At 37.8% G+C, this 878,499-nt stretch overlaps 1 protein-coding gene and 1 non-coding gene across 2 annotated transcripts; one reads left to right on the top strand and one right to left on the bottom strand.

The window, feature by feature from the left end:
- The first annotated feature begins 30,127 nt into the window (after nucleotides 1-30,127).
- On the top strand, nucleotides 30,128-862,743 carry l(1)G0196 (inositol hexakisphosphate and diphosphoinositol-pentakisphosphate kinase). Its single transcript, XM_090381508.1, has 32 exons — nucleotides 30,128-30,259; nucleotides 53,135-53,265; nucleotides 162,284-162,457; nucleotides 175,733-175,878; nucleotides 230,561-230,646; nucleotides 235,623-235,777; nucleotides 250,083-250,184; nucleotides 254,564-254,725; nucleotides 256,827-256,948; nucleotides 284,371-284,472; nucleotides 307,807-307,893; nucleotides 309,771-309,846; nucleotides 334,994-335,103; nucleotides 430,639-430,724; nucleotides 456,234-456,356; nucleotides 510,386-510,507; nucleotides 535,392-535,504; nucleotides 547,813-547,879; nucleotides 563,297-563,438; nucleotides 587,561-587,787; nucleotides 599,307-599,449; nucleotides 620,850-620,964; nucleotides 641,383-641,490; nucleotides 662,389-662,508; nucleotides 703,166-703,321; nucleotides 720,957-721,071; nucleotides 741,457-741,573; nucleotides 773,059-773,124; nucleotides 791,344-791,433; nucleotides 804,306-804,395; nucleotides 841,825-842,046; nucleotides 862,486-862,743. Exons 1-32 carry the CDS (start codon nucleotides 30,229-30,231, stop codon nucleotides 862,689-862,691), a joined length of 3,912 nt encoding a protein of 1,303 aa, XP_090237634.1. The 5' UTR covers nucleotides 30,128-30,228; the 3' UTR covers nucleotides 862,692-862,743.
- LOC150080517 (U6atac minor spliceosomal RNA) lies at nucleotides 197,595-197,716 on the bottom strand. The gene has a single exon (XR_016547469.1). It is a non-coding gene; the product is annotated as a U6atac minor spliceosomal RNA (small nuclear RNA).
- Nucleotides 862,744-878,499: the final 15,756 nt, after the last annotated feature.

Raw genomic sequence — 878,499 nt, 5'->3', positions numbered from 1 at the left:
ACTTACATATATTCTTATTCTAGTACCTTGACAATGTTTTCAACAGTTTGGGTGTATTTACAGCTTTTTTATTAATGGCATTTTTTTCCCCTAAGTGTTTTGTTTATTTTAAAATTTGGTCTTATTTTAAAATCAAAAACAAAGGTATATTAAATGTCAGATAGTACAGTCGGTCCTCGTATAACACGTGTTTACATTACACGAATTCGATCATACACGATTTATAAATAGGGGAACGTTATCTTATATAACACGAACCGAATTCACTTATGCACGATTCGCCTTTGTGTTTACAAGAAATTGCAGTCGAACGGGGAATCACCCCAACCGAACTCAACACGATAGGAATGAGAAGATTCTGAAAATGTATTTATGTTTTTTATATCAGTGAAGGGGAAACACATTTCACTATAATAACGTAAAAACCAACACAATTCCAGCTATCGATATAATCGCAAATGCAATTAGATGGAGTTTACTACCAGTTTATAACAGATTCCACTAGCAGAAACAAAACTGGAAATTGTTTTTATTGTTTTATGGTAGTAACCCCCAGAAATGTGCTTTAGTAAAATGTGGGGTGTTAATAGTGTATCTCGGCCTTTACGGTGTTGTTTATTCAGTTGCTACATGCGCGCAGCTTTGTTTATGTGTATCAATCGTACCTCCTCGTTTTGTAATTGTGCTTTATTCCCTAAAATTGAGTAAAATACTTAAAAGGTGTGAAAAGGAAGCGTCCTGGTGAAGACACTGCAGATTCAGAGAGAAAAAGAAAAGCAATATCGATAAACAGAGGCGGACTGGGTCAAAAATTCTTACCCGGGAAAATTTATAGTGGCCTCATACTACGGTTTATGGCCAAAATCACACCGGGATTTCCCGGTGTGATTTTGGCCATAAACCCGGTGTGATTACAGGGGAAATCCCGGCCCACCGGGATTTCCCGGGTAAGGCTTATGGCCAGTCCGCCTCTGTCGATAGAGAAAAAATATGAAATTGTGAAACGCTTTGAGCGAAATGAATGACCATGTGATATTGCACGTGCTACAGGCCTAAATAAGGCAACGCCGAGAATTACAAAGAATGCGGAGAAAATAAAAACAACTTTCATAGCGGGAACACTCAAAGTGTAATTAAAATCCATTAGATTAAGACACAAAGAATTGGAAGAGATGGAACGGCTGTCATCTGTTTGGATAGAAAATCAAACAAAAAACAAGTTTGCTTACTATAGAAGCAAAAGCATTAGCAATATTTTATTACGTAATAGTCGTAATAAAATACGTAAGTATTTTATTACGACTATTTTATTTAATATAATAAATTTTTTACGAATAAAATACGTATAAAATTCGTAAAAAATACTTTTTAGTATTAAAAAATACTAAAAATACTTTATTATAATATAATAAATAATAACAAAATATTTTTTATTATATTATAATAAAAATGTATTATTTTTATTACGTATTTTAATCGTTATAAAATACTTACGTATTTTATAACGATTAAAATTACCCGATTATTTATTGTGTTTGGTAATGTTTTGGTTCCAAATGTGTGTTCAATCTTGGGTGGTCGGCACCTAACCCCACTTTTCCCATAGGGCCTGTTGTTTATATTGCACGATTTTGCATTGCACGAGGGTTTCTAGGAACACAACTATCGTGCTATACGAGGACAGACTGTATCCGGATTTTTTTTTATTGGACTTGCCTAACAAGCCAAAATAATAAGAATAACTGTACTCTCGTGAAATTATGGAATGCTCAACTCAAAAAATAAATGGGTCTTCTCTTGTGCCATTTATTGTAATTATGTACACTGATGGCCAACAGCTGAATTCTAAGCTCAAAAATGTAAAACTGACCAATTTTGATACTGATGGCCTTGGAGTTTTCTGTTACCTGCGTGTTGCTTATATAAAAAAGAAATAAAAAAAGTGACACAGAAATTTAGTTTACTTATAAAGCAATTCTTTATAGTTTCTTAAAATATTTGTTTAAGTTTATTTCATCTTCATTTTTCTATACCAAAGGATTTATTTTCTATATTTTGATAGCATTTATTTTAATAACTATAGGATAATAACTTATCCTATTGTTTTAATAAAAACAATAGGATAAGTTATTACAGTAAAAGAGTATGTCAACTAATTTTAAGAATAAATAACTTTACAATTTCCTGTAGTTAAAAACTATTTGTATTTTACAAATTTTAATTATAAATAAAATTATTTTAAAAGATAAAGTTCAGATTGCATTAAACCTATTTTTCCACTACATAAGATGCTTCTATTTATCATAAATAAAAAAATTATATATATGCAAGTGCTCTTCAGAAGTGCTCTTGCTATTAAGTATATTTCTATTGCTAGTTAGCCATTCAGGCCATTTGCCATTCTTTATACTTTTTCTTGTGAAATATAAAATAGTAGTTATTTTTTTCCTAGTGATATAAACTAACATTAAAAAATTGTTTTGTGGTGTAACTATGTTATGTATTGCATCATTATGGAAGAGGACTTGCTTATATTTGTCTACAACCAACATAATTGGAAAAACCTAGGAATTTTTGGGAATTCAGCTGTGTTTGGAGAAGTCAGCAAATATCAAGTAAAAGAGCAAATTGTTTAGGAAATTTTAAGTTTATATGTATATAGTTAATCCCTCTTTATTTTTCACAATTCAAAAAATAATAAACATGAAAGTTAACAGAAAGCAGGTCAATGAATACAGTATAAAATGCATTCTTTAATTCTTGAAGAAAATTTAATTTTAAAATATTGCTAATTTCATTTTATAAATTTATTTTTTTTTTAATTGTAGTTTTTCGGAAAAAATATATCAAAAACTGCTGAGAAATTTATACCACAAATAATTGTACAGTAATTATGACTATTATCTACACTCTTTCAGAAAAATGAAAAGTAATTCATAAAAATAACTCAGAAACACCTTGTTTCTAAGGTTTTTTTTTTTTTTTTATAACTCAGAAAGGATTTGGTCACAAACGTTTTTTTTTTCTTTTTTTTTTTTTTTTAATTAATTTCATGTATATAGCAGATTATACACTTTTAGTAAAGATAAAGACAACTCTTTTATACTGGTAACATATATTGTGAATGGAATATATGTGATTATTTGATTGTGTTAAGATTAATTTGTACATCTTTCACTGTATTGCCGAATGTGAGATTTACAGTAAAAGACTTTTTCTACAGTTTTGGTTCTCTGCTTTCACTACATTCACACTACATTATATGATAAATATATATAACACTTGAGAATTTATTATGCACATTTAGAGAAAAAAAACAAAAAACTATAAAACACACATACATATACAAATCATTCAGAATGCTTTTGTTAGGTCACTAGTGGACTATTATAGTTATTAAGGCCCAATAAACTCAACAGTCTATCAAGATAAACTCATCCCAAAGCATGCTTGAGCATAGGTAGGTCTAAAGATAAAAATTTGTTAATTTGGATACAAATTTATAAGTATATAAAAGTATTTTCCTATCCTGTATTGCATTATTTACATAAATAAACAATTTTTTAAATAAGAGATTGCTGCTAGTACAACTGATGTACAACAATAAGTATGATAAGCTCATCCCAAAGCATGCTTGAACATAGGTATGTCTAAAGACAAAAATTGGATAATTAGGATACAGATGAAGAAACATATCAAAAAGATTAACAAAAAAATACATTATAGAAGTGTTTAGAATTTAACATTACAGTATTATTAAGAGAAGCATTATCGAGATGATTGAATAAAAAGGATATTCAAAAATTTAATCTTTCTATAGAATCAAATGTGTAGTTTATACCTGAAATATACAGTGCAGGAATTTAGTTTAGAAGAAAATGAAAGTTGTTTTATTTAAGTTGATTTTATGAGTTATTGCTTAAAGTTCTCAGATGGAGTACATTGAATGTTGATACAGTTGGATTAAAAGTCGAAAAAAAAAAAAATTTTTGAATACAGCAACCTTAAACCAGTGGGGATCATTAGGGGAAATCCTTTTGAAAACATCCAGCATATGAAGTGCTGGAAGTTTTCGCTTTGACAACAACACAACACAATAAACAAATTATTGTGCAGGTTGCAAGTTGGACCAACAAACACCTTCAAAATGCATGATGGGAATATGGGGGGCACATGAATGGACACACATTTAGAGAATTATATTTGTTAAATGCACAAACAGCTCTTACAAAATAATCAAGATATCCTCACTAGGCTCTTAAGTTCATTTACTTGAAAAGAGCTTCAGAAACTTTCAAGTATAAAAATTTTTTTTCTTATACATTAACAAGAATTTAAAAAAAAAGCTATTTAATATAAGTAGGTACTTTATATACTGTATATATATTTATTTATATTTATAAAGTATGAAAGAATGGTATTTTATGGCAAGTATATTTAACTGCAAGGATGGAAATAAATAAAAAGATTATGTAATCATATCTTCAGCACAAAGCAGCTTTAGAAAAATAATCTAATATAAATATATGTAATAAGAAATAAATACCAAAAGATATTAGATAGGTGTAATATCTGCAGACCTAGGAGTAAAGGAAAGTGAGAAAATTAAAGGAAACTGCAAAAGATACGAGGATGGTTCAATAAAGAATTGCCCTGACCTAGCTGCAGAGGTGCTAGCCTTTTAATTCTTGGCACAAGTTTTAGTCCTCTACATAGCCACCGTGCAGATTTACACATTTTTCCCATCAATGGATGAGGATACGGATACCATTTTTGTAGAAGCGGTGAGGTTGGTCTTTGAACCATGACTGTGTTGCAGAAATGAGTGTCTCATCGTCAGGGAAGTGAGTCCCCCGAAGAAATGATTTGAGGGAAGGATGCAAGATCTGATGAGTAGGCTGGATGGGGCAGTATTTCATATCCACAAGTGGCCACGTGTTGTTGCAATTTGTGAACTGGGGCATTGTCTTGAAGCATTCTCACACGTTTGACAGCATGCCACACCTACATGTTTTGATTTTCTCCCGTAATTTTGTGAGTAAGTTGGCATAATAGGCACCTGTAATTGTTCTCCCTTTTGGCATGTAATCAGTCATTAAACCTTTCTCATCCCAAAACACTCAACAAGACCTTTCCTGCTGACGCTTGGGCCGTTGCCTTCTTAAGGTGTGGGGAACCATGATGTCGCCATTCCATGGACTGCTTTTTACTTTCAGGGTCGAAATGGTGTATCCAACTTTCATCCTGAGTGATTAGAGAAGAGAAAAAGTCTTCCTCATTTTTTTTGGCACAGGGCTAACAACTTGTGATTTCTGTTGTCGATCAGCCTTCTGTAACTCAGTCAATAATCGGAGAACCCATCTTGCACTCAATTTCCATAAATGGAGTTGGTCATGAAGGACTGTTTCAACAGAGCCCACACTAATCTTCACCTCCTGGGACAATTCACACACAGATATCCAGCGATCTTCCATGATTAACGACTCCTCTTTTCTGATTGTGCTGTCATCAATGGCTGAATGGGGACGACCTGGAATGGGCTCATATTCTGCCTTTGTCCGACCACACCTAAACTGTCTATGCCAGTGCTTCACTATGCCATAGGATGGGGCTTTATCCTTATATACAGCAGTCATCTCGTGGATTTCTTTTGGAGATTTCCCCTTCAAGAACAGATACCAGATTACAGCTCTGTAAGAAAAAAAAAATTAAGACATAGGGATGAAATTTTACACCTTTAGTACAGAGATATGTATGATATTACACAAAATATGATGACTGCAATATGTGGAAGTAGGTGAGGGCGATTCTTTATTGAACCACCTCGTAAATTGAATTTAAATTAGAAATAAATAGAAGCATTGGTATTAATGTTTATGTCAATAATTTATTTTATAATTTAAAATGGTAGGCTAAGTGTAGTGTAGTGTATTGTTACAAGTCATGCGGCACCATGGGGTTCCCCTCAACTCCACGTCATGACTGATGTATTGCTAACTCTGTGAAGGCCAGATAGTGTGTGCATTGCATGGTTTGTGTAGTTTTGGGTTATGTTGTTTGTCTCCAATTAGTCTAGGCATCAATTAGCATTAGCATTAGTAGAGGCATTTGATGCAAGAAAGCAAGCTTATGCAGCATCAGCCAAAAAATAAAAAATAAATAAAAAAATAAAATAAAATAAAATAAATAAAAAATAAAATAACCACTTCCACTTCACCCCTCTTTTCGAAATACCTGTCCAGCTGAGCCTTAAACTTATTTAGGCTATCAACTTCCACGACAAGGGATGGAAGTCTGTTCCACCAACCAACACCTACTCGCTAAAGGCAAATTTCCGCACGTCTATCCTATATCTGTCTTTCCTCAATTTGAATTTATGCCCTCTCAGGTGATTATTCTGAGCAAGAGGGAGAATCCCATCAGCATTGAGCATGCTCAAACCATTCAAGGCTTTATACACCTCTATCAGATCACCTCGCTGGTGCCTAGTCTCCAGACACTGTAATTTGCAAAACTTAAGCCTTTCTTCGTAAGAGCACCCCTTTGTTCCATTCACTACTCTTGTTGCCCTTCTCTGTACTCGTTCCAGAAGCTCTACATCCTTCTTGAAATGAGGCCTCCAGGCCTGTATACAGAACTCTAGGTGTGGCTGACCATTGCCTTATACAAGAGAATAATCACCTCCTTATCCCTGCTGGAACACCACCTATCCCTAGTTTCCATACAGGGAACTGGGCCAGAAAGAACACCCCTGTACTTATTATTCAGACGACAATTATAATTTTAAGGAGTGATACAATTTGAACACCAGTGCATATGTGCAAAACGTATACGTCCTAGCTGATCTGACCCGACAGAGACCAAAAGGAAGGAATAAAATTCAAACATAAATAAAAATAAATATATAAGTATTAAATAGAGTTAAAAAGCTAAAATAATGCCCATTAAATCTAGTTAAAGGGAAAAAGAATGAAAGTTTGAATTTAAAAAAAAGGCCAAATACAGTATGAAATTTAAACAAAGTAACTTTAGATAACGGAATAAAGCCAGGTTAATGCCAGCTTACAGTATGCTTAGACCGGAATCGTTGAAGTTAGGTACGTGTGGTGTTTACAGAGCAACATGAAAGACCTAAAGATGAAAGTCAATAGTTCTCTGTACATTATATTTATATCAGTTGAAGTAACCCGGAGTGAGGGTGTTGAGGAGAAGGTGTGAAATCGTTAAAGTGAACTGTACCCATGTGACAGGGAAGTAGGCAATTAAACAAATGAGGCAAAATGCCAGCAAAGGGAGAATCAATGACTAACAAGGTAGTGTAGAAAAGACACTGAACTTTGTTTAAGAAGAAAAAAAGCAGAGGAATAGCATCTCGATAATATTTATGCATATCAACCCACTGCAAGATGGAAGCCTCCTCAACAATTCATGCTGAGAGAAATGGACCATAATCTGCCACGCTGGTCCAGTGCGGATTGGCAGATCGACCGTATTTAGCAGTCAGGGGCTTGAACCCCGGTCTACTCAAAGAGCGTGTGCTACTGCACTCCCGCTCCTGACCGCTCGGCTACGGAGGCCCTTATATATGCATATATATATATATATATATGCAGTTACAAGTTATAAAAATTAGAAAAAGAATATGGCTGGATAATTTGAGGGAATGGACAAGCAAAACTGTGGAAGAATTATTTCATGATGTTTACAGCTGATGCTGATCACCAATCCCAGATGGGACAGCTGGGATTGGTGATCACATGTTGCAAATATTAAATAATAATAAAAAATATACTACATGTACCCGAGTTTACATCCCCCCCCCCCAGTGGATTCAACACTGGTTCTGAAGGCATGGGTGGATGCCATGTTGGACTATCTTTGCTCCTAACTGATCGCTTTACTACGTAAGGCGATCACGAGACAAATCATATAATGTGGTGTCAGCTGATCATGCAGCATAGATGCTGAGACTGCACCTTGCCTTCATAAACGCCATGTGATATCGAGGGTGCTATGACAATGCTGCTTTCGTCGGATTTCAGTGACAAGCAGAGAAAGCGAGACTACGGGGACCATTTTCTACACATTTGTATAATGCTAGGGAAGTGGCGCTGCAGTGAATTACATTCCAGTGCTTTTCTTTCCCACTTTTTGTTGAAGATTTAATCGTCAACTTTTAATTTTAAGAATAAGATTAAAAATTAAAACTCCTCACGTGACCGAGGGTGCTATGCCAGTGCTGCTGCTTTCCTCAGACTTCAGCAACATGCAGAGAGAGACTTGTATATTACATTTCGGGGCACCCCATTAATTAAATTCATCTGCTGTGCTGTGTCCTATGTTAATTGCGTGCGTTCTCTGGTTGATCTGTCTGTTTTGCTAGATGAAAAACCTCTATGCTCGAGACCGACTAAAGCAGAGAGAGAGAGAGAGAGTAGAGGAACAGTTTACTACGCATGTGGAGAATGATAAGGAAGTTGCATTAGTGAATCTCATCCATATACAGGGTGTTTCAAAAGTGAGGGTCAATAACTTAAAGGTGAACTGTACAGACTACAATATGCAAAAAACGCCTAGTAAACATGGGTTGTTAAGTGAATCGTTTTCAAGATATCGCACATTTCTAGTTGGGATCCACCACTGACAAGGTAAACTGTACAGAGTTGGGATCCATCACTGACTGATTTGTTTAGGTTAGGTTATGCTCATTCTCTCCCTTTCACCTTTCTCAATGCTCTGAGACGTAGCAGGTATACTAGTAATTGTCAAAGGATAGTCAACATGGAAAGGGATTACAGCAACGAAGAGTATGCGGGCATGCATTTCATGTATGGTAAAGCCAACGGCAGTGCACTCGAGGCTGCATGTTAGTACCAAGAAGCATTTACCAGTCAAAACCAGCCCAACAGGCACACATTCCTCAGGGTACATCAACACCTTAGAGAACATGGGCGCTTCACACAGGGAGTACGAGCAGGTCGCCCCAGAAGCATAACACCTGATGTTAGAAAGAATAAAAAAACAACCAAACTATTTAGGCCACTTGAATAATTAAATTAATCTGCCATGCTGTGTGTCTTATGTCTAGTAATTCATGTGTTCTATGGTCGATATGTCTGTTTTGCTGGACGAAAAACCCTGCTGTCCACGCCTGAGACTGATAACTCAGCCACGGAGTGTAAAAAGCCCATTAAAGTTCCTTGCGTCATGAACGGGATTCGAACCAAGGCCTTTTCCGCCCGGTGTGTGGAGAACGGTTATGCTGCCACTGTGCTACCTCCCAGACTGTTACAAAGAATAAGGTCAAAGTGTGTATGTTTTAATTGCAGTCTCCAGGGTTTCCCCTATATACTGCAGTAGCATCTGAAAAAGCAAAAGACCGAGGTCGGCAAGTGCATATATGTAGGTGTGTTGTTATGTTGAGGGTTGAGTGCCAGCACCTGCCACCTTTGCAGCCAGGGGACACCTGGTTCCCTGCCCTCTGACTCCCAACCTTGGCCATGAGAAGGTGTGCCAGGGACTGATTTTAAACTGAAACTCTTACTGGGGCTATCAGTGACAGCTAGCCTGGGAGCTCCAAGTTGTTTAGGAAAAGTAAGTGGATATAAGAATGAGAAGTATTGGAATTGGAAGTAAAAGTTGGATAGAAGATAAGGGGAAGAAGAAGAAATAGACATCTCCTGAAATAGAAGAGAGAAGAGAAAGTAAAAAATACAAAGTATTCAGGTATTTTATGAAAAGGAAAATGGGTAATAGAATGAGAAGTATGGGAGCAGGGAGGGGAGAAGGGAAAATAGCGATAGAAAGTAGGGGAAGAAGAAAAAGGCATCCCCTGTTTGTTTGTTTGGTTTTTTTTTTAGGAGCATTAGCAACTAAGTCCATATTGCTCCGGGAAATGCGGTGGTCATTCCCTGACCTTTCCGCATCCTCCGTATTTGGTGGTGACGGGCTCGAACCCCGGTCTAATCAAGAAGCGTGTGCTACGCACTGCTGCTCCTTCCCACCTGGCTACGGAGGGGCCTAAGGCATCCCCTAGAAGAAAGAGTAACATAGAGTAAGAAAGTACAACAGTTTTAAGAAAGACTAGTGAACAGATGCTTAATCTAAAGTTAAGACCAAATATCAGTCAACCATAAACAATAACAACAATATGTACATTGGCTCTAGCTTTAGACCATCCCACAATACAAGTGGGGAGACATTAATAAATCAATTCTACTTCCTGAATCCTAACATTAGATGAACAGGAAACAAAGAAAATCATGTCCAGACAAAAGCTAAGTTAAGTTTTAAGCCCGTTACAATTCAATACTAGCAAAGAGTAAGCAATACCCACCCACAAGTACAGTGGGAAACAATAAAACAAAATTAGAATACATTTCTGCAACCATAATCATTCCAGCTTCTCCCAACACAGGAGAAGAAACAAGGACAATTTATAGTCCCTCCACAAAAGCAAGAATAATTTCCAATGGGGACATCTCCCATTTACATAACACATTGGCTCAAACAATTGGTAAAGGACAAACAAATCAGTTATTTGCAATTATTTAAATATTTTTAATAAACATCTAGAAAATAATATATACCTAATTAATACAACTACAAATCACAAAAAAAAAAAAAAAAAAAAACAGTGACATATCACTGTGTAGCCAACATATTAACTCCACAATATCTATCCTCTAAATTCAGAGGGAAACCACAATAACTTCTAGAACATAGGTATATACACTTTACAGCCAATGAAGGACCAATCAATCATCAATTCTACATTTCAGGAGATTATCCTGCCAAGCAATAACAACATAAGTACTGGGTCACCAAACTATAGGCCTAAAACACTATGGGAAGTTCAACCCTCAACAATCAAGACTTCGAATATTAAGACAAGGTGCAAGTGAGTCCACACAAGCGCGCATTACCAAAAAAAAAAAAAAAAAAAGGCTCAGTTCAAAACATTACTTTGTTAGACAACTAATAATTAATAATATTTTAAGAGAAACACACAACTGCAGTACTTGCCAGTAAGTAATTCAATAAGTCATAGAGACAGTAATTGTATCACCAATGCCTGGATTACAGCCAGGACTACGAAGGGAAAAGAAAAGCACAAGATCAGACATACAGTAACAGTTCCAATCCAGCCAGTTCACCAATAACGAAACGAAAACCTTATAGTGTATGCTATTAAACCAAAAGTCCTTGGCCAACAGACATTTCCACCCTAATAAATCAAGTTCAACCAGGGCAGATTCAATCCACCAAAACAGTTTTTTTAAACACAACTAGGTTTTTATTGCCAATGGTCATGATATACAATTGAAAACAAGTTGTAGATTCTGCAACTTTTATATTTATTATCAGTTTACTTGCACTTTCTGTCAGAATCCCAACAACCTAAGACAAAAGTTCAATCAATTTCATCCAATGCTAGTCAGGAACCATCACTAGGTAAAGTCTGTTATTTAATCTATTTACAATCAGGTCTAAATTCAATTCATAACTTAAACATGCCTAGATCAACCCCAGGGGTTGATGTAGGCATGGGTTGATCTGGTGAGTATGGGCTTGGCACACCCAGGGTCCTCAGCTGGATATCATCATTCTTCTCTTTCTTTGTGATTCCTTTCTACTTCTCTCTCTCAGGGGTAACTCGGGAATATATATATATATATATATATATATATATATATATATATATACTATCATTGAATTATATTAAATAAAGTAAATTATAATGAAATAAATAAATAAATCCTTAAGCGTTCATTAGAGGCAGCGACATGCAATTCCTCCATATGAAGCTGAAATACATCCAATTTTTTAAAATTAAATAAAATATAACATAAGCCAGTAGTATGGTAAAAACTGTAGAGCGAATATTAACATAAATTAACCCAAATAAACAATCGAACGAAAAAAGGAATAGATATAATTAGTAGCCCAGAAACCCTTATATAATTTCTATCTTTAAATCCAATTAACAAAAACTATACAAAATTTAGGATAATGCCAATTATTTATTAATTTAGCGGTACCCCCCCTGAAAGGTACCAGTTCCAAAAGGCGTGAAATATCACCAAAAGAGGGTTAAAGGAACTACCAAACGATAACAAAATCAAAATAAATTAAAATAAGATAGACTGACCATCATGCCCCATCTCGACAGAGGACCACGAGGCCAATAATGGTCATGAAATCGCTGCATTTCAATCGCTATACAAATCATCGCCATGGTGAAAAGATCGAAGTACCAATTCACCCTCCCTCCTCCGATCGATCCACCAATGCAGAGGATTTGCACGGCGGTGGTCCTTATGCAGCGAAAAATAAAATATAGAACAGACAGCACTCTAGAGCAAAGCCACACCACTGACATAATGTAAGCTGAATCAGCTTATCGGAGGAGGGAGGGTGAATTGGTACTTCGATCTTTTCACCATGGCGATGATTTGTATAGCGATTGAAATGCAGCGATTCCATGAACATTATTGGCCTCGTGGTCCTCTGTCGAGATGGGGTATGATGGTCAGTTTATCTTATTTTAATTTATTTTGATTTTGTTATCGTTTGGTAGTTCCTTTAACTCTCTTTTGGTGATATTTCACGCCTTTTGGAACTGGTACCTTTCAGGGGGGTACCGCTAAATTAATAAATAATTGGCATTATCCTAAATTTTGTATAGTTTTTGTTAATTGGATTTAAAGATCGAAATTATATAAGGGTTTCTGGGCTACTAATTATATCTATTCCTTTTTTCGTTCGATTGTTTATTTGGGTTAACTTATGTTAATTTTCGCTCTACAGTTTTTACCATACTACTGGCTTATGTTATATTTTATTTAATTTTAAAAAATTGGATATATATATATATATATATATATATATATATATATATATATATATATATATATATATATATATATATAGTATATGTATTCCTGAGTACAACTTACGACTCATAGTGATTAACCAGTTACTAAACATAGCTTTAGACCCAGTACTGAATCTAAAAGAAACACCTTCTTTAATATCTGCTTCAGTAACCACAGATTCTTTAAGGTTTCTACAAAATAAATCCTCCATAAAGTCTTCCCTGGATACCTCCTTTGGAATATTATATACTAGGAGAGAAGGAGTAGAGAACTTAATCATATCTTGCTTCAACCCTTTATTAACCAAACGTTCAGATTCCACTAATCTAGCCAAATCCTCTTGTTTATCAGTCTCAATTAAAACATCCTTATTTTGTAACAAACGTAAGTTTCTAATTCTAATGTCTATGAAAATGTCTTCATTATTACTTAGTTTGGTTCACCTTTAGAGTGAGAGCAGACGCCCCATACTTGTGTCACTGACTGTATGTGTAAAACGATCGGAGGAAGGCTGTGTTTTACTTTCGTTTTCACGTACAATTGACGCTGCACAAGAAAAGGAGTCGTGAAACATTACACCACCGTAACGTGTCCGCTAGTTAGTAACGAGAGGTCGTCATTCGCGATTGCTATCTAAAAATAGCATTTTTTTAGCATTAGTAGAGGCATTTGATGCAAGAAAGCAAGCTTATGCAGCATCAGCCAAAAAAAAAAAAAAAAAAAACCCACTTCCACTTCACCCCTCTGTTCGTTCAAAATACCTGTCCAGCTGAGCCTTAAACTTATTTAGGCTATCAACCTCCACCACAAGGGATGGAAGTCTGTTCCACCAACCAACCACCCGCTGGCTAAAGGCAAATTTCCGCACGTCTATCCTACATCTGTCTTTCCTCAATTTGAATTTATGCCCTCTCAGGTGATTTTTCTGAGCTAGAGGAAGAATCCCATCAGCATTGAGCATGCTTAAACCATTCAAGGCTTTATACACCTCTATCAGATCACCTCGCTGGTGCCTAGTCTCCAGACACTGTAATTTGCAAAACTTAAGCCTTTCTTCGTAATAGCATCCCTTTGTTCCATTCACTAATCTTGTTGCCCTTCTCTGTACTCGTTCCAGCAGCTCTACATCCTTCTTGAAATGAGGCCTCCAGACCTGTATACAGTACTCTAGGTGTGGCCTGACCATCGCCTTATACAATGGAATAATCACCTCCTTATCCCTGCTGGAAAAATTCCTGTATATCATTGACAATACTCCATGAGCTACTCTTGCAGCCCGTCTGCACTGCTCAGAGAACTTCATATCTGCCTGCACAACCACCCCCAAGTCCCTTTCATTCTCTACCACTGTCAGTGTAGTACCACAGAGTTGATACGTTGCTCTGGGGTTGCTGTTTCCCGTGTGTAGTACTTTACATTTGTCAATGTTAAACTTCATTTGCCACCTCTCAGCCCATCTGCTCAACCTTTCCAGATCCTGTTGCAGCAGCATAGTGTCAGTAGTGTCCTTGACAACCCTGCCAACCTTTGTATCGTCTGCAAACTTGGACATTAAGCCCGATATAATATCATCAATATCATTTATAAATACAGAAAACAATAATGGACCCAACACTGAGCCCTGAGGGACTCCACTAATAACATTAGTCCACGATGAGCAGTGTCCATTGATTACCACTCTCTGTCTTCTCCCCCTCAACCACCCCTTTATCCATAGCAGCAATTTGCCTCCAATGTCACACTGCTCCAATTTGTGTAGCAGTCTTCCATGTGCAACAATATCAAAAGCCTTTCTAAGATCCAAGTATATAATATCAAAGTTATTCCCTGCATCCAGTTCTTTTGTGACTGCATCATAGTATCCAATCAAGTTGGTCAGGCAAGACCTCCCTTTAACAAAACCATGCTGTGTCTGAGCTATAACTGAAGTCTTGTCTAAATGATCCTGCAGTGCTTCTTTAACCAGTGCCTCCATTAATTTTCCTGGAACAGAAGTTAAGCTCACAGGTCTATAATTCCTTGTGTCAGCCTTTGATCCTCATTTGTGAATTGGGGTCACATTTGCACATTTCCAGTCTATGGGTACCTCCCCTGAGTCCAAGGAAGCTCTCATAATTATGGCTAAGGGTTTGCTTACTTCCTTTGCTGCCTCCTTTAATATAATTGGATAGATCCCATCCACCCCGAGTGCCTTTCTTGTGTTTATCTTCAACAGTTTCTCCTCCACTTTACTCCCAGTTATTTCAAGATTCTGTAGCTTACTGCTAGAGTTGAATACACCTCTGGCATTTCCCTCGCTGAATAACTCCTCATGTGTGTATGTCGATGCAAAATATTCATTTAGTTTGTTAGCTACCTGAGCAGGATCATCAACACTTGACCCATCAATATCAAGTGGACCAATCTGATTCATCCCCTTCCTTCTGGAGTTAACATAAGTAAAGAACTCTTTGCTGTTTTTCTTTGCATCCCTTGCCAAGGATTTCTCGTAGTCTGCCTTCGCCTGCCTAACCTCCTTTGTAACTTGGTTGCATATCAACTGGCATCTATCATAGGCTTCTGTGTCATGTGTTAATTTGTATGTATCCCATGCATTTTTCTTCTCTGCTATATGCCTCGTTAGTTCATCTGACATCCATTTTGGCCTAAACCTTGAACAATATTTCTTAGTTGGCATGTAAAGCCTAGTAGCTTCCAAGATAAGTTCTTTGAATGCTTCCCATTTTGAATTTGCTGTTTGTAACATCATCAGTTGGTCCCACTGTATAGAATTTAAATACTGTCTCAGTCCATCGTAGTCGCCTTTACGGAAGCAATAATCCTTCCCATACCCCTAATGGTAGTTACCTCTTTGAGTAAATCCCACTTCAGCACACTGTGATCACTGCCACCTGGTGGTTCATTTATCTGCAGATTCTTAATGCATGAAGAATCACTGCTGATAATCAGATCAAGAGTATTACTCCCTCTAGTTGCCTCCCGAACATGCTGATGTAGAAAACAATCATCCAATAAATCCACAAAAGTCCTGCTAGTGTGTGAGTAACCAGCCCCCAAATTCCAGTCAGTATCTGGGAAATTAAAATCTCCCATTATAAGACACTCTGATTTACTGGCCCACTCTATTTCCCTGTACAGTTCCTTATTATACTCATCAGAGTCATTAGGCCTATAGCACACTCCTACTCTCAATTTTGATCTCCCAATGCTTATGTCACACCAAACTGACTCCACACTGCACTGTCCAGCGATGTCGACTGGCTTCACTTCCTTGGTTTTTATGTGTTTCTTAACTAATAGCATAACCCCTCCTTCCCTTCCTATCCTGTCTATTCTTTCTGTAGACGTTGTACTCCCCAAATTGCAGTTCTGCATCCCTTATATCTGTGTGACACCACGTCTCTGATATCCCAACAATATCTGCCTTCGATGTTTTGAGCAATACCTCAAATTCATCAAATTTATTTACTAAACTCCTAGCATTGGTGTACACGCAAGTATACCTGCACCTGTTTCTATTCTTAGCTACCCTAACACAACCCATTTGTTTACTTGTACCGCAATGGCTCCCAGCAGTCTCTGAAATACCATGCATCTTGTTTTTCAGGCTTCTGCTCATTCTAATAGAAGCAGTGCAAGAATCTCTTTCACCTCTGCCAGTGGCTACTGTCAATCTATTGGTCTTTGTCTCCCCCCCCAAGCTAGCAGTTTTCCGACCACCTAACACTGCCTCGATAGCATCAGCAAATATTCTTGCACCCTTTCTATTTTTTAAATAAGTAGAACTGATCAGACTTTAGATCTAGTGATTGCCGCTGGACAGTCGAGAAAAGCAACCTGATACAAATATGAAGTTCGCCGATGCCCCCTCATGAATTCCATTTTGATTACATCAGGTCTCCTAGATGACAGTTCCTGTGTTTTCTCCCCCCCCCCCGACAAAATTAACCCGAGCCAATGCGGTGGGTAGGCTCGAAAGAGGGGGACCTATATATATATTGAGGGAAGACAAAGAAGGGGGGATTGTGGTTGGTTGCGTACTCTGATATCTTAGAGTGGTGGTGGAAAACCAGTAGCGAAGTTTTAGGAAGAGAAAGGCGTACTGTATGAAGGAAGAAGAGGAATATCCGATGGATCGTTGTGAGGAATCTAAAATCTCTGATATGAGGCAGAAGCTGGCAGTAAGTTGTCCCTCGCTGCTTGATCACATACCAGATTAAATTGACCAACATCAGGTCCTACACTTTACTTAAATATTAAGCCCCTAACAGACATTTCTCCTCCTGGGTACACACTATGACGAATATTGAGTTTTATAGCACTTGAACCTTAAAATGTATTATTAATGCGACCCATTATTAAATGTAATATTGTTAATCATTGTTGAACGCACATGTTAATTAGACACTAGCACCCCAAAACTTGAACAAGCAAGATGTTTGTAAGTTCTTGAGAGTATGAGCAGTGGCTGTTTATAAAGGCCTCACAAAGAACACAAACCAACTAATATACATGTAACAATTATGTCTCAACTTTTAGTATATTGTGCAATCTTCAGTATATCGCGAATAAGGTACAGAGTCACTCTTTAATAATGAGGTGCAACCAGCCACTACTTTGATTCATTTGTATCATATATGTATATGTCCAATAAATCATGTTTTGTTTGTTTACTCCTGCCTCTTGACTATTCCCTAGTTACACATAACTCACTGAATAAGTTATTGTAAAAGAACCACCATTTGCCGCCGCTCTGGAGTCTAATCATCTGAAAAGGAACCAGAGTGGAAATCACAGCGCCATCTCTCTTTCCGACCACATCTAATGTACATCAGAGATAAGATTCGGAAATACTCAGCTATGGTCGCTAGTCTCCAGGAGAGATTGGGGCCTCAACAGACAAACCCTATCACTTTACTACAAGACCACACTTATTCCAATTATAACTTACGTCTCTGCAGTTTGGTTCCATAAACCCGCCAATGCAGCCAACAAATGTCTTCTGGTCACAGTCCAAAGAATCAATCTACTTACAATCATCCGCGCCTGCCGCACGCAAGCCACTACACTCTACAGGTCCTGGCGGGGCTCTCCCGTTCGTCCTTGAATTAATCGGAAGTGGCATGTTGTACCACCTAGATAAAGGATCCACGCGTACCCTCCTGGACTCCACACTTGATCCGGAAAAGCCCCGAACACAAACTGGAAAAAGCAAGACTCCAAAGACACATGCGGCAGGCATGACAGACCAGATGGACGGCCTCGACGAAGGGGGAAGTTTATATGGCTGTCATTCAGTCCAGCCACGGTTTCTCGAGCTCCTGAATTTTGAATTATTTAATGTGTTTAAAGTGTTTTCTTCCACTGGAAAAGTGTGCCAGCTGAAAGAACTAAGCAAGCGGATTATGTGGGTGAGAAAATTATGTCATTACCAGAGTTATCTTGCGAGAACCCTGTCATTATCTACTTAATCTCATTAGGCTTTGCATTCTGCTGACCGCATGCTAACGTGTTTTGCTGTAATCACATACGTATTGTTGATAATTAGGCTTAGCGGTTTCACTATTTCTATTTAAAAAATAAGAATCTGGGGTTTGAATGATATTGGCTATCATCTCCATCATCAAACAAACAGGTACTTCATGTTTTATACTTTTTTATGCTATTGCTTCCATTATATTAGCTCTAACCCGTATACAGACAGCAAACACTAGTGCCCTAAAGGCATATGACGACATCGTGGTCAACCTTGAGAAGTCACAAAGCCCTGCGCTGCTGAACCCCCAGGCTTACGTTAAACTCTCCTATTCTTTCAACTAAAATACAAGCGGTTTTAATTCTCCGCAGAAAAGTAATTAGTCGGGCAAATTTCAACCTAAAGGCAAAGTATGGCAGGATCAGAAATTTCGACAAGCACTCCCACGTGCTTCCGTTGTAATGTAGATCATCAGGAAGCAGTAATCCAATGTACGTCATGTCGACAATTTTACTGCGCGACCTGTACCAAATGCGATATCAAGCGGTTCAACAAGCAGCGACGTCAAAAGTACATCTGCCCATTCTGCAAAGAAAGTAAAGAACAAATGACAAATGCAACGGAATATGTGGATATCCAGAATGACACGGAGATCGAAAATAAACAAACAAACGTCCAAACATCAAATTTTAGTCAGACTCACGCTGCAAGTCAAACTGACTCAGTAGCGGATAACCCAGAATGTGAAATGGACCCAGAGGTCTGCAGTCAACAACCAATCATCGCGACACATGAAAATCCTGTGGAATGCAGGAAAGAAAGCCAAGAGGAAAGTGACCTCCTTAATGATGAGCAAAACAGGTTCCTGAAATACATTAATGGCATCTGTACAGAACACATGAATTTGTACCACATGCAAACTGCAGAATTACTGGAAAACATAATGTGGAAACTGACATCGATTTCTGACAGTCTGCAGAATTTATCTGAAGAGAACCGGCAGCTTCGTGTACAGAACAATGACATGAAACAAGAAATAGGTCTCCTAACCAATCAAGTGTGTCAACTAGCAACCTTATTTATGCCAAATGAAAACATATATCCAACGTCCCACACAACATGGCTTAGGGAACCTCGGAAAACAAGCCACAAGAAATAGAATTGATACACGTTTCCAACGCTAAAAGGAATTATACTCACCAATTTATGTATAATGCAATGCCTCATATGCCTGTCACCTTTAGCCCAATGGCAGCCGTAACACAAGGAGATAACAATCAGCTTAATAGCGAAGATGCAGGGCAGAATGACTGTAACTCACCCAATCCTGCATCTAATAACACTGGGGGTAGCCACTCAAAGACCTCTCAGGTGGCCCTCTACACAATACCGACCCAAAATACTACTAAATCTAAAAGGTTAAAGGAGACAATCAATACTGGAAATGGTGCATCAAGACCCACATTTGCAGAAGTAGTCACCGGCAAAAATGATGCTGAGAAAAACCAAAAGATCACACCAGCAGGGCTCATAGGCAGCCTCTACTCCCTGGCATCCCTCACCGACCAACATGTTCACTCAAAAGAAACCCGGATGACATATTCAACATATCAGAACATGGAACATGAAAGACAACATGGCAATAGATATGCCACAGAACTTTCCTCGAAGGGTACTCTTGCTAATTCGTACAATATCACAGCAGTTCAGACTCGTGGTGGAATCTTTATATCTCGACTGGAACCGACTACTAAACCAGACAGCATTAAGGCTATGTTTACAGAAGTACATGGGATGAATATTGATGTGAGACAGAGAAGAACCAAGTATCCAACCTACGCCTCCTTCATCCTTACCTGCCACCCAGAGAAGATGAGCTTCGTACTGGATCCAAGGCTATGACCCCCTGGAACCCTCGTCAAACCCTTCCTAGATCAGAAGCCAAGAACCGCAATAAACCACCGACATCAACATCAAACGCAATAGCAATTAAAGCTACCAAGCTCCTAAGCAAACAAAACGCATGAGAAATCAGATAACTTCACTTGGAACAAACTTACCATAGGAAACAAACTGTCCACATATCATTCAATCCAACTCTCAGCAGATTATAATGACAATCCCCAGGGCTCCAGACCTGTAAAGAATATCCCTGTACACATCGCAATGCACAGTAGACCAGTGCGAAGCTTAAAAAGAGACTTGCCACCTGTACGAACTCCAGGTACTATGGCTACCACCATTCGAATTGTCTATCAAAATGCAAGGAGTATTTTAACAAGCTAGACACTGTCGAACAGCTTCTCCTCTCTAAAATCTTTGATATTCTCTGCATTGCCGAAACGTGGCTTGGGAATGGGCGGGACTCCCTTGTCCTCAGGCTGGGTACCAGATGCTCAGTTCCTCCAGAGAGGATCGTAGAGGGTGGGAGTCGCAATATTCTATAATACCACTATCTTCTCATTGGCACATTCTGTGGTAACCAAATCCCTTGCATTTGAAGCTGCTATGGTATCCCTCAAGCTCAATGCCAACCTGATAGACATAGCAACAGTATACATTCCACCAGGCCCAAACAGTGACATCATTGAAGATGTGATCCACTGGCTGGTAAATCACCTCCCTGCCTCTGCTAAGCACATTATTTGTGGAGATTTCAATCTTCCACCTACTCTCACACATCTTAGTAGGAAACTCATTAGAAGTGTGAATTCATTGGGTATCGGCCTACTTAATTGCCACCCCACGAGAGGATCTAATCTCTTGGATCTGATATTCTCCTCAGCACCATTCGACCTCGAAGACAGTCCTCAAAACCTATTTCAATCCGATCACGAACCCATTGCCTTACTCCTGCACTTAGCCTCACCTAACTTTGATATCCAAGGCCCAAAAAAGAAAAAAGACATCACAGCACCCAAATTCATTGATCCACCACGATGTCTCGAAGCTGCATCTTCGATACCTTGGGAGGCTCTCAATAATTGTGATCTCGAGCTAGCTGTGGACCTCATGACTAGGTGGATTCGAACCATTGCAAGTTATGGTGCTACAAAAACTCTCTGCATCATTCCCCGTTCGAGAGCTTGGTGGACACCAGCACTGAACAACAGCTTTCAAGAAAAACAAAATCTGCATAAGAGATGGAAAGAATCAGGCGCTGTACAAGATCGTATTGCCTTCTCCAGAGCCCGAGCAGTTTTCAACCGTCAGAAAATATTTGCAATTATAAAGCATGTAAATTCAACCCTACGAAAAGGCAAATCGTTTTGTGACTCTCAGCACACAGGAATTCCTAAGACACTGGACCTTGAACTGTGGATGGACCATGTTGCACGGTTCTCAAACACTGTGGCCCCCATGCATCTAGGCAACTTACCCATCAACAACGTCCCTACTGATATGCTCGCCACCGTTCGCATCACCAGGAAGCAGCTTATAACTGCTATAAATGGATTGCCACCCACTGCAACTGCAGGCCCCGATCTTGTGCCACATTTCATGATTAAATATCTTAGCTCGTTTATCATCGATCCGCTACTATCAATTTTTAACCGTGTATTAACGCAGCACTACTTTCCCCCTCTCTGGAACAGATATGCTGTGAGGCCACACCCTAAATGCCAATCTGCAACCCTCATTAAACAGTTCAGGCCAATCTCTCATTCTTCCAGCCTCTTGAAGCTCATGGAGAAGACATTACTTTCCACCATCACCAATCAAATCATGCCTCACAAACCCCCACAGATTCACTATGGCATTCCAGGTAGATCCACAGTCACCAATTTAACATCGATAACCAACACCATTCTCAGTTCACTAGAAGCTAAAGCAGAGCTTTCTGTCACCTACATTGACCTGGAAGCTGCTTTCGACTCCATCAGTATCCCCTCACTTGTTCACCTCCTAGAAAACTACTTACATAAAAGGTGACATGTTGTGGTTTATCACAGCCCTGCTCTCTGAGAGAACCATTCTTCTTAAAGCGGATCAACACACAATCCGGAGAAAGATCACTGCAGGAGTTCCCCAAGGCGGAGTTCTCTCCGGAGCATTATTCACCGCAGTTATTCTTCCGTTTGTGCAACAGAGAGAAGACATACTCTGCTATGCCGATGATATTAAGATATTTACTCAGATTAACCCCGGCGAACATCTCTCAAACATCAATAAAAAGATCTGTGAAAAGTTACATAACTTAGGATCCTATCTCCATCAATTTGGCCTCCTCATTAACCCTGCCAAATCAGCACAAATTGTCTTTTCTCTGAGGCGCCAACCCACTGAAATCCAAGCCTCTCTAGACGGCATTCCCTTCCCAGTGGTCAAGATGCATACAGACTTGGGAGTCGTCTTCAACTATAAACTGAGCTTCAACCCCCACATTGACAAGCTCACAGCAAAATTCTGTCAAATGCGCTGGACCACAAAACAACAACTGCTCCACGTTAAGGATCTAGATGTGACTCGTCGATACATATACACCTCAGTATACTCCGTCGTACTGTATGCCTCGGAAATTTGGGGGTCCGCGGTCCCTACCAACATCAAGCGCGTGTACTCCGCCGAATACTGGCTCCTTCGTTGGATCACGTAAAAACATCGTCGTCCACCTCAGCAAAGGACAACTGCGATGGCGACGTCACTTCACTTTGCCCGACTTCCAGATCTTGTATTTGAAAAACGCCTTGTTCTCACTGTCAAGATGACAACCGGAATGGTCTCGGAGCCAAGCATCTGGGAACTGTGTGGCTGAAGGATCCCTCTACCCGGACTGAGGTCAGCTCCCACGCTCACAGCTCACTATAACAGATTATCGCTTAGCGACCGCTATCTCCCCAGAGAGATGCTCCCCACAATTGTTTCAATTGACGGCGACCTCTGTAGGTTTGTGAAGGATCGGAGGTACCGAAGACAGATCCTTAAGAGCCTGACCTTGGCCAGGCAAAGTGCACATTGATAAGGGCAGCATAATAATGCCCAATATATTGTAAATAATGTTCAAAGCACGATGTCTTTATGAATGTGTTGTAAATAAAGTCAACAATATCTTTATCAATATAAATATTAATATAACGTTATGTAAATATGAATATCTCTATTATTTCATTGTGAATACTGTCAAAAGCATAAAATGTTCCGTAAATAATCTGACACTGATTCTATTTTATTGTTGGCTCTGGGGGATGAGCCCGAACTTCGATGTGGGCCCCGTTCCCCCAAGGCTATTGTCCACCAACCAATGTAAAACCCCTGACATTGTTGCTGTGAAGGGTCTATTGTATATACCATGTTTGTATACAATAAAGATTAAAGAAAGAAAGAAATCACTAAAAATGTTCATCCCGATAGCTGACAGGTTTTACCCTAGCTCCCCGACCTGGTTCCACGAGAATTCCATGTGACGTTTCTCCTCACGGGCCATGGTGCATTTAACGCCACACTCACCTAATTTCGGATCACTCAGGACCTCCTATGTATCTGTAGAGAAGTGGAGAGTTGGCACCATATGATATTTGACTGCAAACTCTACGAAGACATCAGATGCATTCTCAGCACAAAAATAATATACCTGCCACGAAACATGGAATTGCACCTACTGGGATCCTTACGAAATTTGCGCAAGCACTATTTCTGCGAAGAAAAGTCCTCATAGCGGCAAACACATAACTCCCGAGAACAACTGTTTGGTTTACGCCCGCTGTTGATTGACCAAAGGGAATGAAACACTGGACTACTCCGATTCCAAACGCAACACTGCCAAATATATGGGTAGCACAACGGCCTAGATGACTCAGCAATGCCACAAGAATGGATACCATGGACGGGACAATGGTCCCATGTATCACCAAAAACCAACTGACTCAATTGCTGAGTCAACTAGATGACTCAGCAATGCCACAAGAATGGATACCATGGACGGGACAATGGTCCCATGTATGACCAAAAACAACTGACACCTCTTGGATTGCCCTGCACTGTCCCAGGATCTGCAACCGGACTTGACCTGCGTAATTTGACCACGACATCTGCATCTTTGCTGCCAGTGCCATTTTGGTGATCCTTACCAACTCACTTACTCGATACCTTTATTCCTTCCCCTGGCTGGGAGGGGAGGATAGGGGCCGGACTTCTGTATCCTCCCTCCCGGCTGCCCCTTCCTCTGGTGGGGAATGTCCCCGCAGATCTGTCTGGGGTCGCCTTCTTTATAGTCCCCATATCTCTGTCTGTCTGTCTCCCCTCACTCTAACTAAAACGGCAGTGTACGCCCCTAAATTAACACAGCTAAAAATTAATAGCGTCAAAATTCCAATCTCGCTCTTATTATTAATCCATTTCGGCTTAATCAAACTCTAGCGTTTGTCCATTTTTTTTTTTTTTTTTTTTTTTTACAATAGGCCGTGCCACTGAAATCTTCGGAAACTAGGTGGCATGGCGAGACAGATTACGAATATAATCTACTGGGTACCTGACTTACCCTGCCTCCTCGTGGCAAGTGTGGGCAACGCTGGATCACATTAGGGGCCCAACGGCTAATTGGTTATAAGATACAATGCACCACGACATAACCCAACTGAATAATAGCCATATAATTTTTAAATAATTTTTAATATGATGAGAGCCTTGTCGATCAATTCGGCCCTGGAAAGATTGTGCAAGGCTCAAGGGGTAGAATTTTTTTCAGCCTGGACTGTACTTGTTAACAGGAGAGATTGCTTCTACAGGGATGGGATACACTTAAATAGAAAGGGTGCAAGAATATTTGCTGATGCTATCGAGGCAGTGTTAGGTGGGTCGGAAAACTGCTAGCTTGGGGGGAGACAAAGACCAATAGATTGACAGTAGCCACTGGCAGAGGTGAAAGAGATTCTTGCACTGCTTCTATTAGAATGAGTAGAAGCCTGAAAAACAAGATGCATGGTATTTCAGAGACTGCTGGGAGCCATTGCGGTACAAATAAACACATGGGTTGTGTTAGGGTAGCTAAGAATAGAAACAGGTGCAGGTATACTTGCGTGTACACCAATGCTAGGAGTTTACTAAATAAATTTGATGAATTTGAGGTATTGCTCAAAACATCAAAGGCAGATATTGTTGGGATATCAGAGACGTGGTGTCACACAGATATAAGGGATGCAGAACTGCAATTTGGGGAGTACAACGTCTACAGAAAGGATAGACAGGATAGGAAGGGGGGAGGGGTTATGCTATTAGTTAAGAAACACATAAAAACCAAGGAAGTGAAGCCAGTCGACATCGCTGAACAGTGCAGTGTTGAGTCAGTTTGGTGTGACATAAGCATTGGGAGATCAAAATTGAGAGTAGGAGTGTGCTATAGGCCTAATGACTCTGATGAGTATAATAAGAAACTGTACAGGGAAATAGAGTGGGCCAGTAAATCAGAGAGTCTTATAATGGGAGATTTTAATTTCCCAGATATTGACTGGAATTTGGGGGCTGGTTACTCACACACTAGCAGGGCTTTTGTGGATTTATTGGATGATTGTTTTCTACATCAGCATGTTCAGGAAGCAACTAGAGGGAGTAATACTCTTGATTTGATTATCAGCAGTGATTCTTCATGCATTAAGAATCTGCAGATAAATGAACCACTAGGTGGCAGTGATCACAGTGTGCTGAAGTGGGATTTACTGAAAGAGGTAACTACCATTAGGGGTAAAGGGAAGGGTTATTGCTTCCGTAAAGGCGACTACGATGGACTGAGACAGTATTTAAATTCTATACAGTGGGACCAACTGATGATGTTACCAACAGCAAATTCAAAATGGGAAGCATTCAAAGAACATATCTTGGAAGCTACTAGGCTTTACATACCAACTAAGAAATATTGTTCAAGGTTTAGGCCAAAATGGATGTCAGATGAACTAATGAGGTATATGGCAGAGAAGAAAAATGCATGGGATACTTACAAATTAACACATGACACAGAAGCCTATGATAGATACAAGTTGATATGCAACCAAGTTACAAAGGAGGTTAGGCAGGCGAAGGCGGATTACGAGAAATCCTTGGCAAGGGATGCAAAGAAAAACAGCAAAGAGTTCTTTACTTATGTAAACTCTAGAAGGAAGGGGATGAATCAGATTGGTCCACTTGATATTGATGGGTCAAGTGTTGATGATCCTGCTCAGGTAGCTAACAAACTAAATGAATATTTTGCATCGACATTCACACATGAGGAGTTATTCAGCAAGGGGAATGCCAGAGGTGTATTCAACTCTAGCAGTAAGCTGCAGAATCTTGAAATAACTGGGAGTAAAGTGGAGGAGAAACTGTTGAAGATAAACACAAGAAAGGCACCCGGGGTGGATGGGATCTATCCAGTTATATTAAAGGAGGCAGCAAAGGAAGTAAGCAAACCCTTAGCCATAATTATGAGAGCTTCCTTGGACTCAGGGGAGGTACCCATAGACTGGAAATGTGCAAATGTGACCCCAATTCACAAAGGAGGATCAAAGGCTGACACAAGTAACTATAGACCTGTGAGCTTAACTTCTGTTCCAGGAAAATTAATGGAGGCACTGGTTAAAGAAGCACTGCAGGATCATTTAGACAAGATTTCAGTTATAGCTCAGACAACGCATGGTTTTGTTAAGGGGAAGTCTTGCCTGACCAACTTGATTGGATACTATGATGCAGTCACAAAAGAACTGGATGCAGGGAATAACTTTGATATTATATACTTGGATCTTAGAAAGGCTTTTGATACTGTTGCGCATGGAAGACTACTACACAAATTGGAGCAGTGTGACATTGGAGGCAAATTTCTGCTATGGATAAAGGGGTGGTTGAGTGGGAGAAGACAGAGAGTGGTAATCAATGGACACTGCTTATCGTGGACTAATGTTATTAGTGGAGTCCCTCAGGGCTCAGTGTTGGGTCCATTATTGTTTTCTGTATTTATAAATGATATTGATGATGGTATATCAAGCTTAATGTCCAAGTCTGCAGATGATACAAAGGTTGGCAGGGTTGTCAAGGACACTACTGACACTACACTGCTGCAACAGGATCTGGAAAGGTTGAGCAGATGGGCTGAGAGGTGGCAAATGAAGTTTAACATTGACAAATGTAAAGTACTACACATGGGAAACAGCAACCCCAGGGCAACGTATCAACTCTGTGGTACTACACTGACAGTGGTAGAGAATGAAAGGGACTTGGGGGTGATTGTGCAGGCAGATATGAAGTTCTCTGAGCAGTGCAGACGGGCTGCAAGAGTAGCTCATGGAGTATTGTCAATGATATACAGGAATTTTTCCAGCAGGGATAAGGAGGTGATTATTCCATTGTATAAGGCAATGGTCAGGCCACACCTAGAGTACTGTATACAGGTCTGGAGGCCTCATTTCAAGAAGGGTGTAGAGCTGCTGGAACGAGTACAGAGAAGGGCAACAAGATTAGTGAATGGAACAAAGGGGTGCTCTTACGAGGAAAGGCTTAAGTTTTGCAAATTACAGTGTCTGGAGACTAGGCACCAGCGAGGTGATCTGATAGAGGTGTATAAAGCCTTGAATGGTTTAAGCATGCTCAATGCTGATGGGATTCTTCCTCTAGCTCAGAAAAATCACCTGAGAGGGCATAAATTCAAATTGAGGAAAGACAGATGTAGGATAGACGTGCGGAAATTTGCCTTTAGCCAGCGGGTGGTCGGTTGGTGGAACAGACTGCCATCCCTTGTGGTGGAGGTTGATAGCCTAAATAAGTTTAAGGCTCAGCTGGACAGGTATTTTGAACGAACAGAGGGGTGAAGTGGAAGTGGTTTTTTTTTTTTTTTTTTTTTTTTGGCTGATGCTGCATAAGCTTGCTTTCTTGCATCAAATGCCTCTACTAATGCTAATGCTAATGCTAAATCTCTTCCCTCCACAGAGTACTGTGTTTCATGAACAATGCATACAGCACAGAAATGGGGGAAACCCCTGGTTTCGTTAGACTCCAAATACTTACACTTTGCCCATGTGTACTGTGTCTGTAAATTGCGTGTGTTCTCTGGCCTACTTTGCTTAACAAAAAACTTTTCTATCTACGTCTGAGCCCGAATAACTCAGCCACGGAGCGAAAAAAGCCCATAAAAGTTCCTCGCTTCATCGACGGGATTCGAACCCGTGCCGTTTCCACCAGGTGTGAGAGGAACTTTGACGATACCACTGTGCTACAGGCGCAGTACTGCGCAATATAGCCAAAGATTCTGATATGCCTAAAACCTTAAAACAACCAGGGCTGGCCACAAGCATGTCCAACCAGTTGTGTTGAACAGGGCCCCGAGCTGAAAGGTCTAAATAAAATATCATCCGCGTAATTTTCGCATTTCTATCAATGAGCCTACCGCCGTCTTACCCACATCATCGTCACTTTAAGAGCGGTTGCGCGAGTCGAATTGAAAATTTCTAGAAGTGGAGCGGATACTTCATTCTCAATGTGTACGTTTAGTTTGATGTTGAATAAAGGACGTTATTTAAAAATGCAATTTTTATATCATTCTCCCTTTCAATAATATCTTTATTGTTTGTGTGATTATTGGTTTTTATTATTATTTATACATGTTCCAATTTATATGATATAACTGCAATTGTGTGCCCTCGTGGGCAGCACAGTTGGTAGGATCGCCGTACCTCCTCACAGTTCGAGTTCCGTCGATGGCAGGAGGAAGTTTTATGGGGGTTTTTCACAACGTGGCTGGTTTAGTCGGTCTCAGGCAAAGTAGGATGGTTTTACTCCCTGAAACTTGGGTTTTTCGTCCAGCAAATAGGAAATAGACTTCAGAACACAAGAAATTTACAGACTGAGCTTTACGGCCTTAGTCGCTGATGCTCCGAAAATCCTACAAAAACGATTGTAATTGTTAAACAACATTGTTGATCAATGTATTAAATATTATTCGTACTTAAAATTTTTGTTCAGTATAATATAAAATGATCATAGTGCACTTTAGGCCTCTTGCTCTAACCTACACGTCAATATAAAATTATTTAATTATTTCTTAGTTGCTGTAAAATTTAACAAATAAAAACTTAATAAATCATTATTATAAAAACATCTCATATAAGTTTTGCATAGGACCTCAGGACACGCAAGTATTTCCTGAATAGGGTCCTGCGAGTAGTTCTTGAACAGTGTCTGACAAATTTTTGGGACTGCCCTGGAAACAACAAACCAAACAGAAGTGCGAAAATTTGCTGTTAGACCCGAAGTAATTGATTGTTGGAACAAACTTTCATCTAATTTGTGAAAGTGGGTAGTTTGAATACATTTAAGAAAGAATTAGATAATTTATTAGAGTACTGGACAGATCAGGATTTTTTTTTTTTTTTCTTGTTGCTGTATAAGCATGCTTCTTTGCGCATTTGCCAATACTGAAATTAATACTAATGCTGATATTAAATTCTTGACATTTTACAGTTGTAGAAAGACTTTTTCCATTATTTGTAAATAAAATTAAATTGAGCGAAGCCCCTCAAACCTAGGGAAAAAAAAAAAAAGTATTGCCAAGAAAAGCCTAAATAGCACAAAGTTGTAAGATATTCGGTGGCCTGTTGTTTAAGCCCACTAGATGTCGCATGTGATGTACTGTGTATGTTCCGTTTACTGTCGTGCTTGTCTTATTGATGTTATGAGAACTGTCACTGCTTGTGTTTTAGTGAGGAAGTTATTTATATATCAGGCAATGTAGATAATTTTGGCATTTACTTAAGCAGCCCTTTAATTTATTATAACCTAGTTATTTAATTATTTATTTTTCCTTTTGCTTATTCTATAGGAATAGGTACAAGTCATTTTATTGACCTGCCTTCTTCACACCGTGTCAGGCTTATTTATTTTTTGCCTGTAGTAAAAGTGCCGGTTACCCGGCTAATGCCTGTGTATAGTAGGGCGAATTTAATGGGTAAATGGCTCAATTTTATTTTAGTATTACTAATTCATGGAAGATAGAATCTCAACACGCTGTATTCATTGTTGCTTACAGTGTGAGGATATTTAATTAATTTATTCATTGTTTCTGAGCAGACGAAATGTTAGTTAAATATTCCAAAAGCATGTGATTACCAATAATAGTAAATGATTTTAGAAGAAAAGTGGTTAAACTTCAGAAAGAGACTAGGTTGAAATTTACTTTATGGTCATGAATCTTTGCGACAAGGAGTGAAGAGCTTTCCTAACTCTGCCTACTGATTCTCAGTGATTTGACGATCTATTCCTGTGGTAAGAAACTTCGTTTCCCGATTTTAAGACAGTGCAAAAAGGGAAACCCGAAACTATTCCCCCTTCACACTCGCTTAAAGTCGGGAAACAATTTCCGCCTTTGCAGCTAGTTTTAAATCTGGAATAGATCGTCCAATCATAGCGAACAGTGGGAGGAGCTAGGCTAGCTCATCAATCCATGTCGCAAAGTTCCATGGGTACGCACCATAAAGTAAACTTCGACCAGAGACTCTTACCCATGGATCTGCGATATGGAGCAATGGATAAGCTTACCTCCTCCTACTGTTTTGTAGTGATTGGACAATCTATTGCATCACATAATTGTGTTTACTGATTTAAAACCAGTGATGGATGGAACTCCTAAACTGTTTATCAGGAAACAATTTCCTCCATTGACGCTGGTTTAAAAGTACGAAATGATTCTTCCCCACCCTCTTTACTGCTGGTTTTAAATTAAGAAACAAAATTATGTGGAGGAATAGAACGTCCGATCAGTATGAAGCAGGGGGCAAATCTGATTTGCTGTTGCAAAGATCCATGGGTAAGGATCTCTTATTAAATTTAACAAAAAAAGTACCTTCCCACAAATTGAAAAGCAATTTGGAGGTAGGGCTAGAATAACTTTTTTCAGTAAAGCATTTTGGGATATGCCAGATAGTGCTTGTCAGTGGGGTGCAGTCAAACAAAATCAGGGATAGGATGATGCAAAATTACAGTGGTTATTCAGTGACTAAGATTTAATTTTTTTAGCAATTGCAGTTTGTTGTGTAAGGGTTCTTGGAGAATGAGAACGGTGTAAGTGGAGGTTTCTGAAGTCATAATGTGTCACCATTTATTCTCCTTACCTTATACTCCATAATTCTGCAGACCCTCAACAAATTTGGTCCTTGAGGTTGTCACTGACATTCTCTCAGATAGCCAGACAGGCTACTTGCTACCTGGCAGTCTAAGCGCTGATGGAACTGATATTCGGGTGACTTTCAAGTCAGGTGGACCCAATTTCAGCGAAGTCCGATCTGTGACATCCAAATCCTCTGCTTACACCTTCACAATGGTGGGACTGTTAGCAATCCTGGGTATAACCTCCATGCACAAGAACACTGTGGGTGGCCACCCAGGTGTGAACCAACGTAAGAAGTGGTCAAGGAGTGGCACCCATACTACATGGAGGAATGCAGCCCCTCTTGTGTTACCAGGCAATATTAGGTGGTAGACGACTCTCATCAACTGGTGCAATACCACCACTTTGCTTATTGGAGGCTTGAAGTGGTGGAACCCATGTTTAGTTTCCAGAGCTAAGTTCTGGTCAACCCTTCTCCATCTCTTCCATCATGCAGTATGAATGATGTCTTTTGAGGTTATGATGAACTTCATGGTGAGATCCAATCTTCCTTACATTTCAAGGTACAGCTCTAAAATGGTGTTTGCAATGCGGCCGCTAGTTAGTAAACCAGACAGAACCTATTGGTAACTCTTTAGGAGGCTTCCGGATCAGCTATAATAATCAGTGTATAATCTTGCTAACGTTACTCTGCCAGATAGTGACTGGAGGGAGTCCGAGTAGTGTGTATATGGGGGCATTATTGAGGCCACATTATGTCAAGGATCTGGGTATATTCTTACCATGTGTATGCCATATCCAAAAATGTCATTACTTCATACAGCCCCCCTACCCACTTTTTCTTATTGAATACACCATGAATTGCCAAACTAATAGAGTAGGCTTTTCTGCAAAAAGATCTAAACCTCCCGAACACTTCCTAGTTCGTTTCACAAATATACGTGGTCTCAATTCTAATCTCAACAATATCCATTTCCACTTGCAGTCTGCCAAACCCTATGTACTTTTTCTCACAGAATCTCAGTTATCGGTTGATTCAACTACTGCTCATCTCAGTTGTCCAAACTATTCGCTGTATAATTCCTTCGCCTCAAAGGTGGTATTTGTGCTTATGTCTTCTGATATTCCCTGTCAGAGACTTGGTAATTTGTAATCTCCTCTCTTCGATCTTCTCTGGCTTAAAATCTCTCTACCTCATTGTGTAAAATTCATCTGTTGTCTCTACTGTTCTGTCAAATCCACTAATCACTTGGAACTTTCCAACTTCCTCTCTTTGCAACTTGACTTTCTGCATTCAAACTTTCCTAACAGTGAGATAATTTTCCTTTTTGATTTTAATGTTCACAACTCCAGTTGGAATCTGTTTTCTAGTCACACCGTCCCAGCTGGTCGAGATGCTGAGGCTTTAGTAATTACTAATGACTTTGCACAATTGTTCATTTACCTACAAGAATACCGGACAGTCCTAACCATAGAGCCAATACACTTGATTTTTTTCTCACAAACAGCCCTTCTAAGTACACGGTTGAAGTGAGTGGTCCTTTAGGCACCTCAGATCACAACTTGGTGATTGTCTCTTCTCCAATGGAGACTTTATCTCATGGCTATTCCCAACCTTGTATTGTTTGGCATTACAAAAATGCAAAATGGGATGACCTGCGAGATTTATTTTCTTCTTTTCATTGGTTGGATTACTGTTTCAAAACTTCTAATGTCAACGTTTGCTCAGATCGTGTCAGTGAAATTATTCTTGTCGGAATGGAATCCTTTATTCCACACTCCACTTTAAAATCTCATCCTTTATCCAAACCTTGGTTTTCCAACAAATGTACTAAGGCTGTTCAGCAGAAGAATGTTGCATATTGTAATTGGCTTGTTTCCAATTCTTCATTTTCATTTTCTGCCTACACCAAATTCGCAACCATTGTAAAGCAGTTATCAGTCCAAACTAGATTTTGAACAGGCTAAGAGTAGAAAACTTGCTTCTTGCCCTAATGGTAGCCGAGCATCCTGGTCTTTTGCCAAAGCTATTGGCCGCAACTTTTGCCCATCTCTACTCCCACTTCTGTTAAAACCAGATGGTTCTGTTGTCACTTCAGCCAAGGATAAAACTGACATGCTAGCATCCAATTTTCCTTCCGACTCATGTATTAATGATCTTGGTAAAACACCTCCCAACATGCTCCAATGCCTCCTGTGGTCTTCTGTCAGAAGGATTTTGATGAATCTTGATGCTAAGAAAGCTGCAGGTCCTGATTGTATTCTCCACATGTTCTCAAAACCTGTGCTCCTGAACTTACTCCTGTTCTTTGCTGCCCTTTTTTCACTTTCTTATTTCAAAGGTGTGTTTCCTTCTGCTTGGAAATTTGCCCATATCGAGCCAGTTCCTAAAAAGTGACAAATCCTTCCCATCCAATTATCATCCCATTGCAATTACTTCTACTCTTTCTAAAGTAATGGAGAAATCAATTAACTTCCAACTCTTCAACTACCTAGAAACCTTCCGTCTGATCAATGATCGCCAATATGGATTCTGTCATTGTCGATCCACTAGAGATATTCTGGCTTATGTTACCCATTTATGGACAAATTCAGTGGAAAAGTTTGGTGAAACACAAGCATTTGCTCTTGACATCTCAGGCTTTTGATCATATTTGGCATAAAGGTCTTCTAAACAAGCTTACATCTTATGGTTTGCCACCTATTTTTTGTAATTTGTTATCCAGTTTTCTCTCTGATTGCTCACCGAGAGTGATGGTAGATGGCTCTGTCTTCTCCACTAATGCTGGTGTACCCCAAGGTTCAGTTCTTTCCTCTTGTATATTAATGACCTTCTTCCATTGACTGGAAATCCTATCCATAGTTTTGCCAATGATAGCACATTGTATTCCATTTTGAGAAACCTTGCCCTGCTGGATCATCTTCAACTTTTCGTATATCTGCTACCTGCCGACCGGGTTAGCCGAGTGGGTAAAGTACCTGCCCGGCAACCCAAAGGTCGCGGGTTCGATTCCCGCCTCGGGCTTGGATCAAAGTACTGCAAAAACCTTGGGAGGTGCAATATGGCCACAGAAGCCGATGCGCCAACAACTACCAAATCAAAAAAAAAAAAATATATCTGCTACCAATTCCTTAAATGCCAATCTCTGGGTAATTCTCCAGTGGGGCAAAGACAACTTAGTTGATTTCAATCCTTCTAAAACTCAGTCTTGTCTTATATCTTGCAAAAAGGATTCTTCTTTTTCTATGCTTATCTTTGGTGACACTCCGATTTCTAGGCAAAATGATATATCTCTTTTGATTATTACCCTGACTTCTAATCTCTCTTGGCACAAGCACATTACAAATATTGCTTCCTCTGCATCTAAAAAACTTGGTTTTCTCTTTCGCTCTCGGTGTTACTTTTCTTCCAAACAGCTGTTCATTCTGTACAAATCGCAAATCTGCCCTACCATAGAATATTGTTTCCACATCTGGGACGGTGCCCACAAAACCTCTCTCACGCTTCTAGATTCCATTCAAAAGAGGACAGTTAGGTTAATTAATGACCCATTTCTAACAGAGTCTTTCCACTCACTATCTCATAGATATTCTGTTTCCTCTGCATGTCTTTTCTATAGATACTTCCATGGGTACTGTTCTTCTGAATTGGCTTCTATAATTACCACTCTCTCTTTCAAAACAATCTGAACACGTGCAGCCACCAGCCAACATCCATTTACTGTCCAACTTCAAACTCACAGAACCAACTTTTCATCTTCCTCATTTATTCATTCAGCTGCCATTTTCTGGAACAATCTTCCTTTATACGTATTTCCTAAAAATTACTGTCTACAGAAGTTCAAGTCTAATGTCAACAAATATCTTCTTTCGTCTTCTCAACCTCCAACCCAAGCACTGTGCTAAGTACTGTAGGTTCTAATACCTCTCGTGTTTGGGGTTTTCAAAAAAAAAAATCATGCTCCAAGAATATTGCTACAGAGAAAATTAGTAATTATTTGTCCTTTTAGAATACAAATAAACACAACTTGCTATTTAAGAATCACATTATTAAAAAGCAGTTGAGAGAAAGTTATATGAGGTTATATAAGTTATATAAAAAAAGAGAAAGTTATATGTAGTGTGCTGCATATTTGTGTAATAATGGCAAGAATAAAACAATTGGAAATAAAATTATATTTATACCTTTTCTTGTTATTCTTTAGTTTAAGATTATTATTCTTTTAAAATAATTTTTAATAATAAAGTTACAGAAACAAAAAGAATTAATTTTATTTATACAGACAGATTTTAATTTATTTGGCATGAAGTCTGCTTGCAAAATGATAAAAAGCAAGGTTATGTAGCATGATCCCTTAAAATGACGTAACCGGGGCATGGGTGCTGGCAGCATGGTGCAAGTGCACCAATTTGGATTTCGAAGTAATACGTAATTTTTAATATTTTCATTAATTTATTGAAACAATACAAATTCTTTCTTTCAAAATACAAATATTTTCTCCTACTGATCACGAAACATTGGCTCATCTGTACACATAAATCAGTCAAACTTGACTTAATTAAAATATTGCATGCATTCTAAAAATTTGGTCAACAAAAAATTTATTGCCACGTGCACCACCTTGCAAAATATCATGCCGGTGCCCGTGAACCAGGGTCATTTACTCTTACTTCATATTCTGGCTTCTTTCAAGTATATGTTCATTCTTCTCTTCTTTTAAATTCAGATGAATTTCCCAACCCGAGAAAAATAGGTTGGAGTATTTTTGGCAACTATTGCATAATACCACACCTATTGGAATGTTAACGTATTAATTGCCATAATGTAAATAAAAAAAAAAAAAAAAAGATTTATAGCAGTCATCAGTTTTCCACTTTTTTATTTTTTGAAAATACAATTATACTGTGTTCTGTATACTGCACCAAATATACCATGACTTGAACAGTAAAGTGAACAGTGATATGTGTCACATTGGCTAAAAGTGAGACACTTGCTAAGTCTCATTAAAAACATTAATTGTAAATATTATTTGTACGTTGAAATACTAATCATAATATATATTTACATTTTGGTTGGTGCTTGATAGAATCAAAACATTGTATTCCTGACCTCAGAGAGTTCTTTCAAAAAATATATATTTTTGAAATGTAAACTTAAGGCATTCAACACTTGTTGGGGTTGAAACAGTACTGTCAAACAGTTTTCTGAGCAGAGTGTGTGTGTAGACAGGTTGCAAAGAAGGTCCATAGTGACATATTGATGATTTATCAAACATTTGTTTGTAGAGATGGGCAAGTTGTAATCACACTATATAAGCCAACTGTAACACTATACTTAGCATGCTGTGTCTAAGTATGTGGATTGCACCTAAAAAAAGATGGAGATTCTTGAATGCATCTAAAGATGTGCAGCTGAGTTGGTGGTATTTGCAAAAGGGCACCCTCCCATATGAAGAAAGACTTTGAATATATGTACTACTGAGATTGGCAACTACTTTGGCTTAGAGGACACCCAATGGAATTTTGTAAGGCTCTGAGAGAGTATATAGTAAAATGAATAAAGGTGACATTTTCATTCTTATAAATGATTCCAGAACCAGAAGCTATAAATTCCGATTGTTGAGAAAGAGCATTAGATTAGATTGTAGGAAGTTTTTTTTTTTATTTTACCATAAAAACTCTTAGTTACTGGAATAAGTTATCTCTGTGGGTAGTGGAGGCTGACAGCTTGGGAAGGTTCAAAGTTTAGTTAGTATGTGAGAAGAGAAATACATTGATAGTTTTTCTTTTTTATATGTTTTGTTTTTTATTATCATTTTTTGTTTGTTTTATTTTTGTCTGGTGCAGAAAAGCCTACATCCTACTAGCCACAGCACAGCTATGTGGCTAGTACTAATAATGAAAGTATGATGAAAAAATCTGCAAATAAAATTTCAAAACTGAATGAATATGTATATGGCACTTATAAATTTTTGTTATTTTTTAAAATTTGTAAATGAAACCATAAACTCCTGGGTAACCTTTGCCCATCAATATGATATAACTGGTTCTACAATATTTTCTATTTTCATTTCAGTGTACTATGGATTATGACACATTTAAATTTTTGTTTTGTGTTTAGCAGATGCAAGGTGAGCAAAAGCTTCTACTTTTCTTCTAGACAATTCTTATTCCTAAGTGGTGTCCGAGAAATGCCAGCAACGGGTGTCTCACAGATACTATATATATTGTCATAACGCTTTGATTTTACTGGCTAAATGCAAGCAATTGAAAAAATACAGATGTTCATGTTGTGTCTAGGTTTCAATCTGGGTGATCAGTAACCTTAATTTCTAAATTAATGCAATAAAAACTGTTGATTATTGTTTGATATTTTTTAGTTGAGTTTCGCGAATCATAATTAATAAATCACCATTATCGATTCAGTAAAAAAGCTAAAAGTTAATTTATTACAATTAAAACAAAAAAAAAAGATCACACATGCCACATAAATATCTTTGTTAAAATTGAGAGCTCGAGCAATGGAAAGTTAAATAGGATATGTAATAATAATTATATATACAGGATATTTTGGCAAAATTTGGAGAGAAGGTAACAGTTACACTATCATGTTATACAAATAATATTAAGAAAGCTACTAGAATTTTTGTAAGCCATGTACTCTTATTTGTATAACATGATAGTGTAAAGATAGCTACAAATTTATGTAAATAGTTCACCCAGATGGTTCTTGTTTTTCCTTTTTTTTTTTTTTTTTTTTCAGGTAAGATTCTCGCTAGCAACAAATTTTAAACTTCTATTTTATTTTACTAATTTCAGTTTAAGTTATTCTTAGAAATGGAACCTTTTTTTGTTTTGTAGTAGTCAAAATAAATAGTAACTCTCATCTGTATACATTCCACATGTTTATTTAATGAAAAAAACTTTCGAGCCTACAGGCCAGTAAGGCTCCTGGAGTTGATGGTATATATATATATATTTTTTTTTTATAAAACCCCAAACACGAGAGGTATTAGAACTTATTTGTATAATTCATCTTCTCAACCTCCAAGCACAGTACTAAGGTTGGAGGTTGAGAAGACGAAAGAAGATATTTGTTGACATTAGACTTGAACATCTGTAGCTTGCAATTTTCAGGAAATACGTATGGAGGAAGGTTGTTCTAGAAAACGGCAGTTGAATGAATAAATGAGGAAGATGAAAAGTTGGTTCTGTGAGTTTCAAGTCGGATAGTAAATGGATGTTGGCTTGTGGCTGCATGTGTTCAGATTGTTTTGAAAGAGACAGCGGTAATTATAGAAGCCAATTCAGAAGAACAGTACCCATGGTACTGCGAGATATAAGTATCTATACAAAAGGCATGCAGAGGAAACAGAATATCTATGAAATAGTGAGTGGAAAGACTCTGTTAGAAATGGATCATTAATTAACCTAACTGTCCTCTTCTGAATGGAATCTAGAAGCCTGAGAGAGGTTTTGTGGGCACCATCTCAGATGTGGAAACATTATTCCATGGTAGGGCGGATTTGAAATTTGTACAGAGTGAACAGCTGTTTGGAAGAAAAGTAACAGTGAAAGAGAAAAAGTTTTTTATATGCAGAGGAAGCAATATTTGTAATGATTAGAAGAGAGATTCTAATCTCTCTTCTAATGTAATGATTAGAAGTCAGGGTAATCCTCAAAAGAGATATATCATCTTGCCTAGAAATTGGAGTGTCACCAAAGATAAGCGTAGGAGCAGAAGAATCCTTTTTGCGAGATATAAGACAAGACTGAGTTTTAGAAACATTGAAATCAACTAAGTTGTCTTTGCCCCACTGAAGAATTACTCAGAGATCGTATTTAAGGAATTGGTAGTGGATATTTGAGAAGTTGAAGCTGATTGAGCAGGACAAGGTTTCTCAAAATGGAAAGTGGAATGCAATGTGCTATCATTGGCAAAACTATGGATAGGATTTCCAGTCAATGGAAGAAGGTCATTAATATACAAGAGCAAAAGAGTGGGGGAAAGAACTGAACCTTGGGGGACACCAGCATTAGTGGAGAAGTTAGAAGACAGAAAGCCACCTACCCTCAGTGAGCGATCAGAGAGAAAACTGGATAACCAATTACTAAAGACAGTTGGCAAACCATAAGATGGAAGCTTGTTTAGAAGACCTTTATGCCAAACATGATCGAAAGCCTTTGAGATGTCTAGAGCAACTGCTTGTGTTTCACTGAACTTTTCCATTGAATTTGTCTATAAATGGGTAACATAAGCCAGAATAACACCAGTGGATCGACACTGACGATCGTTGATCAGATGGAAGGTTTCTAGGTAGTTTAAGAGTTGGCGGTTAATTGATTTCTCCATTACTTTAGAAAGAGTAGAAGTAATTGCAGTGGAATGATAATTGGATGGGAGGGATTTGTTACCCTTTTTAGGAACTGGCCGGATATGAGCAAATTTCCAAGCAGAAGGAAAAACACCTTTGGAATTAGAAAGTGAAAAAAAGGTGGAAAAGAACAGGAGTAAGTTCAGGGGCAGCTTTGGTGTAGGCACACGTTTTGGGAACAAGTGGAGAAATACCATCAGGACCAGGAGCTTTCTTAGCATAAAGATTCGTCAAATTCCTTCTGACATCCTTTTGCAGGAAGACCACAGGATGCATTGAATGGAGCATGTTTGGAATGGTGGGAGGTGTTTTACCAAGATCATTAATACACGAGTTGGAAGAAAAATGGGATGCTAGCAAGTCAGCTATATCCTTGGCTGAAGTTACAACAGAACCATCTGGTTTTGACAGAGGTGGAAGCAGAGATTAGCAAAAGTTGCGGTCAGTAGCTTTGACAAGAGATCAGAATGCTTGGTTACCATTAGGGCAAGGAGTAAGTTTGAACTGATTAATAACTGCTTTACAATTGTTACGAGCTTTGGTGTAGGCAGAAAATGAAACTGAAGAATTGGAAACAAGCCAATTACAATATGCAACATTCTTCTCCTCAACGGCCTTAGCACATTTATTGGAAAATCAAGGTTTGGATAAAGGATGAGATTTTAAAGTGGAGTGTGGGATTAAGGATTCTATTCTTACAAGAATAATTTCACTGACAAGATCTGGGCAAACATTGACATCTGACGTTTTGAAACAGTAGTCCAACCAATGAAAAAGAAGAAAAGAAATCTCGCAGGTCATCCCATTTTGCATTCTTGTAATGCCAAACTACACGAGGTTGGGAATAGCCTTGAGATAAAGGCTCCATTGGAGAAGAGACAATCATCAAGTTGGGTTGTTTAGAAGGGTTGTTTTTGAGAAAGAGATTAAGCTTGTTGGTTGTATGGTTAGGATTGTCCAGTATTCTTGTAGGTAAATGAACAATCTGTGCAAGGTCATTAGTAATTGCAAAAACCTGAGCATGTCGATCAGCTGGATCGATGTGACTAGAAAACGGAAGCTAACTGGAGTTGTGAACATTAAAATCATCAAGGAAAATTACCTCATTGTTAGGAAAGTTGGACTGGAGAAAGTCAAGTTGCAAAGAGATTAAGTCGAAGAGCTCCATGTGATCAGTAGAGTTGGAAGAACTGTAGAGACAACAGATGAATTTGACAGAATGAGGTAGAGAGATTTTAAGCCAGTGAAGATCGAAAAGAGGTGATTCCAAATTACCAAGTCTCTGACAGAGAATATTGGAATGGAGATATGCACAAGTACCACCTTTGAGGCGAAAGGAATCATACAGCAAATAATTTGGGCAACTGAGGTGAGCAGTAGTTGAATCAACTGAGATTCTGTCAGAAAAAGTACATGAGGTTTGGCAGACTGCAAGTGGAAATGGATATTGTTGAGATTAGAATTGAGACAACTTATTTGTGTAATGAACTAGGAAGTGTTTTTGGGAGGTTTTAAATCTTTTCGCAGATAAGCTTAGTCTATTAGTTTGACAATTCATGGTGTATTTAATAGTAAGAAAACGTTGGGTGGGGGCATTCTGTATGAAGTAATGAAATTTTTGAATATGGCATACACATGGTAAGAATATACCCAGATTTTTGGCATAATGTGGCCATGACAATGCCCCTCCGCATGCTAACTACTCGGACTCCCACCAGTCACTGTCTGGCAGAGTAGAGGTAGCAAGATTATACACTAGCTGATCTGGAAGCTTCCTAAAGAGATACCAATAGGTTTGGTCCAGTGTACTAACTAGCGGCCGGACTTCGATCACTGTTTTAGAGCTGTACCCTTGAAATGTAAAGAAGATTGGATCTCACCATGATGTCCATCATAACCTTAAAAATCATCAGTCATACTGCATGATGGAAGAGATGGGGAAGGGTTGACCAGAACTTAGCTCTGGAGACCAAACATGGGTTCCACCACTTCAAGCCTCTAATAAGCAAAGTGGTGGCATTGCGCCGGTTGATGAGAATCATCTACCACTTAGTAATGCTTGGTAACACAGAGGGGTGTCATTCCTTCATGTGGTGTGGGTGCCGCACCTCGACCCCTGCTTACGTTGGCTCACAGCTGGGTGGTCATCCACAGTGTGCTTGTGCATTATGCCCAAGGATTACTAACAGTCTCACCATTGTGAAGGTGCAAGCAGTGGATTTGGCTGTCACAGACCGTCCGGACTTCGACAAAATTGGGTCTACTTGACTTGAGTGTCACCCGAATATCAGTTCCATCAGCGTTTTAGCCTCCCAGGTAACAAGTACAGTTTGTCTCTAGCATATCTGAGAGAATGTCTGTGATGATCTTAAGGACCCTATAATCTTAAGGGAGGCAACAATTGAGTGCAATTTGCCATTGAGTGTAATAATGAGAGCATCACTGGACTTGGGAGTGAATCCATTGGATTGGAAAAGTGCCAATGTATCGAAGATACATAAGGGCAGTTGTAAGAGTGAAGTGGGAAATTACTAGTCGGTTAGTCTAACTTCAGTAGTAGGGAAAATCATGGAGACATGATCATTTAGATAGAAATGGAATTTTGAAGGATACTCAGCATGGTTTTGTAAAGAAAATCATGTTTAACTGATCTGGTTAGCTATTACAGGCCTGACGTAGCCAAGTGGTGAGGAGTGAGAGTGCAGTAGCATGTGCTCTTTGAGTGAACTGGGGTTAAAGCCTGTGACTGCTAAATATGGTTAATATTTGTATTGATAATTTATTGTAAACTCCTTTGACCTGGTGGTCGTGACCTTGGAGTATAAATAAGAACATGTTTATTTATTTTGACCCGGTCACTCAAGAGCTGGAATTATGTAATAATTTCAACATTGTTTATTTGGATTTCAACAAAGCATTTGACCGAGTCCCATATGAGCGGTTACTCTATAAGCTGGATCAGGTTGCGATCTCTGGGAAAATCCTTAGATGGATAGCTGGATGGCTTCAGGGCAGGAGGCAGAGGGTTGTGATAAATAGTTATTCCTCAGATTGTGTTGATATAAGAAGTGGGGTTCCCCAAAGATCAGTATTAGGACCACTGCTTTTGATTTTCATAAATCACATCGATGAAGGAACAGAGGGCAAGATGTCTAAATTTGCAGATGATGTAAAGATTGGTAGAGTAGTTAATGATCACTGCTAAGCAGAGCTTCTTCAGAGTGACCTAGATAGACTTCAGGAATGGTCAGTAAAATGGCAGCTATGCTTTAATCCAGCAAGCTGTAAGGTATTGCACCTGGGGAATAGTAACCCCAAAATAACTTATACACTTGGCGGAGTTGAAAGCCTGTAGTGGAGGAAAGGGACTTGGGTATTACGATATGGTCAGACATGAAGTTCTCTGAGCATTGTAGACTGGTTGCAAGGAAGGCCCATGGTGTCCTGTTAATGATTTATCAAACAATTGTGAGTAGAGATTAGAATTGAGACCACATATTTAGAATTGAGACCACACAGAGATAAGGATGTCATAATCCCATTATATTAGACTGTTGTTAGACCACACTCCAAAAAGGCCTTCGTAGCCAAGTGGTCAGGAGCGGGAGTGCAGTAGCACATGCTCCTTGAGTAGACCAGGTTTCAAGCCCCTGACTGCCAAATATGGTCGATCTGCCAACCCTCACTGGGCCAGCGTGGCAGATTATGGTCCGTTTCCCTCAACATGAATTGTTGAGGAGGCTTCCATCCTGCAGTGGGTTGATAATGGCTGCAGTTTACTTTAATTTTTTACTTTAGACCACACTTGGAATACTGTGTTCCAGTATGGAGACCACACCTAAAGAAAGACATTGTGCTTCAAGAAGCACAATGTCTTTCTTTAGGTGTGGTCCAAAGACGGTAACTCGCCTGAGATCGGCAAAAGGGCATCCATTTGAGGAAAGACTTTGAATCTGTGGGTTTCAGATCTTGAAAACTAGGCACCTTAGAGGAGACTTGATCGAGGTGTTTAAGGATCTGAGAGGCATGAGCAAAATGAATGAGGATGAAATTTTCAGTTATAAATGATTCTAGAACTAGGGACCATAATTTCAAGTTATGGGGGAGATGTTTAGACTGAATTGCAGGATGTTTTATTTCAGCCAGAGAGTTATAAATTATTGGAACAAGTTACCTACATGGATTGTACAGGCTGACAGTTTGGGGAAATTCAAAGGACAGCTGGATAATTTCCTACAGGTGGAGGGACATGTATAGGTTGTCTATTTCCTTTTTTCTTATTTATTATTATTATTTTTTAAATTTTCTTATTATTTTATTCTTACACTGGTGTGCAAAATTTAAGGACCTGTCAGGTTTTCACCTGTAGCTTCTTGTAGGAGTGGCCTGGATATTATTATTATAGGGGCGCCTCCGTAACCAGGTGGGCAGGAGCAGCAGTGCATAGCACATGCTTCTTGATTAGACCGGGATTTGAGTCCGTGAGCCACCAAATATGGAGGATGCGGAAAGGTCAGGGAATGACCACCGCATATCCCCGGAGCAATATGGCCTTAGTTGCTAATGCTCCTAAAAACCAAATAACAACATACAACAAATATTATTATTATTAGCCATATGGTTCAAGGAAGTCTGAGACTTATGCTGCACCAGCCAAAAAAAAAAAAAAAAAAAATTCCCGAATTACCCAGAGAGAGAGACAGAGAGAGAGGGTTCACCAAGAAAAAGAATGATGATATCCAGCTCAGGACCCTGGGTGTGCCAAGCCCATACTCACCAGATGTGAGTATGGGCTATGGGAAAAACATACCAAAGGAACCTCGTGAGGTACAGAAATGATGCAGGAAACAAGAACGGAAACAAAATGATACAGAGGGACTTTATTCAAAAATGGCAACATATCACTGCCTGCCATGATACAGATGCATCACTGCCAAAGATGGAGCAAAGGGAAGAGGTGGCCCTCAGTAGGAGATATGGCCATCCATAATGTCAGTGCAGGCTTTGCACTGCCTGTTCATACTTAGAACAATGTTGTTGATAAGGTCTTGTGGTTACATCGTCCATTCCTCTGTTAGTGCCATCTTCAGCTGGTGAACATTTTCTGGTGGATGTGGACATGCCGCTAGGTGTCCCATATGTGTTCGATGGTATTTAGATCGGGAGAAGTGGGCAGGCCAATCCATATGAACAATGTCCTCACTTTCCAAAAGCATATCAACAGCTGCAGTGCAATGGGGTGTGGCGTTATCATCCTTAAACACGAACTTGGGGCCAATGGCACCTCGGAACAGACGCACATGGGGAAGGATTACCTCAGTACAGTAGCGTGCACTGGTTACAGTACTGCCTTCCAGTATCTGGAGCTGTGCACGTCCATCCAAGATAATGCCTCCCCAGATGAGAACACCTCGACCGCAATATTGATCCTTTTCAGTGTTGTTTGTGGGGTGATACCATGTGCTAACCTCTCGCCAGATTAGCTGATTCCAGAATCGCTGTCGCCTCCATAGCCAGGTGGGAAGGAGCAGCAGTGCGTAGCACACACACTTCGTGATTAGACCGGAGTTCGAGCCCGTCACCACCAAATACGGAGGATGCGGAAAGGTCAGGGAATGACCACCGCATATTCCCGAAGCAATATGGCCTTAGTTGCTAATGCTCCTAAAAACCAAATAACAACAACAAAACCAGAATTGCTGCTGAGACTGAATCTACTCTCATCAGTAAAGAGTACCTTAAGTAAAGATTTTATGGTTGTAACCTTTAGAAGTAGTGCTGATCCTTAAGTTTTGCACACCAGTGTGTTTTTTTATTTTATTATTATTATTATTTTTTTTTTTTTGGCTGATGCAGCATAAGCCATAGGCTTCCTTGCACCATGTGCCCCTTGCTAATATTAATACTTCATATTTACTCAGCATTGGGAAACTTAGTGGGTATATATCATTTTACTACTCTGATGATAAACTGAGGAATGCAAAGTATTTTGGCAGTAGTCTTAAAAATATCTGCTATTGGACACTCATTCTCCATCACTTTATCCTCCATTTTAACTGTTGTTTAAAGTTGGTTGTATGAGTGACAGCTGGTGGGATTTAGTTTCTTTTTTAATTTTAATTTAGTGTAGTTTAACAAGACTATCCAGTGGTCCAAAAGTTGTTTTAGACTTTTTGTTGCTTAGTAGACAAGCTGAATCCTAATTTTTTTCTATGTAATGTTATAATTTATCTTTTCATTTCAGGATTGGTTAAGATTTCAACCAGTGTTGAAATCTTAATCTTACCTCTTTTTATTTTAATTTAAAAAAAAAATAATTTTTAGCTGTTTTCCTGAATTGAAAATGCTGATCTATTAATTATGATTTGTTAAACTTCATTTAATTGAACTAAAATGAAAAGGAGAAACAAATAATAATAATAAAGTTTTGTCATATTTTGTAGAATTTTCAAGGTCTCCAGTCTCCAGATTGGCAAACTCAGCATGAACGTGTGTATTTTTTGTCAGCTGCTTGCGTTTAGCTGGCAAAAACTCTATGGCAAGATTAAACACCATGCACTGCAAATGTGAGTCTTGCAGACTCCACATAGAGATGAAAATCACCTGAAAGGAAGATAGACATTTTCCTCACCTCGCATCTGTTAAACACCAAACAAAAATTGTCTCCTGATTCATAGAACATTAAAATGAAAACAGAAAATACTGTATAACCAGTTAGGGAATATTGTTGGGCAGAGGTACATGGGTGGAGATTTAATTTCATTTACAACTTTAAAAAATAATAAAAAAATGTGTCTGTTATATGCCATACTAGCAACAGAAGGTTAAGGGTTTACTGTGCTTTCATTATGGGCAAATGTAGTTTTAAAAGTGGATGGTTAAGTAAATGGTAATAGAGGATAACAGAAGTACAACATCAGTGAACTGTCTTGTACTGTATGCTTACAACCTGTTGTTATTATTATTAAAGGATTTCTTGGAATAAAGCAGCATTATCTCTCTCTCTCTCTCTCTCTCTCTCTCTCTCTCTCTCTCTCTCTCTCTCTCTCTCTCTCTCTCTCACACACACACTATATAAAGTTAAGTGGTCTTCAGCTTAATTTGACATTCTGTGAGCTTCTAATAGTTAGAGCAGAACTGTGTGCATCTGCAGTATTTGGGATGTAGCTCACACAGGACTTTGAGTGATGAAAACCATGGCTTTGCAGTTTTCAGATTTGTATGTTTTTGTATATATTTGTATATTCAGATTAACATTTCTTCTACATTTTCTCAAGTTCTTACACATTGTTCAGCCATTTTTGCACTTAAAACTTAGACAAATAAAATAAACATACTTCGATAGCTTTCAGACATAGGTTGCCTTTCTTCAGTTGAAAAATGTTAGTACAAAAATTAATAAATAATGCTCGGTATGGAGGTGAACCGCGTGAATGAGTGCTGTCAACAATTAGCAGTTGGAAAATTTGGGCAGCATACCTAAGCTTTTTATATATATATATGTATGCCTATTTGTATTTTTTTATGTATTACTGATGTATGCTTATTTTTTGTTTATTATCTATATATATATATAAACGCTTAGGTATGCTGCCCAAATTTTCCAGCTGCTAAATTGTTGCCAGCACCCGTTCACGCGGTTCACTCGGTTCACCTGGGCATTCTTTATTAATTTTTGTACTAACGTTTTTCAACTGAAGAAAAGCAGCCTACACCTGAAAGCTATCGATGTATGTTTATTTTATCTGTTTTCAATTTTAATAAACTATTCTAAGTTTTAAGGAGTGTAAAAATGACTGAACAGCATGTAAGAACTTTGAGTAAATGTTGAAGAAATGCTAAAGAAACATTAGATGAGAGATCTAAGAGACCAAAGTGAGACTCTACAACTATGAAGAGGGACAGAAAACATTGAAGAAAGAGAAGCAAGATTGGAAATGAGAAGATGGGCGAAATGCTGTAGGACCAATCAAATAGAAGTACCGGATGCGAATAATCAACAAGCTGTAATTAATGTGGAAGAGCATGACATAGGAAATGTGTTACAACTGTGAGCAGTGCAAGATATTGGGAACATTAGTTAAACACATCGAATAAATACACTAAGTGCTGTCATGATGGAAAGGTTTCATTTGATCCACTCACTGTCTGAGACACCTACACTATTACGAGAGCTGCTTACAGGGGATACATGTGGAGAACATATGAGTACAACTCACCAATGGCATTTGCATCAATGGGTGCAGAGATTAAATCACCGGCTGGAAATGGTCCATACTGTTTTAGAATACACGACCAGATTTACCATTTGGCCTCGCCACTATATCCAAACAAGGCAAATAAGCAAGGATATAGACAACTTTATATTTTCAATTCTGTTGAAGCAACAATAAAATGGCTTGAAAAACAATCAAACCAAGGGTGTATGGCAGAAGTAATGCAACAATTGGACGAGATGCTGTGACAAGTTAACCCATTTCTGAGTCATATAAACAAATGCATCAAATAACCGAGGCCCATCCAACGATGAATGTGTGCATGGCACTTATAGAAGACCCGGACTTAGATAAGATATAATGCACCTACACCCAAAACGGAGGTTGCTGCAATATTTGTTGGAGAAGAATTATGTCACTGCTAAACAAGAATGGTGAAGGCTGAAGGATCTAGATTAAACTATTCACGCCATAATCAGAAAGATGGCATATGTTACACCAGGTACAATTAGTTACTTTGTATTTGATTTATATTTTGAACAACTGATGCTATATATGATTAAATCTTACATTACATACTTGGTAACGTTTTATCATATATTAATAAATTTATTAATCTTTATAAATGATTATGTTTAATCATTTATAATGAAGGTGCTCATACAGGTCGGAAGCCTCATTTTAGGAAGGATATGGATCTGTTGGAATGGGTGCAGAGAAGGATAAGATTAGTGAGGGGAACAAAAGGGTATCTTACTAAGAAAGGCTTCAGTTCTGCAAATTGCAGTGTTCGAACCGCTTTGGAAGGGAATTATAGAAGCCAGTTCAGAAGAACAGTGTCCAGTGAAGTATCTTGAATGAATCGACTCAGTGTTATAATAAAATTCTGATAAACATTCACATGCTGTTATGTAAAAATCCATTGACAGTTAACTCAGTAGTTTTGATTGTCATTACTTTACTTATCCATCTTGACACAATTTCAAATGATGTGCATCATAGTCAAGCAACATATTAATTTAATATTCTACATGCAAACACAACTTATCAATAAAAATTTTAACTTTCTGGATCTGTATAAGTAGGTCAGGGTAGTGGAATTTTTTTTTATGTAAACCCCAAACACAACAGGTATTAGAACCTATAATACTTAGTACTGTGCATTGGGTTGAAGGTTGAGAATATGAAAGAAGATACTTGTTGACATTAGACTTGAACTTCTACAGATTGTAATTTTCAGGAAATATGTATGACGGAAGACTGTTCCAGAAAATGGAAGTTGAATGAATAAATGAGGAAGAAGAAGAAAAGTTGGTTCTGTGAGTTTGAAGTTGGACAGTAAAAGGATGTTAACTGGTTGCAGTACATGTTCGAACCACTTTGTAAGAAAGAGGAGGAATTGTAGAAGCCAGTTCATAAGAACAGTGCCCATGGAAGTATCTATAGAAAAGGCATACAGTGGAAACAGAATATCTATGAGACAGTGAATGGAGAGACTCTGTTAGAAATGGGTCATTAATTAACCTAACTGTCCTCTTTTGAATGGAATCTAGAAGCCTGAGAGAGGATTTGGGGCCACCGCCCCAGATGTGGGAACAATATGGTAAGGCAATTTTAAGATTTGTACAGAGCGAACAGCTGTTTGGAAAAAAGTTAACAGCAAAAGAAAAATCTCAGTTTTTTTAGATGCAGAGAAAGCAATATTTGTAATGTGCTTTTGCCAAGAGAGATTAAAAGTCAGGGTAATCCCCAAAAGAGATATATCATCTTGCCTAGAAATTGGAGTGTCACCAGAGATAACCATAGGAGCAGAAGAAATAAGACAAGACTGAGTTTTAGAAGGATTGAAATCAACTAAGTTGTCTTTGCCCCACTGGAAAATTACCTGGAGATCAGCATTTAAGGAATAAGTAGTGGATATTCGAGAAGTTGAAGCTGTTCGTGTAGGGCAAAGTTTCTCAAACTGGAAGGCAGAATGTTGTGCTATAATCATTGCCTTTAGCCAGTGGGTGGTTAATTGCTGGAACAAACTTCCATATGTCGTTGTGGAAGTTGATAGGTTAAATAAATTTAAGGAGGAACTGGACAGGCATTTGGAGGGAATGGTGTGTAAAGTACTACATATGGGAAACAGCAACCCCAGAGCAACGTATCAACTCTGTGGTACTACACTGACAGTGGTAGAGAAGGAAAGGGACCTGGGGGTGGTTGTGCAGGCAGATATGAAGTTTTCTGAGCAATGCAGACGGGCTGCAAGAGTAGCTCATGGTGTATTGTCGATGATATATAGGAATTTTTCTAGCAGGGATAAAGAGGTGATTATTCCCTTGTATAAGGCAATGGTCAGGCCACACCTAGAGTACTGTATACAGGTCTGGAGGCCTCATTTCAAGAAGGATGTAGAGATGCTGGAACGAGTACAGAGAAGGGCGACAAGATTAGTGAATGGAACCAAGGGGTGCTCTTACGAAGAAAGGCTTAGGTTTTGCAAATTACAGTGTCTGGAGACTAGGCACCAGCGAGGTGATGAGATAGAGGGGTATAAAGCCTTGAATGATTTGAACATGCTCAGTGCTGATGGGATTCTTCCTCTTGCTCAGAATAATCACCTGAGAGGGCATAAATTCAAATTGAGGAAAGACATGTAGGATAGACGTGAGGAAATTTGCCTTTAGCCAGCGGGTGGTTGGTTGGTGGAACAGACTTCCATCCCTTGTCGTGGAGGTTGATAGCCTGAATAAGTTTATTTATTTACTTTTTTTTTTTTTTGGCTGATGCTGCATAAGCTTGCTTTCTTGCATCAAATGCCTCTACTAATGCTAATGTGTTTTTTTTTTTTTTTTTTTGCTGGTGCTGCATAAGTTCATACACTTGCTTTCTTGCATCACATGCCACTACTACTACTACTATCAGCAAAACTATGGATAGGATTTCTGGTCAATGGAAGGTAGTTAATATACAAGAGGAAAAGATTGGAAGAAAGAACTGAACCTTGGAGAACACCAGAATTAGTGGAGAAGTTAGAAGACTGAGCCATTTGTCATCACCAGTAGTGAGTGGTCAGAGAGATTTTGGTTTGCCAACTGTCAAAAAAACAGTTAGCAAACCATATGATGGAAGTTTATTTAGAAGACCTTTATGCCAAATACGATCAAAAAGCCTTTAAATATCAAGAGCAACTGCTTGAGTTCACCAATCTTTTCCATTGAATTTGTCCATAGATGGGTAACATAATAGCCAGGATATCACCAGTGGATTGGCACTGTTGGAATCCATACTGGCGATCATTAATCAAATAGAAGGTTTCTAGATAATTTAAGAGTTGGTGGTTAATTGATTTCTCTATTACTTTAGAAAGAGTAGAAGTAAGTGCAATACGATGATAATTGGAGGGAGGGAGAAGTTTGTTACCTTTTTTAAGAAGTGGCTGGATATGAGCAAATTTCCAACCAGAAGGGGGAAAAAACCTTTGGAATAAGAAAGTGAAAAAAAGGCAATACAGAACAGGAGTAAGTTCAGGAGCACAGGTATTAAGAGGGAGGAGTACCATCAAGATTTTTCAAAATCCTGATATCCTTTTGACAAAAGACCACAGGAGGCATTGAATGGAGTGTACTGGGAATGGTGGGAGGTGGTGTACCAAGATCATCAATACACAAGTTGGAGGGAAAATAAGTTGCTAGCATGTTATCTTTGGCTGACGTGGCAATAGAACCATCTGGTTTTGACAGAGATGGGCAAAATTTGCAGCTTTGGCAAAAGACGAGAATGCTCAGCTACTATTTGGACAAGAAGCAAATTTCCTACTTTTAGGCCTGTTTGAAATCTAGTTTGGACTGATTAATAACTGCTTTACAATTATTATGAGCTTTGGTGTATGCAGAAAATTAACCTGGAGAGGAATACTACCAGAATGGGGAAGAAAGTGCTATCCTTTCTGTATACATAATGTGGAGGTGTACATTCTCCTTTTCTTTCATTTCTGCTGGCAAAAAAACCTTTAGACTTGTCCTTTTATTCTGAGAAGCTTTTTGGTTCTTTCAGTTTCTGGTGTTGTACTTTGTTAAAGTTATTACTATTACGACCATCTCAGAGATATAGTATCTTACAGTAGTTAACTCTTGGTTATAAAGATTGGTGGTTTTGTATGTCCAAGGTAATGGGTAAAAATAATCAGTGTGTTAAAGCTTTGGACATGTATCAATAAGTAAAATGAATCACTGAAAGCAGCAATGTTATACCCTGCATCGACATATTTTGATCAGTGTCACTTTGATGTGGCCATTTAACTTTCCCCTCCCCCATCAAGAGATTGTACTGTTTCCCCAAAGTAGTGTAGTTCATTCCAAGTGACTTTTTTTTTTTATGAAAACCTCCAAACACAAAAGGTATTAGAACCTATAGTACTTAGTATCATGCATGGATTTGTCATTAGAAACTTGGGGAGTCTGAGAGGCCTCTAATGATAAACAACTGTTTGCCATTATTCAGCCATATGTGATTTCTTCATTGAAAATATTTGATGTTTAACTGATAATAAATGAATAAGCAGCCAAATTGCTGGTGAAACTCAAAATTCTGCTAGTTGTAACTACAAAACCTTATAAACCTGAAAACACTGAGTTTTAACTCCTGCTACATTTTTGAAGACCATCTATGGCCCCAGTAGTAATAAAGTGAACAAATCATCAACTATAGGATGATTATGCAATATTCCAACAGAACATTAAATTAACATTAAAAAAGAGAAAAATGAGCAAAAAAAAACCTGTCATTTAAATATAGTTAATAATGGAAACAATAATTAACACAAGCATGTAGATATAACTACAGAAAATAGCCATAGTGACATTGTCAGCTGTTTCCAATGTTGATGAAATGATTGTACTAAATGGAGGATGAAGTGTAGACAGATTTTTGTGTATCTAAGATAATGATCACTATGGTCAAACATTTTGGGTGTGTTGCATGTAGAATGAGTGAAACGAATCAACAGAAATAGCATTTTAAAGAGCACAGACCAGTAGGAACTTTCATTGGAATTAGATAATAAAGACTTATTGCAAAAAATTTCTATTTCATGAAATCAAATTAAGTAAACATTAATTGTAATTTCTTTATTTTAGGGCTACAGCAAAGCAAAAATACATCCATGTCTTATACAGAGTTGGAGCAGGGATATCAGGGTCTGAAACAATCCCGTCCATTTTTTTATATAGGTGAAGATGAGAATCACTTTTCATTTAGGCCAGACAAGGTAGTTCTTTAAAAATAGTTTTCTTTAATTAATGTTCCATATTTAGGAATGAAGGTGTTGAAGTTCAATTATTTTATGTTGGCATGTAAATTAAGAAGGCAAGACTTTTTTGATGATTACACACATTTAATGTATATAAGTGAGAATATTAGAAGTAAACATTGGCTTGGAATTCATGCATGTGACTGAACAACTTAAAGAAGCAGGCTTTTGCTGCCATGAAACTTGCAAATTTTTTTTCATTAATGAGAATGTTTTAGTAATCCTTAGTCCTGTATAAACTGATTAAATTTCGGATTACACAGGAAATATTTTTATTCTAAGTATATCACATGAGAACTGTGTTTAGGGATATAAATATATTCTTCCACAAATGCATAAACAGGTTTTTCTTATATCAAGTATAAATTAAAAAATAAATCCTGTTAACTCTCCTTATTATATCCACATGCTATTTCCTTTATGTTGATAATTTCTGATTGTTCACATGATTGAAAAGTAATTCAGTTCTCAGTATCAAATATCAAGATCGACACTATCCTTATGTTTAAAAGCATCTATATATGGAATATTTATGTAAAAAATTTTACTACAGTGTAGGGGTTGGCAGTAATGTTATTGCTGCTGTTCCATAGTGGGCCTATATGGTTCACTCCTTTCCTTCTAATGTTTGTGTATTAATAAGGCTAAATGCATTAAGGAAGAAAATGTTTTCTGCATCAGCCAAAAAATGAGAAAATAAAAAAAATTAAAAAATAATAATATAAAATAAAAGAGAATATTTATACCAATCCCATTCCCAAAAGGTAACCATCCAATTCTGCTTTGAATTTAGCCAGACTCGCCACCCATGCCAATATGGGAGACAATTTATTCCTGTGTTTCATGAGATTCAGCCTTCTTTTATTCGGTGAGATTTTATTTGTGCCCCTGGTTCTTATCTTACCTGTTAGGGAGAGCCAAGGATGGAGAGCATAAAACTGACTGCGCAAATATACAATCCAAATTTTATTTAAAAATTGTGAATAAATAAAAGTTGAAAAATGAATTACTTAAATCAAACTTCTAGTATAATACTATAATAATTAATGATAAACACCAACCAAGAAATTAACTGAAAATTTACTATAAAATAAAATAAAATCAAATAATATACAGTGAATATAATGAAAATAAAATAAAATACAATAAAGATTAAAATATAGTTACAATATAGTTATATTATAGTTAAAAGCAGTAAAATTATCTAAAATAAACTAGGTTAAAAGCGATAAAACAATGAAACCTGGAGCTTTCAGAGACTGCTGTCTCCTTCTTCAACAGCATACTACTAGTGCTAAGACACATCCTTAAGTAGCAGGTCCATGGCACTCATGCACGTAGTCATCAGACACATGATCTACATTCTCCATGCACGTATCGGAAACGGAAGTGGCTCGGGAGCGTGTCAAACAGAACCGGTCATCCCTTCTGAGGACAACTGCCTCACAGGGGGTGTAAACGGGTCCCCCTGTCCCTATTAATAGTATTGTGACTGGATGAACCAATTCGCAAGCTCTCGAGCCACTTGCGTTCCCAAAATCCATGGGCGCGGTCAGTAATGACCGCGTCTTCAGGGGAGATTCGATGTTGCTTTTCCCAGAAATGCTCTGCCACAGCAGACCTCGCATAGTTAGCAGTCTTGATAGTGGTCGTGTGTTCCCCCAGACGGTCCTTTAAACGATGCCCCGTTTCCCCCACACAATCCGGGCACTTAATCTCGTAGACCACATTGCTAGTATGGTCCTGGGCTACGGGATCTTTAGCTTGAGATATCACTGTGGGCAACCTCCGACCCAGAAGTTGCACACAACGGGTCTGGCACTCCCGCAGTGCCCGTACAATGCGTTCTGAAAGGCCCGGATAGTAAGGAATGTATGCAGTAGCCACAGGGGCAGGCGACTCCCTATGATTGGACTCAGCCCTATAAATATATTTGTCCAAGACCCTCTGGGGGTATCCACATTTCCTGAGGTCTGCCGTGACTCTGCAAATTTCCATTTCCTTTTCTTCCTATAGGGCTGAGTCCAATCGTAGGGAGTCGCCTGCCCCTGTGGCTACTGCATACATTCCTTACTATCCGGGCCTTTCAGAACGCATTGTACGGGCACTGTGGGAGTGCCAGACCCGCTGTGTGCAACTTCTGGGTCGGAGGTTGCACACAGTGATATCTCAAGTTAAAGATCCCGTAGCCCAGGACCATACTAGCAATGTGGTCTACGAGATTAAGTGCCCGGATTGTGAGGAGTGTTATGTGGGGGAAACGGGGCGTCGTTTAAAGGACCGTCTGCTGTGGCAGAGCATTTCTGGGAAAAGCAGCATCGAATCTCCCCTGAAGATGCGGTCATTACTGACCGCGCCCATGGATTTTGGGAATGCAAGTGGCTCGAGAGCTTGCGAATCGGTTCATCCAGTCACAGTACTATTAATAGGGACATGGGGACCCGTTTACACCCCCTGTTTGAGGCAGTTGTCCTCAGAAGGGATGACCGGTTCTGTTTCACACGCTCCCGAGCCACTTCCGTTTCCGATACGTGCATGGAGAATGTAGATCATGTGTTTGATGACTACGTGCATGAGTGCCATGGACCTGCTACTTAAGGATGTGTCTTAGCACTAGTAGTATGCTGTTGAAGAAGGAGACGGCAGTCTCTGAAAGCTCAAGGTTTCATTGTTTTATCGCTTTTAACCCAGTTTATTTTAGATAATTTTACTGCTTTTAACTATATTTTAACTATATTGTAACTATATTTTAATCTTTATTGTATTTTATTTTATTTTCATTACATTCACTGTATATTATTTTATTTTATAGTAAATTTTCAGTTTAATTTCTTGGCTGGTGTTTATCATTAATTATTATAGTATGGAATTTCCCAGCCCCATAGGCCTGTTTGAAGATTCTAGTATAATGTTTTACAAAATAATACAAATAATGCTGTTTTTTATTATAAGAACTTTTATCATAAATGAAGTATACAGTGGATCCACACTTTACGATATTAATCGATTCCATTGTATCATGAAAATATCGTAATGTGAACCCAATAACACATTGTTTTTTGGTATTTCATTTCAAGACCTTGGAAGTTGACATTTTCGCTATATAACTAAGCTGTTTATCTCTCTAAAAGGTCATTTTTATAATGGAAATTGTATTAATTTTATAGTCAAATAAGCACAACACAAAAATCCCTTCAACCAGAGGATGCAAAAACAAAACACGCCGGCAAGTTTACAAATGCTGCTAGTGGCTGAGAGGAAGGACCACGCGGTCTGGTTGGAGACAGTCATAAGCCCATTGTAAAGTGAAATAAGTAGGCACCTGTTTACATGATCACTGGTTAGAAGAATCAGCGCTTAGTGCTTTATAGAATCAAATTTCAAAAAAAACAATTCAAATCATTAAAATGCACTACACTTTCATCGTTATCATATGTTCGGTTATAAGAATCAATTTTGAACACCTTTGTGATATTTTTCTAAAGCACATTACAGAGTTCACTACCATATAACAATAAAAACAATTTGCAGTTTCTAGTTTATTGGGCTATTAGGCTTTTCTGCAATCTATTATAAACGGGTAGTAAACTCGATCTTATTTCATTTGCCATAATACCGATAGCTGGAATTCTGTGGGTTTTTACATTAGTATGGTGAACTGTGTTTCCCCTGCATTGAAATCTTCAACCATATAGGAAACATAAATTTTCAGAATCTTCTCTTCTCTTCTCTTCATTCCTATTTTTTAAGCTTCATAAACTTGTTACTCTGTATCTCACTTGTGCAATTTGTGTGGGCTGTGCTCTTTGTTATTGATTACTTATCTTTTTTACCGTTTTAAATTTTGCAACCCAAAAAAATCAGTGAACAGAAATATCAGTTAGTTAGTATGTATATATTACAGTATTGATTAAGCCATGTACGTAAGCATAAATTTGTTTTTATTTTGCTAACTTGTAGAAAATATTCTTCATGTATCGGCGCCTCCGTAGCCAGGTGGGCAGGAGCAGCAGTGTGTAGCACACGCTTCTTGATTAGACTGGGGTTTGAGCCCGTGACCACCAAAAACGGAGGATGCTGAAAGGTTAGGGAATGACCACCGCACATCCCCGGAGCAATATGGCCTTAGTTGCTAATGCTCCTAAAAACCAAAACATCTTAATGTATCATTTAATTTTGTTAATTGGTAAGGTAAGGAAGTGTAAATTTGTGCTTTATATCTTTACTTTTATAGCCTGTGGATAATATTCCTCCTATTTTCCCTTATTAGAATCTCCATTTAATAGAATTAAAATTAAATTGACAAACGTGATCACAAACATGACCGAGAGGTAATAAACGGAATTTATTATTTATCACCAGCGCTTACTACATATCATATAGTGAATGGTATTTTGTTATGGAGAGTCCATCGTAAAGTGATTTTGATCGTACAGTGAACCAATTGTAAAGCTGGGGTCCACTGTACACTGTACCACAATTAATTTTACAGGAAGTGCATTTTATAGAATCGGCATACTAAAAAAAGGCTAAAAATGTCATTAGAATCGAAACACAATGATATTATGTAAAACATTGCATACTTCTTATAGGTAGTTAAAATTATGATCGAAAAATATTTTTTTTCAAAGTATATAATAAACTTAAAAGTTGAAAATTTTAAATGTATATTTATACAGTAGAGCATCAATAATTTGAACTGATTGGTACCGGGGTTAGTTTGGACTTCTGGCTTGTTTGGATTTTCGAACTTTTCAAAAGTACTGTTTTGGAGACTAAAAAAAAAAAAGGTTTAGTAAGTTTAGAAATACCCAAACTAAGTTGTATTTACGTATTTTTATTCATAAGTAACAAAAAATTGGAACTTTCAGCTACAATGACGTGTGTGTATAGGCCTTTAAATGAAAATAATTATTTATTTTTTGCTACACGATTTTTGAACTTCCTTTCTTTGCTGCCAGATATGTCACTCTTTTCAGCAAGAATAGTTGAGTTGACAGCATTCAGTTTGTTTGTTGATTTTCATGTATCATTTAATTTTGTTTTAATTGGTAAGATAATAAAAGTTTAAATTTGTGCTTTATATCTTCATTTTTATAGTTTGTGGATAATATTCCTCCAATTTTTGCACATTAGAATTGCCATTTAATAGAATCAAAATTCAATTCACAAATGTGATCACAATAACTGGCACTTATTGTAATTATTTTATGGCACCAACATAAAAAATAAATAAATGCTGGCTCTTTCGGATTATTGATGATTGGATTTTCGACACTACTGTAATTATAAATGTAAATTAGTGATAATACAAAATTTTCTGTAGTAAAGAACTTTTTTTTTTTGATACATCGTAGAGGATAGTGTCGTGATCTATATCACGGACAATGTCTTTTTTAACTGATATCAGGACAAATACCTCTAAATGGTATGAATTTAAGGTGCTTCTTAACCTATTCTTGATGAATTTTAAACTTATCACAGCTGTATTGTTGCATTTGGAGTTTACATGCCTTTTCTTGTCATATTCCATCTAATTTCACTAATTTCTGTTATGATTCAATCCATGTATTTTTCTAGTTAGCATTGTGCTTCAAATGTTCCAGTGTTCTCTGCTTCCTGAGCTTTTGCTTAATGAAAGTTTTGCTGCCTAGTACACTAGTCCATTTCTTATTTTTTCTCCAGTAATTTATTTCATTTTCTCTATTAAATTCTGAGTTTACACTTCCAGGATTTCTTCTAGCTTATTCCTCTGTACTTATCTGTTTTACTTATGGCAGACTTTATTATTTTATTTTCAATTCTATGTTAATTATATTAACCTTTGCAAACTACCATCTTTCAGGTTTTGCTGCTTGCATTGCTTGATTAATTTTATTACCACTGGCATAATGCTCTTCTAGTCTGTTCCAATCTTAACGCATGATCCTGCCCCAGTATCTCACACACACACACACACACACACACACACACACACACACACACACACACACACATACATACAGAGCTTTCAAAATTTCATATTTTTGGTTCTTCTTGCTTATAAATTTTAATCATTTTAACATCATTAATAATAAATTTAGTTATAAATTTTAATCATAATTTTAAATTTAGTCATAAATTTTAATATTTTAGTCAATGTAGATTCTGATATTTACTGTATGTAGCTTGAAACAGAATTAGAATATATTTTATCCTCACCAGAGGTGCTATTTGTAGGTATTTATATTTGGGTCCATACGTATTTCAGTTTTAATGATTTTGTATGTTTTGCTGGTCAGGAATGTATTTACTTCCTGATTGTCATAGTGTAGGGACTACAGCTGCTCATCTCAGTCCCTTGCTAGGTTGAGAGGTTACTGAAACAGTACATTCTTCTTTCATCTGTCGCACTTCCTTATAGCTTTCACGTGAAGAGAGATGGAGTGCCAGTCATTGAATTGTTGAGCAGTTGTTTGCTGCTTCTTTTTTATGCTCAGTATTTAAATAATTTATCTTCTTTTGAGCTGATTATATAAGTTTTAGTTTACATGGCATTGTGCACTCGACATAACACGCTTGAAGAGAGAGATAGAATGACGTGATATTAGCATTAGTTGAGACATATGATGCAAGAAAGCAAGCTTATACAGCATCAGTCAAAAAAAAAAAAAAAAAAACTCTTCCCATTTCACCCATCCAAGTTGCTCCAAATGTTTGTTTAGTTCAGCAATTAACTACCCACTGGCTAAAGTGGCTAAAGGCAAATTTCTGTACATCTGTTCTACAACTCTTTCCCCAATTTGAATCTATGCCCCCTCAGGTTCTTAATCTGAACAAGTGGAAGTATCTTACTAGCATTGAGCCTGCTCAAACCATTCAACGCCTTATACACTTCAATCACATCACCTCGTGCCGACTGGGCTAGCTGGGTGGGTAAAGTGCCTGCTTGGCAACCCAAAGGTTGTGGGTTCGAATACCGCCTCGGGCTTGGATCAAAGTACTGCAAAAACCTTGGGAGGTGCATTATGGCCACAGAAGCTGATGCGCCAACAACTACCCAAAAAAAAAAAAAAACATCACCTCGCAGGTGCCTAGTCTCCACATGCTACAACTTGCAGAACTTAAGCCTGCCTTGGTAAGAGCACCGCTTTGTTCCTCTCACAAATCTTGTTGCCCTTCTCTGTACTCATTCTAGTAACTCTGCATCCTTCCTAAGTAAATATGTGATTTGGACTTGCTTGGAAAATCCAAAAGCTCTTCACTTTCAGAGACAGTTAGCTAAGCAGTTAATTGCAAGAGGTGAAGTGAGATTTATGCTTTTCTGAAATTCCAAACATTGCTACCACCCTTCAGATGTGCACATCAAAAAAGTCACATGAGCAGCAAGTTGGTCTATTTTCATTCACAATTTAGTTTTTTTTGGAATAAAAGGACTAAAAATATTATTAAATTGTATATTTTGTAGTGCTATCCATTAGTTTTGTGTTATCAGGGACACAATTACAATTTTAATTTTTTTTTTTAAATTCCACTGATGCTACAGAGTACCAACAATGACAGCCATCTTTGTGAGTGAAAACGTATTATGCAAGTGGCGTGTAGAATACTTTGTACACCGTGTATATCTTTTTTGATAAAAAGAAAGGATAAAGTAAATTAGAATAAGATGATTGTTCTTTATTTTAACATTATTTTGATTTTTCAATTAAAAAATAAATAAATTTAGTCTGTTTGAATCAAATCTCATGAGTGGATGTGTTATCATATTTTATTATATAGTATCGGTGTAAATACACCAAAGTTAACCCATAAATTTGAACTACATAAGTAGTGTAGAAGGCATCATTTTAATTGTATCTCATTGTGGTTGCCTTCACAACAAGATAGTGATATTGCACTACTTCAAATAAATAACGCTTCTCTAGTAAAGAAGACTACTGTTATTTATTTTCAGAGGATACCACTACGCAGACTATCGTTTCGAAGCTATTGGGCTTCATCATCAGTGGGTGGGCAGGTACCCTGGTAATGCAACATGCCATCACAGTTGCGAAGTTCCAAAATATGAGAGATGCCAAAGGGTGTTGGTAAAAATGTAATTAGAAAACCAAGTGCACAAGGCATAATTCTTATGGGTTTTGTAATTAACTATATAGTATCGGTGTAAATACACCATAGTTAACCCATAAATTTGAACTACGTAAGTAGTGTAGAAGGCATCGTTTTAATTGTATCTCATATTGTGGTTGCTTTCACAACGAGATAGCGGTATTGCACTACTTCAAATAAGATACAATTAAAACGATGCCTTCTACACTACTTATGTAGTTCAAATTTATGGGTTAACTATGGTTTATTTACACCAATGCTATATAGTTAATTACCAAAACCCATAAGAATTATGCCTTGTGCATTTCGTTTTCAAATATCATATTTTATGTACTAGTAGTGAGAAAACTGATGGCCAATCTTTCAAAATGGAGAGGAAAAATGTAATTACAATGTCTCAGTGGATATAAGGGACAAATAGGTGGAAAGGTTTTTATTTGTACAGAAAAAATCTTTTTTTTTTTTTTTGTGGCCAACAAAAAAGTTTAAAATATCTATAGAACCATAGCATAAAACCCAAGAATGTGAACTGTTGTAAGGTGGCCAAAGTTTTAATAAAGTCAAGAAAATTAATGATTTTGCTACTTCCATAAAACTGCGGCCATCTTACAGGTCTCACCAGGAGATACTTTGCTGCTGAGCAGCTGATTTTTAGTAATGTCTACTATTCAGTACCACTGCACAATTACAAAAATATTAATTGCATTTGGAATAAGATAGTACATGCATACATACAGGGCTGGTCCCTTTGGTGGGGGAAGAAGTTGGGTCCAATGCACCTGGGTACCCGATTGGAAACGGTGCAAATTCAAATAAAATGGCAGTCTTTCCCTCTGCACTAACAAAGGAGGATGGTATTCCTAACATTAATTCTTGTACCTGGGGTTCCTTCAGGGAACACAAAGTACAAGAATTAATTGTATCCAAGGGAACCCTGGTACATATCTTGTATGTATGCAGGGTATACATACAAGAAATGTATATATAGACTAGCCCTGCAAACTTAAATATAAGACATAAATTTCAAGTTATAATTAAAACTTTTATGGAAGGAAGAAAATCATAAATATTTTCAGACAGAGCAGTGAAGCTTATGTTGTCATTACAGTATTAGTTGTTTCATTTTACTACTGCATCATTAACTATATACAGTAAAATCTTGTTAATACAAACTCGGTTTATACAAAGTACTCGTTTGTAGAAAGCACATACCATTCCCCTGCAAAAGGATAGGCTTTTCTATGTAAATATATTCATTTATATATTTACATAGAATTCGGTTAATATGTATTACAAAGTTCTTTTTCACCCCATGAGAAATAAATATTGTCATTTTGTATGTTTAATACAAATCTTGGCAGATCCAATTATTGCCCCCGGCCACCTGGCTCCTTACTTACCAAAGGATGGCACTGACTTGTTAGAAAATAGTTTTGTGTAAACAAAAGCAGTTTATGGTAGCTACAACATCAAGCGCACTCTGAAAAACATCTTTCTGAAGGATGAGTTGTTAAATTAACAAAAGAAAAAGTTTTTCTAAGTTGTTTACATGCACTCCCTCGCTCTCCACAGGAATATGGTCAGTGCAATTGTTGCCCCAGTTCAAAGAATCTTTTGCTGTCGTATACAGCAATCTATTTTTTGTGCCATTTTATCTGAGCTGATGTCTTTTTTGGAACTTGTCTTTAAATTAATTTAAAATTTATTTATATTAAATCTTATCTGGCAGTGTTATGGCGACAAAACGTAGACTAACAGAATTAAGCTTGGAAATTAAACTAAAAATTATACAAGAGGCTGATAGGATGGAAAGAAGCAAAATGGACATTCCAGAGGAATACAACATCCCTTTATCTACAGTACTGAAAAGACTTGAAATGCGTGACACTGGAGCAGTGATGACAAACAGGAAATGAATTCATGGTGCAAAACACAAGGAGCTTGAAACAAAACTTTTTGAGTGGTACCAACAAATGCGTGCATCTAATTTGCCAATATCAGGTCCAATTTTGCAAGAAAAGGCAAATTATCTAGCTCAGCAACATGGGATTAGTGACTCCAAAGATTTAAAGACAGGAATAACTTGGTTTCGTGAAATGTTTGCAGTGAGTCTGGATTAGTCGACAAAGAAAAGGCTACAGACTGGTTGTATTCTGTACGGTCCATCCTTGAAAAATATGAGGCAAAGGATATTTTTAATCTTGATGAGACTGGTTTATTTTATAATTTTCTGCCAAACAAAACATTTGCTGTTCGAGGAGCGTCTTGTCATAAGTAAACAATGACTCACCGTTCTGTTATGCTGCAATTCAGATGGCAGTACGAAACTATGCCCACTTGTGATTGGTAAATTTCCAAGCCAAGATGTTTTAAAGCAGTTAACCAACTTCCCTGTGATCATGAAGCCAATAGAAGTGCTTGGCTTACCGTCAAAATTTTTCAGTCTTGGTTATCAAAATTGGACAGAAGAATGGCTTCAGAAAAAAAGGAACATTTTGATGATTCTAGACCATCGTACAGCACATTCTGTCGAGACACTTAAGTTGACAAATATATGGCTGTTGTTTTTAACCCCCCCAATACCACCAGTTTAATGCAAACACTGGATCAAGGCATTATTTATAACCTCAAGAGAGCATATAGAGCCCGCCTGATAAGGTACTTGATCCGCAACATAGAAGGAGGGAACAATTTGCATCCAAATTGAAATGTCTTGGATACTATCTGTAATCTTGTTATTGCTTGGGAAAGTATTACATCAAGTGTAATAATCGACTGCTTCAGAAAGAGTGGCTTTGGAGAAAAACATGGTCCAGCAGACGAATGTGATAGCATCAGTGAGGAATGGAGGAATTTGAAGGAGCATATGGATTTTGTTGGCGAATTTGAAGAGTTTGTGAAGGTGGATGATGAAGTTGCTACCACTGCAATGCCAACACCAGAAGAGCTGCTGGGTACCAAACAAAATGATGATGTTTTTGTTACCAGTGGAAGCGAAGTGAAGAAGCGTGCACACTGCCATCTAAAAAAGATTCCCAAAATGCATTGAACATAATGGAGAATGTGCTGGCCTGCAGTAACGTTGATAAAGAAACAACTATTGCATTTGATAACGTCTGTGCTGTAGTTAAAAATGCATATAGGACAAAAACTGTGCAAATAACATTGGATTCTTTCTTTAAATTAGATTAATTTATTAAAAAGTTAATGGTTTGTATGTCTCCTTTTATATTAAGATTGTAATTCTTTTTACTGTGATACTACAATTTGGATATATCAAAATGTATACTGTACAATATTTTCATTTCCGTTAATATTGCTTTTCTCTTAGTTTATCTTACAAATAAAATAAAATCTTTAAAAAATATGTTATTCCTATTACTGTATTGTTAGACTAGGCTTTTGTTTTTATTTTATTTTATTTTTATTAATTTATTTTTGATATTATTATTTATTATTATTCTTAGATATACAATATGTACCAAAAAAAAAAAAAAAACAAAAACGGTAAAATTTTTACACTTTTGGGGGGCCTCGTTATTACAAAACGTGAAAATTTAGGTCTCTTGAACTTTGTATTAACGAAATTCCACTGTATGTATTTATTCCTACTCTTTTTTTTTTTTTTTTTTCATATACAGGCATACCTCGAATAACGAATAGGATGCGTTCCACGAAATTACTTCGTTAAGCGAAACTTCGTTTTCAGAGGTAAAAATACTATGGCCAGAATAGGGATACGTTCCTACGTAAAGAAAATGAAAAGCTTTTTTTTCGAACAAAGAAAAATTTTATTAAATAAACAGTCAACTTACATACAAAGTGAAATCACATTTTAAAATATGAGTCTAAAGTTGATTGCTTATGCTTTTTTTCTCTTTCATTTAACAATTGCCTATACGGAGTTATTGCATTTAACACTGATCGCTTAACAATAAAACTTCTTCCTAAATCAGGATCATTTTCACTAAAAAAAAATTTAAAACGTTTTCAATGTCATTTAAGCACCTTTTTAAATCTTTGGTTGTTAACACTTTTTCAGCAGGAACTTCTTTAACTTCGACTTCATTATCTTTGTCTTCGTTGCTAACAAGGTTTTCTAAATCTTCCACTGAAAAACCATCATCTTCTGCATTCAATAAATTTCTAACATCCTCTTCATCGACATTTTCGAAACCTATTGATTGAGCCATCTGGATAACTTCATTTCTAATTTCTTGGATGTTATTTTCTTCTTCTAGTACAACTTCTGGCCATATTTTGTGCCAAACTCCATGTAAGCATTTCTTAGTGACTTCTTTCCAAGAACTATCAATGTTTTCAATTGCGTTTTTAATGGTGTAGTTTTTCCAAAAAGTTTTAACTGTCATTTCCTCTTTATCCTCTAGTTCAGTTAAACTGCTTAATGTTCGACGCAGATAATAAACTTTAAATGATGCTATTACTCCCTGATCCAATGGTTGAATCAGGGAAGTTGTGTTTGCTGGAAGAAACACAACTTTGACAGGAATGCATGTGTCCAACGTGTTAAGATCAGTAGGATGTCCCGGAGCATTGTCTAACAACAAAAGAGCTTTTTCTTCAAAGTTGTTTTTTTGACAATACCGTTTTACTTCAGGACAAAAGTGGTTAACAAACCAATCAGTAAATAACTCCTTGGTAACCCACGCTTTTCTATTTGCTTTCCATATTACAGGTAAATTCATTTTTATGTTACCTTTTAACGCCCTCGGATTTTCTGAATGGTAAACTAATAACAATTTTAATTTATAATCGCCAGAGGCATTTGATCCAAAGAGTAACGTTAAACGGTCTTTGGGTGCTTTGAACCCAGCAGTTGATTTTTCTTCAATAGAAATGAAGCTTTTTGTTGGTAGCCGTTTCCAGAACAAACCGCTTTCGTCAACATTGAACACCAAATTTGGTGGAAATTTTTCACGTTCAATTATTTCCTTTAGTTTTTCTGGAAACTTCTCCTGCTAATTTTACACTATGAATCCTGGCCGGTTTTTTAAATTTCTCGAACCAACCACGAGAAGCCCCAAAGGTTTCCGTAATTTCTTCAGTTTGTTTAGATTTCAGGTGATTAAACTGGAATATTTTTTATGTTAAATGGGGCTTGAAATTGCGGACTTCGTTATATCGAAGCTTCGTTATCAGAGGTAACGTTAACCGAGGTATGCCTGTATACTCATATCTCATGTGGCATGTTCTTACAACTCTGCTTCTTCCATTAACCTTGTCTTGGTGTGTTATTCTAATATTTGTATTATTTCTAGTATTGTGTATGCAATGAACTGTTTTGTTACTAAAATCATACTGTAATATTTTTTTTTATTTTTCTCTTTGATAAGTTTTTTAATGCTTTTTGATAGGTTAATTAGTTTTATAATTCTAGATTTTTGTGTATTTTGTATTATGAATAATTCATGAAGTGATCATTTTCCAGATAATTTCATCTAGTAGTTTAGTACTTAGTTGCATAACTTTAGGGTACATTAGCAGAAGACAAATCTGTTTTTCTGAATAAAATATTCATGAATTTTCTTTTCAAATGTCAGATGAATTGCATGAGACAAAACAAGATGCCTTGGCTACACTGTACTTTTGATTTTGTTTGTTGTACATCATTCTTATATATTGGCTTCTAGCCCTTTGCTGCCTAATTTTCCTTTGTTTTTGTATAGTTTCACTTTCAGTAAATCTTTGGTTTTTTTTTTAGTAAATCTTTCTTATTAGTATTTTTGCATCTCTACTGTATGAACCTTTTCCAGATGTTATTCTTTTGACTTGTTTCAGTTTACAATTTAATTTTATTTAATTTTGAATTTGATCTCATTTTAATTCTATTTTTTTTAAAAAATTACTTGTGTCAAAGATTAGGTGTGTGTAGCAACCTTAAATTCTTATATGAAATTTTTTGTTTGGTATCTTAAATATCATCTTCAACTTTTTACCTGCAGTCAGTATTTGCTGTCATCTGCTGCTGATAATTGAAACTGTGTTTTATGGCCCTTTCCTTGAAGAAAGTGCAGAAAATTGGTTTATTGAATGTGCGTCTGTAATTATTGGTATTTATTTTGTGAGGAGAAAATGGTGGAAACCTCATTCATAGCTGCCAACTCTGTGGATTTATGATGGAGAACTCATCTTTTTTATTCAGTTTGACTGCTCTGGTTTACTAGGGTTGGTATTATAGAGTTTCTCCATCTGTTTATTTATTTTTTTTTCACAAAAGAAAAAAGATGGAGAAACCTACTTTAAATGTAAATTCAGTGAATTTCTTAATTTTGTTAAAGGGTATGGCTGCAGTAAAAAACTGAGAATACCTGTTCAGTTAGGCACAATTTATTCTGCAAGTTTCATTTCCATACTTTTGTTACCTCAGGAATGACACCCTTTCTCAATTTAGAAAGCAATAATGATTAATAAAAGAACTTAGTTTATTAAATACTAATATGATTAATGATTTGTTTTCAAAGAAAATAAATTATGCATTCTCAGCTTGTAATTTGCATTGTCAAAAGCCTGGAAATACCCCAGGGGCTCATCTGGTGAGTATGGGCTAGGCACACCCAGGGTCCTCAGTTGGATATCATCATTCTTCTCTTTCATGGTGATTCCTTTCTACTTCTAACTCTCTCTCTTTCTCTCAGGGTAACTTAGAAATTTGTTTGGCTGGTGCAGCAAAAGCCTCAGGTTTCTTTGCACCATATGGCTAATAATAGTATGAGCCAAAACACTAACGTCCCCACCAATAACTTAGTAAAAGCCATCATTCTTGTTGATCACGATTACAGGAGACCAGTAAGGCAAGTATAGTGACAACGAATACCAAAACAAGTTTGATGTGGTAAAACTTTAACCTAACTTTGAACTAATTAAACTTTAATTTAACATAAGTATGTTAAAAAAAAAAAAAAAGTGTGTTAGCACAAGTTTATACTGTTGAGGTGATGTATATCTGATATGATCCTATGAAATGTTAAAACTCCAGATATTTAATACTCTTATAGCAGAAGTTGTATGACTTTGTGAATAAATTTGGTAAATTGCTGATTTGCATTAGTTTGGTGACCTTTCTATCATGAATTTAGTTTGGACTTTCTATTGTAAATTCCTCAGACCAAAGCATATTCTCTTATGGCAATCAAAAGTCTGCAGCCCCCAGTTGGTCAACTTGCCACTGGAATTCAAAGATAGCAAATTACCTAACTGGGTTGTCATTCTTGGCATTTTAATAATTCTTCATAGCAATGCTATCAGAAAATATTCAACCAAGTGAGAGAAAAAAAAAAAACTGAATTAACACCTTTCTGGCGCAGTTTTGGAAATACTCTTGACAGCCAAGTCAGAATAGCAGTAGGGTTTTCTTTAAGCTGTTTACTTGCACAATTGCACAGTGGTTTTGGAAGTTTCATGTACTAAATTTTTGAGTGCACAATACATTTTGAAATACAACCAAATATTACTGTACCTGGGTCCCAGCTTACTAGGAATTGTTTCTCATGAAGGTTTCTTATATTTCTATTACTGTAATATAAACTATGCTTTATATCTGTTAGGAACTATACATACAGGAAATCTAGGAAGAGTCATGGCACAAACAAATTATGGCCATGTTGCCCTTGTGCTGTAAAGCCCATAAACAGTAAAATAAAGCCCAAAAAATAAAGCCCATAAACAAATAACGAAAAAAAAAAAAGAAGCAATTCAGAAAAAAAAAAAAATTGGGGAAAATGCACCTCCTTGATAACATATTGTCTTACTGTCATTAAAGGGAGATATGAGAATTCTGTAAGGATTACTTCCAATTGTTCACTCTGTAGTTCATAAAATTTGTCAAACTGTCAAGGATCACTTTCGTAAAGCTAATTTTATGCATTTTTTTTTTTTTTTTTTTAATGTAAACCCAAAGCACGAAAGCTTTTAGAACATATAGTACTTAGTAACATACTACTTAGTAACATACTATGGGTTGAGGGCTTAGAAGATGAAAGAAGATATTTGTTGGCATTAGACTTGAATTTCTGTAGATTGTAATTTTTGGGAAACACACTGAAAGTTCAAGAAAATGGAAGTTGCGGGAAAAAATGAGGAAGACAAAGTTGGTTCTGTGAGTTTGAAGATAGCTAGTAAAATTATGCGGACTGCTTGCAGCACGTTCGGACTGGTTTGGAAGAAAGAATGGGAATTTAGAAGCCATTTCAGAAGAACAGTGCCCATAGAAGTATCTATAGAAAAGGTATACAGTAGAACCAGAATATCAATGAGAAAGAGTGCAGAGACTTTGTTAGACATGGGTCATTTAATTAACCTAACTAATCTCTTTTGAATAGAGTTTAGAAGCCTCAAAGTTGTTTTGGGGGCACTGCCCAGATGTGGGAACAATATTCCCTGGTAGGGCTTATTTGTGATTTGTACAGAGTTAGTAGATGTTTGGAAGAAAAGTAACACCAAGAGTGAAAGAGAAGACCAGTTTTCTAGATGCAGGGGAAGCAATATTTGTGATTATGCAAAGACAGATTAAAAGTCAGGATAATCCCTAATAGAGATATTTGATATTGCCTAGAAATCTGAATGAAAATAACCATTTAAGGAATTGGTAGTGGATATTCGAGAAGTTGAGTCTGTTTGTGCAGGACAGTGTTTCTCAAATGCAAGATGCAATGATGCAATGTGTTGTCATCAGTAAAACTATGGATAGGATTTCTGTTCGGTGGAAGAAGGTCGTTAATATACTAGAGGAAAACAGTGAAGAAAGAACAGAATCTTGGTGAACACCAGCATTAGTGGAGAAGCTAAAAGACAGAGTCACTTCCACCACCTGCAGTGAGCAGTGAGAGTGAGAACTGGATAACTATTTACAAAAAAACAGTTGGGAAACCATAAAATGGAATCTTATTTATCAAAAGCCTTTGAGATGTCAAGAGAAACTGCTTGAGTTTCACCAAACTTTTCTATTGAATTTGTCAGTAGATGGGTAACATAAGCCAATATATCGCAAGTGGATTGACACTGACGGAATCCATACTGGTGATTGTTGATCAGATGCAAGGTATCTAGATTGTTTAGAAGTTGATGGATTCTCCATTATTTTAGGAGTAGAGGTAAGTGCATTGGGACGATAATTGGATGGGAGTGATATGTCACCCTTTTTTGGAACTTGCTGGATGTGAGCAAATTTCCAATCAGATGGGAAAACACCGGTGGAATAAGAAAGTGTAAAAAGCAATGCAGAACAGGAGTAAGCTCAGGAGCACAGGTTTTGAGAACAAGTGGAGAAATACCATAAGGACCTGGAGCATTTTTGGCATCAAGACTATTCAAAATTCTTTTGATGGAAGACTACTTAGGAGTGTAATGTGAAGGATAGGAGGTGGTTTACCAAGATAATCAATATAAGAGTTAGATGAAAAGTAGGTCAGCTTTATCTTTAGTTGAGATAACAATAGAACTATCTGGTTTTGACACACATGGGACTAGATATGTGCAAAAGTTGCAGCCAGCAGCTTTGGCAAGAGACTAAAATGCTTGACAACCATTTGGATAAGAAGCAAATTTCCTACTCTTAGCCTGTTCAAAATCTAGTTTGGACTGATTAATAACTGTTTTACAATTGTTGCAACATTGGTGTAGGTAAAAAATGAACCTGAAGTTTGGATGCAAGCTAATTGCATTGTGCAATATTCTTATCTTGAACAGCCTAAGCACACTTATTGGAAAACCATGGTTTAGATAAGCGTTTCCCAAACTTTTTTAGTCACGAAACACTTTTCATCTCACAACATATTGATGGAACACATATATTTATGGAACACTTAAGAAACACAAGGTTAGCTGGAGCCAAAGAAGAGTTTGTAATATTTTATTACATATGATGCACTGTGCATCAAGAGCATATTTATTTCTAACACATGTACAGCCGAAATTCAAATAACTGTCATCACACTTGCGTTTTGGTCTTTTATTAGTTGGTTCCTGTTTTTTTTCACTTCAGATTTTTGGGGAGCAGAAGGCTGTGATTGTTCATTCCCACTTTGAAGTGTGACCATATTGTGTTCCTTTTCATCGACCACAGTTGCAATACTAGAAGTACAGTCAGTCCTCGTATAGCACGATAGTTGTTCCTAGAAACCCTCATGCAATGCAAAATCATGCAATATAAACAACAGGTGCCGACCACCCAAGATTGAACACACATTTGTAATCAAAACATTACCAAACACTACAAACACAATAAATAATTGTAATAAATAATAAATAATTACACTACAAACACAATAAATAATTGTAATAAAATACTTACGCATTTTATTACGACTATTACGTAATAAAATATTGCTAATTCTTTTGCTTCTATCGTAAGCAAACTTGTTTTTTGTTTGGTTTTCTATCCAAACAGATGACAGCCGTTCCATCTCTTCCAATTCTTTGCGTCTTAATCTAATGGATTTTAATTACACTTTGAGTTGTTCCTGCTATGAAAGTTGTTTTTATTTTCTCTGCATTCTTTGTAATTGTTGGCGTTTCCTCATTTAGGTCTGTAGCACATGAAATATCACATCGTCTTTCATTTCGCTCAAAGCGTTTCACAATTTCATATTTTTTCTCTATCGACAGAGGCGGACTGGCCATTAGCCTTACCGGGGAAACCCTGGTGGGCCGGAGGCTGGTGTGATTTTGGCCACAAACCATAGTATGAGGCCACTATAAATTTTCCCGGGTAAGAATTTTTGACCCAGTCCGCCTCTGTTTATCAATATTGCTTTTCTTTTTCTCTATGAATCTGCAGTGTCTTCACCAGGATGCTTCCTTTTCACACCTTTTAAGTATTTTACTCATTTTTAGGGAATAAAGCACAATTACAAAACGAGGAGGCATGCTTGATACGCATAAACACAAAGCTGCGCGTGTGTAGCAACTCAATAAACAACACCGTAAAGGCAGAGATGCACTATTAACACCTCACATTTTACTAAAGCACATTTCTAGGGGGTTACTACCATAAAACAGTAAAAACAATTTCCAGTTGCATTTTTGCTAGTGAAATCTGTTATAAACTGGTAGTAAACTCGATTATACTCGATTATATATTATTTGCGATTATACCGATAGCTGGAATTGTGTTGGTTTTTACGTTATTACGGTGAAATGTGTTTCCCCTTCACTGATATAAAAACATAAATACATTTTCAGAATCTTCTCTTCATTCCTATCGTGTTCCGTTCGGTTGGGGTGATTCTGCGTTCGACTGCCATTTTTTGTAAACACAAAGGCGAATCGTGCATGAGCGAATTCAGTTTGTGTTATATAAGATATCATTCCCCCATTTATAAATCGTGTATGATCGAATTCGTGTAGTGTAAACATGTGCTATATGAGGACTGACTGTACTTGCCTCTCGTTTTAAAGTTCCTTTTTTCAACCACAAATCCAATTTCATTTATTTTAATAATAGTATTTCGAAATACTGATAATTATCAAAAAAAATTTAAAGAAGGAAGTGAGTTTAGTTTTGATATCATTTCGCTTCCCTCTCTCCTCCAATCTGTGTACTCCAGGCTAAATCGCGTACGAATGTCATATTAGATCACTACATTGCTACTATGGTGAAAGAGGCCTATGCGCTCAAGATTCATATTGTTAAAACAAAAATTATAGTTCCTCAGAGCAAACGGTTTAATATACTTAGAACATACATACAAAGAATGGTTTAATATACAAAAAGCTTTTAATATACAAAAAGCTTTCGGCTGAGTAGACAGCCTTCTTCAGTTAAACAGAAAATATTAAATGAAAATGACAGTTAGAATGGAGATGTGCACTGCCAAACTGGTGTGTGAGGCGTGTGGCTAATTGTTTGAGGTTGAAGTTCGTGGCTGTGACGTATGATGGTAACACGGCCAGCGTTTGTCTATGGACAGAATTATTGCTTCTGTGATGGGGTTAACTTGACAACCACTGTTCCTGTTCAAAGAGGTATCCGAGCATTTTATGTTTAATGATTCCAACCAGGTGTGCCGTAGGTAATGGTGGGACCTGTCCACAACCACGCCATCGCGGTATGGGTCAATGTCATGGTGGGTTGTCCAGACGTGCTCGGCAATAGCTGAGTGCTCTACATATGCCAAACAGATCGCCCTTTTATGTTCTGAGAGGCATTTCTCGAGCCAACGTCCAGTCTCTCCAAAGTAGCAACTAGTGCAGTCACGGCAAGAGATGCGATAGACCAAACCGCTCTGCAGAAGGGTGGGGACAGGTGTTTTCACGTTGGAAATGAGAGAACGTAGTTTCCTGCCTGGGAGTTGGATGCACTTTATCCCATGTGATTATAGGATTCTACCGATCCGTTGTGACAGGTTGGGGTAGTATGGGATAAATGCCCTCGTGGATGACTCACCACTGTTGATGCTACTGTTGGTTGCTACGTTGTTGCGTGCCTGTAGGTCACACCTGTTAAGGGTGCGATGGGATAGCCACACCTCGCAAGGTCCACTTTGACCCTGGTGATCTCTGTGCGTCTTGCACCTACAGAGCTCTAGAACCTTGCTAACAGGTGCAAGTTAGCAAGGTTCGGGCAGTGGTGAGAAGGTGTCCCCGTGCGTGTGCTGACCGGAAGTTGGTAAATTGGCCAGCACACATAGGTTTACGATAAACTGTCGTCTTCAAGCATGTGTCTTCGCGCCGGACGAGGGTATCCAGGTATGGTATGGTGTTGTTCAACTCCAGCTTAATCGTGAATTTTATGAAGGGCGATAGTGAGTTGAGGTGGGTTGGGATTCGCTGACCTGAGTCTCTAGGGATAACTACGAACACATCGTCTACATAGCGACACCAAAAGGCGATGTGATCTGGTGCGTGTGTAAACGCACGTCCCTCTAACTCCTCCATCACTATGTTTACCGTGACCGAGCTGACAGGGGAACCCATGGCTGTGCCATGCGCCTGCTGATAAATTGAGTCGCTAAACATGATTGCACAACCTGTTAAGCACAGTCTGAGGGCGGTGGAAATGTCATCAGGTGTCAGTCTGGTTCTGTGGCTAAGGGTTTCATCATTGTCCAAGAGTTGTCTTGCACAAGAGATGGCAAGTTCCACTGGGATGGAGGTAAAGAGTGATATTACATCGAACGATGCCATGACTTGATGTTGTGAGATGGATATAGTGCGGATCCTTTCTATAAACTCAATACTGTTGGAGACGGTGTAGGTGGTCTTGCCAACTAGAGGAGAAAGAAGCCTAGAGACAAACTTAGACAATTCGTAAGTCGGTGATCCACAACAGGATACAATTGGTCTTAGTGGTGTGTCTTCTTTGTGTACCTTCGACAGGCCATAAAACCTTGGGATCTGACACCCGGAGACACGAAGGTGATTACCGGTTGACTGCGTTATCTTCCCCTGTTTGAGCCAACTATTGATGAGGATATTCACCTCTGACACCCATCGTTCCAATGCTCTGATGGGGGTAATGGTTAAGGGTTTGTAGACGGAAGTGTCTCGCAAGAGCAGTAAGGCTTTTGCCACGTAATCAGTGCGGTTCATTACAGCCGTACGATGGCCTTTGTCTGCTGGTAGGATGACGATGGACGAATCCCGTTTTAGTGCCTTGAGGGCAGAAATCTGCATACGGCTGAGGTTTGAAGAGACGGGGCGAGCATGGTGTAGAACTGCTGCAGTCTTTATGCGGATTGCGTTGGCCACATCTTCCGGGAGGTGTATTAAACATGTTTCCACGCCTAAGGCGATGTCAGTGATCGGTGGGTGCTTTGGAAGAACGGCAAATGCCATGCTAAGAGTCAATAGGTCTATTTGTTCTGCAGATAACTGCTTGTTGCTCAGGTTCAATACGAAATCTGTGCAACCTGTGGAAGGGGCATTATGCTGGCGACGAAATTGACGGGATTCATTAATTAAAGTATCGAACTTACATTTCTGCCGGGCACAATAACGATCTGATTCTCTGATGATCCTATTTACACTAATGTAATCAATACTTTATGCTACCAGGCCGTCAGGTTTGGTCTATCGCATCTCTTGCACTAGCTGCTACTTTGGAGAGACTGGACGTCGGCTTGAGAAACGCCTCTCAGAACATAAAAGGGCGATCCGTTTGGCAGATGTGGAGAACTCAGCTATTGCCGAGCAGGTCTGGACAACCCAGCACGGCATTGACCCACACCGCGATGTCGTGGTTGTGGACAGGTCCCACCATTACCTACGGCGCACCTGGTTGGAATCGTTAAACATAAAATGCTCGGATACCTCTTTGAACAGGAACAGTGGTTGTCAAGTTAACCCCATCACAGAAGCAATAATTCTGTCCATAGACAAACGCTGGCCGCGTTACCACCATACGTCACAGCCACGAACTTCAACCTCAAACAATTAGCCACACGCCTCACACACCAGTTTGGCAGTGCACATCTCCATTCTAACTGTCATTTAATATTTTCTGTTTAACTGAAGAAGGCTGTCTACTCAGCCGAAAGCTTTTTGTATATTAAACCGTTCTTTGTATGTATGTTCTAAGTATATTAAACTGTTCGCTCTGAGGAACTATAATTTTCGTTTTAACAATACATTGCTACTTTTTAGTAATGTCATTACCTATACACATACTTCTCTATGCAAAAGCCTGCCGAAATAGTGTTCCGCGGTCTATTTGATTATTAGTCTATGCCAGTATATTAATAATTGAAAAAAAAATAATGTTAAAAATTATAATGAAACAAAAGTGGTGTCCGTTACAAATATGCAAAATTTATTTATTTTATTTTTTTAATTATTAATTACGATTTTTTGTGGAACACTTCACATTTCACGGAACACAGTTTGAGAAATGCTGGTTTAGATAAAGGATGAGATTTTAAGGTAGAGCGTGGAGTAAAGGATTTTATTTCTACAAGAATAATTTCACTAACACGATCAAAGCTAGGGGGTAGATGACTCTCATCAACCGGTGAAATACCACCACTTTGCTTATTGGAGGCTTGAAGTGGTGGAACCCATGTTTAGAATCTAGAGCTAAGTTCCGGTCAACCTTCCCTATCTCTTCCATCATGCAGTATGATTGATGACTTTTGAGGTTATGATGAACGTCGTGGCGAGATCCAATATTCCTTACATTTCGAGGGTACAGCTCTTAAACGGTGTTCGCAGGCCGGCTGCTAGTTAGTACACCAGACTGAACCTATTGGTAACTCTCTAGGAGGCTTCCGGATCAGCTAGTGTATAATCTTGCTACATCTACTCAGCCAGATAGTGACTGGAGGGAGTCCGAGTAGTGTGTATGCGGGGAGCATTGTCGAGGCCACGTTATGTCAAGGATCAGGGTATAGTCTTACCACATGTATGCCATTTCCAAAAATTTCATTACTTCATACAGCATGTCCTACCCACTTTTTCTTACTATTGAATACACCATGAATTGTGCACCTCCGTAGCCAGGTGGGAAGGAGCAGCAGTGTGTAGCACACGCTTCTTGATTAGACCGGGGTTCGAGCCCGTCACCACCAAATACGGAGGATGCGGAAAGGTCAGGGAATGACCACCGCACATCCTGGAGCAATATGGCCTTAGTTGCTAATGCTCCTATAAACAAACAAACCATGAATTGTCAATCTAATAGAGCAAGCTTATCTGCGAAAAGATCTAAACCTCCCAAGCACTTCCTAATTCATTTCACAAATATACGTGGTCTCAGTTCTAATCTCAACGATGTCCATTTCTACTTGCAGTCTGCCAAACCCCATGTACTTTTTCTGACAGAATCTCAGTTATCGGTTGATTCAACTACTGCTCATCTCAGATGCCCAAATTATTCGCTGTATGATTCCTTTCGTCTCAAAGGTGGTACTTGTGGATATGTCCATTCTGATATTCCCTGTCAGAGACTTGGAAACTTGGAATCTCCTCTCTTTGATCTTCTCTGGCTTAAAATCTCTCTACCTCATTGTGTCAAATTCACCTGTTGTCTCTACCATTCTCCCAACTCCACTAATCACTTGGAGCTCTTTGACTTCCTCTCTTTGCAACTCGACTTTCTCCAGTCCAACATTCCTAACAGTGAGGTAATTTTCCTTGGTGATTTTAACGTTCACAACTCCAGCTGGCTTCCGTTTTCTAGTCACACCGACCCAGCAGGTCGAGATGCTGAGGCTTTTGCAATTACTAATGACCTAGCACAGATTGTTCATTTACCTACAAGAATACCGGACAATCCTAATCATACAGCCAATACACTTGATCTTTTTCTCATAAAGAACCCTTCTAAGTGCACGGTCGAAGTGAGAGGTCCTTTAGGCACTTTAGATCACAACTTGGTGATTGTCTCTTCTCCAATGGAACCTTTATCTCATGGCTATTCCCAACCTCGTGTTGTTTGGCATTACAAGAATGCAAAATGGGATGACCTGCGAGACTTCTTTTCCTTGGTCAGATTACTGTTTCAAAACTTCTGATGTCAACATTTGCTCAGATCGTGTCAGTGAAATTATTCTTGCAGGAATGGAATCCTTTATCCCACACTCCACTTTAAAATCTCGTCCTTTATCTAAACCTTGGTTTTCCAATAAATAGCTAAGGCTGTTAAAGAGAAGAATGTTGCATATCGTAATTGGCTTGTTTCTAATTCTTCAGTTTCATTTTCTGCCTACACCAAAGCTTGCAACAATTGTAAAGCAGTTATTAATCAGTCCAAACTTGAATTTGAACAGGCTAAGAGTAGAAAATTTGCTTCTTGCCCTAATGGTAGCCGAGCATTCTGGTCTCTTGCCAAAGCTATTGGCCGCAACTTTTGCCCATCTCTGCTCCCACCTCTGTCCAAACCAGATGGTTCTGTTGTCACTTCAGCCAAGAATAAAGCTGACCTTCTAGCATCCCATTTTTCTTCCAGCTCATGTATTAATGATCTTGGTAAAACACCTCCCACCATTCCCAACATGCTCCATTCAATGCCTCCTGTGGTCTTCTGTCAAAAGGATATCAGAAGGATTTTGATGAATCTTGATGCTAAGAAAGCTCCAGGTCCTGATGGTATTTCTCCACTTGTTCTCAAAACCTGTGCTCCTGAACTTACTCCTATTGTTTGCTGCCTTTTTTCACTTTCTTATTCCAAAGGTGTTTTTCCTTCTGCTTGGAAATTTGCTCATATCCAGCCAGTTCCTAAAAAGGGTGACAAATCCCTCCCATTCAATTATCGTCCCATTGCAATTACTTCTACTCTTTCTAAAGTAATGGAGAAATCAATTAACTGCCAACTCTTAAACTATCTAGAAACCTTCCGTCTGATCAACAATGGCCAGTATGGATTCCGTCAGTGTCGATCCACTGGTGATATTCTGGCTTATGTTACCCATTTATGGTCTAATTCAGTGGAAAGGTTCGGTGAAACACAAGTAGTTGCTCTTGACATTTCAAAGGCTTTTGATCGTGTTTGGCATAAAAGTCTTCTAAACAAGCTTCCATCTTATGGTTTGCCAACTGTCTTTAGTAATTGGTTATCCAGTTTTCTCTCTGAGGTTGATGGTAGGTGGCTCTCTGTCTTCTAACTTCTCCTCTAATGCCTGTGTCCCCCAAGGTTCAGTTCTTTCCCCCACTCTTTTGCTCTTGTATATTAATGACCTTGTTCCATTGACTGGAAATCCTATCCATAGTTTTGCCGATGATAGCATATTGCATTCCACTTTCCATTTTGAGAAACGTTGTCCTGCTCAGTGAGCTTCAACTTCTCGAAAATCTGCTACCAATTCCTTGAATGCCGTTCTTCAGGTAATTCTCCAGTGGGGCAAAGAAAACTTAGTTGATTTCAACCCTTCTAAAACTCAGTCGTTTCTTATATCTCGCAAAAAAGGATTCTTCTGCTCCTATGCTTATCTTTAGTGACACCCCGATTTCTAGGCAAAATGATATTCAATGAAACTTCCCTTTAATGGACAGCCATGGGGAATGAAAATATGTCCGTTAGAGAGAAGTGTCCGCTAACAAGAAGTCTGAGGGAGAAAAAAAAAAAAAAAAGAAAGAAAAATCGTTAAACGCTTAATGTAAAATTAAATTGAAATATATACAGATTTTGAACATTATTTTTGTAAATAATATACAATTACATACACAAGAGATAAAGAAAAATCGTTAAATGTTTAATGTAAAATTAAATTAAAATATATATAGATTTTAAACAATATTTTTGTAAATAATATACAGTTACATACACAAGAGATAAAGAAAAATCATTAAACGTTTAATGTAAAATTAAATTAAATTATATACAGATTTTGCACAATATTTTTGTAAATAATATACATACAATTGTGCTATGCATATTATGACTTTATGTTAAGAAAAATACATCAGTAATCACTTATTTTCTTCTGCACCTTCTTCCGGCTGATAATTTTGTTTTCAACATTTGTTTGGAGTGAAGAAACCATCGAAAGTCCTTCAGTATCTTCTTCAGCGGTGAAAAACATTTTTAAACGATTGATTTGTACGAGCGCTTGTTCTATTTTCATCGGTGGTTCGTCGTTAATATGTTCTTTGACAGAATGACCTCCTTCCATTTCTTCATCCTCATGAGAAACTTCTTGAAAAATATCGATGATAATGTCGTTGATATCTAGAGCACCATCTTCTGTAGTGAGGTTTGAGTCTACATCTTTGTAGCCAGGGTCACTTGTAGCGGAAGTATCGTACATTATCAATAGATGTTGAAGTTCTTGTTCTTCTTGGTGCTCCACATTGCTGTTTACAACTTCAATTTTTGCGTTTGAGAAGCCAGACTTTACAAAACAGTTCACGACAGTTTGTTTTCTAATTGTGTTTACTGATGAGGAAATCCATTGAATCGCATCTAGGATGCTGATTTTCTTTGCAAGGTCACTCGCACATGTTACATCGTTCATGTTTGCAATGAGATGTCTTAAAACATGTTTTCTGTAGTGAAGTTTAAAATTTTTTATTATCCCTTGATCCAAGGGCTGACACTCTGCAGATGTGTTTGGTGGCAGAAAAATGATTTGAATGTTGGACAATTCAATGTGTGGGTGAGATGCAGCATTATCCATGAGAAGAATAATTTTTCTGTTTTGACGAATCATGTTTTGCTTAAAGTGACATATCCATTCGCTCATGATATCTCGTGTCATCCAAGCTTTTTTATTAGACTTCCAGTCAACATTCCAAAGATTCAACTTTATGCCCTTGAAACAACGAGGATTTTGTGGGTTTCCTATAACAAGAGGTTGTTCAAAGTCTCCCAGCATATTTTTACACAATAGTACAGTCAAGCATTCCTTAGAAATTTTTCCGCCCTGGCACTTTTCGTTTTTAAGACTCATTGTTTTTTCAGGAAGAGCTTTAAAAAAACAACCCCGTTTCGTCACAGTTGTAAATATCCTTAGCTTCAAAATCACGACATAAATCTTCAAATTTGACGGTCCACTCTGTTACAACCCCAGTATCAACAGATCCACCTTCACCACTTATGGTTTTCCAAGAAATTTTATGCCGAGGTTTGAACTTGTCTAGCCATCCCACAGAAGCTTTGAACTCATTTACTCCCATAGATTTCACAACCTCCAAAGCCTTTTCCCTAATAATAGGCCCATTAATGGGAATTTTTTTAGCACGTGCGCGACAAATTTGAAGTCCAACAGTTTTCGGGAATGATTTTTGAACCTGATCATTTCCGTGTTGCCAAGATTGTTTGAGCAGTTCATTTTTTTTCTTTAGGATGTCGCTTACCTGCGTCTTCCCGATTTTGAATTTTGCAGCGAGATTGCGAACACTTTTTTTGCCGATCATACGCATTAATGAGTTCGACTTTATCTTTTAAAGTTAAATGTTTATGAGAAGACATTGTGCACTTCACACGACACTGAACAAAACTGAAAACTGAAAAGACGAAAGGCCGACCATATTCTTCCCCCCCCCTGCACACACCGAATTCGTCAGAAGTTTTACACGTGCCTTAAAATTCTTGAAAAAGGGTTTAGAACCGCGACGTAAACCTTGATAAAATTCAGAGAATTGGAAATAGAAAATAAACACACGATTGAGGCAATACGTGGAAGAAACGTTCCTAGAAAAAGGGCCGTGAGCTCGCCCGCTGTCCGTTATGGGGAGATCAAATTAAGTGCTAATCTAAACGAAACAGTGCAGGTTGCCTGTCCGCTTCCCGTTACAGAGAATGTCCGCTAGACAGAAGCTGCAAACACGTTAAAACCAATAGAGGTGAGTTGGGGAATTTGAAAATGTCCGTTGTAGAGAGAGAGATGTCCGTTAACGAGAGGTGTCAGTTAGGAGAAGTTTCACTGTATCTCTTTTGGGAATTACCCTGACTTCTAATCTCTCTTGGCACAAGCACATTACAAATATTGCTTCCTCTGCATCTAAAAAACTTGGTTTTCGCTCTCGGCGTTACATTTTTTCCAAACAGCTGCTCACTCTATAAATCGCAAATCTGCTCTGCCATGGAATTTTGTTCCCACATCTGGGGTGCCCCCAAAACCTCTCTCAGGCTTCTTGATTCCATTCAGAAGAGGGCAGTTAGGTTAATTAATGATTCATCTCTAACAGAGTCTCTCCACTCGCTTTCTCATAGACGCACTGTTTCTGCTGCATGCCTCTTCTACAGATACTTCCATGGGCACTGTTCTTCTGAATTGGCTTCTATAATTCCCGCTCTCTCTTTCCAAACAGTCCGAACATGTGCCGCCACCAGCCAACATCCATTTACTGTCCAACTTCAAACCCACAGAACCAACTTTTCATCTTCCTCATTTATTCATTCAACTGCCGTTTTCTAGAACAACCTTCCTTCATACGTATTTCCTGAAAATTACAATCTACAGAAGTTCAAGTCCAATGTCAACAAATAACTTCTTTCGTCTTCTCAACCTCCAACGCAAGCATGGTACTAAGTACTATAGGTTCTAATACCTCTCTTGTTTGGGGTTCACATTAAAAAAAAAAAAAAAAAAAAGAGCAAATGTTGACATCAGAAGATTTAAAACAGTAATCCAACCAAGCAAAAGAAGAAAAGAAATCTTGCTGATCATCCCATTTTGCAGCTTTGTAATTCCAAACAACTCTAGGTTTAGAATGGTCGCTAGAGAATGGCTGTAACAGAGAGGACACCATTCACCATGGTGTGATTCTGAGGTACCCAGAGGACCACTCACCTTATCCAGGTACGTGGAATAGTTTTTTGTGAGAAAAAAATCGAGCATATTGGTTGTGCACTTAGGATTGTCTGATATTCTGGTAGCTAAATGAATAATATGTGCAAGGTTATTAGTAATTTCCAAGGCCTCAGTATCTCGACCATCTGGTATGTATGACTAAGAAAACAGAGGTCAGCTGTAGTTGTAAATATTAAAGTTGCTAAAGAAAATTACCTCACTATTAGGAAAGTTGAACTAGAGAAAGTAAAGTTTCAAAGAGAGGAACTCAAAGAGTTTCAAGTAATTACTGGGGTTGAGAGAAGTATAAAGACAGCAGATGAATTTGACAAAATGGATTAGAGATTTTAAGCCAGACAAGACTGAAAAGTGGAGATTCCAAATTACTAATTCTCTGACAGACAATATCAGAGTGTACATATACACAAGTACCACCTTTGAAGAAAAAGGAATCGTACAAATAATTAGGACAACTGAGTCGAGCAGTGGTGGAGACAACTGATAATTAGGATTCTGTCAGAAAAAGATTCCACCCACCCACCCCAGGGCTTGCAGACTGCAGGTGGAAATTGACATCATTGAGATAGGAACTTTTATATTCATATGTGTATGTTTGTCATATTCATGTATATGACAAAACCCCATGAGCTGTTCTGGCAGCCTGTCTGCATTGCTCAGAGAACTATATGTCTGACTGCACAATTACCCCGAGGTCTTTCTCATTTTCCACTATCCTGAGTGTAGTATCATACAGTTGGTATTTTACTCTGGGGTTACTGCTACCCATATGCAGTAACCCCCATCTGTTTATCAATTTTAAACTTCAGTTGCGATTTCTCAGCCTACCTGCCCAACTTTTTTAGATCCCATTGCAGTGGCATACTGTCATTAACCACTCTGCCAACATTTGTATCATCTGCAAACTTGGATTTCATTTTGCCTGATTTGCCTTTATCAGTATCATTGATAAATATAGAAAACCATAATGGGCTCAGCACCAAAACCTGGAAGATTCCACTAATAACATTAGTCCATGAAGAGAAATGTCGATTGATTATCACCCTCTGTCTTCTCCCACTCAACCATCCCTGTATCCATAGCAGCAACTTGTCATTAATGCCACATGGATGCAATTTGAACAGCTGTCTTTTATATGCAACAGTATTGAAAGCTTACTTTAAATTCAAGTATATGATATTAAAATTATTTTTTGCATCTAGTTCCTTTATGACCACATCATGGTAACCAGTCAAATTGTTCAACAAGATTTCCATTTAAAAAGCCCATGCTGTGTTTGAAGTATAATTGTAGTCTAGTCTGGATGATCCTGGATTACTTATTTTACCAGTGATTCCATTATTTTCCCTGGAACAGAAGTTAAACTAACAGGTCTGTAATTACTCGTGTCACCCTCTGAGATTCCCTTTTGTGAATTGGGGATACATTCACATATCTCCAGTCCATGGGGCCCTCCCCTGAATCCAAAGATGCTTTCATAATTATGGCTAAGGGTTTGCTTAATTCCTTTGCTGCCTCCACTAATATAATTGGATAGATTCCATCCACTCCAGCAGCTTTTTTATATTTAGTTTCAACAATTGCTCTTACACTTTTCTTTCAGTTATCACAATTATTTAGCTGCCCATTAAACTTCTGCATGGCATCCCCTTCTCCTAAAGAATTCCTCATGTGTGAATGTAGATGCAAAATACCTATTCAATTTGTAAGCAACCTGAGCATGGTCATCAACAGTTAACCCATTGACTTCAAGTGTCCCAATTTGATTCACCCCTTCCTTTTACTGTTAATATAAGCATAGAAGTGTTTGCTGATATTCGTTGCCAGAGACTTTTTCATGATCTGCCTTAGCTTTTCTGACTTCCTTTGTGACTTGATTGCAGACTAATTTATATATAGCAAAGGCTTCTGTATTGCATGATAATTTAAATGCATCCCACGAATTTTTTTTTTTTCTACGTGTCACTGTAGTTCATCTGACATTCATTTAGGTTTAAGCCTTGAACAGTATTTCTTTGTTGGTATGAAAAGCCTAGTGGCTTCTATGATTAATATCCTGAATGGTTCCCATTTAGAATTTGCTCTTGGTAACATTATCAGTTGATTCCACTGCATAGAATTTAAAAACTGAGTGGGACTACTGTAGTTACCCTTATGAAAGCAATGCCTTTCCCTTTACTCTTGACAGTAGTTACTTCTTTAATGAAGTTCCACATTAGTACACTGTGATCACTGCCACCCAGGGATCTTTTACCTGCAGATTCTTAATGCATGAAGAATCGTAGCTTATGACCAAATCAGGAGTATTGCCTCTAACAGAAGTCTTGTTAGTGCGTGAGTGATCAATCCACAAATTCTAGTCATCATCTGGATAGCTAAAATACTCCATTATAAGACATTCTGATTAACAAGCACACTGTCTCTGTATATCTGTTTGGTATACTGATTACACTCATTAGGCCTATAAAACACCTCTACTCTCAATTTTGTTTTTCCAGTGCATATCACACTAAAGTAACTCTTCATTGCACTGGTCAGCCATGTTGTTGACTAGATGCACTGCCTTAGATTTAATATGCTTCTTAACTGAGAGTATAGGCTTAAGTAAAGAAAGCCAACAGGAGATTTACAGGAAACTTACCGGACAAACTGGTTTTCCGCTACTGCAGCTTCGCACTCTACGCTCTGTAAATAGGTGATGCGTGCTAGCAGGCTGGAGCAGAGCTTGAAAACGATATATTGATTGACACATAGGCGTGACAGACTAGCCAAATATTAGTCTATTAAAAAAAAAAAAAACCACAGTTTACCAGCACCACAGTTTAACTGTAACAACTTGCTTCTGCTAACTGTGGTGCTGGTAAACTAACGTAACCTTTAAGGTTAGGTTAGGAAAGGAAACAAAATAAAAGAAAGATTCTTTATATTTATACATATAACATCAGTTAATCACTTTACACTATGATGTAATCTTGTGTTCACACACCAATGAGTACATCGTCTGTCACACCTACGAGTTAGTTAATTTATTGTTCTCGACTTCTGCTCCAGACTGATAGCACGTATTGCCTGTTTACTGAGCATACAGTGCGAAGCTGTGGTAGCAGCAAACCAGTTTGTCTGGTAAGTTTCCTGTAGTTTGCTGTGGTTCTAGTGTTGACTTTCTTTACCTTAGCCAGAGCATAACCCTTCCACCCTTGCCGTCCTGTCTGTTCTGCCTGTATACATTGCATTCTCCATATTAAAATTCAGCATCGCTTATGTCTGAGTGACACCATGTCTATACTTTTCCTACAATTTCCACATTTGATGACATAATCAGCGATTCATATTCATCCAATTTGCTCCTAGCATTAGTGTACATGCAAGTATACATGCAGTGTTCTTACTTTCAGTTACCCTAACACAGCAGCAGCGGCGCCTCCGTAGCCAGGTGGGAAGGAGCAACAGTGCGTAGCCCACGCTTCTTGATTAGACCGGGGTTCGAGCCCATCACCACCAAATACGGAGGATGCGGAAAGGTCAGGGAATGACCACCGCACATCCCCGGAGCAATATGGCCTTAGTTGCTAATACTCCTAAAAACCAAATAACAACAACAACCCTAACACAACCAATGTATTTATTTGTTCAGTGATCATCCACAGCAGGGTTTGAAATCCCTGACACTTTGCGTTTCAGGTTGCTGCACATTCCTGTAGAAGCACTATAAGAATCACTTTCATCTCTGTCTTGGGCTCTAGTTAATCTATTAGTCTGTGTATTCCCTCAAGCTAGCAGTTTTCTGACCCACCTATTGGTGTCTCGATAGCATCAGCAAATATTCTTGCTTCCCTTCTATTTAAGTGTATCCCATCCCTGTTAAAACAGTCTTTCCTGTTCACAAGCATAGATCAGATCAATTAAATATTTATTGATTATAAATATAATAATCTCCAATGATTATGTATTTATAATAGTATACTTTTGGATTTAGTTTTTGTATACATTTGCTCCCACCTCATTTTCAATCTCATTTTCTGACAAGTATTTCATTTTAAGAGCAGAGTTGCATGACTGGTTGTATTTATTACAGTCAGTTTGGGGTTGTTCTCAGGTATTAAATAATATACTGTGTGTGACAAGGATTATTTTTTTCCCATATTTGCCACTGGCATTCAAGTAGGTTCCTATTAATACTATTTTTGAAAGTATAATCTGATTATTGCTATAGTACTTATTAGTATTGTATATATCATGGGAAAAAGCAAATATGTTATTGTATAATTAATAAAAGGAGAATGTTTCAAATATAGGTTATTACAATATTTGAAACAGCTTCTAAAATAATGCTTCTGTGTATTAACTTTTTCAATCAACTGTCAAGAGATCCTTTGGTCTCTTTCTCGTGATGGTGACAGTGCCTAGCCATGTGTTGTTTAAAAACAGCTACAGCTGTTCATGTAGTCAACCTAAAGTAACTAGTGCCATTTTTCATTAGACAACATCGCCCATTAGGCAAATCTGTTATCCACTAAAAACTCGAGACACTGCTCTGACATGTTTGGAACTTGTTGGTTCTATTAGACTGTAGGTAGTGTTTATTAGCAACCTTATGTTAAGAGGCGTATAAATGTATAAAATCTATGCACAAGCAGCCAGTTTATCAAAAGAAAACTTCTTTTTGGAAATAAAACTTTTGTTATATGGCTGTTAAACCCCTGTAGAAAAGCTGTATATGAAGCCAATATTATAGTATAATTAATAAAAGGAGGACTCTTTCAGACACTGGTTATTGCAGTATTTAAAACAGCTTCTAAAATATTGCTTCTGTGCATTACTTTTTGCAGTTAGCTGTCAGGAGATGCTGTAATAACTTGGTAAAAAGCACTTGGTTTCTAAAGAGCACGACTGAGCACTGTCACTGTAACTGGAGAGACTACAGTCCTCTCATGGTTGACTGCAAAAGTTAACGTAAAGAACTTTATTTTAGAAGCTGTTTCAAACATCACAATAACCCGTGTCTGAAACAGTGCTCCTTTTATTAATTATATTATAATATTGGCTTTATGCAGCTTTTCTATAGGGGTTTAATATGTGCATAACAAAAGTTAAGTTTCCAATCTGAAGTTTCCCTCTGATCTACTGCTTGGCTTCTCATGCATAGATTTGATACATTTATTCACCTCTTAACACTAGGTTGCTAATAGGGCTGCCTGCTGTCTGATGATCATGATATTAACAAGTTCCAAAACAAGGCATAGCAGTGCCTTGAGTTTTTAATGGAAACAGATTTGCCTAATGGATGATGCTATCCGATTAAAAATTATACTTGTTACTTTAGGTTGACTACATGGACAGTTTTAGTCATTTCTAAAGAGCACTTGTCACTGTCACCTGAGAGATCAGTGATAGCACAAGGATGGTTGATTGCAAAAGTTAAACTGAGAAGCATTCTTTTAGAAGCTGTTTCAAATATTTTATTCATATTTAGTTATTCATATTTAGTAACGTGTTTCAAATACATTATTCATAGTTAATTCTTTTTTATATAGCTCCATTTTTGTAATAAGACATCCAGGATTATATTATAATATTTATGTATTTTTATCTTACTAGTTAGTATCATTTGTTAATCCTTTTCCTTTGATAGGATGTAAGAAAATTATTTGATTAGAAATGAGCAAAAAATTTTTTTATTGAGAGAGAAAGGTGCAATTCTTAAATGAATCTTAGCCTTGAACTTAGACTAAAAATTAAACTTTAGATTAAAACAAATAATAATAACAATACAAAAAAATATATATACGGTATATGTACAATATATATATAAAACACTGCTGCTCATTTAGACATTATTTGTTACATTTTGTTTTTATGCATTCTCTTAACTATTATTAAGGATTTTTTAAAGTGCATTTATTTTCTGTTCTTTTTTTTTTTAAATATTTAACATTTCAAAGATTATTTGCTGAATACATGCTTATTTTAGCATTATTTTCTAATTTTTGTTATAAGAGAAATTTGCCCATATTATGTCGGTATTTTCACTGTTGCGTAAAATTCTTGCTTTTCTTTTCAGAGATTTTAAACTTGTTTCGTCCCCTGTGTGTGTGTTGCATTTCCAGCTTGCATCATTTATTCGAAGCAGCAGTGAACCTTTCTTTGCAATGGTATCTAATGTATATTTCCCCTTATCCATAATAATAGCCAATACTGACAAGCAGTACTTTATCAAAAGCTGCTAATTTTGTTTTTATTTTTTATTTAAATTTTGACTTTCTATATTTTATATTTTAAGTCGATTTGTTTCTTGTTCAAACATTGTCTACATTTTACAAATAAAATTTAAAAACCTTGGTTTTATTTTTTTAAATTTTTAATTTTTTAAAATTTTTTCTTGAATTTTCATAACACTACTCAACATGATTGCTTGTCTCTTATGTATTTGTGCTCAGCTTGCGTAAAATGTCTATAGTGTATTGTATGACTGCATTTATTAATATGAATCTGCGATTAAGAGATACACCCATTTTCAAATATAGTACAGTATATATTATTTTTTGTTTTCTTATCTACTTATTTAACTCCCTTATACTGTTTTACTTATTTTCAGGTTAAGATATTTAATTTAGAAGAATATTGTTTAATAGTGCAAATGCATGAATGGCTAATTATAACAAATGCATGAAAGTTAATTTGTGTTTTCGGCATGCTCAATTTTATTTATATGAATTATGTTTTGGTTATAATTTATTTTATTTTAATGTGAATTTTTATTTCCCAAAATAAGTTCTGTGGGTCATAGAATAAGTGATAACCAAAGTCATTTGCATTAAGTTGCTTTGTACTTTCTTTTATAAAGAACTGCTGAAGTAGCTTGCTATTAGAAAACTATGAACATTTTTATAGGTGAATTATACTGAAATCATTCCTCATATTTTGAAGGAAAGAATTCCTTATGGCAAAGGTATTCTGGATATGTTAAATTAAACCATAGTCGGCCCAATTGGTGGTGAGGTAACTGATAGATCACAGAAGATGTATTATATATTAAAAGCATAAATATATTTCTTAAATCCAGCAGTATATATTTTCTGTTTGAATAATAGCTGTTATGAATTTGCAGAGCTCCTGATTGTTGGAGTACAGTAATCTGCCTGAAATAATCTCTTAAATGTTTTTAAGACATTTTTTTTTATTAGTTTTAATTATTTTTTATATTTTTGTATCTTAAAATGTCACAAATTTTTAGTTTAATAATTAAAAAGTTATCAGAATGCTTTAATTATTATTTAATTATTATCATTAGTGGCAGTTATTAGCATTTTGCTTTTGTATTTTTGAAAGCATGTGCTAATAATCTTATTATTTGACATTAAAACAAGCTTTTCACATCACCTATTCCTTGCTCTGAGAGTCCCTTCTGTCCTTAAGTAATCATTTACTGAAACTTAACTAAAAGTATGTTATTAGCATTTTGCTTTTGCCTTTTTGAATACATGGTAATAACTTTATTACCTGAACAACCTTAAACAAGTTTGTATATTTGCTCTCTTGTTCCATCATCATCGTTAAATTTCTTGTAAAACTCAATAAAATGGTTAAATTAAACTTATTAAAGTTAAAATAAAATAGAATGCAGCATATATAGATAAAATTAGATCAAATATACATAAATATAAGCATTAAAATATAGATAAAATATACATGAATAAAAGCATTAAAGTAGCTTTTGGGGTGAGGTGTTGCTTCATCAACTAGTTAGTGTACAGTATACTCGGTATATGTACATTGGGTAATATGACAGAAGATAATTGTGCATGATCATGAGATTATAACTGTGGTGCCAGTAATGTAGTACTGTGCATGTGTAATGAACAGCAGCACTCATCGCACTGAAGAATGGTGGACTGCATAATGGGGTATACATGAACTCCCCTATTGCAGTTTATAGTGCAGTTATGGTGAACTATATGAAGTGGTGATCATGTGAGTAGTCGATGGTTTCAATGTCACAACGAGGATCAAGATTATGCTGTTCAACCCAATAGTGCTCAGCAGCAGCAGAGTGATCAAAGTTGGCAATGTGGAGAGCCCGCTCATGCTCTGTGACATGATCTTCTAACCTCCTGGCAGTCTCACCAATGTAACAATCCCATGAGTGCTGGCATTCATTACACATGCGTAGTATTACGATACCGGCACCAGAGTTATGATCTTGTAATCATGCTCAGTCATCTTATGTCATATTACCCAACGTATATATACCCAGTATACCTTACACTACTAGTAACTAGCTGATGAAGGAACATCTTGCCTGAAAGCTACTATTTTAATGCTTTTATTCATATGTATTTTATCTATTTTAATGCTTATATTATCTAGTCTTATCTATATATGCTGTATTATTCTATTTTATTTTTAAAATGGTTAAATTAAACTTTAATAAGTTTAATTTAACCATTTTGTCAATTGCTACAAGAAATTTAACAATATACATCACAACGCTTAGGCCTGTTTTCTAATGATCTTATTCTTTGTTTTCCCCATGTGTTATGCATATATTTTTGAGGTTCTATCTGTTCATAGTTGTTCAGTTGCTGAAACTTGAAAACAAATCAGTGATCACATGTCATTTTTTTTAAAGAAAATCCAGAAAATAAGAATCCATTTAAAAATTACTAATTTGTTAAAGCTTTTGGAGGGGCCATCTTCACCCTTTAGTGATCAGAATAATTCTTTGTTAAAATGGTGGCCAGTTATTAATAATGATTATACATACCCCAGTTCTACAAGGATCTGTATAAAATTTAAGCATTAACATGCATGGGTAAGGGCATGTTGTCATGTAGGATTATTACTTCATAGTAACATCACTTTTTTGTATACATATGAAAGATTGATTTAAGTTAAGTGAAGATTAAGCATTAATTGAATATTAAATTTACTGATATGTTCAATCCAGTTCTAACTTATTAATATGTCCAATTCTGTCTTACCCAAAAGAAACCTTGCTGAGAATCCTCTTAATGTAACATATTAAGCATGAAATTAAATGCATCCTCAAATCTGACTTATTTGTATGCTAAAGCCTTTTAGGTACAGGCCTGGTGAAGCAGTAAAAACCAAATCTCACAATCTTGATGCAAAATAGAAGGATTAGTAGGTTTTTTTTTTTTTTTTTATCTCCTTTTACTCTATAATGTTATTCTGTCAGATTGAGAGCGTTGCATTTTCGGGTTATTTTGTCTTGCTGCAAATAGTCTGTTTAATGTTCACTTCATGTTATTATAAACTTCTGTTAACTTAATAAATCAGTCTTTTCTATTTATTAAATGTAAAATATAAATAGGTAGCAGTGATCATAATATATTGATGTGAGAGGTACTTAAATGTGTAACAAGGGTTAGAAGAAGGGATATTACCCTTTTAAAGTCGACTACAGTGATGTTAGGCAGTTTTTAAATTCCTTTTATTGCAACCCACTGATGTTATGAACTGCAAATTCTATGTGGGATGCATTCAGGGAAGTAATCGTAGAAGCTACTAAGCTTTTTATACCAACTAAGAGATATTAGTTCAAAGTTTAGACTTAACTGGATGTCAGGAATTGATAAGACTAGTGGTAGAGAAGAAAAATGTGTGGGATGATTGTAAATTACCAGGAATTCTGTATCCTGTAAGTGCATACCAGTCAGCAATCTAGTCACTAAGGGGGATTAAGCAAGCTAAGGCAGGCTATGAGAAGTCCTTGGCTAAGAATGCAAAGAATTCTTTGCTTATGATAACATTAGAAAGAAAAGAATAACAACATCGGTCCTTTAGATGAGAATGGCATAACTATTGATGATCTCATTCAGGTTGGAGACAAACTAAATAAATATTTTGATTCTTCATTTGTGTGAAGTTTTTAGGGATGAAACTTCAGAAGTACACCAAGTTATAACTGGGAGCTAGTGATTCAGTTATAACTGAGAAGAAAGTGGATGTAGAAATTGCTGAAGCTAAAAGTAAATAAGGCACCTGGGGCTTATAGGGTCTATCCAGTTATATTAAAAAAACAGCAAAATAGGTAAATGTATCTTTCACCATAATTATGAGATCATCCTTGGTTTAAAGGAGAGTAATATTAGTGGAGGCATATAATGTGAGAAAGCAAGCTTATACAGCATTAGCCAAAAAAACCAAAAAAACCTTCCCATTTCACCCATCCATTCACTCCAAAAGTTTGTCCAGTCCTTCCTTGAATTTATTTAACCTATCAACTTCCACAATGAGAGATGGAAGTTTGTTCCAGCAATCAACCACCACTAGCTCAAGGCAAATTTCCACCACACATCTATTCTACAACTGTCCTTCCTCAATTTGAATTTATACCCCTTCAGGTGTGTGTAATCTGGGCAAGAGGAATAATCCAATCAGCATCGAGCTTGCTCAAACCATTCAAGGCCTTATTACACCTCAATCAGATCATCTTGCAGGTGCCTGGTCTCCAGATGCTGCAATTCTCAGAACTTAAACTTTTCCTAGTAGGAGTAACCCTTTGTTTCCCTCACTAGTCTCGTTGCCCTTCTCTGTACTCATTCTAGCAGCTCTACATGCTCCCTAAAATGAAGCCTCCAGACTTGTATGCAGTACTCAAGGTGTGACCTGACCTTTGCTTTATACAAAGGGATAATCACCTCCTTATCCCTGCTAGCAAACATCCTGTATATCATTGACAAGATCCCATGAGCTGCTCTGTCAGCCTATCTGCACTACACAGAAACCTTCATATCTGACTGCACAATAACCCCCAAGTCTTTTTCATTCTCCACTACCCTGTGAAGAATGAAATGTGTTTCTTAAATAACACCATAATCCCTACTCCCTTCCTATCCTCTCTATCTTTTCTGTACACATTGTACTCCCCAAATTCCAATTCTGCATTCCTTATAATCTGTGTGACACCACATCTCTCATATATTCAAACAATATCTGCCTTTGATATCTTGACTAGTACTTCAAATATCTCAAATTTATTTACTATACTCCTAGCATTGGTGTACATGCAAGTATACATGCATCTGGTCTTACTCTTAGTTACCCTAACATGGCCCATGTATTTACTTGTTCCATGATGACTCCCAGAACTTTTTGAAATCTCCATCACCTTGCTTTCCTGGTTGCTGCTTATTCTAATAGAAGCAGTCTAAGTATCATTTTCATCTCAGCCTGTGGCTACTGTTAATCTATTAGTTTGTGAATCCACCTAAGTTAGCAGTTTTCTGACCCACCTTTTCTATTTAACTGTATCCTGTACCTGTAGAAGCAGTCTCTCCTGTTAACAAGCATAGATCATGCTGAGAAAAATTCAACCCCACGAGCCTTACATAGTCTCTCCATGGCCGAATTGATTGACAAGGTACTCATCATGTATCCCCACTCCTATCGCATGTGAGCAGAATTGCAGACACTTTCAAATTTAATCCTGACTCGAGACTTTTTTTAACATCGATCAGTACTTGTTAATTATGTCCACAGATCTCCTATTCTTAATGTCATTAGTGCCAATGTGTACAACAGTATCACTTTTTGTGCCCCTTAAAGATGCTATCTGCTTTACACCATCCTCAACCTTTTGCCCCTGGCAGACATACCCCGGTCCTATTCCACCTATCCTTTTTGCACAATATATTTCCCGTTTCCTTGGCAATAGTCACCAATAATAACTTGCTCTGTGGGACCTGCACATTCTGCCTTGAAGATTGCCATTGTGTTGCCTGATACACAAGAGTGAGCTTTGGCATTTAGTTGGGCAGCTGAGAGCTTGATGGCCCCATTTTAATTCCTTCAAGGGCATTACGCCATCCATTCTTTAAGCTGTCATAGTTGCTAATCAGAACGCTGAGTTGGCACCTAATTTCTTCACGCTTACTGCACCTAGAATGCAAAGACATCCTCTTTGGATTGATCATATTTCTATAGATTGGAAATGTGCAAATGTCTTCTATTCGCAAAAGGGAGTTAAAGGTCAATGTGAACAATTATAGATCTGTAAGCTTGTTTCTGTTCCAGGAAGAATAATGGAGTCAGTGGTTAAAGGAATATTTCATGATCATGATAACAGGAATGAATTTTACAGAAATCACAGCATGATTTCTGTAAAATTCATGTTAAGGGGGAATCCCATCTGACCACTGTGATTGGCTACTATGATGCAACAGCAAAGGAATGGAGTAGAATTGTAGTAGTAGAATTTCAGTAAAGCTTTTGTCGCTGTTCTGTATGAGAGACTACTGCAAATTGGAGTAGTGTGCCATTAGGGACAAGTTACTCTATGGCAAAGGGATGATTGATTGGTAGAAGACAGAGAGCAGTTATAAATAGCACTTTTTCTTGGATTCATGTTATTAGTGGAATCCCTTGGTGTGAGCTTTACTCGCATCGAGTAAAGGGACCATTGCTGGTCCCTTTACTCGATGAAGGCATATCTAGCTTATTATCAAAGTTTGCAGTGAAAGAGATATTGACATGATTTTTAATCAAGGCATACTACTGTAACAATACCTTGAAAAATTAGCTCAATGTGCTGAGAAGTGGCAATTGAGGTTTAACATTGGTAAATGAATGATACTGTATATGGCAGCAGTAATCTCAGAATAACATTGCCAGTTACGTAGTGCCATATTTAAAGTAGGGAGAATGAAAGAGACATAGCGGTAATTGTACAGTCCATCATGAAGTTCTCTGAGCAGTGCAGACAGCTTGCTAGAACAGCTCAAGGGGTTCTGTCAATGATATACAGGAAGTTTTCCAGCAGGGACAAGTAGATGGTTATCCCATTGTATAATAAGGCAGCTGTTAGACCACATCTTGAGTTCTGCATACAGTTCTAGAAACCTCATATTAAGAAAGATGGGCATCTATTGGAACAGGTTCAGAGAAGTGCAACCAGTTTGGTCAAGAACACTCTTAACCACAAAAGATTTTGGTTCTGCATATTGCAGTGCTTGGGCATTAGACACTTGCAAGGACACCTGTTTGAAGTGTTTAAAGATTTAAATGGATTGAGTAAACTTAATGATAGTATTCCAACTCTTTTTCAGACGGTGCACACAAGGAGATATAAAGTTAAATTGAAAAAAAAGGATGGCTGCAGGATATATGTGCAGAAATTTTCTTTCAACCAGAGAGTAATTGGTTCTTGGAACAAATTATCATATGTTGTTGTGGAAGTGGGTAGCTTGAATAAATTTATAGAAAAATTACACTTATTGTTTGTTAGAGGGGATGAACAGATGAGGTGGGGGGGGTTCTGTGTTTTTGGCTGATGCTGTATAAGCTTGCTTCTTTGCATCATTTGCAACTACAACTGACTATCACAGTTCAGAATTCTTTTTTTTAAAAGTTGAATGCATTCTGCTGTGTCATTTTACTTTTGTTTCAGAACTGTTTATTTTGTCACTAAGAAGTGATGTGCCATTAGGTGGTTTGTTGATTTTATGGTGCATCAGTATCTTAGTCCATATTGCACTATCATCTTAGTCCACACTCATGAAGTAATAGTGTATTATTTCTTCATGAGTGTGTTATGCTGTGAGCTATTCCAAAATCTGGAATAGCTCACAGTAAAAAACCCTGTTTCTGACATCAGTTAACAAGAGCCTCAGTTTGAGAGGCTTTTAACAATCCTCTAGTGTCCAATGGATTTGAACCCAGACCTCTCAAAGAAGTGCTGAAACCATTATATTGTAATAGAAGATATGTCATTAAGTAAGGTTCTGTGTAATGCTCTCATTTTTATTTGTCAGGAAATTGCTGACTATAAGGAACAGAGGGTGTGCTCAGAGCCACGAAAACCTGTGACATGTTAAAACTTGTGTTTGGAGAAGAAGCAATCAACAGAACTGAAACATTTAGGTGAATTTTTGAAATGGATTGATGATATTCTGGATGTATATCCTCAAAACCAGTGGAAATGTGATAAGAATTAAAGGACATTTAAATGTGTATATTTTCAACTTATATATATTAACTGTTATTTTATAAATACAGGCATACCTCGATTAACGAATAGGATGCGTTCCACGAAATTACTTCGTTAAGCGAAACTTCGTTTTCAGAGGTAAAAATACTATGGCCAGAATAGGGATACGTTCCTACGTAAAGAAAATGAAAAGCTTTTTTTCAAACAAAGAAAAGTTTTATTAAATAAACAGTCAACTTACATACAAAGTGAAATCACATTTTAAAATATGAGGTTAAAGTTGATTGTTTATGCTTTTTTTCTCTTTCATTTAACAATTGCCTATATGGAGTTATTGCATTTAACACTGATCGCTTAACTATAACACTTCTTCCTAAATCGGGATCATTTTCACTAAAAAAATTTAAAATGTTTTCAATATCATTTAAGCACCTTTTTAAATCTTTGGTTGTTAACACTTTTTCGGCAGGAACTTCTTTAACTTCGCCTTCATTATCTTTGTCTTCGTTGCTAACAAGGTTTTCTAAATCTTCCACTGAAAAACCATCATCTTCTGCATTCAATAAATTTCTAACATCCTCTTCATCGACATTTTCGAAACCTATTGATTGAGCCATCTGGATAACTTCATTTCTAATTTCTTGGATGTTATTTTCTTCTTCTAGTACAACTTCTGGCCATATTTTGTGCCAAACTCCATTTAAGCATTTCTTAGTGACTTCTTTCCAAGAACTATCAATGTTTTCAATTGCGTTTTTAATGGTGTAGTTTTTCCAAAAAGTTTTAACTGTCATTTCCACTTTATCCTCTAGTTCAGTTAAATTGCTTAAAGTTCGACGCAGATAATAAGCTTTAAATGATGCTATTACTCCCTGATCCAATGGTTGAATCAGGGAAGTTGTGTTTGCTGGAAGAAACACAACTTTGACAGGAATGCATGTGTCCAACGTGTTAAGATCAGTAGGATGTCCCGGAGCATTGTCTAACAATAAAAGAGCTTTTTCTTCAAAGTTGTTTTTTTGACAATACCGTTTTACTCCAGGACAAAAGTGGTTAACAAACCAATCAGTAAATAACTCCTTGGTAACCCACGCTTTTCTATTTGCTTTCCATATTACAGGTAAATTCATTTTTATGTTACCTTTTAACGCCCTCGGATTTTCTGAATGGTAAACTAATAGCAATTTTAATTTATAATCACCAGAGGCATTTGATCCAAAGAGTAACGTTAAACGGTCTTTGGCTGCTTTAAATCCAGCAGCTGATTTTTCTTCAATAGAAATGAAGCTTTTTGTTGGTAGCCGTTTCCAGAACAAACCGCTTTCGTCAACATTGAACACCAAATTTGGTGGAAAATTTTCACGTTCAATTATTTCCTTTAGTTTTTCTGGAAACTTATTTGCAGCTTCAACATCTGCACTTGCAGCTTCTCCTGTTAATTTTACACTATGAATCCTGGCCCGTTTTTTAAATTTCTCGAACCAACCACGAGAAGCCCCAAAGGTTTCCGTAATTTCTTCAGTTTGTTTAGATTTCAGGTGATTAAACAAAAATAATGCTTTTTCTTGAATCACCATTTGACTTAAAGGCATATGACGTTGTGACATATCATCTATCCACAAACTTAACATTTTCTCCATTTTTTCTAAAATTGGATTCCTTAAGCGAGTTAATTTTGCCGCTGTAACATCTGTACAATTCTGAGCAGACTGTTTTATTTTTTCTGATTGACTTAGTATGGTTGTTAAAGTTGATTGCGCTAATCCTCAAGAATGTGCCACATCGGATTTTCTTTCGCCGCTTTTAACACGTCGTACGATATTTAGTTTAGTTTCCAAAGAAATTGCTTTTCTTTTCTTTGATTCTGACATTTTAATTAACTAAAACAAAAATATTTCTATTAAAATTTACAAAATCTACGTTATGTAATGCTATAAAGAACCTACGTCGATTATTGCAATGCGCCACACTGAAACAACGTCAATCATGTAAACAACAACTAAATTACGCGATTGACACGCAAAACTGTTATAACAGACATGCCCGCAGCTCGGGAGCACTCGGGAATACGTAACGAGTCGCCGTCAGTCACCAATTGGATGATTGTCGGGCGTTGGCCTTAAATTGGAATATTTTTTTATGTTAAATGGGGCTTGAAATTGCGGACTTCGTTATATCGAGGCTTCGTTATCAGAGGTAACGTTAACCGAGGTATGCCTGTACTGCAAAAAAAAAAAAAAAAAACCCAAAACCTGCAAAATCAATGTACCAAAATATTAACTAAATATGAAAAATAGCCCCCAAAAAAGGTCTTGCATATAGTGCTATTTAGGCACTAAGCAGAATTTCAAAAAGAAAGAAAAAAAATAAAATAAAAGTGCTATAACTGGAGTTTACCATAGGTCAGAAACTTATGATCACACTCTAATCACAAAGAATGTTTAAAAATCCATATCTTATTTCCCCCCCCCCTCAAAAAGTAATTCAGACAATACACCTGGGAAAAAAAAAGTTCAATATATTTCTACAAATTTACCAAAAAACAATGAATGAATATACAAGAATTGATTATAAAATATACCCCAGTTTTTGTTCTCTTTTTAAATAAATATTTAAACTTGTACATTCAAATGAGCATTTCCCTCTTTAAAAGCATACTTATCAGCTTTCTCATTTCCAGAAATTGTGCCTATTGTGGATTCATGGGAAGTTTTCTTAGCTTCTGGATTTCAGCTAATTTTTTGTAACGTTTGATGGATGTATGTGTTAGATTTTTCAAACATGAGCTTATCAAATTTGTTGATATTGGTTCAAATACACAGTTAGGCAGCTGTGGCCATATTTAGTGCAAAGAACAGAGTATACCAAACATGTTTGGATTACAGCCAAAATGTAAACTGATCATATGATCAGCTTACATTTTGGTTGTGTTCTTGTCTATCATTTTTAGATAGTATTGGCATCTGTTTTTTTGTGACTCACTTGTGCTTCTATACATTTGCTTTTTTTAGTTAACCCAAAACCTAATGTTTTATGTTAACTCTCTTAATTATTTGTACTTTGTGTAAAAAAAATTGGGAAAATGCAAACTGTTCCTTACCTGGGGATTGATTTTTTTTTTTTTTTTTTTTTTTTTTCTATGAGTATTGCTTTTTTCAATGTGTTGGATGTCAGACACTTAACCCAGGCTAATTTCTTCTATGTGATACATGGAAGAAATGTTATTTATCTTTTATTCAAAGTAATCTTTGCTTTATAAATGCCTTAAAAATTGTTTTATAAATTTTTTTTTTGTCACTGTGTGATTGTAAAAAGTTGTATTACTTCAAAATGAACAAACAAAATGTCATGTGACAAAAGCAAGAGGCATTATAAACAGTTTTAAAAAGAAAAAAAAAAAGAAGAAAAAAGTATTGCTTACAATTGTAAGTATTGCTTATTAACTTAGTAACTATTGTATTGCTTACTATTATGATACAGTGCAACAAGGTGAACAAACACATCTTGTGTTTTGCATATGTTTTGATGTGTGTTACTTGTTTATATTGGATTTATTTTAATAAAGATTCATCTTAATTTCAGTGTTTTTTTTATGAGTAGCATTAATTAATAATTGTGGTCTTTTTATACTCTATATAGGCTTGATGTAGCTGAGTGATCAAACACGAGACACAGTAGCATATGCATCTAGTGGATTGTGTGACTGTTGTATTCATTGTTGAAATGACTAATTGTATACTTCTGACTTAGTGTTTATGTTGGAGTATAAACAAAAAGTGTGTGTGTGTGTGTGTAGATAAGTTTTCATTCTGAAATCTTACAGTGGTCTCTCTCTCCAAACTTGATGGATGTGGGAGTTTGTACTGTACTCATTTATTTCAAATTTATTTCTTTTCTGAAAGCTCCTGGTTGTAACAATGTGTTGTACCAATAAATATCCGGAAAAGTGTTTTCTGTGCTAGACACTCTGGTCTCCCATTAAAATGATTGTACATGTATTGTTAAATAATACTGAATACATGCTTAAATTATTATTTGCAACCTTATAAATATTCATGTTAATATCTCACAAAAGTTCCCATTGCCTTCATGCTAAGTTAACAAGAAAATGAAGAAAATAGTATAGTAGTAACACTAACTTTAAAAAACAGAACTATACTGTACTTACATTGTGTAATTTTAGTTAAATAGATAAATGTTGAAAGTGTTTCATTCTAATTAATTTTCGGTTAAAAAGATAACACTTTATGTAGTTGTTGAATATAGCAAAAGTTTGTAAGACTAAGCTTTCTGATACTTAAATTGAATGTGTTGTCAGAAGTTCTCGTTTGTAAATTGGAAGATCACTGTAAATAAAGATCATTGGAAGATCTTTATTTACTTAGCTACATTGGCATAAACACTAATCAACAACAGTGTGGTAGTCTCTTCAGAAACTTTCCTCACATTCACGTTTTCTTTCAGAATTGGACTGTTTATCGAATTTGAAAATAAAGTGTTTCAATTTAGATAAAGAGACACGCCTTTTATTTTATCATTAATAACAACCACAGAGGGTGTCTTACAGAATTAAATGAGAGTACAGTCAAGCCTCTCCTGTCCATAGAACTCTTCCAGCGATTGCCAGAAACAGTCACAAGGTTCTGACAACATGAATCCAGACCTTGCTGGATATCCAGACTATAGTAAGTCAGCATATTCAGATGTTTATTCTCAGACTTTCAAGTACCACATGGGATAACAATAACATCTCCTTTAGATTTTGACCAGAGTTTCTACAATCTGGCTGACTCATTAATTAATGCTATTTAGATAAGGATGCATACCTGGCAAGACAGGCAGATACTGAAGAAGGGGTCTGTCTGATTTCTCAACATCCATGCATATTGTTTTATTTAAAAATGTACTGGAAGCTTTCAGCAGCATATGTTGCCTTCATCTGCCTAGATTATCTTCCCATGCCCATTTCTTTAAGTGTGTTAGCTGTCTGGCTAGAGATCATTCAATATGAAAATGTCACCTTCTATTATATTAGTATTCTTCTATATTAGTATTGGCAGTAGTGAATGATGTGATAATGCAAGCTTATATAAAATTAGCAAAAAATAAACCATCTGTACCCATAACAATTTGTTTATAGAGAAACCTTCATCATTACCTCCAACAATTTGTCTAAAGAGAAACCTTCACATTACCTCTAACAATTTGTCTAATCCTTCTTTAAATTTATTAAGACTACCCATTTCCACAACACCAGATGGAAGTTTGTTCCAACAATCAGTTACTCTCTGGCTGAAAGCAACCATCTATCCTGCAGCCATCCTCTTCAATTTAAAATTGTCTCCTTCTGAGTGTTGTCTAATAAAGAGTAAGGATACCATCAGCATTTAGTTTTTTCAATACATTTAATGCCTTAAACATGTCAATCATATCTCTTTGCAGGTACAGTCTGTCCTCGTATAGCACGATAGTTGTGTTCCTAGAAACCCTCGTGCAATGCAAAATCTTGCAATATAAACAACAGGCCCTATGGGAAAAGTGGGGTTAGGTGCCGACCACCCAAGATTGAACACACATTTCGAACTAAAACATTACCAAACACAATAAATAATCGGGTAATTTTAATCGTTATAAAATACTTATGTATTTTATAACGATTAAAATACGTAATAAAAAATATAATATACTTTTTATTATATTATAATAAAGTATTTTTAGTATTTTTTAATACTAAAAAAGTATTTTTTACGAATAAAATACGTATTTTATTCGTAAGAAATTTATTATATTAAATAAAATAGTCGTAATAAAATACTTATGTATTTTATAATACGTAAGTATAAATTATAATACGTAAGTCGTAATAAAATGCTTACGTATTTTATTACGACTATTACGTAATAAAATATTGCTAATGCTTTTGCTTCTATCATAAGCAAACTTGTTTTTTGTTTGATTTTCTATCCAAACAGATTACAGCTGTTCCATCTCTTCCAATTCTTTGTATCTTAATCTAATGGATTTTAATTACACTTTGAGTTGTTTTTATTTTCTCCGCATTCTTTGTAATTCTCGGCGTTGCCTCATTTAGGTCTGTAGCATGTGCAATATCACATGGTCTTTCATTTTGCTCAAAGCGTTTCACAATTTCATATTTTTTTTCTCTATCGACAGAGGCGGACTGGCCATAAGCCTTACCCGGGAAATCCCGGTGGGCCAGAGGCCTGTGTGATTTTGGCCATAAACCATAGTATGAGGCCACTATTAATTTTCCCTGGTAAGAATTTTTGACCCAGTCCGCCTCTGTTTATTGATATTGCTTTTTTTTTCTCTCTCTCTGAATCTGCAGTGCCTTCACCTGGACGCTTCCTTTTCACACCTTTTAAGTATTTTACCAATTTTTAGGGAATAAAGCGCAATTACAAAACGAGGAGGCACGCTTAATACACATAAACAAAGCTGGGCGCATATAGCAACTGAATAAACACCGTAAAGGCTGAGATACACTATTAACACCCCACATTTTACTAAAGCACATTTCTGGGGGTTACTACCATAAAACAATAAAAACAATTTCCAGTTGCGTTTCTGCTAGTGGAATCTGTTATAAACTGGTAGTAAACTCGATCTAATTGCATTTGCGATAATACGGATAGCTGGAATTGTGTGGGTTTTTACGTTATTATGGTGAAATGTGTTTCCCCTTCACTGATATAAAACACACAAACGCATTTTCAGAATCTTCTTCATTACTATAGTGTTGCGTTCGGTTGGGGTGATTCCGCGTTCGACTGCCATTTCTTGTAAACACAAAGGCGAATCGTGCATAAGCGAATTCGGTTCGTGTTATATATCGTTCCCCTGTTTATAAATCGTGTATGATCGAATTCGTGTAATGTAAACACGTGTTATACGAGGACCGACTGTACCTAGTTTCTAGGTGCTGTGGTTTACAGAACTAGCCTTTCTTGGTAGGAACGTCATTTTATGTCCCTGATTAATCTTGTTGCTCTTCTCTGTGCCCATTCCTGAAATGAAGCATTCAGATCTGTATGCAGTACTCAAGGTGCAACCTTCCAGTGGGAAATACAATGTCTTATACAATGGGATAATCATCTTGTCCTTGCTGGCAAAATTCCTATATATCATTGACTGAACTCCATGAACTGTTTTAGAAGCCTGTCTGCATTGCTCAGAGAACTTCATGTTGGATTGTACAGTTCAACATGAAGTTGTTCTCCACTACTTTGAGTGTGGTATCACCTAGATGATATATTATTCTAGGATTACTATTACCCATAGGAGCTACAGCAATCTCAGAATTGTTATACCTCAATTATTCCTTTCATCCCGTCTTCCTAATTTTTCTAGATCTTGTTGCAATATACCCAGATTCCTATCATTAACCACTCTTTCAACCTTTGTATCATTTCTAGACTAGACATTACCTGATATATATCTTCATCAATATTGTTAATAAATATTGAAAACAATAAGGGACATAGTGATGAACTAGAGACTCCATTAATATTGTTAGTCCAAGAAGAGCAGAACCATTAATAATCACTGTCAGTTTTCTGTCACTCAACCATCCCTTAATCCATAGCAATAACTTGCCCCTAATGTCACACGTTCCAGTTTGTACAGCCTTACTGAAATCTAAGTTGTCAAATTTTTTTTTTTGCATACAGCATCTTTCTTTATGTTCAGTAATAATAAGTATTGTGTAATAAAAGCTGTGATTGCTTGCATTCCTGCCAAAATGATGGTCCTGCATTACTGTGAAACAGAAGTGAAGCTTACAGGTCTATAATTATTTACTTTGCCCTTTGATCCCCCACCATGAATAGGGGAGATATCTGCACATCTCTAATTGGGCCCACATGAATTCATAGCAAGACAATTCATTGTATGCAACAATTTAGTGCATGACAATTTGCTGTATGTGGCAATTTGATGCATGAAAGTTCTGTGTATTTGACAGTTCGGTGCATGATAGTTTATGAAAGAGTTTGGTGCATGACAGTTCAGTGTACAATACAATTTGGTAAAAGATAATTGGTAGCAATGACAATTTGGTGTTACCACACAGAGATCAGAAATTAACAAAATCAATGACATAAAAGGTTTAGGAAACAAGAGAAATTTTGGCGACTTAGGAAGGAGGAATGCAGAAATAAAAAAAATAAAAAAACCAAAAAAAAAAAAAAAAACATATTTTTTATCAATTTATTTTGTATAAAAGGATTTACTAGCATACTGCTAATTTCTTTCAATAAAAACTATAGTATGGGGTTGCAAATCAAACTTCAGAAGGTGTGCATTACCCAGCCAGCATCCCTTAATGTCCAATCTACTTTTGGTCTTTGGAACTCCCCCCCCCCCATGTATTTCCTAAAAAAATGCAGCTTACAGAAGTGAAGTGTGAACATGATTCTCATGTATCCCAAATTTTAACCTGTCCTTTGGCACCTTAATAAGATTTCCTAAAAAAAAAAGTAGAATGTGCATTAAAAATCAAAGGTGGATAGTATGATCCATAAAAAATATAAAATACTGTATCAAGGACTGTATTGTGATCACTAAATTCATGATTTACAACATGTATGTTAAATGTTTGCATTTGATTGTCTTGCTTTTTGCCATTCACTGAATTCTCCCAAAGAATTCACTAAATCATTGTACTTGCCAAAGTGTCATAGCCGCCAATCGTCTTTCACATACAGCAAAACGTTATGCACCGTTTTGTTGCATACAGTGAAACGTCATGCACCGATTTGTTGCATGCACCGAAATGTCATGTATCAAATTGACTCATGCTGTAAATTGTCATGCACTGAACTGTTGTACAACGAATTGACGTGATCACCTCAAATCTATAAGGACATGCAAATCCAGGGCTGCTCTTCTAATTATGGCCCAGGGTTTGCTTACCTTTTTTTGCAGCTTCTTTTAATGGATAGATACCATCTGCCACAGGTGCCTTATTTATCTTCAGCCAGAACAATTTCTCCTCCACTTTCTTCTCAGTTATTTCAAAAGTATACAAAGTTTTACTTTATATACTTCTGGCATCCTGATCCTTAAAAACTTCATGTGAATATGAATGCAAAATATTTATTCAGTTTGGTAGCTACATGAACAAGATCATCAATACTTATGCCATTCTTATCTAGTCTCTGAGCAGTGGTCCCTTTCTTGTGTTGACTGTGTTAATAAGCAACAAATATTTTGCTAACTTTTCTTTGCCAAATGCTTCTCATAATCTCTTAGTTTGCCTAATCCTCTTAATGACTTAATTCCAGACTAATTTATACTTACTGTAGGAGTCTGTGTTCTCTGATAATTTATAATCAGTTGGGGATAAGTCTAGAATTGGTTAGTCTCCTGTTCCTTTCAATTGTGTGTGTGTGTGTGTGTGTGTGTGGCTTTCACTAGGCATGCACTGAGGATTTTTCTGTTGGGGGAACAGAGGGACCCTACCCCAGGTCAGGGAACTGGCTGCTTTGACCTAGTGAAAATTACATAAGTTTTTTTTTGAGTCACGTCCAGACAGATGGGGCATATTTGGGCCAAAAGCTTTCACACATTGTTTTACCAAAAAAAGAAAAATAACTGTGAAGTTTATGCTAAAATTGGAATTCACCTAATATTGTTAGGAAGGAGACTTCATGATACTGTTTTAGAAACTTATCTGAGACTTATCTTATTATATCAGTGTTCACTTGAATGGCTTACCTCAGGGGTTCCCAAACTCTGTGGCCTGTGGGCCAGATCTGGCCTGCAGATATTTCAATTAGATTGTAATTGAAATTAATGTTTATATTAGATCACAATAAAATTTATGAAAAACACATTTTATAGATTATTTTAACATTTGTCGACTGATTAATAGTGTTGACGCCTGTGTCGTCAGCTTAATCTTGTTAAGATATTAATTCTGTTATTTCCACTTAAAGCTATTCTTTGAAACATCGTTAAAATAATCCGTTAATCTTGACCCCGTCATTAAATAGCAATAGGCATTAGAGACAGTAATTAGAGATTTCCTAATCCCTTGCCAGCCTGCACACCAACCATGATGTCCAGAGTATGGGAGCAAAGGTCACCCTAGGCTTCCACTACACAAGAATCCTGGTTCCAGGATAAAACCTGGCACCGGCAGCATGGTCTGACAATTGGTATTGGTAAGATCCTGAACCAGCCTGCACGTGAACCCTGATGTTCAGAGTATGAGAGCAAAGGTCACCCCTGGCTTCTACTATACAAGAACCCTGGATCCAGGATTAAAACATGACACTATCCTATTGGTTAATGGAGTTAATCCCTCTGCTATAAATTAACTGTTGGTAGCCTGTATGCACGTGTTTCTGGTAGCATCAGCAAGGGGAGGTTGTCGGCAGGTATAAATTTAATCTCTTTGTATTACCTTAGATTTCCAGCAATTCAAAACTTAATACTTCAGAATCGTAATTTGCAAATTGTGTTATTGGTAACTGTAACTGCAATATCCTAAAATATTCAAATTTTTGAATATTTTAGGATATTGCAGATACCCAAAACGCCACCTTATTAAACAATATTATAAATAATAGTTTTATATTATAATAATGTAGTTTATTAGACAAACCGCCTAATAAACTCTATTAATTTCCCATGATACATGAGAGATATGAATATGATAACCTCTATGTTAAAATATTTTATAAAATTAAGGCAAGTCAGTGCTTATTTACTTCAATATTCATGAGTATTTTTATTTTATTCCAGTGACCCCATAAAATTTATGTCAAAGTTGATATAAAAAAAAAATAAAAGTTGATGCTGAGTGTCACTCTTTTAATGAGCAGTGGCCAATTAATTACTTTTTTGCACTGCTCAATGATACTTGCATGTCCCTTATTTGCAGTGAAGCCTTGTCTGTCGTTGTTCAAGGAATATAATGCGAATGTCACTACACCACAAAACATGCCTCAAATTACAATAAATTTCAAGGAGCTTTGAGGCAGAAAAAACTCCAAAAACGAACCCAAACTTTTCAAACTCAACAGAAGATTAGAACTCATCAAAATTTATTTTCAGTTAGAGCTAGTTTTTGAGCCTCCCAAATCATTGCTAAAGAAGGAAGGGCCTTTATGGATGGAGAATTTGTAAAACAAATTTGTTTGGTAATTGCAGAAGTATGTCCCGAGAAAGTAAAGAATTTTGCATCTTTAAGTTTATCTTCATCAACTATAACGAGAAGAATTGAAGATTTAGGAGCCAATGTTCAAAATAAACTTGTAGAAAGTTTGTGAATTCACACATTTTTCAATAGCAGTTGATGAGAGTGAAGGTACAAGTCATACAGTTCAATTACTAATTTATATCTGAGGTGTAAATCAAAATTTTTCAGTAACTGAAGAGCTAGTTGCATTAAAAAGCTTGAAAGATACAACAGGTGAAAATATATTTTTGAGTTTGTCAGAAGGAGTTGACGGCCTCAAATTGAATTTGGATATTTGCTATCAGTGGTTACAACGTGTATGTTCGGTACTAAAATTGGGTTCATGGGTCAGCTTCATAAATATCTTGAGAGTAAAAATATTAAAAAAACCAATGCAATTTCATTGTATAATTCACCAGCAGTCTTTGTGTGGAAAAATTTTTGGCGTAGATTCAGTCATGTCAACTGTAATATCAACAGTAAATTTTATTCGCAAGACTGGTCTGAATAGTCAGCAATTCAAAAATTTTCTTGAAACAAGACTGAATATGATTTGCTGTAGTACATTGAAGTATGATGGTTGAGTAGTCGCGGTAACGTGTTGAAGCGATTTTTTTGAACTTAGGATCAAAATAGATCTGTTTATGATTTAAAAATTGAAACCTGTTCTGGAACTTCCAGATCTTAAATGGTTGTGGAACCTTGCCTTTTTAACAGATATATGTGAACACCTGAATTTTCTTAATATGAAACTACAAGAATGAGACAAACTTGTCAATGAATTGTATTATAATGTCAAAGCATTTGAAACAAAACTGGAGTTATTTAAATAATCAACTATTTTGGAATAATTTTTCACATTTTCCATGTTGCAATAATTTATCTAAAAATTTGGTTAGTTGTTATTTTTCCACTGAAAATTTTGTTCAAAATGTTAGTTTGTTGCAAGAAAATTTTGTGGATAGATTTTCTGATTTTAAAAATAATTCAAAGGTGTTTGAACTTTCTCAAAATCTGTGTGACATACTCATCAACATCGTTGATGAGAATTGATGACAATTTGAGTTGGTAGAACTTCAATCTAATGATGCATTTGAAGACAATATTTAAAAATGAAAATCTAATTCAATTTTATTCAACATTATCTTGGTCAGATTATCCAAAAATTAAAAATTTTGCAAGAAAGGTTACATCAATTTTCGGAAGTACGTGTATATGTGGGCAGACCTTTTCAAAAATGAAATATGTAAAATCAAAAATGCGATCATGTGTAACTGACTTGCATTTACATGACTTTTTAAGAATTCGAACTAGTACTGTACTTTAAAACCTGATATTACGAAACTTAGCCGCACTCTACACCCACATTCATCGCATTAATTATAATTTTGTTGTATTACTGACTGTATTTTTGTGATTAGTACAATAAATAAGTAATAATTAAAATTTGATATAAACAAACTGGTATATTTTATGTTACATATCCATTGATTTATTTTTGAATTTGTAGATATAGGTAGGTATAAAATTTGTTTCTCTCTGCATAACATTACAGTTATGCAGAGAGAAACAATGTTATGCAGACAAACTACATTGTCTGCATAACATTACAGTTATGCAGGCAATGTAGTTTTCAGTAATTAGGAATTTTCTCTGGTCCACCAAATATTCCAAAAATTCATATGTGGCCCGCTTCTCCAAAAGTTTGGGGACCCCTGGCTTACCTGATTCTCTGTTGCATGATTGTGAACCAGGTCATGCCATTAATGTCACTACTGTGCCTCTCATATTTGGCATTAGTGCCTTTTGTATTTTTCATATAACAAAGTTTATATGTTGACGCTAATAAACAATCTTATTACTTTGCTGTATGCTGTTAAATATGAATTCTGCTATTAATAGTAAAAAAGATGTGCCATGTATTTTTACTTAACTTTGGGAGGCATTTCATAATGCCCATCCTAAAGCTAACTGACCTGTTGGTATCAAGATTTGAAAGTGCTCCTTCATAAGCTTAACATGATTGCATCTACATTTATGCAACTCCTTCCACCAAGATAGTGTCTGTTCCACCAAGGCAATGGAGTGTTTGTTTTGCTGCTTGTGACCTCTGTGGAATTGGGAAAAGTGTTGTACACCATCTACAGTTTATTAATTGTGCCATGCTGCACATATTCAATATCGTGGTTTCCTACCTATCTATACAAGTGAGCCACAGTCCGAATTGTCTAAGATGTGACAGTGCCATATCACAACACACTCTTTGAGTGTAGTATTTATACAGCAGGGATATGTGAGATAGAACTTAACTCATAATCAAACCATGTGGCTGTAGCCTAGTGGTCAGACACGAGGGTGCATAAGTACATTTGCTTTGATTGACTTGCTAATTATGGGGCTGTTTCTTGTATTCTCTGTATCTTATAAACTCCTCTAACCATTTGATGGTCCTGGAGTATAAATATAAAATTTATTTTTTTTATGTATATATTACACACTCACTTCCTGAATGCCATACAGGCTGTGATGATAGTACACATTCATTCAGTTCTGTGTCAGCTTTTCATAATGGTCTGCTTTCTTTTAAGTTTTGTGGATGGGGGTGGGAGAGGATGTTTACTTTTGTCCAGTTCAAAGCCACACTAGCATTACAAGTGACATTGATGCAAGAGAGCAAGCTTATATAGTATCAGCAAAAAAAAAAAAAAAAAAACACTTCCCATTCATCTATCCATTTGATCCAAAAGTTTGTCCAGCTCATCCTTGAATTTATTTAAGTTATCAATTTCCATGACAGATGGAAGTTTGTTGCAGCCAACTATTTGCTGGCTAAAGGCAAATTTCTGCACATCTGTTCTGCAACTGCCTTGTCTCAGTTTGAATTTATGCCCACTCAAATGTGTAATCTGAGCAAGAGGAAGAATCCCATCAGCATTGATCTTGCTCAAACCATTTAAGACCTTATACACCTCAATTAGATCACCTTGCAGATGCTTAGTCTCCAGACACTGCCATTTGCCAAACTTAAGCCTTTCTTGGTAAGAGCACCCCTTTGTTCCCCTCACCAATCTCATTGTCCTTCTTTGTACTTGTTTCAATAGCTCTACATCCTTCCTAAAATGAGGCTTCCAGACGTGTATGTGGTACTCAAGTTGTGGCCTGACCATTGCCTTATACAGGGATAACACCTCCCTATCCCTGCTAGAAAAGTTTCTGTATATCATTAACTGAGTTGCTTTTGCAGCCTGTCTGCACTTCTCTGAAAACTTCATATCTGACTGAACAATTACCCCCAAGTTTTTTTTTTCATTCTCCACTACCCTGAGTGTAGTACTGCACAGTTTGTATGTTACTCTGGGGTTAGTGCTACCCATATGCAGTAATTTGTATTTGTCAATGTTAAACTTTAGTTGCCAGCTCATCAGCCCAACATTTCCAGATCCTGTTGTAGCAGCGTACTGTTGTTATTGTCATTAACAACCCTACCAATCTTTGTATCAACTGCAAACTTGTACATTAAGCCTGTTATACCTTCATCAGTATCATTGAAAAATATAGACAACAACAATGGTCCCAACACCGAACCCTGAACTCCAGTAATAATATTAGTTCACGATGAGCAGTGTCCATTTATTACCAATTTCTGTCTCCTTCCACTCAATCATCCTTTTATCCATAGCAGCAACTTTCCCTTAATGCCATTCTGCTCCAAATTGTATAGCAGTTTATGTGCAACAGTATCAAAAACTTTCCTGAAATTCAAGTATGCTATATCAAAATTAGTTTTTGCCTCCAGTCCCTTTACGATCACATCGTAGTATCCAATCAAATTGGTCAGGCAAGATTTCCCCTTAACATGCCATGTCTGAACTGTAACTGCAGTCTTGTCTAGATGATCCTGTATTGCTTCTTTAACCAGTGACTCCATTACTTTCCCCAGAGCAGAAGTTAAGCTAACAGGTCTGTAATTACTGCTGTCACTCTTTGAACACCCCTTTGTGAATTGGGGGTATATTTGCACAGTCCAGTGCCTCCAGGACTGGAGACACTGGATTCATGTCTCCAGTCCTGGAGACATGAATCCAAGGATGCTCTCATAATTATGGCTATGGGTTTGCTTACTTCCTTTGCTGCCTCCTTTAATATAACTGGATAGATCCCATCCACCCTCCACATGCCTTATGTTTAACTTCAACATTTCTCCTCCACTTTCCTCGCAGTTATTACAAAATCATTTAGTTCCCTATTAGAGTTTGATAAACTTCTGGCCTTTACTTCTCTACAGAATTCCTCATGTGTGAATATAGATGCAATATAACTCATTCACTTTGTCAGCTGTCTGAGCAGGATCATCAATATCAAGTGGATCAATCTGATTCATCCCCTTCCTTCTAGAGTTTACATAAGTAAAGTCTTTGCTGTTTTCCTTTGTATCTTTTGCCAAAGATTTTTCATAATTTGCCTTCTCCCACATATTGGCATCAAGGTTTGGATGATGCGGCTAACAACCGAGTTAACAACTCCTGCATATGGAAACGAGTCTTTCAGTCCCATATGCAGAAGGTAGCATTGATTTGTTGAGACAGTTGATTTTCTCCATTTTATCAGTAGCAGCTGGGCATCTTTTACCACACTTAAAAATCTCCTTTAGCTGTTCTGAAGTCTCTTTGCAAAGGACTAATTAATGTCATTCTATTTAACTGACTTTCTTTTATAAGTTTTTTTTTTTTCATCTTAACTCATACTGTTTGAATTTTTAATCTTTCCCCCTGATACCAAATACTATTCATAAAAAAAAAACAAAAACTTGTGCTTGGTACCTTAATAGCCTTAAATGCTGCATCTGTAATGTCTAATACTAAATTGACTGACCAACTGGTTTAAAGATACAGCACAGTCTTGATAGCTTCAAAACAAAGGCCCACATTAAATAGTATCTAATGTTTTTTAATGCCATCCATTACTACTGTGCATGCAAAAAGAGTAGCCTGGTAGAAGACAACGTAATAGAGTTATGAAGATGAAAAAGTGTGATGGCCTCTTCTGTTTCCCCCTCATAATAAATAAATAAATTTTCTGTGAACTCCTCTGACCAAACGGTCAGAGGAGTTCACAAGATAGACAGACTACAATAAACAGCACTGTATTTAGCAGTCACAGGATTGAATCCCGGTCAATCAAGGCGCGTGTACTTATGCACCTGAGTTTGACCACTCGGCTACGGCGGCCTTAATCATACCATCTTCACCTTTACTTTTCTAAAATTTAATTTGAAAATATGTTAATATTTTGTTACTTTGGTTTTCAGTGTAGAGCTCTTTATTAAAGAATGTGTAACTTCAACAGTGTTTATTAAATCATACAAGAGCACACATGGTATTATCACAAGATGAAAATTACACAACTTTTTTTAACACAAAAGAGTATTGTAACCACATCAAGTTTTACTTGTAAGGAACTATTGTCATTGTACATAAGCAAAGAAATAAAATTAAAAATAATTAACAGAAAATTTAAAATACTTAGATCGACCTAGATAGATTTTAGGGATGGTCAGAAAAAGTGGCAGATATGCTTTAATTTTAATTAATTTATATATAATATTATTTAAATAATTTATATAAAATATTTAATTAATTTTAAATTTTCTGTTGTTAATTATTTTTAATTTTATTTAGCATTAGCATTAGTAGAGGCATTTGATGCAAGAAAGCAAGCTTATGCAGCATCAGCCAAAAAAAAAAAAAAAAAACCCACTTCCACTTCACCCCTCTGTTCGTTCGAAATACCTGTCCAGCTGAGCCTTAAACTTATTCAGGCTATCAACTTCCACGACAAGGAATCGAAGCCTGTTCCACCAACCAACCACCCGCTGGTTAATGGCAAATTTCCGCACGTCTATCCTACATCTGTCTTTCCTCAATTTGAATTTATGCCCTCAGGTGATTATTCTGAGCGAGAGGAAGAATGCTATCAGCATTGAGCATGCACAAACCATTCAAGGCTTTATACACCTCTATCAGATCACCTCACTGGTGCTTAGTCTCTAGACACTGTAATTTGCAAAACTTAAGCCTTTCTTCGTAAGAGCACCCCTTTGTTCCATTCACTAATCTTGTTGCCCTTCTCTGTACTCGTTCCAGCAGCTCTACATCCTTCTTGAAATGAGGCCTCCAGACCTGTATACAGTACTCTAGGTGTGGCCTGACCATTGCCTTATACAAGGGAATAATCACCTCCTTATCCCTGGCGCCTCCGTAGCCAGGTGGGAAGGAGCAGCAGTGCGTAGCACCCGTTTCTTGATTAGACCGGGGTTCGAGCCCGTCACCATCAAATACGGAGTTTGCGGAAAGGTCAGGGAATGACCACCGCATATCCCGGAGCAATATGGCCTTAGTTGCTAATGCTCCTTAAAAAAAAAAAAAAAATCCTTATCCCTGCTAGAAAAATTCCTATATATCATTGACAATACACCATGAGCTACTCTTGCAGCCCGTCTGCACTGCCCAGAGAACTTCATATCTGCCTGCACAACCACCCCAAGGTCCCTTTCATTCTCTACCACTGTCAGTGTAGTACCACAGAGTTGATACGTTGCTCTGGGGTTGCTGTTTCCCATGTGTAGTACTTTACATTTGTCAATGTTAAACTTCATTTGCCACCTCTCAGCCCATCTGCTCAACCTTTCCAGATCCTGTTGCAGCAGCATAGTGTCAGTAGTGTCCTTGACAACCCCACCTACCTTTGTATCATCTGCAAACTTCGACATTAAGCTTGATATACCATTATCAATATCATTTATAAATACAGAAAACAATAATGGACCCAACACTGAGCCCTGAGGGACTCCACTAATAACATTAGTCCACGACGAGCAGTGTCCATTGATTACCACTCTGTCTTCTCCCCCTCAGCAAACCCTTTATCCACAGCAGCAATTTGCCTCCAATGTGGCCGACCGGGCTAGTCAGGTGGGTAAAGTGCCTGACTGGCAACCCAAAGGTTGCGGGTTCGAATCCCACCTCGGGCTTGGATCAGAGTACTGCAAAAAAAACCTTGGGAGGTGCACTATGGCCACAGCAGCCAATGCGCCAACAACTAAAAAAAAAAAAAAAAAAAGCCTCCAGTGTCACACTGCTCCAATTTGTGCATCAATCTTCCATGTGCAACAGTATCAAAAGCCTTTCTAAGATCCAAGTATATAATATCAAAGTTATTCTCTGCATCCAGTTCCTTTGTGACTGCATCATAGTATCCAATCAAATTGGTCAGGCAAGACTTCCCCTTAACACAACCATTTTGTGTCCGAGCTATAACTGAAGTCTTGTCTAAATGATCCTGCAGTGCTTCTTTAACTAGTGCCTCCATTAATTTTCCTGGAACAGAAGTTAAACTCACAGGTCTATAATTACTTGTGTCAGCCTTTGATCCTCCTTTGTGAATTGGGGTCACATTTGCACATCTCCAGTCTGTGGGTACCTCCCCTGAGTCTAAGGAAGCTCTCATAATTTGGCTAAGGGTTTGCCTACTTGGTCTGTTGCTTCCTTTAATATAACTGGATAGATTCCATCCACCCCGTGTGCCTTTCTTGTGTTTATCTTCAACAATTACTCCTCCACTTTACTCTCAGTTATTACAAGATTTTCTAGCTTACTGCTAGAGTTGAATACACCTCTGGCATTCCCCTCGCTTAATAACTCCTCCTGTGTAAATGTCGATGCAAAATATTCATTTAGCTTGTTAGCCACCTGAGCAGGATCATCAACAGTTGACCCATCGATATCAAGTGGACCAATCTGATTCATCTCCTTCCTTCTAGAGTTTACATAACTAAAGAACCCTTTGCTGTTTTTCTTTGTATCCCTTGCCAAAGATTTCTCGTAATCTGCCTTCGCCTGCCTACCCTCCTTTGTAACTTGGTTACAGATCAACTTGTATCTATCATAGGCTTCTGTGTCATGTGTTAATTTGTATGTATCCCATGCATGTTTCTTCTCTGCCATATGCCTCATCAGTTCATCTGACATCCATTTAGGCCTAAACCTTGAACAATATTTCTTAGTTGGTATGTAAAGCCTAGTAGCTTCCAAGATAAGTTCTTTGAATGCTTCCCATTTTGAATTTGCTGTTGGTAACATCATCAGTTGGTCCCACTGTATAGAATTTAAATACTGTCTGAGTCCATCATAGTCGCCTTTACGAAAGCAATAACCCTTCCCTTTACCCCTAATGGTAGTTACCTCTTTGAGTAAATCCCACTTCAGCACACTGTGATCACTGCCACCTAGTAGTTCATTTATCTGCAGATTCTTAATGCATGAAGAATCACTGCTGATAATCAAATCAAGAGTATTCCTCCCTCTAGTTGCCTCCCGAACATGCTGATGTAGAAAACAATAATCCAATAAATCCACAAAAGCCTTGCTAGTGTGTGAGTGACCAGTCGCCAAATTCCAGTCAATATCTGGGAAATTAAAATCTCCCATTATAAGACTCTCTGATTTACTGGCCCACTCTATTTCCCTGTACAGTTTCTTATTATACTCATCAGAGTCATTAGGCATATAGCACACTCCTACTCTCAATTTTGATCTCCCAATGCTTATGTCACACCAAACTGACTCGACACTGCACTGTCCAGCGATGTCCACTTGCTTCACTTCCTTGGATTTTATGTATTTCTTAACTAATAGCATAACCTCTCCTCCCTTCTTATTCAGTGTATCCTTTCTGTAGACGTTGTACTCCCCAAATTCCAGTTCTGCATTCCTCTTCTGTGTGACACCACGTCTCTGATATCCCAACAATATCTGCCTTTGATGTTTTGAGCAATACCTCAAATTCATCAAATTTATTTACTAAACTCCTAGCATTGGTGTACACGCAAGTATACATGCACCTATTTCTATTCTTAGCTACCCTAACACAACCCATGTGTTTACTTGTACAGCAATGTCTCCCAGCAGTCTCTGAAATATCCTGCATCTTGTTTTTCAGGCTTCTGCTCATTCCAATAGAAGCAGCGCAAGAATCTCTTTCACCTCTGCCAGTGGCTACTGTTAATCTATCATAATCTAAGGACATCATAATCCCATTATATAAGGCCTTTTTAGATCACAATTGGAATATTGTGTTCAAGTACAGTCTGTCTCCAGCATACGTAAGAAATATGTTCCAGGACTTCTTACACAAGTTAATTTTTATATAACTCGAGAATGAATAAAAAAATATTGCTACTATATCCCTCATGCCAAAATTACAAAAACTACATTATATCCTCAGAAGAATGAATAAAAATAGTTGTGCAATAACTATCTGTAAAGAACTTCACAGGGTTAAGTTACAAGAGATGCTGTCACAATTTACAATATGTGAATGAAGTGCACACTATATGATGATAGTTTGACTTGAAGTCGTTGAAAATGGCAGGATAACGTGAATCTCACTTCAACACAATAACCCTCCATGTGTAACAAATATTACATACAAAATGCAAACAAAGGCTCCCACTTCACTCTGAAACAAAACTGAACTGACTCTACAATCCAGAAAGAAAGAAAGGAAGGAAAGGATGTAGAGATGAAGGGCTAGAGTGTAATTCTCCGAAGAAATAGCTAATGGGACACACCTCAATCTTTTGTGGGGTTTAAATCTCAGTCTTTTGTGGGAGTGTCTCTGAAGCACTTCGACATAGTTCATCTCTCTCAAACATGTTGAATATTTCTTCAGAATTTTTAAAGCAGAAAATTAAATGTTAACTGTAGTTATTTACCTAGATTAAAGTTATGACCAGGCTATTATCCAACATAGTTTGTTTGGGAATGAAAATAAAAACTTTTATATTAAAACTTATAAACTTATAAAAACTTCCTTCATTTGACTTCACTCTTAAAAATTATACAGAAAGTGTCTTTATGATTTTACCAAAAAAATTTACGTAAGTCTGAACTTAAGTAACTTGGGTTTATGTAAGTCAGGGACTAATTGTATTATGACCGCACCTAAAAAAAAAAAGACATCAAGCTTCTTGAAAGGGTCCAAAGATGGGTAACTAGCCTGGTGAGATCGGCAAAAGGACATCCTTATGTGGAAAGACTTCAAATATGTGGGTTGCACAGCTTGGAAACTAGGCACCTTACAGGAGACTTGATTGAGTTATTTAAAACTCTTAGAGGCATGAGGATGAAATTTTCATGGTTGTAAATGATTCTAGAACTAGAGGCCATAAATTCAAGTTATGGGGGAGGATTTGTTAGACTGGATTGCAGGAAGTTTTATTTTAGCCAGTGAGTTATAACTTACTGAAGTTACCTACATGGGTGGTTGAGGTTGACAGTTTGGGAAAATTCAAAGGTCAGCTGGATAGTTACCTATGGGAGGAGGGAAATGCATATGTTGTGTATTTCTTTTATTACATATTAATTATATATTTTATTTCCAAATACGGAGGATGCGGAAAGGTCAGGGAATGACCATCGCATATCCCGGACCAATATGGCCTTAGTTGCTAATGCTCCTAAAAAACCAAATAAAAATTTATTTTATTTTATTATTATTATTTTACTTTTTTTTTTCTTTTTTTTTTTCTTTTTTTTTTTTTTTTTTTTTTTTTTGGTTGGTGTAGCCTTAGGCTCCTTGCACCATATGGCCATTACTAATACTAAATACATAGAGAAATTAAAAGGGAATCTAACTCTTTTTATATTTTCTCTATTTCTTCAAACTAAGATTTTAAAAGATTCGTTACTGGTGTATTTTAAATGGAATAACTGTTACATATTCTCTTGCAGTGATCACTAGCTACTATTTTCAAGTTAATTATTATTATTTTTTTTTCAATCAACTTCAATATAGCACTCCAACTGTTATTTTACTCAGTCTTCCAGCTTAGCTCTCCAACTATTCATGTTATTTCTTCTATCAATTAAGTCTTGTGTGGACTATATCGGCTTTCTGTCTGTGTTTTTACGTGTGTCTTCCAGCTCCACACACTGTTACACACTTATTCCTTCTTTAATTGTACATTAATTCATTAGCCCTTTCTGGGGTTATTCATTTGTCAAAATTGGTAAATGATGTTAAATTATGTGATTTCAGTTTTTTAATTTTACACAGCTTGCTTTAACTTCCATCTTTTCTTCTGTTCTTGTAAGAAGTGAATTTCATTAGCTTTTTACTTTCTTTTTCTTCAGCATTCTTGTCAGAAACAATTTCTCTTTTCCAGTTTTTTGTCTCTTTAACATATTATTTTTTACTTTGATTATTAATATATACCCCACTCCCCTAAATATAGTGCTACTAACTACCAAGGATCTTCTTTTGTATTTTTTACCAGAATCTGCTAGAGATGTCAGTTTCAACATATGTATTACTATGGGACCAAGTTGAAACATCAGTTCCACAATGCACCAAAATTCACTGAAATCAGGCTTGTTTTTAAGAACTTGGACAAGGAAGGAATCCATTTTAACATTTTTAATTGAAAAGTGCTCAAAATTTTCTCTATTTCTTTTCAGCCTTTGTATTCTTCAGGAGTGCCTTAAATAGTAATTAGCTTTTTCTGCAAAAAAGTATATTGCCATTCATAGCAATATACTTCTTCATTAGAACCATTTTTCATTATATACTTTTCCATTGGAACAATGGAAAACTAAGCAGTATTTCCTTAAATATTGCTTCAGTAGAGAAGTATATTGTCATGTATTTAAAGTGTATGCCATTACTCATAAGTAAGATGTATACTTTAAGCCATATACTTTGGGTAAATACATATAGTTCATTGAAGTAGTGCTTTTTATTTAGAGTAATGCAATATCATTGTGAAATGCCTCCACAATATGAGGTTGGTGCACTAAGTAGCAAAGCAGTTTGCTCATTGCTGTTTTCTACTTGTACAATAGCAATAACTGAAAATAGATACATGATTAAGATTTTCCCTGAGACATTAATAATTTTCAAATTCGATGAGTTTTACAAGTTTTTCCAGGTCCATAGGAACCCTGAATATATTTCTTAGGATACCGTGAGGGCTACAGCAATACTCTTCGAGGGCCAGGCTGTAGATTGGATACTGCTATTCCATTTGTCGTTTTTATATGGCCAAATGATCTTTGGCCACATAAACAACATATTAGGTTTAACAGGATAAGATTACAGTATAGCTTTTGCTGCTTATACTTTGCCTTTGTATTTTTTTGATTTTTACATCATTTTCAATTTTAACTATATATATATATATATATATAGTATTTAATTTTAATTATATATATATATATACTATATATGCTAAAGTTGGAAAGAGACAAAACAGCGCAGAAAGGAAAACTATAGGAAAATTTGGAATTGGTGAAACAAATGAAAAAGCTGAAAGATGTGGAATTTGCAGAATCTCAAGGAATGTCAGTAATGAACACTTTTTTCAAGAAAAGGGTGAACAGAAAGTGGACATGGAAGAGCCCAAATGGATTAACAACTAATGAAATCAACTTCATCCTCGCCAACAGAAGATATATTGTGAATGATGTTACCATCCTGAACAAGGTAAATGTTGGAAGTGATCACAGAATAGTACAAAGATGCACCATTGAAAAGATGCACACTTAATATAGATGAAAGGAAAAAACTGACTCGAGTAAATAACAGAAGAGGAGAAAAAGCAGTATGTACTGGAACTTAAGAACAAGTTTGAGCTTCTGCAGACCTTTCAGAACCGACAAGGAATACAACTTTCTGAAAGTGATCAAGCCTGAGAAACCTGTAGGTAAAAAGAAATCCAAAGAAGGAAAAATTAGCCAAGAAACACTTGTCACGATGAACCGAAGATGACAAATGAAGAGTAAGATAAACACTGACAAGGACAAAATTGAGTATACAGGAAGTTCTCGACTTTACGAGTTAATTCGTTCCTAGCGCGCGCTCGTAAAGCAAACTCTTAAAGTGGGAATTTATTTCCCATAGACAATGTTAAAAATAGGGGTTATGTTATCAATAACGAAATTAGCTAATTAGTTTGTTTAAACAATGATTGCTTTATCCAAAGAAATGAAAATTTAGCCTGTAAAATCAAGCAAATTATAATAATAGAGAAATTATTTATGACTTACAAATGTTAAAGAATGTTTATTCTTCATCATCATCATTGACTAAATGCACACTTGTTGATCACTCATTATTGGCTTGGCACTCGTTGGTTTGTTGCACAAGGAGTCGTTTTCTTCAGAAATGCTTCAAGACGCGTTTATAATCCAAGATAATCTTCTATTTTCTTTATAAATTTCATTAGCATGCATAAGCATTTTTTAACGGAATGCACAAATTGCAACTAACGCGATTTGCACGGAGTAACAAGTTTACGAAGCTTAAAAAAAAAGGAATGAAGAGAAGATTCTGAAAATTTATTTGTTTTTTTTTACGATTGAAGATTTCAGTAGAGGGTAAACACATTTCGCCATAATAATGTAAAAACCCACAAAATTTCAGTTATTGGTATTTTCACAAATGCAATAACATCGAGTTTACTACCTGTTTATAATTGCTTGCAGTAACAGAAAAGCCCAGTAAACCAGAAAGTGCAAATTGTTTTTATTATTTTATTGTCGTGACTTCCAGAAATGTGTTTTAGAAAAATATCACAAAACCGTTCAAAATTGGTTCTTATAATATATGATAACGATGAAAGTGTAGTGCCCTTAATGATTTGAATTGGTAACTAATACAATTTACACTATAAAAATGACCTTTTTAGGTTGTTTTTATATAACAAAAATTTGAACTTCCGAGATTGTGGAATGAATTACCAAAAAACAGTGTTGTTATTGGGTTCACATTACGATATTTTCACGATACGATGGTAATGGATTAATATCGTCAAGCGGAGTACACTGTATTGTATAGCTACGCACGTGGTTTGAAACGCGGTATTTATGAATGTTTAACATTCATTTTTGCAATTAATATTTTCGATTTTGTTGATACTTAAAAAAAAAAAAAAAAACTCGTAAAGCGAGAACTGCCTGTACTGAGTTATGCAAAGCCATTAGAAAGAGACTGAGAGAGGACATAGGAAGATTTAACACAAGCAAAGTAGAACAAGCATGAAGGGAAAACAAAGGACTAAAATCAGCAGTCATGAGCAGTAATACAGAAAGACAAATGATACTGAAACCGAAGAATAGTGATGGTGTACTTATAAATGGCAGAGAAGGCATAATTCAAATAGCAGAAGGCTACTATAGAGAATTATACAAGGAGCGAGGGAATGATGCTAGCGGTGGGGAAGTTGGATTGCAAATTAGCAACCACATACGATATACCCGATATCTTTCCTGATGAGGTAGAACATGTATTGAAGAAAATGAAGAATCAGAAAGCCCTGGGTGAAGATGAAGTTACTGTAGAGTAGTTAAAATTTTAAGGAAGAGACGTAACGCAGAAACTGGCAAGACTCTTCACAGAATACAATAGGAAAGGCTGATGCCTAAGGAGTGGAATAATGCAATCATTTTGCTGCATAAGAAAGGAGATAAATCAGAAATTGAAAATTATAGACCAATTAGCTTGTTGTCCCACATCTACAAGTTGTTCACAAGGGTCATTACTAACAGATTAGAAAGAATACTTGATGAGAATCAACTGAAAGAGCAAGCTGGCTTTAGGACAGGATTCTCAAATATTGATCACCTTCACATATTGTAGTTAATGGAGAAAGCAAACGAATATAAAACACCAATATGCCCGCCATTTGTGGATTATGAAAAGGAATTTGACTCTACACAGCATAATACAATGTTTCAGGCACTGGAAAGACAAGGCATAGATACCCCATACATTATGATATTGAAGAAAATATGTGAGTGCTACCTCCTTTATTAGACTAGACAAAGATGGTAGCAAATTTAAAATTGAGAAAGAAGTTCAACAAGGAGACAATATTTCTGAAGTTTACTGCTGCTCTTGAGGATGCTTTCAGAAGATTGGACTGGTCACAGAAAGGAGTCAGTATGAATGGAGAGTACCTAAACCATTTACAATTTTCAGATGATATTGTGATCATAAGCCATGATCCCAAATAATTAGAGGAAAATCTTAATCAGTTATGCAGAGTTAGTAAGGATTTCAGACTAAAAATGAATATGGCTAAAACAAAAGTGATGATGAACAAATATGCCACAGAAAGGGATGTAATCATTGATGGAGCAGTAATTGAAAAGTTGGATTCATATACTTACCAGGGACACCTCATTATCCGTAATAATGATAAATGGCTGGAAGTCAAGAGAAGAATAAATTTCGGATGGGTAGCCTTCAGGAAATATAGTCACATACTGAGGAGCAATATCCCAATTTGTCTGAAACGTAAAATAACGAACCAATGTATTATACTCTGTACCATGACTTATGGAAGTAAAACTTGGGCACTCACCAAAAGAACGGAAGAGAAGCTGAAAACTACACAGCTAATAATTGAATGAATTGTATTAGGAATCAGACTGTTAGATAAGAAGAGAAACCCGTGGATTAGACAGCAAACACAAATAAAGGACTTTCTTATCAAAACTAAAGAACTGAAATGGACTTGGGCAGGACACATGGCTCGAAGACATAATGACAAATGGACTACTAAGAAAATAACAGATTGGTACCCAAGAGGAGCTAAAAGAAAACCTGGAAGACAACAACGGAGATGGACAGATGAAAATCATGAGTTTGTGGGTAGTAAATGGATGGCCATTGCACAAAACAGAAGAAACTGGAAAGTTTCTGGAGAGGCCTTCATCCCGCAGTGGATTGAAAATGGCTGATGATGATAGTATTTATTGTTTTATTCATTCTGATCAGTATCTACAAAAAGATTTCATCCTCTTTGTGAGGAATGGTATATAATGATTTTCATCTAATCAGAAGGGGTGTCTGTTTAAATGAAAGGGTAGCTTCAGGAAGTAAATTACAACTATAGAGTTGCAAAAAGTTTATAGGAACTGAGTGATTAATGAATTTAAACAGGTAACTGCAACATAATTATTAGTTTTGGCAGTACTTGTTCATTAAGATTGTATCTTTGGTGGCATAATGCTGGTTTTTATTTTTCACTGTTTTGAAAACCAGCTGTAATTTTTTATTTCATTTTCATTAAAAAATGTGATAAATAACTTGAGCATAAATTTATTTTTTAATTGTCAAATGAGCATATTGATTTGATTAAAATTTTTCAGTTAAAGCTTTTCTGTTAAAAGAGTGGTAAAATTCATGAGGTAATGAATTTTATTATTCCTTTATTATTTTGAATTTCAGTGTGGATCAGTGCATTTTAATTTACTTATGGCCATTAAAAAAAATCACTTTTTCACTATTGGTATACTCAGAACACAGTTACACCCATTTGTGTAGTTTTTAGTTATGCAGCAGCCTTATTTGAAAAATTTAATCAAAAAAATTAATATAATGAAGAATAATATCCTTTCTTTAACATTGTTTATTATTTTATTTTAATAATATATTGAATGATGGCACAGTAGCATACACTACTGTGCCTGTTTTTGATCCAAAAAAAGTCTGTTGCTGGTACTCTATTTCAATTTAAAAAAATAGAAAATTTTTGTAATTATTTTCCTTATTGTTAAAATAACAGATAATAACACAACATACAGTTTTAAACTGTTCATAGCTCTCCCCCCCCCCTCAGTGAAATAGAACAGTGAACCATATACACCAATGTGCCTGCTTGCATGACTGTTTTTACATGTCTACTTGATGGTTAAATATGTATTATGTAGAGCATATGTAATTTTTTAAAATATTTGTTTGTATTTTTTGTTAAAAATTTAAAATATTTGTTTGTGATTTGTTGTCAGAAATATTATAGATAGAGATCTTGACAATCATATTAATAATTGATCTTGATAGGTTTTATTTATTGGACTCAAAATAAAGAAGTGTGGAGAAGCACATATGTTATTACAGGTGGGATTGGGCATTTGAAAAATTGTTACTTGACAATGGTTTAGGGCTATTTCAAAAAAATTTATAAAAATTACGTTACATTTTGAGTGGATTTCAGCAAGCCTCCCCCCCCCCCACACACAAATATTTTTCCTATCATTTTATAGTGGTTTTCCCTATCATTTAATTTTTAGTAAATATTTTACGTTTTAATAGTAATAGTATTTGGCATATAGTGCAAGAAAGCCACTGACTTTTGCTGCAAAAAAAAAAAAAAAAAAAGCAGGCACTATGATGTCTGGATCTTTCAGACATACAGAAAGGTGTGGTTGTCTGAAAGATCCAGACATCATTGTGCCTGCTTGTGTAACACTTTTTTGATTTAAAAAGATCTGTTTTGTTGTTTGTGCTCTGGATATCTGAAAGAATTTTTTTATGTAGGCTAAGTCATACTTAGCCTATGTTCCATCATTGCTAGTGTGAAATTTTGGCAAGATTCTTTTGTCTGATACTATAATTTCTTGTGGAATAATTTTTTTTTTCTACCATTCTATAGAATTATAAAAAGTATTATAATACTACTTATAAATCTTTATAATGCATAAGTAATGTTTTCCCAAAAAGAAATATAAGGCTATATTATATATAATGGCTTCAGTTTCTGCACTGATTGGTACGTACCCTCCTGCCAATCTTCCAGTAAGCACTGAAACAGCCATATGAATGATGGTCTTACATTATAGATAAGTAGCATTATATTTCTTCTTTTTTTTTTTTTTGGAGTCATTTATTTGTAGTGAGGTAAATCACTAGTTAATCTTTGAAGAAATTAACTTCTTTGTAACCTGAGGCTATTGCCCTAAACAAATTATGTAATTTTCAATTGCTGTATACCATCAGGCATCTCTCATATTGTGGAGTTATACTTTGCAACTGGGTTTTCATCATTGCAACCAGGATACCTGCCCACCCACCGAAGAAGAGCTGATATGCTTTAAAACGGTGCCATCTGGTTGGTGATATCTACTGAGAATAAATAACAGTAGTCTTCTCTATTAGAGAAACGTTACTTATTCGAGGTAGTGCAATACCATGGGAACTCGCTCTGAAAGATATTCACAATATGAGATATACTTAAATGATGCCAATTTGTAACAACTTAGTAGTTGGCTACATATAAACATGATGCTATAGCACAAACCTATACGTTAACTTCTTCCTAACCTGACGCTGTTGCCCTAAACAAATTATGTAGTGTTACACTTTAAGTAAGTAAATCTATATATACTGAATTATGACCACCCCTATGAAAAATAAATGCGATCCGTTACCATGTGAGGTACGAGAATGCGGAGTTAGTCGACCTACGTAGCATAGATAAGGTGTCAGTGGTTCAGTAGGTAATAAAATTCTGAGTGTAAATGGGTAAAAGGAAGGATTTATCGGAATTTGATAAAGGACAGATTGTGGGTGCTTGATGAGCTGGTGCCTCGATTTCCCTAATGGCTGAACTGGTGGGGTGTTTGAGAGCTGCCGTAGTTAAAGTGTACCAGGACTGGCGTCAAAATGGTCAAACAACAACCTGACGGCAAAACTTCAAAGGTTAGCAAAAGGTTGATGTTAGAGGCGAGTGCTGGATCCGATGAGTTGTACAGGCACAGCACACTGTTGAAGAGTCGACTACCCAATGCAACATGGATCAACCCGGAACATGACCATGTTCCGGGTAGACGACCCCTACGGCATCCTCTCCTAACCAAGGGTCATTGGCGTAAAAGACTTGCCTGGTGCAGAGAGCATGTAAGTTGGACATTAGAAGACTGGAAGGTGACTCATCCAACCAGCATGGTCGGATGAGTCATGTTATTTACTCCACACTATGGATGGTCGTGTATGGATTTGGCATCAACAACATGAGGCTCTTGATCCATCATGCATGATGTCAAAAGTGCAGACTGGTGGAGGTGGTTGTATGGTGTGGGGCATGTTTCACTGGCAGGAACTTGGACCCCTGGTGCATGTGGAACAATGTAACAGTGGTCTCTGCTATCATCGACTGCTTGCTGACTATGTACACCCTGCTATGTTACACTTTTTCCCAAATGGCGATGGTGTCTTCCAAGGTGACAGTGCGCCGAGCCATCAGACACTTGTTGTGCAAGAATGATTTGAGGAATACAGTTCTGACTTCCAGTATATCGATTGGTCTCAGAACTCCCCCCAATATCAATCCCGTAGAGCACTTGTGGGACACTATGGAAAGGCATATCAGGCGTCTGGATGCACCAGTCATCTCCATACGTGCATTCATTGCTGACCACATTACACACAACTTGGTTGGCCATGCCTCCTGAACGCTTCCGACATCTTGTTGAATCAATTCCATGTCGGATAGCTGCTGTACTGAAGGCAAAAAAAGGACCTACAAAGTATTAGGTAGGTAGTCATAATTCAGTCATCACTCAGTGTAAATGTATAATAGTGTTCCATTATAAATGAATAATGTATAGTGTTATAGTTCCATAATTAATTATAAATATAAACTGTTCCTGGTATCAGATTATGACCTGGAGTGACTATGCATGGCTGCTACAAATCTCCAGGTCATCTGTATCCTAAAGAATTATTTTTTTGAGTGATTTCCAGAGGGGGGAAAAAAAAAAAAACAGAGAGAGAGAGAGAAATTGCAAAAAATTATTTATTACCTCTGCTTGATCCTGGCTAATTCACTTCCCAAGTGAAAAATTTTTTTCTCAGTTTGGTTGGTTTGTGTTTGAGTGTTGAACTCAGGCTTTTTATTTGTTACCATCCTTTGAAAAAAAAAAAAAAAATAGTTGTCATACTGCCACAAAAGGCTTATCAGTAGCATAATTTATTATTAAAAATAGTAAAATAGTTTATAATCTTTTTTTTATTGTTTTAGAATAATCTGAATGTAGGAAAATTACTATGAGTTATAATTGAAGGAGAGGATTGAAATTGTAAAGTAGCATGCAAAATATGAAAATTCTGCAGAAGTTGCACACCAGTTTAAAAATGTTTTTGGACATTAAAATAATGATCATAAAGTGAAGTGTGAATAGTGCATAATCTACCAAAACCTTATCTGAAATTTGGACAGGAGGTGTTCTCAGACCTTTCTTTGAGGAAACCATAACAGGAGAAAGCTACCTGAGACTGCTAGAAGACAAAATAATTCCATTAGTGCAGTCCAAACTCAATTTTTAGCATTGCTTTTTTATGCAGGATGGAGTAGCAGTTCACTCTGCAAAAACTGTCTGTGGATTCTTAGACAAAAAGGTTCCCAGGTCATTGGATTTAGATGGTGGGGTTCCATTTAATGGTCATCGCACTCCCCGTTTTAACAATATGTGATTACTTTTTATAGGGATTCTTAAAGGAGAAAATATTTAGTAATAAGCACAAGTCTCTGCTGGAGTTTCAGCAGTCAATAGTTAGAGAATTTGAGAAAATTTCTGAGGAATTTTGCCTTGGTGTATATCACTCTGTGCCCAAAATACTATAGTTTTGTAAAGACCAAAATGGCAGCCAGAATTGAACACATGTAAAAAAAAATTTTTTTTTTTTTTTTTTGTTTTTTGTTTTTTAAGTTTATGTATATCATTTCTATGGTTTTAGCATTAATTAAAATATATATTTAAAATAATGTTTTTATTTACAATCAAATATGTTTCCTTACTTATAGCCCTCCCCTTTATGTGTGTGTGTGTGTGTACACACACTCCAATCAAAACATTATGACCACCTACACAATAGTGGGCATGTCCTTTTGCTGATAGTACTGCAGCTGTACGGGTGAGAAGGCATGGACTCTGTAAGTCCTCTGAACTTTGCAGGAGGTATGTTGCCAGAATTTTGTCCCATAGATCTGCAATAGTCTGTGGTAGAGGATCCAAATGCTGACTCTGTGGATCCACATAATCCCAAAGATGTTTTGGGGATTCATATATGGCGAATTTGGTAGCCAGGTAGCACCTAGAAGTCACTTTCATGTTTGGCGAACTACACTCAGACAATATTGGCAATGTGAGAGGGCACATTTCAGGTGTGTTCCAACACGGTGTGCCATCTTCCCAGATGGCACATCTTGTTGGAACACACCTGTGCCATCTGGGAAGGCTGATCAGCCACAATGGATAGGTAGTTTTTAGTATTCAGAGTGCAGTTTAGGTGTATGAGGGCTCTGAGAGATTTCCAGGCAAACATCCCCAATACCAAAACACTGTGCAACCTGCCTGTTTCTGTTGGACTGGGACTTTGGTGACAAGGTATGGTGACAAACTGCAGATTTCTATCTGCAGTTTGTCACCATACCTTCCATCTAACAACATAGCATAGCAGAAAATGTAATTCACTGGAAAAGACAACTTTTTTTCCAATTGTTAGTGATCCAGTGATGTTGTTCGGATGCAAACTATGTGCATCATTGTCAATGGATGGCCATAAGCATGGGTATCTCCAACTGTATACCCAGCTTCCTCCGTTTTTCCCACACTTGGAATTGACCATCTAAAATTTTACCATGGAATTCGGTTACGGTTAACAGGGAAATATTTGTGAAAGTCCTGCACATATTGTATTAACCAGTTTCCACTGTAGTTAGTACACAAGTCTTATGATTCTGTAAAATTTGAAGAAATATTTTCTTCACATTTATACAAAGGGTACTAGGAAAGTTTTGCAATACAGCTTTGTTTATTTAATTTTTTCAAAGTAATTTCCTCTACATTCAATAAACCTCTCCAACCTCCGAAACCAATCTTTAAACCAGTTCTGCCAAGTTTCACTAGGGAGTAAAGCACACTCGTTGTCCCAAGCCCGTAGAAGGTCCTCATCACTGGAAAACCGCCTCCCTTTTAGCTTCATTTTCACATGCGGGAACAGTGCAAAGTCGCAGGGAGCAAGGTCTGGACTGTAGGGAGGGTGCTCGAGAAGTTTCAGTCCTGTCGTGGTCAAATATTCTGTGCAGGCTTTGGCGCGGTAAGCTGGAGCATTATCGTGATGGAGGTACCAGGTGTCCATTCTTCACTTTGGCCGCAGGTTCTTCATAGATCCAATGACTTTAGGCAGGCATTGTTCAGTATACCACTTAGCTGTGACTGTCTTCTGCGTGTCCAAAACGACACGTTCCACAATTCCACTCGATTTGAAAAATACAGCTATCATTTTCTTCTTTACAGATCGGGATTTTCTGACAATTACGGGTGTGTCGTCATCATCAAAGACCCAAACTTTGTTTTGAGCCTTGGTCGGCAGATCGTAATAGTACAGCCAAGTCTCGTCATCTGTCACGATGTTGTTCACATACCGAGATTGTCCCTTATCAAACTTTTTTAACATCTCCCGGCACCAAGTCACACGTCGTGTCATCTGCTCTTCAGTCAGTTGATGCGGCACCCAGAGAGAACAAAGTTTCTTCACGTGCAAATGATCTTGCAGAATCGAACGAATTGCTGGTGCATTTAGGCCCAAAGTATCCTCTATCTGTTGGTAGGTCACTCGCCTGTTTTCGTCAAGCATTTTCCTCACAGCAGTAACGTTTTCCTCCGTAACTGACGTTCGTGGCCTTCCCGGCCTCTCAGAATCCTCCAGAGTGAAATTTCCCCTTTGGAATTCTCTATACCACTTGAATATCGTTGTACGATGTGGACAATCATCATCTAGTGCAAGAGGCATTTCTTCTAAGCACTGGTCTATGGTTAAACCACGCACGAAATTATACCGCAAAACTGTCCTTATCTCATTTCGTGACCACGATGCCATCGCAAGCACTTTACACTCTCACTACTAATGAATAACTGAGCCCATCGACTTGGCGCGGCGGCTACTATGCACGTATGAACATGTCTCAACATGCAGCAACAAGCAGCTTCCTGTGATTCATTGTTGCGTCATATTGCAAAACTTTCCTAGTACCCTTTGTACATAACATCATAAAAATGGCCACAGGCTGCATTCAAAAAGCTTGTGGCCACACTTTGTGAAACCCTGATATGAAGGAATGCTGTCCCTCTGTCTTACCGTGCAATACTAGGTGGTATATGACTCAACTGGTGCAATATAACCACTTTTCTTATTGGAGGCTTGAAGTTGTGAAACCCATGTTTAGTCTCCAGAGCAAAGTTCTGGCAGTCCTCAGCTCTAGCAATCATGTAGTATGATTGATGTCTTTTGAGGCTATGATGGGCATAATGGTGAGATCCAGCCTTCCTTACATTTTGAGGCTTACAGCCATAAAACAGTGTTCACAGCCTGGCCTCTAGATAGTCACTGTACCAAACCTATTGGTAATTCTCTAGAAGGCATCTGAATCAGCTAGTGCATAATCTTGCATCCTCTACTTTGCCAGATAGTGACTGGAGGGAGTCAGAGAAGGTCATCATCGAGGCATGTTATGTGAATGGTGGAGTATATTCTTGCTGTGTGTGCACCGTATCCAAAAATTTCATTATTTCATTCAGCATATACACCATGTTCTTCCCTTTACTTTTATGTTACTATTGAATATATCATGAATAGTCAAACCAATAGAACAAACTTAATTTTGAAAAGATCTAAACTTCACAAAAATTTTCTCATTCATGTCACATGTGCACTGTCTCAGTTCCAATCTGAATGATGTCCATTTCCAATTGCAATCTGCAAAGCCCTACTTTTTCTGACAGAATTCTAATTATCAGTTACTTCAACCACTGCTCAACTCAGTTGTCCTACTTATGTGTTTGATTCCTCTTTCTTCAAGGGTGGTACTTGTGTATATGTCCACTCTGATATTGCCTGTCAGAGAATTAGTAATTTGGAATCTCCTCTTTTCAACCTTCTTTGGCTTAAAATCTCTCTACCCTATTCTGTCAAATTCATCCTCTCTCTGTCTTTCTGTCAACCTCAGTAATTACTTGTAATTCTTTGACATACTTATTTTGAAACTTTACTTTCTCTAGTCCAACTTTCCTAGTAGTGAGGTAATTTTCTTTAGCAACTTTAATATTCAAAACTCCAGCTTGCTTCCATTTTCTAGTCACACGGACAGAGCTGGTTCAGATGAGATGCTGAGGCTTTTGCAATTACTAATGACCTTGCACAGATTGCTCATTTACCTACCAGAATACCCAACATACCTAATAATACACCCAGTGCACTTGATCTTTTCTCGTGAACAATCCTTTAAAGTACATCCAATGCTAATGGTTGAGGTGAGGCCTCTAGGCTCCTCAGTTCACAACTTGGTGATGGTCTCTTCTCAAGTGGGACTTTTCTCTTGTGTTCATTCTCAGCTTGTTGTTTGGCATTACCAGAATGTAAAATGCGATGATCTGTGAAATTTGTGTTCTTCTTTTCCTGTTTTAAATTTTCTGAAAACAACGTCTGCTCAGATTGTGTCATTGAAATTATTCTTGTAGGGCTGAACTCCTTTATTCCACACTCCACCTTAAAGTCTCATCCTTTATTTAAAACTTGGTTTTCCTATAAGTGTGCTAAGGCTGTTCAAGATATGAATGTTGTTTATCAGAATCGGCTCATTTAAATCTCCAGGTTAATTTTCTGCCTATGCTAAAGCTAGCAATTGTTAAGCAGTTATTAATCGATCCAAATTTGGTTTGAACAGGCTAAGAGTTGGTTTTGTCCCAACTTTAGTCGGGCATTCTGGTCTCTTGCCAAGTCTATTATTGGCCACAACTTTTGTGCATCTATACTCCCGCCTCTATTAAAACCCGATGGTTCTGTTGCTACCTCAGCTAAAGATAAAGCTGACTTACTGGCATTCTCCTTTTCTTCTGATGCTTGTAGTATTGACATACCTTATGACATACCTTAAGAGTTCTTATCTGTTACCCCAACTGGACGTATTATCTAGATGTTCTGGGGGCAAAGACGTTTCACGTGAGCAGGTAGCTAATATCAGGGAAGAGAGCCTAAAAAACTTCAAGGGTTGTGTTAGGGTTGTTAAATATACAAGAACAGTAAATCTTAATTGTTTATACAGTAACGTTAGAAGTGTCGTCAATAAAATGAGCGAATTCGAACTGCTGGTTAAAACAAGTAACGCGGACATAATAGGGCTTACGGAGACGTGGTGTCACCCGGAAATTGGGGATGATGAGTTTCAGTACGGCTTGTATAATGTATTTAGGAAGGATAGAGTAGATAGAAGGGGTGGTGGGGTAATGCTTCTTATCAGAAGCAGCCTGAGTGCAACGATAGCTTTCCCAGATTCAGACATTTCACATGCTAGTATAGAGTCTGTATGGTGTGAGATAGTTGGAAACAAAGGTACAATGCGAGTAGGCGTAATCTACAGACCAGGTGATTGTGAAGACTATGACAAAAGCCTCTACATGCAAATGGAATGGGCAAGTAAGCGTCAATGCCTTATTATGGGTGATTTCAATTTGCCTCTAATTGATTGGAGTAAATGGGAAGGAAACTCGACATGGGGAACAAAATTTTTAAATCAACTAGATGACTGTTATTTGTATCAACATGTCAGGGAAAGTACTAGAGAAAAGAATATCCTAGACCTCATCATCACACATGAATCAGATGACATAACAGGGCTGACAGTAGAGGAACCAGTAGCAGGAAGTGATCACGGAGTTCTACGGTGGATGATGACGAGAGAGGTAGCAGAAGTAAAAGGCAAAGGAATGGGTTTTAATTTCAGAAAAGGAAATTACGATGCCTTAAGGTACTACATGGCCTCTATTAACTGGGTAGATATCGCGCAGAGAATGAATACAATTGAACTGTGGTACGCTTTTAAAACATTAATCAAAGATGCCTTGAATGCGTATATACCATTAAAAAAATACTCCACGAGAAGGGTTCCAAGTTGGATGAATAGTGAAGTTGCCACATTACTTGAGCAGAAAAAGGTGGCATGGAAACGTTACAGAGCAATAAAAAGTACTGAAGCCTATAACAGCTACAAGGTGATGTGTAATAGAGCCACAGAAGAGGTTCGACAGGCAAAGGCAGTTTATGAGAAATCACTAGCAAACAGAGCAAAGAGGGGGGATAAAGAATTCTTCACATATATAAATGCCAATAAGAGCAGGACAAACCAGATCGGACCTTTACGTAAGGGAAAGGGGATAGTAATAAATACACCAGCTGCCATTGCAGATGAACTCAACAGTTATTTTGCATCGATATTTACAAATGAAAAGCCTTTTGTGGCAATGGGAAATTGTGGGAGCGAAGTTAAAAAATATGTAATTAATGATATTGAAATTTCGCAAGATTATTTAATGAAAAAACTTTCAAGCCTACAGACTAGTAAGGCTCCTGGAGTTGATGGAATATACCCTATAATCTTGAGAGAGCCGGCAAGCGAGTGCATTGAACCACTGAGGCTGGTTATGCGAGCATCACTAGACTCTGGGGAGATTCCCTTGGATTGGAAAAGTGCAAATGTATCTCCCATACATAAGGGTGGCTCTAAAAGTGAAGTGGGAAATTATCGACCTGTCAGTCTGACTTCAGTAGTAGGGAAAATCATGGAGGCATTGATCAAGGGTGGAATTCAGGATCATTTGGATCGAATTGAAATTCTCAAGGATACTCATCATGGTTTTGTAAAGGGAAAATCATGTTTAACAAATCTGGTTCGCTATTTCGAAAGGGTCACTCACGAGCTGGATTTAGGGAATAATTTCGACATTGTTTATTTAGATTTCAGCAAAGCTTTTGACTCAGTCCCACATGAGCGGTTGCTTTATAAGCTGGAACAGGTTGGAATCACTGGGAAAATCCTTAGATGGATAGAAGGATGGCTTCAGGGCAGGAGGCAGAGGGTTGTGATAAATGGCTATTCCTCAGATTGGGTTGATGTAAGAAGTGGGGTTCCCCAAGGATCAGTATTAGGACCACTGTTGTTTTTAATTTTCATAAACGACATTGATGAAGGGATAGAGGGCGTGATGTCTAAATTTGCAGATGATGTTAAAATTGGTAGAGTAGTTAATGATCACTGTCAAGCTGAGCTTCTTCAGAGAGACCTAGATAGACTTCAAGAATGGTCAGAAAAATGGCAGCTGTGCTTTAATCCAACAAAGTGTAAGGTATTACACCTGGGAAACAGTAATCCCAAAATAACTTATTCACTTGGTGGAGTTCAACTAAATCCAGTACTGGAGGAAAGGGACTTGGGTGTTACGATACGGTCAGACATGAAATTCTCTGAGCATTGTAAACAGGTTGCAAGGAAGGCCCATGGTGTCCTATCGATGATCTATCGAACTTTTGCAAGTAGAGATAGGGACGTGATAATCCCATTATATAAGGCCTATGTTAGACCACACTTGGAATACTGTGTTCAAGTATGGAGACCGCACCTAAAGAAAGACATCGAGCTTCTTGAAAGGGTGCAAAGAAGGGTAACTCGCCTGGTGAGATCGGCAAAAGGGCGTCCTTATGAAGAAAGACTTCGAATATGTGGGTTGCAGAGTTTGGAAACTAGACACCTTAGAGGAGATTTGATTGAGGTGTTTAAGGCTCTGAGAGGCATCAGTAAAATGAATGAGGACAAAATTTTCAAGATTATAAATGATGCTAGAACTAGGGGACATAAATTCAAGTTACGCGGGGAAATGTTTAGATTGGACTGCAGGAAGTTTTATTTTAGCCAGCGAGTTATAAATTACTGGAATAAGTTGCCTTCATGGGTGGTAGAGGCCGACAGTTTGGGGAAATTCAAAGGTCATCTGGATAGTACTTTCGGGTAAGGGAAGCGCATAGGATGATAGGATTAATTTCCTTTTTATTTAATTTTTAATTTCATTTTATTATTTTTATTTATTTATTAATTATTATTATTTATTTATTTATTTAATTTTTGTTTTTATCATTGTTTTGTTCGGATTTTTTTTTTTTTTTTTTTTGGCTGGTGCAGCATAAGCCATAGGCTTTCTTGCACCATACGGCCGTTACTAATACTAATACTAATACTTTTAGTAAACCACATCCTACCATTCCCAGTACACTCATTCAGTGTCTCCTGTGGTCTTATGTCAAAAGGATATTAGGAGAGTTTGAACAATCTTGATTCCAAGAAATCCCCAAGTATTTCTTCACTTGTTCTTAAAACCTGTGCTCTGAGCTTACTCTTGTTCTTATTGCCTTTTTACACTTTCTTATTCCACTGGTGTGTTCTTCCTTCTGCTGGGAAATTTCCTCTATTTTGGGTACTTTTATGTTACTCATCTATGGACAAATTCACTGGAAAAGTTTGGTGAATCTCATGTAGTTACTCTTGATATTTTTAAGTTGTTTGGTTGTGTGATTGGTGATTGTTTTTTCAAACTGGGTATTCAGTTTTTCCTCTGACCACTCACTGCAGGTGACGATAGGTAGTTCTCTGTTTTCTCAAACGTCTCCACTACTGCTTCTGTTCCCCAAGGTTCAGTCCTTTTTCCCACTCTTTTCAAAATATATATTAATTAATGACCTTCCACTGACTGGAAATTCTATCCATAGTTTTTCTGATGATAGTATGCACTCCATCTTCCAGTTTGAGAAACCTTGCCCTGCACAAACAACTTCAACTTCTTGAAAGAATATCCACTGGCAATTCCTTAAATGCTAAATGCTAAACTCAAAGGCCGCCTCCGTAGCCAGGTGGGAAGAAGCAGCAGTGCGTAGCACACACTTCTTGATTAGACCGGGGTTCGAGCCCGTCACCACCAAATACGAAGGATGCGGAAAGGTCAGGGAATCACCACCGCATATCCCGGAGCAATATGGCCTTAGTTGCTAATGCTCCTAAAAACCAAATAACAAGCTAAACTCAAGGCAATTCTCCAGTCAAGCAAAGATAACTTAGTAAATTACTCAATCCTTCTAAAACTCAGTCCTATCCATTTTTTTATAAAAAGGAGTTGTACTGTTTCTATACTAATCTTCAAATATTTAGATTTCTATACAAGATTACCTTGACTTAATCTCTCTTGGCTTAAGCACATCATAAATATTTCTTCCTCTGAATCCAAAAAACCGAGTTTTCTCTTTAGCTCCCAGTGATACTTTTCTTTTAAATGATTACTCAGTCTTTATAAATCTCAAATCTGCCCTACTGTGGAATATTGTTCCTACATCTGGGGTGGTACCCCTAAGCCTTTCTTCAGCTTCTGTTGGCTTATCTGTTACAAAGTCTCTCCACTGTGTCTCATATATGTTCTGTTTCTGTTGCATGCCTCTTTTATAGATACTTTTGTGGGCACTTTTATTCTGAATTGTCTTCTGTAATTCCCCTCTCACTTGTGTCCTAGTCTGAACACTTGCTGCAATCAGTGAACATCTATTTACTGTCCAATTCCAAACTCACAGAATCAACTTTTCTTCTGCCTCATTTATTATCTCTTGAATTTATCATCAGCTTTCTAGAACAAGCTTCCTTCACATGTATTTCCTGAAAATTACAATCTACAGAAATCAAGTCTAATGTTAACAAGTACCTTTTGTCTTCTCAACTTTCAACCCATGCATGTTACTAAGTACTAAGTTTCTAATACTTTTGTGTTTGGAATTTCATAAAGAAATTAAAATAAAAAATTTCTCTTTAATGATTCAAAAATTTTCACTGCCCTATCTTGTTATTTACATTTTTTTTATTATAGTGTTCCCATTTCAAAATGTAAATGCTCATTTAGTGAAGTTAATGATGAGGTTGTGCTTGAGCAATCATTCATTGGTGATTTCCACTGCTCATTGATGAGTCTCATGCTCATTGGCAAAATGAAATTAACTTTGACTAGAAGTTCATCACACAGTATGTATAGACTGTATATTTATTGTTAAGTATGTTTATCATTATGCCAATCATTTTACAAGCTGTAGATCATTAGTAGAGGCATATGATGCAAGAAAGCAAGATTATATAGCATTAGTCAAAAAAAAAAAAAACCTTCCCATTTCACTCATCCATTCACTCCAAATGTTTGTCTAGTTCAGCCTTGAATTTATTTAAGCTATCAGCTTCCGCAATGACAGATGAAAGTTTGTTCTAGCAATCAACCGAATGAATGGTTCGAGCTTGCTCAAACCATTCAAGGCCTTATTACTTCTCAGTCAGAACACCTCTCAGGTGCCTAGTCTCCAGATGCTGCAATTTGCAGAACTTAAGCCTATCTTGGTAACAGCAACTCTTTGTTCCACTCACTAATCTTGTTGCCCTTCTCTGTACTTAGCATTAGTAGAGGCATTTGATGCAAGAAAGCAAGCTTATGCAGCATCAGCCAAAAAAAAAAAAAAAAAAAACCCACTTCCACTTCACCCCTCTGTTCGTTCAAAATACCTGTCCAGCTGAGCCTTAAACTTATTTAGGCTATCAATCTCCACCACAAGGGATGGAAGTCTGTTCCACCAACCAACCACCCACCCGCTGGCTAAAGGCAAATTTCCGCACGTCTATCCTACATCTGTCTTTCCTCAATTTGAATTTATGCCCTCTCAGGTGATTTTTCTGAGCTAGAGGAAGAATCCCATCAGCATTGAGCATGCTTAAACCATTCAAGGCTTTATACACCTCTATCAGATCACCTCACCAGTGCCTAGTCTCCAGGCACTGTAGCTCAACATCTTTCCTAAAATGAGGCTTCCAGACCTGTATGCAGTACTCAAGGTGTTTGGCTGACCACTGCCTTATACAAGGGAATAATCTCCTCCTTAACCCTTCTAGCAAAATTCCTATGTATCATTGACAAGATCCAATGAGCTACTCTTACAGCCTGTCTGCACTGCTCAGAAAAATTCATATCTGACTGCACAATTACCCCCAGGTCTTTTACATTTCATTCTCCACTACCCTGAGTGTGGTACCTCACAGTTGGTATGTTATTCTGAGGTTACTGCTACCCATATGCAATACTTTGCATACGTCAATGTTAAACTTCAGTTGCCGCTTCTTATCCCAACTGCTCAACTTTTATAAATTGTGTTGCAGTAGTGTACCATCCTTATTGTCATTAATAACCCTACCAACTTTTGTATCATCTGCAAACTTGGACGTCAAGCGTGATATGCCTTCATCAATATCATTGATAAATACAGAAAACAACAATGGGACCAACACGGACCCCTGGTGAACTTCACTAATAACATTACTCCATGAAGAGCAGTGTCCGTTGATTAACACTCTCTCTTCTCCCACTTAGCCATCCTTTTATCCATCGTAGCAATCTTACCCTTAATGCCATACTGCTCCAATTTGTACAATAGTCTTCCATGTGCAACAGTATCAAAAGCTTTCCTAAAATTGAAGTATATGATATAAAATTTATATTTTTGCATCTAATTCGTTTGTGAACACATCATAGTATCCAATCAAATTGGTCTCGAACAGAAGTTAAACTAACAGGTCTGTAATTACTCATGTCACTTTTCAAATCCCCTTTGTGAATTTGGGATACATTTCACATCTCCAGTTTGTGGGGACCTCCCCCCCACAGACCGGAAATTGATGGAAATGTCCAAGGATGCCCTCATAATCATGGCTGAGGGCCTGCTTACTTCCTTTGCTGCCTCCTTTAATATAACTGTACAAAGACAAATAGATTAACAGTAGCCACTGGCAGAGGTGAAAAAGATTCTTGCACTGCTTCTATTGGAATGAGCAGAAGCCTGAAAAACAAGATGCAGGATATTTCAGAGACTGCTGGGAGACATTGCTGTACAAGTAAACACATGGGTTGTGTTAGAGTAGCTAAGAATAGAAATAGGTGCATGTATACTTGCATGCACACCAATGCTAGGAGTTTAGTAAATAAATTTGATGAATTTGAGGTATTGTTCAAAACATCAAAGGCAGATATTGTTGGGATATCAGAGATGTGGTGTCACACAGATATAAGGAATGCAGAACTGGAATTTGGGGAGTACAACGTCTACAGAAAGGATAGACTGGATAGGAAGGGAGGAGGGGTTATGCTATTAGTTAAGAAATACATAAAATCCAAGGAAGTGAAGCCAGTGGACATTGCTGGACAGTGCAGTGTCGAGTCAGTTTGGTGTGACATAAGCATTGGGAGATCAAAATTGAGAGTAGGAGTGTGCTATAGGCCTAATGACTCTGATGAGTATAATAAGAAACTGTACAGGGAAATAGAGTGGGCCAGTAAATCAGAGAGTCTTATAATGGGAGATTTTAATTTCCCAGATATTGACTGGAATTTGGGGGCTGGTCACTCACATACTAGCAGGACTTTTGTGGATTTATTGGATGATTGTTTTCTACATCAGCATGTTCGGGAGGCAACTAGAGGGAGTAATACTCTTGATCTGATTATCAGCAGTGATTCTTCATGCATTAAGAATCTGCAGTAAAAGAACCACTAGGTGGCAGTGATCACAGTGTGCTGAAGTGGGATTTACTCAAAGAGGTAACTACCATTAGGGGTAAAGGGAAGGGTTATTGCTTTCGTGGGACCAACTGATGATGTTACCAACAGCAAATGCAAAATGGGAAGCATTCAGAGAACTTATCTTGGAAGCTACTAGGCTTTACATACCAACTAAGAAATATTGTTCAAGGTTTAGGCCTAAATGGATGTCAGATGAACTGATGAGGCATATGGCAGAGAAGAAACATGCATGGGATACATACAAATTAACACATGACACAGAAGCCTATGATAGATATAAGTTGATCTGTAACCAAGTTACAAAGGAGGTTAGGCAGGCGAAGGCAGATTACGAGAAATCTTTGGCAAGGGATGCAAAGAAAAACAGCAAAGAGTTCTTTACTTATGTAAACTCTAGAAGGAAGGGGATGAATCAGATTGGTCCACTTGATATCGATGGGTCAACTGTTGATGATCCTGCTCAGGTAGCTAACAAACTAAATGAATATTTTGCATCGACATTTACACATGAGGAGTTATTTAGCGAGGGGAATGCCAGAGGTGTAATCAACTCTAGCAGTAAGCTAAAGAATCTTGTAATAACTGAAAGTAAAGTGGAGGAGAAATTGTTGAAGATAAACACAAGAAAGGCACCCGGGGTGGATGGGATCTATCCAGTTATATTAAAGGAGGCAGCAGAGGAAGTAAGCAAACCCTTAGCCATAATTATGAGAGCTTCATTGGACTCAGGGGAGGTACCCACAGACTGGAGATGTTCAAATGTGACCCTAATTCACAAAGGAGGATCAAAGGCTGACACAAGTAATTATAGACCTGTGAGTTTAACTTCTGTTTCAAGAATAATTAATGGAGGCACTAGTTAAAGAAGCACTGCAGGATCATTTAGACAAGACTTCAGTTATAGCTCGGACACAGCATGGTTTTGTTAAGGGGAAGTCTTGCCTGACCAATTTGATTGGATACTATGATGCAGTCACAAAGGAACTGGATGCAGGGAATAACTTTGATATTATATACTTGGATCTTAGAAAGGCTTTTGATACTGTTGCACATGGAAGACTGCTGCACAAATTGGAGCAGTGTGACATTGGAGGCAAATTGCTGCTGTGGATAAAGGGGTGGCTGAGGGGGAGAAGGCAGAGTGGTAATCAATGGACACTGCTCGTCATGGACTAATGTTATTAGTGGAGTCCCTCAGGGCTCAGTGTTGGGTCCATTATTGTTTTCTGTATTCATAAATGATATTGATGATGGTATATCAAGCGTAATGTCCAAGTTTGCAGACGACACAAAGGTAGGCAAGGTTGTCAAGGACACTACTGACACTATGCTGCTGCAACAGGATCTGGAAAGGTTGAGCAGATGGGCTGAGAGGTGGCAAATGAAGTTTAACATTGGCAAAAGTAAAGTACTACACATGGGAAATAGCAACCTCAGAGCAACGTATCGACTCTGCGGTACTACACTAACAGAGGTAGAGAATGAAAGGGACCTGGGGGTGGTTGTGCAGGCAGATATGAAGTTCTCTGAGCAGTGCAGATGGGCTGCAAGAGTAGCTCATGGTGTATTGTCAATGATATATAGGAATTTTTCTAGCAGGGATAAGGAGGTGATTATTCCCTTGTATAAGGCAATGGTCAGGCCACACCTAGAGTACTGTATACAGGTCTGGAGTCCTCATTTCAAGAAGGATGTAGAGCTGCTGGAACGAGTACAGAGAAGGGCAACAAGATTAGTAAATGGAACAAAGGGGTGCTCTTACGAAGAAAGGCTTAAGTTTTGCAAATTACAGTGTCTGGAGACTAGGCACTGGTGAGGTGATCTGATAGAGGTGTATAAAGCCTTGAATGGTTTGAGCATGCTCAATGCTGATGGGATTCTTCCTCTCGCTCAGAGCCGACCGGGCTAGCCGAGTGGGTAAAGTACCTTCCCGGCAACCCAAAGGTCGCGGGTTCGATTCCCTCCTCGGACTTGGATCAAAGTACTGCAAAAACCTTGGGAGGTGCAATATGGCCACAGAAGCCGATGCGCCAACAACTACCAAATCAAAAAAAAAAAAAAAAAAATCTCGCTCAGAATAATCACCTGAGAGGGCATAAATTCAAATTGAGGAAAGACAGATGTAGGATAGACGTGCAGAAATTTGCCTTTAGCCACCGGGTGGTTGGTTGTTGGAACAGACTTCCATCCCTTGTCGTGGAAGTTTATAGCCTAAATAGGTTTAAGGCTCAGCTGGACAGGTATTTTGAACGAACAGAGGGGTGAAGTGGAAGTGGTTTTTTTTTTTTTTTTGGCTGATGCTGCATAAGCTTGCTTTCTTGCATCAAATGCCTCTACTAATGCTAACTGGATAGATCCCACCCACCCCAGGTGCCTTTCTTATGTGTAACTTCAACAATTTTTCCTCCACTTTGCTCTCAGTTATTACAAAATCATTAAGCTCCCTGTTAGACTTTAATAAACTTCTGGCCTCCACATCTTTACAGAATTCCTCATGTGTGAATGTAGATGCAAAATACTCATTCAGTTTGTGAGCTACCCGAGCAGAATCCTCAGTAATCAAACCATCGATATCAAGTGGGCCAATCTGATTCTTCCCCTTCCTTCTAGAGCTTACATAAGTAAAGAAGTCTTTACTGTTTTTCTTTGCATCCTTTGCCAAAGATTTCTCGTAGTCTACTTTTGCTTGCCTAATGCCCTTTGTGACTTTATTACAGACTATCTTATAGTCTGTAGGTATCTGTGTCTCCCGATAATTTATTTGCAATCCATGCATTTTTCTTCTCTGCCACGAGTCTAATGGTGTGCATTCTAAGACCGACATTGTGAACAGTTCAGCATTTCTAAAAGTACACTGTTCACCATTCTAAAATGAAAAAATGATTGAAAGCTTAGAGAAATCTGCTTGGTATAGTAGGATCAAAGTACAATATCTGGTTCTTGAAAATGTGCTAGTGGAATGACTAATGATGATGATGCATGCAAAAAATGTTCCAAAAATGGAATCTTTTAAAAACTAAAGATGAATCATTTGCTCTTGAGGTGGAAGATTTCAGCTCTTCCAATGGATGATTCCAGAAATTTAAGACTTGTAATGGGCTATCTTCAGAAAAACTAATGCAGAAGTATAGTCCTAAAATGTTTTGTTGACATATGACGAGAACATCATCTTCAGTGCTGACAGAACTGTACTATTTTTTTTTTTTAAGTCGCTACCAGATATAATGCTTACATTTAAAGGTGAGAAATGTAGTGGTATGGGTTGGGGATGCAAAACATCCGATTACCATTCTCCTAACAGTAAAAATATCTGTCACAGGAAAGCTTCCTTTCTAATCATTGGGAAAGCCCCCTGATGCTTTAATGGTTTGCAGGTTACTGGCTATGTATTGACCAAACCAAAAGGATCTCGGATGTCACCAAAAATTTTACTTTGTAGATTTTGGTGGCATCCAAGAACCTTCTGGTTCATTTGATGAAAAATTTATGAACCAAACCTTTTGGTTTGGTCGATGAAAAATCTCTGAATCAGAGACTTAGGCAAGGTGAGTGGAGAAAAAAAAAAAATTTTGCTAATTATAGATAACTGCACTTCTTATTTGCCAAGTGAATGGCATATGTGCAATTACCATTGAGTACTTGCCACCTAATATGACAGTTCTTTTGCCACTTGATCAAGGTGTAATCCAGTGCTTCAAATAAAAAAAAAACTGTTACACAAAATTCTACTCTGTTCTGAAAAAAACAAATGTGAAAATGCAAAATTTTCCCCCAAAAAAATGTAAAAATAATGTACTGCAAAAATAAAATAAAATAAATAAAACATTCTTCCTGTATCACCCATCCATTCCCTCTGACAGTTTGTCTTGGTCTTCCTTGGATTTATTCAAACTGCCCACTTCCACAGCACAGATGGAAGTTTGTTCCAACAACCAGCCCACTAATTGATTTTTGATACTTATGTGTTTCTTCCTGGGATAAGATTGATGAAAAAAGTGATTGCTGACTGCTGCAACCGTGCTGAACAATGCAAGAAATTAAGCTTTCCATGCTTCTTTTATTGATTGCAAAGAACAGTCCAATAATAGTGAACACATTTTTGAGGATGTCTATCATCAGTTAAACTTAGAGGGAAATATATTTTGAAGACCATGCAGAAGTAGATTCAGATATTGTGTGTTTTGGGTTGTGCACAAATGAAGAGTAACTCACTGTGAATGTTACAGAACAAAAATTTTTACTGATGAGGAAGAGGAAATTATTGTGGTTGGCCAAGAAGTTTCACTGAAGAATGCCCATCAAGGATTAGAATTTTTTTTTTTTTTTTTTTTTTTTGAGTGCAGCCTCAAGTAGGAAAGTGAATTAACCACTAGCATGAACCTTGATTATCTTTTAAAAATGCTCTGCCACCAAAATACAAATTCTGATGCATTATTTTAAAACTGAAACCGATTCCTGTCTGTATTTAGGCCTTAATATCTATGAAGTGTACACATCATCAATACTGTTCATGCATATTACTGTATACAGTAATGACTTACATGCATAATTTACAAATTAATCTTACTGTGCCACACAATCAATGCAAAATGTATAATCTTCATTTCTTGTTTAATATTGTAGTACATATTTAGAATTAGGTTATTATACTCTGTTGTATTAGTAGAATTATGTGTTAAATGTTGAAATTTTTCTTTTTCTTTTGTGTTGAATTTGTGAACTATTAATATGATGACTGTTTTTCCTCATTCCCCTCGGGGTTGCCATAAAAGAACTTTGATTGTATGTACATATAGCGGAATATACATCCAAGACTCTTCTGGTTTATTTCATGAAAAATCTGTGAACCAAACCTTTTGATTTTGTGAGCTATTAATATGATGATTGTTTTTCCTCATTCCCTTGGAGGTTGCTATAAAATAACTGTGTATATATATCATATATGTTGGAATATACATCCAAGATCCTTCTGATTTATATATCTCGGAATATACATCCAAGATCCTTCTGGTTTATTAGTTGAAAAATATCAAAATCTATTATATTGAAAGTATTCTATAGAAAAGGCATGCAGCAGTCTATAAACATCTATGTGACAGAGTGTGAAAAGACTTCATAAGAAATCAGTCGTTAACCAACTCAACTGCCCTCTTTTCAATTGTCTAGGAGCTTGAGACAGATTTTGGGGAAGCTAATCCATGTAGTAACACTATTAGTTTTAGCAATGGCCAGATGGTGCAAGGAAGCCTATGGCTTATGCTGCACCAGCAAAAAAAAATAAAATAAAATAAAAATAAAAATTAAATAATAATAACAAGAAAATTAAAAAAATAATAAGAGAAAAGGAAATAGACAACCTATGCATTTCCTTCCTCCCATAGGTAATTATCCAGCTGACCCGGGAATTTTCCCAAACTGTCAGCCTCTACCACCCTGTAGGTAACTTATTCCAATAATTTATAACTTACTAGCTAAAATAAATCTTCCTGCAATCCAGTCTAAACATTTTGCTCTGTAACTTGAAATTGTGGCCCCTAATTCTATAATCATTTATAACCATCAAAATTTCATCCTTATTCATTTTACTTATGCCTCTCAGAGCTTTAAACACCTCAATCAAGTCTTCTCTAAGGTGCCTAGTCTCCGAGCCCTGCAACTCACATATTCAAAGTCTTTCCTCACATGGAAGCCCTTTTGCTGATATGACCAGGTGAGTTTATCCATCTTTGGACCCTTTCAAGAAGCACAATGTCTTTCTTTAGGTGTGGTCTCCATACTTGAACACAGTATTCGAAGTGTGGTCTAACAATATCCTTATAAAGGGTGTTTCAAAAGTGATGGTCAGTAATTTAAAGGTGAACTGTACAAACTACAATATGCAAAAAAGCCTAGTAAATATGGGTCCTTAAGTGAATCATTTTCGAGATATTGCACTTTTTTTTTTTTTTTTTTTTGTTGGGATCCACCACTGATTTGTTTGTTTAGGTTGGTTTATGCTCATTCTCTCCCTTTCCCCTCTCTCTCAATGCTCTGAGACGTAGCAGGCATACTAGTACTTGTCAAAGTATAGTCAACATGGAAAGAGGTTACAGCAACGAAGAGTATGCGGACATGCACTTCATGTATGCTAAAGCCACCGGCAGTGCACTCGAGGCTGCACGTTTGTACCAAGAAGTATTTCCCCGCCGAAGGCAGCCCAACATGGGCACATTCATCAGGGTATATCAATGCTTTAGAGAACATGGGTGCTTCGCACATGGAGTATGAATAGGTAGGCGCAGAAGCATAACACCTGATGTTGAGGAAAGGGGTGTTAGAAAGAATAGAACAAAATCCAGGAATTTCGACAAGGAGGGTTGCTCTGCAAGAGTGTGTACTGAGTAATAGCAGTGTGTGCCAAATTTTACATCGCCAGTTACCGTACCCCTATCCAGTGTGTACAAGGTTTCAGTAATACAGACTACCCTCCCAGAGTGAACTTCTGCCAGTGGATGCAACAACAGTGTGTCCTGAACCCCCAATTTTTAAACATTTTGTTCACTTACGAAGCTGGGTTTACTTGTGATGGTATTTTTAATTTTCGTAACTGTCACGTTTGGTCCGACGAAATCCTAATGCAGTTCACGAGTCACGACATCAGCAACATTTCTCGTTGAATGTCTGGCAGGACTACTAGGCAACCATCTAATTGGACCACACTTTCTGGCAAACAGGCTAACAGAAGAGCTGTACCTTCAGTTCTTGCAGAATGTTCTTCCAGACCTCCTTGATGATGATAATGCTCCACTTCAGCAATGCCAGAACATGTGGTTTATGCATGAAGGTGCACCGGCACATTTTGCTCATGTTGTAACTGGATATCTAACTAGAAGGTATGGTCAGTGGTGGATAGGTAGAGGTGGGCCTGTAATGTGGTCTCCCAGATCACCAGACTTAAATCCTATGGATTTTTGTATATGGGGTCATGTAAAAAGCTTGGTGTACACTTCTGACATTAACATAGTTGAGGAATTGTAGCGTCGGGTTGAAGCAGCCTTTCAGCAAATCAGAAATGACCCACGAATGCCTGAGAGGATTTGCAACTCATTGCAGAGAAGACTACAAAGCTGCGTACGATGCAAGGACAGAATTTTGAACATCTTTTGTAACATCTGTAAAATCCTGTGGTGTTGAAACCAAAAATTAAAAATGTATTATCTTATGTTTAATAAAACCACCCTTAGGAAGGGATTCATAGTTTTTTGCTAAACTAGTGCTCCCATATTCAATGGTGGATCTTAACAGAAAATGTGCATTATCTCGAAAACGGTTCATTTGCGGCCCGATGTTCACTGGGACTTTTTTGCTTATTTTAGTTTTAATTTTCACCTTTAAATTATTGACCATCATTTTTGAAACACCCTGTATAATGGGATTATGACTTCCTTATCTTTACTAGCAATTGTTCGATAAATCATCGATAGGACACCATGGGTCTTACTTGCAACCTGTGTAGAATGTTTGGAGAACTTCATGCCTCACTGTATCGTAACACCCAAGTACCTTTCCTCCACTGCCGGCTTTAGTTCAACTCTGCCAAGTGTATAAGTTATTTTTGGGTTACTGTTCCCCAGGTGCAATACCCTACAGTTTGCTGGATTAAAGCATAGCTGCCATTTTTCTGACCATTCCTGAAGTCTACCTAGGTCACTCTTGTCAGTGATCATTAACTACTCTACCAATCTTTACGTCATCTGCAAATTTAGACATCATGCCCTCTATCCCTTCATCAGTGTCATTTATGAAAATCAAAAACAACAGTGGTCCTAATACTGATCTTTGGGGAACCCCACTCCTTATATCAACCCAATCTAAGGAATAACCATTTATCACAACCTCCTGCCCTGAAGCCATCCACCATCCATCAAAGGATTTTTCCTGTGATTCCAGCCTGTTCCAGCTTATAAAGTAATTGCTCATGTGGGACTGAGTCAAATGCTTTGCTGAAATCCAAATAAACAATTTCGAAATTATTCTATAAGTTCAGCTGTTGAGTGACTCGGTCAAAATTAATAAATATGTTCTTATTTATACTCTGGTACGACCACCCGGTCAGAGAAGTGTACAATAAATTATCAATACAAACATTAACCGTATTTAGCAGTCACAGGCTTTAACCCCAGTTCACTCAAGGAGTGCGTGCTACTGCACTCTCACTCCTGATCACTCAGATACGTCAGTCCTATAATAGCTAACCAGATTAGTTAAACATCATTTTCCTTTTACAAAACCATGCTGAGTATCCTTCAGAATTCCATTTCTATCTAAATGATCCTGAATTCCACCCTTGATCATTGTCTCGATTTTCCCGCTACTAAAGTTAGACTGGCCAGTAATTTCCCACTTCACGCTTACAACCGCCGTTATGTATTGGAGATATATTGGAACTTTTCTAATCCAACGGAATCACTCCAGAGTCCAGTGATGCTCTCATAATTAGCATCAATGGTTAAGATTATAGTATATATATATGCCATCAACCCAAGGAGCCTTACTGGCCTGTAGGCTCGAAAGTTTTTTCATTAAATAAACATGTGAAATTTTAACATCACTCCCATAATTTTTCATTGACACAAAGGGTTTTAATTCTAAAACCCTTAGGGTATCTAATACTATGTCACGTCCATTACATAAGGTCTGATCTGGTTTGTCCTCTTCTTTGCATTTATATATGTGAAGAATTCCTTATACCCACTCTTTGGCAGCGATTTCTCATAATCTGCTTTTGCCTGCGTAACCTTTTCTTTGGTGCTATTACAGATCAGTTTGTAGCTATTATCAGCTACAAGTTGATCGTCAGTACTTTTTGTTGCTCTGTATCTTTTCAATGCAATCTTTTTCTGCCTAAGTAGTCTGGCAACTTCATTATTCATTGAACTTGAAATTCTCCTGCTGGAGTATTTTTTTAAATGGTATATATGCATCTGTGATTAAATTTTTAATGGTATGCCATAATTGAATTATATTCACTCTCTGTGAGATATCTACCCAGTTAATAGAGGCCATGTAGCACCTTAAGCCATCATAATTTCCTTTCCTGAAATTATAACCCATTCCTTTACTTTTAACTGCTGCTCTCTTCATTGTCCACCGTAGAACTCAGTGATCACTTCCTGCTACTGTCAGCCCTATTATGTCATCTGGTTCATGGGTGATGATGAGGTTTAGAATATTCTCTTCACTAGTAATTTCCCTGACATGTTGATACAAATAACAATCATCTAGTTGTGTTCTGCAACATTTTTCTCTTCACCGCACGCCTTAAGTTATCCATGACACAACACGACACATTAAAATCTTAATCCCCCAAAAAGCATAGCTTATGGCAATGTTAATATGAATATGCTATTAGTCACAATAGAATCAATTATTATTGTTCATACAATCCAATGGAAATTGGCTTCTGCATATATTAACATTTTAAGAACCCTAAATCACTGTACAAAAGCAACACAAAAAAATAATAAAAATTCTATTAGTATTAAGCCAAATAACTATGCATACCTTCAATGTGATACTTATGCTTCCTTTGCTGAACACAGACAGCTGATGTATGACGGAATCATTGACAATGCAGGCCTCATTTCTTCATCAGTGAATCTGAGCTTTCCCTCTTTGATGTTTTAATTTCAGTCAAGGTTGAAAAGCCCAGTTCACACAAATATGTAGCTGAAAATGATAACAACATATTAATTGCCATCTTGGAGCTAGCTAGGTATTCTTTTCTTATTGACAACCAAAATGTGTCCAATTGCACTTTGAACGTTGCTATTAAAACGATGTTTTAATAGCAAAATTCTGTTTGCCTTCAGATCTGTTAGTTCCTCTTGTACATTCATCGGAAGAGATTTTTTTATCTGCAACAAATGGATCACAAATCCAGTTGAAATCCTTAATGCTCTCTCCAAAATATTCCTTGAACTTCTGCCGTAAGTTATCTAAATGTTCTTTAACAAAGTCCATCACTACTTTATTACCAGCAGCAAGTGGCCATACAGTTGGGAACATCTCAAACAACCCATTTGCAATGCATTTTATCTACAAATCCAGCTTATTCTGAAAGCCTTGAATCTTATCCATATTTGTAAAAATGATTTTCGTTCTTGCATTTTTCGGTTCAGCTCATTGACGTGAACAAAAATATCGAAAAGATATGCCAACTTAGTCACCCATTTATCATCAGCAAACTCATGCCTCTCAACTGTTAAAAATGTCTGTACCTCCTCCTTAAGTTCAGAAAGGCATGTTAACACTTTACCACGTGACACTACTGTACTTCTGTATGTAGCAGGAGTGTGGTGTGTTCAGATCCCATTTCCTGACACAAAACGGAAAAAAGCCAAGAATCGAGGGGCCGCAAACTGATGAAGTTTAACGACTTTTACTACTTGTCCAGCACAACTTTCAGAGCAGAAGACAAATACTTGGCAACAATGGCTTCACGGTGAATAAGACAATGGTCACATATGTCAGGATTCACTTTGTGTACTTTAGCTGCAAAGCCTTTAACTCGACCTGTCATGGAAGCGGCTCTGTCTGTCCAACGATTAACGCAATCCTTCCAATTTAATTCATTTTGGAGCATATATTCAGTAGCAACACAAAATATTTCTTCACTGGTGGATTACTCGGGTAGTACTTTGCAAAAAAAGAAATTTGTTGCAATTACATCCGCATCGATGAACCGAATGTTGGCAAGAAGTTGAGCGTGATTGTTAACATCTGTGGACTCGTCGATCTGAAGTGAGAACCTCTGACTGCTGTTGATTTTCTCCTTTATAATGTCTGCAATGTCACTGGTCATATCACTTACTCGGCGACTGATTGTGTCATCTGAGAGTGGAAATTTTGAAATTTCATTAGCAGCTTCTGGGCCTAGGACTATTTTCACTATCTCTTTACAAGCTGGCCTTTATGATAAGTTCGGCTACTTTATAGCTAGCTTGAAGTCATGAACGTTGCTGTTTTTTGTTTTGTTGCAACAACCTTTGAAAATAATTGATATATTTGCATGCCAGAGAAGAATGTTTTGTTGAGAAATGCCATTTCAGCTTACTGAGAACCATAGCAGCATTGCTCAGTTTTTCTCTGCACACGAGACACTCGGGGATTGGGCATGTTTTATTACCACACCAGAAAAAATCCAAAAGACAATTATCACTATACTGTCTGCACACTAATTTTTGTTTCTTTTTTTCGGGCTCAGCACTTTCAGTACCTGCACTCTTGAACGGAATACTCCTTACCAGGAACTTGTCCATTGTTAAAAAAAGAAAATCAACAATGTTATGGCTCGTGATCACAGTTTTCTGACTATTTCAGAGTGCAGCTGTGAGGAAACAAAGTAATAGATGTGGGACCAATACTCTTCGAACAGAGGGAGGGACACATCTATCGTTTTTAAAATAGTCTTATAACAAAGGGTGGGTGCATTGGCACAGGAACAAAGTAATAAAGTTGAAGTGACACGGACAAACAAAGACATATCAAAACAAGCCAATAAAATAATAAAAGATGGGGGAACATTTTGCTAATCATTACACTTTTAAGGAACAGCATGTAAGTATCTAACTTTAACAAGCAGCATCTTATTTCAGTCAACACAGCGAGAACGAAAAACACATAACTTTAGAAAGCGAGTGTTGGATATCCACGCAAAAAATAATTTACTGTCCTGCACATACAACATTTGTGTTTCAATATAAATGGCGTATTGTGAAAAATAACAATGAGTAGCATTACAAACATATAAAAACTGTAATTAGGAGTAAATAATGTACAGTTAATTTCTTACAATAGGTAAAAGTTCTCAGTTGTCAATTTATAATCATAATACTTATAGTATTATTTATAGGTATCAGCAAAGTTATTACAGCTTCAACAAAGTTTGTGGCACATCTGTCATCTTGTGGCGGCACACTGGTTGCAGAACACTGATCTAGTTGATTTAAAAATTTTGTTCCTGATGTCGAGAGACGCCTCCGTAGCCAGGTGGGAAGGAGCAGCAGTGCGTAGCACACGCTCCTTGATTAGACCAGGGATCGAGCCCGTCACCACCAAATACGGAGGATGCGGAAAGGTCAGGGAATGACCACCGCAGTTCCCTGAGCAATATGGCCTTAGTTGCTAATGCTCCAAATAACAAACAAACAAACAACCCGATGTCGAGTTTTCTTCCCATTTGCTCCAATCAAATAGAGGCAAATTAAAATCACTCATAATAAGACATTCATGCTTGCCTATTCCGTTTGCATATAGAGGCCATCCTGAATAATCTTCACAATCACTTGGCCTTTGCTTCCAATTATCTCACACCATAGAGATTCTGTACCATCATGTGAAATATCTGAATCCGGAAAAGCTTGCGTTGTGCTCAGGCTGCTTTTGATAAGCAGTATGATATTTTGATAAGCTGTTGTTGTTTGGTTTTTAGGAGCATTAGTAACTAAGGCCATTTTGTTCCGGGATATGCGGTGGTCATTCTCTGACCTTTTCCGCATCCTTCGTATTTGGTGGTGACGGACTCGAACCCCCCTCTAATCAAGAAGCGTGTGCTATGCACTGCTGCTCCTTCCCACCTGGCTACGAAGGTGCCTGTACGTTACTGTACAGATGATTATGATTTAGTGTTCTTGTATAGTTAGCTATGCTGACATGTTCCTTGAAGTTATTTAAGCTTGTTTCCCTGTCGTTGGTTACCCGCTCATTTGAAACGTTTCTGCCTTCAAGGACATCTTGCTAATATATATATATATTTTTTTTTTATGAAAACCCCAAACACGAAAGGTATCAAAACCTATAGTACCATGCACGGGTTGAAGGAAAAGTATGGGGGGGGGGGGTGCTGGAAACTTTGCTCCAGAAACTAAACATGGGTTTCCCCACTTCAAGCCTCCAATAAGCAAAATGGTGGTATTGCACCAGTTGATGAGAGCCATCTACCACCTAATAATATGATCTGATCTAATATGATCTGTTGTGGTAACAAACAAGAACTTTTGAGGTGTGTGTAAGCATTACTTTGACCAATATTATTAGATAAATGCATATTTATAATACCCTTGGCCTCCCCAAACTAGCAGTTCCTCTGAACCTTTAATTAAGGTATCCTCAATAATATTCGCAAAAACTCTTGTAACACCTTTGTTTAAATGTATCCCGTCTCTACTAAGGTAGGACTTTGTTTAAATGTATCCTGTCTTTTCCAAGGTAGGATTGATTTCAGAATTTGTATGCAGTCAGTTGCTGCTTAGAAGAAAGACAATGCAGAGAGCAAAACAAATAAAACCCAGTTTTTTGATTCAGAGGAAGTATTTATGATATTAGTAGTGACAAATAATGCAAGGAAGCAGGTTAATACAGTACCAGCTTCTTATTTATTTTTCTGTTTATTTGGTCTAATATGTCTAATTCTTCCTTAAGTTTATTGAAACTACCCACTTACCAACACCAAATATAATTTGTTCCAGCAATCAGTTACTTTCTGGTTAAAGGAAAATTTGCACACATCTATTGTGCAGCCATACTTTTTCAGTTTAAGTTTCTCTCTTTGTGTGTGTTGTCTTTTATGTCATTTGAACAAATATGGTGCAAGGGTTTTTGCCATTATCAGTGAGGATAACTTATGAGTTCAAGGAAACTGTTAGCTAGAGGGAGAAGAGTAATTATAGACACAAATTTATCTGATGATATGTGTCAAGGTAATGCCTACATACATCTAGAATTCTTGTTTGTTGTTGCAAGAGTTGATATTGGTAACATTTTCTGAGGGTGGCAATGTTTCAAATGAGTGGGAAGATAAAGGTAAGGAAACAAGCCTTAGATACCTTAGAGATGTGTAAGGGTGCTAAAACTATAGAAGAATACTTAGTTTTAAGTGTGTCTACAGTAATATGTTCTTGTTTATACTCCGGCATGACCACCAGGTCAGTGGAGGTTACAATAAATCAATCAATACAAATGTTAATCATATTTAGCAGTCATGGGCTTGAACCTCGGTCCACTCAAAAAGTGTGTGCTACTGCACTCGCACTCCTGACCACTCGGCTACGTCAACAGTGTTGTCATAATATGGGTGAATTCAAGTGCCTGGTTAGGGCAGCTAATGCTGATATAAAAGGGTTAATGAAAACATGGTCTCACTCAGAAATTGGGGATGCTGAGTTTAACTATTGCATGTACAACGTGTTTAGGATTTTTCCTAAGTACATTATGCATAATACATTTCCTAAATATGTTGGGGAAGATAGGGGGTGGGTCATCCTTATCATATAAGGATGCAATACCACCATTTTGCTTATTGGAGGCTTGAAGTGGGGAAACCCATGTTTAGTTTCTGGAGCAAAGTTTCTGGCACCCCCCCCTCATACTTTTCCTTCAACCCGTGCATGGTACTATAGGTTTTGATACCTTTCGTGTTTGGGGTTTTCATAAAAAAAAAATAAGAGAGGGCGCTGAATCTCTTTAAAAGTTACAGCTGTCAGTTACAGGCTCCGCAAAAACGATAAGTGTTTGCCTTTTATTTTCATGATTGTTATTTTATATTGTACTTAATACGTAGTCATATAGTTATAGTTACGCTGGTTATTTTTTATTTTTAATTTAGATAAAGAGTTTTTGTGGATTTTACTTACGATAGGTAAAACCGTTATTTCGTTCCATTTTTGTAGCCATTGTTTTCGGATATAGTGGTAGGGAATTCAAATTTTTTAATTGAGGTAGCTAGGTAGCTCTAACGCATAATTATATAGTAATACGCTTCACTGTTTCTATTTAATAGTTTCTATTCAAATACTATTGACATTTAATTTATTGATTTTATTAATTTAAACTACCATGCCCCAAACTAGAGCAGCAAAGCAACGGGCACAAAGTGGCAGGAGTGCTGTGACTCGGGGGAGAACTGAGGGGGGCAATTCTCCAACGCATCACAGCCTAAAAAAATGTGCGGCTTGTGAAATGTTTGCCGAACTCTCTGGAACGGAACATGATATTGCCATGGGGGATGTCTTTGTGTGTGCGCGATGTAAGGAGTGTAAGGAAATCAGGCGACAACTCAGCGTTGTTATGGGCCTATATGAGAGTTTGAAGGACAGTGTGGATGCCCTCGAAAGATCTAAATTGAGGGGCCCATCAGGCTCTCAGCTGCCCACATCAACGCCAGAGCTTGCACTTGGTCATCACGCAACACAGCGGCAACCCCTAAGGCAGAATGCGCTGGTCCCACAGGAACTAGTAGTTGTTGGTGACTCTATTGTCAGGGAAGCGGGGAACATCCTTTGTAAAAAGGATAGGTGGAACAGGACCAGGGTATGTCTGCCAGGGGCAAAGGTTGATGATGTTGTAGAGCGGATATCATCTTTCAAGGGCACAAAAGGTGGTATAGTTGTACACGTTGGCACTAATGATATTAAGAGTAGGAGACCGGCGGAATTACTCAACAAGTACAGGTCACGGTTGAAAAAAAGCCGTGAAATAGGGTTCAATTTGAAAGTGTCTGCAATTCTGCCCAGACACGATAGGAGGGAGTACATGATGAGAGCCTTGTCGATCAATTCGGCCCTGGAAAGATTGTGCAAGGCTCAAGGGGTAGAATTTTTTTCAGCCTGGACTGTACTTGTTAACAGGAGAGATTGCTTCTACAGGGATGGGATACACTTAAATAGAAAGGGTGCAAGAATATTTGCTGATGCTATCGAGGCAGTGTTAGGTGGGTCGGAAAACTGCTAGTTTGGGGGGATACAAAGACTAATAGTTTAACAGTAACCGCAGGCAGAGGTGAAGGCGATTCTTGCACAACTTCTATTAGAATAAGAAGCGACCTGGAGCGAGGGGTGTTGGGGGTTTCAGGGATGGATGGCAGTCATCATGGAATAGTTGGGTATATGGGATGTGTTAGGGTAACAAGGAATAGGCATAGGAGCATGTATGCTTGCATGTATACCAATGCTAGAAGTATAGTAAATAAATTTGATGAATTTGAAGTGTTGGTCAAGACATCAAAGGCGGATATTGTTGGGATAGCAGAGACGTGGTGTTACAAAGATATAAGGAATGCAGAACTGGAATTTGGGGAGTTACAATGTGTACAGAAAGGATAGACAGGACAGAAAGGGAGGGGGTGTTATGCTGTTAATTAAGAAAAACATAAAATCAAAGGAAGTGCACCCAGTTAATATAGATGAACAGTGCTCTGTTGAGTCAGTTTGGTGTGAGATAAGCACTGCGAAAGGAAAAATAAGAGTAGGAGTGTGTTATAGGCCTAATGACTTGAATGAGTACAATGAACAATTGTACAGAGAAATAGAGTGGGCCAGTAAATCAGAATGTCTTATAATGGGGGATTTTAACTTCCCAGATATTGACTGGAACTTGTGGGTTGGTCACTCACACACTAGTCAGCCTTTTGTGGATTTATTGGATGATTGTTTTCTGCAGCAGCATGTTCGAGAGGCAACCAGAGAAAGTAACACTCTTGATCTGGTTATCAGCAGTGATCATTCGTGTATTAAGAATTTGCAGATAAAGGAACCACTAGGTGGCAGTGATCACAGTGTGCTGAAGTGGGATTTACTCAAAGAGGTAACTACCGTCAGGGGTAAAGGAAAGGGTTTTTGCTTCCGTAAAGAGGAGTACAGTGGTCTCAGACAGTTTTTAAATTCTGTACAGTGGGATCAACTGACGATGTTACAAACAGTAAATTCTAAGTGGGAAGCATTCAAGGAATTAATCGTGGAAGCTACTAGACTTTATATACCGATTTAGAAATATTGTTCAAGGTTTAGGCCTAAATGGTTATCAAATGAACTAATGAGACTCGTGACAGAGAAGAAAAATGCATGGGATGCATATAAATTATCAGGTGACGCAGAAGCCTGTGGCAGATATAAGCTAGTCTGTAATCAGGTCACAAAGGAGGTTCGGCAGGTGAAGGCGGATTACGAGAAATCTTTGGCAAAAGATGCTAAGAAAAACAGCAAGGATTTCTTTACTTATATAAACCCTAAAAGGAAGGGGATTAATATGATTGGTCCACTTGACATCGATGGTTCGACTGTTGATGATCCTGCTCAGATAGCAAACAAACTGAATGAGTATTTTGCATCTACATTCACACGTGAGGAATTATTACAGTTTGAAAATGGAAGAAGGTTATCACATTGTAGCAGTGTGCTTAATGATTTTGTAATAACTGAGAGCAAAGTGGAGGAGAAATTGTTGAAGTTAAACATAAGAAAGGCACCTGGGGTGGATGGGATCAATCCAGTTATTTTAAAGGAGGCGGCAAAGCAACTAAGCAAACCCTTAGCCATAATTATGAGAGCATCCTTGGACTCAGGGGAGGTTCCCACGGACTGGAGATGTGCAAATGTGTCCCCAATTCACAAAGGTGGATCGAAGGGTGACACGAGTAATTACAGACCAGTTAGTTTAACTTCTGTTCCGGGTAAAATAATGGAGTCACTGGTTAAAGATGCATTGCAGGATCATCTAGACAAGACTGCAGCAATAATTCAAACACAGCATGGATTTGTTAAGGGAAAGTCTTGTCTGACAAATTTGATTGGTTATTATGATGTGGTCACAAAGGAACTGGATGCAAAAAATAATTTTTATATCATATACTTGGATTTCAGGAAAGCTTTTGACACTGTTGCGCATGGAAGACTACTGTACAAATTGGAGCAGAATGGTATTAAGGGTAAGTTGCTACAATGGATAAAAGGATGGTTAAGTGGGAGAAGACAGAGGGTGGTAATCAATGGGTGCTGCTCTTCGTGGACTAATGTTATTAGTGGAGTCCCACAGGGTTCGGTGTTGGGTCCACTGTTGTTTTGTGTATTTATCAATGATATTGATGAAGGTATATCAGGCTTAATGTCGAAGTTTGCAGATGACACAAAGGTTGGCAGGGTTGTTAATGACAGTAATGGCAGTGTGCTACTGCAACAGGATCTAGATAATTTGGGCAGATGGGCTAAGAAGTGGCAACTGAAGTTCAACCTTGACAAATGCAAAGTACTGCATATGGGGAGAAGTAACCCCAGAGAAACGTACCAACTGTGTGGTACTACACTTAAGGTGGTAGAAAATGAAAAAGACCTGGGAGTAATTGTGCAGTCAGATATGAAGTTTTCTGAGCAGTGCAGTCAGGCTGCTAGGGCGGGTCATGGGGTTTTGTCTATGATATATAGGAATTTTGCTAGCAGGGAAAAGGAGGTGATTGTCCCTCTGTATAAGGCAATGGTCAGGCCACGCCTTGAGTACTGCGTACAGGTCTGGAGGCCTCATTTTAGGAAGGATGTAGATTTGCTTGAGCATGTACAGAGAAGAGCAACACGATTGGTGAGGGGAATGAAGAGAGGCTTAAGTTCTGCAAATTGCAGTGGCTGGAGACTAGGCACCTGCGCGGTGATCTGATTGAGGTCTATAAGGCCTTGAATGGGTTGAGCACACTGAATTCTGATGGGATACTTCCACTTGTTCAGATTACGAACCTACGGGGACATAAGTTCAAATTAAGAAAGGACAGATGTAGAATAGATGTGCGGAAATTTGCCTTTAGCCAGCGGGTGGTTAATTGCTGGAACAAACTTCCATCTGTCGTTGTGGAAGTTGATAGGTTAAATAAATTTGGAGGGAATGGTGTGATTTTTTTTTTTTTTTTTTTTTGGCTGATGCTGCATAAGCTCCTACACTTGCTTTCTTGCATCATGTGCCACTACTACTACTACTATATTCTTTGCTCTCTTAGCTAGTTATTTCTCATAATTTGCTTTTGCCAGCCTGACCTTTTCTGTGGTATTATTACATATAAATTTTGTAGCTGTTATATGCATCAGTACTTTTTTATTGCTCCGTAACTTCTCCACCCTGTTATTTTTTAGTTCATTATTCATCCATCTCGGAATCCTTCTTGTGCCATAATTTTTTAATAGTATATTCTGTGACTGTAGCTTTAAAGTTATAATGTAATTCTAATGTATTTGCCGTTATCATCTGAGCCACCGCCTCAGTTGATAAGAGACCTATAATACCTCAAGTTATCTCCTCTCCTGTAATTAAAACTCATTCCTTTGCCTTTAACAACTGCTACCTCTTCCCCATCATCCAGCTTGGAACACTTTGATTACTCCTGGCTAATAGTTCCTGTACTGCAAGCCCTATGATGTTATTTGGTTTGAGGGTGGTGATGAGATCAAGAATTTTCTTTCCTGTAGTACCTTCCTTAATATGCTGATGCAAATAACAATCATTTAGTCAATTTAACTATTTTGTTCTTCCTGGTGAGTTTCCCTCCCACTTGCTCCAGTCAGTTGTGGCAAATTGAAATCACCCATAAAATAAGACATTCTCACTTGCTCAGTCATTCCATTTACATATAGAGACTCTCATTATACCTTTGCAATCTGAGCACGACAGCTTTTGTTGTGCTCAGATTGCTTTTGATAACCAGCATATTATGTTCCCACCATCCCTTCTATCTTCCCTGTCCTTTTTAAATACATTGTACCTACCCTAGTGAAGCTCATCCCATATTTCTGGGCAGCACCATGTTTCCATTAGCCCTATTATGTAAATATTAGATTTCCTAATGAGGAGTGAGAATTCACTCATTTTTGTTGATAACACTCCTCACATTACTCTATATATTGAGGCTTAGTGTTCTTGTATAGTTTACTGCCCTCACACACCCCATTGCTCACCCATTCTATGCTTGTTTTTTCCCTAGCATGAGCTTCTCGAATTCTTGATGTGTGCAAGTGTTACTTTGACACATCATCAGATCAGTGCATGTCTATATTAACCCCCCCCCCCCAAGTAGCAGTTTTCCTGAACTGAAATGGTGTCATCAATGATACTGGAAAAAACCCTTGCCCCACCTTTATTCAAGAGGATCCTGTCTCTATAAAATAGATTCCTTCCACTTTCAAGCATGGTCTGATCTCCAGACATGTAAGATGAAAGTGCCGAAAGCTTGGTTCTGTTTAGTTGCTGTCTTCTTAAAGGGAGGCTTTACTATATGTTGTATTCAGTGTTCACTAAATCATTTTAGTTTAAATTTTTCTCTAAATTGTTTGTTTCTTCTCCATAAAAAAATTAAGCTACTTGTTATCCATCCATAATTCTAGAATCATAACGAACTGTTACAAAATATGTTCACTGTGTGCACTGTCCACAAAACTAAAGCCAAAATGTTTTTGCCAGTCCAGTTGAACAGCATGAATTGTTTTGGGTGTGATCTCACTGTGTGTAGTTGATATTGCATATTTTAATGGCTTACATCTTAGCTTTCTGATGGTCCCATAGGTAAGAGTCCAGAGGTGGGTAAGGTCACTTGGATTGTGGTGCTTATTTTACTTGTTCATACCTTCCAATTCAGTGTAGCTGGAACTGTTCATCCAGACATTCTCTGACTGCATGACTGTAATGAGCAGGTAGGCCACCTTGCTGGAATCATTCTGGATATTTCCATTGAGGATGGAAAAGCTTCCTTCTGCAACATATTGAGATATATCACTGCTGTCACTGTGGAAGCAGCTGAATGGATCATTTATTTGATCCTTCCAGAGAACATGCCATAATGTGGCTTACCACCTTACTTCTTGTAGGGTTAATCTAATCAAGGTTACTTTTTGAGTAGTAATGTGTTTTTCCACCTGACAAAAGATTTACCTTATCACTTAAAAGCACAGTCATTCTGAAACCAAGTTTTTTTTGCTCTTAGCATCAGTGATTGCTCATAGAACTCCATGTGTTAAAACAAACTTGTAATGGGGGATCCTTTTTGGACGATGTATGAATATGTTGAATGTATTTGAGCATATGAATATGCTGAATATAATATGTTTGCCATTAGTCACAGCTGCAAAAAAATAAAATAAAAAATAAAAACTGTAAACAAATCATATAGTCTCTGGTTCCAGATTCACGGAACATCTTGTGTAGTTATATGTGTTATTGTTAGAATAACATGAATAACCGAGTTTGAAGATGGAGGCAGCAGATGGCCCCTTGTGTAAAAGATATATTGTTATCTTTGTTTCTTATTGTGGTTTTATAACATGGGGAGAGTCAGACTAATGTGGCAAGTAGAAAAAAAACTTAAATAAGAAGAATGTGACAACCAGAACAGTCATTTTTTAAAATGATGCAAAACTGAGCATGAAATATTAGGGATGAGATTTAGAATTTCTATGGGAGGGGGATGCAAAGAGAATAGTTGAAGAACAGAAGAAGAAATGGTTGGAGAGTTGGTCACAAGATCTTCAGGACTTTAATAATGACAATGGGAAAAAGGTGTTATCTGGATTAGTAAAGAACAGGAGAAGGGATAGGACTGATTTAATTAAAAAAAAAAAAAAAAAATCACATTTCAGTTCCCTAAATAAAAATTACTTTCTGCCCAGAGACTGAATCAATTAGTAAGATTTTTCTCTCAAAAGAAATTAAGATTGTTCATCTTATAGTTATGATCTGTAAAGTGTGTAGTAGTAGTGCTAAAAATAACAGTTGGCCATTTCTATACAGTGAAGCTTCTTTTTTACATTTTTGAAGGAATCAATAAAGTAATGTAAAACTGAGGGAAGGTGCAATTCTGTTCTAAAGCGACAACAAAATAATTTTTGTATGGATATATTTTAAAATTGTGACTTTAAATCTTGCGGAATTCAAATTAAATAGCTGAAAAATTACCTTTTTTTTTTTTTTTTTTTTTTTCTTGTGATAAAGAAGAGAGAGAGAGAGAAAGTGACACTCTTATACTCTGAAATTCCAGTTTAGTGACATGACAAGCGGAGAAAGCAGAGATCTATGAAATGGACTTAATAAATGCAAAGTGCTAGTTAACTGCTAGAGTGATCCAGAAGATATTACTGCACCAAGGAGGATCCCTCATTCCTTATTCAAAGTAACATCATTCCTACCCCATAATTCACTTTAATGTAGTCCATCATATTGTTTTATTCTTACTGATGCTGCAACTTATGGCTTGATCAAATATTATTCTTTATGGTGTACCCCTCCCTCCCTCTGGAGGGAGGGAGGGGTACACCATAATGTTTTTTTGTAAATATTGTTCATTGAAGAAATTAAATAAGTTTTTATTCCTTTTAAAAATAATTTGACTATTTTTGTATATCATAGTAATATTATGTTTACCTTCTTAAAGGATATTGACAGAGGCTCAGAAGATGATGAATTATCAGAAGGAAAACAAGTAATTGTTGGCATATGTGCTATGGCTAAAAAATCTCAATCTAAGCCAATGAGAGAAATTTTAACAAGGCTTGAAGAGTTTGAGTATATACGGACTGTAGTAATTGAAGAAGAACTTATTCTAAAGGTAAATTGTTGACGGGAAGTAGTTAACTTTTTTTTTTTTAAATAAACAATTTTATGCTAAAATAATTCAACATTTAGTTTAGTATTAGTAGTGGCAATTGATGCAGGAAAGCATGATTACACAGCATCAGCAAAAAAAAAAAAAAAACCCTTTTCTACATCACCTATTCATTCTTTCCAGTAGATTGTTTAATTTTTTTCCCCTTGAATTTATTCAAAGTAACCAATTCCACAACAACATGGGAGCTTATTCCGGCTTTCAAACTTGCTCAGTCAATTAAAATTCTTAAACAACTCAATCAGATCACTTCACGGGTCTCTAGTTGTGGAAGTTGATACCCTAAATAAATTTAAGACTCAGCTGGACAGGTATTTCGAACGTACGGAGGGGTGAAGTGGAAGCGTTTTATGCTAATGCAACAAGGGATGGAAGTCTGTTCCACCAACCAACTACCCGCTGGCTAAAGGCAAATTTCTGCAGATCTATCCTACATCTGTCTTTCCTCAATTTGAATTTATGCCCTCAGGTGATTATTCTGAGCGAGAGGAAGAAAAATGCATGGGATACATACAAATTATGACATGACACAGAAGCCTATGATAGATACAATTCTGTAACCAAGATCTGTTGATCTTGGTTACAACGGTTGATCTGTAACCAAGTTACAAAGGAGGTTGGCAGGTGAAGGCAGATTACGAGAAATCTTTGGCAAGGGATGCAAAGAAAAACAGCAAAGAGTTCTTTACTTATGTAAACTCTAGAAGGAAGGGGATGAATCAGATTGGTCCACTTGATATCGATGGTTCAACTTTTGATGATCCTGCTCAGGTAGCTAACAAACTAAATGAATATTTTGCATCGACATTCCCACATGGGGAGTTATTCAGAGAGGGGAATGCCAGAGGTGTATTCAACTCTAGCAGTAAGCTAGATAATCTTGTAATAACTGAGTAAAGTGGAGGAGAAATTGTTGAAGATAAACACAAGAAAGGCACCTGGGGTGGATGGGATCAATCCAGTTATATTAAAGGAGGCAGCAAAGGAAGTAAGTAAGCAAACCCTTAGCCATAATTATGAGAGCGTCCTTGGACTCATGGGAGGTACCCATAGACTGGAGATGTGCAAATGTGACCCCAATTCACAAAGGAGGATCAAAGGCTGACACAAGTAATTATAGACCTGTGAGTTTAACTTCTGTTCCTGGAAAATTAATGGAGCCACTGGTTAAAGAAGCACTGCAGGATCATCTAGACAAGACTTCAGTTATAGCTCGGACACAGCATGGCTTTGTTAAGGGAAAGTCTTTCCTGACCAATTTCATTGTATACTATGATGCAGTCACAAAAGAACTGGATGCAGGGAATAACTTTGATATTATATACTTGGATCTTAGAAAGGCTTTTGATACTGTTGCACATGGAAGACTGCTGCACAAATTGGAGCAGTGTGGCATTGGAGTAAATTGCTGCTACGGTTAAAGGGGTTGGTTGAGGGAGAAAAGACAGAGAATGGTAATCAATGGACACTGCTCTTCGTGGACTAATGTTATTAGTGGAGTCCCTCAGAGTTCAGTGTTGGGTCCACTTTTTCTGTATTTATAAATAATATTGATGATGGTATATCAAGCTTAATGTCCAAGTTTGCAGACGATACAAAGGTTGGCAGGGTTGTTAAGGACACTACTGACACTATGCTGCTGCAACAGGATCTGAAAAGGTTGAGCAGATGTACTGAGAGGTGGCAAATGGAGTTTAACATTGACAAATACTACATATGGGAAACAGCAACCCCAGAGCAACGTATCAACTCTGTGGTACTACACTGACAGTGGTAGAGAATGAAAAGGACCTGGGGGTAATTGTGCAGACAGATATGAAGTTCTCTGAGCAGTGCAGACGAGCTGCAAGAGTAGCTCATGGTGTCTTGTCAATGATATACAGGAATTTTTCTAGCAGGGACAGGGATGTGATTATTCCCTTGTATAAGGCATTGGTCAGGCCACACCTAGAGTACTGTATACAGGTCTGGAGGCCTCATTTCAAGAAGGATGTAGAGCTGCTGGAACGAGTACAGAGAAGGGTAACAAGATTAGTGAATGGAACAAAGGGTTGCTCTTACGAAGAAAGGCTTAAGTTTTGCAAATTAGTGTCTGGAGACTAGGCACCGGCGAGGTGATCTGATAGAGGTGTATAAGGCCTTGAATGGTTTGAGCATGCTCAATGCTGATGGGATTCTTCCTCGCTCAGAATAATCACCTGAGACAGCATAAATTCAAATTGAGGAAAGACAGATGTAGGATAGACGTGCGGAAATTTGCCTTTAGCCAGTGGGTGGTTGGTTGGTGGAACAGACTTCCATCCCTTGTTGTGGAAGTTGATAGCCTAAATAAATTTAAGGCTCAGTTGGACAGGTATTTCGAATGAACGGAGGGGTGAAATGGAAGTGTTTTTTTTTTTTTTTCCCTGGCTGATGCTGCATAAGCTTGCTTTCCTGCATCATATGCCTATGCTAATACTAATATTGTGTCTCCTTGATGATCTCCTTTCTCAATTTTAAATTTTATACTGTCTTTGTCTAGTCTAATAAAGAAGGTAGCATTCTCATATATTTTCTTCAAAATCATAATATATGGGGTATATATTTGCCTTGCCTTGTCTTTCCAGTGCCCGAAACATTGCCTTATGCTGTATAGAGTCAAATGCCTTTTCATAATCCACAAATTCCAGGCATAATAGTGTTTTATATTCATTTGCTTTCTCCATTAACTGTGATATTACGTGAAGGTGATCCATAGTTGAGAATCCAGTCCTAAAGACAGCTTGTTCTTTCCTTTGATTCTCATCAAGTATTCTTTCTAATATGTTAGTAATGACCCTTGTGAACAACTTGTAGATGTAGGATAAGAAGCTAATTGGTCTTTAATTTCCAGTTTCTGATTTATCTCCTTTCTTATGCAGCAAAACTATGATTGGATTATTCCACTCCTTAGGCATTGCGGCTTTTCTAATGCATTTTGTGAAGAGTCTTGCCAGTTTTTGTGTCATAACTCTTCCTCCCAATTTTAACATCTCTACAGTAACGTCATCTTCCCTCGGGGCTTTCTGATTCTTCATTTTCTTCAACGCATGTTCTACCTCATCAGCAAGGATATCAGGTATGTTTTATGTGTTACTAATTTGCGATCCATCTTCCCCACTGCTGGCATCATTCCCTCTCTCCTTGTACAATTCTCTATAGTAGTCTTCTGCTATTTGAATTGTGCCTTCTCTGCAATTTATAAGGACGGCATCACTGTTCTTCAGTTTCAGTATCATTTGTCGTTCTCTATTATTGCTCATGGCTGCTGATTTAAATCCTTTGTTCTATTTTTCTTGTGTTAAATTTTCTTATGTCCTCTCTGAGTCTCTTTCTAATGGTTTTGCCTAACTTAGTATACTCAATTTTCTCCTTGTCAGTGTTTTGCTTGCTCTTCATTTGTTGTCTTTGGTTCATCATAAGTGTTTTCTGAATAATTTTTTCTTTGGATTTCTTTTTACCTATAGGTTTCTCGGGCTTTATCACTTTCAGAAAGTTATAATTTTCCTCATCGATATCTTGGTCCCGAGCAGTCTGCAGAAGCTCAAATTGTTCCTAAGTTCCAGTACATACTGCTTTTTCTCCTCTTCTGTTAGGTGCTTTCGTAGCCAGGTGGGCAGGGGCAGTAGTGTGTAGCACACCCTTATTGATTAGACTGGGGTCCGAGCCCTTTACCACCAACTACAGAGGATGCGGAAAGGTCAGTGTGTGACCTTTCTGCATATCCCTGGAGCAATATGGCCTTAGTTGCTAATGCTCCTAAAAACCATATAACAAAACAAACAAACTTCTTCTGTTATCTCAAAGACCTTTGTATTATTTACTCAAGTCAGTTTTTTTCCTTTCTTTTTTTACATCTATATCAGATGTGCATCTTACCATTCTGTGATCATTTCCAACATTTACTTTGTTCAGGACAGTAACACCATTCAGTAGAGGCATACGTTGTAAGAAAGCAAGCTTATGCAGCATCAGCCAAAAAAACCCCTCCCATTTCACCCCTACATTTGTTCCAAATGCCTGTCCAGCTGAGGCTTAAATTATTTAGGCTATCAACTTCCACAACAAAAGATGAATGTCTGTTCTACCAATCAACTATCCGCTGGCTAAAGGCAAATTTCCACACATCTATTAGCATTAATAGAGATATATATGATGCAAGAAAGCAAGCTTATGCAGCATCAGCCAAAAAAAAAAAAAAAAAAACCACTTCCATTTCATCACTCAGTCCGTTCGAAATACCTGTCTAAAGGCATCTATCCGCACATCTATCCTACATCTGTCTTTCCTCAATCTGAATTTATGTCCTCTTAGGTTATTATTCTGAGCAAGAGGAAGAATCCCATTGGTACTGAACATGTTCAAACCATTCAACACTTTATACACCTCTATCAGATCACCTCGCCAGTGGCGCCTCCGTAGCCGAGTGGGCAGGAGCAGCAGTGCGCAGCACACGCTTCTTGATTAGACCGGGGTTAAAGCCCGTGACCACCAAATACGGAGGATGCGGAAAGGTCAGGGAATGACCACCGCATATCCCCGGAGCAATATGGCCTTAGTTGCTAATGCTCCTAAAAACCTTTCTTTAAACTGAAGCCTTTCTTCGTAAGAGCAACCCTTTGTTGCATTCACTAATCTTGTTGCCCTTCTCTGTACTCGTTCTAGCAGTTCTACATCCTTCTTGAAAGGAGGCCCCCAGACCTATATACAGTACTCAAGGTGTGACCTGACCATTGCCTTATACAAGGGAATAATCACCTCCTTATCCCTGCTAGAAAAATTCCTATATATCATTGGCAAGACACCATGAGCTACTCTTCCAGCCCATCTGCACTGCTCAGAGAACTTCATATCTGCTGAACAATTACACCCAGGTCCTTTTCATTCTCTGCCACTATCAGTGTAGTACCACAGAGTTGATACGTTGCTTTTTGGTCGCTGTTTCCCATATGCAGTACTTTACATTTGTCAGTGTTAACTTCATTTGCCACCTCTCAGCCCATCTGCTCAACCTTTCCAGATCCTGTTGCAGCAGCATAGCATCAGTAGTGTCCTAAACAACCCTTCCAACCTTTGTATCGTCTGCAAACTTGGACATTAAGCCTGATATACCATCATCAATATCATTTATAAATACAAAAAACGATGATGGACCCAACACTGAACCCCGAGGGATTCCACTAATAACATTAGTCCATGATGAGCAGTGTCCATTGATTACCACTCTGTATTCTCCCCCTCAACCATCCCTTTATTCATAGCAGCAATTTTCCTCCAATGCCACATTGCTCGAATTTGTGCAGTAGTCTTCCACGTGCAACAGTATCAAAAGCCTTTCTAAGATCCAAATATATAATATCAAATTTCACCCCTCCATTTGTCTGTTCCACCAATCAACTATCCGTTGGCTAAAGGCAAATTTCCACACATCTATTTTACAACTGTCTTTCCTCAGTTTGAATCTGTGCCCCCTCAGGATCTTAATCTGAGCAAGAGGAAGAATCCCATCTGCATTCAGCTTGCTCAACCCATTCAAGGGCTTATACTCCTCAATCAGATCACCTCGCAGGGGCCTACTCTCCAGGTGATGCAATTTGCAGAACTTAAACATTTCTTTGTATGAGCAGCCCATTGTTCCCCTCACCAATCTTGTTCCCCTTCTTTGTACTCATTCTAGCAACTCTACATCCTTCCTAAAATGAGGCCTCCAGACCTGTGCACAATACTCTAGGTGTGGCCTGGCCATTGCCTTATGTAACGGAATAATCACATCCCTGTGCCTGCTAGCAAAATTCCTATGTATCATTGAAAAGACTCCGTGACCTGCCCTGGCTGCCTGTCTGCACTGCTCAGCAAACTTCATATTTGACTGCACAATTACCCCAGGTCTTTTTCACTTTCCACTTCCCTGAATGTAGTACCACATAGTTGTTAGGTTTCTTTTCTGTTATTGCTACCCATATGCAGTACTTTGCATTTGTCAATGTTAAACTTCAGTTGGCACTTCTCAGCCCATTTGCCCAACTTATCTAGATCTAGTTGGAGTAGCATACTGTCTTTACAATCTTTGTATCATCTGCAGACTTGGACATTAAACCTGATATACCTTTAATCAATATCATTGATGAATATAAAAACAAAAATGGGCCCAACACCGAACCCTGGGGGACTCTACTAATAACATTAGTCCACGTAGAGCGGTGTCCATTTATTACCACTCTCTGTCGTCTCCCACTCATCCATCCCTTTATCCATTGTAACTACTTACTATTAATGCCATACCACTCCAATTTGTACAGCAGTATTCCATGTGCTACAGTATCAAAAGTTTTCCTGGAATCCATGTATATGATATCAAAATTATTTTTGGCATTCAGTTCCTCTGTGACCACATCATAGTATCCAATCAAATTAGTCCGACAAAACCTCCCTTTAACAAACCCATTCTGTGTCTTAACCTAATACTGCAGTCTTGTCTAGATGATCCTGCAGTGCTTCTTTAACCAGTGATTCCATTATTTTCCCCTGAACAAGTGATTCCATTTTTTTCCCCAAGTTAAACTAACAGGTCTATAATCACTTGTCGCCTTTTGAACCCCCGTATTGAATTGGTGATTACATTTGCACACCTCCAGTCTATGGGTACCTCCCCTGAGTCCAAAGAAGCTCTCATAATTATGGATAAGGGTTTTGCTTACTTCCTTTACAGCCTCATTTAATTTAACTGGAGAGATCCTGTCCACTGCAGGTGAGTTTTTTATGTTTAACTTCAACAATTTCTCCTCCACGTTGCTCTCAGTTATTACAGAATTACTTAGTTCCCTGTTAGAGTTTGATAATGTTCTGGCACTCCCCTTATTGAGTAACTCCTCATGTGTGAATGTAGATGCAAAATACTCATCCAGTTTATCAGCTGCCTGAGTATGATCATCAATAGTCAACCCATCCATGTTAAGTGGTCCAATCTGATTCATCCCTTTTCTTCTAGAGTTTACTTAAGTAAAGAACTCTGCATCCTTTGACAAGGATTTCTCGTAATCTGCCTTCGCCTGCCTAACCTCCTTTGTGACTTAATTACAGACTATTTTATATCTGCCATAGGCTTCTGTGTCACCTGATATTTTATATGCAACCCATACATTTTTCTTCTCTGCCACGAGCCTCATTAGTTCATCTAACTGACATCTGCTTAGGCCTAAATGTTGAACAGTATTTCTTAGTTGGGAAAAGCCTAGTAGCCTCCAAAATTAAGTCCCAGAAGGCTTCCCATTTAGAATCCAATGTCGGTAACATCAGTTAATCCCACTGTACAGAATTTAATAACTGTCTGAGACCCCCTGTAGTCACCTTTATTGAGATTCTTAATGCTTTAGAAGTCACTGTTAATAACCAGATCAAGAGATCCTTCCCTTGTTGCCTCTCTAACATTAGATTTAGCATTAGCATTAGTAAAGGCACATGATTCAAGAAAACAAGCTTATATAGCATCAGGAAAAAAAAAAAAAAAAAACCAAATTTTATAATTTCACCCATCCACTCGCTCTAAATGTTTGTCTAGTTCTGCCTTGAATCTATTGAAGCTATCAACTTCTACAACGGCAGATGGAAGTTTTTTTCCGGTAATCAACCACACACTGGCTAAAGGCAAACTTCTGCACATCTATCCTACAATTGTCTTTCCTCAATTTGAATTTATGCCCTCTCAGGAATTATTCTGAGCAAGAGGAAAAATCCTATCAGCATTGAGCATGCTCAAACCATTCAAGGCTTTATACATCTCAATCAGATTACCTCGCAGGTGCCTAGTCTCACGACACTGTAATTTGCAAAACTTAAGCCGCCGACCGGGCTAGCCAAGTGGGTAAAGTACCTGCCCGGCAACCCAAAGGTCGCGGGTTCGATTCCCGCCTTGGGCTTGGATCAAAGTACTGCAAAAACCTTGGGAGGTGCAATATGGCCACAGAAGCCGATGCGCCAACAACTACCAAATCAAAAAAAAAAAAAAAAAAAAAACTTAAGCCTTTCTTCGTAAGAGCAACTCTTTGTTCCATTCACTAATCGTGTTGCCCTTCTCTGCACTCGCTCCAGCAGCTCTACATCCTTCCTAATATGAGACATCCAGACCTGTATATGGTACTCAAGGTGTGACCTGACCATTGCCTTAAACAAGGGGATAATCACCTGCTTATCGCTGCTAGAAAAATTTCTGTATATCATTGAGAAGACACCATGAAGCTATTCTTGCAGACCGTCTGCACTGCTCAGAAAACTTAATATCTGCCTGCACAATTACCTTCAACATGCCAATGTTGAAAGCAGTCATCAAATAAATCCTGAAAGGTTCTGCTACTGATTTGAGTGACTAGCCCACAAATTCTATTTAATCTGGAAAGTTACAGTTCCCCATTTTAAGATATTCTGATTTACTGGTCCACTATATTTTTTTGTATAGTTATTTCTTATAGTCACCACTGCCATTTGGCAGTTCTCATCCCTTATCCCCCATTTTTGTTTTCTCAGTGCTTATATCACTCCATTTTGAGTCAACATTACACTCTCCACCTGTGCCAACAGGTGGACAATGTAATGTCCACCTGTCTGTGTTCTGCTTAACTAAGTGCATATTCTCCCCCTCCCACATTATTTCTGCAAACTTTGTACTTTGTATATATCAAATTCCTCTTCCCCTGTATCTGAGTGGCACCGTGTGTTTGATTAGTATACAAGGAAGTACATTTGCTTGCATTTTTTTCCCTATTAATCCTAACACATCCCACATAATTGCTTGTCCCATGTGCGATTAGTACACCTAACTGAAGTAACCTGACCGATCCAAACTTAACATAACATAATGGAAACTGACCGACTTAACCTAACTTAACGTTCAATACCGAAGCTAACCCAACGGCTGCTAGTAGGCCTTATAATTCCTTACACCTTGTTTTCCTGGTTGCTGCTGTTGTTCTGATAGAAGCAGTTTCAGGCTTTGGTTTGGTTTGTATTGAGGTTTAATGGTGCATGAACTATGCGGGTCATAATGCGCCAGCAGTTTCAGGCTGGCATGAAATTATTAGTCTGTATATCCCCCAAGCTAGTGGTTTTCCCACCTACCTAAAACTGTCTCAGTAGTCAGCAAATATTCTTGCACTCTTTCTGTTTAAGTATAACCTATCCTTGTAAAAAAGTCTTTTCTGCCAACAAGTACAGACCAAGCTGAGAAAAATCTACCCCATGAGCCTTGCATTTGTCTGTGGCAGATTTAATTGACAAGACTGTTACCATGTATTTTTTCCTGTTATATCTGCACAGAAATGCAGGCACTTTCAAATTTAATTCTAACTACTTTTTTTCATCATCTGATACCTGTTAGTAATTCCTGATATTTCTTATTTTTAATATTATTAGTGCCAGCATACAATAATATACCTGTAGTGTGTTATCACCCTACAGCAAGTTATCACCCTTGAAAGGTCATAATTTGCCCTATTTATTAGTGTTGCCCCTGGCAGACGTACCCTACTCCTAATCTATCTGTCCTCCTTGTGCGGTATATTTTCCATTTCCGTGACAGTAGAGTCACCAACTATAGCTACCTCCTTTGGATCAGCAAATTCTGCCTTTGGGATTGTTGCTGATTTAGATACAAAAAGGGCTTTATGAAGATAGGTATCTAGGCTGGCAGATGTTAACAGAACTTGTGATAGGTGCCTCCATAGCCATGTGGGAAGGAGCAGCGGTGCATAGCACACGCTTCTTGATTAGACTGGGGTTCGAGCCTGTCACCACCAAATACAGAGGATGCAGAAAGGTCAGGGAATGACCACCGCATATCCCGGAGCAATATGGCCTTAGTTGCTAATGCTCCTAAAAACCAAATAACAAACAACAGAACTTGTTTTTGCTCCACTTGCAATGAGACCTTGGATATTACATGCTTATCATGCTACAAATATTTCCAGTCATTTGGGAAAGAAGAAGATGACTAATCTGGAAAAGGAAGTGATATTACTGGGATTATATCAAAGATGGCCTACAAATTTGTGACAGCATATCATCTGTGTCAAATGTTGGCCTGGTTTTGGAAGCAAAGTACTCTTGTAACCATTTCAACACCCTGTTCATATTTCAGCATGTTGTAATTAACATAATTGCTCTGTTCCAACCAGATAAAGCAAATAAATATATCATCATGTTAGTTAGAGAACATGTTCTCAGTGTGGGTGGACCATTTCCTACTCCTGGTCAAAAGACTCAAACCATTTCCAACATATTAGTAGATAATATCATTTGCATGAATGATTCCCTCCCTTCCCCACTCAAACTGTACTGTCAGACAGAGATACTAACTTTATCTCAGAATTGCTTAAGCTTCATAAGCTATTTAAGTTAAAGAAGGTATAATAGACTTGTTGAATAAATCAAAAAACTCTATAAAGAAAAATTTGTCAAAAATTGTTGGAAAAGTATTGAAACTCTCAGTCTCACTGTAAGTCCTGTTTGTCTGTCAGAGAAGTTTGATCTTATAAATTCTGTTATGAGGAAAGTAGTGCGACTGCAAATGCTAAAAAGAGAAATTACATAAATCAAACAGTTGCCTTCAACTTTGAGACTGGTGATCTTATTGAAAAGTACCATGAAGATTCGTCATGGATATAGATTACATGTTAGATTTTAAGGAATATATGGGGCACCCTGAAGATTTCTTCAGTGGACTTCAAATTTGGGAAAAGTAGTTTTTCATGTTAATAGTAGCACACATTGACAATCTAAAAACATTTCCTGGGTAAGGCAGATATAGTGTTGCATGGGATCACCACAGAACACGTTCTGGGGCGCCTCCGTAGCCAGGTGTGCAGGAGCAGCAGTGCGTAGCACACGCTTCCTGATGAGACCGGGGTTCGAGCCCGTGCCCACCAAATATGGAGGATGCGGAAAGGTCATGGAATGACCACTGCATATCCTCAGAGCAATATGGCCTTAGTTGCTAATGCTCCTAAAAACCAAATAACAACAACAAACAACAGAACACATTCTTAAATGCAGTGGAAAAGCACTAATTCCATATTCTTGAAAGTCGAAAACTTTCAAGAATATGGAATTAGTCCGCTACAACTTGAAGCGGACTATTTTTCCACAAATTGTGTTGCAGATGACAATGACAAACAAGATGAAGTCATCTTCATGCATTTGAGACAAAATTTTACAATCATATGTAATTACTGGACAAGTGGAACATAGTGGCACTTCTGAGAATGAACTGATACAAAGGAAATTAATAATCACATTGGTGCACAAAGGAAAATTCATCTGGAAGACCAACAAACGATGATTGTACAAAATCAATCTCAAGTTGAAGCAGCAGATAAATCATAATGTGATATGGTGCACTGTCCAAGGAATTTTCATTAATAGATCTGAGAATGATCATCTTTATGCACTTAACAGCCGAAACAAGATTAAACTGAAAAAAGTTCCCATGCAGCACTGACATGATTTAAATTTGTAAAATTAAAATTTTTTTCTAAGTTTTTATATTATCATGCATGTGTGTGTACTGTTTGTACAATGCTGGAATTTCCTGTGCTTTTAAGTGTGGTTTTTTGATTATAAAAAAGGGGGGGGGTATAATTTAGAAGTTATAAATCGAATTTTTATTTTAATTATTTTAGAATGAGTTTAAAAAAGTAAAAGATTTGTATGAGTTTAAAAGATTAAAACAATTAAAAATTAAGAAAAGGCTAAAAATTGAAAGACACTTGTAAACGTGTTGTACCAATGATAGTGGTTACATGTTGCAAACAGTTTAAAAAAAAAACAAAAGAAATAATAATAATTACTGAAATTATAATGCACCTCGTGAATTCTATAATAACAAGATCTTATGTATAGCTTAGCTTAATTTTCTGTAATAACATTAATATTGAAACAGAATGTAATATCACTGGATAAGACACCTGCATTTTAAAAGGAAAATTTTGGAAAAAAAAAAAATTATTGCATATATTAAAAACACAAATTTACAAGTTCTTAATAATCAAAATGTCAGGGTAAAAATTAAGTTTTTAGTTTTTGTGTGATCCCAGTGATTCATCATCATTGCTGCTATGATACTCATCATTACTGATATTATGGAATTACTGTAAGGTTATTACTGAACTTTCACTTTCTTCAAAGAGTGCATCATCTTCTAGGCCATTAAGGACATTACTGATTCCATATTTTTTTTTTTTTTGATTTGGTAGTTGTTGGTGCATCGGCTTCTGTGGCCATATTGCACCTCCCAAGGTTTTGCAGTACTTTGATCCAAGCCCGAGGCGGGAATCGAGCCCGCGACCTTTGGGTTGCCGGGCAGGTACTTTACCCACTCGGCTAGCCCGGTCGGCTCCATATTTTGTAAAATACATCGAAAGTGTCTCATATTTTGCCAACTCACACTAATTTTTCATTCGTTTGCATACCTTGGAAATGGTTGGTCGGTTCATTTGTCTTATTAGTGTCAAATCATATTTGATGCCTCCATTGATTTGGCCCACTCCTCACACATGAATACTTTAAAGCAGTGCTACTCAAAGTGCTGTCTGCAGACTGGTGCTGGGCCACAAACTATTTGTTACTGGTCCATAACGAATTGGAAATTCACCGGGAACGTTAACTGGTCTGCGACGATTCGTCTGTTATCGGTCTGCAACAGATTGGAAATCAAAGAAACTGGTCCTGTACCACAGATAGTTTGAGAAGCATTGCTTTAAAGGGTTTATTAAGTGACATGTCTGATCACTGCGGTTGACTAAGGCTCTAGGAATTATAACTAACTTGATGTTTAATTCAATAAATACTGTTTCTGTTGCTTCCATTACATGTAATTTGAATTGGTCATAAAATAGAAGAGTTACTGTTATGTCTGTTTCATTGTGGGGAAGCAAGAATGGATACCATAAGCTAAATCTGGAAAGGATATTGTGTCATATGACATTTATCCTATATGACATATATCCTAAACCTATGTGGAAGTTCCAAAGTGCTTAATATCTGTTCACCAAATTTTTTGTTTTAAATGCAGAGAGAATGGTGAGTGAGAATGCTTATATTAAAATGAGCTTGGTTTGTATGAGGCAACCAGAAATTACAACATATGCAGTTTTTAAAAAATGATACGATATATGATTTTTTTTTATTATTATTATTTTTTTTATTATTCAGGAGTCTGTAGATAAGTGGCCTTTGTGTGACTGTCTGATATCTTTCCATTCTAAAGGATTTCCATTATCCAAAGCAATTGAGTATTCTAATGTGAGGAAACCATTCATTATCAATGACTTATACATGCAGTATGATATTCAAGACAGGTAAATATCTAAGCTGGGGAAATTTTATTTCTTAACCCATTATCATATTAATTAAAAAGTTATTCCAAAATTGTGTTATATAAAGAAGTTCCTAGCCTGGCCACAGTTCTGCAACCAATAAATGTGGTGTGATTTATGTTGTTAGATTGCAAGTCTGTCTTCATCTACATACAAGTAGAAATTTGTTAATCATCAGTACATGTTTTTCCTGTGTGCATTCGAAGTGCATTTATTTTATCTTAATTTCCGAGTGCAAAAGATGTCAAATTTGGAACATCATGCAAAACATGAAATGTTTGAAACATCGGAATTGTTTAAGGTTTACAGCAGTGATTTTCAACATTTTTTTTTAATAACTCCACCCCCAAGTAATTTATTTTAATTTGTGGCACCCCTACTCAATTAAAAAAAAAATGTTATATGATAGTTATTACAATAATATAACTATAAACAAAATGACAATTCATAATAAAATTATATAATTTTATTCTTTATATAGAGGTACTAAATAAACATCAATTATAGATCACCACAAAATTAAAAAGATACTGTACACCTTTTTATAATGAAATAAATATATAAATTATAAAAAAAATAAGTTTAATTAACTTAAACCCAAATTATGTGGCACCCCTAGAATGTTGTGGCACCCCGGTTTACAGAGAGGATATAGAGAATCCTCTCTGTAAAACCACTGGTTTACAGAGAGAGGATTCTCTATATCATACTGCTGTGTATGAATGGCATCATAGATTGAAAGATGGAAGGAAAATTTTAGCAGATGACCATTCTGGAAAATATTTCACTGCTCACATCTGCCTTTATATTTCAAAAAAATTGAAAAATAAAGTCAGATTATGAGAAATCTTTGGCAATGGATGCAAAGAAAAACAGCAACAACTTCTTTACTTAAATGAACTCTAAAAGAAAGGGGATGAATCAGATTGGTCCACTTGACATCAATGGTTCGACTGTAGATGATCATTCTCAGATAGCTGCCAAACTAAATGAATATTTTGCATTATGAATAACTCCTCATGAGTATTCACACATGAGGAGTTATTCAGGGAGGAGAGGGCCAGATGTTTATCAAATTGTAACAGGGTGCTTAATGATTTTGTAATAACTGAGAACAAAGTGGAGGAGAAATTGTTGAAGTTAAACATAAGAAAGGCACCTGTGGTGGATGGGATCTATCCAGTTATATTAAAGGAGGTTGCAAAGGAAGTAAGCAAACCCCTTAGCCATAATTATGAGAACATACTAGGACTCAGGGGAAGTCTCCATGGACTGGAGATGTGCAAATGTATATCTGATTCACAAAGGGAGATCAAAGGGTGACACGAGTAATTACAGACCTGTTAGTTTGACTTCTGTTCCAGGGAAAAAAATGGAATCATTGGTTAAAGAAGCATTGCAGGTTCGTCTAGATGGGAGAGTGGAAGAGGGTAATTCTCAATATAAATCTAGTCAGGAGGTAAAAGAGGCAGTTATAACTACCTTAAAAGAAGACTTTAAGGAGGTTAAGAAAAGAAACTAAGAGCTTTACATAATAAAGGTGTAATTATTGAAACTGACAGTAAAAGAGATATAGATAAGTTAATGGGATCAGAGGTTTTTAATACTAAAGGGATTAAACAAGATAAAGTTAAATTCCAAAGTCCATCAATATTGGTGTATGATGTTCGCAAGGATTTAAGTCAGGAAGATATTGTTAATGATTTCTATAGCAAAAACCTGGATGATCATGATTTTAGTGAACAAGAAGTTAGGGATGGGGTTGTTCTTAGATTTAGTACAAGTTCAAAGGCAAAATTAAATAATTGGATGATTGGTATGGAACCTCACTTTTTCAAGTGTTTAATAGAGAATGATAGGGTGTATTGGGTTTTCCACACATAAATTTAGAAAGTTCACTGTGGTTACAAATGTTTAGGATATGGTCATTCTGCGCAGCTTTGTAAATGCAGGGTAATCTCCTGTGGGCATTGTGTGCAGGGTGGCCATTTGTATGTGTATTGTCCCAATAAGGAAAATGATCCATGCTGTATTAATTGTAAGAGAAGTGGAAAGGACTCCAATCATTCTGTTAGAGACAGTGTCCAGAATACAGGAAGGCTTTAGAAATTGCTATTATGAGGGTTAATAATGAATAACAATACTAATATAAATTCTCAGTTGAATCAATATGATGTTAGCACATTTCTTTCTATAGTACAGTTAAATGGTCAAAGATGTCGCTCGGTAACAGATGAAATCAAACTGGTGGTATTGGAACACAATGTGGACATTAGCATTAGCATTAGCATTAGCAGAGGCATATGATGCAAGAAAGCAAGCTTATTCAGCATCAGCCAAAAAAAACAAAAAAAAAAAAAAAAAACCCACTCCCATTTCACCCCTCCGTTCGTTCGAAATACCTGTCCAGTTGAGCTTTAAATTTGTTTAGGCTATCAACTTCAACAACCAGTGATGGAAGTCGGTTCCACCAACCAACCACCCACTGGCCAAAGGCAAATTTCCGCACATCTATCCGACATCCGTCCTTCCTCAATTTGAATTTATGCCCTCTAAGGTGATTATTCTGAGAAAGATGAAGAATCCCATTGGCATTGAGCATGCTCAAACCATTCAAAGCCTTATACACCTCTATCAGATCACCTCGCCGGTGCCTAGTCTCCAGACTCTGTAATTTGCAAAACTTAAGCCTTTCTTCGTAAGAGCAACCCTTTGTTCCATTTACTAATCTTGTTGCCCTTCTCTGTACCCGTTCCAGCAGCTCTACATCCTTCTTGAAATGAGGCCTCCAGACCTGTATACAGTACTCAAGATGTGGCCTTACCATTGCCTTATACAATGGAATAATCACCTCCTTATCCCTGCTAGAAAAATTCCTGTATATCATTGACAAGACACCATGAGCTACTCTTGCAGCTCGTCTGCACTGCTCAGAGAACTTCATATCTGCCTGCACAATTACCCCCAGGTCCTTTTCATTCTCCACCACTGTCAGTGTAGTACCGCAGAGTTGATACGTTGCTCTGGGGTTACTGTTTCCCATATGCAGCACTTTACATTTGTCGATGTTAAACCTCATTTGCCACCTCTCAGCCCATCTGTTCAACCTGTCCAGATCCTGTTGCAGCAGCATAGCGTCAGTATTGTCCTTAACGACCCTGCCAACCTTTGTATCATCTGCAAACTTGGACATTAAACTTGATATCCCATCATCAATATCATTCATAAACACCGAAAACAACAACGGACCCAACACTGAACCTTGAGGAACTCCACTAATAACATTAGTCCACGTTGAGCAGTGTCCATTGATTACCACTCTCTGTCTTCTGCCACTCAACCATCCCCTTATCCATAGCAGCAATTTGCCTCCAATGCCACACTGCTCCAATTTGTGCAGCAGTCTTCCATGTGCAACAGTATCAAAAGCCTTTCTAAGATCCAAATATATAATATCAAAGTTATTCCCTGCATCCAGTTCTTTTGTGACTACATCATAGTATCCAATCAAATTGGTCAGGCAAGACCTGCCCTTAACAAAACCATGCTGCGTCTGAGCTATAACTGAATTCTTGTCTAGATGATCCTGCAGTGCTTCTTTAACCAGTGCCTCCATTAATTTACCTGGAACAGAAGTTAAACTAACAGGTCTATAATTACTTGTGTCAGCCTTTGAACCTCCTTTGTGAATTGGGGTCACATTTGCACATCTCCAGTCCATAGGTACCTCCCCTGAGTCCAAGGAAGCTCTCATAATTATGGCTAAGGGTTTGCTTACTTCCTTTGCTGCCTCCTTTAATATAACTGGATAGATCCCATCCACCCCAGGTGCCTTTTTTATGTTTATCCCCAACAATCTCTCCTCCACTTTCCTCTCAGTTATTACAAAATCATCCAGCTCACTGCCAATGTTTACTTTACCTACATCATTCTCCTTCCTGAATAACTCCTCATGTGTGAATGTAGATGCAAAATACTCGTTTAGATTGTTAGCCACCTGAGCAGGATCCTCAACTGTTGAACCATCAATATCCAGTGGACCAATCTGATTCATCCCTTTCCTTTTCGAGTTCAAGTATGTAAAGAACTCTTTTCTGTTTTTCTTTGCATCCTTTGCCAAGGATTTTTCATAGTCTGCCTTTGCCTGCCTAATCTCCTTTGTGACTTGGTTACAGACCAACTTATATCTATCATAGGCTTCCATGTCACCCATTAATTTGTATGTATCCCATGCATTTTTCTTCTCTGCCACATGTCTCATTAGTTCATCTGACAACCATTTAGGCCTAAACCTTGAACAATATTTCTTAGTTGGTATGTAAAGCCTGGTAGCCTCCAAGATTAGTTCCTTGAATGCTTCCCATTTTGAGTTTGCTGTTGGTAACATCATCAGTTGGTCCCACTGTATAGAATTTAAATACTGTCTCAGACCATCATAGTCGCCTTTACGAAAACAAAAACCCTTCCCTTTACCTCTGATGGTAGTTACCTCCTTGAGTAAATCCCACTTCAACACACTGTGATCACTGCCACCTAGTGGTTCATTTATCTGCAGGTTCTTAATGCATGAGGAATCACTACTGATAATCAGATCAAGAGTATTGCTCCCTCTCGTTGCCTGACGAACATGCTGATGTAGAAAACAATCATCCAATAAATCCACAAAAGCCTTGCTAGTGTGCGAGTGACCAACCCACAAATTCCAGTCAATATCTGGGAAATTAAAGTCCCCCATTATAAGACTCTCTGATTTACTGGCCCACTCTATTTCCCTGTACAATATCTTATTATACTCATCAGAGTCATTAGGCCTATAGCACACTCCTACTCTCAATTTTGATTTCCCTATGCTTATGTCACACCAAACTGACTCGACGCTGCCCTGTCCATCGATGTCGACTGGCTTCACTTCCTTGGACTTTATGTGTTTCTTAATTAATAGCATAACCCCTCCTCCCCTCCTGTCCTGTCTATCCTTTCTATACACATTGTATTCCCCAAATTCCAGTTCCGCATTACTTATATCTGTGTGACACCACGTCTCTGATATCCCAACAATATCTGCCTTTGATGTTTTGAGCAATACCTCAAATTCATCAAATTTATTTACCAAACTCCTAGCATTGGTGTACACGCAGGTATACATGCACCTGTTTCTATTCTTAGCTACCCTAACACAACCCATGTGTTTACTTGTACCGCAATGACTCCCAGCAGTCTCTGAAATATCCTTTATGTATGCAAGAAACTTATGACATTTTATGTATGCAAGAAACTTATGTTAGCTCATATGCTGGTGAAATAAAGTGTTGGGTTTTCCAATTGGTGCAAGAGCTGTTTGTGCTAATTGTGATAAGCCCAAGACTGCCATAATAGTATTTAATAATAAACTTAATGTCACTGTTTTGTCAGGTCTTTGTAATCAGATTGCCACTTGTGTTTTCATTTCTACTTCAGGTTTTCTTTTTATGTGGTGTCTATATATTGCTCTCCAAGTCTGGATATTGAAATTACCATACATTATTTAGAAAATGTTTTTAATATTATTGATAGTAGTATATATATATAGTAGTAACTATAATAATTACTTCAGATGTAAATTCTAAGTCTAGGCTGTGGCATGGTAGGACAACTGACTCTAGAGGTCTTTGCTTGGAGGAGTTTATTCTTTTAAGGAATTTATGTATATTGAATCTACCAGGCCAGCCTTTTACTTTTGACAATGTTCATGGTTGTTTGAACATTGATGTCACACTTGTTTCAAATGGGTTATATGGAAGAGTTTGCAATTGGCAAGTAAGAACTGATTTCACTAATAGTGACCATTGGTCACTTTTATTTTATTTAAGATTCGATAACATTAATTTACATAAGGACTTAACAAGTTTAGAAATTACCAGATTTTTGTACAGGAAAATTAATTGGTCACGATTTATAGAAGCAGTTAACTCAGCGTTTGACCCAGGTAGAATGAATCAGACGAGCTCATTGAGTGCATTAGAGTTTTCATTTTATGTTCAGAATTCCTTGTTTAATGCACTTAGTTATTCAGCCAAAAGGAAAACGATTAAAAGAAATATAATGTCATGGTGGTCAAGTGAGTTGGCATTATTAAGAAAACAGGTTTTTAATTTAAGAAAGGCATATCAGAGACATAGGCACTGGGGTTTAAAGGAGGAATTGTTCTCTAAGCAATTATATAGGGAAAAAAGAAAGATGTATTATAGGTCAATTTATCAGCATAAATTAGATGCATGGAAAAATTTAGTACTAACAGCAGGAAATTCAGATCCCTTGGGAGTTAATTTATAAGTTAAGTAGGAATAAAATTAAATCTAATGATCTAATACACACAGTTATTGTAAACGACTGACTGTAACTCTACAGTCTATACTGTTGTAAATGCGTTGTTTTCCACAGATAATAATGAGAGCGACTCTGATGAGCAGGAGTGACTCTTCTGAGAACTGCTAATAATAACTACTTGGGACCAAATATAGATGTGTTATTTCATTTACATGAGTTAAAGACTGTGTGTAGACATACTAATCTTAACAAAAGTCAAGGTCTGAATCTGATTGAAAATTGTGTAATACTTAGGTTGCTTTAAATTAAGCCAAACATTCTCTTGGATATGTATAACAAGTGCCTTCTTCAGGGTGTTTTTCCAGGCCTTTGGAAGATTGTACTCTTGAAGTTATTATCCAAACCTGGGAAGCAACTTAATGACCCTAGGGCTTATAGACCAATTTCCTTGTTATCAAATTTGGGAAAAATAATCGAAAGATTATTGAACTTAAGATTACATAATTTGATGATTTCAGAGGGATGCTCTCTGCCCTATCAATATGAATTTCAAAAAAATAAGTCAGCTGAAGATGCTGTTAATGACTGTCATATTGCAAGCAATCACCTAGAAAATATGTACTTAGCATATTTTTAGATTTTGAAGATGCGTTTAATCATGTCTGGCATGAGAGCATACTTATGTCATTAAGAAGGTTGCATTGTCCTATTTTATTGCTCAGGGTCTTTCAAAATTATTTGCAGGATAGGAAAATTATACTAAAATCTCAACATTTGCAATTTGACAAATTAATTAATAGAGGCTGTCTTGTAGGTACTGTATTTTGGAATTTACTATTAAATCAACGGTTGTAGCAAGATATTCCATATGTTCACAAGGTAGCATTTGCAGATGATCTTGTTTTGTGTCCCCTTGTGAAATCTAGGAGGGAACTTGAATTTAGAGCTAATATTATATTAAGAAGTTTGCAATCATGGGTTAATAACAAGTTAAGGTTTTCCACTAAGAAAACAGTTATGATAGTTCTTAATGGAAAACTTAATTATGACAGGCCTCCTAAAATTATAATTAATGATGTGCAGATCCCATTGGTCTCAGTTGTAAAATATTTGGGAATATACGTGGATGATAAATTTTCTTTTTTTCCTCATTTAAATTATTTGGCTGATAAAATTAAGAAATATAGTTCTGCAATCATTCGCATAACTAGATCAGTATGGAGTTTAAATAAAAGAGTTTTATTTTTATACTATAAAGCTGTATTTTTGCCCATAGTGTCTTATGGGGCATCAGCTTGATATGCCCGTACAACCATTGTGAATTTAGACAAAAGTTATTATCTATTCAGCATTCTATGATACTGGTTATGTTGAGGGTTTGTAGAACTGTTTCTACTAATGCAATTCAAGTGATTGCAGGTGTTTTGCCACTTGATTTACATATTGCCTACAGGGCATTCTGTTACAACTTAAAAAAGGCCAAACAGATAATGTTTATGAACATCACTTCTGGTATTATAGTTGATATTAAGATTGCTAAGAAAAATATTGTGTAAATTACTGGATACTTGGCAATTGAGATTGGGAGGACAGTGAAACTGGCGAGGTTACACTACTGTTTTTACTAAGAGCTGTTGATAAGAAAATTGGCAAATGGATTTAATTTTAATGGAGTTGTCTTATTTAATCACTGGACATGGCTCTCTGAATCACAAATTATTTCTTTTTGGTCTTGTCAATGAACCAACATGCCAGTGTGGAACTTGTGAGACATGGTATCATGTTTTCTATGATTGTGTATTGTACTCTGAATTCAGAGTTAATTTGATGCAGGTAATTGATAATTTTGCAAGTGGTAATGAGAGCACATATTTACAAAATCTATCTTATTTACCTTGCTAGAGTATGCTGTTAATGTTTTTAAGAGAAGAAAATCCAATTTAGCAATGATTTTTGTATCTAGATTGTAAATTGTTTTGATAGATTAGTTTTTTTTTTTTTTTTTGGTGGCACCTAGGCCGTGGTACTTGTGGCTTGGTGCGGGATGATTTTTTATTTATTTATTATTATTATTATTTTTAACTTAATTTTATATTTATTTTTTTACCATTATTATTTATTTTTATTTATTTTATTAAATTTATTTGTTTTATATATATTTTATTTTAAATTTTTAAAAATTTTTTAGGCTATTCAGCTATAATTTTTAATTTTTTTTAGGCCATTCTACTTTGTTAGTATGGTCTGGTGCGGAATGATTTTTATTTATTGTTATTATATATATATATATATTTTTTTTTAAATATTTTTTAAAATTAATTAATTTAATTTTTATTTATTATGATTTCATTTTTATTATTATTTTTATTTTTTTAATATATTTTTATCTCATTTTTATTTTACTATTTTTATTTTTTTTATTTATTTTATTTATTTTTTTGCTTAGTGGAATTAAGACCTGCCTCCTCGTGGCTAGGAGCGGGCACCAGGCAGCAGTTGCCCAGGTTTTGACTGCTCCCTAGTGGCTATGGGGTCTGAACCAACACATGCACTTTTTCTAAACATAACACAACATATATTCAGGCCCTTTTACATAATTTGTAAATAAGACAGTATCACAGGTGGAGATGGATGTTAGTCTAGGAGCCACCCAACCACAATTATACTTAACATATACATACATATAGACAAAACAGCAGTAATAATTCAGACACAGCATGGGTTTGTTGAAGGGAAGTCTTATGTGACCAATTTGATTGGATACTATGACTTGATCACAAAATAACTGGGTGCCTCCGTAGCCAGGTGGGCAGGAGCAGCAGCGCATAGCACATGCTTCTTGATTAGACCGAGGTTCAAGCCTGTGACCACTAAATATGGAGGATGCGGAAAGGTCAGGGAATGACCACCGCATATCCCCGGAGCAATATGGCCTTAGTTGCTAATGCTCCTAAAAACCAAATAACAAACAACAAAATAACTGGATGCAAAAAATAATTTTGATATCATATACTTGGATTTCAGGAAAGCTTTTGATACTGTTGCACATGGAAGACTGTTCAAATTGGAGCGGTATGGCATTAAGAGCAAGTTGCTACAATGGGTAAAAGGATGGTTGAGTGGGAGAAGACAGAATGGTAATTAATGGATGCTGCTCTGTGTGGACTAATGTTAATAGTGGAGTTCCCCAGGGTTCGGTGTTGGGCCCATGTTGTTTTGTATATTTATCAATGATATTGATGAAGGTAATCAAGCTTATTGTCAAAGTTTGCAGATGATACAAAGGTTGGCAGGGTTGTTAATGACAGTATGCTACTGCAGCAGGATCTAGAAAAGGACAGATGGGCTGAAGTGGCAACTGAAGTTTAACATTGACAAATGCAAAGTACTGCACTAACCCCAAAGAAACGTGCCAACTTTGTGGTACTACACTCAGTGTAGGGTAGAATGATAAAGACTTGGGGGTAATTGTGCAGTCAGATATGACGTTTTTTGAGCAGTGCAAACAGGCTGTCAGAGCAGGTCATGGGGGTCTTGTCAATGATATACACAAATTTTGCCAGCAGGATAAGGTGATTATCCCTTTGTATAAGGCAGTGGTCAATCCACACCTTGAGTAATGTGTAAAGGTCTGGAGGCCTCATTTTAGGGATGTAGAGTTGCTAGAACAAGTACAAAGAAGGGAAAAAAAGGGGTGCTCTTACCAAGAAAGGCTTAAGTTCTGATAACTGCAGTTTCTGGAGATTAGGAACCTGCAAGGTGATCTGATTGAGGCATATAAGGTTTTGAATGGTTTGAGCAGGCTCAATACTGATGGATTCTTCCTTTCACTCACATTACAAACCTGAGGGGGCATAAATTCAAATTGAGAAAAGACAGTTGTCGAATAGATGTGCGCAAATTTGCAATTAGGCAATGGGTAATTGATTTCTGGAACAGGCTTCCATCTGTCATTGTGGAAGTTGATAGCCTAAATAAATTCAAGGAGGAGCTGGACAAACTTTTGGAGTGACCGGATGGATGAAATGGGAAGTTTTTTTTTTTTTTTTGATGCTGTATAAGCTTGCTGTCTTGCATCATATGCCTTTACTAGTGCTAATTTAAATTCTGCAGTATATCATAAGCTTAAATTTGTAAAGTGTTTGGAAAGGTACAGCTTAATATTCAGATAGTCTTTTTGATTGGTATTTTGGAAGAAATTTGGTAGCTTAAATTTAACTTCGGCTGTTCAAATTTTGTCAACAGTTTAATTTCTGCAATATTTAGTAACTTAGATTCTATAATATATTGCAAGTTTAAATTTTGTAATTCTTGTAAAGTTTAAATTTTATTAAATAATGGTAGCTACAAGATCCACTTACAATACAAAGGCCAGGGACATTGGTTGGTACTCAGATGGAAATGCTTGCTGGTATTTATGGTTTGAATTGGGACTTCATCATTTGTATAGCCTGTAGCATGTATTCTAAGGCTGGTCTAGTAGACAGACCTAGCTCAAACGATATAAAGAGTGTACCAATCGCAAATTAGAACTTGGTGCATTACAAGAAGGATTTGAGTCACTCACTGAAATAACAAGTGCCTGGCCTAGAAAAAATGTAATTGGGAGCTCATCAGGGACTCAAGTATCCCATGACCTGCCAAGTGATGCCGCCCCAATTTGGGTCCCAGAAAAGAATAGTTAAGTGCAGATTGCAGTAGTCAAAGATGATCTAGTTTTATTGGGAGACTCTGTTGTCAGGGAAACAGTTAACATTTTTGTACAAAGACAGGTGGTCGAGAATTAGTGTATTTTGCCAGGAGCAACAATTGATGATGTTACCAACAGATTATCAGGTGTTAAGGGAGGTAAAGAGAATTATTATTCATGTGAGTACTTAAAATATTAAACATGATGAAGAAAGATGATTAGGTCTTGGAAGATGAAGAAAGATTGTTGCGGTAGTAAAAGTTATAAAGGCATGGGTTTTAACTTTTGGGTTTTAAGGCACTATATGACATCTATGAATTCACTGAGGGAGGGTGAATACATTTAAATTATGGATTACTTTTAAAGCAAAAATCACATAAGCCAAGAATGCATACATACCATTTAGAAAATATTGCAGGAGGAGGAGGATGCCAAAGTGGATGACTTACAGAGCTGGCAAAACAGTCAAATTGAGCAGAAAAAGATAGCATGGGATAGTTATATAGAGATGAAAAGTAATGAAACCTGCTACAGGTAAAAGTTGATCTGTAATAGCACACAAATTAGGGAGGCCATGGCTGCATGTGAGAAAGCATTGGCTAAGACAGCAAAGAATGGGGTCAATGAATTTTCCATGTATGTGAATACAATGAAGAAGAAAGCTAATCAGATCAGACCCTTGTGCACTGGGTGTGGGAAATTCTTAGATAATCCAGCTGATGTTGCAGATAAATTGAATAGGTATTGATACAGGAACTCCCCGACTTATGGTAATTCGACTTTACGTAAGTTTTTGCCAGCCAGTGCAAACTTAAAAAAATCGTGGAAACATATTTTGCATTCCTTAGGAATAAATGGAGGTATCGTGAAAATATCGTAATGTGAACCCAAGAACGCATTGTTTTTTTTGTAATTCGTTCCAAGTCCTTGGAAGTTAAAAATTTTGCTATATTACTAAGCTATTTATCTCTCTAAAAGGTCATATTTATAATGGAAATTGCACTACCCTTTCATCGTTATCATATGTTCCCATTATAAGAATCAATTTTGAACGTGTTTGTGATATTTTTCTAAAGCATTTTTCTGGAGGTCACGACCATAAAATAATAAAAACAATTTCCACTTTCTGGTTTGTTGGGCTTTTCTGTTAGTGCCTCTAATTATAAACGGGTAGTAAACTCCATCTTATTGCATTTGCGATAATACCAATAACTGCAATTGTGTAGGTTTTTATGCTATTATGGTGAAATGTGTGTTCCTCTTCACTGAAATCTTCAATCATATAAAAAAAAAATGGAAACTTCTCTTCATTCCTGTTTACACTTTACAGTGATTGAAGGGAAAGGGACCAACGGAAAGTGCCAGTGCTGGCAGTGCCAGGAAACAAAACAAAATTGATTTAGAAATGAAGATGAAAATGATTCAGAAGTATGAAGCAGGATAAAGTTTATCATCTATTGCAAGGGAATTAGGTCTTGCTGCTTCAACAGTGAATATTATTTTAAAGGACAGTGTGCGTATAAAGGAACATGTCAAAGGATCAAAACACGTAAGATCAACACCGTTCAGGTGCTATATCAAAGATGGAACAGCTATTAATAATATGGATGGAAAATCAGATTCAGAAGCAAGTGTCCCTGAGTCTAATGGCCATTCAAGCAAAAGCAAGAAGTATTTCTGAAGATATTGAGGATAAGTACGGTGAACCCCAAGCCAAGTTCGTTCAGGTGGGAAGGAGCAACAGTGCGTAGCACACGCTTCTTGATTAGACCGGGGTTCGAGCCCGTCACCACCAAATACAGAGGATGTGGAAAGGTCAGGGAATGACCACCGCATATTCCCGGAGCAATATGGCCCTAGTTATTAATGCTCCTAAAAACCAAATAACAAACATAACAAACAAACAGCCAAGTTCATGGCAAGAAACAGGTGGTTTAATTGTTCAAGCATCACGCTGGTTTCCAAAACATTAAAGTATGAGGTGAAGTCGCCAGTGGAAATTCTTCAGCAGCAGAGAAATTTTGTGATGTGTTGGAAAAATTTATTGATGAAGGCGGCTATTCAATGCAGAAAATTTTTAATGTTGACGAGACTGCTCTGTATTGGAAAAAAATCCTGGATTGAACATACATTATCAAAGAGGAAAAGACAATGCCAGATTTCAAGGCTTCAAAAGATAGGGCCACGCTTTTGCTTGGGGCTAATGCAGCGGGAGATTACAGATTAATACCACTGCTTGTGTACCATTCTGGAAATCCTCGTGCATTTAAGGGCATCAATAAAGCCACCCTACCCGTGCATTTCCGATCGAACCGGAGAGCATGGATAACAATATCTCTCTTTGAGGATTGGTTTAAATGTTTAAAAACATTTAAACATTTAAATGTTTAAAAATATTGTAAAGACAACGACGTTCCTTTCAAGATTTTGCTTCTGTTAGATAATGCTCCTGGACATCCTATGCATCTAAATGATTTCAATTCGAATGTTAGAATCGTATTTTTACTGCCAAACATGATTTCACTCATTAAACCTATGGATCAGGGTGTTGTTTTGAATTTAAAAGCATACTATTTACGCACAACATTTTCTGCAGTAGACGATGAGAAAAATTTTACTTTAAGAGACTTTTGGAAATCTTACAATATTTACCACGCCATCTTAAACATTAATAAGGCATTTGCGGGAATTACTAAAAGTTGTTTAGCTGGCACATGGAAGAAAATATGCCCATGGCATGTGAAAGGCTTCAAAGGATTTGAAAACGATGAATCACATAAAGAGGTTACAGATAAGATTGTAATGGTTGCAGCACTACTTCAGTTGAAGGTATTAATTCTTCCACGCCAAAGATGTGGAAGAATTAATATAAGAAGAAGAGAAGGAATTATCTAACAAAGAACTTATTGACTTGCAGGCAGTGATGGTGAAAGAAGAAAATGCTGACGAAGCTCAAGATGAACCAAATGAGAAGCCCAGACACTTCATCACCAGAAAGAGAGATGGCAATGGCGAGGTTTGAAAAGATGGATCCCGACAGCAAACGATTCTTAAAAGTTAACAGAGGGGTGAATGATATGCTTGCTTGCTACAAAGAAATCTACAATGAAAAGAAAAAAAAGCCACCGTCCAGGCATCCATTAATATGTTCTTTTATACGGTTGAGTGGCCGACCCCTTCTAAATCTTCACAGCCCTCAACCTCTGTAGCAGCGTACTTATCAGCTGAAGACATCAATTCTGGCAATGATGCTTGAGAGGTAAAACTTACTGACATTATGCCTGTCCCCTCTCTTTTTTTGTAATTTTATTATTTTGAAATTTTTTTAAATTGCATGATTTTGTAATTTTTCCTGCACTTGAAAAAAACATTTAATAAATAAAATAAATAATTCTATTTACATTTTTGTAAAACATTTCCTTTTTGATTAAATCAATTCAGTGAGCACAGTTGTGAGTGCTGCACAAGCATGGGGGAAATTTCGATTTACGTAGCATTCCACTGAACCCAACCCTTATGTAAGTCTTGGGAGTTCTTGTATTTACCAATGGAACCTTTGATGCTGAGAAGAGTTGTGTGAATAAGGCTGAGCCATATGAAATTAGTGATTTTTTGTTATTACAAATGATTGTTTATAGAAAAACCTTTGAGCATAAAGGCAAGTAAGACTCCCAGAATTGATGGCGTATACCCAGTAGTTTTGAGGGAGACTGACAGAGAGTGTATTGAACCATTTAAGTTAATTATGAGGTTATCCTTGGACTCTGGAGATTCTCCTTTGGAATGGAGAAGTGCTAACGTATCACCAATACATGAAGGCTGTTTTAAGAGTGAAGTTGGTAACTATGGTCTGGTTAGTCTGAAATTTCGATGATGGGGAAAATCTTAGAAGCAAAAATTGTTCCCTACACTTCATGAGCTGGGTGTATGAAACAATTTTGAAATAATTTATTTGGATTTTAGCAAGGCATTTGACACAGTCCCTAACGAGAGGCTATTGTATAAACAGGAAGGTCTTGGGATTTGGGGTTAATGGGATTACTGGAAAAATTCTAAGGATTGCTGGGTGGCTGCAGGACAGAAGACAGAGGGTTGGGATTAATGGATATTCTTCAGATTAGTGTAACATCAGGAATGGGATCCCTCAAGAATTGTTTCTAGGACCACTGCTGTTTTGATTTTCATAAATGACATTGATGAAAGGATAGAAAGCATAATGTTAAAATTTGCTGGCAGCATAAAAATTGATAGAGTTGTTAATGATCACTGCCAAGCAGCACTCTTTTAGGATGATTTGAACAGTCTTCAGGAATGATTAGAAAATTAGCAGCTAAGTTTTAATGCAGAAAAATGAAAGGTTTGCATTTGGGGAAGAGCAACTCCAAAATAGTAGTAGTAGTAGTAGTGGCATGTGATGCAAGAAAGCAAGTGTATGAGCTTATGTCATCCAAAAAAAAAAAAATCACACCATTCCCTCCAAATGCCTGTCCAGTTCCTCCTTAAATTTATTCAACCTATCAACTTCCACAATGACAGGAAGTTTGTTCCAGCAATTAACCACCCACTGGCTAAAGGCAAATTTCCGTAAATTTATTCTACATCTGGCTTTTCTTAATTTGAATTTATGCCCCCTTAGGTTCGTAATCTGAACAAGTGGAAGGATCCCATTAGAATTCAGCATGCTCAACCCATTCAAGGCCTTATACACTTCAATCAGATCACCGTGCAGGTGCCTAGTCTCCAGCCACTGCAATATTTAGAACTTAAGCCTCTCTTGGTAAGAGGATCCATTCATTCCCCTCACAAATCTTGTTGACCTTCTCCGTACACGCTCAAGTAAATCTACATCCTTCCTAAAATGAGGTCTCCAGACCTGTACGCAGTACTCAAGGAGTGGCCTGACCATTGCCTTATACAGAGGGATAATCACCTCCTTTTCCCTGCTAGCAAAATTCCTCTATATCATTGACAAAACCCCATGACCTGCCCTGGCAGCCTGTCTGCATTGCTCAGAAAACTTCATATCTGACTGCACAATTACTTCCAGGTCTTTTTCATTTTCTACCACCTTAAGTGTAGTACCACACAGTTGGTACGTTTCTCTGGGGTTACTTCTACCCATATGCAGTACTTTGCATTTGTCAAGGTTAAACTTCAGTTGCCACTTCTTAGCCCATCTGCCCAAATTATCTAGATCCTGTTGCAGTATCACACTGCCATTACTGTCATTAACAACCCGGCCAACCTTTGTATCATCTGCAAACTTCGACATTAAGCCTGATATACCTTCATCAATATCATTGATAAATATACAAAACAACAGTGAACCTAACACCGAACCCTGTGGGACTCCACTAATAACATTAGTCCAAGAAGAGCAGCACCCATTGATTACCACCCTCTGTCTTCTCCCACTTAACCATCCATTTATCCATTGTAGCAACTTACCCTTAATACCATTCTGCTCCAATTTGTACAATAGTCTTCCATGCGCAACAGTGTCAAAAGCTTTCCTGAAATCCAAATATATGATATCAAAATTATTTTTTGCATCCAGTTCCTTTGTAACCACATCATAATATCCTATCAAATTTGTCAGACAAGACTTTCCCTTAACAAACCCATGCTGTGTCTGAATTATTGCTGCAGTCTTGTCTAGATGATCCTGCAATGCATCTTTAACCAGTGACTCTATTATTTTACCCGGAACAGAAGTTAAACTAACTTGTCTGTAATTATTTGTGTCACCCTTCAATCCCCCTTTGTGAATTGGGGATACATTTGCACATCTCCAGTCCGTGGGAACCTCCCCTGAGTCCAAGGACGCTCTCATTATTATGGCTAAGGGTTTGCTTAGTTGCTTTGTTGCCTCCTTTAATATAACTGGATAGATCCCATCCACCCCAGGTGCTTTTCTTATGTTTAACTTCAACAATTTCTCCTCCACTTTGCTTTCAGTTATTCCAAAATCATTGAGTATCCTGCTACAATTTGATAACCTGCCATTTTCAAACCTTAATAATTCCTCACGTGTGAATGTAGATGCAAAATACTCATTCAGTTTGTTTGCTATTTGAGCAGGATCATCAACAGTGGAACCATCGATGTCAAGTGGACCAATCAGATTCATCCCCTTCCTTTTAGAGTTTATATAAGTAAAGATATCCTTGCTGTTTTTCTTAGCATCTTTTGCCAAGGATTTCTCGTAATCTGCCCTCGCCTGCCTAACCTCCTTTGTCACCTGATTACAGACTAGCTTATATGTGCCATAGGCTTCTGAGTCGCTTGATAATTTATATGCATCCCATGCATTTTTCTTCTCTGTTACGAGTCTCATTAGTTCATTAGATAACCATTTAGGCCTAAACCATGAACAATATTTCTTAATAGGTATGAAACTTTTAGTAGCTTCCATGATTAATTCCTTGAATGCTTCCCACTTAGAATTTACTGTTGGTAACATCATCAGTTGGTCCCACTGTACAGAATTTAAAAACTGTCGGAGACCACTGTACTGACCTTTACGGAAGCAAAAACCCTTTCCTTTCCCCTGATGGTAATTAAATCTTTAAGTAAATCCCACATCAGTACACTGTGATCACTGCCACCTCATCATCATCATCAGCCATTTTCAATCCACTGCAGGATGAAGGCCTCTCCAGCAACTTTCCAGTTGCTTCTGTTTTGAGCACTGGACATCCATTTACTACCCACAAACTCATGAATTTCATCTATCCATCTCCGCCTTTGTCTTCCAGGTTTTCTTCTAGCTCCTCTTGGATACCATTCTGTTATTTTCTTAGTCCATCTGTCATCATGTCTTCGAGCTATGTGTCCTGCCCAAGACCATTTTAGTTCTTTAGTTTTGATAAGAATGTCCTTTACTTGAGTTTGTTGCCTAATCCATGTGTTTCTCTTCTTATCTAACAGTCTTATTCCCAATATGATTCGTTCCATTCTTCGCTGTGTGGTTCTCAGCTTCTCTTCCATTCTTTTGGTGAGTGCCCAAGTTTCACTTCCATAAGTCATGGTGGGGAGTATACATTGGTCCATTATTTTACGTTTCAGCCAAACTGGGATATTGCTCTTCAGTATGTGACTATATTTCCTGAATGCTATCCATCCAAAATTTATTCTTCTCTTGACTTCCAGCCATTTATCATTATTACAGCTAATAACTTGTCCCAGATAAGTATATGACTCCACCTTTTCAATTACTGCTCCTTCAATCATTATTTCCCTTTCTGTGGCATACTTGTTCACCATTACTTTTGTTTTAGCCATATTCACCTTTAGTCCAAAATCCTTACTAGCTGTGCATAACTGATTAAGATTTTCCTCTAATTCTTTGGGATCATGGCTTATGACCACAATGTCATCTGCAAATCGCAAATGGTTTAGGTACTCTCCATTCACATTGACTCCTTTCTGCGACCAGTCTAATCTTCTGAAAGCTTCCTCAAGGGCAGCAGTAAACAGCTTCGGAGATATTGTGTCTCCTTGTCGAACTCCTTTCTCAATTTTAAATTTCCTACTGTCTTTGTCTAGTCTAATAAAGGAGGTAGCACTCTCGTATATTTTCTTCAAAATCATAATATATGGGGTATCAATGCCTTGTCTTTCCAGTGCCCGAAACATTGCCTTATGCTGTATGGAGTCAAATGCCTTTTCATAATCCACAAATGCCAGGCATAATGGTGTTTTATATTCATTTGCTTTCTCCATTAGCTGTGATATTACATGAAGGTGATCCATAGTTGAGAATCCTGTCCTAAAGCCAGCTTGCTCTTTCGGTTGATTCTCATCCAGTATTCTTTCTAATCTGTTAGTAATGACCCTTGTGAACAACTTGTAGATGTGGGATAACAAGCTAATTGGTCTATAATTTCCAATTTCTGATTTATCTCCTTTCTTATGCAGCAAAACTATGATTGCATTATTCCACTGCTTAGGCGTCACACCTTTTCTAATGCACTTTGTGAAGAGCCTTGCCAGTTTTTGTGTTATGTCTCTTCCTCCCAATTTTAACAACTCTACAGTAACTTCATCTTCCCCCGGGGCTTTCTGATTCTTCATTTTCTTCAATGCATGTTCTACCTCATCAGGAAGAATATTGGGTATGTCGTATGTGTTGCTACTTTGCAATCCATCTTCCCCACTGCTGGCATCATTCCCCTGCTCCTTGTATAATTCTCTATAGTAGTCTTCTGCTATTTGAATTATGCCTTCTCTGCTGTTTATAAGTACACCATCGCTATTCTTCAGTTTCAGTATCATTTGTCTTTCTGTATTACTGCTCATGGCTGCTGATTTAAATCCTTTGTTTTCCCTTAATGCTTGTTCTACTTTTCTTGTGTTAAATCTTCTTATGTCCTCTCTGAGTCTCTTTCTAATGGCTTTGCATAACTCAGTATACTCAATTTTCTCCCTGTCAGTGTTTTTCTTGCTTTTCATTTGTCGTCTTCGGTTCATCATGACAAGTGTTTCTTGACTAATTTTTTCTTCTTTGGATTTCTTTTTCCCTATAGGTTTCTTGGGCTTTATCACTTTCAAAAAGTTGTAATATTCCTCGTCGATATCTTCGTCCTCAGCAGTCTGCAGAAGCTCAAACTTGTTCTTAAGTTCCAGTACATACTGCTTTTTCTCCTCTTCTGTTATCTCAAAGACCTTTGTATTATTTACTCGAGTCAGTTTTTTCCTTTCCTTTCCTACATCTATATCAAGTGTACATCTTACCATTCTGTGATCACTTCCAACATTTACCTTATTCAGGACGGTGACATCATTCACAATATATCTTCTATTAGTGAGGATGAAGTCGATTTCATTAGTAGTTAATCCATTTGGACTCTTCCATGTCCACTTTCTGTTCACCCTTTTCTTGAAAAAAGTGTTCATTACTGACAGTCCTTGAGATTCTGCAAATTCCACAAGTCTTTCACCTCTTTCATTTCTTTCACCAATTCCAAAATTTCCTATAGTTCCCCTTTCTGTGCTGTTTTGTCTTTTTCCAACCTTAGCATTGAAGTCTCCCATAATAATAGTGTAGTGGGTTTTCTGCTCATCTAGAAGACTCTCAATTTCAGTGTACATTTCTTCAACCTCTTCATCATCATGGCTCGATGTTGGTGCATAAATCATTATAATATTTAGCTTGTATCTCTTAGAAATCTTGAGTATTAGTCTTGACACTCTTGGTGATGTACTTTTGAATTCCAAAATGTTGTTTTTAAAATCTTTATGGACCAGAAACCCAATTCCACCTTCACTCCTTTCACTGTTTCCATTGGTGTACAGCAGATTTCCACTTGATAAACTTATAAGTGATTCATTTCTTCTTCTTGTTTCAGCCAAACCGATGATATTCCAATTCACATTTTCTAATTCCTTTTCCAGCTCTAATATCCTGTCTTCACCGATGAGTGTTCTTACGTTATAACAGGCCAAGTTCAGTTTCCGTGCATGGCAGCCTGGTCGTACCCAGAGATTCTTAGCACCCTCTGCTTCCCCTCTAATCCTCTCGCTGCCGTAAGAGGGAGAGTGAAAGCTGCTGGGGACTGAGGGCCATTTGTTTCGTCGTGCTTTCATATTGCTGGAGGGGTTGGTCTTTTCCTCTTCATGCTGACCAGGCATCTTGAAGAGAACCACTCTACACGTTCGTTGCCACCTCAGTGACGTAACAGGGCTTACCATCGAGAAGGTGTGCATGAGTGGATTTTAGGGAGGCAGGCCAACCGGACTTCTCCTAAATCTTCTGTAATAGAGAGATATTGGATCCATCAGTGTTTTAGGCTGAGTGTCTGATAACACACAGGATACCTGTTCCCCTCTAAGCCCCTAGTGGTTCCTAGTGGTTCCACTGCCACCTAGTGGTTCCTTTATCTGCAAATTCTTAATACACGAATGATCACTGCTAATAAGATCAAGAGTATTACTTTCTCTGGTTGCCTCTCGAACATGCTGCTGCAGAAAACAATCATCCAATAAATCCACAAAAGTCTGACTAGTGTGTGAGTGACCAACCCACAAGTTCCAGTCAAAATAAATTATATACTTGGTGGAGTTGAATTTAAAACAGTAGAGAAAGAAAGGGATCTGGGAGTTATGAAAAGGGCAGATGTGAAGTTTTCTGAACAGTGTAAACAAGCAGCCAGGAAAGCCCATGGTGTCCTATCAGTGATTTATCGGACACACTATCCTGCAGAGATAGAAATGTCGTAATCTCACTGCATGAGGCAATTGTATGACCAAATTTGGAATACTGCTTTCAGTATGGAGACCCCATGTGAAAGAAGCTATTGAGCTTCTTGAATGGATCCCATGATGAGCAACTCAAATAGTGAGATCAGCAAAAGGACCACCATACAAGGAAAGACTGATTATATTGGCTACAGAGTTGGCAACCAGCACCTCAAATGATTTTATTGAGGTTTATAAGGTAATGAGAGCTAATCCCTCAGTCACTTGGTGAGTTAACTGTTGGCATTATTATTATTATTAGCCATATGGTGCAAGGAAGCCTAAGGCTTATGCTGCACCAGCAAAAAAAAAAAAAAAAAAAAAAATTCCGAGTTACCCAGAGAGAGAGAGAGAGAGAGAGAGAGAAGTAGAAAGGAATCACCAAGAAAGAGAAGAATGATGATACCTAGCTCAGGACCCTGGGTGTGCCATGCCCATACTCACCAGATGTGAGCCCCTGGGGTTAAAAAATTGGTTAAGCGCCGCGAAGTAAGCGGCGGTACCTTAACCTTATATGTATTAGGCCCAGAGGCCAGTCCGTCCTTATCAAGGGGAGTGCTAACCTTCTCTCCTTTCATACAACACAACATGCAGTGTGATGCCCAAGGGCGTCACTCATGTTCAAATGGATTAAAGTCTGGTTCTCGTCATGTCAGTCGTTTTAAGAGATTCCCCCAGCAGTGGTGTCGTCATGCATGAACAGAAAATCTGGGCCAGTGGCACCCTTAAAAAGTCACACATTGGGTTTGAGGATTGTTCTCGCTACCTCAGTGCAATTATGGTACCCCTATGAAACATGAATATGGGTGCAGCCGTTGATCATTATTCCACCCAACGTTATTACACCACCTCCACCATAAGTGTCCCTTTCTCTGATGTTGGAGGGATGGTACTACATTCCTTGCCTTGAGATGAAATAACATCTAGAATCTGTTTGTAGGCTGAAACAGGACTCATCAGAGAACAGAACCGTATCCCATTTGTCAGGGCTCCAAGTCGCATGTTCATGGCACCAGTTTCGATGAGCTCTGTGGTGGTTTGGGGTTAATGGGACACAAACCACTGGCTTCCTTGTGTAGAGTCCACTTTTACTGTGCCTTCTTAACGCAGTCCAGTTGGAAATGTTTTCGCGTGTGTCTGCAGAAACCTAAAGAGGCAGTTGTTGACATGACATTGTAGGATTCGTCCTTGATTTTAGAGCCAGATAGCAATCTGTTCTGGTTGACATAGCCCTTGGCCAGCTCTTCTTGTAATGGTTCCTGTCTCCTGAAACTGCTTCCATAAGTGTAAAGTGTATTGATGTCTAGCGGCACCACGGGTTCCTCCATCTCTGCATTGCTTTCATTGTGGGTGTATCAGTTCACTGGGAATGCCAGAGATTTAAAAGTATGTGGGCTTTGTATTTGTGTGGTGGCGAGTACATCTGGTTGTTTAGCCTCTGGACACCTGCTGAGGCCCAATGTTGCCTCACTTTCGCCACGTGGAGGCAGACCAGGAAAACCCAGTAGACTTAGATTTACTCTGGCTGGTCCTGCCACCTAGTTTCCTGAGATTTCAGTGGTTAGGACCTGAAAAAAAAAAAAAAAAACTTTTTTTTTTTTTTTTTTAAGTCCTAGCCACTAAAATAATTGATTGTGTTGTGTGTGAGGGTGATGTTGCCGAAATATGGGTGAAAGGTGATTTGGACATGTTTAAATTTAGATGTGTGTGGCTTTCGCTAGCGTATATATGGAGAGGGGGGACTGAAGACTGGGGGAGAAAGGCAGAAGTATGGGGCCAATAGAGAAGGCAGTCCCAGGTTTCAGTGTGGCACGCCCATGCCCCACCAGATGGGAAAAGTGTAAAAATGGGAGTGGGGAGGAGCCAGAAAAAACTGTTCCCCCTCAGGGAAATGTAATTCAAAGATGAAGGGGGTTGGGGTGTCCTCTTCGGATTGCCATATGGCAGCTAAGTTGCATTTTGTTTCATCATTTTTAGTTGGATCATTTATGGGGCTAACCCCGTCCTTGTATTTTCTTATTCCTGCTTCGGGTGTTTCCTTTGGGGAGATTGGTTCCTTATTTGTCTCAGCTAGTGGTGAATCACTGTCAGCTAGCTGCTGCATCTACCATCGTTGTTTGGCTGGTCAGTCTATCTCAATTTGTCTTCAGTCAAGTGTCCTATCAGTTGCTTTGCAAGTTGTCACATTAGTTCTTGGGGCTCAGGCATCTGCTCAGAGGATGGTACCTTTTATCAGTTCAGTAATGACCATATCTGGTACAGTGTCCTAATAATCAACTGTGGAATATTTTCAGTCCTAGGTCACATAAAGGGTGTGTTCCTGTTCTGGGTTGCAGAGTTGACTGGTCGTCCATGTTCCGTGTGCTTGGGTCGCACATAGGAGCAGGGTACCATCTCGTTCATTGAGTGCCCAGGAGAATTGATCATTGTAGTTGACGGTCATACTCTGTCTCTTGGGATGTCTTGTCCTTGTGTGGTTTTGCTTATGTCATTCTCTTCAGTGGATCATCTCGTCAATTTCTGATCGCATTTTGAGTTCTTGCGAAGAGGTAAATTTATCATTAAAGGGCCCATGGCCAGTCAGCATGAAGGTTGAGTAGAGGCCCAGGTGGAGCCATGTAGGCGATTTTGGGTAGGATTTTTCTACAAGGGGGATGAATTTCCTTGTTACCTCTCCCTTGTGCGATGTGGACCATCTGGTCTGCCACATTTGTTTCAGGTGTGCCTGCAATCGTGCTTTCTCTTGTTTCTCTCCATTTGCCAGTTCTATTGTATGCCCCAAGAAGGTAATGGTAATTCCTTTTGCTATGTAGTATGTCAAGCCACATCTGATGAGATCCAGGACCAGCGGCAAGACTCCCACCAGAACCTGGAGTGCCTCTGTGCTGACTGTATTACAAGCATGCATTATTTTCAACAATATTGACCATTGTATTGAATTAAGGATCCTTTTGTTGGTTACAGTTGTCATTTTGTGGTTCCATTTGTGGTAGAATGTGGCAGCAGCGTATGTGATTATAGGGATAAAAGCGGCTTAATAAACAGCCAATGCCCTTTTGTTTAGTCCCCAGTCTCATCTCATGACTCAAGCTACCATGGCAGCATAGTTTCTAATTTTCTTTCTGAGTTGTATCAGGTGCTGCTTGAATGGGAGCTTTATGTCAAGGATTATGCCAAGGTATTGCATTTGGGTAGCGAACCTGATTGTGGCTCCGTTTATTTTTATCTGTAGGGGTCTTCGTGGATCAAGAGTTCTCCTGAGGAGTATAAATGTTGTTTTGGTGGGCGATATTACCAGGTAGTTCGCTTCAGCCCATTTCTGTAGAGTGGGGAGGCCTCTGTTTGCTGCTATTTTCAACCGGGCTGTGGAGTCAGCCACCACTGTCAAAATGAGATCGTTGGCAAATGATTGTGACTGACGTCTCCCAGACGCAGGAGCTCATTGAAGATGAAATTTCACAACAGTGGGCCCAAAACTGTCCCTTGTGGGCATCCTCTGTGTACTTTTCTGACTAATATTTGGTATGGGGTTATGACTTTTATCTTTCGCTGTGAGAGGTAGGAACTGATGGCATGGAAGAGGTTTGTTAGAGTTTGCCTGTTGGAGTCTGCCCAGGATGCTCGGCCACCAGAGGGAGTTGAATGCCCTGGCAAATTCCACTGAAATGTCCACGAAGTATTTGCCTTAGCATTTTTCCACTGCAACGAGGAGATTCCTCATGGTATCTCTCCACAACAGATACCAACAGATATCTGCTGTGGAGGATTCTGGCTTGAAACTATATTGGTTTGGTGCATTTAAGTTCACTGCTGTATAGTGTTGCTGTAGTTGCTTGTGTAGAAATCTTTCATAGTGTACTTGCCATGGTGGTTAGGAGCTCTGTTGGTCTGTTTGATTCTGGTTGCTTGGGGTTCTTGCTGGGTTTTTGAGGATTAATTTTAGATTAGCTGCCTGAAAACGGGATACTTCCGAAAACAGTTCTCCACTGTTTTCGGAAGTATCCCGTTTTCAGGCAGCAGTTATATAGTTGCAGGAGTAGGTTGGGTGCCAATTCAACCACTCGCTTGGTGATCTCAGGTTCCATTTGTTCTGTGCCAGGGCACTTTCTGTTTCTAATCCTTTCTGCTGCCTGCTGCAGCTCTTCCAAGGTGAAGGGGGGGGGGGTCCTGTGCTTCTGGATCATAGTTATCATTCTGAGGGCAGAGTTCTCACTGTTGTTTTTTTCTCGGCACCACTTGCTCCCTGCAGATAATATCCAGAATGTTGTTTATTCATGTTCCCATGTAGTGGTTAGCTGGCCTTGGGGGGTTCTTGTTGTTAGTACTTCACGTCCGAGGAGTTTGTTTGTTGTGACCTTGTACACCACTCCTCAGGGCTCATTATTTCCTGTTGTTTTCACTAGTTGTTCCCATGCATTTCTTTTACTTCTCTGAATCTTGTCTGTATACTGATTTCTTGCCGTCCTGTAGTGCCTCTACCTTATGCACCGTCCAATTTCTGCGGGCTTGCTGGAAGTCCCTTCTTGTTACCTCCTTCCTCAGTTCTTGTAGCTCCTGGGACCACCATGGGACCACTCCAGGCATAGGGTTTTTTCTTTTTATTGCCATTTGGGTGACATTTGTTATGAGATCCGTAGTCTTTTGTTGCCGGGCGTCCGACTCAGTCTCCGCTTGGATTGCTTCAGTGAGCGTTTCTTCAAAGAGGTTCCAATCCACTTTGTTGATGGTGAACCTATTGAGCTGCTGTCTAGTTGCTGAAATTCTGGCAAGGTTTCTTTTGATCCGGAAGGTGATTACCCGGTGGCCCAGGAGTTCTCCAGTCTGCGACAAGAGGCAAAATTGGTTGTGGTGAGGGAGATATCAATCATCTCGCCTCCCACTGTAGGTTGCAATAAGTCGGGAGTTGGTTCGGTTTGTTTAGAACGGTCAGCCGTGATCCAGAGAGGAAGTCTTCCAAGAGATCCCCATTGTGAGTCCCTTCTATCCTCTGTGGTGCTGTGCCATGTAGGCGATCGGCAGTTGACATCCAATCCAATAATTATATTTTGGTGTGGTAATATGTCTAAGAGGTGCTGCAGGTAGTTGGTAACTGGAGTGATATCCTGTCCCAGTCGGCAGTACAAGGAGACCACAAAGAAGTCCCCAATTGGTGAGACCACATGGGCACAGACCACCCACGATGAACATAGCTGTCCGACCTTTGTCACCATTATGTCTAGAGGTGTCTAGAGAAGTTTCACGAGGGTGTCCCCAGGGGTCTATCCTAGGGCCTCTTATATGGAATATGGTATTACAGGATTGGATTTCCCGTAGTTTCAGTAGTACCAAAATCATCGCTTATGCCGACGATCTTACTATCTTAATTCATGGTTCATCTAGATCTGCTATCGAAAGTAATGCCAATGATGTCTTACAAAATTTATTCCAATGGACAGTGGATAATAAATTGACAATAAGTTCGTCTAAGACTAAAATGATGATCTTTGGATCACATTTAAACCCTCAACGACCCCCTTTAGTGAAGATTAATAATAACAGGATTCCACTTGTCTCTGAAACTAAATTACTTGGGATTACAATCGACTCAAAGCTTAATTTTGTCTCATTTAAATAATGTAACAACAAAGATCAGAAGATTCACTGGTGCTATTGTAAAAATTTCTCGTTCAGACTGGGGACTTTCTAGACATACCACGAGAATCTATTATAACGGCGTATTCCTTCCTATGGCTACTTATGCTGCTGGTGTATGGTTTCACAGGCTTAGAACTGTTAAATTTAGATTGAAGTTGGCTACTATGCGACGCACAATATTATTATGTATGTTAAGAGCTTGTCGAACTGTTTCAACTTCTGCACTGCAGGTTCTTGCAGGTGTATTGCCATTGGACCTTCACGTAGCTTACAGAGGTCTTTGTTATAGGTTAAAAAACCAACTATCAACTGAATTTATGGGTTTGGTTCTGAATATTAATTCAGATATTAAGGAAGAACGTAATCGTTTGTGGAATGAAATGATAAATCTGTGGCAGACCCGCTGGGATACGTCATCTGTCGGATCTGTTACTAGGACTTTTTTCCCTGAGGTGACCTTTTTTGTAAAGCAGAAACCTATTTGGTTCTCTTTAGACTTATATACATCCTTCCTCTTAACGGGACATGGATCTCTTAATGAAAAACTATGTTGTTTTGGTCTTTCTAGAACGGAAGCTTGTCAATGCGGGGAAAATGAAAATTGGAGTCACATTTTATTTGAATGTTCACTGTATAATGACTTTAGAGATGTTCTTCGTTCATCAGTTTCTACACTCTCTCATGGGCATGAAACTTTGCTGGTGGGAGACAAGAATTCTTATGTTGCTCTTCAGCAGTTTGCATCTGATGTTTTCACAAGAAGAAGAATTAGTTATACGGCTACGAATAATTCTACTCCTTTGTCTGGTGGAGCTGCTCAATAGGGAGCAACATTCCCTAAATTTTTATTATTTTTATTTATTTATTTTCATTTTTTTATTATTATTATTTTATATTATTTTATTTATTATTATTATTATTATTAAAATAAAATCATGTTCAACATCTATATAAATGACATATTCGAAGTAACTAAGAACTCCTTTATAAAAATTTATGCAGATGATATAATCTTATATACAATAGGAAAGGACCTAACAAAAATGGCGAATGATTTACAACAGGATGCAATACATTTACAATCTTGGCTGCACGATAATAAATTAACACTCAGCTTTGAAAAAACTAAATTTTTGGTAATAAGGCCTCCTCATCAAACCTTGGACATTCAACCCTCTATAAAATTGCACAAACATGATTGCCTACATGAACAGAATTTCCAGAATTGCGAATGTCTAACTGTGGAAGAAGTCTCAAATCATTGTTACCTTGGGTTATGGATCGACTACAGTCTAAGTTGGATAATGCATATAACAAACTTGTACAAAAAAATGAGATTTTATGTGTACTTTTTCTACTACATTAAGAATAAGTTAAATCTTAGAACAAAAGTAACCTTATATTATGCATTAGTGGACTCCCAACTCAATTATTTAGTAAATATATGGGCACGAGCAAATAAAACAGAAATAAGGGCAATAGACAACTTAATGAATAGGATTCTGAAACTTTTAATGGGGACAAACTCTTGGAATGACCTGAATAAGAGAAGGCAATTTTTGTTGAAACATAAAATATTGTATCCAGTTCAAAAACTAAAGTTAAATCTATTCTTAAAAAATCTTAACACTATTTTTGAAGAGTCGAATCTGCAAAGAAATGTCTCACATAATTTAAGGAACCCAAAAGCAATTACTTTGCCTCACCCTAGGATACTAAATAGATTGGGAGATAGGCACACAATGAAGGTAATAAACTTGTTGGCTAGTATTGATTTCAGGCTCAGGAGAAGTTATCCCATCTCCAAATTAAAATTCCTAATAAGAAAATTCTTGATACTCAATGACACAGTAGATTAGAATTGATATGCAGATAAACTACCTCTGTTTACAGTGTGGAATATACTATGTGTAGTGACTTCATAGTCTTTTCTGTAAGATAACAAATTTGTACAAAACTTGTAAAGGAAGAACTACAACTTGTTGTCAAGAAATTTACTTTTCTTAACAAGTTCATTTATTGTAAACGAATTCTCTTGATAAATAAAATTGTATTGTATTGTATTTTATTATTATTATTTTATTATTATTATTATTTTATATTATTATATTTGTCAATGCGGGGAAAATGAAAATTGGAGCCACATTTTATTTGAATGTCCACTGTATAATGACTTTAGAGATGTTCTTCGTTCATTAGTTTCTACACTCTCTCATGGGCATGAAACTTTGCTGGTGGGAGACAAGAATTCTTATGTTGCTCTTCAGCAGTTTGCATCTGATGTTTTCACAAGAAGAAGAATTAGTTATACGGCTACGAATAATTCTACTCCTTTGTCTGGTGGAGCTGCTCAATAGGGAGCAACATTCCCTAAATTTTTATTTTTTTTATTTATTTATTTTCATTTTTTATTATTATTATTTTATATTATTTTATTTATTATTATTATTATTTTATTATCTTATTATTATTATTATTATTATTTTATATTATTTTATTTATTATTATTTATTTATTATTATTATTATTTTTTTAATATTATTTTATTTATTATTATTATTATTATTTTTTATATATATATATATATACAGGCATACCTCGAATAACGAATAGGATGCGTTCCACGAAATTACTTCGTTAAGCGAAACTTCGTTTTCAGAGGTAAAAATACTATGGCCAGAATAGGGATACGTTCCTACGTAAAAAAAATGAAAAGCTTTTTTTTTCGAACAAAGAAAAGTTTTATTAAATAAACAGTCAACTTACATACAAAGTGAAATCACATTTTAAAATTGATTGCTTATGCTTTTTTTCTCTTTCATTTAACAATTGCCTATACGTAGTTATTGCATTTAACACTGATTGCTTAACAATAAAACTTCTTCCTAAATCAGGATCATTTTCACTAAAAAAATTTAAAACGTTTTCAATGTCATTTAAGCACCTTTTTAAATCTTTGGTTGTTAACACTTTTTCAGCAGGAACTTCTTTAACTTCGCCTTTGTTATCTTTGTCTTCGTTGCTAACAAGGTTTTCTAAATCTTCCACTGAAAAACCATCATCTTCTGCATTCAATAAATTTCTAACATCCTCTTCATCGACATTTTCGAAACCTATTGATTGAGCCATCTGGATAACTTTATTTCTGATTTTTTGGATGTTATTTTCTTCTTCTAGTACAACTTCTGGCCATATTTTGCGCCAAACTCCATTTAAGCATTTTTTAGTGACTTCTTTCCAAGAACTATCAATGTTTTCAATTGCGTTTTTAATGGTGCAGTTTTTCCAAAAAGTTTTAACTGTCATTTCCTCTTTAAGGCCTCCGTAGCCGAGTGGGCAGGAGCGGGAGTGCAGTAGACCGGGTTCAAGCCCCTGACTGCTGAATACGGTCGATCTGCCAACCCGCACTGGACCAGCGTGGCAGATTATGGTCCATTTCCCTCAACATGAATTGTTGAGGAGGCTTCCATCCTGCAGTGGGTTGATAATGGCTGCACTTTACTTTACTTTTTCCTCTTTATCCTCTAGTTCAGTTAAATTGCTTAATGTTCGACGCAGATAATAAGCTTTAAATGATGCTATTACTCCCTGATCCAATGGTTGAATCAGGGAAGTTGTGTTTGCTGGAAGAAACACAACTTTGACAAGAATGCATGTGTCCAACGTGTTAAGATCAGTAGGATGTCCTGGAGCATTGTCTAACAACAAAAGAGCTTTTTCTTCAAAGTTGTTTTTTTGACAATACCATTTTACTTCAGGACAAAAGTGGTTAACAAACCTATCAGTAAATAACTCCTTGGTAACCCACGCTTTTCTATTTGCTTTCCATATTACAGGTAAATTCATTTTTATGTTACCTTTTAACGCTCTCGGATTTTCTGAATGGTAAACTAATAACAATTTTAATTTATAATCGCCAGAGGCATTTGATCCAAAGAGTAACGTTAAACGGTCTTTGGGTGCTTTGAACCCAGCAGTTGATTTTTCTTCAATAGAAATGAAGCTTTTTGTTGGTAGCCGTTTCCAGAACAAACCGCTTTCGTCAACGCTGAACACCAAATTTGGTGGAAAATTTTCACGTTCAATTATTTCCTTTAGTTTTTCTGGAAACTTATTTGCAGCTTCTCCTGTTAATTTTACACTATGAATCCTGGCCCGTTTTTTAAATTTCTCGAACCAACCACGAGAAGCCCCAAAGGTTTCCGTAATTTCTTCAGTTTGTTTAGATTTCAGGTGATTAAACTGGAATATTTTTTTTATGTTAAATGGGGCTTGAAATTGCGGACTTCGTTATATCGAAGCTTCGTTATCAGAGGTAACGTTAACCGAGGTATGCCTGTGTGTATATATATATATATATATATATATTTTTTTTTTTTTTTTTAACATCACGGGGAAATTTTTTTTTTTCCCTCTCCTCTGGAGTGGGCCCCCAGAGGAATCTGGCCCATCTTTTGCCAACATCAGGTGGGTCAGAGTCTCGAATTGAGACAGTGCGAGCTCCATTGAGACTGGCCCACCTTCCCGTGGTGTGGACGAGTACCCAGAATCTGTCCGGGTGACTGATGATTCTGGGTAGCCAAGCGGTCAGACACAACAACAGAACACACACAGAATACACACAAACATACACTACTTATTTCTGGCCCTTCTACAGTGGTACTGTTCTTCACAGAGATACGAGGCGGAGATGAACTGACGTTCTAGGTGCCACCCATTACAAAAACACATGTCCACATGTCACCATTATGTTAGGGTTTTGCACTATTATTGCTGCCCATGGGGTGTCACCATCCTTTTGGATGAGCTTGTAGGCTTGTAAGGGTATCTTCTACCTTTTTACCACGAGCCTATGGCTCCTGAATTAGAAGGATATCAGCCCCTCCTCATCGGCCTCCAGTCTCAGCTGGTCAGCAACTGCTTTAGCCCTCTGTGCAGTTATATTTTTTAGCACATCTCCATAATTGGTTCTGTTTTGGTGTATTCCTCTCACTTTAATATAACACGGGCACTTTGAATCTCTTACTGAGTGGTTGGCATCCACTTTTTGCTTTTTGCAGTTTGCACATGTAGGGTTATTGCTCTTATTTGGGCAATTTCTGAACTCGTTTCCCTTTTCCAAGCAGTGTCCGCAGGTCGGAGCTGCCTGCACACGTGTGTGTGGTGTGGCCAAACTTCAGACACCTAAAACATTTCGGTACCACCACATGTTCCTTGAATCTATGTGAGCTCCATTGCACGTACAGTTGAGTCAGGTCCCTCACAGCCTGTCATGTATCTGGTGTAAATTTCACGACCCAGTTTTGAACGTTATTATCTCTGGACATAGTAGAGTATCTCGGGGTTATAAGTTGCTCAGACTCCCAGTCTGGCATGATCTCCTATAGGTTCTTCTCATAGAAGTCCTGTTGGCAAATATCCTTGGATAGGCCAAATATGATTGCCATTGGGCCCCTCTTTCTAGGGGGTTTCGCCTGGAGTCCCAGAGTCACCAGCTTGGGTCTTCTATGATCGCTTGTATTTCTCCTTTAGTCTCCATCTCAATGGCAATTTCAGTGCAATTTCAATTTCATCTTTCTTATTGCCTTTATCCGTGTTCTTTTAAGGTCCTCTTTCATGATTTTAGCTTTGATAACTTCGCTTGTTGTTTCTTGCTCCCTGTTCTTTGGTCGTACAATTATGAGGTTTGGAGTTTTTAAGAGGATTTTCCTCTTGGGCTGTGTCTGGTCAGCTTCATTTGTAGCTGTGGCCGGTGTCATCAGTGCCTGTGCGTGGGATACGGCATGCTGTGGCATTTGGTTTCTACCATCTGCTCGGAGGACCTCCAGAACTGCAGTTACTTTCTGCTGCTCCTCATTGGTTTTAAACAGTATTTTTTCCAGTTTTGTCCATCGTAGACAATCTCTGCTCTTAGCATGGAGGATATTCTATTGCTATTGTCTTTCATAATGTTCTCTAACTCTGTTCGTAAGATTAAGACCTGCTCTAGGACTGTCCCCTGGGGTAGGGTAATTAGCATTAACAAAGGCACATGATGCAAGAAAGCAAGCTTATATAGCATCAGCCAAAAAAAAAAAAACCCTTATTTCACCCATCCACTCGCTCCAAATGTTTGTCAAGTTTTGCCTTGAATCTATTTAAGCTATCAACTTCTACAACAACAGATAGAAGTTTTTTCCAGCAATCAACCACCCGCTGGCTAAAGGTAAATGTCCACACATCTATCCTACAACCATCTTTCCTCAATTTCCTCAAATTTATGCCCTCTCAGGTGATTATTCTTAGCAAGAGGAAGAATCCCATCCGCATTGAGCATGCGTAAACCATTCAAGGCTTATGTCTAATGGGGGTTTTGTCCCCCTGCCTTCAGTCTTCCTTTGTGCTGTTCTTGCGGGTCCTTGGCTTCACTAGTTCTGCTTGTTTCCCGGTCGGATTTCGGGACCATTGTTCTTCTGTTCTTCCTTTTTGTGGTCTCCTGTCTTTGTTCTTCAGAGTCATCAACTCTTTCAAATGGAGTTTGTTCCATTGTGACTTCCTCATATTGGCTTTGTGAGTCATTTGGGATCATTTCCACAACTACATTTTCCATTTTGTAAAGTTTCTGGATTAACGGTTCCTAATCTTACTTTGTTAGGGACCCCAAGAGCTGCGGAAGGGTTCAAACCACAAGTCCGTGGGTATATTTGTTGTCCTACAATCAATGGGCGAAGTTTTGGGTTCTCTCCAACTGGCAGGTGGGGGGGGGGGAACACCCAGATGTGAAAGTAGCCCGAGAGGGACTGGACTACTTTCTATGGTGGTTTCTAGTAGTGCTGATGACGAAGGTGAACTCAGTTTTTTCACTTCTCATATAGTTGCAGAGTTACGATCTGTCCATGGTAAGTCTGTGGCAGTGGTAGGGGTGGGAACACAAGTCATTGTTCCTTGCAGTACGAAACAGAGATATTGTTGAAATTTTTGGGTCAGGATTACTGACCAAAGTTACACAATTAGAGCCTCCTCTCCAGTCAAGGTGTCAGGTGGAAACGTGGCAGCCATGTTATGTCAGCTGCCTCTCTATAGCCCTGTTGTCAGCCCCGTGGTGACGTGTGGTCTGACCATAAAGGATACAGACAAGTGTTGCTTCAATCCAATAAATTTCACAATAAAATGGCAAAAGAATCTCACCAGTGGACTCCTTTTACCTTTATCTTCCAGTAGGAACACTTTACTTGGAATGGAGAACACTTAGCTTATTTGAGAACAAAATCATGGAGCTAAAAATAACACGTTTGACTAGTAAGGCAAATGTGTTATTTTTAGCTCCGTAATTTAGAATCATCTAAATGACAATGACTTGCTATCCTGAGTACTGGAGATGTGGCTATCCCACTGAGCAAGCCAAAAAATGGAAATCAAATGATGTGGTCGCAACCTGTTTTTATAGGCATGAATAATCTAAGGTGGTAGATCAATTTCTATTGGATACTCAGAATTTGCATACCAGGATGCCTATTATATCAGATATTTGCCTTTGGTGACACTGTTCATAATGAAATATTCATGTGAAAACCAGTTTGGTCTGTTAATTTTGTCAAGCAGTTTATTTGTATCAGCATGTTATGGAAAGTACTAGAGGCAAGGAAATGCTTGACTTGTTCATTACCCTTGAACCAGATGACATAAGGCTGACGGGAACCATTAGCTGGGATTGATCACAGAATTGTCAGCTGGATGATGAAGAGAGAGGTAGCAGTTCTTAAAAGCAAAAGAATGTTTTAATTTCAAGGAAGAAGATAATGACAGCTTAAAGTGCTGTTGTTGTTTTGGTTTTTATTGGTGCATTGACAATGGAGATCATAGTGCACCAGTTAATTTGTTATAGTATGTTCTCTGTATATAAATCTTGTTCGAATTTATGGAGGTTAAATGTTTTCTGTGGTATTATTAGCATTAGTAGAGGCATATGATGCAAGAAAGCAAGCTTATGCAGCATCATATTTTTTATAAAAAAAAAAAAAAAAAAAACCCCTTCCACTTCACCTCTCCATTCGCATTCGTTCGAAATACCTGTCCAGCTGAGCCTTGAATTTATTTAGGCTATCAACTTCCACGACAAGGGATGGAAGTCTATTCCACCAACCAACCACCCGTTGGCTAAAGGCAAATTTCCTCACGTCTATCCTACATCTGTCTTTTCTCAATTTGAATTTATGCCCTCTCAGGTGATTATTCTGAGCAAGAGGCACTATCCCATCAGCATTGAGCATGCTCAAACCATTCAAGGCTTTGTACACCTCTATCAGATCACCTTGCCGGTGCCTAGTCTCCAGACACTGTAATTTGCAAAACTTAAGCCTTTCTTCGTAAGAGCAACCTTTCGTTCCGTTCACTAACCTTGTTGCCCTTCTCTGTACTCGTTCCAGCAGCTCTACATCCTTCTTGAAATGAGGCCTCCAGACCTGTATACAGTACTCAAGGTGCGGCCTGACCATTGCCTTATACAAGGGAATAATCACCCTTGAAGGAATTTTTCTAGCACCTATCCCTGCTAGAAAAATTCCTATATATCATTGATAAGACACCATGAGCTACTCTTGCAGCCCCATCTGCACTGCTCAGAGAACTTCATATCTGCCTGCACAATTACCCCCAAGTCCTTTTCATTCTCTACCACTGTCAGTGTAGTACCAGAGTTGATACGTTGCTCTGAGGTTGCTGTTTCCCATATGTAGTACTTTACATTTGTCAATGTTAAACTTCTTTTGCCACCTCTCAGCCCATCTGCTCAACCTTTCCAGATCCTGTTGCAGCAGCATAGTGTCAGTAGTGTCCTTGACAACCCTGCCTACCTTTGTGTCGTCTGCAAACTTGGACATTAAGCTTGATATACCATCATCAATATCATTTATGAATACAGAAAACAATAATGGACCCAACACTGAGCCCTGAGGGATTTCACTAATAACATTATATTATTATTTACAGTAGATGGTAGCTGTTGATTGTTAGTATGAAACTATGAAAACACAAATATATGATTTGTGTTCCTCGTCACCCAAAAGATCTTTAATATATAATGATTATAAAAATCTGTTGTCGATCATTTTCGTATGTTGCGCATTCTATCAGTATATGTTTAACTGTTTGGATAGTATTGCATGTTTGGCATCTTGGGGGTTCTTCCACACGTAGTTGATAACCATGTGTGAAATGCATATGTCCTATCTGCAATCTGGTTAGAACAACTTCTCTCCTTATTTAAAGTGCTATGTGACTTGTATCAATGGGGGAAATAGCACACAGAGCATGAATACATTAGAATTATGGTATTACTTTAATACTGCAGTCACAGAAGCTTAGGAAGCACGTATATCATTAAGAAAACACAGCAGGAAAAAAAAGGATTAAGAGATGGATGAATAAAGTACTAACCAGTTTAATAGAGCCAAAAAAAAATGGCAAGGGACTGTTACACAGTGATGAAAAATACTGAAGCCTATAGCAGCTACAAGTTAATCTGTAATAGTACCACAGAAAGGGTTAAGTTGTCAGAGACAGATTATTATCATTAGCATCAGTAGAGGCATATGATGCAAAAAAAACCAGCAAGCTTATACAGCATCAGTCAAAAAAAAAAAAAAAAAAAAAACCCTTCCCATTTCACCTATCCATTCGCTCCAAATGTTTGTCTAGTTCTGCCTTTAATTTATTTAAGCTGTCCATGTCTACAATGGCAGATGGAAGTTTGTTCCTGAAATCAACCACCCGCTGGCTAAAGGCAAATTTCTGCACATCTGTTCTTCAACTATCTTTCCTCAATTTGAATTTGTCACCTCAGATGATTAATCTGTGCAAGAGAGAGAATCCATCAACATTGTGCCTGCTCAGGCCATTCAAGGCCTTATATACCTCAATCAGATCACCTTGCAGGTGCCTAGTCTCCAGACACTGTAATTTGTAAAACTTAAGTCTTTCTTCGTGAGAGCAACCCTTTGTTCCATTCACTAATTTTGTTGCCCTTCTCTGTACTTGTTCCAGCAGCTCTACATCCTTCCTAAAATGAGGCCTCCAGACCTGTATACGGTATTCAAGGTGTGGCCTGACCATTGCCTTATATAAGGAAATTTCTTGTATAAAGCACTGAAAAATTTTTGTATTTTCATTCATACCCAATTTATTTACTTATTATTGTATATATATATATATATATACATACTCTCATGCAATAGTACCAATATCTTGCATATTTATTATGCAACATATTGGTACTACAATTAATTCGTTTATTTTTATTATGTTTATTCAGTTATATAATTTCTTAGTACTTCTCATTAATTTATTATGATTTTTTTTAAGCATGCAACCCATGTAGGTTTTTAAACTTTTTATTCCTATTCCTTATTCTTCCTTCTGTCTATATTTCTAGTAGTTTTAGCAATTTTTCCAATGAGCATGATGCCTAGTTAACATTGACATATTGTGTACATCTGTTGTTATATATAGATACAAACACAGTATAACTCTAAATTTTACAGATCTCAATTGAATGGACTTTGCAAATAGCAGATGGAACTAGGTTTTTGTTCCTCTGAGACCTTGTTCCATAATTCTTTTGTGGTCCTTGAGGTTGTCACAGAAATTCTCCCAGAAATGCCAGACAAGCTGTACTTGCTACCTGGAAGTCTGAAATGCTGATGGAACTGATATTCAGGTGACACTCAAGTTAAGTGGACCCAATTTTGGCGAATTCCGGACGGTCTGTGATAGCCATATCCTCTGCTTGCACCTTCATGATGGTGGGACTGTTAGTAATACTGGGAATTACCTCCATGCACGAGTACATGGTTGGTGACCGCCCAGGTGTGAACTGACGTAAGCAGGGGTTGAGGTGTGGTACCCACATCACATGGAGGAATGCCGCCCCTCTATGTTACCAGGCAGTACTAGGTGGCAGATGACTCTCATCAACCGGTGCAGTACCACCACTTTGCTTATTGGAGGCTTGAAGTGGTGGAACCCACGTTTAGTCTCTAGAGCTAAGTTCCGGTCAACCCTTCCCTATCTCTACCATCATGCAGTGTGATCGATGACTTTTGAGGTTATGATGAATGTAGTGGGGCGAGATCCAATATTCCTTACATTTCGAGGGTACAGCTCTAAAATGGTGTTCGCAGGCCGGCCGCTAGTTAGTACACTGGACTGAACCTATTGGTAACTCTCTAGGAGGCTTCCGGATCAGCTAGTGTATAATCTTGCTACCTCTACTCTGCCAGATAGTGACTGGAGGGAGTCCAAGTAGTGTGTATGTGGGGAGCATTGTCGAGGCCACGTTATGTCAAGAATCTGGGTATATTCTTACCATGTGTATGCCATATCCAAAAATTTCATTACTTCATACAGCATGCCCCACCCACTTTGTCTTATTATTGAATACACCATGAATTGTCAAACTAATAGAGCAAGCTTATCTGCGAAAAGATCTAAACCTCCCAAGCATTTCCTAATTCATTTCACAAATATACGTGGTCTCAATTCTAATCTCAATGATGTCCATTTCCACTTGCATTCTGCCAAACCCCATATACTTTTTCTGACAGAATCTCAGTTATCGGTTGATTCAACTACCGCTCATCTCAGATGCCCAAATTATTCGCTGTATGATTCCTTTCATCTCAAAGGTGGTACTTGTGCATATGTTCCTTCTGATATTCCTTGTTAGAGAATTGGCAATTTGGAATCTCCTCTCTTTGATCTTCTCTGGCTTAAAATCTCTCTACCTCATTGTGTCAAATTCATCTATTGTCTCTACTGTCCCAACTCCACTAATCACTTGGAGCTCTTTGACTTCCTCTCTTTGCAACTTGACTTTCTCCAGTCCAACTTTCCTAACAGTAAGGTAATTTTCCTTGGTGATTTTAATGGTCACAACTCCAGCTGGCTTCCATTTTCTAGTCACACCGACCCAGCTGGTCGAGATGCTGAGGCTTTTACAATTACTAATGACCTTGCAAAGAATACCGGACAATCCTAATCATACAGCCAACACGCTTCATCTTTTTCTCACAAACAACCATTCTAAGTACACGGTCGAAGTGAGAGGTCCTTTAGGCACTTCAGATCACAACTTGGTGATTGTCTCTTCTCCAATGGAATCTTTATCTCGTGGCTATTCCCAACCTCGTGTTGTTTGGCATTACAAGAATGCAAAATAGAATGACCTGCAAGACTTCTTTTCCTTGGTCTGATTACTGTTTCAAAACTTCTGATGTCAACGTTTGCTCAGATCGTGTCAGTGAAATTATTCTTCCAGGAATGGAATCCTTTATCCCACACTCCACTTTAAAATCTCATCCTTCATCTAAACTTTGGTTTTCCAATAAATGGCTAAGGCTGTTCAAGAGAAGAATGTTGCATATCGTAATTGGCTTGTTTCTAATTCTTCAGTTTCATTTTCTACCTACACCAAAGCTCGCAACAATTGTAAAGCAGTTATTAATCAATCCAAACTAGAGTTTGAACAGGCTAAGAGTAGAAAACTTGCTTCTTGCCCTAATGGTAGCTGAGCATTGTGGTCTCTTGCCAAAGCTATTGGCTGCAACTTTTGCCCATCTCTGCTCCCACCACTGTCCAAACCAGATGGTTCTGTTGTCACTTCAGCCAAGGATAAAACTGACCTGCTAGCATCCCATTTTTCTTCCAACTCATGTATTAATGATCTTGGTAAAACACCTCCCACCATTCCCAACATGCTCCATTCAGTGCCTCCTGTGGTCTTTCGTCAAAAGGATGTCAGAACGATTTTGATGAATCTTGATGCTAAGAAAGCTCCTTATGGTCCCGATGGTATTTCTCCACTTGTTCTCAAAACCTGTGCTCCTAAACTTACTCCTATTCTTTGCCGCCTGTTTTTTTCACTTTCTTATTCTGAAGGTGTTTTTCCTTCTGCTTGGAAATTTGCTCATATTCAGGTAGTTCCTAAAAAGAGTGACAAATCCCTCCCATCCAATTATCGTCCCATTGCAATTAATTCTACTCTTTCTAAAGTAATGGAAAAATCAATTAACCGCCAACTCTTAAACTGCCTAGAAACCTTCCATCTGATCAACGATTGGCAGTATGGATTCCGTCAGTGTCGATCCACTGGTGATATTCTGGCTTATGTTACCCATTTATGGACTAATTCAATGGAAAAGTTCGGTGAAACACAAGTAGTTGCTCTTGACATTTCAAAGGCTTTCGATCATGTTTGGCATAAAGGTCTTCTAAACAAGCTTCCATCTTATGGTTTGCCAACTGTTTTTAGTATTTGGTTATCCAGTTTTCTCTCTGATCGCTCACTGAGGGTGATGGTAGATGGCTCTCTGTCTTCTAACTTCTCCACTAATGCCGGTATCCCCCAAGGTTCAGTTCTTGCCCCCGCTCTTTTCTTCTTGTTTATTAAGGACCTTCTTTCATTGCCTGGAAATCCTATCCATAGTTTTGCCGATGAAAGCACATTGCACGCTACTTTCCATTTTGAGAAACCTTGCCCTGCTCAATTAGCTTTAACTTCTTGAAAATCTGCTACCAATTCCTTAAATGCCAATCTTAAGGTAATTCTGCAGTGGAAAAAGACAACTTAGTTGATTTTAATCCTTCTAAAACTCAGTCTTGTCTTATATCTCGCAAAAAGGATTCTTCTGCTCCTATGCTTATGTTTAGTGACACTCCAATTTCTAGGCAAAATGATATATCTCTTTTGGGGATTACCCTGACTTCTAATCTCTCTCTCCTAGCACAAGCACATTACAAATATTGCTTCCTCTGCATCTAAAAAACTTGGTTTTCTCTTTCGCTCTCGTCGTTACTTTTCTTCCAAACAGCTGCTCACTCTGTATCAATCGCAAATCCGCCCTGCCATGGAATATTGTTCCCACATCTCGGGTGGTGCCCCCAAAACCTCTCTCAGGCTTCTTGATTCCATTAATTAATGATTCATCTCTAACAGTCTCTCCACTCGCTGTCTCATAGACATACTGTTTCTTCTGCATGCCTCTTTTACAGATACTTCCATAGGCACTGTTCTTCTGAATTGGCTTCTATAATTCTTGCTTTCTCTTTCAAAACAGTCCGAACATGTGCCGTCACCAGCCAACATCCATTTACTGTCCAACTTCAAACTCACACAACCAACTTTTCATCTTCCTTGTTTATTTATTCAGTTGCCATTTTCTGGAACAAACTTCCTTCATATGTATTTCCTGAAAATTACAGTCTACAGAAGTTCAAGTCCAATGTCAACAAATATCTTCTTTCATCTTCTCAACCTCCAACCCAAGCATGGTAGTAAGTACTGTAGGTTCTAATACCTCTCGTGTTTGGGGTTTACATAAAAAAAAAAATAATAATAAAATAAAAAATAATTGTCCCCAGTCTAATTGATATTTCCCAGTTGTTAAAATATTTTCATTGCGAGAGAGTCAGGATTTTCCTTTTATATCACCTTCTACTAGCCTACCTAGCAAGTCAGACTTTTGCAAAGTGAAAAGGTGCCTCTGTGCGCAGGAACAGTAGTGCGTAGCACATGCTTCTTGGTTAGACCCGGGTTCGAGCCCGTGACCATCAAATACGGAGGATGCGGAAAGGGCAGGGAATGACCACCGCATATCTCCAGAGCAATATGGCCTTAATTGCCATTGCTCCTAAAAACCAAAACAACAGCAAAGTGATAGTGAAGGTGATACTTGAGTGTATTAAGAAAACTCGTAAGGTGTCAACTGAACCTCTAGAGAGAGCACTGGAGTGCTCTTCAGACTCTGAATAAACTTTAGTCAAAGTTAGCATTAGCATTATTAGAGGTATATATAGCATCCATTAACCACTTGCTGGCTAAAGGCAAATTTGCACACATCTATTCTACAGTTGTCTTTCCTTAATTTGAATTTGTCCCCCCTCAGGTGAGTAATCTGAGCAAGAGGAAGAATCGCATCAGCATTGAGAGTGCTCAAACCATTCAAGGCCTTATACACTGTTACATTGTAGTGGTTTCTTTTTTCAGAAAAATAATATAAATCGTATTTCCCCATGTATAAGACGCACCTTAATTTTGGGGCCCGAAATTTGAAAAAAAAAGTATTGCATAAAGTTATTGAACTCAAGTTTTATTCATAATAAAATTCATACAACTCATCACTATCAAAACTCCCATCCATTAGCTTATCCTCATCTGTGTCTGATGACGAATCACTGTCTTCATATATTGCCTCGTCCTCAGTTCCATCTATGGCATTTGAAATGCCACACTTCTTAAATGACTTGACAAAGATCTCAATCTTGATATTATCCCAGGATCTTTTCACCCAGGTACAAACTTCTCCTATAGTTGGTTTCTTCACTCTTCCTGCTGGTGTCAAATTGTTCCCAGAAGGCTTCATCCATTAGTTCTATTCGTCTCTCATGGCAGCTAACTGTCAATGCGCCATTAAAAACTAAATCAATCAATCTCATGGCAGCTTTGAAGGGTTTGTTAATGCTGACATCAAGTGGTTGGAGCTGGGATGTCAAGCCTCCAGGTATGACGGCAAGTTTTGTTTTTTGCTCTGCAGCAATCTTCCTTGTGTTTTTTGTTATGCGTGCCCTAAACTGATCAAGCATCAATAGGGCAGGTTTGCGTAAGAGCCCACCTGGTCTCCTGCTCCAAACTTTCTCAAACCAGATCTTCATCCCATCCTGATCCATCCATCCAACCCTTGTCATGAACGTGGACAGTCACTTCTCGAGGAATGTCTTCTTTTGGCATTGTTTTGCGTTTGAAAATCAGCATAGGAGGCAGCTTGGTTCCGTCGGCACAACAAGCTAGAACAACTGTATAATGGCTCTTTTCATGTCCACTTGTCTTCACAGTTAGTTTTCATCCCCTTCTTATCAACAGTTCTGTTACTTGGGACATCAAATTGAAGGGGGAACTTTGTCCATATTTGCAATTTGTCCCAACTCAAACTCGTGTTTTCCGACATTGAATGACAAAACGATGCAATTCAAGGACCTTCTGCTCATAGCTTTCAGGCATCTTTTGGGCAAGTCTGGTGCATGTATGCATGCTTAGTTCATTCCGTTTCATGAACCTGAAGCACCAATTGTGTCCTCCTTTGAAATCAGTACCTTCTTTTTCATCAGCAATTCTTCTTGCCTCATGCTGAACCATCTTTGTGGACACAGGAATTCCAATTACCCTTTGCTCCTCAATCCATATCTTCAATTCCCTCTCTAAATCAAGTCATTTTGCTGACTTGCCTCTCATGGCCTTCTTCTGCCGTGGTTTTCAGTAGGGTTTATTCTTCCCGTAGCCAGTCTCAGATTGTTTTCTGTTGGAGGAGGACCAAACTTATGTTCAGCAGCACGATTTCCATTCACTTTTGCAAACTGGATCACTTTTAACTTGAATTCAGCACTGTACGAAAATCTTTTCTGAGCCATTTCTGGGCAGAACGTGGCAAAACGTAACCTAATATACCGTAACAAGTGTGAAACAATGAGCGCAAAGACAACAAGCTCGTAAAAGCGGGAAATGTAAGTAAAAAAAAAATCTACAACCACTGTATAAGATGCAGCCAGTTTTTAGACCCCAAATTTTTCAAAAAAAGGTGCATCTTATACATGGGGAAATACGGTAATCCTGGACATGTCACGAGTGTTATGGCACCGGTGTTATATTTGTGGGGGGGGGGTTATCCCTAAAAAGTATAATTCAATCCTCGACAAGTCATGTGTGTTACATTGGTGTTTTCTCCCAGACAAGTGTTACCATCATTCTTCTGTTTCTTGCTTGGTGATTCCCTTCTACTTCTGACGCTCTCTTTCTCTCTGGGTAACTCAGGAATTTTTTTTTTTTTTTTTTTTTCCGGCTGGTGCAACGAAAGCCTTAGGCTTCCTTGCACCGTACAGCTAATATTAATAATGATCCCTGACATCATTTCCAGTGTTATATTGAGGTCTGGGGCATCTACAGTTATGTTGGGCTTTAATATTCTGAGTTGTCTGGAAGGCTTCGAATGCCGCCTAAGTTCCAGGAATGGTTTGGATACTACAAAACTTTAATTAAAGCCTGTCCCAGAAAATCCCAATGAACTTATGTGACCGCCTAGTGGTTTATTAAAATAGGATAATGATCTCAAGCCCTAAAGATCTATTCAGCATCATAGAGAATAGAACTTGCAGCTTCGACTGGCGTGTTTTCCCTCTCAGGACCTTATCTGTTATAGTCAGGCCAAGGAATGCTGCAATAATAGTTCTTTTACTGTAAAACCTGTTCTATGGCTAATGTGTTGCCAACACCAAACTGATTGGACAATACATTAATAGATGTCTCACACCCATACCACTATATGCCTCAGAAATCTGGTTCTCTGCATCTACCTTATTGGCAGAAATAAATTTCTGTCAATGGAATATTGGATTCTGCAGTGGCTGAACCGTCTGGGAGGGAACTCCTTCACCATCTCGAAATTCATTCTCCTAGTCAACCTAGGCATGACTTCCTGCAAGTTCATTGTCCTCAAAAAAAAATCTGTCAACGCTTACCAAGCTGCTAACTCACCATATTGATGCCCCATCAATAGAAGATACCATTGAACACTTCAACACCTTTTCCATTGATCCGGTAAAGTTTGAAGTCAATAAAACCTACAGAAGCCAAATTATAGACCAAATCTGGACTAAATCATCAGGATTGCTATGAAAATTGAGCAATTTTTATTAGAAATTTGATATGAACAATTAAATGCAATAATGTAATGAATATAAATAAATCTGTTATGTTAGTTGCTGATAAAGAAGTCAACCTATGTATTTAACTTTTCAATTATCAAGATCTATGTTATTTCAAAGTGAATACAATTAAGCAAATGTATATATCTATTTAATAGTTATTATTATACCGAGTGGTCATGAGCGGGAGTGCAGTAGCACATGCTCTTTGAGTAGACCGGGGTTCAAGCCCCTGACTGCTGAATACGGTCGATCTGTCAACCTGCACTGGACCAGCGTGGCAGATTATGGTCCATTTCTCTCAGCATGAATTGTTGAGGAGGCTTCCATCCTGCAATGGGTTGATAATGGCTGCACTTTTATTATACAATAATTATATTGTAAAGATCTGAAAATTTGTACAAAAGTGTATAATGTATATTTTAAAATTTCTGTACACCCTCCTTAGCCCACTTGCTGTATAGGGGGTGAACCTTGTGTTAATAAACTGATAGTAAGTAAGTAAGTGTAGTAAGAGAGTAGGTAAGAGGCAGAGATACTCAAATAAAACATAATTTATTATTATCACTATTTCTGTAAATATACAGAAACAGAAATATACAGAAACAATAAACAACATGAATAAGGAAGGCACCTTATTGGTCCTTAACTAGTGGTGTGAATTAGTGACATTTATGATCTTCGTGTGATTCCTCCATGGCATCTTGTTCATCTCTAATCTGCAGTCCACAACTTGGAGGAGTATGTAGGTATGTACATGTAAGCACAGACACTATACTAAAACCTTAAGTAACAATTGGGTATTGTGTAGTGACATTAATAATATTGTATTAACTAATCAAGTTAAACTGTAATTTACAGAGAATGTGTCACGACGTGTTACAATAACAATTATACTCACGAGGGGCGATGGTTATGTACTAAAAGAGGGTAAGAGTAAGGTAAAACTTACAATATAAGGAATACCTCGGTCCGCTGTGACTGTCGTTCCGTAACAATCAGCTCTGCTGGAACTCTCGTCTAAAACTCTCTTTGCTCTCGGTTTCTAAACTCTGCAAAAAAAAAAAAAAAAAAATTCTCCAGATAGCTCTCTCAAAGACTTTCTCTCTGAATTTCTCTCTTAAAAACTCCCTCCTGTTCTAAACTCCTAAAACTGTTTTCTCTAGAACTTCTCCAACACAATTTTTAAAATTCTGTTTTCTCTACAAAGCTTCTCTCAACACAACTTTCTCTAAACATTTCTCTAACTCTCTACTTCTAAAATTCTGTTGCCTCCATAGCCAGGTGGGCAGGAGCAGCAGTGTGTAGCACACACTTCTTGATGAGACTGAGGTTCGAGCCCGTGACCACCAAATACGGAGGATGCGGAAAGGTCAGAGAATGACCACTGCATATCCCCGGAGCAATATGGCCTTAGTTGCTAATGCTCCTAAAAACCAAATAACAAGCAAACAACAAACATCTCTAAAAAGCCTCTCTCAACACTCAGCTTCTAAAACTCTTATCTTTTCTTTTGTTTTCACCTGCGTATATATAGGTCCTTCCCCCTTATATGCTTTCCATGCTCCCATTGGTTCGGAGCTCATTTTTATGGGGGAACTAATTTCCAGGGCTAATATCTGGGAACCAAAAACAGTAAAAAAAAAAAAAAAAAAAAAAAAAAAAGGGAGTTAACCATCTGAAAACTAAACTCATATTTGTTCAGGGTAAGAGTTCTTGATCTCTGAACTCGGGAATCCGATTCCTTCAAAAGGAACTTATTGATACAATCTACTCCACAGTTATTAGATTTTGATTTCTGAATAAAAGTCTGTTTTCAATAGTCATTCTTTCTATGCGATAAAATAATCAAACACTTCTTTGTTAACATCACTTCCATCTCCCGTAATGGTCAGAAGCCGATCAAGTAACAACCTCCTGTCATGCCATGACCCAGCTAATACAGATGGGATTGCATCATAATTACTCACCTAACTTAATATGATGCTAGAGAGGCGTGTGTTCTAGTGAGTGAGAACAGGGGAGGAACGCTGATAAGAGCGGGGTTGGGTTTCGCGTTCCCAAAAAAGCCTTTAAGAAATTAAGCCTTTCTTGGTAACGGTAAACCTTTGTTCCACTCACCCATCTCGTTGCCCTTCTCTATACTCTTTCCAGCAGCTCTACATCTTTAGCATTAGTAAAGGATCATGATGCAAAAAAGAAAGCTTATATAGCATCAGCCAAAAAAAAAAAAAAAAAAAAATTCCTCATTTCACCCATCCACTCGCTCCAATGTTTGTCTAGTTCTGCCTTGAATAAAATTAAGCTATCAACTTCTACAACAAGAGATGGAAGTGTGTTACAGCAATCAACCACCTGCTAGCTAAAGGCAAACTTCTGCACATCTATCCTACAACTGCCTTTCCTAAGTTTGAATTTATACCCTCTCAGATGATTATTCTGAGGAGGAGGAAGAATCCCATCAGCATTGAGCATGCTCAACTCATTCAAGGCTTTATACACCTCATTCAGATCGCTTCACAGGTGCCTAGTCTCCAGACACTGCAATTTGCAAAACATAAGCCTTTCTTCATAAGAGCAACCCTTTGTTTCATTCACTAATCTTGTTGTCCTTCTCTGTGCTCCTTCCAGCAGCTCTACATCCTTCTTAAAATGTGGCCTCCAGACCTGTATACAGTACTCAAGGTGTGGCTGACCATTGCCTTATACAAGGGAATAATCACCTCCTTATCCCTGCTAGAAAAATTCCTGTATATCATTGACAAGACACCATGAGCTACTCTTGCAGACCATCTGCACTGCTCAGGAACCTTCATATCTGCCTGCACAATTACCATTGCCAGTGTAGTACCACACAGTTGATACATTACTCTGAGGTTACTGCTTCCCATATGCAGTACTTTAAATTTGTCAATGTTAAACTTCAGTTGCCACCTCTCAGCCCAAGTGCTCAACTTTTCTAGATCCTGTTGCAGCAGTGTACTATCATTAGTGTTATTAACAACCCTTCCGACCTTCGTACCTTCTGCAAACTTGGACAATAAGCCTGATATACCATCATCAATATCATTAATAAATACAGAAAACAATAATGGACTCAATACTGAACCCTGGGGGACTCCACAAAGAGCAGTGTCCATTGATTAGCACTCTGTCTTCTCCCACTAAACCATCCCTTTATCCATAGCAGCAATTTGCCTCCAATGGCACACTGCTGCAATTTGTGCAGCAGTATCAAATGCCTTTCTAAGATCCAAATATATGATATCAAAATTATTCTTTGCATCCAGTTCCTTTGTGACCACATCAAGTATCCAATCAAATTGGTCAGACAAGACTTCCCTTTAACAAACCCATGCTCTGTCCGAGCTATAACTGAAGTCTTGTCCAGATGATCCTGCAATGCCTCCATTAATTTCCCTGGGCCAGAAGTTAAACTAACAGGTGTGTAATTACCTGTGTCTCCCTTTGATCCTCCTTTCTGGATTGGGGTTACATTTGCACATCTCCAGCCCACGGGTACCTCCCCTGAGTCCAAGGAAGCTCTCATAATTATGACTAAGGGTTTGCTTACTTCCTTTGCCGCCTCTTTTAATATAACTGGATAGATCCCATCTAACCCAGGTGCCTTTATGTTTATATTCGATAATTTCTGCTCCACTTTGCTCTAAATTATTAAAAAAATCATCTAACTGGCTGCCAGAGTTAAATTTACCTTTGGCATTTCCCTTCCTGAATAATTCCTCAAGTGTAAATGTAGATGCAAAATACTCATTTAGTTTGTTAGCTATCTGAGCAGGATCTTCAATATTTGAACCATGGATATCGAGTGGACCAATCTGATTCATCTTCTTCCTTCTATAAACAGTGGTGTCCAAACTATGGCCCACCATTAATTTTTATAAGGCCAGTGCGGAAAGTGAACTAAAACAGCATTGATCGCCACTGCGTGTACAGTCATGCAAGTGTCCAGCTCAACTGTGTGAAACAGGTACATGTGGTTCAGTGCAGTCATATGTACGCTAAATACAGTTATGTAATTTGATATAGCTTGTTCATTACATTGAATTAATTATTAATCTGTATTGAATAAAAAAAAAAAAATTCTTAAAAATGATCCAAAAGGGGAAAATCGATTTGGAGTGTTGTGTTTTTGATCCAAGGTGCACTGAAGACTTTTTTCATTGATTACCACGAAAGAGCAGTGTGTTTGGTGTGTCAAAAGACTGTGTGGGTTTTTTAAAGAATATAATTTAAAAAGACACTGATTCCAAACATAAAGGAGTGCTGCGAAAAGAAGTGTTCAAAGTTACAGAACTCATTATGAAAACAACAAAACATACTGAAAATGTATCAGTGAAGAAATATATCTGCTGTACGTGACAGTTATCAAGTTTCACATTTGATTGCTTTTGAAAGTAAACTGTTCAATGATGGTAAATTTGTTAAAAGTTGTGGAAGAAATCTGTCCGGAGAAACGAACAGTATTACAAGACATTAGTTTGTCTCGACAAACAATTATGCTAAGAGTAGGATATTGGAAAGAATTCATCTGAACAACTTTTGGAAAACATAAAACAAATGAAATATTTTAGTGTGGCAGTTGATAACAATTACTGATGTAAATGACACAGCCCAACTCCTCATCTTCATACATGGAATTAATGATAATTTTGTACTGTTGAAGATTTAGCTGATCTACAGACTGTGTGGAACAACTCCAGGTGAAAATCGTTGCCAAGCTATCGAAAAGTTAGATTAATTATTAAAAACCTGGTAGGAGTAACAACTGGCGGTGCAAAAAATATGATTGGTAAAAATATTGGGCTAATGGGTAGAATAACTAAGAAAATGATAGACATCGGAGCTGAAACTCCGATTGGATTTCACTGCACTGTGCATCAAACTTTTTATGGGAAAGTATTGGATCTCCAACACTTTATAAAGTGGTTATTTCAATTGTAAATTTTACAAAATCACATGGCCTTAATGTGGCTGTTGTAACATCACAGTGTTTCAACACAGAAAAGGGAAACCAATAAAACAACTATCAAATATGGAGTGGCTGTTTGATCTTGCAATTCATACTTACATTTCTAGTCATTTAAATGCTCTTAATTTAAGACTACAAGGGAAAGGAAAATTGGTCAGATTTGTTTGGTGACAAATCATTTCAGAATAAGTTATTATTTAAATCCCAGTTGAGCAAGACAATTTAGTTCTCTTTGAATGTTGTGCTGAGCTAAAGTAGAAACACATTTCCAAAGAATCGTTGCCTTTCTTTATTACAATTACTTTTTGACAAGTTTGAAAGTCAATTTTCTGATATAAAATCCCATGAAAAAACATAAGCTTTTGTTTGAGAACCTATTTACTTCTATGGCTGAAAACTACAATCCCAGATTGCAGCTTGAAATTATTGATCTTCAAGCCAAAATATGATTCAAAAATAAGTATATAGACTGCAAAAATAAACTATTTGAATTCTGCAAGGCTTTCCCATCTGAAGATTTTCCACTAATAAAAGAAAATGCCACGAAAATGGCTACTTTGTTCAGATCAACTTATATTTGCAAGCAGATTTTTTTTATGAAAACCCCAAACACAAGAGGTATTAGAACCTATAGTATCATGCATAGGTTGGAGGTTGAGAAGATGAAAGAAGATATTTGCTGACATTACACTTGAACTTCTGTAGACTGTAATTTTCAGGAAATATGTATGAAAGAAATAATTTTTCCAGAAAACGGCAGTTGAATGAATAAATGAGGAAGATGAAAAGTTGGTTCTGTGAGTTTAAAGTTGGACAGTAAATGGATGTTGGCTGGTGAAAGCATGTGGTGGGACTATTTTGAAAGAGAGGGCGGGAATTATAGAAGCAAAGTCAGAAGAACAGTGCCCATGGAAGTATCTGTAGAAAAGGCATTCAGCAAAACAGTACTTCTATGAGACAGCGAGTGGAGAGACTGTTAGAGATGAGTCATTAATTAACCTAACTGCCCTCTTCTGAATGGAATCTAGAAGCCTGAGAGGTTTTGGGGGCACCGCCCCAGATGTGGGAAAATATTCCATGGTAGGGCTGATTTGCAATTTGTACAGAGTGAACAGCTGTTTGGAAGAACAGTAATGCCGAAAGTAAAAGAGAAAAACCAAGTTTTTTAGATGCATAGGAAGCAATATTTGTAATGTGCTTGTGCCAAGAGAGATTAGAAGTCAGGGTAATCCCAAAAGTTATCCAAAGTCAGGGTAATCCCAAAAGTTACCCAAAGTCAGGGTAATCCCATCTTGCCTACAAATCGGAGTGTCACCAAAGATAAGCATAGGAGCAGAAGAATCCTTTTTGCAAGATATAAGACAGGACTGAGTTTTAGAAGGATTGAAATCAACTAAGTTGTCTTTGCGTCACTGGAGAATTACCTGGAGATCGGCATTTAAGGAATTGATTGCGAATATTTCAGAAGTTCAAGCTGATTGAGCAGGGCAAGGTTTCTCAAACTGGAAAGTGGAATGCAATGTGCTGTCATCGGCAAAACTATGGATAGGATTTGCGATCAAAGAAAGAAGGTCATTAATATACTAGAGGAAAAGAATGGAGGGAAAGAACTGAATCTTGGGAGACACCAGCATTAGTAGTGAAGTTAGAAGACAGAGAGCCATCTACCATCACCCTCCGTTAGCGATCAGAGAGAAAACTGGATAACCAAATACTAAAAACAGTTGGCAAACCATAAGATGGAAGCTTGTTTAGAAGATCTTTATGCCAAACACAATTGAAAGCCTTTGAGATGTCAAGAGCAACTACTTGTGTTTCACCGATCTTTTCCATTGAATTTTTCCATAAATTGGCAACATAAGCCAGAATATCACCAGTGGGTCGACACTGACGGAATCCATACTGGCGATCATTGATCAGATGGAAGGTTTCTAGATAACTTAAGACTTGATGGTTAAATGATTTCTCCATTACTTTAGAAAGAGTAGAAGTAATTTGATGGGAGGGATTTGTCACTCTTTTTAGGAACTGGCTGGATATGAGAAATCCATCGAGAAATACCATCAGGACATAATCTTCATTATGTATTGAGATTGGCATCACAAATTTGCAACCAAATTTTGAACAATTATTTAAAAATATCCAGCCTGAATCATTTCATTAAATGTTAAGTTTTGTCGATTTTAAATGTCGATGCAAAATATTCATTTAGTTTGTTAGCTACCTGAGCAGGATCATCAACAGTTGACCCATCGATATCAAGTGGACCAATCTGATTCATCCCCTTCCTTCTAGAGTTTACATAAGTAAAGAACTCTTTGCTGTTTTTCTTTGCATCCCTTGCCAAAGATTTCTCGTAATCTGCCTTCGCCTGCCTAACCTCCTTTTATCTTGGTTACAGATCAACTTGTGTCTATCATAGGCTTCTGTGTCATGTGTTAATTTGTATGTATCCCATGCATGTTTCTTCTTTGCCATATGCCTTATTTGTTCATCTGACATCCATTTAGGCCTAAACCTTGAACAATATTTCTTAGTTGGTATGTAAAGCCTAGTAGCTTCCAAGATAAGTTCTTTGAATGCTTCCCATTTTGCATTTGCTGTTGGTAACATCATCAGTTGGTCCCACTGTATAGAATTTAAATACTGTCTCAGTCCATCATAGTCGCCTTTACGAAAGCAATAACCCTTCCCTTTACCCCTAATGGTAGTTACCTCTTTGAGTAAATCCCACTTCAGCACACTGTGATCACTGCCATCTAGTAGTTCATTTATCTGCAGATTCTTAATGCATGAAGAATCACTGCTGATAATCAAATCAAGAGTATTCCTCCCTCTAGTTGCCTCCCGAACATGCTGATGTAGAAAACAATCATCCAATAAATCCACAAAAGCCTTGCTAGTGTGTGAGTGACCAGTCGCCAAATTCCAGTCAATATCTGGGAAATTAAAATCTCCCATTATAAGACTCTCTGATTTACAGGCCCACTCTATTTCCCCGTACAGTTTCTTATTATACTCATCAGAGTCATTAGGCCTATAGCACACTCCTACTCTCAATTTTGATCTCCCAATGCTTATGTCACACCAACTGACTCGACACTGCACTGTCCAGTGATGTGCACTGGCTTCACTTCCTTGGATTTTATGTATTTCTTAACTAATAGCATAACCCCTCCTCCCTTCCTATCCTGTCTATCCTTTCTGTAGACGTTGTACTCCCCAAATTCCAGTTCTGCATTCCTTATATCTGTGTGACACCACGTCTCTGATATCCCAACAAAAACCTCAAATTCATCAAATTTATTTACTAAACTCCTAGCATTGGTATAATCTGCCTTTGCTTGCCTAACATCCTTTGTGACTTTATTACAGACCATCTTATATCTACCATAGGCATCTATAGTAGTTTTAAGATACCTTCTGAAAATTTATATGCATGCCATGTATTTTTCTTCTCTGCCACAATGTCATTAATTAATTTGACATCCATTTAGGCCTATACCTTAAACAGTATTTCTTAATTGGTATGAAAAGCTAGTAGCTTCCAGGATTAATTCCTTGAATGATTCCCATTTAGAATTTGCTGTTGGTAACATAATCAGTTGGTCCCACTCTATAGAATTTAAAAAATCTCTGAGACCACTGTAGTCACCTTTACGAAAGCAAAAACTCTTCCTTTTACCTCTGATGATTGTTACATCTTTAAGTAAATCTCACGTCAGTACATTGTAATCTTCCACCTAGTGGTTCCTTTATCTACAGATATTTAATGCATGAAGAATCACTGCTGATAATCAGATCAAAGGATTACTCCCTCTGGTTGCCTCTCAAACATGCTGCTGTAGAAAGCAATCATCCAATAAATCCACAAAAGCCTCGCCAGTGTGTGAGTTACTGTTATGCCACATGGAAAAATTTCAATCTCTTCTGATTCAAATAAGTGATAAGTGCAGTGAAATTGTATTGCAACTGTTGTTTATTTTATAATATGGTACTTTTTTATGACACTAGTGACTTCAATGACTATTTCTTTTGAGTTTCCAGATTTAGTGCACAGGCATATTTCATTTTGCCCATTATAGCAAGCTTTGTTGTGTTATATTAATTATTTATTTTAATTTTTATTATTTAACACGAAAAAGAATTGCAATGGAAATTGGAATTCAAAACAATTTTATTCAGTGTCTTGAAATATGGAAATTCACATTGAACCATTGATGCTCATTTAAGGACATTCAAACAAAATAATCATTTCAATTCATTAAAAAAATGCTGAGTTACTTTTCATAATTCAAAAACATTCTTTGTCTTTCCCCTTTGAGGCTGTAGAATTTTGATGGGGATTAGGGTTCTTTCTGAGTTTTTTTTTTTATTTATGCCATCTTTTTATTTTTTTATTCAGCACAAAATGCAAATTGGCCCAAGATCACCACTTCAGACAAATACGTGATATGGATATAACGCAGAAGCTCTGGTGCTGTTAAAAAAATTTGAATTTTTGTACCAGGAATGTGATCATTAAACAATTATATATCAAAATGACATCAGAGAGTGGTTGTATATTGTTTATAATAGTCATGAAATGAATGTGTTTATTGCATTCAAAACAGTGTTGATATATTTTCGGATTATAATTGTTAAATATTACATTTATTTATTATTACATATATTATTAAACACAAAGTTAAATATTACATATTTTCACATGCAAGAATCTTATGTTAAGAAATATTACCATCTTCTGTTGTTTTTATTCAGTATGATAGTAAATTATATAGCTGTCGAGAATAACTACAGAAAATAGAAATTTTTCAAAAGAAAATTAGGCAAGCATTGTTAGAAAAAAGTTAATGCTTGTGAAAGTGCTTTTTGGTCAGAAATATCATAAAAATCAAAATCTCAAAAATAAAGTTATTTTGCTAATAATTTTCATTTATTCTATTTTTGGTATGGTCTTTTAAAATATGACTTGAGTAATTAAGCATGAAGCTAGCATAATAAAAATTAATGATTTTAACAAAGTTCAGAGTACTTGAAGATCTTTAAATTTTTTTTTTTGTATGTATATTTAGAAGAAAGGTTTATGGCATTTTGGAAAGAGAAGGAATTGAACTTCCACGTTATGCAGTATTGGACAGAGATTCTCCTAATCTCGAAGGTACTGAATTGTTGGTATATCTTGCACGTCATCATTTTTAAATTTGATTATAAGTATGTGCATGCATGCGTGTTCATTTTAATATATTTTTTATGTGATATAGTCATAGGCAGTCATATGAGATTTTTGCTAACAGGAGGCAAAATTAGGTAAGAACTGAGGTAAAAATACACTCCTGGCCACAGTAACCATAATAGCTCAGAATGCTGAAATAAATAATTGAAGTAAAGTGAAAAGTATATGAATGAATACTATAAAGCTTGTACTTAGGTTATCTGAGAGCATAATTTCCCATCAGAGTGATGACCCCTCAGCTAGTTACTCAGGAAATGGCTTTGTGTTTTAAACTTATGTCAGTCATTAAGGTTAATTGTTTATTAAACAAATTTTTTTTTTTTTATATGAAGACTTCAATCATGAACACTTCATTAGACTTGAATTTCTGTAGGTTGCAATTTTCAGGAAATACATATGGAGGGAGGTTGTTCCAGAATATGGAAGTTAAATGAAAAAATGAGGAAGAAAGGTTGGTTCTGTGAGTTTGAAGTTGAACAATAAAAGAAGGCTGACTGGTTGCAGCACATGTTCACACTGGTTTGGAAGAGGGGGGAATTATAGAAGCCATTTCAGAAGAACAGTGCCTATGGAAGTATCTATAGAAAAGGCATGCAGTGGAAACAGAACAATTATGAGACACAGTGGAGAGACATTGTTATTAATGGGTCATTAATTAACCAAATTGACCTGTTTTGATTAGAGTGTAAAAGCCTGAGAGCGGTTAATGGGCACCAGATGTGGGAACAATATTCCATAGTAGGGCAGATTTGTACAGAGGGAGCAGCTGTTTGGAAGAAAAGTAATCCCGAAAGTGAAAGAGAAAACCCGGTTTTCTGGATGCAGAGGAGGCAGTATTTGTAATGTGCTTATGCCAAGACAGATTAGAAGTCAAGGTAATCATAATATTGTCAAGGAGCATGTCTTTGTGTGTGTTAATATAAGGAGTGTGAGGATATTAGGCACCAACTCAGTATTGTTATGGGCCTTTATGAGAACTTGAAGAAAAGGATGGATGTCCTTGAAGGAATAAAATTGGGTGGCCCATCAAGCTCTCATCAATGCTAGAGATTTCACTTGATCATCAGGCAACACAATTAAATAGTGGCAATCCCCAAGACAGCATGTGCTGGTACCATAGGAGCTACTTGTTGGTGACTCAGTTGTCAGGGAAACAGGAAATATATTGTTAAGGCACAAAAGGTGATATTGTTGTACATGTTGGCACTAATGACATTAAGAGTAGGAGATCAGATCTACAGACTTACTTAACAAGTACAGAGCAATGTTGAAAAAAGGTGATGAGTTATTGTTAAATTTGCAAGTGTCTGCAATTCTGCCCAGACTTGGTAGGAGGGGGATGCGATCCTTGTCAATCACTTTTGCCCTGGAGAGACTGTGCAAGGCTCATGGGTTAGAATTTAAAAATTTTTCTCAGCGTGGTCTGTGCTTGTTAATAGGACAGACTGCTTCTACAGGGTCAGGATACACTTAAATAGAAAGGGTGCAAGAATATTTGGTGATGATATTGAGTCAGTATTAGGTGGGTCGGAAAACTGCTAGCTTAAGGGGAAGATACACAGACTAATAGATTAAAGTGATTCTTGCACTGTTTCTATTGGAATGAGCAGCAACCTTGAAAGCAGGTGCTGGAGATTTCAAGGACTGATGGGAGTCATCATGAAAGAAGTAAATACATAGACTGTGTTTGGGTAACTAAGAGTAAGAACAGGTTCACATATACTTTCATGTACACCAATGCCAGGAATATGGTAAATAAAAATTTGATGAATTTGAAGTGCTGATGAAAGATGACTTTGAATGGAAGAGATGGCAGAGTTTTCAGAGAAACCCCCATCCCCCTCCAATAAGCAAAGTGGTGGTAATGCACCAGTTGTTGAGAGTCATTTAACACAAAGCAGCGGGAATCCTCCATGTGTGAATGTCACACCTCAACCCCTGCTTAAATTGGTTTGCACTTAGATGGTACCTCCAGCATTACTAGGTGCTGAATTTCAGGACATGCAAATGGGGGTTATACCCAGGGTTTACTAATAGTCCCACCATTGTGAAGGTATAAGCAGAGGATTTGGTTGTCACAGAATGACCGAACTTTTCCAAAATTCGGTCTATTTGACTTCAGTTGTCACCTGAATATCATCCAACTATAACTTTCTCTCTCTCTGTTGAAAATTATTTCAACAGAGTGTGTGTGTGTGTGTGTGTGTGTGTGTGTGTGTGTGTGTGTGTGTGTGTGTGTGTGTGTGTGTGTGTGTTATAACTCATGTAAAGTTAGAACAGACATGGAGAAAGTGGTTTGATATCATGAATGAGCATTACTATCAAGGTGCCACAAGAGACTTCCATGTTTTCATGGAAGTCACACGTAGTGGATGACATTATAAAACCTTATGATCTGGCATCTCTTTTTAATGGATGATAAGTTTGCTCAGTGGAGAACCCAAAGAACCAATAAATAGAGCAGAGATGGTGAACCTGATTCAGTCTGCATACCAAAAATAAGCTGAAACAAAAATGTTAACTTTTGAGTGCCATTGGTGGGGGGGGGGAACTCATCTAATTCAGATGAGAAACTACAGAACATAGGATCCACCACAATATTTTCTAGCTGTCAGGTCCCCTCAATCTTCAGCCCCTTACAATGGTGGCAGATCTAGTGGCATGGTAGTTCTGTTATACTGACATTATAGCAGTTTTGCCACTGTCAAAATTAACGAACAGTCCATAATAATAATAATAATAATAATAATTTTAATACTATGAAAAGTAAGTAACATGCTTTCCAGACATGAATCAGCCTGGATATTCCAGGCTGATACGTCTCAAATTTATGTTTCAAAACTTCTAAGTTTTGAAACATATAAATGAAGAAAATAATTTTAAAATACAATTCGTTTCATAATATAATTTTCCCATCATACTATATGAGAGATCGTTCTTCCAGCCAGAACATTGCTGTGTGTAGCTGGAAGATGAATTTATATTAAAATTTTTTTAATGTGAAAACATCTACGTTGGCACTAGAGTATAACGGAAATGATGCAATTGATTGTTAACGAAAATTTTTTTATGGAAATGACGCAATTGACGTCACTTTCTATTAGGTGGCTGTTAGACTTTAAATAATGCATGATGTCACTTCCTAAATGATGCTAATGGTGCTAACTCAGTCACTAACATTGATTCAATAGAGTAAGTTCATACTAAGATATGGAAATTACTCACTTCCTAAATGATGCCAACTAAGTCACTAACGTTGATTCGGTAGAGTAGGCAGTGGGTAGTAATATTATGCAAGAATATTGTTATAATGTTATTGTTATAATTAGCCATATGGTGCAAGGAAGCCTGAGGCTTTTGCTGCACCAGCCAAAAAAAAAAAAAAAAAAAATTGAGTTACCCTGTTACCCTGAGAGAGGGGGGGGGAAACAAGAGTCAGAAGTAGAAGGTAATCACCAAGAAAGAGAAGAATGATGATGTCCAGCTCAGGACCCTGGGTGTGCCATGCCCATACTCACCAGATGTGAGCCCCTGGGGTTCATATGCAGTGAAAGGAATCAGTTTTATATGTTATTGGTTAGTTAATCAGTTAAGCAAAAACTTTTTAACACACCTGAAATGTAGCATATTACATACATTGCTTACAAAAAGGCTTAGGGTTAAATGTACAGTCTTAAATAATATTTTCTGAGCAGTGTAGACAGGCTGCTAGGACCTGATGTGATTGGACCCAAGATTCAACTAGGACAGACAGCAACTTGTATACTGTACAGATCTGATAGCCTCATTTTAGGAAGGATGTGGACCTGTTGAAATGAATGCAGAAATCATCAACAAGATTAGTGGAGCACCAAAGGATACACTTAGAAAGATTTGAGTTCTGTAAATTGCAATGTCCAGAAACATGGCATCTACAAGGAGGCCTCACTAAGGTTTTTAAGACCAAAAATGGGTTGAGTAAACTAAATGCTGATATCAACCTTGCTCTTTCTTGGATGACAAAACACAAGGGGATAAATTTAAATAGGATAGTTAGAAAGTTGATAAGTGTAAACCCTTTCAGCCAGAGAGTGACTGATTGTTGGAATAAACTTCCACCTGGTGTTGTGTAAGGGATAAATTTAAAGGATTGAATAAATTATTTAAATGGTTTTACTCTAGTGCTGTCATAGATGTTTTCACATAAAATAAAACATCTTTTGTCTGTACAGAGTACACATGCTGCTTTTATTTTTTGGATTCTGATTTCTAGAAGTTAGCTGGTGTGTGCTAGGGAACATATTAATTAAAAACAGGATCTTTCATGTAATTTAAATGCTGTTTAAGGTGTTCACTACATCTAACACATATCAAATAGTGCTGCAAGTGATGTGCCATTACGCATATAAGTGTTTAAAAAACAGCCAAGTGCTGTGCTATAATGCGTGGTGAACTTCAATTTAATTTGTGTACATAGAATAAACTCTATAAAATTGAGGCTTATTTACCTTTTGGGTAAATAAAAAGGTCTGTTTACTTTTGGGAAGAAAAGTAGGATACCAAGAGAAAAATTTTATAAAGAAATTTTTCTTGATGAAAAATCTTTAAATCATCTTGAGATGATTTAAATTTTGAGAGCTGGCTAATTAGAAATAGCATTAATACCATTAGCTGGCTAATGGTTAATAACTTCAGTGCTCATTGCGATTGTTTGAGAATTTCAGCTTGTTCTGCACTGTTTTATGTTCTTGAACTGGCTAATTAGCATGTTCTAACAATGATTCATTATTTTTTGTTCATATTTAAGTTGATTATTTAAAAAAAAAAGTTTAATTTTTAATATATTTTTAACTCTCTAATTTGATATTATAATCCCTTAAAATTGGTTTGAGTTTTATTATATTTATTTTTTTTAAACTCAGAAAGGGAGCTGGTTGAAGGAGAGGACCACGTAGAAGTAAATGGAGTTGTATTTAATAAACCATTTGTAGAAAAACCTATATCCGCCGAGGACCATAATATTTATATTTATTATCCTACTTCTGCAGGTGGAGGCAGCCAGCGCCTTTTTAGAAAGGTAACGTTTTTAAAGGACTTTTTTTTTGCATTGCAATTATTAACTTAATCTCTACCACCTCAATAGATTAAGGAAATTTCTACAGGGTGCCTCAAAAATATTGGTACAAATGTTTAGGGGAGGTAGGTAACATCTAAAGGAATGTGAATCGCATAGGAACCCATAACCGGAAACGTCACGGGAAAGTAGTAGCAGAGGCACAAGAAGCAGAAATGACACAAGACAGTAATTAGTGGTAAACATTTATTTGACATAATATTAACAATGGAGTATGATATGGATGCATTTCATGATGTTACAACAGATGCTTGAAGGTTCCGCCATGTGACGCGATGCATGCGTGACACTGACGCAGCATGGATTGGCAGACACGGCCGAACACACCTGGAGTTTCTTTGACAGTAGCAGCAGTGCAGATGAATCTCGCCATGAGATCCATTTCCGTCTCCACAGGTGATTCATACACGATAGATTTGAGCCCTCCCACAGAAAGAAATCAAGGCTCGATAAATCAGGCGAGCATGGGGGCCAGGCAATGGGTCCACCACGGCCAGTCCATCGACGCCCAGAACGCCTGTTCAAATGGTCATGAACACACCTTCCATAATGGGCAGGCGCCCCATCATGTTGAAACCAAATGTTGCATCTTACATTTGCTGGAACATCATTAAGTAACCCTGATAGAACTTGGTCAAGAAAGATCCGATATTTAGTGGAGTTAGTACGGGATGGTAACAGGTATGGGCCGACTAAGCAGTCACCGACAGTACCTGCCCACACATTTATTGCGAAGCGATGTCATTCCACATGGGGGTGCACACCGTGTGGGTTGTCGTGAGCCCACACATGAGCATTGTGCTGATTGAATAAGCCTTCCCGAGTGAAATAAGCCTCATCCGTGACCAAAACATAGGCTGGAAAATTCAAGTCTTGAACACTTTCTCTGAGAAACCACTGGGCAAAAGCCATATGTGCAGGATGATCTTGGGGGAGCAGTAACTGAACCCTTTGGAGATGAAAGGGGTATAAGGAATAGTCGTGCCAGGCACGCTGTACACTGCAACGAGACACTCCTAAGGCAGAGGCAACGGCACGTGTGCTGGTAGTAGGATTATTCTGGACGGCATTCAACACACTTTCTTCCCCGGCCAGAGTTCGCGGCGAATGTGGTCTGCCTGCACTACTCCTGTTACCTCTAAATGACCCATAATCGCACAAATTTTGATGCACATACGCAAACAAACGGTGGTCTGGTACATGTCTGTCTTGGAAGCGTTCTCCATAAATTCGTTGAATGGCTCGTCCATTACCCTCTGCTAATCCATACACTAGGTGCATGTCTGCCAGCTCACAGTTCATATATCGATGCATGCTCTTTGTGTGGCGACTACTGCTTGAATGAGTAAACCAGAAATTTTCCCTCTCGCGAACTGATGAACAGTGCTGTGTACCGACTTATGGTGACATTTCTGGTTATGGGTTCCTATACGATTCACATTCCTTTAGATGTTACCTACCTCCTCTAAACGTTTCTACCAATATTTTTGAGACACCCTGTATATTATATACCATATTTATCAGCTTATAAGACACCGCAGCATGGAAAATGCACTAATTTTGGAATGGTAAATTTTAGAAAAAAACTTGAAAAAATTTATTGTTAATACCATGGAAATTTAAAATTCAATGAAAATAAAACCCAAAAGCCAATAAAGAAAGGTATAGGATTATTATTTAGTAATTATTTAGTAATATTAGTAATATAAAATAATGTTAGTAATGACATTACTTCAGATTCATTACTGACTTGATCATCATCCTCAACATTATCATCATCATCTTCACTAGAATCACTGTCACTCTCATACAGTAAATGATGCCTGCTATTGATTAGGGCTTAAATGTATAATTGCAATTCATTGGTTATTCCAACAACAGCCTAGTAATTACTGAAAAGTGTACTGACTGTGATCCTGATAGAAACCTAATTTTTTTCTTCGGAATGATTATTATTAGCCATATGGTACAAGGAAACCTGAGGCTTATGCTGCACCAGCCAAAAAATTCCCGAGTTACCCTGTGTGTGTGTGTGTGTGTGTGTGTGTGTGTGTGTGTGTGTCAGAGAGAGAGAGAAGGCATCACCAAGAAAGAGAAGAATGATGATATCCAGCTCAGGACCCTGGGTTTGCCTAGCCCATACTCACCAGATGTGAGCCCCCGGGGTTACTTTGTCTCTTTACTCACAGTCTGGGTATGAGAGTAGCCTGTGCGGACGAAGCTCTTGAAGCTCTTGGAACAGAGAAGTTTTTCCTGATTTATTTTCTGATTTATTAGCTTAAATTGTCATATTAACTTATTTCTAGAGTAGCTTTATATTCCTAGTTACGATACGTAGTTTAAAGTTTAACTTAGACAGAGATTTTGTAGGTATTACTTAGTATCGGTAACGGTATGAAATCCACGTGTTAAGTACCGTTCGTGAATTCCCGCCATTTTTACACGATAGCATAACCTTAGTGTAGTATAGTGCATAATATAATATTGTCAATTAATCAGTAAATCTATTAATCTTGATAAACTTTGTCAATTAAATTGTACTTTTAACTCTATATATATATATAACGACTTAATCATAACAAATAATTAATACATATAACTGTTTTGGGATATAACTTAAGGATTTAATTTTGTTTTGAAATTTTATTGAATTAAATCGGAATCATGACTCAGACCAGAGCAGCAAAGCAAAAGGCTCAAGCTAATGGGAGTGCTGTGGTTCAGGGGAGAACTGAGGGGGGCAGTTGCCCTCTGAATCACAGTCTTTTAAAATGCACTGTTTGCTTGATGTTTGTGGAGCAGTCGGGTACGGGACATGATACTGCCAAGGGGGATGTCTTTGTGTGTGCACGATGTAAGGAGTGCAAGGAAATCAGGCGACAACTCAGCGTTGTTATGGGCCTTTATGAGAGCTTGAAGGACAGGGTGGATGCCTTTGAAGGAAATAAATTGAGGGGCCCATCAAGCTCTCAGCCACCCATATCAACGCCAGAGCTTGCACTTGGTCGTCAGGCAACACAGAGGCAGCCCCCTAGGCAGAATGCGCTGGTCCCACAGGAACTAGTAGTTGTTGGTGACTCTATTGTCAGGGAAGCGGGGAACATGCTTTGCAAAAAGGATAGGTGGAATAGGACCAGGGTATGTCTGCCAGGGGCAAAGGTTGATGACGTTGTAGAGCGGATATCATCTTTTAAGGGCACAAAAGGTGATATAATTGTACACGTTGGCACTAATGATATTAAGAGTAGGAGACCGGCGGAATTACTTAGCAAGTACAGGTCACTGTTGAAAAAAAGCCGTGAATTAGGGTTGAATTTGAAAGTGTCTGCAATTCTGCCCAGACACGATAGGAGGGAGTATATGATGAGAGCCTTGTCGATCAATTCAGCCCTGGAGGGATTGTGCAAGGCTCAAGGGGTAAAATTTTTTTCAGCCTGGACTGTACTTGTTAACAGGAGAGATTGCTTCTACAGGGATGGGATACACTTAAATAGAAAGGGTGCAAGAATTTTTGCTGATGCTGTCGAGGCAGAGTTAGGTGGGTCGGAAAACTGCTAGTCGGGGGGGATACAAGGACTAATAGATTAACAGTAGCCAATGGCAGAGGTGGAAGTGATTCTTGCACTGCTTCTATTGAAATGAGCAGAAGCCTGAAAAACAAGATGCAGGATATTTCAGAGACTGCTGGGAGTCATTGCGGTACAAGTAAACACATGGGATGTGTTAGGGTAGCCAAGAATAGAAACAGGTGCATGTATACCTGCGTGTAAACCAATGCTAGGAGTGTGGTAAATAAATTTGATGAATTTGAGGTATTGCTCAAAACATCAAAGGCAGATATTGTTGGGATATCAGAGACGTGGTGTCACACAGATATAAGGAATGCGGAACTGGAATTTGGGGAATACAATGTGTATAGAAAGGATAGACAGGACAGGAGGGAAGGAGGGGTTATGCTATTAGTTAAGAAACACATAAAGTCCAAGGAAGTGAAGCCAGTCGACATCGATGGACAGGGCAGTGTCGAGTCAGTTTGGTGTGACATAAGCATAGGGAAATCAAAATTGAGAGTAGGAGTGTGCTATAGGCCTAGTGACTCTGATGAGTATAATAAGATATTGTACAGGGAAATAGAGTGGGCCAGTAAATCAGAGAGTCTTATAATGGGAGATTTTAATTTCCCAGATATTGACTGGAATTTGTGGGTTGGTCACTCGCACACTAGCAAGGCTTTTGTGGATTTATTGGATGATTGTTTTCTACATCAGCATGTTCGTGAGGCAACAAGAGGGAGCAATACTCTTGATACATCAGAGTGTGTTGAACCCCGGGGGCTCAAATCTGGTGAGTATGGGCTTGGCACACCCAGGGTCCTGAGCTGGATATCATCATTCTTCTCTTTCTTGGTGATTCCCTTCTATTTTTGACTTTCTCTCTCTCTCACAGGGTTACTTGGGAACTTTTTATTTTTTCCTGGTGCAGCATAAGCCTCAGGCTTCCATGCATCACATGGATATTAATAATAATAATAAGTGGGATTTACTCAAGGAGGTAACTACCATCAGAGGTAAAGGGAAGGGTTTTTGTTTTCGTAAAGGCGACTATGATGGTCTGAGACAGTATTTAAATTCTATACAGTGGGACCAACTGATGATGTTACCAACAGCAAACTCAAAATGTGAAGCATTTAAGGAACTAATCTTGGAAGCTACCAGGCTTTACATACCAACTAAGAAATATTGTTCAAGGTTTAGGCCTAAATGGTTGTCAGATGAACTAATGAGACGTGTGGCAGAGAAGAAAAATGCATGGGATACATACAAATTAATGGGTGACATGGAAGCCTATGATAGATATAAGTTGGTCTGTAACCAAGTCACAAAGGAGATTAGGCAGGCAAAGGCAGACTATGAAAATTCCTTGGCAAAGGATGCAAAGGATGCTAAAAGTTTCTACTGTTAAGTTTTCACTTTTCTCATATATTCATTTGATAACTTTTAATAATCCTTCAAGAAATTACTTATAATTCACTACCCGTGTTTGAGTCTGTTGATATTTCCTATTTTGTTTTCAGGTACGGTTTATAATATGTGTAGAATATGCTAAAATTCCTTTGGGTCTTAGATTTTTCAAGCATTTGATTACCATACTTTTAAAAATCCACTTCTGGATTTTCTTCTGAAATTGTATAGCAGCCTTCAGATTTTAGTGATTTGTTTTTGCCACTAATCTTTATAAAAATTAATTTATACAGTTTCCTAACTATGCCACTATTAGGTCTAGAGCATTCAATTATTTGTTTCCTTAGAATTGTTCTTCCTTCTTTGGATTTATTTCTGGTTTTATGTCTTTAGACTTATTTCCTGGTCTTTCATAATTGGATTTTTAACTACACCACCATGGATCCAAAGTCAACAAGTTATTTATATCCTTGGAATTATGTCATATTCTGTAATCAATGAATTTAAACTAATTCTTTATCCTCGGATTTATTTACTATTCTTGCAACATTAATTTTTACTACACCCTTCAACTTTGAATTTACGGCTGAAACTACCTTTGGGTTCAACTGGTTTCATATCCATGGACTAATTTCCTTTTCTTTCATACTGTACCTTTGAAATCCACCTCTGCATTTTCTACTAAATTTATATAGCTGCTTTTAGAGTTTAGTGACTTGATGTTGCCACTAAACGTTTGGGGTTCGAGCCCGTGAGCCACCAAATACGGAGAATGTGGAAAGGTCAGGGAATGATCACCGCATATCCCCGGAGTAATATGGCCTTAGTTGCTAATGCTCCTAAATAACAACATAACATAACATATCATTTAATATGGAAACATCACAAGGCATCATTGCCTGTTCCACTTGAAGAACCCATAAAGAATGCCTTATGGGAATAGGGGACCTTCACAGAAGCAACTGATTTCATTCATACAACTAGAAAATATGATTGTGTTGGTGACAAAATGCAAATACAAAGGATGGATGCAGAAGGACCGGAGGCATGTTGCATGGCCTGATGAGTCCTAATTTATGCTTTTCGGCACCAGTGAAAGAATGCACTTTTTAGAGGGAGCCACTTGAACCATCCTTGTTATGTATTGGTGCAAGACATGTTTTTCATGCATATTCCTTGCTTCCCTGATCTTATTATAGGGCAGATACTATGAATTCTGAGCATATCTGAACATTGAATACCTGGCAGTGTTGCATGTTTCCCCTAATGATAGTGCAACTAGGGCTCACAATACCGGTCAAAATCTTAATACTGGTATTTCAGTATTTTTAATTTATGAAATCAGGATACCGGTATTTAAAAAAAAACATTTCTCACAATAAATTTTTATGACAATTAGGTGCAATAAAATAAGAAAAAAAAAATCAAGTAATTACTTGAATTCACATTTTAAATCAAACTTTTATTAAAATAATAAATATTATAGCAAAAATTGTTAAACCTACAGTTCTAAAAACATAAAAATAAGCATTCACACCAAAGATGCATTGCAGGATCATCTAGACAAGACTGCAGCAATAATTCAGACACAGCATGGGTTTGTTAAAGGAAAGTCTTGTCTGACAAATTTGATAGGATATTATGATGTGGTTACAAAGGAACTGGATGCAAAAAATAATTTTGATATCATATATTTGGATTTCAGGAAAGCTTTTGACACTGTTGCGCATGGAAGGCTATTGTACAAATTGGAGCAGAATGGTATTAAGGGTAAGTTGCTACAATGGATAAAAGGATGGTTAAGTTGGAGAAGACAGAGGGTGATAATCAATGGGTGCTGCTCTTCTTGGACTAATGTTATTAGTGGAGTCCCACAGGGTTCGGTGTTAGGTCCACTGTTGTTTTGTATATTTATCAATGATATTGATGAAGGTATATCAGGCTTAATGTCGAAGTTTGCAGATGATATAAAGGTTGGCAGGGTTGTTAATGACAGTAATGGCAGTGTGCTACTGCAACAGGATCTGGTTAATTTGGGCAGATGGGCTAAGAAGTGGCAACTGAAGTTTAACCTTGACAAATGCAAAGTACTGCATATGGGTATAAGTAACCCCAGAGAAACATACCAACTGTGTGGTACTACACTTAAGGTGGTAGAAAATGAAAAAGACCTGGGAGTAATTGTGCAGGCAGATATGATGTTTTCTGAGCAATGCAGACAGGCTTCGGGGGCAGGTCATGGGGTTTTGTCAATGATATATAGGAATTTTGCTAGCAGGGAAAAGGAGGTGATTATCCTTCTGTATAAGGCAATGGTCAGGCCACGCCTTGAGTACTGCGTACAGGTCTGGAGGCCTCATTTCAGGAAGGATGTAGGTTTACTTGAGCGTGTACAAAAAAGGGCAACAAGATTGGTGAGGGGAATGAAGGGATCCTCTTATCAAGAGAGGCTTAAGTTCTGCCAATTGCAGTGGCTGGAGACTAGGCACCTGCGCGGTGATCTGATTGAGGTGTATAAGGCCTTGAATGGGTTCAGCACACTGAATTCTGATGGGATCCTTCCACTTGTTCAGATTACGAACCTAAGGGGGCATAAATTCAAATTAAGAAAGGACAGATGTAGAATAGATGTACGGAAATTTGCCTTTAGCCAGCGGGTGGTTAATTGCTGGAACAAACTTCCATCTGTCGTTGTGGAAGTTGATATGTTGAATAAATTTAAGGAGGAACTGGACAGGCATTTGGAGGGAATGGTGTGATTTTTTTTTTTTTTTTTTTTTTTGGTTGACGCTGCATAAGCTCATACACTTGTTTTCTTGCATCACATGCCACTATTAGTACTACAACTACCTCTCAGCCCATCTGCTTAACCTTTCCAGATCCTGTTGCAGTAGCATAGTGTCAGTAGTGTCCTTGACAACACTACCAACCTTCGTATCGTCTGCAAACTTGGACATTAAGCTTGGTATAGCATCATCAATATCATTTATAAATACAGAAAACAATAATGGACCCAATACTGAACCCTGAGGGACTCCACTAATAACATTAGTCCACGATGAGCAGTGTCCATTGATTACCACTCTCTGTCTTCTCCCCCTCAACCACCCCTTTATCCACAGCAGCAATTTGCCTTCAATGCCACACTGCTCCAATTTGTGCAGTAGTCTTCCATGTGCAACAGTATCAAAAGCCTTTCTAAGATCCAAGTATATAATATCAAAGTTAATCCCTGCATCCAGTTCTTTTGTGACTGCATCATAGTATCCAGTCAAATTGGTCAGGCAAGACTTCCCCTTAACAAAACCATGCTGTGTCTGAGCTATAACTGAAGTCTTGTCTAGATGTTCCTGCAGTGCTTCTTTAACCAGTGCCTCCATTAATTTTCCTGGAACAGAAGTTAAACTAACAGGTCTATAATTACTTGTCGCCCTTTGATTCTCCTTTGTGAATTGGGGTCACATTTGCACATCTCCAGTCCATGGGTACTTCCCCTGAGTCCAAGGAAGCTCCCATAATTATGGCTAAGGGTTTGCTTACTTCCTTTGCTGCCTCCTTTAATATAACTGGATAGATCCCATCCACCCCAGGTGCCTTTCTTGTATTTATATTCAACAATTTCTCCTCCACTTTACTCTCAGTTATTACAAGATTCTCTAGCTTACTGCCAGAGTTGAATACGCTTCTTACATTCCCCTCGCTGAATAACTCCTCATGTGTGAATGTTGATGCATAATAATCATTTTGGTGATTATCCTTTTGTAATGAGGCCTCCAGACCTGTACTGTGTATAGGTCTGGAGGCGTCATTTTAGGAAGGATGTAGATTTGCTTGGCATGTACAGAGAAGGGCAGCAAGATTGGTGAGGGGAATGAAGGGATCCTCTTACCAAGAAAGGCTTACATTCTGCAAATTGCAGCAGCTGGAGACTAGGCACTTGTGAGGTGATGTGATTGGGGTGTCTAAGGCCTTGAATTTGTTTGAGCATGCTGAATTCTGATGGGATTCTTCTGCTTGCTCAGATTATGAACCTGATGGGGGCATAAATTCAAATTGAAGAAAGACAGTTAGAGCAGGTTTGCAGAAATTTGCTTTTAGTCAGACGGTGGTTATTACAGGAACAAACTTCCATCAGTAGTTGTAGAAGTTGATAGCTTAAATAAATTCAAGGAGGAATTGGGAAAACTTTTAGAGGGAATGGTTGTGTGCAATAGGTGTTTTTTTTTTTTTTTTTTTTTTTAGCTGATGCTACATAAGCTCATACGTTTGCTTTCTTGCATCACTTGCCTCTATTACTACTACAAGAAATCTTTGGCAAACAATGCAAAGAAAATCAGTAAAGGCTTCTTTACTTATATAACCTCTAGAAGGAAGGGGATGAATCAGATTGGTCCACTTGACATTGATGGTTTTATTGTTGATGATTCTGTTGAGGTAGCTGAATTACTAATGCATTTCAGTTTGTTAGGTTTACTATACTGTCTGAATTTTTTCTGTCTCTTCTAACTTTGATAACTTTCATCTTTGTGTAACATCCCAAATTGAGTACAGCATGTATCAGATTTATTTAGAGATTTTTAAAGATCTTCTTAGCTACTGTTTAGCAGTGCAATGTTATCTGCATATAATTATGATTTGATTTTTGCATCTCCCACACTGAACTCTGGTGATTTTGCCACATTTGTGGAAAAGTTATCCTTGATGCCACATTTTTCTAAAATTTAAGACAGACGTCTAGGTACTTTATTGTGTGTATTTCAAGATTAAGAAATTCAAATACAGCTTATGTTGCCATGGCTTTTCCATAATTTTCCTTAATGCAACTATTTGATTTTGCATCCCCTGTTTTACTTAAAGCCTCACTGTTCCTCCCAAGGTTTCAATTAACAGTACTTCTAATCTTCTTTTCTTAGTATGAACCAGAGCTATAATGTTCAATACATTCTACGTTGATATGAATATTTGTAAAAGAATGAGACGTTTACCTCAATATGATATGTAGAACACTTCCGTATGATACTCTCCAGAAATTAAAATGAAAACAATTAAATTGAAAATCTTACATTACAGTAAGAAATAATTAACAATAATTAAAAATCAAATGAACACAATTAAAAATCAATTTAACAAAAAAAATTGCAAAACAATTTTTCTTAGATATTTCTTTTCTTAGACACTTACACAGAATTTTACTTGGTCCACTGAGTAAAAGTTCTGTAATTTCCACAGTCTGCTTCATTTATCTTTTTTATATGTTTACTTTTATCTGTACAATTTCCAGAAGATTGCAGAATACAAGAATCTGATTTTATTTTAATTATGGTCTTGCTTCATAATTAAAGACCAAATGATAAAGATAAAGACCAAATTATGGTCTTTATCAAGTGACTTTAGTTCAAATTGAATTGAAGTTTAATTAATGGCAATTTGCTGTTGAAAGCTTGGTATCATATTCCTATTGGGATGGCCACTTAAGAATAACATTAACTGGAGCTTAAACTGTTATTATTTCAGAATATGTGAATAAATGAAGATAAGATGTAAATTTCGAAATTGAATGTAGAATGTTATCATAATCATAAATTACTAAATTTTTTTCCCTCACCCATGCATTCCACATCACACTAAAGATAAAAAGACTGCTATAATTGAGAAGGCCCACCATTTATTGCTGACTGAAAGAATGCCATATAAATAGCAGGAAGACAGGTGAATGCCAGTGAAACATGGGTTGGAAGTTTTTTGCTTTCCTTGCAACTGTAGAGGCTGCATGATGGAAGAGATAGGTCAACCCTTCCCTATCTCTTCCATCATGCAATATGATTGATGACTTTTGAGGTTATGATGAACGTCGTGGCGAGATCCAATATTCCTTACATTTCGAGGGTACAGCTCTGAAATGGTGTTCGCAGGCCGGCCACTAGCTAGTACACCGGACCGAACATATTGGTAACTCTAGGAGGCTTCCAGATCAGCTAGTGTATAATCTTGCTATCTCTACTCTGCCAGATAGTGACTGGAGGGAGTCCGAGTAGTGTGTATGCTGGGAGCATTGTCGAGGCCACGTTATGTCAAGGATCTGGGTATATTCTTACCACGTGTATGCCCTATCCAAAAATTTCATTACTTCATACAGCATGTCCCACCCACTTTTTCTTACTATTGAATACACCATGAATTGTCAAACTAATAGAGCAAGCTTATCTGCGAAAAGATCTAAACCTCCCAAGCACTTCCTAATTCATTTCACAACTATACGTGGTCTCAATTCTAGTCTCAACGATGTCCATTTTCACTTGCAGACTGCCAAACCCCATGGACTTTTTCTGACAGAATCTCAGTTATCAGTTGATTCAACAACTGCTCATCTCAGATTCCCAAATTATTCGCTCTATGATTCCTTTCGCCTCAAAGGTGGTACTTGTGCATATGTCCATTCTGATATTCACTGTCAGAGACTTGGCAATTTGGAATCTCCTCTCTTTGATCTTCTCTGGCTTAAAATCTCTCTACCTCATTGTGTCAAATTCATCTGTTGTCTCTACCTTTCTCCCAACTCCACTAATCACTTGGAGCTCTTTGACTTCCTCTCTTTGCAACTTGACTTTCTCCAGTCCAACTTTTCTAACAGTGAGGTAATTTTCCTTGGTGATTTTAATGTTCACAGCTCCAGCTGGCTTCCGTTTTCTAGTCACACTGACCCAGCAGGTCGAGATGCTGAGGCTTTTCAATCACTAATGACCTAGCACAGATGGTTCATTTACCTACAAGAATACCGGACAATCCTAATCGTACAGCCAATACGCTTGATCTTTTTCTCACAAACAACCCTTCTAAGTACACGGTCGAAGTGAGAGGTCCTTTAGGCACTTCAGATCACAACTTGGTGGTTGTCTCTTCTCCAATGGAACCTTTATCTCATGGCTATTCCCAACCTCGTGTTGTTTGCCATTACAAGAATGCAAAATGGAATGACCTGCGAGACTTCTTTTCTTCTTTTCCTTGGTCGGATTACTGTTTCAAAACGTCTGATGTCAACATTTCCTCAGATCGTGTCAGTGAAATTATTCTTCCAGGAATGGAATCCTTTATCCCACACTCCACTTTAAAATCTCGTCCTTTATCTAAACCTTGGTTTTCCAATAAATGGCTAAGGCTGTTCAAGAGAAGAATGTTGCATATCGTAATTGGCTTGTTTCTAATTCTTCAGTTTCATTTTCTACCTACACCAAAGCTCGCAACAATTATAAAGCAGTTATTAATCAATCCAAACTAGAGTTTGAACAGGCTGAGAGTAGAAAACTTGCTTCTTGCCCTAATGGTAGCCGAGCATTCTGGTCTCATGCCAAAGCTATTGGCCGCAACTTTTGCCCATCTCTGCTCCCACCTCTGTCCAAACCAGATGGTTCTGTTGTCAATTCAGCCAAGAATAAAGCTGACCTGCTAGCATCCCATTTTTCTTCCAGCTCATGTATTAATGATCTTGGTAAAACACCTCCTACCATTCCCAACATGCTCCATTCAATGCCTCCTGGGTCTTCCGTCAAAAGGATATCAGAAGGATTTTGATTGAATCTTGATGCTAAGAAAGCTCCAGGTCCTGATGGTCTCCACTTGTTCTCAAAACCTGTGCTCCTGAACTTACTCCTATTCTTTGCCCCCTTTTCACTTTCTTATTCTGAAAGTGTTTTTCTTTCTGCTTGGAAATTTGCTCATATCCAGCCACTTCCTAAAAAGGGTGACAAATCCCTCCCATCTAATTATCGTCCCATTGCAATTACTTCTACTCTTTCTAAAGTAATGGAGAAATCAATTAACCGCCAACTCTTAAACTACCTAGAAACCTTCCGTCTGATCAACGATCGCCAGTATGGATTCCATCAGTGTCGATCCACTGGTGATATTCTGGCTTATGTTACCCATTTATGGATTAATTCAATGGAAAGGTTCGGTGAAACACAAGTAGTTGCTCTTGACCTCTCAAAGGCTTTTGATCGTGTTTGGCATAAAGGTCTTCTAAACAAGCTTCCATCTTATGGTTTGCCAATTGTTTTTATTAATTGGTTATTCAGTTTTCTCTCTGATCGCTCACTAAGGGTGATGGCAGATGGCTCTCTGTCTTCTAACTTCTCCACTAATGCCGGTGTCTCCCAAGGTTCATTTCTTTCCCCCACTCTTTTCCTCTTGTGTATTAATGACCTTCTTCCATTGACTGGAAATCCTATCCATAGTTTTGCCGATGATATCACATTGCATTCCACTTTCCATTTTGAGAAATCTTGTCCTGCTAGGCAAGACAATTGCTAGGCAAAATGATATATCTCTTTTGGGGATTACCCTGACTTCTAATCTCTCTCTCCTAGCACAAGCACATTACAAATATTGCTTCCTCTGCATCTAAAAAACTTGGTTTTCTCTTTCACTTTCGGCATTACTTTTCTTCCAAACAGCTGCTCACTCTGTATAATTCACAAATTCGCCCTGCCATGGAATATTGTTCCCACATCTGGGGTGGTGCTCCCAAAACCTCTCTCAGGCTTCTTGATTCCATTCAGAAGAGGGCAGTTAGGTTAATTAATGATTCATCTCTAACAGAGTCTCTCCACTCGCTTTCTCATAGAAGTTCTGTTTCTGCTGCATGCCTCTTCTTCAGATACTTCCATGGGCACTGTTCTTCTGAATTGGCTTCTATAATTCCCGCTCTCTCTTTCAAAACAGTCCGAACATGTGCTGCCACCAGCCAACATCTATTTACTCTCCAACTTCAAACTCACACAACCAACTTTTCATCTTTCTCGTTTATTCATTCAACTGCCGTTTTCCGGAACAACCTTCCTTCATACGTATTTTCTGAAAATTACAATCTACAGAAGTTCAAGTCCAATGTCAACAAATATCTTCTCAACCTCAAACCCAAGCATGGTACTAAGTATTATAGATTCTAATACCTCTCATGTTTGGGGTTCACATTAAAAAAAAAAAAAAAAAAAAGAGGGAACCATAGAGTTCTGTAACATTTGGCCTACCTTTAACTTAATTGTGATTAACTTTAATTATGATTTCCTTTAACACACTGTAGCATGTTTATTTTATAATTCGTTGTCCTTGTGTTATTAACCATGTCTTTTGGCTATTTCATATTAATTTAATGAATTCAAATTTTAGTTAATTCCCTGTTAAATGTGATTACATTCATTCATTAAGATAACTCAGGGTACATCAGCTTTTACAAATTTATTTTGAAAAAAATTTTATTTTTAATATTTATTTCATTTATCTTTTTGTAGATTGGCAGTCGGAGTAGTGTTTATTCTCCAGAAAGTAGGGTAAGAAAAACTGGATCATATATATATGAGGAATTCATGCCTACAGATGGGACAGACGTCAAGGTAATGTTAAGCATCAAATTCCATCCTATATGCATATACTAAAGATCATAATGACTATATAAATAAGTTATTAATAGTTTTAAATTAATAATTTTAAAATAATTGGGAAAAATCCAGGTGTAGAAAACTTGCATCTCATTTGTGTATTTTTGGTTCCTTGCTGAAGTCTTTGTCCATCCTTACGTTTCCTTCTTTTGCAGCTATTGTAATTATATTGAAAGAAAGAAAGAATTGGCCTGTAAGTATCCTACTTTCCTTATCTGCTGCAGTAATGATTTTGGCAGACCTCTTCTTAATAAATGAGACACACTCACTCATTGCCTTCCTTTTTGTTTTCACTAGAAATCTCTGATGAATTTTGAACATTTTTGATGCCAACAAGTTTTGTAGTACTGTACTGATGGCAAAATATTAAAATGAAAATGGAAACTACCCTTCCCCCAATCCTGGCCGAATAATGGTGTTATTGTTGTAATCGTAATGTAGATGTAATTAGCTACATAATGTAATTTTATAGCTTAGTACTGTCAGTTAATAAACTGAAAATTTTGTAGTGTTGTTGTTATTGTACTTATATATCTCTTAGTTTAGTGTGGTATTTTAAATTTAAACTAAATCTGTGCCTCAGACAAGAGCAACAAAGCAAATAGTTGAGAATTGTGGGAATGCCTTGGCTCAAGGAGAAATTGCTCTTGTCAGTTCTTCTCTTAATTATTTGAACTTTTGATTGGGTTAGCCAGTGTTGCTATAGTAGGGCTAATAAAGACATGGTGACATCCAGAGATGGGGGATGAAGAGTTTCATTATAGTGAATACTTTAGCATTAGCAAAGGCACATGATGCAAGAAAGCAAGCTTATATAGCATCAGACGAACAAAAAAAAAAAAAAACCACCCTTATATCATCCATCCACTCTCTCCAAATGTTTGTCAAGTTCTGCCTATAATCTGTGGCCGAATCTAATCCTGGCCAAATAATGGTGTTATTGTTGTAATCGTAATGTAAATGTAATTAGCTATATAATGTAATTTTATAGCTTAGTACTGTCATTAATAAACTGGAAATTTTGTAGTGTTGTTGTTTAAGCTATCAGCTTCTACAACGACAGATGGAAGTTTGTTCCAGCAGACAACCACGCGCTGGCTAAAGGGAAACTTCCGCACATCTATCCTACAACCGTCTTTCCTCAATTTGAATTTATGCCTTCTCAGGCGATTATTCTGAGCAAGAGGAAGAACCCCATCAACATTGAGCATGCTCAAACCATTCAAGGCAATATACACCTCAATCAGATCACCTCACAGGTGCCTAGTCTCCAGACACTGTAATTTGCAAAACTTAAGACTTTCTTCGTAAGAGCAACCTTTTGTTCCATTCACTAATCTTGTTGCCCTTCTCTGTACTCGCTCCAACAGCTCTACATCCTTCTTAAAATGAGGCCTCCAGACCTGTATACAGTACTCAAGGTGTGGCCTGACCATTGCCTCATACAAGGGGATAATCACCTCCTTATCCCTGCTAGAAAATTTCCTGTATATCATTGGCAAGACACCATGAGCTTCTCTTGCAGACCATTTGCACTGCTCAGAAAACTTCATATCTGCCTTCACTATTACCCCCAGGTCTTTTCATTCTCTACAACTGTCACTGTAGTACCACAGAGTTGATACATTACTCTGGGGTTACTGCTTCCCATATGTAGTACTTTACATTTGCCACCTCAGCTTTTCTAGATCCTGTTGCAGCAGTGTACTGTCATTAGTGTCATTAACAACCCTGCCAACCTTCGTGTTGTCTGCAAACTTGGACATTAAGCCTGATATACCATCATCAGTATCATTTATAAATACAGAAAACAACAATGGACCCAACACTGAACCCTGAGGGACTCCACTAATAACAATAGTCCACGAAGAGCAGTGTCCATTGATTACCACTCTGACTTCTGCCACTCAACCATCCCTTTATCCCTAGCAGCAATTTGCCTCCAATGCCACACTGCTCCAATTTGTGCAGCAGTCTTCCATGTGCAGCAGTATCAAAGGCCTTTCTAAGATCCAAATATATGATATCAAAGTTATTCTTTGCATCCAGTTCCTTTGTGACTACATCATAGTATCCAATCAAATTGGTCAGACAAGACTTCCCCTTAACAAACCCATGCTGTGTCCGAGCTATAACTAAAGTCTTGTCTCTGTGTCTCCCTTAGATCCTCCTTTGTGGATTGGGGTCACATTTGCACATCTCCAGTCCAGGGAAGTCTTGTTTAGATGGTCCTGTTCAAAGTGGTCCCTGTTTGATGAAATGCACTTAACTAGCATTTCTGCCATTCTTCAAAAACAGGTGGAAGACATACATTTGACAGTAACCTCCAATGTCTTTACAGCTTCTTGTGATGACTGGAAAGTTTTCCTCACAGCTCTTTCTTTAATAAAAAAAAATCACATGGTGCAAGGTCAGGCTTTTAGGGCAGATGAGGAACACATTTTACATTAATGCTGGCTAAGTACTTGATGAGTAGTGTGAGGTCTTGTATTATTGTGATGAAGTATTTGCCCACTTGTGTGCAGTTGTGGTTATTTGCAATGAAAGTGATCCTGTAAAGTGTGCAGTACAGTTCTTCAGTAAATCTCACAACAGTCGTGTGATATGGCACAAGATACTGGTAAACTGTTCCTTGAATGTCAAAAAAAGAGATGACCATAACCTTTTCTGCGGAAGCCACAACTTTTGCTTTTTTCAGTTTTGCCGATGAAGTAGACTTCTGAACAGAGCTTCGTTGCTTACTCTCAGGACGAAATTATGAAGCTATGTATCATCTACCATTCTCACCTTGTGCAGAACCTCATCTTCAGTAACCATCCATTGCAGCTCTTGACAAAACTCTGTGCGAACTTGCTGTTGCTCAGGTGCGAATAGTCTTGGAACCCAGCATGTTCAAATGTGTCATGGCGAATACAGTATGTTCACTTTGATATCCTACTGATAGTTTCAATCTCTGCCAGTTGCCTTACTGTTATGCAATGTGATGATTGATTTTTGTGATAATCTTATGATTACAGAAGCAGTGTTTATGGTGTCTGTGGTTACAGCAGTGTTTGGAACTCGGGGTCTGCCGATTTTTGTGATTGATTGATCATTATTCTTTAAACAATTTAAACCAACTGCAAGCTGTGCTATATGGAAGCATAGATTCACCATAAGCCTCTTTTAACATTTCATACTTTTCAGCTGATGTTTTCTTGAAATGGAAACAAAATTTGAGAGCAGTCTGCCAAGGTCACACTGTGCTCATGAGTCAACTGTGCAGTTGCTATACAGGGTGTTTCAGTTAAACGTTTCAGAACTTCTAAGAGGGGTAGGGTACATCCTGACAACTCGAAATCATATAGCAATGTGGGGTCGGAAATGCTTTCCTGAAGTGGTATTGTACACAGAAGTCGTCGTGCGACGTCGTGCAGCACAGATTTGATTTTCGGTCAATGTATGGGCCGGTATTATGGGAGATCACCTCATCGGACCTTACCTGTTACCGTGTCGTCTAACCGGACCTATCTACTTGATCTTTCTGCAGCAAGTATTGCCACAACTTTTGAGAGATGAACAGATTTCTGCATCGACGCAACAGACAATGTGGTTCCAACACGATAGAGCCCCTGCCCATTATAGCGGAGATGGTCGTAACTACCTGGATGTCACATTTGGTCAACAGTGGATCGGACGTGGTGGTCCCGTGCGTTGGCCTGCTCAGTCACCCGACCTATCATGTTTTGATTTTTACTTCTGGGGTCATATGAAATCGCTAGTTTATGACACCCCTGTTGACAATGCTGAGGAGCTGGTTGCAAGAATCGCAGTAGCTGCCGAAGAAATTCGAAATTCGCCTGGAGTATTCCAGAATGTTCGGATGTCCATGCGTCAGAGATGTGAGGCGTGCATTGTAGCCCGTGGAAGAAACTTCGAACACTTACTTTAATCCATGTACCTTTTGCTTCTTTTCATGTATTATTAAAACGATTTCTCACTTACGGTCTCTTTTCTTTATGGTGCTTCTGTGTACAACACCGCTTCAGGAAAGCATTTCCGATCCCACATTGCTATATGATTTCGAGTTGTCAGGATGTACCCTACCCCTCTTAGAAGTTCTGAAACGTTTAACTGAAACACCCTGTATAATGCAGCGTGGTTTGGTCTTAAATTCTGCAGCTCAGCTATAAATAACAAGCAGTACTGTCATTCTTGAAAAATTGCAATCATTCTTTATTGAACAGCCCTCATAAATTATGAAAATATTGAGGATAAATTTTACTATGCACTGTCACATATATAAGGAACATTGAGAAATCATTAAATTTTTTATTTTTAATTACTTATTTTAGGTGTATACTGTTGGACCAGATTATGCACATGCTGAGGCTAGGAAGTCTCCTGCATTAGATGGTAAGGTAGAAAGAGATAAGGAAGGAAAAGAAGTTCGTTATCCTGTCATTTTAAGTAATGCAGAAAAGTTGATAGCGAGAAAAGTTTGTTTGGCTTTCAAGGTTGGTATGTTTTTAGTTTTGTTTTTGTTTATATGCAATAAAATATAGATCACTACTACTGAGTCTATATTTTTTTGTACGAAATTATAAATTAAGTTTAATCTTTTCAAACAGATCTGTTTCTGATCTTAAGTGGAGTATAAGATTTTTCCCTTTGGTTTTTAGGCATGCTCAAAAGTGCATAAAAATTTAAGTCATTCCAAATTTTATTAAAATGAGGCAATTTTTTTTTTCTTTTAAAAAAATCACAACATTTCAAGGTAGTGATTCTGGAATGTGGAAAATTTGAATTTAAGTTGATGAATTCTTATGCTGCTTCTTTCAAGACTGATCGTTGAAACACAGCGGTATCTGGCTGCAGTCAAATAATATTTGATTGCAGCCAAATACTGTTTGTGTTTGTTTATTGCTTGTTTAGTTATACAGGCACTCCCCAACTTATGGAAATACAACTTTATGTAAAAAAAAAAAAAAAAAAACTGATTTATGAAATTTTTATTTTTATTTTTTTTCAACCAATGTGAGCAGTTTTTACAATTGAATTGCTGTGTGTATAGGGAGAAAATGAAGCTGGAGATTTAGTTACACAGCAATTTAATGTTATGACGTTATTTTTGAACAGTCTTAACACATTAAAAAAGAAAAAAAGAAAAAAATCAAGATAAAAAAAAATGAGATTTCAGAGTGTAACAAGAACTAAAGGATTTCAGTCCTACAAGGATAATTTCACTGACATGATCTGAACAAACATTAGGATCAGGAGATTTAAAACAGTAGTCCAGTCAAGGAAAAAAGGAATAGAAATCATGCAGATCATCCCATTTTACATTCTTGTAATGCCACATAACACAAGATGGAGAAGCTCCATAGGGAATATTGTCATCAAGTTGTGATCTGAGATATTGCAAATGTTAACTGTGCATCTTGAAGAGTTGTTGGTGAGAAAAAAAGTTGAGTGTTAGGTGTGTGGTTAGGATTATTTGGTGTTCTAATGGGTAAATGAACAAGTTTTGTAAGGTCATTAGTAATAGCGAAAGCCTCATTTTCTCCAGCTCGGTCTGTGTAGCTTAGAAAATTGAAACCAGCTGGAGTTATGAACATCAAAACACCAAGTTACTTCACTGTTAGGAAAATTAATTTGGAGAAAGTCAAATTTCAAAGAAAGAAGATTAAAAAATTGAGTGATTTTTCAGAGTTCGGAGTTTAATCGATTTCTTGTAATTTGATTGATCACTATTCATTTATAACTCTACAAAAATGTATGCTTTTGTACATATAAACACAAATAAAATTTTAACTTATTTTATTTTATTTATGCAGTCATGTGATGAATTTCTTGACTGTAGACAGTTTTTTCCAATTAACCAGCCAGTTACAGTTACGTTATAATTGGTACCTGGGTAAAACAAAAAAAAAATTGTATACCTAAAATTATAGGTACTGGGGGTACTTTTGTTTTGAAAAGGGGCCACTTCACAAAAAAAACACTGATCTGGATAACTGCTATTTATTTTATCTTATCAGAGAAAGCACTAGGGGGGTCAAATTTTGTTGACATAGTGTTCACCAAGAATCCAAGCAGTATCAAAAATGCCAAGAGTGATCATATTATCATAAAGCAGCATCCAGAGCAATAGGATAGGGCCAGGGATTAATAATAGGAAGGGGCTTCTTGAGCTCTGTTAACTAGAACCATTATTGTATGCTATTTAATACTAATGAATTATGGGAAATGTTTAAGGGATTTATCCTGAAGACCATAAACATATTTGTTCCAGTTGAGAAAAGGGCATAGGATAGTTACAGGCTATTGTGTAATACTGTTTATTTCACCAGAAATAAATATGTAACAAAACCACTGTGTAAGATTTATAGACATCTTGAATGAATTTATTGTATGTAAATTTATGGAAATATTGCAATTTTTTCTTTCTGCAATAACTAATATTTTACTTTCTTTGATGGGCAGTGTATTTGCTAACATTGCTTTTTGCATTTTCATATAATATTGATTTGCATATTTTGCATTTTGATATTATTTTAATTTGCATATTTTGTATTTCATATGTGTTGTCTATACAAAGAATTGTGTTCTTTCCAGCAAACAGTATGTGGATTTGACTTATTAAGAGCAAATGGCAAATCTTATGTTTGTGATGTGAATGGCTTCAGCTTTGTCAAAAATTCCATGAAATATTATGATGACTGTGCAAAAATTCTAGGGTGGGTATTATTTATTCTTTGTAGTATTTTAATTTCTACTAATTTAATAATGAAGTTTTTGTTAAATACTTTTGGATTTAGTATTAGTATTGGCAAATGATGCAAGAAATGAAGCTTACATAGAATCAACTAAAAAAAAATAAAATTAAAATAAAATTAAAAAAAAAAAAAAAACACTTTCCACATCACCCCTCCATTAATTATTTATCTAATTCCTCCTTAAATTTATACCACCACTTTGCTTATTGGAGGCTTGAAGTGGTGAAACCCATGTTTAGTCTCTAGAGCAAAGTTTCCGGTATCCCCCTCCCCCCATACTTCTCCTTCAACCCATGCACGGTACTAAGTGTTTGGGGTTTTCATAAAAAAAAAAAAAAAAAAAAAAAAATTCAAGCTACCTGCTTCTGCTACACCAGATAGAAGTTTGTACCTTCTGTCTGAAAGCAGATTTCCATAAATCTGTCTTACAACCATCCTTCCTCAATTTAAATTTATGCTTTCTTATGTGTTGTCTGAGCAAGAGTAAGGATGCCATCAATCTTTTGTTTACCCAGTCCATTCAAAGCCTTTAAACACCTCAGTCAGATCTTGCTGGTGCTTAGTTTCCTGATGCTGCAATTTGCGGAACTGATGACTTTCTTGGTCAGGTTACCCTTTTGTTCCTTTCACTAATCTCATAGCGCTTCTCTGCATCTGTTCCAACAGATATACATCCTTCCTAAAATGAGGCTTCCAGCATCTATAGAACTCAAGATGTGGCCTTACCGTAGCCTTATACAAGAGGATAATCACCTCCTTATACTGCAAGCAAAATTTCTTTATATCATTGACAAAATCCCTTGAACTGGCCTAGCATCCCATCTGCACTGCTCACAGAACTTCAAATCTGCCTCTGCAATTACCCCAGGTCACTTTCATTTTCAACTACCTTGAGTGTTAAATGCTGTTGGTATATTACTTTGAACTGCTGTGTGTAGTTCTTTGCATTTGTCAATGCTAAATTTCAGTTGATGGTTCTCAGCCTATCGCCTAATTTTTTAGATCTTTTTGCAGTAGTATGCACTGATTATTATCATAACTGCCAGTTCTCTGAAGTTATCATGGTGATTCTGCCTTTTTAATAGTTTGTTAGTTCTTTTAATTTATTCAAACTACCTACATCCCAATGGCAGATGATCATTTTTTCCAACTATCAGCTACCCACTGGCTGAAGGCAAAAAATTAGCATTAGCGGAGGCATATAATGCATGTTATACAGCATCAGCCAAAGAAAAAAAGAAAAACATTCTCATTTCACCTATCCATTTGCTCCAAAAGTTTGTCCAGTTCTTGCTTGAATTTATTTACGCCGTCAGCTTCCTCAATGACAGATTGAAGTTTGTTCCAGCAATCAACTACCTGCTGGCTAAAGGCAAATTTCTGCACATCTATTCTACAACTCTCTTTACTCAGATTGAATTTATACCTCCTGAAGTGCGTAATTTAAGCAAGAGGAAGATCCCCATCAGCATTGAGCTTGCTCAAACCATTCAAGGCCTTACACACCTCAGTCAGATCACCTCACAGATGCTTAGTCTCCAGACACTGTAATTTTCTGAACTTCAGCCTTCCTTGATAAGAACAACTCTTTGTTCCTTTCACCAATCTTGGTGCCCTTATCTGTATTCATTCCAGCAGCCCTACATCCTTCCTAAAATGAGGCCTCCAGACCTGTATACAGTACTCAAGGTGTGGCCTGACCATTGCCTTATGCAAGGGGATAATCATCTTCTTATCCCTGCTAGAAAAAATTCCTGTATGTTGACAAGACCCCATGAGCTGCTCTGGCAGCCTGCCTACACTACTCAGAAAAGTTCATATCTGACTGCACAGTTACCCACAGGTCTTTTTCATTCTCTACTACCCTGAATGTAGTACTACACAGTTGGTATATTTCTCTGGGGTTTCTGCTACCCACATGCAGTACTTTGCATTAGTCAATGTTAAACTTTGGTTACTACCTTTCAGCCCATCTGCCCAACTTTTCTAGATCCTGTTGCAGTAGCATACTGTCATTACTGTCATTAACAACCCTGCCAACCTTCGTATCTTCTGCAAACTTTGACATTAAGCTTGATTACCAACATTGAACAACTTGATTACCAACATTAATCAACAGTGAACCCTGGGGTCTCCACTAATAACATTAGTCCATGAAGAGCAGTGTCCACTGATTACCACTTTCTGTCTTTGCTCACTCAGCCATCCTTTTACCATTGTACCCCCTTAACCTTAATGCTATACTGCTCCAACTTGTACAGTAGTCTTCCATGTGCAACAGTATCAAAAGCTTTCCTGAAATCCAAGTATATGATAGCAAAAATTATTTTTTGCATCCAATACTTTGTGACCACATCGTAGTATCCAATCAAATTGGTCAGGCAAGACTTCCCCTTAACAAACCCATGCTCTGTCTGCACTATAACTGCAGTCTTGCCTAGATGATCCTGCAATGCATCTTTAACCAGTGACTCCATTATTTTACTCAGAACAAGTTAACCAGGTGTGTAATTACTAGTGTCTGTGTTACTTTATTCCCCCTTAGTTAATTTGGGGATACACATTTTCACATAGCCGACCGGGCTAGCCGAGTGGGTAAAGTACCTGCCCGGCAACCCAAAGGTCGTGGGTTCAATTCCCGCCTCGGGCTTGGATCAAAGTACTGCAAAAACCTTGGGAGGTGCAATATGGCCACAGAAGCCGATGCGCCAACAACTACCAAATCAAAAAAAAAAAAAAAAAAAACATTTTCACATCTCTAGATCCTACCCACCCCAGGTACCTTTTTTATGTGTAAATTCAACAATTTCTACTCCACTTTGCTCTCAGTTATTTCAAAATCATTTAGCTCCCTGTTAATGTTTAATGAACGTCTGGCCCCCACATCCCTACAGAATTCCGCATGTGTGAATGTAGATGCAAAATACTCATTCATTTTGTCAGCTACCTGAGTGGGATCATCAACAGTCAAATTATTGATATCAAGTGGACCAAACTGATTCATCCCCTTCCTTCTAGAGTTTATATCAGTAAAGAAATCTTTGCTGTTTTTTTTTGCATCCTTTGCCCTAGATTTCTCGTAATCTACCATCACTTGCCTAATTTCCTTTGTGACTTGATTATAGACTAGCTTATGTATACCAAAAGCTTCTGTGTCTCCTGATAATTTATATGCATCTCATCCATTTCTTTTTTTCCTGCCACAAGTCTGACCAGTTTATGACATCCAACCTTGAACAGTATTTCTTAATTGGTATGGAAAGCCTAGTTAATTCGTTGAATGCTTCCCATTTAGAATTTGCTGTTGGTAACATCATCAGTTAAGTCAATAACATCAATGTATTGAATTTAAAAACTGTGTGAGACCACTGTAGTTACCTTTACAAAAACAAATATCCTTCTCTTTACAAAAACAAATATCTTCTCTCTCTCTCTCTATACCTATGATGGTAGTTACATCTTTAAGCGGTGCCCCCGTAGCCAGGTGGGAAGGAGCAGCAGTGCGTAACACATGCTTCTTGATTAGACCGGGGTTCGATCCCATCACCACCAAATACGGAGGATGCAGAAAGGTCAGGGAATGACCACCGCATATTCCCGGAGCAATATGGCCTTAGTTACTGATGTTCCTAAAAACCAAATAACAAACGTCTTTAAGTAAATCCCACATCATTACACTGTGATCACTACTACCTACTGGTTCTGCAGATTCTTAATGCATGAATAATCACTGCTGATAATCAGGACAAGAGTGTTACTCTCTCTCTTATTTCCACTAACATGCTGCTGTAGAAAACGGCCATCTAATAAATCCACAAAAGGCTTGCTAGTCTGTGAGTGACCAACTCACAAGTTCCAGTCAATACCTGGAAAGTCAAAATCCACCATTATAAGACATTCTAATTATTGGCCCACTCCAATTACTCTTTGCAGTTGTTCATTTTCTCATCAAAGTCATGAGGCTTATAACACACTCCTATTCTCATTTTGCTTTCCTAGTTTAACATTAAACCAGATTAAGAATCATCACAACAGCTAGCAGATATTTTTTTAAGCATATAAATGAATGCACAAAAAAATAACTCTGGAACATCTTTTAAGCCTAGGGCAAAAATATATTTTTAAAAGTTATAAGTTTGAGAATAAAATTTTAAGAATAATACTAAGAAATAAATAAATAAAAAAAAAACTAAGAAAAACTTTAAAATTCTTAAGTTTTAAGTGAGATATGCTTCCACTGCTTTTCTATCCTTGATTGAATTTCCATAATCAAGCGCTTAATATATGTGAATCACATTGCAAATGAAAGTTAAGAGTAAATGTGCAAATGAAATCAATAATATTGATGCTGATGTAATGATAAAGTTTTACTATTTTATTTTTTATTATATTGTCAAAATAATGATGACTGCATGCGCTATTGAAGCTGTTGCATTCAAAAATTTGTCTCTTATCAGTGTCCCAATAGCATTAAAATGTCGCAAGTAGAATTATAAAATTAAAAGAAGAGTTTTATTTGCACAATCTGATGTGCAGAATGTAAAGTCTACTAAAGAAAAGTTGAACAAACAACATCAGCCAAAAACTTTTAATCTGAATTATGTTATTCAGATTAAAAAATTTCAGAAAATTATAATCCAATTAACACACTTCAAAGTTAAAAAATTATATGTATGATAATTTTTCAAAAACAAAAATAAATTAATATTAGACATCTGTGTCTCTCTAGAAGCAATTTTTCCAAATTGTGATGTTCATTTTTATTACAAACACATGGCATTTTCAACAAATGTTTAAGCTCTTATTACATGAACGAGGCATGCACAAGAGACCTTAAACTCAGATGTCTTTTTTTTTTTTTTTTTTTTTTATAGACACTTCTCAAATATCAAAAAGTCAGTGATGCAAATCAAAAGTCACAACTATACTAAATGAGTATTAAAATTCACAATTAGACCATTTTGAAATTTTGTAGTTTTTCTTTTTATTTGTCATTTTGTGTACACTGACGTTAGCATTAGTTGAGGCATATGCAAGAAAGCAAACTTATACAGCATCACCAAAAAAAAAAAAAAAACTCTACCCATTTCATTCATCCGGTCACTCCAAATGTTTTTCTACTTCAGCCTTAAATTTATTTAAGCTATCAACTTCCACAACGACAAATTGTAGTCTGTTCCAGCAATCAACTACCCACTGGCTAAAGGCAAACTTCTGCACATCTATTCTACAACTCTCTTTCCTCAGTTTGAATCTATGCCTGCTCAGGTTCATAATCTGAGCAAGCCGAAGAATCCCATCAGCATTGATGGGATTCTTCGCAGGTGCCTAGTCTCCAGATGTTGCAACTTGCAGAACTTAAGCCTTTCTTGGTAACAGCACCCCTTTGTTCCTCTCACCAATTTTGTTGCCCATCTCTGTACTCGTTCCAGCAACTCTACATCCTTCCTAAATTGAGGCATCCAGACCTGTTTGCAGTACTCAAGGTGCGGCCTGACCATTGCCTTATACAATGGGATAATCACCTTCTTGTCTCTTCTAGCAAAAATCATTATATATCATTGACAAGACTCCATGACCTGCTCTGGCAGCCCATCTGCATTGATCAGAGATCTTCATATCTGACTGCATAATTACCCCCAGGTCTCTTTCATTCTCCCTTTCCCTGAGTGTAGTACCACACATTTGGTACATTTCTCTTGGGTTACTGCTACCATATACAGTACTTTGCATTTGCCAGTGTTAAACTTCAGTTGCCACTTCTCATCCCATTTGCCTAACTTTTCTAGATCCTGTTGCAGAAGCATATTGTCTTTACTCTCATTAACAACCCTTCCAACCTTTGAATCATCTGCAAACTTGGATATTAAGCCTGATGTACCTTCATCGATATCATTGATAAATACACAAAATGACAATGGGACCAGCACCAAACCCTGGGCGACTCCACTAATAACATTAGTCCACAAAGAGCAGTGTCCATTTATTACCATTCCCTGTTGTCTCCTTCTCAACCATACCTTTATCCATTGTAGCAACTTGCCCTTAATGCCATACCGCTCCAATTTGTACAGCAGTATTCCATGTGCAGCGTATCAAAAGCTTTTCTGAAATCTAAGTATATGATATCAAAAATTTTTTTTCATCCAGTTCCTTTATGACCACATCACAGTATCCAATCAAATTGGTCAGATAAGACCTCCCCTTAACAAACCCATGTTGTGTCTGAACTATTACTGCAGTTTTGTGTAGATGATCCTTGCAATGCTTCTTTAACCAGTGAATCCATTATTTTCCCTGGAACTGAAGTTAAACTAACAGGTCTATAATTATTTGTATCACCCTTTGAATCCCCCTTTGTGAATTGGGGAATACATTTGAACATCTCCAGTCCATGAAGACCTCACCTGAATCTAAGGATGCTCTCATAGTTGTGGCTAAGGGTTTGCTTAATGCCCTTGCTGCATCCTTCAATATAACTGGATAGACTCCATCCACCCCAGGTGCCTTTTTTATGTTTAACTTCAATAATTTCTCCTCCACTTTTCTTTCTGTTATTACAAAACTATTTAACTCCCTGTTAGAGATTAGTTAATGTCTGTCCTCCCTGTCTTTACAGAATTCCTGATGTGTGAATGTAGATTCAAAATATTCATTCAGTTTGTCAGCTATCTGAGCAGGATTGTCAACAGTCATCAACAGACATGGTCATCACTGGGTTAAAGATGATGATAGAAATGATGAGAAAAGCAATATGAACAGTTTTCAGAGTTACAAAATTGAAAAGAACAAGTGATCACTGATTTGAACATGAGTAAGTGGCACATGTTCAGTTCTAGTTCATGATTCAAAAGTTTTGAAAGAAAATGAAACAAGAACTCAAGAAAACTTTTGGATAGCAAACTTCTGGTAAAAGCAATCCTAAACAGGCCAAGCAAGCTGATAATTCTAGGTATGTTATCCTCATTCATGCAGAATGTCTATTTCTTTCTTCTGGCTTGAATAAAGTAGTTTGCTGTTTTTTTTAAATGTTATACAGTTGTCTGAAAATCTGAACATAGTTCTTCAGTTCAGGATACCTCATGTACTGAGGTAATTAGTCCTAGGTATATTGAAGAAAGTTATATGCAAATTTATTTTACTAAGAGTTTTCAAATCTTCCACTTCCATTTTGAAAATAATTGTCATGGCAGACTAAACCAGATAGATTAGTACTATTTAGTCATATTCTTATTTATTCATTTCTACAGCCATATTTATGGAGCGTCTAAAAAAAAAGGTTTTGATTTTCTCAGTGAGGAAGTATTTTCTGGCTGCATGTGACTACATGATGCTGAACTTTCCATTAAAAATGTTCTTTTGAATGCTGATGTACCACAAATTTCATTAGTTGGCAGTACATTTTTATATTTGAAATTTTTTGTGGACCAATTTCAAGTACTTAGTGTCATTTAAAGATAAATAAATAGATAAACTAATAGTTGTTTTGTACCATCGGTTCTGTCAGTTTCAGTGTGAGAACTTACCAGAAGCTATTATGAAAGAATAAAGAACTGATGGCGATAACTGTCCTTGGTTGGGAACTGACAAGTGCACAAGAAAGCGCAAATGTGTTTCAAGTCATTATTAGCACCTTAACAGTTCCTCATAACAGTGCTCAGCGTGAGAGAATATTTAGCCAGATTAGAGAAAGAAAAACTCAGCTCAGATCTTCTTTCTGGTGAAGCTTTAGAACTGCTCCAGATGGCAAAGTTTAGATTGCAGGGCCCTTGTTTTAAACAAAACATTTCTGATGAGGGGTAAAGTCTGTAAGATGTTCCTTGAAGCAGTCAGAATCAATTGACATCTAAAAGAATATCCAAACAGAAACCCAGACTGAAAAACGTTAATTCATCTAATGTTTAAAAGCATACTGTACGAAGCAACACTATGACTGAATTTTAATACATCTATTTCACCAGTGAAATTTACTCTAGTGCAGTTTGGCCTTTCAAAAAAACCTGTTTTTTCTGAAAAAAATTTCCTGTTTCAACCCTGTATTTTTTGCAAAAAAACTCCTGTTTTTGCCTAAAACTTCCTATTTTTATCCTTAATTTCTGATCTTCTGCTTTTTTTTGCAAGTAAAAAGCTGGCAGCATTGTTTCATTAATTTCAAACTGAGAACGAGGGTAGCCTGTGCAGACTTAGCTTTTTGCCGCTCCTGGAACAGAGAAGTTTTTTCTGATTTATTTTCTGTTTTATTAGCTTAAATTGGCATATTAACTTATTTTCTAGAGTAGCTTTATATTCCTATTTACGATACTTAGTTTAAAGTAACTTAGATAGAGATTTTGTAGGTATTACTTTATCGGTAAGGGTATCAAATCCACGTGTTTACCTTTCGTAAATTGCCGCCTCAGGGGAGAACTGAGGGGTGGCAGTTGCCCACTGAATCACAGCCTTTTAAAAGTGATATAAAATATCTCGAACTAGATAGCATCAGCTTAATATAGTATAGTATAGTACATAATATTGTCAATTAATCAGTAAAATCTATTAATCTTGTTGAACTTCATTGTCAGTTAAATTGTACTTTTAACTATACATATAACGACTTAGGTTATGTAACATAAATAATTAGTAAAAATAAATAATTAATACTTAACTTGATACAGAAGTTATATAAAGGGATTTCGCAGATAACACTCAATACTGAAATATAAATATAGCGTTATAACTGTGTTATAACATAGTTTAGGGTTTAGATACAAGATACAACCCTAAACTTGTTTAGATACAAGTTTAGGGTTTTAATTTTGTACTGAAATTGAAATTTTATTGAAATTAAATCGAAATCATGACTCAGACCAGAGCAGCAAAGCAAAAGGCTCAAGCAAATGGAAGTGCTGTGGCTCAGGGGAGAACTGAGGGGGGCAGTTGCCCACTGAATCACAACCTTTTAAAATGCACTACTTGCTTGATGTTTGTGGACAGTCGGGTACGGGACATGATACTGCCATGGAGGATGTTGTTGTGTGCGCGTGCGATGCAAGGAGTGTAAGGAAATCAGGCGACAACTCAGCATTGTTACGGGTCTATATGAGAGCTTGAAGGACATGGTGGATGCCCTCGAAGGATTAAAAGTGAGGGGCCGATCAAGCTCTCAGCTGCCCACACCAACGCCAGAGCTTGCACTTGGTCATCATGCAACACAGCGGCAACCCCCCAAGGCAGAATGCGCTGGTCCCAAAGGAACTAGTAGTTGTTGGTGACTCTATTGTCAGGGAAACGGGAAACATGCTTTGTAAAAAGGATAGGTGGAACAGGACCAGGGTATGTCTGCCAGGCACAAAGGTTGATGATGTTGTAGAGCGGATATCATCTTTTAAGGGCACAAAAGGTGATATAGTTGTACATGTTGGCACTAATGATATTAAGAGTAGGACACCGGTGGAATTACTTAACAAGTACAGGTAACTGTTGAAAAAAGCCGTGAATTAGGGTTGAATTTGAAAGTGTCTGCAATTCTGCCCAGAAATGATAGGAGAGAGTATATGATGAGAGCCCTGTTGATCAATTCGGCCCTGGAAAGATTGTGCAAGGCTCAAGGGGTAGAATTTTTTTCAGCCTGGTCTGTACTTGTTAACGGGTGAGACTGCTTCTACAGGGATGGGATACACTTAAAATAGAAAGGATGCAAGAATGTTTGCTGATGCTATCGAGGCAGTGCTAGGTGGGTCGGAAAACTGCTAGATTGGGGGGATACAAGGACTAATAGATTAACAGTAGCCACTGGCAGAGGTGAAAGTGATTCTTGCACTGCTTCTATTGGAATGAGCAGCAGCCTGGAAAATAAGATGCAGGATCTTTCAGAGACTGCTGGGAATCATTGGGGTACAAGTAAACACATGGGTTGTGTTAGGGTAACTAAGAAAAAGAACAGGTGAATGTATACTTGCGTGTACACCAATGCTTAGGAGTTTAGTAAATAAATTTGATGAATTTGAGGTATTGCTCAAAACATCAAAGGCAGATATTGTTGGGATTTCAGAGACGTGGTGTCACACAGTTATAAGGAATGCAGAACTGGAATTTGGGGAGTATAATATCTACAGAAAGGCTAGACAGGATAGGAAGGGAGGAGGGGTTATGCTATTAGTTAAGAAATACATAAAATCCAAGGAAGTGAAGCCATTCGACATCGCTGGACAGTGCAGTGTCGAGTCAGTTTGGTGTGACATAATCATTGGGAGATCAAAATTGAGAGTAGGAGTGTGCTATAGGCCTAATGACTCTGATGAGTATAATATAATAAGAAACTGTACAGGGAAATAGAGTGGGCCAGAAAATTAGAGAGTCTTATAATGGGTGATTTTAATTTCCCAGATATTGACTGGAATTTGTGGGTTGGTCACTCACACACTAGCAAGGCTTTTGTGGATTTATTGGATGATTGTTTTCTACATCAGCATGTTCAGAAGGCAATTAAAGGAGTAATAATCTTGATTTGATTATCAGTAGTGATTCTTCATGCATTAAGAATCTGCAGACAAATGAACCACTAGGTGGCAGTGATCACAGTGTGCTGAAGTGGGATTTACTCAAAGAGGTAACTACCATTAGGGGTAAAGAGAAGGGTTATTGCTTTTGTAAAGGTGACTACGATGGAGTGAGACAGTATTTAAATTCTATACAGTGGGACCAACTGATGATGTTACCAACAGCAAATTCAAAATGAGAAGCATTCAAAGAACTTATCTTGGAAGCTACTAGGCTTTACATACCAACTAAGAAATATTGTTCAAGGTTTAGGCCTAAATGGATGTCAGATGAACTAATGAGACATATGGCAGAGAAGAAAAATGCATGGGATACATACAAATTAACACGTGACACAGAAGCCTATGATAGATACAAGTTGATCTGTAACCAAGTTACAAAGGAGTTTAGGCAGGCGAAGGCAGATTACAAGAAATCTTTGGCAAGGGATGCAAAGAAAAACAGCAAAGAGTTCTTTACTTATGTAAACTCTAGAAGGAAGGGGATGAATCAGATTGGTCCACTTGATATCGATGGGTCAACTGTTGATGATCCTGCTCAGGTAGCTAACAAACTAAATGAATATTTTGCATCGACATTCACACATGAGGAGTTATTCAGCGAGGGGAATGCCAGAGGTGTATTCAACTCTGGCAGTAAGCTAGAGAATCTTGTAATAACAGAGAGTAAAGTGGAGGAGAAATTGTTGAAGATAAACACAAGAAAGGCACCCAGGGTGGATGGGATCTATCCAGTTATATTAAAGGAACAAGCAAAGGAAGTAAGCAAACATTTAGCCATAATTATGAGAGCTTCCTTGGACTCAGGGGAGGTACCCATGGACTGGAGATGTTCAAATGTGACCCCAATTCACAAAGGAGGATCAAAGGCTGACACAAGTAATTATAGACCTGTGAGTTTAACTTCTTTTCCCGGAAAATTAATGGAGGCACTGGTTAAAGAAGCACTGCAGGATCATCTAGACAAGACTTCAGTTATAGCTCGGACACAGCATGGTTTTGTTAAGGGGAAGTCTTGCCTGACCAATCTGATTGGATACTATGATGCAGTCACAAAAGAACTGGATGCAGGGAATAACTTTGATATATACTTGGATGTTAGAAAGGCTTTTGATACTGTTGCACATGGAAGACTGCTGCACAAATTGGAGTTGTGTGGCATTGGAGGCAAATTGCTGCTATGGATAAAGGGGTGGTTGAGGGGGAGAAGACAGAGAGTGGTAATCAATGGACACTGCTCATCGTGGACTAATGTTATTAGTGGAGTCCCTCAGGGTTCAGTATTGGGTCCATTATTATTTTCTGTATTTATAAATGATATTGATGATGGTATATCAAGCTTAATGTCCAAGTTTGCAGACGATACAAAGGTTGGCAGGGTTGTCAAGGACACTACTGACACTGTGCTGCTACAACAGGATCTGGAAAGGTTAAGCAGATGGGCTGAGAGGTGGCAAATGAATTTTAACATTGACAAATGTAAAGTACTACATATGGGAAACAGCAACCCTAGAGCAACGTATCAACTCTGTGGTAGCAACGTATCAACCCTAGAGCAACGTATCAACTCTACTACACTGACAGTGGTAGAGAATGAAAGGGACCTGGTGGTGGTGGTGCAGGCAGATATGAAGTTCTCTGAGCAGTGCAGATGGGTTGCAAGTGAAGCTCATGGTGTATTGTCAGTGATATATAGGAATGTTTCTAGCAGGGATAAGGAGGTGATTATTCCCTTGTATAAGGCAATGGTCAGGCCACACCTTGAGTACTGTATACAAGCCTGGATACCTCATTTCAAGAAGGATGTAGAGCTGCTGGAACGAGTACAGAGTAGAGCAACAAGATTAGTGAATGGGAGAAAGGGGTGCTCTTAAGAAGAAAGGCTTAAGTTTTGCAAATTACAGTGTCTGGAGACTAGGCACCAGCAAGGTGAGCTGATAGAGGCGTATAAAGCCTTGAATGGTTTGAGCATGCTCAATGCTGATGGGATTCTTCCTCTTGCTCAGAATAATCACCTGAGAGGGCATAAATTCAAATTGAGGAAAGACTGATGTAGGATAGACGTGCAGAAATTTGCCTTTAGCCAGTGGGTGGTTGGTTGGTGGATAGACTTCCATCCCTTGTTGTGGAAGTTGATAGCCTAAATAAGTTTAAGGTTATGGGTGCAAACAGCAGTTCGACTGTGGCTGAATGACCAAAGAGTGGAATTCTATAATTAGAGAATCGAGTGTTTAGTCATACATTCTGAGAAGTGTTTACACCATCTCGGTGACTATGTGGGAAAGTAGCGCAAGGTATTGGCTTTCTATTGCATAATGTTACATGCCTCAATAAATGTCTCTTGTGTTACAATGGTCAAGTGTAACTTATTTTTTGAATTACCCTCATAATTAAATGTGGGCAGGCTAACTAACAACAGCTTACATGCATAAATCATTAAATCTACTAGGTTCATAACTATACACATGCATGCACACACAACTGAAAGGCCAAATTATAAGAAATTGAATCTTGCTATATTGTAGGATTATGCAGAGAATTAGCCAGGACAAGGATTTAACCAGTGGTTGAAATTTGTCTTGGCTAATTCAGTGTGGAAAGCCTACAAGCAAAATTCTGGTCATTTGACATGTCTGTGTATATTTTAATACTTGTGTGAAAATAGTACTTACTGTTCAAAACTCAAATGCAATAGTAACTTCAATAGTTTCTTCATCATGAGAATAGCAGACTGCAAGTTTCTCAAAAGTGATTGGTAACTCTGGACCTGCTGTCATCAGGGCATCTCTGTAGCCATGTGTGCTGGAGCAGCAGTGCGTAGCACACGCTTCTTGATTAGACCAGGGCTCAAGCCCGTGACCACCAAATACGGAGGATGCGGAAAGGTCAGGGAATGACCACCGCATATCCCCGGAGCAATATGGCCTTAGTTGCTAATGCTCCTAAAATCCAAATAACAACAACACCTGCTGTCATTAGGCAATATAGTTTTAAAAAATATATATTCTCTTAATCTATTTATGGTGGAGAATTTGGAAGAATAAAAGTGATCTTGAAAAACCTTTTTGGAACACTACAAAGAACTTTCACTAATGTGCAAGAAAGTGTAATTTTTTGATAAAAAAAAGTTTCCATGGAAACTTAATTAAAAATACATAATGCACTGATATTTAAATATTACTATATGCCACTTTTATTTAATACGGTTCTTGGTGAACTCCATTGGCAAAGTAATTTTCATTTAGCATTCTTGAAAAATACTATACAGGTCTATGTTCATGCCATGCTATTATAAAGAAAATTATGAAAAAGATCAGAAGACAAAATGTGAATTATCCTTATGCCACTTGTAGACTTCACATCTAAGTCTAAAATTAGATGGTCTTGGGGGAAACCTACAGTGGTAGTTCATTTGCAAATCATAGCTACATTCTTTGTGAACTTGCTGCCTATTTGGAGAGTTATTCATAGTGGGACTTAATACAGCAAAGTTAGTAGTAGTAGGAGTGGCATTGTGATGCAAGAAAGCAAATGTATGAGCTTATGCAGCATCAACCAAAAAAAAAAAGAAAAAAAAAAGAAAAATCACACCATTCCCTCCAAATGCCTGTCCAGTTCCTCCTTAAATTTATTCAACCTATCAACTTCCACAACGACAGATGGAAGTTTGTTCCAGCAATTAACCACCCGCTGGCTAAAGGCAAATTTCCGCACATCTATTCTACATCTGTCTTTTCTTAATTTGAATTTATGCCCCCTTAGGTTCGTAATCTGAACAAGTGGAAGAATTCAGGGTGCTCAACCCATTCAAGGCCTTATAAACCTCAATCAGATCACCGTGCAGGTGTCTCCAGCCACTGCAATTTGCAGAACTTAAGCCTCTCTTGGTAAGAGGATCCCTTCATTCCCCTCACCAATCTTGTTGCCCTTCTCTGTACACACTCAAGTAAATCTACATCCTTCCTAAAATGAGGCCTCCAGACCTGTACGCAGTACTCAAGGCGTGGCCTGACCATTGCCTTATACAGAGGGATAATCACCTCATTTTCCCTGCTAGCAAAATTCCTATATATCATTGACAAAACCCCATGACCTGCCCTGGCAGCTGTTTTCTGCATTGCTCAGAGAACTTCATATCTGACTGCACAATTACTCCCAGGTCTTTTTCATTTTCTACCACCTTCAGTGTAGTGCCACACAGTTGGTATGTTTCTCTGGGGTTACTTCTACCCATATGCAGTACTTTGCATTTGTCAAGGTTAAACTTCAGTTGCCACTTCTTAGCCCATCTGCACAAATTATCTAAATCCTGTTGCAGTATCACACTGCCATTACTGTCATTAACAACCCTGCCAACCTTTGTATCATCTGCAAACTTCGACATTAAGCCTGATATACCTTCATCAATATCATTGATAAATATACAAAACAACAGTGGACCTAACACTGAACCCTGTGGGACTCCACTAATAACATTAGTCCAAGAAGAGCAGCACCCATTGATTACCACCCTCTGTCTTCTCCCACTTAACCATCCTTTTATCCATTGTAGCAACTTACCCTTAATACCATTCTGCTCCAATTTGTACAATAGTCTTCCATGCGCAACAGTGTCAAAAGCTTTCCTGAAATCCAAATATATGATATCAAAATTATTTTTTGCATCCAGTTCCTTTGTAACCACATCATAATATCCTATCAAATTTGTCAGACAAGACTTTCCTTTAACAAACCCATGCTGTGTCTGAATTATTGCTGCAGTTCTGTCTAGATGATCCTGCAATGCATCTTTAACCAGCGACTCCATTATTTTACCTGGAACAGAAGTTAAACTAACTGGTCTGTAATTACTCGTGTCACCCTTCGATCCCCCATTGTGAATTGGGGATACATTTGCACATCTCCAGTCAGTGGGACCTCCCCTGAGTCCAAGGATGCTCTCATAATTATGGCTAAGGGTTTGCTTAGTTGCTTTGCCACCTCCTTTAATATAACTGGATAGATCCCATCCGCCCCAGGTGCTTTTCTTATGTTTAACTGCAACAATTTCTCTTCCACTTTGCTCTCAGTTATTACAAAATCAGTAAGTACCCTGCTACAATTTGATAACCTTCTGCCATTTTCAAACCTTAATAATTCCTCACGTGTGAATGTAGATGCAAAATACTCATTCAGTTTGTTTACAATCTGAGCAGGATCATCAACAGTCGAACCATCGATGTCAAGTGGACCAATCAGATTCATCCCCTTCCTTTTAGAGTTTATATAAGTAAAGAAATGCTTGCTCTTTTTCTTAGCATCTTTTGCCAAGGATTTCTCGTAATCTGCCTTCGCCTGCCGAACCTCCTTTGTGACCTGATTACAGATTAACTTATATCTGCCATAGGCTTCTGAGTCGCTTGATAATTTATATGCATCCCATGCATTTTTCTTCTCTGTTACGAGTCTCATTAGTTCATTTGACAACCATTTAGGCCTAAACCTTGAACAATATTTCTTCATAGGTATGAAACTTTTAGTAGCTTCCACGATTAATTCCTTGAATGCTTCCCACTTAGAATTTACTGTTGGTAACATCGTCAGTTGATCCCACTGTACAGAATTTAAAAACTGTCGGAGACCACTGTACTGACCTTTACGGAAGCAAAAACCCTTTCCTTTACCCCTGATGGTAATTAAATCTTTAAGTACATCCCACATCAGTACACTGTGATCACTGGCACCTAGTGGTTCTTTTATCTGCAAATTCCTAATACATGAATGATCACTGCTGATAACCAGATCAAGAGTATTACTTTCTCTGGTTGCCTCTCGAACATGCTGCTGCACAAAACAATCATCCAATAAATCTACAGAAGTCTGACTAGTGTGTGAGTGTCCAACCCACAAATTCCAGTCAATATCTGGGAAGTTAAAATCCCCAATTATAAGACATTCTGATTTACTAGCCCACTCTATTTCTCTGTACAATTGTTCATTGTACTCATTCAAGTCATTAGGCCTATAACACACTCCTACTCTTATTTTTGCTTTCGCAGTGCTTATGTCACACCAAACTGACTCAACAGTGCACTGTTCATCTATATCAACTGGATGCACTTCTTTTGATTTTATGTTTTTCTTTATTAACAGCATAACACCTCCTCCCTGTCTATCCTTTCTGTACACATTGTACTCCCCAAATTCCAGTTCAGCATTCCTTATATCTGTGTGACACCACGTCTCCGATATCCCAACAATATCCGCCTTTGATATCTTGACCAACACTTCAAATTCATCAAATTTATTTACTATACTTCTAGCATTGGTATACATGCAAGTATACATGCACGTATTCTTATTCTTAGTTACTCTAACACATCCCATATACCCACCTGTTTCACGATGACTGCCATCCGTCCCTGAAACCCCCAACACCCCTCGCTCCAGGTCGCTACTTATTCTAATAGAAGTTGTGCAAGAATCACCTTCACCTCTGCCTACGGCTATTGTTAAACTATTAAGTCCTTGTATCCCCCCAAGCAATCAGTTTTCCGACCCACCCAACACTGCCTCAATAGCATCAACAAATATTCTTGCACCCATTCTATTTAAGTGTATTCCATCCCTGTAGAAGCAGTCTCTCCTGTTAACAAGTACAGTCCAGGCTGAAAATAATTCTATCCCTTGAGCCTTGCACAATCTTTCCAGGGCCGAATTGATCGAAAGGTGTCTCATCATATACTCCCTCCTATCGTGTCTGGGCAGAATTGCACACACTTTCAAATTCAACCCTATTCACGGCTTTTGTTCAACAGTGACCTGTACTTGTTAAGTAATTCTGCCGGCCTCCTACTCTTAATGTCATTAGTGCCAACGAGTACAACTATATCACCTTTTGTGCCCCTAAAAGATGATATCTGCTCTACAACGTCATCAACCTTTGCCCCTGGCAGACATACCCTGGTCCTGTTCCACCTATCCTTTTTACAAAGGATGTTTCCTGTTTCCCTGACAATAGAGTCACCAACAACTACTAGTTCCTGTGGGACCAGCGCATTCTGCCTTGGGGGTTGCTGCTGTGTTGCGTGATGACCAAGTGCAAGCTCTGGCATTGATGTGGGCAGCTGAGTGCCTGATGGGCCCCGCAATTTAGATCTTTCGAGGGCATCCACCCTGTCCTTCAAACTCTCATATAGGCCCATAACAACGCTGAGTTGTCGGCCTGATTTCCTTACATCGCGCACACACAAAGACATCCCCCATGGCAATATCATGTTCCGTTCCAGATAGTTCGGCAAACATTCAAACAGAGGTGGATGACCATTCAAACAGCAAACAGAGGTGGATGACCATTTCATTGTAGAGAATGTGTGGATGTTGGGGCACCATGTCAGCATCCTGTTAGGCTTATGTGAGGCCTAAGGAACAGGGACAGCCCTTCAAGCACTCACCTTCCGAGCACAACCTTGTAGGCTAGAGTCAATCAACACAAGACAAAATAACTCTACGGAATACCCTGGTTACATAGAAGGTATCTGTTGTCGGAGGCTGCTCAATAGTCAGGGAAATAAAAAATATAACTTGGTAAAAAAGAATTGTTAGAAAAGGACCAAGATGGATCTGCCTGTAGCAAAAGTTAAGTTGTAGAGAAGATCGCAAAACGTGACATTGTTATAAATGATGATACTAATAATTTTAAGAGTAGGACATCGTAGGATTTTCTCACAATAGATAAAGGGATCGTTGAGTTGGAGAAGATAGAGTAGTAATAAAGGGACATTGCTTTTGTGGACTAATGTTATTAGAGTTGTCCCATAGGGTTTGGTGTTAGGTCCACTGTTGTTTTGTATATTTATCAATGATATTGATGAAGGTATATCAGGCTTAGTGTTGCAGTTTGCAGATGATACAAAGGTTGGCAGGGTTGTTAATGACAGTAAAAACAGTATGCTACTGCAACAAGATCTAGAAAAGTTAGATAGATGGCTGAAAACTGGCAACTGAAGTTTAACATTGACAAATGCAAAGTACTGCACATGGGTAGCAGTAATCCAAGAGAAACATACCAACTGTGTGGTATTACACTCAGGGAGTTGGAGAATGAAAAAGACCTGGGAGTAATTGTGCAGTCAGATATGAAGTTCTCTGAGTAGTGCAGATGGGCTGCCAGAGCAGGTCATGGAGACTTGTCAATGATATATAGGAATTTTGTTAGCAGAGACAAGGAGGTTATTATCCCATTGTATTGTACACCTTGAGTACTGCATACAGGTCTAAGTCTGGAGGCCTCATTTTAGAAAGGATGTAGAGTTGCAGTACGAGTACAAAGAAGGGCAGCAAGATCGGGGAGTGGAACAAAGGGGTGCTCTTAGCAAGAAAGGCTTAAGTTCTGCAAGTTGCACCATCTGGAGACTAGGCACTGGCGAGATGATCTGATTGAGTTGCATAAGGCCTTGAATGGTTTGAGCAGGCTCAATGCTGTTGGGATTCTTCTGCTTGCTCAGAATATGAACCTGAGGGGGCATAGATTCAAATTGAGGAAAGACAGTTGCAGAATAGATGTGTGGAAGTTTGCCGTTAGCCAGTGGATAGTTGATTGCTGAAACAGACTTCCATCTGTTGTTGTGGAAGTTGATAACTTAATTAAATTTAAGACTGTGGGAAGTTTTTTTTTTTTTTTTTTTTGGCTGGTGCTCTGTAAGCTTGCTTTCTTGCATCGTATACCTTAACTAATGCTTATGCTAATTAAACAATGCAGTCATAGTACCAGGGAAGCAGAAATAATGCAAGTGCAGTACCATGCATAAGCCTACTCTTTCATACTCTTAGACATTTAGTTAAGAAATATTTTTAGATTAAACTACGCATACCATCAAGAATCTCTCATATTGTCATATTCATAACTCCACTCCACTCCAACTCCACTAATCACTTGGAGCTCTTTGACTTCCTCTCTTTGCAACTTGACTTTCTCCAGTCCAACTTTCCTAACAGTGAATTAATTTTCCTTGGTGATTTTAATGTTCACAACTCCAGCTGGCTTCCGTTTTCTAGTCACACCGACCCAGCAGGTCGAGATGCTGAGGCTTTTGCAATTACTAATGACCTAGCACAGATTGTTCATTTACCTACAAGAATACTGGACATTCCTAATCATACAGCCAATACGCTTGATCTTTTTCTAACAAACAACCCTTCTAAGTACATGGTCGAAGTGAGAGGTCCTTTAGGTACTTCAGATCACAACTTGGTGATTGTCTCTTCTCCAATGGAACCTTTATCTCATGGCTATTCCCAACTTCATGTTGTTTGGCATTACAAGAATGCAAAATGGGATGACCTGCGAGACTTCTTTTCTTCTTTTCCTTGGTCAGATAACTGTTTCAAAACTTCTGTTGTCAATGTTTGCTCAGATCGTGTCAGTGAAATTATTCTTGCAGGAATGGAATCCTTTATCCTACACTCCACTTTAAAATCTCGTCCTTTATCTAAACCTTGGTTTTCCAATAATTGTGCTAAGGCTGTTCAAGCGAAGAATGTTGGATATCGTATTTGGCTTGTTTCTAATTCTTTAGTTTCATTTTCTGCCTACACCAAAGCTCGCAACAATTGTAAAGCAGTTATTAATCAGTCCAAACTAGAGTTTGAACAGGCTAAGAGTAGAAAACTTGCTTCTTGCCCTAATTGAAGCCGAGCATTCTGGTCTCTTGCCAAAGCTATTGGCCGCAACTTTTGCCCATCTCTGCTCCCACCTCTGTCCAAACCAGACGGTTCTGTTGTCACTTCAGCCAAGGATAAAGTTGACCTGCTAGCATCCCATTTTTCTTCCAGCTCATGTATTAATGATCTTGGTAAAACACCTCCCACCATTCCCAGCACACTCCATTCAATGCCTCCTGTGGTCTTCCGTCAAAAGGATATCAGGAGGATTTTGATGAATCTGATGTTAAGAAAGCTCCAGGTCCTGATGGTATTTCTCCACTTGTTCTCAAAACCTGTGCTCCTGAACTTACTCCTATTCTTTGCCGCCTTTTTTCACTTCCTTATTCCAAAGGCGTTTTTCCTTCTGGTGGGAAATTTGCTCATATCCAGCCAGTTCCTAAAAAGGGTGACAAATCCCTCCCATCCAATTATCGTCCCATTGCAATTACTTCTACTCTTTCTAAAGTAATGGAGAAATCAATTAACCGCCAATTATTAAACTACCTAGAAACCTTCCGTCAGTGTCGATCCACTGGTGATATTCTGGCTTTTGTTACCCATTTATGGACTAATTCAATGGAAAGGTTCGGTGAAACACAAGTAGTTGCTCTTGACATCTCAAAGGCTTTTGATCATGTTTGGCATAAAGGTCTTCTAAACAAGCTTCCATCTTATGGTTTGCCAACTGTTTTTAGTAATTGGTTACCTAGTTTTCTCTCTGATCGCTCACTGAGGTTGATGGTAGATTGCTCTCTGTCTTCTAACTTCTCCACTAATGCCGGTGTGCCCCAAGGTTCATTTCTTTCCCCCACTCTTTTCCTCTTGTGTATTAATGACCTTCTTCCATTGACTGGAAATCCTATCCATAGTTTTGCCGATGATAGCACATTGCATTCCACTTTCCATTTTGAGAAACCTTGTCCTGCTCAATCAGATTCAAATTCTCGAAAATCTGCTACCAATTCCTTAAATGCCGATCTTCAGGTAATTCTCCAGTGGGCCAAAGACAACTTAGTTGATTTCAACCCTTCTAAAACTCAGTCATGTCTTATATCTCGCAAAAAGGATTCTTCTGCTCCTATGCTTACCTCTAGTGACACTCCGATTTCTAGGCAAAATGATATATCTCTTTTGGGGATTACCCTGACTTCTAATCTCTCTTGGCACAAGCACATTACAAATATTGCTTCCTCTGCATCTAAAAAACTTGGTTTTCTCTTTCGCTCTCGGCATTACTTTTCTTCCAAACAGCTGCTCACTCTGTATAAATCGCAAATCCGCCCTTCCATGGAATATTGTTCCCACAACTGGGGTGGTGCCCCAAAAACCTCTCTCAGGCTTCTTGATTCCATTCAGAAGAGGGCAGTTAGGTTAATTAATGATTCATCTCTAACAGAGTCTCTCCACTCGCTTTCTCATAGACGTACTGTTTCTGCTGCATGCCTCTTCTACAGATACTTCCATGGGCACTGTTCTTCTGAATTGGCTTCTATAATTCCCGCTCTCTCTCTTTCAAAACAGTCCAAACATGTTCCGCCACCAGCCAACATCCATTTACTGTCCAACTTCAAACCCACAGAACCAACTTTTCATCTTCCTCATTTATTCATTCCACTGCCGTTTTCTGGAACAACCTTCCTTCATACGTATTTCCTGAAAATTACAATCTACAGAAGTTCAAATGCAATGTCAACAAATATCTTCTTTTGTCTTCTCAACCTCCAACCCAAGCATGGTATTAGGTATTATAGATTCTAATACCTCTCGTGTTTGGGGTTCACATAAAAAAAAAAAAAAAAAAACTTGGTTCTCACTATTGCAACAACAGGCTACCTGCCCACCCACTCACCGATGAGATCCAATGTGAGAGATCCAATGTGATGAAAGTAATACCAATACAACAACCAGTCAGGTTTGATAGCCTTTAATGTAATTGGAAAAAAAATTCTAATTTTCTTATATTCTAATTCTAATATAATAAGGTAAAACTCACATGGTATAAGAGTGGTTATTTAGGGTGGAAAAGGCATTCAACACTTTCACTGCTAGCTTTTTCTGATGACTTTTTGGACCCAGACTTTAAAACTATAGTATTGAGTCAATCTGGAATGTTGAAGACAAGAGACATTTTTAAATTTTCCTTTCAGTGTGGCTGAATTTTTTTTTTTTTTTTTTTTTTTTTTTTTTTTAATGTAAACCCCAAACACGAGAGGTATTAGAACCTATAGTACTTAGTACCGTGCTTGGGTTGGAGGATGAGAAGATGAAAGAAGATATTTGTTGACATTGGACTTGAACTTCTGTAGATTGTAATTTTCAGGAAATATGTATGAAGGAAGGTTGTTCCAGAAAACGGCAGTTGAATGAATAAATGAGGAAGATGAAAAGTTGATTCTGTGGGTTTGAAGTTGGACAGTAAATGGATGTTGGCTGGTGGCGGCATGTGTTTGAACTGTTTTGAAAGAGAGAGTGGGAATTATAGATGCTAATTCAGAAGAACAGTGCCCATAGAAGTATCTGTAGAAGAGGCATGCAGCAGAAACAGTACGTCTATGAGAAAGCTAGTGGAGAGACTCTGTTAGAGATGAATCATTAATTAACCTAACTGCCCTCTTCTGAATGGAATCAAGAAGTCTGAGAGAGGTTTTGAGGGCACCACCCCAGATGTGGGAACAATATTCCATGGCAGGGTTGATTTGCGATTTATACAGAGTGAGCAGCTGTTTGGAAGAAAAGTAACGCCGAGAGCAAAAGAGAAAACCAAGTTTTTTAGATGCAGAGGAAGAAATATTTGTAATGTGCTTGTGCTAGGAGGAGAGATTAGAAGTCAGGGTAATCTCCAAAAGAGATATATCATTTTGCCTAGAAATCGGAGTGTCACTAGAGGTAAGCATAGGAGCAGAAGAATCCTTTTTGCGAGATATAAGACAAGACTGAGTTTTAGAAGGGGTGAAATCAACTAAGTTGTCTTTGCCCCACTGGAGAATTACCTGAAGATAGGCATTTAAGGAATTGGTAGCAGATTTTTGAGAAGTTGAATCTGATTGAGCAGGATAAGGTTTCTCAAAATGGAAAGTGGAATGCAATGTGCTATCATCGGCAAAACTATGGATAGGATTTCCAGTCAATGGAAGAAGATCATTAATATACAAGAGGAAAAGAGTGTGGGAAAGAACTGAACCTTGGGGGACACCAGCATTAGTGGAGAAGTTAGAAGACAGAGAGCCATCTACCATCCACCTCAGTGAGTGATCAGAGAGAAAACTGGGTAACCAATTACTAAAAACAGTTGGCAAACCATAAGATGGAAGCTTGTTTAGAAGACCTTTATGCCAAACACAAACAAAAGCCTTTGAGATATCAAGAGCAACTACTTGTGTTTCACCAAACCTTTGCATTGAATTAGTCCATAAATGGGTAACATAAGCCAGAATATCACCAGTGGATCGACACTGATGGAATCCATACTGGCGATCATTGAGCAGCCGGAAGGTTTCTAGGTAGTTTAAGAGTTCGTGGTTAATTGATTTCTCCATTACTTTAGAACGAGTAGAAGTAATTGCAATGGGACGATAATTGGATGGGAGGGATTTGTCACCCTTTTTAGGAACTGGCTGGATATGAGCAAATTTCAAAGCAGAAGGAAAAACACCTTTGGAATAAGAAAGTGAAAAAAGGCGGCAAAGAATAGGAGTAAGTTCAGGAGCACAGGTGTTGAGAACAAGTGGAGAAATACCCTCTGGACCTGGAGCTTTCTTTGCATCAAGCTTCATCAAAATCCTTCTGATATCCTTTTGACGGAAGACCACAGGAGGCATTGAATGGAGTGTATTGGGAATGGTGGGAGGTGTTTTACCAAGATCATTAATACATGAGCTGGAAGAAAAATGGGATGCTAGCAGTTCAGCTTTATCCTTGGCTGAAGTGACAACAGAACAATCTGGTTTGGACCGAGGTGGGAGCAGAGATGGGCAATAGCTTTGGCAAGAGACCAGAATGCTCGGCTATCATTAGGGCAAGAAGCAAGTTTTGTACTCTTAGCCTGTTCAAACTCTAGTTTGGACTGATTAATAACTGCTTTGCAATTGTTGCGAGCTTTGGTGTAGGCAGAAAATGAAACTGAAGAATTAGAAACAAGCCAATTACGATATGCAACATTCTTCTCTTGAACAGCCTTAGCACATTTATTGGAAAACCAAGGTTTAGATAAAGGACGAGATTTTAAAGTTGAGTGTGGGATAAAGGATTCCATTCCTACAAGAATAATTTCACTGACACGATCTGAGCAAATGTTGACATCAGAAGTTTTGAAACAGTAATCCGACCATGGAAAAGAAGAAAAGAAGTCTCGCAGGTCATCCCATATTCTTGTAATGCCAAACAACACGAGGTTGGGAATAGCCATGTGATAAAGGTTCCATTGGAGAAGAGACAATCACAAAGTTGTGATCTGAAGTGCCTGAAGGACCTCTAACTTTGACCGTGTACTTTAAAGGGTTTTTTTGTGAGAAAAAGATCAAGCGTATTGGCTGTATGATTAGGATTATCCGGTATTCTTGTAGGTAAATGAACAATCTGTGCTAGGTCATTAGTAATTGCAAAAGCCTCAGCATCTCGACCTGCTGGGTCTCTGTGACTATAAAATGGAAGTCAACTTGAGTTGTGAACATTAAAATCACCAAGGAAAATTACCTCACTGTTAGAAAAGTTGGACTGGAGAAAGTCAAGTTGCAAAGAGAGGAAGTCAAAGAGCTCCAAGTGATTAGTGGAGTTGGGAGAATGGTAGAGACAACAGATGAATTTGACACAATGAGGTAGAGGGATTTTAAGCCAGAGAAGATCAAAGAGAGGAGATTCCAAATTGCCAAGTCTCTGGCAGGGAATATCAGAACGGACATATGCACAAGTATCACCTTTGAGGCATAAGGAATCATACAGCGAATAATTTGGGCATCTGAGATGAGCAGTAGTTTAATCAACTGATAACTGAAGATTCTGTCAGAAAAAGTACATGCGGTTTGGCAGACTGCAAGTGGAAATGGTCATCATTGAGATTAGAATTGAGACCACGTATATTTGTGAAATGAATTAGGAAGTGTTTGGGAGGTTTAGATCTTTTCGCAGATAAGCTTGCTCTATTAGTTTGACAATTCATGGTGCATTCAATAGTAAGAAAAAGTGGGTGGGACATGCTGTATGAAGTAATGAAATTTTTGGATATGGCGTACACATGGTAAGAATATACCCAGATCCCTGACATAACGTGGCCTCGACAATGCTTCCCGCATACACACTACTCGGACTCCCTCCAGTCACTATCTGGCAGAGTAGAGGTAGCAAGATTATACACTAGCTGATCCGGAAGCCTCCTAGAGAATTACCAAAAGGTTCGGTCCAATGTACTAACTAGCGGCCGGCCTGCGAACACCGTTTTAGAGCTGTACCCTCGAAATGTAAGGAATATTGGATCTCGCCACGACGTTCATCATAACCTCAAAAGTCATCGATCATATTGCATGATGGAAGAGATAGGGAAGGGTTGACCGGAACTTAGCTCTAGAGACTGAACATGGGTTCCACCGCTGTAAGCCTCCAATAACCAAAGTGGTGGTATTTCACCGGTTGATGAGAATCATCTACCACCTAGTGGGGTTTGGCAGACTGCAAGTTGAAATGGACATCGTTGAGATTAGAATTGAGACGACGTATATTTGTGAAATGAATTAGGAAGTGCTTGGGAGGTTTAGATAAGCTTGCTGTATTAATTTGACAATTCATGGTGTATTCAATAGTAAGAAAAAGTGGGTGGGACATGCTGTATGAAGTAATGAAATTTTTGGATATGGCGTACACATGGTAAGAATATACCCAGATCCCTGACATAATGTGGCCTCGACAATGCTCCCCGTATACGCACTACTCGGACTCCCTCCTGTCACTATCTGGCAGAGTAGAGGTAGCAAGATTATACACTAGCTGATCCGGAAGCCTCCTAGAGAGTTACCAGTAAGTTCGGTCCGGTGTACTAACTAGCCAGGTGTACTAATTAGGCGGCCACTGGTGAATGTTGCTCGACAAAAATATCCAGTTCTTCCCTCAGATCGGAACAAAATGGTTCAAAAAGTTAGGTGGTTCCTCTCCAAGTGGATTAAAACCCCATGATGCATATTTGCATATTGATGTAGTTAACATGTTAAATGACTAACAATTTTGTCATTTTTTAATAGATGGGAACCATTGTATGTGTGGCACAATATTTTCAGATGTATTTGACAAATGTTTTTATTAGTTTCATTTGGGTTAATTTAACCCTTTCTGCCTCTTGTGCTTGTACTGCTGAGAATAACTGTAGAGGAGGGAGTTACAACATATGGTGCTACTTCCTATTGCCTTTTAATCAATTATTTTACTATGTAGAAGAGCAATTCTTATTTGAAGCAAAGTTTTAGTTTTGAATTTGTAATGCTGAATTGTTATTTTTCAGTGAATTTGGCAGCATATTTTAAATTCATCAAATAAAATTTTAATTTGAAATGAAAATTTATTTTTGATTTTAAATTAGTTTAGTTTGTTTTTGAAAATTTTAGGTGTAATGTGTGTGTTCTGCTTTGAAGTGTTTCGAGAATAATTGTTAAAAGTAATTTTTATTTGATGCAAGTATCTCTCACTAATGTAGTAAGATTTTATGTTGAGTGCATTCAATTGTGTGAGCTTAACTGTATACATGATACTGCTAATTTGTAAAAATATTTCAAAATAATTAAATCAAGTTGAATCTTGAACCTGACTGTTAAATGTTAAACTCTAGGTTATTCTTAAGAAATTCCATAAAATGTTAAAACTGAAAATTGGAGCTGCGTATGTGTTAGTGGTTATAATTTACTGTAGAAACAATTTAAAAAAGATTGGTCACAGTTTAAGCTTAACTCTGCTTTTCCTAATTCACACTTTTTGAATGTATTTTGAAAGATAACATCTGCTCTAAGTAGACTCTTGTTTATATATTATGCATATCTTTAAATAAATTTCAAATTCTAATTGAGTTTATATAAGATAAAAGACAGAAATACTTGATAATATAAGTATTAAGTAAAAGCATGAAATTGGCATAATATTATATTGTTATATGGTATATAAGAATTTGCAAGTTTTTCTCTATAGAAATATGATGCTGCGGGAATTAGCACCTCAACTTCACATTCCATGGTCTGTGCCTTTTCAGCTAGATGATCCGCCAATAGTACCCACTACTTTTGGTAAAATGTAAGTTAAATTTTCTTGTAAATTGTGAAGTGGAAAATACACTGAGTGATCACTGAATTATGACCACCTACCTAATATTTCGTAGGTCCTCCTTTTGCCCTCAGTACAACAATTATCTGAAGTGTCATTCATTCAACAAGACCTCAGAAGAGTTCGGGAGGTATGGCCAACCAAGCTGTGTATAATGTGGTCAGCAATGCAGGTATGGAGGTGATTGGTGTATCCAGATGCTTGATATGCCTTTCCATAGTGTCCCACAAGTGTGCTATGGGATTGATATTGGGGAAGTTCGGAGGCCAATCGATATGCTGGAAGTCAGAACTGTGTTCTTCAAACCATTTCTGCACAACAAGTGCCCGATGGCTCAGAACATTGTCATCTTGGAAGACACCATTGCCATTCGGGAAAAAGTGTAACCTTTTCCCGAATGGCAATGGTGTCTTCCACTATCGTCAAGCTGTTGACGATAGCGGAGACCAGTGATACGTTGTTCCACATGCACCAGGGGTCCAAGTTTCCCATTGAAACATGTCCCACACCATACAACCACCTCCACCGGCCTGCACTTTTGATACCATGCATGATGGATCAAGAGCCTCATGTTGTTGATGCTAAATCTGTACATGACTATCCACGGTGTGGAATAAATAACGTGACTCATCTGACCAGCACACCTTCTTCCAGTCTTCTAACATCCAACTTGCATGCTCTTTGTACCAGGCAAGTCTTTTATGCCGATGAACCTTGGTTAGGAGAGGATGCCATAGGGGTCATTTGCTGGTATAGCCCATATGTGCGAGTGTGCGATGCAAGGTCATGCCCGATATTGTTCCGGGTTGGCCCATGTTGTATTAGGTAGTGAACTGTTCAACAGTGCTGCGCTTGTACAGCTCGTTGGACCTGGCGCTCACGTCTAACCTCAACCTTTCACTGACCTTTGCAGTTTTGCCATCGGGTTGTTGTTTGATCATTTTGACGGCAGTCCTGATACACTTTAACTACAGCCAACCATTTGGGAAATCAAGGCACCAGCTCATTGAGCACCCACAGTCTGTCCTTTATCAAAGTCCAATAAATTCTTCCTTTTACCCATTACACTCAATTTTACTACCTACTGAACCACTGACACCTTATCTATGCTACATAGGTCGACTAACTCCTCAGTCTCGTACCTCGCATTGTCAGTGGGTCACATTCAGTTTTCATAGGGGTGGTCATAATTCAGTGATCACTCAGTGTATATTAAACCTGTTATTTAATGGATACAATGTGTTATGCTTCAGATATGCTAGCAATCTATAATAATTCATGATTTATAACACAATAACAAGCAAAAAAAGCAACGACTTTTATGCACAAACTGAGAACATTTTATTTCTTTGCATCACACACACACACACACACACACACACACACACACTGCCCATTCATTCGTCCAGTAAGCATAATATTCAGTATTCCAGATATAATGCATATGGATATGTATGAAAAAATGTTATGATAATGCATATGGATATGTATGAAAACATGTTATGATAATGCATATGGATATGTATGAAAACATGTTATGATAATGCATATGGATATGTATGAAAAAAAAAAAAAAAAAAAAAAGAGGGTAATCTATTCAGTGCCTTATTTGATTAGCCATATGGTGCAAGGAAGCCTGAGGCTTTTGCTGCACCAGCCAAAAAGAAAAAAAAAAAAAAAAAAAAAAAATATCTGAATTTTCCAGAGAGAGAGAGAGAAAGAAAACAAGAGTCAGAAGTACAAAAGAATCACCAAGAAAGAGAAGAATAATGATAGCTAGCTCGAGACTCTGGGTGTGCCAAGCCCATACTCACCAGATGTGAGCCCCTTTTTCAGACATATTAGATTTTTTTTTTTCTCTTTTTCTGTGATTAATAGCAGTGAAAAATAAATACATAAATACAGGCAACCCCCGTATAACATGGTACTTCTACAACATGGTTTCCCTCTAACACGATTGATAAATTATGGCAATTCTTGCACAAAACGGTACTTATATAACATGGTTAGAGAATTGCGGCAAACCTTGCATAACGAGGTATTATTGAGCTTTTATTCGATGGAAACCCTGCTATTATGTTGAATATAATTTTTCAATGTTTCCATTCTCTTTTGTGTGAATCCCAGTTTTTGGCTCACTAGTCGTTATGAAAAAAAAAAAAGGAAATCCTCGTATTTTATTTTGTTGGGAAATCCCTGTGATAGGTTCTGTGCTATTGAACTGGCGGAAAAAATCTAGATTTCAATGTTATATTACTATTGGATAAAGTTTTATTTACAGCTGTTTAATTACAGCTATATAATACTTATTATTTTCCCTTTTCATGTATACTTTTCTTTTAAGTCTCTCTCCATTCATGTACACACACACACACACACACACACACACACACACACACACACACACACACACACACACACACACACAGTGAGAGAGAGAGAGAGAGAGAGAGAGAGAGACAGAGAGCTTATTTTAAAAATTCATAAGTTGAAAGATTTAAAAGATATTTTTCTCATTATTCTTTTGTTTGTTGTGGGAAAGATAAAGATTTATATAAATCATGTTAACTTTGAAATTGGAAGAAAGAATTTTAGTTGTGAAACTGTTTTGCCAATATGGAAATTACATAACTTTGCAACATCAATGAGCTAAACATTCAGAAGTGACTCCTCCCTCAAAAGCAACTGTTAATAGCATTATGAACAAATCAGAAATCAGGTAGTGAGAAAACTAATGAGAAATCATGTAATGTTCATACTTTCATAGAAGTGGAAGACCCACTTCATCTGTTTCTGCAACAAATATTGATAGAGTATGAGTGTCCTTGTTCAAGTCCACAAAAATCGGCCAGAAGATTGTCATTCTAACTGAATACCCCTCAGACCTCAATAATTAGAATTTTAAAGACTCCTAGATATAAAGCCTATATCATTAGTAGTAGTGGCACGTGATGCAAGAAAGCAAGCATATGAGCTTATGCAGCATCAGCCAAAAAAAAAAAAAAAAAAAAAAAAACACACCATTCCCTCCAAATGCCTGTCCAGTTCCTCCTTAAATTTATTTAACCTATCAAGTTCCACAACGACAGATGGAAGTTTGTTCCAGCAATTAACCACCTGCTGACTAAAGGCAAATTTCTGCACATCTGTTCTACCTCTGTCTTTTCTTAATTTGAATTTATGCCCCCTTAGGTTCGTAATCTGAACAAGTGGAAGGATCCCATCAGAATTCAGCGTGCTCAACCCATTCAACGCCTTATACACTTCAATCAATCAGATCACGCGCAGGTGCCTAGTCTCCAGCCACTGCAATTTGCAGAACTTAAGCCTCTCTTGGTAAGAGGATCCCTTCATTCTCCTTACCGAGGCGCCTCCGTAGCCAGGTGGGAAGGAGCAGCAGTGCGTAGCACGCGCTTCTTGATTAGACCGGGGTTCGAGCCCGTCACCACCAAATACGGAGGATGCGGAAAGGTCAGGGAATGACCACCGCATATCCCGGAGCAATATGGCCTTAGTTGCTAATGCTCCTAAAAACCAAACAACAACAACAACAACATCATTCTCCTTACCAATCTTGTTGCCCTTCTCTGTACACGCTCAAGCAAATCTACATTCTTCCTAAAATGACGCCTCCAGACCTGTACACAGTACTCAAGGCGTGGCCTGACCATTGCCTTATACAGAGGGACAATCATCTCCTTTTCCCTGCTAGCAAAATTCCTGTATATCATTGACAAAACCCCATGACGTGCCCTGGCAGCCTGTCTGCATTACTCAGAAAACTTCATATCTGACTGCACAATTACTCTGAGGTCTTTTTCATTTTCTACCACCATAAGGGTAGTACCACACAGTTGGTACATTTCTCTGGGGTTACTTCTACCCATATGCAGTACTTTGCTTTTGTCAAGGTTAAACTTCAGTTGCCACTTATTAGCCCATCTGCCCAAATTTTCTAGATCCTGTTGCAGTAGCACACTGCCAACCTTTGTATCATCTGCAAACAATTGTGGCTTTAATTTCGGTCGATCATGACAAATTTTAAATCTACATAAAAAATAGATTAGAATCACGTGACTACTCTTGTCGCCACGCAGCCACTACACTTGTCTAGCGAAATTTCAAGCAATTATGTTGTGGAGAGCATAGTGTATGTGCCGAATTCTTATTTAGATTATTTAATATTAATACCTGGCCAGTACCTATATATTAATTTAATAACTTTTGCTTTAAAATGAATACTACGAAAATGAGTAAAACGTATCATTTTCATAAAGAGTGGGAACTAGAATACTTTTTTGTAATTATAAAAGAAAAACGTTGTTTGAAAAATGTTGTTCAATGGTATATACCAATCGGATTTTCTGCCTAATAGTGATCCTAGAAAAAATAAATTAAAAGAACTTAAATCCAGATTATTCACACAACAAAATTTCTTCGTGACATTTAATTTACAATCTAAAGCAGTAACTGTAGTATCATTTGAAGTGGTCATCTTGCAAAAAAAAAATGCAAACTATTTTCTGTTGATCAATTCATCAAAGATGCATTTTTAGAAATAACAGATTCTGTTTAAATACTAAAAGTGTTATGGACATACAGCTCAATTGCTTGTTTTTATCCGTATGGTTTTCGATGATTCTACTGATAGGTATGGTTTCGTTAAAAGAATGAACTAGAGGTCTTGGTATACTTAACACATTCACAAATGTTATTAAAAAAATTAAATTGCCACTATTTAAGCTCATATCAGTAACAACAGATGGATGTGACGGGGCATCTTAACGGATTCATTGCATTGTGCCAAAAGGATGATGAATCTGTAACCAAGTTACAAAGGAAGTTAGGCAGGCGAAGGCAGATTACGAGAAATCTTTGGCAAGGGATGCAAAGAAAAACAGCAAAGAGTTCTTTACTTATGTAAACTCTAGAAGGAAGGGGATGAATCAGATTGGTCCACTTGATATTGATGGGTCAACTGTTGATGATCCTGCTCAGGTAGCTAACAAACTAAATGAATATTTTGCATCGACATTCACACATGAGGAGTTATTCAGCGAGGGGAATGCCAGAGGTGTATTCAACTCTAGAGAAACTTGTAATAACTGGGAGTAAAGTGGAGGAGAAATTGTTGAAGATAAACACAAGAAAGGCACCTAGGGTGGATGGGATCTATCCAGTTATATTAAAGGAGGCAGCAAACGAAGTAAACAAACCCTTAGCCATAATTATGAAAGCTTCCTTGGACTCAGGGGAAGCACCCATGGACTGGAGATGTGCAAATGTGACCCCAATTCACAAAGGAGGATCAAAGGCTGACACAAGTAATTATAGAACTGTGAGTTTAACTTCTTTTCCCGGAAAATTAATGGAGGCACTGGTTAAAGAAGCACTGCAGGATCATCTAGACAAGACTTCAGTTATAGCTCGGACACAGCATGGTTTTGTTAAGGGGAAGTCTTGCCTGACCAATCTGATTGGATACTATGATGCAGTCACAAAAGAACTGGATGCAGGGAATATCTTTGATATTATATACTTGGATCTTATAAAGGCTTTTGATACTCTTGCACATGGAAGACTGCTGCACAAATTGGAGCAGTGTGGCATTGGAGGCAAATTGCTGCTATGGATAAAGGAGTTGTTGAGGGGAGAAGACAGAGAGTGATAATCAATGGACACTGCTTATCGTGGACTAATGTTATTAGTGGAGTCCCTCTATTAGTGGGTCCATTATTGTTTTCTGTATTTATAAATGATATTGATGATGGTATATCAAGCTTAATGTCCAAGTTTGCAGACGATACAAAGGTTGGCATGGTTGTCAAGGACACTACTGACGCTATGCTGCTGCAACAGGATCTGGAAAGGTTGAGCAGATGGGCTGAGAGGTGGCAAATGAAGTTTAACATTGACAAATGTAAAGTACTACATATGGGAAACAGCAACTCCAGAGCAACGTATCAACTCTGTGGTACTACACTGACAGTGGTAGAGAATGAAAGGGACCTGGGGGTGGTTGTGCAGGCAGATATGAAGTTCTCTGAGCAGTGCAGATGGGGGCTGCAAGTGTAGCTCATGGTGTATTGTCAATGATACAAAGGGTATTAGGAAAGTTTTGCAATATGACGCAACAATGAATCACAGGAAGCTGCTTGTTGCTGCATGTTGAGACATGTTCATACGTGCATAGTAGCCGCCGCGCCAAGTCGATGGGCTCAGTTATTCATTAGTAGTGAGAGTGTAAAGTGCTTGCGATGGCATCGTGGTTACGAAATGAGATAAGGACAGTTTTGCGGTATAATTTCGTGCGTGGTTTAACCATAGACCAGTGCTTAGAAGAAATGCCTCTTGCACTAGATGATGATTGTCCACATCGTACAATGATATTCAAGTGGTATAGAGAATTCCAAAGGGGAAATTTCACTCTGGAGGATTCTGAGAGGCCGGGAAGACCACGAACGTCAGTTACGGAGGAAAACGTTACTGCTGTGAGGAAAATGCTTGACGAAAACAGGCGAGTGACCTACCAACAGATAGAGGATACTTTGGGCCTAAATGCACCAGCAATTCGTTCAATTCTGCAAGATCATTTGCACGTGAAGAAACTTTGTTCTCTCTGGGTGCCGCATCAACTGACTGAAGAGCAGATGACACGACGTGTGACTTGGTGCCGGGAGATGTTAAAAAAGTTTGATAAGGGACAATCTCGGTATGTGAACAACATCATGACAGGTGACGAGACTTGGCTGTACTATTACGATCTGCCGACCAAGGCTCAAAACAAAGTTTGGGTCTTTGATGATGACGACACACCCGTAATTGTCAGAAAATCCCGATCTGTAAAGAAGAAAATGATAGCTGTATTTTTCAAATCGAGTGGAATTGTGGAACGTGTCGTTTTGGACACGCAGAAGACAGTCACAGCTAAGTGGTATACTGAACAATGCCTGCCTAAAGTCATTGGATCTATGAAGAACCTGCGGCCAAAGTGAAGAATGGACACCTGGTACCTCCATCACGAAAATGCTCCAGCTCACCGCGCCAAAGCCTGCACCGAATATTTGACCACGACAGGACTGAAACTTCTCGAGCACCCTCCCTACAGTCCAGACCTTGCTCCCTGCGACTTTGCACTGTTCCCGCATGTGAAAATGAAGCTAAAAGGGAGGCGGTTTTCCAGTGATGAGGACCTTCTACGGGCTTGGGACAACGAGTGTGCTTTACTCCCTAGTGAAACTTGGCAGAACTGGTTTAAAGATTGGTTTCAGAGGATGGAGAGGTGTATTGAATGTAGAGGAAATTACTTTGAAAAAATTAAATAAACAAAGCTGTATTGCAAAACTTTCCTAGTACCCTTTGTATATAGGAATTTTTCTAGCAGGGATAAGGAGGTGAGAATTCCCTTGTATAAGGCAATGGTCAGGTCACACCTAGAGTACTGTATACAGGTCTGGAGGCCTCATTTCAAGAAGGATGTAGAGTTGCTGGAATGAGTACAAAGAAGGGCAACAAGATTAGTGAATGGAACAAAGGGGTGCTCTTATGAAGAAAGGCTTAAGTTTTGCAAATTACAGTGTCTGGAGACTAGGCACCAGCGAGGTGATCTGATAGAGGTGTATAAAGCCTTGAATGGTTTGAGCATGCTCAGTGCTGATGGGATTCTTCCTCTTGCTCAGAATAATCACCTGAGAGGGCATAAATTCAAATTGAGGAAAGACGGATGTAGGATAGACTTGAGGAAATTTGCCTTTAGCCAGCTGGTGGTTGGTTGGTGGAACAGACTTCCATCCCTTGTCGTGGAAGTTGATAGCCTTAATAAGTTTAAGGCTCAGCTGGACAGGTATTTCGAACGAACAGAGGGGTGAAGTGGAAGTGGTTATTTTTTATTTATTTATTTATTTATTTATTTTTTTTTTTTTGGCTGATTCTGCATAAGCTTGCTTTCTTGCATCAAATGCCTCTACTAATGCTAATGGTAATGAAAATGACATAAAATCAAATTAACCAAACAGGGAGGGGGTTGATATGCTAAATAAGCAGTGCCTGTGCCGCCATCTATTCCTTTCTTTTCTTCTATATAAGCTGGCTAAGCTTACATTAAGTCAGTTGTGTTGCTCTGATCTAGAATGCTGTCTGTTCTATAAATTATTTCTCGCTGCAAAAAGACAACCGCTGTGCAAATCCTCTGCATTGGTGTGATTGATCAGAGGTGGAATGGGTGGTTTGGTTCTTCGATCTTTTCGCCTTTGCGACGATTTGTATAGCGATTGAAATGCAGCAATTCCATGACTATTATTGGTCTCGTGGTCCTCTGTAGATATGGGGCATAATGGTTAGTCTATTATTTTGATATTTTGCTTTTTCTTTTAGTAGTTCTTTTAACCCTTTTTTTGGTGATATTTCACATTTTTTGGAACTGGTACCTTCGAGGGAGGTACCGCTAAATCATATTATAATTGGCATTATTTTAAATTTTATATCGGGTTTATTAATTGGATTTAAAGTTTTAAATTATATAGGGGACTATTGGCTACTGTTTATGTCTTATTACCTTTACTTCCCCCTCCCTGTTTGGTTTATTTGATTTTACGTTATTTTTATGTTAATTTTTCTTTGTACATTTTTTGCCATACTACTGGCTTTTGTTGTAATTTATTTTGTTTTATCGGATATGTGTGTGTGTAGTAACGAATAATGGTATTAAGAAGCTAATTAAAATATAGGGGGAAATGCCTGTATGAAAAAAAAAAAAATAATAATAATAATTATAATATAGATGGATCAGGGACACTGCATTCGCAAAATGTACCCTACAGCCATAATGTGTATATATATATAATATTGTAAGTAGAATGTGTGAAGGAGATTTTATTGGTTTAAGTCTAATGAAAATACGGTATACACTGGGAGCGATATATGGAATGAAAAAGAGGAAGAAATGGACTGGAAATTAAAATAAAGATAAGTGAAAAAGCGACCAAAATGGAATAACATTGCGGTGTCCTTCACAATTTTAGTGTCATCATCAGAGGTCATCCACCAAAATTATGAAAAAAGATAGCAATGTTCTTGCTTCTGTTTCCGACATGATCTGTATGGTATGGTGCACGTGTGTAGTTGCCACGTGCCGCATAGGCAAATTTTGATATGAATTTTGCATTATTAAGTTTATAGGGGATGTGCCAATAAAAGTGGTTATAATACGTAGTGCATACAGATCATGGATGACCTTACAGAAGCAAGTGAAAAGAATTGAAAAAACTGGATAAACTTTAGTAAGGAATATCAGTATAGGCCGGAAGAAAGGGATTTACCGTTACTATGTAAAACTGACCAAAAGAACAAGTGGCGGGGTGCCGGTATATTTATGTGGGGGAACGCTAGCGACTCCTAGCATTAGGTGTTAAAAAAAAATTGTTATGGTATGGTGTCTGTATAGATAGAAATGATATGAAATAAGTTAAAATTAAATATGATTACAACATATACATGTTTAATACACTGTATTAGGCCAATTGGTGGGTACAAGTTTTCTAGACTGTAAGACACCACAGAGGCCTAGTGTATTGTATATACACTATATACATACTTGGTGTGTATGGGTTTAGTTATTAGTTAAAGATTATGCTGTTTATTTTAATGTCCCATAGTTTTTTATGTTTTAAGATGTTAAGGGCTTTACAGAAGTGGTAGCGAAGATATGCTTTAAGGAAATGATTGTTAATTAGTTTTTTGTATAGTATCTTGATGTTATCGATAGTTGTTTCCTTATTGCTGCAAATGGTGGTTATTCTGATGCTTTGCGCTAGTATAACATTGGCATGTACTCCTCTAGAAATATTGGAGTTCCACTGTGTGAGGTTGACTATATTAAAGTTGAATGCATCACATTTGTTGTATAGGTTGATGGTAGCTTTGTTGTTTATTAATGTAATTTCTAGATCTAGGAAATGGGCTGTAGTATCATTGTTTGTTTTTTCTAGTATGAGTTCATTGGGGTATAAGTGTCCATAATCTATGATGAAATTAGGGCAGTTAATAACTATGAGGTCATCTATATATCTGTAGAAGTTAAGGTTCTGTGGAAATGAGTTTTCAGACCAATATAGATAGATATAGGTTAGCTATAATGCATGAAGAAGGACTTCCCATGGGTGTTCTGTTAGTTTGTTGATATACTCTTTTGCCATTGTATACAAAGTTATTGGATATACACAGGTTCAGTAGGTTGTTCCAGTAATTGGTATTGCAGGTTATATTCTCTCTATATTTAATATAAATATCTTTGAGTACTGTTTTTAGTTAGGTTTGGTTAATCCTTGTAAATAAGCTGTGGAAGTCAAAGGTTTGTATATTGGTAACTTTATTATTCTATAATAAATTTAATACTGGTAGGTTGTTGCCTATGATTCTGCTATTTTGTATGATGTTTAACAGTGGTTGCAGTAGCTGTTTGCAAGTGTTTTGCCCGGTTTGTTTGTTATTTGATTTTTTGGAGCATTAGCAACTAAGGTCATATTGCTCTGGGATATGCGGTGGTCATCCCCCTAACCTTTCCACATCCTCCGTATTTGGTGGTGATGGGCTCGAACCCCGGTCTAATCAAGAAGGCCCAGTTTGTGTACATAACTATTCTTGCAGGACGTTATAAATCTGAATCCTATGGGTTTTTTGTGGAATTTTGGAATGAAATATATATATATATATGGTAAGTTACAATTGTTAATGTTCAGTTTTAATTTTTTGTTGAAAGCTATGAGTTTCTTTATAATAATATTGCAGGTACTGGATATTGGTTTGTATATGTTGCTGGAATTAAGTTCAGTTCTCAAGGTGTGTGCATAAAAAGTTTTACAAATAAAGGCATAATTGTTTGATGCTTTATCCACAAGTGTAATTATAAAGTCTTTGTGTATATCTAGTAGTTTTTGTTTTAGTTTAGCTAAGTTATAGTTGGTTTTGTACTGGCTATATATATTTGAACTTAGTGATGCATATTTATGTTTTAATAGGTTGAAAGTATAGCTAATCCACATGTGGTATGCTTCTATAGGTGTGCTATGTTTATATGCTTGTCGAAAGCAGTAGTTTAATAGGTCTTGATATAGCTGTTTGTTGAATGCAGTTAGATTTATTTTGGTACATGGTCTGAATTTGAATCCTTGTGCTAGTATCTGAGCGTTGAGTCTGCAACGATGTTTAAATTTCCTGTGATGATGTGCCCATGGTCAGGATCAATATATTGTTGCATGTTACTTTGTTTGCATATGCAGTCATTAATGTCTGTATTATAGGATATTAAATTAGTTGCTATGGATTTGTAGTTGCAGGCTAATATTCCAAAGGGTTTCTTATATTTATATCTAACTTTTATGTTGCATTGGCTATTGTTAGGAAGCAGGTCATTATGATGATTTATATATTTATTAATGTTGATTTTATCCATTATTTCAATTCCTACTATTAGTTCACTCTCTCCCTATATAATATTTATATATCTTGTTCAAATTTTCAATCGTTAATAAAATACTTTTTATTCATCCACTCAAGTTCAAATACATTTTTTAAACTTGTAGTGGATGACACTTGATGTTAATACAGTTTTTTCAAATATTAATTCATTAATTAAATTTAATTAATTAATTTTAGTTTTATATGGGAGAAAAAAATTTCTCTTATATAAGATATTTAGCAGGATATAAATTTGGAATAAAATTGAAATCAACAGGCAGTAGCTCAATCGGTAAAATGCAAGGATTTCAGTATTTTTCACGTGAAGGTGAAGAATGCGAGTTCATTTCTTACGAAAATCAATAATTTTTTGATAAATTTTTGAAGTCGAAAGTTCGTTGTTGACCTAAGTAGGAATTGACTTTAAAAAATTTTTTTTATATTACTTGTTTTACTATGGAAATTTAAGATTATGATAGATTCTTTTGTATCCATTATATAGTGTGGGTTTTTTAGATTGAATTTACAGATATCGTCTATTATATGAAAGAGATGTTTGGTCTCGAAGTTGAATGTGTGTATGAACTTGTGCAGTGCTTTCAGTATACTGTGTTTAGTGCTGAAAAGTAAGTTATGTATATATTGTACATCTATGTTATTTTTGTCCCGGTCTTTAAGGGTTGATTCAAAATTGCCTAAAATCGGCTTATGTTTACCGTTAGCATTCTTAGATTTTTTAGATCGTTTGTGTGGTTTGCTGTGGAATTTAATTATATTGAATTTGTCATATACAACAGTCTGCTATGCTATTAGTAATAATTTTATGGTTGAATTTATTATTGAGCCCATATGGGTATAAGGTTTTTAATTTTAACATAAATAGTTCTTGTTTAGTTCTAATGTCGGTGTTATTGATGTGCACTAGTATGGATTTGTATATATTGGTGAAGCTGTGTGTTTGAAAGTGCATATATTCTATTTCTTGTTCTATGTTATTACTATGTCTATATTTGTAGTTGTTGATGTCTGATCTGTGTAGATTTAGTCTCAGGTGTAGTTTATTACTTGTTTGTCCAATGTATTTTATATTACAAGTTTTGCATGTTATTAGGTATATAACATTACTGGATTTACAAAAGGTAGGTTTATTAGCGTCATTTGTTATGTGTTGCGGGTGCATGCGAGGACAGGTCAAACATAGTTTATTATTACACATGTTGTATTTAAAATTATAGATCCCATATTTATCCAAGTTAGAAGCATTAGGTGCTGCTGTGCTGTGCTGTGCTGTGCTGTGCTGTGTTCTGTGTGTGTAATATGTATATGTATAGATTGATAGACGTGTTGCGGGGTACTGTACAGAGCATGTGTCCCCAGGGTCAAATTTATACTACTCTGCCTATGTAGCTTGTGTTCATTATTTTGTGGTTCCATATAAAAGATTACAAAAATATATAAAAAATAAAGTCTAAAATATATAAAAGCAATGAAGAGTGAATTGAAGGGTGAAGGGTGAAAGCAATGAAGAGATAGACCATAAGTTCAAAAGTAGGTATAGGAATAGTGAAAATATTTACCAAGAAAAATGTATATAAGCAGTTCTAGGTGGCGTGAGCACAGCCAGGACGAAGCTTAGGATAATAGTAACGAATAACGGTATTAAGAAGCTAATTAAAATATAGGTGGGGGGGGAAATGCCTATATGAAAGAAATAATAATAATAGTAATAAAAAGCTTATGGATCAGGGACACTGCATTCGCAAAATGTACCCTACAGCCATAATGTGTATTTTATTTTATCAAGGAGATTTTATTGGTTTAAGTCTAATGAAAATACGGTATACACTGGGAGCGATATATGGAATGAAAAAGAGGAAGAAATGGACTGGAAATTAAAATAAAGATAAGTGAAAAAGCGACCAAAATAGAATAACAGAGTTGTGAGGAGCAACCCTGAGGCAAGCAAAAAAAGCTGTCCCACCAAAGGGAGTCAAAGGCTCCAGAGAAATCTATGAAAATAGTCATACCTTTTTCAAACATGCAGTTGTTTACTCTGGAAAGAAATTCAACCAAGGCCTCAGTTCCCTTGATGAAAATCAAACTGGTCAGAGGACTTTAAAGAGCATTCAGTAAAAAGACAGTCTAGATGGGCAGCAATAAGTCACGCAAGGGTTTTACCCAAATTGAACAATAATGCAATAGGACAATAGGCTTTAGTAGAAGTAGGAGTACCGGGTTTGGAAATTAATTTTATCAATACCATCTTCCAAAGGACAGGAAAAGTTGCTTCATTCAGACTATTTATTATAGTGTAACAAAGACAGATGGATAGAGTTTGTGTAGTCGCTTGATAAAAATTATCTCGAGGTTATCAAGTCCAGGACAACTATTATTATTGATTTTAGAGATTGCTGAATCAACCTCTGCCTCCCTGCTTCAAGGAGTGGATTCAGAAGTAGCATAGTCCCTGTTGAGAGATCTGATTTGTTGATGAATAGGAAGATCACAGCAGATGTCATCTGAGGGAAGAAGTGCATCAAGTATGGCATTAATAATGCTGGTCTAAATCAGAGTTTTGGCATTCGGAGAGTCAACAAACTGGTAAATTTGCGGGGGGGTGAACTTGTTTCTAGAGAGACAATGAACCAGACTCCAAAGGTCAGAATTGCCTGCAGTTAGAACAAATGTTCTCCAAGTGGATCTTTTACTGTCTTTTATGGTCTTAGCATATTGCCTTTTAAAGTTGCGATATTCATTTTTAAGCTGTTCAATGTCTGCAGTTGGCCAGCTCGTATAAAGTCATTGGAAGGACTGGTGAACATGAAGCACAGAGTAGCATAAGATGGTCAAGTCACGACTCTACAGTATTGGATGTTTAGGCTTTTGAACAAAGCATCTGGACATACAGTGCACACTCAGATGCAGAATAATTAGTGATAGCATTCATCATAGAGTCCGAGAATGAGGATTGAAGAGCATCATGAAAACGAGTCCATAATATACATTTAAGGGAAAAGCAGTGAAGATCCTGCAGAGGAAAAGAAGTATCTGGAAAAGAAGACTTAATCACAAAGGTAAGAGCTCTGTGACCACTAGAGCAAATGCCAGAGTTAACAGACCAATCAGAAACAGTGGAAGCATTGACATGTAGTCACAGTTATGTCAACATTATTCTCTCCAGATGTAGAGCTGAAGGTAAAAGGCATGTCGGGTTGGTTGAGTGTAACAAGGTGATGAGAGAGTAAGAATTCTTCAATAAGTCTGCCTTTTGTCAGAAAAAGATGAAAATCAGAGTAGAGACTTCTTTGTATTGACATCTGACATGATGAAAAGGTGTGTAGAACCAGCAGTAGCAATAACATTATCAAGGTATTGAAGATAAATAATGATATCAGAAGGTGGAAAGTATAAAGAAACTAAAAAATAAGAAATGCTAGAAGTCAAGACATGAATGCCGAGAGCATGTCTTGTGGTAAGGCTGTTGATTTTGAAAACATTCAGATTAGCATTTGTTGTAACAAATGCAAAGTGTTGCTCAGCATGATCAGGCTGAATGACACAAATAGACAGAGGGAAGCCAGAAACTTTGCCTTGATGATATGGTTCTTGAAGGGCCAGTATGTCAAACTGGAGAACATCTAGATATTGCTGAACTTCATATGCAACTAGACAAGACTTGTGTACATTAAGGTGAAGGATACACAAGTCAGAAGTGATAGAGCCTTCTGCAGTAGAAATATTATTATAAGATGTATTATTCATAGTTGGTTCCTAATCTTATCAGTTCTTTAGCTGTTATAAACTTTTAGCATTGTGGATCATGAACAGTGTTTGTAATCCTTTCTAGATTTACAATTTGTACCTATCGGAGGTTCAAATTTACTTGTTCACTAAACACATGGCCACGCTTGGAGTAGGGTCCACAAGTGGGGGACTCCTGTCGACACATGGCAGTTATGTGACCGAAGCCTAGGCAAGTGTAACATTTCATCACTATCACAAAAGATCAAAATTTGTAGGCAGTAAACCCAATGTAGAGATGCTGGAACTTGCCAATGACCCAATGTACATTAATTTTTTAGAAATAGACTTAGTGGTAAATCAAAAAGTCAATTCCTTGATAAGATCCTCAAGTGTAATATCAAGATCTTGCAGATTTTTGAAGTAAAGATCTTCAAGGAATTCTTCTTTGGATAAGTCCTTCTCCACATAAAAAATAAGTAGGGCCGTGTCAGATATTTTAGGGAGTGATGAGGAGATCCGCACTTTAGACAAAGCTGGTAGAGACGCAGTGTTTGCTGCATCAGCCTCAGAGTAAGATTCTATAACAACACCCTTATTACGAGTAAGCCTTATAGCTTTTATTTTAATGTCCTTCACATTTTCCTTCAATGTCTTGGTCACTTTCGATTTAACAGCTCGGCTAGTACCCAGATTAGAGTTTTATCCTGCCTTTAAAATAATATTCTGTTGCACAGAAGCCAAAGCAGATTTACAGTGGTGGCCACTGAGGAAGAGATGGCCTTTAATTCAGGTGCTGGGGAACTAGGTGAACCATGTAGTACTTGAGCATAAGTCAAGGTGGTGGAAACAGGAGTTGGAGGAAGAGAGACATGATTTTTATTTTCTTCTAGTTTAGTCTGAAGCTTTGCATTCTCTAAGAGAAGTTTATTTAAAGTATGTTCAAGGCCGGCCCAGTACCAAAGAAGATTTTTGGACACTTGTTTAGTCACTTTGTTGGATTCTTTAAACAAACGATCCTCAAGATCCTTACGTAATAGATCTGCGGCCTCCTTAGGTGGAAAATTAACAAAGGGTATGGGTGGGACTTTTTGGAAACTACTTTCAGAATAAATGGTTGGATCAGCACTACATGAGGATGCAGTAGATTGCTGCATAGAACAAATAAACAATAGAACAATTTCTATAATGTATTTGGATTTTAGCAAAGAATTTGACTCAGTCCCTCATGAGAGGATACTGTATAAGCTGGAACATGTTGAGATTACTGGAAAGATTCTAAGATGGATTGCAGGGTGACTGCAGGGCAGAAGGCAAAGGATTGTGATTAATGGATATTCTTCAGACTGGTGTAACCTCAGAATTGGGTTCCCCAAGGATCAGTTTTTGGACCACTGTTGTTTCATTTTCATAAATGACAATGAGGAAGGGTATGATGTCAAAATTTGCGGACAACGTAAAGATTGGAAGAGTCATTAATGATCAGTGCCAGTTAGCACTCTTTTTGAGGATGACTTGAATGGGCTTCAAGAATGGTCAGAAAAGTGGCTGTTTTGTTTTAATGCAGCAAAATGCAAGGTTCTGCACTTGGGAAATAGCAACTCAAAATAATTTTTTTCTTCTACTGTTTTTATTTATCCCCACACTTGATGGGGTTAAATAAAAACAGCAGAAGAAAAAAAGGAGTTATGATAGAGGCATATATGAAATTTTACAAGTAATGTAAACTGCTCATAAAACTTAATTTTAAATAGTTTTATGGGCAGCCAGGAGTGCCCATAATGTTCTATTGATGATTTATTGAACAATATCCTGTAGAGAGAGATAGGGAAGTCATAATCTCACTGTGTATAGCAATTGTAAGACTGCATTTGGAACACTGTGTCCAAGTATAGAGACCTCATTTGAAAATATTCATTTAGTTTGTTAGCTACCTGAGCAGGATCATCAACAGTTGACCCATCAATATCAAGTGGACCAATCTGATTCGTCCCCTTCCTTCTAGAGTTTACATAAGTAAAGAACTCTTTGCTGTTTTTCTTTGCATCCCTTGCCAAAGATTTCTCGTAATCTGCCTTCGCCTGCCTAACCTCCTTTGTAACTTGGTTGCATATCAACTTGTATCTATCATAGGCTTCTGTGTCATGTGTTAATTTGTAATGCATGGGATACTTATGGGATACATGGGATTCCCTTGTATAAGGCAATGGTCAGGCCACACCTAGAGTACTGTATACAGGTCTGGAGGCCTCATTTCAAGAAGGATGTAGAGCTGCTGGAACGAGTACAGAGAAGGGCAACAAGATTAGTGAATGGAACAAAGGGGTGCTCTTACGAAGAAAGGCTTAAGTTTTGCAAATTACAGTGTCTGGAGACTAGGCACCAGCGAGGTGATCTGATAGAGGTGTATAAAGCCTTGAATGGTTTGAGCATGCTCAATGCTGATGGGATTCTTCCTCTAGCTCAGAATAATCACCTGAGAGGGCATAAATTCAAATTGAGGAAAGACAGATGTAGGATAGATGTGCGGAAATTTGCCTTTAGTCAGCGGGTGGTTGGTTGGTGGAACAGACTTCCATCCCTTGTCGTGGAGGTTGATAGCCTAAATAAGTTTAAGGCTCAGCTGGACAGGTGTTTTGAACGAACAGAGGGGTGAAGTGGAAGTGGGGTTTTTTTTTTTTTTTTTTTGGCTGATGCTGCATAAGCTTGCTTTTTTTCATCAAATGCTTCTGCTAATGCTAATGCTAAAAAAAGGCATTGATCCTTAGAAGGGCAGTTTGCATGGTGAGATTGGTAAAAGGGTGACTTTACGAGGAAAGACTTTGATTATGTGGACTACAGAGCTTGGCAACCAGGCTCTTAGACTGGTTGCCAAGTTCTGTAGGAATCTGAGGCACCTTAGAGAGTTTCCTCAGATTCCTACAGAGGCCCCTCTCAGTGCCTCCAAGGCTCTGAGAGGGGTTAGTAAAATGAATGAAGTTATAATTTTCACTGTTATGGACCATAAATTCAAATTGCAGGGGATGAGCTTTAGGAATTTAGGAAGTTTCTTTTAGGCAGTGAGTTTTAATTAATGTAACAAGTTGCCTTCTCAGGTAGTTGAGACTGACAGTTTGAAGAAAGAAATTCAAAAGTCAACTAGATCGCTTCCTTTGTGAGGTGGGAAGCACTTAATTTATATTTTCTTGTCTCTCTCTCTCTCTCTCTCTCTCTCTCTCTCTCTTTTTTTTTTTTTTTTTTGTTTAAGGCCTGTGCAGCATAAGCCTGTGCTTTCCTTGCACTATATGGCTAATACTATGTCACAATAAAATGGCTGAATGAAGAGTCTTTTGATGTTTTACTACATCTTGGGGTGCTGATCACCAAGCCCTCCTTCACTTTATATCATGCTATTCTCTTCATTATAAAAATCAATTTAATAAATCAGAGTCCCACTCACTGTTTTTACTATGCAACGTGTAGATGGCTTTAGTATATCCTGTCACTCATAAAATATAAGAATGATCAAGCAGAAAATTCAAGTTGCTATCAGTGGCATTACAATTTGGGTGGCAAACAATAGTTTTTATGTATTCACTCAGGAAAGCAGTTGTGTTTCATTTCATTAGAAAGTGAAATCTTCATTCTGATCCATTTTTAAAATTGGGTGATCATGTGGTACCTAATGTCCGATTTCTTAGTCTTACCATGGAGATAAAATTAACCTTCTTTAATCATATCAAACAGCTCAGAACCTCTCAATAATACTCTCAAAATTTTAAGAAACTTAAAATTTTGAGAGTATTATCAGTTGCTTCGTGGGATGTTGAACACGAAGCTTCACTTTATATCACTTCTTCACTTTATATATACCTTCTTTACTTTATATCATGCCACAGCAAGATCATGGTTAGGTTATGGATCTCCAGTCTACAATTCTGCTAAACCTAGAGCCTTAAAGTGGTTAGATCCCATTCATCACAGTGGCCTACATATTGCTCTTGAAGCCAACCACACACGTTCTATTCAGCATCTTTACACTGAAGCTGGTGAACCTTATAATTAAACTATATTATAAAAATTAAAAGTCATCCCACTCACTCAACTTTGGGATACATGTTTTCTTCTCTTTTGGAGCAGCTGTGTACTGCCTATTCATCCATTAATCAGCCAGCTGGTATACACCTTTCCTTCATACTAGAAACGTGGTAGCTTGACCTTTGTAAAATAGCTTTAAATTCCTTCCTCAATTCTTCCCTGGGCCCTTCTCTCTCTCTCTCTCTCTCTCTCTCTCTCTCTCTCTGATTCATCTCTTCAAGAACGGGGGAAAAACTACTGTCATTCAGCAACTTCACAAATCACTAATGGCTCAGTATAATTCATATATATATATATATATATATATATATATATGGATGCTCCAAATCTGTTCACGTTGCTATTGTTTTTCCAGCATCCATTAAATCCAGCTGATTACCTCCAGAATGCAAATATTTTTACTGCTGAGTTCTACTGTATAGAGCTCACCAGTGAATCAATAAATTGGGCCTTTTTCCTTAGTATCATATTCACTGACTTAGTGCCATCTTAGCATGGCAACAACCAGGAATGAAATCACAGCTATCTACTTAACCATATTCATACCATGCTAGTTCATCTAACTGAGGGAATGAAGGTTGTCCAGTTTTGTGGATGCATAATGTTAGCATATCTGGAAATTAGAAGGATGATCGGGTTCCTAAATTCATTATGGAGCCAATTTATAACACCTCTTTTAAAGTTCCTTTTACCAACTGTAAAAACTTTGCAGTGACTAGAAGTATGAATCATTGGCAGAATGCCTGAAAAAATCAAGAAGGCAACAAACTTCTTCAGAGCAAACTAATCGCTGGTCTTGGTGATCTGGTCAAAAGGAAGAGGGTCACTTGCAAGATTACAAATAGGTCATAGAAACCTTACTTTTACCTGCTCCTTACTGCCTCATATCCACCTGTCTATCTTTGTTGCCATACTGAAGCCACAGTCCATCATACCACTGTAGATTGCCATGTTTAGGCAAGCTACAGTCTTGTTAGTGCAAACACAAAGAGCTGCTGGTTGATAAATCTGAGGTAGGCACAGTGCTTGTTGTATTAAAAAGAAATCAGTGTTGTCAACATCAGATAATAACTCCTCTAAAATCTGTATTATTTAGTAATGTCATATGCACCTTTCATTAGTGCTTGGCTTTTAAGTTCCATTGTGCCCTAAAACCTATAATAACAACAACCAGAGTATCAGAATTCTTCCCTGAGAGGAAGGCCCCCCCACAAGGAGCCTCTTTACTGAATAGGGCAAATCCAGTCCCTTGGACACCTCAGGCAGTTTCTTGCATTTGTGATGAGACCATTTATCTTGTTATGTTGAAGAAGATGCAATGCCTCCCGTTGTTTTCTGCGAAAAGGATGTCAGAAGAATTTTGAACATTCTTGGTGCCAAGAAAGTGCTAGGTCCTGATGGTATTTCTCCACTTGTTCTCAAAACCTATGCTCCTCTTCTGTGTTGCCTTTCTACACTTATTCTACCCGCGTGTTTTCTTTTCTGATTGGAAATTTGCTTATATCCAGCCAGTTCATAAAAAGGGTGACAAAACCCTCCCATCCAATTATTGTGGAAAGGTTTGGTGAAACTGAAGCAGTTTCTCTTGACATTTCAATGGCTTTTGATCATGTTTTGCATAAAGGTCTTTCAAATAAGCTTCCATCTTATAGTTTGCCAACTGTTTTTTTTTTTTTTTTTTTTTTTGTAATTTTTTGTAAGGTCTTCTAATTTCTCCACTAATGCTATTGTTATTGTAATAGTATTTGCCACAGGCTTTTGCTGCCCTGACAAAAAAAACAAAACAAAAAATAAAAACCACATAGATAACAAAATACAAATTATATGCTTCTGTTCTCACACAGGTAACTATCCAGTTGACCTTTGAATTTATTCAAACTGTCAGCCTCAGCTACCTGCAAGGGAAAATTGTTCCAACAGTCCAACAATCAATGACTCGCTGGCTAAAAGAAAACTTCCTACAATCTAATCTAAACCACAAGCCCTGTAATTTGAATTTATGGCCCCTATTTCTGGATTTCTTTAGAACAGTGAGAATTTCACCTTTAGTCATTTTACTAATCCCTCTCAGAGCCTTATAAATCTCAATCAGGTAACCTCTGTGGTGCACAGTTGCCAAACTCTGAAGCCCACATAATTGGAGTCTTTCCTCATATAGTCATCCTTCTGCTGATCTCACCATTTCAGTTGCCCATCTTTAGACCCTTTCAAGCAGGTCAATCTCTTTTTTTCAGATAAAGTTACCATACTTGAACATAGTATTCTGAATGCTGTCTTGCAATCCTCCTGCACTGTTTTAATTGATCCCTACCAATAGGGGTTGCCCCAAGTGTAAGACCTTGCATTTAGCAGCATTAAAGCATAGCTGCCACTTCTCTGACCATCTTTTAAGTCTATTCCTGTCATCCTGAAGGAGTGCTGCGCTGCTTGGCATTGATCATTAACGACTTTGCCAATATTTATATCATCTGCAAATTTTGACATTATGCATTCTGTCCCTTCATTGATGTAATTTATGAAAATGAGAAACAACGGTGGTCCAAGAACTGATCTTTGAGAGGACCCCACTCCTAACATTAGACCAATATGAAGAATATCCATTAATCACAACCCTCTGCCTTCTCCCCTGTATCCATTAAATTACTGGTAAGATGGATTGCTGTACCCAGCAATCCATCTTACCAGTAATCCCAACCAGTTCAAGCTAGTACAGTATCCTCTTATGAGTGACTGACTCAAATGCTTTGCTAAAATCCAAATAAACTGTGCCAAAATTTTTCTCTAAATCTAGCTCATAACTATTTAAAAATAGCCTACTAAATTAGTAGGCTATTTCAAATGTAGCCTACTACATTTAGAGAGACATGCCATGTCTCTCTAAATGTCCCTGGATTGCACTCTTAAACATTGACTCTAGGATTTTTCCCACCACTGAAGTCAGACTAACTGGTCTGTAGTTACCAGCTTCACTCTTAGAACTGCTTTTATGTATTGGTGATACATTGGCACTTCTCCAATCCAAAGGAATCTCCACTGAGTCCAAAGATGCCTTTATAATTAACTTTAATGGTCAGTACACTCCCTTGCACTCTCCCTCAAAATTTCAGGGTATATGCTATTAACTCCGGAAGCCTTACTTTCCTTTATGCTCAAAGGTTTTTCCAATAAACAATCATCTGTAGTTACCATATCACTAATTTTCATATGAATTAGATTGATATGACACAGGGTGCTTACTGGGCGCACAGTGGCATATCAATAATTTACCATGCTTTTACCTTTCAAGAGAAGACAGTCCATCCATTATAATAATGCTTTAAAAAAAGTATGGAATGAAATTTTCTTATAATAAAAATGCTTGTTCCACTGTTTTTTTAAGACATTCTTATTCATAAAAAAATACAAAACAAGGTGAGTGCATTCGGAATATTGTAGTTAGGTAAGAATAGTAATGGGATATTCATATGAGGAGAGTTAAGGAAGAGCAGACTAATGATTGGAAACTAGGCTTCTAAGATGGAGGGCTGATTGAGGTGTACAAAACACTGAGAGATAGCAAACTGAACAATAGTGTAATTTTCTCATTCAGATGGGACATGAAAACCAAGGGAGGGGAATGGATACAAAGTAATAGGGAGAACTAATAGATGAGAGCTCAAAGTTGGTTAGTGTGTTGTTGACCACTGGAATAAATTGCCTATCTTGGATGTGAAAGTTTGTGACAAGGTTGACAGGCAGTCGGGAAAAGTATAATAAGAATGGACACAACTTAGCTTTTCATTTTTTTGAGGAACATTAATAGATGCTGCTACTATTAAAGCATTATATTTTATGAATGTTCAGCTATGCAGAAAGTATTCTTGAAGACTTGGATTTTATTTTCTGGTGTAATATTAACAGTATTACTATCTTTGCTCTAATTTTTTCATTGGACTATTGAAATACTCTGAGTGCACTAAACCTTATACTATATCTCAAATAAATAAAATGAAAGTGCAGATTGTTAACATTTTATATTTTATTTTAATCAAGGATGGAGCTTCGTTGTGTTACAGCTGTAATACGTCATGGTGACAGAACACCAAAACAGAAAATGAAAATGGAGGTAAAACATCCAATGTAAGTGGTTTAAAGAAAGGGGGAAAAAAAATAATAATCATAATTCTTTCAAAATAACTTAATTGTAATTCTCCTAGAAATGGAATGTTGTTGAATTTTTGAGATTATTAATTTAATCATTAAATTCAATTATTTGATGCAATTAAAATGAGGAGTTCAGATTTTTTTTAATTCTGCCTATTTCTATCTTTTCTTTTTTATTTTACAATTTCTGATATTGTACAAAGTGTTAAAATTAAATTGAATTTTAATTAGTGAAAATGGAAGTAAAATGCCTTGAATAATTTAATGTACACACTGCAAGTAAAAGTATAATAATGAATGGATTTGGATTTATTGTGGTTAATAATGTTAGGAATTTTTATAAGTATAATGCACTACTGATTAGCCAGCCAAGTAACTGTCAGCAATTAGATCAGCTTAGAAGATTTACTCTCCAAGATAATTTGGGCCATTCACTTTGGAAAGAGGGCATATACCAGATTCGCTGCACCATAGGCGCAGGAATTCTTAGTAAATACCATACTATTCATGCATGCCTAGTGAGGAAACTTGTAATGGATAGACTGATGTATTAACCAGATTGGAGACCAAAGAAAATCATTGTTATGGTATATGCTACTTCATAACAATTAGCAGGGTCTGTTGGAGTACAGAGGGGATTTTTTGGCACTTTTCATGTACACTAAGTAGCCCCTTTGTTAGATAAATTATCTAACAGTAAGTAGCTTCCCTCCCTCTTCCTCCACAAGGTGTCTATAGTGTGCCACAGGGATGCTGGTCAATGTTTGACCCAATTGCTTCCTACAGTTTTTTTAAAATTGGATGGTTGCAGAGCTTTACATTGAAGAGCTCATTTCACCCCATCCCATAGGTGCACCATTGGAGTGAGATCTGGTGACTTTGAAGGACAACACAGCTGGCTGAATTAACTCACATAATCCTGAAACCAGCACTCCAGTTTCGGCATTGTAAGATGTTGCATTATCCTGTTGGAAGAACACATTCACAAATGGATACTGCAACCATGAAGGGTTGTGCTGGTTTTAAACAACTTCCAAATAACTTGTAGCATCCAAATGTTGTTTCACTGATATAAAGGGAAGTAATGTCTGTTTCATATTAAAAGAGATGAGATAAGCTAATCTCTTTTGATATGAAATTCAGAAGCAATAGAAACATTCTCATTGTTTGCATTACATCCTTCTTAATAAACATTTCAGCAAGAGAATCTTATTTTGCCTTCAACAACTCCTATATTCAAAAATTTGGTCTTCTGTGTGTAAACTGTGCTGAGGGAGATGCTGAAATTTGCATTATTAGCAAAAATAAATACATTTAATTAATATAAGAGGCTATGCAGGATAACTAGATTGCTATTAAGACTTGAAAACAAAGAAGGGATTGGAATTTTGAATTGAAGTGTTCAGTGAATAAAAGTTTCTTAGTAGTTGAGTGTAGACATTAACTTCTTTTTATTCTTTTGTTTAATCAGAATTCCAGTACATAATAAACCAACAATTGAAGCTCAAATTTACTTTGTTAAACTTTTGGCTACCTTACAGCTGCAAAGCAGCCAAAACCAAACCTCACTTGAAAATATTGAAATGCTAAACTATTTAGTTCACTTGCATCAAAATAAAAATGCTTTAAAAAAAAGTATGGAATGAAATTTTCTTATAATAAAAATGCTTGTTTCACTGTTTTTTTAGACATTGTTATTCATAAAAAAAAAAAAAAAAATTCGGATGCAACGTAGTTAACTTGTAATGTAGATGTTAAACCTGTTCTCCTAACACCTAAGTACAGTAACTATATAATAACTGAACAAGTTCCACAACAGTTATCATTTACTTTTATTTTTTTTTTAATTTTAGGTTTTTTGAAATATTTGAAAAACACGGTGGCTTTAAAGATGGTCATGTAAAATTAAAGAAACCTAAGCAGCTTCAGGTAAGTATAAATAGTGGATAATGAGAGTATAATGATTATATTTAGGAACTTGACATTGTTTTACTCTTTAGGAACCAAAGGGCTTTAAATGTGGGAGTATACACTATATATTGCCAAAAGGTATCTGGTCACCCTTGGAAGTTGTAAAAAACTGACCGATGCCCACCTTCCACTTATTAGGAACAAGTATAACAATGGAAACAGTATTTCATATTTTTATGATTTTATTTCGAATATTGGAGTATCTTGGTACTCAGGTAGCAGGATTGTACCTTGTCAAATATAAACATTATTATTATATTAATTTGCCTCATTTATGTTATTATAATTAGTGTTTCTCTTTCCATAATAGTCCTTTAGACATAACTCTATATTTTTGTAGTAAAATAAAAATTAGATTTGTAGCCTAATAAAAACTGGTACATTGTACATGTTAGGCATAGCCTCTTTTTTTGTTCATAGCTATGAGCAAACTAGGTTTGCTACTTAGTGCATTGATCTCATATTGTGGAGACAGTTTGCCACAAGTTACCTTGGTATTGTGCTACTCTGAATAAAAAGGCACTGCTCCAATGGAGAAGTATATTGATTTTTATTTAAAGTTTATGCTACTAACCAGGCTCCGGCTTTGATTCTGATCAGAGTCTCATTGTTTCAGGTAGGTGTTGAAGACCTCACAACCCATTGACAAGATATATCTATAACTATGTCTACCTTATTTACTACAGAAAATGGCTATGCCTGACATGTACAATGATTTTTATATAGTTTTCATGATTTGAGGCTTTTTCCATAGACGTACTTATGAAAAACTGGTACTTACCAAAGCAAAAAGGGATATGTCCGTCTTCAGACAGAGATGATGGGAAATTGAGCTTTCATTAGAAAAGGTAAGAAGATACCATTGAAAGATGGTTGGCAGAGTTCAAAAGAGGACTGAGTCAGTTGAGCATGATTGAAGGTCTGGTTGAGCATGTGATGCACTCAATTCTGAAACAGTTTGCCCTCATTCAAGAAAAAAAAATTTAGAAAACAGAAGAATTAAAGTGTTTTGACTTGCAAAAGTACTTTTATAAGTACTTTAACAATAACACATGAGCATTTGGGAATGTATAAAGTTTGCACAAGATGAGGTTCATGACAAACATCAGAGGGTTAATTCCCATCAAAAGAAAAATTAAAATTAATTCTTGCTATTCCAGATAGATTTTTATCCCATTTGGTGTCTGATGAAGAAACTGTTACATTTCTGTGATCCTGAATCAAATTTAGAAAGCATGCAGTGGAAGCACAAGGGTTCTCCAACCTCAAAGGTTTCGAACCCACTCATCAGCTAGAAAAGCGCCGGGCTCAGTTTTCTGGGATGCAAAACATTGCTGTTAATTGATTACCTTGCACATAAAACAACAACAGGAGAATATTATTCCAGACTTATATCAAAGTTTAGTGTATTTGGTTAACCATATATTAACCAAATGTACACTAAATGAACATTAATTTCTCATATTAACTCATGTAACTTGCTGAGATATGTTACTGAAGTTTTTTGAATGATTCAGTTTTTTAAAATGAAATATGTATAAATACAATTACTTTATATAATACCTTTATACTTTATTTATAATTGCTCTCTGAAAACCTTAAACTAATCCTTCTTGAAAAATCCAGTCAAAGAAAGTTAATGAGTTGCCTTCTTTTCAATATGAAGAATCTTATAGTAAACAGTGATATCACAAAGGCCTCTTACAATATTGCTGCTTATTTCAATATTTGTATTGGCCTCCTCTGACCTCAGTTAGACTTTCGAGTTTCAGGCTCTTTGAAGAGATACTAGAGATTTTATCATTGTTACCATAATAATAATGATAGCCTTTCTTCAGTTTTCATTTGTGCCTTTGAGTAAAATTGTTAGTTATGATGTCTTCTCTATGAGGCTCGAGCAACTCATTCACATCGTCAGTATCCATTTCCAGGTTAAAGTGTTTATCACGACTAAAATTTCCTCTGACATTTTCTTGCATTTCTTGTAAACACTTCTTGTGGTCATGGACAGACTGTAGGCAAAACTTTTTTCAACAACCGATTATATTGGATTGTTTAGTAAATTAATAAGAGGAGTTTACCTCAATATAGTACGTGGAACACTTCCGTATGATACCCTCCAGAAATTAAAACGGAAAAAACGAAAAAATCGACAACTTACCGGTACATTAAAGTAAAATATAAATAATTAAAGTAAATTATAAATAATTAAATAATCAATTTAACACAATTCAAAATCAATTCAAAACAATTAAAATTCAAATTAACGCAATTAAAAGAATCTAACGAAAATATTCAAAACGATTTTCCTTCCTGAAGCTGACAATGCTTTTCGACCGACTGTCGTGATCACAGGAATGAAAATTATCGAATCAGGCTAAACCTGCAACTTAAATAGTGATTATGTGTCTTCGCGCATGCGCGTAAAGGTCCACGCATCGGAGATCAAATATGGCCGCCGAACATTAACAGAATTCTCGTGTAATTTAATTTCAACGGTTTCTGCAATTAATAGTCGCGTATAATTACGTTGAACGTTAAGTATTTTGGCCTCGTTAAATAAAAAAGTATGTTTTTCGTTAATGGCATGAAAGGCTAATTCTGACGCTGCTGAACGAGAAGCACGAACAGAGGCTTCGTGTTGATTTACACGGATATTGAGAGAAAACCGCGTGGAACCCTGATAAGACGAGTCGCAATCACCGCAAGAAATGTTGTATACTAGATCATTAATTTGTGTTGCGAACGCCGAAAGAACCGAGCGATTGTTCAGTATAGTGTGTAACTTCCGTATAGGCCTAGCTATAATTTTAAATTCGGTATCTTTAAAGAATCTGTTAAGCTGTTTGTGCCACTGTTCAACATATGGGACAGAAATAAAGTATTTTTTGATATTACTATTGTTGATTGGTGCAGTATTTTGTATCCTATCCTTAGCTTGTACCCTAATTCGATTTATTGTGTTAATGGGATAACCCCTGTTCAAGAATCTGCTAGTTAATATTTGTATTTCTGAGTCTAAAGCAGAATCCGTCGTTGAATATTTATAGGCATTTAGAAATTGATTAAAGATAATCGATCTTTTGTAGGTGAACGGGTGGTAGCTATTATAATGTAGAAGCATACCGGTGTTTGTGGGTTTTCGATAGATGCTAAATTGTATTTTGTTCGAGTCCCGGGTAAGCGTGAAATTTAGAAAGTTTAATGACTTAGTATCCGTATCTTCCCTTTTCAATGTAAATTTGAGTCTAGAATGAATATTGTTAAACGAATGTAAAATATCTTGGATAGTACTACTATCGGTAATAACTAGAACATCGTCTAAATACCTCCCATAGTATGTGATACGGGGACGAAAAGGTGTCAAATGTATCTGCTCAATCGTTGAGAGATAGATCTCTGACATTAAGCCACTCAGGCTCAAACCCATTGGTAATCCAAAAATTTGTTTGTACACCTTGTCTCGAAAGGTGATGTAGTTAGCCTCAACTAATAGTTTAATTAAGTGAAAAATCTCCTTTATAGGCAGCTTCGTATAATTAATCGGTGTCGAGTTTTTATTTAACATATCCCAAATAATATCTAATGTGTATTCAACGTTTACATTCGTATATAATGATGTAACATCTAATGAGAATAAATTGTCATTGTCGCTGAGTCTACAGTCTTTAAGATTATTAAATAATGTATCGTAATTCTTAATCCCAAATTGTATAACCTGTCTAAAAGGTTTTATAATGTTATATACATGTGTGGCTAAGGCTGAAAATGCCGAGTTCCTGTAGGAAACAATAGGTCGAATCGGAAATCCAGGCTTGTGTAATTTTACCTGACCAAAAAGTGCAGGAATATTGTATGTTCTGGACTTCAATTCCTTCAACTGAACCATAGTAATGTAGTCGTTTTTACGATATGTGGTTAACGTTTTATTGTATTGATTTACCAAATTGGTAAACAGTGTCGGGTCCACTTCACAATAAGTGGAGCTATCAGATACAACTGAATCTAACTTATTAATATAATCATGTTTATCTAGTATTACCACTGTATCTCCTTTATCTGCCCTCTGTATAATAATGTCCTTATTTTCTCGAAGTTCTCGTAAAGCTGAACTGTCATGTGTATTCAATTTAGGAAGTCGTGTTTCTTTTATGTTATTCACTACTTGGTTAACTTGTTGAATAAATACATCTTTTTGTGGAACACTACGAAGTCCAAATTCAAAATCAATTACGCATTGTTTTTTTTTTGGCAGCTTTCGAGGTGGTAAATTATAATTTAATCCTTTGGATAAAAGTGAAATCTGGTCCTGCGATAGTGTACACGAGGAAAGATTTGTAACCTGTTGATGTGTCGGTTCGTTGGATACTGGGTGAGGGGGTATTCGTGAACTAGCCGACATATTCTGTGGTAGTGCGTTATGTGTCTGTGGGGGGGATGTCACCCAACTCGTGTGAACTTGGTCGCAAGCTCGCGACAATGTGTTAGAATTCGTATGAACGTGTCTTGAACTATTCGATAATGTTTGCAACTTATTAACGTGTCTGTTTTTTATTTCTGAGGCTTGTGCTTCCCGTCGCAAATCTATGGAGGTCTTCAATACAGACCAATCGTTCGGATGTAGATAATTTTTTAATTTATCGCGAAGCTTCCTAACCTGGGAAAGGTATTTTTGTTTATCCGAATATCGAGATTTTAAGGCAAGCTTAACAATATTACGTGATGTCGCCAGTGATAGTTGTTTTATGCCTGAAATTTTTTGATTTAAATTCACCCTGGCAAACTTCGGAACGATGTTGTTTTGAAGGCAATATTTTAGGAAAGAAATATGGTAACTTTGGGCCGAGTACCTTAGTGTAGATTTAATGTAATTTTGTACCAAGCCATTCAAAAAATCTCCCATAATTGTGTGTATCGATTGTATACTACTGGAGAGACAGGAAGTGAATGAAATAGTCAATAAGAGTATGAAAATTAATTTGATAGTATGAATCAGAGCTGTAATACTCAATATGTTCTACGTTGATAATGATATTAGTAAATTAATAAGAGGAGTTTACCTCAATATAGTACGTGGAACACTTCCGTATGATACCCTCCAGAAATTAAAACGGAAAAAACGAAAAAATCGACAACTTACCGGTACATTAAAGTAAAATATAAATAATTAAAGTAAATTATAAATAATTAAATAATCAATTTAACACAATTCAAAATCAATTCAAAACAATTAAAATTCAAATTAACGCAATTAAAAGAATCTAACGAAAATATTCAAAACGATTTTCCTTCCTGAAGCTGACAATGCTTTTCGACCGACTGTCGTGATCACAGGAATGAAAATTATCGAATCAGGCTAAACCTGCAACTTAAATAGTGATTATGTGTCTTCGCGCATGCGCGTAAAGGTCCACGCATCGGAGATCAAATATGGCCGCCGAACATTAACAACATTATTTTCGTTAGATTCTTTTAATTGCGTTAATTTGAATTGCTCAACTTTTCTAGATCCTGTTGCAGCAGCGTACTGTCATTAGTGTCCTGAACAACCCTGCCAACCTTTGTATCGTCTGCAAACTTGGACATTAAGCTTGATAAACAAATTTAAGGCTCAACTGGACAGGTATTTCGAACCGAATGGAGGGGTGAAATGGGAGTGGTGTGTGTTTTTTTTTTTTTTTTTGGCTGATGCTGAATAAGCTTGCTTTCTTGGATCATATGCCTCTACTAATAATGCTAATGCTAATATACCATCATCAATATCATTTATAAATACAAAAAAAAAACAATGAACCCAACACTGAACCCTGAGGGACTCCATTAATAATATTAGTCCACAATGAGCAGTAACTATTGATTACTACTCTCTGTCTTCTCCCACTCAACCATCCCTATATCCATAGCAGCAATTTGCCTCCAATGCCACACTGCTCCAATTTATTCAGCAGTCTTCCATGTTCGACAGTATCAAAAGCCTTTCTTCTTCTTCTTCAAGAGGAGTGTTTCCATTTACAATGGGTTTCTTCAGCCTACAAGTTATTTCTTATTAGGAATTTTTTCCCGCCATAAAGTGCGGTTCAAGGTGTCTTGGTTGGCTAAGCCTCGGGCTGTCATGCACTCCCATACTTCATCCATGGATGGATGGAGTATGGGCGTGTTCAAGAGGAGTGTTTCCATTTACAGTGGGTTTCTTCAGCCTACAAGTTATTTCTTATTAGGAATTTGTTCCCGCCATAAAGTGCGGTTCAAGGTGTCTTGGTTGGTTAAGCCTCGGGCTGTCATGCACTCCCATACTCCATCCATCCATGTCCTACTAGGTCTTCCTCTTCTCCTTCTTCCAGGAGGTATCCATTCCAGGATAGCCTTTGGATATCTGTTTTCTTGCATCCGCTTTACATGTTCATACCACGTTAGACGTTTTTTTTTGATGGTGTCAATAATAGTCTTTTTCACTTCCATTTTTCCCCTTATGTCTTCATTCCGTTTTCTGTCTCTTCTAGAAGTTCCTGCTGAGCGTCTCCAAAAATCTATTTCTGTGGAGAGCAATTTGTTTTCCACTCGCTTATTCAATGTCCAGGTTTCGGCTCCATACAATAGAAGACTTTGTACAATTGTTTGAAATATAAGTTTCTTTGTTTTATTTAGGATATTTTTGCTCCACAGAACAGAGTTTAACATGTTGATAGCCTTTCTGCCGTCTGTAATTCTCTTATTGATCTCTGCTTGGGATGATCCATCACTTTGTAAGATTAATCCCAAATATTTGAATTTATAGAGCCTTTCTAAGATCCAAATATATGATTTCAAAGTTATTCCTTGCATCCGGTTCCTTTGTGACAACATTATAGTATCCAATAAAATTGGTCAGACAAGACTTTCCCTTAACAAAACCATGCTTTGTCCGAGTTATAACTGAAGCCTTGTCTAGATGATCCTGCAGTGCTTCTTTTACCAGTGCCTCCATTAATTTTCCTGGAACAGAAGTTAAACTAGAGGTTTATAATTACTATTATCACCCTTTGAACCTCATTTGTGAATTGGGGTCACATTTGCACATCTCCAGTCCATGGGTACCTTCCCTGAGTCCAAAGAAGCTCTCATAATGGCTAAGGGTTTGCTTACTTCCTTTGCTGCCTCCTTTAATATAACTGGATAGATGCCATCCACCCCGGGCGTCTTTTTTATGTGTATCTTCAACAATTTCTCCTCCACTTTCCTCTCAGTTAATACAAAATCATCTAGCTCAGCGGTCGCCAACCTTTCGGACGTCATGGACCACTAAACTCAATTTTGAATCCCACGGACCACTACCATGATTTTTTCCATAAAAGTAACATTCTAAATATGAAATGGTACTTACACTTGTTTTTGCACTTCAAGTTATTTGCAAAAAATTGGATATCATTAATGTTAATATAATTAATAATATAATGGCCTTATAATGATAAAAAAAGTATAATAAATAAACGCAGATATATTCATTATGGAAAATGCAAAAAAAACATTTTAAATTTCATTTTATTAAAAAAATAATTAACAGAAACAGTTAATATTAACAATTATCAAATATCGAGTGCATCTCGACATAGAGGTGTATAAAGGATTAATTATAGCAAAATAATCAGTGTGACATTTGTTGCTGCTTGTTTGAAATAAGCTGTTGGATTCTTGGCTCCAATGACGTTACTGCAACATGGAGAGCCGTTTGCATTTCTAGCCGACAGTGGTACTTGTTTTTAATTGCCATAAATGATGAAAATGTCTTTTCACACATATATGTAGTTGCGAATGGAATTAAAATTTTAATGGCCTTTTCACTCGGCACTCACTTTTTATGGAAAGCCAAAAATGAGGTCTTGTTAGGGATGAGTGGAATTTACCTTTGAGACTGTCGTCGGACGATAGATTGATTAGGCTTTCTTTTTTTTTCATGTTCAAATTACTATCCTCGATTTTCGCCGAAAATGGATCTATTATCCACGTATTTCTGTGTCTGAGGTCCTCTTCCTTTGGGTAATAACGACCAAAAGAGTCAGTGAGCGACTGTAAGTGCAATCGAACAAGAGTTATTACCTGTCGGTTGACATCCTCCTGTTTCGTATAATTATCAAAATTTGGAAACATTTGCAGATCTTCTTCAGCCAACCGCGTTTGCCACAGCAATATCTTCCTTTGAAATGCATCCATTTTGCCTCGCAGTGTGAACACTTCTGTAAGCTGTCCTTGCAAGGATGTGCTCAGCTCGTTTAACAGAGAAAAAATATCTGCCAGGTATGCAAGCTTGGCTAGCCAATCATTGTCGGACAAGAGATCATGGAACCTCAAATTATTTTCCTGCTGGAAGAATACCTTGACTTCTTGGCGCAGGTCGAACTTGGCCCCGAGTGCCAAGCAATATTAGTGACCACAGCGCCTTTCCAGAGTGATTATCTAGTACGCTTAAGTGTAAATACGTTTCTCCTGAGTTTCGAAAGTCCGATAACTCCAGAATATAATTAAATAGATATAATCAAATACTATAACCTAGAAAGGAAAGCCACCTTTCTTTAATCCCTCTTTTTATTTTTAGTTAATACTAACCCTTTTCTTCGCTTGGGTCACTTGGTGGCACCGCTCTTGCCTCCACGTGGCGGGGCTGGTAACCTGGAGAAAAAGACAATCTCCCGCGGCCAAAAAGAGCATATCATGAGTAAATCAAACTCAGACTTATCTGGGCTGCCAGACGCAACCCAGATATCAAAAAAGAAAGACAGTTCCACAGCAGGAACTGCAAAGCGACAAAAAACTGAGCCAGAGACCTATCCAATTCCAACCTATCTGATCAACCGGTGAGAATGCAGTTGGCAAACTTTCTCCATTTAAAGTTCAAAAGGAATTGGAAAGTAGAGCAGGATCCCCGAAATCCGTAAAAAGACTCAGATCAGGAGATATTCTCATTGAGACATCTAATGCCAAATATTCTGAGCGACTTCTGAAAACTAATTTCTTTGCAGGACTCCCAGTAACTGTAACGTCCCACAGATCACTAAACACCTCTAAAGGAGTGATCTCAGACTGGGACTTACTAGATGTATCTGAAGAAGAAATGCTAGAAGAACTGAAAGAACAAGGAGTTATTCATGTCAAGAGAATCTCCACCAGAAAAGATGGCAATCTGATCCCTACCCGCAACCTGATCTTGACCTTTAATACACCGAATCGTCCATCATCCATTAAGGCCGGATATCTGCTATGTAATGTCAGACCATATGTCCCAAACCCGCTACGGTGTTTCCGATGCCAGAAGTATGGGCATTCCCAAACAGCTTGCCGGGGAACCCCTACTTGCGCAAAGTGCGGTTCAATCGAACATGATTGCGAAAACTGTAATGCTCCTCAATCAGTATGTCCAAATTGCAAAAAAGATCATCCCGCTTATGCTAGAATATGTGAGTGCTGGAAAAGTGAGAAACTTATCCAGAAATATAAAACTGAGCATAATGTTTCTTACCAAGAAGCAAAAAGAATCATCTCATAACAATGAGTAAACAAGATGTCTGGGTGTCCAACATCTTTCACTTTTGCAACAACTCCTGAACAATGTCTAGTCATGCTTGTGGCACCAGCTGTGCATATCCCAACACATTTCTTCCATTGAATACTGTCTTTCTGGAAATAACCATTAGGTGCATTGAAAATTTGAGAGCCGGTTGTTCTACCCGACAAGATTAGCGAACAGAGAACTTTAATTCTCCTTGGCAATCAAACCTCACAAAACAAAGAAGAACTGCCTTGTTAGTTATGTCTGTTGATTCGTCAAGTTGAATTGAATAAAACGTAGAATTTTTCACAAGTGCAATCACTTGATTTTCAATATCTTCGGCCATGTCTTCAATTCTGCGCTTCACAGTGTTAGCGGACATAGGAATTCCTTTCAGTTTCTGGACAGCCTGTTTCCCCAAAACCTCTTCACAGGCTTGTAACAAGCAAGGCTTAATTAATTCTTCACCAATCGTATACGGCTTTTTACATCTCGTGATTTGAAGTGCTATCAAATAAGAAGATTTTACTAGGGACTTATCTTCAACAATCATTGTTGCTAATGAACGTTTTTGCTTTTGCAAATTTTCAAGCATCCTTTGGAAGTATTCAACTGACTTTTTAGCTAAATCTGGGTGTTTTGACTGCAAGTACCTGCCGAGTTTCGAAGGTTTCATGGCATCATTGGATAAACTCTCAGAACATATAATACAAAGCAGCCGTGGATCCAGTTCACTTCCAGGTTCTTGAATAAACTGAACTTTTTCTTCTCTCTGCCTCCAGTTCTAATGTCTTTCCTGTTGATGCCTTGTGGTGGCTCTGATTCATTAACCAACTCATGAAATGCGATGTATTACCTAAGAAGTGCAAAATTCTTGCTTGCTTTTTCTCACTTATTGGGGTTATTTTATTTGAATCTAAAACCCAACAAGAATTAAGATAGTTATCAAACTCAAGCTCTTTGATGCCATTAAATATCACACTGTGCACAGTTAAAATAAAAATATCACTGGTCACTTACCTAAGAAGAATATCATATTGAATAAACACCAGTATAGCATTGATGAAAATTCGCTTCTTCAATAAGCACAACAAAATGAAACAATTGGACTAGAATCGTTATTCACTGAGAAAATTGACTGTTGACGGCAGAAGCACTACTGACAGTGCTGAGCAGTGTTGTTTATCGCGACGCAGATTTTGCCCCGAGCATAGACAAGGACAGATGTCAAAGTAGTTTTTTCTCTTTTTCGCCAGTTGAGCTGTAACTTGCCATCCTGCTCACCGCTCGGGGCAAGTCTTGCGAACTGCGCGGTGCCCAGGCTAGACCATTGATAAGAAATAGAAATAGCTTTCTATATTTTTTTTACAATAAAAGCATCGCTAGTACTGAATATTGCACTGGGCCTTTTATAAACATGCAACGTAATAAGGCGAAAATTGCAAAAAAGTAGAATCAGAATATAATGAAACATTTTAATAAACACGAAATTGCAAATATATTCAAATTACTCTGCAGGCCACCAAAATTCTCTCGCGGACCACTGGTTGCTGACCACTGATTTAGCTCACTGCCAGAGTTCAATTCACCTCTGGCATTCCCCTCCCTAAATAACTCTTCTTGTGTGAATGTAGATGCAAAATACTCATTTAGTTTGCTAGCCACCTGAGCAGGATCATCAACAGTTGAACCATCAATATCCAGTGGACCGATCTGATTCATCCCTTTCCTTCTAGAATTTACATAGGTAAAGAACTCTTTGCTGTTTTTCTTTGCATCCTTTGCCAAAGGTTTCTCATAATCTACCTTTGCCTGCCCAATCTCCTTTGTGACTTGGTTACAGAGGAGTTATAAGCTTCCATGTCACCCATTAATTTATATGTGTCCCATCATTTTTCTTCTCTGCCATATGTCTCATTAGTTCATCTGACATCCATTTAAGCCTAAACCCTGAACAATATTTCTTAGTTGGTATGTAAAACCTAGTAGCTTCCAAGATTAATTCTTTGAATGCTTCCCATTTTGAATTTGCTGTTGGTAACATTATCAGTTGGTCCCATCGTATAGAATTTAAATACTGTCTCAGATCACTGTAGTCGCTTTTGTGAAAGTAAAAACCCTTCTCTTTACCCCTGGTGGTAGTGTTACCTCTTTGAGTAAATCCCACTTCAGCACACTGATCACTGCCACCCAGTGGTTCCTTTATCTGCAGATTCTTAATGCATGAAGAATCACTACTGATAATCAGATCAAGAGTATTACTCCCTCTAGTTGCCTCCCAAACATGCTGATGTAGAAAACTCACAGAAAGGAAACCCAAACATGCTGATGTAGATCTAATAAATCCACAAAAGCCTTGCTAGTGTGTGAGCGACCAACCCACAAATTCCAGTCAGTATCTTGGAAATCGAAATCCCCCATTATAAGACTCTTTGATTTACTGGCCCACTCTATTTCCCTGTACAGCTTCTTATTATACTCATCAGAGTCATTAGGCCTATAATACTCTCCTCAATTTTGATCTCACAATGCTTATGTCACACCAAACTGACTTGACACTGCACTGTTCAGCAATGTCGACTGCCTTCACTTCCTTGTATTTTATGTGTTCCTTAACTAATAGTGTAATTCCTCCTCCCTTCCTATCTTGTCTATCCTTCCTGTACACATTGTACTCCCCAAATTCCAGTTCTGCTTTCCTTATATCTGTGTGACATCACATCTCTGATATCCCAACAATATCTGCCTTTGATATTTTGAGCAATACCTCAAATTCATCAAATTTATTTACCAAACTCCTAGCATTGGTGTACACGCAAGTATACATGCACCTGTTCCTATTCTTAGCTACCCTAACACAACCCATGTGTTTACTTGTACCGCAATGACTCCCAGCAGTCTCTGAAATACCCTGCATCTTGTTTTCCAGGCTGCTGCTCATTCCAATAGAAGCAGTGCAAGAATCACTTTCACCTCTGCCAGTGGTTACTGTTAATCTATTAGTCCTTGTATCCTCCCAAGCTAGCAGTTTTCCGACCCGCATAACACTGCCTCGATAGCATCAGCAAATACTCTTGCACCCTTTCTATTTAAGTGTATCCCATTCCTGTAGAAGCAGTCTCTCCTGTTAACAAGTACAGACCAGGCTGAAAAAAATTCTACCCCTTGAGCCTTGCACAGTCCTTCCAGGGCCGAATTGATTGACAAGGCTCTCATCATATACTCCCTCCTATTGTATCTGGGCAGAATTGCTGACACTTTCAAATTCAACCCTAATTCACGGCTTTTTTTTCAACAGTGACCTACTTGTTAAGTAATTCCACCGGTCTCCTACTCTAGATGACATCTGCTCTACAACGTCATGAACCTTTGCCTCTGGCAGATATATCCTGGGGCCCGGGTACCAAGCGAATTCAAGGTCAAGCGATATTTCTGCGATCCATAGAGTGATCTTCAAAAGCGACTAAAGTTATTTCTAAGTTTCTACTTTTCTCTTAGCAATCTTATTTTTCAATCCGTTCTATTCTTGAAAAGCCACAAGTTAGAACACAGAAAGGAAACCCACCTTTATTTATCCATATATTTCTAGTTCACTAATCAACTAATACCTAAACTGCTTGGCCTCCTTGCGGCACTGCTCCTGCCTCCCCGTGGCAGGGCCGGAAACCTTGGCAGATAAGTCTTCTTGCCAAGGGCGAAAGGAGCAAACATGGCAAATAAAGACCATGTAGACATTGAAAATGAAAACCAAAAGTGACAGAAGACTGACCGGATTGAGCACCCCTGCCCATCTTTCTTAATATTCCATTCTTTAAGTAGTCAGGCTATGAGTAAATTGTCTCCTTTTATCATCCAAAAACATCTGGAGGGTATTGCAGGATCTCCCAAGACGGTGAAGAGACTGCAATCAGGAGACCTTTTAATAGAAACCACGAATGAAAGACATTCTGAAAAGCTTCTACAACTAACAAGCTTTGCTGGAATTCCTGTGAAAATATCTCCTCACGCAACCCTATATTCATCTAAGGGTGTCATATCGAGTTGGGATTTATTAAATGTCATCGAGGAAGAAATAACCCAAGAACTGCAGGGACAAAATGTAATTGAAGCGAAAAGAATAATGATTAAAAAAGATAATCAACTGGCACCTACCAGAAATATTATTCTTACCTTCAATATGCCAAACTTACCCTCCTCTGTAAAAACAGGTTATTTATTTTGTTGCATTCGCCCATACATTCCCAACCCTTTAAGATGTTATAAATGCCAAAAGTATGAGCATTCTCAAACTGTGTATAGAGGAATTCCTGTCTGCCCTAACTATGAGTCCTCAGACCTTATACAAAATAACTGTACTGCTACAAAAATGACATGTCCAAATTGCAAAGGTGACCATCCTGCATATTCCAAGACATGTGAAAAGTGGAAAACCGAGAAAAAAAATAGTAAAATGCAAGGTTGAGAACAAAGTCAGTTACCGAGAAGCAAGAAAACTAGTTGCACCAACTATAAACCAAAATTTTACCTATGCAAATGCTGTAAAAAAATATCAAGCAGTCTCCGTTCAAACTGATGTCACAGTCCCTACTAATAAATCGATTTCTGATTGGGCTAGAAATGTCCTCTCTGAGCTACAACCAACTGTATGCAAGCAACAATCCAAGACCACAGACCAAGCAAATAATACTCCTCTGACAATACCAGCGGCACCTCCTTCTCCATTGATTGCTGCCACATCTCATATTGCAAATGCTATGAAAAATATTCACAACACAACCATGGACACAGATAGCACATTGATTCGGGAAGATCCTATTTTAGAAATCCATGCTGAAGAAGAAGAAATGGACACTGGTTGGTCAGTTTTCCTAAAAAAAGATAAACAGAAATTGGAACGCCATAAACCAGTCGCCTTCAAAAAGCAGTCAGAATCAGCTCCATCAACTAAAAACAAATAATGCCTTTTATTTTACAATGGAACTTCAGAGGCTTTCGTTGCAATACAGACAATATCCAAGATCTAATTAATTGTTTTTCTCCAGCGGCTCTTTGTCTTCAGGAAACTTACTTAACCTCGCAAATTTTTTCCTTCAATAAAGAACTATTGCTTTTATCGAAGAGATCGAAATACATCTAATGCTGCCCATGGAGGTGTGGCATTAGTAAATTCAAAGATCCCATCTAAATATATACCACTTCAAACGGAAATAGACACTGTTGCTGTTCATATAACTCTCCATACTGCAATAACACTTGTCTCAATCTACCTACAGCCAAACCATTTTTACTCTTTGAAAGATCTTGAAGACCTCTTCGTACAGATACTTCCACCAATCTGTATATTAGGGGACTTTAATGGGCACCATCCCTTATGGGCCGCTACTAAATTAGATAAGTGTGGTCGACTAATTAAATTTTTTTGAGGCACTAAATCTCACCGTACTTAATACTGGTGCATCCATGCATGTACAGCTCCCAACTGGACACACATCAGCAATAGATCTCTCAATTTATTCTCCCGTTCTGGTTCCAACCATAGAATTACTCCATAGAATGGTACGTAATAAATAATCCCATGGGCAGTGACCACTTCCCAGTAGTATGCAACTTCTTGATAGCACTGACTCCTCTAGCTCAACCCTGCAGAAAATGGAAATTTGCCCGAGCAAACTGGGCAAATTTCCAGTCATCAATATCTTTCGATGAGAGAAAAATCCATTTCCAGCCTATTGATGATGTGACAGAATACATCACGTCGCATCTCCTAAATGTGGCTAAAAACACAATACCACTATCAAATCCCCCGGGCCATAAGCATTATAATTATTGGTGGAATCAGGAATGCACAAAAGCAAAAAAATAAAGCCTGGAATTTGTTTCGGCAATATCCAACCACAACCAATCTGATAAATTATAAGAAATCAAAGGCAAAATCACATTTCATACAAAAACAGGCCAAGAAGGAATCCTAGACCCGTTTTGCATCCAGCATTAACAGAAACACTGACAGCGAAGTAATCGTGACAAAAATTAGACAGTTTTCTGGTAAGTTTCCAACCACACCTTCACCAATCCTCTCCTGGAATGGTCAAGAGCTATCTAATCCTTTGGATATAGCAAATGCTTTGGGCAATACATTTGCTGAAATCTCAGCAGCATCAGCTTATACTACATGTTTTCAGCGAATTAAAAACACATCAGAACAGCATTCTATTAACTGTAAAACTGCCCGTTGTCTGCCCTATAACAAACCTCTGCAATATTCTGAACTCTTCCATGCTATTAGAAACAGCCCATAATGGTGCTACCAGACCAGATGAGATCTATTATGTTATGCTACAACATCTTGATGAAAAAGCTTTGTGCCTCCTCCTGCTCTTTTACAACTGTATTTTTTTAGAAAATATTTATCCAGCTTCTTGGCATCCTTCTACTGTTTTGGCTTTCCTAAAACCTTGAAAAGATCCAACCAACCCGCAGAGCTACAGACTGATATCTCTCTCAAGCTGTCTTAGTAAAATCCTTGAAAAAATTGTCCACAGTAGACTCGTCTGGATCATAGAGTCAGAACAGTTAATGAGCCATACTCAATATGGATTTCGTCAAAACAGGTCATGCTTGGACCTTATGGTTAAGGCTGAATTTGCTATTCGTAATGCCTTTGTTAAACTCGAAAACCTAGTAATGGTTTCAATAGATATAGAGAAGGCTTTTGATACCACCTGGTGGCATGGCATACTTAGAGATCTTTACTCTCTTGGTCTACGGGGCAAGCTTCCTATATTTGTGAAGAATTTTCTACATACTAGGTCATTTCAAGTTCGATACCAGCATGTACTTTCCACAATGTTTATTCAAGAAGGTGTTCCTCAGGGATCAGTACTGAGTGCTACTCTTTTCGCTCTTAGAATAGATTCCATCGCTAAACTTCCAAATACAGTAGAAACTTACCTTTATGCAGATGACCTTTCTATCTCCTGCCATTCCCAAAACATGAGATCTATTGAAAGACAGCTACAAATATCTCTTAATAAAATACAGCAATGGGCCAACCTAAACAGCTATCGATTCTCACAGCAGAAAACAATTGCTATCCATTTCTGTAGACAACACAAGTTTCACCTAGATCCTGAACTTGAGATCTCTAATATATCCATCCCAGTCACTAATAACATCTGATTTCTAGGTTTAATCATAGACAATAAATTAAACTTCTTAGAGCATATTAAAAATATATATACTTGCTGTCTAAAAAAGTTGAACATACTCAAAGCTATATTTGCCCAAACATGCGGTGCAGATCATACCTTCCTGCTTCGTCTATACAGGGCTTTAATCAGATCACGTCTGGATTATGGAGCTGCCATCTATGATTCTGCCAGAGCGAGTGCTTTGCACTAGCTTGACCCAGTTCAACACAGTGCTTTGAGAATTGCACTTGGTGCATTCAGAACATCGCCAGCACACAATCTCTACATTGATGCTCATGAGCCCCCACTAAATTTACATAGGAAAGCACTGTTACTAAAGTATGCTGTTAAGATACAAAGTTGTTGTTGGTTGGTTGATATGTTGTTTAATGGCACAAGGGCTGCTAAGGCCATATTGTGCCAATACAAAGTTGTGCATCACATCCTATTCAATCCACCGTTAGTAAACCTCTACAAAAATAAACCTAGCATAGTGAAGCCAGCTGGTCTTCGCCTTCTTGAACTGATGCAAGTTCGGAATGTTTCCATCTATTCCGTACAACAGATAGAAACTCGCTTTCAACCACCATGGGATCCTCCTCCTATACAGCTCTGTGACACTCAACTCTACCAATGGGGAAAGAGTGTTTTACCAGTATCCATTATCAAACAACTTCATGCAGTTTACACTCAACGATATACTGATTTTCCCCCAATTTATACAGATGGGTCTAAATCTAATTCAAACATTGGATCAGCTGCAGTGTTTCCGAATACCATTATTTCAGCATCCCTTCTGAATTCAGTATTTTCTCAGCAGAATTATATGTAATTAAACTAGCCTAAGAAAATCTCTGTTCTGACCATTCTTTAAAAGCTGTTATTTATACTGATTCCCTCAGCTCAATCAAGGCATTATGTTATTCCTCAGATAAAGGTTCACCCTGTTATAAATGAAATTATAAGATTATTACTGCAGATTGAAGAACGCCATCAGCAGGTCACTTTCTGTTGGATTCCGGCACATTCTGCTATTTTGGGCAATGAACTGGCCGATCAAGCTGGGAAAAATCCATCCACCCTTGATTTAACCAATATCCATGTTCCAGCATCAGACTATACGTTGATCGTTAATGGTGCATGCCTATCAGAATGGACAGCCCTCTGGCAGTCAGACGAATAATAAACTCTTTCAATTCAAACAGGATCCGAAAATTTGGCACTCCAGTGGCCGTACATCAAGAAGAGAAGTAGTAGTCCTTTAAAGGGCAAGAATAGGTCACACCCATCTGACCCACCTACATTTGCTCGCTGGAGATGATCCACCACAGTGCCCACATTGTTCTATAACTCTGACTGTGTAACATATTCTTATCGACTGTCCCTACTATAAATAAGACAGAACTTCAACCTTGCTATTACTGGTCAATCTACATGAAACAGTAACTCTTGAAAATCTCATTGGTGATAAGGCAAATATTTCAGAATTTATCTTCCTCAGGCAAACCGGGCTTTTTAATCAGTTCTGATTTCAGAATTTTTTCTGACTTTATCGAAATTTCTCATCTCTTTATATAATAAATTAATAGTCACATTATAGCCGTGGCAGCTTATGTGCCATTAAACCTCCATAACAACAACATACCCTGGTCCTGTTCCACCTATCCTTTTTACATACCATTTCCCTGCCAATAGAATCATCAACAACTACTAGTTCCTGTGGGACCAGCACATTCTGCCTTGGAGATTGCTGCTGTGTTGCGTGATGATCAAGTGCAAGCTCTGACATTGATGTGGGCAGCTGAGAGCTTGATGGGCCCCTCAATTTAGATCCTTCAAGGGAATCCACCCTGTCCTTGAAGCTCTCATATAGGCCCATAACAATGCAGAGTTGTTTCCTCATTTCTTCACACTCCTTATATCGCGCACACACAGACACCCCCCTTGGCAATATCATGTCCCGTACCTAATTGCTCCACAAACATCAAGCAAGCAGTACATTTTAAAAGGCTGTGATTCAGAGGGCAACTGCCCCCCTCAGTTCTCCCCCAAGCCACAGCACTCCTATTAGCTTGAGCCTTTTTCTTTTGCTGCTCCAATACAAAATTATAACCCTAAACTTGTATCCCAATGCAGTTATAACACTATATATCTTTATATTTTTTTCAGTATCAAGTATTATCTCCGAATCCGATATATAACTTCTGTATCAAGTTATGTATTAATTAATTATGTTATGTACAATTTAATTGATAATGAAGTTTAACAAGATTAATAAATATTTGTGATTAATTGATAATATTATATACTATGCTATAGTAAGCTAACGCTATCTAGTTCGGGATATAATGTTGTATCGTATAACAATGGCGGAAAGTTACGAATGGTAAATCTACGGACACAAGTATTATCCATTTACAAGGATAACATCATTATGTACTAAAGATGTAAAGCTGTGCACAACTGCAGATATATGCATGTACTGTATATCGGACAGGTGGTATCATTATAGAATGTATGTATTATCATATGTATAGTAACAAAGTGCTAATTGATTACTTTGCACCTATTTTCAGTTTAAAAAAAAAATGTTTTTTTTGTTACTTAATGCATGATATATCTGTATCGTTTTCTGCAAAGTGGTACAGAAATGACATGCATTAGTGAAATTACTGAAAGAACTATTGAATTGGAGTTAGTTTTCCATTATTCCGAAGACTTGTAGATAATGCTTCTATTCTCCTGGTAAAATTGTTTCACTGTAGCAGATGAATGTAGTACAGAGAGATATGCATAGCCTTCAGTGTAATTTTATTTGCTAATTTTTCTTCAGTAGAGCATGCTTTGGGCCACTTCATGGCAGTTATCAGACCACTGAGTATACAGAACTAGGCTGTTCACAAAAAAATTCTATATATCTGGTAAAGTGTCAAGTGTGTTAGTTGTCTGACGGCACCAAGGGGTTTCTCCCATCTCCGTGTTGTATTCTTTGTACATCTGACACAGAACTCTGTGAAGGCCCGATTTAAAGGTGCATGGGGAGTGGAATGTTGTGAACCCTGGATCTCTGACCATTTAGCTATTGGGCCCCTAGTGGGATCCAATGTTGTCCACACTTTGCCATGGGAAGGCACATCAGGCACCCAGTAGATTTTTAATAATACTCTGGCAGGCCCTGCACCTAGTTTCCTAAGATTTCAGTGGTTAGGGCTTATATAAAAAAAATAAATAAGTTCTGTAAATTAGGTTAAGGCCGAATTGTAGTTTAAAGTTAGGGTAGAGTTAAATATAGATGCTAAGTTAAGTTTAATTTAGAATAATAGCAAACACGATGGTTTGGTAACTTAGACTAGGGAAGAAGACTGAAGGCTGGTGGGGGGTGAACAGATAGAAGTATGGGGACAATAGGAAAGGTGGCCCCACCAGGAGAATAAGAGGGAGACAGAAACCCGTCTCCTACTCCCTCCCCTAGATGGTTATTTCGTGTGGTCCCCCACCAGACAAGCAATTGTGGGAGCATGATTCAGATTGCCAGATGGCGCTGGCAGCTGAGCTGTCAGGTGGAGGTTGGGAGAGAGAGATACACATTTACTTCATTCATAATCCACATTCTCACTCTATTTGCATTCTATTTTTATACTTTTCTCCCCCATAAATTTTATAGTAATTTTTTTTTTTGTTAAGTTATATGTATATATATCCCCCCCCACCTATTCATCTGTTGTCTCTACCGTTCTCCGAACGGTAGAGACAACAGATGAATTTGACACGATGAGGTAGAGAGATTTTAAGCCAGAGAAGATCGAAAAGAGGAGATTCCAAATTACCAAGTATCTGACAGGGAATATTGGAACAGACATATGCACAAGTACCACCTTTGAGGCGAAAAGAATCATACAGCGAATAATTTGGGCAACTGAGATGAGCAGTAGTTGAATCAACCGATAACTGAGATTCTGTGAGAAAAAGTACATGGGGTTTGGAATACTGCAAGTGAAAATGGACATCATTGAGATTAGAATTGAGACCACGTATATTTGTGAAATGAATTAGGAAATGTCTGGGATGTTTAGCATTAGCATTAGTAGAGGCATTTGATGCAAGAAAGCAAGCTTATGCAGAATCAGCCAAAAAAAAAAAAAAAAACCAACTTCCACTTCACCCCTCTGTTCGTTCAAAATACCTGTCCAGCTGAGCCTTAAACTTATTTAGGCTATCAACCTCCACGACTAGGGATGGAAGTCTGTTCCACCAACCAACCACCCGTTGGCTAAAGGCAAATTTCCGCAGGTCTATCCTACATCTGTCTTTCCACAATTTGAATTTATGCCCTCTCAGGTGATTATTCTGAGCTAGAGGAAGAATCCCATCAGCATTGAGCATGCTCAAACCATTCAAGGCTTTATACACCTCTATCACATCACCTCGCTGGTGCCTAGTCTCCAGACACTGAAATTTGCAAAACTTAAGCCTTTCTTCGTAAGAGCACCCCTTTGTTCCATTCACTAATCTTGTTGCCCTTCTCTGTACTCGTTCCAGCAGCTCTACATCCTTCTTGAAATGAGGCCTCCAGACCTGTATACAGTACTCTAGGTGTGGCCTGACCATTGCCTTATACAAGGGAATAATCATCTCCTTATCCCTGCTGGAAAAATTCCTGTATCTCATTGATAATACTCCATGAGCTACTCTTGCAGCCCGTCTGCACTGCTCAGAGAACTTCATATCTGCCTGCACAACCACCCCCAAGTCCCTTTCATTCTCTACCACTGTCAGTGTAGTACCACAGAGTTGATACGTTGCTCTGGGGTTGCTGTTTCCCATGTGTAGTACTTTACATTTGTCAATGTTAAACTTCATTTGCCACCTCTCAGCCCATCTGCTCAACCTTTCCAGATCCTGTTGCAGCAGCATAGTGTCAGTAGTGTCCTTGACAACCCTGCCAACCTTTGTATCGTCTGCAAACTTGGACATTAAGCTTGATATACCATCATCAATATCATTTATAAATACAGAAAACAATAATGGACCCAACACTGAGCTCTGAGGGACTCCACTAATAACATTAGTCCACGATGAGCAGTGTCCATTGATTACCACTCTCTGTCTTCTCCCCCTCAACCACCCCTTTATCCATAGCAGCAATTTGCCTCCAATGTCACGCTGCTCCAATTTGTGTAGCAGTCTTCCATGTGCAACAGTATCAAAAGTCTTTCTAAGATCCAAGTATATAATATCAAAGCTATTCCCTGCATCCAGTTCTTTTGTGACTGCATCATAGTATCCAATCAAATTGGTCGGGCAAGACTTCCCCTTAACAAAATCATGCTGTGTCCGAGCTATAACTGAAGTCTTGTCTAAATGATCCTGCAGTGCTTCTTTAACCAGTGCCTCCATTAATTTTTCTGGAACAGAAGTTAAGCTCACAGGTCTATAATTACTTGTGTCAGCCTTTCATCCTCCTTTGTGAATTGGGGTCACATTTGCACATCTCCAGTCCATGGGTACCTCCCCTGAGTCCAAAGAAGCTCTCATAATTATGGCTAAGGGTTTGCTTACTTCCTTTGCTGCCTCCTTTAATATAAATGGATAGATCCCATCCACCCCGGGTGCCTTTCTTGTGTTTTTCTTCAACAATTTCTCCTCCACTTTACTCCCAGTTATTTCAAGATTCTGTAGCTTACTGCTAGAGTTGAATACACCTCTGGCATTCCCCTCGCTGAATAACTCCTCATGTGTGAATGTCGATGCAAAATATTCATTTAATTTGTTAGCTACCTCAGCAGGATCATCAACAGTTGACCCATCAATATCAAGTGGACCAATCTGATTCATCCCCTTCCTTCTAGAGTTTACATAAGTAAAGATCTCTTTGCTGTTTTTCTTTGCATCCCTTGCCAAGAATTTCTCGTAATCTGCCTTCGCCTGGCTAACCTCCTTTGTAACTTGGTTGCATATCAACTTGTATCTATCATAGGCTTCTGTGTCGTGTTAATTTTTAAGTATCCCATGCATTTTCTTCTCTGCCATATGCCTCATTAGTTCATCTGACATCCATTTTGGCCTAAACCTTGAACAATATTTCTTAGTTGGTATGTAAAGCCTAGTAGCTTCCAAGATAAGTTCTTTGAATGCTTCCCATTTTGAATTTGCTGTTGGTAACATCATCAGTTGGTCCCACTGTATCGAATTTAAATACTGTCTCCGTCCATCGTAGTCGCCTTTACGGAAGCAATAACCCTTCCCTTTACCCCTAATGGTAGTTACCTCTTTGAGTAAATCCCACTTCAGCACACTGTGATCACTGCCACCTAGTGGTTCATTTATCTGCAGATTCTTAATGCATGAAGAATCACTGCTGATAATCAAATCAAGAGTATTACTCCCTCTAGTTGCCTCCCGAACATGCTGATGTAGAAAACAATCATCCAATAAATCCACAAAAGCCGTGCTAGTGTGTGAGTGACCAGCCCCCAAATTCCAGTCAATATCTGGGAAATTAAAATCTCCCATTATAAGACTCTCTGATTTACTGGCCCACTCTATTTCCCTGTACAGTTTCTTATTATACTCATCAGAGTCATTAGGCCTATAGCACACTCCTACTCTCAATTTTGATTTCCCAATGCTTATGTCAGACCAAACTGACTCAACACCACTGCACTGTCCAGCGATGTCGACTGGCTTCACTTCCTTGGATTTTATGTGTTTCTTAACTAATAGCATAACCCCTCCTCCCTTCCTATCTTGTCTATCCTTTCTGTAGACGTTGTACTCCCAAATTCCAGTTCTGCATTAGTTATATCTGTGTGACACCACGTCTCTGATATCCCAACAATATTTGCCTTTGATGTTTTGAGCAATACCTCAAATTCATCAAATTTGTTTAATAAACTCCTAGCATTGGTGTACACGCAAGTATACCTGCACCTGTTTCTATTCTTAGCTACCCTAACACAACCCATGTGTTTACTTGTACCGCAATGGCTCCCAGCAGTCTCTGAAATATCAAGCTTCTTATTTTTCAAGCTTCTGCTCATTCTAGTAAAAGCAGTGCAAGAATCTCTTTCACCCCAAGCTAGCAGTTTTCCGACCCACCTAACACTGCCTCGATAACATCAGCAAATATTCTTGCACCCTTTCTATTTAAGTGTATCCCATCCCTGTAGAAGCAACCTCTCCTGTTAACAAGTACAGTCCAGGCTGAAAAAAATTCTACCCCTTGAGCCTTGCACAATCTTTCCAGGGCCGAATTGATCGACAAGGCTCTCATCATATACTCCTCCTATCGTGTCTGGGCAGAATTGCAGACATTTCAAATTCAACCCTAATTCTCGGCTTTTGTTCAACAGTGACCTGTACTTGTTAAGTAATTCTGCCGGGTTTAGATCTTTTCGCAAATAAGCTTGCTCTATTAGTTTGACAATTCATGGTGTATTCAATGGTAAGAAAATGTGGGTGGGACATGCTGTATGAAGTAATGAAATTTTGGATATGGCGTACACATGGTAAGAATATACTCAGATTCTTGACATAACGCGCCTCGACAATGCCCCATGCACACTCTACTCGGACTCCCTCCAATCACTATCTGGCAGAGCAGAGTAGAGTAGCAAGATTATACACTAGCTGATCCAGAAGCCTCCTAGAGAGTTACCAATAGGTTCGGTCCAGTGTACTAACTAGCGGCCGGCCTGCGAACACCGTTTTAGAGCTGTATCCTCAAAATGTAAGGAAGATTAGATCTCGCCACGATGTTCATCACAACCTCAAAAGTCATCAATCATATTGCATGATGGAAGAGATAGGGAAGGTTGACCGGAACTTAGCTCTAGATTCTAAACATGGGTTCCACCACTTCAAGCCTCCAATAAGCAAAGTGGTGGTATTTCACCGGTTGATGAGAGTCATCTACCAACTAGTACTGCCTGGTAACACAGAGTGGTGGCATTCCTCCATGTGGTGTGTACGTCACACTTCGACCCCTGCTTACGTTGGTTCACACCTGGGTGGTCAACCACCGTGTGCTTGTGCATGGAAGTTATACCCAGGATTACTAACAGTTCCACCATTGTGAAGGTGCAAGCAGAGGATTTGGTTGTCACAGACCGTCCGGACTTCGCCGAAATTGGTTCCACTTGACTTGAGTGTCACCCCGAATATCAGTTTCATGAACGTTTTAGACTCCCGGGTAGCAAGTAAGCTTGTCTGGCATATCTGAGAGAAAGTCTGTGATAACCTCAAGGACCGCAATTATGTAACATTATATGTAGCTGAACTAATAAGTATTTATGGTAAGCTTTCGCAATCAGTATATTTGTAGTGTATTTAGTTGAAGATTTTATTTTTTTGAATAAAATGAAATTTAAAAAAAATTTTTTTTTTTTTTTTTCAGGAAGTTCTTGATATTGCACGATTTCTTCTCAGTGAAATTGAACAGAAACCTGATCCTGAAATAGAAGAGAATAAAGCCAAATTAGAACAACTGAAATCAGTATTAGAAATGTAAGCAATTTTTATAAAGCTCTGCTTGATTTAAATGATTTTCACTCTTCATTTCCAAACTGTGGGGCCATAACTTGAAGAGGTTGCACTTCCAGATTTTAGTACATGCAGGTGGAAAAGGGGTGCAGAAGAGTTATAAAATTTTCTGGATGAACCAAAAACCATTTTTCCTCTAGCATGTCTAGTTTTTGCAATGAGACTGATTACATGAACATTGTGAGCCTGAAAATAATAATTATTATTTTTATTATTGTTTATACATTCATATTTATTTAATTGTTTGATCCTCATTATTTCATGATTTCCTGGTTATTTCATAATTTAATTATTGGTTATAAATTGTTTCAGGTAAAGATGCTTTGAATTACTGAAACACATTCATCATAATGCCTTTAAAGTGTGAAAATTATCCCAGCGAATTTTGCTTTTTGTTGGGCTCTTTCCATGTAATCATGACAGATATTTGGAAAGTTTATCAGTTATACTTTGATTGTCCTCTAGGTGACTGGAATGGTGTGTGTGGGCTGCACGTGTTGTTGTCCCAATTGTTCATATGGATTACATGACTGATTGAACAAAGGAATAAGTGTATGCTGTGATATGGGAGGAACAAATAAAATCACAATGGTGATTGTTGCTTTTGTAATTTGAATGTAACTGGATTCTCAGCAAAAAATAAACACAAGATTGTTTATCCAAATCTGGATGCTGCAAACCTGGATTGGTCTCAATCCAGGTTTGCAGCATCTATTTGCAATTTTGGTACCTTCATAGCATGGACTAAGTTCTTTAGAATGTGAAATGGAATGCAATGAAGGTGCAGTTGACAGAGAGAACTGAGAAATTGAAGAAAGACAGTTGTAGAATAGATGTGCGGAAGTTTGTCTTTAGCCAGTGGTTAGTTGATTGCTGGAACAGACTTCCATCTGTTGTTGTGGAAGTTGATAGCTTAAATAAATTTAAGGCTGAACTAGACAAATGTTTGGAGTTAATGGATGGGTGAAATGGGAAGTGTTTTTTTTTTTTTTTTTGTGGCTGATGCTGTATAAGCTTGCTTTCTTGCATCATATGCCTCAACTAATGCTAATGCTAACTTCATGATACACATGATGAAGAGAAAAACGAACAAGAGCTGTTTTCCCCAAAATGAGTTGAATGACCTCATTAGAGACCTAGTCCTCTCTAAAGAACGTTTTGGATAACCACAAGTCTCCTGCCTACAAGATGCAGTTCAGAGACTGCTCGATTTATATAAAGAAATGGGATTTTGTGTGTCACTGAGACTTAATTTGTTGCATTTAAAGTACTTTCATGGAAACTTTGGCATGGTAAGTGATGAGCGGGGGAGGGGGAGAACAATTCCATCAAGACTGCACTGGAAAATCACTATGATAGCAGACTACTGCTGGTTGTTGTGCCTTAACATTCTGGACAAAGGTTACCTAAGGAAATCATCCACAAATTTTTTTTGAATTGTATCTTTTTTTTTACAATAGGGTACTGTATTATTTTAACTGTGCATAAAGTGATAATTAAAGTTCCATTTAATTGACCAATGTTATCACACCCAACACTTAGAAGCATTAATGGATTAATAGTTCTGTTCTATTAATACGAGAGTTGGGGAAGAGAGCTATAAATTTTCCTGGATAACACCCAGAAACCATATCTAAACTTGCTGTAAAAAGCGAACTGATTAAACAAAATTACTAATAAGCCATCTTTATTGTAACCCCAAATTTCTAACCTAGTTGGTCGCATAGGTTGCTTATCATACCCAACATTTAGCAACATATAATGTGATCACAGACAGTGTTATTAACAATATAAATATAAATAAATAATGCTATACAGTAGAACTTCAATTGTCATCACCCTATTTATCATCAGTCTCTGTTAATCGTCGCTTAACTCCACTACACCATAATGCATTGTGATATATGGTGGCATGTGTCACTCAGTCTTTGTTTGCAACTCACTGTATATGGTTGTACTTTAACCTCTTGTTTCATATTTTAGTAATTTTTATTTAGTAAACTGATTGAAATGACAGAGAAACATAAGCGAGTAGTGTTGGGATTATCACAAAAAATTGAAATAATCAGTCGTCTAAGAAAAGGTGAAAGTGCTGTACGTATAGCATTTGTTTATGGAATAGGAAAAACAACAATAAATGATATAAAGCGTGATGCAGACAAAATTGAAAACCAATTGTCGAAAATGAAACCACTGACAGTAATGTTAAAAGTCATAAAATAATGAAACTTGCTAAAAATGAACACTTGAATACTGCAATGTTTCAATGGTTTGTTCAAAATTGTAGCCAAGGAATTCCATTGTTTGGACCTATAATAATTGAAAAAGCCATTGAAATCAATAAAAAACTAGGCGGAGATCCTTCCAAGGCTAGCATCGGACAGTTAGACAAATTTAAGTTTCACCATGGTATTTGACAGTTGTCGATCCAGGGTGAGAAGCTAAGTGCAGATAGCACAGCAATTTCTGTTTATTGTGAAAAACTACAGAAGGAAATAGCTAATCGAAGTTTCGTTAAAGACGAAATATACAACTGCGATGAGACTGGCCTTAATTGGACGGCACTACCTCACATATGGCACTGGGATATAAGATGCAAAAAGATTGCATCACTGTAATGGTATGTGCTAATGCCAGCAGTAGTCATAAATTGCCTTTGGTTGTTATAGGAAAACCAGAAAGCCTAGATTATTTAAAAATATTAATTTAAATGCTTTGCCAGTTAAATATTTCTCACAAAGCAACACATGGATGAGCCAAGATATATTTCATGATTGGTTTCATACAATATTTGTACCCTGTATAAGATCACATTTGGCATCAAAAGGTTTACCGCAATATGCAATGCTACTGATAGACAATGCATCTACTCATCCCATATGTGTATGTGATTTAAAAAGCAATGATGGCAAAATGTCATGCCACTTTATGAAAGAAAACATGACATCTCACATTCAACCGATAGACCAAGGCATGATTGAGAGTATGAAACGTCATTATCGGAAAATGTTCATTCAAATACTTGTTTCAGCAGAAAATAAATTAGATGTGATAGAGTTTTGAAAAAGCTACACTATAAAAGATGCAATTTTCAATGTTGCTGATGCCTGGAATGATGTTCCAGTTCAAACAATACAAAGAAGCCTGAATAAGTTGTGACCAGAAATATATTCAACTGATACAGAAACCATTCCAAAAGAAACAGAAATTTTGCAGTTATGTTCGAGTGTTCCTGGTTTTAAAAATATTTCGATGGAGGAAGTAAATGATTGTCTGGATATGGACAAAATGGATGTTGGATGTGAAATTTTAGATGGTGCTGAAATTATGCAAAGAGTGATGACAATTTTGAATGATTCTGAAACTGAAGAAGAAGAAAAAGCTACTGCTAATCGAACAACAAACATAATTAGCCACTGTGAAGCTGAAATAATCTTGTCAAAGTGCATTGCAGAGGTTATATAAGTGTAATTTTTGCGTAAAATTCGTAACATTGCCTCTCAAAAGGCTCGGGGGAGGCGTAATGAAACAAAAAAATTTGCTGACTTTTTTAGAAAAGAAATTTAATTATGTAATATTGTTTTCTTTTAAATTTTTTTATGACATTACTAGACCAATGTAAGTCAAAATATTAAAAATAGGTATGTATGTAGATATCTGTACTATGATTTTTTGATGACCTGGTAAAAAAATAAATAATTAAAGCTTAATTAAATTTCATTAGGTTATGCTATTATGTAATAAAATAAACAAGTTAGATGACCCAGTCTATTGTATATATAATGTTTTTAATGTACATATTCTATTATCCGTCTATTCGATTATCCATCATGGTCCCGTACCCTGACAGATAATTGAAGTTCTACTGTGTGTATAATCTTTGTTATTTGATATTACCATTTATCAAAAAAAAATTACCTGTCACAGTGACAATGCCTAAGGACTATGCATCAGCTAACATGGGAAAGAATTACGGGGATGCAGCAGTAAAATATAATTTAATGGAAAATTATAAATTATAAGATAACATTACAATAATTTTAACATTAAAATATTTAGTATTAAAATTATTTAACAGTGAAAGATGTCTTCCTTCTGTTTTTCGTCATCTCTGTGAGAGTTCACATTTCATTTTAAGTGTCTCATTTCATAGATATTCAATATTTCTCATTATTTGCAAACTTGTAGTAGTTTGCATGAAATTTTGAGTACCTTGAGGCATTTGGTTTGGGAGAACCTTGTTGGTGGTGGGAAACAGTGTTTCCTGAGAAGTGCAAGGGCAGTTTAGATTTGAGGGAGTATCCTCTAGACCAGCGGTTCCCAACTTTTTTTGACTCACGAACCCCTTTCAAAGTAATATTTTTTATCGCCGAACCCCTTTCAACATAATATTTTTAATGTGAACCACTATATACGATATTCTCTAAATATCGTATAATATTTTTGAATTTTTATTATAAATTATACTAGGTGGTAGATGACTCTCATCAACCGGTGAAATACCACCACTTTGCTTATTGGAGGCTTGAAGTGGTGGAACCCATGTTTAGTCTCTAGAGCTAAGTTCCGGTCAACCCTTCCCTATCTCTTCCATCATGCAGTATGATTGATGACTTTTGAGGTTATGAAGAACGTCGTGGCGAGATCCAATATTCCTTACATTTCGAGGGTACAGCTCTAAAACGGTTTTCGCAGGCCGGCCGCTAGTTAGTACACCGGACCGAACCTATTGGTAACTCTCTAGGAGGCTTCCGGATCAGCTAGTGTATAATCTTGCTACCTCTACTCTGCCAGATAGTGACTGGAGGGAGTCCGAGTAGTGTGTATGCGGGGAGCATTGTCGAGGCCACGTTATGTCAAGGATCTGGGTATATTCTTACCACATGTACGCCATATCCAAAAATTTCATTACTTCATACAGCATGTCCCACCCACTTTTTCTTACTATTGAATACACCATGAATTGTCAAACAAATAGAACAAGCTTATCTGCGAAAAGATCTAAACCTCCCAAGGATTTCCTAATTCATTTCACAAATATACGTGGTCTCAATTCTAATCTCAATGATGTCCATTTCCACTTGCAGTCTGCCAAACCCCATGTACTTTTTCTGACAGAATCTCAGTTATCGGTTGATTCAACTACTGCTCATCTCAGATGCCCAAATTATTCGCTGTATGATTCCTTTCGCCTCAAAGGTGGTACTTGTGCATATGTCCGTTCTGATATTCCCTGTCAGAGACTTGGCAATTTGGAATCTCCTCTCTTTGATCTTCTCTGGCTTAAAATCTCTCTACCTCATTGTGTAAAATTCATCTGTTGTCTCTACCGTTCTCCCAACTCCACTAATCACTTGGAGCTCTTTGACTTCCTCTCGTTGCAACTTGACTTTCTCCAGTCCAACTTTCCTAACAGTGAGGTAATTTTCCTTGGTGATTTTAATGTTCACAACTCCAGCTGGCTTCCGTTTTCTAGTCACAGAGACCCAGCAGGTCGAGATGCTGAGGCTTTTGCAATTACTAATGACCTAGCACAGATTGTTCATTTACCTACAAGAATACCGGACAATCCGAATCATACAGCCAATACGCTTGATCTTTTTCTCACAAACAACCCTTCTAAGTACACGGTCGAAGTGAGAGGTCCTTTAGGCACTTCAGATCACAACTTGGTGATTGTCTCTTCTCCAATGGAACCTTTATCTCATGGCTATTCCCAACCTCGTGTTGTTTGGCATTACAAGAATGCAAAATGGGATGACCTGCGAGACTTCTTTTCTTCTTTTCCTTGGTCGGATTACTGTTTCAAAACTCCTGATGTCAACGTTTGCTCAGATCGTGTCAGTGAAATTATTCTTGCAGGAATTGAATCCTTTATCCCACACTCCACTTTAAAATCTCGTCCTTTATCTAAACCTTGGTTTTCCAATAAATGTGCTAAGGCTGTTCAAGAGAAGAATGTTGCATATCGTAATTGGCTTGTTTCTAATTCTTCAGTTTCATTTTCTGCCTACACCAAAGCTCGCAACAATTGTAAAGCAGTTATTAATCAGTCCAAACTAGAGTTTGAACAGGCTAAGAGTAGAAAACTTGCTTCTTGCCCTAATGGTAGCCGAGCATTCTGGTCTCTTGCCAAAGCTATTGGCCGCAACTTTTGCCCATCTCTGCTTCCACCTCTGTCCAAACCAGATGGTTCTGCTGTCACTTCAGCCAAGGATAAAACTGACCTGTTAGCATCCCATTTTTCTTCCAGCTCATGTATTAATGATCTTGGTAAAACACCTCCCACCATTCCCAACACGGTCCATTCAATGCCTCCTGTGGTCTTCCGTCAAAAGGATATCAGAAGGATTTTGATGAATCTTGATGCTAAGAAAGCTCCAGGTCCTGATGGTATTTCTCCACTTGTTCTCAAAACCTGTGCTCCTGAACTTACTCCTATTCTTTGCCGCCTTTTTTCACTTTCTTATTCCAAAGGTGTTTTTCCTTCTGCTTGGAAATTTGCTCATATCCAGCCAGTTCCTAAAAAGGGTGACAAATCCCTCCCATCCAATTATCGTCCCATTGCAATTACTTCTACTCTTTCTAAAGTAATGGAGAAATCAATTAACCGCCAACTCTTAAACTACCTAGAAACCTTCCGTCTGATCAACGATCGCCAGTATGGATTCCGTCAGTGTCGATCCACTGGTGATATTCTGGCTTATGTTACCCATTTATGGACTACTTCAATGGAAAGGTTCGGTGAAACACAAGTAGTTGCTCTTGACATCTCAAAGGCTTTCGATCGTGTTTGGCATAAAGGTCTTCTAAACAAGCTTCCATCTTATGGTTTATCAACTGTTTTTAGTAATTGGTTATCCAGTTTTCTCTCAGATCGCTCACTGAGGGTGATGGTAGATGGCTCTCTGTCTTCTAACTTCTCCACTAATGCCGGTGTCCCCCAAGGTTCAGTTCTTTCCCCCACTCTTTTCCTCTTGTATATCAATGACCTTCTTCCATTGACTGGAAATCCTATCCATAGTTTTGCCGATGATAGCACATTGCATTCAACTTTCCATTTTGAGAAACCTTGCCCTGCTCAATCAGCTTCAACTTCTCGAAAATCTGCTACCAATTCCTTAAATGCCGATCTTCAGGTAATTCTCCAGTGGGGCAAAGACAACTTAGTTGATTTCAACCCTTCTAAAACTCAGTCTTGTCTTATATCTCGCAAAAAGGATTCTTCTGCTCCTATGCTTATCTTTAGTGACACTCCAATTTCTAGGCAAAAGGATATATCTCTTTTGGGGATTACCCTGACTTCTAATCTCTCTTGGCACAAGCACATTACAAATATTGCTTCCTCTGCATCTAAAAAACTTGGTTTTCTCTTTCGCTCTCGGCGTTACTTTTCTTCCAAACAGCTGCTCACTCTGTATAAATCACAAATCCGCCCTGCCATGGAATATTGTTCCCACATTTGGGGTGGTGCCCCCAAAACCTCTCTCAGGCTTCTTGATTCCATTCAGAAGAGGGCAGTTAGGTTAATTAATGATTCATCTCTAACAGAGTCTCTCCACTCGCTTTCTCATAGACGTACTGTTTCTGCTGCATGCCTCTTCTACAGATATTTCCATGGGCACTGTTCTTCTGAATTGGCTTCTATAATTCCCGCTCTCTCTTTCAAAACAGTCCGAACACGTGCCGCCACCAGCCAACATCCATTTACTGTCCAACTTCAAACCCACAGAACCAACTTTTCATCTTCCTCATTTATTCATTCAACTGCCGTTTTCTGGAACAACCTTCCTTCATACGTATTTCCTGAAAATTACGATCTACAGAAGTTCAAGTCCAATGTCAACAAATATCTTCTTTCGTCTTCTCAACCTCCAACCCAAGCACAGTACTAAGTACTATAGGTTCTAATACCTCTCGTGTTTGGGGTTCTCATAAAAAAAAAAAAAAATAAAATAAAATATTTCCGGTACCACGTTTTTATAAGAGACATTGCGCAATAATAAAAATTACTATTAAGTATTTTTTGTACTTTGTAAGCAGTTATTAATCAGTTCAAACTAAACTTTGAACAAGCTAAGAAGAAAACTTGCTTCTTGTCTAAATGGTAGCCGAGCATTCTGGTCTCTTGCCAAAGCTATTGGCCACAATTTTTGCCCATCTCTGTTCCTACCTCTGTCAAACCAGATGGTTCTGTTGCCACATCATCCAAAGGTAAAGCTGGCCTGCTAGCAGGGCTGGCCTGAGTGATCGCCTGAGACGCTGATGCTTTGGGGCACATGACATTGGGGTTGTCGAAGGTTTGACAGGGCACACATGCTGAAATTTAATTTCAGAAACTATTATTATATAAATTAAAGGCAAGCATAACTACAACCTGCTGCTAGTATTTCAATAAATGTCCTTATAAAAAATTGACTCTTTTGTAAAATTTTTATTGTTAATATTTTAATATGACAATTAAAACATTATAAATATTCTGGTTGTCATTTTTTATGTTTATATTTGTCTTTTTAACTTTTTTCTAGCAAAAATAAAAATATTAACTCAGAAAAAATTTAAGGTGTTTTTATTATCTGGAAGGGGGTGCAAGAATTCCTCCCCGCCCAGGGGACCAATATACCTCAGGCCGGCACTGCCTGCCTGCTAGCATCCTATTTTTCTTCCAACTCATGTATTGATGATCTTGGTAAATCACCTCAAACCATTCCTAGTACACTCCATTCAATGCCTCCTGTGGTCTTCCGTCAAAAGGATTTTGATGAATCTGATGCTAAGAAAGCTCCAGGTCCTGATGGTATTTCTCTATTTGTTCTCAAAATCTGTGCCCTTTAACTTACTCCTGTTTTGTGTCGTCTCTTTTCACTTTCTTATTCCAAAGGTGTTTGTCCTTCTGCTTGGCAATTTTCTCATATCCAGCCTATCATATCCTAAAAAGGGTGACAAATCCCTTCCATCCAGTTATTCCATTGCGGTTACTTCTACTCTTTCCAAAGTAATGGAGAAATCAATTAACTGCCAACTCTTAAACTATCTGGAAATCTTTCATCTGATCAACGATCGCCAGTATAGATTCTGTCCGTGTTGTTCCACTGGTGATATTCTGGTTTATGTTACCAATTTATGGACAAATTCAATGGGAAATTTTGGTGAAACACAGGCAGTTGGTTTTCTCTGATCATCTCAAAGGCTTTTGATCGTGTTTACATAAAGGTCTTCTAAACAAGCTTCCATCTATTTGGTTTGCCAACTATTTTTTGTAATTGATTATCCAGTTTTCTCTATGACTGCTCACTGAGGGTAGTAGTGGCATGTGATGCAAGAAAGCAAATGTATGAGCTTATGCAGCATCAGCCAAAAAAAAAAAAAAAAAAAAATCACACCATTCCCTCCAAATGCCTGTCCAGTTCCTCCTTAAATTTATTCAACCTATCAACTTCCACAACGACAGATGGAAGTTTGTTCCAGCAATTAACCACCCGCTGGCTAAAGGCAAGTTTCCGCACATCTATCTTTTCTTAATTTGAATTTATGCCCCCTTAGGTTCGTAATCTGAACAAGTGGAAGGATCCCATCAGAATTCAGCGTGCTCAACCCATTCAAGGCCTTATATACCTCAGTCAGATCACCGTGCAGGTGCCTAGTCTCCAGCGACTGCAATTTGCAGAACTTAAGCCTCTCTTGGTAAGAGGATCCCTTCATTCCCCTCACCAATCTTGTTGCCCTTCTCTGTACACACTCAAGTAAATCTACATCCTTCCTAAAATGAGGCCTCCAGACCTGTACGCAGTACTCAAGGCGTGGCCTGACCATTGCCTTATACAGAGGGATAATTACCTTCCTTTCCCTGCTAGCAAAATTCCTATATATCATTGACAAAACCCCATGACCTGCCCAGGCAGCCTATCTGCTTTGCTCAGAAAACTTCATATCTGCCTGCACAATTACTCCCAGGTCTTTTTCATTTTCTACCACCTTAAGTGTAGTACCACACAGTTAGTACGTTTCTCTGGGTTTGCTTCCACCCATGTGTAGTACTTTGCATTTGTCAAGGTTAAACTTCAGTTGCCACTTCTTAGCCCATATGCCCAAATTATCTAGATCCTGTTGCAGTAGCACACTGCCATTACTGTCATTAACAACCCTGCCAACCTTTGTATCTTCTGCAAACTGCAACATTAAGCCTGATATACCTTCATCAGTATCTGATAAATATACAAAACAACAGTGAACCTAACACCGAACCTGTGGGACTCCACTAATAGCATTAGTCCAAGAAGAGCAGCACCCATTGATTACCACCCTCTGTCTTCTCCCACTTAACCATCCTTTTATCCATTGTAGCAACTTACCCTTAATACCATTCTGCTCCAATTTGTACAATAGTCTTCCATGCGCAACAGTGTCAAAAGCTTTCCTGAAATCCAAATATATGTTATCAAAATTATTTTTTGCATCCAGTTCCTTTGTAACCACATCATAATATCCTATCAAATTTGTCAGACAAGACTTTCCCTTAACAAACCCATGCTGTGTCTGAATTGTTTCTGCAGTCTTGTCTAGATGATCCTGCAATGCATCTTAAACCAGTGACTCCATTATTTTACCAGGAACAGAAGTTAAACTAACTGGTCTGTAATTACTCGTGTCACCCTTCGATCCCCCTTTGTGAATTGGGGATACATTTGCACATCTCCAGTCCGTGGGAACCTCCCCCGAGTCCAAGGATGCTCTCATAATTATGGCTAAGGGTTTGCTTAGTTGCTTTGCCGCCTCCTTTAATATAACTGGATAGATCCCATCCACCCCAGGTGCTTTTCTTACGTTTAACTTCAACAATTTCTCTTCCACTTTGCTCTCAGTTATTACAAAATCATTAAGTATCTTGCTACAATTTGATAACCTTCTGCCATTTTCAAACCTTAATAATTCCTCACGTGGGAATATAGATGCAAAATACTCATTCAGTTTGTTTGCGATCTGAGCAGGGTCATCAACAGTCGAACCATCGATGTCAAGTGGATCGATCAGATTCATCCCCTTCCTTTTAGAGTTTATATAAGTAAAGAAACCCTTGCTGTTTTTCTTAGCATATTTTGCCAAGGATTTCTTGTAATCTGCCTTCGCCTGCCGAACCTCCTTTGTGACCTTATTACAGATTAACTTATATCTGCCATAGGCTTCTGAGTCGCTTGATAATTTATATGCATCCCATGCATTTTTCTTCTCTGTTACGAGTCACATTAGTTCATTTGACAACCATTTAGGCCTAAACCTTGAACAATATTTCTTAATAGGTATGAAACTTTTAGTAGCTTCCACGATTAATTCCTTGAATGCTTCCCACTTAGAATTTACTGTTGGTAACATCGTCAGTTGATCCCACTGTACAGAATTTAAAAACTGTCGGAGAGCACTGTACTCGCCTTTATGGAAGCAAAAACCCTTTCCTTTACCCCTGATGGTAATTAAATCTTTAAGTAAATCCCACATCAGTACACTGTGATCACTGGCACCTAGTGGTTCTTTTATCTGCAAATTCCTAATACATGAATGATCACTGCTGATAACCAGATCAAGAGTATTACTTTCTCTGGTTGCCTCTCGAACATGCTGCTGCACAAAACAATCATCCAATAAATCCACAAAAGTCTGACTAGTGTGTGAGTGTCCAACCCACAAGTTCCAGTCAATATCTGGGAAGTTAAAATCCCCCATTATAAGACATTCCGATTTACTAGCCCACTCTATTTCTCTGTACAATTGTTCATTGTACCCATTCAAGTCATTAGGCCTATAACACACTCCTACTCTAAATTTTGCTTTCGCAGTGCTTAGGTCACACCAAACTGACTCAACAGTGCACTGTTCATCTATGTCAACTGGATGCACTTCTTTTGATTTTATGTTTTTCTTTATTAACAGCATAACACCTCCTCCCTTCCTATCCTGTCTATCCTTTCTGTACATATTGTACTCCCCAAATTCTGCCGACCGGGCTAGCCAGGTTGGTAAAGTGCCTGCCTGCCTGGCAACCCAAAGGTCGCGGGTTCGAATCCCGCCTCGGGCTTGGTATCAAAGTACTGCAAAAACCTTGGGAGGTGCACTATGGCCACAGAAGCCGATGCGCCAACAACTACCAAAAAAAAAAAAAAAAAACTCCCCAAATTCCAGTTCGGCATTCCTTATATCTGTGTGACACCACGTCTCTGATATCCCAACAGTATCCACCTTTGATGTCTTGACCAACACTTCAAATTCATGAAATTTATTTACTATACTTCTAGCATTGGTATACATGCAAGTATACATGCACCTATTCTTATTCTTAATTACTCTAACACATCGATATACGCACCTGTTTCACGATGACTGCCACATTTCCCTGAAACCCTCAACACCCCTCACTCCAGGTCGCTACTTATTCTAATAGAAGTTGTGCAAGAATCACCTTCACCTCTGCCTATGGCTACTGTTAAACTATTAGTCCTTGTTTCCCCCCAAGCTATCAGTTTTCCGACCCACCTAACACTGCCTCGATAGCATCAGCAAATATTCTTGCACTCTTTCTATTTAAGTGTATCCCATCCCTGTAGAAGCAGTCTCTCCTGTTAACAAGTACAGTCCAGGCTGAAAAAAAATTCTATCCCTTGAGCCTTGCACAATCTTTCCAGGGCCGAATTGATCGACAAGGCTCTCATCATATACTCCCTCCTATCGTGTCTGGGCAGAATTGCAGACGCTTTCAAATTCAACCCTAATTCACGGCTTTTTTTCATCAGTGACCTGTACTTGTTAAGTAATTCTGCCGGTCTCCTACTCTTAATATCATTAGTGCCAACGTGTACAACTATATCACCTTTTGTGCCCCTAAAAGATGATATCCACTCTACAGCGTCATCAACCTTCGTGCCTGGCAGACATACTCTGGTCCTGTTCCACCTATCCTTTTTACAAAGGATGTTTCCCGTTTCCCTGACAATAGAGTCACCAACAACTACTAGTTCCTTTGGGACCAGCGCAATCTGCCTTGGGGGTTGCCGCTGTGTTGCGCGATGACCAAGTGCAAGCTCTGGCATTGATGTGGGCATTGATGTGAGAGCCTGATGGGCTAACTTTCGAGGGCATCCACCCTGTCCTTCAAACTCTCATATAGGCCCATAAAAATGCCGAGTTGTTGGCCTGATTTCCTTACACTCCTTACATCACGCACACACAAAGACATCCCCCATGGCAATATCATGTTCCATTCCAGATAGTTCGGCAAACATTTCACAAGTTGCACATTTTTTTAGGCTGTGATGCATTGGAGAATCGCCCCCCCCCCTCAGTTCTCCCCCGAGTCACAGCACTCCTGCTACTTTGTGCCCGTTGCTTTGCTGCTATAGTTTGGGGCATGATATTTTAAATTAATAAGATCAATAAATTAAATTAAATTAAATGTCAATACTACGCTATCTAATAGAAACAGTTTAGTGAAACAGAAATAGTGAAAAGTATTATTGTTTCTATAATTATACGTTAGAGCTACCTCAATTAAAAATTTGAATTCCCTATCACTATATACAAAAACAATGCCTGCAATATTTGAACGAAATAACGGTTTTATAAAGTATTACGTATATCTACAAAAACTGTTTATATAAATTAAAATAAAAATAACCAGCGTAATTATAACTATAAGACTATGTATTAAGTACGATATAAAATAACAATTATGTAAATAAAAAGCAAACACTTATCGTTTTTTTCGGAACCTGTAACTCGCAGCTGTATTTTCTAAAGAGAGTCAGCGCCCTCATGGTAGATGGTGATGGTAGATGGCTCTCTGTCTTCTAACTTCTCTACCAATGCTGGTGTCCCCCGTGGTTCAGGTCTCTCCACACTCTTTTCCTCTTGTATATTAATTATCTTCTCCCATTGAGAAATCTTATCCATAATTTTGCTGACGTTAGCTAGTTAGTTAGTTAGTTAGTTATTTTGGTTTTTAGGAGCATTAGCAACTAAGGCCATATTGCTCCGGGATATGCGGTGGTCATTCCCTGACCTTTCCGCACCCTCCATATTTGGTGGTGACGGGCTCGAACCCCGGTCTAATCAAGAAGCGTGTGCTACGCACTGCTGCTCCTTCCCACCTGGCTACGGAGGCGCGCTGACGTTAGCACATTGCATTCCACCTTCCAGTTTGAGAAACCTTTCCCTGCTCAAACAGCTTCAACTTCTCGAGTATCCACTGCCAAATCCGTAAATGCTGATCTCCAGGTAATTCTCCAGTGGGGCAAAGATAACTTAATTTCAATCCTTCTAATGCTCAGTCCTGTCTTATATCTCGCAAAAAAGGATTCTTCTGATTCTTTGTCTTCTTCTATGACACTCCGATTTCTAGGCAAGATCTTGGGGATTACCATGACTTCTAATCTCTCTTGGCATAAACCACATTACAAATATTGCTTCCTCTGCATCTAAAAAACTCGGTTATAGAACCAACTCTTCTTCTTCCTCATTTATTCATTCAACTTATGTTTTCTGGAAGAACCTTCCTTCATGCGTATTTCCTGAAAATTGCAATCTACAGAACTTCAAGTCTAATGTCAACAAGTATCTTCTTTATCTTTTCAACCTTCGACACCCATGCAATGTACTAAGTACTATAGGTTCTAAAAAAAAAGTACCTGTACATATCAATGATCCTTGAGAATGAAAAAAAAAAAAATTTAGTTTGGAAAACATTTCTTTAACATGATATACTGTAAGATAGTAAACTAATTATAAAGAATTGTGGGAGATGTGGTTTCTTTCTCTGGAAATTCTTTACTTTTTATTTCATTTCACTTTATTATTAGTTATATTTTGTAGTTTACAATAATATACCTATGTAAATCTAAGCAGATGCCATTACAGAATTTTTAGTGCGAACCCCCTGGAACACTTTTGCGAACCCCTGGGGGTTCACAAACCACCGGTTGGGAACTGCTGCTCTAGACATATTTTAGGAGAAGAAATGAGCAAGAATTTTTATTGTCAATAGTAAGCCTACTTTCACGTATTTTATTACAGATTCTCATAATGCCCTTCATGCAGATTTTCTATTTTTGTATTTATTTAAATATTTAAAAGTTACCGTTTAATATGCATACAGTCGTTCCTTCTGCAATTTTGGTGAAAACTTCATTAAGTTTATCTTTTGGAAGGCTTTATTTGGTTCTTGAATTTGGAAAGTTTCTAAACATTGCTGATATAATTCCTGAATATTTTCTTTTATGAAATTCTGTGCTATGTAATTAATATTTTTCTTGTGTATGTTTTTTGTTATGAAATCTTGATTCTAAAACATCATGCCAGTTGAGTCAGTCTGGTGACATAATCAGCATTAAAAAGAAAAATGAGAATATAAGTATCTTATAAGCCACATGGCATTGATGAGTAGCATGGGCCAGTAAGTTAGAATGTCTGATTTGGGATTTTAATTTTCCAGATATTGATTGGAACTTGTTTTATGAATTTTAACCCTTCTGTAAGTATGTATGAATATATAAGTTTTTAATGTATGGGCTCTTTCGTTTGGTCACTCACTCAGCAGAAGAGAATTTCTGGATTACTGATACCAACATGTTAGAGATGTAAAAAGAGAAAGTGATACTCTTGATCTGGTTGTAGTGACTCTTGATATATTAAGAAATTTCAGGTGAAAGAGCTATTAAGTTGCAGTATTGTGGTATTTATTTAATGATAACTACTGCCTAGGGAAAAGAGAAGGGATATGGGTTGTTTTTTCTGCTAAGGTGATTGCAGTGGTCTTGGACAATTTCAGTGTTTTTAGTTTTTTTAATTTAAATTTCATTGGGATCAACTGATGTTTTCAAATGCCAAATGGGAATATTTCAGTTAAGTAATCATAGAAGCTATTGATTTTTTTATGCCAACTATGAGATATTGTTGAAGTTTAACACTTAAATGAATATCAGATGAACTGATGAGACTTATAGCAGTGAAAAAAAATGCATGGAATGATTATAAAATAATAGGAGGCACAGAAGTCTAGTTATATTTTGTTTGCCAATTACTGTAAAGCAGGATACTGACAAATGATAAATATTTTGCATCTGCATTTACACACATGAAGTTTTTGGAGCTGGATCTACCCAATTCTTACTGGAAGTTAAATGAATTCATGATAATTGAAAGGAAACAGAACAGAAATCTATCCAATTATATTTTTTAAAAAATCAGAAAAATAGGATAAATAATCAGATATAGATCTATAATAATAAGAGCATCTTTGAATTTTTTTTGGGGGGGGGGAGTCCTTGCTACTGATTGAAGATATGCATATCTCATGCCTGTTTGCAAAGGAAGTTCAAAGGATGAAGTGGGTAAATATAGATTTGTCAGTTCTCAATGAGAATGAATCTATAAGGCAGTCATCACATAGATTTGTTAAGGGGAGATTGGGTCTGACCAATCTGATTACTATTATGAAGTAATTTACAATGGAACTGGATGAATATAATTTTTGCATCATATACTTAGATTTCAGTAAAATTTCAGTAAAGTCTTTCATATTCTTTCACACAAATGATTGTTGTATGAATAAAGGGATGGTTAAGTGAGACAGAGATTAGTTATAAATTGCTATTGATTCTCATGGACTAATGAATGGGTACCATAGAGTTTGGTGTTGGTCCCCATAACGTTTTTATTATTTATTATTACTGATATTGATCTAGGTATTTCAAGTTTTATGTCTAAGTTTTCTGATAATACAAAGGTGAGTAAGGTAGTTAATGGCTTTAATTAATTAGGGTATGTTATGTCACAATCTAGGTAGACCATTGAAATGGAATGGGAAAAATGATAATTAAGGTATAACACTGATAAATACAAGGTCTTGCATTTGCATATCAATAATTTCAGGATAACGTACCATTTGGGTACCACCAAACTCAAAGCAATTGACAAGACAAAAGTCAGTGGGGTAATTGTACAGTTAGATATCATGCTCTGAGCAGCGCAGACACGTTGCGAGACAGCTCATTTGCCAATGATCCTATTGTTACAAAACAGCTCATTTGCCAGTGATCCTATATATTACCAACTCTTATGTATAATACTACCTATGGGAGTACAGTGAATTATCTGTGGGTTGAGATCTGGTGCCAGGGTAACATAATGATAAACTGTTGTTGCTGATGTCTGAGATGGTTGTACAGGGAGTCGGATATATGCCATTGCTGAGGCTTAGACCTATAAAAAGAGAAAGGTCTGGCTTTTGATCTTAGTTGTTCAGGGAGATATGTTTGCACTGTGGTAGGAATGCAGTTTCCTCTAGCTGAACCATGATATCTTATCAGAGCCAGTTACATTTGTAGGGGTGCTAGGGAGGCAAGACATGCACTTTATATACAAAGTTGCATGGTTTGAGTACTTGATCAAACCATGAATACTTGTACTTAAGTTCTTGATCCCTGAGAGCCACAGTAATTTAAAGGTGTCATTATTGTGGTTGATGGTGTTAGGGTGAGAGGAAGCACTGTATGAGGAATGCTTTCGTATACCTTCTCCCACATTTGAAGATATTTGCAGTGGATATCTAGACTGTTGTACTGAATAGATTTTGCCAAATAGGCAAAATCTATTCAGTACAACAAACCCTTATCTACTTGTATAATAATAGTGGCATCCTTGGATTTGGGGAAAGTTCCGGAAGGTTGGAAATTTACAAATATCTCTCCTGTGCATAAAATATGATCTAAAAATAATCTGGGCAACTACTGGTCTGTCTACAGGAATTGACATGGAATCAATTATGGATGCAGAGGTAATTAAAAAGGAATTAAATGAATAGATTAAATGTAGAGATGTACTGGAATTATCTTAAGTAAATACACTTAACTCCATATAGATTTTGAGCTTTAAATCAAAAATGTATTGGGTTCTGAGCGGTAGCGTAGCTACCATGTAGGCAGGCAAGGCAATTGCCTCCGGGCCCGTCGTCTTTGGCTGTCTCCCGTTTTTGCAACTTTCATTAATTAAGTAGGGGCCCGAACATGTTCTTTGCCTCCAGGCCCGAAAAAGGGTAGCTACGGTACTGGTTCTGAATATAATTCAGGTTACACTTAAGCTAATAAATTAATCCTGTAATCCTCTCAGCTACTTTACAGCCTTGCTCTGTTTTGATAAGGATGTTTGAAACCAAAAATTTTGGGATTCATTTTGAAGTCTAAAGAAGAAGAAAAAACAGGTTTATATATAAATTAGCATTATTAGCATTAGTAGAGGCATTTGATGCAAGAAAGCAAGCTTATGCAGCATTAGCCAAAAAAAAAAAAAAAAAAAAAAAACCACTTCCACTTCACCCCTCTGTTCGTTCGAAATACCTGTCCAGCTGAGCCTTAAACTTATTCAGGCTATCAACTTCCACGACAATTGATGGAAGTCTGTTCCACCAACCAACCACCCGCTGGCTAAAGGCAAATTTCCGCACATCTACCCTACATCTGTCTTTGCTCAATTTGAATTTATGCCCTCTCAGGTGATTATTCTGACAAGAGGAAGAATCACGTCAGCATTGAGCATGCTCAAACCATTCAAGGCTTTATACACCTCTATCAGATCACCTCGCTTGTGCCTAGTCTCCAGACACTGTAATTTGCAAAACTTAAGCCTTTCTTTGTAAGAGCAACCCTTTGTTCCATTCACCAATCTTGTTGGCCTTCTCTACTCGTTCCAGCAGCTCTACATCCTTCTTGAAATGAGGCCTCCAGACCTGTATACAGTACTCTAGGTGTGGCCTGACTATTGCCTTATACAAGGGAATAATTACCTCCTTATCCCTGCTAGAAAAATTCCTATATATCATTGACAATACACCATGAGCTACTCTTGCAGCCCATCTGCACTGCTCAAAGAACTTCATATCTGCCTGCAAAACCACCCCCAGGTGCCTTTCATTCTCTACCACTGTCAGTGTAGTACCACAGAGTTGATACAATGCTCTGGGGTTGCTGTTTCCCATATGTAGTACTTAACATTTGTCAATGTTAAACTTCATTTGCTACCTCTCAGCCCATCTGCTCAACCTTTTCAGATCCTGTTGCAGCAGCATGGTGTCAGTATTGTCCTTGACAACCCTGCCAACCTTCATATTGTCTGCAAACTTGGACATTAAGCTTGATATACCATCATCAATATCATTTATAAATACAGAAAACAATAATGGACCCAACGCTGAACCCTGAGGGACTCCACTAATAACATTAGTCCATGATGAGTAGTGTCCATTGATTACCACTCTCTGTCTTCTCCCCCTCAACCATTCCTTTATCCATAGCAGCAATTTGCTTCCAATGCCACACTGCTCCAATTTGTGCAGCAGTCTTCCATGTGCAACAGTATCAAAAGCCTTTCTAAGATCCAAGTATATAATATCAAAGTTATTCCCTGCATCCAGTTCTTTTGTGACTGCATCATAGTATCCAATCAAATTGGTCAGGCAAGACTTCCCCTTAACAAAACCATGCTGTGTCCGAGCTATAACTGAAGTCTTGTCTAGATGATCCTGCAGTGCTTCTTTAACCAGTGCCTCCATTAATTTTCCGGAAAAAGAAGTTAAACTCACAGGTCTATAATTACTTGTGTCAGCCTTTGATCCTCCTTTGTGAATTGGGGTCACATTTGCACATCTCCAGTCCATGGGTACTTCCTCTGAGTCCAAGGAAGCTCTAATAATTATGGCTAAGGGTTTGCTTACTTCGATTGCTGTCTCCTTTAATATAACTGGATAGATCCCATCCACCCCCAGGTGCCTTTCTTGTGTTTATCTTCAACAATTTCTCCTCCACTTTACTCCCAGTGATTACAAGATTCTGTAGCTTACTGCCAGAGTTGAATACACCTCTGGCATTCCCCTCGCTGAATAACTCCTCATGTGTGAATGTCGATGCAAAATATTCATTTAGTTTGTTAGCTACCTGAGCAGGATCATCAACAGTTGACCCATCGATATCAAGTGGACCAATCTGATTCATCCCCTTCCTTCTAGAGTTTACATAAGTAAAGAACTCTTTGCTGTTTTTCTTTGCATCCCTTGCCAAAGATTTCTCGTAATCTGCCTTCACCTGCCAACCTCCTTTGTAACTTGGTTACAGATCAACTTGTATCTATCATAGGCTTCTGTGTCATGTCATAATTTGTATGTATCCCATGCATTTTTCTTCTCTGCCATATGTCTCATTAGTTCATCTGACATCCATTTAGGCCTAAACCTTGAACAATATTTCTTAGTTGGTATGTAAAGCCTAGTAGCTTCCAAGATAAGTTCTTTGAATGCTTCCCATTTTGAATTTGCCGTTAGTAACATCATCAGTTGGTCCCTCTGTATAGAATTTAAATACTGTCTCCATCGTAGTCGCCTTTACGAAAGCAATATCCTTTCCCTTTACCCCTAATGGTAGTTACCTCTTTGAGTAAATCCCACTTCAGCACACAGTGATCACTGCCACCTAGTGGTTCATTTATCAGCAGATTCTTAATGCATGAAGAATCACTACTGATAATCAGATCAAGAGTATTACTCCCTCCAGTTGCCACCTGAACATGCTGATGTAGAAAACAATCATCCAATAAATCCACAAAAGCCTTGCTAGTGTGTGAGTGACCAGTCCCCAAATTCCAGTCAATGTCTGGGAAATTAAAATCCCCCATTATAAGACTCTGATTTACTGGCCCACTCTATTTCCCTGTACAGTTTCTTATTATACTCATCAGAGTCATTAGGCCTATAGCACACTCCTACTCTCAATTTTGATCTCCCAATGCTTATGTCACACCAAAGTTTTAATTTTAGTTTTATTCTTTCTTTTATTTTTTTAATTTAATTTAATTAAATTAAATTAAATTTTAATTAAATTTTTAAAAATTTTCTTTAATTTTAGTCTTTCTTTTTGAATCCTTTAGAGTAACAGATTTTCTTCTTTTTTGCTAATTTTTGAAATTATTCAGTAATTTCAACTTCTTCAAATTATTGTTGGTTTATTTGAAAAATTCATGTTTTTTACTAATTTAGATTAAAATTACTTAATTTAATTATTTAGATTAAAATTACTTAGTTTTAGTTTTAATAGTTTTAGTTTTAGTTTTAATACTTTTGTTATGCAGTAGGAAATTTTGTAAAGATTGTCCATTCTAAATTGTCCATTCTACATGACTCTGAACCTTAATATTATTTATATAAATTATAGAAAATATGAATTCAATTGATTAATTAGGTTGATGCTGTCCTTGAAATGCCTGCTCAGCAGCTAACTTGAAAGTGACTAAAATTGGATAGTGTTGAGCAGATAGTTATTAGCATGTGTGGGTGTATTGTGAATGGTCGGTCACCCAGGTAATCTTGTAATCATATTACTTTTTGTTGTTCTTAATTATTTAACTGGTCAGCTAGTTGAGATGCAGGTAAAATTTTTTTAAAGAATTTTTTGTTGAATTCTTTTTTTCTTCTTTCTTTTTGAATTCTTTAGAGTAACAGATTTTCTTCTTTTTCGCTAATTTTTGAAATTATTCAGTAATTTCAACTTCTTGAAATTATTGTTGGTTTATTTGAAAAATTCATGTTTTTTACTAATTTAGATTAAAATTACTTAATTTAATTATTTAGATTAAAATTGCATGGTTAACCAATTAAAAACTAGTTATTTTGTTACAAACATAAAATGGACTACATCTGGGGTGCCTGGGGATATTCTCTTCTCTTGATGTTTTCTTCTGTATTCTGTTTGGCCTGCAGTCTTCTTCTTCTTTTGAGTTTGCATATGGGTTATTTGGTTGCATTGTCTGTTTTATCTTCAGAGGTTGAGGGGCTGTTTTGTGTGTCCTGGTTTTTAGTACCTGGGGTTGGTATCTGGTTTTGGACTAGTAGACTGTTATTGCTTGTGGTATTATGGCTGTTTTTAGGGTTAATATTTCCTAGAATTTTGTCCTTGAAGAGGTTGAGGAATTCTTGTTGGAAGTTAATGCCTTTTCTATTGATGGTGTTGTTCAAAAAGCATTTTATAAAATACGCTTCTTTAAAGAGTCTTCTGTGGTATCAATCACAGAACTCTATTGAAGATTAAATTGACCTGATTATTTTAATACAGTCCAACATTGAAGTTCTCTCAACAGGTTTAATAAGGTTGTTAGGATAATATGCATAGTACGCTCAGTGATATACAGGAATTTATATTATTATTAACCATATGATGGAAGGAAGCCTGAGGCTTATGCTGCACCAGCCAAAAAAAAAAAAAAAAAAAAAAAAAATTCCTGAGTTACCCTGAGAGAGAGAGAGAGAGAGAGAGAGAGAGAGAGAGAGAGAGAGAGAGAGAGAGAGAGAGAGAGAGAGAGAGAGAGAAAGAGAGAGAGGAATCAGAAGTAGAAAGGAATCACCAACAAAGAGAAGAATGATGATATCCAGCTCAGGACTCTGGGTGTGCCAAGCCCATACTCACCAGATGTGAGCCCCTGGGCTTAATATGTAGAGATAAAAGTAATTTTTCTATTGTACAATAAATGTCTGACCACACCTCATGTGCTGTATACAGGTCTGGAAGTCCCATTTCAGGAAAGATATCAACTTACTTGAAAGTGTGCAAAGGAAGGCTATAAGATCACTTGTAGACGAAAAGAGATAATTTTTACAAGAGAGTATCCTGCATGTTTTGTAACCAATAACATTTGGAAACTGGGCATCTGCTTGGGGATCTGATTGAAGTGTTTATAGCTTTAAGAGAGTTGAGGAAACTTAATGGCATGTTCTTTCTAGGATGACACAAATAAGATCCAAATAAAGTAAATTGCAGACTGTTTACAAGAAAATTTGACTTTACATAAAGAATAATTAACTATCAGAACAAGTTACCAAGCCTTAGTCAGAGCTTGGTATTTGCTAAATATTTCTCGTAATCTGCCTTCACTTGCCTAACTTCCTTTGTGATTTGATTACAGACTAGCTTATATCTATTGTAGGCTTCTTTGTTCCTGATAATTTATATGCATTCCATGCATTTTTCTTCTCTGCCACGAGTCTCATTAGTTCACTGACATCCATTTAGGCCTAAACCTTGAACAGCATTTCATAATCAATATGAAAAGCTTAGTAGCTTCCACAATTACTTCCTTGAATGCTTCCCATTTAGAATTTGCTGTTGGTAACATCATCAGTTGGTCCCACTGTATACAATTTAAAAACTGTCTGAGACCACTGTAGTCACCTTTTTGGAAGCAAAATCCCTTCCCTTTGCCCCTGATGGTAGTAATATCTTTAAGTAAATCCCACATCAGTACACTGTGATCACTGCCACCCCGTGGTTCCTTTATCTGCAAATTCGTAATGTACCAATAATCACTGCTGATAACTAGGTCAAGAGTATTACTGTCTCTGGCTGCCTCTCTAATGTGTTGCTGTTGAAAACAATCATTCAATAAAATCCATAAAAGTCTTGCTAGTGTTTGAGTGACCAATCTACAAATTCCAGTCAATATCTGGAAAGTTAAAATCTCCCATTATTAGACAGTCTGATTAACTGGCCCACTCTAATTTCTCTGTACAGTTGTTCATTGTACTCATTCAAGTCATTAGGCCTATAACACACTCCTCTCATTTTTGCTCTCCCAGTGCTTACATCACACCAAACTGACTCAACATTGCACTCACCATCTATGTCAACTTGATGCACTTCCTTAGATTTTGTGTTTCTTAACTAATAGCATACCCCCCTCCTCCTTTCCTATCCTTTCTGGTACATATTGTACTCCCCAAATTCCAATTCTTCACTGCTTATATTAGTGTGACACCATGTCTCTGATATATAGTGCAAAGAAGCCACAGGCTTTTGCACTGGCAAAAAAAAAAAAAAAAACTAATCAAGTAGATAAGAAAACAAATTATGTTTCCCTCCTCACACAGGTAATTATCTAATTGACCTTTGAATTTATTCAAACTGAATTTATGATCCCTAGTTCTGGAATTCTTTAGAATAGTGTGAATTCCACCTTCATTCATTTTGATAATCTCTCTCAGAGCCTTATAAACCTCAATCAACTCACCTCTAAGGTGCCTAGTTGCTACCCCACATAATTGCAGTCTTTCCTCATATGGTCATCCTTCTGCCGATTTCACCATTTGAGTTCCCCATCTTTGGACCCTTTCAAGAAGATCATTGTCTTTTTTCAGATGTCTCCATACTTGAACACAGTATTCCAAATGTAGTCTTACAGTTTCCTTATACAGTGGGATTATGACCTCCCTATCGTTATGGGATAGCGTTTGATAAGACACCATGGGCTTTTTCTTGACTGCCTGTTTACACTGTTCAGAAAACTAAACTTCATATCCATCCGTATTGTAACTCCCAGATCCTTTTCCTCCTCCACTGTTTTTAATTCATCCCCACCAAGTGTAAAATTTATTTGTGGTTGCTATTCCCCAAGTGTATGTCCTTGCATTTAGCAGCATTAAAACATAGTTGCCACTTCTCTGACCATCTTTGAAGTCTGTTCAAATCATCTTGAAAGCGTGCTGTTTGGCACCGATCATTAACAACTCTGCCAATCTTTAATTCAACTACAAATTTTGATATCACTCCTATACCTTTGTCGATGTCATTTATGAAAACGAGAAACTGCAGTGGTCCTTCCCCTCCACTACAACCCTGGTTGTCAGTACAGATAACCATTTTAATAGTAATTATGTTAATTTTGAATTTTCTGTAGTAATAAGGGAAAACATGGTTTCTCTTATTTTTATTTTTTTAACTGTCTGTCACTTGAAATTTTTTTTCCCTTTATGCTATTGAAGAAAAGTTCAGTTCGTTTAATTAGAAAAATTTCAGCCATTGATTTTCTATGATGGGAGCAGGATTTCTTTGTGGATGGGGCTGTGGTAATTTCTGATTTTTAGTATTAGCATTGATAAAATAAAGCAAGAATATGTAGCACCAGCCAAAAAAAAAAAAAAAAAAAAAAGAATGAATAAATAAATGAAATTTAAAAAAGAAGGTAAAATCACCTTCCCTCACTTCATTTACCTGTTTCTTTCAAGAATTTATCCAATCCCCTCTTAAATTTAGAAAAACTTCCAAATTCCACAAGAGTAGGTGGAAGTTTATTAGCATTAGCAATTGTAGTGGCACATGATGCCAGTAAGCAAGCTTAATGAGCATTAACAAAAAAAAAAAGGAGGGGGATCCACTTCCCATTCACTTCTCCATCTGCTCCAAAAGTTATTCTAGCAATCAATCAACCTTTGATCAAAGGAAAATTTACTGACGTCTATGTGATGTCTGAAAATTGACAATTTAAAGTCATGCCCCTCGTGTAACAGTTCCTTTACCATTTATTCAAACTTTTCAAGGTGTTAACACATTCACTGCATCTAATGCATTTAAGCATTAAACCAGGGATGTCCAGCCTGCAGGCACCTGAAACCAACTCCTTCGCATTGTGCATCCCATGACCACATAGGTAGCCTTCAAGTGTTATGCATCTTCTGAGTTTAAAACTAGCATATCACAAAATATAGCTTCATATTGACTTTTGAAAATCTCTTTATATTTGATATTTCTGTGTTACTTTCTCATTTTTCATGTAACTTCCTCAGAATTTAGCATTATTATTATAACCCTATAATAGGAGTGTTATTAGCATTATGTAATACTAATAACATTGGTGGATTTTTTAAATTTAATTTTTAAATATAAAAACAAAAAACCTGTAAATACAAATGTTTACAACAAATTAAATTCTATTTCAAAAAATGCAGAATTAGTTATAAGGAACTTATCTTGCTGCCTGCAACTTGCTTGCTATGACAATCCATGCAGCCATGACATTCACCATTTTATCTGTTTTGGCCCTTAGCCAAAAAAGATTGTTGGATACCCCTGCATTAAACAATACAAATGCTGTGCTATGGGCACAGCACTTATATTGTTTAATGCAGGGGTATATATTAATGAATGAATATAATGCATATAGGCAATCATTAACTGCTTGATTATAGGCAAAATTAACTGCTTGATTCTGTCATCCTACTGATCGAACTTTTAATTTTTGTTTATATTTTGATACACATTTTTATTTGTTTTTTTGCTTGTGTTGAGGTTAGTTTATGTAATCAGAATAAACTTTTGATAAAATTTGAGTTTTGTTCTGGTTTACAGCTCGGTCCCCAAAATAAGTGCTTTTAGATATGAATTTCAGATTTTTACTTTTCAACCATTATTACGAATGATTGAGAATATTGGGGATTTTGGAAGGTTGTTATTTCTCAAAAAAATTCTGAAAATTACAACACACTGAATGCACTCTCTCAAATAACAGTGGCAGTGAACATGTGATTGCAGGTCATCCCAGTAATGCATTCAATAATTGTAACCTTCAAAATTAAAGTCACTATCTTGATAGAACATTCCTTTGTATCCTTAACTAATCTTGACATTCTTTTCTGTTCCCTTTCCAACAGTGTTTTCTAAAGTGGAGTCTCCAAGCCTCTATGTAATATTTAAGGTCTGGCCTAACTGTTGTTTAATATAATGGAATAATCACCTCCTTATCTTTACCTTTATGTCGGCTGGACCTGTAGTTAGCATTCTTGGCCACAACTAAAAGGTTGTGAATTCAGACTGTTACTCTAGGCAATGAACATTTCCTGCATTAATATCATTCAGGAAGTCTTCCCTTCCTAGAGTAAAAGCACATATACTGTAGCATGATATTTGGAATTGCCAAAATGAACTTTACATAAAGTGCTAAGGAATGTACTTCATCATTATACAAAAATATTCACCATTCACACTGCCTTTGTTGGCAGTGCAGAAACTACTGGTTTTTGCATAGGACTTTTCTAGCCCAAGAGGAAGCAGAGAATGCACTACCTTAGAATATTTTGTGATGTAAGAAGGCTCACTTGCAGTTAAATTAAATGGAGTTATGAACACCCCCATATATTGGATTTTGGGCACAATCTAATACATGTATGACCCATGAATGTCCCATGCATTCTCTTCAAGTGTGGTTTACCCAAAGTGCAGTGTGATTTGACAGTTTTCAGTTTCCCATGTTTTTGAAGAGGTCCTTGTACCAGCATCTGTGACACATGAAGGGATCCTCTTATCAGGAGAGGCTTAAGTTCTGCAGATTGCAGCAGCTGGAGACTAGACACCTATGAGGTGATCTGATTGAGGTGTATAAGGCCTTGAATTGGTTGAGTATGCTGAATTCTGATGGGATTCTTCCACTTGTTCAGATTACGAACCTAAGGGGGCATAAATTGAAATTGAGGAAGGACAGATGTAGAATAGATGTGTGGAAATTTGCCTTTAGTCAGCAGGTGGTTAATTGCTGGAACAAACTTCCAGCTGTCGTTATGGAAGTTGATAGGTTAAATAAATTTAAGGAGGAACTGGACAAATATTTAGAGGGGATTGTTTTTTAAATTTTTTTTTGGCTGATGCTGCATAAGCTCATATGCTTGCTTTCTTGCATCACATGCCACTACTACATTCTCTCTCATTGCTGAGCCATGTTATTATGCCCTTTTGCATGATAATGATATTCCTTTAGTTATCTAAAGATATCTTAAGAAAGATGTGCTCTGTATATCAGAAATATCGACAATGATCAGATTCGTTATGGATTTCAGATGACATAATAGTCTTCTCTTTCCAGTCAAATCCTCTGATTTTTGATGGTTTGTGCCTTTGAAGATTTGAAAATCATTAGTATATAATGTGTGAAAACATCAGGTCCTATTCCATGCTGCATTATTAAAAACTTTTTTTTTTTTGCTTTTAACACATTGTGGCCACCAAAGAGCAATACACTGAACAGCTGTTTTCAGCTGTTGAATGCATGAAATTGATCAACTGACTTGTTCCCTTTGATGGCAGCTTTGGAAACTAAAATTTTTGTACTATTAAGCCTCTTCTTCATTCTTTGAAACATGTAATGCAATTTTGAATGCCATCTACCTCTTTCTTTGGCCAAGACTGGCTTCAGAATATGACAGAATATGAAAACATTCTTTACTACTACCTTGAATCAGTATTTTTTGTCTTCCAGCCACATTAACAATTAAGCCTTGAAGGCATTGTATTGATTTATTGTGATCTTTGGAGACTTTTTGAAACAGATTATTAAATTTTAACTATTTAAGTGCATTGATTGTACTTATGAATTGTAATTATCTTATTTCACAATTATGTAACATAGCAGTTGATTAATATAATGTGGTTTGTTTTTACATTAAGATTTGTTTTTACGTTAATTGTTTTAATGTTATATGCCCAAAAGCTTAACTTATGATTATCCTCTTCACTTTTTGACAAACCAATAAAGGAAAGCACCCCACCTTCTTATTATTAATTAAATCCTTTTTCTTCTTTTTTTTTTTTTCTCTCTTTTTTTTTTTTTTTTTTTTTTTTTGTCTTCACTTGGTCACAATCTAATTTTGGGCACAATCTAATCCATGTATGACCCATGAATGTCCCATGCATCCTCCTTAAGTGTGGTTTACCCAAAGTGCATAGTGTGATTTGATAGTTATCAGTTGTCCCATGTTTTTGAAGAGGTCCTTGTACCAGCATCTGTGACACATTCTCTCTCATTGCTGATCCATGTTCTTATTCTAGGATTTTTAGCTAATTGCAATGACTAATTTACAATTTGTTTGATTTTCTGAGTTTTTATTTCTTGTGGTGTTTTTTTGGTTAGTGCAGTTTTAAGTACAAAAGCTATTTTGATTAAATGAAAAAGTGATCAGAATGTAAGTAGTCACAGAAATCATAGGAATAAAGGTTATCAAATAAAGTGGTGAGTGCACTTGATGTGTTATATGTTTTAATTTATTGTGAAATGAAACATTTATTTTTTCTCCCATTTTCCTCTTCATATTTTGCATGTAAAAACTAGTAAGTTATAAAACATTTTATGCTTTTACTCAAAAAATACTTTGAAATTCTTAATTTAACATTATTTCTTACTTCATACATTTGCCTCTCTTTTTTTGTACAGTTTTTATTAGTTACATAAATATTTTTTTTCTTTTATAATTTTGTTTTCTACCTACACAGAAATTGTTTAATGCTATAGTAAGTTAGTGACATACTTTCAGAATGTAATCATTAACAAAATAAGTGTTCACTTTACTAATCAACCAATCAGTTGCTGTCTTCATCTGATCTTTTTTTTTGATTTTTTTCCTTTTTTTATTTTTTTTATATTTTTTTTTCTTTTATAATTTTGTTGTCTACCTACACAGAAATTGTTTAATGCTATAGTAAGTTAGTGACATACTTTCAGAATGTAATCATTAACAAAATAAGTGTTCACTTTACTAATCAACCAATCAGTTGCTGTCTTCATCTGATCTTTTTTTGATTTACTTTTCCTATAACAGCAGTCTCTCTGGTTCAAGGCACACCTGTCTTAGTGATGTCTTTTTCAGGTTGGAGCCCTTTTTCAGTCTTTTCTTCTCCTCTATACTTTCACTTTATGTTGCTGCTATTAATATATGCTCTCAGCATTTATGCTTTTTGTTAGGGAACTGTTAAGTGCTATCTCATCACTTTATTATGATCATTTTTTTAAATTGCTAACAGTAAATTGGATTTTTTTATGTTATATCTTGTATTATTTTCTCTGTGAACGTAAGGCTTTTTCATTTCTTCACAACAGTAAAAAACTTATGCACATAATATTTAAAGAACTGCATGTGTATGCTCTTCTTTTGTTGTTGTTATTTCCAGATGTCATATTAGATTTAAACTCATTATGCTTAAATTTGTTTATGAATTGTTCAAATGAAACCTGCTATTTTGAAATGGTTATTCTTGGATGGAATGCATTTCTCTTTTACTTTATTGATGTGTATAAATTAGTATTCATTTGTTATCTCAAAATTTGGAATATTATATCTGGACTTAATATGTTGGAAATGGTTTTTCCAAATTAATTAATCAAAAAATAAAAAATAAATAAAATATTTCCCAAGAGTAATTATTATCAAAATATTGAAAGATCAAATGTGTGTGATGAATTATGACTGTAAAATAATACCAAGTTCTCATTGTTTATTTGCATAAATCTTATTTTTTTTTATTGGCTACAGAATGTGCAGAAGAAAGAAATGCTGTAGATTGATTAAGAAAAATTACTTTAAGCTGCTTCAATGCATTTGGATGATAAAATCTCTCATGCCATCAAATTTACTTATTTTCAGCATAAATTCAGGAGTTACAAAGGAATTTGGCAATTGAGTAATAATTAAGTTTTTAGAACACAATTTTTGACCTCCAAATGCAGATTGAAAGCAGCCTAAAAATATGGTCTAATTAAAATAAGGAATTTATTATACAACTTTATTTTGTGTTTATCAACAAAATGTGGAAATATGAGAAGCAAAGTAATTATAAAAATACTAGTCAAATAGAGGGGTTAAAAACTATAAATATGACAAGCAAAGAGAATTATGAAATTGTGACTATCAGTATGATATATGAAAAGAATAGTGGTGAGAATATGGTTTTTTAATCTAAGGGGCAAATTTAATTGAGGGGCAAGAATGAATGTAATATGATTTTACAGTATCCTTGGTTTTAAAAATGGTTTGACTGCTACAAAAGATACAAATTATAAAAAAATTACTAAAATTTGATGTTTTTTATGGCTTGAATTCTCTAAGAAAATATTTAATAAAACACTGTTAAATAAATTGGTGTATAAAAAATCCATGCACTGTTTTAGTAAAGCATATTAAGGGGAATTTATTAGAAATATGGTTTCAATTCCATTATGAAAGATTTTAGAGCCTTGGGCATCAGGATAATTTTTGTGGTTTCAATTTCATTATGAAAGATTTTAAAGCCTGGACATCTGGATAATTTTTGTATAAAATTGACCCAGTCAGTGATTAAATATCCAGTTCTTAGCTAAATAGAAGTTATTATCACAAGGTTCTCCAAACTACAGTTTCAGTTCTCCACTCTGCAGTGTTTGGAGACTAGCACTGTGAGGAGATATGTGTTTATGGCTTAAATGGGTTGAGTAAGCTCATTGCTTGATGGTATCTTTACTCTTGCTCACACGAAGGGGCATAAATTCAGACTGATGAAGGATGATTGCAGGATAGTTGAGCAGAAGTTTTCTTTCAGGTACAGGTAGTTGATTGTTGGAAGAAATGTCAATTGAGTTGTAGAAGTGAGTAGTTCAAATAAATAGAAGGAAGAACCAGACAAACTATTAGAGGGGGTCGATTGGTGATTTGGAAAGTTTTTTTTTTTTTTTTTTTTTGTCTGAGGCTTTATTAGTTTACTTTTGTGCATCATTACTAATACTATTAGGCACCTCCTTAGTCAGGTGGGCAGGAGCAGTAGTGCGTAGCACAGCCTTCTTGATTAGACCGGGGTTCGAGCCTGTGACCACTAAATACAGAGGATGCAGAAAGGTCAGGGAATGATCACCGCATATCCCCTTAGTTGCTAATGCTCCTAAAAAAAAAAATAAATAAATAAATAAAATAACTAATATTATTACACTTGTGCTTTAAATAAATGGCATTGCTCCCAAGATATTTGGAGTATATTTTTGTTTCTTTGAAATGCATGCCATTACCCATAAAGCCATTTTGGTACTGTTTAATAGGGAAGTAATCACTGTGAGTGAAAGAACTGGCAACCTAGTGATGAGATGTCCACAATATATAGAGATGCTTGATGGTACAGAAATTTAAAAGCTCAAGTAAATTTATGGGGTTAGGCTTAATTTCACAAGAACTGTGCAATATTATTGGTTAGTAGTATCAGTTTTGAAGGATAAACTCATGGTAAAATGGCTCCACATTTATGAGATTAATACATTTCATAGCAAACTTTCATAGCTCTATACATAAATGCACCTTTTTTCTTGTCATAATGTCTTACCTGTATAATATGGTAATAAATTAAGATGCAGAATTGTAAAATTTATATCAACAATTTCAGAATAGGAATTACAAAATTTAAAGGTCTAAGTTTTTTACAAACTATATTCTGCATCATGAATTCATCAGACTACAGAAGAGAGAAGAATTTGAAATGAAATTGTATTTTTTTTTTACTTATTTATGATCCAAAAGATTGATGAATCAATTATTATTAATCTTAAGCTATATAGACAAGTAGAACTTGATAAATCCAGCAACACTGAAACTTAACTCTTTCTGTATTTTTGAAGATGATGTATTTTTGAAATCTAATACTGTATGGCTCCATGGTAATAAAGTGCACTGCTGTGAAGAGTCTGTTGTGTTCCAACAGAGTGGTGAAGCAGTGACACTTCCACAGTTGTATTCAGCATCATAAATCCTTCAGACTACAGAAGAAAAAAAGAATGTGACATGGATTGAAGATAAGCTTGATCCTGAGAGTGAGGCACACTTTACACACAGTATTAATACCTGCTCAACAGTGGCAGTTACAGGATATTTGTGCTGTCAAACAGCTGGCACCACAGAGCAGCCTGCAAATATTCTAGCATTGTGATTCTCTTCATCTGTTTATCCTATTCATGTTTGCCTAGTAGTAGCTAGGATGCTAACTCACAGCATATGACAGTTGTCAAACAATGTGGCTGCTGCCTGACCCCAATCCCAGGGATTACCTTCTCTGTTTCAAGTCCTAAGCTAATCTTGACTGTAATTTCTCTCTCTTATTAACACATCTTCCTTTCACACAGTTTTTTTTTTCTTTGCTTGCTCTTTGAAACCCCAGGGTTTCAAAGGGCAGCCCAGTACAGAGTACAAGAGAAGATACCCACCTGCAGAACTTGGGACGGGAACTTTTTGTTTGGCTGCTTGCCAAGTGGCAAGTAATACAACACAACACTTTGGTAAACACATAAACCAGCACATCATACATGATCAGCTATATTGAAATGCTATAGCACAGGTGACATAGTGGAATTCTTAGGAACTGCCAAGACACAATACTACAGTAATTACATCTGTCTCGTTTTGGTGAAACTTTTCTAAAATCACATTAAGAGCCTTTAAAAAAAAAAAAACTATTGTAATGGCATTTGTATCAATGTGATTAACTGTGTATCAATCATATTAATAATAATTGATACAACTTCTAAGTACCCATTCATACTGTATGCATTTTTGAAAAGAAATTTGAATGAGAGCTAACTAATATCGATATACTCAGTAATAACCATGCATTCCTTTTTATCTTGGAACTTTCTATAGTGGTGATTACTGCAAAAAAAAAAAAATTTTAATTACATATTGGAAAAATACGGTGAGACAAAGAATCAATAAACATGATGCAGAACACAGTGACGTGATCAGTGGAACCAGTATTCCACGGGTTGGTAGGTATAGCTAGTAGGTTGGCAGCAGTCAGAGCTATTGTTTGTGGTGGTTGTGGGGGGGGGGGGGAATATTGTTAGGTGTTCAGTGGCTGTATAAAGACTCAACATATTTTCTCCTTGCATCTTTTCTGTAGAATATTGGTTTTTTTTTTTAGATAAAATGTTTTTTGGTACAGAAATTGATCTAAAATTTTTGATCTAAAATCTAAATTTTTCAAAAAAAAAATTTAGATTTTAGATAAAATTTTAAATGTTTTTTTTTTGAATATAGTAATGTGCCACGTCCAAAATCATGTAGGTCAGCCTAATGTGGCATTCAAACCAAAATAGGACAGCCATGATAAAGGAACATGCCAGTGCACCTTTATTGTGGCTTTCCTCTTTTTGTTTGCCTGTCTAATGTATTGCAACCAATTTAGAACTGCTCCAGAATATGCCTGTGTAAATTAAAAAATGTCCTTTTATTGCCAAAAGTTTTTAATACAAAAGCAAATTTTTTGCTGTCTGCTTGTTTATCATGCAATTCTGGCTTATTTCAATGGCCTTATTTCACCTTTCTTGGTTTATGATGGAGCATCTGTCTTTTTCACTCAGTTTAACTCCTTCTCCATCTCACTTTTGGAACATAATTCATGACATAGTTTCTCCATCTGTTTTTTTTTTTCAGTAACATAGCATTTCTGTTTTGCAGAAAATAGTGTAACTACATTAAAATTAGAATTTTTAAATAATTTCTGAATTTCTTCTTATTTTTTTTGAATAAATATGGCCATATTAAATATCCGAGAATAGTTTGTCATAACTGTTCAGGTACCCATAAAAAAAAAAAAAAAAAAAAAAAAACGTACTTTATTCTTCAAGTTGTCATTTCCAATGCAATGCATATAATATGGCACAGGGATGGTACCCTCTCAATTTAGAAAATAGAGCCAATAAACAAAAAAATTAGGGTTCATTAAAATCTAATATCATTAAAGATTTATTTTAAAAGAAAATAAGTGTATGCGGTAGCAATTCGAACTCACATTGTTGTTAGTCTATAAATATCAGCCAAAACATAGCCTTCCCCTGTCGATGATAAAGGATGTCTAACTTTCCAATCGCAATTATAAAATACCAGGTAGATATGAGTACAGTGACAAAACAGGAACATCAAAACAGGTTGATAGATGAACTGTTCATATCTAGGAAATTAACTCATACACCGACCATTGAACAAAATTTACTGTAACTAAAATTTTTACCGTATACCAAAAGATCTCAGTAGTGGAGTTATTTATAGAATAGAATGCCCGGATTGTGGGGAGTGTTATGTGGGGGAAACAAAACGACGGCTTAGGGATCGCCTGGGGGAACATTTAAATGCCTTTGTGCAGACTTACTGTAACCGCTGACTACAGTAAGTCTGCCGTGGCCGAACATTTTTGGGAGAAGCAGCATCAAATCTCCCCGGAGGACGCTATTATTTTGGATCATGTACACAGATACTGGGAGCGTAAATGGTTCGAGGGTTTACGGAGTGGTTCATCCAGTAAGAATAACATGAATAGAGAGAGAGGCATGCGTATTCATCCTATTTTTGAAACAATTGTATTAAATTCGGATGAACGATTTTCTTTGCCACGTACCCGAGACATTTTCGCTTCCGGTTCTGACCATGTGCCGATTGAACCACGTGGAGAAATACCACGTGTGGAAGTACCGTGAACCTGCTATTTAAGGAGATGTTGCAGAAAGTTATATTACTGTTGAAGAAGAGAGCTGACGCTCTCGAAAGCTCCAAGTTTTTAGCGCTTTTAATTTTATATTTTAGCTTATTTTATTGTAAACGATCTTTTATTACAGTTTTTAGTATTCCGTAATGTACAGTCATTAGTTTATTGTAAATAATTTGTTTTATATTTTTATACTATTTGTAAAAATTTTAGTTACAGTAAATTTTGTTCAATGGTCAGTGTATGAGTTAATTTCCTAGATATGAGTTTTCCCGACCTCAGAGGCCTCTTTCAGGATAAGATGAACTGTTCAGTTGTATGCCACAATATTCACAATTAACATTGCAATAAGTCTTTTATACATATGGTAAAAAAGTGTTAGTGCTATTCTACCAGTGTACCGTTGATATGTGTTCTGCTATGAGTGTATTAAATATTTGACGTTTTAACCTTCACAGGTTTGATACACTCATAGCAGAAACAGTATGACTTTTGATTAAACTTGTTAAATCGTGGCATCTTTTGCTATTATGAATTCCCAAGACCAAAGTATGTTTCCTTGTGGCAGGTGAAAATCTGCTGGCTCTAAACAATTCACAGAGAGCAAGTTGGTTATTGGAGGTATTAAGTTAAATATTATTTAACTTTAACTTAAATATAATAATATTTGGAGAGCCAGTTTATCATCCAATAACACAATTCAGAAAACAAGTTTTTTGAACCAAACTGAAATAAATTGATTTTGCAAAAAAAAAAAAAAAAAAAACCAGTATTTCTCAGTATTATTAAAAAAAGAAAAAAAGATATTTTGCAGTACCAGTTCTTTCAGTTCCTCTTTTATAATGAGAGGATAAAAGGATGAAGTAAGTTATTACAAATCTGTGAGCTTCATTTCTGTTTGAGGGAAAATAATGGATTGACTAATTAAAGAAATAATGCAGGATCATTGAATACTTGTTGACAGGAATATTGTTATATGACAACCACAGAATGGATTTGTTAAGGAAGATCTTGTCTGATCAATAATTTAATTGTTAAAATGAATATTAACCTAATATAGTTAACTTAATTTAACTAGGTTTAATGATGATATTTTAATGATGAATGATTAATATTCATGAATTAAACCTTAATGTAATTCAATTTAACAATTATTTCTGGTTAGCTTATCTTTTTCAGTTTGCTTAGGAATTATGTAATTGAATCTGCCGTAGGCAGTTAAAGAGAGCAGACGTGTTTAATTTGGTTTTGGTGACTTAACTGAAGGGGATTAACATCAGGTTCTGATATACAAAATTTTTGTTTAAAATTTTTCCGTAATTTTTAAGTCTTATTTCAGTAATTTTGTAATTTTTCTTAAGGTTTAATTTTACCTAAATAATGGTTGTTTCAAGATTCACTTTCAGTACAAAGTCCAAGGATATCATGACCCAGACAGAAATGCTTGCAGGCATTTCTCTCTGGCTTGTCCAAAACAAATGTAACTGAGAGCTCATCAGAGACTCAAGTATCTCATGACATGCCAAGTGATGCACTCCCAATTCAGGTGCCAGAACAGAATAGTCAACTGCATGTGCTGGTTGATGGAGATTTAGTTTTATTAGAGATTCTTTTGTGAGGAAAATGGATAGAATTTTTTGTAATAAAGATGGGTGGACCAGAGCTACAGTGTGTTTGCGGAGCAACAACTGCTGAATATAACCAAGAGATTATCAGAGTTTAAGGGAGGGAAGTAAAGAGAGCATTAGTATTCATATGGGGACTAACAATATTAAATGAACATGACCTGACAATTTGTTGAATAAATAAGGGAAAAAATTCTGTGAGCTCAGCCAGAATGTGTATGTGTCTTCACTTTTTCCCATATGCAAGGGATTGTATGCTGAAAGCCTTGTTGATTAACTCTAGACTTGAGGGAGACTTCAAGGCTCTTGGGAGGCAATTTTTATCAGCGTGGCTTCAATTCTAGGTATAAGGAATTTATTTTGGAGAGACAATATTCATTTGTACAAAGGTAGTGCAATGATTTTTGCCAGTATCACTGAGGATGCCCTTAAGGGTTCAGGGAAACTGTTATTTAGAGAGAAGGGTAATATAGACATGCATTTATCTGATAATATGAGACAAAGTAATGATTGCACACATCTCAAGAATTCTTGTTTGTTGCCTGCAACAGTTGATGGCAAAATGTTTCTGAGTTTGGTGATGTTTCAAATAAGTGGAAAAATGAAGCTAGGGAAGCAATCCTAAACTTCTAAGGTGTGTGTCAGGGTAGTAAACTATAGAAGAATACCAGACTTAATTGTGTCTTCAGTAACATAAGGAATGTTGTCAACAAAATGGGTGAATTCGAACTTCTGGTTAAGAAAACTAATGCTGACATAATAGGGCTAACAAAACATGATGCCACCCAGAAATTGGGGATGATGTATTTATTCCATATATTCCATAATGTATTTAGGAAAGATAGATGCCCCATGCTTCTTATCAAAAGCAGCCTAACTGCAAAAAGAGCTTTTACTCAGTCAGAAGTTACTTCTGCTATCATAGAATTTATGTAGTGTGAGTTAGTCAGAAGCAAAAGTATTTGCTTAGAGGGTGGGAGTAATCCACAGAGCAGAAGATTGTAAAGCATATGATGAGAGTCTCTACATGCAGATGGAATGGGCAAGCAAGTGTGAATGTCTTAAACTTCAATCTGCCCATAATTGATTAGAATAAATGGGAGGAAAACTGATCATAGTTAACAAAATTTTTAAATAAACTAAATGATTATTATTTGCACCAGCATTTTAATGAAAATTCAAATTCAATATGCCCATAATTGATTAGAATAAATGGGAGGGAAACTGATCATAGTTAACAAAATTTTTAAATAAACTAAATGATTATTATTTGCACCAGCATTTTAATGAAAATACTAGGGGTAAGAATATTCTTGAGCTCATCATTACTCATGAATCAGAAGACATCACAGGGCTTAAAGTACAGGAACCATTGCAGGTAGTGATCATGCAGTAGTTAGGAAGATATGAAGTATTTAAAGGCACAGGGGAGACTGTTACAGTTTAATGCACAGCGACATCTATTAATTGGACAAATTGCAAAGAGAGAGCAAATATGTTAGAATCATGAAATACTTTTAAAGCATTAATCACGGAAGCCACCAAGACATGTATACCATTAAAAAAATATAGCACAAGGAGGGTGTTCGGATAGATGAATATGGAACTGGAGAATTTAGTAGAGCAGAAATAGACAGAGCAATGAAAGTACTGAGGCATGCAACAATTAGAAGTTGATATGTAATAGTACCACAGATAATGTTAGGTCAAGGCTGAGTATGAGAAAACATTGGCTAAGAGATCAAAGAATCTGGACAAGGAATTTTTCATATATGTAAATACAGAGAAGAAAGCAAATTGTATCAGCTCCTTGTGTACTTGGTGTGGGAAAGTCTCTTAGATAACCCAGCTAATATTACTAATGAATGGAATAGGTACTTTGCATTGATGTTTACTGACGGAGGAGCATTTATGCTGAGGAGAGGCTGTGTGAGTGAGGCTGAGCCAATTAAATTAGTGATTTTAAAATTACAGATGATGGATTCATCTGTAATTTTAAAGGTTTTAGGTTTGACAGTTTTTCTTTATTAGAAAAACTGACAAGCCTAAAAGCAAGTAAGGCTCCTGGAGTTGGTGGCATATACTCTATAATTTTGAGAGATGCAGCCAGAGTGTATTGAGCCATTGAGGTTAATTATAAGGGCATCTTTGGACTCCAGAGGATTACTATAGATTGCAGAAATGCCACCATATCACCAATATGCAAAGGCGATTCTAAGAGTGAAGTCAGTAACTACAGATTGGTTGGTCTGACTTCACTGGTAGGGAAAATCTTAGAGGCAGTGATTAAGAGTGCAATTCAGGGACATTAGAAAGAAATGGTGTTCTGAAGGATATATTGCATAGTTTTGTTAAAAGGAAAATCATGTTTAACTGACCAAGTAAACTATTTTGCAGAGTTACACATGAGCTACATGTAGAGGACAATTTCAATAATTTATTTGGATTTTAGCAAATAATTTGACTCAGTCCTTCTTGAGAGGTTACTGTATAAGCTTGAACATGTGGGATTACTTGAAAGATTCTAAGTTGGATTGCAGGTTACCTACAGAGCAGAAGGTAGAGTGTTGTGATTATTGGATATTCTTCAGATTGGTGTAAAGTCATAATTGGAGTCCCCTAAGGATCAGTTTTTGGACCACTGTTGTTTCTGATTTTCATAAACAACATTGACAGAGATATAAAGAGCAAGATGTCAAAATTTGCAGACAATGTAAAGATTGGGAAGATCATTAATGATCAGTGCCAAACAGTGCTCCTTCATTGACCTGAACAGCCTTCAAAATAGTCAGAAAAGTGCAGTTATGTTTTAATGCAGCAAAATGCAGAATTACACTTGAGGAAATAGCAACCCCAAAATAACTTATATATGTGATTAGGGGTCAAATTAGAAAAAGATTAGAGAAAGAAAGGGATCTGAAAGTTATGATAGCGGCGCATATATGATGTTTTTGGAGCAGTGTAAACAGCCAGCCAGCAAAGCCCGTGATGTTCTATTGATCAATATCCTGTAGAGGTGGTGAGGTCATAATCCCACTGTATATGACAGTTGTAAAACTACAATTGGAATACTGTGTACAATTATGGAAACCTCATCTGAAAAAAATCATTGAGCTTCTTGAAAGGGTCCAAAGATGGACAACTCATGGTAAGATTAGCAAAAAGGGAGATTGTATGAGGAAGGATTTTGACTATGTAGGCTACTGAACCTGGGAACCTTAGAGGGGAGACAATTAATTGAGGTTTATAAGGCTCTTTAAAGGATTATTAAAATGAATGAAGGTGGAATTTTCACTAAGACAAGGAATTCCACAACTAGGGGCCATAAATTCAAATTAGAAGGGAATAGGTTTAGACTATTTTGTAGGAAGTTTTCTTTTACCCAGTGAGTTGTTGATCATTGGAATAAGTTGCTTTGTAGGTAGTTGAGGTTATCAGTTTGAAGAAATTCCAAGGTCAACTGGATAGTTACCTACATAGGAGTGAAGTGCATAATTGGTATTTTCTTATTTACTTCTTGTTTTTTTTTTTGACTGGTGCAGCAAAGCCTTGCACTGCACTGCATGGCTAATATTAAATACTTATCAACTACTATTTTGCCATAACAAAGCAATTGGATGACAAAGCAATTTATACATTAAAATTGTAGATTTCTGTAAAGCTTTTGATGATGTTCAATGTAAAAAACTACTGTACAGCTTAGAGCAGCCAATGGTTTGGATAAAGGGATGGCTTAGTGGCAGGAGACAGTGATTATTACTTGCCTTGCCTCTTCTTGGACTAATGTTATTAGTCACATCAGCTATTTTTGACACTGGCATATCGCCTTGTAGATGGTGTTTCTTTTTTGTTGTGGGGGAGGATGGAGTTCCGGATCCATTTTAACCTTTGAAATGGACTCATTAAATAGAAAATATTCTATTTTTTTGTGCATGGTAGCAGTATCGTAAAAAACAGTTTCTACTTTAAAAATTTTTGTAATTTTGGGCATGGAAAACAACACAAGAAAGGACAGAATATATTGAGGTATTGCACATCCATTCAATATACAATATCAATATCATTGTATAAATTGAAACAAGGGACCGTAGCTCTGTTTTCTTATTCTGCTAGAAGGAGTTCCTTCTTCCATTCTAACCATAGCTTTGACTACCTCTAGTAGTGTCCATACTAGCATGTAGACTTGTGTATATGTAAAGGGTGGCAGCACCTGAAACGTCTATTAAATCCTGCCTCATGTCACTGTGAAGAACATAATAAACTGCAAAAGGGTCAGAAATGTGATTGTTATAGGTTTGTGTGCATTTTTGTTGTTGTGTTCTGGCTGCTTGGCTACCCAGAAGCATCAGTCACCCGGAGAGATGATTCTGGGTACTCGTCCACACTACTGGAAGGTGGGCCAGTCTCGGTAAAATACATACCCTCTCAAAAGAGACTGACCCACCTGGTGTTGCCAGAAGGTGGGCCCATCCCAGAGGGGAGGGGGGAAACAACTCATGGTTGGTGTAGGTTATGACCAAAAAAAAAGGTAGTAGTGCTGGTTAAAAAAAAAAGTTGCACTAGAGTGGCTAACTCCAAACAGAACGTGAGGAAAACTCAAAACAGAATAAAAAAAAAAATAAAAAAATATATATATACAGTTGACTCTCGATTTTCCGGGATAGATGGTAAATAACAAATCCCAGATAATCAATTTCCTGGTTAATCCAAAAATACAAAAGCCCCCAACATACGTAAGAGATATTCCAGGACTTCTTACTTTGTCGAGTTTTATGTAACTCGGGAATGACTAATAACGTATTGCTACTATATTATTATTATTGACGAAGTCTGAATTCCGCGCGATACTTGTTAATGTTTGGCCCATTTTCATACATCCTTATTAATTTAATTTTCTGATCCAAATTGATTGCTTTCCTTTTCGTGGTAGATTTACTAGTACCGCTGTCACTAAAAAACGAAAAAGCACAGGGTCAAACAATTTGCATCTTCCAGGTTACTGGGCTTTTCTGTTCGTGCATCTAATTATAAATGGATAGTAAACTCAATCTTATTGCATTTGCGATAATACCGATAGCTGGAATTGTGTGCGTTTTTACGTTATTATGGTGAAATGTGTTCCCCTTCACTGAAATCTTCAGTCATATATAAAAAAAAAATCCATAAATTGTAAGAATCTTCTCTTCTTTCCTATTTTTTTTCTTGTTACTCCATATCTCACTTGTGTGTACCGTGATCATGGTTATTGATTGTTTATTTTATTTATTTATTATTTTTGTTTGTTTTAAATTTTACATTCCTAAAAAAAAAAAAAAAAAATTGAGTGAAAAAAAATTTACGTAAATCCGTAGTTGTGTAAGTTGGGGACTTACTGTATTGAAAAATGTACAGTAACCTACGTAAAAAATATGGCGATAGATAAAAAACGAAAAACTTACCACACACTACTCGCGTGTCCAATACGACGCTTCCCTTTATTTTTTGCGATGTCGATTTTAAGTCTAATAGCTTTCCAAAAATTTTTTATGATGTCGATTTTAAACCCAATAGCTTCCCTTTATTTTTTACGATGTTGCATATGGTTTGGTCACCAACATTGTAATGGTTCCTTAGAGATTTAACAAATGCAATGTTTTCAAACTTTTGAATAATTTCAAGTTTTTGTTTAACTGAAAATGCAACTCTTGCGTTTACCCATCATTTTCGTGATTTCTAAACAAAAAAAAAAATTTACTATAAAAAAAATTCTGACATCCCTGGCAAATAACGAAACAAAATTTCCTTTTGCGCTGCAATGGAACACAACAAAATCGACACTATGCACTAAAACAAACTAAACATTTGGTCTCTTTTTTTTTTTTTTTTTTCTTTCGTTTTTTTTGAGCGTCGGGTGTGAAGACAGCGGGGATTGCAAGATAATAGGTACACTAATCTCCCAATGACGACTTATAATACCGCTTTTCGCTTATTTACGACTTGCAAAATATCTGTTTATACCTATTCTAGTTATTACTTGAATCTTTTGATTTTTGGTTGATTTTTTTTTTTTTTTTTTTCATTTGGAGTCTTGAAGTGTCCCGGTTAATCAAGAGTCCGCTGTATATATAATAAACAATAAATGAGTCCCTCCCTTGAGGATTTGTCTCCTACACTTGAAAGCTGCAACTGCAAAGGTTTGAAGTGCTCTGAAATTTGCTAGAGTAGAACATCCACCTGATTTTATGTAATGTTAGTTGTAGCTAACGTTACATAAAATCAGGATAAAAACCTGGATGTTCTTAGGTCTTCATACTGAATGCACTCAGGAAGGACATGTTTCCAATTTTCTTTAGCTCCACAGAGCAGAGATCTGTTGTAACAAGGCCAAATTGGTGGAGTTTTTCATTCAGTGAGCCATGTCCAGTGACAAGGAATGAGGTCTCAAGGCTCAGTGAGAGCCAGTTCTTGACAGCCTTAGAAGCTGGAAAAGTAACATCTGGAAGGAAACTCCTGGTTACATCACCATGGGGAGAATTGTCCCAGCGAGTTTGCCATGTCTTTACTAGCTTGTTGTAACAGCAAGCTTTCTCAGCCTTCAGATCCATGTCCAAGTTGAGTACAAGATTGTGCATCATAGTTGGGGTTTTTTACCTTATTCTAAAGATAAGGTCTCTGTAAACAATATATAAAGTCTAGTGGGAGGGTACGACAGATTCTGTTTGTGGCTAGGAGCATTGTTCTTTGTATGGAATTTAATTTATCCCTAATTTTGACTAGCCCTATGTGGTGGAATCACACTCCCGCCGCATAGGAAACTATAGGGAGGAAGACTACTTTATAATAGAGTGAAATTGTCTGTTTTCACAACCCCCACTCATTCCTGGAAATCCTGAATTTGTCGGCTAAGAATCTCTTGACTTTTGAGCTCAGGTTCTGCAGATGAGGTAGAAAGCTGCGATTATGATCCACTGTCACACCAAGGATGGTTACCTGGATAGCCATAAGGAGCTGATTACCAGAAATTTTCACTTGAGGAGGTCTCCTCAGGTCCAGTTTATTCTTGAACAGCATCATCGTTGTTTTGTTTGGGTTAACCTTCAGATTGTTGTATAGGGACCATGTATGGAGGTCAGCTAAGACTCGGTTTGCATTGTTCTCAGTGGCCTTCCGAGAGTGACCAGAGACCACGATCATGAGGTCATCCGCAAAGGCAACAATTTTGGAATTTTCAAAAGTGCCCATACTAGCAACATCTGCCAGCCAGCAGTCATCGTTGATGAATCAGTTCCAATGATCAGACGGTCACAGAGGTTAACCTCATGCCATCAAAGCCAGCCAATCACAGGAAGGAGCATACAAGTGTGATCATGTTTTGTCCATGCCATTCATCTACTGTATATTATTTTTACTATATTTTTGTTCCAGTATATAATTTAAAGTTTAATTTATTTTGTATTAAACACCACTGAGGAAGGTTCCAAGATAGGAATTGGAATGTATATTTATTATTGTGTATTAAATATTAATATTAATTAGATCTTGATGGATATCCATATTTATTTTCAGTGAATTCACATGGAGAAGTGTCCTATTTCATATTTATAATAACCTACATTATCGTGCCTTTCAGTGACTGTATTAAAACTATGATAATCATGTCTGTGGGACAGTTTCCTGAGGAAAGTAATAATAGTATTTGTCAAGCTTGCAATGAATCTAAAAATGAATTCAGAAGTTAGTGATGAAATATCTGCTATTGCATTCTTAAAAAAAAAAAAAAAAAAAAAAAAGGCTGATTTCAAAGTTTGTATGTCAAGATGTAAGTTTTCTGATGCAGACATACAAACAAGAATGTCACCTTTCTCTATTATATGAAAGGGATCTGTTTAAATAACCCTGTATTTTACTACATGAAAAAACTCCCATTGATTCTATTCACTCATTCATAACTCAACTCTTTTTAATGTATGATTTGAATAACAATTATGAGCAACTAATGAGAGTCATCTATTACCCACTTTTGTGTTGGAAAATACACTAAATGAGAAACTGGTATAGTTTCTGGTGGTCATATGTAATTAATAATAGTTGGACTTTTCAGTAATTTATTTTTTTAGTACAATAGAACCTTAAAAATCTTGGCATCCTTGGGATATATAGTACATGCCATATTTTGAAAATACTAGTTTTTTGAAAGTTATACACATTGTCTAAGTATTCAGGAGTAATTTCTGTTATGTGTGTATTCTATCTCAGTAAGTGCAGGTAAGTTGAAGGGATAATTTAATGCAGTCACATGACCAGTGACAATTTTAATTTTACCAGTGGAATTTGGGGAGAGCTTTATATTGTACAATAAACTAAACATGAATAGATGTGCAGAAATTTGCCTTTAGCCAGTGGGTAGTTGATTGGTTGAACAGACTTCCATCTTTTGTTGTGGAAGTTGATAGCCTAAATAAATTGAATGTTGAGCTGGACAGGCATTTGGAATGAATGGAGGGGTGAAATGGGAAGAGTTTTTTTTTTTTTTTTTTTTTTTTGCTGTTTCTGCATAAGCTTGCTTTCTTGGATCTTATGCAACTATATATGTCATTATTGCTAATGACACATATAGTTGACTGTGGCTTGAGTCTCACTTTACTGCTAAATATGGTAATGACAGCATTTTTCTCAAAAATTATTAGTAGTAAACTCCTCTAACTTACATAGTCATGTGGGTGTATAAACAGAACATCTCTTTTCAGTTCAACATAACTGAGAAGCCAAGTGTGGAATTGTGGCATGAGCATCTAAATTGACAGTGGCTTTAGCCCACATGGCTGCTAAATACAGTTAAACAGTTGTATTCAGTGTTAAAATGATTAATTATAAACTCCTCTGACCATAGGATGAGACATGCAGCATGTCTCATCCTACTTTACCTACCGAATGCATCACATAGAAGAACTCTTTATTGCATACAAAACACACGCCATACACCTTCACAGCTACAAGCCAGGGGTTAATAGTTAATATTTAACATAAATAGTTAATAGTACTATGTTGGAGTATAATAGTTAATAGTGGTTATGTTGGAGTATAAAAAGAACAATTTATAATCTGCACAGGGCAATAACCACCAGCATTAAGACAAAATCTGAACCCCTGCTGTCAGATTTGTTTGGTGGGGAGTGTGCCTGCCTAAGAAATAAAGGTCAGAAGTTTAAATTCTGCTTCCAGTATGAGTGTTGTGAACGTCCAATATTTTTTTAATATGAGATATAAATGATGTATAATGATTTCAACAATCAAATCAACTTTACTAGATGACCCTCATCACCTGTGCAATACCATCACTTTGCTTATTAGATGTAGCTTGAAGTGGTGAAACCCATGTTTACTTTCTAGAGCAAAGCTTGGCAACCCTGTCTCTTCCATCATTGATTAGACCGGGGTTCGAGCCCGTCACCACCAAATACGGAGGATGAGGAAAGGTCAGAGAATGACCACCGCATATCCCGGAGCAATATGGCCTTAGTCGCTAATGCTCCTAAAAAAAAAAAAAAAAAAAAACAAATCTTCCATCATGAAGTATGAGTGATATCTTTTGAGTTTATGATGAACATCATGATGTGATCCAATCTTCCTTATAGTTCCAGGGTACAACTCTGAAATGATGTTCAGTAATGGCCACCAGATGACCCACTAGACTAAACCTATTGGTAACTTTCTAGGAGGCATCTGGATCAGATGGTGTATAACCTTGCTGCCTCTACTCTACTAGCTAGTGACTGGAGGGAGTGAGAGTAGCGTGTGTGCAGAAGGAGCCGTATCAAGGCCACATTATGCCAAGGAGCTTGGTATATTCTTGCTGTCCACAAGTTATATCCACAAGTACACTTCTTCATGCAGCATGTCTCATCCTACTTTACCTACCGAATGCATCACATAGAAGAACTCTTTATTGCATACAAAACACACGCCATACACCTTCACAGCTACAAGCCAGGGGTTAATAGTTAATATTTAACATAAATAGTTAATAGTACTATTGACTAATACAGTGGTGTCCAACCTTTTCCAGTACAAGGGCTATATTGAAAGTTAGATTTGTTTCATGGGCCGCACTGAGTGATTCGAGAAAAATCAATGTTATATTTTCCATATCCTGTTACATGTAAAAGGAAGTTTCTGTTTTCATGTTACTTTTTTTTTTTTTATTTTCGAGCTATATATAAAATGAAAATTCCCAACACTTGTCAACGATCTATGCCAGTGATTTATTTTTTAAATTTTATTAAAATTAAAAAATATGACTTACTTTTGTTTTTAAATACTTTACTTTTGCCTTTTTTTTTAAAAAATACTTTACTTTTTTTTAAATACCTTTCTTTTGCTTTTAAATGTTCATATGAGAACATTTACAGCCTGAAAAGGATCACTGCTTTTCAATATTAAAGTGAATAAATAAATAAATATAATGATACCCCTAAAATGGAAAATATTCAAAACTTTTATTACATAGAATACACAACATTTACTGAATAAAACTTAACATTTAATGAGATGATTGAGACTAAATGTTTTTAGATAATTATTCAAAATTTGTTTGAAAATTTGTGACGCCAATTCTCAATATGGAATGAAGATGTTCATCTGCTATTATCTTTCTTTTTAAATATTTATTTGATTTTGTGTGTGAAACAATTTGCTTGCAAACATACGCTGATCCAAACAAAGTAGCCATTTTCATAGCATTTTCGTTTATTAATGGAAAATCTTCAGATCAGAGAGCCTTGTAGAATTCAAGTAGTTTATTTTTGCAGTCCATCTACTTATTTTTGAACCATGTTTTGGCTTGAAGATCAATAAGTTCAAATTGCAAGCTGGGATTGTAGTTTTCAGCCATAGAAGTAAATTAATCCTCAAACAAGCTTATATCATGGGATCTCATATCAGCAAATCAACTTTCAAACTCGTCAAAAACTAATTGTAATAACAAGAGGCAATGATTCTTTGGAAATATGTGTTTTCTGTTAGTTTAGTACAACATTCAAAGTGAACTAAATTGCCTTGCTCAATTTGGGCAAGACAATTACATAATAACAATGTATTCTTATTATTTAATAATGACATCAAATCTGAAACGATTTGATGTTACCATACAAATCAGAGACCAATTTCCTTTCCCTTGTAGTTTAAATTAAAAATATCAATTTCATGACACAGTTTAAAGAAACAATATGGCACATTTCCATGACTAAACCATCTCACTGCACTGTATAAAATTACATCTTCGTATTTAGCATCAATTTATAACTGTTGAAACATTCAGTGATTAAGGCCGTGTGATCTTATAAAATTTACATTTGAAATAACCACATTCATAATGTGTTCTAGATCCAATACATTCCCACACAGAACTTCTTGATGCACAATGAAGTGAATTCCAATCTGAGGTTCAGCTCCGATATCTGTCATTTTCTTGGTTATTCTATCCATAAGCCCAATGTTTTTACCAATCATATATTTTTTTTTTACGTTCAGTTGAGAATCCTACCAGATTTTTAATATTTAATCCTAACTTTTAAATAGATTGCCAAAATTTTTCAAAATGATTTTCACCTGTAGTTTTTCTGTGCATACTCTGTAGATCAGCTAAATCTTCAGCTGGAACAAAATTATTGTTAATTCCACATATGAAGATAAGGAGTTGGGCTGTGTCCTTTACATCAGTATTGTCACCCAGTGGTACAATAAAATATTTCATTTGTTTATGCTTTCCAAAAGGTTTTGGAACAAATTCTTTCCAATATCTTCTACTCTTCGCATAATTTTTAGTCAAGACAAACTAATTTCTTCCATTGCATTCAAAAAAGTTAACAAATTCGCCATCACTGAACAGTTTACTTTCAGAAATTAAATCGAAATTATGACTCAGACCAGAGCAGCAAAGCAAAAGGCTCAAGCTAATGGGAGTGCTGTGGCTCAGGGGAGAATTGAAGGGGGTAGTTGCCCTCTGAATCACAGCCTTTTAAAATGCACTACTTGCTTGATGTTTGTGGAGCAGTCGGGTACGGGACATGATACTGCCATGGGGGGATGTCTTTGTGTGTAGCGATGCAAGGAGTGTAAGGAAATCAGGCGACAACTCAGCATTGCTATGGGCCTATATGAGAGCTTGAAGGACAGGGGGGATGCCCTCGAAGGATTAAAAGTGAGGGCCCATCAAGCTCTCAGCTGCCCACACCAACGCCAGAGCTTGCACTTGGTCATCACGCAACACAGCGGCAACCCCCAAGGCAGAATGCGCTGGTCCCAAAGGAACTAGCAGTTGTTGGTGACTCTATTGTCAGGGAAACGGGAAACATGCTTTGTAAAAAGGATAGATGGAACAGGACCAGAGTATGTCTGCCAGGCACAAAGGTTGATGATGTTGTAGAGCGGATATCATCTTTTAAGGGCACAAAAGGTGATATAGTTGTATACGTTGGCACTAATGATATTAAGAGTAGGAGACCGGTGGAATTACTTAACAAGTACAGGTTACTGTTGAAAAAAAGCCGTGAATTAGGGTTGAATTTAAAAGTGTCTGCAATTCTGCCCAGACACAATAGGAGAGAGTATATGGTGAGAGCCCTGTCGATCAATTTGGCCCTGGAAAGATTGTGCAAGGCTCAAGGGGTAGAAATTTTTTCAGCCTGGTCTGTACTTGTTAACAGGAGAGACTGCTTCTACAGGGATGGGATACACTTAAATAGAAAGGGTGCAAGAATATTTGCTGATGCTATCGAAGCAGTCGTAGGTGGGTCAGAAAACTGCTAGCTTGGGGGGATACAAGGACTAATAGTTTAACAGTAGCCACTGGCAGAGGTGAAAGTGATTCTTGCACTGCTTCTATTGAAATGAGCAGCAGCCTGGAAAATAAGATGCAGGATATTTCAGAGACTGCTGGGAATCATTGGGGTACAAGTAAACACATGGGTTGTGTTAGGGTAGCTAAGAAAAAGAACAGGTGCATGTATACTTGCGTGTACACCACTGCTAGGAGTTTGGTAAATAAATTTGATGAATTTGAGGTATTGCTCAAAGCGTCAAAGGCATTTATTGTTGGGATATCAGAGATGTGGTGTCACACAGATATAACTAATGCAGAACTGGAATTTGGGAGTACAACGTCTACAGAAAGGACAGACAAGATAAGAAGGGAGGAGGGGTTATGCTATTAGTTAAGAAACACATAAAATCCAAGGAAGTGAAGCCAGTCGATATCGCTGGACGGTGCAGTGTCGAGTCGGTTTGGTGTCATAAGCATTGGGAGATCAAAATTGACAGTAGGAGTGTGCTATAGGCCTAATGACTCTGATGAGTATAATAAGAAACTGTACAAGGAAATAGAGTGGGCAGTAAATCAGAGAGTCTTATAATGGGGGATTTTAATTTCCCAGATATTGACTGGAATTTGTGGGTTGGTCACTCACACACTAGCAAGGCTTTTGTGGATTTATTGGATGATTGTTTTCTACATCAGTTCGGGAGGCAACTAGAGGGAGCAATAGTCTTGATTTGATTATTAGTAGTGATTCTTCATGCATTAAGAATCTGCAGATAAATGAACCACTAGGTGGCAGTGATCACAGTGTGCTGAAGTGGGATTTACTCAATGAAGTAACTACCATCAGGGGTAAAGGGAAGGGTTTTTGCTTTCATAAAGGCGACTACGATGGTCTGAGACAGTATTTAAATTCTATACAGTGGGACCAACTGATGATGTAAATTCAAAATGGAAAACATTCAAAGAACTTATCTTGGAAGCTATTAGGCTTTACAAACCAACTAAGAAATATTGTTCAAGGTTCAGGCCTAAATGAATGTCAGATGAACTAATGAGACATATAGCAGAGAAGAAAAATGCCATGTGATACATATAAATTAACATGACACAGAAGCCTATAATAGATATAAGTTGATCTGTAACCAAGTTACAAAGGAGGTTAGGCAGGCGAAGGCAGATTACGAGAAATCTTTGGCAAGGGATGCAACGAAAAACAGCAAGGAGTTCTTCACTTATGTAAACTCTACAAGGAAGGGGATGAATCAGATTGGTCCACTTGATATCAATGGTTCAGCTGTTCATGATCCTGCTCAGGTAGCTAACAAACTAATCAATATTTTGCATCTACATTCACACATTGGGAGTTATTCAGGAAGGGGAATGCCATAGATGAAGTAAACACTGGCAGTGAGCTAGATGATCTTGTAATAATTGAGAGTAAAGTGGAGGAGAAATTGTTGAAGATAAATACAAGAAAGGCACCTTGGGTGGATGGGATCTATCCAGTTGTATTAAAGGAGCGGCAAAGGAAGTAAGCAATCCGTTAGCCATAATTATGAGAGCTTCCTTGGACTCAGGGGAGGTACCCATGGACTGGAGATGTGCAAATGTGACCCCAATTCACAAAGGAGGATCAAAGGCTGACACAAGTAATTATAGACCTGTGAGTTTAACTTCTGTTCCAGGAAAATTAATGGAGGCACTGGTTAAAGAAGCACTGCAAGATCATCTTGACAAGAATTCAGTTATAGCTCAGACACAGCATGGTTTTGTTAAGAGAAAGTCTTGCCTGACCAATTTGATTGGATACTATGATGTAGTCACAAAAGAATTGGATGCAGGGAATAACTTTGATATTATATATTTGGATCTTAGAAAGGCTTTTGATACTGTTGCACATGGAAGACTGCTGCACAAATTGGAGCAGTGTGGCATTGGTGGCAAATTGTTGCTATGGATAAAGGGATGGTTGAGTGGTAGAAGACAGAGTGGTAATCAATGGACACTGCTCATCGTGGACTAATGTTATTAGTGGAGTCCCTCAGGGTTCAGTGTTGGGTCCATTATTGTTTTCTGTATTTATAAATAATATTGATGATAGTATATCAAGCTTAATGTCCAAGTTTGCAGACGATACAAAAGTTGGCAGGGTTGTTAAGGACACTACTGACACTATGCTGCTGCAACAGGATCTGGAAAGGTTGAGCAGATGGGCTGAGAAGTGGCAAATGAAGTTTAACATTTGTTAAATGTTAAACAAATGAAGTTTAGCTCATGGTGTCTTATCAATGATATACAGGAATTTTTCTAGCAGGGATAAGGAGGTGATTATTCCCTTGTATAAGGCAATGGTCAGGCCGCATCTTGAGTACTGTATACAGGTCTGGAGACCTCATTTCAAGAAGGATGTAGAGCTGCTGGAATGAGTACAGAGAAGGGTAACAAGGTTAGTGAACGGAACGAAGGGTGCTCTTACGAAGAAAGGCTTAAGTTTTGCAAATTACAGTGTCTGGAGACTAGGCACCGGCGAGGTGATCTGATAGAGGTGTACAAAGCCTTGAATGGCTTGAGCATGCCCAATGCTGATGGGATACTGCCTCTTGCTCAGAATAATCACCTGAGAGGGCATAAATTCAAATTGAGGAAAGACAGATGTAGGATAGATGTGCGGAAATTTGCCTTTAGCCAGCGGGTAGTTGGTTGGTGGAACTGACTTCCATCCCTTGTGGAAGTTGATAGCCTAAATAAGTTTAAGGCTCAGCTGGACAGGTATTTCGAACGAACGGAGGGGTGAAGTGGAAGGGTTTTTTTTTTTTTTTTTTTTTCCCCTTTTTGGCTGATGCTGCATAGCTTGCTTTCTTGCATCATATGCCAATGCTAATGCTAAAAGCAATCAAATGTGCAACTTCGTAACTGGCACTTACAGCAGATAAATTTCTTGACCGATACTTTTTCAGCATGTTTTGTTGTTTTCTTAATTCCAATATCTTTTACTCCACATAATTGTTTGTTTGAGACGAACTACAGTATTTTCTTTAAAAAGTGATACAGTATCCTTACACAACAAACATACTGCTTTTTCCTTGTACTCAATGAAGAAATAGTCTTTAGTCCTCTTTTGATTAAAAACACGACGATAACAAATTAAAAATAATTCAATAAAATGAACAAGTTATATCAAAATAATAGAATTTCATAATATGAAAAGATTGATGTGTACATAACTGTATTTAGCGTACATATGACTGCATTGAACTACATATACATGTTTGATACAGTTGAGCTCAGCACTTGTATGCCTATACACGCAGTGGCTCGACTCTAAAATGTTGTTTTAGTTCACTTTCCGGGCGGGGTGTATGAAAATTATTCACAGGCTGGATCCAGGCCGTAGGTTGGACACCACCGAACTAATAGTACAAACTTATCTATGTAAAGATCTAAATGTTCCAAACACTTTTTAAATCATTTCACAAATATATGTGGTCTCAGTGATGTCCATTTTCTGCCAAGACCTACTTACTTTTTGTGACAAAATTATTGTTGCCTCCACCACTGCTCAACTCAGTTAGCCTAATTATTTGTTGTATAATTCCCTTTGCTTTAAAGGTGACACTTCTGCTTTTTTCCACTCTAGCAAACACCGTAATTTGGAATATCATCTTTTCAATCTGCTCTGACTTAAAATCTCTCTACCCCATTCTGTCATATTCATCTCTTGCCTCTATAGTTTTCCCAACTCCACCAATCAATTGGAACTTTTTGACTTTCTCCAGTCCGACTTCCTAATAGTGAGGTAATTTTCTTTGGTGATTTTAATGCTCACATCTCCAGCTGGCTTCAGTTTATCTAGTTACATGGACCTAGCTGGTCAAGTTGCTGAGGCTGTTGCAGTTATTAATGACCTCACACAGATTGTTCATTTACCTACCAGACAATCCTAACCACACAGACAACATGCTTGATCTTTTTTTTACAAACAACCTTTGATGTTCACGGTTGAGGTGAGTGGTCCTCTAGGCACCTAAGATTACAACTTGATGATGGTCTCTCCTCCAATGGAGTCCTTCTCTTGTGGCCATTCTCAGCCTCATGTTGCTTGGCATTAAAAGAATGCAAAATGGGATGATCTGCAAGATTTCTATTCTTTGGTCGGGTTACTGTTTTAAATCTTCAAATGTTAGCATTTTCTCAGATTGTGTTAACTGAAATTATTCTCATAAGGATGAAATCCTTTATTCCAGGAGTGGCTAACTTAATTTGTGATGCAATCTACTTTTTTCCTTCAAAATATGCCGCGATCTACCATTGCAAAAATTTCATTGCACAAGGTGCACAAAGTGAGGGATGACTGTATATTTAAAATTTGTCGTGATCAACCGAAATTAATTCCGCGATCGACTTGTTGGCCAATCCTGCTTTATTCCATACTCCATCTTAAAATCTTGACCATTATCTAAACCTTGGTTTTCCAATAATTGTGCTAAAGCTGGTCAAGGTAAGAATGTTGTGTATTGCAATTTGCTCTCATCCAAATCTCCAATATTATCTTGTCTACACAAAAGCTTGCAACAACTGTTAAGTAATATTTAGGTTTTGAACAGGTTAAGAGTAGAAAACTTGCTTCTTGTCCAAACCATAGCGAAGCATTCTGTTCTCTTGCAAAGGCTATTGGTCACAACTTTTATCCATCTATACTTCCACCTTTATTAAAACCTGATGGTTCTATTGCCTCCTCAACTAAAGATGAAGTTGACTTACTAGCATCCTACTTTTCATCTCTTTTTTTTTTTTTTGGCAATCTTGATAAGGCAGTTCCTACCATTTGCAGTGTGAGCTGCTCAATGTCACGGGCTTCTGTCAAAATGATGCCATAATAATTTTGAACATTCTTTTTCTTTTCCTAAAACTTATGCTTTTGGGCTTGCTCTGTTCTTCTATGTCACATTTTTATAGTGTCTTGTTCCACTGGTGTTTTTCCTTCTGCTTGGAAATTTGCTCATATCCAATGAGTTCCTAAAAAGTTGAGAAATCCTTACCATCCATTTATCTGCTCATTGCACTTAGCTATATCTTTACAAAATAAAGGAGAAATCCATTAACTGCTAACTCTAAAACTATCTCAACACCTATAATCTGTTCAATTATTGCAAATGAATTCCATTAGTGTTAATTCCCTGGTGATATTTTGGCTAATGTTACCCATCTGTGAACAAGTTCAACAGAAAAGTTTGGTGAAACTCAAGCAGTTGCTCTTGACATTTCTAAGGCTTTTGATCATGTTTGGCATATAGGTCTTTTAAACTTTTATCTTTAAAGATTTCTGGCTTTTTTTTACAATGGGTATGCAGGTGATGGTAGATGGCTCAAACTTTTCCTGCTATTACCCAAGGTCAGTTCTTTCTCCCTCTCTTTTCATCTTGTATATTAATGACTTTCTGCCACTGAGCAGAAATCCTGTCCACAGTTTTTCTGATGATAGGGAAATCTTGCCTTGCACAAACATCTTCAACTTTTCACATATCCACCATTATTTCTTTAAATACTGATCTCCAGGTAGTTCTCCAATGGGGCAAAAATAACTTAGTTAATTTCAATCCTTCCAAAACTCAGTCCTGTCTTATGTCTTGCAAAAATGTGTCTACTACATCTATGCTTTTCTTTGACATTCAGATTTCTAGACAAGATTACACATCTCGGTTAAGGATTGCACTGATTTCTAATCTCTCTTGACGGCTTATGCCAAGTATAGGAAGAAGCAATATATACCATGAATATTGCTTCCTCTGCATCTAAAATTTAGGTTTTCTCTTCTTATCTCTAAGTATTACTTTTCTTCTAAACAATTACTCTGTACAAATCTCGAATCTGCCCATCATGTAATATTGTTCCCAGACGTGGAGTGACACCCAAAACCTTTCTCAGGTTTCTAGACTCCATTCAGAAGAGAGCAGTCAGTTAATTGATAATCCATCTCTTACACAATCTCTCCACTCTGTCTCATAGACCTTTTGTTTCTGCTGTGTGCCTTTTCCATAGATACGTGCATGGGCATTGTTGTTCTGAATTGGCTTTTGTAATTCTCTCCCCCTCTTCCAAAGCAGTCCAAACATGTGCCGCAATCAGTTAATATCCATTTACTACCCAACTTCAAACTCACAGAACCAACTTCTCTTCTTTCTCATTTATTCCTTCAACTTCCATCTTGTGAGTAACCTTACTTCACGTGTAATTTGCTGAAAATTACAATCTGAAAAAATTCAGGTGTAATATCAATACGTATCTTCTCAACATTTAACCCATACATGGAACTAAATTCTAATACCTATTGTGTTTGGGGTTTTTCACTTAAAAAAAAAAATGCTTTACTAAGTACTGTGAACTAGTAGTGTATGTCTTTGCTGATATTACAAAGGTTGGCAGGGTGGTTAATGACAGTAATGAGATTATCCTACTGCAATGGGATCTAGAAAAGTTTGGCAGATGGGCTGAGAAATGTCAACTGAAGTTTAACATTGATGAATGCAAAATACTGCATATGAGTAGCAGTAACCCCAGAATCTGTACCAACTGTGGTACTACACTTAGAGTAGTGGAAAATGAGAAAGACCTCGTGCAATCCAATACGAAGTTCTCTGAGCAATGCAGACAGGCTTCCAAGACAGCTCATGGGGTTTTAACAATGATATACAGGAATTTTGCTGGCAGGGATAAGGAGGTGGTTATTCCCTTGTATAAGGCAATGGCCAGGTCACATCTTGAGTACTGCATACAGGTCTGGTGGCCTCATTTTAGGAAGGATGTGGAGCTGTACAGAGAAGGGCAATGAGATTGATGATTCAAACAGAGGAGTGTTTTTACCAAGAAAGGCTTCAGTTCTGAAAATTGCAGCGTCTGGAGACTAGGCACCTGCGAGGTGATTTGATTGAGGTGTTCAAGGCTTTGAATGGATTGAGCAAGCTCAATGCTGATGGGATTTTTCCTCTTGCTCAGACCACACATGAGGGGATGGAAATTCAAATTGAGGTAGGATGGTTGCAGAGCAGTCAGTGGGTTGTTGATTGTTGGAACAAACTTCTATCTGTGTTGTGGAAGTTGATAGTTTAAATAAATTTGAGGAAGAACTTGACAAACTATTGGTGGGAAATGAATAGATGAAATGGGATGTGTATTATTATTATTATTTTTTTTTTTTTTTGGCTGATGCTGTTATAAGTTTGCTTTCTTGCACCATTTCCCACTGTTAATGCTAATGTTTCACAAAATGAATGTTTTATATGTGCTTCAATTCATAGCAACAATGACATATGTCTAGAGTCTAGACAGTCTGAGTCTAGTCAGTAACATGACATGCAATCTGAAATATATAAAACAGAAAAGAAATGAATTTGTGTTTGGAAATTATTAATGAAACATAACAGATAAATCTGGCACCTCTTGTGCTATTTTTTTAATTTTTTTATTTTTTTTTAAGTCAGTTAAATGACTTCACTGCATTTGACCTTTGGAGAAATATTCAAAAAGTGTTGGATTTTTCATAATTCTGATTTTTTTATTGCCAGATTTATGAAATTCTGTGGTAGTATTTTGGTTGTTTTGTTGTATTTGACATTTAACTGAGAATTAATATAAATTAGCATGAAGTTAGACCTAAAAGTTTTGACTTCTGTGAAGGATGTTTCAAGTGAGTGAATGACTAGGAGAAGAAAGGCTGTTTCTTTTGCCCAGTGGAATTAATAAATTGAGTCCTATTTGAATTTAATTGGCAAAATAGTGATAAAGCAGACAAATTCTGTAATTCAGTCAATTATTCTGAGAACAGTTTTCTTTAATAATGTAATTCTTGAAATATCAGTGAAATTCTTGAAATATATTACATGTTATGCATATTCAGCATAATGACAAACTCAGTTTTAATTTTTAATAATTAATTTGTAGGTTGAATGTTAATAAGTAAGAAAAAGTAAATTGAATGGTAACTTAAATATTAAATACTACTAAATAATGAATTGCAAGTTCTTATTACGTTGTCAGTTTCCCACAGTATATGACATGGTAACAAATTACTTCCAGTTATATGAATGATTATGTTATTTCAGACTATGATTACTCTATAATTATGATTAACATCTTGTTGGGCCAGTCATATTTTAGGTCTGACAAGTTAGATGTAACATAAGATTTGTACCCAGGAGACCAAACAAACCAGGTATAATATAAATTTACATTTATCATGATGTGTGTTTGCTAGCCTCTACACTTCTGGAAGTGCAGATGCTGCAACTAGATCTCTGCTAGTAGCCTCTCCTGCACTTTACTTGTAATGAAGACGCCTCTGTAGCCAGGTGGGAAGGAGCAGCAGTGCGTAGCACACGCTGCTTGATTAGACTGGGGTTCGAGCCCGTCACCACCAAATACGGAGGATGCAAAAAAGGTCAGGGAATGACCACCGCATATCTCAGAGCAATATGACCTTAGTTGCTAATGCTCCTAAAATCCAAATAACAACAACTTGTAATGAATGTAAATCTGGTACATTTTATTAAACCAAAATTTGCTTGATATGGTGTTTTACCTCTGATTCACCTTTCTGTTCTTCAGTTACTCTTTTGCATTGTTGGTATTAGCATCCATTCCAATATACTTTGGTTATTATCTAGTGCATCTCCAACAGCTCAATCTTTATTTTAAGTGGGTTTCTGGTGTACATGGATACTTTTGCAGTCAGTGGACCATTTCCTCGGGTTATTCTCTTATGTCCTTGTAATGCTCTTAAATTGTATACAAATATTCCATCAATGCTGTGAATACACACATGGTAACTAATGCACTTCTTGTCTCTTTGAAGTTGTTTGATTATATCAAGCTTCAGTTTTCTCATTGGAGCTTTTACAGAAGTAGTTCTTGCCAGATGCTTTTGCTAGACAACTCTGTTTGCCCACCACAATTGCTGCATTACTATACATGCATAAGAATGTCACAAATAAAGCCATGAAATTACTAACAGTTAACAAAATGATGAGGTTTAAATGCAACATTAAATAATGGGTATCATATGTACTGCTTATATACCCACTGCATGGAGATAGCACATATGAGAGGTACATTGCTGCAGTGTACTTATGCCTCACACAGATGGGAAGAATTTTCAACCGACTTGTATGTGGCATAAAGGTCTGGCAGTCTCACGAGAGGAATAACTTATCTGGAAATTGTAAAAGCAAACTTGAGTACACGTAATTTGGATAGTGAGATAAAAAACAATCATGTATAATTGAAGTCAGCATATTACCAGACTCCTCAAATAAACCCTTCATACTCAGGCCATGAACTTTTCAAACACCCCCTGATATGAACATTAACTGACCAGAAATTGAGTAATCGAGCTCCTGTGTTTCTGTAATCTGAAATATTTGGAAGCACTGGGACTTCTTTATTCAAGATTACAAAAACACAAGAGTTCATTAAACATTGGAATGAAAAATTTGACAAGAAACTTGATTATTATGGTTAGACTAATTTTCTTGAAGCAGGATATTAACCTGTATTTGATCAAACAACAAAGAGAATTTAAACTTAAAATTAGTAGAACAATGCAGTCAGATCAATTGAGAGGTGTGTCGATTAATGTTCATAGACCTGTAATTGTATCTGAAGAATGGAATTCACAGTCTGCTAATTTCTTTCTCCCACAAATGAATTACATATAACAGCACCCCCCCCCAGCTTCCTTTGCAAACAAATTTCAATATCCAGGTCCTCAACTGTGAGGATGGGTAGTTATTCATCTGGATTTCCAAGTGGAAACTTTAATCTCTTCTTCAAATTCTCTTTTTTTCTTTACAAAACTAATATTTTATCTTCCTGTGCTGTGAGATTAGGGTTCCAAGGACGAAGGAAGATTCTACTATTCTCTTCCTGTTTCTCCTTCAGTAACTCCATTGTTGTCATATTTTCTAAGGTGATATGGTGGGATTACCCATGCAGTGTTGCTCTCCATTCCTTTGAAAGAAGTTTTTCAGAAAAATACAGCAAGTCCCCAACATATGTAAGAGATACGTTCCAGGACTTCTTACATAAGTCAGGTTTTACGTAACTTGTAAATGACTAATAAAATATGGCTACTTTATGCCTCATATGCCAAAATTACAAAAACCACATAATATTCTTAGAAGAATGAAGAAAATTAGTTATATACCATAACAATTAAAAACTTTATCTGGGGACAGCGGTCAAGTAGCCGGAGTGGCACATAAGAAAACAAAAAGGAAGAAAAAAAATGCATATTATTGTACTGTAAAAACTGATATGTATTTCGCATGCCCTGTAGGCATTATAAGGGCTACTAAGGGAATCAAAACCAAAGTGTACACATTTAAGAACATTTGTCTAAACCATACAATGAATCAAAGTCAGGCGATGAACTGAAGGTAACTTAAATAACTGAAGCATTAATCAAAGGTGTTGTAGGCTGAGTAGAGATCAGGGATGTAGTATGTAACATGAGCTCTTCGATCTTCATCTGTTTTGTATGCTTTTTTTTTCTCTTCATAAATTTCATGATAAGAAATCTTGAACTTTTCTTTCTATTTTCAAAAAATATTTAGTGTTTTCATCCATTCCATTGAACATAGAGAGACCTTCCTGAATTTTATGAAATGCTTCTGCCATTTCCTTTAATTTAAACTGCTTCTTGGGTTGCTTTGATTCCTCAACGGATTCAGCTTTCCTTTGCTCATCAACTCTTTGCGCATTCAACTGGGCTAGATCTTCTGTTATTAATTCTTCACCTCATTCATCCACAAGCTTGTCTCATCTTTGTCCTCCAGGACCAGCTGCAAGTCCTGGGCTAAGTTTACAATTTTTTTTGGTAACAGAAGACATCAGCTCATCTTTGTTGAAGCCTTTGTTGGTTGTTAAGCTCAGAATGTTTTGGAAGTTTTTTTCCAAACTCCACTTATACAAGTTGTTGTCACATCATTCCATTCCAGGCTCTTGAAATGTTGCATATTCCATCAAGGATATTAAACATCTTCCAAAATTTCTGCAGATCCATCTTCTCTTGCTCTGTTGCATTTACAGCCTCAGAATGTTTTCCGTATGTAATAAGCTTTGACTGCCCAGATAACTACCTGATCTATTGGTTGAATCAAAGTCGTTGTATTTGGAGGGAAATATACCACCTTGACGTCATGCAGATCATCTAGATATTTAGGATGACTGGGAGCTTTGTCAAGGAGCATTAATATCTTAAAAGGCACTGACATTTGTAAGCAATATTTTTCAATTTCAGGAACAAACACATTTACAAACCATTCTTCAAAAATGGTTATTGTCACCCAGGCATTTGAGTTAGCCCTGAAGTGTATAGGAAGCGATTTTTTTGTCAATGCCCTTAATTAAAAGCCCGCGGGTTTTCTGAGTGATAAACTACTAAAGGTTTAAGTTTATAACTCGCTATGTTACCACCCTCTTAGAGCGCTACCCTGTCTTTGGCTGCTTTAAACACAGACATTGACTTTTCTTCAATAAAATCATAAGTTCTGCTAGGCATGTTTTTCCAAAAAAGGCTAGTCTCATCATCATCATCATGAACTTGGTCCGGCTTAGGTCTTTTAAGACCTGTTCCATTGTAGCTCTTGGAGGTGGTCTTGGTCGACCAACATCTCTCTCTTGCCTGTAGGTTTGTAATTAAAGGCTAATTTTGGGGTCCGGTCTGAGTTCATTCTTTCTATGTGGCTGATCCATTTTTCCTGATACTGTTTTATGTCATTTACTATGTTATCTACTTTTAATTTCTCGTGGATATCTAAATTTTTTTGGTGGTCTAGTCTTGTAAAGCCTAATAATGGTCTTAAAAATCTCATTCGTGCTGCTTCTAGTTTGTGTGCATATTTCTTATTTATGACCCAAGTCTTACAGCTGTAGAAGTGGGCTGGTTTTGAAGTGACGTTGTGCAGTCGTAATTTTGTTTCAGTTGTCATTTGTTTTCCGAAGTGGCGTTTAATCGTTCCATTCATTTTATTATATTTTTGTAGTTTAGTGTGAATGTCCTTCCCTTCATTTGATATTAAATTTCCCAAATAGGTGAAGTCAGATATTTGTTCTATTATTTTATCATCAATAACAATTTTGACTCTTTATATGTTTTTTCCACATAATCCCATTGATTTTGTTTTTGAGGTGGAGATTTTCATCTGTTACTTTTTACCTATTTTATTAAGTTCATTTGCTGCTATCTGTAGTTCATCTTCTGATTTTGCAATTATAACTTGATCATCAGCATATGATATAGTTTGGATTTTATTCCTGTTGTTCAACTGTATTCCATTGTTAATTGTATGTTTCCATTCTTTAAGAATTTTATTGATGTAGATATTAAATAAATTTGGTGTAAGTCCACATCCTTGTTTCGCTCCTTTATTGGTGTTAATTGGGTTTGATAGTTGGCCATTAGAATATTTTATACAGACTTTTGAGTTTTTATATAGGCTTTGGATCGTTTTCTGGAGTTGGGTTGGGATATTTTCTTCACGTAGAATCAGCCAAAGTTTTTCCTGATTTACATTGTCATATGCTTTTACATAATCAATAAAGAGCAAAAATGTTGGTAGATTGAATTCTCTTCTTTTCTCCAAAATTTGTTGTAGTGAGAAAATGGCATCTATTGTGCTTCTCCCTTTTCTGAACCCACATTGTCTTCTTCTAAGAATTGTTCACTGTATTTATTAAGTTTATTCTTTAGTATATTAGAGTATAGCTTTGCAGCAGTTGACAGCAGTGTTATCCCTCTGTAGTTATTAGGGTTATTTCTGGAGCCTTTTTAGTGTAAATTGATTACTATTCCTGTTTCCCAATCTTTGTGTATCTGTTGCTTATGCCATATGATGTTAAATAATTTTAGTAGTGCGTTTTTTTAGTAAGGTGCCCCCATATTTAAATAGTTCTACATTCAAATTGTCTATGCCTGGGCTTTTTCGGTTTTTTGATTTTTGTAATATTAACTCTAGTTCTTCTATTGTTATATTTTCTTCATCTTTGGTTATCACAGATTCATCTTCCAATTCCCTAGTGCCTGGGTTATACCATAGTTTGGAATAGTGTTGCTTCCATTCTGCTCGGGAGATGGAGTTGGTTTTTATTTGATCATTTGTGTCTAGTTGTAATTTCTTAAAAATTTTAAAACCTCTTCTCTGTGGGCCCGTGATATCACGTTCTAAAGATTTAACAAATTTATCCCAGTCATCTCATCGGATTCTTCTGGTTAGTTTTCTGACTTCTGCTCTAAGCTTTTTATATTTTATGTGTAAATGTAGGTCTTTAGTTTGTAGGAACAGTTTATAGGTCTTTTTTTTTTCTCATTGATTGTTTGTTTCAATTCTTCATTCCAAGTTCTTAGACAGTTTTTATTTTTTATAGGTTTATAACAAAGACTTTCTTCATCAGCTCCCAGAATTGATGTTTTCATGTTTGACCAGATTTCCTCAACAATATCACTTTCATCTGATTTGAGTTTATCTTTTAATCGACTTTCGTACAGGAATTTAGTGCTTTCGTCTTCCAACAAATGTATTTTTAATTTCTTAGTAGTTTTTATTGGTATTTTCTTCTTTTTATCAAGATAATTTCTTTTTATTTTGAAAGTGCTTTCTACTAGGTAGTGATCACTGTCAATTTCACTGCCTCTGAATACTCTAGTGTCTCTAATTTTATAAGTCCTGTTAGGCATTTTTTTCCAAAAAAGGCTAGTCTCATCCACATTAAATATTTGTTGTGGAAAATAACCACCACTTCTTATAATCTCATCCAATTTGTTCTTGAATTTTTTGGCAGCCTCACCATCTGCGCTTGCTGCTTCACCACTTATGGCAATGTTATGATATCCATTTCTCTTACAGAACCTATTGAACCAACCATGACTCGTAACAAGGGTGGTTTCACTATCATCGCTCTTCTTAAGATCCTCAAAAATGGCACGAGCCTTTGCTTTGATTAAGTGGAGGCTTAAAGGGATTTGTTTTTGGATCTAGTCCCCACAATAAGTAACTTTTCCATCTCGCTTATTAGTCCCATTCTAGCCTTAGTTATTATAGTTGACTTCATTGTGCCGATCCTTTCACTGCTTCACATATTCTGTCTTTGTCCTTTATTATTGGGTTCACTGTTCACACTGACAAATCTAAATTCTACGTGATACTTGTTAACGTTTGACCATTTTCATACATCCTTATTATTTTAATTTTCTGATCCAAGTTGATCTCTTTCTTTTTCTTGGTAGATTTACTAGTACTGCTGTCATTTATTCTCTTAGTCGGCACAATGATAATTGTCAAAATGAAATTTTCTCTAAAGAACTTCAGAGTTAAGGTGGTAACACTATTTCTCATGCGAGCTCACATTATACTAAAATAATGTGGAAATACTCATGCGAGCTCACATTATACTAAAGCACATTTCCGGAGATCACTACCATAAAACAATAAAAACAATTTGCATTTTTTGGTTTATTTGGCTTTTCTGTTAGTGCAATTCTATAATAAACGGATAGTAAACTTGATCTAATTGCATTTGCGATCATATCGATAGCTGGAATTCTATGGGTTTTATGTTATTATGCTGAAATATGTTTCCCCTTCCATGAAATCTTTAATCATATAAAAAACATAAATGAATTTTCAGAATCTTCTCTTCGTTCCTATTTTTTAAGCTTTGTAAAAAAAACTTGTTACTCGGTATCTCACTTGTCAATTTGTGTATGCCCTGTTGATTGCTTATTTATTTTTTTTACTGTTTTAAATTTTACAATCCAAAAAAAAAAAAAAAAAAAATGTGAGTCCGAATTTACGAACTCAGACTTACGTTAGTCGGGGACTAACTGTAATCATCTTGCTTTGGGTCTGCTCTTCAAAGTGAAGATTCCATTGGTTTTGTGGTAAATATATTGTTAAAGTTTGAAATGATTGTGTTCTTATTCCTATGATTTAAATCACACTATGGGAAGGTTTTAAGGTCCGACTTCATGTTAGAGACGGATGTAACTTTTGAATTTTTCGGGTGTGCCATTGGTTTTGTTTCCTAATTTTTATTTAGCCTCATGTGACATGAAGTTTCATTTAAAGTAATGTGATTTCACTTCTTTTAACAGATGTTTCAAGTTACTTTTCTTCTGATGTATTAAAATATGCATTATTTTTATTTTAGTGGATCTTGGAATAGGTTTTATTCAAAGTAATAGGGTTTGCAGGTATAAATTAATCTTTTTCTGATGTGTTAATATGTGAATTTGTTTGTATTACATATTTGGCAGATCTCAGCATTGTACAGCTCATTAGTTAATATATTGATTTTGTGGAAATTGGGAGTTTCACAGAAGTATTGTTGTATTTGGTGGTTAAATATGGAAGAAACACTCTTTCTTTAATTTGGCCTTGAGAATCTAGAGTGCATGCCAGATATAATACCCCACAAAATTTTCAGGTCAGTTCACCAAGTAACTGTCTATTTCAAAGAAGGTCATAAATCCCCCCCCCCCCAAAAAAAAAAAAAAAACAAGTGGATGTGCATAGTGTGCATGTATTGCACACTATGCCCTGAAAAGTATTTGTACATGGGAATTTAGGGAAAAAAAATGGTTGCTTATTCTTAAAATTAATAACATATGGGCTTCCTGCTTTCACCCTAAGAACAGCTATTATTCTTCTGGATTTTTTTTCAAATTTATTGTGGCACACAGCTGATATGTTACCTCACCCTACTTTTCCTTTGTAGTAATTGGGAGGTATACATTAAAAGAGAAGTGTTGCTGTGCTGTGTTATCTCATTCTAAAGATATTACTCAAATCAAGTTAGGGCTCTGCTGGACAGGTCAATTCTGCATAGTCATGTTATATATAGATATGCCAATAGTCATAACAATATATGTATAGATATGCCAATGTAGGATATCAAGCCATCATAGGATAATGCAATGAAGATTCTAAGTACTATGGTATCTGTTATGCTCCTCGAACAATTTTGTGGTTGCTCCTGCTCTAAATATGAATGAACCTTCTTCATGGTTGTTCGAGGTGTGTCTAATACCTCTTCAAAGTATGTAGTGTTTCTGCTTAAACTATTTTCTTAATGGTTAAGTCATTATGTTGTGTTTGGTATTTTCATGCATCTACAGATTTTGATTTTATCCATTGAAGGAATGTTCATGGGCTTCACCTTCCCCAAGGAAGAAAGCAGAGGCAATTCCATAGTTTGCTTTAATAGCTCCTGCGAAGTCTGAATGCATAAATGGAGGGAGTGGGGGGGGGTTGATATCATAAACAGGCATCTTGATATGTATATATAACAAAATGCAGATAATAATTAAAATCTTTGATCATTTGTTTTTTAATTTAAACAATTTATTGATAATCTTAAATTTAAAAAAATAATAAAAAATTAGATGAAGTGCTGTGAACCTCCAGCTATGCCATTAGCTGTATGATCAAAGGCTTCATATAACCAGTGATCTAACCTGCCTAACTTGTTAGAAGTACTTTGATAAGTGCAATGCTAATAAATTTCTTGAGCTATATATGAGAAGAGGTTGAAAAGTTCCTAGCCTCTCATAGAAGGAATGCTATAAAATTGTGAAAACCATTTTATTTTTAAACTTAGTCTTCCCTTAAATCAACACACACTTCTGGCCTGATCCAGAACCCACTCCCATAAAATTTAGAAGATTTTGACTCAGACCAGTAGTTGCTTGCATTCATCACAGCATTGTCACTGTCGAAATTTTGTGCTTCCAAGTCTTGTTTGAGATCTGGTAATATAAAATAGTCCAATGGAGCAAAATCCAATGAGGAGAGCGGATGCCGTAATTAGCTCAAACCCACAGTGTCTCCTGAATCACAAATGCTGTGTGCCCCAGTGCATTGTACTGATGCAAGTTGACTACTTTGGCCAATAACCCCATGCCTCCTAAGCTTCAGTTCCTTGTGGAAATGTCAGAAGGTTAGAATAACACTCGGCATTGTAATGGCATCTGTTTTCAGGAATTTTATTTTTTTTTGAAAACCCCAAACACGAGAGGTATTAGAACCTATAGTACTTGATACCGTGCTTGGGTTGGAGGTTGAGAAGACGAAAGCAGATATTTGTTGACATTGGACTTGAACTTCTGTAGACTGTAACTTTCAGGAAATACGTATGCAGTAAGGTTGTTTCAGAAAATGGCAGTTGAATGAATAAACGAGAAAGATGAAAAGTTGGTTCTGTGAGTTTGAAGTTGGAGAGTAAATAGATGTTGGCTGGTGGCAGCACATGTTCGGACTGTTTTGAAAGAGAGAGCGGGAATTATAGAAGCCAATTCAGAAGAACAATTCCCGTGGAAGTATCTGTAGAAAAGGCATGCAGCAGAAACAGTACATCTATGAGACAGTGAGTGGAGAGACTCTGTTAAAGAGGAGTCATTAATTAACCTAACTGCCCTCTTCTGAATGGAATCTAAAAGCCTGAGAGAGGTTTTGGGGGCACCGCCCCAGATGTGCGAACACTATTCCGTGGTTGGGCGGATTTGCGATTTGTACAGAGTGAACAACTGTTTGGAAGAAAAGTAATGCCGAGAGCAAAAGAGAAAACCAAGTTTTTTAGAAGCAGAGGAAGCAATATTTGTAATGTGTTTGTGCCAAGAGAGATTAGATATCAGGGTAATCCCCAAAAGAGATATATCATTTTGCCTCGAAATCAGAGTGCCACTAAAGATAAGCATAGGAGCAGAAGAATCCTTATTGCGAGATATAAGACAAGACTGAGTTTTAGAAGGATTGAAATCAACTAAGTTGTCTTTGCCCCACTAGTGAATTACCTGGAGATCATCATTTAAGGAATTGATAGTGAATATTCGAGAAGTTGAAGCTGATTGAGCAGGGAAAGGTTTCTCAAAATGGAAAGTAGAATGCAATGTGCTATCATCGGCAAAACTATGGATAGGATTTCCAGTCAATGGAAGAAGATCATTAATATAGAAGAGGAAAAGAGTAGAAGAAAGAACTGAACCTTGGGGGACACCAGCATTAGTGGAGAAGTTAGAAGACAGAGAACCATCTACCATCACTCACAGTGAGCGATCAGAGAGAAAACTGGATAACGAATTACAAAAAACAGTTGGCAAACTATAAGATGGAAGCTTGTTTAGAAGACCTTTATGTTACAACAGAACCTGAAGTTACAACAGAACTATCTGGTTTTGACAGAGGTGAGAGCAGAGATGGGCAAAAGTTGCGGCCAATAGCTTTGGCAAGAGAGCAGAATGCTCGGCTATCATTAGGGCAAGAAGCAAATTTTCTACTCTTAGCCTGTTCAAAATCTAGTTTGGATTGATTAATAACTGCTTTACAATTGTTGTGAGCTTTGGTGTAGGCAGAAAATGAAACTGAAGAATTAGAAACAAGTCAATTATGATATGCAACATTCTTCTCTTGAACAGCCTTAGCACATTTATTGGAAAACCAAGGTTTAGATAAATGACGTGATTTTAAAGTTGAGTGTGGAATAAAGGATTCCATTCCTACAAGAATAATTTCACTGACATGATCTGAGCAAATGTTGACATCAGAAGTTTTTTAAAAAGTAATCCGACCATGGAAATGCAGAAAAGAAATAACGCAGGTCATCCCATTTTGCATTCTTGTAATGCCAAACAATACGAGGTTGGGAGTAGTCATGAGATAAAGGCTCCATTTGAGTAGAGACAATCATGAAGTTGTGATCTGAGGTGCCTAAAGGACCACTCACTTCGACCATGTACTTAGAGGTGTTGTTTATGAGAAAAAGATCAAGCGCGTTGGCTGTGTGGTTAGGATTGTCCGGTATTCTTGTAGGTAAATGAACAATCTGTGCATCGTCATTAGTAATTGCAAAAGCCTCAACATCTTGACCAGCCAGGTTGGTGTGACTAGAAAACGAAAGCCAGCTAGAGTTGTGAACATTAAAGTCACCAAGGAAAATTACCTCACTGTTAGGAAAGTTTGGCGGGAGAAAGTAAAGTTTCAAAGAGGGGAAGTCAAAGAGATCTAAGTGATGAGTGGAGTTGGGAGAACGGTAGAGACAACTTATTCATATGTCCGTTCCGATATTCACTGTCAGAGAAAATCGAAGAGAGGAGATTCCAAATTACCAAGTCTCTGACAGTGAATATCGGAACGGACATATGAATAAGTAACACCTTTGAGGCAAAAGGAATCATACTGTAAATAATTTGGGCAACTAATATGAGCAGTAGCTGAATCAACCGATAACTGAGATTCTGTCAGGAAAAGTACATGGGGTTTGGCAGACTGCAAGTGGAAACGGACATCGTTGATATTAGAATTGAGACCACGTATATTTGTGAAATGAACTAGGAAATTTTTGGGAGGTTTAGACCTTTTTGCAGATAAGCTTACTCTATTATTTTGACAGTTCATGGTTTATTCAATAAGAAAAGGTGGTGGTGGTGGTGGGGGGGAAATGCTGTATGAAGTAATGAAATTTTTGGATAGGGCGTACTCGTGGTAAGAATGTACCCAGATCCGTGACATAACGTGGCCTCCTAAAGAGTTACGAATAGGTTCAGTCTGGTGTACTAACTTGCGACCGGCCTGCACCATTTTAGACCTGTTCCCTCGAAATGTATGGAAGATATTGGATCATGTAAATGTAAAGAAGATAAGGAAAATTGACCGTAATCACTCCTGCATCCCAGAATTAAGGACTTTCCCAGCCAGCTTCTGCACTTGAAACATTTTAGGAGCACAAAAGAATGCTTCCTGTTTTGATTGTTCTTTGTTTCAGAGCTAAAGTGGTGCGCCTGCGTTTTGTCTAAAGTGATATACAACCCAAAACTGAGCTTAATTATTTTCGAAATGCTTCACAATCTAATGATTGTGAAGCATTTTAAACACAACCTCACTCTCTCCCACTTCTATTTATGATTATTGAATAATGCATTATATTTGAATTATTTAGAAAGGCTTCAGTTCTGCAAATTGCAGCATCTTGAGACCAGGCATCTATGAGGAGATCTGACTCAGTTGTTTAAAGCCTGACTGGATTGAGTAAGCTGATTGTTAATGTTATTCTTCCACTTGCTGAGACTACACACGAGGGGGAACAAATTCAAGTTGAAGGATGATTGCAGGTTGGTGTGTCGAAGTCTGCCTTCAGCCAGCAGATGGTTGATTGTTGAAACAGGCTTTCATCGGTTATTGTGGAAGTGGATGAGCTGATTAAGTTCAAGGGAGAACTAGACAAATTCTTGGTGGGCAAACTTTTTTTTTTTTTTTTTTTTTGGCTGATGCTATATAAGCTTGCTTTCTTGCATCATTTCCATTACTACTACTAGTACTATTAGTATGGACAGCAAATTAGCAGTGGGCATAGTAATTGGATTGTTTTCTGGAAGCTGTTAAGTGGAATTTTATTTGTGTGTTAAAAATTGTTTCTCTTTAACTTTTGTTTAAATTTAGTGGTATGGTTATTATTTGTTTGGCTGATTAAGTTGGTGAATTTGTTCTTTGCTTGTCCTTCGAAGTTGCTTAAGAAACTCAAAGTAGACTTCTTCCACCATTGTGTTGTATCAATGGTGGCAAAAGTCAATATATGATCACTCTGATTCTATCACCATTATTACAGTAATGATATAGGAAGTATACTGGTTGGTATTACATGGGTGGTTTTTTGTGTAGTTTTGTGGGAGTATAAACAATATCAGGAATGTTTTTTATTAGGTCCACAAACTATAAATTCACTGCAATAGCCAAACATGATTTTATAATGTAATTGTGAAACGGCCTCCATAGCTGAGTGGTCAGGACCGGGAGTGCAGTAGCACATGCTCCTTTAGTAGACAGGGGTTCAAGCCCCTGACTGCTAAATACGGTCGATCTGCCAACCCGCACTGGACCAGCATGGCAGATTATGGTCCATTTCCCTCAGCATGAATTGTTGAGGCAGGTTTCCATCCTGCAGTGGGTTGATAATGGCTGCACTTTACCCTTTTTTTTATCACATAGTACATAATGTATTAGAATAGCATAGTTTGTACCTCCATGGAATAAGTGGGATTAGTGTAGTCTTATTACTTTATCTCTTGATTTCTTATGTTCCTTTAAATTAAATTTGGACTAAAATCACTACTCAGACTAGAGCAGAAAAGCAGAGTTCAAATTAGTGAACACTTTTGCTGCTTTGAACTGCCATGAGTAGTTCTATGAATCAGGACTATATTATGTGTGTTACTTGTTCTAGTTGTTTTTTTTTTTTTCCCAAAGCCTTTAGCAGAACATGATACAGCAATAGGAGATGCCTTTGTGCAAAGGGGATGAGATGGTTAAGTGCAAATCCAGTTTTCTGATGGAGTTGTATAAGGGCTTGAAGAATAGGGTTGATCTCCCAAAAGATTAAAAGAAAGTGGCCTATCAAGCTCTCAGCCACCCAGGCCAATTTTGAAGACCATGATCCAGCATAACATAACATAACATCCTCCACTGCAGAGATCCTTGGTCTACAGGAAGTAGCTATCATTGATGATGCCTTTGTAAGGGAAATGATAAATATGTTTTGCAAATGTAATTACAGTAGACCATCAGTTATTCAGAATAATTAATGTTAGACCTCTTCTGGACAGAAAAATTTTCCGCATAATCGAACGTAAGTTAAAATTAAATAAATTCTGTTATAATGTATTAAGGTAAAAGAAAAAGACTTTAAATAGCATGAAAAAAAATAAAAATTTATTTAATTAAAATTATAATACTAATAATAACTTATACATGAAAATTCGCACATTTACATATGTATGTATATTTGGTTAAGTACTGGGTGATTATAAAATAAGTTTCCTATTCAGGAGCCCCTAGTGTCAAAATGGTGAGAGATAGTGCTGTGAAAATCAGTCATTTATGGTATGAGGAAGCGATTTGTAGAAGAAAAAAAATTAGTTCAAATTTCTGTCACCATGGAAGAAATTGGCACTATAAACATGAGATGGAATATTTAACTTAAGATTAGATTTTAATATCAGAACTTAGAAATCTGCAGATATTGTTCTATGTGCTTTCCTTCATTTGAGATGACATTCTGAAAATGGAGGACTGCATGCGACACAGTTTCGCATAGCATCTCATTGGTGATGTTGGCTACATGATGTTTAATGCTTGCTTTCAAATCAACAAGTGTCTGTATGCCACCTCGGTAAGCTCTGTCTTTCAGCCCCATAGCCAGAAATTACAGGGATGATTGAGATCCAGTGATCGGACTGGCCAGAACTGCAGAATGTCTCTAGAAATGATGCAATCACTTCTGAATGTTGAACAGAGCAGTTCCTTCACTTATCAACCAACACGGGGTGGGGCACCACCTTGCACTAACACTACGGTCACACTACAGCATTAGCTTTTTTGCAGAGCGGGAATAATGTGATCTCTTAGAAGAGTACAGCACTAGTTACCGTACACCTTATGGGGCCATGAGGTGTACACTCTTCAAAGAAAATTGGTCCAATTATGAACTCTGCTGTGAATCCACACCATACTGCAACGTATGGACTTTGTATGGTCTTTCATGCACAGCAGATGGATGAGAAATTCCCCATATTTGACAGTTTTGTGCATTTACAGCCCCATGAAGAGTGAAATGTGCCTCATAAGACTATGAGATCATTTGAGCCCCATGTATCCATCAAAGTCCATATGAGCCAGAAATCGTTGAGCAAAGACTATTTTCGTTGTTGCTCATCACAAGACTAGTTCTTGCGCTATGTTAATCTTGTATGGGAACCAGCGTAAAATTATTCGAAGCACTTTACTTACAGTCGACCAAGGAAGGTTAGTCTCTTGACACACCTCTGGCACCACTGACTGGTAGTGTTTTGCATTCTGACCATTGCAACCGCCACTGCCTCCATTCCGATATGTGGTCGTCTCCTGCCTGGAATTACACTTAACTCCCCGGTCACTTAAAATTTCTTTATTAGTTTTCGAAGCCCTACTGATGTCAAAGGTCCTTTACACAAACCTTTAAGTTTCCAATATTCATATAGTGCTGCATTAGCGTTACTATTATTCTGGTAGAACAGTTTTACTAAAAGAGTACGTTCCTTTTTTATAAACTATAATGGTTATTGACGGTGGCATTTGCCTTTCTGCTTTTATTTAACAGGATGTCATTTGCGTAAGCAGCGTGTCTTGAAGTAAATGACAACTTTTACATATGTGCAGTGCCGTTTTCCCCTGGTGGCAGAAATTTGAACGAATTTTTTTTCTTCTACAAATTGCTTCCCCCTACCTAAATGCATATCCACCGATTTTCACAGCATTAACTCTCTAACTGTTTTGACATTATTGTCTCCTGAACAGGGAAACTCATTTTATAACCACCCAGTTCTTTACTGCAAATTTTATTTGGTAAAAAATTTAAAGTAATTTTTTAAAATAATGTTCGATCGTTTTGTCTTTCGTTTCTTGTAAAATTTTTTTTTTTTCCCCGTTGTGAAATCTCAAGTTCCTTAATAATCAACCCCAGTGACTCAGATCTGGCGAGTATGGGCTTCGCACACCCAGGGTCCCAAGCTGAATATTGTTATTCTTCTCTTCTTTGGTGATTCCCTTCTACCTCTATCTCCCAGGGTAACTCAGGAATGTTTTTTCTGGCTGGTGCAGCAAAAACCTCAGGTTTCCTTGCACCATATGGTTAATGATAATAATAATATAAATTTGATTATATCATATTCTTCCTGGTTTTCTGCCCATTTCAGTGCTGTTTATTTTCGTCAACATTTTACTGAGAAAAATAATAAATCGCACAGTTTCGGGCTGATATTATTCTTACCGAATCTAGAACTAAACTAAACATAATATGAAATGAAGAGAACAAAATTATCATGGAAAATTGGGTTCTCGGAAGTAAATGACTAAACTCTATTACCCATAGTTTCTGAGAAAACCTATTAGTCCTAATCAAACATTTCACCAGATATATGACATAAAAAAACAGATAGAAATAATCTTGTAGCATAATAAACATTTGTCTCAAATACTACTTTTAATAAAAAGAAGAAAATCAATCTTTCAAATTATTCTGGATAACTAACGTTCCAGACAACTGACTTCTGGATAACCAAATTTCTACTGTATATTTATATTTGCAAATAATATTTACCATTTAAATAATAAATACCATTTATATTTATATATTGCAAAAATGTATATGCTATATGTAAATATATTTTCAATTCTAGCAGTCTTTCTATTTTTCTGTTTCTTTCTATTTCAGCAGTCATAAAAAAAGACTGTTGTACAAATTAGAGCAGTGTAGCGTTAAGGACAAATCACTGCTATCAATAAAAGGATGGCTTAATGTGAGAAGAAAGAGAGTAGTTATCGATGTGCACTGCTCTTTGTGGACTAATGTTATTAGTGAAGTTCTCCAGGGCTGGGTATATTCTTGTTTTCTGTGTTTATAAATGATACTTTTTTTTTTTTTTTTTTTTATGTAAACCCCAAACACAAGAGGTATTAGAACCTATAGTACTTAGTACCGTGCTTGGGTTGGAGGTTGAGAAGACGAATGAAGATATTTGTTGACATTGGACTTGAACTTCTGTAGACTGTAATTTTCAGGAAATACATATGAAGAAAGGTTGTTCCAGAAAACAGCAGTTGAATGACTAAACGAGGAAGATGAAAAGTTGGTTTCGTGAGTTTGAAGTCGGACAGTAAATGGATGTTGGCTGGCGGCGGCACGTGTTCGGACTGTTTTGAAAGAGAGAGCGGGAATTATAGAAGCCAATTCAGAAGAACAGTGCCCATGGAAGTATCTCTAGAAGAGGCATGCAGCAGAAACAGTATGTCTGTGAGACAGCAAGTGGAGAGACTCTGTTAGAGATGAATCATTAATTAGCCTAACTGCCCTCTTCTGAATGGTATTAAGAAGCCTGAGAGAGGTTTTGGAGGCACCACCCCAGATGTGGGAACAATATTCAATGGTAGGTTGGATTTGAAATTTGTACAGAGTGAACAGCTGCTTGGAAGAAGCGCCTCCGTAGCCAGGTGGGAAGGAGCAGCAGTGCGTAGCACACGCTTCTTGATTAGACCGGGGTTCGAGCCTGTCACCACCAAATACGGAGCATGCGGAAAGGTCAGGGAATGACCACCGCACCGGAGCAATATGGCCTTAGTTGCTAATGCTCCTAAAAACCAAATAACAACAACAGCTTGGAAGAAAAGTAACACTGAGAGCGAAAGAGAAAACCAAGTTTTTTAGATGCAGAAGAAGCAATATTTGTAAGGTGATTGTACCAAGAGAGATTAGAAGCCAGGGTAATCCCCAAAAGAGATATATCACTTTGCCTAGAAATCAGAGTGTCACTAAAGATAAGCATAGCAACAGAATCCTTTTTGCGAGATATAAGACAAGACTGAGTTTTAGAAGGATTGAAATCAACTAAGTTGTCTTTGCCCCACTGGAGAATTACCTGAAGATCAGCATTTAAGGAATTGGTAGCAGATTTTCGAGAAGCTGAAGCTGATTTGAGCAGGGTAAGGTTTCTCAAAATGGAAAGTAGAATGCAATGTGCTATCATCGGCAAAACTATGGATAGGATTTCCAGTCAATGGAAGGTCATTAATATACAAGAGGAAAAGAGTGGGAGAAAGAACTGAACCTTGGGGGACACCAGCATTAGTTGAGAAGTTAGAAGAGAGAGCCATCTACCATCACCCTCAGTGAGCGATCAGATAGAAAACGGGATAACCAATTACTAAAAACAGTTGGAAAACCATAAGATGGAAGCTTGTTACGTTCTTTATGCCAAACACGATCAAACGCCTTTGAGTTGTCAAGAGCAACTACTTGTGTTTCACCAAACCTTTCCACTGAATTAGTCCATAAATGGGTATCATAAGCCAGAATATCACCAGTGGATCGACACTGACGTTGTCAGTGTCGATCCACTGGTGATGACGTTGTCAGTGTCGATCCACTGGAATCCATACTGGCGATTGTTGATCAGACGGAAGGTTTCTAGGTAGTTTAAGAGTTGGCGGTTAATTGATTTCTCCATTACTTTAGAAAGAGTAGAAGTAATTGCAATGGGACGATAATTGGATGGGAGGGATTTGTCACCCTTTTTAGGAACTGGCTGGATATGAGCAAATTTCCAAGAAGGAAAAACACCTTTGGAATAAGAAAGTAATAAAAGGCGGCAAAGAATAGTAAGTTCAGGAGCACAGGTTTTGAGAACAAGTGGAGAAATACCATCAGGACCTGGAGCTTTCTTAGCATTAGCATTAGTAGAGGCATTTGATGCAAGAAAGCAAGCTTATGCAGCATCAGCCAAAAAAAAAAAAAAAAAAACCCACTTCCACTTCACCCCTCTGTTCGTTCCAAATACCTGTCCAGCTGAGCCTTAAACTTATTTAGGCTATCAACCTCCACCACAAGGGATTGAAGTCTGTTCCACCAACCAACCACCCGCTGGCTAAAGGCAAATTTCCTCACGTCTATCCTACATCTGTCTTTCCTCAATTTGAATTTATGCCCTCTCAGGTGATTTTTCTGAGCTAGAGGAAGAATCCCATCAGCATTGAGCATGCTTAAACCATTCAAGGCTTTATACACCTCTATCAGATCACCTCGCTGGTGCCTAGTCTCCAGACACTGTAATTTGCAAAACTTAAGCCCTTCTTCGTAAGAGCACCCCTTTGTTCCATTCACTAATCTTGTTGCCCTTCTCTGTACTCGTTCCAGCAGCTCTACATCCTTCTTGAAATGAGGCCTCCAGACCTGTATACAGTACTCTAGGTGTGGCCTGACCATTGCCTTATACAATGGAATAATCACCTCCTTATCCCTACTGGAAAAATTCCTGTATATCATTGACAATACTCCATGAGCTACTCTTGCAGCCCGTCTGCACTGCTCAGAGAACTTCATATCTGCCTGCACAACTACCCCCAAGTCCCTTTCATTCTCTACCACTGTCAGTGTAGTACCACAGAGTTGATACGTTGCTCTGGGGTTGCTGTTTCCCATGTGTAGTACTTTACATTTGTCAATGTTAAACTTCATTTGCCACCTCTCAGCCCATCTGCTCAACCTTTCCAGATCCTGTTGCAGCAGCATACTGTCAGTAGTGTCCTTGACAACCCTGCCAACCTTTGTATCATCTGCAAACTTGGACATTAAGCTTGATATACCATCATCAATATCATTTATAAATACAGAAAACAATAATGGACCCAACACTGAGCCCTGAGGTACTCCACTAATAACATTAATCCACGATGAGCAGTGTTCATTGATTACCACTCTCTGTCTTCTCCCCCTCAACCACCCCTTTATCCATAGCAGCAATTTGCCTCCAATGTCACACTGCTCCATCAAGATTCGTCAAAATCCTTCTGACATCCTTTTGATGGAAGACCACAGGAGGCATTGAATGGATCATAGTGGGAGGTGTGTTACCAAGATCATTAATACATGAGTTGGAAGAAAAATGGGATGCTAGCAGGTCAGCTTTATCCTTGGCTGAAGTGACAACAGAACCATCTGGTTTGGACAGAGGTGGGAGCAGGGAAGGGCAAAAGTTGTAGCCAATAGCTTTGGCAAGAGACCAGAATGCTCGGCTACCATTAGGGCAAGAAGCAAATTTTCTACTCTTAGCCTGTTCAATCTCTAGTTTTGACTGATTAATAACTGCTTTACAATTGTTGCGAGCTTTGGTGTAGGCAGAAAATGAAACTGAAGAATTAGAAACAAGCTAATTACGATATGCAACATTCTTCTCTTGAACAGCCTTAGCACATTTATTGGAAGACCGAGGTTTAGATAAAGGACGAGATTTTAAAGTGGAGTGTGGGATAAAGGATTCCATTCCTGCAAGAATAATTTCACTGACACGATCTGAGCAAACGTTGACATCAGAAGTTTTGAAACAGTAATTCGACCAAGGAAAAGAAATCTTGCAGGTCATCCCATTTTGTATTCTTGTAATTCCAAACAACACGAGGTTGGGAATAGTCATGAGATAAAGGCTCCATTGGAGAAGAGACAATCACCAAGTTCTGATCTGAAGTGCCTAAAGGACCTCTCTCTTCGACCATGTATTTAGAAGCGTTGTTTGTGAGAAAAAGATCAAGCGTGTTGGCTGTATGATTAGGATTGTCCGGTATTCTTGTAGGTAAATTAACAATCTGTGCAAGGTCATTAGTAATTGAAAAAGCCTCAGCATCTCTACCTACTGGGTCGGTGTGACTAGAAAACGGAAGCCAGCTGGAGTTGTGAACATTAAAATCGCCAAGGAAAATTACCTCACTGTTAGAAAAGTTGGACTGGAGAAAGTCAAGTTGCAAAGAGAGAAAGGAAAAGAGCTCCAAGTGATTAGTGAAGTTGGGAGAACAATAGAGACAACAGATGAATTTGACACAATGAGGTAGAGAGATTTTAAGCCAGAGAAGATCAAAGAGAGGAGATTCCAAATTGCCAAGTCTCTGACAGGGAATATTAGAACGAACATATGCACAAGTACCACCTTCAAGGCGAAAGGAATCATACAGCGAATAATTTGGGCATCTGAGATGAGCAGTAGTTGAATCAACCGATAACTGAGATTCTGTTAGAAAAAGTACATGGGGTTTGGCAGACTGCAAGTGGAAATGGACATCGTTGAGATTAGAATTGAGACCACGTATATTTGTGAAATGAATTAGGAAGTACTTGGGAGGTTTAGATCTTTTCGCAGATAAGCTTGCTCTGTTAGTTTGACAATTCATGGTGTATTCAGTAGTAAGAAAAAGTGTGGTTGACATACTGTATGAAGTAATGAAATTTTTGGATATCATGTACACATGGTAAGAATATACCCAGATCCTTGACATAACGTGGATTCGACAATGTTCCCCGCATACACACTACTCGGACTCCCTCCAGTCTCTATCTGGCAGAATAGAGGTAACAAGATTATATACTAGCTGATCCGGAAGCCTCCTAGAGAGTTACCAATAGGTTTGGTCCAGTGTACTAACTAGCGGCTGGCCTGCGAACATTATTTTAGAGCTGTACCATTGAAATGTAAGGAATATTGGATCTCACCACAATGTTCGTCATAACCTCAAAAGTCATCAATCATACTGCATGATGGAAGGGATAGGGAAGGGTTGACCGGAACTTAGCTCTAGAGACTAAGCATGGGTTTCACCACTTCAAGCCTCCAATAAGTAAAGTGGTGGTATTGCACCGGTTGATGAGAGTCATCTGCCACCTAGTACTGCCTGGTAACATAGAGGGGTGGCATTCCTCCATGTGGTGTGGGCACCACCCCTGGGTGGTCACCCACCATGTACTTCTGCATGGAGGTTATATCCTGGATTACTAACAGTCCCAACATCGTGAAGGTGCAAGCAGAGGATTTGGCCATCACAGATCGTCCAGATTTCGCCGACATTGGGTCCACTTGACTTGGGTGTCACCCGAATATCTGTTCCATCAGCGTTTTAGACTCCCAGGTAGTAAGTACAGCTTGTCTGGCATATCTGAGAGAATGTCTGTGACAAATTCAAGGACTGATGAAGTCATATCTGTTTCGATGTCTAATCAGATAATATGAAGTACAGCTGGGTGGTTAATAAAGTAATCTGGATATCCTACTGCAATGAGACCTAGACAAATTAGGCGGATGGTCGGAGAAGTGGCAATTGAAATTTAACATTGATAAATTCCAGATTAACATAACAATTGTGTTATACCACACTCAGGGTAGTGGAGAATGAAAAAAAAGACCTGAGGGGTAATTCTTTAGCCAGATATAAAATTTTCTGAGCAGTGCAATGCTACAAGGGCAAATTATTGGGTATTTTCAGTGATATACAGGAATTTTGCCAGCAGTGATAATGTAATGGTGAGGTCACATCTTGAGTACTGCATACCTGTCTGGAAGCCTCATTTTAGGTACAACAGACATGCAAGATGTAGGTCTGTTGTAAAAGGCACCCAGAGAAGAGCCAGGATTAGTGAGATACAAAAGGATGCCCTTACAAGGAAAGACTTCAGTTCTGTAAATTACAGCTCCTTGAGACTAGGCATCTTTAAGGAAGTCTGATTGAGCTCTGTAAGGATTTGAATGGATTAAGTAAACTCAGTGCTAATGGAATCCTTTCCTCTTGCTCATACTACACTTGTAAAGGGGCGTAAATTCAAACTGAGGGAGGATGGTTGCAAGTGGATGTGTGGAAATTTGTCTTCAGCCAGTGGATGGTCAATTTTCAGAACAAACTTCAATCTGTTGTTATTGTTGAAGTAGGTAGTTTGAATAAATTCAAGGAGGAACTAGACAAACTATTAGAGGTTATGAATAGAGGATATAGGAAGGTTTTTTTTTTTTTTTTTTGCCCTTGCAAATGGTGTATGAGCTTTTTTTCTTGCATCAGTGTTGCTACTAATAATCAAGAGTTATAATTGAAATACAGCAGACTCTCGATTTACCGGAATCGGTTTAACCGGGACACTTGAAAATTCCAAATAAAAAAAATAAAAAATAAAAAAATCAACCAGAATTCAAGTAATATATAGAATAGGTATAAACCTATGTGGTAGATGACTTTCATCAACTGGTGAAATACCACCACTTTGCTTATTGGAGGCTTGAAGTTGTGAAACCCATGTTTAGTCTCTAGAGCAAAGTTTCCGGCATCCCCCTCTCCCCATACTTCAACTTTAACCCATGCATGGTACTAAGTACTATAGGTTTTGATACCTTTCGTGTTTGGGGTTTTCATAAAAAAAACAAAAAAAAAAAACCAGGTGTTTTATGTAAACCCCAAACACAAGAGGTATTAGAACCTATAGTACTTAGTACCGTGCTTGGGTTGGAGGTTGAGAAGACGAATGAAGATATTTGTTGACATTGGACATGAAATGATGGTACAACTTTAAGCACCACTTCATGGCCCATTATTCACACTAATGAATGACAGATTGACTGGAAGTAACCAAAACACCTAATATTAACAGATTTGTATGATGAATGCAGTTAATGTGCAAAATTTCAGAAATACAAATGGAGTTATAATTTAGAAACCCTCAGTTGACATTATTTATATGGATTTTTCTCAATTTTTTGATGTAAACATCTGATCTTGTAAGCAGTACCAAACCTTTTATTAACACTGTGTATACACCGTACAATGCACCCAAAGAATAAATGTAACATTTGTTATACCCACTTCCAAAAAATAACAAAAATATGCAAAAATTGATTTACCAGTTTTTGATATAATATTAAACTTAGAAAGGACATGCCCATGGAATTTTTATCTAGCTGTCTAAAGTCCTAACCATGAAGTGTAGAATTCATTCAAGACAAAGTGACCTACTGTTATTATTATTATTTATTATTATTAGCTATGTGGTGCAAGGAAGCCTGAGGCTTATGCTTCAGCAGCCAAAAAAAAAAAAAAAAATTCCCGAGTTACCCTGAGAGAGAGAGAGAGAGAGAGAGAGAGAGAGAGAGAGAGAGAAGAATGATGAATCCAGCTCAGGACCCTGGGTGTGCCAAGCCCATACTCACCAGATGCGAGCCTCTGAGGAAAACTACTTATGACCCCTGACCTGGTGAGCTACTTAATAGCAGTATTCAGAAAATAAAAACAAAAACTTTGTTATACAAAAATTGAGCAATATAAAAGTAAGGAAACTTTAAGTGGCTGTGCTAATTAACTTATTCTCCTATTAGCAACAAGTGATGAAGATGCTGTCTTGCAGTCATTAGTGGCTTTTGGCCTTTCTTGAGGAGGTGAGATGCATTGACCATCAGTCCAATTTTCTTTGGTTTTCTGTTTTTCATTTCTGTTCATCCCAAGATATTATTTACCATTTAGTTTCCTTATTGTCACATAGAATAGTTTTTTTAGTTTATTCTCTGAGTACTGTCATTAAGTAGATCCCCAAGGCTGCATTTTCGTTAGTTGAATGAATCTTTTCATAATAAGTAAGCTCGTAAAACTACATGTTTAGATCTTTAGACAAAAATTCCATGACTCTTACCATTTTTAATTAATTTTTTTTTGGGTAGTTGGTATATAAATTACAAATTTTTGGAGTGAATCAATGGATGAAATGGGAAGGTGTTTTGTTTTTTTTCCCCCCTGGCTGAGCATCATATGCCTCTACTAATGCTATGTTTGGATGCGTAGTTAAGTATATTAATACCTTCTAGGAGGGGAACTTTATTGTTTTGTCAAATTTCTACTATATAATACTTTGTAAATTTACCTGTTTTTTTTTTTTTAAGATGCTTTCACTAATTAGAAAGGTTGAATTTTGCTATAAAGGTTAGGCCAAATGTATGCTAAATAAATTTCATTAATTATCATAATTGTATACATACAGATTTCTGATATTCAATATGTTAGTAATAATATATTGATATTAATGCACTGCACCTTAATCTTTGTAGAATTCTGTACTATTTCTGTTTACCCTGTTGAATACTGGCTCTTGTTAATTTATTTCATATATATAAAATGAACATATATATGAATATATTAATATATATAAATTAAATAGTATGTGTGTGTGAGGTAAAATTATTAAGTCTGTTGTAAAGTGCGAGGATGGATGCGTAAATTACATAAAATGCCAAGATTAATAGAAGGATAGCAGAAATTGGAGATGTTGAAGGCATGAGAAAGAATGTGAATATTCTATGTGATATAATGAATTCATTAAAATTATAGGCTGAATTGGATAGCCAATTAGAGAGAAGGTAACTGTTAAAAAAAATTTAAGTTAAGTTAAATTAATATATGAAGTAATAGCAAGCATCAGTTATGGGTGGGAAATTTTGGTTATAGTCCAGGAAAGGGGTAGAGAAATTATAAAATTAAAATCTGTTTGCTAAAACTAAATATGGATACATAATCAGGTATTTCATCAGGGGCTACACCTGATCATGTATCAAAGACTGTTTCTATACTTATCCATACCTGTGGAAGAAAGCAAATTTAAGAATAAAACTGAATGAGATCAAATAGGGGAGTAAAGAAATAGCACTTTCACTAAAATATGGACAAGGTAGTCCCAATGCAGTGTATGTTGTAGAACAAAATAAATTTAAGAAGTAAAATTATAATAAAATTAAAGTGCTTACAGTGTAACCTGGATGCAAAAATAGGTGGTTATAAGTGAATGATGCAATTTAGAATAAATTTAGGGAGAATATGTAAATGAAGTTATTGCAAGCAAATGTTGTGAATTGAGGAAAGAGAAGGGATGAAAGTTTAGATAAAAAAGGAAAAGATAGGGAGAGATTAAGGACAGTAGGAACATTCGTATCACCCTCATGTATTACTCTAACAGCTTTAGGAAAGAGAAAGAAGGAGAAGCATTAGCATTAGTTGAGGCATATGATGCAAGAAAGCAAGCTTATATAGCATCATCCAGAAAAAAAAAAAAAAAAAGAAAGAAAGAAAGAAATTCCTATTTCAACCATCTGGCCATCGAAATGTTTGTCTAGTTCAGCTTTACATTTATTTAAGCTATCAACTTCCACAACAACAGATGGAAGTCTGTTCCAGCAATCAACCACCCACTTTCTAAAGGCAAACTTCATTACATCTATTCTCCAACTGTCTTTCTTCAATTTGAATCTATGCCCCCTCAGATTCTTAATCTGAGCAAGGGGAAGTATCCTGTCATCATTGAGCCTGCTCAAACCATTCAAGGCCCTATACACCTCACTCAGATCACCTCACAGGTGTCTAGTCTCGAGATGTTGCAACTTACAGAACTTAAGCCTTTCTTCGTACGAACACCCCTTTGTTCCCCTCACTAATCTTGTTGCCCTTCTTTGTACTCGTTCTAGCAACTCTACATCCTTCCTAAAATGAGGCCTCCAGACCTGTATGCAGTACTCAAGGTGTCGCCTGACCATTGCCTTATACAAATTGATAATCACCTCTTTGTCTCTGATAGCAGAATTCCTATATTCATTGACAAAACTCCATGACCTGCTCTGGCAGCCCATCTGCACTGCTCAGAGAACTTCATATCTGACTGCTCAATTACTCCCAGGTCTTTTTCATTCTCCATCCTGAGAGTAGTACCACACAGTTGGTGCGGTTCTCTTGGGTTACTGCTATCCATATGCAGTACAGCCACTCCCTGACTTACGTAAGGGTTGTGTTCTGCAAACTCTACATAAGTCAGAATTTCCCTAAATGCTCATGCAAGACTCGCTGCATGAGCATTTAGGTAAAAAAGAAATGTTCAGCGAACATGTAAATAGAATTATTTATTCAATTTTTTTATCTCGTGCACAGAAAAATTACAAAAGTTTAAAAATTACAAAAATTTCAAAAAGAGAGAACAGGCATAACATCAGCAAGTTTTACCTTTCGAGCATCGTTGCCAGAATTAACTCTCCAGCCAATAAGCACGCTGCTGCGGAAGTTAGGGATGTGGAGATTTAGAACAGGTTTTTTCCAACACATCACAATTTCTCGGCAGTTGCGGAATCAGCACTGGCGACTTCACCACATACTTTAATGTTTTGGAAACCAGTGTGACGCTTGAACCTATTAAACCACCCTTTACTTGCTACGAACTTGGCTTGGGGTTCACCATACTTATCCTTAATATCTTCATAAATACTTCTTGCTTTTGCTTTGAATGGCCATTGGTCTCAGGGGCACTCGCTTCTGAATCTGATTTTCCATCCATATTATTAATAACTTTTCCATTTTCTATATAGCACCTGAATGCTGTTTTGTGATCACTGTTGATCTTAAATGCATTGATCCTTACATGTTCTTTTATATACACACTGTCCCTTAAAATAATATTCACTGTTGAAGCAGCGAGACCTAATTCCGTACAATAGATGACAAACTTTGTCCTGCTTTGTAGTTCTTAATTAATCATCTACATTTCTACATCAATTTTGTTTGGTTTCCTAGCACTGGTACCACTTGCACTTTCCATTGGTTCCTTTCCCTTCACCATTTTAATAATTAAATAGGATTGAAGAGAAGGTTCTGCAAATTTATTTGTTTTTTTATATGATTGAAGATTTCAGTGAAGGGGAACTCATTTCACCACAATACCGTAATGTGAAAACCCACACAATTCCAGTTATGGATATTATCGTAAATGCAATAAGGTCGAGTTTACTACCCGTTTATAATAGATTCTGCTAACAGAAAAGCCCAATAAACCGGAAAGTGCAAATTTGTTTTATGGTAGTGACCTCCAAAAATTTGAATTAGAAAAATATTATTATTATTGTTATTATTAGCCATATGGTACAAGGAAGCCTGAGGCTTATGCTGTACCAGACAAAAAATATTTTCTGAGTTACCTCGAGAGAGGGGGAGGAATCACCAAGAAAGAGAATAATGATGATATCCAGCTCAGAACCCTGGGTATGCCAAGCCCATATTCACCAGAAGGCATTCAAAATTTATTCTTATAGCGGAACACATGATAATGATAAGTGTAGTGTAGTTTCCATTATAAAAATGACCTTTTAGAGAGATAAATAGGTTAGTTATATAGCAAAAATTTCAACTTCCAAGGTCTTGGAACGAATTTCCAAAAAAACAATGGTTTATTGGGTTCACATTACGATATTTTCACGATACCTCCATCTATTCCTATGGGATGCAAAATACGTTTCCACGATTTTTTTAAGTTTGCACCAGCCGGTAAAAACTTAGGTAAAGTTGAATTTTACATAAGCCAGGGAGTGGCTGTACTTTGCATTTATCAATGTTACACTTCAGTTGCCACTTCTCAGCCCATCTGCTCATCGTTTCTAGATCCTGTTGCAGTAGCAATACTGTCTTTAGCATCATTAACAACCCTGCCAACCTTTGTATCATCTGCAGACTTGGACATTAAGCTTGATATACCATCATCAATATCATTTATAAATACAGAAAACAATAATGGACCCAACACTGAGCCCTGAGGGACTCCACTAATAACATTAGTCCACGATGAGCAGTGTCCATTGATTACCACTGTCTGTCTTCTCCCCCTCAACCACCCCTTTATCCATAGCAGCAATTTGCCTCCAATGTCACACTGCTCCAATTTGTGTAGCAGTCTTCCATGTGCAACAGTATCAAAAGCCTTTCTAAGATCCAAGTATATAATATCAAAGTTATTCCCTGCATCCAGTTCTTTTGTGACTGCATCATAGTATCCAATCAAGTTGGTCAGGCAAGACTTCCCCTTAACAAAACCATGCTGTGTCTGAGCTATAACAGAAGTCTTGTCTAAATGATCCTGCAGTGCTTCTTTAACCAGTGCCTCCATTAATTTTCCTGGAACAGAAGTTAAGCTCACAGGTCTATAATTACTTGTGTCAGCCTTTGATCCTCCTTTGTGAATTGGGGTCACATTTGCACATTTCCAGTCTATGGGTACCTCCCCTGAGTCCAAGGAAGCTCTCATAATTATGGCTAAGGGTTTGCTTACTTCCTTTGCTGCCTCCTTTAATATAACTGGATAGATCCCATCCACCCCAGGTGCCTTTCTTGTGTTTATCTTCAACAGTTTCTCCTCCACTTTACTCCCAGTTATTTCAAGATTCTGTAGCTTACTGCTAGAGTTGAATACACCTCTGGCATTCCCCTTGCTGAATAACTCCTCATGTGTGAATGTCGATGCAAAATATTCATTTAGTTTGTTAGCTACCTGAGCAGGATCATCAACAGTTGACCCATCAATATCAAGTGGACCAATCTGATTCATCCCCTTCCTTCTAGAGTTTACATAAGTAAAGAACTCTTTGCTGTTTTTCTTTGCATCCCTTGCCAAGGATTTCTCGTAATCTGCCTTCGCCTGCCTAACCTTCTTTGTAACTTGGTTGCATATCAACTTGTATCTATCATAGGCTTCTGTGTCATGTGTTAATTTGTAAGTATCCCATGCATTTTTCTTCTCTGCCATATGCCTCATTGGTTCATCTGACATCCATTTTGGCCTAAACCTTGAACAATATTTCTTAGTTGGTATGTAAAGTCTAGTAGCTTCCAAGATAAGTTCTTTGAATGCTTCCCATTTTGAATTTGCTGTTGGTAACATCATCAGTTGGTCCCACTGTATAGAATTTAAATACTGTCTCAGTCCATCGTAGTCACCTTTACAGAAGCAATAACCCTTCCCTTTACCCCTAATGGTAGTTACCTCTTTGAGTAAATCCCACTTCAGCACACTGTGATCACTGCCACCTAGTGGTTCATTTATCTGCAGATTCTTAATGCATGAAGAATCACTGCTGAGTATCAAAAGCTTTCCTGAAATCCAAGAATATGATCTCAAAATTATTTTTTGCATCCAGTTCCTTTGTGACCGCATCGTAGTATCCAATCAAATTCGTCAAACAAGACTCTCCTGTAACAGACCTGTGCCCTGTGTCTGATTACTGCAGGTGATCCTGCATCACTTCTTTAACCAGTGACTCCATTATTTTCCCCGGAACAGAAGTTAATCTAACAGGTCTATAATTATTTGTCACCCTTTGATGAATCCCCTTTGTGAATTGGGGATGCATTTGCACATCTTCAGTCCATGGGTCTCTCTCTTGAATCTAAGGATGCTCTCATAATTATGGCTAAGGATTTGCTAACTTCCCTTGCTGCCTCCTTCAATACAACTGGATAGATTCCATCTGCCCCAGGCTTTATATTTAACTTCAACAATTTTTCCTCCACTTTGTTCTCCATTATTACAAAATCGTTTAGCTCCCTGTTAGTGTTTAGTAAAATTCTGGCCTCCCCCTTCCTTACAGAATTCATCATGCGTGAATGTAGATGCAAAATACTCATTCAGTTTGTCAGCTTTCTGAGCAGGATCATCAACAGTTGAACCACCAACATCAAGTGGACCAATCTGATTCATCCCCTTCCTTTTCAAGTTTATATAACATTAAGAAGTCTCTGTTGTTTTTCTTTGCAAGGGAGTAAATCAAGGAAAGGGAAGGGATGAAAGTGTAGATAAAAAAGGTGAAGATAGCGAGATATTAAGGACAGTAGAAATGTTTATATCATCCTTGTATTACACTAATAGCTTTACAAACGAGAAAAAAGAAGTAGAAATTATAAAGTTAAAACGCTAAGAAAAAGCTATTAACGATTACTAGGATTATCTGGGATCATAAAGCCCATCCATTTAGTAAGGGCCCTGACTAAGAGAGAGTTAGTAGAAAGAGAGAAACTAATACCAAATGCTTGTAATGTAAGGAGCTGAAAATAAAAACCGAAAGCATTACAAAAAAGTGGATACTTGCTAATGTAGAGTATAAAATAGATACCTGGAATTTTCAAGTAATATGTAGTAAATAGTTGAGGTGGGAATAAACAGTGGGAAAATATCCAGTTGAATCGATTCAACACTAGAAAGAATGCCTGGAACTCATAATAATTTATAGTGAAAAGCAGACTTAAAAGAAAGCTGCAAAAAGAGGATAGAATTAGTGACCTCTGTAGTCCTGATAAAATATGTTTGTAGAGATACACAAGTGAAACGAAGGTAAGGAGAATGTAACATACAGTGGAAATTATAGAGTGCAAATAGATAGCTGGAAGATATACACAGCCACTCTCCGACTTACGTAAGGGTTTCGTTCTGTGGAACTCTTATGCAAGTCAGAATTTCCCTAAATGCTTATGCAGCACTCGCAGTTTTGCATGCTGAATTTGATTGAAGCAAAAAAAAAAAGATATGTTCAAGGGACATGTGAATAATTTTTTATTCAATTTTTTTATCTCATGCGCAGGAAAAATGACAAAAGTGTACAAAATTACAAAGGTGTGCAAGTACAAAAATTTTACTTTAACATTATGGAAACCAGTGTAGTGCTTGAACCTATTAAACCATCCGTTGCTTGCCACGAACTTGGTTTAGGGTTCACCGTACTTATCCTTAATATCTTCATAAATACTTCTTGCTTTTGCTTGAATGACCATTAGACTCAGAGGGGCACTGGTTTCTGAATATGATTTTCCATCCATGTTATTAATAGCTTTTCCATCTTCGATATAGCACCTGAATGCTCTTTTGTGATCACTGTTGATCTTAAATGCATTGATCCTTTAACATGATCTTTTATATGCACGCTGTCTTTTAAAATAGTATTCACTGTTGAAGCAGCGAGACCTAATTCTCTTGCAATAGATGACAAACTTTGTCCTGCTCTTTGTACTTCTTAATCATTTTCATCTTCATTTCTAAATCAATTTTGTTTCGTTTTTTAACACTGCCACCACTTGGACTTTCCATTGAGTGCGTTCCCTTCATCATTGTAAATAGGAATGAAGAGAATATTCTGAAAATTTAAGTTTTTTGTAGATTGAAGATTTCAAATGAAGGGGAAACACATTTTACCATAATAATGTAAAAATCCACAGAATACCAGCTATTGGTTTATCGCAAATGTAATAAGATCGAGTTTACAACCCGTTTATAAGAGATTGTGCTAACAGAAAAGCCCAATAAACCGGAAAGTGCAAATTTTTTATTGTTTTATGGTTGTGACCTCCAGAAATGTGCTTTAGAATAAAACCACAAATGCATTCAAAATTGATTCTTATAATGGAACATATGATAATGATGAATGTCCGGGCTAGCCGGTGGTAAGTACCTGCCTGGCAACCCAAAGGTCGCGGGTTCGAATCCGCCTTGGGCTTGGATCAAAGTACTGCAAAAATTTTGGGAGGTGCATTATGGCCACAGCTGCCGATGCACCAACAACTACCAAAAAAAAACGACGAATGTAGTAAATTCACCGGCCAGAGCGTGTAGCCCTTCCTCTCAGCCAATTTCAGCATTTGTAAACATGTTGGCTGCGTGTTTCATTTTTGCATCCTTTAGTTAAAAGCGATTTTTCAGTTGAGCTTATTTGACATATATAAAACTAATACAATTTCCATTATAAAAATGGCCTTTTAGAGAGTGTGTTTATTGGGTACCCATTACAATATTTTCACAATATGTCCGTTTATTCCTATGGGATGCAAAATAAGTTTCCATATTTTTTTCAGTTTGCATCGGCCAGCAAAAACTTATGTAAAGTCGAATTTACATAAGTCAAGTGTTATGTAAGTCGGGGAGTGCCTGTATTTAGAATGACAAAATTCTGTAGACAGAAAGGGTTTTTTTTTATGAAAACCCCAAACACGAGAAGTATTAGAACCTATAGTACTTGGTACCGTGCATGGGTTGGAGGTTGAGAAGATGAAAGGAGATATTGGTTTACATTAGACTTGAACTTCTGTAGACTGTAATTTTGAGGAAATACATATGAAGGAAGGTTGTTCCAGAAAACAGCAGTTGAATGAATAAACAAGGAAGATGAAAAATTGGTTCTGTGAGTTTGAAGTTGGACAGTAAATGGATGTTTCCTGGTGGCTGCATGTGTTTGGACTGTTTTGAAAGAGAGTGTGGGAATTATAGAAGCCAGTTCAGAAGAACAGTGCCCATGGAAGTATCTGTAGTCGAGGCATGCAGCAGAAACAGAATGTCTATGAGACAGAGTGGAGAGACTCTGTTAGAGATGAGTCATTAATTAACCTAATGGCCCTCTTCTGAATGGAATCTAGAAGCCTGAGAGAGGTTTTGGGGGGAACACCCCAGATGTGAGAACAATATTCCATGGTAGGGCAGATTTGCAATTTGTACAGAGTGAACAGCTTTTTGGTAGAAAAGTAATGCCGAGAGCAAAAGAGAAAACCAAGTTTTTTTTTTTAAATGCAGAGGAAGCAATATTTGTAAAATGCTTGTGCCAAGCGAGATTAGAAGTCAGGGTAATCCCCAAAAGAGATATATCATCTTGCCTATAAATCAGAGTGTCACCAAAGATAAGCTTAGGAGCAGAAGAATCCTTTTTGCGAGATATAAGACAGGACTGGGATTTAGAAGGATCGAAATCAAATAAGTTGATTTTGCCCCACCGGAGATCTGCATTTAAGGAATTGGTAGCGAATAATTGAGAAGTTGAAGCTGATTGAGCAGGGCGAGATTTCTCAAACTGGAAAGTGCAATGCAGTGTGCTGTCATCAGCGAAAGTATGGATAGGATTTAAGGTCAATCTAAGAAGATCATTAATATATGCAAAAGGAAAAGAGTAGGGAAAAGAACTGAACCTTGTGGAACACCTGCATTAGTGGAGAAGTTAGAAGACAGAGGGCCATCTACCATCACCCTCAGTGAGCGATCAGACAGAAAACTGGATAACCAATTACAAAAAAAAGTTGGCAAACGCAAACCATAAGATGGAAGCTTGTTTAGAAGACCTTTATGCCAAACACGACCGAAAGCCTTTGATATGTCAAGAGAAACTGCTTGTGTTTCACCGAACTTTTCCATTGAATTTGTCCATAAATGGGTACATAAGCCAGAATATCACCAGTGGATCGACACTAACGGAATCCATACTGGCGATCGTTGATCTGACGGAAAGTTTCAAGATAGTTTAAGAGTTGGCAGTTAATTGATTTCTCCATTACTTTTGAAAGAATAGAGGTAATTGCAATGGGACGATAATTGGATGGAAGTGATTTGTCACCCTTTTTAGGAACTGACTGGATATGAGCAAATTTCCAAGCAGAAGGAAAAACACCTTTGGAATAAGAAAGTGAAAAAAGGTGGCAAAGAACAGGAGTAAGTTCAGAGGCACAGGTTTTGAGAACAAGTGGAGAAATACCATCAGGTCCTGGGGGCCTTTCTTAGCATTAAGATTCGTCAAAATCCCTTCTGACATCCTTTTGATGGAATACCACAGGAGGCATTGAATGGAGCGTGTTGAGAATGGTGGGAAGTGTTTTACCAAGATCATTAAAACATGAGTTGGAAGAAAAATGGGATGCTAGCAGGTCAGCTTTGTCCTTAGCTGAAGTGACAATAGAACCGTCTGGTTTTGACAGAGGTGGGAGCAGAGATGGGCAAAAGTTGCAGCCAATAGCTTTGGCAAGAAAACAGACTGTTCGGCTACCATTAGGGTAAGAAGCAAGTTTTCTGCTCTTAGCCTGTTCAAAATCTAGTTTGGAATGATTAATAATTGCTTTACAATTGAAGATATTTGGAAAATTTAGATTAGAATAGTGTAAAAATGAAATAATAATACTTATTTCATATAAGTATTTAATTATGGGAGTGACAAGTCTAGTAGATCAAGAAGCAATAAAATGGCTGTTAAGAGTTCTAGTATTTAAAATAAGAGCCTATAGAATGAACATAGGCAAAAATTAACTGACTGAAGTCCAAATGATAGGGTTATTATGCATCAAAAACTTTGGAGACATAAGGAAAGCTTTATTACAGTACACAAAAAAATTTTTTTTTTGAAAATCCAACTAGAATTGTTTGTATAAATCAAAGTGAACAGTTAAAATATCCAGTGGTGACTGAGGAATATGACAGCAGAAATTTGAGATGATAACATGTAATGAGCAATATGAAATCCTTAGATGGAAATTTTCAAAAGACATTTCCATATGATATCCAAAGGAAAGGGTAATAAATGTAGGCCAAGATTAATTGTGTGCGGGCCAAAAGGTAGACTTATTTTGCATCAAAATCTTTGGAGACTGTATAAGGAAAGCCTTACTACAGTATATAAATATATTTTTTTGAAAATTCAAGATAGAACTATTCATATAATTGGAAGTGAATAGGTACAGACAGCTAGATGATAACCGAAGACAGTTCCAGTTGTAATAATGAATTAATCCAATGGTTAAATTCAGTGCAGTGGTGACTGAAGAACATAACAGCTGAAATATTAGGTGATGACAGGTCATGAACACCATGCAATCCTTAGGTGAAAATGCCAGCAAGAGTAAACTGGTATTCAAAGGGAAGGTTGACTGGTATTCTGGTTCAACATTCCAGGTGTGCCACATAATTTGGGTTTAAGTTACTTAAACTTATTATTTTTTTTTAAAAAATTATGTTTATTTCATTATAAAAAGGTGTACAGTATCTATTTAATTTTGTGGTAATCTGTAATTGATGTTTACTTAGTATCTTTATATATTTTTTAATATATATATATATTTTTTTAACACACACACACACACACACACACACACACACACACACACACACACACACACACACACACACACACACACACACACACACACACACAGAATCGGATCTAACAGGCAGAAAATTGAGTAGGGGTGCTCCAAAATAAAATAAATGACTTAGGGGTGCTGTTATTAAAAAAAGTTGAAAACCAAGCTTAAATAGTGGTAATTTAATTTTTTCAATAATATTTTGAATGCATTAAATACATCAAGACCTCTAGTTCTTTCTTTTAATGAAACCATACCCAGCAGTTCTTTAGTGGCAGAATCATCGAAAACTATAACTATATGAACAAAATCCAGCAACTGGTCTGTGCTGACATCTGTAGATTCATCCAGTTGTAAAGAAAAGGGGACACAATTAGCAATATGAACACGCATTGTTCGTTCACATTTTTACTAATTTTTACATTTCATCGCATCACAGTATTTCGAGATAATTTCAGATCTTGAAGAGCACTTTTAATTTCATTTTTGTTCTTAAATTTTTCAAATAGATAATCTGTTATTTCTAAAAATGCATCTTTGATGAATTGACCATCAGAAAATGGTTTGCATTTTTTGCAAGAAAATGACTCACTTTAAATAATGCTACAGTTACTGCTTTAGATTTTGTCACAAAGAAATTTTGTTGTGCGAATAATCTGGATTAAGTTCTTTTAATTTATTTTTTCTAAAGTCATTATTAGGTGGAAAATCCGATTAATATTTACCAGGATTGTGGTGAAGTGCCTTTCTAAATTTCCTTTTTTGGGTACGACTTTCATCAACCTGTGAAATACCACCACTTTGCTTATTGGAGGCTTGAAGTGGTGAAACCCATATTTAGTTTCTAGAGCAAAGTTTCCGGCATCCCCCCCTCCTCCCATACTTCTCCTTTAACCCATGCACGGTACTAAGTACTATAGGTTTTGATACCTTTCGGGTTTGGGGTTTTCATTAAAAAAAAAAAAAACCACGGAACCATTGCAAATCAAACAACATTTTTCTTTTATCATTACAGAAAAGTATTCTATTTCCCACTCTTGAAAAAAATGATATGTTTTACTCTTTTTCGTAGTATTCATTTTAAATCAAAGTGTATTAAATTAACATATAAGTACTGTCCAATTATTAATATTAAATAAGCTAAATGAGAATTAGCATTATAGCATTAGCATTAATAGAGGCATATGATGCAAGAAAGCAAGCTTATGCAGCATCAGCCAAAAAAAAAAACATGCTCCCATTTCACCCCTCCATTCATTCCAAGTACCTGTCCAGCTCAGCCTTAAATTTATTTAGGCTATCAACTTCCACAACAAAGGATGAAAGTCTGTTCCACCAACCCAACCACCTGCTGACTAAAGGCAAACTTCCGCACATCTATCCTACATCTGTCTTTCCTCAATCTGAATTTATGCCCTCTCAAATGATTATTCTGAGCAAGAGGAGGAATTCCATCAGCATTGAGCGCATGCTCAAACCATTCAAGGCTTTATACACCTCAATCAGATCACCTCGCAGGTGTCTAGTCTCCAGACACTGTAATTTGCAAAATTTAAGCCTTTCTTTGTAAGAGCAATCCTTTGTTTCGTTCACTAACCTTATTGCCCTTCTCTGTACTCGTTCCAGCAGCTCTACATCCTTCTTGAAATGAGGCCTCCAGACCTGTATACAGTACTCAAGGTGCGGCCTGACTATTGCCTTATACAAGGGAATAATCACCTCCTTATCCCTGTTAGAAAAATTACTGTATATCATTGACAAGACACTATGAGCTACTCTTGCAGACCGTCTGCACTGCTCAGAAAACTTCATATCTGCCTGCACAATTACCTCCAGGTCCTTTTCGTTCTCTACCACTGTCAGTGTAGTACCGCAGAGTTGATACATCACTCTGGGGTTGCTGCTTCCCATATGTAGTACTTTACATTTGTCAATGTTAAACTTCATTTGCCATATCTCAGCGCATCTGCTCAACTTTTCAAGAATTCGACGCATACAATATGCTCTCCACAACATAACTGCATGAATTTTCACTAGATAAGCCTAGTGGCTATGCGGCGAGAAGAGTACTTATTTGGTTCAACTGATTTGTAATAAGTGTATGCAGTGGGGTGCAAAATAATAATATTTAAATTTTGACTAATCTATTATATATATATATATTTAAAATTCTTTGTGATCGACTGGTAGATCGTGATCAACTTGTTGACTACCCCTGGTCTACAGTTTTTGTGGTGGAAGTGCTACTGCTGCTTGTAGAGAATGAGAACATAGTCCTACTGCTAACACAAATAATTTTTATGCATAGCATGTTCCACAAACAAGAGTATGGCAAATTTGACATAAGCTTGGCTTATATGGATGAAAAGTGCAGTATACAAAGAAAAGGTGACTACAAGAGATGAATTGCTCGCTCGCATTTTGGATACTGCTGCTCTCATAAAGGAACACCAAGACAACCTCAGAAGAACAACACGTCATATTACCACAAGAGTTACATTGTGCATTGAGGATGGCGGTGGGATTTTTGAACATTTATTGTGGACAGTAAAAAATTTGTCAATTATTTGTGTTTTGTATCATTCAAAAAGTCAATAAATGCAAACAATAAGTAATTTATCATTCTTTAATACCTCTCATAATGGCTTTGTGTGCACTAGTTTCAAACAGCTGTATCTCTGTATCTATTGGGAATTGGACATGTTTATATGCACTTTTTTACTCAGAATAATCAATATTATATCCTCCCAAAATATTTATTATTCCTACTGAATCACCCTGTATAGTAGATAATTAGTTTTGTAAAAAGCAAATATTGTGTGTTTTATAATCAGTTATTTTAAATATAATGATTCTTAATTAATGATTTATTTTTATTTCAGGTATGGTCACTTTTCTGGAATTAATCGTAAAGTGCAATTAAAATATCAACCTAAAGGCAGACCACGGCGTTCTAGTAGTGATGAAGGTGAGTGAACAGTTTCAAATACTTGCATCCCTTATGCCTCAAAATACATGATGCCATGGATGCCAAGTGATAGTGATAAATGACCTTTTTGGGGGGAATGAATTTTTTCGGTAGCATATCTTTTTATACTTTATCTTTTTCTTTTCTTTTTTTGGCTGATGCTGCATAAGCTTGCTTTCTTGCAAGTATGCCTCTGCTAATGCGCATTTCAAGTTTGCTTTAAACTGCATTCTTTAAATTGTCAGTTATATATCTTGACATCCATTCCGCATTTGATGCCATCTATATACCTCATCTCCTATGTCTCTTAGAAAACTACTTCAATTTTCGCGGCGATGTTCTCTGGTTCCTAGAATCTCTCCTATCGAAGAGGACCCTTGTTCTAAAGATCGGAACAAAGACCTTCACGCGTCACATAACTGCCGGTGTACCTCAAGGGGGGGTCCTGTCTGGCATTCTCTTCTCAGCAATCATGGTGCCATTTGTGACCAATAAGTGCAATTGGATCACATATGCTGACGATGTCAAGCTCCTTACTAGAATATCGCCATCCAACTCGGCAGCCGAAATCACTCAGCAAATCACTAGCAAACTGCAGGACATGGCTGACTACCTCAATATCTTCAACCTCCAAATCAACCCCCTAAAATCAGCACAAATAACTTATTCTCTAAAGGACAGCCCAACAACGTTGGAGCCTGTGCTTAACGGCTCCTCAGTTCCAAGTGTTCAAACACACAAAGATCTGGGGGTCGTCTTCGACTCCAAACTATCTTTCAACGATCACATAAACCTCATACAGTCGAGGCTGAATTCACTACGCTGGGTCGCCAAACAACAGCTGCTCCACACCACCGACCCACAACTGGTAAAAAGATACATCGTATCAATCCTTAACCTGACTACCGTATACTTCAGAGATATGGGCATCGGCCGCCGAATCCAACATTAAAAGAATATTCTCTGCCGAATTCTGGCTTCTAAAATGGGCCAACAGCAAACTCCACCTTCCCCCAGCTCTCAGATCAACGCAGTTAGCAGAAACTCTTCACCTACGCAGGCTCCGGTCCTACATCAGAGAAAGAAGGCTGCTGTTCACCATCAAGATGGCCACCGGTAAAATTACAGAGCCGAACTTCTGGGATCACTGCTCTTGGCACATTCCTCCCCCTTATCTCCGGTTTTCAGCACAGCTGCTAGCAAACCGTAACCGGTTGGTACTAACCGACAGATTCCTGCCAAAGCAAATGCTGCCCTCACTGCAAGCCATCGACGGGGACCTCCAAGAAGTGGTCAATAATAAAAAAATACAGGAAGGGTATCCTCGTCGAACTGAAAATGTAAAACTGTGCTTTGTTAATAATCTGATTTATCTTTTTTTCTCATGTGTATCTCTTTTGTAAATATGTTTTGTTAACCTCTGGCACCATCTTGCCGTGACGGGACTAATTGTATGTCTATCATTGCTGCAATTAAAGATTCTATTCTATTCTATTCTATTCTATTCTATTCTAACAAATGTTCTCCCAAGAAGATGGGATTCTATAGGGCTCTGTACTCAGTGCGGTCCTCTTTAAAATTGCTGAATTATTCCCAAACACTGTTGATACAGAACTGTTTGTAGATGACCTTATCATTTTGTGTCATGCAAAATACATACATTGGGTTGAGAGACAATTAAAAGAGACAGTAACTAAGATTAGTTCATGAGCACAAGTCATTGGCTTTCAATTTTTTCCCCAAAACACAACACGTATCCATTTTTGCCACCAGTGTACCCGTCATCCAGATCTGGAACTGCAATTAATGGCCAACCAATACCAGTATACAGTTCTTAGGAACTACATTAGGCCATAACATTTCCTTTCAGACCATAACATTTCATTTCCTAGAATATTAAAAAACTAAGATCTTATCAGCAAAAGCTACGCATTCTGCTTCTCTCCTCAACCAAGTAGAAAGCTGATTGTCTTACTTTGTTACAGCTATGTATAATCTTAATAAGATCTAAATTTGACTATGGAGCACCAGTATGTAGCTCAGCAAGATCCAATGTACTCCACTGGCTTGACCCTATCCTTCATAATATAGTATGCATTACACTAGGAGCATATTGTACATCTAGTACACATGGTGTATGCTGAAGCACATGAACCATCTTTGTTTATCAAACAACAATAACTTATATTATGCTATGCATATAAAATTAGATCTATGCCTGAACACCCAAACTGACAGATGCTTTTCACTGAGCACAGCACACATTATACTAAAACTGCCTTACTGCAAACCAACCCTTAAGCTGGAAAATCATGCAACTGTTAGCAGAATTAAATCTGACTTTTGATAATGTTTCAAATATTCCACCCCTTTTTTCTATTTTTTTGAGTGTGACTCCAACTCTGTGTGATTTGTACCTCCATAAGTAGAAAAAATTGCACTACACAAAGAAAATTTCCTGCAATTGTATCATCTGTAGTGAACCAGTTCCCAACTACATAGTAGTACATACAAATGGGTCAAAGAATGACACCCATGTTGGAATAGCCACAGTTTTCCTAAACACCACATCAACTTATGAATTACCATATGAGTTCAGTAGATTTTTCATAGAAGAAACAGCAGTTCAAGTCTCCCTTGAAGTATTTTGAGTCCAAAAAAAATCTGCAAAAAAAGAACTGGAGAATCCTACTTTATACCCTTTATGTGATTTCTTGTCTAGCTGCTAAAAGAAACAGGTCGGACATGGCTGATATACTTCTCCCCAGTCAAATCTTGTTGGTTGCACATCATTTGATGTACAGCCAACCATCAAACTTCATTTGATGTGCAAGGGTTGCACATCATTTGATGTGCAACTCTTTATAAATTTTCTACTGAGAAAAAATTATTTCTGGATAATCTTAGAACATAGCCCTGTTCTTATGCTTTAATAGTCAGTCCAGTCACATTCCTTCTGTGTCATGTTGGACAGACAACTTGTGTAATAGAGCTCTGCTAATATTCTTAAAATTGGACAAATGCTAACTTATTGTGATTTTCTCTTGTAGAGAATCTGTGACCTCATTTTGAATTTAAATCATTGTTTTGAATTTAAACCAAATAAAAATATAATAATAAATAGAATACAGTCAAATTTCCCTATAATGAATTTGATAAATCCAGCGAAAAAAATTGTTACAGAGAAATTTCGTTATACAGAGAATATTTTTTTTATTGGAAATTATCTAATTAGAAAATGAAAACGAATCTACATTTATTTTTAATGTATTTTATTTCAAAAACATACTTATTTAAATTACGTTTACACAATTTTTGCCGGTAAGTATCACAAATAAAAAAAAATTGGTAATTTTCATTTGCACAGTACAATTAAAAAATGTCTGATTCTCAAAGAAAACCTCACATTTATTCAGAGCATTAAAAACATTATCAGGAACATTTTCACAGAACTGTAGACCCAGATGAACCGTTTTAAAAGCATGTATCCTTTCTTTACAAGTTGACTTTTCAGCGGGTTGTTCTGATGCGTCTCAAGCATCATCGTTAATTTCTTTGTGATCATGGTCGCATCTATTAGCACTACTCAGCAGTATTTCATCTTCATTTGGATGTTCTATTGTAGCCAGATCTTGATCTACATAAACATAACTATCCACTGTTATTTCATTTTCGATGTTTCCGTATGATTCTAATATAATAATGTCCAAACGTTTTTCAGTTGTGAAAGAGGCAGTTCATCTTGTTTGTCCAATTGTCATTCGACTTCTATATTCAATGCAAATCCCACTTTAGAAAAACAATTTTGAATAGTGGATTCAGTGACATCGTTTATCCAAAAACTTTTGCTAGTTCAGAGATGCCGTCTCTAAGGTTAATTGTAACCTCCAAGTTTCTATTTTCTTGTAATGCATTGACAATCTCCATTATTATTCTCTTTTCATAATGAAATTTAAAATTTTTAATAATGACTTGTTCCATTGGCTGGAGTTTTGACATTACGTTTGATGGTAAAAACAACAACTTCACACTTTTATTTTGGCAGAAATACTGGCAGGATGTGCCGGACAGTTGTCAAAAATCAACACGATTTTTCTTTTTTTCCTTTTGTTATGCGCTTGTCTAGTTTTAGCATTAGCATCAGTAAAGGCACATAATGCAAGAAAGCAAGCTTATATAGCATCAGCCAAAAAAAAAAAAAATTCCTTCTCATTTCACCCATCCACTCACTCCAAATGTTTGTCTAATTCTACCTTGAATCTATTTAAGCTATCAACTTCTACAATGACAGATGGAAGTTTGTTCCAGCAATCAACCACCTGCTGGCTAAAGGCAAACTTCTGCACATCTATCCCACTACAGCTGTTATTCCTCAATTTGAATTTATGCCCTCTCAAGCGATTATTCTGAGCAAGAGGAAGAATCCAGTTGCTAGGGATTTTAGGAACTGCTGGGGGTCATGAAAAAAGTAAATACATGGGCTGTGTTAGAGTAACAGGTGCATGTATACTTGCATGAACACCAATTCTAGCAGTATAGTAAACAAATATGATGAATCTGAAGTGCTGGTTAAGACATCCAAGTCGGATATTGTTGGGATATCAGAGACTTGGTGCCACTCAGATATGAGGGAGATGCAGAGTTGGAATTTGGGGAGTACAATGTGTACAGAAAGGATAGACAGGATAGGAAGGAAAGAAGGAGGGGTTATGCTGTTAGTTAAGAAACACATAAAACTTAAGGAAATGCATCCAGTTGATATAGATGGACAGTGCAATGTTGAGTCAGTTTGGTGTGACATAAGCACTGGGAAAGCAAAAATGATGGTAGGAATTTGATATAGGCCTAATGATGAGCACAATGAACAGTTATACAGAGAAATAGAGGGGGCCAGTAAATCAGTGTCTCTTAGAATCGGGGATTTTAACTTCCCAGATATAGACTGGAACTTGTGGGTTGGTCACTTGTACACTAGCAAGGTTTTGTAGATTTATTGGATAATTGTTTTCTACATCAGCATGTTAGAGAGGTAACAAGAGGGAGTAACACTCTTGATCTGATTTTCAGCAGCGATTTTTCATGCGTTAAGAATTTACATATAAAGGCACCACTAGTGGCAATGATCACAGTGTACCGATGTGGGATTTACTTTAAGATGTAACTACCATCACGGGTAAAGGGAAAGATTTTTGCTTTCGTAAAGGCAACTACAGTGGTCTCAGAGATTTTTTAGGTTCTATACAGTGGGACCAACTTATGATGTTAACAACAGCAAATTCTAAATGGGAAGCATTCAAGGAAGTAACCTTGGAAGCTACTCGGTTTTTTGTTCTATCTAAGAAATACTGCTCTTGGTTCAAGCCCAAATAGATGTCAGACGAACTAATGAGACTCATGGCAGAAAAGAAAAATGCATGGAATGCACATAAATTGTAAGGTGACACAGAAGCCTATGGTAGATACAACCTAGTCATTAATCAAGTCACAAAGAAGGTTAGGTAAGCGAAGGCAGATTATAAAAAATCTTTGGCAAGGGATACAAAGAAAAACAGCAAAGACTTCTTTACTTATATAAACTCTAAAAGGAAGGTAATGAATCAGATTGGTCCACTTGATATCAATGGTTTGACTGTAGATGATGATTCTCAGATAGTTCTCAAACTAAATGAGTATTTTGCATCTACATTTTCATGAGGAGTTATTCAAGGAAGAAAGGGCCAGATGTTTATCAAACTCTAACAGGGAATTAAATGATTTTGTGATAAATGACAGTAAAGTGGAGGAGAAATTGAAGTTAAACATAAGAAAGGCACGTGGGGTGGATGGGATCTATCCAGTTATATTAAAGGAGGCAGCAGAGGAAGTAAGAAAACCCTTAGCCATAATTATGAGAGCATTCTTGGACTTGGGGGGAGAGTCCCCACAGACTGGAGTGGGGAAGTATATCTCCAATTCACAAAGGGGGATCAAAGGGTGACATAAGTAATTACACAGGCCTTTTAGTTTGACTTCTGTTCCAGGGAAAATAATGGAGTCACTGGTTAAAGAAGTATTGCAGGATCATTTAGACAAGGCAGCAGTAATAATTCAGCATACCATGGGTTTGTCAAGGGGAAGTCTTGTCTGGCCAATTTGATTGGATACTATGATGTGGTCACAAAGGAACTGGATGCAAAAAATAATTTTGATATCATATACTTGGATTTCAGGAAAGCTTTTGATACTGTTGCACATGAAAGACTACTGTACAAATTGGAGCAGTATGCCATTGTTGGCAAGTTGCTACAATGGATTTTGTTTGTTTGTTTTGTTGAGTGGGAGAAGACAGAATGGTGACCAATGGGTACTGCCCTTCATGGACTAATGTTATTAGTGGTGTCCCTCAGGATTCGGTGTTAGGCCCATTGTTGTTTTGTATATTTATCAGTGATATTGATGAAGGTATATCAAGCTGAATGGAAAGTTTGGAGATGATACAAAGATTGGCAGGGTTGGTAATAACAGTAATGGCAGTATGCTGCTGCAACAGGATCTGGAAAAGTTGGGTAGATGGGCTGAGAAGTGGCAACTAAAGATTAACATTGATAAATGCAAAGTACTGCATATGGGTAGCAGTAACCCCAGAGAAATGTACCAACTATGTGCTGTTACACTCAGGGTAGTGGAGAATGAAAGGGACATGGGGGTACTTGTGCAGTCAGATATGAAGTTTTCTGAGCAATGCAGACAGGCTGCCAGAGTAGATCATGGGATCTTGTCTATGATATACAGGAATTTTGCGTGCATGGATAAGGAGGTGATTATCCCCTTGTATAAGGCAATGGTCAGGCCACACCTTGAGTACCGCGTACAGGTCTGGAAGCCTCATTTTAGGAAGGATGTAGAGTTGCTAGAACGAGTACACAGAATTGCAACAAGACTGGTGAAAGGAACAAAGGGGTGCTCTTATGAAGAAAGGCTTCTTAAGTTCTGCAAATTGCAGCTTCTGCAGACTAGGCACCTGCACGGTGGGCTGATTGAGGTGTATAAGGCCTTGAATGGATTGAGCAGGCTCAGTGCTGATGGGATTCTTCCTCTTGCTCAGATTACAAATCTGAGGGGGCATGGATTCAAACTGAGAAAAGACAGTTGCAGAATAGATGTATGGAAGAGTGCCTTTAGTGAGCAGGTGGTTTATTGCTGGAACAGACTTTCATCTGTTGTTATGGAAGTTGATAGCTTAAATATATTCAAAGCAGAACTAAATAAACATTGGGAATAAATGGCTCAGTGAAATGGGAAGGGGTTTTTTTTTTTTTTTTGGCTGATGCTGTATAAGCTTGCTTTTTAGTATCATGTGCCTATGCTAATCCAATCAGCATTGAGCATGCTCAAACCATTCGAGGCTTTATACACCTTAGTTAGTTCACCTCGCAGGTGCCTAGTCTCCAGCCACTGTAATTTTTAAATCTTAAACCTTTTTTCATAAGAGCAACCCTTTGTTCCATTCACTAATCTTGTTGCCCTTGTAATCTTGTTGTACTTGTTCTGTAAGCTCTACATCCTTCTTAAAATGAGGCCTCCAGACCTATATACAGTACTCAAGGTGTGGTCTGACCATTGCCTTATACAAAGGGATAATCACCTCCTTATCCCTACTTGCAAAATTCCTGTATATCATTGACAAGACACCATGAGCTACTCTTGCAGACTGTCTGCACTGCTCAGAAAACTTCATATCTGCCTGCACAATAATCCCCAGGTCCTTTTCATTCTCCCACTGTCAGTGTAGTACCACACAGTTGATACGTTACTCTGGGGTTACTGCTTCCCATAGGCCTCCGTAGCCGAGTGGGCAGGAGCTGGAGTGCAGTAGCACACGCTCTTTGAGTAGACCGGGGTTCAAGCCCCTGACTGCTGAATACGGTCGATCTGCCAACCCGCACTGGACCAGAGTGGCAGATTATGGTCCATTTCCCTTAACATGAATTGTTGAGGAGGCTTCCATCCTGCAGTGAGTTGATAATGGCTGCACTTTACTTTACTTTTTTACTGCTTCCCATGTGCAGTACTTTACATTTTTCCATGTTAATCTTCAGTTGCCACCTCTCAGCCTATCTGCTCAACTTTTGTAGATCCTGTTGCAGCAGCGTACTGTCATTAGTATTATTAACAACCCTGCAGACCTTCATATTGTCTGCAAACTTGGACATTAAGCCTGATATGCATCATCAATATCATTAATAAATACAGAAAACAACAATGGACCCAACACTGAACCCTGGGGGACTCCACTAATAACATAGTCCATGAAGAGCAGTGTCCATTGATTACGACTCTGTCTTCTCCCACTCAACCATCCCTTTATCTATAGCAACAATTTGCCACCAATGCCAGACTGCTCTAATTTTGCAGCAGTCTTCTATGTGCTGCAATAGTATCAATAGCTTTTCTAAGATCCAGATACACGATATCAAAATTATTCTTTGCATCCATTTAATATCCATTGTTCAAAAATATCACTTGTCATCCATGCTTTTTTTATGATAGGTGTAGTCAATGTCCAAAGATTTTGTGCCTCTTAAACATCTTTGGTTTGTTTGATTTTCCGATGACTAAGAGTTTTAATTTTTCAATTCCTGTGATATTGGCTCCCACTAGCACATTGATTTTTTCTTTGTTTTCTGCCAAAACATTTATCATCCTTAAAAGCAAATGTTTTATTAGGTAAACATTTAAAGAATAAACACATTTCCATAGCATTAAAAACATCCTTAGGTTCATATTCTTCCAAAATTTCTTTTAAGGTGTTTTTCCTTCAACTGTTGCAATCTTCTTTTCTTTCATTAACACTTTCTTCACAAATAACTTTTTCCACAATTCTGTGGCACTTCATCGATTTTTTAGTATCTAATCACCCGGTGCTTGCATTAAATTTTGTATGTCCAAGGGACTATGCAAATTTCAGAGCGTTTCGCTAAATTATTGGACCTGATATTGGTATATTCTTTTCACGTAACATTTGCATCCATTTTAGAACAGCTTTATCAACATCTTTGTACATACAAAGATGTTGTCTTTATCTGCTGTTCCTTCAATTGCATTTAAAATTGATTCTCGATTTTTTAAATTTGTAAATAAACTGCTTGCAGGTATGCTGTGTGTCTCTGCAATATCTTTTTTCTTAAAACCCTTGTCAGTATCATGAAGAACCTTGACTTTATCATTAATATTTAAACATTTTCTCTTCGACATTGTTTCCTCAACTATAAAAATTACTCAACTGCAGCTCTTGCCTATACATACACCATGTAGCCACCGCAAACTTCGCTGCCCTGGCCATATAGTGAATTGTTAGTACTGCCTACTCAATGATGTTTGCTTGTCAATTTAACAGTATCACGTGATTTTTCCTATCAATCACTTTTAAGAAATATACAACTTTGTGAATTTCTTTTATTCTGCTTTCATTCATATATACACGAAAGAAAATTTATGGTTAATGTTTGCTGTTATGTTGTGGGCTGTAATGGGCTCGTGAGAGCCCATTGTTATTTTTTTTCAAAATTTGTGAGCCCATTGTTGAGACGATCATATATTTTACAAATGAAATCCTGAATGCAATTATTCAGTATCCAGAGCTGAAACTGTGGTGGGGCAAGCGAGGCCCCATCCCCGGCATTTTAATGGCACAAACGATCAGTTATGTATTTTAATATTGCTTCATTTTTGATTTAATTACAGTTCGACCTCTGTTTAACCATCTTCTCTCTAGCAAATTTTTTTGAATTCCCCCTTGGTAATTACATTTAAAATGGTTTCTATTGAACAAAGAAAATTTCCTTGTAATGAACGGATTAGGAGAGACAACTTTGTATGCATTGTTTTCACCTCTGACCTATAGGCAATTTAGGTAATTTGAAAGCGCAAAAGGGATTACCATTTCACGTTAGTGGTGTCCGTAAAACCTATCCAGTCACATATCGACAAGTCGCGCTAGTCATTGCGCTTTCCATAGCCAGTCAGATGATTAAGAAGATTCCCAACGTGGATAATAGCCTTTTGTCAACCTGTGTTGTGGTTTCCCTTTACTCCAACAAACAGTCATTCTGTTTTTCGGAGAAGTGAATGATCCACGCCTTCCAGTAAATTTCTCCTATGTTTACATGGTCACAGTAGCTGAATATCCGTGTGATTCTGACATTTTGCACAATATTCAAAGAACTAGTGACAGTAGCAATGTAGAGGGGAGGGGGGGATTGAGGCAACTTAAGATATATAAAATTTATGAAGATGAAATGTTGGCAAATTTTGAAATTTCATTAAGGCTTTCACTGTGCAGAAAAAGTTCTAAAATATATGGCATATAGGCAATAATAATAAAAAAAAAAGTATGCATTATATCACCAATCTCCAAAAAACCAGTGCAAAATAAGGATGATTGCTAAAGAACTTGATGTGGACACTAAAGATCGGTCGTGTGTTCGGACCACGATGGGCAGCTTGTAGCTTGCGGTTGGCAATTGCGGATTGGAAAAATTATTCCGCTTTGTGCAAATATTTTGAATCAGAAGTTAAATATCCCAGATTATTAAATTGACTTTTAAATCTGGAATTTCTTGATCATTTAGCACTAATGATCAACATCCTGCAAGAGCTCTCTTACCTTTCAGAAGCTTTACATATTCACTATGGTAAAAGCAGATAAATTTATTATTTGAACTATCAATGCTATTGCTAATTTGAAAAATTCTAAAGGAAATTATGAAGCTAAAATTGAGAGCATGTTGAAGTGGAAAGAATTTGAAGGAATGAAATTTGAAAGTAAAAACACATTTAAAAAATTACCTCGTGACAAATTATTAAATGCATTGTTTTATCCTTAAAGGATAAGTTATTAATACAACAGAGTGATTTTAAATTAAATAAAGAAAATAATGATACCATTGAAAGAAATTTTAAATATATGCTAAATAGTGGAATATGAAAAAACTTTCGTCTCTGTGGCAAGATGGTGAAAACTGAATAAGAAATGTGTTTTCTGGTAAAATATGAAATAAAAATTAATGATTTTAGAGATTTTGTCGAAGACAGTATCTTTAAAATCGAGTTAAATTCCCTTTTCAATTAAGAAAGCCAGAAATATCTTTGAAACCATTGCGATTAGCGGTGCCGAAGCTGAGCAAGCTTTCAGCGTAATGAATAATATTGTGTGAATGAATGAATAATGTTGACAATTAAAGACATTGCAGATTATGCCCACCATGCATCTAAATGGAAAACCATTGCTTCAATTTGATCCGAATCGTTATGTCAAATCATTCTTCTGTAATCATCGCTCAGCTATTGAGCAAAGCAGAAGATCGACAACAAATATTAATAAAGAAGTAAATTGTATATAGCAAATTTTAGAATAAATTTTTCTTGAATATTTTGTGTAATAATTTTTTTTCATGTAATATCTGATTTTTGTGTACATTTTCTAAAATAGTTTGTTTTTTATGTATTTGTTTTTTTTTATATTGTGGAATGTTTTGTGATAGTTGTTATTTGTAATATTGGAAATATTTCATGTCATTTTTTATTCGCAATATTAAAATTTTATCATGAAAAAAAATTAGATATATGAACCAGAGCTGTAATGCTCAATACGTTCTATGTTGATATTAATATTTGTAAAATAATAAGAGGACTTTACCTCAATATAGTACGTAGAACACTTCCGTATGATACTCTCCAGAAATTAAAACGAAAAAATCGAAAACTTACATTAGAGTAAAAAATAAATAATTGGTTTTTAATTATTTAATTTTTACTCTAATGTAAGTTTTCGATTTTTTCGTTTTAATTTCTGGATCATGCAGAAGTGTTCTACATACTATATTGAGGTAAACTCCTCATTATTTTACAAACATGAAAAAAAAATGTATCCATTATACAGTGTATTCCGGTTATTTGGGCCACCAGTTAATCGGGGCAGATGTTTATTTGGGAATAATCTTAAAAAACAGAAACCAATCGAGAAAATAGCCAGGGTTTACTTCGCTTAATTGGGACAGCATGCCATTTAATCGGAGCAGGAGACTGCAGCGCTGGAGATTATGCTACGATTGTCTCCCGACGGTACCACGTGGTTCGATCGAAATTCTGGAGGTCACAACCATAAAACAATAAAAACAATTAGCAGTCACCTGATTATTGGACTTTTTGTGTTAGTGAAATCTGTCATAAATGGACAGTAAACTTGATCTTACTGAATTTGCGATAACACCGACAGCTGGAATTCTGTGGATTATTATGGTGAAATGTGTTTACACTTCCATGAAATCTTCAATAATATAAAAAAATTTATTTTCAAAATCTTCTCTTCATTCCTATTTTTAAAGCTTTGTAACTCGTTACTCCGTTCTCACTTGCACGTATTGTGTTACTTGCAATTTGTGTGTTCCATGTTCTTTGTTATTGATTGCTTATCTTTTTACTGTTTTAAATTTTAACCCTCACCCACAAATGTCAGTGAACAGAAATGTCAACTAGTTCATATGTACATACAGTAAACCCCCGCTATTCGCGATCGCTGATTTAATATAAAATGAAACCTAAAAAAATGTGAATTTTAAAGCACCCTGAATATTTTACGCCATAAAAAAACATGGGTGTGGCTAAAATTATCTTTCCCAGTCAAAACAGCGTTCAGTGGATGTGGGGAGAGCGGTGAAAAAATCGCAAGCGTGGATGTTTCTCACTAATGCTTGTTCAGTGTGTTATGCACTTGTCATGGAAGGTTTGGTCGTTTGCTTTTAATTTATATGCTTATAAATTGAATAAATTTATCAATTTATAAATTGATAAATTTATAAGCTGATATGCTTACAAAAGTGATAAATCTACCGTTTTGCAGTGTAAAACACTCTTTCGAGTGTGTTAACGGAAGAAAGTGCCTTTATTGTGGACAAGTTCTTTTTTACCTGTACAAAAATATGGCTACGAATAACAAGGGAAATGTGAAAATATCAAAGAAGGTGATGACATTAGCGAATAAAATTGAGTTATTAGACAAAATTTCTAATGGTGAAAGTGTCTCTTCAGTGGCAAAACATTATAAAATCAATGAGTCAATGGTACGATCAATCAAAAAATCGAAAGAAAAAATCCGCCGTAGTGTCCGTGAAAACGCGCTAATTGCTTCAAAAATTTGCTCTGTAACTCGTGATGTTAAATTAGAAAAAAATGGAAAAAGCTTTAAATCTGTGGATAGGAGACCAAACTCAAAATAAAATTCCGTTAAGTTCACTCATCATTCGTGAAAAGGCAAAACTCCTTTATCAACACTTTAGCGAAACTGGTGATAGCACTGGGGGGATAAGTTTTTTTTTTAGCTAGCAGAGGTGCTGGTTTGAAAGATTTGTTTGAAATTTCTAATAAATATTACATTTAATATTAAATTGTTTCTTATTTTCATTTCGATGCCATATGCTTGCATTTCTAATGGTCTAATTTCTAATGGCTTGCATTTCGAAGGTACATTATAATACATACATACATAGACAAAATTTTTGACTAGTTTTTCTTATATATTTCATATTTTGGAACGGAACCCCTTTATTACTATGGGAGCCATAACTCAGTATTCGCGTTTTCAGTATTCGTGACATTTCTCAGGAACGTAACCCCCGCGAATAGTGGGGGATTACTGTATTACAGTATGTATTAATTATTCCGATTATCACGTATATTCTTCCAATTTTCACGTATCATTTAATTTTTTAATTGGTAAGGTAATAAAGGGTAAATTTGTGCTTAATATATCTTTGCTTTTATAGCCTGTGGATAATATTCCTCCAAATTTTGCTAATTAGAATCGCTGTTTAATAGAATTAAAATTCAATTCACAAACATGATCACAATGACCGGCGCTTACTCCACATTGTATAGTGAACGGTACTTTACTATATTAAGTTCGTCGTAACGTGATTTGATTGTACAGTGAACCAATTGTAAAGGAGGGGGCGTACATTGTATTTTTAACTATTTACATGAAACTTCGGATAATTGGGCAGCCGCTTAATCGGGACAAAATGCACTAGTCCCGATGTGTCCCAAATAACCGAAATGGACTGTATTTCCCTAGTTAAAAAAAAAAAAAAAAAAAAGTCATGCATCTGCTGAGCACGCACAGTAGATGATTTTATGGGAAACATCCTTCGCGTTTCTTTTAGATATTTTGATTTGTATATATTGATTATGAAATAAAAGAGCTTTTGTATTGTAAATATTTTATTGATCATTCACAAATTCCCATAATTTCTGGAAGACAATATACAATGGATTTATGATAACTAAATTAAGAGATGTGTACTTGCGACTGCAACGTATCTAAATGTCTTTGAAAACAGCATAATTGAGGTGCCCGATCGTAGTTGAAACGACATACACAGCTGTTCAGGCACCTAACAGTGGAATGTTAGGTGTCCCAAACTCTTCACCTATCTCAAACAAACCAGACTATATGAATATTTTTAATCTCAAATAAAAAAAATAAAAATAAAAAAAATAAATAAATAAATAAATAAAAAAATAAAAAAAGTCATGCATCTGCTGAGCACGCACAGTAGATGATTTTTATGGGAAACATCCTTTGCGTTTCTTTTAGATATTTTGATTTGTATATATTGATTATGAAATAAAAGAGCTTTTGTATTGTAAATATTTTATTTGATCATTCACAAATTCCCATAATTTCTGGAAGACAATATACAATGGATTTTAGCATTAGCATTAGCATTAGTAGAGGCACATGATGCAAGAAAGCAAGCTTATTCAGCATCAGCCAAAAAAAAAAAAAAAAAAAACACACCACTCCCATTTCACCCCTCCGTTCATTCGAAATACCTGTCCAGTTGAGCCTTAAATTTGTTTAGGCTATCAACTTCAACAGCAAGTGATGGAAGTCGGTTCCACCAACCAACCACCCGCTGGCCAAAGGCAAATTTCTGCACATCTATCCGACATCCGTCCTTCCTCAATTTGAATTTATGCCCTCTGAGGTGATTATTCTGAGCAAGATGAAGAATCCCATTGGCACTGAGCATGCTCAAACCATTCAAAGCCTTATACACCTCTATCAGATCACCTCGGTGGTGCCTAGTCTCCAGACTCTGTAATTTGCAAAACTTAAGCCTTTCTTCGTAAGAGCAACCCTTTGTTCCATTCACTAATCTTGTTGCCCTTCTCTGTACCCGTTCCAGCAGCTCTACATCCTTCTTGAAATGAGGCCTCCAGACCTGTATACAGTACTCAAGATGTGGCCTAACCATTGCCTTATACAAGGGAATAATCACCTCCTTATCCCTGCTAGAAAAATTCTTCTTTATCATTGACAAGGCACCATGAGCTACTCTTGCAGCTCGTCTGCACTGCTCAGAGAACTTCATATCTGCCTGCACAATTACCCCCAGGTCCTTTTCATTCTCCACCACTATCAGTGTAGTACCGCAGAGTTGATACGTTGCTCTGTGGTTACTGTTTCCCATATGTAGTACTTTACATTTGTCAATGTTAAACTTCATTTGCCACCTCTCAGCCCATCTGTTCAACCTTTCCAGATCCTGTTGCAGCAGCATAGCATCAGTAGTGTCCTTAACAACCCTGCCAACCTTTGTATCATCTGCAAACTTGGACATTAAACTTGATATACCATCATCAATATCATTCATAAACACCGAAAACAACAACGGACCTAACACTGAACCCTGAGGAACTCCACTAATAACATTAGTCCACGTTGAGCAGTGTCCATTGATTACCACTCTCTGTCTTCTGCCACTCAACCATCCCCTTATCCATAGCAGCAATTTGCCTCCAATGCCACACTTCTCCAATTTGTGCAGCAGTCTTCCATGTGCAACAGTATCAAAAGCCTTTCTAAGATCCAAATATATAATATCAAAGTTATTCCCTGCATCCAGTTCTTTTGTGACTACATCATAGTATCCAATCAAATTGGTCAGGCAAGACCTGCCCTTAACAAAACCATGCTGCGTCTGAGCTATAACTGAATTCTTGTCTAGATGATCCTGCAGTGCTTCTTTAACCAGTGCCTCCATTAATTTACCTGGAACAGAAGTTAAACTAACAGGTCTATAATTACTTGTGTCAGCCTTTGATCCTACTTTGTGAATTGGGGTTACATTTGCACATCTCCAGTCTATGGGTACCTCCCCTGAGTCCAAAGAAGCTCTTATAATTATGGCTAGGAGTTTGCTTACTTCCTTTGCTGCCTCCTTTAATATAACTGGATAGATCCCATCCACCCCAGGTGCCTTTTTTATGTTTATCCTCAACAATCTCTCCTCCACTTTCCTCTCAGTTATTACAAAATCATCTAGCTCACTGCCAATGTTTACTTTACCTACGTCATTCTCCTTCCTGAATAACTCCTCATGCGTGAATGTAGATGCAAAATACTCGTTTAGATTGTTAGCCAGCTGAGCAGGATCCTCAACTGTTGAACCATCAATATCCAGTGGACCAATCTGATTCATCCCTTTCCTTCTTGAGTTTAAATAGGTAAAGAACTCTTTTCTGTTTTTCTTTGCATCCTTTGCCAAGGATTTTTCGTAGTCTGCCTTTGCCTGCCTAATCTCCTTTGTGACTTGGTTACAGACCAACTTATGTCTATCATAGGCTTCCATGTCACCCATTAATTTGTATGTATTCCATGCATTTTTCTTCTCTGCCACATGTCTCATTAGTTCATCTGACAACCATTTAGGCCTAAACCTTGAACAATATTTCTTAGTTGGTATGTAAAGCCTGGTAGCTTCCAAGATTAGTTCCTTGAATGCTTCCCATTTTGAGTTTGCTGTTGATAACATCATCAGTTGGTCCCACTGTATAGAATTTAAATACTGTCTCAGACCATCATAGTTGCCTTTACGAAAACAAAATCCCTTCCCTTTACCTCTGATGGTAGTTACCTCCTTGAGTAAATCCCACTTCAACACACTGTGATCACTGCCACCTAGTGGTTCATTTATCTGCAGATTCTTAATGCATGAAGAATCACTACTGATAATCAGATAAAGAGTATTGCTCCCTCTTATTGCCGCACGAACATGCTGATGTAGAAAACAATTATCCAATAAATCCACAAAAGCCTTGCTAGTGTGTGAGTGACCAACCCACAAATTCCAGTCAATATCTGGGAAATTAAAATCACCCATTATAAGACTCTCTGATTTACTGGCCCACTCTATTTCCCTGTACAATATCTTATTATACTCATCAGAGTCATTAGGCCTATAGCACACTCCTACTCTCAATTTTGATTTCCCTATGCTTATGTCACACCAAACTGACTCGACACTGCCTTGTTTATCGATGTCGACTGGCTTCACTTCCTTGGATTTTATGTGTTTCTTAACTAATAGCATAACCCCTCCTCCCCTCCTGTCCTGTCTATCCTTTCTATACACATTGTATTCCCCAAATTCCAGTTCCGCATTCCTTATATCTGTGTGACATCACGTCTCTGATATCCCAACAATATCTGCCTTTGATGTTTTGAGCAATACCTCAAATTCATCAAATTTATTTACCAAACTCCTAGCATTGGTGTACACGCAGGTATACATGCACCTGTTTCTATTCCTAGCTACCCTAACACAACCCATGTGTTTACTTGTACCGCAATGACTCCCAGCAGTCTCTGAAATACCATGCATCTTGTTTTTCAGGCTTCTGCTCATTTCAATAGAAGCAGTGCAAGAATCACTTCCACCTCTGCCAGTGGCTACTGTTAATTTATTTATCCTTTTATCCCCCCAACTAGCAGTTTTCCGACCCTCCTGACATTGACTCGACAGCATCAGCAAAAATTCTTGCACCCTTTCTATTTAAGTGTATCCCATACCTCTAGAAGCCGTCTCTCCTGTTAACAAGTACAGTCCAGGCTGAAAAAATTCTACCCCTTGAGCCTTGCACAATCCCTCCAGGGCCGAATTGATCGACAAGGCTCTCATCATATACTCCCTCCTATCGTGTCTGGGCAGAATTGCAGACACTTTCAAATTCAACCCTAATTCACGGCTTTTTTTCAACAGTGACCTGTACTTGCTAAGTAATTCCGCCGGTCTCCTACTCTTAATATAATTAGTGTCAGCGTGTACAACTATATCCCCTTTTGTGCCCTTAAAAGATGATATCCGCTCTACAACATCATCAACCTTTGCCCCTGGCAGACATACCCTGGTCCTGTTCCACCTATCCTTTTTACAAAGCATGTTCCCCGTTTCCCTGACAATAGAGTCACCAACAACTGTGGGACCAGCGCATTCTGCCTAGGGGGCTGCCTCTGTGTTGCCTGATGACCAAGTGCAAGCTCTGGCGTTGATGTGGGCAGCTGGGAGCTTGATGTGCCCCTCAATTTATTTCCTTCGAGGGCATCCACCCTGTCCTTCAAGCTCTCATAAAGGCCCATAACAACGCTGAGTTGTCGCCTGATTTCCTTATTTATGATAACTAAGTTAAGAGATGTGTACTTGCGAGTGCAATCTATCTAAATGTCTTTGAAAACAGCATAATTGAGGTGCCCGATCTTAGTTGAAACGACATACACAGCTGTTCAGGCACCTAACAATGGAATGTTAGGTGTCCCAAACTCTTCACCTATCTCAAACAAACCAGACTATATGAATATTTTTAATCTCAAATAAAGTGAATTTCCAGCATCTATTCAAACACCGAAATAGGCACATTTTGGCCTAAGTTGCCCTTGTGCCGATCAACTTCTATACCAATAAACTAATCATACTGCGTAATTGGGTATCGACAATTGAACACCTAACAGTGGAATGTTAGGTGACCCCAAACAGCTGCATATGTGAAGATGGGAGATGATAAAAGAAATTGTTGATAAATCTTTGTATTGTTGTCTTATGACAAATGCTTGTAATCACGGTATTCAAAAATTCTAAAAAGTTAGAACTCGAGATATCGTACAGGTCACAAAAAATGAATCACGTGCTCTGATCATACTAGTAAGTGCTTCACCCAGATTAGTGGTGTTGGAAGTGCCGCTGGATGTTTCACATCAAAAAAGTTGGCAAACAACCCCATGTTAAAATATTCACAGCTCTTCACTGCTTTTCAGAAGAAAAAAAAAAAAAAACATATATCCTATGTGATTGATGAAAAATCGTTCTAAAAGAATGAAATTTAAAAAAAAAATTCATGAAAGTCACTACTGGTTAAATGAGAACAGACATATACAAAAACTATCATAGAATGATTGACAGGAAGGTCGCATGGTACTGTTCAGGTGAGAAGCGAATATCACTCAGTAGGTGTTACTAAAAACCCACTATCGAAGCATTCTATGTATTGCCGCCATAACACACTAAAAATTTACCCTCAGTGAATTTCGTTTTCCCCTTAGGCAACATCAATTTACAAATCTACCTTATCTATTGCAAAAAGTTTGACTACTTTTAAGGAATCCCATTTGGTTTTATAACTGTAACAAAAATGAAACTAAGATCCTCCTACAGGTGTCAATGGCCACAAGTGTTCACCAAAAGGATTATTAATTCCAGATGCTAATGAGCAATTTTGGAGGGAAGGAGGATGTATATTTGAGCGGCTGTTTAGCAGTAAATGCTTGAAAATCTTCAAAAATCCTTTTGCTAATTTTTTTTAAAAATTTGTTATAGAGAGACTAACACTTTGCTATGTGGGGTTAATTTTACATGTGATTTCGTTTCAGGGCACAATGTTTTGCGAAAAAAATCATAATATAGAGAAATTCATTAAATAGAAGTTTGCAATAGAGAAGTTCCACTGTATATAGGATATTAAGAAATATTAAATTTTAGAAATATTGTTTTAAGTTAGGAAATCTCTTACCTGAGATTTTTTTCTGGAATAACTGCATCCAGGTAAGATGTAATCAGAATAGGTGAAAACAGTATTAAAAGACTTGCCTAAAGAGAGAGAGAGACTGGTGTTTAAAGAAAGTGCATCGTACCTTAAAATTGTAATTGTTGTCCAAATATGGCAATATTTCTTACAGATTGCATTAGATAAGATTGACATGCATAGGCGATGATGTAATATTGGATCAGCTGTTACTTTCAGCTATATAAGCATGCTCTGCAAGAGTTGCAGTCATTCTTTGCTTGTGTCAGGATTGTGAGTTACGTGCAGTTGACGCCACTAAGAAAGTTTCGCTATTGTTGTTTTGCACGAGGAAGGATGTTCTTCCCATCATATTGCTTATAGTGTGTCTTGTAATCAGTCAACAGTGAGTAGATTTCTTTCCAAACTCAAGAATACTGGTTCTGCTGATAGGAAAAAAGAAACTGGACGCAAACGAGTCTCTATGCCAAAACAGGACCGTGTTTCAAAGTGCTTGTGCCTTAAAAACCGTAAAGCTTCTTCGTCTGAGCTGAAAAGAGAATGGGAAAAGCATACAGGAGTAAACGTGGTGAAGAATACCATAGACTGTATGCTGTCTATGGCGAAATTCCCTACCAGCCAAATGATATCGGAGTGCATTTCCTATCGCAGAGTGGGTCTCCTGCAGCTTATAAAAGGTTCCTTAAATGCCAATGGATACCTGGCTAAATTGGAAGGCAAATTGCTGCCAACCATTAGAGACCTTTCAACCTGCCAAGTAACAGCATCTTTCAGGACAACTCTGCTTCTTGTCATCGTCTAAAAAGTATAAGACACTTCTGTAGTTACTGTAGCTTCATTTCTGCATCAGAGGTTCAACAGTAATGTGTTTACATTTGTTACTCTTAGCTGGCCAGGACATGCCCGGACCTGAATCCTATAGAGAACTGTTGGCATCGTCAGGAAGCCATAATTCGCATTTGGAACCATGAATTTTTCCATGATGGTTCCAAATGCGTGGAACCACGCATTTGGAACCATCAGCTTAATCCTTGACTGAAGTGACAACATAACCATCTGGTTTGGACAGAGGTGGAAGCAGGGATGGGCAAAAGTTGTAGCCAATAGCTTTGGCAAGAGACCAGAATGCTTGGCTACCATTAGGGCAAGAAGCAAGTTTTCTACTCTTAACCTGTTCAAACTCTAGTTTGGACTGATTAATAACTGCTTTACAATTGTTCCGAGCTTTGGTGTAAGCAGAAAATGAAACTGAAGAATTAGAAACAAGTCAATTACGATATGCAACATTCTTCTCTTGAACAGCCTTAGCACATTTATTGGAAAACCAAGGTTTAGATAAAAGACGAGATTTTAAAGTGGAGTGTGGAATAAAGGATTCCATCCCTGCAAGAATAATTTCACTGACACGATCTGAGCAAACGTTGACATCAGAAGTTTTGAAACAGTAATCCGACCAAGGAAAAGAAGAAAAGAAGTCTCGCAGGTCATCCCATTTTGCATTCTTGTAATGCCAAACAACACGAGGTTGGGAATAGCCATGAGATAAAGGTTCCATTGGAGAAGAGACAATCACCAAGTTGTGATCTAAAGTGCCTAAAGGACCTCTCACTTCTACCGTGTACTTAGAAGGGTTGTTTGTGAGAAAAAGATCAAGCGTATTGGTTGTATGATTAGAATTGTCCGGTATTCTTTAGGTAAATGAACAATCTGTGCAAGGTCATTAGTAATTGCAAATGCCTCAGCATCTCGACCAGCTGGGTCAGTGTGACTAGAAAATGTAAGCCAGCTGGAGTTGTAAACATTAAAATTACCAAGGAAAATTACCTCACTGTTAGGAAAGTTGGACTGGAGAAAGTCGAGTTGCAAAGTGAGGAAGTCAAAGAGCTCCAAGTGATTAGTGGAGTTGGGAGAACGGTAGAGACAACAGATGAATTTGACACAATGAGGTAGAGAGATTTTAAGCCAGAGAAGATCAAAGACAGGAGATTCCAAATCGCCAAGTCTCTGACAAGGAATATCAGAACGAACATAAGCACAAGTACCACCTTTGAGGCGAAAGGAATCACACAGCGAATAATTTAGGCATCTGAGATGAGCAGTAGTTGAATCAACTGATAACCGAGATTCCGTTAGAAAAAGTACATGGGGTTTGGCAGACTGCAAGTGGAAATGGACATCGTTGAGATTAGAATTGAGACCACATATATTTGTGAAATGAATTAGGAAGTGCTTGGGAGGTTTAGATCTTTTTGCAGATAAGCTTGCTCTATTAGTTTGCTAATTCGTGGTGTATTCAATAGTAAGAAAAAGTGGGTGGGACATGCTGTATGAAGTAATAAAATTTTTGGATATGACGTACACATGGTAAGAATATACCCAGATCCTTGACATAATGTGGCCTCGACAATGCTCCCCGCATTCGCACTACTCGGACTCACTCCGGTCACTATCTGGCAGAGTAGAGGTAGCAAGATTATACACTAGCTGATCCAGAAGCCTCCTAGAGAGTTACCAATAGGTTCGGTCCGGTGTACTAACTAGCGGCCAGCCTGCGAACACCGTTTTAGAGCTGTATCCTTGAATGCTGTCCAAAGGTGTGAGAATGCTTCAAGATAATGCCCCAGTTCACACCTGAAATTGCAACAATACAAGCGGCTACTTGTGGATATGAAATAGTGCCCCATCCAGCCTAGTCACCTGATTTTGCACCATCAGACTTCTTGTTTCCTTCCCTCAAATCATTTCTTTGGGGGACCCACTTCCCTGATAACAAGACACTCATTTCTGCAACAGAGTCATGGTTCAAAGACTAACTTCACCACTTTTTCAAAAACTGTATCCGTTACCTCATCCATCAGTGGGAAAAATGTGTAAATCTGAACAGTGGCTATGTAGAGGACTAAAATCTGTGCCAAGAATCAACAGGTTAGCACTGCTGCAGTTAGGGCAGGGCGATTCTTTATTGAACCACCCTCATACAAAATATAAATTAAATACACATACTATACTTCTTTGAACTAAACTTTTAAAATTAAATACACTTCTTAAAAAAACATATATATATATATACATCCAAGTATGAAAAAGCAAATAGTAAATTTTATAATAAATTTAAATATTATAATAAATATTAAATAGTCACATAACCAATTAATGCCATCTAAGACGATTAAACGTTACATCGGTCTGTATAAATATGAATATGAGTTAAGTAAATGGTGGTAAGAGTTTTTAAAGGTAAAATATGATATACTAGCTTATCAGGTAAACCAAAAACCAATGCAGGTACCCAACGTGACCTGGAAAAAAATATATATATGCCATGAAATTAGCAATAAATTATAAAAATATATAAAAAATACCATTAAAATGTTAATTATGGCAATGAGATACATTGAAAGGGACTTTTTCGAGGGCTAACCCTTTCAATGTATCAACCATAATTAACGAGCTATCCGTTTCTGTAGTCATCGTCCAGCATAACTATGTCCAAATGTATGTAAAACAGTAAGATAGAGCCAAAAAGTAGTGACGAGAATAAAATTATGTTGATTAATCCCAAATTTAGCAGAAAGCTGGCAAGATGACTGTTAGCCCGACGGATAGCCAAAATTTAAATTTAAATTAGAGAAAGAGCTATAATTATTATTAGGCATATGTGCGTAGTTGATAGTAAATGCAGTCACGGTAGTCTAAGCAAAAGTAACAGAGTTAGACTACCGTGACTGCATTTACTATCAACTACGCACATATGCCTAATAATAATTATAGCTCTTTCTCTAATTTAAATTTAAATTTTGGCTATCCGTCGGGCTAACAGTCATCTTGCCAGCTTACTGCTAAATTTGGGATTAATCAACATAATTTTTTTCTCGTCACTACTTTTTGGCTCTATCTTACTGTTTTACATACATTTGGACATAGTTATGCTGGACGATGACTACAGAAACGGATAGCTCGTTAATTATGGTTGATACATTGAAAGGGTTAGCCCTCGAAAAAGTCCCTTTCAATGTATCTCATTGCCATAATTAACATTTTAATGGTATTTTTTATATATTTTTATAATTTATTGCTAATTTCATGGCATATATATATTTTTTTCCAGGTCACGTTGGGTACCCGTATTGGTTTTTGGTTTACCTGATAAGCTAGTATATCATATTTTACCTTTAAAAACTCTTACCACCATTTACTTAACTCATATTCATATATATATATATATATATAGCCTATATTTGTTTTATTTCACAGAAATACCTATATTATATAGGTATTTCTGTGAAATGATGATAATAAAATACATACTACTTTTAACAATAAGAACAATAGAAATTAAATAATATAATTTTTCTTAAAAATTCTTCATTATTTGCTATTTCTTTATAAAATTCTTCACAAGAATTAGCAAAATTGCACTTAACTTGTAGTATTGCTTTCAGCATTTCTATGGTCAGTTGTGTTTTTTCTGATGTCCACAACTTATTTACTACTGAAAAATCTCTTTCTGTTGCACCATTGGTTCCTGGCAAACATAAGGAAAATGATTTGCATTATGTTTGTAATTAAGGACTGAGGCCTACATGTCCAATCCAGAACATTTTCCGGGACCATTTGCAATGCAGGGCAAACAACTTAAATACAGGATTATGTCCCGCATAATCCAGGATGTCTGGTCACTTTAGTTTTGGAAGGGAAAAATAAAAAATTAACAATACAATGGTAAACGTGTATTTAAAATCTTTATCAATAAAATATAAAAACAAAAATAATATTACTTCTGTAAATATAAATATGAAAAATAAATGCTGAAAATTAAATGAAGTAATACATTGACTTACCTGATTTTAGAATGGTTTTAGTCTAGATTTAGCACTGACAAAGTCATTAATTAATTTAGAAAAATCCATTCTTTCAGCTTCTTGCACTTCTATGCTAAGCAGTGCTAGCACTGATAGACGTTGTCCCATGGTGTTTCTCAAATAATTCTTAATTTTGAGAAAGATCATTCCACGGTTAATACAGTAACCGAAATTGTCAAAAATAATATCAATAAGGAGCATACTTCCAAAAAACTAGCACTCATATCATAGTATTTTACTACGACTAGTAAAATACTACATAATATTTTACTATACATAAAAGTGGAAATATATGTGCCTGTTTGATATTTCATATACTTAATGGTCTTTTAGTTGGAAAATGGAAGGGAAAAAGAGAGTGATGCTTCTATTTTATGTCTGAAGTGTTTTTTTATAAATTTTCAGCAAAATTAATATATTTTTTTCAATATAAGGTTTGAAACACCATTTTAAAATTTTGATTTTTTTTAAATTTAAAAGGTTTTATACAATAAATATTGCAATTCCATTAAGAAAAGATGAAATATTTGTATTGTTAAAGCAGAATCCAAAAAAAAAAACCCAAAATGTTTTCCAAAAATAAAAAAGAAAGTTGGGTCCCAGTTAGGTTCAATTGGGGTACCACCCCTGCCAGGTTGATCTTCTACCACCCACCAGCAGCACCAGCAAAGTTTTATTTAAATAAAACCTTTATATTTAAACTTTTATATTTTACATTTTATTTAAATATGTCTTTTCTACTTTATTTCAGATACTCCCCGCGAACCATCTTTAGTACTTATTCTGAAATGGGGAGGGGAATTAACTCCAGCAGGAAGAGTACAAGCTGAAGAATTAGGTCGGGTGTTTCGATGTATGTACCCTGGGGGACAAGGTATGAATTATGCTTGCTTGGCCTTAGGCACAAATGTATGTCTTTGTGTATGTTCCTTCTTTCCTTGCCTCCTTTCCTTACTTATTTTCTTTTTTTCCTAAATTTTTAAATTTATTTCTAATTAAGCATATATTGCTTTTATTTCCTTTTGATTTTCTTTAATCCCTAGTTAACTTTAGCACTGATTTTCATTTAGAATGTTTTTTCATTGCTACGTTATTTAGCATCTTATAAATATGCTCTAATTTGCTTTTCTATTTTGATTAGCTATACATTATTTGGTCATTAGATATTTTTCCTATCCAGAAACTTTCCTAAATGTTATAATATTCTGCTATTAATATTGTATTAACATCTAATTTGAAAGGAACGAAGGATATTTTAAAAATTGTTATGTATTCTTTCCCTCCCTGATATTTCTAAACCATGATTAATATAAATGTAAGCTTTCTTATTTTTTTTTATTTATAAAATTTCAATAAATGTTATTTGGGTTGAATTTTAAGTTTTGATTTTGTCTTAGTTTAATAATTTCTGCACTGTTTCCAAATCTGTGACTAGTGCCAAGCAAAAGCTGTTATTCGGTTATTTTGATCTTTAAATTATATATAGTGGATTCCGGTTATTTGGGACACATCGGGATTGTACATTTTGGTTTGATTAAGTGGCTGCCCCAATTATGTGAAGTTTCACGTAAATAGTTAAAAATACAGTGGACCCTTGCTTTATGATTGATTCTCTTTATGATCAGATCACGTTACGAGGGACTCGCCATAGTAAAGTACGTTCACTATATGATATGTAGTAAGCGTCAGTCAGTCATGATCATATTTGTGAATTGGATTTTAATTCTATTAAACAATGATTCTATTAAGCAAAAATAAAATAGGAGGAATATTATCCACAGGCTATAAGAGTAAAAATATATTAAGCACAAATTTACACTTTATTACCTTACCAATTAAAAAATTGAATGATACATGAAAATCGGAAAAATATTTTCCACAGGTCAGCAAAATAAAATAAATTTACTCTTGCTTGCATCTTAATTAATACGTACTGTAATATGTACATACTAACTAGTTGATATTTCTGTTCACTGACATTTGGGGGGTTAAAATTTAAAACAGTAAAAAGAGATAAGCAATTGATAACAAAGAACATAGTAAGCACAAATTGCAACTAACACAATACATGCAAGTGAGATAAGGAGTAACAAGTTAAGCTTAAAAAATAGGAATGAAGAGAAGATTCTGAAAATTTGTTTTTTATATGATTGAAGATTTCATGGAAGGGGAAGCACATTTCACCATAATAATGTGAAAACCCAGAATTCCAGGTGTCTGTATTATCGCAAATTCAGTAAGATCGAGTATACTATCCGTTTATAATAGATTGCGCTAACAGAAAAGCTCAATAAACCAGAAACTGCTAATTGTTTTTATTGTTTTATGGTTGTGATCTCCAGAAATCCAACCGGACCATGTGGTATGGTCAGAGACAATCATAGGGTAATCTCGAATGTGGTCTCCTGCCTCGATTAACCAGCATGTTGTCCCTCTTAAGCGAAGGAAAACCCTGGCGGCTATTTTCTCCATTAATTTCTGTTCTTTAAGAGATGCCCCAAATAAATTGCTCCCCCAATTAACCGGTGGCCCAAATAACTAAAGCCACTATATATTTTTTATCTTCAATGTTTTATCCAAAGAATTTCTTTCTACAGCAGTGTCTTTTGTGAATATTTTTGTATATTTATTGTTTAGCCATAGATGAAACATACAAGAATTAGATAAAATGTGACGTAAATGTTTTTTGGTGATTATATAATGGTATGTATACTGAAATCCTGTTGGTTTTTTTTAGCATAAAAAATAAATGGCGAAGGTAAAGGAAGCCAACACGAGAACCACAGTAAACTTTAGGAAACTTTTAGAAGTCAAACGCGTTTCCCAGTACTGTTGCTTCTCCCTGCATTCTCAGTAAACAGATGGTGCATGTTATCGGTAATGGCAGTAGAAGTTGATAACGATGTATTGATTAGTTTTTTCTTATTATTAAAAGCAGATTATTGGAGTTCATTAGTATAATTCCTTTGCAGCTGAAATTCTTATGGGTTCACCCTCCAAACTGCCTCAGTCTTAGGGTGTTTATCCCCCCCCTTCCTGCTGTTTTAACCCAATAGGAAAACGACTTCTACTGCAACTACAGATAACACGCACTGTCTGTAGAAGTCTTTTTTTATCGGGTTAAAACAGCAGGAAGAGGGGATAAACACCCTAAGACTGAGGTAGTCTGGAGGGTGTACCCATAAGTAAATTTCAGCCCACTCATGAACTCCGATAATCTGCTTTTAATAATAAGAAAAAACTAATCAATAAATCGTTATCGACTTCTACTGCCTCTACCTTTCACTACTGATAACACGCACCACCTGAATGCAGGGAGAAGCTGCAGTACCGGGAAATGCTTTTGACCAGTAAAAGTTCCCTGTGGTTCTCGTGTCAGCTTTCTTTACCTTAGCCAAATAAATATATAAAATAAAAATCTAGTATCTAAAAAATGCAGAAAGAACCAAATAAGGCTAAATTTTTATGTTAAATATTTTAGATATAACAAATTGTAATTTTCCTCAGCTAAACTTTCTTGTCTAATTATCAGCAAGCAATATCTAAATTTTAAAATATTAATTGATGTGAAATGCACTGCTATGAATTTACATGTTTCATTGAAGTTTTGAATAAAATTTTAAACCCAAAAAACCCAAAATTAATAAAAACTTATAAAACAAAACACTCCAATATATGAAAATAAAACATGAATTCCATAAGAATGCATACTTATTTACTTTAATTGGTTAAAAATAGTTTCCCCCATCTTTTTTCTGAGAACAGTTTTTTCCCCAGCTTTTTTTTTTTTTTCTTAAAAAAAAAAAAGAAGTAAAACTACAATTAAAATTGGAATTTAAAAAAAAATTCTGTGAATTTCTGCTTATTTTCTGTTTAACAAATTGACTGTCATGTCAGTGTACATTGGAAAAATGGAAATACAGGATAATAGTCTTGTTCTCTGTAACTTTGTCTTTCAGTAAGTTGCCAAAGAAAGATGATATAAAATTTAAAAAGACATATGCTTTTAAGACATATATAATACATACTGCAAGACTTTCCATGTATTGTAAAATCTGAAGACATTTACCTTGTGCTCATATGTATGTGTTTTTTCAGTTTTGAGTGGCAAGAAAAGTGATGTAATCAGACATTTACAAAAATTAAACTCAAGAGCAGTATGTAGTGCATAGAGAGAAATGCAAAAATAGATGTAGCATTTCATATTGATGATGTCATACCTGCCAAAAGTTTATTTGCATCTTTTTTTTATTTTATTTATTTATTTATTTATTTATTTATTTATTTTTAGAATGTAAACTTCCTCCAATTTGTCATGGCATGTTCAAAAATATATTTCCTGATAGTGATGTAGCAAAAAAAAAAAAAAAAAAAAAAAAAAAAAAAAATGGGGAATTACAAAACCAACAGGCATTGTTAATGAAATTACATGGATAGAGAAATGAGAGATAGTGATGATCCTAAAAAATTGTGCACTTTCAATTGTTACAGATGACAGTAATCAAAGTAATTCAAAGTTATATCTCATTGTGGTGATCTTTTGTTTAAAAAAAATAATAAATAAATAAATATATATATATATATATATATATATATATATATATATCATGTATTAATAACAAATAGCTGTAGTGAATGGTAACAGCTTGAAAAGAATGATAATTAAAAATTGGTATGGGTTATGAACAAGGGACACTGCAAATAATAGCAGAAATACCCAATGATCATAATGGAATATAGATACGTAAATTAGAGTATAAGCAGAGAAATGCTGACCACATCAGATGTATTAACAATGGAAAATTTAAATAGGTACCTGTAAAATAAAATTAAATAAAAATACATATAGTACTTAATGCTATAGATCCAGTAATTTTAATTTTGTCATCACAAAAGAACTGGATGCAGGGAATAACTCTTATTATATACTTGGATCTTTGTAAAATAATAAGAGGAGTTTACCTCAATATAGTACATAGAACATTTCCGTATGATACCCTCCAGAAATTAAAACAGAAAAAACAAAAAAATCAGCAACTTACCGGTACATTAGAGTAAAATATAAATAATTAAATAATTTAAAAAAAAAAAAAATACCAATTTAACACAATTCAAATCAATTTGAATTGTGTTAAACGTAAAACTTTTCAACTGTATGTTGTGATCACAGGAATGAAAATTCCTGTGATAACGACATACGGTTGAAAAGCGTTGTCAGCTTCAGGAAGGAAAATCGTTTTGAATATTTTCGTTAGATTCTTTTAATTGCGTTAATTTGATTTGAATTGTGTTAAATTGGTTTTTTTTTTTTTTTTAATTATTTAATTATTTACATTTTACTCTAATGTACCGGTAAGTTGTAGTTTTTTCCATTTTAATTTCTGGAGGGCATCATATGGAAGTGTTCTACATGTATATATTGAGGTAAACTCCTCTTATTATTTTACAAATATTATTATCAACGTAGTACGTATTGAGTATTACAGCTCTGATTCGTACTATCTAATACTTGGATCTTAGAAAGGCTTTTGGTACTGTTGCACATGGAAGACTGCTGCACAAATTGGAGCAGTGTGGCATTGGAGGCAAATTGCTGCTATGGATAAAGGGGTGGTTGTGGGGAAGAAGACAGAGAGTGGTAATCAATGGACACTGCTCATCGTGGACTAATGTTATTAGTGGAGTCCCTCAGGGTTCCGTGTTGGGTCCATTATTGTTTTCTGTATTTATAAATAATATTGATGATGGTATATGTAGCTTAATGTCCAAGTTTGCAGACGATACAAAAGTTGGCAGAGTTGCTAAGGACACTACTGACGCTATGCTGCTGCTGCTGCAATAGGATCTGGAAAGGTTGAGCAGATGGGCTGAGAAGTGGAAAATGAAGTTTAACATTGACAAATGTAAAGTACCACATATGGGAAAGAGCAACCCCAGAGCAATGTATCAAATCTGTGGTACTACACTGATGGTAGAGAATGAAAAGGACCTGGAGGTAATTGTGCAGGCAGATATGAAGTTCTCTGAGCGGTGCAGATGGGCTACAAGAGTAGCTCATGGTGTCTTATCAATGATATACAGGAATTTTTCTAGCAGGGATAAGGAGGTGATTATTCCCTTGTATAAGGCAATGGTCAGGCGACACCTTGAGTACTGTGTACAGGTCTGGAGTCCTCATTTCAAGAAGGATGTAGAGCTGCTGGAACGAGTACAGAGAAGGGCAACAAGGTTAGTGAGGGACAAAGGGTTGCTCTTACGAAGAAAGGCTTAAGTTTTGCAAATCAGTGTCTGGAGACTAGGCACTGGTGAGGTGATCTGATAGAGGTGTATAAAGCCTTGAATGGTTTGAACATGCTCAATGCTGATGGGATTCTGTCTCTTGCTCAGAATAATCACCTGAGAGGGCATAAATTCAAATTGAGGAAAGACAGATGTAGGATAGATGTGCGGAAATTTGCCTTTAGCCAGCGGGTAGTTGGTTGGTGGAACAGACTTCCATCCCTTGTTGTGGAAGTTGATAGCCTAAATAAATTTAAGGCTCAGCTGGACAGGTATATCGAATGAACGGAGGGGTGAAGTGGAAGGTTTTTTTTTTTTTTTTTTTTTTCCTGGCTGATGCTGCATAAGCTTGCTTTCTTGCATCAATATGCCTTTACTAATGCTAAAACCAATGGAAATGAAGCAAGGCCTCTGTTTCTGATAAGAAATATATGTAGCAAACGGATGTATATTTCATAGCCAACCTGACAGAGACTGACAAGGAAAGGAATAAAAACCAGATAAAATCTAAAATAAAAAAATAAAAATAAAAGTAAAAATTAAGATAAGATTAAATAAAAAGAAATAAAATAAAATAGCAAGCCACCCAAGAGGAATTTAAAAACAAAAGTAATGTAAAATGCAGACAAAAGGATATAGACAAAGGTGGACAACTTACTACGATGCCAAGCAGGAGCTGGTGAAATGGGCTGAGGGGAGCAAATGTCAGCCAAGCTGTATTGGTGAACCAAAGAAGCTAGCAAATTAGTTCTCGGCAGAATACAAAATAACTCAGTTATATCAGGCAGTCAAAGAGGGCAGAAGTGTTTTAAGTTGGCTCTAATGGATAAACTTGGAGGGGATTAAGATCAACTCTCTATTAAACAAATTTTTAAATGTTATTCCAGTAACTCTGTAAATTTTATTTCAGTAATTTTGTAAATATTATTTCAATAATGTTGTGAAATTAATTTTTAAAATATTTGTTAATTTAATTCTTAACATTTCTTTTATTTTTATTTTACAGGTACCTATTTAATTTTTCCATTGTTAATACATCTGATGTGGTCAGCATTCCTCCACTTATAATCTAATCTACTTCTATATATATACAGGGCGATTCACTACCAGTGTGACAAACGTGCAGGAGGTGTAGGGGACACAAAGATGAATTGGAATCACATAGCATTGCAGGGTCCGAAATGCCTTCGTCATGCAGTAGAGGATGTTGAACGGGAGGTCGCGTGAACAGCGATCTCGCTGGAAGTCGGCATTTGCGAACCGTTGCTGTTGAAGAAACCAAGTAGCAAAAGTCCTCCAGAGTGTATAATCTGCAGGCTCCAATGATTGGATGCGTTGCAGATGGTATGAACTCATTTGGTCTGTTGACAGTATCCTCCATACAGTGGATTGGGAAATACCCAATCGTTGGCCTATCGCTCGAGTACTCATACTTGGATTGCTTCTGCAAGGTGTAGGACATTCTCCTCATTGTCTGGCGTCCTTGTCATTTGCTCTCGATTCATGGCACCTCTTGTGAAACAACCAGTCTCACGTAACCTTCTGTGCACATGTGCAAAAATCGTATGATGAGGAGCACGCCTGTGCGGGAAACGTTCCTGGTACAAGCGCAGAGCGGCGCGCGCCCATTACAGTCCACAGTTCCATACGCGAGGTGCATGTCAGCCAGTTCAACGTTTGAATACTCATCCATCCTACTGCCTCGGGAACCGGTTCACAAATGCTGACTTCCAGGGGGATTGCTGTTCACGCGACCTTCCGTTCAACATCCTCTACTGCACGAAGAAGGCATTTCGGACCTTGCAATGCTATGTGATTCCGATTCGTCTTTGTGCCCCCTACACCTCCTGCAAGTTTGTCGCACTGGTAGTGAATCACCCTGTATATATAGCTAATAAAATTAGCTTACTTTCACTGCCAGCACTGGAAGGTAACTGACTCTTAGAAGTTATAACACTGGGAGCCTTCCTCTGAACAACATGAAATCATGAGAGATTCCTTTAAAAAAAACCTGGCTGGCACTTAATGTTGATAATGTGTGTATTATGGTAAGCTTCATCCAATTAATTTTTATGCTGAAAAGAGGGCTTGCATACCTTCTGGTGAAAGTGGATGAATATTGGTGGACATTTACTACAATCTAGAAAGAAGTCCTAAAAGGAATAATAGATTTAAAAAGTTTCAACTGTTTAATAGATTTCAATTGATGTATGCCACAGGAGTAAAAAATGATTTTGAAGCATGTATGTATATGTTGGCTACCTTTGGTTAAATGTGTAACTAGATAGGTAGAACAGTGACATCCTTTGACAAGTCTATTTGAAGAAAAGGCTAAAAGTGGTGAGAAAAGCCACAAGAGCATTTTTCAGAGATAAAAGTACAAGTAACACTAGTGTGTGATACTGACTGATTGAATCCAGTTTATGATCCAAAGGTTTTGAAAGAATACAAATAGATTAATTCAAGAAAACAAACTTGTTAATCAAACTTCTGTTGAAACAAATCTTAAACAGGCCAAGCAAGCTGATAATCCTAGGCATGTTATCCTCACTGATGCAGAACAACTCAGTTATATCAGGCAGTCGAAGAGAGCAGAAGCATTTTAAGTTGGCTTATAACGGATAAACTGAAGAGAATTAAGATCAGTTTTCTATTATACAAATTTTTAAAAATTTGTTTAAATTTACTTTCTGTAATTTTTAAACCTTATTCTAGTAATTCTGTAAATTTTATTTCAGTAATTTTGTAAATATTTCAGTAATGCTTTGAAATTAATTTAATTCTTAACATTTCTAAAGTATTTCTTCTAGTAAATTCTTAAATTCTTTCTAGTAACTTGGTAGTTTAATTTCTGTAAATATTTTGTTAAGTACAATAATGTAAATTTAAGTTTTGTAATTTTTTAAAGAAAATTTCAAATAAATTTTTAATTTTCTAAAAAAATTGAGTTCAGATTTCACCCAAATAATGGTTCATACATGATCCACTTTCCATATGTCATCTGAGAGTATCATGACTCAGAAATGCCTGTGGGTTACCAATGTGAGTCATGAGTTGCCTGTATATCCTGCATTTTGGCTATTAAACTAGACCTTCCCAACCATGTGCTGCAGAAAGATTATTGGTGTGCTGCGAGAGATTTAATTTTATAAAATGTTCATACTTATAAAAAATCAAATCCAATTTGTACAACCATTCAAGATTTTATTGGTTTATAATTATACTATACAAATAGATATAATAGCCTAATTAGAATGAATTGTGGCATTGCTTACTGGATATAACTGAATGCAATTTCCACCAACCACTGATTTTAATTTATAAACACTTCAGTTTGACCTTTGTTGGAAGTATATGGAAGTAAATCACATTTTTTTTTTTTTTCCCATTTCCTCTTTTTTTTTTTAAAACTTAAATTTGAAAAATATTTTTTTAATGCAGGGCAAAAAAACGATTAAAATCATTTCTTATGCAAGAAAAATTTCTATAATTTAAAAATAATCAGAAAATCAGTGGAACACTTTAAATAAGATGGTGTTTTTTCTCTTACCTTTGATAAAAATCCATTTTTTATATGAAAATTGAGTTCCATATCACCACTTAAACGCGAAAAAATTAGATTTTATTTGCTTTAGTCGTGATTTGTTTTTTGTTTTGCCTATTGGTTTTTCAAATTATCTTTTTAACCAGCTTTCAAATTTTTCTACTGAAAAGATATACATATAATAAGTTATTTCTTACTTTTAGAAATAAAAATCAGTGTTTATATCTAAAAACAAATAATTATTCAAAATATATTTATTAAAATGCTTCATTAAGTACTTTATATTTAACCAAATTTAACTTTTGTAGCTATTTATTTTCCGCCCATAATGGAAAGTTTTTTGAAGAGAGCTAGAAAGTCATCACATTCACCAGACAAACAAAGTAATTCCAAATATAAAAGATAAAGCTGCTATTTCTGCAATACAAGCTGGGCCAAAAGTAGGTATACAGTACTGATCAGGTCATGTTTAGTCTCTTAGGTGCTCAATGTCCTCCATCAACATTGCAACATTCCTGGAACCTGTCCCTGACACTGTGACACACAGTAACACAAATTCTGGTTAGCACCAATGTCGATAAATGCTCGAGAGATGAACTCCTTCACTTTGTCCACTTTATGGGGCTTCCTCTCAAAAACCTTCTCCTTTACTACACCCCAAAAAAAGAAGTCCATAGGTGTCAAGTCAGGTGAATATTGCTTCCATTCAATGCTGCCACATCGCCTGATCCAACGTTGTTGGAAGGTCATGTCAACGTTGCTCCTTACCATCAAAGCAAATGAGGATGGGCCCAATCTTGTTGAAAGAACAGTTCAGCAAAGTCAGCCCTGATTGCGAGTTGTGGCACCACCGTGTTGAGTAACATGTTTAGGTAATTGTTATCATCTACAGTTGTATCAAAACAAACCGGCCCCATGACATCATCGTTGGACAGTTCCACCCCACACAGTGACACCTGTCTGGTTCGGTTCGGTTGTGATAGTCACATGAGGATTTTCGTCTGCCTAGTACACACAATTATGCCTGTTCATGTGGCCTGACAACTTGAAAACAGGCTTCATCTGACCAGATGATCTTATTAAGGTCTGGTTGGTCAGAAATTTGGTTATGCATTATCTCACAGAATTACAACCGACGGTCTGAATTGTCCTCCAAAAGGCCGTGTAAGAGTTTTGGACAGTACAGCTTCAATTTCAATTTACACATTAAACGTCGCAAGGACATTCTCGGTATGTATTGAGACGCACATCACGTGGACTTTTTCAGACTGTTCACGAATGTCAGGGTGACTCTCATCTCATTCTCCTCTATCACAGATGTCCGAGGACGTCCAGATTTCAGCACATTAACCACTGAACCCGTTGCATCAAATTTATCTCTGATACGATAAATTGTCAGATGTGTTGGTGGAACAGTGTCAAATGCCTCTTGTCATGCTCTGTGCACCTTTTTGGCATTTTCAGTCTTCCAATACTGCTTCAGAATCCACTTTCTTTGTTCTTCACTCAGACTCCCTGCCATCATTCTCAATACCTATAAAATAAAAGAAATCATAATGAAAAATAAAATATCCTTCTTATTACCTGTAAACTAAAAAGAAATAATAATGAAAAATAAAAATACCATGACCCAATAAGTATTGTATACCTAGTTTTGGCCCATCCTGTATAATGAGGCCAAATATATCAAATATGGATTTGTATGCTCCAATAATTCTTCTCTTTCTTGACCCATATTGTCTTATTTGCCTAGAAGAATTATCAAAGTAATGGTACCAAGTAAACTCTGCCGGCACCTTACCACGAAACATCCATCATGTGCAGAAAAAGATTTGAATTTTAAGCGTCTTCAATTGCAAAATAGGAAGCAAAGTTCTTTTATGAAGGCAATTACAACAGTTATCAAATCGATCTCAAGAGGCTAGTTATAAGGTTGCCCAAATGGTAGCCAAATCCAAAATGCCTCATATAATTGCAGAATCACTTATTTTACCAGCCTGCATTGAAATTGTTAACACTATGCTTGGGGCAAAAGAAGCAAAGGAAAAAATTGAAAAGGTGCCACTTTTGAATAACACTATTAGTAGATGCATTGAAGACGATGCATTGAAGATGATGCATTGAAATTAATTCAGAGAATTAGCAAATATAAAAAATTTTCATTGCATATTGATGCATCTACAGACATTAGTAACTGTGCTCAATTAATAGCACTAGTTAGAATCATTGAAGAAAAATACTTGAAAGAACATTATTTGTTCTGCAAAGAACTGCTAAATCACAGTACTGAAGATGAAATATTCAAAGTGGTAAATGAATACTTTGAGACAAATAAAATATTATGGAAAGATTGCTTAAGCTTGTGTACTGATGGTACAGCTATGACCAGAAGCGTTAAAGGTTTTGCATCAATAGTTTGTTCTGAAAACCCAGATATTCTGGTAATACATTGTTCTATTCACAGAGAAGCTCTCGTATCTAAAAGTTTGCCTGTGGATCTGAATTCCACATTACATGATGTTATCAAGATGGTGAATTTAATAAAATCCAAGCCATTAAAGTCAAGTCTGTTTTCAGCTTTGTGTGAAGAAACGGGATCGGAATACCACCCCTGCTATTTCATACTGAAGTGTGTTGGCTGTCGAAAGGAAGAGTTTTATCATGAATTTATAGCTAAGAGAAGAATTGGAAATGTTTTTTGTGAATAATTCTTACTTTGCAGATATAATAAAGAATAGTTATTGGCTCCAAAAACTAGCTAGCTTAAGTGATATTTTTGAGCACCCGAATGTGAAAACATATTAATGTGTGAAAACATACTAACGTGTATGGACAGTTTATGGATTCAAAGAAAAAAATTCAACTTCGGAAAAATTAGGTTAAAAATGGATCACTAATGATGTTTAATCGGTGTTATAATTTAAATCCTAAAGAAGAATTATTGGGATTAGTAGAACAACATTTGTATTTGCTTGAGGGAAAACCATCACTATTTTCAAATACTTGATGTAAAAAAATTTGATTGGATTCGAAATCCATTCACACTTTCCCTAGAAATTCCAGCATTACATCAATGAAAGAAAAAGAAGAGCTGTTAGATTTACGAAATCGCATCCTTCAAGTACAATTTAAAGAAATCAAGTTATCCAAACTTTGGTTAATGCCGAGAAAGGAGTTTCCTTCAGTTGGAGAAAAAGTAGTTGACACTCTTCTTCCATTGCTACCACCTATTTGTGCAAACAAAGTTTCTCGTCGGTGGTGACTATCAAGAATTCAAAGTGATCATCATTAAAAACTCTGGATCAGGAATTACGTGTTGCCATTTCAAGAATAAAACCTGATATAAAAATGTTTTGTTCACAGAACCAAGCTCAAATTTCTCATTAAAAAAATTTGAAAAGATTTTATTTTGAAGTTTTGTATGAATTTAGTATTAAATATTTAGTATCTTCTATATTATTTATATTTTACTTCTCTTATTATAATTATATATATAATATAATGCAAATGTAATAAATTTTTTCACAAAGTCCCTATAGACACCCCAAAATCTGCCCAAGTTTATCTCTGTGTCCATCCAAAAATTATAATTTTCCAAGCGTACCCTGACATGGAAAAGGTTGGGAAGCACTGTACTAGACAAACTAAGCTCAACTAATGATTCTTTTTTTCGTTCTGATGTAAGGCATGTACAGATCTCAAATTAAAACTTGGTGCATTACTAGAAGAATTTCTGTCACTGAAGAGACAAGTGCTTGACTTAGAAATAAATGTAACTGGAAGATCATCAAGGACTCAAGTTTCTTGTGACCTGTCAAATGATTGCACCACATTCAGATCTCACAACAGAGTAGTCAGGTGCCCACTGCTCTGGTTCAAGAGGATTTAGTTTTATTGGAATGCTCTACTGTCAGAAAAATGGGTAATATTTTTTTGCAATAAATGTAGGTGGACTTGAACCAGGATGTGTTTGTTGAAAGTACCAATTGATGACATTACCAAAAATTGTCGGCGCCTCCATAGCCAGGTGAGCAGGAGCAGCAGTGTGTAGCACATGCTTCTTGATTAGACTGGGGTTTGAGCCCATGACCACCAAATATGGAGGATGCGGAAAGGTCAGGGAATGACCACCTCATATCCCCAGAGTAATATGGCCTTAGTTGCTAATGCTCATAAAAACCAAATAACAACAAATAACCAAAAATTGTCAGATTTTAAGTGGAATTAAGGGTAGTTATTGTTTATATAGGGACCAATGATATTATATGAACATGACCTGACTATTTGTTGGATAACTTTAGGATCATGATGAAAAAATGCTGTGACTTAGGTCAGCATGTGTATGCATCAACAATTATGCCCAGACACGATAGGGGGGATTATATGCTGAAAGCCTTATGGATTAACTCAAGACTTGAGGGATCTACAAGGATTTTGGGGTCCCGGGTGCCAAGCTTTATAGTGATCAAGCGATTCTCAGTGATTTCCAGAGCATTTTTCTCGAAACTGCAGTTTTTGTTCATTTATAAAAGTTTTCTTACGTTCTCATTAAATAATAGTAAACTTAGTCTTACGGTCTCTAACTAAGTTTCAGAGAGGCAAATCACCTTTCTTTTTTCTATTTAACTAATATGCTAACTTTTATACTGCTTGGTCACTCTGGTGGCACTGCTCCTGCCTTCCCATGGCCTGGGAGAAGAAATCCACTCTCCCAGGGCTGAAAGGAGCAAAGATAGATAACAATACGTTTCTACCTTTAGATCCTCCGAGCTAAAAACTAGCGACAAAACACACTGATGATGACTTTTCTCAACCCAAGAGGTTGAAAACAAATCCTCAAGAGGAGATACCAGCATTCCTCATTCTGCACTCTACATCAGACCATCCTTTGAGTAAATTGTCCCCATTCCTTTTGCAAAAATGCTTAGAGGCTGTTGCAGGTTCACCAAAATCAGTAAGGTGACTCCAGTCTGGGGATCTTCTAGTATAGACCATGAAATCCCAGCAAGTTATTAAATCTGACAACGTTCAGCGGACATCCAATAAAAGTCACTCCCCATACCACCCTAAATTCCTCTAAGGGAGTAATTGCAGAATGGGACTTATTAACCGTATCAGAGGAGGAAATAGTCAAAGAGCTATGAGAACAAAGAGTCATCCAAGCCAGGAGAATCATGACTCGTAAAGATGGAACTCTTGTTCCAACAAGGAGCATAATCCTCACTTTCAGCTCTCCCATCTTACCAACATCTGACAAAGCAGGCTATCTCCATTGCCGTGTCCGACTTTACATCCCAAACCCAATCAGGTGATATAAGTGCCAAAAATATCGACACTCTCAGACTGCATGTAGAGGTGAGGCAATATGTCCTAACTGCGGATCAAAGGAGCACAACCAATCCAATTGCAATGCTACCACTCCTCATTGCCCAAATTGTAAAGGTAATCACCCAGCTTTCTCCAAAATATGCAAACTATGGAAGCAAGGGAAAAAAATACAGAAATATAAAGTGGAGAACAAAGTCACTTATTCAGAGGCGAGAAGAGAAATAACCAAAATGGAGCCAAAGCATATGTGCCACAGCTGCTAAACAGGTCCAATCAGTAAATTGGACCTGTTTAGCAGTCAAAGCATGCCACAGCTGCTAAACAGGTCCAATCAGTAAATATCCAAACAGATGTTACAGTTCCTCCTAATACATCTATCGCTAATTGGGCACGATCCATGCTCACTTCTCTCAAACAGTGTCACAACAAGCCAGCAATACTCCAATCTCCATTCCAGCCGATGCGTCTTCAACAATGAAACCAAAAGAAACCCCAATGATGCAACCACGGATTTCAACGGAAATGGATATTGATCAGCAGAATAATTCAGATGATGGAATTTTACAACTTCATGCAACTGATGAGATGGACACGACACATCCTTTCTTTCATAAGAAAGACAAAGTAAAAATAGAGCGGTATAAATAAGCTACAACTAAAAAGCAGTCTGAAACAAAAACAACTAACAAGAACGCATAATGGAAAGAATCCTTCAGTGGCATTGTAGAGGCTTTTGTAATGCAAAAGACGACTTGCATGATCTTATCAACCGCTATGAACCAGCAGGTATATCCCTACAAGAAACCTATTTAAATCCACAAGTGTGTCCTACCATTAAAAATTATACCATGTTCAGAAGAGATAGGAGTATCGGCCCGCGGAGGCGTGGTAATTCTTGTTAGAAATAATATTCCATTCTAACCTGTTGCTCTTCAGACTCCTTTTGAGGTAGTGGCAATGCACACAGAAATTGGCATGACTATTACAATAGCATCTATATATATTCCTCCAAATTCCTCATTCTCCTCAGAAAATCTAATAGACTAGCTACCACCTCCTTTCTATTTGCTCAGAGACTTCAGTGCTCATCATTCACTGTGGGGATCTCCAACAATCAACAAAAGAGGCAAATTAATAGAAACTCTTCTCAATGTTTGTCAGCTTACCCTTTTGAACACTGGTGAGCCTACCTATATTCATTTTTCTACAGGATCCATGAGTGCAATAGACCTTTCAATCTGCTCTCCCTCCATATGTACTAATACCGAGTGGTCTCTTCTTGAAAATCCACTAAATAGTGATCATCTACCAATTCTCTGCAAGCTGCAAACACAGGTAAACTCCCCTTTGTTGGGTCGCTCCAAATGGAAATTTCGTAGGGCACACTGGAATGAATATGCTTCAAATGTTCAGTTAGATGATGAAATAATCCAACTCCAGCCCATAGATTATGTCACGCAACATATAACTAATTAAATATTGTTGGGATAGCAGAGACGTGGTGTCACTAAGATATAAGGAATGCAGAACTGGAATTTGGGGAGTACAATGTGTACAGAAAGGATAGACAGGACAGAAAGGGAGGAGGTGTTATGCTGTTAATTAAGAAAAACATAAAATCAAAAGAAGTGCATCCAGTTGATAGAGATGGACAGTGCATTGTTGAGTCAGTTTGGTGTGACATAAGCACTGCAAAAGCAAAAATAAGAGTAGGAGTGTGTTATAGGCCTAATGACTCGAATGAGTACAATGAACAATTGTACAGAGAAATAGAGTGGGCCAGTAAATCAGAATGTCTTATAATGGGGGATTTTAACTTCCCAGATATTGACTGGAACTGGTGGGTTGGTCACTCACACACTAGTCAGACTTTTGTGGATTTATTGGATGATTGTTTTCTGCAGCAGCATGTTCGAGAGGCAACCAGAGAAAGTAATACTCTTGATCTGGTTATCAGCAGTGATCATTCGTGTATTAAGAATTTGCAGATAAAGGAACCACTAGGTGGCAGTGATCACAGTGTGCTGATGTGGGATTTACTCAAAGAGGTAACTACCGTCAGGGGTAAAGGAAAGGGTTTTTGCTTCCGTAAAGGGGAGTACAGTGGTCTCAGACAGTTTTTAAATTCTGTACAGTGGGATCAACTGACGATGTTACAAACAGTAAATTCTAAGTGGGAAGCATTCAAGGAATTAATCGTGGAAGCTACTAGACTTTTCATACCGATGAAGAAATATTGTTCAAGGTTTAGGCCTAAATGGTTATCAAATGAACTAATGAGACTCGTGACAGAGAAGAAAAATGCATGGGATGCATATAAATTATCAGGCGACGCAGAAGCCTGTAGCAGATATAAGCTAGTCTGTAATCAGGTCACAAAGGAGGTTCGGCAGGCAAAGGCGGATTACGAGAAATCTTTGGCAAAAGATGCTAAGAAAAACAGCAAGGATTTCTTTACTTATATAAACTCTAAAAGGAAGGGGATGAATATGATTGGTCCACTTGACATCGATGGTTTGACTGTTGATGATCCTGCTCAGATAGCAAACAAACTGAATGAGTATTTTGCATCTACATTCACACGTGAGGAATTATTACAGTTTGAAAATGGAAGAAGGTTATCAAATTGTAGCAGTGTGCTTAATGATTTTGTAATAACTGAGAGCAAAGTGGAGGAGAAATTGTTGAAGTTAAACATAAGAAAGGCACCTGGGGTGGATGGGATCTATCCAGTTATATTAAAGGAGGCGGCAAAGCAACTAAGCAAACCCTTAGCCATAATTATGAGAGCATCCTTGGATTCAGGGGAGATTCCCACGAACTGGAGATGTGCAAATGTATCCCCAATTCACAAAGGAGGTTCAAAGGGTGACACGAGTAATTACAGACCAGTTAGTTTAACTTCTGTTCCGGGTAAAATAATGGAGTCACTGGTTAAAGATGCATTGCAGGATCATCTAGACAAGACTGCAGCAATAATTCAGACACAGCATGGGTTTGTTAAGGGAAAGTCTTGTCTGACAAATTTGATTGGTTATTATGATGTGGTCACAAAGGAACTGGATGCAAAAAATAATTTTGATATCATATACTTGGATTTCAGGAAAGCTTTTGACACTGTTGCGCATGGAAGACTACTGTACAAATTGGAGCAGAATGGTATTAAGGGTAAGTTGCTACAATGGATAAAAGGATGGTTAAGTGGGAGAAGACAGAGGGTGGTAATCAATGGGTGCTGCTCTTCGTGGACTAATGTTATTAGTGGAGTCCCACAGGGTTCGGTGTTGGGTCCACTGTTGTTTTGTATATTTATCAATGATATTGATGAAAGTATATCAGGCTTAATGTCGAAGTTTGCAGATGACACGAAGGTTGGCAGGGTTGTTAATGACAGTCATGGCAGTGTGCTACTGCAACAGGATCTAGATAATTTGGGCAGATGGGCTAAGAAGTGGCAACTGAAGTTTAACCTTGACAAATGCAAAGTACTGCATATGGGTAGAAGTAACTCCAGAGAAACGTACCAACTGTGTGGTACTACACTTAAGGTGGTAGAAAATGAAAAAGACCTGGGAATAATTGTGCAGTCAGATATGAAGTTTTCTGAGCAATGCAGACAGGCTGCTAGGGCAGGTCACGGGGTTTTTTCAATGATATATAGGAATTTTGCTAGCAGGGAAAAGGAGGTGATTGTCCCTCTGTATAAAGCAATGGTCAGGCCACGCCTTGAGTACTGCGTACAGGTCTGGAGGCCTCATTTTAAGAAGGATGTAGATTTGCTTGAGCTTGTACAGAGAAGAGCAACACGATTGGTGAGGGGAATGAAGGGATCCTCTTACCAAGAGAGGCTTAAGTTCTGCAAATTGCAGTGGCTGGAGACTAGGCACCTGCGCGGTGATCTGATTGAGGTCTATAAGGCCTTGAATGGGTTGAGCACGCTGAATTCTGATGGGATCCTCCCACTTGTTCAGAATACGAACCTACGGGGACATAAGTTCAAATTAAGAAAGGATAGATGTAGAATAGATGTGCAGAAATTTGCCTTTAGCCAGTGGGTGGTTAATTGCTGGAACAAACTTCCATCTGTCATTGTGGAAGTTGATAGGTTAAATAAATTTAAGGAGGAACTGGACAGGCATTTGGAGGGTATGGCGTGATTTTTTTTTTTTTTTTTTTGGCTGATGCTGCATAAGCTCCTACACTTGCTTTCTTGCATCAAGTGCCACTACTACTACTAACTCTACAATACCAAAGTCCTTGCCTGGGAAACGCAAACACAATAATTACTGGTGGAATCCAGATTGTACATACGCTAAACAGGAAAAAAAATAGGGCTTGGATTTGTTTTGCAAATTCCCCACAACCAGTAACCTAATTAGTTTTAAAAGAATGAAAGCCAAATTCTGTCAAATAAGAAGGAAAGCAAAAAAAGAAGCTCGGATTAGCTTTTCCTCTGTTATAAACAAGGACACAGATATCAGACTCATCTAGAAGAAAATACAAACATTTAATGGCAAATATGTGCAGTCCCCGGCTTCAATATTAAACTGGAAAGGAAAGGAGTTGTCCTCTCCGGCAGAAATTGCAAATGCCTTAGCTAAATCATTTGCCAGTAGATCAGGCGTATCCACCTACAACCCAATCTTTCAGCAAATTAAAGAATCATTAGAGCAGCATAAGATCAATTTCTCTGCTAGAGTTTCACACCCATACAACCAGCCATTTACATTAACAGAACTTTTAGGGGCACTCAATAAAACATCCAGTAATGCTGCTGGTCCAGATGGGATCTACTACGTCATGATAAGCCAACTAAACAACAGAACAAAAAAGGGCATTGTTAAAATATTACAATCAGATATTTCTAGAAAATACTTACCCAAACTCTGGACGTCACTCAATTATACTAGCCTTTCCAAAGCCAGAAAAGGATCGCAGCTTTCCACATAATTACAGGCCAATTTCACTGACCAGCTGTTTAGGCAAATTCCTGGAAAAAATGGTTAATGACGCAGACGGCTAATGTGGTTCCTGGAAACTAACAACTTGCTAAATAGCAATCAGTGTGGGTTTCGAAAGAACCGGTCCACATTAGATGTAATGATAAAAGCAGAAGCAAACATCCGAAATGCCTTCATAAGGAGACAACATCTGGTCGTGATCAATCTTGATATTGAGAAAGGCTTTGATAACACCTGGCGATATGCTGTACTTCAAGATCTTCATTCTTTTGGCTTGAGAGGTCATTTGCCCTACTTTATACAAAACTTCCTATGCCACAGAACATTTCAGGTTAGATACATGAACAATTTATCCAAATCATTTGAACAAGAGGAGGGTGTTCCTCAGGGGTCCATTCTTAGTCCCACATTATTTGCAATAAGAATTACAAACAGGACACAGGATGTACCGAATACAGTAGAATCGTATATGTTCGCTGATGACCTCATTGTTTCTTCTCAATCCCAAACCATGAAAGACAACTTCAAATTTCCATCGCTAAAATTGAATCATGGGCATTGCGGAATGGCTATTCCCTATCAGAAAAGAAATGTAGTGCAATTCATTTTTGTAAAAAACGCAGACTTCACCCGGATCCAGAAATATTTTTAAAAAACAACCTGATTACTGTCACTAACAATTTTCGTCTGTTGGGGTTATATTTAGATAATAAACTTAATTTTGCTTCCCATATTGCTTTCCTTCGAACTACATGTTTTAAAAATCTGAACATCCTAAGAGCAGTCTCAGCTATGTCCTGGGGTGCTGACAGAAGCTCTCACATTCATCTCTATAGAGCTTTAGTAAGATCACGCTTAGATTATGGATCACCTGTCTATGATTCAGCTATGAAAAGTTCACTATTACGTCTGAACAGCATAGTGCTCTTATGATAGCTGTGGGGAGCCTTCAGAACATCTCCAGTCCACAGCCTGTATATTGAGGCAAATGAACCACCTTTGCATCTCAGGAGAAAATCCTTATTGTGTAATTATGCAGCAAAAATTAAAAGCATATCATCCCACCCCAGCTGGCAATACCTGTTTAATCCTCAGTATGCTGAATTATATCACAATAAGCCTAATGAAAACTGCCCCACAGGGATTCGACTGCAAGAACTCACGATCAGTTGGGATATTAAATTTCAGAACATATTCCAAGACCTCGCTATTCAGCCGACCGGGCTAGCCGAGTGGGTAAAGTACCTGCCCGGCAACCCAAAGGTCGCGGGTTCGATTCCCGCCTCGGGCTTGGATCAAAGTACTGCAAAAACCTTGGGAGGTGCAATATGGCCACAGAAGCCGATGCCCCAACAACTACCAAATCAAAAAAAAAAAAAAAAACCTCGCTATTCCTGAAACTCCCTGGACTGAATTCTTACCTCTCTGCGATAATTTATTTTTAAGATGGGGAAAATCCTCTCTGGCAAATATCAACTATCAACAGCTCATTTGTTGGAAAACTCAGATAAAATACCTATCTATACTGATGGCTCCAAAACAGATGCAGCCGTTGGTGCTGCAGCAGTTTCTTCCACCTTCTCAGTTGCTGCGTCTCTTCCTATGGAATGCAGTATCTATACTGCAGAATTATTTGCAATAAAACTAGCTCTAGATAGAATACACGACAGCCGTATAAAGCAATCTCCTGTATACACAGACTCCTTAAGCGCAATCACTGCCATTCAATCTACCATGTCACCCTCTCATCCGATTCTTAAAGAGATACGGTCTAAGTTATTTTACTGCCAAAAAGCCAACCAGAAGGTTACCTTCTGTTGGATACCTGGTCATGTAGGCATTCCAGGTAATGAACAAGTGGACGCCGCCACTAAAACTCTGACTCAGGCTCTTCCAGGCAACTAAAAGTACCCTACACAGACTACAAATCCATCATTGAAACATCATGTAGGAAGCAATGGTCTGACCCCTGGAAAGCTCAAATAAATAATAAACTGCTGTAGATAAAAAAAAAAAAAAAAAAAAAAAAAAGCCAAAACTGTGGACATCTAGTATCAGGAAAAGCAGGCGACTAGAAGTAATTCTATCAAGGCTATTCACATCGGTCATCGGTCATTCACATCCAGCTCATCTGTATTTGCTTATGGGAGAGAACCTTCCTCAGTGTTTCTTTTGCCAGTTGCAGCTAACAATAAATCATATTCTCATTGAATGTCCCCAACTTTCAACTACTAGAAAATCAAGCGTCACCTCCCTATCCCACTTGAAGGAACTGATAACCTTATTGCAGATTCTTGGCAATGATGCAAATTTGGAGGAACTGTTTACTTATTTGAAACAGATAAATCTTTATAATAGCCTGTGATCACAATAACTTGAGAAATTTGTGATAAGCAAATATTGAATAGGCACAATATGGCACAAGAGGCCCTCGTGCCAAAAACCCAATTACAACAACCAGGATTTTGGGAAATTTTAACCACATGGCCTACATTTGTAGGTAGAAGGAATTTATTTTGTAGAAACTATATTCTTTGAACAGATGTAGTGCAAAGGATTTTTCCAGTATTATTCATGATACCATAAGGGTTTGGGAAAACTGCAAGTTGGGGGGGGAAGAGGAGAGAAGGATAATATAGACATGTATTTATCTGATGATGCAAGTCAAAGTAATGCTTTCACACATCTCAATTCTTTGCCACAACAGGTGATATTGGCAAGATGTTCTGAGGGTAATAACATTTCAAATGAGTGGGAAGCTAAAGCTAGGGAAACAAACCTAAATAACTTCAAAGGGTGTGCTAGGGTAGTAAACTATAGAATACTTAGTCTTAACTGTGTATAGAGTAATGCCAGGAGTGTAGTCAATAAAATAGGTGAATCGAACTCCTAGTTAGGGCAACTAATGCTGACATAATGTTGTTGTTTTCATCCGTTCATTCGCAACCGACTTTCAGAGACTTTATGGACAAGCTGCCTCCATGCTTTCTGGTCTTTAGCATCTTTTTTCAAGTCCTTCGTGCTCATGCCAACATGTTCTTTGCCAATTTATTCTCCTTGTTCCACTGACATTTCCTAGCATTATCGATTTTTCCAGTGAATTGGATTGCATTACGTGATTGAAATACATTAATCATAGCTTGGTGATGTTTCTGGCTTGATGCAATCCAAAACCTCTCTTTTCATGACTTTCACTGTCCGTGGTATGCAAAGCCACTTTCTCCAGCACCAGAGTTCAAAAAACATAAATTTTTCTTCTGTTTGCTTTTTTCATTGTCCAACTTTCACACCCGTAACTTATGGGAAACACTATAGCATTAACCATTCTGATCTTCATTGTAAGGCTGACATCTTTGTCTTTCCAGATCTTTTCCATGCTCATCACTGCGCTGCGTCCAGGTGAAATTCTTCTTTTAATTTCAGATTCTCTGCCTCAGTCAATCTTAGATCTAAGAAAGATGAAATCCTGGACAGATTCGACCTATTCATTGTTAATTTTAACTTATCCTGTCCCAGCTGTTGTCATAATTTAACTGACATAATGGGGCTAATGGAAATGTAATGTCACCTGGAAATGGGGGTGATTAGTTTCACTATGATATGTACAATGTATTTAGGAAGGATAGGGAAGATAGAAGGTGTGATTGGGTTATGCTTCTTATCAAAAATGGCCTGAGCATAAAAAGAGCGTTTGCAGAGTCAGAAGTTATGCCTGCCAGCATAGAATTTGTGTATATAGAAAGGGCAGTTGGTTGGAAGCAAAGATATGAGAGTAGAAGTCATCTACAGAGAAGATTGCAAAGAGTATGATGAGAATCTTTCTACTTCAGATGGAATGGTTGAGCAAGTGTGAATGTCTTATTATGGGTGATTTAAATTTGCCCCTAATTGATTTAACTAAGTGGGAGAGAAACTCATAATGGAGAACAAAATTTTTAATTAAACTAGATGATTATTATTTGTACCAGCATTTTCGAGAAAATATTAAGAGTAAGAATATTCTAGATCTTATCGTTACTCATGAATCATATGGCATCACAAAGCTTATAGTACGGGAACCATTTACAGGTAACCAACATGTAGTGGTTAGTTGGAAGATGAAGAAAGATATTGCAGTAATTAAGGTAAAGACACAAATTTCAGAAAAGAGGACTTATGACAGTTTGCAACATCAATGATTAGGCGGATTGTAGAGGTAGGTAAAATATATTAGAATTATGGAATATCTTTAAAGCAGTAATCACAGAAGCCATGAATGCATATATACCATTAAGAATATATCATGAGGAGGATGCTGAGATGGGTGAATATGGAGCTGGCTAGTCTGATAGAGTAGAAAAAGATGGCACGGGAAAGATACAAAGCAATGAAAAATACTGAAGCCTGCAACAGTTACAAGTTGATCTGTAATAATACCACAGAAAAGTTTATGGCAGCCAAGGCTGAGTACAAGAAAGTACTGGCTAAGAGAGGAAAGAATGGGGACAAGGAATTTTTTATTCATGTGAATACAAAGAAAAATAAAACAAATGAGATCAGACTTTTGTGTACTTGGTATCAAAAAAATCTTAGATAACCCAGCTGATATTGCTGAGAATTGAATAAGTACTTCACGTTGATCTGTACCGTACTGATAAAAAGACTCTTCATGGCGAGGAGAGGCTGTGCAAGTGAGGCTGGAAAGTACTGAAAAGAAATTAACAATACTAACCATTTTTTAAAAGTCAAAAGTTGACAACTATTTTTGGAGATAATAGATTTAAAATGAATTGAATAGTAATAAATGATAGAATTTTTGTCTGAGCCTTAAATGATGTTGTGATTATTTATTTTAGCAATAAGCAATGAGATTATATAGGGATGTCAAAAGAAGGTGTACTTCATGTTTGTATGATTAATTTAGTTGTGAAAAATATTGCAGAACCAATTTTTCTGGCATCCATATTTTGAGGAATTAAATGAATAATACTGCTTATAAAGTCATTATTTTCTTTAAATTCCATGCAATGCAACCAACTGAGGAAGTTATAAATAGAAAATTCTAAATGAAAAGCATTGAGGGATGTAATCGTAGACACCAGTAGGCTTTTTATACTAATTAAGAGATAAGATTTAAGGGTTAGACTCAAATGGAAGTCACATGTACTAGCAGAGGGGGGAAAAATGTATGGGATGCATATGAATTATCAGGTGATATAGAAACTTAAATACCAATAAACTAGTCTGGAATGAAGTCACAAAGGGCATTAGGTATGCTAAGGCCAATTACAAGAAGTCTCTGATAATGATAAGCAGAAATGACTTCTTTAGTTAAGTAAACACTAGAAGGAAGGGGATGAATCACATTGTTCTTCTAGATGAAATACACATTAGTTTAGTATAGATGATTAGAGAATAACACTAACACATTACGTTAATTACTAACAATATCAACACACCCACTGCATATCTCTCTGGCATACAAGATATATAGCCAGGACTGCACTCCAACTGAAAAATAGTAGTAAACTGTGGGGCCGAGGTAGCAGGGCAACGAGAATTAAATAAAATAAGTGAAAAGAATGCTAGTAAGAATGAATGGAAGTGTGAATGGGAAAGAACATATAATTAAAATTTTTAACAAATTACATATATACTAACCCTTAGCATTAGCATTAGTAGAGGCATTTGATGCAAGAAAGCAAGCTTATGCAGCATCAGCCAAAAAAAAAAAAAAAAAAAAAAACCACTTCCACTTCACCCCTCTGTTCGTTCAAAATACCTGTCCAGCTGAGCCTTAAACTTATTTAGGCTATCAACCTCCACCACAAGGGATGGAAGTCTGTTCCACCAACCAACCACCCGCTGGCTAAAGGCAAATTTCCGCACGTCTATCCTACATCTGTCTTTCCTCAATTTGAATTTATGCCCTCTCAGGTGATTTTTCTGAGCTAGAGGAAGAATCCCATCAGCATTGAGCATGCTTAAACCATTCAAGGCTTTATACACCTCTATCAGATCACCTCGCTGGTGCCTAGTCTCCAGACACTGTAATTTGCAAAACTTAAGCCTTTCTTCGTAAGAGCACCCCTTTGTTCCATTCACTAATCTTGTTGCCCTTCTCTGTACTCGTTCCAGCAGCTCTACATCCTTCTTGAAATGAGGCCTCCAGACCTGTATACAGTACTCTAGGTGTGGCCTGACCATCGCCTTATACAATGGAATAATCACCTCCTTATCCCTGCTGGAAAAATTCCTGTATATCATTGACAATACTCCATGAGCTACTCTTGCAGCCCGTCTGCACTGCTCAGAGAACTTCATATCTGCCTGCACAACCACCCCCAAGTCCCTTTCATTCTCTACCACTGTCAGTGTTGTACCACAGAGTTGATACGTTGCTCTGGGGTTGCTGTTTCCCATGTGTAGTACTTTACATTTGTCAATGTTAAACTTCATTTGCCACCTCTCAGCCCATCTGCTCAACCTTTCCAGATCCTGTTGCAGCAGCATAGTGTCAGTAGTGTCCTTGACAACCCTGCCAACCTTTGTATCGTCTGCAAACTTGGACATTAAGCCCGATATACCATCATCAATATCATTTATAAATACAGAAAACAATAATGGACCCAACACTGAGCCCTGAGGGACTCCACTAATAACATCAGTCCACGATGAGCAGTGTCCATTGATTACCACTCTCTGTCTTCTCCCCCTCAACCACCCCTTTATCCATAGCAGCAATTTGCCTCCAATGTCACACTGCTCCAATTTGTGTAGCAGTCTTCCATGTGCAACAGTATCAAAAGCCTTTCTAAGATCCAAGTATATAATATCAAAGTTATTCCCTGCATCCAGTTCTTTTGTGACTGCATCATAGTATCCAATCAAGTTGGTCAGGCAAGACTTCCCCTTAACAAAACCATGCTGTGTCTGAGCTATAACTGAAGTCTTGTCTAAATGATCCTGCAGTGCTTCTTTAACCAGTGCCTCCATTAATTTTCCTGGAACAGAAGTTAAGCTCACAGGTCTATAATTACTTGTGTCAGCCTTTGATCCTCCTTTGTGAATTGGGGTCACATTTGCACATTTCCAGTCTATGGGTACCTCCCCTGAGTCCAAGGAAGCTCTCATAATTATGGCTAAGGGTTTGCTTACTTCCTTTGCTGCCTCCTTTAATATAACTGGATAGATCCCATCCACCCCGGGTGCCTTTCTTGTGTTTATCTTCAACAGTTTCTCCTCCACTTTACTCCCAGTTATTTCAAGATTCTGTAGCTTACTGCTAGAGTTGAATACACCTCTGGCATTCCCCTCGCTGAATAACTCCTCATGTGTGAATGTCGATGCAAAATATTCATTTAGTTTGTTACCTACCTGAGCAGGATCATCAACACTTGACCCATCAATATCAAGTGGACCAATCTGATTCATCCCCTTCCTTCTAGAGTTTACATAAGTAAAGAACTCTTTGCTGTTTTTCTTTGCATCCCTTGCCAAGGATTTCTCGTAATCTTCCTTCGCCTGCCTAACCTCCTTTGTAACTTGGTTGCATATCAACTTGTATCTATCATAGGCTTCTGTGTCATGTGTTAATTTGTATGTATCCCATGCATTTTTCTTCTCTGCCATATGCCTCATTAGTTCATCTGACATCCATTTTGGCCTAAACCTTGAACAATATTTCTTAGTTGGTATGTAAAGCCTAGTAGCTTCCAAGATAAGTTCTTTGAATGCTTCCCATTTTGAATATGCTGTTGGTAGCATCATCAGTTGGTCCCACTGTATAGAATTTAAATACTGTCTCAGTCCATCGTAGTCGCCTTTACGGAAGCAATAACCCTTCCCTTTACTCCTAATAGTAGTTACCTCTTTGAGTAAATCCCACTTCAGCACACTGTGATCACTGCCACCTAGTGGTTCATTTATCTGCAGATTCTTAATGCATGAAGAATCACTGCTGATAATCAAATCAAGAGTATTACTCCCTCTAGTTGCCTCCCGAACATGCTGATGTAGAAAACAATCATCCAATAAATCCACAAAAGCCCTGCTAGTGTGTGAGTAGCCAGCCCCCAAAATCCAGTCAATATCTGGGAAATTAAAATCTCCCATTATAAGACACTCTGATTTACTGGCCCACTCTATTTCCCTGTACAGTTCCTTATTATACTCATCAGAGTCATTAGGCCTATAGCACACTCCTACTCTCAATTTTGATCTCCAAATGTTTATGTCACACCAAACTGACTCCACACTGCACTGTCCAGCGATGTCGACTGGCTTCACTTCCTTGGTTTTTATGTGTTTCTTAACTAATAGCATAACACCTCCCCCCTTCCTATCCTGTCTATCCTTTCTGTAGACGTTGTACTCCCCAAATTGCAGTTCCGCATCCCTTATATCTGTGTGTCACCACGTCTCTGATATCCCAATAATATCTGCCTTCGATGTTTTGAGCAATACCTCAAATTCATCAAATTTATTTACTAAACTCCTAGCATTGGTGTACACGCAAGTATACCTGCACCTGTTTCTATTCTTAGCTACCCTAACACAACCCATGTGTTTACTTGTACCGCAATGGCTCCCAGCAGTCTCTGAAATACCATGCATCTTGTTTTTCAGGCTTCTGCTCATTCTAATAGAAGGAGTGCAAGAATCTCTTTCACCTCTGCCAGTGGCTACTGTCAATCTATTGGTCTTTGTCTCCCCCCAAGCTAGCAGTTTTCCGACCCACCTAACACTGCTAGGTATGCTAAGGCCAATTACAAGAAGTCTCTGATAATGATAAGCAGAAATGACTTCTTTAGTTAAGTAAACACTAGAAGGAAGGGGATGAATCACATTGTTCTTCTAGATGAAATACACATTAGTTTAGTATAGATGATTAGAGAATAACACTAACACATTACGTTAATTACTAACAATATCAACACACCCACTGCATATCTCTCTGGCATACAAGATATATAGCCAGGACTGCACTCCAACTGAAAAATAGTAGTAAACTGTGGGGCCGAGTTAGCAAGCAACGAGAATTAAATAAAATAAGTGAAAAGAATGCTAGTAAGAATGAATGGAAGTATGAGTGTGAATGAGAAAGAACATATAATTAAAATTTTTAACAAATTACATATATACTAACCCTTATTTTAACTATCCTTGTACTTTAATTACCTTATTTAACTAAACTTAATTTCATTATGTTAAATTACACTATGCACCATTTCATCCCGTTTTCATGGTGTGAGATAGATCAGTGGTCTCAAACTCAAATTGAATACGGGCCAAATGCACTATCTGAAAGCAGCCGACCGGAATTTTTTTTAACAAAATGAGAATGATATATATATATATATATATATATATATATATATATATATATATATATATATATATTGCGCCGTACTTACCCCTAATGTATGGATACCATCCCTTTATAACCTGATGTTACACGTGATGCATGTGTGTGGTGTGTTGCATGTAAGTTTATAATAAGTTTGGAAATTTTACTTTAAAAATTTAATTTGCCTCGAACATGGTTTAATTGAAAATTTATTTCAATAATGTTCAGTTGTATTTTCTACAATGTTTTTCTCTATACTTACTTTTTATTTCTCAAACTTATATTTTTCTCCTTCTCTCCCTGGCTAAAATTATGAGACTCTTTCTTTAGATGCCCAATCACTTAGTAAATATTTATCAAAACATACATAAATAATAATAATAACGCAAAGGAAAAAATTCAAATTTATATTTATTTTCTATCTGAAATCTAAAGGTTGGTACCTGCAAGAAATTTCTGTTGGTTACACTTTGTAATTCAAACGTATTGACAGCTAAATATTAAATTTTCAGACTGACATTTATTTCAAATAATTCTGATATATTGAATTGTCTCTAGTACTGCCTGGGGTTCGTACTTGTAGTATGGTACACTTTCTTTGGTCAATTGGTATTTCCTCGCTATCACTAAATAACTTACTTTTAATTTAAACTAAACAAATTATGAAAACTTTCCAAGTGGGACAAAACTTGAGAATAAATAATGACAACTTATTCTCTTCCTTTTATTTATTAAATTTTTCTTTGACACATACAGAAAAAATACATATGTTTGTATGTAAATAATTATAAACTTCTTTATTTCTTACTACAACTTGACACTTGATGGCATTTTGATTCTGATAAAGTTTGTAGCCTTGGAGAAAAATTACTAGAAACTATCTTCATCATGGATTGTAGATGCTCATCGGTCATTCGGGTTCTTTTCTTAGACTTATTAATTTTCAACTGCAAAAAAAACTGTTCACATATAAATGTACTCCTAGACAAAGCGATTATTCTTATTGCAAAAATTCGTAACTGAGGATATTTATCTTTTGACAAGTACAAATAAAAGTTAATCAAATCTGTATCTTCAAATCTTTGAATAAGGTTTATATCACACTGTAAATTAATTAGCTCCATTTGTAGATTTTCTGGCAAAAATAATGTAATGAAAATAATGTAAAATCAGACTCCAATTTTTTTTTTATTTTTTTTTTTTATGTAAACCCCAAACACGAGAGGTATTAGAACCTATAGTACTTAGTACCGTGCTTGGGTTGGAGGTTGAGAAGACGAAAGAAGATATTTGTTGACATTGGACTTGAACTTCTGTAGACTGTAATTTTCAGGAAATAACCAGAAGGAAGGTTGTTCCAGAAAATGCCACTTGAATGGATAAACAAGGAAGATGAAAAGTTGGTTCCGTGAGTTTGAAGTTGGACAGTAAATGGATGTTGGCTGGTGGCGGCACGTGTTCGGACTGTTTTGAAAGAGAGAGCGGGAATTATAGAAGCCAATTCAGAAGAACAGTGCCCAGGGAAGTATCTGTAGAAGAGGCATGCAGCAGAAACTACGTCTATGAGACAGAGTTTAGAGACTTGCTGTCTCATAGACACTGTCATTAATTAACCTAATTGCCCTCTTCTGAATGGAATCTATAAGCCTGAGAGAGGTTTTGGGGGCACCACCCCAGATGTGGGAACAATAGTCCATGGCAGGGCAGATTTGAGATTTATACAAAGTGAGCAGCTGTTTGGAGTGAGGAGCTGTTTAAATCATTAAAATCTTTAAATCTTTCTTCAAATTCTTGTTGTAATAATGCTATTTTTCATTTGAAATAATAGAGCAGGATTAAAGATGTAGGAAATGTACGAAATTTTTTGATTCCAGTTGTGTTTCCCATAATTGCAATTTAACTTTAAAAGCTTTAATACAAGCATACATGTCAGTGATAAGTTTATTATTTCCTTGCAGCGCTTTATTGAGAATATTTAAATGGCCGGTTAAGTCAACAAGAAATGGCAAATCTGTTATCCATGTATCATTATGTAGCTCGTCGATGGTTTTATTTTTTTGTGTCATGAAAATTTTGATTTATTAAATCAAAAAACCATTTTTAATACAGCTCCTCGACTTAACCACCTCACATCGTTATAATAAATCATTTCTCCATACGCACTTTCAATTTCTTCAAGCAATGCAACAAATTCTCGATGATTCAGAGCTTGTCCACGGATAGAGTTTACTGTTTTAGTTACTGTTTCCATAACATTATCCATCTGTAAACTTTTGGCACAAAGTGCTTCTTGATGAATAATGCAATGTATAGTGCAAAAATTATTCTGAAATTTTTCTTCTTTTACTATATTTCTTAATTTTACTGCCATTTTTTTTTACCAACCATAGCAGCTGCACCATCACTTGCAAATCCAACCATTTTATCCTAACTTAATTTTTATTTATCTATTACAGTTTTTATTTCTGAAAAAATATCCTGTGCACCAGTTTTTCCTTTCATAGGAATTATTTCCAATAATTCCTCAATTACTTCAAATTCATTAGTAACACCTCATACGAAAATGGCAAGTTGTGCTATATCTGTGATGTCAGTACTCTTATCAACTGCTATTGAGAATGTTGCAAAACTTTTTTCTTTTAACTGACATCATAAATCACTAGCGATTTTGTTAATACGTTCTGCTACCGTGTTGGCTGACAAACTAATATTTTTAAATAATTGTTGTTTGTCAGGACAAAGAAGTTCAGCAGACTTAATCAAACAATCTTTAAGGAATTTGCCATCAGTAAATGGTTTTGATCGTTTTGCAATGATGTGCGCGAGAGCAAAACTTGCGTGAACTGTTGTTTCACTGGATTTATTTGCTTCAGTAAAAAAAATTTGTTGTCGTTGTAAGCCAGATTTCAGAAACTGTAACTTTTCTTCCCTCAGTTTGCCTTCCAATATTTCAAATTTTTCTTTATGATTCGTTTCATAATGGTGACATAAATTGTATTCTTTTGGAACTGATATTCTCTTGTTACAAATAAAACATAAAATTTTATTGCGCACAACACCACAAAAGTACATAATTTCCCATTTATCTTGAAAAACACGTTCTTCTTCCTCCACTTTTCTTTTACCCTTTGTTAAAGACATGGCTTGCAGTTTAATCTCTTAATTAAAATCACTATTATAATTTTATTTACAACTTTAATTTAACAAGATGAATTTTTGTATGAAAGCAACACTCAAAAGTTATGCACAGTTCTAAATGATAGGTATTGATATAATGTAGAATCTACATTATATCAATACCTATCATTTATCGTTAGATCTACATTATAGATCTAACAACAAGTACCGACATGGGAAGTTCTCCCACCTTACCCCAGTCACGTGGCCTAGCATACAAGTATTCAGTGACAGACAAAGCCCCAACCTATTCATTCTATCTCTTTTTCCTTCAATAGCAGTCGTGCACATAAGCTTAGTCCATATCTCTGTCTCTAAAACTAAAACTATAAGCACCGTATTTACAACAAATACATAATTGAAATGTATTCGCGGGCCATGTAAAATTGCTTCGGGGGGCGGATGCGGCCCACAGGCCACCATTTGAGACCACTGAGATAGATGATGGATGTGTGAAAAAAAAAAATTAATTAATTAAAACCTAACAGAAAATGTAAGAATAAAGCACAAAATAGGATTATAAGTAAATTTTGTTCCCCCCCCATAGGATGATGGGCAGATAGTTCATTATGGTCCCCTGCCCATCGAAGCAGACACCATGCTCTTGCTACTCAGCCAGCATGGTGTGGGATACTGACACTGGTCAGAAGGACTAATCCCTGATCAGTGTAGGACAGAGCACCACACAGGTGCTCCAACATAGGGATCCCTTACCCTATGAGCTTTCATTCCTACCACCTGGGTTGTTTGTTCTCTCACTCCCCCCCCCTCCCCAACCTCGGTGCCCCTTCACCTGATGGGTAACCCCACAGCCATCTGCCAACTCCCACTCCCCGGGCAGGATGAGCATTCTACTCTGGGGGCCCTCTTCTCTCTCCCCCGTTTAACCATGCTGGCGCCCTTACTACTGCTCCCCCCTCTTTCTACCACTTTAATCCCCTTCCACTTTTTATCTTCCTGCCATCACCATTTTTTTTTGTACTGGGCTTTTCCCATCTCTAGCTTTGGCTACCACAGGGTTTTGTCCACTGGTGCTTTCCACTCCCTACGGCTGGCCTGCCTCCTCGTGGCGTTGGATGGTAAACTAGAAGTTTTTGTGTGAAAACACAGGCTCCTAAGCTAAGAGGCCAGACGAACAACAATCCCACACTAATACACGAACACTCACTAATCTACATAAATCTGGCCTTTACATAGATTGTATTCATCATATTGCCTGACACAGAGTTGGGGGGGGGAACCTTCAGAGCTGCATTACAATTAACACTATACACTATGTCCTACTAGATGTTTATGGTTTAACTCAGTGGGTTCTCAAATTATGTTATACATGGCCCCCTAAAATGCTAAATGAATTTGTGCAACTCCACTCCTTCCTCCATGAGTAAAACTAATGATTACATTGAGGTCAATATTAGGCAAAAAATAAAATATCCCCACTAAGGTAAAGAAAGCCAACATGAGAACCAAGGGAAACTTTGGTAAACTTATACCGGGCAAACTCGTTTCCCGCTACTGCACTTTCTCCCTGCATTCTCGTTAAACAAATAGTGCATGTTATCAGTAGCGGCAATAGAAGTCGATAACGATGTATTGATTAGTTTTTTCTCATCATTAAAAGCAAATTACTGGAGTTCATGAGTGGGCTGAAATTTACTTACGTCCTCAGTCTTAGTGTTTATCCCCCCTCCCCCCACTGTTTTAACCTGACAGGAAAACAACATCTACTGCCACTACTGATAACACCATCAGTTTACCAAGAATGCAGGAAGAAACTGCGGTAGCAGGAAACGAGTTTGCCCAGTATAAGTTTACAGAAGTTTCCCACGTTGGCTTTCTTTACCTTCTCCAATATTGCAATAATTTTGATAGCTAATCATCATCAGCCATTTTCAATCCACTGCAGGATGAAGGCCTCTCCAGCAACTTTCCAGTTCCTTCTGTTTTGAGCACTGGACATCCATTTACTACCCACAAACTCATGAATTTCATCTATCCATCTCCGCCTTTGTCTTCCAGGTTTTCTTCTAGCTCCTCTTGGATACCATTCTGTTATTTTCTTAGTCCATCTGTCATCATGTCTTCGAGCTATGTGTCCTGCCCAAGACCATTTTAGTTCTTTAGTTTTGATAAGAATGTCCTTTACTTGAGTTTGTTGCCTAATCCATGTGTTTCTCTTCTTATCTAACAGTCTGATTCCCAATATGATTCGTTCCATTCTTCGCTGTGTAGTTCTCAGCTTCTCTTCCATTCTTTTGGTGAGTGCCCAAGTTTCACTTCCATAAGTCATGGTGGGGAGTATACATTGGTTCATTATTTTACGTTTAAGACAAACTGGGATATTGCTCTTCAGTATGTGACTATATTTCCTGAATGCTATCCATCCAAAATTTATTCTTCTCTTGACTTCCAGCCATTTATCATTATTACAGCTAATAACTTGTCCCAGATAAGTATATGACTCCACCTTTTCAATTACTGCTCCTTCAATCATTATTTCCCTTTCTGTGGCATACTTGTTCATCATTACTTTTGTTTTAGCCATATTCATCTTTAGTCCAAAATCCTTACTAGCTGTGCATAACTGATTAAGATTTTCCTCTAATTCTTTGGGATCGTGGCTTATGACCACAATGTCATCTGCAAATCGTAAATGGTTTAGGTACTCTCCGTTCACATTGACTCCTTTCTGCGACCAGTCTAATCTTCTGAAAGCTTCCTCAAGGGCAGCAGTAAACAGCTTCGGAGATATTGTGTCTCCTTGCCGAACTCCTTTCTCAATTTTAAATTTCCTACTGTCTTTGTCTAGTCTAATAAAGGATGTAGCACTCTCGTATATTTTCTTCAAAATCATAATATATGGGGTATCAATGCCTTGTCTTTCCAGTGCCCGAAACATTGCCTTATGCTGTATGGAGTCAAATGCCTTTTCATAATCCACAAATGCCAGGCATAGTGGTGTTTTATATTCATTTGCTTTCTCCATTAGCTGTGATATTACATGAAGGTGATCCATAGTTGAGAATCCTGTCCTAAAGCCAGCTTGCTCTTTCGGTTGATTCTCATCAAGTATTCTTTCTAATCTGTTAGTAATGACCCCTGTGAACAACTTGTAGATGTGGGATAACAAGCTAATTGGTCTATAATTTCCAATTTCTGATTTATCTCCTTTCTTATGCAGCAAAACTATGATTGCATTATTCCACTTCTTAGGCGTCACACCTTTTCTAATGCACTTTGTGAAGAGCCTTGCCAGTTTTTGTGTTATGTCTCTTCCTCCCAATTTTAACAACTCTACAGTAACTTCATCTTCCCCCGGGGCTTTCTGATTCTTCATTTTCTTCAATGCATGTTCTACCTCATCGGGAAGAATATTGGGTATGTCGTATGTGTTGCTACTTTGCAATCCATCTTCCCCACTGCTGGCATCATTCCCCTGCTCCTTGTATAATTCTCTATAGTAGTCTTCTGCTATTTGAATTATGCCTTCTCTGCTGTTTATAAGTACACCATCGCTATTCTTCAGTTTCAGTATCATTTGTCTTTCTGTATTACTGCTCATGGCTGCTGATTTAAATCCTTTGTTTTCCCTTAATGCTTGTTCTACTTTTCTTGTGTTAAATCTTCTTATGTCCTCTCTGAGTCTCTTTCTAATGGCTTTGCATAACTCAGTATACTCAATTTTCTCCCTGTCAGTGTTTTTCTTGCTCTTCATTTGTCGTCTTCGGTTCATCATGACAAGTGTTTCTTGACTAATTTTTTCTTCTTTGGATTTCTTTTTCCCTATAGGTTTCTTGGGCTTTATCACTTTCAAAAAGTTGTAATATTCCTCGTCGATATCTTGGTCCTCAGCAGTCTGCAGAAGTTCATACTTGTTCTTAAGTTCCAGTATATACTGCTTTTTCTCCTCTTCTGTTACCTCAAAGACCTTTGTATTATTTACTCGAGTCAGTTTTTTCCTTTCCTACATCTATATCAAGTGTACATCTTACCATTCTGTGATCACTTCCAACATTTACCTTATTCAGGACGGTAACATCATTCACAATATATCTTCTGTTAGTGAGGATGAAGTCGATTTCATTAGTAGTTAATCCATTTGGACTCTTCCATGTCCACTTTCTGTTCACCCTTTTCTTGAAAAAAGTGTTCATTACTGACAGTCCTTGAGATTCTGCAAATTCCACAAGTCTTTCACCTCGTTCATTTCTTTCACCAATTCCAAAATTTCCTATAGTTCCTCTTTCTGCGCTGTTTTGTCTTTTTCCAACCTTAGCATTGAAGTCTCCCATAATAATAGTGTAGTGGGTTTTCTGCTCATCTAGAAGACTCTCAATTTCGGTGTACATTTCTTCAACCTCTTCATCATCATGGCTCGATGTTGGTGCATAAATCATTATAATCTTTAGCTTGTATCTCTTAGAAATCTTGAGTATTAGTCTTGACACTCTTGGTGATGTACTTTTGAATTCCAAAATGTTTTTAAAATCTTTATGGACCAGAAACCCAACTCCACCTTCACTCCTTTCACTGTTTCCATTGGTGTACAGCAGATTTCCACTTGATAAACTTATAAGTGATTCATTTCTTCTTCTTGTTTCAGCCAAACCGATGATATTCCAATTCACATTTTCTAATTCCTTTTCCAGCTCTAATATCCTGTCTTCACCGATGAGTGTTCTTACGTTATAACGTTTTGATAGCTAATATTTTATTGGAAATATTTGAAAAATATCAAATTTGGAATCCTGTAGTAAGAAATATAAATACAATTAATTAATGCATGACATCAAATAAAACTTTATTAACCTTAGAATTTTTACCACAACTACACCTATCAGCTTTGATGAAAATAGAAACAAAACATAATGGCATAAATAGCATATGAGCATGAAAAGGGTCTTGTGATTTATTTATTGAAGCAAGTGTTAATAACATATCTGAGATTTAACCCTTTTACTATGAACAAAGATGTTTTTTTATACATTATACCTGCGACCATATCCAGCTGCACTGTTTGGGCACTATTCTTCTAATGGGCATCTGTAATTCTCCCACCCTCTTCCAAACCTGTCTAAACATGTGCCATAATCAGTTAGCCTCTATGAACACATGCATGAATATAAATAACTGAAAATAAGTAGATTTAAAGTAGATTCGTACTGCTATTGCAGTACGAATGTTCTATAATTCTTCAAGAGTGTGCGGGTTCGTCTCGTAAACCTTCCCCTTAAGGTAGCCCCAAATGTAAAAATCACATATGGACAAGGCTGAGGAACTTGGGGGCCATAAATCTTTGCTGACATTCTTCCGTCTGGAGAGGTTTCATGAATTCGGGCCAGTGCTCTATGGGACATATGGCAAGTGGCCCCATCTTGTTGAAATGTGTACACTCCCGCTCTTCAGAGTTGCGTAAGGTACATATCTGTGTTAACAGTTGTCTCAAAGAAGATGAGCCCTATGATCTGCCATGCTGATATGGCACACCGTACTTCGATTTTTTTTCGTCATGAAGCGGTTCTTTGAGGAGTTGGTGTGGATTTTCAGTTGTCCAGTACCTTGTGTTTTGAGAATTGATGTGTCCAGATAAATGAAACCAGGCTTCATCTGACATAAAATATTGAGTTGGATTAAGCGTCCTGTCAATGACGCTGTTGAGTAGCCACCTGCAATAATTTACACATTTCACTTTATCTGTCTCTTTTAATTCTTGCACGCACGTTACACGAAACGGCTTCAAATTTAGAGAGTGCAGTACAAGTACACGTGTTGTCTGACTTACACTGACTTGCTGGGCTAATTTCTGGGTATCTTCCTGGGGCTTAATTTCATCCTCTCACGAATATCACACACTACAGTTGGCTTATGAATAGATGGGGCTCTGTTCTTTTTTGCATTGAGGACACTTCTTGTTTCATGCCACTTCATCAGTTGCTGTATACAGTGTTTTGCTAGTATCCCAGCAGTGGGGAACTGTTCTGCAAACATTCTTCTTGTTTCCTTAAATGAACCAGTATGCATATATGCCTCAACAATTGCAACTCTTTCTGGAACTGAATAAGGCATGATGCAGAAAACCCTTACAAACACACGCACACATGAGACACAAACTGGATTATGTCCAGAAAAACAGTCTTCCAACGAGATTGACCTTGAGGAGTGACGAATACTACTAATCTATGAGAAAAAAAAAAATTTGTTTGTGCAGGTGGCTAGTCACATGTTGATTGGCTGCTGGTTATTCCAAGCGTGCAGCGGTGGGCTACTTTTTCATGACTCACCCTGCAGTATTAGCTATATAATTCAAGGAAGCCACAGCCTTTTGCTGCACCAGCCAAAAATAAATAAATAATTATTATTTTCTGTTCTTGAAGGTTCTGTTTTCCAAGTGCACTTTGCTGCATTAATCATAGGTAGCTGGATTGTTAATGATTGTAATGACAGTATGCTACTGCACTGCAGCAGAATCTAGAAAAGTTGGGAAGATGGGCTGAGAGATGGAAACTGAAGTTAAAACATTGACAAATGCAAAATGCTGCATATGGGTAGCAGTAACCCCAGAGTAACGTACCAATGGCGTGGTACTACACTCGGGGTGGTGGAGTAATTGTTTAGTCAGATATGAAGTTTTTTGAGCAGTGCAGACAGGCTGCCAGAGCAGCTCATGGGTCTTGTCAATGATATACAGAAATTTTGCTAGCAGGGATAAGGGGGTGATTATCCCTTTGTATAAAGCAATGGTCAAGCCACACATTGAGTACTGCATACACGTATGGAGGCCTCATTTTAGGAAGGGTGTAGAACTGATGGAAGGAGTACAGAGAAGACTAACAAAATTGGTGAGGGGAACAAAGGTTGCTCTTACCAAGAGAGGCTTAAGTTCTGCAAATTGCAATATTTGGAGACTAAACACCTGCGATGTGATCTGATTGAGGTATATAAGGCCTTGAATCATTTGAGCAAGCTCAGTGCTGATGGGATTTTTCCTCTTCCTCAGATTATGCACTTGAGGGGTTAAATTCAAATTGAGGAAAGACAGTTGCAGAATAGATGTGTGTATATTTAGCTAGTGGGTGGTTGATTGGTAGAACAAACTTCCATTAGCTAGTGGGTGGTTGATTGGTAGAACAAACTTCCATTTGTCGATGTGGAAGTCGACAGCTTAAATAAATTCAAGGAAGAACTGGACAGACTTTTGGAGCGAATGAATAGTTGAAATGGTTTTTTTTTTTTTTTTTTTGGCTGACGCTGCTTAATCTTTCTTTCTTGCATCATATGCCTCTGCCAATACTAAAAGTATATTTTCTATCCTATTTCAATTTCTATTGTCATATGGTCCAACAGCATCTATGCTACATTGGTGACCAGACCACAAAAACCTATGTCAAAATTTTCTTTTGCAGTTAGTATCCTAAATGTCGGATTCCAAGATCAGATTGAAAGTGTATGTAGTGTGACTTGAATTAAATTTTGGCAAGTTTATTTATCTTTGCCAAGCCATGATGTAAGGTGGTATGTAACAAAAACAATGATTTTTAAAAAGCTGACTAGAATATTAAATTTTTCTCCTGCGTCAATCCAAAGCAAAAAATATTATGTATCCATATTATATTAATGTAGTGCTGGAATAGGCTATAATGCCATTTCACTCAAAGCATTGTGGCTATTCAAGTGATATAAAAAATATAATTTTCATCATAATCTCTCTCTCTCTCTCTCTCTCTCTCTCTCTCTCTCTCTCTCTCTCTCTCTCTCTCTCACACACACACACACACACACACACACCTAAAAGTAGTAAGATGGTCATTGTCGATTATGTGTTAAAACTTATTGATACTTTAACACAAAGCCAAATGTTTGAATTAGTGAGATGTGGAAGGATTTCATGTGCTATATAATCTTTTGATAATTTTCACTGACAAAAACAAGCGTGCCAGTTGATAATATTTTTAATTCAAGTGCTACAACAGTACCTTTAGTTTAACCATTTCTTATGTTTTATTATTTTGTTTAATGAAGTCCTAAAAATGAAAGGTATTAGAGCCTATAGTACTTAATACCATGCATGGGTTGAAGATTAGAAAGACTTGTTGACATTAACTGTTGAACTGCATAAAATACAGCTTTTGTGCTTTGCATTTTGCGAAGTTTGACTATACAAGATTGATAATCATTTAGTAAAACATTATAAAAGCATCAAAAGTTGCACGAAGTTATGTGTAGGCAACCAGATGTCCCTTATCAATTGAACTGCCCTGTCTTAAGAGATTCTATTTTCTTTTTCCAAGCATTTTATTTCTGTTGATAATTTCGTAAAAATATATGGGGGGGATGGAATGACATCACATTCCCATAAGATGCATTTTGTATTTCATTTTACTTTGCCATATCTATGTCTTCTCTCTTGAATTATGCTTGTTCTCACATTTTGGCACACTGACTTTGATTAATGCCACATTTAACCATTGCAGCTCATACTGTATTAGGAAGTAGATTATTTAATATTGTGCCATAATGCAAAATGGTCTTGCTGTTCTGATTATGCGGTAAAATATTGTTTATTCACATTTTTTTTCAAAAGAACAGTGATATGTTGCTATTCATTACTAAACAACTAATTATTTGATGAAATGAGACGAACCAAATTATACTGTGATGTAGAAAAATTGAATAAGTGGAACCAGTTGGATATTTTTGTTGATAAACATTGGATGGGGGTTTTTGTTTTATTTTTATTTGAAACTCAGACTCCATTAAATAGTTATTTAAATGGTGGTGGGGGGATGGAATAACATGGAATTAAATGGTGGGAGGGGGGGATGGAATAACACCACATTCCCATAAAAAAAAAATTCTGTACTTAGAGCTCCTCATCCTATGCAAGATGAATACCAGATAATTGCACATGGACAAAAATACTAAATTATTTGGTATCCATCCCATAATTATAAATTATAATCTGTAATTATAAACATAAATGGTGTATTTTCAAGGCATAAATATAAAAATATTATACTTATATACTAAAATAATATTTTCTGCCTTGGAAATATACTGTTTACTTTTATAATTAAATTGTAAATAATGTTTTTGTTCCTACAATCAGACTGCTATTATTTATTTACTATATTTTTTAAAAATGATCACTGTATATGCTAAACACCAGCTGCAATGTTTTGTGCCCTGATCTGAAACCCTATATAGTTAGCCCTATATGTCGCAGTTAGTACCAATTCAAAACACTGACGAAGCCTAGAATTAAGGTTTTCTAGGAATATTTCATTGTGAACATTTGGTGTGCACACACTGAAATGTGTTTTGTGATAATTATTAGTATTAGCAGGAGCAGACGATGCAAGAAAGCAAGCTTATACAGCATCAGAAAAGGTGAAAAAAAAAAAAAAATCGACGTTGGCTCCATGGAGCCGAAGGTGGATCCGTGAATAACATCATGTGAAATGAAAAAATACCATTTAAACTTAATAAAATCAGTTTTATTTTATTCGGTATTTTCATTTACAGTCTATAATAAAGGTTTGTGGTAACTAAAGTAGGATACATAGTTGAAACAATTCAAACTATTAACATTGTGATTGAAGACCAAGTCGATACACGATTGACCACGCGTAATAGATTTTGTAGGATGTGATGCGAGTTTAAGATTGAATGTTGATTCCATGAAGTCGAGGAATGGAGCATTTTCAGGTTTCTTAATGTCAATGTCGAAATCACCCACCAAAATTATTGGGATCTTTTGAAAATTGAATTTCCTTACAACTTTAGGAATGTCTCCAAACTTTGGCATATAAATCGCTAGATTGGATATTAAGAAAACTTTAATCTGCTCCAATGTTGAATTAGAGATGTAGAATGTTAAAAGCAAAGTCTTATGTCCATTTATTTCAACTTCAGCTGCACAAATGGCACCAATAATCTGTACCAGTCATTTGCCGTAGCAAGTCTGCATCCATGGTAATGAGAATATGTGGTGTACATATTGTCGATTTGACTTTATTGTATATCGCAACACCACCGGATCACACAGAAGTTCTTTTGAATTGTGTATTTATACATTTTACATTTGTATTTGTACAAATTATACTAATGTAATTTGTACAAATTATACATTTGTATCCTCGAACACAGCTAGAAGAAAACCTGGAAGACAAAGGCAGAGATGGATAGATGAAATTCATGAGTTTTTGGGTAGTAAATGGATGGCCAGTGCTCAAAACAGAAGGAACTGAAAAGTTGCTGGAGAGGCCTTCATCCTGCAGTGGATTGAAAATGGCTAATGATGATGATGATCCTCGAACATCAACATTTTCATTGTTTTCAAGCCATGTTAGATTTAATGCCAAGATATTCGATTCCATGAGAATCTGATCGGTCACAATGTCTTCGCTATGAAGTTTCAAACTCTGTGTATTCAACAGTACCATTCTGAAACTCGATGAAGCAACTTGATCCCAAAATTGTAATGCGGTTGAGAGAATGTTTCCAAACGATGATTATTCAAATGTTTCAATTCAGTTCAAAGATCTTGCATCTTAGGTGCGTTAAAAACTTCCCCTGAATCCAAGGATGCTCTTATAATTATGGTTAAATGTTTTCTGACCTCTGTTGCTGCCTCTCTTAATATAATTAGATAGATTCTATCTGCCCCAAGTTACTTACTTGCATTTAGCTTCATTAAGTTCTCATCTTCTTTCCTCTTGGTTACCACAAATCATTTAGCTTTCCATAATTGGATATACTTTTGGCATCCATATCACTAAAAAATTCCTCACGTGTGAACGTTCACTTTGTCAGCAAACTGAGCAGGATCATCAGCAGTTATATCATTTATACCTATCAGACCATTGTGATTCAGCTCTTTCCTTCTTGTGTTTACATAAGTAAGGACGTCTTTGCTACTTTTCTTTGCATTTTTTTCCAGGGACTTTTTCATAATCTGCCGTATGTTGCCTAACCCATTTTGTGACTTAATTGCAGACTAGTTTATACCTACTGCAGGTTACTGTATCTCCTGATAATTTACAAGCATCCCATGCACTTTTCTTCTCTGCCACTACTCTCACAGTTCATCTGACATTCATTTAGGTCTAAAGCTTAAACACTATCTCTTAGTTGGTATAACGAGCTTAGTAGCTTCTATGATTACTTCCCTGAACCCCCCATTTAGAATTTTCTGTTGGTCATCAGTTCTTCCAATGAATAGACTTGCATGCAGATTTCCACACAATATTTATTTTAAAATATGTCTGAGACCATTGTAGTCACCTTTGAGTAAAAAGCCTTCCTTTGCTCTTGACAGTAGTTAGACCTTGAAGTAAATCCTACATCAATACACTGATTTTCTGCCACCTAGTTGTTCCTTTATCTGCAGTTTTTTGGTGCATAAAAGGTAGTGATGCATCAAATGATTGGAAAGCTAATGTTAGGGAAACAAGCTTAAAAATAAATTTGAGAGGTGTGTCAGAGTAATAAACTATACACTATCACTGTGTTATTTGTGACTTAATTGCAGACTAGTTTATACCTACTGTAGGTTACTATATCTCCTGATAATTTACATAGAATTTACAAAGAATCTGTGGTGTGAAGTAGTACAGCAAAGTCAGGAGCTGCATAAATAAAATTATTGAATTCAAACTCCTGGTTAACACAGCTAATGCTGACATAATTGGCTAGCAAAAATCTGATGTCACCCAGAAAGAAGGGAGGACACGTTTCAGTATGCTACATATAAAGTATTTAGGAAGGATAGAATGGATGGTGGAATCATATTCTTATTAAAAGCAGCTTGTACATGACTAAGGTTTTTAGATTCAGATCTGGTGTATGGCAGCATAGAATCTGTGGTGTGAAGTAGCTGGATGCAAACATAAAATGAAGAGTGGAGGGTGTGCTCCTGTTCAGAAAATTGTGAAGATGGAATGGGCAAGCAAGTCTCATTATCATATTACCATGTTGAATTTATCCATTATTGATTAGAGCAAGTGGGAGGGAAACTCATGCTTAATTATAAAAAAAAATTATAAATAGATGCTTATTATTTGCATCATCATGTTAGAGAAAATAGTAGGTGTTAAAATATTCTAAACATCATTATCCATGAACTGGTTGTTGCTTTAGGGCTAACCGTGCAGAACCATTAGCAGAAAGTGATCGTGCAGTCCTTAGTTGGAAGATGAAGAAAGATGTTGCAGTTGTTTATGTCAAGATGTAAGGTGTAATTTCGGGAAAGGGTCTATGACAGCTTAAGTGGACAGTTTTTTAAAATGTTATATATCCTTCATCAAGAAGATGGCAGAGAGAGAGAAGGGTTATTATATTAGAATTATGAAATATCTTTAAAGCATTGTTCACAGAAGCCATGAATGCAAATATGCCATTAAAAAATATAGCAAGAGGAGGATGCTGAGATGGATGAATATCAAGCTGGCTAGTCTAATAGAAGAAAACATTTGTGATGGATCAGTTACAAAGTGATGAAAAGTACTAAAACCTTTGACAGCTACAAGTTGATCTATAATAGTACCGCAGAAAAGGCTGAGTATGAGAAATCAGTGTATAAGAAAGAAAAAAAAAGCTAAGTTTTTCATCTATTTGAATATAGAGAAGAAGAAATGGTGCTTACTGTTACCAAATATATGATGGTTTGAAAACAACCTGTCATTGGTGCTGTGGCTGGTCAGAAGATTGTGCTGGTCTGAATGCAGTTGTTCTTCAGAACTATATGCAATTAAATTAGCCTTGGGGAATATTACCATGTCACCTTCACAATGTTAGCAGTGTAATATATACAGATTTCATAAGTACAGTGTCTGCATTTGACAAAGTTTCAATTTTTGCATCCCATCAAAAAAAAAAAAATCATTTCCAGTTTGAATCACCTATGGCAGTGTTTTTCAAACTATGGGGCATAATCCTCCCTCTCCAGGTCACAAGTATCTTCGAGGGGGGGGGGGGTCACAGCTGGATACAGTTGAATGGACAATAAATCATCTTCATTCATAGTAAAAATAAGGTTTAAATCTCAGATATGTTATTAACACTTGCTTCATTAACAAAATCACAAGACACAAGCCCCCTTTCCCTGCTCATGTGCTGTTTATGCTATTATGTTGTTTCTATTTTTATCATAGTGTGGGTTGGTGTAGTCATGGTAAAAAAAACCTAAGTTTAATGAAATTTTATTTGAAGTCTGTTCATTAGTTAACCATATTTATATTTCTTACTACAGGATTCCAAGTTTGATATTTTTTGTTTATTTACAATAAAATATTAGCAATCAAAGTTATTGGAATATTTATTTATTGCCCAATTTTAACCTCAATGTAATCATTAGTTTTACTCATGGAGAAAGGGGTGGAGTTTGCACAAATTCATATAGCATTTTAGGAGGTTGCTGTATTACAAGCGCCTCCATAGCCAGATGGGAAAGAGCAGCAGTGCGTAGCACATGCTTCTTGATTAGACCAGGGGTCGAGCCCATGACCACCAAATACGGAGGATGCGGAAAAGCCAGGGAATGACTACTGCATTTTCCGGAGCAATATGGCCTTAGTTGCTAATGCTCCTAAAAATCAAATAACAAACAAACAGCTGTATTACAAAGTTGGAGAACCCTTGACCTATGGGATAACAATCATTCAGTGAGATTCTTTTGGAATGCAGGGCATGCTTGTATCACAGGTTATGAGTAGCAAGATCAATCAGCCAAACGTCCAAACACTGAAAACCTACAAATTACAAAATACTATATATAGATAAAACATTATACTTATAGGGAACTATCAGCCTACTTCTTTTAACTCCATTTCAGCCCTGTTATGTTCTCTTCACTCAGTCCAACAGTAAGTTGTCACATACTGACTATTTTCTTTCATCCTGATATTTTGCTTTCTTTGTAAAGATTCAGGTAGAGTGGCTAGCTATTCATTATTATGGTTTTTTTCTTTAACTGGAATCAATTGGTTTTAACTTTAACCGGAATCAATTGGTTTTAACTTTAGCTTAATTTTGCATTTTACATGTTATTTATTTTAGTATGAATGTGGTTTTGCTTTCTATTTCTTTTTAGTCTCTGTCGGGTCGGCTATGATGTATACGTTTGCTCACTTTTTCTGGCTGCCACATATACATCATAACAGAAACAGAGGCCTTGCTTATTGCTGTGATTGCTTTGGTTTTGGCTGCTGGCCCTTGATGATGTAGCTAAAATCTTAGGACCTACAGCATTAAGTACTATTTATATATTTTCATTTAATTTTATTTATATAAGTTAAGTAATCTGCTTTTATTTTTCAGGCACTTTTAATTTTTTCCATGGTAACTACACCTGTCAGTTCAGCACACCTACACATACACTTATCATCTATTTGTGTATATATATATATATATATATGTATTATATAATTAATAATAATAATAGGTTGCAGTGATAAAATGGAATGTCTAAAATAGAATGAAGGAAAAAAAAAAGTAATAGTAATATATTTATAATGGATTATGGATCTGGGACACTGCTAGTAATAATAGAAATGCCCAACAACCATAATGAAATATAGGCAAATAGATTAGATAAGTGTGTGTGTGTGTGCATGGGAGTGCTGACCTGACAGGCTGCAATGGAAAAAATTAAATGGCTGAAAAATAAAAGCAGATTAATGCTTTAAATGGCATACATAGTTTAGCATGAGTAGAGGCATTTGATGCAAGAAAGCAAGCTTATGCAGCATCAGCCAAAAAAAAAAAAAATAAATAAATAAATAAAAAATAACCACTTCCACTTCACCCCTCTGTTCGTTCGAAATACCTGTCCAGCTGAGCCTTAAACTTATTTAGGCTATCAACTTCCACGACGAGGGATGGAAGTCTGTTCCACCTACCAACCACCCGCTGGCTAAAGGCAAATTTCCGCACATCTATCCTACATCTGTCTTTCCTCAATTTGAACTTATGCCCTCTCAGGTGATTATTCTGAGCAAGAGGAAGAATCCCATCAGCATTGAGCATGCTCAAACCATTCAAGGCCTTGTACACCTCTATCAGATCACCTCGCTGGTGCCCAGTCTCCAGACATTGCAATTCGCAAAACTTAAGCCCTTCTTCTCAAGAGCACCCCTTTGTTCCATTCACCAATCTTGTTGCTCTTCTCTGTACTCGTTTCAGCAGCTCTACATCCCTCTTGAAATGAGGGCTCCAGGCCTGTATACAGCACTCTAAGTGTGGCCTGACCATTGCCCTATACAAGGGAATCATCACCTCCTTATCCCTGCTAGAAAAATTCCTATATATAATTGACAATACACCATGAGCCACTCCTGCCGCCCGTCTGCACTGCTCAGAGAACTTCATATCTGCCTGCACAACCACCCCCAGGTCCCTTTCATTCTCTACCACTGTCAGTGTAGTACCACAGAGTTGATACGTCGCTCTGGGGTTGCTGTTTCCCATATGTAGTACTTTACATTTGTCAATGTTAAACCTCATTTGCCACCTCTCAGCCCATCTGCTCAACCTTTCCAGATCCTGTTGCAGCAGCACAGTGTCAGCAGTGTCCTTGACAACCCTGCCAACCTTCGTATCGTCTGCAAACCTGGACATTAAGCCTGATATACCATCATCAATATCATTTATAAATACAGAGAACAATAAAGGACCCAATACTGAACCCTGAGGGACTCCACTAATAACATTAGTCCACGATGAGCAGTGTCCATTGACTACCACTCTCTGTCTTCTCCCCCTCAACCACCCCTTTATCCATAGCAGCAATTTGCCTCCAGTGCCACATTGCTCCAATTTGTGCAGCAGTCCTCCATGTGCAACAGCATCAAAAGCCGATCCAAGTATATAATATCAAAGTTATTCCCTGCATCCAGTTCTTTTGTGACTGCATCACAGTATCCAATCAAATTGGTCAGGCAAAACTTCCCCTTAACAAAACCATGCTGTATCCGAGCTATAACTGAAGTCTTGTCTAGATGATCCTACAGTGCTTCTTTAACCAGTGCCTCCATTAATTTTCCGGGAACAGAAGTTAAACTCACAGGTCTATAATTACTTGTGTCAGCCCTTGATCCTCCCTTGTGAATTGGGGTCACATCTGCACATCTCCAGTCCATGGGCACCTCCCCTGAGTCCAAGGAAGCTCTCACAATTATGGCCAAGGGTTTGCTCACCTCCTTTGCTGCCTCCTTTAATACAACTGGACAGATCCCATCCACCCCAGGTGCCTCTCTTGTGTCCATCTTCAACAATTTCTTCTCCACTCTACTCTCAGTCATCACAAGATGAGAGCCTTGTCGATCAATTCGGCCCTGGAAAGATTGTGCAAGGCTCAAGGGGTAGAATTTTTTTCAGCCTGGACTGTACTTGTTAACAGGAGAGATTGCTTCTACAGGGATGGGATACACTTAAATAGAAAGGGTGCAAGAATATTTGCTGATGCTATCGAGGCAGTGTTAGGTGGGTCGGAAAACTGCTAGCTTGGGGGGGAGACAAAGACCAATAGATTGACAGTAGCCACTGGCAGAGGTGAAAGAGATTCTTGCACTGCTTCTATTAGAATGAGCAGAAGCCTGAAAAACAAGATGCATGGTATTTCAGAGACTGCTGGGAGCCATTGCGGTACAAGTAAACACATGGGTTGTGTTAGGGTAGCTAAGAATAGAAACAGGTGCAGGTATACTTGCGTGTACACCAATGCTAGGAGTTTAGTAAAGAAATTTGATGAATTTGAGGTATTGCTCAAAACATCAAAGGCAAATATTGTTGGGATATCAGAGACGTGGTGTCACACAGATATAAGGGATGCAGAACTGCAGTTTGGGGAGTACAACGTCTACAGAAAGGATAGACAGGATAGGAAGGGGGGAGGGGTTATGCTATTAGTTAAGAAACACATAAAATCCAAGGAAGTGAAGCCAGTCGACATCGCTGGACAGTGCAGTGTTGAGTCAGTTTGGTGTGACATAAGCATTGGAAGATCAAAATTGAGAGTAGGAGTGTGCTATAGGCCTAATGACTCTGATGAGTATAATAAGGAACTGTACAGGGAAATAGAGTGGGCCAGTAAATCAGAGAGTCTTATAATGGGAGATTTTAATTTCCCAGATATTGACTGGAATTTGGGGGCTGGTTACTCACACACTAGCAGGGCTTTTGTGGATTTATTGGATGATTGTTTTCTACATCAGCATGTTCGGGAGGCAACTAGAGGGAGTAATACTCTTGATTTGATTATCAGCAGTGATTCTTCATGCATTAAGAATCTGCAGATAAATGAACCACTAGGTGGCAGTGATCACAGTGTGCTGAAGTGGGATTTACTGAAAGAGGTAACTACCATTAGGGGTAAAGGGAAGGGTTATTGCTTCCGTAAAGGCGACTACGATGGACTGAGACAGTATTTAAATTCTATACAATGGGACCAACTGATGATGTTACCAACAGCAAATTCAAAATGGGAAGCATTCAAAGAACTTATCTTGGAAGCTACTAGGCTTTACATACCAACTAAGAAATATTGTTCAAGGTTTAGGCCAAAATGGATGTCAGATGAACTAATGAGGCATATGGCAGAGAAGAAAAATGCATGGGATACTTACAAATTAACACATGACACAGAAGCCTATGATAGATACAAGTTGATATGCAACCAGGTTACAAAGGAGGTTAGGCAGGCGAAGGCAGATTACGAGAAATCCTTGGAAAGGGATGCAAAGAAAAACAGCAAAGAGTTCTTTACTTATGTAAACTCTAGAAGGAAGGGGATGAATCAGATTGGTCCACTTGATATTGATGGATCAAGTGTTGATGATCCTGCTCAGGTAGCTAACAAACTAAATGAATATTTTGCATCGACATTCACACATGAGGAGTTATTCAGCAAGGGGAATGTCAGAGGTGTATTCAACTCTAGCAGTAAGCTACAGAATCTTGAAATAACTGGGAGTAAAGTGGAGGAGAAACTGTTGAAGATAAACACAAGAAAGGCACCCGGGGTGGATGGGATCTATCCAGTTATATTAAAGGAGGCAGCAAAGGAGGTAAGCAAACCCTTAGCCATAATTATGAGAGCTTCCTTGGACTCAGGGGCGGTACCCATAGACTGAAATGTGCAAATGTGACCCCAATTCACAAAGGAGGATCAAAGGCTGACACAAGTAATTATAGACCTGTGAGCTTAAGTTCTGTTCCCGGAAAATTAATGGAGGCACTGGTTAAAGAAGCACTGCAGGATCATTTAGACAAGACTTCAGTTATAGCTCAGACACAGCATGGTTTTGTTAAGGGGAAGTCTTGCCTGACCAACTTGATTGGATACTATGATGCAGTCACAAAAGAACTGGATGCAGGGAATAACTTTGATATTATATACTTGGATCTTAGAAAGGCTTTTGATACTGTTGCACATGGAAGACTGCTGCACAAATTGGAGCAGTGTGGCATTGGAGGCAAATTGCTGCTATGGATAAAGGGGTGGTTGAGGGGGAGAAGACAGAGAGTGGTAATCAATGGACACTGCTCATCGTGGACTAATGTTATTAGTGGAGTCCCTCAGGGCTCAGTGTTGGGTCCATTATTGTTTTCTGTATTTATAAATGATATTGATGATGGTATATCAAGCTTAATGTCCAAGTTTGCAGATGATACAAAGGTTGGCAGGGTTGTCAATGACACTACTGACACTATGCTGCTGCAACAGGATCTGGAAAGGTTGAGCAGATGGGCTGAGAGGTGGCAAATGAAGTTTAACATTGAAAATGTAAAGTACTACACATGGGAAACAGCAACCCCAGAGCAACGTATCAACTCTGTGGTACTACACTGACAGTGGTAGAGAATGAAAGGGACTTGGGGGCGATTGTGCAGGCAGATATGAAGTTCTCTGAGCCGTGCAGACGGGCTGCAAGAGTAGCTCATGGAGTATTGTCAATGATATACAGGAATTTTTCCAGCAGGGATAAGGAGGTGATTATTCCATTGTATAAGGCAATGGTCAGGCCACACCTAGAGTACTGTATACAGGTCTGGAGGCCTGATTTCAAGAAGGATGTAGAGCTGCTGGAACGAGTACAGAGAAGGGCAACAAGATTAGTGAATGGAACAAAGGGGTGCTCTTACGAAGAAAGGCTTAAGTTTTGCAAATTACAGTGTCTGGAGACTAGGCACCAGCGAGGTGATCTGATAGAGGTGTATAAAGCCTTGAATGGTTTAAGCATGCTCAAAGCTGATGGGATTCTTCCTCTATCTCAGAAAATTCACCTGAGAGGGCATAAATTCAAATTGAGGAAAGACAGATGTAGGATAGACGTGCGGAAATTTGCCTTTAGCCAGCGGGTGGTTGGTTGGTGGAACAGACTGCCATCCCTTGTGGTGGAGGTTGATAGCCTAAATAAGTTTAAGGCTCAGCTGGACAGGTATTTTGAACGAACAAAGGGGTGAAGTGGAAGTGGGTTTTTTTTTTTTTTTTTGGCTGATGCTGCATAAGCTTGCTTTCTTGCATCAAATGCCTCTACTAATGCTAATGCTAAGATTCTCTAGCCCACTGCCAGAGTTGAACACACCTCTGGCATTCCCCTCGCTGAATAACTCCTCATGTGTGAATGTCGATGCAAAATATTCATTTACTTTGTTAGCCACCTGAGCAGGGTCATCAACAGTTGACCCATCGATATCAAGTAGACCAATCCGATTCATCCCCTTCCCTCCAGAGTTTACATAAGTAAAGAACTCTTTGCTGTTTTTCTTCGCATCCCTTGCCAGGGATCTCTCGTAATCTGCCTTCACCTGCCTAACCTCCTTTGTAACTTGGTTACAGATAAACTTGTATCCATCACAGGCCTCTGTGTCACGTGTTAATTTGTATGTATCCCATGCATTTTTCCTCTCTGCCATATGCCCCATTAGTTCATCTGACATCCATTTAGGACTAAACCTTGAACAATATCTCTTAGTTGGCATGTAAAGCCTAGTAGCTTGCAAGACAAGTTTTCTGAATGCCTCCCATTTTGAACTTGTTGTTGGTAACATCATCAGTTGATCCCACTGTCAACTATTAGTTCATCCGTTGATCCCACTATTAGTTCTCTCATAACTAATAGATTGGGTGTATATGCACTTCCTTCTCGTGGGAGGGATGACTCTATGCATGCATACATTGTTTCCTCACCACTTACTGCTAAATGTATACTCAAGATTGTACATACTATTACCATACCAGGGAAAGTACTCTCCACTCTTTTTTGTGATTACAAAAAGTCTTCTCTTAACCACATTGTTGGAAATAGCATTCATCAGGATATTTACCTTCCTTAAGCAATTTTATTTATGTGAACTCTTTTGATACCAAATGAGAACAGTTTTACATAGAATCATGATATAGTCCTAAAATATCCATACAACTACAATAGGCTAAAACCATAAACAAGGAAACTCATAACATTATCAGTTTATGATCAGTTCTCTCATAACTAAAAGAAGCCATCCTAATGAGAGAGGTAGGAAGTAAGCTGATGAATGCTCAGTGACACAAGTGAGATGAACGCTTTGCGAATTACCATTTTCAAAAGTGAAAGCGGTGAAGCACCATGGGGTATTTTATAATCATGGCTCATATTACATTACTTCAGGGTTATAAGTAAGAGAGGGAAAGAATGAAAAACAGAGGGAGTGAAAAGAAAATAGAATATCCTTGCACTCTTGTATATATTATTAGCTTGGAGATGGAAAAATTTTAGAGAAGAAAGGAAAGTAAAGCTAAAGCAAGAAAACAGAAAAGGATTTTCTGGGAAATTAATGTGCATAATTATCCAGGTACTGAATAATTATTTTTATATTATTTATTTATTATTATTATAAAATATTTAAGGGCAAAGGTCTTGTGCTATGAGGTAGAATGACTAACATATAGATTAGTGCAAAAGCATTATTTTAACATAGCCTTCTACCAGAGTAGTTAAATTAATTAATTAAATTGGCATCGTTTTGGTTATATCTCATATTGTGAGTGCCTTCACAACGAGTTTCCATGCAACAAATTGTATTATTTAATTAATTAAACTACTTTGGTAGATGGCTACGTTAAAATTATGCTTTTACACTAACCTATATGTTTATTATTATTTTATTTATTATTTTTATTTTTATGAGAGAGGTAGGAAGGAATAAAGTCACCACAGACATCTCTGTGATGACTTTATTGAGATGTTTAAAGCTTTGAAAGGCTTTAATAAACTAATTTTAATATCCTTTTTACAAAAATAACTAGAAAGGTGAAAGAGGAGATTACAGTATATTTCTTTGTATGAATAATAAGCATAAGTTACTTGTTGTTTTTCCCCATGTCCACTCTGATGGTTTTTTTGATAGTCCAGTCCTTCTCTTTAATAGGGCACTGCCTTGGGGGTATGCACTGAAATTCTTCCAATGCTTTCTTTAGTAATTTTTGGGTGGGTATTGCTCTTAATTTTGATTTGCATAGCATAAGACCAGAGCTTTTCAATCCAGTACTGTGGTAAGTGTAGAGGTTATTGAGTTGCAATGTTCTTTGGTTCATGAAGAAAGGAGTATCATATTTTGCAACTGCATGCTGCGACTGAGACAAGATGATCTCAGTAGCCTAGTGTACTTTTACATTATTTTTAAACTGTATATTGAAATTTTTTACACAGTACAGTTTAGGCATGAGCATGCAATGAACTGCTCTTTCTCATAACAAGCACAAACAAGTGGCATAATAAAGATGAGGTGTGTGAGAATGCAAGTAGCAACCATTATAATGTGCAAAAGTTTACCTACTTTAACAAAAAAAAAAAAAAAAAAAAAGAACACAAGCCAGACTCCAACCTTTGTACATGCTTTCAATTAATGTTGTCCTTTCTGCTGATGGATGACTGATAAATGTCTTGCAAGTGCCAGACGTTTATAAATAATTACTGCCCATAATTGCCATGTTGCTAACCTCTGCTATAGAGGGTGACTTTAGTTTTGCTGGTTTGCAAAGTCTCAAGATCAGACATCTCTGTGGTGACTTTATTGAGATGTTTAAAGCTTTGAAAGGCTTTAATAAACTAATTTTAATATCCTTTTTACAAAAATAACTAGAAAGGTGAAAGAGGAGATTACAGTATATTTCTTTGTATGAATAATAAGCATAAGTTACTTGTTGTTAGAGCTCTGCAAAACACAATCAGAAAACAAGGCAGTTAAAACTTTTACCAAAGGTATTAAATTTCAAGTTAATTTTTTAAAGTTTTATTTACTTTCAGGTGAATATGCAGGGACTCAAGGTTTGGGATTACTTCGCTTGCATAGTACATACCGTCATGATTTAAAAATTTATGCCTCAGATGAAGGAAGAGTACAAATGACGGCTGCTGCATTTGCCAAAGTAAGATTAAGTATTCATATTTCAAATATGATGTATTAAGTAAACACAGTGCCGACCAAGACATTGCTTATATGCAGTGATGCTTGGAATGTTTCATGATGTTATGTATGGAGCAAGTTTTCCATATCTGTTTGGAAATAGTCATTTAACTAGCATTAGTAGAGGCATACGATGCAAGAAAGCAAGCTTATGCAGCATCAGCAAAAAAAAAAAAAAAACCCTCCCATTTCACCCCTCCATTCGTTCCAAATGCCTGTCCAGCTCAGCCTTAAACTTATTTAGGCTATCAACTTCCATAACAAAATATGTAAGTCTGTTCTGCCAATCAACTACCTGCTGGCTAAAGACAAATTTCCACACATCTATTCTACAACTGTCTTTCCTCAATTTGAATCTGTGCCCCCTCAGATTCTTAATCTGAGCAAGAGGAAGAATCCCATCAGCATTCAGCTTGCTCAACCCATTCAAGGCCTTATACACCTCAGTCAGATCACCTCGCAGGTGCCTCCTCTCCAGGTGCTGCAATTTGCAGAACTTAAGCTTCTTGGTACCAATTTGTTCCCCTCACCAATCTTGCTGTCCCTCTTTGTACTTGTTGTAACAACTCTACATCCTTCCTAAAATGAGGCCTCCAGACCTGTACACAGTACTCTAGATGTGGCCTGATCATTGCCTGTATAATGGGATAATCACCTCCCTGTCCCTGCTAGCAAAATTCCTATATATCATTGATAAGACTTCATGACCTGCCCTGGAGGCCCTCTGCACTGCTCAGCAAACTTCATATTTGACTGCACAATTACCCCCAGTTTTTTTTCACTTTCCACTTCCCTTGAGTGTAGTACCACACAGTTGGTACGTTTCTCTTGGGTTATAGCTACCCATATGCAGTACTTTGCATTTGTCAATGTTAAAACTTCAGTTGCCACTTTTCAGCCCATTTGCCCAACTTATCTAGATCCAGTTGGAATAGCATACTGTCTTTACTGTCGTTAACAACCCTACCAATCTTTGTATCATATGCAAACTTGGACATTAAACCTGATAAAACTTCATCAATATCATTTATAAATATACAAAACAACAATGGGCCCAACACTGAACCCTGGAGAACTCCACTAATATCATTAGTCCACAAAGAGCAGTTTCCATTGATTACCACTCTCTGCTGTCTCTCACTCAACAATCCCTTTACCCATTGTAGCAACTTACCTTTAATGCCATACCTCTCCAATTTGTACAGCAGTCTTCCATGTGCAACAGTATCAAAAGCTTTCCTGAAATCTAAGTATATGATATCAAAATAATTTTTGGCATTCAGTTCCTTTGTGACCACATCATGGTATCCAATAAAATTGGTCAGACAAGACCTCCCTTTAACAAACCCATGCTCTGTCTTAACTATTACTGCAGTCTTGTCTAGATGATCCTGCAATGCTTCTTTAACAAGTGATTCCATTATTTTCCCCAGAACACAAGTTTAACTAACAGGTCTATAGTTACCTGTGTCACCTTTTGAATCCCCCTTTGTGAATTGGTGATACATTTGCACACCTCCAGTCCATCGGGACTTCCCTGGAGTCCAAGGAAGCTCTCATAATTATGGCTAAGAGTTTGCTTACTTCTTTGCTGCCTCCTTTAATATAACTGGATAGATCCTATCCACCCCAGGTGCCTTTTTTATGTTTAACTTCAACAATTTCTCCTCCACTTTGCTCTCAGTTATTACAAAATCACTTAGCTCCCTGTTAGTTTGATAAACATCTGGCACTCCCCTCGTGTGAATGTAGATGCAAAATACTCATTCAGTTTATCAGCTACCCGAGCATGATCATCAATAGTCAATCCATCTATGTTAAGTGATCCAATTTGATTCATCCCTTTCCTTCTAGAGTTTACATAAGTAAAGAACTCTTTGCTGTTTTTCTTTGCATACTTTGCCAAGGATTTCTCGTAATCTGCCTTCGCCTGCCTAACCTCCTTTGTGACTTGATTACAGACTAGTTTTTATCTGCCATAAGCTTCTGTGTCACTTGATAATTTATATGCATTCCATACATTTTTCTTCTCTGCCACAAGCCTCATTAGTTCATCTGACATCCTTTTAGGCCTAAACCTTGAACAGTATTTCTTAGTTGGAATGAAAAGCCTAGTAGTCTCCAAAATTAAATCCCTGAAGGCTTCCCATTTAGAATTCAACATTGGTAACATCATCAGTTGATCCCATTGTACAGAATTTAAAAACTGTCTGAGACCCCTGTAGTCAGTCACTTTTATGAAAGCAAAAGCCCTTCCGTTTAGCCTTGATGGTAGTTACATCCTTAAGTAATTCTCACATCAGTACATTGTAATCACTGTCACCCAGTGGTTCCTTTATCTGCAAATTCTTAATGCATGAATAATCACTGCTGATAATCAGACCAAGAGTATTACTCTCTCTAGTTGCCTCTCGAACATGTTGCTGTAGAAAACAGTCATCCAATAAATCCACAAAGTTTTGCTAGTGTGCGAGTGACCAAACCACATGTTCCAGTAAATATCTGGAAAGTTAAAATCCCCCATTATAAGACATTCTGATTTACTGGCCCACTCTATTTCTCTGCACAATTGCTCATTATAGTCATCATATTCATTATGCCTATAACACATACCTACTCTCATTTTTCATTTCCTAGTGCTTATGTTACACCAAACAGACTCAACATTGCATTGTTCACCAACATCAATTAGACTGATATGACATTAATGTTTGATACAGTAAAATCCTGTTACAACAAATACTATTTAAATGGTTTCACTATAATGAAAATTTCCATTTCCTGATATGTGCATAAATGAAATGAAATGAAATGAAATGCAATCATAAATGAAAAAAAAAAAAAAAAAAAAAATTTATCTTCCAGAGTGATATTAATGTCAATTTTAGTTAATGTTAATTTTAGTATTCCACAATTATTGTGATTCCTTTCAATCTGCAACATTAATTGTTTTGTCAGGGAAGAAATGTGGCCATAATATAACAATATTTTCAGTAAATTTAATTATGAATCAACAGGGCTTACCTTTATTTTTGATATAGGAAGCTTCTTTTCCAGCTCTCCTTGTCCAACTCGCTAATAATTCATGGGGAAGGCGATATCAATTTTGCAAGACATTGTCATAAAGTTAGATTCTGGAGGTCTAAACTGGCTAATAATTAAGGATCGATTTTTTCTTTTTGGTGCTGTGGCAGGAATTGTGAGTTAAATTTAGGGGTCTAATAATTCGATATGGGGTAGGGGGTGGGGGTTATTCTCTACATTCCTTAAATCGGACTAGAACTTTTGGGGTGTCATGTTCACAGGAAGAGAGCTACTCACAGTTAATCAGAAACTTTTGTCTTATGGTGTAGTGTTTGTTCTTCATGCATGCGTATAAGTGACCAATCGTCGGACAATAGGAATGGCCTACGGATATTGATTGAAGTTGCATGTAGTTTCATCTCTAAGGTTTCTGCAATAAGTAGTTTGTAGTAGTAGTGTTGAATATTTATAATTTTAGTTTCATTAAAGCCGAATGTATGTCGTTCATTTATGGCGTGGAACGAAAGTTCCGATGCATTTGAACGACCCGCCCGCACTGAAGCTTCGTGTTGTTTTGCTCGAAGCTGTGCCACTCCCGTGGTGGATCCTACGTAGACAGCGTCACAATTTTTGCATGGTATACTGTATACTAGGTCATGCTGTGATAGTATACAGTATACCATGCAAAAATTGTGATGCTGTCTACGTAGGATCCACCACGGGAGTGGCACTGCTTCGAGCAAAACAACACGAAGCTTCAGTACGGGCGGGTCGTTCAAATGCATCGGAACTTTCGTTCCACGCCATAAATGAATGACATACATTTGGCTTTAATGAAACTAAAATTATAAATATTCAACACTACTACTACAAACTACTTATTGCAGAAACCTTAGAGATGAAAGTACATGCAACTTCAATCAATATCTGTAAGCCATTCCTATTGTCCGACGATTGGTCACTTATACGCATGCGTGAAGAACAAACACTACAACATAAGACAAAAGTTTCGGATTAATTGTGAGTAGCTCTCTTCCTGTGAACGTGACACTCCGAAAAGTTCTAGTCCGACTTAAGGAATGTAGAGAATAACCCCCACCCCTACCCCATATCCAATTATTAGACCCCTAAATTTAACTCAAAATTCCTGCCACAGCACCAAAAAGAAAAAATCGATCCTTAATTATTAGCCAGTTTAGACCTCCAAAATCTAACTTTATGACAATGTCTTGCAAAATTGATATCGCCTTCCCCATGAATTATTAGCAAGTTGGACAAGGAGAGTTGGAAAAGAAGCTTCCTATATCAAAAATAAAGGTAAGCCCTGTTGAGTCATAATATAATAGAATATAGGAAATATCGAGCACTTAAAAGCTCTCTAGTATCAAATCTAGTAAATTTAATGTATGCCATCATTAAAAATATGAATTTAAAATTAGTATGATCTTTCTCTCCAATTCACAGCTCACTACTGTCATATTGTCCTTTAGGTGTAGCTGAAATAGTTGACACGGTAACTCATGTAAGCATTAAACATGAATAAGAAAGAATTCAAGAGTTTCATGAATATAAAGAAGGCGTGCTCACATGACAAATGGAGTACCATTAACAGGGAAGTGTGGGAATTTAATTTTCACAAGTGGTGCAATCTTCTAGTCTTAGTGTGAGCATTAGCAAAACATTAATTCCCTTTGTAAAAAATTACATCATACCCAAAGAAAGGAGGCAAATTTGAACATGAACAAACATCCATGACCCAAGAATTTTATTTAAAAATATATTTAAAAATACATGTTTTAAATATAAAAAAAATCTATTCTTCATAGCTTAGTTCATAATAAATTTAAAATGTAGAGAGGCACTAAAAAGTGAACAGTTTTGAATTATTTCTTGTCAATAAGGGGTTTTAAAAATTTTGAACCCTCCTAAATCATGCAGGTATTTAAAATTTCATATATAAAACACACAATTCCAATGTCCTTCATACAGTGCTCTTGTCCTAGCTGTTGCTCTAAATCATGTTTAATTAATTTATTATAATTAAAAATGGCTGCCATTGACATGATATATGGCAATTGTAGAGCTTTTGCTGAGTCAAAAGTTGTCTGCCAGCATAGAATCTGTGTAGTGTGAGTTAGTTGAAAGCAAAGGTATGATGAGACTACTCAACAGACAGAAGATTGTGAAGAGTATCTGTAGCTGAGTGGTGAGGAGTGGGAGTGCAGTAGCACACACTCCTTGAGTAGACTGGGGTTCAAGCCCCTGACTGCTAAATACAGTTGATCTGCTAATCTGCACTGGACCAGCATGGCAGATTATTGTCCATTTCCCTCAACAAGAATCATTGAGGAGGCTTCCATCCTGCAGTGATAATGGCTGCAATTTTATGACAAGACTCTACATGTAGATGCAATGGGCAAGGAAGTGCAAATGTCTTATTATGGGTGATTTCAATCTGCCCCTAATTGATTGGATAAGTGGATGGAGCTCTCACCATGGGGAACAAAATTTTTAAATAAACTAGATGATAATTATTTGTACCAGCATGTTAGAGAAAGTACTAGGGGTGAGAATATTCGTAACTTCACCATTACTCATGAATCAGATGTCATCACAGTGCTTAAAATACAGGAACCATTGGTAGGTAGAGATTACGAAGTGAAGAAAGAGATTGCAGTAGTTAAAGGTAAACGCATGGGTTTTAATTTCAGAAGAGAGGACTATGACAGTTTAAGGCACTATTGTCATCTATTAATTGTGCCTATTACAGAGGGAAGGAGAATACATTTAAATTATGCAATGCCTTTAAAGCAAAAATCGTGGAAGCCATGAATGCATATATACCATTTAGAAAATATTGCATGAGGATAAATATGTAAGTCATATATTTATTCCGAAATGGATAAATATGGAGCTGGCCTGCCTAATAGAGCAGAAAAATATAGCATGTGAAAGTTAGAGCGATGAAAAGTATTGAAGCTTACAACAGCTACAAACTGACCTGTAACAATACCATAGGTAAGGTTAGGGAGGTGAAGGCTGAGTACGAGAAAGCTCTGGCTAAGAGAGCAAAGAATGAGGATAAGGGATTTTTTGTGTATGTGAATATAAAATAGAAAAAAATGAATCAGATAAGACCCTTGTGCACTGGGTGTGGAAAACCTAGCTGATGTTGCTATTGAATTGAATAGGTACTTTGCATCAATCTTTACTGATGAAAGACCCTTCATGTTGAAGAGAGACTGTGTAAGTGAGTTTGAGTTATACGAAATTAGTGATTTCGAAATTACTCATGACTGTTTATTAGAAAAACTTTCAAGAATAAAGGCAAGTAAGGCTCTTAGAGTTGATGGCATATACCTAATAATTTTGAGGGAGGTGGCCAAAGAGTGTATTGAACCTTAGGAAACGATTCCTTTGGTTTGGATAGATGCCAACATATCACCAATACATAAAGATGGTTCTAAGAGTGGAGTCAGTAACTACAGATTGATTAGTCTGAATTCAGTGATTTGGGAAATCTTGAATTATGAGTGCACACAGCATGGTTTTGTCAAGGAAAAATTATGTTTAACTAACCATAAGCTATTTTGACACAATTACTCATGAGCTAGATGTTGAGAACAATTTTAACATAGTTTATTTGCAATTCAGCAAAGCATTTGACTCAGTCCTTCATGAGAGATTACTGTATAAGCTTGGAACATGCGGGGTTTCCAGAAAGATTCTTAGATGGATTGCAAGTGGCTGCGTGACAGAAGGCAGAGGGTTGTGATCGGTGGATATTCTTCAGTTTGGTATAACATCAGAAGTGGAGTTCTCTAAGGATTGGTTGTTGTTTCTCATTTTCATTCATTTATTTACAGCGGACTATCGATTAACCGGGACACTTCAAGACTCCAAATAAAAAAAAATCAACCAGAAATCATAAAATTCAAGTAATAACTAAAATAGGTATAAACAGATCTTTTACAAGTCATAAATAAGTGACAAGCAGGGCATTATAAAGTCATCATTGGGAGATTATTATCTTGCAACCCCCACTGTCTTCACACCCAACACTAAAAAAAAAAAAAAGGTTTAGTTTGTTTTAGTGCTCGCTTCAATTGTTCTGTTTCGTTGCACCGCAAAGAGAAAATATTTTTTTTTTTTTTTTTTTTTTGAAATTGCAAAATCAATTAAACAAAAACTTGAAATTATACAAAAGTTTCAAAACGGTGCATTGGTTAAATCTCATTGGTTAAAAATTCATTAACATTATAATGAACCATTATAATGTTGGTGACCAAACCATACGCGACATCGTAAAAAATAAAGGGAAGCATCATATTGGGCACACAAGTAGTGCGTGGTAAGTGTTTTATCTATTGCCATATTTTTTCCATTGGTTGCTGAACATCTGGATATACTGTACTGTAGTAAGTCCCCGACTTACGTAACTTGGAAATTACGTTAATTTTTTCCACTCAATTTTTTTTTTTCTTTTTTAGGATTGTAAAATTTAAAACAGAATAATAATAATAATAAGCAAGCAATAAAGATGATCACGGCACACACAAATTGCACAAGCACGATATGGAGTCAAGCTTAAAAATAGGAATGAAGAAAATATTTTTAAAATTTATTTAGGTTTTTTTTATATGGCTGAAGATTTCAGTGAAGGGAGGACACATTTCACCATAATAACGTAAAATCCCACAGAATTCCAGCTATCGGTATTATTGTAAATGCAATATGATTGAGTTTACTACCCGTTTATAATGAATTAACAGAAAAGCCCAATAACCTGGAACGTGCAAATTGTTTTTATTGTTTTATGATAGTGACCTCCAGAAAGGTGTTTTAGTAAAATGTGAGCTGGCATGGGGTGATAATAGTGAGTTTTTGTCTTAACCCTGTGAAATTCTTTACATAAAATTTCATTTTGAGCATTATCATTGGTGCCGACTAAGAGAATAAGTGACAGCGGCACTAGTAAATCTATCAAAAAAAAAAAAAAGAAAGAAAGCGATCGATTCGGATCAAAAAATTAAAATAAAGATGTTTGAAAATGCTCAAACATCAACAAGTATCATGCAGAATTGAGATTTGTCAGTGAACACAATAATAAAGGAAAAAGACAGAATATGAGAAGCGGTGAAGGGATCAGCACCAATGAAGTCAACTATAATAACCAAGGCTACGGAAATACATATCAATTTTTACTGTACAATTTCTTCCTTTAATGTTTTCTTTTCGTATGTGCCACTCCAACAACTTCATCCCCTGTCCCCAGATAAAGTTTTTAATTGAACTAATTAAAAATAACTATTTTTATATATATATAACTAATATCCAAAGAATATATAACTAACTAATTGAAAAATATATAACTGTTTTTCTTCATTCTTCTGAGGATATTATGTAGTTTTTGGAATTTTGACATATCAAGGATATGTCAAAATCTATCAGCATGGCCCACACTTGTAGGTAGAAGGGTTTTGTTTTGTAGAGACGGGATACACTTTAACAAAGGTGGTGCAAAAGTTTTTGCCAGTATCACCAATGAAGTCAACTATAATAACCAAGGCTACGGAAATACATATCAATTTTTACTGTACAATTTCTTCCTTTAATGTTTTCTTTTCGTATGTGCCACTCCAACAACTTCATCCCCTGTCCCCAGATAAAGTTTTTAATTGAACTAATTAAAAATAACTATTTTTCTATATATATAACTAATATCCAAAGAATATATAACTAACTAATTGAAAAATATATAACTGTTTTTCTTCATTCTTCTGAGGATATTATGTAGTTTTTGGAATTTTGACATATCAAGGATATGTCAAAATCTATCAGCATGGCCCACACTTGTAGGTAGAAGGGTTTTGTTTTGTAGAGACGGGATACACTTAAACAAAGGTGGTGCAAAAGTTTTTGCCAGTATTATTGAGGATACCTTAAAGGTTCAGGGAAACTGCTAGTTAGGGGGGATGTGGGTAATACTGACACACGTTTATCTGATACACACGTTTATCTGATAATATTGGTCAATGTAACTCTTGCACATACCTTAAGAGTTCTTATCTGTTACCCCAACTGGATGTATTATCTAGATGTTCTGGGGGCAAAGACGTTTCACGTGAGCGGGTAGCTAATATCAGGGAAGAGAGCCTAAAAAACTTCAAGGGTTGTGTTAGGGTTGTTAAATATACAAGAACAGTAAATCTTAATTGTTTATACAGTAATGTTAGAAGTGTCGTCAATAAAATGAGCGAATTCGAACTGCTGGTTAAAACAAGTAACGCGGACATAATAGGGCTTACAGAGATGTGGTGCCACCCGGAAATTGGGGATGATGAGTTTCAATACGGCTTGTATAATGTATTTAGGAAGGATAGGTTAGATAGAAGGGATGGTAGGGTAATGCTTCTTATCAGAAGCAGCCTGAGTGCAATGATAGCTTTCTCGGATTCAGACATTTCACATGCTAGTATAGAGTCTGTATGGTGTGAGATAGTTGGAAACAAAGGTATAATGCGAGTAGGAGTAATCTACAGACCAGGTGTTTGTGAAGATTATGACAAAAGCCTCTACATGCAAATGGAATGGGCAAGTAAGCGTCAATGTCTTATTATGGGTGATTTCAATTTGCCTCTAATTGATTGGAGTAAATGGGAAGGAAACTCGACATGGGGAACAAAATTTTTAAATCAACTAGATGACTGTTATTTGTATCAACATGTCAGGGAAAGTACTAGAGAAAAGAATATCCTAGACCTCATCATCACACATGAATCAGATGACATAACAGGGCTGACAGTAGAGGAACCAGTAGCAGGAAGTGATCACGGAGCTCTACAGTGGATGATGACGAGAGAGGTAGCAGTAGTTAAAGGCAAAGGAATGGGTTTTAATTTCAGAAAAGGAAATTACGATGCCTTAAGGTACTACATGGCCTCTATTAACTGGATAGATATCGTGCAGAGAATGAATACAATTGAACTGTGGTACGCTTTTAAAACATTAATCACAGATGCCTTGAATGCGTATATACCATTAAAAAAATACTCCACGAGAAGGGTTCCAAGTTGGATGAATAGTGAAGTTGCCGCATTACTTGAGCAGAAAAAGGTGGCATGGAAAGGTTACAGAGCAATAAAAAGTACTGAAGCCTATAACAGCTACAAGGTGATGTGTAATAGAGCCACAGAAAAGGTTCGACAGGCAGAGGCAGCTTATGAGAAATCACTAGCAAACAGAGCAAAGAGGGGGGATAAAGAATTCTTCACATATATAAATGCTAAGAAGAGCAGGACAAACCAGATCGGACCTTTACGTAAGGGAAATGGGATAGTAATAAATACACCAGCTGCCGTTGCAGATGAACTCAACAGTTATTTTGCATCGATATTTACAAATGAAAAGCCTTTTGTGGCAATGGGAAATTGTGGGAACGAAGTTAAAAAATATGTAATTAATGATATTGAAATTTCGCAAGATTATTTAATGAAAAAACTTTCGAGCCTACAGACCAGTAAGGCTCCTGGAGTTGATGGAATATACCCTATAATCTTAAGAGAGGTGGCAAGCGAGTGCATTGAACCATTCAGGCTAATTATGCGAGCATCACTAGACTCTGGGGAGATTCCCTTGGATTGGAAAAGTGCAAATGTATCTCCCATACATAAGGGTGGCTCTAAAAGTGAAGTTGGAAATTACCGACCTGTCAGTCTGACTTCAGTAGTAGGGAAAATCATGGAGGCAATGATCAAGGGTGGAATTCAGGATCATTTGGATCGAATTGAAATACTCAAGGATACTCAGCATGGTTTTGTAAAGGGAAAATCATGTTTAACAAATCTGGTTCGCTATTTCGAAAGGGTCACTCACGAGCTGGATTTAGGGAATAATTTCGACATTGTTTATTTAGATTTCAGCAAAGCTTTTGACTCAGTCCCACATGAGCGGTTGCTTTATAAGCTGGAACAGGTTGGGATCACTGGGAAAATCCTTAGATGGATAGAAGGATGGCTTCAGGGCAGGAGGCAGAGGGTTGTGATAAATGGCTATTCCTCAGATTAGGTTGATGTAAGAAGTGGGGTTCCCCAAGGATCAGTATTAGGACCACTGTTGTTTTTAATTTTCATAAACGACATTGATGAAGGGATAGAGGGCGTGATGTCTAAATTTGCAGATGATGTTAAAATTGGTAGAGTAGTTAATGATCACTGTCAAGCTGAGCTTCTTCAGAGAGACCTAGATAGACTTCAGGAATGGTCAGAAAAATGGCAGCTGTGCTTTAATCCAACAAAGTGTAAGGTATTACACCTGGGAAACAGTAATCCCAAAATAACGTATTCACTTGGTGGAGTTCAACTAAACCCAGTACTGGAGGAAAGTGACTTGGGTGTTAAGATATGGTCAGACATGAAATTCTCTGATCATTGTAAACAGGTTGCAGAGTTTGGAAACTAGACACCTTAGAGGAGATTTGATTGAGGTGTTTAAGGCTCTGAGAGGCATCAGTAAAATGAATGAGGACAAAATTTTCAAGATTATAAATGATGCTAGAACTAGGGGACATAAATTCAAGTTATGGGGGGAAATGTTTAGATTGGACTGCAGGAAGTTTTATTTTAGCCAGCGAGTTATAAATTACTGGAATAGGTTGCCTTCATGGGTGGTGGAGGCCAACAGTTTGGGGAAATTCAAAGGTCATCTTGATAGTACTTTCGAGTAAGGGAAGCGCATAGGATGATAGGTTTAATTTCCTTTTTATTTATTTTTTATTTTATTTTTTTATTTATTGATTATTATTAATTAGTTATTTATTTTATTTATCTATTTATTTATTTATTTTTTGTTTTTATCATTGTTTTGTTCGGATTTTTTTTTTTTTTTCGTTGGTGCAGCATAAGCCATAGGCTTTCTTGCACCATGCGGCCGTTACTAATACTAATATAGGAGCAATATTCTATTAGTCATTCCCTGGTTACGTAAAACTTGACTTACGTAAGAAGTCCTGGAAAGTATGTCCGGGATTTGCTGTATTTTTGGATTGGTTACTATGGGTACCTCCCCTGAGTCCAAGGAAGCTCTCATGATTATGGCTAAGGGTTTGCTTACTTCCCTTGCTGCCTCCTTTAATATAACTGGATAGATCCCATCCACCCCAGGTGCCTTTCTTGTGTTTATCTTCAACAATTTCTCCTCCACTTTACTCTCAGTTATTACAAGATTCTCTAGCTTACTGCCAGAGTTGAATACACCTCTGGCATTCCCCTCGCTGAATAACTCCATATGTGAATGTCGATGCAAAATATTCATTTAGTTTGTTAGCTACCTGAGCAGGATCATCAACAGTTGAACCATTGATATCAAGTGGACCAATCTGATTCATCCCCTTCCTTCTTCCATAAATCTCTGGGAAGGTCAAAACTTGCTACGGGATTGTCCACTCTGTCAGTAAGATGGGAGTTGGGAATCTGATTAGCATTAAGATCCCATTCTTGCTGCCAAGAAACATGGGTTGGAGTATCCTGTTTAAATAGTGAAGGATCACTCCAGATTGGGTGCCTGGTGTTCAGTCATTGTGGAGGTGCATTCTAGATGTCGTCATGCAGAGGTAACTCTGTCCTGTTTTGGATATGCCGCAGCTGTTTAATTGTCTTTTCCTGATGAAGGGGGTTTGTCTTTGAAGATGAGAAGGAGAAATGTTCGTAAGAACTGGCAACCACTCAGTTTTGGTAGGCATAATTGTGCCAGTGATGTTTCTCATAGTTTGGTTTAGTTGGATGTCAATGAGGTTTGTGTGGGCAGAACTTTGCGAAACTGGACAGCAATACTCTGCAATGGAATAGCAAAGTCCAAAGCAGGAAGTTCTTCAAGTATGGGCATTAGCTCCCCATCTTGATCTGGAAAGCGTACTCAATAAGTTATTTTTTGTCCGGAGTTGTCTCTCACTTTTAACAAGTGGTGTTTGTATGTCAGAGTACGATCCATAGTAATTCCAAGATAAGTTGGATACTTGTCATGTCTTAAACAATGGTTGTCTTAATGGATGTGGCCCCGAGTGCCAAGCGATTTCTCTGAGATTATATATATATATATATATATATGAGTGCTCTTTCTAAGGAACAAAGTTTAATTTCCTTTCTAGTATCTTTTTCTCTTTTGTTTGTCTCAAGTGGTTCTGTGCTTCAAGTGTTAAAGCAAGAACACTGAAAAGAAAACTACCTTTCTTTATTCTGTGTATATATATTATTCACTAAAAACTTTACTAACTTCTACAACCACTTGGTCACTAGTGGCACTGCTCCTGCTTCCATGTGGTGGAGCCAGTAACCTGGGAGGAAAAATTCCCTCTCCCAGGGCTAAAAGGAGCAAACGTGGAATCTGGTAATTTTCCTCCAATTAAGCCTCGACATTCATGTTTAAAAGTAAATGACTCTGACCATGACACATCACAGTTGAAAAGACTGAGGACTGAAAAAGTGCAACAGGAATTCCCATCTTTCCTTCTCTTCCACTCCTTGTCAACCAAATCTATAACTATGCTCTCCCCATTTCTGATACAGAAATGCTTGGAAAGCTCAGTGGGTTTGCCTAAAATGGTGAAAAGACTTAGATCCGGAGATTTGCTAATAGAAATTGTGAGTCATAAGCAATCAGAGACTGCTGAATCTCTCAAACTTTAGTGGTATTTCTGTGCAAGTTTACCCCAAATGCAACACTAAATATCTCTAATGGGGTAATTGCTGAGTGGGTCTTGATCAACGTCATAGAAGATGAACTGATTCAAGAGTTAAAAGAATAAAAAGTCACGTAAACTAAGTGGATTACAATTAGAAAAGATGGTCAGCTTGTTCCCACGCGGAACATCATCCTAACGTTTGGCACACCAAATTTACAATTGAGTGTTAAAGCCAGCTATCTCAATTGCCATATAAGACCCTACATTCCTAATTCCATCAGGTGTTATAAGTGTCAAAAGTTTGGGCACTCTCAGACTATCTGTCGAGGGGATGCAGTGTGCCCAAACTATGGTTCAAAATCCTGAAACACCACATTGTCTGAAATGTCAAGGCCAACACCCCGCATATTCAAGATCCTGTGAACTGTGGAAAACAGGAAAAAAGATCCAAAAATACAAAGTAGAGCGTAAAGTGACTTACCAGGAGGCAAAGAAGCAAATTATACTTACTACACCAAAATATACCTATGCTGCTGCAGCAGCTACTCAAACTGACGTGTCAGTTCCCCCAACCATGTCTATTACAGATTGGGTCCGAGAAATACTGTCAGCCACACAGCAATCTACTAAGGAACAGCATGCAATAAATCGTGCCACAACACACCAATTACAGTACTGCCAACTGCATCACAGTCTTCCTGAGAAACTATAAAAACTAAAATAACAGTCCCAATGCAGAAAAGTTGGCCAAATTTAACAAATATGGATACAGATGAAAACATCAACCGAGATGAGCCAATCTTAGATCTTGGGGGGAGACAAAGACCAATAGATTGACAGTAGCCACTGGCAGAGGTGAAAGAGATTCTTGCACTGCTTCTATTAGAATGAGCAGAAGCCTGAAAAACAAGATGCATGGTATTTAGAGACTGCTGGGAGCCATTGCGGTACAAGTAAACACATGGGTTGTGTTAGGGTAGCTAAGAATAGAAACAGGTGCAGGTATACTTGCGTGTACACCAATGCTAGGAGTTTAGTAAATAAATTTGATGAATTTGAGGTATTGCTCAAAACATCGAAGGCAGATATTGTTGGGATATCAGAGACGTGGTGTCACACAGATATAAGGGATGCGGAACTGCAATTTGGGGAGTACAACGTCTACAGAAAGGATAGACAGGATAGGAAGGGGGGAGGTGTTATGCTATTAGTTAAGAAACACATAAAAACCAAGGAAGTGAAGCCAGTCGACATCGCTGGACAGTGCAGTGTGGAGTCAGTTTGGTGTGACATAAACATTGGGAGATCAAAATTGAGAGTAGGAGTGTGCTATAGGCCTAATGACTCTGATGAGTATAATAAGGAACTGTACAGGGAAATAGAGTGGGCCAGTAAATCAGAGTGTCTTATAATGGGAGATTTTAATTTCCCAGATATTGACTGGATTTTGGGGGCTGGTTACTCACACACTAGCAGGGCTTTTGTGGATTTATTGGATGATTGTTTTCTACATCAGCATGTTCAGGAGGCAACTAGAGGGAGTAATACTCTTGATTTGATTATCAGCAGTGATTCTTCATGCATTAAGAATCTGCAGATAAATGAACCACTAGGTGGCAGTGATCACAGTGTTCTGAAGTGGGATTTACTCAAAGAGGTAACTACCATTAGGGGTAAAGGGAAGGGTTATTGCTTCCGTAAAGACAACTACGATGGACTGAGACAGTATTTAAATTCTATACAGTGGGACCAACTGATGATGTTACCAACAGCAAATTCAAAATGGGAAGCATTCAAAGAACTTATCTTGGAAGCTACTAGGCTTTACATACCAACTAAGAAATATTGTTCAAGGTTTAGGCCAAAATGGATGTCAGATGAACTAATGAGGCATATGGCAGAGAAGAAAAATGCCTGGGATACATACAAATTAACACATGACACAGAAGCCTATGATAGATACAAGTTGATATGCAACCAAGTTACAAAGGAGGTTAGGCAGGCGAAGGCAGATTACGAGAAATCCTGGGCAAGGGATGCAAAGAAAAACAGCAAAGAGTTCTTTACTTATGTAAACTCTAGAAGGAAGGGGATGAATCAGATTGGTCCACTTGATATTGATGGGTCAAGTGTTGATGATCCTGCTCAGGTAGCTAACAAACTAAATGAATATTTTGCATCGACATTCACACATGAGGAGTTATTCAGCGAGGGGAATGCCAGAAGTGTATTCAACTCTAGCAGTAAGCTACAGAATCTTGAAATAACTGGGAGTAAAGTGGAGGAGAAACTGTTGAAGATAAACACAAGAAAGGCACCCGGGGTGGATGGGATCTATCCAGTTATATTAAAGGAGGCAGCAAAGGAAGTAAGCAAACCCTTAGCCATAATTATGAGAGCTTCCTTGGACTCAGGGGAGGTACCCATAGACTGGAAATGTGCAAATGTGACCCCAATTCACAAAGGAGGATCAAAGGCTGACACAAGTAATTATAGACCTGTGAGCTTAACTTCTGTTCCAGGAAAATTAATGGAGGCACTGGTTAAAGAAGCACTGCAGGATCATTTAGACAAGACTTCAGTTATAGCTCAGACACAGCATGGTTTTGTTAAGGGGAAGTCTTGCCTGACCAACTTGATTGGATACTATGATGCAGTCACAAAAGAACTGGATGCAGGGAATAACTTTGATATTATATACTTGGATCTTAGAAAGGCTTTTGATACTGTTGCACATGGAAGACTGCTACACAAATTGGAGCAGTGTGACATTGGAGGCAAATTGCTGCTATGGATAAAGGGGTGGTTGAGGGGGAGAAGATAGAGAGTGGTAATCAATGGACACTGCTCATCGTGGACTGATGTTATTAGTGGAGTCCCTCAGGGCTCAGTGTTGGGTCCATTATTGTTTTCTGTATTTATAAATGATATTGATGATGGTATATCGGGCTTAATGTCCAAGTTTGCAGACGATACAAAGGTTGGCAGGGTTGTCAAGGACACTGCTGACACTATGCTGCTGCAACAGGATCTGGAAAGGTTGAGCAGATGGGCTGAGAGGTGGCAAATGAAGTTTAACATTGACAAATGTAAAGTACTACACATGGGAAACAGCAACCCCAGAGCAACGTATCAACTCTGTGGTACAACACTGACAGTGGTAGAGAATGAAAGGGACTTGGGGGTGGTTGTGAAGGCAGATATGAAGTTCTCTGAGCAGTGCAGACGGGCTGCAAGAGTAGCTCATGGAGTATTGTCAATGATATACAGGAATTTTTCCAGCAGGGATAAGGAGGTGATTATTCCATTGTATAAGGCGATGGTCAGGCCACACCTAGAGTACTGTATACAGGTCTGGAGGCCTCATTTCAAGAAGGATGTAGAGCTGCTGGAAGGAGTACAGAGAAGGGCAACAAGATTAGTGAATGGAACAAAGGGGTGCTCTTACGAAGAAAGGCTTAAGTTTTGCAAATTACAGTGTCTGGAGACTAGGCACCAGCGAGGTGATCTGATAGAGGTGTATAAAGCCTTGAATGGTTTAAGCATGCTCAATGCTGATGGGATTCTTCCTCTAGCTCAGAAAAATCACCTGAGAGGGCATAAATTCAAATTGAGGAAAGACAGATGTAGGATAGACGTGCGGAAATTTGCCTTTAGCCAGCGGGTGGTTGGTTGGTGGAACAGACTTCCATCCCTTGTGGTGGAGGTTGATAGCCTAAATAAGTTTAAGGCTCAGCTGGACAGGTATTTTGAACGAACAGAGGGGTGAAGTGGAAGTGGTTTTTTTTTTTTTTTTTTTTGGCTGATTCTGCATAAGCTTGCTTTCTTGCATCAAATGCCTCTACTAATGCCAATGCTAATGCTAATGCTAATGTTAGATCTGTACGCAGAAGATGACATGGACACAGGGCATCCTATCCTTTCGAAAAAAGAAAGAATAAAATTGGAGAGACAAAAATGGACTGGACCTAAAAAGCAGACTGAATCAAGCCCAACTGCTTAAAACAAATAATGGATCATATCATACAGGGGAACTGTAGAGGCCTACATAGCAACATTGATGATATCTATGACCTAATCCAACAGTATAGTCCGGTAAGCATATGTTTACAAGAAACTAAAAGTAATTCCAAAAATCAAGAACTATACTGTATATCAGCATAATAGAAATAACAATAACATTGTACATGGAGGTGTGGCCATTCTTGTAAACTCAAGAATCCCTGCTAAACACATTCCACTGCAGACCTCCTTAGAAGCAGTAGCAATACATATCTCCTCAGGAATCATGTTAGCAATAGTTTCAATCTCTCTATCACCAAACAAAGAATATACTTCTAATGACTTAGAAGAACTTCTGTTGCAAATCCCTCCTCCCTTTTGTTTATTTGGAGATTTTAATGCACACCACCACTCTGAGGGTCCCCACATACAGACAGACGAGGAAATCTTCTGCAATCACTGCTTAACAAACATAATCTAACACTGTTGAATACTGGTGCAGATACTTACATTCATTTCGCCACTAGAACAACTACGGCTATAAACTTAACAATCTGCTCTCCAATGTTGTATCCACTCAACCGCTGGTTAACTCTGGACAATCTGCTAAACAGTGACCATTATCTGATAATTTGTGAAATCCAAACAACTAGAATCCTTCAGGCAAATAATTACCACCTTGAATGGAAATTTTCCAAGGCTGATTGGAAGTTGTTTGCTTCTAATATCTCTTTTGACAATGAAATTATCAAACATCAATCCATTGATGATGCCACACAACACATCACAACTAAGATTCTAAATGCGACAGCTAAGTCCATACCAAAACTTTGTACTGGTTCTTTTAAACAGGCCAATCAGTGGTGGAGTGATGCATGCTAGCTTGCCAAAAAAGAGAAAAACTGGGTATGGAACCTGTTTCGTAAACACCCAACAATGGAGAACCTTATAAATTTCAAAAAACTTAAGCAAAAGCAGGATTTGTAAGGAAAAAGGCTAAAATAGATTCTTGGATCCAGTTTGCTTCTACTATAACGAAGAATACCAATAGCAGATTAATCTGGAATAAAATAAAAACTGAATGGTAGATTTCTACAAGCATCCTCAACTCAGATGTAATGGTTTAAACTCAGATTCAATCCTCAGATTTAATGGGCAAGATTTATCTCCAGTTGAAATAGCTAATGCTCTGGCAGAAAAATTTGCACAAATCTCAGATACATCTGCATATGAATCATCCTTTCAGCAACAAAACAAGGGCTGAGTAATGAAAATTAAATTTTAACACAAGACTGTCATTCCCATATAATCAATCATTTACAATTTTGGAGCTACAAGATGCTCTAAACAAATAAAAAAATATGGGGTGTCTGGCCCTGATGGGATTTGTTACTTCATGTTGCAACACCTAGACAAAAAGGTATTAATTTCGCTATTGCGGTTTCTGAATCGAATCTTCTTCCAAAGCTACTATCCTCATTCATGGTGTCATTCAACAGTGCTAGCATTTCTCAAACCTGGAAAAGATCAGATGAATCCACAACTATAGACCAGTATCCCTTACCAGCTGCTTAGGCAAGACATTAGAAAAGATGATACACAATAGACTTGTATGGTACATAGAATCCCACTCAGTCATCAATGGCTTTCACCATTAGGTCTTATGTGGATTGGTTTTTCTGTAAAAATCGATCCACATTAGACTTAATGGTGAAAGCCGAATGTCACATACGGAAAGCCTTTATCTGAAAAGAACATCTTGTCATGGTGTGCCTAGATATTGAAAAGGCATTTGACACCACCTCTATGCCATTGGACTCAGAGGTCGACTCCCAATGATCATCGAGAGAGAGTTACCTTAAAAATAGAACATTTCAAGTGAACTACTGTAATGCTCTTTCACAATGTCTTATTCAAAGAGGCGTACTACAGGTAATAGAAAGATTGGTCCTTAATGCTTAACTCTTTGCTCTTAGAATGAACAGTTTAGCGCAGAATGTTTCTGGTAATGTAGACATTTATCTTCGTGCTGATGACCTTGCAATATATTGCCATTCACAGAATATGTGTTCCATTGAAAGACAACTATCGTGGAAGCTACTAGGCTTTACATACCAACTAAGAAATATTGTTCAAGGTTTAGGCCTAAATGGTTGTCAGATGAACTAATGAGGCATATGGCAGAGAAGAAAAATGCATGGGATACATACAAATTAACACGTGACACGGACGCCTATGATAGATACAAGTTGATCTGTAACCAAGTTACAAAGGAGGTTAGGCAGGCGAAGGCAGATTACGAGAGATCCTTGGCAAGGGATGCGAAGAAAAACAGCAAAGAGTTCTTTACTTATGTAAACTCTAGAAGGAAGGGGATGAATCAGATTGGTCCACTTGAGATCGATGGGTCAACTGTTGATGACCCTGCTCGGGTAGCTAACAAACTAAATGAATATTTTGCATCGACATTCACACATGAGGAGTTATTCAGCGAGGGGAATGCCAGAGGTGTATTCAACTCTAGCAGTAAGCTAGAGAATCTTGTAATAACTGAGAGCAAAGTGGAGGAGAAATTGTTGAAGATAAACACAAGAAAGGCACCTGGGGTGGATGGGATCTATCCAGTTATATTAAAGGAGGCAGCAAAGGAGGTAAGCAAACCCTTAGCCATAATTATGAGAGCTTCCTTGGACTCAGGGGAGGTACCCATTGACTGGAGATGTGAATGTGACCCCAATTCACAAAGGGGGATCAAAGGCTGACACAAGTAATTATAGACCTGTGAGTTTAACTTCTGTTCCCGGAAAATTAATGGAGGCACTGGTTAAAGAAGCACTGCAGGATCATTTAGACAAGACTTCAGTTATAGCTAGGACACAGCATGGTTTTGTTAAGGGGAAGTCTTGCCTGACCAATTTGATTGGATACTATGATGCAGTCACAAAAGAACTGGATGCAGGGAATAACTTTGATATTATATACTTGGATCTTAGAAAGGCTTTTGATACTGTTGCACATGGAAGACTGCTGCACAAATTGGAGCAGTGTGGCATTGGAGGCAAGTTGCTGCTATGGATAAAGGGGTGGTTGAGGGGGAGAAGACAGAGAGTGGTAATCAATGGACACTGCTCATCGTGGACTAATGTTATTAGTGGAGTCCCTCAGGGTTCAGTATTGGGGCCTTTATTGTTTTCTGTATTTATAAATGATATTGATGATGGTATATCAGGCTTAATGTCCAAGTTTGCAGACGATACGAAGGTTGGCAGGGTTGTCAAGGACACTACTGACACTATGCTGCTGCAACAGGATTTGGAAAGGTTGAGCAGATGGGCTTCGAGGTGGCAAATGAAGTTTAACATTGACAAATGTAAAGTACTACATATGGGAAACAGCAACCCCAGAGCAACGTATCAACTCTGTGGTACTACACTGACAGTGGTAGAGAATGAAAGGGACCTGGGGGTGGTGGTGCAGGCAGATATGAAGTTCTCTGAGCAGTGCAGACGAGCTGCAAGAGTAGCTCATGGTGTATTGTCAATGATATATAGGAATTTTTCTAGCAGGGATAAGGAGGTGATTATTCCCTTGTATAAGGCAATGGTCAGGCCACACCTAGAGTACTGTATACAGGCCTGGAGGCCTCATTTCAGGAAGGATGTAGAGCTGCTGGAACGAGTACAGAGAAGGGCAACTAGATTGGTGAATGGGACAAAGGGGTTCTCTTACGAAGAAAGGCTTAAGTTTTGCAAATTACAGTGTCTGGAAACTAGGCACCAGCGGGGTGATCTGATAGAGGTGTACAAAGCCTTGAATGGTTTGAGCATGCTCAATGCTGTTGGGATTCTTCCTCTAGCTCAGAAAAATCACCTGAGAGGGCATAAATTCAAATTGAGGAAAGACAGATGTAGGATAGATGTGCGGAAATTTGCCTTTAGCCAGCGGGTGGTTGGTGGGTGGAACAGACTTCCATCCCTTGTCGTGGAAGTTGATAGCCTAAATAAGTTTAAGGCTCAGCTGGACAGGTATTTCGAACGAACAGAGGGGTGAAGTGGAAGTGGTTATTTTTATTTATTTATGTTACTTTTTTTTTTTTTTTTTGGCTGATGCTGCATAAGCTTGCTTTCTTGCATCAAATGCCTCTACTAATGCTAATGCTAATGCTAACTACAACTTGCAATAAACAAAATAGTGTCATGGACTTCACATAATGGGTATCGTCTATCAGCAACCAAAACTACAGCCATTCACTTTTGTTAAAAACATCAGCTACATCCAGAACCCGAATTATCATTAGGAAACCAATCAATATCAATTACCAGCAATATCCGATTCTTGGGCATGACATTTGACACCAAACTGACATTCCAGAAACATATACAACAAGCATGACCTGTCTGTATGAAAAAGCTGAATATACTTAGTCATCTCATCTATGACATGGGGCCTGATCATTGTACTCTACTCCAGTTTATGACTTTGCTCGAAAGACTCTGCTAGCATCTCTCAACACAATACAACATAGTACACTCAGGACTGCCCTTGGGGCATTCAGGACTTCGCCAGTCGAAAGCCTATATGTAGAAGCCAATGAACCACCACTCAACTTTCGGAGAATGGTGCTGCTCCTCAACTATGCTGTTAAAATAAATAGCCTTCCATCTCATCCTATCTGGTCACACCTCTATGATCCTCAATGGGTAAACCTTTTTAGAAATAAGCTTCATGAAAACAAACCTACAGGAATCCGCCTAAAAGAACTAATTCAGCAGTTGAATATGCATTTGGCCAATTCTCATCAAGACAGAGAAATTGTGCAGTTTCCATGGGAAGCATGCATATCGTCATGTGATGATTACTTCCAACGTTAGGTAGTAGTAGTGGCATATGATGCAAGAAAGCAAGTGTATGAGCTTATGCAGCATCAGCCAAAAAAAAAAAAAAAAAAAATCACACCATTCCCTCCAAATGCCTGTCCAGTTCCTCCTTAAATTTATTCAACCTATCAACTTCCACAACGACCGATGGAAGTTTGTTCCAGCAATTAACCACCCACTGGCTAAAGGCAAATTTCTGCACATCTATTCTAAATCTGTCCCTTCTTAATTTGAATTTATGCCCCCTTAGGTTCGTAATCTAAACAAGTGGAAGGCCTTATACATGTATAAGGCCATTCAAGGCCTTATACACCTCAATCAGATCACTGTGCAGGTGCCTAGACACCAGCCACTGCAATTTGCAGAACTTAAGACTCTCTTGGTAAGCGGATCCCTTCATTACCCTCACCAATCTTGTTGCCCTTCTCTGTACACACTCAAGCAAATCTACATCCTTCCTAAAATGAGGCCTCCAGACCTGTACGCAGTACTCAAGGCGTGGCCTGACCATTGCCTTATACAGAGGGACAATCACCTCCTTTTCCCTGCTGGCAAAATTCCTATATATCATTGACAAAACCCCATGACCTGCCCTAGCAGCCTGTCTGCACTGCTCAGAAAATTTCATATCTGATTGCACAATTACTCCCAGGTCTTTTTCATTTTCTACCACCTTAAGTGTAGTACCACACAGTTGGTACGTTTCTCTGGGGTTACTTCTACCCATATGCAGTACTTTGCATTTGTCAAGGTTAAATTCAGTTGTCACTTCTTAGCCCATCTGCCCAAATTATCTAGATCCTGTTGCAGTAGCACACTGCCATTGCTGTCATTAACAACCCTGCCAACCTTTGTATCATCTGCAAACTTCGACATTAAGCCTGATATACCTTCATCAATAAATATACAAAACAACAGTGGACCCAACACCGAACCCTGTGGGACTCCACTAATAACATTATTCGACAAAGAGCAGCACCCATTGATTACCACCTTCTGTCTTCTCCCACTTAACCATCCTTTTATCCATTGTAGCAACTTACCCTTAATACCATTCTGCTCCAATAGGTAAAACACTCCCTGAACAATCAAACCTTTCAGAAACTGCATGCAACCCACTCCTTGGCAAATGCACAAACTATGCAAATTTATACTGACGGCTCCAAAAGTGACAGCTGTGGGAGCTGCTGTGGTTCTACCAAAATCAACAGTCTCTGTTGAATTACCATGCAGGAATACAGTGTTTTCACTGCAGAACTCCATGCCATCAAGATGGGTTTGACCTTCCTTGCTAATGACTTCACTCTGAAAAATATTATCTACACAGACTCTTTGAGTGCAGTGACAGCCATCTGTGGCAATTCTCGCTCTCCACATCCATTTGTAAATCAAATAAGAAATAAAATATCGGAACTTCATAACAATAGGCGGACTGTCACCTTTTGTTGGATTCCAGGACATGCTGGAATTCATTCCTTCCTATTTACTAAAACAGCTCGCCCCAGCTGTTTTCCTAGCACACAAACCAACCCTTCTCTAGAATTTTCTTATTTTTTTTTCACACGGCAGTATGGCCCTTTCGTGTTTCAATGTAACCTCCATAACAATCATTTTCATGTTCACACCTCTGCTAAATATATCAAGCTTACCCAAATTTATCAGTCACCCTGATGCCGTTTCTTTTTGATGCAAAAACTGGACATCCATTAATTTCCTGTTTACTTCCTAACAGTGGCTTAGATCAAAAGAGACGCTTCGTAATCCCATTTTACGGTCCTATTGTTCTTGCCTTCAGTACCCCTTTCATGCCTGTTCTCAAATGGCACCCCCTTCTTTAGTCATTGCGCTGTCTTTGTTTGTTCTCTTTTATTATTGAAATTACTTGTTTACCCTTAGCTGCTATTTTAATTCACACACCTAAAACTGTCCATTACTAAATCCAGTGTTCTTCCAACTTTACCCTTATTTCCATTAAAACTAAACATCCAATCTTAATACTTACTATCTTTAACTTAATACTCAGGCATTAATGCTAATTCTCACTTTCCATTGCCCTTCCTGGATTTATTTTAGCAAAACAAATAATTCTATTTTAATTTATAAGATCTGCAAATTCTAAGCACTTAGAGTCAGCATATCTTACAATAAAGTATATCTTATTAGAATGTAGTCATCACTGTATGAAATGCAGCTGTCAAATCCATACATTTTCCTTTCTGCTAGCATTGAATTTTTAATTAAATTAATCATTTTTAAAAATTATAGGGTTTATTAGCTTTAGAAGGAGAATTGACACCCATTCTTGTCCAAATGGTGAAAAGTGCCAATACCAATGGCCTTTTGGATAATGATTGTGACTCAAGTAATTACCAAAACATGTAAGTACTTTAGCTTTGTAGATAATTTTTTTTTTTATAATTCACTCAGTATAGATTACTGTTTTACCTTGCTTGCAAATGTAATCCTATACCAAAATAGCTTACTGTCTCTTGTCTTATTTTTTTTTTTTTTACAGAGATTTCCCCCTTTTCTTTTATTTTTTATAGACTTCTGAAACATGAAAGGTATTGGTCCCTATAGTACTCTGCTACCTAGTGCAGGTAGGTAGCAGAGTACTACCTAGTGCAGGTTGAAAGTCGAGAAGAGCAAAAATACTTACTAATACTGTAGATAGCTAATTTCAGGATGATTGTTCCGAAGAACAAAAGTAAAGGGGATAAAAAGGAAGAGGGGGGAAAAGTTAGTTTGATATGTGTGCAGTTGATTTGGCTCGTTGACATATCTATTTAGACTGATTTAAAAGAAAGTGTCTTTCTAATTCTCCATATATACCCCCAGGGGCTCACATCTGATGAGCATGGGCTTGGCACACCCAGGGTCCTGAGCTGGATATCATCATTCTTCTCTTTCTTGGTGATTCCTTTCTTCTCTCTCTCTCTCTCTCTCTCTCTCTCTCTCTCTCTCTCTCTCTCACCAACCCATGTATATGACAAAATATTTAATAAAATAAAATGAAAACTAAATACAGGATGAAAGTGTATATTTAATATAAAATAAAATATGCCGATAAAATTATAAAGCTATGAAATTAAAAGTAATAAAAACAGTGTATATATATATACGGTTTGTAGAATAAATAAAGTGTCTGTGAAAATGGAAAAGTACACAAGGTGCCAGAACTAAGTGAAGTAGTGGTTAAACAGATGAAAGAATTTGAAAAACCTAGTGCAAAAATGAACTGGAACCTGAGGGAAAAAAAGGAATATATAAGTAAATAAATAAATAACACTGTATTCAGATATGGGAGGTCAGTTTTAGCAAGAGGTTGAATCAGGGGATGGAAAATATGCAAAATCTGAATATAGTAGATGAAAATATGATACATAGCCAGGAAATTCATCAGGGGACTACTCCTGGTCATATACCAGGCACTGCATTTCCAAACTTGTCTGTAGTATTAGAAAAAGGGGGCAAATATGCGGCCTTTTATAATGGATTCACTAAACCTCCAATCAACTGCAGATGTGCCTAACTGTGCTTTTTTCTTTCTACCACGGTTTGTCATCTTGGAAGGTTGGAGCCATAATCTATAAACAATGTTATCTGATCATCTAAATTTTACCGGATTTTTTCTCCTGTAGTTCGGAATTATTCTTGTTCTATTTTCTGTTTCACATGTTCCTTCACATTTTGGTATGTCCATGCCCTTCTGTCTGACGTTTCATGTTTTTAGGCCATCTTTCCCTTTTTTTCAATGATAGCAGTCATCCCTATCTGTTTCTCTAAATCTATAAAAACTCAGTTACTTGTCATTGTTCCTTCCATTCCATCTTGGCTGTGTATGTCGCTCCTCCTCTCTACTTAATAACTCCCGGTAACTTTTAGTTTTGGTTTAGATTTCCCTTCTTCTCTACTAGCCTATGGTATTAACACCCATTTTTACTTGCTTTTACCAGAACCCTTTCTTTAAGGTTGGGCCTTACACACCCAGTAAGTTTAGTATTTTTAATGACATTTTCTACACTTTTTTTTCTTTATACTGTCTTTTTTCTATTTTTTTCCCCGTTTGTAAAACTATTGGTGCAATATGAGGATGATACAAACGCTCCATCTATCCTCAATCCTATCGTTATTTTTGCCTTCTTTTGAACATCTTTTCTCCCCTTCCCCTCCCCTACAATTTACCATTCCCTATACCATTTGCTTGTCTATACTTTTTCATTACCTTTCACCCCTTCCGCACTTCACATACAGCCGGTTGGGTGCCTGCCTGGCAACCCAAAAGTCACGGGTTCGAATCCCGCCTCAGGCTTGGATCAGAGTAGAAGGTGCAATATGGCCACAGAAGCCGATGCGCCAACAACTAACAAAAAAAAAACTTCACATACATTTGTATTATATTCCACATTACACTTTTGTAAATTTGTATTTATTTTAATTTATATTTTTTACACTGTGTAGGGACTACCTTGTCTACTAGTATTACAATAAAAGGCCGCATATTTGCCCCCCCCCCTTTTTCTAATACTACAAACAAGTTTGAAAACAGTGCCTGATACATGGTCAGGAGTAGTTCCCCTGATGAATTTCCTGGCTATTTTCATCTACTATATTCAGTTTTTGCATATTTGCCATCCCCTGATTCGACCCCTTGCTAAAATTGCCCTCCCATATCTAAATATACCGTTATTTATTTATTTACTTATATATTCCTTTTTTTCCCCTCAGTCCCAGTTAATTTTTGCGCTAAGTTTTTCAAATTCTTTCACCTGTTTAACCACTACTTCACTTCCACTTTCTACTATCCCTTAAACTTCCCTTAGTTCTGGAACCTTGTGTACTTTTCATTTCCATTTTCACAGACACTTTATTTATTCTACAAACAAAACATTATACAGGGTGATTTACTACCAGTGCGACAAACTTGCAGGAGGTGTAGGAGGCACAAAGATGAATTGGAATCACATAGCATTGCAGGGTCTGAAATGCCTTCGTCATGCGGTAGAGGACGTTGAAAGGGAGGTCGCGTGAACAGCGATCCCGCTGGAAGTCAGCATTTGCCAACCGTTTCTGTTGAAGAAACCAAGTAGCAAAAATCCTCCGGAGTGGATAATCCGCAGGCTCCAATGATTGGACGCGTTGCAGATGGTATGAACTCATTTGGTTTGTTGACAGTATCCTCCATACAGTGGATTGGGAAATACCCAATCGTTGGCCTATCGCTCGAGTACTCGTACTCGGATTGCCTTCTGCAAGACGTAGGACATTCTCCTCGTTGTCTGGCATCCTCGTCGTTCGCTCTCGATTCATGGTACCTCTCGTGAAACAACCAGTCTCATGTAACCTTCTGTGCACACATGCGAAAATCATATGATGAGGAGCACGCCTGTGCGGGAAATGTTCCTGGTACAAGTGCAGAGTGGTGCGCTCGTTACAGTCCGCAGCTCCATACTCGAGGTGCATGTCGGCCAGTTCAACGTTTGAATACTCATCCATCCTACTGCCTCAGGAACCAGTTCACAAATGCTGACTTCCAGCGGGATCGCTGTTCACACGACCTCGCATTCAAAGTCCTCTACCGCATGACGAAGGCATTTTGGACCCTGCAATGCTATGTGATTCCAATTCGTCTTTGTGCCCCCTACACCTCCTGCAAGTTTGTCGCACTGGTAGTGAATAACCCTGCATATATATATACACACAGTATATATATTATTATTTTTATATATAAATAAAATATTGATGACCAGATAAATGTGCATATGAAAAATACCCACGCGGAAAATTGCTCACACGGATAAACGCTCACATTATTTTTAGTTTACAAAAAACAAATTATTTCATATTTCAAAACACAACAAAATGTTGAATTTATATATTTTATTTCTACTTTTATACAATTCATTTTTATATAACTTTTGATATAAAACTTTTGATTTTAATATAAAGTAGAATATTTGGATGTAAATGTTTGTAAGGGAAATTACAGAAAATAAAATGCTCTGGTTTTATTGCAACTAAAGCCTTTTATTTTATTTATAAAAATAAATTATTTTTTCTCTGTCTTACAAAGTGAACAGTCAACACTTTGGTTTTTTATCAAGAAACAACTAATTCAGACATATTTCAGTGATTTATTTTTTTGCCAAGGATTTGAATAGAATTTTTTTCATTACTGTATGTTCGCCAATCCATGCAAGTATTTCAGTTTGTCTTCTACCTGCTCATATTCCTGCACAAGAGCTGCAACCAAGTCATGCAGTGCATCATATCTTCTCTTTTTCACCTCTAGATGGACCTGCCTAAGCATTAGCCAGTATCAATTTGTGTCAAGCCAGGTCCCTCTTCAGTCCAAACAAAAACCACACGCTGGGATGACTGCAGTGGAATATGGAATTAAGTGCATTGTGAAATCCCTCACAGGTTTGCAGTTTTAGGCGACCATTCAAGATCTGCATGATGATGATTCCATAGTCTTATTAGAAACTGGGGATCTCTACCTGTGGTACCCTCAATGTTTGTGGAAAAGAAGTACATGAGCACCTCATTATACTATCTTCATCTGGAAATGGGTGGCAAGCTCATCAAAGACACTTCTCACATCATGGACTGGGACAAAGGTTAATGCAGCATGAGTCTTCAGCTTGAGTTTTATATTTATATCAGTTTCAGATTCAGTCTTCAAGCTAACATTGCTGAGTTTCCTGATGAGACTGACACAGATGGAAATAGCACCCTTTGACCTCAGCATGTGAAAGGCAATCCTCACTGCATTCATGCAAGCCTTCTCAAAATCCACTAAAACCTTTTGAGGCACCAGATTTGGAACCAACAGCTTCATGATTTCAAACATTCTATTATAAGTATTCAAGTTATTTTTCTGTAACAAAATATAAATACATGGCAGGTGTGAGTTACCCACCTTGTCATGCCATGTAAAAACATGTTGGTAAAACATGTTTGGAACTTGATATGTTTGGAGTTAACCCACAAAAGTCTTACTTGTGTGCGAGTGACCAACTCACAAGTTCCAGTTAATATCTGGGAAGTTAAAATCTTCCATTATAATACATTCTGATTTACTAGCCCACTCTATTTCTCTATACAATTGTTCATTGTACTCATTCAAGTCATTAGGCCTAGAACACACTCCTACTCTTATTTTTGCTTTCGCAGTGCTTATTTCACACCAAACTGACACACCAGTGCACCGTCCATTTTTATCAACTGGATGCCCTTTTTTTTGTTTTTCTTAATTAACAGCATAACTCCTCCTCCCTTCTTATCCTTTCTGTACACATTGTACTCTCCAAATTCCAATTCTGCATTCCTAATATCTGTAGCATAATAATTTATTTACTATATTTCTAGCATTGGTATATATGCAAGTATGTATGTATACTTGCATGATGACTGCCATCAGTCCCTGAAACCACCAGTACCCCTCCCCTCGCTCCAGGCCGCTGCTTATTCTAATAGAAGTCATGCATAAGAATCAACTTCACCTCTGCATGCGGCTACTTTTAACCTATTAGTCTCTGAATCCCCCCCAAGCTAGCTGTTTTCCGATCCACCTAACACTGCCTCGATAGCATCAGCAAATATTCTTGCACCCTTTCTATTTAAGTGTATCCCATCCCTGTAGAAGCACTCTCTCCTGTTGACAAGCACAGACCATGCTAGAAACAATTCTACCCCATGAGCCTTGCATGTTTCCTCCAGGGCCGAATTGATTGAAAAGGCTCTCATCATGTACTCCCTCCTATCGTGTCTGGATAGTATTGCTTTTTTGCAACATTGACCTATACTTTTTAAGTAAATCTACAGATCTCCTACTCCTAATGTCATTCATGCCGTGTACAACAAATCACCCTTTATACCCTTAAAAGATGGTATATGCTTCACAACATCATCAACTTTTTCCCCTGGCAGAAATACCCTGGTCCTGTTCCATCTATCCTTTTTACACAATATATTACCCGTCTCACTGACAGTAGAGTCACCAACAATAACTAGTTCCTTTGGGACCAGCACATTCTGCCTTGGAGATTGCCACTGTGTTGCCTGATGCACATGAGTAAGCTTTGGCATTGAGTTGGACAGCTGAGAGCTTGACAGGCCCCTCATATTAATTTCTTCGAGGGCATCTACCCTGCACCTCAAGTTCTCGTAGATGCCCATTAGAATGCTGAGTTGACGCCTAACTTCTAGCCACTTACTGCACCTGGCACACACAAAGACATCCTCCTTCGCTAGATCGTGTTCTGTTCCAGAGAGTTTGGCAAACATTTCACAAGTTGCACATTTTTTTAGGCTGTGATGTGTTAGAGAATTGCCCCCCTCAGTTCTCCCCCTGAGTCACAGCACTCCTGCCACTTTGTGCCTGTTGCTTTGCTGCTCTCGTCTGGGGCATGATATTTTAAATTAATAAGATCAATAAATTTAATTAATTGTCAATACTACACTATATAATAGAATCCTAAATGCAGTGATGCGTATTACGCTATATAATTTTATGTTAGAACCTAGTTACCACAATTAAAAATTTTAATTCCCTACCACTCTCTATACAAAACCAATGACTTCAAGATTCGAAAGAAACAACGGCTTTACATATATTATATTAAGTAGTAATCAACAAAAACTCTTATCTAAATTAAAATTAAAAATAACCAGCGTAACTAGAGCTATAAGGCTACTTATAAAGTACAATATAAAATAACAATTAGGTAAATAAAACGGCAAACACTTATTGCTTTTTCAGAGCCTATAATTTTCAAAGAGAGCCAGCGCCATCTTTAAATAAGGACATTAAAGAAAATACCGAGCTTCAAATAATTAAAAAAAAGATTACTTCCAAAATTTATGGACAGAAATTGATACTTACTTGTATAAAATATCACCAAATGAAAATATGGATAGAGAAGATATATCTTTATGAGAATTTAAAGCTGCTTTGAATAACAATAAATCTGGAAAGTCTTCAGGTGAAGACAATATTAACATGGAATTAATAAAATATGCTGGTAATAATTTCCATAGATGCCTGTTAAGATTCTATAACTTAGTTCGGAACCAAGGAACAAGTCCATCAAGCTGGAAAAATGCCCCTGTCATTTCTATATTTAAAAAAGGGGGACAAATCTTGTGAGAATTTCAGAGGAATAAGCTTTTTAAATGTTGGATATAAATTATATGCACTATTGTCAGCAAAATTATGGAAATATATTGATCCATCATTATATGAAGAACAAAATGGATTTAGACAAAGATCCTATATTGACCCAGTTTTTACATTACAAATTTTAATAGAGAAAAACAGAGAATATAATATTGAAATACATTTTGCATTTATTAATTTCAGGAAAGCTTTTGATGTGGTCTCTAGAGGAAGATTATGGGAAATTTTAAAACAATTCAATATTCCTAATCAATTATTAAATGCTATAATGGATGTCTGTCATAATAACAGAATTTCAATAAAGTTTAACTCTGGATAACTGAATGGAAATCAGTCAATCAAGGAGTTCAAGGATGCTCGATGTCACCATCATTGTTTAATATTTATATAAATGCAATAGTCAAAGAATGGAAGAATACTATCAATTGTGGTTTTAAAATTGATCGAGTAACTAAATGAAATACTTTATTATTTGCGGACGATCAAATAATAATAGCTCAGAATGAATACAACTCAAAGATCAATTTTTACCTTAAACAATATTGCCAAAACATTTTGATTGGAAATTTCAAATGAAAAGACTAAAGTTATGGCATTTAAAGGTAATTATTCAATCAGAAACAAATAGTAATAGAAAATACCATCCTGTGAAACAAGTAAATTCATTTAAGGATCTTGGATGTTATCTTTTTTATGTCAAAGAAAAAGATTTAGAATTAAAACTTTTCAGTTTTCTAAAAGTTACAGGTTTAATTAACAATAACCTAAAACCGAATAGAATTCAAAAGCATACAAGGATAAAAATCTTGTAAGGTGATAACAAGATCCACTTTATGGAAGTGAAACATGGATAATTAAATCAAAAAAATGAGAAAAGGATTGAAAGTTCTGAAATGAAATTTATTCGCCGAACCTGTGGCTATATTTTTTAGATAAGAAGGAAAGTTCTGATGTTCTTAAAGAATTAGGTATTGATCCAATAATAGATAGAATATACAAATATAGAGGAAAATGGATTAATCGTTTGGATAGGATGAGTCTAGCAAGATTACCAAAGAAGATTATGAAATATCGATCAGTTAAAAAAAGAGATCCAGGATGCTTGAAGAAAAGGAAAAGATGGACTGAGACCAGAATAGGCTATCCAGCCTAAATGTCTGCAATTCTGCCCAGAATTGCAGAATTGTAGAATTGCAGTGTCTGCAATTCTGCCCAGACATGATAGGAGGGAGTATATGATGAGAGCCTTGTCGATCAATTCGGCCCTGGAAAGATTGTGCAAGGCTCAAGGGGTAGAATTTTTTTCATCCTGGACTGTACTTGTTAACAGGAGAGATTGCTTCTACAGGGATGGGATACACTTAAATAGAAAGGGTGCAAGAATATTTGCTGATGCTATCGAGGCAGTGTTAGGTGGGTCGGAAAACTGCTAGCTTGGGGGGAGAAGACCAATAGATTGACAGTAGCCACTGGCAGAGGTGAAAGAGATTCTTGCACTGCTTCTATTAGAATGAGCAGAAGCCTGAAAAACAAGATGTATGGTATTTCAGAGACTGCTGGGAGCCATTGCGGTACAAGTAAACACATGGGTTGTGTTAGGGTAGCTAAGAATAGAAACAGGTGCAGGTATACTTGCGTGTACACCAATGCTAGGAGTTTAGTAAATAAATTTGATGAATTTGAGGTATTGCTCAAAACACCGAAGGCAGATATTGTTGGGATATCAGAGACGTGGTGTCACACAGATATAAGGGATGCGGAACTGCAGTTTGGGGAGTACAACGTCTACAGAAAGGATAGACAGGATAGGAAGGGGGGAGGTGTTATGCTATTAGTTAAGAAACACATAAAAACCAAGGAAGTGAAGCCAGTCGACATCGCTGGACAGTGCAGTGTGGAGTCAGTTTGGTGTGACATAAACATTGGGAGATCAAAATTGAGAGTAGGAGTGTGCTATAGGCCTAATGACTCTGATGAGTATAATAAGGAACTGTACAGGGAAATAGAGTGGGCCAGTAAATCAGAGTGTCTTATAATGGGAGATTTTAATTTCCCAGATATTGACTGGATTTTGGGGGCTGGTTACTCACACACTAGCAGGGCTTTTGTGGATTTATTGGATGATTGTTTTCTACATCAGCATGTTCGGGAGGCAACTAGAGGGAGTAATACTCTTGATTTGATTATCAGCAGTGATTCTTCATGCATTAAGAATCTGCAGATAAATGAACCACTAGGTGGCAGTGATCACAGTGTGCTGAAGTGGGATTTACTCAAAGAGGTAACTACCATTAGGGGTAAAGGGAAGGGTTATTGCTTCCGTAAAGGCGACTACGATGGACTGAGACAGTATTTAAATTCTATACAGTGGGACCAACTGATGATGTTACCAACAGCAAATTCAAAATGGAAAGCATTCAAAGAACTTATCTTGGAAGCTACTAGGCTTTACATACCAACTAAGCAATATTGTTCAAGGTTTAGGCCAAAATGGATGTCAGATGAACTAATGAGGCATATGGCAGAGAAGAAAAATGCATGGGATACATACAAATTAACACGTGACACAGAAGCCTATGATAGATACAAGTTGATATGCAACCAAGTTACAAAGGAGGTTAGGCAGCTGAAGGCAGATTACGAGAAATCCTTGGCAAGGGATGCAAAGAAAAACAGCAAAGAGTTCTTTACTTATGTAAACTCTAAAAGGAAGGGGATGAATCAGATTGGTCCACTTGATATTGATGGGTCAAGTGTTGATGATCCTGCTCAGGTAGCTAACAAACTAAATGAATATTTTGCATCGACATTCACATATGAGGAGTTATTCAGCGAGGGGAATGCCAGAAGTGTATTCAACTCTAGCAGTAAGCTACAGAATCTTGAAATAACTGGGAGTAAAGTGGAGGAGAAACTGTTGAAGATAAACACAAGAAAGGCACCCGGGGTGGATGGGATCTATCCAGTTATATTAAAGGAGGCAGCAAAGGAAGTAAGCAAACCCTTAGCCATAATTATGAGAGCTTCCTTGGACTCAGGGGAGGTACCCATAGACTGGAAATGTGCAAATGTGACCCCAATTCACAAAGGAGGATCAAAGGCTGACACAAGTAATTATAGACCTGTGAGCTTAACTTCTGTTCCAGGAAAATTAATGGAGGCACTGGTTAAAGAAGCACTGCAGGATCATTTAGACAAGACTTCAGTTGTAGCTCAGACACAGCGTGGTTTTGTTAAGGGGAAGTCTTGCCTGACCAACTTGATTGGATACTATAATGCAGTCACAAAAGAACTGGATGCAGGGAATAACTTTGATATTATATACTTGGATCTTAGAAAGGCTTTTGATACTGTTGCACATGGAAGACTGCTACACAAATTGGAGCAGTGTGACATTGGAGGCAAATTGCTGCTATGGATAAAGGGGTGGTTGAGGGGGAGAAGACAGAGAGTGGTAATCAATGGACACTGCTCATCGTGGACTGATGTTATTAGTGGAGTCCCTCAGGGCTCAGTGTTGGGTCCATTATTGTTTTCTGTATTTATAAATGATATTGATGATGGTATATCGGGCTTAATGTCCAAGTTTGCAGACAATACAAAGGTTGGCAGGGTTGTCAAGGACACTACTGGCACTATGCTGCTGCAACAGGATCTGGAAAGGTTGAGCAGATGGGCTGAGAGGTGGCAAATGAAGTTTAACATTGACAAATGTAAAGTACTACACATGGGAAACAGCAACCCCAGAGCAATGTATCAACTCTGTGGTACAACACTGACAGTGGTAGAGAATGAAAGGGACTTGGGGGTGGTTGTGCAGGCAGATATGAAGTTCTCTGAGCAGTGCAGACGGGCTGCAAGAGTAGCTCATGGAGTATTGTCAATGATATACAGGAATTTTTCCAGCATTGATAAGGAGGTGATTATTCCATTGTATAAGGCGATGGTCAGGCCACACCTAGAGTACTGTATACAGGTCTGGAGGCCTCATTTCAAGAAGGATGTAGAGCTGCTGGAAAGAGTACAGAGAAGGGAAACAAGATTAGTGAATGGAACAAAGGGGTGCTCTTACGAAGAAAGGCTTAAGTTTTGCAAATTACAGTGTCTGGAGACTAGGCACCAAGCGAGGTGATCTCATAGAGGTGTATAAATCCTTGAATGGTTTAAGCATGCTCAATGCTGATGGGATTCTTCCTCTAGCTCAGAAAAATCACCTGAGAGGGCATAAATTCAAATTGAGGAAAGACAGATGTAGGATAGACGTGCGGAAATTTGCCTTTAGCCAGCGGGTGGTTGGTTGGTGGAACAGACTTCCATCCCTTGTGGTGGAGGTTGATAGCCTAAATAAGTTTAAGGCTCAGCTGGACAGGTATTTTGAACGAACAGAGGGGTGAAGTGGAAGTGGTTTTTTTTTTTTTTTTTTGGCTGATGCTGCATAAGCTTGCTTTCTTGCATCAAATGCCTCTACTAATGCTAATGCTAAATCCTTGAAAGGATGATGATGATTAATTCTGTAATCGGACTGGTAAAACAGTGGCAGCCTTAGAGAAATCCATTTAAAGAAGAGGTTATAAGTGCTCAGAAAAGCGACATGAGCAGTTTTCAGAGACTGAATTGCATAATGCAACATGCAATCATTAATGAGTCGCTCTCACTTGTGTTCGAATCCAGTTCATGACTTAAAAGTTTTGGAAGAAGTTAAATTGATGAACTCAAGAAAACAAACTTCTAATAAGAGCAATCCTAAATAAGCCAAACAAGCTGGCAGTTCTAGGCATGTTATCCTCACTCATGCAGAAAGTCTGTTCATTTTTCCCCCTCTGCCTGAATAAATCAATTTGCTTGTTTCTTTTAAATGTAATGCCAATGTTTGAAAATCCAAACAGCTCTTCAATTTAACATATCTCACATCTGTATAGTATTAGTAACGGCCGATGGTGCAAGAAAGCCTATGGCTTATGCTGCACCAGCCAAAAAAAAAAAAAAAAAAATCCGAACAAAACAATGATAAAAACAAAAAATGAATAAATAAATAACTAAATAATAATAATTAATAAAATAAAAATAAATAAAATAAAAAATAAATAAAAAGGAAATTAAACCTATCATCCTATGCACTTCCCTTACCCGAAAGTACTATCCAGATTACCTTTGAATTTCCCCAAACTGTCGGCCTTTACAGAGGTCATTACTCCCGGATGTGTTAAAGAATATTATTTGCAAATTTATTTTACTAACAGTTTTAAAATTTTACACTTCCATTTTATTATTATTAGTAGTAGCAGCAGTAGTGGCATATGATGCAAAAAAGCAAGTTTATAAAGCTAATGCTTGAAGAGCAAAGAATAATTACAATAGCCTGAATTGGTTACGCCTACCATATTATGCTGTGATGAACTTTTAGTTCTTTTTCATAGCCTGATAGTTTTTACCTCCTTAGTTTATAAAATGGAAGCAACCAGTTTTCTGTATATGTGATTTCTATTTATGATTTTTTTCCCACAGGGTAAAGCAAAAGTTACATGATGCAATGCAAGTAGATAGAGAATTTACATTGGAGGACTTTGAAAAAGTATGTTCTTTTTAACTATATTTTTATTATTTTTTTTTCTTTAATTTACTCATTTCTAATGAATTTTATTTCCTATATGAATTTGTAATAAAGAATGGTGTAATCATAATGTGTAGGCGCCTCCGTAGCCAGGTGGGAAGGAGCAGCAGTGCGTAGCACACGCTTCTTGATTAGACCGGGGTTCGAGCCCGTCACCACCAAATACGAAGGATGCGGAAAGGTCACGAAATGACCACCGCATATCCCGGAGCAATATGGCCTTAGTTGCTAATGCTCCTAAAAAAAAAAAAAAATCATAATGTGTAGAGGTGAAGAATTAGCTAAAACAGTGATGTGTATCCTCCATGACCACTTGTCAATTATTTTATTATTATTATTATCATTAGCCACATAGTGCAAGGAAGCCTGAAGCTTTCGCTGCACTATGTGGATAGACGCAAAAAAAAATTCACGAGTCACCCTGAGAGAGAGAGAGAGAGAGAGAGAGAGAGTCAAAAGTAGAAAGGAATCATCAAGAAACAGAAGAATGATGATATCCAGCTCAGGACCCTGGGTGAGCCAAGCCCATACTCACCAGATGTGAGCCCCCGGGGTTCTTTTTTAATCAATTACTATTAGTATTAGCAATGGCCACATGATGCAAGGAAGCCTGCTGCACCAGCCAAAAAAAAAAAATATATATATAATAATAATAAAATAAAATAACAAAAAGTAAATAAAATAGCAAAAATTAAATAAAATAATAATAATAAGAAGAAGAAACTTTAAAAAATAATAATAATTAATTAATAAGAGAAAATGAAACAGACAACCTATGCATTTCTCTCCTCCCCCGTAGCAGTAGTAGTAGCATGTGATGCAAGAAAGCAAGTGTATGAGCTTATGCAGCATCAGCCAAAAAAAAAAAAAAAAATTACCAAACAATCCCCTCTAAATATTTGTCCAGTTCCTCCTTAAATTTATTTAACCTATTAACTTCCACAAGCACAAATGGAAGTTTGTTCCAGCAATTAACCACCCGCTGCCTAAAGGCAAACTTCTGCACATCTATCTACATCTGTCATTCCTCAATTTCAATTTATGCCTTCTTAGGTTCGTAATCTGAACAAGTGGAAGAATCCCATCAGAATTCAGCGTGCTCAACCCATTCAAGGCCTTATACACCTCAATCAGATCACCTCGCAGGTGCCTAGTCTCCAGCTGCTACAATTTGCAGAAGTTAAGCCTCTCCTGGTAAAAGGATCCCTTCATTCCCCTCACCAATCTGTTGCCCTTCTCTGTACACGCTCAAGCAAATCTACATCCTTCCTAAAATAAGGCCTCCAGACCTGTACGCAGTACTCAAGGCGTGGCCTGACCATTGCCTTATACAGAGGGATAATCACCTTCTTTTCCCTGCTAGCAAAATTTCTGTATATCATTGACAAAACCCCATTATCTGCTCTGGCAGCTTGTCTGCATTGCTCAGAAAACTTCATATCTGACTGCACAATTACTCCCAGGTGTTTTTCATTTTCTACCACCTTAAGTGTAGTACCACACACTTCGTATGTTTCTCTGGAGTTACTTCTACCCATATGCAGTACTTTGCATTTTTCAATGTTACACTTCATTTGCCACTTCTCAGCCCATCTGCCCAAATTTTCTAGATCCTCTTGCAGTAACATACTGCCATTACTGTCATTAACAACCCTGCCAACCTTTGTATCACCTGCAAACTTCGATACTAAGCTTGATATACCTCATCAATATCACTGATAAATATACAAAACAAAAGTGGACCCAACACCAAACCCTGTGGGACTCCACTAATAACGTTAGTCCATGAAGAGCAGCACCCATTGATTACCACCCTCTGTCTTCTCCCACTCAACCATCCTTTTATCCATTGTAGCAACTTACCCTTAATACCATTCTGCTCCAATTTGTACAGTAGCCTTCCATCCGCAACAGTGTCAAAAGCTTTCCTGAAATCCAAGTATAGGATATCAAAATTATTTTTTGCATCCAGTTCCTTTGTAACTACATCATAATAACCAATCAGATTTGTCAGACAAGACTTTCCCTTAACAAACCCATGCTGTGTCTGAATTATTGCTGCAGTCTTGTCTAGATGATCCTGCAGTGCATCTTTAACCAGTGACTCCATTATTTTATCTGGAACAGAAGTTAAACTAACTGGTCTGTAATTACTCGTGTCACCCTTTGATTCCCCTTTGTGAATTGGGGACACATCTGCAGTCCGTGGAGATGCTCTCATAGTTATGGCTAAGGGTTTGCTTAGTTGATTTGCCGCCTCCTTTAATATAACTGGATAGATCCCATCCACCCCAGGTGCCTTTCTTAGGTTTAACTTCAACAATTTCTCCTCCACTTTGTTCTCAGTTATTACAAAATGATTAAGCGCCCTCTTACAATTTGATAACCTTGAGGCATTTTCAAACCTTAATAACTCCTCGTGTGAATGTAGATGCAAAATACTCATTCAGTATGTTTTCTATCTGAGTAGGATCATCAACAGTTGAACCATCGATATCAAGTGGACCAATCAGATTCATCCCCTTCCTTTTAGAGTTTATATAAGTAAAGAAATCCTTGCTGTTTTTCTTAGCATCCTTTGCCAAAGATTTCTCGTAATTTGCCTTCGCCTGCCTAACCTCTTTTGTGACTTGATTACAGACTAGCTTATATATATCATAGTCTTCTGTGTCTTCTGATAATTTATATGCATCCCATGCATATTTCTTCTCTGCCATGAGTCTCATTCGTTCATTTGACAACCATTTTGGCCTAAACCTTGAACAATATTTCTTAATAGGTATGAAACGTTTAGTAGCTTCCATTATTAATTCCTTGAATGCTTCCCACTTAGAATTTGCTGTTGGTAACATCATCACTTGGTCCTACTGTATACAATTTAAAAACTGTCTGAGACCACTGTAGTCACCTTTAAGGAAGGATAAACCCCTTCCTTTACTCCTGATGATAATTATATCTTTAAGTAAATCCCACATCAGTACACTGTGATCACTGCCACCTAATGGTTCCTTTATCTGCAAATTCTTAATATGTGAATTATCACGGCTCATAACCAGATCAAGAGTATTAAAAGAGGGCGCTGACTCTTTAAAAATTACAGCTGTGAATTAGAAGCTCCGAAAAAGCGATAAGTGTTTGCCTTTTTATTTACCTAATTGTTATTTTATATTGTACTTTATTTTTATTTTTTAATTTAGATAAAGAGTTTTTGTAGATTACTACTTAATATACGTAAAACTGTTATTTCCTTCTAATCTTGCAGCCATTGTTTTTGTATAGAGTGGTAGGGAATTCAAATTTTTGATTGTGTTAACTAGGTAGCTCTAACGTATAGTGATATAGCGTAATACGCATCACTGTTTCTATTAGATAGTGTAGTATTGACATTTGATTAATTAAATTTATTGATCTTATTAATTTAAAATATCATGCCCCAGACTAGAGCAGCAGAGCAACGGTTACAAAGTGGTAGGAGTGCTGTGACTCGGGGGAGAACTGAGGGGGGGGCGATTCTCCAACGCATCACAGCCTAAAAAAATGTGCAACTTGTGAAATGTTTGCTGAACTCACTGAAACAGAACATGACTAGAGCAGCAGAGCAACGGTCACAAAGTGGTAGGAGTGCTGTGACTCGGGGGAGAAGTGAGGGGGGCGATTCTCCAACGCATCACAGCCTAAAAAAATGTGCAACTTGTGAAATGTTTGCTGAACTCTCTGAAACAGAACATGATATTGCCATGGGGGATGGCTTTGTGTGTGTGTGTGTGTGTGTGTGTGTGTGCGTGTGTGCGCGCGATGTAAGGAGTGTAAGAAAATCAGGCGACAACTCAGCATTGTTATGGGCCTATATGAGAGCTAGAAGGACAGGGTGGATGCTCTCGAAGGATCTAAATTGAGGGGCCCATCAAGCTCTCAGCTGCCCACATCAATGCCAGAGCTTGCACTTGGTCATCGCGCGTCACAGCAGCAACCCCCAAGGCAGAATACGCTGGTCCCACAGTAACTAGTAGTTGTTGGTGACTCTATTGTCAGGGAAATGGGGAACATGCTTTGTAAAAAGGATAGGTAGAACAGGACCAGAGTATGTCTGCCAGGGGCAAAGGTTGATGACGTTGTAGAGCAGAGATCATCTTTTAAGGGCACAAAAGGTGATATAGTTGTACACGTTGGCACTAATGATATTAAGAGTAGGAGACCGGCAGAATTACTTAAAAAGTACAGATCGCTGTTGAACAAAAGCCATGAATTAAGGTTGAATTTGAAAGTGTCTGCAATTCTGCCCAGACATGATAGGAGGGAGTATATGATGAGAGCCTTGTTGATCAATATGGCCCTGGATAGATTGTGCAAGGCTCAAGGAGTAGAAATTTTTTCAGCCTGGTCTGCACTTGTTAACAGGTGAGACTGCTTCTACAGGGATGGGAGGATACACTTAAATAGAAAGGGTGCAAGAATATTTGCTGATGCTATCGAAGCAGTCATAGGTGGCTCAGAAAACTGCTAGCTTGGGGAGATACAAGGACTAATAGTTTAACAGTAGCCGCAGGCAGAGGTGAAGGTGATTTTTGCACAACCTCTATCAGAATAAGTAGCGACTTTGAGCGAGGGGTGTTGGGGGTTTTAGGGACCGACGGCAGTCATCATGAAATAGGTGGGTATATGGGATGTGTTGGGGTAACTAGGAATAGGTGCATGTATGCTTGCATGTATACCAATGCTAGAAGTATAGTAAATAAATTTCATGAATTTGAAGTGTTGGTCAAGACATCAAAGGTGGATATTATTGGGATAGCAGAGACATGGTGTCACCCAGATATAAGGAATGCAGAGCTGGAATTTGGGAGTACAATGTGTACAGAAAGGATAAACAGGATAGGAAGATAAGGAGGTGTTATACTGCTAATTAAGAAAAACATAAAATCAAAAGAAGTGCACCCAGTTGATATAGATGAACAATGCACTGTTGAGTCAGTTTGGTGTGACATAAGCACTGCGAAAGCAAAAATAAGAGTAGGAGTGTGTTATACGACTAATGACTCCAATGAGTACGATGAACAATTGTACAGATTAATAGAGTGGGCTAGTAAATCAGAATGTCTTATTAAGGGGGTATTTTAACTTCCCAGATATTGACTGGAACTTGTGGGTTGGTCATTCACACACTAGTCAGACTTTTGTGGACTTATTGGATGATTGTTTTCTGCAGCAGCATGTTCGAGAGGCAACCAGAGAGTAATACAGTCAGTCCTCGTATAACACGTGTTTACATTACACGAATTCGATCATACACAATTTATAAATAGGGGAACGATATCTTATATAACACGAACCGAATTCGCTTATGCACGATTCGCCTTTGTGTTTACAAGAAATGGCAGTCAAACGTGGAATCACCCCAACCGAACACAACACGATAGGAATGAAGATTCTGAAAATGTATTTATGTGTTTTATATCAGTGAAGGGGAAAAACATTTAACCATAATAACATAAAAACCAACACAATTACAGCTATCGATATAATCGCAAATGCAATTAGATGGAGTTTACTACCAGTTTATAACAGATTCCACTAGCAGAAACGAAACTGGAAATTGATTTTATTGTTTTATGGTAGTAACCCCCAGAAATATGCTTTATTAAAATGTGGGGTGTTAATAGTGTATCTCGGCCTTTACGGTGTTGTTTATTCAATTGCTATACGCGCCCAGCATTCTTTATGTGTATTAAGCGTGCCTCCTCGTTTTGTAATTGCACTTTATTCCCTAAAAATTAGTAAAATACTTAAAAGGTGTGAAAATGAAGCGTACTGGCGAAGGCACTGCAGATTCAGAGAGAAAAAAACAAAGCAATATCGATAAACAGAGGTGGACTGGATCAAAAAAATTCTTACCCGGGAAAATTTTTAGTGGCTTCATACTACGGTTTATGACCAAAATCACACCGGCCTCCGGCCCACCGGAATTTCCTGGGTAAGGCTTATGGCCAGTCCGCCTCTGTCGATAGAGAAAAAATATGAAATTGTGAAATGCTTTGAGCGAAATGAAAGACCGTGTGATATTGCACGTGCTACAGACCTAAATGAGGCAATGCCGAGAATTACAAAGAATGCTGAGAAAATAAAAACAACTTTCATAACGGGAACAACTCAAAGTGTAATTAAAAGCCATTAGATTAAGACACAAGAATTGGAAGAGATGGAATGGCTGTAATCTGTTTGGATAGAAAATCAAACAAAAAACAAGTTTGCTTACGATAGAAGCAGAAGCATTAGCAATATTTGATTACGTAATAGTCGTAATAAAATACGTAAGCATTTTATTTGTATTTTATTACCACTATTTTATTTAATATAATAAATTTTTTACGAATAAAATACGTATTTTATTCGTAAAAATACTTTATTATAATACAATAAATATATTATATATTTTTTATTACGTATTTTAATCGTTATAAAATACTTGCATATTTTATAACGATTAAAATTACCCGATTATTTATTGTTTGGTAATGTTTTGGTTCCAAATGTGTGTTCAATCTTGAGTGGTCGGCACCTAACCCCACTTTTCCCATAGGGCTTGTTGTTTATATTGCACGATTTTGCATTGCACGAGGGTTTCTAGGAACACAACTATCGTTCTATACGAGGACAGACTGTACTCTTGATCTGGTTATCAGCAGTGATCATTCGTGTATTAAGAATTTGCAGAAAAAGGAACCACTAGGTGGCAGTGATCACAGTGTACTGATGTGGGATTTACTTAAAGATATAATTACCATCAGGGGTAAAGGAAAGGGTTTTTGCTTCTGTAAAGGTGAGTACAGTGGTCTCAGACAGTTTTTAAATTCTGTACAGTGGGAGCAACTGACGATGTTACCAACAGTAAATTCTAAGTGGGAAGCATTCAAGGAATTAATTGTGGATGCTACTAAAAGTTTCATACCTATTAAGAAATATTGTTCAAGGTTTAGGCCTAAATGGTTATCAAATGAACTAATAAGACTCGTAAGAGAAAAGAAAAATGCATGGGGTGCATATAAATTATCAAGCAACTCAGAAGCCTATGGCAGATATAAGCTAGTCTGTAATCAGGTCATAAAGGAGGTTAGGCAGGCGAAGGCCGATTATGAGAAATCGTTGGCAAAAGATGCTAAGAAAAACAGCAAGGATTTCTTTACTTATATAAACTCTAAAAGGAAGGGGATGAATCTGATTGGTCCACTTGACATCGATGGTTCGACTGTTGATGATCCTGCTCAGATAGCAAACAAACAATGAGTATTTTGCATCTACATTCACACGAGGAGTTATTAAGGTTTGAAAATGCCACAAGGTTATCAAATTGTAAGAGGGCGCTTAATGATTTTGTAATAACTGAGAACAAAGTGGAGGAGAAATTGTTGAAGTTAAACCTAAGAAAGGCACCTGGGGTGGATGGCATCTATCCAGTTATATTAAAGGAGGCAGCAAAGCAACTAAGCAAACCCTTAGCCATAATTATGAGAGCATCCTTGGACTCAGGGGAGGTTCCCACAGACTGGAGATGTGCAAATGTATCCCCAATTCACAAAGGGAGATCGAAGGATGACACAAGTAATTACAGACCAGTTAGTTTAACTTCTGTTCCGGGTAAAATAATGGAGTCACTGGTTAAAGATGCATTGCAGAATCATCTAGACAAGACTGCAGCATGGGATTGTTAAGGGAAAGTCTTGTCTGACAAATTTGATTGGTTATTATGATGTGATTACAAAGGAACTGGATGCAAAAAATAATTTTGATATCATATACAGGCATACCTCGGTTAACGTTACCTCTGATAACGAAGCTTCGATATAACGAAGTCCGCAGTTTCAAGCCCCATTTAACATAAAATATTCCAGTTTAATCACCTGAAATCTAAACAAACTGAAGAAATTACGGAAACCTTTGGGGCTTCTCGTGGTTGGTTCGAGAAATTTAAAAAACAGGCCAGGATTCATAGTGTAAAATTAACAGGAGAAGTTTCCAGAAAAACTAAAGGAAATAATTGAACGTGAAAATTTTCCACCAAATTTGGTGTTCAATGTTGACGAAAGTGGTTTGTTCTGGAAACGGCTATCAACAAAAAGCTTCATTTCTATTGAAGAACAATCAGCTGCTGGGTTCAAAGCAGCCAAAGACCGTTTAACGTTACTCTTTGGATCAAATGCCTCTGGCGATTATAAATTAAAATTGTTATTAGTTTACCATTCAGAAAATCCGAGGGCGTTAAACGGTAACATAAAAATGAATTTACCTGTAATACGGAAAGCAAATAGAAAAGCGTGGGTTACCAAGGAGTTATTTACTGATTGGTTTGTTAACCACTTTTGTCCTGAAGTAAAACGGTATTGTCAAAAAAACAACTTTGAAGAAAAAGCTCTTTTGTTGTTAGACAATGCTCCGGGACATCCTACTGATCTTAACACGTTGGACACATGCATTCCTGTCAAAGTTGTGTTTCTTCCAGCAAACACAACTTCCCTGCTTCAACCATTGGATCAGGGAGTAATAGCATCATTTAAAGCTTATTATCTGCGTCGAACATTAAGCAATTTAACTGAACTAGAGGATAAAGAGGAAATGACAGTTAAAACTTTTTGGAAAAACTACACCATTAATAACGCAATTGAAAACATTGATAGTTCTTGGAAAGAAGTCACTAAGAAATGCTTACATGGAGTTTGGCGCAAAATATGGCCAGAAGTTGTACTAGAAGAAGAAAATAACATCCAAGAAATTAGAAATGAAGTTATCCAGATGGCTCAATCAATAGGTTTCGAAAATGTCGATGAAGAGGATGTTAGAAATTTATTGAATGCAGAAGATGATGGTTTTTCAGTGGAAGATTTAGAAAACCTTGTTAGCAACGAAGACAAAGATAATGAAGACGAAGTTAAAGAAGTTCCTGCCGAAAAAGTGTTAACAACCAAAGATTTAAAAAGGTGCTTAAATGACATTGAAAACGTTTTAAATTTTTTTAGTGAAAATGATCCTGATTTAGGAAGAAGTTTTGTTGTTAAGCGATCAGTGTTAAATGCAATAACTCCGTATAGGCAATTGTTAAATGAAAGAGAAAAAAAGCATAAGCAATCAACTTTAGACTCATATTTTAAAATGTGATTTCACTTTGTATGTAAGTTGACTGTTTATTTAATAAAACTTTTCTTTGTTCGAAAAAAAAGCTTTTCATTTTCTTTACGTAGGAACGTATCCCTATTCTGGCCATAGTATTTTTACATCTGAAAACGAAGTTTCGCTTAGCGAAGTAATTTTGTGGAACACATCCTATTCGTTATTCGAGGTATGCCTGGATTTGGATTTCAGGAAAGCTTTTGACACTGTTGCAGATGGAAGACTATTGTACAAATCGGATCAGAGTGGTATTAAGGGTAAGTTGCTACAATGGATAAAAGGATGGTTAAGTGATAGAAGACAGGGTGGTAATCAGTGGGTGCTGCTCTTCGTGGAATAATAATGTTATTAGTGGAGTCCCACAGGGTTTGGTGTTGGGTCCACTGTTGTTTTGTATATTTATCAATGATATTGATGAAGGTATATCAGGCTTAGTGTCGAAGTTTGCAGATGATACAAAGGTTGGCAGGGTTGTTAATGACAGTAATGGCAGTGTGCTGCTGCAACAGGATCTAGATAATTTGGGCAGATGGGCTAAGAAGTGGTAACTGAAGTTTAACCTTGACAAATGCAAAGTACTGCATATGGGTATAAGTAACCCGAGAGAAAAGTACCAAGTGTGTGGTACTATACTTATGGTGGTAGAAAACGAAAAAGACCTGGGAGTAATAGTGCAATCAGATTTGAAGTTTTCTGAGCAATGTAGACAGGCTGCCAGGGCAGGTCATGTGGTTTTGTCAATGATATATAGGAATTTTGCTAGCAGGGAAAAGGAGGTGATTGTCCCTCTGTATAAGGCAATGGTTAGGCCATGCCTTGAGTACTGCGTACAGGTCTGGAGGCCTCGTTTTCGGAAGGATGTCGATTTGCTTGAGCGTGTACAGAGAAGGGCAACAAGATCCTCTTACGAAGAGAGGCTTAAGTTCTGTAAATTGCAGTGGCTGGAGGCTAGGCACCTGCACGGTGATCTGATTGAGGTGTATAAGGCCTTGAATGGGTGTAGCACGCTGAATTCTGATGGGATCCTTCCACTTGTTCAGATAACGAACCTAAGGTAGCATTAATTCAAATTAAGAAAAGACAGATGTAGAATAGATGTGTGGTAATTTGCCTTTAGCCGGCAGATGGTGAATTGCTGGAACAAACTTCAATCTGTCGATGTGGAAGTTGATAGGTTGAATAAATTTAAGGAGGAACTGGACAGACATTTGGAGGGAATGGTGTGTTTTTTTTTTTGTTTTTTTTTTTGCTGATGTTGCATAAGCTCATACACTTGCTTTCTTGCCTCACATGCCACTACTACTATTACTTCCTCTGGTTGCCTCTCGAACATGCTGCTGCAGAAAACAATCATCCAATAAATCCACAAAAGTCTTACTTGTGTGCGAGTGACCAACCCATAAGTTCCAGTCTATATCTGGGAAGTTGAAATCTGGCATTATTATACATTCTGATTTATTAGCCCACTCTATTTCTCTGTACGATGGTTCATTGTACTCAATCAAGTCATTAGGCGTATAACACACTCCAATCTTATTTTTACTTTCACAGTGCTTATTTCACACCAAACTGACTCAACAGTGCACTATTAAGCTATATCAACTGGATGCACTTCTTTTGATTTTATGTTTTTATTAATTAACAGCAGAACACCTCCCTTCCTATCCTGTCTATCCTTTCTGTACACATTGTACTGCCCAAATTCCAGTTCGGTTTTTCTTATATCTGTGTGACACCACATCCCTGCTATCCCAACAATATCCGCCTTTGATGTCTTGACCAACACTTCAAATTCATCAAATTTATTTACTATAATTCTAGCATTGGTATACATGCAAGCATACATGCACCTATTCCTATTCACCCCAACACATCCCATATACCCACCTATTTCATGATGACTGCCATCTGTCCCTAAATCCCCAAACGCCGCTTGCTCCACACTGCTGCATCTTCCAATAGAAGCAGTGCAAGAATCACCTACACCTCTGCCTGTGGCTACTTTTAACCTTTTAGTCTGTGAATCCCCCCCCCCCCAAGCTAGCAGTTTTCTGACCCACCTAACACTGCCTCGATAGCATCAGCAAATATTCTTGCACCCTTTCTATTTAGTCTCTTCTAGAAGCAGTCTCTTCTGTTAGCAAGCACAGTCAAGGCTGAAAACAATTTTACCCCTTGAGCCTTGCACATTTCCTCCAGGGCCGAATTGATTGACAAGGCTCTCATCATGTACACCCTGCTATCGTGTCTGGGCAGAATTGCAGACACTTTCAAATTTAACCATAATTCATGACTTTTTTGCAACATTGACCTATACTTGTTAAGTAAATCTGCAGATCTCCGTAGGTAATTACCAGCTAACCTTTGAATTTCTCAACACTGTCAGCCTCTCCCACCCATATAGGTAACTTATTCCAGTAATTTATAAGTCGCTGGTTAAAATAAAACTTCCTGGGGCACTGCCCCAGATGTGGTAACAATATTCCATGGTAGGGCGGATTTGCGATTTGTACACAGTTGAACAGCTGTTTGGAAGAAAAGTAACGCTGAGAGCGAAAGCGAAAACCAAGTGTTTTAGATGCACAGGTAGCAATATTTGTAATGTGCTTGTGCCAAGAGAGATTAGAAGTCAGGGTAATCCCCCAGAAGAGATGTATCAACTTGCCTAGAAATCGGAGTGTCACTAAAGATAAGAATAGGAGCAGAAGAATCCTTTTTGCGAGATATAAGACGAGACTGAGTTTTAGAAGGATTGAAATCAACTGAGTTGTCTTTGCCCCACTGGAGAATTACCTGGAGATCAGCATTTAAGAAATTGGTAGCAAATAGTGTAAGCAGGAAATGAGATTTGCAATATGCTGCATTCTTATCTTGAACAGCCTTAGTGCATTTATTTCAAAACCATGGTCAAGATAAAGGAGAATCTTTTGGGTGGAATGCAGAATAAAGTATTATCCTCACAAGAATAATTTCACTGACACAATCTAAACAGACATTATGATTGGATGATTTAAAATTGGAATTCAAGCAAGGAAAAGAAGAATGGTAATCATGTAGATCATTCTGTCTTGCATTCATGTAACGTCAATATGAAGAGAGAATCACCATGAGAGAAGAGAGAGACTCCTTTGGAGAAGGGACCATTGACAAGTTGTGATATGAAGTCCTAGAGGACCACTAATTTTTTTCCCCTCAAATAATACTTGAAAGAATTATTTGTCAGGTTTCAAAGAGTTCAGAGTGCTTACTGGAGTTGAGAGAACAATAGAAGCAGCAGATGAATTTGACAGGATAGGGTAAAGAAATATTCAGCCAGAGGAGATGATCCCAAATTAGAAAGTATATGACATGGAATGTTCATATGCACATGCCTCACAAGTTACCAAGGTCCTCCTTTGTAATGGTTGAGGCAAATAATAATTGAGACTCTGTTAAAAAGTGGGGTTTGGCAGATTATAGGTGGAAATTGATATTGCTGAAATTGGAAAACTGATGTTATGTATGTTTTGTGAAATGAATAAGGAAGTTTTGGGGTTTTTAGATCTTTTTCACAGATAAGTTTTTTCTAGTAGTTTGCTATTTGTGATGCATTCAGTATTACTATTAATATCAGTATTAGCCATATAGTATATAATATATCAGCATAGATACACCATAGTTAACCCATAAAATTAAACTACATACGTAAAGGCATTGTTTTAATTATATCTCATTATGGCTATTTTCACAATGAGTACCAGTATTGCACTACTTCGAATAAGTAATGCTTCTCTGTTAGAAAGGCTACTGTTACTTATTCTCAGTGGGCAATACCACTTAGACAGCACTGTTTCAAAGCTTGTTGACCTTTCATCGGTGGGTGGCAGGTACCCTGGTAATGCAAACATGCCATCACAGTTGCAAAGAAGTAGTTGTATATACGCTGATATTATATAGTTAATTTAAACCCATATGAAATTATGCCTTGTGCATTTGTCTTTAAATACAATATCCCTTTGTTCAACATTTGGCATCTCTCATATTGTGGAATTAACTTCAACTGTGATGGCATGTTTACATTACCAGGGTACCTGCCCACCCACCGATGATATGCCAATAAGCTTTGAAACGGTGCTGTGTGGGTGGTGCCCACTGAGAATAAGTAACAGTAGTCTTCTCTACTAGAGAAGCGTTACTTATTCAAAGTAGTGCAATGCCTGGTATCTCATTGTGAAAGTAACCACAATATGAGATATAATTAAAACGATGCCTTTACACTACATGTGTAGTTTAATTTTATGGGTTAACTATGGTGTATCTACACTGATATTATAAAGTTAATTTAAACCCATATGGAATTATGCCTTGTGCATTTAGTCTTTGATATACAGTTGTCATATAGTGCATGGAAGCCATAGACTTTTGCTGTGCTGGCCAATATAAAAAAATAATAATAAATAAAACAGAAATAATGTAAAATTAAATAAAAAAGACTAATAATAATCAACAATAATAACAAAATAATAAAAAGGTAAAGGGAGATATAAAAAGTAGAAAGAAAAGAGACCAATTATATGCTTCCCTCCTCACATAGGTAAGTGTCCAGTTGACCTTTGAATTGCTTCAAACTCTCAGCCTCAACTACCTGTGGAGGCATCTTGTTCTGGTAATCAGTAACTTGCTGGCTAAAAGAAAACTTCTTACAATTCATTCTAAACCTCTTACCCTGTAATTTGAATTTATGACAGCTAGTTCTGCAATCCTTTATAACAGTGAAAAATTCACCTTCATTCATTTTACTTTCCCTATTTCCTCTCAGAGCCTTATAGACCTCAATAAGATCCCCTCCAAGGTGCCTAGTTGCCAAGCTCTGTAGCCCATGTAATTGAAGTCTTTCCTGTATGGTTGCCCAATCCCACTATACAGCTTGCTCATCTTCACATCCTTTCAAGAAGCTCAACATCCTTTTAAATGAGGTCTCCAATACTTAGAGATCTCATAAAAAAAAAAAAAAAGACATTGATTTAAAAGTGTGGTCTTACAATTGCCTTATACAGTGGGATTATATTTGATAAATCATCAATAGGACGCCATAGTGCTTTCCTGGCTGCCTGTTTACATTGCTCAGAGAACTTTACATCTGCTCATATCATAACTTCCAGATCCCTTTCTTCCTCTAATGTTTTTAATTGAACCCCACCAAGTGTATAAGTTATTTTGGGGTTGCTGTTTCCCAAGTGCAAAACCTTGAATTTTGCTGCATTAAAACATAGTTGCCACTTTTCTGACCATCCTTGAAGCCTTTTCAAGTTATCCTGAAGAAGCACTCCTTGGCACTGAACATTAATGACTCTCATGTCATCTGCAAATTTTGACATCACACCTTCCATAAGTAGATGAAGTAAAAGCAGAGTGTACATATGCATAAATACAATCTTTGAAGCAAAAGGACTCATAAAATGAGTCATGGAGGCATTTGATAAAAAAGATTCCATCAGAAAATGGGGATTTTCTCACAGAATCTGTATTTTTTGATTTTTTTGAAAGAAATTGGGGATTGGCAGATTGTAAGCAGGTTGTAAATGGACATTGAAATGGGAGCTATAACTGCGTATATTCGAGAGTTTTTGGGAAATTTAGATCTTTTTGCAGATAAATGTGTTTTCTTTGTTTGATTGTTAATGATGAATTGTTGTAGATGGGTTAAAAGTTGGGAGCATATTGTATGAATTGATGTAATATTTAGATATGGCCTACAGGCAACAACAATATACCATGCTCCTTGACATAACATTGCCTCAGCAGTGCAAATAATGCTCTTACCTACATACAGACTCCCCAAACTGGCAGAGTAATGGCAGAGAGATTGTGCAGTAACTGATCTGGATACTACCTAGGGAGTTATGACTAGGTTTTGTCCAGTGGGCTATCTAATGGCTTGAGTGAGAAACATTTTAAAACTGTATACCCTCTAAGTGTTAGGAATATTATATCTTGTTATAGCCTCAAAGACATGACTCATACTGGAGGATGTTTGGAGACTAAACATGGTTAGCATCATTTCAAACCTCCAATAAGTGAATTGTTAGTATTGCACTAGGTGATGAAAGAGTCTAGTTAAAATCTGTTTTAAAATAAATTTGAAAATTCATTTTGAAATAAGCTGAAGGTTACCTAATGTAATTTTTCAGTGAATTAATAACTAGAAAAAATGTTTAATAAATATTAATTTTATTCCAGCTGAATTCCACACATGCACGTTCTATACAGAATGCATTGCAGTTCATTAAAAATCCTGTAAAAGCATGTGAACATGTGTATGAGTTAGTACAACAGTTAAATTATCTAATCAAGCGGAAACGAGAGGATCCAAAATTACAAGGTATGCATTGAAAATTTGACTTTTATTGCTTTATATGGGTTACTATTAATATTACATTAAATATTGTATGCACATCCATATTTGTTTATTTATTTATTATTCATTCATTATTGATTTTTCTTTTCTGTGTGTTTTATTAAAATCCAACTCATTTGACGAATCTTGTGCTATTGACATTCAAACTTATTGGAATTTTTGACTCCTTTAACATATTATAGTAATTTCCCACCCACACACATATCCATATGTATAATTTTTACGTATGGATATGTGTGTGTGGATCCACATATACATATGGATATGTATGGGTGCTTTTTTTTTGTGGAAGCAAACTTATTGTCTAATAGTCTGCTATGCAAATAATGTGCTTATAGCACACCTTTCTTCAGTGTATAGACATCTACAGAAAAGCACATATACAGATAATCACCTGTATAGGACATTTCATTGGATATTAGTATTGGCCATATAGGTCAAGGAAGACAGGCTTTTTACTGTAACAGAAAAAATTAAATAAATAAATGAATAATAAACTTGTTTCTCCTCCACCTTCCTGTGGGTACCAGTCCATCTGGCCTTCCCTAAGCCTCAAGTACCATTGGAGACAGCTTATCCCACCAGCTTGCTGGCTAAAGGAAAACTTCCTTTATTTCCGGTCTGTAAATCTTTCCCCCTTAACCCATTTATGCCTAGCGTCCTTTGTGTAGTACGCCTAAAAATATTCATAGAAAATCTGCTTACATAGAAAACGGAAAACTACTATGCCCACGTGTTCTAGGAGTGTTCGAAAAAAATATATTGTGTTGTTTGCAACTTAAGTGATAGGTTTGTTGGTGGTGCTTTCCAAATAAGCTAAATTTTTGAGTTTCGATTTTCACACATACCCTATTTACACAGGTAAGTGTTTCAGTATTTGTCAGTTCTCAAATTATCATTTTTTTTATGTTTATTTTAATCAAAAAGCATTAAATTTTAACCAGTATAAGTTTTATGTTTACCAACTGAAATGTGCTTGAGTTACGTGCATTTACAAATCAGTGTCCTATATTTAGGATGCAAGGCATTTGCATAGAAAAATGTCTGATAGCAACAATATTACAACTGTATGATTCTTTTGGTTTACACACATGCAGTACAAGATATATTCATTCTTACCTATATACATAAATAGATATGCACATCTGATGCTTATATTCACACATACATACTTAATTTTTCTCCCCTCCCCCAGCAGAATGGATGCTAAACAGTTCTACAGCAAATCCAAAATTTCTTCAAAACTAAATAACATTTTGGATTCAGCTGAAGATGGCTTGCTACCCATGAAGGATAATGAAAAAGAATTTTTTATTACTATATTACCATCTGAGTAATAAAATTATTATCTGAATATTACTTCAGTAATATTCCCAGTTACATTAACTGGGAATATTACTGATGAAGATGGTCCAGGAATGATAAATAATTTGCCTGGAAGCATGTTTAATGCTAAAGCTGCTTTAAATGATTCTTCAGTTGAAGGTGAGGAATCTAAATCCCTTCCAAAAAAAAAAAAAAGAAGAAGAAATATGTACATAATCACAAATGCAAAAAGAGAAACATTGAGCCTAAAACTGCAGCTTGGTCAGCAGAAGACATTCACATGGAACAACTCGAAAACCAAAAATCTGTCACTGTCACAATATTTCGAATTATTCTTTGATGATGATATAATAAGTATAATTTCTACAGAAACGAATAGGTGTGGTTTTCAAAAGAATCAAAACTTGCAGGTAATTAATGAAGAAATGAAGTGCTTTTTAAGAAAAATGCTGTTAAGTAGCTATTATTCAGCATCAAGAAGAAGGATGTTTTGGGAGAATGCATCCAATACTCATCATTCTCTTGTTACCAATGCAATGAGACATGATAGATTCGAGGCTGTCTCTTCAAATTTACACTTTGCTGACAACACTAAATCAGATGATTCTGATAAATTTACTAAACTCAGACCTCTGAAATTATCTGAATGAAAAGTTTCTTCACTACACCCCTTTGGAAGAATTTTATGGCTTTGATGAGTCAGTGTGTGAATACTTTGGAAAACATGGATGTAAACAGTATTTGTGAAAAACCAGTTCGTTTTGGTTACAAGATTTGGTGAGGCCCTACAACACTTGAATATTTGGTGTGGTTTGAACCATATCAATGATGAAATCCCACAACTGGAGCAGGAAAAGAAATTAGCTTTGGGTTGGGGGAAATTTTGTTGTCAAATTTGCTGAAATTCTATTGAAACGCAATCCAAACCCTTTTCATTTATGCTTTGACAAATTGTTTACTAGTATAAAGCCAATGGCAAAATTAAAAGAGATGTCAGTCAAAGCTACAGAAACCATTTGTGATAAGACTTGAAAATTGCTCTGTGTAAAAGAAAAATGATTTAAAAAAAGGGGGATAGAGGCCTGTTCGACTTTAGAACAGATGCAAACAATGAAGTATTGGTGTTTAGATGGAACGATAATAATGTGAGCCTTTGTTCAAATGCAGTGGGTGTTAAACTTATTATTCTGGCTTTGCACTATTCATCAGTATCTAAAAATACAGAACTGGTATTTTAGAAGGGGGAAAAAATGATATTCTAGCCTTATTACATATTTGATCGATGTATCTATGAATAATGCTTGGCAGCTACATAGAATATGCAAATATGCAATGGACCTTTTTAGTTTTTGTAGAATTATAGTTAGATTTTATTTAGAGCAATATTGCAATACACCACAACAAGGCCAGTGAGAAAGACCACAGCAAAATTTGAATGAAAGTCGATTTGATATGCATGTACATTGGTTGTTCCCCCCCAAAAAATCAAACACTATGTGCTTATTGTCACGTGAAAACAATGACGCAAGAAATGTAATAGAGGGTTACATGTGAAATGCTTCAAGACTTACCATATTCAGTAACACTTAAATATAATAATTTGTTTTTAAAGATATTTTCCTAGCCTTTGTAAGATATTTATGCCTCTCAGGTGTGTAATTTGAGCAAGATGAAGAATCCTAACAACATTGAGCTTGCTCAAACCATTCAAGGCCTTATTCACCTCAAAATTGGTCTGATGAGACTTCCCCTTAACAAACACATGCAGTGTTGTCTGAACTATAACTGAAGTCTTGTCAAGATGTTCCTGCAGTGCTTCTTTAACCAGTGTCTCCAGATGCTGCAACCTGCAGAACTTAAGCCTTTATTGATAAGAGCACTCCTTTGTTCCCTTCATCAACCTTGTTGCTCTTCTCTGTACTCATTCTAGCAACTCCACATCCTTCCTAAAATGAAGCCTCCAGACCTGTATGCAGTACTCAAGTTCCCCACCCAGGTCTTTTTCATTCTCCACTTCCTTGAATGTAGTACTGCACACTTGGTACGTTACTCTGGGGTTGGTTACTGCTACTCGCATGCAGTACTCTGCATTTGTCAATGTTAAACTTTAGTTGCTACCTCTCAGCCCATCTGCTCAACTTTTCTAGATTCTGTTGCAGTAGTGTACTGTCATTAACAGTACACTACTGCAACCTTCATATCATCAGCAAACTTGGACATTAAGCCTGATATACCTTCATCAATATCATTGATAAATACAGAAAACAAAAATGTGCCCAACACCGAACCCTGGGGAACTCCCACAATTAACATTAGTCCACAAAGAGTAGTATCTATTTATTACCACTCTGTCTTCTTCCACTCAACCATCCCTTTATCCATAGCAGCAACTTACCCTTAATGCCATACTGCTCCAATTTGTACAGTAGTCTTCCACGTGGAACAGTATCAAAAGCTTTCTTAAAATCCAGGTGTATGGTATCAAAATTATTTTTTGCATCCAGTACCTTTGTGACCATATCATGCTATCCAATCAAATTGGTCTGACAAGACTTCCCCTTAACTAACCCATGCAGTGTCTGAACTATAACTGAAGTCTTGTCAAGATGTTCCTGCGGTGCTTCTTTAGCCAATGATTCCATTATTTTCCCCAGAACAGAACTTAAACTAATAGGTCTGTAATTACTCATATCAACCTTTGATTCCCTTTGAATTGGGGATACATTAGCTTATCTCCAGTCTTTGGAGGATCTCCCCTGAGTCCAAGGAGTAATCATGGCTAAGTGTTTGCTTACTTCCCTTGCTGCCCCCTTTAATATAACTGGACAGATCTCGTCCACCACAGGTGTCTTTCTTATGTTTAACTTCAACTATTTCTCCTCCACTTTGCTCTCAGCTATTGCAAAATCCTTTATTTCCCTGTTACAGTTTGATAAACTTCTGGCATTGACCTTCCTAAATAACTCCTTATTTGTAAATGTAGATGAAAAATACTCATTCAGTTTGTCAGTTACCTGAGAGCATGATCATCATCGATATCAAGTGGACCTTCTTTACTAATGTAAACTATAGAAGGAAGGGAAATTCAGATTTCCCTTCCTTCTATAGTTTACATTAGTAAAGAAGTCTTTGCTGTTCCTATTTGCATCCTTTGCCATAATTTCTCAAAATATGCCTTCGTTTGCCTCACCTCCTTTGTGACTCAGTTACGGGCTAGCTTATATCTACCATAGGCTTCTGTGTCTCCTGATAATTTATATATGTCCCGTGCATTTTTCTTCTCTGCTAAGAGTTTTCTTTGTACATCTGACATCCATTTAGAAGCAGTGTTGTCCTCAGAAAATTTTGCCAGCCGGGTGGGGAAGTGTAATACTTTGCAATATTATAAAATTTTTTCTTATATATAAATGTGATTTAAGTGATCCAGAGCAAAAATTAATTGCATAATTTAATATTATACGCTCCTGTCGCATTGACTTCGGTCCATAGTATGTTCAAATTAATATTGATCGAGATCAGTGAGCAGTACCATACGGTACAGCGAGAATCGCTTAAATTTTAGCCAGGTGATCAGTTAAATTCACCTGGCAGTGCACCCATCCGATAGGTCCTGGGGAGAACACTTATATCTTTGTAAGTGTTCATCTTTGAGTAAATCCCGCATCAGTACCCTATAATCACTGCCACCTAGTCTTTCCTTTATCTGCAGATTCTTAATGCATGAATAATCACCGCTGATAATCAGATCAAGAGTATTACTCCCTCTGGTTGCCTGTCAAACATGCTGCTGTAGAAAACAATCATCCAATAAATTTATAAGTCTTGCTAGTGTGCGAGTGACCAAGTTCCAATCTATATCTAGGAAGTTAAAATCTCCCATTATCTGACCATCTGGCCCATTCTATTTCTCAGTACGGTCGTTTGGTGTACTCATCAGGATTATTAGGCCTATGTCACACTCCTCCCAATTTTGCTTTCCCAATTTTTATGTCACGCCAAACTGACTCAACATTGCACTGTCCACCCATGGCAATTGAATGCACTTCCTTAGATTTTGTGTTTCTTAACTAACAGCATAACCCCCTCCCCCCTTTCTATCCTGTCTATTCCTTCTGTACACATTGTACCCCCAAATTCCAATTCTGCATTCCTTATATCTGTGTGACACCACGTCTCTATTGCAACAATATCTGTCTTTGATATCTTGACCAGCACTTCAAATTCATCAAATTTATTTCCTATACTCCTAGCATGGATGTACGTAGAAGTATACATGCACCTATTCTTACTCTTGGTTGCCATAACACAGCCCATGTATTTACTTGTTCCATTGTGACTGCCAGCAGTCCTTGAAATCCCAACACCTTACTTTTTCCAAGCTGCTGCTAATTTCAATAGAAGTAGTGCAAGAATCACTTTCACCTCTGCTGCAGCTACTGTTAATCTATTAGTCTGTGAATCCCTCAAGCTAGCAGTTTTCCAACCCACCTAACACTTCTTCTATAGCATCAGCAAATATTCTTGCATCCTTTCTATTTAAATGTATCCCATCCCTTAGAGGCAGTCTCTCCTGTTAACAAGCACAGACCAATCTGTGAAAAATTCTACCTCATGAGCCTTGTGCCAATCTCTCCAGTGCCAAATTGATTGACACGGATCTCATCATATACTCCCTTCTATCATGTCTATGCAGAATTGCAGACACTTTCAAATTTACCTGTAACTCACAAATTTTTTAATGATTGACCTGTACTTGCTAAGTAAACCGCAGATCTCTTACTTTTAATGTTATTAGTGCCAGCGTATACAACAATATCACCCTTTGTGCATACGTCACCTTAAAAGATGACATATGCTCTACAGTGTCATAAACATTTGCTCCTGGCTGACATATCCTGGTCCTATTTCACCTATCCTTTTTGCACAATGTTCTTCATTACAACACTGCATGTCATTTTGGTGAAGACCGAATTCGGCGCTAATTGGTGAACGATCTGACAAAAATTTGGTAGGGAATGTCAGCTAAAGTCGCTTGACTAGCATTATGGTCCATCAAGTCCAGATGTTGATCTCCTCTAGTCCTCGCAGGGGGGGGAAGACCACAGTGGTTATAATCACCGTCTCCTTACCGTCTGGGTGGAAAAGGCACATATTCCAATCCGATCAGTGACGCGAGGAACCTTTTTGGGTTTTTTTCACTTGGCTGAGCTAGTCGGTCTCAGGCGAGGACAGAAAGGTTTCCCCTCCGGGAAACTCGTGTTTTTTGAATGCAACACAAACCGACCAGAAGACACGGCAATTTATGGACATGATACACATGGGTAGACTAAGTCGTTCTCGAGTAACCCTAATATGACAGTATTTGTTGGTCTCCTCAAGTTGGTGGGGTCAACAGTCTGATCACCATAATGCTTTCCTTATTGCCAACTACTATTTACTCCTTACTACTACTCCTGTTCTCGTGGGTAGAACAGTTTGTAGAATCGCCGTCCTCCCCACATTGGGTGGAAAGAATCCGATTTCGAGTCCCGTCAATGATCTGAGGAATCCTCATGGGCCCTTCTTCTCAAATTGGCTGAGCTAGTCAGTCTCAGTATACACGGAGCAATACGGCCCCAGTCGCTGATGTTCCTAAAACCATATAACAACAACAACTACTACTACTTACTACTTACTGCCTAGTCCAGCATTGACAAGATGTTACCCACGCGCGATCGATTTCCTGAAAAAGGTGGAATCGCCAAGATGTATTTCCCATCTCCCTGACAATAGTCACCGACATTAACTGTATCCTGTGGAACTAGCGCATTCTGCTTTGAATATTGCCATTGTGTTGCCTGATGCACAAAAGGGAGCTCTGGCATTGAGTTGGGCAGCTGAGAGTTTGATGGATCCCCATTTTAATTCCTTCGAGGGCATCTACCATACTCTTCAAACTCTCATACACACCCATCAGAACGCTGAGTTGGCATCTAATTTCTTGACACACTCACCTAGCGCGCGCGCGCGCGCACACACACACACACACACACACACACACACACACACACACACACACACACACACACACAAGACATCCTCCTTGGCTAGATCCTATCCTGTTCCAGAAAGTCCGCAAACATTTTGCAGGTTGCACTTTTTTTTAGGCTGTTGATGCCTTGGAGAATCGCCCCCTTTGGTTCTTTTGTGCCCGTTGTTTTGCTACTCTAATCTGGATCATGATTTCCGTTTAAATACAATTTAATTAATTAACAATAAATATTATTAAAGTTAATAAATTTGATTGATTATTTGACAATACTACACTAAGCAAATGCAGTGATACATATTGCGCAATCTAGTTTTATGTTGTACCTTATATTATCAAGTTCGAGATATACATTATCAAATAAAGTATACTGATCACAATGTTTACTTAGTTATATCCTTAATCCAATACAAAAGATATATGCCCAACAATTGATTAAAATCTTCAACATATTTATTAGTCACTATTAAAACCCTACTATTCTGCACTACTGGTTACGTACTGAGATATTCGTGCCAAAACTGATACAATAGCTGTACAAGCAGTGAATCGTAACTTGCAAAATCACTAGCTAAATTTTAAAAAATATTGCAATATTAAACCATACATCTCGAATCCTCTCCACTGTTTCAAATGTCAGGAGCTTCGCCACTCACATGTGCAAACTGTGGTTCTCAAGAACATGTCACTTCTTCTTGCACAGCAGCTGGAAACCATAAAGGTGCGAATTGTAAAAGGGAACATACAACATATACAAGAGTGTGAAATCTGGAAGAAAGAAAAAAGAATCCAAAAGTAAAAAAAAAAGCAGAAAATGGAGTTTCATACCAAGAAGCTGAAAAAGCAATAACAATAAACATAGAAAACAAACAATCTTTTGGATTTATGCTCAAATATTAGTAGTAGTAGTGGCATGTGATGCAAGAAAGCAAGTGTATGAGCTTATGCAGCATCAGCCAAAAAAAAAAAAAAAAAAATCACACCATTCCCTCCAAATGCCTGTCCAGTTCCTCCTTAAATTTATTCAACCTATCAACTTCCACAACGACAGATGGAAGTTTGTTCCAGCAATTAACCACCCGCTGGCTAAAGGCAAATTTCCGCACATCTATTCTACATCTGTCTTTTCTTGATTTGAATTTATGCTCCCTTAGGTTCATAATCTGAACAAGTGGAAGCATCCCACCAGAATATAGAGTACTCGACCCATTCAAGGCCTTTTACACCTCAATCAGATCACCGCGCAGGTGCCTAGTCTCCAGCCACTGCAATTTGTAGAACTTAAGCCTCTTTTGGTAAGAGGATCCCTTCATTCCCCTCACCAATCTTGTTGCCCTTCTCTGTACATGCTCAAGCAAATCTACATCCTTCCTAAAATGAGGCCTCCAGACCTGTACGCAGTACTCAAGGCGTGGCCTGACCATTGCCTTATATGGAGGGACAATCACCTCCTTTTCCCTGCTAGCAAAATTCCTATATATCATAGACAAAACCCCATGACCTGCCCTGGCAGCCTGTTGCATTGCTCAGAAAACTTCATATCTGACTGCACAATTACTCCCAGGTCTTTTTCATTTTCTACCACCTTAAGTGTAGTACCAAACACTTGGTATGTTTCTCTGGAGTTACTTCTACCCATATGTAGTACTTTTCATTTGTCAAGGTTAAACTTCAGTTGCCACTTCTCAGCCCATCTGCCCAAAATTTCTAGATCCTGTTGCAGCAGCACACTGCCATTACTGGCATTATCAACCCTGCCAACCTTTGTATCATCTGCAAACTTTGACACTAAGCCTGATATACCTTCATCAATATCATTGATAAATATACAAAACAACAATGGACCCAACACCGAACCCTGTGGGACTCCACTAATAACATTAGTCCACGAAGAGCAGCACCCATTGATTACCACCCTTTGTCTTCTCACACTCAACCATTCTTTTATCCATTGTAGCAACTTACCCTTAATACCATTCTGCCCCAAATTTGTACAATAGTCTTCCATGTGCAACAGTGTCAAAAGCTTTTCTGCAATCCAAATATATGATATCAAAATTATTTTTTGCATCCAGTTCCTTTGTAACTACATCATAATAACCAATCAGATTTGTCAGACAAGACTTTCCCTTAACAAACCCCTATGAATCAGGACTCAGGGGACCTCCCCTGAGTCCAAGGATGCTCTCATAATTATGGCTAAGGGTTTGCCTAGTTTATTTACCGCCTCCTTTAATATAACTGGATAAATCCCATCCACCGCAGGTGCCTTTCTTATGTTTAACTTCAACAATTTCTCCTCCACTTTGCTCTCAGTTATTACAAAATCGTTAAGCACCCTGCTACAATTTGATAACCTTCTTCCATTTTCAAACCTTAATAACTCCTCGTGTGTATGTAGATGCAAAATACTCATTCAGTTTATTTGCTATCTGAGCAGGATCATCAACAGTCGAACCATCGATATCAAGTGGACCAATCAGATTCATCCCCTTCCTTTTAGAGTTTATATAAATAAAGAAATTACCACAATCAAAAGCACTCTGCAAACAAGACCTCCTAATTCAAAATGTTTTGGAACACAAACAGATGTTATAATTCCCCCAAGAGAATCTCATCTCAAAATAGGACGTGCGGACGTGCCTTTCTGCCGCTCTTGGAATAGAGAAGTTTTTTCTGATTTATTTTCTGCTTTATTAGTTTAAATTGACATATTAACTTATTTCTAGAGTAGCTTTATATTCCTATTTACGGTACTTAAAGTTAAAATAACTTAGATAGAGATTTTGTAGGTATTACTTGGTATCGGAAAGGGTATCAAATCCACGTGTTTACCGTTCACAAACGGCCGCCATTGCTACGTGAAAATTAATCAGTAAAATCTATTAATCTTGTCGAACTTCATTGGCAATTAAATTGTAATTTTAACTATACATATAACCACTTAGGTTACGGAACATAAATAATTAGTAAAAATAAATAATTAATACATAACTTGATACAGAAGTTATATAAAGGGATTTCGTAGATAACACTCGTTACTGAAGCGCGATAGAGCATATCCGGAATTCGACAGCATTAGCTTTGTATAGTATAGTGCATAATATAATATTGTCAATTAATCAGTACATCTATTAATCTTGTTAAACTTCATTGTCAATTAAATTGTACTTTTAACTATATATATATAACGACTTAGAGTACAAACGTAGCAAATAATTAATACATACTTGATACGGAAGTTATATAAAGGGAACTCGTAGATAACACTCGATACCGAAAAATAAATATAGCGTTATAACTGTGTTAAGATACAAGTTTAAGGTTTTAATTTTGTTCTGAAATTGTAATTTTATTGACATTTAAATCGAAATCATGACTCTGACCAGAGCAGCAAAGCAAAAGGCTCAAGCTAATGGGAGTGCTGTGACTCAGGGGAGAACTGAGGGGGGCGGTTGCCCCCTGAATCACGGCCTTTTAAGATGCACAGTTTGCTTGATGTTTGCGGAGCAATCGGGTACGGGACATGATACTGCCATGGGGGATGTCTTTGTGTGTGCACGATGCAAGGAGTGCAAGGAAATTAGGCGACAACTCGGCGTTGTTATGGGCCTATATGAGACCTTGAAGGACAGGGTGGATGCCCTCGAAGGAAATAAATTGAGGGGCCCATCAAGCTCTCAGCTGCCCACATCAACACCAGAGCTTGGACTTGGTCATCTTGCAACACAGAGGCAGCCCCCAAGGCAGAATGCGCTGGTCCAACAGGAACTAGTAGTTGTTGGTGACTCAATTGTCAGGGAAACGGGGAACATGCTTTGTAAAAAGGATAGGTGGAACAGGACCAGGGTATGTCTGCCAGGGGCAAAGGTTGATGATGTTGTAGAGCAGATATCATCTTTTAAGGGCACAAAAGGTGATATAGTTGTACACGTTGGCACTAATGATATTAAGAGTAGGAGACCAGCGGAATTACTTAACAAGTACAGGTCACTGTTGAAAAAAAGCCGTGAAGTAGGGTTGAATTTGAAAGTGTCTGCAATTCTGCCCAGACACGATAGGAAGGAGTATATGATGAGAGCCTTGTCGATCAATTCGGCCCTGGAAAGATTGTGCAAGGCTGAAGGGGTAGAATTTTTTTCAGCCTGGACTGTACTTGTTAACAGGAGAGATTGCTTCTACAGGGATGGGATACACTTAAATAGAAAGGGTGCAAGAATATTTGCTGATGCTATCGAGGCAGTGTTAGGTGGGTCGGAAAACTGCTAGCTTGGGGGGAGACAAAGACTAATGGATTAACAGTAGCCACGGGCAGAGGTGAAAGAGATTCTTGCACTGCTTCTATTGGAATGAGCAGAAGCCTGAAAAACAAGATGCAGGATATTTCAGAGACTGCTGGAAGTCATTGCGGTACAAGAAAACACATGGGTTGTGTTAGGGTAGCTAAGAATAGAAACAGGTGCATGTATACTTGCGTGTACACTAATGCTAGGAGTTTAGTAAATAAATTTGATGAATTTGAGGTATTACTCAAAACATCAAAGGCAGATATTGTTGGGATATCAGAGACGTGGTGTCACACAGATATAAGGAATGCAGAACTGGAATTTGGGGAGTACAACGTCTACAGAAAGGATAGACAGGATAGGAAGGGAGGAGGGGTTATGCTATTAGTTAAAAAACACATAAAATCCAAGGAAGTGAAGCCAGTTGACATCGCTGGACAGTGCAGTGTTGAGTCAGTTTGGTGTGACATAAGCATAGGTAAATCAAAATTGAGAGTAGGAGTGTGCTATAGGCCTAATGACTCTGATGAGTATAATAAGATACTGTACAGGGAAATAGAGTGGGCCAGTAAATCAGAGAGTCTTATAATGGGGGATTTTAATTTCCCAGATATTGACTGGAATTTGTGGGTTGGTCACTCACACACTAGCAAGGCATTTGTGGATTTATTGGATGATTGTTTTCTACACCAGCATGTTCGGGAGGCAACTAGAGGGAGTAATACTCTTGATCTGATTATCAGTAGTGATTCTTCATGCATTAGGAATCTGCAGATAAATGAACCACTGGGTGGCAGTGATCACAGTGTGCTGAAGTGGGATTTACTCAAGGAGGTAACTACCATCAGAGGTAAAGGGAAGGGTTTTTGCTTTCGTAAAGGAGACTATGCTGGTCTGAGACAGTATTTAAATTCTATACAGTGGGACCAACTGATGATGTTACCAACAGCAAATTCAAAATGGGAAGCATTCAGGGAACTAATCTTGGAAGCTACCAGGCTTTACATACCAACCAAGAAATATTGTTCAAGGTTCAGGCCTAAATGGTTGTCAGATGAACTAATGAGACATATGGCAGAGAAGAAAAATGCATGGGATACATACAAATTAATGGGTGACGTGGAAGCCTATGATAGATATAAGTTGGTCTGTAACCAAGTCACAAAGGAGATTAGGCAGGCAAAGGCAGATTATGAGAAATCCTTGACAAAGGATGCAAAGAAAAACAGAAAAGAGTTCTTTACCTATTTAAACTCAAGAAGGAAAGGGATGAATCAGATTGGTCCACTGGATGTTGATGGTTCAACAGTTGAGGATCCAGCTCAGGTGGCTAACAATCTAAACGAGTATTTTGCATCTACATTCACACATGAGGAGTTATTCAGGAAGGGGAATGTCGTAGGTGAAGTAAACTTTGGCAGTGAGCTAGATGATTTTCTAATAACTGAGAGGAAAGTGGAGGAGAAATTGTTGAGGATAAACATAAAAAAGGCACCCGGGGTGGATGGGATCTATCCAGTTATATTAAAGGAGGCAGCAAAGGAAGTAAGCAAACCCCTAGCCATAATTATGAGAGCTTCTTTGGACTCAGGGGAGGTACCCATGGACTGGAGATGTGCAAATGTAACCCCAATTCACAAAGGAGGATCAAAGGCTGACACAAGTAATTATAGACCTGTTAGTTTAACTTCGGTTCCAGGAAAATTAATGGAGGCACTGGTTAAAGAAGCACTGCAGGATCATCTGGACAAGAATTCAGTTATAGCTCAGACACAGCATGGGTTTGTTAAGGGCAGGTCTTGTCTGACCAATTTGATTGGATACTATGATGTAGTCACAAAAGAACTGGATGCAGGGAATAACTTTGATATTATATATTTGGATCTTAGAAAGGCTTTTGATACTGTTGCGCATGGAAGACTGCTGCACAAATTGGAGAAGTGTGGCATTCGAGGCAAATTGCTGCTATGGATAAAGGGATGGTTGAGTGGCAGAAGACAGAGAGTGGTAATCAATGGACACTGCTCAACGTGGACTAATGTTATTAGTGGAGTTCCTCAGGGTTCAGTGTTGGGTCCATTGTTGTTTTCTGTATTTATAAATGATATTGATGATGGTGTATCAGGCTTAATGTCCAAGTTTGCAGACGATACAAAGGTTGGCAGGGTTGTTAAGGACACTACTGATACTATGCTGCTGCAACAGGATCTGGAAAGGTTGAGCAAATGGGCTGAGAGGTGGCAAATGAAGTTTAACATTGACAAATGTAAAGTACTACATATGGGAAACAGTAACCCCAGATCAACGTATCAACTCTGTGGTACTACGCTGACAGTGGTAGAGAATGAAAAGGACCTGGGGGTAATTGTGCAGGCAGATATGAAGTTCTCTGAGCAGTGCAGACGAGCTGCAAGAGTAGCTCATGGTGTCTTGTCAATGATATACAGGAATTTTTCTAGCAGGGACAGGGATGTGATTATTCCCTTGTATAAGGCATTGGTCAGGCCACACCTTGAGTACTGTATACAGGTCTGGAGGCCTCATTTCAAGAAGGATGTAGAGCTGCTGGAACGAGTACAGAGAAGGGCAACAAGATTAGTGAATGGAACAAAGGGTTGCTCTTACGAAGAAAGGCTTAAGTTTTGCAAATTACAGAGCCTGGAGACTAGGCATCGCCGAGGTGATCTGATAGAGGTGTACAAGGCTTTGAATGGCTTGAGCATGCTCAATGCCGATGGAATTCTTCCTCTTGCTCAGAATAATCACCTGAGAGGGCATAAATTCAAATTGAGGAAGGACGGATGTCGGATAGATGTGCGGAAATTCGCCTTTAGCCAGCGGGCAGTTGGTTTGTGGAATAGACTTCCATCGCTTGTTGTTGAAGTTGATAGCCTAAACAAATTTAAGGCTCAGCTGGACAGGTATTTCGAACGAATTGAGGGGTGAAATGGGAGTAGTGGTTGTTTTTTTTTTTTTTTTTCTTTTTTTTTTGGCTGATGCTGAATAAGCTTGCTTTCTTGCATCATATGCCTCTACTAATGCTAATAGGTTCAGAAATTCTGCAAAACATCTTGACCACAAAAGCAACAAGCAAACATGATCATTACGCCTCTCTCTTTTCCACCAGATAATGTAGAAAGTATAAGAATAAGAGTAAACAAAGTTGGAAAAGTAATACAGAAACAAAAATGGCAGAACAAACGGATAAAGAGGTAGGAAATCTCAGAAGAGGACCCCGTACTCGAAATTTTTGAGTTAGAAATTTTTTTTTTTTTTTTTTTATGAAAACCCCAAACACGAAAGGTATCAAAACCTATAGTACTTAGTACCGTGCATGGGTTGAAGGAGAAGTATGGGGGGGGGGGAATGCCGGAAACTTTGCTCTAGAGCCTAAACATGGGTTTCACCACTTCAAGCCTCCAATAAGCAAAGTGGTGGTATTTCACCGGTTGATGGAAGTCATCTACCACCTGATGTATACAGAAAGCCTCTATTTTCCAAAGAAAGACAAAATCAAGGTGGACAAAGTGAAAACGGCCCCAAGGAAACATTCCAAGGGATCATCTAACCCTAAGTGACAGTTCTGATTAGTCAGTGGAACTGTCGAGTTTTTTAATGATATCATACACCTAATTAACTCTCTTAATTCACACAGCAGCACTAATTGCCTCAAGGCCAGAAATGCGAACAGGGCATACCTCGTTAATTCTCACCTAATCCTTTTGCTATATGAAAATTTTCTTCGCTCAGTGGAAACTATTTCAAATATAACTTCCAAGAAGAATTCAGAATAATTAAACAGAGGTCCAACTGAGTAATTTAGAATTATAAAGATTTATAATTTTTATATAGAAAATATTAGACGAGGAGTTATTAAGGTTTGAAAATGGAAGAAGGTTATCAAATTGTAGCAGGGTGCTTAACGATTTTGTAATAACTGAGAGCAAAGTGGAGACAGTTTTATATAGAAAATATATATTAACAATAGACAGTAAAAAATGCAAATTTAATTAAATTTTAAGCTTATTTGAATAGTAGGTAAACATGTGAGAAAAAATTTACGAAATATTACAAATTTCAAAATGCATTGCATTCAAATGTCACTGTTAAAGGTGCTGGTACACCATACCATTGCGTACTGTCCCAAAAAAGCAGTATGTATATACAGTCAGTCCTTGTATAGCACGATAGTTGTGTTCCTAGAAACCCTCGTGCACTGCAAAATCGTGCAATATAAACAACAAGCCCTATGGGAAAAATAGGGTTAGGTACCGACCACCCAAGATTGAACACCCATTTGTAACAAAAACATTACCAAACACAATAAATAATGGTAACAAAATACGTAAGTATTTTATTACGACTATTACGTAATAATTTTTTTTTTTTTTTTTTTTTTTTATGTGAACCCCAAACACGAGAGGTATTAGAAACTATAGTACTTAGTACCGTGCTTGGGTTGAAGGTTGAGAAGACGAAAGAAGATATTTGTTGACATTGGACTTGAACTTCTGTAGATTGTAATTTTCAGGAAATACATATGAAGGAAGGTTGTTCCAGAAAACGGCAGTTGAATGAATAAATGAGGAAGATGAAAAGTTGGTTCTGTGGGTTTCAAGTTGGACAGTAAATGGATGTTGGCTGCTGGTGGCACATGTTCGAACTGTTTTGAAAGAGAGATTTGGAATTATAGAAACCAATTCAGAAGAACAGTGCCCATGGAAGTATCTGTAGAAGAGGCATGCAGCAGAAACAGTGCGTCTATTCAACTCTGTTAGAGATGAATCATTAATTAACCTAACTGCCCTCTTCTGAATGGAATCAAGAAGCCTGAGAGAGGTTTTGGGGGCACCACCCCAGATGTGGGAACAATATTCCATGGCAGGGGAGATTTGCGATTTATACAGAGTGAGCAGCTGTTTGGAAGAAAAGTAACGCCGAGAGCGAAAGAGAAAACCAAGTTTTTTAGATGCAGAGGAAGCAATATTTGTAATGTGCTTGTGCCAAGAGAGATTAGAAGTCAGGGTAATCCCCAAAAGAGATATATCATTTTGCCTAGAAATCGGAGTGTCACTAAAGATAAGCATAGGAGCAGAACAATCCTTTTTGCGAGATACAAGACAAGACTGACTTTTAGAAGGGTTGAAATCAACTAAGTTGTCTTTACCCCACTGGAGAAATACCTGAAGATCGGCATTTAAGGAATTGGTAGCAGATTTTCGAGAAGTTGAAGCTGATTGAGCAGGACAAGGTTTCTCAAAATGGAAAGTTAAATGCAATGTGCTATCATCGGCAAAACTATGGATAGGATTTCCAGTCAGTGGAAGAAGGTCATTGATATTCAAGAGGAAAAGAGTTGGGGAAAGAACTGAACCTTGGGGGACACCAGCATTAGTGGAGAAGTTAGAAGACAGCGAGCCAGCTACCATCACCCTCAGTGAGCGATCAGAGAAAAAACTGGATAACCAATTACTGAAAACAGTTGGAAAACCATAAGATGGAAGCTTGTTTAGAAGACCTTTATGCCAAACACGATCAAAAGCCCTTGAGATGTCAAGAGCAACTACTTGTGTTTCACCGAACCTTTCCATTGAATTAGTCCATAAATGGGTAACATAAGCCAGATTATCACCAGTGGATCGACACTGACGGAATCCATACTGGCATTTGTTGATCAGACGGAAGGTTTCTAGGTAGTTTAAGAGTTGGCGGTTAATTGATTTCTCCATTACTTTAGAAAGAGTAGAAGTAATTGCAATGGGATGATAATTGGATGGCAGGGATTTGTCACCCTTTTTAGGAACTGGCTGGATATGAGCAAATTTCCAAGCAGAAGGAAAAACACCTTTGGAATAAGAAAGTGAAAAAAGGCAGCAAAGAATAGGAGTAAGTTCAGGAGCACAGGTTTTGAGAACAAGTGGAGAAATACCATCAGGACCTGGAGCTTTCTTAGCATCAAGATTCATCAAAATCCTTCTGATATCCTTTTGACGGAAGACCACAGGAGGCATTGAATGGAGCGTGTTGGGAATGGTGGGAGGTGTTTTACAAGATCATTAATACATGAGCTGGAAGAAAAATGGGATGCTAGCAGGTCAGCTTTATCCTTGGCTCAAGTGACAACAGAACCATCTAGTTTGGACAGAGATGGGAGCAGAGATGGGCAAAAGTTGCGGCCAATAGCTTTGGCAAGAGACCAGAATGCTCGGCTACCATTAGGGCAAGAAGCAAGTTTTCTATTCTTTGCCTGTTCAAACTCTAGTTTCGACTTATTAATAACTGCTTTACAATTGTTGCAAGCTCTGGTGTAGGCAGAAAATGAAACTGAAGAATTAGAAACAAGCCAATTACGATATGCAACAGTCTTCTCTTGGACAGCCTTAGCACATTTATTGGAAAACCAAGGTTTAGATAAAGGATGAGATTTTAAAGTGGAGTGTGGGATAAAGGATTCCATTCCTGCAAGAATAATTTCACTGACATGACCTGAGCAAACGTTGACATCAGAAGTTTTGAAACAGTAATCCGACCAAGGAAAAGAAGAAAAGAAGTCTCGCAGGTCATCCCATTTTGCATTCTTGTAATGCCAAACAACACGAGGTTGGGAATAGCCATGAGATAAAGATTCCATTGGAGAAGAGACAATCACCAAGTTGTGATCTGAAGTGCCTAAAGGACCTCTCACTTCGACCGTGTACTTAGAAGGGTTGTTTGTGAGAAAAAGATCAAGCGTATTGCCTATATGATTAGGATTGTCCGGTATTCTTGTAGGTAAATGAACTATCTGTGCTAGGTCATTAGTAATTGCAAAAGCCTCAGCATCTTGACCTGCTGGGTCGGTGTGACTAGAAAACGGAAGCCAGCTGGAGTTGTAAACATTAAAATCACAGAGGAAAATTACCTCACTGTTAGGAAAGTTGGACTGGAGAAAGTCAAGTTGCAAAGAGAGAGGAAGTCAAAGAGCCCCAAGTGATTAGTGGAGTTGGGAGAATGGTAGAGACAACAGATGAATTTGACACAATGAGGTAGAGAGATTTTAAGCCAGAGAAGATCAAAGAGAGGCGATTCCAAATTGCCAAGTCTCTGACAGGGAATATCAGAACGGACATATGCACAAGTACCACCTTTGAGGTGAAAGGAATCATACAGCGAATAATTTGGGCATCTGAGATGAGCAGTAGTTGAATCAACCGATAACTGAGATTCTGTCAGAAAAAGTACTTTGGGTTTGGCAGACTGCAAGTGGAAATGGACATCGTTGGGATTAGAATTGAGACCACGTATATTTGTGAAATGAATTAGGAAGTCCTTGGGAGGTTTAGATCTTTTCGCAGATAAGCTTGCTCTATTAGTTTGACAATTCATGGTGTATTCAATAGTAAGAAAAAGTGGGTGGGATATGCTGTATGAAGTAATGAAATTTTTGGATATGGCATACATGTGGTAAGAATATACCCAGATCCTTGACATAATGTGGCCTCGACAATGCTCCTCGCATACACACTACTCGGACTCCCTCCAGTCACTATCTGGCAGAGTAGAGGTAGCAAGATTATACACTAGCTGATCCGGAAGCCTCCTAGAGAGTTACCAATAGGTTTGTTCCGGTGTACTAACTAGTGGCTGGCCTGCAAACACCGTTTTAGAGCTGTACCTTCGAAATGTAAGGAATATTGGATCTCGCCACGACATTCATCATAACCTCAAAAGTCATCAATCATACTGCATGGTGGAAGAGATAGGTAAGGGTTGACCGGAACTTAGCTCTAGAGACTAAACATGGGTTCCACCACTTCAAGCCTCCAATAAGCAAAGTGGTGGTATTTCACCGGTTGATGAGAGTCATCTACCACCTAGTACTGCCTGGTAACATAGAGGGCGGCATACCTCCATTTGGTGTGGGCGCCACACCTCGACCCCTGCTTACGTTGGGTCACACCTGGGTGGTCACCCTCCTTGTGCATGGAGGTTATACCCAGGATTACTAACAGTCCCACCATCGTGAAGGTGCATGCTAATGCTTTTGCTTCTATTGTTAGCAAACTTGTTTTTTGTTTGATTTTCTATCCAAACAGATGACAGCCGTTCCATCTCTTCCAATTCCTTGTGTCTTAATCTAATGGCTTTTAATTACACTTTGAGTTGTTCCTGCTATGAAAGTTTTTTTTTTATTTTCTCAGCATTCTTTGTAATTCTCAGCGTTGCCTCATTTAGGCCTGTAGCACGTGCAATATCACATCGTCTTTGATTTCGCTCAAAGCGTTTCACAATTTCGTATTTTTTCTCTATCGACAGAGGCGGACTAGGCATAAGCCTTACTGGGAAAACCCCGGTGGGCCGGAGGCCACTGTGATTTTGGCCATAAACCATAGTATGAGGCCACTATAAATTTTCCCGGGTAAGAATTTTTGATCCTTTCAGCCTCAGTTTGTCGATATTGCTTTTCTTTTTCTTTCTGAATCTATAGTGTCTTCACCAGGACGCTTCCTTTTCACACCTTTTTAGTATTTTACTCATTTTTAGGGAATAAATCACAATTACAAAACAGTGAAGCACGCTTGATACACATAAACAAAGCTGCGCCCGTGTAGCAACTGAATAAACAACACTGTAAAGGCAGAGATACACTATTAACACCTCACATTTTACTAAAGCACAGTTCTAGGGGTTACTACCATAAAACAATAAAAACAATTTCCAGTTGCGTTTCTGCTAGTGGAATCTGTTAGAAATTGGTAGTAAACTCGATCTAATTGCATTTGCGATTATACCGATAGCTGTAATTGTGTTGGTTTTTACGTTATTATGGTTAAATGTTTTTCCCCTTCACTGATATAAAAAACATAAATACATTTTCAGAATCTTCTCTTCATTCTTATTGTGTTGCGTTCATTTGGGGTGATTCCGGTCCGACTGCCATTTCTTGTAAACACAAAAGGCGAATCGTGCATAAGCGAATTTAGTTCGTGTTATATAAGATATCGTTCCCGTATTTATAAATCGTGTATGATCGAATTCGTGTAGTGTAAACACGTGTTATACGAGGACTGACTGCACACACACACACACACACACACACACACACACACACACACACACACACAATCGAGCTTCCATATAACGAAATCGATCATTTGCCTGAAAAAATTCATTATACAGAAATTATAAAGAAATATGACCTTTTCAACAATGAAAAATACTGTAATTCAACATTCAGAAATATAGTAAAATATGGGAAATAAATCAGAAACAAGTGGGAATGAATAAATTTTCTACCATTTAAAACCAATTAATTTATTAATATCACATATTAAGAAATTACTACTTACATGATGCACACAATATATTAGTACACTTTTAACAATTATGTCGTAAAATGTTTGGTTATTTTTTGTTGTACACTGGATTTTATTGTTCATCATTCAAAAAATGTTCGCATATGTTTAAGCACTCAAATATATTTTCTGGCACATTTTCTTCACACTGAAGGCCTCAACACAAAGTTTCAAATGCTGCCAACATTTCATGTTCGGAAGTTTTAATATTGCCCTCATTGCCTTCGTTGCCCTCATTTTCATCCAACAAATCATCGATATTGTCACTCGTTCTTTGAATACTCTCCCAAATGTTGGATTCATTTGGATATTCAGCTATTATGACATCATTATCAACTCCTAAAGATTCTTCAAGAACAATTTCTCCACTAATCAAACCTTTCACTTGGAGTTCTTCCCAATATTGCTCACTTTCTTGTAGCAGTGCATACCTCTTATTGCCGTTAATTGGTGTTTTAGCAAAACTTTCTTTTCTGAAACAATTCTTAAAAGTTGTTTCAATCACTTCTTGACTCCACACTTTTACCTGCTCTGATATGCACATCTGCCAAGTCTGCACAGGTAGCACAGTGATATTGTCACCGTCCTCCCCTCACCAGGTGGAAAAGGCCTGGGTTTGAATTTCGTCGATGACGCGAGGAACTTTAACGGCCCTTTTTCACTCCGTGGCTGAGTTAGTCGGTCTCAAGTGTAGCAAGGTTAGATAGCAAGCGTAGATAGCGTAGATAGTAATGTCCCCCCCGCCCCCCCCAGAAACTGGGATTTTTCGTCCAGCGAAACAGACAAATCGAGGAGCCGACTGGGCTAGCCAGGTGGGTAAAGTGCCTGCTTGGCAACCCAAAGGTCATGGGTTTGAATCCCGCCTCAGGCTTGGATCAGAGTAAAATGCAAAAACTTTGGGGGGTGCATAATGGCCACAGAAGCCGATGCGCCAAAAACTAACAAAAAAAAAAAACAAATTGAGGAGAGAATACACGCAGTTAACAGACATAAGACACACAGCATGGCAGATGAATTTAATTTTTCTGGTGGCCTAAAAATAATAGTTTGTGGTGTTTTTTTTTTTTTTTTTTTTTGTACATCTGCAAATCTATAACAGAATCTATAGGTTGGTTGGTTTCTATTCTCAGTATAATTTTTTCAAATTCTTGATAATGCCTTGGTCTGTTGGCTGCAGTTTAGAATGATGTATTCGATGGGAAGAAAACACGCGTCACACTTAAGTTTCAAAATTACCAAGTGAAGGTGGGCAGTTGTCGGCAACCAAAACGATTTTTTCTGTTTTCTTTTGTCATCATTCTATCGAAATTTAAAATCTACAGTTCAAAAATTTCACTTGTCATTCAAGCTTTTTTGTTTTAGTCCAAACTGTAATGGCTTTATTCCTTTGAAACATTGGGCTTGTTTACTGTTGCCTATTATCAAAATCTTCAGTTTTCATTACCAGCCATATTTGCACCACCCAAAACTGTTACTCTCTCCTTACTATTTTTACCTTACAACATTTATCACCTTTAAAAGTCAGTGTCTTGTTCGGCAAACAAAAAAAAAAAAGACCGGAAAAAACAGCTTCATCTACATCTTCATACAGGCATAATTTTGCATGCTTCCGACTGGGTCCGTTTCCTCAGTGTGAGAATTGAAACAGTTTTTCGGAATGGTTGACATTCTGAAAAATCATGTCACTACTGGCAGGGATACCAAATTTTAGATCAATTTTTTTTTTTTTTTTAACACCCCGTTCTACATACACAGCGACTCAGAAGCCTATGGCAGATATAAGCTAGTCTGTAATCAGGTCACAAAGGAGGTTAGGCAGGTGATGAAGGCAGATTACGAGAAATCTTTGGCAAAAGATGCTAAGAAAAACAGCAAGGATTTCTTTACTTATATAAACTCTAAAAGAAAGGGGATGGATCTGATTAGTCCACTTGATATTGATGGTTCGACTGTTGATGATCCTGCTCAGATAGCAAACAAACTGAATGAGTATTTTCCATCTACATTCACACATGAGGAATTATTAATGTTTGAAAATGGCAGAAGGTTATCAAATTGTAGCAGGGTGTTTAAAAGATTTTGTAATAACTGAGAGCAAAGTGGAGGAGAAATTGTTGAAGTTAAACATAAGAAAGGCACTCGGGGTGGATAGGATCTATCCAGTTATATTAAAGGAGGTGGCAAAGCAACTAAGCAAACCCTTAGCCATAATTATGAGAGCATCCTTGGACTCAGGGGAGGTCCCCCATGAACCGGAGATGTGCAAATGTATCCCCAATTCACAAAGGGAGATCGAAGGGTGACACGAGTAATTACAGATTAGTTAGTTAACTTCTGTTCCGGGTAAAATAATGGAGTCACTGGTTAAAGATGCATCGCAGGATCATCTAGACAAGACTGCAGCAATAATTCAGACACAGCACGGGTTTGTTAAGGGAAAGTCTTGTCTGACAAATTTGATAGGATATTATGATGTGGTTACAAAGCGGATGGTTAATTGCTGGAATTAGCCATTAGCCAGCGGATGGTTAATTGCTGGAACAAACTTCCATATGTCATTGTGGAAGTTGATAGGTGAAATAAATTGAAGGAGGAACTGGACAGGCACTTGGAGGGAATGGTGTGATTTTTTTTTTTTTTTTTTTTTTGTTGTTGTCTGATGCTGCATAAGCCCATACACTTGCTTTCTTGCATCACATGCCAGTACTACTACTCTTCTTTCAATTTTTCCACCACACCCAAAGACTTCCTCTTAGACATTGTAAGGTTACTTGCACAGCAGCTAAAACTAAACTGATTTAGGGACCACTTGTACCTATCATACAGACAGGCGAAATTTAGTGAAAGTGTGGATGACTCATTTCTGTGAACAGATGATTTTCCAGGATAAAGGAAAATCACTCTCTCCTAATTCTCTAATAGGGTGCTTACAATAGAAAACAGGTTGAGTTTTCACTATTTTTTTTTGTTGTTAATCAAGAAAACATTTTCATTAGTGTGTCACATAAAGATTATAGTTTCATATAAAGAGTTAATAACTATATAGGATTAAGCAAACATTTACTTGTTAATATTATAATCTTTTCTCAACAACTTTATGCTTTTTTTCAGAAGCTCCTTTATATCATGGTGAAACTTGGGATCTAATGCAGAGAAGGTGGGCTAAGTTGGAAAAAGATTTTAAGTTAAAAACTGGAAAGTTTGATATTAGCAAAGTACCTGATATTTATGACTGTATTAAGTATGACTTACAGCATAATCAGCACACCCTGCAGTTCTCACATGCCGAGGAATTATACATATATGCCAAAGCATTAGCAGATATAGTTATACCTCAGGTAAAGTATAGTTAAAAGCTAAAGTCTGAAGTTAAAGACGAGCAATAGTAAAGGTTGTCTTTCTTGAACTATGATGTCATTCTTTTTTAAATTCTTTCATTTTTTACATCTTTTAATTTGCTATATAATTCATAGAATGTCTTGTTTGTTAAACTTTGAATGGGAATAGAATATTTCCTTATTTTTTTAATTATCCATATAGATAGATATCTTCCAAAGACATTAAGCTTCTTGAAAAGGTCCGAAGATGGGCAATTTGCATGGTGAGATCAGCAAAAGGGTAGCCATATGAGGAATAACTCCTAATATGTGGGCTACAGAGCTTGGCAATCTGGCACCTCAGAGGTGATATGGTTGAGGTTTATAAAAGCTCTGAGAGGGGTTAGTAAAATGAATGAAGGTGAAATATTCACTGTTATAGAGAATTCCAGAACTAGAGAACATAAATTCAAATTGCAGAGGAAGATGTTTAGACTTGATTGTAGGAAGTTTTCTTTTAGCCAGTGAGTCATTGATTGTTGGAACAGGTTGCTTTCCTAGGTAGTTGAGGCAGACAGTTTGAATAAATTCAAAGGTCAACTGGATAGTTACCTATGTAAGGAGGGAAGCAAATAATCTGTATTTTCTTATCTACTCTTGTTTTTTTTTTTTTTTTTCCTGGCCAGTGCAGCAAAAACTTGTGGCTTCCTTGCACTATATGGCTATTACTATTACTGTTTTATATTCTCATATTAACAAGTTTTAAAAATTAAGATGTTTAATAAAAAAAAGTTTGAATATGTTTTTCAAATTAATTACATTGAAACAGATAAACACTTGTGACATTCTAACTGCATTTGAATTGATCATAGTAATTCCTTTGTCACATTTATTTTAATTTCTTCTGCAATGTCAATTTGTCATCTTTTCAGAATGGATTTCATTTTGTGGAACAAGTAGTAGTCCAGGGGAAATAAATTTCATTGTCAGTGTATTGCACCCATTCATATAAGATGTTTCTAGCTGCATTATTTATCAGACTGGTAATTGCCAGACTGCTATCACCATATTATCTATTGCATCAATGTTTTCTTGGCACTTAGTCATCGTTGATTACCTACCATAAAGGTTATCTTCAGTTCTCTCTCTCTCTCTCTCTCTCTCTCTCTCACACTCACACACAATTTGAATTCTGCTGACCTTTTTTCACCATTGCATATAATACAGTAGACTTACCCAAAATATGCTGCTCATTATTGAAATTGCCCCACCTAAAATGAGCATGCTTTAAGCCCAAAATAAAGCGAAGTAACAGATATCAATGTAGAGAAGAAATGGTTAAGTTTGTATAAGAGTTTAACAGTATTTACACATAAATATGTGGTGCATGTAATTTCCTCCACAAATCGCAGTACAATTATCAAATATGCAGGAATTCATTTTGGGGAACGTTTAGCTCTATTTCTTGCATTTCTGCCATGAACTGGGCAACATGTATGGGGCTGAAAGGCTGAGATCACTGCATTGATAGAACAGATTTGGGACAAGAATCTCAATTATGGAATTTTTAGAGAAAATGTCAGAAATAATGTGCAGATAAGGTCAAGTGTTAAGACAATGAATAAGAATACAAGAGACTGGATTCTGGAAGTATCTAGCTAGATACAAAGAATATTGTTGAAGAATCACCAAGTGTATATGTCCTTCATATGGGCACTTGGCTAAATATTATACAGGAAGGCTTGTGTATTTGGTATTTCATAAAGGCGGATCATTAACATAAAGTTTGCCCTCATAGACAAGATCTGCCAAAATGTGCTACTTGTAAGAGATGAGGTAGGAAATTTGATCATTCAGTTAAAAGTAAGAAATATTCTGAATATAAGAAGAGTCTTGGGCTTACAAAAAGTCAAATTCAGTATTATATTATGTCCAACAAGGAACTTATTGGACATAATATAAGTTGCTCAAGGAAATGGTTAGAGATCCAATCAGCCTGCCTTGCAGTTAGCAGAAAAAAAATTATGACCTTCCATTGCAATAGCCCTTTCTATTTATGCAAAAAGTTGAAGTAAAAGGAGCAATCTCTCAGATGTGTCAAGCTGTGCTTGCTGCCTGAGTCCAAAATGTTGATGTAACTGATATTCAGGTGACATGGAGTTTTGTCAATGATATATAGGAATTTTGCTAACAGGGAAAGGGAGGTGATTGTCCCTCTGTATAAGGCAATGATCGGGCCATGCCTTGAGTACTGCGTACAGGTCTGAAGGCCTCATTTTAGGAAGGATGTCGATTTGCTTGAACGTGTACAGAGAAGGGCAAGATTGGTGAGGGGAATTAAGGGATCCTCTTACCAAGAGAGGCTTAAGTTCTGCAAATTGCAGTGGCTGGAGACTAGGCACCTGCACGGTGATCTGATTGAGGTGTATAAGGCCTTGAATGGGTTGAGCATGCTGAATTCGGATGGGATCCTTCCACTTGTTCAGATTACGAACTTAAGGGGGCATAAATGCAAATTAAGAAAAGACAGTTGTAGAGTGGATGTGCGGAAATTTGCCTTTAGCCAGCGGGTAGTTAATTGCTAGAACAAACTTCCATCTGTCGTTGTGGAAGTTGATAGGTTGAATAAATTTAAGGAGGAACTGGACAGGCATTTGGAGGGAATGGTGTGATTTTTTTTTTTTTTTTTTTTTTTTTTGGCTGATGCTGCATAAGCTCATATACACTTGCTTTCTTGCATCACATGCCACCACTACTACTACATTCAAGTCAAGTGGACCTAATTTTGGCAAAGTCTGGTTGGTCTATGACAGCCACATCCTCTGCTTGCATCTTCACAGTGGTGGTACTGTTAGTAACCTTGGGTATAATCCCCCATATGCAAGTCCTGAAATACGCCACCTAGCATACTACAGGTGACCACCCAGGTGCGAACCAACATAAGCAGGGGTTGTGGTGTAGTGCCCACACCACATGGAGGAACGCCGCCCCTCTGTGTGACCAGGCAATACTATGTGGAAGATGACTCGTAAACCGGTGTAATACCACCATGTTGCTTATTTGGCCCTAGTTGCCCTTGTGCCAATAAACCCCAATTTAAACCAACCAATCTTTGATAAATATGTTTTATCAAAGATTGGTTGGTTTTAATTCATGGGTAACGTTTTTGACTTCAAAGGAACATTTCATGAACTTTGTTAAGAGAGTATAATAAGAAAGGTCAGACTAGCAGGTTGTGTAGGAAGTATGTTTGAAAACCTACAGAGCTATTTTTCTTGTAGAAAAGTATAGCAATAACCTAAGTGATGAGAACAAAAGAGTTTCTGAGGGGAACCTCCTTGAGGATCTGTTATATGACTGTATATGTGTACATAATGGATGGATTCTTAAATCAGACATGGATTGGAAGTGATGTGATGGCTTATACCATTCACCTGCTAACTCTGGTATCCAAATTATGTTTGGAGATATCTGGCTGCGCGGACCATCTCCCCACATACCTCTTTTGCAGCTTCTTTGCTGAAGTCCTCTTATCAGGAAATGGTTATTGGAAAGTCTGAGAACTTTTCAGTTTTTGTCTCTTTTAACATTTCTTTGATGCTGTAGTCACAGCATGGATTTAAGGGGTGATCTTGTCTGACCAATCTGATTGGATATCATAATGCAATAACAAAGGAACTGGATGCAAAAAATAATTTTGATATCATATACTTGGATTTCAGGAAAACTTTTGATACTGTTGCACATAACAGACTGCTGTACGAATCGAAGCAGTGTGGCAAAGGGCAAGTTACTGCTCTGAATAAAGAGGTAGTTGAATGAGAGAAGATAGAATGGTTATTAACAGACACAGCTCTTCATGGATTAATGTTATTAGTTGATTTCCCCAGGATTTATTGATGGGCCCTTTGTTGTTTTCTATATTTATTAATGATATTGATGGTGCTTAATTGATCAGGCTTAATGTTTAAGTTTGCAGTTGATACAGTGCTTGGCAGGGTTGTTAATGACAGTAAGTGGGGTAAATTGCAGCAACAAGATCTAAACAAATTAGGCAGATGGACTGAGAAATGGCAGTTGAATTTTAACTTTAATAAATGCAAGATACTGCATATGGGTAAGCCCATATTACCCATACTGCATATGGGTAATCCCAGATTAATGTACCAACTGTGTGTACTACATGTAGGTCAGTGGAAAATGAAAACAACCTGGAGTAATTTTACAGTCAGATATGAATTTCTCTGAGCAGTGCAGACAGTGTGCCAGGACATCTCATGGAGTTTTGTCTATAATATCAAGGAACTTTGTTAGAAAGGACAGGGAATGATTATCCTATTGTATAAGACAATTATTAGGCCATATTTTAAGTACTGCATACAGTTCTGGAGAACAGTCACAGAGAAGAGCAGTGAGATTGGTGAAAATATTGAAAGGATTGTCTTACCAAGACAGGCTTCCATTCTGCAAATTGCAGCATCTTGGGGCTAGGCACCTGCTAGGTGATCTGATAGAGGTTTTTAAATCTTTGAATGGATTAAGCAAGCTCAGTGCTGAAGGTATTCTTTCTTCTGCTCAGATTACATACATAACGGCATAAATTCAAATTTAGCAAAGATTAGTGTGGAGGTTTGCCTTCAGCCAGCAAGTGATTGATTGTTGCAACAAACTTCCATCTGGTGTTGTAGGAAGTGGGCAGTTAGAATAAATTCTAGGAAGAACTAGACAAATTATTGGATGGGGTGGACAAGTGATGTGAAATGTTTTTTTTTTTTTTTTCCTGGTTGATGCTTTACTAGCTTGCTTCCTTGCATAATATGCCAATAATAATAATAGAAAGGAAGAAGACACCAACACACGAAGTGGAGTATTGAAATGAATACGTACATCATGCGAGCATACTATGAAATGACCAGGCTAGAGACCGCTATGATAGTGTACAGGTCGCGACTGCATACCAAGTGGTTGGAACGATTCCCGGATGGTCAGGTCACCGAACAGCGATTGGCAGACCAAAGAAGGACCATCATCATAAAGAACCTAATAGGCCTGCCATCTTCGAAAAAATCAAGCAGGATGTGAGCGATCAACTACAAAGAACACGGTCAATATGGAATCAGAGTAGGAATAGCAAGAAGAAATACAACCCAGAGTAGCTGAAGTGTAAAGAGACGAAGTCATGATATCCAGAATAGAAGACGAGTGGAAGAAGGCCCTAACAGAATTCGAAGGAATGGACCCCACAAGAACCCACATGATACCTAAGTAGAGGCCAAATAAAATACTGTGGAGAGTAACAACCACCTCAATCAACAAATAATGCCACATTACCTTGAAAACAATGGTGCAATGCTGGATGCTATCCACACAGCCGTATACTGTGCTGCCATAGCAGCCACTACGATTAATGGAAAAGAAACTAGAGACCAGAAGCAGAAGAACCGAAAATGGAAGGAACCGCCAGCTTGGGAAAGAAGACTTCAGCAGAAGATAGAAGAATTAAGAGTCAAGATATGTCAGTAGACCCAGTACCAACAGGGCAATAGAAGTAGGAAATTGATTGAAAAGGGAAGAGCATCCTCAAGAAAGAGAGCGTCCACAGCAAACATGAGACCAGAGAATAGGAGAATACTTGGACACACTGAGGCAGAACCTCCTCGCACTCAGCAAGAGACTATGCCAATACAAAGTGAGCTCCCAGAGGAAAATAAACAACCAAATCTTTGATGAGGACCAAAGAGTCTCCTACGGAAACTAGGAGATGAGAAAGCAGGAAATGGACCACCCGAGAAGAAGACGATCAAGGAGTTCTGGGAAAATATCTGGAGCAGTGAAGTAAGACATAACAGCCGAGCCCATGGATAGAAGTAGAATGGAAGAAAACCAAGGACATACAAGAGATGAGAGAGTGGGAGAATTGAGAAGAAGTCGTAAAACAGTCGATAAGGAACACTCACAACTGGCAAACCCCAGGAATTGATAACATCCACAACTACTAGTACAAGAAGTTCACCTGCACACACAAGAACCTAATAGAGCAGTTCACTTGAATGATAAGGCACCCAGAATCAATCCCGAAGTTTTTCAATGAAGGAGTCACATATCTGAAGCCTAAAGATGAAGATACAAGAAACTCGGCGAAATACAGGCTAATCACTTGCCTACCAATGATGTACGGGATCCTGACCAGCTGCATAACCAAGTAGATATCAGACCACGTAGAGAGTCAGAACATAATGGCCGAACGGCAGAAAGGATACAAGGAGCAATTAACTGCAGATGCTGCAGTTATGGAACAAGCCTACAAGAAGCACCGCAGTCTATACACGACCTACATCGATTACTGCAAGGCCTTCGACTCCATACCTCATAGCTGGCTAATAGAGACCCTGAAGATCTACAAGCTCAATCCGATAGTGAAAAACCTCCTAAGAGCAACAATGGCGAAATGGAGTACCACCATTAAGGTTGAGAATATCACAACCAGACCAATCCCCATCAGAAGAGGAATCTTTCAGAGAGATACTCTGAGCCCACTGTGGTTCTGTCTAGCACTCAACCCGCTATCCACCATGCTTAATGGCAGCAAGTATAGATATAACCTCAAAGAAGGAAGAAAGAACCTGTACACCCTCACTCACCTGATCTACATGGATGACATCAAGCTCTATACGGCAACCGAGAAACAACTCCAGCAACTACTCCGGATCACCGAAGAATTCAGCAAGGACATTAGGATGGAATTTGGTTTAGATAAATGCAAACCCCATGCACTGCATCACGGAAAATTAGTCGGCTGAAACTACCAGCTGCTGACTGGTAAAGAGATCAAAGCTGTGACAGAAGGAGAGACCTACAAATACCTAGGGATGATGCAGGCTCAGCAGTTAGAGCACAAAGAAATCAAGGAGTGTCTGACCAAAAAATATCATCAGAGACTCAGAAGCCTGCTTAAAGCAAAATTGAATGGAGGGAATACAGTTAAAGCCATAAACACCTATGCAGCTCCAGTACTAACATACTCCTTTGGGGTCATAGATTGGACTAACACTGAGCTAGAGGATATAGTGCGAAAGACAAGGACACTGATGACCAAGAGCAGCCAACACCACCTGAAGTCAGCAGTGGAGAGACTAACAATAGCTCGGAAAGAGGGAGCAACAGAAAACAGTGATAGTTAACGTGAAGGATTACTTCGAGAACAACACAGCACCACTCCACCAGGCCATAAGGAAGATAGATAAGTGGTAGACCCCACTCAACCTGAGTGGGGTCTACCACTTATCTATCTTCCAAGGAACCCCCTCCTGCTCAGATGGCACAAGAAACGAAGCTAGAAATATGGGCAAAGAAGACACTCCATGGCAGGCACTACAATGACCTCGATCAAGATCACATCAATAACATTGCTTCCAATGTATGGACAAATGGAACACTCTTCCCCGAGACTGAAGGATTCACACTGCCCATCCAAGTACAGGTAATCAACACCAGATACTATAGAAAATACATCACAAAGGAGCCCAGAATATCAGATGACACATGACGACGATGCCACCTCACCTGGCCTCAGAAATGATCCGGCACGTTACTGCAGGGTGCAAGGTGATCACCCAGGCTGAGTACACTCATATACACGACCAGGTAGCCAGGATAATACATCAGAAGCTAGCGAGAAAATACCAGTTGACCAAAGAAAGTGCACCATACTACAAGTACGAACTCCAGGCAGTAGTAGAGACCCCAATGTACTGGGACCAGACCTAACCCTTGTGGACAAGATGGAAAAGGCTACCTACCTGATTGACGTAGTGGTGCCCAACACTAGCAATGTTCAGAAAACCCATGGGATAAAAATTAGGAAGTACACGAACCTGAGACATGAGGTAAACCACCAGTATGGTGCCAAAGACCCTACTAGCAGCCTAGCAGCAATAGGTCTCCCAGAGAACACCTACAAGGAACTCCAGAAAGTCACAATCCTGTAGGATAGTCAGAGAGTTCCTCGACCAACAGTAACACTAGACATTACAACCACCCTGTGTTCTTATTAGCAATAACCGTCATGCAGTGGAATCCCCCAATCAGGGAGAAATAATATAAGAGCGACAGTAATAATAACCTATAATAATAATAGTAATAGCAACAATAGACATCCCAGGGAACACTTACATGGAACTGTAGAAATTAGCAATTCTGAACACCTGTAGAATAGTAAGGGAGTTCCTTGACCAACAGTAATAACAACAGTAATAATTATAGTAACTGTACACAACCAACTCCCGTGCAGTTTTGGTACCAGTACCCATCATAGGGCAAAAAAAAAAAAAATCCCATAAAAAAGGAGAAAAGGTTATATTAATAATAAAAATTTCTGTTTTTGGAATTATCATTTTTAACTTTTCTCAATACAAGATTGATCACTTCCAGTGTCAAATCTTCTATATATCCCTTGTATCCTGTAGCCATATAGTCAATTATGCCTTTTTTTCTTTCTTTTTTTTTTGTTATGTTCCCTCCATGTAAACTTATGGATATATTTAATGCTGACTCATTTAATTAGAGTGCACAGCTTGAACAAAATTTTAATAACCTTTTGCCATTATTCTTGAGGTTACCAAATTTCTCTCCAAATTGTTCTAAAATATCTTTGTAGATAAATGTTTGATTTGCCTTGATTTGCTTTCTGTATATAAATGCCAATGGAAGTTTCTTCATTGCAAAATCTAAACAGTGAATCTCTCTCATCAAGCAAAATCTATCTCACAGTATGTAATCAAGGAGCATTTTGGAAAAGCATGCACTTTTCATTGTACAAGTAGTTACCTTCTCAATCCTTTTTTAACCGCCCAATTAATGTTCCTTAGTAATTTCACATTCACACTTCCGATGTGTTTAAGCTGTTCGCATTTTTCACATTCATATTTTAAAACTTTCTTAATGAAAGTTTGTCATGTAGAAAGTGCTCTATTGGAAAATTTTTGGAAATATTTTTATTTCTTTTAAATTTTTGTTTCACCTGTACTCTTCACCATAGTCAATTTTATAGTTTTAGAGGTAAGGCATTTAGTTTTCTTCTCTTAACACTTCCTTTAACACTCTCCTCTGTACAACAAAAAACAATTATTTTTTGCATAATATTAGAAGTTCCGGTGTTTAACTTTACATTATGTAAAATTAAATAAAGGCTTTTCATATTTTAATATAATTATTCTTTCTTAGCCTGGAGCATTTGACAAGAAATCATATCTTCATTTGTTGAATGTAAATTCTATTTTGTCTGTTTCAGTTTAAACACAATTTCATCATTATAACATAGGTCTGCTGTTTTGTCATGCAATGCTGTAACTTGCATTAATTCCTCCTCTAGTAATTTTGTTCAGTATTTTCAATAAATAAAGAGGATGCTGATGTTGATTAACACAAAAAAAATAGAACAAGCATTAAGGGAAAACAAAGGACTTAAATCAGCAGCCATGAGCAGTTATACAGAAAGACAAATGATACTGAAACAAAAGAAGACTACAATAGAGAATTATACAAGGAGCCAGGGAATGATACCAGCAGTGGGGAAGATGGATCGTAAATTAGTAACACATGACATACCCGATATCCTTCCCGATGAGGTAGAACATGAGTTGAAGAAAATGAAGAATCAGAAAACCCCAGGGGAAAATGAAGTTACTGTAGAGTTGTTAAAATTGGGAGGAAGAGACATGACATAAAAACTGACAAGGCTCTTCACAAAATGCATTAGAAAAGGTGTGATGCCTAAGGAGTGGAATAATGCAATCATAGTTTTGCTGCATAAGAAAGGAGATAAATCAGAAATTGGAAATTATAGACCAATTAGCTTGTTATCCCACATCTACAAGTTGTTCACAGGGGTCATTACTAACAGATTAGAAAGAATACTTGATGAGAATCAACCGAAAGAGCAAGCCGGCTTTAGGACAGGATTCTCAACTATGGATCGCCTTCACGTAATATCACAGCTAATGAATAAAGCAAATGAATATAAAACACCATTATGCCTGGAATTTGTGGATTATGAAAAAGCATTTGACTCCAAACAGCATAAGGCAATGTTTCATGCACTGTGGAAAGACACGGTATAGATACACCATATATTATGATTTTGAAAAAAATATATGAGAACGCTATCTCCTTTATTAGACTAGACAAAGACAGTGGCAAGTTTAAAATTGAGAAAGGAGTTCGATAAGGAGACACAATATCTCCGAAGTTGTTTACTGCTGCCCTTGAGGAAGCTTTCAGAAGATTAGACTGGTCGCAGAAAGGAGTCAATGTGAATGGAGAGTACCTAACCATTTATGATTTGCAGATGACATTGTGTTGTCATAAGCCACAATCCCAAAGAATTAGAGGAAAATCTCAATAAGTTATGCACAGTTAGTAAGGATTTTGGACTAAAGATGAATAGGGCTAAAACAAAAGTAATGATGAACAAGTATGCCTCAGAAAGGGACATAATGATTGAAGAAGTTAATGGAGTCAATAGGTTATGCACAGTTAGTAAGGATTTTGGACTAAAGATGAATAGGGCTAAAACAAAAGTAATGATGAACAAGTGTGCCTCAGAAAGGGACATAATGATTGAAGCAGCAGTAATTGAAAAGGTGGAGTCATATACTTATCTGGGACAAGTTATTAGCTGTAATAATGATAAATGGCTGGAAATCAAGAGAAGAATAAATTTTGGATGGATAGCATTCAGGAAATATAGTCACATACTGAGGAGCGATATCCCAATTTGTCTGAAACGTAAAATAATGAACCAATGTGTACTACCCACCATGACTTATGGAAGTGAAACTTGGGCACTCACCAAAAAGAATTGAAGAGAAGCTGAGAACTACACAGCGAAGAATGGAACGAATTATATTGGGAATCAGACTGTTAGATAAAAAGAGAAACACATGGATTAGGCAACAAACTCAAGTAAAGGACATTCATATCAAAACTAAAGAACTAAAATGGACTTGGGCAGGACACCTAGCTCGGAGACATGATGACAGATGGACTAAGAAAATAACAGAATGGTACCCAAGAGGAGCAAGAAGAAAACCTGGACAACGACGGAGATGGATAGATGAAATTCATGAGTTTGTGAGTAGTAAATGGATGGCCATTGCACAAAACAGAAGGAACTGGAAAGTTGCTGGAGAGGCCTTCATCCTGCAGTGGATTGAAAATGGCTGATGATGATGATGATGTTGATTATTTCACATTGCAGTTGCATGTGTGACTAAGTTGACAGTTTGCATTCAAAAGTTGAAATGAAAGGTTTGATTTCAGTAGGTTTTTTTTTTTTTTTTTTTTTGTTTTTTTTGTTTTGTATATTTAAATTAAGTTTTATGTAAATTAGTTCAACCTTTGCTTAATATTGTGTTTAGCGTATTTAACACGAGTAAGTGTTATATTGTTTTATATATTGTTTTACATAGGCAGCGATTTTGCATTTGCTTTCTGTTAAAAATTTTATTATAAAAATTTTAACATAAAAAAATTTATTATAGGAATATGGTATAACGCAGCAAGAGAAATTAACCATTGGTTTAGGAATCTGTACGCCACTTCTCAAAAAGATACGTGCTGACCTTCATCGAAATATTGACCCTTCAGCAGATGAAACAGAAAGTGTCAACAGACTAAATCCAAGGTTTGTAGTTTAAAGTGGACATCTCTTTATTTCATTTCTGTGAGTTGAATAAGTTTCACATCAGAAATCCTACAGTGAAAAAAGAAACAACATAGCATAATAGAAACACGCCTTTAAAGAATGTTTGCAAATCAAGAACTTGAGAGCCTTTGATTTTGCATATTACAGTTAGACACTCTCCTCTATAAAACAAAAAACAATTATTTTTTTGCATAACGTTAGAAGTTCCGGTAATGCATCGGTTGCATGGTTTCAAGTTTATCATCCTACAAATAAGAAAATTAACCACGAAACACATGCCATTTACAGATATATATATATAATCATGATCTTGATATATATATAATCATGATCTTGATATATATATAATCATGATCTTGATATATATATAATCTTGATGATTATATATATATATAATATATAATCATGATCATGATATATATATAATCATGATCATGATATATATATAATCTTGATGATTATATATATATATAATATATAATCAGATCCGCAATCAGGTCCCCTGATTGCGGATCTGATCACTACCTCATCCGGGCTAAGGTGCAGCTCAAATTACGGCATGCAAAAAGATCATCTCGGTCAGCCAAGCTGGACTGGAGGCAGCTAATGAATGCTGCCAACAAACAGGCATATCAGATCGCCCTATCCAACCGCTTCGAGATGCTGGCCGTGCCCGAGGATATAAATGAAGAAGAAAAGCAGATCTCTGATGCCATCCTGGAATGTGCCAAGCCCCTATGTCCACCTGCCCGACGTCGAACGCAACCATGGATATCAGACGAGTGCCTCGACCTCGTGGACAAACGGAAACAGGCAAAGTTGGTCGACTTTGAACGGTACCGGCAGCTAAACCGAGAAGTCCGACAAAGAATGACAACAGAAAGAGAAGCATACTGGAACCAAGTGGCAGACGATCTTGAAGTGGCGGCATCCAAGAACGAGTACCGCACTCTCTACCGCACCCTCAGATGTCTGAGTGGAAAGACCAAATTGACTAGTGACAACATCAAGAATGCTGATGGGACCTTTGTGCGATCACCATCCGAACGCCTGCAACGGTGGAGTGAATTCTTCAAAGCTTTGTATAATCACGACCCAGCTCAGGGACCGCCAGGAACAGCACTCTCGATCGACCCCCCTGAGGTCTCCATGGTCGATGTTGAGCCTACAGTAGAAGAAGTGAAAGCAGCTATACAATCCCTGAAGAATGGCAGGGCACCAGGAGTGGACCAAGTCACCACAGAAGCGATCAAAGCCGGGGGAGATGTACTGCTTCGCCGACTACACTCGCTCCTCAAAACCATCTGGTGCGCTGAACAAATTCCGCTAACATGGAGGAAAGCCATTATCGTACCGATCCACAAGAAAGGTGATAACCGGGACTACAAGAACTACCGTGGCATCAGCCTCCTTTCCATCATCGGAAAGGTCTTTATGAAGATCATCCAGTCAAGACTGCAAAAACATCGCGAGCAAACCAGTCGAGAAGAACAGGCAGGATTTAGACCCGGGCGAGGATGCTGTGATCAAATCTTTGCCATTCGTCAGCTGATGGAGGAGAGGATCTGGTGTGGACAGCGAACTGTCATTGTTTTCATTGACTTTAAGTCTGCTTTCGACTGTGTCCACCGGCCTGCCTTATGGAAACTACTAGAGGTTGAACATGTACCTCGAAAAGTCATCACACTCCTCCAAACTGCATACAACGGTTTAACCAGCCAGGTGCGCATCCAGAACGATTTATCTGAGGAATTTACCGTCCAAACTGGAGTCCACCAAGGGGATGTAGCCTCCCCGTTGCTTTTCAACATCGTGGTCGACGCCATTATGAGGCAAGCATTCAGAAACAGACAGGGCATACAATATGACAAGGATCACTATGTGACTGACCTGATGTTTGCTGATGATAGTGCTATCCTTGCCAGTAACGACGCTGAAGCCACGGACAACCTCTACGACATTGCCCGCATTGCCCGGCCATACGGTTTGAAGATCAATGCTGGTAAGACAAAGGCCCTGACAACAGATGGGTCGCAAGCCACCATCTATCTCGAAGGCGTCCAGATCGAGCAAGTGCAGGACTTTAAATACCTTGGGTCGCTGGTCCAGGAGAAGAAAGTTGCATCCACCATGGAAATCCACAGCAGAATTGGACAGGCGGCCACTGCGTTCGCCTCGCTCAAATGGTATCTGTGATAGAGGACCAACATTTCCACAAAGACTAAAATCCAACTTTTCCGGACTTTGATCCTGCCCATTCTTCTTTACGGATCGGAAACATGGATTTGTCTCAAGTTAGATTTGAACAAACTTGAGGTATTCCAAATGCGATGCCTGCGGCAGATCTTGGGCATCTCTCTTCGCGACCGCATCACTAATGATACCATCCGCGCCCGATGCCAACAGCAACCAACCATTGCCGACCAAATCCAGAAGCGAAGGCTTAGATGGTTTGGTCACGTATGTAGAATGGGCATGAACAGAATACCATCCAGACTCCTTTGGAGACAACGACCCACCAAATGGAGCATCCAACAGACCGCGCCTAGGAAAACGTGGGCCAAGCAAGTGGAAAATGACTTGAAGAGCTGACGTCTTGACCTTAACCAGGCCAGGACTGACGCCATTGATCGTAAGGTATGGAAGAACATCACAGAGCAAGTCCGAAACCCTGCGGCACCTACAGCAGCATACTGGTTGCGTGGCCAACCGCCTCCCCCAGCTGCCAGCTAAGGACCAAAGAAGAAGAAGAAGAAGAATCATCAAGAATAATGCAATAGAGAAATTATATGCTATAGGGGGAAGAAAATTAAGAATTAAATTAGATAAGATTAGATAAGACTGAATTACAATAACATGAATTATGGATCAGGGTCACTGCTATCGCAAAAGTACCCTACAGCCATAATGTATATATAAAATATTATTAGTATAAAATACAGTAAGTAGGTGTTTATGCATAGAAATAAACTAATGAAAATACGGTGTACCCTGGGAGCAATATACGTTGTGAACGAAGGGGGGGAAGAAAGGAACCGGAAAAAATAATTGTAACGATTGAAAATTAAACCAAATGAATTTTTGGTTCTGTATACAATACATGTTCTGTATGCAATACCTTATTAACACATTATGTAATTGCAAACTTGGTATAATTTTATTCAAATTTTATTCAAAATTTAAAATTGATATTACCACGTGGATTTTGGCACGTGTACTTTGACATACAGAGCATGTCGGAAACAGAAGTAAGAGCATTGCTGTCTTTTTCATGATTTTGGTGGATGACCTCTTATGGAAGACACAAAAATTATGAAAAAGACTGCAATGCTATCTCCACCTTGGTCGTTTCTTCAAAAAATTCATTTGGTTTACTTTTCAATCCTTACAATTATTTTTTCCGGTTCCTTTCTTCCCCCCTTCGTTCACAACATATATCTCTCTCAGGGTACACCGTATTTTCATTAGTTTATTTCTATGCATAAACATCTACTTACTGTATTTTATACTAATAATATTTTATATATATATATATATATATATATATATATATTTTTTTTTTTTTATGAAAACTCCAAACACGATAATAAGTATTAGAACCTATAGTACTTAGTACCGTGCTTGGGTTGGAGGTTGAGAAGATGAAAGAAGATATTTGTTGACATTAGACTTTAACTTCTGAAGACTAATTTTCAGGAAATACATATGAAGAAAGGTTGTTCCAGAAAACAGAAGTTGAATGAATAAACGAGGAAGATGAAAAGTTGGTTCTATGAGTTCGAAGTTGGACAGTAAGTGGATGTTGATTGGTGGTGGCACGCATTTGGACTGTTTTTAAAGAGAGAGCAGGAATTGTCGAAGCCAATTCAGAAGAACAGTGCGCATGGAAGGGATTATCTGTAGAAAAGGCATGCAGGCAGAAACAGTAAATCTATGAGGAAGCGAGTGGAGAGACTCTGTTAGAGATGAGTCATTAATTAACCTAACTGCCCTCTTCTGGATGGAATATAGAAGCCAGAATTAGAAATCAGGGTAATCCCCAAAAGAGATATATCACCTTTCCTAGCGGAGTGTCACCAAAGATAAGCATAAGAGCAGAAGAATCCTTTTTTCGAGATATAAGACAAGACTGAGTTTTAGAAGGATTGAAATCAATTAAGTTGTCTTTGCCCCACTGGAGATTGGAATTTAAGGAATTGGTAGCGGATATTCGAGAAGTTGAAGCTGATTGAGCAGGGTAAGATTTCTCAAACTGGAAAGTGGAATGCAATATGCTATCATCGGCAAAACTATGGATAGGATTTCCAGTCAATGTATAATTTCCTATTTCCAGTCAAATAGGATTTCCAGTCATTAATATACAAGAGGAAAAGAACTGAACCTTGGGGAACACCAGCATTAGTGGAGAAGTTAGAACACAGAGAGCCATCTACCATCACCCTCAATGAGTGGTCAGAGAGAAAACTGGATAACGAATTATAAAAAACAGTTGGCAAACCATAAGATGGAAGCTTGTATAGAAGACTTTTATGCCAAACATGATCGAAAGCCTTTGAGATGTCAAGAGCAACTGCTTGTGTTTCACCAAACTTTTTAATTGAATTTGTCCATAAATGGGTAACATAAACCAGAATATCTCCAGTGGATTGAAGCTGACGGAACCCATACTGGCAATCGTTGATCAGACGGAAGATTTCTAGGTAGTTTAAGAGTTAGTGGTTAATTGATTTCTCCATTACTTTAGAAAGAGTAGAAGTAATTGCAATGGGATGATAATTGGATGGGAGAGATTTTAGGAACTGAATGGATATTAGCAAATTTTCAAACAGAAGGAAAAACACCTTTGGAATAAGAAAGTGAAAAAAGGCAACAAAGAACAGGAGTAAGATAATACTATCAGGACCTGGAGCTTTCTTAGCATCAAGATTCATTGAAATCCTCTGACATCCTTTTGACAGAAGACCACAGGGGGCATTGAATGGAGCATGTTGGGAATGGTGGTGGGTGTTTTACCAAGATCATTAATACATGAGTTGGAAGAAAAATTGATGGTAACAGGTCTGCTTTATACTTGGCTGAAGTGACAATAGAACCATCTGGTTTTGACAGAGGTGGGAGCAAAGATGGACAGAAGTTGCAGCCAATGGCTTTGGCATGAGACCAGAATGCTCGGCTACCATTAGGGCAAGTAACAAGTTTTCTGCTCTTAGCCTGTTCAAAATCTAGTTTGGACTGATTAATAACTGCTTTACAATTGTTGCGAGCTTTGGTGTAGGCAGAAAATTAAACTGAAGAATTGAAAACAAGCCAGTTACAATATGCAACATTCTTCTCTTGAACAGTCTTAGCACATTTATTGGAAAACCAAAGTTTAAATAAATGATGAGATTTAAAGTGGAATGTGGAATAAAGGATTCCATTCCTACAAGAATAATCTCACTGACACGATCAGAGCAAATATTGACATCAGAAGTTTTGAAACAGTAGTCCGACCAAGGAAAAGAAGTAAAGAAATCATGCAGGTCATCCCATTTTGCATTCTTGTAATGACAATTAACACAAGGTTGGGAATAGCCATGAGATAAAGGCTCCATTGGAGAAGAGAATCACCAAGTTGTGATCTGAAGTACCTAAAGCACCACTCACTTCGACCGTGTACTTAGAAGGATTGTTTGTGAGAAAAAGATCAAGCATTTTGGCTGTATGGTTAGGATTGTCTGGTATTCTGGTAGGTAAATGAACAATCTGTGCAAGGTCATTAGTAATTGCAAAAGCCTCAGCATCTTGACCAGCTGGGTCAGTGTGACTAGAAAATGGAAGCCACCGGGAGTTGTGAGCATTAAAATCACCAAGGAACATTACCTCACTGTTCGGAAAGTTGGACTTGAGAAAGTCAAGTTGCAAAGAGTTCCAAGTGTTTAGTGGAGTTGGGAGAATGGGACAGACAGCAGATGAATTTCACAGAAGGAGGTAGAGATTTTAAGCCAGAGAAGATCGAAAAGAGGCGATTTAAAATTATCAAGTCTCTGCCAGGGAATATCAGAATGAAAATATGTACAAGTACCCCTTGAGATGAAAGGAATCATACCGTGAATAATTTGGGCAACTGAAATGAGCAATAGTTGAATCAACCGATAACTGAGATTTCGTCAGAAAAAGTACATGGGGTTTGGCAGACTAAGTGGAAATGCACATCATTGAGATTAGAACTGAGACCACGTATATTTGTGAAGTGAACTAGGAAGTGTTTGGTAGGTTTAGATCTTTTCGCAGATAAGTTTGCTCTATTAGGTTGACAATTGGTGTATTCAATAGTAAGAAAATGTTCGGGTGGTGGGGGGGAATGCTTTTTGAAGTAAAGAAATTTTTGGATATGGCATACACATGGTAAGTATATACCCAGATCCTTGACGTGACATGGCATCGACAATGACTCCTGCATACACACTACTTGGACTCCTTCCAGACTGTCTGCCAGAGTAGAGGTAGCAAGATAAGATTATACACTAGCTGACCCAGAAGCCTCCTAGAGAGTTACCAATAAGTTCGTTCCAGTGTAATATACAGTAAAACATGGTCTAAGTGACTTACTGATGCAGCTAGACCCCTGCAACAACAACATGTCAACAGTCAGTCACTCTCTGGCTGAAAGCAAATATTCACACATTAATCCTGCAACCATAATTTTTTTCAATTTAGTTGGATACTTATGTGTTTGGTGTGAGAAGAGTAAGGATGCCATCAGCATTATGCCCGGATGCAAAGTTTCAGATATCACTTAGTTACACAAAATAGTATCTCTGTACATAAATTTTGATTGCTTAGAATGGCTTTAAAGTTTTTCTTTAGAGTTTTAGTGCTAAAAAATTTCCTTACTTCATAATTTGTCATTCAAAAGTATTTGAAGAGAACAAAGAAGGAAAACAACCAATATTTAATTTTTACAAATTATTTGTTAACACTTACTAATCTTTGCTTAGTTATGATGTCACTACTGCTGACTCCCCATGGTGGGGCTGGTAACCTAAATGAAAAGAGATCAGTCGTGGCCAAAAGGAGTTTCAGTGGATTAAGCTATTATGGATGCTGAAATATTCCTCATTACAGCTTCCAAGTGAACACTTGATAACAATATCCGAGAACAATTTCCTTATTTTCCTCCAGTTGTTCAAAGAGAATGCAGACAGAAATACAAAATCATGTCATACCAGCTTTTCTGGTGATGTACTCCCTGTCTGTTCAGCCTATAGGCAGACTATCACCATTCTTAACACAAAAATGTCGAGTCTTCTGCTGGACCTTCGAAAATGGTGAAATGCCTCTAGTCTTGGGACCTTCTAATTCAAACCAGAAAATCAAAACAGTCTGAGCAACTATTAAAGTTTAACAACTTTTAATGGAATATCAGTAACAGTCACTCCCCATAACACTTGACACACCTCTAAAGGTGTTATTTCCGAATGGGAAATAACCAAAGACCTTGGCAAACAAAAGGCAATTCATGAAAGGTTTGTTTGTTTGTTATTTGGTTTTTAGGAGCATTAGCAACTAAGGCCATATTGCTCCGGGATATGCGGTGGTCATTCCCTGACCTTTCCACATCCTCCGTATTTGGTGGTGACAGGCTCGAACCCCGGTCTAATCAAGATGCGTGTGCTACGCACTGCTGCTCCTTCCCACCTGGCTACGGAGGCGCCTCAATTCATGAAAGGTTTGTTTGCTAAACTGAATTATGACCAAACAAGATAGCAACTTTATTCCAACCAGATTCATCATCCTGACATTTTTCATCCAATTTTCCAAACCACATTGAAAGATGTTTACTTAAACTTCAAGATTTGGCCTTACATACTGAATATCATTCACTCTTTTAAGTGTTAGAAGTATGGCCATTCTCATACAATGCGTTGAGGAGATGCTGTGTGCCCTACTGTGCAGCATCCACTCCCACCTGTCCCAAACTTCAAAGAAAGCTATCAAGCTTTCAGTGAAACTTGACTGCTGCAAAAGTCAAGAATGAAGTTATGTATCCTGAGACATGAAAACAATTTCTATTAAACATGCCAAACTGCTCTTATAAATCTGTCACTTGAAATTGCTGCTCAGCTGCAATCCAAACCGATGTCTTTGATCAAACTAAACACTTCTTTTGCTAACTGGGCCAAAAACTGTGCTAACAACTCTAAAAAAGAAATATTCAATAAATGTATTCAGTAACACTCCCATTAGTATACTAATGGGAGTGTTGCTGAATACTAATACTAACTAAACTTAAACTGATACTAACTAAACTTAAAATTGTTGAAATCCAGAAGGAAGGGCAATCCCACACTGGTAGCAATGAAATCAACGATCATTCAAATGATGATGACGACACAGTTCTAGAATTACATGAAAATGATTACCATTGACACAGGACACTGACCTTTCTTCCCCAGAAAAAGACCAATTAAAGTAAGAATGGCAGTAGCAGCCTAATACTTACAAAAAATACAGATCAAACCTAAACAATGAATAAATTCATACAATGGAAATGTAGAAACCTATGTGATAATTTTGATGACCTAAATGATATATATTATTTGATGACATATATTATTTATCCAAATTAATCCAGTAGATGTATGCTTACAGATGATGACATTTCTATGACTACAAGTTTCTCAGATTCTGAACCATATTATATACAGGTGAGATTGGAATTCTGAGACACCTGTTTGTTGAGGAGTAGAGATTTTTATCAAATCTATCACACCTTCCAGTAATATTTAACACCTCCTTAGAAGGTTTGGCAGTTTACATTGCAATAGAAATATCAATAACCCTTGAATCCATTTTTATTCCACTCTCTTATCCTTGCTCTTAGACTGAACTCGACAATCTTATCACACAGCTCTAATGTTCCATATGTTTACTTAATGGTTTCAGTATCATCATTTATTGTGGAGATCCTGCAATGCTTCCTCCTTATGAGAGGCCAACTAATTGAGCCATTGTTTGATAACCATAACTTGACTGTTAAATTCTTTCTCTCCAGCTCGTGTCTAGCAGTACTACTTGCCATCTGCTGTCTTTTATATCTGCTGTTAAACATCTTTTTCCAAGCATGAGATGGTCAATATTGAATGACCCATTCCACAACCTTTCCTTATTATCTGCTCAGTTCAAACACAGGTTATTTCATATCCTACAGAGCTACTAATCAGAATTAAAAAAAAAAAAAACTGGAATAATTACTCCACTTTCATCCTCCTTGACGGTCAATATGTACAGCAACCACCCATTGACAATGTAACTGATTACATTGCTAATCATATATTATCCATGGCAGCATCTATGTTCCAAAATCTCACCTATGCTATTACGTACACTACACCGAAAGCTAGTCGAAAACCATGCATGGAATCACTTTTGTAAATTCTGGACTACTGCTCAGCCTAGCCCTGGATAAGATTATTAAACTTTCAGTCATGCCTACCTCCTTATACGCCGACTCTCTCATTGCTGTCTTGGCCATACAATGCAATGTTCTTGTTTTTACTCCGTCACGACCACTAGGTCAGTGGAGTTTACAATCAATACAAATGTTAATCGTATTTAGTAGTCTTGGACTTGAACTCCAGTCCACTCAAAGAGTGTGTGCTACTGCACTCTTTCTCATGACTACTTGGCTACATCAGGCCTCCCTCCTCCCAACTTATAATAAAATTATAATAAAACTTATAATAACGTATAATAAAACTAATACACTCTCAGCCACTTTCTTGCAGTGAATCCAACCAGACTGTAATATTCTGTTGAATCACAGGGCATTCGAGCATAACAGAAAATGAAAAGAGCAGATGCTGCAGCTAAATAATCACATACTTCCAACATTTACAATCTTGTCAAGTGTTATTTACTAACTATTGAGTGATTATCCAAAAAACGAATATTATAATAACTGGTCATTGATCTGTTGAAGTTACTCAGGTAACAAACTTTATTTGATAAAAGGGGATCCAAAGCTGTGGTGCTCCAGCTTCCAACAGAACAGTAGGGAAGAAGTACTGTTAGTGAAACTAAGGATTGGGCATAAATTCAAATTAAGAAAAGACAGATGTAGAATAGATGTGCGGAAATTTGCCTTTAGCCAGCGGGTGGTTAATTGCTGGAACAAACTTCCATCTGTCATTGTGGAAGTTGATAGGTTGAATAAATTTAAGGAGGAACTGGACAGGCATTTGGAGGGAATAATGTAATTTTTTTTTTGGCTGATGCTGCATAAGCTCATACACTTGCTTTCTTGCATCACATGCCACTACTACTGCTACTACTATTTCACTTACCTATAACTCCTAATGAATGCTAACCCTCCTGAATGCACATCTTGTCAGTTGTACATCTGACTATTCATCATTTGTAAGTAGACTGCCCTCACTTTCTAATTGTCCACTCAAATACTTTCGAGTTACTTTGAAGTTTACAACCATCACTGACTTTATTCCCACCTTCTTGGAGAAGATACTAATATAGACTAACATCTTACTTACTTGAATGAGATTGGAATATACCGTTATACATTAGGAGTTATAAAGGTCCCTCTTTCATCCTAACCATTAAATGACCCACACAGTTTGGCACCGGCAGCCCTTGTGCTGTTAACTCATAACAACACAGCCATCAGCATGTAGTGTTCTGAATCCATTCAAAAATCATAAACACTTCAATCAGGTCTCCTCGCAGGAGATGAGTTTCTAAGTGATGGAATTTGCAAAACTGGTCTTTCATGATAAAAATATACTTCTGTGATCCATAGTAATCTTGTTGCTGTTCTCTATATATGCTCCAGCAGTTCTTCTAGAACCTGTATGTAATACTCAAGATGCAGTCTAACTGTTGCCTTGTACAATGGAATAATCATCTCCTTGTCCCTTCTGGTAAAATTCTTGTATGTCATTGACAGAACCCACAAGCTATCCTAACAGCCTGTCAGCATCCATCAGAGAACTTCATATTGGACTGTAAAGCTACTCGTAGGGTGGGAACCCATACCCAATTGGTATGGGCTCCTACCCCACCAGTTGGGAGGGAACCACCACTAAGTGTGGTGGAGGGTGAAAGAGCCCTATGAGTAGCTTTACAGTCCAATATGAAGTTCTCTGAGGGATGCTGACAGGCTGGTAGAAGAGCTTTTGGGTTCTGTGAATGGTGCACCAGGACTTAAAAAATTGTTAAACTTCAGTTTAACAATTTGTCTGGTGCCTCCGTAGCCAGGTGGGAAGGAGCAGTAGTGCATAGCACACGCTTCTTGATTAGACCGGGGTTCGAGCCCATCACCACCAAATACGGAGGAGGTGGGAACAGTCAGGGAATGACCACTGCATATCCCGGAGCAATATGGCCTTAGTTGCTAATGCTCCTAAAAACCAAACAACATTAACAGTAACAATTTGTCTTGGTGCAGCAGTACACCTTGAATCTTGCCATTAACCATTCTACCAACATTAGCATCATCTACAGGCTTAGACAATAAGCTTGATATACTCTTATCAATATTGTTAATAAATACTGAAAGCAGTAAGGGGCCCAGCACTGAACCCTGAAAGACACTGCTAATAACATTAGTCCAAGAAGAGCAGTACCCATATTGGATGATTGTTTTCTACATCAGCATGTTCGGGAGGCAACTAGAGGGAGAAATACTCTTGATTTGATTATCAGCAGTGATTCTTCATGCATTAAGAATCTGCAGATAAATGAACCACTAGGTGGCAGTGATCACAGTGTGCTGAAGTGGGATTTACTCAAAGAGGTAACTACCATTAGGGGTAAAGGGAAGGGTTATTGCTTTCGTAAAGGCGACTACGATGGACTGAGACAGTATTTAAATTCTATACAGTGGGACCAACCGATGATGTTACCAACAGCAAATGCAAAATGGGAAGCATTCGAAGAACTTATCTTGGAAGCTACTAGGCTTTACATACCAACTAAGAAATATTGTTCAAGGTTTAGGCCTAAATGGATGTCAGATGAACTGATGAGGCATATGGCAGAGAAGAAAAATGCATGGGATACATACAAATTAACACGTGACACAGAAGCCTATGATAGATACAAGTTGATCTGTAACCAAATTACAAAGGAGGTTAGGCAGGCGAAGGCAGATTACGAGAAATCTTTGGCAAGGGATGCAAAGAAAAACAGCAAAGAGTTCTTTACTTATGTAAACTCTAGACGGAAGGGGATAAATCAGATTGGTCCACTTGATATCGATGGGTCAACTGTTGATGATCCTGCTCAGGTAGCTAACAAACTAAATGAATATTTCGCATCGACATTCACACATGAGGAGTTATTTAGCGAGGGGAAAGCCAGAGGTGTATTCAACTCTAGCAGTAAGCTAGAGAATCTTGTAATAACTGAGAGTAAAGTGGAGGAGAAATTGTTGAAGATAAACACAAGAAAGGCACCCGGGGTGGATGGGATCTATCCAGTTATATTAAAGGAGGCAGCAGAGGAAGTAAGCAAACCCTTAGCCATAATTATGAGAGCTTCCTTGGACTCAGGGGAGGTACCCACAGACTGGAGATGTGAAAATGTGACCCCAATTCACAAAGGAGGATCAAAGGCTGACACGAGCAATTATAGACCTGTGAGTTTAACTTCTGTTCCAGGAAAATTAATGGAGGCACTAGTTAAAGAAGTACTGCAGGATCATTTAGACAAGACTTCAGTTATAGCTCGGACACAGCATGTTTTGTTAAGGGGAAGTCTTGCCTGACCAATTTGATTGGATACTATGATGCAGTCACAGAAGAACTGGATGCAGGGAATAGCTTTGATATTATATACTTGGATCTTAGAAAGGCTTTTGATACTGTTGCACATGGAAGACTGCTGCACAAATTGGAGCAGTGTGACATTGGAGGCAAATTGCTGCTGTGGATAAAGGGGTGGCTGAGGGGGAGAAGACAGAGAGTGGTAATCAATGGGCACTGCTCGTCGTGGACTAATGTCCCTCAGGGCTCAGTGGAGTCCCTCAGGGCTCAGTGTTGGGTCCATTATTATTTTCTGTATTCATAAATGATATTGATGATGGTATATCAAGCTTAATGTCGAAGTTTGCAGATGATACAAAGGTAGGCAGGGTTGTCAAGGACAGTACTGACACTATGCTGCTGCAACAGGATCTGGAAAGGTTGAGCAGATGGGCTGAGAGGTGGCAAATGAAGTTTAACATTGACAAATGTAAAGTACTACACATGGGAAACAGCAACCCCAGAGCAACGTATCAACTCTGTGGTACTACACTGACAGTGGTAGAGAATGAAAGGGACCTGGGGGTGGTTGTGCAGGCAGATATGAAGTTCTCTGAGCAGTGCAGATGGGCTGCAAGAGTAGCCCATGGTGTATTGTCAATGATATATAGGAATTTTTCTAGCAGGGATAAGGAGGTGATTATTCCCTTGTATAAGGCAATGGTTAGGCCACACCTAGAGTACTGTATACAGGTCTGGAGGCCTCATTTCAAGAAGGATGTAGAGCTGCTGGAACGAGTACAGAGAAGGGCAACAAGATTAGTGAATGGAACAAAGGGGTGCTCTTACGAAGAAAGGCTTAAGTTTTGCAAATTACAGTGTCTGGAGACTAGGCACCAGCGAGATGATCTGATAGAGGTGTATAAAGCATTGAATGGTTTGAGCATGCTCAATGCTGATGGGATTCTTTCCTCTCGCTCAGAATAATCACCTGAGAGGGCATAAATTCAAATTGAGGAAAGACAGATGTAGGATAGACGTGCGGAAATTTGCCTTTAGCCAGCGAGTGGTTGGTTGGTGGAACAGACTTCCATCCCTTGTCGTGGAAGTTGATAGCCTAAATAAGTTTAAGGCTCAGCTGGACAGGTATTTTGAACGAACAGAGAGGTGAAGTGGAAGTGTTGTTTTTTTTTTTTTTTTTGGCTGATGCTGCATAAGCTTGCTTTCTTGCATCAAATGCCTCTACTAATGCTAATGCTAATAACCACCCTCTGCCTTCTGCCATTCAATTGTCCCTTTGTCCATAGCAATATGTTGCTCTCGGTGCCATGCTGCTCCAATGTGTACAGCAGTCTTTCATGTGAGAGACTGCTGTACACAAAAGCTTTACTGAAGTCTACATATGTGTGTGTGTGTGTGTGTGTGTGTGTGTGTGTGTGTGTGTGTGTGTGTGTGTGTGTGTGTGTGTGTGTTGTTTTTTTTTTTTTTTGCATCTGGTACCTTTATTACTGCATCCTTACAGCTGATCAGATTCGTCAGATAAAATCTCAAGGTGATCCTGCAATAATTCATTAACCACTGACTTTATTATTTTCCCTGGAACAGAAGCTAAGCTCTCAGGTCTGTAATTACTCACTTTGTCCTTTAATCCTTCTTTGTGAATAGGAGAGATTTTTGCACATCTCCAATCTGTAGGTAATTCCCCTGAATCCAAGAATGCTCTCATAATTATGGCCATCAGAGATTTGTTTACCTCTTTTGCTGCTTTAAATATAATTAGATAGATTCCATCATAGATTCCAAGTGGCTTATTTATTTTTTGCTTCAATAGTTTCTTTTCCACTTTCTGCTCAGTTATTGCAAAATGATTTAGCCCCCTGTTATAATCTTATATTCTTCTGGTATTCCCATTCCTAAAAATTTCTTCATGTATGTATGTAGATGTAAAATATTTATTCAGTTTGTCTGCAACCTGAACAGGATCATCAGTAGTTATTCCATTCATATCTTATGGGTTAATGCTGTTCATTCCTTTCCTTCTAATGTTAACATAAACAAAGAATTCTTTGCTACTTTTCTTTCCTAACTAAGCCAAAAACTTCTTATAATATATATGCTTTAGCTTTCTCTAACTCCCTTAGTGGCTTGATTGCAAACTAGTTTATACTTACTCCAGATTTCTGTGCCTCCTGATAACACTAGCCAACAATTTTCTTAAACTCGATAACAGGAAAGAAATCAACTGATTTTGACTAAATCGCATGTGCTGAAGATAAAAATGACAGAGAAAGTTCTTAGCACATCACATTGTCATGTTATGGCTTCGTGCTCCTTTTTCCCAAAAATTGTAAATTTTTACTTATCTAAATGTATTTGACTACATTTCTTGTAAATTAATTGCTTGAAATAGAAATGATGATCAGTAAACATTCCAAATAGATAAAAAATAACATATATAAACTGTATAAACACCTATTTGGATTTAAGTAAGCAATTAACCCACAAAAGTGGAGGCAACAAGAGAAAATCATACTACTTACAGTTATTTGTTCCTCTATGAGCAGAACAGTCCTCCCTTATCAGAAACTAGCAATAGAAATCACCCATCATTGCTGGATCCCGCTGTCCTTGATACCTCTGCTCCATAGTGGGGATATCTTGGTGGAATTGTTCACCCTGCTTATTACTGGCATATCCCAAGTTTTTCAGAAAGAAGTCCAGTGCTATTGTAGGTAGTGTATCTTCAGTGACATTCAGCATCCTAACTTTTGATAGTTATGCAACAATTCTTCTATCAACTCTTTATAGTTATCTACTTTTTTATTCCCTTAAACCCATTAACAACACCTCTGAAGCATTTCCATGCAGCTAATTCAGTGGCATTAAGTTTAGTTTTAAAGATTTCATCCTTTAAGAGCCGTCTAATTTATGGGCCTACGAATGTACCCTCCTTCATCTTTGCATCACTAAATTTTGGAAACTGGCTTTTTAAATATTCGAAACCTTCACTATTTTTGTCCAGAATCTTTACAAAATTTTTCACGAGACTCAACTTAATGTGCAAAGGCGGGAGAAGCACCATTTCAGGTTTCACTGAAGGTGTGCATTTGATGTTGAGTTTCCTAGGAATGTATTCTCTGATGGGCCATTCCTTCATAATATAATGTTCTTCTGCTCGACTATCCTATAAACACAGGACACAACGATACTTAGTAAAACCACCCTGTAGCCCAAGCAACAAAGTGATTACAGTAAACCCCCGCTATTCGCGGCATCTGTATTCACGGTTTCGCGTATTCGCATTCGCTGATTTAATATAAAATGAAACCAAAAAAAATGTGAATTTTAAAGCGCCGTGAACATTTTCGCCATAAAAAAACATGGGCATGGCTAAAATTATCTTTCCCGGTCTAAACAGCGCTCAGTGGGTTGTGAGAGAGGGGTGACAAAATCCCGGCGTGGATGTTTCTTGCTACTCCTTGTTCAGTATGTGTTATGCGCTTGTCATGGAAGGTTTCGTCACTTGCTTTTAATTTATATGCTTATAAATTGAAGAAATTTATTGATTTATAAATTGATATGCTTACAAAAGTGATAAATCTACTGTTTTGCAGTGTAAAACAGACTTTCGAGTGTGTTAACGGAAGAAAGTGACTTTATTGTGGACAAGTTCTTTCTAACCCATACAAAAATATGGCTACAAATGACAAGGGAAATTTGAAAAGATCAAAGGTGATGACATTAGCGAATAAAATTGAGTTATTAGACAAAATTTCTAATGGTGAAAGTGTCTCCTCAGTGGCAGAACATTATAAAATCAATGAGTCAACGGTACGATCAATCAAAAAATCTGAAGAAAAAATCTGCCGTAGTGTCCGTGAAAATGCGCTAATTGCTTCAAAAATTTGCTCTGTAACTCGTGATGTTAAATTAGAAAAAACGGAAAAGGCTTTAAATCTGTGGATAGAAGATCGAACTCAAAATAAAATTCCATTAAGTTCACTCATCATTCGTGAAAAGGCAAAACTCCTTTATCAACACTTTAGCGAAAACTGGTGATAGCACTGGCGGGATAAGTTTTTAGCTATAGCAAAGGCGCTGGATTGAAATTTCTAATAAATATTACATTTAATATTAAATTGTTTCTTATTTTCATTTCGATGCCATATGCTTGAATTTCACTATATACTGTCTGTATACATAGTCATATTATGAAGATACATATAATACATACATAGACAAAATTTTAGACTAGTTTTTCTTATATATTTCATACTTTGGAATGGAACCCCTTTCTTACTATGGGAGCCATAACTCAGTATTCGCGTTTTCGGTATTCGCCACATTTCTCAGGAACGTAACCCCCGCGAATAGTGGGGGTTTACTGTACTTTTAAATCACCACAGATTTTCAAACAATATTTCTTATAGTTTAAGGCATTTAATAGCAATGACATGCTATCATAGGTTTCTTTCTTAGCTGCTGAATCAATGAATAATCTCCATTCTTCAGGATTGAGTTCAAACCCTAGTTCATCCATCAGTCCATTTACATCTTTGCAGACACAAAGAGAACCTTCCATTTCATTTTGGTTTCTAAACACAGAAATCCTTTTGTTTTTTGCCAGCAAATTCCACTGTTGCAACCTAGATCCTAATAGCTCAGCCTGTTCCTTTGAAAGATTTAAATCTCTAACCAAATCATTAAATTCACTTTGCTGAATTAAGTGTGGGTTTTGTCATTTTCAGGATTGTGACTAGGATTGGCTGACATTGAGGGGGCAGGTATGGTCTCTAGTGACTCTTGCTCTTCTTCTGGAATAGTGATTTCATTACAACTAGGTGGAGGAATAGGGTGTTCCTGTGTATGTGTGGCACTGGTATTATTGCAGATGGAAAGTTGGGGTATTTTCTTTTAGCTCTATTTTTCCTTGAAAACCCCTTAGTATTTGTGAGGCAGAAATAAGGCTTCGAGGTGACTTGTTGGTTCTCTCCAGATTATCAGAACAGCAAAAGGCATTTTAGAATTGTTCCCTTTCATCCATTCAATCAGATTTACATAGCATGTTATACAGCACATGTGCAGTGCCCACCTCTTATCCTGATCACCCATGTGACAACCAAAATAAAAATAATAAGCTTGTTTCCCCCTTGTCTGTGATTGACTGACATTGTAACTTCACTGTAAATTGTCAAGACAAATTGTCTTTTACAGAGGTGCCTGGCCACTGGAAATATAGTAGGGTCTATGTGCTACCACATAATAAGGATTATAGCAGTATAACTCAGAGCGGCCACTCCTCAGGGCCATAAAACTAAAATGAGGCATTAGTATACCATTAAACAACAATTTGTTTAATGGTATACTAATACCTCATACTTTTGGTATACTTTTGTTACAATAAATTTGACTTGGAAAGGTACATATTGCGATATTGGACGATTTCATTGATTTTGAAGTTATCTTACAGTATTTTTTTAAAACTGTTTTTGAATTTTTCTAAAAAATGTGACGTAGAAACTTTTTACTGTCATGTTCATAATCAGCACATACAAATTAATAAAAAATTATTACTTTCACCCATGTTAGCAAAACCTTGTTGACTAGTGTAATTTATAATCATCCCATGCATTTTTCTTTTCTGTCACTACTCTCATCATCAGTTCATATGATATAGATTTAGGTCTAAACCTTTCAGCACGTCTATCCTACAATCATCCTTTTCAATTTAAATTTATATCCCCTATGTGTCATCTGAGAAATAGTAATTATGTCATCTCCATTTGATTTACTTAATTCATTTATACCATAAACACTTGAATCAGGTCTCCTTGCTAGTGCTTAGTTTCCAGACACTGCAGTTTGCATAACTGAAGTCTTTCTTGGTAAGAGCATCCTGACTAACCCCATTGCTCTTTTTCCACCTGTTTTAACAGATCTATATCCTTCCTAAAATGAGACTTCCAGACTTTTATGTAGTATTCAAGATGTATCCTCTTTCTTCCAAACCAATTCAGATATGCACCCCAACTAGTTAGTATCCATTATGAACATGTTCAATTTTATTTGTTCAAATAATATGAACATACTTCAAGTGATCTCTGTAATAACTTGGAGTGACACCCTGCTGTTACCTCTATTGAGTTCTAATCATATTTTATGCTGACTGTGGTTCTTCTGCATGTGATTTTTCCAGGGAATGTACGCTAAAGTGGATTAATCTTGTTTAACATACTGTAATCAGTTGTTTTCAGAATATTTCCAGTTCACAGTTTGTATATTAAAGACCACAAACCCCTGTTATTCCTTCAGAGAAAGATGCCGTAACTTAACAGTACTGCAGTAAAAATTTAGTTTTCCTTTTCATTCAAACTGTCCAGTCTCAGATTACTAGAGTTATCACAACATTTTAATATAGACCATGAAATACTTAAGTAGGCAGATAATGTGACTCACCCATTCCATAATGATTTCTTTGCATTTGGGGAAATGGCAGTCTTTGCATACTTCATTATTAGACAATTTCGTGCATTTCACACATAGAACTATACACATTTCAGCAGTGGTTCCCATTCCCACTTCTAATTTCAATCTTTCACTGAATGGAAACTCTTTTTAAAATGGCACTAGAGAATACAGAACACTGATGTCCAACTAACTACATAATTTATACAGATGCTTAGTACAAGCAGTGCTTCATAGAATGGTTCTACTTTTAATATTGTTTTGATTCAGATTTGATTCTAATTGATATAACTTCAGGAAAAGAAGTATACCATAATTTTTTTTTTTGCCCTCCTTATCAGCTGGATCATTTCTGTGCCTTCCTTTCCGTATCCTCACTACAGGCACCTTTCCCTATCCTCTACAGGAACTCAGCAGCATGTTTTAATGTTATAATATTAAAACGTGCTATTGAGATGAAACCAATTTATTCACGTTCCCCATCTATCTCAGAAGGAATCCATTTATGTATACACCTTATCAGGTTTATGCAACTGAAACTATTATATTTGGTTGACTAACTCCTATACTATAATCACTAATGGTCATTAAAGTACAATCCATTCAATTGTAACATGTAGATTTGCATGTGAACACACACTTGTATAGACAAAATTCATAAAGAACTGTCGTTCTGTGACCAAAGTAATAAATGCACCAAAAAAAGCCAGTTAATCCAAATGATGACCATATGATTATTAATATTCCTTCAATATAGTTTTAATTTTATTGAAGGAATAATAGAAGTTTAATAAAAATAATAAAATCAAATCTCTCACAACTGGCGTACAGTATACTAATGCACCTGCTTGGTTAAGCTTGCTTTTTTTTTTTTTTGTTTTAGCAACTTTATTATTGTTTTTTTATTAATCAGTGTTAAAAAAGTGAGGAACAAACAGCTGCCTTTATTCCATTTTAAAAAATGTTGATTTTTATTAATTACAAATGATTATTTTAACAGCATACCCCTTGCATTATCTGGTATATCCCATTATTTTAACAAATAACTATTGTTTTGCTAAAATAATGAATGTCATTACAAATATTAATTGTGAAATTTAATATAAGAAAAGTTACAGTTATTACTCTATTCTGTTCTGTGTGATTCCTTTGATGGGAAATTCCAGGAACTAGATTATTCTTCTCTACAAGTTAGGTGTTTGATTCCACCTCACTAATTTTTGTTTAAATGAATGAGTTAGATTATATTATGTTTTTTAAGTTATAGCAATATGTTTTTATTTTATGGTGGTAACTAGTGTAGTAAGGTCAAATGATACAGGGAAGCAAACTTTTTCTGCAACAGCCAAAATTAAATAAATAAATAAAATAATATTAATAACTAAAATGAAACAGAATCTTTATACCATTCCCACAAGATAATGTAAAGTCATGCTTTAAACTTAGCTATACTGACTGCTTCCACCAAATTTGTAGGCAACTTATTTCACTGTGCAGTAACCTGCTTCCTATGGGTGAACTTCACGAGACCAATCTTTCTTCTGTTATTCCCCAAGATTTTATATCCTCTGGTAACATAGAGAGAGAGAGAGACGTTTCCTCATTCACTTTATTCAACCCGTCAATGCCTCATACACCTCATTTGGAACTCCCTTTAGATGTCTAGTTGTCCGACTTTGCAGTCCATAACTTGTAAGCCAGTTTTCATATGTTTATCACTACTTGCACTTGTCACTAGTCTGGTTGCTTTTCTCTGAACCCTCTCCAGAAGTTGTCTTTTTTTAGGTGCAGTCTCAAGAGCTGAATATGATAATTCAAATGCAGTGTAGCCATCACCTTATAAGGAGAGATAATGATTTCCATTTTCCTACTAGCAAAGGCCATATAAATCATAAACAGGAACATCATGTACCTTCCTAGCTGGCTGTTTATGTTACATGGAAAATTTCCTGTCTATGATTTAATTTTATTTTTGTCTTGAACTACTTTTAGCTCCTAATCCCCTAGTTTAAACGTTATCCAGGGTTTCCGTTTCCCCCCTCCCAAAAAAAGTAGGTTTATATTTATTACAGTTGCAAGTTAATTTTTAAAAAAATTTACTTTGAATGTTATGAATTTTCTTTTAAATATATAATTTATTTGTAATGTACATATTTAATGTATGGTTACAGGTATTCACATGGTGTATCATCTCCAGAGAGGCATGTACGAACACGCCTGTATTTTACAAGTGAAAGTCATATTCATTCATTACTTACAGTATTAAGATATGGTGGATTAATTGATGTAAGTATAGTAAAAAAAAAAAGCAAGTTTTTTACTAAATAATAATGTTATAGCTCTGTTGTGTTATAATCTACTCATACAACCATTCAGTATCTATCATATTACAGATGCAAAGAGTTTTGCCAATGTACACTTTGGGTATTTATTGAATTAATTAACAAAGTGGTGGCACTTTGAAAAAACTTCTTGTTTTCTTGCTCTTTGTTTTAGCACAAACTGCACTTTGTCTTTAGTGTTATATAGAGAAATGAACCTAAGTTTTGCTATTATTAAGTCTGTGGTAAATTAAAAAAACAAAGTTAACTAGCAAAATTTATATGCATTTTTATTTTCAATGAAATGATTTCGTTTGTTGAATGTTCTAATTTCTCATTAACCTCTGTACTTCCCTATCTTTGGAACAGTATGTAAAACATGTTTCTTAATTTAAATCATTCATTACTTAAAATTTTAGCCCTCTGATAGTGGGGCTGGAACTATGAGGTTCTTCTCAAAAATAACATTTCTGCATTAACTGTTAGCTGGAAATAAAAATCTGTAATTTTCTCTACCTTCTTAAATATAGGCAAATTATTAGCATTAGTAGAGGCATATGATGCAAGAAAGCAAGCTTATGCACCTCCCATTAACACCTCCCATTTCACTCCTCCATTCATTTCAAATGGCTGTCCAGCTCTCAGCCTTAAATTTATTTAGACTGTCAACTTCCACAACAAAAGATGGAAGTCTGTTCCACCAATCAACTACCCGTTGGCTAAAGGCAAATTTCCGCACGTCTATTCTACAACTGTATTTCCTCAATTTGAATCTGGTCCCCCTCAGGTTCTTAATCTGAGCAAGAGGAAGAATCCCATCAGCATTCAGCTTGCTCCACCCATTCAAGGCCTTTTACACCTCAATCAGATCACCTCTTAATTAGTATGGTTTTCAAAGTGACTTATTTTAGTTTTCACAGAGTAATTGTTCATGAGAAACTATCTGGTGCCTGCACAACAGGTTTTTTTTACTATTTTCAAATCTTAGTTAGCATTGGATCTGACCGATAATACTGTGAAGCTTCAATTTGTGTTTGTTCCTAGTTCAAGTTTACTTGCTTTTTAGACTGTCTATAATTATTTATAGAACTCTCCAACATGTTCTACAAATATCTAGTCTTAGGTGAGTTGTTTTTGAAAGAGTCATTATTCTTTTTGCATAATAAATATGAAAAAACATGGAAGGCAATATTCACTGGAATGGAGAGTTAGCAATATGATAATATTTAGATTTCATGTGCTTCATGGCATGCTAAATTTCAAATGAATTTTTAAAAAATTTGAAATGGAAGTGAATAATACTTTCTAATTTAAAAAAATTATATTTTTAAAACTTTATACACGATAAACAAAGTGTGTGTGTGTGTGTGTGCGTGCGTGCGTTTAAAAAAGTTATAGTGGATATAAAAGGTTTTCAGTTCATGAAAAAGTTGCAGTTGATGAAAAATTAATAAGTCAGGTATGACAGATGCACCTAAAAGTACAAAGCAGCATTAAAGGATGCAAAAGTATGTATAAGTATGTATGAATAGATATATTAAATAAAGTATTTAATTAGGGGTTGGCTGCTCAACCTTATGAAAGGACATATTAATGGCTTATCGTCTGAGAGTGTCCACTCTGTATCTTACTACTCTGTTGGTTCCAATGTAGATAAAGCTAATCCTTTGTCACTAGTTACTTGCAAAATTCTGATTAAAAAAATTCTCAACTGGACAGTGGGTTTTTCCATCGTAGATTTCTTTGTAGCAAGTAAGCATATCATTCACCCCTCTGTTAACTTTTAAGAATTGTTGGCTATCAGGATCCATCTTCTCAAACCTCACCATTGCCAATACAATTTCACGAAATGCCATTGCCATCTCTCTGGTGGTGAAGCATCTCGGCTCCTCATTTGGTTCATCTTGAGCTTCATCAGCATTTTCTTCTTTCACTATTGCTGCCTGCACGTCAATAAGTTCTTTGTTAGATAATTCCTTCTATTCTTCCTCTATTAACTCCTCCACATCTTCGGCAAAAACCTCCAACTGAAGTAACTCTGCAACCTTTACAATCTTAACCTCTTTGTATGATTTGTCTATTTCAAACCCTTTGAAGCCTTTTACATGCCATGGGTATATTTTCTTCCATGCACCATTCAAACAACTTTTAGTAATTTCCGCCAGGTCTTATTAATGTTTAAGATGGCGAGGTAAATATTGTAAAATTTCCAAAAGTCTCTTAACATAATTTTTATCACCGTCTACTGCAGACAATGCCTGAGCAAGTGTTGTGCGTAAATAGTATGCTTTTAAATTCGAAATAACAGCCTCATCCACAGATTGGATATGTGAAGCCGTCTTTGGTGGTGGAAATGTGACTCTCACGTTTGAATTCAAATCGTCTGGATGCGTATGTCCAGAAGCATTATCTAATAGAAGCAAAATCTTCAAAGGAATGTCGTTATCTTTACAATATTTTTCAACCTCGGAAATGAAGCAGCATTTAAACCAATCCTCAAAGAGAGATATTGTTATCCATGCTCTCTGGTTCGATCGGAAATGTACAAGTAGGGTGACTTTATTGATGCTCTTAAATGCACGAGGATTTCCAGAATGGTACACAAGCAGTGGTATTAATCTGTAATCTCCCACTGCATTAACCCGAAGCAAGAGCGTAGCCCTATCTTTTGAAGCGTTGAAACCTGGCATTGTCTTTTCCCCTTTGGCAATGTACGTTTGATTCGCCATTTTTTTCCAATACAGAGCAGTCTCATCAGTGTTAAAAATTTGTTGTGTTGAATAGCTGCCTTCATTCAAACACATCACAAAATTTTTCTACAGCTGCAGAATCGGCACTGGCGACTTCACCGCATACTTTAATGTTTTGGAAACCAGCACATAGCTTGAACCTATTAAACTATCCGTTGCTTGCCACGAACTTGAGTTGGGGTTCTCTGTACTTATCCTTAATATCTTCATAAATACTTCTTGCTTTTGCTTGAATGGCCATTGGACTCAGGGGCACTTGCTTCTGAATCTGATTTTCCATCCATAATATTAATAGCTTTTCCATCTTCGATATAGCACCTGAACGCTGTTTGGTGATCGCTGTTGATCTTAAGTGCATTGATCCTTTAACACGTTTCTTTATATGCATACTCTCCCTTAAAATAGTATTCACTGTCGAAGCAGCGAAATCTAATTCCCTTGCAGTAGATGACAAACTTTGTCCTGCTTCATACTTCTTAATCATTTTCATCTTCATTTCTAAATCAATTTTGTTATGTTTCCTGTCACTGCCAGCGTTTGCACTTTCCATTGATCCCTTTCCCTCCATCATTGTAATACGTAAATAGGAATGAAGAGAAGTTTCTGAAAATTTGTTTCTTATATGATTGAAGATTTCAGTGAAGGGGAACTCATTTAACCATAATACCGTAACGTAAAAACCCACAGAATTTCAGTTATCAGGTTATCACAAATGCAATAAGATCAAGTTTACTACCTGTTTATAATGGATTGCACTAACAAAAAAGCCCAATAAACCGGAAAGTGCAAATTGTTTTCGTTTTTTGGCAATGTGCTTTCGAAAAATATCACAGACGCATTCAAAATTGATTCTTAGAACAGAGCATACGATAACGATGAAAGCTTTTCCATCTGTGCAATTTCCATTATAAAAGACACCTACATAGCCACGTGGGCAAGAGCAGCAGTGCATAGCACACGCTTCTTGATTAGACCTGGGTTCGAGCCCGTGACCACCAAATGCGGAACATGCGGAAAGGTCAGGGAATGACCACCGCATATCCCCAGAGCAATATGGCTTTAGTTGCTAATGCTCTTAAAAACCAAATAACAATGACAACAGCAACTTGACTTTCTCCAGTCCAACTTTCCTAATATTGAAGTATTATTGAAGTAATAGGATTGAAGTAATCCTTGATGATTTTAATGTTCATAACTCCAGCTGGCTTCCGTTTTCTAGTCACACTGACCCAGCTGGTTGAGATGCTGAGGCTTTTCCAATTTCTAATGACCTTGCACAGATTCTACATTTACCTTCAAGAATACTGGACAATCCTAACCACACAACCAACACACTTGATCTTTTTCTAACAAACAACCCTTCTAAGTACACGGTGGAAGTGAGTGGTCCTTTAAGTACCTCAGATCACAACTTAGTGATTGTCTCTTCTCCAATGGAGCCTTTATCTCATGGCCATTCCCAACCTCTTGTTTGGCATTACAAGAATGCAAAATCGGGTGACCTGCAAGATTTCTTTAATTCTTTTCCTTCGTCGGACTACTGTTTCAAAACTTCTGATGTAAACGTTTGCTCTGATAGTGTCAGTGAAATTATTCTTGTAGGAATGGATTCCTTTATTCCACACTCCACTTTAAAATCTCGTCCTTTATCTAAATCTTGGTTTTCCAATATGTGCTATGGCTGTTCAAGAGAAGAATGTTGCATATCGTAATTGGCTCATTTCCCATTCTTCACTTTCATTTTCTGCCCTCACCAAAGCTCACAACAATTGTAAAGCAGTCATTAATCAGTCCAAACTAGATTTTGAACAGGCTAAGAGTAAACAACTTGCTTCTTGCCCTAATGGTAGCTGAGTATTCTGGTCTCTTGCCAAAGCTATTGGCGGCAACTTTTGCCCATCTCTGCTCCCACCTGTCAAAACCAAGATGGTTCTATTGTCACTTCAGCCAAGGATAAAGCTGGCCTGCTGGCATCCCATTTTTCTTACAACTCATGTATTAATGATCTTGGTAAAACACTTTCCATCATTCCCAACACGCTCCATTCAATGCTTCCTGTGGTTTTCTGTCAAAAGGATTTTGACGAATTTTGATGCTAAGAAAGCTCCAGGTCCCAATGGTATTTCTCCACTTGTTCTCAAAACCTGTGCTCCTGAACTTACTCCTGTTCTTTGCCACCTTTTTTCACTTTCTTAGTCCAAAGGTGTTTTTCCTTCTGTTTGGAAATTTGCTAATATCCAGCCTGTTCCTAAAAAGGGTGACAAGTACCTCCCATCCAGTTTATCATCCCATTGCAATTACTTCTACTAAAGTAATGGAGAAATCAATTAACCGCCAACTCTTAACTAGCTAGAACTCTTCTGTCTGATCAACAATCGCCAGTATGGATTCCGTCAGTGTCGATCCACTGGTGATATTCTGGCTTATGTTACCCATTTATTGACAAATTCAGTAGAAACGTTTGGTGAAACAAGCTTCCATCTTATCGTTTGCCAACTGTTTTTTGTAATTAGTTATCCAGTTTTCTCTCTGATCGCTCACTGATGGTAGATGACTGTCTGTCTTCTAACTTCTCCACTAATGCTGGTATCCACCAAGGTTCAGTTCTTTCTTCCACTCTTTTCCTCTTGTATATTAATGACCTTCTTCCATTGACTGGAAATCCTATCCATAGTTTTGCCAATGATAGCACATTGCATTCCACTTTCCATTTTGAAAAACCTTGCAATGCTGAATCAGATTCAAATTCTTGAATGTCCACTACCAATTCCTTAAATGCCGATCTCCAGGTAATTCTCCAGTGGGGCAACGACAACTTAGTTGATTTCAATCCTTCTAAAACTCAGTTTTATCTTATCTCGCAAAAAGGATTCTTCTGCTCCTATGATTATCTTTGGTGACATTCCAATTTCTAGGCAACATGATACAACTCTTTTGGGGATTACCCTTACTTCTAATCTCTCTTGGCACATGCACATTACAAATATTGCTTCCTCTGCATCTAAAAAACTTGGTTTTCTCTTTTGCTCTCGGCGTTACTTTTCTTCGAAACAGCTGTTCACTCTGTACAAATTGCAAATCCGCCCTACCATGTAATTTTGTTCCCACATTTTGGGAGGTGGCCCCAAACCGCTCTCAGGCTTCTAGATTCCATTCAGAAGAGAGCAGTTAGGTTAATTAATGACTCCTCTCTAACAGAGTCTCTCCTCTCTCTCTCTCATAGACGTACTGTTTCTGCTGCATGCCTTTTCTACAGATACTTCCATAGGCACTGTTCTTCTGAATTGGCTTCTATAATTCCCGCTCTCTCTTTCACAACTGTCTGAACACATGCTGCCACCAGCCAACATCCATTTACTGTCCAACTTCAAACTCAAAGAACCAACTTTTCATCTTCCTTGTTTATTCATTCAACTGCCGTTTTCTGGAACAACTTTTCTTCACACGTATTTCCTGAAAATTACAGTCTACAGAAGTTCAAGTCTAAAGTCAACAAATATCTTCTTACGTATTCTCAACCTCCAACCCAAGCACTACTAAGTACTATAGTTTCTAATACCTCTCGTGTTTCGGGTTTTCATAAAAAAAAAAAAAACAAAATTCTCCTCCACTTTACTCTCAGTTATTATAAGATTACCTTGCTTACTGCCAGAGTTTAATACACCTCTGGCATTCCCCTCCCTGAATAACTCCTCATGTGTGAATGTAGATGCAAAATATTCATTTAGTTTGTTAGCTGCCTGAGCAGGATCATCAACAGTTGAACCATTGATATCAAGTGGACCAATCTGATTCATCCCCTTCCTTCTAGAGTTTACATAAGTAAAGAACTCTGCTGTTTTTCTTTGCATCCTTTGCCAAAGATTTCTCATAATCTGCCTTTGCCTGCCTAACCTCAGTTGTGACTTGGTTACAGACCAGCTTATATCTATCATAGGCTTTTGTGTCACCTGTTAATTTATATGTATCCTATACATTTTTCATCTCTGCCGCATGTCTAATTAGTTCATCTAACATCCATTTAGGCCTAAATCTTGAACAATATTTCTTAGTTGGTATGAAAAGCCTAATAGCTTCTAAGATTATTTTTTTTGACTGTTTCCCATTTTGAATTTGCTGTTGGTAACATCATCAGTTGGTCCCACCGTATAGAATTTAAATACTGTCTCAGACCTCTGTATTCGCCTTTACAAAAGGAAAAACCCTTCCCTTTACCCCTGATGGTAATTACCTCTAAGTAAATCCCACTTGATCACACTGTTATCATTGCCACCTAGTGGTTCCTTTATCTGCAGATTCTTAATGCATGAAGAATCACTACTGATAATCAGATCAATAGTATTACTCCCGAAAATGCTGCTGTAGAAAACAATCATCCAACAAATCCACAAAAGCCTTGCTAGTATGAGAGTGACCAACCCACAAATTCCAGTCAGTCTCTGGGAAATTAAAGTCCCCCATTATAAGACACTCTGAAGTACTGGCTAACTCTATTTCTCTGCAGAATTGCTCATTATATTCATCAGATTCATTAGGCCTATAATATGATGTGGTTACAAAGGAACTGGATGCAAAAAATAATTTTGATATTTCAGATTTGGATTTCAAAAAAGCTTTTGACACTGTTGCGCATGCAAGACTATTGTACAAATTGGAGCAGAATGGTATTAAGGGTAAGTTGCTACAATGGATAAAAGGATGGTTGAGTGGGAGAAGACAAAGGGTGGTAATTAATGGGTGCTGCTCTTTGTGGACTAATGTAATTAGTGGAGTCCCACAGGGTTCGGTGTCGGGTCATTTGTTGTTTTGTATATTTATCAGCGATATTGATGAAGGTATATCAGGCTTAGTGTGGAAGTTTACAGATGATACAGAGGTTGGCAGGGTTGTTAATTACAGTAATGGCAGTGTGCTACTGCAACAGGATCTAGATAATTTGGGCAGAAGGGCTGAGAAGTGGCAACTGAAGTTTAACCTTGACATGCAAAGTACTACATATGGGTAGAAGTAACCCCAGAGACACGTACCAACTGTGTGGTACTAAACTTAAAGTGGTAGAAAATGAAAAAGACCTGGGAGTAATTGTGCTGTCAGATATGAAGTTTTCTGAGCGATGCAGACAGGCTGCCTGGGCAGGTCATGGGGTTTTGTCAATGATATATAGGAATTTTGCTTGCAGGGAAAAGGAGGTGATTGTCCCTCTGTATAAGGCAATATTCAGGCCATGCCTTGAGTACTGCGTACAAGTCTGGAGGCCTCATTTTAGGAAGGAAGCAGATTTGCTTGAGCATGTACAGAGAAAGGCAACAAGATTGGTGAGGGGAATGAAGGGATCCTCTTACCAGCAGAGGCTTAAGTTCTGAAAATTGTAGTGAATGGAGACTAGGCACCTGCGTGGTGATCTGATTGAGGTGTATAAGGCCTTGAATGGGTTGAGCACGCTGAATTCTGATGGGCTCCTTCCACTTGTTCAGATTACGAACCTAAGGGGATGTAAATTCAAATGAAGAAAAGACAGATGTGCGGAAATTTGCCTTTAGCCAGCTGGTGGTTAATTGCTTGAACAAACTTCCATCTGTCGTTGTGGAAGTTGATAGTTTAAATAAATTTAAGGAGGAACTGAACAGGCATTTGGAAAAAAATGGTGTGTTTTTTTTTTTTTTTTGGCTGATGCTGCATAGGCTCATACACTTGGTTTCTTGCATCACATGGCACTACTACTACACACCTACTCTCGTTTTTCCTTTCCCAGTGCTTTTGCCACACCAAACAGACTCAACATTGCATTGTCCACCAACATCAATTGGATGTACTTCCTTAGATTTTATGTATTTCTTAATTAACAGCATAACCCCTCCTCCCATTCTGTCCTGTCCATCCTTTCTGTACACATTGTACTCCCCAAATTCCAATTCTGCACTGCTTATGTCTGTGTGACACCACGTCTCTGATATCCCAAAAATATATGCCTTTGATGTCTTGACTAGCACTTCAAGCTCATCAAATTTATTAACTATACTCCTAGCATTGGTGTACACACAGGTATACATGCACCTGTTTCTACTCTTAGTTACCCTAACACAGCCCGTGTATTTACTTGTTCCTCTATTACTCCCAGCAGTTCTGGAAATCCCATTGCCTTGCTTTCTAGGCTGCTGCTCAATTGCATTTCAATAAAAGCAGTCCAAAAATCACTTTCACCTCTGCCAGTGGCTTCTTTTAATCTATTAGTCCAGGGATTCCCACCCTCCCCCCAAGCTAGCAGTTTTAATATCATTAGTGCCAACTTGTACAACATTATCACTCTTTGTGCCCTTAAAAGATGATATCTGCTCTACAACATCATCAACCATTGTCCCTGGCAGACATACCCTGGTCCTGTTCCACCTATCCTTTTTGCACAATACATTTCCCGTTTCCCTGACAATAGAGTCACTGACAACAACTAATTCCTTGGGAACCAGCACATTCTGCCTTGGGGGTTGCCGCTGTGTTGAGTGATATTCGAGTGCAAGCTCTGGCATTGATTTGGGCAGCTGAGAGCTTGATGAACCCCTCAATTTAAATCCTTCGAGAGCATCCACCCTGTTCTTCAAGCTCTCATATTGGCCCATAACAATCCTGAGTTGGCACCTGATTTCCTCACACTACTTATATTTTGCACACACAAAAACATTCCCCTTGGCAATATCATGTCCTGTTCCTGATTGCTCCACAAACATCAAACAAGCAGTGCATTTCAAAAGGCTGTGATTCAGAGGACAGCTGCCCCCCCCCCTCAATTCTCCCCTTATCCATAGCACTCCCATTAGTTTGATCCTTTTGCTTTGCTGCTCTGGTCTGAGTCATGATTTCTATTCAATTTTAAATAAAATTCCAATACAAAATATAACCATAAACGTATATCCCAATGCAGTTATAACACTATAGATATATATTTCAGTATCAAATATTATCTCCGAGTTACATTATATGACTTCGTATCTCCTGCCAAGTTATATGTATTAATTTATAATATTACGTTTGTAAAAACTAGTTCATTATATGTATTTAGTTAAAAGAGTACAATTTAATTGACAATGAAATTTAATAAGATTAGTAAATTTTACTGATTAATTTATACTACTATAATCGCTATCTAGTTCTCCGTTAAACCTTACACTATCTAGTTTGGGGTACACGTATCGTATAACAATGATGGCAAGTTACGAACGGTAAATCTACGGACACGAGGTATTAATTACTTTCAAAATCGCACTATCCAAATTCAAAATAAACCACGGAACTTGACTAGGTCTGTAATCTACTTAGAGAAAATAATTTAACAATTAAATCAGTTGTTAACAATCAAACCAGCTAAATATAATTAAAAACTTAGCATCCACGGGAGCTGAAAAACTCGTCCAACACGTTGATTCTATTTTTGCACCCTTCTAGCTTGCATGCTGTTCTGGGGGTGTTTGTTAAAAGCAATAAACTGAATAAATAAATAAATAATAGTAAGAAAATCAAAGAAACGATAGAAAAAAATTTTTTTTGAAAATTCTGAGGTAATGAATGGTAGGGAAGTGAGAAAGTATTGCTATAAAAGAGAAGGGTGGTATATTAATATTATACTATTACAAAGAATAGAGACGAAATGGTCTAAAGAATTCAACAATTGTACATAATGCTCTATAAGGACAAAGGCAGAGATTTAGACAAGGAACAATTGAAAGGTGAAGAATCACCTGAAGAAGTTGAATTGGCTCTAAGCAAAATGAAGCATGCAGACTCCAGAAGAAGATGGAATTTTGATTGAACTTCTCAAACTGGGAGAATATCTCGTTGCAGCTCTCATTAGTTAATCTTTATTCAAAATGTCTTAAATTCAGAAAAATCCCCAAAACATGGAATAATGCTATTTTTTAAGAAAGGGAACAAAGAAGAAATAGAACTATATACATACATATATGTTTTATTATGTGGTCCCTGCCTAAATTTTTGCAACTGTCATGCACATACAGAATCATTCAAGTAAAAGCCAGTAAAAAAGGAAGTTTCTGATTGGGAGTGTATTACCCAGATCATAGAGTTGAAATAGAAGACATAGTGTTGAGGGTCAAACAGCACTGGAGGTTGCCTAAAACGTCATTATTGGTTCCCTTATATTGAGATACAGTTCCCTGTAAATGCCAGAAAGCATGAGTGATGTGTTGTTAATGTCATATAATGTTGGTTTCTGTTATTCTTCTGGCCTCTTAGCTTAGGGGATTGTGGAGCACCACAAACCCCCAGCTCGGCATCCAATGTTTTCCGAGTGGCCACGGAGTCTGGCCTGGCTAGACCGTCCCTGGGTCGGTTGAGCTTCCCAGAGAAGGCCCACACAAAAAATAAAATAAAATAACAGAAGTTAAAAAATAAAAGGAAAAGGAAAAGAGTAAAATAACAATAAATGGAAATTAAAAAAACAAATAAAAGAAAAAAAGTAAAATAACAATGAATGTAAATTTATAAATAAATAAAATGTTGGCTAGTGCAAGGGTTCCCTGGCTATTGTAAGTTCCCTTCTACTGAAAATTGCCATCCTTCGGATAAGAAATGGGTAGCTAGAAGTGGCTGCATTTGCAAATTTTGTCTTAGTCTGTTGTTTCTTATAGTGAGTACTATTTGAATGTAAGCAGATAGGTGGTTTGTCCTTTTCAGTGAGCAGGTAGCACTTATATCCTCTGTATAGGGGTCCTATTCTGGAGTTCACTAGATTCCTGGAGAGATCATAATTAGGACAGGTGTGCAAGGCATGCTCCCATATTACATTCTCCACAAGTACACTATGTGCTGTCTGCCAGTCAAAGGGAGTGTAATTTTTGATTAAAGGGTCCATGGCCTGGTGATATCTTAGTCCATGTGATATCTTTAGCTTGTATGTGACATTCAATCCTGGACCAAACCAGGAACTTTTCCTTGAGATTTGACTCTTGATGTTTTGGATAAAATTGTAAGTTGCCCTACCCAGTGTAGTGGCCTCCCACCTGCTTTGCCACAACTGGTATAGGTTTTGAAGCACTTGCTTCTTTTCTTGGTTTATATTGTTACTTGGAATGATTGTGATGTTCAGGATTGTTGCAGGTAACTGTTTCCTTTGGTGATAGGATAATCCTCTATAAATTACTTCTAAATCCAGTGGGAGGTGACCTGTGATTACTTTGCAGAGCACAAGTTAAAACGGCTCTGAATGCTTTGTGTTTGTTAGTAGATCAACCTTTACAGAATCTAATTTTTTCCTGATTTATGTTTTGTCTACTCTGTGGCACCATATATCAGTTCCATATATTATAATGGAGAGAAAGATGCTTTTATAAGCTGATTGCCTTATTAGGAGGGTCACCCACCTAAAAAAGCCAAAAAAACTTCCATAGTTTGTCTCTAGTATACTGAATGTGCTGTACAAATGTAAGTGTACTATTCACAGTGAGTCCAAGGTATTTCCAGTGTTTTGCTTTTGTTTGATTTGTTTTCAATTTTTATGGTTAGGATCTGTTGTCACTTATTTACCTTTTGTGAGTATGGTCTTAGTCTTGCTGGGTGATATCTTTAGCTTGTGTGTTTTAACCCACTGTGAAAGATAGACCAATAAGCTTATCATCTGTTTATAGTTTTTGAGAAAATAATTGGTAACAGAATTACAGTGAGTCTAGAGAGTTCACAGCCGTTGGGAGCAAATCGGCTTCAGAAGTAAATATAATACAATAGATCATATCCATATAATTAGACATGTAATCAAAAAAACAGATTAATATCATTTTTTTTTTTTTTTTTTTATGTAAACCCCAAACACAAGAGGTATTAGAACCTGTAGTACTTAGTACCGTGCTTGGGTTGGAGGTTGAGAAGACCACAGAAAATATTTGTTGACATTAGACTTGAACTTCTGTAGACTGTAATTTTCAGGAAAGACATATGAAGGAAGGTTGTTCCAGAAAACAGCAGTCGAATGAATAAACGAGGAAGATGAAAAGTTGGTTCTGTGAGTTTGGAGTTGGACAGTAAATGGATGTTGGCTGGTGGTGGCACGTGTTCGGACTGTTTTGAAAGAGAGAGAGGGAATTATAGAAGCCAATTCAGAAGAACAGTGCCAATAGAAGTATTATAAGTATTATTAGTATTAGTAATGGCCGCATGGTGCAAAAAAGCCTATGGCTTATGCTGCACCAGCCAAAAAAAAAAAAAAAAGTATCTGTAGAAGAGGCATGCAACAGAAACAGTATGTCTGAGACAGCGAGTGGAGAGACTCTGTTAGAGATGAATCATTAATTAACTTAACTGCCCTCTTCTGAATGGAATCAAGAAGCCTGGGAGAGGTTTTGGGGGCACCACCCAGGTGTGGGAACAATATTCCATGGCAAAGCAGATTTGCGATTTATACAGAGTGAGCAGCTGTTTTTAAGAAAAGTAACGCCGAGAGCAAAAGAGAAAACCAAGTTTTTTAAATGCAGAGGAAGCAATATTTGTAATGTGCTCATGCCAATAGAGATTAGAAGTCAGGGTAATCCCCAAAAGAGATATATCATTTTGCCCAGAAATCGGAGTGTCACTAAAGATAAGCATAGGAGCAGAAGAAGAATCCTTTTTGCGAGATATAAGACAAGACTGAGTTTTAGAAGGGTTGAAATCAACTAAGTTGTCTTTACCCCACTGGAGAATTACCTGAAGATCGGCATTTAAGGAATTGGTAGCAGATTTTCGAGAAGTTGAAGCTGATTGAGCAGGGCAAGGTTTCTCAAAATGGAAAGTGGAAGGCAATGTGCTATCATTGGCAAAACTATGGATAGGATTTCCAGTCAATGGAAGAAGGTCATTAATATACAAGAGGAAAAGAGTGGAGGAAAGAACTGAACCTTGGTGGACACCGGAATTAGTGGATAAATTAGAAGACAGAGAGCCATCTACCATCACCCTCAGTGAGCAATCAGAGAGAAAACTGGATAACCAATTAGGAAAAACAGTTGGCAAACCATAAGATGGAAGCTTGTTTAGAAGACCTTTATGCCAAAAACACGATCAAAAGCCTTTGAGATGCCAAGAGCAACTACTTGTCTTTCACCGAACCTTTCCATTGAATTAGTCCATAAGTGGGTAACATAAACCAGAATATCACCAGTGGATCGACACTGACGGAATCCATACTGGCGATCGTTGATCAGACAGACGGTTCCTAGGTAGTTTAAGAGTTGGCGGTTAATTGATTTCTCCATTACTTTAGAAAAAGTAGAAGTAATTGCAATGGGACGATAATTGGATGGGAGGGATTTGTCACCCTTTTTAGGAACTGGCTGGATATGAGCAAATTTCCAAGCAGAAGGAAAAACACCTTTGAAATAAGAAAGTGAAAAAGGTGGCAAAGAATAGGAGTAAGTTCAGGAGCGCAGATTTTGAGAACAAGTGGAGAAATACTATCAGGACCAGGAGCTTTCTTAGCATCAAGATTCGTCAAAATCCTTCTGACATCCTTTTGACAGAAGACCACAGGAGGCATTGAATGGAGCATGTTGGGAATGGTGGAAGGTGTTTTACCAAGATCATTAATACGTCAGTTGGAAGAAAAATGGTATGCTAGCAGGTCAGCTTTATCCTTGGCTGAAGTGATAACAGAACCATCTGGTTTGGACAGAGGTGGGAGCAGGGATGGGCAAAAGTTGCGGCCAATAGCTTTGGCAAGAGACCAGAATGCTCGGCTACCATTAGGGCAAGAAGCAAGTTTTCTACTCTTAGCCTATTCAAACTCTAGTTTGGACTGATTAATAACTGCTTTACAAGAAAATGAAACTGAAGGATTAGAAACAAGCCAATTACGATATGCGACATTCTTCTCTTGAACAGCCTTAGCACATTTATTGGAATACCATGGTTTAGATAAAGGACGAGATTTTAAAGTAGATTATGGGGTAAAGGATTCCACTCCTACAAGAATAATTTCACTGACACGATCTGAGCAAACGTTGACATCAGAAGTTTTGAAACAGTAATCCAACCAAGGAAAAAAAGAAAAGAAATCTCGGAGGTCATCCCATTTTGCATTCTTATAATGCCAAACAATAAGAGGTTGGGAATAGCCATTAGATAAAGGCTCCATTGGAGAAGAGACAATCACCGAGTTGTGATCTGAAATGCCTAAAGGACCTCTCACTTCGATCGTGTACTTAGAAGGGTTGTTTGTGAGAAAAAGATCAAGCGTGTTGGCTGTATGGTTAGGATTGTTCCGTATTCTTGTAAGGAAATGAACAATCTGTGCAAGGTCATTAGTAATTGCAAAAGCCTCAACATCTCAACCAGCCAGGTCATTGTGACTAGAAAACGGAAGCCAGCTGGAGTTCTGAACATTAAAATCACCAAGGAAAATTACCTCACTGTTAGGAAAGTTGGACTGGAGAAAGTCAAGTTGCAATGAGAGGAAGTCAAACAGCTCCAAGTGATTAGTGGAGTTCGGAGAACGGCATAGACAACAGATGAATTTGACACAATGAGGCAGAGAGATTTTAAGCCAGAGAAGATCAAAGAGAGGAGATTCCAAATTGCCAAGTCTCTGACAGGGAATATCAGAACGGATATAAGCACAAGTGCCACCTTTGAGGGGAAAGGAATCATACAGTGAATAATTTGGGCATCTGAGATGAGCAGTAGTTGAATCAACTGATAACTGAGATTCTGTCAGAAGAAGTGCATGGGGTTTGGCAGACTGCAAGTGGAAATGGACATCGTTGAGATTAGAATTGAGACCACGTATATTTTTGAAATGAATTAGGAAGTGCTTGGGAGGTTTAGATCTTTTCGCAGATAAGCTTGCTCTGTTAGTTTGATAATTCATGGTGTACTCAATAGTAAGAAATAGTGGGTAGTACATCCTGTATGAAGTGATGAAGTTTTTGGATATGGCGTACACATGGTAATAATATACCCAAATCCTTGACATAACGTGGCCTCGACAATGCTCCCCGCATACACACTACTCGGACTCCCTCCAATCACTATCTGGCAGAGTAGAGGTAGCAAGATTATACGCTAGCTGATCCGGAAGCCTCCTAGAGAGTTACCAATAGGTTTGATCCAGTGTACTAACTAGCGGCTGGCCTGCAAACACCATTTTAGAGCTGTACCCTCGAAATGTAAGGAAAGTGGTGGTATTGCACCGGTTGATGAAAGTCATCTACCACCTAGTACTGCCTGGTAATATAGACGGGCGACATTCCTCCGTGTGGTGTGGGCGGCAGACCTCGACCCCTGATTATGTTGGTTCACACCTGGGCGGTCACCCACCATGTACTTGTGCATGGAGGTTATACCCAGTATTACTAACAGTCCCACCATCGTGAAGGTGCAAGCAGAGGATTTGGCTGTCACAGACCATCCGGACTTTGCCGAAATTGGGTCCACTTGACTTGAGTGTCACCCGAATATCAGTTCCATCAGCGTTTTAGACTCCCAGGTAACAAGTACAGCTTGTCTGGCATATCTGAGAGAATGTCTGTGACAACCTCAAGGACTATAAACCGCTGATAAAACCACAGATAAACCACTGTGTTTAGCATATGTGGATTATGAAAAAGTTTGACACAGTAGAAATGTCATCAAATATGCCAGCACTAAGGAAACAAGGCATCAAAAAGACATATGTACAGACTTTAAAATATATCTGTAATAATACAATATCGACTGTGAAATATCATGAAAACAGGGAAATATTTCCAGTGGAAAGGATTTCTCTAGTATACTGAAATCTTCCATATATTGTTTACTGCAGAATTGAAAGACGAATTTGGTGGCCTGGATTGTGGGCATCAGGAGGAATTTACATAAATCGAGAGGAGATGACACATCTAAAAATTTACTGACAATATGGTATTGATTGCAGAAGACATGTTGGATTTAGAAAGAAGACTAAATGAGCTTAACAAAGCCTCTATTAAAATAGGACAAAAAATAAACATTCCTAAAACAAAGATAATGGCTAGTGAACACATACCTATAAGAACTGTTAAAACAGGAAACCAAGAAATTGAAAGGATGTCAAACTGAGACATATAATAAGCATGGAAAATGAACAAAGGGAAGAAATTGAAAGAAGAACTCTTATAGAATATCTTATGGGAAAAATGAGAAATATATTTAGAGATTAAAAAATTCTAAGGAATGTAATATGAAAAACATCTGACCAGTGTGTTTTTCCTGTAATACAAGGTGCGGCTGAAAAATTTAGGACCGTTTTTTTTTTTTTTTTTTTTTTTTAATGATACTACTAGTATCATACATTCACCACTGTTGAAACTATTAACTATCAAGCCTGAACTGGCTTTATGCCAAGTTTCAGTGTGCACAAAGGTGTTCTACTGGAAGTCATGTAGGTTTGGAAGTCAAATAGGTTTGGTCCGGTGTACTAACTAGCGGCTGGCCTGCAAACACCATTTTAGAGCTGTACCCTCGAAATGTAAGGAAAGTGGTGGTATTGCACCGGTTGATGAAAGCAGTTGTTGGCGCAGTAAAATCATGTCATCATGGATTCAAGAAACAAGCAAGTAATGATTAAATTTTATTTTAAAGCCAGAAAAAGGGCAACTGGAACAGTTGCAATGGTGAACGCAGCTTATTGACATGAAGTACTATAGCATTCCAACATTTTTTGCTGGTGGGCAGCTCTATGAAGGTGAAAGATGTTCAGGATGATGCGTGTAGTGGTTGCCTATCCCAGTCTCATATGAACTTGACCATCAAAAATGTTTGGCAGCTGTTAATGAAAGATTGTCGCCTGTCCCTCTGGATGATAACAGACCAGCTTATCAGCAAGAATACCATGCATTCAGTCATTATCAAAGATTTGAAAGGGAAAAAAAGTGTGTTTCACTTCGTACTGCAAGCATTGACGGTGGAACAAGTTGCTGCATGTTGAGATGGTAGACAGTGATCCAGACTGTTTAAAAAAAATTATAACTGGTGATGAATCCTTGCATGTGAAGTTGAAACAAAAAGAAAAGGAAATAAGTTAGAGAAAATTTGCCGAGAGGACCAAAAAAACTCCAGTTCAAAAAGTCTTGAATCAAAACAGTGTTAGTGATTTTTTTTTTTTTTTGATTGGTTTGTTATCCCAGTCAAGGAGTTGTGCACAAAGAATTTTTACTTGAAGGACAGACAGTTTGCTCTGAATTTTACAGAGAAGTGTTGGACAGACTGTTGAAAAGAATTTTCCATGATAAGCCAGACACGGCCAATCAGGTGAGTGATTCTTGCTTCGCGACAATGCTCTTTCGCAGAATGCAACCATCATAAAGCAGTTTCTTGCACAGTGGGCATTGCAGTGCTTCACCACCCCCCATATATGCTGAATTTGGTACCTGCTGATTATTTTCTATTCCTGAAAATAAAATCCCACCTGAAGGCACGCCATTTTGACAGTGTTTCAGAGATCGAAACCAGCATGAAGAGGGAGTTGAACAGGGTTCCACAGAACCATCCAGAAGACCATGCAAAGAGAAGTATCGAGTTATGAAGGATGTACTTTGAATATTAAATGGTAATAAATTTTTTCCTTGAGATATCAATTTTCTATGAATGTAGTCCTAAAACCTTTTAAACTCACCACATATCATATCGAAGTGAAACATTGTACCTAACAGAAAGACTGGGTCAAAGATGGAAAGTTAACACAATGTAGGATGAAAAGAAGCATGATGGGAATTACCCTAAGGGACAGAAAGACAAAATGAGTGAGTCAGGGGTGGAAAAAATGGGTAACTGATGTAATAACACAACACATGTTTAAGTGCTAAAAGTGGAAATGGGCTGGGCACATTGCAAGATCTAGTGATAATGAAATTCCAAAAACCTTAGGAGTGCAGTGACTGGAAGCTGCAGCAGTAAGACATGCATAGATAGTCATGGGGGAGACCTTTGCCCAACAGTGGACTGACAATGGTTGAAAAAGGAGAATTAGATATTTTTGATAAAGAATCACGCAACTGGTGAGCCACATATCTGTAGTTGGAATACAATAGAATGTTAAAATAAGAATAATATAAACATTCGGTATGAATTTTATCGTTTGTAAATTTATATCTGTTCAAACTGATTTTATAACAATTTTATAACACAACATATGAGGTGTGGCTATTAAATAACAAGACTATTGAAGGTGTTTACTTATGCATAGGTTAATGCACACACATCATTTATACTACCAAGGTAGTTTTAACCATTTTAATTATATCTCATATTGCGAGTACCCTCACGATGAGTTTCCATGGTATTGCACTACCTCAAATAAGTAACACTTCACCTATGGAGAAGACTCAAAGCACGTATACTTATGTACCCTCATATTTCACCACTCGGCTATGCAGTCTTTTATGGAACAGTATCAAAACCTTTCCTGAATTCAAAGTATATGGTATCAAAAAAATAATTTTGAATGCAGTTTCTTTGTTACTGCATCATAGTATCCAGTCAGATTGATCAGAGGTGATCATCCCTTAACTAGTCTGTCTGTGACTGCAATATAATTGCATTCCTGTCTAGATTATCCTGCATTACTTCTTTAACCAGTGACTCCATTATTTTCCCCTGGAACAGAAGTTCAGCTAACAGGGCTGTGATTACTCATGTCACCTTTTGATCCTCTTTTGTGAATTTGGGGACCTCCATAGGGACCTCCCTAGAATTCAAAGATGCTCTCATAAATATGGCTAGGGGTTTGCTTACCTCCTTTGTTGCCTCCCTTAATATAATTGGATAGGAAACTAAATTATATCACAAAATCATTTAGTTCCCTGTTAAAGTTTGATAAACTTATCCATCCCCTTTCCTAAAGAATTCCTCATGTAACTGACTAATGCAAATGCAATATGCCTATTCAGTTTGTCAGCAACCTTATCAGGATCATAGGAGCAATATAGCCGAAGTTGCTCTTGCGCCATTAAACCCCAAACAACAACAACAACAACAACAACAGCAGGATCATCAACAGTTAAACCATTGACATAAAGTGGATCAGTGTGATTTAATCCCTTCCCTCTACTTTAATATTAGTAAATAAGTCATCTTTACTGCTTTTCTTTGCATCCTTTGCCAGAGACTATGTGTACTATGTCTTAGCTTGCCTGACCTCCTTCGTGACTTGAATGCAGACTTGTTTATCTCTCTCTTAGGCTTCTGTATCGCCTGATAATCTATATGCATCCCATGCACTTTGTTAAAAAATTGCATTTCATGTTTTCTAACTTGGTAGGGACATAACCCTATTATTTTAAGTATTTGCTATACAAAATTTTTGCTGATTGCAATGTTCCTTAACTCTTGTAATCTAGTAAAAACTGTACATTGGAAAATTTTAAGATCAGCAGGCATAAAATTTTAAGATGTGAACCCACACTTTATTGTATCACATGATTCATATCGTCTCATGATTAATTTTTTCAGAATTGTTTGCATTCATGCTTTGAAATTCTTGATTTCGCTTTTCTTAGTTAACTCTTACAAACAGTTAAGTTTTGCTGTCAGATCATATGAAAATTTCACTATCTGATTAATAATGAGTAATGACAGTTTAGATTACTTTTTTTGCATTTATTTAAACATTTATATATTTTGTGTGCAATATTCATTCTTAGGAAACCAAGGATGAGCAATGGAGGCGTGCAATGGAATATGTTAGTGCTGTTTCTGAATTGAATTATATGACTCAAGTTGTAATTATGCTTTATGAAGATCCTACAAAGGTAAGTTAATTTTCATATTTTCTCTTTTCATATTTACTTGCATACATGCAAATATTCAGCTCAATTTCTGATTGGGATGTTTTAATTTCATAGCTGTATTCAAAATTTCCTGTTTAAAATTTTAAAATTAGATTTTGAAGAGCTGTCCTACCTATTAAGTAATTAAAATAAAAATTGTTTTTTCAGTTATGAGATAGACTATTTCATTTATAAAAGAAACTGCAATCTTGCTAGTGTGATGTGAAAATAGGTTTTGAATTTTAGTTAAAATCTTTTTTTTTTTTTTACTTTAAAATTCTTTATACTTTTTATATACTACTTCCTTAGTTTAGGACACCTTATTCCTTTCTTAATTACAGTTAGCAGCAAAGCACATGGATTTAAATCAGCATGTCAAGGGGAGAGAGAGAGAGAGAGAAGCCAGACTCCACATGCTCAGTAATCTTGCTTGTGCATAACAGAGGCTACCAGTTAGAACTTGGGCTCACCCACAATCCATGTGCTATTGAATTCATATCATTCCAAGTCACCTCTGCTGTCTAACCATATTGTGTACAGTTAATTCCTAACTTTGTGTATTACTGAAATCATCCAGGTTTCTGAATCATAATGTTGATAGTCATCTTAGCAATAGTATTAATTTCATCAGTCGTCTTGGCCTTCAAATTTTTGTTGTTTTGCTAAGCACAAGTTCTGTATTCTGTTGATGTGATTATAATATTGATATTTTGATATAAGTTGCGAGAAAGGTATACTTGAATAGACATTGCTTAATTTAAATGTACCTGATGCCACCTTTAATGATCAAGTTAAATTTGTGTTGCTTAATGTGTCTGCATTGCTAAGTTTCATTTGCATTGTAACCTCAGAGGGCATAGCATATAAATTTAACTTTGATTATTAAATGTGTGATTACATTTCTTCTTCAGTTTAATTTAGTTTTAATAATTCTTTAATATTATTTCATAATTAAAGCAGAATCTTTGATTTATATTTTATTTAATATTTGTGTATTTTACATCATATGTTTTAGAGATATCAGTAATGCAGTTGCCTCCCATTACTCTTTATATTTCTCTCTCTCTCTCTCTCTCTCTCTCTCTCTCTCTCTCATCTCTCATCTCTCACACACACACACACACACACACACACACACACACACACAATTTTAAACAAATAACTTTTTTTTTTTTTTTTTTTTTTTTTTTTTTTTTTTTTTTGTTATTTAGGAAAGTAACAATGCTGATAAGGGTGAAAAATGAGATAGCGATATCACTCCATTTTCCAAAAAAGGAAGGAAGTCAATCAGCCTGGAGGAGAAGATTGATGGTCTCCAGTAATGTGTGTGGGAGGGGGCTACCATTGTCTCTGTCATGGATTAGGTTTTTTTTTTTTTTTTATGAAAACCCCAAACACGAAAGGTATCAAAACCTATAGTACTTAGTACTGTGCATGAGTTGAAGGAGAAGTATGGGGGGGGGGGAGAATGCCGGAAACTTTGCTCTAGAGACTAAACATGGGTTTCACCACTTCAAGCCTCCAATAAGCAAAGTGGTGGTATTTCACCGGTTGATGAAAGTCATCTACCACCTGAAATTGAAAGTGAACACACAGAGAATCATCAGGTTCCATAAGAATAAAATAATGAAAACCTATGATGCTAGCAATAAGATAGTGAAAGCAGATCATGCTACTTCTGCCCTTCCATATCCATGATGAAGGTGTTTGCTGTCTGGATCAGTGTCCTGGAATCTGTAGACAACTACCGTGACCTCTGTAACATCTCTATTAAAAATTTGTGGTGAACTACACTAATGATGAACTCACCAAGATTCCTTCATTGCCAGCAGTGGTTGATTTAAAAGCTTCAAACAATGCTGATATCTCTACAACTGCAAGTTTGCATGGTAGGGAAATTTGAGGGTGCAGAACATGACAAAGAAGGGAAGTTTCTGGAGGTTGTATAGAAATCATCAACATTGATGAATTGGGGAAAAGGGCTGCTTTGAAAGAATAAAGTTCTGTTCATTTTCCAGACAGCTGAAGACAGAGGAGTTTATTAGAAGAGTACATATTCATGTGACTGCATATATATTTATTTAAGGGCAGCCAGATTTTTGGCTTCACAGTTTACAATGGACCATGCATTTTTTGTGACAGTGTACAGGCTTCCTTACTTTTTAGTGTACATATTATCCACTGAACTGTGGCTGGCTCTCTCTACTATAAGCTTTATGTACATGTCAAATATCAGCTCCTACATACATACATAAAAGAAAACTGAGGGGGGCACAAACTGAAGTTCATCTTTATCTACCATGTATTTATCTAATCAAAGATTATCTGCCAGTGCATTAGCACCACAGCTTCATTGGATGGAAGAACTGAAAGAACAAGGAGTTATTCATGTCAAGAGAATCTCCATGAGAAAAGATGGTAATCTGATCCCTACCCGCAATCTGATCTTGACCTTTAACACACAGAATCATCCATCATCCATTAAGGCCGGATATCTGGTATGTAATGTCAGACCATATGTCCCAAACCGGCTACGGTGTTTCCGATGCCAGAAGTATGGACATTCCCAAACAGCTTGCCGGGGAACCCCTACTTGCGCAAAGTGTGGTTCAATCGAACACGATTGCGAAAACTGTAATGCTCCTCAATCAGTATGTCCAAATTGCAAAAAAGATCATCCCACTTATGCCAGAATATGCGAGCGCTGGAAAAGTGAGAAACTTATCCAGAAATATAAAACTGAGCATAATGTTTCTTACCAAGAAGCAAAAAGAATCATCTCACCACCAACTCATGCAGACAGACCTACGTATGCCCAAGCCACCAAAAAATTCCAATCAACCGGATCGCAAACTGAACTAACAGTATCCCCAAAACAGTCTTTCTCAAATTACGTAAAATCTTTGTACAGTGCAACTCAAACCCAAGCAGTAAATACACCAATTACCATACCACAAGAAAACGTCCAGACTCCGGATCAAGGACCCAAAGAAAAACATATCCTAACTTCTAGTCACCAACAACAAATGGACACTAAAGAAAAATCAGCAGATGACCCTGTTCTTCAAATTTTTGTTGAAGAAGACATGGACACCGAAAGGCCTTCCTTCCCAAAAAAAGATAAAAACAAAAATGAAAAACAGGAAACTTCAGCAACCCGAAAATGCTCAGAAAGTCTAATAAGAGATAAATAATGAACAGAATAATACAGTGGAATTGTCGTGGATTCCGTGCCAATATCGATGACCTATACGATCTTTCTTGTAAGTACTCACCAATATGTCTCTGCCTTCAAGAGACGTATTTAAAACCCCAAAATACACCAAAACTGTCTCGTTATAACATTATTAGAAAAGACAGAACCAATCAGAATAATGCACATGGGGGTGTAGCTGTTTTAACAAACCCACATATTCCTGCCAAACAGGTCTTACTGAACTCTCCCCTCAAGGCAATAGCAGTCCGTGTGGCAGCTGACATCCATATGACAGTCTGCTCCTTATACATCCCACCAAGCTATACCTTCCAACAAAATGATCTCAACAATCTTATAGCTCAACTCCCAACACCTTTCCTCATTCTAGGAGACTTAAATGGTCATCACACTCTATGGGGTAACAACAACATCGACCAAAGAGGAAAACTAATTGAACAGTGTCTAGACTATAACAACCTCCTTCTTCTAAATGACGGTTCACCTACATACGTTCACCTTCCTTCAGGAACAAGCACTGCAATAGATTTGTCTATCTGTTCAACAACCTTATATCCTATTCTAAAGTGGACGATAAACAACGATCCGCTACATAGCGATCATTTCCCCATAATAATTGAATTACTTAATAAGCCCTCTCATCATCCTACTAAAATTCCACATTGGCTCACTGAAAAAGCAGATTGGCAGTCCTATAAAAAATTAACTAAGCTTGATCCCGAAATAATCCAAAATTCCACAACTGATGAAGCAGTTGACTATGTCACAAAAACGATATTACATGCAGCAGAACAAACTGTCCCGAAATCCTCATCAAAATTACCAATTCATCCAAAAACCTGGTGGAGTGATGAATGCCTTGTGGCTAAAAAAGAGCGAAGCAAAGCTTGGAATTCTTTTCGCCGGAGTCCAACTACAACCAATCTCATTCAATATAAACGCGCTAGAGCAAGAGTGAGATATGTCAGATGCTGCAATACAAAGGCTGCTTGGATCTGCTTCACTTCGACTATTAATCAAACAACGCCTACACATAAAATTTGGAAAGCAATCAGAAAAATGAGTGGCAAATATAAAACGATACCTGTACCCATCATGGAATGGAGAGGGCAGAATGTAAATGATCCTGCTGGAATTGCCAATATACTAGGTGAAACCTTTGCAAAAACATCAGCAATAGAAAGTTATACACCGACTTTCAGAAGATTAAAAACAAGTTTAGAGAAACAAAAGTTAAACTTCTCTTCAAAAGGAGATGAACAATACAACCTACCTTTTACCATTCACGAATTACACAGAGCTTTGTCAACATCTAGATGCAGTGCTGTAGGACCAGATAATATTCACTATTCCATGATTCAGAAACTTAGTACCGAATCATTACAGTTACTTCTTCATCTATTCAATAGACTCTTCCTGGAAGATAAATTCCCTAATCAATGGCATCGTGCCACAGTCCTTGCCTTCCCTAAACCAGGTAAAGACCCTACAAATCCCACTCATTATAGACCAATTGCCTTGACCAGTTGCATTTGCAAAATTCTCGAAAAGATGGTGAACCGCCGACTGATCTGGTAACTTGAAAATCTCAATCTCCTACATTCTGCACAATACAGTGTCCGACAAAACAGATCTACACTAGATATACTAGTCAGACTGGAAAATTCCATTCGAAATGCATTCCTCAGATTGGAACACCATGTGTTAGTCTGCTTTGATATCAGTAAGGCCTATGATTCCACGTGGAAGTATGGAATACTCCGTGAACTGCATCGCCATGGACTTCGGGGTCACCTCCCGATTTTCATACAGAATTCCCTATGCAAGCGTACATTCCAGGTTCGATTCAAAACCTCACTGTCCCAAGTATTTTCCCAAGAAGAAGGAGTTCCTCAAGGCTCTGTACTCAGTGCTTCACTTTTTATAATTGCAATAAACACCATTGCCGGACAAATTCCAAACACTATTGATAAAGCACTGTAGACGACCTGAGTATTTGGTGTCATGCAAAAAACATGAATACTATTGAGAGACAGTTGCAAGGGGCAGTAAATAAGATCTGTTCATGGGCTCAGACTAATGGATTTCAACTTTGTCCGGAAAAAACATTTTGCATCCATTTTTGCCACCAACGCAAACTCCATCCCAATCCAGAGCTAGAACTGAATCGCCAACCAATAGCAGTTCATCCGAGCATACAGTTCTTAGGAATCACTTTAGACCAGAAACTCACTTTTGTTGAGCATATCAAAAGACTAAGAAACTCATGTCAACAAAAACTAAATATCATCCGGGTTCTCTCTGCAACTAATTGGGGAGCTGATCGCCTTACTTTATTACGGCTATATAGAGCATTAATAAGATCAAAACTTGACTACGGAGCACCAGTCTATAGTTCAGCAAGACCTAGTGCCCTTCGCTGGCTTGACCCTATCCATCATAGTGGAATACGCGTTGCATTAGGAGCATATCGCACGTCACCAATACATAGCTTATATGCTGAAGCACACGAACCTCCTCTCTCGATCAGGCGACAACAACTGATACTACGTTACGCCTATAAAATTAGATCTATGCCAGAACACCCAAATTGGCAGATAGTTTTCTCATCACAGCACACCAGGTTATACCAAAACCGCCCTAATGCTAATCATCCTTTGGGTATGAGAATAAAACGCCTCTTAGAAGAACTAAATCTAACCTTAGACAATGTGGCACATAGCCTCCCATCCTCTCTTGCTCCTTGGAATATCATTTCGCCCTCATGTGATTTACATCTGCATGAATGGAATAAATCTACATTGCATAGAGAAAACTTCTTGCAGCTATACCATGCAGTAGTGAACCAGTTTACTAGCTTTTCCATAGTACATACTGATGGATCAAAGAATGGTGTCCACGTTGGAATCGCCGCAGTTTTCCCAAACATCACATTAGCTTATCAGTTATCACATGAGTTCAGTATATTTTCCGCAGAACTAATAGCAATTCAGGTTGCACAGAATCATATCGAGTCTTCCGATATTAACAACAGCATAATTTTCACAGATTCCTTAAGTGCCCTTCAAGCACTAAAAAACACAATGAACATCACCCACCCAGTCGTGAAAAGAATAGTCAGCTCTCTGCATACCTTATCAGTACTTGGGAAAAACATGCACTTCTGCTGGGTCCCAGGACATATGGCAATTCCTGGAAATGAACTAACAGACAATGCTGCCAAATTAGCTCACCTTCCACCCGAGAAAAAGTGGAAAGTGCCTCATCAAGACTATCGACCAATAATCCAGGAAAAATGCACGTGCCAATGGCAGTTATTATGGGAAAATCAGCCAAACAATAAACTTCGAAGTATCAAGCCAAACCTTGAGCGATGGCCTTCCAGCTTCAGTTCAATCCGACACCAGGAGGTAATATTGGCTCATCTGCGAATAGGACATACAAATGTAACTCATGGTTATCTTTTAAGAGGAGAGATACCCCCTCAATGTCATCACTGTAATACAATGCTCACAGTGAAACACATTCTGGTTGAATGCACAAAATATACAAGAGAACGCCAGAATCTTTACACTGCAGCCACAACAAAAGATCCTACACTTACCTCACTTTTAAACAATGAAACAAATGTCTCAAGCATTTATAACTTTCTCAAGATAATTAAAGTATATCACCTCCTTTAGTTAGGAAAAAAAAAAAAAAAAAAAAAACTTTCTGGTTCCTTCTTTCCATTTTCTCTATTTGAGAAGAAATTACATGCATAGTTACCATATGCATGGCGCACTATGGCCATAGTTGCCGATGCGCCCAATAAATTTCGAAACAAACAAACAAACAATCATTGGATGGATGACTGTTATGCTGTTTGTTAATAAATTCCTTTTCCCTTAATTTATGAACTGCATGCATTTTGCAGAAGGGAGAAGTTTGCCTTCAACATCCTCTTTATCTCGGGTATATATGTATGTGTCACATGTAAAAGGCGCCTGAGGTTTCTCTTTTCTTTTCACCTGGTGTGATGATCACAGATTGTGCAAAATCAGTTTTGTGAAATTCAGTTTTTTTTTTTTTTTTTTTTACTGGTCACTTTGCTACCAGGGAAAAGCAGTCACTCAGAAAACTGCTTTCTGGTACCCATCCCTGCTGCAAGGAAGCAGGACGTCCATCTACTATATTCATCATTGGGTGCCATTCCCCTAACCTCTATCTAGGTATGGCGAGGTGAACCTAGCAGAGAATTCTGTTTAATGTGTATCTGTTCCAAAAGATCCAAAACCTTCCTAAAATCGAATGCCTCCAGAACTGTATGCAGTAGTAAAGGTGCCTTTATACAATAGGATGAACACCTATTGTATAAGGCATTGGTTAGTCCGCACAGTAGGATAATCTGTATATCATTGATTATCGATTATTCCTATCACTCCTAGTGCCTTAGCCCAGCATAGGATGCATCTTGACAAACACACAGGCCCAGCACAGGATGCCTCTTGGCAAATACTTTGATCTCTCTCTCTGTTGTTTGTTATTTGGTTTTTAGGAGCATTAGCAACTAAGGCCATATTGCTCCGGGAATATGCGGTGGTCATTCCCTGACCTTTCCGCATCCTCCGTATTTGGTGGTGACGGGCTCAAACCCCGGTCTAATCAAGAAGAGTGTGCTACGCACTGCTGCCCCTTCCCACCTGGCTATGGAGGCGCCTTCTCTCTCTCTCTCTCTCTCTCTCTCTCTCTCTCTCTCTCTCTCTCTCTCTCTCTCTCTCTCTCTCTCTCTCTCTCTCTCTCTCTCTCTCTCTCTCTCTCTCTCTCTCTACTCTACCCCTCTAATATTTCACCTAGCCCTTGGCCAACCTTCGGGCAGCTGCCTCTATCCTTCCCTACCTTAGACTATCCTCTTGCGCTCCTTTCTAAACAAACAAACAAAAAAATAAATAAATAAATAAATAATAATAATAAAAAAAAAAATTTTTTTAATTTATTTTTTCATTGGACCCACCATGGGTAGTTTAGGTGACTCTATGGTGAGCCCAGCCAGAGTACCAAGTCCTATGTCTTTGTTGTTCTGCACTACTTTTGAGTATAGTATCACCCATCTGGTTTATAGTATTGTTTGACTGGTGGCACTGGTGGTTGCCCAAAACTCTGTGTTTATTACTCTGTAAAGGCCAGAATGTGTTATAGATGTGGTTTGCATGAGGATTGTGTTGTCATCTGGCCACTTAACTGCGGGGCCTTTGGATCACAAAATTACTCCCATTGCCCATCCAACACCATGTGGAGGTGGGCCAGTCGGCAGGGTGGTACTCTGGCTGGGCTCACCACAGAGTCACCTAAGCTATCCATGGTGGGTCCAATGAAAAAATAAATTTAAAAAATTCTTTTTTATTATTATTATTTATTTATTTTTTTGTTTGTTTGTTTAGAAAGGAGTGCAAGAGGATAGTCTAAGGTAGGGGAGGATAGAGGCAGCTGCCCGAAGGTTGGCCAAGGGCTAGGTGAAATATTCGAGGAGTAGAGAGAGAGAGAGAGAGAGAGAGAGAGAGAGAGAGAGAGAGACCAAAATATTTGCCAAAAGGGGTATCCTGTGCTGGGCCTGTGTGTTTGCCAAGATGCATCCTATGCTGGGATAAAGCACTAGGAGTGATTCTGCAAGCTGCCAGCTATTCAGGTCATCAAATTAGCCCCTAGAATATCTCACAACACTAAGTAAGGTGCACAGTCAAGTTTGGTGGGTTGGTTCTTTCCACGATTTTCAAGCCTGTGGAAGTCCTTTGAGTGGGCCTAGTAAGAGGATGGTCATAATTAATGGAGTGTTCTATCCAGGGTTGATCAGTTTGAGATAAGTGAGAGCAGTGGTAGATGGTGTAGTCAGTTATTGTTCCCAGCAAGGTTCCAAAGTGACACTCTACAAATGGAGAAAGCTTCCTGAGCAAACCTGGAGAAGGCATTATAGCAGTCTTGGTCCGTGACAAACTGATACTTGGTGCCCTACAGGAGGATTTAGATGGCTGTGAGAAGGATGGCCCTAAGGTCATCATAAAACAGACAATGGTACACAGTGTGTATCCAATCTCTGGGGTACTGCAACTGCATAGTGGGTCCTCAGTAATTCCAAAATGAGAGAAGTTTCAGTGATGTCATTAGAAATTATATGTATAGGCCAGGTGAAAACCAGGGAGGAGGTTTGGGATGGGTGATGGAAGAAGGAATTGTTTGATAACAATGCCTTTAGGGGCTTTGTCCCATCTAGTCTGCCATCCGTATGTGGTGTTCATTGAGCATTTTTTTCCTGTAATGGTGCAGTATACCCTGGAGATGGTAAAATGCATGATTTACTGGATGGACTGGAGATTGGTAGAATTTCTGGTGACAGTGGCTCTGGTCACCATGCTCCTGCACCTTAGCTAATGATGCAAAGAAAGACTGCTCTGTACAGGATGGTTAAGGTCCTGCCATAGAGGCCCCAATCCATTGAAAGATTCTTTTGATCAGAGCTTTATACTTGTGGATTTTGGTACTAAGATATTGCAGATGTGGATTGAATGTGAGTTTTATGCTGGCATAGCTGACACCCGTGTGCAGTACCTTGTATATACCAATATTAAATTTTAATTTCTACTTCTTGTCTCATTTGCCAGTTCCTCTAGGTCTTCTTACATTAGCATATGATATTCCTATCATTAGGCTACCTGCCATCCTTTATTTTATAAGCTAATTAGACATTAAACTTGATATGCTCAATATCAAAAACAAAAAAAGCCTAATACTGAAGCCTGAGGAGCCCCTGCTAATAACATTATTACAAGAAGAGCAATACCCATTAATAATGATTCTGTCTTCTGCCACTTGACCATCTTGTTATCCACGACTCTAACTTGCCCCTAATGCCATGCTGCTCCAGTTATTTACTTTACTAAACTCTAAGTATATGACATCAAAATTATTTTTTGCATCCATTTCCTTTGTGACTACATCATAGTACTAATCATATTGGTCAGACAAGATCTCTCCCTAACAAATCAATGCTGTGAATACCATATAAGTGTATTGCTGTCTAGATAATCCTAAGTTACTTCTTTTGCCACTGACTCCATTAATTTCCATGGAACAGAAGACAGGTTTAATTATACACTTTCTCATCGTTCCCTTTTGGTCCATGACAAAAGTTATGTCAGAGGAATAGGGGAAACATTTGCTATCTCCAAATTATAGGTATCTCCCCTTAACCTAAGGATGCTCTCGTGATGATGATGGCTCCATGTTTGCCTACCTCTTTTGCTGCTTCTTTTAATATAATTGGAATGATTCTGTTAGCCCCAGGTGCTTTTTTCACTTTTAGTTTCAACAATTTCTCTTCTATTCTCAGTTATCACAAATCACCTAGCCCCCAGTAATATATTAGTATACTTCTGGAATCCCTCTCTAAAAACCACTTTGTTCATGAATGTAGATGCAGAATATTTATTTACTTTGTCAGCAACCTAAACAGGATCATCAATAGTCTTATACCATTCACATATTGTGGAGCAATGTGATCCCTCTATTCTAATGTTAACATAAGCAAATTTTTTCTTTGCTATTTTTTTTGCCTTCTTAGCATGTGACAATCATTTAGGTATAAAACTTGAACAATATCTCTTAGTTAGTATAAAATATCTAATAGCTTCTGCAATTACTTCCCTGAACACTTCCCATTTAAAATTGAAATAACATCATCATTTTATCCCACTGAAAAGAACATGAAACCAGATTCATTGTAGTAACTTTTATGAAAGCAAATTCCCTTTGCTTCACTCTTGACAGTAGCTACATCTGTAGGTACCTTATCGATATAGTGTGATTACTGCCACCTAGCAGTTCTTTTATCTGGTAATGCTTAACAAATCAAGAGTTAGGTTGATCAGAACAAGAGTATTACCATTCTAGTTGCCTCTGTAATGTGGTGATGTAGAAAACATTTATCTAATAAATCCAGAAAAGTTCTGTTACTGTGTGAGTGACTAATCCACAACTTCCAGTCAATATCAAAAGTTAAAATCTCCCATTACAAGACATAATATATTGGCCCACTCTATTAATCTGTATAGCAGTTGTTCACTATATTTGTCTGTAGTTGTTCATTATACATGTAATTTGACATGATAACTCACTGCTAATTTCATTTTTGTTTACCCACAGTTTATGTAACACCAAATTGGCTCAACATTACAACAACCACCCTTGTCAGCTGCATGCATTGCCTTAGATTTTGTATGTTTCTTAACCAAGAGCATAACTGCCACCCCTCATCCTCTCTGAACTTGGGATGAACCTCCTACAAGAAATCATTCACTGAGCATGCAGAAAATCCATAAAGAAAAGAAAAATCAGACCAAAAATAGTCCCTGGTGGAACAGTGAACTCACAGCACTTAGAACACAGGTCCACAACACAAGGAATCGATTCCAGCAAAGTAGAAGCAGATGTCCTGCCCAGGAAGTTGAAGTTATGAGGAATAAATATACAGATATAATTGACAAAGTGAAGAGGGAGGACTGGAGAAACTTTGTATTCACACAAGGCAATGCTGACCAATGGTATATCATCTATAAAATTGTTTGTAGAAAGATACCCACTGGAAAATTACTGATGCAATAACAGATAAAGATGGCAATCCCACCGTCATGTGGGAAGAAACAGTGAAACAGCTACTATTAACACTCTTCCCTGAGGACTCAGAAAACACCAATACAGACAAGACTGAGAAATAAAAACAGTAGAAGAGAAACAGATTTCACATCTGAAGAACTGCAGGCTGCAGTTACCAGACTAAAGAGCAAAAACTGCCCAGGTCAAGATCATCTAGAACAGAAATTGTCAAGAAGATAGTCGAACATAAGCCACAACTAATACTGACCCATTTTTAACTCCTGCCTGTCTGGCACAGGGTTGCTTCCCCAACAGTGAAAGCAGGCAGTCTTAAAATTATTCTTGAAAACTCGAAACAAACCCTTAGCAGAGGCAAAATCCTACAGAACTATTTCTCTACTATCTGAAATTGCAAAGATACTGGAAAGGCTAATGCTACACAGATTAGAAATCTATTAACAAGAAACACCTTTCTTCACCCTTTCAGTAAGAATTTAAAGCAAACTCCTGTGTACAGGATGCCATTCGCAACCCCCAAGATATTCAATCTGCCCAAGACAAATGTGTTAGTCATCACAATAGACTTCAACGGGACTTTTGACACACCCTGATGGGGGGAAGCATCCACAGATGGTTCAGACACCTCCAGATTCCTAACTACATGTTCAAACTCTTAGGAAGCTACTTCCAGGACAGAGGAGTCTCAGCAATAACAAAATTGAGTACCTTCTCCAGACCAATACAAAGGGTCTGGAGAAAGTACTGAATTTTGTACCTTCAAAATTTAGTACCATCTCCAGAACTGACCAGAAAAAGGGGCCCAGCACCAAGCCCCCAAGGCTCAGTGCCAGGCCCTTTTGTTGGTCAGTGGTTCTTGATGAATTTTTAACAAAAGAATCAGATCTAATATAAACAGTGGCCTTTGCAGATGATGTTGTTCTCCTGATGTTTGCCTAGTCATGCCTCTAATTAGAAAGGAAATCAAATGAGGCATTGCAACAACTATCAACACAAGCTTAAAATATCTCTTTGCACACCCAGGGTCCTGAGCTGGATATCATCATTCTCTTTCTTGGTGATTCCTTTCTACTTCTCTTTCTCTCTCTCTCTCGGGGATTTTTTTTTTTTTTTTGCTTGTGCATCATAAGCCTCAGGCTTCCTTGCACTATATGGCTAATAATAATAATAATAATAACTCGATTAGTTAGACAAATTAAGCAATAAAAAGAAACCAACAAGATGGACTGATAAGAAACAGCAGCCTGAACCTGCAAAAGATTTCAAATGACTTTTTTTTCTTTTCTTCTTTTTTTTTTCCCTTGTAACTTAGCGTTTAATTATGCTTACTTTGTACTTAACTAGTATTGAAGTTGTGTTAACCAGTTTAGCACTTAACTTAATAAGTAACTTAAATATAATTATATTTATATATATATATAATAGTAGTGAGTAAATAGCGGAGAGAGTTTGGAGTAAACAGGAAGATGATAATAGATATTACGGATCAGGGACACTGCTTAAATGTTTGCTTAATCAGTGTCCCTGATCCGTAACCCTACAATCATAATGTATAAATAGTGGTATATAGAAAGCGTGAAGTAGAAGTTTGTTACTACTGAACCTATGGTATACACAAGAAGTGAACTAGAAGAAATGAATAAGAAATATAGTGACAAAATAAGATAGGATAAAGTGACAAAATAAGATAGGATAAAGTGACAAAATAAGATAGGATAAGGCGACCAAAATAAGATAGGATAAGGCGACTAAAATAATATGGAGGTTAAATAAGATCACATTGTGGCATTATTCACAATTTCAATTGCTTTGTCAGAGGTCATCCACCGAAATTATGAGAAAGGTGGCAATGCTCTTGCTTCTTTTTCCGACATGTTCTGTATGCTATTGAACATGTGTTATGGTCGTGTCGTTTTGAATTTTGCGGTAAGAATAGGGTCTAATAAGTTATGCCAATAATTATAAGTAGAGCATATAGAATATGGATGACCTTACATAAGCAAGAAAGAGCCAGAAAAATTGCAATAACAATCAATTGCAGTAATAAAACAATATGAATGAACTGTAGGGACTTACCTGTTACCTTGTAGTACCATTTTTAGTACTACAAGGTAATTAAGAGATCAAGAGAAGAAAAAAAAGTGGTAATGTTAAAATTGTCGAGGATTGATGATGGAAATGATATACATATGAATATGTGTGATGATGAGCACAATTAAATATGTGGCGAACAAACTGCCCAGGATAGTTAAGAATTATAAAAGCTTACAAAGCAGCAGTGAACAGAGGCTAAAACTTTGTTAAGCCGAAAAATAGGTGTCGTAAAGGAGGTAGGTAGCATCTCAAATATTACATTCATAAAACTAAAGCTCACGAGAAGAAAAATGTAGAAATGGAGGAAAGTTGAAAGATGAATGAAGTAGAGATAAATAGAGGCTCGGGTAGTTCGGGGTTCGCAAACCTTTTCCTGTAGTTAGGACTCTGAACGAATGTCTGGGAGTCTGTTCCTCATGTATTTAAAGTCAGTTGTGTGTGAGAATGATAATACACTAAAATAATTAAAGTATGTATAAATATATACAGAATTAATATACTGTAATTGGCCAATTGGTGGGTACAAGTTTTCTAAGTTTAAGACACACCACAGAGGCCAAGTGTATTATATATACGTTATTTACAAACCTGGTAGTTAAAGGTAATTACTTCAATTATGGCTGATTATATTATTTATATTAATATGGTTGGCAGTTAGTTTTCTATTTTGTTCAGGGTCCTAACTACAGGAACAAGTTTGCGACCCCTTTTTTACCTACTAATTTAAGTGCTAAGCTGATTAGTACTGCTTAATACTAGTTAAGTAAGGGTTAAACGCTAGGTTAAAAAAAATAAAATAGGATCACAGTGCGGCGTTACTGACAATTTAAATGTCTTCGTCAGAGGTCATCCACCAAAATTATGAGAAAGACAGCAATGCTCTTGCTTCTGTTTCCGACATGTTCTGTATGCTACTGAACACGTGTTATGGATGATATATTTATCTCTACCTCATTAATCTTTCAGCTTTCCTCCATTTCTACATTTTCCTTCTCATGAACCATTAGTTTTGTGAACGCCATATTCGAGATGCTACCTACCTCCTTTACCCAACCTATTTTCCACCATAACAAAGTTTTAGCCTCTTTCACTGCTTCTTTGTAAGCTGTTATACGAGTAATTCTTAACTACCCTGGGTAGTTTGTTCAGCATGTATTTAATTTCACTCATCATCACACATATTCATGCATATATCATTTATGATGGAAAATCATCATTCCTCAACAATTTTTTTTTTCTCTCAATCTCTAACAGCCAGGCACTGCTGGTGTGCATCACACACAAATATACACGTGGATGGTGCATATCAGCCATTTTTAGTACTACAAGGTAACGGGTAGGTCCCTCCGGTTTATTCATATTTTTTCATTATTAATTTTTATCATTACTGCAATTTTTCTGGCTCTTTCTTGCTTCTCTAAGGTCATTCATGTTCTATATGCTCTACTTATAATTATAATTATTGGCATAATTTATTAGGCCCTGTTCTTACCACAAAATTCAAAATCATCCATAACACGTGTTCTATAGCATACAGAACAAGTCGGAAACGGAAGCAAGAGCATTGCTATCTTTCTCATAAATTCAGTGGATGACCCCATGTCGTGGACGGAAACTAAGGGTTGGTGATGATTTACGGGCCCCTGTGCAAAGAGGCCAACAGAATGCTACATTACACAATATTAACAGCACATCACTCACACTTTCTGGCTTTTACAGGAAACTGTATCTCAACACAAGAGAACTAATAGCGGAGTTTTGGGCAACCACCGGTGCCTCTTGACCCTCAGCACTATGTCCACCCCAGGCCAGGTGTCCCCCCTCCTTATTCAGAGGACTGTCACAAGTAAGACTTCAAGAAATCTTAAATGAATGTCCCACTTGTGACAATGTATAAATATTCCCCCTAAATACAAGTCTTGTAATAAAAAAAAAAAAAAAAAAAATTAGAAATAGTATATTGGCAGGTTAATGTGTATATCTGTAGAGTGAATGAGGGGCCATGTGTGTAAACCTTGCAATGGCCATCTATCCCCTATTATATTTTCTGGCAAAGCCTCCCCGTTATCTACCCTTTACTTCCCCCTTTTTCCCCCAAAACTGAAACTATCACCCAGGCTTGTTTCCATCCAATAAAAAATTCTTCTTCGCTTCTTTTTCTCTTTTTCCCCTTCTTCACTGCTCACACCTCTCCCCAGCAAGCTTAGACATTGCCAGGATTTGCCTAGCCAGAGACTTACATGAACCTTTTTTTTTTTTTTTTTTTTTTATGAAAACCCCAAACACGAAAAGTATCAAAACCTGTAGTACTTAGTATCGTGCACGGGTTGAAGGAGAAGTATGGGGGGGGGGCAGAAACTTTGCTCTAGAAACTAAACATGGGTTTCACCACTTCAAGCCTCCAATAAGCAAACTGGTGGTATTGCACCGGTTGATGAGAACCATCTACCACATAGAAGCCGTCTACCCCTGCTGCCCTGCCTCCTACCTGGATTTGTCACATTATGGCCTTAGTTGTTTGATGCGCTAATAAAACTCAAACCAAACCAAGCCCTGCCTCCACATGGTCAAGGACAGAGCAACGGTGGAATCTTGGCCTTCCAAGCACCCAATGGCAAAGAGGCTAGCTTAACAACAGACCAGCACACCCCATCACTAACCTTAAATGGATGGCAGATGAACTAATGAGGCTTGTGGCAGAGAATAAAAATGTATGGAATTCATATAAATTATCAGGTGACACAGAAGCCTATGGCAGATATAAGGCAGGTTAGGCAAGCATTTGCTTGCCTAACCTCCTTTGTGATTGATTATGAGAAATCCTTGGAAAAGGATACAAAGAAAAGCAACAAAGAGTTCTTTACTTATATAAACTCTAGAAGGAAGGGGATGAATTAGATTGGTCCACTTGATGTTGGTGGTTCAATTGTTGATGATCCTTCTCAGATAGCTGACAAACTGAATGAGTATTTTGCATCTACATTCACACATGAGGAATCTGTAAGGAAGAGGAGGACAGAAGTTTACTGAACTCTAACAGGAGTTAAATGATTTTGTAATAACAATGAGCAAAGTGAAGAAGAAATTGTTGAAGTTAAACATAAAAAAGACACCTGGGGTGGATGGAATCTATCCAGTTTTTTTGAAGGAGACAGTGAGGGAATTTAGCAAAGCCTTAGCAATAATTATGAGAGCATCTTTAGATTTATTGAGGTCCCCATGGACTGTAGATGTGCAAAAGTATCTCCAATTCACAAAGGAGGTTCAAATGGTGACACAAATAATTATAGACCTGTTAGTTTAACTTCTGTTCAGGGGAAAATAATGGAGTCACTGGTTAAAGAGGTGATACAGGATCACCTAGACAAGAGACTGCAGTAATAGCTCAGACACAGCATGAGTTTGTTAAGGGGAAGTCTTGTCTGACCAATTTTATTGGATACTACAATGTGGTCACAAAGGAACTGGATGCAAAAAAAATAATTTTGATATCATATACTTGGATTTCAGGAAAGCTTTTGATACTGTTGCGCATGGAAGGCTGCTGTACAAATTGGAGTGATATGGCATTAAGGGCAAGTTACTGCAATGGATAAAGGGATGGTTGAGTTGGAGATGGCAGAGAGTGGTAATAAATGGACGCTGCTCTACGTGGATTAGTGTTATGAGCAGTGTACCCCGGAGTTCGGTGCTGTGCCCATTGTTGTTTTGTGTATTTATGAATGATATCGATGAAGGTATATCAGGCTTAATGTTCAAGTTTGCAGATGATACAAAGGTTGGTAGGGTTGTTAATGACAGTAAAGACAGTATGCTACTGCAACAGAATCTAGAAAAGTTAGGCAGATGGGCTGAGAAGTGGCAACTGAAGTTTAACATTGACAAATGCAAGTACTCCATATGGGTAGCAGTAACACAAGAGAAATGTACGAACTGTGTGGTACTACACTCAGGGAGGTGGAGAATGAAAAAGATCTGGGGGGGTAATTGTGCAGTCAGATATGAAGTTCTCTGAGCAGTGCAGACGGGCTGCCAGAGACGGTCGTGGAGTTTTGTCAATGATGTATATGTATTTTGCTTGCAGAGATAAGGAGGGGATTATCCATTTGTATAAGGCAATGATCAGGCCACACCTTGAGTAGTCTATACAGTAGAGAGAAGGCACTTATGAAGAAAGGCTTAAGTTGTGTAAATTGCAGCATCTGGAGACTAGGCACCTGCAAGGTGATCTGATCAAAGTGTATAAGGCCTTGAATGACTTGAGCATGCTTAATGCTGATGCGATATTTTCGCTTGCTCAGATTAAGAACCTGATGGGGCATAGATTCAAATTGAGGGAAGACAGTTGTAGAATAGATGTGCAGAAGTTTGCCTTTAGCCAGCAAATAGTTGATTGCTGGAACAGACTTCCATTTGTTGTTGTGGAAGTTGATAGCTTAAATAAATTTAAGGCTGAACTAGACAAACATTTGGAGTCACCGGATGGGTGAAATGGGATGTGTGTTTTTGTTGATGCTGTATAAGCTTGCTTTCTTGCATCATATGCCTCAACTAATGCTAATACTGTAAAGAGCGGAGATATTGAGACATGATTGGACATCTTCTTTATGGGCGTGCTCTCCTTGTTTATTGAGCATCGTGAGATTGATGAAACTGAGTTGCAGAAAGAAATTACGTGACTCAATGAGGAGTATGAAGGAAGTGCTATAGATAATGATTTAACTGCAGAGGAGTTAAAAATGGCTTTGGATAAAACCAAAGCACAGAAAGTGCCTGGAATTGATGGGATCTTACCAGATGTGATAAAGCAGTTTGGTAGTAAGTGGCCTAATGAATTGTTGACATTATGAAAGAACATATATTTTCAAATCAGTGGAAAGAGGCACATGTTAAGATTTTGCTTAAGAGGCCCAATATAGATCCCACTTAGTCATGTTCCTACAGGCCTGTTGCCAGTAATGGGGAAGATTTTTGAAGTTTATTGATAAATAGAACAGAGATTGTGTATGAAGAGAAAGGAATGAGCAGCCTCGGGCAGTATGGATTCATGAAAGGCTGATCAACTGAGGATGCTATTTATAGACTTGTCAAGAAAGTACAGGGCTCATCTGATGGCAACAAGGCAACAGACTTTGTTGCCTTGTTGCCATCAGATGAGCCCTGTACTTTCTTGACAATAAAGATAGGAAAGAAATGAATTTCCAATTCATTTCTTTCTTATCTTTATTGACTTTAAGGGGGAATTTGATAGGAAAGAAATGAATTGGAAATTAAACTCGGCAGTGATTCCTTCAACTGTGAGGAGTTCTTTAAGGAAGAAAGTAAATATAAGGCCTTCCTAGAGTTTGCAACTGCCATTGGATTGTGTAGGAAGGAAAGGCTTATATAAATATTGTGAGTTTAAGAAATTCTTAGAGTTTTTTTATGAGTTATAATTTGTTTTTATTGTGAGTTTGGTTTATATTATGAAAAAAAAAAAGTGACTGAGTTTTATGTTATACATAAAACTCACGAATTATGTTTAAGAACTAACCAGTTTGAAAGCTTTGGAACTTTATCTCTGATGAATGAGAGAGGCTATAGAAAGTAGCTAGATAGTGGAGATCTGCCTGGCAGGGGCAGTAACATGTCCCCCTAAATCTGACTTGTCAGGTTGGGGGGGGGCACGGCTAAGGATCAAGAATGAGAGTTGTATTCCAAATCTATCAAATTAAGTGTGATTGAGCTTTGGCTTAAGTAGCTTGGTTTGGCAAGGGTGTGAGTAATGAAGATGTCCTAATGCTCTATGGTGGGATTTGATTAATGTTGCCTCCATTTTATGAAATTGTTATGTAATATTGCATATTTTATTTACATCTGCCTTATTCTATATATTATCCTTTGCTACATAGTCCATACTTGTATATATTATATTTACCTTTATTTGTTTTGAGCAAATTATATAAGCTTGATATTCTGTGTGTGTATTTCCCCTCTTAAACTCAACTGGCCTTAGCTATAATAAATGTCAGATATGGGTCTCCTGTAATTTACCTCAAATCAACTAATAAATTGATATTTATAAGTATGTATTATCTGGGTTTTATGATTAGAACTTTATATTGTAATTTTTTTGCTTGTATAAAAAGCAGACTGCATGGTTGATAATTACATAATTAACAGATAACATTTTCTGTATCATGATGCATTAACTGAAAACACTAGTTTACAGATTTTAAAAACTTTTTAGCAGATAGAAAATTTCTTTTAAGAAGCTATATTTTCATTATTGTTATAAAAAGGCTTTATGTGCCACATTAGTTATGAAAAAGACTTCATTTTATTTTGGTCCATTTTCAAAACTTACATATCATCAAATTGTGTAAATAGCATACAAATAAGTTAAGATTAAAAGTTAAAATACATTTGAAAACATATTTTATAGTTTTCTTTTGTATAGACTGACAAAATATAACAATGAAATGCTTAAAAATATTTAAGAAGTTAAAAAGTTTGCATATATAGAATAAAATTGTTGTGTGACAACCATCAACCAGTGCTAGCCACTGTCATTTTACCCTTTGTAAACTACTCTTCAAATGTCAACAGTTTATTGCCACTGCTCTGTTTTTTGCTTATAATGATTATAAAAATAATAAAGATAAGACTTATTCTGCAATTAAAATTGAAGAGATAATAGGTTGGACTGCATTCTATATGTTGATGAAATTATGTGAAATTCATTGGTAGGAAGTTGTGTAATTATGTATTCTGAATATTCAAAAAATATATAAAATTCAGTAATACCAATTTATAAATCACATATGTTGAGAAGAGTGTAAACTTCATTCTATACTATATTTGAGTTATGATTATGTAAAAAAAAAAAAAAAAAAAAAAAACCCTAAGCATTATTTATTTTGAAAAAAAAAAAAAAAAAAAAACTGTAGGATTGTACTTCAGAAGAAAGATTTCATGTTGAGCTTCACTTCAGTCCAGGTGTTGTATGCTGTGTGCAGAAGAACCTACCTCCAGGTCCTGGGTTTAGACCTCAGTCTCGTAGTGGTTCTGTAAGTAGAACTATATTGTGTCTATTTTCTCAAAAAAAAATTTTTAAAAAAAGTTGCAACCCACTTTCTCTGACAAAGTGAATTAGGTTTTATGTATCTAAGTATGTAATATATCTTAAGCAGTTTTTTCCAAAATATAAAGAATGAACATCTAAATGTAAATACTGGCAAATTGAATGGAAGCTGATTAACATTTCAAGCCATGACCAGAAACACAATGTTAAAAATTTTTTTTTCCTTCTTGACTGAAATTAAAGCATCATAACATATTTCAAATTTTTAGTAAGAGACTACAAAGCACTAAACAATAAAATCCAGTCATCCATGTACACCAGATTCTGGAAGCTAGATGACAATACTGAGGGATTCAGTTTGTGTGGTATCCCAAATTAATGATTTACCTTAAGAGTCTAGGCCCGTGGTGGCGAACCTATGACACGTGGGTCAGATACTGACCCATGAAGGCTTGGTAAGTAACCCACATGCACGTGTTTATTGTAATATTGGCCTACTTTTTTTAATTATAACAGAGAGAAAAGATAATCGAAAATATTAAACAATTATAAAATATAAATATGTAATGTCAGATTTACAAAAAAATAAAAATAAAATATATAAATAAAAAATAACAAAAATCCAAGTGGAATGTGGACATCGCACGTCGGCAAACAGTGTTCTATTGTATTAAACTATGCATGTGGATGACTCATTACACTGTGACATAAACTTGGCGCGATTTGTCGTTGCATTGAAGAACGGAGATGTATCGGGCTAGTACAAAGTTACCAGCTCGCACTCTCGCAGTATTGGACTAAGAGGCAGACTTGACGTACGCGTCTAGAAGTGTTAATAATAAATTGATTATAACTTAATTTTTCTATTGTCAAATTTTCTCATCTACATAACCGATGTAAGTATATTAAGTGGGCCTACGTTTATAAAAGTTCATCTAAAATTATTGCATCCTACATATATAATATATATGTAGGTTATAAAAATATATATATTATATATATTTTTTGCAGGCGTAGCCCTGAACTATGTCAGTGGTTAAAAAAAATGAAAATTAACGGTACAAGCTCCAGACCATATCAAACAGAATGGTCTGATAGATATGGTGTGATTGAAAAGAATAAAACAACTTTGTGTGTTATTTGTAACGAAAAAGTCGCCTCTCGTACATTCAATGTAAAAAGACATTTTGAAAAGTTGCATTCAAATCTCGGCTTCTCAACAGACAAAAAAAAAAGGAGAGAATATTTTTTACAAAAGAAAAAACAGAACGATTCACAAACAAGTGTTTTAAAAACTTTTTTGACTCCGAAAAATAACATTACAGCTGCTAGTTTTCAAGTAGCCCACTGCATTGCTCGCCATGGGAAACCTCTTTCAGAAGGAGAGTTTGTAAAACAAGCATTTTTAGAATGTAGAGCTACTCTGTTTTCAGATTTTAAAGAAAAAGACTTGATTATAAAGCATATAAATGAGTTACCAATAAGTCGCAATACTATTAAAGATCAAGTAATAGAATTAGAAAGAAATATTTCTTCTCAAATACATAACTACTTAAAGTCTGTAGAAATGTATTCGATTGCTTTAGATGAGAGTACTGATGTAAATGGTTATGCACAACTAGCAGTTTTTGCTCGATATAAGGCAGGCTATATAATGAAAGAAGAGTTAATAAAACTAATAACATTGAAAGGAAGGTGTACCGGTCTTGATATTTTTAAAGAATTTGATAATGCATTTAAAAAAATGGAAATTGATCTACAAAAAATTGTTTCTGTAACAACAGACGGTGCTCCCAATATGGTGGGAAAAAACATTGGTTTTATTCAGCAGCTTAAGCAAAATATTAGACATTCTCTGATAGAATTTCATTGTATAATACACCAGCAAGTTCTATGTGCGAAGCAAGGTTTAAAAACATTTTCTAATGTAATGCCAGTTGTAATTAAAGTTATTAACTTTATAAACGCAAGAGGTCTTAATAAGCGAGAATTTGCACAATTATTAGAGAAAATTTTGAGTTCCAATATTCTGGGATTTTGACATACAACAATGTTCGATGGCTCAGTTGCGGCCGAGTTCTTAAACGGTTTGTCGTTGTTGTTATTTGGTTTTTAGGAGCATTAGCAACTAAGGCCATATTGCTCCGGGATATGCGGTGGTCATTCCCTGAATGACCTTTCCGCATCCTCCGTATTTGGTGGTGACGGGCTCGAACCCCGGTCTAATCAAGAAGCGTGTGCTACGCACTGCTGCTCCTTCCCACCTGGCTACGGAGGCGCCTAAACGGTTTGTCATTTTATTAGACGAAATAAAGCTCTTTGTCTAATGACAAAATTCTTTATGATGAATTTTCAAATATAGATTGGCTAAATGATTTAACGTTCTTATGTGATATCACTCAGCATTTCAATGAACTGAATAAAAAAACTTCAGGGACATGGACAAATTGCATTAATGATGTTTGAAAATATCAAAATATTTATGAAAAAAACTTGACATCTTTACTAAAGATTTGGAAATAAGCACCATGAAATATTTTCCTCAATTACAAAAACATTTTCAAAACACTAAAGATTTTGAAAATATTCTTGACATTCAAGAAAATGCAATTAAAAAATATTTAACCATTTTGCAAGAAATAAAACAAACTTTCCATGAGATACAATCAATTTAAAAGTTTGGAAAATACATTTCGCTTTATTTTATGCCCACATAAAGCAGAGTACGATACAATGCAGCTAAACGATTTTATGTGGCTAGGTATCACTAACTTAGAAATGGAATTAATTGAATTCCAAAGCAGCATAGTGTGGAAAAATAAATTTGAAAACTTTATTTTTGAAGTAGAAGGAAAAATTTCAGAAAGTAATGCAGATAGACCTAATGAAGATCCCACACTAAAAGTTGAAAATATTATATTAAACGCATGGTATTCTTTACTGAACAATTTTATATGTGTGAGGAAACTGGCTAACGCTCTTCTCACAATGTTCGGGTCCACATATTCATGTGAAAATTGTTTTCCTCAATGAATTTTGTTAAATCTTCCAACAGGAATAAAATTGGAAATGAATTGACTGCAAAATGTATTAAAGTAATGAACATGAAGTATGTACCTAATATTAAGAAACTGTCTGAAAGTAAGCAACAACAAATTTTGCATTAAATATACTTTTATCAACTTTATTACACATACTGTATCTGTAATTATGTTAATTATTAATGAAGAATATTTCAAAATAAAAGTGTTTTCTTTTATTCCTTGCTCATTCAAATACTTTATCCAGAGGCAATACTGGTCATGATGTCACCTGGTGCGGTACAAGGTATCAAATCAAGCTTCGATATTTACTTTTTTTTTTAGCTCTTCACTTGCAAAAGTTAAAGTTATAAATCAAAAAGGAAACTAAAACCTTTTTTGGATTATTTCAAAAGTGAGAACCAAAAAGATTCAACTGTCAACTTTATCTCTTAACAAAATGTTTGATGTTTCCAAATAATTGGCACCCCCCCCCTTTCTAATTGAGGCCACAAACTTATGACTAACGGGCTAGTATTTAAAAAAGAAATAAAAATAATTGACCCACTCTTCAAAAAGGTTCACCATCACTGTTCTAGGCAAAGGTGGTTAAATAAAGACATGGTCTTGCTAAAGAAAGACTGTTTTTGATGTCTGACTTGTTTCTGGGGATAAGAACAATAATTATTAAAGGTTAGTAGGATGAATATGTTACTGGTTGGCAACATTTGACTCATATAATTAACACTGGGCAGCAAAAGATTAAGCCTCTCTATTTTAGATATTTTCAAAAGTATTTTATCAGGTTTGGCAAAACCATTTAAGCAAACTCCCATGCAGTCTGCAAACTCTCACATAGACTGTTTTGTAAGTTTTACTAATTGGAAGACCAGTTCTCCCTCTGACCAGTCACTAAAATAAAAAAAATTTCTGTTTTATACTCTGGGATGACCACATGATCAGGAGGTCACAAGATAGAGAGAACACAAGAAACAGCACTGTATTTAGCAGTCATGGGCTTGAACCCCCGGCCACTCAAAGCATATGTACTTGTGCATGCTCATGCCTGACCACTCTGCTATGGCAGCCTCTACATGTGATGGTAAGTGGTAATTGTCTTCTAACTGCTCAAAACATCAAAGGCAGATATTGTTGGGATATCAGAGACGTGGTGTCACACAGATATAAGGGATGCAGAACTGCAATTTGGGGAGTCCAACGTCTACAGAAAGGATAGACAGGATAGGAAGGGGGGAGGGGTTATGCTATTAGTTAAGAAACACATAAAAACCAAGGAAGTGAAGCCAGTCGACATCGCTGGACAGTGCAGTGTTGAGTCAGTTTGGTGTGACATAAGCATTGGGAGATCAAAATTGAGAGTAGGAGTGTGCTATAGGCCTAATGACTCTGATGAGTATAATAAGCAACTGTACAGGGAAATGAGAGTGGGCCAGTAAATCAGAGAGTCTTATAATGGGAGATTTTAATTTCCCAGATATTGACTGGAATTTGGGGGCTGGTTACTCACACACTAGCAGGGCTTTTGTGGATTTATTGGATGATTGTTTTCTACATCAGCATGTTCGGGAGGCAACTCGAGGGAGTAATACTCTTGATTTGATTATCAGCAGTGATTCTTCATGCATTAAGAATCTGCAGATAAATGAACCACTAGGTGGCAGTGATCACAGTGTGCTGAAGTGGGATTTACTCAAAGAGGTAACTACCATTAGGGGTAAAGGGAAGGGTTATTGCTTCCGTAAAGGCGACTACGATGGACTGAGACAGTATTTAAATTCTATACAGTGGGACCAACTGATGATGTTACCAACAGCAAATTCAAAATGGGAAGCATTCAAAGAACTTATCTTGGAAGCTACTAGGCTTTACATACCAACTAAGAAATATTGTTCAAGGTTTAGGCCAAAATGGATGTCAGATGAACTAATGAGGCATATGGCAGAGAAGAAAAATGCATGGGATACATACAAATTAACACATGACACAGAGGCCTATGATAGATATAAGTTGATATGCAACCAAGTTACAAAGGAGGTTAGGCAGGCGAAGGCAGATTACGAGAAATCTTTGGCAAGGGATGCAAAGAAAAACAGCAAAGAGTTCTTTACTTATGTAAACTCTAGAAGGAAGGGGATGAATCAGATTGGTCCACTTGATATCGATGGGTCAACTGTTGATGATCCTGCTCAGGTAGCTAACAAACTAAATGAATATTTTGCATCGACATTCACACATGAGGAGTTATTTAGCGAGGGGAAAGCCAGAGGTGTATTCAACTCTAGCAGTAAGCTACAGAATCTTGAAATAACTGGGAGTAAAGTGGAGGAGAAACTGTTGAAGATAAACACAAGAAAGGCACCCAGGGTGGATGGGATCTATCCAGTTATATTAAAGGAGGCAGCAAAGGAAGTAAGCAAACCCTTAGCTATAATTATGAGAGCTTCCTTGGACTCAGGGGAGGTACCCATGGACTGGAAATGTGCAAATGTGACCCCAATTCACAAAGGAGGATCAAAGGCTGACACAAGTAATTATAGACCTGTGAGCTTAACTTCTGTTCCAGGAAAATTAATGGAGGCACTGGTTAAAGAAGCACTGCAGGATCATTTAGACAAGACTTCAGTTATAGCGCAGACACAGCATGGTTTTGTTAAGGGGAAGTCTTGCCTGACCAACTTGATTGGATACTATGATGCAGTCACAAAAGAACTGGATGCAGGGAATAACTTTGATATTATATACTTGGATCTTAGAAAGGCTTTTGATACTGTTGCACATGGAAGACTGCTACACAAATTGGAGCAGTGTGACATTGGAGGCAAATTGCTGCTATGTTTAAAGGGGTGGTTGAGCGGGAGAAGACAGAGAGTGGTAATCAATGGACACTGCTCATCGTGGACTAATGTTATTAGTGGAGTCCCTCAGGGCTCAGTGTTGGGTCCATTATTGTTTTCTGTATTCATAAATGATATTGATGATGGTATATCAAGCTTAATGTCCAAGTTTGCAGATGATACAAAGGTTGGCAGGGTTGTCAAGGACACTACTGACACTATGCTGCTGCAACAGGATCTGGAAAGGTTGAGCAGATGGGCTGAGAGGTGGCAAATGAAGTTTAACATTGACAAATGTAAAGTAATACACATGGGAAACAGCAACCCCAGAGCAACGTATCAACTCTGTGGTACTACACTGACAGTGGTAGAGAATGAAAGGGACTTGGGGGTGGTTGTGCAGGCAGATATGAAGTTCTCTGAGCAGTGCAGACGGGCTGCAAGAGTAGCTCATGGAGTATTATGTCAATGATATACAGGAATTTTTCCAGCAGGGATAAGGAGGTGATTATCCCATTGTATAAGGCAATGGTCAGGCCACACCTAGAGTACTGTATACAGGTCTGGAGGCCTCATTTCAAGAAGGATGTAGAGCTGCTGGAACAAGTACAGAGAAGGGCAACAAGATTAGTGAATGGAACAAAGGGGTGCTCTTACGAAGAAAGGCTTAAGTTTTGCAAATTACAGTGTCTGGAGACTAGGCACCAGCGAGGTGATCTGATAGAGGTGTATAAAGCCCTGAACGGTTTAAGCATGCTCAATGCTGATGGGATTCTTCCTCTAGCTCAGAAAAATCACCTGAGAGGGCATAAATTCAAATTGAAGAAAGACAGATGTAGGATAGACGTGCGGAAATTTGCCTTTAGCCAGCGGGTGGTTGGTTGGTGGAACAGACTCCCATCCCTTGTGGTGGAGGTTGATAGCCTAAATAAGTTTAAGGCTCAGCTGGACAGGTATTTTGAACGAACAGAGGGGTGAAGTGGAAGTGGGTTTTTTTTTTTTTTTTTTTTTGGCTGATGCTGCATAAGCTTGCTTTCTTGCATCAAATGCTTCTACTAATGCTAATGCTAATGCTAACTTCTCAGTCATTGCTGGAGTATATCAGGTTTCTCTACTTTCACATATCTGCCCCACCCACATCCCTGGATCTTGAATAGACTGATGGGCATGTGGCCCTGTGGCCCCAAGTCCATCCATGCAGACACCATGCCATGGCTCTTTAGCCGGTGTGGGGTGGGATGCTGACACTGGTTAGCAGGGTTAGACAGTGTGGGACAAAGCCCCTTACAAGCACTCAAACATAGGGATCCCTTTCCCTGTGATCTTTTAAATCCTACTACCTGGATTGGTTATTCTCTCTTTTCCCTCCCCCACCCTTGATGGGGGAGGGAAATGAGTCAGCTTGCAGTCACTCCACTGCAAGCTTTCACTTCCGACCCCTGGAACAGGATTGGCATTGTGTCCTGGGGGCCACTTGCTGTCCCCCCATTCAACTGTGGGTGTCTTAATTACTGCCCCCTTTCCCTCTACCACTTTACCTCCCCCACTATTCCTTCCTAAATTTCACTTTTTTTTTACTGGGCTTTTCCTGCCTGTAGCCTTGGCTACTTCAGGGTTCGCCCCGCCAGTGCTTCACACTCTCTACTGTCATGGTGCTGGACAGTAAACTAGAGGTTTCTGTGTGGAAACACAAGCCCCTAGGCTGAGGCAGAATGAACAACGTAACTCACACTAACACTACACAAACACACACTAACCTACATAAATCTGGCTTTTACAGAGTTTGTATTCACTACATTGCTAGATGCAGAGTTTGGAGAGACCCCCGGAGCCACATTACAGTTATCACTATACACTAATTCATTTGGTTATCCTTATCATTGACCTTTTACTGGTTGAAATCCTACCTGTAGTTATGTTAATGTGAATTGGCTACATTCTGCTTTCCATTTTGACCAATCCCTTTCTGCATAAATAACTTTTCATCAGATACCCACTACTAGCTTCTTAAATACCAACTTTTCATTACATACCCATTACCAGTTTCTTAAATGCTTAATCACGGGTTATTCTTTAATTGGGGGGGGGAACCATTCCTCTCAGCAGTACACAGTATTTTGTAAAGACAGAATTGGAGAATTCTGTCTCTGTGAAATCTAAAAATCAGCATTATAGGCTGTAGCATGGCCTAACAACATGTACAACAATATCAATTTCATATCCTTACTTGTAACTGTTCAATGTCATTAAGTTATGTCTCCTGTAGATATATCCTGGTTCTATTCCACCTATCTTTTTTCATAATCTATTTTTAATTTATATGAAATTAGAGTCACCAACAATTCCTATGCATTGTGTTTTTTTGGCATGCCTCTGTATTGTCTGCTGCACAAACAGGCTCTAGGCACAAACATACGCTTATATATATATATATATATATATATATATATATATATATATATATATATATATAAGCAATGTGATATTACGGGCCAGTTACTGCTATGCATAAAGGGATGCTTAAGTGGTAGGAAACAAAGAATATTTAAATAACAATCAAATACACAGAGTGTCTTAGGGTCTCTGAGAGTTAAAACAGGTACATGCATGCATTATGTGTACACTAATGCTATGAGCAGAATAGTAAATCAATTTGATCAATTTGAAGTACTGGTTAAGTCATCATATACAGACATTATAGGGATATTGGAGACATGCTGTCACTTAGACATAAGGGATACAAAATTTGAATAAGGGGACTAAAATGTGTACAGATAGGACAGGCAGGAAACAGGAGGGAGGGAGGGTGGGATTATATTCTTAATTAAGAAGCACATAAACTCCATGCTTGTGCAGCACTCACAACTGTGCTCGCTGAATTGATTGAATCAAAAAATAAATGTTCGACGAACATGTAAATAGAATTATTTATTGTATTTATTCAAGTTTTTATCTCATGCGCAGGAAAAATTAGAAAAGCATGCAATTTAAAAATTTTTCAAACTTATAAAATTACAAAAAAAGAGAGGAGACAGGCATAACGTCATAAGGCTCACCTCCCAAGTATCGTTATCAGAATCGATGTCTTCAGTTGATAAGTACATCGCTGCAGAGGTTGAGGGCTGTGGAGATTTAGAATGGGTCTACTGCGCTCAACCTTACAAAAGAACATATTAATGGATGACTGGATGGTGGCTTTTTTCTTTTCATTGTAGATTTCTTTGTAGCAAGCAAGCATATCATTCACCCCTCTGTTAACTTTTAAGAATCATTCCCTGTCAGGATCCATCTTCTCAAACCTTGCCAATGCAATTTCATGAAATGCCATCTCTCTGGTTATGAAGTGTCTTGGCTTCTCATTTGGTTTATCTTGAGCTTTGTCAGCGTTTTCTTCTTTCACTATCGCTGCCTGCAAATCAATAAGTTCTTCGGTGGATAATTCCTTCTCTTCTTCCTCTATTAATTCCTCCATATCTTTGGCATCAACCTCCAACTGAAGTAACTCTGCAACCTTTACAATCTTATCTGTAACCACTTCATATGATTTGTCTTTTTCAAATTCTTCAAAGCCTTTTATGTGCCATGGGCATATTTTCTTCCATGTGCCATTTAAACAACTTTTAGTAATTTCTGCCCAGGCCTTATTAATGTTTAAGCTGCCGTGGTAAATATTGAAAGATTTCCAAAAGTCTCTTAACTTAAAATTTTTCTCATTGTCTGTTGCAGACAATGCCTGAGCAAGTATCAATTGATTTTGGGCAACTAGGATAATAATAATCCATGGAAAAATGGGTTTTTGCACGCTAAAATCTCTTTGATCGATCACTATCTTCGCATGCTACCACCTTTTTTCCTCGGTCCATTTTATCTCGGACGGAAAAACAGATATGATGAACAAATCTCTCACTCTGTTCCTCACAGTTGAATGGTTATGCCATTTGTCACGCGTTCCGTCTAGGTTCACGTCCTGCAGCCAGACGGAAGTAGAGTACTTCCTGTCCTGACGATAGGAACTTTTATAATGCTTTTGGTGGCAGCTTTAAGGTGAGAGTTTTATGGCACTGCAGCATATTAGATCGTATTGCTCCATTATGTCTGTACAAGTGCATGTCTTCACGGTTATATTTGCATGTTGTGTGGGCTGATAAAGCCTCATAGCTTTTATTACTTTGGCCATTACTGGCCTGTCTTTCTGATATTAAAATTTCTGACTTACTGTATTTATTGCCTTATGTGTGCATGCTGTTAGAGGTTTGCTAAGTCTAAATATGTTTTCGCGAGTAGCACAGTGGTTTTATTCACCCATGAGTGGAAAAGACCCGGTTTCAAGTCCCATGACTAACACGAATACGTTTTATGGTATTTTTTCATCTGTGGCCATGTTAGTCGGTCTGAAGCAAGGACAGCAAAGCCTCCCGGAGATTTGAGTTTCTAGATTTGGAAATTTAACCAAAAACCATATGCGATTTACAAAGATTCTTGGATAGCCTTAATATTGCAATTTCTTTTTAAGATTCTGAATATTTCATGATCCCTTAATGAGACATATGACCAATTTAAACGTATTGCATGAATTAAATGTTATTTGGCTCTGCGAATAGATACTTTATTCCCATTGATGACGAGAGGATTTTTGTGGACCCTTTCCACAACGTGGCTATATTAGTCGCTCTCAGGCGAGGGTAGCATGGTTTTTCCTTCCCAAAACTCGGGTTTTTCATCCATAAAAACGAAAAATCAACTACCAGAACATAAAAGCAAATGAAAAACATTATTATGGTCAAAAATATGCCTCAGAGAAAATGACACTTAAGACCAAGTTGTTTTTCCTCTTTTTTTCACTCCACAGCCGAGTTATTCTGTGTCTAAATAAAGTTGAACTAATTTATTATAAAAAAATGTTTGAAAGTTTTTCTCAAATAAGGAACAGTACTAAATAATTACTACCAGAATAGTGCCGCTCAAATTTTCCTGTTCGATGTTAACAGTAATTAAACATCAAAAATTAAATCTTCAGAATTAAGAAATGCAGATATTCTTCAATATATTTTTATTTTTCATTTGCTTTTACAATATTGGAGTGAAAGGATTGCACAGTGTTGTTTTCTGAAATGTACGTTTGATTAAAAATCTGTAAAACATAAAAAAAGCATTAAATCTGAGCTTCTTTTAATTTTATTATGTACATTTTTTGTTTTTTGTAAACTTGCAACTCTTAAAATAGAAATGGCAAGTCTCAGGCATTTTAGACATGTTAGCAAATAGTAATAATTCATCATTTATAACAAAAAAAAAGCAAAAAAGCAAAGAGTTTATGCGCCAAACTAGGCAATTTCGTTTCTGCTCATCCGCCACATAGCCCATCCAGTCCGATATTGGTCTGATTTTAATGAAATTTATAATCACTTGACACATCTTTCTAAAAGATGTGTCAAGAAAGTGAAGCCAGTCGACATCGCTGGACTGTGCAGTGTCGAGTCAGTTTGGTGTACTGTTAGATCAAAATTGAGAGTAGGAGTGTGCTATAGGCCTAATGATTCTGATGAGTATAATAAGAAAATTTCATGAAAATCCATCCACTGGGAGTCGAATTATTAATTGAGGATGAAAAAAAAAAATAATTGCCGGATTTCTATTGGTCTGATTTTAATGAAATTTGGAATGGCTCGACATGTGATTTATAAAGCTGAAATATAAAATTTCATGAAAATGCGTGTGCTGGGAATTTAGTTATTACATGTGAACGGACAGACGGGTATGGGGAAGACAATAGGCACATTATGCATATATGCAAAGCGCCTAAGAAGGTTAAGGTTAAATTTTAGCAAGGATTATAAGATGTATAGGAATGTTCACTTTTTAAATCCTTCTTGAGAGTATAGGAGGTTTGATCATGTGTTGTCCATTTGTAGAGGTTTAAATTCAAGTCCCGTCATAGATTGGAGAAATTTCTAAAGGCCTGTTCAAGCGAGGTTGTTGTTAACCGGGCTTATAACGGAGGGAATATAATTCCCGTGAATTCTTCCAGGTTTTTCAGTCCACATAGTACTTAAATTCGGTCTTCGTGGGTAGCACAGTTGGTACATTCACCCTCCTCCCCACACCGAGTGGAAAGACCAGCGTTCGAGTCCAATCGTTAATGGGAGCAATTTTTATGAGCATTTTGGGAAAAAATGGTGTTGATGGGTTTCAGCACCAACGGCTTTGTATTAGTAGCATCATATCCACTATTGCCTTAATTTTAATGATTTAAATGAATACCGAGAAAATCCAATGATAGTCCTCTGTCTCTTTAATGCCTACATGGGTGGTTGAGGCTGACAGTTTGGGGAAATTTAAAGGTCAGCTGGATAGTTACCTATGAGAGGAGGGAAATGCATAGGTTGTCTATTTGCTTTTCTGTTATTATTTATTAATTATTTATTTTATTTAATAATATTATTATTATTATTTTATCCTTTTTTCTGGCTGGTGCAACATAAGTCTTAGGCTTCCTTGCACCATATGACCATTACTAATACTAATACTACTAATACTAAATGTTGTGCATAAATAGGTGACTCTATTGTCAGGGAAATGGGGAACATGCTTTGTAAAAAGGATAGGTAGAACAGGACCAGGGTATGTCTGCCAGGGGCAAAGGTTGATGATGTTGTAGAACGGATATCATCTTTTAAGGGCACAAAAGTTGATATAGTTATACACATTGGCACTAATGATATTAGTGCCAATGTGTATAACTATACACATTGGCACTAATGATATTAAGAGTAGGAGACCGGCAGAATGACTTAACAAGTACAGGTCACTGTTGAAAAAATACCGTGAATTAGGGTTGAATTTGAAAATGTCTGCAATTCTGCCCAGACACGATAGGAGGGAGTATATGATGAGAGCCTTGTCGATCAATCCGGCCCTGGAGACATTGTGCAAGGCTCAAGGGGTAGAATTTTTTTCAGCCTGGTCTGTACTTGTTAACAGAAGGGACTGCTTCTACAGGGATGGGATACACTTAAATAAAAAGGGTGCAAGAATATTTGCTGATGCTATCGAGGCAGTGTTAGGTGGGTCGGAAAACTGCTAGCTTGGGTTATGAAGTGACAAGGACTAATAGATTAACAGTAGCCAATGGCAGAGGTGAAAGTGATTCTTGCACTGCTTCTATCGAAATGAGCAGAAGCCTGGAAAACAAGATGCCGGATATTTCAGAGACTGCTGGGAGTCATTGCAGTACAAGTAAACACATGGGTTGTGTTAGGGTAGCTAAGAAAAAGAACAGATGCATGTATACTTGCGTGTACACCAATGCTAGGAGTTTGGTAAATAAATTTGATGAATTTGAGGTATTGCTCAAAGCATCAAAGGCGGATATTGTTGGGATGTCAGAGACGTGGGGTCACACAGATGTAGTAGTAGTAGTAGTAGTGGCACATGATGCAAGAAAGCAAGTGTAGGAGCTTATGCAGCATCAGCCAAAAAAAAAAAAAAAAAATCAAATCACACCATTCCCTCCAAATGCCTGTCCAGTTCCTCCTTAAATTTATTTAACCTATCAACTTCCACAACGACAGATGGAAGTTTGTTCCAGCAATTAACCACCCGCTGGCTAAAGGCAAATTTCCGCACATCTAATCTACATCTGTCTTTTCTTAATTTGAACTTATGTCCCCCGTAGGTTGGTAATCTGAACAAGTGGAAGGATCCCATCAGAATTCAGCGTGCTCAACCCATTCAAGGCCTTATAGACCTCAATCAGATCACCGCGCAGGTGCCTAGTCTCCAGCCACTGCAATTTGCAGAACTTAAGCCTCTCTTGGTAAGAGAATCCCTTCATTCCCCTCACCAATCGTGTTGCTCTTCTCTGTACACGCTCAAGCAAATCTACATCCTTCCTAAAATTAGGCCTCCAGACCTGTACGCAGTACTCAAGGCGTGGCCTGACCATTGCCTTATACAGAGGGACAATCACCTCCTTTTCCCTGCTAGCAAAATTCCTATATATCATTGACAAAACCCCATGACCCGCCCTAGCAGCCTGTCTGCACTGCTCAGAAAACTTCATATCTGACTGCACAATTACTCCCAGGTCTTTTTCATTTTCTACCACCTTAAGTGTAGTACCACACAGTTGGTACGTTTCTCTGGGGTTACTTCTACCCATATGCAGTACTTTGATTTGTCAAGGTTGAACTTCAGTTGCCACTTCTTAGCCCATCTGCCCAAATTATCTAGATCCTGTTGCAGTAGCACACTGCCATTACTGTCATTAACAACCCTGCCAACCTTTGTGTCATCTGCAAACTTCGACATTAAGCCTGATATACCTTCATCAATATCATTGATAAATACACAAAACAACAGTGGACCCAACACCGAACCCTGTGGGACTCCACTAATAACATTAGTCCACGAAGAGCAGCACCCATTGATTACCACCCTCTGTCTTCTCCCACTTAACCATCCTTTTATCCATTGTAGCAACTTACCCTTAATACCATTCTGCTCCAATTTGTACAGTAGTCTTCCATGCGCAACAGTGTCAAAAGCTTTCCTGAAATCCAAGTATATGATATCAAAATTATTTTTTGCATCCAGTTCCTTTGTGACCACATCATAATAACCAATCAAATTTGTCAGACAAGACGTTCCCTTAACAAACCCATGCTGTGTTTGAATTATTGCTGCAGTCTTGTCTAGATGATCCTGCAATGCATCTTTAACCAGCGACTCCATTATTTTACCCGGAACAGAAGTTAAACTAACTGGTCTGTAATTACTCGTGTCACCCTTCGATCCACCTTTGTGAATTGGGGACACATTTGCACATCTCCAGTCCGTGGGAACCTCCCCTGAGTCCAAGGATGCTCTCATAATTATGGCTAAGGGTTTGCTTAGTTGCTTTGCCGCCTCCTTTAAAATAACTGGATAGATCCCATCCACCCCAGGTGCCTTTCTTATGTTTAACTTCAACAATTTCTCCCCCACTTTGCTCTCAGTTATTACAAAATCATTAAGCACACTGCTACAATTTGATAACCTTCTTCCATTTTCAAATTGTAATAATTCCTCACGTGTGAATGTAGATGCAAAATACTCATTCAGTTTGTTTGCTATCTGAGCAGGATCATCAACAGTCGAACCATCGATGTCAAGTGGACCAATCATATTCATCCCCTTCCTTTTAGAGTTTATATAAGTAAAGAAATCCTTGCTGTTTTTCTTAGCATCTTTTGCCAAAGATTTCTCGTAATCCGCCTTCGCCTGCCGAACCTCCTTTGTGACCTGATTACAGACTAGCTTATATCTGCCACAGGCTTCTGCGTCACCTGATAATTTATATGCATCCCATGCATTTTTCTTCTCTGTCACGAGTCTCATTAGTTCATTTGATAACCATTTAGGCCTAAACCTTGAACGATATTTCTTAATCGGTATATAAAGTCTAGTAGCTTCCACGATTAATTCTTTGAATGCTTCCCACTTAGAATTTACTGTTTGTAACATCGATGGTTCGATGTTACAAACAGTAATTCGATGTAAGGAATGCAGAACTGGAATTTGGGGAATACAAAGTCTGCAGAAAGGATAGACAGGATAGGAAGGGAGGAGGGGTTATGCTATTAGCTAAGAAACACATACAATCCAAGAAAGTGAAGCCAGTCGACATCGCTGGACTGTGCAGTGTTGAGTCAGTTTGGTGTACTGTTAGATCAAAATTGAGAGTAGGAGTGTGGTATAGGCCTAATGATTCTGATGAGTATAATAAGAAAATGTACAGGGAAATAGAGTGAGCCAGTAAATCAGAGAGTCTTATAATGGAGGATTTTAATTTCCCAGATATTGACTGGAATTTGTGGGTTGGTCACTCACACACTAGCAAGGCTTTTGTGGATGATTGTTTTCTATATCAGCATGTTCAGGAGGCAAATAGAGGGAGTAATACTCTTGATTTGATTATCAGTAGTGATTCTTCATGCATTAAGAATCTGTAGATAGAGGAACCACTGGGTGGCAGTGATCACAGTATGCTGAAGTGTGATTTACTCAAAGAGATAACTACCATTTGGGGTAAAGGGATGGATTATTGCTTTCGTAAAGGCGACTACGATGGTCTCAGACAGTATTTAAATTCTATACAGTGGGACCAACTGATGATGTTACCAACAGCAACTTCAAAATGGGAAGCATTCAAAGAACTTATCTTGGAAGCTACTGGGCTTTACATACCAATTAAGAAATATTGTTCAAGGTTTAGACCTAAATGGGTGTCAGATGAACTAATGAGACATATGACAGAGAAGAAAAATGCTTGGGATACATTTAAATTAACACATGACAAAGAAGCCTATGATAGATATAAGTTGATCTGTAACCAAGTTACAAAGGAGGTTAGGCAAGCTAAGGCAGATTACAAGAAATCTTTGGCAAAGGATGCAAAAAAAAAACAGTAAAGAGTTCTTTTCTTATGTAAACTCTAGACGGAAGGGGATGAATCACATTGGTCCACTTGATATCGATGGGTCAATTGTTGATGATCCTGCTCAGGTAGCTAACAAACTAAATGAATATTCTGCATCGACATTCACACATGAGGAGTTATTCATCTAGGGGAATGCCAGAGGTGTATTCAACTCTGGCAGTAAGCTAGATAATCTTGTAAAACTGAGAGTAAAGTGGAGGAGAAATTGTTGAAGATAAAACACAAGAAAGGAACTTGAGGTGGATGGGATCTATCCAGTTATATTAAAGGAGGCAGCAAAGGAAGTAAGCAAACCCTTAGCCATAATTATGTGAGCTTCCTTGGACTCAGGGGAGGTACCCATAGACTGGAGATATGCAAATGTGACCCCAATTCACAAAGGACAATCAAAGGCTGACACAAGTAATTATAGACCTGTGAGTTTAACTTCTGTTCCAGATAAGTTAATGGAGGCACTGGTTAAAGAAGCACTGCAGGATCATCTAGACAAGACTTCAGTTACAGTTTGGACACAGCATGGTTTTGTTAAGGGGAAGCCTTGCCTGACCAATTTGATTGGATACTATGATGCAGTCACAAAAGAACTGGATGCAGGGAATAACTTTGATTTTACATACTTGGATCTTAGAAAGGCTTTTGATACTGTTGCACATGGAAGACTGCTGCACAAATTGGAGCAGTGTGGCATTGGAGGCAAATTGCTGCTATGGATAAAGGGGTGGTTGAGGAGGAGAAGACAGAGAGTGGTAATCAATGGACACTGCTCATAAGTGGAGTCCCCCAGGGTTCAGTGTTGGTCCATTATTGTTTTCTGTATTTATAAATAATATTGATGATGGTATATCAAGCTTAATGTCCAAGTTTGCAGACAATACAAAAGTTGGCAGGGTTGTTAAGGACTGCTGACACTGTGCTGCTGCAACAGGATCTGGAAAGGTTGAGCAGATGGGCTGAGAGGTGGCAAATGAAGTTTAACATTGACAAATGTAAAGTACTACATATGGAAAACAGCAACCCCAGAGCAATGTATCAACTCTGTGGTACTACACTGACAGTGGTAGAGAATGAAAAGAGACCTGGGCGTAATTGTGCAGGCAGATATGAAGTTCTCTGAGCAGTGCAGAAGGGCTGCAAGAACAGCTCATGGTGTCTTATCAATGATGTACAGGAATTCTTCTAGCAGGGATAAGGAGGTGATTATTCCCTTGTATAAGGCAATGGTCAGGCCATACCTTGAGTACTGTATACAGGTCTGGAGGCCTCATTTCAAGAAGGATGTAGAGCTGCTGGAACGAGTACAGAGAAGGGCAACAAGATTAGTGAATGGAACAGAGGGTTGCTCTTACGAAGAAAGGCTTAAATTTTGGAAATTACAGTGTCTGGAGACTAGGCACCGGCGAGGTGATCTGATAGAGGTGTATAAAGCCTTGAATGGTTTGAGCATGCTCAATGCTGATGAGATTCTGCCTCTTGTTCAGAATAATCACCTGAGAGGGCATAAATTCAAATTGAGGAAAGACAGATTAGCATTAGCATTAGTAGAGGCATTTGATGCAAGAAAGCAAGCTTATGCAGCATCAGCCAAAAAAAAAAAAAAAAAAAAAAAAAACCCACTTCCACTTCACCCCTCTGTTCATTCAAAATACCTGTCCAGCTGAGCCTTAAACTTATTTAGGCTATCAACCTCCACCACAAGGGATGGAAGTCTGTTCCACCAACCAACCACCCGCTGGCTAGAGGCAAATTTCCGCACGTCTATCCTACATCTGTCTTTCCTCAATTTGAATTTATGCCCTCTCAGGTGATTTTTCTGAGCTAGAGGAAGAATCCCATCAGCATTGAGCATGCTTAAACCATTCAAGGCTTTATACACCTCTGTCAGATCACCTCGCTGGTGCCTAGTCTCCAGACACTGTAATTTGCAAAACTTAAGCCTTTCTTCGTAAAAGTACCCCTTTGTTCCATTCACTAATCTTGTTGCCCTTCTCTGTACTCATTCCAGCAGCTCTACATCCTTCTTGAAATGAGGCCTCCAGACCTGTATACAGTACTCTAGGTGTGGCCTGACCATCGGCTTATACAATGGAATAATCACCTCCTTATCCCTGCTGGAAAAATTCCTGTATATCATTGACAATACTCCATGAGCTACTCTTGCAGCCCGTCTGCACTGCTCAGAGAACTTCATATCTGCCTGCACAACCACCCCCAAGTCCCGTTCATTCTCTACCACTGTCAGTGTAGTACCACAGAGTTGATACGTTGCTCTGGGGTTGAGCAGAAGCCTGAAAAACAAGATGCATGGTATTTCAGAGACTGACAGATGTAGGATAGATGTCTGGAAGTTTGTCTTTAGCCAGCAGATGGTTGTTTAGTGGAACAGACTTCCATCCCTTGTTGTGGAAGTTGATAGCCTAAATAAATTTAAGGCTCAGCTGGACAGGTATTTCGAACGAACGGAGGGGTGAAGTGGAAGTTTTTTCCCCCCTCTGGCTGATGCTGCATAAGCTTCCTTTCTTGCATCATATGCCTCTGCTAATGCTAATAGTATGCTTTTAAATTGGAAATAACACCGTGATCCATAGGATGGATGAGTAAAGTTGTGTTTAGTGGTAGAAATATGAGTCTCACGTTCTAATTGAAATCATCTAGATGCGTAGGATGTCCAGGAGCATTATCTTATAAAAGCAAATAAAGCAAATCTTATAAAAGTTTTATGGTAGTAACCCCCAGAAATGTGCTTTAGTAAAATGTGAGCTAGTGAGGTGTTCATAGTGTGTCTCTGCTGTTATGGTGTTGTTTATTCAGTTGCTACACACGTGCAGCTTTGTTTATGTGTATCACGCGTGCCTCCTCATTTTGTAATTATGCTTTATTCACTAAAAATGAGTAAAATACTTAAAAGGTGTGAAAAGGAAGCATCCTGGTGAAGACACTACAGATTCAGAGAGAAAAAGAAAAGCAATATCGATAAACAGAGGCCTCTGGTCCACTGAGGTTTCCCTGGTAAGGCTTATGACCAGTCCGCCTCTGTCGATAGAGAAAAAAATATGAAATTTTTTCTCTATCGACATGAAAGACCATGTGATATTGCACATGCTACAGGCCTAAAAGAGGCAACAGCGAGAATTACAAAGAATGCAGAGAAAATAAAAACAACTTTCATAGCAGAAACAACTCAAAGTGTAATTAAAATCCATTAGATTAAGACACAAAGAATTGGAAGAGATGCAACGGCTGTCATCTGTTTGGATAGAAAATCAAACAAAAAACAAGTTTGCTTACGATAGAAGCAAAAGCATTAGCAATATTTTATTATGTAATAGTCATAATAAAATACTTACATATTTTATTACAATAATTTGTGTTTGGTAATGTTTTGGTTACAAATGTGTGTTCAATCTTAGGTGGTCGGCACCTAACCCTATTTTTCCCATAGGGCCTGTTGTTTATATTGCACGAGAGTTTCTAGGAACACAACTATCGTGCTATATGAGGACTGACTGACTGTATACATGCATCCGTTCCTACTCTTAGTTACCTAACAGACCTTTTGCATTTACTTGTTCCACTATGACTCCCAGCAGTCCTGGAAATCCACAGCAACTTTCTTTCCAGACTACTGCTCATTCCAATAGAAGCAGTGTAAGAATCACTTCCACCTCTGTGTGCGGTCACTATTAATCTTTTAGTCTGTGTATCCCTCCAAGCTAGTAGTTTTCCGACCCACCTAACACTGCCATTAGCAATCGAGCAATATTATAACAATATTACAGCATTATTATAGCCTTATAGGTTATAGACTAATTATAGAGTTATAGGTTATAGAGTTATAGGTAATGGACTAACTGAAGCCACAAGAATATGTTAAAGTGATTCTCGCACTGCTTCTATTGGAATGAGCAGCAGCCTGGAAAGTGAGGTGCTGGGAGTCATCATGGAACAAGTAAATACATGGGTTGTGTTAGGGTAACTAAGAGTAGGAACAGGTGCATGTATACATGCACCAATGCTAGAAATATAGTAAATATTTTTGACGAGTTTGAAGTGCTGGTGAACACATCAAGGGCAGATATTGTTAGGATATCAAAGACGTGGTGTCACACAGATATAAGGAATGCAGAATTGGAGGAGTACAGTGTACAGACAAGGTAGAAAGGATGAAGAGGTCATGCTGTTACTTAAGAAACATAAAATCTAAAGAAGTGCATCCAGTTGACATGAGTGGACAGTGCAGTGTTGAGTCAGTTTCGTGGACATAAACACTGGGAAAGCAAAATTGAGAGGACGAGTTTGTTATAGGCCTAACGACTCTGAACAATGAACAACTGTCCAGAGAAATAGTGGGCCAGTAAATCAGATTGTCTTATAATGGGGGATTTTAACTTCCCAGATATAGATTGGAACTTCTGGGTTTGTCACTCGCATATGCAAGACTTTTGTGGATTTATTGGATGATTGTTTTTTATAACAGCATGTTCGAGATCCCACTAGAGGTAGTAATACTCTTGATCTGATTATCAGCAGTGATTATTCATGCATTATGAATATGCAATTAAAGGAACCACTAGGTGGCACCGTTTATAGTGTACTGATATGGGATTTACTCAAAGATGTGGCCCCTCGACGTGGGCACTTGTAAGTGGTGAGGGGACCTCCCAGTGATGCTGCTGGTTTTCCAGTTAGCATCACTGGGATCTAACGCCCATATCTTGGTTCCTGGGTTACATCGTTGGAATCCGGCGTGTGCAGCCGTGCGCCGCGACCTGTGGAATTTGGAAAGGGGGATCCTGGTGGTTGAGGGGCCCAGCCTTAATACACCACTTTGGCCCCTGCTTTGACAAGACGGGTGGTCCCGGACCGGTCCGACTGGGATCAATTGGTGGGTGGTTCTTACTGCTAGGGTCAACTGCGTTCCAATAAGTCTCCCAACCTTTGGTCCTGGGACGGGATCAAGGCTTATTAGAAACGTGGGTATGGTGCCTCTAAGCAAACTTGGTGTCCCATTCGTGTACGCAGTACCTGCTAGTTCATGAGTGGGCGTCCCCTCGTAGGGCTCCGTGGTGGGTGACGTACTTAGGGCATCTGAAATTTTTATCTTACTCCTATGAGTAATTTAAATCCTTCTTCTTCTGGGGCCCCAACAAGGCCCCTACCTAATCGAGACGATGACATCGAAAACACCTCTGCAAAAAGAGCCAGGACTGAGGATACACCACCACCATCAGTGACACCGCTTTTCCTCATTCTCCATTCCACCGGAGAGCAGTTAATTGGAAAGATGTCACCCTTCTTTATCCAGAAAGGATTAGAAGGGTTGGCAGGTTCACCAAAATCCGTTAAACGACTGCGTTCTGGCGACCTTTTGGTTGAAGCTTCCAGCACAAAACAAGCTGAAAAAATCTTGAACTCTATATTCATAGGGGGAATACCTATCACCGTACCCCCCCACAAAACTCTGAATTCTTCGCGAGGTGTTATATCAGAGTGGGACCTTCTTCATGTTTCTGAAGAAGAGATCTGCTCTGAATTAAAAGACCAAGGAGTGACAGCTGTCAAGAGAATATCGATACGGAAGGATGGGAATCTCGAGTTCTTATCCTCACGTTTAACACCCCACGGCCTCCAAGTTCCATCAAGGCAATCTATCTAAACTGTCCAGTGAGGATTTATATCCCAAACCCACTGCGGTGTTTTAGATGCCAAAAATACGGCCACTCACAAACATCTTGTCGTGGTAACCCTGCCTGTGCTCGATGTGGTGTTAAAGACCATGAGAGCAAGGAATGTTCAGCTCCAAAACTGACCTGTGTCAACTGCCAAGGAGAGCACCCCGCCTACTCTAGAGCATTCCAGCGGTGGAAGAATGAAAAAGAAATCCAAAAACTGAAAACAGCTGAATATCTCCTACCCAGAGGCCAGAAAATGTATCCAACCAATAAATAGTGGGAAACCTTCATATGCCCAGAAGGTTTCTGCTAAGTGCACTATCGGGACACAAACTGAGATGACTATACCACCTCAAGAGTCATTCACTCCGATTGCACACTATTTATTGAGTTCACAAAAGCCCACCAAAAAAACACAATCGGCTGCCACTCCTATATCCGTACCTCCTAGTGCTCCACCACTACCAAAACCAAGTGGTAAAGAAAAGCTAAAAAGTTCGGAAGAACCACCCACAACACCAGAAACAATGGATGTAGAGAATAAGGAGGTACCGGATGAATCAGTCTTGGAACTCTTTGCGGAGGAAGAAATGGACACAGGACAGCGTCCATTCTTTCCCAAAAAAGATAAATCCAAGACTGACAAAAGTAAGCCCTCAGCACATCGGAAGCCGCCTGATGGACCCACCAAGCCAAAATAATGGCTAAATTCCTACAATGGAATTGTCGTGGATTCCTGCGAAATATTGATGACATCAAGGCCCTCCTACAAAAGCACGAGCCAGTTTGCTTTTGCTTGCAGGAGACTTATCTAAAGGCAAATGATGATCCCACCATGCATAACATCATTTTTCATAAGGATAGAATTGCGGGTGGTCCTGCTCGTGGAGGAGTAGCTATTCTTGTGGGTAACCAGACCCCAGTTCAGGCCTTGCTAGTTACAACCAGCATAGAGGCTGTTGCAATTCACCTTACAGTGGGATTTTTATTAACCATGTGCTCTTTTTATTTGCCACCTGGGGCTGACATATCCCAGGAAGACCTTGATGATCTTGTAACGTAGTTGCCTCCCCTTTCTTACTTCTCAGGGACTTTAATGGACATAACACCCTGTGGGGTAGTGCTAGCATTAATGGAAGGGGACGAGTCATAGAGCGTATGCTCAATGACAATAACCTTTCCCTTCTAAATACTGGAACAAACACCTTCTTCCACGTGCCTACCCGTACTTTTTCTGCCATTGATCTCTATCTGCTCCTCTTCTCTACTCCCTTCACTCACCTGGAAAGTGGAGGAGAACCCATACGGAAGTGATCAGTTCCCTGTGTTAACCTCGTTATGCAGTGGGAGACCGTGTCTTCCTTTCAGGTTACCAAGGTGTAAGACTGATCGGACTGACTGGACTGCCTTCCAACATCAGGCAAATTTTGACCTCAGTACTGTCAGTCAGGAGCCTATCAATGATTCAGTAACGTACATCACAGAAATTATCGTCCAAGCAGCTGCGAATGCTGTTCCAAAAACATCTGCCCGGTTTCCACCATTTCCCAAACCTTGGTGGAATTCACAATACACAGCAGCAAAAAAAAGGCTCAAAACAAAGCGTGGGGGATATTCCGCCAATATCCTACCACGACCAAACCTTATAGCCTTTAAACGCGTACGAGCCAAACACTATATCCGCCGTCAGAGTCAAAAGGAATCGTGGATCCATTTTACTTCATCAATTACTCAGTCCACTAGTACTGAGTTGGTCTGAGATAAAATCCGGAAAATGAAGGGAAAATATACATCCCACCCTTCTTCAATCCTAGATTATAATGGATGCACTATTGCACATCCAACTGCAATAGCCAATTCTCTTGGGGAAACATTCTCTAACATCTCTGCAACATCTTCGTATTCCCCAGAGTTCCTTGTCCTGAAATATAAAATCGAAAAACAGGCACTTAATTTTAAGTCTAAGAGCCCTTATCCCTGCAACGGGGCATTTACTATACAGGAACTGAGAAGAGCCCACACTCTTTCGAAAGCAAGTGCTGTTGGACCAGATGGCATCCATTATGAAATGATTAAGCATCTTTCACCAAAATATATGGATTATCTGCTCCTTCTATATAACAGAATCTTTATTGAAGGGCAGTTTCCGGATTCCTGGCGCAAGGCAACCGTTCTTGTCTTTGCTAAGCCCGGAAAGGATCCAAAAGTCACTAGAAATTATCGTCCTATTGCTCTGACTAGCTGTCTGTGCAAAATCCTGGAGAGAATGATTAATTTTAGTTTAATCTGGTATTTAGAATCAAATGACCTTCTCTCCACCATCCAGTGCGGCTTCCGAAGGAACAGGTCCACTTTGGACCATCTTATTAGACTGGAAACATCCATCCGGGATGCTTTCCTAAAACGTGAACATTTGGTGTCTGTATTCTTTGACATGGAGAAAGCGTATGACACAACTTGGAGATTTGGCATCTTAAAAGATTTGCATAGCCTTGGTCTTAGAGGGCATCTCCCCATTTTTATTAAAAACTTTTTAGCCAATCAATCTTTCCAAGTTCATGTGGGATCCTCACTCTCTCATTCCTTCAGTCAAGAGGAGGAAGTACCACAAGGATCAGTATTGAGTGTCACGCTTTTCGCCATCAGAGTTAATTCCATCACAGAACAACTTCCTCCAGCTGTAAACAGTGCCCTCTATGTTGATGACTTTAGCATATTTTGTCAGTCATGCAACATGAGGGTTATTGAAAGACAACTGCAAAAAGCCATTGATCGCCTTAATTCCTGGGCACTTGCTAATGGTTTCAGGTTCTCACCGGAGAAGACCGTTTGCATACACTTTTGTCATAAGCGTAATCTTCATGCTGAACTTGAATTAAGGCTCGGACAAAATGCTATTCCAGTAGCGGCGGACACAAAATTCTTGGGACTCGTATTTGATAAAAAGCTGACCTTTATGGATCACATCCGTCAACTCCACACAGTGCACAAGAGGCTTGAATATTCTGTGCTCTCTTTCCTCTACATCTTGGGGTACAGATCGATGCATCCTACTACACATCTACTGTGCACTTGTACGATCCAGACAAGATTACGGGTCCCGGGTATACAATTCGGCCAGAGACAGTGTACTTCGATGGCTGGATCCTGTCCATCATCAGGCTCTCCGTATCACTACTGGAGCATTTCTAACATCTCCTGTCCATAGCTTATACGTTGAAACAAACGAACCACCATTATCACTTTGACGTAAGCAGTTGTCTCTAAAGTACGCTTTAAAACTGAAATCCCTGCTAGACCATCCTACGTGGCCATTCGTTTTTGAGCCACAATGGGAAAATTTGTACAACACTCGTAAGACTGCCAATCTTCCTTTTCCTTTTGGTATTCATCTCCAAGAGCTACTCAAAGAACTTAATATCAAGGTAGACGAGGTTGCCCAAACACCAAAGCAACCCCTTCCACCTTGGCATGCTCATGTCCTGGCATGTGACTTGTCCCTTATAAATTGGGGAAAGTCAGACACTCCATCATCTGTCTACCTGCAGCTTTATTTAGCACACCGAGCTGAACATTCTGACTTCCCGCCAGTTTACACAGACGGTTCAAAGTCGGAATCATATGTGGGATCTGCTGCTGTCTTTACAAACACCACTACATCGGAGCAGATTCCCTCTGAATGCAGCATATTTACTGCAGAGCTGCACGCTATAGAGTTAGCCTTGGATCACATTAGTAAATGCCAATACCAACAGTTCATTTTATATTCCGACTCTCTCAGCATGTTTGCAGGCTTTAATATCTGTGAGATATAATCCTCATCCGGTTCTGTCTTGTATTCAGCAGAAGATTTTCCATGAACGTGAATATGATATCCGCTTCTGCTGGATTCCCAGCCACATTGGGATTATGGGAAATGATTTGGCTGACACCACAGCCAAATCAGCAATTCCCAATAATAATCGCTGCCTGTCAGTCCCCTATACAGACTACAGGCAAATAATACACCAGAAGATACACTCCCAATGGCAGGATTCGTGGAATAGACAGACTGCCAATAAATTATATCGTATAAAGCCTGTAATTGAACCGTGGCAGTCTAGTCTGCGCAGGAATCGTAAGGAGGAAGTTGTTCTTGGCCGGACCTGCATAGGACATAGTTATGTGACTCATTCGTTTCTGCTGAGGGCTTGATGACCTTCCTATGTGTGAGTCCTGTGGCACAATTTTATCAATTAGACACATTTCAGTTGACTGTCCAGATTTTAGCAATATCCGTTTTACCGGCTTTTGATCATCTGACTGAGCCGTATACACTCAGTCAGATTTTATCCGACAATGACAATGTGTCTGCTGTTTTTAGCTTTTTTAAATCAATAAAGGTTTTTACTTGCATTTAAAATTTATATGTTATTGTTATTTCTTTATTGATTTCTCTTTTTTATATATATTTGTTATTATATATCTGGACATGGTGGCCTAACTAATTAGGTCACTGAGAGGTTAAATTTTTATATATTACCGGTCTTGGCGCATTATAGCCTCAGTTGCTAATGCGCCAATAAAATCCAAACCAAACAAACAAAAAACTCAAAGATGTAGCTACCATTAGCGGTAAAGAGAAGGGTTTATGCTTATGCTACAGTTTTTCTCAGACAGCTATTTGGGACCAACTGATGATGTTACCAACAGCAAATTCTAAATGGGAAGCTTTTAAGGAATTAATCATAGAAGCTGCTAGGCTCTTTGTCACAACTGAGAAATACTGTTCAAGGTTTGGACCTAAGTTGACGTCAGATGACCTAATGAGACTCGTAGCAGAGAAGAAAATGTATAGGATGCATATAAATTATCAGGAGACACAAAATCCTAGGGTAGATATAAGCTAGTCTATAATCAAGTCACAAAGGAGATCAGGCAAGCGAAGGCAGATTACAAGAAATCTTTGGCTTATGTTACCCGTTTATGGACTAATTCAATGGAAAGGTTCGGTGAAACACAAGTAGTTGCTCTTGACATCTCAAAGGCTTTTGATCGTGTTTGGCATAAAGGTCTTCTAAACAAGCTTTCATCTTATGGTTTATCAACTGTTTTTAGTAATTGGTTATCCAGTTTTCTCTCTGATCGCTCACTGAGGGTGATGGTAGATGGCTCTCTGTCTTCTAACTTCTCCACTAATGCTGGGATCCCCCAAGGTTCAGTTCTTTCCCCGACTCTTTTCCTCCTGTATATTAATGACCTTCTTCCATTGACTGGAAATCCTATCCATAGTTTTGCCGATGATAGCACATTGCGTTCCACTTTCCATTTTGAGAAACTTGTCCTGCTCAATCAACTTCAACTTCTCAAATCTGCCACCAATTCCTTAAATACCAGTCTTCAGGTAATTCTCCAGTGGGGCAAAGACAACTTAGTTGATTTCAACCCTTCTAAAACTCAGTCTTGTCTTATATCTCGCAAAAAGGATTCTTCTGCTCCTATGCTTATTTTTAGTGACACTCCGATTTCTAGGCAAAATGATATATCTCTTTTCGGGATTACCCTGACTTCTAATCTCTCTTGGCCCAAGCACATTACAAATATTGCTTCCTCTGCATCTAAAAACGTGGTTTTCTCTTTCGCTCTCGGCGTTACTTTTCTTCCAAACAGCTGCTCACTCTGTATAAATCGCAAATCAACCCTGCCATGGAATATTGTTCCCACATCTGGGGTGGTGCCCCCAAAACCTCTCTCAGGCTTCTTGATTCCATTCAGAAGAGGGCAGTTAGGTTAATTTATGATTCATCTCTAACAGAGTCTCTCCACTCGCTTTCTCATAGACGTACTGTTTCTGCTGCATGCCTCTTCTGCAGAAACTTCCATGGGCACTGTTCTTCTGAATTGGCTTCTATAATTCCAAATCTCTCTTTCAAAACAGTCCGAACACGTGCCGCCACCAGCCAACATCCATTTACAGTCCAACTTCAAACCCAGAACCAACTTTTCATCTTCCTCATTTACTCATTCAACTGCCGTTTTCTGGAACAACTTTCCTTCATACGTATTTCCTGAAAATTACAATCTACAGAAGTTCAAGTCCAATGTCAACAAATATCTTGTTTCGTCTTCTCAACCTCCAACCCAAGCACGGTACTAAATACTATAGGTTCTAATACTTCTCGTGTTTGGGGTTCACATAAAAAAAAAAAAAAAAAATGTCAGGTTTAATGTCCGACTTACAAAGTTTGATACAAAGATGATACAAAGTTTGGTAGGGTTGTTAATGACAGTAAGGATGGTATGCTACTTCAACAGGATCTAGAAAAGTAGAGGAGATGGGCTGAGAGGTGGCAACTGAAATTTAACATTGACAAATGCAAAGTACTGCATATGGGTAGCAATAATACCAGAGTAACATACCAAGTGTGCCCTCCAAAACTGGGAGTTGAAAAAACACACACTGGCTCTCTTCTATAAGCTATATTCATTCCCCCGATCACTTATGCTTCTTGGGCATGGTTTCACGAGACCTCCACCGTAGTCAATAAGAAAAAATTGGAGTCCATTCAAAGGCCAATTCTCTTTAACATGACCCGTGCATATAACACTTAGCATGCCTGCACTGCAGTTACTGGCAGTGGTAGTACCCCTTGACCTGGAGGTCAAGCATGTTGGAATTCTCTTCCAACTCAGTAGTGATGAACCCGGTACCTATATCGACCATACAACAGATCCATTAACCAACACTTTCATCAACCGGTGAAATACCACCACTTTGCTTATTGGAGGCTTGAAGTGGTGAAACCCATGTTTAGTCTCTAGAGAAAAGTTTCCGGCACCCCCCCCCCCATACTTCTCCTTCAACCCATGCACGGTACTAAGTACTATAGGTTTTGATACCTTTCGTGTTTGGGGTTTTCATAAAAAAAAAAAAAAAAAAAACAGACCCATCGAGAAAAGAAGACATGACCTACCCACAACAAATTTGGCAGGAAAGGTGGACACCAAAGGAGAAATAACTCGAAAATTTATACCAGGCATCAACAGAGTATTTCCCAAGTCCCCGACCTGGTTTTCGCTAGGACTACAAACTACCTATCTTAGCATGACCAGAACAACCTCATCACTACAAACTCTGTTCTGAACCTCAACTTGAACAGCAAAACTGGCAAACTGAAAAAGAAACAACCACTATCCTGTGATCGAAAAAATCTGATCACAAAACTGAACAGACTCATTACTTCCTCTACAGAGATCTGGTGTAATGAACGCCAAACTAGACACTCTTCCATCAGGACTAAAACTGCATGTAACTAACTGTGCCAGTTGAAGCCAAATCTGATCTCTCATCTTCTTCCTATCACAGTAAAACAAGACAAACACTGAAACGGACTCTCTAATCAGACCGCAGCTATGCTACCACCTCGTTTGCTGTGGTAGCCAGGGCTTGGGCAGCCGTGAAACCCACTTCCCTGGCTGAAACCAAGACTGCATTCCCAACTTCTTACCATGATAAGACAAGGAAATCACTGAAATGGACACTCTCCTATCAAGAACATCAAGAACAAGGAACATAGGATTTTGGAAGAGGACCAGGGTATGTCTGCCAGGGGCAAAGGTTGATGACGTGGTAGAGCAGATATCATCTTTTAAGGGCACTAAAGGTGATATAGTTGTACACGTTGGCACTAATGATATTAAGAGTAGGAGACCAGAGGAATTACTTAACAAGTACAGGTCACTGTTGAAAAAAAGCCGTGAAGTAGGGTTGAATTTGAAAGTGTCTGCAATTCTGCCCAGACACGATAGGAGGGAGTATATGATGAGAGCCTTGTCGATCAATTCGGCCCTGGAAAGATTGTGCAAGGCTCAAGGGGTAGAATTTTTTTCAGCCTGGAATGTACTTGTTAACAGGAGAGATTGCTTCTACAGGGATGGGATACACTTAAATAGAAAGGGTGCAAGAATATTTGCTGATGCTATCGAGGCAGTGTTAGGTGGGTCGGAAAACTGCTAGCTTGGGGGGAGACAAAGACTAATGGATTAACAGTAGCCACTGGCAGATGTGAAAGAGATTCTTGCACTGCTTCTATTGGAATGAGCAGAAGCCTGAAAAACAAGATGCAGGATATTTCAGAGACTGCTGGAAGTCATTGTGATACAAGTAAACACATGGGTTGTGTTAGGGTAGCTAAGAATAGAAAAAGGTGCATGTATACTTGTGTGTACACCAATGCTAGGAGTTTAGTAAATAAATTTGATGAATTTGAGGTATTGCTCAAAACATCAAAGGCAGATATTGTTGGGATATCAGAGACGTGGTGTCACACAGATATAAGGAATGCAGAACTGGAATTTGGGGAGTACAATGTGTATAGAAAGGATAGAAAGGACAGGATGGGAGGAGGGGTTATGCTATTAGTTAAAAAACACATAAAATCCAAGGAAGTGAAGCCAGTCGACATTGATGGACAGGGCAGTGTCGAGTCAGTTTGGTGTGACATAAGCATAGGTAAATCAAAATTGAGAGTAGGCCTAATGACTCTGATGAGTATAATAAGATACTGTACAGGGAAATAGAATGGGCCAGTAAATCAGAGAGTCTTATAATGGGAGATTTTAATTTCCCAGATATTGACTGGAATTTGTGGGTTGGTCACTCACACACCAGCAGGGCTTTTGTGGATTTATTGGATGATTGTTTTCTACACCAGCATGTTCGGGAGGCAACTAGAGGGAGTAATACTCTTGATCTGATTATCAGTAGTGATTCTTCATGCATTAGGAATCTGCAGATAAAGGAACCACTGGGTGGCAGTGATCACAGTGTGCTGAAGTGGGATTTACTCAAGGAGGTAACTACCATCAGAGGTAAAGGGAAGGGTTTTTGCTTTCGTAAAGGCGACTATGATGGTCTGAGACAGTATTTAAATTCTATACAGTGGGACCAACTGATGATGTTACCAACAGCAAATTCAAAATGGGAAGCATTCAAGGAACTAATCTTGGAAGCTACCAGGCTTTACATACCAACCAAGAAATATTGTTCAAGGTTCAGGCCTAAATGGTTGTCAGATGAACTAATGAGACATATGGCAGAGAAGAAAAATGCATGGGATACATACAAATTAATGGGTGACATGGAAGCCTATGATAGATATAAGTTGGTCTGTAACCAAGTCACAAAGGAGATTAGGCAGGCAAAGGCAGATTATGAGAAATCCTTGGCAAAGGATGCAAAGAAAAACAGAAAAGAGTTCTTTACCTATTTAAACTCAAGAAGGAAAGGGATGAATCAGATTGGTCCACTGGATGTTGATGGTTCAACAGTTGAGGATCCAGCTCAGGTGGCAAACAATCTAAACGAGTATTTTGCATCTACATTCACACATGAGGAGTTATTCAGGAAGGGGAATGTTGTAGGTGAAGTAAACATTGGCAGTGGGCTAGATTATTTTCTAATAACTGAGAGGAAAGTGGAGGAGAAATTGTTGAGGATAAACATAAAAAAGGCACCCGGGGTGGATGGGATCTATCCAGTTATATTAAAGGAGGCAGCAAAGGAAGTAAGCAAACCCCTAGCCATAATTATGAGAGCTTCTTTGGACTCAGGGGAGGTACCCATGGACTGGAGATGTGCAAATGTAACCCCAATTCACAAAGGAGGATCAAAGGCTGACACAAGTAATTATAGACCTGTTAGTTTAACTTCGGTTCCAGGAAAATTAATGGAGGCACTGGTTAAAGAAGCACTGCAGGATCATCTGGACAAGAATTCAGTTATAGCTCAGACACAGCATGGTTTTGTTAAAGGCAGGTCTTGTCTTACCAATTTGATTGGATACTATGATGTAGTCACAAAAGAACTGGATGCAGGGAATAACTTTGATATTATATATTTGGATCTTAGAAAGGCTTTTGATACTGTTGCGCATGGAAGACTGCTGCACAAATTGGAGAAGTGTGGCATTGGAGGCAAATTGCTGCTATGGATAAAGGGATGGTTGAGTGGCAGAAGACAGAGAGTGGTAATCAATGGACACTGCTCAACGTGGACTAATGTTATTAGTGGAGTTCCTCAGGGTTCAGTGTTGGGTCCATTGTTGTTTTCTGTATTTATAAATGATATTGATGATGGTGTATCAGGCTTAATGTCCAAGTTTGCTGATGATACCAAGGTTGGCAGGGTTGTTAAGGACACTACTGATACTATGCTGCTGCAACAGGATCTGGAAAGGTTGAGCAGATGGGCTGAGAGGTGGCAAATGAAGTTTAACATTGACAAATGTAAAGTACTACATATGGGAAACGGTAACCCCAGATCAACGTATCAACTCTGTGGTACTACGCTGACAGTGGTAGAGAATGAAAAGGACCTGGGGGTAATTGTGCAGGCAGATATGAAGTTCTCTGAGCAGTGCAGACGAGCTGCAAGAGTAGCTCATGGTGTCTTGTCAATGATATACAGGAATTTTTCAAGCAGGGACAGGGATGTGATTATTCCCTTGTATAAGGCATTGGTCAGGCCACACCTTGAGTACTGTATACAGGTCTGGAGGCCTCATTTCAGGAAGGATGTAGAGCTGCTGGAACGAGTACAGAGAAGGGCAACAAGATTGGTGAATGGAACAAAGGGTTGCTCTTACGAAGAAAGGCTTAAGTTTTGCAAATTACAGAGCCTGGAGACTAGGCATCGGCGAGGTGATCTGATAGAGGTGTATAAGGCTTTGAATGGCTTGAGCATGCTCAATGCCGATGGGATTCTTCCTCTTGCTCAGAATAATCACCTGAGAGGGCATAAATTCAAATTGAGGAAGGACGGATGTCGGATAGATGTGCGGAAATTTGCCTTTAGCCAGCGGGCAGTTGGTTTGTGGAATAGACTCCCATCGTTTGTTGTTGAAGTTGATAGCCTAAATAAATTTAAGGCTCAGGTGGACAGGTATTTCGAACGAACGGAGGGGTGAAATGGGAGTAGTGGTTGTTTTCTTTTTTTTTTTTTTTTTTTGGCTGATGCCGAATAAGCTTGCTTTCTTGCATCATATGCCTCTGCTAATGCTAATGCTAAGACTTTGACTGCAGCTGGTGATCTGAACAGGGCACCTAGCCTTGCTCACTTTCTTTCCCTATCCTTGAACGGGGAGGGAACAGGACCAGGGGCATAGGCATGCCCCACTGAAAATAATTGTAGTCATCTTCTCTTTCGTCTCCATACTTCTGACTCCCAGCTTTCAGTCTCCTACTCTGTCTGTACATTAGCGCATGTCCCACACGTCCAAATTTAAATATGAAAAAATTAAGCCATTCTCGTCTTTTCCAATCCTAGCGTTATCTTCCTTTTTTTTTTTTTTTTTTTTTTTTTTAAATCGGCCCTAGCCACTGAAACCTCAGGAAATTAGGTGGCAGGACCTGCCAGAGTAAAACAAATTACTGGTGTATCTGGTCTGCCTCCACAGGGCTTGGTGTAGGCAACGTTGGGACCCACCAGGAGCCTAGCAGCTAAATGGCCAGATGAACAACGGTACACGACACTACACATCACAATATCAATACACTTTTACATCTCTGGCCTGTATAGTGTACTGTATCACACGACAATGTAAACTACGTGGAGATGGGGGTGGTGCCATTATATCCTAAACACTTTACTTTAGTAGGCCCCACTTTACATTATATCCTAAACACTTTACTTTAGTAGGCCCCACTTTACATTATATCCTAAACACACTTTACTTTACAAGAATACCAGACAATCCTAACCATACAGCCAACACTCTTGAAATTTTTCTCAAAAACAACCCTTCTAAGTACACGGTCAAAGTGACAGGTGCTTTAGGCTCCTCAGATCACAACTTGGTGATTGTCTCTTCTCCAATGGAGCCTTTATCTCATGGCTATTGCCAACCTCGTGTTATTTGGTATTACAAGAATGTGAAAAGGAATGACCTGCGAGATTTCTTTTCTTTGTTTCCTTTGGTCGGATTACTGTTTCAAAACTTCTGATATCAACATTTGCTCAGATCATGTCATTGAAATTATTCTTCCAGGAATGAAATCCTTTATCTCACACTCCACTTTAAAATCTCATCCTTTATCTAAATCTTGGTTTTCCAATAAATGTGCTAAGGCTGTTCAAGAGAAGAACGTTGCATATATTAATTGGCTTATTTCTAATTCTTCAGTTTCATTTTCTGTCTACACTAAAACTCGCAACAATTGTAAAGCAGTTATTAATCAGTCCAAACTAGAGTTTGAACAGGCTAAGAGTAGAAAACTTGCTTCTTGCGCTAATGGTAGCCAGGCATTCTGGTCTCTTGCCAAAACTATTGGCCGCAACTTTTGCCAATCTCTATCCAAACCAGATGGTTCTGTTATCACTTCAGCCAAGGATAAAGCTGACCTGGCTAGCATCCCATTTTTCTTTCAACTCGTATATTAATGATCTTGGTAAAACACCTCCCACCATTCCTAACACGTTCCATTCAATGCCAACTGTGGTCTTCCGTCAAAAAGATGTCAGAAGGATTTTGACACATCTTGATGCTAAGAAAGCTCCAGGTCCCGATGGTATTTCTCCACTTGTTCTCGAAACATGTGCTCCTTGACTTACTCCTTTTCCTTGCCGCCTTTTTTCACTTTCTTATTCCAAAGGTGTTTTTCCTTCTGCTTGGAAATTTGCTCATATCCAGCCAGTTCCTAAAAAGGGTGACAAATCCCATCCATCCAATTATCGTCCCATTGCAGTTACTTCTACTCTTTCTAAAGTAATGGATAAAGCAATTAACCGCCAACTCTTAAACTACCTAGAAACCTTCTGTCTGATCGATTATCACCAGTATGGATTCTGTCAGTGTCAATCCTCTGGTGATATTATGGCTTATGTTACCGATTTATGGACTAATTCAATGGAAAAGTTCAGTGAAACACAAGCACTTGCTATTGACGCCTCAAAGGCTTTCGATCGTGTTTGGCATAAAGGTCTTCTAAACATCTTATGGTTTGCCAACTGTTTTTTGCAATTGGTTATCCAGTTTTCTCTCTGATCGCTCGCTGAGGGTGATGATAGATGGCTCTCTGTCTTCTAACTTCTCCACTAATGCAGGTTGTCCCCCAAGGTTCAGTTCTTTCCCCACTCTTTTCCCCTTGTATATTAATGATCTTGTTCCATTAACTGGAAATCCTATCCATAGTTTTGCCGATGATAGCACATTGCATTCCACTTTCCATTTTGAGAAACCTTGCCCTGCTCAATCAGCTTCAACTTCTCAAAAATCTACTACCAATTCCTTAAATGCCGATCTCCAGGTAATTATCCAGTGGGGCAATGACAGCTTAGTTGATTTCAGTCCTTCTAAAAAACTCGGTCTTGTCTTATATCTCGCAAAAAGGATTCTTCTACTCCTATGCTTATCTTTGGGGATATTACCCTCACTTCTGATCTCTCCCTTGGAACAATCACAGTACAAATATTGCTTCCTCTGCATCTAAAAAACTTGGTTTTCTCTTTCGCTCTCGATGCTACTTTTCTTCCAAACAGCTGTTCACTCTGTACAAATCTCAAATCCACCCTACCATGGAATATTGTTCCCATATCTGAGGTGGTGCCCACAAAACCTCCCACGGGCTTCTTGATTCCGTTCAGAAGAGGGCAGTTAGGTTAATTAATGATTCATCTCTAACAGAGTATCTCCACTCGCTGTCTCATAGATGTGCTGATTCTGCTGCATGCGTCTTCTACAGATATTTCCATGGGCACTGTTCTTCTGAATTGGCTTCTATAATTCCCGCTGTCTCTTTAAAAACAGTCCAAACCCGTGCCGCCACCAGCCAACATCCATTTACTGTCCAACTTCAAACTCACAGAACCAACTTTTCATCTTCCTCGTTTATTCATTCAACTGCTGTTTTCTGGAACAACCTTCATATGTATTTCCTGAAAATTACAATCTACATAAGTTCAAGTCCAATGTCAACAAATATCTTCTTTCGTCTTCTCAGCCTCCAACCCAAGTACAGTACTAAATACTATAGGTTCGAATACCTCTCGTGTTTGGGGTTCACATAAAACAAAAAATAATAAATAAATAAATAAAAAAACATGCTTTACTTTACCAACTGTGTGGTACTACACTCAGATTAGTGGAGAATGACAAAGACATGGAGGTAATTGTGCAGTCAAGATATAAAGTTTTCTGATAGTGCAAACAGATTACAAGAGTAGCTCATGGGGTCTTGTCAATGATATATAGGAATTTTGCTAGCAGTGATGAGATGATCATCCCCTTGTATAAGGCAGTGGTCCGGCCACACCCTAAGTACTGCATATAAGTCTGGAGGCCTCATTTTAGGAAGGATTTAGAGTTTCTAAATCAAGTAGAGAATGTTAGCGAGATTGGTGAGTGGAACAAAATGTCACTGTTACCAAGAAAGGCTTAAGTTCTGCAAATTGTAGCATCTGGAGACTAGGGAACTGCAAGGTGATCTGATTGTGTGTGTATAAGGCCTTGAATGGTTTGAGCAGCTCAATGCTGATGGGAATCTTCCTTTTGCTCATATTCCTCACCTGATGGGGCATAAATTCAAATTGAGGAAAGACAGTTGCAGAATAGATGTGCCGAAATTTGTCTTTAGCCAGCATGTAATTGATTGCTGAACAAACTTTCATCTGTCGTTCTGGACTTTGACAGCTTAAATAAATTCAAGGCAACTACAGAAACTTTTGGAGTGAATGGATGGATGAAACAGGAAGGAGTTTTTTTTTTTTTTTTTTCATGATGCTATATAAACTTGCTTTCTTGCATCATATGCCTCTGCTAATGCTAATATTGAAGATCTTGGTAAATCATCTATATTCCCAGATCACTCCACTCAGTGCCTACTACAGCCTTTCATCAAAAAGTTGTTTGAAGAATTTTGAGCAGTCTTGATTCTGATGGCATTTTTTTTTTGCTTATTCTCAAGCGTGCACACCTTTGCTTGCTCGTGTTGTGTGTTGTCTTTTAACACTTTCTTATTCCATTGGTGTTTTACTTTCTGCTTGGAAATTTACTCATGTCCAGCCAGTTCCTAAAAAGGGTGACATCCTCCCATCCAGTTATTTTCTCTTTGCACTTGCCCCTACTTTTCCCAAAGTAATGGACAATTCGATTAACTGCCAACTCCAAAACTATCTCGAAACCTTCCATCTGATTAATGATCACCGGTATGGATTCCATCAGTGTTGATCCACTAGTGATATTTTAGTTTGTTTCCCATCTCTGGATAAATTCTGTGGAAAATTTGGTGAAACTCAAGCAGTTGCTCTTGACATTTCAAAGACATTTGATTGTTTGCTATAAAGTGTTCTAAACAATCTTCCTTCTTGTAGATTGCTGTCTGTTTTTTGAGAGAGCCATCTACCACTAACCACTCACTGTGGTTGATGGTAGATGGCTCTCTGTCTTTTACTTTTCCACTAATTTTGGTGTTCCTGAAGGTTCATTAGTAAATCAATTTGTCACAAATATAGAAGAGGAAAGAAGATCCCTCTTGTATATTAGGGATCTTCTTCCACTTAGTTGAAATCTTGTTGATAGTTTGCAGATGATAGCATGTGTTGTATTCCACCTTCCAATTTGAGAAACCTTGCGCTGTTCAAATAGCTTCATCTACTCAATTATCCTCCGGTTCCTTAAACGATGGTATCCAGGTAATTCTCCAACGGGGAAAAATAACTCAATATCAGTCCTTCAAAAACTCAGTCCTGTCCAGAGTTACAGAAATCTTGACAAGATCACATATCTCTACTAGGGATTACCTGACTTCTAATCTCACTTAGTATAAACACATCAGAAATACTCTTTCTTCTCCATCTGATTAATCTGGTCTTCTCTTTTTCTTTTGATGTTATTTTTCTTTTAAAAAACTTCTCACTCTGTAGAAATCTTAAGTTTGTACAGAGTGAGATGGAGAAGCAAATTCAGTTTTGCAAATTGCAGTGTGTGGAGACTAGGCACCTGCCAGCAGAACTATTTGATGTGTTGAAGGCTTTGAACGGATTGAGTAAGCTCAGTGCTAATGGCATCCTTCCTCTTGCTCAGTTACACATGAGGAGGCATAAATTCAAATTGAGGAAGGCTGGTTGTGGAACAGATCTGTTGAAATTTTCCTTCATCCAGCAGGTAATTGATTGTTGAAACAAAGTTTCACCTAGTGTTGTAGAGATGGTTAGTTTAAATCAGTTACAGGAAGAACTAGGCAAACTGTAAGAGGGGATGGACTGGTGAAATGGGAAATGGATTTTTTTTTTTTCCCCTGCTGATGCTGTATAAGTTCGCTTTCTTGCATCATATTCTACTATTAATACTGTATGGGTTACCAGGTTTGACATAGTGCCTCTTACCGTTTTTAATATTTGTTTATTATATTGATGTGGGTATTTCTAATTTGTTTTCTAAGTTTCGTGATGCAGAGGTGGACAGGATGGTTCATAACATTAAAGAGGATCTTCTTGAACAAGATCTAGATACTCAGATGTGCTGAAAATTGTCAATTGAGAGGTTTAACACTGATAAATTCAAGATATGTTTTGTTAAATGTATCCCAGAATAAATATCTTTTGTACAGCATAAAACTCAAGATTATTTTCAAGGGAAAAAAATACAAGTAATTGTACAGTCTGATATGAAGCCCTTTGAGCAGTGCAGACAGGCTACTAGAACTGTGCATGCAGTTCTCTCAATGATATTAAAAAACTTTGCCATCAAGAACAAAGAGATGATTATCCAACTGCAATGTTTTTAAGCAACATCTGGAAGGTTCCAGGGAATAGCAATAAGATTAGTTTGAGAGATAGATATTCTTACCAAGAAAAACTAAATTTCATTGTCTGTAAACCAGGCATCTGTATTGAAGACATGATTTAAGTGTATAAGACTTTTAAAGGTTTAGTAAACAAAATGGTGATCACTTCTTTACTCCTTTTCTCAGACAACAAACACAAAGGGACATAAAATTGAAACTGTATGGTTACAGAAATTTTGTTGAAATTTGCCTTCAGTCAGAGTGAGTATAGAAATAAAAATAAATTTTCACCTAGTGTTGTGGAAATGGGTAATTCGAATAAATTTAGAGGGGGAGATTGGTCAAATTGGCAGAAAGTAAGCAAATGATGTTGGTTATTTTATTTTTTGATTGATGCTGTGTAGACTTTGCATCCTTGCATTATTTTGCCAGTGCTAATGCTGCATGGTCAAAACTTGTGTAGTGAGTGGTAATACTGTTTGCAAAATAAATGATCAGCTCTCATATTATTGAAATAAAAGCAAGAGTTAAACAAATTGGAAATTATTCAATTTTTTGCTTTGGCACAGAGGTTCAACTGACAGATCTGTACCTACCCACTTCACTCTGAACCACTCTTGTGTATAGGTATTCTCAGATCTGCAGTCAGCAGGTAATGCCCCTGAATCTAAGGAATTTCTCATTATTAAGGCCAAAGGTTTAGCTGCCGCTTCTTCAGCTTCACTTAATATAGGATAGATTCCTTCAGCCCCAAATTCTTTGCTCACTTTTAGCTGCCAAAATTTCTTTACAACCTTACTTTTTGTTATTTTAAAATCATTTAACTCTAAGTCAGTACTCAATAGACTTCTGAGTACTGACTTAGAGAATTGACTAGTTAACAGCATCTTTAAAAAATTCGTAATGCATGAATGTGGGTGTAAAATATTTATTCAGTTTATTTGTTTTAATTATTTATTCAGCAGTTTGTAAAGGATAAGTTAGTATAAATTAATATTTAAATCTACTAATGCCACTAATATGGCTGTAGGAAGTTTAAATATTTATTTAGCAAATTGTAAAGGATTACCAGAAGTAATACCATTCTTATGCAGTGGACCAATATGATTCATCCATCATTGGTTTTCTTTACTCTTAGTCAAGAACTTTTCATAAACTGGCTTAGCCTGATTAACATCCTAACCTGGTTATGCACTAGTTTTTATGTATTGTATGACTCTATTCCTTGACAATTCATAATTATCTCGTGCATTTGAGGCACCTTGCCCTGTGAGGCTGTCCTTTAAAGGACAGCCTCACAGGGCAAGGTGCCTCAAAATATTTTTTGTTTATTATATTGAATACCATATTGCATATATTAAATATCATAAACCTAAATGATATGATTGCAGTCAGCCAAAATTATTTCTGTTATAGGACATACCTTTTCTTTTCTTTTTTATTGCAACATGCTTTTTTCAGATTTTGAGAATAAATTGAGGCTAAAACCATATAAATAATGGATGTAGTCTGTAAACTAAAATCTTCATACAAATAATATTCTTTGTCATGAAATTAAGAGCTAAAAGATTTTAAAAATTGAATTGAGAAATTAAAATGAAAAATCTTAAAAATGGAATAACAAAATTAAAAAATAAAAATTAAGTACTGAAAACATCAAACTATTTTTCAAGATAATTTCTCAAGAATCATCCTGTATTGATTTCATATGAATATTAAATGACTAGAAATTTGAATAAAGATTTTGTGTTCTTTATTCTGCCAAAATTTCTTACTTTATACCAGATTTGTAGGGATAATTAATATTATTAATTTCACAATAATAATATATTGATTACTTTTATCTCTACTTTAACAGAAGGATAGACAGAATTGTTTTGGTGGTATGCATTCCATTGACAAATTGGGTTTAAGTAATGCAATGGACAATGAAAAGCCTGGATGCATTGAGGAAGAGGAAGATGATCTCACTTTAGAAGAGGAAATGAAATACGATGACGTTGGTAGTGATCCAGTGAGTTTTTAATTCGCATTAAACTGTAGCTTAAAATAAAGTTTGGGGCTTGTTTGCTTTATTTACTTTTATTTATTTTATGTAGAATATACCCAAATCTGTTTTATTGAAGACTTCTTATGAATTTTAAATTCTTAGCCACTTAAAAAAATGTAATCAGAAATTATAAAATATCAGTATAAATACACCATAGTCAACTCATAATGAAAAACTATGCAAGAAGTGTAAAGGAATTGGTTCAATTGTATCTCATATTGTGACTACCTTTACAACGGGTTACCATGTATTACACTACCTCAAATAACTAACACTTCACTAAGCAAAACTGCTAGCTTGGGGGGGGGGGGATTCACAGACTAAAAGATCAAAAGTAGCCACAAGCAGATAGGCGAAAGTGATTCTTGCACCGCTTCTATTGGAATGAGCAGAAGCCTGGAGAGCAAGTTGCTGGGAATTACAAGAACTGCTGGGAGTCAGCATAGAACAAGTAAATACATGGGCTGTGCTAGTGTAACTAAGAGCAAAAACAAGTGCATATATACTTGCATGTACACCAATGCTAGAGGTATAGTAAATAAATTTGATGAATTTGCGGTGCTGGTCAAGACATCAAAGGCACATATCGTTGGGATATTAGAGAATGGTGACACAGATATAAGCAGTGCAGAATTGGAATTTGGAGAGTACAATGTGTACAGAAAGGATAGACAGGATAGGAAGGGAGGAGGGGTTATGCTGTTTAGTTAAGAAACACAAAATCTAAGGAAGTGCATCCAGTGGACATTGGTAGACGGTGCAATGTTGAGTCAGTTTGGTGTGACGTAAACACTGGAAAAGGGAAAATGAGAGTAGGAGTGTGTTATAGGCCTAATGACTCTGATCATACCACGAACAGTTGTGCAGAGAAATAGAGTTTGCCAGTAAATCAAAATGTCTTGTAATTGGGGATTTTAACTTTCCAGATATTGACTGGAACTTGTGGATTGGTCACTATCACACTAGCATTATTTTTGTGGATTTATTGGAGAATTTTTTTCTACAGCAACATGTTCGAAGGGCAACCAGAAAGAGTAATACTCTTGATCTGATTATCAGCAGTGATTATTCATGCATTAAGAATTTGCATATAAAGGAACCACTAGGTGACAGATATCACATTGTACTGATGTGGGATTTACATAAAAATGTAACTACCATCAAGGGTAAAGGGGAGGGTTTTTGCTTTCATAAAAGTGACTATGGTGGTCTCAGACAGTTTCTAAATTCTATACAGTGGGATCAACTGATGTTAAAACAGTGAATTCTAAATGGGAAGCCTTTAAGGAATTAATCTTGGAAGCTACCAGGCTATTCATACCAACTAAGAATACTGTTCATGATTTAGACCGAAATGGATGTCAGATGAACTAACGAGGCTCATGGGAGAGATGAAAAATGCATGGGATGCATATAAATTATGAGGTGATACAGAAGACTATGGCAGATATAAGCTAGTCTGTAATCAAGTCACAAAAGAGGTTAGGGAAGCAAAGGCTGATTACGAGAAATCCTTGGCAAAGGATGCAAAGAAAAACAACAGAGACTTCTTTACTTATGTAAACTCTAGGAGAAGGAGGATGAATCAGATTGGTGCACTTGACATTGATGGTTCGACTGTTGATCTTGCTGAAAAACTGAATGGGTATTTTGCATCTTCATTCACATATGAGAAATTCTGTAAGGAAGGGGAGGACAAAAGTTTACTAAATTCTGATGGGGAGCTAAATGATTTTGTAATAACGGAGAGAAGAGTGGAGGAGAAATTGTTGAAGTTAAACATAAAAAAGACACCTGTGGTGGATGGAATCTATCCAGTTATATTGAAGGAGGCAGCAAGGGAAGTTAGCAAACCCTTAGCCATAATTATGAGAGCATTCTTAAATTTATTGGAGGTACCCATGGACTGGAGATGTACAAATGTATCCCCAATTTACAAAGGGGGTTCAAAGGGTAACATAAATAATTATAGACCTGTTAGTTTAACTTCTGTTCCAGGAAAAATAATGGAGTCACTGGTTAAAGAGGTGATACAGGATCCACTAGACAAGATACAGCAGTAATAGCGCAGACACAGCATGTGTTTGTTAAGGGGAAGTCTCGTCTGATGAATTTGATTGGATACTACGATGTGGTCACAAAGGAACTGGATGCAAAAAAATAATTTTTATATCATATACTTGGATTTCAGGAAAGCTTTTGATACTGTTCCACATGGAAGACTGCTCTACAAATTGGAACCATATGGCATTAAGGGCAAGTTGCTACAATTGAAAAAAGGGATGACAGAGTGGTAATGGCCTCTGCTCTTCATGGACTAATGTTATCAGTGGAGTACCCTACGGGTTGGGCCCCATTGTTATTTTCTGTATTTATCAGTGATATCGATGAAGATACATAAGGCTTAATATCCAAGTTTGCAGATGATACTGTAGGGGTACGCTTGTTCTGGCTGATTAAAGCCAACTTTTATCCATTATAATTTACACGAGCACTGCCTTGTAATGTTTGTTGTCCTACTTTAATTTAAATATGTTAGGGCCTTTGACTGCCAGGAAAACTCCCATGTCCTTTTTGAATGCAGAGTAGAGTGAAGACAAATTTTACTCCAGACACACTTTACTATCAAAGAACAATTTAATATACAAATAATAATATTGCTACCTTGATCATACATTTTCTTTATAAGACACAGTCCTCATCAGTAACGTATACATTTTATAATACAGTCTTCTTGAACAACATGGATATTTGAACAACTCCACTTTGCAGGAGAGAAACACAGTTATTCACAGTTTTTTTCACAGTTATTATAATTTACTTTTATGCTCCAAATACAAAAACTCCTACAAACTCCATATAAACTCCATGCTGAATGAGTTAATATTATTATCCTTAACAATAGTCTCATGAAACATATATTATTCCTTAGGAACACTGAATGCCTTCCAGGAGTTCCAGTTAGTACTAAATCCTTCTAGTTCAGATAATTTTTGCACAGGAAACATTATAAAAGAAAATTTGGCAACTTACTTCCAGATCCACTTGCTAAATATTCATCAGCTGAATTAATTTGGCCTAGATATCTAATTTCTTGTACTTTTTCCTCGAAACCTTTTCTTTAACGAACTTTGGCTTTAATTCCCAAAAGCAGGTATCCCTTCCTCACTTTTTATACCATTTCTCCACAAAACTTCCACATGCACAACCCTCAACTTCTCTACCTACCACCCGACACCTCTACACAACGAAAAGGGCAAATAGGCACCTCAGATTCATGCCCTTTTCCTTATATATCTATGCTGCACCCTGTTTTCCCTTAATCCTTTTTTTTAGGAAAATGATCATGATCTACTTTGGGTCAAAGTTCTCTCCTTTTCTGGAAATTTTTCCTCGCCCTTCCTTACCTTCTTAAGCAATTAAGTACCCATTTCTATTTTGTCCAAATAGCTGGCATATTAATTTAAATGATTGTTAAATATGGCAAACTATATTCAGGAATAATACCTAATGTTAAATGAATGTATTATTATGTTTTTTTTTTTTTTTTTTTAGTAAGCCAAAGCTTACAGCAAATGGTTGGCAGGGTTGTTAATGACAATAAAGACAGTATGCTACTGCAACAGGTTCTTGAAAAGTTAGGCAGATGGGCTGAGAAGTGACAACTGAAGTTTAACATCGGCAAATGCAAAGTACTGCATATGGGTAGCAGTAACCGAAGAGAAACGTAATAACTGTGTGGTAGTACACTCAGGGAAGTGGAGAATGAAAAAGACCTGGGGGTAATTGGGCATTCAGATATGAAGTTCTCTGAGCAGGGCATATAGTCTTGTTTGTGATATATAGGAATTTTGCTAGCAGCGATAAGGAGGTGATTATCCCCTTGCATAAGGCAATGATCGGGCCATACTTTGAGTATGGCATACAGGTCTGGAGGCCTCATTTTTGGAAGGGTATAGAGTTGTTAGAATGAGTAGAGAGAAGGGCAACAAGACTGGTGAGGGGAATAAAGGGATGCTCTTATGAAGAAAAGGTTAAGTTCTGCAAATTGCAGCTTCAGAGACTAGGCACATGCAAGGTGATCTGATTGAGGTGTATAAGGCCTTGAATGGTTTGAGTAGGCTCAATGCTGATGGGCTTCTTCTGCATTCTCAGATTAAGAACCTGACAGGGTATAGATTCAAATTGAGGAAAGACAGTTGTAGAACAGATGTGAGAAAGTTTGCCTTTAGTCAGTGGGTAGTTGATTGCTGGAACAGAATTCCATCTGTGGTTGTGGAAGCTGATAGCTTAAATAAATTTAAGGCTGAACTAGACAAACATTTAGAGTGACCGGATGGTCAAATGGGAAGGATTTTTTTTTTTTTTTTTTTTCAAGTGACTCTGAGAAGGGTTAATAAAATAAACGAAGTTGGAATTTTCAGTTTTAAAAATCCAGAACTAGTGGCCATAAATTCAGATTTCTGTGGAAGAGATTTAGACTAGATTGTAGGAAGCTTTCTTTTACTCAGCATGTCATTGATTGGTGGATCAAGTTGTTTTTGCAGGTAGATGAGGCTGACAGTTTGAATAAATTCGAAAGTCAACTGGATAGTTTTACCGATATGAATTTGTATTTTTTGATGTACTTTTTTTTTTTTTTTTTTTTTTTTGTTAGTGTAGCAAAAGCCTATGACTTCCTTTGCCCTATATCGTGATTATCTTTATTAGATTGTGTGAGGACATGAGTTAACATGCTGCAAGCTCACACCTGAGGACAGCTAACCACAGTTTTTTCAATGTGATGGCTTTGATTATTTGAGAAGACTATCACAGTATTTGTTATTCATTATTGTTTCTTCCCCCTCTAGATAATTTTTTTTTTTTTTTTATGAAACCCCAAACACGAGAGGTATTAAAACCTATAGTACTTACTACAGTGCCTGGGTCGGAAGTTGAGAAGACAAAAGAAGATATTTGTTGACATTACACTTGAACTTCTGTAGACTCAAGCATTTAGGGCATAGGCCTCAAGCTATGAAGGAGTCTAGACTATGTATAAATATAGTGCAAATGCATCAGAAATACATAGCTATATCTGAATAGATCAGAATATTGGTAAAACGGCATCGTTTTAAGTTATATCTCATATTGTGAATACCTTCACAACGAGTTGCCATGATATTGCACTACTTCGAATAAGTAACGCTTCACCTAAGGAGAAGACTAATGTTACTTATTCTCAGATGGATACCACCACCCAGACGGCACCGTTTCAGAGCTATTTGGCCCTTCTTCGGTGGGTGGGTAGGTACCCGAGTGATGCAACGATGGCAAAACAGTTATGAAGTATAACTCCACAATATGAGAGATGCCTGATGGTGTATCATGTATTTAGACTCAAGCATTTAGGGCATAGGCCTCAAGCTATGAAGGAGTCTAGACTATGTATAAATATAGTGCAAATGCATCAGAAATACATAGCTATATCTGAATAGATCAGAATATTGGTAAAACGGCATCGTTTTAAGTTATATCTCATATTGTGAATATGAGATATAACTTAAAACTCCTTCATAGCTTGAGGCCTATGCCCTAAATGCTTGAGTCTAAATACATGATACACCATCAGGCATCTCTCATATTGTGGAGTTATACTTCATAACTGTTTTGCCATCGTTGCATCACTCGGGTACCTACCCACCCACCGAAGAAGGGCCAAATAGCTCTGAAACGGTGCCGTCTGGGTGGTGGTATCCATCTGAGAATAAGTAACATTAGTCTTCTCCTTAGGTGAAGCGTTACTTATTCGAAGTAGTGCAATATCATGGCAACTCGTTGTGAAGGTATTCACAATATGAGATATAACTTAAAACGATGCCGTTTTACCAATATTCTGATCTATTCAGATATAGCTATGTATTTCTGATGCATTTGCACTATATTTATACACTTCTGTAGACTGTAATTTTCAGGAAATACATATGAAGGAAAGTTGTTCCAGAAAACGGCAGTTGAATGAATAAACGAGGAAGATGAAAAGTTGGTTCTGTTTGAACTTGGACAGTAAATGGATGTTGGCTGGTGGCAGCACGTGTTCAGACAGTTTTGAAAGAGAGAGCGGAAATTATAGAAGCCAATTCAGAAGAACAGTGCCCATGGAAGTATCTGTAGAAAAGGCATACAGCAGAAACAATACGTCTGTGAGACAGCGAGTGGAGAGACTCTGTTAGATATGAGTCATTAATTAACCTAAGTACCCTCTTCTGAATGGAATCTACAAGCCTGAGAGAGGTTTTGGGGGCACTGCCCCAGATCGGATTTGTGATTTGTACAGCATGAACAGCTTTTTCGAAGAAAAGTAATGCCGAGAGTGAAAGAGAATACCAATTTTTTTTAGATGCAGACGAAGCAATATTTGTAATGTGCTTATGCCAAGAGAGGTGGAAGTGATTCTTTCACTGCTTCTATTGAAATGAGCAGAAGCCTGAAAAACAAGATGCAGGATATTTCAGAGACTGCTGGGAGTCATTGCGGTACAAGTAAACACATGGGTTGTGTTAGGGTAGCCAAGAATAGAAACAGGTGCATGTATACCTGCGTGTACACCAATGCTAGGAGTTTGGTAAATAAATTTGATGAATTTGAGGTATTGCTCAAAACATCAAAGGCAGATATTGTTGGGATATCAGAGACGTGGTATCACACAGATATAAGGAATGCGGAACTGGAATTTGGGGAATACAATGTGTATAGAAAGGATAGACAGGACAGGAGGGGAGGATGTGTTATGCTATTAGTTAAGAAACACATAAAGTCCAAGGAAGTGAAGCCAGTCGACATTGATGTACAGGGCAGTGTCGAGTCAGTTTGGTGTGACATAAGCATAGGGAAATCAAAATTGAGAGTAGGAGTGTGCTATAGGCCTAATGACTCTGATGAGTATTATAAGATATTGTACAGGGAAATAGAGTGGGCCAGTAAATCAGAGAGTCTTATAATGGGGGATTTTAATTTCCCAGATATTGACTGGAATTTGTGGGTTGGTCACTCACACACTAGCAAGGCTTTAGTGGATTTATTGGATGATTGTTTTCTACATCAGCATGTTCGTGAGGCAACAAGAGGGAGCAATACTCTTGATCTGATTATCAGTAGTGATTCTTCATGCATTAAGAATCTGCAGATAAATGAACCACTAGGTGGCAGTGATCACAGTGTGTTGAAGTGGGATTTACTCAAGGAGGTAACTACCATCAGAGGTAAAGGGAAGGGTTTTTGTTTTCGTAAAGGCGACTATGATGGTCTGAGACAGTATTTAAATTCTATACAGTGGACCAACTGATGATGTTACCAACAGCAAACTCAAAATGGGAAGCATTCAAGGAACTAATCTTGGAAGCTACCAGGCTTTACATACCAACTAAGAAATATTGTTCAAGGTTTAGGCCTAAATGGTTGTCAGATGAACTAATGAGACATGTGGCAGAGAAGAAAAATGCATGGGATACATACAAATTAATGGGTGACATGGAAACCTATGATAGATATAAGTTGGTCTGTAACCAATTCACAAAGGAGATTAGGCAGGCAAAGGCAGACTACGAAAAATCCTTGGCAAAGGATGCAAAGAAAAACAGAAAAGAATTCTTTACCTATTTAAACTCAAGAAGGAAAGGGATGAATCAGATTGGTCCACTGGATATTAGCATTATTAGCATTAGCATTAGTAGAGGCATATGATGCAAGAAAGCAAGCTTATTCAGCATCAGCCAAAAAAAAAAAAAAACAACCACTACTCCCATTTCACCCCTCAATTCGTTCGAAATACCTGTCCAGCTGAGCCTTAAATTTGTTTAGGCTATCAACTTCAACAACAAGCGATGGAAGTCTATTCCACAAACCAACTGCCCGCTGGCTAAAGGCGAATTTCCGCACATCTATCCGACATCCGTCCTTCCTCAATTTGAATTTATGCCCTCTCAGGTGATTATTCTGAGCAAGAGGAAGAATCCCATCGGCATTGAGCATGCTCAAGCCATTCAAAGCCTTGTACACCTCTATCAGATCACCTCGGCGATGCCTAGTCTCCAGGCTCTGTAATTTGCAAAACTTAAGCCTTTCTTCGTAAGAGCAACCCTTTGTTCCATTCACTAATCTTGTTGCCCTTCTCTGTACTCGTTCCATCAGCTCTACATCCTTCTTGAAATGAGGCCTCCAGACCTGTATACAGTACTCAAGGTGTGGCCTGACCAATGCCTTATACAAGGGAATAATCACATCCCTGTCCCTGCTAGAAAAATTCCTGTATATCATTGACAAGACACCATGAGCTACCCTTGCAGCTCGTCTGCACTGCTCAGAGAACTTCATATCTGCCTGCACAATTACCCCCAGGTCCTTTTCATTCTCTACCACTGTCAGCGTAGTACCACAGAGTTGATACGTTGATCTGGGGTTACTGTTTTCCATATGTAGTACTTTACATTTGTCAATGTTAAACTTCATTTGCCACCTCTCAGCCCATCTGCTCAACCTTTCCAGATCCTGTTGCAGCAGCATAGTATCAGTAGTGTCCTTAACAACCCTGCCAACCTTTGTATCGTCTGCAAACTTGGACATTAAGCCTGATACACCATCATCAATATCATTTATAAATACAGAAAACAACAATGGACCCAACACTGAACCCTGAGGAACTCCACTAATAACATTAGTCCACGTTGAGCAGTGTCCATTGATTACCACTCTCTGTCTTCTGCCACTCAACCATCCCTTTATCCATAGCAGCAATTTGCCTCGAATGCCACACTTCTCCAATTTGTGCAGCAGTCTTCCATGCGCAACAGTATCAAAAGCCTTTCTAAGATCCAAATATATAATATCAAAGTTATTCCCTGCATCCAGTTCTTTTGTGACTACATCATAGTATCCAATCAAATTGGTCAGACAAGACCTGCCCTTAACAAACCCATGCTGTGTCTGAGCTATAACTGAATTCTTGTCCAGATGATCCTGCAGTGCTTCTTTAACCAGTGCCTCCATTAATTTTCCTGGAACCGAAGTTAAACTAACAGGTCTATAATTACTTGTGTCAGCCTTTGATCCTCCTTTGTGAATTGGGGTTACATTTGCACATCTCCAGTCCATGGGTACCTCCCCTGAGTCCAAAGAAGCTCTCATAATTATGGCTAGGGGTTTGCTTACTTCCTTTGCTGCCTCCTTTAATATAACTGGATAGATCCCATCCACCCCGGGTGCCTTTTTTATGTTTATCCTCAACAATTTCTCCTCCACTTTCCTCTCAGTTATTAGAAAATCATCTAGCTCACTGCCAATGTTTACTTCACCTACGACATTCCCCTTCCTGAATAACTCCTCATGTGTGAATGTAGATGCAAAATACTCATTTAGATTGTTAGCTACCTGAGCTGGATCCTCAACTGTTGAACCATCAACATCCAGTGGACCAATCTGATTCATCCCTTTCCTTCTTGAGTTTAAATAGGTAAAGAACTCTTTTCTGTTTTTCTTTGCATCCTTTGCCAAGGATTTCTCATAATCTGCCTTTGCCTGCCTAATCTCCTTTGTGACTTGGTTACAGACCAACTTATATCTATCATAGGCTTCCACGTCACCCATTAATTTGTATGTATCCCATGCATTTTTCTTCTCTGCCATATGTCTCATTAGTTCATCTGACAACCATTTAGGCCTGAACCTTGAACAATATTTCTTGGTTGGTATGTAAAGCCTGGTAGCTTCCAAGATTAGTTCCTTGAATGCTTCCCATTTTGAATTTGCTGTTGGTAACATCATCAGTTGGTCCCACTGTTTAGAATTTAAATACTGTCTCAGACCATCATAGTCGCCTTTACGAAAGCAAAAACCCTTCCCTTTACCTCTGATGGTAGTTACCTCCTTGAGTAAATCCCACTTCAGCACACTGTGATCACTGCCACCCAGTGGTTCATTTATCTGCAGATTCCTAATGCATGAAGAATCACTACTGATAATCAGATCAAGAGTATTGCTCCCTCTTGTTGCCTCACGAACATGCTGGTGTAGAAAACAATCATCCAATAAATCCACAAAAGCCTTGCTAGTGTGTGAGTGACCAACCCACAAATTCCAGTCAATATCTGGGAAATTAAAATCCCCCATTATAAGACTCTCTGATTTACTGGCCCATTCTATTTCCCTGTACAGTGTCTTATTATACTCATCAGAGTCATTAGGCCTATAGCACACTCCTACTCTCAATTTTGATTTACCTATGCTTATGTCACACCAAACTGACTCAACACTGCACTGTCCAGCGATGTCAACTGGCTTCACTTCCTTGGATTTTATATGTTTTTTAACTAATAGCATAACCCCTCCTCCCTTCCTATCCTGTCTATCCTTTCTGTAGACGTTGTACTCCCCAAATTCCAGTTCTGCATTCCTTATATCTGTGTGACACCACGTCTCTGATATCCCAACAATATCTGCCTTTGATGTTTTGAGTAATACCTCAAATTCATCAAATTTATTTACTAAACTCCTAGCATTAGTGTACACGCAAGTATACATGCACCTGTTTCTATTCTTAGCTACCCTAACACAACCCATGTGTTTACTTGTACCGCAATGACTTCCAGCAGTCTCTGAAATATCCTGCATCTTGTTTTTCAGGCTTCTGCTCATTCCAATAGAAGCAGTGCAAGAATCTCTTTCACCTTTGCCAGTGGCTACTGTTAATCCATTAGTCTTTGTCTTGCCCCAAGCTAGCAGTTTTCCGACCCACCTAACACTGCCTCGATAGCATCAGCAAATATTCTTGCACCCTTTCTATTTAAGTGTATCCCATCCCTGTAGAAGCAATCTCTCCTGTTAACGAGTACAGTCCAGGCTATTGATGGTTCAACATATTGATGGTTCAACAGTTGAGAATCCTGCTCAGGTGGCTAACAATCTAAACGAGTATTTTGCATCTACATTCACGCATGAGGAGTTATTCAGGAAGGAGAATGATGTAGGTAAAGTAAACATCGGCAGTGAGTTGGATGATTTTGTAATAACTGAGAGGAAAGTGGAGGAGAGATTGTTGAGGATAAACATAAAAATAGCACCTGGGGTGGATGGGATCTATCCAGTTATATTAAAGGAGGCAGCAAAGGAAGTAAGCAAACCCCTAGCCATAATTATGAGAGCTTCTTTGGACTCAGGGGAGGTACCCATAGACTGGAGATGTGCAAATGTAACCCCAATTCACAAAGGAGGATCAAAGGCTGACACAAGTAATTATAGACCTGTTAGTTTAACTTCTGTTCCAGGTAAATTAATGGAGGCACTGGTTAAAGAAGCACTGCAGGATCATCTAGACAAGAATTCAGTTATAGCTCAGACGCAGCATGGTTTTGTTAAGGGCAGGTCTTGCCTGACCAATTTGATTGGATACTATGATGTAGTCACAAAAGAACTGGATGCAGGGAATAACTTTGATATTATATATTTGGATCTTAGAAAGGCTTTTGATACTGTTGCACATGGAAGACTGCTGCACAAATTGGAGCAGTGTGGCATTGGAGGCAAATTGCTGCTATGGATAAGGGGATGGTTGAGTGGCAGAAGACAGAGAGTGGTAATCATTGGACACTGCTCAACATGGACTAATGTTATTAGTGGAGTTCCTCAGGGTTCAATGTTGGGTCCGTTGTTGTTTTCGGTGTTTATGAATGATATTGATGATGGGATATCAAGTTTAATGTCCAAATTTGCAGATGATACAAAGGTTGGCAGGGTTGTTAAAGACACCACTAACGCTATGCTGCTGCAACAGGATCTGGAAAGGTTGAACAGATGGGCTGAGAGGTGGCAAATGAAGTTTAACATTGACAAATGTAAAGTACTACATATGGGAAACAGTAACCCCAGAGCAACGTATCAACTCTGCGGTACTACACTGACAGTGGTGGAGAATGAAAAGGACCTGGGGGTAATTGTGCAGGCAGATATGAAGTTCTCTGAGCAGTGCAGACGAGCTACAAGAGTAGCTCATGGTGTCTTCTCAATGATATACAGGAATTTTTCTAGCAGGGATAAGGAGATGATTATTCCCTTGTATAAGGCAATGGTTAGGCCACATCTTGAGTACTGTATACAGGTCTAGAGGCCTCATTTCAAGAAAGATGTAGAGCTGCTGGAACGGGTACAGAGAAGGGCAACAAGATTAGTGAATGGAACAAAGGGTTGCTCTTACAAATAAAGGCTTAAGTTTTGCAAATTACAGAGTCTGGAGACTAGGCACCGGTGAGGTGATCTGATAGAGGTGTATAAGGTTTTGAATGGTTTGAGCATGCTCAATGCCAATGGGATTCTTCATCTTGCTCAGAATAATCAGCTCAGAGGGCATAATTGAAATTCAAATTGAGGAAGGACGGATGTTGGATAGATATGCGGAAATTTGCCTTTGGCCAGCGGGTGGTTGGTTGGTGGAACCAACTTCCATCACTTGTTGTTGAAGTTGATAGCCTAAACAAATTTAAGGCTCAACTGGACAGGTATTTCGAGCGAACGGAGGGGTGAAATGGGAGTGGTGTGTTTTTTTTTTTTTTTTTTTTTGGCTGATGCTGAATAAGCTTGCTTTCTTGCATCATATGCCTCTACTAATGCTAATGCTAATACGAGGTTGGTAATAGCCATGAGATAAAGGCTCCATTGGAAAGAGACAATCACCAATTTGTGATCTGAGGTAACTAAAGACCACTCATTCGACCGTATACTAGAAGAGTTGTTTGTGATTAGGAATTGCAAAAGGTGATTAGAAATTGCAAAAACCTCAGCATCTCGACCAGCTGAGTTGGTGTGACCAGAAAATGGAAGCCAGCTGGAGTTCTGAACATTAAAATCACCAAGGAAAATTACCTCACTGTTAGGAAAGTTGGACTGGAGAAAGTCAAGTTGCAGAGAGTGGAAGTCAAAGAGCTCCATGTGATTAGTGGTTTGGGAGAACGGTAAAGACAACAGATGAATTTGAGACATGAGGTAGAGTGATTTTAAGCGAGTGAAGATCGAAAAGAGGAGATTTAAAATTATCAAGTCTCTGCCAGGGAATATCAGAATGAACATATGCACAACAACCACCTTTGAGGCGAAAGGAATCATACAGCGAATAATTTGGGCAACTGAGATGAGCAGTACTTGAATCGACCGATAACTGAGATTCTGTCAGAAAAACTACATGGGGTTTGGCAGACTGCAAGTGGAAATGGACATCGTTGAGATTAGAATTGAGGCCACGTATATTTGTGAAATTAACTAGGAAGTGTTTGGGAGGTTTAGATCTTTTCGCAGATAAGCTTACTCTATTAGTTTGACAATTCATTGTGTATTCGACAGTAAGAAAAAGGTTGGGGGACATGCTGTATAAAATAATGAAATTTTTGGGTATGGCGTACACATGGTAAGAATATACCCAGATCCTTGACATAACGTGGCCTCGACAATGCTCCCCGCATACGCACTACTCGGACTCCCTCCAATCACTATCTGGCAGAGTAGAGGTAGCGAGATTATACGCTAGCTGATCCAGAAGCCTCCTAAAGAGTTATCAATAGGTTCGGTCTAGTGTACTAACTAACAGCCTCCCTGCAAACACCGTTTTAGAGCTGTACCCTCGAAATGTAAGGAAGATTGGATCTCGCCATGATGTTCATCATAACCTCATAAGTCATCAATCACACTGCATGATGGAAGAGATGGGGAAGGGTTGACCGGAACTTGGCTCTGGAGACTAAACATGGGTTCCACCACTTCAAGCCTCCAATAAGCAAAGTGGTGGTATTGCACCAGTTGATGAGTCATCTACCACCTAGTATTGCCTGGTAACACAGAGGGGGAGGCATTCCTTCATGTGGTGTTGGCGCCACACCTCGATCCCTGCTTACGTTTGTTCATACGTGGTTGGTCACCCACAGTGTGCTTGTGCATGGAGATTATAACCAGGATTACTAACAGTCCCACCATCATGAAGGTGCAAGCATAGGATTTGGCTGTTTTTTTTTTGATTTTTTTTTTTTTTTTTTTTTTTTTGATTTGGCTTCTGTGGCCATATTGCACCTCCCAAGGTTTTTGCAGTACTTTGATCCAAGCCCGAGGCGGGAATCGAACCCGCGACCTTTGGGTTGCCGGGCAGGTACTTTACCCACTCGGCTAGCCCGGTCGGCTAGGATTTGGCTGTCACAGACCATCCTGACTTTGCCAAAATTGGGTCTACTTGACTTCAATATCACCTGAATATCAGTACCATCAGCGTTTTAGAATCCCTGGTAGCCAATACCACTTATCTGCCCTATTTGGGAGAATGTCTCTGACATCCTCAAGGACAGTGATCCAGAATCTCCTTGTTGGCCCTAAAATACAGTGAGTAACACTTTTTCAGTTGAAAATAGGATAGTGACTCTCTTTGCTGAGCCTGTGTGATGCCACTGAACTTGCTTGTTTTCTTTCTGGTGTGTGTCCAGAAAGGTGTGTGTCCAAAATATATCCAGGGTCCATCTCTCGTCCCTGTATGTTCCACCTGGCACATACAGTGACCAGAGGTGTCTGTTTCATCCTCATACTCAAGAAGCACAAAGCAAACATTGAGGTGTCGTTCCTTCTGTTCTCATATTAAATATTGAGAAATCCATCAAGCACATATTTTTCGAAAGTGCAGCTTCTTGCTAATATTATGAATGGTAATATGACAGTTTCGTTTAGTAATATGAGTTCCTCCACTGCTGCTACACCTTCTAATGTCATAGCATGCTTGCTTCCTTAGTGAATCACCAAACCATGATTCTCTGTTTTGATCATTCTCCTTCTGTTGTTGTTTTGATGGTTCTCCTGAAGTTCCTGTGTGTCTTTAGGGAGAATCATGAACACTTCAAATACTGTTCCTAAATTTCCCAATGTGCCAGTAGAGTGTACAGAAATCAGTGGCATCAATGTGATGCCACTGATTTACTTAAATGGAACACATCATTATCCATGCTACTGCACATCCAAAACAACTTGCCAAGTTATTTGATGAAAACTATAGGGAATGAAAAAAAATAATAATTAAAATATAAATAAAATAAAATAAATGTGCAAGACAAGAATGCCGTATTCCATGAAGCAATAATTGGAAAGCATTTAAAACAAAGTTACTTTTCTATTCTTGTAAAATTATGTTGTTCATCTAATTTTCAGAAGTGCATTAAATAATCAGGGTTCCTAATCAACCCAAACTCAGGGAATTTGAAAATTATTAATGTCCCAGCAAAAATCTTATTTGTTGTCTGTTTCAATTATTAATATTGTAATGGTCACAGAATGAGTTCTCTGGTCAGAACATTTGGATTTAAATGGGTTCTCAACCGTTAGAAAAAGTTAATATTTTACTTGTTTTTTAGATGATAATCTCTTTCCCCAGGTTGCTGCTGTCTATGGGTGTATCAACTTCACAGCTTCTTTATTTAAAAAAATTCTGTGACTTCTGAGTGACCATTCACTGATGTTACTAATTGATATTTTTCATAAATGCTTCTGTAAATATAGTAATGATGAAATTTGCATTCCTGTGATACAGCCCAAGTGAAAATAACAAAGTTTTTGGAAGGGCATTAATCTCTTAAATTGTAAGGCTATCATGACTGACTAGTTGCTGTTTGCTACACTATAATAGGCATGCAAATTCCACCATAGCAATACTGTATTACCAGAGCCTGAACTAGGCAATCTTACAACTGGAGCAAAAGTGTCATAAATACGCCCCCAGAGGTAACCAATCTTTATGAATTTATAAAAATTACTATTGCAACGACCTATGATTTGCATATTAATGCAAATTAATATTAAAAAATATTTAATATAATGCAATATACCGTATTTTTCCATGTATAAGACGCACCTTAATTTTGGGGCCCGAAATTTGAAAAGAAATGTATTACATAAAGTTATTGAACTCAAGTTTTATTCTTCATAAAATTCATACAACTCATCACTGTCAAAACTCCCATCCATTAGCTTGTCCTCATCTGTGTCTAATGACAAATCACTGTCTTCATATATTGCCCCGTCCTCAGTTCCATCTATGGCATTTGAAATGCCACACTTCTTAAATGACTTGACAACGATCTCAATCTTGATATAATCCCAGGATCTTTTCACCCAGGTACAAACTTCTCCTATGGTTGGTTTCTTCACTCTTCCTGCTGGTATCAAATTGTCCCCAGAAGACTTCATCCATTGGTTCCATTCGTCTCTCATGGCAGCTATGAAGGGTTGGAGTTGGGATGTCAAGCCTCCAGGTATGATGGCAAGTTTTGTTTTTTGCTCTGCAGCAATCTTCTTTGTGTTTTTTGTTATGTGTGCCCTAAACTGATCAAGCATCAATAGGGCAGGTTTGCGTAAGAGCCCACCTGGTCACCTGCCCCAAAATTTCTCAAACCAGATCTTCATCCCATCCCGATCCGTCGAACCCTTGTCACAAACGTGGACAGTCACTCCTCGAGGAATGTCTTCTTTTGGCATTGTTTTGTGTTTGAAAATCAGCATAGGAGGCAGCTTGGTTCCGTCGGCACAACAAACTAGAACAACTGTATAATGGCTCTTTTCATGTCCACATGTCTTCACAGTTAGTTTTCACCCCCTTCTTATCAACAGTTCTGTTACTTGGGACATCAAATTGAAGGGGGACTTTGTCCATATTTGCAATTTGTCCCAACTCAAACTGATGTGTCTTCCGACATTGAATGACAAAACAATGAAATTCAAGGACCTTCTGCTCATAGCTTTCAGGCATCTTTTGGGAAAGTCTGGTGTGTGAACACATGCTTAGTCCATTCCGTTTCATGAACCTGAAGCACCAATTGTGTCCTCCTTTGAAATCAGTACCTTCTTTTTCATCAGCAGTTCTTCTTGTCTCATGCTGAACCATCTTTGTGGACACAGGAATTCCAATTGCCCTTTGCTCCTCAATCCATATCGTCAATTCCCTCTCTAAATCAGGCCATTTTGCTGACTTCCCTCTAATGGCCTTCTTCTGCCGTGGCATTTTCAGTAGGGTTTCTTCTTCCCATAGCCAGTCTCAGATTGTTTTCTCAGTTGGAGGAGGACCAAACTTACGTTCAGAAGCACGATTTCCATTCACTTTTGCAAACTGGATCACTTTTAACTTGAATTCAGCACTGTAATTCAATGTTATTAATGGATTTTCTCGATTAAAATAGTTAAAGTAAGTACAAATAGGAAAGCAAAGTGGTACAAAATTTATCTTCTCTTTTAAGAATATGTTGGATATGGCACTGAAAAAATTCCATTGTGACCAGAACATAAAAAGGAACATAATAGAAAAAATTGAAAGAAGGCATAAAGTAATATGTCCAATCACTAAAGAAGATAGAAGACATTAGTTGCATTATCTTTTAGAATAGTCATCTTATGATGTCATTAAATTAATTATTTAATATATGATAAAGAGATCCAAACTTTTCAAGATCGTTAACATTTGCAAGTACTTTTGTCATATAAATAAGAAATTTGCATACATTTAGTAGCACTATTAAAATTTCTAATCTAATATTTTTAATGTGAAAATTTTCCTGACCAGGAGTCCCCAACAATTCTCGAGGAACCTGAGCAAAGAGATGAAAAAACTGAGGGTTATTTAAGGCCTAAGCCTTCAGATCCCATTCCCATTCAACAAGTTTCTCCAAAAGCTTCAGGTAATATTTCTTTTAAGAAGATATATTAGCATTAGTTGAAGCATACAATGCAAGAAAGCAAGCTTATGCAGCATCAGCCCAAAAAAACCCCTCCCATTTCATCCATCCATTCACGCCAAATGCCTATCTAGCTCAGCCTTAAATTTATTTAAGCTATCACCTTTCACAACGGCATCCGTAGCCGAGTGGGCAGGAGCGGGAGTGCAGTAGCAGATACTCTTTGAGTAGACCGGGGTTCAAGCCCGACTGCTGAATACGGTTGATCTGCCAACCCGCACTGGACCAGCGTGGCAGATTATGGTCCATTTCCCTCAGCATGAATGGTTGAGGAGGCTTCCATGCTGCAGTGGATTGATAATGGCTGCACTTTACTTTTTTTTTTTTTTTTTTTTTTTACTTTCACAACAAGAAATGGAAGTCTGTTCCAGCAATCAACTACCCACTGGCTAAAGGCAAATTTTTGCACATCTGTTCAACTAACTTTCCTCAATTTGAATCCATGCCCCCTCAGGTTCATAATCTGAGCAAGATGAAGAATCCCATCAGCATTGAGCTTGCTTGACCCATTCAAGGCCTTATACACCTCAATCAGATCACCTCACAGGTACCGAGTCTACAGATGCTACAATTTGCAAAATTTCAGCCTTTCTTGGTAAGATCACCCCTTTGTTCCCCTCACCAATCTAGCAAATCCACATCCTTCCTCCAGACCTGTACACAATACTCAAGGTGTGGCTTGACCATTGCCTTGTGCAACGGAATAATCACCTCCTTCTTCCTGCTAGCAAAATTCCTATGTACCATTGACAAGACTTGATGACCTGCTCTGGCAACCCCATCTGCACTGCTCAGTGAACTTCATATCTAACTGCACAATTATCCCCAGATCTTTTTCACTCTCCACTTCCCTGAGTTTAATACCAAGCAGTTGGTAGGTTTCTCTTGGGTTACAGCTACCCATATGCAATACTTTACAGTTATCAATGTTAAACTTCAGTTGCCATTTCTCAGCCCATTTTCCAAACTTATCTAAATCCTGTTGGTTAGATAGGATAGGATACGATACTGTCTTTACTGTCGTTAACAGCCCTGCCAACTTTTGCATCATCTGTAAACTTGAACATTAATCCTGAAATACCTTCATCAATATCATTGATAAATACACAAAACAATAGACTCAGCACTGAACACTGGGGAATTCCACTAATAATAGTCTGTGAAGAGGTGTCCATTGATTTCCACTTTCTGTCGTCTCCCACTCAATGGCCATTTTATCTATTGTGGCAACTTATCCTTAATACCATACTGCTCCAATTTGTACAGTTGTCTTCCATGTGTTAAACCTTTCCAGAAATCCAAATATATGATATCAAAATTATTTTTTGCATCCAGTTCCTTTGTGACCACATCATAGTATCCATCGAATTGGTCAGACAAGACCTCCCATTAACAAACTCATGCTGTGTCTGCAGTATTACTGTATTCTTGTCTAGATGATCCTGCAATGCTGCTTTCACCAGTGACTCCATTATTTTCACTAGAACACAAATTAAACTAACAGGTCTATAGTTACTTGTGTCACCTTTTAAACCTCTTTGTGTATTGAGGATATATTTGCACACCTGCAAGTCCATGGGGACCTCCCTGAGTCCACTAAAGCTCTCATAATTATGGCTAAGGGATTGCTTACTTCCTTTGCCACCTTCTTTAATATAACTGGATAGATCCCATCTATCCCAGGTTCCTTCTTAGGTTTAATTTCAACAATATTTCATCTACTTTGCTCTCATTTATTACAAAATCACTTAGCTCCCTGTTAGAGTTAGATAAACTTCTGTCATTCCCCTCCTTGAATAACTTCTCGTGTGTGAATGTAGATGCAAAATACTCCTTCAATTTATCAGCTACCTGAGCAGGATCATCAATAGTCGAACCATCTATGTTAAATGGAACAATCTGATTCATTCCTACCCTCCTAGAGGTTACATAAGTAAAGAACCCTTTGCTGTTTTACTTTGCATCCTTTGCCAAAGATTTCTCGTAATCTGCCTTCGCCTGCCTAACCTTCATTCGTGTATTAAGGATCATCTAAACAAGACTGCAGCAATAGGCGCCTCCATAGCCAGATGGGAGATGGGGAGCAGCAGCAGTACATAGCACATGCTTCTTGATTAGACCAGGGTTCAAGCCTGTGACCACCAAATATGAAGGATGTGGAAAGGTCAGTGAATGACCACTGCATATCCCCGCAGCAATATGGCCTTAGTTGCTAATGCTCCTAAAAAAACAAAATAACAAACTGCAGCAATAATTCAGACACAGCATGGGTTTGTTAAGGGAAAGTCTTGTCTGACAAATTTGATTGGATATTATGATGCGGTTACAAAGAAACTGGATGCAAAAAATAATTTTGATATCATATACTTGGCTTTCAGGAAAGCTTTTGACACTGTTGTGCATGGAAGACTACTGTACAAATTGAAGCACAATGGTATTAAGGATAAGTTACTACAATGGATAAAAGGATGGTTGAGTGGGAGGAGACAGAGGGTGGTAATCAATGGGCACTGCTCTTCGTGGACTAATGTTATTAGTGAAGTCCCACTGGATCCGGTGTTGGGTCCACTGTTTTATATATTTATCAATGATATCGATGAAGGTATATCACACTTAGTGTCGAAGTTTGCAGATGATACAAAGTTTGGCAGGTTTTTTTTTTTATTTGGTAGTTGGCGCATCGGCTTCTGTGGCCATATTGCACCTCCCAAGGTTTTTGCAGTACTTTGATCCAAGCTCGAGGCGGGAATCGAACCCGCGACCTTTGGGTTGCCGGGCAGGTACTTTACCCACTCGGCTAGCCCGGTCGGCTGGCAGGGTTGTTAATGACAGTAATGGCAGTGTGCTACTGCAACGGGATCTAGAAAATTTGGGAAGATGGGCTGAGAAGTGGCAACTGAAGTTTAACATTGACAAATGCAAAGTACTGCATATGGGGAGAAGTAACCCAAGAGGAACGTACCGTGTGGTACTACACTTAAAGTGGTAGAAAATGAAAAAGACCTGGGAGTAATTGTGCAGTCAGATATGATGTTTTCTGAGCAATGATATACAGGAATTTTGCTAGCAGGGAAAAGGAGGTGATTGTCACTCTGTATAAGGCAATGGTTGGGACACACCTTGAGTGCTGCGTACAGGTCTGGAGGCCTCATTTTAGGAAGGATGTAGATTTGATTGAGCATGTACAGAGAAGGGCAACAAGATCGGTGAGGAGAATGAAGGGATCCTTTTACCAAGAGAGGCTTAAGTTCTGCAAATTACAGCAGCTGGAGACTAGGTATCTGCGAGGTGATCTGATTGAGGTATACAGGATGTCTCAAAAATATTGGTACAAACGTTTAGGGGAGGTAGGTAACATCTAAAGGAATGTGAATCGCATAGGAACCCATAACCGGAAACGTCACGGGAAAGTAGTAGCAGATGCACAAGAAGCAGAAATAACATAAGACAGTAATTAATGGCAAACATTTATTTGACGTAATATTAACAATGGAGTACGAGATGGATGCATTTCATGATGTTACAACAGATGCTCCAACGCAGCATGTATTGGCGGACAAGGTCGAACACACCTAGAGTTTCTTTGACAGTAGCAGCAGCGCAGACGAGTCTCGATCAGATCCATTTCCGTCTCCACAGGCAATTCATACACGATAGATTTGAGGGCCCCCAAACGAAAGAAATCAAGGCTTGATAAATCAGGTGAGCGTGGGGGCCAGGCAATGGGTCCACCACGGCCAATCCGTCGACGCCCAAAATGCCTATGCAAATGGTCACAAACACACCTTCCATAATGGGCAGGCGCCCCGTCATGTTGAAACCAAATGTTGCATCTCACATTTGCTGGAACATCGTCAAGTAACCCTGGTAGAACTTGTTCAAGAAAGATCCGATATTTAGCGGAGTTCATGCGGGATGGTTACAGGTATGGGCCGACTAACCAGTCACCAACCATACATGCCCACACATTTATTGCGAAGCGACAGGCGATTCATACACGATAGATTTGAGGGCCCCAAATGAAAGAAATCAAGGCTCGATAAATCAGGTGAGCGTGGGGGCCAGGCAATGGGTCCACCACGGCCAATCCGTCGACGCCCAAAATGCCTATGCAAATGGTCACAAACACACCTTCCATAATGGGCAGGCACCCCGTCATGTTGAAACCAAATGTTGCATCTCACATTTGCTGGAACATCGTCAAGTAACCCTGGTAGAACTTGTTCAAGAAAGATCCGATATTTAGCGGAGTTCATGCGGGATGGTTACAGGTATGGGCCGACTAACCAGTCACCAACCATACATGCCCACACATTTATTGCGAAGCGACGTTGTGCCGCATGGGAGCGCACACTGTGTGGGTTGTCCTGAGCCCACACGTGAGCATTGTGCTGATTGAATAAGCCTTCCCGAGTGAAATAAGCCTCATCCATGAACAAAAGCCACACGTGCAGGATGATCTTGGGGGAGCAGTAACTGAACCCTTTGGAGATGAAAGGAATGTAAGGAATTGTTGTGCCAGACACGCTGTACACTGCAACGAGACACTCCTAAGGCAGAGGCACGTGTGCTGGTAGTAGGATTATTCTGGATGGCATTCAACACACTTTCTTCCATGGTGAGAGTTCTCGTTGAACGCGGTCTGCCCGCACTACTCCTTTTTCCTCTAAATGCACAAACGGTGGTCCAGTACATGTCTTTCTGGGAGGCGTTCTCCATAAATTCATTGAGTGGCTCATCCATTGTCCTCTGCTAATCCATACACTAGATGCATGTCTGCTAGCTCACAGTTCGTACATCGATGCATGTTCTTCGTGCGGCGACTACTGCTTGAATGAGTTAACCAGAAATTTTCCCTCTTGCAAACTGATGAACAGCACCATCTACCGACTTACGGTGACGTTTCCGGTTATGGGTTCCTATGCGATTTACATTCCTTTAGATGTTACCTACCTCCCCTAAACGTTTGTACCAATATTTTTTGAGACACCATGTATAAGGCCTTGAATGGGTTGAGCACTCTGAATTCTGATGGGATTCTTCCACTTGTTCAGATTACGAACCTAATGGGGCATAAATTCAAATTGAGGAAAGACAGATGTAGAATAGATGTGTGGAAATTTGCCTTTAGCCAGCGGGTGGTTAATTACTGGAACAAACTTCTATCTGTCATTGTGGAAGTTGATAGGTTAAATAAATTTAAGGCAGAACTGGACAAACATTTAGAGGGAATGGTGTGAATTTTTTTTTTTTTTTTTTTGCTGATGCTGCATAAGCTCATACGCTTGCTTTCTTGCATCACATGCCACTACTACTACTACCTCCTTTCTGATTTGATTACAGACTAGTTTATATCTACCATAAGCTTCTGTGTCTCCCATGAATATTTCTTCTCTGCCATGCTCCTCATTAATTCAACTGACATCCATTTAGGCCTAAACTTTGAACAGTATTTCTTGGTTGGTATGAAAAGCCTAGTAACCTCCAAGGTTAAGTCCCTGAACGCTTCTCATTTAGAATTCACTGTTGGTAACATCATCAGTTGAGACCACTGTTGGCCACCTTTATGAAAGCAAAAAACCCTTCGCTTTTTGCCCTTGATGGTAGTTACACCTTTAAGTAGACCCCACATCAGTACACTGTAATCACTGTCACCCTGTGGATCCTTTATCTGAAAATTCTTAATACATGAGTAATCACTGCTGATAATCAGATCAAGAGTATTACTCTCTCTTGTGGCACCTCCGTAGCCAGATGGGCAGGAGCAGCAGTGCATAGCACATGCTTCTTGATTAGACCGGGGTTCGAGCCCGTGACCACCAAATACGGAGGATACGGAAAGATCAGGGAATGACCACCGCATATCCCTGGAGCAATATGGCCTTCGTTGCTAATGCTCCTAAAAACCAAATAACAAACAAACAAACTCTCTGGTTGCCTCTCGAACATGTTGCTGTAGTTAACAGTCATCCAATAAATCCACAATTTTTCTAGTGTGTGAGTGACCAACCCACAAGTTCCAGTCAATATCTGTTTCTCTGCACAATTGTTCGTTGTACTCATCCATCAATAGGCTTTTAATACACACTTACTCCCATTTTCCATTTCCCAGTGCTTATGTCACGTCACACTGACTCAACGTTGCATTGTCCACCAATGTCAATTGGATGCACTTCCTTAGATTTTGTTTCTTAACTAACAGCATAATCTCTCCTCCCTTCGTGTCTATTCTTTCTGTACAGATTGTACTCCTCAAATTCCAATTCCGCACTGCTTATATCTGTGTGACCTGACATCTCTGATATCCCAACAATATCTGCCTTTGATGTCTTGACCAGCACTTCAAACTCATCAAATTTAATTATTGTACTTCTAGCCTTGGTGTACATACAAATATACATGCACCTGTTCCTACTCTTAGTTACCTTAACGCAGCCTATGTATTTACTTGTTCCACGATGACTCCCAGCAGCCCTGGAAATCTCCATTGCCTTACTTTCCAGACTGCTGCTTATTCTAATAGAAGCGGTGCAAGAATCACTTTTGCTTCTGCCTGCGGTCACTGTTAATCTTTTAGTCTGTGATTCACCCCCCCCCCAGTCTAGCAGTTTTCCGATCCACCTAACACTGCCTCAATAGCATCAGCAAATATTCTTGCACCCTTTCTATTTAAGTGTACCCCATCCCTGTAGAAGCAGTCTCTCCTGTTATCAGGCACTAACCACGGTGAAAAATTTCTGCCTCGTGAGACTTGCACAGCTTCTCCAGGGCTGAATTGATTGACAAGGCTCTCGTCATATACTCCCCGTATCATGTCTTGACAGAATTGCACACACTTTCAAATTCTATCCCAACTCGCAACTTTTTTTCAACATTCACTTGTACTTTTTAAGTAAATCTGCAGATCTCTTACTCTTAATGTCATTAGTGCCAACATGTACAACAATATCACCTTTTGTGTCCATAAAAGATGATATCTGCTCTACAACATCATCAACTTTTGCTCCTGGCAGACATACCTTGGTTCTATTCCACCTATGATTATTATCATTGTTGCCTATCATTATATTATTAATAGATTATTGTTTAGTTCATAAATTATTTTGTTATTGTGCATACATTTTTTGAATACAATGGGACCTTGAAACAGCATTTGAAATCTCTTGTACAGAGGTTTCAATTGTACTGTGCGTTGAATCATACCCTCTGGGAAATTGGGGAGAAATACTTTAGAACAGAATTATAACGCAGAACTAGATTCAATCCCTGTGAATCAGATATAAGATATATATATATATTATCTTTCCTTGGTTACAACTTATAATGAAATATTTAAGAGCAGGTAGGATCTTGGTGAGACAACCACAGTGGCAGTATTATTTATTCTCAATATCCTAATTTGGAAACTTACATAATACTGTCATAAGTGATGATTTTCTCTTATTTTAAGAAATACATTTTTTGTCAATATTTTTTTTTTTTTTTTTTTGCATTTGTGATCAGTGTTTATTACAGTTGGTCGTCGACTTACAACCGACTTCTGTTCTGACTGCAGGTATATGTCGGTCATATATTTATTAACAGTATTTTTTAACCTTTCTAATCTTTTTATCATCTTTATAATTTATTTTTATCATCTTTTATTTTTCATTTTAAGTACAGTAATGTTTTTATCTTTTACTTAGCGATACTGTACACACCTTCATTTCAACGCCTAGGCTGTCTCTCTCTCTCTCTGTGAGGTTAAATTCAAACGTTCTCTACATTTTAATTGATTTATTATTCATACTGTTTATAAAAAAACAAAACTACAATATATAATTATATTGTACATAATGTGAAAAATAATACTGTACATAATGTACTGTAAACACAAGAATACAATCTAAAATTAATGTAAAAATTAATACAGACGAAATTTACAAAATCAATTTTTAATCTTTGCTTGTGCTTGGTTGTTCATCGTCAGGGTCATATTCTTGGTTTGAGGTAGGAGATGTTTATTTATAGAGACATTATGCAAAGCAAATCTTTTTTAAAACGCTTAAACCACCCAGTACTAGCCTGAAAATCTTCTGCGTAATCGTCTCCGGCGCATGATTTTAAACTTTGAAACAAACTTCTAGCCTTTGCTTGCATTGTGTGAAGGCTCGTGGGTGTATTTTTTTGTATTAAATCTTCCATCCACATAAACAACAATTTCTCCATTTCATGGATGGGTTCCTGTCATTGTTTGATTAAAATTGTAGACTTAATAGGTGCAGAACCTTTCACAGCTTCCCGAATTCTTCTTTGTCCTTAAGTATCGTCGATACCATGGAATGTGATAACTTCAAGTCGCGTGCTATCGTATTCACTTTCTTTCCGCCTTCATACTGCTGGATAATTTTCATTTTACACTCTAAATCAATAGTTTTCCCTGACTTCTTAGCTGGTGTATATGTAGATGAAGGCATTTTCCTTTTACTAAACATTTTATGGCTATTTCAGTAGAATTTTAATTAATACACCACATGCAACAGATGCTTAAAAGCGACTGGGTGTATGTGAGAGAGAGAGCCACTGAGTGTATGTGCCTGGTGCTGTCCTCAGGCCTCCCGTTGTCGATGTGCCTCCTCACCTGGGTTATGGGTGTCCTCAGTAGTGACTTCCTGATTTATTATTCATTTATTTATTTTATTTTATTTTATTATTTATTTATTTTATTTATTTTTTTTTGTGGTCGTAAATGCGGCTGGTCGTATGATGACCAAGTGTATATGGTGCTTATTTATTGGGGATGGCAATGTCATACTTATTAATTCATGTTAATGCTCAGTTAATAATTAGTTAATGCTCAGCTACTAATGGTGACCATACTGGCCACCATTAGTAGCTGAGCATTTTTTATGTTTCATGTAATACGTTGCATCTTTGTTTCTTGTATTGCACACACAGGCTTTACAACATATAATTTAGTGAGCATAGTTACATTATAGCATTTATCATTAGGTACTTGTAAAAATCATGAGTGCTCTTGTTGAATACTACTTGAACATTGTTTTGTATTTCGTTTGACTTTTTGGGTAATTTTAGAGAGAGAGAGAGAGATAATCTTTAATGCCCTTCACGGCCAAAAAGCCAGGGGTTTACATTTTTACAACCTCCCGAAACTTCCGGGAAAATAGAACAATTAATTTACAAAAACAGGTAATTTTACAAAAGAAAACATATTTTATACAAAGGAGAGAACTCCTTACGAGAGTTAGGTCTGATTGAGCTGACTTAACATCGAGATAAGAGCACCAGCTCAATCAGACAGGAACAGATGCAAGGTACACATGTCAATGCAGATTAGTCCTACTAGACATAATTTTTTTCCTGTAAGTCCGGTCAATAGCGAATTTGTTCAGGTCGGCGTCAAGTGCCTGGGTTTGCTTGAACATCTGCTGAGGGAGGAACCTGTCCGAGAGATGGAGTCGCGCTGAATGCGAGTAGAGCTCGGGATTGGCCCTAAGGGCAGCAGGGGGGATCCTCCAGCCACAGGTATCCCAGAATGAAGGTGTTGCGATTATGCCTGTTATCATCTTGACTGTTGCTAGGAGGCGTTGGTCTTCGACTAAGGTGGGAAGCCGTGGAATCCCGAGAGAGTTGGCAAGCTGCGTGGTGTGAATCAGAGCTGGAAGGTTGTGCTTCCTGTTGGCCCACTTTAGGAGCCAGAATTCTGTGGCAAAGAGTGGTTTCTTTATTGATGGTGCCGCTGACGCCCAAATTTCAGCAGCATAGAGTAAAGGTGGAAAGATGATTGCTCTTATGTACCTCACGGTTGTCTTTTTATCTCTGATATGAAGGAGATGCTGTTTTGCTATCCACCGGAGTCTTGAAGCACGTGTGAGGAGCATGTCTATGTGGGCGTTGAATCGAAGTTTGGAGTCGAATACAACGCCCAGATCACGATGGCTGGATGCAATTGGGATGAGGATGTTGCCGACCGAAGGCTGGAGAGAAGAAGGAGTTTGCTTCAATGAATACACCATGAATTCGGACTTAGCAGGATTGATCTTGAGCCCGAACTGGCAGAGGTAATTTTGATATGTTTAGTTGTGAGCTCATAGCTAAAAACTACTGACTTTGTTTTTTCTCCTTTAATTGAATATCTGAATCATAAATCAACTTATGTCTATTTGCAGTGTCTTGATACTCCTTACTCACTTTCTTATGTCGGGAATTGTCATTAAAATTGTGAAACAACTATTTTCTCTTCTAATCAAGAAGGCATATGAGTTGTAATGCAAAGTGTAATATCAGAAGAGCTAGGCTCTGCACTTATTGCAGTTGTTGTACACAGTACCTAAGAGGATGGTTAAAAGATACATATCCATCAGTTCCTTTAGTTTCCATTATATATCCATTAGGATATATAATGGAAACTAATGGAGGAAACTAATGGATACATATCCATTAGTTTCCTCCATGCCATCAGTTCTGATGGCATGGAGGAAACTAAAAGGTCATGTCAGTGAACAAATGTGTCCTTTTCTTACTCAAGACATGATATAAATCAATGCCAGAGTTCCTCATACTATTGTTATTTCAGCTATTTTCCTTCCTTCGTATTAATGACCTTCTATTAGCTGCAAATCCTTTTCATAGTTTTGCTGATGATAGTATGAGGCATTCCACCTACCAGTTTGACAAACCCTGCTTTGCACAAACAGCTGATACTTTTATAATCTGATAATATATCCAGCACCAGTTCCTTAAATGGCTGATATCCAGGTAATACTCCAGTGAGGAGAATAAAACTTATAACTTTATTCCTTCTAAAACTTATTCCTGTCTTGTTTCAAGAGTGTACTGATCTCTTTCTCATTTTCAACAAGATCAAGGTATCCAAACAAGATAATATTTCTTTACTGAAACTAACCCTGTTCTCTAACCTTTCTTGGCATAAGCATATCACAGATATTACTACTTTCACGTTAAGATGTGTATGTATGGAAGTATGAATACTCTGTTCAAGTGGCACCAGAGAGTTCTTTCATGTGTGCTGGATGGAAAACTCTGCCTAGCAGACATGTATGTTGTGTTGGCATCACTAGTAGTGTTTTGTCTTGTTGTGTGGTCTCTTTGTAACTAGAATGCAGCAATCACTTCACCTGGCTTGGTTTTATGATTTTCAACCCTGTCACATGAAGCCAACCCAGCTGAAAAGGATGGTAAGAGTTAGAATCTCACAACTAGAAGTAGTTACTGTATATGCTTGAACAAAATCATAGGATGGCAGCAGGATAGGGCTTCTACTAAAAATAGTAGTCCAAAGTACAAATCCCACCCCAGGTGAGCCTGGGGACAACAAAAAAATATAATGTTTTTTAATTCAAAAAAATGAACTGCCATACAGAAAATGCAACCTGCCCAGAACCCAAAGAACATTGAACATGCAAAAACATGATCCCACCCCCAGAAGAATCTAGGGATCAGCAAGGAAAGGGGGACTGGACAGGTGAAAAGGAATGGGAAGAAAGTAAGGGGCTTTCCTGGAGAGATGGCACTCCAGAGCCATCGTGGGGAGTGCAACAATCCTGCAATCTTGCACTACCTAATCAACATCTATTTTTCTTTGAAAATTAAATTAAATGTTATATCTACTATACTATATTTCTGAATGTGTAGTTTATTAAAATGTATTTATTTTAAATAAAATATGCTTTCAAAATGATAACCTTTATACAAATATTTATTTTTGTAAATATGCATTTTATCATTTTATTTATATATTATTGAGAAGCAGAACTTGTATATTAAAAGAGCAACAGAAATTATTTAAACAAATGATGATTTGAATAAAATAATTTTGGATGATATTCATTAAAACCAGAAAATATGCAACTGTAAATTGCAGCATCTGGAAACTAGGCACTTGTGAGACCTGATTGAAAAGACCAGATTTTGAAGTGTTTAAGTAGGCTTTAAAATCCGACACCCCTTTTAAATCCTATCAGAATTTAGTTGAGTAAATTAAATGCTGAATGTGTGAAAATTTGCCTTTGGTTATAGAGTAATTGATTGTTGGAATAAACTTTTGCCCAATGTTGTGTAAGTGGGTAGTTGGAATTAATTTAAAGGATAAATTATTAGAAGAAATGGGGTGGACAGATGAAGTGGGTTTTTTCCCTAATTAATACTAAAAGAGTATTTGTCCCCCTCCAAAGAGAATTTTGTTGTGATGAGATTTTACTGTGTTCATCTACTACTTTTTAAAACAAGTTTTCTGACTGCAGGATAAGTGGTGACTTGTTCCAATAGTTGATTGTCCTCTGACTGAAGACAAATTTTCTTAAATGTAGTCTACAATAAGTTTCCTTAATTTATATCTGTCTTGTGTGCATCATCCTAGAAAAAGAAAATTTGCACCTTTATTAAGTTTATTGTCAACTGTTTTTAAGTCCTTAATTACCACATTCAGATGGCTACTTTACAAACTTTAACTTAATGTAACTGGAGCCACTTCCAGTGAATATATCTCTTGCCATCTATTTTTGACAACTAGTCTTGTTGACAATTTGAAAACTAGTCTTATTGCCTTCCTTTTTACCATTTAAAACAAGTCATTTCCTGAAATGAAACCCCCTAGACCTGTATGCAGTATTCAAGATATGATCTAACCATTGATTTATACAGCCACTCCTTGGCTTATGTAATATCCGACTCGTGGTCGTAATGTGAACCCAATAACACTTTTTTTTGGTAATTCGTTCCAAGACCTCGGAAGTTGAAATTTTTACTATATAACTAAGCTATTTATCTCTCTAAAAGGTCATTTTTATAATGGAAATTACACTTGCATCATTATCGTGTGTTCCATTATAAGAATCAATTTACAATAATACCGATAACTGGAATTCTGTGGGTTTTTACATTATGGTATAATGGTGAAATGAGTTCTTCACAGAAATCTTCAATCATATAAAAAACGTAAATAAGTTTTTAGAATCTTTTCTTCGTTCCTATTTACTTATTACAATGGTGAAGGGAAAGGTACCAATGGAAAGTGCAAGTGCTGGCAGTGCTAGAAAATGAAACAAAGATGATTTATTATTATTAATAGCCATATGGTGCAAGGAAGCCTGAGGCTTATTCTGCACAAGGGAAAAAAAAAAAATTCCCAAGTTACCCTGAGAGAGAGAGAGAGTCAAAAGTAGAAGGGAATCACCAAGAAAGAGAAGAATGATGATATCCAGCTGAGGACCCTGGGTGTGCCAAGCCCATACTCACGAGATGTGAGCCCCCGGGGTAAGAAGTACGAAGCATGACAAAGTGTATCATCTATTGCATGGAATTAGATGTCGCTGCTTCAACAGTGAATACTATTTTAAAGGACAGTGCATGTATAAAAGAACGTGTTAAAGGATCAATGCATTCATCATCAACAGGGATCACAAAACAGTGTTCATGTGCTATATCGAAGATGGAAAAGCTATTAATAATATGGATGGAAAATCAGATTCAGAAATTAGTGCTCCTTGAACCTATTTAATAGGTTCAAGCATTGTGCTCGTTTCCAAAACTTTAAAGTATGCAGTGAAGTCCCCAGTGCTGATTCTGCAGCTGCAGAGAAATTTTGTGATGTGTTGGAAAAAAAACCTTCTAAATCTCCACAGCCTTCAACTTCCGCAGCGGTATGCTTATCAGCTGGAGAGTTAATTCTGGCAACAACACTCAAAAGGTAAAACTTGCTGATGTTATTCCTGTCTCCTCTCTCTTTTTGTAATTTTATAATTTTGAAATTTTTGGAATTTTTTACACTTTTGGAATTTTTCCTGCGCAAGAGATAAAAAATTTGAATAAATAATTCTATTTACATGTTTGTCGGACATTTCTTTTTTGCTTCAATCAAATTTGCTTCAATCCAATTTGTGAGTACTGCATAAGCATTTTGGGAAATTCTGACTTACATAGAGTTCCACGGAACGCAACCCTTACGTAAGTCAAGGAGTGGCTGTATAGTGGAATAAATATCTCTAGTGACAAAATTCTGTATATCATTGATAGTACACTGTGAGCTTTCCTAGCAACTAGCAGTGTTTAGTGTACAATTGATAATTTAACTTAGAACTACTGAGACCTTGATTCCTATAATGCTTTTGTTTTTGCTCCAAAGCAACTGTGGATAGGAGGTGTCAATCTGTTGTGTATGTTCTATAGTCCAATTAACTGTTTTGTAAATAACATTGCATTCATACTCAAGCCTTTATTATACAAAATGGAAGTTCCACAATCATAGTCTTTGTGCCATCCATGAGGGTCAAACCAGAATGCTGGACCTGTCGATCCATGTAATCTCAAAGAGGTTCTGTGGGAGTCATAATCAGAAAATTAAGTGGTGTATAGTGGAATAATTAAGTACCTGGAAGTCACTTTTGTGTTTGGCAAACAATTCTTGAACAAAACTGGCAACATGGCAGGGCACATTCTGCTGGAAAAAACTTGTCCAATCTGGGAAAACAGCCACCATAAATGTGTGTGCCTAATTAGCCACAATGGATAGCATTCAATTTAGCATTGAGTGCAGCCTAGGGGTATGAGGACTCCAAGTGATTTCCAGGAAAACATCCCCAATACGAAAATACTGCCACCACTTGCCTGTTTCTGTTGTACCAGGACATCGGAGTGATATCTCTCCACAGTTTGGCCCCATACCTTCTATCTACTGCTCTCACAATATAGCAGGAAATGTGATTCATCAGAAATGCAACATTTTTTCCAGTTGTCAGTGGTCTGATGATGGCATTCAGATGCCAACTTAAGGCATCAATGGCAATGGGTGACTGTATGCATGGGTGCCTTGACCAGGTCCTACTCCAACCACCCATACTCAGGAAGGTTTGTTGGACCATGATCTTGGGAACACCCTCATCCCTTGGCTAATGTCCATGGTCAGCTGTGCCACCATTTTCTGTTTGAGTTTGCAGAAGGCAGGACAGCCTACATGTACCATAACCATCAGTGAGGCATGAGCTCTTACCATTGGCACAACAAATGCTGCTCTGTTCACTATCCATCTATTCTTGGAACACTAACTGTGGTACTCTGTGAACGGCCCACAAGATTTGAAGTTTCCATATCTCATATCATGTCCTTTCTCATATCAGATTTCTCATATCATGTCCTTTGCCCAGGTCAATGAAGTTCTTCCTGTGTACTTTGTGCCATGAATCTGCAGTATCACATTTACTAGACTATGACGCATGTGCCACCAGGTGAGGATTAACAGCCAATTTCTAAAACAATGGATGGTCATAATGTATTCACTGGACAGTGGCAGAGTATAGGTTGATTCTGTGCGTGTGACACTGCCTTTTTTTGGACTGTGACTGTGATGCCCTATATTAAGCCATAAAAGGGGTAGTTTTGACAGGCCAGTAAACACAATAACAGACAATGATTAACATGACTCCTATCATCATGTGACACTGATAGCCCTTGTTAATGTGTTCAGCCTGTCTATGGGTGATAGCCACATGATTGTACATGAATGTGTGCATTGTGGTTCTGAATGTTGCTAATTCCAGAGAAGAAATAGTTGAACATAGATTCCGCATGGAGCTGAGCAAAATGGTTGACAAAGGACAACTTCTTGATCGATGCCATCACTACAGTTGAGATGCATCATTTTTATCTCTGCAGTAACAGTAACTAGAAGAGCTCCATATGAATATCTTTGGTGCTCATTATCAAAGGAAGCCAAATATAAGCTGGTAAAGTGATAATTTTATGCTTCTTTGACAGATGTAAAAGGATTTACTTTCCTTCTCTGTACTGCTGTTATGTATTGTATGTGCTGTTCATTGACAAAATGGGCGTATCAACTATGAATGGCCATTTTCATGTTGCTTGGTGTTAGATCCCAGAAAATGCACACACATATAGTTAAACACACATTCTCATATAGTAACCATCAGCCATCAGTGTGTGTCCTTCGTCTGCCAGTTATTGTACTCTTCAACTTATTCTGTTCCCTGCCTTGGAAACTTCACTTCTTTCCACAGATACAATAGCAAATGATGACAGTTTATTTTCAAGGATGTTCCATATTAATGGCTTCATGTGCATTTTGAGAACATGCAGAAATTTGGGGCAAGTCAAATACAGTCAACACTTGGATAAGATCTTGGTCTGTACTTGTTAACAGGAGAGACTGCTTCTACAGGGATGGGATACACTTAAATAGAAAGGGTGCAAGAATATTTGCTGATGCTATTGAGTCAGTGTTAGGTGGGTCGCAAAACTGCTATCTTGGGGGAGGGGGCGATACAAGGACTAATAGATTAACAGTAGCCACTGGCAGAGGTGAAAGTGATTCTTGCACTGCTTCTATTGGGATGAGCAGCAGCCTGGAAAACAAGATACAGAATATTTCAGAGACTGCTGGGAGTCATTGTGGTACAAGTAAATACATGGGTTGTGTTAGGGTAGCTAAGAATAGGAACAGGTGCATGTATACTTGTGTGTACACCAATGCTAGGAGTTTGGTAAATAAATTTGATCAATTTGAGTATTGCTCAAAACATCAAAGGCAGATATTGTTGGGATATCAGAGACGTGGTGTCACAAAGATATAAGAAATGCAGAACTGGAATTTGGGTAGTACAATGAGTACAGAAAGGATAGACAGGACAGAAAAGGAGGAGGGATTATACTATTAGTTAAGAAACACATAAAATCCAAGGAAGTGAAGCCAGTCGACATCGCTGGACAGTGCAGTGTCGAGTCAGTTTGGCGTGACATAAGCATTGGGAGATCAAAATTGAGAGTAGGAGTGTGCTATAGGCTTAATGACTCTGATGAGTATAATAAGAAACTGTACAGGGAAATAGAGTGGGCCAGTAAATCAGAGAGTGGTATAATGGAGGATTTTAATTTCCCAGATATTGACTGGAATTTGTGAGTTGGTCACTCACACTAGCAAGGCTTTTGTAGATTTATTGGATGATTGTTTTCTACATCAGCATGTTCGGGAGGCAACTAGAGGGAGTAATACTCTTGATCTGATTATCAGTAGTCATTCTTCATGCATTAAGAATCTGCAGATAAATGAACCACTAGGTGGCAGTGATCACAGTGTGCTGAAGTGGGATTTACTCAAAGAGGTAACTACCATCAGGGGTAAAGGGAAGGGTTTTTGCTTTCGTAAAGGCGACTATGATGGTCTGAGACAGTATTTAAATTCTATACAATGGGACCAACTGATGATGTTACCAACAGCAAATTCAAAATGGGAAGCATTCAAATAACTTATCTTGGAAGCGGCTAGGCTTTACATACCAACTGAGAAATATTGTTCAAGGTTTAGGCCTAAATGGATGTCAGATGAACTAATGAGACATATGGCAGAGAACAAAAATGCATTGGATACATATAAATTAATGGGTGACATGGAATCCTATGATAGATATAAGCTTGTCCGTAACCAAGTCACAAAGGAGATTAGGCAGGCAAAGGCAGATTATGAGAAATCCTTGGCAAAGGATGCAAAGAAAAACAGAAAAGAGTTCTTTACCTATGTGAATTCTAGAAGGAAAGGCATGAATCAGATTGGTCTACTGGATATTGATGGTTCAACAGTTAAGGATCCTATTCAGGTGGCTAACAAACTAAACGAGTATTTTTCGTGTACATTCACACGAGGAGTTATTCAGGAAGGGGAATGCCATAGGTGAAGTAAACTCTGGCAGTGAGCTAGATGATTTTGTAATAACTGAGAATAAAGTGGAGGAGAAATTGTTGAGGATAAACATAAAAAAGAAGGTACCCGGGGTGGATGAGATCTATCCAGTTATATTAAAGGAGGCAGTAAAGGAAGTGTGCAAACCCTTAGCCATAATTATGAGAGCTTCTTTGGACTCAGGGGAGAGTTACCCATAGACTGGAGATGTGACCCCAATTCACAAAGGAGGATCAAAGGCTGACACAAGTAATTATAGACCTGTCAGTTTAACTTCTGTTCCAGGAAAATTAACGGAGGCACTGGTTAAAGAAGCACTGCAGGATCATCTAGACAAGACTTCAGTTATAGCTCGGACACAGCATGGTTTTGTTAAGGGAAAGTCTTGCCTAACCAATTTGATTGGATACTATGATGCAGTCACAAAAGAACTGGATGCAGGTAATAACTTTGAGATTATATATTTGGATCTTAGAAAGGCTTTGATACTGTTGTACATGGAAGACTTCTGCACAAATGGAGCAGTGTGGCATTGGAGGCAAATTGCTGCTATGGATAAAGGGATCGTTGAGGGGGAGAAGACAGAGAGTGGTAATCAAGGACACTGCTCATCGTGGACTAATGTTATTATTGGAGTCCCGCAGGGTTCAGTGTTGGGTCCATTATTGTTTTCTGTATTTATAAATGATATTGATGATGGTATATCAAGCTTAATGTCCAAGTTTGCAGACGATACAAAGGTTGGCAGGGTTGTTAAGGACACTACTGACTCTATGCTGCTGCAACAGGATCTTGGAAGGTTGAACAGATTGGGCTGAGAGGTGGCAAATGAAGTTTAACATTGACAAATGTAAAGTACTACATATGGGAAACAGTAACCCCAGAGCAACGTATCAACTCTGTGGTACTACACTGACAGTGGTAGAGAATGAAAAGGACCTGGGGGTAATTGTGCAAGCAGATATGAAGTTCTCTGAGCAGTGCAGATGGGTTGCAGAAGTAGCTCATGGTGTCTTGTCAATGATATACAGGAAATTTTCTAGCAGGGATAAGGAGGTGATTATCCCCTTATATAAGGCAATGGTCAGGCCACACCTTGAGTACTGTATACAGGTCGGGAGGCCTCATTTCAAAAAGGATGTAGAGCTGCTGGAACGAGTACAGAGAAGGACAACAAGATTAGTGAATGGAACAAAGGGTTGCTCTTATGAAGAAAGGCTTAAGTTTTGCAAATTACAGTGTCTGGAGACTAGGCACCGGCAAGGTGATCTGATAGAGGTGTATAAAGCCTTGAATGGTTTCAGCATACTGAATGCTGATGGGATTCTTCCTCTTGCTCAATATAATCACCTGAGAGGTCATAAAATAAATTGAGGAAAGACAGATGTAGAATAGATGTGCTAAAATTCGCATTTAGCCAGCGGGTAGTTGGTTGGTGGAACAGACTTCCATCCCTTGTTGAGAAAGTTGATAGCCTAAATAAATTTAAGGCTCAGCTGGACAGGTATTTCGAACGAACGGAGGGGTGAAATGGGAGTGGTTTTTTTTTGGCTGATGCTGCATAAGTTTGCTTTCTTGCATCATATGCCTCTACTAATGCTAATGCTAAGATCATGTCAACCTTGCTGAGGAAGAACACAATAAGCTCATATGCTTTATTGAAAGTATGTCATACATGACATAGGATGACAGGATAAAAGAGTAAAAAGGTGGCACAGACCTTTTTAAGGACAGCTAGAAAAATCCTTGTGCTGTCAGGACTTGGTAAATTTCTTGTGTATCAATTGTTCATGATTCTTCTTTTGATCTCTCTCTTTTTGCTGAAAATCAAGAGAAGTTGAGGATTTATTATTGCTTGAGTTGGATGTAAAGTGGGACGTTGATGCATCAGTGTTATACTTAAGTAGCACTGCAGTGTAGAAAACATCTAACTTCAGAAAAGATGAGAATGTCTGTAAACAGAGGTAGCAGTCCATGAATTTAGAATCAATGTAAATAACCTCAGCATTTTCCCTGGAAATACAGGACCTAAATGGAGAAAATGCGGGGTATCTGCCTCAAGAACAAGCCTGTCTCATTAGCATTGAAAACTTGAAGTGCATAATTTCACTTTTCAGTTATCTATACAAGTTCATTTTATAACTGGAAACTGGTTTAGCAGTGACCCACCCCAAAACAGCAGCAGTGTAAACCGCTACATCACTAAAATTCTCTCATTCTCTCATCACTCCATAGTTGCAATAAATATCTCAAAACCAGACCTTACAAGCAAATTTTTCTTTGATTCATTTTTCATCCTGTTAATTTTCCTGAGATTATAGCAATCTGCCCAAGAGCAATTGCTCAAAAGCAGTACAATTACCCATTGATGTTAATTTGAAAATTACAGCATTCTGAGTGGAATCAGATACATTTATAGAATGGCCTTTATAATGAAAACAATGCATAAGAAACAGAAATGGTGCCTGCTTTGTTATTAATCTTTTGATAATCCAGTGCAAAGGAATTCTGAAATTAGCTGCTTACTCCTAGTAGAACAGAATCATTTTTTTTTTAAATAATTATAGTTTTATTTTAAAAAGTTCAAGTAACACTGTGTTTAGCTTTTTTTTTTTTAACAGTTCCAAAAGAAGTCTGTCGTAAGCCTTTTCCTATAATGAGAAGTCAATCTGACTGTCCACGACCAAGAAGTTTAGAAACAGAGTGTGTTTCAGAGAAACATAACAAACCAGACAAAGGTAAAATATTTACTGTTATATTTATTTATTATTATTATTATTTTTTAATCCTTGGATCATTTACTGAAAAAGATATTAATAATATAAAATTTATACTGAATTACCTATTTTAATAAGATAAATGTCGTTCATTCTAAATTGTTATTAATTAATTAATTAAAATTAAGTAATAAACAATTAAATTCATGTCTGCATTCTTCATACAAATTCTGCTGATTATTTTTAATAACTGATAGATGCTGAAATTAGTAAATTGGACTAGTATGAGTAAAAACCATAAGGCAGTTGGCTACATTTCTTTAATGAGCAGCATTTTCATGAAATGCTATTTACCATAAAAACGAATTACATTAAAATGCTAGAATGATGGCATTTCATTTTTGATGGAATTACTCTTTAGGAAAATCCCACTTTATAAAGAGCAATTGCTATGTTTTTTTTTTATAAAGCATTAATTGAACATGCTTATCCATCATATGTAAAAGCAAAACTAAGCTAGAAATGTTGTTGTGACTCAAACTCTACAAAAGTGGATGATACAATAAAAAAAAACCTTGCATAAGCTCGTAACATCTATTACATAATGTATAAAAGCATATTTTTTCGAGTATAGTATAAAAATTATTTTTTGGGCTATTTTTGAGTGTTTATTTAGATATTTTTAAACTTTTTGAGGTTGGGGTTGATTTATTATTGCATTTAGCTTAGCATTTAGAAAGTCAATGGTGTTATTTGGAAATGAAATAGCATATTACACACTACCATCACATAAACTCAGAATAGTGTAGTATCATTGTACTCTAATCTTGTAGTTCATGTGGTATTTTTAAATTAAAATTAGAATGAAATCATGTCTCAGATAAAAGCAGCAAAGCAAAAAGTTTGAAGTAGCAGGAATGGTTTAGTTTATGAGAGAACCATTGATGGCAGTTCTTTTATGAATCAGCTACATACAGTGTGTTTCTTGCTGCCTTTTTGCTAGATTATCTGTAATGTGATATGATGTGGCCAAAGAGGCCACATCATATAGAATGTAGGGAGATTAACCATCAGTTCAACATTCTGATCATCTTCAATGAGGGCTTTGGGAACAGGGTTCATATCTAGAAGGAATAAAAGAGAGGGACTCATCAAGCACTCGGCTGCCCAACAGTGTGCTCAGGACTACACTCATAAATCACACGATAAAATGAATCACATGCAGCAGAAAGCAAAAGCACTGGTCTCACAGGAAGTATCAATTCTCGATGACTGTATTGTCAGAGAAATAAAATATATTTATCGATAGGTGGAATAGGACCAGGTTAAGTTTACTAGGAGCAAAAGTTGATGTCATTGCACAGCAGCTGGCATCTTTTAAGGGCATAAAAGGTTATATTGTACATGTTGATATTAGCATTCGTAGAGGCATATGATGCAAGGTAGCAAGCTTATGCAGCATCAGCCAAAAAAAAAAAAAAAAAACTTCCCATTTTACCCCTCCAAATGCTTGTTCAGCTCAACCTTAAATTTTTTTAGGCTTTTAACTTCCACAACAAGAGATGGAAGTCTGTTCCACCAATCAACTACCCTCTGAATAAAGGCAAATTTCCGCACATCTATTCTACAACTGTTGTTCCTCAATTTGAATCTATGCCCCATCAGGTTCTTAATCTGAGCAAGAGGAAGAATCCCATCAGCATTCAGCTTACTCAACCCATTCAAGGCCTTATACACCTCAATCAGATCACCTTGCATGTGCTTACTCTCCATGTGCTGCAATTTGCAGAAGTAAAGCCTATCTTGGTAAGAGCACCGCTTTGTTCCCCTCACCAGTTTTGTTCCCTTCTTTGTACTCGTTCTAGCAACTCTACATCCTTCCTAAAATGAGGCCTCCAGACCTGTACACAGTACTCTAGGTGTGATCTGACCATTTCCATGTACAACGAGATAACCACCTCCCTGTCCCTGCTAGCAAAATTCCTATATATCATTGACAAGACTCCACGATCTGCCCTGAGAATCCATATGCACTGTACAGCAAACTTCATATCTGACTGCATAATTACTGCCAAGTCTTTTTCACTTTCCACTTCCCTGAGTGTAATAACCCTGTCTCTTGGGTTATTGCTACCCATATGCAGGACTTTGCATTTGTCAATGTTAAACTTCAGTTGCCACTTCTCAGCCTATTTACCCAACTTATCTGGATCCAGTTGCAGTAGCATACTGTCGATAACAACCCTGCCAGCCTTTGTATCATCTGCACACTTGGACATTAAGCCTGATATATTTTCATCAATATCATTGAATACACAAATCAACAATGGGCCTAGCACTGAACCCTGGGGAATTCCACTAATAACATTCATCCACGAAGAGCAGTGTCCATTGATTACCACTATCTGTCATCTCCCACTCAACCATTCCTTTATCCATTGTAGCAACTTACCCTTAATGCCATACCACTCCAATTTGTACAGCAGTCTTCCATGTTCAACAGTATCAAAGCTTTCCTGAAATCCAAGTATATAATATCAAAATTAATTTTTGCATCCAGTTCCTTTGTGACCACATCATAGTATCCAATCAAATTGATCAGACAAGAACAAACACATGCTATCTTAACTATTATTTCAGCCTTGTCTAGATGATCCTGCAATGCTGTGGCTCAGAGCAGAACTGAGGGGGCCAGTTGTCCCTGACTCACAGCCTTATAAAATGCACTGTTTGCTTAATGTTTGTAGAGCAATCAGGTACAGGACATGATATTACCATGGGGGATGTCTTTGTGTGTGCGCGATGCAAGGAGTGTATCGGTATCAGGCAACAGCTCAGCGTTCTTGTGGGCCTATATGAGAGCTTGAAGGACAGAGTGGATGCCCTCGAAGAAACTAAATTGAGGGGCCGATCAAGCTCTCAGCTGCCCACATCAACTCCAGAGCTTGCACTTGGGCATCACGTGACACAGAGGCAACCCCCAAGGCAGAATGCGCTGGTCCCGAAGGAACTAGTAGTTGTTGGTGACTCTATTGTAAGTGAAACGGAGAACGTGCTTTGTAAAAAGGATAGGTGGAACTGGACCAGGGTATGTCTGCCAGGGGCAAAGGTTGATGACGTAGAGCGAATATCATCTTTTAAGGGCACAAAAGGTGATATAGTTGTACACGTTGGCACTAATATATTAAGAGTAGGAGACCGGCAGAATTACTTAACAAGTACAGGTCACTGTTGAACAAAAGCCGAGAATTAGGGTTGAATTTGAAAGTGTCTGCAATTCGCCCCTGGAAAGAGTGTGCAAGGCTCAAGGGATAGAATTTTTTTCAGCCTGGACTGTACTTGTCAACAGGAGAGATTGCTTCTATAAGGATGGGATACACTTAAATAGAAAGGGTGCAAGAATATTTGCTGATGCTATCGAGGCAGTGTTAGGTGGGTCGGAAAACTGCTAGCTTGGGGGGAGACAAAGACCAATAGATTGACAGTAGCCACTGGCAGAGGTGAAAGAGATTCTTGCACTGCTTCTATTAGAATGAGCAGAAGCCTGAAAAACAAGATGCATGATATTTCAGAGACTGCTGGGAGCCATTGCGGTACAAGTAAACACATGGGTTATGTTAGGGTAGCTAAGAATAGAAACAGGTGCGGGTATACTTGTGTGTACACCAATGCTAGGAGTTTAGTAAATAAATTTGATGAATTTGAGGTATTGCTCAAAACATCAAAGGCAGATATTGTTGGGATATCAGAGACGTGGTGTCACACAGATATAAGGGATGCAGAACTGGAATTTGGGGAGTACAGCGTCTACAGAAAGGATAGACAGGATAGGAAGGGGGGGGGGGTTATGCTATTAGCTAAGAAACACATAAAAACCAAGGAAGTGAAGCCAGTTGACATCGCTGGACAGTGCAGTGTTGAGTCAGTTTGGTGTGACATAAGCATTGGGAGATCAAAATTGAGAGTAGGAGTGTGCTATAGGCCTAATGACTCTGATGAGTATAATAAGAAACTGTACAGGAAAATAGAGTGGGTCAGTAAATCAGAGAGTCTTATAATGGGAGATTTTAATTTCCCAGATATTGACTGGAATTTGGGGGCTGGTCACTCACACACTAGCAGGGCGTTTGTGGATTTATTGGATGATTGTTTTCTACATCAGCATGTTCAGGAGGCAACTAGAGGGAGTAATACTCTTGATTTGATTATCAGCAGTGATTCTTCATGCATTAAGAATCTGCAGATAAATGAACCACTAGGTGGCAGTGATCACAGTGTGCTGAAGTGGGATTTACTCAAAGCGGTAACTACCATTAGGGGTAAAGGGAAGGGTTATTGCTTCCGTAAAGGCGACTACGATGGACTGAGACAGTATTTAAATTCTATACAGTATGACCAACTGATGATGTTACCAACAGCAAATTCAAAATGGGAAGCATTCAAAGAACTTATCTTGGAAGCTACTAGGCTTTACATACCAACTAAGAAATATTGTTCAAGGTTTAGGCCAAAATGGATGTCAGATGAATTAATGAGGCATATGGCAGAGAAGAAAAATGCATGGGATACTTAAAAATTAACACATGACACAGAAGCCTATGATAGATACAAGTTGATATGCAACCAAATTACAAAGGAGGTTAGGCAGGCGAAGGCAGATTACGAGAAATCCTTGGCAAGGGATGCAAAGAAAAACAGCAAAGAGTTCTTTATTTATGTAAACTCTAGAAGGAAGGGGATGAATCAGATTGGTCCACTTGATATTGATGGGTCAACTGTTGATGATCCTGCTCAGGTAGCTAACAAACTAAATGCATATTTTGCATCGACATTCACACATGAGGAGTTATTCAGCAAGGGGAATGGCAGAGGTGTATTCAACTCTAGCAGTAAGCTACAGAATCTTGAAATAACTGGGATTAAAGTGGAGGAGAAATTGTTGAAGATAAACACAAGAAAGGCACCCGGGGTGGATGGGATCTATCCAGTTATATTAAAGGAGGCAGCAAATGAAGTAAGCAAACCCTTAGCCATAATTATGAGAGCATCCTTGGACTCAGGGGAGGTACCCATAGACTGGAAATGTGCAAATGTGACCCCAATTCACAAAGGAGGATCAAAGGCTGACATAAGTAATTATAGACCTGTGAGCTTAACTTCTGTTCCAGGAAAATTAATGGAGGCACTGGTTAAAGAAGCACTGCAGGATCATTTAGACAAGACTTCAGTTATAGCTCAGACACAACATAGTTTTGTTAAGGGGAAGTCTTGCCTGACCAATTTGATTGGATACTATGATGCAGTCACAGAAGAACTGAATGCAGGGAATAGCTTTGATATTATATACTTGGATCTTAGAAAGGCTTTTGATACTGTTGCACATGGAAGACTGCTACACAAATTGGAGCAGTGTGACATTGGAAGCAAATTGCTGCTATGAATAAAGGGGTGGTTGAGGGGGAGAAGACAGAGAGTGGTAATCAATGGACACTGCTCATCGTGGACTAATGTTATTAGTGGAGTCCCTCAGGGTTCAGTGTTGGGTCCATTATTGTTTTCTGTATTTATAAATGATATTGATGATGGTATATCAAGCTTAATGTCCAAGTTTGCAGACGATACAAAGGTTGGCAGGGTTGTCAAGGACACTACTGACACTATGCTGCCGCAACAGGATCTGGAAAGGTTGAGCAGATGGGCTGAGAGGTGGCAAATGAAGTTTAACATTGACAAATGTAAAATACTACATACAGGGTGTTTCAGTTAAACGTTTCAGAACTTCTATGAGGGGTAGGGTACATCCTGACAACTCGAAATCATATAGCAATGTGGAGTCGGAAATGCTTTCCTGAAGCGGTGTTGTACACAGAAGCACCATAAAGAAAAGAGACCGTAAGTGAGAAATCGTTTTAATAATACATGAAAAGAAGCAAAAGGTACATGGATTAATGTAAGTGTTCGAAGTTTCTTCCACGGGCTACAATGCACGCCTCACATCTCCGACGCATGGACATCCGAACATTCTGGAATACTCCAGGCGAATTTCGAATTTCTTCGGCAGCTACTGCGATTCTTGCAACCAGCTCCTCAGCATTGTCAACAGGGGTGTCATAAACTAGCGATTTCATATGACCCCAGAAATAAAAATCAAGACATGATAGGTCGGGTGACCGAGCAGGCCAACGCACCGGACCACCACGTCCGATCCACTGTTGACCAAATGTGACATCCAGGTAGTTACGAAAATCTCCGCTATAATGGGCAGGGGCTCCATCGTGTTGGAACCACATTGTGTGTTGCGTCGATGCAGAAATCTGTTCATCTCTCAAAAGTTGTGGCAATACTTGCTGCAGAAAGATCAAGTAGATAGGTCCGGTTAGACGACACAGTAACAGGTAAGGTCCGATGAGGTGATCTCCCATAATACCGGCCCATACATTGACCGAAAATCGAATCTGTGCTGCACGACGTCGTATTGCATGCGGGTTCTCGACCGCCCAGATATGGTCGTTATGCGTGTTGAAAATTCCTTCCCTTGTGAAGGATGCCTCATCGGAAAACAACAGTTCAGCAGGAAAAAGGGGATTTGTAGCACATTTTCCAAGGTACCATTGTGCGAAAGCAAAATGAGGTGCATAATCCTCCGGTTGCTTTGTCTGGACACGCTGCCTGGAGTATTCCAGAATGTTCGGATGTCCATGCGTCGGAGATGTGAGGCGTGCATTGTAGCCCGTGGAAGAAACTTCGAACACTTACTTTAATCCATGTACCTTTTGCTTCTTTTCATGAATTATTAAAACGATTTCTCACTTACGGTCTCTTTTCTTTATGGTGCTTCTGTGTACAACACCGCTTCAGGAAAGCATTTCCGACCCCACATTGCTATATGATTTCGAGTTGTCAGGATGTACCCTGCCCCTCTTAGAAGTTCTGAAACGTTTAACTGAAACACCCTGTATATGAGAAACAGTAACCCCAGAGCAACGTATCAACTCTGTAGTAATACACTGACAGTGGTAGATAATAAAAAGGACCTGGGGGTAATTGTGCAGGCAGATATAAAGTTTTCTGAGCAGTGCAGATGGTCTGCAAGAGTAGCTCATAGTGTCTTGTCAATGATATACAGGAAATTTTCTAGCAGGGATAAGGAGGTGATTATCCCCTTATATAAGGCAATGGTCAGGCCACACCTTGAGTACTGTATACAGGTCGGGAGGCCTCATTTCAAGAAGGATGTAGAGCTGCTGGAACGAGTACAGAGAAGGGCAACAAGATTAGTGAATGGAACAAAGGGGTGCTCTTACGAAGAAAGGCTTAAGTTTTGCAAATTACAGTGTCTGGAGCATAGGCACCAGCGAGGTGATCTGATAGAGGTGTATAAAGCCTTGAATGGTTTGAGCATGCTCAATGCTGATGGGATTCTTCCTCTAGCTCAGAATAATCACCTGAGAGGGCATAAATTCAAATTGAGGAAAGACAGATGTAGGATAGACGTGCGGAAATTTTCCTTTAGCCAGCGGGTGGTTGGTTTATGGAAGAGACTTCCATCCCTTGTCGTGGAGGTTGATAGCCTAAATAAGTTTAAGGCTCAGCTGGACAGGTATTTTGAATGAACAGAGGGGTGAAGTGGAAGTGTTTTTTTTTTTTTTTTTTTTTTTGGCTGATGCTGCATAAGCTTGCTTTCTTGCATCAAATGCCTCTACTAATGCTAATGCTTCTTTAACCAGTGACTCCATTATTTTCCCCAGAACACAAGTTGAACTAACAGGTCTGTAGTTACTCGTCACCTTTTGAACCCCCCTTTGTGAATTGGTGATACATTTGCACCCCTCAAGTCCATGGTGACCTCCCCTGTGTCCAAGGAATCTCTCATAATTATAGCTAAGGGTTTGCTTACTTCCTTTGCTGCCTCCTTTAATATAATTGGATAGATCCCGTCCATCCAAGGTTCCTTCCTTATGTTTAACTTCAACAATTTCACCTCCACTTTGCTCTCGGTTATTACAAAATTACTCGGCCCCCTGTTAAAGTTTGATAAACTTCTGGCATTCCCCTCCTTGAGTAACTCATGTGTGAATGTACATACAAAATACTCATTCAGTTTATCAGATACCTGAGCATGATCATCAATAGTCAACCCATCTATGTTAAATGGTCCAATCTGATTCATCGTTTTCTTCTAAAGTTCACATAAATAAATAACTCTTTGCTGTTTTTCTTTGCATCCTTTGCCAAAAAATTTCTTGTAATCTGCCTTCTCCTGCCTAACCTCCTTTGTGACTTGATTACAGACATATTTTATATGTGCCATAGAATTCCGTGTCATCTGATAATTTATATGCATCCCATACATTTTTCTTCTTTGCCACGCGCCTCATTAATTCAGCTGAAATTCATTTTGGCCTAAACCTTGAACAGTATTTCTTAGTTGGTATGAAATGCCTAGTAGCTTCCAAGATTAAGTCCCTCAAGGCTTCCCATTTAGAATTCAATATTGCTAACATCATCAATTGATCCCACTGTATAGAATTTAAAAACTCTGAGACCCCTGTAGTCACCTTTACGAAAGCAAAAGCCCTTCCCTTTACTCTTAATGGTAGTTACATCTTTAAGTAATTCCCACATCAGTACATTATTATCACTGTCACCCAGTGGTTATTTTACCTCCAAATTCTTAATGCATGAATAATCACTGCTGATTATCAGATCAAGAGTATTCCTCCCTTTGGTTGCCTCTCAAACATTTTTCTGTAGAAAAAGTCATCCAAAAAATCCACAAAAGTCTTGCTAGCGTGCTGTGAAAAACCCACAAGGTCCAGTCAGTATCTGGAAAGTTAAAATCCCTCATTATAAGACATTCTGAATTACTGGCCCACTCTGTTTCTCTGCACAGTTGCTCATTATACTCATCATATTCATTTAGCCAATAATACACACATCTACTCTCATTTTCCCTTCCCCAGTGCTTATGTCACACCACACTGACTCAACGTTGTATTGTCCACCAATGTCAATTGGATGCACTTCCTTAGATTTTATGTTTCTTAACTAACAGCATAATATCTCCTTCCTTCAAGGCTATTCTTTCTGTACAGATTGTACTGAAAGAATACTAGGTGCAGGCGAAGTTTTTACTACTCCTGAAATAGAGAAGTTTTTTCTGTTTTATTAGCTTAAATTGGCATATTAACTTATTTTCTAGAGTAACTTTATATTCCTAGTTACGATACTCTGTTTAAAGTTTAACTTAGATAGAGATTTTTCAGGTTATTACTTAGTATCGGTGAGGGTATCCAATCCACATGTTACAAGTTTTGCAGCTCCGCTGAACGAAAAGTTTTTTAGCCATATTTAGCCACTTTATTGACCTATTGTTATATTAAATTATTTTCTATAAGTAGCTTATAGACCTAGTCAAGATCCTTGGTTGATTCTGAATTGAGACAGGGAGATTTTGGAAGTTAATTAATACTTAAGTGTCCGTAGATTTACCGTTCGTAACTTGCCCCCATTGTTATACAATACAATGTTATATTCCGAACTAGATAGCATTAGCTTAGTATAGTATAGTATATTATATAATATTGTCAATTAATCAGTAAAATCTATTAATCTTGTTAAACTTCATTGTCAATTAAATTGTACTTTTTAACTAAATACGTATAACGACTTAGATTTTACAAACGTAACATAATTAATTAATACATAACTTGATACGGAAGTTATATAAACAGAACTCGTAGAAAATACTCGATACTGAAAAAAATATATAGATATATAGTGTTATAATTTTGTTGGGATACAAGTTTAGGGTTATAATTTTGTACTGAAATTGAAATTTTATTGAAATTAAATCGAAATCATGACAGAGCAGCAAAGCAAAAGGCTCAAGCTAATGGGAGTGCTGTGGTTCAGGGGAAAACTGAGGGGGGCCAGTTGTCCTCTGAATCACAGCCTTTTAAAATGCACTGCTTGCTTGTTTGTGGAGCAATTGGGTACGGGACATGATATTGCCATGAGGGATGTCTTTGTGTATGCACAATGTAAGGAGTGTAAGGAAATCAGGTGACAACTCAGCGTTGTTATGAGCCTATATGAGAGCTTGAAGGACAGGATGGATGCCCTCGAAGGATCTAAATTGAAGGGCCCATCAAACTCTCAGCTGCCCACATCAATGCCAGAGCTTGCACTTGATCATCAAGCAAGACAGCAGCAACCCCCAAGGCAGAATGCGGTGGTCCCACAAGAACTAGTAGTTGTTGGTGACTCTATTGTCAGGGAAACGGGGAACATGGTATGTAAAAAGGATAGGTGGAACAGGACCAGGGTATGTCTGCCAGGGGCAAAGGATGATGATGTAGAGCGGATATCATCTTTTAAGAGCACAAAAGGTGATATTGTTGTACACGTTGGCACTAATAACTTAAGAGTAGGAGACCAGCGGAATTACTTAACAAGTACAGGTCACTGTTGAAAAAAAGCCGTGAATTAGGGGTGAATTTGAAAGTGTCTGCAATTCTGCCCAGACATGATAGGAGGGAGTATATGATAAGAACCTTGTCGATCAATTCGGCCCTGGAAAGATTGTGCAAGGTTCAAGGGGTAGAACTTTTTTCAGCCTGGTCTGTACTTGTTAACAGGAGAGACTGCTTCTACAGGGATGGGATACACTTAAATAGAAAGGGTGCAAGAATATTTGCTGATGCTATCGAGGCAGTGTTAGGTGGGTTGGAAAACTGCTAGCTTGGAGGAGATACAAGGACTAATAGATAAACAGTAGTACTGGCAGAGGTGAAAGTGATTCTTGCACTGCTTCTATTGGAATGAACAGCAGCCTGGAAAACAAGACGCAGGGTATTTCAGAGACTGCTGGGAGTCATCACGGTACAAGTAAACACATGGGTTGTGTTAGGGTAATGCTAGGAGTTGGGTAAATAAATTTGATGAATTTGAGGTTTTGCTCAAAGCATCAAAGGCGCATATAGTTAGGATATCAGAGACATGGTGTCACACAGATATAAGGGATGCAGAACTGGAATTTGGGGAGTACAATGTCTACAGAAAGGCTAGACAGGATAGGAAGGGAGGAGGGGTTATGCTATTAGTTAAGAAACACATAAAATCCAAGGAAGTGAAGCCAGTCGACATTGCTGGACCGTGCAGTGTCGAGTCAGTTTGGTGTGACATAAGCATTGAGAGTAGGAGTGTGCTATAGGCCTAATGACTCTGATGAGTATAATAAGAAACTGTACAGGTAAATCAGAAAGTCTTATATTGGGGGATTTTAATTTCCCAGATATTGACTGGAATTTTTGGGAGCGGTCTCTCCTGTTAACAAGTACAGACCAGGCTGAAAAAAATTCTACCCCTTGAGCCTTGCACAATCTTTCCAGGGCCGAATTGATCAACAAGGCTCTCATCATATACTCCCTCCTATCGTGTCTGGGCAGAATTACAGACACTTTCAAATTCAACCATAATTCACAGCTTTTTTTCAACAGTGACCTGTACTTGTTAAGTATATTATATATTTGGATCTTAGAAAGGTTTTTGATACTGTTGTACATGGAAGACTGCTGCACAAATTGGAGCAGTGTGGCATTGGAGGCAAATTGCTGCTATGGATAAAGGGATGGTTGAGGGGGAGAAGACAGAGAGTGGTAATCAATGGACACTGCTCATCATGGACTAATGTTATTAGTGGAGTCCCTCAGGGTTCAGTGTTGTGTCCATTGTTGTTTTCTGTATTTATAAATGATATTGATGATGGTATATCAAGCTTAATGTCCAAGTTTGCAGACGATACAAAGGTTGGCAGGGTTGTTAAGGACACTACTGACAGTATACTGCTGCAACAGGATCTGGAAAGGTTGAGCTGATGGGCTGAGAGGTGGCAAATGAAGTTTAACATTGACAAATGTAAAATACTACATATGGGAAACAGTAACCCCAGAGCAACGTAACTCTGTAGTAATACACTGACAGTGGTAGAGAATAAAAAGGACCTGGGGGTAATTGTGCAGGCAGATATAAAGTTTTCTGAGCAGTGCAGATGGTCTGCAAGAGTAGCTCATAGTGTCTTGTCAACGATATACAGGAAATTTTCTAGCAGGGATAAGGAGGTGATTATCCCCTTATATAAGGCAATGGTCAGGCCACACCTTGAGTACTGTATACAGGTCGGGAGGCCTCATTTCAAGAAGGATGTAGAGCTGCTGGAACGAGTACAGAGAAGGGCAACAAGATTAGTGAATGGAACAAAGGGTTGCTCTTACAAAGAAAGGCTTAAGTTTTGCAAATTACAGTATCTGCAGACTAGGCACTGGCAAGGTGATCTGATAGAGGTGTATAAAGCCTTGAATGGTTTGAACATGCTCAGTGCTGATGGGATTCTTCCTCTTGCTCAGAATAATCACCTGAGAGGGCATAAATTCAAATTGAGGAAAGACAGATGTAGGATAGATGTGCGGAAATTTGCCTTTAGCCAGTGGGTAGTTGGTTGGTGGAACAGACTTCCATCCCTTATTATGGAAGTTGATAGCCCAAATAAATTTAAGGCTCAGCTGGACGGGTATTTTGAACGAACGGTGGGGTTCAAATGGGAGTGGTTTTTTTTTTTTTTTTTCTGATGCTGCATAAGCTTGCTTTCTTGCATCATATGCCTCTACTAATGCTAATCATGCAGTTCACAAAATATTCACACCATTGAAAGATAGATACAACTTATATATATCTATCTCATATGCACACACAACCCATATGTATCTTCTCATTGGGTGATGACCCACATCTATGCACTTATTGTTCATTACCACTTACTGTCAAACATATACTCCTAAATTCTACGTACTATGTCCATATCAGAAAAGGTACTTTCCATTTGCTGTAAAAATTGCAAGAACCTTTATTCTTCAATTTCCAGTAACATGGAAATTTTGCCATTTCCGTGTTACTGGAAATTGTAAAAATCTAAATGAACTGTTTATCTTTCTTAAGCAAATATGAATATATGATTTCCTCTGATGCCAAATTTGATCAACTTATTGCATAAAGTTATAATATTAGAATAGCTAGATTTTGGCCTCCGTTACCCTTGTGCCCTAAAACATAAGTACCAATACTGTTAAATTAAAAAAATCTATAAAAATTACTAAAAGTTTCCAAACTTGTCTGGAGCTGAAAATCATGCACCCATCTCCAAGCTCTTCAAATCTTTTCTCCAAGGAAATAGAATGTGGGTCTCTGAGGAAGTGGGTAGATGCCTTAGAAAATATTAAAACTGACTGTTATCCAGATACCAAAGTGGCCAGTAATACGTGTCAAGTACTCCCAACTGACCTGTTCCTAAGAATAGATCGTCAATCTCCCAATAAAATTACCATGCCAGGAACAAAGCATTTGTACCTGGCATGGTAATTTTATTGGGGGATTCTATTGTAAGAGAAACCGAGAACATTTCCTGTAAAAGAAAAAAAAACAAGTGGGGAGCCAGATGGAGTAGAATCTGCATATGCCTGCCTAGTTCTGAGCTTAAGGATGTTACAAACCAGTTTTAAACTAAACTAATATGTAAACTTAATCAGAGACCTCAAATATAACATGTACATAGGAAGAGACATATCGTGGATATCAGACGAACTGATGAGACTTTGGCTGAGAAGAAAAATGCATATAAATTATCTGGCAATACAGAAGCCTATGGTACATATAAACTAGTCTGTAATTAAGCCACAAAGGAAGTCAGGCAAGCTAAAGCAGAATATAAGAAGTCTCTGACAAAGAATGCTAAGAAATGTCGCAAACATTTCTGTACAGGTAACCCTCGTATAACACAGTAGTTAGGTTCCTATAAAATGTCGTGCTGTGTGAAACCATCTTATACAGGACTAAGAAAAAGTACAAAAAGGGAGATTTCGTTCCAAAAGCTAACAAAAATACACTATTTAGTTAACAAAATGTTAACAAAAATACATTATTCTAGATTTCGTGTATCTTCTACTCTCTTTAAAAAAATCAGTAATCTGGGTTTGTTTGCTTTTGCTTGATAAATCTTTGTGAATTTCATCATATGGAACTAAGCATTTTTGAAGCTCTCTTTTGAAATTTAGGCTCCTTATTTCATTCAAGAATCTGCATTCAAAAAATAAGATCCTAATTGCTCGGCTAACTTTATGCCTTTCCATATGCTTTTTAGTGTAAAATTTGGAAGTTTAGAATTTTCAACTGCGCTATCATCCTCTGAATTGATTTTGTTTTATCCCAGATGCCATTTCCACCAAATCTGCTTCGCCAGCCTCTCTTTCTACCAGTAAATCTGGAATGTCTTCAGTAATCCTATCTTTTTTTTTTTTTTTTTTTTTCGGAGCATCGACAACTAAGGCCATGCTACTCTGTGTATACTGTCTGTAAATTGAGTGTGTCCTGATGTCGATTTTCTGTTTTGCTGGACAAAAAAACCCCACGTTTCCGGGAGAAAAAAACATGCTACCCTTGCCTGAGCCCGTCTAACTCAGTCACATTGTAAAAAAAGACCCATAAAAATTCCTCCCGTCATCGACAGGATTCGAACTTGGGTCTTTTCCACCCGGTGTGGGGAGGAGGGCTATTCTATCAACTGTGCTACCCACGAGGGCTTCAGTAGCCATATCATTAAAGCCTTGACCTCCTACAGAAGCAGCAAGTTCAACTATCTACCGATTCCGTTTTCTGTGGGTTCAACCATATTTCCTGAATGAACCGACTCTGACCATACATTTTTCCACACACATTTAACGTTGACAGTTTTACTTCTTTCAGTGATAAAACTATGATTCTGATACAGTCCACAATTGAGAAATGTTTCCATGCCTCCATTACTTCAATAGATTCGGAATCAATTTTTTCCCAAAATCCATTAACGATTTTCTGATGGAATGAATTTTAAAGGTGGATATAATGCCTTGATCTAATGGCTGAATGAAAGAAGTTGTATTAACCTAGTACGACTGTGGTGGTTAGAACATAACTTCAACGTTTTAATGACTTTTGGATCTTTTGGATGGCCTGGCATCCAAAAAGTTTTATTACTATTCAATAGAAATAAAACTTTGAAATCTAGATTTTTCCACAAGTTCAATAGCACAGAACGTAACATGGGGATTTCCCAACAAAATAAAATACAGGGATTTCTCAATTTTTTTTTGACTAGCGAGTCAACAGCTGGGATTCAAAAAGAGTGGAAATGTTGAAAAATTACATCGAACACAGGGTTTTCCATGCAGGGTTTTCAGGGTTAGCAGGGTTTTCCCCGCACAAAAGCTCAAAAATACCTTGCTATGCAAGGTTTACCAAAATTCTCTAACCGTGTTGTGAAAGGATTGCTGCAATTTTTCAATCGTGTTAGAGCGAAACTGTGTCGTAGAAGTACAATGTTATATGGGGGTTTCCTGTACTATATTAACAGTAGAAGGAAGAGGTTGAATCACATTGGTCCACTTGACAACAGTAGTTTAACTATTGTTGATCCTGCCCAAGTTGCTGACAAACTGAATAGGTATTTTGCATCTGCATTCACACATGAGTTCTTTATTGAGGCAAATTCCTGAAGTTAATCAGAATCTAACAGGGAGTGAATGATTTTGTGATAACTAAAAGGAAAGTGGAAGAGGAATTTTGAAGCTCAACATAAAAAAAGTACCTGGAGTGGATGCGATCCATAAAATTATATTAAGGGAGAGATAGCAAAGGAGGTAAGCAAACCTTTAGCTTCACCTCCTACAGAATAATTATAAGAGCATTTTTTGGATTCAGAAGTGGTATGGACTGGAGATATGCAAATGTATCTCCAATTCACAAAGGGGTGAAGTGAGTAATTACAGGTCTATTAGCCTAACATCTGTTTCAGGGAAAATAATGGAGTGACTGATTAAAGAAGTTATTATGATTATTATTATTATTATATTCATATGGTGCAAGGAAGCCTGAGGCTTATGCGCACCAACCAAAAAAAACACAAAAACTCAGAGAGAGAGAAAGACAGAGACATATAAAGGAATCACCAAGAAAGAGAAGAATGAAGATATCCAGCTCTGGCAGGACCCTTGGTGTACCAAGCCCATACGCACCAGTCATGAGCCACTACAATCACAGCATTGATTTGTTAAGTGCTGATCTTGTCTGACAAATCTGATTGTATACTATAATGCAGTAACAAAGAAACACAAAAAGTAATTTTGATATCATATATTTGGATTTCAGGAAAGCTTTTGATACTGTTACACATAAAAGACTGCTCTACAAATTGGAGCAATGGCATTAAGGTCAAGTTATCACTCTCGATAAAGGGATGGTTGAACCCATCCAGTCATTCCAAATGTTTGTCTACTTCAGCCTTAACTTTATTTAAGCTATCAACTTCCACAACAATAGATGGAAGACTTTTCCAGCAATCAACTACCCACTGGCTAAAGGAAAACTTCTGCACATCTGTTCTACAACTGTCTTTCCTCGATTTGAATCTATGCTCCCTCAGGTTCTTAATCTGAGCAAGTGGAAGTATCACATCAGCATTGAGTCTGCTCAAACCATTCAAGGTCTTATACACCTCTATCAGATCAACTTGCAGGTGCCTAGTCTCCAAATACAGTACTCAAGGTGTGGCCTGACTATTGCCTTATACAAAGGGATAATCAACTCCTTGTCTCTGCTAGCAAAATTCCTATATATTATTGACAAAACTCCATGACATGCTCTGGCAGCCCATCTGCACTGATCAGAGAACTTCATATCTGACTGCACAATTACCCCCAGGTCTTTTTCATTCTCCACCACATGGTATGTTTCTCTTGGGTTACTGCTACCCATATGGAGTACTTTGCATTTGTCAATGTTAAACTTCAGTTGCCACTTCTCGGCCCATCTGCCTAACTTTTCTAGATCCTGTTGCAGTAGCATACTGTCTTTTCTCTCATTAACAACCCTGCCAACCTTTGTATCATCTTCCAACTTGGACAATAAGCCTGATATACCTTCATTGATATCATTGATAAATACACAAAACAACAATGGGCCCAGTACCGAACCCTAGGGGACTCTGCTAATAACATCTATATTAACACCCAGTTAATATAGATGAACATTGCTCTGTTGAGTCAGTTTGGTGTGACATAAGCACTGCGAAAGGAAAAATAAGAGTAGGAGTGTGTTATAGGCCTAATGACTTGAATGAGTACAATGAACAATTGTACAGAGAAATAGAGTGGGCCAGTAAATCAGAATGTCTCATAATGGGGGATTTTAACTTCCCAGATATTGACTGGAACTTGTGGGTTGGTCACTCACACACTAGTCAGACTTTTGTGGATTTATTGGATGATTGTTTTCTGCAGCAGCATGTTCGAGAGGCAACCAGAGAAAGTAACACTCTTGATCTGGTTATCAGCAGTGATCATTCGTGTATTAAGAATTTGCAGATAAAGGAACCACTAGGTGGCAGTGATCACAGTGTGCTGAAGTGGGATTTACTCAAAGAGGTAACTACCGTCAGGGGTAAAGGAAAGGGTTTTTGCTTCCGTAAAGGGGAGTACAGTGGTCTCAGACAGTTTTTAAATTCTGTACAGTGGGATCAACTGACGATGTTACAAACAGTAAATTCTAAGTGGGAAGCATTCAAAGAATTAATCGTGGAAGCTACTAGACTTTATATACCGATTAAGAAATATCGTTCAAGGTTTAGGCCTAAATGGTTATCAAATGAACTAATGAGACTCGTGACAGAGAAGAAAAATGCATGGGATGCATATATATAAATTATCAGGTGACACAGAAGCCTGTGGCAGATATAAGCTAGTCTGTAATCAGGTCACAAAGGAGGTTCGGCAGGCGAAGGCGGATTACGAGAAATCTTTGGCAAAAGATGCTAAGAAAAACAGCAAGGATTTCTTTACTTATATAAACTCTAAAAGGAAGGGGATGAATCAGATTGGTCCACTTGACATCGATGGTTCGACTGTTGATGATCCTGCTCAGATAGCAAACAAACTGAATGAGTATTTTGCATCTACATTCACACGTGAGGAATTATTACAATTTGAAAATGGAAGAAGGTTATCAAATTGTAGCAGTGTGCTTAATGATTTTGTAATAACTGAGAGCAAAGTGGAGAAGAAATTGTTGAAGTTAAACATAAGAAAGGCACCTGGGGTGGATGGGATCTATCCAGTTATTTTAAAGGAGGCGGCAAAGCAACTAAGCAAACCCTTAGCCATAATTATGAGAGCATCCTTGGACTCAGGGGAGGTTCCCACGGACTGGAGATGTGCAAATGTGTCCCCAATTCACAATGGTGGATCGAAGGGTGACACGAGTAATTACAGACCAGTTAGTTTAACTTCTGTTCCGGGTAAAATAATGGAGTCGCTGGTTAAAGATGCATTGCAGGATCATCTAGACAAGACTGCAGCAATAATTCAAACACAGCATGGGTTTGTTAAGGGAAAGTCTTGTCTGACAAATTTGATTGGTTATTATGATGTGGTCACAAAGGAACTGGATGCAAAAAATAATTTTGATATCATATACTTGGATTTCAGGAAAGCTTTTGACACTGTTGCGCATGGAAGACTACTGTACAAATTGGAGCAGAATGGTATTAAGGGTAAGTTGCTACAATGGATAAAAGGATGGTTAAGTGGGAGAAGACAGAGGGTGGTAATCAATGGGTGCTGCTCTTCGTGGACTAATGTTATTAGTGGAGTCCCACAGGGTTCGGTGTTGGGTCCACTGTTGTTTTGTGTATTTATCAATGATATTGATGAAGGTATATCAGGCTTAATGTCGAAGTTTGCAGATGACACAAAGGTTGGCAGGGTTGTTAATGACAGTAATGGCAGTGTGCTACTGCAACAGGATCTAGATAATTTGGGCAGATGGGCTAAGAAGTGGCAACTGAAGTTCAACCTTGACAAATGCAAAGTACTGCATATGGGTAGAAGTAACCCCAGAGAAACGTACCAACTGTGTGGTACTACACTTAAGGTGGTAGAAAATGAAAAAGACCTGGGAGTAATTGTGCAATCAGATATGAAATTTTCTGAGCAGTGCAGACAGGCTGCTAGGGCGGGTCATGGGGTTTTGTCAATGATATATAGGAATTTTGCCAGCAGGGAAAAGGAGGTGATTGTCCCTCTGTATAAGGCAATGGTCAGGCCACGCCTTGAGTACTGCGTACAGGTCTGGAGGCCTCATTTTAGGAAGGATGTAGATTTGCTTGAGCGTGTACAGAGAAGAGCAACACGATTGGTGTGGGGAATGAAGGGATTCTCTTACCAAGAGAGGCTTAAGTTCTGCAAATTGCAGTGACTGGAGACTAGGCACCTGCGCGGTGATCTGATTGAGGTCTATAAGGCCTTGAATGGGTTGAGCACGCTGAATTCTGATGGGATCCTTCCACTTGTTCAGATTACCAACCTACGGGGACATAAGTTCAAATTAAGAAAGGACAGATGTAGAATAGATGTGCGGAAATTTGCCTTTAGCCAGCGGGTGGTTAATTGCTGGAACAAACTTCCATCTGTCGTTGTAGAAGTTGATAGGTTAAATAAATTTAAGGAGGAACTGGACAGGCATTTGGAGGGAATGGTGTGATTTTTTTTTTTTTTTTTTTTTTTTGGCTGATGCTGCATAAGCTCCTACACTTGCTTTCTTGCATCATGTGCCACTACTACTACTACTACTACATTAGTCCACGTAGAGCAGTGTCCATTTATTACCGCTCTCTGCCATCTCCCACTCAGCCATCCCTTTATCCATTGCAGTAACTTGCCCTTAATGACCACTCCAATTTGTACAGCAGTCTTCCATGTGCAACAGCATCTAAAGCTTTTCTGAAATCCAAGTATATAATATCAAAATTATTTTTGCATCCAGTTCCTTTGTGACCACATCATAGTAACCAATCATATTGGTCAGACAAGACTTCCCCTTAACAAACCATGCTGTGTCTGAGCTATTACTGCTGTCTTGTCTAGGTGATCTCGTATCACCTCTTTAAACAGTGACTCCATTATTTTCCCTGGGACATAAGTTAAACTAACATGTCTGTAATTATTTGTGTCATCCTTTGAACCCCCTTTGTGAATTGGGGATATATTTGTATATCTCCAGTCCATGGGGACCTCCCCTGACTCTAAGGGTGTTCTCATAATTATGGCTGGGTGATTTGCTTACTTCCCTTGCTGCCTCCTTCATTATAACTGGATAGATTCCATTTACTCCACGTGCCTTTATTATGTCCAACTTCAACGGTTTCTCCTCATCTTTGCTCTTTGGCATTCCTCTCGTTGAATAACTCCTCGTGTGTGAATGTAGATGCAAAATACTCATTCAGTTTATCAGCTACTTAAGCAGGATCATCAATAATCGCACCATCTATGTTAAATGGACCAATCTGATTTATCCCCTTCCTTCTAGAGTTTACATAAATAAAGAACTCTTTGCTGTTTTTCTTTGCATCCTTTGTGAAAGATTTCTCGTAATCTGCCTTTGCCTGCCTACTCTCCTTTGTGACTTGATTAAAGACTAGCTTATATCTGCCATAGGCTTCTGTCGCCTGATAATTTATATGCATCCCATTCATTTTTCTTCTCTGCCACGAGCCTCATTAATTCATCCGTCATCCATTTTAATTAATGAAGTCTCTCAGAGTTTAGTGATGTGCTCATTGTTGTTTTCTCTGTTTATTAGTGATATTGATGAAGGTATATCAGGCTTATTGTCTGAGTTTGCAGATTATACAAAGGCTGGCAGAATGGTTAATGAGAGTTATCAGAGTAAGCTACTGCAGCAAGATCTAAAAAAATTAGGTGAATGGGCTGAGAAATGGCAGTTGAAGTTTAACATTGATAAATTCAAGGTACTATGTATGGGTAGCAGTAATCCCAGATTAATGTGCCAAGTATGTGGTACTACATTCAAGGGTGGTGGAAAATGAAAAAGACCTGGGAGTAATTGTGCAGGTAGATATAAAGTTCTCTGAGCAGCGCAGACATGCTGCCAAGACAGCTCATGAAGTTTTGTCCATGATTGGTGAAAGGGTGGCCTTTCCAAGACAGCCTTCATTTCTGAAGGAAATCAGGTGACAAATCTGTCACCTGATGCATGTCAGCATGTTAGGACTAGGCACCTGAGAGGTGATCTGATTGAGGTGTTTAAGGCATTGAATGGATTGAGAAAGCTCAGTACCGATGACATTCTTCCTTTTGCTCAGACTACACACACACACACACACACATGATGGAGCATAATTCCAAATTGAGGTAGGATAGTTACAGGACAGATGTGAGCAGGTTTGCCTTTAGCTAGCAGGTGATTGATGGTTGTAACAAACTTCCATCTTGTGTTGCGGAGGTGGGCAGTTGAAATAAAAGAACTAGACAAGTGATGTCGAAGTTTTTTTTTTTTTTTTTAGCTGATGCTTAATAATCAGAATAATCAACCACTATAATCTGTTTAACCAGTCATAATAGATATGTAAGAGAAGTAAAAAAAAATAAATAAATAATAAAAAAAGTAAACAGTTTAACATGTTTGCTGCCTTTTATATTTGCCAAGGGTCTTTTTTGCCTGCCTTGGACTGCTTCTATTTTGGCACTTCTCTGGAGTGCTGGAACAAGTAGGCACTGCTTTTTAGTAAATGGATTTCATCTGTGAAGAATCATCACTCCAGATAATGCCATAATCTGTTGCTTGTAGTATTTTAATATCATTAAATGCATTTGAAGGAGATTCACAATCTTCAGCACCAAAATAGAATTCTATTCCAGTATCAGATGGCATTACAAACTAATGAATTAAAATTTAACAAGCATAATCTTCAGAAAAGTTTACTTTTCTTCCTGTGAAAAATACTAAACTAAATAAAATAACTTCAATATAAACAAAGAACTTATGAAACTGTGGAGAGGCAGTAAATCACAAAATCTTATAATGAGTGGTTTTAACTCTCTAGATCAACGTTTCCCAAACTGGGGTGCATAAAACATTCAGAAGATATCAAGTAATTCTTTAAAAATATGCTGATAGAATCACAATGAATTTCGTTATAGAACATTACTTATTTTCAATACCATTAGTATATATAATTGTATACATATTTCTAATTATTCATTCTATGTATAGCAAATTGATAAAGTTATTATTATATATCTGTATAAAAATAAGAATAAAGTTGAGTTGTTTCACACATTAAACTCTGAATTTTCTTTTCAGAAAACCCAGTGTTCATACTGGGTTTTCTTTTTTGAAGGGGGTCTAAAAACTTGTTTTGATTTTTGAAGGGGTCTGTAAATCTCAGTAGTTTGGAAACCACTGCTCTTGATATTGACTTAAACCTAGGGTTCAGTCACTCACAGTAACAAGAATTTTCTGAATTTATTAGATGAATGTTTTCTGCACTATCATGTTATATTATTATTAGCCATATGGTACAAGGAAGCCTGAGGCTTATGCTGTACCAGCCAAAACAAAATTTCCTGGTTACCCTGAGAGAGAGAGAGAGAGAGAGAGAGAGACAGAGAGACAGAGAGAGAGAGAGAGAGAGAGAGAGAGAGAGAGAGAGAGAGAGAGCAAAAAAGAGTCAGAAGTAGAAAGGAATTACCAAGAAAGAGAAGAATAACGATATCCAGCCGATAACTTAGTTATGTTACCCCAATGGAGATCAGCATTTATGATATTGGTAATAGATATGCAATTTCAGGGCAAGAGTTCTCAAATTAGATGGTGGATAAGATTACTAGTTAATGGAAGGAAGACATTAATAGACAAGAGGAAAAGAATGGGAGAAAGACCTGAACCTTGGGAAAATTAATCTAGTCTCATTATACCTTCCACCTAACAATATCTACATGTTGAAAGAATTAAAGGACCTTATAAAACAAATACCTCCACCTTTTTGTTTTCTTCTTGTTAACTTCAATAAAAAGTGAATTGAAATAAATTGGGCTGTTGCCAGAGTCTAATCAAATAGGGTGGCTTACCCATTATTGATTGAAATTTATGGTCAAGTATTACTCATGGTGTCATCATATCACCCCTGGGACTCACATCTGGTGAGTATGGGCATGGCACACCCATGGTCCTGAGATGGATATCATTATTCTTCTCTTTCTTGGTGATCCCTTTTTACTTCTCTCTCTCTCTCTCTCTCTCTCTCTCAGGGTAACTTGGGAATTTTTTTTTTGGCTGGTGCAGCATAAGCCTCAGGCTTCCTTGCATTATATGGCTAAATAATAATATTTTTGAACCAATTGGACAAGTGTTACTTTTGTACTTTCTATTCCAATAAAGAAAGTACAAGAGACCCAAATATCCATGACTTAGTCCTCACTATAGACCTAAGTTTTAACAAAGATGCGGCAGTGCAGGAATTAGTATCAAGCAGCTACCATAATGTTTTAAAATGGTAGTGTCTAAGTTTTTGTTGGTTAAAGGCAAAGGAGAGAGTTTCAGTTTTGGGAGGTGAGGTCGGTAAAAGTTGAGGATCTTCTTAGGCTCTATCAACTGGTGTCCCCAAAGGTTCAGTTCTTTCCCCCACTCTTTTCTTCTTGTATATTAATGACCTTCTTCCATGACTGGAAATCCTATCCATAGTTTTGCCGATGATAGCACATTGCATTCCACTTTCCATTTTGAAAAACCTTGCCCAGATCAATCAGCTTCAACTTCTCGAATATCCGCTAGCAATTCCTTAAATTCCGATCTCCAGGTAATTCTCCAGTGGGGCAAAGACAACTTAGTTGATTTCAATCCTTCTAAAACTCAGTCTTGTCTTATATCTCGCAAAAAGGATTCTTCTGCTCCTATGCTTATCTTTGGTGACATTCCGATTCCTAGGCAAAATGATATATCTCTTCTGGGGATTACCCTGACTTCTAATCTCTCTTGGCACAAGCACATTACAAATATTGTTTCCTCTGCATCTAAAAAACTTGGTTTTCTCTTTTGCTCTCGGCTTTACTTTTCTTCCAAACAGCTGCTCACTCTGTATAAATCGCAAATCTGCCCTGCCATGGAATATTGTTCCCACATCTGGGGCGGTGCCCCCAAAACCTCTCTCAGGCTTCTAGATTCCATTCAGAAGAGGGCAGTTAGGTTAATTAATGACTCCTCTCTAATAGGCATACTGTTTCTGCTGCATGCCTTTTCTACAGATACTTCCATGGGCACTTTTCTTCTGAATTGGCTTCTATAATTCCCGCTCTCTCTTTCAAAACAGTCCGAACACGTGCTGCCACCAGCCAACATCCATTTACTGTCCAACTTCAAACTCACAAAAAAACTTTTCATCTTCCTCGTTTATTCATTCAACTGCCGTTTTCTGGAACAACCTTCCTTCACCCATATTTCCTGAAAATTAGTCTACAGAAGTTCAAGTCTAATGTCAACAAATATCTTCTTTCGTCTTCTCAACCTCCAACCCAAGCACGGTACTAAGTACTATTGGTTCTAATACCTCTCGTGTTTGAGGTTTTCATAAAAAAAAAAATTTTTAAAAACTGGAAATATTTTCAAGTTACTGAATATGAATGCTCTGTGGGGAAACATTTAAACAAGTAATCCTGGAAGCCTTAAAAATATTTGTTTGTAAATAAATTGAAGATTGGTCTAGAAACCCTGGCCTCCCAGAGCCTCTCCAGAGCACTCTGCTTCCGAAGGGTGTCAAAGGCCTCCTTTAAAGTCCACAAAGAGATCAAGTAGGTATTTTGTATCAGTTTCCTTTTGCAAAGTAAGGAGTTCCAGTTGTTAAGTATTACAAAAGGAGGTTGCCAAAATGGATTAAAAGAAAGTTGACAGATCTTAATATAGCTAAAGAAGGAAGCATGGGACAGTTACAAACTATCACATATTGAAATATAAACAGGCAGGCAACAGTATGCCAGATCAGATGAGAAAAGCAGAAACCGAATATGAGAAATCACTGGCAGAAAGAGGTAAGAATGGGGATACAGAATTTTTCTTGTATTAAAAAAAAAGGACAGTAAATCATGTAGGTCTTTTCCATTATGAAATGGTGAAACCATAAACAATCCAGCCTAGTTTGCTGATAAGTTGAACAAGTATTTTGCATCCATTTTTACAACTGCATGCACATTTTAATGAGGAGGAAGTGGAGAAAGAGAGTCAGATTATATTAAGATTGGTGATATTATGATTGTGGAGAAACACCCACCTATAAGAAAAACTGTTGAAGGAGAGTAAATGTAGATTGGTTGCATTCACTTATATTAACGAATACAAGTGGATCATACTATTGTAGGCGCCTCCGTAGCCAGGTGGGAAGGAGCAGCAGTGCGTAGCACACGCTTCTTGATTAGACCGGGGTTCGAGCCCGTCACCACCAAATACGGAGGATGCGGAAAGGTCAGGGAATGACCACCGCATATCCCGGAGCAATATGGCCTTAGTTGCTAATGTTCCTAAAAACCAAATAACAAACATACTATTGTGATTGCTACCGAGATCACTAAATTCTGAGGTGATTCCTTTGGACTGGAGAAGTGTAAATCTCTTACCCATTCATGAAGGAGGAACCTAGTTGGAGTTGAGTGATTATAGACCAGTGAGCTTGAGTTCTGTAGTTGATAATATAATGAATTCAGTGTTTAAGAATACAATACAGTTTCTATCTTGCCTGACAAACTTAGTTAATTACTGATGAAGTCAAAAAGCCTTTAAATGTTAGAAACAGTTTCAATATTTTATATCTTAATTTTTAGTAAAGCTTTTGATTTGGTTCCCCATGAGAGATTACTGAGGAAGATCCTCAGGTGGATTAGTTGTTGGCTAAGTGAAAGGAGACAAAATGTGGTAATTAACTGGCTATTCAAAGTGGATTAATGTAGCAAGCAGGATCCTAAAGGGTTCGATGTTGGGAGCTCGCTCTTGTTTCTGATTTTCCTTGGAGATAGTAAAAAGGGTATACAGGAAAAGTTATCAAAGTTTACTCGTGATTTAAAGGTAGGTGGGATGGTAAATAATAAGGACCAGCCTATACAGTTCCAGGATGACTTAGATTGGTTATTCATGTGCGCGCGCACACACACACAGTCTTAAAAGATGGTCACATGGTGCAAAATTTAATTCTGCTGAGTATAAGGTTTGGCATTTGAGGAAAAGAACTGTGGAGGATGACACAAGCCATAGGATACAGAATTAAAGGTTGCTCAGGATGAGGTAGATTTAATGGTTATGGAATAAGGAGATATAAAGTTTTTCTTGTATTGTAAGCAGGCAGCCTGGAAGGCTCACGTTGTACTTCCAATGACGAGTAAGACATTTTCCAGCCAGGAGAAGGCCATTATTATTCCTCTTTATAAAATGATGGCAAAACATCAATTGGAATATTGTATTCAGGCTAAAGTCTCATATAAAAAAAGATACAGAATTTCCAGAGAGCACCCAAAGAATGGTAGCTAGATTGGTTGGAAGTGTTGGTTGTCCCTATGAGCAGTGTCTTATATGTGAATCGTAGAACCTAGAAACTGAACGTTTCAGGGATGACCTGGTAGAGGTGTCTAAAGCCCTTAAAGGAATAAACAGAATGAATAGGCAGGTATTTTTATGTTAGCAAGTGAAACAAGAATAAAGGGACACAAATAAAAAATTTTGAGAATTTTGAGCAATGGGTGATTTGATCTCATGAAATTCACCTTTGAGCATCTTGTCAATCATTAGAATAGGCATGTAATTGACTTAGGTTTTTGTAGCTAATTTGGAATAAGTTTACTTTCTTGCATTATTTGACCTGATTAATACTAATTTGCTTATGACTAAATTATTATAGACCATAGTATATTCTGGCATATAAGTCAACCTTTGAAGCAAGAAAACGTCATAATTTTAAAGTTGACCTATGTGCTGGATTTAAAATCTTAAGCTTGAATTCAAGGCCATTGCTTAAGGTACAAAAAACATGAATTAATGCCAATGTGTTTAGAGTTTATTATGGATATACATCATCTTCAGCCATTGTTGATCCACCCACTATAGGATGAAGGCCTCCTCAACAATTTACCTGCAACTGCGGTCTTGTGCTTCTTCAGCAAATTTCATTGATCCCCCTCATCTTTGGTCTTTTTCTTAGGCATTTAGTCAAGCAGTATCCATTCCAAAATTTGTTTGGTCCATCTCGTTAATTCTTAATATGTGACCTGCCCATTTCCATTTTAAGTGCTTTGTTCTTTCGTTGTCGCAGATCTTGGTTTGTTGGTGAATCCATGCATGTTTTTCAGTCTCTTTTGGTTATGTTCAAAATTCTGTGCTCCATATTTCTGTGTGTAACTCTCAATCTTTGTAAAGCTTTGGCATTCAGTGTCTATGTTTCACAACCATATGTTAAAACAGGGAGGATACATTGATCAAAAACTTTTCATTTGAGCATAGTAGCAGGTTTGTCTTGAAGACTATATTAAGCACTTCCAAATGCTTGCCTTCCCAATTTTATGCGCTGTTCAAATTCCATAATGATGTTTCCACCTGTTGAAATTTATTGTCCAAGGTAAACAAACCTTTCCACTTTTTCTAGTTCTTTTCCATCAGCCATGGTTTTCTTTGGTCTGGTAAATTTGTTGAACATAACCTGTGTTTTCTTGATATTCATCTTCAAACTGAACTTCTTGTTTTTATGCTGCAGTTCATCAAGGTTGTGCTGCAATTCTTCTAGATCATTGGTAAAGAGAATTATATCTTCTGCAAGTCATAAGTAATTTGAGTGATCTCCATTTATCTTGAATCCTTTATTATCCCAATTTAGCTTGCAAATAATTTCTTCTAAACAGGCAGAAAATAGTTTTGGGGAGATTGTGTCTCCTTGTCAGGCACCTCTTTCTGTATTGATCTGAACTTTATCATTGTTGACCCATGTTGATGCAGTCACCTTTACATATAGTGATTGAAAAATATTGATGTAAGCTTTGTCTACACCTTGGTTGATTGGGATGTTGATTATTGCTTATTTTGTGACTCAGTTGAATGCTTTTTCATAGTCTACAAAGGCTATACGTAATGGAAAGTTGTATTCATTGTGCCGCTCTATAACTTATTGTACTGTTTGGATGTGATCCATTGTACTGAAGCCACTTCTGAAACCTGCTTGTATTTGGGTTGTGCTACATCAAGTATTATACCTATTCTTCTTGAAAGTATCTTTGTAAAAACCGTGTAGACAACTGGCAATAGATTTATTGGTCAGTAGTTTTTTAAATCTGCCTTGTCACTTTTTTTATACAGTAGGATGGCTTCAGCATTTTATCATGCTACAGGTACTTTAAGTAGAAGGCATTTTGAAAATAGTCTGGCTACAGCTTTATATACCAGCTGACCTCCAACTTTCAGCATTTCAACAGTGGCTTTATTGGGTTCTGCTGCTTTGACATTTTTTATTGATTTTATAGCATCTTCTACTTTTTCTGGTACAGCTTCTGCATCTGTTGGTGGATCCAGTTGTCCTTTTATGCTTATAACGATTTGAATAAAATTGTTCTGCTCATTTTAGTATTTGTTGTTGGGCCATCCTCTAGCTCCAAAACATTTGGCTGTTGTGTGTAACCATTTTTCATTTTACTTTCCTTAGCTTTACTTGGGTATTCTTTTAGTGTTTTTCTGATGAGATCTTTCATATTTCTTATTTTATGTGCATTCTTATGGTCTTGCATAATTCTACCTTGTTTCTTATGTTAACTTTGCTTCATTTCTCATTGCTTTTTCATCATGTCAGTTATTTATTTTGATATTCTGGTTGGTTTTTCTTGTTGTAAAGTGGGTGCAAGGGCATAGGTAGTGTCTACAATAGTCTCAATGACTTTGTCATTATCACTAAATATCTGTATTAGGAAGGCCTTGCAGCACACCAAAATGATGGACAGTTCTAGTTCAAAGTTTTGACAATTTTTCAGTAGATGGATAGTGTCCATCATCTTCACTTTAGTTGACTTGAACAATTTCTTTCTTGCAATTAATTTTGATTTTTGCTCTCAGTAATAACTGATGGTCGCTTCCAACATTAAAATGGTTCAAGACTGAGCAGTCAGTGAATATCATTTTATTGTTTTTCAGTATGAAGTCAATTTCATTAGTATTTCCAAGAGGGAAATACTAGTGAAATACATTTTTCTTGGGCTGTTTTCTTAAAGAATGAGTTCATGACAAACAAATTTTGTTTCTCCACAAATTCAATTAATAGAGTGCCTCTATCGCCTCTTTTTCCAGTTCCATATGAGCTGACAGATCTTTTCCCATTTTGGATCTTACCGATTTTCACATTGAAATCTCCCATCCCAATTTTATAGTAATGGGAGAACTATCATTGCAGCACGAACTCTGCCTGAAAGTTCTTTTTACACTGGCTTTGAAATTTGTGCATAATGGTGGCAGAGTGCTACTTATTGAATGAAAGTATGCACTGTGCTATCTCGGGGTTGGTAAATTGATTGTAGTTTTGTGATTGTGCTGCTATCTACTACAGATGTCCAGTTTTATAGTTAGTGAATAAAAACTCAAAGATATCCTCTATTACCTGGAAGTAGCCCCTGTCCACACAATGTTTTAGTTTTGAGTTTGCCTGTTGACTAAAAAAATTGCATATGCTTGTGTCAGTTATCCCTTGCATCTAGGGAGGTTTAAAATACCAAAAGGAACCTATTAAACTTTCTGAATCCATAATAGAGTGTCCATTTTGGAGAGGTCATCAAACATGTAATTTCTAATACTAGTGGTTGCGATCCCAGCCTGAGTGTCCACAACAAAAAGCATTCCTTTTAGAGAGGTGTCTGTTAAGGGAGGTTTCAATGTGGCATATTATATATTGTGCGGTATAAATAGAAGGTTCCAATGTAAACTTCTAAAAGAAAGTGCAGAAATAATTGAATTAAAAAGCAGACAGTGATTCTTAATGCAGATTTTACTGCAATGCACCACTATGCAGTAAAATCTGCAGAAGATAACTATGAAAGGATGGTGGGGGTGAGGCTTGACTTATACAGCAATTATATGACTAAGCACAAAATCTCAAGACAAAAACTGGAGATTGACTTGTATTCCAAAATATACAGTATACAGAATTTGCACACAATACAATACAATGATAAAGTTTTCCATATAGTTTTTATTTGGTTTAATTCATTGAATTTGAGCTATTGAATAATATATGGTACTCCTATTCTAATATTAGGCAATATATAATAACATAACTGTCTTGCTCAAAAAAAAATATATTTACTTTGTGTGTTAACTGTTATGAGCCCATAGAATGAAATGAAATTTTGAATTTTTAGGAATGTGGCATTTCTTAATTGATAAAATATTAAGAAATAGTTTCATTAATTTTGTTTCTTACAATGACTAGCAGCCACAATAATATATTTCTTACTGTATATTTCTTTAATATTTTCAAATATATTCTCTTTCCAAAAAGAAAGAGAATATATTTGAAAAAAAAGTTGATATTTAACATTAAATAGTGAGGGGAAAATTTTTTTTTTTAATGTATTATTATAAATTATCAGTGTAAATACACCATAGCAAACTCAATAAAAAACTACATAAGTAGTGTAAAGGCATTGATTTAATTGTATCTCGTACTGACTTACCTTCACTCCGAGTTACCATATATTGCACTACTTCGAATAAGTAATGCTTCACTGATAGAGAAGACTATTGTTACTTATTCTCAGTGGGCACCACCCAGATGGCACCATTTCAAGGCTTAAAACAGGGCTTAGCCTTGAAATGGAAACGTTGCTGTCTGGGTGGTGGTGACCACTGAGAATAAGTAACAATTGTCCTCTCTATTAGCGAAGCATTACTTATTCAAGGTAGTGCAATACATGGTAACTTGTTGTGAAAGTAGTCACTATATGAGATACAATTAAATCAATTCCTTTACACTATTTGTAGTTTTTTATTATGAGTTTGCTATGGTGTATTTATACCGATATTTTATAGCGTATTTTAAACTCATAATATATTATGCCTTGAGCATTTATATTTTATTTAATGTATTATTATATGTGATTATTAGTGCACAAAATGACCTATTGTACATAGTTACAGAGATTAGGTAATCAGAGAAAGACAGTACATAAAACAGTTTTCTAGCAGTTGTTATGAATAATATCCCTTGAAAAACATAAATATCGTGTATCATATCCTGTGCACATAATGTATAATAATTTGTTCAGAAACAAAACTTGCACTTTTTTGGAACTACAAAGAATTATGACTACCTGGAAAACAAAAAAGCTCAGTTATATTATCAGTGAAACTTATTGCAATGTAATCTCTGTAAACATTTAAAACCACCACCACCAAGTTTTATAATTGCTTTAACTCTATGAATTATATGGTTGCGTTTTCACCTTTTTCTACATTTAATGTATGTGTGTAGTGTGTGTATATATGTGTATATGTTTCTCGCTGTCTGTGTGTTTTTGATGTTGTTTCATCCTTAGTATGTCTGCTATGTATTATCTATAGACAGTCCTCACACCCAAAGTTTGGAAGATGTTTCTGTCACTAACAAAACCAAGGAGGAAGGATCAGGTGAGATGCTTTGTGGTCTACTAATGTATTTCCATTAATTTAATAAACAGCTATAAATGTTAAGAGATTAACTTTCTGTTTAGAATATCGTTTTCCTTTTGTTTTGTTTCTGTAGGTCATTGTAATAGTATATTGTGCTTGTGGTTTATCAGAATAAATTCATTTTATTATTATCATTAATTTTCTTTGTTTAGACTACTTTTAGATTAAAAAAAAAAAAATCTTCTCATAAAGCTTTCTTTGTTATTCCCCAGATATGAATATTTTCACTGCCACCTCATCATATAACTTTGCTATTCTTATTCATATAATCCTTGTTAGCTATGATTACACATTAAAAAACATGGTATATATGCAGTTGTAACTAGTTTGAAGGAGAGGAAAAAAATCTCATTGTTCAAACCCCAGCATGCCTGGATAGTGTTTTTTTTTGGGGAGGGGGAGCCTGGACTGAATGAAAGTGAAGGATCAAGGGATAGTAAGAGAGTTAGGAGGACAAAGAGGAAGAAAAGTGGGCAACAAAAGAAGGAAGTATCCACTTGATGAAAACAAAGGGACAGGAAACAGAGGGATCTGCTGAAGGAGGGGAAGTCTGGGCCCATTCTCAGTAGGACTCAACCTTAGAGGTAGGATTATGCCATAAAGATTCCCCCCCTCCTTGGGTAGGATCTTCATGTGTTGTCCCTGAACATTTTGTCCATTACTGGTTCTTGGTCTCCCTAGCAATCTGTTTACCCTTTGACTTTCACACTACCTCATCCCCTCCTGCAGGTGGGTGGGCTCCCAGTGCAGGAGACCTCTATGTCCTCCCAATTCTCTTGGTATTCCTTGGTCCTTCACTTTCACTCTTAGTATGGGCTCCCCCTGCATTGCCTGGGCATGCTGAGGCAAGCTCCTCAGTGTTCCTACTACCCTAGCTTTAATTCCCCATGCCATGGACAATAACTAGAGGCTGGTGGTGGTGGTGCTCTGTGGGCCGCTAGCCTAAGCAGCCGGATAAATACTGTAATGACATCCCAACAATGAGGAAAGACAGTTGTGATAGATGTGCAGAAGTTTGCCTTTAGCCAGCGGGTAGTTGATTGGTGGAATAGACCGCCATCTTTTGTTGTGGAAGTTGATAGCCTAAACAAATTTAAGACTGAGCTGGACAAGTATTTGGAACGAACAGAGGGGTGAAATCGGAGCTTTTTTCTTTTTTTTTTTTTTTTTTTTCTGGCTGATACTGCATAAGCTTGCTGCATCGTATGCCTCTGCTAATGCTAATCCTACATCACTCACATTCTTGTTTTTACAGAGTTCTGTACCCTTCAAAAGAGTTACTAATGTGGAATTTAGGTAAACCTCTGATAACCCCCAAAAAATATACAATGCACAGTGTTCAACTTGCCAAATAACTAATTTGTTTAAACAAAGTTGACTGCTCATAAGAGCTTAAAAATTTGTAATTAACTTTGATGAAATCATCAAAAATTAATAGGCCATATGTTCTCAATTACCTCAAATTGATTGAACTAACCTCATCTAAATTAAGTTCCTTATAATGAATGAATATTCCCTATGTATTCATTCAGTATTACTTCAGAGAAAGGAATATCTGCAGTTATTCCAGACCTTGTACTGGATAAATACATGTGAAATGTAAAAAACTATGATTTGATCCTAAAACCTTTAGTGACAAATACACTGAAAATTTGGTGTCTATCTGACTTTGAAAAATCAAAATATAAAATTTCACAAAATCCATCCACTGGGAGTCTAGTTGCTGTAGATGGATGGACATCGTGAAGACAATGAGTGCTTTGTGTATTTGTGACCATGCCAAAAATGAAAAGCAGATATGCTGGTATTTGTATCATTTATTGTGGCATTGGTATACATTCATGTATTTCACCTATTATTTTTACTAGTGGTAGATAACTTTCATCAATCAGTGAAATACCACCACTTTGCTTATTGGAGGCTTGAAGTGGTGAAACCCATGTTTAGTCTCTAGAGCAAAGTTTCCCACACCCCCCTTACTTCTCCTTCAGCCCATGCACGGTACTAAGTACTATAGGTTTTGATACCTTTCGTGTTTGGGGGTTTCATAAAAAAAAAAAAAAAAAAAAAATGACATCGTTAAATTTTATAATTATATGTATGTTTGGCGTATTCAAAAATATATCATGCATTTTTTTTTTTTTTTTTTTTTTTTTTCAAATAAATATATTTGTTTTTTCTTACAATCATGTCTCTCAGTCAATTGCAAATTGAATTTTGATAAAGCTGCTGATATTTCATAATGGCATTGTTATATACTGTTTAATTCAATGTGCTTTTGTAAATGGTATACAGTAGACAATAACTTGAACATTTATAATCAAATTTCTTCATCACAAATGGTGACAATCTCCCATTAAAATCTTCAAAGGAATGATACTTGTGTTCAGGCATATTAAGTCAATCTTTGAAGCACTAAAAAAATTATCTAAAATTTTAAGGTTGACTTATAGGTCATGTATAAAATCCTAAACTTGAATTAGAGATACTTGCTTAATTCTAGGAAGACCTGAATTAATACTGGTATATTTATTGATATTAATTTTACATATATATTTCTCACAAACATACATTGTCACTAAGCTTTTAAAACCAAAGGATTTGTTTATCTTCTTCATCAGAGAAAAAACAGGTTATGGAACCTGTTGGATGTTATGTTTTTGGGTTTACTTAAGGTTCTGAAAAAATGAACCTCCTTTATTGTCACTTTATAATGCAAATTTGCTTCCATTTTGATGCATTATTACAGAGAAGTCAATTAGCAGTACAGTGCCAAACAGGCAGTGGCTCAGCTTCATTGAGCAGTGTCACTTGTCATCTACGCCTATAGGTTTGGTTTCAAGACATGCTGCATAAGGCAGTACTGTACAGTGTAATAAAATGCAAGTGTAAACTTTTAAAAAGAAAGAGCAGAAATAATAGAATTAAAAATTAGACAGTGACCCTTAAAATGTATTATTTTTTGCAGCAAAGATATTTATAATTGTAAAGAAGGGGAAAATCAACTTATACAGGAAATATGATTAAAGATGAATTTTCAAGACAAAAACTAAGGGTAACCTTATACACAAAATTGACCTAAATTATAGAATATGCAGTATTCCTCTGGTGATTTTTCAAATACAGTTCGAGTTCATAAACTGTTATGAACTCTAACTGCATTTAATGCTGTACTAGATAACTAAACATTGTTAACTCAACAAAATGTGTGTTTTTGTGTAGGCTAAATCCAAACATAAGTGGGCAGAGATCACTTTGGTAGTGTGTCCATTATATCAGCTTATGAGACATTCTCTTTGAATCCCTTTGACAAAATTAGTTTGCCTCAATGCCAAGAAATTAGTGATCTAAGCATTCTAAAAGCACTAAATCAATTATCTTATGTCTTGTATATGTTCTTTTTTCTTTTTTTAAGCCTATACATGTATATAAACACACACTCAACATATTCTAACTCTGAAAAGTAGTACAATGTCCAGTCCATAGCATGTAAGTGAAGCCTGCACCGCTGGGATGCCATTGGTAAGTAATCTCACAAGAGATTGGTGCACACAGTACCAGAGATGTTTGTCAATATAGCCCAATATGCCGTAAGCGGTACTTCTCAGAAGCTGTCATATAATATAGAGAACATTGTCATTTCCAAGTTTCACACCAGGCCATCAATCCAAATGTATATCCAGTGGGGAAGATGGACTGCAAAGTTGCAACACATTTGACATACCCGATATTCTTCCTGATGAGGTAGAACATGCATTGAAGAAAATGAAGACTCAGAAAGCCCTGGGGGAAGATGAAGTTACTGTAGAGTTGTTAAAATTGGGAGGAAGAGACATAACACAAAAACTGGCAAGGCTCTTCACAAAGTGCATTAGAAAAGGTGTGACGCCTAAGCAGTGGAATAATGCAATCATAGTTTTGCTGCATAAGAAAGGAGATAAATCAGAAATTGGAAACTATAGACTAATTAGCTTGTTATCCCACATCTACAAGTTGTTCACAAGGGTCATTACTAACAGATTAGAAAGAATACTTGATGAGAATCAACCGAAAGAGCAAGCTGGCTTTAGGACAGGATTCTCAACTATGGATCACCTTCACGTAATATCACAGCTAATGGAGAAAGCAAATGAATATAAAACACCATTATGCCTGGCATTTGTGGATTATGAAAATGCATTTGACTCCATACAGCATAAGGCAATGTTTCGGGCACTGGAAAGACAAGGCATAGATACCCCATATATTATGATTTTGAAGGAAATATATGAGAGTGCTACCTCCTTTATTAGACTAGACAAAGACAGCAGGAAATTTAAAATTGAGAAAGGAGTTTGACAAGGAGACACAATATCTCCGAAGCTGTTTACTGCTGCCCTTGAGGAAGCTTTCAGAAGATTAGACTGGTCGCAGAAAGGAGTAATGTGAACGGAGAGTACCTAAACCATTTACGATTTGCAGATGACATTGTGGTCATAAGCCACGATCCCAAAGAATTAGAGGAAAATCTTAATCAATTATGCACAGCTAGTAAGGATTTTGGACTAAAGATGAATACGGCTAAAACAAAAGTAACGATGAACAAGTATGCCACAGAAAGGGAAATAATGATTGAAGGAGCAGTAATTGAAAAGGTGGAGTTATATACTTATGTGGGACAAGTTATTAGTTGTAATAATGATAAATGGCTAAAAGTCAAAAGAAGAATAAATTTTGGATGGATGGCATTCAGGAAATATAGTCACATACTGAAGAGCAATATCCCAGTTTATCTGAAACGTAAAATAATGAACCAATGTATACTCCCCACCATGACTTATGGAAGTGAAACTTGGGCACTCACCAAAAGAATGGAAGAGAAGCTGAGAACTACACAGCGAAGAATGGAACGAAATATATTGGGAATCAGACTGTTAGATAAGAAGAGAAACACATGGATTAGGCAGCAAACTCAAGTAAAGGACATTCTTATCAAAACTAAAGAACTAAAATGGTCTTGGGCAGGACACATAGCTCGAAGACATGATGACAGATGGACTAAGAAAATAACAGAATGGTATCCAAGAGGAGCTAGAAGAAAACCTGGAAGGCAAAGGCGACATGGATAGATGAAATTCATTAGTTTGTGGGTAGTAAATGGATGGCCACTGCTCTAAACAGAAGGAACTGGAAAGTTGCTGAGAGAGGCTGAGAGAAAGAGGCGTTCATCCTGCAGTGGATTGAAAATGGCTGATGATGATGATGATGATAACGGACTATCACAGATCTGTGTAATGCAATCCTCACAACATGTCACAATAGACTTCCAACAAAGTTCAAAGAACTTATAGAGTCTTGGTTAGCACTGTGAGAGCAGTACTTGGCAGCAAAAGGAAGACATACCCACTATTAGGTAGGTGGTCATAAAGTTTTGACTGAATAATGTATATTGACAAGGTCATAAAACACAATTGCTTGCCATTTTAGTTAACTGCGATATTTCCCCTAAGCATATTAAGTTAGCATTAGCAAGAGCACATGATGCAAGAAAGCAAGCTTATATAGCATCGGCCAAAAAAAAACCCCTTATTTAACCCATTACCTCGCTCCATATGTTTTAGCATTAGCATTAGTAGAGGCATATGATGCAAGAAAGCAAGCTTATTTAGCATCAGCCAAAAAAAAAAAAAAAAAAAACACACACCACTCCCATTTCACCCCTGCGTTCGTTCAAAATACCTGTCCAGTTCAGCCTTAAATTTGTTTAGGCTATCAACTTCAACAACAAGTGATGGAAGTCGGTTCCACCAACCAACCACCCGCTGGCCAAAGGCAAATTTCCGCACATCTACCCGACATCCGTCCTTCCTCAATTTGAATTTATGCCCTCTGAGGTGATTATTCTGAGCAAGATGAAGAATCCCATTGTCATTGAGCATGCTCAAACCATTCCAAGCCTTATACACCTCTATCAGAACACCTCGCCGGTGCCTGGTCTCCAGACTCTGTAATTTGCAAAACTTAAGCCTTTCTTCGTAAGAGCAACCCTTTATTCCATTCACTAATCTTGTTGCCCTTCTCTGTACCCGTTCCAGCAGCTCTACATCCTTCTTGAAATGAGGCCTCCAGACCTGTATGTTCCCATTATTTAATGGGAACTTTTGCACCTACAGGCGAGTAAGGCTCCTGTGGTTGATAGCATATACCCTATAATCTAGAAGGAGGTGGCAAGTGAGTGCATTGAACCACTAAGGCTAGTTATGAGAGCATCACTGGACTCAGGAGAGATTCCGTTGGATTGGTGTAAATTGAAACATAAAGGCCGTTCTAGGAGTGTAGCAGGAAATTACCGACCAGCCAGTCTAACTTCAGCAGTAAAGAAAATCATGGAGGTAATAATCACGGGTGGAATTCAAGATCATTTAGATGGAAATGGAATTCTGTAGGATACACAGCATGGTTTTGTAAAGAGAAAATCATGTTTAACAAATATCGTTAGCCATTTTGACAGGTCACTCGTGAGCTGGATTTAGGGAATAATTTTGACATTGTTAATTTGGATTTCAGCAAAACATTTGACTCAGTCCCACATGAGTGATTACTTTATAAGTTGGAGCAGGCTGGAATCATAGGAAAAATCCTTACATGGATAGAATGATGGCTTGAGGGCACCAGGCAGAGGGTTGTGATAAATGGTTAATCCTCAGATTGGGTTAATGTAAGTAGTGGGGTTCCCCAAGGATCAGTATTGGGACCACTGTTCTTTTTGATTATCTTAAATAACATCTATGAAGGGATGGAGGGCGTGTGGTCTAAACTTGCAGATGATGTAAAGATCAGTAGAGTATTTAATGATCGCCACCAAGCAAAGCTTCTTCAGAGTGACCTTGATAGACTTCCGGGATGGTCAGAAAAGTGGCAGCTATGCTTTAATTCAGCAAAATGTAAGGTCTTACACCTGGGGAACAGCGACCCCAAAATAACTTATACACTTGGTGGAGTTGAACTAAAGTCAGTAGTGGAGGAACGGACTTGGGAATTACAATACAGTCAGACATCAAGTTGTCCAAGAATTGTGGACAGGTTGCAATATTGCATGGTGTCCTATCAATGATTAATCAAACATTTCCTAATAGCGATAACAATGTCTTAATCACATAAAGGTGATTTAATAACCTTTATGTGATTAAATTTTAGACTTTTTTTTTTTAATTGGTACCGAAAAGCCTGTATGATATTTTTTTGTATCAAAACCGAAAAAAAATGACAGATCTCTGTATTATAAGCCCTACTCCCAGGTCTTTTTCATTGTCTACCACCTAAAGTGTAGTATCACACAGTTGGTACTTCCTCTGGGGTTACTTCTACCCCTATACAGTACTTTTCATTTGTCAATGTTAAACTTCAGTTGCCACTTCTCAGCCCATCTGCCCAAATTTTCTAGATCCTGTTGCAGTAGCACACTGGCATCACTGTCATTAACAACCCTGCCAACCTTTGTATCATCTGCAAACTTCGACACTAAATGCAATATACCTTCATCGATATCATTGATAAATATACAAAACAACAGTGGGCCCAACACCGAACCCTATAGGACTCCACTGATAGCATTAGTCTGAAGAGCAGCATCCACTGATTCACTCTGTCTTCTCCCGCTGAACAACCCTTTTATACATTGTAGCAACTTACCCTTAATACCATTCTGCTCCAATTTGTACAATAGTCTTTCATGCACAACAGTGTCAAAAGCTTTCCTGAAATCCAAGTATATGATATCAAAATTGTTTTTTGCATCCAGTTCCTTTGTAACCACATCATAATAACCAATAAAATTTGTCAGACAAGACTTTCCCTTAACAAACCCATGCTGTATCTGAATTATTGCTGCAGTCTTGTCTAAATGATCCTGCAATGCATCTTTAACCAGTGACTCCATTATTTTACCCGGAACAGAAGTTAAACTAACTGGTCTGTAATTACTTGTATCACCCTTCGCTCCCCCCCCCCTTTGTGAATTGGAGATACATTTGCACATCTCCAGTCCATTGGGACCTCCCCTGAGTCCAAGGATGCTCTCATAATTATGGCTAAAGGTTTGCTTACTTCCTTTGCTGCCTCCTTTAATATAACTGGATAGATCCCATCCACCCCAGGTGCCTTTCTTATGTTTAACTTCAACAATTTCTCCTCCACTTTGCTCTCAGTGATTACAAAATTCAGGAAAGGGAATGCCAGATGTGTATTCAACTTTGGCAGTAAGCTAGATAATGTTGTAATAACTGAGAGTACAGTGGAGGAGAAATTGTGTGAGCCGACCGGGCTAGCCGGGTGAGTAAAGTGCCTGCCTGGCAACCCAAAGGTCGCGGGTTCGATTCCCGCCTTGGGCTTGGATCAAAGTACTGCAAAAACCTTGGGAGGTGCATTATGGCCACAGAAGCCTATGTGCCAACAACTACAGAAGAAAAAAAAAAAAAAAAAAAAAGGAGAAATTGTTGAAGATAAACACAAGAAAGGTACCTGTGGTGGATGGAATCTATCCAGTTGTATTAAAGAGGTGGCAAAGGAAGTAAGCAATCCCTTAGCCATAATTATGAGAGCTTCCTTGGACTCAGGGGAGGTACCCATTATCTGGAGATGTGCAAATATGACCCCAGTCCACAAAGCAGGATCAAAGGGAGACGCAGGTAATTTTAGACCTGTTAGTGTAACTTCTGTTCCAGTGAAATTAATGGAGGCACTGGTTAAAGAAGCATTGCAGGATCATCTTGACAAGACTTCAGTTATAGCTCGGACACAGCATGGGTTTGTTAAGGGGAAGTCTTGTCTGACAAATTTGATTGGATACTGTGATGTACTCACAAAGGAACTGGATGCAAAGAATAACTTTGATATCATATATTTGGATCTTAGAAAAGCCTTTGATACTGTTGCACATGGAAGACTGTTGTGGACTAATGTTATTAGTGCAGTCCCTCAGGGTTCAGTGTTGGGTCTACTGTTGTTTTCTGCATTTCTAAATGATATTGATGATGGTATATCAAGCTTAATGTCCAAGTTTTCAGACGATACAAAGGTTGGCAGGGTTGTTAATGACAGTACACTGCTGCAACAGGATCTAGAAAGGTTGAGCAGATGGGCTGGGAGGTGGCAGGTGAAGTTTAACATTCACAAATGTCAAGTACTACATATGGGAAGCAGAAAACCCAGAGTACCGTATCAACTCTGTGGTACCACACTGACAGTGGTAGAGAATGAAAAGGAACTGGGGGTAATTGTGCGGGCAGACATAAATTTCTGAGCAGTGCAGATGGTCTGCAAGAATAGCTCATGGTGTCTTGTCAATGATATACAGGAATTTTTCTAGCACGGATAAGGAAGTGATTATCCCCTTGTATACGGCAATGGTCAGGCCTTGAGTACTGTGTACAGGTCTGGAAACCTCATTTTAAGAAGGATGCAGAGCTGTTGGAACAAGTACAGAAAAGGGCAACAAGATTAGTGAATGGAACAAAGGGTTGCTCTTACGAAGAAAGGCTTAAGTTTTGCAAATTACAGTGTCTGGAGACTAGGCACCGGCGAGGTGATCTGATAGAGGTGTATAAAGCCTTGAATGGTTTGAGCATGCTCAATGCAAATGGGATTCTTCTTCTTGCTCAGAATAATTGTCTGAGAGGGCATAAATTCAAATTGAGGAAACACGGTTGTTGGATAGATGTGCGGAAGTTTGCCTTTAGCCAGCGGGTGGTTGATTGCTGGAACAAATTTCTATCTGTTGTTGTAGAAGTGGATAGCTTAAATAGATTCAAGGCAGAACTTGACAAACATTTTGAGTGAGTAGATGGGTGAAATAAGGGATTTTTTTTTTTTTTTTTTTTTTTGGCTGATTCTATATAAACTTGTTTCTTGCATCATGTGCCTTTGCTAATGATAAAAAAATCATTAAGCACCCTGTTACAATTTGATAACCTTCTGCCATTTTCAAACCTTAATACCTCCTCATGTGTGAATGTAGATTCAAAATACTCATTCAGTATGTTTGCTATCTGAGCACAATCATCAACGGTCAAACCATCGATATCAAGTGGACCATTCAGATTCATCCCCTTCCTTTTAAAGTTTATATAAGTAAAGAAATCCTTGCTGTTTTTCTTAGCATCCTTTGCCAAAGATTTCTCATAATCTGCCTTCGCCTGCCTAACCTCTTTTGTGACTTAATTACAGACTAGCTTATATCTGCCATAGGCTTCTGTGTTACCTGATAATTTATATGCATCCCATACATTGTTCTTCTCTGCCACGAGTCTCATTAGTTCATTTGACAACCATTTAGGCCTAAACCTAGAACAATATTTCTTAATAGGTATGATACTTTTAGTAGCTTCCATGATTAATTCCTTGAATCCTTCCCACTTAGAATTTGCTGTTGGTAACATCATCAGTTGATACCACAGACCAGAATTTAAAAACTGTCTGAAACCACTGTAGTAACCTTTACGGAAGCAAAAACCATTTCCTTTACTCCTAATGGTAATTATATCTTTAAGTATAGCGAATGGCGATGGTGTACTGACGAGGCTACTAGGAGACGGTCGTGATCAAAGCCGCTAAGTGGATTGGATTTTTCTTATTTATTGATTTGAAATTATTGTTTTTCTAAAACTTTTGATTTAAATTTAGTAGTATAACATTATTTTGTGATTTTCTGATTAATTTGGTGTATTTATTCTTTACTCGGCCTTGTAATTGCATCAAGTATCAGTAAGGGTATCCGCGTGTTTGCAACTCCGCTGAACGAGGCGTTCTTTAGCCATCTTTAGTCGCTTGATTGAATATTTTTTACATCGAATTATTTCCGTAAGTAGCTTATAGACCTAGTAAGGATCGTTAGTTTATTGTGAATTGAGACAGCGAGATTTGAAAGTTAATTAATACTTAAGAGTCCATAGATATAAAGTTCGTAAGTTCCCGCCTTTGTGATACAATAGTTATATACCGTACTAGATAGCGTTAGTTGAACTTCATTAGCAGTTAAATTGTACTTTTAAATAAATACATATAAAGACTTACTTTACAAACGTAACATAATTAATTATATTTAACATAATTAATAACATAACATAATTAATTATACTTAATTAATAAATTAATAGAATCATGACTCAGACCAGAGTAGCAAAGCAAAAGACTCAAGCTAATGGAAATGCTGTGGCTCAGAGCAGAACTGAGGGGGGCAGTTGTCCTCTGACTCACAGCCTTATAAAATGCACTGTTTGCTTGATGTTTGCAGAGCAATCGGGTACGGGACATGATACTGCCATGGGGGATGTCTTTGTGTGTGCGCGATGCAAGGAGTGTATCGATATCAGACAACAACTCAGCGTTCTTGTGGGCCTATATGAGAGCTTGAAGGACAGGGTGGATGCCCTCGAAGAAACCAAATTGAGGGGCCCATCAAGCTCTCAGCTGCCCACATCAACACCAGAGCTTGCACTTGGGCATCACGTGACACAGAGGCAACCCCCAAGGCAGAATCCACTGGTCCCGAAGGAACTAGTAGTTGTTGGTGACTCTATTGTCAGGGAAACGGGGAACATGCTTTGTAAAAAGGATAGGTGGAACAAGACCAGGGTTTGTCTCCCAGGGGCAAAGGTTGATGACGTTGTAGAGCAGGTATCATCTTTTAAGGGCACAAAAGGTGATATAGTTGTACACGTTGGCACTAATGATATTAAGAGTAGGAGACCGGCAGAATTACTTAACCAGTACAGGTAACTGTTGTACAAAAGCCGAGAATTAGGGTTGAATTTGAAATTGTCTGCAATTCTGCCCAGACACGATAGGAGGGAGTATATGATGAGAGCCTTGTCGATCAATTCGGCCCTGGAAAGATTGTGCAAGGCTCAAGGGGTAGAATTTTTTTCAGCCTGTACTGTACTTGTTAACAGGAGAGATTGCTTCTATAGGGATGGGATACACTTAAATAGAAAGGGTGCAAGAATATTTGCTGATGCTATCGAGGCAGTGTTAGGTGGGTCGGAAAACTACTAGCTTGGGGGGAGACAAAGACCAATAGATTGACAGTAGCCACCGGCAGAGGTGAAAGAGATTCTTGCACTGCTTCTATTAGAATGAGCAGAAGCCTGAAAAACAAGATGCATGATATTTCAGAGACTGCTGGGAGCCATTGCGGTACAAGTAAACACATGGGTTGTGTTAGGGTAGCTAAGAATAGAAACAGGTGCAGGTATACTTGCGTGTACACCAATGCTAGGAGTTTAGTAAATAAATTTGATGAATTTGAGGTATTGCTCAAAACGTCAAAGGCAGATATTGTTGGGATATCAGAGACGTGGTGTCACACAGATATAAGGGATGCAGAACTGGAATTTGGGGAGTACAACGTCTACAGAAAGGATAGACAGGATAAGAAGGGGGGAGGGGGTTATGCTATTAGTTAAGAAACACATAAAAACCAAGGAAGTGAAGCCAGTCGACATCGCTGGACAGTGCAGTGTTGAGTCAGTTTGGTGTGACATAAGCATTGGGAGATCAAAATTGAGAGTAGGAGTGTGCTATAGGCCTAATGACTCTGATGAGTATAATAAGAAACTGTACAGGGAAATAGAGTGGGCCAGTAAATCAGAGAGTCTTATAATGGGAGATTTTAATTTCCCAGATATTGACTGGAATTTGGGGGCTGGTCACTCACACACTAGCAGGGCGTTTGTGGATTTATTGGATGATTGTTTTCTACATCAGCATGTTCAGGAGGCAACTAGAGGGAGTAATACTCTTGATTTGATTATCAGCAGTGATTCTTCATGCATTAAGAATCTGCAGATAAATGAACCATTAGGTGGCAGTGATCACTCACACACTAGCAGGGCGTTTGTGGATGTATTGGATGATTGTTTTCTACATCAGCATGTTCAGGAGGCAACTAGAGGGAGTAATACTCTTGATTTGATTATCAGCAGTGATTCTTCATGCATTAAGAATCTGCAGATAAATGAACCATTAGGTGGCAGTGATCACAGTGTGCTGAAGTGGGATTTACTCAAAGCGGTAACTACCATTAGGGGTAAAGGGAAGGGTTATTGCTTCCGTAAAGGTGACTACGATGGACTGAGACAGTATTTAAATTCTATACAGTATGACCAACTGATGATGTTACCAACAGCAAATTCAAAATGGGAAGCATTCAAAGAACTTATCTTGGAAGCTACTAGGCTTTACATACCAACTAAGAAATATTCTTCAATTTTTAGGCCAAAATGGATGTCAGATGAATTAATGAGGCATATGGCAGAGAAGAAAAATGCATGGGATACTTAAAAATTAACACGACACAGAAGCCTATGATAGATACAAGTTGATATGCAACCAAATTACAAAAGAGGTTTACCAGGCGAAGGCAGATTACGAGAAATCCTTGGCAAGGGATGCAAAGAAAAACAGCAAAGAGTTCTTTACTTATGTAAACTCTAGAAAGAAGGGGATGAATCAGATTGGTCCACTTGATATTGATGGGTCAACTGTTGATGATCCTGCTCAGGTAGCTAACAAACTAAATGAATATTTTGCATCGACATTCACACATGAGGAGTTATTCAGCGAGGGGAATGCGAGAGGTGTATTCAACTCTAGCAGTAAGCTAAAGAATCTTGAAATAACTGGGAGTAAAGTGGAGGAGAAATTGTTGAAGATAAACACAAGAAAGGCACCCGGGGTGGATGGGATCTATCCAGTTGTATTAAAGGAGACAGCAAAGGAAGTAAGCAAACCCTTAGCCATAATTATGAGAGCTTCCTTGGACTCAGGGGAGGTACCCATAGACTGGAAATGTGCAAATGTGAACCCAATTCACAAAGGAGGATCAAAGGCTGACACAAGTAATTATACACCTGTGAGCTTAACTTCTGTTCCAAGAAAATTAATGGAGGCACTGGTTAAAGAAGCACTGCAGGATCATTTAGACAAGACTCCAGTTATAGCTCGGACACAGCATGGTTTTCTTAAGGGGAAGTCTTGCCTGACCAATTTGATTGGATACTATGATGCAGTCACAAAAGAACTGGATGCAGGGAATAGTTTTGATATTATATACTTGCATCTTAGAAAGGCTTTTGATACTGTTGTACATGGAAGACTGCTACACAAATTGGAGCAGTGTGACATTGGAGGCAAATTGCTGCTATGGATAAAGGGGTGGTTGAGGGGGAGAAGACAGAGAGTGGTAATCAATGGACACTGCTCATCGTGGACTAATGTTATTAGTGGAGTCCCTCAGGGCTCAGTGTTGGGTCCATTATTGTTTTCTGTATTTATAAATGATATTGATGATGGTATATCAAGCTTAATGTCCAAGTTTGCAGACGATACAAAGGTTGGCAGGGTTGTCAAGGACACTTCTGACACTATGCTGCTGCAACAGGATCTGGAAAGGTTGAGCAGATGGGCTGAGAGGTGGCAAATGAAGTTTAACATTGACAAATGTAAAGTACTACACATGGGAAACAGCAACCCCAGAGCAACGTATCAACTCTGTTGTACTACACTGACAGTGGTAGAGAATGAAAGGGACTTGGGGGTTGTTGTGCAGGCAGATATGAAGTTCTCTGAGCAGTGCAGACGGGCTGCAAGAGTAGCTCATGGAGTATTGTCAATGATATACAGGAATTTTTCCAGCAGGGATAAGGAAGTGATTATTCCCTTGTATATAAGGCAATGGTCAGGCCACACCTAGAGTACTGTATACAGGTCTGGAGGCCTCATTTCAAGAAGGATGTAGAGCTGCTGGAACGAGTACAGAGAAGGGCAACAAGATTAGTGAGTGGAACAAAGGGGTGCTCTTACGAAGAAAGGCTTAAGTTTTGCAAATTACAGTGTCTGGAGACTAGGCACCAACGAGGTGATCTGATAGAGCTGTATAAAGCCTTGAATGGTTTGAGCATGCTCAATGCTGATGGGATTAGCATTAGTAGAGGCATATGATGCAAGAAAGCAAGCTTATTCAGCATCAGCCAAAAAAAAAAAAAAAAAAAAAAAACAACCACTACTCCCATTTCACCCCTCCGTTCGTTCGAAATACCTGTCGAGCTGAGCCTTAAATTTGTTTAGGCTATCAACTTCAACAACAAGTGATGGGAGTCTATTCCAGAAACCAACTGCCCGCTGGCTAAAGGCAAATTTCCGCACATCTATTCTACATCTATCCTTTCTTAATTTGAACTTATGTCCCCGTAGGTTCGTATTCTGAACAAGTGGGAGGATCCCATCAGAATTCAGCGTGCTCAACCTAATCAAGGCCTTATACACCTCAAACAGATCACCTCGCAGGAGCCAAGTCTCCAGCCGGTGCAATTTGCAGAATTTAAGCCATTCTTGGCATGAACACCCTCAAATGCCCTCTCAAATGATTATTCTAAGCAAGAGGAAAAATTCCATCAGCATTGAGCATGCTCAAACCATTCAAAGCTTTATACACCTCAATCAGATCACCTCGCAGGTGCCTAGTCTCCAGACACTGTAATTTGCAAAATTTAAGCCTTTCTTCGTAAGAGCAACCCTTTGTTCCATTCACTAATCTTGTTGCCCTTCTCTGTACTCGTTCCAACAGATCTACATCCTTCTTAAAATGAGGCCTCCAGACCTGTATACAGTACTCAAGGTGTGGCCTGACCATTGCCTTATATAAGGGGATAATCACCTCCTTAACCCTGCTAGAAAAATTCCTGTATATCATTGACAAGACACTATGAGCTACTCTTGCAGACCATCTTCACTGCTCAGAAAACTTTATATCTGCCTGCACAATTACCCCCAGGTCCTTTTCGTTCTCTACCACTGTCAGTGTAGTACTACAGAGTTGATACGTCACTCTGGAGTTGCTGTTTCCCATATGTAGTACTTTACATTTGTCAATGTTAAACTTCATTTGCCACCTCTCAGACCATCTGCTGAACTTTTCTAGATCCTGTTGCAGCAGCATACTGTCATTAGTGTCCTTAACAACCCTGCCAACCTTCGTATCATCTGCAAACTTGGACATTAAGCTTGATATACCATCATCAATATCATTTATAAATACAGAAAACAACATTGGACCCAATACTGAACCCTGAGGGACTCCACTAATAACATTAGTCCACAATGAGCAGTGTCCATTGATTACAACTCTCTGTGAGAATGGAGGAGAGGGTTTTCTTCCATGCATAGTCACAGGTGACAAAACTTGGATCCACCATTTTGACCCTGAAATGAAGAGAGTCAATGGAGTGGCAACATCAAAATTCACCGTGCAAGAAGTTCAGAAGTCAGCCTTCTGTCGGTAAAGTCACATCGACAGTGTTTTGGGACAAAGATGGGGTCTTGCTTATGGACTTCTTGGAGTGTGGCACAACAATTAACTCAGATCAATATGTGGAAAAGTTGAAAGCCTGCATCCATAGAGTTCAACTGAACAAAAACCTTAATAAAGTTCTTCTCCATGACAACGCATGACCCCCCACATCAGTCTGCACACGACGGAGGCCACTACAAAACTAGGGCACACCGTTCTTCATCATCCCTCTCGTGGCCCGGATATTGCACCTTCCGACTATCACCTCTTTGGTCTGCTGAAGGATGCACTCCATGTAACCCATTTTGCGGACAACAATCAACTCAAGCACAGTGTTCACGAAACCCTCCAAAGCAAGAGTAAGGACTTTTACAGCATCCGACTCAGAGATAGTGGAAGTGCAGAGAAAATGATGGTGACTTTGTGGAAAAATACCAGTGTGTTTTTTTTTTTTTTTTATGTGATCCCCAAACACGAGAGGTATTAGAACCTATAGTACTTAGTACCGTGCTTGGTATTTGTTAATAACAGTTAATGATTGAGGATTAATTGATGTAAAAGGCATAGTTATAGGAATTAAATTGTCTGAGGATAAAAATTGGAGGTATTACTTTCGTACCGCTCCTCATATAAATAATTTTTTTAAGTTTTTGAAAAAAATTTAACGATTTTAAGGGAAGGGGGGCATGTTTTTAGAGAGAGTGGTTTTTTGCATTTGTAAAAGTGTACATTGTCCTAGAACTTACATTTTCTATACTACTGTACTATACTATCACTCCCACCACACATGTAAGGCGCATTATGGCCTCAGCTTCCAATGCACCATTAAACATCAAACCAGCCATACATGTAAATTACAATAACAGAAATCAAAGCATTTTTTACAGTAAATGTTGTTTTTCTTAGTATATGGCTGATCAGGACTTCATAAAAGTGATAATATTACACGAATGATAACATTATCTGGGATCACAATAAGTGGTATACACTGTAATTGAAATAAATTTTATTGTAAAATAATAGGTAAACCCTAAGAAATTTCTTACACCTGCATTTTAGATATGTTCATTCTTACAAATCCTTTGACGATTAAGCAGGAAAACTCCATTTTTAAAAATAAGAAAAAAAAAGGTCATTATTGAGTTCTAGAACTCAAAGTAGCAAATAAAATTTATCAAAATTATATTAATATGATAGGAAATTAGTATTGCAGGAAAATTTTTCATAATATGTAAATGTTTAACCCTTGAAAATTTTTACAAATGAAACCATAAATAAAACTGTATTGCAAATAATGTAAAAGTGTGGGCTTTTTTTTAATGGAACATAGTGATCTTTATTAAGGTTGAAAAATGAAACCATAACTCTGTTTCAAAATTAAATCTTTAACGATAGTTAAAATCAAACTGTTTCATAATATAATAAATAAAACAACCAGTATATGTTAAATTATTTCTCAAAAAATTAGTCTATACAATTTAACATTGATAAGATGCATTACAAGAATAAATAAACAAACAAATAAATAAAGAGAAACTTTCAGAATAAATTCTTCAGTAGAAACCGAAAAGGGTGAAATGAGCAGTACAAAATCGTGAGCAGAACAAATTATTATTGTCATGTTTACTTATAATCAAGTAACTTGAACTTAATAAAAAAAAAAAAAAAAAAAGGACAAAAAAATTTAGTTACCAGAAGATTCAAAAATTTATAAATGATATACATTAAAAAAAAAGCCTCTATTTTTCAAATATCAATATGTTATCTTTAATCAAATGCTGTATATTCATGCTATTGAATTTTTGAAATTGTGACTGCTACTTCAGTTAAATATATCCTTGCTTTAATTTCAGAAAGTTTTCAACACCACAGGCATTCAATTCCTGGTCAACTGAGTTCATATCTTAGGATGTGCAGTGCTGCAGATCTTCCTAAAGTCTTTGGTATGAAAATTTTATATTTATTTATAAACATATATAGTATAAACCAAAAGTCAGGATGAGTCAACCAACCTATTTAAGTCATTATTTATATTGAATTGAATTCAAAAGTCTGCCTATTTTATATTCATGCATGTAAAACATGGCAGCCAATTAATGATTTGTTCTTTGTGTTTGTGAATCATAATAAATGTAAATAAATTCTTTCATTGTGTAATTTTTTTTTTTTTTAAAGTTGTCCTGGCTCTTGATTCATACTTCTCTTTAATCTGTCAGCAAGCATTTTTATCTTGCTGACAGATAAAAGACTGAAGTGGTGCATGGGAATATGGCCATTTATAAATTTAAATGCTAAAATTATGGCAGTTTATGAATATTTCTCATTAAGTAAAAAGACTAGTGATTGTGTGGGATATTTTTCTTCCAAACTTTTAGAAGCTATGTAGTTGACCATGAAAAGATAATTTTTCATTACCCCAGTACATAATACTAGGAGTAGAGTAGATGTCATATGTGCAGAATGCTCAGCTATGTCCATTTTACTTCTGTGTTATGTGGTACAATGTTGTAGCTGTTGTATTGCCATCTTAAACTGAACATTACTTTAGTGGTAAATCTTTATTGTGTATTGTAGTCTTGATGGATTCATTGTAGTATATTTTATGTCTTCTGTTTATTATTTTTATTGTTCCCCGTGTTTTTTTCTAGAAAGTCTGATTATTTTATTAAAACAGATTTCAGTTTCAATTGACACCCTCATCAGGGGGAAAGAGGATCTCATAGATTGTCGAAAATCAGTTTTGTTCATAGATTGCTAAAGGTTGTTTGTCCTATTCCTTGATTTAAATTTTTTTTAATAGAAGGTAAGGAGTTTAAAAAGTAAGAACTGTCTTATTGATTGACTCACTTTGTCAGACTTTGAAATTATTGGGTGTATAGAAACTTGCCAGACTGCCGGATTTTCTGTGCTTAGTTCTAATTTTAATTATACCATTGTTACCATCTCCCACCTTGCCAAGTTAGTTGATGATATTTGTTCCCTTTTTCTTTTTTTTTAATTAAAAAAAGTGGGCAAACTTTTCCCTTTTTTTTTTTATTTAAATTTTTTTTTTTTTTTAAATTTAAAACCTAAGCTACACCCCAGCTCAGTACTTGGCATATGTGCAGAAGCTCTCGATGGCATTCAGTGTGTGCTCCACAGTTCACGACTTCATCAACATCTGGGAAATCCCAGGTAGAGCTCTCAGAAACCCTCCATTGCTCTGTTCAAACCTGCAGAACCTCTCGACCTTCAAGTGGCACTTTCCCAACAGCATCATTGGTGCACTGAGTTCTGCCGACATTGATTTTAATCTGTGATCCAGTGTTTGGGACTAAAGGGAAAAAAAGAGAAATTCAATATTCATGTGCCATAACCATTCCTCTAACTGTCATTAAAACTAAAACTGACCACAAGTGAAAGATGTCCAGACTGGCTCAATCAGTCTATCACATTATAACCAGATTGTACTGTACAGTACAGCCCTATATCATCAGTATCTCAAAATATCCAGTACAAATGAATTATTGAGGTGATCACAAAGCTATTCAGGTGATCTTATGCTGGATAAAGCAATATATTTACTGTGATTTATGTATTCTATTGATGTTGGATGTTATACGTATTATATTTTTGTTCTATGTATTTTGTGGATGTTCTGCAGTTTTTCTATGTTTTAGTAGTTTGTATGTAAGTAAATATAATGTCTCCAATTAGATTATTAGATTCCTCTGGATGCCTGTAAAATTTTGTGAATAAATAATTTTATTATTATTATTATTATTACAGTTATCACAAAGTCATTTAGCTCCATGTTAGTTTGATAAACTTCTGGCATCCCCCTCCCCTAAAGAATTCCTCATGTGTGAATGTAGATACAAAATACCTATTCACTTTTTCAGTAACCTGAGCAGAGTTATCAGCAGTTAAACCATTGACTCAAGAGGCCCAATGTGATTCAACCCCTTCCTTCTATTGTCAATATATGCATAGAAGTATTTTCTGCATTGTGACTTCATTAGAGATTAATTTATATGCATCCCATGTACTTTCCTTCTTTGCTACATGTCTTAATAGTTCATCTGACATCCATTTAGGTCTAAGCCTTGAACAGTATTTCTTGATTGGTATGAAAACCCTAATAGTTACTTTGAATATTTCCAATTTAGAATTTGCTGTTTGTATCGTCATCAGTTGGTCCCACTACACAGAATTTCAAAACTGTCTGAGACCACAGACCATTGTAGTCATCCTTACAAAAGCAAAAGCCTTCCCCTTTATCTGTGACAGTGGTTGTCTTTAATTAAATTCCACATTAGTACAATGTGATCACTGCCGCCAAGTGGGTCTTTTACTTGCCGATTCTTAATGCATGTAGAATCACTGCTGATAACCAAAAGTATTGCTTCCTCTTGTTGCATCTCTGACATGCTGATTTAGAAAACAGTCTTCCAAGAAATCCAGAAATGTGTTGCTAGTACAAAGGGTATTAGGAAAGTTTTGCAATATGACGCAACAATGAATCACAGGAAGCTGCTTATTGCTGCATATTGAGACATGTTCATACGTGCATAGTAGCCGCCGCGCCAAATCGATGGGCTCAGTTATTCATTAGTAGTGAGAGTGTAAAGTGCTTGCGATGGCATCGTGGTCACGAAATGAGATAAGGACAGTTTTGCGGTATAATTTCGTGCGTGGTTTAACCATAGACCAGTGCTTAGAAGAAATGACTCTTGCACTAGTTGATGATTGTCCACATCGTACAACGATATTCAGGTGGTATAGAGAATTCCAAAGGGGAAATTTCACTCTGGAGGATTCTGAGAGGCCGGGAAGGCCACGAACGTCAGTTACGGAGGAAAACGTTACTGCTGTGAGGAAAATGCTTGACGAAAACAGGCGAGTGACCTACCAACAGATAGAGGATACTTTGGGCCTAAATGCACCAGCAATTCGTTCAATTCTGCAAGATCATTTGCACGTGAAGAAACTTTGTTCTCTCTGGGTGCCGCATCAACTGACTGAAGAGCAGATGACACGACGTGTGACTTGGTGCCGGGAGATGTTAAAAAAGTTTGATAAGGGACAATCTCGGTATGTGAACAACATCGTGACAGGTGACGAGACTTGGCTGTACTATTACGATCTGCCGACCAAGGCTCAAAACAAAGTTTGGGTCTTTGATGATGACGACACACCCGTAATTGTCAGAAAATCCCGATCTGTAAAGAAGAAAATGATAGCTGTATTTTTCAAATTGAGTGGAATTGTGGAACGTGTCGTTTTGGACACGCAGGAGACAGTCACAGCTAAGTGGTATACTGAACAATGCCTGCCTAAAGTCATTGGATCTATGAAGAACCTGCGGCCAAAGTCAAGAATGGACACCTGGTACCTCCATCACGAAAATGCCCCAGCTCACCGTGCCAAAGCCTGCACCGAATATTTGACCACGACAGGACTGAAACTTCTCGAGCACCCTCCCTACAGTCCAGACCTTGTTCCCTGCGACTTTACACTGTTCCCGCATGTGAAAATGAAGCTAAAAGGGAGGCGGTTTTCCAGTGTTGAGGTCCTTCTACGGGCTTGGGACAACGAGTGTGCTTTACTCCCTAGTGAAACTTGGCAGAATTGGTTTAAAGATTGGTTTCGGAGGATGGAGAGGTGTATTGAATGTAGAAGAAATTACTTTGAAGAAATTAAATAAACAAAGCTGTATTGCAAAACTTTCCTAGTACCCTTTGTATGTGAATCACCACAAATTCCATTAAATATCTGAAGAGTTAAAATCCCCCATTATGAGACATTATGATCTGCTAGCCAGTCTATTTCTCTGTAAAGTTGTTTGGTATACTCATCTCAGTCATTAGGCCAATAACACACTCCTAATCTCAATTTTATTTTACCAGCATTTAAATCACACAAAACTGACTCAGCATTGCACTTGTCACTTGTGTCAACTGGATACACTGCCTTAGGTTTAATATGCTTCTTAACTAAGAGCATTACACCTCCACCTCTCCTGTCCTGTATACATTGTACTCACCATTTTCAAATTGAGCATGGCATTAACACTAGAAGAGGCATGTGCTGCAAGAAAGCAAGCTTATACAGCATTAGCTGGGGAAAAAAAAAAAAAAAAAAACCTTCCCATTTCACCCATCCATTCAATAGAAACGTTTGTCTAGTTCAGCCTTGAATTTATTTTAAGCTATCAACTTCCACAACAACAAATGGAAGTTTTTTCCAGCAATCAACTTCCCTCTGGCTAAAGGCAAATTTCTGCACATCTATTCTATAATTCTCTTTCCTCAATTTGAGTTTGAGCCCCCCTCAGGTGTGTAATCGAGCAAGAGGAAGAATTCCATCAGCATCCTTATACACACCAATCAGATTACCTCTCAGGTCCCCAGTCTCCAGATGCTACAAGTTTGCAGAATTTAAGCCTTTCTTGGCATGAGCACCCCTTCATTCTCCTCACCGATTTTGTTGTCATTAACAATCCTACTAACCTTCATATTGTCTGCAAACTTGGACATTAATCCTGATAAGTTAGTCAGAGAAGACTTTCTCTTAACAAACAAATGCTGTGTCAGAACTATAACAGTAGTAGTTTTGTCTTACAGTTCTTTAACCAGTGACTCTATTATTTTCCCCGGAACACAAGGTAAACTAACAGGTCTGTAATTACTCATATCACCCTTTGGTCCCCCTTTGTGAATTGGGGATACATTTGTACATCTCCAGTCCGTGGGGACTCTCTCTGGTTGAGTCTAAGTATGCTCTCATAATGATATAACTGGATAGATTCCATCCACTCAAGGTGCCTTTATGTTTAACTTCAACAATTTCTCCTACACTTTGCTCTCAGTTATTACAAAATCATGTAGCTCCCTGTTAGAGTTTAACAAGCTTCTGTCCTCCACTTCCCTACAGAATTCCTCCTGTGTAGATGCAGAATCTTCGTTCAATTTGTCAGCTATCTGAGCAGGATAATCGACAGTTGGATCATAAATATCAAGTGAACCAATCTGATTTATCCCCTTCCCTCTAGAGTTTAAAGAAGTCTTTGCTGCTTCTCTTTGCATCCTTTTTTATGAGAAATCCAAAGATTTCTAGGAATCTGCGTTCACTTGCCTAACCTCCTTTGTTACTTGATTACAGACTATCTTGAATCTGCCATAGCCTTCTGTGTTGCCTAATAATTTATATGCATCCCATGCACTTTTCTTCTCTGCCACAAGCTTCATTAGTTCATCTGATATCCATTTAGGCTTAAACCTTGAACAATATTTCATAATTGGTTATGAAAAGCCTAGTAGCTTCCAAGATTAATATCTTGAATGCATCCCACTTAGAAAATGCTGTTGCTAACATCATCAGTTGCTCCCACTGCATAGAATTTAAAAACTGTCTGAGACCACTGTAGTCACCTTTATGAAAGCATAAAGATTTCCCTTTACCCCGATGGTATTTATATCTTTAAGTAAATCCCACATCAGTACAATGTGATCACTGCCACCTAGTGGTTCCTTTATCTGTAAATTCTTAATGCATAAATAATCACTGGTGATAATGAGATCAAGCATATTGCTCCCTCTGGTTGCCTCTCTAACAAACTGCTGTAGAAAACAATCATCCAATAAATCCAACAAAACCTTGACTAACCCACAAGTTCCAGTCTATATCTGGGAAGTTAAAATCACCCATTATAAGACACTTTGATTTACTGGCCCACTCGATTTCTCTGTGTAATTGTTCATTGTACCCATCAGAGTCATTAGGCCTAAAACAAACTCCTACCTTCATTTTTGCTTTCCCTGTGCTTATGTCATACCAAACTGACTCAACATTGCACTGTCCAAATTCATGAAATTTATTTACAATACTCCTAGCATTGGTGTACATACAAGTATACATACACCATTTTTATTATTAGTTTCTCTAACACTGTCTCTCCTGTTAGCAAGCACAGACCAGGCTGAAAAAAATTCTACCCCATGAGCCTTGCATTATCCCTCCTATCGTTTCTGTGCAGGATTGCAGACACTTTCAAATTTAACCCTAACTCGCAACTTTTTTTTCAACATTGACCTGTACTTGTTAAGTAAATCTGCAGTTCTGCTACACTTAGTGCCAACGTGTACAACGATGTCACTCTTTTTGCTCTTAAAGGATGATATCTTCTCTACAGCATCATCAACTTTTGTGCCCTGGCAGACTTACCCTGGTCCTATTCCACCATCCTTTTTGCACAATATATTTCCCGTTTCCCTGACAGTTGAGTCACCGACAATAACTAGCCCCTGTGGGACCAGTTCATTCTGCCCTGAAAATTGTAGCTGTGTTGCCTGGTGCACAAGAGTGTGCTCTGGCATTGAGTTGGGAAGCTGAGAACTTGATGGTCCCCCCCATTTTAATTCCCTTGGGGGCATCTACCCAACTCTTCAAACTCTTGTAGATGGCCATCAGAATGCTGAGTTGGCGTCTAATTTCTCTACATTCTCTGCATCTATCAAACACAAACACATCCTCCATGACTAAATTGTGTCCTGTTTGAAAAAGGTCTGCAAACATGTCACATTTTCACATTTCTTGCCAATATGATGTGTTGGAGAATTGCTCCTTTCAATTCTCTCCCATACCACAGCACTTCCTCTACTTTGTGCCGGTTGCTTTGCGGCTTTAGTCTGTTGCATAATCTCCGTTTAAATACAATTAACAATAAAATATGCCAATTAACAATAAAAATTAATATGATTTATAAATTTAATTGATTAATTGCCTATACTGTACTGTACAAATAGGTTCCTAATACAGTGCTACATATTACGCTATCTAATTTTATGTTATATCTTGCACTATCTAGTTTTACATTATATCTTGCCCTATCTAGTTTTACATTGTACCTTGCACTATCTAGTTTTATGTTATACCTTGCACTATCAAGTTTGAGATATACATTACGCTACTCCATATCGATCTACAACAATGGCGGCAAGTTTCGAACGTTACAAGTTTTACTCATGCTAAGTAATAACCCATAAAATCTCTATCTAAATTCAAAATGAACTAAGTATCATAACTAGGAATATAAAACTACTTCTAAAAATAAATTAATATGCCAATTAAAGTCAATAAAACAGTAAAAATTTAAGAAAAACTTCTGTATTAACTGGAACTGTAAAATCTTCGTCCCCATGGATCTACTCTCGTTCCCAAACTTGACAAGCAAACTTAGTATTAGCAATGTTGCCATTGCTAACACCAGTCATTGTCATCATTATCAGCCATTTTCAGTCCTCTGCAGGATGAAGGCCTCTCCAGCAATTTTGCAGTTCCTTCTGTTTTGTGCAATGGCCATTCATTTACTATCCACGAACTCTTGAATTTCATTATCCATCTCCATCGTTGTCTTCCAGGACTACTTCTAGCTCCTCTTGGGTACCATTCTGTTCTTTTCTTAGTCCATCTGTCATCATGTCTTCAAGCTGTGCGTTTTGCCCAAGACCATTTTAGTTCTTTAATTTTGATAAGAATGTCCTTTACTTCGCTTTGATGCCTAATCCATGTGTTTCTCTTCTTATCTAACAGTCTGATTCCTAATATGCGTTCCATTCTTAGCTGTGTAGTTCTCAGCTTCTCTTCCATTCTTTAACAAGCTAATTGTTCTATAATTTCCCAATTTATAATTTATCCCTCTTCTTTTGCAGCAAAACTATGATTGCATTATTCCACTCCTTAGGCGTCATGCGTTTTCTAATGCATTTTGTGAAGAGTCTTGCCAGTTTCTGTGTCATGTTTCTTCCTCCCAATTTTAATAACTATACAGTAACTTCAACTTCCCCTGGGGCTTTCTGATTCTTCATTTTCTTCAATGCATGTTCTACCTCATTGGGAAGGATATCAGGTATGTTGTATGTATTACTAAGAAGGATATCGTGTATGTCATATGTATTACTAATTTGTGGTATATCTTCCCCACTGCTGACATCATTCTTCGTTTCTTGTATAATTCTCTATAGTAGTCTTCTGCTATTTGTTTTATGCCTTCTCTGTTATTTATAAGTGCACCATCACTATTCTTAAGTTTCAGTATCATTTGTCTTTCTGTATTGTTGCTCATGGCTGCTGATTTAAGTCTTTCTTTTCCCTTAAAGCTTGTTCTACTTTTCTAGTGTTAAATCTTCTTGTGTCCTCTCTGAATCTCTTTCTAATGGCTTTGCAGAACACAGTATTTTTTTTTTTTTTTTTATGAGAACCCCAAACACGAAAGGTATCAAAACCTATAGTACTTAGTACCGTGCATGGGTTGAATGAGAAGTATGGGGTGGGGATGCCGGAAACTTTGCTCTAGAGACTAAACATGGGTTTCACCACTTCAAGCCTCCAATAAGCAAAGTGGTGGTATTCAGTATGTCAGTGTTTGTTGCTCTTCATTTGTCATCTTTGGTTCATCATGACAAGTGTTTCTTGACTAATTTTTTCTTCTTTGGATTTCTTTTTACCTATAGGTTTCTTGGGCTTTATCACTTTCAGAAAGTTGTAGTATTCCCGTTGCTATCTTAGTCTACCTTGTTCAGGATGGTAACATCATTCACGATATATCTTCTGTTAGTGAGGGTGAAGTCGATTTCATTAATTATTAATCCATTTGGGCTCTTCCATGCCCACTTCCTGTTGATCTTTTTCTTGAAAAAAGTGTTCATTAATGGCATGGCATTCCTTGAGATTCTGCAAATTCCACAAGTCTTTCACCTCTCATTTCTTTCACCAATTCCAAAATTTCCTATAGTTCTCCTTTCTGCACTGTTTTGTCTATTTCCAACCTTAGCATTGAAGTCCCCCATAATGATAGTGTAGTGGGTTTTCTGCTCATCTAGAAGACTCAATTTCGGTGTACATTTCTCCAACCTGTTTATCATCGATGCTCGATGTTGGTGCATAAATCATTATAACCTTTAGCTTATACCTCTTAGAAAACCTGAGTAGTAGTCTTGACACCCTTTGTGATGTACTTTTGAATTCCAGAATGTTATTTTTTTATATCTTTGTGGACCAGAAAGCCAACTCCACCTTCGCTCCTTTCACTGTTTCAATTGGTGTACAGCAGATTTTCACTTGATAAACTTGTACGTGATTCATTTCTTCTTCTTCTTCTTTCAGCCAAACCAATGATATTCCAATTCACATTTTCTAATTCCTTTTCCATCTCTAATATCCTATCTTCACCAATGAGCGGTCTTAGATTGTAACAGACCAAGTTCAGTTTCCGTGCATGGCAACCTGGTTATACCCAGAGATTTTTAGCAACCTCTGCTTCCACTCTGATCCTCTCGCTGCCATGAGAGGGGGGGAGTGAAAGCCACTGGGGACTGAGGGCCACATGTTTCGTTGTGGTGTCATGTGTTGGAGGGTTTGGTCTTTTCCTCTTCACGCTGACCAGGCATCTTGAAGAGAACCACTCTACACGTTCGTTGCCACCTAAGTGACATAACAGGGCTTACCATCAAGAAGGTGTGCATGAATGGATTTTAGGGAGGCAGGCCAACTGGACTTCTTCTAAATCTTCTGAAATAGAAAGATATTGGAACCATCAGTGTTTTAGACCGAGTGCCTGATAACACACAGAAGGCTCCCATTATAATGCAGTTTGCTTTACGCTGATTCGCTATAACGCTGTTCTTATATTATAACCCGTATCTGACTATAACGCTTCACAGATCACTATAACGCTCTTGTACAGATTGCATTTTTGGGATATTTAACGAAATCTTTTCATTTGATGGAGTCGATAGCTTGAAAATGAATAGCAAAACAGCATTAAAACGTTTCCCCCGCCAACTTGAGAAATTTTCCCACGCTCAGCGAAATTTTCTTGCACGCTAATTTAATACAGTACAGTGACTTGTTATATAGCTCTGAGATCAACAATTTAAAAAAATATCAAGTATATTGCTTGTAATATTTGCGTTATATTCATTTATCCGAAGTCTAGTCATCGCTTAGTACAGTATTAGACATTGTGCGTAACGGACAGTTTACTCGAACATTGTATCATAATTAATGCAACCAACGCATTTACATTTTTGAAGAGCTAATAATGGCCGATAAGAATGAAAAAGCAACGTCTGGGTGCAGTATGAAGACTATAAATGTAGGAAAAAGACTGAATTTGAAAATTAAATTAGACATTTTGAAGCAAATTGATTCCAATCAATGACAGCCGGATGGTGTGCCATAATTTAGGACTTGCAAGTTTAACTGTAAGAACAATTATAAAAAAATAAAGAATTAATTTTAGCAGCGGGAAAGATAGCTATTCCACTGCAAGCAACTAGGGCTAGGCCGGCTATTAGGATTGAAATGGAAAGACTTTAACTAATTTCACTAAAGATAATATCATGCAGAATTCAGTTAAGTTAAATATTATATAAAAGAGAGAGAAAGAGATTAGCCAATATGATGATCTGAAGAAAACTCACAAAAAAAAAAAAAAAAATGTGGAATCATTTAAAACTGGTAAGGGCTGGTTGAATAGATTTAAAATCCAGGGAGAAGCCTCAAGTGCAGATCAAGGAGCCGAAACTTTCAAAAAAGAACTTTGGCAAGGGATGCAAAGAAAAAAAACAATGAGTTCTTTACTTATGTAAACTCTAGAAGGAAGGAGATGAATCAGATTGGTCCACTTGATATCGATGGGTCAACTGTTGATGATCCTGCTCAGGTAGCTAACAAACTAAATGAATATTTTGCATCGACATTCACACATGAGGAGTTATTCAGCGAGGGGAATGCCAGAGGTGTATTCAACTCTGGCAGTAAGCTAGGGAATCTTGTAATAACTGAGAGTAAAGTGGAGGAGAAATTGTTGGAGATAAATACAAGAAAGGCACCTGGGGTGGATGGGATCTATCCAGTTATATTAAAGGAGGCAGCAAAGGAAGTAAGCAAACCCTTAGCCATAATTATGAGAGCTTCCTTGGACTCGGGGGAAGTACCCATGGACTGGAGATGTGCAAATGTGACCCCAATTCACAATGGAGGATCAAAGGGCGACACAAGTAATTATAGACCTGTTAGTTTAACTTTTGTTCCTGGAAAATTAATGGAGGCACTGGTTAAAGAAGCACTGCAGGATCATCTAGACAAGACTTCAGTTATAGCTCAGACACAGCATGGTTTTGTTAAGGAAAAGTCTTGCCTGACCAATTTGATTGGATACTATGATGCAGTCACAAAAGAGCTGGATGCAGGGAATAACTTTGATATTATATACTTGGATCTTAGAAAGGCTTTTGATACTGTTGCACATGGAAGACTGCTGCAGAAATTGGAGCAGTGTGGCATTGGAGGCAAATTGCTGCTATGGAAAAAGGGGTGGTTGAGGGAGAGAAGACAGAGAGTGGTAATCAATGGACACTGCTCATCGTAGACTAATGTTATTAGTCGAGTCCCTCAGGGTTCAGTATTGGGTCTATTATTGTTTTCTGTATTTATAAATGATTTTGATGATGGTATATCAAGCTTAATGTCCAAGTTTTCAGGCGATACGAAGGTTGGCAGAGTTGTCAAGGACACTACTGACACTATGCTACTGCAACAGGATCTGGAAAGGTTGAGCAGATGGGCCGACAGGTGGCAAATGAAGTTTAACATTGACAAATGTAAAGTACTACATATGGGAGACAGCAACCCCAGAGCAACGTATCAACTCTGTGGTGCTACACTGACAGTGGTAGAGAATGAAAGGGACCTGGGGGTGGTTGTGCAGGCAGATATGAAGTTTTCTGAGCAGTGCAGAAGGGCTGCAAGAGTAGCTCATGGTGTATTGTCAATGATATATACGAATTTTTCTAGCAGGGATAAGGAGGTGATTATTCCCTTATATAAGGCAATGGTCAGGCCACACCTAGAGTACTGTATACAGGTCTGGAGGCCTCATTTCAAGAAGGATGTAGAGATGCTGGAACGAGTACGGAGAAGGGCAACAAGATTGGTGAATGGAAGAAAGGGGTGCTCTTACGAATAAAGGCTTAAGTTTTGCAAATTACAGTGTCTGGAGACTAGGCACCAGCAAGGTGATCTGATAGAGTGTATAAAGCCTTGAATGGTTTGAGCATGCTCAATGCTGATGGGATTCTTCCTCTCGCTCAGAATAATCACCTGAGAGGACATAAATTCAAATTTTGGAAAGACAAATGTAGGATTGACGTGAGGAAATTTGCCTTTAGCCAGCGGGTGGTTGGTTGGTGGAACAGACTTCCATCCCTTGTCGTGGAAGTTGATATCCTAAATAAGTTTAAGGCTCAGCTGGACAGGTATTTCGAACGAACAGAGGGGTGAAGTGGAAGTGGTTATTTTTTATTTATTTATTTTATTTTTTTTTTTTTTTTTTTTTTGGCTGATGCCGCATAAGCTTGCTTTCTTACATCAAATGCCTCTACTAATGCTAATGCTATAAGCTCTTGCTAAAAAATTTAATAACTGAATTATTATACTAATGTCTAATTGTTGATGATCCTGCTCAGGTTGCTGACAAACTTAAAAAAATATTATTCGAAGAAGAGAATGTATATTTATTTTTATTGCCAACCTATCAATAGAAAGCACAGTTTTGAAATTTATAAATTCTTCAGTTAATTCTTCTGTTTTTTCTTTTTTTTTTTATCTGTTTTATTCATTGTTTTTTTTTTTTTTTTTTTTGTTTTTTTTTTATGTTATCTTATATCACATTACAAGACTATTTAACACTCAGTTTTAATAATTTTACTCAATTATTTAAAAGAGCATCATTTGGAAAATTAATTAGTAAAAGATTCTGTTTTTGTTTAAGGATCAACAAGTAGTCTGTTTAGCACTGCTGTCATTAGTGGATCTTCAAGTGCTCCAGAACTTAAAAATGCTGTTCCTCCATCATCCTCTGGTAATGTTATCTAATGTTATCTAAATATAGATACAGAAATCTTAATTGTTCTTTTTTGCATTCAGTTCCTTTGATTTTATATCTATGTTTATATCGTGTGTGCGTGCGTGCATGCATGTGAATACACACACACACATACTAATACTATATGAATTAAACTTAAATATAATCATATTTTTTATTCTGAATGTGAGAGTCAAAATACATTATTATTGTATTGCATTGTATTAAATAAGCATAATTTAATTTAATTAATTCTTGATTTAACATTCTTGTAATATTATATACACAGTGTCCTCCCATTTATGCTTGCAAGAAATAACAAGTGAAGGGAAAATATCGGAAAGTATCAGTAAAAATATTACAAAGAAGGCAGATGGTCAGCACTCATGATCTTGATTTGGCATTGGGATGGGTCACTAAGGGATGGCAAGCTTCTCTTTACTGCAAGATATGGTGATCACCAGAGGGTACTGGAGGCTGGGAATGTGATATATCCCTGGATGATGTTAATGCCACAGGCTGAAGTTCTGACTTGGCTGTTAATATAGTTCCTATTGATTTTACCTCATACCATCCCAGTTCATATTCTCCTGTCATCCAAGGCTTAAGGGCAACAAAAACCCAAAAAAAATCACAACTCTTTCCCCCCACCTTCTCTCCCGACTGATGAGAGACATAATCTAAAAACTTGACTGTAACTAGGGCAAATGATTGAGTAGCTCCAAACAAGGATAGACAAGCACTTACAACGCACAGTGAGGTAGTACACTGTGTGTTCTAAGTGCACAGCGTGATGTAGCACACCACCAAATTTCCAAAGACCACACCTTCACAGATCCCAAAAAGTTATGTCATTCATCATCAAAAGAGGAAAGACATTTTAGAAGCCTTCATATAAGAAAAGATTATAATAAAACAATTAAATTCTACAAAAAGAATTCTACCTATTGAGCCTTGCACAATCTTTCCAGTGCCAAATTGATCGACAAGGCTCTCATCATATGAGAGACTTAACTGGAAAAGCATTGTTCGCACCTCTAGACATCAAGCAGTTGAGGCAATTAGTGCAGCTGCTGCTAAGCATGAATTAAAAGTCAAAGGGATTACCATTCTGCAACTTAGTGTTACCCTTAAAACCTATCAAACTGCCTGTCCCACATACCCAGAAGTCGTGCTGGCCATCTTATTGGTTAACATTTACTGGTATTCAACACAGCAGGCCAATAATTCATTTGAAATAAATACAGTACATGAAATTGCAGACTTCCGTAATTTTCTTATTATCTGGATCCTTGTATCATATTACAAAATAGTTTGTTTATATCATATACAGTGAAACGTCTCTTAACGGACACCTCTCGTTAACGGACATCTCTCTGCAATGGACATTTTCAAATTCCCCAACTCACCTCTGTTGGTTTTAACATGTTTTCAGCTTCCGTCTAGCGGACATTCTCTGTAACGGACGCGGACAGGCAGTCTGCACTGTTTCGTTTAGATTAGCACTTAATTTGATCTCCCCATGAGGGACTGCGGGAGAGCTGACGGCCCTTTTTCTAGGAACATTTCTTCCCCATATTGTCTCAATCGTGTGTTTATTTTCTATTTCCGATTTTCTGAATTTTATCAAGGTTTACGTCGCGGTTCTAAACCCTTTTTCGAGAATTTTAAGGCACGTGTAAAACTTCTGATGAATTCAGTGTGTGCAAGTGGGGGGGGGGGGGATTTGGTCGGCCTTTCGTCTTTTCAGTTTCCAGTTTTGTTCAGTGTCGTGTGAAGTGCACAATGTCTTCTCGTAAACATTTAACTTTAAAAGATAAAGTCGAACTCATTAATGCGTATGATCGGCAAAAAAATAGTATTCGCAATCTCGCTGCAAAATTCAAAATCGGGAAGACGCAGGTAGCGACATCCTAAAGAAAAAAAAATGAAATGCTGAAACAATTTTGGCAACACGGAAATAATCAGGTTCAAAAATCATTCCCGAAAACTGTTGGACTTCAAATTGACAATGTTACGCATGAGTGGTTTTGTCGCGAACGTGCTAAAAAAATTCCCATTAATGGGCCTATTATTAGGGAAAAGGCTTTGAAGGTTCCGAAATCTATGGGAGTAAATGAGTTCAAAGCTTCTGTGGGATGGCTAGACAAGTTCAAAACTCGGCATAAAATTTCTTGGAAAACCGTAAGTGGTGAAGGTGGATCTGTTGATACTGGTGTTGTAACAGAGTGGACCGTCAAATTGGAAGATTTTTGTCGTGATTTTGAAGCTAAGGATATTTACAACTGTGACGAAACAGGGTTGTTTTTTAAAGCTCTTCCTGAAAACACAATGAGTCTAAAAAACGAAAAGTGACAGAGCGGAAAAATTTCTAAGGAACGCTTGACTGTACTATTGTGTACAAATATGCTGGGAGACTTTGAACAACCTCTTGTTATAGGAAACTCACAAAATCCTCGTTGTTTCAAGGGCATAAAGTTGAATCTTTTGGATGTTGACTGGAAGTCTAATAAAAAAAGCGTGGATGATACGAGATATCATGAGCGAATGGATAAGTCACTTTAACCAAAACATGATTCGTCAAAACAGAAAAATTATTCTTTTCATGGATAATGCTGCATCTCACCCGCACATTGAATTGTATCATTCAAATCGTTTTTCTGCCACCAAACACATCTGCAGAGTGTCAGCCCTTGGATCAAGGGATAATAAAAAATTTTAAACTTCACTACAGAAAATGTGTTTTAAGACATTGCAAACATGAACGATGTAACATGTGCGAGTGACCTTGCAAAGAAAATCAGCATCCTAGATGCGATTCAGTGGATTTCTTCTTAAGTAAACGCAATTAGAAAACAAACTGTCGTGAACTGTTTTGTAAAGTCTGGCTTCTCAAACGCAAAAATTGAAGTTGTGAACAGCAATGTGGAACACCAAGAAGAACAAGAACTTCAACATCTATGGATAATGTACGATACTTCAGCTACAAAGATATAGACTCGAACCTCACTACAGAAGATTGTGCTATAGATATCAACAACATCATCGATATTTTTCAAGAAGTTCCTCATGAGGATGAAGAAATGGAAGGTCATTCTGTCGAAGAACATATTAACGACGAACCACCGATGAAAATAGAAGCGCTCATACAAATCAATCGTTTAAAAATGTTTTTTGCCGCTGAAGAAGATACTGAAGGACTTTCAATGGTTTCTTCACTCCAAACAAATGTTGAAAACAAAATTATCAGCCGGAAGAAGGTGCAGAAGAAAATAAGTGATTACTGTATGTATTTTTCTTAAGATCAAGTCATAATATGCATAGCACAATTGTATGTATATTATTTACAAAAATATTGTGCAAAATCTGTATATAATGTAATTTAATTTTACATTAAACGTTTAACAATTTTTCTTTATCTCTTGTGTATGTAATTGTATATTATTTACAAAAATATTGTTCAAAATCTGAATATATTTTAATTTAATTTTACATTAAACGTTTAACGATTTTTCTTTCTTTCTTTTTTTTTTCCTCCCTCAGACTTCTTGTTAGCGGACACTTCTCTCTAACGGACAAATTTTTGTTCCCCATGGCTGTCCGTTAAAGGGAAGTTTTACTGTATTTCAATTTTTTCTCATAGTATGTAATTTTTATAATGAAAAATATAACTGCAAAACTTATTTGTTGGCATATGCTTATAGCTTCGATTCTATATACGATCTCAATTTTTTAGCATTGCTTATAAACATCGTGAAACTTACTTCCTAATCCATATGTTTAAAATATGATGAAGAAATTAAAATGGGAATTAATTTTTTTCCTGTTTTAATTTCTTTTTCCCATAGGAAAAAAGTGCACTCTTTTACTGTGATTTAGAATTTAAGGTTTATTTTCAGAATGAATTTTATATTTTTGTTAGTTATTTCATTATATTATATGTGAGATAAGTTTTAATTCTTTTCTTTTTCAATAAATTAATAATAATTATTTATGCCTTTTTTTTTTTTAATCCAAATATCTTGGGATGACAAATTTGATTTTGCTTACTGGCAGCACTTAGGGTCGCAGCAACCCTGTTTTGTAAAATATTAAAATCGTTATAAAGAATAACAAGCCGTTATTATTGTATTGTATCATTTATTAAAGTGATATTATAAATACAAGGTACAAGGTACAAGGTATTCGTGTAATGATTGCGGCCTCCAGGGTTTCCCCTATATACCGCTGTATCTTCTGTAGTTTATTTATAGCCGGCAAGTGTGTGCAAATGTATGTGTGTATATTTTAGTGTAGGTTCTGATGGGTGTTGTTCGCCGGCCCTGGAGACTTTGCAGCCTGGAGGCAGGGGGGGAAGCCACCTGCGTCCAGACTCCCGTACCTTGCCACGAGGAGGCGCTCCAGGGGTTAGTAACCGCAAAGAGGGTTTCCAACCAGTGGTAAACCCGTGAAAGTTATGGGAAGGAGAAGTAGGACAAAGAAAGAAGAGAGATATTCTCTTAAGAAAGGAGCAGAAAACGGTAGGATGAATTAACAACTAAGAACAGAGAGGAAAGTTAGGTTTTCTCTGACTGGAAGAGGAGCCCAACCTCAGCCAGCCAGAGAAAGGAAAACTCAAGAAACAATTTTAATTGTGTCTGAGACACCAAGAAAATAACTTAACTTAACTTACATCTAATTACAAAATTTTCCAAAAATTTACAGTGAGAAGACGAGACTTCTGAGAAGCCCAGAAGAACTTGTCTGAACAATAGTTGGTAAGAGTTTTAAACAGTTACACTAAATAACAAGCAATCTAATAACCTTCAGTGATTTTGTTAGAACTGCAATTCTAGTATCTTAACACACAATGAGGAAAACTTGAGATTTAACAAGGCTATTAACTCCGAGAGTCATAATAAAATTAAGATCACAATTACATAAAGAGGAAGTTGTAATTCTAAACAATAATTTTTTTTTTTTTTTTTTTAATCCAAAATTTTGAGTTAAACAGGATGAGCTGTGTTTAGCATCTTTCGTCTTCTAAACACAGAGTTAGCATAGTTACAAAAAGCTGAGAAGGATTCTGATGTTTCCAAAAATTTTGGGAAATCATCTAGGGTGTAAACATTAGTGTCTAACATGAGCTGGTAACGTAAATCTAAATATATGTTGCAATTTAGGACTAAATGTTCCACCGTCTCCTCAGCTCCACAATGACAAAGAGGAGAGGGGACCAGTCCAAACCTAAAAAGGCGGGAGTTAAGGCCGTGATCCGTAAGAAGAAAAGAGGAAAAAAGTCCAGGTTGAAGCCAGGAAAGATTCTTAGATTTTACAAAGACTTTAGGAAGGAAGGAGAAAGTAATTCTGCCAAGGGGAGAGTCATCCCAAGAGAGCTGCGACTCATCAAGGGCTAAACTGAGCAGTCGAGAAACTTCAAGGTCGGTAGAGTTATTATAATTATTTTCAAAAACACCAATGGAAGCAGGGATAAGACGCCTCCTGTGAAATTTAAGAAATGCAAGGATAATTTCTAAATGAATGGGAAGGCACCCATTCAGAACTAGCAGGGCATCAGTAGAAACAGTTCTACATGCCCTGCTCGTGGCCAAAAGGAAGGATCTTTGCGTCTGTAGAAGAATTTTAAGAATGAGAGAGTTTTGAACACGGGAACCCCACGCACCCGCGCCATATGTAACAATTGGGAGGAATATAGATTTGTAGTATAAACCCAATGTTCTAGATTTGAGGTTCCAAAGAGATTATAAATACAGTAAACCCCCACTATTCGCGGTATCTGTATTCGCGATTGCTGATTTAATATAAAATGAAACCTAAAAAATGTGAATTTTAAAGTGCCGTGAATATTTTCTGCCATAAAAAAACATGGGCGTGGCTAAAATTATCTTTCTCTCTCAAAACAGCGCTGAGTGGGTGGGGGAGAGGGGTGACAAAATCGCGAGCGTGGATGCTTCTCGCTAATCCTTGTTCAGTATGCGCTTGTCATGGAAGGTTTCGTCGTTTGCTTTTAATTTATATGCTTATAAATTGAATAAATTTATCAATTTATAAATTGACATGCTTACAAAAGTGATAAATCTACCGTTTTGCGGTGTAAAACAGACTTTTTTGAGTGTGTTAACGGAAAAAAGTGACTTTATTGTGGACAAGTTCTTTCTAACCCCTACAAAAATATGGCTACAATAACAAGAGAAATGTGAAAATATTAAAGAAGGTGATGACATTAGCGAATAAAATTGAGTTATTAGATAAAATTTCTAATGGTGAAAGTGTCTCGGTGGCAAAACATTATAAAATCAATGAGTCAATGGTACAATCAATCAAGAAATTGGAAGAAAAAAATCCGCCGTAGTGTCCGTGAAAACGCGCTAATTGCTTCAAAAATTTGCTCTGTAACTCGTGATGTTAAATTAGAAAAAATGGAAAACGCTTTAAATCTGTGGATAGAAGACCGAACTCAAAATAAAATTCCGTTAAGTTCACTCATCATTCGTGAAAAGGCAAAACTCCTTTATCAACACTTTAGCGAAACTGGTGATAGCACTGGCGTGATAGGTTTTTTTGCTAGCAAAGGCACTGGTTTGAAAGATTTGTTTTAAATTTCTAATAAATATTACATTTAATATTAAATTGTTTCTTATTTTCATTTCGATGCCATATGCTTGCATTTAACTATGTACTGTCTATGTACATAGTCATATTATGAAGGTACATATAGTACATACATAGACAAAATTTTAGACTAGTTTTTCTTATAAATTTCATAGTTTGGAACGGAACCCCTTTATTATTATGGGAGCCATAACTCAGTATTCGCGTTTTCGGTATTCGCAACATTTCTCAGGAACGTAATCCCCCTCGAATAGCGGAGGTTTACTGTACTAAAATGTTTAATATTTTAAAATACTTTTTTTTATTCCTTACCACAGTCGACTGTTCTTATGCTACATAGGTACACTGATAATTTTTAAGAAATTAATATTTATAAAGACAAAAGCATTTTTATGCAAATAATTTACGATATAAATATCTTTAATAATAATGGAAACACAGACTTAATAATTTATAGAAAATATTTTATTTTCACTTTAATAGTTTATAAATTAATTAATTGTTTTTAAATTTAATTATCTCTTAGTTACAGTAAAATTTGAAAAAATAAAAATTAAAAAATCACTATTACAAAAACGCCCTGAATACGTTTTGCACAGGGCCCTGCAAATTTTAGGGCCAGCCTTGAGCACAGACATCGGCCACACATGACTGCTAAGTTGGAGCTTCAGCCTACCAGCATTAATAGCTCAATCAAGAATATATTACATGACCACCCTCCCTGTACCTTCTGTCAATAAGCACATTTCCCTCCAGAGACTCCAATGTCCTGTCAGAACCATGAGTTCTGACAACCTGACCTCTTTGTCTTAGTCTTCATCTTCCTGTCCCTTGAAGCCCTCCCCTGCCACTTCTCTGTTATGCTGACTAACCTTAAAGGCATGACATGGGATTCTGACACTGGCTTCCACTGGTCTGGCCAGTGGGCATATTCACTGATAACTAGATAGTGACTACCTCACATAGGGCACCCTGCCCTATGACTTATTTTCCCCCATAGATGGTGGGCTGCCTCTGCAGGGGTGCCCCTCTATCCACTGCTCTATTTTCAGGTGGAAGCCTCCCTATCATCTAACCCTTTACCCTTTTTTTTTTTTTTTTGCCCAAAATTAAAACTGTCATCCCACAGTCATTTCCAATAAAAAAATTCTTCTTCCCTTTCTTTTTTTCTGTCTTCTTGCCTTCTTATTTTTCTCCCTTCTTTGGCTAGGCATTGCCAATAATTGGCAATGCCTAGCCAAAGTTTCTGGCAGCAAACCTTGCTGCCAGAGACTTTGTCTAGGCACAAATCTACTGCATGGCCCTCCACGTGGTGAAGGACTGGTAACAGTGGAACCTTGGCCTTCCAAGGACCCAACAGCAAAGAGGTCAAATAAACAGCAGACCAACACATCCCACCGCTGTACTACACAGACCACACTATAATCTACACTTTTCTGGTTTCTACAGAGTCTGTATTGTGTCAGAAGAGATCATCATGGAGGTTGGGGAACTCCCAGGGCTGCAAACCCTGTAATACTGTGCACTATGTCCCTTGGCTGCATTACAAGCACGAACAGGAGGAATAGTGTGTATATCCCTCTCATTCAGCGGCATTTGCAACTCCGCTGAACGAGAAGTTCTTTAGCCATATTTAGCCGCTTGATTGAATATTTTTTACATTGAATTATTTCTGTAAGTAGCTTATAGACCTAGTAAGGGTCGTTAGTTTATTCTGAATTGAGACAGCGAGATTTGAAAGTTAATTAATACTTAAGTGTCCGTAGATATAAAGTTCGTAAGTTCCCGCCCTTGTCATACGATAGTTATATACCGTACTAGATAGCGTTAGTTGAACTTCGTTACCAGTTAAATTGTACTTTTAAATAAAAAGATATAACGACTTAGATTACAAACGTAACATAATTAATTATATTTAACATAATTAATAACATAACATAATTAATTATAATTTAATTAATTAATTAATAGAATCATGACTCAGACCAGAGCAGCAAAGCAAAAGGCTCAAGCTAATGGAAGTGCTGTGGCTCAGAGCAGAACTGAGGGGGGCAGTTGTCCTCTGACTCACAGCCTTATAAAATGCACTGTTTGCTTGATGTTTGCAGAGCAATCGGGTAAGGGACATGATACTGCCATGGGGGATGTCTTTGTGTGTGTGCGCGATGCAAGGAGCGTATCGATATCAGGCAACAACTCAGCGTTCTTGTGGGCCTATATGAGAGCTTGAAGGACAGGGTGGATGCCCTCGAAGAAACTAAATTGAGGGGCCCATCAAGCTCTCAGCTGCCCACATCAATGCCAGAGCTTGCACTTGGGCATCACGTGACACAGAGGCAACCCCTAAGGCAGAATCCACTGGTCCCGAAGGAACTAGTAGTTGTTGGTGACTCTATTGTCAGGGAAACGGGGAACATGCTTTGTAAAAAGGATAGGTGGAACGGGACCAGGGTATGTCTGCCAGGGGCAAAGGTTAATGACGTAGAGCAGATATCATCTTTTAAGGGCACAAAAGGTGATATAGTTGTACACGTTGGCACTAATGATATTAAGAGTAGGAGACCGGCAGAATTACTTAACAAGTACAGGTCACTGTTGAACAAAAGCCGAGAATTAGGGTTGAATTTGAAAATGTCTGCAATTCTGCCCAGACATGATAGGAGGGAGTATATGATGAGAGCCTGGTTGAACAATTCGGCCCTGGAAAGATTGTGCAAGGCTCAAGGGGTAGAATTTTTTTTCAGCCTGGACTGTACTTGTTAACAGGAGAGATTGCTTCTACAGGGATGGGATACACTTAAATAGAAAGGGTGCAAGAATATTTGCTGATGCTATCAAGGCAGTGTTAGGTGGGTTGGAAAACTGCTAGCTTGGGGGGAGACAAAGACCAATAGATTGACAGTAGCCACTGGCAGAGGTGAAAGAGATTCTTGCACTGCTTCTATTAGAATGAGCAGAAGCCTGAAAAACAAGATGCAGGGGTTGCCTCTGTGTCACGTGATGATATTTCAGAGACTGCTGGGAGCCATTGCGGTACAAGTAAACACATGGGTTGTGTTAGGGTAGCTAAGAATAGAAACAGGTGTGGGTATACTTGCGTGTACACCAATGCTAGGAGTTTAGTAAACAAATTTGATGAATTTGAGGTATTGCTCAAAACATCAAAGGCAGATATTGTTGGGATATCAGAGAGATGGTGTCACACAGATATAAGATATGCAGAACTGGAATTTGGGGAGTACAACGTCTACAGAGGGGATAGACAGGATAGGAAGGGGGGGGTTATTCTATTAGTTAAGAAACACATAAAAACCAAGGAAGTGAAGCCAGTCGACATCGCTGGACAGTGCAGTGTTGAGTCAGTTTGGTGTGACATAAGCATTGGGAGATCAAAATTGAGAGTAGGAGTGTGCTATAGGCCTAATGACTCTGATGAGTATAATAAGGAACTGTACAGGGAAATGGAGTGGGCCAGTAAATCAGAGAGTCTTATAATGGGAGATTTTAATTTCCCAGATATTGACTGGAATTTGGTGGCTGGTTACTCACACACTAGCAGGGCTTTTGTGGATTTATTGGATGATTGTTTTCTACATCAGCATGTTCGGGAGGCAACTAGAGGGAGTAATACTCTTGATTTAATTATCAGCAGTGATTCTTCATGCATTAAGAATCTGCAGATAAACGAACCACTAGGTGGCAGTGATCACAGTGTGCTGAAGTGGGATTTACTCAAAGAGGTAACTACCATTAGGGGTAAAGGGAAGGGTTATTGCTTCCGTAAAGGCGACTACGATGGACTGAGACAGTATTTAAATTCTATACAGTGGGACCAACTGATGATGTTACCAACAGCAAATTCAAAATGTGAAGCATTCAAAGAACTTATCTTGGAAGCTACTAGGCTTTACATACCAACTAAGAAATATTGTTCAAGGTTTAGGCCAAAATGGATGTCAGATGAACTATTGAGGCATATGGCAGAGAAGAAAAATGCATGGGATACTTACAAATTAACACATGACACAGAAGCCTATGATAGATACAAGTTGATATGCAACCAAGTTACAAAGGAGGTTAGGCAGGCGAAGGCAGATTACGAGAAATCCTTGGCAAGGGATGCAAAGAAAAACAGCAAAGAGTTCTTTACTTATGTAAACTCTAGAAAGAAGGGGATGAATCAAATTGGTCCACTTGATATTGATGGGTCAACTGTTGATGATCCTGCTCAGGTAGCTAACAAACTAAATGAATATTTTGCATCGACATTCACACGTGAGGAGTTGACACGGCATTCACACGAGGGGAATGCCAGAGGTGTATTCAACTCTAGCAGTAAGCTACAGAATCTTGAAATAACTGGCAGTAAAGTGGAGGAGAAATTGTTGAAGATAAACACAAGAAAGGCACCCGGGGTGGATGGGATCTATCCAGTTATATTAAAGGAGGCAGCAAAGGAAGTAAGCAAACCCTTAACCATAATTATGAGAGCTTCCTTGGACTCGGGGGAGGTACCCATGGACTGGAGATGTGCAAATGTGACCCCAATTCACAAAGGAGGATCAAAGGCTGACACAAGTAATTATAGACCTGTGAGCTTAACTTCTGTTCCAGGAAAATTAATGGAGACACTGGTTAAAGAAGCACTGCAGGATCATTTAGACAAGACTTCAGTTATAGCTCGGACACAGCATGGTTTTGGTAAGGAGAAGTCTTGCCTGACCAATTTGATTGGATACTATGATGCAGTTACAAAAGAACTGGATGCAGGGAATAGCTTTGATATTATATACTTGGATCTTAGAAAGGCTTTTGATACTGTTGCACATGGAAGACTGCTGCACAAATTGGAGCAGTGTGGCATTGGAGGCAAATTGCTGCTATGGATAAAGGGGTGGTTGAGGGGGAGAAGACAGAGAGTGGTAATCAATGGACACTGCTCATCGTGGACTAATGGTATTAGTGGAGTCCCTCAGTGCTCAGTGTTGGGTCCATTATTGTTTTCTGTATTTATAAATGATATTGATGATGGTATATCAAGCTTAATGTCCAAGTTTTCAGACAATACAAAGGTTGGCAGGGTTGTCAAGGACACTACTGACACTATGCTGCTGCAACAGGATCTGGAAAGGTTGAGCAGATGGGCTGAGAGGTGGCAAATGAAGTTTAACATTGACAAATGTAAAATACTACACATGGGAAACAGCAACCCCAGAGCAACGTATCAACTCTGTGGTACTACACTGACAGTGGTAGAGAATGAAAAGGGACCTGGGCGTAATTGTGCAGGCAGATATGAAGTTCTCTGAGCAGTGCAGAAGGGCTGCAAGAACAGCTCGTGGTGTCTTATCAATGATGTACAGGAATTCTTCTAGCAGGGATAAGGAGGTGATTATTCCCTTGTATAAGGCAATGGTCAGGCCATACCTTGAGTACTGTATACAGGTCTGGAGGCCTCATTTCAAGAAGGATGTAGAGCTGCTGGAACGAGTACAGAGAAGGGCAACAAGATTAGTGAATGGAACAAAGGGGTGCTCTTACGAAGAAAGGCTTAAGTTTTGCAAATTACGGTGTCTGGAGACTAGGCACCAGCGAGGTGATCTGATAGAGCTGTATAAAGCCTTGAATGGTTTGAGCATGCTCAATGCTTATGGGATTCTTCCTCTTGCTCAGAATAATCACCTGAGAGGGCATAAATTCAAATTGAGGAAAGACAGATGTAGGATAGACGTGCGGAAATTTGCCTTTAGCCAGCGGGTGGTTGGTTGGTGGAACATACTTCCATCCCTTGTCGTGGAGGTTGATAGCCTAAATAAGTTTAAGGCTGAGCTGGACAGGTATTTTGAACGAACAGAGGGGTGAAGTGGAAGTGGGTTTTTTTTTTTGGCTGATGCTGCATAAGCTTGCTTTCTTGCATCAAATGCCTCTACTAATGCTAATGCTAATGCATTCATTTCAAAGTACAGCGATAACATTTTTAGTCTAAACCAAAGATTGGGAAAAACTATCTCATTGAGGGGAAAAAAGCAGCTGATTAGGCAAAATTTAATTTTCTTTTATAAACCATAAAATCTAAATGGTAATACTTGGCCCAATTTTTATTATTATTAGTGGTATATGATGCAAGGAAGCAAGCTTATAAAGCATCAGCCATAAAAAAACCTCTCACATCACTTGTCCGCTCCCTCCAATTATTTGACTAGTTCTTCTTTGAATTTATTTGAGCTGCCCACTTCCACAACACCATATAGAAGTTTGTTCCAATAGTCGACTACCTGTTGGCTGAAGGCAAACCTCCTCACATCTAACCTGCAACCCAATTTGAATCTGCAATCCCCAATTTGAATTTATGCTTTCTCATGTGTGCAGTCTGAGCATGTGGAAGAGTGTCATCAGCACTGAGCTTGCTCAATCCATTCAAAACTTTAAAAACCTCAAGCAGATCACCTCACAGGTGCCTAGTCTCAAGATGTTGAAATATGCAGAACTGAAGCCTGTCTTGGTAAGCCCAACCCTTTCATTTCCTTCAGTCTTGTTGCCCTTCTCTGCACCCATTCCAGCTGATTTACATCCTTCCTAAAAAGAGGCCTCCAGACCTATTGCATTATGAGTACTGTATGCAGTACTCATAATGCAATCTGACCATTGCCTTATACAATGGGATAATCTACTCTTGTCCCTGCTAGCAGATTCCTGTATATCATAAATAAAACTCCATGAACTGTCCTGGCTGGCTCTCTTCATTTTTCAAAGAATTTCATATCTAACTGCACAATTACCTCCAGGTCTTTTTAGTTTTCCACTGCTCTGAATGTAGTACCACACATTTGGTACATTAATCTGGGATTACTGCTACCCATATGCAGACAAATTCAAAAATCCCAACCCAGATATGACAAATAGCCTACCCCTAAAAGTAACTAAGGTAGCCCTTGCTGTTTTTTTTTTTTTTTTTATATTGAAAGGGTGATGTGAATGAAAATGTAAATATCTGCTTCTATACAATTTTTTTTTGTCCTGAAAATACTAGTTTTCAGGCATTTTCTTTCCGAATTTTATGGTTAAGAAAGGTAATTCTATCCTCCTGTTCCAGTTGCATGGTTTACTTCAAACAATAATGAAAGTTATTATATTTACATAGGTCATTAACAGTTTGCAGGGGTGCCTCCATAGCCAGGTGGGCAGGAGCAGCAGTGTGTAGCACACACTTCTTGATTAGACCGGGGGTTCAAGCCCATACCCACCAAATACAGAGGGTGTGGAAAGGTCAGGGAATGACCACCGCATATCCCCGGAGCAATATGGCCTTAGTTGCTAATGCTCCTAAAAAAAAACCAAACCAACAGTTTGCAGATCCAAAATTAGCAGAACATCATCTGCTGAGAGGTATATTTCTGAAAGAATGTACCGAAGTTCTGCTTAATTTTAATCATGATCAAAGAGACTCAGAACTTTAACATCTCAATTGATAGACAGAATTATAAAGTTAGTGACATTTTTTGATAGAAAAATTTTGGATATAAACATGACATTTATACTCAAATGTAGAGAGATACCATACAAATTGTAATATCAACTCTGCTTTCAGAAGTATACCTTTCAGTATTTGAGAATAGTTTTACATCCATTTCCTCAAGTGATTCGTTTTGCAGACTATGCTGTTAATTATGGATTTAATGTGCTGTTAATTATGGATTTGAAAATTTTTAATGTCAGAGTTTACACATTGTACCATTGAGGATTTGTATACTAATGCAATCCAATGAAGGATTTACAACTTCAAATATTTAATGCAAGCATGCAAAGCAGAAGCTGTATGACTCTCTGAATAAATTTGTTAAATTGCAGCCTTAGTTTGACAACCAGCTGACTTTCTGTTGTGAATTCCCAAAATCAAAACAGAAAAGTTGACTTCAAAAACACATCAAAGTGTGTTTCCTACAGCAGTTGAAAGTCTGCTATATTCACAAGAATTTCCACAGGCAGATCTAGGTTACTCATAACATATCTGAAGCACGTTCACAGGTGCCTCCGTAGCCAGGTGGGCAGGAGCAGCAGTGCATAGCACACGCTTCTTGATTAGACCAGGGTTCGAGCCCGTGACCACTGCATATCCCTGGAGCAATATGGCCTTAGTTGCTAATGCTCCTAAAAACCAAATAACAATAACAAGCACGTTCACACTCCAATTCCACTCTTTCTCATTGGCAAACTGTTGTTCTAGCAAATGAATTGCTTACATAAGTACCTCGAATTATCTGGGTGAAAGATATATGAAATGAGAGGAAAGAGATCAGAATTGCCTGTAGAAATTCTTTTGATTATAGTTCCAAGCATAATTTATAGTCAGCAAGATATTCAACTGGGTTATCGGAAACATTAAGTTAAAGAGAGGATGTCCACAAACCTCTTTTACATAACTGAAACATCATTGTAATTGTATGAACAAGATACATGATATAAATATGTAATCATGTTCAGGTGGTAGAGGATATCTTCAGGTTTTAATTAGAGCTGTTCAATGAAGGAACCTTTAGTTACCCTACAGATATCTTCCCCTATAATCCAATTCCCCAATTCCAAACAAAATTCTTTCCTCTTGGGTTAGGCAAGCAAAGACAGATTACGAGAAATCTTTGGCAAAAGATGCAGAGAAAAACAGCAAATTTTTTTTTTCTTACGAGGAGGTATCAAAAAGTTTGCACCCTGACCTAGATAAAACATCAGTAGGAAGATGCCTTTTTTTAATATAAGTTGTCTACATATTAAATAACTAATGTGTGAAATTTCATTCCCGTAGGTGATCCTATACCAGAGGTGGAGCCCAGAATCTGAGAAAGTATGCTATGGTTGACAAAGTGGAGTATTGAGCAGTGATCAAGTTCCTCCATTTGCAGGGCAGGAAAGCTCAAGAAATTGACAAAGAAATGAAAGCTGTGTATGGGCAGAATTGTCCATCCCATGACACTGTAAAAAAGTTGAAATGAGAGTTCCAGCACAGTCGTGCAACAGTGTTGTACGAGCCAAGAGAAGGAAGACCAACATCTACAGTGAGGTAGTTGCAAAGGTTGAGCAACTGGTGCTGAGTGACAGATGTGTGACAATTCATTTCATTGCAAATGCAGAGGGAATTAGTTATGAGTCAGCCCACAGCATTTTACTTGACCATCTGCACATGTCTAAGGTCTCTGCACGATGGGTTCCAAGATTGCTGATGCCTTTGCAGAAGCAATGTCGAATGCAATGTTCTCACCAACTTTTGAATTTGTGTAATGCAGATGTTGAGAACTTTTTTCATCGGTTGTTGATAAATGACGAATGTTGGGTGTACCAGTATGATCCGGAGACTAAAGACATGTCAAAGCAGTGGAAGCACACCTCCTCCCCACCTTCCAAAGAGTCATCAGTGAAGTGGAATCGTGGTTTCAGGCAAAAAGTGTGGACTTCTATGATCAAGGCATTAAACAACTGATCCAAAGATGGGAGAAATGTGTTGCTATACATGGAGAGTACATAGAAAAGGATTAAAGTTCCTGCGAAGTTTAACTTTTCTAGGGCTATTATTTCTAGGTAAGGGTATGAACTTTTTGATATCCCCTTGTATGTAAACTCTTAAAGGAAGGGGATGAATCAGATTGGTCCATTTGATATCGATGGTTCGACTGTTGATGATCCTGCTCATGTAGCTGACAAACTTTGCAAACTTTGAGTATTTGCATCTACATTCACGTGTGAGGAATTCTGTAGGGAAGTCGAGTTATTCAGGGAGGGGAATTCCAGAAATTTATCAAACCCTGGCAGGGAGCTAAATGATTTTGTAATAACTGAGATCAAAATGGAGAAGAAATTGTTGAAGTTAAACATAAAAAGGGCACCTGGGGTGGATGGAATCTATCCAGTTATATTGTAGGAGGCAGCAAAGGAAGTAAGCCTTAATTTCTGAGCCTTAGCCTTAATTTCTGAGACCATCCTTGGATTCAGGGGCAGTCCCACAGGCTGGAGATTGCAAATGTTATCCCCAATTCACAAAGGGGGATCAAAGGGTGACATGACTAATTACAGACTTGTTAGTTTAACTTCTGTTCCAAAAAAAAAATGGAGTCACTGGTTAAAGAAGCATCACAGGATCATCTAGACAAGACTGCAGTTATAATTTAAACACGACATGGGTTTGTTAGGGGGAAGTTGTGTTTCATCAGTTTTATTGGTTACTATGATGTGGTTACCACGGAACTGGGTGCAAAAAATAATTTTGATATCATATACAGCTACTCCCCGACTTACGTAAGGGTTGTGTTCCACGGAACTCTACGTAAGTCGGAATTTCCCTAAAGGCGTGTGCAGCACTCGCAACTATGCATACTGAATTTGATTGCAGAAAAAAAGAAGTACTCACTGAACATAAAAATAATTATTCATTCAAATTTTTTATCTCATGTGCAGAAAAAATTACAAAAATTTTACTTTAACGTTGTGAAAACCAGCACAATGCTTGAACCTATTAAATCATCCATTGCTTGCTGCGAACTTGGCTTGGGTTCATCATACTTATCCTTAATATTTTCATAAATATTTCTTGCTTTTGCTTGAATGTCCACTAAACTCAGACGCACTTGCTTCTAAATCTCATTTTCCATCCATATTATTAATAGCTTTTCCATCTTCGATATAACACTTGAACGCTGTTTTGTGATCACTGTTGATCGTAAATGTGTTGATCTTTTAACATGTTCTTTTATATCCGCACTGTCCTTTAAAATAGTATTCACTGTTGAAGCAGCGAGACCTAATTCTTGTGCAATAGATGACAAACTTTGTCCTGCTTCTTATTTCTTAATCATTTTCATCTTCATTTCTAAATAAATTTTGTTTCATTTCTTAGCACTGCCAGAGGTGAACTGGCCATAAGGCTTACACGGGAAACCCCGATGGGCCAAAGGACGGAGGTTGATGTGATTTTCAATATTACACTGTAAGCTTTGTTTGTTTGTTTCTTATTTGGTTTTTAGGAGCATTAGCAACTAAGGCCATATTGCTCCGGGATATGCGGTGGTCATTCCCTGACCTTTCCGCATCCTCCATATTTGGTGGTCACGGGCTCGAACCCCGGTCTAATCAAGAAGTGTGTGCTATGCACTGCTACTCCTGCCCACCCGGCTTCGGAGGCACCACACATTCTGTTCCGATACATTCTGTTTGTTTTCCCCAGTAAGAATTTTTGACGCAGTCTGTCTCTGAGCACTGCCACCACTTGCACTTTCCATTGGTCACTTTCTCTTCATTATTGTATTAAGTAAATAGGAATGAAGAGAAGATTCTGAAAATGTATGTTTTTTTACATGATTGAAGATTTCAGTGAAGGGAAAACACGTTTCACCATAATAATAAAAACCCACACAATTCCAGTTATCGGTATTATCACAAATGTAATAAGATCAAGTTTACTACCCATTTATAATAGATTTCAATAACAGAAAAGCCCAATAAACTGGAAAGTGCAAATTGTTTTTATTTTATGCCTGTGACCTCCAGAAATGTGCTTTAGAAAAATATCACAAAGGCATTCAAAATTGATTCTTATTAGCATTAGTAGAGGCATATGATGCAAGAAAGCAAGCTTATACAATATCAGCCAAACAAAAAAAAAAAAAAACCCCTTCTCCATTTCACCCATCCATTTGCTACAATGTTTGTCTAGTTCTGCCTTGAATTTATTTAAGCTGTCAACTTCTACAATGACAGATGGAAGTTTGTTCCAGCAATCAACCACCCACTAGCTAAAGGCAAATTTCTGCACATCTATTCTACAACTGTCTTTCCTCAATTTGAATTTATGTCCCCTCAGGTGATTAATCTGGTCAAGATAACGATGAAAGTGTAGTGCACTCTCCAGCCAGACTGCATAGCCCTTCCTCTCAGCCAATAGCATTTGTAAATGTGTTTGCTGCATGTTTTGTTTTTGCATCCTTTAGTTAAAAGTGATTTTTGTGTTGTGCTTATTTTACATAAATTTATATAAAACTAATACAATTTCCATTATAAAAATGACCTTTTAGAGAGTTAAATAGCTTAATTATATAGTGAAAATTTCTCAACTTCTGAGGTCCGGGAATGAATTACCAAAAAAAAAAAACTTGTTATTGGGTTCACATTATGATATTTTCACAATACCTCCATTTATTCCTACAGGATGCAAATTACATTTTCATATTTTTTTCAGTTTGCACCAGCTGGCAAAAACTTACTTAAAGTCGAATTTACATAAGTCTTGTATTACGTAAGTTGGGGAGTGCCTTTCTTGGATTTCAGGAAAGCGTTTGATAGCGTTGCTCATAAAAGACTGCTGTAAAAATTGGAGCAGTGTAATATTAAGGGCAAGTTGCTACTATGAATAAAGAGATGGTTGAGTGGGAGAAGACAGAATTGATAATCAATGGACTAATGTTATTAGTGGATTCTCCCTAAGCTTGGTTTTGGGTCCATTGGATAAAGGTATATCAGGCTTAATGACCAAGTTGGTAGATGTACAAAGGTTTAGCAGGGCTGTTAATGACAGTAATTCTTAAAATAGGCCTCTAGGGTTGGGAAAGTACTGACTCATAATAACTGCAATGGAATACACCAACCGTCCATGACTGAAACTTTATTAAAATAATAATAAAATAAAACAGAACAGGATAAAATTTTGTAAAAATATACTGACAACTGTAGAGTTAAAAGCAATAAAATTATAGATAAAATTAAAATATATGAAATATTACAAATTAAAAGCGATAAAACAACCTCAGCTTTCAAATGTGAACTGCCTCCTTTATGAACAGTAAAACTTTGACTATCATGGCACATCCTTAAATAACATCAACAGGATCGTGGCTCATAACACATTACTGTAGGAGCATGGGCATCATCCTCCACACGTGCATAGAGACTGGAAACGGCTCAGGAGCATGCCAAGCGGAACCTGGTTCAAAATCACCGAAGTCCTAGTACGCATTTCATTAGCTACAGTGGCCAGTGGTAACTTATTTAGGCATAAAGTTTGCATTGGTTGCTCAAAACCCTCCAATAACAGAAATGGCTATGGGTATTGAAAAAGCAGTGAAGAAGTTACTGGCCACTGTAACTAATGAAATATGCACTAGGACTTTGGTGATTTTGAGCCAGACTTGTGCAGCTCCTTTTAATCTCACCACAATCCAGAAATAAGGCTCTTAGGAAGTCAAGGGAAGTCAACTGTGTTCCTCAACAAAGTAGATTACCATAACAAAGCCTTGGAACTGTTAAATGATAGGGCAACTTACAAAGTGACCCATAAGAATCCCTTGGTAGGATTAGAATGACACATCACAAAATCCTGCAGGGTTGGCTGAATGCCAGGAAAATCTCCAAGGACACCTATAGGGCACTTAGGCCAATTATATCATTTGTGGGCAGCCCTACACGTGCAGATTTTTAACTAAACTTATCTGTCCTGTTGACATTCAAACTTTACTATCAAAGACAGTAGAGACTTTGTGCAAGTTATACATGCTCAGGTAATTGAAGATTGTGAGGCTATGGTGTCATTTGATGTGATGTCTTTATTCACATTCATCCTCATTGAGCATGGTCTGAAGTGTGCATGCATGGCATTGGAGAGGGATGACACCTTAAGGGAAAGGACTTCCTTAAGTACAAAAGATATTTGTAGTGGTGTCGAATTATGCCTTTCTAGTACTACCATGTTATATGAAGATACTATGTATAAGCAAGTTCACAACACATGGAAGAGCTGGAGTCCAGAATTTTTGATGGTTCTATTCCAACTCCACCCATGCATGCATGGAAATGTTATGCCATCGATACATTTGCAGTTGTACAAAGGAATGGAGAGGATAGGATTCTCAGCTTCCACAATGGTTTCTCCCCTTTCATTCAGTTCACCTCAGAGGTGGAGATAGGCAGTACCCTCCCTTTCCTTGTTTTGGTTTGTAGAGATGGTTCTAGAGTAAAAACGAGACTGTACTGGAAACCTATGTTCTGGGAAAATACATGCATTATAACACAGTATAAGCCAACAATCATAAGAACAGTGTAATAAGGGCCCTATTGGATAAGGCTAGGTCCTACTATAGCACCTGCAAGGATAGAATGGAGCAGATGAAATGTGTCACAGGGGATCTCTGAAAATGCAGTTACCCCCAGAAGGATAAACATATTCAAGTAATTTAGAAAAGAGGCATTCTCACCCACTAATACTGCATACATTATCTACCATCCGGGCTTAACAGAGTGGATCTCTAGAATATTATACACCTGTCAGACACTGTGTGCAGCTGCCAGGGTGAAGATTGCACACAGTCTTGTCAAAGGTAAAAGATCCTGTACCTATTGAGGATACAAGTGGGATTATATGTGAGACCAGATGTCCGGATTGTGGGGAGTGCTGTTGCGTTGGAGAGAAAAAAATGCAGGTTTAAAGATCATATGGGATAACATATTAGCACAATAAAGGCTACAGGCTATGAGAAATCTGCTGTGGCTCAACACTTCTGGGAGGAAGACCACCAGATTTCTCCAGGATGATGCCATCATTCGCATAATTATTTGAACCGAGAATGGCTTGAGAGCTTGTGGATTTTTTCTTCAAAAAATAATGCCATCAATAGAGATAGAGGAGTCCATCATATTCATCTCCTCTTTGAAATCTTGGATGGGATGAACAGTACTGCCTGGCATACTCCCGAGCAGTTTCCAGTCTCCATGCACATGTGGTGGATAATGTCCATGCTCCTACAGTAACATGCACTGTGAGCTGTGATCCTGCAGATTTTATTTAAGTGCTGTGACAAACAAAGTTTTATTGTTGATAAAGGAGGTGACTGCCTTTGAAAGCTACAGTTGTTTTAACACTTTTAATTTGTAATATTTTGTATATTTTAAATTTATATATTTTATAAAATTTTATTGCTTTTAGCTCTACAGTTGTCAGTGTATTTTTACAAAAAAATTTTTTTATCCTATTTTATTTTATTATTATTTTAATAAAGTTTCAGTCATAGATGGTTGGTGTATTACAATGCAGTTATTATGAGTAATGACTATGCAAATGCAACAGGATCTAGAAAAGCTAGGCAGATGGGCTGAGAAGTGGCAACATCGAACAGGGTAGATGCCCTCGAAAGATTTAAATTGGGTGACCCATCAGGCTTCAGCTGTCCACATCGCGCCTCCGTAGCCAGGTGGGCAGGAGCAGCAGTGCATAGCACATGCTTCTTGATTAGACCGGGGTTCAAGCCCATGACCACCAAATACGGAGGATGCGGAAAGGTCAGGGAATGACCGCCGCATAACCCCAGAGCAATATGGCCTTAGTTACTAATGCTCCTAAAAACCAAAAAACAAACAAACAAACAAGCTGTCCACATCAATGTCAGAGCTTGCACTTGAAAAGCAGTCAACACGCGGCAATCCCCAAGGCAGAATGCACTGGTCCCACAGGAATTAATTGTTGTTGGTGACTCTATTGTCAGAGAAACGAGGAATATATTGTGCAAAAAGGATAGGTGAAACAGGACCAGAGTATGTCTTCTGGGGGCAAAAGTTAATGTTGTAGAGCAGATATCATCTTTTAAGGGCACAAAAGTTGATATCGTTGTACAGGTTGGCACTAATGATATTAAGAGTAGGAGAGCGGCAGAATCACTTAATAAGTACAGGTCAATGTTGAAAAAAAGCTGTGAGTTAAGGTTGAATTTGAAAGTGTGTGCAATTCTTTTCAGAAAAGATAGGAGGGAGTATATGATGAGAGCCTTGTCACCCTATAGAGATTGTGAGAATCGATAGAGAATCGACCCTATAGAGATTGTGAAAGGCTCGTGGGGTAGAATTTTTTCAGCCTGGTCTGCAATTGTTAACAGGAGAGATTGCTTCTACAGGGATGGGATACACTTAAATAGAAAGGGTGCAAGAATATTTGCTAATGCTATTGAGGCAGTGTTAGGTGGGTCGGAAAACTGCTAGCTTGGGGAGATTGTTATTTGGTTTTTTTTTAGGAGCATTAGCAACTAAGGCCATATTGCTCCGGGGATATGCGGTGGTCCTTCCCTGACCTTTCCGCATCCTTTGTATTTGGTGGTCATGGGTGCGAACCTCGGTCTAATCAAGAAGCGTGTGCTACGCACTGCAGCTCCTGCCCACCTGGCTACGGAGGTGCCACTTGGGGGGGGGATACACGGGATAATAGATTAACAGTGGCCGCTGGCAGAGACGAAAGTGATTCTTGCATTACTTCTATTGGAATGAGCAGCAGCCTGGAAAACAAGGTGCGGAGGATTTCAGAGACTGCTGGGTGTCATCGCGGAACAAGTAAATACATGGGCTGTGTTAGGGTAGCAAAGAATAAGAACAGGTGCATGTATACTTGTGTGTACATCAGTGCTGGGAGTTTGGTAAATAAATTTGATGCATTTGAGGTGTTGGTCAAAACATTAAAGGCAGATATTGTTGGGATATCAGACACGTGGTGTCACAGAGATATAAGAAATGCAAATTGGAATTTGGAGAGCACAATGTGTACAAAATTTTGGGGAGCACAATATCAGATGAATTAATGTGGCTTGTGGCAGAGACGAAAATGCATGGGATGTATATAAATTATCAAGCAACACAGAAGCATATGGCAGATTTAAGATAGTCTGTAATCAAGTCACAAAAAGCTTGCAAAAGGAGGTTAGGCAAGCAATGGCAGATGACAAGAAATCTTTAGCAAAGCATGCAAAGAAAAACAGCAAAACGTTCTTTACTTATGTAAACTCTAGAAGGAAGGGAATGAATCAGATTGGTCCAGTTGATATCACTTGTTCAATTATTGATGATCTGGCTCGAGTAGCTAGCAACATTTGCTGGCTACTCGAGTAGCTTCTACATTTAAACATGAGGAGTTATTCGTGGAGGTCAATGCCAGATGTGTATTAAGCTCTGGCAGTAAGCTAAATGATCTTGTAATAACAGGAGCAAAGTGGAGCACAAACTGTTAAAGATAAATATAAGAAAGGCACTTGAGGTAGATGGGATCTATCCAGTTATATTAAAGGAGGTGGCAAAGGAAGTAAGCAAACCATTAGCTATAATTATGAGATCTTCCTTGGACTCGGGGGGAGGTACCCATTGACTGGAGATGTGCAGATGTGACCCCCAATTCACAAATAAGGAACAAAAGGTGACACCAGTAATTACAGACCTGTTAGTTTAACTTCTGTTCCAGGGAAAATAATTTAGTCACTGTTCAAAGAACCATTGCAGGAACATCCAGACAAGACCATAGTTATAGTTCAGACACAGCATGGATTTGTTAATTAATTTGTTGCCTGACCAAATTGATTGGATACTATGATATGGTCACAAAGAATATTTTGATATCATATACTTGGATCTTAGGAAGGTTTTTGATACTGTTGCAGATGGAAGACTGCTGTACAAATTGAAGCAGTGTGGCATTGGGGGCAGATTGCTGCTATGGATAAAGGGATGGTTGAGTGGGAGAAAACGGAGTGGTAATCAATTGACACATCTCTTCGTGGACTAATGTTATTAGTGGTGTTCCCTGGGATTCAGTGTTAGGCCCATTGTTGTTTTGTATATTTATCAATGATGTTGATGAAGGTATATCAAGCTTAATGTCAAAGTTTACAGATAATACAAAGGTTGGCAGGGTTGTTAATAACAGTAATGACAGTATGCTGCTGTTACAGGAACTAGAAAAGTTGAGCAGATGGGCTGAGAAGTGGCAACTGAAGTTTAACATTTACAAATGTAAAGTACTGCATATGGGTCAGTAACCCCAGAGTAATGTGCCAACTGAGTGGTACTACACCCAGGGTAGTGGTGAATGAAAAGGACATAGGGTTAATTGTGCAGTCAGATATGAAGTTTTCAGAGCAGTGCAAAAAGGCTGCAAGAGTTTTGGTGTTTTGTCAGTGATATACAGGAATTTTCTGGCACAAATAAGGGAGTGATTGTCCCCTTGTATAAGGCAAGGGTTAAACTACACCTTGAGTACTGTATACAGTTCTGGAGGTCTCATTTTAGGAAGGATGTAGGGCTGCCGGAACTAGTACAGAGAAGGGCAACAAGATTAGTGAATGGAACAACGTGGTACTCTTATGAAGAAAGGCCTAAATTTTGCAAATTACAGTGTCTGGAGACTAGGTACCTGTGAGGTGATTGGATTGAGTTGTATAAGGCCTTGAATGGTTTGGGAAAGCTCAATGCTGATGGGATCCTTCCTGTTGCCCAGATTAATCTCCTGAGGGGACATAAATTCAAATTGATGAAAAGCATTTGTAGAATCGACATGCGGAAATTTGCCTTTAGCCAGTGGGTGGTCGATTTTTGGAACAAACTTCCATCTATTGTAGAAGTTGACAGCTTAAATAAATTCAAGATAACTAGACAAGAAGGGTTTTTTTTTTTTTTTTTTTTGGCTAAATAATGCTGTATAAGCTTGCTTTCTTGCATCATATGCCTCTACTTATGCTAAATTCAAAGTAATGCAAATGGGTAGCAGTAACCCTAGAGTAACATACCAACTGTGTGGCTCTGCACTGAGTGCAGTGGAGAATGGAAAAGACCTGGAGGTAATTGTGCAGTCATATGAGGTTCTCTGAGCAGTACCAACAAGTTGCCATGACAGCTTGGGGTTTTTTCAATGATATACAGGAATGTTTCTAGCAGGGATAAGGAGGTAATTATCCCTTTGTATATGGCAGTGTTCAAGCCACACCTTGAGCACTGCACAGAGGGCTATTCTGCAAATTGTTGCAGAATAGATGTGCAGAAATTTGCATTTAACCAGTGAGTTTGTTAATTGCTTGAACAAACTTCCATCTGTCATTGTGGAAGTTGACAGCTTAAATAAATTCAGTGAAGAAGACAAAATGTTTGGATGGAATGGATAGGTGAAATGGGAAGTGTTGTTTTTATTTTTATTTTTTTTCTGCTGCTGTAAAAGCTTGCTTTCTTGCAAGATGTGTGACCATTGCTTGGTATAACAACATAATTACCTCCTTGTCCCTTATGGCAAAATTTTTGTATATTATTGACAGAATCCCCATGAGTGCCCTAGCAGCTTGTGTGCTCTACTCCAGAAACTTCTTTTTGGATTGTGTAATTAACCCCAGATCTCTTTTGTTTTCCACCAGTTTTACGAAATTTTAACTAATTTAATTTTAAGAACCCAGTTGGGTAATGTTACTGCTGGGAATACTGCTGCCCATATACAGTAACTTGTATTTATCAATTTTATACTTTAATTGTCCCTTCTCAGCCCATCTGCTTAATTTTTCTAGGTCTTATTGCAATAGGATGCTTTGATCGTTGACATTAACCACTCTGACAACTGTTATATCATTAATAAATCTTGAAATCAGTAAGGGCTTTGCGTTGAACCCTGAAGCCACTAATAACTTTATTCCAAGAACAGTGTCTATTGATAACCATCCTCTCTCTCTTCTTGTACTCAGCCATCCCTTTAGCAGTAATTTGTCACTAATGTCACATTGTCCCAATCTGTACAAGCATCTATATCTTCAAACAGGCCTATGGGGCTGGGAATTTTCATACTATAATAATTAATGATAAAAACTGGCCAAGAAATTAAACTGAAAATTTACTATAAAATAAATAAAATAATATACAGTGAAATGTGATGAAAATAAAATAAAATACAATGATTAAATTATAGTTACAATATAGTTAAAATATAGTTAAAAGCAGTAAAATTATCTAAAATAAACTGGGTTAAAAGCGATAAAACAATGAAACCTGGAGCTTTCGGAGACTGCCGTCTCCTTCTTCAACAGCATACTACTAGTGATATCTTAGTGATATCTTAGCACTAGTAGTATGCTGTTGAAGAAGGAGACGGCAGTCTCCGAAAGCTCCAGGTTTCATTGTTTTATCGCTTTTAACCCAGTTTATTTTAGATAATTTTACTGCTTTTAACTATATTTTAACTATGTATATAAAGTGCTTAGCATCATAATACACAGCCATTTCTGAATAAACAGAAAATTTTTAAGGTGGCATCGTTTTAGGTTATATCTCATATTGTGAATGCCTTCACAACGAGTTGCCATGATATTGCACTACTTCGAATAAGTAACGCTTCACCTAAGGAGAAGACTAGTGTTACTTATTCTCAGATAGGTACCACCACCCAGACAGCACTGTTTCAGGGCTATTTGGCCCTTCGTCAGTGAGTGGGTAGGTACCCAAGTGATGCAATGATGGCAAAAACAGTTATGAAGTATAACTCCACAATATGAGAGATGCCTGATGGTGTATGATGTATTTAGACTAAGGCGCATTTAGGGCTAGAGCCTCAAGCTGCGAACAAATTTAGACTATGTATATAAAGTGCTTAGCATCATAATACACAGCCATTTCTGAATAAACAGAAAATTTTTAAGGTGGCATCGTTTTAGGTTATATCTCATATTGTGAATGCCTTCACAACGAGTTGCCATGATATTGCACTACTTCGAATAAGTAACGCTTCACCTAAGGAGAAGACGAAGGGCCAAATAGCCCTGAAACAGTGCTGTCTGGGTGGTGGTACCTATCTGAGAATAAGTAACACTAGTCTTCTCCTTAGGTGAAGCGTTACTTATTCGAAGTAGTGCAATATCATGGCAACTCGTTGTGAAGGCATTCACAATATGAGATATAACCTAAAACGATGCCACCTTAAAAATTTTCTGTTTATTCAGAAATGGCTGTGTATTATGATGCTAAGCACTTTATATACATAGTCTAAATTTGTTCGCAGCTTGAGGCTCTAGCCCTAAATGCGCCTTAGTCTAAATACATCATACACCATCAGGCATCTCTCATATTGTGGAGTTATACTTCATAACTGTTTTTGCCATCATTGCATCACTTGGGTACCTACCCACTCACTGACGAAGGGCCAAATAGCCCTGAAACAGTGCTGTCTGGGTGGTGGTACCTATCTGAGAATAAGTAACACTAGTCTTCTCCTTAGGTGAAGCGTTACTTATTCGAAGTAGTGCAATATCATGGCAACTCGTTGTGAAGGCATTCACAATATGAGATATAACCTAAAACGATGCCACCTTAAAAATTTTCTGTTTATTCAGAAATGGCTGTGTATTATGATGCTAAGCACTTTATATACATAGTCTAAATTTGTTCGCAGCTTGAGGCTCTAGCCCTAAATGCGCCTTAGTCTATATTTTAACTATATTGTAACTATAATTTAATCATTGTATTTTATTTTATTTTCATCACATTTCACTGTACAGTAAACCCCCGCTATTCGTGGTGGTTACGTTCCTGAGAAATTCCGCGAATACTGAAAACGCGAATACTGAGTTATGGCGCCCATGGTAATAAAAGGGTTCCGTTCCAAATTATGAAATATATAACAAAAATTAGTCTAAAATTTTGTCTGTACGTATTATGTGTATTTACCTACATAATATGACTATGTACATAGACAAACGTAGAGAGTAAGTACATAAAAAAAAAAAAAAGCATAAGGCATCGAAATGAAAATAAGAAACAATTTATTAAATGTAATACTGTACATATTTATTAGACATTTTAAAGAAACCTTTCAAAAACATATCAAGAACATGGGTTGCTGGGCGAAAAATAACCATATCGATTTTTAAATCTTTCAAACCAGCCTTTGCTGGCTAAAAAACTTATCCCGCCAGTGCTATCACCAGTTTCACTAAAGTGTTGATAAAGGTGTTTTGCCTTTTCACGAATGATAAGTGAACTTAACGGAATTTTATTTTGAGTTCGGTCTTCTATCCACAGATTTAAAGCCTTTTCCATTTTTTCTAATTTCACATCATGAGTTATACAGCAAATTTTTGATGCAATTAGCGCGTTTTCACGGACACTACGGCGGATTTTTTCTTCCGATTTTTTGATTGATCGTACCGTTGACTCATTGATTTTATAATGTTTTGCCACTGAGGAGACACTTTCACCATTAGAAATTTTGTCTAACAATTCAGTTTTACTCGCTAATGTCATCACCTTCTTTGATCTTTTCACAATTCCCTTTTTATTCGTGGCCATATTTTTGTAGGATTAGAAAAGAACTTGTCCACAATAAAGTCACTTTCTTTTAACTTTAACACGCTCGAAAAAGTCTGTTTACATCAACACACTGCAAAATGGTAGATTTTTCACTTTTGTAAACGTATCAATTAAAAGCAAGAGATGAAACCTTCTATGACAAGCGCATTACACATACTGAACAAGGATTAGCTTGAAACATCCGCCCTCGCGATTTTGTCACCCCCCCCCACCCATTGAGCGCAGGACACTTCCTTTTTACACCTTTTAAGTTATTTTTACTCATTTTTAGAGAATAAAACACAATTACAAAATGAGGAGGCACACTTGATACACATAAAGCTGTGAGCGTGTAGCAACTGAATAAACAACACCATAAAGGCAGAGACAACTCTATTAACACCTCACTAGCTCACATTTTACATTTCTGGGGGTTACTACCATAAAACAATAAAAACAATTTCCAGTTGTGTTCCTGCTAGTGGAATCTGTTATAAACTGGTAGTGAACTCTATCTAATTGCATTTGCGATAATACTGATAGCTGGAATTGTGTTGGTTTTTAAGTTATTATGGTGAAATGTGTTTCCCCTTCACTGCTATAAAAAAATAAATACATTTTCAGAATCTTCTCTTCATTCCTATCGTGTTGCGTTCAGTTGGGGTGATTCCGCGTTCAACTGCCATTTCTTGTAAACACAAAGGCGAATCGTGCATATGCGAATTCAGTTCGTGTTATATAAGATATCGTTCCCCTATTTATAAATCGTGTAAGATCGAATTAGTGTAGTGTAAACACGTGTTATACAACGACTGACTGTACTACTCTGTGGACTGGGCACAGCCCAGTCCACAGAGTAGTACAGTCATTTTAGCCACACCCATGCTTTTTTCATGGCGGAAAATATTCACGGCGCTTTAAAATTCACATTTTTTTAGGTTTAAATCAGCGACCGCGAATAGCGGGGGTTTACTGTATATTATTTTATTTATTTTATAGTAAATTTTCAGTTTAATTTCTTGGCTGGTGTTTATCATTAATTATTATAGTATGTACAAGCATCTTTCAAGTGGAACAGTGTTGAAAGCTTTGTTGATATCTAAATATATGATGTAAAAATTGTTTTGCATCCAGTTCCTTTGTTACTGCTCATAGTAGCTAATAAGATTGATTAGACAAGATCTTCTCTTAACAAATATATTCAATGATTCTGTATAACTGCGTAATCCTGCAATACTCCTTTAACTATTAACTCCATTATTTTCCCCAAAACAGAAGCAAAGCTTACAAGTCTGTAATTACATCTCTCCCTTGGCGCCTCCATAGCCAGGTGGGCAAGAGCAGCAGTGCATAGCACACGCTTCTTGATTAGACTGGGGTTCGAGCCTGTGAGCCACCAAATACAGAGGGTGTGGAAAGGTCAGGCATGACCACCGTATATCCCTGGAGTAATATGGTCTTAGCTGCTAATGCTCCTAAAAACCAAATAACAACAACAACATCTCCCTTTGATCCCTTTTTGTGAATAGGGGAGATATTTGCACATCTGCATTCCATAGGTACTTCCCACAAGTCCAGGGATGCTCTCATAATTACTGCCAAAGGTTTGCTTACTTGTTTTATTCCTGCTTATAATATAATTAGATAGTTTTCATCAGCCCCAATGTCTTTACTTTTAGCTTTAACAGTTTCCCTTTCACTTTCTTCTCAGTTATCACAAAATCATTTAGCTCCCAATTATAATTTGGTGTAGTTCTGGTATTCCTATTCTTAAAAAATTCTTCACAAATGAATGTTGAATTAAAATAGTTATTCAGTTTATCAGCACTCTGAGCAGAATCATCAATAGTTATGCCATTCATATCCAGTGGCCAGTGTAGATCATTCCTTTCCTTCCAAAGAATACAAAGAAAAGTAGCAAAAAATAAAATTCTTTGCTACTTTTCTTTCTATTCTTAACCAAAGATATCTCATAATCTTCCTGAGCTTGCCTAATTCCCTTAGTGACTTGATTGCAGACTAGTTTTTACTTGCTGCCATTTCTTTAACTCTGCTAATTTATGAACATCCCATGCATTTTTCTTCTGACATCCATTTAGGTATAAATCTTGAACAGCATCTCTTTGCCAGTATCAGACATCTAGTAGCATTTATGATTACTTCCCTTAATGCTTCCCATTTAGAATTTGCAATTGGCAACATCATCAGTTGGTCCTGCTGAAAATGATTTTTAAAACTATCTAAGACCTTAGCAAAAGCAGTATTCCTTCCATTTACACTTTGAACTTGTCAATAGTTATATCTTTAAGTAAATTCCATATCAATATATTTTGATCTCTTCCACCTAATGGTATCTTTATCTGGAGATTCTTAATGCATGGAGTCATTTCTGATAATGAAATCAAGAGTATTTCTTTCTCTTGTTTTCTCTCTAATATGTTAGCTTAAGAAACAGTTATCCAGTATGCCGAAAGGCTCTGCTACTGTGGAGTGACCAGCACACGTGTTCCAATTAATGTCTGGAAAGTCAAAATTCCCCAAGGACATTCTGATTTACTCTGGCCCATTCCTTTTGTCTGTATAGTTGTTCATTATAGTCATCATAGTCATATGGCATGCTCTTACTCTTTGTTTTTCCAGTTCTTGTCACAACAAGCTGACTCAGCATTACACTGGTCAACACTTCAACTGATTGTACTGCCTTTGGTTAAGAACAATTCCCCTCATTTCTCTTCCTGTCATGTCTGTCTGTTTAGCATTAGCACTTAGCGTTAGTAGACGCATACGATGCAAGAAAGCAAGCTTATACAGCATCAGCCAAAAAAAAAAAAAAAAAGAAAAGAAAAGAAAAAAAAAGAAAACCCTTCCCATTTCACCCATCCATTCATTCCAAATGTTTGGCTAGTTCTGCCTTGAATTTATTCAAACTATAAACAACAGATGGAAGTTTGCTCCAACAATCAACTACCCACTGGCTAAAGGCAAATTTCCACATCCATTTGACAACTATCTTTCCTCAATTTCAGTTTATGCTCCCCTCAGGTTTGTAATCTGAGCAAAAGGAAAAATTCTATCAGCATTGAGCCTGCTTAAACCGTTCAAGGCTTTATACACCTCAGTCAGATCACCCCGCAGGTGCCTAGTCTCCAGACGCTGCTTTTTGCAGAATTTAAGCCTTCCTTTGTGAAAGCACCCCTTTGTTCCCCTTGCCAGTCTTGTTGCCTTTCTCTGTATTAGTTCTAGCAACTCTAGATCCTTCCTAAAATGAAGCTTCCTGGTGTTTCCTGACCGTTGCCTTATACAAGGGAATAATCACCTCCTTATCCCAGCTTGCAAAAATTCCTGTATATCATTGACAAAACCCCATGACCTACTCTGGCAGCCTGTCTGCACTGCTCAGAAAACTTCATATCTGACTGCACAATTCTCCACTACCCTGAGTGTAGTACCACCCAGTTGGTATGTTACTGTGGGGTTACTGCCCCATATGCAGTACTTTACATTTATCAATGTTTAACTTCATTTGCCACCTCTCAGCCCATCTGCTCAACTTTTCTAGTTCCTGTAGCAGCAGCATACTGTCATTACTGTTATTAACAACCCTGCCAACCTTTGTATCATCTGCAAACTTTGACATTAAGCTTGATATATACCTTCATCAATATCATTGATAAATATACAAAACAGCAATGGGCCCAACACTGAACTCTAGGGGACACCACTAGTAACATTAGTCCATGATGAGCTGTTTCCATTGATTACTACTGTGTCTTCTCCCACTCAACCATCCCTTTATCCATAGCAACAATTTACCCCCAATGCCACACTGCTTCAATTTATACAGTAAATTGAAACAGAGTCTCTCCACTTGCTATCTAATAGACGTACTGTTTCTGCTGCGTGCCTCTTCTACAGATATTTCCATGGGCACTTTTCTTCTGAATTGGCTCCTATAATTCTTGCTCTCTCTTTCAAAACAGTCCGAACATGTGCAGCCACCAGCCAACATCCATTTACTGTCCAACTTGAAACTCACAGAACCAACTTTTCATCTTCCTCATTTATTCATTCAACTGCCATTTTCTGGAACAACCTTCCTTCATACGTATTTCCCGAAAATTAGTCTACAGAAGTTTAAGTCCAATATCAACAAATATCTTCTTTCATCTTCTCAACCTCCAACCCAAGCACGTGAAAAAAAATTTACATGAAAAAAAAAAAAAAAAACGTCTTCGGTGTGCAACAGTATTAAAAGATTTCCTGAAATCCAGGTATATCATATATCAAAATTATTTTTTGCATCCAGTTTCTTTGTGACAACGTCATAGTATGCAATCAAATTGGTCAGACAAGACTTCCACTTAACAAACCCATGCTATGTCTGAATTATTACTGCAGTTTTGTCTAGATGATCCTACAATGCTTCTTTAACCAGTGACTCCTTTATTTTCTCTGGAACAGAAGTTAAACTAACAGGTCTGTAATTACTTGTGTCACCTTTTGATCCTTATTTGTGAATTGGGGTCACATCTGCACATCTCCAGTCAATGGGTACCTCCCCACAAGTCCAAGGAAGATCTCATAATTATGGCTAATGGTTTGCTTACTTCCTTTGCCACCTCCTTTAATATAACTGGATAGATCTCATCCACCCCAGATGCCTTTCTTATGTTTAACTTCAACAATTTCTCCTCCACTTTGCTCTCAGTTAATACAAAATCATTTAACTCCCTGTTAGAGTTTGATAAACATCTGGCCCATCTCCTTCTTTAATGACTCCTCTTGTGTGAATGTAGATGTAAAATACTCATTTAGTTTGCAGTTATCTGAGAATGATCATCTACAGTCAAACCAATGATATCAACTGGACAATCTGATTCATCCCCTTCCTTTTAGATTTTATATAAGCAAATAAGTCTTTGCTATTTTTCTTTGCATCCATTGCCAAAGATTTCTCATAATCTGCTTTCACTTGCGTAACCTCCTTTGTGACTTGATTACAGACTAGCTAATATATACCATAGTCTTCTGTGTCACCTGATAATTTTTCTTCTCACCCACGAGTCTCAGTTCATGTTGGAACAAAAACCTAGTAACTTCCAAGATTATTTCCTTGAATGCTTCCCATTTAGAATTTGCTGTCGCTAACATCATCAGTTGGTCACACTGTATATAACTTTAAAAAAATCTCTGAAACCACTGTAGTCACCTTTACGAAAGCAAAAACCATTCCCTTTACCCTAATGGTTGTTACATCTTTAAGTAAATCCCACATCAGCACTGTGATCACTGCCACCTAGTGGTTCAGTTATCTGTAAATTCTTAATGCTTGAATAATCACTGCTGATAATCAGATCAAGACGTTATTCTCTCTGGTTGCCTCTCTAAAATGCTGCTGTAGAAAACATTCATCCAATAAATCCACAAAAACCTTGCTAGTGTGAAAGTGACCAATCCACAAGTTCCAGTAAATATCTGGGAAGTTAAAATCCCCCCGTTATAAGACACTGATTTACTGGCCCACTTTGTTTCTCCGTATAATTGTTCATTGTACTCATCAGTCATTAGGCCTATAATAAACTCCTACCCTCATTTTTGCTTTCCCAGTGCTTATGTCACATCAAACTGACACAACATTGCATGGTCCATATAAATCAACTGGATACACTGCCTTAGATTTTGTGTGTGTCTTAGCTAACAGCATAACCCCTCCTACCTTCCTATCCTTTGTGTACACATTGTACTCCCCAAATTCCAATTCTGCATTCCTTATATCTGTGTGATACCATGTCTCTGATATCCCAACAATATCTGCCTTTGATGTCTTGACCAGCACTTCAACTTCATCAAATTTATTACTATACTCCTAGCATTGGTGTAAATACAAGTATGCATGCACCTATTCTTACTCTTAGTTACTCTAACACAGCTCATATATTTTCTTTTTCATGACCCCAGCAACTTGCATTCCGGGCTTCTGCTCATTCCAATAAAAGCAGTGCAAGAATCATTTCCATCTCTGCCTGCAGCTACTGTTAATGTATTAGTCTGTAAATCCTCCCCCAAGCTAGCAGTTTTCCGATCCACCTAACATTGCCTCGATACCATCAGCAAATATTCTTGCGCCCTTTCTATTTAAGTGTATCCCATCCCCTCTAGAAGCAATCTCTCCTGTTAACATGCACAGACCACACTGAAAAAATTCTACTCCATGAGCCTTGCACAATCTCTCCAAGGCCGAATTGTATACTCCCTCCTATCTTGTCTGGGCAGGATTGCAGAAACTTTCAAATTTAATCCTAACTCACGACTTTTTTTCAACATTGAACTGTACTTGTTAAGTAAATCTGCATATCAATGCCTACGTTAATGTAAATTAACACACTTAATGTCTACACTTACTCACCATATTCCTTTTCTGCATCCCCTATGTTCTAGTGTCACCATTTTTTCCTACAAGTCTGCATTTAAAGCCTTAACCAATACTTCAAATTCATCAAATTTTTTTACTCTACTTACATCATTATTATACAAGGATAAATATGCTTGTGCATTTTCTCGTAGTAACCCTAACATTGCCCCTATATTTGCTTGCCCCATGAGGATCACCAGCAGTCGTAATCCCCTACACCTTGTTTTCTGGATGTTGTGTGTTTCGGTAAGATCAATGCAAGGATTCATTTCACCTCTGCCTATGACTACCATAAAACTATTAGTCTCTGTTCTCTCCCCTCCAAACTAGCAGTTTTCCAACCTACTTAATACTGCCTCAATAGCATCTGCAAATATTTTTCTGAACTTGGCATATTATAGCCTAAGCCACTCATGAAAACCGAACCAGGCAAATATATTTGCATCCCTCTTGTTTAAGTGTATATCATCCTTTTAAAAAAAAGGTCTCTCCATGACTGAATTTAATAACAAGGTACTCATTGTGTCTGGGCAAAACTGGAGACACTTTTAGAATTAACCCTTACTCTTGACTTAATATTTCTCTCTGCCTGTTAATTATCCTCAGATTGCCTATTCTTGAGATCATACAAGTATTATCACTTTTGCTTGCACTTATTCACACTGTTCTGTTTTTTTGTTTTTTTTTCTCCCACATTTATGATTACAGTAATACCCCGACTTATGCTACCCCGACTTACGCGAACTCGGAGTTACGCGGTTCTTGATTTTTTCGTTTGGCAACGCTGCCGCCCACTATCTTCAAGGTCGTTTTTCATATGTTATCGATATACGGTGCGACGGCGGAGAATGAGAGCGAAAGATGAACAAAATTCAACTTTGCTGCTTTTATGTTTTTTATATCAGTGAAGGGGAAACACATTTCACCATAATAACGTAAAAACCAACACAATTCCAGCTATCGGTATAATCGCAAATGCAATTAGATCGAGTTTACTACCAGTTTATAACAGATTTCACTAGCAGAAACGCAACTGGATTTTTATTGTTTTATGGTAGTAACCCCTAGAAATGTGAGGTGTTAATAGTGTATCTCTGCCTTTATGGTGTTGTTTATTCAGTTGCTACAGGCGCGCAGCTTTGTTTATGCATATCAAGCGTGCCTCCTCGTTTTGTAATTGTGCTTTATTCCCTAAAAATGAGTAAAATACTTAAAAGGTGTGAAAAGGAAGCGTCCTGGTGAAGACACTGCAGATTCAGAGAGAAAAAGAAAAGCAATTATCGATAAACAGAGGCGGACTGGATCAAAAATTCTTACCCGGGAAAATTTATAGTGGCCTCATACTATGGTTTGTGGCCAAAATCACACTGGCCCACCAGGGTTGCCCCGGTAAGGCTTATGGCCAGTCCGCCTCTGTCGATAGAGAAAAATTATAAAATTGTGAAACGCTTTGAGCGAAATGAAAGACCATGTGATATTGCACGTGCTACAGGCCTAAACGAAGCAACGGAGAAAGGCACATGACAATTGCAAACTTGACAGGTTGAAAATTGAAAAGGGCTCAATTGTAAAGAGCTTAAAAATTTTAGAAAACATAGACTCCAACGAAGAACGCGTTATAGCTACAAAGCAAGGAATAAAAAAATTATTAGCTTGCTACGAAGAAATTCTGCGTGAAAAAAAGAACGGGCTGTGTCGTCAGACGAATTTGTTAGATTTTATGAAGCCATCGACATCGAAATAATTTTTTAACGTAAGTCATTTGTTTTTTAATACATATTTTGTATTAATATGTATAAAGAACTGCAATTTTATTAATATTTTTCTTCTAAACTAGTGTTTTTGTTAGTCCTTGGTCCCAATTAAGCAAAATTTATATGTATTTATATGCAAAGTTGTACCCCGACTTACGCGAATTCGACTTACGCGATTTTCGTCGGACCCACCTATCGCGTAACTTCGGGGTATTACTGTATATGAATTCATGATTATTGTACATTTGATTTTGTTGAAATATTAATTGTGATGTTTATAGTTTGATCTATGATGTTTCTCATTATTAGATAACTATGGCCAGAAATCATGAATTTCATATTATAATAAATGTGAAGGGGGAAAAAAAAATAAATAAAAATAAGTGAAACTTGTGTGAATAAGTGCAAGCAAAAAATTGCACATTATTTACATGTATTTTCTAATTTTAATTTTGAAAAGTACTGCTACATCTTCGAATAATTCTCGAGCTGTAATTATGTTTTAGGTAATTATTCCTTCTTAAATCCTAATGTGTTTTAATTCTTTTCTTAGAAGGATACTTAAGTGTTCCAGCCATCCGTCCATTGGAAACCCTTCACAATGCCCTTTCTTTGCGTCAGTTAGATGGATTTTTAGAGAGAATGACAAGTGTTTCTTTTCGACTGCCACTTTCAGCTTTGGCTAAGATTCCTTCATCTGGTGCTTCATCATTTACTTCTGGACATTTTTCAGGGTCTCAGCCAACTGCTTTACCCATTGTTTCCCCTTCCAGCAGTAAGTAATAGTACTTTTAAATTTTTTTCTCTAAGAGTGAAATTTGAATTTATTTATCGTGAGTGAATTTCTGGACATTACAAACCATCTGGAAGTTTGTGAAAATTGAAAAATTGTATATCTAATGCTTGTAAATATAAATTTTTTTCATCAAACAGTAGAGAAAGATTATTATCAAAAAGGGAGGGAAAAAAAAAAAAACCACAATTTCATAAGAAAGTGAAAACAAATTTTTAAAAATAAAAAAATAAGAACTCATCTGTATTTATTGTGTAATTGTGTAATGTTCAAAGACCTGCCTTGTGTCCTGACATTGACTGTGCTCCGTCAGTACAGAGTCCAATGCAGTTATTCCACTTCTCATCAAAAAAAGTGTCAATTATATTAAAAATTTCATTGGATGTGGCCTTTCCAGGAATGGCGTTGCAAAATAATATATCTTCCATTATATTAGTTTCTGCAACATATCGGACATATGCAATTAAATGAGCATCTTTTGCTACACCAGTTGCCTCATCTACTTGTATGGCGAATTTCGAAGTACGCAGTCGAGAAACTAACTGATCGCAAAGTTCTTCAGATATATCATCGATTCTTCTGCCAACTGTATTATCAGCAAGCGGTATTTGTCGCAACTGTTTCGCCCAACATTATTTTAACCACATCAATAGCTGCTGGCAAAACTAGAGTTTCTCCTATTGTGTGTGGTTTTTTGCATTTTGCAATTCTGTAAGAAACTTGGTACGACGCTAGCAATGCATTTGATGGAACAGAAACTTTTTTTTGAGCGTTTGCTTTTGTTTATTAAACTCATCTAATTTTCTTTGAAAAAATTCTATGGGCTTACCAACTTATTCAGAATGCATAGTTTTAAGGTGCCGTTTTAATTTGCCTGGTCTCATACTATCTGCAGCCAAAACTTTCGTACAAAACAAACACATTGGTTTTTCCAAGCCATCTATAATAACACTTGTGAATCCTAATGATAAATAGGATGAATTGTATTTTCTTGTCTTGGGAGTTCTACCTCCTTGTTCCCTGTTGCTTGTATTCCCACTACCTTTACTTGTATCAGCATCAATATCTTCATTATTAGTGGATTTTCTCTTGTAACCAGTCAAAAATTTATCCATTCGTCTAAAATTATTAGGATTAAATTTATATTCTTAAAAAATAAAACTTCTAAATTACTAATGATTATTACCAGTAAGTAATCACGCCAAAAACAATAAAAAACACAATAGCACACTGCTGAAACCATATTTTCAACCATGCAGCTAATGCTATACTATGCAATCTACCTATATATGTCATACATAGTATGCATTAAATTATATATATTACATTACATCATACCAATCATAATTCATCAATTCATTTCAGCAAAATATATATATTTTTTTTTCAAATAAATGTTTATATCGAAGTTAGAGTGAGATAGGTGGTGGTAAATGCTTTAAAAATAGGTTATAAAATTTAATGTTATGTTATAAAAGTTTATTTATATTTACATATTTATTTTATTATTTATATGTTATGTTATCTATACAATATCGGTGTAAATACACCATAGTTAACCCATAGATTTGAGCTACGATTGTAGCGTAGAAGGCATCGTTTTAAATGTATCTCATAATGTGGTTGCCTTCACAACAAGATAGCTACTATTGAATTACTTCAAATTGTGGTGGTAATGTATACATTACCACCACACCCTTCTGGCATCTCTCATAATGTGGCTATAACTTCGCAACTGAGATGGCTTGTTGTATTACCTGGGTACCTGCCTGCCCACTGATGACGAAGCCAAAAAGCTTCGAAACGATCGTCTGGGTGGTGGTACCACTGAAAATAAATAACAGTAGTCTTCTCTACAAGAGAAGCGTTATTTATTTGAAGTAATTCAATAGTAGCTATCTTGTTGTGAAGGCAACCACGTTATGAGATACATTTAAAACGATGCCTTCTACGGTACAATCGTAGCTCAAATCTATGGGTTAACTATGGTATATTTACACCGATATTATATAGTTAATTATCAAAATCCATAAGGATTATGCCTAGCGCATTTAATTTTCCAAAAAAATGTTATGTTATGAAAATTACATTTCCGTTAAACTTTTCGCGCCTCCATTTGCACTAGTCCGCACCTCCCAGTTTGGAAATCACTGATCTAAACCGTGGTTTTACAATATATGTGCCAAGGTTGCTCGAGATAAGAATAATGCTTATTGCAATTGGCTTGCATCTCCAGGTTCATTTTCTCCCCACACCAAAGCTCAAAAAAATTGTAAAGTTCTTGTTAATCAGTCCAAACTAGATTTCAGAGAGGCTGATAGTAGAAAACTTGCTTCTTGTCCAAATGGTAGTTGAGCATTCTTGTCTCTTGCCAAAGCTATTGGTCGAAACTTTTGACCATCTGTATTCCCACCTCTTTCAAATTGGGTCGTTTGATTGTCACTTCAGCCAAAGGTAAAGCTGCACTGCTACCATCATACTTTTCTTTTAATTCGTGTATTTATGATCTTGGTAAATTACCTCCTACCATTTCCACTACACCCCATTCAATGCCTCCTGTGGTCTTCCATCAAAAGGCTGCCAACAATTTTAAACACACTTGATGCCAAGAAAGTGCCACGTCCTGACGGTATTGGTAATAGTAATGATTGCTGATGCTATCGAGGCAGTGTTAGGTGGCTCAGAAAAATGCTAGATTGGGGAGATTCACAGACTAAAAGATTAATGGTAGTCGCAAGCAGAGGCAAAAGTGATCCTTGCACTGCTTCTATTCTAATGAGCAGCAGCCTAGAGAGCAAGTTGCTGGGGCCTTCAAGACATGCTGGGAGTCATCGTGGAACAAGTAAATACATGAGCTGTGTTAGGTTAACTAAGAGTAAGAACAAGTGCATGTATACTTGCATGTACACTAATGCTAGAAGTATTGTAAATAAAATTGATGAATTTGAAGTGCTGATCATGACATCAAAGGCAGATATTGTTTGGATATCAGAGTCATGGTGTCACACAGATATAAGCAGTGCAGAATTGGAATTTGGGGAGTCTGTCCTTTCTATACAATGTGTACAGACAGGGTAGGAAGGGATAAGGGGTTATGGTGGTAGTTAAGAAACACATAAAATCTAAGGAAGTGCATCCAGTTGACACGGATGAACAGGGCAATATTCAGTCTATTTTGTGTGATATAAATACTAGGAAAGGGAAAATGAGAGTAGAAGTATGTTATAGACCTAATGACTCTGATGAGTACAATGAACAGTTGTGCAGAGAAATAGAATGAGCTACTAAATCGGAATGTCTTGCAATGAGCGATTTTAACTTTTCAGATATTGACTGGAACTTGTGGGTTAGCATTAGCATTAGCATTAGTAGAGGCATTTGGCATTTGATGCAAGAAAGCAAGCTTATGCAGCATCAGCCAAAAAAAAAAAAAAAAAACCACTTCCACTTCACCCCTCTGTTTGTTCAAAATACCTGTCCAGCTGAGCCTTAAACTTATTTAGGCTACCAACTTCCACGACAAGGGATGGAAGTCTGTTCCACCAACCAACCACCCGCTGGCTAAAGGCAAATGTCCACACGTCTATCCTACATCTGTCTTTCCTCAATTTGAATTTATGCCCTCTCAGGTGATTATTCTGAGCAAGAGGAAGAATCCCATCAGCATTGAGCATGCTCAAACCATTCAAGGCTTTATACAGCTCTATCAGATCACCTCGCTGGTGCCTAGTCTCCAGACACTGTAATTTGCAAAACTTAAGCCTTTCTTCGTAAGAGCACCCCTTTGTTCCATTCACTAATCTTGTTGCCCTTCTCTGTACTCGTTCCAGCAGCTCTACATCCTTCTTGAAATGAGGCCTCCAGACCTGTATACAGTACTCTATGTGTGGCCTGACCATTGCCTTATACAAGGGAATAATCACCTCCTTATCCCTGCTAGAAAAATTCCTATATATCATTGACAATACACCATGAGCTACTCTTGCAGCCCGTCTGCACTGCTCAGAGAACTTCTTCATATCTGCCTGCACAACCACCCCCAGGTCCCTTTCATTCTCTACCACTGTCAGTGTAGTACCACAGAGTTGATACGTTGCTCTGGGGTTGCTGTTTCCCATGTGTAGTACTTTACATTTGTCAATGTTAAACTTCATTTGCCACCTCTCAGCCCATCTGCTCAACCTTTCCAGATCCTGTTGCAGCAGCATAGTGTCAGTAGTGTCCTTGACAACCCTGCCTACCTTTGTATCGTCTGCAAACTTTGACATTAAGCTTGATATACCCTCATCAATATCATTTATGAATACAGAAAACAATAATGGACCCAACACTGAGCCCTGAGGGACTCCACTAATAACATTAGTCCACGACGAGCAGTGTCCATTGATTACCACTCTCTGTCTTCTCCCCCTCAGCCACCCCTTTATCCACAGCAGCAATTTTCCTCCAATGCCACCCTGCTCCAATTTGTGCAGCAGTCTTCCATGTTATCAAAAGCCTTTCTAAGATCCAAGTATATAATATCAAAGTTATTCCCTGCATCCAGTTCCTTTGTGACTGCATCATAGTATCCAATCAAATTGGTCAGGCAAGACTTCCCCTTAACAAAACCATGCTGTGTCCGAGCTATAGCTGAAGTCTTGTCTAAATGATCCTGCAGTGCTTCTTTAACTAGTGCCTCCATTAATTTTCCTGGAACAGAAGTTAAACTCACAGGTCTATAATTACTTGTGTCAGCCTTTGATCCTCCCTTGTGAATTGGGGTCATTTGCCCATCTCCAGTCTGTGGGTACCTCCCCTGAATCCAAGGAAGCTCTCATAATTATGGCTAAGGGTTTGCTTACTTCCTTTGCTACCTCCTTTAATATAACTGGATAGATCCCATCCACCCCGGGTGCCTTTCTTGTGTTTATCTTCAACAATTTCTCCTCCACTTTACTCTCAGTTATTACAAGATTCTCTAGCTTACTGCTAGAGTTGAATACACCTCTGGCTTTCCCCTCGCTAAATAACTCCTCATGTGGCTCAAGCTAATGGAAGTGCTGTGGCTCAGAGCAGAACTGAGGGGGGCAGTTGTCCTCTGACTCACAGCCTTATAAAATGCACTGTTTGCTTGATGTTTGCAGAGCAATCGGGTACGGGACATGATACTGCCAAGGGGGATGTCTTTGTGTGTGCGCGATGCAAGGAGTGTATCGATATCAGGCAACAACTCGGCATTCTTTTGGGCCTATATGAGAGCTTGAAGGACAGGGTGGATGCCCTCGAAGAAACTAAATTGAGGGGCCCATCAAGCTCTCGGCTGCCCACATCAACGCCAGAGCTTGCACTTGGGCATAGCGTGACACAGAGACAACCCCCAAGGCAGAATGCGCTGGTCCCGAAGGAACTAGTAGTTGTTGGTGACTCTATTGTCAGGGAAACGGGGAACATGCTTTGTAAAAAAGATAGGTGGAACAGGACCAGGGTATGTCTGCCAGGGGCAAAGGTTGATGACGTTGTAGAGCGAATATCATCTTTTAAGGGCACAAAAGGTGATATAGTTGTACACGTTGGCACTAATAATATTAAGAGTAGGAGACCGGCAGAATTACTTAACAAGTACAGGTCACTGTTGAACAAAAGCCGAGAATTAGGGTTGAATTTGAAAGTGTCTGCAATTCTGCCCAGACACGATAGGAGGGAGTATATGATGAGAGCCTTGTCGATCAATTCGGCCCTGGAAAGATTGTGCAAGGCTCAAGGGGTAGAATTTTTTTCAGCCTGGACTGTACTTGTTAACAGGAGAGATTGCTTCTACAGGGATGGGATACACTTAAATAGAAAGGGTGCAAGAATATTTGCTGATGCTATCGAGGCAGTGTTAGGTGGGTCGGAAAACTGCTAGCTTGGGGGGAGACAAAGACCAATAGATTGACAGTAGCCACTGGCAGAGGTGAAAGAGATTCTTGCACTGCTTCTATTAGAATGAGCAGAAGCCTGAAAAACAAGATGCATGGTATTTCAGAGACTGCTGGGAGCCATTGTGGTACAAGTAAACACATGGGTTGTGTTAGGGTAGCTAAGAATAGAAACAGGTGCAGGTATACTTGCGTGTACACCAATGCTAGGAGTTTAGTAAATAAATTTGATGAATTTGAGGTATTGCTCAAAACATCGAAGGCAGATATTGTTGGGATATCAGAGACGTGGTGTCACACAGATATAAGGGATGCGGAACTGCAATTTGGGGAGTACAACGTCTACAGAAAGGATAGACAGGATAGGAAGGGGGGGAGGTGTTATGCTATTAGTTAAGAAACACATAAAAACCAAGGAAGTGAAGCCAGTCGATATCGCTGGACAGTGCAGTGTGGAGTCAGTTTGGTGTGACATAAACATTGGGAGATCAAAATTGAGAGTAGGAGTGTGCTATAGGCCTAATGACTCTGATGAGTATAATAAGGAACTGTACAGGGAAATAGAGTGGGCCAGTAAATCAGAGTGTCTTATAATGGGAGATTTTAATTTCCCAGATATTGACTGGAATTTGGGGGCTGGATACTCACACACTAGCAGGGCTTTTGTGGATTTATTGGATGATTGTTTTCTACATCAGCATGTTCGGGAGACAACTAGAGGGAGTAATACTCTTGATTTGATTATCAGCAGTGATTCTTCATGCATTAAGAATCTGCAGATAAATGAACCACTAGGTGGCAGTGATCACAGTGTGCTGAAGTGGGATTTACTCAAAGAGGTAACTACCATTAGGGGTAAAGGGAAGGGTTATTGCTTCCGTAAAGGCGACTACGATGGACTGAGACAGTATTTAAATTCTATACAGTGGGACCAACTGATGATGTTACCAACAGCAAATTCAAAATGGGAAGCATTCAAAGAACTTATCTTGGAAGCTACTAGGCTTTACATACCAACTAAGAAATATTGTTCAAGGTTTAGGCCAAAATGGATGTCAGATGAACTAATGAGGCATATGGCAGAGAAGAAAAATGCATGGGATACTTACAAATTAACACATGACACAGAAGCCTATGATAGATACAAGTTGATATGCAACCAAGTTACAAAGGAGGTTAGGCAGGCGAAGGCAGATTACGAGAAATCCTTGTCAAGGGATGCAAAGAAAAACAGCAAAGAGTTCTTTACTTATGTAAACTCTAGAAGGAAAGGGATGAATCAGATTGGTCCACTTGATATTGATGGGTCAAGTGTTGATGATCCTGCTCAGGTGGCTAACAAACTAAATGAATATTTTGCATCGACATTCACACATGAGGAGTTATTCAGCGAGGGGAATGCCAGAGGTGTATTCAACTCTAGCAGTAAGTTACAGAATCTTGAAATAACTGGGAGTAAAGTGGAGGAGAAACTGTTGAAGATAAACACAAGAAAGGCACCCGGGGTGGATGGGATCTATCCAGTTATATTAAAGGAGGCAGCAAAGGAAGTAAGCAAACCCTTAGCCATAATTATGAGAGCTTCCTTGGACTCAGGGGAGGTACCCATAGACTGGAAATGTGCAAATGTGACCCCAATTCACAAAGGAGGATCAAAGGCTGACACAAGTAATTATAGACCTGTGAGCTTAACTTCTGTTCCAGGAAAATTAATGGAGGCACTGGTTAAAGACGCACTGCAGGATCATTTAGACAAGACTTCAGTTATAGCTCAGACACAGCATGGTTTTGTTAAGGGGAAGTCTTGCCTGACCAACTTGATTGGATACTATGATGCAGTCACAAAAGAACTGGATGCAGGGAATAACTTTGATATTATATACTTGGATCTTAGAAAGGCTTTTGATACTGTTGCACATGGAAGACTGCTACACAAATTGGAGCAGTGTGACATTGTAGGCAAATTGCTGCTATGGATAAAGGGGTGGTTGAGGGGGAGAAGACAGAGAGTGGTAATCAATGGACACTGCTCATCGTGGACTGATGTTATTAGTGGAGTCCCTCAGGGCTCAGTGTTGGGTCCATTATTGTTTTCTGTATTTATAAATGATATTGATGATGGTATATCGGGATTAATGTCCAAGTTTGCAGACGATACAAAGGTTGGCAGGGTTGTCAAGGACACTACTGACACTATGCTGCTGCAACAGGATCTGGAAAGGTTGAGCAGATGGGCTGAGAGGTGGCAAATGAAGTTTAACATTGACAAATGTAAAGTACTACACATGGGAAACAGCAACCCCAGAGCAACGTATCAACTCTGTGGTACAACACTGACAGTGGTAGAGAATGAAAGGGACTTGGGGGTGGTTGTGCAGGCAGATATGAAGTTCTCTGAGCAGTGCAGACGGGCTGCAAGAGTAGCTCAAGGAGTATTGTCAATGATATACAGGAATTTTTCCAGCAGGGATAAGGAGGTGATTATTCCATTGTATAAGGCGATGGTCAGGCAACACCTAGAGTACTGTATACAGGTCTGGAGGCCTCATTTCAAGAAGGATGTAGAGCTGTTGGAACGAGTACAGAGAAGGGCAACAAGATTAGTGAAGGGAACAAAGGGGTGCTCTTACGAAGAAAGGCTTAAGTTTTGCAAATTACAGTGTCTGGAGACTAGGCACCAGCGAGGTAATCTGATAGAGGTGTATAAAGCCTTGAATGGTTTAAGCATGCTCAATGCTGATGGGATTCTTCCTCTAGCTCAGAATAATCACCTGAGAGGGCATAAATTCAAATTGAGGAAAGACAGATGTAGGATAGACGTGCGGAAATTTGTCTTTAGCCAGCGGGTGGTTGGTTGGTGGAACAGACTTCCATCCCTTGTGGTGGAGGTTGATAGCCTAAATAAGTTTAAGGCTCAGCTGGACAGGTATTTTGAACGAACAGAGGGGTGAAGTGGAAGTGGTTTTTTTTTTTTTTTTGGCTGATGCTGCATAAGCTTGCTTTCTTGCATCAAATGCCTCTACTAATGCTAATGCTAATGTGTGAATGTCAATGCAAAATATTCATTTAGTTTGTTAGCCACCTGAGCAGGATCATCAACACTTGACCCATCAATATCAAGTGGACCAATCTGATTCATCCCTTTCCTTCTAGAGTTTACATAAGTAAAGAACTCTTTGCTGTTTTTTTTTGCATCCGTTGCCAAAGATTTCTCGTAATCTGCCTTCGCCTGCCTAACCTCCTTTGTAACTTGGTTACAGATCAACTTGTATCTATCATACTTCTGTGTCACATGTTAATTTGTATGTATTCCATGCATGTTTCTTCTCTGCCATATGCCTCATCAGTTCATCTGACATCCATTTAGGCCTAAACCTTGAACAATATTTCTTAGTTGGTATGTATAGCCTAGTAGCTTCCAAGATAAGTTCTTTGAATGCTTCCCATTTTGCATTTGCTGTTGGTAACATCATCAGTTGGTCCCACTGTATAGAATTTAAATACTGTCTCAGTCCATCGTAGTCGCCTTTACGAAAGATAATAACCCTTCCCTTTACCCCTAATGGTAGTTACCTCTTTGAGTAAATCCCACTTCAGAACACTGTGACCACTGCCACCTAGTGGTTCATTTATCTGCAGATTCTTAATTCATGAAGAATCACTGCTGATAATCAAATCAAGAGTATTCTTCCCTCTAGTTGCCTCCTGAACATGCTGATGTAGAAAACAATCATCCAATAAATCCACAAAAGCCTTGCTAGTGTGTGAGTGACCAGCCCCCAAATTCCAGTCAATATCTGGGAAATTGAAATCTCCCATTATAAGACTCTCTGATTTTCTGGCCCACTCTATTTCCCTGTTCAGTATCTTATTACACTCATCAGAGTCATTAGGCCTATAGCACACTCCTACTCTCAATTTTGATCTCCCAATGCTTATGTCACACCAAACTAACTCGATACTGCACTGTCCAGCAATGTCCACTGGATAGATCCCATCCACCCCAGGTGCCCTTCTTGTGTTTATCTTCAACATCAAAGTGTTGAAGTTAACTAATAGCATAACTCCTCCTCCCTTCCTATCCAGTCTATCCTTTCTGTAGACGTTGTACTCCCCAAATTCCAGTTCTGCATTCCTTATATCTGTGTGACACCACGTCTCTGATATCCCAACAATATCTGCCTTTGATGTTTTGAGCAATACCTCAAATTCATCAAATTTATTTACTAAACTCCTAGCATTGGTGTACACGCAAGTATACATGCACCTATTTCTATTCTTAGCTACCCTAACACAACCCACGTGTTTACTTGTACCGCAATGACTCCTGGCAATCTCTGAAATATCCTGCATCTTGTTTTTCAGGCTTCTGCTCATTCCAATAGAAGCAGTGCCAGAATCTCTTTCACCTCTGCCAGTAGCTACTGTTAATCTATTCGTCTTTGTCTCCCCCCAAGCTAGCAGTTTTCCGACCCACCTAACACTGCCCCGATAGCATCAGCAAATATTCTTGCACCCTTTCTATTTAAGTGTATCCCATCCCTGTAGAAGCAATCTCTCCTGTTAACAAGTACAGTCCAGGCTGAAAGAAATTCTACCCCTTGAGCTTTGCACAATCTTTCCAGGGCCGAATTGAACGACAAGGCTCTCATCATATACTCCCTCCTATCGTGTCTGGGCAGAATTGCAGACACTTTCAAATTCAACCCTATTTCACGGCTTTTTTTCAACAGTGACCTGTACTTGTTAAGCAATTCTGCCGGTCTCCTACTCTTGGTCACTCACACGCTAGCAAGACTTATATGGATTTATTGGAGAATTGTTTTCTACAGCAACATGTTCGAGAGGCAACCAGAGGGAGTAATACCCTTGATCTGATTATCAGCAGTGATTATTCAAGCATTAAGAATTTACAGATAACTGAACCACTAGGTGGCAGTGATCACAGTGTACTGATGTGGGATTTACTTAAAGATGTAACTACCATCAAGAGTAAAGGGAAGGGTTTTTGTTTTCATAAAGGTGACTACAGTGGTCTCAGACAGTTTTTAAATTCTTTTCAGTGGGATCACCTAATGATGTTACCAACTGTGAATTCTAAATGGGAAGCCTTCAGGAGCTTAATCTTGGAGGCTACTAGGCTTTTCATACCAACTAAGTAATACTGTTCAAGGTTCAGGCCTACATTGATGTCACATGACTTGATGACACTCATGGCAGAACAGAAAAATGCATGGGATGCATCTAAATTATCAGGCGACACAGAAGTCTATGGCAGATATAAGCTAATTGGTAATTAAGTCAAAAGGAGGTTAGGCAGGTGAAGGCAGATTACGAGAAATCTTTGGCAAAGGACGCAAAGAAAAACAGCAGTTCTTTACTTATGTAAACTTTAGAAAGAAGAGGATGAACCAGATTGGTCCACTTAATATAGATGTTTTGACTATTGATGATCCTGCTCAAGTAGCTGATAAACTGAATGAGTATTTTGCATCTACATTCACACATTAGGAGTTATTCCAGGAGGGGAATGCCAGAAGTTTATCAAACTCTAACTTGGAGCTAAGTGATTTTTTAATAACTGAGAGCAAAGTGAATAAGAAATTTTTGAATTTAAACATAAAAAAGGCACATGGAGGAGATGGAATCTCTCCAGTTATAATGAAGTAAGCAAACCCTGAACCATAATTATGAGAGCATCCTTAGAGTCAGGGGAGGTTCCCATGGACTGGAGATGAGCAAATGTATCCCTAGTTCATAAAGGGAGTTCAAGGGGTGACACAAATAATTATAGACCTGTTTAACTTCTGTTCTGGGGAAAATAATGGAGTCACAGGTTAAAGAGGTGATACACGATCACCTAGACAAGACTGCAGTAATAGTTCAGACACAGCATGGATTTCTTAAGGGAAAATCTTGTCTGACCAATTTGATTGGATACTACGATGTGGTCACAAAGGAACTGGATGCAAACAATAATTTTGATATCATATACTTGGATTTCAGTAAAGCTATTGATACTATTGCACATGGAAGACTGCTGTACAAATTGGAGCAGTATGGCATTAAAGCAAGTTAATGCAATGGATGAAGGGATGGTTGAGTGGGAGATGGCAGAGAGTGGTAATAAATGGACACTATATGTGGACTAATGTTATTAGTGGAGTTCTGCAGAATTTGGTGCTGGGCCCATTGTTGTTTTGTATATTTATAAATGAAAGTGATGAAGACATATCAGGCTCAATGTCCAAGTTTGCAGATGATACAAAGGTTGGCAAGGTTGTTAATGACAGTAATGGCACTGTGCTACTGCAACAGGAGCTAGAAACTTTAGTCAGATAGCTGAGAAGTGCCAACTGAAGTTTAATATTGACAAATGCAAAGTACTCCATATGGGTAGCAGTAACCCAAGAGAAATGTACCAACTGCGTGGTACTACAGTCAGGGAGGTGGAGAATGAAAAAGACCTGGGGATAATTATGCAGTCAGATATAATTGCAGCATTTGGAGACTAGGCACCTGTGAGGTGATTTGATTGAGGTGTATAAGGCCTTGAATGGTTTGAACATGCTCAATGCTGACACGATATTTCCATTTGCTCAGATTAAGAACCTTCATCATCATCGTCAGCCATTTTCAATCCACTGCAGGATGAAGGCCTCTCCAGCAACTTTCCAGTTCCTTCTGTTTTGAGCACTGGCCATCCATTTACTACTCAAAAACTCATGAATTTCATCTATCCATCTCCGCCTTTGTCTTCCAGGATTTCTTCTAGCTACTCTTGGGTACCATTCTGTTATTTTCTTAGTCCATCTGTCATCATGTCTTCGAGCTATGTGTCCTGCCCAAGACCATTTTAGTTCTTTAGTTTTGATAAGAATGTCCTTTACTTGAGTTTGCTGCCTAATCCATGTGTTTCTCTTCTTATCTAACAGTCTGATTTCCAATATAATTCGTTCCATTCTTCGCTGTGTAGTTCTTAGCTTCTCTTCCATTCTTTTGGTGAGTGCCCAAGTTTCACTTCCATAAGTCATGGTGGGGAGTATACATTGATTCATTATTTTACGTTTCAGACAAACTGGGATATTGCTGTTCAGTATGTGACTATATTTCCTGAATGCTATCCATCCAAAATTTATTCTTCTCTTGACTTCCAGCCATTTATCATTATTACAGCTAATAACTTGTCCCAGATAAGTATATGACTCCACCTTTTCAATTACTGCTCCTTCAATCATTATTTCCCTTTCCGTGGCATACTTGTTCATCATTACTTTTGTTTTAGCCATATTCATCTTTAGTCCGAAATCCTTACTAACTGTGCATAACTGATTAAGATTTTCCTCTAATTCTTTGGGATCGTGGCTTATGACCACAATGTCATCTGCAAATCGTAAATGGTTTAGGTACTCTCCGTTCACATTGACTCCTTTCTGCGACCAGTCTAATCTTCTGAAAGCTTCCTCAAGGGCAGCAGTAAACAGCTTCGGAGATATTGTGTCCCCTTGTCGAACTCCTTTCTCGATTTTAAATTTGCTACTGTCTTTGTCTAGTCTAATAAAGGATGTAGCACTCTCATATATTTTCTTCAAAATCATAATATATGGAGTATCTATGCCTTGTCTTTCCAGTGCCCGAAACATTGCCTTATGCTGTATGGAGTCAAATGCCTTTTCATAATCCACAAATGCCAGGCATAATGGTGTTTTATATTCATTTGCTTTCTCCATTAGCTGTGATATTACGTGAAGGTGATCCATAGTTGAGAATCCTGTCCTAAAGCCAGCTTGCTCTTTCGGTTGATTCTCATCAAGTATTCTTTCTAATCTGTTAGTAATGACCCTTGTGAACAACTTGTAGATATGGGATAACAAGCTAATTGGTCTATAATTTCCAATTTCTGATTTATCTCCTTTCTTATGCAGCAAAACTATGATTGCATTATTCCACTGCATAGGCATCACACCTTTTCTAATGCACTTTGTGAAGAGCCTTGCCAGTTTTTGTGTTATGTCTCTTCCTCCCAATTTTAACAACTCTACAGTAACTTCATCTTCCCCCAGGGCTTTCCGATTCTTCATTTTCTTCAATGCATGTTCTACCACATCAGGAAGAATATCGGGTATGTCGTATGTGTTGCTACTTTGCAATCCATCTTCCCCACTGCTGGTATCATTCCCTCGCTCCTTGTATAATTCTCTATAGTAGTCTTCTGCTATTTGAATTATGCCTTCTCTGCTGTTTATGAGTACACCATCGCTATTCTTCAGTTTCAGTATCATTTGTCTTTCTGTATTACTGCTCATGGCTGCTGATTTAAATCCTTTGTTTTCCCTTAATGCTTGTTCTACTTTTCTTGTGTTAAATCTTCTTATGTCCTCTCTCAGTCTCTTTCTAATGGCTTTGCATAACTCAGTATACTCAATTTTCTCCCTGTCAGTGTTTTTCTTGCTCTTCATTTGTCGTCTTTGGTTCATCATGACATGTGTTTCTTGACTAATTTTTTCTTCTTTGGATTTCTGTTTCCCTATAGGTTTCTTGGGCTTTATCACTTTCAGAAAGTTGTAATATTCCTCGTCGATATCTTGGTCCTGAGCAGTCTGCAGAAGCTCAAACTTGTTCTTAAGTTCCAGTACATACTGCTTTTTCTCCTCCTCTGTTATTTCAAAGACCTTTGTATTATTTACTCGAGTCAGTTTTTTCCTTTCCTACATCTAAATCAAGAGTACATCTTACCATTCTGTGATCACTTCCAACGTTTACCTTATTCAGGACGGTAACATCATTCACAATATATCTTCTGTTAGTGAGGATGAAGTCGATTTCATTAGTTGTTAATCCATTTGGACTCTTGCATGTCCACTTTCTGTTCACCCTTTTCTTGAAAAAAGTGTTCATTACTGACATTCCTTGAGATTCTGCAAATTCCACAAGTCTTTCACCTCTTTTGTTTCTTTCGCCAATTCCAAAATTTCCTATAGTTCCTCTTTCTGCGCTGTTTTGCCTTTTTCCAACCTTAGCATTGAAGTCCCCCATAATAATAGTGTAGTGGGTTTTCTGCTCATCTAGAAGACTCTCAATTTCAGTGTACATTTCTTCAACCTCTTCATCATCGTGGCTCGATGTTGGTGCATAAATCATTAAATCTTTAGCTTGTACCTCTTAGAAATCTTGAGTATTAGTCTTGACACCCTTGGTGATGTACTTTTGAATTCCAAAATGTTGTTTTTAAAATCTTTATGGACCAGAAACCCAACTCCACCTTCACTCCTTTCACTGTTTCCATTGGTGTACAGCAGATTTCCACTTGATAAACTTATAAGTGATTCATTTCTTCTTCTTGTTTCAGCCAAACCGATGATATTCCAATTCACATTTTCTAATTCCTTTTCCAGCTCTAATATCCTGTCTTCACCGATAAGTGATCGTACGTTATAACAGGCCAAGTTCAATTTCCGTGCATGGCAGCCTAGTCGTACCCAGAGATTCTTAGCACTCTCTGCCTCCACTCTGATCCTCTCGCTGCCGTAAGAGGGAGAGTGAAAGCTGCTGGGGACTGAGGGCCATTTGTATTGTTGTGCTCTCATTGCTGGAGGGTTTGGTCTTTTCCTCTTCACGCTGACCAGGCGTCTTGAAGAGAACCACTCTACACGTTCGTTGCCACCTAAGTGTCGTAACAGGGCTTACCATCGAGAAGGTGTGCATGAGTGGATTTTAGGGAGGCAGGCCAACCGGACTTCTCCTAAATCTTCTGTAATAGAGAGATATTGGATCCATCAGTGTTTTAGGCTGAGTGTCTGATAACACACAGGATACCTGTTCCCCTCTAAGCCCCTTAAGAACCTTAGGGGGCATATATTCAAATTGAGGAAACACAGTTGTAGAACTGATGTGCGGAAGTTCGTCTTTAGCTAGTGGGTAGTTGATTGCTGGAACAGACTTCCATCTGTTGTGGAAGTTGATAGCTTAAATAAATTTAAGGCTTAAATAGACAAACATTTGGAGTGATCAGATGTGTGAAATGGGAAGGGTTTTTTTTTTTTTTTTTTGGCTGATGCTGTATAAGCTTGCTTGTCCAGTTCCTCCTTGAATTTATTTAAGCTATCAACTTCCACAATGACAAATGGAAGTTTGTTCCAGCAATTAACTGCTTGCTAAAGGCAAATTTCTGTATGTCTATTGTACAACTTTCTTTCCTCAATTTCAATTTATGACCTCAGGTTCGTAATCTGAGAAAGTAGAAGAAGAATCCCATCAGAATTCACCTTACCGGTGCTAGTCTCCAACTGCTGCAATTTACAGAACTTAAGCCTTTCTTGGGAAGAGGACCCCTTTGTTCCCTTCACCAGTGTTTTGCCCGACTCTGTACACACGCAAGCAATTCTACATACTTCCTAAAATGAGGCCTTCAGACCTGTACGCAGTACTCAAGGCGTGGCCTGACCATTGCCTTATACAGAGGCATAATCACCTCCTTTTCCCTGCTAGCAAAATTCCTGTATATCGTTGACAAACCCCATGACCTGCTCTGACTGCACAATCACTCCCAGATCTTTTTCATTTTCTACCACCCTAAGGAAAGACAGTGTGCAGCTTCTAGGTCGGAAGCTGCACACAATGTAATTGGCACAACCGTAAAATGCGGGCTATTGGCTGCGACATGGTCGTACTTTACGGTTGTACTAATTAGGTTGTGTGCAGCTTCCGGGTCAGAAGCTGTGCACGGTGATGACGGCGGTTAAAAACTGTTGTGGGAGTTGACAATAGTGGGGTTGTCTATAAAATTCAGTTCCCGTATTGTGGGGGATGTTACGCTGGTGAGACTAAGTGCAGATTACGCGATAGACTGGGAGAGCATTGTAGGGCACTTAGATTGGCAAATTTCTCGGGGTCGGCTGTGGTGGAACATGCCTAGGAAACTGGGCATGGTATAACAACCGAAGGAGCTGTAATTACAGATAAGGTAGAGGGTTTCTGGAACCAGAAGTGGCTGGAGAGCCTAAGGATTTGTTCCTTGGGTGATCTTAGCTTGAATAGGGATAAGGTTTGTAGGATTAATGTAATATTTGAGACCGTTATCCTGGATAAGAATGAACGTTTTAAGGTCGTACAGCCCCGTGCCACTTCCGGTGCTAACATAGGGGAAACGGAGAATGCACAAGTACCATAGTATATCCTGTGTCTGCTGGGAAGGCTTAGTGCTTTATAATGAATTGTTGATGCAGCACTACTTATGTTGAGTAAGGCGGCAGCATATGCTGCCGAAAGCTTCAGTTTTATAGCAGTATGGGTTTAACGATTTTAATTTTAATCTATACTTAGCAGTCGATTTTATTTATTTATTTTATTTTATTTGTAATTTTATTCTAAACTTTACAGCCAATTTTACTTATTTATTTTATTGGTAATTTATTCCATTTATTTTTATAAAGATATAATTGATCAGAGTTGGCAGCATCAATTATGGACGCTTGATCTCTTTCTCACAAACGACCCTTCTAAGTATATGGTCGAAGTGAGTGGTCCTTTACACACCTCAGATCACAACTTGGTGATTGTCTCTTCTCCAATGGAGCCTTTATCTCATGTCTGTTCCCAACCACGTGTTGTTTGGCATTACAAGAATGCAAAATGGGATGACCTGCAAGATTTCTTTTCTGCTTTTCCTTGGTTGGATTACTATTTCAAAACTTCTAATGTCAATGTTTGCTCAGATCATGTCAGTGAAATTATTCTTGTAGGAATGGAATCCTTTATTCCACATTCCACTTTAAAATCTCATTCTTTATCTAAACCTTGGTTTTCCAATAAATGTGCTAAGGCTGTTAAAGAGAAGAATGTTGCATATCGTAATTAGCTTGTTTCCAAATCTTCAGATTCATTTTCTGTCTACACCAAAGCTAAGAGTAGCAAACTTGCTTCTTGTCCTAATGGTAGCCGAGCATTCTCGGCTATTGGCCACAACTTTTACCTATCTCTGCTCCCACCTCTCTCAAAACCAGATGGTTCTGTTGCCACTTCAGCCAAGGATAAAGCTGGCCTGCTAGCATCCCATTTTTCTCCAACTCCTGTATCAATAATCTTGGTAAAATACCTCCCACCATTCCCAATATACTCCATTCAATGCCTCCTGTGGTCTTCCATCAAAAGGATGTCAGAAGGATTTTGATGAATCTTGATGCTAAGAAAGCTCCAGGTCCTGATGGTATTTCTCTCCCTGTTCTCAAAACCTGTGCTCCTGAACTTACTCCTGTTCTTTGCCTTTTTTCACTTTCTTATTCTAAAGGTGTTTTTCCTTCTGCTTGGAAATTTGCTCATATCCAGCCAGTTCCTAAAAAGGGCGACAAATTCATCCCATCAAATTATCGTCGCAAATTGTAATGACTTCTACACTTTCTAAAGTAATGGAGAAATCAATTAACTGCCAACTCTTAAACTACCTAGAAACTTTCCGTCTGATCAATAATCACCAGTATGGATTCCATCAATGTCAATCCACTGGTGATGTTCTGGATTATGTTATCCATTTATGGACAAATTGAATGGAAAAGTTCGGGGAAACACAAGCAGTTGCTCTTGACATCTCAAAGGCTTTCGATTGTGTTTGGCATAAAGGTCTCCTAAACAAACTTCCATCTTATGGTTTGCCAACTGTATTTTGTAATTGGTTATCCAGTTTTCTCTCTGACCGCTCTCCGAGGTTGATGGTAGATGGCTGTCTTCCAACTTTTCCACTAATGCTGGTGTCCCCCCAAGGTTCAGTTCTTTCCCCCACTCTTTTCTTCTTGTATATTAATGATCTTCTTCCATTGACTGGAAATCCTATCCATAGTTTTGCCAATGATAGCATGTTGCATTCCACTTTCCATTTCTAAAACTCAGTCTTGTCTTATATCTTGCAAAAAGGATTCTTCTCTCCTATGCTTATCTTTGGTGACACTCCAATTTCTAGGCAAAATTATATATCTCTTTTGAGGATTATCGTGACTTCTAATCTCTCTTGGCACAAGCACATTACAAATGTTACTTCCTCTGCATCTAAAAAACTTGGTTTTCTCTTTCGCTTTCTACATTACTTTTCTTCCAAACAGCTGTTCACTCTGTACAAATCGCAAATTCACCCTACCATGGAATACTGTTCCCAAATCTTGGGCGGTTCCCCCAAAACCTCTCTCAGGCTTCTAGATTCCATTCAGAAGAGGGCACTTCGGTTCATTAATGACTCCTCTCTAACAGAGTCTCTCCACTCGCTATCTCAGACGTACTGTTTCTGCTGCTTGCCTTTTCTACAGATACTTCCATGGGCACTGTTCTTCTGAATTGGTTTCTATAATTCTCACCCTCTCTTTCAAAATAGTCCAAACACCTGCCACCACCAGCCAACATCCATTTACTGTCCAACTTCTAACTCACAGAACCAACTTTTCATCTTCCTTGTTTATTCATTCAAATGCCGTTTTCTGGAACAAACTTCCTTCGTACGTATTTCCTGAAAATTACAGTCTACAGAAGTTCAAGTCTAATGTCAACAAATATCTTCCTTCCTTCGTCTTCTCAACCTCCAACCCAAGCACGGTACTAAGGACTATGGGTTCTAATACCTCTCATGTTTGGTGGGGTATTCGTAAAAAAAAAAAAAAAAATGGAAACGAAAAGTGCGCACGTTGCCTGAACTAAAAGAAGATTAATGGTTAGTTGAAAGTGGAAGTGAAGTAGTGGTTAAACAGGGGAAAGAATTTGAAAAACCTAGTACAAAAATGAACTGGGACTGAGGAAGCAAAAAATAATAATAATAAATTAATAAATAACACCATATTCAGATATGGGAGTGCAATTTTAGCAAGAGGTCGAATCAGGGGATGGCAAAATCTCAATATAGTAGATGAAAATATGATATATAGTCACGAATGCCATCAGGGGACTACTACTGACCATGTAGCAGGCACTGCATTTCCAAATTGTCTGTAGTATTAGAAAAAGGGGGAAGCAAATATGTGGCCTTTATCATAATACTAGTAGACAAGGTAGTCCCTATGCAGTGTAAAAATAAAGTTAATAATGTAAATTAAAACAAATACAAATTTGCAAAAGTGTAATCTGAATCACCTGTTTAACCACTACTTCACTTCTACTTTCAACTATCCCTTAAACTTCTCTTTGTTCAGGCACTGTGTGTACTTTTCATTTCTATTTTCACACACTTTATCTGTTTTACAAACCACACATTATTTATATATATATATAGAAAGAGAGCAATAAATATACAGTTGTAATTATGCTGAACAGTTAAGTTTAGGGAAACTAAAACTATAGTGTTTTAAGTGTTCTATAAAATTATAATCTTAGTAATTAATTGATAAGGAGATAACTATATTTACTTTTCAATCTTATTAATCACAGATAAATAAAAATTAACTTAATTACTTTTTTCTTACTATTTCTTAATTTAAGGGGAAAAAACCAAATGCACCCAAAATGTAGCACACTACAGGTATTAACTAACTTCTTTAATTTCTAACAGGCATGGCTTGGAGTGGCCCACCATCTTTTGTATCCAGTAGTGGTCCTTCCTCTCCAAATTCATCTACATTGGATATCTGGATGCGATGGAGGCAAATGGCAGAAGCAGATTCTGCTGCAGGTGAATATTCCGGCCCTGGAAGTAGGAACAGTTTCAGCAATCCTCCATCTCCCCACGACCCCCGTTACTATAATAACAGTTTGTAAAGTGAAAGATCTTGTAATGTTGTATTTCTTGTAAAATAGTATTATGTATCATAATTATATACCATAAAATAAAAAAAAACTTAGATTATTCTTTTAAAAAGTTTAAGCTATTTTTTGAAATTTGTTCATTACAACACATATTGAATAACAGTTTCTTAGAATTTTAATTTCACCGTTTTAAAATAATTCTAAAAGTTCAAGATGGTTTCAGATATTCATGTGACAAACTGCTCATTTTGCCTTGGTCACATGTTGCCAATCACTTACAAATTCTAATAATTTCGGCACAATTTAGAGGAAATTAATAATTTTCTAAAACATTAGCATTAGCATTAGTAGAGGCATATAATGCAAGAAAGCAAGCTTAGGCAGCATCAGCCAAAAAAAAAAAAACATTCCCATTTCACCCATCAATTCTTTCAAAATGCCTGTCCATCTCAGCCTTAAATTTATTTAGGCTATTAGTTTCCACAACAAAAGATGGCAGCCTGTTCCACCAATCAACTGCCAACTGGCTAAAGGCAAATTTCCACCCATCTATTCTGCAACTATCTTTCCTCAATTTAAAACTGTCCCTCCTCAGGTTTTTAGTCTGAGCAAGAGGAACAATCCCATCAGCATTCAGCTTGCTCAACCTATTCAAGGTGTTATACACCCCAATCAGATCACCTCGCAGTTGCCTACTCTCCAGGCATTGCAATTTGCAGAACTTAAAAGCCTTTCTTGGTAAGCACACCCACTTGTTCCCCCCTCACCAATCTTGTTGCCAATCTTTGTACTCGTTCTAGCTACTCTACATCCTTCCTAAAATGAGGCCTCCAGACCTGTACAAAGTACTCTAGGTGTTGCCTGACCATTGCCTTGTATAACGGGATAATCACATCCCTGTCCCTGCTCGCAAAATTCCTATATGTCTTTGGCAATACTCCATGACCTGCCCCGGCAGCCCACCTTCACTGCTCGGCAAACTTCATATTTGACTGCACAATTACCCCCAGGTCTTTTTCACTTTCCACCTTCCCTGAGTGTAGTACCATCCAGTTGGTACGTTTCTCTTGTGTTATTGCTACCCATATGTTAAACTTCAGTTGCCACTTCTCGGCTCATTTGCCCAACTTATCTAGATCCAGTTTGAGTAGCATACTGTCTTTACTGTCGTTAACAACCCTGCCAACCTTTGTATCATTTGCAAACTTGGACATTAAAACTGATAAAACTTCATCAATATAATTGATAAATATACAAAACAACAATGGGCCCAGCACTGAACCCCGGAGAACTCCACTAATAACATTGTGATCACTATCACCCAGTTGTACCTTTATCTGCAAATTCTTAATGCATGAATAATCACTGCTGATAATCAGATTAAGAGTATTACTCCCTCTGGTTGCCTCTCGAACTCTCATTTTTTATTTACCAGTGCTTATTTCACCCCAAACAGACACAACACTGCCTTGTCTATCAACATCAATTGGATGCACTTCCTTAAATTTTGTGTTTCTTAACTAATAGCATAATCCCTTCTCCCTTACTGTCCTGTCTATCCTTTCCTTTACACATTGTACTCCCCAAATTCCAATTCTGCACTGATTATATCTGTGTGATACCACGTCTCTGATATCCCAACATCTGCCTTTGATGTCTTGACTAGCACTTCAAGCTCATCAAATTTATTAACTATACTCCTAGCATTGGTGCACATGCAAGTATACATGCACCTGTTTCTAATCTTAGTTAACCTAACACAGCCCATGTATTTACTTGTTCCACTATGACTCCCAGCAGTCCTGGAAATCTCCATTACCTTGCTTTCCAAACTGCTGCTCATTCTAATAGAAGCAGTGCAAGAATCACTTTTGCCTCTGCCTCCGGCCACAGTTAACCTTTTAGTCTGTGTACCCCCCCCCCCCAGCTAACAATTTTCCAACCTACATAACACTGCCTCGATAGCATCAGCAAATATTCTTGCATCCTTTCTATTTAAGTGTACTCCATCCCGGTAGAAGCAGTCTCTCCTGTTGACAAGCACAGACCAGGCTGAAAAAAATTCTACCCCTTGACCCTTGCACAATCGAGGCACTCGATGGAATAAAGCAAGCTTATGCAGTATCAGCCAAAAAAAATCTCCAATTTCTCCCCTCCATTCTTTCCAACTACCTGTCCAGCTAAGGCTTATATTTATTTAGGCTATCAACTTCCACAACAAAAGATGGAAGTCTGTTCCACCAATCAACTCTGCGCTGGCTAAAGGCAAACTTCCGCACATCTATCCTACAACTGTCTTTCCTCAATTTGAATTTATCCCCTCTCAGGTGATTGTTCTGAGCAAGAGGAAGAATCCCGTTAGCTTTGAACATGCTCAAACCATTCAAGATTTTCTACACCTCAATCAGATCACCTCGCAGGTGCCTAGTCTCCAAACACTGTAATCTCCAAAATTTAAGCCTTTCTTCATAAGAGCGATCCTTTGTTCCATTCACTAATCTTGTTGTCCTTCTCTGTACTCCTTCCAACAGCTCTACATCCTTCTTAAAATGAGCCCTCCAGACCTGTATACAGTACTCCAGGTGTAGCCTGACCATTGCCTTATACAATGTGATAATCACCTCCTTATCCCTGCTAGAAAAATTCCTGTATATCATTGACAAGACACCATCATCTACTCTTGCAGACCATTTGCACTGCCTAGAAAACTATATATCTGCCTGCACAATTACCCCCAGGTCCTTTTCATTCACTTCCACTGTCAGTGTAGTACCACAGAGTTGATACTTTACTCTGGCATAAAGTATCCCAGATTGCTGCTTCCCATATGTAGTACTTTACATTTGTCAATGTTTAAATTTCATTTGCCACTTCTCGACCCATTTGCTCAATATTTCTAGATCCTGTTGCAGCAGCATACTGTCATTAGTGTCACTAACAACTCTGCCAACCTTCGTATCGTCTGCAAACTTGGACATTAAGACTGATATACCATCATCAGGCCTGATATACCTGATATACTGCCTCCTTTAATATACAACCCCAGGTGCTCACACATCTGGTGAGTATGGCTGGCACACCAATGGTCCTGAGCTGGATATCATCATTCTTCTCTTTCTTGGTGATTGCTCTCTCTCTCTCTCTCTCTCTCTCTCTCTCTCTCTCTCTCTCTCTCTCTCTCTCTCTCTCTCTCTCTCTCTCTCTGTGTGTTAGGGTAACTCAGGAATTTTTTGGCTGGTGCAGCATAAGCCTCAGGCTTCCTTCCACCATATGGCTATTAATAATAGCTGCTGGATGGATCCCAGCCACACCCAGGTGCCTATCTTCAACAATTTCTCCTCCACTTTCCTCTCAGTTATTACAAAATCATCTAGCTCACTGCCAGAGTTCACCTATCTCATTCCCCTCCATAAATAACTCCTGATGTGTGAATGTAGCTGCAAAATAATCATTTAGTTTGTTAGCCACCTGAGCAGGATCAGCAACAGGTGGACCAATCTGATTCATCCCCTTCCTTCTAGAGTTTACATAGGTAAAGATCTTTGCCTTTTTTTCTTTGCATCCTTTGCCAAAGATTTCTCATAATCTGCCTTTGCTTGCCTAACCTCCTTTGTGACTTAGTTAAAGACCAGCTTATATCTATCGTAGGCTTGCATGTCACCCAAGGATTTATTTTTCTTCTCTGCCACATGTCTCATTAATTCATCTGATATCCATTTAGGCCTAAACCTTGGACAGTATTTCATAGTTGGTATGTAAAGCCTAGTACCTTCCAAGATTAATTCTTTGAATTCTTCCCATTTTGAATTTGCCATTGGTAGCATCATCAGTTGGTCCCACCGTATAGAATTTAAATACTGTCTCAGACCTCTGTAGTTGCCTTTACCAAAGCAAAAACCCTTCCCTTTACCCTTGATGGTAGTGACCTCTTTGAGTAAATCCCACTTCAGCACACTGTGATCACTTGCACCTAGTGGTTCCTTTATCTTCAAATTCTTAATGCATAAAGATTCACTATTGATAATCGGATCAAGAGTATTACTCCCTCTAGTTGCCTCCTGAACATGCTGATTTAGAAAACTATCATCCAATAAATCCACAAAAGCCTTGCTAGTCTATGAGTGACCAACCCACAAATTCCAGTGAATATCCGGGAAATTAAAAACCCCCATTATAAGACTCTCTGATGTACTGGCCCACTCTATTTACCTGTACAGTTTTTTATTATAGTAATCATAGTCATTATGCCTATAACACACTCCTACTCTCAATTTTGATTTCTCAGTGCTTACGTCACACCAAACTGACTCGACACTGCACTGTCCAGCGATGTCGACTGGGTGTACCTCCTTGGATTTTGTGTTTCTTAACTAATAGCATAACCCTTCTCACTTCCTATCCTGTCTATCCTTCCTGTAGACATTGTACTCCCCAAATTCCAGTTCTCCATGCCTTATATCTGTGTGGCGCCACGTCTCTGATATCCCAACAATATCAGCCTTTGATGTTTTGACCAACCCCTCAAGTTCTTCAAATGTATTTACCAGTCTCCTAGCATTGGTGTACAATCAAGTATACATGCACTCATTCCTATTCTTAGCTACCCTAACACAACCCATGTGTTTGCTTGTACCACAATAACTTCCAGCAGTCTCTGAAATCCCCTGCATCTTCTTTTCCAGACTGCTGCTCATTCCTATAAAAGCCGCGTAAGAATCACTGTTACCTCTGCCGACAGTTACTCTTAATTTATTCGTCTGTGTACCCCCCCCCATCTAGCCGAATTGATCAACAAGGCACTTATCATATACTACCTGCTATCCTGTCTGGGCAGAATTGCCGACACTTTCACATTCAACCATAACTCACAACTTTTTTTTTTTTCAACGTTTGCCTACACTTGTTGAGTAAATCTGCAGATCTCTTACTCTTAATGTCATTGGTTCCAACGTGTATAACAACATCACCTTTTGTTCCCTTAAAAGATGATATCTGCTCTACAACATCAACTTTTGTCCCTGGCAGACATACCCTTGTCCTGTTCCACCTATCCTTGCATAGTATATTCCCTGTCTACCTGACAATAGATTCACCGACAATAACTAGTTTCTTTGGGACTGGCACATTCTGCCTTGGAGATTGCCTCTGTTTTGTCTGATGCACAGGAAAAACATTTATGAACCATATTAAATGAAATAAAGATTGTTGCCTCATCTGAGCTTGTGGGTAATCTGTGTTGAACATGAAAACTCCTAGGACTTCCATCAAGGATAATCCTGCCAGACAATAGTACATTGACCTCTCTTTTCAGACCACAGTGGGAAAATCTTTATAACACCTGTCAGACTGCCAACAGTCCCTTTGATATTAATGTCCAAATATCACTTAGAGGGCTGAGCATCCCAGTAAACAATGTTTAACTTCCACCCTCACGTGCTCAAATACCATCATGCAACCTCTGTTAAAAATTGAAGTGAGGACACCAACCCGGTCTTCTGACTACTAAAAATTCTCTGCTGCCCATTCAGCTGAATAATCTGACTTCTTGCCTGCTTTCACTGATGGCACAATGTTGAGTTAGTCTCATTTGAGCCCAGCAATCTCAGAAACTGATTTTTCTTCCAGCAAAACAGTCAATAATGTATATGGGTAGATGAGGCCATTCTCGAGTAACCATAATACAGTAAACCCTCGATTTAACGGACTAATAGGGGAGAAGGGGTGTCCTTTAATGCTGAAAGTCTATTAAATCGAACGTAACGTGGCGGGCATTTTTTATTGTTCTTAATGTAAAAAAAAAGGTTTAATACAATATACAGTACTGTACAATATAAAATTATTTTGCAATTTCGCCTTTGATTTACAGATAACAGAAACAGTTTTTTTTTTTTTTTTAAGCCATAAATTTCACAAACACGAGCTACTGAGACGCCTTGTTCTAATTTCTCAATTAGTTCTAATTTCTGTGCCCCATTTAAGTTCACACGCTTTCTTTTGACTCCTCTATCACTTGATGCCATTTTAAATTGTAAGAATTGCAAAACTATTTAATAAATAAAGTCAATTCAGAAATCACAGAAACACTCTATATACAACCTGACCACACGATAGCTTGAGACAGACTGAGACTGAAACAAAGCGAGTCGGTAGACCTGCAATTTAGTGTCCCGAGTCATGTTCAGCTCGCAAGTCACCACCCGCTCTTATCTGTAATCTGGAAAAAACAGCTATTTAAACACATTTTCAGAAAGAAAAAAAACAATTTCCTGAATTTGTTTTTAAAAATAAAAGTAGGTAATTATTTTTAATTAATAATAACTGAAATTTTGTTTAACCTAAAAAAAAAATAATATGTTTAAGATTAATATGTACATTACTGTATTATTATTTTCCAGTCCGTTAAATCCGAAATCCATTATGTCAGGGTCCAATAAATCGAGGGTTTACTGTATAGTAATTGTTTTTTAATTCTAAGAAGCATATGACTCTGAGTACTCTCAAAACTTCTCTGAGTGACAACTTTGCTCATAAGAACCATATCTGAAGTGGAAAACACTATTGAAATGAACAGAGCCACGTAAAGTAAGCCTCGAGTTTCTTCATGAAAGCTCCACTCTGTTCTTGTAATCATAAAAATTTTACAAAGAATTTCTAGGATTTATCTTTTAATTAGGTGGGGCATGTCTTGGGTAAAAGAAAAATTCTCATCAAAATTCACTCCGACATATTTCACCTATGCAGTATAATTAGTATTACTATTACTAGTGGCAAATTATTTAAACATATAAAGTATTAGTGAAAAAAAATTCTAATCTCACCTGTCCATCGCCTCTTAATTTCTGTAATTCCTCCTTAAACTAAGAAAGAAAGAATTAGACATATTCAAACTACCCAATTCCAGACAGGACCAACTTTTGATGTTCGTAGGAATTAGATACTCCTCATTCCTAAGCATCACTACATTATATCAAACATTAAATGCCCTTGTGTTGAATCTAATTTTTTTTGTTAGTTTTTAAACTAATTCAAAAATGTTTCCATAACTTAGGTTTTTAAGTTATTTCCACAGCATTTATTCCAGCAGTACAAACTTTGACAATGCTATTAATCATGCTGTTAACAGAAAAAGTCAAAATAAAAATTTATCTTAGAGAACTTTTTTAAAAATTTATTTGTAAAATTTTAATACTGGATGAAAATCATTGAATTCTATTAAATTATACTTTTTTTTTTTTTTTTTTGGGTCCTTGACTTTTTGAAGGTTGTAAAATCTTTGGAGGTCCTAAGCAGAGTGGTTCTAGATCCTGTTGCAGTACTGTACTGTCTTTACTGTAATTAACAACCATGCGAACCTTTGTATCATCTGCGAACTTGGACGTTAAGCATTATATAACTTCATTGATATCATTAATAAATGCAAGAAACAACAATGGGACTAGTACCCAACCCCGGGGGAATCCACTTATGACATTAGTCCATGTAGAGCAGTGTCCATTTATTACCACTCTCTGCCATCTGCCATTCGACCATGCCTTTATCCATTGCAGTAACTTGCCCTTAATACCATACTGCTCCAATTTGTACAGCACTCTTCCAGGTGCAAAAGTATCAAAAGCTTTACTGAAATCCATGTATACATCAGAATTATTTTTTGCATCCAGTTCCTTTATGACCACATCTAAGTATCCAATCAAATTGGTCAGACAAGACTTCCCCTTAACAAACCCATGCTGTGTCTGAACTATCTCTTTAACCTGTGACTCCATTATTTTCCCCAGAACAGAAGTTAAACTGACAGGTCTATAATTATTTGTGTCACGATTTGAACCCCCTTTGTGAAATGGGGATACATTTGCTCATCCCCAGTCCATGGGAAGCTCCCCTGACTAAAGATGCTCTCATAATTATGGCTCAGAGTTTGCTTCCTTCCCTTGCTACCTCCTTCATTATAACTGGATAGATTCCATCTGCCCCAGGTGCCTTTTATATGTTTAAATTCAAAAATTTCTCCTTCACTTTGCTCTCAGTTATTACAAAATCACTTAGCTCCATATTAGAGTTTGATAAACTTCTGGTAACTTCTCCTGTGTGAATGTAGATGCACAATACTCATTCAGTTTATCAGCTACTTGAGCAGGATCATCAATAGTTGAACCATCTATGTTAAGTGGACCAATCTGGTTCATTGCCTTCTAGAGTTTAAGTAAAGAACTCTGCAGTTTTTTTTTTTTTTTTGGTTTCTTTGCCAAAGATTTCTCGTAAATTGCCTTCGCCTGCCTAATGTAATTTGTTATTAGATTACAGACTAGCTTGTATCTGCCGTAGGATTCTTTGTCGCCTGATAATTTATATGCATCCCGTGCATTTTTCTGCCACGAGCCTCATTAATCCATCCGACATCCATTTAGGCCTAAACCTTCTTCACTATTTCTTATTTGGTATCAAAAGCCTAGTAGCCTCCAAGATTATGTCCCTGAAGGCTTCCCATTTAGAATTCATCATTGATAACATCATCAGTTGATCCCACTGTGTAGAATTTAAAAACTGTGTGAGACCACTGTAGTCTCCTTTATGAAAACAAAACCCTTCCCTTCCCTTTACCCTTGATGGTAGTTGCGTTTTTAAGTAAATCCCACAAGACCACTCTGATCACTGTCACCTAGTGGTTCCTTTTTCTGCAAATTCTTAATGTGTGAATAATCCCTGCTGATAATGAGATCAAGGGTATTATTCCTTCTAGTATATTATTATTATTATTATTATTATTAGCTATATGGTGCAAGGAAGCCTGAGGCTTATACTGCACCAGCCAAAAAAAAAAAAAAAAAAAAAAATTCCCAAGTTACCCTGTGAGAGAGAGAGAGAGAGAGAGAGAGAGAGAGAGAGAGAGAGAGAGAGAGAGAGAGAGAGAGAGAGAAAGAAAAGTAGAAGGGATTCACCAAGAAAGAGAAGAATGATGATATCCAGCTCAGGACCCTGGGTGTGCCAAGCCCATACTCACCGGGTGTGAGCCCCTGGGGTCAATGTGCAAATGCATCCCCAATTCACAAAGGGGATGAAAAGGATGACACAAATAATTATAGACCTGTTAGTTTACCTTCTGCCCTGGGGAAAATAATGGAGTCACTGGTTAAAGAGGTCATACAGAATAACCTAGACAAGATTGCAGTAATAGTTCTGACAGCGCATTGGTTTGTTAAGGGGGAAGTCTTGTCCCACCAATGTCATTCGATACTACAATGCAGTCACAAAGAAACTGGATGCAAAAAATAATTTTTATATCATATACTTATATGTCAGGAAAGCTTTTAATACTGTTGCAAATGGAAGATTTGTGTACAAATTGGAGAGTCAAGGCATTAAGGGCAAATTGCTGCAATTGATAAAGCAATGGTTGGGTGGGAGACAGCAGAGAGTGATAATAAATGGACATTGCTCTACATGCACAGGATTCTCTGCTGGGCCCATTCTTGTTTAGAGTATTTATCAATGATATCGATGATCAGACTTAATGTCCAAGTTTGCAGATGATACGATGGTTGGCAGGGTTGTTAATGACATTAAAGACAGTATGCTACTATAACAGGATCTAGAAAAGTTAGGCGGATGGGCAGAGAAGTGGTAACTCAAGTTTAACATTGACAAAAGCAAATTACTGCATATGACTAGCAGTACCCCAAGAGAAATGTATCATCTGTATGGCACTACACTCAGGGAGGTGGAGAATCAAAAAGACCTGAGGGTAATTCTGCAGTCAGATATGAAGTTCTCAGGCTGCCGGAACAGATCATGGAGTTTGTCAATGATATATAGGAATTTTGCTAGCAGAGAGAGACTAGCAGGTGATTATCCATTTGTATAAAGCAATGGTCAGGCCACACCATGAGTACTGCATACAGGTCTGGAAGCCTTGTTTAAGAAAGAAAGAATGTAGAGTTGCTAGAATGAGTAAAGAGAAGGGAAACAAGATTGGTAAGAGGAACAAAGGGGTGCACTTACGAAGAAAGGCTTAAGTTTTGCAAATTGCAGCATCTGTTTCAGCCAAACCGATGATATTCAAATTCACATTTTCTAATTCATTTTCCAGCTCTAATATCCTGTCTTCACCAATGAGTGATCTTACGTTATAACAGGCCAAATTCAGTTTCCATGCATGGCAGCCTGGTTGTACCCAGAGATTCTTAGCGCCCTCTGCTTCCACTCTGATCCTCTTGCTGCCGTAAGAGAGGGAGTGAAAGCTGCTGGGGACTGAGGGCCATTTGTTTTGTCGTGCTGTCATACGCTGGAAGGTTTGGTGTTTTCTTCTTCACGCTGACCAGGCGTCTTGAAGAGAACCACTCTACACGTTCATTGCCACCCTAAGTGATATAACAGGGCTTGCCATCGAGGTGTGCATGAGTGGATTTTAGGGAAGCAGGCCAACCGGACTTCTCCTAAATCTTCTGTAATAGAGAGATATTGGATCCATCAGTGTTTTAGGCTGTGTTTGATAACACACAGGATACCTGTTCCCCTCTAAGCACCATTAGGCCTATAACACACTCCTACTCTCAATTTTGATCTCCCAATGCTTATGTCACACCAAACTGACTCGACCCTGCACTATCCAGCAATGTCGACTGGCTTCACTACTTGGATTTTGTGTTTCTTAACTAATATTATAACCCCTCTTCCCTTCCTATCTTGTCTATCCTTCCTGTACACATTGTATTCCCCAAATTCCAGTTCTGCATTCCTTATATCTGTGTGACACCACGTCTCTGATAACCCAACAATATCTGCCTTTGATGTTCTGAGCAATACCTCAAATTCATCAAATTTATTTACCACACTCCTAGCATTGTACTTATCTCAGTGGAAAAAAAATCTAATAATGAAAGAAATGCAGGGGAAACTACCAACAACCCTGCACCCACCAAAGAAGTGTGAACCTCTCGGTGCAATCTCACCAGAAGAACTCTCCATAACGCTGGAAGACCTAAGAACTAAACTTGAGAAATCACAGGAGCCTTCCATCCAACTAGTGGACATTTTATGTAAAGAGTTCCCGGCAAGGACACAAGAACAGGAAGATACCAGACACCACAATAAAAGATGCAGAGGGCCCAGAAGAAGTTCAGACAGCTGATGAGACTTCTCTTGATACCTCCACAATATACCTGGTCATTGCTCTTAGGGGAAATCTCCTAGACACTATGAAACAAGGTTCTCAAATCACAGAGAAACTGAAATCAGACATAACAGAAATATGGAGCCACCTGGAAAGACTTCTTTTAGAAACAGCGATAGAGGAGAAGCTAAAGACGGCCCTTCAAGAGAATAAAGTACAACTAAGAGCTTTACAGAAAAATACCTGGAAGCAGAAGAGAAAGGGAAAGCAACTCAATCAGTGAATCCAGACAACTCACCCGACAAACTGACACTACTGACACGGAGGCCCTTGCTAACTGCTTTACACCAACGATTATCCGCATTAACCCACACATACAAGAAATGGATAAGACTGCCCAAAATTCATTTCGTGGATGTACTGGGTGCCCGAGTAGGCAGAGCGACCCATTTATAACAGAAAGAAATGATGAGCTGGAAGATACCAGACAGCCCTGCCTCCAAAACGATAAATAAGACAATAGTTGTAAGATCACATAGCGAACCAAAAAAGCCACAGGACAACTCAGGCTCCCAAGTAGCAGTCCCTGACTTAACTGATGCAACTAAACAGAGTCAATACATACCTTAGATTCTATCCTGCCTGAGGGCACTGCTCTAGAGCAGGTGTTGACCCTCTGAACACAGCTCGAGGATTTAATGAAGGAATCCTGTAACAACATCACCACCTTCCTCCATGGAGACATTGTGCTCCTTTGGAGCAAATTAGCAACAATCCTACTAAATACTTACCTAGCGTCTGAAAAGAATGCCGCCAAGCTCGAAGCATTCCTTGAAGGTAGGGGCAACCAAATGCCACAGCACGCCCCTACCTATGCAGACATGCTGAGGACCGATAAACAGCCCACTGTGACAACCAGACAAGTCCCAAAAAAGAAACCACCAACTAAGCAACCACACGTAGTGGTACTTCGCCCGCTCAACACAAGTGTTCACCAGTCAAGTGAAGGGGTTAAAACCCAAGTTATGACCAATTTGCAAGAAGAAATTTACACAACCAGAATTAAGACAATAAGTAAGACTAGAAATATAGGTGTCATTGTTGAGACGGAGTCCAAGGAGGAGGCTGAGAGAATCAAAAAAAATCCAGTGATCACCACCCTCGGCTTAGCAGCTGAATCCCCGAAAACCAGAGGACCCTCCACAATAATCTTCGACCTGGACAGGGATATCACTACAGAACAACTCACTCAGCAGATATATCAACGCAACCTCCTAAACTACCTACCCAACAAAAATAATCAAACTCATAACACCAAAATTCTCAACTAAGTCCAAAACTGAAAACTCCTACAACTGGTTTGTTGAACTGGCACCAAATGCATGGCAGTTTCTTAATATGCAGTCAAGAATTTACATCAACTGGGGCAGCCACTGCCTTCGTGAGCACGTGGCTGTACCCAAGTGCTTTAAATGTTGCAGATTTGGAACATTTAAACACACATCCCACACCTGTGGCCAGCCTGTCTCCACTTGTGGCCACTGCTCAGAGAAAGGGCACAATTATAACACCTGCCCAAATAAAGCTCAGCAGCCCGTCTGTGTGAACTGCAAAAGCCTGGAGATGGACAGTGTCCACTCATTCCTGGACAACAAGTGCCCAGTTTATCAAAACGCCAGGAGTTACTACCAAACAAGAAACGATTATGGTTCCACACCTTAATGGATTCAATGCAACCGTGATCAAAACCTTCAAAGTCAACACACAGCGGGCGCGAATTGTGCCTGGCCAAGTTCGGCTAAAAACGGATGAAGAAAACTCGGATCTCTTTATACTTCAGGAACCATATACCCACATGCGCCAGGTCAGGGGATACCCATTAAGATATAAAATTCAGTCGGACGATGACACCCCATCAGCTGCCATTGCAGTCCGAAATCCAAACCTCATGGCAACCAAGATTACCCAACTCTGTACAGCCTGAGCAGTGTGTGCCCACATTTTCGATCCCATTGGAAACTTCTATGCGATCTCCATGTACTGCAGGCCGGGGGAAGACATTGATCCAGTCATCAAATACCTAGAATTTGTCCTGAAAATACTCCCAAATGAGAATATCGTCGTGGTGGCCTATGTCGACTCTCGCTCCCCAGCTTGGTACAGCTCCACACCAGTTCGACGAGGAGGAAGAAATGGTTAGCAGCTTTAAGAGTTCCTTTCCACCTCTCCCTTTGCAATACTCAACCGTCCAAATAACATCCCAACATTCTGTAACACCCTGTGGGAGGCAATGATTGACATTTCACTCTCAACGATATCCTTCTCTGGCAACATTACAGATTGGATGGTCCAAGATTCGTGGACGACCGAGTCATCACATACCATCTAAACAGAAACCTCTCCCGGCAATCCCCGCCCAAACAGATAATAACATAGATACGCAATCCAGAAACCTAATTAGGAGCACTTCAAGGCTCTGCTGACTGTGGAAGCAACAGCATTTACACTGGATTACTGCTCTCAAAGGAACCCAGATGTGTCCAGCAGGAACTCATAAAGGTTATCACAAATGCGGCTGACAAAGCAATAAGGAAAAATAATCCAATGCCTGGCGCAGTACCTTGGTGGTGTCAGGACTTGGCCCCGGTTACGGCGAGAAACAATTTCAAAACGTAAGGCTTTCGAACTCCGCAGCGTTCCTATCCTGCGCATGAGGTTGAAGCCCTAAGAAACCTGTACAGGGAGGCTTGCAACAGATGCACAGCAATGATAGAATGCAAAAAACGCTCCTGGGAAACACTAGTGTCCATTACCAGTAGTGGACACTAGTGTCCACTACTGGTAATGACAACCCCTGGGGGTGTGTACAAAGTCACCACAAATAAGCTCCCCAGGGGAGAAGTGGTCACCACCATTACCCCACAAGGTAATGACTACTTCATGGGAGCAAACGGTCTGCAACATTCTAGACGTCACCTTCCAGCAACCCACGGCCCCAGCCACAGAGAAGCAATTGCAACTCTGCCATGATAACAACAATTACGAAATCAAGAACCTGGAACCTCCCTTTAACTTGGAAGAGCTACACGCTGCAGCAGCATTCATTAAAAACAAATAATGCCCAGGGACAGATCTTCTGCCAGGAAATGATTCTTGATCTCTTCAACCGCTGCCTACCAGCTGGAATTTTTTCCCCATGACTGGAAAGTTGCAAACTTATAACTAATTCTAAAGAATCCCAACAAGCCCCCTGACCTGCCGCAATCATACAGGCCAATCACTTTACTTCCTGTTATAAGTAAGCTCTTTGAAAGAGTCCTATACCAAAATATACTCCAGCACTATGAGAATGCTAACCTTGCAGCTATAAACCAATTTGGATTTAAACCTGGACTTTCTGCTGTGGACGCCCTTCACAACCTGCTCACATCGGCTGCCAACTGTGACAAAAAGTATTTTTTTCATGATTTCTGTCGACTTCGCCGGGGCGTTCGCCACCTTCTGGTGCCCGACCATCCTCGGCAGGTTGCGCAGAGTCATCTTACCAAGTAACCTATATGAAACTATAAAAAAAAAAACCTTTCAAACAGGAAAGAGATGTGGAATATGCAACAAGTAACGATCATCGTGTGAACCACGGGTATAGTGCCAAAGACCCTACATAACAGCTGTTGTTGTTATTTGGTTTTTAGGAGCATTAGCAACTAAGGCCATATTGCTCCAGTGATATGCGGTGGTCATTCCCTGACCTTTCCGCATCCTCCGTATTTGATGAGCACGGGCTCGAACCCCGGTCTAATCAAGAAGCGTGTGCTACGCACTGCTGCTCCTGCCCACCTAGCTACGGAGGCGCCCTACATAACAGCGTAGCAGCAAAAGGTCTCCCAGCAAACGCCAACGAGGAACTTCAGAAAGTCACAATCTTGAACACCTCTAGAAAAGTCAGAGAGTTCCTCGACCAACAGTAATCCTGGACATAACAACAACCGCCCTATGTACTTGGTAGCAATACCCATCACGAGGGGGAACCCCCAATCAGGAAGAAATAGTATAAAAGTAATAATAATAATAAACTCGATCCGAGTGACAGCAAAAAAAAAATAATAATAAAATAAATAAAACAAAAAAAAATAATAATTTAATCCAGCGCTCAGGTGGGAGAACAACAAAAAACGCCCCCAACCCAAGTGCGGGAAAAAAATTAAAAACAAAAAAATAATAATGAAAATAAATAAGTAAATAAAAAATCATCCCGCACTCAGGAAAAAGGTATAATAATAATGATAAAAAAAAATCTGGATCCCAGTGCCAGCTAAAAAAGTATAGTGAGACTTACTAAGCAGACATGACCAGCATAGACATCTGTCTACGCTTTGTGAAAACAGACTTTGGAATTTCCTGCAAGGCATTAAACTTTTCTCTGCTTTGAAAGTCGAGGTGCTCACTGCCCAAACCGAATTCATGAATTACCTGTCTTAGTTGCATCCTATATTGTTCATAAAATAAGCAGTCGCATAATACATGAGACTAAGACTCTTCACACTAGCAGAGGTCGTTTCAATCCGCCGCTAAACGAAAATAACAATTTTAAATTAAAGAAACCAAGGCCAATTAAAAAATTTGAAGTTTTCATCTCTGGATAGAACCATACATTAACCTTTTTATTCAAGGCAAACGATACCCTTGGTATGAAGAGCCTGGTAACCACTC

Source organism: Mastigoproctus giganteus, chromosome 9 (genome assembly GCF_048544385.1).
Source record: "Mastigoproctus giganteus isolate SK-2022 chromosome 9, ASM4854438v1, whole genome shotgun sequence".
Lineage (NCBI taxonomy): Eukaryota > Metazoa > Arthropoda > Arachnida > Uropygi > Thelyphonidae > Mastigoproctus > Mastigoproctus giganteus.
Note: the sequence above shows the minus strand (reverse complement) of the source record. Positions and strands in the feature narration are given on the sequence as shown.